This window comes from Sus scrofa, chromosome 12 (assembly GCF_054392235.1).
Source record: "Sus scrofa isolate SSC_HxYL_T2T_F1_AM1 chromosome 12, Sscrofa_HxYL_maternal_Yorkshire_Landrace_v2.0, whole genome shotgun sequence".
Taxonomy (NCBI): Eukaryota; Metazoa; Chordata; class Mammalia; order Artiodactyla; family Suidae; genus Sus; species Sus scrofa.
In genome coordinates, this window is record NC_139394.1 from 61679809 (window position 1) to 62655087 (window position 975279).

A 975279-nucleotide genomic window follows, 5' to 3' on the forward strand; every position below is an offset into this window, starting at 1 on the left:
CTGAAAACCTGCTTTATTTCTGCTTTCTTCAAATACTTTTTGTCACATTTTAAAGTTTTTTGTAATTAAAAATTTTTTTATTGAAGTATAGTTGATTTACAATGTTTTGATTTCTGGTATATAGCAAAGTGACTCAGATATATGTATGTGTATACATATATGTATGTACATATGCATATATATACCTTTTCATCTTTTCTATTATGATTCATTACAGGATATTAAATATAGTTCTTTGTGCTCTACAGTAGGACCTTGTTGTTTATTGTTTCATATATAATAGTTTGTATCTGCTAATCCCAAAATCTTAATTTATCCCTCCCCCACCCTTTTCCCCTTTGGTAATCATAGGTTTGTTTTCTATGTCTGTGAGTCTGTTTCTGTTTTGTTTTTCTTTTTGGTTGTGTGTGTGTGTGTGTGTGTGTGTGTGTGTGTGTGTTTGTCCATGCCCTGTGGAGCCGCCTGGGTCAGGGATCCCACACCACAGCAGTGATAATGCCAGGTCTTTACCCCATGGAGCCACTGGGGAACTCCTGTTTCTGTTTTGGGAATAAGTCCATTTGTATCATATTTTAGATTCTACAATATGTTACTCTTTTAATTCAGCTTTCCTGAATGAATTTCCTAGGTTGAATGTTTTTCTTTAGGCTTATTTGTTACCTATATTTTTCTCTTTCAAGTTCATTTAACTGTATCAAGTCATTGTTTTTCTTATTTGATTTGACTTTTTTTTGGTCACTCAAAATATAATTTTTTTTCTTTTTATCATTTTTTTATTAAAGTATAGTCGATTTACAATGTTGTGCCAATGTTTGCTGTACAGCAAAGTGACCAAACTCTTTTTGAACAATCTTCAATGTATTGGAAAACTATATGGTTTAAAACATTTTTTTTTTTCTAGAGTGGTTGCCTAATATCTAGTATTTCTTCTAGGATTTCCATTAAATGATAGGTTTCTACTAATGAAATATGTATAATTGGAGAAGGGGGCTAGTGGCACTTTACATAAAACTGTGAGGATATCATTTGTCCACCTCAAAGAATGGGGGAGAGATTCTCCTAGTACTTATAGGGGTGGGCAGACTCAAAGTCTGCAGAGTCATTTCTTGCTACCACTCTAAAACCAAGGAACTGGAAGTCAGAAATGAAATGACATACACCCACAGTGACATTTAAACAACTAGAATTAGTTGCAAAACCTACTGGCAGGTCCCAGACCAAAGTGTCAGAAAATTACTCAAATAGAACTATTTGGTGTCTGGTAATCCTGCATCTGGAGCCTGATGATGACATTTGGTTTGTTTGGCAGAAAATTGTGGGGCTATGGATGTCTTTTCCCAGTATGCTAAAGTGGCCAAGCCAATGGAAATGCAGAACAATTGCTTGGGGTGGGGGTGGGGTCGCTATTATTTTGCGTCAATCTTTGGTAATTGTTGGCAAGTCGTGTTGATGTTTTGAGAGAAGAATTTCATTTTTTTTTTTTTTTTGGTCTTTTTGACTTTTCTTGAGCCGCTCCCACGGCATATGGAGGTTCCCAGGCTAGGGGTTGAATCAGAGCTGTAGCCACAGACCTACACCAGAGCCACGGCAACCGGGATCTGAGCCACGTCTGCAACCCACAGCACAGCTCACGGCCATGCCAGATCCTTAACCCACTGAGCTAGGCCAGGGATCGAACCCGCAACCTCATCGTTCCTAGTTGAATTTGTTAACCACTGAGCCACGATGGGAACTCCAAGAATTTCATTTGATTTTTGATGCAAACCCTCCAGGCACTGAAATATAAACCTCATGGAGTTCCCCTCGTGGCTCAGTGGTTAACGAATCCGACTAGGAACCATGAGGTTTTGAGTTTGATCCCTGGCCTCGCTCAGTGGGTTAAGGATCTGGCATGGCCGTGAGCTGTGGTGTGGGTCGCAGACGCGGCTTGGATCCCAGGCTGCTGTGGCTGTGGTGTAGGCCAGCAGCTACAGCTCCGATTAGATCCCTAGCCTGGGAACCTCCATATGCTGCGGGTGCGGGCCCCAGAAAAGACAAAAAAAGAAAAGAAAAGAAAAGAAAAGAAAAGAAAAGAAAAGAAAAGGAAAGAAAGAAAGAAAGAAAGAAAGAAAGAAAGAAAGGAAAGAAAAGAAAGAAATATAAACCCCAGACAAAAGCCATCCTTCAACCTATACCTCAAAAGAAGAGAATTTAGGGAGACATAGATCCCTTTTCCCTGGCATTTGTTGTTTCTCTTCCCCTCAGCACCAAGCCCAAGATGTAGAGGGGGTATTTAGCTTGTACTCTGAGCTCAACAGCCTGGATGGGATACTTTCCTTGCAGGTTCTGATAATATTTCCTTTCTGAAGACCTCACACTTAGGATACCCCAGGACCGACGAGCAAAGTGGGATATTGATTCCCAGATGGGAATTTGGCAACGCTTATAACGACCTGAAGTTAGAGATATCACGCCATCAGCCAGGTCTTCAGAGGTGGGTTCTGGCCAGTTGGGAAGTGAGGCTCTCCACTTAAGTAGAGCTCTCTGCTCTCCCCTTCCGTTTGCCTTCACTGCCTGCTGGGTTTACATTCCCTAAGCCCTCCCTCCAGCCACTGTTCGGATCTGAAGGGTCAAGATAATGGTCGAGGCTGGGTTTGGAGGAAGAAGGCAGGGTTCTCTTGAAGGTCACATTTCCAACCTGCTACGAGGAAGTTCCAGCACAGATAAGGTCTGGGTGGGAAGTGTCCTGGTACAGATTTCGTAATGCTTCTGAAGGGCAGGAACCTCCCACTCCATGGTTTTAGACGACTCCGCATGGTCATTCTACATGTAGGTAAGACATACTTCTGCCCAGAGACTCACATCTTACCTCTCCAATTATATGTCTGTTTGTCCACAAAGCCCCACCTCACAGAGAACTTTTTTTTTTTTTTCCTTTTAGCTGCTGCCCTCCTAAAGTCAGTCTCTGTGCCAAGCCCTGAAAGAAACCTGATTTTGTTCTTTGAGGTTGTCATTTTATTCATATATAAATTATATAATTTATATGACTGCTCTTCTAAGGTATAGAGGAGGTGGGGGAGAGAATTCAGTGTGTATTTAGGGGAAGATGCTTATGTAGATAATATATTTTGGGAGGCTGAGGAACTTGGGTGCCTAAGATCCTGTTTTTTGGGAGTTCCCATTGTGGCTCAGCAGAGACGAATCTGACTAGTATCCATGAGGACCCAAGCTTGATCCCTGGCCTTGCTCAGTGGGTTAAAGAATCCGGCATTGTGATGAGCTGTGGTGTAGGTCGCAGATGCGGCTCGGATCTGGCGAGGCTGTGGCTGGCTAAAGCTCGGATTCTACCCCTAGCCTGGGTAGAGCCACAGGTGCAGCCCTAAAAAGACTTAAAAAAAAAAAAATCCTGTTTTTCAGATTTAATGTGCATACAAATTATTACATAGATTCGTATTCCGTAGTCTTGAGATGGGTCCATTGACAGTGCTTTCAGTAGCATCCCTTAGGATCCCCAGGGCAGTGTGGAGAGATGGGGTGTCAGGTAGGGCCTAACAGGATGTGCAGCTAGAGCCCACGCCCCTCCCAAGCGCCACATCAGAGACCTGACAGCACACACGACCCCTGGGGTCCCTTTCAGTTTTACGATGGTTTTGGTTTCTGAGATTCCAACGCCGGGCATCTTAAACTTTGGGGGTCACAGACCTCAGTAGGAACGATGCAAGCTATGTATCCTCTTATCCCCCAAATGCACGCAACCCCTCACTCGGCAAACCGCTTTAGGCCCCGCGTGGGGCCCGCAGCCCTGGCCCAGGACTTGTGCCGGCCTCCGTGGGCTTGGGCACCCACGACCTGGGCGGCTCTGCAGCGCGGCATCTGGTGCGGCTCCGCGTCAGGCGCGGGCGGAGGCGGGCCTGGGGCGTGGCGGGGGCGGGCCGGAGGCGGGGCCAGGCGGCGTCGGCCACGCCCCTCGGCCGTGCGAGAGGCCGAGCTTGCTGCATTGCAGCCGCCGCGGCGCCGCTCGGCTCCTCACTCCCAACAATGGCGGCTCCGAGCCCGAGCGGCGGCGGCGGCTCCGGGGGCGGCAGCAGCAGCAGCGGCACCCCGGGGCCCGTGGGGTCCCCGGCGCCCGGCCACCCGGCCGTCAGCAGCATGCAGGGTAAGGAAGGCGGCGGCGCCGAGACCCCGGCCGCCCGGCGCGGCCGTCGGCGTCGTCGCGGCCTGTCCCCGCGCCCGCGGACGCCCCCGGACCCGGCTGAGGAAGCCACCGGGGCCGCCCGCGCCGGCGCGCCTCCCTCCCTCCCGGCTTCCCGCCCCGGGCTCGGCCCGGCCCCGGGCGGCGGCCGGCGCAGGCTCGGGCCGCGGCCTCCGCCCGCGCTCGGCCCCGCGGCCCCGCGGGCTCCCGGCCGGCGGCGGGGCCCACCTGGCCCGGGCCCGCCCCCGCGGCCGCCCGGCTCGCGGCCGCCGCTTACCTGGCGCGCCCCGCCCGCGTTTCCGGGCGCGCGCCGGCCGGGCTGCGGCGGAGGCGCCCGGGCCTGGCCCGCGGTCCGGCCGCGCAGGTAGGCGGCGTCGGCGGCGTCGGGGGCCCGCGCCCCTCGGCCCGGCGCCCCGCCGCCTCCGCCGCCGCAGCGGGGCCCGCTCAGGGCCATCTTGGTTCCCTGCGGGCGCCGCCGGGCCCGGCCGCCCAGCTGCCCTCCGGGCTCCGCGGTCCTGGTGGACCCTCGGTGCCCAAACTTCTGCGGGGCTTCTGCGCGCCGGCAGGGCCGGGGGTTGCCCGGGCCTGTGCCACCTGTAAGGTAATTAGACAGCCGGTGGCCTGCGAGAGGCGATTTGTTCCGGGCCAGGGATTTCTGTGCTGGCGTTGCATGCAGACAAAATAAATAAACAAGTGAGAAAAGGGGGAATTCGGTTTACAGGGAGAGCTCTGGGAAGTGGAAAGGCCGGGGTCAGAGGGGCTCTGTGCGGTGGCTGGACATCGGAAGCAGCGTCCTCATTAAGGACTTTTCCCCCGGGAATGCCCATTAGCTCTGCACGGCCCTTGACAAGGGGGTGTTGTGAAAATGCCAGGCCCCAACCCGTTTGCGAGCGTTTCCTTGAGTTTACTGGGGAATTTAGACGAGGAATGTTATTTTTGAATCAGGGAATCTCAGAAATCTCTTGGTCAGTTTTCGCAGACTGCTCGAATTATTAGCAGACTCCGTCGGAGCACCCTTCGTGGTCGGCGTGACCATGGTGACTCTTTGATTAAAAATTGCTGAAAGGGCTGCGAGGTCTTTTAACCGTGTGTCTAGTTAGGTTTGACGTTTATTGAGTATTTGGTGTTTAGGAGAGAGAGTGATTCAGGAAGCAGAGGCAGGATTTTATTCATTTTTATGTCCCTGTCGCCCTCCCCATGAGATAATTTAATATACATAAGGAATGGTGGTAGATATATAGACAGGGTGATGTCAGCCGCGAGGACACTTTCTGTGCAGGCCCTCTGATGATTAATTCGGATTGAATTAGTTACTGGATGTCAGCGTCTTGCACCATATACAGATGAAGTGCAGGATGGGTTTCCTGGTGTTCCAGCTTTGCAGTCTAGTTGGTGGCAGTGGTGAAATGAAACAGCAAAATGACAGGTTAGGATGGTATTGTATAGCCACAACGGGTGACTTAGAAAGCTTATGAGAATGCAAGGGTTTTGTTTTTTGGTTTGTTTTGCTCTTTTTTTTTTTTTTTTTTTTTTTTTTGAGGAGGGTAAGGGAGGCTGATAGTTTGAAGAAGCTGCACAAATTAATTTTTGTTCCCAAATCATGTACTATGTATTGAGCATCTGCTCTAATGCCAGGCAAAGTATGCTAGTGCCAGGTATACAGAAAAGTGAGTTGAATGGTCTCCTTGCTGACGGAGCTTACTTCCCCGATAGGATGGGGGAGGGAAGACAATACGTAGATAATAAGAAATGTTACTCATTGAGAAAAGTGTTACAAAGGTGACAGGCTGGGTTTTGTGATAGGAAATAATAGGAGAGGGAGCAGTCTAATAAGATGGTCACAGAGGACCTGTCTGGAGAGATGACTCTCGCAATAAAGAAGGGAGTTCCAGGCAGAGCGAGCAGTGTGTGTGAAGCTTCCAAAGTGGGAAAGAGCTTGGAGTGTTCTGGGAACTCACAGTCGTTGTGGTCAGGAATTATTCTGATGCTCTCCATTCTCTTCCCCCAGCCCTGGGTGTGGAGACCCAGTCAGCTGAACTTTCTAATAAGCAGAACCCATTTTAAAGAGGAGAGGGAGGGCATGAGACTTCTCTTTGAATTATTGATGAATTTTCTTTTGTCAGTACTGTGTGTAGCCTTGACTGACGCAGGAACCTGTTAGTTCTATCTTCTTGGACCTCTCTCGATTGCTCGGAATGAAGAGAAACACTTGGAATTCTCAGGATGTTCTCTAGCACAGGCTACACAGCCAGAGCTTAAGCGGCGGTGGAAGATCTTTTTTAGTTTGTTTTGTGATGCTAGAGCCTAACCGCCCTTACTTACTTCATCTGCCAGACCTTTGGCTTTAGATCAGACTTCAGATGCTTAGAAGATGTTTGGTAAATGCCACCCCCCCAACCCTGACACTTGCCACCCCCAAATACTGTCTCTCCAGGAGCGCATGTCTCCAGCGTGGGACATCCAACAGACATGGGCGGGCGCTCTGCGTCATAAACACTGTGCTGGACACTGGATCACCCTGCGCGTCTTTTCATGGCTTGAGGTCCATGGCCCAAGAGTGGCCTCTGTGTTTGTTTGTTTTTTTTTTTTTTTTTTTTTTTTTTTTAATATCATGATGCTTGAGTTAAGGCAGAGCTCTGGAGCCCTGGATTTGAAACCCCCACCCCCACCAAACAGGACTTAAGATTTTTGTGACCTTGAACAAGATCCTTAACCTCTCCAAGCCTCAGTTTCTCAGTTGGAAAGTGGGAATAATGCTTACCTGAAGGGAACTTTAAGGATGTATAGAAAGTGTGGGCCTGACTGAGAGTAAGGATATGATTGATACTTGTTAACTGTAGTCACTCTTTTTTTTTTGTTTTGTCTTTTCTAGGGCCATACCCGCGGCATATGGAGGTTCCCAGGCTAGGGGTCTAATCAGAGCTGTTGTCGCCAGCCTATGCCAGAGCCACGGCAACATCAGATCCGAGCCGCATCTACACCCTGCACCACCGCTCACGGCCATGCCAGATCCTTAACCCATTGAGCGAGGTCAGGATGGAACCCCCAATCTCGTGGTTCCTAGTTGGATTCTTTAACCACTGAGTCAGGATGGGACCTCCCCCGTCTGTAGTCACTCTTAATAGCAACAGTATTCTTGTTTGTAAGGCTCTAGTTAATTGTGTTAGTAGCAGATGAGTAGCTAACACCTCATGACCTGTCACAGTTTCTTTAGCTGCATTATTATTGGGTCCTACCCTTTTCTTTAACCTATTTATTTCCATTTTTCATTATTGAGCATTTCTGTTCAGAATATTCTTGATGAGTCTGTATTCTACTTGGGTTCAGGTAACTTCTCTGCCATGTACAAACTCTATGACCTTGGGGAAATTACTTACCTTTTCTGAACTCATCTGTTAAAATAGGGATTATACTTACCTTCCAGGGCTGTTGTTGAGAATCACATTATTAGATTAAGGAACATGAAAGTGCCTTGAAAATTATAAAATACCTCCATATAAAGATTGCTATTAGATATGGTTATTTAAATGCTTTAGTTACTGGCCCCTTAAAATGTAGTAGATTAAAAAAGAAAAAACTCATAGGAGTTCGTATTGTGGCTCAGTGGCTTACGGACCCAGCTTGTGTCTGTGAGGATGCAGGTTTGATCCCTGGCCTTGCTGACTGGGTTAAGGATCCTGCCTTGCTGCAACCTGCAGTGCACGTCACAGGTGCACGTTACAAGTGTGGCATAGATCCAGTGTTGCTGTGGCTGTGGTGTGGGCCTTGGCTGCAGCTGCAATTTGACCCCTGGCCTGGGAACTTCTATATGCCACATTTGCGGTTGTAAAAAGGAAAAGATACCTCATAAACATAAGTTAAATTTATTATAGACTAAAGTAGGGAAGAAGAAAACTTTTCATTAAATTTTATTGGGTGTCTCAGAAAGGTCAGTTTTTTAAAAGTGATTAGAATAGTAAGAATCTATAATTGATTCTGAAAAACACGGAGGAATTGGTAAAGTACTAGTTACAGGAAATAGTTATATGTTGTAAGTGCCTCAGATTCTCTTCATGTGCTGATCTAGGCAGTTTTTCTTTCTTTCTTTCTTTTTTTTTTTCATTTTCAGTCTCAAATATAGATGTATAAAAGAAAACTTGGAGTTCCTGTCATGTCTCAGCAGAATCTGACTAGTATCCATAAGAATGCAGGTTCGATCCCTGGTTTCGCCCAGTGGGTTAAGGATCTGGTGTTGCCATGAGCTGTCCTGTAGGTCGCAGATGCGGCTCAGATCCCGAGTTGCTCTGGCTGTGGTGTAGGCCAGCAGCTGTAGCTCCGATTCGACCCGTAGCCTGGGAACTTCCATATGCTGTGAGTGTGGCCCTAAAAAAAGACCAAAAAAAAAAAAAGAAAAAGAAAAAAGAAAACTTATGGACTAGTTCAGTCTTTATCCATTTACCCTCAGCAGAACATTTTATAAATATCAATTTAAAAAGATGCAGCTTGATTCTACTTTGTAAAAATATACAAAGTAATGTACAACGTAGCGACTGTAGTTACTAACACTGTAATGCATATTTGAAAGTTGCTGAGAGAGTAGATCTTAAAAATTCTCACCACAAGAAAAAAATTATTTGCTATGTGTGGTGATAGTTGTTAACTAATTGTGTGACAGTCATTTCACGATATGTACAAATAGCAAATCAAGTTGTACACTTGAAACTAATGTATGTCAATTATACCTCCATTCACAAAATAAAAAATGCATACACAACTTTCAAGTGCAATGAAACATATCTGTTAAGAAAAATGAAAATTTAAACTCATTATACTTTTTTTCCAACATTATTTGCATATACAGTGTATGGAATGCCTTGTTTGACTATGTTTTTACCATTTTAGTCTGGTTTTCAAGAACTGTAGGAGGGTATCTTCATTCTAGTTTAAAGAACTGAATTGGGTGGACAATGGGTATAGTTTCAAACCCTAGAATTGCTTTCCATTCTCATGTGTTGTATACTATTTCTTTCACCATTTATTTGGCATGACCTGATAAATAAAATCCAGCTCAGGAAATTGGTCCCCCCTCAAAGCACATATTGCATTTCTCTATGTTCCCATAAAAAGAAGAGCAACCTTAGTATTAAAATTTAAAGAGTAGAAGAACATACTATTTCAGGATACTCGTTTTCTCACACTTCCTGCAGTGTCCTTTATCAGAGCGAATGCGCGCTGAAACTTGTTTAAGATGGGATGTTAGTGAACTCTGTGTGTTGAGTCATATTTCTTTTGTTGTAATTTTTCTCTTTTTTCTATTCCATTTCTGTTACCTAATTTGAGAAGCTGGATTGGTTTGGACCCATAGAGATTTTCTTATTTTTTGGACCCCTAGCCTGGAAACATCCATATGCGGCAGGTGTGGCCCTGAAAAAGACAAAAAGACAAAAATAAATTCATCAATTAATTAGGTAATTTGCCCTAGCTGAAGTGGGTTTTAATCCCCCTGTGTGGCAGGTGGCCTTTGCCCTTCTTACTCTACTGCACAGGTTCACACGGCTTCTCCGAGCTCCCCTCTCAGCCATTCAGGTCTGAGAGAAGGATCTTTGCCAGAAGTGATGCAGATCCAGGAATAGAAGGACGAGATGATTTTAGGTTTCAGTCAGGGGGCGGAAGCTGTAAGCATCCAGCATGTTTGGGTTGCTTTTGGCGTCTCAGTGCTTTCCGATGCGTCTTTATGTTGCACACGTCTTTCTGCACTTGCTTGGGAGGAGCGGGTTACCCTGGCATTTGAATTTGAGGGCATTTTGTTTGGGAATCTGCAAATAAGTAGAAAACTCTAATTAGATGTTGGCGCAGGAGGCCAGTATAGATTTGAAAGGTGATGAACTCCTTCCAGGCCATATATGATACAGAAAAAGGCACCCGCTTAGCTTAAGAGTTAATGACATATGTGGCCATCCTGGCTACATTTGTCGCCTGGGCTGCTCACTGTCCTGCCTGCTCATGGGCATGGGTTCGCTTCTGACCCTTTCCCCAGCTCCAGAAGCTCTTCATGTGTCTCTTCTCACACATGGCAAGACTGGGAATTAACGAGAACTCGTAGAAAGGGTTCAAGGGCAAGAAGAGCCGAGATCGGCGCCACGCAGGGAAAGGCAGCATCAGCCAGCAGTTAACAGCTCAGGAGAGGCCTTCCCGGAGAAGCTGGCAGTCGCGTCACGCGCAGCTCGGTTCTTGAAGAGCAGCACGTCATTCCCCGCCACGGGGGAGGATGGGGACTGGACACCACAGCAGCTCTTTCAGGCCTTGCTATATCGCATCTTACCAACAGTCACTCCGTTTTCAGGAGGGGGAAACTGGAAAAGTGCTGCCAGATGTCTCTCTGTTAAATATCTGACACGCCTCTGTCTGTTCGTGCCTGACTTTGCTAAAAAACGAGCCACATTAAATGGCTCCCCTGATGCATTTGCCGGAGTCCCTGAGATCTGGGTTAGCTTCCTGCCAGGGGACAGCACCCACCTCTGGAGGTGTCGCGCTCAGTGCCCCAGGCTGTGTCTAGGAAGGGCCGGAGCAGAGAGTGGAGCGCCGCGTGGGGATCCTCTGCTTTGACCTCTCTAAGCTGCCCGGGAGTGAAAGAGGCTGGCTTTGTGTGGGTCTAGCTGGTCGTACAGGGAAGAGAGACCGGGAGTAAAAATGACGCATGACACCCTGCTGTATCCCTGCTCTGGGTGGGATGCTTTAGATTGATTACCTTATTGGATCATCACAAAACGCTCGAGATCACTACTCTGTTTTTACAGACAAGAGCGTAGAGGCTCACGGAGGCTCGGTATTTGCCCTCGGTCATGTCGTTAATGAGCTGCTTTCCCTGTGAACGAAGCTTCCTTGAACCGGCTCGCGATGGTAAAATAGCCCTTGGTTGGTAACTGAAGAGTGACTGAGATGATCAGCAGCCACGGGAGGAAAGGAACTGGCCTCTGAGCCCCGCCTTGATCCTGAATTGCGAGCAGGATGGCAAGGATTAGTATTCATAAAATCAGGAATGGTTCTGGATGATGTGAATTATCTGGAATTGCTAAATTAAGGTAGATCCCTTTCTAGGTTTGAGAAAGGTGAAGTCAGGAAAGCTAAAGGAAGTAACACAGCAGGAAATCTTGTGGAAGGCTAAGCACAATGAAAACACGAATTTTGGATAAGCTTAGATAAATGCTTAAATATTAGAGCCATAACGACATCCTGGGGTAGCTTTACAGTTGAAGGCACATGCCAGGATTTTGAGGTTGAAGTTGGAAAGTGGCAAACTACTAACTTCTTCATGCTTGTGTCCAAAGGAAGTTTGGGAGCTTGGTCTGGGGGCCTGAGCCAGAGAGGAAGATGGCTGTGACTTACTTTTTTTTTTTTTTTTTTTTTTTTTTTTTGGTCTTTTTGTCTTTTTAGGGCCACACCCGAAGCATATGGAGGTTCCCAGGCTAGGGCTCTAATCAGAGCTGCAGCCGCTGGCCTATGCCACAGCTCACGACAACGCCGGATCCTCAGCCCACTGATCGAGGCCAGGGATTGAACCCACAACCTCATGGTTCCTAGTTGGATTCGTTTCTGCTGCGCCACAACAGAAACTCCCAGCTGTGACTTTTTTATGTACGTGTGGCTTCACACTGCAGGTCGTGATACATTTTCAGCCCGACCAAAGTCCAGGGTGTCCAGGAAATGATAAGGCACTACTGAGGGAGGGGGACATTCTTACCCCCTGCCCTGCTCCCTCCCTGGATTACTCCCTCAGCCCAGAAGAAAGGGGTTGGGGTGACTGCTGTACCCTGTGAGGCCCATTACACAAGCAGAATGACACGTGAAAGTTACTGTTCCCCAATCTAAGATTACTTGATATTTTTATTTTATGTATAAAGGAGGAGACTTGGACTCAAATGAAGTAGGTCCTTGAGTTTCACAGTTGGAACTGGAACCTCGTTTCCTGACATTCTTCCTTTTGTTTTCTACGTTCTCAAATCCTGTTTGCCTTTTGTTTTCACATACACTTAACACATATCCTCAACAGTGTTTTACACTGAGACAGACAAGCTCACTCTATTTGGTAAATACAGTAAATTGTAGGTTTCCAGTATGGCCAGTCAAGGGCTCTCAAGATTGAGGTTAGAGGGTGAGAATGAGGGAAAAGGGGGGAAGAAGGCGGACGAGGCCTGGTGAGGACAAGGCGGGGAGAGGCCCCGAGCCTTCGGGGAGAGGCCCCGAGCCTTCCGTCCTTTGTAGGCTGTTTCGCCCCTGCCCTATACAACTCCCATGTTTATTCTCGAGGGTCGGCGATTGGATGAAAATAAACTTGGCTGAGGCCAGTTTGAATTTGAAGCAGAGGGTCATGTAAAATTAAGGCCTGGGGTACAGGTACCAAGGTGAAAAAGAGTGAGGCATCTAGGATTTGAAAAGCTCACTGGTCATTAGCAACAGATTCAGCTGATACTTAGTAGTCCTCTCAGATGCAGGATTTGGTACATGCATGGAAGACAGAATTTAGACAGAAGTTTTGAGGCAAGTGAGACCTCAGAAATTGCACATATGTGAATGAATATTAATGGACTAATTATAACAGCCGCAAACTTGCTTTTTGTGGAGTTGAGGATATTGGAAGTTGTCCTCACCATTTCTTTGTCGCTGTCTTTGTCTTGTACAAGATTTGCTGGTGATGGCCTAGAACCCCCTGCTCTGTGAGTGTCATGAGCTGGGGGAGCTGTTGGCTCCTTTCCCAGATCTGCGCTGTGAGCACCAACTTTTTGAGCTTTGCAGGTTCTGTGTGTAGATATATGTCCATGTTCAGAGTCTCTCCCTCTCACATATGTATGTCGGTATGAGTGTGTGTATTTTATAGCTATGATACAGTCCATTGGAAGTCTAGAAAGATTCAGCTAAGAGCTCTTTATCTGATTTAATGGATATAGTTACATGGAAATCCAGGGAACGGTGAGCCCTTCTGTTCCAGTACTTTAGCCCACGCTCGCTTTGCACCTCTAGGCTTTTTGGAGTGAGAACTAATGCCGAGGTGGACGTAGATATAAGCCCTCAGAGTCCGTTCACCCGGTCACTTCATCATTAGGTAAAAAGAGCGAGTCTGTAGTTATGCTCTGAGAATTTGACTCCCCTCCCTTTAAGCTACATGTGTTGATTGTACTGATGACAGGACTTTAAGTTTTGAGAATTTTTTAGCATTTAAGAGTGGGCTTAACTTCTAATGTGTTAGCAGTGGTTGGTGACTTTCTAACGCTCCCAGTCACATGCACCTTAAAACTGTCTTTTCTAGTTACTGTACTTTATTATACACAGCTACGCAGATCCAAATCATGCTTTTTCATATCCCTTGCAAATTGATATTTTCTTGCCCCTTTCCCCATGCATATTGCTATTTTGTTCACTTCTTATCTTTTATTTTTGCTACCAAGTAGCAACTATTGACTCTTTGTAGGGTTAAAGAGTAACTGTTGAGCCTTTTACCAGCTTCCAGGTGATTCCTTCCCTCCTCCAGTGGGAGACCTGTAGCGGGGCTCCTCCCTGTTCTCCGCTCCACTGATGCCTGCAGAGAGCCAGCGCCCTTTCCTCCTGGCCTGTGCCTGGCTCTTTTGCCTGGTGGTAGAGGGAGGAGGGGGCTGGCTGGTTTTTAGTTCCCTGGGCTTACAAGACCCACAGAATCCATTTTTCCCCTTCTGAGGTCTGTTTTTGCTGCACATCTTGGGGAGGGGGGCACGCATGGAACCTCAGCAGGAGAGAGATGAGTGCTGGGGCACTGCCTCCAGTTGGCCCCCGTTCTTCCTCCCACGTTGCCATCAGGCAGTAAGCAGTGGGTCACTTTTATGCCCCCAAGGTACTTTCGTATCAGAGTGGCCACATTAGCCATTTTTTAGGTTTTGTGGATGATAGGTACTATCTTTGTCTTTTTTTTTTTTTTTTTTGTCTTTTTAGGGCCGAACCCGCGGCATATGGAGGTTCCCAGGCTAGAGGTCTAATTGGAGTTACAGCCGGCCAGAGCTCATGGCAACGCCAGATCCTTAACACACATAGTGAGGCCAGGGATCAAACCTGCAACCTCATGGTTCCTAGCTGGGTTCATTGCTGCTGCTCCATGACGGGAACTCCTTTATCTTCTTAAAATCCTAAGAGTTTGGATAGCTGGATAGAAAAGACTAGTAAACATACCCTTTTTTTCTTTTTTAAGTGATTTTTCTTTCTTTCTTTTTTTTTTTTTTTTGGTCTTTTTGCCTTTTCTAGGGCCACTCCCACGGCATCTGGAGGTTCCCAGGCTAAGGGTCGAACTGGAGCTGCAGCCGCCGGCCTACGCCAGAGCCACAGCAACACAGGATCTGAGCCGCATCTGCACCACAGCTCGTGGCAACGCTGAATCCTTAACCCACTGAGCAAGGGCAGGGATCGAACCTGCAACCTCATGGTTCCTAGTCAGATTCGTTAACCACTGCGCCACAACGGGAACTCCGATTTTTTATTTTTTCTATTGTACTTGGTAACATATCCTTTTTTAGGCTTGGCTGTTTTTCCTACAAGTTTTGATTGAATTTGTATAAATACAACTTGAATGATACTCATTCTAAATTTACTCTCTCCATTTTGTTCCCCAAAGCAGTAATAAACACAAGCATGGGTAGACCACTAGGAAAAGCAGAAATTGATCCCGTAGGCTATGGGAGCCAAATAATATTTTGGGAAGGCTTTCGTTTCAAACAGTTTATTTCACTGGGCGCACTTTATGAAATTACATCTGTATGAATGTATGCGTGAGGTATAACCATATCCTACTGAATTTGAAAAATATGTTCATGTTTCTAAGGAGAATTTACAAGTGTTCTTCCTATAATGCCTGTCGTCCTACTTACGATCCCCAGGGACTCAGTCTTTTTTCAGGCCTACTTGAGAGGAATTTCAGCATCTCTCTGGTAGTTCATTGTCTTATCATTTGAAGTTAACTCATTGACCGAATGTTGTTCTGTGTGTGTTTAGCTTTCACAGTTTAGGAGCTACCAAAGTTTTTGAAACAGGGATAGTAATCACCAGTAGCTCCAAGTGAGTAATTTGAGTCAGTACAGTAACTTGTGATATATTCCGAGTTTGTGGGTAGAAAAAATTGACAAAAGCTCTCTTAAAAGTTACTCTTAGTTTCTAAGGGCTAATAGCTCTCCAATAAAGGTAAAGACAGCATGACTTACAATTTAGATCTGATTTCAGTTCCGTATAATAAAGTACATCTGTATCAGAAAGAGCCGAGTTTTTTGGTTTTTTTTAAGCCCATGTGTCATAGGTGTTTCTGTGATGGTGGACGTTATGTCATTTGAACTGTTCTTGAATTAGTTTTATTCAAAATGTAATGTAAAAATGCAATGTCATGTTCTAATTTTGGTTTGATTTACAGTAAATGAGCTGGAACTTATCTCTTTTACTTTAGGCTTTCAGATAAACTTCTATGAAAAGGCACAAAGTAAGCTACGCATTTTATGATACTATGCTACTTATTTTTTTCGTATCCATCTTGGTATTGGGAGTGTGTCCACTGTTGTTTCAACTAACCAACCATGGCAGTTTTACTTTAAAAGAGCTTCCATTTTTCATTCTTTTTCCAAATCCAAAAAAAAAAAATTTGTGTTCTGTTCTTGATTATAAATTGTTCTAGTTTTTACTTGCAGTCAAAATAGGAGAAAGATATATGTTGGTATTCAGATGTAAGTACAGAAAGATGTATGTAGATATAAACATATATGCTAGATTTAGAAAGATGTGTGCAGGTATCGAAAGACATATAATCATATATATGAGGTATGAATATATAAAAATATATACACAGGTATTTGGACTTAGCCATAATTTAAAGCTCAAGTGGAGGGAAGTGCACTTTCAGGATTGGAGTGCAAAAAAATAAACAATTTAACTGTGCTTACACATCATGCTTTAAAATTTATTTATTTATTTATTTGCTTTCTAGGGTTGTACCTGCAGCATATGGGAGTTCCTTAGCTAGGGGTCAAATCCGAGCTATAGCTGCTGGCCTACACCACAGCCACAGCCACAGCCACAGCCACAGCCACAGCAGCGCAAGATCTGAGCCGTGTCTGCAGCATACACAGCTTGTGGAACACCGAATTCTTGACCCCTTTGAGAGAGGCTAGGGATCGAACCTGCATCCTCATGGATACTAGGCGGGCTCCTTTCCACTGAGCCACAGTGGGAACTCTCCAAATTGATTTATTTAAACCATGCAGTTTTATACATTTATACATTTTGATTTTCCTTTTTCTTTTTTTTAAAAAAAAACTAGAGTTGCAATGTTTATTTCAGGTTCTCTCTTATTTATTTGTTTGTTTATTCTTTTTTGCCACACAGGCAGTATGTGGAAGTTCCTGGGCCAGGAATCTACCTATGACACACAGCAGCAACCAGAGCCACAGCGGAGAGAACGCGGGAGCCTCAGCCTGCTAGGCCATCAAAGGAACTCCCTTAATTTTTTTTCATTAAAACAAACCTGTGTCTTCCTTCTACTCTCCTCCCTGCCCCACCATATGGACCAGGGTCGCATCATAGGGCACCAGCCTTCATGGAATACAGAGTAGGTTTTCTATAAGAAAGCAAAATTTACAAAGCTAAAACAAATGCATTTTAAACTTAAATATCATTTGTACAAAGTGCAGTTTAAAAAATCTCTACTCAGGAAGACTGTTCTCCAATTACCATGAATATTTCCTCAAAATACAGTGTATTCATCTCCTGCTTCATAGAGTAGGGAGATGAATTCATAGAGTAGGGACGAAGAACCACTGCTTTCTGATACACGTCATTGTCCTTCTGCCCCAGCTTTATGAGGCTTAATTGATGCATTACACTCTGTGAGTCCGAGGCACCCCTCTGCACCTCGGAATGTCCGCGGCCGTAGGGTGGGTGAACACCTCTATCGCCTCACGTGATAACTATTTCTTTTTGGTAGAAGACCCTCTAAGATTTACTCTCAGCAACTTTCAAGGGCGTGGTACAGTGTTGGTAACTGTTGTCCGCGTGCTGGACATGGTAGCTTTCTCTGGTTAGTTCACATGAAATAAAGTTTAACCTGGAGAAAACATTTCTGTGACTTTAAAATTTTCCGATGGAATCAAAATGCAAAATGCTTAGTATCCAGTGGTTGAACATCATGACTTCCTCTAAAAGTAGTTAGCAAACATTTATTTCTTGAATGGTCCACCTGTAATATAAATATATAATGAGTAATAGAGAGGGCAGCCAGGCCTTGGGATAAAAATTGTTTCATTGGTCCATTATTGTCATCCTTCTCTTACCTGGAACTAAAAATAGTATAAGATTCTCCGTGAACCTGCACGTGTGATATATATCTACATGTAACGAAGTTACAGCTTCTGTTTTATGCTCTATTTTAATTTTACCGCATTTGCTGTGATGGTTTTTAGCTTTATTTATATTCTAACATAAAGTAATTCTGTCTAATATTAATATAATGTAAAATTTTTATTTACATATTGACATAAAGTCCAATTTGAGAATAATACTGGCATTTAAATAATTAAAACTGCATTTACATGGTTGCTCTTTTCTCTAACTAGTCCAAATCGTGGACTTAAAACAAGAGAAACCGGATTTTATTAAGTTTATAAATAGCACTGTAGGCCAGTTTGAAATGCCCTTTAGTCTGCCTGCGTGGTGCTGTCCCTTGTCACAGGAGGGACAGGCCTGCAGGACTGCCCGCTTTAACACGCGTGGCGGAATCTGACGGCAAGTACACGTCCTCCCTCCCATTCATTGCTCACTTTTGGTTGCCCTCACTGCCTCTTCACACTGTGACTGCTTTCTCCTTTCTCCCTCTCTCTGGGAGGTCCTCCTCTTAACTGTCCAGCTTTTGGAATTCCGTGCAGCTTTCTACCTTCACTCACGGAGCACACGTTGGACGCCTAGGTACCGGCAAGTGAGGGAGATTATTGGGGCAGAAGTGCCTGGAACGGTCTCTGCCCTTAGCAGGCTCTTAGTGCAGGGGCGAAAGTTGCTTCTGCGTTGATTCCAAGTGTCCACCTACTGATGCCGCAGACCGGTTCGTGTCTGAGCCCAGCGTGAGGTGGTGCAGGAGCGGATGTGTCCTGGGCACCTTTGCTCCTGCTGTTCTGTCGTGAGTGAGAACAGGCATGTGGGGTGCTTCGGGGTCTCGTGAGAACTGCTTTCCTGATTGGAGACCATGCCTCAGAGGTCCATCCCTAGCCTGACCTGCTTTGGGGTTAGGCAGCGCTGTCTGTGCCGGCCAGGACCTCAGTGGAAGCCTCAGGGAGAAGCGGCTCACATAGCGACGGTCGCAACTGGGATGATGGTACCCACGGCCAGCTCCCACTTGGCAGCATTTATTTTTGTGCTCTCGGTACCTATATTTTACGATGAGTTTTTAGTTGCTTACACATAGTAACACTTTTTTCCAAGACTGGTCCTGTGATGTGCATGACTTAAAAGTGCCACTTTGTCCTGTTTGCAGACAATCAGTCTTGCAGTTTGCTCTAGAATATATTTATAGCCATTAACTGAGTGTCATAAGTAGCCGTTCATGTCTTTAAAAATAAAGGGCTTGAAATCACCAAAGCAGCGTTTTCTAACCTATTAAGACATACTCTATTGCCAGAATCTCCAGTTTTATTCTAAGGATGTTTCACAGTTGTCAGAAAAACCACAATCTAATTCATGAAAAATAATTATATATCAACACGAGTTGTAGGAGGGCGTGGAGTGCAAAGAGCACGAAGCTATACGCTGTTGAGCCCAGGAAGTTTGGGTACTGCTTCACGTGCTCGGTTCTCCATTGCAGATCAAAGACTGGTTGTAAGATGATTCTAATGACTAATGGAAGCTCTGAAGGATTAATTTTCCCCTGTTGTTTGACTTTCACAGTTTTTGTTTATCATATTGCTAATCACTATTCCAGTTACTACAACTGCCTGTTATAAGTTAGCGGAGTTTTCTCGGTAATGTGTGTAGGGTTTTAACACACACAGACAAATAGTATGAGATTGCATACGTAATTTTGGAAGCAGATTTTTATAGAAATTCAATAAAAATCCACTTTGCACCTCATAATCTTTTTAAAATCAATTACGATTTGTGCATTTATTTGCTTTTAACTTTCTAAATATATATAAGATCGTATATATTTAAGATAGAGCTGTTATTTGAAGCAACAGTGTTGTTTCTTTTAACACCGTTGGATGGTTGAATTTTTCTAAAGTCTGAATGTAAGACTACATCAGGGAAAAATATTTTTTCCGATGTAGAGCGCCTACATTTAGAAAGTTGGTTGGTTCATCATTTTTCATTTGGAGATAATGATTTTGTACTTGTAAATATGTTTACATGATTTATGACCAAGGTTGAATTATTATATCTCAGTGGCTTCAATGAGCTAACATAAATCATTAGAATATGATTTGCTTTGCTTTATGAAGCCAGTTTTTTTGGGGGGAGGGCGGAGATTTGCCTAGAAACAAAGTTTTTGAGATGTGGCTTCATACATGTAAAATTCACCTCAGTGTATCAACGTTCTGATTTTTTGTTTGGATGGTAATTGTGACCCATTAAAGATCCCAGAGCACAGGGATTTTCCTCAAAAAAAAGCCTAATAGACTCTTGTGCTGATCAAAGTGAGAGTAGTTAGGAATTTGGCAAATACTCTTTAATAATTTAGTTTTCACACAAGGGCACTGTTAGCCTTTTTTTTTTTTTCTTTTGCCTGAACTCGTGTATTTTCAGCCCATCCATGGCTGTACAGTTCTTAAAAGCTAAAGATAAATTTTTTTAATAGTTATTTTCCCAGTACAATTTTTTTTTCTACTGTACAGCATGGTGACCCAGTCACACATACATGTCCACATTCTATTTTCACACATTATGCTCCATCATAAGGGACTAGACATAGTTCCCAGCGCTACGCAGCAGGGTCATTTTGGTGGTGTGGAGTTTCTGCAGCTTTGCCTTTTATACTTTTGATAGCTCTAAAAAGATTTAGTGGCTTTAAAAATTGTTTTACTTGAGAATGTTGGCGTAGCAACAGGATCATTATTTAAACAATTATATGTTCCAGAGCTGACTGTTACTCTTGAAGTCACTAATAGAAATTAGATTACAGGTATTGATTACTTGTGGTAACACTGCATATTCGAATATTTTGGGGGGGAAAATGGAGATGTCTAATGACATAAATTCATTTCATTGTGAAACTATCCTTTTTAAATAAGTACTTCAAATTGTTTTAAAATTGGTAATGATAAAAATGAAACAATAAAGCGGAGGAAGGATGTTTTATGACTCTTTCCAGAAGTTTGAAGAAGTCCTTAGTAAGTTTATAGACTTAAGAAGTTCTGTGAAGGATAATGTTTTTCTCAAAAGAGTGTTTGACCTGATTGGAGGTGGAGTGTAGAAAACCAGAGTAAGAAGTAGAGGGAGGGTCAAGCGGTCCTGCGTTTAAAACTAAGGGATTGGGGAGCTCCCTCGTGGCACAGCGGAAATGAACCCGACTGGCATCTGTGACGCATGTTCGATCCCTGACCTCACTCAGTGGGTCGGGAGCCGCGGTATAGGTCGCAGCTTCGGCTTGGGTCTGGCATTGCTGTGGCTGTAGCGCAGGCCAGCAGCTGCAGCTCTGATGTGACCCCTAGCCTGGAACTCCCATATGCCATGGGTGTGGCCCTAAAAAAAATACCCAGAAAATTTAAGAGCTTGGGATTTCCCTTGTGGCACAGCAGATTAAGGATCCGGCATTGTCACTACAGCCACTTAAGTCCCTGCTGTGGTGCAGGTTCCATTCCTAGCCCAGGAACTACCACATGCATGGTCGTGGCCAAAAAAATAAAAACTAAGAGCTTAGAACATTCAATTGATTAAATTTCCAATGTCCTATTTTATGTAGCCAAAATCTACGTGCAGTGGCTAGCATTTTAATTCCAGCAAGCCTAAGAAACAGAATGACCACATTTGCTGCTATTGGAGGTTAACAAGTTTTGTTTAAATTTACGTATATGATGGAGTTCCTCTTGTGGCTCAGAGGTAATGAACCAAGAGGATACGAGCTCGATCCCTGGCCTTGCTCAGTGGGTTAAGGATCTGGCATTGCTGTGACTGCAGCATAGGCCAGCAGCTGCAGCTCTGATTCGACCCCTAGCCTGGGAACTTCCATATGCCATGGGTGTGGCCCTAAAAAAGCAATCAATCAATAAATAAATTTACATCCATGCTGAAGTTGAAAAATGAGAGCTTTGTAGGATTTGCCATAGACCCTTGGGACTAAGCATCCAGTGAAAGTCCCAACCACTACACCACCAGGGAACTTCCAGTCACACCCTTCTGCTTGGGAGCAGCTTTTATACTGATGAAAGCCCAAGGCTTGTAGTACAGGCAGAGTCGAAGTGCATGTATTCCCTTTTTACCGTGTACCATTACAGGGGACTGTTACCTAATTATGTTTGATCTTGGAAGTGGTGGGAATATTAATTCCTTCTGAAAAATGGTTTTGTCGCTAGAAGAAGAGCTTCAAATATCTATTGTACTTAAAAATCATTTGGAGAATGATTTTTTTGTTTGTTTTGTTTTTTGGCCATGCCCGTGGCATTTGCAAGTTCCTGGGCCAGAAATTGAACCTGTGCCACAGCAGAGACCCAAGCTGCTGCAGTGACAATGCCATATCCTTAACCCAATGCACCACATGGGAAATCCACCTATGTGATATTTTTGAATGGAAAAAAATTAGTGATTCTCCCTCGTTGAGGAAAGTTTCCCTTCATCTGCCAGTTGAATTTCACTACCAGCAATGAAAGGATATTTGACAAAAGTTTTTAGGTTGAACAGGTCCACGGCAGAAATGATGTGAGAAGTTTCCAGAAAGTATTCTCAACTAATTCTCCAGTTAATCAAAGTGGTTTTCAGTTTAGTTTATAAATTTTGGGTGATAGTTTTCAAACAAGGTGTAGTAAATACTTGAATTCTCACTATACGATTTTATGCGTGCTTTCAAAATCCAGACACAAGTGTCTAGATAAATAGATGTTCTAGACGAAACTTGCCACTCTCTTGTTGATGTGCATCTTCTCATTAGGTAGAATTCAGTGAACATTATTCAGAAATGAAACTCACGTGTATGCAAACATATTTACTCTCCTTTAGAGAACCTCCTAAAAGGTTCAATACACAGAAGGTCAAATGTAAGTAACATTTAACAAATATACCACTAGTGGTGAGAGGCACTGGGATGTTTAACGGTGGATTCAACTAGAGCCTGCCCTGAAGAGCTTTATGTTCTTTGAGAGGCTGAACGTGTAGAGACAGCCTATGTGGTAGACATAATAGCAGCAGTAGCTCTCATTTACTGTACCAGACTCTGTTCTAAGCTTTTTATTTATCCTCTCACTTTATTTGAATTATGTAAGTGGCTTATGTATGAATTATGTAAGTGGCTTATTAACTCTTTACTTCTTACAGCAACGTTGTAAAGTAAGTATAATAATTATTCTAGATGAGGAAACCGAAGCACAGAAAGGTTAGGTGCATTTTTCTAAGGTCATACAGCTAAGGAGTAGCAGGCCATGTGACCTTGGTTTGGTTACAGGTTACATGCTGTAAACTACAGTGTTTTATTGATTCTTGAAAGAAAGCAGTGAGCACTCATAGGAATGATTTTTCTCTCTTTTTTAGGGCAGCACCCGAGGCATGTGGAGGTTCCCAGGCTAAGGGTCGAATCAGATCTGCAGCTGCTGGCCTACACCACAGCCACAGCAACTCCGGATCCATAACCCACTGAGCACGGCCGGGGATTGAACCTGCCTCTTCTTGGATGCTCGTCAGATTCATTAACCACTGAGCCACAACAGGAACTCCAGGAATGATTTTCTAAACCAGATGGCTTTTGAGGAGTCATCACCTGCAAATGGTCATGAAATCTGGATTTACGTTTATATCATTTTTGATTTTTCTGGCCCTGGAGAGTTTCGCGATGTTATCTAATAAGCCGAACTGAATATGAAGTGGAAAGATTCCTTCTTGTGGCTCTGAAGCTAGGGACAAAGGGGGGATCTACCAGAAGGGGAAAAATGTCTACTAAAAATGTAAAAATTATGCTGGCCTAGGCAGATGCAGAGGATGAACTGCTTTGGGATTCCCAAATGCCCTGTGTGTCTGGGGAATAGCTGACCAGGATGAGTGGGTCAGGAGAGCTGGGAGTCAGTTCTGCGTGAGGGCAGATTTGTATTAGACTTTGTACTGTTTTTAAAACAATCGATATTTGCAGTAAAAGATGTGTGTCTGTCCTACTTTCTTGTAATTAGGGATGGAAGAAAGGACATTCATTATCTCATTTTTTAAAACTTAATGATAGACGTTTTCACACCTACAGAAAAATGGGACAGAACAGTAAACCCCATGTACCCATCATGTAGATTCAACGATTAACCAACATTCAGCCAATTTTATTTCACTTGTTCCTCTCCCTCCGTCTTTTCTGGAGTATCTTAGAGCTAATTCTGATCATCGTTATTGCATCCACAAGTGTTTCAGTGACATGTCTTCTAAGTGGTGAGGACTCTTAAATACCGTTACCACACTGTGAAATAAACAAAGCAGTAGTGTCAGAGGGCCACTCAGTGTGCAGATCCCCCGAAGCCCGACGCGTGCCTTATTTGTAGTTGATTTGTTCAAGCCTAGAGCTCAACAAGGTTTACACACACACTGTGGTTGGTTGATAGGTCTCTTAAATTTCTCTAAATCTGTAGTCGTTCCCTGTTCTCTCCTTTTTTCCCTTGCTATTTATTCATTGAAAAAAAGGGGGGGGCATATGTTTTGTAGCACATTTCGGATTTGGCCGATCACATCCTTCTAGTAATCTGTGTCCCACATTGCCTTGTACCTCCTGGTAATTGGCAGTTTGGTACAGAGGCTTTGATCACATAGAGATTCAAGTTTTTGGCAAGAGCACCTCAGAGGTGGTGCTTTGTATTTTTTGGTCACATCACATCAGGAGCCTGTGACTTCTGGTTGCAGCTCTTGTTAAGATTGATCAGTGGGTTGCAGTGCTCAAGGGTGATTCAAATGGAATAGAGTTCCTCATCAGCCTTTCACCTGATGCTTCTGGCTACCATCAGTGATTTTCGTCTAGATTGTTTACTTCTTTAGGGCCTGGTTAACTTGTGTTTCTAAGCGTCTGTGGGCTCTGCACATGGTTGCTGTAGTCGGCCAAGAAACAGAGTTTGTGCTTGGGGTGTCCTGTCGCATTCACATTCTCGCACGGATCATCTGTGACGCCTGCACCAGTGCCGAAGGATATGAAGATGTGTCTGTGTGCCCACACACGCACACAAACATTTATCGACTTTTCTATATTCCGGGATACCTGTCTTTTCTTCATACCCTCAAACTTGAGTTGACCTAATTACTAATTGGGGTTCTTTTAAACTTTTAAAAACCTCTTGATCTCTGAAGACAATAAAAAGCCATGTCACATAATAATTCTCGACAGTTTTTGGTGAAGTTGAAGAACAGTGGGTGTGAGACCAGTTCTGCCAAATTAAGGTCCGTCCCAAACCGGATTCCAGCTTTGCTTGTTAATTTATATTCAGTGCTTAGATGGCTCAGCTCCTTCAGGCATTACCCTCCCAGGACTTGGGAACCAGAATCAGACATCGAAAGGCAGTTTGATGAGAATGGGAGTCAGTAAGAGTTGTTCTCATCCAGGATACAAAAAGGCCTGGTGAACCGCTGGTCTTCCAGTTAGCAAGTACCTTCTCCGTGACTGGTGTGTTCTTGTCCGACAGGCGTCAGTGTTCACCTTCCAGTAGTAACACCTCCCCATTTCGCCACCCTGTTCAGCCCCCGTCCTGTAACTGCACTATTAACGTCGTGATGCTCTGACCCCTATTTGACCTTGCACAATTTGTAAATCCCGAATCCGAGAAATTTCAGTCAGGGTACACTCCCTTCCTGTATGTTCAGGAAATAGGGCACAGCCTTTCCTCTTTGAGTGCCATTTACCCTCTTGATTAATCTCAGATTCTAACCTTTCAAAAGCCTTAATTTATAGAATACAGTTATGGGCAAAAACAGTACTTAATTGTGTCCATTAAGAAATGGAAGTGATGGAGTTCCCGTCGTGGCACAGTGGTTAACGAATCTGACTAGGAACCATGAGGTTGCAGGTTCCATCCCTGGCCTTGCTCAGGGGGTTAAGGATCCGGCCTTGCTGTGAGCAGACACGGCTCGGATCTCGCATTGCCGTGGCTCTGGCGTAGGCAGGCGGCTACAGCTCCGATTGGACCCCTAGCCTGGGAACCTCCATATGCTGCCGGAGCAGCCCTAGAAATGGCAAAAAGACAAAAAGAAGAAAAAAGAAATGGAAGTGTTAGTCGCTTTTTTTTTTGGAAATATTATTTTGTAGGGTATAAAGAAGCTATTTAAATGTTGGAGAGTATGTTATATAATGTTTGCTTTGTGTAGAAGATACTTATTCATTTTCCACCTCCACCTCTGTTGCTTGCTTTGGTGGTAAAACAGATTTGAATTTAAATTTGGGTTGTGAATTATTACTTAAAATTTCTTTAAAAAGATATATGGGTAATGCAGCAGTAAAATGGAAAAGGTTTGTTGGGTTATAAAAAATGATCACAAGTTTCGAAACTCAAGGCAGTTAAAAATGCTTTGATGGGAGTTCCCTGGTGGCCTAGGGTTAAGGACTGAGTGTTGTCACTGCTCTGTCTTGGGTTTGACCCCAGCCCTGGAACTTTTTGCATGCAGCGGGCACATCCAAAAAACAAACAAACAAATCTTTGAGATTTGCCCACTTATCCATGTGTCATGAAGTTCTATCAGGAGCATTTCTTTGAAGCTTCTGGATAACTTTTTCAGAGAACCTACTTAATTCCTAGTTATACATCTTTCAATCAGTGAGAACAAAAGAAGCAACAAATTAGATCTTTCAGGAAGTACAGATAAAACCCCATTTGAGATGTCTGAGTGAAATGATTTTGTACTGAAAGTGTTCAATCAAAAACTTGAGCTTGGATTATTCATTTATTCAAGGACTATCCGAGTTTCTGACCTGCCAGGTGCTGTTATGAAAAGGTTATGAGAAGTCCCTGGAGTGCTAAATCTCATTTCAGTGGTCAGAAGTCATCCAGACGACTATGTAGGTTGTGCATGTGAGAATGCTTACGTTCAAATGTTGACTGTGTTCTTGAGGAGGCAAGGGGTTATTGTGTAATAAATGCAGTGTGCTATGATGACTAGTTAGAAATTATATAGTGTGGGGGGTTTTGTCCCTCCTCTGCAGTTCTTAATTATTGCTGACCTGTTAATGATGTTTTAGAATTGGGCAAGTCATCGTTGAAATAAAGCTTCACTTTTGCTTTAGGTAGCACAAGCTACAGGCTTGCTTATAGACTTGGATAACATAATTAATTGTAAGTATGAATGGAAATAAGGAAAGATTTACATTTTGAAACTAACTTCTTTTGCCTTTAGGAAATCTTAATATTCCTCACGATTCAGTGGTTCAGATTTTGACACTCTGAGGTGTTGTCTGACCCCATGCAACTTTCAAACAGCAGCTGGGTGTCCACCAATTCAATTCCGACACTGTCTTCCTAGAGTCAGCATTTGGTCTCACAAGTTAAAGCCCCGCCTGGATACCCTGACTTCAGATCCACCTACAAAAGGGCTGCCTGCTTGGCTGACCGCAAATTACAGGACTCCCTTAACACCCCCCTGCATTCACTTATTTGCTAGAATGGCTCGCAGAACCCAGGCAAACACTTTACTTGTGTTTACCAATGTATTACAAAATGCAGCTCAGGGAGGGCCCAGTAGATGGGATGCCAGGGCAAGGTGTGGAGAGAGAGGCCGTGCAGGGCTTCCATGCCTTCTTCCCAGCGCTTCGATGTGTTTACCAGCTAGGATGGAAGTTTCACTGTGTAGGAATGACTGACTAAATCTTTGGCCTTTGGGAATGGAACTCAATCTCCAGACCCCTCTCCCTCCATGGAAGTTGGGGCGGGGGGGGGGGGGCTGAATGTTGTAACCCTCTGATCACTAGTTTGGTTTTTGTGGAGACCCCCCCCCCCATCCTGGAGGTATATGGGTTCTGCCGGCCCCCCACCTAAGTAGCATAAACTCCCAGGGAGTTGTGAATAACAAAAGGCACTCTTATTCCTTAGAAAATTCCTAGGGTTGTGGGACTCTGGGCCAGGAGACTGGGACAAAATACCAAATATATTTTTTTATTATATCGCAGACACGGTCTGTAGCAAAACTGCCTGCATACAGTAGACACCTAGCTTTGAATCGGTAAGGGGGGTTTCTAGGCAGACTGATCTGTCGTTACCTGGAAAGAGTGGGTAGCCACTATCTCTTTGGCCAGTGGATGGTTGATTTCCTGTTGCGAAAAGGATCAAGAGGTTCTGTATTCTAGGACCAAATGGCCTCCAGTATGATGCTAAATTGCCTAAAATACATCTTTTCTTATCCTAATTTACTTGCTAGTGAAGTTCAGGTAGGATTGAGTCTAGATGATTTATTTATGACTGGTGTGAGTCCTCATTGGTATTTTGGGCAGATAAGGGAAGAAATTAACATCAAAAATCTGGCTGTGTTGTGTGGTTAATATTATTTTAAGTAAAGTCTTAAGAAGAAATCAGTTCTTGGCATTCCTATCGTGGCTCAGTGGTTAAATCTGACTAGGAACCATGAGGTTGCAGGTTCGATCCCTGGCCTTGCTCAGTGGGTTAGGGATCCGGCGTTGTCGTGAGCTGTGGTGTAGGTTGCAGATGCGGCTCGGATCCCGTGTTGCTGTGGCTCTGGCATAGGCCGGTGGCTACAGCTCCGATTCAACTCCTAGCCTGGGCACCTCCATGTGCCGCATGGGAGTGGCCCCAGAAAAAGCAAAAAAAGACAAAAAAAAAAAAAAGAAATCAGTTCTTGATTATTTTAAGAGCTCCCCAGTTTGGGTGCTGCTGTGCATACCTAACCTGTCCGTTGAAATTCTCATCTCAGCCCTGTGACCTGGAGCCACTCGCCAGAGCTCTAGGTCAGTGGCATTTAGCCAAGAACAGCCTTGTTTTTCCTTCATTGTGTTGAACACGTTCTTTTCTTCACATCCTGACACACATGAGAAAGGTTTGAAGCACTGATTGAAAAATACTGGTGGTATCAGATAATATGTGAGTGTGCTTATCTCATTTATGGCTGGTGGAAGGTGAATGATGACACTAGGGCGTTGTTGGTTTGCCAAGCAGGAAACGTAAATGTGAGTAAGACCGGTGGGCACCTGGGATCTTCGTTAGAGGTCCAGCAAGCTGTTCTGAGAACATCTGGTCATCTGTGCCTCTGCCTCAGCGGTGAGGTTGGCTGGAAGCCGCTCCGAGGGCCTGGGGGAATGGCTGAAAACCGGAACAAGCCTTGTGACCTGTCTTGACAGTTTTCCTAAGTTTGCGTGTTATGTGCCTGGTGCCACTAGAAAGATGGCTACCGAAATGTAAGAGTCCTTTATGTGGCTAGTTTGCCAGAAATCCTCACCTCTTGCTTGCTGTTGGTACGTGGTGAGACAGTGACTTAAAACTTGGGGGAGCTGAGGAGGCGTTCATCAGGATGGAGGAATCTTTTTTGGGAGGCGCGCACCTTGCGGAGGAGGGAGCCGCGGCGCTGACCCGCTGCTCGCGCACGTAGAACGTTTCGTTGGAGGCGATTGGCACAGCGTTTGTGTCTTTGTCTCCAGGGGGCCCGGTTGATAGCTTCACAAGCTGTAAACGTAAGGACTTAAATGCCCCGGGGATTTGGCTGCGTTTGGGCGTTGCGTGGATTTAAAGTGTCCGAGCCCCTGGGCAGGGCGCCGGGTTCCTCTCGCCACTTGCGGTGCCGTAAGCATTGCCCCTCCTGACTAGGGCTCCCCGCACCGTGTGCGGCCGCCGAGCTGCGCTGTGAAGGGCTCTGCCGGGTTAGGCCGTCCTCCCCGGGACTGTGAGGGCTGGGGGCACAAAAGAGACCCCGAGCCAGCTGCGGGCGCGTGAAGGACGCAGAGAATTATCATCACATTTTCTGTGTGCTGACAGTAACGGCCGCCACCCCTTTGGAAGCTGCGAGGGGTGGCCGTGTAGCTGAATTCCAGCTCTCAGACTCCCATGGAGGCTCTGCTTGCACCGTCGGTAGAGCATGACACGGCGGCAGGGCGGGGGAAACTGTGTTGGATGGCTTGTCCTGTTTTGTTGGAGATTAAAATATTGTTAAATGTAGCTGATGCATGTACCCTCGGAGATGTCCAAAACATCACTTATGAAGTATTACAAGATGATAGGGGTGTGGAATGTCCAAGTTGTGTTAGCAGGTGTCCGAAAGTGGCTACGTGTACTTGAATTTTTAGACTTGTGCTCTAGGCCTTCGTAAGATTAGGTTTAGAGAACAGATTGGTCCTTTTAGAAAGCTTTGGTATGAGTAGCAAGGAGAGTATAATTAAAACAGAAACAGTAAATGATCTGTAAACCAACTATAATGGAAAAAATAAAAATCATTAAAAAAAAAAGAAACAGCAAATGCTCAGTGTAAAAAAACTGAAACAAAAATAGTAAGAGAAAACATCACCTATAATTCTAACACTTTGCATTAATCACTGGCAGTATTCTGGAGCCTGGCCTATGTGCGTCCTGTAAATTACCACACACGCATGTGCTTTACTAAACTGATGGTTTATTAGGCACCTTACTTATCGCCAGATTTTTTTTTTTTTTTAAAGCCCTTACTGTTAATGTTCATTCTGGTGTCAGTAGTCTTCTAGGGTGAGTTTTCTTGGTGGTCGTGTAGTAGTCTAATTACAGGAGTGCCATAATTTTTGTGCCTAATCCAGCACAAGTACCTCTCTCTGCTTTGAATAGCTCTCTTCGCCTAGTCTTTAGCTTGCTGAAGGAGGACTTCTTAGGGACGGAGCTGGTTTAACCACAGGGCATTTTGAGATGTTTGCTAGGTATTGCCCTCTAGAAAGTGGAACAGGTTATATTCACAGGAGTGACTTGTTTGTTCCTTCACTTGTCTCTGTTCATTTGTTTCTGGAAGAAATGTTAAGCATCATTTTAGGTATTGAGACAAATGAGAAATAGTTTCTGCACTCTTGGAACTTAGCATGTGGTGAGCAAGGTGGCCTGCAGCTGACCACAAATAGGTGGGAAGTAGAGCTGGGCTAAGTTCTGGAGGGACTGCCTGCTTTTCCTACTCCCGTTAATACTGCTGTTAGGATTCTTTTTATTTAGGTGTGGTATTAAAGGCAAGAATTGAATTTTAATTTTTTGGATAACCAAAGGAATTTAGTAATGTTTTTCATGTTAATGGTTTATTTCTGTTCTCTTTGTATTCTTTCTTTTGTTAAGTACCTGTTTGTGTTCTTTGTTTATTTTCTAATTGAGACACTTGACATCATCTTGATCAGTAAGGCCTTTCTCTTCTCTCCCATTTGGGTTTGTCCTTTCAGAAAGTAGTGACTTCAGCTGGGGCTGTGTGGTTCAGACAGAGGGATTTTCTCTTTGTCCCTCAGTGAACCTGGGGACCTCACAGGAAAGTTTGGGGGTTTGGAGATGCAAAGCCAAGACTCTGCTCCATGGAATCTGATTGTGTCTGCATGGCTGTGTGTGTAGGCATCTCAAGTCCTGTTTACTTCAGTACAGCCTTGACATGTGTGCAGTGTTGGTAACCCCGGGACAGTCTTCCTGAATTAGCTAGCTCTCTGGGTACTTTTGAGGGATTTGGACTTGTCGGGATTTGGGCAGGTTAGCCTGAGGAATTACATTTGCTGGTAACAGACATCTGGCTCAGAGTCCCATCAAAAGCCAGGCTGCTGACTTTAATTAATTGCTAACTCACAGGTGTGGCTGCCTATAGAAAGACATAATAATGACATTGTCCATAATTGAGGTGAAATTACTGGTGATCATAGTGGGCCCATGTAATCAGTGTCAGAGTTGATGGTTAGCTGAATAGGAGAATGAAAAATCAATTATGTGAGTTGCTGTTGTTAGACTTGGAAGGATTTTAGGTCATATTGTGAGCTTCATTCCATGAAACCTGATAAACTCCTCATTTTACCATGACGGAACTTAGTTAAAAATTTTTATGTTCCTTGTTGGATGATCACCATGGGAGCAAGTTGGGGCTTTCAAACCTTCACACTCTCCCTGAAGACTTGTTAACCAGACAGGGGCTTCATAGGAAAATGTAGCCTACAGCAAGTAAAATGCTTCTTTTGGCTTTATCTGGAATCCACGAGACTTTGCTAGAAGTTGTTATGCCTTTGTGTCAACGAAGTACCCCTTTAGGAACCGGTAGAAGGATAACTGAACCCTTAATATTCCATTTTTTTTTTTTTTTTTTTAAACAAAACCCTTTCTGCCCAAGGAAAGGACTATGAGTCTATATGGCAGAGTTTGGGAAGTTGACAGTGAATTATCCCAGTGCTTTCTTTGGCAGCGGAGACTCTGAGGCCCCAGGTTATTTGATGAGGAAAATGGTTAACTAGGAAAGGAAGCGTTGGTGGGAGTGATCCACCACCCAAGTTCAAGACCTCGCCCTCATAAACCAGGACGTAATTGATAATCGCATCTGGGGAAATGAGTAACCACATGGCCGACACGTCATACATGGTAACACCTTGGCTCCTCCCAGCACTCTCCTGAGAAAGGAGAGATTAGTCCCATTTGGCAAGGACAGGACGGAGGCCGAGAAGTGAAGTGCCTTGCCCACGAGTATAGCCGAGTGTCAAAACGAGGGTGACTGGCTCTGCCACTCCGTATTGGTTTTTCTAGTTTGCCCGGGAATGTAGGATTTGGCTAGGAATAGGGATTTTTGTGGGATGGTTGTGTAAAGGAATCTATCAAGCAGGTTGAATTTCTTTCTTGTTGTCATATATTCTGTTGGTTTGAAAGGTATCAAACTTTTTCCAATTCCTTTCTTTTTTAGAGAATTTGATAATTTACTTAACTTCTTGATTAGGTTTTAATACTTCTATTAACATCATAGTCGTGTTACTATTTTTTTTGGAGCTACTGTTAATCAGCCATTGCATTTTTAAGGTATGTTAGTCTTTACTGTAGCAGTCCTGCCCGGTAAGGGACTGCTTTTCTCTTGGTTTTGCAAGTGTGTGAATTACTAGACCACAAAAAATACTCCTTTTTACATCTTTATCAGTATTTCAGTGGTGGTCATGGAGCATTGAGCGAAAGTGCTTTTCTTCCCTATTCTCTATTTACCGTTCTAGTACCGCATGCCTTTTTAATTTTGGTGCGGTGCCAAACAAAACAGTCTTTGTAGGTAGCTACCTTGTCTGTCTTTTTATCTACACTGCCTGGCAAACAGCATTGCTTGTATATAATCATGGTATTTGTGCACCTATGACTAGGTAACCTATTACATTGGCCTTCCCCCAAATCCATCTTACACACAAAAATGTTCACATGTGCTAACGGGGCTCTTGGTTTCTTAAACAAACTCAGCAGTCCAGTTTCCAAAATACTTAGCTCATGAATGGAAGACTGTTTTAATTTACTGGTGAGGGTTCCGAATTCTAAGTGAGATTTTGGGAATTTTTGGAAATCGCTCATCCTATGTACCAAAGGCTATATAGGTGGAGAGGGAAATACAGTATTAGCTGATGGTAGCTCCTTTAATACTTGATGTTACAAGTCTGAAATGGACAAAGTTGCCCATTTCTCCTGTTCTAAGTCTAACATCCTTTCTCTCTTATTCTCTCGAGCTCATGAAATTAAGTTAGGATGCTTGTCACGGTAGTAATTTCGGTAGAAAAGGGAATGAAAGCAAGTTCTTATCTACCATCTCTGAAATTGTTTGAATATGAAGTTGCATAGTTGGAATTGTGTCTTCCTCTTCTCCAGTGATTACAGATAATTTAAGAAGCTATTCTAGATGGTCTTTCTGTTTTGAAAATGAGGTACTTAGAATAGAGCCAAGGGTGACATGAGCATTTAAGGCAGTCCTTGCCCCCTACCCCTGGGGGGATGCTCTGAGTGCTTGTAGGTCAGTCACCAGCATGCATAGGAGTGATTTGTACATTGTGGTTCAAGTTCCCACCTCCTCCTGTGCTTGGTCCTGGGGAATTCCCTGTGGCGGCCGTGGGTGTTCTAGGAGGGGCTGATTCTGACTGCTCTTTCACTATTCCTACCCAGCTCCTTTGGCGCCTGAGTTGTGGCTTAAAAGAGCAGCTCTGTAATTTTTCATGCTTCTCTTTGCTAGGTGGTTGGTAGTTCTCCTGGTCTCCCCGTGCTCGCTCACACATCTGCATTTGCATCAGCTAGTTGGTCTGCAGGCGCTGGGACTTCTGGGCCTCTCGCCCCGTGTGGGCTTTCATCACGGAGGAAGCTTGACTCCACTGCTTTACGGTTTGACTCGGTAGCTTTCCAAGAGGGAAAAAGTAGAAACTACAAGGCCTTGAAAGGCTTAGCTTGGAAGTTATAGAACTTCCCTTCCTCTGTCTTTTGGTCAAAGTAAGCCGCAAGGCCTCCCCATATTCAAGAGGGAGGGACATACATGCAACCTGTTGATGAAAAGAGCAGCAAAGTCACCTTGGGAAGAGATGTGGACACAGGGAGCTCTGTGGCTATTTTTGTAACAATATAGCACATAACCCACAGTGATCTGAAAGATGTCTTCCTTTCACCGTCAATATTCTATGAGTCTGTGAGTTACTGTGCAGTCAGAATAGAGCACAAGATATTCTAAGTGTGTGTGGATGTGCTTGGACAGATTCTTCTTCCAAGGGAGTAATTTCAGGTGTTTGACACACCTTGTTTCTGTTCCACTGTAGGTAAAGGGAGGGTGTATTTATCTCTGTTGACTGGTTAGGTGTTGATCATTTGGTGACAGTCTTACCGAAGGGGGAATTATAATCACAGATTTCTAGTTTTTCTTGATAATTACTTTAAAGTACTTGTACATATATTTTAACCCCTGTTAGCTTCTAAAATCTCCACTGGCCGCTTGTAGTATTGCTTATTTCCTTATGTCCCTGTAAAAGTTGTTACAGGCTTCTGAAGAAAATCCATGTTGATCAGATTTTTGTTTGTTGTTTTGTCATTAAAAATACCTGAATACATGACAACAGGTTGCCTTTAGTTTCCTGGGGCTCTTCAGAAAGAGAAACAAAGATGAGGAAGAACAGAGCTGATAGAGGTTCGTTCTTAGAGAACGTGAACGGGAGAGGAAGAGATGCTGAACAACAAACAGAAAGGCCCATGAGGCCAGAGAGTCTGAACCAGCCTCTAAAGTATTGTGAAAGCTGCCTCTTTGTGCCTTTCCTGGAGCCTTACCTTTGATTGGTTTTCCAGGCTGCCTTATGAGTTCCTCATTGGTCAGTTGGGAGCACGACAGAGAACAGGCCTTGTAACTTGAGCTTAAGTTCGCTGCTTATAGAGACTTTGAAATTTTATAGCGTTCTTTAGTTTGTTAGTGAAAGATCAGAATGTATATACTTGGGCAGTTTTCAAGAGAGCTGCACATGTTTCTGAAGTATAGAATGTATTTAATTTTTGTAAGTTATCTCACATTCTGTTACTTGAGTGCTCGTTCATTTATGTAGTAAATGTCCTTTAAAGACCCTAATTTGCTTTTGTTTAAATGTGAGTGCAGTGCTGAAAAGGAATCCGTGTGTGTGTGTGTATTATATAGAAATATTTATTTTCTTTTTTTTTTTTTTTTTTTTTTGGTCTTTTTGCTATTTCTTGGGCCGCTCCCGCGGCATATGGAGGTTCCCAGGCTAGGGGTCTAATAGGAGCTGTAGCCGCCAGCCTATGCCAGAGCCACAGCAACGCGGGATCCGAGCCGCATCTCCACAGCTCACAGCAACTCCCGATCATTAACCCACTGAGCAAGGGCAGGGACCGAACCCGCAACCTCATGGTTCCTAGTCGGATTTGTTAACCACTGCGCCACGAGGGGAACTCCTAAACGACAACACTTTTTATTGTGGAAAATTTCAAACAGACCCAGGCGCAGACAAAATACTCAACTGGCCTCAACAATGATCAACTTGACTGTTGTTGTTTCATCCGCCCCCAAACTTACTTTCTCCCTTTCACTTTCTCCGTTTCATATTTATTTGTTTATTTATTTATTTTTGTATTTTTGCCTTTTCTTGGGCCACTCCCGTGGCATATGGAGGTTCCCAGGCTGGAGGGCTAATTGGAGCTGTAGCCTCCAGCCTACACCAGAGCCACAGCAAGGCAGGATCCAAGCTGCGTCTGTGACCTACACCACAGCTCACGGCGACGCCAGATCTTTTTTTTTTTTTTTAAATAAATTTTAATTAAAAAATTTAATTTTCAAAATAACTTTTGGTAAACATGAAAATGATATTAATATTTTATTGACCAGATTAGAGTGCAAATAATCTTTATTTTGTTATTGATGACCTCAATAAGTATTTTGTAAATTTACTTTGTTTGAAATTTTATATAGGATTAAAGCTGTGTACGCTTCCAAATGAATAATAATGTGATTTATTATTTACTTATTATTAATTTACCAGATTACCATTGGGCAAATAGTCTCACTCAGTTTATAATATAATCTACTGAGTATATCTAGACTTTACTTATTTATTTATTTATTCTTTTTTCTTTTTTTATTACTCAAATGAATTTATCACATCTGTAGTTGTATAATGATCATAACAATCCAGTTTCACAGGATTTCCATCCCACAACCCAAGCACATCTCCCTACTCCCCAAACTGTCTCCTCTGGAGACCATAAGTTTTTCAGTGTCTGTGAGTCAGCATCTGTTCTGGAAAGAAGTTCACATACGACACTCTAAAACCTATGGGATGCAGCAAAAGCTGTTCTAAGGGGAAAGTTTATAGCAATACAAGCCCACCTCAGGAGACAAGAAAAAGCTCAAATAAACAAGCTAACTTTACATCTAAAGCAGCTTGAGAGAGAAGAGCAGACAAGACCTAAAGTTAGTAGAAGGAAAGAAATCATAAAGATCAGAGCAGACATCAATGAACTAGAAACAAGAAAACCATAGAAAAGATCATCGAAACGAAAAGCTGGTTCTTTGAAAAGATCAACAAAATTGATAAACCCGTAGCCAGACTTATCAAGAAAAAAAGAGAGAGGACTCATCAATAAAATTAGAAATGAAAAAGGAGAAGTAACAGCGGACATCACAGAAATGCAAAGGATCATAAGAGACTACTACATGCAACTATAGGCCAATACAGCGGAAAACCTAGAAGAAATGGACAAATTCTTAGAAAAGTACAATCTTCCAAGACTAAACCAAGAGGAAATAGAAAAGATGACTGGACCCATCACAAGAACTGAAATTGAAACTGTGATGAAAAAACTTCCAACAAACAAAAGTCCAGGACCAGATGGCTTCACAGGCGAATTCTATCAACCATTTAGAGAAGAGCTGACACCTCTCCTTCTGAAACTATTCCAAAAAATTGCAGAGGAAGGGATACTCCCAAACGCATTCTCTGAGGCCACCCATCACCCTGATACCAAAACCAGACAAAGATACCACAAAAAAAGGAAACTACCAGCCAAGTTCACTGATGAACATTGATGCTAAAATCCTCAACAAAACACTAGCAAACCGCATCCAACGATACATTAAAAGGATTGTACATCATGATCAAGTGGGATTTGTCCCAGGGATGCAAAGGTTCTTCAATATCCGCAAATCCATCAGTGTGATACACCACATGAACAAACTGAAGAATCAAAACCCTATGATCCTCTTGATAGATGTGGAAAAAGCCTTTGACAAACTCCAACACCCATTTCTGATAAAAACCCTTCAGAAAGTGGGCATAGAGGGAACCTACCTCAACATGATAAAGGCCATATATGACAAACCCACAGCGCACATCATTCCCAATGGTGAAAAGCTAATTTTTTAAAGTTTTAAGGGTAAATTTTTTAAAGTTTTAAGTTTTTTAATGCAGTCAAATCTGCCATTTTTTATAGAGCACCTTTTGCATGTACAGTTTGAATATCCTTCCTCTACTTGCTGTCAAATAAAAATTATTTTCAAATAAATATTTGGTACCCCAAAGGGCAGCTTATGTGGAAAGTTCATGTTGTACTATGCTCACTTCCCACATTGGGCTTCTTAGGAACTGACATGATCCTACAGAAAGGCCTGTCCCTGAAAGCTGATCCAGGAGCCACACGGGAGCTCTGTGCTCTTATCCTGCAGTCCTTTTGAACTAGCGTGGCCTGCTCAGACCCCCACAGCTCATGGCAGCACCCGGCTGGGCAGGTTGGGTCCTTGAAGTCATCTTCTGCATCCACTGAGGCGGGAAGGTGTTTGGATTACAGAGGTGTTGTTTGAATAGGGAGATGTATGTATCATAAACTGAAGAATGAGCGCTGGAAAAAGTATCCTTAGTATGTACATGAAACCAAGATGTCCAGAACATCCTGAAAACCTGAGTTCTGTCACAGAGTTTCCATGCAGGAGTTCCTCTCGCAGCACAGCAGAAAGGAATCCGACTAGGAACCATGAGGTTGTGGTTTTGACCCCTGGCCTCGCTCAGTGGGTTAAGGATCTGGCGTTGCTGTGAGCTGTGGTGTAGGCCTGCAGCTGCAGCTCTGATTAGACCCCTAGCCCAGGAACTTCCATATGCCACAGGTGAGGCCCTGGAAAAGAAAAAAAAAAAAGACACACACAAAAAAACTCCACAAAGTTTCCATGCAGTAGAATCCTACATTAATGATTTTCTAAGACATTGGCATATAAAAAAATATGGAGATGCAACAAGAGGGAATATTTTCCTGGACCATAACAGACCAGTAAGACAGGTGGTCCAGAGACTTTCAGCTGCTGTTAATAAGGCCTGGTCCAGTGAAAGCACATTGACTGGCCTACCAACAAAATCTTTGCCAGACCTGGGAAAGAGCATTCCTAGCATCATGGGACAAAATGGTCATGAAATGCCTCCCAAACGATGGTCGAATTTATGACTATGAACTGAAGTTTGGCACCTGCCATCAGCCTCTCCATGGAGTAAAACACGAGCCACTGCAGCTGCTGATGGGCAGCACCCCCTGCGGGGAGCTCGGGGTGGAGACCCGGAGTGAGGCCCTCTGTGCTCTGGGAAAGCTGGAAGGGCAGGTCTTTGGATGGTCAGAGGTTTTGGGATGAAGATTTTATGAGCCCAGTTCTTGCATCTCCTGGTATCTAGCAAAACGCTAAAATGGCGGATGTCTGGGACTAGTAGTGACCGTCCTGGGACCAGCAGCAAACTTCTGTAAAATGTGTGCGGGCTGCAGCCCCCCCACCCCACCTTCTCTCTCCATATTCCCCCCTTTCCTCTTTGGGACCGTCTGTCAGACTTATCCGAAATACTGCCTCCTGGGCTGTAGTTAAGTGACAAAAAGATGTCGGGTCGTCCCGTGAGAACAGCCACTCCCAAGGGCGGGCCAGGGAGCCCTGCGGGAACTCCGCCGAGGATGCCGAGAAGACTGGCCCCCAGCCGAGGTGCGTATCAAAGGGGGGAGTCCAGGAAGCCAGGCCTTTGCGTCTTCACCTAGAACTGGGTTTCTGTAGATCTTCTTCTGGAAGCCCGGTGATCTGTAAAGCTTTTGTTCCTGCTGCCTTCCCTTTGCTGCAAAAACTCATGCCCTAGCTTCCCAGCCTAGCTCCCCGCCTCGCCTCCCCAGAGGGGTTTCTCAGGGCTCCCTGAGATGCTGTCTCCCGGGGCCTAGGTCCTAATTTCGCCCCAAATAAAACTGAACTCTCAAAAAAAAAAAACCAGAAAAAAATATACGGTCAGTGAGTAAAACATGTTACGAAACAGTATTGTGGTCTGATTTCAATTGTAGAGAAAAAATGACATTTGTGTCTGTGTTTGAAAAATAGTCTGCAATAGACAATGATTATTTTGGGGTAATTGAACTTTTAAGTGTATACACAATTTTTAGTTTTTTAATTTGTGCCATGCCCACAGCATGTGGAAATTCCCAGGCCAGGGATTGAACCCACACCACAGCAGTGACAGTGTTGAATCCTTAACCGCTAGGCTATCGGGGAATGCTATACAGTGTGGAAAAACTCTATTATTTTATAAATATATATAATATTTTCTATATTTTTGTTTATTTGTTCTGAACCTTATGGCTTTTCTATAAGGGATTTTTTTTTTTTTGGTATAATATAAAACATTGGTACCTTCCCCCTTCTCACCCCAAAGCAGTTGCCCCACAGATACGATTGTTTGGCATACCTGTGTTACTAACTTAAAGTTGACTGTACCAGGATGCTTTTAGCCTGTTGTGGTTGCGGAATGCTTCATCTTCTTCACGCAATTGTTTGTATTACATTTAAGGGGCATTATTTTTATTAAGGAATTAAAATGTAACATTAGAAAGGTGTTACTATTTTAGTGGTTTTCAATAGATCTGCTGAGGTGAGTGATTTTTACAGTGGTATTTTTACGTGCAAAAGCATTAGCAACTCTGAAAGTGCTGAGCATTGATTTCTGTTGTGTTGGAGAAAATCAGCGATTTGTTACAACTTCAGATCATTTTTATTTACTTTTTTTTAATTCTGAGAAATTCTTTGCCGCCTTTCACAATGTTAACTACATGTTAAATGAAAAATTTCTGCCTTTTGGTATGAATTTCTTATGCCCTCAGAATTCTACCTGTTTTATAGTGCTTGAAACTTTTACTTTTTATTTGTTATTTCTTAGGTAAACGCAAAGCACTGAAGTTGAATTTTGCAAATCCACCTTTCAAATCTACAGCAAGGTTTACTCTGAATCCCAATCCTGCAGGAGTTCAAAACCCGCACATGTGAGTATCCCTGGTAATCAGGTACAAGGCTCACCTCAGGCAGAGGTTTTTAAGTTACTGTATTTATGAATTTTCAGAAGTCGAGGGGTTGATATTTCTGTTACCTTATGGGCGTTTGAAATATTGCTATTTGAATTTAAATAGAAAGCAATTAATTCTGCAGTCTGAAGTAAGCACAGTTTTCCTTCTTAGAGTTGACTTGAAAAAAAGAGCCGATGATCCAGATGTATTTATGTTGTTCAAATTTTTCTTTTATTGAACTCTGACATTACTGTTTATACCTCTCCTTCTGGATTTCTGGTTGTGCGTAGTGTTTAGAAAACTCAACTCTGTCCTGCAAATGTGCTCAAGTCCTCCCCACTTACTCGGTGACAGAATAAATTCCCTTTCTTAAGAAACTGAATTCCAGTAAGATTTTCCTGTCATAGTAAATTGAAAGAATACGTACACGCCAGTGTACAGGTGTCAGGGATTTTTAAAAATTTGTTCACTTGATATTTTTAAATTAAAAAATAGACATGATATCATAGCATTTCACTGAAATGTATTCGAAATGTTAGTTAATTTAAAATAATCTCGTCACAATATTTTGTAGAAACCTTTGAATCAGAGTGAAGTGATGCATTAAAAATATTGTCTTCTTCCCCGCCAACCTGGTGAGAACATGCAGGGTCAGAGCCAGTGTATTTACGTTGTACTCATGTCCAAAAAAATAATTTCCACCTAGTTCTGGTATTGAGAACTATAACACAGGTGGTAGGAAATATGGTGAAAAAACTGTTAGAATCCATCATTTTATAGTTTTATAGGAATTCCTCAACAGTTTGTATTCAGCCTTACTAGACTACAGGTATATTTAATCTTCCCAAAGAGGCGCATTAATTGCTGTTTCCTTTTAATGTTTGGTGTGCATCGTATTTGCAAACAGTAACACATCGGTAGAAGGTCGAGTGTCTTGCAGTAGGAATGCTGCACACAGTTTTCAGCAGCGGCTTCTAGAAGGAAGCAGGGCGTATGTGTGTCTGCACCCTCTTAGGCTTTCACTCACCACTTGAAGCGGAATGAAGGATATTTTCAGTGAAAGCTGGAGTAGCAGTTTATTTGGCCGGGAGTGATGTCTTTTAGCTTTATTAGACTGGTGTTCATAATGAGATGTCTTGTTGGAGCTCAACCTTTTTACCTTCTCTGAAACACTGAGGAAGGAAACTCTTAGTACTTCTTCATTAGCCAGAGCTCCAGCAGCAAGGAAACGCTCTTAAAAAGAACCTCCTTCCTCATTTCCTAGAGTTTCTGGTGAAGGCTAGTACAGAATTAATTCTTGAACATAGCAGTCCACTTCTGTTACCTTGGTTGCTGGCTGAACCGCATATTTGAAGTCTAAGAAAGAAAGGGTATGTGGCAGTCACCAGACTCAACAAACCTTTCCTTCTTTCTTGCTTTTTTTTAAAGCCCCTTTGGGCAAAGAGAAAGACAACCTGACTCCATTTAGAACTGGAAAAACATGTATTTGTACTCTCTCCCCTCAAGACTTTCTTCCTATATATGGAATTCATGGACAAAACCTTTCTTTTTTTTTGTCTTTTTGCCTTTTCTAGGGCCGCTCCCATGGCATATGGAGGTTCCCAGGCTAGGGGTCTAATTGGAGCTATAGCCTCCAGCCTACACCACAGCCACAGCAGCACAGGATCTGAGCCATGTCTGTGACCTACACCACAGTTCACTGCAACACCGGATTCCTAACCCACTGAGCAAGGCCAGGGATCGAACCTGCAACCTCATGGTTCCTAGTTGGATTCGTTAACCACTGCGCCACGACGGAAACTCCTCTTTTTTTTTTTTTTTAAAGTAGTAAACAGGGTGAAAAAAAGATTTTTCTTCCAAAATTTGAATCAGTCATGTTCGTTCGTTCTTTCTTTTGTTCTTTCATTCTTTCCTTCCTTCCTTCCTTCCTTCCTTCCTTCTTTCTTTCTTTTTCTTTCTTCACACTACTTCATAATAATCCTGTAAGCAGCTAGGTTTCTTATTTGTCTCTTCCCAGCAGGTGTTAAAGGTTTGAGAGGACGTGGTAATAGGCATTTTTACTTTGTGATAGAATCTTTGGAGTTCGACTCTGGTATGCAAAAATTTTAGACCCAGACTTTGAGTTTTAGTATTCCACCAGTCTGTTATCTGGATCAAGAGTAGGCCACTACCTGTACTGCTCTTCAGGAAAGACGATTGTGTCCCCACTCAGGACAGCACATCTCCTTTCCCTCCCCACCGCTTCCCCGGGGATCCTCTTGTGTTCTTTCTTGTGCTCTCAGGCCGTACAGACCACTGTGGATCGCTGTTAAGGATACGTTTGCAGTATGTGGGGGCTTTGACTATGATACTCTGTACCATTTATATGCCTTTCTTCCTTCTAGAATTTCCTTGAATTCAGTTTTTCTTGAACTTTAGTTATAGATATAAAACTTCTAAAATGAATTTAGGAGAAGATAAAATGAAATATAAGCAACTCATGAAGTTAAGGTATGTCCCAGAGATTAGTTTCAGATCCATCTAGCATTTGATGTCTCCTGGGTAGAGGATTCTGTGGAAGAGTAAGAAAAAAAATTAAGACACTGTCCTTATTTTCTGAGAAATAGCAGTTTAAATAAAATTTCAAGAAGGCAGCAATTCAAGAAGTAAGGCTTAAGGTAATACAGATCGGATGTCAACAGAGCGGTGCAGCAGGGGTTAGGGCATTTATTTATTTTCAATTTAATTTAATAAGAGCATTTCAGGTCAACAACTTGGTGAAAAGTTTCACGAAGGAACAAGGACTTTGAAAACCGGCTGGAGGAGGGTAGGCGGCAAGAGGGGAGAATGGCATATTCTGGTGCCTATCAGCGCAGGCTAAGTTTGGGGGACTGTGTGCAGATCTGTTTAATCGTAGCCAAGATGTTGCTTAGAGATTACCTGTTTCTCACTTTGAGCATCTTCATTCTTGGTCTTCTGTAATTATATGACAGTGTGCCTAGGTTTGGATTGTCGTTCTGTGTACTCGAGGTATGGTTTTTGTTTGATGATTCATTCATGTGTTGGTTTCTGAGAGAGTTTCTGCTGCTTTTCTTTTGGTAGAATTCCTTCATGTTTTTCCTAGTCTCTCTTCCTGAAATATGTTGTTTGATGGTTGGATCTCTGAATTCCCTGGGTCTTTGACTTTTCTTTTTTATTTTCTATCTCTTTGTTTTCTCACACTAAATCCTAGGAGATTGCCTTTATTGTCTGATCCTTCCACAGAATGTTCTGTTTTGGCAATTGACGTTTTACTTCTGAGTTGGTTCTTGCTTTTTCTTAATTTATGAGTGTAAAATCCGGAATTTCCAAGTTCTTTTCTACCCTTTAGGTAATCTCTTTCCTCAAGGACCAGTTTTCCTTTTATCGTTGTCTTTCTCTTGTGTGTTAGCATTTTTTCCCCATGTCTTGGTTATCCGTTGATAGTTGAGGATGAGGAAAGCAGAAGGCTTATTGGAGGCTCTGGTTATAGGTGGTCAGCTGGTGGGCTTGATTTGACTTTTCTGTGAATGGTTTGAGTGCTGTCTGCTAGGCCAGGAATATTGTAGATGCCATGAGGAGTAGGCCGCATTCACCCTGGGAGGCCTTGCCTTTTCCAGGTGGTATGTTTATTTTCTTTAGAGACCCCCCCCCCGCGTCCCCCCACCACTCCTTTTTTTTTCCTTTCTTTTTAGGTCTGAACCCGCAGCATATGGAGGTTCCCAGGGTCGAATCGGAGCTACAGCTGCTGGCCTACACCACAGCCACAGCAGTGCAGGATCCGAGCCGTGCCTGCAACCTACACCACAGCTCACGGCAATGCCGGATCCTTAACCCACTGAGTGGGGCCAGGGATTGAACCAACCCACATCCTCATGGATACTAGTCAGGTTCTTTACTGCTGAGCCACAGTGGGAACTCCAGAGACATGCTCTGTTCATTTTGGAGGGAGGGTGGAAGGAAAAGGAAGAGCTAAGCAAACTTTTCTTCTGGAGAGAATTTTTCTTTTTCTTTTTTGTCTTTTGTCTTTTGTCTTTTGTCTTTTTTTAGGGCCACACCCGCAGCATATGGAGGTTCCCAGGCTAGGGGTCTAATCGGAGCTACAGCTGTCGGCCTACACCACAGGCACAGCAATGCCAGATCCAAGCCGTGTCTGTGACTTATACCACAGCTCATGGCAACACCAGATCCTTAACCCACTGAGTGAGGCTGGGGATCAAACCTGCAACCTCATGGTTCTTAGTTGGATTTGTTTCAGCTGCGCCATGGTGGGAACTCCCTTTTTTTTTTTTTTTTTTTTTTTTTTTTGGTCTTTTGTCTTTTTTTTTTTTCTTTCCCTAGAAAGAATTATAATTAGCTTTTCTGTTTCTAGGCCTTCTACCTTCCAGCTATGGATTCTGTCCAAGGTTCTATTGGGACCATTATCTGTCTCTCATCTCTGCCCTATGGTGCCCTCCCACCTGGCATTATGTAGGTTGTGGTTTTCTCTACTTATGTGGGGTTTTTTGTTGTTTTGTTTTGTTTTGTTTTTGTCGTTTTTGGACCATACCCACAGCGTATGGAGGTTCCCAGGCTAGGGGTCAAATTGGACCTGCCTACTCCACAGCTACAGCAATGCAGGATCTGAGCTGCATCTGTGACCTACATTGCAGCTCATGGCAATGCTGGATTCTTAACCCACTGATCGAGGCCAGGGATTGACCGTGCATCCTCATGGATACTAGTCAGGCTTGTTACTGCTGAGCCACACCGGGAACATCTCTCTATTTCTGTTTTATTTTAAACTCCTTATTATGGAAAGTTCAAATATATCCCAAACTGGAGAGTGGTAGATGAATCTCTATGTAGTCATCAATCAGTTTTAGCGGCTTCGACAGTTAATATGGCTGGTACTGTTTTTACTTGGTCCTCCACCCTCTGTAGTTTCAGCCAAACCTCAGACATATTATTCCATCTATAAATATTTCAGGATGTGTTTCTAAAAGACAAGGACTCTTCTTTAAAAACACAATCCTACTGCTATCACTATGTCTAGTAGAATAAATAATTCTTTGTAGATTATGTCTTTTTTTTTCGATAGTTTGAAGCAGGAGTTAAAGGTTTTATGCTGCAGTTGACTGACAGCTGTTTGAACTGTAGAGTCCCTTTCTTGGAATTTATTAGTTCTGCTTTGTCTGCTTTCAGGCATTCAGAGATTTGTCTGAATCTCTCTTTATTGTTTATTTCCTTTAAAAATAATTTTTAAAATTTTGATTTTTATTTTATATTATTCTATGGCTGATTTACAATGTTGTGTTAGTTTTAGGTGTACAGCAAAAAAATTACTCTTGGAGTTCCTGTCGTGGCTCAGTGGTTAACGAATCCGACTAGGAACCATGAGGTTGCGGGTTCGATCCCTGGCCTCGATCAGTGGGTTAAGGATCCGGAGTTACCGTGAGCTGTGGTGTAGGTTGCAGTCGCAGCTCTGATCCCGTGTTGCTGTGGCTCTGGTGTAGACCAGCGGCTACAGCTCGGATTCAACCCCTAGCCTGGGAATCTCCATATGCCGCGGGAGTGGCTCAAGAAATGGCAAAAAGACCAAAAAAAAAAAAAAAAAATTACTCTTTTTATGTGAGTCCTTAGAGAATGAGGAGACAAATGGAACAAGAAACCTTGGTTTTTAATTATCATTGGTTAAAATTATAAGTTTTTCTTGCCACAAGTGTGGCCCTAAAAAGCAAAAATATATATATATATGTGTGTGTGTGTATTTCTACTGCATAAAGAATGAGATTTATAATAGAGACTGTTGTGCCTACTACCTAGATGTGGCAGATGTTAGCATTTTGCCATTTGGCTTTTTAACTGAAAGATTGAGCTGTAAAACTAGCATGCAAGGCAGAACCAAAGGGCTGCCTTTTACGTTTCCATCAGGACTGGCGTTCACTAGGCACTATACGTCTTTTTGATATCGAAGAGGAATATTCTTTTTTTTCTTGTTTGTCTTTTGGCTTTTTAGGGCTGCACTCACGGCACATGGAGGTTCCCAGGCTAGGGGTCTAATCACAGCTGTAGCTGCTGGCCTATGCCAGAGCCACAGCACAGACAGCCACGCAGGATCTGAGCCGCCTCTGCAACCTAACCACACCTCATAGCAACACCAGATCCGTAACCCACTGAGTGAGGCCAGGGATCAAACCCGCAACCTCATGGTTCCTAATCTGATCCGTTAGCCCCTGAGCCGCAGCAGGAACTCCGGGTATTCTTACACATGTGGCAGGCTTGTGCTAAATTCATGTTCTGTGTATGCCATTTGACATCCCCAGAAGTAGATGCTCTGTGGCCACTCTCCATGCTTTCGTCACACTGAGTGATGTGTTAGTGCTCGCATTGCACTGGATCATTGAGAATGCACCAGATACGATTGTTGTTCTGAAAGAAGAAACACTAGCTTAAAAGCCAGCATTGGAAGTAAATAATGATGAGTGGAAATACATTTGGGGGCTTACGCTAAACATTTTGGGACCATGTGTTACAAATTTAAGGGGCTCTCTTTTGTTCAGGCCAAGGGGATCTCTAGGATCTCATTTATCTTTATTACATTTGAACAGAAAAAGGCTCAGTTGTGCTATAGAACATCTAGGAAGTAATTTTAAAAGAAGTTTAGAAGTTCCCTGTTAATCACTAGTATTCTTAATTCCATGATGAGCCTACTCAGTAGAGCTTTATCTTAAAACATAAAACAGTAATTATAAATTATGTGGGCATTTATTGCTGACCTAATTATGGAAACTTTGTCTTTTGAACCTGCTGTCTTGGATTAACTGTTTCGTTAATATTGGAGTTCTGCTTTCCATCCCAGCATCACCGCCATCTCTGTGTCCTTCAGTGTGTCCCTCAACTCTTTGATCTCAATTTAGGCATTGAATTAGAATAGTGACTTTATTTTATTTGGTGAATGGGTTGGGGGGAGAGAGAATATGAATATGAACCAGGCCAGTGTCTGTGCTCCATTCTCGAAATAACGTCTTATTCATGGGCCTGACAGGCTGAGGTTTGTGGAAGTAGGAGAGGGCTCTGTAGTCTTTCTTTTCTTTTTTTTGTCTTTTTCTGTCTTTTCTAGGGCTGCACCTGTGGCATACGGAGACTCCAGGCTAGGGGTCTAATCAGAGCTGTAGCCGCTGGCCTACGCCAGAGCCACAGCAACACAGGATCCAAGCTGTGTCTGCAAACTACACCACAGCTCTTTGGCAACACCGGATTCTTAGCCCACTGATCGAGGCCAGGGATCGAACCCGCAACCTCATGGTTCCTAGTCGGATTTGTTAACCACTGCACCACGACAGGAACTCAGAGGGCTCAGTAGTCTTATGTCCCCACATTCCCCAAAACAGTCCCCAGGAAATCTCTGGTCACTTTCTTTTTTTTTTTAATTTTTAAAAAATTTTTTGTCTTTTTGCCTTTTCTAGAGTCGCTTCTTATGGCATATGGAGGTTCCCAGGCTAGGGGTTTAATTGAAGCTGCAGCCGCCAGCCTACACCACAGCCGCAACAACGCAGGATCCGAGCTGCATCTGCGACCCACACCACAACAGCTCATGGCAACGCTAGATCCTTAACCCACTGAATGAGGCCAGGGATCGAACCCGCAACCTCATGGTTCCTAGTGGGATTTGTTTCCACTTCGCCACGACGGGAACTCCTCTGGTCACTTCCTAAGTGTGAAAACCAGTAGTCTGCAGGAGCTTAAAAGGGTTTTTTTTGGTTTGTTTGTTTTTTTCCATCTCTGAAATTTTTGATGTGATCACAGTAATTGGAAATCTCTACATTTCTTTAGTGGAGGACTTTCACAAAGTGGCAGTAATATATATGGTAGAAATATTTACACATAAAAACTGGTACCCCAAATTTAAAATGCCCAATGGATCAGAGTGTGTGGGGTAATCTGTTTTTGGCTGGTGTAGCTTTCCTCCTGCAAACTTTTTTGTCTCTTACTGTAGCAAAATATGCATAACATAAAATCGACCACCGTAACCGTTCCTTAGTATCCAGCTTAGTGGCGTTAAGTCCATGCATGTTGTTGGGTATCCATCACTCCCATTCATCTCCGGAACTTTCCTTTTCTCAAACACACGGTATCCATTAAACACTAACTCCCCAGTTGCTCTTCCCTCCAGCTCCCAACCACCCTTCTACTTTCTGTCTCTATGAATTTGATTACTCTGGGCACCTCAGATAAGTGGAATTGATATAGTCCTTGTTCTTCTGTGTGTGCGGTTTAGGCTGCGTGATAGTTTGTTGTCTGTATATATGACATCTTGTTATCCCTTTGTCCACTGATGGACCTATCCGTGTTTCTGACTTTTGACCACAGGGAGTAATGCCGCTGTGCGAGATAATCTTTCGAAATGTTATCAAGTTCGGGGGTATTTCATCTTTTCCTCAATCCCAGGTTGTACCTCCACAGTCAGTGCGCTGCTGGTTGTGGTCCTTGGAGAAGTGGTTGTCAGTAGGGGTTAGTGGTAACGGGTGTGATTGAACGGACTTTACCACGTGGCCCTCCACCCTTGGAGATTCTCTGGTTCCATTCCTCTTAAGCTGGGTGTTCATAGCTGAGGTAGTGGATGCTGATTCTGGAATATTTATTTAAAGAGATTAATGTGATAAATCCTGTTGGGTTGCTTGTCTCCTGAAGACAATTTGGTTTTGCTGTTTTAAATCATCTTGGTTCTTGAATCAGAGACTTAGACGTTAAAGTATAATCCGTGGTCCTTTAGCCTATAGTACTGCAGAGGTCTCCTCTGTGAAAGAAGTATGTGGTTGCTCTGCTTTGGCTGAGTTTTCTAACCGGTTGTAATCAGGCAGCACGTTTTTGAGTTCTGATTTAGTTCATAATGTTACAGAGGTCCCTTGCCTTTGTGGTGTAGGCATGTTTCTAGAAACTTTTACCCTTTAATAAGGAATTCTACTATTTGACAGAAACTTTTCAGAATGTTCTCTATTAGTAGTATTAAAATTGGGTCACAGTATAATGATATTGCTGTTCTTGAGCAGATGTAATTCCCCAGAGTTAATGATTGCTTCATTTAAAGGTTCCCTGTGAATCTCCTCTCAACATGCTTAACTCCGTGGGTGATCCCTCGGTTCCTTAGAAGAGCCGCCTGTCTGTCCGCACCTGCCCCGCAGCCTGGAGCGCCGGCTTTGCGGCTGCGCTGATGGGCTGGGAAGGCCTGTGTCACACGCCTCAGTGTGATTCTGTTTCTGGGAGTTCTTGTTTTCTTTCTTTTCTTTTTTTCAGTTTTCTCCCACATTTGGGGGAAGTGTTTCTTCTCATGGCTTCCTGAGATGTGTTCTTCCTGTATTTTATTTCATTTTTCTGGCGGCACCTGCAGCGTGTGGAAATTCCCAGGCCAGGGTCTGAACCTCGCCATAGCCATGACCTGAGCCGCTGCAGTGGCAACACCAAATCTTTCCTTTCCCCTCCTGGGGGGGGGGGGGAAGACATCTCGCTGAAGAGCGGGGAGGGGGTTAGACTGGGCTGCTGAGAGAAGGCGCGTGGCAGGCTGCCGCAGTTCTGCCGTAGTTGTAGGCAGAGGGGACTGGGTGTATCTCTGGTGTATAGGCGTCTGCTGCCTCCACCTGCTACATTTCCTCTCCGTGCTTGGTGCCTTTGGTACACTTGCACCAGAATACACAGCCTTGGGTCACCTGCTAAGGCAGAGGCGGGATCCTCACCTGGTTAGGGGATCTGGGATCTACTTGCTCCTCACGGAGACTTTTAGTATTGCCTTTGGATTTAACACCCCCACCCCCACCCCCACCCTTATCTGATGCTTCCCATTCTTGAACTTTTCTGGGTTTCTGTAATACATGTTAGTTGACTTTTTAGGTATCCCCTATTGCAGGCAGTTTTTAGTTTTACCTTTCTCTGCCTTGCTAAATCTATTATCTCTTGTTCATGTGCTTTTGATTTTCCAAATATCTATTGCCATTCTTCTCTAGTGTGGTCTCTCCTAGTCTCTTTACAATGTGAATTGATGTATTTAAAAAATCCTTTTCTGTTATTTTATTGGTCTTTAAGGAGGGAAGGGGTACTAGTGCCAGATAGTGCCAGTTTATCTGAAAAACTCTTCATTAAATGGGCTTTTATAATTAAGCTTCTTGAGGGAGTTTCCGTCATGGCTCAGCAGGTTACGAGCCTGAATTGTGTCCATGAGGATGCAGGTTCGATCCCTGGCCTCACTCAGTAGGTTAAGGATCTAGCGTTGCTTGGCTGTGGCATAGGCTGACAGCTACAGTTCCAATTCAGCTCCTAGCCCAGGAACTTCCATTTGCTGCAGATGCAGCCCTAAAAAGAAAAAAAAAATTTAAGCATCTTGATATAGCAAGAAATATATGCTTCTCTTAAAACTGATCATCTAAAAATTTGTTTCTTAATTTAGGGATTTTTTTTTTTTCTAAAGAAAGGGGCATGAATTAAAGCTCAGTCGAGAGAATGATCATGGATTCTAAGTGAATCAGGAAGAAAGAAAGAGTGTTATCATGTTGTCCCTAAATATTTAAATGCCTAAGCAAAGCACCAACACAGAATCACTAGGAAGAGTCATGAGTAATATTTAGGAGTTCGGAAAAGAAGAGCAAATTAAATCTGAAGTAAGTAGAAGAAAGGAAATAATAAAGATCAGAGCAGAAATCAGTGAAATAGAAAATGGACAAATAGAGAAAATCACAAATTCAAAGGTTGTTTCTTGGGAAGATCAGTAAAAGTCATGACTTCATAACAAGACAAATCAAAGAAGAGAGGAAGCCAGAGCTGTCATCGTCAGCAATGAAAGAGGGGATATCACTACAGATCCCACAGACAATAAAGGCATAATAAGGAAATATAATAAGTAGCTTTATGCCAATGAATGCAGTAACATCATTGATATAGATGGATTACTTGAAAGGCAAATAATCAAAATGAACACACAAAATGAAAAATCTTTGTATCCCTGTATCTGTTAAAAAGTTGACTTTGCGATGAAAAACTTTCAAAGGAAATTTAGGGCCTCAGATGGTTTTCCAGGTTAAGTTCATCAAACATTAATGGAAGAAATAAGGCTAAGCTTCCGCAATCTTTTTCACCAAATAGAAGATTAGGGAGGATTTCCCAGCTCATTTTATGAGGTCAGCATAACTCTGATATCAAAACTGGACACGGACATTATAAAAAACACTACAGACCATCATCCCTCATGAATCTGCACTTGAAAATCCTAACAGAATATTAGCACATTGAATCCAACACGTCACGACGAAGTGGGATTCATCTTAATTCGGCATTTGAAAATTATCAGTATAATTCACTGCATTAATTAAATAAGGAGAAACTGGCAGTCTTTTCAGTAGATACAGAAAAACCATTTGACAGCATTCAGTATCCATTCGTCACAGAAAGTCTCATAAAACTAGGGAAAGAGCAGGAACTTGCTCAGCTGTTCAGATATAGGGATACAAAGACTTTTCATTTTGTGTGTTCATTTTGATTATTTGCCTTTCAAGTGATCTGTCTATATCAATTATGTTACTGCATTCATTGGAAAACCTACAGCTATTATCATACTTAGTGACCACAGACTTAATTCTTTCTCCAAGATTGGTAGTAAGACAAGAATATGTGCACTCACCAATTCTATTCAGTATTGCACTGGAGATCCTAGGAGTGCAATGAGGTAAGAAGAAGAATTAAAAGACGTAAAGATTGGAAAGAAGCAAACCAGTCCTTTTTTTCTCCCCCCCCCCCCAGCAAATAATATGGGTAATATAGGTATAAAATCCTAGTTAATTTACAAAACATTGTTAGGTCACAGGATACATGATCATTATTCCAGAATCGATTAAAAAATACTGGTAAAAGAACAATTGAGAAGTGAAATTGAAAAAAATGATTGTTGGAGCATGAAAAAGTATAAAATACTTAAGGATAAATTTAGTGGAAAAGTATAAAACTTATGTACTGAAACTATAAAACTAAAAACTATTGCTGAGAGAAATCAAGGACCTAAATACAAGAATTAAAATGCCAAGTTCATGGATTGGAAACTACAATATTAATTACTGGCATGTGTGTTTTTCCCACATGGACTGCTTGATTCATGTAATCTCAATGAAATCCCAACAAACATACATACATACATATATATTTATATTCTAAAATTTATATGGAAATGCAGAGGACCTAGAATAGCCAAAAGCAATTTTACAAAAGAATAAATTGCTTAAACTTTCAGGTAAAAGAGGACTTAAAACTTAAGTTTTGCTATAAATCTATGGTAGTTAGGGCTTTGTGGAAAGACATTAAGGATAGACAAATAAATCAGTGGAATAGAATAGAAAGTCCTGTGGAGGATTCCCGTCGTGGCGCAGTGGCTAACGAATCCGACTAGGAACCATGAGGTTGCGGGTTCGGTCCCTGCCCTTGCTCAGTGGGTTAAGGATCCAGCGTTGCCATGAGCTGTGGTGTAGGTTGCAGATGCGGCTCGGATCCCGAGTTGCTGTGGCTCTGGCGTAGGCCGGTGGCTATGGCTCTGATTAGACCCCTAGCCTGGGAACCTCCATATGCAGCGGGAGCGGCCCAAGAAATAGCAACAACAACAACAACAACAAAAGACAAAAAAGACTAAAGAAAAAAAAAAAAAAATCCAGTAGGCAAACACCCCTAAAATCAATTGATTCTTGATCAAACGGCCTGTATTGTTCAGTGGGGAAAAGGAGATAGTGATGGAACAACTGGAGAAAGGAATAGAACAGAATAAATATTGGTTCATATCTCATACCATGTGCAAAAAATTAGTTTGAGATGGAGCATCAACCTAAAAGCAAACATCCTATGAAGCTTCTATAAGCTGGCCTAGGCAAAGATTTCATTGATAGGTCAAAGCTAAAAATGGTAAATTGGGTTATACCAAAATTTTAAATTTCTGCTCACCAAAAGCTTCTTAAGAAAATAGGCAGGCTACATACTGAGAGAAAATATTCACAGTTAATATATTTGACACAGGACTTTTCAGTAAATATAATGAAGTACAACGCAAAACAACTCAATTAAAAATGTGAGCTAAAGACCTAGCAGACATTTCACAAAAGAGGTATGGGAATGGATGATAAGTATTTGAAAAGTGTGCCTTAGAATGTCAGTAGCTAGGAAAATGCAAATTAAACCACAAGGAAGTAGCAGTACACACCACTAGGGTGCATAAAATATAAAAGACCACGCAGTATATTGGCAAGTCTAGGGTATAATTGGAATTCTCATATATTGTTGGGAAAGTAGAAAATGGTACAGACACTTTAGAAAAATTTTTGATAGTTTCTTATGAAGTTAAACATACTTCTTCCATGACTCAGGAATTCCACTCCTTGTTATTTACCCAAAATGAAAAGGTCCTCGGAAAGACTTGCGTACAGGCGTTCATAAAAACCTTATTCATAAGTGCCCCGAACTAAAGACAACCCCGATGTCTGTGAAAGAACGGGTAAACAGATTGTATATAGTTCAGTGAAATTCCCCTCAACAGTAAAAAGGAACCTAGTGTTGGTGCCCACGGGGACACTGCTGCGTCTCCCGAAACGCTGAGCAGAAGAGGCCAGAGGAGGGAACACACTGTTTGATTATGTCTCCGTGAGCTTCTCAAGCAGGGAAGACTCACCTGTGGTGGCTGGAATCTGGCAGCGTGTGTCTCTGGAAGGGGCTGCCGGGAATGGCTGCAGAGGACGCTCTGGAGTGGTGGACTGTCCTCCGTCTTGTTAGGGCCGTGAGATAGAAGGGTGTGCACGTGTTTGTTAACTCATCAGGTTCCATACAATTTGTGCATTTCTCTTTAAGAAAACTATACCTCACTTACAAAAAAAGCCAGAACAATGATGCTAAAAATTACGCGTATGTTATTTACTCTCAGAGAACAGTACTTGCGGGTTTTGGTTCTTGCTGTCAGAGTGGCTCGATAAGTACACGGACCCTGTGTGTTTACTGAATTTAGCTCTTATGCCGGTAGAACAATATTGTGACACACGTTTCTGCCCTGTTGGCTTCCCTTTCATGATGCTTGAAAGAAGCCAAGAGTGAAAATTTAAAACAGTTTATCAGTTATCTTTTGAGAATTAATCTAGAGCATCAAGTCACATGAGATATGGTGCAGCCTGTAAGTAGATAGATTCTCCTAGAAAAAGTGTGGAGACATTTTGTCTTTGTTGTGCTTTTTTTTAAAAAAAAGCACATTTACTTACTAGCGTTTTTTTCTTCTTTCCTCCCTCCATCCTTTCCTTTCTTTCTTTCTTTCTCTTGTTAAATACAGAAAAGTATAAAGAAGAAAATCAAAATGGCCCATAATCTTACCATCTAGATGGTTCCTGTTACCCTTTAAAAAATAAATGAATAATATATGCTTCTGATCAGAGAATTCAATTGGTACAGAAAGTTAAAAAATAAAAACTCCATGTCGTTCATATTTCTCTCTGAAGATGTAACTCTATTAAGTATAGTATGTCGTTGTAGAAAATCTTGTTCATATATCAAAATATGTAATAATTTCTATAAAGCCATGAAAATATACAAAAAGCAGGTTTATTATATGCTGCTTTATACCTCGGTTTTTTTCCCACCTAGTTTATCTTGAAGATATTTCTAAATAAGTACATGCCCTGTTTTTCATTTAGTTGTATACCTTTCATTGCATTGTACAGCTATTTAGATTATTTTCACTCTTTAATGAAAAATAATGTTTTAAAGAACAACTTTAACTTTGTGTTAGTGAGATGTTGCTTTTTTTTTAATTAAGAGATGTTTAGCCCTTTATAGATTGACTATTTTGGGCCTTTCTCCTATCTTAGAAGACTTGGAAGTAGCTGTGTCTTCTCAGCCTTGGCATTAGCCACCTTTTAGGCGGGATAATTTTTGGCTGTAGTGCTGTTTTCTCCATCCTAGGGTATTTGGCAGCATCTCAGGACTAGATGCTGCAGCGCCCTCCTTCCTCAGGCGTAACAGCCGGAAATGTCTCCACACCCTCGGGGTGCAAAGATGCTCCTGGTTGAGGACCAGTGATACAGAGAGCATTGCAGGTCTGCCCAGATGGTTGCCCCGCCTCTCCCGATTGAGGAGCTGCAGAAATCAGATTCCTCCTCATCTTGGTGTTTCAGTGGGTGCAGAAAAAGGAGAGCGTAAGGAAGGGATAGAGGTTATCCCACAGAGTCCAGGGAGTGCATCAGAGTTTGTGAGCAACTGACAGCGGTCAGAAGCCAAAGCAACGCAGTATGTGTTTGGTCGTACATTTGGCAGGTGTTCATTGAATGCCTGCTATCTCCTAGGTGGGCACTAGGTGTTTCGTGTTGAAAAAAAGAGAAGCTCTATGAAGCTAAAGGTTCATGGGTAGTTTTTTTTCCCTAGATTGGGGAAGGGCCTGATAGGAATGTTGCAAGGAGAGGGAATAGCGTGTATTCGAAGTTGCAGCAAGTCAGGGGGGGAAGGTTCAGCTTTTTGTGGAAGTGAAAGACTGCCGCTTTGAATGGAGAATGACTGGATGAGGAGGGAGAAGTGGATTTCAGGTGAGGGTGGAGAGAGAGCCACGGGCCAGATGACGTCGCAGGTAGGGCCTTGTAGGCAGATCTGGGTTGGTGTTGGACGCCTGGTGGGAAGCAGCGGCAGGGCTGTCAGCGGGTGAGCGACATGAACAGACTTCCATTCCAAAGTGGGTGTTCCGGCCGCTGTGTGGACTGTGCAGTGGAGGAAGCGAGGGCAGGAGTAGGGAGCCTGGTGAGGCTGTGGTGGTGTCGCTAAAGTATAAGGGTGGTAAGGACATTAGGCTGATGACAGCGGAGGGAGAGGGAGATGGACAGGTTCCAAAGAGTCTGGAAGTAGCATTAAGGAAAATGGGTGATCATTTTCAAGGGGGCCGTGAAGACGGAAGGTGTTCGTGGTGACTGCTGCAGCTCTGGCTTGGACGGTGGGTTCAGTTGCCGTTACTGTGATGTGCCCACTGGGTGCGGAGTTCCAGTGGATGAGAGCACAGAAGAGCGAGAGTCCAGCTTTAGGGGTGTGATGTGTGAGATGCCTGTGGAATATCCTGTTAGAGGCACCGAGGAGGTAAATCCGACACATACTCTAGTGCTGAGTGTAAGAATCTGCTTCTCAGAGGAGAGGGTATATATGGGTGAGGAAAAGAATGGCGAGTTGTTGGCACTTAGACGATCACAGTGTCCAAGAAGAGAGTGTACCTCAATGAGAGCACCGGGTCCAGGCTGAGCCCCAAAGAAATCTGACCTTCAGAGGTTGGATATAAGAGCAGCAATAGGCTGAGACGGGAAGGATGCTTGGGAGGTAGGAAGCCAATCAGGAGCAGGCGACGTCATAGGAATTGTTTCAGGGGGCCGGTGGGAGGGGTCAGCTGGGTCCAGCGTTCTGAGATAATGGTGAGGCTGGTCGTGACCCCTGAGATGCACTCTTAACTACTCTGGTTTCTTATCATGCTTGACGGGGGTGGGGCGGTGGTGTTGGTGATTAGCCACCAGTGGAGATTGGAGCCCAGATAGGGAAAGGACCTTAAGAAACACATAACCCGTTGATTTAGGGCAGCTTTCCTAACCTTTTCTATAAGCAGCACAGCCCAGCAAAACTGTTCTAGTGCTAAGCTTTGAGTTCAGCTGACCAGCAATCAGCTCCTGGGGAATATGCAGCAAGATGTAAACATGAACGTTTGTCAGGTTCTCTGTTACTCGCGTCCTTGGTGATATTTCTACTTCATAAATCATACTTGTTCAAAATACTGCAGATCTGTACAATTAATACCTTCTGGTCTCTGAATATGGATGTCAGAATTTGTTTATCTTCAGAGTGTTTGAGCAGTTTTTCTAGACATCTTTCTATCTTTAATTTTTCCTTCTGCCTCATCTTAGATCTTAGCAAAGATACTCATTTTGTTGGTAGTGCCAGGAAGCAGGCAGTTTCCATGGCAACTGACAGATCGCATTTACTGTGGAAATTTCCGGAATTAACAGAGCTGCATTGCAGAAGGATGCATAAAGCAGTATTCATCTAGACAGCCTAGCAGTATGGACACAGAAGAACAGTTGCAGTGGTGTTCAGGGTATGTGTTATGTTTATTTTCCTGTCTAAGGAGGATTATGAGTTGTATATATATATATATGCTGAGGAGAGAGTAAGACAGCATGAGGCATTTTAGTATATGCTGGCTTGATTAAATGAAGGATGCTCTGGGGAAAAGGAGGAAGAAATAATTTGGGGAAAAGAGTATGTTTGGTAGCGTTGGGTGGAAATCAAGATCAAGGTAAATTAAGCAGAAGAATTTGATCATGAAATAAGAGGAGAAAACATACTTCAAACTGATCAGATAATAAAGGGATTTTATGTATGCTGGTTCTAGACACAAGAAAATATTTATTTACCAAAGGTAAATGAGTCGGCTTTGGCAAGTTTGGGGAGTGAGGTTCTCCTGTTCAGGAGGAAGAGAGCCGTTGGGTAATTAGCTGTTATTGCTATAAGGGCTGGAGGCCCTGAGGGCTGCGAGGCCGAGGGCCCTTTGCTGCTGCCTTGTACTCACCGGCCTAGACGGTGGGAGAGTCGGGGAACAGGTGTCAGCCCCTCAGCCCTGCTCCCCATAGGTTTGTGGAAGACTTTTAAGAAAAAGCCTGAAATGTATCTCAAGATTAAATCCTGGAAATACGACTCTAGGACTTGGGTGGCTAAGTGGAGTTTCTTATCCTCCAGAGCATAATTGTAAATTTGAAAGAGAAGTGATAAGCAAAATGAAAAGATAGAATTTAGATCATCTAAATGATTGGTGTCCTTTAGATGACGAGATAGCATTTAAATTATGTAGTCAGCAAACTGCAGCTCACTGTCCCATGTTGCCTGCTGCCAGCTTTGAGGTAAAGTTTTATTGGCATGTAGCCACACCCATTTGGTTACATAGTTGCCATGGAGACTTGTATGGCTGGCAAAGCCTAAGGTATTTACTGTCTATCCCTCACATAGTAAGTTTAGTGACTTGTGATATAGATGTTATATCTGATTCCTGGGGCTGCCGTGACAATGACCACAGACTTGGTGTCTTAAAGCAACATAAATTTATCCTCTCGGGTTTAAGAGGCCAGGAAGCAGAAGCCAAGGTGTTGGCAGGGCCACGCCAACACCTTAAGGCTCTAGAGGAAGATCCCTCCGTCCTGGTTCCAGCTCTGGGGGCTCCCGGCATTGCTTGTGTTTTGGTAGCATAATCCATGCTGCCTGTCCTCACTTCCCTGTCTCTTTGTGTCTCTGTCCTCTCCCTTTCTGTCTCTAAGGACACTAAGCCAGGATGGTCTTTGTTCATGACCATTATCCTAATTATATCTGTAAAAATAAGGGCACCTTTTGAGGTTCCAGAGGGACATGGCTTTTGTTGGGGCCATAGTTGAGGCCACTGCATATGGGATTGAAGAACTGGGTTTTGGCTTCTTAGCCCTTATTCTGTGTCAAGAATAGCCAGTTGCCTGCCAGCTTCCTTTGGAAACCTCTGAGGCATATTCTCTGCAGTAGACTTGTTGACCTCCGGGAAAGGATGTTAAACTTTTCTAGGGCAGGGCGCTCAGGCCTCTGTGATGCAGACAGAAGCTCAGGGTTAGAGGGAGTATGGGAGTATTCACAGGAGACCAGGAGCAGTGTCTGAACTTTTACTTGCAGTCAGTCTCTCCTCAGCTCCCTCCCCCAAGAACAGCAAAGTGAATCGGAATTGTTTTTTGTTTTTTGTTTTTTTTAATGGCCGCACCTGCTGCAAGTGGAAGTTAGATGCCAGCTTATGCCACAGGCACATCAATCCCAGGTCTGAGCTGCCTCTGCGACCTACTGAGCCACTGAGCAAGGCCAGGGATCGAACCCCCATCCTCATGGATACTAATCGGGTTTTTAACCTGCTGAGCCACAACGGGCGCTCCTGAATCTGGAATTTTAATGAAAGGTAGTTGGAACCAAAATAAGAATCAGAGTTTTGAGAGCTTTAGACTCATGACTAGGTTATGACAATGGGAAATATGTACATGAGTCAAAATAAGTCAGTTCCATAAATGAATGAACAGAGCCGTTAGTTTGAGACTGGACTCTGGGTGGGGAGCCTTTGTGTCCTTATGAGAGTATGCAGACCATTGACTCAGGCAGGCAAGGTCTCTGGTTTCCTCCTACCTTCTGAGCACATTTTAAAGCCATCGTAGTGATGGCAGATGTCTAGGCTCGTGTCCCTTGGAAGTTTCACTTAGCAGGTTTGGATATATTTCAACGTGTTTAAGACGCGACGCCTGCCCATGGTGAAGAAGCGCGTCGCAGACAGGCGATTCCAGTGTGGATGCTGGAACCGCAGGGGAAGCCCTGCCCCTGTTGTGGCTGGAAGGACTGTAGCCTGCTCCCTGTGTCCCCACCTCTGCACCTGAAAGCGAAGCCTCTGACCTAGACCTTCTGGAGATTATTATCGTAGGACTTAAGCAAAGATGGTTAGAAGTCGGCCTGAATTAGGATTCGCCAAAAAGAAGCAGCACCACACTGGCCTAATACGCTTGTAAAAAATGTTACTAGATGAGGAGTTTGCCACACGTGGGTGTTTCTTGGTTTCACCATACGTGGTACAGAAGAGGAACATGCGAGGCTCAATCGAGGATTTTTTTTTTATTCTATTTTAGGGCCTCACTCATGGCATATGGAGGGTCCCAGGCTAGGGGTCTAATTGGAGCTACACCGGCCCACACCACAGCTCATGGCAACGTGGATCCTTAACCCACTGAGCGAGGCCAGGGTTGAACCCGCATCCTCATGGATCCCAGTTGGGTTCATTAACCACCGAGCCATGAAGGGAAAATCCTCCCCAGTTCCCTGAGGATTTTCAGGCGGAGTTTCCCGCGAGGCCAGAAGGGTGAAGTCCCTACTTCCTTTCTAGGGGAATCCGGTTGTTCCGTGACCACGCACATCTAGACCAGCACACTGGGGTGTCAGGAAGCGGTAGGAATGGGAGTCTTCTCCTTTTCTTCCTGTAACAGACTATCTCGTGTATTAAGTGCCACCCGTGTTGAATCGTATGCTTAAGCTTAAATAGCTTCACTTCTAGAAAGATTCAGATCCAGCTATAATCACTTGAACTGTTAATTTTTCTATTGGCATTCAGAGTATGCGTAGGGAAATAGAATGAGATAAGGTTTAAAGCATAGGTTGGGATTAAATGAAGCTGGCTGATCATAGTTTATAGAAACTAACGTGTAGGCACTATAAGAGGTTCAAAAATACGCTAGATTTCAAATAGGTTTAGTTGGTAAAATACATGCATAGCTAAATGTGTCTGTTAATAAAACTTACTGCTATAAAATCTTTTTTTCTCATTGACTTGGTTGGATGAATGTCCTCCCAGAACAGTAAAACTAAGCCTGAGAATGTAGTTGTTTTACACTTAGGTGCTTAAAAGACCGTTCACATACTAATAGTATGAAAAATTAGCTACCAATTAGAAATGTAAAGTAGTTTTGACTCTTGGTTCTTATTTGCTTGAGGAACTCAAGTTCTGAGTTTGTAAAGCAATTTCATATTAGTAATACAAAATGATGAGTGAGTAGCAGCCTGCTAAAATATTTAAGAAGCAAGGATGAAAATATGAAACACAGACAATTAAGGCACCTTAAAGCTCCATGCTATATCTGATCTCTGTAATCAGACAGAATAAAGGAAAAGTCTTCCAGGAGTTCCCGTTGTGGCTTGATGGTTGACGAACCTAAGAACCATGAGGTTGTGGGTTTGATCCCTGGCCTCACTCAGTGGGTTACGGATCTGGCATTGCCGAGAGCTGTGGTGTAGGTTGCAGACGTGGCTCAGATCCCACATTGCTGTGGTGTAAGCCGGCAGCTGTAGCTCCAATTGGACCTTTAGCCTGGGAACCTCCATATGCCTCAGGTGTGGCCCTAAAAAGACAAAAAGAAAAAAGAAAAAGAAAAATCTTCCAGTATTCCTGCAAAGACTGCCTGAGAAAGGATGGCCTCTTCTGAGCCTCCTCTCAAAGACAAGCCTCTTTAGTCCCTTTTCTCGCCCTCCCCACTCCCTGAGAATCACAGAAAATAACGAGAGGGGTGGGAGGAGGGAGAGAAAGGGATACAGACACGTTCTGCTGGGTAGTGGTTCTCGAGGTGTTGCAGGAGGACGCCGAGGAGGATTGTCGTAGCAGAGTTAACTGAGAGTTGTGTTTCTATATTTGCTGCTGGCAGTTGAGAGCATGGCATTAGGGAACCAGGGGACTGGGGGTAGGAGAATTTGCCTTTGGAGAATGAGTGCCAAAATCCCTGGCGTTTTCTAGCCATTCACATGTATCCTTTCATGAAGCCAGAGAGTAGTCTTTTGAAAAGGAATTTGAAGATATTGACCACATGGGAGGGTATAGACCCAGTCTATTTATATTCGTCATTGAGTATCTATTAGTAGGATGGGGTGTGCCTGTGAATTCATTTTTCAGTCTTTTTTTGGGGGGGGGGTCTTTTCTAGGGCCGCACCCACTGCATACGGAGGTTCCCGGGCTAGGGGTCCAATCGGAGCTCCAGCCGCCAGCCTACACCACAGCCACAGCAATGCCAGATCCTTAACCCACTGAACAAGGCCAGGGATCAAACCTGCAAGCTCATGGTTCCTAGTCGGATTCATTAACCACCGAGTCACAACGGGAACTCCTCATTTTTCAAATTTGATTCCGATCAATAAGGTTGATTTTGTGTTGATGTCTGTAAGTTTCGTCAGAGTTTATTATTGCCACTAAAATTCTACTCCCCTTTATATAGGGGAAGCATATTAATGGTACCATCAGTCTATATCTAAACAGCTTCCCTGGTGCTGTTAATAACTGTCCAAAAATGCGTACTGTTTGAGATACTGTATTCAAGAGATATACTACATATTTAATTCAGATTTGTGATCTGCAAGCCTTTAAAAAAATTTAAGTGTGTAGCTGATTTTTTATCTGGAACGTGTATCATTTGATAGTCTAATTATAAGTCCTAATTTAACAAAGACTACTAAAGTTTGTTTTCATATTAAAGAACTCTAAATTCAGAGGAGAAATTACTGATTTTTCTGCCCTTTTTTTTTTTCTCTCCCTACAGCACTTTGTAGAGGGCTAGATAGGGAGCTGGGATTGTATTTCTGTCTGAGACCAGGGTTAATTTGAGACTTGGAACCTCAGTCCTTTGCTTGTTTCTTGAGTGCACCCAGCAAGGACAGTGGTGGCTGTCCTGGTTAAGTATTGCCCATGAACAGTACTTAACCCTGTTTTAGAAGGAATATAAAGTGATTAACTAGTTAACTGAGAGGACAAAGGAACTGGGGATAAGTTACCAGTTTGTGGAGTCAAGTTGAAGTGATTTTCAGGTAAGAAATTAATAATGCAATGTCTGGGAACTTCTGGTACTCTCTAGTAGAAGTAACACTTAAATCTTGTTTGACAGATTTGCCTAAAGATAAAATACTGCAAGTAGGGTTTTGGCTGCCTGGTACAGTTGCTGCTCTGACCAACCGACTGCTAGAGTTTCGTGGTGAAGGTTGAGGTCAGGCTTCCAGGTCTGATTACTGCCTGCCTTACCCACGTACAGTTAGTTCCTTTTGGAAGAAGCAAGCATGGTTGGTCTGACTCTTAGAACAGGAGCTGTGAAATTGATTCAGTTTCGCTGGGAAGATTGCCAGCCCAGGATGAATGAAGACTCTGTGAACATGCCCTGGTGGTGGCACAACTGTGGCAGGTTTTTCACAACTCTCTTCCTGTCTAAGTGAGAGAATGGCACTCTGGGTAGTAATCACATTCTCCTGTTCTTCTTTTTCTTTCAGCAGCTTTATTGAGGTAGTGTTCATATACCATACAATTCACCCATTGAAGCTTTATAATTCTGTTGCTTTTAGTGTATTCAGAGTTGTACGTCTGTCACCTTACTCAGTTTTTGAACCTTTCCATCAGCTGAAGAAGATAACCCACATCCCTTAGCTGTCAGTCTGTTCACTTTCCAAAAGACGAAAAAGTCTTATCTGGAAACCACACAGCAGGCTTACAGTAACCTGACCTCTTAGCAGAGATAGTCTGTAATTCTAAAATTCGGTCTTTAAAGTAATGGATAATGTTCTAACTTGTTTTGCTATGACATTATGTGGTAATGAAATACCCATTTCATTTCTCAGGAATGCTAGCAGCAAATGTTACATGACACAGTGAAACCAGGAGTGATACAGTTGCCGGGCTTTGTTAGGTAGAAGCAAGGGGCAGGTCGCATCCATCGGGAAGCTTGTTACAGGTCCCATCCATATTCAGAGAGAGGAGCTTACTCACAGCTGTGGCCACCAGGAAAGTGGAGATGGTGGAGACCACCACAGAGGCTGTCTGCCACAACCCGTAAATTAGGGACTACTTGAAAAATACTGCTTCCAAGGTATATGTCCTTGTAATTAACTTTCCCCAGCTCTCCTCCGCAGTAGGCTAGTGCTGTTATTTTCACCAGTGATTACATTGAGCCATAGAGATCGTGTCGATTTGCCAGTGATCAAAGAAAAAGAATCATTGTACATGGAACTTATTTATGTTAGACTCTTTCCTAGCTTAATTGCTTCATTACTTCATGAACTAGACGACTGAGGAAAGTAGTCACTGGGCTTGATCTGCTTGCCTAGACCTGATTTCCATCTTAGCTAGTTCTGGCTTCACCTCCAGACCTGAATGGTACTTCTGCAACTCACTTCTGGGCTTTTTGTGACTCTAGATGCTAGGGTATTAAAATATTGGTGAAAATATTTTATAAACTGAAAAGAACTTGTAGGAATGAAGGCTGGTATTATGACGTATTAAAATTATGCTTTGAGAATTGGCATTTGGAATGCTGGTTGTTAATAAGACAGAGCATATAGTCTTTTTAACTATAACCTTGAATGTTGGTTATTACTAAAACTAAACATAAGTGATTATTCTGGGGGAGCGATTTAAAAATTCTAAATATGTGAGAATCTTAAAAGTAACTACCAGAAGCAGTTCTACTAATCTGAGAAAACGTTTCCTAAATTTGGGAAGAAGAAAGAGATAACCACTCACATCAGTTGTTCTTGCTGATATTACTTGATAAGATCTCATATTAAGCTGATCACTTAATATGAAATTGAAAAAATGTAGATGTTATTCAGTGGAATCTTTATGTCTCTTGGACTCTGGTTTGATACAGTTCATTCCTACGCATTGGGGAGGGCTGTGTGTGAGAGAGACAGAGACAGACAAATGAGACTGATTTTGCATTTTCATTGGATTTGGTTTTTTTACAAAGTATGGTTAGAAGTTAATACTTTGACCTCCAGGTTGGAATTTGGAGATGTTTGTTTTTTTTTTTAATTTAACAAAAATCTGTAGCAAGTGAGCTCTTCTGTCCACAAATCATTCTTTTTCACCCCATTGCTCTGTATTGCTCAGGGACTGGGAGGCTCAATTTTGAATAGCGCAGGGCAGTTTCCTCTTGGAGCCAGTTGCCAGCGGTTCTCCCACCTCGCATGGCATTAACAGGGACAGGATGTTAAGGGGCCAGTTCCCAGACTTTGCTAGAATCGTCTGGGGATCTTTAAATACACTGTTTCCTGACTCTTATCCCCAGATATTCTGATTTAATTGCTATAGGATGATACCTGGGCGTTGGGATTTTTTAAATCCCCCCAGGAAATTCTCATGTGCAGCAGAGTTTATGAACAGATGGATTAAGGATGAAGGACCCAGGAGTTCCCATCATGGCGCAACAGAAATGAATCCAACTAGGAACCATGAGGTTGCGGGTTCCATCCCTGGCCTCCTGGCTCGGTGGGTTAAGGATCCGGCGTCACTGTGAGCTGTGGTGTAGGTTGCAGACGCGGCTCAGATCTGGCGTTGCTGTGGCTCTGGTGTAGGCCGGCAGCTGTGGCTCCGATTGGACCCCTAGCCTGGGAACCTCCATATGCTGTGGGTGCGGCCCTAGAAAAAGGCAAAAGACACACACAAAAAAACAAAAACCAAAAAAAAAGATTGAGGACCTGGAATAACTCGCTTTGGGTAAGGGAGGATAAGAGCTTTTTGGAAATGTGGTTTATAGCAGCTGGGATTCTGCATTTGATAATGCAGCTTTGCAAACTTTGGAAAAGATCTTATATTTGGAAATGAAACTGGTCTGTAGTGTTAGTTTCTTCAGTAAATGGAAATTTGGTTTTATGAATCCCACTAAAGCTATGTTTATTGACTACCTAAATATAGGCCTTTCTTAATTATTCAGTGTGTAAAAAACCAAGCTGACTCAAACAAAAAACCTCCAGAAACTTGGAGCTCAGACTGTTTTAGTAACTGATGAGAAAACAGGTTTTTCCCACGCATTAATCAGGGCTAGCTAAAAGAAAAAAGTCAAAACTTATTTAAAATGTGGAAAAATTGCTTCCCAATATTTTAACAGAGAGAGACTGAGAACACACAGCATTGAATCGTCAGGAAAACTGAAGATCTCCCCTGAGCAGCACTGGGATTTCACTGCAGAGGACTTGAAAGACCTTGGAGAAATTGGACGAGGAGCTTATGGTTCTGTCAACAAAATGGTCCACAAACCAAGTGGGCAAATAATGGCAGTTAAAGTAGGTGATACCCGTAATTCCTTTTGGTACTTGAATGCATTAGGTGCAATTTCTTGGTGCAGTAACACCACTGTTGTTCTGTCCTTACTTTTGTGGTAAATATGGGTGTTTAAACACTTGTTTCTCCGCATTCTTTTGAGAGTGTTTTGTATGGAGGTTGTCTTGTCCGTGGCGTGTGCCCTCTGGACACGTGAGCTGTGACGTGTGCGTGCTCGCTGCACTTCGGCACGACGCACTAACGTGTTTTCCGCTTCAGGCCCTGCACTGCCCAGGTGAGTTCAGGCCGGGCGGCCGCCCCGGGAGCAGGGCAGTGCTGCACTGAGCCAGGCGGGAGCTGGAAGAAGAGGCAGCGCAGTGGGTTGGGCAGGGTGCGGGGCTAGGGCTAACAGCAGTCTTACTGAAGGTTTCCTGGAAACCACGCACATGCTGTTGCCACTAACCTCAACCTTACTCGGTCCTGACCGGCTTGGCTTCTGTTTGTTTATTGCGTCTCCACTCAGTACTGCCCTGTTCCCTGGTTTGAAAGTTGTACTGAAATGCAGACTTTGTGATAATGCTGTCACATTCTGTCATATTGGGAGTGTCATGCCACTTACTGTGTTCACGGAAAAAAAGAAAAGTCAAGAATGGCCAGAACTGGAGATTGGCCCGTACACTGTACTGGCAGGCCTGTGTTGGTACCTGGGATGGACTGATGGTTTCCGTCAGACTCCCACGGGCCGAGTCACTGTAACTTGTTCATGTGTTTGTTCAGATGTTTAATGAATATTCGCTCTGCGTAAGGTATTTCCGGAAACACACCAGTGGGGGAGGGGGCTTTAAGAAGCAAAAGGAGACATCGAGATATGGCCACACTCTCATCGAACTTAAAATTCTTACGGGAAGAAATAACCTCCCAGTTTGCAGGCATTGAGAGTGGGTTTGCAGACTGTCCAAGCTGATCATCCTCCTGTTAGTCCCCTATTTTGAGAATTTATCAAAACGGTTTGATGAGAGGAGTGGCCTGTTTCCTGCTTGGCTTTTGGGAGTGGAATTGTATCACTTAATATAAAATACTACCTGTGTTGAAGTGTATTGTGAGCAGAATGTTCCTGTAAATATTTGGCCTCCTTCACCGTTGAACATTCCTCTCTGCTGCTGGGTTATGTAAAACTAGCGAAAAATTAATGATGGGGAGAAATTTTAGGATTCTCTTAATGGGTTCTTCATCTGCTTTTGGTCACACTTCTTTTACAATGTGGTGAGAACTATAAACTTCTCCTGGGAAGATGCATACGTATACAAAATTTTGCACAAGCTCAGACATCTTTTTTGGATTATCTGTTGAAATAAAATGTTGTTTTTCTTGGAATGTGAAATGATTTCTCTCTTTTTCTGTTGTGCACTGTAGTGTGAGTGGGAAGAAAGTCATTTTATGGAGACTCTTCTGCATGAGTGTTGCCTTGCCCTCTGTACTGTCTGTGCATGACACCCACTTTGACTTGGCTGGGGCTTCAAGGAAAGCTATCCTATATAACTAAAGTTCTAAACTTTTCTCCCAGGTACCCAGGAAGGTGCTTTAAAGTAACCATGTCTGCTCTTTTCAGTGTGTGCTATGCATGCTTTTCTGCGCTGATCAGCACGTGCTCTGTTTGGGTAATCTGGAGAGACTTTAGTCACAGTTAATAGGGCATAAAGGTAACGGGGTTCCTTCACTTTGAATGTCCCTTTGCTAACGTTTGAAACTGTGTAATGCCTGCTCAAGTTTGGAAGGAATTTAAGAGTGAAAATAGGAAATTGTTGCCTGCCATTTGTCATCTGACCTTATTTCGAGATCCCCCTGTTGGAATGCTGTTGAAAATCCCAATTCTTAAGGCGTCCTTTGAAGATGGCCATGGGACCTACAGACTGATAACTGTCGCATCTGTTGCCCACCAGGTGATAGTGCCTACCTTTGCTTATTACCTGGAACTCTTGAGCAAACGTGGTAGTTTAGCATGGGGAGTGGTGGGAGGGCAGTTTCAAATGAAAAAGGAAAAAAATGAGATATGGCCACAATCATAGTGAACTTTGATAATGTGACATTTCAGTCAACGTATAGGTGTGCAGTATTTTTCCCCACCCTTTCACTTTCAATCTATATGTATCCTTTGTCCTAAGGTGAGTTTCTTGTAGGCAGCATATTGAAGGTTTTTGCCTTTTTATCCACTCAGCCACTCTGTGTCTTTTGATTGGGGCATTCAGTCCATTGACATTTAAGGTGATAATTGATAGATGATTATTTATTATTTTGAACCTCGTGTTCCAGTCGATTCTGTGGTTCTCCATTCTTCCTTCCCTTTTTTTTTTTTTTTTTTTTTGGTTGGATGGTCTCCTGTTATTATCTGCTTGAGTGGTTTTTTTTGTTTTTTTTTTTGTTTTGTTTTTTTTTTGTTTTTTTGCATTTTTTGTGAATGCAATATTTCGTTTTGGCTTGTGGTTGCCCTAATTTTTTAAGTATGCTAACCCCTTCCTATAATTGTGTGTTTTAGCCTGATGGTCCTGTAGGTTCAAACACTTCATTACTATATTAAAATTAAGAGAAACATACAAACAAACAAAAAGGGTTATTTATTTCCTAACATCCCTTGCCCACATTTTATGATTTTGATGACTCTTTTTTATTTTATTCTTTTTAATTTTATTTTGTTTGAAGCATGTTCATGATTAAATCTGTATGCTGGCTTATTTGAGTGACTGCTCTCTGATTGCGGTTTCCTCAGTCCTAGTTCTTCCTCTTCTTCTTCTTTTTTTTTTTTTTTTCTTTTCTTTTTTCTTTCCTTTCCTTCCTTTCTTTTTGGTTTAGAGAAGCCCTTTCAGTATTTCTTTTAGCCTGGGTTTTGTGTTGCTGTATTCTTTTAGTTTTTGTTTGTTGGAAAAAATTTTTATTTCCCCTTCTATTTTAAATGATATTCTTGCTGGATAGAGTATTCTAGGTTGCCCAGTCAACGTATAGATGGGGTGTTGTGAATTACATTCCACGTGTTCATATTACTACTGGAAGAGTGTTTTTGCATTAATCTACATTAAAATCTGATAACTAGTTTGATGGTGATACATGCCATCTACTACCCATTTTAAAATGTATTATTTTTGGTCTCTTCGAGAAAACTCAGCCTTTCATCACACCTGAGAGAGTTGGTTTGCCCCTCACTTAGGTACACAGACCTGACAGACAAGTGGGCTTGCAAAGAGGCAGCAGACCATTAAGGAGTCAGATTTGACGTCTTAGGCATGGACGGCTCTGTTGCTGAGCCCCCACTACATTCAGCTTGAGGTCAGGACTGTGGGGGTCCGAAGGGGCTTTGAGACAGCGCGACCCCCTCTTCTGAGTTTTCCTTGGTGCTGATGAGATGAGAAGCCCACTCGAAGTAGCTCTGTACTAAGTGTTGAAACACACACTTGAGGACTGTTGAAGGATTTCTTTAGTCGACATTAAGCTTACCCTGGAAATTATCCTCGGACTTACTTGCAGTATCTGTACCAGAGTGAACTGGGGTATTAGTGTGATTTTTAAAAATTATTATTTATTCCTCATTTTTAGGTTTGAGGGAGCCCTTTCCCAGATTTATTTTGCCACATATAAGAAATGTTTGAAAAGATGACCTATTAATTACTGGAAATAATTAGCTTCAAGAATAATCTCAAAGTCAATTATGATCTCATAAATCAGATTCTACAAGATAACACACCGTGTGTGTGTAAGAGTTATACTTATGACAGCGTATTGACCTCTGGCCCAAGGACAGTTCACCAAGCTGCCAGGGAGGTTCCGTGTCAGACCTAAGGTGTGGGGGGTGTTAATCATTCATTTTAGATTTTGCACATCCTGGGGAAGCAGGTTTTACCCTTGTGTGCATGGGAGTAATAAATACTGCTAGGTCAGCTCTCCCTGGGCAAAGCCATTATTGCCACAGAGTCTTTCAAAGCTCAGGAAGGATGTCCTTTGACTCTGGCTGGTGCTGCAGGCTTGGGTCAGTATCCTCTGCAAATGACATTTATTTCATTCCCCGTTTTGCGTGACAGTGGTTTGAAGAAGCAGTCAGGACTAGCTTTCCCAGCTAGGATTAGAGAAATTGAGGTCTGGGGGAAAAACACCCAGCAGAGTTAGTGCACAGATGATCAGCATCCGGTCAGAGCAGCCGAAGGGCCACAACCTGGGCCCAAGGCCTGATGGGAGGGACCGGCGCCCTCTGCCCGGCAGCATCAGCAGGCCTCTGAGAAGGGTGGGGCTTCCTCTGCTCATTCGGCAGCCTCCTGGTGCAGAGGGCCTGTGGGGAGCCAGGGTCCGCAAAGGGTGGCCTGGCTTGTTTTCCAGTAGGGACCTTGCCACTTCTGTCACAAATTCTGTCACTGAGTAAATTTGCTGGGGACCACAAGCCTTATTGGAGGGGCTCATTTTAGTCTTAAACGTGGGTCTTCCACCTTGTTCTGAAAGCACTAGAATGATAGTTGACAGACGTGGCTTTTTAAATTTGATAAGCTTCCTTCTGCTGGTGTAGAGTGCCTTGTTAGCTAGTTTTGTTGCATCTCAGAAGTCCACAGTGCTCGTGTCCTGTTATCCAGATCACTTGTGGGATGCAGAGCCATGGCTCTCTTGTTTGGAATTGAGACTGGATTCCAGTGTCTCGGGTTCTCCTTTGATTGGCAGATCACGTGGCTTATTAAGAAAGCCACAATTGATCGCCCCGTGTTTTATGCTTCCTCGTGTTGCTTAAATGCTGTGGTGCTGCAGAATAAAAGTGTTAAGTGGAGTGATGCCAGGGGTGGGCTGATCCCAAGGACATGGCAGAGCTGCCCTCCAGTTGGCCTTGGTTTTGAACTCACGTCCCTTGCGTAGTTAGGGTTGGAGCTCCTAGCGTACATGTGGTTCTCTTGCTGTTGCTCCTTTCCGTTAATATAATCATATGTGGACCCCAATACGTAGATGAACTTAGCACTCTTCTGGGTGATGTGATGGATTGGAGGTGCCTACCCGGATGGGAAGCCCTTGGGGCATGAGCTCTGAGGAAACCTTTGGGGTCCAGGTGGGACAGTTTTCAGATGGTTGCTCTAGGTGAAATGCAATCAACCACTATGTGTTTCTGAATGTTCTGGGTACCTAGTTCTGAAACCCTCTACCTTCACTTGGTCGACCCGACTGAATTGTGACATAGGACTATATCCCAGTGGACGTAGTTCCTCGGAGAAAAACCTGTCTTATCACCCCTCACTCTAAACGAGGGTCCTCGAGGGTTTGGCCTTGAGACTGGATTCCAGTGATACGCCTCCTGCACATTTTCTGTTGTTCTTTGTTGTCTTATGACCATGCCTCTCAAGTCAGTGGTAACATCAAATTTTTCTCTTACCTCACCTTATTGTCATGGGTACTGCAGTAGTGGTCTGTCACTTATGCTCTTTAGGCCCTTAAATGTGTCGGTGCTGAGATGCAGTTGTGCTTCTTACATGTGGATGATGTAATTAGTGAAGGGGAAGAAGTTGACACCAGCCTCGTCAAGACATACCCAGCTTGTCTTCCTAACTTTGTCCTCAGGGCAGCTCTTGGGTGATGTGACATCACGTATGTTTCTGGAACTGAGCTCGCAAGCTCTCCGATGCCGCATAGCAGAAGATGTGTGAACGGACTTAATTGGGCCTCCGTGGCCTCAGTGGGAAGAATGAGAGGTCCTACACTAATTTGACAAAGATGCAATCGAGAGTGCATTAAATTGATTCTAAAGACTTGGATGATTTTGCAGTTATCAGCATCCTTTCTTTCGGCCTGAGTAAAGCATGCGCTTTCGTAATGTAAGACAACTATTTAACACGTAGAGTTTGTTGTTACTCTTCGACATGAAAAATAGTTTTGCATCTGTGATCAGCATTCCAGCTTTGCTCTTCGTTGTTGTTGTGGTTTTTCCTCTTTGTTGGGCTGATGCTGCCATCTGCTTGGACCTCATTCGTGAGACTATTGTGAAGCGGCAGGGACATTCGTATGTGTGGTCTGTTTAGAAGACTCTTCAGCAGCTGAGGGTAAGAGTTGCTGCATCTGTGGGATATAAAATCTTTGTTTGGAAATTGGAAAAATAAGAATGCCTGAGATTTCCTGCAGCTCCGAGGAAGCTGATAGCACATTGCTGTGCTGCAGTGCTCTGCGGGGTTTCCAACTTTGTATTAGAACTGGATTTTGGATGTTTCTTCTGGGTTGTAAGGATCGAATGTTTGCAAGAGTCCAGGGGGATGCGTGGGGAGCCGAGTGTGATCCTTGCTCTGCTCTCTGCTCCCTCACTGGCCTGGGCTGATCTGAAGTCCACCACTGGCCCTTTCTGTTTTCCTCTCAGATGCTGACTTGAGGAGGAGGCGCTGGCACGGGGTGCTTGATGCACTAGGTTGCTCCTGTGGCGCAGCAGCTCATGGATCCTAGGAACTAGACACTCAAAATATCTTTATCGCAGTTACATCAGTTAAGAAAGGCTTATTCTCTTCATTGTTTGATTTCAAATAAAAGACTGTCGCCCCCTTACTGTATCCCTCTTTCCTCTGTGGAGAGGAGCTCCCCCTGAGATCCTGTGTGCCGAGTTTGTGCAGGTGCCTGTTTTAGGATTCCTGCATGGGTGAATCAGTTGGTGCTAAAGGTTGACAGGGCGAGCTTGTGATTTCATTCTTGTCCTGTGAGTGATGGCTCAGGCTTTCATACCATGTTGGCGAGACATCTGGCAACCCCTTGAAGTGTAGAACAAATACTCGCAGTAACGTTAGGGGGTGATAGACACTTCTGTGGAGGAAGGAGCCACAGTCGCTGAGCCCCGTCCCAGTGACAGCAGATCCCATGCGGTTTTGCCGAAGGATGAATGTCTCCAGGTGTTCTGCTTTGAGTTGGTGGTAAATTGAAAGTAGCATTTTGTCTTGCTAATGGCCCGAGTACTCATGGCTTTCTCCCCTGTCAAACTGATTTAATCAGTGTCAAGAACAGTCTTTGCAGCCACACACGGATCTCCTCCACAGTCACTGAGTACCCACCTTGCCGCGTTCCACTGTGTCCTGGCAAGTTTCTGGTCGGGGAGTCACCCCTCCTTGGCTTTTGAATGCTTGTACCTTATTCCTAACTTCCAGTAAGCAGCTACCCGTGGACCTGTGCCGCAGGGATGCCAGTCACCTTCCTTCCTTTGTCACCTTGTTACACCGCCCTCTGGACCCTCTGCTGAGCCCTGTGACAATCGGGCAAGAATCCGTGAGAGTTTAGAGACCTTATCTGCTGGGACTAGTGGTCGTACCCTTTCACAGTCGTTTTCCCATTTATTCTGCTCCCCGCATCTCTTTCCCCAGATACTTCTCCATTTCAAAACAAAAGCACAGAAGGAGTATCCATTAGAATTGATACACGCTTTCTAAGTTTATTTGATTATGTTGTTATTTTCAAGTCTGTCTTTTTTTTTTTTTTAAGCAGAATTATTAATCTCCAAACTATGAAAATACAGAAATGAGAGAAAGGGGGAAATTTTCTTAATTTTAAAAGTACTATTCTTACTTCGTTTTTATTTTTTTTTTAATTTGGGCAGAATATTGAATGTGAAAGTTTAAAATAAACCAGTATATACATGATGGATGCCAGTTAGTAAATAAAATTTATTGGGTGTGAAGGACTGTAGCTCGTAGGCCATAAATTTTAAGTTGCAAAATTAAACTTGTTTGTATTTGGAATAGATGGAATTTTGCATTAAGTATGGATAAATGGAAACGGGAGAACCCACTTCTCTTCCTTACACGCCTGCTTATTGTCATGTCACATGGAATACGTCTTTTGTATCTCTCTGTGCCTCTGGCTTCTCTTCTGTAAAATGGGCTCAAGAATTTAATTGACAGCCTTCTTCCCCTTCAAGAACATTGAGGACAGATACCGTCAGGTCTTTGGAAGACAAAATGCCACCTTGTGTGTTTTTTGATACTAACTTGCCTTGTAAGTATGCGCTTTGCATTGTACCCAGTGGCGGGTGTGCCCTTGTGAACTTTTTACGAGAACGAGAGTCGTGTGCATGCCTCGATGTGAGCCTCTGCCCTCATCACTGGTGTTTTGCAGTCGTGGAGCTCAATCGCTCCTGTCCTCTGTCCCTCTGAGCATCGCCGTGTTCTGTACAGTTCCTGGGCGGGAGGTGGGGGTGCCGCAGAGGCTTCGTTGTTGGGGTGGAGGGGGCGCCCCCCAGCTCTGCAGTGTTCAGAGGAGGGCCTCCTGTTGGAGCAGACCAAGAGCCCTCTGCGTCCTCGTTTTCAGATTCGCTCCCCCTGCATTCTGACTCACGGGTTGGAGAGTCGGGTAGAGCTTTTTGTTGGTAACGTCCGGAGGGTGCGGGGAAGGGGAAAACGGCAGCGTGGGATCTGGGGAAGACGGATGCGAGTCGCGTGCTGCCCTGCGCTGGCTCTCACTTTCACCTGTTCTGGGCTCGCTTCCTTCTCTAAAGGGCACGGGTGCTGAGGCCTAAGGGTGCCAGGGAGGGAAGAGGGCCGGTCTGGCTTCGAATGCCTAGGGTCCGTACAATTCGGAGAGTACCTGTGAAACCGCTTGTAATTACTCCATGTAAACTGTTTGAAGTGTGGCTCGTAGGCGTTTCCCTCCGTTCGCACGTGGGCTGATTTCACGGACAAGAGCGGTGCAGCACTCCTTCCGGCATCACCAGAGGTGCTTGTGGGTAAAAAGCCCTGTGGCCCTTGAGGAGTTCCGAAGTGCTGTTTTGCGGAAAATCTTTTTTTCAAAGTGCTGTTTTGTTTTCCTGTGAGAAGACTGTTCTCGTAAAGTATGAGGGAGATTTTCATTTTTATGTCCAGTTAGTATTCGTGAAGTTGGCTGTGAAATTTTCCTGCTTGTGGTAGTGGTTTTTCTCGCGTTTCTAAAGATGTTGTTTATGTCTTTGTGACGTCTTTTATCATTCTTTTCCAGAGAATTCGGTCAACAGTGGATGAAAAAGAGCAAAAGCAGCTTCTGATGGATCTGGACGTGGTGATGAGGAGCAGCGACTGCCCGTACATTGTTCAGTTTTACGGCGCACTCTTCAGAGAGGTAGGAAGGCACCGTTCGGGTCTTAGCTGGCGAGCGGACGGCTGCTTGCAGTGGGGACCAGGATGGCAGGGTCTGAGTCTAGTCTACAGTTAAAGGCCCCGCATTAGTAATAAATTAACTTCTCGATGTTTTAGTATGTGACCGTGATAATTTGCACGTTACTTTCTACCATTCATGGTCCTTTGGTTAAGGGCTGAATTTCATACTTGAGTTAATTAGTTAATTATCTTATGGCTGTCATTTGTGAATTCCATATTTCCTGCTTCACTTATAAATAGTTTCTGTTTTTTAAGAGACGGACAAGTCAACTGACTTGAAAATATGTTACTGTAGATTTAGATCTCTCTTGTCCTTGAGCTCCCTCAGCTTCCCTACTCCCTTTGAAACTTTTCTTCCTTTCTGGGAGTTCCCGTCGTGGCACAGTGGTTAACGAATCCAACCAGGAACCATAAGGTTGCAGGTTTGATCCCTGGCCTCACTCAGTGGGTTGAGGATCCGGCGTTGCCTTGAGCTATGGTGTAGGTCACAGACGCGGCTCGGATCCCACGTTGCTGTGGCTGTGGTGTAGGCTGGCGGCTACAGCTCCGATTAGACCCCTGGCCTGGGAACCTCCACATGCCATGGGTACGGCCCTAGAAAGGACAAACAAACAAACAAAAACTTTTATTCATTTCTGTCATCAACTGTATCTGCATTTATCATAAACATTTATTTGTGTCCACACACAATCCCCATAAAATCTACCAGACATGGAAATTATCAGCTATAGCAGAAATTCTTTTATCTAATGCTGTTATCCAGATTTTTATGTAGAAACTAGAACTTACTGTGTGTGTGTGTCTTTTTTTGTTTGTTTTTTTTTTTTTTTTTGGTCTTTTTAGGGCCGCACCCACGGCATGTGGAGGTTCCCAGACTAGGGGTCAATTGGAGCTACAGCTGCCACAGCAATGCCAGCTCTGAGCTGCATCTGCGACCTATACCACAGCTTATGGCAACACTGGATCCTTAACCCACTGAGGGAGGCCAGAGATCAAACCTGCTTCCTCATGGGTACCAGTCCTGTTCCCTTCTGCTGAGCCATGACGAGAACTGTGAAAGTAGAACTTTAAATTCTTGGTCTCAGGATCGTGTTTGTCTTTGGCTGCTGATGATTCTGTGTCCTGATGTGGGTTTTCACTTCCGCCCCCAGCTGTCAATCCACTTACTCATCTCCCGTCACCCCACCACCTAAAGCTGAGGTGTGAGTTAGGGTCAGGAACTGAAGCTGGAACGGTAAATGGGTCAAACACTTGGTGGTGTCCTGGACCGTTATCAGACACTTGTGATATTTTATTAGGTGAATTGGGACTTGAGCTGAACTCTTAAGTATTTTTACTGCTCCTTAGAAATGACCGTTCTCATTTTGAAAATGCTAGGATGAGCGGATGCTGGTGGGTTTGTTATGGGCTGGTGAGGAAAAAAAATGCATCCCGCCCATCTCTTCTTTTTGCGACTGGGTTACAGAGAGTAGAGTCTTGGGATTTTGTTGTCATTAATTACTCAAAAAATGCTATGTAATAAGACAGGACTGAATGTTATACTGCATAGAAATATGTGAAATCTTATAGTTGGGAAAGACCTCAGAGGTTCGTCAGTTAATTCGCCACCCAATCCTGAAGTTTGTGTTTGTTTTTCTGTGCTCTTCAAAGTTAACTCTAGTAACTGGACGTCATCTCCTTCGTGACAGAGGCCGTTTCTTTGCTGAACCACAAACTAATCCCTGTTAGTTCTTGACTCACACAGCTTCTCTCTACTCCTGCTCCTGTACTTTTTCATGACGTGACTTTTTACTTATTTATGACCAGATGTGTTGAATGTGTTGCCCGTTCCTCCCATTTGACCTGGTATTATTTCACTTCAGCACACTGGGTTGAGGCGTGCTACTGCACCCTGGACCTGTCATACACTCTGTCTGTTTGTGAGATGGTGAATCTGGAATTCTCCATGCTGCCCAAGAATCTCGCCCTCCCCTCCTCCCTCCCCCCCCCAAGCATTTATTCGTCATCGTCACTGCCTCCCTGGCCTCAGTCCTCTTCAAGTCTTACCCACAGAACGGTCGTCGTTTGGAGTGAGCGAGATGGTCTCCCTGACTGCAGGCCAGCCGGCTTCTCCACGTGTGGTCACCGGCTCTGTCGTAACCGGAATTCACCTCCATGGTGCGCAGATACGCCGGTTTATTTCTCATGTCCATTTACTTGATGATTAAGCTAAGCAGCATGGAAATATGTAGTCCCAGGTTAGGTAGTACAAAGAGTGATTTTATGAAAAGAAGGCAGGGTAAGTGATATCCATGGTTGAAAAGTTATTGAAAACAACACGAAAAGCTTGGAATGGTATCTGAACAGTAACCTTCTGATTTCTTAGGACTCGCTGGGTGAAATTCGGTGTCCTGTCTCAGGAAGGTTGGCGGGAGTTGGGCTCTGCTTCTGTAAGCGCTAATGTCTAGTGAATGCTCTGTGGTTTCCACACTTACTGTTTTCACAGCAGTCTCGGGGGCTTGGCGGTATTAGCCCCTTTTTCCAGGGAGGTAACTGAGATTTGAGTACTAATTTGACCAGTCACACAGCCCGTACATGGCAAAGATGGTACTTCAGAGATGAAAAGCTTTCAGTTTTTCAGTGAACAGCTTTCACTGTTCTTTCAGTTACACCACAAGTAGTCCAGGGGGGAAGAACTTGAGCGTATTTTAAGAAATAATACGCCTTTTCAACATTACAGGTTTTTGAATATGTTAAGATGAAGGCTCAGGAACTGTAACATTGTGTAAAGTCACGAAACGCCGGGATAGACAGAATTTGAAGCCACCCTCCACCCCCTTAAATTTTAGAATGGAAGAAGTAAGGAGAAATGCAGTTTAGAAGTAGAAAGGTGACCTTGAACGTGTGCCTCTGCATAGTTCAAGTGTGTTTCCTGAAGTTCTGTCTTTCTGGCACCGTGACTTTCAGTTGAGGTTGTAGACGCGGAGTCCCGGGTCTGTGGAAGGCAGGACTGAAAGGGCGAGGATGCAGTCAGGACTTCGTACCTGACCGCTGTTGTGAGCGAGACAGATGCTTGTAACGCCTGTCCCTGTGGGAAACCCGCCGAGTGTTTCACTTCACCAAATTTATACGACCATGAAACATCAGCTCTTGGTCTGGTTCACTCAACCAACAACCAGAGAGCTTCGAGGCAGAGTTTTTCGTATTCTTGCAGCAGCTGTGTCGAGATTAATCTTGCCTTTGGGTAACGTTGAGCCTCTGAAAGTTCCATAAGGTTATTTGGATCAGTGAATAAATAACACCCAATACTGAAGGTAGTAGCTTGTTTGCTGCTGTTGTTGCCAACCTCGTATATACGTCTTTCTAGAATGGAGCTAAACTTGAGTAGAAAGTCCAAAGACAACTTAGGTTTTATTTGGATAGTTTAAGACATCTCATTGCATAGGTTTCTAAATTCATTTTCAGGCTTTGTAGACTAGGAAAAAAAAGAGCTTGGCAGTATTGAGTGATAAAAGTGACTTTTATTATGGCTTACACAAAGGCCAGATGGACCATTTATCTTCAGTATTGAGACCTAGAATCACTTTAAAAATGTCTTTAAATATATACATTTTCAGAATTTAACAGCAAGGAAACCCTTACTTCAAATAGCTTTTGAGGTTGGGGGAATTCTGGTGTAGGAAGTACTGTTCGGAGTAACCTGTGATTGCAGGAGTTCATTAGGTCATATAAACGGCGGCGGCGGCGGCAGCAGTGTTAGCTGAATTTAGTCACTTCCTCCCTTTTTCTACCCCCACCTATGCTCATACTCTCGCCCCTCCCTTCCCCCCCTGCAAGTTTATATCTCAGCTGCACAGTTAAAGTGTGCACCGTGGAGTTATCCCCGTAACCAGGGTGATGGGCTGGCGTAGCCATCGCTCCCGGTGTCCTCATGCCCCGTGGGGGACGTGTCCTTCCTCTCTGCTGTCACGGTCCTCAGGCAACCTTCCCTGTAGATGAAGGTGCATTTTCTGGAGTTTTACGTCAGGGGTGTCTTACAGTATGTGCCCTTCGTGTTTTACCACCTTCCACTTGGCACAGTTACCTTGCAGTTCGTGTTGTGGCGTGTGTCAGTAGTTTTGTCGCTTCGTGTTGGTCAGCAGTGTTCGTAGTGCCTCCCCGTGCGGATATGGCACCATTAGTTTACTCATGCACCTGCTGGTGGACCCTTGGGTTGTCTCCAGTTTTTGTCTATTATAAATAAAGCTGCCAGGACATTTGTGTATGAGTCTTTGAGTGGACGTGTGCTTTCATTTCCCTGGAGTAAGTACTTGGGAAGGGAATGGCTAGATCATACAGTGAGGGTGTGTTAAACTTTAAAAAAATGAGCAAACTGTTTTCCAAAGTAGTTGTACCATTCTCAACTTAGACCAGGAGTTCCCGTGGTGGCTCAGTGGTTAACGAATCTGACTGGAAACCATGAGGCTGCAGGTTCAATCCCTGGCCTCGCTCTATGGGTTAAGGAGCTGGCGTTGTCGTGAGGTGTGGTGTAGGTTGCAGGTGCGGATCAGATCCCACGTTGCTGTGGCTGTGGTGTAGGCTGCTGGCTGCAGCTCCGATTCGACCCCTAGCCTGGGAACCTCCATATGCCACGGTGGGGCCCTGAAAAGACCAAAAAAAAAAAGCCAGTTTAGACAAGTAGTGTATGAGAGTTCTCTTTCTTCCACATCTTTTCCATCTCTTGGTACAGTCCGTCTTATTTTTAGCCATTCTAATAGTTGTGCAGTGGAACCTCATTGTAACTTTAAAACTTACATTTCCCTAATGATGTGGCACAACTTTTCATGAGCTCGTTTTCCAACAGTGTCTTCTTTGTTGAGGTTTCCGTTTAAATCTTTTGTCTGTTAAATTTGTTTTCTGTTTGTTTTTCTTATCATTAAATTTTTAGAGTTTTTAAAAAATGTATTCTCGATACAGGTTTATTATCAGATATGTGATTGTGTATATTGGCCTCCCTCCATCCATGGCTTATCTTCATATACTGTTAACAGAGGTTTTTTTGGAAAGTTTAAAGTTTTTAATGTTGATGTAGGCCAGCTTATCAGTTTTTTCTTCTATGTATCGTGCCTTAGTATATTATATCTGAGGAATCTCTGCTTAACTCAGTGTCACTTGGATTTTTTACATTTTCTTTTAGCAGTTCTATAGTTTTAAATATCACACATTTAGCGTTCATTTGGAGTTGGTTTTTGTATAGTGAGAGTTATGGATTGATGTTTCCTTTCTTTGCAAAGGGATGGCCTTTGTACCTTTGTCAGAAATCAATTGTCCATATGTGTATGGGTCCATTTCTGAACTTTCTAGTCTATTCCATTGATCTGTTTTGTGTGTTTTTTTACAAAATCCCTACTGTCTTTTTTTTTTTTTTTTAAGGGCTGCACCCACAGCATATGGAGGGTCCCAGGCACTGGCCTATGCCACAGCCACAGCGATGCCATATCTGAGCCATGACTGCAACATTGGATCCTTAACCTGCTGAGCGAGACCAGGGATCGAACCTGAGTCCTCATGGATGCTAGTCAGATTCGTTTCCTCTGAGCCAGGACAGGAACTCCCATTCCATGCTGTCTTCATTGCGCTAGCCTTATGGAAAGTCTTACAGTCAGGTAGTACCGGTCTTTAAACTTTTAATTTTTTAAAAATTGTTTTGGTTCTTTCTCATCCTTTGTATTTCCACGTGAGTTTTGGAATCTGTTTATCACTTTGTACAAAAAAAAAAAAAAAAAAAAAAAAAAACCTCCAGGATTTTTTATTGGGATTATACAGGATTTATAGGTCAATTACGGAAGTATTACTATTTTAACGGTATGAAGTCTAATGACCTGTTTACACGGTAGTTCACTTGTTTACACCTTTCCTTTTTCTCAGCAGTGTTTTATAGTTTTCACTGCACCAATCTTTCAGATTTTTTGTTTAAGTTATTCTTTTAGTATTTAATATTTTTGATGCTTTAATACATGCTATTTAAGAAGATTTTGTTTCCTCTTGTTTTGTGACTGGTATGTAGAAATACAGTTGATTTTTGTTTATTTATCTTGTGTACTGAAACCTTGTTAAACTCACTTAGGAGTTCTTGTAGCTTTTTGTAGATTCCGTTGGATTTTCTGTATATATTATCACATGGTCTATGAATAAAGAGAGTTCACTTCCCCGCTCCCCCAATTTAGTTTCCTTTTATTTTATTTACTTATTTCTTGCCTTATTGCATGGAATAGAAATGGTGAGAGTGGAATCCTTGTCTTGTTTCTGATCTTAGGGGGAGAGCACTCAGGCTCTCACATTAAGTATGATGTTGTCTGTGGGATTTTCATGGTAGTACCTGGGCTGAAGAAGTCCCTGTCTGTTTCTAGTTTCTGAGTTTTTATCAGGAACAGATATTAGAATATAAAAAGCTCTTTTATATTCTTTTTTTTTTTTTTTTTTTTTTTTTTAGGGCTGCACCCACGGCATGTGGAGTTTCCCAGGCTAGCGGTCGAATAGGAGCTACAGCTGCCGGCCTGCACCACAGCTCACGGCAACACCAGATCCTTAACCCACTGAGTGTGTGGCCAGGGATGGAACCTGCAACCTCATGGTTTCTAAGCGGATTTGTTTCCGCTGCACCACTATGGGAACTCCAAAACCTCTTTTATGTTCTTGAGATAATTGTATTATGTTCTGAAAATTCATTTTTAATATGTTAAATTACGTGGATTGCTTTTCAAATGTTAAGCCAACCTTGCATTTTTGAGATAAATTCACTTGATTATGATGTATTATCTTTTTTATATGTTGTTAGATTCAGATTGCTAAAATTTTATTTATAAGTTTTATATTTATGCCCATGAGATGAGTTACGTATAGTTTTCTTTTCTTTCTTTCTTTTTTTTTTTTTTTAATTTTCTTTTCTAGGGCCGCACCCGCCAGCATATTAGGTTCCCAGGCTAGGAGTCTAATCAGAGCCATAGCCGCCAGCCTACGTCAGAACCACAGCAATGCAGGATCCAAGCCTCGTCTGTGACCTACACCACAGCTCTCGGCAACGCTGGATCCTTAAGCCACTGAGTGAGGCCAGGGATGGAACCCTGGATTTGTTAACCACTGAGCCACTACAGGAATTCCTCTTTTCTTTTTTTTCTTTTCTTTTTTTTTTTTAGGGTTATCAGTAGGTGGCTTCACTTTATTTATTTTTTTGATATTTTTATTTTTTTCTTCATTTATAATTTTTTTTGTGGTTTTCTTAAAATGTTTTTGTTTGGCCTTTGTATCAGTGTAATGATAGCCTTAAAGAATGAGCTGGCATAGTCCCTCATTTTCAATATTCTGGAAGAATTTGTTTAGAATTGGTATAATTTTTTCTGCAAATATTTAATCGAATTCACCAATGAAGCCATTTGTACTTGGAGGGTTTGGAGTGTTTTTGTTTTTGTTTTTGTGGGAAGATTTTAAACTATAGAATTTAATTTCTTTTGAAGATGGAATTCTGTTATCTCTTCCTGTTTAGTGATCTTAGTTGTTACTGTTTTTTTTTTTCCTCCAGAAGTTTGTCTCTTTTATCTAAACTGGTAAATTAATTGGCATAAAGTTAAAACAGTCCTATATTATCATCTTAATACCTGTAGAATTTACAGTGATGTCACCCTTCTGTGTCTCTCGTCCCTGATGTAGGTAATTTCTGTCCTCTCTGTTTCCTCCTCATTAGTCTGGCTAGAGCATTACTTTGAAGTTAATGTTTCTTTCAGCTTGTGTAGGCTGTCCGTAAGCCTACACTACTTAGGCTTTTATTTATTTTTTCCTCAGTAATACATAGTATTATGTATTTTCAAAATTTATGTAAATGTAATCATCATATTTATATTCCCACATAGCATTTTTTTTTTCTGTAGATCAGAATATTTTTTATTAATGATAATTTGGAAAAGTTGTTTTCAGTGTCACACGTAGGTATTTATAAATTTTTAGGGCTATTGCCAAATTTGGAGAAACTATTGAGTTTCTTTCATATCCAAGCTTTAAGATTTCAAAGGCACTTCAGAAAAGTTAACTTGTGTAGTGACTAGTCTTTAAGAAAAATTTTTTTTTGTTATAGCTACTTTATAGTGTTCTGTCAATTTTTGCTATACAGCAAAATGACCCAGCTATACACACACACGCATTCATTTTCTCATATTATCCTCTATCATATTCCAACACAAGTGATTGGATATAGTCCCCTGTGCTATACAGCACCCCATAGTATTTTTTAATTCAGCATAGCTTTCAAGATTTGACCGTGTACGGAGTTCCCGTTGTAGCGCAGTGGTTAACGAATCCGACTAGGAACCATGAGGTTGCGGGTTCGGTCCCTGCCCTTGCTCAGTGGGTTAAGGATTCAGCGTTGCCGTGAGCTGTGGTGTAGGTTGCAGACGCGGCTCAGATCCCGCGTTGCTGTGGCTCTGGCGTAGGCTGGTAGCTACGGCTCTGATTCGACCCCTAGCCTTGGAACCTCCATATGCTGCGGAAGCGGCCCAAGAAATAGCAAAAAAAGACAAAAAAAAAGATTTGACCGTGTAAATATAGATCTGTAATATATAGGTTTGGTTAATTTATTTTAACTGCTATGTAGTATTCTAATGATTAAATATACCATTTTTTATGTTTTTTAAAAATCCTAATATAGTTTATTTCTAATTTTTTTTTGCCATTATAAGCAGTGTAAAAATGACATGTCTCCTTGACACGAATAGGTTCCAGATTCTGTAGACTGTATAGCTAGAGATAGAATTACTAGGTTAAATGAATATCTTCATCTCTAGTGGGTATTGTCAAATTTCTCTCCATAGTAGTTATACCTCTGTAGCAGTAAGAATAAAGATTTCTGCCCTGGAAATTATATTCCAGTAGCTTATTTTAGTTTGTGGTTCCCATGGCTAAGGCGGCCTCAGGGTCTAGGTGGGCTCCTAGACTTCAGGTAGCACGTCCCGCAAAGGGAGCAGCGAGGAAAGAACTGAAAGGGCTGTTCTGGAATCATCCGCCAGATGTGTGCACAGCTTGTTGGCCGCCCTTCTCTCCGTGGAAGACTGGGAAATGCAGTTTCAGCCGTGCAGAGGGGGGTTTTGTTGGGCAGGACCTAAGTGCTTATTGTCGTGAATCTCACTGCTAACATTTGAGGTTACTGAATGTTTTATTTTTGGTGATCAGGTGGTTATGGAATTGTGTCTCACTGTTAAAATTACATTTCCCTAAATATTAGCGAAGTATAGAATTTTCTACTTGTGTTTTCAGGCTCACTTTTCTGTGACATGCCCGTTCATATCGCTTTGCCGTTATTCTGTTAAGTTTTGTCTTTTCCTTTTAATTTAACATAGTGCTTTATTATTCAGGGTATGAATCCTTTGTTTCTTTATATCCAAATAGATGTTTTTTGTCTCATTTTTGAACTTTTGGTACAATGTTCTTTATTGTACAGAATATCCATTATAATGAAGTTAAATTTAGCAAGTCTTATCCTTTGTGATTTATTCCTTTCGTACATGTTTTGGGGAAGAAAATTTTTCCTACCCTAAAGTCAAGAAATGAAGTATTCTTATTTTTAAAAAATTGTAAACTTTTGCTTTTCAGAAAATCCATTTGGAAGTTTTTGTATTTTTATTTGTGAATGATTCGAGATCATTTAATTTAACTTCTGTGATTTTAATGGTAGGCCACTGGTTCCAGCAGCATTCAATGGCTGTTTTGTCTTTCTTCCTCTATTTGCTTTGCTCCAACTATCCTATTTCAAATTTCCATCTGTGCAAGGGCTTTTGAAACTGCTCCTTTTGTGTATTTACTTTCCCCCATTTCAGCGCCACCGTCTTTTACTCTGGTAGCTTTACACAAAGTCGCTCATCCATCAGTTCCCCTCTTTAAAACTGTCTTGGCTGTAGTTGGCTCTCCTTTTTCTGTATGAGTTTCAGCATCAGCTTGTCCAGGTGCGTGACAGTTTTGATTAGGGTTTAAATCAGTTCTGAGGTTGAGTGGAGGCACTGGACAGCTGTGTGACTTTGAGATTTCAAATTCCTGGGCATGCTTTGCCTCCCTGTCTGGTCAGGTTGATGTTCTGTCCTGCGGGACCATTTCGTCCTGCTTTCATAGGCGTTTTGCCCCGTTTGTTCGATGTATTCCGAGGTGCTGTAAAGCTGTAAAGTTTTTCTTTCCATTGTGAGTGGTGTTTCTTTAAATGTTTTATTTTCTCAGTGAATGTTTCATCTGGATGTTGTGTCTGAACCCTTATCTTGAAGGTCGAAGTCCTTGTTCTGGTGGAGTGTATGTTTAAAGACGGAAGATCGATGAAAAACATAATAAGTAAATTGCATTTTATATGAGAAGATGATAAGGACTGTGGAGAGTAGAGCGGGTGAGGGATGCTGAGGGAGAAGACTTGCGTTTTGAATCAGGAGGTTTAGATGTCGGCCATTGAGAAGGTAGCATTTGCGCAAGGACTTAAGTGGTTGGGTGTGCCTTATGTAATTTTTTTTTCTTTTCTTCTCTCTTTTTTAATACTAGTTTAAGAAGTTTTATATAGTATCTCAAGATTACTGTGGTCTGTTTCCTTTGTGAGAATGAATAACTTCACACATTTTCTATTTTTATATTTAACTGGCAAAGTTTGAAATTTTTTTTTTTGTCTTTTTGCCATTTCTTGGGCCACTCCCACGGCATATGGAGGTTCCCAGGCTAGGGGTCAAATTGGAGCTGTAGCCGCCGGCCTACGCCAGAGCCACCGCAACGCGGGATCCGAGCCACGTCTGCAACCTACACCACAGCTCACAGCAACGCCGGATCCTTAACCCACTAAGCAAGGCCAGGGATCGAACCCGCAACCTCATGGTTCCTAGTCGGATTTGTTAACCACTGCGCCACGACAGGAACTCCAAAGTTTGAAATTTTTTGAGAGTCCAAAGATTTTCTGTGGAAGACTTGCCTGCCTTAAAATTAAGAGTGAAGAAATTGGGCAAATGAGTTTATGTTTGAACATGGGGAGAATATCCTGTCCAGGGCTTTAATAAGGAACAAAAATTACTAATTACAAAAATTATTAATCTGAGATTAAGAAAAAAAATGAGGTCGCTTCTTCTCTAATTGTATCTCTATTTTAAATTTTAAAAAAGGTGGTATTTATGATGTGTAAGAATAACAGATATTTGTTATTTTATAGGGTGACTGTTGGATCTGTATGGAACTCATGTCTACCTCGTTTGATAAGTTTTACAAATATGTATATAGTGTATTAGATGATGTTATTCCAGAAGAAATTTTAGGCAAAATCACTTTAGCAGTAAGTACCTGGTTTTCACGTTGTTCCTTTATATATACTTACATAAAGATGCTGCTGGAATTTTGAATGCAAATATTTAAATACCTTTTATAGAACGTTATCGACTTTCCTGGAAGATCACTTAATACAAAAAGAGAATCACTTCCGTGGGGTAATTAACACAACAAGTCATAAAAACAGTTTTCAAAATACTACATTGATACTTTTCATTATTGAAAACTACATACTGAAATCATGCATCTCAATAATAAATACTTCAGTATTCTTTTCATTAAAATCACAGTGAACCATAATAGGTCGTGCTATAGATAAGGCTAGAAAAAGCAATTTTCTGTTCCTCTTTCTCTTGTTACTTTAACTATTTTTAAATAGGTTATATTTTTACAGTTACCCCTAAATTAGTCAGAATTACAGCAATCCCCTTGAAGTCCTTTAATTGAAAATCTTAGACGAAGTATATTTCCTGTGCTTTAAGATGTAGGCTATTCTGTCTAAACTGCTTAAATTATTGACCAGCGAGTTCAGTAACCAACATTACTACTAATCTGGTCAAGTCACTTTTACCACAGTACCAAAAAAAAAAAAAAAAAAAAAAAAAAAAAGAGAGAAGAGATACTCTTTTGCTATGTGTGTATGGTTTTGAAAGTGAATTCACAATCATTTTCTTTCTTGTTCTTTTAGCTAACATAGCTTATTCACAACTTTCTCACATAAAAAATTTGATAAAGTAAAATTAATAAGACTCTTAGAAAGCTCTGAGAATCTGAACCAATGACATGATGGGGGTTATGCCTGGGATGTGTAACCTAAATTTTATAGGAAGATGTAAGATAGATATTCTGATTGCATAATTTCCTCTTCCTTCCCTGTATCCTCGGGGTCTTAATTGTCCTGTTAATTGCCAGTTTATCCTGTTTAATCATTGAAGGTTAATGTGAAAATTTGTAGGCAGTTTCTGAAATGTATTTTAGTTGTAAGGGATGTGTGTGTATAATTAGAATTTAAAAAGTCAGATTAAACTCTAGTCATTATAATCTTAAGATTCATAGTCTCATGTTAATATTTAAAATTATTTAATTGACTTAATGCTTAAATTTAAATGTTTTATGAACTAAATGTTAAGATACATACCCCTTCATATAATTTTACAAAAAGAAGCTATCTAGTATAAACAAGTTTATTCTAGAAACCTATTCATTATTAAGACAAATATGTGAAAATTTATGTTGCTAATTTAGTCATCTTTGTCCAGGATAACAAACCTAGCATCATCTTGAAACTTGTTACTATTCGTAATAATTACAATGAGACAATAGTAGGATAGTGAGAATAGCTAATGGTCTTTGAGTGTTTCTTTGTGTCAGGCCAAGATCTTATGACACTTTATGTTCATAACAACCCTCAATGGTAAATAGCGTAAATCCCTTTTTAAAAATGACAAACCTAAAGCATGGAGAGGTTAAGTAAATTGGCTTTGGAATTCAAATGTAAGTGGTAAATGGTTTAAGCTCAGGCAGTCTGATCCTAGAATCTTGCTGTTAACCTTCTCCACAGCAGGACAATCATGAAGTTGGAAAACATAGATACAGCTATTTTATTATATACTGGAATATGTGTATTGTACTCTAGTAAATCATTTATTACATGTTTGCCTGTGGACTTGATGAGTATCCATTATATTAAGCATAACATTTAAAATTACTTTGTGTCAAATTTCTGCTTGCTAATGAATAACCTGGTGAATGAGCCTGGCTATTGGAAACAATGCAAGTTTGTGTCCTGCACACCTGCCAGTGTCAGCAGCTAGTGACAGCAGAGACATGATCTTTCAGATCATTGACCTGTTACTTGTTTAGTTTGAGGTCGTAGAAATTTTAATTTGAGTCTCTGTTTCCTCCATTTCTGAAGAAACTCTTTGATTTTCTGATGATGAGCAGTGCTCCACAGTAGGATAAGTTACTTTGTAGCCTCACTACCCAACGAGGGTGAATAATAGTGAGACACTGAGAATTTGGAAAAACTTATTAAAACTAGAGTTTATAATGGAACCCTGACTCTTGTACCTTTTTGTACTAAAAATATCTATTCTGGAAAATTTTGAAGGTATGAGAAAGATTATATAGCTTTTTAATGACTTATTTAAAAAATTATGAGTTACCATATATTTTAGCTGCCAGGGAGGGCATGTAAAAGCAACTAAATTTTCAGATCTAAAATGAAAATTCAGCATCTTCAGCTAGCATAAAAAATGGACAGAATATTGAAATGTTCATTTTAAAAGAATGCAAAGAGCCACCCAAGCTGTTAGCTAGGAAAAGCTGCTTTGCTGTTTGACTAGAAGGAAATTGACTGCTTATCCCGTCTTGCTTTTTCTCCCTAGACTGTGAAAGCACTAAACCACTTAAAAGAAAACTTGAAAATCATTCACAGAGGTGGGTATGAATTGCTTTTTATAGACTGGAAATTAACACTTTCCTTAATAGGAAAAATAATTGAAAATTACAGTGCATTGTCTAAGTTTTCCTGAAATACTTGTATTTTTGGCGAAACATACTATGTGCACCCTAAAGCTTTATTATTAATTTAGAATTTTACCCCCCTTTGGGAGTCTGTAAATTTCAGTCTACCTTATTAGAATGTTGGGCTTAGAAACTGAAGTAGATTTTACTGCAGGCTCTTATTATCTACAGTTGAAAAATAATTATTAATTTGCCTTATAATTAATGTTTCTCTGTCTGTACCAATAAGGCAGGAAAGTGGACCTGGGGACCTTCTAAGAAGAATTGTAGGATAGTTTCCACGAGCATTTTAAAGGCATGCCTCTGTCCCTAGCAAGTGTTCCCTCTTGACTTTGGAGGATATTTTTATAAATTCACAAAGGTTCTTTATCTGAATTCCTCTGAGGCGTTTCTGCTTGTGATCTTGACCTTATTAGACACAGGTCCACATTCAGACATTTGGTGTTTATCTGTTGGAAGACAGTGGGCATCCTGAATTCAATTCAGCAAGTAGGTTAAGGAACTGCCCTGCTTTATTATTATGCCAGACTCAGGGTAGTGATGACGGTGGCTTTGAAGAGGCGCACAAGTCCTTCATCAGTAAGTGTAGTAGACAGACCTGAGACAACGCGTGACAGTGTGATTCAGCCTGATGATAAATAGGGTGGAAAGTGAAAGGTCATCTTCAGAGAAGTGAGAAGCCTTGAATCCTAAGGTTAAAGTGATTCAAGAAATTAATAATTAGGGCATTACTTGAGTAATTTTAATTTGAGGTTTACCCTGGACCACTGGAATTAGTTAACCTTGAACATCAGAATAGTTCATTTACTGTTGCCTGGCTAATTAAATGCTTGTAAAAGTAATGTTGGGAGGCTTCTTATTTTCTCTTTTGGCCTAAAATTGTGCAAACTGATTTTGTTACTGTTGTACTTCATCTTGTTCTCGTTTGGATTTTTTTTCCCTCCTCGATTGGCTGTATTTTGTAATTCTGAGAGTATTGTGCCTTTAGGGATTACCCTAGGAATTTTCACTGATCACCTTAAAGCCCTAAGACACCGCCTGAGGTTGAATGAAAGGGAAAGGCTTCAAAAATACCTTTGGTTATCCTATTACTAAGTAAAGTGATGTGTTTATAGCAGTCTTTTTACAAACTAGGATCAGATAGCTTTTTTCTGTGATTAGAGTGCTTTTGATTACAAGTAACAGAAAATCCTATTAACTGGCTTTAACTTCTTGACATAGTGACTCCAGAGATAGAGCGGCTCCCCTAATATGTCAGGGTGGCAACAGCTAAAGCAGATCCTGTGTCACACCTAGACGTAGCCTCTTGAAGAAGCAGCCCTCTCTCCCCATGTGGCCGTCTCAGCAGCAGGGAAATCGTCCTTGATGTCTCTAGTATTTCCTTTTGTCTCATGGGCCAGAGTTGTCTCATGCCCTTGCCTAAACTAGTCCCTGGCAAGAAGCCTGAGGCTTCCCCAATAAGCTTAGGCCAGCCAGGATCCAGTTTCTGGAGGTGTGGATAGATCCACACAGAGGAGGATGAATATCTAATAAAATGACGGTTCCCTTGGCAAGGACTGTGGGGTTTGGAAGGGGCGTTGATAGGCAGTCAGCCACGTCAGTGATGGTAAGAGCTCTTTTCTGGTTTTTTTGTGGGTCACCTTCTGAGTCATAGGTAGTTTTTGCATCCTTTGCTTATTTTTTTTCCTTTTTATTCATTGAGTCATGACGCTGATAATGAAATGGACTGAGATAGGGAAGAGCATTAGCAAGCAAGGGGGCAGAACTGGCCAGTAGCTGATTGGCACATCCTGCAGTAGGTTGATGGTCCATGAGGAAGAGGCGATAACCCAGGAGCCAGTGCTGCCAGACTGCCAGTGGAAGAGATCCAGCTTTCTCAGGAGTGCAGCATAGCACACACACTCTGAGAACGGTAAAAACAAAGTCCAGGATGACTCTTAAAAAGGGTTGTTTGGGAGAAACTTGATGAAGCTGCCTAAGGTCAGGAAAATCTCTCAAGGAGAAACAATTATTAAGGGGCGGCATTTACTAAGTACTAATGATGTTTAACTGCTGTAATAGGGAGTTCCCATCATGGCACAGCAGAAATGAATCCGACTAGGAACCATAAAGTTGCAGGTTCGATCCCTGGCCTTGCTCAGTGGGTTAAGGATCCGGCGTTGCCATGAGCTGTGGTGTAGGTTGAAGATGTGGCTTGGATCTGGCATTGCAGTGGTTGTGGCGTAGGCCTGCAGCAGCAGCTCCGATTAGACCCCTAGCCTGGGAACATCCATATGCCATGGGTGTGGCCCTAGAAAAGACAAAAGACAAAAAAAAAAGAAAGAAAAAACTTTTAATTATTGTAATAGGTGTTTTAATTTCTACAGTCCTAGAAGTTAGGAATTATTCCTTATATTTTGAGGGGGGGGGGCAATTGTGGTCGTTAAGTGAAAGTTTAGTAGCTTGGCCCAGGGCACATCGTAAATATCAGACCCAGGTCTTGAATCTTTGCTTTTCTGATTCCAAAGCTTGTAGTCTTTTTAGATGTACCGGAAGAGATACTTTCCTAAGTTAGATAAAGCTCTGCTTTACATTGTGGGTTTATAATTTGTATATATTTAGTTGTATAATCTTTGACACATAAAGTAGCTTAGTATACGCTTATAGATGAATTTCATTCTACATATTTTTATGGTTAAGTAATCAATTTGAAACAAGTTAATGAGTATGCCTCTTGATGAAAACAAAGAAAACTACAGAATGCCTAAATTTATTATAAAGACTTTTTTGATAATGAGTAGCATTCAGAAAATTTTCTTATCTTCTTACATATCTGAATTTTAAGGACTTGATCCCTTATGTTTTCTAAGGTTTTTCAGAATTTTTGCTGGAAGGACTTTAGAAAATAGCTCATGTGATTGATTTCTTGAACACTGAATGGCATCTTTGTCTTGCAGATATCAAACCTTCCAATATTCTTCTGGACAGAAGTGGAAATATTAAACTCTGTGACTTTGGCATCAGTGGACAGCTTGTGGACTCCATTGCCAAGACCAGAGATGCTGGGTGTAGGCCGTACATGGCAGTAAGTGCAAAGGCCAGACCTTCTTGCCTGGCAGTCATTGCACAGGCAGCCTGCGCCCTTGGGTGCTGTGCTCTGAGGACTCTGCCTTTGGCCGAGCAGTTTCACCATGTGAGGGTGTTTTCCTCTTCCCCGAAGACCCACCTTGGTTCTAGCTTCTCTATAATACGTGGCAAAATTGGCCCAGTGAACCCCTGTTTCATTGTCTTACTCAGTTCCTCTTGTCTAGCACTTAGCATTTCTGATCTTTTCTGATGACTACTCTTCCATTATATTCAGCCAGGTGGTTAGTTCTCTGAAGACCTCTTTGTGTTTCTAGACCCATTAAGCTGTCTTGACTGTAGGGATGGTACAGTAGTAGGTACACCGATGATGTCTAAGTGGTGCTGTTGATGACAATTCAATGAGAACTGTTCACCTCCTAGACGTCCGAGGCATCGTCAGGTACGTTTTTGAGGCAGAGGAGGTCATACATCAAAATGACATACTGATATTTCATATAAAGCTCACCAAGGAGGAGTTTCCGTTGTGGCGCAGTGGTTAACGAATCCGACTAGGAACCATGAGGTTGTGGGTTCGATCCCTGGCCTTGCTCAGTGGGTTAAGGATCCGGCATTGCCGTGAGCTGTGGTGTAGGTTGCAGATGCGGCTCGGATCCTGCGTTGCTGTGGCTGTGGCGTAGGCTGGTGGCTAAGGCTCCAATTCGACCCCTAGCCTGGGAATCTCCATATGCAGCGGGAGCGGCCCTAGAAAAGGCACCCCCCCCCAAAAAAAAGGCTCACAAAGGATACATAGTCCAACTAAACTTGCAAAGCAAGCAGCAAGGTCCATGACCCCCTAAAGAACTGGGACAGAACACTATTTTTTAAAGAAGTTACATCGTCTGACTCGGGAGCAGGACTTCCTGACTTTGAAGAGCTCTGGCTAGTGCGTGATGCAGAAGCACACTGCACAGCAGGGACGGAAGAGGCCCAAACACACACACAGAATTTTATGTGCAGTTTTTTCTTGTCCTGCCTTAAATTATAAATTTCATTTCATCAGTTGTTTCTTTTGATTTTTATTCTCTGTTTCATTGATCTCTGCTTTAACCTTTATTATCCTTTCTTCTGTCTCTGCGTTTCTTCTTTTTCTGGTTCCTGAATAAAGTTATGTGGGATCTTTATTTATTTTATTATAGGTGTTTACAGTTAAACATTCTCTTCTGAAAGCTGCTTACTCTGAACTCCTTAAGTATTGGTATTCAGTGTTTTCATTTTCATTCATCTCAAGATATTTTCTGATTTTTCTAGTATTTTCTTCTTTGACCCGTTGGTTGATTAACTGTTGTTTAATTTACACATATTTGTGAATTTTCCAGTTTTCTTTTGTTACCGATTTTTAGCTTCATTCCATTGTATCTGAGAGTATACTTTGCATGATTTAATATGTTTATTCAGTCTTTTTGCATTTATTAAGACTTACTTTGTAGACTAACATATGGTCTCTCTTGGAGAATGTTCCATGTGCACTTGGGAAAAATGTGTATTTTGCTGTTGTTGGGTGAAGTGTTGTGTGCATATGCCTGTTGGGTTCAGTTGGTGTACAGTGTTCGACCTCTCTTTCTGATGGATCTTCTGTCTAAATGATCTATTCATTGTTAGAAGTGGGATATTGAAATCTCCAACTGTTACTGTAGAACTGCGTGTTTCTCCCTTCAGATCTGTCAGTGTTTGCTTCATTTGTTTTGCAGCTCTCCTCTTCAGTAGAGTTCAGCTCTTTTGTTCATAATTGTATGTCTTCTTTATGAATCAACCATTTTATAGATACTTAATGATCTTTTGTCTCTTACAACAATTTTTGACTTAAAGATTGTTTTGTTTTGTCTAATATTAGTGTAACCATTCCAGCTCACTTTTTGGTTACTATTGCTTTGAATATCTTTTTCCATCCTTTCTCTTTCAACCTATTTGTACTTTTTTTGGACCTAAATGGAGTCTCTTATAGACAGCATATGATGGGACCATATTTTTTTAGTCTTTTTTGCCATTTCTTGGGCCGCTCTTGCGGCATATGGAGGTTCTCAGGCTAGGAGTCCAATCGGAGCTGTAGCTGCCGGCCTACACCAGAGCCACAGCAACACGGGATCCGAGCCGAGTTTGCAATCTACACCACAGCTCATGGCAACGCCAGATCCTTAACGCACTGAGCAAGGCCAGGGATCGAACCGCAACCTCATGTTTCCTAGTCAGATTCGTTAACCACTGAGCCACAACAGGAGCTCCCTGGACCTTATTTTTTTTAATATATTCTGCTAATCTCTACCTTGTAATTAGAGAGTTTAAGCTATTTACACTCAAAATAATTACTGATATGGTTGGACTTCTGCCATTTGTTTTTTGTTTTCTGTGTATCTTCCACCTTTTTTGTTATTTATTTTCCCTGTTACTGCCTGCTTTTTATAGTATACCTTTTTTGATTTTCTTTCTATTTCTCTTCTGCATTTTTTAAAGGCATTTTCTTAATGGTTACTGTGTTAATTACAGCTAATGTCCTAAATTTATAACAATCTAGTTTGAATTAATACTAGCTTAGCTTAGCTTCAAAGGCATACAAAAACTTTGCTCATATGCAGTTCCACCCCAACATTGTTTCACTAATTATATCTGTAAACACTGTGTGCTCAGTAACATATTATTTTATGCATTTGTTATTTACGTAATATAAAAACAAAAAAAAGGTGTTAGAAACCAAAAATAGAATCAGAATGGCTTTTTCTTTCATTGAAGTGTATTTGACCATAAAGTATTATGTTAGTTTCAGATGTGTACTTCGTAATGATTTGACATTTACATGTATTAGGAAGGGATCACCACAGTAAGTCTAGTACCATCTGTTCCCCAAAGTTAATGCAAATTATTGACTGTATTCCTTATGCCATATGTTATATCCTCCTGGCTTATTTGTTCTGTAACTGGAGGTTTGTACCTCTTCAACCTCTTCACCTCTCTTCCCCCTCACCTCCACCCACGCTGCTCTCTGGCATCCACCCCGTTGTTCTCCATCAGTCCCTTTTTCATTTTGTTTTGTTTGTTCTTTTTGTTTTTTAGATTCCATATCTAAGTGAAATCTCATGGTATTGTCTTTGTCTGACTTACTTCACTTAGCATAAAACCCTCTAGATCTAGCCATGTTGCTGCAAATAGCAAACTTTCTTTTTTAATGGCTGAATAGTATTCCATTGTATAGCCATATACTTCTTTATCCATCCGTCTGTTGGTGGACACTTAGGTTGCCTCCTTATTCTGGCTACTGCAAATAATGCTGCATGAACATTGGCACACATGTCTTTCTGAATGTCTTGTTTTTTTTGTTTTCTTGGGATAAATATCTAGAAGTGAAATTGCTAGATCTCTTCTTTTAACTACCCAGATTCCTCTAGTGAGTTCTGGTTTTAAAGATTAATACTCTCTGTCTCTTTTATTCAGTGACGTGCAGTGCCTGTCACAGAGTAGATGCTTTTGGGCCCACACTTTGCCTATAAAGTCTAAAATTGTGTACCTAGTTTTCTATTTCATAATCCCCTCTTAGATTCCACAGGAGTTGCAAATATGATATGTTCTCTACCAAACTCTTGGTGTCCTTTCACCTCTCTGCTCCCTACAAAATCCGTGAGCTGTCTCCCTCTCCCCGGTTCTGTTTTTCAGGAAATACCAGCTTCTTCTTTCCAGTTGCTCAGGATATAAACTTTGGAGTTTTATATCTTTCTATTTGCCACATTCTGTATCCCACCCATTAGCAAATACTGTCTGCTAGACTTTCAAAGTGTATCTGGAACCTGCTGCTCTTTAAAACCAGTGGTGCTTATTGGTCAGACACTGTCAGTTCTCACTTGCCTTACTGCAGTCAAATCCAGAACGGTCCCAACTGCTTCCGCCCTTGTTCTCAGCTCGGCAGCCAGAGTTATCTTCCAGAGCCCTGTCAGGTGAATCATGCCACTCCTCTACTGAAACACTCAGTCCAGAGTCCTTAAAGTGGGCCTGTCAGGAGCTACGTAACTTGGCCTCAGCTGTCTCTCTGGATTGTTCGCATGTTACCTTCCCAGCTCCAGCCACCACACTGACCTTCGTGCTGTTCCGCAAACGTAGAGGTGCTGTTTCTACCTTTCTACCTTGAACTCTCTCTCCCTGTGAATATGTTTAATGTGCCTGTCTTTCACTTGAGTTGGGTCTCTGAGCAGATGTCACCCCCTTACACAATCCTTCCTGGGCCACCACATCTAAAATAGCATCCTCTATTACTCGCTTATCTTCTTTTTTTGGTCTTTTTGCTATTTCTTGGGCTGCTCCCACAGCATATGGGAGGTTCCCAGGCTAGGGGTCCAATCGGAGCTGTAGCTGCCAACCTGCACCAGAGCCACAGCAATGCTGGATCTGAGCCGCATCTGTGACCTACACTACAGCTCACGGCAATGCCAGATCCTTAACCCACTGAGCAAGGGCAGGGATCGAACCCGCAACCTCATGGTTCCTAGTCGGATTCGTTAACCACTGCGCCACGACAGGAACTCCCAACTCGCTTATCTCCTTAACCTATGTTGTTTCCTAACCCTTATCACCATCTAACTATTGGCTTAACTGCGTGCATCTCCTGAAGAGTTTGTGGGCCTTTGAGACCATGGTTTTCTCTTGTTTAGTTCACTGCTGTATTCTTGGGGGCTAAGTAAGACGTTTCTCTTGTTGCTATTTTGAATGGAATGTGTTTTCCCACATCACAATAACTGCCGATATAAAGGAAGGCTATTTATACGGATACGTTATTTTATTTATTTATTTATTATTTGTTTGTTTGTTTGTCTTTTCTAGGGCCGCTCCCTCGGCATATGGAGGTTCCCAGGCTAGGGGTCCAGTTGGAGCTGTAGCTGCTGGCCTACGCCAGAGCCACAGCAACTTGGGATCTGAGCCGCGTCTGCGACCTACACCACAGCTCAGGGCAATACCGGATCTTTAATCCACTGAGCCAGGCCAGGGATCAAACCCGCAACCTCATGGTTCCTAGTCGGATTCGTTAACCACTGCGCCACAACGGGAACTCCGATACTGATAATATTTTATAACCAGTCAAATTACTGATCCTCCTCTCTCTCTGTCTTTTTTTTGGGGGGGGGTCTTTTTAGGGCCACACCTGTGGCACATGGAGGTTCCCAGGCTGGGGGCCAAATTGGAGCTGTAGCCACCGGCCTCCGCCAGAGCCATAGCAACGCCAGATCTGAGCCACGTCTGTGACCTACATCACAACTCACGGCAACGCCAGATCCTTGACCCACTGAGGGAGGCCAGGGATCGAACCTGCATCCTCATGGATGCTAGTCAGATTCGTTGCTGCTGAGCCACAATGGGAACTCCTCTGCCTCTTTTTTGATTAGGTTTCAGATGCTACTTAAGGTACTACTATGCAAAAAAATAATCTTATTCATATTTATTGATCTTTTCATATCTATCTACTTATAATCATTATATACATATATATATATATACACATACACACACAGATTTACTTTTCTCGTGTTAATTTTTATTGCTTTGCCTAGAACTAGATGAATGATGTGTGGTATGCGTGTTTATGTCTGTGTATGAGAATATGTATGTGCGAGAGAGAATGAGAATGAATCAGGAATGACTGTTAAATCTTATTAAATACCTTTTTGGCATCATTCAGTATATGATGAAATGTTCTGTACAGCTATTGATAAAACAATTCAGGTTGGTTGAACCATCCTGGCATTCCAGAAATAATTCCTACCTGTTTCATAGTTTATATGGTTAATAAATTTTACATGTGCTGTATTAATATTTATGATTGCTACATAAAAATGTTTAGATTTGCTTATATTTTACGTTGTAAAGGTTTTAGATGGGTTATGCTAGTTTTAAAAATCAAGTTATGAAAATCTTCATCTTTATTTTATTCATACAGTAAAAAAGTATTATCTAGTGATGAGAAACATAACTTTGGCTTCCTCGAGCTCAAAGATTTTTTTCCCAGAGCTCAGCACGGTTGTGATGGTATAGTTATCTGTTCTTTGAGACTGAACTCCATCTTGGCCAAGAGTGTTTGAGGAAAGATACATGATTCTTTGAAAACTGTGAAGTGAAGTTTTACTCTTTCCTTAGCATCAGCACAGATGTGTGTATATGTGCGTGTGCCTTTGAGTGTGCATGTGTATACATATGCATATTTTCCTTTTCTTAGTTTTAAAGGTTGGGGGTAAAAGCTGTCTACTGCATTGTTTTAACTACCAAGTATGTGTGGTAGTTTTAAAATCTGCCCACAATCTCTTTAATACACTTCCCTTCAAAAGGCAGTGACTAAGTACAGTCTTGGGTGTGGACTGAATATAGTGACAGCATCTCATGAATAGCATGTGGCAGAAGTGACGGTGTGTCCCTCTGAGAGTAGGGCGTCAAGAGGCATGGTGGCTTCTTTCCTGGATTGCTCACTTTGGGGGAAGCCAGTTGCCATGTGAAGACAAACAAACAGCTTTACAGAGAGGCTCAGGGTTGAACCAGGCTTCCTGCTAGTAACTGTGTAAATGAGCTTGGTGACAAATCCTCCAGCCTAGTGAAGCCTACAGCCCAAGCTGACGTCTTAATTAAAGTCTCATGAGACACCCCAAGTCAGAACCACTCATCAGAAGTGCTCCCTGAAGCCTGACTCACAGAAACCTAAAATAACAAATGTTTGTTGGTTTCCACTGTTAAGTTTTAGGGATGATTTGTTGCACAGGTAGTACAAAGCGACTCTTGTTCACCTTTTTTCTTATTTCTTGCTTTCAGAGTATTTTAGCTTGTACACTTCTGCCTTAGTAAGTTTCTTTTTTAGCATCATAAATGGTCAGTTAAAAAACGAAATACTGGAAAAGGTCTGTTCTGTATTATTAGTTGTATTTATTCAGCACTTCTTTTTTGCTTCTTTAATCCAAAAAAATTGAGAAGGATTTTGTTCAAAATTTGGTAACATCGTGATGGTGAATTTCTCCTTTTTCCTTGGTTTTTATTTTATATACTTCTATACAAAATAGCTTGAGTCATGTATTTCTTGTAAATTATGTTTTGGACATAAAATTGTTTTATCTATTACTTTTTTGCCGTTTTTGTTGGTGTTACATACCCTGTTCTCTAAGTAGGTATTTTCCTCTTATAGTTAGTTTTAAAAAACTTTTTGCTTTTCAGACCCATACTTCTGATTTAGATTTAGGATACAAAGTCTTTAGTTAATTTCATAGAGCTTTAATCTCTATTGAAGAATGCTTTTCAAAATGTTTGAAGTATTACACAGGCTTAAAGACTTACATGTAAAACACAACACCATAAAATACCTAGAAGAGAACATAGGCAAAACCTTCCCTGACGTAAATTGTATAAATGTTTTGTTATGTCAGTCTTCTAAGAGAACAGAAACAAAAGCAAATGAGACCTGATCAAACTTATTACGAGCTTATGCACAGCAAAGGAAACCATAAACAAAATGAAAAGACAGCCTACAGAATAGGAGGAAATATTTGCAAATGATACAGCTGACGAGGGCTTAATCTCCAAAATATACAACAGCTCATACCACTCAATGACAAAAAACAAACCACCCAGTTGAAAAGTGGGTAGAAGACCTAAATAGACATTTCTCTAAAGAAGACATGGATGGCTAGTAGGCACATGAAAAGATGCTCAACATCACTAATTATTAGAGAAATGCAAATGAAAACTACAGTGAGGTCCATGTTAAAGCAGTCAGAATGGCTATCATTAATAAACCTACAGATACAAATGCTGGAGAGGGTGTGGAGAAAGGGAACCTTCCTGCACTGTTGGTGGGGATGTAAATTGATGCAACACTATCGAAAACAGTATGGAGGTTCCTCGGAAAACTAAGAATAGAATTACCGCATGATCCAGCAGTTTCATTCCTGGACATATATCCAGACAAAAGTATAGTTTAAAAAGATACGTCTGTGTACCTCCGGTGTTCATAGCAGCACTATACACAATAGCCAAGACGTAGAAATAACCTGAATGTCCATTGGCAGATGAGTGGATAAAGAAGATGTGGTACATATACAATGTAATACTACAAAGCTATAGAAAAGAACACAACAGCCCCGCGCCACTTGCAGCAACATGGATGAAACTAGAGATTTTCGTGCTAAGAAGTAAGTTAGAAAGAGAAAGATGAATACTGTATGATATCACTTTTATGTGGCACAGATGAACTTGTCTACAAAATAGAACCAGACTCACAGACATAAAGAACAGACTTGTGGTTGTCTGGGGGGAGGGAGTGGGATGGACTGCGAGTTTGGGATTAGTAGATGCAAACTATTAGGTTTAGAATGGATGAGCAACAAGATCCTATTGTATAGCACAGGGAACTACATCCTATCTCCTGGGATAGAACATGGTGGAAAATATAAAAAATGAATAAGCTGCGAGGGTATATTGTACAACACAGAGAATATGGCTAGTATTTTATAATAGCTATAAGTGCTATAAAATCCATAAAAATTTTGAATCATAGTGTTGTATACCTGAAAATAATATTGTATATCAACTATACCTCATTAGAAACCCCAATATTATCTGTATCTCTTATATAATAAATTTTCCATGCAAGAAAAAGTGATCAAAATTTTAAGCATTAGAGATTTGAATATGCACCTTCCCCAAGGAAAAATAAATTCATTGCTTTAAAAAACAAACAAAAAAATGTATATATGTGTATGACTGAGTCACTTTGCTATATAGCAGAAATTGGTACAACATTATAAATCAGCGATGCTTTAATAACTATATCCAGTCCCTTGGGATAGGCAATGATGGAAGATAATACAAGAAAGGGGACGTATGTACATGTATGACTGGGTCCCTTGACTGTGCAGCAGAAATTGGCACAACATTGTAAGTCAAGTGTGCTTCAGTACAAAAAGTGAAAAAGAGCAGATAAGCACTGTGCTCTTACTGTATAGCAGCGGGAACTATAGCCCATCTCTTGAGATGGAACATGGTGGAAGATAATACAAGAAAAAGAATGTACGTGTATGTATGACTGGGTCACTTTACTGTACAGCAGAAATTGGCACAACATTGTAAATCGACTGTAATAGTATTTAAACACAACTATACTTCAATAAAATAATTTTTTTTTTGTCTTTTTAGGGCCACACCCACAGCCTATGGAGGTTTCCCAGGCTAGAGGTCGAAATGGAGCTGTAGCCACCAGCCTGTGCCACAGCCACAGCAATGTCAGATCCAAGCCACGTCTGCCACCTACACCACAGCTCACAGCAACACCAGATCCTTAACCCACTGAGCTCGTCCAGGGGTCGAACCCGCAACCTCATGGTTCCTAGTCGGATTTGTTTCCACTGTGCCACAACGGGAACTCCCAATAAAATAGATTTTAAAAATTACACATACAAATAAGGAATGAACATGGGTCAGAAGTTACATTTAACTCATAAATGAGGAAACTGGACAGGCAGGTTGGTGCACTTGGCTCAGAGGACATTTATATAACTCATTATTCACAGTCTCTAAAGAAAGAATATTGGAATGAGGTGACTAATCTAAATATAAAATTGCTAATTATGTCCAGGTCAATGGAACAGTACCTTTTGGGGTTGTTGGACAGAAATCATTTGCATCCCTGCCTGACAAACATCCGCAGGTTCTTGTATAACTTAAGGTTCTGGGCCCTGATGAAACAAGTGCTCTTGTGCAAGTCTTTAGGCACACTCGTTAGTGCCCCACTATGATCCTGAAGGGAAATGGAATCTTTTTTTAAGAAAGTTATTTCTGGGTATTGGATGCATTTTCCTGACACCCACCTGGTAGAAGTTCTAGCCGCGAATGACATAAGCACACAGCCGCTTTAAAGCGGCATGACCGCCATCCCCCAGATGACAGGTGCCCACTCTAAGTGCACCGTTTGAATTTTCACAAACGCGGTGAGTTGTGTAATCACCACATCAGTCAAGAGAGGAAACGTGTCTGCCCGCCGAAAAAGACCATCGGTCCTGCTTTCTGTCGCTGTTTCCTAGGATTCTGAAGAAATGTCATCGGACCGTCTGTGCTTGTGTCAGCTTCTTTGGAAGATACCCATACCGTCCTGTGCGTTAGTAGATCAGTCTTTTGCAGAGAAGTTGCACGTTGTATCGAGAGATGACGGTTAACTTCTCCACCCCTCATGGGTGGCTTCACTTTGCAGAGTTGTTTTTGGTTTTTTTTGGTAGGGGTGATGTCTCTCTGTTAATTTAGGTCTTCTTGCCATCTCTCAGTGATGTTTTGTCATTTTCAGGGCCTTTTGAATTTATTCCTAAGGAATTCATGGTTTTGGGTGCTAAAACTTTCCCCCACTATTTTGCCATTATAGGGAAATGCGATGGATTTGCTTACTTTGCCATTGTGTTCTGTGCCCTTGAGAGTTTCCTCATTAATTTGAGTAGGGATTCTCTGAGTGAACCATTGTAGAAATTCAAATGTCTGTGAAAAAGCAGTGTTTTTTTTCCTGCCTTACTCTTTTGTACTGTCTGGGACCTCCACTATAATGCTGGGTAGAAGCAGTGCCTTGTTCCCAGAATTACCAGGAAGGACATGTTTTATGTTTAACCACTAAATATGATGTTAATTCTAGGTTATTTTATATACCCTTTATGAGATAAGAATATTTCCTTCTTAATATGCTAACAGTTGTTATCTTCCTTGAATTTTATCAGATGCTAATCCTACATCTTATTGAGATGATCTCATGATTTTTAAAATTATTCTATAGGAGTTCCCATCATGGCACAGTGGTTAACGAATCCGACTAAGAACCATGAGGTTGCGGGTTCGATTCCTGCCCTTGCTCAGTGGGTCAAGGATCTAGCATTGCCGTGAGCTGTGGTGTAGGTTGCAGACGCGGCTTGGATCCCTCGTTGCTGTGGCTCTGGCGTAGGCCGGTGGCTACATCTCCCATTGGACCCCTAGCCTGGGAACCTCCATATGCCGCGGGAGCAGCCCAAGAAATGGCAAAAAGACCAAAAAGAAAAAAAAAAAAATGATTCTATAGATGCTGCATTACATTGATTTTCATTGATTAAGCCAGTATTATATTCCTGAGATAAACCCCACTTGATTATGATGTATTACCACTTCATATGTTGCTGGATTAGGTTAGCTCATATTTTAACAATTTTCGTGTCTATTTATGAGGGATATTAATTGTCTTGTAATGTTTTGGTCAAGTTTTCATAAATAGTTATGTTGGCTTCATAAAATGAGTTGAGAAGAATACCCTCCTTCTCTGTTTTGAAAATAATTTGATCACGACTGGTGTTACTTCTCCCCTGCATGTTTGAAAGAGTTTGCCAGTAAATTTATCTGGGCCTGGACTTTGTAGAAAGAATTTTAATAGTGAGGTAATTTTAAAAATAGTTTTGCAGTTATTCAGATTTCTGTGTTATTTTGTAGGTTTTCGTTTTCAAAGAACGCCTATTTCATCTCTTTCTGTAAGATCAATAGTAATGTCCCCTCTTTCATTCTGACTTGAGTCGTCTCTCTTTTTCTTTTGGTCAGTGTAGCCAGAAGTTTGCCTTTTTTTTTTTCCCGCATCTTTCCGAAGAGTCAGCTTCTAGGTCCGTTGACTTGTTGTAGGTTTGTTGTTGTTGTTGTTCTCTTTTTCACTTACTTCCGCTTTACTTTTTATCACTTCCTTCTCCTTGCTTTGAGTGTTAGTTTGCTGTTCTTTAACTCTGTACCGCTGTCAAGTTAGGCTATCAATTTAACTCCGGCTTCTCTCCTCATGTATGCAGTTAGTGCCATAAATCTCCCTCTGAGCACTGCTTTCACTGCATCTCACAAACCTTGCTTGGATAATTTCGTTTTGGTGATTTCATTTTCATGGACATTGAACATGAGTACTATGAAATAATTAAAATTATTTCAGGAAATAATTTCATTGATTATTTCATTCTATTTAGTTCAAATACTTAAAAACATTTTCTTGAGATTTCTTCTGTGATCTGTGTGTTATTAGAAGTGTGTAGTTTAAGCTCCAAATATTTGAGGATTTCCCAAGTAATCTTTCTGTTACTGATTTCTGACATAATGACTGTGTGGTCTGAGACCATCCCTCGCATGACTTCTGTGTTTTCTTTAAAATAAGGTGTGTCTTCTGGCCCAGAACGTGGTCTGGGTTAGTGTATGTTCCATGTGAGCTTGAGAAGAATGTGTAGTTAATTCCGTGTTGTTGGCTGGAGTATTTTCTCAAGCTTGGTTGACTCTCTGGGATTTTTATGTAATGTGTATCTTATCAGGTAAATACGTATATTTACAACTAAAAGTAAAAGTGAATGGCTTCCAAGGAATATTTATGCAACACAGTCCTCGTGTTCAAAACAAAATGCATACATCTCTGAGCTAAGGGCTGCTGACAGGCAGAGAATATAACACAGTTGACTGTTATCCTTTTCTGCACATTTCTTTCAACAGCCGTTACTGTCAGTCTGAGCTAAGGCCCCATTGTCAGCTCCGGGCCGCTGATACCCTCTCTTTTCTTCTCCATCCCTGACGCACTGTGTAATAATAGTCCCTTATTTCAAGGAAATGTAAAAATGCTCCCTTCCTAGAAATTACTAAAAATGATTTCTGCTCTTCTTATGATAGGATAATATCTTTCAATATTGGCAGTGCCTTAATTTGGTTAAGAATGACTAATAGACAAATATCTTTAAAGATGTAGATATAAATTTAGCTTTATGATAAGGAGTGGGTAATTATCATAAATTGAGCTCATATTTGCTTTTGTGTCTCAAATATACTGTGGTATGTCCTTATTCACTGGAGCAAAGAGTAGTGAGATCAGATGACCTAGTCTTTTTTTTCCTTCTTTTTACCATTATTTGCTGCTAATCTGGCCCTGCAATTCTTTATTTTTTTTCTCGTCCTCCATTTTTCTCCCGCTCCCTGTTCTCGGCTTCAGCTTTGTAAACCCTTGTGAGTCCTAAGGGGGAGGAATTAAAGGAGTGGCCTGTGGTCCCAGCAGAGGAAGCCACTGAGTTGAGTCTTTCCTTGGTGTTTGTTTTTAGTATAATAGTGGCTTCCTTTTGCTCCCAGTCAGTCCCTAGACGTGGGTTCCTCCAGGAGTGTGCTGGCATTCTGGCCACCTGCCCAGCTCCTGCTTCCTTCCATTACCTGCCCCTGGAGGGTGTGTGTAGTTAATGACCGATGTCTCTTTGCGTTTCAGCCTGAAAGAATAGACCCGAGTGCATCACGACAAGGATACGATGTCCGCTCGGATGTCTGGAGTTTGGGGATCACACTGGTACGTTCTCGTTGACTCAACCTTGTCGTGGCAAACGAGGCCTTTAGAAATGAAAGACAACGTCACCAGCCTTCCACTGCTCATGGGATCACATCTTGTCTCCTCCAGCCTTTGATTTTATGTTCCTGTTGCCCCCCCTCCCCCCAGCCCGCTGGCTATAATTGCAGAGATTATATTTTCTGATTGGTGAAAAACAAGGGTTTTACCTTAAAAATCAAGCTGGAGTTGATTATTTCCCTCTTGGCTCGGCAAAGCACTGAGGGCTCTCTAACGTTGTCACTCTGAACTCTTGGCCACAGATACGCAGGGGCAGGAGTAACTCAGAATAGGGACAGGGAGGCCAGCGCACCCACGGGAGGGCAGGGGTGCGGGTTCATAGGCGCCTGCGTCTCAGGCAGACGCCGTGTGTCCTGTGATAACGTGGACAGTTGTGTGGTAGGTACACGGAGTATTTTTTTGGCCACATCTGCAGCCTGTGCAAGTTCCCAGGCCAGGGATTGAACTTGTGCCACAGCCGGGACCCAAGCCACTGCAGTGACAACACCAGATCGTTAACCTGCTTCACCACCGGGGAACTCCTAGGCACACTTACGTATATCTGTGAAAATCGGTTCTACTCAGAACCTTCTGTTACCCTAACCGAAAAGTCAGAAATGAATGAGCTGAAAGTAATTCCATTGTGGAGGAACAAGAACCACGTCGGTGACGATGAACGTTCTGCCTCAGAACACCACCCAGAAAGAACAGTAGGACAGCTGCTTGATTCGTAGCTAACAAGCAAAATTAAATAAACTTTTCCCCCTGTGGACGGTATTGAAGTTTTGGTTCTATTTTCAAAGTAGATTTATCTTCTGAGTTCCTTATTACCACATTTTGTTTTGAAGTTGTAGATTTGTTTTCTTGTTCTTGCCGTTTTACCAGGGCTGAGGGGCAGCTTCTGTAGCTTCTTCCACATTGGATATGAAGTGTCCATCACTCGTGGGGCGGTGTCCTCTTTGGTAGGCAGCCCCAGACTTTTCCTTCCATTCTCCTCTCATCCTCAGCAAGACCCCAGAGCCTAGAGAGTAAGAGGTGCAGAGCAGTGAACTTCTCCTGTAGCTGGTTAAGTCATCTCCATTTGTTCATTGGTCTCAGATGGAGCTAGGCTCTCTTCCTGAGGGTGGCACGCCCCTGTAAGCCGTCCCTGTGAGTCAGACGCTGCCACACCTCGTGATTGCCCTGACCAGAGACCTGAAGGCTGGTAGCTCACCTCTGCGGAAGATTCCACCTGGTTTCCTGTGACCAAACATGGGAGGTCCTCGCTGAGTCCTTTCGCAGTGGGAATCCCTCCCCTTTAGTCAGAGAGAACTTGCAGCTGGGGAATCAGGTCTGCGGGAATCAGGTCCTAACGCAGCAGCAAGACCTGCGCTTCCAACCGAGACAGCTGTTTGTATGGAAGCAGTAGTCATGATTCACGAGTTCCTGTCTGTGTCCAAACCAGTTGTGTTTCAAAAGCAAGTTTTTACTTTATGATAAAAACAAAATTTTGTTCCCTGAAAGGCTTTCACATAGAAACTTTTTTAGCAGTGTCCTTTAGTACATCTGGCTAAACTTAAAAGCAAGGTACTCGGTACTTACAATCGCTTGATAGTTTATTTTTCATATAGATAATTTTATAAAAATTACAGATGTATGAAATTAAATTTTACAATGCTAAGTCTTTCACCTTTGGATGTGTATCCTACTGTTTCCTTCTTTCATTAAAACCTGTTTTCAGAAACGAACCTAACGAGGTTCTTCCTGTTGCTGTGAGTAGTTGTATGGTTTACTTCTTTCCCAAGCATTTGTAGGTATATAGATATACATTTTTTTTTTTTTTTTTGTCTGCACCCCCATTATATGGAAATTCCTGGGCTAGGAGTTGAACCCATGCCACAGCAGTGACCTGAGCCACCGCAGTGACAATGCTGGATCCTTAACCCACTGCCCACAGGGGAACTCCAAGCATTTGTATTTTTATCAACAAGAAACCTCAGCTGAAGGGGTGGGTTTCTGTGTGTGTGCCCACGCCTGCCTGCTGGCCCACGGGCAGGAGTGTGAGTGGAGGCCGTGCCGAACTGGAGGAAGCATCCCTTGGGGAAGAAGGCCTTCCCACCCCGCTTTCTGGGGGACGATGGCTTTATGTTTGCTTCATTGCTCTCCTTTCCTTATGTAAGCTAGTACTTTAATATTTTACTAAACCAACAGAATCAAATCTTAGCTGAAGAAACTCTGAAACAGTCTCAGACAGAACTCTCCCTCCTGAGCCACCTTCCTCCCGGTAAGTTTAGGGCCATCCCACCTCTCGGTCACCTCTCGGTGCACGTCGGATAGGCTTCATTTGGGCCATGCTGCAGATTTGATCTAGTTCTCGGAGAAAACACAAGGTTTTCCCCCCTAGGGTTCCATTATCCTCGGAACAGAGTTGGGAGACAGGTGAGAGTACAGTTCACAAATATATTTGACCCGCGACAGATTGGGACACATGTCTACAGACTCTTCAGAGCTGGTTCGGTTTAGGGATACTGTCCTCAGCATTGTCTTGGGGGTTTGGGTTCAGGGTTCGAGGTCTGACCCTGCCTTGAGTTCCTCAGCGTTAGTCATACCTGCCTGTGGTAGAAACTGTAGTAACTACAGGATGGCTCTGGAGTAGGATTTGTGCATTGTTTCCCTTGAGCTCAGGTTGGGCTTTCGTTTGTTGACTTGTTTTACCTGAAAAAGTGAATGTGAGCACTGTCCTGGATATAGCCGTCCATTTGGATGAGTGCAGACCTTTGGCACAGAAGTGCTCAAACAGCCTTGTAGGAGCTTGCGTACAGAGGAGTCAGCACCACGAGCTGCCCTGGAGCTTCTGGGCTTAGGTTTGGTGTTTTCTTTTGTTCAAGTCCTTGACTTTGGTTGATACAGATTCCCTCTACTCTCTTGATTTCTAAATCCCACTTCCACTTAGCCTTAATAACTCTGAAGATTGGGAGTTCCTGTCATGACTCAGCCGTTAGCCAGCCCAACGAGGATCCAAGAGGATGTGGGTTCAATCCCTGGCCTCGCTCAGTGGGTTGAGGATCTGGCGTTGCCGTGAGCCGTGGTGTAGGTTGCAGACGCGGCTCAGATCTGGTGTTGCTGTGGCTCTGGTGTAGGCCGGTGGCTACAGCTCCGATTGGACCCCTAGCCTGGGAACCTCCATGTGCTGTGGGTGCGGTACTAAAAAGCAAAAAAAAAAAAAAGATTCTGAAGAGTCCATCTCAGCCTGATCTCAGTTTGATTCAAGGCTTTTACGGGAGTTTTGCTTGGGGTTGAGATTGAAAATGTGGCCTTTCCAGTGAAGAGCAGTAAATAGTTATCAGTGTGTTTTGCTTTTTCCTCTGTGTTCTCTTTAGTACGAACTGGCCACGGGCCGATTTCCTTATCCAAAGTGGAATAGTGTATTTGATCAACTAACACAAGTCGTGAAAGGAGATCCGCCGCAGCTGAGTAATTCTGAGGAAAGGGAATTCTCCCCAAGTTTCATCAACTTTGTCAACTTGTGGTGAGTATTTGACTTACGGATACTCAAAAACAGACAGTGAGAGGACAGTGAGGGAGTTAATCCTAGCAGCATTGGTGCTTTATACTGGGGAAGGGGGCCTTCATGTCACCATGTCTTCTCAGCTGGGACTCCGGATCCCTGGGGCTACAGGAAAGGTCCCGCTAGCCGGGAGAGGCGTCACTCGCTTATTCTCCTACACACGTGGTGGTGGAGAAGCTGCTGCCTCCGGATTTCTAGTACCTTGTCCAAGAAATACCGCCTAGGTGAGCCGGATCCTCGTACTCTGATGTGGTTCTAGCAATGAACTTACATCAGAATCACTTGGAAGCTCTTACTAAGTCAAGACCCCACAGATGAGACTTTGAGCAGCGGGTCTCCTTGGACGCAGCACATCCCTAGTTGGGTGGATGTGGCAGAGGCAGGCCCAAAGCGCCACTGGGAGAACCACGTGTGGCTCACTGTGATCTCATTCCAAGTATGAACCCCAACAACATGCCTGATGTTGTTTGCTCACCTTTTAGCAGGAGTGTGTGTGAGAGAGCGAGCTTGTGAGAATAAATGCCTGCAGATGCGGCAGCAACACCGTCATCACGTTCTCTTTCGCTCTGTACTTGAACTAAAACCCGCTTGGTTGTCATTTGAATATCTTTTGATAATTATTCTGTGTATCCACCATGATTTACCAGTAAGTTTACTAGCAAACAGCCAGAGCATTTTGTATGTTATTCTTTTCATTCTTGAAAATGCTTTTCTTTTTCATAATTTTTTCTTTCCAGGAATGCTTTTTCACTCTACTCTTTTAGATCCTGTAAGGCTAAGACTTACATTTCATGGTCTATTGCCCTCTTTTTGAATATGTAGAAAGCATTTGTTCGACTCCAGTTTTCAAGTCCCTTTCGTCTTCTCTAACCACATTCTGCTTCTGTGCTGGTTTTGGACGGGAGAAGAATGCCTTGAGATTTTCTAGGTAGAAGAGAGCCATAAAGCTGACTTAAATTGGCTGCTTCTTCCTTTTAAAAAACCTGTTTTTACCCATTGGCACCCATATATACAGCATGTAATTGTGAACTGTGGTCATTTTATATGTTCCGCTTTAGTGAAATATTTGTTTAAAAGAATCTTTGTGAATCATAGAGCCTAATATCTGAAATGATCACCTGGGAACAGTCCACCAGGGTTGTGTTCTTCTTAGCTCCTGATCTCTTTATTGGTTTTGTTACATATATATGTACATAGAATTTTTGTGTCCCTTGGTGTAAGTTCCCTTCTGTAAATAATGGTTATAGTCTTCAGTGCCACATTGTTTTCCCCGAGTAGGTGCGTAGTTCCATCTCTTTCCTCGTCATTGGGGTTTACAGTTGAGGTGTATCTGTTTCTGTGATAAGCTCATGTCAGCTCTCTGCATTTGTCCATTCTCCCTTCTGCTGTCCTTGGGCATTTCCTGCTATCTCTAACCCGGCTCATTCAGATTCCGCTTTGGTTTCCTCATAATCCAGTTTTACCTTGTTCCAAGCCATTTCCCTTCTTTTTGTCAGAGTTGTATTTTTTATGATGCATGTCTGATCCTTACCTGTTTGTTGAAAACTGTCTAGAACATGCATTCTTAATGGAGTGCTATCACCCCCCTACCCAAGAGACAACAATTTGTTCTGGAAAGACAGGAAATCTTAGTATAATGGTTTGTAGCAGATTTGCAGTATTTAAATTTCACAGAAAGGAAGGGCAGTAATGAAAAAACATCAAGAAGTATGAGGTCTAATTCTAAGAAAAGCAACAAAGAGACTAGAACATAAATCTACTTTTAATTGAGATGAGTTTATGGGATAGTCTAAAATACACTTTAAAATAAAATCAGTGTATTTAAAATACCCAAGGAAATAAAGGAATGAGTCTGTTAAAACTGAGGAAGCGGGAGTACCCGTCATGGTGCAGCAGAAATGAATCTGACTAGGAACCATGAAGTTGTAGGTTCGATCCCTGGCCTCGCTCAGTGGGTTAAGGATCCGGCATTGCCATGAGCTGTGGTGTAGGTCTCAGACATGGCTTGGATCTGGCGTGGCTGTGGCCAGTTAGACCCTTAGCCTGGGAACCTCCATATGCCACGGATGCAGCCCTAAAAAAGACCAAAAAAAAAAAAAAAAAAAAAAACCGAGGAAGAAGTGAACAAATGAAACAGTTGGATATGAAAACTGTTTAAAGTTTTGGAAATGAAAAAAAAAAAAAAAAAACATAGGACCTGATACAAAGATACAACAAATTTGATGTACTCTGGACTAGAAACACTTGAAGACAGAGTGGAAGAACTGGAAAATAGGCTCGAGGGGGTTCCCCAGCGTGATAGAGACTGGAGTGTGTGAAATAATAGTTAAGACGCTGGGGAAGAGAATGCGTATTCTAAGATAAATGTAATGGAACTGCCAGAAGGTCACTCTCAAAGTGGAGAAACAGTATTTAAGGAGATGTGAGTGGAAAACATTTGGGAATTGATCCAGGATGGGTGCTCAGATTGAAGTTAAAGTCTGTACCATGCAGGGTAAACAAAGGTAAATTTATACCCAGATGCACTGGAGTGAAATTGCGGAACAATAAAGTAGAAGTTGGCAGGGAGAGAACTTAGAGTACCTGCGAGAATGAGTGGGTTAGACTGACAGCTGGCTTGTCATCAGCAACAGTGGTTGCCAGAAAACAGTGGAGTCCTAAGTCCAGAGTCCCAAGGAGAAGTAACTGTCACCCTCGTCCTGAAGTTTTATGTTGGGCACTCAGTATTCCAAATAAGGAGGAAATGTAGAGTTGTTTTGTTTTGTTTAGGGATGGAAATAACCAAGAGTTTACTATTCATAATTAGTTTTGAAAAGATGTATTTGACCAAGAAGAAAAGTAAGCCCAGCAAAAGGGTGTTGCAGGTAGTTTCCCTGGAAAACGGGCTTTGAGGACAGTGCCACGTGTACAGGAAGTTGGTGGAGTGGTAGTGGTCTTTGCACCAGCAAGCAGCAAAGGGAGGCAGAGCAGACTTAGGCAGAAAGGGCAGCTGGGCTGCAGGGCACCTGCTCTGATAGCCCTGTAGGAGGCTGGGAAGCTGGGCTGGTCCCCAAGGTTGGCTCGACGTGGGGGTCTTGGACTTGTGCGCCCCTTTGTGGATCAGTCATTAGATACAGGCTACCCCAGGGAGGCTGAGGTGGCTCTCTTCACTGAAAGACATCTCTTCGAGGCCACAGCTGAGGGCTGTCTGCTGGCAGCTCTCTCAGCAGTGAAGGAATAAGTCCTTCATTCCTAAGACGGGCATCTGCGTGGCCCAGGGCAGAAGGTGGGGGTTCCAAGAGCAGCACCGAGCTGAGAAACAGGTGACCTCTGTTGCCAGGATTAACTTCTGGTGGTAAATATGGATTGAATTGACTGAGGTGCGGTCCAAGATAGATCAGGTAGATACACACAAGATGAAAAAATTAGACAAGGTCATGTTCAGGGGGAAATATCAGCAGGCACAGGTTTTTAATATTGTCAGCGTAGTCCTCAGGGAAGTTGTACTTCTGCAAGCTTTTAGACAGGATTAAGATACAATGTGCAAAAAAGGCTAGATTCTAAGGACAGGTGTATGAAGTTCAGGTGTCATTGACCTCCCAGACGTGCCGGTTGCCGGCTTCTCTTAAGTGATGTCTGTATGAATGTGTGTGTGTGTTTAGAAGGTCACACGCATTTACGTACAGTTTTGTACATCACGTGCCTGCATGTGTAATCACGTGGCATTCTAACATGAAGCTATGGCTTGTTTCTGATTTTTTGCTAATACTCCTGCACTGAATATCTTAAGGGAACATCCTTAGATTATAGATTGTCTAATTTTTTATGTGTGGGGTTTTTTTTTTTGTTTGTTTGGCAGGTTGTCTCCTTTGTTACTTTGTATCTGAAGGAGGAAAAAACTACTCATTTCTTTGAAATACTGTTTGTGAAAAGAAAAATATGTGGGTAAATGTCTTTAATGATTAACTTTTGTCTTATTTTAGCCTTACGAAGGATGAATCCAAAAGGCCAAAGTATAAAGAACTTCTGGTGAGTCTCAGACTTTGGGAATTGTAGTAACTCATGCCTGCATCTTTTTTGTTGTTGTCTTTTTTAGGGCCCCACTCACGGCATATGGAGGTTCCCAGGCTAGGGGTCTAATCGGAGCCGAAGCTGCTGGCCTACACCACAGCCACAGCAACACAGGATCCAAGCTTCATCTGCAAGCTACACCACAGCTCACAGCAACGCTGGTTCCTTAACGCACTGAGCAAGGCCAGGGATCAAACTCGCATTCTCATGGATACTAGTCAGGTTCATTAACCACTGAGCCACGAGGGGGAACTCCTTGCGCCTAAATCTTGCAGCATGCTGGTTCACCAGGCGAGCGGTGGGCTTCTCTGTCACAAACCCTACTGAGGTTGTTTTTTTTTTTTTTTGTCTTTTTTTGCTATTTCTTGGGCCGCTCCCACGGCATATGGAGGTTCCCAGGCCTAGGGGTCGAATCGAAGCTGTAGCCGTGGCCTACGTCAGAGCCACAGCAACGCGGGATCCCAGCTGCGTCTGCGACCTACACCACAGCCCACGGCAACGCCAGGTCCTTAACCCACTGAGCAAGGGCAGGGACCGAACCAGCAACCTCAGGGTTCCTAGTCGGATTCGTTAACCACTGAGCCACTATGGGAACTCCCCTACTGAGGTTTTTTGCTTGTTGATTATTGAAGTGTAGTTGATGTACAGTTTTGTAGTGATTTCGTTGTGCACAAAGTGATGCACTCGTTCACGTGTACACATTCTCCGTAATACCTTTTCCGTCGTGGTCTGTCATAGGACACTGAACAGAGTTCCCTGAGCTCTGCAGTGGGACCTTACGGTTTATCTGTCCTACACATCGGCATTTGTATCTGTTATCCCAAACTCTCAATCAATGAAAAGTGGAATATTTTTTAAAATGTCTTGAAGATATTTGGAAAAAGAAAATTTGCAAGCCTAATTTTCTTGCTAATGTACTGGCTATATTGGCGTGGAAAAATTTGTTCTTGATATGCTATAAAAGTTGCCCCAGAGAACTTTTAACATTGACTTTCCAGAGCCGCTTCCCACCGCATGGTCTACGTGTGTGTGATGCCTCCAGAAGAAAGTATTGTGCTGGTTCTGCCTTTATTAAAAGCTCGCATGCAAATTTACATCATTATGGCCAATTCCCATTTCTTTGAAAGTTCTCACCCCTCCCATGGAACGTGGGCTTTTTAAGCAGTCTGCCCAATGCGACCTTGATCTTGGCAGGGACAATAACAGCTCACGGCAATGCCGGATCGTTAACCCAATGAGCAAGGGCAGGGACCGAACCCGCAACCTCATGGTTCCTAGTCGGATTCGTTAACCATTGTGCCACGACGGGAACTCCAGAACGTGGGCTTTTAAGCAGTCTGCCCAATGCGACCTTGATCTTGGCAGGGACGATTACTGTAACCTAAGCATGTGGGGCTATTTTAAGAGAAGACCCCCTTGTCATACTTTGCCTCTAGCTCTCCGAGGATGTTAGGTCAGACTCCGGTGAGCACAGCTCTGACCGAAGGTGCTCGCTCGGTGTACCTGGAGGAGCTGTGGACGAAAGCGTGGCCCGGGTGGAGGGTGAAGAAGTGGGGCTGCGAGGCAGGGGTGGAGCCGAGTACAGGGCATCCGCTCAAAGGAGAAGTTTCTCCTGAGCGCCTTTTGGAGCCGGGGTTTGAAGGGTTGAAACCGAAACGTTTTCGTAAGGTCCTTCTGCTACACGTGGGGAAGGAACTATGGAGTTGGTGTCCCAGGAGGCGACGCAGTGCCTCCTGGCTCCTGATGGGGCAGAGGCAGCAGCTCTGTTTTTTGGTTTTTGTTTTTGTCTTTTTGCTATTTCTTTGGGCCGCTCCTGTGGCATATGGAGATTCCCAGGCTAGGCTAGGGGTCTAATGAGAGCTGCAGCTGTCGGTCTATGCCAGAGCCACAGCAATGCGGGATCCGAGCTGCGTCTGCAACCTACACCACAGCCCACGGCAACGCCGGATCCATAACCCACTGAGTGAGGCCAGGGATCAAATCTGCAACCTCCTGGTTCCTAGTCGGATTCGTTAACCACTGCGCCACGACGGCAACTCCAGCAGCTCTGTTTTGTGCTGAGGAACGGACACCCCCTGGTGCGTGTCCCACCAGGTGCCAGGGTGGCTTGTCCAGATCGTGACACCATGTGTCTTAAGCAGGCGTGCCCATAGCCACTAACACATCTGTAGGACGCTGAGGCTGTGCTTGCCTCGGACTGCGCTGCGCTATTGTACAGCTCTGCCTGCTTGGTGCCTTCAGTTCTGTGCTCTGACGCCAGTCTTGATGATTTTTCTCTCACTATTCTTGCAGAAACACCCCTTTATTTTGATGTATGAGGAACGCACCGTAGAGGTCGCATGCTATGTTTGCAAAATCCTGGATCAAATGCCAGCTACTCCCAGCTCTCCCATGTATGTCGATTGATACCGCTGCTACGTCGGACTCTAGAAAAAAGGGCTGAGAGGAAGCAAGACGTAAAGAATTTTCATCCTGCATCACAGTGTTTTTATTGCTCGCCCAGACACCACGTGCAATAAGATCGGTGTTCGTCTCCATCCTGTCTGTAAACTCCGTACCCCGTCACATCCAACCCGTCACGCAGTGTTAGTGCTGGTCAGAGAGGCCTCGTCCTGCTCGTCCGTGATGACCGTGGCCGTGAATCTCGGAAGTTAGTACCATCAGTTTGTTGGCTGTGATTAGATTTCACCTTAAGTTCATTTCTAGACTCGAAACCCGGAGACGCAGCTGGTGGAATGGTGTTTTGTCAGACTGCCAAGGGCCGGGTGCGCCGTGTCTGAACACAGACTCAGGCTCGCGTGAGAAGAGCGTGCACAGCCGACGAGACATGTTGCCTCTGGAGCTGGGAGACTTCCTTCACCAAGTGCAATAGGTTCACGGATCGGACGTTCTCTTGCTTTACAGCCACCGTCGATGTTTGGGGGTCGATGTGCTCGGCCAAATTTCCTGTTTGAAAGATCATGTCCAATTAGTGAATTTACCTTTACCAAAAACCCAGTAGCGTCCGGAGAGGTGCACATCCCAACGTGAGACAGGACGGAACGTGTTCTTCCCTCCTTTCCCAGTCCTTCTGCTCGTCACTGGGAAGACTCAGGAGTCTGCCGCTTGTCAAAGAAGGTGCTGATCCTAAGAATTTTCGTTCTCAGAATTCGGTGTGCTGCCAACTTGATGTTCCACCTGCCACAAACCACCAGGACTGAAAAAAGGAGAAAGGACGGAGGGCAGGGGCAGAGTTTACAGGTGTTTTTAATTCTCGTGTCGTTTCTGGAACAACTCGTAGCAGCTCTGCATCTCCCCTTGGTCCCGAGCCTGGTCCTTCCTTTAGCCATCGTAACTCGCCCGCAGGGAGGAGTAGCCAGTAGCCATGTGCCTTGATTGCGTAGATGAAGATTCCCTGTGGGCGGCAAAAGACCAAATCTGCTGTTTGGCGTCACTGGTTCAGGTCTGCAGCTTCTGAGTCTCTTCTCTGCCTGTGTGGTCTCCCGCCGTTCTGTGACTTTCGCTTAACCCGAGGTTGCGCCTTTTTTCCCCTCCCGGAAGGAAACCTTTTTAATTACCAGGGCTGTTCCTCCCCAGGGACGTTGAGCCCCCGTCTCTCAAACGCCATCGTGTTCCGCAGGCTGGAAAGTGTGAGGCCCTGCCGACGGGGTGGGCGCTGATCGTAAGCTCGTCCCCTGCCAGGATCTCTAGCCCGGCGCCGCCGCCGCCGTCTCTTGGAATTGGAATTCTGCAGAAAAACGAAACAAAACAACCCACAGAAGACAAAACCCACCCAACCCCAGGATAGTCGGGAGAGGCCGTCTGAATCCGCATCTTCTGCCGCCCTTCCTCACTCAGCCCGGCCCCGAGCATCCGTGGCACAGGCGGTTGAGCAGCGCTGTGAGTGGCTCAGGCTCCCTGGAGTGTAACGCGGCCGAGGTTGGGGCGCAGGCGACGCCGTGACAGAGCCAGATAGTGGTAGGTGTGGCGGTGTCTCCTCCCGAGTGAGTCGCAAACACTTTCCAACCATAAAGGGAGGATGGTGCTGTTTCAAGTTACTTCCCTGTAAACTTCAGAATTCACAGAGGCTTCTTCGCTTTGGTCCACCTGCCTGCTTTTCCTGTTTCTCCCCCGCGGGTCAACGCGGACTTCCCAGTGTTGCAAAGGGATCACGGCCGTGTCTCCCTCCGACCACGCCAAGCCATCGCCCTCCATTGCTCCCGGGGACTCAGGAGGAGCCTGTCTCTCTGCTGTCAGCCTCCGTCTGGCTCAGCCTAGGGTCACTCTGCCATATGCAAGTGGAGATCCGAGCAGTTCTGACTGTCCAGGAGCTCATCTGACCGTTCTCTTGTGTGGATGACCACATACAAAGGCAATTTTAGTGTATTAATCATAGATTATTATAAACTATAAACTTAAGGGCAAGGAGTTTATTACAATGTATCTTTATTAAAACAAAAGGGTATATAGTGTTCACAAACTGTGAAAATAGCGTCAGAACTGTACATTGTGAGCTCTGGTTATTTTTCTCTTGTACCATAGAAAAAAAATGTATAAAAATTATCAAAAAGCTAATGTGCAGGGATATTGCCTTATTTGTCTGTAAAAATGGAGCTCAGTAACATAACTGCTTCTTGGAGCTTTGGAATATTTTATCCTGTATTCTCGTTTGAATTCTTCCTCTATTTAAGATATATACATGGAATCGAAGTGTTTATGTCATAGTTCTATCCTTTTGCCTGCAGGTCAGTTGTAATAAATCTAGAATGTGATGATGACTTGTAATTTGATTTTCTGAAATCAGACCCTGAGAGGGGGAAATCAAGTAAATTCCATTAAATTATCTGCGTATTTCACATTGGGGAAGATTCTCTTCTTCCGAAAGTGTTTATGGCTTCTTTCTTTTCCTCCTCCCTTCTTGTGGTTGCTCTCTCTCCGCGTGTTCTCCTTGGAGGAAAGCTTTGCTTCCTGTTTGAGCAGGCGTGATGCAGTCTCTTGAGATTTGTTTCATTTTTTCTTTCTTTTTCTTTTTTTTGCTTTCTAGGGCCGCACCCGCGGTATATGGGGGTTCCCAGGCTAGGGATCCAATTGGAGCTGTAGCCACTAGCCTACGCCACAGCCACAGCAACGCCAGATTCTTAACCCACTGAGCAAGGCCAGGGATTGAACCCGCAACTCGTGGTTCCTAGTGGGATTCATTTCTGACGCACCACAACGGGAACTTCTCTTCAGATTTGTTTTTTTGTTGGCCACCCTGACCTGCCCAGCTTTCTTTTTAACTTTTTTTTGTCTTTTGTCTTCTGTACTTTCAGGGCCCCACCTTTGGCATGTGGAGGTTCCCAGGCTAGCAGTCTTATTGGAGCTGTAGCCGCCAGCCTACACCACAGCCACAGCCACGCCAGATCCGAGCCGCATCTGTGACCTACAGCACTGCTCACGGCAGCGCCTTGCCCGGCTTTCTTAATGCCGAAGGCAGAGGGTGCCATTGTTGAATCCGGGTTGTGGGGGAGAGAGACGGCTTGGAAGAACCCAGCCTTCCTTGGCCCAGCGTCTGGCCATCGGCCACGCTTTCTCCTCCTGCTGCGGTGGCTGCAGGCGGGCGTCGGATGTCAGCTCACGTTGCAGTCACTCGCGGTGCCGAGAGGGGCGGGAAGGGACTGGCGCCGAGGGCAGACCCGGGAGGGCCGTGGGAGTGAGCAGAAAGCCGTGGAAGCCTGGGAGCCGGGGAGAGGACTTGGCGCTCCAGCCCCACGAGGACCCGTTGTGCTTCCACCGCTCACAGATCCCATCCTGACTCCTGAGCACAGACGGCTTCCGCACCTTCCCTAGCCTGGCCTGAGATGCCAGAGACGCCGTAGCAGAAGCAGGAGTGGTAAGTGTCAGGCGCTGTCCAGGGTGCGCGGGGTGAGGCTGGAGGAGCACTGACCCCTCTGGCCACGCCTCGGCTGCTGGGGAACAAGACCCCATGGAGTTTGCAGATCCCAGCTGAGCACGGACGGCGGGCGAGACAGCGTCAGGGGTCTACACACTCCGAGTTCTGCTAACCTCCTCCCATCCTAAAAGCAGCCTTCACAGTCAGGTTGCGGAAGCCCTTTTTAGATGGCAGAGAAAAACAAGGCTCAGAGACGTGAGGTTCTGGCCCCGATAACTGTTGGGAGGAGAGCTGAGACTCGAACCCAAGGCCGGAACACTTACCATGAGAAATTATATTAATTTAAAACCTGCCATCCGAGTGTCTGCTGTGGCACAGGAATTGGGTTACGGATCCGGCGTTGTCTCAGGTGGCTCGGGTCACTGCTGAGGTGTGGTTTGGTTCCCACCCCGGCGTTGCCACAGCTGTGATGGAGCTCACAGCCGTGGCTGGAATGCCATCCCTGGCCCAGGAACTTCCGTATGCTGTGGGTGCAGGAAAAAAAAAAAAAAAAGTGCCGTCAGGAGAGTGAACTATGGTTGGGGATAGTCCTCTTACAAACCTCACTGAGGCCGGCTTCGCTGTACTGGGAATGAATAGAAGTCAGGGGTTTTGGCGCCACCATGGGGCTTAGCAGCCGATAAAAAGGCAGCGGTGTAGAAAGTAAGAACCAGCCAGAGGACTCCAGGTCCTAATTCTTCATAGGGATACCTGAGAACTCAGCCTCAAGGTCCCTGTGGGCATGGAGATGCTATGTGGCCATCACGGAGGGTGGAGACGAGGCAGGAGAAGACTCTGCTAGTATTAAAGTGTCCTTTGGCTTCTTGGTCCCATCCATCTGTCCCAGCTGTGGGAGGATGGATCAGGGTTACAGGAAGTCCTGACAGTGCCCGGAGGCTGGCTGCCCATCTTGGAGGTCCAGAGGTGGTTTGGGTCCCCAGCTCTTGGCCGGGGCTGATGCACCAGTCGCATCCTAGCATCTGTGCTGGTTACTTGAGCTGTAAGCGGGAAGGAGCCTAAAAACTGTTGGTCTTGCCCTTGTCAGCTCCCTTAAACACCTCACTAGGTGGTTTGAGGGCAAAGCCAATCAGCCATGGAGATGCCCCCGTAGTGTCCATTGTAAGGTGTCGTGGGATGTTAGTATTAGACTGGGTGGTGTCAGGAGTGCCTTTAGTATATGCAACATCAGCTTCCATCACCTCCTGGGGATTTACTGTTGGCTAAAGTGATGTATTTCTTGGTCTCGGCCAACTTTTAGATACGTGTGTATCCAGGAATTCTCATCTCCGAGCTGGAACACATCACATGCGTCAGTCATTCGGTATCTGCAGGAACAGCTTTTTTGCTGACGACATGCCACAGTGCATGTACTTCTTAAATGCAAGGTGTGACTCTGGTGTTTAAAACCATCAATCCGTATAGAGCATCGTGCAAGGTCACGGTAAGTGATCATAACGTATAATGAGTCAAATTTCTACCTGCCCTTGAACTTCCTGTCTACATAGACATTTTGCTGAAGAACTGTGAAATCAGACTTTCCGTTTTTCGGAGCACTTACACACTGGTTAAATACGAACACAGCTCTTTGAGGTGGAAAGGCTCTTTTTGCTTCCCTCCTGCACACAAGGCGGTGGTCCTTTTTTCAGGGTCCACTGCCATAGTCATCGAGGGACTTGTACTTCATGCCAAGGCAGACTTTCTCTCTTAGGCGCCAGAGGCCCAGAGGAGATGGAAGCCAGGGAGTGGTCTGATCTGCTTTGGTCTTTGGAGAAATCCCTTCAGTGACTGTAGGCTGGAATGGAAGCAGGGAGATTTGAAGACCAGTTGAGAAACTTGGAGTCTTAGAGGCAAAAGTTGGGGGAGGTAAAAGAAGTGGAATGAAAAATGGAGAGAATTTGAGAGACGGCTCAGGGAGTGGCCGTGGCTAACTGGCTGCTGATGGGGAAGCAGGGGGCGAAAGCTGTGCTCTGGCCCGAGTGGTTCCGGTCGCCCTGGAGAATCTGTGCACCTTTCACAGCCTTTCTCGGGTCATCCAGCCTGCTCTGCTCTGTTAGGCCTCGGGGTGCCTAAGCTGAGGCCTTCTGTTGGGAATTCTTGTCTTCATCTGTCTTTCTAAATCACCTGCTTGTTCTTTAAGACCCAGGTTAAATGTCTCACCCTCTGGAAGCCTTTCTTGATTCTGTCCTCCGAGGTCTAATCACTTAAAAAAGGAAAGAAGAGAGAAAATAGCTCTATGGCGCATTTAACCGCGTTTCGTTCGCCGTCTCTTTCTGTACTTGTTGGTGAGTTACTCGAGGTCCGTCTTAGTCGCCCTGTGGCCCGGGACTATAGTCAGTTAGTTGGCCTACATTTGTGAGAGTTTTTCAGTTCAAAAGGGCACATAAGCCTGACTTTTGTTTTCACACAGAAAGAGAGCGTTTCATCCTGTTGGGCTTAGCTGGTTTTTTCTCAGAACAACGCAAAATAAATTGGATTTACGTATCCACGGCATAGTTCTGCTAAAAGCAAAGAAGTGAACACGGACTCTAGTTGGGGCTGTCCTGCCACAGTCAACAGTGAGCAACCAAATTTTAGGTCCTCTGTAAACAGAAGGAGTCAACTGACCTGCAGAAAGTACCGGTGACTTCTGCTTCTGACAGGATGTTAGCCGAGATGCCGCTGACTGCACTCCTCATCGGAGTGTCTGCACTGGTCATTACAAAATAAAACCATCTATCTTCAAATGCTTCTCTGAGTTGGCGCAAAAGGAATCTGTGAAGTCCCCCCACAAATAGAAGCAGCAGGAATTCTCAATCCTAACCTGCTTTTTTCTGTTTCTAGAAGGTAAATCCATTTTCAAAGCCTGAAGCATGTTTCATGAAAGCATTTTCCTGCTTCAGTTGAGGACAGAAAAAAGTGTTAAGAACTTGCTAGGAGCAGCTGTTGTTCTGAGGGTGTGAGGGCCTTTCTTTGAAAGTTGCCTGACCAAGTGCCAACAGGTAAGTCTTTGGTGCTGGAAGTTTCTGCTGAACCTTGGAAACCTTGAGCTTTCACGTTGAAACGTCCGCAGGGTTTCAGGGCTCAGGAGGTAAGATGTGGCACCTACCCAGGGTGGGATGCATATCTGCTGGGAAATCCTCCAGAGAGGCTGAGACCCTAAAGTGCTGCACACAAAGTGTAAGATGGAAAGGAATCTGCCAGTTGGTGGGAGATGGAGTTGAAACACACTTGCCTTCTTCCTGGCACTGGGTGGAGGCAAAATATTACCATCTCCAGGAGTCTGTAATCGCAGATCAGCTTCCATGTACAGGGCTCTTGGTCTGAATTCACACTGCTTCCGGGGGCCAAAAGCCCCAAGCAGAAATATGCTGCGGATATTTTAATGGACCTGATACTGTTGTCAGCCAGCGATTGGCAGAAGTAAATCAAAATCATCTTTGGAGGAGCTCTCCTTCAACTCAGGCTCAAGGAATTAACACAGGTAAGGCTCAAAAGGAAATGAACAGTTCACAGTCAGAAATCACGAACACAAACAAGACGCTGAATGAGAGAACCAGCAGAGACCACAAGCAGTACCAGTTACTTGAGTTATCAGATAAAGAATACCAAATAAATGTGAAATACGTTAAAGAAATCAAGTGGGAAACTTGAAAATATGAGCCCAGGAATAAAAGACTCTCAAGTAAGAAGAAGTGAGAAGCATCAAATAAAGCTTTTAGAGTTTAACAGTGTAGACAGTGAAATATCGAAGTGAGTGGTGCGGTGGAGACGCTGGTTCCCGCTGCTCCGCCCCACATACCCAGATCTATTCTCCCTTCCTTCCTTTTGTCAAGGAAAACATGATTTTTACCTGGGCATGTAAGTCCCTAGCTGGTGACTGTTCCTCCTCCCCCACTTGTATTCAGCTAGTAATAGTAATACAGTGATCCCTGTGAAAATAAGTCATAACTGGCAGTGACCTGTACCTGACCACACAGTTTACTCATTATCACTTTTCCTCGCCTTTCCTGCCACAAAGTCGTCTTCTTCCCAAATCACCAACCTTTCTTATTATTGTATCTTTTTTCTCCACCCCTCTCTGCTTCCCTCCTTCCAATGGATGGACAGATGGATGGATGGATGGATGGATAGCATATTTTTGAGCTTTGGTCTTTATTTTGTCAGAAGGTCATGCTGTCTTTTCCCTTAACCTATAAGGGGAAATCAAGTCATGCTGTCTATACTATTTGGAGATTTTTCCTCTTGATATACTCTTGCATCCATATTGCATTTTGATTGCTGTGTAATATTCCATTGCACTCATGGGCATTTTGGTTATTTCCCAGATTTCTCTGTGGTGACCAAGCACCTCTGTGAATATTCTTGTCCGTGTGTCCTTTTCCACAAGTGCTAGAATTTCCTTCGGATTCATGCTCCAGTCAGCTTGCTGGATCATGAAGCGTGTAAATGTTTAAGTGATTGCACCAACTTAACTCCACATCTTCCCCAACATTTGGTATCTTAGACTTTTAATTTCTCCCCAACTGAAGCCGTTTAGAGGGCACCTCACAGTGATATTGCGAGGACTTTCCCTTATCACTAATGATGAGCAGCCTATATACATATTTATGCCAGAAATGTTTCCTCGTCATGTTGCTGCTCATTTTCTCATTGGATTATTTGTTTTACTAATTTGTTCCTGTCTTTGTATGTTATGATCCAAATTGTTCATGGGTGTGTATTGAAAATACCTTCTTTCAGTCACTTCACTTTTTAAAAGGTATCTTTTGATGAACAAATACTATGTGAACATCAGTTCTTCACATCCATATTTCATAACTCATGGTTTTTGCATCCGTTTTAAAAAATGATATAAAATTTTAATCCTAAGATTTAAAAATATTCACTCTGTATTTTATTCTAAGAGTTTTAAAGTTTTACTTGTGACATTCGAGTTCTAAATATCCATTTGGAGGAATCGATTTGTATAAATTGCATGATGTGGAAATATAATTTCATCTTTTCCATGTGATGATATTTTTCAGCTGCATTGATTAAACAATCGGTTCCTCCTTTGGGTACTGATCATATTCCTCCTTTATCAGATAAAGCTTCAAACATGCATGCAATTTTTAGGCTCTCGATATTTTCCCATTGATAACTGTCTCTCCCCGCACCACTACTAAATTGTCTTTGTTACTGCTCCATAAGAAACCCTGATATCTGATAACCCCTTCCTGCTTTTTTTTTTTTTTTTTTTTTTTTGTCTTTTTTGCTATTTCTTGGGCCGCTCCCGCGGCATATGGAGGTTCCCAGGCTAGGGGTCAAATCGGAGCTGTAGCCGTTGGCCTACACCAGAGCCACAGCAATGCAGGATCCGAGCCGCGTCTGTGACCTACACCACAGCTCACGGCAATGCCGGATCGTTAACCCACTGAGCAAGGGCAGGAATTGAACCCACAACCTCACGGTTCCTAGTCGGATTCGTTAACACTGTGCCACAATGGGAACTCCTTCCTGCTCTTCTTTTTAACAGGTGTCTTGCCTGTCCTTGACCCTTTTCTCCTATATATACACAATTTTTTCAAAGCCAGCCCTGCTGAGCTACAGCTCACATACAATGCAAAGAGGACCCAGTACCTTACTGATATTTATGGCTGAATACTATTCCACTGCATGCATCTAGCACATTTTGTTTGTCCACTGATTTGCTGAACACACGTGTTGTTTCTACCTTGCGGCTGTTATGAATACTGCTGCTCTAAGTTTGTGTGCGGAGGTATGATTCTGCTCCTCTCGTGCATATTCCCAAGAGTGGGTTTGCTGTCTGATGCGGCAGATTCTGTGATCACTTGTGAAACTGCCAGATTGCCTCCCAGAGCGGCTGCATCATCTTGCATTCCCACTGGCAAAGCATGAGCGTTCCGATTTCTCCACATCCTTTTTTTCCTCCCCTGAGAGTTTTATGGTTTTATCTCTTAAAATTATGTTTTTGACCCATTTGAGATAATCACGACTTATGGTGGGAGGTAAGGGTCCAAACTCATTCTTTCCCATGTGGCGTTTCAGCTGTCCTGGCACCCCTTGCTGAAAAGCCTCTTCTTTCTCCCACTGAACAGACCTGGCACCTTTGTTGAAAACCAGCTTGCCGTAGGTATATAGGTTTATTTCCAGACTCTCAATTCTGTTCTGTCTGCCCCTGTAGACACATAGGAAAATGGAACATAGGTACTGCCCTGTCTCGGTTGTCACTGCTTTGTGGCAAGTTCTGAAACTGGGAAGGACGCGCTGTCTTGTTCTTTTTCAGGATGGTTTGACTCTTCTGGATCACTTGTAATTCCACATGGATTCCAGAACCAACCCTTCAGTTTCTACAAAAAAGTCAGCTGGATTCTCCCCAGGGATTGTGCTGAATCTGTCAGTCAGCTTGGGGGCCCGTTGAACCTTTCGCTGTCTTCCAACCCGTGAACACAGGGCATGTTACCATTTATTTAGCTCTTCTTCAGTGTCTTTCATCCATGTTTTGTCGATTTCAAGGTACAAGATTGGCACTTCTTTTGTCACATTTATCCCTCAGCATGCCATCGTGAACAGAATTGTTTTCTTAATTTCGTGGTTGGGTCATTCATTGCAGGTGTGTGAAATACAATGGATGTTTTGGTACAGATCTTGTATCCTACAACCTGGCTGAACTCATGTACTAGTTTTAATAGTTTCTGGTGAATTCCTTTGGATTTTCTACATACATGTTCGTATTGTCTGCAAGTTGACATGCTTGTACCTCTTTGTTTTCGATCTGGGTGGCTTTTGCTTCTCTCTCTCTGTCAGTCTCCCTGGCGAGACTCTCCAGTACCGCAGGAGCCATCTGCGCCCTGTAGTCTCAGTGCCCTGTGCCCACTGCAGCCTCTGTCTCCCGAGTGCAGGGTGGGGAAAGGGAGCCCACCCCTCTTGATGATACTCTCCTGGAACTTGGGCTCAGCCACAGGAGGCTGGGGCAGCGTGAGAAAAACCTGGAGTCCTACTCCTTTAGGGAAGACAGCTGTGTAGTTGGGAGCCAGGAGGAAGGAGCCCTGCGGTTGTGGCTGCAGCCACGTGGAGTCCCCCCTGAGGAGCCAGGAGGGGGAGGGCGCAGGCACGCCTTAGTTCACATGCCACAGACTCTCTGTTCTTACCGAGGTTTTGTAGGTTTTCTTGAATAGATGTTTTTTTGTTTGTTCTCTACCTTAAGGACTCTTTGCAGAAGCTTAAAATTTAAAAGAAAGGGAGTTCTGATTGTGGCTCAGTGGTAACAAATCCATCTAGTATCCATGAGGATGCGGGTTCAATCCCTGGTCCTGCTCAGTGGGTTAAGGATCCGGCATTACTGTGAGCCGTGGTGTAGGTCGCAGACGCAGCTCGGATCTGGCATTGCTGTGGCTGTGATGTGAGCTGGCAGACACAGCTATGATTCAGCCCCTAGCCGGGGAACGTCCATATGCCGAGGGTGTGGCCCTAAAAAGACAAAAAGTTGCCAGTTCCTCGGGGGCCAGTAGAATGCCTGCTGATGTTCTGCCGGGTGTTGATTTCTTCACTCTGCATTCTGGGATAATCTCATCAAGTTCTTTGAAAATTCTGTGTCGTTTTTTATTGGAATTGCAGTGACTCTCTATATCAGTAGTTCTCGAGCTTGAGCATGTCAGAATCTCCTGCTGGGCCTCACCCCCTGGAGTTTCTGCTTCATCGGTGTTGGGCAGGACCGTGGCATTCGCAAGTTCCCGAGTCAGGGATCGAACCTGAGCCACAGGAGTGGCCCAGGCCACCGCAGTGACAATGCCGGGCCACCAAGAACTTCAAAATTTGCATCTTTAACCAGTTCCCAGGTGGTGGCAACACGGATGTTTAATGACCATACTTCGAGGACCACTGTTGTAGCTGAAGTTGGAAAGAGTTGACGTGTTTGTATCATACTCTCCTGTCCTAAACATGATCTGACTTCTCATTTATTTAACTTTTCTTTAATATCTCAATAGAATAGTGTTTTCTGTAGTGGTCTACCACATTTTTGTACGATTATTACTAGGTAATTACTATTATCTGATATAATTATAATATGATCTTTTTAATTATATTTCTTACTTGTATATAGAAATTAGTTGAGTTTTAACATATTTTATGTCTACCACGCTACTAAACTTTCCTTTTTTTGTCCCTCTGGTAATTGACTTTTAGTTTGATTTGGGTTTTCTTTTCTTTTCTTTCTTTTTTTTTTCCTTTTTTGCCACACTAATAGCATGGGGAAGTTCCCGGGCCAGGGGTCGAGCCCCCCCCAGCAGTAACAATGCCGAGTCCTTAACCACTAGGCCATCAGGGAACTCCTGTTTTGGGTTTTCTATCTAAGTGGTCATATCATCTGCAAATAATAAATGTCTTCTTTTCTTCCTTAAACCTTAATTTTGTTTTTGTTATCTTATCATACTGGCCATGACCGCTGATACCACAGTAAACAGAAGGGGGATAACAGGCGTGTTTGTCTTATCCCTTATTTTAGTGAGTGTATCTGAATTTAGAATAACTGTTTTGCCCTGTTCTGTTTGTTTTTTCTCCAAGTGTGAAGTTTTCCTTTTATCTTCAATTTTGAAGGGTTTGTTTTGTTTTTGATGAATAGGGTTAGAATTTATCACATGATTTGTTTGTATTTGCTGAGGTAAGTGTATGATTTTTCTTATTTAATCTATTACGGTGGTGAATTACTTAAGGATTTTTCTGATGTTCAGCCATTCTTTACTGGAATAACCACAGCTTGGTTCTATGTAAGATTTCTGCATCCATAATCCTAAGTGATATGGGCCTGTACTTTTCCTTCCCTCTGGGCCTTTTTTTTTTTTTTTTTTAAATCAGGTTATGTTTGCCTGATAGAATGAATTGGGAAGTTTTCCCTCTCTTGTCTCTTGTCTAGCAGACTGTGTATAAAATTGGGGTGATGCAGTCCTTGAAACCTTTTTAGAACCTTGCTGTAAAACTGTCTTGGCTTGATGCTTTCTTTGTGAGGAAATTTTTAATCATTGCATTAACTTCTTTTTTTTATTTTTATTTTTAGGGCTGCACCCACGGCATATGGAGGTTCCCAGGCTAGGGGTCCAGTGGGAGCTGTAGCCACCGGCCTACGCCAGAGCTACAGCAACTCAGGATCTGAGCCGAGTCTGTGACCCACACCACAGCTCACAGCAACACCAGATCCTTAACCCACTGAGCAAGGCCAGGGATCGAACCCACAACCTCATGGTTCCTAGTCGGATTCGTTAACTACTGAGCCACGACGGGAACTCCTCTTTTCCTTTTCTTTTCCTTTTCTTTCCTTTCCTTTCTTTTCCTTTTCTTTCCTTTCCTTTCCTCTCCTCTCCTCTCCTCTCCTCTCCTCTCCTCTCCTTTCCTTTCCTGTGTGTTTTAGGGCCACACATGCGGCATATGGAGGTTCCCAGGCTAGGGGTTGAATCAGAGCTGCAGGTGCTGGCCTACACCACAGCCACAGCAATGCGGGATCTAACCTGCGTCTGCAACCCACATCCTCATGGATCCCAGTCGGATCAGTTACCCCTGAGCCACAGTGGGAACTCTGGCTTTCTTTTGTGTTTCACGTGTCTCTGCTCTTGTTTTTGTTTTCTCTTCTATTCTCTTTATGTTTATAATGTTGTTTTTCTAATTTTTTACCGTGGACATTAGTCTCAGTGTTGAGACTTTATTCTTTTTAAATGTGAGCTCACAAGGCTACATACGTTTCTCTCTTGGAACAGCTGTGGATATATCCCACAGCTTCTGATGTATAGTGGTTTCGTTGTCTTGTTTTAAGTTTTCTTTAAATTTCCGTTATGATTTTTTTTTTTTTTTGCTCAAGCAGTTATTTAATGGCATATCTTTAAATTTCCAAATGGCCTCATTAACTTGTAATTGAATTACATTCCTGCTTGAGGTAATATATATGGAATTTATTTGTAATTTAATTTTTTTAGAGCCAGTGGTGATCTTTTTTTTTTTTTTTTTTTTTTTTTAATGTCACTCTGTGCTTGAGAAAAATATACATTATCTGCCTTGTTGGGTGCATAATTCTCTAGGTGTATTAGATAAAGCTTGTTCACCTTATTGTTCAGATCTTTTATGGGTTTGTTCATTTTGTTTGTTTAAGAGCAGAGTAAGTCCAAAGAAAATAGAAAAAAATTAAGATCAGAGCAGAAATAAATATGGGAACATCCAGAGACAAAATTTAGTACAGAGAAATGAATTTATTTCTCTGAAAGAGAAAGTGAAAGGAGACACTCTTGGCAAGAATGGAATATAAAGAAAGAAAAGGTGAACATTACATTAGGATTGAATAGCAGATGCGGGAAAAAAAAAAAAAAATGTGTGCAGTGAACCAGCAAACTTAGAAGAAAGGAAAAGTACAAATGGAAAGACCCAGCTTTCCAAAGCTGATTCAAGAAAAAACAATGCATGATTCCTTCCGTATCTATCAAAAGTCAGTGAAACACTTAAAAATCTTCAGAAACACCATACCAGATGCTTGGCTTTAGTGGTAGTTTTCCCAGACATTTATGGAACTGATAGTTCCAGACTTTATCACATCTTTTAGAGAATAGGGTAAGATGAGACATTCTGAAACTCCTTTTGTGAGGAGCTGCGTAGAGACCTCAGGACCAAACTCCACCTTATTCCCCAAATGTGGGTTTTGACAGGGTGGGCGTTTTCTGTGGAGAAAGGTAAAAATGAGTGCTTCTGGAACAACAGGTCTTTGGGATGATAAAAAAAAAGTGAAGATAGGCATTCCACTTTACATGGTACGCAAATATCAGTTCCAGAAGGATGTAGGACACCCGGATAGAGTGTGAATTTCAGAAATGTCAAATGTTTGAAGGTGATATCTTAATGACAGGCCATGCAGAATATATAAAAACTCCTGTGAATCGATCAGAAAAACACAACTAACCCCAATGAAAAAAATGGGTAAAAACATTAACAGTCATTTTCGCAGGAGACGTATCAACACGTGAAAAGAAGCTGGATCTTCCTGGTGTCTAGGAATTTAGATTAAAACGATAACCAGAGACCATTTTCAGACTCAAAAGGCCGAGAGACACTTGAAAAGATGGAAACAAGCAAACGCCGAGGATGCAGATCTCCGAGGAGTCTCGTTTGCTGTTGTCGGGAGTGTAGGTTGAGGTCAACACTCTGGGGGGGAAATTGCTGTAACCTAATAAATTTGAGTATGATTATAATCTGTGATCTAGCAGCCCTGCCCTCAGTAAGCAGGTCAGGCAAGCTCTGCCCGTGTGCCAGGGAAATGTATGAGAATGCCTCTATTGTTTAGAGTAACAAAACTCAGAAACAAATGTCCACCAAAGGTAGGACGGATGTGTCACTAGGCATCTATAGATACATAATATACACATAGCTACAGCTATATACAGTCCTCTATTATATATATATATATATCAACAATAGAATATTATAAGGAATTGAAAATGAAGGAAATACACCTACACATATCAATAGGAGGAACCTCAAACGTGTGGTTAAATATATGAAGTAGACCACAGAAGGCTGTATCGGCTCTGAATCCCTTTTACATAAAGATCAGAAGCAGGAAAAACTGAGAAACACATTTTAAGAAGGCGTTCCAAGGTGGTAAAACGCTTATAAAAACCAAGAGAATGATGAATTCAAAACCCAGGAGACTGATGTTCTCTGACCAGAGAAGAAGGAAGCTGCAGACAAGGATATACAAGGGCTTTGCCTCGAAAATGGTGTCAGTCTTTGCTTTCCCGAGATGCATCACGGGGGGTGCATGGGTGTTTTCTTTGTTCTTTAAGCTGTGCATATACCTCTTACACACCCTTTTTACCTGAAAAATTTCACAGGAAATTTTTAAAAAAGAAGAATAAAAACGTAGGAGGGGAAGAACCCGGGCCGTTCTGTTTGTGCCTGACAATGTGGCACCTCCAGGCGGCCCCAGAAGTAACGGGTGGCACTGCCTTCTACCCTCTCGTGCTCAGCTGTGATTGGCAGGGCTCCGGAATGTCCTCCAAGCCATAGGCTTGCCTAGGACAGGCCTGGGGGACCAAGCGTTCATTCTTTCTCAGACTGTGGGCTGGGAATACTGAGGTCGCCAAGCAGAAAGCGGTGGGAATGAGGCTGAAGGGAAACAGAGGCCCAGGTGCCCTGGTTAGGGGCGGCCTCTGCTATGGGAGCCCTGTGATGACCCGGGTCCCAGGGAGCAGAAGCCTCGAGGGGCAGCACGTCCAGCAAGGAAGCCCCTCAGTCAGGAGGAGGCGTCCACGGCTGCAGTAGGAGACCGAGATTCCTTTAATGCCCTTCCTGCAGACCCAAGCAGCCCTGCAGGGCCAGTGTCCCAGCCCCGCTCTGCCCATGGCTCCCATGCTGAGTGTCCTCTCCCCGGGAGCCCTGCAGGGGGCTCAGCACACTACCTGCTGTGGGCCAGCAGGGGAGCCCCCTCTTCCTTCCGCACCATGCCCAACTAAAGCGCACCAGCTCTTCTTTTCGGACTATCAAAAATTCCTACAGGTTTCTGGGCCGGCAACCCTATCCTGCCCCTCCCTCCCGCTGAGGACAGCTAAGAAATTCTGGCAGACGAGACATGGAAACAACCTAACTGTTCATCGACAGAGGAGTGGATAAGGAAGATGTGGTACATATATACCATGGAATATTACTCAGCTATGAAAAAGAATGAAACAGTGCCATTTGCGGCACCAGGGATGGACCTAGAGATGATCATGCTACATGAAGTTAGTTAGAGAAAGACAACTGTCATATCATTTATATGAAACAACTTATCTACGATACAGAGCCAGACTCAGACATAGAGAACAGACTTGTGGTTGCCAAGGGGGAGGGTCGGGGAGGGATGGATTGGGGGTTTGAGATTAGCATATGCGAACTATTATCTATAGGCTGGATGGATAAGGTCCTACTGTGCATTACAGGGAACTACAGTCAACATCCCATAATGGAAAAAAACATGAAAAGGAATTTTAAAAAAAGAAATCCAGGCAGAACACAAGAGACAGCCACCTAGAACTCTGAAAAACAGAGCAGGTGGATGGGGAAAGACATCAGAACTTGGAGATAGGACTCTGCTTTGCCAAAACTCATAGACGTGCACACCCTAACGTGAATTTTACCAAAATAAAAAATTAGTTTCTAAACAATAGCACACGGGCTGTGCATTCAGAAGACCAGGGCTCCACCAGGCTCAGCCACTTCTGGTTGCCTGGTCTCGGTCATTGAATCGCAAAACCAAAAACATTCCCCCAACAACCTGCAAGCAAGCAAGCAAAGCAGGCTAATTTCTGTGCACTTTCTAAACGGGCCTTTGAAGACTCCGATCCAAAGGAACCGTCAGAGGTGGACTGTCCTTCTCCCAGTCATGCCCATTAGAGGGGCCTGCTGGCGGGGGGCTGGACAGCGTGCGGAGTGGCAGTGGGGAGCCTTGGCTGGCCGCTGAAAATCCTTTCTGACCTTCAGTAGGGAGCAGAGAGGGTCTCGGACCCCCAGTCAAGCCGTTTCTTCCACATCCTGGGAGCCGTGAGGAGCCCTCCAGGTCAAGTGCTGACCGGGGCTTGGCTGTCCATCCAATGTCCCCCTGGACAGCGACCTGTCCTGAAGAGCACAGTCCTCAGGAGTTCAGACTCTACACTCCGATGACCTGGGTTTGAATCCTGGATGGTCACTTACTGTTGCAACCTTGAACCCTGTGTCTCAGTGTCCTAATTTAGGAGCTAGAAATTCAAGCAGTCGCTGCCTCGTGGTGTTTGGGGGAAGATTTAACGAGACAGAGCATCCAAGATGGAAACCGCAGCAGCAGGCGGGTGGAGCTCCGTTATTTATCACCGCCTAAAACGCAAATTGCATTCATTCCATGGACCACTTGGGGGAGCCATATAGCTGAAAACAAACAGGTCCCCAGAAAAGTGAAGTTGGGATTTTTAGTCTCTGACAGGGTCATGGAGTTCCATTGCCTCATTTTTGCTTTTGGGGAGAGAGAGGCTCAGAACAGAGAAATGATTCGCTCATAATCATGCAAGTGACCAGTGACCTGAAGCCTGAGTCTTTATTTCCCAATTCAGCAACTAATCACTTGATAAAAATCAACTTTAGGTACGAGCCTGCTAGTTCCCAAGCACCGTCAACTTGCCTGTCCCCCCTTGTGTGTCCGTGCAGAGTTTAAAATCATCCTGCCCTTCTCAAGTTTTCAGCTGATGGATTTGGGTTGCACTTTTTGTTTCGTTGAGATGTGTGCTTAAAAAGGAGTTAACAGACATTCCTTAATAAATCTCAAGCCCTGAGATAGACACAGTTCCTATAAAATACAGGCGACAGGCATTGCTTGCAAGAAACTTAGTGATACATGAGAACAAGGACACACACTCACTCTCTCTCCCTTGGTGACCTCATCCAGTTTCAAAGCTCTAAGGATTCCTGAGACGTGGCTAATTCTCGAGCCTTCTCCCTAGGTTCCCCACCCCCACCCCCACCCCCGCCCCGGACTGCAGGCTCATTTATTTCATTTCTTACACAAGCACTGTTCCTCCAACAGACTTTCCTCGTTCAGGGCAGCACTGTCCTTCCGTTTGCTCAGCCAAAACCTTTCAGTGACCTTTAACCCCCTTCTCTCATGGGCCACACTGAATTCACCAGCCCATGTGTTGGCCGTAATCTCCAGGGTCAACCCAGAATCCCACCAGCTTGGTGCTGCCACAGCTCCCACCCTGGTCCACCGCACATCATCCCAGCCCTGGCGGGTGCCCTGGCTCCCAGCTGATCTCCGGCCCCTCTGTGGCTTGCTGTCTGCAGAGTGCTGTCAAAAACCTCAGCAGTGTCACTCAGTCCTCAGTGTCCCATCTCACTCAAGTCCTCCCAACCGCCTTTCCCAGGGGCGTCTCCAAGGTCTCTGACCTCATCTTGACGCTTTTCCCGCCTGGCCTCTCAGTGTAGCCCCACAGACCTCCCGGCTCCTCCTTGACCTCCGCCCTCCTCCGGTCACTGGCTGTTCCAGGAGGGTCACCTTAGCCCTTGTCTCCCTTGCCTGCCAGGCTCCGACCCCAGACACCTGCTGAGCACCCCAGCCCACCCCCCGCCGCCCCCTCCTTCTGTCTGCACCAGCAGGGCCTGCCTCACTGCTCCCGTCAAGGTTGCAAACCCCCTCCCACCACCCTTCCTGCCCTTCTTTCCACAGCTCTGTGTCACCTCAAATTCTATCTATTCCACTTATTTTGTTTAACGTCTAGCGCCCTCCTGGAGAAGGTTAGCCCCATGGGGGGAAGGGCTTTCTACGCTTGATGGCTGTGTCTCCAGTGCACAGAGCAATGGAACGGAAGATACAGATTTCAAAAGCTAGTCCATAGGGAGCAAGGGGGCTAGAGAGGCGTAGGATGCTTTCGGCCCGCTTCTGCCTGCTTGATTCAGAGTAAGGTACCGAGTCCCTCCTGATGTGTCTAAGATCCAGTCTCATATTCGATCTGCACATGCGGGTGCCAGGGTCTCTCTTTTGTTCTAGAAGCTTGACGGGATGCGTGAAGCCCCCGCCGTGTGCGTGTGCTGCCCTCAGACCCTGCAAGTTATTATGAGGTGGGACGTGATGCTTCTTGGCGGGGAAAATCACCAGCCATGAGATGGGCAAGTTGTGACGAGGCCGAACAGGCGTGCAGGACGTGTCTGGAGATGGGTGGAGGGCAGGTCCGACAGGGACCCAGGGGTCCTTGCGGGTGAGATGGAGAATAGATCTAAAAAGATAGGTTGGAGCTGTGTTTGCAGACCTCTGTCTCCAGGTCAGAGTCCAAACTCCTTAGTCTGGAATTTGGTGGGAGAGGCACACGTGATTTTGAGCAGGAAGAGATCCAAACGGCTGTTGAGAAAGATCAGGCTACGAGGGCTGGACGAGAGGGAGGTGACTCTGCAGGCAGAGGCTGGGAGAGATCTTTCGCCTTGAGTGACAAGGGAATGAACTCACGCTGGGGCCGTAGGGCTACCAGTGCGGGAGGAAATTTGAGATGCGTTGGGAGGGAAAGTTGGAAGAAGACTTGGAACTAGGAAGTTGGAAGTGAAGAAAAGGGAAAAGAGAAAAGTCACTTCGACACCTAGACAGAGAATGGAGGGATGAAAGAGGAAGGCCAGAGAAGAGGCCGAATTGTGGTGGGAGATGAGGTTTCCATAGACTGACTCAGGCAGCTTGGGCTGCTGTAACAAAAGCACCTGAGACGGGGGGTGGCGGGGGGGGGGGGGGACCTTTTTCTTTTCTTTTCTTTTTATGGCTGCACTTGCGGCATCCCCGGGCCAGGGGTGGAACTGGAGCTGCAGTTGGAGCCTACGCCACAGCCACAGCAACACCGGATCTGAGCCTCATCTGTGACCCTACACTGCAGATCCTTAACCCACTGGGCAAGGCCAGGGATAGAACCCACATCCTCACAGAGACAACGTTAGGTCCGTAACCCACTGAGCCACAGCAGGAACTTCAGACTTGGACAGCGTTTATTTCTCACAGTTCCAGAGGCTGCAGAGGCCCAGATCAATGTGCCAGCAGATCCGGTGTCTGGGGTCTGGTTCCGGGCTTGTAGCTGGCCATCTTCTTGCTGTGTCCTCAGGTGGCAGCAGAAGTACGGTGTCTTTCCTCTTCCCCTGATTCCATCAACACCCCCCCCGCCCCCGCACCCGCCCCGTGACCTCCTCTAACCCGAGTTACCTCCCAGAGGCCCGCCTCCACATTCTGTCCCATTGGGAAGGAGGGTTTCAACGTGAATTTTGGGTAGACACCAATCTCAGTCCACAGCACTGACTCCCAGCATTTTCTGGGTGACGAGACTCAGGGCTGAGCTGTGTTCCCTTGTGAAATGGAATTACCCTGTGCTGTCATTTGCTCTCGGTCTGAGGAAATTCCTTGATAATTTCTTGTAAAGTGGGTCTGTAGCCACAAATTCTGTTCTTCTTTATCTTGGGATGTCTTAATCCCTCCTTGTCTTGAAACACGGCCTCTTCAAATATTGCAACTTTTTCTACTTCCTTCCAATCTTTTTCTTTTGTTAACTTTAGTGAGTTGGACAATACCTTTCAAACTGTGGCAAACTTTCATGGCTAAAGCATGCGCATCTGCTTTGTTCTCTGCCTTGTAAACTGTCTCCATTGTCTGTTTTGTTTGTTGTGGGTTTGGGATGGGAAATCTTTTTTTTTTTTTTTTTTTTTTTTTTTTTTTGTCTTTTTGCCATTTCTTTGGGCCGCTTCCGGGGCATATGGAGGTTCCCAGGCTAGGGATTGAATCGGAGCTGTAGCCACCGGCCTACGCCAGAGCCACAGCAACGCGGGATCCGAGCCGCGTCTGCAACCTACACCACAGCTCACGGCAACGCCGGATCCTTAACCCACTGAGCAAGGGCAGGGACCGAACCCACAACCTCATGGTTCCTAGTTGGATTCATTAACCACTGCACCACGACGCAAACTCCGGGATGGGAAGTCTTGATCGATCTAAGAGCCTCCTTTGTATTTCTGCTTTCTGCAAGTTTTTAATAAGGATACGTTGCTGTGTGTAAAATGCTTTTCTGTTATGAAGATAATCGTCTGAGTTTTCTGTGTTACTTTGGGTGCATTAAACTGACAAGAGTTCTAACGCTGAGTGATCCTCCTATCCCAGGATTTATCTGTCATAAACAGATTATAATGAACTGTTTTTAACTATATGATGGATTTTGCTGCTCAATATTTTATTTAGGATTTTCACTTATATTCCTAAGTGAAATAGGCCCCTTCTTTTCTTTCCTGGTATTGTCCCTATTTGGTGTTGGTACCAAGGTTATACTTCTTTTCCTGTAAATGAGACTGCTTTCCCTCTTTTAAAATTTTTATTTGTTGTGAGGAGCAAATGACATAAGAATTATTATTTGTTACTTGAAGGTTTGGTAGCACTTAGTCTTCTGTGTCTGGCTTTTGTGTCTGGTGTGAGTTTGGAGAGAAGGCTTTTAATACTTTCTCAACTTGAGCGTTATTGGTCCAAATAAAATGTTCATCCTTTCCTATTAAACTTTTTGCATTTTATACTTTTTAAGAAACACATCCATTGCTTCTGGGTTTTGAAATGTGTTGATGTTTGCTTGTTTCTAATATTCCTTCGAAGTTATTCAAACATCTTTTATGTCGGTAGGTGTGTCTCCTTTGCTATTTTCTATTGTGTCTGTTTGCATCTTCTCTTTTTTTCCCCCTTGAACGCTCTTTCCAAAATTCTCTTTTTTCTATGGATCCGTTTTTGTTTTGGTAACCATGGATCCTTTTTTGGGTCCCATGTTTTCTAGATCCAAGCCGCAGTTTTGACCTAAGCCACCACTGTGGCAATGCCGAATCTTTAACCCACTGTGCTAGGCCAGGGATCGAACCTGTGTCCCGGCGCTCCCAAGATGCTGCCGTGCAGCTGGAGGTGATGGACGGCGGCCCTGCAGGTGAGGCCCCCCTGCCTCTGTGATTCTTTCCCACTTAAGGTGAGGTCCCCAAATTGACAGCACCGAGTCGCCTGTGAGTTTGTTAGTCCTGCAGCCTCGTGGGCCCCGTCGCCGTATCCTGACACCCAGTCCCCATCTGCCGGTTCCCAGCATCCTCAGAGGAGTGGCCGCACCCTTGATCGGGGCTGAGAATCTCTTGGTCTGACACTGCCATCGTGCAGGTGAGAGAATGAAGGGCTGGAGAGGAAACGGCCGCAGCCTCTGCACAATGAGGGGCTTCCTGTGGGAAGTTGTCGGGGGGGATGAGAACAGGTGAGCAAGGAGCTGGGACAGGGAGGGCACCCCTCGGCTGGGGCCGAGCTCTGGATGCCCTGCGTAGCCCGGAGACATTCTAACCAGGGCTACGCGTTTGTCTCAGCGTTCTCGGTATCAGACGTGAACGTCTGTCACAGGCCACACCCAGATGTCCACAAACCTGCAGCTCTTTTTAACAGCAGTAAAAGTTGCTGTTAAAAAAAAAAAAGGCTAGACAATGGAAACATGTGCTGCGCGGTAGTCAGGTGTCACAGCTATGGGGCCAGCTGTCCTTTCGTAGCGTCGCTCCCTGGACCCCCCGCGGTCCCCTGGCCCCTGCCCGGGCTGCGTGGCGCCCGCTGCCTCGGGAAGATGCGGTCATAAATCTGCAGTGACCCTTCCCTGTCTGGGCGCAGCGCTCCCTTCCAGGAACCTGGGGGATTATTTACTGCGGTCCGGAGAGCTCCCTGTAAGGCTTCAGCCCCAGATGCAGGAGGGGCATGCTCTGTCTCTGCTTGACATCCCGTGTCAGGCCTGAGTCCTGGAGGAGGCCTAGTGACTCAGCCTTGTATACAGAGGGCGAAGCCACGTGGCTGTGTGTCAACACCAGGCGCTGCAAGGCCTCGGAACCAGGAGAGCGTGATTTTAGAATGAACGCCGTCAAAGTGTTCAGAGGAGGTCCGGTTTTCTCCGCTACCTGTGAGGCGGGCTGAAGGTCACTGGCAGAGTGTTCCAGAGCCTTCTGCTGGACTTATTCCCTGGGGGAGGAGGTTGACCTGGGAGAAAAGCCCCCCCACCCCTCCCGAGCTTTCAGACCAGAATTTCCGGGGCTTCTCCGACGTCTGGGCAAGAACACCTGGAACGGCCCACGTCCGACACCGCACCCCTTTCCTGCCAGAGGCCACAGAGATGCACTCAGGTCCCCGACGTCACCTCCCTTGCCGTCTCCGGGCCCCTGGCCCCTCCCGTCGGAGGGTGGCTGGTTCCTGTCAGTTCTCCCTCCTGAGAGGCTGCCAAACCCGCTCTTCCCGTTCCAGCCGCAGCCGCCCTAGCTCAGCCCTTGGCCTTCCACTAGCATCCTCGTAAGGATCCCAGAGACCGCTGGTCCCTGCGCACCCTGGCCTCCCGCTTCCCTCCTGCAAGCTGCCCACAGCCCAGCCTGCCCCTGGGAGAATGGCCCTCTGTCTGGCCGAGCGAGGGACCTGCTTCTGAGCGTGGGAACAGCCCTCCTGGGAGCCGGCCCACCCGCCCCGGGCCTGCCGGCCACTCCTGGCCCTCTGCCACCTCTGACCCCTGGGGCGTCCTCGTCCCAAGGCCCAGAACACCCGCCCCTTCCTCTGCATCGAGACGACACAGCTCTCTGGGCACCGTCTCCTCTGCGCCCCCGTGGAGTCCTGGCCGTCAGCAGAGGTGGCCAGCTCCCCCTGAGTCCAAAGGCTTCTGGGCCTTTTTAGCTTCGCGACTATCTCAGGTTAGTCATTCCTATATCCGGCCCAGTGCCATGGTTGAGGGAAGAAGGCCTTCGACTCTCTCTGCGGTTCGACGTTCGGGCCCGCCTCCCGTCCCAGCTGTGCCCATCGCGGAAGTGACCGTGACTCTGTGTGTGTCCACACTGGGTGGGGCGCGAGGGGAGCGTCTCTGCTGCTTTACCCCGCGCCTCTTCCGCCGCCCTGCCCCCGGCGTGCTGGCTGACCCTCCAGGTCTCGGGGGCGGGGGTCGGGGGCAGGCGAGGGACGGGAGGGGTCCAGTGTGACCACGCCTGACCCACGCGAGTGGGTCAACGGGCGGTGGGTGGAGCTGACTCTGCTTCTTGGGGCGCACCTGTGGGTCCTCTGGGGTGTGCGTGGGGGATGCTTGGCTCTGCGAGGGGCACGTGTGACACCTTTCCTTCCGATGGCCACGTCCTTTCCTCCCTCTGCTCTCGGAAACCCAGGTCTAACCACCCGCCCTGGTTGGGGCCCACCGGCCTCTGCAGGCAGATCCTTGGGCGGTGTTTAAGGGGTCTCTCCCGTCAGACACCTCGAGGCCCCTCTGCCCCTGGTAAGGGGGGACGTGTCTTCCTCTCCTGGCGGAGAGCCCGGCTTCTCCGGTTTAGACGGAGGCACCACCAGAGGCAGGAGGAAGGTCATGGGCACAGCCCCCAGCGTCCTGCCGACTCCAGGAGTTGCAGGGAAGCATCCGGCTGGTTCACCAGGCTGAGATGAAGGGAAAATGCCCTTCCTCCGATGAGACACTTTCTCCCTGATTGCCAGCTTCATCTGTTGCCAGCTTTTCGGAAGGTCAAGGTCAAGGTGGGCTGTGGTCGCGGAATCATCCTGTTGTTTCCTCGGCGAGCCCCGCAAAGTTGGCCGGATCCCTCAGGCTGGAGCCGGAGCGCGGGAACACTTGCTCTGGGCTCTCCTGGGGCACCTGCTGAGACCGACACAGCCCTGTGACATCCATCCACAGGTCACTCAGGAGTTTGCTCAGAGTCCCCTCCTTGGTCACGTGAGGCCCCCGTCGTCCCTGAGTGGGAGCGTCGGCGGTGGGGGTTCCTGCCTGAACCAGACGTTATTTGTTCCTTAAAGGGCCCGGGGACTGCAGGTGGCGCTTCTGCCGGGCAGACCTGCAGCCTGTCTTTGGAAGTTACTCACCGGTGCCACCCCCTCCCCCGGGGTGGTTCTCTGCCTCCCACCTCCGGCATTGCTTCCAGCCCCCCTCTGAAGGCTCAGGGCTGCCAACGGCAGTATCAGGGCAAAAGTGGAGACTTGATTCAGATTCCAGGCTTATTGTGGTGCAGGCAGAGGGCGCCAGGTGAAGGTGACCCAGTATCTGGGCACAAATGTGCCAGGCCCTGGGCTAAGTGCTGGGGATAGGATGATGAAAAGAAAATAAAAAGCAGAGTACCCACTGTGGTGCGGTGGGTTAAGAATCCACTGGCAGTGGCTGGGGTTGCTGCAGAGGCTCCGGTTCGATCCCCAGCCTGGTGCAGTGGGTTACAGGATCCGGCATTAGTGCAGCTTTGGCTCAGATTCAGTCCCTGGCCCGGGAACTTCCACATGCCCTGGGTACAGCCGTTAAAAAAGGAAAGGGAAGAAAAGGGTAGAACCAGCTACCTTCCTGGTAGGTGTGCGTCTCCCCTCCCCACGAATGGAAAACAACAATCATTTCTAGAGTTTTCCAGTCCAGAGTGAGTGAGTGCCCTCAAGGTGAGTCCTGGTCGTTGCTATGCCTTTGGAACCAGACTGTTTGAAAGTAAATAGAATTTGTTGATGCCAAGTCACAACTGAGAGATTCTATGGAAACCTCTGTTTTTCTGGTTTATTTTGGAAATGGGCAGTTCTGGCAACCCTGGCTCTCAGTCCCCTCGCCCTCCAGTCCGCGGGAATCACGGAGCAGCTGCTGGTTAGAGGCTGGGCGTGCTCTGCAGTTTGCCGCAGTCCCCACCACTCCCTTTTAGGTGCTCTTCCGCCTTCTTCACTCATTTATGTTACCCTCCTGCCTCTGTAAAGGCTTGATTTGGGGACCTAGCTCTGAGTTACTTTCAAATTGTTTTTAGAAAGAAAATGCTTTTATAAAGACGAGTGAAATCCTGTGCAAACCTGAACATTTTGTATAGAACAGTCAAAGCAGAGATGCTTGAGGAGTTCCCTGGTGGCCTAGGGGTTAAGGACCCAGGATTGTCACTGCTGGGGCTTGGGTCACTGCCTCGGTGCGGGTTTGATCTCTGGCAGAGGAACTTCTGCATGCTATGGGTGTGCCCCCCCCCCCGAAAAGGCAGAGCAGCTTAGGTTGAAGGCAGAGAGAGGAGCCAGGAGCCAGGACCATATCTACTTCTGTCCGCGGTGGGGGGGCCTCGACGCTGTGCAGGGTGTGGTGTGAAGAGCCCCACCCAGGCGCAGGGAGGCTGTCTGTACTCCCACCCTCCGGCCACCTGCGGGTTCTGGCCCGTCAACCTGGAGCCGCAAGTGGCTGCCAGCAAGGCCTTCGGATCTGCCTGCGTCCCCTTCGCCCAGCCCGGACCCGTCCAGCCCGCAGCACACATTCTCCTCCACCGATTTGATCACAGCCCCGTGTGTCCGTTTCCCTGAGGCCTCGTGGCTGTTTGGGCAGCGAGGGCCTGGCGGGGGCCCTTCTTCAGACCAGTCCGCCGGGCCTCCTCCAGCCCTTCGCGGAACGATTGGGTTTCACTGGCTGGCAGCCTCTGCCTGATGGGTTTAAACAAACGAGGCAAATGTGAATCAAATAGGCACAGAAGATGGAAGCACTTCTCGAGGGCGCCCTTGGTCTGAGTATAGACCGGCCCCCACCCTCTCCTTTCCTAAATATTTGCGCTTCCGCGTGCCAAGGGGTGAGCAGAGGTGAGGAATGTGAGCCGGCAGAGGAAGAAATTGTCTCCTCTCGCCTTCGGGAGGTTTTGAGGCCGTGCAGACGAGGCCCCGCCTTTGGTTGGGGCTTGGATGGTGGGCGTGCGTTTGCCCTGGGGGTCGGCTCTGCCTCTGTCTTCCTGAGGTCCTGTCACGCTGGGCACCACTGATGCCACGTGTGCGGCTCTCGAGGGGGCGCGAGGCCAGCCCGTGGTCCTTCTTGTCCTCACGGTCCTCCCAGCGGGCTTCGCACCTGCGGGAATGCCCAAGCGTAGGACCACCTTGGAAGAGAGTTCGGAAGCTTCTTGGAAACAGCTCCCATCCTACCAACAGGTATTTACCCCGGTGGAAAGGGAAGGACCACGCGGAGTTTTCCCGGCAGCTTTCCTCATGTAACCCCAAAGGACAAATAATCTAGCATTCACATGGGCATGGATTGGCCAGCTGTGGTCTGCCACACCCAGCACGCCCCGCGGCCGTAAGAATGAACAGACCCCGGAGAGAGCCGGGAACAGGTACCTCTCAGAGCCACCCGCTGTTAGTTTCGGCAGCCACGACTCGGGAGCAGCCTGTGTCCATCGACGGATGAAAGGATACAGCAGTTGTGATTGTGGGATGAGATGCTCCTCAGCCATAAAAAGGAGGGACCCCTGCCATCTGCCACCACACGGAAGGACCTCGAAGGCATTATGCCAAGTGAAAGGTCAGAGAAAGACAAACACTGTGTGATTTCACTTATATATCTATCGAATCTGAAAAACAAAGCAACCTACCAAACTCGGAAAAAGAAGTCAGGAGTTCCCATCGTGGCTCAGCGGTCAGCGAACCCAACCAGCATCCGTGAGGACACAGGTTCGATCCCTGGCCTCACTCTGTGGGTTAAGGATCCGGCGTAGCCACAAGCTGTGGTGTAGGTCTCAGACGCAACTCGGATCCCACGTTGCTGTGGCTGTGGCGCAGGCTGGCCGGTTAGACCCCTTGCCTGGGAACCTCCATATGTCACAGGTGTGGCCCTAAAAGACAAAAAAAGACCAAAAAAAAAAAAAAAAAGAGAGAGAGATCAGATCAGATTTGTGGCTACCAGAGGCTGGCGGGATGAAGGTGGTCCAAAGGTCCTCTCCTCCGGTTACAAGATAAATGCGTCCTGGGAAACGTAACCCTGACACAGGCGCGTGTGATTGGGGACACTTGTTAAGAGAGTGCATCCTAGGAGTTCTCTACAGGTTTTTTTTTCCTTCTTCTTTTTTTGTATCTATGTGAAATGATGAAAGTTAACTAAACCTATCGTTTCATAATGTATAGAAGGCACATCATGAGACTGTGTATCTGCAATTTCTTCAGTGCTTTCTGTCAATCATATCTCAATAAACCTGGGAGAAGGAAACCTTGTGCTCGGCAAAAAAGGCGCACACGATGACTACACAGTATGTGACGCCACCTTTTATGGAATTTCTTATGAAAAGCAAAACCGTAGTGACAGAAAGCAAGCAAACGGGAGTTCCTGCTGTGGCTCAGCAGGCTAAGAACCCAACATAGTGTCCCCGAGGATGCGAGTTGGATTCCTGGCCTTACTCAGTGGATTACGGCTCCAGCATTGTGGCGACATAGGTCGCAGATGCAGCTTGGACCTGGCGTTGCTGTGGCCATGGCATAGGCTTGAAGCTGCAGCTCTGATTTGACCCCTGGCCCAGGATCTTCCATGTGCCATGGGTGTGGCAGGGGAAAAAAAAAAAGCAAGAAAATGATTGGCTGTCAAGGGACCATGAAAGAGCATGCAGGAGTGTTAGGGGCTGAGGCCTTGTAACTTTAGCTTTTGCATTTAGGTCTGCCGTCCACTGCAAGCTAAATTTTGTGTATGGTGGGAGAGAAACACTGAGGTTCCTTAGCATATGGCTATCTAACTGGTTGCTCAGATTCTCGTTTCCCCTTCAAATTCCTTTTGCACCTTTATGGAAAACCAGCGGACCAGTTGGTGGGTTGTAATTATTTTAAAAAATAAAATCATGGGTGTTCCTTGAAGTGTGTGATATAAAATTATCTAGGTTTCCCTCTAGCCGCAGACTCTGCCTTTTTGATCCCAGCTTCCTAAACGCCGTAGCGAGTCAGGGGAGCACCTACGTCTATCAAGCAGGCAGCACTGTCCTGGCTCCATCCTGAAACTACACGCATCACCTTAGAGTCCTGACACCAGGGCTGTGAAGCAGGCCTCATGAGCTCCATTCCACAGAGGAGGAGGCTTGACCTCCTGCGCCCGAAAGCTCCAGCAGCAGAGCTGGACCTGGCTCCAGGTGGTCGAGCCAGTCAAGCTCCCCCAAGGGCTTACCTTCTGCCCAGAACGCCTCTCTGCCTCTTGCCAGCTCCTGGCTCCACAAATAGTAATTCCTCTCCTGTCATCGTAGTTATGACGCTGTATTTTGCCTGTTGACCTGTTTATCATGACAGCGGATCACGTGTTCCTTTTTTAGGAAGGGAAACGTGCCATTTATGAATTCTAGATTGTTCGGTCAGGCTTACGGTTATGTTAACCAGGGTGGCAGGTAGAAGGCACGCAGAAATCAGCTAACGGGCGTGATGTAATGAATGGCCCAGCACACAGGCTTCAGCTGGTGGCTTTCGTGCTCCCTGGGACTGACCCAGCTCCCCGAAACCGCCCCTGTAATTGGCATTCTGGGTGGAAAATCCAGCAGAGCCCTGCGCCCGCAGCCTTTCTCCCTTCACTTTGCTCGCCCATCGCGCAGGGCTCGTGGAACCTGCCTGTGCACCTCCGAGGCTCCGAGGGTGACGGCCAGGTCTCAGTGATGCCACCCGTGACGTCAGAGACAATGACCTTCGCTGGAAACTAGGTGTGTGTGGAATAAACCTTTTATTTTCGTTTCAGATTTGCGGACACACTGTGACGTTAGTAGAGGGGGTTTCTGTAGACCCCTCCCCAGTTTCCCCTTCTAACGACCTCGGACCCTGGGCCGGTCCACGTGTTATGGTTAATGAACCCACACCGGTATTTCATCGGTCACTAGAACCCACGCTTTGTTCAGATTTCCTGAGCGTTTAGCCAGTGCCTGTTCTCTGTCCCAGGGGCCCATCCGGATCCCGCACCTGTCACGTCTCCCCGGGTTCCTCTTGGCTGTGACAGTTTCTCAGACATTCTTGACCCTGGAGGATCTTTGTAAACATTTTAAGAGGGACTATTTTTTTTTTTTTTTTCTCTTTACAGAAATGACACAAAGCCGGAATACACGGTTCTGCCTGGGATGGTGTGAGACGACTTTGCGGAGAGTGCGATTCGGGGCAGGTGAGCTCGGGGGACAGTGACGCATCCAGTAGGGTGATGGGGAGGCTTTTCACGCAGGCAGCTTGGTGAGGGCACACGGGTGCAGCTGTTTATTTTATCTGCTTTATTTTACTTTACTATTTTATGTAATTTTTTCTTTTTTGGCCGCCCCACAGCATGTGGAGTTCTCCGGCCAGGGGTCAGATCTGAACCTCAGATGCAAACTATGTTGCCAGAACTCGGCCTCCGTGCACTTGTGCCAGAGAGAAACTTGGAGGCAGCGTGTTGGAGGAAGGAGAAAAGATAGTTTTTATTGCTTTGCCAGGCAAAGGAGGCCCTAGCAGGCTCATGCCTTAGAGACTGTGCTTCCACGGGGGAGAATTGCGGGGAGTTTGATAGTAAAAAGGAGAAAAACAGGGTTTCAGATAAGGATGGGCATTGGGACAGACATGCATTCTTCTTTGGGCGAATCTTAGTCATCGAAGCTGGGGCCAGGCCATCTCGGCAGGGTCCCGGGGGTGGTCTCCTGGGTCACTGCCCAGAATAAGTGTCCTTGCGAAAAGGGCATATTGATCAGAGGGAACGTTCCTGAAAAACTTCAGGTGCTAATGATCTTTAACCCCAGGCCGATGTGCTCAGGGTGCCTCATTGATTGTGTTTCGCGCCGATTAAGGCAGGGAGAAGGACAAGGAAGGCCTCTGAGCTGTAAATTTTCAAGTCTTCCTGCCTAAAAGAAGCATGAGGAACCTAACCTTCCTCCGAGGTGTATAAGGTGCCTCTGTCATTATGTGCATCTCTCGGAGGGGACCAGGATCCTGCCCCAAGGCTGGACTATTGTTTCTTAGCTCTTCCTCCCCTCCCTTCCCTGATCAGCAACTGTCGGAACCTGCCCCTTGGAACTCAGGGAAGGTCCTAGAGGCTGAATGAGGCCCATGTCCTAAAAACAGGAAATGGGGGACAAAAAGGCTTTTGTGCCCAGGAGCCCCCCAGCGCCCCGCTCAGTTACTCCTACACTGCGGCTGCTGCAATGCCTGATCCGGGAACCCACTGTGCGAGGCCGGCCTGTGTCCTGGCACAGCTGAGGCACGGCCGATCGCGTTGCACAGGTGTGGCTATCTTAGAAAGGGCCCTTACCCACTCTCCTGGCTGCTTCCTCATCTCGTGTCTGGCCTGACAAAGGAGATGCCCTTTGCTGGGCCCGCCCTGGGTTTGTGTTTCGTTGTGGCGACTTCCTACGTGGATGTACTGGTCTCACCTGTGTCAGGAAGGAAGAACCCAATCTCTTTCTCGATCGTTGCAGAGGTCTGCGGCCCTTATGGGGTTAATATGGGATCTAACTTGTAGACTGTATCAGAGACCACTTTACAAAGTTAAAAAAAAAACAACGCACAATTCCACCCATGTTATATTAGAGTTGCTAAAAATACCGCATGCCCCTTGGTTAGCTCAGAGCAGTAGATATCCCACAGACTAACTCCATCACTGGCAGAAGGCCAGGCCGTCTCCAGACAGGATCAGAACCAAACTGGGGGCCGCTAAATATAGCTATAGAAATTTGGGTTTGTTTAGAATCGTTTGAAAACTGAAAGAACACATAAGCCAGCATGCAAGCCTGGCAGCGTCTGCCGAAGGCCTAGCTCTGGTTGTCTCCCCGTCACCTCCTCCGCGGGTCTGTCCCACGCCCCCGACCCTGCTCTTAGCGTCTCCGTGGAACCATCGGGCAGGGCTCCCTGTCCAGAAGCCGTGGCAGATTTTCCAAGTAGTCTGGGCGGGAAACAGACTCTTAGAGGCAGTGGTGCCCTCCCAGGGGGTTCCTCCAGGGCCTCAGGGCCGACTGGCTTCAGAGGTGACTTCAGGGCTCCCGGGAGCACCCCTCCCCCAACTCTGTGGCCTCGTGTCTTTGCTGCTTTTCCCGTCCAGACGGAAGATGAGCATTTGTGGCTTCTGCTCAGACTTGCATCCGGGTGGGGGGCTGCGGGGGGCGTGATTGGCTGGGAAAAGGGGCTTCAAGTGCTTCTTTGTAAGCCTCGTTCCCTACAGGCCCCCCTCATTCATCACGAGCAGGTGCCTCCAAGCACAGCTGTGCTGGCCCAGAGGCGCCCTGGGGGGGAGCGACAAACAGTGACCCGGTGGGGGAGGGGAGCAGGGCGGCTCACGGGGGGCCCGGTGGGACATGGCCCTGGGGGTCCCTGAGGAAAAGGGCTCTGGAGTCCACGCCAGGACAACTGACCGGCTTTACTGGTCCAAAGGGTTCTTCGAGTGGCCTTCAGACCCCAGATAAGTCTATCCTCAGCTCCCCCCTCAACATGGGAAGCTCTTCCATCAGGTTGTTGTATGACCTTCTTCTCTCTTCACTTAGGGTCAGTTCAAATGTCACTGACTCAGAGAAGCCTCACTGAAGCCTCAGCTAAAGCTGCTCTTTTTTTTTTTTTTTTTTTTTTTGGTCTTTTTGCCTTTTCTAGGGCGGCACCTGCAGCATATGGAGGTTCCCATGCTAGGGGTCTAATCGGAGCTGTATCTGCTGGCCTACACCACAGCCACAGCCACGCGGGATCCTTAACCCACCGAGCAAGGCCAGGGGCCGAATCTGCAACCTCATGGTTCCTAGTGGGATTCGTTAACCGCTGAGCCACGATGGGAACTCCTAAAGCTGCCTCTTCCCACTTTATCTTCTCTGATTAACTCACTCCGGCTTATGATAGATCCCATCCCGACATCCCCGACTCAAGCGCATGCCTACAGGGGCTCAGACGTATTTGTTGACTGACATACCCAGTGAAGTCAGTCCGACAGAGAGAGACAAACACCACATGATATCACTCACATGCAGAATCTGAAACATGACATAAAAGAACCACTTACAAAACAGAAACAGACCCACAGACGTGGACAACGGACTTGTGGGTGCCGGGGGGGAGGGGTGGGGGGGCAGAAGGTTCGGGAGTTTGGGATGAGCCGATGCAAACGAGTATATATGCAGGATGGATAAACGACAGGGTCCTACCGTAGAGCCCAGGGAACTACAGTCAACAGCCTGCGATAAACCATAGTGGAAACGAATATGAAAAAGACTGTAAAATATATGTATGACTCAATCACTTTGCTGTACAGCGGAAACTCACCCAACCTTGTAAATCAGCCATACCCCACGTGAATTTAGAAAGAGCAACAGAGACATCAAAAAGCTATAGGAAATAATTCTAAAGCTCTGAAAGTAACCATATTTTCTGAAATTTCAAAAAAAAAATTGCATTGCTTGCAGAAATGACTGGCAGTCATGGTCATTCCCCACACGGATCCCCCCGGACTGCACCTTTGCACGCAGATCCCATCAGGAATCACACATTCTTTTTTTTCAGCGCCCGGCATATTGTCACCACCCCTGTGCACGTGTCATCGCAGACTGGGCGGCAGGCTCTGGAGCGGGGCAAGTCCACTGGGGTTAGAAGAGCGAGGGGAGCTAAGTGACCGGCAGAGAGAGGACATTCGGAGGGCACGGCGTCCACCCAGGTGTCTCTCAGGCTTAAGACACACACTCGCCTTTCTGGATCTGGCCCGAGTCTTCCCACCCTCGCTGCCGGCCCAGTGGCAGTCGTGAGGTCGTGTCACGGCCTGTGCCCGTGAGAACTCCGCTGGTGTTGAGGATGGTGTAACTGGACACTAAGAACCATTCTGAAAAAAGAATGGAAGGTGCCATTTTCGCCCGAAAACTTGCAGGGACACCCCTGGGTAGACCAAGCAAGAGCCAACATCCAGCATTGCCCAATGCATGTCTGTGACCGGAGGAAAACCTTGGGGGCAGCAGAGGACCCAGCGGTTGTGGCCCTAAAAAGGAAAAAAAGAGAAGAAGCCGGGGTCATGAGCGCGCTGGAGGGCGCGGGGAATGAAACACTGCGCAGGGCACCGCCGCGGATGAGTCGGAGCGGAAAAGGGCCGCGGAAGAGCAGGTGCCTGGAGGAGGAGAGGTTAGAGAAACACCGTGATCCGCTCCGGCAGCACGTCTTTTCCCTGCGATGCAGGCCCAAGGGTATAAACACTCCAGCCCTACTTCAAACCCAGCCGCGAAGAACACCTGAAGGCCAATGTAACATAACCGTTCTGAATGCGAAGAAAGCGCGGTGTCAAAATTCCTTTGGTGGGTATAGGTACGACTGGGTCTCTTTGCAGTTCAGCAGAAATTGGCACACCATTGCCAATTAGCTATAATTTAGTACAAGCAAAACAATTGCATTGGTCGTAGTGGACGAAAGTTAGAGGAGAGCGTGGAGCCTCTCTGATCGGTGAGATCTCGGATCGGATGCAGGGTCCGAGAGCAGGACCAGGGGAGCGGAACAGGTGGTGAGGGGCCCCAGGGTTCGCGGGAGGGGACAGCTCCTCCCAGACGGAAGCCGCGAGCCCTTTTCTGCAACACCGACTCGGCGCGCTGTCGTCCTACGAGTCCCGGGCAGTTTCAGTGGAAGAATTACTTTGCTGCTGACGTTGAGAAAGAGCACATGGCAGGTAGACACAATACTGGCTCTCCAAATTACCCCCAAATAAATAAACAGAAGGCCACAGGCACCCGAGGGATATATAGGGAAGAGAAAAAGGCGAGGGTGAGGTCACAGCTGCGGCCAGGAAGGGGGGAGCCGTCGGGGGAGATGCGCTCTCGTTCCCTCTCCAGGTCATTCAGCATTTGCAAGCCGTAAATGAAATCATCCCAATTTGTTTTCTCGTGAAAATGTCAGCTTGGGCGCTTAGAGGGAGTAATTCTTTTCTTATGGCCCGAAAAAAGAAACGCTTTTTATTTTGTTGCCCTCGAGACAAAAGAGGCTTTTTGTTCCCGTTCCATGTTTCCAGATTGCTGGTGTTCCTCAGATTCACGTACTCGGAGGGTGGCCATAAATTTTCAGGTGGAGCAATGAGATGCTGACACGCGTGTCTGCTTTAAGCCAGAGCTGTCACCAGCAACCTGCCAGGATGGGCTTCTTGGCTTCCCCTGCGCCTGCTCCCCAGGTGAGACCCGTGGCCGCCCAGGGCTCCTTCTTCGCGAGACGTTTTAATAGGATGGGGCGTAAAGGGGATGTGGCTACATAATTCTTGTTAATAAATGTCTTATTTAGTTAGCGCATGTTAATTATTCACTAAGCAGAGGCAGTCGTAACTTGCAGCTCTTGTTTGAAAGTTCAGTTTGCTTTCTCTTCCCCTCCCCTCCCCTCTCCTCTCCCTCCTCCCCTCCCCTCCCCCTCCCCTCTCCTCTCCTCTCCCCCCTCCCCTCCCCCTCTCCTCTCCTCGTCTCCTCCCGCCCACTCCTCCGTTCAGTTCTTTTCCAAAGAATAGAGCAGAGAGCAGAACTCATTGTCCGGCTTCCGAGATAACCATCAGCTATTCCAGCGGGAAAGGATGTCAGAAATCACAGATGCTGGTGGTTTCCAAACTGCTCGGCGGAGTCCGAAGGGTTTTCGTGCCCAGTCTCTGGGTCAGGATGGGAAGCCCGGGCCGGGCGGGCAGGGCCTGCCCTGCTCTGACTCTGATTCAGCTCCCGCCCCCGTGGCTTTGCTTTCTCTTGGCATCTGTGCAGCTTCTGGCTCAGGTTTTGTGAGGAGAAAAAGACCCGGGTCTGGGGAAGGTCTGAAAACTGCTGGTGCAAATCAGGCCTCTCACTGACAGGTGAGGACACTGGTGTCCAGAGAGGCAGAGTGACTTGACTGGGGTTGCACAGCTTCTTGGTAAGGGAGTCGGACTAGGAGGCCTGGCCCCTCGCTGTTGCGTGGCAGCTCGGGCTGGAGAGGAACTGAGAGGGAAGGAGGCCGTCCTGTGCTTCTGTCCCTGGTATTTGGGGCACGTGGTCTCCTGACCACGGACCCTCCTGGGCCACGGAAGGTGGCATCTCCGTGTGGTCACTGAGAACAAAGGTGCAAGTGGGACCTGCCTCCGTGGGCTCTCTAATTAGCGGGTGGAAACAGGCAGTACTTTGGAGTTCCCTGGTGGCGCAGCAGGTTAAGGATCTGGGTCTTGGGTTCATTCCCTGGCCTGGGAACCTTCCTGTGCAACAGGTGCAGCCAAAAGAAAAGAAAAGAAAAAGAAACCAAGCAGGACGCAGCCACAGCTGCTTCTCAATTTCTCTGTGAACAAATTCTCCAATTTTTGGCTTTTTATTATTTGGGGGGGGGGCGTTTGTTTCTGGGAGGGATTTATGAAAATGTACACCAGTCTTGCCGTATTTCCCAGGAGTGTGAATTTAATCTTTGGGAAGGAGTCCTATTTAGGTCTAGAGAAGGTTTTAAGTTTTAGTCATATTGACCTAGAGAAAGTTTGACAGTAAATAGACATAAATTAAAATGTTCAGTATATTTCGTAAAGCATTGCCTTTGTTATTTTTTTTAAAACAGTACAGATTTTTCAAGAGTGAATAGAGGATTGTGGTAAGAGACTCTGGGAGCCGACCTCTGCTCCTTGCTAGCTGTGTGGCATTGGGCAAGTTGCTTAACCTCTCTGAGCCTTGAGTGGCCTCCTCTGTGAAATGGTGACGCTAACTACACGTTCCCCACAGCGTTGCTGGGTCAAGTCAGTGTGTTAGTCCATAAAGCCTTTGCAGCAGTGCCCGGCATGGGGTTCACTGTGCTTCGTGAACCTCTCAACAATTCTAGAACATTCTTGGTCTGTATTGCTTTGGCTATTGTCTCTTCCCTGTCCTGTTGGGCCCTTTCCAAGCCTCACAGCATGTCTTTCATCCTTCCATGTCTTTGTCTCGGGAGGGTCTTCTGGATAATTTCTTCGGTTCTCTCCTTCAGCTCACTGACATTCTGATGCACGCAGTCCAAGATGCTTCGTAACCCATCTGTGATGGAGACAGCGCGTCAGACACAGTAACCCATCCTCCCCTCTTCTGGATTCGCGGCACTGTAGCTGGCGGACAGCTGCTCAGCTCCGTGCCGGGTTCCAGACGGCTCTGTGGTCAGATGGGGGCGTGGGGGGGGAGTGCTGTGTACCCCGGCGTGTCTCCTCCAGACCTTGTCTCCTTCTCGTGAGATGAAAACGTGCTGCTCAAAGGCCCATAAACCATTAGGGTTTAGAGTGGGACGCCTCAAAAACCAGAGCGAAGAGCATGTGACCCTTCGTAGCAACTTGACATTGTCACAGTCCCTAAGCACGTAACCCATTCTTCGAGTAATTCATTTTGGGGAGTATTTCATAAGAAGAATAATTCAAAGAGGATGGGGGAAAAACCTCTTCTGTCACCTGTGCCTGTGACCAGATAAGTCTAACATCCTAAGCGATGACTGAGAAACCCAAGGGAGGAGACCTGTGGCCCCCGAAGGACCTAGTGGCCCGAATGCCCACCTCAGTCTCTTATGAGAGAGGGAACTAAGCCACCCTCTTCTTCACCCCCCGAGAGACTGTCGGGCTCTGCCCTGGGCAGCGGAGCCTTCCCCATTGCACAGCCGTCATGGTTTTCATTCCAATTAAGCTACTTTTTTCTTCCAGAAATTATGGTTGGTTCTGTTTTCAAATCTCTTTTGTTGGTTTTTAAAATAGATTCTTGGAGTTCCCACTGTGGTGCCATGGGTTAAGGACCCAGCATTGTCTCTGTGGTGGTTTGGATGAACCTCACAGGTTGCAGCTGCAGCTCGGGTTCCATCCCTGGCCCGGGACCTTCTATATGCCGGGGGTGAGGCCGAAAAAGAAAAAAAAAAAAAACAGATTCTCATTCCTTGATCATGTTCTCAAGCCTCTGTTGTCTTTTAATCTTTCAACATTCGTTGAAAGAAAGTCTTGTTTAAGCACCAAGATACAACAGATAGGAACTTTCAAACAGAGGTGACAAATCACCAGATACAGATATTCATCAGGAATTTCTGAGACCTTGTGCAGCTCTCAGACTCTTTCCACCGCTTTGAGAACAGAAGAGGCTTCAGAGCGCTGGCGAGAAAAGACTTGAGCAAGAAAGAGCCCTTTAGAAAGATCGAGCTTGAGCGCCCCACCCTTTCGCATCCCCAGAGAGGTCCTGCGTCCAAATGGCAGAGGGCAGGACAGAGCCTGCCTGTGGGGACAGCGCGTGTCTGGTTGGTTGACTTTGGCTGGAGGACGTCATTAGCCTAAAGACTGATTGGACGTACCTGTGTTTCTCTCGCCTGCGATGGGCTGAGTTGAAAGCCATCGAAGCAGTGCGTGTGCGTTTTCTAGGGCTGCTGCCAAAAAGAACAGCCAACTGGGTCCCTTGGAACCACAGAAATGTACTGTCTCACGGTTCTGGGGGCGGCAAGGCCAAATTCAGGGTGTCGGCAGGGCCGAGCTCCCTCTGAAGCCTCTGAAGGAGGTCGTGTTCGTTTCTTCCGCCTGCTCTCAACCCTGGTGTTCCTTGGCCTGTGGTCCCTCGACGTCTTTCCTTGGTGTTTGCGTCTTTGTCTTTCTCCTCCCTGTGGTGTCTGGGCCCAGTTTCCCCACTTATAAGGCACCCGGTCATTACTGGACCTCACTTAACGAATGACACCTGCGACGACCCTCTTCCTAAGTAAGGTCGCCTGCGGTGCTGGGGGTTCAGAGCTCTTGTGGCTCAGTGGTAATGATCCCGACTAGGAACCATGAGGTTGCAAGTTCGATCCCTGGCCTCGCTCAGTGGGTTAAGGACCCGACATTGCTATGGCTGTGGTGTAGGTCGCAGATGCAGCTTGGATCCCGCATGGCTGTGGCGGTGGTGTAGGCCGGCAGCTACAGCTCCGATTCGACCCCTAGCCTGGGAACCTCCGTATGCGCGGGTGCAGCTCTCAAAAGACACACACCCGGACAAAGGCTGCTACCTATCTTTTTTTTTGGTGGGGGACACAATTCAACTCGGAACACAGGGAGAAAAAGCAAAAGGGGTGAAGTCTCAAAAAGCATCAGAAAGCGCTCTTCTCCTCGGTTCTGCTTCCTCTAACCCTTGCTTCTGCTCTGCTCCATTGGCCCAGGTCCCTCCACAGAGTCCTGGCTGAACTTCCTCCTTCGAGGACGCCCGCCCCTCCAACCTCCCCCCTGCGGCCGTGCCCCCCTCGCCCGAGTCTGCCTCCCCCTCCCTCACCCCCGTCGGCTCCTCCCTGGCTCGGCCGGCCGGGCGTGCAGACAGGGGCACAGCCCTGCCCTCCTTCAGTCCCAGCCCTGAGCATAGCTTTGCTCTCGGGCTGCTCTCTGGGCACAGGACAAGCCTCACGCATCCAGGAGGCCTGCTCGCGTCCCCTTCCTCCCTGACCTGCCTGGTCCAGCCCCGCCACCTGCTTGCGAAGGGCTTCCACTCCTCAGAGACAGAGCCCCAGAGTGACCTGGGGGTCAGAAAGCTCTCCCTCTGGACCTCGGAACGGGCAGGATTTTTCCTTCAGGACTCGTGAAGTGTGGTCTCCGTTTCTCCAAGCACAGGGCCGGGGCTTATAAAGGGGAAGGATGGAGCTGAGCTGGAGAAACTGTTAGAAAGTCTCTGTGTGCAGTGGAAGAACTTCATTTGAGGACCGGAGTTCCCACCTCCCGCCCAGTGCATCCCCTGGGTTTCTACAAAGCCCCTCGTGACGTGGGAGCCTAGTGTGTCGGGAGAAACCAAACACGTCAAGCTTTTAGCTCAGGTCCACCCAGGAGCCCAGATCAGCTTACCTGAGATGGGCTTTTCCTGAGCCGATGGCTCCCCAAAGGCCCCCACGAGGAGAACACCTACATCGGCAGAGGAACGCCGCGGACACGAGCTGAGAGTCTGGGGCCGAGCCCTGGGCGTGGAGACGAGCCGTTTCGCCTCGTCTTCGTGTCAGTTTCCTTGTTTGCCACACGAAAAGGTGAGCCCGCCCACAGCAGCGCTTTAGTCCCCACATTCCAGTAATGAACAGAAACTGATCATACTTTTTAAAGTGCATGAACACATTGAACCGATTAAATGCCTCTCCCCCAGCTCAGTATTTATACCCTCCGGTTGCCAGAGAAAGATGCGGTGACTTTTTAGTTCAGTAATCGCACTTCCCAAAGCCAGGGGAGAAATGAATCTACACAGGAGTTCCAGAACACTTTTTAACACTGTGGAAATCTGGAAAACGTAAACCCTCAAGCTTTACCTCTAGTTGCAGTTGCATTTTGACTTTTCTCCCCCTAAACACGTAAGCCAGTCCTACTTTTGTTTCTTTTTTAATCTGAACACACTGTCCAGATCTATTTTGACTTATCCCTGGCTTGACAGAACGCAGCCCAAAGTTTCTCCTCCCTGTAAAGCAATTCTCTACATTAAAACCAACGTCTTCTTTTCTTTTTTTTTAATGATTCCAAGTTGAAAGAAGCATTTTGGGATGCTACAGAAAACCCTTCGGACCCAAGATGTGTTTGCCCTGAGGTTGTGGTTTAAAATTTGGGAAAAGTTCTTTGAAGATTCTGCACAACTGAAGAAGAACAGCACAGATAGGGCCAAAGCAGAGTCTGTAACAGAATTTCCAGTCCACAACAGAAGTCTTGGAAAAGCAGTTCTTGGCTTGAAACAATTTAGGCTACATAAGATGCAATATACGGGATGTTCCCATTGTGGCTCAGTGGTAATGAACCAGACTAGTTTCCACGAGAACTCAGGTTCTATCCCTGGCCTCACTCAGTGGGTTAAGGATCCAGCTTTGCCGTGAGCTGTGGTGTAGGTTGCAGATGGGGCTCAGGTCCCACGATGCTGTGGCTGTGGTGCAGGCAGCTCTAATCAGACCCCTATCCTGGGAACTTTCATATGCTGCGGGTACGGCCTTAAAAAAGAGGAGGGGGGGGAGGCAAGATACAGTATATAGGTGCATGGCCTAATAATTTGGCCTGAAATTTGTGTGGCTGCTGTGGGGTTCAGGGGAGAGGTGGTGCTGGGAGCAGATGGGGGCAGGTTGCTGTGGATGGATGTCCCTGGTTGTGCACTTGACCTGGTTGTGCACTTGACATCCATCCCCCCCCCCGCCCAGTGGCTGCCACATACTCCTCGGGGAAGCCTCCCACCGCGCTGTGTGTCTGCCTTGCGTTTTGTTTGGCACTCCAGGGCTGAGCCCTGCGTGGAGGAAGCCAGTCCAGGAAAGCCCATCTCCCTCCCATCAGCCAGTCAGCCCAGAGCATCCCTCTGTCCTTGGCCTTTGGTACCCAGGGCTCAGGTGGTGTGAAGATCCGCCCTCTTGTGGCCTGTGGCTCTCTCTCTGTGCATGTGAATGAGGAAGGATAGAGCCCCGGTTGCTGCTTCTGGCAGCCACTTTAGCACCATGAGGGAGGCACACCTGAGGATGAGCCGGATGTGGGCTGAAATGAAAACCTGAGGCTATGCAGCTTTTCTCTCGTGGGGAGAGTGAGGCGGGAGGAGCAGATAGCAAAGCAATGTGGGTGCATGCAGAGACGTTAGATAAGGTCACGCTGTGGGTGGTGAAGATGGAACCCACCTTTCTTTCTTTTTTTTTTACGGCTGCACCTGTGGCACGTGGACGTTCCCAGGCCAGGGAGGTTGAATTGGAGCCACAGCTGAGGCCTGTGCCGCAGCCAGGGCAACACCGGATCCGAGCCACATCTGCGACCTACACTACAGCTTGCGGCAACACCAGATCCTCAAGCCACTGAGTAAGGCCAGAGATGAAATCTGCATCCTCTCAGAGACAATGTCAGGTCCTTAATCTGCTGAACCACAATGAGAACTCCATTTTTTTTGTGGGGGTGGGGGACCCGCCTCTGACTGGCTAGAAGAGAAGCCTGTACCACAAAGCACCATGGAGGCTTGGAACTAAGCAAGAGCCAGTTCTCACTGATGAGGGAATTTCCCATGTGTCTTTGCAGCAGATTTCCAGCTTCAGATATGCACGTGTCAGTTTCTTTCATTGCGACCCGTGGACCTGCCTGAGGCCCTGCAGCCCCCCTGGCCTCGGGTACCACAGCTTCCTGTGGACCAGTGCTTGGGCCTCTGCAGTTTACTGCAGAGGGACATATGCATAAAACGAATACGTGCTTCTCCACGCGCCCTTCGAATCTGAGCGGAGAGAGAGGGAGAAACATGGTCACCTTGCAGCTTCTCCGCCTCCTGGGCTTGGCAGGCGATGTGGTCTGGAAGGAGGAATTTCCACAGCTGTGTGTGGTGCGGGGCGGGGGAGGTGGCGGGGGTGACGCTCTGACGGCCAGACCTCAACTGCTGTTGTTGTCCCGTGTGGAAGGCTTGGCCTTTACGAGAAGGTCAAGGAAGCCTAGAAAAAAAGTGATGGATGAAGGCGAGAATGGTGGGAGAACTATGCAAAGAATTGGGACGATTCCTTCTGGAGGAGAGGCGGGCAAAGCAGACGCCCCCCGTCGTAGCTGGACGCAAAGGCTTTGTCTCCTCCTGGGCCCTCGTCTGCTTCGCTGGGAAACGAAGCGGACAAACTCCACGCAGCTGCTTTCAGGCCTCAGTTCTGTGATTCTGCGGCTGATTTCCACGTGGATGAAAGATGTTGATACGCAAAGTGGGGGCTGTTTTCTGACTCTGCTGCCACAAAAGAAAAAAATCTGAAGCCAAATTTCTTGACCTTGAGAGTTGTTTCAACCATAGGAGAAAACAGTGGCCGTTTATCAGATCCCAATTCCTGGAAACATATGAAGAAATAACACCGTGTTGTTTTTCTGGGCTGGAATAACCCCAAAAATCCTCTCCGTAAAAATGTGCCTTTGAATTGCCTGCAGGTTCACATGTTCACGTGTAAACACGCTGTCCTAGTTCCTAAAAGAGGGCCTTGCACACACACTGGGGGGAGCGGAGGTGCTGTCTTTGACCATGTTTGCTGTGCCTTTTTAACGGGGTAGCTGTGAATCCCTCCCAAAGAGGAGGTGCCCTCCTAGCGGGGATCTACCAGGATAAGAATTGCAAAGAGGAAGGTTTTGGAGAACCGGGGCTTCTTTTTTGTTAAAACAATGCTCTAAGTTTGCAGAGTGTGGGGGGGAGTACAGTGCACCCCAAGACGTCCTAGTCCTAGTGCCTGGGACCTGTGACCATATTACTTCCTGTGGCTGAAAGAGACCTGGCAGCTGCAATGAAGGAACACTTCGTTCAGATGAGAAGTTGGTGCTGGGTTATTCAGATGGACCTGGCCTCATCTCAAGGGTCCTTAAAAGACAGAAGAGGGAGGCAGGAGGGTCAGAGAGATGTGAAGATGGAAACAGAGGTGGGAGTGATCCGATCACTGGAAGGGGTACAGGCCAAGGATCCAGAAATCTTCTAGAACCTGGGAAGGGGAGGGAAACCGTCTCCCTTCCTGCTGCTGGAGGCATTGTGACCTTTAACTCTTCTCCTGGCCCAGGAAAATCCATTTTGACCTTCTGACCCTCAGAATTGTAAGATAATACGTGTGGGTCGTTTTTAAGCCATTAAGTGTGTAGTGATTTGTTACAGCAGCCACAGGAAACGGACACAAAGGGAGAAAGTAGAATGGATTGATACGGGGGTGGGGGGCGAAACGCTCGAGAAAAGAAACGGCAGAACACAAGGAGCCCGGCTTGGAACGGAAAGGCTGGGGTTGGGCGGCTGCTGGGTTGTGGAAGCCCCTGGATGCGAGTGCGGAGCAGCACCGCGGGAGGAGGCGGTATGGCAAGGGGCAGCCGGGACACCTCCTCCCGCCTGACCTCAGCCTGCGGCCCCCTGAAAGCAGAGCCTGAGCCCGCGGCGGCTCTGGGAGTAGCTGGTCTGAGAAGGAAGGACGCCGTGGGAACGAGGCGCAGACGGGAAAGGAGCGGGACGCCCTGCCCCGGTCACCCAGCAAGGGCTGCCCCAGCACACAGAGGCCAATGGGCGGGGGATTGACAAACCCACGGCTGTGAAGTACATCAAAGAGCTGACTAACAAGGACCTGATGTATAGCACAGGGAAATCCACTCAGTATTCTGTAATAACCTATACGGGAAAAAAGACTAGATAATGTGTGTGTACGTAACGGATTCATTTCGCTGTACACCTGAAACTAACACACGTTGTAAATCAACCACACTCCAGTAAGATTAAAAAAAAGTATTCCAGACTATGGCACCAGTATCTGAGACAAGCAGGAGTTTTAATGCCAGATCTACCCGCAAGGAGACAGGAGACAGGGCTCAATTCTGTCTCCTAATCCAGGCTTTGGGGTGAAACCTAAGGCTTTAGAGGAATTTCAAACTTGGAAGTGAAACCCGTGGGTTAAATCCATTTCACCTGCTGTCACTAATCAGGGTGGTTTAAAAGACTTGTGTCTTACAAGGGTCTTAACACCAAGATGCCGCCCCGATGGTTTCCTAGGAACTTGAAAGCAGCTGAGTCGAGTCCAAGCTGAGCTTGTTCAGACCAGATGGTACCTCCGACTCTGCAACTGGGCATGCGCGGGCCTCCAGGCTCCTCCCCCCACCGCGGGGGCTTATAACGCCTGCGCGTGTCCGCCTTCTCGCGCCTTTTGCGCATCATGCTTGCAACTCTGAGTGATCCCCAACCCTTGCTGGTGTCTGAGAGCTGAAGTTGCGGTCTGGTCTCGCTTCGCCTTTTCTGGCTGTTTTGCGGCTAAATTCTGCCTTTGCTGCACGTCGGGGTGCCTCAGCATTTGGGCTTGTTGCGCATCAGCCCAGCGAACTTAGTCCGGGAGCTGGTGGGCCGAGTCTGCGAATCCGTCCAGGTAAACTATTCGTGCAACTGGAAGCTGGGTTTTCCTCCTTGAGGGTTTCTGTAAAGGGCTTTTCGGGCAGTAGGTCTCTGAAGATTCTTGGCTCTGGGTCCTCCCAGCGACGTGGGTTCCTATCTTGCACAGGTGCGGTGCTGTGTCTGATGAGTCAGCAACTTATTCAAAGACGCAAAACCCGTTGAAGCTGGTGCTGGGCATAGCGCCCTGCCCAGGGTGGGCGGCTGCAGTGGCCGCCGGGCCAGGGGGGCCGTGTTGCGGCTAGGGTACGGCCTTTGCACGCGCTTCTGCTCATCAGATTCCTTTGCATCCACCAGCTCCTGCATCGGTGTGCAACGCAGTGTTGGCGAGAGTTGCTTCCACCTCACCGTCGCTGGAAGCTGCCTTGCAGAGCGGATGCTGCGAGAGGAGCAAAGGAAAGTCTCCCCTGAATTGGCCTCGAAGCGCAGGGAGACTAGAAAGTGGGAGAAACCGCAGTTAAAAAAGTGCCACATGCAAGGAGGTAGGTGATCTCCGATGTAACCTTCGCACGTCTGCTTCGCCTTCGCGGTTTGGTGGCGGCCCGGGTGCTGATGCTGGGGTCTGCATGTCATAACTACTCAGTATTGCCTCCATCAGAAAACAAGCCCTTCCCACCCTACTGTCTTCTCTGGGCTCTGTCCTTCCTGCTGTGACTCAAGAAAAGCGGGAGGCTTCTAGGGACTGCTTGCTACCGGCCTGGAATGTGCAATTGCATTGGAGATGAACAGTCATGGTAACCTTTCAAACTCGGTAACGGCTCCCCCCCAGTTGGGGCACCTTGCCCCCTCTCACCAGGGTGGCATTTTGATAACTTCATTCCAGGTGGTCCACTCACTTCTTTCCACTTAAGGCGTATCAGGGACCATGTGGGATGGGTTCTTACCTGGGGGGATGGGGGAGTGAGTTGCAGTTGTGACCTGTGCGCCCAATTCAACGATATTTGTCGCAGGTGGGGCCTCTGGCTAATCCTGTCTTGTTTTCATGGTCTCCTGGTGGTTCTAAACAAATGACTATGAACACGAGTCCCTGGCAGCTGTGGGCCCTTGGGGTATTAGACACTAAGGATATTGCTCAGCACCCTCTACGTGCTTCTTGGGTTCCTGGTACCACGAAGCCTGCGCCGTCTAGGCAGGGGGTGCTGGTGTTGCAGGCATTCCCCTGGCCCCAGGTGACAGCAGGGCTAGGTGGATGCTCCGAGACCAAAGGGGATACAGATGTGTGTATGTGGCCTGATCCTGACCGTGGATGAGGCCAGACACATCCAGAATGCTCTTATGGAACCAGCCCTGCAGAGGGGGGTTCTGCTCACCCTCCTAAAGCCTCGTGAATGGCGTGGGGGCGCTCGGGACATGGGGGGGCGGTGACTGGAACAAAGGTGCTGTAATCACCCTATGCAGGTGTGACGAGGGTGGAGGTTTCTGAGGGTGGTGATAGCAGCCCCTCAAGTCAAGAGGTCCCCCAAGAGGGTGAGTGGTTCTCTTCTGTCTTCAGCAGCTCAGAGTAGATGCAGCTGACTGCATGAACCTAGAGAACAACTCGGGTAAACATCTTGTTAGGCTGCGTGCTCTGGGTGGACACACCTGTCTTACGCCCTTGATTGGTGAAGGGATTTGACTGGTTGTCATGACCATTCGAAGAGCGGTTCTAGACTCCAGTCTCTGCTGCGTCCCACCTGCTGGACCCTGTGGCAGAGCCCTTATGTTCACGTTCCATTACCCTCTCGATGGGCACAAAGGAGGAGGAGACTCCAGCCTCGCGTGGTTGGGGTGGAATCATGTGACTACTTCCGGCCAATGAGCTGAAGAGAAAGTGCCGTGTCTGAAGCACAGGTGCATGGGAACCAGGTCTGTGCGTTCTTCCCCTGCTGGGGTGGCTCTGAAAGCCAGGGGTTGAGACCTCGGGGGACAAGATGGCAGAGCCTCTGACCTGCATCCCTGTGAGAACGTGGGCAGAGGCTGCCATCAACCTGCTTGGCGTGTGTAGCAGGAAGGACGTCTTGGTGGGGCTGCACCGCGAATTTCTGGACTGGACGCATCTCGGCACAAGCTCATGTATCCGGACCCATCCCAAGTTGAGCTCATGTGGTGTTCTGGAGGTTCTGAAATGTTCCTTTCTTACTAAAATTTCCCACATTTTCTTTTTCCTTTTTAAAAACAATTAAATGCTTCTCCTATGACAAGAACAGTAAGAGTAGAGCTGTAACCCCTGGAAGAAGCCACGAACCCCAGCAGGGTAGCATTTGAATGGGGCTTTCTGTGAAGGTGTCAGTTGGGTAAAGGGAGATCGACACAGCTGTCGGTGGGCTTGAACCACAGTGATGTCTGGGGTGGGATGCGATGATGCTGCCGACCTGGCATTCCTGCCTTTTAATGGTGTATATGCTGCGATTCCGAATAAGCCAGGGAAGAATGCTTAGACGTGAAATCTGCGCCTCTCAGCCCGGAGCAGCAGGTCCTGTTGGACCAGGGCTGGAGCTGAGGGAGGAGCCGTTGCCCATCTGGGACGCAGCACACCCGGGGGCTGGGCTCGAGGTCTTGAGGCCGGTTTTCCGTCCCCTGCACTCGGGCGGTGGGCACCAGCTCTGCAGCCCCCAGGGCCGCTCGCCTGCCTTTCTCGGTGCTGTGATCGCTATACCCTGCGGGGACGTGATCGTAACTCCTCAGTTCCGCCCCTGGCTCCAGTCTCCCAGGATGGGCTCCAACTGCCCGGCACCGCTCACCTGTGCCCCTGTCATGCTTGGATGGTGGAAACTGCGCTTGGCTTTCCACCACGGCAGCTGGAGGAGCTGCCTCCCCTCCCGGCCTCGTGGGTGCCTTTGCGGATGGCTGATAGCGTGGGAGAGGGGAGGACCACAGACGGGCTCCGTCTCTGCCAGCCAGAGGGGGTAGGACTGTCCCCTAGGCCCCCTCCAAAGAGGTTGAGGTCGGCCCCACGGGCTTCAGAACAGGGGTCTCAGCTGCAGAGGGAAATCAGCTGAGACCTCAGACGTTGTGTGGGGCAGGCTCCATCCCACAGCAGATGCGTCAGGTCTCGCCTCTCCCTGGTTTTTGGAGCTGGGTGTTTGTAATCAGGTGTTAGCCATCCACTCATCACCAGTGAATCAAGGTTGAATGATTCATCCAGCACCATTCGTCTACCCTCACTGTGCCGAGACTGAGGATACAGTGACAGAAGAGACGGGCGGGCCCACCCCCTGCTCTAGTGGAGGCTGCATTCTGAGGGGTGGGGACAGTGCATGAGCAATAAAAATAAGACTAACTTCAGAGAGACGCTGTGTCACAAAGTAGGGGGTGTGATGGAGACACTGAGGGTGCCTCACTAAATAGAGATGCTTCTGGAAGGCTCCCAGAGGAGGCAGCAATGGAGCTGATGGGCAAAGAGATGACAGGTAGCTGTGCTGCACCAGCTGGGGCAGAGCCTTCAAGGTCAAGGAAACTGGATGTCCAGTTATCCCCAGACCACTTGTCTCGTGTGGTTCTGGAACAGCAAACAAGGCCATGGAGACTGGGGGGATATACTGAGTGCCGAGAGCAAAGCTGGAGGAAAAAAACCAAAGGAATAGAAGGGTCTCTTTAGGGTGCAGGCTTGCTGGGAGAAGGCTGTTTGCTTTCAGGGCAGTGCCTTGCTGACATTGAAGCAGGTATCCTGCTCACCGCCTGGGACCGTGTCCTGCATCCTGCTGCACCCGGGGGGCCTCTCGCCACCCCCCCACTTGCCCCTGGTTCCAGGCTCTGTCTGGGATGCTCAGTAGCCCATATCCAAGGGGAGTGCAGACTGTGACTTGGGTAAAGGTCCCACTTCAGCCCTTACCCCTGACATCCAGGATGTCATTGAAAGGAGACAGGACAAAGCCAGCGAGGCTGACACAGCCCGGGCTCTGCGAGGGCTGGTCCTCTCCTCCCCAGGAGAGGAGACGTGCCCCTTATCCCTCAGGTTTGGTTTTAAGTAGAGGTGATTTACGGTGTCGTGTCAATTTCTACTGTACCACAAAGCGACACGGTCGTACATACGTACATTTTTCTCATTCTCTTCTATCATGGTCTGTCCCAAGGGAGACGGGCTGTAGTTCCCTGTTCTGTACAGCAGGACCTCATTGCTTATCCATTCTCCATGGACTCGTTGGCATCGGATGCCCCTAAACTCCCCGTCCATCCTTTTCCTCCTCTTGGCAACCACAAGTCTGTTCTCCACATCTGTAGGTCTATTACTGTTTGGGATATAAATTTACTTGCTCTTTTAAGTCTCGACATGTGGCATGGTATTTGTTTTTTTCTGATGGACTGAGTGTGGTAAGCTCTAGTTGGATCCATGTTGCCGCCAATGGCATTGTTTTGTTCTTTGTGTGGCTGAGTGGTGGTCCATTGTGTGTCTGTGCCACATCTTTAACTGCTCCTCTGTCAATGGACATTTGGGTTGTTGGCATGGCTTGGCTATTGTGAGTCGTCCCTTGGTGGGTTTGAACCAGAAAGTAACAGCCTTCTCCGTCCCAGTGAAATGTGGTTGAACAAGAAACTGTGTAAGTGACTTTTGAACCCGAGGACTACTTTCTGCTCACAGTGAAGGAAAAAGGAAAATTTCTGTCGCCGTCTGACTCTTAGAACAGCTGGCTCCCCGTGTGTGTGTGTGTGTGTGTCCCCACTCCAGCTCTCCGGGCTCCCTCCACCCGGCTTCCAGCTTGGTGCCCCCCCGTCCTTGCACAAGGGGTTCTAACTGCAGGGTCTGAGGAGGGCCAGGCTGCTCTGTCCCCAGGGAACACCACTGGGGGCTGTGGCTGGATTTTGTGTCTGCTTTTGGAGTGAGCAGTTGTCACACCCTCCTCATTCACGCAAATAATGAGTGTGTTCCTGCTTCCAGTTGGATTGGAAGAGGTAAAAATTATCTGTAGAAAAGCAACTGCCCAGAGTTAGTCGTGGCCACTTATGACTTTGAACGTGATGGTGGCACAGCCTGCTGGGCTCCCTGGGGATGCTGCTGAGTCGCTCTAGGCCTCCTGGCCCCAGGTAGCCCCCGTCTTCTGTTGACTACAGGGCTTGCTGGCTGCTTGCTGTTGGGTCACTTGCCTTGTAGTTGTCAGTCCGCAGGTGTCTGCTTCTCCAGCCACCGTGGGTCCGGCAGGGAGTGGGGCCCTGGAGGAGACGGACAGCTGGGAGGGGCTGTGGCGTGGCCGCCGCCTCATCCTCCCCCTTCTGTCTTGGACGAGGAGAGGACCCGGCCCACCTCGCGAGTGCACGACCCTCGTGAGCATCTGACTCCGTTGTGCCAACTGGCAGTGTTCTCAGAACACTAGGTATTCCCGGCAGCTGAGGAGCCAGTGAGAGAATGTTCCTGACACTTTGTTCTAGCAGCTCGAGCAGCAGAAAGGGCAGGGAGAGCCTGCGGAAGTGCAGACTTGAGCTGGTGGAAGGGGCTGGGGAGGAGGTGGTGGACAGCTTGCAAGTCCTTCCAGCAGTTTCTAGGCGTGTGCCTGCTGGGTGGTCTGGCCCCAGGCCGGGGCTCCTCCCAGGCTCAGCTGCCCAGGGCCAGGCCGCCCATGAGGCTCGAAGGCTCTTGGGGGTCGGGGGGGCTCCTCCCTTAGTTGCCTTCATCCTCCCTTTCTCCTCGTGGGGCACATCCTTTCTAAGCTGTGGAGGTGAGACCGTCTTAGCCGTGTGTACCTGGATTTCTGTGTGCAGAGAAAATAAGGGCACATTCCAGCATCACCACTTAAAGCATCCGACCCTGAGACTCGGGGACCAGTCAGGACTCCAGGTCCCTCACCTGTCTAAGGTGTCAGTTGGGCTGGGACCGTCAGTGCTGAGTGTGGAACGTGATGGAAGAAGGGTGCGTCCTGAGACTGTCGCCCTGCACGGGACCCCCGGCCCAAGCTCCGCCCGCCCGTCAGTGACGGGGCCGGGGCAAAGGTCCTGGTCCCCTGCTGGCCCCCCGAAGTGCTCTTCTCTCTTGTATCTGTCTGAGAACACAAGGAGAGAGTGTCCTGTCTTTACAGCCGGGGTGGAGCACAGTGACAAACACACAGTGACGGGGCTTGTGTGTCCCCAAAGGGAGGACCGCCAGATGAAGTTCAAGCTCCTCAGTCCACCTTGCATTTCAGACGCCCCGGGAGGAGACGTGCGGTGTCAGCACATCCCGGTAGGGGTGCGGGGGTCTCCTTCAGCCACGCGTCGACCGAGTAACTGAGGTTCACGGTGGATGGCACGTCCCGGATGTGTGTGCTGATAACTCTGGCAACCCTACAGAAGAGAGGCATGTTGAAAATACTTAGCAAACGGAGTTACAGCTGCGTGGACTGGTCCCGGGTCTCCCCTCAGAGGCAGAGGCTGTGTACTTTCTGGGAGTTCTTGGGACCGCAGCTCCAGTTGGGGCAGTGCCACATCTCGATAGGAGACCAGAACGATTCAATCACTTATTCACAGTCTAGATGTTTGTGGCGGGTAGACAAAATATTAAGATGTTTGGCAGGATCGCTCTGCTGCCCTTTGCAAGTCTGGCATCTGACCTGCGTAGCTGTCCAGCTCGCCCCGGGCTGGGACCGTATCTGTGGGGACCCCGTGCCCCCACTCCCCTCCTTTTCAAGTGGGCCTGGGACGTTGCTACCAGGATTTTCAAGGATTGAGCTGAAGTCTGGACGTGCTTTTGCATTTTGTTCATTTTTTGGCCCAAGGCTCCCGTGTATGTACAGTTGTCTTACTGAAGTCTGCTGATAAAGTTCAGACGCCTTAGTTTCTGTTACGGAGGAAACTCAGCAAGAAAATCAGATTTTTTTTTTTCTTCTCCCTCAGAGCACAATGAACTGACATAAATCCTGTCCATGTGATACTGCTCCGACCCCCTCCCCCCACCAGGCCAGGGGGGATGGGAACGGTGACGTCACCCAGCACAGGAAGCCCCTGGCAGGTTAGGGCTGTTTCTGGGCAAGGGCACTCATTGATCCAATTAGTTATTCATTAAACCAACTCCCCACCCCACCCCCACACAGCCGTGGTCCTGACCTCTCTGGTTGGTCTGCCTGGATCCTCTTCTTGGTGCTGTTGCGCCTTCGTTGTGTAGCCATGGAACACTGCTTGGTTTTTTCTCTGCACTTGGATTTCTTCTGTAAAACAGGATTAATAACAGGGTTGTTGGAAGGATTAAATGAGAATTCATGTAACCGCCGGAGAACAGTGCCTGACATTTAGTAAGTACTTAATAAATGTTAGCTGTTACAGTGGATGCGTAGCCGTGGAGAAGCTTTGATCCCAGAAAGGGCAGGCTTTCGTCCTTAGAGGTAAGATTCAGAGATATTGTTTAGCAAAACCTTGTTCTGAGTCATGGCTGAAGAGCCTCGTCCTGGGTCTTGAAACTAGTCAAGATCAGCTCATGCCGCTTGGCAAGCAGCTGGGCTAGGAAGGGCCCTGATCCAAAGTTCTGGCCAGTGAGATACAAATGGATACTTTCTTGCTAAGACTTCCAGAAAATCATTTGCTTTTTTGATTTAAAAACAAACTGCCCCCCAAAAGCCTTTCATGCTGGAGCATTGTTGTGATGCTTGGAGGCACAGCAGCCATTTTGTATCCTGAGGTCAGAATGAAGCCGGAGGCCTACATACAAAGTGTGGTTTTTTTTTTTTTTTAAATAGAACCCAGGTGTCTAACGGTGTATCTGAGTAACTCCATCAGATCCCCCCCTGTAGACTGCTTACTAAGAGAGGAAAGAATAAACATATATTTCTTTTCACAGCACTGTAATTGGCACTTGGAGCTAGATGAATTTTTTTCATGGATAAAGCCCCATAAAAATGTGGTCACTCTTCAGTGAATTCCTAGCCAAATGAAGGGAAAAGCAATGTACAGTAAAATGAACTAGCAAAGTAAGCCAGGTGGCTTTGTGTACACGGAAGAGGAAGACTTGGTGGGTGATGGGGGCCATATCCTGTTGGCCAATGGGGAGCTCTGTCCCTGGAAGATGGACTCTTGACCCCAGGGCCCCGGTTAGCTTAGCTGCACAGCTCCCTCTGTCAGGAAGTGGCTTCTGTGTCTTAGAGACAGGGGCTCCCTGCCGAGTTGGCCTGTCCCTGTTAAGAGAAAATCGGCTCAAATGGGGGGGGCGGAGCTAGAGGTGTCACGTGATGTGGCAGTTTGAGAGTTGTGCAGTCCTAGAGTGGAGCGGGTGTCAGGCGCTGCTGTAAAGCTTTCTGTCTGTTAACTCCGTTCTCTGAGGGAGGCTGAGGCCGAGAGGTTCGGGATCCCAGGTTAGGCAAGTAGCACAGGGCTGTGGAGCGGCGGGGCCAGGGTTTGAGTCCACGGCACAGAATCGGACCTTCAGCCCTGTGCTGCCTCTCCCTGTTTGAGGAAAACGGCCAAGGAGTGTGACGAAGTCCCCAGGGCACGTGACAGCCACTTCAGAGTCTGGATGCCACCCGGAGATGAAAGGGTGCCTGGGAGAAGGCCGCTGCTCTCGGCTGTGGTCTCACGGGGGCAGGGCTGGGTCTCCACTTTGAGCGGAGGGACCTGGGGGACTGAGTGAGGCTCCAAAAGGAACCCCACGTCACCCCCTTCACCGGCAGGGGGAAGGCACACGTCCAAGAGGGCTGCTGTGCCACGCGGGTGAGCCTGTCCTCGGCGTGGATGCTCTGCGCCTGTGGGTACCAACAGCATCTCAAAGGGCTGCTGAGCGTCAAATTGGACCTTGAGTCGTTGAAGGGCTGCGAGTCGGCAGGGGGAGGGGTCTTGGGAGAGATGGGTGGAGAGCGCCCTGAAGGAGTCCAGGGACGGGGTGCAGGTCCCCCTGCCTCCCTGGGGCCTTCCTGACCTGCTGTCAGTACCGGTCTCCTGAGGCATCCAGAGAGTCTGCGCTTGGCAGCGACGCCGCTCTTCCCGGCAGGTGAGCGCCCACGGAGGAGGGCACAGTGGAGCGGAAAAGCCCCTTGAACGTGGGGAGGCGCTGTCGTTCCTTGAGGGCCAGCGATCACACGGCGTGCGGCCCACGAAGGGCGGTCCCCTGGCCTGTCTATTAAAGGACCCTAAGGCCTTGTTCCTGGTACCTGGCTTGTGCCCCTTGGCTCGCGTGGCCGAGGGGTCTGTTCATAAGGCAGGATTCCGTCTGCAGCCCCCCTGCCAGGCCGTGTGCAGATTCTCATCTCCCCATAAGGGGGGAACCTGGGTGGGAGGAGGGTCAGAGGAAGAGCAGGTGGGGGCGGGCCTTCCAGAGTCCCCACCTTCACCGGGAGCACGTTCAAGTTCACGAGAGCCCGAATCCCTTCTGTTTTCTCTCCCACGGCCAGTAGAGTGTGTGTGGGGGAATACTGTCCTGATTGAAATTACAAATTATTTTGAATTACTGAATAATTATGAATTACTGAATGATTCAGTTAGGAATCCCTGCAGAATGCAAATGACTCAAACTGCCCTGGGCCGCCTCTCTCTGGGGCGAGAAGCTCCATCTCAGAGCCCAGGGTCCTTCACCGCATCTCCTTGACTGCGACCCCAGGGCTGCCGAGGCTGCCCCAGGCCTGGCACAGAGCATGGTGCCCGCGAGGTCTCTGGATTTGGGTGGTGTCAGGGGCGAGGTGCTTGTTCAAACTTGGGGGGCTTGTGGATGTCGGCTGTTTTCGTGTGCTTCCCAGGCTGGAGCGCCTTGGCGGTTCACGCTCCCCGAAACCTTGCCCCTCGGCTGTCGGTGACAGGCTGGGCGCCCTTCAGGTGCCCCAGTTCTGTACTGCGTCGGATCCCTGACCTGAGGTTGATAAGCCGTGTGAACACAGGTTCAGAAAGGGAAAAATTCACGATGACCCACAGAAGGAAAGTGAGTAGGTATCAGAGACTTTATTTAACTTGCTGAAGGAGCGGAGTAACCGCTGAGGGGAAAACATCGGCTCCAAGGAGAAGGCGAAGAACATAAACCTGTGGAAGCAATTGAAATGCGGAACTTTTCTAATAGATGCAAAACGGGCAGCAGTCAGGTCTATCTTCAGACAAAATTTATTGCTATTTACAGGTTCAAGAAGCATTGGCTTGGAGTTCCCGTCGTGGCTCAGTGGTTAACGAATCCGACTAGGAACCATGAGGTCACGGGTTCGATCCCTGGCCTCGCTCAGTGGGTTAAGGATCCGGTGTTGCCGTGAGCTGTGGTGTGGGTCACAGATGCGGCTCGGGTTCCGCATTGCTGTGGTTCTGGCGTAGGCTCTGATTAGACCCCTAGCCTGGGAACCTCCATATACTGTGGGAGCGGCTCAAGAAAAGGCAAAAAGCCCCCCCCCCCAAAAGAATCATTGGCTTTACTAACCATCTGTCTCCCACAGCTTAGTGGCAAAATAGCTCGGCGACAGTGAAAGGCACAGACTTTGGCAGAGTTAGGTAATGTGGAACGGTGTACGAGGCCTTTGAAAAGACAGGAAACTTTCGCGTATTTCAAAGCCTTTTACAGTGTTTCCTAATGGCTGAATATACACCCCCGCTCAAAATGTGGCGTTGAGGCAGACATCGAGCAGCCAGGTCATTCTTCTGTAATTTTTGTCTCTTTGCTATTTCTTGGGCCGCTCCCTCGGCATATGGAAGTTCCCAGGCTAGGGGTTGAATCGGAGCTGTAGCCACCGGCCTACGCCAGAGCCACAGCAACGCGGGATCCGAGCCGCGTCTGCAACCTACACCACAGCTTATGGCAACGCTGGATCCCTAACTCACTGAGCAAGGGCAGGGACCGAACCCGCAACCTCATGGTTCCTAGTCGGATTCGTTAACCACTGCGCCACCCCGGGAACTCCCCTAATTTTTATTTTTGTAGTTGATGTGTAGTTGATAGCGTGTTCACTTCTGCTGTACAGCGAAGCCATTCAGTTACGTGTCGACAGATGCTTTCTTTGCCGTAACGGGTTCAGTGTGGGACGTTGAATGTAGTTCTGTGAGCTCGGCACTGGATCTTGCTTCTCTCCTCCTTGAAGCAGAGCCTCTGTCTGCTCACTCCAGCTGCCCCTGAGCCCCTCCCCCGTTGGCAAGCGCAAGTCTGTTCTCAGTCAGGTAATTCTTGATGCCTGATGGTGAAAAATGAGTTGGCTGTCATTGGGCCAGATGGTGAAGGTGGAGGATAAAGTGGGGGCTGGGGGGTGGCTAGCGAGTGCCGGGAGGGGATTGTTTTAGAGGTGCTTTGGGGTCAGCAGAGGGGTGAGAGGGCTGTAGTCCTTGACCTGGGGCCGGGGAAGGTGTCCGTTTTGATGGCGAGTGCCAGAAATTCTCTGCGTTCAGAGAACCATTTGCCACTCGTCTTGGTGAAAAGTTGCTTAAGAAGAAAAGAAAACCTCCTCTTGAGAAGCAGTTAGATGCTGGGTTCTGATTTGGGTCCGATGTCCCTAAGTTGTCCTTAGAGCAGAGGAAACCCACCTTCTGCCCTTGTCGTCTGCTTACTCCTCACCAGGGGTCCGGACCTCCCCACACCCAAACTTCATCTGCTATTGTGAGTCAGGGATCGGAGTTTCCTAGAGCCCAGTCAGTCTCAGCTCTAGGGACCAGCCAAGCCCCTGACTGCCGATAAAATCACACACTCCCCCATTAGCTTTTCATTTACATCTTAAATTGAGGAGTGACTTGAGATTTGCATGACAGTTGGAAAGATAGCTTGGAGCAGCCCTGTGTGCCCCTCCCCCAGTTTCTTGCAGGAGTGCGGTCAGGAAGTCAAAACCAAGGAACGGTGATAGTACCAAAACCCCAGACTCTTTGGATTTCAACTGTTTTTTTCCATTAATACTCTTTCTACTCAAGGATCCAAGTCCAGGTACCATATTGCATTTCGTTGTCAGGCTCCTTTGGTCTGTGATAATTTTGGTTTGTCATTCCTTTATTAATGACCTTGACAGTCCTGAAGAGTACTGGCTAAGGACGCTCTAGAATTTTCCCCACCTAGGGATTGTCTGGTGGTTTTCTCATGCTACCAGTGGGCTGAGGGGTTTTCGGAAAGAAAACCGTGCAGGCGCCCTTGGTGTGAAGGGTACACGGCATCTCTGGGCCGTGAAGCTCCATCACGTGGTCAGGGTGTGTGGCCGGCTTCCTCCACTGGACACGTGCTCTTCGCTCTTCCCTGTTCTTTGGAATGAAAAATCACTAAGTGACAGCTAGTTTTCTACCTCTCTTCTGTCAAGGGTTAGTTCTTTTTTTCATGAAAGTTCTAAAATAGCCAACTCATAAAACTCTGGGCCTATAGTGCTTTTGGAGAGAAATGTGGAAGAAACTTTTCCAAAGATGCCCCTGATGATTTGTCGTTTTGGGGTCTCTGACATTTTCTAATTTCAGACCTTGCAGTAATGAAAGAAGGAAAAGGGTCCGTTTCATGGCGATGTGGAACTTTATTAGACAAGTGTTTTGTCTAACGGTTTCTATGCTTGTATATTTGATACCTTTTGGGGATTTTTCGTACAGACGTGCGTTTTCTTTTCTTCAGTGGACGTGCTGTTTGTGTTTACTTGATGAAGGACGTGGTGGGTCCTTCAGATGTGTAAATCTCAACACGGGGACACCCAGAAAGGAGACCCGGTATAATGGGTGTCTTGAAACAGGGAGCTGGGGGCGTCGTCGGAGCCCGCCGGCAGATCCTTGGGTTCTAGGAGCAGGTCGAGGTGGTGCTGAGCCAGGAGCACTGATAACTACGGTTATCCTGGCTCTGCCTGGAAGCTCCTCTTGGCAGGTGGTGTCATTGGAGGGGGAGAAGGAACGCAGCATTTCGGGGAGAGAGCAGAATAAACCTCCCACCCCCACTCTCGGCCACCCTGACGCTTTGCCGTTGACCGTCGCAGGGGGTCTGGGCGTGGCGTCTGCGTGGGACCCCTGCCTCAAAGCCGTCTCCCCTGCCCGTCGTTTTAAGCCTATGAAAACACAGGTTAAGAACAAAGCAAGGCTCTGGCATCTCCACACGACTCTCTGCGAGTAACCAGGGCCTGCCGTCCGGCGCGGGGACCGCTCCTCCGCACCCACCGTGATCCGGAGGGGAAAAGAATCTGAAGAAGAACGGATGTATGTGTGTGTAGAACCGGATCATGTTCCTGTGCCCCTGGAAGCAACACAACATTGTGAGTCACTGATAGTCCAGTGGAAGTAAAAACTAAACAAAACGAGGCAAGCCAGAATTTCCAGACACGCATGCGGGAAACCGAGGCGGCTCTGGCCTTTGGAACGCATCTCCCTTCCTTGTGGTGTGGTGCTCTGAGCCTGGGCCCCCTGCCTCCCTGGCTCTTGGCACCAGCAGGCCCGAAGGCCATGCAGACGCCCGGGAGAGCTGAGCCAGGCTGCAGCGGGCAGCTTGTAGGGGTGGGGTGGCCGCGGGACCCGTCCTGGTCAAACAGCTCATCGAGAGAGCGGCCGGGGACGGGCCCCCGACTGCACTTGACAGCCCCCCTGGAAAGCAGGCCGACTCTTGCTTTCTCTCTGGCATCTCCTGAAGGAATCACGACCTCGCCACCGGGGGGTCCGGGGTCCTTGCCAGTCCGCACCCACCGTGCATCTGCGGGGCACACACCAGACCACGGCGGCCTGGAGAGCCCCTCTCGGGCTGCTGGGTGCTGCCTCGGACTGTGTATCTTAAAGCAGGAGCCACATTCTTGGCAGGTCAGCTGGGAAACGTGTTTGACGCCGGTGGAACAGGGCCCTTCTTGGATCCAGGGCCTCGCCGAGGGTCTGTCTCCACGTCTGGGGAACAGGCTCAAGTGCGGCCGAGGCCAAGTGCTCCGGGGGGGTCTCTCTGGCTTGGATGCTGATGGAATACAGAGCGCCGACCCCCACTCGGAAAGGTCCCTTGGCTCGTGCAGACCACACGCGAACCCAGCCATGGGTCTGCTGGGTGCCGTGGCCGCGTGGATGCATCTTGACAACAAGACGTGTTACGGGAAACACGCAGCCCCGGCCTGGGAAGCGGGCGGGCACGACGGGCTCTGCCACAGGGATGGTCCTTGGTCCCCTCTCTACCTCCAGGTTTGTCGATGGGTTTTTACCGAGTTCCCTGGGTCTGTGGAATCACATGGTGGGGGAACAGATGTTAGAGCCCAAATTCTGGGCTCCTGGCACAGAGCCCAAACTAGATCTGGGTTTTTCCTGCAACTGCAGAGGCTGTGATTTCTGATGGTCCTTGCACCTTAAATGACTGTTCACGAGGTAGATACACCGGCTGCCTTCCAGTAGAAATGTCCAGTTAATACGGATGCCAGCCTCAAGAAAACACACCAAAGCAAAAAGATGCAGTCCTGCGAGAATGTTGTCTGTGCTTTGTAGAAATCTATTCCCAGTGATTTTTTACTTTATTATTTTTTTAACGGCTGTGCATATGGAAGTTCCTGGGCTAGGGGTCAAATTGGAGCTGTAGCTGCCAGCCTACACTGCAGCCTATGCCACAGCACTGTGGGATCAGTGCCACACCTGTGACCTGTGCTGCAGTTTGTGGCAACACTGGGTCCTTAATCTCCTGAAAGAGGCCAGAGATCGAACCTGCATCCTCCTGGATGCTGTCAGGTTCTTAACCCACTAAGCCACAGTGGGAACTCCACGTTCCCAGTGGTGCTGTGGGAACCGGAAATGATGTCCCCACGCCTCGCTCCAGCCCGGGCTGAGACAAGTTGACTAGGGGGGCGCGCTGCTGGCCCTGGCACTGAGAGATGGGCAGAGGTGGTGTTGCATAAAGAAACCCAGGTCCTTGGGTGACACGGGTGCAAACTCCAGTGAGGAAATGGATGGACAGACATAAGACTTAGGGAAATGCTTCTCCTGACAGACCTTTGCTCTAAGTCAGATGAGCTGGACCAACGAATGGGATCTAAATACTGTCCTCCTTTGCCCAGCAGCTCGTGTGCAAGGCCTCCTGTCCTTTCTGTGGCTCCAGGAGAAGTGAGGCTGGGAGTGGGGGTGGGGGGAGGAGAACATTGGAAAAAAGCTGAGAAACACGTGTTTTCCCAGGCCTGCCTGGATTCGGCCGAGCTCTGAGGATGTTTGCATCTGCCAGAGAAGTCGAGGGAACGCCCATCCTCGGAACCTTTATCTAACAGTTTGCTTGCTCAGCTGATGTTTAAACAGGAAAAAAAAGTCATGAAAGTTTTTTTTCCCCGACTCTGATAGCCCCTTATCTCCGGTCGTATATTCTGTGCTTCTCATAAGTCTAAGTTCAAATCTGCACAGACACGTGGTGGCTCATGCTGGCATCTCCGAGATGCCTTCTCTCTTCCTGACTCTGCGTGGAGGAGGTTCAGAGGTGTAAAATCTTCCAAATCTGAGGTGAGCTGGATCCTTACGCTGTGTGCACAATTCCGTCGCAATTGTCACATCTGCAATCCCAAGTTAAAAATGCAGCTGTGGGAAGTTCCTGGTGGCCTGGCAGGTTAGGGATCCAGTGTTGTCATCGCTGTGGCATGAGTTCCATCCCTGGCCTGGGAACTTCCATATGCTGTGGGTGTGGCCGAAAAATGCAACTACGAGAGAAATTGCAGGGAGGAGTATGAAGATAGCTTTCTTAGGGGAAAAAAGTTACTTGATATTTTAGAACTTTTTGAAAACACAGAGGAGAGAAGTTAGAAACAAGTCACCCATGATTTTACCATATAGACGTGCATTCTTTTGTGGTGCAGCGGGTTAAAGAGTGGGTGCTGTCACTGCCACAGCTTGGGTTGCTGCTGGGGTGTGACTTCAGTTCCTGGCCTGGGAACTTCTACGTGCCTTGGGTGTGGCCAAAAAAAGATGCCATGGAGTGTGTGTGTGTGTGTGTGTGTGTGTGTGTGTATATATATATATATAAAATGGCATAATTTAAGATACTTTTGCATCATTTTTACATACTTAGGAACTTTTTTTCCTACCATGATGTCTTAATGGGTAAATACCATTCCCGGATATAGAGATACAACTTAAAAGAATGCCCTATTGTTGGAAACTTAGGTTGGTTCCATTAATTGGCCGTTGTTGGGGTTGCCGCGGTACCCGGACGACGGCCCTTGTGCTGCTTGTGCACCATCGTGTTTCCTTAAGATGCATGCCTGGAAGTCGGGCTGCTGGATGAAAACGCAGAAACTCGAAGACACGTAACCATGTTGGCTAATTGCCTACAAGTTGCAGGCTTTCCACCTCCAGGCTGGGAGAGGCTACCTTCCCTCTACGCTTGATGAGCCCTGGGGAAGGAATTTTTGCTCATGTACTAAATAATTGCTATATCCTCATTTTATTTTATTTTTTTTGGTCTTTTTGCCTTTTCTAGGGCCACTCCCGCGGCATATGGAAGTTCCCAGGCTAGGGGTCTAATTGGAGCTGTAGCCACCAGCCTACGCAACAGCAACGCAGGATCCCCCACCCACTGGGCAAGGCCAGGGATCGAACCTGCAACCCCATAGTTCCTAGTCAGATTTGTTAACCACTGCGCCATGACGAGAATGCCTATCCTCATTTTAATAAGTACTCGATAAGGTACAGCGTTACTTTAAACTTTTCTGGGTTTTAAATTACCTTTTCATGTTTTTCAGTCTCTAATTTTTTTTTTCATCAATGAATTTTATGATATTTATAGGTGGTGCAACCATCGTCACAACCTAATTTTAATTTTTTTAAACTACTTGGTAAACAGCCAACTTACTGAATCATCTTGTGGTTGAATCATTTCTTGGTGCTTTTTAGATTTTGAAAAGACAATTATGTAGTCTAGTTGTCATTTTAGCTCTGTCCAGTGTTTATACTTTGGTTTAGTGCATTAGCTAACTTTGTCCTTAGCAAATGCTAAGAGACTTTCTTTCTCTGGTTGGTTTTCATTCCTTGATTAGTTTTCATTAGTTTCTTCAGAGTAACATGTTGCAAATTACCTCCACTGTATAAAAAAAATTGATAGTTGTGTATTCAATTATTTTCTTCCTGATTTCCTGCCCCCCCCCCACCTTTTTTCTGCTTCTCTAGTTGTATTCATGCAGCCACTGACAACCAGCTAGAGGTTTTCCTGAAGTTTTCACTTCTTGCCTGCAATAACACATGTGTTGCACTTACCAGTCCCCTTCTTTGGAATTGCTAGATATTTTTGTTAGCTTTAATGATCCTGGTTCATTTTTTTTTTCTTTCATTATTTTTAAGGTATTTCACCAATACGATTTTTTTCTACTGTGCATCATGGTAACCCAGTCACACATACATGTATACATTCTATTTTCACACATTATCAGGCTCCACCATAAGGAACTAGACATAGTTCCCCGTGCTACACAGCAGGATCTCATTGCTTATCCATTCCAAAGGCAATAGTCTGCATCTATGCACCCCAAGCTCCCCAACCACCCTAGTCCCTCCCCCTTGGCAACCACACGTCTATTCTGCAAGTCCATGATTTTCTTTTCTGTGGAAAAGTTCCTTTGTGCCTTATATTAGATTGCAGGTATAAGTGATACCATTTGGAATTTCTTTTTCTTTCTGACTTATTTCACTCAGGATGAGAGTCTCTAGTTCCATCCATGCTGCTGCAAATGGCATTATGTCGTTCTTTTTTATGGCTGAGTAGTATTCCATTGTGTATATATACCACATCTTTCTAATGCAATCATCTGTCAATGGACATTTGGGTTGTTTCCTTGCCTTGGCTCTTGTGAATAGAGCTGCAATGAACATGCGGGTGCATGTGTCTCTTTTAAGTAGAGTTTTGTCCGGATAGATGCCCAAGAGTGGGATTGCAGGGTCATATGGTAGTTCGATGTATAGATTTCTAAGGTACCTCCATACTGTTCTCCATAGTGGCTGTACCAGCTTCCATTCCCACCAACAGTGCGAGGGTTCCCTTTTCTCCACACCCCCTCCAGCATTTGCTATTTGTGGACTCATTAATGATGGCCATTCTGACTGGTGTGAGGTGGTATCTCGTGGTAGTTTTGATTTGCATTTCTCTAATAATCAGTGTTGTGGAGCATTTTTTCATGTGCTTGTTGGCTGGGTGTACATCTTCCTTGGAAAAATGTCTATTCAGGTCTTTTGCCCATTTTTCCATTGGGTGGTTGGCGTTTTTGCTGTTGAGTTGTATAAGTTGCTTGTATATTCTAGAGATTAAGCCCTTGTCCATTGCATCATTTGAAACTATTTTCTCCCATTCTGTAAGTTGTCTTTTTGTTTTCTTTTTGGTTTCCTTTGCTGTGGAACCCTAAATCCAGGAACTTGTGCTTGGTCCTCAGGGCGAGTGCCAGCTTGGGCCTTCCACCAGAAACAACTAGACATCAAGGCAGAATTCAGGAAGTGTGTTCAGAATTGGAAATGGGGTCGCAGAGGCAGGGATGGCGCAAGGGAAAGGGGAGGCGGACCCCGTGACACCCAGCTCCACGCTGCCGCCTCGGGATGGGAGCCTGGGTGGAGTCCTGGTCCTCCTGGAGTTTGAGGGTCAGAGATGGGAGTGTGGGGACGCCCAGGCCCCCCGATGTCCTAGGGGCACATGCATGAGAGAGGGCAGAGCTGCCAGGGAGAAGGTTCCAGAGGGTCCCCTGTGAGTTTAGGGGAGAACTGTGCAGTTCCCAAAGCCGGGGAAAGAGCCACCCCAGAGGGTGAGAGGGCATGGAGCCTGTTTCGCCTCGGGGTGGTGGTTGAGAATTGGAGACAGAGAGAGAGGCAGGACCTGGGAGAGGACCTGAAGGTGGACTTTTTATTTGGCCTCTAAGATAAATACAGAAACGTGGGCAAATCACGATGGCCTCATCGAGTCTTGCACACCCCTGGGTAAACCAGATCAAGAAATTGGAAGCTCCTGGAAGCGCCTTCTTACCCGCACCCCCATCATTAAGCCCCTCCGGTGCCCCCTCCCCCAAGGCCCCTCCCTTCCCTGAGCTGGTCCCACGCCAGGCCCCTCGACCCTGCTGCCTCCGACTCGGTGCCACCTGCGCCGAGCTCCGTGTGGTGTGGCAGCTGCCCAAAGGCTGGCATGCTCTGGGGTGCCTGCCGCTCGAGTTCTCAGGAACACCCTGGGGGCCATTGCCACCCCCGGGTCCCTGACGTCAGCGTCCTGGCTCCGGGCTGGTGCCCGTTCTCCGTCCACTTGGTGATGGCAGCCCTCTTGCCTGGCGGGCAGCCCGCCTGCTGGGGTCCCTGAAAGATGGCCCGAGCCCAGCTGCATTGCAGCGTCCATGCCACCCACGGGAATCTCAGGCGTCCTGGCCGGGCCCCGCCACGCGCCCCCGGTCCTGGCTCCTCCCGTCCAGGACGGAGACCTCCCCCCGCTGAGGGGGAGCGCGGGGCCCTTCCCATGGCAGCCGCAGCCGCATGCTCTGCATCCTCCCTCTGGGCCTGGGAGGAGACGGGAAGCCCCTGTCCCTCCTGAGCCTGCTGACTGCTTCTACCTACAGCTCTGCCCTCCTCCCGCTCTCCTTTTGGGGGGCGTGGTGTGGGCGGTGTCTGGAGGGCGAGGCTAGGGGTTTAAAGATGCCTGGATTTGTTTTAATCACGGGCGATGAAGCACAGGGACGTAGAAATGGCCATCGTGGGTTGGGACAAGGATTATCCTTGGAGATCCCGAGAAACAGGTGCAGCAGACAAGGCCACCCGGGGGGCACCAGGGTCAGCCACCTGGGCAGGGGTGAGGGGTGCTGTGGGCAGAAGGGGAGGAACAGGCTGCGCTGGCTGGGCATGCCTAGGATTTGCTGGTTTGGAGAGTGTCAGTGGTGCCTGGGGGCTCTCCTTCGTTGTCTGGCCCTGGGACGGATTAGGGCACATGGACAGCGGTCCAGGGCATGAGATCACAAAAGAGGAAGCAGTTGGGTGTGGCCTTGGCCTTGGTTGGTTTGTGTCCGAATGCTTTTCTCAGGGGTGAGTTGTTTCCTCTTGAGAAATGAAGACCCTCTGGGGTCAGCAAAGCCCCCCGAGATGTTAGAGCGCAGAACGCAGAACATAAGGTCATGCTTGGTACAACCACGGTGACTGTCTCATGGAAAGCTCTAAGGGCAGTTTCTGGGTGCTCGTTCTTTTTATTTTTTGCTTTTTCAGGCTGCACCTGTGGCATATGGAGGTTCCCAGGCTAGGGGTCCAACTGGAGCTGTAGCCCCGGGCCTCCACCACAGCCACAGCAATGCAGAATCCGAGCTGTGTCTGCGACCTACTAGCTCGCGGCAACATGGGATCCTTAACCCATGGATCAAACCTGCATCCTCCTGGGTGCTAGTTGGGTTTGTTAACCGCTGAGCCATGGCGGGAACTCCTGGTTCTTTTGAGAATGCGTGATACCTGGCCTCTTTTCGACCCCAGTTTTGGGATCCTGGCTGTCAATTCTGAAACCACAGGAAACAGCCTAACATCCTGTAATATTTCATACTATCTAACACTCGTATTAGAAATAGACATTGAAGTAGCATGTGCTTTTGACTGGGGCCTTGCATCTGGATTCCTTGGTTGCAAGCAGCAGCCCCAGGGGGCTGATTTCCGTAGGGAATCTGTTGAATGGGGGTGGAAAGAGGCGCTGCTGCCAGGCGGCTGAGAGGGCGCAGACTTGCACCAGGAGTCAGACTGCAGGGAAGGGAATCTTGGGCCAGAGGTCAGGGGTGATGGGGGGACTTGGACGTCTCAAGATTGTGTCCTGGAGGAAAGGGGTGGCTCCCAGGAGTGCTGCTTCTAAGAGAAGGTGCAGGAGTTCCCATTGTGGCTCAGTCCGTTAAGAACCCGACCTGGTCCTCTTGAGGATGCTGGTTCGCTCCTTGGCCTCAGTGGGTTAAGGATCCGGTGTTGCTGTGGTGTAGGCTGGCGGCTGCAGCTCCGATTTCAGCCCCCAGCACAGGAACTTCCAGATGTGGCAGGTGCAGCCCTAAAAAGAAAAAGACTGAATTCTGCCTTAACAAATGAGGTAGAAATAGCAGCTGTTCCCTACAGGAGATGGGGGCGCAGGTGATCCGGCTTCATAGAAGCCGTATTGAATCTGTGCCTGCCCCCATCACTTTGGTCCATTTTTACGGACTCTTGTCTCCTCACCTGCGCTGTAGAGGGCACCAGAAGTCCCCTCGTCGTGTCATGGCAACAAGTCACTGAAAGCGCTGTAAATCGGCCCAGGGCTTCAGTGCAAACTGCGCCTGCCTTCTGTCCCTGCCTCTCCCTTGCTCTGCGGGTGGTGGGCGTCTCGGTCTCTGTATGAAGGGTTCCTTAGGGTGATAACACGCTGCCTTGGCGTAAGGCACAGATGCTCTGCAAGTCCTGTGGGAATGCCAGCGGGTTCTGATCTGAGCTGCGTTGAGGCTTTGAATCCCTGATTGAAGCACATCTGTTGTGTAGCTGTTGCTCTCTGCATCCCTAACTCTGCTGTGCAAGGCTTTATTTACCCTCTTGATCTGCGAAGGGTCAGGACCTGAACCGAGCAGGCTCTGTCCTCCTGCACCTGCAGAACGCTCGCCAGACAGATCCCCTTGGACCTGTTCTTGCTCCGGGCACAGCCCCGAGCGGCTCCACAATCCGCCTTGACTGCATTCCATCTCGCGCTGCTGATGGGCTAGAACCTATGGAAAGCCCTTGGCCTGCCCTGTGCTGGCAGCGCCCCTTCAGGTCCTGGAAACGCAGGCCCTGGCTGGGAGGAGGAGGCTGAAGACCTGCCTCCTTTCTCTTTCGAGAGCCTGGGGGTGGGGTGTGACCTCCTTGCAGCCACAGAAAGCTTTGGGCATCTTGCTAATGGGCCGAAGGATGTGCACTTTCGCCCTGAGCCGTGTCCTCTGCTGGGGTGCAGGCCGGGGCTCGGGGAGCCCCTGGAGAGAGCGCTGGTCCTGAGGGAGCCCAGGTGCCAGGCACACGCTTCGTTGCCTTGAAGAGATGCCCAGTTGGTGGAGGAATGGGGCAACTGGGAGAGCAGACCGTGGTACTTCCTCTCCCAGCCCCGTCTCCCCGAGGCTGGGACCTGGGAGCAGGTGCTGATGTCTCATGAGGGTTGTGGTTCTGAAATAAACCTCCGTTGCCTGAAGTCCTAGGGTGGGACGCAAATGACGTGGCTTTGCTATTCGTGTGAAACGAACAATGAAAACGTGGGGAGAGGCTGGTTCAGTGGTCTCTTGCCACCTGACAGTCTGTTCCTGAAGGTGGTGGCTTCACGCAATCATTTAATTAACTCATGTTCTGTGGATCCGGTCGTTGGGCTGGGCGTGGCTCGACCTCCCTGGAGCTCCAAGCGGCCTGGGCGTTACTGGGCCACTCGAGGATGCTTCTCTGGTCCCAGATGGCTTCTTTGCATCCCTGGCACCTTGGCTGGGAGGCTGCATGGTTTGGGTCAGGTGGGACTCTGCCTCTCTGCCTGGGGTCCCCAGCAGGGTCCTCACCTCAGCACCGCAGCTGGGGGCGCCAGGGGCCCCAGGCAGCAGCTACAGGTCCTGCTGCAGTCTGGGGATGGCATTTTCACATGCCTCCCCAGGCAAAGCAGTCATAGGGCCCTCTGGGTGGAAGGGGACGGGAGGTCGACGCAGGCCAGGTTAGGCTGAGGGTGAGAGGGTTTTGGGGCCGTCTTTCATGGGCCGTAATGGCCTTATCCCTTCTTCTTGATTTATTTGGGGCCACACCCACAGCATATGGAGGTTCCTGGCTAGGGGTCGAATCAGCTGTAGCTGCTGGCCTGCACCACAGCCATGCCAGATCAGAGCCGCATCTGCGACCTACGCCACAGCTCACGGCAACGCCAGATCCTTAACCCACTGAGCAAGGCCAGGGATACAACCCACAATCTCATGGTTCCTAGTAGGATTCGTTAACCACTGGGCCACGACGGGAACTCCACTAGTCGGGTTCTTAACCTGCTGAGCCCCAGTGGTAACTCCCCCATCTCCCTTCTTCTGCCGGGTCCCCAGCAGCTCCTCTCTGGTGAGGGCTCTCAGGAAAGACGTAGCCCCCTGGTTGCCCAGCGTAGCTGGTGTCTGGTGGAGCAGCTGTCTGTCTGTGACCTGCGGGTTGGAGACGAGGGCCCCAGCGTCCCCTCGCTGGAAGCTGGGGAAAAGCTGGCCCGGGCAGACGTCAGCTGACTGCACTGAGCTGTATCGTATGGGAGGAGCCCCCTGGGGATCCAGAAGCACTCGGGGACAGCGATACACAGAAGCCCTGCTCACCCCCTGCAGGGACCTTGATGTCTCTGCAGAACCCACAGTGTTCTTTTAAGAGACACGCTCCACCCAGGGGACACCCATGCCTGGGGTAGGTACATAGGTGCGTCTAATGGAAATTCCCCCACAGCCTGGTGCATTCTTCAGTGTTTGTCTGGCAGGGGCAGCCTTACCATGCGGAAGAGGCCCCCACCTCCTCTGCGACGAGCCCCTCGTGGGCACTTAGTGGTGTCACACAGCATCTTCCTGCCTGGTCCTCGCAGCTTCAGCCTCGCAGGGCAGTGCCCAGTGATGTGCCAGCCTCCCGGGGGTCAGCGGATCCCAGTTCAGGACAGTCTGACCGTGCCCCCCACCCTCCCCGGTCTTCTCTCTCGGAGGCCCCACCTCCCCGAAGCCCCTCCGGGGACCTGCAGCTCCTGGCACCGTCTCCTGCTGGGGCTTCCGGGCAGGTTCACAGAACCTGCTTATGACGCTCCTCTTGGCAGAGAACTTGGGCTGCTGGCAGGAAAGCCCTGCGGGAAGGTGGCACTGGACAAGTGCTCAGCACAGCCATGCTCGTGGCCGGGGCGCCCTGAGGGGCTTGAGCTGGCCTCGCCCACTGTGAGGTTGGGGTGGAGGAGGCCTTGGGTCTGGGGACTTGGCTGTTTCTAGAACAGTCCCTCTGAAGCTCTACCACTGGTGGACTCCCCAGAAAAAGGTGGACTTTGCCAGCTTCTGCCAGAGCCTCTGGTGGTAGCCCAGCTGCACGGGGGTCATGGGCAGAGGGAGGGGGCTGCAAATACCGCCTGGCCGGGGTCTTTGCCCTCCCCGTGGAGGGCACCCCGCTTCTATCTGGGGAGCAGGCCTGCGAGTCGGCGGCGGCGTCTGCTGGGCAGCAGGTGCAGTCAGGGAGGAGCAGCGAGGGCTGTGCCGGGCTCCACTGTTTTTAAACTGTTGGCTTTGTGATGACATGTCCGTTGCCATTTTTCAATCATAGTCACTGAAACGAGTGTCAAAATCCATTTAAAGAAGTAATTTAATTATGTGCTGTTGTGTGTCCAGGGCTTAGTATCTTTCAGAAATCAATTTGGAGGCATTGACCCCGAAGCAGGTTTGAACTCTGACTCCTCTCTGGCTGCTGGAATTAAACGATAGTGATTATCAGGCTGTCGCACGTTTCTCTTTCTGAAATGATTTTCTGGAAGAAAATGTTTATAATCTTACTGTCAGACCGTGATTTTGATGAAGACACATTTTTCCCGTGCACAAGTAGACAGGCGTTGGTTTACACACATGTTGAATAGATGGCCCGTGAACCTCAGGCACAGATTGGGTTTACTTGGAATGTGAGCATGGCATTTGCCACCACTTGGTGGCAGTGTACCCCAATTGCAAGACCTTGTTGAAGCGTGTCCTGGAGTCTGGCAAGTGCTAAAATGACAAACCAGAAGTTATGAAGTGACAGCGACACCCCCTATCTAGATTCTATTTTAGTAACACTAGTACAGCGCCATGAAGCATACTTAAATACTTTCTAAAGTTACTCTCGGCGAGTACGTCACTATTCCCCTGATGAGTATTTGTAATCATAATTTTCCTTTACTTATGGTTGGAGAATAGAGATGTAAAGACCTTGTGACAAAAAGCCAGAAAATGAATGACAAGCAGCATTTTTTTCATTGTAAAAATTAAAAATTTTATTAATGTTTTAAATAGCTCCCCTTGTGGCGCAGTGAAAATGAATCCGACTAGTATCCATGAGGTTGCGGGTTCAGTCCCTGGTCTTGCTCAGTGGGTTAAGGATCCGGTGTTGCCATGAGTTGTGTAGGTTGCAGACACAGCTCAGATCCCACATGGCTGTGGCTGTGGTGTAGGCTGGCAGCTGTAGCTCCAGTTCAACCCCTCGCCTGGGGTCCTCCATATGCCACGGGTGCAGCCCTCAAAAGCAAAAAAAGTTTTAAATGTTCAAGGCGTTCATACCTGACTAGAAACAGATTTAACCCCTCACGTCTATAGAATTGATACCCAAGGAAGAAGTTTATGTAAGGTTTTCTGTTGGCCCAGTAAGTTAATTCAAATATGATTCTGAAAGGGACCAGAGAGAGCTTCTGTCTCTGGGAACATGGAACCCCACAGGCTTAGAACCCATCACCTGGGGGTGGCAGTTGGGTGGGCGTGGGAGGGAATAAGGGTGATTTGGGAAGCTGGTCCCATTTCCTAAGCCCGTGTGCTCACCCTCGATGGTGTGGCCTTAGTCACATCACTGCGGGCGAAGCCAGCAAAGACGAAGCTGACTTTCGCATTTGGAGCAGGTGTTGGAGGTATGGTCAGAAGCAGCACCAGACCAGGAACTCGGGGAATAAAGCAGACATGGAGGAGGCCCTGGGCCCCTGGGAGACACTGGCTGCTACAGAGGGAGGCAGAGCTGCTGCTTCTCGGTGCTTTTAATTGCAAAGCTCCTTTCTGAGCCGGAGTTGGTGGGACGTCTGAAACCCGCAGGCACAGGGGAGGGGGGTGATTGGCGTTGGCCAAGGTTACCGGGACGTGGCTTCTGTGTTTAACAGGGAGGGGCCGTGACCACATGGCACTTGGATGAACTTGATTGCAAAAAACACTCCGGATGGCTGTATTTACAATGAACATGTGCTTGTATGTATTCTAATGGAGGTATGTCTATTGTATATTTAAAAGTTTTCTATGCGTTCCCTTGTGGTACAGTGGGTGAAGGATCTTGCGTTGTCACTTGAGTGGCCTGGGGTGCTACTTTGGCACGGGTTCAATCCCTGGCCTGGGCACTCGCACACAGCCAAAAAGAAAAATTTGTTTCTAATTAAGTGGCTACCTTTGTGGATAGATAGGATCTTATAAAGATACTTGGTAAGACTGTGATGGACCAACTTTGAGTCCCACGGTGTTTGACGTTCAAATCTTTTTGGGTAATGCATCTTGCACTGAAAAATAGAGTAACAGCATAAACTCCCACTCTTGGGGAACTACTGATGTTGTGTCCAGGCGCTTGTGGGCCACAGTACATACTCATTTCGTTTAATCCTTCCAACACCCGAGGATGTGACCGTCTCTGTTCTAAAGATGAGTAATTGAAGGCTCAGAAGTTAATTTAGTCAAGTTGAGACGGCTCGTTGGTTGGAGAGCTAGGACGCAAATGCTCGTTTCTGATGCGCCTTGATTTCCCTGGGCAGTCCGCCTTGGGCAGACAGGTGGGCCATAGGAGGAGGGGGTGAGCAAGGCTTGTAGGCGGCCCACCACCTCGCCCAAGCCCCTTAGCTGCTGGCCAGGGACATCTCACTGCAGAGCCCGCTCAGCTGAGAACAGCAGCCCCTGGAGTCGGGCAGCCCTGCGGGGCCTTGCAGTGAGGAGAGAGAATTCAGGTGGCTCCTCTTTGCTTTTTTCCTTCCTTCTTTTTCTTTTTTTCCCTCCATTTTTGGCCACCCCGTGGCACACAGGGTTCCCAGGCCAGGGATCAGATCCAAGCCATAGTTGCCACCAACACCGCAGCTGCTCTGGATCCTGGAACCTCCTGTGCTGGCCATCAGACCTGGGTCCTGGCGCTGCAGAGATGCCACCAATTCCGTTGCTCCGCGGCAGGAACTCTTCCCATTTTTGAGTGTTTGCTGTGATTCCACCAGAACCGCAGTAGACGAGGTACCCCCTCTGGAGCACTTTGGGGTGCCATTCATGGATCGGGGTCTTGGTTGGAGCTGCAGCCTGGGTCCTAGGTGCTTCCTACTCGAGATCGTCCAGGCAGAGTCTTGAGTGACATTGTTACGTGCGCGGGCCCCGGTGAGAATGAGGTCCATGGGGACGTGGAATCCTTGTTTATTACACACCAGGCACTTGCCACGCGTGGGTCTGACATGATCACCGCAAGGAGTGTTTTAATTGAAATCTTGATTTCGTGGATGACAAAGTGGAGTGCATCCCAGAGAGACGAAGCCAGGCCTTGAGCGGGAGACTCCCTGACGCCGCAGCTGGCCCTTCCGCGTCCCCTCCGCCCCGCTGGCTGAGGAGGCAGTTTTACAGAAGGGGCTGGGCGGGATCGTGTCGGAAAGGACCGAGTGGCTCAAAGGAAACTGTCCCTCCGGCTCAGGAGGTCCAGCTTCGAACATGTTGGAACCACCCTGAACGACAGACAAGCCTGTTCCTTACTAGCTGTACAACTGTGGGCACATCAGTTCTCCTGGACCTGTTTGCTCATCTTGAAGGTAGACTTGACAATAGCAGCTACCTCTTAATAAAACGGTGAAGAAGAAACGAGATGATGTACGTAAAACACTCATCAGAATGCCTGGCATGTCGTGTTTAACGTTTGCTGTCGTTGTCACCATCAGGCAAAAGCTGCTCACGTTACTGTGCTGTAGACAAAGCAAGAGGAAGGGGGGAAGTGGTCGTGAAAAGCCCATAAAAACCCAGCGACAGGAGCAGTGTCTTGTGAGATGCGATGCGTGAGCAGTGAGCCTCTTCGGGAAACACCTGTCGAGACTCCTGAGGAGCCTCAAAGTGTTTGTGACGCCATCCGTGGGGGAGGGTGCCTTGGTTTAGTTGCAGAACCTGCGGAACCTTCCAGAGCCCACTGCTTCCCCGTTGCTGCATCTGGATGAGGCTGCGTGAGGGTCTCAGGCGTTCCTCGCCCAACGGGGCTCGGCTGTCGGGACCTCCCCGTGCATTTGCACTTGCACAGCGAGTTTGTCGCGTGAAGGATGATGGTGGTCAAAGGGGGAGCAGCCAGGGAAAGCCACCTTCAAGCTCCTTGGGTTGGATTTACTGAGCAGCTGGCACCACCCATAGAAAGACCAGGGACAGCCCTGTGCTCAGGGAAGTCGCAGACTGAGTGGGGCGGGAGACGTTGGGAAGGAAGGACGAGCACGTGTGTCACCAGATGTGCTGAGAACGAGCGGGGTGCACGGCGGGGAAGGCCCGAGTCCCCCCTACATCCCCCCCCGGCTCAGAACATAATTTGGTTTTTCTGAGATGGTCAGGTGTGCGTCAGTCTGGGCTTCCCGCTTGGGCTCCCGATCAGCTCTTCTCTGGGCGTCTGTCGTTCGGCAGAGGGCACTGCGAAGGCAGTCGGAGCGAGGGGTGAGTTTGTGCTTCAAAGTTCCTGGTGTTTAGAATGTGCAGTGTGGCACGGAGAGGAAAACCGTGACTGAGGCAGGTGTTCACATTTGGTGACCTTGGTGTATACCATGGAGGGAGGAGAAGTCTATATCTCAGACGCAATCCCGGAGAGCTGCCGGGAGGAGGGGACATTGTTGGGTTGGATTCTGATCTATAGCTTTCTCAGAGTCTCTACTGGTGCATTGCCTCATGAAAGACACTGATTTCTCAGCTAGGAAAAGAAAGAATGATACATATAACCCAACAAGCTAACTTCTGGTACAGTGGGGTGTAGCAGTTGCCATTAGTTGTCTTGACTTTAAAATTTGATACTTTGTTTAAAAAAAAAAAAAAAAAAACTGAGGTTTTCTGAGTCTTCAGTTTTAAGATTTGATTTTTCTTCCAAATTTCAGAGGGTAGGAACCAAGTTGCAAACTTGCAGGAATGTTGAGAAGAAACAGTTACAGAAAAGGCCAGCACGTTTTGTTTCTCTGGCAGGTTTTTAGCAAAGTTACTTTCCTTCCATCAAAATGTCACCTTTAATTCTTAATTCTGTCCTCTGCAGGGTGTGGAAGAAACTGAGGGGCTGGTGCACCAGTGACGATGGTGACCAGAGACGTTTCAGGCGAAGCTAAATGTGTGTTCAAAGGAGGGACAGGAGTGAGGAAACATGTGGAACATGCGCCTTTGGGGTGGGAGGGCTGGCAGTTCGGGGGTCTGGTCAGGTGAGGATTCGGTAGAAATGAAAAGGCAGCTCTTTGAAATTAATTGGCTCATGGGATGACTGGGGACAGAATTAAAAATAAGAACTCTCGGGCCCTGGTCTCATTGATCCAGTGAGTGGGTGGTTGGTCTAGTCTGGAAGCCCAGCACAGTAGAGGCGGCACGGCTTGGCTTGGGGAAGGATGCCCAGGTTACTTACAAGGAGTCGAGAGAAATGCCCAGGCTGGGATGGGTGAGGAGGCATAAGAGAGGATGTTTCTGTCCCTAAACACGCTTGTCTGAGTCACACGGAAGGCACAGACTCAGCTCAGCTCTTCACACAAAGAAGGCAGCTAAGGAGCTCCCGTCGTGGCTCAGCGGTAAAGAACCTGACTGGTATCCATGAGGATGTGGGTTTGATCCCTGGCCTCGCTCAGTGGATTAAGGATCCGGCACGGCCGTGGCTGTGATGTAGGTCACAGATGTGGCTCAGATCCCACGTTGCTGTGGCTGTGATGCAGCTCCAATTCAACTGCTAGCCTGGGAACTTACACATGCCATGGGTGTGACCCTAAAAAGACAAAAAAAAAAAAAAAAAAAAAAAGCCAGTTAAATTTTGATGAAGGAGTTGATTCATTTCCCCTTGTTTATTCGTTCAACAAAGTGTATCGACCCCATCCTGGATGTGGGAGGTTGTTTTCCAGGCTTTGGGGACATAGTAGTGAATATATATTACACATATCAGAGAATATGGCCCTTTCTCTAAAAATGAATTTTTATTTTAAATTTTTTATCATAGGTAGTTTACAATGTTGTGCCAATTTCTGCTGTACAGCAAAGTGCCCCAGTTGTGTGTGTGTGTGTGTGTGTGTATATATATATATTCACTTATTTTCTTTTTATTTTAATAATTTTATTTTCCCACTGTACAGCAAGGGGATTAAGTTACCCTTACATGTATACATTACAATTACATTTTTTCCCCCACCCTTTCTTCTGTTGCAACATGAGTATCTAGACATAGTTCTCAATGCTATTCAGCAGGATCTCCTTGTAAATCTATTCTAAGTTGTGTCTGATAAGCCCAAGCTCCCGATCCCTCCCACTCCCTCCCCCTCCCATCAGGCAACCACAAGTCTCTTCTCCAAGTCCATGATTTTCTTTTCTGAGGAGATGTTCATTTGTGCTGGATATTAGATTCCAGTTATAAGTGATATCATATGGTATTTGTCTTTGTCTTTCTGGCTCATTTCACTCAGTATGAGATTCTCTAGCTCCATCCATGTTGCTAGCAAATGGCATGATGTCATTCTTTTTTATGGCTGAGTAGTATTCCATTGTGTATATATACCACATCTTCCGAATCCAATCATCTGTCGATGGACATTTGGGTTGTTTCCATGTCCTGGCTATTGTGAATAGTGCTGCAATGAACATGCGGGTGCATGTGTCTCTTTTAAGTAGAGTTTTGTCCGGATAGATGCCCAAGAGTGGGATTGCGGGGTCATATGGAAGTTCTATGTATAGATTTCTAAGGTATCTCCAAACTGTTCTCCATAGTGGCTGTACCAGTTGACATTCCCACCAACAGTGCAGGAGGGTTCCCTTTTCTCCACTTAAATTATTTTCTATCATGGTCCATCCCAAGAGACTGGATATAGTTCCCTCTGATGTACCCTAGAACCTCATTGCTCATCCATTCTGTTTAAAACAATTTTTTGTTACAATTTGCAGTGTTCTATCAGTTTCTGTGGTAGGGAACCAGCCACACGTGTATATATACATTCTTTTTCTCATACTCTCTTCCATCCTGGTCTATCCCAAGAGATTGGATAGAGTTCTCTGTGGTGTCCAGCAGGACCTCATTGCTTATCCATCCTAAATGGAAGACTTTGCATCTCCCAACCCTCAACTCCCCGAGCATGCCACTCCCTGTCCCCTCCCGTTGGCAACCACAAGGCTGTTTTCTGTGAGCCTCAAATCTTTTTTTAAGGGCCACACCCACAGCACATGAAGGTTCCCAGGCTAGGAGTCGAATTGGAGCTGTAGCTGCCAGCCTACACCACAGCTACAGGAACACAGGATCCAAGGCACATCTGTGACATGTGTACACCACAGCTCACAGTAACGCCGGATCCTTAACCTACTGAGTGAGGCCAGGGATCAAACCCGAATCCTCATGGATACTAGTCAGATTCGTTAACCACTGCGCCATGACGGGAACTCCCAGAAGAAATTTTTGATGAAGGTTGCCCATGAACAAAAATAAGAATAAAATATCAGTTGTGTGGTCTAGAGAAAAAGAAATCTGGGAAGAGAGACGGCGTGGGTTCCTCTGAGACCTGCCATAATGAAGCTCCACAAGCTGTGGCTTGGGCAGCAGGCATGCACTGTCGCGCAGTTCTGGGGCCAAAAGTCCTTGGCCAGGGGCTCGGCCCTGCCCTGCTCTGTCTAAGGCCGCTGGAAGGAGCCGTGCCCCGCCTCTCTGAGCGTCTGGTGGTCCCTGGGCTTGGGGCCAGTCTCCACGCGGCGTTCTCCCTGTGACTGTGATTGCCCCTCTGCCCACAGATTGTCCCACTGGACGGGGACCCACTCGAGTGACCTCATCTTACCTTGATCATCTGCAAAGACCGTGTTTCCAAATATGGTCACGCTGACCGCGGTCAGGACTTGGCTGATGACAAGGGGTTAAGTCGTTGGTGAGTTGCTGTGTTATGTGGGTGGTCAGGCGAGGCCTGATAAGGGGACAGAGGACCCTAGGCCTGAAGAGATGGGGACGGTGAGCTGTGCTCATGTTTGCTTTCTGGGCAGAGGCCGGAGGGGAGAGTTTTCTTTGTGCTCCAGCCTCACCAGGAGCCCCCTGTGCCGGGGAGGAGAGAGATGGATGCAAAGGGTGGGGTCAGGGGGTGGTGGGGTTGTCCCTGTAAGGAAAAGGAAGAGCCGATGGCGCAGCGATGTGTCGTGATTGGAGGTACACCCCGAAAGCATCCTTGCGGTGGCTCTGTTGGCGAGGAGACCAAGAGGGCAGCGGGGAGGCTGTGGCCGCAGAGGACAGAGGGCGGTCTGAGCTGGCAGAGCAGGAGGGACGGGGGAGGCCTGAAAGGTGTTCGGGTTCGGGACGCATCCTCAAGGAAGGGCCCGCGGCATTGCGGGTAGAGAGGATACGGGTGTGAGGACGAGAGGGGCTGAAGGAGGATGCTCAGGCTTTTGGCTTCTGCCACCAAAAGGATGGATTTGCCATTTGGGGACGTGAAGAGAATAGGTTTTGCTGAGATGGCAGGACGAGTTTAAGCTGAGTTAGGATCTTTGGAAGAGAGCAGACTTGAGACTTGAGGAAGCTGCCAGCTGTAGGTGGTCTGTAAAGCTGTGGTTTGGGAGGTACCTGGCTAGGGAACAGACAGAACCGGAGACGGTTCCAGGTGTGAGCCTTGGGTCCTCCAGTGTCTGGAGGCCGAACAGGAGGCGATGAGAGGTGCGTGGCTGGTGGGTGGGTGGGCAGAGGACGGGGAGATGCGGGGAGAGTGGGGACAGAGTGGGAGAATCTGCGACAGGCGCCGGGAACTGCCTCGGGCTGTGAGCTTCCTGTGAGCATTTTGGGAGGAGGAAGGGGGATGGAGGCGGCAGCGGGTTCGGGAGGGCCTGGGAGAGCGGTGGTCCAGACGCGGTGTCCCCGACGCCTTCAAGAATTTACCTTTCAGGGAAGCAGCAAAATGACTGTAACGCAAAGTGAATGAAGGGTCGGAGGAGGGATTCTTTTTTTAGGAAAAAAAAAAATACAGCATTTTACATCCATAGAGACAAGATGTGGGAGAGATGGACAAATTAATGGTGGGGGAGAAGCAGATTGTGAAGCGAGAGCCGTGACAGGCAAGATGTTGGGGGGTCCGGTGTCAGAGGAAGGCTTAGCTTCATCCAGGACGGGAGGTACTTGGTGCATAAATCAGGAGGCCAGGGGAGGGAGGGAGGCCGAAAGGGGCCCGGAAGCATCCAGGGACTTGATGGATGGACTAGTCGGACTGTCGGGAAGGCTTTTTTGGGGAGGGTTGGGGTGTGTGTGCTGTGGCGTCAGCGCAGAAGCAAGGGCACTCACTAGCCGGGCAAGGGGGGGGGCAGTGATGACTCGAAGGCTGAGGTGGTGGTGTGAAAGGTCCCCTCCATGCACAGAGGAACAGGATGAGCCGTGGACGGCGGAGGGCACCAGGCACCCACCTGAAATGCTCCAGCCGGGTTCAGATGCACGGGCCACGGCACAGAGGAGGGGACGAGGGCAGCAGGAGGTCGAGGGAGCGGGCATCAAGACCCGGCGGTTCTGGGCTGTGGGAGCGCAAACCCGGGAGAGAGGGGGGACGGGCGTGAGGCCAAGAGGAGAACCCTGGCGGCGGGCTCGCTGGAGGCAGGGGCCGAGGTCCTGGTGGGTTGGGGGGTTGTCGGCGTCTGGACCAAAGGACGAGCTGGGAGAGTGGGTGGCAGCCGTGACAGACGCAGCCGATGGACGCGGGCGTGGGCAGGGGTAGGAACCAGGTCTGGACATGACCATAAGGTGAGCGGCTGATGGGACGACGCAGTGGGAAGCCAGTGGCGTAAGGATAGGAGAGGCCAGGGTTCTGGAAGGACCACTGCTCGGGTGTCGGTGGCACCAGGAATGATACAGGCGTGCTTGGAGAATTCCGCGCTAGACTTGAACTGCGAAGCGTCTGCAGGTGCCTGAAACCTCGAGGGCTGCCCGATGGTGAAATCGGAAGGCCTGAGCTGGGCAGGTGAGGGTGTTGGGGAGGAGGGAGGGCCAGAGGTTTGGGGGCAGCCGCTGGGAGCAGGAAGCTCCTGTGGTCTGAGCTGTGGGGAGGAGAAGCTGGTTATCAGCCTGGGGCCTGAAGGGAAGTCTGCTCGCGGGCAGGTCAGGTCTTGGTTACAGCAGGAGCGCGATGCTCAGAATACGGAGAGTGGGCTCGTGCTGGATGAGGGGGGAGTGGGCGGTGGCCAGCGTGCAGGTGTGATGAGGGGCGCTGGACAGATGTGGCTTCCTGGGGGGCCTGACAGCAGCGGAGAGACAGCTGTGATGCTGGACCAGCCCGGGGCCCACCAGCAGCAGGTGGTAGTGGTGGTGGGGCTCTGGGCCCCCGTCTCCACGCCCCTTCTGGTATTGAGCAGCCTGGCAGGGTGCGGTTACAGCTTAATGCCAGGGACCCTCCTTGACATCTGCTGCTGCCCGTGTTAGGGCCACGAAGGGGGGTTTGCCAAGGTAACCCGGAGTCCTGCACATGAGCCCTGCAGGGGCCTCGGAGCAAAGGCGGGCCTCCTTTTTGGAGGTCGGGGTAGAATGAGATGGTTTGTTGAAAAGCAACAGTTGGCTGAGTCGGGAGGTAAGCTCGCAGGCGCGATGCCTTGGGTTTGATGTTGCGTTACTGCTGGTCGTAAGTGGGCTCGAGATTCTGGTTCGTTCTCTAAATAGACTGTAATTACCCAAATAGATTCACATTCTGTTGCATGATGTGAAGATAAAAGATCACTTCTCTCTAATGAGAAACCAGAAAGAATGTTTTCTCTGTTTAAAAAAAAAAAGTTAAACTGCTCTTCATCCTGTTTTGTCTTCAGACCTTTGATAGAAGAAACTTGGGTTCTTACCATTTATAGCAAATTAAAAAAGGTAGAGTTTTGGGTGAGTAAATATAGTTTATGAAAGAAATTTCAACACATAATGTGACTTGAATAGAAAAGGCACAAGAACCAGAGTCTGCTCCATAGAAGGGCTGAAATACCTCTTCGAGGCTTTTTTTTTTCCTTTTTGTAAAATGACTTCAGACGTACTACTTAATTTTTTTGCCTAACACAGGGAAAGGATTCTGAGAAGATAATTTCGGAAATAGGCCTTTAGGGTGGGAGGCACGTAGGAATAACCTTTTCAGTAGAGAGCTGGAGATAAATACTTGATCAAGCCTTGTACAAATGAGTGTTACATTGACCCCCCCCCCCCCCCATAGAAAAGCAGTATGTGGAAGGCTTCCCAACACAATGCTGGGTCTGTCTGACTTGGGCAAGGCGTTCCTTCGTTGGGTTTGCCAAGGGAGGAACGCACAAGTTCAAGTCCATGAAGCAAGAGAGGTTGATGTGGGCATCCGACGCGGATGGACCGAGCCCGAGTTGGCGCCAGTGCCAACCGCGCGGAGATGCTGGGCTCACAAAGGGGTCGGAGTCTAGGGTGGGAACTTGGGGCAGGAAAAATGAAGGAGGAGGGGACGGTTATGCCATTCAGGGGAGGGCTAGGGGACTGGGTCCCAGGCCAGAGGGCAGTTACTCTGTGCGGGTGGCTGCTCTGGGCAGGCACTTGTTTTCTGCAGCCCGTTGTTTCTCGCGGCCACATTCTGGGGGGAGGCGGGGGAGGTTTTCTGTCGTCGCCCCCCCTGGGAACCTATCACTCTCCGGTTGGAAATGGGTAGAAATGCTGGATAAGTGACCATAAAAGGGGTATGGTAATCCCTAATCCCGCTAAAGGAGAGTCGAAAGGTGACAGAAATGAGAGAAATCAAGGCCAGAAGAGCTGAGGGGTGGTGAGACCCACAGGTGGGCTTCGGGGCTGGAAGCCGCAGGTTCCCAGCCCATGTTGGGCGGAAGAGATGGGCTGTGTTGGCTGGAGCAGACCTTCCAGAGTCGGTGCTGGAGGCTCCAAGGCCACTGCCCCATAAAACCCGCTCCACCTCCCAGTCTGGGGAAGTAGCGAGAAAGTGAGGCCCTTGGCCGGGGGGGACAGTCCCCCCAGGCTTGTACACAGACGTACATGTACACGATCGATGGTCGTTCAGCGTGAGGAGACTCGGGCAAGAAATGAACGTCAAAAATTGCTCTAGAAGGTGTGAAAGCTCTGGGGCCACAGCATCAACACTCCTCTGTGCAGGTGGCTTTAGAGGTGAAGGTAGGCAGCACTTCCACCTGGGACATGAGAGCGACACACCGTGAGGGAGCGTCCGTACCTACCCTTGGAAGAAGGCTGTTCTCACTTCCTGGAGGAGAGCCCCCCAGACACTCGCTTTCGGCCGCTGATTCCTGCATTTCTGTCAGCCGCCTGCACCTCTGCCGTTCACTCTAGACGGCCCTCCTTTCCTCAGTACCTTCTGGAGACCTCCACTGGGGCGTCTGATGACAATTTCAGATCTGACGTGCACGATGGCCCGCCTCCAGGTTGGCCCTGAAGAACCCAGCTCCCGCGTCCACACAGTGAAATGTGCCCCCTGGGTTAGCGGGGATCAGGTTGGGGGGGTCCCTTGTTATGCAGCAGTGAATAATGAATACAGAACATCCGGAACGAACCCCCGTGTTCCCCAAGCCTTCTCCTCCTGCAGGCTTTCCTGTTCCTCTGAGTGGTGGCTCCGTCGCTCCAACAGCTCAGGCTGGAAGCTTGGGAGCCTCTGGCCTGCATTGCTCACATCTCGCAGCCTGCTTTCCAGCGGGCTCCCTGTTGGCTCTGTCTTGACAGGAAGTGGACACCCTGCCCGCGCTCACCGTGCCCGTGGATACCGTTGTGGTCTGCTCTCTGGACTGGGTTATCCCAGTAGCTCCTGTTTCTCGCCCGGATGCTGACCTTGGCTGGTTTCAGTCGCATCACAATGAAGCAGCCGGAGGGATCTTGTCACTGTGGAAATCAAGTCCTGTCACCCTTGTGATCAGATGTCTCTGGCTTCCAGGATCTCGTCGGACCAAAGCCAAGGCCTCCATGGGGCTCTGCTGCCCGTTGTTAATGCCCTTCCTCTGACCTCGTCTTGCGCCTCCCTCCGACTTGCTGTCCTCCTCCCGCCCCGGTGTCGTCGTTTTTACTCCAACAGGCGAGGGATGAGCCTGTGTTGAGACATGAGAGTCATGGCCCCTCTCCTGGGAATAACGTTGTCGTCAGTGGCCGCAGGCTTTGCTCGCTTGTTCTGCCCTGTGCAAGTCTCTTGTAGGACAGCTCTGTGCAAACTGCTGCCTCCGCCCCGTGCCCCACCTTTCCTGCTTGGTTTTCTCCCTAGTTTTATCATCTGACACATGGTATGTCACATGTTTTAGATCTTGTCTTGACCAGAATGCAAGCCCCATGAAGACAGGGGACTTTGTCTCGTCTGTTCACGGATTAGTTTCAAGTCCCAAGAATAATGTCTGGTGTCTCCTGTAGTTTTCTTGTGCTTTGCAGATCCTGGGTTTTTTACACATGGATGGTTTGTGGCAATCCTGCTTGAGCGAGTCTGTTGGGGCTATTTTTCCGACAGCGTTTTGGTCTTTGTGTCACATTTTGGTAACCCTTGCAGTGTGCCAAACTATATGATATTTGTTATGGTGATGAGCGATCTTGGATGTTACCACCGGGACTTGCGGAAGGCTCAGGTGATGGTTAGCATTTTTTGGCAATATTTTAAAATTAAGGTATATTCTTGTTTATTTACTCTGTCTTGTTGCCTTTTCTAGGGCCGTTCCCACGGCGCATGGAGGTTCCCAGGCTAGGGGTTGAATCAGAGCTGTAGCCACCAGCCTACACCACAGCAACGCGGGATCTCAGCTGTGTCTGCGACCTACGCCACAGCTCACAGCAACGCTGGATCCTCAACCCACTGAGCGAGGCCAGGGACCGAACCTGCAACCTCATGGTTCCTAGTCGGATTAGTTGAGCACTGCACCATGCCGGGAACTCCTCTTTGTTTTGTAGACGTGATGCCGTTGCACACTTGAGACTATAGTGTGAGCACCACTTCCATAAGCACGGGGAAACCCAAACAGTCATTAACCCGCTTTACCGTAACGCTTGATGGCAGTGGTCTGGAACGGAACGCGCAGCATCTCTGAGGTATGCCTGCAGGCACGCAAATGTTTTTTGAAAAAGGAAATACTTTAAATGGAAGTAATGTCATGATGTTTGTAAAAGAGGAAAGTCTGAAAGGTCATAAGATATTTAAAAATTTTTTTTTCTTTATGGTTGCACCTGGGGCTTATGGAAGTTCCCAGGCCAGGGACTGAATTTGAGACACAGCCGCAGCAGCGCCCATCTTTAATCCACGACACCAGGCTGGGGATTGAACCCATGCCTCTGCAGCGACCTGAGCCACTGCAGTCAGAGTCTTAACCCACTGCACCATACAACTCCCATAAAATATTTTTTTAATTCAAAAGAGAAGTATGAAAAAGCACTGTTAAAATCAATCAGGCTTGAGAACCAATTGAATATCACCTTAAGAAATGAAAAACATAGAAACTAAACTAAAATTTAAATAAAACAGAAGTTCCCATCCTGGCTCCGTGGTTAATGAATCCAACTAGGAACCATGAGGACGCGGGTTTGATCCCTGGCCTCGTTTAGTGGGTTAAGGATCTGGTGTTGCCATGAGCTGTGGTGTAGGTCACAAATGTGGCTTGGATCCCACGTTACTGTGGCTGTGGTGTAGGTTGGTGGCTACAGCTCTGATTCGACCCTCCATGTGCCAGGGTTGTGGCCTTAAATTTTTTTTTTTTTTGGTCTTAAGTAAAACAGATCATGAGGGAATCAGGTATATTTAGAAGACAGATCTTAGGACACTCCGAGTGAGACACAGAGATATGAGATTACAAAATAGAAGTTGAGATCTAGAATGAGAAGTCCTGGCGTGCATTGAATTAGGCATGCTAGAGGGAGGAAGTAGTGACAGTGGAGGGAGGCAGTATTCAGAGACAGGGGAGATGGAAATCAACTGTACTTGGTTCTGCTATTGATTTTTTTAAAAAAAATCATTGTCCAGATTTGAAACAAATCTTTGAACTAACAGAGTAAGAGTCCCAAGCAGGAGTGAACATTAATCTACACTTCAACACATTGAGGTGAAACTGTGAGACACTGGGAAGAGAAACATCCTGAATACAGTGAGCATAAAAGACCAAAGCATGACTTTGAAACTGACAACAGACTCTGTGAGTAAGGTTATATGTCAGGATACAGTGTAACCTGCTGTTTGGCAGCTAATGGAAACAGCCATTGTCCTGGAATTCTATACCCAGCTAAAAGTTTCATTCAACACAGGGGGCAAATACTTTCCAAAGAACCTTTGCTGACTTAACTACTCAAGTGAGTACCTCAGCAAGGGGAAAATTCAGCACAGAGCGTTGGAGAAGGCTTGGAGTTAGTGTTATAAAACAGATGGAACAACTGGATAAAATTGTCGTCTAAACTCATTTGGAGGAGAGAGTTAAAAATGGAGACATTAAAATACTAAACAGTAAGATGGGAGGACAGAGATGAGAATTGAATGGTTCTGAGATCTGGAGGTGAGAGATTTTGATGAGCTTGGGTTTTTTTTTTTTTCATGTCAGGTATGCATTTTCATACAGTGACAAGGATGAATTACAATGTGTAATTTTCAGATGGGTGAAGGGGAAAGGCAGGATGAGCTAAACATAATCCACTTAATAGAAATCAGGAGAGGAGAAACGTGCTGGAAAAACAGGAGGGGAAAGAACATGTCCCAGGAAAACAACCAGGGAAACGGGGAGTTCCCGTCGTGGCGCAGTGGTTAACGAATCTGACTAGGAACCATGAGGTTGCGGGTTCAGTCCCTGCCCTTGCTCAGTGGGTTGACGATCTGGTGTTGCCGTGAGCTGTGGTGTAGGTTGCAGACGCGGCTCGGATCCCGCGTTGCTGTGGCTCTGGCGTAGGCCGGTGGCTACAGCTCCGATTCAACCCCTAGCCTGGGAACCTCCATATGCCGCGGGAGCGGCCCAAGAAATAGCAACAACAACAACAACAAAAAAAAAACAAAAAAAAAACCAGGGAGATGGGATTCGTGAAGTTCTTACCAAAGCTAACAGCAAGGCAAGATGCGCTGATGCAGATAAAGCTGATGCTGAGGGATAAGGGAAAAAATTCACAGGTAAGATAGAGCAATGCTAGTCCAATGACCTAGACTCGAATAGGTAGCGAAAAAATGGACCAAACTGCAAAGACAAAGGAACAAATGCACAGTGATGAGATGAGATGCTAACGTAGCCATATCAGAAACTAATGAATGAGGAGACAAAATATTAGTAAGGTTATACCAGGCCTGAACAACACGATTACCAGGGATGACTTAATGCTTAAGTCATGATTAACAAAGATGGCTTAATGTCAAAATACATTTTCCTGGATACACCCTCCACCCACTTTTTAAAAGCACATGGAGCATTTATATTTACTGACTATAAACACCACCTAATTGATAGCATACAGAATATATGCTGGACCACAGTGCACCGTTTTAAAGCAAAAATCCCGTATTTTTTGGACACATATCCTTTGAAGAAACGGTTAAAAAAGGATTTGTATTGGAAATTATGAAATAATTAGTCTTAATCATTACAATATGTGACAACGTGAGAATCAGATTTATATAGCAGACAAAACCAGGGAAAATTGAAAAGTGAGGGCATGATGCAAAGTTAGCAAAAGGGGAAAACAACTCCAGCAGAAATGACAACAACAAGAAAAGCCATCAAGGTGAAAGTAAACCATGCATAGTCGGTAAAACAGAACAGCACAAAGAAAGTCCACCCATGCGTGTCATGCACCAGTGCTTTCTGTTAGAATTCTGGTGCAAATCCTTGAGGGTTTATACGGAGCAGTGGATCCATGGCTAGAGCTACGATGAAGTGCCAGGCCTTTCCAAACAAAGTTTGGCTTCTTAAAGGGGGAAAAATGGTTTGGAAGTGGCGATGGGGGGGAAAGGAAGCTTTCTCTCTGGTGTTTTTTGCTCTGGGTGCAAATGGATCGAGGTAAAACACCATCCTGAGAGGGTCACCGAGGTCTCTCTTGGGTCAGGGAGAGAGGCCAGGGCTTTAGGCGAGAGAGGGAGGGAGGTGGAAGAGCTTTGGGATCAAAACCCAGGAGCTCCAGAGCTAACAGTGAGAGGGTTCTGGAGCAAGGGGGTAGGTGGGTGAACTGGGAAGAGAGTCCCAGTGATGCTGGGTGGTTCTGGCTTGGAGCCCTGCAAGGTAGGCATGGCATACGTCTTTCTGGTGGGCGGTCTTGCAGAGACCTGGCGAGAGGTCAGGTTGAGACAACGGTCTTAAAACCTGAACAAGACGGGGGGTGGGGAGGGGAAGGGGCTGAGGGGAGTGGGAGACGGCACCTGTCCTCTTCCGCCGTTGAATTATCCATGTCTTCTCTTTTTGGGGGTTTTCTACTAACTTCCGGTCTACCGAGGGCACCTGCTTTTGAGTATGATGATGAACTGTTTGCTTCTGCGGACTCCAGGCTCAGAGGCAGGAGGAGGGAGCAGGTGGCGGCCTGAGCTCAGCATCGGTCTAGATGTGGAGACGGGGCTTCCCTGGGGCTCTCTTTCCCACTGATGACGGGGTTCAAGTTCTCTCCACTTAGCCGCTTCGAAAAAACGAGGCTTTCACAGGGTTTACGGTCACTGATGAAAGTTTCCTAAACTGATCAAGAAGGCAGGCCAGAATATAAGGACGATATCCCTAAATGAAGGCCGTTCAGGGTCATTACACTTGACCTTCCATTAAGCCCCCCGGGCCCTCCCGGGTGTTCTCTGCGAGGTCCCCTCAAGAGACCAGTGGGCATGGGCTTGTTTTCTTAAAGCTACCGTGTTTCCTGGGGCCTCACTAGGAATCCTCACACCTGCCACCGTCTTTGGGCAAAAGGTCACTGCCGTAGCTCGAATGACTCAGGCAGGATGACAGGTGACCGGTTCCCCGGAGGCTGCCAGACGCGATGCTTTATGGCGCACTTGCTCATCTTGGACTGTTGGCTGCAGTGTAAGCCTTGGGCCAGGAGAGGACAGTTGACTCTGGCTATCAAAGCTTTGTCTAAATAAACTGGGACCTCAGCGTATCCTCTTGGCTATGGAGCTAGGTGTACGGACAGTCTGCCTTGGAAGCGCCCCAAAGGGGGTTAGTTACTGAAATATAAAAAAAAGGCCTCCTTATAAGGACATTTCACCCGGGAGGAAGGCCCCCGGCGTTGGCTTGGCCCATAGCAAGGCTCCAGGCTCCCGGAGCCAAACAGGATTCACCCTGCCCTCCACCAGAGCCCCAGCCTGGTTTTTATAGGCCAGACATAAATCTGCGAGAGTGTTTATAAAAGAGACTGGGTCTATCTGGAAGGCTTAAGCAACAACTTTTATAGGTTGATTCTTAGAAAATCGATTTGGGGCTATTTACGGAAGTGGCTCGGGCCAGGAATGCGGTCCTCCTGCCTTTATCTCGCCCAGGCCGCGTCCGATCGGGGGTGTGGTTCATTCAGCAGCACAGGGCGGTTACCTTGGGGTCGAGACCCAGGGAGGCCGGCTTGATGGCGCCGCTAGGAAAGGGCCGGGAACCTTTCCCAAATGGTTATGAGCGGACCTTGGGTCTCGGTGGCTTTGTGCCTGCTGCCCCATGTCAGGTGGGTAGGTAGTCCCCCTGGCTGCTGCAGCACCTCCCAGGAGAGGCCAGGGCAGGCATGACCTCGCCCCGAGGGCGCCTGTGCTGGTTGTGCCTTTACAGCATCTGTGCTAAGCCCACCGGGCCCAGCAGACGAGGCTGAGGCCCCCTGAGGACGCGTGCAGAATGGTCTGCCAAGTCTCAGACGTGATGCTTGACCCTTGGGAGGTGACGGGAAATGTGGGGGAGGGGGGGGGTCTGTGTTCGTGTCCCCAGGGAGCATTTATGACAAAAGAGATGACACAAGTCCACCAACGACTGATATGTGATAGGATAAAAAGCCATGAATGAGGGGAAAGAGAAGGTGCGTCGTGCTGGGGGTTGGGTATTTGGAAGGAAATGAGCCTTTTGTTGGGGGGGGGGTGCAGACAGGTAATTAGTGAGAAGTGCTTGGTACGAAGGGCCAGCGGGCTGCATTGGTCGGGTTTTTGTCTGGGTGGGTGGGAAGAGGAAACCTCCTATAATGGGGAGTCCCTGGCAGGAGAAGGAGTTGAGGGCCGTGCAGTTGAGTCGGGGAACAAGAGGGACAGGCTGGGGCATGGGGACAGGGAGGGGCCCTGAAGAGTGGAGGGGGCAGTGGGACTTCTTGGGGCCAGTGCTGCTTCCCGGGGGCCCTTCACAGGAGGGGAAGCAGATACGATGGAAACAGCAAGAGCGGGACGCCGACCAGGGACACGTCCTCTCTTGGGGACCAGGGAGAAGAGATGCAAAAGTGGACAAGGTTCAGGGTGTTGAGTGCTCCCCAGAAGCGGAGGGGCTGATGGGAGACATGGGCCGGGAGCCCGATGTCGGGGTTGGGGGTGATCGCAGGGACGGTGGATGAGCGTCCAGGGCCGCCGGGGGAGAATCCCGCGTCGCTGCCGGAGTGAGTGAGTGGAGGTGGTTTGCAGGGGAGAATAAGTCTGCAGGGGACGATGTTGTGATGATTGAGGGCCGGCTGGAACCCCTGCTGAGTGTGGGGTCTGCCATTCTGAACGTGTTGTTCTTCGGGCACATTGTTGAAAGGGCAAGCAGTTCCCCCAGATCAAACCACCTGAAGCTGCTGCTCTGTCTTAGGTCATCATGGATGATGCTGGATTTGGAACCTGACCCTTCGGGTGCTGGGAATTGTCCCAAAGTGAGGGGGCCTCCTGCGCCCACGAGCAGCTCGGCAAGCCACGCATTGGGGTGGGCGCCCCATTCTGAGCTTGCCCACTGCCTTGGGGACCTCAAGGTTGTGTCTGCCATTGGCCAGTCACCCACAAGGCTTTGCAGAATATGGCCAATGGCCGTTTGGGTTATCTGCAGAGGAGATCAAAGGAAATTAAACAGGGTGCCCCCTTAACTCAAGCTTTTGGCAAATGTCTCATCCTTTTAGAGATGATTTTGAGTTTTGTAGGATTCAGACTTTTTTAAAAAATTTCTCCCCAAGCATATTTCTCTCGTTTTCAAAAGGTTTGGTACTTGGGGGAAATTTAATCCACATGTTTATGATTCATTTCAGCTCCACTCCTTTCAAATTTATCTTTGGAGCATGAGTTGGTACTTGAGAAGCCTTTTAAAGTTCAGGACTTTGAGAACCAGCTAGTTATTTTGCTAGCTGTGTCTTGAGAACACATATCAAAAATTTTCATAAGAACTCAAAAGAGCTTGGAGGGTCATCTGAAAAGAGCAAGCTCCCGACTCTCGGCAGTGTGTTTGCAATAGCAAATCCACAGGCAGAGGACAGTGGAAATACACGGGAGCAGCTTGACGGCGCGGTGGAGAAGGGGCATCTGTGTTTATAGGAGCGTCATCCGGGTTGCTTCAAATATTCCCGGAGACAGCAGGCCTGGGAAGCATCATGGCATCTGTGTCCTCCTGGGTAGGCCCCGCTTCTTTTTATAGCCTCTTCTGCATAGATCCTGGAGCTGTTGGAACATTCCAAATCACCTCCAGACTCGTGGTCACCCCCCTCGTTTTATAGATAAAATGGAAGCTCCAAAAGGGTTCACTGTCTTTTAAAAATTTTTTATTGGAGTATAGTTGATTTACAGCGTTGTGTTGGTTTCAGGTGTACAGCAAAGGGATTCATTTCTGATACACACATAGCCGTTCTTTGCAGGATTCTTTGCCCATATCGGTGGTTACAGAATTTGGCGCGGAGCTCCCCGTGCTGGGCAGCAGGTCCTTGGTGGTGATCTTTGAATAGTGTGTCTGTGTTTACCCCAAACTCCTAGTCAATCACCCCCTTCCCCACTAACCCTTCCCCTCTGGGACTCCAAAGCCTGTTTTCTAAGTCGGTGAGTCCCTTTCTATTTTGCGAATCGGTTCACTTGTCCTGTTTTTTCGATGGCCCGGCTAAGCGATACCACGTGGTGTTTGTCTTGCTCTGACTTCACTTAGTGCCATCATCTCGCTGCCGGTGGCACAGTGTTCACTGCCTCACGCAAGATACCCCAGCTGTGCTTTCAGGACGTCTTCAGGCTTCCACCACTTCTCTGTGTGCCAAGGCGAAGAGATGCTGGATGGGAGTCCAGGTCACAGCACGGGGACTGTTGGCACCGTTGGGAGGGTAAAGGAGGAGGCCGAACACACACACAGTGCCCTCTGAGTTTGTCTCCTTTAGACGGTCCGTTTGGGGTGGTTTCTCCTCGCGGGAAGAAGGTGGGAGAAAGGAGCCCGCAGGCCGGGGCCGGAGGGCTGTCCCGTGGGGAGGGTGGGCCCCCTCCGAGGGGCAGCTCTGTTTCTGCAGCCCTCGCCCACCGATGCGCTCAGGCAGGCCGATGACTGTACCCAGGTCCCTTCACTGGGGATGGCTATGCCGTCCGTGTGCCAGAGCGCGCGCGTTTATTAGATGAGTCAGGGGTGACCTTTCTAAGTGTGTTGGATCCCCCGCAGGGGAAATCTGTTGACCTTGGACGCCGACTCCGGCCCTAAACAACCACACTGGGTTGTTTCGTGTGGTTGTAAGACATGTGGGAAGTAGATGCGTATCAGCGAAGGTCTTGGTCTTTGTTCAGAAAGGAAACTCGTGGTGAAATTTATGAAGGTTTTTATCAGGGTGAGGTCAATAGAACATATTCACACACATGCCATAAAAATAGTGTGTATTTACTTTGTCAGTGATTATGAAAGTCCTATATGTTTGTTCATGGTGGAAAAACTTGAAAAATGCCAAAAGTGTAAGGAAATAAAAAATAAATCACTTGGAATTCCACTCCTCAGCCATAACAGATGTTAGCATTGATGTGTTTCCACCTCTTTACAATGGGTCTGTCGAGGCTTTTTTTTTTTTTTATTTTCCCACTGTACAGCAAGGGGGTCAGGTTATCCTTAGATGTATACATTGCAATTACAGTTTTTTCCCCCACCCTTTCTTCAAGGCTTTTTTTTTTCCTTTGGTACAAAGTACACAATTTTCGTATGTTGTGCACTGTTGTGGTTTTTAATTGTAAGGGTCGGAAGGAGACAGGCGTTTCATAAGCGCCAAAGAGCCGTCGCCGAGGTTCTGTTGGGTCTCTGGGGCTGGGATGGGACCCAGAGCATTTATTTGCAGGATCCACGGCCGCTGAAGTGGATGGAGCTTCACTGTCGCTACACGGCTGCCCGTTATCGTGGCCTTGCTTCCTGCAGACAAGTCCCAGCCTCCATTTTTCTCCATCTTCTAGCTTCTTCTCACATGTAGTCTCTCATTTTTTAGGTTTTTGGCTCAAACGTGGCCCCTTTCCACCTCATAGTCTTGCTGCTCACATACCATTTGTGTGACATTTTCCAGTTCCAGCGATGCAGAGAGAGACACTGATTTATTTAGCTAGTAACGCTTATCTTTATTCGAGCACAGCTTTGCGCACAAGCTCTGCCATATATTGCTGGGCCTTTGGCTGGTTATTCCCCTGGGACGTGTGGCTCGATGAGGAGAGTCAGGTAACATTGGGAAAATCCTATTTAAGACATTAAAAATCACCCCAAGTCCCGCTGCTCAGGAATAAACACAGTTCGTGTTTTCATGATTTTTTTTTAAACTCACTTTTGTGATTTGTGTGTATCTACGCATGTGTATGCATGTGGGAATATGTATCTTAAAAATTGGGGCAGGGAGTTCCCATCATGGTTCAGTGGTTAATGAACCCGACTAGTAACCATGAGGATGCGGGTTCGATCCCTGGGTTAAGGATCTGGCGTGGCTGTGGCGTAGGCCAGCAGCTACAGCTCCTCCGATTTGACCCCTAGCCTGGGAACCTCGATATGCTGTGGATGCAGCCCTAAAAACAAACAAAAATGGTCCCCCCCCAAAAAAAAAAAAGGATTTCCCTGGTGGCCTAGAAGTGATAGCATCCTGAGAACTTCCACGTGCTGTGGGCTCGTCAGGTGAAGACGCTGACATAGCATCCATGAGGATGTGGGTTCAATCCGGGCCTCACTCAGAGGTTAAGGATCTGGCGTTGCTGCGAGCCGCAGTGTGGGCCGCAGACGCGGCTCGGATCCCGCGTTGCTCCGGCTGTGGCAGCTGCTCTGATGGAGCCCTCGCCCGGGAACTTGCATCCGCCCCAGGAGCAGCTGTAGGAGGAAAAGAAAATGTACCAAATTGTCAGTTGCTTTGCTGTTTCTGGGCTGTCTAGCCTCTTGCACCCGCCTGTTTTGGAGCACATTTTAATAGCTAAGAATTAAATTTTCTTTTGGAAGCTGGTACTTTGTTACGACTTGAAAAAATCTATTCTGGTCCATGGTTTTTCTATGTGATCTTCAAAATGAGTCCCACCCCCCCTTCCCATTACATTCTTCAAAGACTTGCATTAAATTTGCAGTAAGGAGTTCCCATGATGGCACAGTGGTTAACGAATCTGACTAGGAACCATGAGGTTGCGGGTTCGGTCCCTGCCCTTGCTCAGTGGGTTAACGATCCGGCGTTGCCGCGAGCTGTGGTGTAGGTTGCAGACGCGGCTCGGATCCTGCGTTGCTGTGGCCCTGGCGTAGGCTGGTGGCTAAGGCTCCGATTCGACCCCTAGCCTGGGAATCTCCATATGCCGTGGGAGCGGCCCAAAGAAATAGCAAAAAGACAAAATAAATAAATAAATTTGCAGTAAAATTATAGTAAATTTGAAAGAATTTACATGTTATATAATGTCAAATACTTAGTTGGAGTTTTGATTTTTTTTTTTTTTTGGTCTTTTTGCCTTTTCTAGGGCTGCACCTGCGGCATATGGAGGTTCCCAGGCTAGGGGTCGAATCAGAGCTACAGCTGCCGGCCTACACCACAGCCACAGCAACACCAGATCTGAGCTGTATCTGTGACCAACACCACAGCTCATGGGAATGCTGGATCCTTGCCAGGGGTCGAATCCACATCCTCATAGATCCTAGTTGGGTTTGTTAACTGCTGAGCCACGAAGGGAACTCCTGGGGTTTGGATAGTAGTATTAATTCTAACAGTTTGCCACCTGATCCTCTCAAGTTTTCCATATATGCCCTAATCGGATGCTGTGTGTTATTAGTAGCGTGGGCTTGAGTTAAATGCTTCCGGCATTTAACCATCCCACGTGAGACCTTGGTCTGAGGCAGGTGATTCTTTTGTCATTTTCAGGAAATATGCTAGTTTTTCCAAGAGGATTAAATAGTAAGGGTTAAGTATTGAAAAATGTTTAATATTTATTTGCGTCTATGAAGGACATACTGTGGTTTCTTTTTTTAACTTGATACATTTGTAAGCAGGCTGGATAAATTTGACTCCACTTCTGTGCATTAATGTTTAACATACTGCGTCTTTACTCACAAGGGAAATTCAGTGTGTAGGTTTCTCAGCTTTTCATCCCCCCCCCCTTTTTTAATAACTGTAGCGTAGAGGCTTAAGTTGCTCAAACTCTAATTTCTAGCACGTTTTTGTCGCTAGCCTGTGCCAGACACCACTATGTATGTATGTATTTATCTGCTTGTTGATTCACTTCCCTTTATCCGCATGCCCCACTGCCATTTCCTCCTCGCACCTCGCCCCCGCCCTGTGCCCAACCGTTTTAACATTTTGAATGTGCATTATGTTTATGCGACTCAGTCCTTGGACACTGTGTGTCATTGTCATCTGATACGTATGGTGATTTTATAGATGTCACCCTGCTTTCACTTCTTAAACGAAGCCCCCTGTGTTGAGGACGCCCCCTCATTGCCTGCTGAGTCTCCGCTGCCCAGTACCTGGCGGGCTGGCGGGTGTCCACGTGTGTGATGGGACTCTTGAGATGTGTCATGGGTGTGGCCAGCTCCGCTAAGAACAATTCGAGGCGTTGCATGTTTTATTGTTGAATATTTTGCCAGGTGTAACCTGTATAGAATACGAGTTCCTTGAAAGTTTGGAAACTCATGTGCGTAAAAGCTGTTGGCGCCTGGTGCCATCGTGGGGCACCAGCTGTTAACCACGCACAGGGCTCTGCCATCATTACGGGTCTGAGGTGTTTTGGTCTCTTACTGGGACCGCTTTAATGCTGAAAGTTGTTTTGAGAAAACCATTCCTTTCCAAATCTAGTAGCATATAATTATAACTTAGAGATTAGTCTTTTTCATAATTGTGCCTGTAGGGCTTTTTATCCTCTCGATGCTTCGTATTTGTGTGTTTGCTCTTTTTTGAACTTTTTTCTAGTGGAGACATGCTATACACCTGTTTAATAAGGGGGTGTTAATGATTTTTTGTGTGCGCATTCACTTTGTCCAGAACTGTACGTTTTGAAAAAGAAACAGGTGTATCAACTTAAATGCTTTCGAGTTTGCTAAACAGATTTTAAGACTAATTGTCTCTCTGTTCTTCCAGCCCGTTGAAGATTGATTTTCTTCATCTCCTTCAGGGTAACGAATCGGATACTCAGTTCATATCCTCCGTCAGTCTTATCTCATACTAATGCTATTAATTTCCTCCCAGTATATCTTTGGCCACAGCCCTGACCTTTTTTTTCAGCTCTGTTCTTACTGTCATTTAAAAAAGAGTCTGCACTTGGAGTTTGGGTTTTTTCTTTGTCTCGAGTTATTTAAGAGAGACTAACATTTCGGGTGTTTTTTTTTTTTCTTTTAAAGTTCTCGTGTTATGAATTTCTGGGTTTATGACATTGTGGTTGGAGGATGTGAGAATGCGGTCTGCGTTATTTCTACTTTGTGAGAACTAGCAGGGTTTTCTTCATGGCCTAATATATGATCAATTTTTGTTAACATTCCATGCCTTTTGAAAAGAATACGTATTTTCTTACCATTTCTGAAGTTCATGTGTATGTATTAAATCAAAGATACGAATATAACACTTTCATCCTTGGATCCCACGTGTGTGTGGGGATTTGACCTGCTTGAACCGACAGTCTGAAGGCGTCGTATTAATGACTCCCCTCGGAACTGTGCTTTCGTCAGCTTGTCTTGGGGCTTCCAGGCGGTTTTGCTCGATTTCATCGTGGAGGCAGTGACGTGTCTTGCATCCTCTCTTGTGTTCCTTCCGATGCTGCAAAGGTGAGGTGTGTGTTACAAAGCACAGCGTGGCTTAGTTTTATTAAGTGCAGTTTGATGGGTGTTACATTGGGGGAAATTTAGACCGTATTGCCACGTTATAGCTGGTTATTGTTAGCTGAATTTTCATGTATTTTTTACTTATTTATTTCATCCAGTACCTGTGAACTTGGACGTCTTCCATAAGACTCGGTTGAACACTGAATCTGTATTCATTGGGAACCATTTAACGCTGCGGTTCAACTCACACCTCTCCCTGTAAGCGGCCTCTTCTTTCCTGTCTCAAAGAAATCTGGCGCTGCCACATAACTGGCCTTGGCCAGTGGATGTGATCAGAAGTGACAGATGCCACAGTGAAGCACCATGCTTTAAGGGTCATTTAAACACTGGATTGGGCCACGGCTCTTGGCTGTTAGAACAGCATGGGCGGATGGGGGCCAGGCATGCACCCAGAGCCCCGGAAGGGAGTCTGCCTGGGAGCATCTCTGCCCACCTGTCACGCCATGCCGTGTGTTGTGTGGCAGCCTCTGAGACCTTGGCGTTGTCTGCAGCAACGCCTCCGTGATAGCTGCTTACTGTGCCCCAGGCCCTGTTTTGCCCATGGCGGGTCTAACTTGGGTCTAAAAGAGACAAGGCCCTTCTCTGGTGAGTCTCCTTTCCAGCTTCTTGGGAAGCCGAGAGCATCTGCCGAAAGTACCCTGACCGCTGCATAGGCCCCGGTAAGATTCTGCATGTAGCATCTGTACCTTTCTTGTGAGGCTTTTCCAGAGTAGGTCGCTTTTTTTGTTGGGAGCGTAAACTTTATCAGGACATTCTCGAAGCATGTGTGGCTGGTGGGTAGGAAACGTACAGATTTTTGTATCCGCGTGTCATCGGAGCACCCTGTTAAGCTTTCATATTCAGATGGTTATGTAGTTATTCATTGGATTTTCTAGGAGTAAAAAATCATCTCCAAGAATAATTTTGCTTTTTCTGCAGTGATTATAACTAATTTCTATTGTATAGGTCATTTAATTGGCCAGATTTATCTAAAAAAATGTTCAGCAATAATGGTGATAGCAAATATTTCTGCCTTTTTTCAGATTTTTTAAATACAATTTTTATTTTTTTCCATTATAGCTGGCTTACAGTGTTCTGTCCGTTTTCTACTGTCCAGCATGGTGACCCGGTCACACATACACGTATACATTCTTTTTTCTCACATTATCACGCTCTATCGTAAGTGACTAGACATAGTCCCCAGTGCTACACAGCAGGCTCTGCTTGCTTATCCATTCCAAAGGCAAGAGTCTGCATCTCTGCACCCCAAGCTCCCCAACCACCCCATTCCCTCCTCTTCCCCTTCGGCAACCACAAGCCTGTTCTCCAAGTCCATGAGTTTCTTTTCTGTGGAAAGGTTCTTTTGTGCCGTGTATTAGATTCCAGCTAAAAGTGATATCATGGGGTATTTGTCTCTCTTTCTGATTTATTTCACTCAGGATGAGGGTCTCTAGTTCCATCCATGTTGCTGCAAATGGCACAATTTTCTTTTTTCGGATTTTAAAAAAGATTTTATTGTACTATAGTGGATTTGACAGTATTGTGTTAATTTCTGCTGTGCAGTAAAATGACTCTGTTGTATTTTTCGTATTGCCTTTTAAAAAATGATAGCTGATTTATAGTGTTCCAATTTCTGCTGTACAGCAAAGTGACTCAATCATACATATAGTTATTATATATACATTCTTTTTAAAATACTTTTTTCCGTCATCGTCTATCCCAGGTGATTGAATATAGTTCCCTGTGCTGTACAGTTGGGCCTTGTTTATCCATTCTGAAGGCCATGGTTTGCCTCTGCTAACCTCAAACTCCCAGTCCATCCCACTCCCTCCCTCCCTCCTCTCTCTTGGCAACCACAAGTCTGTTCTCTATGTCTGTGAGTCTGTTTTGTGTGTGTGTGTATTTTGCTTTTTAGGGCTGCACTTGAGACATATGGAAGTTCCCAGGCTGGCTGGGGGTCAAATCGGAGCTATAGCTCCGGGCCTACACCACAGCTCACAGCAACGCCGGATCCTTAACCCATTGAGGCCAGGGATCGAACCCACATCCTCGAGGATCCTAGTCGGGTTTGTTAACTGCTGAGCCATGAAGGGAACTCCCTGTTTCTGCTTGGTGGATAGGTTCATTTGTACCATATTTTAGATGCCACGTGCCAGTGACATCATGATATTTGTCCTCTTTCTAAGCCACTTCATATGAGGGTCTCTAGTTGCATCCACGTTGCAATGGATGACCTTTTTTATGGCTGAGTACTATTCCATTGTGTACATGTACCGCATCTTCTTCATCCATTCCTCTGTTGATGGACATTTAGGTTGTTTCCATGTCTTGGCTGTTGGGAATAGTGTTGCTGTGAACAGAGGGGTGCGTGTACCTTTTCGTAGTTTTGTCCAAATGCTCAGGAATGGCATTGCTGGATCATACAGTAGTTTTCAATTTAGTTTTTTTGAGGAACCTCCATACTATTTTGTATAGTGGTCGTACCGATTGACCTTCCCACCAACAGTGAAGGAGGGTTCCCTTTTCTGCACACCCCCTCCAGCATTTGCTATCTGTGGAGTTACTACTGACGGCCGTTCTGACCAGTGTGAGCTGGTCTCTGGAGCATCTTTCCCTGTGCCTGCTGACTCTGCCTCTCTTTCTGATTCTGTGTGAACGTGTTCAGCGTTTGACTCTTCAGGTGCAGCTTATTGAAGACAAATGGTCTTGGCCGTGCTGAGAAGATCATTTCCTGTTTCCGCTTTTCTTGGGGTGTTCGTTCTGAATATGTGCTGCATCTTCCCCAGGGCCTCTTCAATGTCCATTAAGATGACTGCACATCGGTCAGTGAGGTTCTTTAGTTGGTTTTCTGATATTACAATACTTGAGCGTTCCTCGAGAACCCGAATGGACGGTGAGAGGTGATCTTAGATGAATATGCACTTTGATTCGATTGGTTGCTCTTTAGTTCATTCAGCTGGTTGCATTTTGGAATCTGTTCATAGTTGGTTTGGTTTATTTTCTGTGAGGTTGTGGTATCACGATGGTTCTTACTTGTAGTAGACATTAAAAGTTTCATTTTTTTACTACTCAGGAACAGTTTATATTGCATGGGGATTATCTGTTCCTTGAAAGTTTGAACTGACTTGATAATAAACCTGTCTGGGTGAGCGTCTCTTTAGGAGGCGATGCTTTAGTCACTTCCTCTGTTTCTTTGATGGGCTGATGTTTCAGGTCGAGTTTAGAGTCAGCTCTGCGGTGACACGTGCAGACGGGCGCTTGGTTCAGAGAGGAGGCCGTCGCTCTGTGAAGGGTTCCATCGCATCAGACCAGATTGTGAGCTGAATTCTGCCTCTAAAGTCATAGCCCTTGCTTTGAGTGAAAATTCATGCTAAGTACTGTCAACTTGAAAAACAAAACAGCCAGTTGTGTTTTTTTTTTTTATTAGCTCATTTAGTTGATTTGGGAATAACCGGAATAATTGCAATTCAGGAAATGCAAGCCATGGTGATCCAGTGGCAAGCCAGGGAAGGGAGCCTGGTTTTAGAGAGGAAAGGGAAGGAAGAGTTCCGGGCTTCTCGTGGGCCGAGGTTCTGCGTTTTCCGCTGGCTGGGCAGGAAGACCTTCCTTCCTGCTGGTGGGGCAGTAAAGCAGCGGCACCTTCTCCTTGGAGACGCAGGACACCCCGCTTCCTTTGGGTAACTGATGACACGTGGGAGGCAGTGCGAGCTCCCTCTGCAGGCCTGCCTGAACGCAGTTTTGGTTGCAGCATCCTGCATTAGCGTTCCCGGTACTGACAGAATGTAAAGGGCGGAGGGCCGGATCGTCACCCAGTCGTCTGTCTGTCTGTTTCTGCTCCTGGCTGTAGATTCCCCTGTGTGCTGGGGTTTGCCTGGAGACCTTTGCTTTCATGGTCACCCAGTCTGCTGGGGGGCCGACTGGGAGTCCTCAGGGCCTTCGTCATTGTAGCGTCCCTGGTATGTACCGAAAAGAGCCTGGAAATTGCAAGCAGTCCGACGGGCTGAGGTTGGCGTGCTGTCAGCAGTGCCTCTGCTCTGCGTGGTGGGTGCAGAGTCCCGGGAGCTGGGCGCTGGCACAGCAGAAACGCGTCCTCTCCCAGCCCCGGAGGTGCAAGTCCGAGATGAAGGGGTGGGTGGGGTTGGTGCCTCCCGAGCGCTGCAAGGGGGACCCTGGTCCAGGCCTCCGTCCTCGTGGTTGGGTGGACTGGCCACCTGAGGCTCATGGCTGTGTCACTTGACCTTGACAGGACGTCCTCCTGTGCCTCTTCTCTCTCTTTGCTCCGTGCATGTCTGCCTCTGTCCAAATTTCCCCTTGAAATAAGGACACTGGTCATATGAATAGGGTCCCCTCTCAGGAGCTCATTTAACCATAGTTACCTCTAGAAAGGCCCTGTTTCCAAGGAGGGAGTCACATCCTGGGTACTGGGGTGAGGACGCCAGTGTGTCCTTTGGGGAAACACAGTTGAGCCCATAAGACTAAGACCACCTGTGGAAGCAGAGGCAGAAGGGGTTCCTTGCTGTCCTGTGGGCTGATGGCACCTGTGTCATGCAGCAAATGAAGCGGGTAGGTCACCAACTGTCTTTGTTCCCTCCATTGGCAGACTTGGTAGGTAGTTGATTGTTTTGGCTTTTGTCCTTTTAGGGCTGCGCCCGTGGCACATAGAGGTTCCCAGGCGAGGGGTCCAATCAGAGCTGTAGCTGCCGGCCTACACCACAGCTCACGGCAACGCCAGATCCTTAACCCACTGAGCAAGGCCAGGGATCGAACCTGCACCCTCATGGGTCCTAGTCGGATTCATTTCTGCTGCGCCACTACGGGAACTTCTGGTAGGTAGTTTAAAATTCTGTGAACTGACTTTGCCACTCTTCCCAGTATTAAGTTCTGGGGGAAATAGGGGCTGTGGGTTTTTTTTGTCCCTAACAGTATCTTTCTGGAAAGAGGAGAAGGGGCCACATCGGGCCCTGCTAAGTTAGAAGCCAAAAGTTGTCAACCAGACATGGTTCTGGGGCTGGGATCTGTTGTCCTGCTTTCCCTTCTTCCTTGTCGAGGAGGAGCAGGTGGTCAGGGCAGACCACACCTATGACCGCGTCTCTGGCGGGGAGAGCATCCGTCTGTCACACGGGGCACGGAGGCGGAGACTGTCACGGGGGGGACCTGGTGGCTTTAGAGCTTGGCCCAGGCACTCGGCTCTCAGGACAGGCTGTGTGCAGCCTCTGCAGATCCCAGCTGCCTCCCCTGCTCACGGCCCTGCTCTTTCCTGCCGCTTATAAAAGAGCTCTTCTGGCCGCAGCCGAACGATGGTCACGTTTGACTCTGCCATTCGGCTCCCCGCGCGCTGCCTAAGTACCGTGACATTGCGGATTTGGACTCCGCAGGCTGAGCTTCCATTCTGGCCTTGGCTCCTTGTATCACGGCCTTCCTGGGACGCCTGTCCGTTTCCACAGCGTCCCGATATGACCTCATCTTGGTCTCACACTAAGTTGCCTTTTCTGCTCATTTTTCATGGTGATAACTCAACAGAAGTTGCTCGAGGCACAGGGGCGGCTTGGCCGCAGCTGCGAGATAGCGGGAGCGCCAGGACTGCGACTCAGGTCACCGACTCGGTGCCCCGCTCCCAGGGCCAGCGCTGCCACCTCCCCACAGCCTTCCCAGATGGAGCAGGGGACAGGGGCCGCTCTCTGTAGGTCGGGGGCTGGGAAAACCTCAGCTCTGTACCCCGGCTGGTCCAGGAATGATTACTCATTTTTAAAGAGTTGTTTTTTTTTTTTTTTTAAAAAAAAAAAAAAAACCCAAAAGGGACAGAGATCCCTGTGTGGCCTGCACAGTCTTGACGCTACTCTCTGAGCCTTTGCAGAGACAGTCTGCAAGCCCTGGTCTAGGGGCCTGTCCCCGTTTCAGCGCTCTGGGCAGTCCCTCCCTCCCTGTGTGTGTGTCACCGTTGTGGTCGTCTTTTTAAAGCACGGTCTGCGGTTATCGGAGCGCCTGCCTCTGTCCGGCACTGAGGAATAATAAGCACACCACGGAATCAGCGAGCCCGTACAACTTACTTGGGCAGAGAGGACTTTGTCATCAAACGTGACACACGCAGCGGGGCACACAGCACTGAGGCCAGCGGGGGCAGGGGGGAGCCCCACGAGGACAGGGAACCAGCCTGGCTGCTGTCCCGCTGTCCTCGGCATGCAGCACAGGGGCCCGAACCAGAGTCCTGGACCACAAAGGGAGGAAAATGTGGGGTAAGAAACTGGCCTCTGGGGCATTGTCCAGTGGCCCAGCAGGTTAGGGATTTAGGGTTGTCGCTGCTGTGGCTCTGGTCTCTGCTGTGACGCTGCTCAGTCCCCGGCCCAGGAGCTTCTGTAGGACACAGGCGTGGCCCAATAGATCAAAAAGGGGGTGGGGGAATGGGACTTGTGCTGCCATCTGAAGAAGGGCTGGAGCTGAATGCGTGGACTGGAGGCGCTGCCTTAAGCAGGCGGCAGCCGAAGCCCTTGGGGTTGTTGCACACGGAGGCCCAGCAGAGCAGAACGTGGGCGTGCGGAGCAGACGAAGGGTTATTGAAGGGCGGGCAAGGAGACGGGTGGCTCATGCTCCCCACATGCCTCGAACCCCCCAACCCAAATCGTAAAGCACTTTTAAAGGCAGAGGGAGGGAGGGGCACTGTCGGGTGGTGTAACCGTCCGGGTGCATCAATCCATGGTTCTTCCAGCGGTCCACCCGGCTCAGGTCACAGTGTTCCTCTAACCCCCCCGACAAGGCACATGTTATCCTTGAAAAAGGTGCCAAAGTGGAGGATCTGGGGGCAGGTCCTGCTAAGTTACACAGGTGGACTCATGTGAGAGGGTCACCCATGCACGTCTTCACAGCATTTATTATCAGTGAGCTGGGTTAACAATTGGTTGACTGACTTAGTTTTGTTGGCCGCAGCATGTGGAAGTTCCTCGGCCAGGGATCGAACCTCCACCACAGTTGCCACGGGCGCCCACAGCTGCAGCAGTGCCAGACCTTTAACTCGTCGTGCCACACAGGAACGTCCTACTTAAATTTTTTATAGGCTTTGTTTGGAGAGAAGTTTCGGGTTCACAGCAAAACTGAGCAGGGAGTAGAGATTTCCCACGCCGTCCCTGCCCCCACACACGCACCACCTCCCCCCACCCATCCCCCACCACGGAGGTACCTTTGGTACAGCTGCTAATCCACACGCATCATCATGCAGAATCTGTAGTTTACATCAGGGCTCACTCCTCGGGTGTTAAAAACAAAACAAAACAAAACAAAAAACTCTATGCATGTGGACAAATACATAATGACATTTCTCACCCTTATGGTGTCATACAGGTATTGACTTGTTTAAACTTGAAGCATAGATGATTTATACTAGTTCAGATGTACAGCAAAATGATTCAGTTACCTATACTCTTTTTCAGATTCTTTTTCATTATAGGTTATTACAAAATATTAAGTATAGCTCCCTGTGCTATACACACACAGAGATGGTAGGATTTTGTTCCTCTATTTTATATAGGCTGTGTTTCTCTGTTAATCCCAGACTCCTAATTTATCCCCACCCCCTTTCCGCTTTGGTAACCCTAAGTTTGTTTTCTAGCTCAAAGAGTCTGAGTCTGTTTGTTTTGTAAATAAGTTCATTTGGATTGACATCAAATGATATTTGTCTTACTTCACTTAGGATGGCCATCTCTAGGTCCATCCAGGTCACTGCCAATAGCAGTATCTCATTCTTTTTTATGGCTGCATAGTATTCCACTGTAAATATGTACTACACCTTATCGATCTGTTGATGGACATTTACGTTGCCTCCAAGTCTTGCCTATTATAAATTGTGCTGCTGTGAACATGGGGTGCGTGTATCTTTTGGAATGACTTTTCCTCTTTTCTGGATATATGCCCAGGAGTGGGATTTCTGGATCATATGGTGACTTGTTATTTTTGATCCAGCAGGAACTGGAAGCCTCTAAGTGCAGAGACTTTGGCGTATTCCCTGAGCATCCCACTGCCTGTGACGTGATAGGGACGTGGTCATTCTGTTGAAAGGACTGATGGTCTGTAAGGCTAGGAGAGCGGACCTGGGGCCCGAGAGGGAGGCGTATTCAGTGCTAAGCTAAGTGCCTTGAGACTGGTCGTGGCCTTAGCCCAGGGGTCTGCCGAATGAGGCCCACAGGCCAAATCGACAGCGCGCCTGTGGCCTCTTCCTTCACTGTCTGATGCAGCGCTGAGCAGCTGCAGCAGAAACGGTGCATGGTCTCTGGGCCCACAAAACCTGAAATACTTATCTGTCCCCATCAAGACACAGTTAGCCAGCCGGTGCTGTTGGGCGGGGGGAAATCCAGCGATGCTTTTGTGAAGGTGTTGCTGGCACCGTAAAGCACAACAAACTCTCCCTATGTCCCCACTCTGAGTGCTGCCCAGGCACTTCCGTGGGCACCTCTGTGCTGGCTGAGAATTTTTACAGCCACATTCCATTCTCGGCAAACTTGGTAGCCCTGCCCGTGTCTACATGGCTCCCTCACGTCCTGCAGGCTGGCAGCTGATTGCCTCGGGGATTCCTCGCGCCTTGATTGCTCACAACTCGCTTATCTTCCGAGGGTTAACAGTTTATAAAGTGGATGCTTTGGCCACAGTTGCATAACAGAATTACGTTCGGCTCTCGCCTTCCTCTGTCTTCCCTGGGAGCTGGGGAGCAGGGCGCTTCGAAATCTGAATCGTGTTGAGTGCACGTTCTGCCTTCTCCCAGTTTGAGCAGTGATCCTTCAGGCCGCGTCTCAGGGAATTTGCTGGTGGTTCCTTAGGCAGCCTTGAAACGCTGGGAATTTTCCAAAACGGGGGTGCAGTTCAAAAGACGCTCCAGAGAATAAAGAAGCCAGAAAAAGTAGGTTAGACCCAGAGAAGCTGGTCTGGACAGGCCCGATGGGTGATGTGTTCTGTGGGACTCCTGCTCAGCTCTGCCTGCGACTGGAACTACTCCTTCCTGGGGTTCCGCCTGGATGTTGATTTTGTGATTGTCTTTAGACGTATTCATAACGTTGAGAATTCCTGTAACCCTTGTGTTGCCCAGCGTTCACCTCTATTTTTCTGTTCCGTATAAAGTGATGTCAGGGCCTTTGATGAGCAATAAGGTCATAATATTTGGAGTAAAATGTACAAATGTGTGAATTACTCAGTAGGCCTGGTGTTTGAGCGAGGAATTTGAAGAGTGGCATCATCATGAATAAGATGCTGCTGCATCGGAGCTGGCTATTTCCACGGATAATTTTTTTTTTTGGTCTTTTCTAGGGTTGCACCCGAGGCATATGGAGGTTCCCAGGCTCTAGGGGTCCAATCAGAGCTGTAGCCCCCCGCCTACACAGAGCCACAGCAACGCTGGATCTGAGCTGTGTCTGCGACCTACACCACAGCTCACGGCAACACCGGATCCTTAACCCACTGAACGAGGCCAGGGATTGAACCCGCACCCTCATGGTTCCTAGTCGGATTCGTTAACCACTGAGCCACCATGAGAACTCCCTATTTCCACTAATAATTTGAGTTTTTATATCCCGAGTGTCATCTTCATTCTACCCTCCCTCAGCTCATTAGGACTCTCTGGATTATGTAGTAACTTTGCCCAAACATGAGCCTTCTTGCCCAAATTGCTAAAATCTGAAAATAACTTCCATAGAACTTTGTTGCACATGAGGACTTTGATTTGAATGGTGATGGGTGTCGGGTGTGTTAGCTGGTAGGATTAGGGGCATAGACACCCCTGCAGAGGGCATTTGATTTTCAGCGTGTCCTTCTGATCATGACTGAGCCGGGGATGAATCTGCAGAGGGACTGAGATTGCGCCTGGGAGGGTAGGGGCTGGATACGGAGCCCATTGAGTTTTAGGGGCGTAAAGACATGTGGTGGTAATGAGACTCAGCCTCAGAGATACGGTTTGGGGTGAAGAAGGAAAGAGAGCTTTTATAGCTTGGCCAGGCCAAGGAGCCCGTGGCAGGTCAATGCCCTGAAGGCAGTGCCCTCTTTCGGGAGAGACTAGGACGAGGTCTTGGAGGTCGGGTGTGGAAAATAGGGCGGCGGATGAGGATCTGGATCTGGACAGACGCACGCTTGAGTGTTGCAGAGTTGGTGTTGAGCGGCCCGGGACTGCTTTGGTGGTGACCTTCTCTGGAATGAGGAAGGCTTCATTAAGCAGGTAACATCTTCCAGTGGTTGCGGTTTCGGTTCTGCAGAAGCCTTCGGAGATGCTGTTCCGGGTATTCCTTGACCTTGAGGGGGAGCCAGGACCCTGCCCCAAGGCTGCACGCTTGTTTCTCGGCTGTTGCTCCCCGGGCTGGGCATCCCCTCTCTGCCTTGATGAGCAACGTCGTGAACCTGCCCTTCGGAGCTCGGGGGAGGTCACGGAGGCTGAAGGAGACCTGTTTGCTCCAGACAAGCACACGGAGGGTGCAGAGAGGCTTCTGTGCCCAGGAGCCCCGGGATCCTGCTCGGTTGCATTGGCAGATGGAAGTGGGCCCAGAGGAGACAGCATTTCAGGAAAAAAAAGCAAACACCCGAGCCTCTAGACGGCAGAGGGGAGCGAAGCGCGAGACTTAGCAGCAAAAGGACCCTGCGGTTCTGGACGGGATCCGCGATGGACGCCGGAACCGCCGTCCCCTGTCATTCCGGGGCAGCAGAAGAGGATCCGTCACGAAGCCAGCCCTTCAGCCGTTCTGGGTGCGCATCCGGTGAGGACTCCGGGAACCCAGCCAGTTACCGGCCATACTTAGTATTTTGAGGAACGTATGGTACCCTTGTGTGTTCGGGTAAAGACAGAATGAAGGCACGATGCGGTGATTTATCATAGGAAATACATGTTTTGGGTTTGTCCCTGTCCCTGGCAAAGGGCTCCAGAATTCTTGGAACTTCCAAAGTGATGAGAGCTAGAAAGGCACCTTTCGTTACGTTCATGAGGTCCTTGAAGATTTGGGGGGGGTGTTGCTGGTGGCCGGAGGGGGCAGACGGGTGATCAGGAGGTTGGAAATTTCAGTCCCATCCCCTGACCACTGGGGAGGGGAGAGGGGCCGAAGCTTGGGTCAGCCGTGCCTATGGAGTGAGGCTGCTCTAAAGACCTCAGAGGGTGGGGGGTGGGAGAACGTCCAGGCTGGCAGTTTGGGGACACTTATCCCCTAGGAGAGGGCATGAGAGCTCTGCCCCTTTCCCCACACTTTGCCCTCTTCCGTCTGGCTGTTAAGGGGCAATGAAGTGAGCTGGTCTCCCGAGTGCTGTGAGCCACCGCAGCAAACTAACTGAACCCAAGCAAGGGCTCGTGGGAACCTCTGGTTGAAGCCAGCCAGTCCGTCAGCAGCATAGGGGACAGCCTGGACTTGCAGTTGGCATGTGAAGTGGGGACAGTCTCCGAGTTCCTATCATGCCTTAGCGGTAACGAACCTGACCAGTATCCCTGAGGATGCAGGTTCGATCCCTGGCCCCTCTCAGTAGGTTCAGGATCTGGCATGGCCGTGATGATGCTGGTTTGATTCCTGGCCTGCCTCAGTGGATGAAGGGTCTGGTGCTGCCACAGACTGCAGCGTAGGGCATAGCTGCAGCTTGAATTTGACCCCTGGCCTGGGAACTTCCATATGCCGCAGGTACAGCCCTAAAAAGGAAGAAGAAAGCTGCCTACTTGCCAGGCCCATGAAACCAAGATTGGCTCCAGCTGGGTAGCGGTGGCTCAGCTCAAATGGGAAATTTACCAGCTCACCGCGGTCCGTACTGCTCCCTAAAGCCCCCCTTCCCACCGAGCGGTCAGCGGCCAGTTCCCATCATGCGAGCTTGCATGGCTAATGGTTTCTTTTGGTAGAAAAACACTCTGCATGCATCTTGTGAACGGGGGGATACAGCAGTGGGTGGGAGGGCTGCCGTGGGTTCCAAGAGAAGACCAAGTGGGGAATACTTGGAGGCGTTCCATCTGCCACCAGAGACTTGGTTGAAAATGACACCTGACGCCCCAGCGCTGGGTTCCGGCCCTCCCTGGCCGCGGGCAAGCAGCTCAGGTGGCATCCAGAAGACTGCGCCCTGCTCTTCAGCTATGCACAGAAACGTCTTTGCTCCTGCAGAGAGTTCTGGAAGGCTGTGATCTCTGATTTCTCTCTGGTTTCTGGCACATCGTTTTAATCAAAAGAAGAAAGGGGAACAGAGCAGTGCCTTCAAACCCTCCACACCCCGAGCTGGCACCGGAGGCACGGTTAGGTCACTCCAGTAATTTGCCAGGCTCAGAATAACAACATCTGTTTCTGCGGGGCAGTTAGCAGAGGATTAAAAACAAAAAAGAAACCTTAGATTTTAATGCAATTACATTTACTGACTGGCAACTTAGAACTTCTGTCGGTGGGATGGCTAACCCTGGCCAGCGGCTCTGTCCCTCGCTGCAGGCTGCGGGGGGGCCAAGAGCTGGTGCAGCGGTGGGTGAGCTGGAGAGAAACGCCCCCTGACCTCTCCGGGGTTTGGGATCCAAGCACAGGAACGAGTCACTGCCTTACAAGGTGCCTCAGGCTCTCCTGGCAGGAGCGGGAAACTGAAAGACGCCTGCTTTCTCTAGGGGAGTTCTAAACAAGCCTTTGCTCCAGGCATCCCTGCGGCAGACAGCGCTCAAGCTCGCCCTTTGCTGATGCCCTTGGTTCTCCAAGAACCCTCCGGAGAAGTCCTCAGTGGTTTAAAAAATTTTTTTCTTTTAATTTTTAGGATATGCAGCATGTGGAAGTTCCCGGGCTAGGGATCGAATTGGAGCTGCAACTGCTGGCCTACACCACAGCAACACCCGATCCTGAACCCACTGGGCGAGGCCAGGGATCGACCTCCATCCTGACAGAGACAATGTCTGGTCCTTAACCTCTAGAGACACAGTGGGAACTCCCTCAGTGGGGTGTTAATTTTTAGCATCGAATTTCCCTCGAAACAGAACTTCTTGCTTCCAAGAATCCTGGGCTGTGGGAAGTGGTGAGTTTGTCGGCATTGAGGTCTTCCATGGAGAAGACCCCCAGCCCACCTTGCCTCACCCCCGGAGTAGCTTACGTGGGGTTCGAGTTCCTGAAATTTGAACTGAAGGCATTGTCACCGGCTGGGCCACTCCGTTTGGCACCGTGATCTCCTCCACACCCTGGCGTGGGTTTCATTCGTAGGTGAGGTCTCCGCCCCCTTCAGCTGTGTAACTTGGGCATCTTGAAGGACCCGTCACGAGGCCTCTCCTCGGCTGCTTGCCCGAGTCTGGGACTCAGTCGAATGCCTCCCCTGTGTCCCACTGGGCGCCCTGCCTCTGCCAGGGCGTCAATACACCGCAGGGCAGACAGGGAATATGCCTTCACTAATGACCACGTAGCGCTTAATTACCAAACGCGTCACTTACCAGTTTCTTTGGCACCTGCTCTGTGTCTTGCGGGGCGTGTGACAACCAGTCCTCAGTGCCATCCTCCGTAGATGGGACAAAAGTCTACCCAAACCGCTGTGGTGTCGCGGGCCTCCTGCGCCAGTCGCTGCTGGTGGCACGGCACGCTGAACATAACCGCATTGACCTGGTGGGTCACCAGTTTCTCCTGCATCGTTAAGGTTTCCTTTCCAGGAGTTCCCGTCGTGGCTCGGTGGGTTAAGGACCTGACGCCTCTGTGAGGACGTGGGTTTGACTCCTGGCCTCGCTCGGTGGGTTAAGGATCCAGCGTTGCCACAAGCTGCAGCATAGGTCAAAGGCATGGCTTGGATCCTGCCTGGCTGTGGCAGAGGCTGGCAGCTGCAGCTCCGATTCCACAGCTGGCCCGGGAACATCCATGTGCTGCAGGTGTGGCCCTGAAAAGAAAAAAAAATTCCTTCTTTTCCGTGTCTTCAGTTTCCTCTGAGGGAACTTTGAATTCAAAGTCTGAATTTTTGAAACTCTTAATAGTTTGCAGCTTTTCCTACCTGAAATCCAGGAGATTTCTGCCCTTTTCTTAGGGTGGAAATACTTGTTTCTTCCATGGACAGTTTGGCCAAAGGTCAAAATTCAGATCGCTCAGTTTAACATGGGAAATGACGCTTGCTTTCCCACGTGGTAGGTGTTCTGTATTAAGCCAGCCGAGATTTGAATGGTCGCTCTAAGACTAGTCAATTAGGGTGACTTGGCGTTAATGTCGCTCAGCCTCCGTTTTCTCATTTGTGACAAGGGGACAAGCTTAATGTAGGTCACAGGTCGTTGCTGCTATTGAATTAGATAAAGCTGATCCCATAGCTTAATACTTAGCGCATGAGTGCTGTTTCCCCCCTTTTTTTTTCTTCTGTTTTTGGCTGGCCTGTGGAGTTCCCAGGGCCAGGGATCAAATCTGAGCCACAGTTGCAACCTACCCCATAGCCGTGGTGAGGCTGGAATCTGTTAACGCAGTGTGCCCCGCCGGGGATCAGACCTACGTCCTGGCACTCTAGAGACACTGCCGAGCCTGTGGGGCCACAAGGGCAACTCCTAAGTGCGAGGTTTTTAAGCCGCCTCGTGGGCCCGCACCCCTCCATGCGACCTCAAACACTGGCTTTCTTAGAAGGATTATCACATTTTGCAACACTTCAGCAGGATTCGTGTGAAGGGCGGGTTATCTCTAACCCCCCAGGCATGTGGTTAGTTAACCCGTGACGTATTAGAACCAGAACCAGTGCTAGGTTCGCCTAAGGTAAACAAGAGTTAGAGGTGATGTCAGGTGGATGAAATTGGCCTGGGTTAAGCTCCACGATTAATGGGAAGGCGTGTAACAGTCCACCAGCCTTGCATGATAAGGCGGAAGAAAACCAGGTCCAACCAAACCTGGAGTCTGTGCCAGTCCGCCAGCCCCACCCCTCCTCTTGCCAGGAGGTCCCGCTGCCTCGAGTGCCCGTGGGACCCAAGGACATCCCTCAGTCCTCTTGCAGGGGTGAGTGTTTTTGGAGAGGCTGGTAAGGTCACCTGCTCCAGACAGTTGGCAGTGCCATTTGTGCCTGCTTGCTCATAGGCTTCTGGGATTTGGTCTAACACATGATTTGAACTGTAAATGTAAATTTTAAATGTAAATTTTATAGCTGTTGCCTCCCCCCCCCCCAACATATGGAAGTTTCCAGGTCAGGGATTGAATCCTAGTCACAGCTGTGACAATACTGATTCCTTGAACCCACTGCACTGGGCTGGGGTTGAACCCGGGCCACTGCAGCAACCCAAGCCACTGCAGCGGGTGTCTTAACCCACTGTGCCGCAGCAAGGACTCCAACACTGGCAGTGAGGTTCTGATCTGTCTCTGACCACGGACGTGCTTACGGGGATCTTGCGTCGCCTCGGACGCCGTCTGGCGCAGGTGGTTCTCTTCAGCCGTCATCTCCCTTTGCCCACAAGGTGCCAAGTGCTTCCTCAACCCCTTCCCTCTCCCCTTACCTTCCTGAAGTATTGGGTCAAAAGCCAGCTCATAGAGGTTGGCTTCTTGTGCTCTCTAAACAGTCGAGTCCCACATGGATGGAAGTTTCCCTAAATGGACTTAGTTTATGATCGTTTTATGAAAGACACTATGGGGGATTTACTGACTTTAAATAAGATTTACATCATGCATTTCTTGATGAAAATTCCAAAATGCTGCTTCGTTTAAAAATACTTCCGTCATGACTGAAAGAGGATTTCAATTTTTATAAATTTTACAGATTGAGAGATTCTCCCCCCAAGTCTAAAGAGGCTCTGACCAGTTTTCTTTGTACTCGATGGATGAATTGTGACTTAAATATGTTTCTGTGTACGTCTCCGTCTCCAACAGGTAAATAAAGAGCATGGAATAATATGAACAACCAGCAATCATTGTAAAGAGTTTTTCACAGGACAGCTTTTTGTAAACGACTGGATTTCATGATGACAAGACAGAATAACTGTAAATGGGGCCAGAAAAGAACCTTCAGAGGAGCTGGCTTCATGATTAAATCCTTAGGTTCAGGGTCAAGGCCTTGCCAGTATCTTCTGGCTGTTCCGTCATCTGCATAACAGGACGAAACGGCTTGGCGCATGACCTTGCCAGAGCCGGGTGCCGTCAGCTCTTCCAGGTCTTGTGGCGGGTACAGACTTGGTGGCCTGGGGCGTCGATCTTGGTTTATGTGGAGGTGAAGGACTTGGTTTTCCAGAGTCGTCTTGCTGTCTTTTGTCGTCACGATGTACATTTTTACAAAGCACCTTGCTGTGGGCCTGTCCTTCCTGAGTCCTGCTGTCTGTGTTATTTATTACCCACTTTGCAAGGCTGAGACCGGGGAGGCCCAGGGAAGCTGAACGCCCTGCCACTTCCAACAGCGCTGATTCGAATGTGTACTCTGGTTTTCCCCAGTGTGTCGTGCACGCTGGCCACAGCCTGCCAGGGACCAGTGGCCAAGCGTGGACCTCTGCCCCTGCCTCTCCTGCTCCTCCACGCTGTCTCACCGAAGTCATGACACAGGGAAGGCTTCACGGCTGGATGAAAATTTTCACCAGGGAACAGAATCTACTGACATCCTGTTCTAGGGGAGACACTGTCAAGTACAGGAAACATACTTTTTTTTATTACTCAGTGAATTTATTACATTCGTAGTTGTACAATGATCATCACAATCCAATTTTATAGGATTTCCATGCCACGACCCGAGCACACTCCCTACCCCCCAAACTGTCTCCTTTGGAGACCATACATTTTTCAAAGTATCTGTTCTGCAAAGAAGCTCAGTCTGTCCTTTTTTCAGGTTCCACATGTCAGTGAAAGCATTTGATGTTGGTGTCTCATTGTATGGCTGACTTCACTTAGCATGATAATTTCTAGGTCCAACCATGTTGCTAAAAATGTTGGTATTTGGTTCCTTTTAATGGCTGAGTAATATTCCATTGTGTATATATGTACCACATCTTCCGGATCCACTCCTCTGTTGATGGACATTGAGGTTGTTTCCATGTCTTGGCTACTACAAATAGTGCTGCAATGAACATTGGACTACATGTGTCTTTGCAAGTCCTGGTTTTCTCTGGATAGATGCCCAGGCGTGGGATTGCTGGGTCAAATGGTAGTTCTATGTTTAGTTTTCTGAGGCATCTCCATACTGCTTTCCACCGTGGTTGCACCAATTTACAATCCCACGAACAGTGTACTAGGGTTCCTTTTTCTCCACACCCTCCCCAGCACTGATGGTTTGTAGACTTTGGGATGATGGCCATTCTGGCTGGTGTAAGGTGGTACCTCAGTGTTTTGATTGGCATTTCTCTAATAATGAGTGAGGTTTGAATATCTTTCCATGTGTTTTTTGGCCATCTGTATGTCGTCTTTGCTCAATTGTCTGTTTAGATCTGCCCATTTTTTGATGGGGTTTTTTTTTGGTATGGAGCTGCAGAAGGTGTTTATAAATTGTGGAGATTCATCCCTTGTCCGTTGATTGATTTGCAAAGATTTTCTCCCATATTCTGTGGGTTCTCTTTTCGTTTTGTTTAGGGTTTCCTTTGCTGTGCAGGAACTTTTTAAGTTTGATTAGGTCCCATTTGTTTATTTTTGTTTTTACTGTCAATACTCTAAGAGGTGGGTCTGAGAAGCTGTTGCTGTCACTTATGTTGAAAGTGGCCTATGTTTTCCTCTAAGTTTTATAGTGTCTGGTCTTCTGTCTAGGTCTTGAATCCACTTGGAGTTGATTTTTGTGTATGGTGTTAGGGAGTGTTCGGATTTCCTTCTTTTCCATGTGGCTGTCCAGTTGGGAAACATACGTACTTGAACTATGAACTGATGCGGCCGTTCATCTGGGCCATCAAGCCTCTGGTCAAAGACTAGACGTGTGTATTTCTAGTGGACCCTATCGGGTGGCTCTCACGGTGGGGCCCCGAGATTTCCGAGGCTCTTTCACACCCTGCCCACTCTCCTGTTTCTACCCACATGTCCGTTTGGAGGCATTCTGTTCCCTCTCTCCTCAGGTTTCTGCAGCCTGCTCGTCTCACGTCTTCGCCTTTGCAGGCCAGCAAGCGGGACCCTTTGTCTTCCAAGAGTCTCATATTTTTGATCTTCATCACAGATCCTTGCAGGGCTCTTAGCACAGTGTTTTAAAATAGGCTCCAGGATTCCTGGGGGTTATTAACTTACAGTGGGACGGTTCGCTTACCCTGCAACCCCCGTGCTTGCACATGGCTTTCAAGGTTCTCTGTTCAGACATTAAATAACTATGTGATGAGCGTCTTTCCTCGAGTATCCTGTTCCATGGACAGGCTGTAGACATGCCTGTCTTTTGGGCGAGTGGGGCAGGGCGTGCGGTGGGATCATTGAGCTTAAAAGGAGAAAACGAGTCGGCTGTTGGTTTTTCCCCTTGTGATTAAAAAACATTAACTTTGACCATTTTAACCACTGTTACGGGTACAGTTCACTGGCCTTAAGTTGATGCCTCTTACTGTGCAGCCGTCACCACCATCCATCTCCCGAGTGGATCATGTTCTCACAGGCCTGGCCCCAGAGACAGTGGGTCGGTGGCTGAATTGGAGAAAGTGATTGTCCTTGTCAGCTCCGAGGCTGCAGTAGTGCCACAGACTGGGGGGGCTTAAACAGCATAAAGGTATTTCTCCTGCCTCTGGAGCCTGCGACATCCAAGATCCAGGGGCTGGCAAGGTAGGTTTTTATCCTGAGCTCTCTTCTCTCGGCTTGTGGGCGGCTGGCATTGTGCTGTGTGTGGTCACTCACAGGACCTCTTTGTGGGGGGAGCAGGGGGAGCGAGCCAGTGCTGGTGTCCCTTCTTAGATGGGCACTAATCCCATCGAGAGGGGCCCCATCCTCATGACCTCATCTCACCCTCCCCGAGTTCCCATCTCAAAATGCCATCACATGGCAGTTAGGGCCACTGCATCTGGATTTGGGGGGATACAGCGGTACAGCCTGTCATAGGGATTTCCCTGATGGTTAGGAGGGCTCATCAGAAACAACGGACTGACAGCGTCCTAGAAAGGTACCCTAAGTAGGAAAGAGGGTGGTGAACGGGTGTGTTGGGAGTTGGGTGAAGACCTCAGACAGCCTCTCTGACCACCACCTTCCTTCTGAGAAAGCTGGAAAAATAAGGGGTCCAGAAGGAGAGCTCCGCTTGCTCTCTGTGGTGACCGATGGGGACACGGTGGTGGTGGTGGTGGGAGCACCACCACCTTTCACTGCACAGATACTGAAGGGAAATTGACCTAAGGAAGGAAGAACAGCGAATCGGCAAAAAGTGTGGCCAGAAGCTGCACCCGGATTTTGCATGAATTTAAGACACACAGAGGACTTCTTATAGATTTGCTTTCTTTATACTTAAAAAAATTTGCTATATTGAGAGGAATAGTGACACTCAGACTTGAGGATTGTTTGGGCATATGTCCACCTAGTCATTTCTGCTTGTTTATATTTTTGGGAGCAACTTTCACACGTTATTTTGCGTTCGATACCTGCACGTAGCCCATAATTCCAGATACACAGAAGGGTGTACAGAATGTCTCCCTCACACCCGATTAGCCAAAGACAGCTGCTTGTATGTCCTGCCATGTGTGTGTGTGCACGCGTGTGCATGATTCTTCTAAAAATGGTTTAGTCGAGTATAGTATAGTTGACGGACAGTGTTTTAATTTCTCCTGTTCAGCAAAGCGATTCAGTTACTCGTATGTTCTTTTTCAGGAAGGTTTATCAGGGGGTAAGGAATGGAGTTACCTGTGCTGTTGATTCATTCTGTGTCTAATAGTTTGCATCTGCTAAACCCAAACTACCAATCCATCACTCTCCCACTATAGACTAACTTAGGGACATTTAAAATCTATAATACTAAGTGCTTATTTAAGAACATTCCGTTTATTTAGATTTTTTAAAAGTTCCATCAGTTTCACTTTATAAATTTTCTGGTACAGATCTTGCATGTTTTAGCTTTTTTTTTTGGCTTTTTAGGGCCACACCTGTGGCATATGGAGGTTCCTAGGCTAGGGGTCAAATCAGAGCCATAGCTGCCGGCGTACACCACAGCCACAGCAACACAGGCTCTGAGCCATGTCTGAAACCTACACTGTGGCTCACAGCCACACTGGATCCTTAACCCATTGAGCGAGGCCAGGGATTGAACCTGCATCCTCACGGAGGCTAGTCAGATTCATTTATGCGAAGCCATGATGGGAACTCCCAGATCTTGCCTATTTGAAATGGCTCTTACCTCCAGGTATGTTTTCCTGTTGCTGCTATAAATGAAATACGGTTTCAACTCTGTTCTCTAATTTCTTAGGGTTTATATATGAAACGATTTATAAGCATTTTTTCTAATTTACTTTTAAAAACGCAGGAGCTTCAACGTGTATTATCTTGTGGTGTTTAGGCATATGAACATGTCCTTTACAACAAACGATTGTCACTTCACTTCCCAGGTTTCATGCTGCACTTGTTGGTGACCTCATTGCTTTAGTATCTCCAGATCAGAGTTAAATAAGCACAGTGGTACTGGACTATTTTTTCTTTGCTTCAGTGGGAGTTTTACTAGTGTTCTTCCTTTAAATACGATACTGGCATTTGGAGCTTATATCTATAACCATATCTATTTTGGTTCCATTAAGTGGGAGTTTTTCAGGGGGGGTGGTCAAGAATGGATGTTGACTCTTATCAGATGCCTTTTATGTATCTTTGGAGAAAATCACATGATTTAGTACTCTGCGCTGTTAATAAATACAAATATAAATATAAATTATATATATATATATTTGCTTTTCAGGGCTGTATGTGCAGCATATAGAGGTTTCCAGGCTAGGGGTCGAATCGGAGCTGCAGCTGCTAGCCTACACCACAGCTCACGGTAATGCTGGATCCTTAACCCACTGAGCGAGGCCAGGGATCGAACCCACACCCTCGTGGATCCTAGTCAGGTTTGTTAACGGCTGAGGCACAAAGGGAACTCCTTAAAAACAAAATATATTAATAGATTTCTTAATATCAAAGTATTTGTTTCTGATGATAGTTCCTGATACTATTTGGACATTCATTTTCAATATAAAATTGTATTCTAACACTTTATATGAGATTTTAATATGAATATTCAAAACTGATCATTTATCTATCTTTGTGGTGTTTATTTCCCAGACGTCCAGCTTTATGAAAAGAGTTGGAGGCTGTGTGTATTTGTCTATGTCTTCAACAATTCAAATAACATTGGGGTGAAGCCTTAAAGGATTAGCCCAGTTCGTTGGTGAAGTTATCTGGGAAATTTCATTGTGGAAGCCGGGGGCTATTTATTAACCGCATCTGTGTTTTCTGCTCTAATTGTTCTATTTAGATTTCGTTTATCTGCAGTAGTCTTTCTCAAAGGCGAAATTGCATCCGACGTGTCACTTCCGCCTTTGAGACCCTCAGTTCCTCAGACTTCCTGTCCTGAAGTTCAAGGTCAAATCAGAACTCCCTCAGTGGGTTTACTAGGCTTTCTGGCTCTTACCCCATTTCTTCAGATTCTTCTCTTGTGGCTACTTCCACCAGCTTGCTTCTGCTTCCAAATGTGCCCAGTTTTCATTGTTCTGACTCCTCTGGAGTCACATCTAGTGATTTTTCTTATTAAAATGGCATTTAGGAGTTCCTGTTGCGGCTCAGTAGGTTAAGAACCCATCTAGTATCCATGAGGATGCGGGTTCAATCCTGGCCTCGGTCGGTGGGTGAAAGGATCCGGTGTTGCCGTGAGCCGTGGTGTGGGTCGCAGACGCGGCTTGGATCCTGCATTGCTGTGGCTGTGGTGTAGGCTGACGGCTGCAGCTCTCATTCTGCCCCTAGCCTCGAACTTCCATACGCTGCTGGTGTGGCCCTAAAAAGCAAAAAACAACTCCCATCCCCGCCACCCGCAGCATTTAATCCACCTTTCAAATACATTTCCGTAGCATTGAACAAAGGACAGTGGGTTTTAACTTTTATTTTCTCTGCACTTTTTAATCTCTCCCCATTTAATTGCTTCTTTTGTATGTGTGATGTGGTTTGCTTTTTCCACGATTAGGGTAGCTTACAGTTCTATGTTGCTTTTTTAAAGGACCTACCTCTTATCTGTTGGTTTCACTAGTTTTTCCTTTAGTTGATTTATAATGTTCCGTCAGTTTCTGCTGTAAAGTGACCCAGTTAAACATATACATTCTTTTCCTCACGTTATCCTCCATCATGTCCCATTGCAGGGGATTGGATGTGGTTCCCTGTGCTGCAGAGCAGCTCTCATCGCCCACCCACTCCAAACGCAAGAGTTTGGATCTACTAACCCCAGACTCCCCGCCCATCCCACTCCCTCCCCTGCTGCTGCTCTTTATCCTCCTGGCTCTAATTGCTTCTCTTTGCTTTCCTTAATTTTGTCGTTTTTCCAGACATCAGTCGAATCCTTTCTATATTTTGTCCTCTTTTTTACTCTTCAAGTAGGTAAGGCTATGGATTTTGCTCTGAGCTCTATTGATGCGTTTTCATGACTCTATGACCTGCACTGTGAGTTTTGATGACTCTTAGACCAAGAGTGTCCAGGTAGGGTGACTTACTCTCAAGTGAAAAAGATGCTGTTGGTACCTAGCCCTCTGCCCCCATGTTAGGTTTCTGTGCTTTGTAATAAATGGCCGAAAACTTAGTGCCTTAAAAGAAAGGACAATTACCCAGACACTGCCATCTGGGTTTTTGTGGCTCAGGAGTTGAGGCCTGATGCAGCTCGGTCCCCGGCTGTAATCAGGTGTGAGCGGCTGAGATCTCACCTCATCGACACGTGGCAACGTGGTTTTTCCTTCGTCCAGAAGCAGCTCTCTGGCTTCAGGGTGGCACAGTCACTCTTTTAAGAATTCTTCGCCTGACTAGGTCAGATCCATCTAAGGATTTCCTTTCTGATGAATTTTCAGTGGGATTTGAATTATATCTAAAATTCCTTCATTCCCCACCCTCGTATGATAGAATCACACCTACCTGGGGAGGGGCCTCTCACCCCTTTGCCATGTTCTACTGGGGACAACTGGGCGCTGGCTCCATCCACTCTCTCCATCCACTACCCCAAGGGCGTGACGCTGGGCAATCTTGGTGTCTGGCCAGCACACGTTCCTCTGTCCTCTGGGCTGGTCTTCAGGACGGTTGTCCATGGTGTCTGCTCTGCCTTTCCTCTTCGCTGCCCAAGGCGTTTCTCCACGGCCTTAGGCCTGCAGCTCAGCCAGAAAGGCCGGAGGGCGTGTTCTCCAGAAGGGCCTTCAATTTAGGGGAGACAGGGATCCACTGGTAAATCCCCCACGGACCTTTCCCTCAATGGGAAAAATGCTTAAGTGCATTCGGAGGGGCCCCAGCGAAGCTCAGACCCAGTCACCGCCCCCCGTGACTGCCTCAAAACAAAACAAAACAAAAAAATCGCGCGTCGTGGTTTTCCTTTGTGCTCCCTCTCCCTTCCCCAGGTCCTCGCGTTTGTCTTGTTTCCCACCCAAACGGCATCCTTCTCTCAGGTTCTGCTTTTGGGGAACCTCCCAGACAACCCATGTGGTTGGATTTTGCAGGCCTCCACATCCTTGTGTTTCCGCCTCTGCAGATGCACCCACACAGGGGTCGAGACTTTTGGGGGTGGGGGAGAAAAATGCGAGAAAGCTTTACAAAGCAAAACTTGAATGTGCCCCATGCAGGCATCTATTTGCATAGTATTTACATCGTATTGGTTATTTTAAGTATTTTGGAGACGGTTTAAAGTATGAGAGGAAGGGTGTAGGTTCCATGCAAATACCACAGCCGTTTCCTATAAGGGATTTGATGACTCAGATTTTAATTTCAGTGTGGGCTCTTCGGTGGTCACTTTTTAGTATACCTTCCAGATAAAGAGTTTGTTTCCTGATTATGGAGTTGGATATATAGCAGTTAAGTCTATCTTACCTTGTCCTGATTGCTGTTTTATTATCCATATCCTTAGTCATTTTTTGCTCTGACCTGAGGGAGGTAAATTAAAATTTTCTTTTACAAATGTGTTTTTCTTTCCTGGTACTTCTGCTTTGTGATTTTGATGATTTCTTATTTGATGCATGGCTATTAATTACTGGGAGAGCTGATCGTGGAGTTATTTTTATAAGCACAGCCGTACTTGTCTTGTGTAATAGTTTTGTCCCGAATTCAAGCTTGCTGGATGTAAACATTGTTCTGTGTCTATTGCTTGATAGCATTGGCCCATCTTTTATTTTCAATCATTCTTTATCACTTTGCTGCCCTTGTGTCGGGAATATAATTGAGTTTGCTCTTCGCTTTAAGCGGAGTCTTTTTCTTGATGCAGGCTCCCTTTATGTGACATTTGCTTTTAGTTACATCTTCGCTTTCTCTTGTGGAATTGGATAATTGGAGTCAAAACATTGTTTCCTTCAAAAAACTATTTTTAAATACAAGTTGGCTAACGCTCCCAAATCTCAATTGTATTTTCGCTACAGAGTATACATCGTTCAAGGCCATCCTGTATATAAGTTAGAAAGGAGCAAACACGTGCAGGTGCCTGTACACACACGTGTGCATGCACGTCCCTGTACACACACGTAGCTAATGTGACTGGAGCAGATTTGGAAGGTTTATATGAACCTGGTTTATTTGGTTTGATTTGCAACTGCCCTCTTTAGTTTTATAGAAAGAAGAACCCAATTCTCACAATGCAACCTTTTTTTTTTTTTTTTGGCAAGTGAACAATATTTTGGGATGTAAAGGAGCTCTTTGACAGGTTTCTTCAGAGACCTAACTTAAGAACTAGGCACCAAGGGGTGAGGGACTGATGGGGAGTTGGGGTTAGTGGCTGCAGATTATTGCCTCTAGAACGGAGATGCCATGAGGTCCTGCTGCACAGCATCTGGAACCGCGTCCAGTCTCGGGATAGAGCCTGATGGAAGATGATATAAGGAAAGGAATGTCCATATACGTATGACGGGGTCACTTTGCTGTGCAGCAGAAAGGAGCACCCTGCCGTAAATCAACTATAATTTTAAAAAGTGGATTTTTGTTTGTTTTTTTAAAAGCTTGGCAGCCGAAAAAGTTCTTGGGTTAACCGGAGCATTGATGCAGGCCTGTTCTGAGCTCTCACATGGATGGCTGATCTGTGTCTAATGCTGGATGTGGTGATTATGACGCAAAGGACAGGGAGCCCGTTGTGTTAAACGTGATAGATTCTCACTGAGAATCAAAGGGGTATAAAGAGGGAGAGAAAAGGACTGAGTTTCCAGCAGGGAGGGAGAGCATCTCCTTGGTAGAGGTGGTGTCCCTTTTAAAACTTTCTTCTAACCTTTTTGTTAGATGTATTCGTAGGTGTTTTTTCTGATAATTTGAATTCCTTTCTTTGTTTTTTCCCCTAGGGCTTGTTTTTAGAACCATAACTGTATACATTGAATCCATTGTTTCTTTAGATAGTAGCTTTTGACTGTTTATAACAGTAAGAGTTAATATATTTTCACTTGTGTCCTCATTTCTTCTGATACTCCATTGTAGCTGATTTTATTACTTTTTACTTCTGCCAATAGCTGCCTGTATAATTTAGGTAAACTTCGTATATCTTAATTTTTTATTATCAGCTGTTCAGTGGTGGGGCTCCATGTTCACTGTGCTCTCCCAATTTTTGGCATTTGTTAGGTAAATGCTATTTGGTAGCTTGAATTTTGCTTTTTTTCTCCTCAGCTAAAATTGATACTCATGGCCTCGCCTGGTTCTTTCTATTGATTATGGTAGAAGTAGTATCATGGTTTTTTCCCCTATTCGTTACAAACTATTTTACCAGTTCTTATTTTTTTGTAATTTGTGACATAGGAAGTGCACGTTTTTTGTTTTGGGCTGTACCCATGTCATGTGGAAGTTCCCAGGCCAGGGATCTAACCCTCGCCACTGTAGGAACCAGAGCCACGGCAGTGAAAATGCCAGATCCTTAACCGACTGAGCCACAGGGGAGCTCGTAAAGTATAAATATTTTAGTGCTGTGATATTTCTTATGTTCTATCAAAGTTTCTTTTAATTTTGTGTCCATTCTTCCCCCGCTTGAGAGCAGATGAATACTCTGATACTTCCTCTGGTTGACTGAATATTTAGATAGGACTCTGCCTCATCTGGAGTTTAAGGGTGTGCTTTGTCATCAGAACTGTAAGTTTTCTTATTTTCTTATTTGAAAGATGACTCCCTGGCGAGGACCTCTGGTGGGAAAGTGGAGTGATAGAGCCTTGATGTTCCTTGTTTGCTCTTTCCCAGACCATCCGTGACTACACAATCCAGTGTCTGCACTAATAAAAAAAGAGTCACCAGGTTAGGACCAAACTGTTGGAAAAATCAAGAAAAACATCACCTGAGCTGCATTGAGTGAAATTTCAATTTCCTCTTGAAAACTTAAAAGACAGGTTATATTTTGGAAAGTCGTCCAAAAATGATTTTCAACACTTGCTAGGAGATAGAATGAAAATAAACCAGAGTCCAAATTTAGCCCAACAACCCTCACATATGGTTTTAAGCTAATACATTTTTCTTGACAGCTGAACGAAAACTAAGAAGGTAATTAATGATTATATTCATAGGTTTTTCCTACTATGGCTTTAATCAGCATTTGGTTTTACTTACATTTATGACGGACTCAAAATAAATGACTTTTTTGACTAAATATTATCACCAAATGCGGGTTGTTGCGTTTATTCTGCCACTCAGTCATGGAATCACCGTAGTTTGAAACATCTCGAGGTTGTCTTGTACAGTTGTCTTCAGGGCTGACAATGCCTGCCTTGTGCAGCTCTCGCTATACTTTGAAGGAGCATCCAAGCATTGGCAGCGGTCTAAAGAAATTTGGATTAAAGTTTGGGAATACGTTTGCTGGATCTGCCGGATTACTAATAAAAAGCCTATGATGCTGTATCACTTAGGATGTTGCCTTTCGCTTCAAGTAACATAATGTAGATTCTAATAAAAAAAATGATAGGGGAGTTCCCGTTGTGGCGCAGTGGTTAACGAATCCGACTAGGAACCATGAGGTTGCGGGTTCGGTCCCTGCCCTTGCTCAGTGGGTTAAGGATCCGGCGTTGCCGTGAGCTGTGGTGTAGGTTGCAGACGCGGCTCGGATCCCGCGTTGCTGTGGCTCTGGCGTAGGCCGGTGGCTACAGCTCCGATTCAACCCCTAGCCTGGGAACCTCCATATGCCGTGGGAGCGGCCCAAAGAAATAGCAAAAAGACAAAAAAAAAAAAAAAAAATGATAGGAAAGAACTTATTTACAAAACAGAAACAGACTCAGATTTCCAAACCACACCAAAGGGGGGACATGGGGGAGGATAAGTTGGGAGGCTGGGATTGACATAGATACACGACGGCATGCAGAATAGGTAAAACAGTAAGGACGGACTGATAGCACAGGGAAGTCTACTCACGACTGTGTCATCACCTACAAGGGAAAAGACTCTGAAAAGAAAGGGGTATATGTGTCACTGATTGACTTCATTGTACACCTGAAACTAACACCGCATTGTAAGCCAACTGTACTCTGATGGGGAAAAAAGCCGGTGTGGTGGCCGAAACCAATGAATTTCTTTCTGATTAAGAAGTATGCAGCTGCTGGCCTGGGTTTCAGCTGCTCCATGATGTCAGGACTGGCATTGCTGCAATTCGTGTGACTTTTCACTTCTGACCGCTGCCCAGGGTCGCAAGGTGGCTGGTGTGTCTTCAGGCCTCACTGCTGTGTGCAAGAAAGAAAGGGCACAAGCAAAGAGCTGTGCCAGGGTCTGCCTTATGTCTCAGGAAGCCACCAGTGTCACTGGTCAGAACTTGCTTTCAGCAAGAGCCTTGGGAAAGCAGGGCACAGGCTTACCATGAATGGCCTTACACCATCACGAGCTGGAAAGGAGGAGTGCTTATGATGCAAGGACTAGGCCGCCGATTCTGTCTGCCACGAATGTGACTCACTGGTCAGCTGCCTGGGAGCAGCTTCCAAAAGCAATGACAGAAGGGACAGTGGTGGCGTCTCGAGGGTGTCGGAGAAGCCCTTGCCCGCTCGTAGATGCTCTGGCACTGTTCAGGAAATAGCAGCAGTGTTTGTCTGCGCTTTCTGCTTGTTAGTGTTTCGGACTTCGCTTTCTGATCAAACTGCATTTTTCCTTAAGATAAGGTCGAGATTTTTTTAGGATGCTGTGGATATAGAATTGCACGCGTTTTGGAGGCACTAAGAACCTGGCCGGGTAAAGATTCAAATGGAAATCCATCTAATTCCACGTGTGTCGAGTCGCTCCAGGAGGCAGCAGGCTGTGCTTGGCTTCTTACACTTTCATGGACCGCTGCTGCTGTGACATGCTGACATCATCCCACCTCTAAAATGTGCCAGGATGTTCGCAGGAATAGTCTGCCTCCAGGGGTCTCTGAATGCATCAGAAAACCCCCGCAATGACAGAAACCTCAGAAATACGCTCAGGCAGACCTGACTGGTGCTTTTGACCGAACTGAATCCAGAATCGGAAGTTCAGTAGTCAGAACCTTTAGGGGTGTGCAGTGCCTCTGACTGTATTTCCGCGGCATCACGCTTCAGAGTGTGAAACCCAGGCAGTGAAGCAGATGAGTGAACAGACAGGTCTGCTCCCTGTAGTCACGAATGCCAGGTTCTAGGTTGGGCAGCGTGAGTGTCTGTGGTGGACGTTCTGAGTCAGGTTAATTGCTGAGAAAAGGAACAAGGCAAAGCAGATGGTAGACGGCGAATCATTAGAGGAGGATTTCGGGCCAGTGCCTCGGGGTCCTCCCTTTGTGGCCAGAAACTAAGGGAGCAGAAGGGACCCTGTGCCAGAAGCATCTGGACAATGGGTGATGGAGCCAGGATGCTCCCCTTGCCAGTGGTGGATAACGCAGCCCAAACTACTTAGCAGAACGCTGGTTCGTTGACTCACATAATTGATCAGGCCGGGGTCCAGCTGGGTGCAGTGGTTGCCGAGTCGCCAGTAGACTTGGCCTCTTCATCTCTGACTTGGATCTGTTGTCCTCAGTCTGTTGTCTCATTCTCTCCCCCTCCCTCGCCCCCAGGTTGTTTTTCATGGGCACGTTCTTTGAACTTGATGGCTGGGAGGCAGAGTAGGGGCTTCCTCTCTGACCCGTGCAGCCAAGCTGAAGCCTGGTGGGTTGATGGCATGGGGGCGTCCATCCCAGTGGTGAGAAGGCAAGACCCACTGGTTGGTTTGGATCAGTCCGTGTCCACCTCGCGCCCGGGACACTCAGTGCTCCTGCTCTTCTTGCTGGGTCCTCTTGGCAAATCCATGACACACCCCATGGGCTGCACTGCGTGTGGAGAGGCGGGTCTGGAGTGTGATTCTGCAGGACTTGGAGGAAAGGGAAATTCTAGGCCCCTCCCTAGACCCACTAAAGCAGAAACTCTTGAGGGTGGCACCGCCAGTGCTCTCACAAACCCTCCAGGAATTTGCAGATTAAAGTTGGAGAACCAGGAGTTCCTGTCGTGGCTCAGTGGAGATGAATCTGACGAGCATCCGTGAAGACACAGGTTCGATCCCTGGCCTCGCTCAGTGGGTTAAAGAGCTGCTGTGGTGTAGGCTGGCGCCTACATTTCCGATTTGACCCCTAGCCTGGGAACCTCCATATGCCACAGGGAGGGCCCTGAAAAGCACAAAAAAAAAAAAAAAAAAAAGTTGGAAAACCACTGGCTTAAGAGAAACTGACTCCTGTGAGAAAGAGGCCTGGTTTGAGGGAGACTAGATTTTCATAGCAATAATGGCAGTTTAGCCAAAGGTCAAGTTAGATGAACTTCGAGAATCTGTCAAATGCCAGAAAACGAGAGAGAAGAAAAATAAGTGTTAGAGAGATGGCTGTGTGCTGTCTGAACGTGGCTATTTTGACCCTGAAAAAATGCAAATGCATTTTTGTTCCCTGAGCGCACACTCTGCAGTCCAGTAATAATGCATTGTAAACAGACCATATTAAAGCAAACAGTTCTCTAGATCTTTTTTTTTTTTCAATATTTGCTCTAAATAGTTATTTGGTAATACACATTTTTCTATTTTGTAGCGTCCCTAAATAGCAGAGGTCTCATTCAAAGGAGCCAACTCATGCTGCTTAGTGCCAGAATGTTCGCGGAGTTTTCGTTGGGCTAAATAAAGCACTGGAGCGAATGTCACCCCTGTGGTGGTGCTGGGCCCTCGACCCAGTAGGGAAATTAGGGACTAACGGTTCCCGTCCCCTCCGCAAGCTGGAGCTGGCCTTAGACTAAATGGCGCCAAAGGGGAGCCGCGACCTCTGATTTTCTTCTTAGCCACTTATCTTCAGATTGCAGTAGCCCACGCTTTTGGTCCCAAAGTCAGACCCTGGCTTTTACAAGGAGGGGAGTGTTGCATCCGTGGTTGACCAATGCCCAGCAGAATCCGCTTCACACTCAAGTGTTACACTGAGCCACAGAGGGAACTCCAGGTTAAGAACCCACCTGGTTTTCCATGAGGATGCATGTTCCATCCCTGCCCTCACTCAGTGGGTTAGGGATCTGGCATTGTGTGAGCTGTGGTGTAGGTGGCAGATGTGGCTCAGATCTGGCGTGGCTGTGGTGTAGGCCGGCAGCTACAGCTCCAATTCGACCCCTACCTAGCCTGGGAACCTCCATACGCTGCAGATGCGGCCCTAAGAAAAAAAAGAGAACGTTTATCTGGAAATGTTAGCACTGAGAAAAAGACCAGCGGGAACAGCAAGTGGTGGTTTTCTGTTGGAGGATGTGTTACTTGAAGTCAGAGTTGGTTCAGCGGCTCGAAGGTCCTGCTCTTCGGAATCCCCTGTTCTTGGCTTTCACCAGCCCGGGGTCCACAGCACCCCTGTTAAGCTCTGAACTTTCTGCCTCTCGGAACAGGGGCCATGGACTGTGACGGCCCGATGGCATATGCCCTCCAGATGTCATAGATGGGTGGTCTTGCAGATGCAGGGACTCGGGCAGTTGGCTGCCCAGCTCTTGGTTTTCTTTATGGCAAATTGTTTGAAGGCCAAGTGATTACTTGGGCATCCACTGGGGTGCCTTGTAGAGTAAGGGTGCCTCCCTCATGCGTGGATGGTGGGGCCTGTGTTACCTACTGTGCCTCTGGAAGGACGCTCTCTGCCCTTGGCACTGTCCCGTCTCCCCCACCCCTGCCAGCCAGCAGCAGAATTCTAGAAGCGTGCGCTCAGGCCTCAGCATGTAGGATTCGGGGCGTGTCTCTGCTGGGCCACCTGCCGACTGTGCTCTTTGGGTAGGTAACGCAACTCCTCTGGTCTCAGGAGTCAAATGAGGATGATTGTAGCCAGAGGGCTGTGGTGCACGTGCGAGGGAGCAATAGACTAGGCTGCGCTGACACGTGCCCGGTACAGGGTGGGCCCTCAGGGCAAGCACCCCTGCATGTTTCATCTCTATTCTGCTGATTTCCTCTGACCTTTAGGATTTGCTTCCTTCTGCTGAGTTTAACTTTTGTTCTTTAAATGCCCCCCCCCCTTTTTTTGGTCTTTTGTCATTTTAGGCCCCACCGGAAGTTCTCGGGCTAGGGGTCTAATTGGAGCTGTAGCCACCGGCCTACGCCGCAGCAGTGGTGGGATCTGAGCCGTGTCTGTGAGCTACACCACAGCTCACGGCAACATTGGATCCTTAACCCACCTAGCCAGGCCAGGGATCGAACCCGCAACCTCATGGTTCCTAATCGGATTCGTTTCCGCTGTGCCACAATGGGAACTCCTGTTCTCATTCTTTTAGGTGTAGGTTAGGTTGTCGATTTGAGATTTATTTACTTTGGCTTTTTAGGGCTCTATCTATAGCATATGGAGTTTCCCAGACTAGGGTTCCAGTTAGAGCTGCAGCTGCCAGCCTACGCCACAGCCACACCCGGTCTGAGCCATGTCTGCAACCTCCACCATAGCTCATGGCAACACCGAATCCTTAACCCACTGAGTGAGGCCAGGGATTGAACCTGCATCCTCATGGATCCTAGTTATGGTTCGTTTATTGCTGAGCCACAACGGTAACTCCAGGTTTTTTTTTTTTTTTTCTTTTTCTTTTCCGAGGAAGGCCTGTATTGCTAAGAATACGGAATGTTTCCTGAATTTGCGTGCCAGCCTTGTGCAGTGGCCACGTTAACCTTTTCTGTATCTCTCCAGTTGCAGTGGATGTGCTGCCTGATGAAGCCAGCACAAGCACCTCTGCTTGGCCCTGTGTGCTGGTGCTTTTCTCAGTCTGCCGCCATCTGGACTTAGAAGCGGGACTCAGGCTCCCCTGTTGGACGAGAGGGTCATTCCCAGGGCAGGGGGCTCTGTCTGCTGGCCTTTGATACCCCCTCTAGTAGCTAGCCCCCAGCCTAGCATCTTGGGCTTCATGAGCTGGAGAAATGTGTTTTGAGTTACGTGGAAGCCCCTTCACTCCCACCGGAGCATATTTGGCACATTCCAGAAAAACAGGCCTCATGGCTTCTTTCTTGCACCTAAGAGCGAAGTTCTCCAGCTTAATCCGCCGCAAACTCCCTGCCAGGATTTTGATTCTTGTGAATTCCTCTTGCGAAGTCCCTCTTCTCATCCGCCCCCAACCCCACTGCGCCCTCCCTTCTCCCAGGGTCCCCAGCCCACGCTGCTGCTGGGAGCCCCACCCCACTGAGAAATGAAACGCTGACCAGGCCCTCACGTGGGTCATCGGATCCCTCCCCCAGCCAGTGGCACCCAGGGCCTGTAGCTTTTGAACCCAGGGGCGCGGCCGTTGGTGGTGGGTCAGGCCCTGGATCTGGACGAAGGCATGGGGGTTGGGAGAAGAGCTTTAGTTCCTCATGTCACACCAGGGAGGTGGCACCGGCACCTTCTCTTGTCTCTTCTAGTGACCCCCTGAGCCTGGATGGTCATTCAGGGTCTTTGGAGCCCACCTTCTCATGCAGCGAGCAGCCCCCAGGGTGGCAAAGGAAGTAGCCGACTGCCCTCCGCTGCCCTAGGCCTGGCAGCTACTCGGAGCTTCTGGTCTCCTTGCTCCTCCTGGAGGGGGGCCCGGGGCCTGGCTGACTGGGGGGCGGGGGGTGCAGGTGGAGAGACTGGAGGCGGGAGTCTGGCCCTCAGGTGACGGGTTCCTTTCGCGGGACCCCGCCCCTTCCCCTCGGTTGGGCTCAGCGGCGGCAAGGAAGGGGCACTCCCAGGGCCGCCGCAGCAGGTGCCCCAAGACGGGTGGTTTAACCTGACAACCGTGCACCCTCCCCCGGATCCAAGGTCCAGGTCTGACGGGGCCATGTCAGCAGAACCGCGTTCTCTCCGGGGTGCAGGGGACGTCCGTCCGGGCCTGAGCTTCGCGGCAGTGTGGCCGGGAAGCCCTGGTCCTCCGCGGCTTGCAGGCCACCCTCCATCCCCGTGACCGCCTCTCCCGGTCACAGGCCGTCTTACAGGGACGCGCTGGTGTGCGAGTCTGCGTCGTGATGCGATTCCGTTTTCCCCGGTGGTGACTGATGTTATAGCCTTGGACTTACTGGCCATGTAAATACCCTGCTTTATGGAGGACTTGTTTTCAGAGATTATTTTTCTGCACTGATTTGAAGAATGAAAAAAATGTGCTAGATGCAAGTCTTGTGTGGGATATATGCACACAGATAACTGTTCGGTGGGTGCATTTTTACCTTTTTAGTACAGTGTTGACTATGAGAAAGAAAATTTTTTTTTTGGTCTTTTTGCCTTCTCTAGGGCCGCTCCCGTGGCACATGGAGGTTCCCAGGCTGGGGGTCTAATCAGAGGTGTAGCCGCCAGCCTGCGCTAGAGCCACAGCAATGCAGGATCCGAGCCACATCTGCAACCTACACCACAGCTCGTGGCAATGCCAGATTCTTAACTCACTGAGCAAGGCCAGGGATCGAACCCATAACCTCATGGTTCCTAGTGGGATTTGTTAACCACTGAGCCATGATGGGAACTCCAAAAATTCTTATTTTTAATGTAATTCAATTTATCATGTTTCCTTGGAATGAGTGGGTTTCCTTTTTTTTATTTTTGGTTTAAGAAATCTAAATGGTGCTTGTTTGACTGGTCACATGTAGACCTGTTTCCATCTTGAACGTGTTTTCATGCCTTACCTGAGTGAGTTAATGGTTCATTTTTTTGCCTTACTGATACTTGATTGACCCAACCCTTGTTTAATGAAAAGATGAGCCTTTTGCCCGTGCTGTGAAGTGACACTCACATCATAAATCACGTGTCTCTGTGTGTGATATGCATACTTCTTTCATTCGTTGTATTGTCTATCTTTGTGCCAACACCATACTGTTTTAGTTATTGTAGCTTTATAATGCTGACCTCTGGGCGTGTGAATCCTCCTAGAAGGATTGTTTCTCAGGATTTTCGTGGCCTTGAGCATGAGACCCCCTTGTTCATCTCCACACATACCCACAAACCCCTGCCAGGTTATTGAATAGACGACTGAGTCTTTAGCTAAATCTGGAGAGAACATACAGATTTAATATATAATATTGAGCCTTTAAATCCACAAACGTGGGCTACAGCTCTCTCTTAGCATATAGGCTGTCTTTAATTTCTTTCCATAATGTTTTATAATGTTCTGGGTAGCTTTTTATACCTTTCATTTGGTTTATTCCCAGGCATTTGATTGCATTGCCATCCTGACTGTGTTTCTCATTTTTATTGCTAATGAATAGAAAGACAATGTAATTTGGCCGACTGAATTTGTATCCATTGACCTTGCTAAGGTCGCTCACTGATTTTAATGATGTAGTTATAGATGCTTTGGGATTTTTCTCTTCCTGCAATGCTGCGATTGGCATATGATAATATTTCTTCCCTTTGAGTCTTTGTAATGTAGTCTGTTCTGTTCTTCTGGCTACGATCTTCACAGTGTTGAACAGAAATGGTGAGCATGGAACATCATCGTTTGGTTGTTGGTACAGTCCATATTTTGTTATTATTATGTTCAATGTAGATTCTTCCCTAGATACCTTTGGCAGACGAAGAAAATGAGCTCTCTTCCCAGTTTGCTACATTTTATCCTGATTGGATACTGAGGCTTAGTACATGCTTTTTTTTTTTTTTTTTTTTTAATCTCTTCAGATGATCAAATGATTTTTGGAAATTCTGTTGATTAGATTTTGAAATGTTAAACTAACTCGGTGTTATCGGAATGAGTCCAACTTGACTGTGACGCATTATTTTTGTATTTTGCCGAATTATTCCTGCTACCCTTTTGTTTAGCACTTTTGCAATAGTGCTCATGAGAGTTCTTGGCCTCTAATTTCCTTCCTTGTAATTTCCTTGCCAAGTTGTGGTAATAAGATTATATTGGCCTCATAAAATCAGTTGGGAAATGTTCCCTTGTCTTTGCTTCTTGTCCCTAGAAGTTGTATTTAAGATGGTTATTTCTTTCTTACACACTCAGTGGATCTTGACAGTGGAGCTTTCCGAGATCAGAGTTTCTTTGTGGAGAGGTTTTAAACTAAGGATTCAATTTCTTTAAAGACAGAGGATTAGTTTATGCCAGTCAATTTTTAAAACGCTGCATTTTTCTGGGACTGTGTCTTGTCTGAAATTTCACGTGTGTTTGCATGAAGGGGTTTAGAGAAGTACTTACACTCTTTCTTGATTTTTCTGTAGGATCTGTAGTAATACCTCCCTTCGAGGTCCAGTATTGGAAATGTGCACCACCTTTCTTCTCTCTTTGTGACCAGTTACATTCACTGTATTACGTCTTGGTCAGTTGTGCGTCTCTTCGAAGGAGTAACTTTGGACTTTGATTTTATTACATTTGCTTTCTGTTTCATCAGTTCTCTTCTAGTCATATTTTTTTCCTTTCTATTTTCTTGGGCTTAATGTGCTTTGCATGTCTGCTCCTGTGATGTGTACTTACCTCACTGGTTTTAGCCTTGCTCTCCCCTAATACGTGTATTTAAAGCTAAAATTTCCCTTCAAGTACTGCTTTAGTAGTATCTTAAAATTTTGATTTTCACAATCACCTTTAAACATATAAAATTCCTCTGTCTTGCTTTGATCTCTTGATTATGTTGCCTCATTTCCAAGCATTTGAGGATATTTTATATCTTATAAATTGATTTCTAGTGTAACTCCTCTGAACTTGGAGAACATACTCGGCATTGCTTCAGATTTGGGGAATTGATTGAAACTTCTTTTATAAGCTAGAATATTGTATGTGTTAACTTTATAATGCTCCCTGTGAACTTGAACTATGTATTCTGCAGTTGAGTATTTTTTTTTTTTTTATCCATTAGGTCAAGTTGGTTCAAATTTTCAATATTTTCTGGCTGCCTGTTTTATCAGTTATTGAAAGAAATGTATTTAAATCTCCCATTTGATTGTGGATTTGTTTTTTTGCCTTCTGGTGGTCTATCAGTATGGAAAAATTTTCCGTTTTTCTCCTTGATCAATTGTTCTGTATTTATGTATTTTCTTTTTCTTTAGTTGTTGTTTTTTCTAGTGCCTTGACTGTATACATATATAAGGAAATAGATACTTGTGTTTTCTTCACAATGTTCCTCCACCTTTTTTTATGGTACTTTGTGTATTTTAATTGACGCATGTTTTAAACTCCATGGGCATTGCTGTTGTACTGCTGTACTTCACTTTTTTGTTGGTCTTCATCCCTTTCAGCCTGCTGGGCTTTCCTCTGAGATGATTTGCCCCCCTGCCCCGCCACTGAAGAACTTCCTTTAGTATTCCTTTTAAAATAGTTGTGTTGATGACAGATTATTTTCATATCTTCATCTCACCTTTAGTGTCTTCATACTCTTTTTGGGTTAGAGTATTTTCACAAGACAGTCTGTTGGGTGGACAGTTGGTTTCGGCATCTGGAGGAGGCTCTTTGTTGGGAGAAGCAGTCTGGGGAGTGTAGTCTTTGAGCCCCCAGTCAGCTGCATGAGAATGGACCCTTTGTTTCGATTCCTTGTCCTACCAGGAAGGAGATGGAGCCCACACAGCCTATGCTGGACTTAAGCATCTTGTGGGGAGTATTTTCCCTTGTTTCACGCTCAGTGGATGCCTGTTTGGCTTCGCTTAAAGCATGTGTGTCATATGGCACCTGGCTAACCCCACTGTGTATCGGATCTCTGCAGGGATCCTTCCACTGTGGCGTGAGAGGTGTGCATTTAGATCGTCCTGTGTCACCTGCTGGCCGTGGGGGATCAGTGCCCACTGTGGAGGCTGATCTTGCTCTGTCTCTTCTCTGTGTAAGGAAAGTGCTGTTCCATCTGGTGTTGACAGCGTTGCTTTTCCCCTTGGAGACTCTGATACCAAGATGGAGTGGGCAGACGTGTTTGGAGTCTTCTCTTGGAATTGGCAAGTAGTGCCCGGTGCTCCGTTCCCTTGGGATTGGTAACTGGCACCCTTTGAACCACAGTCATCTGCTCTGCCATAGTCCATTGTCTTCTGACTCTGGTCTTTCCTGTGGAAAGGTCATTGGTAAGTCTTAGCCTTTATAGGAAAGATTATCACTTCTCTCTGGTGTTGGTTTTTAGAGGTTCTGCCATAAGAGGCCACAGTGCCTGTTTCTTTGTTATAATTCCACTTGGATGTGATCGTTCTTTCTTGAGTTTTTGGCTCAAGATGTCTTTCTAGTTTCGGAAAATTTTCTTTTATTAACTTCAAAATAAAACTTCAGCTCCATTTTCTTTCCTCTCTTTTCTGGGATTTCAGCTACACATGAGCACTTTTTAATCATGACCAAAGTATCTCTCATACTCTCCTCTGTGCTTTCTGAAGCCTTTTTTGTTGTTTTTTTTTTTTTTTTTTTTTTTGTGGAAGCACAGCTGTGTCCTTCCTTCTTAATCTTTTGTTAAACCCACTTCATGAGTTACTAATTTCAGGTGCTATCTTTCTCACTTCTAAATTTCCCATTAGAGTCTTTCTCACAGATCTGTTTTTTGACTATAACTCTCCATCTTTCATGTATTTGACTGAACATATTAACGATATTTTAGAAGCCATGGCTGGTAATTCCAGTGTCATATGTGGCTCTATTTCTATTGTTCCCCCCTATTCTGTTTCTATTTTTTCCCCCCTCTTGTTTTTTTTTTTCCTTTTTCTTTTGGACCTATGTACTCAAATGCTGGATATTAATTGCTGCGCATTGTGTATGAAAAATTATATAGGATCTTAGCCCTTTTCCTCAGTTAGTATCCTAGCTTTTCAGCCTAGTGGTGCTTAAAATGTAGCAAATCCCTTGAGTCTCTTCTCTCTCTGTGATCTTGCCTCATTTCCTGGCTACCTTGTTAGCTCTTGGATTCCTTTAAACAGGTGGCTTAGTAAAAAAAACAAAAACAACCAAAACCTAGCTCTTCTCATTGTTACCAAGTTCAAGACACGAGCTCACCTGTCATGGCCAGAGGCATATTTCTAGAGGTTTTCATCCTTAAGTTTATCAACCCCCTTTTTTCCCTGAATATTTTAGGGCCCTAAAACAATGAGTCTAGTGCAATTAGCCCCATTTCCTTGTGCAGAAGAAGTCCGGAGTTACATAGCATAGATATGAGCACACATACCCGCCTTTCCTGTGCAGTGCTCTGGTCATCTTTCAGGGAGTCACAGAAATAACGAGACAAATACTCCTGCTGGAAGAGGCTCTCCACCTTGAATTCTTTTTAAAAATTATATGTAATGATTTTTGTTTTTTTTCCCCATTATGGCTGGTTTAAAAGTGTTCTGTCAGTTTTCTGCTCTACAGCATGGTGACCCATTTACACATGCAGGTAAAAGCCTTGAATTCTTTTTGGGCTCTGTTTTCCAGCCTTCCAGCAGGAGAAGAATTGCTAACGTTTACCCAGTTTCTCTGGGGTTGTAACATTTTTACATTGTAGATGTGAGTCTTGAGGTTTCTGTTGCTGAAGAAAAGGGATGGTTTTCTCGATATTCCTTATAAATAAATAAATAAAGTCAGAAATAAAAGGTTGATGGAGAAGAGCTGTGTCCCCGTGGATTGACGGATGACTCTGAGAATAGAGGGTGTTTCCGAAAATGGGCCTTGGACTCTGCCATGCTCTGTTGGGATTTGAGTTTCTTGTCTGTTTTTTTGTGGGACTGTCTTGGATTCCCACCTTCTTTTCACGTCTGTCCTTAAAAATGGATTCTCTTTGTATTGGATCATAACCATTTGCTGACGAACATGGAAGTTAAAGACAACGTTTTTAGGAGTTCCCATTGTGGCTCAGCAGGTGAAGAAGCGGGCTAGTATCCATGAGCATGTGGGTTTGATCTCTGCCTCCCCTAGTGGGTTGAAGGATCCGGCGTTGCCATGAGCTGTGGTGTAGGTCGCAGACATGGCTTGGATCTGGCATTGCTGTAGTGTAGGCCGGCAGCTGCAGCTCTGATTCAGCCCCTTTCCATACGCTATAGGTGTGGCCATTTCTCCCCCCGCCCCCCAAAATAAAAAGATGACATTGCTATCTCTCAGTGGCAGTTCAGAGCTAAGTCTAGGCATGCCTTCCCATCCTGGTGGCTAAAAGGGGTCTGTTTGTTTGTTTTTTTATTTTTTTGAATGAAGAGTGAGGGTTAAGATTGCACTCCCTTAAACAATGATTAACTTTAGATGATCCATTTAAGATTATTAGCAGTTGTTTTCCAGAGTGTTTCAGAGACACTCTGTAGGTAGGTAACATGCTTAATGCATTAACTAGCAGGGCTGTGAAATAGTTGGGAAGGCAGGCTTCCGGGATGAAACAAAGTTAAACCTCCAGGGTGGTTGAGGGTTACTTCTGAGCAGAGTGTGTGTCTCTAATGTACATTGCGATTCTCTCAGAGACGAGTATTATAAGAAAGTAGCATTTCTCAAGTATATCTGAACTCTCTCTACCCTCAACTTTGTGACTAGTTCAGAGGAAACTCACACTTGAAGGTAAGCCCTAGGTCTGCTGCTGCCGTTTGGGGCCGGGAGCCTGAGGAACTGTTGGACAAGACTGCCTCGAGTGAGATGATACATTTCAGTCCGCTTGTACTCATTGTTTTCGCGTTGCCATGTCAGGAAATGCCTCTTGGGAGTTCCCGCGGTGGCTCAAAGGGATCTGTGATGTCTCTGCAGCACCAGGACGCAGGTTTGATCCCTGACCAGCTCAGTGGGTTAAAGGATCCATCGCTGGCACAGCCGCAGTGTAGGTCACAGCCGCGGCTGGGGTCTGATCCCTGGTCTGAGAACTCCATGGGTCGCAGAGTGGCCAAGAAAAGAGAGAAAAAAAATTTCTGTGTTTGTGTGTGTTTTCACGGATGTTAAGCCTTTGGCAGGAAAGTTTCTATAGAAACTAAGCAACCGGCCAAACAGAATGCTTGGCTCCTCCTGCCCTCGGGAGCTAAGTGTAGGTGATGGGAAGAAGGCTGCCTTGGCGGGAGCCCCCCTGGGAAATCCCTTTGCTTGATAATAGATAGAATAACAGAATTCACCTGCTACCTTGGTGTCCCAGTGGAGACTGCTGTGTGGTGCTGAGGTGTGGACCCTGAGGTGCCCTGAGTCCAGACAGACCTCTCCTGGCCGGGAGGCTCCAGGGACCACGCAGAGCAAACCCTGTCCGTCTCCTTAGCCAAGAGCAGCCATAAGAGGAAAAAGAAGTTCCAGTGAGTCAGCCTGGGGGCCAGGGAGATAGTGGCTATTTACTTCTACAGTTAAGCAATGTCTTTTAAAACTCAATTTGAGTGTTCTCTATCTTGTGGGATCACAACATCTATGAGTTACTAAATATTCATCACTGGTGAGGGGTGTGTGTAGGCTCGGGGAAGACATGGCCCCCTATTTAGTTCAATGAGGTGGGGTTTTTTTGTTGTTGTTTGTTTGGTTTTTTTTTTTTTTTTTTTGGCCATGGCATAGGCAGTATCTTGATGTGGGATCTCAGTTCCCAGACCAGGGATTGAACCCAGGCTGCAGCAGTGAAAGCCCAAATCCTGTCGACTAGACCACCAGGGAACTCCCTCCCTTAGGTCTTGCACAGAGCAACAGCTCCTTTTGGCTACTGCTTGTGGTGGTTAAGAAGGTCAGAGGGAATCTGGCATCCAGTTTGGCAATATTACATAGACACCTACTTAAGATACATGGAAATAGGAAAAAGAAAAAACTTGGAGTATTGTTACCTCAGGTAACAACAGCAAGTCCCATTGCACCAAACCTCACCATAGCCCTGGCATTGGCCGTCGCTGTCATGCTGAGCCGAATGACTCCAGTGAACTGTGGGGGCGGGGGGCAGGCTGTTACTGTCCTCGGCTCTTCCAGAGAGGCTTCACAAATAGTTTTGCTCAGTGTGTCAATCTGTGCATCTGGGGAGCATCACGCATTCTTGGCACCCGGGCTCACTGACGTCCGTCCATCTCTCGCTGAGGGAGGAGGCCTTGCATCCAGCTCTGCAGAGGTTGGGATATTTTGGTGTCTGCTATTTAGAAAGTTGTGATTGGGATCTTTCTTCGAGCTGAGGTTATTTTTGTCCCCCAATAATCAAAGCCAGGCTCCCTACAGGAGGCGGCAGGAGGGTGGCTGGTGCCCTTGCTGTTGTCTAGAGCTCATCGCCACGTGAGGGGAAGGAGTAGGGATTCGGACGGCGGAAAAGGTCCGGGGAAGTTTGGCCTTGGCGTTTTGATCCCGTGTGTGGCACTGCTGGGGCTGCGAGCGCACTTGCTCTGGGAGGAACGACGTGAGAGGATGCCGCCTCTGATGATGCTTCAGCTTGGTCTGGGGCAGGGGGATGACAGAGGAGACATCGGGGTAGGTTAGAGTCCGTGAAACCTGGTTTTGCATCCTGCCGCTAATCCCGGCTTCTCTCCTACCCCAGGTGGAGGTGGGATTTGGGCAGGACTTGAAGTCTCTTTATGATGCGGTTACTTTTTTTCCTTTCCCGCAAAATACAGAAAGGGAAGTAGATTCTGCACAAGTCAGGAAGAGGAGATGAAAAGCCAAAGACCCTGAGACCGTGAGCGTGTCTCCGAGCGCCGCTCGCCGCCGCCGTCACCCTGATGGCCCTCAGCCGCCTCGGCACCGTCAGTTCGGGAACTCCTCCGGGGTGGGGGAGCTCGTTCAGGCTGCCGCACCTCGATGCCAGCCTTCAGCCCGTGAGCCGCTGCCAGTCCTCTTCCCAAGCAGAGAATTTGATCCACGGTGATCTCTCTAACCCGACACTTGGCCACTGGATGACCGGGACCTTTGCAGCCGTGGGTCCGAGGTCTCTCTCCGTGGGGCTCGGTTTCCTCCCGGGCTTCAGCTCACGGTGGCCTGCGAGACGGAGCTCTCCGTTTTGGCCAGAAATGCTTGAGGGGGATTCCTTACCTTTGCACTCGTTTTTGGGGGGTGGGGTGGGGGGCTGTGCCTGTGGCATGTGGAAGTTCCCAGGCCAGGGATCGAACCTGTGCCACAGCGGTGACCATGCTGGATCCTTCACTCACTGAGCGGCCCCAAGGGAACTCGTGGTTTCTCAGTGCTCCCGTCTCAAAGATGCTTTTCCCTTTCGGCCTTCACGGTGGAGCTGAAACGTTGCTTTCCTCGCCCAGCAGCCTCTTCGTTCTCTTCTCTTCCTGCAGCACTTGATCTGACCCTCATGCTGTGACATTGCGTTTTCCGTAGAGTATAGATTGAAACAGGTATCTTTATCTTCTTTCCTGAGTTGGTGTCCTCGCGGGCCGGCGCCGTAGGGCTGACCTCTCAGATGGCCGTGTCTCGTCCAGTGCAGTGTCGGATGGCGGTTTTCATCTTCCTTCCACAGTCGCTTCCCAGAGACAATGAGGTCAATGCTCAGTATTTCACGTTACCAGGCGGTGTGGCTCTGCATGGTTCTTAACCAAGTACTCTACCTGGGTAGCCCGCATGCACATGGAGGGCGGGAAGGGGACAGGCCTGCTGCTGCGAGATGCGTCCTTGAAGGCCTCCTGCTATGGAGCAGTGAGAAAGGATGCTGTTGCCATGCCAACACCCCATCCCACTCTCATTGGTCCCTGTGCATGTCCTGGGCTCTCCGAAGTGCTGCCAGTCCTGTCCATCTCTTTACGTCCTCGCCCCCAGGAAGGTGGGGTGGGTGGAATGAGCAGCCCAAGCTGGCAGGGTGGTAAGGAAAGAAAGGTCACGGAAAAGCTTCAGTGGGGTGTGTGGAGCCCCGCTGCTCATCGCTGGGCAAGTCGGGGAAGGATCTGAACGTTTCTTTCTTCTCACTCCGTAGATTCCTGCTGGACCAGCCAGCGAGTTCCAGCCGTAGTCCCTCATTCTCATCTGCTGTCACGGTTTCTTCAAAGCTGTGTCTGTGTTTACTCTTGCTTTGGTTTGTTGAATCTGTTTGTTTAAATCCACCACTTTTTAAACTTAAAAATGTTGATTTCAAAGGAAACCGTAATCCACTGCACTAAACGGAACACTAGAATTAGCACTTGCCTTTAGCAGGAGGTCGCTTTGAAAAAGTTTCATGGATATAAAAGCATGGTGTTCAGTTTGGAGCCATAAAACAGCAAGGGCCAGTAAGGAGTCAGGAGGGGAAGCAGCAGAAACTGAGCAGGAAGTGTGGGGAACAGGGAACCCCCAAGTGAGAGCACCGTGGCGAATCAAGAGTAGGTGCTGGAGAGGGTGTGGAGAAGAGGGAACCCTCCTTCGCTGTTGGTGGGAATGGAAGTTGGTACAACCACTGGGGAGAGCAGTGTGGAGGTTCCTTACAGCACGATTCCCAATAGCCAAGACTTGGAAACAAGCTAAATGACCATGGAGAGATGAGTGGATGAAGAAGAGGTGGTAAATATACATAGTGGGAATACTACTCAGCCATGAAAAAGAATGAAATAATGCCATTGGCAGCGACATGGATGGACCTAGAGATTCTCGTATTGCGTGAAGTCAGAAAGAAAAGAGTACCATATGATATCACACGTGGAATCTAAAAATAGGGTGCAAGTGACCCTATCTACAAAACAACCAGATCACGGACAGGGTAGAGCAGATTACGGTTGGCGGCGGGGAGAGGAGGAAGTTTGGGATTGGTGGATGCAAGCTCTTCCATTTGGAGTGGTAAGCTGTGGGGTCCTACCGTACAGCACAGGGAGCTAGGTCTCGTCCTTTGGGGTGGAGCATGATGGGAGGTGCTGTGAGAAAAGGGACGTATGTACATACACGTGTGGCTGGGTCACTGTGCCATACAGCAGGCAGGGACCCAACATGCTAGATCAACTCTACTGCAATTTAAAAAAGGAAGTACACGGTGAAGCAGCGGGTGTGTAATCCCAGTCATGAGAGAGGCAGCATTGGATAAGAACTGAGTCACCGGAGTGGCAGGGCGTCTGAGATGCATGACCAGTCCCGACTCTCTCTGGGTCCGGCAGCCCCTTCCACAACCCAGTGGCGTCTCGTGTTCCATGAAGTCTGGCATGAGGGTTGTCTGGCTTCCAGAGACGTTTTCTATGTCTTTATTCCTGTTTGTGTATGTTCACTGGAAAGGCGCCTGCTTTCGGCTATTGTAAGGAGTTTCAGTTCTGTGAAAGTCAATGAAGGTGTTGCCGTTGTGGCGCAGTGGTTAACGAATCCGACTAGGAACCGTGAGGTTGCAGGTTCGATCCCTGGCCTTGCTCCGTGGGTTAAGGATCCAGCGTTGCTGTGGGCTGTGGTGTAGGTCGCAGACGTGGCTTGGATCCTGTGTTGCTGTGGCTGTGGTGTAGGCCCAGTGGCTACAGCTCCGATTGGACCCCTAGCCTGGGAACCTCCATATGCCTTGAGTGCCGCCCTAAAAAGACAAAAGACCAAGAAAAAGAAAGCCAGTGAAGGCAATGGTGAAGATGTGTATTCTTCCCGGATTAATCGGAAAAGTTAGGGCAGTTCTAGTTGGGAAGGATTTTGTTTAATCTGACAAAATGTTTCTACAGTCTGACAGGGGCAAATAAAAGGCCAGCCTGAGGAAGAAAACTCGGGGAAAAAAAAGACACTTTCATTGCCAAACCTTAAAATGGTTTATAGGGGTACAGTTAAAGTAGTTATGGAAGTGGTGCAAGAATGGACGCACTAGAAGAGGGAGAGCAGAATTGAGAGCAGGGTGGTAGAGGCGTTTCACATCGGTCCAGAGAGATGCCAGGCATTCCCGTTGTGGCTCAGTGGGTTAAGAACCCGATTCATATCCATGAGGACGTGGGTTTGATCCCTGGCTTCCCTCAGTGGGCTAAGGATGTGGCATTGCCATGCGCTGGGGTGTAGGTCGCAGAGGTGGCTCAGATACAGCTTTTTAAAAAAAAAAAAAAAGAAAAAGATGCCAGGACACTGAGTGAGCCACTTCAGAACAAAATAGGTGCGTTGATACCTCGGACAAACTCGAGACTGATGGACAAATTAACGCAAGGTGACATCACAGAAAGGTTGGCAGAGAAGGGCACCTGAGCCAGGGGAGGAGGAGCTGCCCCCCGTCCTTGCTGCTGGGCCGGCTTCATGGGCGTCGGATCTGGGCCGTCCTTCCTCTCGCCGTCTCCCTGTGGCCCCACGTCACCTTCCCTCCGTGAGTCTAAGAACCAGTTTCCCCTTTTTGTAAGGACGCCTGTCATTGGATTGGGGCCCCTGGAGAGACCTTATGTGACCTGATGACCCCTGTGAAGACCTTCTCTCCGTAAGATCCCACTCGGCACTGGAGGGGACCACAGGTCGGCGCGTGACAAGGCTCGGCTTGGATCCCGCCTCGACTCCGGTGGATCACGCCGGTCCCGGGGTGGCCTGGCCCTGACGCCGAGTCTTCCTCGCAGGCCTATGGCCACAAGCAAAGGGTTTCGCGGAGCGCGTGCAGGGGTTCCCTAGGTGTTTGGGAAACAGCCTGTATTCACCCCCACCCTCCAATGTCAAGGTCGACCGAGTTCTTCCCCTTGTGGGGCTGACTGCCTCCTCCTTCCTTCCCTTTGCTTCTGAGGAGCCGTTCCTGCCCCATCTCCAGTCTGTCCATGGAGAAAGCTCAGCCATGGACACCATCGAATCCTTGAACTTGGCGATGGGAGTTGGGGGTAGGGGAGATAGGAGCCTGGGGGTGCTGGGCTAGTTGAGAGGTGGGGTTCGCAATCCTCTGCCAGCCCCGACTCCCCCTGAAACCCTGCGTGTTCCTCTCCTGTGCAGATGCGCATCCTGGAGCTGTTACCTCGGGCTGTGTGCTCCTCGAGGCTGGAAGTAGGAGATGCAGGCTCAGCTGGGTAAATGGGCATAGGGTGGGGCCTAGATGAGCCCTGGTTGGAGGAACCCTACACATTGGGGTCAGCTTGAGGTTGGGGAGGGGTGATGCCAGAGGCGCCCCGAGGGGGTTGCATGGCTTCCCTGTGAATCGAATATTCTCGCAAAGGTTAGGGAATAGTGGAGAAGCCTGGTGAGGGGGCGTCCGCGTTCTCAGCTGGTCCCTCTGCCTTCCCCTTCATCCAGCTGCTTTTCTGCTGGCAAAGCCGGGCATTCCAGTGGCCCAGCCCCCCTCCCCCTTACTTTCGGGGCGTGGAAAGAACCAGAATCCCTTCCCCTTGAATTCAGCGCATAGAATAATATCGGCGACTATAAAAATGACAGCTTATCTTTGTGTGGTATCTGGCCATGGATGCACTTCTTTCACGTGCAGAATCTTAGCGCCGAGTGAGATAAGGCAGGCCTTTCACTAGATCTTTACCAAGAAACTGAGGCGAGAGGAAGAGTCCTAACACCTCAACTAAAAATAATGATGAGCTGGTGGGGGACAGATTTTTTTTCCGTGGGACCACGAGGGCATAGCCTCAGAGATGCTCGGCTCATGCAAGCGGCTGGAGCGGCTCTGGGCCCCACTGGCCCTTTCGGGAGAGCCCCACCCTGGAGGATGCTTTGGAATTTGCTTTTACAGGTGCTTGGCAGGTCCTTCTGGGGACATGGGAGGCAGGACCCAGGATGTGCATCTCCCAGGCCATCGCCGCCCGCCCCGCATCCCCCGTCACAGCCCAGCCAGGCTGACCTGACCTGCAGGTCTCCACCCAGAGCTCAGCCAAGCTTAAGCTTCGCAGATAAAAAGAGGGGCCAGGTGCAGACATGTTCTCTAGGAAACACATTTGCCTGGCGATGAAGGAGCTGGGGGTGCCTGTCTTCCCTGCAGCTTCCCAGTCTCACCCAATGTCTCTGTGGTGGGTGGTAAGGATGCTGTTCCCAGACGGGAGTGGCTGGAGGGAGCGGGCTTTCTGAAGCCCTGTCCAGCGGAGAAGGGCTGGTACCCCGTGGCCCGACAAAAGGGGAAGCTTTCAGTGCACAGCGGTCACGCACAGGGCCGGGCAGGTGTGTCTGCCGCCACGAGCCTCGGTCTGAGCTCAGATCCATTCGCTGGCGTGGGGGCCAGTCTTGCTTCCCAGGGACACTGAAGGTGGCGGTGGGAGGGACAACCTGGGGCAGGCCTCCCCCTCACTGGTTCCGAAGGTGCCTCGGGCAGCCCCCGCCTCTCCTGCAAGGCTCGGGTGCCATCCGGCAGGCCCCAGGCATCTCATTTCTGCGGGTGACCCCAGCCCCTGGGTTCCCGTCACTGCCTCCTCCCTCCAGCTGGAGGCAGCAGGACCTCCTCGCTTTTGCTCACATGTCGCCTGGGAAGCCAGGGTCCTGCATGAAAGCCCCTCTGTTTCAAATATTCAAGAGGTTTGGTTTCCTGGTGAGATCCCAGTCGATAAACCCTCCTGCCGAGACACAGCCCGGACTCTGGAGCGAGCCCTTGGCAGGGCTTCTCTCCTGAGAGCCCCGCGCTGCTGGGAGCCGCCTCTTGGATCGAAGGCTTGGAAAATTGAGCTCTGGGATTTGTTGGACGTATGTTTACATGGAGGCCTGCACAGTCCTACAGATTTCACGACTCCAAGACATTCACTGACTTCCAAGTTTTATATATTTGAATGTTTAAAAAATAAATTTGGCTCAGAGATGAAAGGGCTGGAGATAATTTCCATGTCCTCATTTGGGAGCTTCAGATATTCCCACTGACGTTTTGTAAATATTGTAAACCTTTCTTCACCTTCTATATGTCAAGATAAAAGAGGACGTTTTAGATAATGGCTTGAATGTGGGGTGGGGCCTCGTTGTGGGTGGGGGCTGATGACCCCCCGAAGAGGGCAGGCCCTGGGCTGTGCCGGCCAGAGCACCCAGCAGAGGCGCCTATGAAGGTTTGCCGGTGGTCCCGGGGTTGCTGGTGTGAGGATTTTTACCCCCCTCCTCCCGAATCTGCCTGCACTTTGCCCTCCCTTCCCTGCTGCCTCCAATCCTGTGATTTACACCCAGCCTCCAGCAGGGGCTCCCTCTGCTCCCCGCCCCATGCGGATTCCACATCCAGCTTTGTCTCCCGTCTCCCTCCCTCTCCAGGGGCCCTGCTCTTTGCTGCTTCCGTTGTGTCTCGTGGAAGCACATCGACCCACTTTTAACCTTTTTTTGGATCATAGGTCCCTTTGGGGCAAATCTCCGCAAGTTGTGGGGTCTCTGGAGGGGCCCCTCCATCCAACGTCGGTGGCTGGAGCAGGTTCCTGCTCCTGAAGCCCACACACGGGTCACGGTTTAAGAGACCTGCTGTGTGTGTTCTAGGCCTTGTACCAGAGCTGGCTTCTAGCCCCTAACCCTGACTCATCTGCTTTCTCTTTGGGGCACACAGCCCTCCCTTAGGGGAACCCAGGGCTGGGTTGAGCCCCAGCTCACTCATTTATTTCTGTTGTGGTCGGAAAACACACTTGCATGATGTCAGTCCTTTCAGAAGAGTGGAGGTTTGTTGTGTGGTTCAGCGTCTGGTCGGTCCTGGGGGATGTTCCGTGTGCTCTGGAGAGTGAGGTATGTCCTGCTGCTGGTGTGTGTGTCGGGGGGGAGTTCGGTGAAGGTCTGTAATGGTCACTTTGCCGGTTTCCTTCGTGGCCTCTGTGTGGCTGTTCCAGCCATGGTTGTGAGGAAAATACATCTTCACCTACTGCCGTTGAACCATTTTCTTCCTCCCTGTGATTCTGTCGGCTTTGGCTTTGTGTATTTCTGGGCTCTGTTGTGTGGTACATATATTCTTAAAATTGTTTTGTCTTTCTAATAAATTAGCTCTTGTAACATGATAAAACATTCATCTTGATCTCATTTTCACTTGACACTCTGCTTGGTCTCATGTTAGTATAGCCACACTGGCTCTCATAGTTGCTTTTTCCTAGGGTAACATTCTGTTGGCTTTAAGGTTTTTTTAACTACGTATTTTGAGTTTTTTTTTCTTCTTTGGTTTTTGGCGCTTCTAGGGCCACACCTGTGGCATATGGAGATTCCCAGGCTAAGGGTCGAATCGGAGCTGTAGCCACCGACCTACGCCAAAACCACAGCACCGCAGGATCCGAGCCACAACTGCAACCTGCACCCCAGCTCACAGCAACACCAGATCCTTAACCCACTGAGCGAGGCCAGGGATGGAACCACAACCTCGTGTCTCTAGTCGGATTCAGTAACCACTGTTCCATGACGGGAACTCCTGAGTTGTTTCGTTACGGCTACTCTAGGGTTCACGATATAGATCTTAAGTCATCAGAAGTCGCTTCAGCTTTGCACTAACTTAATTTCAGTTCATATAGAAACTTGTACTATATAACTGTTTCTTTCCCCTCCTTTTTTGGCGTATATATAGAACCTTGTACTATATAACTCTGTTTCTTTCCCCTCTTTTTTGGCGTCATTATTGATCATGTCTTTGTTACAAACCCAACAGTACATTATTGCTACTCTGTAAGATTGTGTCTTTTAAGAAAGTAGAAAAAAAGCAAGAATATATTTATAGAGTTTGTTATATTAACTTTATTTACAAGTTCTGATCCTTCATTTTTCTTGTGAATTCCAGTTACTCATTCCATTCCATTCCATCTGATTTATTCCCTTCCTGGGGCAGAAAAATAAAAACGATCTTCTTAAATTTTTCTGCTGGCACTTTCAAAACAGTATCCTGCCTTAGCCTCTCAAAGTTCTGGCCTCGTTGAAACTCTGTCATCTGTTCAGTTGACTGCATTATCATCCTGGGTGGTGCTTCCTCTAAAGTCAGAAGAACTTCTCTCAATGAGCTCATGGCCCTGGCTTAGTCTTGTTTGGTGCCATCCGACTTTAGCTTTTGATTATGTGTTGGTCATGGTTCCAAATGTAGAACCTTCTAGATGTAGAAATGTGTAGGCACTGTGGAGGCCTTTTTTGATCACTGCAGCCTCTTTTCCCCCTCGTGGAAGCCCGCTGATCCTGTTCGTTCTTCTCATGGTAACTTGTGCTCTCATCTCCCAGTCATAGCTTGACACACCCTGTCTGGATTAACAGGTTTCTTTCCGTGGTCGGTCCATGTTCTTTCTGCTGGGGCCCTGAATCTCTTGCCCGTATCATTTACTTCTTCTGGACTAATCACTAAGCTTGGGCCTCTACTGCTCACTTGCAGCCCCCTCTGTGATGGATATTTATTCTCTGGGTTTTGGTGGTCCAGCACTCATTCCTTGTACTGTAATTTGGGGAACCCCTTGGCCAGGGTGCCATGCTGTGGAGCTGACTCCATCTCAGCTGTGGGGATAGGGGGGCAGGCATTTAATGTAAACAAAACCATACAGACCATCACCATCCCCTGGCCATGGCAGTTGGTCCAGAGATGGGTACAAGCATATCCGAGACAGTGAGGTGGGAGGAGAACGGAGATGGGATGTTGGGGGAGGGTGGGGGGGGAGTGTTGCAGCTCTTGAGAATGGATGCTGTCAAGCCCCCTCATGGGGAATCTGCAGCAAGCAGAGCCAAGGGTAGGGTGGGGAAAATGCTTGAGTCTTTTGGCATTGTTCCAGACTCTTGATCAACCCATACCTGAAGCTAGAAGAGCTCCTGGGCATGTCTCTTACAGGGCCAATGAATTCCTTTTTTGTTCTTTTTGTTTGAGTAGTTCAAATTGGATTTCTGATGTCTGCCACCAAAAGAGTTGTAACTGTCTCTACTTTATGGCTGGGCATTTTAGGATACACTACAAGCAAGCTATCTAGCTGAATTTAGAAGTCTTTTGATTCTCCTAGTAATCTCAGGTCAGGCAGCCTCTCTCCCCCTCAAATGCCAGGAGAGAGAGCAGCAAAGGGCATGGTCGGGCCAGAGAAGTGATGTGGAAAGCAGTTCACAAGAAAGAAAAAATTAATCTTGTTAATGGAGAAGTGCCAATTCAACCAAAAGATACGGTTTTCTTGCGTATAAAATTGACAAATCCTTGACCCAAAATCATTTTCAGTGTCATTGTCAGAAAACAGATTCTTAATTTTTCTTTTTTCTTTTGTCCTTTAAGGGCTGCACCAGCAGCTTATGGGGGTTCCCAGGCTAGGGGAACAATCGGAGCTACAGCTGCCGGCCTACGCCACAGCAACACCACATCTGAGCTGCGTCTGCGACCTACACCACAGCTCACGGAAACGCCGGATCCTTAACCTGCTGAGCGAGGCCAGGGACCGAACCCACGACCTCATGGTTCCTAGTTGGGTTTGTTTCTGCTGTGCCATGACAGGAACTCCATATTCTTAATTTTTAATGGCACTGTGTGTTACTCTGACTTTCCTGGAGGCAGTTTGGCAATATAAATTTTGAATGTCTTTTGATTCAGGTATTTCACTTGTAGAAATAATTAAGGTTTTTCACAAAGATAAAAAAGTACACGGTCATTCTTGCAGCACTGTGTACAAAAACAAAGATATTATTTTTTTTGGCCAGCCTGCGGCATATGTAATTCCCAGGCCAGGAATCAGACCCGAGCCATAGTCGCAACCTATGCCACAGCCCCAGCAAGGCCGGATGCTTTAACCCCACCATGCTGGGCGAGGATTGAACCTGCATCCTGACACTGCAGAGACGCCTCCAGTCCCGCTGCCCCTCAGCAGGAATGCCCTTTGCCTTGTTTTTTGAAGCAAAAATTTTAGAACAACGTTAACCAAATTACAGGAGACTGTGCCTAGCAATTAGGAAGTGACTTTCTACTGGTATTTAAGTTGGCTAAGAATGGCTTCTTTTAATGGACCAAATAGCCCCCAGGACCAGATTTTTAAATATTTCAATTTCATTGACCAAACCCTTTGTTTGTTTTTTTTTTGTTTGTTTGTTTGTTTTGCATGTTCTCTATAAAAGAAATGAACTCTACCAGGCCCAAGAGCCACAGAATATAATGCCTATCAAGAAACCTCCAATCCAGTATCGGAAAAATAACCACAGGTGACAGGTGTAAAAATGCTAAATGCCACAAACCTAAATAATAGGTAGAAAATCCCAGGAGGGGAAGAGTGTGCTTGTACCTACGGGACCTGGGGAAGGATCTATGGAGGAAGTGGTTGAACTTAGCTTCGTAGGATGGCAGGACTCGAAGAGGTCGTAAGCTGGTGGTCTGTCCACGCCTGCTTACATCTTGGAGGAAAAACTTAGCAGAGGCGGCTGTGCTGGGACGCTCCTAACCCTGGCTGAGGCCACCCTTTGGGCCTGGCGATCTGCCCACCCCCCGGGAACCCCCCTCTCTCTAGGGAGCACTGGCCCAAACAACTCGCCTGCAGCCCGGAGTGCGGTTGGCTCTGTGCTGTCATTCCTGGGAGCTCAGCTTGTGGTCTGGGTGTTGTGCGTTCCCATCAGATTTATCTTTGCGGAGAGGCAGGGAAGAGGGAGATAGCAAACTGGGAAAATTCTCCTTGAGTTAAATGAGAGCCTGATGAGATCTCCAAAGAGATTATATGTAAAAAAACCTTGACCTTGTCTGTGGGCCGCATGTGTGTGCTACGGACTTTGTGGCACAGCAGTAGAGGCCAGTCACGGCCATCGGGATAAAACTGCATCAGAGCCTCGCTCCTCTTGCATTGTCGTGCCTTTTTGGGTCGAGAGTTACAGCTCTGAGATCACTGGGCCACGTGGAATGTAAGACTAGTCATGGGCTTGCAAGTGGCCCAGGTAAGAGCATGGAGACTTAGAAAAATCTGGATGAGCATGATTTAAAAAAAGGTGACTCACCAATTCCCCTTCAGGAGGTGCTCCAGAGACCCAGAGGACTTTGCAGGCACCCGTGCAGCCCAAAGCATGTCTGTATTCCTGATGCTAACAGCTTTGGTGCAATAATAACTGCAACAGAAGATCAACTCTAGGACATGGCGAGATACTGGCAGTCTAGCAAACAGCCTTCCAAGGTTGCATTTATCTAAAGGAAAATCATGATGCTCTCAAACTGAGCCCCAGAATCTTTGTTTTTGTCATGATAATATGTGGTAATGCCCTTTCTTGGGAGCGGATTCACATTCATAGAGCTTTTTGAGTTCAGCAGATGGAACTGGAATGATGGGTGTAGGGTTCAGTGAGGGTCCTTCTCCCTTTTGCTATTTGCAGCTACGTCTGCTTATCACATGGGCCCCTTCCCTCCTTTCCTAGGAGTCTTTGCACAGTGGATTCCGTCCTATTGTCTAAGTCTTGGCCTTAATTGCTCAAGATGCTATTTCCATTAGGGTCGTTTTGTAGGAAATAAGACAGAACAATGTGCAACGGTTGAAAACACAATAGATACTCATTTTTGGCTGCTGTAACAAATGAGGGGCAGGCAGAGAGGTATTTGGGGAGACTTTGCTCCACGGAGTCACTCAGGGACCCAGGACAACAGTGGTTTTTCTAAAAATCTCAGGCATGGTTTTCAAGGTCTCTAGAAAGTGGTCCTATCCAGCCAATGAGAAAGGGAGCAAACAGGATGGAGCCAGCATAGGAGGTTTGTACCCCTGCATTCTACTTAGTTAGAACTCAAGGAAACTCGGGAATGTGTTCTAGTACATGCCAAAGAAGAAGATAAAACCTTTGATTGTGGTCGGTGGTCCCACCATTGTACTTGGTCCCCCTGGAATGCATTGCCCCCCAGACCGTGCTAGAAATGATGCCGCAGAGTTGGGTAATAGATACTGTGTTCCTGGTACATGGAACAGTGAGTGGTGGTAGTGGGTCCCCAGCCCGCGTTTGCTGGCAATTATAAGGTACTTGAACAATTTACAATGCGCGTGCTCTTAAACGGTTGCATTTGATTCTCACACCAATGCCGGGAGGAAGATGAGGCAGCAGCCTGGCCCCTGCTTTATAGATCAGTTCAGAGAGGGGTGACCTTCTCCAGGTGATGCAGCAAGTGGACACCACTGAGAGCCCCATTTCTCACCTGTATCCCCAGCCATTCCAGCCACCAAGTAAAGATGCCCTTAAGTCCCCTTTATCCTATTAAAAAAAAAAAGACCTCACCCTTTGATCCAGCACCCCCTGTACTTCTGAATCACAGGATTTCTCACTTCTTGAAGTCCAAGTTCCTCTAACATGACATCTTGTGTCTTCTAATTGCTCCTCAACCCATGGCACCCTGGCTGCTGAAGCCATCACTGACTGTGGCCTCTTTGTCCCCAGCCAGCCAAGTCCCCGGAGCGCTCTTTTCTCATGACTCTTAGCACACATTTCTAAGAAATAACACTGCACACCATTCCCATGCAAACAGCATATCTGGGGCGCATGCTTAAATAGATGGCTGAGAGGGCTTCACTTGGGGCCAGATGCTCAGGTTGAGAATCTTCTCACGGTTTGCACATAAGCAAGTGGGCAGAAATTTTGTGCAGGCTTTGTCAGCCTGCCTTTTCTTCACTGCTCACATTTTCCTGGTGTCAGGGGCTGGAGGACATGTACACGGCGATGCCACCTCTGGTCCCACACGTTATTTCCCGATTTGGGGAGTGCCAGCCCTGTAAGCAGGAGGAGGGTTGCTGACAGCTGTTGCTGTGCCAGAAGGGCAGGCTGTAATTTAGCTACTTATGGACGTGACCGTGGACCCCATAAACACAAGCTACAGGAGAAAACTGAAATGAATCCCCAACTCAACTTCTAGTTCCAAAGCTGCCACCCCCGTGTGACCAGACACCATGGTCAGAGTGACAGCAGGGGAGATAGGGTGGAAACAGACAGGAGTTGTAGCTGATGGAGTTTGGGTTTTTATAAGCCAGTGACTGTGTGTGCCCATGGCCACGTCCCCTGCTAGGACACAGAAGGCGCCCTGTGACAGTCCCTGAACTTGAGCTTCCCGACGAACCTCCCTTGATTGAGTACACCTGCGTCTAGAACCGGGGGTGGGGGGGGGAGGACAGAGGTGCCTTAGCTGCATGATTGACTCGAGCACAATGGACTAAAAATTGATTTATCATCTAGCGAATCCCTTCCTTAGGTTTTGAAAGCCAAAAACGTAAAGCTCCCCGGCCAAGTCCAAGGTCTGTCTGCCCTTGGCTCCGTTCCTGGTCCTTGGCCGTCTCTCCGGCTCACAGAGGGCTGACCTCCGGGCCGCACCTCCTCCGCCGACCCGGGCTCTACCTCGCGGTCAGGCAGGTCCCTGGGCCTTGCCTCCGCCTCTGCGCCCAACCTCCTGGGGAGCTCTGCTCCGGCACCTTGCTGATCGTTCTCCACGGTCCATTCCCGCCCCTGATGTACTGGCAGTGGGCTTTGTTTTTCTGCTGAAACTGGGAAGAGCCTCTTCCCTAAGATATTTTGTGAGGTTTGGTGGCGGCGGGCGGGGGGGGGGGGGGTTGTTTTTAAAGAATGTTTTGAAATGATGGTGGATTTACAGTGTGGTTAGTTTCTGCTCTCTAGCAAAGTGGCTCAGCTATACCTGTTTTCTTTCTATATTCTTTTCCATCACGGTCTATCCCAGGAGACTGGATGTGGTCCCCTCTGTGTGGTCCCCTCGCGTATCTTTCTAAATAGTTTGCGTCTGATACCCCTGAACTCCCCGTCCATCCCACTCCCTCCTCCCCACCTTGGCAGTCACAAGTCTGTTCTTCTTGTCTGTGGGTCTATTTCTATTGGGTATATAAGTTTGTGTCCCTTTTTTAGGTTCCACATATAAATGATATCACGTGGTGTTTGCCTTCCTCTTGGTGACTGACTTCCCTTCATATGAGAATCTCTGGTTGCCCCATGTTGCTGCAAGTGGCAGCATTTCCTTCCTTCTGTGGCTGAGCAGTATTCCATTGTGTATATGTACTATATCTTCTGGATTCACTCCTCTGTGGATGGACATTTAGGTTGTTTCCGTGTCTTGGCTGTTGTGAATAGTGCTGCTACAGATACGGGGTTCATGTATGTTTTTGAAATAGTTTTGTCCACATATATGCCCAGGAATGGGATTACTGGATTATATGATAGGGGTTTTTTTTGATATATATGTATTTCTATATATATATATATATGATATATATTTTTTGCTATTTAGGGCTGCACCTGCAGCGTATGGAAGTTCCCAGGCTAGGGGTCAAATTGGAGCTGCAACGGCTGGCCTGCACCACAGCAATGTGGGTTCTGAGCTGTGACTGCAACCTTACATGTTCACGGCAATGCTGGATCCTTAACTCAAGGGGAATTGAACCTGCATCCTCATGGATACTAGTCGGGTTCATACCCGCTGAGCGATGATGGGAACTCCCGGTAGTTCTCTATGTAGTTTTCTGAGGTACCTCCATACTATTTTCCATAGTGGTTGTACCAATTTACATTCCCCCAACAGTGTAGGAGGGTGCCTTTTCCTCCATACCCCCTCCAGCATTTGTGATTTGTGGACTTATTAATGGTGGCCATTCGGATCGGTTTGAGGGGGCTCCTTTGTAGTTTTGATTGGCATTTCTGTAATAATTAGTGATTTTGAGCATCTTTTTATGTGCCTACCTGCCACCCGTGTGTCGTCTTTGTCTGTTTAGGTCTTCTGCCCATTTTGGGGTTGGGTTGTTTGTTTTGTTGAGTGGTAATCCTGCCTTTTGAATCATTTAATGGCTGACAAAATACTGCTAAAGCCAGCAGCTTGCATCCCTCCAGGGGTACCAGGATGCTGGTTGCCTTGGGAGTGGGGGTGAACTGGAGGCTGGTAGCTAAGTTAGCATAGTTAGTGCCTGCTTTCTTTTCCCCCCAGCTTTGTTGAGGTATAATAGGCAATAAACGATTGTGTAAGTTTTACAGTGTGCACAGAGATGAGTTGATACGTCGTGTGTATGTTGCGAGATGTTTGCTGCTCTAAGGTTAGTAGACTTAGTAATTTTAGCCGTTCTGGCCTGTGGGAGGTGGTACCTCATTGTAGCTTTGAGTTGAATTTCTCTAAGAATTAGCGATGTTGAGCTGCTTCTTGGGTCTGTTGGCCACATCTGTGTGCCGTCTTTTGGGAAACGTCTATTCAAGCCTTCTGCCCATTTTTCAGTTGGGTTGTTTGTTGTTGTTGAGTTGTCCGAGTTGTTTTTATGTTTTGGAGATTTAAGCTCTCGTTGGTTTCCCTGTCCGCAGCTATTTTCTCCCATTCCTTAGGTGGTTTTCTTTTTTTTTTTTCTTTTAATGGTTTCCTCTAAGCTCTCTCGGAACTGTTGACTCTGCGAAAATAGGAAGGTAGATCTGGGCTGAGCAGCTAGAACAGAGGCAATTATTTCGACGGCAGGAGGATTAACACGGTACGCATGCTGGGAAGACAAAATTCTATAAAGTGAGAGACTCATTGCTATTAAGAGTGATACCCCTAGGGAAAAAAAGTCAGTTAATGGTGATACAAGTAGAATATAATGTATCTCATTTTACAAAGCTAGAAAAGGATACGTATTTAATATATGAAATAAATGAATATGCAGGACACAGGTGCACAAATTTCAGAGAGAATACTAAGGATTCCACTTATTCTATTTAAAAATTATCAACAGTGATACATTGTGGGTTATAATAATATATATATGGTCTTCCTCTTGTTTCTGGCCCAAAGCACCTAAAACCTTGGGAGTTTCCTAATTGATAAGGCCTATAAAAGGGTTGTTTGCGATGTTAACGATGCGGCTTATGGAAAGCACACGGGGGTGGGGGCCGGGGGCCGGGAGGACCCGCCAGGGGTTAGAGGGCGTGAGTCCCCTGACCTCGAGGAAGGGGAGAGGGGCTGGAGGTTGAGTCCGCTTGCCAGAGGCCAAAGATGTACTCAATCACCGCCAGGTAAAGAAGCCACCCTAAAACCTGGAGAGGATGGGAGTTCTGAGAGCTTCTGGGTTGGCGAGGATTCCAAGGAGGTTCTGAAAGAGGGGTGCTCTCAGGATGCGGGTGGGCCACGCCCTGTGTATCTGTTCCCTTGGGCTCTTCCTGAGCTTTTTCTCTCCTTTTGTAATAAACTGGGGATCTAATGAGTCAACGGGTGCTCTGAGTCCGGTGAGCCACTCTAGCAAGTGAATCCACCCAAGGAGCAGGGAGCCGGAAGCTCTGGCTTGAGTCAGTTGATGAGAAGCACAGGGGACAAGCCGAATTTGTGATGGGCTGCTGAAGTGGGGACATTCTCGTGGGCCTGTGGAATGTGACGTCATCTCCAGGTGGGAGGTGGCAGGACCCCGGGCGGGACTTGGAGGATTGCCGGGTGGCATGGGGAGCCCCCCACCCCCGCCAACACTGCAGCCCCCATCAAGGGAATTGGTGACCAGGATCCATTTTAAACAGGACACATAATTCTGCTGGATACACATAAAAATATATGGTGGGCTAAGGAAAAATGAGCTGGAGAAGTAGGACGGGAAGAGAAGGCACGGAGCAGGAAGAGGAGAAAGGAAAGAAGAAAATACGGGATGTTATGATGATGGGGAGTCAACTACAGATGGAGGAAACTAAAAATATATGATGCTTAAAATAAAAAAGGTCTTTAAACATAGGTTGTCCAGATTTGAAAATTAGAATTTTCCATTCATGTTGAGGTTGAAGGTTATTGGACTAAAGCCATTAGTGAAATTTCACATGTGAAAGGTGTGAACCATGATAGCGTTTGGACAAGTTTTTTCAAGTCGTCTGTAAGTGCACAGTTTGCACGTGAATACAGTGGCTCTGCAGCTTCCAAAAGGGCTCTTTTCCCCATCTCCAAATCCTAATGCCCAAGTTTGAACAACAAGCAGAACAATCACCAATACCCTATCCCGTTGATAAATTACATTTTTAAAATAAAAATCAAAGTGTAAGTATTGTACAAATATAAAAGGCACAGGAAAGAAAAAAGAGTGAAAGATGTTGAAGTATTAGGAAGGGAGTTCCCATCATGGTTCAGTGGAAACGAATCTGACAGGTATCCATGAGGACGCAGGTTCAATCCCTGGCCTCACTGAGTGGGTTAAGGATCTGGCGTTGCCATGAGCTGTGGTGTAGGTGGCAAACACATCTCGGATCTGGTGTGGCTGTGGCGGAGGCTGGCCACTGCAGCTCCGATTCAGCCCCTAGCCTGGGAGCCTTCATACGCTATGAGTGGGGCCCTAAAAAGACAAATAACTATCCGGAAGGAGGAGGCAAAACTGTCACTGCAGGTAATTGATCGGAAACCCAAGTAAGTCACTGGAAAACAGTTTCCTTTGGGAGGATGGTCAGTTACAAAGTAACTATTTAAAACCCCCTAGCTTTTCTATGTGTCAGCAGGAAACTTTAGATAATTATCTCATTTTCAATAGCAAAAGAAATAGGAAACATACTAGGATGAAGTGAAAGGAAGAAAGATCCAGGATATCCAAAAAGATGAGCCAACATTAATGGCATAAAACATTTCATGGCACTGTGACCAACCACATTTCTGGGTGAGAGAGTATAGGATGAAACCCTCTGCCTTAAGTTAATTAGATGTTTAATGACGTTCCAAGAAAAATTCGGAATTTTTTAGGCGTTGACAAAATAGCCAAGAATTTTTTTTGGGGGGAAAAAAATGAACTTGTGCTATCAGAAATGAAAATAAGTTACAGATCTACAATGAGTAAAACTGAATGGAAGCGGCTTGAGGTTAGTTGGAGAGTAAGAGTGTAGCAGGTGTTTGTGTGATAAACATGATGGATTATCTAAGGACAGTGTTGGAGCAACTATGCAAAATAATTTGATGGCTATGTTGTATCTCAAAACAAGGTCAACTTCAAAGGCCCTGAAGGTTTCGGTACACAGAGCTTAAGGCTTTATCGTAAGACATCAGAGATGGAAACTGAATTTATCTGCAACAGTGATCCGTGGAGCTTTTTTAGATCACTGGAAAAAGCAGCAACTGGGTTCAGCTTTACCATGTGGATTAAGAAAGGTCCTTAGGATGGGAGAACCCAGCACCATTAAAGAATGTTAGGTTGGGAGTTCCCGTCGTGACGCAGCGGAAATGAATCCGACTAGGAACCATGGGGTTGCCAGTTCGATCCCTGGCCTCGCTCAGTGGGTTAAGGATCTAGTGTTGCCGTGAACCGTGGCGTGGGTTCCAGACGTGGCTTTGATCCCGCATTGCTGCGGCTGTAGTATAGGCCGGCAGCTGTAGCTCTGATTCGACCCCTAGCCTGGGAACCTCCATAGGGTGTGGGTGCGGCCCTAAAAAACAAAAAAGTGTTATGTTTATTTATATGAGGAATTTTTAGTTTTATATTAAGTAAAAAGATAAACACACTACACACTTCCTGCCATGGAAGAGGACTTAACGAAAAAAAAAGCACTAGAAAGAGATACCACTGTGTTTATAATAGTTCCTAACCTACCCCTCCCCCCTACCCCGCCCAAGAATAGTCGCCCCCAACACTGATCCAGTGTCAACGTCACCTTGGTATGGACAACAGAAAGATGGGAAATCCGGCAGCTCCTCCAGCTTGGAAGTCGTCACTGGGGGTGTTTAAATGGAAGTAATTTTAGGGCACAGATGGCAGGACTTAAGGTGCTAAAGAGGGCCGTTGGGTACATTTCTGTGCATCCAGAGAAGAGTCAAAGCTTCAGTAAAATCGATCAAGAGAGGTAGAGAACGGGCCATGCTTTTTTTTTTTTTTTTTTTTTAAATTCAGATAAAAAACCCTAGAGAAGAAACGCTCTCAGGGGCAGACTTACACCACTAGATCTTGACGATGCTTGGACCAGTGCTTCCCCTACTGGAACAGACTTGCGTAGCATGAAGGGCTTTTGTTAATGCAGCTTCAGCCTTAGGGGCCTGGGGTGAGGCCTGAGAATCTGCATTTCCCACTCGTTCCCACACGGTGCTGGTCCACAGTGAGTTGTGGGGGTTTAGACCATTCTGATGCCTCTTGTCAGCTTGGTTTTTTTTTTTTAGTGATTCTCATTTTCCCCTCATCCTGTGAAAAACAGTCTTTTTCGTGTTCATGTCCTTTGCTCTGGGGTCTGGGCCGCTTGCTTTTTTCCCTCCCCGGGAAGGAGTGTTGTACCTGGGGCTCGAGTCAAGTGTGGGGTTAATGCCTCTCACACGCCTGGAGCAAATAGAGAATAAAAAATGCGTGGAAAAAAAGAGTATTTTTTATCCTAGGCAAGGACTTCAGTCAGATAAAGCAGAAAATATCTTTATGAAACTATTAATAAATCCCCAAGACATCTCAAATTAAACAATGGCAAGAAATGTTATGTTTGTAGAAATACATAAAATTCATGTGAGGTCAGGACATTTTATGGTGTCAGCCAGTAAAGCAGATGGGAGATTCCACTCCTTCCAGTGGGGCCTGGGATAAAGCTGTCGGTCCCTGGACCCAGGGGCTGGGAGTTCTGTTCGGGACCAGGTAACCGAGGGGCAGCTGTGGGGGTCAGCATTTGGGGGTCGGTCTGATCAGTAGGCTCTTGGGTCCAGGACAGACCATGGAACAGCTATAATGCTGTGGCTGGAGAGGCTCAGGGAGCCTGGAGAGCAGGCCTGGTAGACCCATGGAATTGTGTTAGGGTGCTACCAGCTGCTACAGTAAATACACCCCAAATTTTTTGGGCTCATGGACAGTAGTTCATGTTCCCTTCCCATAATGGATCCAGGGTGTTGCTCCCAGTTGAGGGGGCTGCTCTCCCCTCCAGGTGGTGATTCAGGGCCCCAGGTTCGTTCCATCTTGCCGTCTGCATCTAACCCCCCCCCCCCCGGGGTGGGGGGGGGGATGGAGAACAGAGGGGGCGTATCCAATTATGTTTCTGTGTCTCTTATGCAAACTCAGGGCTGTGAGTCCCCTTGCCTTGCTGAGAACCCCGTGTCTGGGCCACATGAACTGCAGGAAGGCTGCTGGACAGGGAGTGCTGGCCGTGTGCCAGGAGGAGGAGGACACGGGCTTGGTCAGCATCTTGGTCACAGGTCAGGGCCTGAGCCCCCAGCCCCAAAACTCGGACTTAAAAAGGCTGGATTAGAAAGTCACCAGCAGAGGAGTTCCCATTGTGGTTCAGCAGGTTAAGAACCCGAATGGCATCCATGAGGATGCAGCTTTGATCCCTGGCCCTGCTCAGTGGGTTAAGCATCTGGTGTGGCTGCACGCTGCAGCATAGGTCACCGATGCGGCTCAGGATCCTGCGTTGCCGTGGCTGTGGTGTAGGCTGGCAGCTGCAACTCAACCCCTGGCCTGGGAACCGCCATATGCCTCGGCCCTAAAAAGGGAGATAAAGTCACAAGCAGAAAGGGCCTCAGGTCCTTCCTCCTAAAGATGCTGTATACAGCAAAGGGGGTGTGGGAGGGGAGTTTTAAAAGAATTCAAGGGCAATTCCACGTTGCAGATGTAGCTGCAGGATGGTTCATTACCTCTAGATCCTTGGCCTGCACTTGGAGGAAGCTCTCATCATGTGATGATGGAGCTTCAGGCCTCGGGATAATGAAATTCACATCCTTGCAAAAGAGCCCCTGGGCCCATGACAAGCAGAAGCCCACAGCGCTGTTCCACAAGGAGGCCCAGGCCCCCCGGGGCAGCAGAGTCCCCTTCACTCTTGGGGTGACAGGGGCGGGGTGCCCGCGTAGCTCCAGCTGGGGGCGAGTTGCCTTTGCAGGATTCCACCACTCATTGCCGCCCCCCCCCCGGTAGTTTAAATGTGGGCGCCTTGACGTGCAAACGTGGGGGCAAGTGTTTCTCTAGGGAGAGATGTGCGCGTAGTGTTTGCTAGAAACCTCACACGTCGCTAATCTCACGATTAGGGAGCAGTTCTCTGTATCCTTTCCTGGCATTGGTCCTGGCTCCATATCCCAAAGTCATTTATTCTCCAGCTTCAGCCTCTCCTTGGTTCCATAAGCATCCATTGAGCCCCGACTGCGTACTGGACCCTGCTTGGAGCACTGACTTTTAAGGCTTGACCTTCAAAGTCACACTGGTATCAGAAGATGTTGCACGGGTTGGATTTTATCCTGAGAGCTGCCTTTACTTTTTTCTCTCCCTCCCTTAACCATGCGTGTGCACTGCCCCTTCAGGCTGATAAAAATAGAACAGTTATTAATGGGCCCCTAATTACCCTATGTTCCCTGAGGAAGCCTGTGCATTTTGGGTGAGGTGTGCAAATAGGACCCAGAATAGTTAGAGGGAGACGTGGTTCTCTGTCGGAGGGGAGAGAGAGAAAAAAAAAAAAAAAAACAAAAAACCAAACCAACCCTCAGTGACGGTGTTTTTCCAATCCAAAGAGAGGAATTTTCCAACCAAAACAAAAGGAAAGCCTCCATCTCTCAACAGGTAGGTACGAAGTAAAAGGACTGCACAGCTGCCAGGTTTTTACATCAAACGCTTGGTTTCTGTTTAATGTTTTCTTGATCAAGATTCTGATGCTCCATCAGCCGCGCCCGGCCTCAGTCAAGGAGTTCCGCGGAACTGAGGAACCCAGGGCTTGCGTCCCTTCCAGACCCAAAGATGTTTAAACAACATTTAAACAAAACCCAACCCAACTGAAAACTGAACAAGGATTTTTCAACAGAGATTGATGGTGGCTTCACCCCAGGCTCGTTCCCCCGGGACTCGGCCCCGGGTGGCCAGCCCTCCTGGCCAGCAGCCAGCCTGCCTGAGGACACCCCAGCCCGGGTTCCCCCCAGCCGCCTGGAGTCCTCTTGGGTACCAGTGTCATCCCTGAGGATGCCGGCATTTGCAGGGCCTGTTCATGCCTGCGCCAAGAGGCAGCTGCAGCTGCTGACACTCTGCACAGAGACTTCTAGAAGCAAAGGGCTTCCAATATCTTAAGCTGTGCCCTGCAGAATTTCCCCCAAAGATGGTGAAGTCGGCTGGCTGGGTGGGTCCAAGATACGGGACGGCATTGGAGGAAGTCTAGAAGGTGGAAGCTGGCTGTTGGGTGCTAGTCCTTGAACCCGTTTGAGGGTCGCCGGAGGCATAGGCGTGGGTCTCAGCGGGGTCCCCTTCGCTCCGCCCCAGACCCACGAGCTCCCTTGCTCTCAGGCAGGGCCCCGGTGGCTTAGTTGTCTCTCTCTGGACCACAAGTCCCTCTCCCCGGTCTCCCTGGGGTAGTCTAAATATTGACACAAGGCTTTACTCCCTCTTGACTCGCCCTTCATCAAGCCGTTCCCTCTCCGGGTCCGGGCTAAGGAGCAGGGCACGTGTTCCTCGCTGTCTCACCCACGCCCCAGGGCTTTCTAGTTGACCTCAGCGCTGCCAGTGGTGTCCCGAATTCACATCCCGAGGGGCCCTGGGTTGTGGTGTATCTCACAGCCACGTCCTCTTTGACTTACTGTCACATTCTTTTGAATGCTTCCTCCTTGCCCCCTCTCATCCGAAATAGATGTTTAAGAAAAGGGTCCCCTCTTCACCCCTGAGAAGTGAACTGCCTCCAGCTTCTTTTCGTTCTCTGCTCTTCTTGCAAAGGGGAAAGAGGAATTAGAATTTGGCTGCTTCTCTGTGAGTCCAAAACAAGGAGCTAACTGGAGACCCATAGATTGGAAGCAGGTTTGACGAAGGGGCTAGTTGCACTACTTGTTTTGCTATAAGCCATGTGCGAGATTTGGAAAAGTGGCAGGTTCGACTTGGTCAAGTTGCCTTTCTCTCTGTTGCCAAAATAGCTGAGATAAGGCCTCGAGGGCTTTTCACGTGGGGCTGGGGACAGAGATGAGTCAGAAGCCCAACCTGGCTCCGTAACATCAGGGTGTGTGGAACATGTGTCATTGGCTCTTCCTGCCTCGAAAGAGCTGCTAAGCGGAGCTGGAAAGGTGGACGAGTGCAGCCCCAGGAGCGGTGCAGGGTGGCAGGATGCGGAAGCCTGTGTCGACTGGATCACTTCTTGCGAAGGTTGGACTGGAGCTGGAGTCCGAGAAGTTGAGCCAGAGTGGAGAGAGTAAGGCGTTTTGGAAAGAGGACCGAGTCCTGGAGGTGTAAGCAGATTCGGAGGAGGCTGGGGAGAAAGCTGGTTCGGATGAAGGATGTAGGCAACTGAGCCCGGGCTTTGGGGGAGATGTGGACAGTCAGGTAAGACAAAGCCAGGTGCGTGAAGTAGGGCCCATGTTAGCAGGCAGGACTTTTTTTGTCTGTTTGCTTTTTAAGGGCTGTATCCGCAGCATACGGAGGTTCCCAGGCTAGGGGTCTAATCAGAGCTACAGCTGCCAGCCTACACTATAGCCACAGCCACGCCAGATCCGAGCTGGGTCTGCGACCTCTACGCCCCAGCTCATGGCAACACCCGATCCTTAGCCAACTGAGTGAGGCCAGGAATCGAACCCACAACCTGATGGTTCCTAGTCACATTCGTTTCTGCTGTGCCATGATGGGAACTCCAGGAAGAGCTTCTTATTTGGGTGCTAAGTGACCTGTACACATACATACATCCGCACAGAGTCCCCTTTCTTTTATCTTTCATCCTGGTCTGTCCCAAGCGACGGGCTGTGGCTCCCTGTGCTAAACAGCAGGTTCTCTTAGTTTCTTGCAGGTTCATCTCCACCCCATCCTAACGTCCCCTTTCCCGACTGAGGACATGGGTATGTGGCCGTCTAGTTGGAGGCTTGAGCTTTTCAGTATCCCCTAGAGTCCACGCAGAGTTCTGGGCACTGGCCAGAGTTCAGTAAACATGCCCTGGCGAGTCAGTTAAGCGCTGCGGTCCCAGGGGCAGTCGGTGCCTAGGGCAGGACGCGTGGACAACTTGAATTCCAGTCTCTTCTGTCTGCTGGGTCAGGACACGTCTCCTGGTGGGTGATTTTGTTTGAACAACCAGTCTTTCCAGCAGCCCCATCAGGACAAGGCAGTGTCCTGACACAGAGATGGTGCCAAGCCGGGCTCTGCGGACCACCCGTGGAGGCTCCGAGGAAGAGGAGAGAAGGTACTGGAAAAAAGATGGAACAGTTCTTAGGACGGAGTCCGGGCAGCTGGATGGACGACCACAAGGTGACCCAGCCAGGGCACCAAGGGCGAAGGCGAGGGCTTGCTGCTGTAGGTCTGGGGCAGCAAGAAGTTTACACGGATCAGTTTATACGATTGGATTAATGCTGTTTGGCTGGGGAAAAAAATAGTGTAAATAAGATGAATATAAGCCATCTGGTTGGTATGTTGGTGAAACAATAAGAAATGGAGAGACATGCCGAAAACAATAGGAAACGCATCTGAACTTTTAAAGACTTGGTGCAGCTTGGCGATGTGAAATGGGGGGAAATGTGTCAGATTCATACCGCAGTGGGCATCACACGAGAGGCGATTGAGGGGGGCCTGAGCCCTCGGCCCTGTCTTTGCTTCACGGCCAGTGTCCCCGCACGCTTCTCAGAGTGGGGAGCGGATGCTGCCGCCTCAGGGACAGCCCACTCGTGATGACGGAGCCCCTGGCAGCGGTCGTGTGTTGCAATTAATGAAAATATACAGCAGTTAATCTGGCAACATCCGCATAGTGAGCAATATGGGTAATTGTTGTGCTGGGAAGTCTTTGCGAATGAATGGTGCCCAGATCCCATGAGGGCCTGTGGTTTGCGTTTCTTGACCCAGCGAAGCTGAGCCTTTGCAGATTGTGGTCTCTTTGTTGGGGGTCCAACCCCGGAGAAACAAAGCCAGTGGTGACAATTTTCTGTGACACCCCGTTAATCCTCTGCACACACGCGTGCATGCGCACACACACACTGAGGCGCACACACCTACCTGAAAAGACAGAGGTTCTGGTTTGAGTGCTTGACAGTGGACGCTCCATTCCCCGAGCCGTGCCCGCCCACCCACATCTCCGCAGCCCCTCCCCTGCCAGCTGCAGAGGGCCCTTGCCACCTGCCTCCCCGCAGACTGAGTCTCTCGGACCCTCAACACCCCCCGAGAGACGTGGGGGGGAGATCAGGAGGGAGGCACTTTGTGCTCAGTTAAAACTAGCAGAACAGGTCCTCAGAAAGTTAGGTATTTTCAGGAGAAGATTTTATGAGCCCAATTCTTGCATCTCCTCGTATCTACAAAAGCACTGAAACCCCTCATGGTGACATCTGTGCTTCATGACTAGCAGAAACCTTCTGCAAAATGTGTGCGTGGCTGCATGTACCTCCCCCTTCACCAAAATCACAGACTGACCTTCCCCCCCTACCCCAACCTCTGTGGAGCGCTGTCTCAGAGCTATCGAAGATGCTGCCTACAGTTGTCATTCTGCCCCAGGTAAAACTTACCTCTCAACTTCTAAGTTGCATGTGTTTTTTTTTTTTTTATCGCATATTTTTTTTTTTTATCGTTTGTATGTTTTTTCTACTGTACAATGTGGTGAGTCAGTTACATACATGTATACATTCTATTTTCTCACATGACATGTTCCGTCATAAGTGACTAGACAGAGCTCCCAGGGCTACACAGCAGGATCCCGCTGCTAATCCATCCCGAAGGCAACATTCTGCATCTGTTTACCCCAAGCCTCCAGTCCCTCCCACTCCCTCCTCTTCCCCCTTGGCAACCACAACTCTATTCTCCAAGTCCATGATTTTCTTTTCTGTGGAAAGGTTCCTTTGTGCCATATATTAGATTCCAGTTAGAAGTGATAGCATATGGTATTTGTCTTTCTCTTTCTGACTGACTTCACTCAGGATGAGCGTCTCTAGTTCCATCCATGTTGCTGCAGATGGCATGATTTTGTTCTTTTTTATGGCTGAGTAGTATTCCATTGTGTATGTTTATCACAGCTTCCTAATCGCACCATCTATCAGTGGACATCTGGGTTGTTTCCATGTCTTGGCTCTTGTGAATTGCGCTGCAGTGAACATGCGGGTGCATGTGTCTTTTTTAAGGAAAGTTTTGTCCGGATATATGCCCAAGAGTGGGGTGGCTGGGTCATAAGGTAGTTCTATGTATAGTTTTCTAAGGTACCTCCATACTGTTCTCCATAGTGACTGTACCAGCTTCCATTCCCACCAGGAGTGCAGGAGGGTTCCCTTTTCTCCACACCCCCTCTGGCATTTGTTACTTGTGGACTTATGAATGATGGCCATTCTGACAGGTATAGGGTGGTATCTCGTGCTAGTTTTGATTTGCATTTCTCTAATAATCACATTTTTTAAGTTGACACCTCTATGAGAGGCAAGGACCACTGGGGAGCCGGAACCTTGAGCCCCACCTGGTGGTGGGGTTGAGAGCACAGGGGCCTCTTGGGAGACTGAGGAAGAGGTAGCCCTGAACCTGGGAGGCACAGCTGGTCTGCCAGGGCAGACAGATGAGCAGAGAGATTCCCTGCTTTTGGGGGCCTGGGGAAGAGAAGAGCCAAAGATGAAGCTGTGCTTTAAAATGCTTTGTTTTTCCCCTTAGTTTTTTTTCTCCATAATAACACATAACTTTGGGGGAAAACTGGAAAAAAAAAATCAGTTGACGTGGAAAGAAGAAGAGAAGTTGAGATGTGCTTTCATTGTTCCGGGTGAGAAGCCGTCACCTGTCCTGTGTCTGCCCACGTGTGCACCACGGGAGCACCCCCTAGCCCCCGTGGGGGCTGCTGTTTCGTCATCGGCTTTTTCTCTGACTCCATCGCGGATGTCTGAGTCAGTTCTGTTCTGTGCATGCATTCCCGGTATGGCCTAATCCTCACGTGATTGATAACTGCCCTGTGGACTTGCTGTGGCGGGGAGGACTCACAGGAAATGGCCTCTTAGAAATTCGGTAATCGCCGCCTCCCCCAGGAGGGAAGATAGCGCTCCGGGGCTAGGGTTTTCTACACACGTGTGGGGCAGAACTGTAGACGCTGGGTGGGTTTGTGGTCTGTCTGCGTAGCCTTTGCACAGCATCCGTGTTTGCATCCGTGTCATACAGGTGGGAGAAGCACCTTGGGAGGTCCCAGCTGACATTGCGGGAACCGTGTCGAGAGCTTGCACCTTGACCACGTTGGAGCAAGCCCGCCCGGAGCCTTGAGGAACAAACAGGACCCAGTCCTAAAGCTCAGGCCTTTGGACGGCAAGCCTCCATTCTCTAGGTTCTTCCTAAAAAAAGCTTTCTGATGACAGTTATGGGGGGTTCTTTGGATCGAAGCTTGAAGCTAAGGTGTCTCCTGCTCTTCCAAGACTGACCTGTTCTAGACCTGCGTGAAAACAAGTACAGCCTTGATGGCAGGCAGCCCGTGTGGGAGGGGTTGGCACTGACACCCATAGGGTCACCAACGCCAAGCTCTGCCCTTTTGCCTCGGGGGCCCCCGTTCGCGAAGGGCGCTGGGGAAGGCGAATCTTGTCCCTTAGAGCAGAGCCATCAGGAAGAATCCCTGGGCATGGTGTGATCCCAGGGACGAGGTCCACTCTGCTTCTGTCATTCCTACCGGGCACAGTGACACTGGTCTAAAGCAGTGGTGCAGCTGCCAGATGCTGTGCCACCGTCCCTTTGGCAGGCTCGGCGGGCCACTTCTAAGGGGTCTGGCTTGAGGGGGCTGGGAGGTTGCGCCGCGGAGCTGGTACCCGTGTGTGCATCCAGCGTCTGAGTCAACATTTCAAGGAAATCAAATGCTGGTTATTTATAAGGCACTGATGTCAGTTGCTCCTTCTTACAAGTCATTTATTACTATTCAACTGAAAATGATGAGCTCATGCCTCAAAAAAAAGTGGTGGTGGGGGGGGAGCGCTTAATGAAATGATGGACCTTTGGGGGAGGGCTTCGCCTGGAGCCAGTTGATTGTGGATGGAGGAGGGAGGGCAGAAGGAGGAGGATCTCATTCTCCTTCCAACACGTCTGCCGCAATCTTGTAAAATAGGGGGTTTCAGCTACGTTTTCCAGTAAGCTCAGTGACTTCATTTACATGGGAAAGATTTACGACACAGGGCACGCCCATAGATGTCTCTGACATGAGTCCTTTGACCTCGCGAGTCCTCCCCGCTCTGGGGGAAATGGTTTGCTCCGTTTGCCCTCTGCGTTTTGGAAGACGAGTCCCGTCTGAGCTGAGGCTGATGTGCGATGCGGGTCGTGTGGCCCCAGCTCCCCTCTGCATGGTTCCTTACAAGCCTCGGAGGCCCAGAAATAATTCTGACTCCTTTCATGAGCTGTCTGTTTTCCTGCTTGAACTCCCCCCATGACGAACCTGCTGGTGGATGAAGAAAGGAAAAAAATCCAAACGCTGAGATGTCTCATATGGCCTCATTCTGAGTTGCGTTTTCTTGAAATACACACACACACTCTCACACTCTCTGCTGTTGCCCCCAAAGCCCACTTAGTTGGGATTCATTAAAACACAACAACAACAAATTCATAAAATGTTTTCAGGTTTAGCTAGGGAGTGCAGAACTTTACAAAACAGATGTAGTAGTCTGTCTGTCACTCACCATCCTGCCAGGGAGAGAGGCAAGGTCCCTCAGGACAAGGCTGGCGACTAGGGCGGGACATGTGGGCACAGGAAGGGCGGGCGGCCGGCCGGGGGGAGGCCTCCAGGGAGACGGAGACACGATGCTGAGAAGGGAAGGGGATGCTGAGACCCGCGTGACGGTCTCACGGCCTGCTCTCCTCAAAGGCGTGGACACCCCCGCCTCCACCGAAGCTTCTGGGATCCCCGGGACTCTCGCCGCCAGGCCTCTGCAGCTGACCACTTGAGCCGGAATGTATACATCATCAGCTTTATTTAAATACAGATCACATTCCATTCACTGTGCTCATTGAAAGCGTGTAATTCAATGGCTTTTATGAGATTCCCAGGATTGTGCAGCCATCGCCACATTCAATTTTAGGACGTGCTCATTCCGCAGAAGCAGGGCCCCGTTGATGGGCTTGAAGAAAGAAAGAACCCCCCCCCCCCAAAAAAAAAGCCCTTTCTTCTTGGCCCTGGAGGCTTTTACACTGTGTCTTCGAAAGTATTGTTAGCACGGCTGTTCTACTGAGGATACCTTAATAGAAAAGTCTAAATTTAAATTAAAAAAAAAATGACCTTCTAAAACAAACAAAATTGCCACTCTTCACATACCATGGAGAAACATGCTTTTTTTTTTTTTTTTTTTTTTAAGAAAATGAAACTTGTTCTAGGAAAGGCTGCACATGTGTAAGAAAGCACCTCCAGATGCTTTGCTGGTGTCCACACCTGCACTTCCATTTGTAAAATATCTTTGTCTTTTTAGGGCCGCACATATGGAAGTTCCCAGGCTAGGGTTCAAATCAGAGCTGCAGCTGCCGGCCTACACCACAGCGCACGGCAACGCTGGATCCTTAACCCATGGAGTGAGGCCAGGGCTAGAACCTGCAACTGCTTGGATACAAGTCGGGTTTGTTACTGCTGAGTCACAATGGAAACTCCTAAAACATCTTTTTTGTTTTCTTTCTTCCAATGGTTAATTCAAGCTGTTGGCATTTTCTGGGGTTGATTCCAGGTCTATGAGAGATGACAGCAACCTCCAAATTTCCTTACATTCATGATATTGATGAGTTTTAATGCAACCATCCCATTTGTTTCTTGCCTAGACCGTACATTTTACAGAGGTTCCTCTCTGCGTTTGACTCACCTTCACAAAGGCTCTTTTTTTAGGAGTTCCTATCACAGCTCAGTGGTTAACGAATCCAACTAGGAACCATGAGGTTGCGGGTTCGATCCCTCCTGGCCTTGCTCAGTGGGTTAAGGATCCGGCGTTGCTGTGAACTGTGGTGTAGGTTGCAGACATGGCTCAGAGCCCACGTTGCTGTAGCTGTGGTGTAGGCTGGTGGCCACGGCTCCGATTCGACCCCTAGCCTGGGAACCTCCATATGCTGCTGGAGCGGCCCAAGAAATGGCAAAAAGCCAAAAAAAAAAACCCCAAAACAAAGGATCTTTTGGGGGGTTGAATTTACTGCAAGGTGACCCATGCTCCGGAATGCCAGCTCTGAGAAAAACCCCCTCTTTTTTGTATAATAAGTAATTGATCAAAGCCCCCAAGAGAGCCACACAGTAAGTGTTTGAGCGTGCACTGCCTTTACACACCTGTGGGCACAAGTTGTCTCACCTGTAACAGCAGGTACGAAGAGGAACCCACAAGAATTCCTTATCTGGCTTATGACAAGGTTTCTAGAATTAGGCTGAAAGCTGAGGTCAGTCTCAAGGCTGGAGGCTCTTGCTCCCCAATTTAAATTGCCCTGGGAATTGTTTATAAAAGCTTCTAGAAGTGGAAAAACCAACAACAACAAAGGGACAGGCAGAAAGAGACACGTTTTGTTTTTCTAAGCCAGTTATATATATATTTCCAAGGGTTCAGTACTAGAAGAATCTGAGGAAACTATGTGTAATCCAGTCACTAAGAGCCAAGTGACTTTTATTTACCTAAAAAAGGGTCTCCTTGAGAAGGCCGTTTCCAGTCGAGTGCCTATTCTTCTGGGCCAACATTTTTTAACCTTCTAAAATTAGCAAGGCAGACCTGATCACTTGATCCCAAGGAGAATTGTGCTGCCTTCTCAGTGTGGGGAGAATAATCAGAATCCGAGGGAAGTCGAGCTGCAGGTTTGCAAATCGCCCCCAAGTCAGGGACCCCGTTGGGACGCCGGAGGATCTCGGGAGGTGGAGGTGCCCAGTCTGTGGCCCCCGCCTCCCCCCACCACCCACCCACCCACCCCGGCTCTGGGCTGTCCCCTTCCTCTGCCTCCCTCCGGGCCTGCAGCCTTGGGAAGTGCTTCCCACACCTGCTCCCTTCTGTACCTTGCCTGCCTGCCTGCTCTGCCTTGTGGTTACACAGCAGCCAGGGCTCTATCTCCTTGCAGCTGCTGCTGCGGCTGCCAGACGGAGCCTTGGCGAGGAGGGAAAATGGCAGCTGCTGTTGGCATCATCTAGAATGTGCCTGGAAATGTCAGGAACTCCATCAGCAAATGCTCGTTGCGTGGGACTGCGTCTGTGTGTGTGTATGTGAGAGAAGAGAGAGACAGAGGCAGAGGAGGAGATGAAAATAGCATAATTTCGGTTAAAACCGGAGCAAACTTGGGTTGAAGGAGAGAGAGATGTGACAGGGCTGGAGTAGGGGCGGACGGACGAGCATCTGGGAAGCGATCCAGGCACCCCGGGGAGGAAGTCTGGATAGAGAGGCTGTAAGTGATGGCAGCAGAGTGGCCTGGCTTTGGGAGAGATCCAGGGGTGACATCGGGAAGGCTGGTGCTGCGGGGGCTCTGGCGGGAGGGACGGGTCTGAGCTGAGCTCAGGGAGGGCGTGAGGCCCATGCCTCCGCCTTTCCACGGGGTGGGACCCCCCCTCTTCCCATTTCCCTACCCCCTCCCCCTTCCCTTCTCTCCTGCCCTCCTTTCTCCTCCCGCTTCTCAGCCTTCAGACCCAAAGGGCCTTGACCTGAGCTAATTCATCCAGACTCTTAATGGCTCATCTTGCGGCAGGTTTTGTGTCTTGAGTGCATTCTCCTTGCAGAGGCCTGATGTCACGCCCCTCCCCCCTCCCAGAGAGACCCACGGCTCCCAGGGGCCACGGGACAGAGAAGAGTCTCGTGGCGGTTCCTGCTACCCTGAATCCTGTGCTGCTGGCATCCCTCTTCCTGGAGCGCCTTCCTTTCTCCTCTGTAGAAGCCTGAAATCTGGCCACGCCCGCACCCCTCATCTGTGCAGACTTTTGTGCAGCATCCTGTTGACTGTCCTGGGCCTGGAGTTCCCCGCGGGAACATGTACTGGGCACCTGCCATACGGGCAGAGAATGTGACGCGGTAACATGAGGGTGGGGGGCCTTGGCACTTGCGCAGTTTGTCCCATTAAAGAAGGATGCTTTTCTTTCCCCCTCATTCTTATACCATCTCTGCAGAAAGTATGTGATGCATTTCATTGTTAGATTTCTTCTTCTTTGATTATTTTGCATCCTTTAGCTAAATCAAGCTTTGTTGAAGGTTTTTTTTTAAATCTACCTATTTATTTCTTTTTCTTTTATCTTTTTTGTAATAATTGTTACTTCCCCAATACAACTTTTTCCTACTGTACAGCATGGTGACCCAGTCACACATACATGTACACATTCTTTTTTCTCACATTATCAGGCTCCAACATAAGTGACTAGACAGAGTTCCCAGCACAATACAGTAGGATCTCATTGCTAATCCATTCCATAGGCAGTAGTCTGCGTCTATTAACCCCAAGCTCCCCATCCAGCCCACTCCCTCCCCCTGCCCCTTGACAACCACAAGTCTGTTCTCCAAGTCCATGATTTTCTTTTCTGTGGAAAGGTTCCTTTGTGCCATATATTAGATTCCAGTTAGAAGTGGTAGCATATGGTATTTGTCTTTCTCTTTCTGACTGACTTCACCCAGGATGAGCATCTCTAGTTCCATCCATGTTGCTGCAGATGGCATGATTTTGTTCTTTTTTATGGCTGAGTAGTATTCCATTGTGTATGTATCTCACAGCTTCCTAATCCCACCATCTATCAGTGGACATCTGGGTTGTTTCCATGTCTTGGCTCTTGTGAATTGTGCTGCAATGAACATGCGGGTGCATGTGTCTTTTTTAAGGAAAGTTTTGTCCGGATATATGCCCAAGAGTGGGGTGGCTGGGTCATAAGGTAGTTCTATGTATAGTTTTCTAAGGTACCTCCATACTGTTCTCCATAGTGACTGTACCAGCTTCCATTCCCACCAGGAGTGCAGGAGGGTTCCCTTTTCTCCACACCCCCTCTGGCATTTGTTACTTGTGGACTTATGAATGATGGCCATTCTGACAGGTGTAGGGTGGTATCTCGTGCTAGTTTTGATTTGCATTTCTCTAATAATCAGGGATGTGGAGCATTTTTTCATGTGCTTGTTGGCCGTGTGTACATCTTGCTTGGAAAAATACCTATTCAGGTCTTTTGCCCATTTTTCCATTGGGTGGTTGGCTTTTTTGCTGTCAAGTTGTATAAGGAAGGGTAGCCCTAATGTTGCGAGGAACCCATGGGTTGTTTTTGAGTTTCGTTGTTTCACCTGTAGTTTTGCCTCGTAGACCATATTGGCCTCTCGTTTTTCTTTTCTGATACAGTGTTTTTTCCCCCAACAGTGGACCAGGATCTTGGAGGGTTTATATATTGGCAAGTCTTGGTCCTTGACGCATTTTTCAGCCTTGGGCCTGCTTAGATGATAAATTCTTTTTTGAAAAATATTTAAATTTTGTATTAAAGCGTAGTTGATTTACTGTGTTGGGTCAATCTCTCCTGCACAGCAAAGTGACCCAGTTATACACACACACACACACACACACACACACACACATTCCCCTTCTTACGTCGTTTTCCATCATGTCCTATCCCAAGAGTCTGGATCTAGTTCCCTGCGCTGTACAGCAGGACCTCATTGCTTATCCATTCTACGCGGAAGAGTTTGCCTCTATGAACCACAGACTCCCTGTCTCTCCCACTCCTTCCCCAACCCCTTTGGCAACCGCAAGACGGTTTCCTGTGTCTGTGAGTCTGTTTCTGTTATATGCATAGGTACCATGTGTGCCATGTTTTAGATTCCACACATAAGTGGTATCACATGGTATTTGTCTTTCTGACCTCATTTAGTATGAGAATCTCTAGTTGTGTCCATGTTGCTGCAAATGGCCTTACTTCATTCTTTTTGTGACTGAGTAGTATTCCATTGTATACATGTCCACATCTTAATCCATTTATCTGTCAGTAGGCACTTAGGCTGCTTCTCTGTCTTGGCTCTTGTGGATAGTGCTTCAGTGAACGTAGAGGGACCTGTTTGATGGCATATTCTTTGAACACTTCTTCAACCCTTCCAGCCTTTTCAGATTTTTAGAGTTTGGGGGCAAAGTCCTTCAGTAATTTTACTTTTTCCCTATGATGAAAAATTTCATCAGGTTTAGAGATCTAATAGATTGGAATGGGTATTATACTCTGTATTGATGGCTATGTTCCCTGTTGATTCTAATATCATTTTTGTTTGTTTCTTTTTTTTTTTTTAAGGGCCGCACCTGCAGCATGTGGAGGTTCCCAGGCTAGGGGTCCCATCAGAGCTACAGCTGCCGGCCTGCGCCACAGCTACAGCAATGCCAGATCTGAGCCATGTCTTCGATCTACACCACAGCTCATGGCAATGCCAGATCCTTAACCCACTGAGCGAGGCCAGGGATTGAACCCGCAACCTCATGGTTCCTAGTCAGATTCATTTCTGCTGTGCCGCTATGTGGGAACTCCCTAGTATCACCTTTTTTTTTTATGTAAACTTCACTTTCTTTAGTTTTCATTTTTCCTGGTTAAACTTGTTGGAAATTTTTCTGTTTTGTTGTTTATATTCCTCCAAGATTAAACTTGTTGGCTTATGACTTCTATTTCTGTTTTTAAAAGAACTCTAATTTTTAGCTGCAGTAATAAAACACTTACGGCTATTGACTTCTTTGAAGCAAAGCTTTCCCTGCTGTACATCTTTTGGCATCATGCATTCTTTTCTCCTTTCTCTAAGTTGCAATTTCAGTTTTGATTTCCTGTATCTTTGGTCCACGAGTTATTTAGACTCTTTCTTCACTTACAAGTAGTAAAGGTTTTCAGTCATATTTTTTATTTCTAATTTTATTGGATTAAGATAAGAGACTGTGGCCTGAAAACTCTTTGCTGCTTTGAATTTGTGGTGCTTTTTCTTTGTGGCCAAGAATGTAATTGATTTCTGTAAAAGGTCCACAGATGGGAGGGGAGGAAAAAAAATATATCTTTATTATTCAGTTGTTTCCAAAAAACCCCTCTTATTTTCTGTACCTCAGAACTGTCTGACTTGGAGAAAGAGACGTTAAAATTTTTCAGGATAATTGTTTTTTTATCCTTTTTTTTTTTCTTTTCTGTTTTTTAGGGCCATACTTGCAGCATATGGAAGTTCCCAGGCTAGGGGTCAAATCCAGGCTACGGCTGCTGGCCTACAGCACAGCCACCGCCACGCCAGATCTGAGCCGCATCTGCGACCTACACCGCAGATCACGACAACGCCGGATCCTTCACCCCCTGAGCGAGGCTGGGGATGGAACCTGCAACCTCATGGTTCCTAGTCGGACTCGTTTCCCCTGTGCCACGACGGGAACTCCTCTTTTTCCTTTTAATCCACAGTCCCTGGAATCGCTCATCATTAATATGACATACCTAGGCACTATGCAGGTTTTTTAATAGAACATGCAGGTTTATGATCACTGTTGCTTCATAAATTACCTCTTGTTATTTGTGTTCCTCCTCGATTCGTGTTGGGCCTTTAACCTTACATTCCACCCGTCTGATATTAATATTGGCAGCCCTGCCTTTTTGTTTGCATTTGATTGACATCTCTCTGCTCATCCCTCGCTTTTCCACGTTTCTTTTCCATTTTTGAAAAGGTTCCTTATAAACCACATATATCTGGTTTTTTTAGAACTCAGTATGACAGTCTCAGCCATTTCATGGGATAACGCATCGTGTTCCCCTTTGATTTGACATGATACTTAATTTCATCATGCCCATCGTTATGCTATTTTACTTAGTGATTCGCCTTTATGTGTTTTTTTAGCTGATTTTATTTACCTCTTTTCCTCTTATCCGTTTAAAATTTCTACCATGTGTGTTCCATTCTGCTGGGGACAAACATTCAGTTGTTTTCCACCCTTTGTAGAAGCCAGGGATTCCTACGTCTCCTTATTCAAATGTTCGAGGAACCGATTGTGCCCGGCTGCGTTCCCTCTGTTGAAATCCTGGCCCCTGATGTGATGGCATTAGGAGGTGGCGTCTTAGGAAAGTCATGAGGTCGTGGAGGTAGAGCCCCCGATGAACGAGATGAGTGCCCTCAGAGAAGGGAGCCCGGAGAGCTCTCTTGCCCTCCTCCTGCCACGTGAGGATAAGGTGAGACGTGGGCCAGGTAGGAGCCAGGATGTACACGCTGAACAAACACTGAACATGCCGGTGCCTTGATCTTGGATTTATCAGCCTCCGGAATTGTGAGAAAGAATGTTTGTCTCAGCGACCTCGTCTATGGGCCTTGGAAACAGCTGCCCGACCTAACAGAGGAAGTCGGTACTGAGGCATCGCGTGCTGTTGTCACAAACACCTAGACACGGGGAGGGCGTGGTGAAACTGGGTCGTGGGCAGAGGCGAGACGAGTTTTGAGGTGCCTGCTAGAAATACCCCCGCGAAGGGCGCATCGAAGGCGGTTCTCACGCCCGCTCAGGAAGAAGGGGTCGGGGCTGTACGGAGAGCGTCCCCCTTCTCAGAAAAGGAATCCTCATGAGCAGAAGGTTGGTGGGCGTATGGCCGGGAAGACCAGGCTGCTGGGGTCTCGGATGATGGAGGAGGGACCGTCTGGCTATAAAGCGGCGCCGCGCGGGGCTGAGCCGCCTTCCTGCTCCGTGTTCGGTGCGGCAGGAGGAGCGTGTGCGCATGTGCGCCCGCAGGGCTGCGTTGAGCACAGAGATCCGTAGGCTGCGCGGTGAAGCCGCAGCTCGGCCCCTGCCGCTCGGGTACAGCAGAAGGTGGAAACAGAGACAGGGCTTCGAGGCAGAAAGCAAGCATTACTTACAGACGCAGGACGTTCTCAGCCTGCCCATGTTCCCGAAAACGAGAAAAGTGTATTTGGAAGCCGTCACTCAGGATGTGGCTGACGGGCCATGTGATGCAGAGATGAGTGTGGGTGTGACCCATCGACTTCATCCACCCTCTCAAAAACAGCCACGAAGAGGGATGGAATTAAACCAGCAGAATCCTTGCCAGCTGAGACTGAAGAGAGCTGAGAAAACAGCATACAATGAGGGAAGACTCTTGGACTTCTTAGAACCTACAGGACTGGACCATAGAATGATTGGGCTGTGACGGCAGGCTGTGCTTCAGGATGAGGGGACGAGGACCCCGGAGGTTCAAAACTTCAGCGGTCACCAGGGCTCAGAGTGCGTGGACCCCCAGGACAGAGCCGCCTCCAACACCAACACCCCGATGAGCCCTGGGAGCGCAGAGGACTCGGCCCCTCACCCTGACCGTGACTGCAGCACGGATGCTGCAGAAAGCCTGGGCACGGGTGGGGCGCCTGCAGAGAGCTCGGCGGGGCAGCGCGTGGCCAAGGGATAGGAGAGATGCCGGTGGGTCTGGAAGGCAGAGGATCAAACCAGGGAGGTCTAGCTTGTGTTTTCAGATCCCTCGGAGCTCGCCTGGCTAGATTTCGTTTCAGACCTGTCACCCTTTCTTATCTCTCTCCTTTGGAAGGAAGGAGACCTGTCCTATGCCTGTGCCATTATATTTTGGAAGCACCTAACTTTTTTGGATTCATAGGCTCATAGCTGGAGAGGAATTTGGCCTCTGGATGAAATGTACCTTAAGTCTCACCCAATCCCACTAACTGTAGATGGTATTGAGATGCGACTTGGGACTTGATAGTTGATGTTGGGATGAGTTAAGTCTTTGCTTTGGGGGCTGTTGGGGTGAAATGGATGTTTGGGCTATTGTTTGTTTTGTTTGCTTTTGTTTTTGTCTTTTCAGGGCCGTGCCTGCAGCATATGGAGGTTCCCAGGCTAGGGGTACAATCGGAGCGACAGCTGCCAGCCTTCGCCACAGCCACAGCAATGTGGGATCCAAACTGTGTCTATGACCTACACCACAGCTCATGGCAGCCCTGGATCCTTAACCCACTGAGCGAGGCCAGGGATTGAGCCCATGTCCTCATGGATGCTAGTCAGGTTCACTGACTGCTGAGCCACGAGGGGAACTCCTGGTTATGTTTTTTGTTAATTCCACATGTTTTTCAAGTTTTCCTTTTTTTCTCTTTATTAATGTATATTTATTTACATTGTGCCAATTTTTGCTGTACAGCAAAGTGACGTGTGTATCTATGTTCTTTTATTAATAGTCTTTGCCATCACTGTCTATCCCAGGAGATGGGATCTAGTTCCCTGCGCTGTACAGCAGGACCTCGTTGCTCACCCACTCGAAGTGGAATAGGTTACATCCGCTGACTCCGAACTCCCCGTCCATCCCACTCCCTCCCCCTCCCCCTCAGCAGCCACAAGTGTGTTCTTTATGTCAGCGAGTCTTTTTCTGTTTTGTAGACAGGTTCATTTGTGCCGTGTTTTATTTTTTGTCTTTTTAGAGCCACACTTGCGGCACATGGAGGTTCCCAGGCTGGGGGTCGAACTGGAGCTGTAGACAATGACCTGTGTAAGCCACAGCAATGTGGGATTCCAGCTGCCTCTGTGACCTATGCCACAGCTCACTTCAATGCCGGATCCTTAACCCACAGAGCAAGGCCAGGGATCAAACCTGTGTCCTCATGGATGCTAGTCAGATTTGTTTCTGCTGAGTCACAATGGGAACTCTGGTGCCATATTTTAGATTCCACATCTAAGTGATATCATGTGGTATTTTCCTTTCTTTCTGACTGACTTCACTTAGTGTGATAATCTCTAGTTTCATCCATGTTGCTGTAAATGGCATTATTTTGTTCCTTTTCATGGCTGAGTAATATTCCATTGTACATCATCTTAATCCAAAATGGATGTGTTTTGCATGTGAGATGGACTGAATCTTATGGGGCCAAGGGTAGAATACAAAAGATTGAATGTGTCCACCCCACTCCAGGTTCATGTGTTGACCTCCTGACCCCCAGTGGAATGGTAGAAGAGGTGGAATCTTTGGAAAGTAATTAGGTCGCGAGGGTGGAGCCCTCATGAATGGGATTAGTGCTCGAATAGAGGAGACCCCACAGAGCTCCCTCACCTTCTGTCATCTGCAGATATAAGGAGAAGTTGGCCGTCTCTGAACTGGGAGGTGGGCTTCAATAGACCCTGCATCTGCAGGCTTCCTTGGTCTTGATATTTCCAGTCTCCAGAATTGGGAGAAATAAGTGTGTGTTGCTGAAGCTGCTCAGTCTTGGGACTTGTCACAGCAGCCTAAATGAACCAAAATAAGGTGTTCTGTTACTAAACTTCCCTGGTGCTAATTAGGATTTTTTTACTCTCCTCTTCCTCCAGTATCTCCAACACCTGGATTCTTTTTTTTTTTTTTTTTTTGTCTTGTCTTGACATTTTTTGGGCTGCTCCTGTGGCACATGGAGGTTCCCAGGCTAGGGGTGTAATCGGAGCTGTAGCCACTGGCCCATACCACAGCCACAGCAACTCGGGGTCCAAGCCACATCTGCAACCTACACCATAGCTCACAGCCGCGCCGGATCCGTAACCCACTGAGTGAGGGCAGGGATCAAACCCGCAACCTCATGTTTCCTAATCGGATTCATTAACCACTGAGACATGATGGGAACTCCCAACACATGGATTCTAAGATTTCAGAACTTTTCTCTTTTGAGGGCTGCACCTGTGGCATATGGAGGTTCCCAGGCTAACAGTCCAATCAGAACTACAGCTGCCGGCCTACACCACAGCCACAGCAACACGGGATCTGAACCACATCCGTGACCTACACCACAGCTCATGGCAACTGCCAGATCCTTAACCCACTGAGCAAAGCCAGGGATCGAACCTGCGTCCTCACGGATACTAGTCAGGTTCGTTAACTGCTGAGCCACGATGTGAACTCTAGATTTCAGAACTTTAACTTCACATCAGTATTAGATTTTTTCTGACTGCCTGTCTCTTCTTTTTCAAGACTAAATCTATAGCCATCTCTGGAGTCAGGATAGGATGTGTTAGAACCATTCCACCTGCTGGAAACTAAAAACTCTGTAGAAACATATTCATTAAAGAATTACGCTCAACAGGAGTTCCTGTTGTAGCTCAGCCATTAGCGAACCTGACTAGCATCCGTGAGGATGCAGGTTTTATCCCTGGCCCTGCTCAGTGAGTTAAGGATCTGGTGTTGCTGTGAGCAGAAGCATAGACTGCAGATGTGGCTTGTAGCCTGCATTGCTGTGGCTGTGGTGTAGGTCAGCAGCTACAGCTTCGATTTGATCCCTAGCCTGGGAACCTCCACATACCACAAGTGTGGCCCTAAAAAAAAAAAAAAAAAAAAAGACAAAAAAAAAGTAAAAAAAAATATGCTCAACAGCAGCAAAGACGTGACAAGTAGTGAGGGTTAGGAGGCCACAGAGTAGAGTAAAGGGGCTGAAAGAGGTAAGCAGAGCTGTGATGGGACTGGCCTAGAAGGCATTTGACAAACAGGTGAACCTGCTTTGACTGCAACAGCAAAGTGTCCGAAATAGAAGATGATAAACAAACAAGCCCAAGGGGCTTCTGAAAGTGGGAATTGACAAGAAGATGCTTCTCTCCTAAAATGAGAATCTCAAAGACTCAAACCCATAGAGGAAAATGAATTAGAGGTAAGCTTTGCCCACCGTGCCCACCCCTGGGGGGATGGCAGGGAGAGGTTTGGTGATGGTTTTGTTTTGCTTGACAAATTTACTCAGAGCTACCTGTGGTGGTCATTTTCAGCACCGTATAACCTTCTGTTAAGTGAACATTCCTCAATTCATTCATCTGCTGTATCTTGGATGGATGTTTGAGTTGTTTTTAGGCTATCACACATGGTGGTGTTTAGATTTGTGTGCCTTTGTTTGTGTGTGGGGGGGCTGTTTACCAGCATACACAGTATGGAATGAGATCCTTACCTTAACAAGTGGAATTGACCAAGCACATCTGGGAACAAACTATTGACTCCTGAAGTAGAGAACTCACTGGTGGGAGTGGAAATGGACTTGACCCTCTTCCTCTTCTGCCTTTATCTAAACTATTTCCAGTCTTCCATTGACTGAATTTATTCCTTTTCCAGCCTGTTGTAATGGAGCCCTAATTTGTTTCTCACCTTTATTCTTTTCTGATGTTTGACCTTAAGGCTGTAAGGGTCTGTCTTGGGTATGCAGACTGGCACTGAGAAGAAGTCACTCGAGCACAGGGCACGTTCTGCAGAGCTGGCGTTCCTTGACAGGGTTGTATCTGTCCTGGGTTTGTTTTATTCAGGGTTGTTTGGTTGGTCTTTTTTCAGCCATGACCAAACCAAGAAGGAAACAATGACGACTAGGGCAAATGGTCGTCTTTGGGGTGCTGGCTGACAGACACACAGAGTCCTCGGGGGGCTTCCCGTCCTTACAACCCGTGAGTGCTTTCTGCTCAGCCTGCTTCTTACAGGGACAGTGATGGCTGCAGGAAACAGAGAACACAGGTACGGATATGAGCCGAGGCATCTCTAAGGAGGAGCTGGCAGAATTGGCCAACAACTAGCGAAAGAGATTGTAAAAGTGAACAGATAGTACTTGGTTTGCTCAATAAATGTTGACTAAGTGACTAATACAGGCCGCGAACAGTGGGTCGGAAGTTGTTGTTGGCAGCGGCAGGAAGACACGGCAAGGATCCTGGCCAAGGTCACGATCTCTGGGGGAATGGATGTGCTTCCCTGATGCCGGTTGTGCAGAAATGCTGAGGAGTGTCTCTGGCGACAGGATTCTGTGAGGTGATGGAGTAAAGATACTCTCAGGATGTGTCTCTCTCTCTGTGTCCCTGTCATTCCTTAGTTGAGCTAGGTGACTGAAGGAACATTTTTGTTTGTTTTTTCTTAATTTTTTCTTTAGAGTATAGTTGATTGACCCTGTTGTGCTAATTTCTGCTATGCAGCCAAGTGACCTGATCATTCATATATAGACATTGCCTTTCTTATAGTCCATCATGGTCTAAGAAAGAAGATTTTTAAAAAAATATCTCAATGATTTAATGGGCCCCAGTTTGTTCCCCTGGAAAATCCTTTCTTCTTGCCTTAAATTCCAAAGGGAACATCTCTGTCACCATTGTGCCGTGTACAACGTCCATCAGCTCCTCTTAGGATCAAAGTGTAGCTTGTGCTTCCAGCTCCTGCACCTGCCCCTTCGGTCTCACTGTTCCTCTTTGCCTTCCCTGCACCTGACTAGAATAAACAACAAGAGAATTAACCAGCATTTTGAGCAAATTTATTGGAGCAGAATGTTTCCTGTTCTTGATTTAAAAATCATATTTGACTTGAAAAATTTTTTATTGTTTGATTTACAATGTTGTGCCAATTTTTGCTGTGCAGCAGTGAGTCAGTCATAGATAGGAAGATACCTAGACCTCCATTCTTAGACTCTCTTCCACGATGGTCTCGCCCAAGAGACAGGACGTGGTTCCCTGTGCTGTGCAGTAGGACCTCATGGCTTATCCAGTCTACATGGTCTGGTTTGCATCTACTAACCCCAAAAGCCCTGTTTGACTGCTTTTTTTTTTTTAAGATGCTACATATAAATTATATCATGCAGTATTTTTCTTTGCAGTGTAATACTCTCTAGATCCATTACAAATGGTAAGATTTCATTCTTTTTTTATGACTGGGAAATATTCTTTGTGTGTGTGTGTGTATATATCTTTGTTTTTTTTTTTTTTTACCAAATCAGACCTGGCTTCTGTCAGGCCTCCATATCCTGGCGCCTCCTGACAAGAGAGACTCCTCTCAAAAGGTGAGAAGGGCATTTCCCTCAGCCTCCTGAGTGGAAAAGAGCACGGGGCTTAGCCCAGCTGCCCATGCTCTTGCCACCAAAGCCCCCCATGGATTCCTCAGCACCACCCTCCTGCTCACTTACTTGAACCCCTGGTGGGGTGTATGTATCTTCGTTTTCTGATAAATGCAAAGGAGTGGGATTGCCGATCATATGGTCGGTCTGCGTTTATTTTTAAATTTTTTGAGTTGCTTTTTGCTTTTTAGGGCCACACTCAGGGCATGTGGAGGTTTCCAGGCTAGGGGTCGAATCAGAGCTACAGCTGCCAGCCTATGCCTCAGCCACGCCAAATCTGAGCCGCATCTGCAACCTACGGCACAACTCAGCAACACTGGATCCTTAACCCACTGCACAAGACCAGGGATCCAACCTGCAACCTCATGGTTCCTAGACAGATTGGTTTCTGCTGCTCCACGACAGGAACTCCTGTGTTTAATTTTTCGAGGAATCTCCAGTCTGTTTTCCGTAGTGACTGCACCTGTTTACATTCCTTTAAACAGTGCCCGGGGTCCCCTTTACTCCACATCCCCACCCGCACTCGTCATTTGTGGTGGTGTTGACAATGGCCCTTCTGACAGGTGTGAGGTGATAGCTCCTTGTGGTTGTGGTTTGCATTTCCCTGATGCTCAGCAATAGCATCTTTTCGTGTGCCTTTTTGGCATGTGTATGTCTTCCTGGGAAAATGTCTGTTCACATCTTCTGTCCGTTTTTTAAATAGGGTGGTTTGGGCTTTTTGTGTGTGTGTCATTGAATTGTATGAGTTCTTGGTCTATTTTGGGTATTAACCCCTATTAACTTTGCTGAGGGCAGATAACGGGTCTTGTAAATGCTGGTATCTTTTTCTGCTACTCATAATAAATGTTTTGCAGAAAAAGCATGGAAGGCAGATGTCAATGTTTGAGGCGTATTTGTCAAGGGAGACACACATGCTGGGTTAAAGGGGGGAGCGGGAGCACAGAGGAAATATGCTGGATCTTGGGATAGCATTTGTCCCCTCCTGCCCTGCTGTGGTGTGTGTATGGTTGGTAACATGTCTGTCTTTTTTTTTTTTTTAATTACTCAATGAATTTATTACATTTATAATGGTACAATGATCATCACAATCCAACTTTATATGATTTCCATCCCACAACCCAGGGCATCCCCCCCCCCCCCAAACTGTCTCCTTTGGAGGCCATCCGTTTTTCAAAGTCTGTGAGTCAGGATCTGTTCTGCAAAGAAGTTCATTCTGTCCTTTTTTCAGATTTTACATGTAACCTCAAATGTTGGTGTCTCATTGTCTGACTTCACTTAGCACGGTGATTTCTAGGTCCATCCATGTTGCTAATAATGCTGGTATTTGGTTCCTTTTAATGGCTGAGTAATATTCCATCGTGTATATGTACCACATCTTCTGGATCCACTCCTCTGTCGATGGACATTTAAGTTGCTTCCATGTCTTGGCTACTGTAAATAGTGCTGCAATGAACATTGGAGTACATGTGTCTTTGCGAGTCGTGGTTTTCTCTGGATAGATGCCCAGGAGCGGGATACCATTTCTTGGGCTATTTTGTCTCTGTGTGAAGTGTGTGTATACACACAACCCCGACACATACATTTCTTCTCAGAGGTACACGCATATATTTGTCTTGAAGACAATAAAAGGTCTGATTTTTCAGGTGTCAGAAATGGAATTGCTTTGAGACGGAATTATGAGCAGAAGCGTTGAGTTCTTGGTGGAGACTGTTGCTTATGCACCCAGGGGGTCACATGAGACAGTCATGCCACACTCCCATGGTGGGATGCTCACTGCAGTGGGGAAGCGGTGAAGCAGCCCAGCGCCAGCCACGATGCTCCTCTCCCAGGCTGGCACAGACAGTGTAGACCTCAAACCAGAAGGCTCCCGAACCACTCTTGGTGGAGGTTTTCATATAAACGCAGCGTTTCCTTGTCAATTGCCCAAATTTAAAAAGGAAAACCTTGTCATATCCCAGTAGAAGACGCCGCGTTGGAGAGAGGGGATCTGATTTTTAGAAAAATGTCGTGAGGCCAGTTTCTGATCTTTTATTACCCAGAGATTTATCACACGCACTGTATAATTAAATCTCTACATCTGTGGGGCACAAATGTTTTATGTTTCCAGCATTTATGGTTTGACATCGGGAACATCTGCGCGGGCCCAGCGTGCAACATCTGGAAGACATTTCTGAGCCTTTCTGACATGCAGAGTGATTTTTGTTTTGGAACAAGTGTGTGGTTTTCTCCAGTAGCTCTTCCTGCTGGTAATGTCCTTCTAATTGGCATTTCACTGGGGGACTGAAAGAAGCCTGGCTTCCTGACCTCCGCTGGGCGTAAGGAGACGTTTGGGAAGAATCTGCGCAGAGTCGGGATTGGCAGAAGCAGGAGATGCTGAGTCAAGGTTTGATGCCCTGGCGCCGCGGCTCATTGGTCACACAGAAGAAGGTTGTGGGAGGAAAGGGAACTTGTTACTGGGCCAGAGTGTCCTTAGAGCCTTTCTTCAGATGAAGGCATTTTGGGCAGAATCAACACTGTCGCCCCCATTCACCAGTGGGGGAACTCCGTGTCGGGGTCCCTCGGCGGATCAGTGGTAGACCTGAGATTTAAATGGACGTTGGTCCAACATTGTGTTACAAGGTGGTGTCCTTGCTCTTCCAGAGCGAGAGAGAGACCGTTTAGTAGCCAACACATATGTACAGAGGAGCTACTACTCTGTGCCAGGAGGTATTGTAGGTAGGTGCTGAGGATAGGGCCGTGGACACAGCACACAAAACGCCCCGTTTCCACGGAGCTTCTATGCTCGTGCGAGAGAAGGATGCACAGCGAGTAAGTTGCACGTAGTCGGGAGGTGGACGAGAGCCTCGGGGAACAAAACAGAGCTGGGTGAGAGATGCAGGAATGTCGTGGAAGGATGTTCGTTCGTTTAGGTCCCCCACCCCCATGTCACCGCAGCGGAGCCTGACGCAAGGATTTGGAAGCGGGTGGTTTATTTGGGAGGTGATTCCAGGAAGCGGAAGAAGGGGGTGGAGAAAGTGACCCATGGTAAGAAAAAAAAAGGGCCAAAACGTCTCCCGAAAGAAGCGATGACGCCAGCCGGGTCTCTGGACACAGAAGGCGCCAGCATTGTCCTGCGTGGGGCTTTTGTCCTTTCTTGGCTCGGGCCGTCCGGGGACCTTGAACTGCCCTGAACTTTGCAGGGTGAGCCTGCGGAGGAGGACGGGTCTCCCGTGGCGCTGAAGCAACGAGCCAGAGGTTGCGGCTGCTTGTCCTTGGCTGCGGCCGCGGACCTCTTTCCAGAGGATGCCGAGTTCAAGGGCAGACGCTGCGGGCGCTGGCGTGGTGCGCGGTGAGTGTCCTCCGCGGGGCTGAGACTTAAAGTGGGGAGATCACAGGGGGCCCCCTGATGTAAGTGTTACTTACACAAAGACTTAGAGGTTGAGGCTGGGCTGAGTGGCGCTCCCAGGGGGAGAGGAGGGCGGCAAAGGTCGTGGAGGGGCCTACAGTGGGCCGGGTATAGGTGACAGCGACTACGGAGGAGGAGGGCAGCAGGGGGCCAGGTCCCCCAGGGCGTGTGGACGGCTGTAAGGACTCTTGTTACTGCCGTGAGAGAAGGGGTGAGCCATTGGAGGGTTTTAAGTGGAGGCGTGATGGCATTTGATTTTTATTGATTGATTGGCTTGCGCGTTTTATGTCAGATTTCATCTTTTTTTTTATTGTTATTTTGTACTGGAAGAGCATTGATTTATACTCGTATGTTAGTTTCATGTGTAGAGCAAAGCAATTCAGTTATACATATACACACATCCAGTCTTTTTCAGATTCTTCTCTCTTAGGGGTTTTTACAGAATATTAAGTAGCGTTACCTGTGGTGCACAGTAGCTTCTTGGCGGTTATCGACTTTATGGATAGTAGTGCAAATATGGTAATCCCGAATTCCAAATTTATCCCTCCCTTTCCTCTTGGATAACCGTACATTTGTTTTCAAAGTCTGTGGGTCTGTTCCTGCTTTGTAAATAAGTTCATTTGTATCATTTTTAAAGATACAAGTGATAGAGGGTATGTATTTTTCTGATTTAGTTCACTTAGTATGAAAATCTCTCCTGGCATCCTTTAGCCGCGAATGGCATTATCTCATTCTTTTTTATGGCCAAGTAGTCTTCTATTTTGGGTTGCTTCCATGTCTTGGCTATTGTAAACAGTGCTTCAGTGAATATTGGAGTGCACGTATCTTTTTGAATTATGGTTTTCTCTGGATATATGCCTGGGAGTGGAATTGCAGCATCATATGGTAGTTCTATATTCAGTTTTTTAGGGACCTTCCATGCCGTTGCCCATAGTGGTGGCACCAATTTATATTCTTGCTCACCTTTTCCCCGCATGCTCCCCAGCATTTGTTGCTTGTACTGACCAGTGCGAGGTGATACCTCGTGATAGTGTTTGTGTTTCTCTTACTGGACGGACACCGAGGCACACCCCTCTGGTGGCTGAGAGGACGATCCGCTGGAAGGGGGCGTGAGGATGGCTGGACCAGAGTGGTCACAGTGGGAATGGTAAGAAGTGAGTGGATTCCGTCCTGCTTTGAAGGCAGAGCTCACAGCCTTTCTAGATGCATGGGATGTGAATTACGAGTACAGACATGAAGGTTTTGTGTATTTCGGTCTCAGCAACTAGAACAAGAGAGCTTCTATTAAGTGAAGGGGTGGGAGGGCGGTAGAAGGTACAGATTTAATGGCAAAGATTAGGAGTTCAGTTTTTGGACACTTAAGAGTTCGAAGTGTGTATGAGACATAAAGTTAAGAGATGCCAAGTAGGATGTTGGACCTAAGCCTGGGGTTTCGGGGTGAGGCCTGGCTTGGAGATGTAATTGTGGCCTGTTTTCAGCACGTGGATTTGCTTCAAAGCTGTGAGGACAAACGAGATCCCTAGAGGGGCTGCAGAGGGAGGGAGCAGTGCTCTGAGGGCTGGGGTGGGGATGGGGGGGCAGGGGGCTTTCCATCAGTTACCGGGGAGGCGAGGAAGCCGACGGGGGGGACAGAGAAGGTGCAGCCGGGGGAGGAGGAAAGCCGAGAGAAAGGTGCCTCTGCAATGTAGGATGGGATGAGGTTTAAGAGGGAATTAGGCACGGTGGTTGGATGTGGTCATCTTAGATAATACTCCTGGTTATAAAAGGACAAAGATTTTCAAGGTCCCTATGACAGAAAATCGTCAGTGTTTTTTTTGGACGAACAAACGAGAAGGAGGTATGTTCACGAATGTCCATTATAGCCTTACAAGCTACCTAAATATCCACCAAAAAAGGAATAATTAAACCAGTTTTGATACAAACATAGCATTCAGGGAACACCGTAAGGTATAAAAAAAAAAAGTCTGTGTTCATATAAGCTAAAAAGGAAGAATGTCTATGGTTTTTTCATTAAAAATTAGAAATAGGGTAATATGATTTCATGTCTTTGAAAATAAATATGTGAAATATTAGAATATGCATATATTAAAATTTAGAGGTATAGACATCAAATTGTTATAAGTTCTCCTGGAAACTTGTTGGAGGAAAAAGGAAAATTAACTTTTTTTTTTTTTTTTTGCTTTTTAGGGCTGCGCCTGAAGCATATGGAAGTTCCCAGGCTAGGGGTGGAATCAGAGCTGCAGCTGCCGGCCTACACCACAGCCACAGCAATGTGGGATCTGAGCTGTGTCTGCAAACTACACCCTAGCTCACAGCAACACTGGATCCTTAACCCACTGAGTAAGGCCAGGGATCGAACCTGCATCCTCAGGGATACTAGTCAAGTTCATAACCCTCTGAGCCACAGTAGGAACTCCTGGAAAATTAACTTTTTACTACATTTTTTATGTCAACATTCTAAGTAATTAAAGTGTTTTTAGAATTTTTACATCCTGAAGAATCATACCCTTTCGGACAGTCTTTTGCATTGTTTGTTCCAAATCTTATAATTACTGTGTTAAACAGATGTTGTAATATATCAAAATAGGAATTAGGGGTGAGTAATTGGTGACAAGAATAGGAACAAGTTCTTTGAGTCATTTTGCTGCAAAGATTTTTTTTTTTTTTTTTGCCCTTACTGCGGCATATGGAGGTTCCCAGGCTAGGGGTCAAATCGGAGCTGTAGCTGCCAGCCTACACCACAGCCATAGCAATGCAGAATCCGAGCCTCATCTGCAACCTACACCACAGCTCACAGCAACTGCCGTATCCTCAACCCACTGAGTGAGGCCAGGGATCGAACCTGCATCCTCAGGGATACTGGTCACATTCATGTCTGCTGAGTCATGATGGGAACTCCCTGCTTCTAAGATTTGGTGAGTGGAGTGATAGGAAGTAGAGTCAAGAAGGGGGATCCTTTTTTCTTTCCTTGTGAAAAATAATTGCCATATGTCTGCTGATGGGAGTGTTCAGTAGAGGGGGAAATGGGAAATAGAGAAGTGAGACAGGGAGTTGCTGTCACGGCTGAGGGAAATCTGATGAGCATCCATAAGGACGCAGGTTGGATCCCTGGCCTCGCTCAGTGGGTTAAGGATCCAGCGTTGCTGTGAGGTGCAGTGTAGGTCGCAGATGCGGCTTGGATTTGGTGTTGCTGTGGCTGTGGGGTAGGCCGTCGGCAGCAGCTTGATTCCACCCCGGGCCTGGGAATCTCCATATGCTGCAGGCACAGCCCTAAACACACACACACACACACTCCATCAGTATCCTACCTACTGTGTGAAGAAGTGGTGGGTGTTCATCTCCAGGGATTCGGTCTCGGATGAGAATAAATACAGTTCATCATTTTAACCAAAGAGACCCAAGTTATAAATTCTGGTGGATGTGCAGATATTTATCATGGGAGGTTGGTTGGTTTGGGGGCCGGGGGGCTTCACCTGTGGCATGTGGACATTCCTGGGCCGGGGATCAAACCCTCATCACAGCAGTGATCTGAGCCACTGCGGTGACAACGCCAGATCCTTGACCCTCTGTGCCGCAGGGGAGCTCCGTTGGTGGGCGTGTTAGGAAGCTCTTCCTGACGGCATCGCTGTTCTCAGGGCAGTAGGACGCAGGGTCCTGGTGTCGGATGTTGAGGAGGGAAGGGGGTAAAATACCTTCAAGAGCAACGGAGAGAATGCAGAGCGAGTGGAGCAGTGTGTGATCGCCTGGGAACCAGCATTGTGTCCACCTGAAGTTCACAGTCGACACCTTGATCTTAGCAAGTTAAGACCCGTGGATCAACCCTGGAAGAAGAGAGGCAGGCGCCGTCCGCGTTGCGGGTGGTTTAGGATGCCACATGCTTCCAGAGCAAATTTCTGACCCATCACCCCTGAGGTTTTGTATGGGAGCAGGGAAAAGGGCGTTCTTGTCCGTGTGTTGTTGGCAAAGAGACCTCAGCCGGCCTTCTGGGCAAGGGGTCTGATGACCTCAACAGCCTAAAACCCCCGAGCGGCCACGGCCCATGAGGTTGTGGTGTGCGGCTGAGAGCCCCTTCCCTGGGACCCTGGGTGGCCTTGGGGACGCCTTTCCTGGCGGGGCGGGTTGCAGAGTCTTCTGCTGGCTCAGCGGAGCTGTTCTTGGGGAACTGCCCTCAGCTGGAGAGCCACCTGCTGACTGGCAGCTGTCGGGGGCTGCAGCGACCCACCCTCCTCGGCTGCGGGTGGCATGGCTCCGAAGGGCCACGCTGGGTCCAGGGCCCCCTGGGAGATGCGTGGAGGCCTCGCGGCTGCCTTTCAGCCCCGCTTCCCTCTTTGCAGTTCTGGTTTCTTCTCCTCCGCCCCCATCGGGCACTGATGTCCAGGGTGTCCCCAGCAATTTCCCGACCCCTCGGTTGCACTCACGCTGAGCCTCGTTCCCAGGGAACCCAACCTAAGGCCCTTTGATACAGGAAGTGTGTAATTGGGAGTTGAGCAAGCAAAATGGAGGGTGCAGAGATTTGGCTCTTAGGTTATTGCCAAGAGTGTAAAAGTGAAATGTCATCACAGGGAAGTTTGCCTCTTTGCGTGGTCTGCCCACAGGACCGAGGCAGCAAGCTGCTGCAGACACATTTTAAAGCCGTGGAAAGATTTTTTTTTTCTTTTTACGGCTGCCCCTGTGGCATGTAGCAGGTCCCAGGCTAGGCGTCCACTCAGAGCTGCATCTGCCTGGCTACACCACAGCCACCCCGGATCCATGCTGCCTATGCGACCTATACCAAAGCTTGTGTCGCGGCCGGATCCTTCATTCACGGAGAGAGGCCAGAGATGAACCTGCAGCCTCATGGACACGAGATTGGGGTCTCACCCTGCTTAGCCCCAGTGGGAACTCCAGTGAAAAGATTTTCACAATGTTTTGCTAAGTGAAGACTGCCAGTTACCAAGCAGTCAGTTGAGGAAGATGATTAAAATCATTAGTGTGAATACGTGTGTATGAGATACGTGTGTCTTGAGAGATCGGCATGAATAATCACCAAGACCTTTCAAGCAGTTAATGGAGCAAGAGAGTTACAGGTGGTGTACACTCTTTTATCTTTTTGTTCCTAGTGGCTCATTTTTTTTTTTTTTTGATCTTCTGTCTTTTGAGGGCCACACCTGTGGCATATGGAGATTCCCAGGCTAGGGGTCGATCAGAGCTATAGCCGCCAGTCTACACCACAGCTGCAGCAACGCCAGATCTGAGCCGTGTCTGCGACCTACACCACAGCTCATGGCCATGCCGGATCCTTAACCCACTGAGCGAGGCCAGGGATCGAACCCACAATCTCATGGTTCCTAGTTGGATTCATTTCCGCTGCACCAAGATGGGAACTCCATAATTTTTATATACCTATTATAATTTGTGTAATGAGATGAAGCAGATGGTTAATTTGTAGATACATGTATTAAAACATTTTTCATCTGCAGTGTAAGAGGAACAAGAAACACGTGTGGGGAGCTGAGTACAATGGGTTGGTGAAGCTCTGCTTGGTCCAGACCACACCAGAGCTTCCATTCCAGCCCCCGTCAGCAAACATCTCAAGACTTGGCTGGACATGACTACATTTTTAAAACTCAGGGCACAGGGTCTTTTAAGGATGGATGTAGGTTCTGTTGGGCCTGTCTGTCTCAGAACTGCAGTGTAGACGCTGAAATGTATATGGTACTGGGAGACTTCAGGGATGTATGGCAGTGATATACAGAATATTTGAAATCAAGACGTTTTTAAAAACTGACCTATAGGAAGTGGCTCAGTGGTTAATGAACCCGACTAGGATCTGTGAGGAAGTGGGTTCGATCCCTACTCTTGCTCAATGGGTTAAGGATCCAGTGTTGCCATGAGCTGTGGTGTGGGTTGCAGACACTGCTCAGATCCTGCATGGCTGCGGCTGTGGCCTAGGTCAGCGGCTACATCTCCGATTGGACCCCCAGCCTGGAAACCTCCATATGTCGTGGGGTGCAGCCCCCCCAAAAAAACCAAAAAACCCCAGTGACCTTGATAATCGCCATACGTGTAGGTGTTTGCATGCTTACCCTGCCTTGGAGACGCTAACATTATACCGCAACATTTGATGAAATTCTTGCATCCGTAGAACTTGAAGTACTGATGGTACCACCTTTGTGATTTTTTTTTTTTACATCTCTGCCATCTCTGATAGGACTTAATTTTTTTTTCCTTAAATGGACCTTCTGTAGAAACCTAAGAACTTTCCTGTCCTGATTGTAAGTAATAATGGGGAGATAAAATTGATTTAATTTACTAGTCATCATTTTCAGCTGCATATTAAAATAAGTTCCTAACCATTGAGATGGAAGATGTCTCTGTGCCTGTGGAAAAGCATCACCTGCCTTCATCCCCTGCTTGGGGAACACACTGCCCCAGGTTGTCAGAATCTGCAACAACAGACATTGTGCTGGGGCTGGAGGCCCTTCTGCTGAGCTAGAAGGAGAAGAGGAAGGAAGGTCCTGGGCCCGGGCTTGTCTCAGGACCAGCAAGCCTTGACTTCTGCCAACCATTTATTTGTATGTCCCTGTTGTGGAACAGGAACCTATTGTATGTTAAAGGGGCTTTTGTGGGCGCGTGGGAGAAGACGGATGGCCCCGTAGCAGAGAGTAAATTTTTATGGACTGTTCTCTCGGGGGCTGCTGGAGACCATCATAGACACAATTGAGGTTTGTTTTTTTCTTTTTGGCCGTGGGTCATTTACCAGAGCCTGACACCCAGTTGGTGGTCGCAAAGGTTTCTTGAATTTAATTGACTGAAGGCTTTAAAAAACGTTTCCTGGAGTTCCCATCGTGGCGAAGTGGTTAATGAGTCCCACTAGGAACCATGAGGTTGCGGGTTCGGTCCCTGCCCTTGCTCAGTGGGTTAAGGATCCGGCGTTGCTATGAGCTGTGGTGTAGGTTGCAGACGCGGCTTGGATCCCGCGTTGCTGTGGCTGTGGTGTAGGCCGGTGGCTATGGCTCCGATTAGACCCCTATCCTGGGAACTTCCATATGCTGCAGGAGCGGCCCAAGAAATGGCAAAAAGACAAAAAAAAAAAAAAAAAAAAAATTTCCTTCAGTCTTCTGGGAATTTCAGAGAGAGAATGTTTCTTACTTGAAACTGAAAGAGATTCTGAGGCCACATGGGAACAAGGGGACCGGAAGCCAGGAGAGAAGCCTCCTTGTCAAGTGACCCTAGCCATTTGCTCCAGTGGGGTGTGGGGTGTCGGGAGGGGGCTGCTGAGAGGGTGTCCCGACTCTGTTGGGCTGGTGCCTCAGCCCCAAGCACACACCGTGGCAGTTGACACCGGGTACCCAGACCACGCAATGGCATTCTTGACGCGAGATGCAGGGCCCAGCGTCTGGGAAACCTCCCATGGACCTTCACACCTTGGTCCAAACGCTGCCCCTTGGCATCGATTCAGAAATGGCCCCTGGAGGGGGGGAGACTTCTTGTCATCTTCCTTGTCTACACCCGCTCTGCTCGGCCGCCTTTCTTAGGGGAACTTGAAGAATACACACAAAAGAAGCTAAGTTATTGTTCTTTGCACAGACGTCATCCTGACGGAATATGCCAACCCCAACACACTTGTCTGTTTATAATCTAGGAAATGAGAAATGGTAGTTTATGTGAATATTACATAAGTATGCATATGTGTAATTGAATAGAGTCTGTATGTATACATGTATATATCCCGTAATAACTTCTTGAGCATGTTCTCCTCAGAATGCTTGGAGAAAGGCAGGGCAAGTGTTTTTAATCCCTGGACCACGAATAAACGAACATTATGGGAAAACCACTGGGATCCAAAACCATGCGTAGCTGTTTCCAAAGATTTTTTGCTTTTTAGCGCAGCACCTGCGGCATATGGAGGTTCCCAGGCTAGAGGTCGAATTGGAGCTGCAGCCACAGCAGTGTGGCATCCGAACCACATCTGTGACCTACACCACAGCTCACGGCAATACCAGATCCTTCACCCACTGAGCGAGGCCAGGGATCAAACCCCTCATCTTCATGGATCCTAGTCAGAATTGTTAACCGCTGAACCACGAAGGGAACGCCTCAAAGATTTTTAAGCCACTTAATGATGCTTCTCAGGTAGACATTGCTCCATTTGCAGAAAACTGAAGTTGGGAGAAGTTAAATGATCTTCCCTCGGTGATGGGTTTGTGTGGCGTTGACTCACAGTGTGGAGATAGAGTCTAGACGTGGGTCTTCTGGCTCCAAGTGAAATGCTCTATTGATGCTCAAAAGCCATGCACAATTCTGACTTGCAAGGAAGGCTTCGGGGGTCTTATCCAGACTCCATTAATCTAGTGAGTAATGCTCGAGTTGGAAGGGGTTGAATCCTGTCATCCAAAGGCATGTTCCTCAAAGCTGCTTACCCAAAAGAAGGATATTGATCCATCTCTGTCTAGGGTCGGGCATGCTCTACTCGTAATAGGTAAGACATGGGAGCAACCTAAATGTCCATCGACAGATGAATGGAGAAAGAAGAAGTGGTGCACACTCACAGTGGAACAAAACAATGCCATTTGCAGCAACATGGATGCAACTAGAGGTTTTGATGCCAAGTGGAGTCAGAGACAAATGCCCTATGATATGACTGCCGTGGAATCTCACATAGGGCCCAGATGAACCTATCCCTGAAACAGAAACAGACGCACAGACATGGAGAATAGTCTCGGGGTTGCCAAGGCGGAGGCGTGGGATGAATGGGGGGTTGAGGGGTTCGTAGATGCAAACTATGACCCTTAGAATTGGATTTGCCAAGACGTCTTGCTGTTCAACACAGGGAACTATATCCAGTCTCTGGGGTAGTCTGAGAAGAAAGAAGAAAAGGAGTGTGTGTGTATATGCCTATATGATGTGTGCATATATGTATGTATATGTGTATATATATGTGACTGGGTCCCTTTGTGGTACAGCAGAAATTTGCACAACATTGTAAATCAACTATAATCATAAATCACTAAAAGAAGGTGGGGCATGCTTCTGTAGTTCGGTTTGAAGAACCGGAGCTGTTGAGCTGTCTCATACGTAAACTGTGTTGCAGAGCCAGGGCGAGGACCAGCAGGGATGTGCAAAAGCCAAACACCGTCATGTCTGCGGGATGTTGGATACGCGGTGGCTGAGGAGGAAGGGGATGTCAACAGTGGGAACCTCAGAGCCAGACACACCAGGGCTCTGATCTTAGGCCCACCCATCACTAGCCTTTGCGCCGTGGACTTAACCCCATGAAGGAGAGGCTCTCCAGCGACAGCAGGCAGCATTCGCTTCTTTCCAGGGCTCCCCTGGCTGCCTGTATACACCCATGGCAGTGAATGTGTCTGCAGGAGACCTGTTACAGGCCTCGGGCTCGAGCCTTTATTGTGGTGGAAAGGGTGCTGCACCCACGTGAACGAGCGCTGTTGGTAACGGAAGAGAAGCAGTCCACAGGCTCTTCCTCCTTAATCAGACGGTGGGGGGGAGGCCACGCTGTTCGAGCCTCTCTGTTGAGACTGGAGGAAAAGCCGGAGCTGTGTCGCCTGGGGCTTCGCCTGTGTTCCATGCCATCCGTGTGTGAGGATTTCAGAAGTGGGCTGAGACCTAGAAGCGATGGAGAGGATCTCTCGGAAGTTGAGAGAGGGCGTGGTTCTTGGAGATGCCAGCTGTGGAGTGTGGTGGGCCTGCCGGGTGGACCTAGAGCCCAGCCGGGGGTCGGGGGTGGGGGGGGAGATGTCAGGCCGGACGACACAAAGGAGCGCGGAGGGCGTTCTGGGCAGGTGCCCGCAGAGGCAGTTGCAAAGCATCCTTGATGCCCCTCTACTCACTGTATTCATGGATGTGTGTGGTCGGAGAGCTTGGACGCCTGGGTTTTCATAGCGATGAAAATGCTATGACGGTACCAGGAGCAGACATCCCCCCCCTTTTGTGTTTATCCACAGCATCTTGTCTTTCAAGACTCCAGTCCAACCCGCACTCCTCTTTCTCCCTACTCTTCCCTCACAGCGAATCTCTGGAAGTTCAGCCACCTCTCTGCGCACATCATTCGTATGCGTCTGTCACCCCAACACGCGCACACACTCACGCGGAGGGAGGCTCGCATCTACCTCTGAGTTGAGCCAAAGTGCCGGCTGAAGGCCGGTAAGAGTTGAGGGAGGTTCCCCTAAGCCTCAGAGCCAGTGGAGATGAGAGAAGCAGGGCGTGGAGCCTGTGCTGGAAGGCAGGTAGCTTCCAGGCACATGCGTCTGTTGGATATATTCCCATGGCTCCACCTTTGCAGAAGGTATTCCATTTCGTGAGTTCAGAGTGGGTAATTCTCATGCAAATATGTAGACAAGTGGATAGGCCTTTGCCCTTACCTGACCCAGAATGAACAAGGGGAGGAAGGAAGAGAAGCTTCATTTCCAGGAAAACTGTACCCAAGCACAGGCAGCTCGTGAAGAAAGAAGAGCCTCCGATTAGCTGTGTGTGATCATAGATGCTGGTTATCCTAGTAGAGGAATTTAATTACGAGGTGACACTGGGCTTGCATTTGAAGGAAGAACTTAATAAGTTCTTTTGTTTCTTCATATAGAAAATGTTTATACCAAGCAACTGTTTGTATTTGGTGCCGGATTTCTCAGGTTTGGTGTCCCCAGAAGACCTGAGTCAAGGATTCTGTGAAAGTCTTTTTATTAAGAATGTGCTCCCATGATAAACTGAGAAAGGGGAAGTTTCTGGGATTCTCTGAGCTTAGACGTTTCCTTTGTGTTGAAAAGAGGCAGAGAGGGATCAAGAACCTGCAGCCCAAGCCCTGGTTCCGGCTGTAAGCAGTGGGGGCCTTAGATGCGTTCCTTCAAACGCTTTCCTGAAAGCCTCTGGAACAATTGAATAGTGTAACCGCAATTTCACAAATGCCCTGTGAGCCTTCCAGGCTCAGAGCAGGGAGACACAGTGGCAGAATGGCGAAATGCCCTATTGTGAGAACAAGGCGGAGACCCGACTCAGCACTGCAACCGCCCCCAGCAGCCCGGGAGCGAGGTGGGAGTGAGGTTGCTACTTAATGTGGGCGTTCACAAGTGATGTTTTTACAGGACGGAGACGTACCCTTCTCAGGCTGAAGCTGACATTCTAGAATAGAAAGAAAAAGTCACTTCTCCCTGGCGCTGCTAAAACAAGTGTTGACAGAATAACTCAAGATTCCAGCTAGAAAGCATGGCATCTTTTTTTTTTTTTAGTTTTATTGATGCATAATGGACAGTGGGATTTGTGTATATTTAAGGTGATGCACACATTGTCAAATGCCACTAACAGCTTCGTACCTCCCTCGGTTACCATGTCTGTCCTTCCTGCTTCCTCTGTCCCTCCCCTTCCTCCTTCCCTCCTTGCACCCCCTATCCCTCCCTCCCTCCCTCCCCCCTCTTCTCTCTCTCCACTTAAGATCTAAGGTAGCAAAATTGAGGTATCCAGTACAGAGGAACTGTAGTCATCATGCCCATTGAATCTCCAGAATGTATTCTTTTTGCATAACTGAGACTTCGTACACTTTGGGAACCTCCCCCCCCCCAAATCCCCCGCTCCACCTTGTCTCTGGTAACTGCGTTCCACTCTCCGTGAACGTGTGGCATCTCAGTGCCCGCCTGGAGCACCAACGAGTTGGTGTATCCAAAACACATCCAAGTCCGAATCTGCCCCCGTGTGAGAACCCGCAGCCGTGGGACAGCAGAGATGGGGTCAGAGGCAGAACGGTGAGGTGTTCCGGCGTGTATAGAAGTTGACTCGGTAGAGAAGGAGAATGGCATCACCCATCCCTCATTTGTTTACTCAGTAACACGAAGCTGCTGCTGGGTACCAGTGGTGGGCTGAGCCGTGGGGATGCAGCAACGAGTGGAGCAAACCTAGTCTCTCCTCTCACAGAACTTCTAGGGGAAGAAGGACAGACCTAAGGTCAGTAGTAAAAACATGCAGTGTTTCAAGTGGGGATCGTGTGATGGAGAAAAATCAACCACGGTAGGAAGTGAGACTGCTGTGTTGTATGGGGGCCAAGAAAGGTTTCACACGTGAGAGGGCTCTGGAGGAGGTGAGTCACACGTCCCTGACAAAGTATGTGCAATAGATGTGTGTGTGTGTATTTCGTGTTCAGAGGATGCCCATTGTGGCTGCTGGTGCTCCAGTGAGGAGGGGAGTGGGAGGTCCTGGTGGTGGAAGAGGCCGGTTATGTGCGGCGATTCTTCCATTCTAGGCCTTCAACTGATTGGACCAGGCCCACCCACACTATAGACTGCAACCTGCGTGACTCAAAGTCTACCAGTTTAAACCTCATCCAGAACACCCTCATGAAAACACCTGGAGGTTCTCAAACCATGAGGCACATTATAACTACCTGAGAGCGGAGTTCCCATCGTGGTGCAGTGGTTAACGAATCCGACTAGGAACCATGAGGTTTCGGGTTCGGTCCCTGGCCTTGCTCAGTGGGTTAAGGATGCGGCGTTGCCGTGAGCTGTGGTGTAGGTTGCAGACGCGGTTTGGATCCAGCGTTGCTGTGGCTCTGGCATAGGCCGGCAGCTGCAGCTCCGATTCGACCCCTAGCCTGGGAAACTCCATATACCGCGGGAGCGGCCCAATAAATAGCAAAAAAAAAAAAAAAAAGACCAAAAAAAAAAAAATTACCCGAGAGCTTTTCAAAACCTTCATGTCCAGGAGTTCCCGTTGTGGTGCAGCAGGAACAAATCTGACTAGGAACCCTGAGGTTGCGGGTTCCATCCCTGGCCTCGCTCAGTGGGTTCAGGATCTGGTGTGGCTGTGGTGGAGGTGGGCAGCTGTAGTTCCAATTGGACCCCTCACCTAGGAACCTCCATCTGCCATGGGAGCAGCCCTACAAAGCAAAAAACAAAAAAAATATTCACGTCCAGCCCCTCCTCCTGATCCGACTCTCCAGGGTGGAGACCCAGTGGTCAGTGGTTTCAGAAGTCTTGCTGGTGATACCATTTGTGCAGCCATGGCTGAGAAGGTGGGTCCTGTGGGCCACTGTTAGGAGACGTGATGGTTAGTTAAGTCTGTCGACCTGTCTGGACCACAGTGCCCAGATAGGGGCTCAGACATCATCCTTGGGATGTTTCTGTGAGGGTGTTTTGGATGAGGTTTATGTTAAAAAAAAAAAAATCGGTGGGCTTTGAATCGAGCAGACTGTGCTCCATCATGTGGGTGGGCCTTGCCCAATCAGTTGAAGGCCTGAATGGAACAAACAAGATGGACTTGTTCTTGGAGCAAGCGGTCATTCTGCCAGCAGATGACTTTGGACTTGAGCTGCAATGCTGGCTCTTGCTGCGTCTCTAGCCTCCTGGCCCACCCTGCAGAGGCTGGTCTCATCAGCCTCCGTAAACATGAGCCGATCCCTTAAGTCTCTCTGTACACGTCTTCTCGGTTCTGTTTCTCCCCAGAACCCTCATACAGGAGGATTATAAGCAAAGACGGGGTGAGATCTGATTAACTCTTGAGGGAAACTTCTGGTAGCTGTTCTGAGCTTAGCGTGGAGTCGCCGTGGACCCAAGCACGACCACCCCTTTGGAAGATGCTGTCATGACCCCCAAGCAGAGGTCATGGGGACCTGGCGCCCACGGGTCGCAGGGAGGTGATGGGACCCCGAGGCTTTTGCATTCTCTCTGCAGGCGGAGTCACCATACTTGCTATTGGCTGCACGACAGTTGAGTGACCGTGTATTTTGGGGTTCTAGGGCCGCCTCAGGTCAGCCGTTGGGTTAGTCACTCATTTGACTTGGTGCAGATCACGGGAGGCCAAGCAGGGCAGGACCCCAAGTGTTAACAGGGGTGCAGAGCCGAGTGAGAGCAAGCCTGGTCCTTAGAGAATTCTGGCCTCCCCCAAACAATCCAAACCTTTTCAAACATGTTGGAATGAGCAAGAAACAAGACACGGTCTGACAGTTAATTTATGTCTAAACTATATGTATCTTAAGAGTAAGTGAATCCAGCTGTTTCTCCGCCGCCGCCTGCTCCGCCCCCATCGTCTCGAGGAGGCTCCGACAGCCTTAGAACGCGGCGTCCACACAGCGGGACAAGCACCGCGTTACTCCCAGGCCCTTTGACCCGCGGGGGCGGTGTTGTCTCCCTAACTCATCACCCAGACGTTCGGGGGCCTCTGCGTTTGGCAGGCACCTCCGCCCAAGCTGGAGCCTGGCACGTGCTGGCAAAGCCTTCCTAGGACAGGGTGGGCGAGGATGTACTCTGTCCTTGGGCCTTGTCTGTCCTCCGTGCCAGCCCTGGGCCGGGCACCTGCCTGCCGCTTTGGCCCTTGGGCTCTCCTTGCAGGTGTCTCTCCTAGCTGGTGGCCGTTTCTTCCATCTGCTTCACCTGCCCCAGGATCTCAGTCTCTGCCTGGGGCCTGTGCCCGAGGTGGGGCAGGCCGTGTCTCCTCCCACCTTCCTCAAAGGCTTCCAGCCTGGAACCTTCCCTGGGCCTCTCCAAGCTTGGTCACCTCCCTGTCACTGGTCTCCAGAGCAGCCTTGAAGATCCGTTGTTGGAAAAACACCCAGCCCTCCGTAACCATCTTTAGGTTTGCTTTTTTTTTTTTTCTTTCCCTTTTTAGGGCCGCACCTGTGGCATATGGAGGTTCCCAGGCAAGGAGTCGAATGGGAGGTGCAGCTGCCGGCCTCCACCACAGCCACAGCAACACGGGATCTGAGCTGCGTCTTTGACCTACACCACAGCTCGTGTAGATCCAAGGGCATCTGCGACCTACACCCACAGTTCACGGCAACGCTGGATCCTGAGCGAGGCCAGGGATCGAACCCGTGTCCTCATGGATGCCAGTCAGATTCATTTCTTTTTTTTTTCCAATTTGTGATTCCTATTTTTATGTTTTATTTTCCCACTGTACAGCAAGGGGATCAAGTTATCCTTACGTGTATACATTACAGTTACATTCCCCCCCACCCTTTGTTCTGTTTCTGCTGAGCCACGACAGGAACTCTGAAAGATTGTATGTTAAAAGGACGATGGTGTCTTCCAGGCTTGTTCCGTAAAACAGCGATCTTGTCACTTTTTAAAATCCTGGTGGGTTTCTCTCCATCTTAGGCTGAGGAAATGATGGCTGCACACTGACCAGTGGAGGCAAGTGCCAGGCCTGCAGCAGCAGGGTGACAGGCCCGGGGCCTTCGGGGGAAGGTGACTAAGGCTCCGCTGCCGGTTCCTCTCTGACTCATAAGGGTTAAGACTGGTATCCTTGGCCTGTTCTTTCCCCCTGTGAGAGGAGAACAGATCTCACCACCAGCTCAGGCCCAAGTCGTGAACGTCCTTTGTCTTCGAGGCCCTGGGAGGACAGCCCCAGGCCTGCCTGCTTCACTTTTCCGTGTCCAGCCGGCAGCAGGGGCCCTTGGGCCCTTGACCGTTCATGAATCACTTTTGAAAAATTGCTCTTTGCCTGGCACTGTGCTAGGCCCTGAGAATACAGTGGTGCTCAGTGAAGATTTGTTGATGGACCGAGTCATACAATTCAAATTTAAAAATACCTAGAAGTTCCCGTCCCGGCTCATCAGGTTCAGGAACTGATGTGGTCTCTGTGAGGATGCGGGTTCGATCCCTGGCCTCCCTCAGTGGGTTAAGAATCCAGCTTTGGAGTTCCCGTCGTGGCGCAGTGGTTAACGAATCCGACTAGGAACCATGAGGTTGCGGGTTCAGTCCCTGGCCTTGCTCAGTGGGTTGACGATCCGGCGTTGCCGTGAGCTGTGGTGTAGGTTGCAGACACGGCTCGGATCCCACATTGCTGTGTCTCTGGCGTAGGCCGGGGGCTACAGCTCCGATTCGACCCCTAGCCTGAGAACCTCCATATGCCGTGGGAGCAGCCCAAGAAATAGCAGAAAGACAAAAAAAAAAAAAGAATCCAGCTTTGCCACAAGCCGCAGCATAGATTGCAGATGTGGCTCGGATCTAGTGTGGCTGTGGCATAGGCCTCAGCTGCAGCTCTGAGTCCCCTTCCAGCCCAGGAACTTCCACATGCAGCAGACGCGGCCGTAAAAAGAAAAATTCAAACATACCTAGTTTCTTTTTTTTTTTTTGTCTTTTTTTGTCTTTTGTTGTTGTTGTTGTTGTTGCTATTTCTTGGGCCGCTCCCGCGGCATATGGAGGTTCCCAGGCTAGGGGTTGGTTGAATCGGAGCTGTAGCCACCGGCCTACGCCAGAGCCACAGCAACGCAGGATCCGAGCCGCGTCTGCAACCTACACCACAGCTCACGGCAACGCCGGATCGTTAACCCACTGAGCAAGGGCAGGGACCGAACCCGCAACCTCATGGTTCCTAGTCGGATTCGTTAACCACTGCGCCACGACGGGAACTCCCAAACATACCTAGTTTCTTGATTATTTTTCTTAAAATCTGGTCCCAGCTCCAAGTCTCTAGTGTCGTAAAAGGCATCAGGATAGTCTTGCTCCGTCCCTGAGCCAGAAAGGCTGCTCTTCTGATGGCGCGTGTGAAGCACACCCGAGTCCTGGGAGTGAGTCCTTTCAAACCGTCCTCTCGCTTCCCTCCTCTTTTTCCTGCTGATACCGAGTCGTGGTCTCTGCCTTGGTAATGCTGTCCTCACTGCCACCAGATGTTTATTAAGACAGAGCAGGACGGGGGGCTGAAGGTACAAACATCTGAGACGTGGTTTCCGTTCTTGGGTTTTGTTTTTGTTTTTGTCTTTTTCTAAGGCTGACCCCGCGGCATATGGAGGTTCCCAGGCTAGGGGTTCAATTGGAGCTGTAGCCACTGGCCTACGCCAGAGACACAGCAATGCGGGATCTGAGCCGCATCTGCGAGCTAGGCCACAGCTCATGGCAACGCCGGATTCCCAACCCACTGGGCAAGCCCAGGGATCGAACCTGCAACCTTCATGGTTCCTAGTCGGTTTCGTTAACCACCGTGCCACGACGGGAACTCCCTGTTCCCGGGGGTTTACAGCCTTCCTCTCAGGTCGTTCAGTTCACAAACAAGGAGAAGCAGCGGCAGCTGAGGGCTGAGTGAGTGCTGAGACGGGGTGGAGAGAGGTGCCTGGGGCCCGGGTGAGGGGTGGTCCCCGAGGGCCAGTGGAAGCAAGAGGGGAGGGGACGTGCAGATGCCAGAGGCTGGCTCTAGGGACAGGGACTGGACTGTGCCTCAGGAGGGGCTGGGAGAACCAGCTCTGACCCCATCCCGCCTTCCCCGCCACAAACCCACACCTCTGCCGGGAGTGCGACCTCCTCCAGGATTTCAGCAGGTGGGGCTCTCAGGGCAGATCCTGGGCAGGAAGGCTGGCAGAGGAGGTGAGGACAGAGGTGAAGGAGGGCAGCCTTCCCTGCAGGGGCCTGCGCTGCACCTGCTCCCATGAGAAGAGGGGGACTGGCTGGGCCAAGGCCTTTCAATTTCAGCCCCCACCCCACCCCCAGGGGCCCCAGCTCTGACTAGTTTCCTCTTCCTCCTTCAGGAAGCGCTGTCAGGAGTTCTTTTTGTGGCTCAGTAGTAACAAACCCGACTAGCATCCATGAAGATGCGGGTTCGATCCCTGGCCTTGCTCAGTGGGTTAAGGAGCCGGCGTTGCTGTGAGCTGTGGTGTATGGTGCAGACGCAGCACGGATCCTGTGTGGCTATGGCTGTTGGTGTACGTCCGCAGCCGTAGCTCCCTAGCCTGGGAACTTGCGTATGCTGCAGGTGAAGTCCCCCAAAATACAAAACAAACATAATCAGCAGAGGCAGGCGCTTCCCCCAGTCTTCTCTTTTCAAAGGCAGGGTTCCATAACCTGGGCTCACCTGGGCGCCTGAGAGGAGGAGTTCAGGAGCGTTCAGGTGGGGTTGGCTTTGGGGCATTTGCCCAGTCACTCACGATACAGCCGTCCAGGTCCTGGTGCCTGCAGGATGCAGGCACGAACGCCTGATGTCAGGTCTCAGGCACTTGCCTTTGCCCCTCCCCCCTCTCCTCGGGCCCCGTGACCAGCCTCACCACCCCCAGAACACCTTTAGCATCTGTGGGCTCCCATCTCACCCAGCCAGTGGCTCATCTTGCTTTACCATAACTTTTTTTTTTAATTGAAGTGTAGTTTATTTAAAATGTGCTGATTCTGCTGTACCCCTAAGTACCCAGTCATGCACATATATGTATGTACACATTCCCTTTCTCATGTTCTCTTCCGTCGTGTCCTATCCCAGGAGACTGGGTAGAGGTCCCCGTGCTGTACAGTAGGACCTCGCGGCTTAGCCATTCTCAATGGAAGAGTTTGCATCTACTCACCCCAAACTCCCCATCCATCCCTCGCACTCTCCACTCCTGTTTTTTAAATCCCAGCTGCTTAGTAAGTAGGGCCCTGGCTCTGCCGCCCTGCAGTTTCCTCGCCTGTCGTCTGGGACACGGTGTGGGAGAAGTTATCCAACTTCACCTTCACTCAGCATCACTCAATCATTAGAGAAATTGCAGCTCAGGACCACAATGAGCTGTCACCTCATGTCTGTGCGAATGGCCATGACCCAAAAGATAAGAGAGACAGTAGTCAAGAGTGGGCCCCTGCCTGTGGCCATGGCTGGCTGGCTGGCTGACGGAGTTGCAGTGTGCATGTGTGCATAATTCAGCCGTGAAAAGGAAGGAAGTCTTGCCACGTGGGCCACCATGGTTGGATCTGGAGGGTATCACGCTAAATGAAAGAAGTTAGTGGAAGACGAGACTGTGGGATCTCGCTTAAATGGGACATCTAAAAACAAGCAAACTCGTGGAGGCAGACTTGGGGTTATCAGAGGTGGGGAATTGGATGGAGGCCATCCAGAGGTGCAAACTTCCCCTTACAAAGGAGACAGAAAACAAGCGAAGAGCTCCCGCAGGGTGAGGGCTAGTTCTCCAAGGCTACGTGGAAGCTCTAGGCTTGGTGTCGGCCAAGAGGAAGCAAGGCTGGAGGAAGAATACAGTGAGCAACTCAGAGGGAAGCCACGGGGTTTGCTCAGACAGCCTTCAGAGGTCCGCTTGCTGGGGAGTGTGGGCCGTCGGGGGAGAGCGGCAGATGGGCAGACGTCGAGGGGCCGGCCGGAGAGACTCTGGAAGCCAGTACACAGCGAGGTATTGAGTCCCATCTTGGTCCGCCAGTGTCCTCCGGGGACTTGCAGCCCCAGCTGCGGCCCATGGACCAGTGTCCTCGGCCTCACCCCAGACCTTTGGAAACAGTCTGTATCGTCCCAATACCGCAGGCGACTATGCGCACGTGACACCTGGACAAGCGCTGTCCTACCACACAGACGAGGAGCCCAAGCCTCCCTCAAGGTCTTAAACAGGGACCGATGGCTCTGAACCGCCACTGAACAACCGGCTCTGCGGTTGTCACCCTGGACCTTCATCCTCCAGCAGCTTCCCGCGCCCTCCGTGGAGACGGGGCCTCGGATGGGCACACGGGCAGGCTCTTGGGCCTGCGTCTGCCCTGAGGCTAGAATCTGAGACAGACTGGGTGAGAAGCCCCACCTCTCCTCCTCCAGCACGGGATTCTGGAAAGATGGGGGCGCTCACCCGTGTGTGCATATTTCCTGTGCAAGGCAGTTTTGGATTCGTTGCTTTGGTCTCTCGCTTGCCCCAGCCTCGCTCTAACGGGCCATTTATCATCGTTAAAGTATAAATAATACCATTAACCGTCCAAGCAGCGATAAAATTAGCCGCGTAAACAAAGCCAGTCAATGACCTCAGGCAGACCCCTTGCTGACTCTGACCCAACACCTACTAAGGCGATGAGTCAGGGCCGATTGGAACGGGGCAGAGGGGCCCTGCGGAGGAGGGCGACCCCCTTGCTCCTGACTTCCCGAGAACTGTCCCCCGCCCGGGACCCCTCCCTGAAGCGTCGGCTCGTGATCAGGGCTCTGGACAGCAGAGCGTCGGCCCGGCTCCGAGCCAGACTCCGTCATGGTTCGTTTTCTTCCGCAGGAGAGTCCCTTCCAAGGAACCCCTGGAAGCCAGGTCGCCTCGCCAGCCGCGGTCTGGCTCCCGGGACAGGGATGTTCTCGCCCAAAGCTCCCAGCGGGGCCAGGAGCCCTTGTCCAGAGGGGGTCCTCCGGGTTCGGTGGAAACTGCTGGTTCCAGGCAGGTGCTGAGACGAGCTCCGCCTCTTCCAGGGGGCCTTTTGTCGAGCCTTGCTGGCTTCTAAACCGCTTGTTTGTGTTACCGACTTGGACCCCTTCTCCGGCTTGATTGGATGGTTTCCGCTCCCGAGCGCTAGGACGGTGGCCGGGGGCCCGCACTGCGCTCGTTTGGATCTTCCTTGTAGAAGAGCCGAGGATCCGAGTCAGAGGTCTGGGCTTATGGTCCTGGCTCTAAGGCAGTGATGCAGAGAGCCCCTCTTCCCCCGCACCTTCCGCAATCCGAATCCAAACCTCCTTACTCGGCTTGCGGGCCCTCGGGCCCGTTTGACTGGAGAGGCGTGTGTGCAGAGGCGCAGCTTGCAGGCGTCCACGTGTGCGTGCACATTTGTATGTGTGTGTTTCTGCGTGTGTGTCTCCTCCTCCCAGGCAGCTGGTTCGGGATGCTCAGTGCCCAAAGGCCTCTCTCCGCCTTCCCATCACCGGGAGGTCAGACGGGCCAGGCCAGCACTAGTTACTAGTGACAAGCGGGGCCAGTAGACCCCTCCCCACTTACACTCTGGGGGAGCCGGCCCCCGGGGGTGGCAGAGAGCTCCGCCTTGGGAAGTGCCCGAGCCCCTGTGCCGTCGCTCCCACGTGCAGTCATGGCTCGGGAAGGACGCCCTCGGCCCGCTTTCCTAGTTCAGTCCCGTCCAGTAGCACCCAAGTCCCAGCTTCACCTTCACCCTCTACTGGGTGCCAGCTCTTCCTACAAAGCACATCTCTCTCTGCGTCACAGAATTCTCCGTAACGTGGAGATCGTGCGGCGAGCGACCGCCCTCGCAGCGCTTTCTGCGAGATAACATTGGAGAATGTTCGGTGCCTAGTAAAAGCCTCTGCCCAAGGAAGTGTCTTGCTGTCTCTGTGCTTGGGCTCAGTGTGAGGAGCTGATGAAACGGAGACAGAGGTCTCCAGGGGATGGATGCTGGATGGAACGTACAGGTGACGCTTGCTTTTTACCCATCACTGAGAAGTTACGGTGTCTGCGGAGAGGAGATTGTGTTTGCAGCGGGGTGTAGTAGCGTGAAATACCCTGGTGCGGAGGCAGGTGTACTTATCAATCCCACGCTGGCTGTGAGGACGAAGGTTAGGCCCGGCCGTCTAGGCTGTCCCCCTGTGAGAGCCGGCGCTCTGGAGGCGAGGACCCTAATTAAACCACACACGTAGGGAGTGTGGGCTTTGGGACCCAGGCTGTAGGGAGTCAGACGCTGACGAGAAGGACAAGTCCCCCGTAAAAGTCCTTCAGGAGTTCCCGTGGCGGCCCAGCAGAAACCAATCCCACTAGAACCAGGAGGTTGCGTGTTCGGTCCCTGGCCTCGCTCCGTGGGTGAAGGATCCGGTGTTGCTGTGAACTGTGGTGTAGGTCGCAGACGTAGCTCAGATCCCACGTGGCTGTGGCTGTGGTGTAGGCCAGCGGCTGCAGCTCCTATTAGACCCCTAGCCTGGGAACCTCCATATGCCGCCGGTGTGGCCCTAAAAAGACCAAAAAAAGAAGGAAAAAAGTCCTTGAGGATGCCTGCCGTGCTCTGCAGTGTCACTCATTGCTCTGCTGATCCCAGTCCCCTCTGTCATGGTTGACGGCCACGTCGACGGGCGCACCCTCGGTGCCAGCCTTGACCTCGGCCTGCACCCTTTTAGCTGTCGGGCTTATCAAGTCCCTCGGGAGCGCAGGCCAACCTCTTCTTGCTGCCTCTCTCCTGGTTTCCTCTCTCCTGCCTCCAAGCGGGTATTTCTCTCTCTCGTCCATGCAAACCAAAACAAACCTAACACGATGCAATCCCTTTTCTCCTCTCCTCCGGTCCTCCGGGGTCCAAGGCGGCTGGCTGGCTTCCTCTTCTGGGTCTCACACGCGCAGAGCACGCTGCACTCTCTGACACTGGGTCTTGGCTGACAGCTTGGCTGCTTTCTGCCTTTTGCCCTGTCGCCCCCTGCCCAGAGGGCTTCCCAGAAAGGCTCGTGGAGGCGGCTCAGCTAGAAACCCAATACCTGTTTTTTAGGACGCACCTTCCTTTGCTCCGTTTCAGCAGTTGCCCCGTAAATGTAGTTTTCCGTCGTGTTAATGGCCTTTTTCTTCTCTGTTGATGCTCTGACATCGGGGCCTCTGCGGACCCTGGAGGGACTGCCCTTCCCAGGTCCGGCTAATTCCCGGGGCTGGGAAACAGCTCGCTCTTAGCCTTTCCCGTGCACATCCCCAACCCCTTCTTCCTTCGGCTCTCACATTCTCGCCCTTCCCTGCCCGGATCTCTCCAGGGCCAGGGGCCAGACAACCAGGGGCACCCCCCGTGCCCTACAGCCTGCTGAAATGGTTCCAGCCAGCCAGTGCCAAGCCTGCTCACCCTGCCCAGAGACCTCAGTAAAGGCTCTTATCCATCTCTCCTCCTCCCTCTCTGCTTCCTCCCTGACCCTGGTGCTTCCCCGTGTGGCCCCGTGTGCCTCCTATTTCTTGGTATCCGTGAGTATAAAAATTCTTCCTTCCCCAGAAGCTTTGCCTTTGCCATGTCTGTCTTACCATAACCAATTAGAACAAATTCCAGATGCCCTTAAAACCCACAGTCTCTTCTTGGGAAGTGTCTTTGGAACAGTTCCCTTGTCTTATAACTGCTGCTGCCTTTTTTTTTTTTTTGGCCACAGCATGCAGCCACTAGATGTGGGATCTCAGTTCCCAGGCCAGGCATTGAACCCAGGCTGCAGTCCTAACCACTAGACCAGCAGGGAACTCCCTGCTTCTTGTCTTTTTTGCATATTCTGTTTTTATTTCTGATTTGATGACAGAAGCTCTGGAATCAGTGTTACACCTACAAGCGAGGAGATTTCTAACTGTGAGATGAGGTGGGTAGTCAATTTCAAATGGCTCCATTTTTGTTTTTCTTAAAGGCAACAGAAAGGGTTTAGGGCAGGTGATGCTTAGAATAACTGTAGCTGTGCATTGAACATGCTTGACCTGTGAGATAAAAATCAAAAAGCACCTTCATTTTATCTCCAGCAGTCCCTTTAAAGTTGCCCTAGAGGCGTTTCTGTTGGAACTCAGGGGGTTAAGGACCTGACGTTGTTTCTGTGAGGATGCAGTTTCCATTCCTGGCCTTGCTCAGTGGGTTTAGGATCTGGCATTGCCCTGGCTTAACCCACTGAGTGAGGCCAGGGATCGAACCCACATCCTCATGGATACTCGTTGGGTTTGCTTCCACTGAGCCACGATGGGAACTCCTAGGCTTGGATTTAAAATTGCACTCCCATTAGTGGCAGTGCAATTCGGCCCAGAGGCAGCTCCTTCCCTGGAGATCTTTCCCCTTCTCTGTGGAAATGGACTCTCTCGAATTGTCCTTTGAACCCTTTATCCACGCAAGTCTTGTAATCAAAGCTTCCATTCTAGGGAGTTCCCATTGTGGCTCAGCAGTTAACGAACCCAACTAGTATCCATGAGGATGTGGGTTCGATCCCTGGCCTCCCTCAGTGGGTTAATGATCTGGAAGTTGCCATGAGCTGTGGTGTAGGTCACAGATGCAGCTCCCATTCAACCCCTAGCCTGGGAACCTCCATATGCTGCAGGTGCGGCCCTCAAAAGACAAGACAGAAAAAAAAAAAAAAAGCTTCCATTCTAACATCAGAAAGAAAAGTGAGAACTTTTAACTGATGCTAATATACCTACATTTTTAATGATCTGCCTTCCAGTCCCATTACTATATAAATAAAATTTCTATGTGCGGGGTAGGGGGGGTGTTCTCTTTCTTCTTACCAGTACATCCTAAAGAAAATTCAGGCTATACTTTCTATGCAAAATCTGCTTGGCCAAGGCCACAGTCTGGATCAGTGGTTCTCAAACCAGGCAGCACATCCGCATAACTCGAGGCACCTACTTCAAACGTGGGTGTCAGGACCTCTCCCCCCGGGATGTACGCGATCAGAGTCTCCAGGCCATCAGCGGTTTTGATCAAGTTTCCCCTGTGATCCTCTTTGCATCACCACCTTCACAGGGCTCCTGGCAGCAGCTGGTGAGATGCCAACACCGCTTCCAAGGATGCAAACAGCCCCCGAGGGGCAAGTGTTGTACATGCAAACTTACAAAGCATTTGTCTCCCCTGTAGTTCCATTGGGAGTAAATCCCAGCCAAATATTTTTCGTGTGCCAGCAGGGTTTCTCTTTCATTTGTTTTCTCTGCCCCTGGAGAGTGAAACCATCCCCGGGTTGACCAGTTAGCTCCCCGCTGCATCCGTTGCTATGGAACGAAAGTCCTCGTTCAACACAGTTGCTAGGGAAGCCTGAGTCAGAACCGTCAAGCTTCTGGTTCCGATGTTCCAACACTTAGTTCCTCGTTACCCAGCTGATCCCTTGTTCTGTGCGAGGCTTGACGCCTTGGGGCTCCGCTGCCAACTCTCTTGTTTTGTGTCTTGGTAGCCTTGGGGATTTTAAACATTGCACCCTTTTCTCTTGCTCCTTAATCAAAGAATTGAAGTTCTCCACGGTTCTCATCCGTGCCCTCTGGGCAGGAAAGATTATATCAAAAGGTCGTGGCCATTCAGATGTTTTCCTGATCTCCTATGTGGATTTTGTCTTCAACGCATCGTAAAGAGCCCCTCTCCTCTAGCGCACAGTCTCAGCTGTGATGCCGGGTTTTTGGAGGGTCTTCCAGGAGGGCTCCGTGGGGATGGCTTAGGCAGAGCAGGTGTGTGAAGGCGAAGGTCTGGGATACGAGTTAGGATTTACACCTGTCTTCTGCTTTATCCCTAGAATCTAGACAATTAAAAAAAAATCTCATTCTTCTCCTTTTCATCCTCCCTAGCCTTCACTTCCTTTTAGCTCTCTGTTGATGCAGTGGCTAGAGTTGCTCTTGCCAATTCTCGGTCTCCCCAGCCTCGTTTCCCCCCGCCCCGCCCTCCTGCACACACTCGCATTGTTGAGATGGGCATCCAGAACGGGCACAGCATGAAGTCCCCGTCCAACCTGGTGCCAAGTGGCATTGCCAGTTCTGACATTCATTTCTCCCCATGACACTCCTAATTTTTTCCATTTTGTCATGACCCTCTAGATACGCTCGGTCCTTTCATGGGAACATGCTTTTCCCCCGTGGAATTCTCTTTCCCCGGCTGGAATTGGGGGGGGGGGGAGGGAAAGGGAACTTGTTTGTTGAGCTGCTGCTGGGTTCCAGCACTGTCGTCCATGTCTGTGTGTGTGTTATAAAAACTTCATGTTTCTCTATAGCCCCTAAAATACTTATTTGTGGCCCTGTCACCAATATATGGGAAAATAGGTCATTTAAATAACCTTGCCTGAAATGGCATCATGAGTAAGAATCAACTCTCCGCAGCCAAGCTGGGGTGTCTCTGTTTCATGAAATCTCTCGCAGTTTTCTCATAGCTCATTGTTCTCATTACTTTATGCATGTATATTTATTTTTGAGTCTTGAGAAGGTGCTTTACGCCAGGCACTGTGCTAGGTCCAGGGGCAGGAATAAGAATATATTCTTGCCCTCAGGGAGCTTTCATTCTCACAGGGAGATGGATAATACACCATTGAACCAATGACTACAGAATCAGTGGGGTAATCTCTGCAGGAGGGATAAATACATAGGGCAATAGCAGGTGACGCTACCTGGGAGGACCCTGCCTCCAGTCCAGGGCATCAGGAAATAGCTCTGTGATTCCTCACCTGTGACTTTGAGAAAGCACTGACGTCAGTGCTAGAGAACGAGCGCTCTGGACACGGGGAGACGTTCAGATGTCCTGGGGCAGGAAACGGTTGGGTGTGTTTGGGGAGGGAGTTACTCGTGTGGAAGTGGTGAGTGATGCAAAGATAGGTTGGTCCCAGATTGTGTCAAACGACGAGGTCCCTTGGCGTTTTACTCGGAAAGCAATGTAAAACCTTTGAAGGATTTTTCGCATGGCTGCTTTTGAGGTTTAATGAACGTGCAATAAACTGGATGCTTTGGTAAGTTTGGCCATGACGTGTGCACCCAGAAACTGTCGTCATGCTCAAGACAATGGGCTCATCCATCATCGCCCAAGGTTTTTTATGGCCTTTTGTCACACCCCCCCCACCCCCGCAGAACCTTTCTTGTCTGCACCTCAGAGAGCCACCGATTTCCCTTTTGTTACTATAGAAATTGCTTTGCATTTTCTAGTATTTAGTGTAAACAGTGTTGGTATCTTGGATGTGTGAGGCATGTACGTGTGTGTGTGTGGTGTGTAGGTTTTCCGTAGACACCTTTTACCAGGTTAAGGACATCTTCTTGACTGAGAGGTTTTATGGGCGATAGGTACTATCTTTTGTCAAATGTTTGTTCTCAGTCTTTTGAGAAGCTTATCTCTCATTTTTTTTTTTAGTCCAAAAAAATGTTTTCAACTATTAATTGATGGGAATGTTAAGCCAAGATTACATTCCTGCAATAATCCCTACTTGACTATGATTTTTTTATCCTTTTTATGTATTGTTGGATTAAGTTGGCTGAGATTGTGTTTAGAAAGTTTGCACCTCGAACAAAGAACAAATGCTGGAGAGGGTGTGGAGACAAAGGTACCCTCCTACACTGTTGGTGGGAATGTAAACTGGTACAACCACTGTGGAAAACAGCATGGAGGTACCTCAGAAAACTAAATATACAACTACCTTATGACCCAGCAATCCCACTCTTGGGCATCTATCCCGACAAAACTTGCACCAAAAAATATACATGCACTCCTATGTTTGTCGCAGCACTATTCACAATAGCCAAGACATGGAGACAGCTTAAATGTCCAATGACAGATGATTAGATTTAGAAGATGTGGTATATATACACAGTGGAATACTACTCAGCCCTAAAAAGAACATTTGCATGTTCATACCATTTGCAGCAACATGGATGAAACTAGAGACTCTTCTACGAAGTGAAGTAAGTCAGAAAGAGAAAGACAAATACTGTAAGATATCACTTGTATCTGGAATCTAATAGATGGCCCAGATGAATCTATCTACAGAAAAGGAAGAAACTCATGGACTTGGAGAACGGACTCGTGGCTGCCGAGGGGGAGGGAGTGCGATGGACGGGGAGTCTGGGGTTGGTTGATGCGAACTCTTGCATTGGGAGTGGTTAAGCCACAAGATCCTGCTGTACAGCACAGGGAACTATATCTAGTCACTTGTGATGGAACAGGATGGAGGGTAATGTGAGAAAAAGTATGTATGTATATGTGTGACTGGGTCATTTTGTTGTGTAGCAGAACTTGACGAACATTGACTATAACAGAAAAAATAAAAATCTTAAAAAAAAATAAAGTATATCCCCTACCAAGGGCAAAAAAAGAAAAGAAAAAGAAATTTGCACCTAGGTAACTTTCTTTTCTTGTAGTATCTTTTTTGGGGGGACCGGTTGGTATCAGAGCAAGGCTGGCCTTAGTTTAGGAAGCATGTCCCTTCTCAGTTTTCTTTGAGTTTGTTTCTTCCTCATGGTTGGTAGAATTTCCTAGGGAAGCCTTCTGTACCTGGAGTTTCCTTTGTTAGAGGCTTTAAACTACCAATTCGGTTTTTAAAAATACAGTGTTATCTGTCCAGGCTGTGTCTTTCTTCCTGAGCAAGAATTGGTCTTATGCCTTTTAAGGAATATATTTACTTCTTCTAAGTTGTCAAATGTATTGACATCAAGTTGTCCATGAGAAACAATCTTTTTAATGACTGCAGAATCTGCAGTAATGTCATACCTCTCATTCCTGATATTATTAATATCTCCACACCCCCCCATGAGTCTGAGAATTTACCAAATTTCTTGATTGTCACAAATAACCAGTTCTTTTCTCATTCGTTTTTCTCTGTTGTGTTTTCTGTTTGATATTGGAGTTTTGCGCTGAGCTTTTTATTTATTCCCTCTCTGTGTATTTTTTGTTTAACTTTTTTTTCCCTAAGTCTTTCTTGGCGGGGGGGGGGGGGGTTGGGGTGGGGGAGGAAAGAGTGATTTTTTTGTTTTGTTCGTTTTGTCTGCACCCATGGCACATGGAAGGTTCCGGGCCGGGGACTGAATCCCAGCCACAGCTGCCACCTCTGCCACAGCTGCAGCAGTGCTGGATCCTTCCCCTGCAGCACCTCAGCGGGACTCTGGTTGTTTTTTGAGGAGGAGGCTGCTGTCAGTGACATGAGACCCATCTGCAAGCTTTTTTCACTCTGCCTGGTGGGAAGAAAAATTGTCCCCAGTCTTGCAGGTCTGCTGCGGAGTCTTTGTTTCTGACCCTTTCACGTGGATTCTCCATCTGCTTCAGTTAGTTCCCTCACATATGCGCCCTGAGCAGCCCTGGGTTCGAGGCTCGAGGCCGACTTTCTGCAGCTGGCTCTTGGGAAGGCTTTCCTCTAGCATCCTCCCCCGAACTCTGGCTGCCTTGGCCTCTTGGCCTCCGAGTCCTGGCCCCTCGGCTCGGCAAGGCCACCCAGCTTTTTGTTTTCCTGTCCACCTGCTGTGTCCTGGAAGTTCTCTCCCAGCACCAAGCGGGGGCCGGCGGAGGGATTCACTTTGTTTCCTCTCTCCTTCTAGCTGACTCCAGTGTTTTAAGAACTGTTGTTTCATATACTTTGTGTGTTTTTTTATTTTTATTTTTTTACATTGAGGTATAGTTGAGTTACAATGTATTAGTTTCAGGTGTACAACAAAGCGACTCAGTTATACATACAGGTATATGTATTTTAAGATTCTTTTCCCTCATAGGTTATTATATCGAATATAGTTCTCTGTCCTGTAGTGTAGATCCTTGTTGTTTATCTCTTTTATATGTAGTAGTGTGTCTCTGTGAACCCCAAACTCCTAATAACTCCCTCCCCCTCTCTTTTCTTCTTTGGTAACCACAGGTTGGTTTTCTGTTTCTGTGGGTCTCGTTCTGTTTTGTATATAAGTTCATTTGTATCCTTTTTCTAGATTCCACATGTAACTGATATCATATGGTATCTGTCTCCCTTTGTCTGACTTACTCCACTTAGTATGATCATCTCTAGGTGCATCCATGTCACTGCCAATGGCATTATTTCATTCTTTTTCATGGCTGAGTAATATTCCCTCGTATATATGTACCCCATCTTCTTTATCCATTTCTCTGTTAATGGACATTTAGGTTGCTCCCATGTCTTATTTTGTGGTATTTTTTAGTTATTTCACGAGGGAGGATAACTCTAGTTCCTGTTAGTCCGTCTCAATCAAAAACAGAAGTCTCATTCCTTTGATGGATTTTAAGTAGAGGGGTGATAGTATACCAGTGGACATTTAAAAAGATCCTACAGACCGTAGTATGGGAACCCAGGCAGGGAGAAGACAGGCTATCATAGGAATGCAGCCAAGGTGCAGTGGGAACGGAAGCTAGATTTTTGCAGGGAATGTGCAGACAGAGACCAGGGCCGGTTGCCTTTGGAGATGGAGTCCATAGGACGTGCACGCGGAGAGGGGAGGAAAAGGAAGAGGTTTTTTCCTAGAAGAGCTGTGTGGATGGGGACACCCATGGCTGGGCAGTTGTGTGCAAACAGAGGTCAAGCCTTCCTATTTGTCCGGAAGCTTGAGATGCCTCTTTAATCAGTCGGGTGGAGCTGGTCAAACAGAGGGCAGTAAGAATGGGGCGCTCCGGGGAGAGGTCAGGGCTGGACATGGAAGAATACTCATCAACATGCAATTGTTTGAAGCTCTGGGACTGGATGAGATCGCCTGGGAAGAGCATAGATCAAAGAAGCCCCAGGCCTAAACCCAAAGGTCCGGGGAAAAGGAGGAGCTGAGGTGGAGGCTGAGCAGCACCTGTCTTCCTAGGTGCTTGGTTCCTTCATTTAACCATGAATCATCTCACAGTAAAGGTATCTGAAAGCCCACCTGGCACTCAGCTGGCCTGGAGCCCCTGAGGGCAGGGGTCCTGTCTTATTCTGTACCTCCCCTGTCTAACTCAGTGTCTGGAAAACATTGGATCCTTGGCTGGCTGGCTGGCTGGCTGGCTGGCTGGCTGGACTAGGAGATAGTTGATTGGTGGGGAAGCCTAAGGGACACAGCCTTGTCACAGTCCAAGGGGCTCCAGAAGACAATTCTGTGAACCCCAAACTCCTAAAAAAAAAAAAAATCATCCAGGAACCTTGCCACCAGCCCTGTTTCCTGATCCACAAGCTCCAAGACCTGGAGACACGATCGCTGCGCTTACTTCCGTGGATGGGGTGCGGGTGGCCGGGAACACGCTGCCTTCCCGCTATGGATCCCACCAGGAGACAAAACAGCCTGTTTGACGTGGGTCTTGTCAGTGGATGTTTCTCCTCTTTGGGTCTTTTGTCTGTTTTCATGCAGATCAAAGCATGTTTTGTGAAATGTTTTGGCCCCGGATTAGAATTTAAGATGCGTAAAGGTCAAGCGTGGACATTCATTAAAAAAAAAAAGATCACGTTGACCCTCGTGAACTGGGGGGCCCCCAGGGGGGGTCAAGAGAGGCCAGGTGTCTCCCTGCCTGCGCCCCCCCCCCTCCACTCCCCAGAACACAGAGCTGTTTTGCCCAGGAGCGGGGCGAAGGTTCCTGACAGTTCTGCATCTCCCCCCTGCCACGCCGGAGAGCCAGGCCTCCCCCTCTTGGCTTTCGGGACTGGCCCGGACGGTGACAGGGGCCTGGCCGGGGAGCCCGGCTGCCTTCCCGGCCCGAGGGAGCGCCTCGGGAGCGCTGCAGAGAGAGGCGAGCTTCCGAGGTGAGCAGTTGCATCGTCCGGCGTGCTCCACGCTCAGCAAGCTGCCCGGACCCGGGACGCTTTAAGTGTCCCGTTGAAACTCCAATAAAGTTTATTTTGGTTAAAACCTGAAATGAGTCTGCGTTTGGATCTTTCACCCTGGTGGCTTTGTGTAAACAGTTTACTTAACATCGTTTTTGGCTCCTTTTCAATAAACCACCACGATAATCCCATTCACAGACAAAACAGATCACAGAGGAGTAGACAGGCCGCTGTAAAACAGCGCATTACCTGCTCTTTGTGTGAAATGTGAAGTGGGTCTCTCTCTCTCTCTCTCTCTCTCTTTTTTTTTTTTTTAACAGTTTTTAAAGTAAAGACTCATCCGTTTTTGTTTTTGTACTTGGAAATGTGGTTTCTTTAAACTTCTAGCGAAGAGAAGGAACGCAATCACTTTGTTGAGCTCCTTTTTGTGCCATAAAAATAGCTTTTAATTAAGCACATAAAGCGAGCCGGGCTGGGAGCTGTTATTTTCCAGAGAGGCGTGCTGGCTTCATTCAAATTGGAAGAGACCCCAGGAGAATGCCAGAATCACCTACTGCTTACATTTCATTTTAATGCGTTCAAGTTCAGTAAAAGTTTATCATCGCCATTAAACCAGTACCTATTGGAACTGATTTCATCTCGTTAGCACAGAGAACCACATGAAAGGAATCCAGTCCCCAGGACAAGAGTGTGCCAAGCACCGTTTGGGGGTGCAAATGACGTGGAAGAAACTGAGTGTCTCCAGGGGACAGAGGACCTCTCACCTGCCCCGTGTGTGCCTGTGCGTGTGCCTCTGTGCACACGGATACGCGGGGCCCCACGCGCCCTGCCGCGCCAGCTCTGGCTGCCGGCCACGCGCAGCACGCCCAGGAGGCTGCCAAGCTCGGGAGTCCTCAGCTGCTCAGTGTCACAGCCCCGCCGGGCTCCCTCTCGGACCATGAGCTGTGTGACATTTGAACAAACACATGTCAGGAGTCGGGGCGCGAGTCAGACGTCTACTGGCAATAGCACAATGAGGACATATATCTTGATTCTAGCCCCGGCGAGTTGGAGCGTGCATGTGAACACACACACACACACACACACACACACACACACACACACACACACACACACACACACACACACACACACACACACACACACACACACACACACACACACACTTACCTTCCTCTGCAGGAAGTCGATTTGTTTTTCCCTTTCAGCAGAACCTCTCCATAGGCAGGAAAGCCGCCTCTAGGTCACGGCTCGACGTGAACAGAAGCCAAGAATCCAGGGAGGCTTGGTAGGTCTCTTAGTCAACGTGTAGCTTGACCTTGGGACTAGGTCACACAGGGCATGAGTGACGAATTGGCATGTGGTAACTGGCTACCCACACCTAGGGCAGCCAGTCACTGTGGCCTGGAGAGCTCAGTGGCTCCCAGACCACAGGCAGAAGCGGAAGCACCTGTCACCCTAGAGGATCCGGCAGGGGCGCAGAGAGATGTTCGCAGGGTCTCGTCCTGGCACTTGGAGGCCTGTGGCTTTGCGAAAAGAGGGTGGAGGTCACCCTCAGCCTGAACACCTGTGACTTAGCTATGGGGACAGTGGAGTGGCACGGTTTTAAAAGTGCCTTGGCCAGGCAGGGAGCCTGGAACGGAAGACTCTGATGACTGTTCTCCGACTGCCTCTCAGGACCTCCTGAAGATGCCTGGCTGAGCTCTGAGTGGAGGGTCACAGGACCTGTTAATAAGCAGAGTGGGTGTGAGTCCTGCAGGCCTGAGAGGCTGCTGATCCCTGGCTCCATGACTTGTTGATTGAAGAGAACTTGGAGACTCTTTCTCCAGTGCCAAGCACATGGGTCGACCTCTGTCAGCCTGGGCTGCCATAGCACAACCCCAGGGACCGTGGAAATTTCTTCTCACACTTCAGGAGTGTGGGAAGCCTGGGATCGAGGATCTGGCAAGGTCGGGTGGGGTGGGGGGAGTTTGAGAGAGAAGGCAGGCAAGCTCTCTGGCGTCTTTTTTTTTTTTTGGTGGTGGTGGTTCTCTTTAGGGCTGCAACCATGACATATGGAGATTTCCAGGCTAAGGGTGGAATCAGAGCTGTAGCTACTGGCCTACACCACAGCCACAGCAACGCCAAATCCAAGCTGCGTCTGTGACCTACACCATAGCTCAAGGCAATGCCAGATCCTTAACCCAGTGAGCAAGACCAGGGATCGAACCTGCATCCTCATGGATGCTAGTCATATTAGTTTTCGCTGAGCCGCTGACCTGGGAACTCCCTGGTGTCCCTTCTTAAGAGGGCACTAATCCCATCAAACCAGGGCCCCACCCTCATGACCTCATCTGACCCTAATTACTTGCCCAGCTTCATCTTCAGATGCCGTCTTGTTGGGGGTTGGATACATGATGTTCAGAGCACTAATGTTGCTTGTCCATAACAAAACCCGCCCGGAGATTGTGGTCCTTCCAGACCTTTCCTTATACAACAGTCGGAAAGGACCCCCTTCCCAGGGAAGACAGTTGGCAGCAGCCGTGTCCGCCCTCCTCTAGCTGAACAGAGGCGGATCACATGGCTGTGTCTGTGTCTCTCCAACAAGCGCCCCTGCCCCTCCCTCCTCCTGGGAGCCCCCCCTCCGCCTGCCACCCACCTGGCTTCCTCTGCCAGCAGCTCGTGGTCACCTCTCCCACTGCCCTCTCCTAGAGAGAGTCTCCTCGGGTGGCTGGGGAGATCCCAACTGCTGTCCCTTAACCTGTACCGCGAGTCAGAAGCACTTTGTGTATTGGTTTCCTTGTTGAGCACCTGCACGTGCCCTCTGCCGCCGGCACCGTGGGCTTGCGACAGCAGGGACCTTACCCTTCAAGACTGTTTCTCTATCCCCCCTCCCCCCCAAAAACTCGGGGGGTCTGCAGACAACAGTAGGTATCACTAAGTAAGTGCTGATGAATCCCAAGTCCCACAGAAAGTGAGGGGACGGGGGAGAGCCCCCTCCTGTGGGCTGCTCACGGGGAGGGGTGGGGAGGAGGTGGTAGGTGGACCCGTGGATGGGGAGGAAGGTAAGACGGCCCTTTGGCTCTGGGAAGAAACACATTCGGATGAAGACTTTGGTTTTGGACATGCGAGCTGCTTTGGAGAGGACTCCCTGGTGGTCTCGTTCTCGTAGGTCAGATCCCCCGCTGTCAGGAAGTTCTTGATGTTGGACCCGAGGGCTGAGCTTCCCCTGCTGTCGGTAGGACCCCTGTCCACTCTTTCTCATCCTCCTTTATAAATCTACCTTTGGGGAAAGATGACGCAACTGAAAAACAGTCACACTTCCCATTTTCTAGGGCGGGTTTGTCCTGAAAGATGCGAAATGGTCCTGGCGGGTGTTGAAGTCTTGGGCTTTGGGCCCCTGGGTGGCTCTGGGTCTGGGTTGGGCTTAGGGAAGTGTCGCAGGTTCTCCTCTGAGCGGGAGGGGGTGGAAGATGCAGGGCCAAGTGCTTCGGGGGAGCACCTTTCCCCTACGTGCTGCGATTTCAAGCTTCACTGCCTGAGTCCCCACGGAACAGGTGCTGTTCCGGAAGCTTTGCTGTGCAGACACGCACCCTGCACACATGTAACGGCGTTGCAACGGGGCCAGACCTCATGGTCGGTGCCAGATCACCCATGAAGGCAAGTGCACTGTGGTCCCATGGCGGCGGGGGTGGGGGGGGACATGAAATTGAGCCCCGTGGGTGGAATGAACCTGGACCCCAGGCTTCCCAGCCTCCCGGAGTGTGAGAGGTAATTTCCGTGGTCCAGGGGGAAGAGGCAAGAGAAAAGGCTTTGCAAGGAGGCCAGACAGGGTCCTGGAAGCAATGCCCTTTCAAGAGGCTCTGCAGTGCCAGCCGTGCTTTTGGCCCGGGGTCCCTCAAGGCCTGGGCCATCCAGGGCCTTTATCCGGCTCCTTCCCATGTGGCAGCTGCGCAAGCGGAGCACGAGGTGCCACCTGTTCCCCGGACTGGCCAGCGTGCCCAGCTCCGAGCAGCAGTTCATTCCTCCCCCGGGCCGTGCCCCTGAGGTGCCACGGAGCGGGGGGGCGGTTCGCTTGGGCCCCCTTCCCTCCGTGCACAGAAAGCAGAAATGAAGGGCCGCGCTCGCCGCCTTTGAAGTCGAGAGCCGTGGGTCGCAGGGAATTCTCTTGGCTGAGTCACAAAGGGAATCCAACGCCATCCTAAGGAGCGCAGCTTTAGATTTTCACTTGATCCTCCAAATGCAAGATTAGGCGCACAATTCTGGTTGAGAGGGTTAAGCGGGCGCCTGTATAATTGAATTTCATGCTCATTATTTCCCTCTGAAGCGGTCCACGCAGGCAGTCATTGGAAAGCAGGGTTCATAAATACACTGGCGAGGGCCTCGCTGAACTTCACGGCTTTCCAGAATCTTCCAGGCCCTTCCAGCGTCCATCGGCACTGCCATACAGCTGGTACAAAGACGGATGCAGCCCGTGACCCCGCCAGCTCCAAGACCAGCGTCTCCTCCATCACACGCTTGTCATGGGCTTTAAACATCTTCTTTTCTGCCCAAGAGGAGACGTGGCCCAGGGGGTCCTTTGTGCTGCCGTGGACAGGCTGCTTGCCCGCAGCTTTGGCATCTTGTCACTGAGCTGTGTCGGAGGCCAATGTGATGCTTGGGTTGTGGGGGCAGCTGGGAGGTTATAGGAAATCTCTGGGCCTCCTGCTCAGTTTTGCTGTGCACCTGCAATTTCTCTCAAGAGTCAGAACATCTTTTTAAAGAATGTATACTGGAGTCGGTGTCCAGATAAAAGTGGGCTCTGGTGGCCCCCGTCCGAGCCCTTGCTTCGTCTTGGCTGCTCAGTTTCTTTTTTAAAGGGAGGCCTAGAAGAGACGGTGCAATGCGAATGAATGAACTGTCTGCAGACACCATATGGGATTCGGACATTGCCGTGTTCTAGAAATTGCAGCTCGATTTGAAACTGACATTGTCTGTGGATCCCATGAGGGGCGTCCTCCCAGGTGGGGAGATGAGGGGGCTGCTTTTTTGGGCCCTGAGGTGTCCTCAGTAAGTCTGGGGGCAAGTAATGTTCCTTCCCCCCAAAGGCTTCTATTGCCGCATCCTGGCAAGGCTCCTCCAGCACTTTCTCCCGAAGCAAGTTCAGGGTTCATGGGTCTCAGGTATTGACTCCAAGGCCCGATACTTCTCCTTTTTGTGTGTTTGTTTTTAAATTAAAAAAAAATGTTATTAGAGTACAGTTGCTTTACAATGTTGTGCCAATTTCTGCTGTACAGCAAAAAGTGACCTCTGTGTGTGTGTGTGTGGTTCCCTGTGCTATGCTGGGCGTCTCCTTTGAGACAGAGGAAAGGAAGGAACTGCCATGTCTTGAGCCCCTACAATGTGCCAAGCCCTGCAGCCACGTCTCCCGGGCCTGACCTCAGAGGAGTACAGGTCATCGCCCTTACCTGTGCTGCTCAAACTTCCTCCAGGGAAAGACCAGGGGGTTTCGTTCTTCTGCATCAGCCCCAGCCTGTGTGGTAACAAGATGTGCCTGATGGTCAGAGAAAGAAAGCAAGTCATGCAGCCTGGAAGCCCTGCAATCCCCCTTCAGGTCAGGATAGCTCCAGCACCACTGGTTCACCAACAGAAACTGTTAAAAAAAAAAAAAAAAAAAAAAAAAAAAGGCTGTGAAAGCAATCATGCTAGAGCTACTCGGTGTCAGACGAATTATCCGTGGAGGGAGACCTCTCACCTGCCTTAATTCCATTCTCTCGATGATACAAACTGATCTGCCCATCGCTTCCAGCCCAACCGGGAGGGACCAGACTCTCGGGGACCGTTCTTGTATTTTCTTCCCATCTGATTCCCTGTTCCTGCTGCCCCCACCCCTTCCCAACAACTCCCTTAGCAAAGAGGGGAATTCAGGGGGGTGGGGGGAGAAGCGGATCAGAGCAATGAAATAAATTAGAGTGTCCAAGGAGCCCTCAGGAATCCAAACAGAGCAAAATTATTATGTTTAATGTAAAAATTGAACTTCAAATAATTCTGCCCTGTGTTTAATAACAGCAGGTATGGCTCAGCTAAGCCAAGGCAGCTGGTCCCCTCCGCCAGGCCGCCTGGCTTCTCTTAGCAAAAAGATAAAGCAAATGAGCGCTCTTGAAGGTTCGTAGAATCTATCACCTCCCAAAGAACGCAAACTGTATAAATATTCAGGTTTTAAAATAAAACCCCCCAAAGCCAAGGAGGTCCGCCGGGTCTGGCTGGGCCCGTTGGCTCGTCCATCCGGGCCGTGTGGCGGTGCCTCTCGTGGCCAGAACACCCGTGACGTATCGACACCGCCTCTGCCTCTAGACTGTATATTGAAACCGTGAAAGCAGAACTCCCATAGCTCAAGTTTATAGAAATACGTGACAGTGTTTGAAGTAGCTTAGCGGAGACTAAAACAGCCTGACATCACAGCCTGGGGGAAGATGATGGAAATTTCTTAATTTCTTCGGAAAATTGGAAAAGCAGATTCCTTTCAGGTGTTCGATTGGCCACCCAAGCGCGGCTCTCGGGCTGCTGTTCTTTTCTGGATTTAGAAAATCAAACTGAAGACCCGCAGCCGTAGCCGCACCTTCGGATTCTGGTCTCGGGCTGTGCGGGGTAATTTCTATGTACCTCCCTCCCCCCTGGCTCCTGATTTATTCTCTTCTCTGCTTTGCTCTGTGCCCTTGGAGACGGAGCCCAGTGGATTGTATGACTTGGGTTCCCGCTACCTTTGACTTCCAGTTGGGTTTGGCCAATGGGAGCCACAGCAGGAAACTGGACGGAGACAGAGTTCAGAGACTCTTCTCCATAGGTGCTCCTCTTCTGTGCCTCCAGCTCTGTCTAGACCTCCAGACGCTTCTCTCCCATCGTGCCTTTCTGGCCAGGGTAAAATGTCACCATTTCCCGCTGTCACTGACCCCTGCGTGACTCACCTTTGCATCCTCTTAATCCCGCCAGTGCACCCACGTGTTTCCAGTAGGGACCTGAGGAGCAGGCAGATTTACCCCAGAGCCTTTAGCTCCTGGTCCTCATCTTAATTTGGTGCCTCATTGACTGTGTGGAGGATGAGAGAGGTAAGCTCACTATTAAGAACAAAAAGATATAAGATCATTTCTTTCCATCTTCCAAGCCTTTTTTTTTTTTTTTTTTTTTTTTTGGCGTGTTGCTTCTTAGCACCTGTTGATGGCGAAAGGAAACAGTATTTTATCTTTTTTTTCCTTTCTCCTGCTTCCAGACCAATTACTTTTAAGCATCATCTTCTCACTCGTTTTCCATAGCAAGGTCAAGCACTTGTGATCTATATTTGCAGGGAAAACAGTGTCCATGGAGAATTTCGCACGTCGCCTCACACGCACACTGGGTGTGTTTAACCAAGAAGAGGACCAACATGAAACTACTGTCCAACTTTTTGGTAGAATTTTTTTCTTTTCCCCTCCTAAGAGCCAGATCCTGTGTTTCCCTCGATCGCAACTTGTAGCCACTGTCTTGCCCCTAAACTGGATGTTGATTTGATGGCCATGGTTGTTGAGCCCGTTGGTTAGAAGCCAAAGCCATAGTTTTCCTTCAACTTTAATTGGAGCCTGTAAATGTTTTCATTATATTATAGACCCAGAGATTTTAAAAACACGTGTTTGGGTCCAAGGGAAGAGGTGATCATTAAATCTTGGGGTGGGAGGATGAAAATACAGAAGGTGATGATGGTAAATTGGTGTATCATTGTCACAAAGAGATGATGGCACTGCTGGTTATTTTCATGGTACACTGTGTCAACTGAAAAAAAAAAGCATAACCTAAAAATTGAGAATTGTTTAATTCAGTGGATTTACTGAGGGCTTAAGCACAGGAGACCACCTCTCAGAAATCTCTGAGGGGCTGTTCCAGAGAGGTTAAGGAGCAGACAGGATATATAAGAGTTTAAAACACACGTACACACAAAACAAACCCCAAAGAGCTGGGGAGGGAGTGGGAGGGATGGCGGGTTTGAGGTTCGTAGATGCAAACTCTTCCATGTAGAATGGATAAGCAAGCAGGTCCTGCCGTACAGCACAGGAACTCGATCCAGTCTCTTGGGACGGACCCTGATGGAATATGGGAAAAAGAATGTGTATGTATGTATGACTGGGTCACTTTGCTGAACAGCAGAAATTGACAGAACAAGGTAAATCAATTATAATAAAATTAAAAAAAAATAACCCTAAAGACTGGAACATCTGAAGATTATTGCTCATTAGAGAAAAACCAGACATCTCAAGTAAATGATTTGAGTGCTTCTCTGTGTACGGGAAGATGCCGAGTCTGGGCTGATTGAAATCATTCCTTTGCGATGCACCTTCCCTGCCTAGGACCAGGAACCCCTCGGGTACACTGCTGGCATCAGCTGCTTTGGCGATGGCTTGGCGGCAGGCAACCTGCATCCCCCTCAGGGGGCACCACGAGGATGGGGGAGCTGCAGTGGCTGATGGCAGCAGCGTCTTCTGTTTACCGAAAGGGCAGATGACCTTTTGGGTCCACAGCTGATGGCATTTGGCCCCTCCTCTTCTTGCTGTGGCCACTGCCGGACCTCAGACCCTCAGCCTCTTTCTGGTCTGATAACGTCATCCTTCTCCCCTCCCCCTCCCCCACACTCCTATCATTCCTGCCAACCTGTGTTCAGTTGTACAAACGGAATCATTTGGGGGAGGAGGCTGGACCTAATTTTAGAATTTCGTTTGGCCCTGAAGAGCAGCTGTTTAGAAATTCCAGCCACACTTTTAAAGGTAAAGGGCTTGCTGTTAAGAGACTGATGGTTTGGCAAAGGAGCTTTTCTTTTCCCGTGAGCCCTTGGGGACACAATAGGAAATGGAGTGAGGAAAGGACACCCAAAGGTGACTCCTGTCCTGGGGCTCTGGCAAAGGACGGGCCCTCTCGTGGGTGGGACGGCCTTGAAAGCTAAGAAACAGGCAGGGAAATAACGTCTTCCCCACCTTCCGAGTCAGGCTAGAGCCGAGACCCTCAGCTGCTCACGGGCCGGCCAGGTGGATGAGGGGGTGGCGGGCTGTTTGCCGGAGACGGTACCCTGCCTGCTGCACGGGCTCGCCTGTACTCAGCTCCAGCCGAGGCAGATCTTTCAGTGTTTCCCACAGCAGCTGGACATCAGGATTGTTGTGTGAAATTTGGTAGTTTTCGCCCATTGAACTCTGTGTGTTGGATTTGGCCGGGGGACCTCCGGTGTGTGACTTCTGGTTCGGACGGGACCACGTCGGAGATGGGGCGGTGCCGGTGGTGTGTCCGCAGTTAAAGTCACCCTCTGGGCTGTGGGAGGGTGGAAGCCTGTGCGTCACTTTGGAGAAGGAAGGTTTGGAACCGCTCCCTGTATCTCGACATGCTCCTTCGGAAGCTCCCTCATCCCCACCCGACCCCAACCCCCTCTCCCCAGACACACACAAGGACAGGCTACTGTGTGGGACCTGGAGCGTCAAGGCTGGGGATCTCCAACCCCCGCCCTCGGCCGCCCCAACCTTGCTGCATCTTCTAGCTCATGTAGCTCAGACTTGGGGGGATGTCCCACTGGAGAACAGGCCGGGGTGGACGTGGGGTGGTGTTTCTAGAAAGTTCTCTATAAAGGCTCACAGCACAGGTCCCAACAAAGAGTTACTGTTGCAGAGAAAGTTCAGCAGGTGGATTGAGGAGGAAGGGGAGGAAGGGGAACCTGGGGCCAGGTTGGGGGGCAGGGGGAGCTTCTCCTTTGGCTTCTGAGAAAACTTCTGGCCCATCCAGCCATGAGTAACCTCCTGGGGGAGGGGGGTTAGTGTCAGTCTAAAGGGAGAGACGGGGGTTCACAGACCGTGCCCCGTGTGACAGTGCAGAATGGGGTCACATACAGCCTCCCCAGATCATCTAAGGAGACTGACCTGGGGGCGGGGGGGTGGGGGGCAGGCAGACATCAGAGAAGCCTCCCCAGGAAGTGAAAGGAGGTGGCTTAGCCTTGGGACAGGGGAGGGGGTGGGAGAGAGTGTGCAGGTGGAGGGACCGCCACGTGCAAAGCGAAGCAGCTGCTGGGAAGGAGGGCAGGGTGTTCTGGAAGCTGAGGGGTGATGAGTCCGGAGGAAAAGGGGGAGCCTCGTGGGAGATGAACTGGAGAGAAAGCCGGGTGTCCCTGGGCAGGGATTTCCATCACTCGAGCAAGGAGGAGTCCAGGGAAAGGGTTAAGTAAGGCAGGCGCGTGGTCAAAACTCGTCCTGGAAAGAAAGGACTGTCCCAGCTTCAGTGCAGAGAACAGGAGGAGCATGGACGTAAGCCTTACAGAGTTTCTTTAGGCTGGTATTTTTTTGTAACGGCTACACCCTTGGTATATGGAAGTTCCCAGGCCAGGGATTGAATCTGACCTGCAGCGGTGACAAGTGCTGGGTCCTTTAACCCACTGCGCCTGGCTGGGAATCAAACCCACACCTGTGCAGCAACCAGAGCCATGGCCGTCAGGTTCTTAACCCACTGTGCCACAGAGGGAACGCCTAGGCTAATATATATATTTTTTTGAGAGCCAGACGTTGCTCTCACTTTTTTCATCATTAATGTAATTACAATCTTCACAAAGCTCTAGGAGGTATTGTGGGAAGGAAGCAGGCGCGGGAGGCCAATGTCAGGGGGGAAGACGTGTGGGATTTGACGGACTGGAGATGGAGTGTGAGGACTGGCCATGACCCGCGGGGGTGACGAGTGATGCCAGAAGGATGCTACCGGCGTCCCGGTTCTTGTTCACGCAGTCAAAGAATGAACTGGAGGACACCCAGGCAGCAAGCAAGCAGAGTCTTTATTACAGGAAAGCAAACAGCTCCCAGCACAGGCTGGGAGGGGGAAGGAGAGCCAGCTCTCTGTTGTCCTATAGGGTTTTATCCCTTAAAGATGGGCGAGGGGTCCCAAGGTGGGGTCCAGAAAGATGCGGTCTTCTCCCATTGGCCCTGCCCGATGACCTACATCCGTCCTTGTCCAATAGGGCCTCAGAGGTGGAAGGTGCCGTAATTCTCACCGTGTCTTTGCCCTTCTGTTCCCTTGGACTGAGTCACCATTCCTCTCATTCCTTTTCTCTCAGCTGAGGAGTGGGTTAGAGATGAATGTCCATCCCAGTGTAGGTACAAGGCCTGTGGGGCCATTACTCCCTGGAGCCCTGAGGCCACACGTGTTCATCAATAGTCATAGCCAAGAAGGAGGCATCAAGGCCCATGCTCCTGCACCGACTGCCGGAGTTAGTGTGCTGCCTCACTAGGTTCCTGGATTTTTTTTGTCGTTGGATGGATGGTAGAAACATTCCTTAAAACTGAGTAACTGGTGTTCCCATCTTGGCGCAGCAGAAACGAATCCGACTGGGAGCCATGAGGTCGCAGGTTCGATCCCTGGCCTTGCTCAGTGGGTTAAGGATCTGGCGTTGCTGGGAATGGTGGTGTAGGTCGTAGACGAGGCTCGGATCTGGCGTTTCTGTGGCTGTGGTGCAGGCCGGCAGCAACAGCTCTGATTGGACCCCTAGCCTGGGAACCTCCACATGCCGTGGGTGTGGCCCTAAAAAGACAAAAACAAAACAAACAAACAAAAAAAACAACCCAAAAAAACCTGAATAACCAAAGAGGCTGAGATCACACAGCGAATAGGACAGAGAGGCAGAATCGAGTCTGCTGGGCATTCTGGCTTTGCCCAGTATGAGTTGCATCTTCTCCTGAATATGTTGTGGGAAGAGGCAAGAGATAAAGCATGCACCAAGGCAAACCGCAAAAATGAAATCATCATTAGAAATTTTTTTTCTGGGAGTTTCTGTCGTGGCTCAGCAGAAACGAACCCAGCTAGCATCTGTGAGGATGCAGGTTTGATCCCTGGCCCCACTCGGTGGGTTAAGGATCCGGTGTTGCCGTGAGCTGTGGTGTAGGTGGCAGACGCCCTCAGATCTGACGTGGCTGTGGCTGTGGTGTAGACTGGCAGCTGCAGCTTCGGTTGGACCCCTAGCCTGGGAACCTCCATATGCTGTGGGTGCAGCCCTAAAAAGGCAAAAAATAAATTTGATAAAATATTTTTTTAAAAAGACCGTTTTTTTTTTTTTTTTTTTTTTTTGCTCCCAAAGTCACCTGGACCACCAGCTGTCAGCCACCTCTCGCTGGATCCCAGCGGAAGACTGCGATAATAACACTGCACCTGCAAAGAGCCAGCCCGAGCCCCAGTTTATCTGACCATTGGCCGTGTGACTCGGGCACTTGACTCTCCCTGTGTCTTTGTCACCTCATCTCTGTAGAGCTGTACCTTCCTCGTGGGATTTCTGTAAGGATTAATGCATATCTGTTTATCTGTCTACATCTTAGGACAATGTCTGGTCTGCGGTAAAGGCTCTTGAACTGCTTCCTCCTATTCCTATTGTCCTTTTTGTTTTTAGCCCTAACGTTTGTTCTTATTCTAGCCTTGCTGCTGTCGTTAGTATGCGTCCCCCTTTCCCTTGCTCCTTTTTCCAAGAATTATGTTAAATTTCCTGTGCTGTCCCCCTCCCCCACCCCACCCAACTCTGGACGTTGTATCCGATTCCTCCTGGTTGTATGGGGATTGTTTGTAAACTTCTGCTGGTTGGTCCTCCGCCCGTCTAACTGCCCTGAGGGAGGTCTGACCTTGAAGTTGCTGTGCAATCTAAATTGTTAAGCTATTTCAAGTGCCCGGACTCTTCCCCGCTAGAGCCCAAGGGAATGGTCACGTCTCAGAATTAATGCAAGCACAACTCTGTCAAATCCGCTTTACCCATTAAGAACTAGATAAATGCCTCCTCTTTCGTGTCTCCTGATCCTCTGTCCTTTTCGTTTCTTTTTTTTTTTTTTATCATTTTATGTAATGATTTTTATTTTTTCCATTATAGCTGGTTTACAGCATCCTGTCAATTTTCTCCTGTACGGCATGGTGACCCCGTCACACAAGTACATACATGCCTTCTTTTTTCTCACGTGATCAGGCTCCATCGTAAGTGCCTAGACACAGTTCCCAGGGCTGCACAGCGGGATCTCATTGCTAATCCACTCCTTTTGTTTCTTGATTCAATAGGTAAACTCAGGGGTCATCCTTTATCTGTGAGGCTGCTTAGACAGTGAAACACAAGCTTCAGATCTGGTTGATGCATATCCGTGGAAGACCTGAATGTTTCAGGATAAAAGAACAGAGATGTCACAACTGTCTCTCTTCCTTTTGATGTTTCAAAGGCATGATTGCGAATCACAATAATTAGCTGACATCTCCTGGGCTCTCTCTGTGCCAGGCATGATGAAATCTTTTTATATATTATCTCCTTTGACCCTAAAAGGGGCTCTGGTGTAGGTGTGCCCACAGGGAAGTTGCTTGTCTCATTGCAAACGGAATTCAGAAACGAGCCGGAAATTGAGAAAGTCAAGTGAGGAATTGTTTAAGTGAGAGAGACATCTCTTAAAGAGGGGAGAGGTGGGCAGCCGCCCTGAGTGGGGGGCAGCCATTATAAAGGGCATCCAGGAGTTCCTGTTACGGCTCAGTGGTTAATGAATCTGACTAGGAACGATGAGGTTGCGGGTTCAATCCCTGGCCTCGCCCAGTGAGTTAAGGATCTGGTGTTGCCATGAGCTGGGGTATAGGCCACAGATGCGGCTGTGGCTGTGGTGCAGGCCGGCAGCAACAGCTCCGATTAGACCCCAGCCCGGGAACTTCCATATGCTGCGGGTGCGGCCCTAGAAAAGACAAAAAGACAAAAATTAAAAAATAAATAAATAAATAAAGGGCATCCAATTGCATAGGCGGACTATTCACTGGAGAGGAGGGGTTTGGGGGTTGTAGTCCCTCATTTTCATTCCGGCTCTACCTTCTGGAAATGAGGAAGGATTTTTGGCTTTATTTGGATTTGATGGGAATTGTTACCGTGTTGCTGCATGACAGGTTCTTCTCATCTGCATAGCTAATTTTATTGTAATGAGAGTCTAATGAGTGACAAGTTCCATTCAGATGCTGGAGATTCCTGGCCTTTTCCACATTTCTTTGTCTGCCTCCAGGGTACTTATCACCCCCAAATGTGTGGTTTCTGGTCAGTCTGGAGGTGCCTGCTTTTCTCGGTCTGCCCATGGACCCTGCTGTTTGCATGATGTGTGGTTTCCTGCCCTCTGGTCCATGCCCCCGTCTCTGCTCATGCCTTGCCATCTGCCTGCTGTAACACAGGCATAGTTTTTTAATCCCCACTCTTCGGCTGAGAAAACTGAGGCTGAGAGACATGAGGGACTTGCCCAGTGATGTCACACAGTGTGGGAATCATTGAAATAGTAGTTTGAATATCAGCTTGGAGGCCAGCACATCTTCCTTGTCATTTTTGCTCTCTCTACTCATGCTCTCTCTCAGCAATGCACTGGTGGTGAATTTCTTTGGCAGCTTCTATTTTAATGTCCCCAGTGGCCCTTGATTTTCACAGCACTGCTTTCTCCGTGCAACTCTTTCTTCACTCTTTGATTATTTCACATATATTCCTCACAGATTTACTCCAGGTGAATCAGGTTTCATTGATTTGGCGTTCCTGTGGTGGCTCCGTGCGTCAGCAATCCAGCTAGCATCCACGAGGATGCAGGTTCGATCCCTGTCTTCGCTCAGTGGGTTAAGGATCTAGTGTTGCTGTGGCGTAGGTTGCTGATGGGTGTTGCTGTGCGCTGTGATGTAGGCTGGCGGTTACAACTTGGATTTGACCCCTAGCCTGGGAACTTCCCAATGCCCTGGCTGTGACCCTAGAAAGACAGAAAAGAAAAGACAAAAAAAATTATTTATTTATTGGAAATGTTGTAAGTAATTGGGCGACTTAATTTAAATAAATTCTGGTAACTAGGAAGAGGGGTCTGCTGAGAAATGGCGCACACTTTTTTCTCCCACTCCAACTAAAAGAGCAAAATACACAGTTTTCAAAATATTAGGGAAAAAAAGAAAATGCCAGGAGCAGTCAAGTCAAAGCATGAATATGGTCTTATAGCCATAATCTTGGAAAGTGTCATCTCGAAATAGAGAAGTCGACTGCTGCAGGAATCGGCACATGATGTCAGTACCTTAACCACATCAGAAATCATGTGCAGGCAAGAAGCTAATAGAAAAAATTTGCAGACACATCTCACGGTTCTACCCCGAACCAGGGAAACCAGATTAAGGAGAGTGAAGAGGCAATCCAGGCAAAAAAAAAAAAAAAAAAAGAAATGGCTAGAATTTACGGAGCTTGGTGTCCCGTGATGGTTTGGAGGGTGAGCTCATTATGGCTAACGGTGAGCTGAGGCAATTCAGGAGCCACAGAAAGAGTTGGTGCCTGTGGAAAAGACATACACAGTCTCCTGGGAGTTAGACCGTTTCTCAAAAGGGTCCGGATCCACCTCAGAACATTCCACCGTCTCTTCAGCCATCCCGGCTGTAGGGGCGTGGACGTGACTTTGCTTTCAAGCAGAGACGGGATCTGTTTACAACTTTCTCCACCACAGGTGCAGCCTTGATGCCAATTTCTAAACTGGAGCAAAATCCCCAGACGTAAGGGTGCTGTTGGTGGACGTGGGGTCTTTCCATAACCAGATGGAGGAAATGTTAGCAGGTTGTCAGACCCGCATTTGCATATGCCCGACGCACGGGGAGGCCAAACCAGCTGGATGTCGGAGTTTGGAGCAGAGACAGGTGTATGGTGGGGCTGAGCAGGGAGAATGGGCAGCTCGTGCTCAAAAAGCTTGAAGGTCCCTCCGCACTGGTTTTCAGGGAAGAGTTTTTATAGGCAGAATTTGGGAGGAAGGCTTCAGGATGTAGCACCCTCCTCTGATTGGTTGGTGGTGTAACGGGAATCTGGATCATCAATCCTCTGGTTGCAGCTAGTCTGGGGTCCACGTGCTGACGCTCAGCCTGGAGCCACCATCTTCCCCCCGGGGCGGGTGAGGGTCTTAGGTGCAGAGACTGGGAGACGTGTATCAGATGCTGTGCGTCTCCCTTGAGGGGCTCCAGGACCCCGTCCCGCGGCCACATGGTTCTTTCTTGGCTGCCTTTGTTTCTGCATTTCCCTCCCTCCTCTTACCAGGAACCATCTGAATCTACCTTCGGAACCTAGGGAAGGTCTCGGAGGCTGAAACCTTTTTCCTACACACAATTAATGGGGGACTCAGGGAAAAACGTCTGTACCTCGGAGGGCCCCACGGGGCTGCTCACTTTCAAGCATAGGAATTTTTACAAATTCGTAATACACATACGAAAGATTGAAAGCACCTCTGGTAACGGTTGATGGCACCCCCTCCTTCTCCAAACGAGAAAGGATAAAGCACCCTCTGTGTGCCCCAAGTCGCCACGGTCAAAAAGAAGTGAGATGAATATGAATCAGAGAGGCAGCCACGGAAAAACACCAGGAACTCCCCTGCCCTTTGTACCCACACAAGGAGGGCAGCACGCACAAGGCCAGCGAACAGTCTGTTCCAATTTACCCAAGGAGACGTGACCTAAATTCTGCAACAAATTCTTCCCTCTCTCGAAGGATTTAAATAGACAGGAAACCTACGAAGCAAGGGATATATACCCGGTGATTAAAAAAAAAAAGATGAGATGAAAAAGGAGTAGGACATCGAGCAGGGCCCAGTAGGGCTCCTGGGCACAAGCCTTTCTGTGTCCCCCATTTCTTTAGGGACAAACCTTCAATGTCCATGACGCTTCCTGAGTTCCAAGGGGCAGGTTCACACAGTTGCCAGTCGGGGAAAGGAGTGGATGCAGAGACCAGGCAAGAGCAGTGGAGAAACAGCAGTGCAGCTTTGGGGCAGGGTCCTGGTATCTCCTGCTCCTCCAGGGATGTGCATAGTAGGATGTTTTTCTGCAGAACTCAAACCCCCGACCATTGAAAACAAGAGAACCAGTCCTGGGGCCACTGAACTCCACCTCTGAAGACCCTGCTCCGTATCTGTGGCTCTGTTTTCTCCTCCCACACGAAAAAGCCACTTCCTAATCTCTCCCAAGGGAAGGCACTGCCTTTAGGGATTAGCCCGCTGCAGCTCCCTCCCCTGGCAAAGCCATAAAGCTCTTTTTCTCCTTTGCCCCAAACTCGGTCTTCGTGTTTCTGTTTAGTGCTGGTGGACAGAGGCTGAGTTTCGGCGACAAAACTAAGGAGGCAGTGGGGCATCAGAAGAAGGAGACAGCGGGAAAATAATAAACACGTTACAAACTAAAGAAAAGGAGATACAGCTGAAAATAAATCAGTAGGCGAGAGAAAAGGCTCGAACCGTAACACCAAAGGTGAAGAAAAAATAAGAGCAACGAAAGAAATTAAAGACTGGATAATAAATATGCAGGACACTGATTTTTTTTTTAATTTTTATTTTTTTTGTCTTTTTGCCATTTTCTTGGGCCGCTCCCGTGGTATATGGAGGTTCCCAGGCTAGGGGTCTAATCGGAGCTATAGCCACTGGCCTACACCACAGCTCACGGCAACTCTGGATCCTTAACCCACTGTGCAAGGCCAGGGATCAAACCCGCAACCTCATGGTTCCTAGTCGGATTCTTTAACCACTGCGCCACGACAGGAACTCCGACACTAATGATTTAACAAATAGAGACTAAAAAAATGCCACAGGAAAGTATTCATAACTATAGGGGAAAAAAAAAGAATTGAATCTGCAAATGAAAGGGCATACTATGTTCTAGGAAAGAAATTTGAGCAAACAATTGCACATGAGACACAGCCTAGGAATTTTCTGAGCTTCAAGGACAGAGAAAGAATTCTGTAACTATCTAGCTGGAAAAAGCAAGTCACTTATGAAGGAAAAAAAAATAATAATAATTGTACAGCCTCACACTCTTCATTTAAAAGTCATTCTCGGAGTTCCCGTCGTGGCTCATCGGAAGCGAATCTGACTAGTATCCATGAAGATGTGGGTTCGATCCCTGGCCTCTCAGTGGGTTGGGAATCTGGCATTGCCGTGAGCTGTGGTGTGGGTCGCAGATGTGGCTTGGATCCTACATTGCTGTGGCTGTGGTGTAGGCTGGCAGCTGGAGCTCCGATTAGACCCCTAGCCTGGGAACCTCCCTATGCCGAGGGTGTGGCCCTAAAAAGCGAAAAAGGAAAGAAAACGTATTAATAGGCATATATAAAAATTCTCGGCGATTCTGAATAATGATAATAATGAGAAGGAGAAATGAAACTGAGAAATAACAAGTGAACTGATGTCCTGATTCTTTGTAACAAGGAGCTCAGAGATGCTGATTTTAAAGTTGATAAGCCAAGACTGAGCTACAGGGATGCCCCATCTTATGACTGGATTGGGTTCCCAGGTGAGCTCAGGTACAAACCATCATCTTAGGATGCATTTCACCGCAGGAGATCAAGACAAGTTCAGTCCGACTTCAGTAAATGAGCCTCCAGGGCTCACACCATCCACGCATGGTGAACGCATTTGTACCAGGGTGACTCAGAGGCTCACCTGTGTTCTCAAGAACGGGTGTCTTTTCCTCATTTGCTTTTCCTTCCTGCCTCATGCTAAGGAGGGGGCTACCGGGCATGGCTGCCCAAGGCCTGCCAGCACCACCTGGGATAATGGGCTTCCTCATCCAGATCAAAGGATCGAGAGAGGCAGGGTCACTCCTTTCAGCTCTTTCGGAAAGAGCGAGGGACTATTTTTTCCCCCCAGAAGCTCTCAGGAAGACCCTCCTTGGATCTTACGGGCACGGACAGGGTGCTGTGCCCGTACCACCCTCATCATGAGGGCATCATCCATCCTGCCCAGTGTGGCTGTGAATCACAGCCCTAGACCTGGACGTGGAGACACCTTCCCTACCTGGGGTGCTGATGAGGGGTGGTTCATAAATAAAAATAAAGGTTATTACCAGGAGAGTGGGGAATAGACTTTGAGTGTCCACTGTAATCTCCCCAAATCAAGGTTATTTTGAAAGTTGGAGTTCCCATTGTGGCTCAGCAGAGATGAATCTGACTAGTATCCATGAAGACACAGGTTTGATTCCTGGCCTCGCTCAGTGGGTGAAGGATCTGGCGTTGCCATGAGCTGTGGTGTTAAGTTGCAGACACAGCTTGGATCTGGTGTTGCTGTGGCTGTGGTGTAGGCCAGTGGCTGCAGCTCCAATTCAACTGCTAGCCTGGGAACCTCCATATGCCTCGGGTGTGGCCCTAAAAAGACCCCCCCCCCAAAAAAAGATTATTTTGAAAGTCTAGGAGTTCCTGCTGTGGCTCTGCAGGTTAAGAACTCAACATAGGTAGGTTGGATCCTTGGCCTCGCTCAGTGGGTGAAGGATCTGGCGTTGCCCCAAGCCGCAGTGAAGTTTGCAGATGTGGCTCAGATCCAGCATTGCCGTGGCTGTGGTGTAGGTCGCGGCGTCAACTCTGAATTGACCCCTGGCCCAGGAACTTCCATATGCTGCAGGTGCAGCGCTAAAAGGAAAAAAGAAAGTCTGTATGGAAAGTGCCTGTTGGAAATCCATCTATTTATTTATTGTCTCTCAAGGAGTTTATTGCAGCAAATGTTCCCACCTGTCTTAAAATACGGTTTTTTTTTTTTCCCCCTTAATCACCAAATAGAGTTGTTTGCCAGCACCATGTTATGGAAAGAATGCACTTCCAGCGAACCTGATTCCAGATAATGGGACCCATAGGCTGGTGTGTCCTCTGCCCGGGTCATAGGCTCGTTGATTTGAGTGGGAGAGGGGAAAGCTTGACCCTCGCTGCTTAAATCATCATTGATGCTTTTTTTCCCTCTTCGAAGAGCAGGTCGAATAGAGCACATCAAGGTAAACACACACCAGATATGTTTCCTCTCCAGAGTTATAACCGTCATAGAAACCGGAAAAAAAAAGAGGCGAACCCTGACAAACTACCAGAAAGATTTTTTCTTCTTCTTCTTTTTTTTCTTTCCAAAAAAGAAGAAACAGAAATCATAAAGCAGAAGATCCTGACTTTTTTGTACAACGCAAGGCAGCATGAAAACCAAGACTGAATGTAAACTAAAAATGCTAAAAGAACGGAAAGAGCGCTGCTCTCCAATGATAACTGTCCCGCACACGCAGACACGCAACTTTCCGTCCCCCGTTCCCATACAACCCTTTCCAATAGCCTTGGACGCAAAGAGAGGAGCATAGAGTGAATCTAACAAGGACCATCTAATAAATGTAGAACAAACTCCAGATGCTGATGAAACAGAAAATAGACATTTTTCCCAAGTGTCAGGATGATCTATTAGGGCATTAAAAAAAAAAAAGCAACAAAATCTAATAAGTAGAAACAATACAGACCTCATTCTCTACCTACATTGCAGTAAAGCATAAAATAGCAAAAAATAGAGTCAAGCAAACAAAAACCTCAAGTACTTGGTAATAAAAAAGAAAAGAAAAACTCCTGAGCTACTTTTAGGTCAGCGAGGAAATGCAAAGCACAGTTGCTCATTTCTTAAGGAAAATCGTAATAAACAACTCTAGGAAGAGAATGCTCTTCTGGAAAAAAACATTTGCCATTTAAATACCTTGTAAAAAATTACATGAGAGTAAGTAAATGAGGCATTCAGATCACAGAGTTGAGGAAGAAGCCTGGGTCTAATAATCAAAACCCATCTGTGACAGGTTTTAATGTTAAAAATTAAACAGAGTATTCTATACGAATTAAGGAAAAAAGGGAGAAAGCACAAATCAGGAAATTTAGAAATGCGTCTAGGGAAACAAAGATGGGTAAAGATGGCATTAATCGAACAGAAGAGGGTGCCTTTAAAACCTCAGACAAAATTTGAGAACCTGATAGAAATACTGATTTTTTCCCTGGAAAAATAGGAGCGGCCAAGACTGACCCCAGCAGAGAGAAAACCCAAATTGAACCTATAATGACAACGTTTTAAAGGTTTCAAAATTTAAAAGTCACATCCAATTCAGTTTCGCAAGGGAATTCTCTGTAACTTCCAATGAGGAAAAAGAGCCAGTGCTATTCCTGTAGAAGATGGAGAATCGAACAGAGAAAACACGGAGTTTTCAGATCTCTTTTTCGAAGCCCCCGTAACATGGTACGTGCACCCCCCACCCCAAACGCTAGGAACCAAATCAATGATATTGAGGCAAGAATCTTAATAACAGTAAATATACTTCCCCAGTTAGTGTACAGACCACCGCATCACAACCAACTGCATTTTGTTCTAGGAAAATCAGGGTGGTTCTAGCTTAGGTAAGTCATTGCATTGAATTAGTGTTGCAACTGGTCATGGGGGAAAAGCACATGATCAGAGTGATTTTTTTTCAAATGCTATTTCTTTAATTTTCTAAAGAGTCAAAAGTAAATTTTTTTATTTTTGATCAGGTCAACGAGTTTGAGATGTGACATGAGAAAATATTCTTCTTTTAAAAAAGTTTTATTGTAGTTGATTTATAATGTGCCAATTTCTGCTGTACAGCAAAGTAACCCAGTCATACATGCATGTGTCTATATATATATATATATATATATATATAGACACATTCGTTTTCTCATATTATCTTCCATCAGGTTCTATCCCAAGAGATTGGACCTTGTTGCTTATTCGTTCTAAGTGGAATAGTTTGCATCTAGCAACCCCAAACTCCCTGTCCATCCCCCCCACCACCCCGGCAACCACAAGTCCATTCTCCATGTCTGTGAGTCTGTTTCTGTTTTGTAGATAGGCTCATTTGTGCCATATTTTAGATTTCACATAGAATTGATCTTGTATGGTATTTGTCTTTCTCTTTGTGACTTACTTAGTATGAGAATCTCTGTTTGCATCCATGTTGCTGCCAATGCCATTACTTCATTCTTTTTTATGGCTGAGTAGTATTCCATTGTACATATGTACCTTATTACCTTCTTTATCCATTCATCTATCATTGGACATTTAGGTAGTTTCCATGCCTTAGCTATTGTGAATAGTGCTGCCATGAACGTAGACGTGCATGTATCTTTTTGAATCGTAGTTTTGTCTGGATGTTTGCCCAGGAGTAGAATTGTTGGATCATATATAGTTTATTTTTAACTTTCTGAGGAAGCCTAATGCTGATTTCCATAGTGGCTGTACCAATTTACATTCCTACCCACAGTATAGGAGGGTTCCTTTTTCTCCACACCCTCTCCCGAATGTGTTATTTGGTGACTTATCAAGGATGGCCCTTCTGACCAGCGTGAGGTGGTATCTCATTATAGTTTTGATTTGTGTTTCTCTAATAACTACTGATGTTGAGCATTTTTTCATGTGCCTACTGGCCATCCGTATCTGACATATTTGAGTTTTGAATAAAGATTCATAGCACGTTACTCAAAATACTAGTCTGAGTGGTTTACAGTTCCTCGAGCCCCACTGATGAGGAAATGAAGAAGCCTTCTATGGGTCAAGGACCTGGTGAAGTTAACACATTCTCTTGATCAGGAACCAAGCTTCTGTACCTGTTTGATTGCTAATGTAGCTATTCACAGGTAAATCAAATAGAAATAAAACTTGGGAAAAGAGATTTGCCTTTGTTCAAGCAAAATTTGTGAGACAGCCTTTTCTGTTTTTCATTACTGTGAGATTTCATTGTTTAGCTTAAAATGTGAAAGGTCACTTTTCAGATGTATAAAGTTCAGTATTAAAACCTTGAACTTCTAAACTTTTTCAGGATCATTGCAAGTCCCTTGCAGCATATTTACTATGCAGTAGAGTAAGTGGACTTTTTGGCTTAAAAAAATATTTCAGAATGTACTGCTCACCAATCCCCTATATCCCGTTGATTAATTACTTAGATTTAAATCATCAGACATTCAATATTTAATTCTAAAACCCAGTCAAAATAGATTGTTGGAAAGTAATTTTTTTTTTTTTTTGTCTTTTTAGAGCCGTACCCGTGGCATATGGAGGTTCCCAGGCTAGGGGTTGAATCAGAGCTGCAGCTGCCGCCTACACCCCAGCCACAGCAACGCAGGATCTGAGCCGCGTCTTCGACCTACACCACAGCCCACGGCAACCCTCTGTGCTCTGCTCCTTCATCTCTCCTCCTCCCAAACCCCTGACAGCCAGTGATCATTCTACGTGCTCCATAAGTCTGCTGTTCACAGAATGTTATTTTGTCGGACTCATGCAGAAGTAGCTTTTTGAGGTTGACTTCTTTGCCTCTGTAATAATATGTATTGAAGATTCCTTCGTGTCTTTTCATGGCTTGGTAGCTCATTTCTTTTTAACACGATGTAAGAGTCCAGCCTCTGGGTGTATCATAGTGTATCCATTCACGTATGGATTGTTCTTAATTTAGGAAATTAGTAATTAAGCTGCTATAAACATTCCGGTACCGTTGACATAAATTTGTGTTTCATTTGGGCACGTATCAGGGAGTGTATCATTGCCGAATCATGGGGTGTGACTCGCTTCATAAGAAGCTGACAGTCTTCCAAAGTGACTGTACCAGTTTGTGTTCCCACAAGCCATGAATGAGAGCTTTGTCTCCACATCTTTGCCAGCACTTGATGTCCCCAGTGTTTGGGATTTGGGCCATTCTAATTGGTGGGCAGGTGTATTGCATTGTTTTCATTTGCAGTTACCTAATGACATGTGACGTCTGATGTTGCAAGAGTGCCATCCTCTTCTATTTTTTGGAAGGATTGGTATTAATTCTTTGTTACATGTCTGGTAGAATCCGCTGGTGACGTTGGTCCTGGACTTCTGCTTGTTAAGAGTTTTGGGGTTTTTAAAATTATTGTTATTACAGATTCAGTCTCCTTACTAGTAATCTGGCTGTTCTGATTTCCTGTTTCTTCATGGTTCAGGCTTGGTATGCTGTGTGTGTCTGGACATTGATGGATCCATTTCTTCTAAGTTGTCCAATTTTTTTTGCGTGTATAATTGTTCACAGTAGTCTCACGAGTCTTGGTATTTCTGGGGTATCAGTTGCACCGTCTCCTCTTTCATTTCTGATTTTGAGTTCTCTCTTTTTTTCTTGGTGAGTCTAGTCAGAGGCTTGTCAATTTCGCTTATCTTTTCAAAGAACCAGCTCTTGGTTTCATTGATCTTTTGTCTTACATTTTTTAAATTTTTCACTTACTTTTTAAATTGAAGTTATGTTAGTTTCAGGTGGATAGCATAGTGATTCAGTATTTTTGCAGGTTATGCTCCAAGGTAGGTTATTACAAGATAATGGTATAATTCCCCGTACTATACAGTGTATCCTTGCAGCTTATCTATTTTACATATAGTGGTTTATAGCTGTTAATCCCACACCCCTAACTCGTCCCTCTCCCCTTTGGTAACCACATGTTTGTTTTCTCTGTGAGTCTGTTTCTGTTTTGCATGTATGCTCATTTGTACTGTTTTTTAGCTTCCACATATAAGTGACATTATTCAATATCTGAGTTGCTCTGACTTCTTTCACTAAGGATAATGTTCTCTAGGTCCATCCGTATTGGCTTTTTAGTCTCCATTTTATTTATTTGCACTCAGATCTTTGTTATGTCCTTCCTTTTGCTAACTTTAGGCAGTTCTTCCTTTTCTAGTTTCTTAAGGTGTAAAGTTGGGTTGCTTATTTGAGATTTTTTCTTTTTCTTTTTTCTTTTTTTTGGCCACACCTGTAGCATATGGATGTTTCTGGGCCAGGGATCGAATTTGAGCCACAACTGTGACCTACACCACAGCTGCAACCTATACCACAGCTGCAGCAACACAGCTTATCCCACTGAGCTGGGCCAGGGATTGAACCTGTGCCTCAGCAATGACCCAAGCTGCTGCAGAGACAATGCCAGATAACCTTCTGTGCAGCAGTGAGAATTCCACTTGAGATTATTTTTCTTCATGTAGGCATTTATCACTGTGAACTTTCCTCTTGGAACTGGCTTTGCTGCATCCCATACATTTTGGTGTGTTATATTTCCATTTTCCTTTGTCTCAAGGATTTAAGATTTTTTTTTCTTTTGATTTATTGTTTGGCCTCTTGTTTGTTCACTAGCATGGTGTTTCATCCTGGTATATGGGTAAATTTTCCAGTTTTCTCCTTGTAATTTATTTTAGTTTCATACCAGATGCTGGATATAATTTCAGTCTAAAACTTATTAGGACTTGTAATGTGGCCTAGCATATGATCTTTGGTGGAGAATGTTATATGTACACTTGAGAAGAATGTATGTTCTATTGTTTTTGGATAGACTGCTCTTTATATATCTGTTAAGTCTACCTGCTATAACATGTCATTTAAGGCCAATGTCTCCTTATTCATTTTCTGTCTGGATGAGCTATCCATTGGTGAAATGGAGTATAAAGTCCTTTATTATTATTGTACTGCTGTCTCTTTACTGACCATCTTCTCATACACTAATTTGCCATCTGTGTGTCTGCTCTGGTGAGGTGTCTGTTAAGATCTTTGGCCCAGTTTTTAGTAATGTTGCATGTTTTCTTGTTAAGTTTTATCAGGTCTTTGTATATTTTGGAAAATAGTCCAGAAGATATGTCTTCCGCAAATATTTTCTTTTCAGTCTGTGGCTTGTCTTTGTATTCTCTCGACATGGTCTTTCACAGAGTAGACATTTTAAATCTTAGTGAAGTCCTGTCAATTCTTTCTTTCATGGGTCATGCCTTTGGTATGATATCTAAAAAGTCATCGCCAGACCCACATTATCTAGATTTTGTCCTATGTTGCAGGAGTTTTATAATTTTCCATTTAGGTCTGTGCTGCATTTGAATTTATTTTTATGAAAGGTGGAAGGTCCATATGCAGTCTCATTTTTTGGGTGTGGGCGCCTGTTGATGTCTAATGATTTCAGCACCCTCTGTTGAAAAGATGATCTTCTCATCGTTGCCTTTGCTTCTTCATCGAAATCTGTTGACTGTGTTTTCGTGGGTTTACTTCTAGGCTTTCTAGTCTGTTCCATTTATCTGTCTGCCTCTACTTTGGCTAACACCACCTCTGTCCTGATCACTGTTGCTTTATAGTAAGTCTTGAAGTCAGGTTAGTATCATTCCTCTGACTTTGTTCTTCTCCCTCCATGTCATGTGACCTTTCTGAGTCTTTCGTCTCTCTCTATAAAGTTTGGAATCATATTGTCAATATCCATAAAACAACGTGCTGGATTTTAATTTGGATCGTGTTGAATCTATAAATCAAGTTGTACAGAACTGTTACATTAACAATATCGGTTTTTCCTATCCATGAACATGGAATAGTTGTCCACTTGTTTAGTGATTCTTTGATTTTTTTTTCATCAGTTTTGTAGTGTTCCTCATATAGATCTTATACACATTTTGTTAGATTTGTAACTGAGTGCTTCATTTTGAGGGGTGTTAAACAGTATTGTGTTTTGAATTTCAAATTCCATATGTTCATTGATGAAATCAAGAAAAGTGATGGACTTTTGTATGTTACACTTCATTCTGTAACTTTGCTATAATTACATATTAGTTCCAGAAGGTTTTTTGTCAATTCTTTTGGATTTCCTGTATAGACAATTATGTCATCAGTGAGCTAAGGCAGTATTAGTTCTTCCTTCCCAATATGTATACATCTTATTTCCTTATCTTATTCCATTAATGCTTTCCTTTTAGTTTTATTCATGGTCTTTTGTGATTTGCATTCGTTTTAATTTCTTTTATAGTAAAATGTATTATTTTTAATTAAAGGAAAAATACCCTTTGGTTCTCAATGAGTCATACTTTTGAAGTTTCCTCTGCAAGATTCATATATTTTTTTGCAAGCACTGGATCTCTGTAATCTTTTATGTATACCCTCCCACTTTGTTTTCAGTATTATGCTTCTGTATGATCATGAATTTTGTAGTCATATTTTATTACTTTTAACTCTCTGCTTGGATCATTTACATTCTACTTTCTTTTTCATCATCCGAACAAGCTTATAATAAATTCTATTTCTTTTTCTCTTTTGTGAAGATGTCAAATACTAGTGAGGTATGATTATGACTTCATGGGAGAGATTTGTCAAATATTACCTGTGTTATAGGATTTTATATATGGGCCAGTCATTATAATTTATTGCCTTCATTTCCCATCCCATATCATGCCTGAGAATAACCATCAAACATTTTCTTGAATTCTTTTCCTTCCTCAGAACTCAGTAAGTCACAGAATATATATTCCACTGTTGGGGATGTCTACGTTTTAGAAAGTCCTTCATCGAACTGAACACTCTGAAAATTTCAGCTCTCAAAATTTTGCTCTCCAGATTCACAGAGAACCAACCCCATGTAACTTCCACCTGTTGGCTCTTTGTATATTTGTAAACAACCATCATGTTCCTTCTTCTCTTTTCTGGGTTAAACATGCCAGCACCTTGAAATATTCCTGGGAAGAGATGACTTCCCATCCTTTATAAAAATTATTAGTATAATTTATTTTTATCATTTTGGTTCTTCTATGCTAGAAACCACTTTTCGATTTTCTTTTGAAACACGGAAGCAATTATGTGTGATTTCTTGAGCTAACCTGTCTTAGCTTGGAGGGGTAACCTCAGGGTTAGGCTGACGGATGAGAGACGGTTTCCACTGAGAAAGTGGATTTTGAGGAACAGGTAGAGGAAGCATCGTTACCTGTTGTTTTGTAGGTGGCTTCCTCAGAGTGGATCACATGCTGATGGTTGGAGACAGAATTCAGAAAGTGTTCCAGTCTGCATCAGCACTTTGTAGATAGCAGATCCTCAACAGACAATGATGTGTGCTTGCTATAGGTGGCATATTGCGATGGGATGATGGACCTGTGAGATTGGGAGCAGGTGTATACTCAAGACTTGGGTGCCACCTGCTTACCTCCAAGAACCAGAAGGCATACAATTAAGCAAAGAGAAGCTGCCCTGGGAACCTGACTTAAGAAAACCCTCTTCCTCTTATGTGCGCCATAATCTTGCGGCACTGTGTCTGTTGGTAATTTAATGCAGGTTTTGTCCACCGTTGCAGAGGTGGTACCTTGTGGTTCCCATGGATGACATAACTTCTCCAAGGAGCTACAGAATGTGGGGAGCAATCTCAGGGCTTCAACTCCTTTATTTTATAGATGATAAAATAGAACCCTTGAGGGATCCAGTGACATGGCTCAAGGTCCCTTAATCCTCCTTCCTCCATGGGCTCAGGCTGTGGTGTGTTCTGCATTTGCCATTCCCGCTACCCAGCCCGGACGTGGGGCAAAGTGATGGAAGAATCAGACCAGTGGGAAAGACAGCAGCAGCAGGGCAAGGCCAGACGCTGGAGAATTCGCAGTGTTTTATAAACTTTAGATTCCCGACTGCTACACTATAATTCTGTCCTGGGAGTCCATTATAAGGAAGTCATTTTGGTGACTTGGATGCGGTCCATAGGAGATGTGCCTTGACATCTAATTTGTGAGAGTGTTAAGAGTGAGATGCCATTAAGATCCTCGCAGCCTCTTTGGAATGTGGGGCGGGAGGACGTGTTTATTTTATAATTCCACAGTTAATGCTTCTGGTGTCTCGAAGCTTCCATTCATTCATTCACTCATTCATTCAAACACACTTAATGAATGCCCCTATCCATTTTGTACAGCACACTCTGTTAGATGTTTTGCATATGAAGTTGAGTAATTCAAGCTTGAGTTAAACCATTAAGGTAAAGAAATCAGCTCTTCACTGTGAATCAAGGAGACCGGCTATTTAAACATGCCCGTTTCCCTTTGATTCAGGATCCCAGCAACTGAAACAACTGTTTTGCCCAGAAATTCAGTGCCTGCCTACAGTCATCAGGAAAAAACTTTAGCAATTCCTCTCCTAGGAATTTATCCTAAAGATAGACTTGCACAGATCCAAAAAAAGACGTATGTACAGGATTATTTTTGCACCCTTGTTTTTCATAAAAAAGATGAAAGATAATGTTAATATTCAGTAATAGATAACTGGTTAAATAATGGATACACGTGGGAAAAAACTACACGAATGTGAAACAGACCCAGTATATTCTTGATGTATGATAGGAAATTGCCTCCAAAAGATGGGATATTTAGCTAGCTAGCTATCATCCCCTCTAACTTTACATTTTGAAAAATGTTGAGACTATTAGGATAAATAGATAACTTTCAGTTGTTGATTGCAGACGTTTGCAAGGAAACCATTTGAAAATAAACTGTAGTCGCCATAACATTCATCCCTGAATCCAAGGCCACATTGCCACACACCTAAGACATTTGTCATTGAAATGATGGTATCATTTACTCTACTATTTGCATCTTACTGGGTATCACCACAATTTTTATGGCTTTTTTTCGTGGATATTTGGTGGTTTTTTTCTTTTTTACTCTTTCATTTCTTTTTTTTTTTCTTTTTTTATCTTTTTCCTTTTCTTTTTCTCTCTCTCTCTTTTTTTAAAATATATATCCACATGCTTTTTGTATTTTGGGACAGTGATCTTTTTGGAGAATACCAGTCAGCTGTCTCGCACACATTTTCATAATCTACACTTGTCAGTTTCTTTCCCCACCATTAGATACCAGTGAAACGTTTTTGTCAAGAGCATTACAGAGATGCTCTTGATGATAAGTTTGATCGTTTGGTTAAGGAAGTGGCTGCCAGGCCTTTCCGCTGTAATTCCCTTTGCCCCTAACGACATGTCTGATGTGGACTAGGTTGGATTCCCCCCAAATTCATATGTTGAAGCTGCAACCCCCAGCATGTGAATGTTTTAGCAGATGGGGGGTTTTAAAAGGTAATTGAAGTTACATGAGGTTGTTCGGGTGGCTCTAATCCAATGTGACTGGCATCCTTTTTGCGGGGGTGGGTCTCATGCCTGCAGCATGCAGAAGTTCCTGGGCCAGAGATTGAACTCACGCCACAGCCATGATACCAGACCCTTAACCTGCTGAGTCACCAGGGATTCCTGGCATCCTCTTAAGAGGAGGAAATCTGAATATATTAAGAGCCAAAGGAGTATGTGGGCATAGAGGAAAGCCCATGGGCAAAGGGAGCGACAACAACCCGGAAACTGAGCCCAGTCCCATGAAGCCTGAAGCTGCGAGCCACGTGGCACAGCAGCTCTCCTGGGTTCCCTCACTGCTGCTCTCTGCCTGGTGGGGGGGCCCTTCCCAGTGAAGTCTTTGCTTTGTCAGCACGTGTGTCTCCTCGGACAACTCACTTCCAAGTGTTAGACAAGAGCCCACGCTTGGGCCCTGGAAGGGTCCTCCTTCCGACAGCACTGTGAGATCCCATGGAAATGCCTACAACCTTTCACTCGGGAGTCTGGTTACTCTTCATGGAGACTTGTCAAAACATACTTGATATACGATCTTTGGTTTGGCCAAGCCTTTGGACTTCGCTGGCTCCCGTCTCTTGTTGATTCTTGCATGAGCCAATGAGCACTTTGCAGGTGGCAAAATGGTCATTTTCTGAATCGCTAATCTAATTTTTTTGTCTGCTGTCCTTATGAGAGAAGGGTCCTATTTGCCTTTTTTTTTGTTTTTAACTCTATCATACATTAACTGATTTTTAAAATTCAATGTATTATCACCCTATCGTTATTTGTTTTAATGTCCAAAGTCTTCCAAACCTAACCATGGGAGGGCGCCATCAGGCCCGCTCTTGCACTGACATGACGTGTCTGGGTCCGTCTTCGAGCCTCTCCTTAACTTCCTGACTCAGTGATGACGGGTTCCAGGACTAATCTCTATTTCCTTTGCTTTTGACCTAGAGAGAGCCATTTCCCAAGAATCCCCCAGGAGCCTTTTTTTTTTTTTTTTTTTTTTTTCTCTTTTTTTAAAGGGAAGAATAGACTTTAGAAACCAAGCCCCCGGCCCTTAGTAGAGATGCTCCTGGCTTGTGGAAGGGCCGTGGTTTTAGACCTTTCGGGTGGACAGAAGTCGTGTGTACGAATAGTTCTCACTTTGCACAGTCGGCCCCGGCTGCAGTAGCAAAATACCACAGACTGCTGGCTTAAACCACAGACACGTGTTTCTGCCGGGTCTGAAGGTGGACACGTCCAAGGCCAAGGTGCCAGCCTGTGCCCTTGCCCAGCGAGGGCTCTGTGGGTGGCCACCTTCTCATGTGTCTTCACATGCTGAAGAGTGGGCAGGCCCTGCCCCTCATCTTCCTCTCACAAGGCCGCTAATCTTCTCACGAAGGCCCCACCCTCCTGACCTCCTTTCAACCTAATTACCTCCCAAAGGCCTCACCTCTGAACCCATCACACTGAATGCTGGGGCTTTAACATGTAAGTTTGGACACAGACATTCATAATATCATTGAAATCCAGCAGCAGGGGGGTTCTTTCTCACCCTCCTCCTCTTTCTGCCTCCCTCTGTCATCTAAGAACCCACGATTCCCAGTGACATCAATTCATTTATTCTTCTCTCTTCTACCGTCTCCTCCAAGTAGTTTCAGAACCAGCAAACAAGTAAAATTCACATGTCTTTACCGTTCTTTTTATCCTTAAAACGCATCTCCCTCAGAATGTCCAGTCAGAACATGCTAGGTTCATGGGCTAGTGAAATGCCTTCTTCCTTTTTTTTTTTTTTTTCCCAGTGAAACAATTTAAGTTGTTTCATTGGATTTTTTCATGTTTAAAGATGTGCTTCCCGGCTCTGTTTCAGGTGCGTAACAGTGGGAGCGGTAGCTGAGTATTTGAATTAAAAGGAGGAAAAGGTGGAACTTGCATGTGTGTGCGTTGCCGTAAAAAGATGGATGGAGGATATAGTGGGAGTTGATAACAGATTCTGAGAAAGGGATTCGGGGAGCTGGACAGGCTTGGGCAGGGCAGTGCAAGGAGAACTTTTCCCTGTATATTGCTCCGTGGTTTAAAGATTTTGAATCAGAATTGTTTCATCCGTTCAACATACATTAAACATTTAGGAGGAAACAGTCAACCTTTGTCTCGTCCATCTATCCCCCCTTCCCACACTCCCCCCCCACCCCCCTCATGCCGTTACCTGAATGTCCAGCAGCCTTTGTGAGCTGCAACCTGTAGGGTTCTCTCTGATCCCAAGAAACTCCCAATTACGGTCACTTTGACTTCGTCCTATCTCCTGGATTCATGAATCATCCAGCAAGAGGCTGCCTCTTCCAAACGCTTTGAGTCACTTCCCCAGGATATTTCCATGAGCCATCAAAGCGCATACCTCAGCAGTGTCTCCATGTACTTGTTAAGTTTCTTAGGAATTTTTTTTAATGATTCAGTGCCCTCTCTCTCCGAGCTGCCTTTTGTCACTTTCAACGTTCAGCAGATGCATTTGGCTCGTGGGCAGGGGTGGATTCTCACAGTTGAGGAATTTTTTTATCCTCTCTGCTCTGCCTGGCGTGAGCAGCACTTGCAGTGAAACGCTCGCTTTCATGCCTCTGGTCTTGGGGTTTCTCTGTTGAACCTTGGATGCTGCGGGTATCGCCTCCGGACAGCCCCGCCTCTGGAAACCTGGCGTTGCTGCCAAAGTGAAGCAAAATTCCTAATGGTAACAATTTGTGGGTTCAGGCACGGCTGTGGCAGTTGGGTCCTTGGTCAGAGGTTTTTGTCTGAACTGTGTGGATTACGATTTCGTTGCGTTGCGCCCTTGCTGCTCGGATTATAAACTGATGGATTTTGCGCATCTGTGAGTGTGCCCCCACGTGCCCCCACGTGCTCGTCAAACAGTGATGGTTTCCCGTTTGCCATTCTAGAACTCAGGGATCCTGGGTATTTTATAAACACCGAAAAATAAAACCCAGCAACCGTGCTGGGGTAGGATGTAGTTGCTGGTAGCCTGGGTGGGGGGGCAGGGGCGGGAGAGGAGCTGGGTGGGAACATGCTGGAAACAGCCAAAGCCCTGGATCAGGCATCAGGTCACCTGGGTGTGCACCCTGGTTTTCATCATTTTCCGTTGTCATTAGTTCACACGTGCCTTCGCTCACTGGTTCCACAAATATTTATTACCTCTCGTGTGCAAGGCATTCTTTGGCGTGACCCTCCCCAAGCCACTTAACCTCTGTGACATGGATTCATTTTTTTTTAAAGACTTAATGTTTTTAGAGCAGTCCTAGGTCCACAGGAAAAATAAGTCCGTTTGTTAGACCTGATGAACCTACACCGATAAGTCGTTATCACCCAAAGTCCAAAATGGACTTAAAGGCACACTCAGGGGTGTTGTACATTCTATAGGTTTGGAAAAATTTATAAGGAGATGTGTGTGTCATTACAGTTTTCACATAGAATAGTTCCGCTGCCCTACAACTCCCCTTGCTTCGCCTTATTCATCGTTCTCGCTCCCTGGCAACCATTGATTTTTAATTTTTATTTATTTTTTTACATTGCCTTTTCCAGAATGTCCTATGGTTGGACTCACCCAAGCTGAGTCTTTTCACCCTGACTGGTTTCACTTAGTCACATGCATTTAAGGTTCCTCCAGGTCTTTCATGGCTTCATCGCTCATTTTTCTAAAAAATTATCTTTTTAAACTTATTTTTTTATTTATTTGGGGGCTTTTTAGGACCACCCCTGCAGCCCATGGAAGTTCCCAGGCTCGGGGTAGAATCGGAGCGGCAGCTGCTGGCCAAACCACAGCCACAGCAACGCGGGATCCGAGCTGCATCTGTGACCTCCACCGCAGCTCACTGCAAGGCCGGATCCTTAACCCACTGAGCGAGGCCCGGGATCGAACCCGTGTCCTCATGGATATTAGTGAGGTTCATCACCGCCGAGTCACAAGGGGAGCTCCTCATTTCTTTCTAATGCCGAGTAATAAATACTCTCTTGTTGGGATGGACCACAGTGTCTTTATCCATCCACCTGCTGGAGGACGTCGGAGGTGCTTCCAAGGTTGGAAAATTAGGAATCGAGCTGCTTTAGTGTTTTCGTGACCCCAGACGTTTTCAGCTCATTTGGCTGAACACCAAGGAGTGTGATGCTGGATTGTAGGATAAGATTATGCTCAGTTTCCTAAGAAACTGCAAAACTGTCTTCCAAAGTGACGGTACCGTTTTGCTTTCCTACCAGCAATGAAGGAGGGTCCCTGTTAACCACACATCCTTATCCACATCTGTTGTTGGCAGCGTTTCGAATGGTGGCCGTTCTAATCGGTGGGCAGTGGGGTGCCGTTGTTTTACTGTGCAGTTCCCTCCGATAAATGAAGCTGAGCATCTTTTCATAGGCTTGTCTGCCATGTGTCTGTCTTCTTTGGGGAGGTGTCTGCTAAGACCTTTGGCCCATTTTCAAATCATGTTTGTGGAGTTTTAAGGGTTCTGTGTGTATTTTGGGTAACAATCCTTTATCAGATGTGTCTTTTGCACATATTTTCTCCTAGTTTGTAGCTTGTCTTTCTCTTAAAGATGTCTTTGCAGAGCTGAAATGTTTATTTTTTGAAAACTTTAAAAACGTTTTTAAAATGTTTGGCCATCCCCATGGCATGAGGAAGTTCTTGGGCCAGGGGTTGAACTAGCACCACAGCAGCAACCCAAGCCACTGCAGTGACAACACCAGACCCTTAACCAGCTGTACCACCATAGCACTCCTGAAATGTTGGGGTGGCGTATGTTTCTGCCCTCTCAAGTTCAACCTGATTCTTTTTTTTTTTTTTTTTTAATTTTCCCACTGTACAGCAAGGGGGTCAGGTTATCCTTACATGTATACATTGCAATTACATTTTTTCCCCCACCCTTTGCTCTGTTGCAACATGAGTATCTAGACATAGTTCTCAATGCTATTCAGCAGGATCTCCTTGTAAATCTATTCTAAGTTGTGTCTGATAATGATTCTTTTTTAAAAATGATTTTTATTTTTTCCATTATAGCTGGTCTTACAGTGTTCTGTCAATTTTCTACTGCACGGCAAGGTGACCCAGTCACACATACATTCTTTTTCTCACATTATCAAGCTCCATCGTAAGTGACTAGATACAGTTCCCAGTGCTACACGGCAGGATCGCATTGCTTATCCATTCCAAAGGCAATCGTTTGCATCTAGCTTGATTATATATCTTATTTTAGTCACTAAAATATGTGCCGTCGTCCAGGTGTAACTTGCAAGGACCCCTCTGTTCTCTCTTTTCTTTCTGTCCCAGGCACTTGGCAGTGTGAATGTTGCAGTAGCCTCAGTCCCAGCGTGAGAGAGGTCCTGGAACAGCTGCTAGCCCACCCTGAGATGGACACGTCACGTGACCGCTGAGCGTTTCGGGATGCTTGTTACTCCAGCGTAACCCAGCCTGTCCAGTTGGCTACAAAGGTCAGAAAGATATGATAACTTCAAAGCAGCACATCGCATCCTGTGAAATGAGCAAGCGAGAGCTCATTCACGAGGTGGCCCTTGTCGGCCCGACCAGCAAGGACTTAGGATCTGCAGCAAGTTCCATCCTTTTCGAAAATTTATGTTTAAATTAAAGTATAGTTGATTTACAGTCTCTGCTGCGCAGCGAAGTGACCCAGCCGCACATGTATTCCTTTTCACATGTTATCTTCCGTCAAGTTCAATCCCAAGCAATTAGATGTGCTTCCCTGGGCTGTGTGGTAAGACCTCATTGCTGATCCATTGTAAATGGAATAGTTTGCACCTACCAGCCCCCAATTCCCTGTCCATCCCACTCCCCTCCCCCTTGGCAGCCACAAGTCTGTTCTCCAAGCCCATGGGTTTGTTTCTTTTTTGTAGACAGGTTCATTTGTGCCATGTTTTAGATTCCATGTCTAAGTGAGGTCATGTGGTATTTGTCTTTCTCTTTCAGACTGACTTCACTTAGTATGAGAGTCTCTAGTTGCATCCATGTGAGCAAGTCCCACTCTTGCCCCAGGGCGAGGGGCAGCAGTGAAGGGAGTGGGAGTAGGATCCCCTGGGGCACTGTCTCTGGGTGGCAGCGACCCATCTCCACGTACAGACAATGCCGATTTCCATGCGTGGTTCACAGCCCGATTGTTCCGGGCACGACATAGCGTGGAAATAAACTGGAGCCAAGAAGAAAGGCAGGCGAAAGTTCTGCTTGCTTCCATCTTTAGGATGGGATGGTTTTCATCTCAAGCCTGATTAAGTGAAAACAGAGACCCACAACCTGAAACCTCCCTTCCTGTGCTTCGGGTCCCAAGAAGCTCAGTGGAGGGCAGGTGCATTGCCTGAGAATAATGAAGATGGAGAGAAGAGAACATGCTTATTAAGCACATATTATGTGCCAAGCATCATATTAGGTTTTGTGTATATAATATATATATATAATATATAAATATGTAATATATAATAATATATATAATATTTATATTGCATATTATTGGTACTATATATTTAATATATAATTTATATATGTGTGTGTGTGTGTGTGTGTGTATTAGCGCTTTCTTTTCTTCTGGCCACCCCACAGCATCTGGAGGATATGGAATTCCCAGGCCAGGGATCAGATCTGAGCTGCAGTTATGACCTATGTCGCAGTTGTGGCAATACAGGCTCCTTAACCCGTGGTGCTGGGCCAGGGATGGAACCTGCACCCCAGCATTGCAGAGACACGGCCGATCCTGTCGCTCCATGGCGGGAACTCCTACGTTAGCGCTTGAATCTTAATACCAACACCCCGACTCCCAGGAAAATGAGACTCAACTCAGTCGAACCCTCGTTAAAGGTTTGATCCAGGGCATATAGAGCAGGATTTAAACTCAAGTCTGTGCGACTCTAATTCCTGAGATTTCTCACGATCCCAATTCTGCTTCCCACACGAGTTGTCTGGTTGGGTCTAAAAATTGAGACTGAAGTAGAAATTTAGATCTTAGAGAAGCCCAGAGAAATGGATTCCTTGAAGTTTGCATAATGAATATACCACTTTCCAGGGCATCGTTCTGCTGCTACACCTTGCCTCCCTGGAGCTGAAAATTGAATCTGTTTGTCAGCATTGGAACCAACCTTCAGATGGTGCAGAGAAAGTACCAGCAAACTGAAGTGCCATTGTGAGGTTGACATATATGGACCTGGGACCTGACAGTGGCTTTGCTGCAAGGTGTACAGTTTGCTCCTGTGACCTCTCTGGACTGCGGTGGTTGGTGAACACACAACCAAAGGTAAGACGGCATCTCCTATGTGTTGGGGGCCTCTGGGTGATGGTGCGATTCAACAGAAAAGGAGCTAGACTAAACTGTCCTTGCTCATAAAGCTAACCATACAAACTTCTGCTGGCCTCCTCGGAAAGGGTGCCAACCAGCCTTCTTCAGGGTCAGGTTCGTTCAACAAAGTGTTGCCTCATTTAAAAAAAAAAAAAATAATGATCATAAAACCGAAAGGAGAAAAACACACGAGAAGGCCTGCAGATAGTAAATTAATTTGCCAGGTCAATAAACAGAGCCACTGAAAGAAAGTAACAACAGCAACTAGCAGCCTCTTAAGTGTGGGGCCTCTGAGTGGTTTCTAACTTCTCGGTAACTCTGTAAATACGCTCATCCGTTAAGTCGAGGGCAGAGAGATAGAAGCCAACAACCGGCAAACAGAACCCTCTTGGAAGAGCTTAAAGACTGAGCAGTGGCCCTTCTCCAATTTTCCATCTTTTATTTAACTCCTTTGAACTCCCACTAATTTCCAGGCAACACTTTGGAATTCCATTTTTAGCTTTGCCTTTTGAGTTATTATTTTTTCCCCTTGGTGTACACATCTGGGCATGGAGATGGCCTCTCTTTTTCATTAAAATTTTTCTTCTTGATTATTGAATAATGTCCACTGCCAGAACGATTTAAAAATAAAGACTCATTGCAAGAAAAAAATGGAAGTGCCCTGTAACCCCATCATTCCAAGGCCATCGCTGCGACGGTCTCGGGGTGTTTCTAGCCAGGATTTTTTCCAAATGTGCATATACTTGTTTTTTCTTTTCTAAATGTGGCTGAGAACATGCGGCTTTGAGAGCCTTCTAGAGAGGGACCTGTTGGGAGCGCGGGCTTTGCATCAGATGGGCTTACCAGTCATGACCTGCCTCTGTCACCTGGTAATTTGTGAGGCTTGGGGCAGATCAGCCACGTGTCTCTGTTCCCTTGGTCGTACACTGGGGATAAGATTCACACTGACTGCTTTTAGGTATTTCGAGAGGTATATGCTCCCAAGACCTCAGGCCTTTAGAGAAGTGACTGATGCTTCTTGAACACTGGATGGCACTGGGCTATTATCACCAGCTTCCTCACATACAGTTTTCATGCTAGTTAATTTTTTTCTCCGTCAGGATCTTAATGGCTGCATGAAATCATATTGTTTGGGTTTACTAGAGTTTAATTAGTCCTCACTTACTGAATATATTTCAGGGTGGTTTTTTTTTTTTTTTTTTTTGGAGTTCTGTGCTATATGCTGCAATGAACATCTTAATAGACTTTTTTTTTTTTTTTTTTGGTGGTACCATTTGTTGGGTTCTTAGGATTGTTTTCTCTAAGTGGCATAATGAAGCAAAAGGCATTTAACAATTTCGAGGTTAGAGAGTTCCCACTGTGGCACAGTGGGTTAAGAATTCAGCTGCGGTGGCTCAGGTCCCTGCAGAGGTGTGGGTTGGATCCCCAGCCTGACGCAGTGGGTTAAGGATCTGACGTTGCTGCACCTGCAACACAGGTCACACCTGTGGCTCAGATTCGCTCTCTGGCTGGGGAACATCCATATGTCATGAGCACAGACCAAAAAAAAAAAAAAAATCAAGGTTATTAATACATAGTGAAGCGTTCTGCCTGTTTCCCTTCTCACCGTAACTGTGTAAGATCTACCTGGAGTTTGAGCAGGCAACTTTATTTTTCTTATTTTTAAAACCCAGCCCATATGTTCCGTCGCCTTTACACTTCATCTGTTTTGAGGGTCTAGTGGAGGCTGTGTTTGATTTGCCGTCCCGTTTATGTAGCTGAATCTTTGTAGTAATTGCTCTCGGTACACGCCGTCTAATCTTCCTTATATTTTGTACCCTCATCTTCCTCGAATTTTCTTTGTCACTCACGTGGTTAGATTATGTCTTCATTTTTTTTTCCCCAAGCACGTTTGTGGATGGTACGATTTCTGAAGCCTTTTGTTGTTTCCATACATAACAGGCAACGTGACCGAGCGTATACAATTTTCAGGTGAAAACCACCCAACATGACGTGTCTCTAAGATGCCTGATCATCTGGTAGAAAGAGAAAATATATAAGCAAACAGTTGTTTTTTTTTTTTTTTTCCTTCTCAAGAGCTGACAGAATCTATACAACTCCAGAGCGGGGCTATCCAGTAGAACTTTCTAGAGTTGAGGACAGGTTTTATAGTCTGCATTGTCTAGCCTCTTACAGCTACTGAGCACTTAACCTATGGCTAGGGCCACTGAGGAACTGAATTTGAATGGTTTTAAGTTGCCGCAATTTGAATGTAAATCATGACATGTGGCTAGTGGCTTCCATATTGGACAACACAATTCTAGAAATACAGGGTGGAGTTCCTGTGGTGGCGCAGTGGTTAACGAATCCGACTAGGATCCATGAGGTTGTGGGTTCGATCCCTGGCCTTGCTCAGTGGGTTAAGGATCCGGCGTTCCATGAGCTGTGGTGTAGGTCGCAGACGCGGCTCAGATCCCACATTGCTGTGCCTGTGATGTAGGCCAGAAGCTGTAGTGCCAATTCGACCCTTAGCCTGGAAACTTCCATATGCCACAGGTGCGGCCCTTAAAAAAAAAAGAAGGAAAAGAAATACAGGGTGGAAAGAAACCTTAGAGGCTCACACCAATCTCGCTGTCTTAGTAGCAAAATAATACGAACATGTCGTATTAGCTTTCTGGGTCGCTGTTTCCCCACTGATGAAATGATGTCACTTTCTCAGGGCTACATGGGAAGTTCATGGTAAAGCTGAGACCAGAGGCTTACAGAATTCTCAGCATGCCTTCCTTCGTGTTATGGTGCCATTGAACCCTTTAAACTTGGAGCTACGATGCCCGAGATGCTTAATTAGATTGGCCTCTGTGCCCATGCCCCGTTCCTGTGCCTTTTAAGCTAATAGCTGTGGTTTCTCTGACCCCCGCATAAAATGGCATTCCGGGTCGGTCCTGATTTCTGTATCCCACCTGATGTTTTCTTTCCTTATCACCACCTGAAACTGCGTTCAAAGTTGATGTCATCGTCCACTTACCTGTTGCCCCACTGGAGGCCAGCTCCATGGAATCAGGGACTTTGCTTATTGCTGGGTCCTGATGGGTCGAGGGGCCCCTGGGCATGATAGGTGCTCGTCACAGCTTTCACGAGTGAGCGGATGAGCGAGAGAAACCTTCTAATCAAACTCAGCCGGAGGCGACTTGCCAGAGGGATGAGCCGCTTCACCAGGTCACACAGAGATGTTCGTTTTCGGGTACCAGTTGACTTTCAACTTGAGATTTTATTTTTTTGCGCTGGGTGCTGGGGGCTTGGCATGTTGTCGTGCCGAGTGGGTGAGCTCCCTTGTCACATCATCCCATTATCCCCCCCCCGGAGAACAGTCCTCCTCTTCCTGGGCGCCTTGCTTCCACTGCCCTGGAGTCAGCCTCCCGAGGGGGTTGATGGGTTCTTCCGAGGGGACCAGTCCAGGCCCGGCCCAGGAGGACCTTTCATGCCCTGAAGTCATCCTCCGCTTTCAGCAAGTGTGTGCAATAGGTGGTCTGAATGGGAGGCAGGCAGTGCGGTGACCTAGGGACGCGCCCAGTGTGCCTGTCCCTATGCCTCGCCTTGCCTGTCCCTGACTTGAACCCTCAAGTCACGCTCAGGTGCCTGGAAGAGGCGTGCTGCTCATCCAGGTTTGCCGTCTCAAAAGGACTCTCCCCATCCCACCTGGCCAGGTCCCCAGCCTGTGGGCATGGGCGCAGCTCAACATACCCGAGGGAGGGGAGAGGGTGGGGGGGTGGGCTTGGCGGCATCAGTGTTCCTGGGCCTCCCGGGCCACGTCTTCCAAAAGCCTGTCCAGCTTGCGTGGACGTGACCCAGCCCCGGGGGCCCGACGAGGCAGGTCGTGGTCAGCCCGACCCAGCACCTCGCCCCGGCGGGCTGCTGCACATCTGCTCCGCGAGACGGTAGGTGCCCAGGAGCCCTTGCAATGAAGCCCTTCCCGATGGAGTGCCTGGATTTTATTGAGAAAAGCCAATCCCCTCCATGTGTCACTTGGCACTTAGCGCTGCAGTTCTTCTAGATGAGTGAAGGCTTGTGTTATATTTTCCAATAGCAAAGCTGGGGTCACCAGGGTGCCTGCCGTTTTAGCCAAATCCAGATGGGGTTTTCCTATAAACAAGTGCACATGGAATATTTATGCCGCCCGTGGCACCTGACGCCTTCATACTTAGGACTTCTATGTAGTAGCCACTCTTCCTATAAGTCACTTCAGCACACTAAGTAAATATTTTAATATAGCCATGTCACTGTTTATTATAGAATGGCTTGGGCCCAGATCTTGCCTAATGCTTGGTTAAAAAGTCAGTTTATACCATCCTTTAAAGTGAATCAAAGAATGCATAAACGCCACGCTTTTGTTACTCAGAGCTCTGTTTACTTTAGTTTTCTGTAAACCTTGTGAAACGCTTGCTTACAAAAAGCTGACAGATGCCAGATTTGCTCATTAACTGGAGGTGTTTTCCAAGTCAGGAAGGTGAGGTGTGAACACGGGAGGTGGGCTCTAATGTCCCCTGCCCGGGGCCCCTGCCGTCTGGCCCAGGGGCCTTGACCTTGTGGCCCCCGAGCCGTGAAGGGGATTGAGCAACACCGACTCTTGAGACGTGGCTCCTCAATCCAGCCCGTCCGTGGCCTCGGAACCAAAAAGGCCACTTGCACAGCTGTGTACATGGGACCTGCTTCCTCAAGATGTTTGCCTTCTTGCCACCTGTCGGCAAGGTGAGCTTTCCTGCATTCCCTGCTTAGGGCCTCGGCTGCATATAGGAGGGGGCTCGTCCAGGAAAATCGACTGAATTCAAATTGAAATTAAAGAGATTTTAATCCTGTCTTCTCGGTGGGGTCTTTTTTCTCTTCTTTTTGTACAGTTCCTCTTTCGTTATGCCTATTATATTTCATCTCTTGTCTTTATACTTTCGTCTCCATCTGTTTTCTTCCTCTGGTGGTTGATCTTACTCCGTACCTAGAGGCCGAGTTCCCTCGTTCGCCTTTGAGTCGAGGAGCTGGAATACTGGTGGCAGACGGATCAGCCAGACTTAGCAATCTGGCGAAGGGGAGTTCACTGACTTTTCATTTCCCAGCACGTGTGTATGTGTCTGGCCGTCTCGTCTACAAGCTCCGTCTCCGCTAGCTGTCCCGCTGTAGGAGTGGCTTTGAAGGCACTTGGATTGGCCCCTGTGCCAACATGCCCTTGACTGAGATGGCAGTGTTCAGGGCTGGAGGTCTCCTCAGACCATGACATGTCACCTAGAACCTGAAGATATCAGTGTATGGAGCCAAAGCTGTTCTGGGAATGTTCTTCTAAATTCTACGTGTGGGGTAAAAACAACAACAACAGCAGTAATAATAACCCTAACAATTGACATGACATTCCCAAATGTTTCTGGGAAGTCCAAAGAAACCAGTTGTCATGATTCAAAAAGGTGATCAAAGAAGGTAGAGTCAGAGTTCCCATCGTGGCTCAGTGGTTAACGAATCTGAATAGGGACCATAGGGTTGCGGGTTTGATCCCTGACCTTGCTCAGTGGGTTGAGGATCCGGCGTTGCCGTGAACTGTGGTGAAGGCCTCAGATGCAGCTCGGATCTGGCATGGCTGTGGCTCTGGCGTAGGCTGGCAGCTGCAGCTCCAATTCGACCCCTAGCCTGGGAACTTCCATGTGCTGAGGGTGCGGTCCTAGAAAAGGCAAAAAAGATTAAAAAAAAGAAGGAAGAGAGCAGAAAGATAGGGAAAGGATGCCAGAATCACATAATCATAATCAATTCATCATTAAAATACTATGCAAATGTTTGGATCTTTGCAATGTTGGTAGTATTTCTCAGGTTTTTAAAATTTGTAATTCGTCGTGATTTATTTTCTCATTCTAAAGGAAATCTCACTTGTATCTAATTTTGTCTTCTTTTCCCGAAAGAGACCGCAAACATTATATAAGTTGCAGCCCTGAGAAATCTTGCTCTGCCCCTGCCCGACTGGCAGAGTTCTCCCCCCACCGAGTCAGGGGCCACGTTTTGTGGGATGCCCAGGTGTCCGCAAGCCTTTTCAGGTAGACCGGGTTTTACAGGGCAAAACTGATCCACACCTATGATGAGAACTGCCCGGGCTTTTTTCAACCCATCTCCATCTGTCTCAGGATAAACCCAATTCTCCCCAATATCTCGGCATTCAGTTCTCTAATTCTTGTGTTTGTTGCCCTGACTGTGACGTCTTCTCTTGTTTGCATCTTGTTGGCGTTTTAGTGAGAAGCTGAGCAGTGACATTTGGCAGGATGTCACTTAGACGTCCTTCAAAGCCAGAAGCCTCAAGGAAGTCTTGACTCTCAGGGGGAACTCGTCCAGACACTTCCAAAGTTGTGTCCTGTGTCTGCCTATAACAGATTTGAAAGGGTTGATCTGAAAGGGTTTTCATGTGTCTGGTGAGTTTCTTTCTTTTTTTGTCTTTTGGCCTTTTCTAGGGCCACACCCACGGCATATGGAGGTTCCCAGGCTAGGGGTCCAATCAGAGCTGTAGCCACTGACCTACACCACAGCCACAGCAACGCATGATCTGAGCCGTGTCTGCGACCTACACCACAGCTCACGGCAATGCCGGATCCTTAACCCGCTGAGTGAGGCCAGGGATCGAACCCACAGCCTCATGGTTCCTATTCGGATTTGGTAACCACTGAGCCATGACGGGGACTCCTGGTGGGTTTCTTTCTTAGCAACTTGATAAAGACTGGCAACTGGAAGGGAACACATGCTTATCCCAAACTGGACTTTAAAATGGATTCTTTCAGAGATTGCTGTGAATTCTGATTAAACCAGAGGGAGGGAGAGAGGAAAAGGTTAGGCTTTCGGTGGAAGATAGGTTTGACTTTGCACATTCGAAGATCTCGAAATCTGGAGAAGGAAATAAAGGTTGCCAACCCTGGAGGAAGCTTCTCAGGAAATGTCACGCTCTTGCAAAGAGCTGCTTTGTTGAATATGCTGGGAAAGTTAGCGGTGTGGACAGAGACCCTAATCGCTTGCCGGGTGGAGTCTCTTATTGGGCACCTGACAGTGGCAGGGATCCTTTTTTCTTTCCTGGCACATCGGCGGGGGTTAAGAGGAAGGAGAGATGCGTAGCCTCGTAAGCGTCCCATTCAGGGTCACCTTCCGTCCCAAGGACCTGGCGATGTATCCCAGAATCACCCCTTCAGGCACCCGAGTTGCCCTTTGCCTTCAGCGTGCTCCCTCCAAGTCATGAAGCTTTCGGCAGTTCTGCTCTGGTCTCTCCCCTTTTCTTCACAAATGTGGCAGGGATTTACATGTCAGACTGGCTTGTGTTTCAGTATAGACTCACTAGCCTTCTAAGAGTGAGTCCTCAACGTTTCTGACATGCCTTGAAATTTCCTTTGTTTCTGGTGCTTGTTCACTAAGTCATCATTCACTCAATTCATTCATTTGACAAGCTTTTCCTGAGCACCTGCAATGTGCCAGCCTCTGCTTAAGATGCTCAGGATGCAGAAATAAATGAGAGGGATGATACAAGCCATCGCCTTTCTTACGTGGAGAAAAGAGGCAACAAGTAAAAGCAATAAATATTTGTGGTATTTATTCATCCTGAGATAGTTTCACAGTTTAACACATCTGAAATTAGAATGTATTTTTCAATAGATGACATCAGATGACTGCTCTCAGGTGAGTGGCAGTCACAGTGCAGCTCTCATAGCCCACACGTGTGCAAACTTGGCCGAAGCTACTGTGCTGTCATCCGTGCAATTGATGTGTTGGCCGAGGCTACACACATTGAATTTAATTATCTTTTAAAACATCTTCAGAAAGACGACATTACGCTTTGGCTTTGAAACAAGTTACTTGATAAACCCAAAGGTACAGCGGTGAGGCATAAATTTGGTCTCGGAGAAGCACATACTTGTTGGAGAAACGGACGCAATGCCGTTTTCTCTTGCAAATCACTAATGGAATCTAAGGAAAGAACGCGCCCACGGTAGAAGATGCCTGTCATAAACCAAACAACGCACGGGAACACAGGAGAGCTGCCAGGTCCTCCAGGACAGAGGACACCTTTCCAGGCACCGTGAGGATGCTGGAGTGGACTGTCACATCCTTCCTGGCTCCCATGGAGACATCAAAAGCCATGATTCTCTGGCCAGTGGGTTGGAAACATTTTTATTTACTAGTGGTGTGTAAATCAGTGGTGCTTTCCATTCAATGGTGTTTCAGATCAGATGACATTCAGCAATAGGCTGTCAGGTAGTGAGAGCTGCTATAAAGAGGCAAATAGTGGAGCCAAAGCCCGTAGAAGCCAGCGGAGAGGAGATCAAGGCACATGGCTGTGGCAGATGGAGCAGTGAAGGGATCCTCTTAGAGGCGACCTAAGAGACGAGATTGGCATCAATTAAAGGAACACGTCATGGGTCCACCTTTGGAAAAAGGACTCCAGGCAGAGGGAACAGCAGATAGAAGCCAGAAGCCAGAACATGTTTGGAATGTTCAAGGAACAGCAGAAAGGTCTCCTGGGAAGGACTTGGAGATGAGGTTGGAGGTTGGGCAAGAAGGCAGATCACATGGGCCCAGCAGGCCATGGTGGAGGTTCCGGATTAGAGTCTTAGCAGCGTGGGAAGCCACCCAAGAATTGGGAGCTGGAGAGTGACTTTATTAGATGTGGGTTTCCAGTGATGGGTCTGGCTGCTGCTGAGAACTCACGGTAGAAGGTCAGGGTGGAAGCAGGGTGACAGGTGAGAAGAGGCTTCGAGAGAAAGTAGGAGACAGATTTTGTAAGTCAAGGGCAGGGGTGAACTTGAGCAGATGGGGGTCGGGCGTCAGCGTGGGGTCTTGGCGGTGCTGGGCTTTCTTTCCCAGCCGGCTCTCTGAAATGGCAGGGGTTCGGGTGGGTGCGGGTGATGCTGGCCAAGCCGTCCACACCCGGGGCGAAGAGGCTGAGGATGCGGAGCGGAGAGGAGACCCCTGGACATACCAAAGGGCTTCGGAAGGTGCCTGGGCTTCCTGTTTTTCTCTTACCTGGGATTCGGATTCTTTTAGGCCAGAAGAGCCAACGACGTACAGATTCCAGCAGCTGGCTCCCTCCTGCTCTCGTTCCACCCCTCCAGCGCCAGGGGCTCCAGAGCCCACGGAAGTAGCCATGATCGTCTCCCCAGTTCAACTCGCGCACCTGCAGCTCCTTAACTGTGGCGATACCTGTTTCCTGTACCTGGAAAGTGAGTCCTAAGGAAACAGGCTCTCACAGTTTAGGAGGCGGCCGAGTCCCATCCTCATTAAGCTTTTCTGCTTCCTTTGCCGTAGCACCCAGGTCCCCGGGCTGCTCAGACACCGAGCCTTTCTCCCTTTGCAGTGGTCCAGGATATGTTAGCGGGCACAGCAGTCCTTGAGTGAGTTACTCACGGATGTTTTCTCTGGAAATTTCCATGCCCGCTTTATCCTACGGACCTCAAAGTGGAGTCGTAACATGTGCCGGGCGCTGGAATGGTCACCCTACCCGCCTCCCCTCTCATCAGCCCCATTGCTTTTCTCCACCTGCATCCCTCACCCTCCCCTTCCTGCCTTTCTCCCTCTTTCTGGAAACAGAAAGCTGGGCATGGAGGGAGCGCATCTGTAATGTTTATATGGTGTGAGTAAATGCATGTGTACACTTGTCATTTAATAAATAACACTTAAATATATAAGGTATTCCATGATATAAATGCAGTGCTTATAAAGTATAAATATATTATTTTCTATTTATTATTAAAACCTCATCCAGGGGAAATGTGTATATATATGTATATTCATTATATGTAAGGAGAATGGATATATACATTCTACGGTGTCTGTATGTATATATAGAGAAAGAGAGAACATGTATATGTGTAGAGGGATTAATGGATGTATATGTACATATATATAAGGATATATACATTCCTATTGTGTAAGAATATATATATATACATTCTCCCTCTGAATGAGGTTTTAATACCAGCTTGATTCCATCACGATTTTGATTGCAAATCCAGGGTTCATGTTTCTTGAGTAGGTGAGGTGGAGAAAGGTTGGGTTGACTCCACAGGAAAAGAATCTGAAACGGATCCCCCATCTGTATCTGGAAAAGAATCTGAAACGGATCCCCCATCTGTATCTGTGTGACCGACTGACTTGGCTGTACGCCTGAAACTGACACAAGTTGCTAAGTCAACGCTACTCCAAAAAAGTTTAACAGAAAAAGAAAAAAAGAAAGGTGAGGCTAGTTGCCTCATCGGCAGTTAACCCCTCACTTCCTAACCCCCCCCCTCCTGCCCCCGTCCTGAGCCCCCGACCTGCAGCGGAGAGCTCGCGGGCAGCGCCCGCCCCTCGCCTGGGCTCCCTTCTGCTCATGACTCCCCCTAAGCCAAGGGAATGTGTCACTTGGCATAAAGCAGATGCCTTCTTCCAGCTAAACCGTCCTCAAAATGTGCTGCCAAACGAGATCATCGAGTCCTTTCATCACTATTTCAGGCGTTAGAGGGAAGGGCTGCGGCCTCGGGAAGGAGCGGCTCCCGGACCGGGGGCGGGGGGCGGCTCTGCTGCACGGGGGACACTGAGGCACCTGCCTTCCTCTCTTCCCACATCCTCCCTTTCTGTCATCTCCAGCTTTTCCCGTCCTTCCTCCTCGGGCTCTTTCCCCCGCCCCACCTCTCAGCAAACCCCACCCTGTGTTGAAGAATTTGCTAGTCTTTTATCAGAACCCCTCCCACCCTGCCACCCCTCCCCCATCTCCCCATTTCAGCCTCTCTGTCCTGTGTCCCATCTCTTCACCCAAAGACCTTCCTTAGGAGACTGGCACGTTCTATGTGGATGGGACAGTGGCTGCTAAGGGTGACCCTGTGTCCCCCTGCCAGGCGAGCTCTGTCTGTAACAATGGCTTTCTAGAGAAAACAAATGAAACCTTTGCTCTGCGTCAGTTCCCCTGGGCAATAGGACATGCTCATCTCTCCTTGGAGAGTGGTTAACAGAACACCCCGGAGACTAGAGCTGTGGGCTCGGTGGCTTGATCTCTCTGCCACTCTCCAGCCGTGGTGTCCCGGACGGCTCCATCCACGTGTTCGTTAAACACTCCAGCACGAATCGCTGAGTGTGAACTTCATGCAAGTCTCTGTCCCAGCCACCCTGCAGACAGAGGTTGGCAAAACCAAATCCCCGCTCCTGTAGATCTCATATCTTGGAGGGAAGATGGGCAGTGAAAATCTCATACGGTTTTTCAATTCTTCATGGTTTTGCTCGAGTTAAGGGTGAATGATATTTCCTTCCTAGTGATGTTGTAGGCTTGGGGTAAGAAAGCAACACACTAACATTGTAAATCAGCTATTCTTCGGTTGAAAAAACAAACAAGAGAATGCAACACTTTCCATTCGGTAAATACTCGGTTGCATTTGGTAATACAGTTCTCAGTAGCAACAGTCACCAATCTGTGATACTCACCCCGGGGGTACACATCGCTGAAAGGACCTCCCAGGACTTGTGGTAGCTGTTGCTCTGTGTGTCCAGTCAGCTTTCCCTTGGCTCTTCCAGTCCCAGTCTAGCCCCGCCGTTGCCACGTGACCTAGTCCAGTCTCCCATCAGTATCCCATCCCTGTAGCCACGATGATGGGCTTAAGAGGTGAGCACGTGACCCAAGCGGAGCCAGTCTTACTGCTCCTGAACCCAATATTACCTGTGAGTGAAAGAAGCCCTTTCCCTTCTGGGATTCTGAACTGGAGCTCCTTGAAACCTGCTCTGCAGGAGAGAATGAGGTCAGCCTGGGAACCTCCGCCGTACTGTGTAATAACCTATATGGGAAAAGAATCTGAAAAGGACTGGGTATATGCGTATGTAGAAGTGATTTACTTTGCTGTACACCTGAAACGAACACAACTTTCTAAGTCAACTATACTCCAATAAAATGTATTTTTTTTAAAGTGGAGCGCCAACTCCAAGAGGAAATAAATTAAAAATAAATCGTGAAGAATGAAAAAAATTAAAACTCCACATTGCTCATACATTTCTCTTAAGAACCCTTGAGTAACTACTGTTATCCCCCTTTGAAGAAGGAATAAGCTGGGTACAGAAACGTTCAGTTACTGCCCAGGGTCACACAGCTAATGAGTCAACAGGACCAGTTGCTGAACCAGGCACTGTCTTATCTACATCTGTCTATTTATATTCCTGAAATTGGTTTGAGTTCCTGTTACCACAACTACCTGAAAACTATGCCAGAACATTCTGAAATATGCGTGTGTGTTATTTGCAAGAAATCCCCTAGGCTGATTCTCCCATCTGCCCCCTTCCCCCCAGGTACGCTTTGCCAATCTGGATTTGAGAATTACCACCTTAATACAATTTTAACTCTGCACATTTTTTTTTCCAGTTAAGTCAATGCTTAGAGATAAGTGTGGGTAGCTGGAATCCATCTAGAATTACCGTCTAAGTTGCCTTTGATCTTCCTGGTGCTGTGACCCTGGACTATCTGAGTTCCTCACATAGAAACTACCCTGGAACAACTGAAAACCATTAAGGGGATTTTGTTATATGGATGCTTATGTAGCATTAATGTTATTTCTGTAACATTGCTTGTAAACTGTATTCCTATAGAATTTTCAGTATGAATCATTATTATATGACTGCGCTCATTGCCTTGATCCATACGTTTTAAACTTGAGAACTTGTTGAGTTCCCCAGTGACTTGGAGGGTTCAGGATCTGACATTGTCACGGCGGGGGCTCTGGTTACTGCTATCGTGTGGGTTCGCTCCTAGCCTATGTCACCAGTGCAACCAAAAAACTTTTTAAAAAATTAGAATTCACGTCAGAACTTGCATCCCGGGAACTCCTGTTGTGGCGCAGTGGAAATGAATCCAGCTGGTGTCTATGAGGATGTGGGTTTGATCCCTGGCCTCACTCAGGATCCAGTGGCTTGGGGATCCAGTGTGGCTGTGGCTGTGGCCTAGGCTGGCAGCTATAGCTCCAGTTCGACCCCTAGCCTGGCAACTTCCATATGCCATGGGTGCAGCCCTAAAGAGCAAAAAAAAAAACCAACCTGCATCCATTCATGAGAATCACCCATAATGAAGCTTCTCCTTCGTGTATGAACTGTCCAAGAAGCTCAGTCCAAAGGGGTAACTTCTGCTTCCCAAGGAGAGGCATGGAGAATTCTAGAACTTGCTGACTGTCTTGGTCTATGATTTCTTTTCCTCCTCCTGAGGAAATGACCTTGGAAACAGGTTCTGCGGAGTGCGATGGGTCTTTTTCCTCCTGGGACTGTTAGCTTGCTGACTTATATCCCTGCAGCCACTGCAGGGTTTTTGGTTTTTCCCATGTGTTAAGTTCCCAAGGGCATGGTGTCTTTTAATTCATTGAGTATAATCTGGTCTTTGTTCCCAGTGCCCTGATGTCATGGCCAGGGTGGCCCCCTCCAAAGGAGCTCTCTGCTGGAGCAGAATCAGACCTCCTTGGTCATCAGGGACACTCTCGGTGCCCTTTATGCCCAGAGACCTCAGTCTTTTCAACTGAGGGCTCTCAGAAGAGCAGGGGGCGGGGGGAGCATAAAAATATCACCGGCTTAGAGATGCAAGCTAAACGGAACTCTGGGGAGATGTGGCAGGTGCTTTGGGGACTGGACCTGTTTGTCGTATCGCTGGAGATGGCACTCGTTAGCTCTCACTCACTTGGCATGAAAGTGAAAGTACTTGGAATAAAAGAAACGTCCTGCATTCGTGCGAGGACACGATGTTAGAAAGGCTGGCTTGGGACACCCTGAAAAGGAATGCACGATTCGTAGAGGGCTTTGCCCAGGCTCTGCAGCTCCCGGGACGGTGAGGGGCAAGGACCCTTGCGTGTGCTATGTGTCACCTGCAGAAAGAAGGCGACTGGTCCCAGGACCCGAGGGGAGAGGTGTGGTAGATCAGAGACACCTGCTGAGGGGAAGGTGTGTCCAGATGGTCTGGGAGGGCAGGAAGGGTCCTGCATGTCTCAGCAAGAAGAACATTCTGTGCCAGGACTCGCCAGTCCCTCCTTTGCAGCTGCAGAATCAGAGACGCATGAATAAACGGCACGTCTTCTTATAAATAAGAACCTGCATGGACAAATAGGTCGAACCTGAAGGACCTTTCCTGCTGCGATGAGCTTCCGAGTAGGAAAACAGAAGGTCGTCTGTGCCTGTGTGACATCTCCGGTGTGCAGACGTGGCGAGCTGCTGAATGACCTGAATATTTAGAAAAGCAGCAAAGTGGTGTAAGTAAAAGAACGTCTGGGCCCATCTCCCCGGTGACTTCAAAAGGCCCGTCCACAGATGGCTTTCCACATCACTCAAGACAGGGCTTTCTGTACAAATGAAGAAAAAATGCTCATGTGAAAACGCAGGGGCCTCGTGCACATCATCACAAGACGGTGTCTCTGCATCTTCATTTTAAACGATTTAATTAGTAGGTTAGAAAATGCAGACTTAGTATCTCAGGGTGACAGTAATACAAGCCTTGCACATAACGTGCTGCACGTGAATATGACCTGGGGTCATATCTCTAGTCTCAGATATCTGTGTAACCTGAGGCAAACAGTATGAGAAAACGTGTGATGTACAGTGTTGTACCAGTTTCTGCTGTATAGCACGGGGATCCAGCTACACACACACACACACACACACACACACACACACACACACACACTCCTTTTCTTCTGCCATCTTCCATCATGCTCTATCCCAAGGACTGGACATTAGTTCTCTGCACTGTGCAGTGGGACCTCATTGCTTATCTATTCCAAATAGTTTGCATCTACTAACCTCAGACTCCCAGGAGTCCATCCCACTTCCTCCCCCCCTGCCCCTTGGCAACCACAAGTCTGCTCTTCCTGTCCGTGATCTGTTTTCGTTGTGTAGATAGGTTCATTTGTGCCACATTTTAGATTCCATGTGTAAGTGTTATCATATGGTATTTGTCTTTGGCTTTCTGACTGACTTCACTTAGTATGAGAATCTCTACTTGTATCCACGTTAATGCAAATGGGCATTATTTTGTCTTTTTTGTGGCTGAGTAGTAATCCCTTTATCTGTCAACAGCCATTTAGGTTGTTTCCATGTCTTGGCTGTTGTGAATAGTGCTGCAGTGAACACAGGGGTGCATGTATCTTTTTGAATTAGAGTTTTGTCTGGATAGATGTCCAAGAGAGGGACACACACAATGATCTAGGTCTTCTTTCGAAATATACCCTAAGGAACATTCATTTCAAAAGTTGCGGGGTAAAAATGGACAGAATTCATTCCTGGGAACACAGGGCAAAGACGGTCTCTCTTTAACATGCAATCCTTTATTTTTATTTCTAGTTCACCTGGTTCTCGTAAGTTTTGAGAAAATTTATAAGAAAACATGCACTGAAATAAAAACTAGACATACAAAAATAGACAAGGAGAGCCACGGAAACAAAAGCACACACAAATGACGGACGGAAGTTTGCCCACGTGTTCTGGTGATGCTTTGAAGTTAGGTGTTTTCTTCCCTGGTGAAAAAGAAACGGTTTGTTACGTATTTCTTATTATTGGCTCTCAGAGGAGCGTTGAATTCTAAAACGGTTACGCAGCGTACGGTCCTTGGATCATGCGTGAGCAACAGCCTCCGTGAGGAGATCATTAGAAATGCAAAAAAATGATGTGCATCCCAGGTCTGCTGGAGCAGAATTTGCATTTTAATGAGATCTCAGATGGTCCCTATGTACATGTGAGCTGGAGGAATCCTGTTGTAAAAGACACCCTTCAGTTTATAAAGATCTCGAGTGATACAACAGGCAATGGCTCTCTAAGAGTTTTTTTTTTTTAACAATGAATGCAGTAAATGGAGGAATACATCTGCTTTCTGACAACTTTTGACAGGATAAAGGCTATGATACTAATAAAGCCCAGCGGAAGTCCGAGAGGTCTTAGGTATGACCCCCGAAGCGCCACATTCATGAAAGACAAGTTTGGTCAATGGGACTTCATCACAATTAAAAGTGTTTGCTCTGAGAAGGACCCTGCTGAGAAGATGAACAGACAAGCTAGAGAGATGGGGAGAACATCTTTGCACGCTATGTCCAAGAATAATCTCAAATATATGGACAACTTTTAAATGCAACAGTAAAAAAAAAAAAAAAAAAAAATTTGAATTAGAAAATGGGTTAAGACATTGTATGGGCTGAACTTGGTTCCCCCACAAAATTGGGGCGTCGAAGCCCTGGTCCCCAGGACTTCAGAATGTGAATCTAGTTGGAAGCAAGGGCTTTAAAGAGGTGATTAGGTGAAAATGAGGCCAGAGGGTGGGTCCTGCTCCAGTCGGGTGTCGTTATAAGAAGATTGGCATCTGGACACACAGAGGGAAGACTGTGTCGGGATTGTGAGACGCTGTCTGCAGGCCAACGAGAGAGGCTCCAGGAGAAACAAACCTGCCAACACCTTGCTCTCAGACTTCTAGTCTCCAGAATTGTGAAAAAAACAAATCGTCGAAGCCCCCCAGCCTGTGGCGTTTTGCTGTGGGGACTCCTAGCAAATTTATACGGACACGGACAGAGAGTTTGCCAAGGGGCAACAACGAATGGCCACTGAGCACGAGAAATCACTGCATATCCCGGTGTGTGTGCAGCATCCCTAGTCGCTAGGGGGATGCAGATTTAAACCACGATGAAGCACCACCTACTTCAACAGCTAGAAGACAACGTAGTGGTAACACAACACGCCGGGGAAGATGTGGGAAAACGATCTCACGCGCTGCGGGTGCAAATGTTGCGTGGGACAGCTGCTCTGCAGAATCGTCCGGCAGTTTCTCATCACAGCCAACAGTCACTTGCTACACAGCCCAGCAAGCGCACTCCTGGACGTTTATCCCAGAGACATAAAAGCTTGTGTTCCCTCAAGAACGTGTACAGAGGAGTTCCCATCATGGCGCAGTGGTTAGCGAATCCGACTAGGAACCATGAGGTTGCAGGTTCAGTCCCTGGCCTTGCTCCATGGGTTCAGGATCCAGCGTTGCTGTGAGCTGTGGTGTAGGTTGCAGACGTGGCTCTGATCCCGCGTTGCTGTGGCTCTGGTGTAGGCAGGTGTCTACAGCTGCGAATGGACCCCAAGCCTGGGAACCTCCATATGCCACAAGAGTGGCCTAAGAAATGGCAGAAAGACAAAAAACAAAAAAACAAAAAAAAAACCAAAACGTGTACAGAAATGTTCATAGCAGCTTTATTCATAAAATTCCTAAAGTGAAAATGACGCAAATATCCTTCAACGAATGAATGGCTAACTATACCCCGTGCATTCATATCATGGAATACTACTCAGCAGAAAAAAAAGATAAGAAAGGGATGATGGATGCAGTGATTTGATGCATCCCCAGGGCACGTGTCTTAAAGGGTTACGTATTCTGCGGTGCCATTCCCCCAACACTCTCTAGAGGACAAAGCTATAAAAATGGAGAACACGCGTGGTTTCTAAGTGACCGGGTGGAGGGTGAGTGGAGCTGGAAAGAGAGTTTGAGCCGGTTCTGTGATGATTGAACCGTTCTTGCATGCCTCTTCGGTAGTGGTTGAGCAAGTCTACTGTGGGATCACGTTGCATAGAAAAGCACACGCATGTGAGCGCATGTCAGAAGTGGTGATAGTGAGATCTGTAGTCCAGTTAAAACATTGTACCCACCCCCCCAAAAAGAGTATTGTATCAATGTCAGTTTCCTGGTTTCAGTTTTGTTTAAGTTGAAAGAAAAACGCAGGATAGAAGAGCCTCGAGTCTGGGAGTTCCTGTCTTGGCTCAGTGGTAACGAGCCCACCTAGTATCCATGAGGACGCAGGTTTGATCCCTGACCTTGCTCAGTGGGTCAGGGACCTGGCATTGCCGAGAGCTGTGGTGTAGGCTGCAGACACCGCTGGGATCCAGCGTTGCTGTGGCTGTGGTGTAGGCCAGCAGCTGTAGCACTGATTCAGCCCCTAGCCTGGGAACTTCCATATGCTGCAGGTGTGGCCCTGGGGCGGGGGGAGGGAGGGAAGAGCTGTGATTTTAAGTTTTTTTTTTTTTTTTGTGGGTGTGTCTTTTTGCCTTTTCTAGAGCTGCTTCCCGAGGCATATGGAGGTTCCCAGGCTAGGGTTCGAATCGGAGCTGTAGCCGCCGGCCTGCACCAGAGCCACAGCAACTTGGGATCTGAGCCGTGTCTGTGACCTACACCACAGCTCAGGGCAACGCCAGGTCCTTAACCCACTGAGCAAGGGCAGGGATCGAACCCGCAACCTCTTGGTTCCTAGTCGGATTCGTTAACCACTGTGCCACGATGGGAAGTCCTCTGAGTTTTGGTTTTATTCAGGTTCTTACTGAGGACTGCAGCCTGGGAGACAACCTCTCAGTAGCTCTGAAGGAACTGTTCCAAAGAGGTAAAGGAGAAGTCAGCATATATGTATTTTTTCCGGCTGCAGAATAACATACAATCAAGCGTACATCATGCACAGAGATTACTGCTCGTCGCAAAGAGCAGACCTCTCAGGCTCTTAATTTCAGTGCTTTTCTATGTACAGGAAGATGCAGGAATCTGGGTTCATGGGAATTCTTCTGGAAGTCTGTCTGTCTAAGGAGCTTGCTTGTCCAAGGCACAGAGCACCTTGGTACCGTCTTCACGTCCCGTGTCTGAAGCAGAGAGTGCCCTGCTGGCCAGTGGCTGCAGTGGGTTAATCCGAGCAGAACTGGGTGATGAGCAAGGCTCTCTGCTCTCTGTCTGCGTGCCTCTGTCAGATGTCACCAATGATGGAAGCTTGGAGAAAAGGATATGGGACTTTCTTGACTACTTCAGCAATTTCCCATGAGTCTATCATGATTGAAATCTTTTTTAAAAAGTTTAAAGCCTGAAGCATAAGCTAGTCCAGAGTGATAATGGAATTTGCAACCAGGTTGGCATGGCAAGCCTGTAACTCAGTTATCCAGTTGTCCCTAGCAGCCACAGAAACATTGGCACTAGGAAACCCAGCAGGGAGTGCAGGAGCTTAAAACAATGTAGTTGGGGAGTTCCTGTCGTGGCTCAGTGATTAATGCACCCTACTAGTATCCATGAGGACATGGGTTCAATCCCTGGCTTTGCTCAGGGGGTTAAGGACCTGGCGTTGCTGTGAACTATGGTGTAGGTCCCAGATGTGGTTCGATCCCCGAGTTGCTGTGACTGTGGTGTAGGCCATCAGAGACAGCTCCAATTAGATCCCTGGCTTGGGAACTTCCATATGCCATTTGCCGTGGGTGTGGCCCGAAAAGCAAAAAAAAAAAAGTTGTGAACTGGACATAGGAGAGAAAGTTAGGGAAAAAGTGGCAATAGATTCAGTATCTAAAGACAAAGCAACAAGTCAGTGATGAGACCAGGGTGGTCTCGCATCTTCCTAGCTCGTCTTTAATGGCCCGTTCTCTGCCATGTGGTGGCTCTTCCCCTGGGGGGCATCTTACAGGCCCTGTGAAACCTAATTATCTGAGAAAGGAGGGACTAAGAAAAGCTTCTTTAACATTCTCTGTGGCTTCAACATTTAGAACATGTTTATCTAACTAAAAAATTATGGAGGAAAATAACAGATTGATGAGCAGACTCCCTGCAGCTCTACTGTCTGGCAGCGGGGTCCTGGGATACGCCTTACTTTTGTTGATAGTGGGGTCGTTCACAGCACGTTGCTGGTAGGGCTGTGATGTGGTACGAGCCCTCTGGAAAATAGTTTGGCGTTTCTGAAACTCGAACATGCATTTACTGTACGAGCCAGCCAAACAGTGCTATCCCCTGATTCTGTAAAAAATGATGGAGAAAAGATCACGGCAAAGGAAAGTGAGAAGAAAATGAAGCCTTGTGCTTTGGTGTTGAAGTATGATTGACGTACAAGTGCTGTGTTTCAGGTGTGCAGCCCAGTGATTCAGCCACACACACACACACATTCTTTTCAGCATCGTAATTCTCCAGAACAGTTTACCATGTATTGTATTAAGTTTAAAGCTGTCCCAATTATATCAGATAGCTTAGGCAATGACATTGCCCCTGCAGAGGCAAATGCTTGGAAAAAATCGCTGCATTTTAAAGCAAAGCATTCTTACATCTTTATTTTTAGGTGTGGATGCAGACTCATCTGTGTTCAATTTTACCGACATGGCTTAGATGCTTACAGCGTGAGAGAGTTCATTCTGCAATAGCTTCCTTTATAAGTAATTCTTTGTTTCTGCGTCAGAGAATTTGGTGTTACCCCAGTATTTTGATAGTCCTGTGATTCGAGAGAACGCGTTGTAAGACATGCATGAATTCTGTTTCACAGCATTTTCTGATTTGATAAACAGGGCCCATCAACTCACACTCTTATTCACGTTTCGGCCTAAGGCTTGAAGAATTATGAAGCATTAATCTCAGTCCTCGGCCTCTTGGTATCTTCAGAAACCACATATCCACGTGGGTGACAGCATGCAGCTCCCTGTCATAAATATCCCCCTTAGCCCAAATACACAGAATTTGCCTGCGCTTCCTCTGCACCCACAGCGGGGCGGCGAGGCGAAGGTCCTGGCGACCTGGTGGCTGTTTGCCTGGCGTTTCTGTGGACAGAGTCCCTGTTTATTGGAAACTGGTCTCTGGACCTATTCACATGGACGCCACCACCAGCCTGCCAGATTTTACCAGGTGGAAGTGAATGGATTTTCCATAATGCAGGACCCCATCACGGCTCTCCAGTTCAGGAATCTCATTGTTTAACCAATACCTGAAGTCGGAACCTTTGGGAAGATAAATATTTAATCTTCTGGCTCTCCATCACACACTGCTGAGGGCTCCCCAGCAAGCTCCCCCCCAGTCTTTTTAAAAATAGATGCCGTGTGTCTCAGTAGAACTGGACAGGCGTCCAGGAATGAGTGAGGGGTTCACTTCGGCGCTCCAGACATCTGAGAAAGAACAGGTCCTGCCCCTGGGAACGTCAGTGAAAGTTCCCGACTATTCTTGGCTGAGTTTTGGGAATGCTGTAGCGCAGGAGAAACACTGAGTTAAATCTCCGGCTGCGTGAGTTCTAGCAACAGAGCTCTCGCTCTGTTGGGGGGATGCTACCGCAGTCGGGTGTAACACTTGCTCTTTCTGAGTACTGGTTAAGGAAGGTGTCATCTTACTTAAATGAGAGTCAGTTGCCTGCTTCACTTTGACCACCTCGAAGTGCAAAGCTCATCTCCCCCTTGCTTCCTCCTCCTCTTCCTCCCTGTCCCGTCTCCACCTCTCCCTGCCCCAGCTCTGTCTCTCTCTCCCTCCTCCTTCCCTCTTTCCCAACGTTTCCTCTCTTTCTTGTCTCTAGTTAAGAATAGTTTAATGGGAGCTCCCATGGTGACTCAGCGGGTTAAGAACCGCACACAGTGTCTGTGAGGATGCGGGATTGATCCCTGGCAAGCTGCGGGGTAGGTTGCAGATGCGTCTGGGAGGGTCCAGCGTTCCTGTGGCTTTGGCGTAGGACAGCCATGCGGCCGTGGAAAGGAAAAAAGAAAACAGTTCAATGTCCTGTGTAATATTTTGCTGTATTTTTCTTTCATGGATGGGACAGAAGCAGCGCATACAGGCTATAATTCTAGATCTATTTTGCTCTACGTGCAATGTTTGCAATCTCATTGATTAAAAAGAAAACTTTCGAGGAGATCCCTGGTGGTGCAGTGGGTGAAGGTGGGTGGTGGTGAAGTGGCATTGTCATTGCTGTGGCTCGGGTCACTGCTATGGCTCGGGTTTGATCCCTGCCCCCAGAACTTCTGCGTGCTGCGGGTGAGACCAAAAACAAATTAAAAAAAAATTTTTTTTTGAGATGACGTTCACATAACATCAAATATACTGCTTTCAAATGAGTAAGTCAGGGACGTTTAGTGCATGTCTGACGTTGTGTAACCACCACATCAATCTGGTTCCAAAACGTGTCCATTAAGCAGTTTCTCCCAGTTCCTCCTCCTCACAGCCCCCAGCAGCCACTAGCAGGCTCTCTCTTTGGATGGATCTAGCTGTTCTGAGTATTTCACAGAGCTGGCATCCTGAGACACACGACCTCTGTGACTGGCTTCTTTTACTCAATATGTTTTCAGGGTTTCTTCCACGTAGTTCCACGTGTCAGTGCTTCATGACTTTCCAGGGGGGAATAATACTCCATCGTGTTTGCATACCAATCCACTCACCCACGGGTGAACGTTTGGCTACTTCCACCTTTTAGATGTTGTGAATAGTGCTGCCGTGAACACATGTATGCACAGCTTTTGAGTGCCTGTTTTCAGTGCTTTGGGGTATGTATCTAGGAGCGGAATTGCTGGGTCATATGGTCGTTCTATAGTTACGTGTTTGAGGAGCTGACAAACCATTTGCCACAGTGGCTGCACCACTTTATAGCCCCACCAGCAATCTAACAAGGGTCCTTACATCTCGCCAACACTTGGATTTGGCTTCAACTACCATTTCTTCCCGCCTCCTCCTCTTCCCCTTCCCCATCCTCCCCTCTCCATCCCCCTCCCCCTTCCTCTTCCTCCCTCTCCTCCTGCCCATTATTATTATTATTATTATTATTCTTGGCATCCTAGGGTGTGTGCTGTGGTGCCTTGTGATCTTATTCTCTGTGACTTTGTTGAATTAGTTTAGTACTTAGCAGCTCTAGGAGTTTTGTGTGTGTTTATGTGTGATTCTTTGTGGGGTTTACAGGTGTAAGATCATACCACCTGTGAATAGAAATAGTCTGACTTCTTCCTTTGCTATTTGGATGCGTTTTATTTTCCGTCCTTGCCCACGTGCTCTGGCAGGACAGTGGTGAAGAGTGGCGATGACAGATAACATAGTTGTCTTGCTCCTGACCTTGGAGGAAAAGTGTTCAGTCTTCTACATTGTATATGAGGTTAACTATGGATTTTTCATAAATGCCTTCATAAGGTGAATACATGTCCTCTTTTTTTTTTCTTTTCCTGGTTCTACGTGTTTCTGGCATGCAAAGGTGGTGTAGTTTGTCAGAGGCTTTGTTTTTTTTTTTTGTCTTTTTTTTTTTTTTTTTGCTATTTCTTTGGGCCGCTTCCACGGCATATGGAGGTTCCCAGGCTAGGGTCGAATCGGAGCTGTAGCCACCAGCCTACGCCAGAGCCACAGCAACGCGGGATCTGAGCCGCGTCTGCGACCTACACCTCAGCTCACGGCAATGCCGGATCCTGAACCCACGGAGCAAGGCCAGGGATTGAACCCACAACCTCATGGATCCTAGTCGGATTCGCTAACCACTGCGCCACGACGGGAACTCCGAGGCTTTGTTACCAGTCAAGATGATGGTGTGGGTTGTTCCCTTTGCCTGTGTTAATTTGATATTTATGTTGATTTTTCTTATGTTGAACCATCCTTGAATTCCTGGGATAAATCTCGCTTAGTCATGGTGTGTATACCTTTTAAGACCATGTTGGATTCAGTTTGCCAGAATTTTTTTGGGTTTTTTGGGAGAGATTTTGCATCTATAGTCACAGGGAAATAGGGTCTATAATTTCCTTTCCTTGTGGTGTCTTCCTCTAGTTTGGTACCAGAGTATATTATGTAGTTGCTAGGCTGCCCTGACAAATGCCACAGACCCAGTGGCTTAAACAGCACAAATGTATGTTTGCGGAGGTCTGGACGCAAGGTCAAGATGCCAGCAGAGTTGGTTTCCTATGAGGTCTTCTCTTTCACCTGTGACGGCCGCCCGCTTCCTGCCTCTGCACATAGTCTTTTTTTCTGGGAATGTTCCTTCCTGGAACCTCTTCCTCTTCTTAGAAGGACACCAGTTACACTGCCTGATGGCCCCACCTTAAGGACGTCATCCTAACTCAATCACCTCTTTCAACACCTCCTCTCCCAGTTGTTTTAGAGTTTTGCCTGTCTACTTAGCACTCCGTGTTGAGTCTCAAGATGTATGACACAAGCAATGTCAGTTAATGCTGTGTGCTCTTTTGAATTCCTCATCAGGTTTGAGAAGTGGGATGAGAATAATTAAAAGCTCATCAAACTTGAAATCACACCAGGTGGCACTGAACACTAGTCTGACCCAGTGAGAAAGGTTAAATTATGGCACCAGGAGTTCCCGTCATGGCTACAGCTCCAATTAGACCCCTAGCCTGGGAACCTCCATATGCCGCAGGAGCGGCCCAAGAAATGGCAAAAAGACAAAAAAATAAAAATAAAGAATAAATTATGGCACCAGCAAATTTGCTACTTTGGTTTTTTAAGAGTCGGATGTGCACATTTCAGTTTGATACATGTTTTCCAATTGTTAAAAAAAAAAAAAACCCAGCCGGTTTCTCAGTACAGTCCTATTCTGTGGTCTTAGAGGTTGATTTCTAGCTTCATGGGAAGATGTTCACATGACGTCTCCTGCCTGGGTGAGTTCTACGTTAGGCAAACCAGACACACGCCTTGTGTTAGCCTTTCATGTAGCCCCATACCAGCTAGAACGTACTTACACAACAAGTTGTTTATTTTGCTCCCTCCAAAGCCCAGGGTCCCACAGGGGAGACCAAGGGCTACCGTCCCCAGGACTGCTTCTCCCTTGGGGACAGTGGGGGTTGGGGCAGGTAATATGTCACAATATACTCTGGTCATTATCAAGCTAACATTTTCTTGATTCTGCATTCATCGGGTCACTATAAAACTTTGTTTTCTTTTGAATGTTTACAGAGAGTTTCCATTGTGGCTCAGTGGTAATGAACCTGACTAGTATCCATGAGGACAAGGGTTCGATCCCTGGCCTCACTCAGTGGGTTAAGGATCTGGTGTTGCCATGAGCTGTGCTGTAGGTCACAGACACAGCTCAGATCTGGTGTTGCTGTGACTGCAGTGTAGGCCAGCAGCTGCAGCTCGGATTCGACCCCTAGCCTGGGAACCTCTATATGATGTGGATGCAGCCCTTAAAAAAAAAAAAAAATCAAAATAAATACATTAAATGTTTACATTTTTTTAACAGTTTCTGCTTGTTTTAAAAAATTTTTTTCAGGGGGAGGAGCATTTGGGGCTGCCTCTTTTACCGCTTTGTGCATCACTTATCTTGATAGGTTTCAGAGTAAATGGAACCAAACCGAACATCTCAGTTTTGAGGCGTAATTTTATCAAGTTTACGGTTCCCTGTAAATACAGTTCATGAATTTTAAGTGTTCTCTATTGGGCTGTGGACTAGATTTGGCACATTTTACTTATCTGTTTTCTTCTTGAGGGACATGTGATTTCTTTCAGGTTTTTCTTCGGTATTACAAGTAATGCTCTGATGGACGCAGGACAAGGATTACTTTGGGGAGTAATTTTAAAGTGAAATTTCTGGGTTTCAGTATATGTGCATTTTCAACTTTGTGGAATATTACTTATTTTCAAGGTGGTTTTCTTCATGTCAGCAGTGTGTAATGAAGCATTTCCTTCACACTGCAGCTAATATTTGATATTATTTGACTTCTGAGTTGTTATAAACCGAGGGCTGTTAGATAATCTGTCATTTTTGTTATAGCGAGTATTTTGCTAATTGCTAGTAGAGTTGAACTTTTTTTTCTTTTCTTTTTTCTTTCCTTTTTTTTTTTTTTTTTGTCTTTTTGCCTTTTTTGGGTCCACTCCTATGGCATACCAAGGTTCCCAGACAAGGAGTCGAATCGAAGCTGTAGCTGCTGGCCTACACCACAGCCACAGCAATGCTGGATCCGAGCTGTGTCTGCAGCCTACACCACAGCTCATGGCAATGCCGGATCCTCAACCCACTGAGGGAGGCCAGGGATCGAACCCACAACATCATGGTTCCTAGTCGGATTCGTTAACCACTAAGCCATGATGGGAACTCCCTTTTTTTTCAATTGTTTCATGTCCACCTGGATATTCTCCCCTGTGAATTATCAAATTACATTTTTCTTATGTTATATGACAGGAAATAGAAAATCTATGCTTCTTTTTCTATTTTTATTTTTCAACATATTTCTTTTTGGTGTCAATATGTTTTTCTTTCAAGAACAAGCATCTAAATTGTATGTTGATATTCTTAGCTCGACTTTTAAATCTTTCATTTTTTTATTTTTATTTTATTTTATTATTAGAAAACTCTAGTTAGAGATTTCTCCGGATACATGTCTAGGAGTGGGGTTGCTGGATTGTATGGTAGTTCTGTTTTTAGTTTTTTGAGGAACCTCCATACTGTTTTCCATAGTAGCTGCACCAAGTTCCATTCTCATCAAAGGGTTCCTTTTTCTCCAGTATTTGTTATTTGTAGACTTTTTGACCATGACCTTTCTGACTGGTGTGTGGTCGTACCTCATTGGAGTTTTGCTTTGCATTTCTCTAATTAGCGATGTTGAGCATCCTTTTACGTGAGGAGGTGTTCATTTTTATCCATGTTTTGCCATTTCAAACCATCTTGTAGCTTATTAAACAGGTGCTGTTGGTGAGCACGTGAAGACACTGAAATACATGCTTGGCTGGAGGGAGGGCAAGATGATGTGAGTGCCTCGGAGATCTGCTTGGCCGTTTCTCATCCAGTTAAAGAGACAGTCACCATATGACCCAGCCATCCCACTCCTAGGGATCTGCCCAAAGGAAATGAAAAGGTCCATTAAAAAAAATTGCACGGAAATATTCTCAGTAGCCTTGTCCATAATTGTCAAAACCTGGAAATATTCCAAATTTCCCCCCACTGGTAAAAGGAAAAACCAGTTATCCTACATTCACTCAATAGAATACTACTTGGCGATGAAAAAAGAAACGATTATCCTACATTCACTCAATAGAATACTACTTGGCAATGAAAAAAGAAACGACTGAGAAATACAAAAGCATGGGAGACTCTCAGAAACACCATGTTCCGTGAAAGACACTAGACACACAAAGAATATACACTGTGCAGTTCTGTTTATAAGAAAAGATAAATAGGCTCTATAGTGACAACCAAGAGACCAGTGGTGGCCTGCAAAGAGATATAGGAAACAACTTTCTGGGGCTAATGGAAAAGCTCCTTTTTTTGATCATGGTAGCAGTTTCATAGCTGTGTACATTTGTTGAAACATCAAACTGAACAATGATATATTCTCCTGTATAAGTGGTTCGAGTTGATTTAAAAGAAGGACACAAGGAAGTCGACTAGAAGTCACCCTATAGGGTTTTCTACTCTGGACGATGTCATTAAGGCCACTCAGAGTCCTGGCATGTCTGCTAAGAAAAAAAATACTTAAACCTCCCAAAGAAAACAAGTAAACATTTCCAGTGGGAATAACCAGAAAACAAAATGCCTGATATTCTGGCGGTATTCAAGGAGCCGAGAGAACGATGAAGCCCATCTGGCATGAATTCCTTCACGCCCCGACTTGCTCTGCTTCCAGCCCCGAAGCGGGGGAGGTGGGTTAGGTCCTGGGAAGCCCCCCGGGGGAGAGAGCAGCTGTTTATAGGACGCAAGGGGACCAGGGACCCTCAAGCCTCCAGTGTGATGGTGCAGAGGAGAAAGAGCTGGGTCTGATTTATGTCTCCATCTGCTCTGGGCTGGCAAGAGCCTTAGTGAGTGTTGTGCTCGGCGGCCCGACTGTGCTTAGGATTTGTAAATAAAACAAAGTCAAACAATGACAAGCAAACAGTGTGTGGTGTGTCCTCTGCCCAAATTGAACCATAGAGCCAGTGCCGGCCGGGTGTGTTGGGAAAGCAAATGTCTCTGAGGTCAGCAAGTATTCCAGTTTAGAAAAGCGAGCATCCTGGCCTTGGCTTTGAAAATGAAACTGCTTAATGTGCAAAGTGGACAGAACATGCATAACGCGACAGCCTCGAGGAGGTGGGGGGGGCCTCTCCGATGCTGGTGGTCTCTGCACACTCGCCGTCTGGCATTTCGTGGTGCATTTCCAAACCAGAATCATTCTAAGCCACATAAATCTGTCACTGCAGTTGAATTTGTACATCACCAAATCCCTGGCTAATTTCTCGAAGATTATCCTCAGCCCTAATGAAGTCTCGGCGCTTGGATCCAATGGGCTTTCCTGGGCTGTCATATTGCCCATGTCACAGCTTGTGTTTTTATGATGTGAATGAAAATGCTCCAGCATGTTGAACAGAGTTCGGTGTTACTAATACTTCATAGAATATGTAGGCAACCACATCACCTTGGATGATCCTGTAAAACTCCTTTCCTGCAAATCCACCCAAGCGAAGCCATGACTGTTCCATGTTGGTTGCCATTTTTATCTTGATCACAGTTACAGAGCAGGCACCATCCTGCCCTCCACTTCCACTTTGTGGGCTCCTCTCCCAGGCCTCTCCCTGGACACTCAGATTCTCTTGACCTTCCCTCAGATCCATCTTTTTTTTTTTTTCCCTTTTCCTTTGTAGGGCCACACATGTGGCATATGGAGGTTCCCAGGCTAGCGGTCCAATTGGAGCTACAGGTGCTGGCCTACACCACAGCTCACAGCAACTCGGGATCCTTAACCCACTGAGCAAGGCCAGGGATCAAACCCCCAACCTCAAGGTTCCTAGTTGGATTCATTAACCCCTGAGCCATGACGGGAACTCCCAGATCTTTTTCATTTTACTCTTCCCCCTCCCTCCTCACTCCAGTTCGAAGCCCCAGCTCCCTGGGTTTTGTCATTAGCTGTGTCATTGAAAAATCAATTACACTGTTTAAATTATTTTATTAAAACCTTGCACATTGAGGACCTCAATTTCTGAGTCAGTATTTAACTTTGAAAGGATATTAGGAAATTTTCCAGTGTTCCAGATCTGATTTGGGGAATCTCATCCCACAATCCTCCTATCACTAGGCATACTGCTCCTTCAGAAACCTGACTAGGAGTAAAGATCTATCTTTAACTCATATTTGGCACTTTCTTCCTGCCCTGCTTTTATCCACAAAGATTGCAAAGCCCAGAAAATCCACCCCAAGTATGTCACGGTGGTGTCTCTCACATGTTTCCATAAATAAGTCACCTGTCTTATTAGGTATACTGCCTACAGCTCACCTTCCCCTCCCATTGTCCTTTCCAGCCCCATCTCTGCCTGCCCTGGCTGCCAGCTCCTTCCATCTCCCGTTGGGTTCCACTGTCTTCTGCCGATCATCTGCCGAATGCCTCTATTTCTGCTGAGTGTAACTACAGTAGCTGCTGTCCTGCCTTGCACAGGCATCTCCTGCCAAGCATCACTTTCTCCCCCTTCAGGGTACCAGCTCTTCTCAGGGTGTGTAATGAAGTAGGCGGTTATAGTCAGTTGGAAGAGACCCAATCTAATAGCATCCTTGCTCCATTCTCTTAAAAGGTTTTATTGGACTGGCTCATTCTATTTTCACTTATTGTCCTCTTTTTAACAAAGGACTCAGACATAGGACTAATGGTACACTTGGTTTGGCAGAGAAAAAGATTCTGCTAAACTCAGAATGGCCCTGCTCCTACAAGGCCTTGGACATCTAACAAGCTTATTCAAAGGAGCCTCTGTCCCTGTTTTCCTTTTCTTAGAATAAACTCTCACTCAAAGGCAAGGGCTCCTCCTTTCCTCAGGAAAATTGATATCTGGTTGACCCATAAAAGAATGTTCTCATACACATGAAACTTGTGAGTCGATAAAGCTGAAGCTGAAACTGAGACGGCCACTGTACCTTGGCTCAGGGACATTGTTAAATTGTGTGAATTTTCAACTCAAACGTATAATGAAATTATGTTGACATAAAGGTGAATGATTTTCTATTTTCTGAATGCCATTTTTTAAACTTTGAGTATTGAGTTTCCTTCCAGAATTTTAGTACAAATATTTGATCATTTTATTGGGAGAAAGCTCAGAATTTTTTCTCTAAAAGTGATGGGAAGTCTTTGAAATGTTTTTGGCCTGGAGTTGACAGTATCAGATGGATAATTTTCAGTGATTCCTCTGGCTGTTGTGATCTGATTGGAGAGGAGATGGGTGAAGGGAGTGATCGGTTAGAAGAGCATTTGATATTGGCTGGGACAGATGATGACAGGCTGGGCGAGAGTGTTGATCGTGGAATTGGAGAAGAGATCTCAGAAATGTAGGAAATGTTTTGGAGAGGTGGAGGAGACTCCAATATGCATCTGCCTTATTGATTTCAGCTGCCATAACAGTGGCACAGACTGAATGGCTTCAAGAACAGGCATTTCTTTTCTCATCATTCTGGAAACTGGAAGTCCAAGATCAGGGTGCTAGCATGGTCAGAACTCTGTGAGAGCTTACTTCTTGGCTTACAGATGGCCACGTTCTCACTGTGTCCTCACATGGCAGAGACAGAAACAGAGAGAGACAGAAAGCAAGCACCCTGGTCTCTTCTAATAAGGGCACTAATCCCGTGATGATGGTCCTACCATCGTGACTTCATGTAAACTCAGTTGCCCCCAAAAGGCCCCGAATCCAAATACCGTCACATTGAGAGTTAGGGTTTCAACATAGGAATTTTGAGAGGGTACAGTTCAGCCCACAGTGACATGTGCGCACACGCAGTCCAAACCTAGAGTCAAGGTAATCCAAGTTGCCATAGACTTCTCACTTAATAGACTCCGGCAAAGTTCTTCTCTAGGTTTGAAAATCACCACGATAGTCTGGGGTGGCGAATTGGTTCATACATCACTAGCAGATTAAGCTTCCTCACTTGAACTCTCAGTTTTCTCATCAAAAGAGTGAGGTTAATAAAATCTGCTTTGCATAAACTTTAGAAGTTGGAGCTCGTATATGCTCAGGGTGTGGCTGAGAGCCTGATCTATTATGAGATATAAATGGTTGTTCTAAGCCCGATGTTCTGCAAGTTTTCTAGAAAATGGAGAGTCAGAGAGTAAGAATTTCATAGTGTTTACCCGACATTCTCTTCCAGTCCCTAGACATGAGTCATTAGAAATGTACTCTGCTTTTAAACATGGGTAGCGTCCATAACTTCCATTTTAAAAGCAGCCAGAAATGCTAATTTAGTCATGAGCCATACATTTGGAGGGCCAGCTCTGAGCCAAACATTGTCCTGTGGACAAGGGACTTGGTAGTGAACAAAACAGTCTGGGACTGGGTCTCTCTGGAGCTTCCAGGATATTTATAAATATAGATTTGGTGTTAGTAACCACAAGGAAGAGGATGCTGTTTAGAGGGAGGGATGAGGTGGATGGGAGCAGGTCATAGAGGGAGCTGGACTAGTCTTGGGGTCAAGGCAGTCATCTTTGAGGAAGCCGCCATTGGGCTGAAACTTCAAGGACAAACAAGAGTGGTAGAGATAAAAATTTGAAATAAGAGACCCCTGAGCACATAGAACAGTATTTCTTTTTTTTAATTTTGAAATTATAGTTGATTAATAATGTTCCGTCAGTTTCTGCTGAACAGCAGCGTGACCCAGTTTTACACATATGTATACATTCTTTTTCTCATGTTATCTTCCATCAAGTTCCATCACAAGTGATTGATATAGTTGCCTGTTCTATCCAGCAGGACCTGATTGCTCATCTACTCCACAGGCAGTAGTTTGCGTCTATTAACCCCAAACACCCAGTCCACCCCACTCCCTCCCCCTCCCCCTTGGCAAGCACAAGTCCATTCTCTATGTCTGTGAGTTTGTTTCTGTTGTGTAGGTAAGTTCATTGGTGCCATATATTAGATTCCACATATAAGTGATATCATGTGGTATTTGTCTTACTATTTCTGACTGACTTCACTTAGTATGAGAATCTCCAGTCCCATCCATGTTCCTGCAAATGACATCATTTTGTTCTTTTTTATGGCTTCGTAGTATTCCATTGTGTATATGTACCACATCTTCTTAAGCCATTCATCTGTTGATGGACATTTAGGTTGTTTCCATGTCTTGGCCATTGTGAATAGAGCTGCAGTGAACATACGGGTACATGTGTCTTTTTTTTTTTTTTTTTTTTCTTTTTACGGCTGTACCTGTGGCATATGGAAGTTCCCAGGCTAAGAGATGAATCAGAGCTAAAGCCGCTGGCCTACATCACAGCTCACAGCAACTCAGGATCCCTTATCCACTGAGTGAGGCCAGGGATCACACCCACATCCTCATGGACACTAGTTGGATTCATTTCCCCTGCGTGCCAGTGGGAACTCCACATGTATCTTTTTGAATGAAAGTTTTGTCCAGACATATGCTCAGAAGGGGGATTGCTGGATCACAAGGTAGTTCTATATTGAGTTTTCTGAGTACCTCTGTACTGTTCTCCATAGCGGTTGTACCAATTTACATTCCCACCAGGAACAGTATTTTTGAAATGTTCAAAGACCCAAACATAAGAGGATGGCTCCTTAGAGAATGTAATAGAAAAATGGTGTGGCTAGAAAGGTGAGTGGGAAGGGGAAAATAGCTCAGGACAAGGCTGGGGGGTGGCCACAGAACAGAACACAGAGGATCTTGTAAACCATATAAGAATGTTGGACTTTTCTGAGGAGAGCAACTCAGAAACCAGTGACGCTGCAGGCTTGGGACATCACACACAGATGTCCCAGTCTCCGGCCAAGGAGTGGCAAGCACAAGAATTAGGATACCTAAGGGTATCACAAAAAGCGTGACCACCTTGGGCCCCGAGTTTTGAAGAGGTGGGGCAGGGTCTCCTCCTTTAAACAGATTGCTGGATGGTGACTCAAAGAGGCAGCTACTAAGAGATACCGATGGAAAGAAGTAGGAGAAGGTTCTGTCCAGATGGAGAGACATTTTTAGGGCTACAAATAAATAAGATTAACAAAAGCCTATGAAATTTTTTTACAAGATAAATGGAATCTTTCTATTGGTTCGAAGTCTCTGTGTTGCAGATAACAGAAAACTCAGTGCTCAAATTGGCTTAAAAATAATTACATTAATTGGCTCAAATAATTGGAAGTACAGAAATAAGGGAGTCTCCAAAGTTATCTGAATCTGTGGATTCCAGCTCTGGTTCTCTGCCTTTCTCTTAGCTGACCCCTTCTCTGCACTGGCTCCATTTCCTCCTGGCGTTCCTCCTGGTGGCAAAATGGCTGCAGAACTGCATACCATCCAGGCCACCGCTGTCTTCTCCTCATATGATGCCAGTTGGATTCCAGAGTCGTTTTTGAAACAACCTCCGTGGTTGGGGGCTTTCCATGGACTGATTGGCTTAGACCTGGGCTCCAGTTCCAACCCTTGATGGGCTCACCTTTGGACCAGTCAGAGAGGGAGGAGGGTGAGCTTCCTTTTGAACACCTGAGCTCATGGGGGAGGGATGGAACAAGACCTTGTGAGGAAGGAGAAAGAGAGGACTGGATTCTAGGTAGAAAGCAGCAAGCATCCCAGCCAGGGCTTGGTAAGCTTTTTCTCTAGAGGGACAGATAGTAAATACTTTAGGCTGGGTGGGTCCTATGGGCTCTGTCACCACCACAGCCTTGTCACCATAATAGGAAAGCATCCAGAGATAATATGTAAATGAGGGGGTGTGGCTGTGTTCCAGTAAAACTTTATTTACAAAAACTGGCCAGATTTGGCCGTTGGCCCAGAGGGTTTTTTTTGACCCCTGACCCACACTTTCTCACACGGGTCCCTGCATGTTTGCCTTCTTTAGATTCTGCTTTCGGTCGGAAAATGTTCCTTTGATGTTTGCTTGTAACCTTGTGCGTGTAGAAGAATGCAGAGGGCAGAGGTGTGGCAGTGAGCAGAAGAGAGTCACAAGATAAACAGTGTTCCCTCTCCCCTCGGTCCTGCACCCCCCTCCCCGCCCCGGGTACGTTCCCTCCCATAAGGATGGCAGCTTCGTCATGCTATGACATTTGCAGATGGTGTTATTTGAAAAGCTTTAAACTTAATCCAAATAAAGAATGTGGACCTCATTTCATATTCATTGCCTTGCACACTAACAGAGCTTTAGAAATTCTGCTAAATGGGGAATTGGACGTGAGTCATATAATTTTTACTAGTGGAGTCATAGTTCAGCGAGACAAGACACAAAGGCATGAAGGGGACATCAGAGGTGATAAATGTGATATGTTGCTCAGGCTGGGCGTCCAGCATTTCTCTGTTCTTCCTGAGCTTTTTTTTTTTTTTTTTGGAATAGAGAGTAGGGAATTAAATTCAAAGAGGAGAAAGAGATGGATTTCTTTTCAAGTGGCAAGAAGTGAAGAAAGGGTACATGCTTTCCCGCTGAGCCCCAAACTGCTCATTTTCTGGAGCGACAAGAAGTGGTTTCTGACGTGCTTAATTCTTTCAGATTGCAACTGCAAAGTCTTAGAGAAAGTCAGGGGTTGCACAATGGACGTTCGGGAGCAAAAAAAGCAACTAAGCTCTGGAGCCAGAGTGGGGTGGCTAAAAATGGAAACCTAAGGCAGAAAACTTCAGGTATTAGAAAAGCCATGTTCCAAACTGTTAGAAAAATGTTGCATGTAAGGGATTCCATAAGACTGATCAGTCATCAGAGACGGTCACGGGCAGAAAAGACATCGGGCAAGAGGCATGGTTCCCCAGTGAACATCTGAATCTCACAGAGAGCAACAAAAAGATGGAGGAATAAGCCACATTTGCAAAAATCAAGAAATCCTATTTGTACATTTTCTCAACCAACTGGCAGATTTAGGCTGCAAAAAATACTCTGCTGATGTTGCCTTTGACCAGATAACCATCAAGAAGGGCTACCAGTCCAAGTTCTGTGGACTGAGTCTTTAACCTACACTGTAAAACTTCCTCCCTTCCTCTTTCTTTCTTTCTTTCTTTCTTTCTTTCTTTCTTTCTTTCTTTCTTTCTTTCCTTCCTTCCTTCCTTCCTTCCTTCCTTCCTTCCTTCTTTCTTTCTTTCTTTCTTTCTTTCTTTCTTTCTTTCTTTCTTTCTTTCTCTCTTTTTCTTTCCTTCCTTCCTTCCTTCTCTTTGAGGTGGGGGAAGTGTTCCTCTTACCAATAATTAGAAGTTAGTAATAAGAATAAATTAGAAGTTGGGCTCTGGTCAGATTCAGAGTTTTACTAAAACACGTCACCGAGAGGAAAAGCCGGAAAAGCCAGCAGGCTCCTGCGACTACTTGGATAAAAGGTCATGATCAGAGGAACACTGAAAATTAAAATGAGCAAGAGGAAGCGGTGCCCGATTCGGATATCAACCAACCCAATTAGGAAGCCTGTGGAGCCAGGCTGAGTGAAAACCTTCCCAGGCTTCCGCGGATGGCAACTCAAACTTAGGAAATGAAGTTTGGTCTTTATCAAAGAAGTGAGAAGATGCCGTTATTATTCCCCTATCTTCTCCCACTTCCGCCTCCTGGCTCAGGAACGTGTGGCCTATACTTATGAAGAAACAGAGCAAGCATCCTTCTGAGCCCTGTAAGTGTGTTCTAGGGGCAAGACATTGTTCTTTGTAGCTTCACACCCAGCATTCTGCGTCCCCGAAAAGATGGTTTTTGTTCCTCCAGGAAAGTATCCGCTGCACAGAGAGGCCTGGGCGTGGCCCCCTCTGTTAGCAGAGGTACCATCTTTCAGGGGAAATGGATCCAAGTGGGGAGGAAACCAGGAAGAAACTCAAGGACTGTACGTTTGGGGATTTTTTTTTTTTTTTTGACAACTCCTGCATCAGTTAAAAAACCCACCCAGGAATGGGCAAAGATGCTTCCCTTAAAGACCAGGAAAAATAAATATGTAAAAACTTGCCAGAAGTAGGATTAGGCTAAAGCATCAAAATACCCTCCAAGCTCTAGTGGGTGAAGTGGGTTGGCCTTCACGTGGTGTATAGACCAGGAGACCTGGATCCTCACACGCCCTTGATCTTCAGGTGACAGGTGAGGCCGGGCAGGTTTCTTCTCGTTCAACGATAGGCAGAGAGAAACACCTCCTCTAGAAGTCTGAATATAGGGTGGATTTAAAAGATGCTCTGGGAACGTAGACAAGGAGAGCATTCAGACGAGTAATGGGGAGAAGTCTGAAGATTATCTCATGTATAATCCATGTGAAAAATTCAGACAACTGTTTGGATTTCTCAACTTGCTTAAACATGCCATAATCTCTGCATGGTATCATCAAGAGAAAAGAGGCTGAGATAAAAGGGGACTTGAATTTGAGCAATGAAATTCAAGAAAGAGAAGACGGAATTGCTTTTAAGATGTAGGAGCTGGGATACAGAAGGTCTGCAAGAAATTAAAGACATAGTCATAGAATTAAAATTAGCCTCAAAGGCAGTAAAGAGCACAACAATGACATGGCAGCCAAGCGGGCACATTTTCCAGAAAGGCCGTGATCGGATGCCTACCTTTCCCGTCAGGCTTACTTTTGGCCACTCAGCCCTCACTCCTCCAGGGACAGGTTTTGTTTTCTTTCTTGCATGCTTCTTCCCTTCCCCAGAGCGAAGAGCTTCTTCTGGCCGTGCCTACTTTCCTTCTCTTCACTTGGCTGGTTCAAATCCCAGCTCAGGCCATAGGCTTGGCCTCTTGGAGACTCAGAGTGCTTATCTGCAAATCTGATCAGTCATAGAATCTTCTTTCCATTGTTGTCACGAGAAGGAAATGACAGTTAAGCCTACAGACTTAACACAGAGCCCGGTATGGAGCTAGGCCTTCAGCGCACACTAGGTCATCACAGCACTGGTTCTACTTTGATAGAAATTTGCTCCTTGCTCTCAGGACAAGTAATGAGCTCCGTGAAAGCAAAGATTTTCCTTTTGTTGTTTGTCCTCATCTATTCTGTGCACAAAAGCCATAGGGAAAAAAAAAATGATATCAAAGCTAAAATTGAAGCAATAATAGAAGGATATTTCTAGAATCCAAGAAAGAGTTGTCTCTACAGAAGAAGGCTGACTGTATGTATTTCACTCAAATTGACACTGAGACAGAGTTTAGAGAACTCTTCAATTACATGGATGAAGAAAATTTGTCAAGTGTCTGTATGAGGAAATGATGAGGTAAAAAGTGATCCCTGGATAAATAAGTAAGAATTAGGCAGGTGTCACACTTCTTTAGTGCAACCCTAAGTGCCAGAGGTCAGTGGAGACCTTACAGCAATTTTGAGAGACAAGGCTATAAATCGGGAATTTTATTTTATTTTTTATTTTTTGCTTTTTAGGGCTGCACCCGTGGCAGATGGAGGTTCCCAGGCTAGGGGTCTAATCGGAGCTACAGCTGCCAGCCTATGCCACAGCCACAGCCATGCAGGATCCTTAACCCACTGAGCGAGGCTGGGGATCAAACCCACAACCTCATGTTTCCTAGTCAGATTCATTTCCGATGAGCCACAATGAACTCAGAATCAGGAATTTTATATGTCAGGGTAACAAAATGCATCCTAAGGAGTTGTCCTGTGGTGCAGCAGATTAGGAATCCCACTTTGTCACTGCAGGGGCTTGGGTCCCTGCCCTGGTGTAGGTTCAGTCCCTGGCTCAGAAACTTCCACGTGCTGTGGAAGTGGCCAAAAAGTGCGTCCTCAAATGGAAGGATTTAGAAAATATTAGCTATGTATGCTTCATGGAAAAATGTTCCTTGAAGAAGTATTACAACCGACAGAAAGTCACCATTACATGTTTGAAGCTGGGAAAATGATTTTAAACATCGGCAATGGGCATTGAAATACATTAAAATTAAGAGAGATTCAAATAATTGTATGGTGTACTGTATGTATATGCGTAACACTCTTAAAGACACAAGGAGAAATTCATGCCTATCTCCAAGTGAAGAATAAGCGATAACCTAGGAAAAAATATTAGTAACATGAGTAGGTTGTGTTTCGAGGATACATTTCGAACTGGACATCCCACAAATAGAGAGGATGCCCTTTTCTAGGCAATGCAGAACTTTTTAAAGTATTCTGTACGAAGCCACAAACAAAATCTCAAGTTTCAAAAGAGAAATAAAATACATATAGGCAAAGACAAGGCAATGGCTTTTCCCGATTTATCACCAAGAAGTATTTAGAAAATACAGTGGGAAAAGATCCCAATCACTGAAACAACCCATAAACTGCCCGGGAATAGGCTTCAAAATCAAAGTACAGATGAAGAAAAAACATGTTTGCTGAAGACTTTAGAATGAGATTTAAGTACATGGAGAAGCCTGTTGGGGGGGTGGGGTTGGGAGGGTGGATAAGAGGACATCAGCTCCTTCCTCAATAACCTGTAAGTTCAATGCAATTTTTGAAAAAAAAATAAAATAGGAATGAGATATGTGGGTACCCAAGTTTCTTCTTTGGGGAAGAAAATGAGAAAAGACCCAAGAAAACTGCAACGTGAAAGAGCAATTAGAAAGGCATAATGACCAAGAACATCTGAGGAAAACCTAGGCATTTCCTAAGTGGAAATCAGGGGCAAGGTCAAGGACACTGTGTAGGGAAGGATTGCGTCTTCAAGAAATACAGTTCCGGAACCACACTTAGAGAGCCACTCCCCCGGAGTGTGTTTCTCAGAGGAGTGAATGCCAGTTCTGTTTGGATCCTTATTCTATTGCAACATGAGCTTGGACTAGTCCATTTATGCTTCTCACTGAGTCCAAGTTCCTTAGATTCCTCGTCTCTGTGATGCTGGAGTGGACCTTGGAGGCATGCGAAGTCCCTTTCATCCTACGGTGCTTCTGAACCTATGCTAACACTGTACATCCATACCACTCCCCTGGAGCTGTGCAACTTTATTTTTCCTATGATTTAACGTAGTTTCTATCTCAATACCTCATGTCTTGGTCAGTTTTCAGAAAACCCATTTCAGTAAATCACTCAATTCTGGATTTCACACTCTTTCCTTTCTAGGCATCATTGAAGTTGAGGGCTACCTGGGGCACATTCACAGGGGTGGGTTGGAGAAGCATCCAGCCCACCACCCTTCATCCATCCACTGGGATGCGTTATGCTTTCTGGTCCTCGTGTGTGTCAAGTCATCTCAGCATCTAAGCTTCCTGTGATCCCACTGATCTTCCAGCTACTTAGTCCCTCTCCTTCTCTTTTGTTACAGACTATCCTCCTGATGATAAGACCCTTCATATCTACCACCTCTTATTCAGTAAAGTTCAGTGTCCTCCCCTTCTGTCTGGGACCACCCAAAGCTGTGATAGGCTGTTTGAGATGTTTCCTGTCCCTTGCATCCCACAAAGCCACCTGTCCTCATTCTACTGTCTCATGGCAGTTGGGGATGCTCAAGAGGCTGTCTTTGACTGCTTGGTGCTGTTTGGTTTCTAATCCATATAGACATTTATGTGCATTTTGAACATGGATGTATTCTCCCCCCACCCCGAGTCTGTTCTAGAAGGTCTAGAAATAAAAGAATCTCTGAAATTAAAAACTCAGTAGATAAGTGAAATCTAAGACCTGACATAGGTGAAAAATTGCTGAATTAGAAGACAATACGAAGGAAATCCCCAGGACAGAGAATCAAAGGCATTTAAAAACAAAGAGAAAAGTTAAAAGGAATTGAAGGCAGGTTGAGAGGTTCTAACATATATCTAGGGCGTTATTATGTAAGACATAGGATGGGAATTCCGGCTGTGGCACAATGGGGTTGGCAGCATCTCTGCAGCACCAGGACACAGGTTCAATCCCTAGCCTGGCACAGTGTGTGTTAAAGGATCTGGTGTTGCCCCAGCTGTGGCATAGGTCACAACTGTGGCTTGGATCTGATCCCCAGCCCAGAAACACCATATGCCTTGGGGTGCCCCCCCCCAAAAAAAGAAGGAGAAGTAGCTAGGATAGCTGAGAAGTACATTTAAATGAAATATGCTTGATGGGTCAGCAAATCGTACATTTTTATAAATGCTCCATGTGTATTTTATAAGAGTGTGAACCCTGCAATTGCTAGAAACAGTGTCCTATATATGGCTGTTAGGTCAGGTTTGCTGATACTGTCATTCAAATACTCTCCATCCTTATTGTCTCTTGACCTGCTGGTTCTAGGTGAGCGAGACAGGTGTCTTTATTCACTCATGTGGTTATGAATTGGTGTGTTTCTCCTATATTTTTGCCAATATTTACTTTGGATTATCTTATTAGTATGTAGAGAATTAGAATTATAGCTTTCTGGTGAATTGAAATGTTTTTCATTATGAATTATCACTCTCTATTTCTAATAATACTTTTTATCTAAAAGAAACTTCCGATATTATTATAGCCACATCAGCTTTCTTTTAGTTAGGATTTTGCATGACGTATCTTTCCCCATTTTTTACGTTGAACCTTCTGTATCCTTTTTGGATGTGATTTGTTTTAAATACCATCTAGCATTTATGGAGCATGACAGTCTTTGACTTTTGATCAGACATTTGGTCCATTTACATGCAATGTGATGACATCCACACGTGAATTGAAAGCTACCATCTCATTGCTGAACATCCCGAATCGTCAGAGAAACGCAAATCCAAACCACAGTGAGATATTAACCCCAGAGCCGTGGTCATCAAGAGGATAAGAGATAACAAGTGTTGGCGAGGATATAGACCAAAGGCAGCTCTGGTACAGTGTTGATATGAATGTAAATTGGTTCAGCTAATACAGAAAGCGATGTGGAGGGGTTCTCAGAAAATAAAAATAGAGCTACCGTATGATCCAGCAATTCCACTTTTGAGTATATACCCAAATGAAACGAAAACAAGAGATTGAAGAGATACCTGCCCTCCCATATTTACTGCAGCATTATTCACAACAGCCAAGCGAGGGGACAACCTAAGGGCCTGTCAACAGATTAATGGATACAGAAGATGTGCTGTTCACACACAAGGCAATATTATTCAGCCTGAGAAGGAAGGAAATCCTGCCATTTGCAAAAACATAGACGGACCTTGAAAACATTATGCTACGTGAGTCAAGTCAGACAGACAAAGACAAAACCGTATGATATCATCGCTTGTATGTACCACTTCTCTGGAGTCCCCAAAAAAGCCAAACTGGTAAAAACAGAGAGTCGAATGGTGGTTATCAAGGGCTGGGGGTGAGTGAGTGAGGAGATGTTTAAAAGCACCCCCTGGCAACCACAAAGTATTGCACTGTAAACATCAAGCTTGCTGAGAGATTACATCTTAATTATGCTCACCACCGAATAAAATGATAATTATGTGACGTGATTAACGGTGCTAACTAATGCTATAATGGCAATCCAATCGCAACATATAAATGTATCAAATCAACATATATATCTTCAACGCACACAATTTTATATGCCACATACATGTCAATTAAAAAAAACCCCACCATCTTACTACATGCCTTCTATTTCTCCTGTATATTCTTTTTTTTCTCTTCCTTCTCACTTTCTTTCAGATTACTTTTTATTTATTCCATTTTAATCTTACCTTGGAGATAAGAGTTTGTGGTTATCTGTGAGACTATGTGGTGCCACGTATTTGTAATGTGTCCACGTCTGCTGTTAGTTGATATTTTCACTCTCGTCCTGAACAAGACAAAACCTAGAGAACATTCTACCCAATTTACCCTTTAGCGTATAGTTCCTTGTCGATTCCATTCCATCTTGAGTCTTTCTGTATCTTAAAACGAAGATGTTATTATTACTAACTTAGAGAGTCAAAATTTATATAAATGTACTCATATGTTTATGGACCTTTTGTGTTTAAAAAGTTTTTGGAGTGCCCTGGTGGCTCAGTGGATAAAGGATCCAGCGTTGTCACTGTTGCGTCACGAGTTCCATCCCTGGCCTAGGAGCTTCTGCGTGGTGCAGGCATGGCCCCCAAAAATTTTTTTTCTATATTTATATTCAAACAGCTATAGACCCAAGTAAGTGGGTGAGGAAAAGTGTGACTTTGAAAATCTTTAACCATGTTTCGTAATTCCTTTGGGTTTGCAGCCTAATTCCTGTAGGCATTTCCCAACCAAAAATTCAAGAGCCCGTAGTCTGACACATGGTGTAACAATGGGCCACCAAAGTAGCGGTTAAAATGACTCAGAAAGCCAGGCACGCAGGATGGTTTCATCTGGAATTGTTGGATTATGTTTTAAGACGCTCCTGCCCTCCACCACTTCATATATCCTAATTAAAAATTAAATTCTAAAATTCTCAATTCAGTTAATCTTCTTTGAGGATTCTGGAGCGCTTCTTCGAAAATCCTGAATACGGACAAATCGCAAGGGAAGGATCCCATAAATGAGATAAAGCAGTCAGCTCAGAGATCCTCGTGAAATGCAACATTCTGCAGGCACTCTGAGGGTCATAACCTGCTCAAATTCAGCCGAAGGTTAAGGAGGCAGGCCCAGTCATGCAGAAGGTATTTGAGGGTGCACAGTAGCATACGCGAGGCCAGGGGAGCATTTACGATAGTCCGTCAATTATGTGAGCTGACCCCTCTTAGCCGTTCGTCCTTTTGGAATCCCAGGGCTGGGAGCCCAAGGATCAGCATGTCCTCGGCTCAATAGATGGGGTTCTTGGGGTCTGCCCTTCCCCTTGGCACTTGGGGAGCTGCGTTGAGGGTTCCTGGGCTCCATGAGTGTCCTCCCTCAGGACAGGTTGCGGCTCCACCTCCATGCTGACATAACGTGGGGGTCCTGCCCACCTTTGTGGTTCCGACCTGAAAATGGGCAAAGATGTGGGGCATGGAGGAAGAAGCCACACGAGCGCTTTGGTTCCACGGCAGAGAGGATCCTCTGGCCCTTCCCAGACCTGCCGGCCGTGGTGAGGAGACGAGCAGACACTTCCCAGTATTGGTGAATTTCTCTTCCCCCCCTTGTTCCGGAAGAGGTCCTCTGATAGTTTCCGTCAGCCCGCAGGTCGAATCCACCAAGTCCTACGGCCTGGCTGCCCCTAAAAACTCACTCCCCCAGTAAGATGGGGCATCGAGCCACGACAGCCTGTGGGCTAAGAATAGGGTCAAAGATGCGGAGGTACCTGCTTCACCGGTCCCTCTGATCCCTTTCATTTCTAAACTGCACAGGGACTGAGCAGAACTCAGATCTCACCCAGAAGTAAAGACAGCGGGACAAAGGCAAGAGACACTGTTTGCTTCCTCGAGAAAGTAGATTGTTCTCTGCACGTCCTCTGATCCTTGTAGGACCAGGCTGGGTTCTTCTGAGGGGAGGTATTTCCCCTCTGATTCTCCAAAGCCCTTGCTTCTTAGGGTGGCCGGAGTTAGCAGGTAAAAACACAGGACGTCCTTTTATTGTATGGAACATACTCATGCTGGAAAATTATTCGTTGTTTATCTGCGATTCCCATCTAACGGGGCTCCCTGGGTCTTATCTAGTGAGCCCACGGCTGTTTATTTTGGTGTCTGATCGCACTGCTTTCCAATTCCTCACTCACACTTTGCCATATGGTTTGCTTTACAAGACAACAAACTCTGGGAATTACCTCTAGTCCCTATAGCATCTGACTCGGGATTGAATTTTTAGTATGACTGCATTAATGCAAGTTTAATTCGCCTTGAGGTAGATGCCTGCATAACCCTCTAAACAACAGGCTTGAAGTCGTCAGGCATATAAGGGAACCCAGCTCACGTGATCACAAGACGCCTATAGGTAGGTGTCTGGTTCCAGAAATGGTGCCGTGGGCACTGCCTGTCCTTTCCAGCCAGCAGGAATCGCAGCATGTTTAGCTCAGTACTCCAGCAAAAAAAAAAAAAAATATATATATATATATATATATATATATAATCATCTATAATTTAAATTTTTCTAGTACTCCAGCAAAAAAATATAGTGTGAGCCTCATCTATAATTTAAATTTTCCTAATTTTTTTAAAAAGTGAAAAAGAAATAGATGGAATCCATTTTAAGTATGTGTTTCATTTAATTCAATTTATCCAAAATATTGTCAATTCAACATAGAGTTAATATAAAAAACTCCTTTTTTTTAATTTTTAATTTTATGGCCACACCCAAGACATGTGGAAGTTCCTGGGCCAGGGATTAAATCTGAGCCATAGATGCACCAACACCAGATCCTTTAATCCACTGCACCAGGCGGGGATTGAACCTGCACAGCCTACGCCACAGCCACAGCAGCGCTGGATCTGAGCCATGTCTGCAGCCTACACCACAGCTCATGGCAATGCCAGATCCTTAACCACTGAGCAAGGCCAGGGTTATCAAACCTGCGTCCTCATAGATACTAGTCAGGTTCATTATCGCTGAGCCACAACAGGCATATGTGTATATATATATTTGAAAGGAGTCTTCAAAATCTGGCGTGTATTATACATTTATCACACATCTCAAACTACTGAATTTCTCCAGAAATACTTGATTCGTGTTTCCAAAATTGGTGCCAGAAAAAGTAGATCCGCATTCCCAAGTTACAGCAAAATACCCTTAAGAATTTCCCAAGAACCGAGTGGAATATAGTTTTTTACATTTAACTTAGCATTAAACAAAGTCACAAATTAAACTCCTCGTTCTGTACCATCTGCATCTCAGTAGCCTCAGGACAGGCCTGGACATTCTTAGGAGCATCTTCGAAAATCCTCTTCACTAAAGAAAACCTGCAAAACAAGATGCGCCCCTAGGGTCTGGGATCAGTAAAGCGTGCTGATTCCTTGCAATCAATCCCTAAGCATTCCCCTTTGCTGCCGCAGCAAATCTCCCTCGAGTCAGTCCCCTCCCCAACCCCTGCCCGGGGCAAAATCAGATAATGTGATTTTGTACGAAAACCACCGAAGGAGCCCAACGCCACCCAGGCTTTCTGAGCGTCTTGATTCCGCAGGTTGCTTTTCGGGTGATGTTTTCGTTAGCGAAGCCGTTTGCAGAGCTCTCTGCAGACCTCCTGTCTTTGGCCATCTGTGCCGATCTGAACCCGCTGCAGAAGGCGGATGCCAGAACCTCCCCCGCAGTCCAAACAGTTTGTGGACTATGTCTAAATAGTCTGGGGTACTAACCGCAACTGAGGAATTTGCTAGAGCGTTAAAGTACTGTAACCAAGGGTTGTCGTTCAGGGGCCTGGGGGAGGAGCGGAGTCGTCCTCAGGCCAGACGCCCAGGCTCTGCAAGGACTGCAGGCAGCCCCAGGATCCCAGATCAAAAGGTGATGCAGAGGCGTCTCACTGAAGAGGGCAGCTCTGATATTTGTGGTTTCCTTTCCAGCCCCGGAATTTGGTGCGATCCTTAGAACAAGCTCCTTGGCCCGCCCCGGGGCCCAGCCGCAAGAAGGGAGGGCATTCCTGGAAGTTACAAACGGTGGGGGTTGGGTCCTTGTCTGCAGGTCTCTGGGACCAGACTCATCCTTTGTCGTTGTCTTTACCCAGCACAGGGCACCCCACCAGGTAGCTGGGCTTTCCCAGTGGAATTCAGTTTATACCTGAGGCTGATGCGGATGCTTACGTTAATTAAATAAGAAAAACAAAAAGACAAAAGCACGCACAGGGGAAGAAGTGTCTACACGATGCTAAAGTAAATGTCAATGTGTTTCTCACCCAAATCATATTACATAGTAGTTGTGTTCTTTTATTTTATTTTATTTTATTTTGTCTTTTTTTTTTAGGGCCACACCTGCAGCATATGGGAGTTCCCGGGCTGGGGGTTGAATTGGAGCTGCAGCTGCTGGCCTACACGACAGCCATGGCAACACCAGATCTGATCTGCATTGTGACCTATGCTGCAGATTGCAGCAACGCTGGATCCTTAACCCACTGAGCGAAGCCAGGGATCAAACCCTCATCCTCACAGAGACAGCAGCAGGTCCTTAACCCACTGAACCACAACAAGAACTCCAATAGTTGCGTCTTGCTCATTCCCTCTGATGTCTTATGCAAAGGTTTCTCCCTAAGCACTTCCTTGCCCTGGATTAATTTCCTAGAGTCTTGATATGATTTCACTCTTTGCTTTTCGGCTCTTAACATTATTATACATGGGGGTGGCGGGGAGGGCGGGTGTCGAGAGAAAAAGAAGGGCTTGAGTGGTTTCCTTCTCTCCTTCACACCCAGAAAAAATGGGGGTCTTTTTTCTTTCTTTCTTTTTTTTTTTTTTTTAAATCAGGGCTGACCCCGCAGCATATGGAGGTTCCCAGGCTAGGGGTTGAATCAGAGCTGGAGCCACCAGCCTACGCCAGAGCCACAGCCATGTGGGATCCAAACCGCATCTGTGACCTACACCACAACTCGCAGCAATGCCAGATCCTTAACCCACCCAGCGAGGCCAGGGATTGAACCTGAATCCTCATGGATCCTAGTCGGGTTCGTTAACCGCTGAGCCACGAAGGGAACTCCAATGAGGGAGAAAATATTTGCTTGGTTGTTTAATCCATTTTAATTATGGAGCATCGGGAGATGGGAGGGGATTGATCATTTGAGGAAGACTTCAGCTTTACCATCTCATGGGACCTTAGGCCGCTCACTGCTTTTGAAGGTTCACTTCCTTCAATTTTAAAATGGGGACAGTAACAAGAAATAGATGGGGTTGCCTTGTGTCGCAGTGGGTTAAAGGGGGGGGGGTGGTGTCACTGCTGTGGCTCAGGTCACTGCTACGGCGCAGGTGCGGCCAAAAAGATGGATAAAGGAGAAAACCCGTGTAGATTATTCCATTAGTGGATCCCACTGCAGTCGTTATTATTAGAGATGAGTTATCACTCCTCAATATCGTTTGATGTTTTTGTGTGTGTGACTCATTCCGCTTGCCCAAAGATGTGGTCGTGCCTACATAACAGACCATAGTCCTTTAGGTGTGTAAAGGATTTTTCATTGGCCAGCTCACATTCTTGCCATTTTCAAGGTTAAATTACCTGAGTTTGTGGACCTAATTCAAAAGCTACTTTTGTAGGAAGAAAGCTGTCTTTATAAACACAGAGGGAAAAGGTAGTGTGACCCAGGAAAATCTTTCTCCTTGGAAAATTGCTATTCTCATACTGGTATGCAGATGTCCAGCCATAGAATCCCTGATGAAAGCAAACAGGACTTGGAATTAAATTGGTAGGCAGTTTGGGAATCAATGGCTATTCTGATTCCATAGATCCCTGTGAAATTTAAATATACTGAATTTTATTCGAAGTGTTTTTGCTGCACTGAGATATTTTATCTTTTTTCTTTCTTTCTTTCTTTCTTTTTTTTTTTTTTTTTTTTACTATTGGCTACTTTCCTTTCCGATTCAATGCATGTTCATTGCAATAAGCCAAACTCCATGGACTGCACAACAGAAAGGCTGATTAGCAAATACACTTAATTACAAAATAGAGATAGACTCACAGACATAGAAAATAAACTTATGGTTACCAAAGGGAATAGCAGGTTGCGGAGGGGGAGGGGAGACAGATAAATTAGGATCTTGGGATTATCAGATACAAACTTCGTACATAAATAGATAAATAACAAGGACCTACTGTACAGCACAGGGAGCTACGGTCAATTTCTTGCACTAACTTATAATGGAGAAGACCCTGAAAAAGATTATGTTTGCATCCGTCTATCTGAATCACATTGCTGAACACTTGAAACTAATGAAACAATGTACATTAACTCTATTTCAATTAAAAATGGTTTAAAAATAAAAGGGAGTTCCCATTGTGGCTCAGCAGTAACACACATAACTAGTATCCATAAGGATGTGGGTTCGATTCCTGGCCTCGCTCAGTGGATTAAGGATCCAGTGTTGCCGTGAGCCGTGGGGTAGGTCACAGATACGCTGTGGCTGTGGTGTAGGCGTGCAGCTCCAGCCTGGGAACCTCCATACGCTGCAGGTGCAGCCTAAAAAAGCCAAAAATAAAAAATAAAAGGCTGATTATCCTTCTCCAAATGCCCATGCCTCTCATCCCAACTTCACGTTCAGGCGCCTTAATACCAAATATTCAGATGACCTCTGAAGTCTTGTGTTTTTAACATGTGTAATGGTCGCCTGCAAATAATGACGCCTCTGCCTTTTCCCCAAGTACTCTGTCGCCGTGGTTTTCTCAGGAAAATCAAAGAGCGTCGCCCACCTTCAGCTCTCTAAGGCTTAAGTCAGGAGCCACTGCTCCTGAAGGGAATCGGGGGGCGGAGGGGGGGAGAAGAGGAAGAGGCACCCTGTGCTTTGGGAAAATGGGCCCTTAGAACGTTGCATTGCAGGGAAGAGAATTTTCATGAACCCTGATGGTTGCATCTTCCCGTATCTAGAAAAGCGCTAAAATTATTCACCAAGATGTGTTCCTCGTGGCCAGCAGCAGCCTCCTACCCAGATGTCTGCTTGCTCGAACATCCCTCGGAGCCCAAATCATCCGTCCATGGCCTGTCCCCCCCCGGCCCCCCAGCAGCAGGTCCCCCGAGCTTCCCTGAGAGGCCATCTCCCCGGCTATAATCCCAGGAAGACACTGCATAAAACGCACTCACAGCTCTTTGGATGCGTGGGTTTTTTTTCCTAATCAACACCCACCCGAAACATCCTCCAGCATGAAACTGAAACTCTTACACCTCTTTCAGCCCTGGCTTATTCCTGATTTTCACTACACTGGCTTCGTCCGTAGGGACTTTAGGTTACATGTGTAATGCTGGCCCTAGGTAGTCGTTAGCACTCAGGGGAGCTTTTCCTACCACTGATTCTCTTAGTGTTTTTAACTAGGAATGCGACTTCACTAGAAGTATCAACATTATTAGTTTTACAAAGCCAGATTTGGTGTCATTTTTTAGTTTCCGTCGTTAATTTTGTCTTTATTCTTTTTCTCCTCTCCAACTTTAGGTTTCTTTTTTTTTTTTTTTTTTTCCTTTTATTTCTTTATGGCCACACCCATGGCATATGGCAGTTCCCAGGCCAGGGACTGAATCTAAGCCATAGCTGGATCCTTTAACCCTCTGAATCCTTTCATCCACCGTGTGGGATCGAACCTGAGCCGCTGCAGTCAAATTCTTAACCCATGGTGCCGTGAGAGGAACTCCTTTTTTTTTTTAATAAACATTTTATTGAGATATAATAAAAAAAAACCCCATACAGTTTATCCATTTAAAGTGTATAATTGAGTGGTTTGGGGCATATTCAGCGACACATGTAGCCATCATTACAGTCCAATTTAGAAATTTTCATCACCCTAAAAACAAATTCTGCCTCCCTTGGCTATAGCATGAAACTCCTCTTTTCCCTACCCCTAAAGAACCATTAATATATTTTCTGTCTCTATAGATTTGCCTATTCTGAACATTTCATGTAAATGAAATCATATAATATGTGGTATACTTTGTTTTTTGTTTTGTTTTTTTTCTCGGGCTGCACCCACGGCATATGGAAGTTCCCAGGGTAGGGGTCAAATCCGAGCTACAACTGCCAGCCTATAGCACAGCCACTGCAACGCAGGATCTGAGCCACGTCTGTGACCTACACCGTAGCTTATGGCAACGCCGCATCCTTAACCCACCGAGTGAGGCTAGGGATCGAACCCACAACCTCATGGTTCCTAGTCGGAATGTTTCCACTGCGCCACGACAGGAATTCCATACACACTTTCTGATTACTGTAGCTTTCTGGTAAGTTTTGAAGTCCAAAAGTATGCATCCTCCAACTTTTTCTTTTTCAAGACTGTTTTGGCTGTTTGTGAGCCCTTGCAATTTCGTATCAATTTTAGAGTCTATTGGATTATTTTTTCGCTTCTTTTCTTACGATGTCATACTAGTTCATTTAATTTCAATTTATTTTCATAAGTAAGGAAAACTTAACAAGACTATGAATTTTTCTCCAAAAAAATGTCAGCTGTAAGTCAAAGATAGTTTTCATTATTTTATATATTGTTGGACTTATTTTTTTCTTTAATACCAGAATTTTTTAAAAATGGAATTCCTTATTATCCAAGTTCTTTTCTTTTTGGGCAGGTTGATAGAGTCATCTTTTTAATATTTCAGTTTTTCTTATATTATGGTCTTGGACTTTTGCCTTTAAAACTCTATACTTTGGAATGTGGTAAGGTTTTATTTGAAACCAAATGCATAATCAAAATTTGTAAGCATTTATGGGCATGCAGAGACTATGTATCATTCTCTGTACATAGTTTTATACTGTCAATCTGGATGATTGGGTTTTCAAATCTTCTATATCTTTGTTCTTTGTTTTTGTCGGCACCAGATTTTGTAAAAGTTATGTGTGAATACACAGTTATTTATAGTCTCTGGAATCTTGCTTCTTTCACATTTTACCTTTAAAGATTTACTCATATTGTGTACAACTCTAGTTGTGTATACATTCACTGCTAATTAGTATTTCTTTCTTTCTTTTTTTTGTCTTTTTACTGCCACACCTACAGGCCAGGGGTTAATCAGAGCTATAGCTGCCAGCCTACATTGCAGCTTGCAGCAATGCTGGATTCTTAACCCATGGAAAGAGGCCAGGAATCAAACCCATATCTTCACAGGGACAATGTCGGGGCCTTAATCCACTGAGCCACAGTGGGAACTCCTAATTAGTATTTCTTAATGACAAGAATTTGTAATGTTTTTAGTCATTTGCCTATGATAAACACTTGGGTTGTCTTTATTTTCTTTATACTGCTAAGATTTTTTTTTTTTTTTGGTCTTTTTAGGGCCATACCCATGGCATGTGGAGGTTCCCAGGCTAGGGGTTGAATCAGAGATGTGGCCACTGGCCTACGCCACAGCCACAGCAGCACAGGATCTGAGTGGCATCTGCAAACTATACGACAGCTCGTGGCAACACCGGATCCTTAACCCACTAATCGAGGCCAGGGATGGAACCCGCATCCTCATGGATCCTAGTCAGATTTGCTTCCGCTGAGCCACGATGGGAACTCCTGCACGGCTACAATATTCTTGTTCACATCTCCTAAAGCATGTGCATTGGCGTCTCTACTGTTTACATAGGCAAGCATGGAAATATGAAGTTAATTGGATTTGTGGTCAGAAAATGTGGATTTTTTCACTCTGATCTTTGGAATTTTTCAGTTTGATTCATGCCCTCGTACATGATCAATTTCTGAAAATAAACCATGCGTGCTTCTTGGATTAAAGATAGCATAATTGATTTTATGCCAATTAAATAGAAAAATCAGATAAAGTAGAAATGTTCTTAGAAAAACATGCTGCTTAAATGGACACAAAAAGGATACAAACATCTGAATAATCTGAACCTATTTTAAAACTTGACCCTCCATCCTGTATATGTTCCTTAAGTGCAAGTCTTTGGGTTGTGAAGTGTTTTTTCTCTGTAAGTATCTTTATATCCATCCCTTTTCTTAAAGGTCAGTTTTCTTGGCAACCAGTTCCAGGTTGAGAGCTCTTTTTTCTCATCACTTTAAAAGCGTCGTTCCATTGTCTTCCGGCTTCCATAGTTACTGTTGAGAAGGCAAGAAGGCTGCCATCATTCTTACTCCATTCCTTCTCACGCAGGTATCTTTCTTTCTGGCGATCGCCGCCCCCCCCCCCAGTTGTGTAGTTTCACTGGTAGGTCTGTATATTCATTTTATTAATAAACTCATTTGTGGCTGATACTCTGTGTGCTGGATTTCTGAGTTTATGATTTTTATCATTTAAAAAAAAAAACATAGCCATTGTGTCTTCAAATAATGCCTATGCTCCATCCTTTAATCTCTTCTTTGGGGTACCCAGTAAGACATATACTAGTCTGTCTTCTTCTGTCATTTGTATGCCTGAACATCTACTCATTTTAAAAGTGAGCTACGCAATAGACTGTCTCATAAAATTAAACAAAATTCATCGAAAGACTCTGCCAGCTGGCAAAAGAGGTCGCGGTGGAGTTCCCTCATGGCTCAGTGGAAACAAATCTGACTAGCATCCGCGAAGATGCAACGTTTGATCCCTGGCCTCACTCAGTGGGTTAAGGATCTGGTGTTGCTGTGGCTGTGGTGCATGCCAGTGGCTACGGCTATGATTTGACCCCTAGCCTGAGAACCTCCATCTGCCATGGGTGTGGCCCTAAAAAAGACGGAAAAAAAAAAAAAAGGTTGAAGAAAGGAAGTCATGAGATGGAGTTAATATGAGAAGAGTAATGAACTAAAGCCGTGAGCAAAATAAAGTCTGAGTAAGCAGACAAGCCTCATCGATGACTGCAGGTAGATTCTAATAACATTTGCCTTCTTGTTAATCTCTTGGGGGGGGGGTCTTTGTTCACTGGTTCAAACACACCTCAGTAAAACAGTATCTCCTGCTACAGGGCAGCCATCCCAAAATCATTGCCACAAAATGTCATTTATTTATTTGCTTGGGCAGAGAGATCTCTGAAACCCAAGGTTTCAAATGGACAGCCTTACCAGACAGTCACTAGTTGTGGTCTTGGTCTATAAAAATTGAGAAAAAGGTTAGATTTTTCTGGTTATTTCCAGTAACCATATATCCTTCCCTCCAACTCACCCCAGTCCTCCGTTTTCTGTAAACTCTGTGGTTGCTGCTGGTGATGGACAAACTCTAGGTTAGCCATGTGTGTGGCCCCTGCCTCTTGGCATCTATGCCCTTAGATAATCCTCCCTCTTGAGTGCAGACAAGACCTGTGACTTGCATCCAACCAACACAACCGAAATAATGCGACCTTGCTCTCCGGATGAGGTTGTGTTATATGGCAAAGGTGATAGGATGTGATCTGGTCGGTGTTGCATTACTTTCCATGGGACTCCATCTTTGCCGGTTGAAACTAAAGCCTCTCCTTGAAGACTTGATAAGCGGCCAAGTTGGTGAGGCCTATTGGGCTGGGAAATGCGGGCAAGACTCTAGGAACTGCGTTCAGCTTCCAAAAGCTAAGGGCAACCTCCAGTCAACAGGCAGCAAAACTCTGCCAACATCCGGAATGAGCTTGAAAGCCGGTTCTCCCCCAGTTAAGCTGCGGGATGCGAATGCAGCCTGTCCCACAGCGGAGTGACCAGCCTGTGAGCCCCGAGCAATGTGCACAGCTAAGACTGTGCCCACAGCAGCCATGAAATAAACGTGGCTGGTTGAAGCCCCTGTATTTGGGATCATGTGTGTTGCTGCAGTGAAACAGGAAGACGCTATCAAAGGGGGGTAGTCGGAGAGGAGAAACCGAGCAAGACCGTTTAGTCTGCCCCCCACCGCACCCCACCGCTTTCCAGTGGGACACGGGACAAGCAGAGAGCGATGCCACATTCTGTTTCTCCACGGCGGAAGAATACGTGATTTTATGACCCATCCCTCCTTAAGCATTCGTAAGACTCAAGTGTGCCGCTAAGAAATTGTATCAAGCTAAGATGAAGAGTGTTTATTCGCCAAGGTAAACGGGCAGTGGCATTTGTTGAATTACGCTTGAGCAGAACCCTCACTACTTGTAAGGAGTGTTTACACGCATTATCGCCATGCACGCTCGTAGTAATCCTGTGAGATGGGTGAGCACGCCCTCTTCCATCAAAGATGAAAGATGACATGGCTTGTCCACATGTCGGAGTCCGTTCAGGCTGCTGTAGCAAATTACCGCAGACTAGGTAGTTTGTAAACACACCGGAGGTTTCTCATAGTTGTGGAGGCTGGACGTCTGAGATCCCGGGGCCAGCAGGGTCCTGCTGCTAGGTGGCAGATCCCAGGGCCAGCACGGTCCTGCTGCTAGGTGGCAGATCCCCGGGCCAGCACGGCCCTGCTTCTAGGTGGCAGACTTTGCCTTATATCCTCACATAGTGGGAGGGGGTAGGGCACGCTCCAGCCTCTTTGATTCGTTGGTGAGGGCTCCACCCTCGTGACGTAATCCCCTCCCAGAGGCCCCACCCCCTAATACCATCCCATTGGCCATTAGCATGTCCGCATATGACATTATTGAGACACAGACATTCAGACGGCACTGAGTCTACCCCGCTTGTAAGCGGAAGAGCCAGAAGGCAATATGAGCCTTCCACAACCAAGGCCAGTTTTTTTCTTTACATGAAAACAACCTCTAACAAAGAAGACATTCCCCGAACTCCAATATTAATAATTGTAATAATGTATTCCCAGGTGGGTTTTTTTTTTTTTCAAAAGCAAAATAAAATTAGAAACTGGAGGCATTCTTCTTGGCTCAGCGGGTTAAGAAACAAACACAGTGTCCATGAGAATGTGGGTTTGACCCCTGGCCTCGCTCAGTGGGTTAAGGATCTGGCGTTGGTGCACACCTGAGGCGTGGGTCGCTGATGCCACTTGGATCTGGCCTTGCTGTGGCTGTAGTGTAGTGCAGCTGCGGCTCTGATTCGACCCCTAGCCTGGGAACTTCCATATGCCGCTGCTGCGGGTACAGCTGTAAAAAAAAGGAAAAAAAAATTGGAACTTGGAGATCAGCACTCTCTAAAATCATGGTGGTTATCTGGTATATAATGAGGCTCCTGGAAGGAAGTACATGTGTTGCTTGTGATGGAACCCCTCTGCCATCATCAAAGAGCCCTCTCAGAAACTCCCGTGCAAATGCTGGATCCATCCTGAGTAGTGAACTCGGCAGAAAACTCTGCACACAGATGTTCCTTGTATTCAGAGATGAGGAGTCACGCTGTCTACATCGAAAGTCCACTGTAGGGTCAGACAGAGTAGTGTGTCCTCCTTTGTGGATGAGAGTGAGTTAAGAGAAAACGGGAGGGACAAAATGGGGAAATAATGGGAAGAAGAAAATTGGGCAACAATTGATGGGGGAAGTGAGGTCACGGTAACATGGATTTTTGCCTTTTTTTTTTTTTTTTTTTTTAAAGAAATAGCAGTATGTTTGCCTATGGAAAGGAATGATACAGCGCAGGGCTGAGAATGAGAGAAGAGTGAACTGCTGGCGTTCGGGTCCCTAATCGGGAAAAAGGGGGTGAGATCTAAGATGAGAGTACAGGCACTGGCTTTGGATGGGAGCAGGGATGGGTTTGGGGTCCGACCACAGAGGAAAGCGGGCTCTGGGGGTTGGGGGTAGACACTGGTCGGTGAGGCATTGTGGGGGGCGTCCCTGGGCGGGGTTCTCTTCTCATCTCTGATCTCGGTGGAGATGGAGCCAGGATGCGGCAGGAGGTGTGGGGGGCAGGAGTCGAGAGGATGAGATGTGAACTGTCAACCAGGGCCCTGGAGGGCACCGGCCAGGTGAGTGTGAGTGACAACGGGCAGCGCTGAGGTCCGCTGGACGGTGGTAAGCATGAATTGTACCTGCAACCAGTGCGTCTGTGCACCTTACCCGACCCGTGCTCCGCTTGCGGGCAGCAGAGCAGGAACGCTGCATTTCCCTAAGGTCCTGCTGGTGCTAAATGAGAATGATCAAGACAGAGGAGGGAGAGGAAATGGGAGGTACACACCAGGGGGTGACTGTCGTAACTCAAATTGCCGCCGGGTCAGAAGGATGGAGCACACCAACGGGCCACCAATCGGAGGCCCTCCTGAACTGGAGGTCCGGGCGAGGCTGAAAAACTGTGAAGACCAGGACACCCGGCGCCCTGGGCAGACCCATCAGAGAAAGGAGGGCTTGTGCTTCCTGGGGGTGGAGTCTAGCTGATGGGCCGCTGAGCTACGTGCGCGCCTGTCCATCATTGTCATGGCCCCTCCTCCCTGCTTTCCCGGTCCTCTTTTCAGCCTTTCCCTGTGTGTTCCTCATTAAGTATTCAGCCCTGTCAGTTTCAGCTCCTGCTACTGAGTTTATTCATTTTGTATTTGTGCCGTTTTGCGTTCAGTGTATCCCCTGAGATTCCTTTTTTCATTGTGTTCTTTTTTAAAAAAATGTTCTCTATCCTTTGATGTCTGATGCCATCAAATAAATTTATGTTTCCTTTACATCCTTCTAGAGCTCTTCTCATTTGTGCTCAGTTTTAAAGGACGTATAATTCACATACAGTAAACGGCATGTAACTTCCGTCTCTTTTGACAAGTGTGTGCAGCTGAGTGACTCTTTCTCCTACCAAGGTGCTGTGTGCTTATTTTATTCCAGGAAAATCCCTCCTGCCCCTTCCCAGTCATTCATCCCCAGAGACAAGTGCTCACCTGGCTTTTCAGTCTGCGTGAGGATTTTAAGATTCATACAGATTGTCCCATTTATCATCATAGTCCATAGTTTGTTCCTTTTTACTACTGAGTAATATTCCATTGCAGGACGCGTCCATTTTTTGATGACGGTGAGCAGTTTTCCGTCTAGGGCTACTGTGCGCAAAGTTCCTTGGAATATCCCTGTACGAGGCTCTTTGTGGACATGCGTTTTCATTTCATTTATTTTCTTTTTTTCAATGTTTAGGGCCGTACCTGCAGCACATGGAGGTTCCCAGGCTAGGGGTCCGCTTAGAGCTACAGCTGCCGGCCTACACCACAATCACAGCAACAGCAGAATCCAAACCAAGTCTGCAACCTACACCGCAGCCCACACAACCCTGGATCCTTAACCCTCTGAGCAAGGCCAGGGATCGAACCCGCAACCTCATGGTTCTTAGTCGGATTCATTTCCGATGTGCCACCACGGGAACTCCTGTTTTCACTTCTTTTGGTAAATACCTAGAAATGAGATTTCCAGCTCATAGATGGAAGTATGTTTTGAAGGAACTTCCCGACGACTTTGAGTGAGTGTACAATTTCACTCTCCCACTGTGTCATGTACGCCTAATGCAATGGATGAGAATCCCAGTTGTTCCACCTTCTTGCCGGTATTTGATGTGGTCAGTTATTTTCATGTTAACCATTTAAGGGGTGTGTGTACAGTCTTGCTGGTGTTTTAATTTGCATTTTCCAAATCACCAGTCCCGAGAGAACATTTTGATGCCCTTTCCCCATGATGTCTCCTCTTGTCCAGTATCTGTTCACATCTCTTGCCCATTTTTATTAAGGTCATTTGTCTTTTGTTATTGAGCTGTAAACGTTTTTGTATATTATGGATCCAGGCCCTTAATGAAATATATGTGTTGTGAGTATGTTCTTCCAATTTGTGGCTTGTCCATTAATTTTCTTAATGGTTACTTTGATGAGTCGGAGGTTTAAATTTTGGTGATGTCCAATTTATCATTTTTTAATGGTTAGTGTTTTCTGTGTTCTAAAAAATCTTTCTATTTCCAGGTTGAGAAGAATTTCTTCCCTGTTTTTTTTTTTTTTCTAGAAGCTTTAAAGTTCCACTTTTTACATTTAGATCTGTGATCCATCTCATATTAATTTGTGATATGTTGTGAAATAGGAATTGAGGGGGTTTTTTACTGTATAAAATTTTAGTTGTTCCAACCTCATTTGTTGAAGAGACTTGGCCTTTTTTCATTGAATTGCTTTGATGTTTTTCTCAAAAACTATTTGACTGTGTATATGGATCTATTTATGACCCGTCAATCCTTTTTATGAATATCCCACTGTCTTGATTAGAGTCAAGAGTAAAATCTTGACAGTGGACTAGGTGCTCCAATTCTCCTTTATTTTTTTCTTTTTCATAGTTGTTTGGGGGTTATTTGGCATGTCTATATGAATTTTAGAATTGTCTTAATTTCTACAAAAAAAAAAAAAAAGTCTTTTCGGATATACTGATTGGGTTTGGGAGAATTGCCATGCTAACAATATTGAGTCTTTCCAATCCACAAACACAGAATGTTCTGGTTATTTACACTATCTTTTATTCATGGCCGTGGCCACAGCCTGTGGAAGTTCTGGGCTCAGGAACTGAACCTGCACCACAGCGGTGACAACACTGGGTCCTTAACCTCTAGGCCACCTGGGAATTCCTATTGATCTAAATAAAAATAAACTATCTTCAATGCCTCTTAGCAAAATTTTATAGTTTCCAGGTACATCTTTTATTAAGTTTATCTCTAGATCATCTCCCTTTCAGGATATATTATAAATGACATTTTAACCCATTCTTTTATTTAGAACAGTTTTAGATTTACCAAAAAGTTGCAAAAAGGGTACAGACCCCTCACCCAGTTTTCCTTACCACTGGCATCTGACATCACCAGGTATTTTTGTCACAACCTAGAAACCATCACCGGGACGTTGCTGTGAACTAAACTCCAGAATGTATTCTGATTTCACTCATCCACCCACCTAACAGCCTTTTTCTGCGCCCACTTAGGATAGTGCTCCCAGGACACCATATGACATTTAGTTATGAAAGCGCCTCAATTTCCTCTTGTCTCTGAAAATGTCTTAGTCTCTCCTTGCTTTTTATGATGGTGATCATTTTTTTAAATTGAGGTATAGTTGATTTATAATGTGTTAATTTCTGCTGCACAGCAAAGTGATTCCATCACACACACATTCTCTTCTTTGTATTATTTTCCATTATAGTTTATCATAGGCTATTGAATATAGTTCCCTGTGCTTGTACAGTAGGACCTCGTGGTTCATCCGTTGTACAGATAACCGCTTACATCTGCTGACCCCCACCTCCCACTCCATCCCCCCTCCTCCAACCCCTGTGATAGTTTTAGGGAGTACTGATCAGGTATTTTGTAGGATTTTCCTCGGCGTGGGTCTGTCTGGTTTCTTCGCAGCGTTAGACTGGGATTATGGGCTTGGGGGAAGGAGGCACAGAGGTGAAGCGTTCTTTCCCACTGAAGACTCTGAGGTTCAGAGAGTTGAGATGACTCGTCCAAAGCCACACGGCTGGTAAGCGCCTTCCAGGACTGAACTTAGCTTCTGAACCCAATGCTTCGCCCGTGTCTTTGACCCCACGATGCTGCAGATCTTTCTCAGCGGGTCACTGGGGATCGATCCGTGAGTACAGTGCATTCAAGGACGGTAGACATGTATTTTTATCTACATGGATTCTGCCATGTGACTCTCAGTGGCGTGAGGTCAGGGGTCGGGATGCTGCAGGAGAAGTAGAGCGAGGACTAAATGATGAGACCAGCCAGCCCACCATGCAGAACAAACCTGCTGCCCTCTCTTGGGCTCCACGCCCACCTGAGTCTCGCAGGGTGGGCATAGCACAGTCTTAAGAATGATTCCAGAGTTAAAAATGGAGATGTTTTGTCCAGCTGGTTGCATAAGTGCCAGCCAACCATGTCATCAGGGGATCAACAGAAAATACCTGAAGTTGTTGCAACTCTGGGAGACATTCAGGGCTGGTCTTATTGCAAGAGACCGTGTCAGGGTGTGTCGGTACTTTATAGGCGATTTAAGCAAGTTTTCAAGGCAAGTTTTTCTTTATGGAGTTTTTCCTTATTGGTGGACTTAATATATTATGTACTTAAAATGCAAAGCCATCATTCGTGAGTTAGAAAGGAGAGGTCCCCTCCACGTAGAGAGAACGGCGTTTACAAAGCAGAAGAGAATCAAAGCGGTGCCAGGACTCTGCCCAGGAAGGAGAACGTACTTCCTAGAACAGTCCTTTCCATTAAGCTCATGAATATGCTACAAATACTGTTGTTTTAATGTTTGCAAAGCTGGTCAAAGTCGTGATTAAAGCCAAGAAATTCTTAGATGCCTCTGGCATGGTAGACTGAGCAATGGGCTGAAAGTCAGGAGACCTAGAAGCAATGCCTGGCCTTGCAGCTAATTAGGAGGTGACCTGGTCATTCATTTCACCTGAGAGCAATAAAAATGCTCTGGTTTAACTAATTTGAAAAGGTACATGCACCCCATGGTCACAGCAGCATGATTTACAGTTGCCAAGATGCGGAAGCAACCTAACTGTCCATCAGCAGAGGAACAGGTAAAGAAGATACACACATACACACAGCAGTATTACTCAGCTATAAAAAATAATGAAATTATTAAATTTTGCCTTTTGCAGCAACGTGAATGGACTTGGAGGGCAGTATGCTAAATGCAGTAAGTGAGACAGAGAAGGACAGATACTATATGGTATCCCTTGTATGTAGAATCTAAAAACCATAGAATTGGGGGATATAACAAAAAAGCAGCAAACTCACAGATATAGAAAACAAACTAGCGGTTACCAGTTGCGGGGGGGCAATGTAGGAGTGGTGAAGTAAGAGGCACAAATCCTGAGGTATAAAAGAAGCTACAAGGATATGTTTACAGCACAGGGAAGATAGCCAATATTGTGTAAGGATAAATGGAGTATAACCCTTAAAAATTGTGAATTACTGTACTGTGTCATCTGTAATTTACATAAGAGTATACAGCAACTCTACTTCAATAAAAAATAAATCACAGACAAAAATGGTCTGGTTTACCCCAAGTGGATCTAGGAAAATTAAATTAATATAATTTAAATTCTATAATGTATATTAAAATATATTAAAATATATTATTCATATAATATAAATTAAAATTTTCCTTAATATAGGAAAATTAAATAGAAATTTGGGGGATAAAAATAACACATTAAGTACATGTACAAAATACAGTCACTGGCTGCAGAATTCTGAAGGGTTCATGGCAGGCAGCTAATGGCACCAGAGAACAAATTCTCTCCACTTACTGAGCCAATGTGAAAGAATCAGAGGAGGATGAGAACTCCTTGGGAACTGATGCGATAGGATTTTCCGATGTCGGTGTGGCTTCTTGCCAGCTCTTTTCTACCTGTTGGAAGAATTTGGCCACGGAGCTCGATTAGCTTCTTTTACCTCTGGTGGCACTCATTTTTCGTGGATTTTGCCCACCATTCTGACTCCTGGGACCTTCTAACTCCTGACTCCGTGGACTAATTAATTCTCCCCTTCTTATATCTACGCTTCAAACCCATCTTTGCTCCGGGAGCGACCTCTTGTCAATGCAGCCGACAGGTGGCGCTAGAGAGAACGGACGCGGGAGGAGAGAAGGGAGCTTTGGCTTCCCCTGGTCCGGGATGCTCTGGACTTTCCTCCGTCTCTTAAGGGGCCGTCCGCCGTGGCTGCTCCCCTTCTCCAGAGACCTGAGCATCTTTTCCAGCGCAGCTTGCATCTTCTTTTTGTTGCGTCAGCTCAGGTGTGGCAGCTGCCTCCTCGGGCTTCCTTCTGTTGTTCCCTCTTCCCATCCCGCGTCATTCATTCCTCTATTAAATCCCATCTGTTTGAAATTCCTGGTGTGTTCTCCATACCCTGACTGGATACTGACTGATAAAACGAGTGGAAAGTCCATTCGTTCCCTCAAATCTCATTCCTTTAGAAGGTGCCTCATCAGCACTTCAAAGGAGTCTATGTTTTAAAGAAAACCTTCTGTAAATTTCATTACATTTTATAAAACACCTAAAGCCTGCTATTCAGACCCCATACCTTACCCCAGGGTGTGTTTTCTGTCTTTGGGGGTCAGGGTACAAATGGAAGGAGGCTGTTTTACTACTCTGAAGTTTCAGTTCTATTTTATAACCAAATCTCAGTAACTTCCACAAATAACATCATAGACTATGAAGCAGTATATAATAAATGTGTATTATAAACCACCACACCTTTTCCCCTAAAACATGGCAGAGTATAAGAAAATAGATATACATTCATACATACGTGTGTGCATTTGTACATAATCCTTTATAAAATCTTGATTCCATTGTGTCTATCTAGTGAATTCTGTATATTATCTCTATTTTAACATATAATTAGTTTGTATGTGTGTATACATATATATATATATATACACACACACATACAAAACCAACAAATAAAAGCAGAGAAAACAATACCAAGAGTGTTTCTATTTTCAGCTACTCCATTTTCTGGTGTGCTTGGGGAATAGGGTTCAAGGTCATCCTTTGACACTTGGAATTTAGAGAACAGGCTCTGAGGAATCCGTGCCTTGCCCAGGTTACTTGGCCAGCAAGTGGCAGCTGAGGCTGCCTGCCTCGCCGCCCCACACAGCCTTTCCCTGAAGCCCAGCTGCCTCCCCCTTCCCACCCCACAGGTCCCCGAGGTCCCTGGAGCTTTGCTGAAAGAATGCGTCTGCCCCTGACAGCCTGGAACGGAGAGTTCAGCCTCTGGCTTGGTAACTCGGGACTCTGACTGTGAATCTTGCCTTCTCTTCTTTGACTTTCCCCTCCCCTGAAGAGGAAAGTTATTTTCAACTCTCCATCTGTTTTGTGTTTAATGTGCAGAAAGGTTGCACACTTTCAGGGACCTTGTTCATAAGCAGTAGATTGTACAAGAGTTTATTACACAAGTGGGGGTTTTTATTGCTGGCCTTTGTGGCGTTGCCAACTGGGAGAAGGAACATAACGTGCTTAGTGGTCCCTATCAGGAAAAATGAGAAGGCATTAAATACCAGTCAAATTGTCAAGCATTGAAAAGTGGGTAATCAAATCCAGAATTCCCTGGAGTATGGCTAGTGAGAAGGATTTTTCTCATTAACAGTGTTTTTACGGCCACAATTGGTTCCCTAGGCACTTATGTCACCGACAGTATCCCAGAGCATTATATGAGATGTGTAACAAGAGTGGAATAAGTTGTGACCTAGAAAGACTCAGGTCCGCTTCAAAATCTGACTCTGGTCAGCACAGAGCATCAAACTGGAACCCTCGGAAGAGCTTTCTATATGTGTGTGTGTATGATTTGTGGAGTCCTAAAAAAGTGATACAGGAGTTCCCATCGGGGCTCAGCAGAAATGAATCTGACTAGTATCCATGAGGACACAGGTTCGATCCCTGGCCTCGCTCAGTGGGTTCAGGATCCAGCATTGTCACGAGCTGTGGTGTTGGTCGCAGATGCAGCTCAGATCCCGTGTTGCTGTGGCTGTGGGGTAGGCCAGTGTCTACAGCTCTGGTTAGACCCCTAGCCTGGGAACCTCCATATGCCATGGGTGCGCCTCCCCCCCCAAAATAAAAAGAAAAGAAAAAGAAAAAGTGATACAAATGCACTTATTTACAAAACAGAAGCAGACTCACTGAAAACAAACTTATGGTTACCAAAGGGGAAAGGAGGAGGAGATGGGTAAATTAGAAGCTTAGTATTAACATATACACACTACTGTATTTTATATTTAAAATAGGTAACTAATAAGAACCTACTGCAGAGCACAAGAAACTCTACTCAATACCCCATAATAACCTGACAAAGAATAGATAAATGTATATGTATAACCGATTCACTTTGTGGTCCACCAGAAACTACACCAACACCGTAAATCAACTATACTCTGGTATAAAATAAAATTTAAATAAGTAGATTAATTAATTGATTAACTAATCACAACATTAGGAACATCAGCTATGTAGATAATCACTCCTGATTTAACCTCTGTCTAATCCTGAGCCCTGTGCTGTGTCTTCCTAGGAGAGAATGCATCAGAATTACATGGTTTACTACTGATTTGTCCTGAGCCATATGATGGGGCTAGAAAACGTCCACAGAGCATCCTAGGAGACACTCTATCAGAACATTCCCAGCTAAAGAGGCCAATGCCAGTAGTCATAGGTTACTCTTATTCCTTTTCCCAGAAAGCTCAAGACTATCACAGAGGCTGCTGCATAAAAGTTGGTGGAGGCCTCTGACTTGTTCCAGCCTCCTAGCTCTCAGTCCAGGCTACACATCAGAATCATTTGCCACCGGCCGCCCCAAACCCTAGACTCATTAAATAAAATCTGGTGGTGGGCTAGGACATGGGTGTGCTTTTAAATTTCTCTGGGTGATTCTGCTACAGAGCTTGGGTTGAGAACTGCAGATCTAATCCAGCTACCTAATTTTCCTGGTAGAGGACCCTGAGCTTGCAGAGGTTACTGTCCAAAACTGTGATTTACAGTGTGATTGCATCTCCATCGGTGGTTGTCTTTTCCGGCACGGCGTTGTCTCACTATAGCACTACTGGACATCATGTCCCAAATGTTATAGCCCTTTATGTAGAAAAGCAACACATCCAACCCCATCCCCTGCCTCTCTTTTCATGCATGCAAGTGGATGTGCTATAAATCCCCCAGAACTCTGCTGGAGACGGTGGGTGGGGCCACAGGGTCAGGGTGAGACTGTCAGGACCGCAGGGAAGAGTGGCTGGAGGACCCACTGCTTTCTCTAGCTGGTGTGCGGACAAGGGAGTGGACGCAACCTCATTGTCCACTATGTGTCCATTGTTAGGGTCCACTGTCTGAGCACAACAGCCCTAAGTTATGGCTGAGTCTGGGCCCGAGAATATCCATGGTCAATCCCCACCCCCATCCTTCCCCAAAAATGTCCCGCACTGGACATTAAATGACCTGCTCACCTTACGCTGGATTAATTCTTGTCCACATGTTTCACTGAAAGATCCTTTCTCAGGCTGCGAATCCCAGGCCTTTTCCCCAAACCCGCAGGCCACCCTCTCGCTGCACCCTTGCTGCGGGTCTGCCTGGCCTTGCTCTCCATCTGATGGACAGCTGATACCCAGGGGACACCGGTTGGTAGCCTTGGACTTCTCAGCTTAATCGCCCTGGCTTTAATGCCACTTAAATCAGAATGTAAGCACTGAAGGAATTTCAGGAATCCGATGATATAAATTGTATTTTTAGAGCCGTGAATGACTTGAGCGAGTGAAACAGTGCAGTGACTGAAGAGAATTCTCTCCCGTTTCCCATGATTTATCACAGGCGAGGTCACGGCAGGTTAAAATACTTGAACGCCGCGATAGCATACGTCCTGGCATGGTTTTATGAGTAGTCATTCATAACATATTTGTCGCAAAGCATAATTTCCAAGATAGAACCCTGATCCACATGCAGTTTTTTTTTTTCACAGCAACAACACAGGCGCAGTAACTCCTTCGTGGAGACTGCTTCCATTTTCACAATGTCCAGCTCCACGCTAGAGCTTCGGGGAAAGGGACCGAGGAAGTGACTGGTTCGCCAACTGAAACTGTAAGTAGATCCTGACCAAACGCTTCCTTTTCCTGGAGGACAGAAAGGACTGGCCTTTCCGGGATGGATGGAGCTCAGGGGGTTCTGCTCTGCAGACTCCACTTGTCTCTTACAGCGTCTTTGATTTTCTTTTTTCCTTTAGTGTTGATTTTTTGCTTCTCTCCCGGTGTGCTTTCCCACCTGCTGATTAGCTGTGGCCCCCAGGGAAGGAATTCTCCCCTCTGTAATCAAAGGCTCTCCTCTGGGGAGACCACACAGGGACCCTGGGCAGCAGAGCGAGATCTCGAATGTGTGATGGGACCATATGGGACCTTATTTTGTTATACATCTACTGAATTTCTCTTTGGAGCCCCGATATTTCTTAGTTATGGAGACATGAGCTCAGTCACATCAGGATGTCCACGCTCAGATCTGAGGAGGCCAGGGGAACCATGTCATTTGCCATCCTCAGGCCGGTCCGGATGCTGCAGCCGTGTCCTGTGAGGGATGCTGGGCTGCAGGGCAGGTGGGAAGGGTTCCTTCCCGGGCACCCCCACCATCAGATCGGCTTTCTTGGTTTCCCCCCGACCTCCACCTCCCCCGGTTTGAATAGTCGTATCAGGTCTGGAGAAGGAGTTTCCCAGATTTTCATCCAAGCTTCTCAATCTTTGGTTTATGCCCAGCGCCTGGGATGTGAGACTCAAAAGCTAAAAATATGACTCTTTTATCTACACTTTGCTGGTTTTCCCTCCGCCGAAGCATGAAAGACCGACAGCCTAGCTGCCCGATGAGAGAAAAATGTGGGCAGATATCTCCTGGTCATTTCCCATCACTGTCATGAAGGCACCAGAGGAAGGCCTGGCTCAGGGCAGGCAGTCCGCAAAGGCAGCTGCTCTCTTTACAGCAGGTGGATTAGAGAAGCAGTTGAGAACACAGGCTCAGGAGTTCCCACTGCGGCCCCGCACAGTGGGTGGAGGGATCCAGCATTGCCGCAGCTCAGCATAGGTGGCAGCTGCGGCTTGGATTCCACCCCTGACCCAGGAATTTCCATATGCCTTGGGTGCGGCCATTAAATAACATTGTTTTTTAAAAAAAGGAAGAAGAACACAGGTGGCAGAAGGTCAGTGTCTGAGTCCCTGGTTTCCTGGCTCTGCATCCTTGAACAAGTTACCTAACCTTTCTGTGCCTCAGCTCCGCATGTACAAAACAGAGATTATGATAGCACCTGCCTTACGCGGTCCTCCATGAATTATGTTCTTATTATGATTACTGCTACCGCAAACGTCTGTCTCTTAAAGCCATTGGCGACCCTGTGTGGATGCCACCAACACACAGTCCATCACAGGTACCACTTCTCAGGGGAGAGGCTGGGCTGAGTTTCCTGGAAACGCAACCCTCTGGGGACACTGGGGGGCGGGAGGAGGGTCTTAAGAGTTGGGTTAAGAAGGAATCAGCTGTCAGTCAAGGCGGCTTCTTGAGGAGGGAGCATGGGAACTGGAAGACACAGCCGTGCCTCCAATCCCGGGGACAAAAAAAGAGGCTGAAGGGGAGCAGGGTTGGAGAACGGCCAAGTCCGTGTGCCGGGGCCGTACCTGGTTGGCCTTGCTGGCAGGTGCTGGCGATCAGAACAGACGCTGGGCCTCTCCTGAGATGTGAGCCCTGCATGGGCTGTGGGAGGTGCCAGAGCAGGGGGTGGGGGGGGGGACACTGAGGGAGAGACAGTGGTCCAGCAGCCCCCATCTTCATAAAGCCCCCATCAAACTGATGCTCATTCCCATCCAATGAGAATGCGGGCACCTCGACCCTCCCACCAGCCCCTCCCTTGTGTCCCAGAGCCAGGCCGGCCGTGTCCCTCTCAACCCACACTCCGGCAGGACGACAAGTCCGCCCAGACCGTGGAAAGGACCTCCCAGCAGGGGTCAGGCGACCTGGACTCGAGATCCAGCTGCGAGACCAGTCAGCCCCTGGCCTTGGACAAGCCCCGTCACCTCCATGGACCCGGGGCCCCCGTGGGGAGGTGCGGGGCAGCTTCATTTGGGAAAAACAGTGTGACAGTTACAAGTGTGGGTCTGGGAGCCAGAGGGACCTCAGTGGAAATCCCGCCTTTGCCATTTACTGAACGTAAATACAGGGCAATTAACTTATTTAATCTTTCTAAGCTCTACTTCCCTCATGTATAAAAATGGAGATACTCAGAGCACACTTCTCCTGGGATTATTCTGAAGATTAATTTCAAGAGTGTTGTGGAGAGTTGCGTATATAGGACCATACTTCAGTGACTGGTGCCTATATCCCTATAGTAATCACTCAGGGGAACCCTGGGGCTCCGCCAGCTCAGGGTGCGAGAGTTCAAATCTGAGGGCCTGCTTTATCCACAGCCCCTTTGTTTTTCCGTGTTGTGGATCTTCTTTAAACAACCACAGGCTCAATTAGGACTTGGGGGATTGCCGTGACCACTGCTACGTATCAACTAGAGAACCATCAAGGACCTGTTGTAGAGCGTAGGGAAGTATCCTTAACGCTTGGTAATAACTTATAATGGAATAGAACCTGACAAAGAGTAGGTATGTATATATTATGTATATCTAAATATATTCTGTACCTATTCTATGTATATAGATATGTGCACATATACCTATATATCTGTCTTTATATAGATGTATAACGGAACCGCTTTGCTGCATACCTGAAACTAACACAGTTTTGTAAATCCACTCTACTTCAGTTGTTTAAAATGCTCCACACTAAAAATAGTCACCGTGTTATGAATCACTGGACTAGACCAAACGTTGGCCAACTTTAAAGGGCCAGATGGTGTCTTAAGCTTGGTGGTCTCCATTGCCTCTTGTTTGGTTAGGGTTAGGGTTAGAGGGTAAGGGTTTAGGGTTAGGGTTAGAGGGTTAGGGTTAGAACGAGGGTCAGGCTTGGCTAGAGCATACAAGCATTTGTTGGGACTGGGTACCAGTCACGACCCAGAACTGATGTCTCAGAGGCTGAACCCAGTTAAGAGTTCTTTCTCCTGTCGCAGCAGTGTGGGAATCGGGGCTTGGGAGTCTACCCTACAGAGTCTTCTGGGGACCACGAGTCCTTCCATCTGTGGCTTCCCACCATCCATCTGAAGGCTCATCCTCAGGATAGGTGGGAAAGAGAGATGGGCCCACCTTCAAGAGCGACTTAACAATATGCAAACCGTTCTGTCCAGTGACAGACCGTGGGCTGGTTTGGGCCCGTGGGACAGTTTTCTCTTCTCCTGGGCTGGACCAGCTCCTTGGTTTTTCCTAAAGATGAAACAAACTTCTCTCCGATAAGCCATCTTTTCCTCCGTCCCAAAGCAGCCTAGCTCTGCTTTCTCGAAGGTCTCATTTTATCGTTCGTGTGATTCTCTTTTCATGCTTATAACAGTTGTCAGATTCTGCGCCTCATAAAAATGATGTGTCACTTCGCCAGGGCTGCTGTTACACAGGGCCGCAAACTGGGTGGCCTAAAACAATATAGATGTATTCGCTCAGACTTCTGAAGGCCAGGAGTCCAAAATCAGAGAGTGGGCAGCATCGATTGCTTCTGAGGAGTCTGGCGGGGAAGGTGGTCCAGGCCTTTCCCATGGCTTCTAGTGACGGCCCCGGTGTCCCAGACTTGCAGGTGCACGGCTCCAGTCTCCCGGCATCTCCCCGCAGCATTCTCCCTGTGGCTCTGCGCTGTCACATGGCCTCCCCCCTGTTGGCTCAGGTCCCTCTCTCACAGCCTCATCTTAACCTGATTACACCTGCAAAGACCCTCTTGCCAAATAAGCTCGTGTTCACAGCTACCAGGGGTCGGAAGGCCAACCCCTCTTTTGGGGGGACACAAGTCGGTCCATAACGGGTGGTGAAGAGACCCGGTGGCCCAGTCATGTCTGAGAATTGTGAGATGTTCAGAAGGATGAGGATAATCAGACAATCAGGTGTCCTCGGGGCTTATTTTTTACCCTTCATTGTAAATGGCAGAGAGAACCGTGCTATTCCAGCTGCTACCTTGGAGAATGTAGAATTTTCCTTTTTAGACTGTTTTTTTTCTTTTCTTTTTTTTTTTATGGACATGGAACAATGAACTAGAAAATGTGGCACATTCTGTCCTCCCCTTCTATTTTCAACTTGTAAATGCTGCATTCGAAATACCGGAACAGTGAGGCTTGCGGTTACTAATGAAATTAAAAATAAAAGCAAAATGCCCCATAGCCTGCGTGTCTCCCCCGAGAGGGAGATGCTGCAGGCGGGTGCCCTGGACAAGAAATGGGCTTTTGGGTGAATTTTCACCCCCTCTGCAGAGGTCAAGATTTGAACATCATGGCCAGCTGGTTGTAATTCTGTCCTATTTTGAAACAGATGACATAGACTGCTAGCCCATCATGACAGCTGAGATTTATTTTCCCCCAACTTGGCCTAAGTTACAGAGACCAAACTTACCCAGTCAAGAAAAGGGGCAAAATATCTTCTTGGTGACCTCACCACCCCCCCGCCCCCTGTCGGTGGAAAACCTTCCAACAGCCCACAACTGGTCCATGGGAACTGGCCCATGGCACAGCGTCTTAAATATTCAAAGCAGAACTTGGCGTCTCCCTTCTGAAGCCTCATGGCACCTTTTGTCTTTGCTCCTCTTCGGAGGCTCTATGATAGCCCTCTCCATTTGTAAGTCACTTCTCCCCTCCTAAAAGGGCAAGCTTTTTCCATCTTGGTCATGACTCATGGCGGAGAGGAAGAAGCCAGTGGAAAGAGGGAAACTAGAGATGCTGGCGAAGAAGCAGCTGGGAGGTGGATGCTTCCAGAACCAGGCAGGAGAGGGCAAGGGGCCAAGTGGCAGTGGTCTCTCTCCTGCCCAGGACACCCGAGCATGGGCAATTTCAGCTTCCCTGGAAGCCAGACAACCCCTTCTACTTGGGGTTGCAACATCAGACCCAGGATTGGAGTGACTGCACTCAAGATAACCTTGTCCAGAGCTCTTAGCACGAGCACTGACCTTCTCTTTGCCTTAGGCTTCTCATCTGTATGATGGGCTAAATAAGAGTGCTCGTACAGTTGTTACAGGGATCAAACATGATAACAGATGGAAAACGTTTACCATACAGCCAGTCCAGCACAGTGGTTCCCAAAGGTCCCAAATTTATCCCCCAAGAATTTTAACAGTGTAGATGTGTGTTGAAGCCTAAGAATTGGCATATTTACCAAGCACAAATAGTCATCTCCAGGGAAATTTGGGATGCTGTCGCACTAGGAAAAGTTCAATAAAGAGTAGTTATTTCTTATACCATTTGCATCCTCATTGATGTCATGGGGAATTCTCATTTAAACAAGCTTATCCTGGAGTTCCCCTCATGACTCCGAGGTTAACGAATCCGACTAGGAACCACGAAGTTGCAGGTTCAATCCCTGGCCTTCCTCAGTGGGTTAAGGATCCGGTGTTGCCGTGAGCTGCGGTGTAGGTCACAGCCATGGCTCAGATCCCACGTTGCTGTGGCTCTGGTGTAGGCTGGCAGCTGTAGCTCCCATTGGGTCCCTAGGCCTGGGAACCTCCATGTGCCACGGGTGCATATGCCCAAGAAAAAGACAAAAAGACAAAAAAATAGTGATAATAAAATAAACAAGCTTATCCTTATTAAACATATATGAATGTATTAATAAACTTAATTCATAAGAATGGTTTTGGGGGAGTTCCTGCTGTGGCACAGTGGGTTAAGAATGCGACAGCAGTAGCTCAGGTTGCTGTGGAGATGTCAGTTGCATCCCTGGCCTGGCTCAGTGGGTTAAAGGATTTGGCATTGATGCAGCTGCACAAAGGGTCACAGCTCCATCTTGGATTCAGTCCTTGGCCCAGGACGTCCATATATCACAGATTCAGCCATTAAAAAAAAAAGAAAGAAAGAAAGAAAGAAAGAAAGGTTTGGGGGAGTTCTCTGATTGGCTTAGCAGGCTAAGGATCCAGCATTGTCACTGCTGTGGCTTGGGGTCACTTCTGTGTTTCAGATTCAATCCCTGGCCCAAGAACTTCCACGTGCCATGGGTGCAGCCAAAAAAGGGGGGGGGGGAGACTTGATTCAAGAATACGTAAATCAGGGAATTCCCATTGTGGCTCAGTTGTAGTGAACCCAGCTAGTATCCATGAGGACGCAGGTTTGATCCCTGGCCTTGCTCAGTAGGTTAACGATGTGGCATTACTATGAGCTGTGGTGTAGGTCACAGACATAGATCCTACATGGCTGTGGCTGTGGCTGTGGCTGTGGCTGGTACCTATAGGTTCAATTCGATCCCTAGCCTGGGAACTTCTATAGGCCACACATGTGGCCCTAAAAAGCAAAGATTTTCCTCCTTTTAAGCAATGGCTCAAATACTTTAAAAAAAAAAAAAAAAGGCTTTTACAAACGATTCTCTAAACTCTTTTCCCCAGTGTGACCTTACAGAAAGGCCATTACATAAACAGATGAAAACAGAACGGTTTTGGCTCTCAGTTAGATGGGTATCTTTCTTTCTTCCCACCAAACTCCCCTATGGGTGCTTGAGTTACTTCCACGGGGCTGTGTGCAACCTTTAAACAAACAAACAAACAGAAACCTCTGTCTTGAATAACAGCAGTGCCAACGGACCTTTTGACATGAGGATTTCTTGAATGTAGAAAATGTATCTTTTGGAGACTGGACAGATGTCTCACGCAGTGTACGCAGCTAACTGAGGCTGCCTAAGATGTACTCAGATGCCGGGGATCCTGCCTGAGGATAATGCAGGGAACAGCTGGGCAGTGCGGGTGGATGCCGCGGTGTAACCGAGGCTGGTTATGACCTGGATGGCTTTCTGATATGGAGGGGTTTTCGCGCTTTGCAGAAGAGGTAGCTTGTCAGCAACCCCAAACCACTCCCAGCTTGATGCTGGAGGCCATTATTTCAATTTTACACTTATTTAGGTGGGGAGGGACCTTAACTTAGAACAAGCACTTGGATTTCGCTCAGCAAGTTCAGTGGCTATAAATCTAACCCGTGATTCATTTCCATGATTGCCCCGGGGATGGGGAACAAGACAGCATCACCACATTCTGACTGGGGCACCCCAAAGAAGGAGAGAGTCAGGGGATCACGGCCTGCAAGGGGCAATGGAAAACGATCTCATTGTCCAACAGGGACTCCTGCCCCTCTTAACTCTTCACGTTCCTGTTTTTCCATTCTTGTGAGGCATCCAAGGACAAAGACTCTTAGAAACTCCTCTCTGCGTTTGATTGCTTGAATGGTTCTCAAACCCCTGACCATCAGGAACACATATTTTAATTATTTTCTCTTTTCTGTCATGTCATTTTCTTGGCTTTCCCCAGTCCCTACAATGAACACTTGTGGAAGAAACCAAATCACATAATTCATTGGACTTCCTTCAGTGTCTAGGGTAGAAATGTCTTACAGGAGTTCCCATCATGGCTCAGCAGAAACGAATCTGACTAGGATCCATGAGGACCCAGGTTCGATCCCTGGCCTTGCTCAGTGGGTTAAGGATCTGGCATTTCCGTGAGCTGTGGTGTTGGATCTGGCATTGCTTTGGCTCTGGCATAGGCCAGCTGCTATAGCTCCGATTAGACCCTAGCCTGGGAACCTCCATATGCCTCGGGTGTGGCCCTAAACAAACAAACAAACAAACAAACAAAAAAGGATAAGTACCGTCTTACTAATGTAACTGTGAGAAGATTCATAAACCAACAGTATCAGTTACCAGGTGTGCTGAAGTTCTTTCTTTTGATCATATCTGTCTAATCATTTGACTGTACCATATCTACTTCTGTCCATGCTCATCATTAAAATAGTAATAGATCAACAACAATAATAATAGATTACTCTCAGCGTGTATTAACATGACACCTAGCCCGGGGGGCCTTGAAATAGCTAAATCCCAGCAGGGCGTCTCGCCAAGGGAAAGGATGTGTAGGCAAGAATGGCAGGGAAAGACAACCTAACAATTTTTAGTTGGGTCCTGGCCCAACCTGCTAACGTATAACTCCCAGAAGTCGGGCTGGACTCTGTAGAAGGCTTTCCCTACCCCCAATTACCATACTTTTTGTCCCCAAAGCACAGCCCTGGGTGTCAGAACGCATAGTCTAGTTAAGTGAGAATTGTATTCTGTAGCACTAAAGTGAAAATGCCCAGAAAGACAGGGGAGAAGGGTGTCTATTCGCTCAGATAGAAGAACTCTATGAAAAGACCGCTCATGTCTTGGTGGCCAAACATCATGAAGATAAAGTAAGTCAATGGGGGAGGGGAGCTCGGCTCCACACACTCTCTCAGGGACCTAGAATTCTTTCATCTCATGGCTCCTCCACCTTTCAGGTCTCTTGAGGCTTCTTGCAGTGGAAGAATAGGAGATGCCATGGGGCAGTTTTTAGTTCAAGTATATCAATTGCTTGAACCCACATTCAAGAACCCAGCCCAGGGCAGCCCTTAATTATAAGAGAGTCCCCTAACTGTGTGTCCAGGAAAGAAAAAGAAAAGCTGAACCCCTGGCCAGTCTCTGTTACAGAGAGCAAGGGTCCAAGCCACTCCAGGCAGCTGAGGAAAGCAGGGGGTCCACAAGGGGAAAAATAAAAGATAGAATGTGGAAGACGACAAAAAAAAAAAATAATTCATGAATGCCCTGAACTGCTAGTTCCCAGTAAAGGTGGCCCATCAGTGTCCTGGGATCTGCACTATTAGCTCAAGTTTTCACCTTAGAGGAAAAGTAGCAAAACTGGGAGGCTGTGAGTTAGGGGCAGAAAAAGTTCCATCTTCAATTGGCAGACTATGCTGGTTTCCCTCAAAGTCTGTATCCTCATCCTCGTTTCTCCCTCTTTCTAAAACCCTCGGGAGTTCCCGTCGTGGCCCAGTGGAAACGAATCAGACTAGCATCCATGAGGATGCACGTTCGATCCCTGGCCTCATTCAGTGGGTTAAGGATCCAGCGTTGCTGTGACTGTGACCTAAATGTAGCTGGAGCTCTGATTCGACCCCTAGCCTGGGACCCTCCATATGCCGCAGGTGCAGCCCTGAAAAGACAAAATAAATACATAAATAAAAAATAAATAAAATAAAACTGCCTCCCCTTGAGTACCAGGCCCAGATCCTAGAAGCAAAACATGTGACCCATGTCCTATTTGCTGTCACATTAACAGGATGGATTTTCGGGGTATGATTTTTCATTTTGTCATTGTTTTCTCCCCCTGGGGAGTGTCTTCAGTTCCGACAATGGATTACCAGGTGGTAGATCATGGAACAGTTAACAGTACCTAAGGTCTGTCTTTACTTTGCCAAGCACTGTTCTCAAGAGTTTACAGGTCTTGTGTCTTAGCCACTCGAACAACCATGAAGCAAGTCTTAGTATTATTTTCTGCATTTTAGAGCTTTGGAAACGGAGACACAAAAAAGTGAGGGGGCTTGGCCAAGGTCGCACCATTGTAACTGGAGCCAGAACTCCAACCAAAACAAGAACAAGTTCTAAACACCACTTTCAACAGCTTTGGTGCCAAAGGCTGAACATCCCCTAAGAGTATTTAAGTGAGAAACATAGATAAGCCTGATTTTGCACTCAGTAATTGTTTTTTTCCTATCAAAAATAGAACTTTCAAGTTTATTTACACAGCCAAACATAACACTACTGTTACCATGGCGTTCCATTTGGGAAGATTTGACGCAAGGTATAAAAATACAAGTTCCTAGAGGTAAGCAAGCACCTTTTCCATTCATCTTGACAGCAAGAAATCTTAACCCTTTCCTCCTGTGTTTCTTTTCACTTTTCTTTTCTTTTTAAATCAAAGTATAGTCGATTTATTCCTTCTGTATCTTATACTACTGGAAAACAAGAATACTTTATTCACATACTCATCAATGGTATTCTGTAATCCCTTAGCTCTGAGACGTTTCATTGCGTGGAAACTTACCATATTCCATTTCCGAAAAGTTCAGAAGATGACTTACCTCTTTTATTCCCATCTCATAAATATTCTCTTAAATATGTTTTCCTTCCCCAATTAAAAAAAAAAATCAGAGCACATTTGCATGCCTTGTATATTCTTGTGACTTTTCCTTTCCGTTCAGAATAATTTCCTCCAGTTGGCCGGTTTCTTTTGACTTGCAATATGTCTCTGTGTCATTTGACATGTAAAGCTTCCCTGCTTCCTACTTGCTTTTCGCTATTGCGCTGGCTAAGCCGTGCAGTATGATGTTCCGTAGGAGTGATAAGGCCATCGCTTGCTTCCAGGCAGGTCTTTTGGGAGAAAGTGGTTAGTGTTTCCTCATTAATTATGATGTTAGTTGCAGGAGTTTTATTTAGATGCTCTTTATTAGGTTGAGGAAGCGCCTTTCTGTTCCTAGTTTGCTGGGGGTTCAGATTGTGAGTGGATGTTGAACTTACCCATTTTTTTTCTTTTTTCTGCATGAATTGATGGAACACGTGGTATGCATTCTATCTTAGACTGCTATTTTGGGGGGTTACATTGACTGGTTTTTGCCTGTTCATCTAGACTTACATTCCCAAGATAAACTCCACGCCGTTGTGGTCCCTTCTTCTTTTTGTACCTTATTAGATACAAAAGTTTGTACATTATTGGGTGCTTTTTTAAAAAAAAAAATTCTTATTTAAAGAATTTTGTTCTATATGTGTGAGGAATTTTAGTCTCCTTTTTTTTTTTCTTTTGAACTTTTTCTGTCTGGTCTTAGAATCACTAATTATGGCCTCATAAACTGAGATGGAAAGTATTTCCTCCTCTTTGACCTTGGGAAGAGATATGACAGAATTGGTGTTATTTCTTTGAAACATGTTTGATAGAATTTCCTAGTGAAAGCCTCTGGGCCTAGAGAATTTTCTTAGAAATTTTTCTTTTAACTGCTAATTTGATTTCCTGAAATGTTATGGGGCTATTCAAGTTTTCTATTATATTTGAAGTGAGTTTGGGGCATTTATGGTCTTTCCCACAAAGAGTGTTGAAGCAATTTGGCATTCGCATACCAGAAATTCAGCCTCTATCGAAACCTCACACCTTATAAAAGAGTAGCTGAAGTGCATACTGGATGTAAATGTAAAACTATTAACATTTTAGGAAAAAGTGTAGAAGACAGGGTTCATGGCTTTTAGTTAGATGAAGAGCTCTTAGATATGACACCAAAACTAACTATCCATAAAACCAACAAACAAAGACATTAAAATGTATCCAAATTTAAAATTTTGCTGAGGAATACACCACTTAAAAGAATGAAAAAAAATGTTTAGACTTGAATTTTTTTTTTTTTTTTGGTCTTTTTTGGGCCACACCCACAGCAGACGGAGCTTCAGAGGCTAGGGGTCTCATCTATACCACAGCCACAACAACGCCAGATCTGAGCTGTGTCTGCGACCTACACCACAGTTCATGGCAATGCCAGTTCCTTAGCCCACGGAGCAAGGCCAGGGCTCGAACCTGCATCCTCATGGATGCTAGTCAGATTCGTTTCTCATGAGCCACGACAGGAATGCCTAGACTTGCATTTTAAATTACATTCTGACAAAGAATTTGTATCCCACTGTATAAAGAACACTTAGAACTTGGGAGTAAGGAAACACACACACCAAGTAAAACTGGTCAAGATAGCTGAAGAGACACTTCACCAAAGTGAAGAGCCATGAGAGGGAAATAAGCATATGGACATAGGTTCAGCATCCATAGCCGTTAAAGAAATGCCAACTTGAAACCAGTTGTATTTGGAATTAGAAACTCGTCCATACTGGAATTCCACTTGTAGAGAAAATCGTTAAAATCAGCAAGTGTAGAATGTTGAGCAGGGGCATTCAGAAGCGGGAGTTCATGAAGAGGGAAAGACAAACTCCAGCTGGTTATTCCAAGAGGGGCCGGTGCTGCCTGGGAGTCGCTTTCATTCTGGGGGCCAAAGCTCAGAAGGTCAGATTGGGACCCCAGCCGAAATGCCTAAGTGGGATTCAGCATCTAATAAGCAAGAGTTCGGAGTACTCGTCAAGGGGCTTTCCAACAAAAATAGGTCTTATTATAAAACTGTGTCCTCCTCTCAGACCACGTCCTCCACCTGCGTCTGCCAGGGTCTCAGATGATGGGTGATTTGAGCCACCCGTCGGTAGGAACAGCTGTTTGAAGGAGGTGCCTGATAAGAAACGGAGACTCCAGTAAGGTGTGACATATCTACCGTGTGGTCCAATGTCGAGGCATAGGAAGTGCAAAAGAAAATCAAATCAAAGAGAGTTCGTGATGTGTACAGAGGTTGTTGGGCGGAGTTTTCTTTTCCTCAGCTAACTTCATCAAGAAGATGGGACATTTTGGACCTGTGTAAACCTCTTGGTGATAACTGGCGGTAGCCATCAAACGCTCAGACAAAGGATGCTCACAATTACCTATCACAATAGCAGAGTCACGTTTTATGCAATGCTGTGTTTTATGCTCTCTTTGATTCTTATAATAGTAACCAGTGAATTCTCTGCAGTCAGATGGTCTTGAAGGAAATACCTGCTCTGTCACTTCCCAGGTGTGTGACCTTGGGCAGGTGACCTGACCTCTCATCTGCTTCCTTAAGTGCAAAATGGACATAGTAATAGCTAGGCCTGGTGTCATTGTTAGGAAACACCTGGAATGCTCCCTAGTACATACAGAGCCTTCAGTAAATGATATCATCCTCATCGGAACATAATTCGCTTATATTTTTATCTTTAAAGACTCCTGTGGGGTCCTTAGCTGCAATTCATCAGCAACTACATAGAGATAAGGTAGCTGAATGGGAGACGGAAATCACGTACAAAATTAGCATTCCTACTGGATTATTTTATTTTATTTTATTTTTTGTCTTTCTGCTATTTCTTGGGCCGCTCCCGCGGCATATGGAGGTTCCCAGGCTAGGGGTCGAATTGGAGCTGCAGCCACCAGCCTACGCCAGGGCCACAGCAACGCGGGATCGGAGCCGCGTCTGCAACCTGCACCACAGCTCACGGCAACGCCAGATCGTTAACCCACTGAGCAAGGGCAGGGACCGAACCCGCAACCTCAGGGTTCCTAGGTGGATTCGTTAACCACTGAGCCACGACGGGAACTCCCCTGCTAGATAATTTTAAAGAAGAGGGGAGGGGAGTTTTCTGGTGGTCTAGTGGTTGGGACCGAGTGCTTTCATTGCTAAGGCCTGGGTTCAAGCCCTGGTCTGGGACCTGAGATCCCATCTAAAGCCACTGCACACCATGGCCAAAATTAAAAATTTTTTTTAAAAAGTTTTTGAATAAAGAAGAGTGGGAAAAATACTTCACTCGATTAATTGTGGTATAATGCTGAAAACCTTCTTCCTGGGAAAAATAAAATTCTTCTCATTTCTTCATCTTTTTAAGTCTCAATGAAATTGACTTTATCAGTTTATTAAACCTTAAAGGGAAATTTTATGGTGTAAGTACTGCCCGCAATTGGATGTTTCCTTTGGTAATTCAGATTTATCATAACTCACCTGGGGCAAGGCCATTTCGTTTGTCAAGTAGGCCAGGCCGGTGTGTGCAGGCTGCTGACATGTGACATTTCTGAAGATGCCTCATGCACAAAACAAAACAAAACAACCCTTCATTTCTTTTTCAAGGCAATTAAAATACTTGTATAACAGAATGACTGGCAGCACAGAAAAGCAACAATGATGTTGATTCCATTGTTTTAATTTTTCCTTGTGATTAGAGGTCTTTGTGAGTCAGAATGGGTAAGACGATGAAGATGGGGTTGGAAACCACATAGGTTTGAGTGTAGTTTGTATGACGTTGGACAAGTTACCTATGAAAACTATGTAAAGGAGACTTTAGTTTCAGTATCTTGAAATGCGTCCCAGTATAGGGTTCAGTAGGTTGCATGATGCCCCCGAGCCGCCTCCTAATCTCTGGAATCTGTGAGTGTTACTTTCTGCGGCCAGAGGGGAACTTTGCAGGTATGATTGAATTAAGGCTTTTGCGATGGGGGGATTATTCCAGATCATCCAGCCGGATCCTAAAGGTTGTCACTGTCTCCTCTGGAAGTGGAAGGCCCCACCGAAGATGCCAGGGCAAAGACAGAGGCCGAGATTGGAGCGAGGCAGCCGCAAGCCCAGGAATATTGTCGGCAGCCAGACGCTGGAGGGGACAAGGGGCAGATAATCCCAGGGGCCTCTGGAGGGGAGTGGCCTGGCTGACACTGTCCTTTCAGATCAGTAATCCTGACTTCAGGCTTTGGGCCTCGCGAACCGAAAGAGAATACATTTCTGTTTTAAGGCACCAGGTTTGTTACCGCATCTGCAAGAGATGAATACATTTATATCATACACACACACAAGGTGCTGATCAGAGTCTGGCTCACAGGACTTGAGTCATGGACAGTCATGTAATCTCCATCATATTTATCTGAACTGCAGCACGTTGCCCGCCTGGCTGCCTGATGATATTAAAACTTTAAAAATAGCTCTTTTTAAAAAAAAAAAAAAAAAAAAACCTTATTGATTCCTGGGATTTTCTAAGAAAATAACCAGAGGCTTAATACCATTCCTTTTATTTCCAAAAGTAGAGGGAGTTCCCTGGTGGCCTTATAGTTAAGGACTCGGTGTTGCCACTGCTGGGCTCCGGTTATTGCTGCGGTGTGGGTTCGATCCCTGGCCTGGGAACGTCCACATGCTGTGGGCGTGGCCCCAAACAAACCAAACATAGAAATCACTGTGTTACCGTTTTCTGTTTATCAAATATCCCTCAGGTTCGTTAAATGTATTTGATGTTCAGAATTAGTGAAATATCTCATGTACTAAGAATTGATTCTCTCCTCCTACACTGTAATATAATATATACTCACATTGATAAAATAATATCCTGTCTCCCTGAAATAATCACACACACTGAGCGGCTGCTGGAGACGAGGCTGCAGAGAGAGGGCAGAACGGAGTCCCGGGAGTGATAGAACCAGCAGGCTGCAAGTGGAGGGAGTCATGGGCAGTGAGCAGAAGTCTGAGTTCATGAAGGCTGAGCCGCAGTGGGGTGCAGCCACACTCATGGGGGGGCCTCAGGGGACCTGAGGATGACAAGGTCCTAGAGAAAGTTCTGGAGTTTCAAGACAGCCCTCCATATGGATGTCAGAGTGACCACAACTTCTGCAGAACTGAAATAGCAGGAAGGCTCTAAGCCAGCACTTTAAGTGAATCCAGCAGAGGGGCCAGGTCAGCAGGTGGAAGCAAGGCGGGGGAAGAGGGTGGCGTCACCAACAAGCATCAGAAGGGACGTGATCACGGGGAGGTGGAGGCCCAGTCCAGGACCAGCCGGATGAGCGGTGAAGACACACAGCTCACCTCGGGATCTGGAGCGATGGGAAATGTGGCAGGATGGGCAGCCACCTTTTGGAAGAGCATCCAGGGACCACGGTCCTGGGGGGGGACTGGCCTCATTTGAGACAAAGACGTGGGACTGTTAGGAAAGAGGGTGTTGATGGCGAGGAACTTGCTAGAGTATTTCTTATCCTTTTCCCAGATGGCAGGATGACAACCCTCTGTGTAACTCACAGTTAAGCGGAGAGCAGAGAGGGAAGGGCTGTGGGGGAGGAGGGCGGAAGCACAGAGCAGCGTGGAAAGGAAGCCATCGGATGGCTGGAGGGGACTGGAGGGCATGGCCGGTCGCTAGGGCCCAAGAGCCCCTGGACAGTGAAGCAGGATGGCCTCGGATTCCACCAGGTGGAGGGGCCTGGGTGGTGGGGCAGGAAGCACTTCCTTCATCCTCGTACCCAGCGAATCCGCCAAGAGAGGACATAAATAAGGATGTCTGTTGTTCGAGAGACGATGGGAGCTGCTGGTCCTTTCTCGTGTCCAGCTGAGCCTTTACCTGCCGGCACCTGGAGCTCCAAAAAGGCCTCCTTAATTCCTCTATCCGTCCTTCTCACGACGCCCAGAGGCATCTGCCTAATGGCTAGAGCATCTTAGGACTGATCACCCCTGCCCGCCTTTTCCCCTTCAGGCGATGGGCCCTACATCATCCACAGGTGCTGCACCAGTGTCTCCGTTCATCTTTCAGCTTGCCGGGCTTTATTTCCTGCCCCGGCTCCGTCCCTCTACATGGGACAGAGCATCCAACGTTCTTATAGGGGAGTTTTCCGTTTTGCCATCCAGGACATCCCAGTGGGGCCAGCCTCCTCCCCTCCCCCCCAGGCCAGCGAGCCCTGCCTGGACCACAGGATGCACCTAGAGTCTCTGCTTCCCTCAATCCCCCGGTCGCACCTCCCTTCCTGCTCAGTGGGAAACGGAGAACGCTCCCTTTTCTTACGGGGCGGGGAGCGGGGGCATTAAATTCCTGGCCCCTGAAGTCTGCATTGAGGACCTCGAGTTTCCAGTTACTCTCGGATTTTTTTGTTGTTTTTTTTTTCTCCTTCTTATCACTTCTTCTATGTATGAACAATATGTTTCTGTATTTTATGTAGCCTTTCCATTGCTTATATTAAAGGAAGCTTGGGACCACTCAGTACCCGGAGGCTCCGTTGTTCCCCAGATATGGTTTCGGCCTCCCATTTTTAATACATCGCCCTTCATAGCTGTTTGAGTTTTGTCTCCCCTCACCAGCTTCTCAGGGACTGATTGATGGAAGGGCTTATTTCTGCTGCCTAATCCAACACATTCAGTCGCTGAATGAGAGAGGCAGGGAGGGTTAGCAATAGGTGTGGACCTCAGAGCAATAAACTTTATTCTGAGTCACACCATGGCAGGGCTGTTACCGTTTGTTCACCGTGAGGTCAGGTCGGAGCAGTGAGCTCCATTTCCAGGTACACACAACTCGGATCCGACCTTGTTATTTATTCAGCGCGGCAGCTTAAAGAACTGCAAAAAAAGCCAAGCAGTAAATCTCCCAAGGACTTCAGCGTTTTAAATTTATGTTTGCAGCTGAAGTCAGCCCCACCTCCTGGGGCTGGTCTTAAAATAATTCTTTTCTCAAAAAGTCACAGTATCCTGGCACTTAACAATAACACAAAAGAGCCCCAGCCTGGAGGAGCTGTTTGTTTTTGTAGGAGCAGAATCAACCCTCTTTTAATGAACACGGAGCCCTCGTAGGTTCAGGGGTGTTATCGGGCCGTTTTCTGAATCTCCAGAAGCTCTTAGGCAATTGTAGCCCAGACCCAAGCCCCCAGCCTCCTTGGCGTGGACACCCTTTCATCTCACCGCTCACCACCCCGACCTCAGACAGACAGACGGACAGAGGAGACGTGCTGACCAGGAGCCTCGCTTCCTCCCACTGGCTTGTACCCCGGCCGCAGAGATGCTCTGGCCCCGGGGGCCCGCCGCGCTCTGGATACAACACGCGAGCATCAGAGGCACAGGCCCTGCTCGATAGGCGTTGAATGCAGAGGTGATAACAGCCACTGAGCAGAGCAGGGCCTGGAGCCCCCCACCCCCTGTCTACAGAAGTGCAGCAGACACTTGGCACCCCCTCCACTGCAGGAAGGAGGGGGCGGAGGCGGGAAGAGGGAAGGGCGGGTGGCCTGGGGCCCGCGCTGGGTGAGCAGGCATCGACCCCCACCCCAGGTGGACCCCAGGCGCCCACCTCTCCACTCGGTCCTCTCGGAGGACCCGGAACGGCTGCTTTTGCAGCCGAGCAGTGGAGCATGCCAGCCGGCCACCCGCAAATGGATGCGCACGCGGTCACAGGCAGAGGACCTGAAAAGGTGCCACGGAGACCTGCCGATGCCCGCAGGGCTCAGATGCACCTGTATCCGTGCGTCTGCGCGCTGCACCTGAGCGTGGAGTGACAAGTAGCGCAGGAGGGCGTGTCCCCTCCTGCAGGTTACGGGACAGAGACGGAAGGATGAGAAATGTACAGGGATGCAGAAACAGCCCTTCCTACCCTGTGCCCTGGGTGTGGGTTCTCTTGGCACAAAGCCAAAACAATTTTTGAGGTGTGGCTCCTCCCCCTCCCCACCCCCCCCCCCCCCCGCCCTCTCAGTGCCCTCTGAATAGTGAGGTCACCTGGCACATAAGGGATCTCACGCTTCCTGAGGGCTGCACGGGGAGGGGATAATGTTCCAATAAGCAAGCCACGCTCCCTGGAACCAGGCAAACCTAAGGGTTCATGGTGACGTTTCTGCCAGACACTGGGCTGAGCAGGGCAGGGGCTCAAAGGCGTATCTGCACCCAAGGCACAGCTCTCCGTGGGGTTCACCGCGTGGCCATCAGAGTGAACATCTCTTCTGGCAGAAGCCTGACGGCTGGCTGTCCCCGGCTGTCCCTCTCCTGGGGCCCAGAGTTGCACAGACCTCACTCTGACCGGCATCCACATCTGAGGGCCTCTGCCACCTAATTCCCGAGGACCATTAAGCAGAGGTGACACCTGACACCACTCCAGAAGCACAAGAGGAATGCAGCTGCACCACGCTCATCGAAAGACCCAGACACACACCGGACGCCGCAGAAGCAAACGGGATCCCCAGTGCGGTGGTGTCGGAGGGGCATTTAGACTAAAAGCCGGAGATTAGGCTCGAATTTAGACTGTGCTGATTAGATACGAGAATAGCTGCCAGATAAAACACAAGACGCCCAGTTACACTTGAATTTCAAATAAATTGGAATAATTGTGTTAAGTGTGCCCCACCAATATTTGTCCCCTGTGGTACTTGTAGTTGCTGAATTTGGCAACCCTGATGCCCAGGCTGTCAGGAACTTGGCAGAGACTTTGGGCTGATCTTTGTAACCAGTGTTGTAACATTGACTCGAACTTTGAGCAGGTCTTTCCTAGGCATCTGCCCCTCCTGGAGGCAGGGGCTGTGTCTCATCAGATTGTCATCCACAGTCCCCAGTGCTGGGCGTGGGGGCAGTTGTACGGTCCCTGAATGTTGAATTGAGTTTCGTGATTAAACGATACGTAGGTGGCATTTTTAGTAAAGCAGCTGACGGGGAAGGAGGCTGAAAAAGAATATTGCAAAGACTGCAGCGAATAGAGGCGCTGCTCCTGGCTGTTCTCAGCGAGGCCTCTTGGGTTGGAAAGGAATCAGTAACAAATGGAATCTGCAAGTTGTCAGAGCCGAGGTGTGGGGGGAAGGTCATGATAGAGAATTAGCGACTAAGTGACAGTGTGACACTATGACTGAGGTGACATTTTCCCCAGATTATCAAAGTCATTTTTGTGCCTTGGAAAAATGAGAAAAAAAAACACACAGAAAAATACTGATTGAATCCTTTCATAACCTCACAACCCGGAGGTAACCACCATTAATATTTAATTCTACACTCATAGTATTCCTGATAAGTATATATGTAAAATGTAAATGTATGTGTATGTATTTAGGAAATTTAAAAAACCCTTATTATACTTCTATGTAATTTTTTATCTAACTTTTTCAAATTATTGTGAGCCTCGCCTCACGCCCTTAAATACTTTGGGTATGTAATTCTCATGTCTGCCTCTTAGCAACTTTCGGATGGGCCAGAAAGTGTTACATCAGTCTCTGCATGTTCAAAATTCAAGTTGTTGTTAGGTCCTTGGCATTCGTAAATAAAGCTGTTATGACCGTTCAATCATTGAAGCCTATGTGTATATACCTCTGATGAGCTTTTCAGGGCACTGGAGTGAAATTACGAGGTCCGCAATTATACACGTGAAAAGGTATTTTTAAAAGCATTTACATGTTTTCAGCACTGTTCTAAGTACTTAACATGTGCTAAATCATTTTATCCCCATAGCAGGAAAGGTCATGACAGTTTTGGGTTTGTTTTTTTTGGGGGGGGGTTTGTTTTTTGGGGTTTTTTTTGGTCTTTTTAGGGCCACACCTGCGGCACATGGAGGTTCCCAGACGAGGGGTTGAATCGGGGCTACAGCTGCCAGCCTATGCCACAGCCACAGCCATGCCAGATCCGAGCTGCATCTACAACCTACACCACAGCTCAGAGCAACACCGGATCCTTAACCCACTGAGTGAGACCAAGGAACACACCTGCGGCCGCAGGGATACGAGTGGGGTGTGTTTCCCCTGAGCCACGAGGGAACGCCACAACAGCTATTTTTCTCATGTTTCAGTCGTAACGTGCCGAGTTTCCACACCTAGAAAGTGAGAGAGGAGGGCTTCGTCACAACCCAGTGGTCTCTGTCCAACTGCCTCACCGCTCCGTTACCACCTGCCCGCCGGTAGTTTCTGAGTTCTCCTCTCATGCACTGGGAGACACGGGGGAGGGCTGTACCTCCACCTCTGCCCTTGTGATAACTTACAGGCTGTTTCATTGTACTTGCCCGAACTGTGTAGGTGGAGGGGTCTTTTTTACATTACCATTTTTCGTAACAAATATTTTCCATGTTTATTCAAAATTTGCTTTTTTCTCTTTGGTGAACTGGCAGTTGTTGTGTTAGGGTGATTGTCTTCTACCCTTTGATGCATGTAAGTGTGTGTAAATATATACACACTTCTCTTTTAAGCAAAATGATCTGTCCTTGTTCCTTTTTGTTTGGCGATAATCTTCAGCATATATATATGTATGTATACACACACACACACACATTTTTTTCTCCTTTCCTCCACATATACTCACACACATATGTATACATACACACATACATATATATGGAGGGAAGTATGTATATATACAGAGAGAGAAAGAATATTTATATGCTAAGAATATTCATCCTTTGCCTGTCATAAATGTTATTCCCTGTGTAGTGCTGCCAAATAATTTTATAGGTGTCTTTGGATGTCTTTTATTTTTGTATGCCCAAACTAAATGTTTTTATTGTTCCTTATTTTAAATATTTTTACTTAATTGCTTCTGTCTTAAATACTCACATTTTCTTTTAGCTCTGTTATGATTTTTTAAACTCAAATATGTGATCCTTTTGGAATTTTTTAGTGAGCTCAAAGGAATATAACTGATTTTTAAAACTAATAACCAAGCTTCCCAGTAATACTTACTAATTAATGTATCCTTTCTCCAATTACTTGCAGTTTTTAAATTCATTTTTGTTGCTTTCTGTTTTCTGCTGTCGCTCTCTTTATCCTATGAAATTACCAAGTTGTTTTATTATTGTAATTTTATAGACAGCTTAGCAATGTCTGCATTGCTCTTTTTTTTTTTTTTTTTTTTTTTTTTTTTTTGTCTTTCTAGGGCCGCACCTGCGGCATATGGAGGTTCCCAGGCTAGGGGTCGAATCGGAGCTACAGCTACCGGCCTACACCACAGCCACAGCAACATGGGATCCAAGCCACATCTGCAACCTACACCACAGGTCATGGAAATGCCAGGTCCTTAACCCACTGAGAGGGGCCAGGGATCGAACCCATCCTCATGGGTACTGGTTGGGTTCATAACCTTCTGAGCCATAATGGGAACTCCCACATTGCTTCTCTTTTAAACAAAATTATCTGTCCTTTTTTTTTTGTTTGTTTGTTTGGTTTTTTTTTTTATATGGAGATAACCTTCAGCGTCACTTTTTCCTATTGCAAAATAATAGGAAATTTATAACAGTGAAAATAATAGTGAAATTTATCAGACGTACCTTAAACTTATCTACTCTTGGGAGAAAGCATTACGTTTACAAAATAATACCTTGTCAAGTTTTAGACCCAGGGTTAAGGGAGCTTTACAAAACGAATTGGGAAGCCTTAGATCTTCTTCTATCCTTTCCGACAGGTTGCAGGGTACAAGAATTATCTGTTCTTAAAAGTTGGAAAAAATTGTATTCGAAAACATTTGTGTCAGAGCCTTTTTTTTTTTTTTTTTTTTTTGGAGGTAAGCTTTCGACAACACTTTCAATTTCTTCCCTAGTTATTCTTTTCAGGTTGTCTGCTTTATCCTGGGTCCATTTTGGCCATTTCTATTTTCCCAGAAAATCATCCACTTCACTGAGATTTTCAAATGGATTAGCTTAGAGCAGAACACAGGGTTTTCTTTTCAAGCTTTCACACTCTCACGTCCACAACATAATTCCACTGTAACTAATTCCGTGCATTTATGTTTTCTCGCTCTTTTTTAATTAGATGTATAAAGTTTATATTATGGGGAGTTCCCGTCATGGTGCAGCAGAAACGAATCCAGTTCTGAACCATGAGGGTATGGGTTCGATCCCTGGCCTCACTCGGTGGGTTAAGGATCTGGCATTGCCGTGTGCTGTGGTGTAGGTTGCAGACTTGGCTCGGATCCCCCGTTGCTGTGGCTGTGGTGTAGGCCGGTGGCTAAGTTCTGATTCGACTCCTAGCCCGGGAACCTCCATATGCCGCAGGTGTGGCCCTAAAAGACAAAAAGACAAATAAAAAATATATGTGATCAGTTTGTTTTAATGTGTCATGAGCACTTTAAAATAAAGAGTATTCCAGCACTCCCTGGTAGTCTAGTGGTTAGGATTCAGCACTTTCATTGCTGTGCCCTGGGTTCAATTCCTGGTCTGGGGACTAAGATCCCACATCAAGGTACTACAGACTGTGGGCAAAAATAAATAAATGAGGAGTTCCCATCGTGGCTCAGTGGCAACGAATCTGACTGGCATCCATGAGGACACAGGTTCGATCCCTGGCCTCGCTCAGTGGGTTAGAGATCTGGCATTGCCGTGAGCTGTGGTGTAGGTCGCAGACGTGGCTTGGATCCCATGTTGCTGTGGCTGTAGTGTAGGCTGGCAGCAGTAGCTCCAATTCAACCCCTGGCCTCGGAGCCTCCATATGCCTTGGTTGCGGCCCTAAAAAATAAAAAATAAATAAATAAATAAACAAACAAACAAGATTCCATTTTTTAGGGCTCAAACTTGGTCTATGTCATATTATTAGCTTTAATTCACTATAAACTTAACTATCTGTGACTTCCTGCATCTATTTGACCAAGAATGGTAAATTACATTATTTTGTTTCTATTCCTTTCTCCTTGTATTTTTAGTTGATATTTTTATGCACTTTGATGTATTGTTTTCAGTTGTGGATAGGAGTGATGTTTTCACGGTGGAGTGTACCTTTTGAAATATGACGTAATACAGTTCCCTCTTTCCTGTGTAAAGTATTGGGTCTTTAATTTTACTTCAGTATAAATATTTGCACTCATCTTTCTTTGTCAGTTTGGGTAAATCTTTATCAATTTTACTTTTAGCCATTCTGAGTAATTCCACTTAAGATGTATTGCTTTTAAAGAAACAGACTAAGGACTTCCCGTCGTGGTTCAGCGGTTAAAAAATCTGACTAGCATCCAGGAGGACGCAGTTTCAACCCCTAGCCTCGCTCAGTGGGTTAAGGAGCCGGCGTTGCTGTGAGCTACGGTGCAGGTTGCACACGAGGCTCAGATCCTGCGTTGCTATAGCTGTGGCCAGCGGCTACAGCTCTGATTCAACCCCTAGTCTGGCAACCTCTATAGGCTGCTATTTCACCCCTAAAAAGCAAAAAAAAAAAAAAACAAAAGAAGAAGAAGAAAAGAAACAGACTAATACTACCTACTATAGCTGTTTTAAGGATTCAGTGAGATAATACAATCAAAATGATTAGTGTCATATTTGGTGCATAGAAAATGCTTATTAATTCCCGATTAACAATAGCACAAAATAGCAGTCATTGAGTTTTTACGACAAAATGATAATTTAGGAATTGTCATGAAAGGTGATAGCCTCTTTGCGTTTATGGTCATACGGTTTGTTGACGCGCTGTTTTTGACACCTTGTCTCACACTTAACTGTTTTCTCTGTGCCCTCTGGTCTCTCTTTGTTCACTTGACTTTCTCCCACATGTTTTGGGCGCTGTGATTCGTGCCGTGGATGCTATTGTGAGCAAGATGTACCCGGCCTGACCTCGAGTAGCTTATCTTCCTGCGAGCAGACACGGCTCACGTCATCCTTCAAACAGTAGGTGAAATGACAACCTTAGTAAGTGCTTTGATGTGTGTTATGAAAGTAAGAGCACAGGGCCACGTGCCCTCACACAAACCTCGGCAAAGCACTTGCACACCTGACATCCTGCGAGAAGAATGAGGGCGACCCTTAATGGCACACGATGCCTTCCTTATAAACACCTCTTGCAAAAACTCTCAGGCACCCCTCTGGAATCCCTCATCCTAGAAATACAGAGAAATGCTGCCTTCGCTGATGGGAGTCAATATTTTCAGGGAGAAAAATCAACAGAACGTTTCGTTTCTCAGGTAAACTATCCAAGGTCCCAGGTGGTAATTCTGCCACATGAGAGGAGGAAAAACCCTACAGAGTCATTAATTATTCAGTAACATGCACTGCGTGTCATGTACACACAAAGAACCTGGCAAGTGAAACTGCTACAAGAAAAGGAAGGCAGGGTTCCCGCCTCAAGGAGCTGCTGGGAACTTGAGAAGAACTTGAGGATGAACTTGGACCGCCAGGGACTCAGGGGCGTTCGGTTGGGGGCAGTCAGAGCCCTCTTCAAATGTGGAAATGCAGAAAAGCCACCGTGTCTTTATTGTCGTCATAACTGTGTGAAGACAGAATGAGTTTCCTCATGAAAAAAAAAAATGCTTTTCTCCCACCAGTTGCATGGATTTCAGTGTTTTAAATCTCACCTATTACAGCAAACTCAGATGCCCTAAATGCCTGACTTTTCAAACTGTTTGCTAGCGTCATTCTCCAAGATTCCGAAAGGGACTGAAAATACAATGATTAGCCATGTCCTGAATCCCCAGTTTCATTCAGTGGCATCATTTTTGCAAATCTGCCTTAGATCTCATTCACTGAGGTAAACCTTTAAAAATCTGCCCACTGAATCCATTCCTCCAGCCTCGGAGTTAGCACCTCGAACCGCAACTGAAGTCATTGTCCGTCTCTCCCACCCATGTTCTTAGATGTTTACTGAATAGACACATCTGGGGTTTTTTTTCCCTAAAACTTGACCCTAAGTCACTTCCTTGCTCAGAACCCTTCACTGCTCCCCAGTGCCTCTCCCAGTGGTTCTCATATCACCGTCTTCTGAATCCCCTTGGGAATTTCAAAATCATACGAAAGGGCTCCAGGGTTGACTTTGCGATCTTGCTGTTTTCCGAGATGCCTCCAGCTTGGACCTGTCAGCACCTAGGGCTGCACTGCTCCTCTTGGTGGGGACAGTGGGGACGGTCCTGTGCGCCGTGGAATGTTTAGCAGCACTGCCGGCCCCCACTCAGGAGCACCTACCCCTCCCCAGGGGTCGCAGCCCAAAGCATCTCCAGACATCGCTCCGTTAACCGTATCTCTTATTTTCTATGCGTTCGGCTGCTTCAGCATCTGGGCCCTTTCTGACCCTGGAAGGACCGCTCCTTGCAGAGTTAGCCGCTTCTTAGTGACAGTCAACAAGTCACCCACTAGTGTGTTTTCCATTACAAACTGACCAAACCAGAGCCCACATGCTGATTACATCTTTTTTTTTTTTTTTTTTGGCTTTTTGGCTTTTCTAAGGCTGCTCCCACAGCATATGGAGGTTCCCAGGCTAGGGGTCTAATCGGAGCTACAGCTGCCGGCCTACGCCAGAGCCACAGCAACGCGGGATCCAAGCTGCATCTGCAACCTACACCACAGCTCACGGCAATGCCGGATCCTTAACCCATGGAGCAAGGCCAGGGATCGAACCCGCAACCTCATGGTTCCTAGTCGGATTCGTTAATCCCTGTGCCATGACGGGAACTCCCGATTTCGTCTTTTATGGCATTCTCACACTTCAGGCCACTGTCCACCCAGCCTAATCACTCCAGGGCCAGGTACCAGACAGCTAGGGAGAGCCCCTGTGCCCCAGAGCCTGTGGAAATGATTCACGCCGGCCAGTTCTAAGCCTGCTGCCCTGCCCTCACCTGTTCCTTCCCATGGAAATCCCAATAAGAGCCCGTGAACATGGCTCCGCCTTCTTTGTTTGGCTCCTGACAGACCCTGGTGCTTCCCAGAGTGGCTCTCCCTGCATGGCATCCCTGCCACCGCCACCCAGGGACCTGTGAGTAATCAGCTGTCTCTTCTCTGCACAAACAAGGCGATCGGCTGACCCTCTTGGCATCAACGTTGCTATTTAAAAAAAAAAATATTGAAGTATAGTTGACATACAGTGTTGTAGTTTCAGGTGTATAGTAAAGGGAATCCGTATATATAATGGATATATATATATATCTCCATTCTTTTTTCCCCTATGTTATGACAAACTATCGAGTGGATGAACCTGTGCTATTCAGTAGGTTCTTGTGAATTATTTTATGCCGTCGTGTATATTCGTTACTTCCATCCTCCTCATTGCTCCTTCCCTCAGACTTGCTCTTAATGCCCTGCATTTTAAAGCAATTGCCAGGCATGGCACTAAATATGAAAGCAATGGCAAAGTGTCTTCTGATGCAAAGTTGCCCCCAGGCTGGGAATGATGGGGTTGACTTGAAACCTGGACACCTGTAATTTTACAGCATTAGCTAAGTTGTGTGAGAACAGTAAGTTTGGGGAACCCTACCCTTTCGAGGTTGTGCAGAAAGATTTGAGCCTGGTGCTCAAGGCTCCGGACGGTCTGACCCCTTCAGGCCTGGGATTCTTTCTCCTGCACGACCCTGTGCAGCTTCGTCCTCCTGCTGCCCAACCTGATCTTGGCTGCATGCTGATTCTTCTTCCTTCCAGACCTCTGTTCCAAATGCAGACCCGGGTTTCTCCAATGACCTCTCAGACTTCTCACCTCACACGTATTTTTTTAAATAAGAAATGTTTGCCCATTGAAGGCATTCATTCACCACATCTTACTCATGCCACATCTGAAACTGCTAAAACCCCTCCTCTCGTGCCACAAGGCTGTACAAACCCTCATGCAAATATGAGGCAGTTAATTGCACGTGCAGACTCCTGTAACACATGTCAAGGCACAAGGACTAGTTTAATTTCATGTCTGTTTCTGTGGTTATTTGATTCCTGTCTCTGTCCTCCAGCACTAGCCGAAGGCTTCACAAGTTAAAGACCAAGTCTGATTTTACTTTTCTTAATATCTGTGTTACTTAACACACTCTCTGGCAATAAACATTGGGTGAATAAAGAACAGAATTGATGAATTAACCAATTAATTAATGACTCCTTTATCTTGTCTCTGAACTTGACTTCAAGCTCCCGCAGATTGTTTCCATGTTTCCTTCCAACCTTATGAGGAGAGTTGTGTTTAAACAGCACATATTGAAACAATACATGATAACTATTATCTGAACTCCGTTAACGTTATCAGCGGTGCTTTGCAGAGCCTGGGCTGCAGATGCCAAGCACTCATTTGTTTTATTTTTAAAAATGGGCAGACTTCCTTTGAACAACCACCGAAGAAAACACAACAATTGCATTTGAAAAGAAATATGATGTTATTTATGGCCCGTATGGCATCGCTTATCTAGAAAGGACAGATTTAATTAAAACTGAACACTGGTTCCTAAACCCAAAAACTATCCTCGCGTTTGACAAACGTCAGTGTTGTCAAGACACTTCCAAAAATTGAAAGGAATTAGCAGAAAGTGTTCTCTGCTCTATTTATGTCTGTCTCATACACGGAGATGCCTTGCAGCCGGAGGGGAAAAAGCAAAATATGTTTGCTCGGCTCCGTATTTTTCTGCCTCAGCATCTGCATTTTTTAGAGGGGGGGGAAGCCTCTCAAATGCTAGGATTTCTTTCTTTCTGAGTGGCAATTCTGTGCAGCCTTAAACAGTACTGACTTGGCATATCGCTGGGAGAATCCACACCCCCAGACCCCACCCCCCACCCCCTCCCCCATGGGGCAGGTGGTGTCCTGGACTATGCGTAGACCTCACAGCCTCAGAGGGGCTTCTAAGGACCAAGGGCAGGACTGTCATCAGGTTTCCTCCCCAAAGCCTTACTCTCTGTCCACCTCCAGAATCTTCACGCAATTAAGACCTAATTGTGTCTGGAACTTTGAATGTAATTTGTATCTAAAGGGTTTGAACCTAAAATAGCATGCGGAACTGTGAAGGTAGCCTACAGGCATTACAGCATGGGTCAGACTTCCTCTCGCAAAATAAACGTGAGTCGCCCTGACAGCTCTTTGAGACTCAAGGGAATTTTTTGACCATAGTTTGTATGATAACTGCCAGCACCAAGGCCCCGACAAGCAAAATAAAACCAAAAAAAAAAAAAAAACCCTCTTTGTTCTTTCTTAGATGTCCAAACCTTTGAACTTCCTTAAGAAAATAAATCTGCACTTCAAAATTTGTATTTATATGAATTTATATGTATATGTTTGGGATTAATGTATACACACTAGTATATATAAAATAGATAACCAACAAGGACCTGCTATAGAGCCTGGGGAACTCTATTCAATATTCTGTAATAACCTGTAAGGGAAAAGAATCTGGAAAAAAAAAAATATATATATATATATATATATTTGAATCACTTTGCCGTACACCTGAAACTAACACAATGTTGAAAATCAGCCGTACTTCAATAAAAATGTAAAGATTTAACAAAAATGTATATCCCAAAGTTGGACAACAAAAGCACACTTGCTATTTCCCAAAACAGAAAAGACTTGTTCAAAACAGCTCCAGAAATGCGGGCTGTGCCAAGAGCCAGGATGAAAGCCAAAGCCGGCAGCTTCTTCACCGCAGGGGAGCAGCTTACTCCAGATGACAGAGGTTGCTCAGGCCTCAGGCTCGGCTCTGCTCGGTGGTCCCTGCCCCTTCTTTCCCCCCTGCTTTGACTCCAAGGCTCCCCCCCCACCTCTCCCCCCACCCTTCTTCCTCTTCCCTCCCCTCTGCCTTCCCCCTTCCCTCTCCTGAGCCCGGCGGTGAGCCTTCTCTCTCTTTTCCTCCTTCTTCACCTTAGGCCTCTTTGCATCCCTGTTGAGGGTTTCAATCCGCCTTTGATCCCTGCAAAATTAGATGCACTAAAAATAGATGCACAGGGGCAGCTGGGAGCCGAGGTGGAGGAAACCAGAGACTCTTTCCGTCACATTTCAAGCCTTTTTCATTGCCCGTTGCAGCAGCGCAGATACTTGAGGATGGGTGTACCACACTGTGGCACCTGTTCTGATGTCTGATTGTGGGACTTCCCAGGCTCTAGGAGTCAAGGTGCAGCCACCCCATCAGCCCTCTGGTTTCCAATGAATCCCTCATGCGTCACAGTGGGACTTGGTGTCTCTGGAACACAGGAGGCAAGCGCCACACCCTCAAAGAGATGGAGGGACGAGCGGAGCCGCCCAGGCACCAGGTTTGGTTGAAGAACCAGTGAGTTAAATGGGGAAAGCGAGTGGAAAGAGCAGGAAGGAAGGTCAAGGCCAGCCTGTCCAGCCGGGAGGAATGAGTCAGGCACCCAGACGCTCCACCGGCCAATGGGGGCCCTGTTCTCCCAAGCTCTTGCATCCCCTCGGCACCCTTTGCCTGGCCCCCAGGCCCCTGCATCAGTAACCTCGTCTGCTCTTCTCTGCCACCCACCTGGGAGCGGGGCAGGCTGATGGCTATACCCCTGCTTTGTCCTTGTCTCCTCGAGACATGGCCCAGGTCCTTGAAGCCTGTGGATGTTTTGAAGACACCTCGGGTCTCAGCATCCTCTGCAGCCTTGGTCAGTATCACTCCCTGTCTGACCACCTGATGGAGAGACAGGACCTCGTTGTCTGGTTAAGGCAGTTGATGCCTGCGAAAGGGGTACGTTGGGAATTTCAGATGCCTCCGGGAGGGTTAAGCTCAGATTTTAAATATCACAGCTCTAGGTCGTACCTAGAATTCGGGGACATTCTTATCTTTCAGATCTGGAGCGAAACGTCACATCTTTTTTTGTGACCACCCCTGACTCAGCTTCCCCCCCTGTGACTCTGTCCCATCACTTTGTTGTCTTCTTTTTCTCGAGAGTTACTCTGCCCAATAAGTAGCGACCAGCTGCAGGTGGCTATTTAAGTTTAAATGAATTGAGTGTGAAGAAAACATTTTTTTCCAGTTGCAGGTGTACAGCAAAGTGATTCAGTTGTACATATAGATGTGTGTCTATATTTTGAGTCACTGATATGTTTATAACATATATAGAGATTCTTTTCCATGATAGGTTATTACAAGATACTGAATATTGTTCCCTGTGCTCGGCAGTAGGACCTTCTTGTGTATCTAATTTATATTCAGTAGTTTGTATCTGCTAATCCTAAACTCCGAATTTATCCCTGCCCCCTTCCTCTTTGGTGACCACAAGTTTGGTAAACAAAATTTACAGTTCAGTTTCTCAGAGTTCCCTTTGTGACTGACTCAGCAGTAACGAAGCCAACCCATGAGGATGCAGGTTCTCTCCCTGGCCTTGCTCAGTGGGTTGAGGATCTGGCATCTGGCACTGCTGTGAGCTGTGGTGTTGGTCGCAGATTCGGCTCGGATCTGGCATTGCTGTGGCTGTGGCGTAGGCTGGCAGCTGCGTTCTGACTCGACCCCTCGCCTGGAAACAGCGTTAAAAAAAAATTCAGTTTGTCAGCACATTTCCCCCATTTAAAGTTCTCACCACATGGAGCTGATGGCTGCTCTATTATCAATGCAGATTTAGAGCGTCGCCATCATCACAGAAGTTTATACCAAGAAGTACCACATTTGATCACCCTTTTTCTTTTTATGGCTGCACCCACGCATGTGGAAGTTCCAGGGCCAGTGAATCTGAGCATTAGCTGTGAACTGCACCATAGTGGCAGCAACGCTGGGTCCTTTAACCCACTATGCCTGGCCAGGGATCAGATCCATGTCTCCACAGTGACCCAGTCTGCTGCAGTTGGGTTCTTAACTCAGTGTGCTATAACGGGAGCCCCTTGGTCACTTTTTATAATCTCTAATTTCATGTTAATTTGCATGGATTTTTTTGGATTGGTTGGTTGATGTTTGCCTTCCTCTGGACTATAAAATTTATGAGTAGAAGTGTTATAAAATATTGGTCAGTGCTTTGGTGCACACAGGAGCTCAATCAGTATCTTTTGAATGAAAGGATGACATGAATTAAACCCAAAATTAGTAGCTTGAAAGACCCTACAAGGATAGAAACACAGGTGCAGATGAAAGGTAATACCTTTGCATTTCTCGTTCTAATTGGCAAAAAATAAAATCAGGCTATACTGGGGGGAAAATGTATATTGGGGTTTTCCCAGGTCTCATCAAGTCTGAGCATTTCTGTCCCACTTAATTGGCTAAAATCCTTTGAGAGCAATAAGAAGAAGGAACAGCCATAGAGGAGAAACACACCATTGTCAACGAGAGTGAGAAGCGTCCACAACCACAAACCACAAATCAAGAAATACAGCTGCTTAATCGTAACACTGGATCAAATTGGCAGCAGATGTCTAGCGCGAACGTACTCCATTGCCTGGCGCAGAGCCCTTTAAATATTTCCGTCACCTTTAAAAGACCAGCCAACAGCCCCTCGCCGCAGTGTCTGCTTGCGGCAAAAGTCTCAGCCCTGAGAGCATCCTCAAGTGCAGCTCCATGACAGAGCACGGCAAGGGGAGCTGGCGTGGGAACATTTATTACACAGCCATGTTACCTTCGTGGAAAGGTAGTCGTCGGTACCGAAAGGTGGAGAGGCGGCGATCACCATCGGACCCGAAAGCCACGGGAAAGTCACCTCCGGAGGTAAATACGCATGCGCACATGCACCTGCGCGCACACGTGTGAAACGTAGTCTTTCTCGGTGGGAGGGGGGAAACGAGCGATTAGCAGAGACCCACCCCAGAGGTGGGCAGAAAGTGCTTCAGGTCCTGTCCTGTTGAACACCCTCCTGTCCTCTTCATCCACTTTAGTGCTTGACCCAGTGGGGGGTGTGGGGGGGGACCTGCTCCCATGCAGCGTTAAGTCATAATCAGAAAAGAGCCAGCCTGGATATCACTGGAGAGCAGAAGAAAGAACCATACCAAACAAAAGCCAGATGGAGAAGATAACATCCGAAGCATTACTTTGCAAAGCAGAGCAACAGTATAAACAAACGTTTCTCCGCCGAGGCGAGGGATTTTTTTTTAATGGTGTCTGTGAAACCCAACCCTTTGGAAGAAGTGACAGGGGGATCAAAGAAGACGGGATAAAGCCATGGAAAGAAATAATGGGAGCTGGAAGCGTGCCAGGGAAAAACGTGGACGAGAGGAAAAATCGTTTCAAAACCTTTTTGAAAGATTGAGCAACCTAGAGTCTTCACAAGTCAGATACTGCTGAGAAAGAGAGACGTGAAGGACAGGCTTAGAAAAAAGCAATGCACAAAATACCTGAAAAGGAGTGAAGAGTGACAGAGGAAATGAGACACAGTGGATAAATAGGGGAACCCTCAAAAGGAAACTAAACAAATGAAGTAGATCTAAAATAGGCAAGTATAGGAGAGAGAACAGTCTCTAAAACAAAGGTAATTAGGTGTCTGATGATTGAGAGGGTACACCGTGCACTGGTGCAGAAAAATCAGGCAAAACACGTCTATTCAACGAGTTGTGCTCGTTTGATTACAGGGAGTTTCCTATAACAACCCCCCCAGCTCTACCCCCCTCCCAGCTCTATACCACTTTCCAGCCCTTCCCCCCCATAAATAAATGAGCAAATACAAATTTTAAGAAGCTACCTGTTGGGGTGAAAAAAATCTACCTGGGTTCAAACTTCTCTAAAGAACATAAGCCTACACCTTCTTCAGGTAGAAGAAATGAGACCAGATGTTTTATCCCAAGACAGATGTTCAAATATGCAAAACTGAAAGAAGCACAGACTCCATAAACCCTTTCAGGGAAGAAAAAAAAGTGTTTGATACCTGGAGATTTTTTTAATGATTTTTATTTTTTCCATTATAGTGGATTTACACTGTTCTGTCGATTTCTACTGTACAGCAAAGTGACCCAGTCCTGCGTATACACATACATTCTTTTTTCTCACATTGTCCTCTATCGTGTTCCACCACAAGTGACTGGATGTAGTTGCCAGTGCTACACAGCAGGATCGCATTGCTTATCCATTCCAAAGGCAGTAGTTTGCATCTATTAAGCCCAGACTCCCCAGTCCACCCACTCCCTCCCCCTCCACCTTGGCAACCACAAGTCTGTTCTCCAAGTCCATGAGTTTCTCTTCTGTGAAAAGGTTCGTTTGTGCCATATATTAGATTCTAGATATAAGTGATATCATATGGTATTTGTCCTTCTCTTTCTGACTGACTTCACTGAGTATGAGAGTCCCTAGTTCCGTCCATGTTGCTGCAGATGGCGTCATTCTGTTCTTTCTTTTGGCTGAGTAGTATTCCATTGGGTATAGGTACCACCTCTTCTTAATTGAAGGGACATTTCTAAGGGAGAAATGGAGAAGACGTGATGAAAAGACAGAATGTTCATTAAATCAGTGGAATGATTGGTCACCAGGGACCTGCTGTGTAACAGCACGGGGAACTCTACTTAGTATTCTGTGATCATATATATGGGAAGAAAATCTGAAAAAGAATAGATGTGTGTATAGTGTAACTGAATCACTTTGCTGTACAGCAAGAATTAACATAACATTGCAAATCAACTATACTTGAATAAAACTAAAATAATTACATTTTTTTAAAAAAAACTTTGAAGGGTTCCCACTGCAGTGCAGTGGATTTAAGAATCTGGCTGCAGGGGCTCCAGTCACTGAGGAGGTGCAGATTTAGTCCCTGGTTAAAGGATCCAGCATTGCTGCAGCTGGAGCATAGGGAATTCATATGCTGGGAGGGGGGCGGCTGTAAAAATAAATAAATAAATAAATAACTAAATACTTAAAATAGCAACAACCTTTGAAAATTCTTGCCGCAGTAACTATATAAATTTTCATATTAATGTTGAAAGCTTAGAAAGCATAATAAAACCAATAAAACCTAGTGGTTAAAAGAAATACAGGCTCTGAAGTAAAAATGCAAATTCAATTTCCACATTGAGATGTATCCATTGCTATCCATGCATACAATGCCATCAGCTTACCAGCTGCCTTGAGCCCTCTTCTAGGACGTTCTGAGGCTGTAAGCGGATAATCCATGTCACCACGGCTTTGAAGAGTGTTTAGGACACGGTGCCCAGTCTGTAACTGTTAGCAGCCAGCAGTAAACGTGGAGGTGGCCTTGGCTGTACCAGGATGATCGTAGGGGTTTATTGGAGTAAACCCCAAACCCTGGGACTCAGAAGGACCACAGCGAGTCGAAGCGATGTCCCGCTCTGAGGTCATCTGCAGAGAGAGAGAGCCGTGTTCTGGAAGGAAATGAGACCTGGGGGATATATCGGAACCAGTCAGTTCCTAAAGAACAGGGCAGTGAGCACAGAAGAGACAGGACATGTTTGCATGTGGTAGGGGCGGCAGCAGGTGTGAGCAGAACATAAAATAGAGAAACGCCAGATGACACGACCTTGGGAAAAAAGCATCATCCCCATAACAGACATGATAGTTAACAGATGCTGTAAAGGGAATTTTGTCATTCGTTCATTCAGTTCACTTAGCAAATACTTATTTACGCCCTAATGTGCCAAGTACTATGTCAGAGGCAAGAGGCAGAGCCAAGACGTGCCGGAAGGTTACAAATAGGGAGACGTTTTGAAAAATTAATCATAAGTATCCTGGATTTTTACCATGAAAAAAGGTCAGAGAGCTACAGCAGCATAGGAACCCTCATTTAAATAGGGTCCAAAATCTTCATAAGTACCCGACATAGTGTCTTCAAGGATGCGGGTTCGATCCCTGGCCTCGCTCAGTGGGTTAAGGATCTGGTGTTGCCACAGGATGTAGTGTAGGTTGCAGATGGGACTCAGATCCGGTGTTACCGTGGCCGTGGTGTAAGCGGGCAGCTGCAGCTCTGATTTGACCCCTAACCTGGGAACTTCCATATGTGGCAGGCACGGTCCTTAAAAAAGAAAAAAGAAAAAAAAGATGCAACAGTATTCTAGGGACCATGATGGATGAGCAATTAAGAAGGTATTTTAAAATCAGAATTCCTGAAGTTTATCTGTGAATTGGTCGTGGGGGTTGAGGCAGATGGGGACAGCAACAGGGGATTGGTGGTGCCATCTGCCAAGTTACAGAGCACAGACCATACAGATCGGAGAGGAGGAAACCTCCAGAGGTGCCATTGACCTCAAGCTGGTACCTGAAAGCAGTGGAACCGACAAGACCTGCCAAGAAAGGGGAAGCCGCGAGTGTAAGGATCACCAAGACAGGTTCTTGGGACGACCACGTGGGCCAGACTGGAGGGAGAGGAGGAGCTGTTAAATGACAAGGACAAGTGTGACATGAAAGGGCTGTCCCTAGGCCCTTCTAAGATGACACTGTTGGGGCTCGTAAAGAAAGGGGCGTTCTCTGTCCTGCTGTAGAATTTGTTTATTACATGTGTGTCCGTCTCCACCTGCTAGAATGTAAGTTCATCAGGATACAGACCTTCATTTTGCTACCACCAGTGTCCTGAGCAGTACTTGCTACAGGGCCAGTGTTCAGTATTTGCTGACTTTCTTCCAAATAAATGAAGGCATTGGTGAAGCTTCTTCCACAGTGCTCGCCCATTTATAGTTGTTACAAAAAACACGTACGTCTCACTTTTTTAAAAATGACACTGAGAGAAATAGCCATGAAGGCAGAAGGCAGGTCAAGGAGGGTGAGTCCAGACACCAGGAGAAGGAAGGGTTTCAGGAAGGAGCAAGTGGTCAGTGGGGGTTGATGGTGCCATGAAGGCTGGTGGGACACTGTTGGAAAGTGCCCACTGCTGGGAGATGGGGAAAGAGCTGAAGGATGGGTCTGAGGCGTTCATACCTCCAGGCAAAGAGCCCACAGGAAGGATGGGGGCGCTGGTCGGGACTCAGGAGGCTGACCCGTCAGGAAGTGGTCTGGGCTTGTCACTGCGATAACCAGATGGAGCCAATAGCAGCTTCTCACACAGCAGACCAGAAAGGGGCCGATCAAGTTTCTTGACCTACAATTCCCTCCTTACCTCTGCAGGCTGCTGAATTGCAACATTCAAAAAGGGTCCATTTAACACACAAGAGGGGTTTTTAAATTCCTCCTGGATTGTACAACTACAAGAGTCAGATGAAACTTTTTCATTCAAAGATGGAAAGACAGTTGCTAATTTAGACTCTATGAAGGATTCCTAAAATAAACTATAAAAAAACAAAAAAAATTAATAAATTTTAATAAGCCAATGATTTTTTCCTCAGTAACATTCAAGAAAACCCTGATTATTTTTAAAAAAAGGTAAAAAAAAAAGCTAGAATTTCAATAGCAAGCTTAAAATGTTATTATAAGCTCTCTTAATTGATATAGGCTAGCTACTAAAACATGGAAGAAAAAAAAAAGCCTTGCAAATTTAAGTGGCTTAACCTGATAGAAGTGTGTCCTTTGATCATGGGCTTATCAGACACAACTTAGAATAGATTTACAAGGAGATCCTGCTGAATAGCATTGAGAACTATGTCTAGATACTCATGTTGCAACAGAAGAAAGGGTGGGGGAAAAATGTAATTGTAATGTATACATGTAAGGATAACCTGACCCCCTTGCTGTACAGTGGGAAAATAAAAAATTTAAAAAAATATTTAAAAAAAATGAAAATGCATAATGCAGATATCTGTCAGATTGCCTTCCATGCAGTGACTCAGGGACCCAGGCCTTTTCCATCCTAGTGGCTATAAGATAGAAAATTTCCTCTCTCTCTCCAAATAATCTGTACCTGTAATAAATACCAGTGAAATCTAATATCATTTGGGGAATTTGATCAAGTAATTCTATAGTTCATTTCAAAGGAATGCAATTTTGAAAATATTTGAAAAAATTAATGATTGGGTACTTGACCTCTGGAAATTAAAATAATCTACAATCATTTCTTTTCTTTTCTTTCTTTTCCTTTCTTTTTTGCTTTTTACAACCACACGCGTGGCATATGGAAGTTCCCAGGCTAGGGGTTGAATCTGAGCTACAGCTGCTGGCCTACACCACAGCCAAAGCAATGCAGTATCCGAGCCACATCTGCAGGCTATGCCATAGCTCACGGCAATGCCAGATCCTTAACTCACTGAATGAGGCCAGGGATCGACCCCACATCCTCATGGATACTGGTCAGATTTATTTCCACTGTTCCACAACAGGAATTCTCAAGCTTCAATCATTTCTTTCACTGTATTTTTTTTTTCACTTTATTTTGCAATAATTGTAAATTCACATTAAGTGGCAAAGACAGTACAGAGGGGTTCTGTGTACCTTTCACCCATTTTTTCCCAGTGCTAAAACCGGGAATTTGACCTTGGATGTAGTTCTGTGTCATTTTATCGCATGCATGGGTCTGTGTAACCACCACAGCAAACAAGACACAGAACTTTCTCATCATCACAGAGATCTCCCTTGCACTATGCCTTTATAACCACCTCATCTTCCTCCCCTCTCCCCCACCTCTTAATTCCTGGAAGCCACTCATCTGTTTCCACCTCCATGATATTGTCATTTTGAGAATGTTTTAGAAATGGAATCATACATCCTGTGACCCTTTGAGATTGTTCTTTGTCACTCTGCACAGTGCCTTTGAAATCCACCCAAGTTGTTGCATGATACAAGAGTTCATTGCTTTTTACTGCTGAGTAGTATTCCACAGCGTGGATGCATCAGAATTTGTTTAACCATTTACCTATTGATCAAAATTTGATTGTGTCCCGTTTGGGGTAGCTAGAAATACTGTTATAGTCCCACATGTCCCTGAGGTTGTGGTCTCCTTTTTAAAAGCCTCTTCTCTCTCTGTTGTTCAAACTAGATAATTTCTAGTATTCTATCTTCGAATTCTCCTATTCTTTCTTCTCTCCTCTCGCTTCTGCTGTCCAGCCCCTCCGCCTAGTTTTGTTGTGGTGATTTTATATTTTCATTCTAGAACTTCTCCTTGGTTCTCCTTTCTAGCTTATATTTCTTTGCTGAAGTATTCTTTTGTTTGCTGAAACTTTCTATGTTCTTGGTATGATGAGTGATGTTTTCACAGAGACCAGGGCATTTTAGGCATCAGACTATAATATTATATCTTATTTATTTATTTACTTTTTTTTTAGTGGCTTGAAACAACACAGATTTATTATCTGACACTTCTGGAAGTGAGAGATTCAAAAACGTGTTCAGTGGGCTAACATCAAAGTGCAAGCAAGCCTGCATGCCTTCTTGAGGTCCTGGGGGAAATCCATGTCGTTGCCCTTTCCACTTTCATCTTGGGACTCTCCTGCCTTCTTCAAAGGCAACAGCGTAGCATCTTCCAAATCTCTCCTATAATGGTCCTGTCTTCTTCCCTCCTCTTTGACTGTAACCTTCCCAGGTCCCACTTATAAGGACTTTGTGATTACATCAGCCCTATCCAGATAATCCGGGAAAATCCCCATCTCTTGATCTTAATCACCTCTACAAAGTCCCTCTGACCACGAAGAGGGACATATGTTTCAGAGATGAGGGCATGGAGATCTTTTGGACCATTATTCAGGCAGCCACATATCTTTGTAGTTAACTTAGGCAGCTAAGCCTTACTCCCCTAATCTTTCAGAGAGGACTATTTATATCACCAAGGGATAAGTCCTGAATCATTAGATTTTCATCTCAGCTAGCAAGTGGAGTCCACGGTTCATAAAAACATTCTTCTTTAAGACTGATGTCATTGACTTTATTATGTTAACCACTTTCTGGTACCCGCCCTTTATGCTCTTGGTTTATAATTCCTTCCCAGGCCATGTGGACAGTAGCGTGTTTATGGACACAACTCAGGTTTCTCAGTTTTTGAGGTTCTCAACTCCAGAGAGTTTCTCCTTGTGGGTAGACCACACTAGGTACTGATTCCAGGTTCACCACTTGTAACTGCTTCATCCATGAAATCTGAACTTTAGCATATTCTACACTGATCAGTCTCTTACTCTCTGGCTTCAGCTAAACCTCAGTCCATCTAGTTCTTGATTCATCAACAATAGTAGTCAGTGAGTCTCTCCCGTTTGCATCATCTCAGTTCCCATTGACGTTTACATACTCAGATTAGGGTAAGTAATAAATTGAGTTGACGTTTATCAGACTCCACTCATTCTCTCCGCATTACTCCATCAGACAGATTTGCTGGTGATGAGACCTCCTGGTTCTTGCACTTTTTATTTATTGTATTTTTTTGTCATGATTTTTATTTTTTCCATTAGAGCCAATTTATAGTGTTCTGTCAATTTTCTGCTGCACAGCAAGGTGACCCAGTCACACATACGTGTACACATTCTTTCTTCTCACATTGTCATGCTCCAACACAAGTGACCAAACATAGTTCCCAGTGCTATATCCAGCAGGATCTTCTTTCGACCCTTCTCCAGCACCACTCTGGTGAGCAAAAGGAGGCAAGGCATCTAATTTCTGCCAGATGGGTGGGCTTGGAGGATCCAGCCTCTCCACTCAGCCTCCACGGACACCTGGGGAGCATGGGAGGGACTCCTGCTTACTGTTGGTGGCAGGGGGTGTGTGGAAGGTTTGGCTTTTATTAGATGTGTTCCTTGACTCTATCCCAGCAAGATGGGGGTAGAGCCCCTCATTACTGCTCCCCATACGGCCTCCACTGACACCATGGGAGGGGTGGGGGGCCTGGTTAACAATGACCGGTGATAAAAGTTCTGACTCTCCACTAGGCCTCTTCTGACCCCACCTGGCATCTTGTTATATAACCTGGCAATGATGGAAGTCTGGCCTCTCCACTTGGTCTCTACTGGAAGGTGCCAGGAATAGCCATGGTTTTTTTCTGTGGTGTTTGGCTGGAGTGAGCCATTATGATCGGAAAGTTTCCTGTCTTGCAGTAGGACCTCTTTCCAGGCCCTTGGCTGGAGAGAACTGGCTTTTGTTGGCATCTTTTTTTCTCCCTCTGTTTTAAAATTGAAATATAGTTGATGTGGAGTTCCTGTTACGGCTCAGCGGGTTATGAACCCAACTAGGAGCCATGAGGATGTGGGTTTGATCGCTTACCTTTCTCAGTGGGTGAAGGATCTGGTGGTGCCGTGAGCTGTGGTGGAAGTCACAGACGTGGCTCAGATCTGGTGTTGCTGTGGCTGTGGGGTAGGCCAGCAGCTGTAGCATCAATTTGACCCCTAGCTTGGGAACATCCATATGCCACAGGTATGGCCCTAAAAAAAAAAAAAAAAAAAAAAAAGGCAAAAAAAATATAGTTGATGTGCAATATTATAGAAGTCTTAGGTGTATAATACAGTTATTCATAATTTCTGAAAGTTTTACTCCACTTATAGTGATTGTGAAATATTGGCTCTATTCCCCATGTCGTACAATATATCCTCATCATAGCTTATTTTAACCCTATTAGTTTGTACCTCTTAATCCCTTATCCCTGTGGTAACTCTCCCTCCATCCTCTCTCCACTGGTAACCATGGGTTTTTTTCCCTATATCTGTGAGTCTGCTTCTTTTCTGTTTTACTCACTAGTTTGTTGTATGTTTTAGATCCCACATCTAAGAAATATTGTACAGTATTTGTCTTTTGCTGTCCGACTTATTTCACTAAACGCAATACCCTCCAAATCCACCCATGAAATTGCAAATGGTCGAATTTCATCCTTTTTTACAGCTGAGTAGTATTCTCTTGTATACATACCACAGCCTTTTGATCCATTCATCTGTCGATGGACAGTTAGGTTGCTTCTACATCTTGACTATTGTAAATAGTGCTGCTGTGAACATGGGGTTCATGCACCTTTTCAAATTAGTGGTTTTTTTTTTTCCAGATGTATACCCAGGAGTGAAATTGCTGGATCATACGGTGGTTCTAGTTTTAGTTTTTTTGAGAAAGCCTCCGTACCGTTTTCCACAGTGGCTACACGAGTCTACATTCCCACCAACAGTGTGCGAGGGACTTCTTTGCTCCACATCCTCGCCGACATTTGTTCTTTGTGGTCTTTTTGATGAAAGATGTGAGGCAAATAATTCATCGTGGATTTGATGCGCATTTCTGTTTGGGTTTCCCTTGTCTGCCCCTGTTAGTGTTTCTTGGCCACTGTCTTCTCAATTCCAAGTGTGGGATATATAAGGAAGTAAGAAGAATCCAGAAGACTCACCACTGTGACATTCCTTGGATCTTGAGGTCCTTAGCCAAGACCTTTGAGAGTCTTCTTGTGATTCTTGTGTATAAAATACCCAGGACTTATAGTTGTACGTAGCAGGAGGAAGAAGAAAACGTATGTCTACTCCATTTTCCCAGGAGTGGATGTCCAGGCTCTAGTAGTTTAAAAGTGTAAAATGTCAGAGAGTTCAATATTGCATCAGGAATGAACAGAACAGGTCATTCCTGATGCAGCAAGAGAGAAACCCACTTTAAGATATCAGTAAGAGGGAGTTCTCTTGTGTGCTGCAGGTGGAGCATCCAGCATTATCACTGCAGCGGCTGGGGTCCCTGCTGTGGCACAGGTTCCATCCTTGGCTATAGAATTTCCACATGCTGCAGGCGCGGCCAATAAATAAATAAATAAATAGTAAAATAAATTAAAATAAAATAACATGCAATGAAATAAAACAGTGACTTTCCAATTCTATTTGAAAAAAAAAGAAACCAGTAAGAATTCATCAGCAAATGTTGGGAAACTAGGTAAATTACTGGAAAAAGCACAATTAGATCTCTGCACGTATAATATTCCAAAATGAATTCCAGATAGATTAATTGTATAATTAATTAATTTTAAAAGCAAAACCATATAGGATAGAATATAAGCACATTATAAAATCAGGATGGGAATAAATTTGTAACATTCTATACACAAACAATGGCTAAAATACGAATAATTCTTTTTTTTTTCCTTGTCTTTTTGCCTTTTCTAGGGCTGCTCCCTCAGCACATGGAGGTTCCCAGGCTAGCGGTCGAATTGGAGCTGTAGCCGCTGGCCTACACCACAGCCACAACAACACCAGATCCGAGCCGTGTCTGTTCCTACACCACATCTCACGGCAACGCCAGATCCCCAACCCACTGAGCGAGGCCAGGGATCGAACCCGCAACCCCATGGTTCCCAGTCGGATTCATTAACCACTGAGACATGACGGGAACTCCAAGATAATTCTTATAAATTATTAAGAAAATATAAATGCTATAAGTACAAAATAATTGTAGAAAGGTACAGAGATTATTTGCATAAAGAATACAAGTAGCTGGAGTTCCCTTGGTGGTGCAGTGGCTAATGAATCCGACTAGGAACCATGAGGTTGCGGGTTCGATCCCTGGCCTTGCTCAGTGGGTTAAGGATCCAGCGTTGCCATGAGCTGTGGTCTAGTTCGCAGGCGTGGCTCGGATCCCACATTGCTGTGACTGTGGTGTAGGCTGGCGGCTGCAGCTCTGATTCGACCCCTAGCCTGGGAACCTCCACATGCTGTGGAAGTCGTCCTAGAAAAGGTAAAAAGACAAAAAAAAAAAAGACAAAAAGAAAAAAAAAAGAATACAAATAGCCAATAAGAAAAATTCTTCCCTTCTCAAGTACTTGGTAAAATGAAAATTAAACAAATTAGTTCTTTTGGATTTTGTTTTGCATTGGTTCTTTTTTGGTCTATTAAGTAGCCTCTTTTTTTTTTTTTTTTTTTTTTTTTTTTTTTTTTGTCTTTTTGCCTTTTCTAGGGCTGCTCCCACAGCGTATGGAGGGTCTCAGGCTAGGGATCGAATCAGAGCCGTAGCCACTGGCCTACGCCAGAGCCACAGCAACTTGGGATCCGAGCTGCGTCGCAACCTACACCACAGCTCAGGGCAATGCCAGATCCTCGACCCACTGAGCAAGGCCAGGGATCGAACCCGAAACCTCATGGTTCCTAGTTGGATTCGTTAACCACTGTGCCACTATGGAAACTCCTATTAAGTAGCCCTTTTTAAAAAAATTTTTTTTCGTTGATTTTCTCATTGGTAACTTTCCCCAAATCAAAGACTTAGAATTAAAACACACTTTTCATATATTTTTAAAATATCTTAAAAATATTTTTTTTAATTTTTAATGAAATAGTTGATTTATAATATTGTGTTAGTTTCAGGTGTAGTCAGTATTTTTGCAGGTTATACTCTATTATAGGTTAGTACAAGTTAATAGATATAATTCCTGTGCTAATAGTATATCTTTGTTGCTTACCTATTTTATATATAGTAGTTTGTATCTGTTAATCCCATGCCCTAATTTGCCCCTTCCCCCTCTTCTCCCCTTTATAACCAAAAGTTTCTTTTCTTTGTCTGTGAGTCTGCTTCTGTTTTGCATATACATTCATTTGTATTATTTTTTAGATTCCATATACAAGTGATATCACACAGTATTTGTCTTTCTCTTTCTGACTTATTTTACGAAATATTATATTCTCTAGGTCTATCCATATTACTGTAAATGGCAGTGTTTCACTCTTTTTATGGCCAAGTAATATTCCACTGCATTGATATGACATCTTAATCCAGTTATCTGTGGATGGGCAGATGGGTTGCTTCCATGTATTGGCTACTATAAATAGTTCTGCTATGAACACTGGGGGGCATGTATATTTTTGAAATCCTCTTTTAATTTTTTGCAGATATTTACCCAGGAGTAGAATTACTGGGCCACATGACAGTTCTGTTTTTTAATTTTTTTAAGAATTCATCATACTGTTTCCATAGTGGCTGCACCAATTTATATTCCCACCGAATATCCCATGCTCTTGGGTTGGGATAATTAATATTATTAAAATGGCCATACTCCTCAAAGCAATTTACGTATTTAAGGCAATCACTGTCAAAATACCAATGACATCTTTCACAGAACTAGAACAAATAACCCTAAAATTTATAGAGAACCTCAAAGACCCCAAATTGCCAGAGAAATTCTGAGATAGAAGAATAAAACTGGAGGTATACGAGGTCCCTGGTGGCTCAGCAGATTAAGGATCTGGTGCTGTCAAGGCAGTAGTTCAGGTCACTGTTGAGGTGCAGGTTGGATTACTGACCTAGGAACTTCCTCATGCTGTGGGCAGAGCCAAAAACAAACAAACAAACAACAACAAAACTGAAGGTATAAACCTCCCAGACTTCAGACTATACCGCAAAGCTACAATCATTCAAACAGCACAGTATTGGTACAAAAACAGATACATAGATTAATGGAACAGAATAGAGTCCAGAAATAAACCACACACCTATGGTCAATTAATCTATGATAAAGGAAGCAAGAATATACAATGGAGAAAAAACAGCCTCTTCAACCAGTGGTGCTAGGAAAACTGCACAGACCCATGTAAAACAATGAGATTAAAACATTCCCTCACACTATACACAAAAATAAGCTCCAAATAGATTAAAGACCTAAATATAAGATCTGAAACCACAATAAAATGCCTAGAAGAAAACACTCTTTGACATAAATCATAGCAATATTTTCTTGGATCAGTTGCCTAAGCCAAAAGAAATAAAAGCAAAAATTAACAAATGGGATCTAATTAAACTTAAAAGCTTTTGCACAGCAAAGGAAACCATCAACAAAATGAAAAGACAATTTGCTGAATGGGAGAAAGTATTTGCCAGTAAGAGCACTGACAAAATCTACAAAGAGCTCATACAACTCAGTAACAAAAAAATAAACAACCCAGTCAAAAAATGGGCAGAAGACCCTAACAGACACTTTTCCAAAGAAGACATGCAGGTGAAAAGATACTCAGTTTTGCTAATTATCAGAGAAAATGCAGATCAAAACAACACTGAGATAGCACCTCATACCAGTCAGATTGGCCACCATCAAAAGTCTACAAATAGCAAAGGTGGGCGAGAATACGGAGAAAAAGATACCCTTGTAATTAGTCCTTTAAATAAAGTGAAGGTGGAAAAACTTTAGACGGGCTGTCTGAGCTAGGCACTAATTTATAAACATAGTCATAGTAGGAACCACATTAATAATACATTTTTTGGCAGAAATATTGCCAATAAGTGTCGGAAATAACAAAGGTTGTCATTCCTTTTGACTAAATGATTCTACTCTGGGGAACTGATACTAAGGAAAAGAAGACTGCCTGAAAATTCATGGACAAGAGTGCTTATAATGCAGGTATTAATAATCATGAAAAAGTAGTGAAAAACTAAAGATTCTGATGATGAAGAATTGGTTAAAAAACATTGGCACATCCATAGGATAGCCTACCACGAGGCTATTATAAGCCATGTTCTGTAAGAATAGTTAATGTCATGGGAGAGTGCTCATAATTCATCATGAAATAAAAAACCAAAAGCCGATTACAAAGCACTTTAGACACTAATGTTATTTTACTAGATTAAACACGTTCAGAGAAATGGCACATCAAGAAAACGTTAAAATATCAGTCCTTGAAAATGAGGTATTGCAACTGTGATTAATTTTTATTCATCAGCCCTGTATTTTCCGGTTTTCAAAATGTATTTTTAACAGCATGCTTTTATATTGAAAATAAAAACAGTACATGCATGTATATCCTGTTCTTAGAGACAGTTGGTGACGCCCTCTGAGACACGGGGCCCTTTTTAGCTGTGTGTTCATCCTTCGTGGGCTTTTTGGTTTTTATTTTTTTCGCTTGTTGCTTTATTGTTACAACATGGCGATCGCATCTCCAGACATCACACCAACACTCCCAGTAAAAAGGAGGAGGCAACAGAGCCCACCTTCTAGTTCTGTACCTCCTTCTCATCGGCACTGTTTCCCAGAAACCCTTTCAACAGGCTTGCTTACCTCTCCCATGGCCAACCATGGGAGCAAAGGAATAACTGTTCAATTTTCCAGGCTCCACAGTCGATGATGGCCAGAAAGAAGGGGCTGGGAAGGGAGGCCAAGTGAGCCAACTGCGGTTTTCGCATAGTATTTTTATGTCGAAAATTAAAAGCATATTTTGTCGAGTGTGTTATCCAACGTAGTGACAACCAAAAATGGAAGAACTGTGTCTTGTAGTCCCTGGAAAGAGCGCTTGTGACATCAGACCATTAAAAGGAACGAGGAGATGTGCTTACAAATTATCCAGGCTCTGATCCCTCCACGGCAGGGGCACGACACTCTATACGACGTGTCTTTTTACTGTGCAAAGAGGAGAAGGTGGATTTCGAGCCCACGCCTCTCCACCATAAACCCTTCCTTCCATGTGCACGTCGTTGTAGGCCACAGGGAAGAGCGCTTTCAAGCTGTGTCTGGTTACATGAAACCTGAGTCAGACGTCCAGTGACTGCACAAGAAAAGAAAAAATCATCTCAAAGCAGGCTTGATCATACAACTAAGGCAGCGAGCAGTTGGACAGAGAGGAAAGTCTGGGGGTCAGACGATCTGGGGGACCCCATTCCATGGGGCTGCTGGACAGCGGGGGGGCGCTTGGACTCATCACTGACTCTGAGCAATTTCAGTTTCCTAGGCGAAGATCAGGGAGTGTGTGGAAGAGACCCCTTCTGCACTTGGAGCACGAGGTGACCAGATCCTATTAGCATTGATTTCTTCTGAAAATGAAGAACTGCAGAAAATCACGCAAGACCCTCTTCCTGGGAGCGGGCCGGAGGGAGCGCAGAGAGGTCTGGGGGAACCAAAATGGGAGAGGGCGTTGGCTCTGGGTCAGCTGCCGTCATTCGCAGTACAGAGTATGATCCACGGGGGACAGAGAGCAGAGAGAAAGCCTCAGAACCCAATAAAATTCTAGCGGCATTATTTTTGCACCTTTGGAGAAGTGGCTTAGCAATGCTATGAATGGAACCCACACTCAACGCAAGAAGTGGAGTCCTTGTGGATTTCATTTCACAAACTAGAAAACGCACACACATATCCCAAGGAGTACCTGCTGTGGCACAGTGGGTTAAGGATCTGGCATTGCCACAATCGTGGTGTAGGTCACAGCTGCAGTTCAGAATTGATTCCTGGCCCGGGAACTTCCATATGTCATGGGCGTGGCCAAAAAAAAAAAAAATCCAACAACACATGCTGCAACCGTGAAACAAATCACGATGATCAAAAAGTTGTTACTGGGAGTTCCCGTCATGGCTCAGTGGTTAACGAATCCAACTAGGAACCATGAGGTTGTGGGTTTGATCCCTGGCCTTGCTCAATGGGTTAAGGATCTGGCGTTGCCATGAGCTGTGGCGTAGGTCACAGACATGGCTCAGATCTGGCGTTGCTGTGGCTGTGGCGTAGGCTGGTGGCTACAGCTCCGATTGGACCCCTAGCCTGGGAACCTCCATATGCCTGGGAGCAGCCCTCAAAAGGCAAAAAGACAAAAAAAGAAAAAAAAGTTGTTACTGATAGTTACTAAAATCTTTCAGTCCAGGAATCAGAGGCCATACAGGGAACCCTGCACTGGTACCATGGAATGTTATCAGCTTTCTTGTTTGGATGAAGATGATGGCTGTCAGCATAGGCTGTGGTTGAGTAGGAGTTCTTCCTCCATCCCTTTTAGCTGTGTGACATTTCGCAGGTTACTTAACCTCTCTGTGCTTCCATTCATTTCTCATCTGAAACATGGGGGACAATAATGCACCCACTCCTGAGAACTCGGTGAAGTTTTACAATTTTTAATTTCTTTTTTACTTTTTTTCTTTTTGCTTTTTAGGGCTGCACCTGTGGCATATGGAAGTTTCCTGGCTAGGGGTCAAATCGGAGCTACAGCTGCCCGAACAACCACAGCAATTCGATATCTGAGCCACATCTGCAACCTGCACCACAGCTCATGGCAACGCTGGATCCTTAACCTACTGAGTGAAGCCAGGGATCAAACCCACATCCTCATGGATACTAGTTAGGCTCGTTACCCCGAGGCATAACAGGAACTTCCTACATTTTAAATTTCTAATTCTTGGTCTCTAGATAGTTATTATCAGGTAATTTTTAATTTTTCAAATAAATCAATGAATTATAAGCTGTTATATACTTAGTAACTTGTGCGGTATTTCTTCATTTGGGGCAACGAGTGTCTGTATGCAGAAATGTACAGAAATGTCAAAAGTAGGAAGTTTACCATAAAGCTGGGGGAAGCATTTAATAAAATTCATTCCAGAGGATTTGTGGTTTGCAAACAGTTGTTGCTAAAGTCCTGAGCTGCTCCCCAAGGCAGGTACCTCTGCTTCTGGGGAGCAGGCGCAGAACAAGGGAGATGGAAGGTCTGGACAGGGCAGGAGGAAAAATGCACGTTTGGATTTGGCAAATGCTATCTTTTGGCAAACACTGACAAGGTAACTGAAAATGGCCATGGAAACAAAATTGGACATGTTTTCAACGATTGCCTATTGCTATTTCTCTTGTCGGATGCCTCCCCTGGGTCCTTAGCAGGTGGTCCACTTTAAACATGAGGTGTTAAAACAGACGTTCTGATCAGTGGGACAAGGCTGTGTTGTTCATTAAATGGTATTGAGACAGCTGGCTACCCATTTGGAAAAACAAAGCCAGAACCCTATCTCAAACCAAAATAAACCACAAATGGGTTAAATAGTTAAAGAAAGAGACAGAACATCAGAAGAAAATACAGGTGAATAACCACGGGATTACATTATGTGGAAAAGGCATTATGACTGCAATACTTAGCAGGAATGAAAATGAGAAACATGATTGTTGACTGCATTTAAAATTTTTTAAATGTCCCCTTCTAAAAAAATATATTTATATATATATAGAGGCGCAATAAGGAGAAAAGTAACTTCAGAAAAATAACTTCAAGATACCAGGTTAGGAGGTTACTAGCCTTACGCAGAAAAAACCTTTATGAGTGAATCAAGGAAATGACCTCTTCCCTTCTTCTCCCTCTGCCCTAATGTGGCCACGGCCATAAAAAGAAGAAAGACATATGGGGAGGAGAGGAAGAAAACGCGGTAGCACATGTTCGCAGCTGCTTTTCACCTGTCAAGTTGTCAGCTACAGCGCAGCCCCGCTCTGCGTTCAGGAAAGCGTTGCCATGCAACGTGCAGGTGCGTGCGTGGATGCTGGCAGTGGAAGTAGACAAAACCTTTTCGGAGACCTAGTGGGTCATTCAGATCATTTTTCTAGAGAAAAGTCTTTGGCAACTTGTAATATTTATCCGTAGAAACTGTGGTCAGGCACATGCATGGAGGTTCACATCGGGCATGCTCATCGCAGAGAATTTGGGTATCGCGACAGAAAATCAAGCAGCATCTATCTTCCGAGGCTTGTTTGGAATCGAGATTTGTCAATGCCACATTGCGAATGATACTTCAATAAAGTTATATCTCAATATAGTTAAATTATACCTCAATAAATTATAATTCAATTATACGTCAATGAAATTAAAAATTAAAAGAAATTTTAATGAATCAAGATGTCGCTTCCACAGTGAAATACTGTGAGACTTTTTTTTAGTGTTACGTGGATGTAGGGTGACATCACATTCAAAACCTTATAAGACAAGAGTATAGCGTAAATCATATTTTTACCAAAATTCTGGAGTTCCCTGGTGACTCAGGGGTTAAGGATGTGGCGTTGTCACTGCTGTGGTTCGGGGCGCTGCTGTGGCATGGGTTCAGTCCCTGGCCCAGAACTTCTGCAGGCTGTGAAAGTTTAAAATATCCTTGAAGGTAATCACGGAGCAGGTGCATTTCTCAAATCTCTGGTCTCATGAGTTGAAACTAGATGTGTCCTGAGTCCTACCCCTTGAAACTCTGGGGCCACAGAAAGCTTGTCTCTTTCTTCTGGTGATAGATTTAAGGAACTATTCCTTGACTCCAATTATGATCCAACACATGCTGTCTTTGCTAAGTCAGTCCATTCATGACAGAAGGATAAAGATGAGGGTCTTGATAAAAAGAAAAAGAGAGCAAATAATTCAACAGCGTGAAACATGATTTCCTGCTGGGTTGGTTATTTATATGATTTTCAGCGAAAATGACAGCCAGCTGAATGAGAGGGAAAAAACAAGATCACTAAACTTAAACAGTGCTATTGGAAAACTGAAGATGAAATGTAAATACCCATTTTGCCGGTTTCATGTTTATCACATAATCACAGCACTACCATATTTGGAATAAATTGCCTCACACTTGAATGCAAATGTGGCTGATATATTTATTACAATATTTTGGACGTGGGTCCCCATCATGCAATCTTTTCATATGCTTGTTTTACCCAGAAATGAATGTGCTGGATGGTTTCCAAGCTGTAATTTGGATTTATAAGAATGTAAATACCACATTATAATGGAGTTCCCAGTGGCTTTTTAAGCGCATGGAAATTAGGCAACAGCAGATGAAAGCGTGTTCAGAAGCCCAGGAACACATCTGCCCCCATCACTGCCCCCGCGAGCCTCCCATTTGCATGAGCCATATTGCAAAATTCATTTCTGTGCATCTCAGAGACTTTTTCAGCTTTTCAAAAGCCTTCCCCACCAGCACAATGACTCGTGCCTCCTGAGAGTTACAGACAAGTTAACTGGTAGTTATAAAATGGAGCATAAGCTGCAATTGGTGAAAATAGAAGATTTCACTGGAAGTCAAAAGAGAGGCACCCTGGAGCTCCCTGTGGCTCAGTGGGTTAAGGATCTAGTGTTGTCACTGCTGTGGCTGGGTCACTGCTGTGGTGCAAATTTGATTCCTGGTCTGGGAACTTCTGCATGCAAGGGCACAGCCAAAAAAAAAAAAAAAAAAAAAAGAGAGAGAGAGAGAGAGAGGGAGAGAAGCCCCTTTGCAACCTGGATACCTGAGCACACAAAAGGCTGGCCAGAGTAAGGGGCGCATCTAATGTGAGGCATGATGGATGAGTAGCCATTTCTCAGGTGAATGGGGAGACAGGTATTCCAGGCAGAAGGAACTGTGTTTGGAAAGTCCAGGCAGGAGACGGGAGAGGGCCTGGAGGGCCCGAAGGGGTGGGACAGGGCACTGGAGTGGAGAGTGCCAGAGGGAGGAGTGAGAGCTGGGCAGAGGGCAAGGAGTGCTTCCACCACGTGGGGCCATGAAAGTCATATTCAGCAGGTGGGATTTCACCCCAAGTGTGTTTGGGGTGCAACTCCCATCCCTATCCCCCTTCCCCAAATGCATACGTTGAAGGCTTAATCTCCTGTACCTCAAAATGTGACAGTATCTGGAGGTAGGGTGCTTAAAGACAATTAATGTAGCCCAAAGGTATTAGGGTGGGGCCCTAACCCAGTAGGATCAGTGTCCTTACAAAAGGAGGTTCGGATACACAGTGGGAAGACGGCCATGTACCAGCCCAGGAACAAATTGTCAGAAAAAAAAAACTTTTAATAATAAATAAATAATTCAGAGATGGGGGGAAAAAAAAGAAAAACAAAAGAAACTAGTCCAGCTGATACCAGGACTGTGAGAAAAGAATTTCTGTCGTTGAAGCCCCCTCGTCTGTGGAACTTTGTTATGGTGGCCTGAGCAGATTCAGGCCCAGGGTAGTGGAACTTTCTAAGCAGGAAGGAGGAGGATGCTTAGATTTTATCATTCTGAAAAGTCACTCTGGCTGCTGGACAGAGGGCTGGATGGCTGCACTGTTGTGGTCTGTGCTGGCTGAGCTTAGTGCATCAGGAGGGGGTCCCTTCTAATAGACGGCCACACACATCGGGCATCTGCAGGTTGTACAGCACACCCTTGGCAACAGCACACCTGGAGGACCACACAGGTAAAGGGTGGGCAAGGCATGGTAGACTTGAGACAGATTTAGAGATCAGACTCGGTGATTTTTGAGGATGTGTTGGATGCCACTAGTGAGAGAGAGGATGAAGAGAAGGATGAAGGTGTTTCCAGTCTTGGGCAACTGGGTGGATGAGGGCACCTGCTCACCAAGTAAGAAACGGAGGAGGAAGAGCTGGGTTGGAGAGGACCATTAAATCTGCTTTGGCTTCTAGTCTGCAGAACCAAATGAAGATGGTCCAGGTAGAGCTTTTCAATAGGGAATTGAATGTGTGAAGATACAGACTTTCACACGCATTGTGATGGAAAGCCCACTGTTTTGTTTTGTTTTGTTTTGTTTTATTTTATTTTATTTTGGCTTTCTAAAAAATTTTATTGGAGTTTAGTTGACTTGCAGCATTGTGTTAGTTTCAGGTATACAGCAAAGTGAATCACTTATACACATACATATACTCAATCCTTTTCAGATTTTTTTTCCCATATAGGTTATTCCATAGTATTGAGTAGATTTCCCTGTGCGCTACAGAAGGTCCTTGTTGGTCATCTATTTTATATAGAGTAGTGTGTATATGTTAATCCCAGCCTCCCCATTTATTCCTCCTCCCACATTTCCCCTTTAGTAACCATAAGCTTGATTTCCAAACCTGTGAGTCTCTCTCTGTTTTGTGAATAAGTTCTTTGGTATCATTTTTTTTGACTCCACATATTAATGATACCCTGCGATATTTGTCTTTCTCTATCAGACTTACTTCACTTAGTATGATAATCTCTAGGTCCATCTCTGTGCTACAAATGAAAGCCCACTATTTTAAACCATGGGGTTGGTAAGAACACAAGGAATCATGTGTAAAATAAGAAAACAGCATAAGAGAAATAAAAAGAAGCATGGTTTTTATCACCTCGACTCCTAAGTCATAGGCTTATTATGGGAGTGAGGCAGCAAAAGAAAAGTGGTATCACTCATTTCCTTCCCCTTCCCCACCTACCGTGTGGTTCCAGGCACCGTCCGTCAGCTCTTCACGTCCATCTCCTTGAGGCTAAAGAGTTGGTGTGTGGATTTCCTTACCCACTCAGCAAATACTAGGTGCCTGCAGTGGGTCATATACTGTGCTGAGCTTCTGTGGGTCAAGAAAAACCATCTATGCCTCCCCATTCTCAGAACAATCCAGATGCCTAGTCTGTTGCAGGGGCCCCTAGAATTTCACTTCTAGTGACAGCATGCAAAAAAAGCAAGGCTGTCATTGAACATGTGGCTGAACTCACTTCAAGGATGTATAGATTGGTGGAGTTCCCTGGTGGTCTAGTGTTTAGGATTCAGCACTTTCACCACTGTGGTCAGGGGTCAATCCCTGGCCTGGGAACTGAGTTCCCACATCAAGCCATTGCACACTGCAGCTGAGAGAGAAGAAAAAAAATACACATAGATCTAGAAAAGATAAAAACAAGGCCACTCACTGCCCCTCCCCCTTTATTGTCACATAGTCAAGGGCTGACCATAATGTCACTGAAGATGGTACTTTGCACTTGGCATAATCTGAGCTGAAGCTGAAGCTCAGATAGTGCTAGTTATTGCACACTCCCCAAATATCATTTTTAAGATTCATGAACGAGCCTGAATGCTTTGGTCTATTTATTAGGGAAGATGGGGTTCATAAGTAAGCTTTACAACAGGACAGGCTAGGACAGAAAATGCTGCAGAGCAACCCCAGCTGACTGCCTGGTTTGGTCATTCCTGAGAGGAACCTCTTTGGGGCCACCTGAAAGTAACTGGTGGATAAAGGAGAGGAGGCTTTGTTCTTGCTTGAGCTCAAATTGGGCACAGATAGAAATGCAGCCCTATTACCAGCCCTGGGCTGGCGAAGCCCAGAAACATTTGGGCAACATGAGAAAAGTAAACACATATTCAAATCCTTCTGGGAACCTAGGGTAAGATTGTCTTGCCTTTGGGAAAAGGATACTTGTAACATGAAATAATCATTCATGTTGATGTTTGACTTAAGATGACAGTTTATTCAGCTTAGTAACTCTGTCAAGAACAAAAAATTCATATGCAGGAGATTATAGGAAAGCAGGAAGCTTTAGTCTCTTGGCAGAAGGAACGGGAACTAGTCAGCCATGACCAAGAAGTCAACAATCCTTAAGCAAGTTGTAAAATCCAATCTAGAAGCATGGGGAAATCCATAATTAGTCATCCATCCATGACCCTGTGAAGGGCTGGTGCCACCAGAGGAGGAAAAGGACTTGAGTGGGAGAAGAGGTTGAAAGTGATTTCCAGCTCTGGTTAAATATGATTCTAACGCTTTCCAAGGGGCTGTTTCAACTCCTTTCATTGTTTCATTCTTGTCCAGTACAGTTTTAACATAAGTGAGAGATTCTCTAGGGCTATAGACATCTTTGGTTATAGAAATGTGAGAGATGTAACAAAATTCTACCCAATCAATAATGAGAGGAAAATTTCACAAGTTGAAATTAATTCTAGGAAACATCCTCTATGTGGATGGATGTGCCAGCATGCAATGTGTTGTGGGATGTGTTTACCGACCTTTTTTGATCATCATGCTTTAATGTAGATAAGCTGCCTAAAAAAGAGCCAGACAACTTCGTTAATTGCACTGAGATTCTGCATCCCATTCCTACAAATCAGATATGGAGAGGGCAAAGCTGACTGTCAGAGGCCCATTCATAGCAAATTCTTCATCTGCAATCCTTCAAGCCTGCAAGTTTGTGCTTCTCAGCCATAATGTGTATATACATAATCTGGGAGAGTACTGTTAAAATGCAGGTTCTAATTCAGAAAGTCTGAAGTGGGGGCCTAAGATTTTATATTTCCAGATGATACTGGTCCAGGTCACACATTAGCAAGTTGACTTCTATAACATCCCATAGGTGGAGCAAAATCTCATTACTCTTTCCACCCAGAGCTGCAGGAGAAGATCATCTTCAGGCCTGTGCTTTTCCTTGTGTTGAGCATGGATTTAACTCTAGGCTGCCTTCACATGGTGGATGAATCTTCCAGGTCATTACCAATTTAAAAAGAGATCAGCATTAATTTCTGTCATCTCTGTTACTGGTCACACTTGTAAAATGTCACGTAAAATACCTGAATCTACTCAGAGGTTCACAATCACTGTCAGACTGTCCATGTTAAACATCAAATTTCAAATCAGAAATTTCAAAGCTGAAAAAGCGTGTAAGTTGTATGACATCACTTTACGGAAGAAAGAGCAGTGCACTGGGGTTCCAGAAGCTTGAAATAAAGTCCTAGATCTCATTCACTTGCTTGTGACTTTGAGTAATGCTCTCCACCCTTTGGAGGCTCTGATGTGACATGAGTAGTTGTTGGGTAATCACGACATACGAAGCAACACCAAACGGCTGCCTTTCTGCCAGGTAACATTTTGAGTCAGGACAACATGGCCTCTCAATGATGAGCCCCTCACAAGCCTGGTTTGGGGTCCCAGGTGTAGCTATAGCAGACAAAGGCTCAACCGAACCATGCTACTGGATGGAGCCCCAGCTAGGAATGGGGCAGGTGTCCTTTCTAATGCCCATGCCACATGCTGAGATGACATCAGCATTCTCCTCCATCCCAAGACCCTGGAGCTCATCCTCAGCAGGAGGTACCCAGCTATGTCTCCAAGGATTATCAGCCTAAGTCCTGTCCCTTGCATTGTCTCAGTTATTTAGGACTCAACCAGAAGAAAATCCAGATCTTGAATGAGAAGGGAAATACTAGCATCACACTAAGGGGCTTTGTGTTCCTAGCTACAAAGTCAGATATACATTTGGGAACCAACATATAAACCTGGGGGACTGGTTGCCTTTTCTCCATAAAAGAACCAGATAAGAAGTTAGGCCTGGAGTTCCCGTTGTGGCACAGTGGTTAATGAATCCGACTAGGAACCGTGAGGTTGTGGATTCGATCCCTGGCTTTGCTCAGTGGGTTAAGGATCTGGTGTTGCCATGAGCTGTGGTGTAGGTTGTAGATGCGGCTCAGATCCTGCATTGCTGTGGCTCTGGTGTAGGCTGGTGGCTACAGCTCTGATTAGACCCCTAGCCTGGGAACCTCCATATGCTGTGGGAGCGGCCCTAGGAAAGGCCAAAAAAAAAAAAAAAAAAAAAGAAGTTAGGCTTAAGACAACTTGAATGAAAATCATTTGAACTCTCTTTTTTTATTTTAATAAAAAAGGGATATATGTTTTTTTCATCTTATTTTTCATTGTTTGCATATATATGAAAATATATAAATATATATATATATATATGCTTATCCATTGTAAATGTAGTAGTTTGCATCTGCTAATCCCAAACTCCTGAGTCTTCTCTCCCCTATCTCGCTTCCCCTAGGCAATCACAAGTCTGTTCTCTGTGTCTGTGAGTCTGCTTCTGTTTCAGAGATATGTTCATTTGTGTCATATTTTAGATTCCACATATAAATGATAATCATATGATAATTGTCTTTCTCTTTCTGACTTACTTTGCTTAGTACAGTAGTCTCTAGGTCCATCCACGTAGCTGCCAATGACATTATTTCATTCTTTTTTGTGGCTGCGTGATATTCCATTGCATATATGTACCACATCTTCTTTATCCATTCATCTATCCATGGATGTTTAGGTTGTTTCTGTGTCTTGCTAAGCGCGTGTTTTTTAATGCCCCTCCCCTTCCAAATGTTCATAGAGCTGCCATTCTCCCACAAAGAAAAGTAGCAAAAAAATCTTCATAGGCTTTGCAAATACAGAAGGGCATTATCTGCACACATACACCAAAAAAAGCTGAGGAATTTCTGTTAAATGCAGTGCAGATCCGAAAAGTTAGGTGGAACCTACCCACAGTTTCAGATGCCCGGTGCAGCCCTCACCTGAGCAGTAAAGACCCTGAGCTAAGCTCAGAAGCCACTGGCTGGATGGTTTGGTGGAGCTGCGTGTGAAGGGCATTAAAATATTGCTGGAGTGAGTGGGAAGGTTGAGGCCAGATGACAAAGTTGATAATATCTTTTTTGATATTTTATTTTATCTTTATTAAAGCATAGTTAATTTACAATGTTGTGCCAATTTCTGGTGCACAGCAAGGTGACCCAGTCTCTCTCTCTCTCTCTCTCTCTCTCTCTCACACACACACACACACACACACACACTCCTTTTCTTATATTTAAAAGGCAATTCAAGAGTTCCCGCCGTGGCTCAGGGGTTAACGAATCTGACTAGGAACCGTGAGGTTGTGGGTTCGATCCCTGGCCTCGCTCAGTGGGTTCAGGATCCGGCGTTGCTGTGAGCTGTGGTGTAGGTTGCAGACGCGGCTCGGATCCCAAGTTGCTGTGGCTCTGACAAAGGCTGGGAATTACAGCTCCGATTAGACCCCTAGCCTGGGAACCTCCATATGCCGCGGGTGTAGTCCTAGAAAATACAAAAAAAAAAAAAAAAAAAAGATAAGACAGGGAAATTGGAACACAGACTGGATATTTAATGATTTCAAGTAATTACTGCTTGAATTTTTAGATGGAACATAGCATTGATTATGCTTTTTAGAATGAGTGTACGTTTCAGGGGTATATACTGAGGTAGAGCAGCGGCTCTGCATTCTCTGCATTCTCCGTGGATACCGTCCTTGCGAATTTGCCTCCTAGCTAAAATGCATCTGCATCTCCAAAAGCGACACTCACTGTGTTTCTGTTGGAGGACTTGAGCGGAGCGGTGAAAAACCGAGTCCCAGACAGGCGTGTTCCCACCCAAGGTCAGCAAGGGAAGGCCCGTCGGGCCACCCTGTCCTCTTGTCTCAGCTCGTCCTGTAAACAAGCGTCCCTTTTGCAGTCCCTTCAGTATCACGTGTTTTGCATTTGTGTGCCTTTTGCTGGTGACTTTATTGTTTAACAGGGTCCCCAAGCATATGCTAAAGTGTGATCTGGTGTCCCCCAAGCCCAGGAAGGCTGTAATGTGCCTTGCGGAAAAAAATAAGTGTGAGAGATCCATTTCCTTTAGGCATAAGTTACGGCTCAGTTGGCCACCAGCTCAATATCAATGAATCCACCATATATATTCAATATGGTGTCTTTAAACACACACACACACACACACACACGCAGAAAACAAGGGTATGTATTAATGGGTTGAAAAAAAGGCTGTCAGGGACCTAACTCTGTATGTTTCCAAGAGCAATGCTTCAGTATCTGCTATTACGGTGTTCACAAGACTTAAAAAAAAGAAAAAAATCACTCCTATGATTAACAAGAATCAGCCGTCAACCCGTATGAGCTGACCTGTGTCTGAAGTTTGCCTCAAAATCATCTGGAGAACTGGATGTAGGGCTGTAAATGACATAGGTTGGCCCTGGGTCACCCGCTGAAGGTGTGTGATGAGTATATGAGGCTTCATTACGCTTGTCTTCCAACTTGTGTCCATCTTTGAAATTGCCCATAACCCAAAGGTTTTATTTGCAAAAGAACGAGAGAGAATCGGGTCGCAGAAAGCCAAGTGTGGCTTCTCTTCAGGCCTTAAAAAAAATCATTCCGTGTGTTATATAAAGAAATATAATTATTTAGAAGTAGAATGAATTGAATTTCACGCCAAGTATAAATGATCCCGGGCCACGTAAAGTTAATATACACAAATCCGCAAGAGCAAAAGATAGTGCACGAGTGTGGGCTGTATAAATGGAAAGGTAGTATAGAAACGTCCCTGTCGTTTTAGAAGGTGAAAGGAGAATGGGCAAGAGACAGCCGAATAAATGCGACATTCTACATTCCGCTTCTAACCTTCTCTTGTGTTTATCCCATCAATAAACATGCTTCAGGCTCCTGGGAGGGTCCTGCCTCTCTGCCTCAGCTTAGCCTCTGGGAGTTCAGAGCAGGTCAAGGGCAGGGGCTAACGCCCTGCTTTATCCCCACTGGTTTCCACCACGATGCCTCTCCACTTGCACTCCAGCCCTCTGACGCTAATTAAAGCCACTTTTGCCAAGTCACCTAGCGCCTCTCTGCTATCTTCCCATCCCACCCCCACCCCCCAACAGTCTTCTCCAAATGCATCCCGAGTGGTCCCAGAACGCCAGCAAGGGTTCCCAGAGGCGGGAAGGGCAGGGGAACCTCCAGGATAACCAACCCCCCCCCCGCCGCCCCCGCCCCCGGCATAGAACCAGATAGCTTTTATCTGCTTTATTATTGGAGTTTTGCAAAAGATTTTGCAAGGAGGAAAAACACTCTGCTTCTTGGGGGGGAAAAAGAAAAAAAAAAAAAAAAAAGAACAAGCCAAGCTTCTGAGACACATTTTCTGCTGAGGACATGGGAGGGCTTGATACAGACACAGCACAGCTGTTCCCCGCGGACCTGGCTCACTTCCGGTGAAAGACCCACTCTTCCTGGGAACATTTCATTCCGCTTTCTTAGAGAAACCAGGCTCTTTTGCAGCCCCAGTGCACTTTGGTACCTCTGAGATGCGTAGCACTTGGCCAGAATTCTTGCACAGAGCTGTGTATTTTAGGGGCTTCATCTTTTTCAATTTAATCTTTCTTTTTTATTGGCGGATAGTTGATTTACAGTGTTGTATCAGTTTCAGGTGTACCGCAAAGTGATTCAGTTATACATATACACAGATCCATTCTTTTTCAGATTCTTTTCTGAAATGGTAGGTTATTATTGTATTATCGGGTTATTAGTAATAGGTTATTACAGAATAATGGGTAAGAGTTCCCTGTGCTACACAGTAGGTCCTTGTTGATTGTGTAATTTGCATATACTAGTGTGTATGTATTAGTCATAACCTCCTAATTTATCCCTCCCAAACCTTTCCCCTTTGATAACCACAGGTCCAGGGGCTTTAGATTGAGAAAATTTGGAGACCCTTGAGAGGTTTTGGAGTCACCATCCTCTACCATTTCTTGAGAGCCTTTTGTTTGCCAGGCATCGTGTTTGTTACTTTGCATTTATTATTTGATTTAATCCTCTGAATAAACTTGCAAGATAGGTGGTAGCTTCTTTATGTATTAATCAGCCCTTTTTTGCGGGCAGAGGCAGATGGCCAGACTTGAAACCACAGAAGCTCACCCAAGTCAAGGGCAAGCAATGCTGGGCAGAGCCTGGCTCTGGAAGGACCAAGACCCAGGGCTCCAGTGCTGAACAAATGACCATCACCTTCTCTCCCTTTGGCTTCGGTCTTCGACTTGGCTTGTAGCCTCAGAGGGGTCACTGGACATGCTGACTTTGTCAGTGCCATTTTCCCAGCAGACACACCGATGCCAAGCACATGGAAGGCACTTTAAATATTACTACTGAATGGATGGATGGGGCGAAAGCATGGTATGGATTTTTCTAAGTCCCATTATTCTATGCTCATACCAAAGACACAGGTAGTTCCTGGTGTACAGTGTACCATGTTGAGCACTGAGCAAATGACCACCCAGCCTTTCCCTAGCCAGCCTTCAGAACTGCCTCCATTACTAGGGTATTACATCTTCTCTGTCGTTTTTAGCTGAGTTACTATTCCAAATATTTTTAAAACATGATATGTGTGACTCTAAGGGTAAAACAAGACCAGAACACTTTCTTTGTGGGAAATATATGATAGATGTGCACACATAGCTGCCCTTTACCCTGGGTTACTGAGGAGACCACTGCCTTTTTTTTTTATTTTAAGGAGCAATCCCTCTTCCTTTCAGTCTACCAAATAATTTCACAATGCTTTTATAATTTTAATTTGGAAAAGAAGCGTCCTTCCATGGGTTGGGTCCTGAAAAAGGTCAAGAACTTGACCTCAGATCTCCATACCTAAAATGAAAGGTTTGGACAAGAGGCTCAAGGAATTTTCTGGTTCCCTTTAAACTTCCTATTACTTATCACTTACACTTAGGCCTAGTTCCTGTCATCATTTGTTCACTACTTGGAACCAAATCCAGTGTATTTCCCTCCCCATGGGATTCTAAGTAGGTACTATTTTTCTCCTGCATCAGCCTCAGGAAGGCATTCCAGTATTGGTACTTAAGAAAACATAAGACTCTAGTAAGGCTTCTAGAAAAGGAAACAGACATACAAATCATGCCTCATCTGTATGTTATATAATAGAGAATTTATTATTGATTAAATTTAATGAGTGCATTAAAATATATAATGTCAGGGAATAAGAAGGTAAAGATAGAAAGAGATGATGTCCAATAGAAATTTTTCCTTTCCATGAGCCACATTTTAATAGCCACATTTTAAAAGTTCCCGTCGTGGCTCAGTGGTTAACGAATCCGACTATGTACCATGAGGTGGCGGGTTCGATCCCTGGCCTTGCTCGGTGGGTTGGGGATCCGGTGTTGCCGTGAGCTGTGGTGTAGGTTCCGATGTGGCTCCGATCCCACATTGTTGTGGCTCTGGTGTAGGCTGGTGGCTGCAGCTCCGATTCGACCCCTAGCCTGGGAACCTCCATATGCCACAGGAGCGGCTCAAGAAATGGCAAAAAGACAAAAAAAAAAAAGTAAAAAGAAACTGGTAAAATTCACTTTAATAGTATATTTGATAAAACTAATCTATCCAAATATGGTCTGCTTGTAATAAACATTGAGGTATGTTATATGATTGTTTTTTCATACCCAATCTCCAAAATCCATTAAAAAAAAATCCTTGAAGCCCATGCATATTTGGCACCTCCAATGTATTTCAGTTTGGATGCTAACTTTTCAGTGGTTAGAGTGAACTGGTGGTCCCATCAAACAGTAAATTTGTGTAGCAGGAAAATCTTTCCCCCTCCATCAGTTTTTAAACTGAAGTTCAAGACAATTAAAAATTCAGTAGCACTAGTCGCCTATCAAGTACTTGATAGTCTCGCATCCTGTGACTCCCACATGAGATGGCAAAGCCGAGGGGGTTCCGGGGTGGTGGGGAGACGGCCGGTGCAGATAAAGAAGGCAGGAAGATCTGGTGTGGAGATGACACTGCACAGAGGCGTGCATGGAATGAGGGCGGAGTCTGCCCAGATGCCAGCGCATAGCCTTCCAGGAAAAGAGCAATAAAAATTGCAAGAGTCCTGAAAATGGGACCATAAATCCCAACTCATGTGTAACCTCCAAAGACATGACCTTGGGAGTCTGTCTCCTTGTTCTAAAGATGTCATCATGGTCCAATATCTCTTTGGTATTTAGGGCACAAAGTTCCTCAAACACGCCCCTTTCTGCTGTTCATTAGAACAGAACGGGAGATTTCTCTGCACGATGAGAAGGCAGTGGACAGGGTGTGAAGTTCTGTGTCTGGTCTCAGGACCGGGACGGGGCGGGGGTGGTGGGAGGTGGGGGAGCTGCCTCCCTTGGGGCTTGTGATGTGCGTCGCTAAAGGGAAACTCAAAGAAGGAACTTTCTGGATCACACCTGGCAGCGAGGTGCCACCTGCTCTCAGCCCACGTCTGTCCTTGAGAAAGGGCCCCAGTGGTCATCTGCGCTGAGCTAATCTCAGTGGTATTTTCTCTCGGCGGGTTTCTGGACAGCTGACACCTTTGCCAGCGATACCAGAAGTAGGTTTCCAAACAGCGCTATCCGCAGCCCACTCAGAGCATCTGAGCGAATGGATGAAAGCTCTGCTTATCTTTGCTTTTTCTTAGGCACGTTAGACAGAGGTGTGTAAGCTGCTGAATAATCTCAACCGGGGACAAACAGTCTAGAGGAAGCAAAAGACCCAAAGCTGAAAGGCCTCTCAAGTGGACCCCTCCTCCAGGGCGGGGATCACGCAGAGTGTAGCAGAAAAGTCGGGAAACAAATTCTTTCTCTATCTGCATCTCAGTGTCCCTGTGCAAAAAGCCAAATACCTAAGGGAATGCACAGTACCGCTGAAATGAATTAGAAAGACTGAAGGGTTTGCGATACCCAAAATGATTTTGTTAAGGTGTTGCAAGCTTTGTTTTATAGCATCAAAATTGTCTTTAATAAAGCGTATTAATGCAGAGTCGAGAAACAGCGAAAAGATGCTCAAATACCACCCTTCTTCAGGGAAAGGAAAAATCAAAACCCAATGAGAGATCCCCTCACACTTGTTAGAATGGTTCTCGTCAACAAGACAAGAGATAACAAGTGTTGTGTGGATGTGGAGAAAAGGGAACCCTCCTGCACTGTGAGGGGGAATGTAAATTGATGCAGCCACTATGGAAACAATATGGACATTCCACCAAAAGCTAAAAATAGAACTCCCGCAGTAGGATCCAGCCATCCCACCTCTGGGCATATATCCAAAGGAGATAAAGTCACCATCCCAAAGCGATATCGCCACCTTTGTATTCACTGCAGCATTCTTCACAACAGCCAAGACATGGGAACATCTCAAGTGCCTGTAAACAGATGGCTGGATGGAGAAAGCAACAGTGTTACACTCTATGCAACCGCAGTATTTTTCAGCCATAGGAGGAAATCCTGCAACCACATGGATGGACCTTGGGGGTATTATGCTAAGTGAAATAGATCACACTGAGGAAGACAAATTCTGTATGAGAGCACTTAGCCGTGGACGAGACAAAAGCCAAACTCAGACACGGAGTAAGTGGTGGCTGCCTGGGATTGGCGGGTGGGGAGATGAGGAAATACCGGACCACAGGTACAATCGTCCTGTTACAAGGTAAGTACATCCTGGGGATCTGATGCACAGCAGGGCGATTCCGTGTCATATGCTCGAAAGTTGCCAAGAGGGTGGATCTTAAAGCTTCTCAGCATCAAAAAGAAATGGCAGACACTGGGGATGTTAGCTAATGCTCTGTGGGTCATCATTTTTGCAGCATGGAACTGTATCACATCAATACGTTTTTTTTACCTTCAATTTACACAATGCTGTGTGTCAGTTATAGCTCAGTGACCCTGGGGAAAAGAAAGGTGGAAACTAAAAAATCTTGCAATTCTTTAAGGAAGCATAGTCCTGTCTGGTCTCTCAGCTCTGTCATCCTTGTTGAGGATGCTTCCGGAGATGGTTGGCCCCAGCTCGACTCCAGCCCTTCCTCTGAATGAAAGCCCCATGAGAGCAAGAGCGTGCCTGTCTGTTCACCGAGAAGCCACAAGACTGCACACAGAAGGGACACTCGGAAAATATTTGTTGAATATTGAAGGGCCCATGTCACATAAGAAGGCAACCGCCCAAACTACAGGACTGGAGAAGAAATTCAGAAATGAGATTTTAGAAAATAAGACCCTTGTTGTCACTGCTAAGGCATGCGTTTGACCCCTTGGCCAGGAACTTCTGAATGCTGTGGACATTGCACCTCCACCCCCCGCCCCCCCAAAAAAAGAAAAAGAAAAAAGAAAAGAAAGAGACCCTGAAGGCATTTCTGAGGTCAGGTGCGGAGGGGGTTCCAGGCCATGTCGAGAGCTGCTGTAAGTCCATCAAAAAGCTCAGCATTTTTAAATCCAGGGATGCAAGGGACTGGTGTGCAATAAACAGCACCTTCCCTTAGAGGTTCAAGACCTTGAACCTGCAGATGTGTCTGCCCTGAGCCTTGGGAGCAAAGATAAATCAGGCACTGGACTCAACCCCCATGACCATTTCACGCTAACGGTGAGCTCCGGGCACCCAGACCCGCAGCTGCCACTTGGGAGGGGGCCCGGGGCTCCTCCCGGCTGCCCTCAGCGGAGAACAGGAAAGGATGAGAAGCACAGGTTTTCCTTGACCCCCCAGTCCAGCCGCATCTGGCCATCCTGGGACCGCCCAGAATAAGTGTTGTCTGTCGGGAGGGAGGGCTGGCTTCCTGTGCCCCCGGGGGAGAAAGATTTCCTCTGTCTGAGGAAGAATATTCTAATCCCTAGAGCTGCCTGGAGAGTAGGCTGCCCCCTGCATCGGGGTCCCTGTCCTGCCTCAGGCACCACGTGAGTATCATCATCGAGGGGGAATCTCCATTTGCAGGGAGGTGGACTTGATTGCTCTGTCTTTCTTTTGTTTTGTTTTTGCTGTTGTTTTGTTTTTTGTTTTTTGGTTGTTTTTTTTTTTTTCATCTTTTTAGGGCTGCACCTGCAGCATAGGGAAGTTCCCAGGCTAGGGGTCGAACTGGAGCTACAGCTGCCAGCCTACACCACAGCCACAGCCATGACAGATCCAAGCCGCATCTGCGACCTACACCACAGCCCACAGCAACTCCGGATCCTTAACCCACTGAGCAAGGCCAGGGATCGAACCCGCAACCTCATGGTTCCTAGTTGGATTCGTTAACTGCTGAGCCACACTGGGAACTCCCATGAACCCTCTTTCTAGCCAGAACACACCTTTGTAAGCGGAATTAGTAGCTGTGTCCAATGCCAGCCGCCATGGGTGCCCCTGTGTTCCTGTCCAACCTTCCCTCCGAGTGAGTCAGGACCACAAAGCCCGGTAGCCCTCTTGTCTCCTGCAAGTAAGGTGGCCATCTAATTTATCATGCAGACTTGAACACTCTTACAAGGGAAAGCAGGCAGTCGTAATAACAGCACGCCAGCACAACAGGGCAGCTGGGCAGCCGTGATCCCCTCACTAGAGTCAGCAAAAATGCCCGTGCTTCTGGGGGGCTCTTTGCTCCTCAGCGATGACATTGACAATGGGCTAAAACTCGGCCTGATGCTATTCAAGACAGAGGAGCTCAGTGACTCCAGCAATTATGGTAACGGTGTGGCTTCTATAAAGCCCCTTGGACCGGGACCTCTGTTGGAGAGTATGAAACACTTGTTGGGGGCTTTGGCTTAAGAAGAATCCTCAGATTGGAGGAGCAGAGGTGACATAAGAGGACAGAGAAGCGGGAGGAGACATATTTTGAAGCGGCCTTTCCAAAGATACCTTCAAACAGGCTCTTTTTTAAAAAAAAAAAAATGACGTGGATTTACAATGTTCTGTTCGTTTCAAGTGTACAGCGAAGTGGATTGAGATAAATAGATAGAGAGATATCCCTTTTCATATTCTTCTCCCTTCTAGGTGATAACACAATACACTGTTTTTTATTTCCAGTCCGTTTACAATGTTGTGTTGAGTTCTGCTGTGCGGCCAAGTGATTCTTTCGTGCATATATATCACGTAATTTTTTATATTCTTTTCTATCACGGTTTATCTCGAGATCTTGCATATAGGGGTCTGTGTCTACAGGAGAAGCTTGTTGTGTATCCCTTCCTTCCGTTTGTAACAGGCTGTGTGTACGGACCCCAAACTCCCCGCCCATCCCTCCCCCTCCCCCTTGGCAACCACACGTCTGTGAGTCTGTCTGTATTTTGTAGATACATTTGTGTCCTTTTTTAGATTCCACCTACAAGTGATATCATGTGATACTTGTCTTTCGCTTTCTGATTCACTTAGCAGGATAATCGCTAGGTGCCTCCAGGTTGTTGCACAAAATACACTCTTAAAATAAGACTAAGAAATCTCAGTGGTCCGTATCAAATTATACAGTTTTCTTCTCTCCGGAGGGCTGTTGGGGGATGTCTGGAATGGACCTGGAGGCGAAAAGCACCCTCTCCTGCTGCACTGTCCCCCTACAGCACTGTCACCGAGCCACACCTCCCAACTGGCACCGCCCACGTTTGCTAAGAAGTCACCATCGGACCAGGTTTCTAAGCGTCTACACCTCAGGTCTGCCTCTGTGAAGCCCAGCACCGAGGCCTTGGCCCCGGGTTTCCTGCCGTCTGTGACTTCACTGTCTTACTGACCGAGAGCCAAACAGCTGACATCATGCCAAGCCCTGCGGACCTACCAGGGTGATTCCTTTGTAATATTTGTAATCTTTGAAAGAGGCCATTGCTCCAGCAAAGGCTTCAAAAAGAACCGTGTCAGGAATCCCTCTGTGCAAAGCGTTTTGTCACCACGGCCTGCGTTCTCGCTTGCTTTCTGGGGCTGCCTCTCTCCCCTCCCCCACCCTCCCCTCTCTTGGGTTCCAAAGTCAGACTCAGACTCACACTGGAATAGTTTGCAAAACTCCAGTCTTTTCTCATTGGGTCCATCTGAATGGAGCCGTCACCAGTGTCTTCGCAAATGGCATTTCCATTAACATGTCTATTTCTGTCCATTCTGGGCACCTAAAGATTTCCCACCAAGATCCACAGCGTCTATTTTAAGAAAGTGCTTTTAAAAAGCCAGCGCATTGGCTAAGTTTAAATCTGACTTTCTCAGGGGATGCTGAAAAGAAATACACAACTTTTTTTTTTTTTTTTTAAAGAACCTTTGTAAGTTCAAAATAACATTCCAGAAGGAGTCACTAGAAAAACACTCAGGGTAGGAGAAAGAAAGATTTTTTTTTTTTTCCTTGCATTTGGGGCAGTCCTGGCTTCATCCTCATGTTCTGTGTTTGTTTTTTGAGGCAGAAAAGTCAAATAGCCATAAGAGTCAGATAATACTGGAAAGAAAAATTGGTTGTGCCTCTCCTATCTAGGATATTTACAGCAGAGGGGGTTGTCAAGCCTGTCTGGATCCATTATTCACTAAGGGCCAGGTAGAAAGAGAAGATTTTGACACTCGGGTGGATCAAAGGCAGAGCTTTGGAGATTCTCTTAGATCTTCGAGGACCAGCGTCAGAACCATCGCTGAGATATGCCAACTGTAACTTTCCATCAGGCTGATGACCCATGGTCTTCTGATGTCAGAGTCTGATGGAAAGCCTGATGTGCTTGGACAGCTGCCCATCAGCAGGGTCAGCCGTGGATGACGACTTCAACCACACGGAGCCTTGAGACAGACCTCTGCTGGCAGAGCAGGATTGAGGCCATACCCCTGAAAATTGGGTCTGGCTGCTAACACTAAAAAACCTTCATAATAACGGTGTAATCATAAAAAAAGTCAAGGAGGAGGTTGAGGGCTAATAGGGTGGGATCCCGGTGTCATCAGCAACCCAGGCTCTTAACCGTTTCCTCTGCCGCCTTGAACATGTGGCTTCTATTCTCCAGTTTACCTCCTGGTCCCAAATAGCTGCCAGATCACCATTCATCGCAACTGCATTCCAAGTAGGAGGAGGGGGTGGGGAGTGTAGTCCCCTCTCTTTTAGGCGATGTCCCAGGAGTCCCACACAACACTTTCTTTATATCTCATTGTCCAGTTTGGTCACATGGCAGTTAGGAGCCACCAAGGAGGCTGAGAGTTTTAACTTTGGAAGGGTCCCAAAGTCTCGTCCATAAATAGAGACTTTGGTGAATTTTTTCAGAGCTTCCAGAGGCACCAGCTTGCCTAAACTCAGCATTTTAGACTACAGAAGCCTTTCCAAATGTTGGCTCACCCTTGGACATAAAAAATAATCCAGAAATTTGAAAAGAATGCCATTTTCCATGACCTATCATAAATGGTGAGTGTTTAATCCTTAAAATAGTAGGTAAGAGTATCTCCTGGGCTTTCTCCAGAAGTGAATGCGAAAAGATAGCTTGTGTTTTAGTCTAATAAAGATGTGGTGTCCTAACCTCACTTTGGAAGGAAAATGAGGGAACGGTTAAGGTCTAGGGCACCCACGCCCCTGCCCCACGCTGGCAGCCTTCCCATCCAGACCGTAACTCTGCCCAGGGTGGCTTGAGAGGCCAGTCTGTTTGGAAGGGTAGAGATTAAGGGGGATGGGAGGCAGCAGACCCTGTCCTGAAGGTATATCTCCGTAACAGATGTGATACCTGTAATTCCTTCCAAATCTGTCAATTTCAAGGTTCGCCTTCCCCACCCCGTGACCAGGCACCTTGGCCGGAGGAGGCAATCCGCCCTGGAAGCTTTTTCCTTCACAACAGATGTCCAGAGGGCAGTCGCCACCCCCAGGATCAGGCTGTATTCAGACGCCTTTTCATGGGACCTGCTTCCCTGGATGCCTGCTCTAAGTTCTGAGGTCCCGACGGGAAATACTCAGTGGGTCTTTAAGCTTTCAGTGTTTCCATTTTAACCCATGATCCTTAACAGGGGTCCTTGGACATCAAAATATATAATGATGAAAATCAAGGGCTTCGTTGAGGATAACTGTGTCCATTACGTAGACATTATGGAAGGGGAAAAAAATGTGTTATAACTGAAGAACTTTGCTGTACAGCAGAAATTATCACAACATTGTAAATCAACTGTACTTCAGTAAAACTTTGACAAATGAAGAAAAAAAAACGGATAATAATGTTTTAAAAAGACAACTTGGTCGTGAAACCATCAACCAAAATTATCTACAACAAATTCCAATAACGTATGGCACTGGTGCGGTTTTTAAAATGTAGTTTCTCCGCTTTATTGAGGGATGTTGACAAGATTATAAGATATTCAAGGCATATAGTGTGATCATCTGATATTTGTGTACCTTGGGAAAGGATATCCCCTCCCCCACTAAGTGAACGAATGATTTAGCACATCCATCACCTTGCAAATTTATCTTTTTTTTTTTGGTGGTGGAGGGAATACATTTAAGTTCTACTCTCTTAGCAATGCTCAGTTACATGGTACAGTGCCGCTAACTGTCCCCGCCCTGCTATGCATTAGATCCTCAGACTTTGTTCATTTTATAACCGAAAGTTGGTGCCCTTTTACCAACCTCTCCCTCTTCCGCACCCGCCAGTTCCTGGCACCACTTTTCTACTCTCTGTTTCTGAGGTCAGATTTTTTATTTTATGTTATTTTAGGGTCCATGTATTTCGCACTCTTTTCGGTAGATGGACCATTGAGGTAATTGACAGGGAAGTGTCTCCATCTTACTGTTTTCTGTCTCTTCCCCAGCCCTGTGCCTAGAGGCACACGAATAGGTCCAGTTGTGTGTATTTGTGTGATTGCTTTGGGAGCAGACCAGACGTCAGAGTCTCAGAGGGGTCTCTGGTTCTGTTTTATACTTCGGCAGAGCAGACTCCCCCCCACCCCAAGACTAAACACACAAGGTCTCCTCCTGCCTCCGAGCCTGCCAGGGGACAGTGAGCAGAGGTGTTCCAGGCAGAGAGAGTAGCATCGTCTTCCTGGGAATATCTTGCTCAGACTTAATATTCCACAATGAAACCTGTCTTCCCTGTAAAACTTTCTGAGACCTCTAAGCAGAGAAGGATCTCTTTGCCTGGGTTATGCTGCCTCCACTTTATTTCTTCACATTACATTTAATTGTTTGTTTTTATTTGCTTCTGTCTGCGAACTCTCTGAGGCCCAGGTTGACTTTTCATGGATATATCAGCTAGTATCACAACTAGCACATCCCTGTAAGTTCCCAGCTCGTAGGTAGGAGGGCGGTTGGATGGAAGAATAAATGGCGGGCATGTGGATTGATGAGTGGATGGGTGGATAGATGGTCAGATGGATGGATGGATGGAGGGTAGGTGGGTGGATGGATGGATGGATGAGTGGATGGATAGATGGATGAGTGGATGGATGGATGGATGGATGGATGGATGGGTGAATGTGTGGATGGGTGGATCAGTGAATGGATGGATAAATGGGTGAATGCGTGGTTGGGTGGATGGATGGATGGTTGGGTGAATGTGTGGATGGGTGGATGGATGGATGAGTGGGTGGGTGGATGGATGGATGGTTGGATGGATAGATGAGTGGATGGATGGATGGATGGATGGATGGATGAGTGGGTGAATGTGTGGATGGGTGGATCAGTGAATGGATGGATAAATGGGTGAATGCATGGTTGGGTGGATGGTTGGATGAATGGGTAGGTGGATGGGTGGATGGATGGTTGGATGGATGGATGGATGGATGGATGGGTGAATGTGTGGTTGGGTGGATGGATGGATGGATGGATGGATGGATGGATGGATGGATGAGTGGGTGAATGCATGGATGGGTGGATGGATGGATGAGTGGATGGGTGGATAGATGAGTGGATGGGTGGATAGATGACTGAATGGATGGATGGGTGGGTGGAACCTCTCCTTTTATTGTCAGTTTTGTGCTATCCACAGATCCACTTCTGTCCCCTAACAGATTAATCATTTCTTTAATTCAGGGCTAATAGTAATTGCAGTGCCTAATATTGCTGAGTGTTTAGGCTTTAAAATAAACAATACTGATTAATCGAACTTCAATCCATCCATTTCTGTTTTCTCCAGACAAATCCTAGAGCTGCAACTATATTTTATAAATGGCCCTCGTTTGGTTCCTGCATAACAAATAATGTCTTCTCATTGATGGGGGCTGTTTCATGCGCCTGCCTTTTTGGAGAAAGAAAACAACTTCTAGTCTCAGGCTTGTATGAATCCAGCACTGTTTTTCACAACTTGTTTTCGCCTCAGCGACTTGACATGGCTCCCTATCCATCGCCGGTCCCCACGCTCCACGGTAACGAGATTTTAAAAACTGTCCATTTGGCTCCTTCCTGAGGTTTTACTCATTTTGAAACTTTGCCACGCTGGCTGGCATGTTTCACATTTGCTTATCTCTGAGCTTACTCCCAAGAGCTGCTGAACTTTCCCTTCCATGTCACTAAGCTGGGACAGAGTGAAGACGGAGAGGAAAGAGTTACTGTCTCACAAGCTGTGACTTTGTCTGTCCAGAGTGGCCCTTGGATGCAGCTCATTATTTGTGGAAATAGTGTGTGCCACGGGCAAAAATAACTTTTTAAAAAAAGCACATCTCTGTACCCTCCTGAAGTCATCTCAAAATGAAGTCAAGATTTCTCATGAAACGGAGAGAGCTTTATCATGGCCCGAGTGGGTCCTTGAGTACTTGTCCCCGCCACATTGTCTGCTCTGAGCAACCTGAGGGTCCAGACCAAGCTAAAAGAGGCTTCATGATGAGGTAATGAGAAGGGTGGGAAGCAGGTTTTCTATTTGGAGCCACAGGACCATGGGAAAAATCTCACTCGAGGACCATAAACAACCAAAAAGAAACAATGGAAAGAGAAAAATATGGGACCTTTCCCTTACCTGATTTCATTTTATTTTATTTTATTTATGGCCACACCCACGCAAGGAAGATCCTGGGCCAGGGATTGTGACTTATGCCACGGCCGTGGCAATGCCAGATCCTTTAACTCATAGCGCCAGGCCAGGGATCGAACCCCGAACCTCCTCCACAGCAACCCGAGCCACTGCAGTCAAATTCTTAAGATTCCTAACACACTGCACCACAGCAGGAAATCCTAGCCTGGTTTTAAATTAAGCACAGGGAGTTCCCGTCATGGCTTAGTGGTTAACAAACCTGACTAGTGTCCCTGAGACATGGGTTCGATCTCCGGCCTCGCTCAGAGGGTTCAGGATCCAGCATTGCCCTGAGCTGTGGTGTAGGTTACAAACACGGCTTGGATCTGGCGTGGCTGTGGCTGTGGTGTAGGCCAGCAGTTGCAGCTCGGTTTCCACCCCTAGCCTGGAAACTTCCATATGCCGCAGGTGCAAAAAAAAAAAAAAAAAAAAAAAAAAAAAAAAAATTTAAGCACAAAGGATACCATGTTTTGAGTAATAAATCAAAACATATTTTGTCAGCTTCACACAGGAATCAGCTAAAGACAAGAGAAAGAGAAGGAACGTTACAAAGGGAAGGTGGTACAGGGGGAGAGGATAAAGGAGCGGGAACAGATGTCTGGAGAACAGGGTCAGCACTTCCTTCGTGCAGGTGCTGGTTTAAGTGCTTCGCTTATCTTGATGGTTTTAATCCTTGTAAATCTACAAGGCCCATGTCATTATCCTGTCTGGAGAAGGGATGCACAGAGAGGTTAAGTGACAGCCCAGTCCGCACAGCTGGCAGGGAGAGGGAGCGGGATTTGAATGCAGGCGGTCAGACTCTAGGGTCTGTGCCTCGATGACAATGTGCCTACAGCTGCGATGGAGGGATGGGGAAAGCCGAGCTCTCCTGACCCCGTGCCGACTGTTTACATGCCCTCGAAACCTGTGTGTAACCTCACCCCCAGTGTGATGGCGTTAGGACGTGGCGCCTTTGGGAGGTGATCAAGGCATGAGGGTGGGGCCCCCGCCAGCGGGATTAGTGCCCTTGTGAGACTCCAGGGAGCTCCTTTACCCCATCTGCTGCGTGAGGATGGTTGTTTATGCCCCTGGAAGGGGGTGTCACCAAACATCAAATCTGCCCCCACCTAGTTCTTGGACTTCCCAGCCTCCAGAACTGAGAGAAATAAATGTCTGCCATTTCTAAGCCACCTCTGTGATGTCCTGTTATAGCAGAGGGCACAGACGAAGACACCATGGAACTCCTATCCCAAATCCCATTCAGAGTTTAGCTGCCCACATCCCTGATCCGTTTCCCCCGCCCCACTGCCCCATCCCCTCGGGCTCTTGATAGAGCATTTCTGATGCCCATCTCAGCCAGTCACCCCTCCACCAGCTATGAGCCCTGCCTGTCTCCTGACCTGGGTGGCCTTGTACCCTTGTCCCCACAGGGTCTGACGACACCATGGGCCAGCCAAGGAGCTCCCCTTTCCATGGACCTCGCCTCCCGCTCAGAGTGTGCCTATTTGTCCCAAGCTGATGGGGTCCCAGAAAGGGTTTAGCAAAGGCGAACATGTCTGAGCTTTGAGCTCAGCACCCAGGGGTTCGACAGAAACCTACCTTTGAGGGAATGTGGAGAAAATCGAGTGAAATTGAGTCCCCATACACAGTGGGGACGCGTATGGTGGGGCTGGAGGGGGATGAGGAATAGAGTCCGTCCCTTGTGACCTCATCGCTGTTGAAAACCAGACGTTTTGGCTAAGCCAGTCAACTCGTGGGCATCCGTTCTAGACGTTTTGGCTAAGCCAGTCAACTCGTGGGCATCCGTTCTAGACGTTTTGGCTAAGCCAGTCAACTCGTGGGCATCCGTTCTAGCCTTGGGACTGGGGATCTCTGCACCTGGAAAGAGCAACAGACAATATTTCTCTCTCTTTTTTTTTTTTTTGAATTTTACTGAAGTATAGTCCATTTACATTGTTGTGTAGTAACTTCTTAAATAGACGTGTGACTCTTTCTAGCCCTGACTATCGTCCTTGGCAAGACCATCCTATGTGGGAAATTTTTATTTTGTAGACAATATGGTCTAAATAACTCTTCTCCCTTAAGAGTTAGAAATCACAGGCTTTGCCTATAGTTTAGAGGACACTGTAGGGAAAGCCCTGGATTTGAGGTCCGCCCCTTTGGAGGCGGGGCGGTGCATAAGGTGACGCCCAGAGCCCCCAGCTGCTTGGTGTCTTGGGGACTGGCATCGTTCCACTAAATTCCCCTTAGGGATTTGCTTTCAGCCAAAATTAGGTTACAGCATCTCCCAAGGGGCACGTGTGCACTACGACTGGTCCACAGGGATGGGGATGAGGCTGGGGATGAGGGCTCCCAGCCCCATTGTCTGAAGGCAGAACAGCTTTGAAGGACCATCCCAGCTCCAGAGCTCCCCGGATTCAGAGCCAGGACTAGGATGCAGAGAAAGTGGCACTAGCCTCAGGTCCAAAATTGAAGGGGGCACCCAAAATCTCAAGCTACAGGATATAAGATTTTACATAAAGACTGACCTTAAAAAAATAAAAATAAAAAAATAAATTTAACAAATGTTCAAATAATTTTTTAAAATTGAAAAAATTAAATTTTCAATTTTAAAATTAAAAAATAAATTTTTAGAATTATTCTTTTAATTTTAAAAATGTATTCAAAACATTTTAATCCATTCATCCGTCGACAGACATTTAGGTTGTTTCCATGTCTTGGCTGTTGTGAATAGAGCTGCAATGGACATACAGGTGCATGTGTCTTTTTCAGGGAAAGTTTTGTCCGGATATATGCCCAAGAGTGGGGTTGCTGGGTCATATGGTAGTTCCGTATTTAGTTTTCTGAGGTACCTCCATACCGTTCTCCATAGTGGCTGTACCAGCTTCCATTCCCACCAGCAGTGCAGGAGGGTTCCCTTTTCTCTACATCCTCTCCAGCATTTGTTATTTGTGGACCTGTTAATGATGGCCATTCTGACAGGTGTGAGGTGGTACTTCATAGTGGTTTTGATTTGCATTTCTCTAGTAATTAGCGATGTTGAGCATTTTTTCATGTGCGTATTGGCCATTTAGCCCCTTATGATGGAACATGATGGAGGATAATGTGAGAAAAAGAATATATACATATATATATATACATACACACACATATGACTGGGTCACTTTGCTGTACAGTTAGAAATTGTCAGAACACTGTAAACCAACTATAATGGAAAAAATAAAAATCATTTAAAAAAAATTTTTTTGAGGAGTTCCCATTGTGGCACAGAGGAAGCAATTCCAACTAGGAACCATGAGGTTGCAGGTTCGATCCCTGGCCTCACACAGTGGGTTAAGGATCCGGCATTGCTGTGAGCTGTGGTGTAGGTGGCAGACGAGGCTCAGATCCCATGCCGCTGTGGCTGTGGTGTAGGCCGGCAGCTGTAGCTCCGATTAGACCCCTAGCCTGGGAACCTCCATATGCCGCAGGTAGGGCCCTAAAAAGCAAAAAAAAAAAAAAAATTTAAAGACTTGACCTTAACAAGATGAAGTGAGTTGAGTCACACCAACGCAGGGCTGGATTTTGACTTTAATCAAATTCAAAATTTTTGATATTGTGTTCATGATGAATTTTTTTTTTATGGCCACACCCATGGCATACGGAAGTTCCCAGGCCAGGGACAGAATCCGCATCACAGCTGTGACCTACACTGCAGCTGCAGCAACACCGGATCCTTTAACCCACTGCACTGGACCAGGGATTGAACCCACATCTCCACAGCAACCCAAGCCACTGCAGTAGGATTCTTAACTGACTGCACCACAGCGGGAACTCCATGACGGATTATTTTTTAACATTAGTTTCGACTTTTTTAATGTTGCATGAAATTATTAGGTATCATGTCTACTGTGTTTTCTGGCACCCCTTACACTTTGCCCCAAGGCAAGTCTTCGTTCACCCTGGTCCTGGCCCCCCTGGGACCTGCCGGGTCCTGCATTGCAACCCCATCGCAATTGAATTCCTCCCTTGCTCAACCTGCCTGCTGTCCTCACTCTCTTGCAGGAGTTATTCTGCAGTAAGAATAATTCCTGCAAGAATTATAAGCCTTCCATACACACACCTAACACTGGCAGAGTCTGTTGCTGGGGATGCTGACCCAGGACACAGAGACGGCTGGGTAGAGCAGACAGCATCCACGGTGGGAGAGCACAAGGCGGAAGCTCAGCCCTGCCGCTTTCTCCAAGCGTGATGCCGGGCAAGGCAGGCGGCCCTGCAGCTCAGCTTTCCTCCAGAGGAAAATAACAACCATGCCCATCATTGACTAAATCCTGGGTCGGTCGCTGTGGGCAGTGGGCTGATGGAGGGAAAGAATTTAGTCGAGCAAATAACAGGTGTTTGGGAAAGGCTCTTACGTTTCTCTCTTTCATCCCCACTTTTTCTTAAGCCCTGGGACAGACAAGACTGGGAGCCTTGGTGAAAGGGAGGAGACCCTGTGTCCCCGGTTTTGCCAAGTCAGCCTGGCCCATCCTCTGACAGCTAAATCAACACTCTTTATCCTGTGGCGACTGATAACGCATCCACCGCTTCCTGGTAAGATCGTAACGCGGGAGGTCTTCCCTCTGAGTCGTCTCAAAGATCTGCGATTAGGGACAATTAGGGACTGGTGTGCCTGCCTTTCCTCTCCTTTCAGCCAAGGAGGAAATCCTGATGGGACATTATCAGGGGCGAGACATCATCCGTCAGCCGCCGTCACAGGAACCCAGGGCTCATCCAGACCCCACGCCAATCTTTCCGCCTTTATCTGCGCTCCCCAAATGCCTCAGCCTGTTTGCTGATAGAGGAATCCGGCATCTCCTCTTCTCAAGGACCCGAAAAAGATTCTTCGATAGCAAGAAACTAAGGTAGGCATTATGGAGTGTCAAGGAAATTGGGAACGGGAAATAGACACAGTGCCTTCCATCAAGGAGCTTCCAACACTCCCACCGGGAAAAGGGGCATCCGTGTACACACAGAGACAAGGGAAGCGCATAACCACAGACCTGTAATGGGAGGTACCCACCTTCCCGCGTGCCACCTGTCAGAACCCTTAGGGCTCACGTGACACCTGCGTGAGGAAGCATCCTTCTCCCCTGCGTCGGTGCCCTCCTACCCCACACAGAAGCGATTTCATTATATTTCCATCTAGGACTTCCCATATGGCTCACGACATCATTATATTTCTGTAGCAAACTGCAAAGCTATCACCCTAGCATATACAGTAGCATTTAAGTAACGGCATATTAAACTGCAGTCCTCATTTCCAGATGCTTTGCTTTAAATTTGGATATAGCTGCATCCGCTCTTGCGTGTTTTTTCATTTGTCTCTTCCACCACATTGTGCGCAAAATGGATGCTCCGCGAATGCTTGCAAGTGAATGGCTGGGCTGGAAAAGGCCGGGGGCCACGCCAGGAGAGAAAGAGGAACAAACAGGTTTCCAGGGAAGGTGGATTTTGTGAGACAGTGGGATGGATCGCCACGTTCCCCTGAAGTTGGAGTTGCAAACCAGGTCTCCAAGGACCACGTTCAGCCCACCCGCATGCTTACTGCGCTGGCGGAGTGGTGTGAACTTTTCGCATGTGAACACCTGTGATTAGCATCTGCATCCCCACTGAGCTGCACTTCCCGTCACTTCCTGCCTGCTCTCTGCATCTCTGGTACCCGCCTGGTCCCTAAGGCCACCTGAGTTTGTCTCTTGCTCCAGAGCAGCCTGTTAGCTGCTTCCCTCTCTGGAGCTAGGCCTTCCTGGCCAAAACCCCTGCAGGATTAAAGGACATGTGTATGGGTTTCCCCTAATTTCTCAGCCATCTCTTTAAATGTAGATTAAGATCTCTTCTTTCTGGAGTTCCCGTTGTGGCGCAGCGAGAATGAATCTGACTAGTATCCATGAAGTTGGGTGTTCAATCCCTGGCCTCGCTCCATGGCGTGAGCTGTGATGTAGGTCACAGATGTGGCTCAGGTCCCATGTGGCTGTGGCTGTGGTGTGGGCTGGCAGCTGTAGCTCCAATTGGACCCCTAGCCTGGGAACTTCCATATGCCATGGGTACAGCCCTAAAAAGCGAAAGAAAAAAAAAAATCTTTTCTTTCAGGGCCAAATACAGATCTGGGAAGAGAAGGGGCAAAGCAGTTATTGAGGACACCCCCCCACACACAACAAGGCTTTATTGCCTTTAATCCCCACGACCATATTGAAATGAAGCGTTACTCATCCCCATTTGACAGATGAGGAGACTGAGACTCAGACAGGTTCCGTAACTTGGCCAAGGCTACAGAGCCAGGATGTTCCCAAGACAGAACTCAGACCTAGATCCGTGCGTCCCACCCGTTCCATCTTATCACAGCTCAGAGCGGCCAGGGAGGAACAGCCATACGGAACCTCTGTTTCCCCGCGCAGAATTCTGGGACAGAGCGTGACACGTGTCCTGAGCATGCGAGTAATTCCTGTTTATCTGCAATAAGGCGGGCGAGTCATGTGCAGATAATCCAAAAATAGTTTCTAATTTTTCTTGGGATAAATATAAATTTTTGGCACCAGACACCCCTTTCAAAGTGTGTTTTGATTAGAGTTACACGAAAAGGCGTTTTTATTCTATGAGGATTTGCCAGCCAATGGGCAGAAGGGAACTAAGAAGCCTGCCAGCCTGACCTTTCTCCCGCCCACCAGCAGAAGGGCTGTGCCCAGTACACAGAGCTGTCAGTGGAAGGACGCGGGGTGGAAGTGAGACATCTGGGCTCAGGCTGGGTCTCTGCCGCTCTTGAACTTGAAACCTAACTCAACCCTCCTTGTTTCCAGACACATGTCTTAGGAAAGTTAGATCGAGTTGTGAAGTGCCTTAGCCACTGTTCCTGGGCAAGTCGGTAGAGAATTGGAATTCGTCATCTAGAGCCCCTAACTTCATCTCTTTATATATATATAAATGCATATATTTTTCCTTCTTAGGGCCGCACTTGCGGATATGGAAGTTCCCAGGCTAGACATTGAATCAGAGCTGCAGCGGCCAGCCTACACCACAGCCATAGCAACGCCAGATCCAAGCCGCCTCTGCAACCTATACCACAGCTTATGACAACACTGATCATTAACCCCCTGAGTGAGGCCAGGGATCGAACCCACGTCCTCGTGGATACTGGTCGAGTTTGTCAACCACTGAGCCACAACGGGAACTCTCATCTCTTTTCAACGTTAACTTTCCTCGAGATCCTCAACCCAGCAGCAGGAATGGCTAGGAACTGAGATAAAGAGATATTTGCATATGGCTCAAAGTATGGAGCATGCAATTGCTATATCATGAGTTCTCAAGCAGAGGCAGTCTATTGCAAGGACCTTCTTTGCCCCCAGTTATCATAGGCTGTTTTAAGTTAGAAAACCGAATAGCCACACTAAATACTGTAGAAACGCACCTTGCTCAGTAATACTTGAGATGTCGCCATATTGGATTATCCATTTAGTTGTCACAGAAAAATTCTTAACTGTCACTGATGATTGGTGCCGAGGTAGTATATTGCCTGTATTTCTATTTCTAGTAATGGGTTTTATGTGCTAGGTTTTAATATCCTTAAGTCTGGTGAAGTGGCACGGGCATTTTTCAAAGAAATATGGTTTACTTTTTTTTTCAAGTGTCCGTGTTTATTGAGAGACACAAGTATATAAAATCAAGGCATGAACATGACTTGATAAACTCAATAGACTTAATCTCAATAATAAGAAGGACCAATTCAATGTCTCACCATTGGTTTCACACCCACAAAAACCACGACAAGGACACTTACAGTCTCTCAAAACTGATGGGTTTTGTGCCAGTTATGACGGATGGAAAACGATGGGTAAGCAGTGATCTGTTCAGACCCAGAAAATCAGCATCCATGACTCCCCTCCTTCCGAGAGTGAGTGAGGGGCTTGGAGACAATAGTGAGGCCAGTTTGAGTCAAGTGGACGCAGGCAGACCCGTGTGATTTGAGGCATCTCATTTACCCTCTCTTGGTTTTCCTCAAATGCAAAATTCACTTACGGTGTGGACTTCCCGAGGCACCCAGCATAAAGAAAAGATCTGATTCGTTCAAACCGTGGGGGTCTTGTAGACGTTACCCTCCTGCTCTCGTCCTCGCGGGAGAATCTGGCTTCTGTCGAATGATTTATTGTGAAAGTTATTGATTTAGTGATGGACGGGTGGGTTTCTTTTCTTCCTTCCGTGTATCCACAGTAGATGAAATGCATAAAATGCAAAGGAAAGCAACCCTGCCCTTCGGACTCAGCACCCATGCTCTTCTGTCCCTCAGTGAGAGGTCAGGGGCAGAAGATGTGACGTAGCCAGGCGGAGAGTGTGGGGAGGGGAAGAGGCAGTCCTAGACCATCCGCTTCTAAGTGCCTAAGCTCCAGTCGTCCAAGATTGACTAGAATTGTCCAGTGTGCAGAGGAGGGCCGGTCTGCCTGGAAGAGCCAAGCCTTTGTCTTTAAGATAAGAGCTACAAAGGCCTGGAGCTAATCATTAACATAGGTTTTTATGCTTTGGTTTTTCTTTTGCTCTTTAGGGCTGCACCCATGGCATAGGAAATTCCCAGGCTAGGGACCAAATTGGAGCTACAGCTGCCAGCCTATGCCATAGCAACACAGGATCCCAGCTGTGTCTGCAACCTACACCGCAGCGCACAACAACCATTAATATAGTCTTGAATTCTTACTTACTTGATCCTAGGTGATACTCAAGAATAACTCAGGAATGGCCCGACAGGATTCAGTAAGCCCATTGTGCAGATAAGAAAAACTGAGACTTGGGGAGATTAAATGACTTTGCCAAGCATACACAGCGTGTAACCTCTATTAGAGGTGCCCCTCCTGGGACCTATTGCATCGAAAGGGTATATTCATGGGCCTTGTAACTGCCTGAGGACAGAGGCTGTGTCTCATTCATCTTCACATCCTCAGTACCCAATAGATGGGCTTCTTCAGTAAGGGTTTGTTAAAGGGGTGACTCTCCTCTGTGTTATCCTGCTAGGCATGTCTTTGAGAAAGTCCAGTGCTATGGATGACCACACCTTCTCCTCCTAAACAGTGTGTGACTTCAGACGATGCCCATGATCACATACTGACCCAAGTGTGAGTGAGTGAGACAAATGTTTATGTAGCCATTAGCGTCTTTGAGTACAAATGTTTTTATAGAATCATAATTCATCAGTCATTTCACAATTCTTTTCCCACTTTCTAAATAGAATCAAGAGGCCTGAATTATAATTCTTTATGAGACATTGAAGTAACATTGACCAAAGGTCTGTTTTGCTTCATGACACGGATGTAGATGGGAATAAATGAGAACCTGAGTCAACTGCGCACATCTTTGGGATTAAAGATGCCAGTTTCAGAATTTCACCTGCGAATGTCCTAAGTGCACCATTTCATAGTCTTCTAAGGTGTGCATTTTGGAAGAAGGAAGTTCTTTCCAGCCAAAAAAACCGAAAAGTCCTTTGTTTCTTATATCAAGATACCTTTGTCTGCCATCACTTTCGAACCCATTACCTTGATCTTTGGTTGCATTCTCGGCCATGTCTCATGCTTCTCACTGCTCCGTTCACTCCTTTGACTGACTCTCTATGTAGATAGAAACTCTAGGGGCAAGGTAAGCTGGGAGTTCCCTGGTGGCATGGAAGTTAAACATCCAGTGTTGTCACTGCTGTGGCTTAGTTTCTATCCCTGGCTTGCGAATGTCCACCTGTCGTGGGGGTGGACAGAAAAAAATCCTTCATCACAAATTTTCTCAATGAAAAGTTAAACCCTGGACCCAGGAAAATGAAGTCATGTGCTGATAAATGTTTAACAACCATCTGTCAGGGATGCAGGGCTCCCTGATGTGCAGGGCGTGCCAATTTCTGTGGTGTAAATATTCCCATCACCATCTACTTCAAGTTACACAGTGATGTCACGGAAAATAGAGGTGGGAAGACATTCAGGCAGTCAAGGCTTATGAACAGTCCAAGCCAGCTCCAGTGTACCTGCCTAGAACGGGATGGTGCAGGAATGTTGTGTTGTCCTGGCCTGATTCCTTCTTGCCATAGTTGCCTCTGGTTTGAAGCCCCTCTTTACTCCCTCTAAGCCACTAGGCCTCTAACCTAGCAAGCAAAAGATCTGTGTATCTAAAGGTTTCCCTTTTCCCTCCATCTATACCCAAAGTATTTTAGTACCAATATATAAAATCCTTGAGAGAACCCACCTCACTTCTCAGTAGTGGACACATCACCTGAATGGTCATGGAGGAAAAGCAGTAGCTATATGAAAATATTCAACCATCTCCAAAAACAGAACGGACCCGATCAATCAAAGGAAATGCTGCTTCATTTTCATAACAGTTAGTGAAATAATCATAGGCAACCTAATCTCTAGTATATATTTTCAGTGTTCTTCAGGAAGATTTTTATACTTGTGAAACTGGTCTGACATCAGGTAATATTTATTAGCAATTGGAAAGTGGCAGATACATTTTAAAATGGCATAAAGTCAATATATACCAAATCAAGTCTGTACAAAAACATTTTAATTATGGTACAAAATCCAGAATCTCTCCATAACTTAGAAGGAATATAAAAAAAAAGATAAACTTGGTAAAGTATTAAAAATGATCCATAAAGTCTAGTATTTATGTGGGACAAAAATTCCCGAAAGAGAGGTCAAGGGTTTTCAAAGAATCAATAATCTAAGAACTAAAGGAAAATCATTCCTAAACTAAAAAAAAAAAAAAAAAAAAAAATGTGTCTTTTCGAGTATCACTCCTAAGAATGAGCTGAGACACAAATGAAGCCATCTCTAGTTTGAATTTTCTTTTAATTCAAGTATTGGGAAGGGAAAGAATACATGAGCATCTATGTGTTTTTGTAAAATTAACAAAAGAAAAAGGTCGATTCTACATTAAACTTCTCCTTTGCAACATTAAAAACCAGAAGTCCAGTCAACAGAGTTCTGATGAGAAAATATTGTGACAAAGGGAAATATTCTTAGACTTAACACTTTAAAACTACACCAGTCCACCCACCCATTCCTGCAGAATAACCAGAGCATGTGATTGCACAAAAGCAAATAAGGAAGTAATATCCAAAGGCTTGATGCTAGACTGAAGACAGAAAAGTACAAATAGATGGAGGTGAGTAATTAGAATAGTAATATTTAAAGCTTTTCATGATTTTGTAAAATCATTTTGAAACTGGATGTAAATGTAGGACCAATTCTTTCCCAAAATCTTGCATGATGAAAAAAATAATTCTTTAAGTCTGATTATTTTTCTCTGTACTTAATATTCTTGATTATTTATTGAGAGTAGCAAAGATTAAATTATACTCTAGTTTGAAAGAATCAGAGTGGGGTTCCCAGATGAAGAGCCACTTAACTGAGTTCTGGAGAATGCCAAGGTGATGAGAAAAGCAAGATTGTTTCTATTAGAGGGAACATGTAAATGAAAGCACAGAGCATTAATAGAAAAATGTATGTTCCAACTGTTTTTCAAAGAGATAAGATGATAATAAAATACCAAGATATAGAACTTAAAAATCACTATAGGAAAGAAAAATAGAGAGAATTAAGAACTGATGGAACCATGAAAAAGCAGAAAACATAAAATAAGATGAGAGAAGTAATGTTGATACTTTATCACAATAAATGTTCATGGACAAAACCTCCCCCACTAAAGGACAAAGACTCTGAAAATGAACCAGATTGAAAATTCAGATTTTGCTTTTTTATTTAAAAAAAAGGCTAAACTAAAATGACATTACAAATTTAAAGTGAAAATAGATAGAAAGATGTAAGTTGCAGACGAAAAGGAAAACTGCAGAGGTAGTAATACTGCCATTAAATAAAGCAGAATTTGAGGCAAGAAGCATTCAGTGGCACAAGTTTATGTACCAGTTACTGTTTCCTCAGCTATAAAATAGAGAAAATAACAAGTGAGGTTAAGAAAATAATGGAGAAAATGAGTTCTGTTTGAATCCTAAGTGAGATGATGCTTAAAAGCACTTACTGTAGTGCCACCCGGTACATGGAGTTAAATAAACGATGGGTGTGTAAAACTCAAGAGGCATCATTGGCCAATTCCTTCAGAATTTCTCTTGTATCTCACCTTTGTTCTCCACTCCCATTTCTATGACCCTAGCAAATCTCTCTGTACATTTCTGCTGGATTACAAAGATAATCCCTAACTGTTCTCCTTGTCTCTAGTTTTATGAACTTCTATGCACAGATTAATCTTCTTAGAATGCTATTTTTAGTATGTCACTCTTTGGCTCAAAATTTATATACAAGATGAAATCCCAATTTTCCAGCTTGTTATTCAAAGCCCTTTAAAATCTACTGTGATCCCACCTTTATTTATAGGCTTACGCTGTACTCCCGCTCTGTAAGAACTCTCCATCCCAGGAATGTCTACCTTTTCAATAGCCCTGAGATATATTTTAATCACTTCTCTCTCTGAGCCTTTCTTTGTTCACACTTGTAATCTTTCTCCAGCTATTTCCCCATCAGCCTTTCCTGCTCCATCCCCCAGTGTCAACTGTATCTTCCTGTCTCCTCTTTAAATGCAAAGAAACTTTCCCTTTATGATGTCCAAGGAAGTAGGTGCTGTATTCTAATACTGAAATAAATCCTCCTTTGTATCACTTTTTACCCTGTATCATCAGATTTAAAAGTGTTGATTGTGAGATGAAACATTATTGCATGTATTACCAAGAAAGAGTGAAAGCTTCCAAGTACAGCATGACATTCCATTGATTTTTTTTCTTTTTTTTTTAAATGGAGGTATAATTGATTTATAATGTTGTGTTAGTTTAGATACATATGTATATATCTGATATATATAACTGATATATCTGATATATAATGTTGTGTTAGTTTCTGATAGATAGATAGATAGATAGATAGATAGATAGATAGATATCTTTTCCAGATTCTTTTCCCTTATAGGTTATTACAAAATATTGAGTATAGTTCCCTGTGCTACACAGTAGATCCTTGTTGATTATTTTATATGTAGTAATATGTACCTATTAATCCCAAACTCCTAATTTATCCCTCCCCTGCTCCCCCTGTGCATTCCATTGATTTTTTAAAGAGGCATTGCTTTTGTTGGTGATAGTAAAAGATGGAAAAATGTGCATCCCAGGTTCCGTAAAATGTAGTAGGTGATTCATACATATGTTTATTTATTCAGTAAATATTTCCCGATTGCCTACCATATGCTCCAGTCAAGGCACCCACATTCAAGCTTATCCTCTTCTGTACTCAGGCTTTTACTGCCTCCACCCCCTCGCCCAGGAAGGACTGTAAAGCCTTTACAGGCAGAAATTGTTTTTAATTTTATTGAAGTATGGCTGATTTACAATATTGTGATAACTTTTGCTGTACAGCAAAGTGATTTCGCCATACATAGACACATATCCATTCCCATATAGATTGTCACGGAATATCCAATAGATTTCTCTGTGCTGTACAGCAAGTCCCCACTGGCCATCCGTTCCATATACAAAAGTGTGCCTTGGCCATTCCCAGAACCCCAGTCCGTCCCTACCCACCCCTAAGCCTTCCCCTTTGGTAACCATGGTTTGTTTTCAGAGTCTGTGAGTCCCTTTGAGCTTTGTAAATAAGTTCATTTGTGTCATTTTTTTAAGTTCTGCATATGAGTGATATCATATGGTATTTGTCTTTCTCCATCTGACTTATTTCACTTCGTATGATAATCCCTAGGTCCATCCCTGTGGCTGCAAATGGCATTATTTCATTCTTTTTATGACTGAGCGATATTCCACTGTATACATGTACCACATCTTCTTTATCCAGTCTTCTGTCGATGGACATTGAGGTTGTTTCCATGTCTTGGCTATTGTACATAGTGCTGCAAGGAACATTGGGGTGTGTGTATTTTTTCCAATTATGGTTTTCTCCAGATATTTGCCCAGGAGGGGGATTGCTGGGCCATATGGTAGTTCTATTTTTAGTTCTTTACGGCACCTCCCTGCTGTGCTCTGTAGTGGCTGCACCAATTTGCATTCCCCCTGACTTATGAAGTCTTATAAAGGCAGGCACAGGCACCTTGACTTTATGTGTCTACAGGGAGTGTTTCACACAGTTTTGTATATAGTAGGCACGCTAAATATTAGTGCGAGGTAATGAATTAAAAAAGGGTGCACCCAAAGTAATAAAGGGTGTTTTAAATTCAGACACAAGAGAACACACAGTCTGTGAAACCTAGTTAGGTTTTAGGCCTCAGGGCTGTCTCAGGGGGTCTGGAGGAAGCAAAGGAAAAGAGAGAATTTTACAGAGGATCTGAATGATTCACCACTGCCTTGGGAAGTTTCCTTCTTCCCAATTATTTAAAATAGCAAATCAGCAGATCCTTGTCATTTGTTGATTTCAGATTTCTGGTTGTCACTGTTTATGAGCCACCCCAGAGTCCACATCGTCTTGAAATGTGCCTTTTTCCTGGGAATTGAGTCACCTGGGAGGTTGACCCGTGCAAGGGCGTCTCGCTGCCAAGCCAGGTGGTGGGCGCAGACTGCCGCCCGGGCATCTCAGTATCTCCCTGTAGCTTTGTCCTTCTCCTCTTCAACTGTGTTCTATAATTTGAGGATTCTGAAGACCACAGGATGGATCCCACAGGATGGATCCCCAAGGGCCCAATGTAGTCTTGATGTGGGGGGAGGGGGGCTCCCCATTCTTGGAGGTTCATGTTCTTTGAGAGAGGACACTCCTTGTAGAACTGAGTGGGGAGAGGACCATGTCAGCTGCCAGCAGTGCTCATTCATTCAATCAACCAACGCGTAAAGAGATTAACATTCTGCTAGACTTGGCATTAGGGATGGAGCCTATACAGTGAGGAATGCTCCCTTAAATTAGGACTGTCCTTTAAAGCACTTCCATGCTTGTCATTGTTCTGTCACGCTTTCACTTTTGGCCCTCACCACCACCACCCAGGATAACAGCCAGGGAACCTCTTGTTAGTCCCATTTTACAGATGCTGAGGATGAGGCTCAGAGAGATCAGGAGAACTGCCCGAATTCAGATGGCTACCAGGGTCTCCCAAACTCAGGCCTCTTGATCAGAAATCACATGCTCTTTGCCAGACGATACATGCAGAGAGTCAGGAATTATCAGTGGGGATGGATGGAATTTCAGAATAATTCCCTAGAAGTCTTGGATGGTATTCTAGAAACATCACCCCCATCCCCGACCGCCAAACGCAAAAGTCAAGGAACCATGCCAAAGAGTGCCAGCGCAATTGAGCATCGGAAGCTTCTGTGCAAACCAAATTAGCCTTGAAAAGTGACAGGGAAATGGCCAATGTCCCCTATGGTTTCATTCAACCCTCTGGGCTTGTCTGTGGCTTGGCCTGACCATGGAGCTCCAGATGGAATGGATAGCGTTTGGGGCCAGGCTTGCGGTTGTGTTATGACGGCAGGTTGGCGTCCTGCCAGGTGGGGCCTTCACCCTGTCCTCCCGCGTGACCCCGGCCCACTTCGGCTGGCCGAATTATTTAAATATTGTACATTACTAGTTAATAGACACAACATATTGAAAGTTTTACAATAAAATATTTATGCTGCTAGAAAACATTTTACATGCTCTTTAAACAGCCATGTCATCTATTTATTTTCATTCTCTGATCTTTCTGTTTTGTATCAGAATCAGAGAATTTAGCCTATTTACCCAGAAGTAAATATTATGATGAAAACATTGGTCAGCTCAAAAGGAGAGTTCGTAAAGCGCACAAGTATTTTTTGTTAGTGTCAATTGCACAACAGTCCCTGCGTGGTAATAAATTCAGAAATTTCTCTGGGATGCTGGAAGCATGGAGATGAATATTTCATGGCTAGAGGCTACCCCTACCTGCCTTTGGCCTCCTTCGTGCAGCAGCCTCGCCACTCTTTCTGGCCATTCATTCCTTTTGTGAAACAGAGAGACTCTTCTGGGGATGAGTGGGCATTTGCAGGTGCCTGTGGTCAAGGGCATGCATTCAATACTGAACCTTGGGCTGCAAGTAAGTGCTGACACTTTATGGTCTGAAGTCCTCTGTTTGGCAGCCGAGGCCACACAACCTTCAGCTTGGCCGCCTCCTTTTTTGCCAACTACTCCTAAGTTTTGAAAACTTCTCCCTAACTCTGTCATGGTTGCTGCTTTATTAGGCTTAACAGCTAGTCATCATGATTCAGGGGCAATTTATTTCTGCCCGAGAGAGGGTCCAGCCAGTACCTCCTCTTGTTACTGAGTCAGAGATGGAGAACTCCTTGAATATCAGTGGGGTTTTTTTTCCCATGTCCTTTCCAAGAATGTTCTTAAAGATGCAAAGAAAATACTAGAACTTCAGAGTGTCAGAAAGCACCGTCTCTTACCCCCACCCACCCCAATGTCCATAGGAGCACTCTGCACAGTAGCCAAGACTTGGAAGCCACCTAAGTGCCCATCAACAGAAGAATGGATAAAGGAGAGTGGTACATATACGCAATGGAGTATTACTTAGCGATAATGAATAAAATATTGCCATTGGCAGCAATGTGGCCGGACCTAGAGATGATCATACCAAGTGAAGTAAGTCAAAGAAAGACATTTATCATATAAATAGCACTTATATGTAGAATCTAAAAAAAAAAAAAAAAAAAAAGACCCACACAAATGAACTTACAAAACACAAAGAGACTCACAATTAAGAGAAAACAAACTTATGGTTACCAAAGGGGAAGGGGGCAGGGATAAATTGGGAGTTTGGGATTAGTAGATATACATTACCACGAATCACTTTGTTGTACACCTAAATCCAACACAACATTGCAGATCAGCTCTACTTCAGTTAAAAAAAGAGCATCAGAAAGCACCATCTCTATGATGAGCCCTGGACCCCCGTCTTTAATTTCAGACTCAAGACCTCATTTCTGCCCCTTAGCCTTAGAGTGGCTCTGTGTGCTCTCTGTTCCTTGAGCTCCACTCCTCCAGGCATACCTCATTTTCCCAAGCTCTGGCTGAATCCCACGCAGGATCTTACTTCTCTCTCACCCCTCTCTTCGAAGGTGGGGTTTACCTGGAGCCCCCTGCCCTGACTTACCCGGCACCTCATTAGCTTTGGAGAAGGTGGTACACAGGGTTTAGGGTGCGCGAGATCCGTGTCTTGGGCTATCTCCTCAACTCTTGAATTTCAGCTCCTGTCCCTAAAATAAGAGGAAGATGCATGGGTCCTGGGGTTCTGATGAGGACTGTTTAAGAACTTGGATGGATTCTATGCGCAGCGCCTCCTACTGGGTTTGGTCCAGAGTGCGTGCTTACCAGTTAAGTTAGTGGTAGTGATTATTACCCCTCCTGTGGTGTAGATGCTCTGACTTCCTCCGGCATCTCCCAGGTCTCGATTTTCCCAGGTGCTTTCCAGTACTAACATGTTTTGTTTTTCCCTCCAAGTATCTAAACATCAATGCTTCATCAGTGGTTCATAGGTATAAGAAGGCAGGGAGATAAGCCATGGGAAAGAAAGAGAAGGAGAGAATAAAGAAAGGTGCGGGGAGATGCAGGTTAGACCATCCATGCTTTAGAAGAAATGACTCATTATATTAAAAATCATTGCCGGTGAATAAAGTCTTCACTTTCTATTACTAGAAAGTCTTGCTTTCCCTAGAAAGTCCATTATTTTCTAATCTATAGGAAGAGGCCCCTTCCTACAGAAACGATGGGATAAGAATGAGACAAGAACTTGAGAACTAGGCAGGCAGCCTTGGGTCGCAGAAGTCTTGGTTTAATTCTCACATAATTCCCGGTCTTGGTTTGCATGGGATCCATTTCCACAGCTCTCAGCTTCCCCAGCTCGCAAAGGAGATGATCTGATCGGAGTCACTCAACAAACACGTGACAACCCTTTCTATGTGCACGGGTGCCCGGCCGGAGCACTGGGGTTGCCGAGGGTCAGAGGAGAGACAAGATTTCTGCTCGAGTGTCAGCAGTGGAGACAAAACAGACACACCAACAAAAACCCAGATAACTCAATAAGATAATTTTGGTTCACGATAAGGGACTTTTAGAAAACCAAACAGAGAAATTGATAGAAAGTGGCGGGGAAGAGTGAGCCGCTTACGGTGGTCAGAGAAGCCCATTCTGCAAAGCTGATTCCTAAGTGAATGGAGCCCAGGCAGGTAAAGATCTGGGGGGGACGGTCCAGGCAGAGGGACCAGCGCGGGAGTGTGGGGCGTGCGTGAAAAGGAGAGGAGGCCAGTGTGACCGGAGAGCCGCACACAGGAGGGGACCGCAGTGAGATGGGGAGTCATGCAGGTGCCAGATATGGGGCAGCGGGCTTCAAAGCCAGCAAGGAGCAGGGGGCACATGGAAATTGGGCAGAGTAAGGCAATTTTAATAAAAGGAATATTTACAGATGTGGGCTGAGATAGGGAAACCATACGACACAGGATAATGCGGCAGGACACCTCGGCCACCCCTGGTGCAGAAGGCAGAGGAGGGTGTGGTCAGCAGGACCCACGGGGAAGAAGCTGAACAGACAAGCCTGCCCAGAGAGCTGTGGTCTTCACACGGATGCTGCTGGGGTCAGGGGGCCCCAGGGAACAAACGCCTGACCTCACGCAAATCCATGCTAGAGCTCCCCATCGGCTGGACGTAACCAAAAGTCAGAGGGCAAACAGAGGCACCTATGGACGCTGGCTGGATTGGTCAGTCTGCTGGTCACCGCCCCCACCGCTCCCACCCTCACCCCTGCCTGAAGGATGGGACAGAGGAAAATGGAAGATGAAAAAAAGAAGTTATCGGAAGATATCCAGAATGGCTGTGATAAGGCGTAGGGTTTAATTCTGAGGGCATGGGGAAGGCCCCCCGGGGAGTTTTGAGCAAAGGAGTACTTTAAACGGATTTATGTTAAAAAAAGATCAATCTGGGAGTTCCCTGGTGGCTCAGCAGGTTAAGAATCTGGCGTTGTCACTGTAGCAGCTTGGGTTACTACTGTGTAGCCATAAAGTTCCATCCCTGGCTCCAGAACTTTTGCAAGTGCTGGACCAGCCAAAAAAAAAAAAAAAAGAAAGAAAGAAAGAAAGAAAGAAAAAAAAAGAAAAGAAAAGAAAAGAGAAGAAATGAAATGAAATGAAACATCAGGCTTCCATGTAGAGAATGGACTTTTGGGGGACAAGACTGGAAGCTGGGAGAGTATTTATGAGATTGTTTCATCTAAATTAAAAGTTCAAGGAGTTCCCGTCGTGGCACAGTGGTTAACGAATCCGACTAGGAACCATGAGGTTGCGGGTTCAACCTCTGGCCTTGCTCAGTGGGTTAAGGATCCGGCGTTGCCGTGAGCTGTGGTGTAGGTTGCAGACGCGGCTCGGATCCTGCGTTGTTGTGGCTGTGGTGTAGGCCAGTGGCTACAGCTCCGATTCGACCCCTAGCCTGGGAATCTCCATATGCCGTGGGAGCGGCCCAAGAAATAGCAAAAAGACAGAAAAAAAAAATTAAAAGTTCATGTTGAGGTGGTCTTGCATGGTGGCTGAAGATAAAGACAAATAAATATATTTAGGAAACATGCTGGCAAAAAAATGTAAAGCAAGTTCCACCATTGCCATGAGCCCGGGGAGGCCCTTCCTCTAACGCTGATGGGACATGAGAACTTCATTCTGCCTCAAAGCTGCAAAGCCTAGAACCTCGGTACCAATGCCCACCCATTCTGCTTTCACATTGGGAGAAATTCATCAGCCCTACGCTGTCTTTATTTACAAGAAGGAGAGGGAAAATGGAGTATTTTCTGAGCCTGGCATGTAGAGAAATGACTTTTCCAGTTGACCTGATAAATAGCAAACAGTAAAGTCTTCTCGTTTTATTGTTAGCGTTATCATAAAGAACATGCCGTGCTTATTATCTGGTTAAAGGGGTTTCATTCTTTGTGATGTTGAAGTGAGTTATAATCTTTAATAAACAAATAACGTCAGTAATTTTAAAATTCCAGAGTCATGAATGTTTGCAGAATTTCCGTCTCTCTCCTTCTCTATCTCGGGTGATATTTTTGTCAGATGTCAGAACGGCTTTTGCTGGGTTCCCGGATGGGCTCTCCTTTCCAGCTGAAGAACTGAAGGGCTGTTTCTCAAAATCCATGAATAGCTCTTCCCTCTCAGGCTCCACCGTGAGGAGCGCCGTAAAGGCTGGTGCCGTCGTACCAATCCCAAACCATTATTCACTCCTAGGAAGTTCCAGGGCCCCATAAATAAACCTGGGTAGACTATTGAATTCATATACTTTAAAAAAATTTATGGGGGTAGCACTGATGTACAGTGTTGTTAGTTTCAGGTTTATGGCAAGTGATTCTGTTACATGTGTATCTATTCTTTGTTCCCAGGTAGGTTATTGCAAAATATTGAGTGGACCCCCCTGTGCTGAACAGTAGGTCCTTGCTAGTTATCTATTTAAATTCATATTCTTACGTAAGGTAAGCCCAGCCTGGCAGGTGGTCACAGATCAAAGGAAACGATGGTAAGAGTTTGTGATCCTTCTGCAAATAAACGACTTAGTACAGGTGAGGGAATTGATCTGTTTTGCAAAATGTCTATACAAGGATCGCAACTCCTAGGATCTGTAAAAATAAAAAATAAATATGTGGAGCTCCCACTTCAGCAGTGTGTTAAGAATCCAATGACAGCGGCTCGGTTCGTTGCAGAGGTGTGGGTTCAAATCCCAGCCCGGTGCAGTGGGTTAAAGGATCTGGCATTGCGGCAGTTGTGGCGTAACTCGAAGCTACCGCTGGGATTCAGTTCCTGGCCTGAGAACGTCTCGATGCTGCAGGTGCAGCCATAGAAGAAAAGTTTTTAATTAAAGAAATAAATGCATGTGAGCACTTCAGACACACGTGAGGTCAAATCATAGCCCTGCCACTAACCAGCTGGATGATCTTGGTCCCACTGGTTCACCTCCAAGCAGGGCTTTGGGAAAATATTTTTTGCAGGCTCCTGTCTCTATAAACAATTTAATGAACTCAAAGTCAGCCTATCAGCACCATTCTGGCAGCCAGATAACACACCAGTTAGAGGAAGTTATCAGTTCACCAGGCTGGAACCAGCGCTGGTCATGAGGTCCTGGGAACAACTTACTAGGCTGCAGTTCTCGAGTTCCCTGGGGACTGGTTGAGCCCACCCCAGGCTAGAGGGTTACAGAACCCTGCAGAGCGGGGGGAAACAGCCCAGGAAGTGGTCAACCTCTCTGACCTGGGCTCAGAGCACTTCATCCAGATGGTGCTGCTGGCCTCCACGCTTCCTGGAAGACTTAGCAAGATTTGAGCACCGTCATCCAAAGCCCAGAGGCATCCCTGAGGTGTGTCACCTGGAGTAGAGCCCGTGGGCTAAGGACGGTACTTTCTCTGAACCTCCGTTTATCATCTCTGTCTGTAAGATGGGAAGGAAAAGCATAGCGACTTCCGGAGGCTATGGTGAGGGTTAAGCGAGATGATAACACGATTCAGATCCCTAGCGCAGAGCAAGCGTTTACTTCGTGGCAGCTCATATTGTTGCTGCGTGTGTCTGTACGCAGCATGCATGTCGCAGCTCAGATTCAGAACCCTTTGAGGGCAGATGTGTGTATCGGCATTTAACACTTAACTCTCGTCTCCGGCAGGTAGAACGGTATGTCCAGCTTCAAACTGCCAATCAGCGAGCCCAAATAGAGCCACCACAATAACAAAGAGGACCCAGACCCTCTCGAGTCACTAGTTCTAGCTTCACAAAATTCTATCCAAGCCCATATTAATTGCAAGGTGTTTTTTTTTTCTTTCAAATAGGGCAAGAATAAAACTTCCAAAGTCTAAATGTCTCAAACCTGAATATTGTTTCCATTATGACAGTTCAGTTACGCATGGATCATTCCATATGCGTGTTTCCAGTGGCATCTTTGGGAAAAACTCAGATGCTGGCCAGTGCAAAACAGGAGTGTGACTGCAGCGTCCTTGGCAATGGCTTCTCCACCTGCAGGACCATATCCAGCTGTGCGGCCCTGACTTTATACAGGGACAGCCTGGCCTGATGAAACTGGAGGTTGTTGAAAGGATGCTGGCTTTCTGACTGCTTTGGAAAGGCTCTGGCTATTTCCACCACAGGGAACAGTCCTTTCCCGAATGATCAGCATGCACAGGCTCTAACATGTCGCTTTTGTTGAGCCCTTGGAAGCATGCGAGGTGCTTCTCTGTGCCTCAGCTTTGCCTGAAAATGGGTTAGCTGGTAGACGGGCACGATTATCTGCGTTGCCGTCACCACCACTGCCATGACTCTCCTTTTGGGGGCACTTGCCACGTGCCAGGCTCTGTCCTGAGTGCTTCGTAGGTATCTGTTTACCCACTGGATGCTCTCCATCGTTTGGGGGGCTAGATATCCCCATCTTACAGAGGAGGAACCCGAGGCACAGAGAACAGAGAGCCGAAGTAACTTGCCCAAGGCCAAGGTCTCTGTACGGGTAGTCACAAAGGGGGCCAAGGAATTACATTCAGGCACCTGACCCCAGAACCCACATCTTTTGCCATAACGAACCGTCGTGACCCCGCTGCCCCTGAACGTAGGAGGAAAAATTACACCACCAACAGCGCCGTGTTTTTTTTTCTTTTTTTTTTTTTTTTGCTTTTATGGCCATGCCCATATCATAGGGAGATTCCCTACCTACACCACAGCCACAGCAACTCGGGATCTGAGCCGTGTCTGCAACCTACACTTCAGCTCACAGCAACGCCGGATCCTTAACCCACTGAGTGAGGCCAGGGATTGAACCCGTGACCTTATGGTTACCAGTCGGGTTCGTAAACCCCTGGGCCGCAATGGGAACCCCAGCTCCATGTTTCAACAACCTTTCCAAACCCAACCCTCTGCAGACGTGCACAGGATCTTCTAGAACTCTCCTTTGGTCATTTTTAATAAATTTTCTTTCAAACTCACTGGAAGGTACTCCAGTTAGTTTCATGTCTTGAACGGCTTCAACACACAGTTACCGTTCTTTAGCTTTAAACAATCATGTAACAAAATCCCAGGTTTTATGGATTTTTTTTTTTTTTTTGGAATGGGTCAGCACCAAGGTCAGTTCATAATAAAGAATTTTCCAGAAGAAAAACAGAAATTGGCAACGTGCTCTAAGAAAATACTGCCTGAGCCAGGAAGCAACGAAGAGCTGTTTAAATTTTCCCTGACCCGAATCCTGACCACCCAGGGGAGTAAAGAAGACACCTGTTGAAGGCTGGGCACGAGGATACCCAGAGACGGAAGCTGAGCAGGCGTCTGAGTCACCTGTCAAATCAGAGGCTGCGTGGAGAGCTCAGGCACACAGAAGCCTTGAGACCCAAGACCTGGTCTTGCTTCTGCCTGAGGGGATAATTTCCTGCGAATCAGAGAGCCCCTCTCCTGCGTCAGTTACTTCAGCTGTCAAAAAGTGCCTCTAATAGGAGTTCCTGCTGTGGTACCATGGGTTAGGAGTCTGAGTGCAGTGTGTTGGGTCTCCGCAGGGGCATGGGTTTAATCCCTGGCCCAGCGCAGTGGGTTGAAGGATCCAGTGTTGCTGCAGCTTCAGCTTGGGCCACAGGTGCTTGGATTCAGTCCCTGGCTCAGAAACTTCCGTATGCCACAGGTGAGGCCATAAAAAAATTTTTTTTTAAATGCCTCACATAAGTCATAGAGTTGCTACAAAGGAGAACACACACGCAAAGGCTTTATAAAGTTAAAAGTGCATTTGAAAATAGTGCATTTATGGGACAGGAAAATGTTATGCCTGGGGAGGGAAGAAGAGGTGGAACACAGGATTTGTGAGGGCAGTGAAACTACTCCGTATGATCCTGTTATGGTGAAACCATGTCATTATTCAGTTGTCCAAAACCAGAGAACGCACACCACCAAGAGTCCACCAACTTATAGCCTGTGGACTTTGGGTGATTATGACGTGTCAGTATAAAGTTATCACGTTAACAAATGGACCACTCTGGTAGGGTGTGCATAACGGGTGAGGCTATGTGGGGGGGGGGTGCTTTCTCTCAGTTTTGAACTGAAAACTGCTCTCAAAACCAAAAACTCTTAATAGGAGTTCCCATTGTGGCTTAGCAGGTTAAGAATCAGGACATGGGTTCGATCCCTGGCCTTGATTGCTGTGGTCTAGGCCTGCAGATGCAGCTCCAGTTCAACCCCTAGCCTGGAAAGGTCTATATGCTGCAGATGCAGTCATGAAAAGAAAAGAAAGTCTTAATAAAAACGAATCTTAGCAAAAGGATTGCAGCTCCTGCCTGAACATCAGTTGGGTCTCTGTCTGAGAGGTGCAAGAGTCCATTTCTATCAAACTGGCCTATCTGTTCAAATCATATTCATAAAGAGTAATTTTGCTTCAGAAGCATTTAGTGGACCTGAAAGTCCCTTGAGTATCTGCTGAATTGAATCTTTTTTTCTTTCTTTCTTTCTTTTTTTTAGTTTCCTTTTACTGAGAGAGCCTGGGGTATCACTGGATAACTAGTTTCTTGCCGTGACTTTTTTTTTTTTTTTCTTTTTTTGGCCACACCCAAAGCATGTGGAAATTCCTGGGCCAGGGATTGAATCCAAGCCACAGCTTCAACTTTTGCCGCGGCTGTGGCAAGTGCCAGATCCTTAACCCGCTGTGCCACAGCAGGAACTCCCTATCATGACGTTTCTTTACTGTTGTCATCGCTGGTTTGAATAGCTCTTAGGGGTTTCCCTTTTCAGCCACTCCCACTCGGAATATACTGTCATAGTCAGGTGTCAGTTTTAGCCTGTTCTAGCTCCCTGACTGCGCCAGGGCGGTGGTGACCCCAAGGGAGAGAAGTGTCCTTCCTAGACTGTGTCCCTTACAGCTGAAAGCTCTCATCCCCGACTCACAGCCACGGATACATGGGGGGACATGCAGATGGGGTTTGGCAAGCTCTGGAGTGATTGTGGTTCAAGAAGCACCATTGGCTCTCTCCTGCCCCCACCCCAGGATGGGGCGTCTCCATTCTTCAGCCATAATAGGCATCCTCGGGTTAATGACTCTGGGAGAACAGGATATGTAAGGTCGCCTGAAGCCAGTCCGGGATTTATGGGCCTCCATTCTGTTTTCTGGGGAGCAGGGGAGATGGGAAGCAAAGGGAGGAATTAGGAAACAGAATGTGACCAGTTGCAACTAAAAAAAAAAAAAAAACCAACTATTTGGGAAAGAAAGTAAACTCCCACATCCGATCACACTTTATGAACCAAAAGCAGTTTCATTATCTCTGGAAAGCGCCTAAGGTTGTCGGTATCGGGCCCCGAATGGAGTGAATCAGAACAAAACAGGCTACACCCCCGGCTCCATCCAACCAACCCCTGTTGTCACAACTACTTGAAAACCACCGCTGAAGATGGCCTGGCAGATAGAAGGCGTGTAAGGTGTAGCCCTGGCCCTTAAGACATGTAGAATATATTTGCAAGAGAAAAGGGAAAAAACCAGAAACATTCTTCGATGTACAGTGATTCAAATACACATTATGTCAGAGGGCAGTTCATTTTGAGATGAGTAAGACAGGAAATTCGTAGAGTCAAACTTCAGGGTTACAGGTAAATGAAAATGGCATTTATGTCCCCCAATAGGCTAGAAGCGAGTGGAAGGATTTTCACATTAAAAAGTCATTGATGGAGTTCCCGTCGTGGCTCAGTGGTTAACGAATCCAACTAGGAACCATGAGGTTGCTGGTTCGATCCCTGGCCTTGCTCAGTGGGTTAGGGATCCGGCGTTGCCATGAGCTGTGGTGTGGGTCGCAGATGTGGCTGGATCCCTAGTTGCTGTGGCTGTGGTGTAGGCCAGTGGCTACAGCTCCAATTGGACCCCTAGCCTGGGAACCTCCATATGCCGTGGGTGTGGCCCTAGAAAAAGGCAAAAAGACAAAAACAAAAACAAAAGTCATTGATGAGAGTTCCTGCTGTGGTGCAACGGATCGGCGGTGGCTGTGTCTCTGGAGCACTGGGACGCAGGTTCGATCCCCAGCCTGGCGCAGTGGGTCAAAGGATCGGGTGTTGCCACAGCTGCAGCATATGTCACAACTGGGGCTCGGATCTGACCCCTAGCCCAGGAACTCTGTGTGCTGCGGGGAGGCAAAAAAAAAAAAGCTGTAAAAAGCAAAGAAAAAAATGCATTGATGATATATGCTCCCTGACAAATGCAAGGCTCCTTGACAAGTATATGCAAGATACAAACCCAGCAAAGCAAGGCGTGTGTGATTAATTCTGCTGGGGGCTGTCAAAGAAGGTTTTCTGAGCTGGGTTTTGAAGTATGAGTAGGATGCCTCTAGACAGAGCAAAGAAGAGGCATTCCAGGGTAAAAGGAATGAGAGCGGAGGAAAGAGAAAAGGCTCAGTGTTTTTAAGATTCTTTGTTTGGCACGTATACAGAGTAGTGGGAAGAGAGGCAGGAAATAAAATAGGAGTTAATGGGGCCAAGTTACCATCGGGCTCTCTGTGTGCTCCTTAGAATATGGACATTACCCTTCGGCAGCAGGGAGCCAAAGAAGGATATAGGCAGGAAGCAGAGGGATCTGCTTATGAGTTAGAAGCATTTTGATGACAACATGAATTGGGGCAGAGAGAGACCAGAAGAGGGGAGACCACTCAAGAAACACGTGGAGTAAACCAGGAAGCACCCAGGGTGGAGGGAGCTTGAGGTAAGGAAGAGGCCCTAGGAGAAAATTAAGGGGTAGATTCAAGAGGTATTCAGAAGAATGGACGAGGCCTGGTGACAGATTGGGGATGGGGAGAATGCTGGGGCGTGGGTGGGGGCCTCCTCCCAAGCCAGAGACTCGGGGGCTCCTTTCCCGTTCGCTCCGCTCTAACTGAAGGAAAAGGCGTGGGCGTGTAGGGAAACCCAGGCAGAGGAAAGGCGGGTTAGGTTTTGCACCTGTTGTCTTTGAAGAGTTGGGGGAACAGTGGAGACGGCATCTGGATACATGGGCAAGGACCCGCAGTGCCTAATCCTCAAGAGAATCTAGAAAGGCGAACACGGGCACATGTCTATGGGGCAAGCAGGTAATTGTCATCTCGGTGCCCCCGGAGCATAGAAAAACTGAAGGGAGTTGAAGAATTTTCGCCACGCCAATGGCAGCCATCCAGTAACGAATGACAAGCATGCATCCAGCTGGGTACCACACACACTTCCGTCTTCCACATCCTCCACGGAAAGCATCTCAGGATCTTGGATGTGCCCAGGGCCCCAGGACACCATCACTGCGTAACCTCAATGCCAACCAGCTTCAGAAGTCCTTAGAGTGGCGCTGGGGTGTCTGATGTGAATCGATTCAAACACTGGGGGAAGGCACGTTCTCTGGGTGGGATTTACCCTCCTCCCCCCTTTGAATGTCAGAGCAGCAGGCAAAGAAGCGGAGGAAGAGGCCAGACCACCCGTGCATGCCGTTTAACCACGGTGCCCTTGACCTCTAGCAAGATGGACCTCAGGGTCAGCCAACCCAGTGACTCTACATCTGAATCATCACATTGGATTCCCTTTTCCTGGGCGGGAGCTGGGATACAGTGAAAGAGAGGAAGGAGAGGTGAGAGGCTTTGCTGGCAGGCAGGGGGAGAAGGAGCCCCGACAGATGCTTTCAACTGAAATGACTTTCTTTACCTCTGTTTACTTTAAAGTCTCTGTTTAAATGAGGCGAGAGGCCGTTTGTACTCACGTGCGTGAAAGGAAACAGGCTTTAGGAAGAGGGTAGCTCCCCAGAGTTCCATCTGCGATGCCATCGCTAGCGGAAGAATGACCTTGGATTTCTGGGGTGCTGCGAGTCTGCGGATGCCCTGCCACTCTCTTCCAGTCTCCTGGAGGGCCTGGATCATCTCTCCTTTATCTCTATAACCTCTATAGCACTAGAACATAGTCTGCACTTGATAAATATTTCTGGAATTGAAACAAATTGATAGGCTGAGGCCACATTCCTTAAATAGGTAACTTGGGAGGCCAGATTTCACCCTCCCTCCCAGGATCGAGATGGAGCCCGTTGAGATCCGAGCACAGATTTCATCACGGGGGACCCCAAGTGGGGCCGCGTGAGTCTCCCTGTGCTTGCTCACAGGGTCCACTGGCCCCAGAGATGGATTTACCAAAAAGGCAATGAAGCCGAAGCCCCAGGCTGCCCCCACCCCTTGCACGGGCCTTGTAGGTGCTGGGAATTCTTGAGCGTTCTGGGTGGGCAGAGGAAGCCAGGATGCAACTGGGAAGTGTTTCTGCATCACCATGTTTCTGAAGGGGCCCACAAGAAAGGGGCTGAATCTTCCATGCTCTGGTCAGTTGTAATCCTGTGTCTGTCAAAGGCAATACTCCTTGTATATTACCCATCATATTTCTAACTTTGCATCATTTTTTAAAGGGCTGCCAGCTGTACGAGGCTCAGGCCCTGCACCCTGGATCTGCCCCTGTTGATTTATACTGTATTTTAAAATCTTCCGAAAAGCTACTGATAGTCGCTCACACTTTCACACGCCAACACCTTGGTCGTATATATGCACAGTGGAATACTACACAGCCCCCAAAAAGAATGCAATCATGTGCCATTTACTACAAATGTGGATGGACCTAGAGATGGTCGCCCTCAGCAAAGTGAAGGAAGCCAGAGAGAGAAGGACGAATACTGTATGAGATCACTTATATGTGGAATCTAAAATATGACACAAATGAATGTATCTCCAAAACAGAAGCAGAGAACAGCCTTGTAGTTGCCCGGGGGGGTGGGGGTGGGGGATGGATCAGGAGTTTGGGATTAGCAGATGCAAAGTATTACATGGAAAACGGATAAACAACAAGTTCCTACTATAGGGCAGGGAACTACATGGTTGAAAACTGTTGCACTTGGAGTGGATGAGCAATGAGCTCCTGCTGCACAGCACAGGGAACCATATCCAGCCTCTTGGGGTAGAACATGATGGAAGACAGTATGAAAAAAAGAATGTATATATATATATATATGTAGGACTGGGTCGCTTTGCTGTACAGTAGAAATGGACAGAACACTATAAATCAACTATAATGGAAAAATAAAAATCCTAAAAAAAACCCTATGATAAATCACAATGGAAAAGACTATAAAAAAGAATGTGTGTGTGTATATATATAATTTTATATATATATAAATTTGAATGACTGCTGTATAGCCAAAATGAGCACAACATTATTTCTCAACTGTACCTTATACGTTATAAATCAATTTAAAAAAACCGGTATGTTGAACATGTATAACCTGGATTTCCAGTTTGTTAAAACAACTGGAGGGAATGACTCGTGTCTCTCCCCCCCCCCCCTCACAATGGGCTACGGTCCACTAGAGCCAGGTCCTGGCTACCCCACGTGGACCAGCCTCCCCGCCACATGCTCTCTCATCTCTGCTCCTGTCCCCTGAGTTTGCAAACCTCTCTTTATACTGTGTGTCTCTCAATACTTGCCAGCGTGCCTTGCTCAGACCCCAAAGTGCCTTTCCAAAGAATGGATGGAAGAGGAACAGATGCTGCCCTGAAGCTGCCCATCGGACACGCAAAAGAAAAAGAGAAAACAGACAAGGTGACACCAAGAAGTCAGGATGAGAAGATGAAGAGACCCGGGAAATCAATGGCGACCTTGGCCAAGGCGAGGACATGGAGTTCGGAAGGGGGGATGGGGGGGTCCTGAGGCTGCATAGACGCGCTGCCCTCTGCTCTCCACCTGTGCCCTGCGACCCATCAGCTGAGCTCAGGCTGCCCCAGAAGGCGGTCCTTAAGGGGTCAGAGTGCATGCTGACCACCCCGAGCTGTGCTTTGGACTCAGACTTACAGACACAGTCCCTCCCCGCCGGCTGAAGGCCAAGGACCACCGCTGTGGAAGGCAGAGAAGTGACCTCAGGGAGGTGCAGTCTTGGGGAGCCCTGTCCCCTTGGGTGGGAGGGGCTGGTGATGTGACCGATGACACTGCCATGAGCAGGGGACGCTCTGTGGCTAAAGTCAAGAGGTTTTTTTGTTTTTTGGGATAGAGTTGCTTTATCATGTTGTGTTAGTTTCAGGTGTACAGCAAAGTGAATCAGTTCTACATATACTTATATCCATTCTTTTTCAGAGTCTTTTCCCAAAGAGGTTATGACAGAATATTCCAGAGAGGAGTTCTCACTGTGGTACAGGGGATTAAGACTCTGACTGCAGCAACCCCGGTCACTGTGGGGGCACGGTTTCAATTGCCAGCCCAGCACAGTGGGTTAAAGGATCCAGCATTGCCCAGCTTCAGCATGGGTTACAGCTGTGGCTCGGATTCAGTCCCTGGCCTAGGAACTTCCATATGCCGGGAGTGTGGATTTATAATGCTGTGCCGATTTCGGCCATGCAGCATAGTGACCTAGAAAAACAATATATAATATTCTTTATATTTATATTATATATTCTTTTTCTCATACTGTTATTTCACTTCAATGAAAGTGAAATAACATAGAATATATATAGATAGAATATATACATTCTTTTTCTCATACTGTTATTTCTCTTCAATGCCCAAAACCCTTCTGGGACGTGAGCGTTTCTAACCCCGTTTTCCATGAAGACGCAGAGCGTCTCGAGGGACTTTAATTACTCCAGGTCCCAGGGGAGCTGAGATTCAGAGGATGACCTCCCCGATCCTGGAAGCTCATGTCTCTCCCCTCCATCCGTCACTTCTCAGGCTCCCTCTAGGCCTGGGAGTAGCGAGGACCAGCAGAAGTGCTGCCAATCAGATTGCAGGCCGGAGGCTGGGGGCCGCTGGGCTGCATTAGCCTGCCGCTCCCAAAGCCCAGCAGAATCAGAGATCCATTTCCCTAGGGAAGAGCCTTTCCAAGTTTCAAAAAAAAAAAAAAAAAAAAAGCCTGCCTAGAGAGGGGGAAGGATGAGTCCCTATACAAGCATATTTATATCCATAGATATTCCACGCCATAGGGGGTATGAATCCCAGAGGGCAGATGTCATCAGCTACATGCTCCGATGGGAAAATTGAGGAGGGCTAGGTTACCAGCATTTCCCAAACGCACTCAAAAAAGAAACTATGCTCCCTTACACACACACACACACACACACACACACACACAGGCTCTCCTCTCAGGCCTGCAGAGGGAAAACAGTCCACGCCTGTCCAGCTCATCCAGGTCAGGCAGACCCTTCCAGTTAGCGCTGGCTTCAGCCGTTTTCATCACAACTTTCACTGAAACAATTCTCTGCCAAGTTGTCGTGTGCCTCTCCTGAGCCCTCAAGAGCAAAATCTGCTTGGCTTTTTTTTTTTTTTTTTTTTTAATATTGCTCAGAATCAGTTTTTTCCTCCACTCAGATAATTCATCAGCATTCCTTATCCCAGGCCTCTCTTCCCTGCAGGGCACCTCCCAGCCACCGGCATTCCAGAGCTGGCCGGGCTTCTTCCAGGCTCCTGGGCTCTTCCCAAACCTCCCTCCACTTCTTTTCATTGCAGGGCAGGAGCCTGGGGCTCGCCAGAGAGCAACAACATGTGGGTAGAGTAAGAGATCCCTCTGTGCCCCCTGATGACACAATGCCCCTTCCCCACTGTCTGAACCAGGAATCTGTATGTTACATCACATAGCAAGAGGTGTTAAGGCTGCACGTGGAATTAAGCTCGATAATCAGCCAACCTTGCAACAGAGTTTATCCAGGTGGGCCCAATAGGATCACAAGCATCCTTCAACGTGGGAGAGGGAGGCCGAAGGGAGAGGGCAGAGCCATATCACGTGATAAGATCTTGCCCCACCTGCTGGCTTTGAAGATGAATAGGGAGCCAAGAGACAAAAACCATGGGCGCCCTCTAAAGCTGGAAAGGGCAAGGAAACAACTCGCCCCTAAAACTTCCACAGGGGAAAGTAGCCCTGATAATACTGTGATGTTAGCCCCGGAAGATCCGCTTTGGACTTCTGACCACCACAACCGCCAAGATAATAAATGAGCATCATTTGAAACCACTGGAGTTTCAAACCACTAGGAAAATAACGCCCTCTATAGGAGCCTGTTACCAAATGACAGATACACTCAGCATATCTCATCGTCCTGCAAACAGGACTCCATCCCCAAGGGGAACGCGGGTCGGATTCCTCTGCCTCCTTTCTGACACATCAGGAATTCAATGGCCTATCCCGGAAGACCTCATTTACGCGAGCGACTGGTCCGATTCAGAGGGAGGACTCAAGGATCCGGGGCTCTGGGCAAGGCCCGAACTCAGAGCGTTGGAAGTCGTCCCATCAGGTCTTCATCTGTCACCGCCTGAGCTTTGCAGGGTTTAGCGCTCTCAGACACACGCCATAGATGGTACTGGAGGCTCACGTGCATAGCAGGTTGCAAAAAAATCCAACCCCAAACTATGTGTGCATAGAGCTTGGTTTTCATTTTCTGTGCGGCCCCAAGGACACAAGATTCTTGAGAGCGGGGTCTTTGTTTTATTTACAGATGAGCCTATCACACCTGGCACATTCTGGATGCGCAGTCACTCGGTGTCGTATTCGGGACGGATTTTCCCCTCGGGAGGGAGGGACTCCCTCGTGGAAAAAGTCTTTGAGCCTTGCCGAGCGGAGCCCAAACCCAGCTCAACATCCCTCAGCTCCAGAGACCCTCCCTTCCAGAGTTCAACCCAACTGAGAACCCAAAAGGGCTTCACAGTGTCCCAGCTGGATCTGCGGACACCCTGAGCAAAGTTTGTCCAAAAAGAGCACATCCCAGAAAAATGAGAGGCGTTTCGTTTTCTCCGCGGACGTGTATCCAGGTTTGATGCGGGAGCTGGGAGATGTACGCTCCATCTCTGCCTCCCTGTGCAAACGGACGGGGAATGTAAGGACCCTGGTTCCTGGGAAGCCTCTTATTTTCAGGGGTCCAGCCTCTCTGCAAAGCGCCGTCGCCGGGAGTTCGCGGGCTGGCAAGTCCCTTCCCGGGATGGGAGACGCCCACCGCCCGCCTCCCGCCTCCCGCCTCCCGCCTCCGGTCTCTCACCGCCCGCCTCCCAGGAGAGGCCCCGCCCCCGGGTCACCACCCACCCACCTGGCCCCGCCCACCTGCCCCCCCCCGCCCACCTGCCCTCTCACCTGCGCGCGGGGCGCCGCGCGGCGCTCCTCCCCTTCCCGCGGCCCGCGGCTCCGCCCCCCGCGCGCGCGCCCGCCGCCTCCCCGTCTCCCCCCACCCCGCCGCGCCGCTCGCCGCAAAGAGTTAAGCCCAGCTCCCGGGACTCCTCCGGCGGCTCCGAGTCCCGGGCCCGGCTCGCTGCTCCTGATTGGCTGAGCTCCTGTCAGTAGTAAAAAAGGATCAGATAGCAAACTTGGGACCTTCATAAAGGCGTGGTGGGGATGCTCGACGGGCGCGGGCAGCCTATGACATCAGCCGAGCACGCCTGGGATGCCGCGGCGCCCCGCCAGACTCCGAGGAGGCGCAGGGCCCCGCCGGCGGAGAGTGGAGTAGCCCCGCACGGCGAGGGGGGAAGCCGCCACTTTGCCGGGGACCCTGGTTTCGGTCACTGGCTGCCGCTGTACTCCTACCCGAGGGCGCTCGCGGAAAGTTGGATGAATTCTGGGTTGTTAACTGCGGTCAGCTGGGCTCCCGGGAGCCCGTTGCTGGTGGAAATCAGGAGGCATCTGGCCAAGGGGCCAGCGGCTCGCGGAGACTCAACATGACACTCCTGGGGTCCGAGCACTCTTTGCTGATTAGAAGCAAGTTCAGATCAGGTAGGGCTAAGCACTTAGCATTCCTTCTTCAACTTTTCCTCTCCTGCACGTCTCGGCTCCAGTCTGATCTCCAATAAATGCTTCAAAGCCAGCTCCTTTAACTCTGTTCTCCAGAAGCACATTTGGGAAGTGAAGAATTTTACTTGTTTGGGGGTGGGGGGGTGGGGCTTTAATGTCGTCTGTTGCAAACGCTTTGGGTTATAGAGCGCGGTTTTTGTTTGTGAAAAGGCCAGTCGTTTGATTTCATGTTTTGTCTCTGTATCTGTGAGCAGAAGTTTTGAAAGGGTCCGTCCGAAAGGAACAACCTTGAAAGTGAGCAAATAGGGGACTTCATGCTTCAGAGCTGCATGGTATCAGTTAGAATTGCTGAGAAGATGGACCTGGTCTTGCATAGTAGATACAGGGGTCACTGCAAATGTAGCTAATCCAAACAAATGTATTTCCCAAAAAAGTCACTTGGGGGAAGTAAAAATAGCAAATTTGGAGCACACCAAGTATTTAAAATGACATCACTGTAGGAAAAAAAAAAAAAAAAGTCCAGTGCCACAAATATTTTTTCCCAAACCATCTGATATTTATAAATGGAGACTTTTCCCCCAAATTTCTGTGTTAGTGGTGATAGAGAAACTTCTCAGAGGACGCTGTGTGAAGGTGAGTGGAGAGGAGACAGGGCTTTCACTACCACATGAGGGGTTGGTACGGATGTGTGGGCCTCCCCATTGAGACCGGGAGGCTTCCTAAAATCCTTCTCAGTAGCTCTGTGCAGAATATTGGTTTTATAAAAGTGGTAACAAACTGCTCGATAAATACATGGTTACAACTTCTGTTTAGATGGTGGGTTACTTTCTGTGAATTCTGATGGGCGCATTTCTGTAGCAGGTGTTAGAAGGATGCTGGTGTAGTTTGCTAAGTGTTCCATAACCCCTGCCCACCCCCCAAGGGGGCCACTCGGCGTTTCCCTTGGACGGATGTTATAAGAAACGAGAAGAGTGGATGCTGGAGAGTAAGGTCCTCTGAGACTTCTCTAGGAACTCCTGGCTTTTAGGTGTCTGTGGGGTCCACTGGCGATTTGCTGTGGCTCTGTACCGGGTCAAAGCGAGATGAAAACTTGAGGACTTAGGCAGCCGTGAGTCTCAGCGCCCTGAAGATCCAGGGCAAGTCTGCCAGATCCTGCATGGATTAATCTTTCCCTTCCTTCCCCGGTGAGGTGAGGTGGTTGGCCTGTTAATCCACTAGAGACTTCGCCTCTGCTTTGTAATTTGGTCGAAACCGCAGGGCAACACTGCCACCTTTCTGAAGAAGAGAGGATGTGGATTTATTTTTGCAAGAAGCTCCGCTCATTTCAAAGGCTCCCTTGCCAGTTTCCTCCAGGGGCAGAGGAGGGGCTGGTTTGTCTCAGTAGGATTTGGTGATGTACACTTCGTAGTAGAGTTGCGAAACAGACCCATCAAACGAATGCTTCCTTCAGCCACAGTGCAAAGGAAGACGCTATTTATTCTGTTCCTGTATCAGTGGGTTGGCGGAGCCTGGGTGTCTCCAGGGTGGACCCCGCAGACCTGGACCTTGGAGCTCTGAGGATTCCAATTGCAGCCTCACGTTGGTTTTGGTTTTGGTTTTGGTTTTTCACTTGGACGGGCTTTCGTGTCACAGGAAGGGTTGCTTTGGGAAAAGATCTCAGAGCAGCCAGAGGCAGGTGCAACCCTCTACCTTTGATAGACAGGGGAGCTGGGTCTGGAAACGGACACAGTCGTTTCGTCAGCCGAGATGCAAAAGGTTGAGAAATCTCCTGAAAGATACAGAAGAAAACAAGCCAAATGTAAAACTAAGTAAATGTGATATTGGGCACAGTGATTTTCCTTCCTGGCGATAATTACAGCCACAGCCCGGAAGTCCAGCTGGCAGCATGCAAACAGGAGGGTCTCTTCCGAAGGGTCCTGGGTTTATTTGGCGGCCAGCAGTGACTAAAGAAGGCCTCTTCTCTGTTTTCATTCCCCACCGCTTTCATTGCTTTTCTTCTTTTCTTTCACAAGCTACTCAACATGTAAACTCATAAAACTCTATCTCACTGCTTGTGTTTGCTGTGATAGGAGGTTCTGGTGTGTTTCATTTAAAAGATTTCAAAAAAAAAAAAAAAAAAACAAGTAAAATGCAATTGTTCTCTGAGCATAGCAGGACTCCCTTTGTGGTAGGGCTGGTTTATAAGGGATCAGATAACTGCTTCGACTCTGAAATTGACATGTTTGCCCACAGCTTCAACTAACTTTCTGTGTTCCAGTGACCTTGGTATTAACTGCAAAGTCATGCTACCAAGCAATAAACATGAAAGTTTACCCGGACAAACATGATACAGACTCATCTTACTGGAGAGCCTGGAGGGTTTCATGACCAATTGTGTGGTCCTAGTGCCAGACTCTCTGGCTTTTTAGCAGAGACCTTTATTTACCAGCTATATAACCTTGGTCAGTGACCTAATTCTCTCTGCCTCGATTTGCTTCATTTGAATGATGAGAATGATTATAGAGTGGCTGTGACTATTAAATGTGATGATACAAGTAGAGTACTTAGAAAAATGTCTGGCACTTAGGGAGCCCTCAAAAAATATTGTTCTCTTATTGATATTCTTAGGCAACGTGACACTGGGTTTTTCAGTTCTCTCTGAATCTCGTGGCTTCATCTGTACATGTCAAGCTTGTACTAGGATGATTGCTCAAACCCTTTAGAAACTTTTAACGGTTCTCTAAAACCATAGAGATTGGGAACAAGCAAAATTGTGACTGGGCTGTGTGACAAGTGGACATAGGTGGTTTACGTAAATGCAGTCATTGCTGATGCTTTTAAACAAATCACATTTTATTGTTTTTACTTGTCTTACTGTTGTTATGTCAATATCCTTAATCGGTATCACTGTCAGTAATTTTCCCAAATACCATAATCCTGTGTTAACAAGACACAAGGACACACACACACACTGTGCACAAAAGATCAAAAGGAGAGAGAGGTCTGTTAATGGGTTTCCCTTCTAAAGAACTATTGTGGGAGTTCCCTGGTGGCTCAGTGAGTTAAGGACCTGGCTTCATCACTGCTGTGGCTTGGACTTGATCTCCAGTACTGGAACTTCCATATGTTGCAGGTGCACCCCTCCCCCCCAAAAAAAGTTTCAGGAAAACTTGTTCTAGCCAAATCTTTTAGGAATTTCTACGAAGTGGAATCAGAACAGGAGAAAGCTAAGGGCTGACTATCACTCTGGACATCTGGTACAAACTATTTGTAGCTGAATTTATTCTTCCTTCCTTTGCTGAGAGCCACCAATCCTTTCCTCAGCAACAGCATGAGTTTCCTGTTGCTGTGGTAGCAAACTACTGCCAATTTCATGTGTTAAAACAACACTGATTTTTTAATCTTTTTTTTTTTTTTTTGGAGTCTAGTTGACTTACAATGTTTTATCGGTTTCAGATGTACAGCCAAGTGATCAGTTTTATATATACATATATCTATTCTTTTTTTCTTTTCTTTTCTTTTTTTGTCTTTTTCTAGGACCACATCCGAGGCATATGGAGGTTCCCAGGCTAGGGGTCTAATTGGAGCTGCAGCCACCAGTCTACACCACAGCCACAGCAACGCCAGATCCGAGCCGAGTCTGCGACCTACACCATAGCTCACGTCAACGCTGGATCCTTAACCCACTGAGCAAGGCCAGAGATCGAACCCACAACCTCATCATTCCTAGTTGGATTCATTAACCACTGAGCCATGACGAGAACTCCATTTTTTTTTAATACAGTTTATTGCATAAAACTGAGTGGATTTCTCTGTACTATACAGTAGGTCCTTGTTAGTTTTCTGTTTCATATATAGTACTGTGTCTGTTTATCCTTCCCCTCCGTGGTTTTCCCTTTGGTAAACATAAATTTGAATTAGAAATCTGCGAGTTTGTTTCTGCTTTATAAATAAGTTCTTTTGTATCATTTTATTAGATTCCACATGTACATGATATAATATGATATTTGTCTTTGTTGGACATGCTTCACTTAGTATGCTAATTTCTAAATCCATCTGTGTTGCTGTAAGTGGCATTATTTCATTCCTTTTTATGGCTGCGTAATATTCCGTGGTTTATATGTACCACATCTTCTTTATCCAGTCCTCTGTCAGTGGACATTTCGGTTGCTTCCATGTCTCGGCCACTGTGAATGGTGCTGCAGTGACCATGGGGGTGCATGTATCTTTTCAAATTAGAATTTTCATCTTTTCTAGGTATATATCCAGAAGTGGGACCGCTGGACCTGTGGTAGTTCTGTACTGAGTTTTCTGAGGAACCTCCATACTGTTTTCTGTAGTGGTTGTACCACTTTCCATTCCCACCAGCAATCTAGGAGCGTCCCCTTTTCTTAGAGGTCAGAAGTCTGGAAGGGGCCCCACTGGGCTAAAGCCAAGGTGTTGGCAGGGCAACGTTCCTTCTGGAGTTTCTGTAGGAGAATCTGTCCCCTTGTCCTTTCCACATTCTAAAGGCTGCTGTGCTTCCTTGGCTTGTGGCCCCTTCTGTCACCTTCGGAGGCAGCCCTGTGGCACCTCCCAGTGTCTCAGACTCCTACGCTTACGTCTGCAGCTCTGATTCAGCCCCTAGCCCCGGAACTTCCATGTGCTGCAGGTGCAGCTCTAAAAAGAAAAGAAAAAAAAAGGTTTAAAGGCCAGTTGATTCGCACCTTAATTCCCCTGTGCCGTGCATCCGAGCACGGGCTGCTCTAACAAAATGCCAGAGACTGGGTGGCAACACCACAGACCTGCATTATCTCACAGTTCTGGAGGCTGGACATCCAAGATCAAGGTGCTGTCACGGTCAAGTTCTGGCGAGGGCTCTCTTCCTGGCTTGTAGACGGCCACCTTCCCTCTGTGTCCTCACATGGCACAGAGGAAGACGGATGGACAGACAGCTCTCGGATGCCTCTTCTCACACGGACACTAATCCCCCACCATCACGACCTCATCTAAACCTCATTATTTTTCAAACACCCCGTCGCACTGGGCGCTACGATTTCAGCATCCGAATGTGGTGGCCGAGGGTACAGCCCAGTCCAGTGGACCATTGCAAGGTGACATAGTCACAGGTTCTGGGATTAGGACGTGGACGTCTCTAGGGAGGGGACATTATTCTGCCTATGACAGCAGCTTCCAACATGGCATTGCTAACGTTCACGCCTCCGCAGGCCTCTGCTGGGCAGATTTCATTCTGGAGCTCTTTTCCTTGCGTATAGATCATCCAGCCGCAATCCCAGGTCCCTGGACGGGCCACAGAGCCCTCATTCCACAGGCTGTTAAAATTGCTCTGCAGGACATTTTAACAAGAGGGAAGCCGGGTATGCGGGAAACTTAAATTGGCTTTTTAATGGCAGGATTTCTGAGGACCTTTATATTTCTGATGTCTATTGTGAATGGCTGAAAGGCAGTGATTCCCAAAGGGGCCTCATCTTCATTCCCATAGCATCTCAGAGGGCAGGTTTCGCAGGACAGGCACATGGTGGCAAATTCTTTCTGGACAGAGAAACTCAAGTTTCCAGCAGCGCTTTCTCCAAGGGGGTTCATCTCTCTGAGTAGGGGGCTGGCAAGCCCTGCTCACCCAGCCAGGGGAGAACTCTGCTGGTTTTCCCTCCCGGCTTCTTCCTGACTCCTCAAATTTCTGTTATGGATTAATATCAGGCACCAGTGCCCCACCCCAGGCATATCTACCAAGGATCAACTCCTCTGTCCTTAAAAAGCCCACAGGCAGCCTGAAAGATGCTGGGGAAAAAAAAGCTGTATAAGAGTTACATATTTATTCATTTATTCAATATGCATGGGTGAACATTTCTCTCATATTTCACTTGTTTTTGTTGTGTTTTTTGGGTTTTTTTGGTCCTATTGGGGCCTCACCCATGGCACATGGAGGTTCCCAGGCTAGGGGTGCGATCAGAGCTGTAGCTGCCAGTCTACACCACAGCCACAGCAACTCCAGATCTGAGCCGTACCTGTGACCTACACCACAGCTCATGGCAACGCTGGATCCTTAACCCCCTGAGTGAGGCCAGGGATCGAACCCATGTCCTCAATGATCCTAATCAGATTCATTTCCACTGAGCCACGACAGGAACGCCTCAGGTCTTCCTTGTAACGGGGACCGTGTTAGGAGCAGGAGGTGCAATTAGGGGGCAGAAAAGACCCTTCCCCTGTCCTCGTGTGGACTGTTAGAGCCGACCTCTTAATACTGTGCGTGTGGTTCCTACAGGCTGTGCCTCCAGAGAACACGGTTAGCTGGATCGTAAAAGAGGAGTGTATTTTGAGTCCTAAAGGGAAATTTTAAATCTCTTTTTAAGAGCCAAAGGAACATTCTGGGTTTGGCTCAGCCCACCCGCTTGAGACCATGGTGGTCCCCTCGTATAGCAGGGGGCCCTTCCCCACCTTCTCAATCACGATGACAAGACTCCCACCCCCACCCCCCAACTCCACGCCTGCCCTGCCGTATTTTCATCCGAAGCGCCTCTCACTATGGAGAACTGTCACCCTGGGACTTGACTCTCTTTATCTGTCCGTGAGGGCAGGAATTGGGGTCTGTCTGCGCTCACCGCTTTCTTCCCCGCCACCTACAACAGTGATCGGCGTTGACCAGGCACCCTTAAAAAGGCATCGAATGGAGACATTTTATTTTTTTCCCCATTTAGACTATTTAGAAATGATAAAAGCAAACAATGTGTGTTTTTACATATTTTTACCCGTATTTGTGGGGGCAGGGCTTAAAACGAGAATTAAAAAAAAGAAGGATGACTATAAATACAGAATTCGGAGAAGCAGTTGCCTCTGGAGTGGGAGAGGCACGGGCAGGAGGTGGGCTGGGCAGCAGTGACAGGCATGTCACCAAATCAGCTCACGCTCATTTGCGGGCTGATGACTGTGGGACCAAGGATTACAGTGAATCCAATTTCGTATGTCTGGGGCCTTTTACAAAATGAAACCTGGAGTTCCTGTCATGGCATCAGTGGAAACAAACCCGACTAGGATCCATGAGGTTGCAGGTTCAACCCCTGGCATCACTCAGTGGGTTAAGGATCCAGCATTGCTGTGACCTGTGGTGTAGGTTGCAGACACGGCTCAGATCCCGAGTTGCTGTGGCTCTGGCGTAGGCTGGCAGCTGTAGCTCTGATTCCACCCCTGGCCTGGGAATCTCCACATCTCCACATGCCTCTAGTGCAGCCCTGAAAAGAAAAAAAAAGAAAAGAAAAAAAGAAACCCTAAGTTTTTAAGACCATAAAGAGTACCATTTACCTTTTATCTGCTCTAGTACATGACCGACACAGTAAGGTTTTTGTCAGATTGTATTGAACCAAATTGAATGGATTCTTATCCAACTGGGTTAAGGTGGAGAATAATGGAGTTGCCGTCGTGGCTCAGTGGAAACGAATCTGACTAGCATCCAGGAGGACAAAGGTTCGATCCCTGGTCTTGCTCAGTGGGTTAAGGATCTGGCATTGCCGTGAACTGCGGTGTAGGTCACAGACATAGCTCAGATCCTGAGTTGCTATAGCTGTGGTGTAGGCCAGCCACTACAGCTCCAACTTGACCCCTAGCCTGGGAACCTCCATATACCGCGGGTGCGGCCCTAAAAAAAAAAAAAAAGTTGGAGACTAACACAAGTTCACGGCAGAAGCGCTCAATCCCAGGGCTAGGATTCTACATCCCTCCAAAGAGCCAAACCTGAATAGGAGATAATGGAATGTACTGGAGTCTTTTATCTTCTTTCTTCCCATCTTATCAGCACATACTCACTGGCCACCTGGCAGAGGGTGACCCGCTCTCTTGCCCAGATCAGGAAGAAGCCAGCAGGTGCACGTCCCAGGTATCCGCCTTTCCAGCCTCACGCCTGCTCTCCCGTGGGCAGGACTGTGGGGAAGCCCGTCACACCTACTCTCTGACTCCGTGACCTTGGGGCAGTCGGTGCAGCTCCCTGGGCATCTGTTTTCATACTGGTGAAACGCTCTGCTGTTAGGGAGGGAAAGACCTTCGGAGAATTATTGGGGCTTCTCCAGAAAGACATCCATCCATATTCCCCACATGGGAAGTGATAACTTGACCTGGTGGTATGCGAATTGCACAAGAGAGAAGCATGGAGAAGTGGTTTTGATAGACTTAAATAGGATTTTAAAACAGCTACCATCACCATTAGCCACATAAGAGGGTTTTTTGCAGCTTGATGGTGTTAGTACTTAGATTTTCATCTTGGGAAAAAAAAAAGATTTTCATCTTTATTAAACAGGTGCTATTTACATCCATAATTTGCACTCATCTCTCTATTCTGATGTCAGCCAGAAGAGCTGGTTAGTCATGCTTTACTTAACTAGATTTGAATTAGTATTTTTAGGTAAAATGCAGGGGTCTCCACATTTTGTTAAAAGAAGCTGTTTCATTTATTCCCAGAAATCCAGAATAAATAAGGCCCAATTCCTGACTTTTATTTTTACAGAGCCCAGCAAAGTGTGCTCTGGAACCACGGAAGGAGGACTACCTTCTCCTGTTGGTCGAGGGAAGATAAATTCTCCTACTTCCCTGTAGACACCGCTAAGAGTAGTGCTCTTATATTTCAGTCACTCCTGTTGGTGTTTGCTTTATTCAGCCACCTTAGATCAGTAGAGAAAACAATAGAATTCTAGCGGTGGAAGCAGTGGATCAAGCCACGGTAATAGTGTCAAATGTGTTTCTTGGGTTCCCTTGTGTTTTGAAACGCAGCCACCCCTTGATATGTGTGGCATTGATCAGGGAACACGCAGCCTCGCAAATGCCTAGTGTCTTGCCTAATGCTGCCGTTTAGATGACCTCTTAAGTAAGTTATCCATCCTTCCGCCTGCATCTCTTTCCCTTGGACTCTTAAGCGGCACAAAATCATCAATTCTTTCTCCGAAAATACAGTCACATAGCCCTGGGGAATCTCCCTATTTCACAGGCGATGACTGGAAAATACCCCATAAGCTGCTGTGACTTTCCTCTTTCCGGAAACCTTCCCCCTTTAGGAAGTCATTCAATTTTGTTGTCCTGGTGACTGGTTGGGCTGGTTTCTCGGATCAAGGTCAAGTTCCACGGGCAACTTTTTGATACACAGGCTCCAGACAGGGCTGTGATGCCAAATGCAGAAAAGGCTCTTCACTATGAATTGAACAGTGGCTGCCTCTATATGTTAAGGTCTTTGCTGTTTTGTGCTCCCTTCCTGTCTTTGTCTGGGTGTGGAGAGAATTGGACAGACAGAGGCAGAGCATATGCCTGAGTTGTTAATCGGGCGGCATCATAGCCTGGGTAGTTTTTCAAGCTGCTACCTAGCAGCATAATTCTTGTTTTGAAGACTGTGTCGTAGGCCACCAAGTTAGCACATCATAACTGACGACACCGTCCCACCTTGTATTAGAAAATTAAACCAGGTACAGATTTTATGTCATAAATAACACTACAAACTCTTCACACATATAGCCTTTTGCATCCTCTGGATTGCTTTAGAGGATACTCATCCTTGAGAGTAAATAGCTAAGCGTGGGAATCGTGGCTATGAATCGCTGGGATCCACTGTGGTAGCTCATGGCTCTTGCAATGTACCAGGCTCAAACTGTATCCCTTTCCACGTGGCAGTGTGTACTTACCCCAATGATAGAACCAACTCATGGAGTTGCCATCGTGGCTCAGTGGTTAACGAATCCAACTAGGAACCATGAGGTTGCGGGTTCGATCCTTGGCCTTGCTCAGTGGGTTAAGGGTCCAGCGTTGCCTGAGCTGTGATGTAGGTTGCAGACTCAACTCAGATCCCTCATTGCTGTGGCTCTGGTGTGGGCCGGTGGCTATGGCTCTGATTCAACCCCTAGCCTGGGAACCTCCATATGCCATGGGTGCGGCCCTAGAAAAGGCAAAAAGACAAACAAATAATAATAATTTTTTAAAAAAGAAAAGAACAACTCAGCGTCACCTTGGATGTTTATCCAGTGGGGACGGGTGGTCAAGGAGCCGTTCACACTTTTTCTGTCAAGGATAAAAAGGAAAAGGAGCCACAGGTGCCTGATACCTTGGGAAACGTTTGGATACCTCTGTGTGATCTGCCATTAGGGGACCACATGTGACCACGTTACTAAATATGATTGATTCTTTCTCACAAGAGACGAGAAGGGCGCTGGGAGATATTGAGACCTGGTGGTGTTTTTGTTATCCCATTTCATCCTTACAAAAATGCCGCGAGATGGGTATGCTTAGTCCCATTTTATAGATGAAGAAGCTGGGGCTCAGGATGCTCAGAGGAATAGACCTGCTACACGGTGGAGGCCAGGTCTGATCCCGTCTGACCCACCGTGCTGTGCCCACCATCTCGGTTACAACCCAAACCTCTCTCCTCCCACCCCCGCCCCCATCCCATACACACACTAGGCCCAGTGAGTTCCTTCTAAATTTCCGTGGAGTTCTGGGAGTTCCCTTGTGGTGCAGCGGGTTAAGGACCTGGCATTGTCACTGCAGTGGCTTGGCTTGCTGTGTGGCTTGGGTTCAGTCTGTGGCCCAGGAACTTCCCCGTGCCAGGGGTGCTGCCCGAGAAACAATGAATGAGGGAATGAATGTATTTATCCCAGTGGAGTTCTGGGCTGCACCTGCAGCTGCATATCCAAGATCATCCTTGATTTCCTAAATAGTGATTTCCTGCCAATCATCCTTGATTTCCTAAGCAGCAATGAACTGAACTCCTTGTTTCCGATACCAAGTAACTTATTAATTATACATGCCTTCTGTCCCAAATCCCAGGATGTCTAATGGAACTTGTGCATTTAAATCTCAGTTTACCTGAGAAAAAAAATTGCAAGACATTTCTGCAAACCCACAGCAGCAAGACTAGACTTTGCTCTAAGACCCTGAACATGCAGGGCAGCACCTGGTCACAGAGAGCAGACGGTGGCCAGGAGGCGGGGAGAGAGGGAGAGGCTAGGACCAGGGCCCAGCTTTCAGATGAACAATGAATAAGGGACACGACGGAGTATTAGGGACACTTTTGAGGTTAACGCCCTCCCCAAACACACGCACCCACACGTACACACACACAGAGGCATATCAATATATTCTAAATACATGCTCATGTCTTAGTCAGAAGGCGGTGCAAAAAAGACTTTGTATTTTCAGATTTGTGTGCAATCCTACAAAGTTCTTTTCCATCTGCAGTTATTCCAAAACGCTGGCTCTGCTCCCCGTCTAGTGCAGCACATCCTTGAGCCTCACTGACACCCAGGGGTTTGTACGCCCCCCGCCCGGCCCGGCCGGAGTGCCCCTGGCCACTGGTTACCACTAGTTCCTTCTCTGCATCCGTGAGTCTCCTTTTGGTTATAGTCACACGTTTGTTGTATTTTCTAGCTTCCACACGTGCGTGATGTCATACAGCGTTTGTCCTTCTGTCTGACTTATTTCACTGAGCATAAAGCCCTCCAATTGCAACCCTGCGCTGCCAGTGGCGACTGTTCATTCTTTTTGCGGCTGAATAGTATTTCATTGTGTGTGTGGCACAGGCTCTCATATATCCATTCGTCTGCCGATAGACAGTTAGGTTGTTTCCATGCTTTGACTGTTGTAAGTGAGGCTGCTCTGAACACTGAGGCTCATGTAGCTTTTCAAATGAGCGTTTTTTTTTCCTGAGGTATATGCCCAGGCGTGGAACCACTGGGTCATATGGTCGTTCTGTTTGTAGTTTTCTGGGAAGCCTCCATGCTGGTTTCACATTGGTTGTACCAATTTACATTCCCCCCAACAGTGTACGGGGGTCCCCTTTAAAAAGAAAATATTTTTAAAGTGGAAATATTCTAAGCTTACAGGTGAGGGATCAAAATATACCACGAAGGTACCACAAGTGGTAAAGCATAGAAAAAAAGCCTGGGAAGACCCATTCTCATGGATTATCTCTGGGGAGGGGGTGAGAGAATGAGTAATTTTTAGTTTTTCATATAGATTCCTATATTCCTTACTTTGATGATCTATTCAGCGGCTCCTAAATCTTCTGTAAGAATCAGGAGTGACTTGGTCATACAGGCACTGGCAGTGGACGCTGCTTGTTTACTTTTTAAGCCAGGGAGTGATGAGAGACGAAGGATTCCTTCTCGGAGGAGCAGCTGCACCAGGAGCTGGCTGAATACCTGGGAGGTTTAAGCCGTCATAAATTGCCCCCAGGCTGAAAGCCTGCTCACATTCCAGCCGGAACCGAGAAAGCTTGGTCCCCAGCTGAGCCTGAATACCAGCCACCCCTCAGATTCATTTAGGTTGGAAAATCCGAGTGTGTGCATTGCGACGGAGGCCCCCCGCCGTCCGGCTGACCTGGGGTCAAGTCCTGGTGCCGTCTTTCCTGGTTGTACGCACTTGATCGTGTCCGGCAGCCTCTCCACGTCTCCATCTGCTAACGTGGAAACAAAAATGCCTGCCCCGTGGGCACTGTGGGAGGCTTTGGCGAAACGGCGCATGTAAAGTATTCGCCCTAATTGGATTGTGATGATCATTATACAACTACAGATGTGATAAATTCATTGAATAAAAATAAAAATAAATAATATAAAAAATAATAAGTAAATAAATAAATAAAACTTAAAAATATATAAAGTATTCACCCTAGTACAGGAATGTGTTTCTATGCTCTGTCGATGGTAGCAGTTTTAGTCACAGGTTATTAATTGTCACAGCATTATTGATATGCATGTGCTATAGGATGTTAACTTACGATATTTTCAAAATAACCTTGGGAGTTCCTGTGGGTTGTTAAGTGGGTTAAGAATCCGATGGCAGTGACGAGGGTGGTTGCAGAGGTGTGGGTTCAATCCCCAGCCTGGACAGTGGGTTGAAGGGTCCGGTGTTGCAGCAGCTTTGGTGTAGGTTGCAGCAGACTTGAACTGGATTCGGACCCTGGCCTGGGAGCTTCCATATGCCACAGGTACAGCCAGAAAATGAAAATGAAATTTAAAAAAAAACCCTCAATATTATTATACAACATCGTACTCTTGCTAAATTTGCAGCCTGCCTCTCGTGATGACGTCTTGATATTTGCTGCTGGCTCTTCTCATTTCTTTTTACCCCCGGTTGTGTTGAAGCGCCGTGAAAGTCACTTTCGTTGTGGAATTGAGGCAGTATTCCATAATGTGATTTGTGTACAGTTCATCCCGTATTCCCTCCCTTTCAAAAAATTTTTGAGGAAGGCATTGGTCTCATTTTGCTGCTCCAGAGAGGGGTGCTTTTTGCCCAGCTCAGGTCTTCATGTGTTTCTGATGAGAGCCCCAGGCCTTGTGTGGTTCCTTCCGAGGTTACCCATTGGCTCTAGGGACGGGCACAGCTCATGGCTGTCCTTCAAGCTTGACGGAGACCCCAAATCCTGCACCCTTGCAGTTGAAAATATTATTCCGTCTGAAACTGAAACTGAGGTGAAGGGCTCTCTCCAGAGAGAACCACGTTCACGACCAGATAGCAGTCGGCTCAGTCGGAACACCTTGTATTTTTATGGCGCATTAAACTCCCCCCCCAAAAAAATAAATCACATCACCGGATATGCTTATATTTTCATAACAATTCTGGGAGATGACACAACCGGTCTTGCGGATGTGGTGATGAAGAGTCAGGGACATTGAGAAATTTTTTCAAGGTCACGCAGGAGATGTAGAAGCAGAGCTCTGGGCCCCCAGAGCCAAGTTCACCACGTGATGCTCAGTGGAACGTGGAGCCAGGGTGGGCAGCCGTGTGCAAAGATGGGCCAATGCCCGGCTTTGTGACGGCCAGTGCCCGGCTCTCAGCAAAATAAATGGTCCCTCTGCTTAAAGCTTTCTTCCTACAGAGCAGTCATCTTCCCTGGCTGCATGATGGAAAGAACTAGATTAGAAGAAGAGGTGAAATTCAGCAAGTTCAACACCTGTAGAGGTGAACAGAATAGGCGCAGACTTTGCAAAGCCTTTGGGTTTGATAAGAGCACCAGCCTCTGCAGAAGCTACTGGTCTCAACACACAGACTAGAATCTGACACCACGGAATGTCCCAGAGACAGAAAATGTTCTTAAATATTATGCTTGGTTGTTTCAAAAATTTATAGAAACGGTAGAGCCAAGATTATTTTCTAATGTTTACACAAAATCTTAAGGAGTTCCCTTGTGGCTCCGTGGGTTAAGGATCCAGCATTGTCACTGCTGCGGCTCTGGTTATAGCTGTGGTGCAGGTTCAATCCCTGGCCCAGACACTTCCACATGCTGCCAGTGTGGACAAAAAAAAATTTTTTTAATGTACCTACATTAACTATTTTCCCAAACCTTAAAGTTACAGTATATGTACATATATATATTATATATACACACACACATACGCACACTATTATATATGTGGATATATATCAGTCAATGTTATATGTATCATGACCATATATATAACAGTATACATGTAAAATATATGCATATATATATCTATCGTATGTTATGAATACACTCTATACATCATATGAAGGGTCAGAAATTTATGTTCTTTGTGGCATTATACACGCTACAGAAAAATGGAAGGAAAACTTGAAATGCTCAACAAAAGGAGAAGGTGTGAATACACAGAACTGGATTATAACGTGTGTGTTAAATGTGACAGTTTCAAAGAATAGCTAATACAATAGAAAGAGGTTTATAAGGCCCAAAGGAGCTTTCAAAATTGCATGTAGACTCCAATCTTCATTCTTGAGACACTAGATTTTTTGGAAGAAAGAGGGCAAAGTCTAAGTGGGTGTTGATTGCCCCTACCAACTTGAATTACCAATAATTTCACTTTCCATCCTGAAATTTTGTACATTTTCTGCATTTTCTATAATGCACATGGGTTTTTTTTTTTTTAATAATCGGAAAAGGCATCATACGCTTTAAATGCCAACACAGTACACCACAGGCTTCCCTTAAGATCTCAAAGGAACTTAAATCTCTAGTCAAGGACTTACAGCAACGTGGAATGAGAAACATCCTATTAATTTGGAAAGAATTCTCTTCCCTTGGCCTCATAAAGCATAGCCTTTCATCCAAATTCTTTTTTTTTTTCCTGAAATGGTTTGAATTTGTGGTTTTTATGAAATGTATTGAAGTATAATTGATTTACAGTGTTGTGATCATTTCTGCTGTACAACTAAAGTGATGCGGTGATCCACGTACACACATCCATTCTCTTTCCGATTCTTTGCCCACCTAGGTTATCACCACCATTGGGGAGAGTTCTCTGTGCTGTTCAGCAGGTCTCCACTGGCCAATCATTCCATAGACCTCAGTGTGCACATACCAATCCCAAACCCCTAGTCCATCCCTCCCCCTACTACCGACATGTCTCCTTTGGTAACCATAACTTTTTTGAAGTCTGTGAATCTGTTTCTGTTCTACAAATAAGTTTATTTGTATCCTGTTTTTTAGATTCCACATATAAGATATATCATATGATGTTTGTCTTTCACTTTCTCACTAACTTCACTTAGCGTGATAATTTCTAGGTCCATGTTGCTGCAAATGGCATTGTTTCATTCTTTTTTATGGCTGAGTAATATTCTATTTGTATATCTGTACCACATGTTCTTTACCCATTCCTCTGTCAGTGGACATTTAGGTTGCTTCCATGTCCTGGCTATTGTAAATTGTGCAGCAACGAACATTGGGGTGCATGTACCTTTTTGAATTATAGTTGTCTCCAGATAGATGCCCAGGAGTAGGGTTGCTGGATCATATGGTAGTTCTATTTTTATTTTTTTGAAGAACCTCCATACTGTTTTCCATAGTGGTTGCACCAATTTACATTCCCATAACCAGTGTAAGAGGGTTCCCTTTTCTCCACACCCTCTGCAGCACCTATTGTTTGTAGACTTTTTGATGATGGCCATTCTGGCTGGTGTAAAAAATGCAAATCATAGCAGTTTTGATTTGCATTTCTCTTAATAATGAGTGATATTGAGCATCTTTTCATGCTTTTTTTAGCCATCTGTATGTCTTATATCTATTTAAGTTTTCTGCCCCTTTTTTATTGGGTTGTTTTGTTATATTGAGCTGCAGGAGGTGTTTGTATATTTTGGAGATTAATCCATTGTCGGTTGCTTCATTTGCAAATATTTTCTCCCATTCTGTGTGTTATCTTTTCATTTTGTTTATGCTTTCCTTTGCTGTGCAAAAATTTAGTTTAATTGTGTCCCATTTGTTTTAATTTTCATTTTTCTAGGAGGTGGATCCGAGAAGATATTGCTGTGGTTTATGTCAAAGAGTGTTCTGCCTATGTTTTCCTCTAAGAGTTTTATAGTATCTGGTCTTACATTTAGGTCTTTAATCCATTTTGAGTTTATTTTTGTGTATGGTGTTAGAGAGTGTTCTAATTTCATTCTTTTGCATGTAGCTGCCCAGTTTTTCCAGCACCATTTATTGAACAGACTATCTTTTCTCCATTGGATATTCTTGCCTCCTTTATCATAGATTAGTTGACCACAGGTGCATGGGTTTATTTCTGGGCCTTCTATCCTGTTCCATTGATCTATATGGCTGTTTTTGTGCCAGTACCATACTGTTTTGATGGCTGTAGCTTTGTATTGTAGTCTGATATCAAGAAGCCTGATTCCTCCAACTCCATTTTTCTTTCTCAGGGTGGCTTTGTCTATCAGGGATCTTTTGTGTTTCCATACAAATTTAAAAAAAAATTCTAGTTCTGGGGAAAATGCCATTTGTAATTTGATAGGGGTTACATTGAGTCTGTAGATTGCCTTGGGTGGTATATGCATCATGACAGTATTGATTCTTCCAATCCAAGAGGAAGGTATAGCTTTCCATCTGTTTGTGTCATCCTTGACGTCTTTCATCAGCAGCTTATAGTTTTCAGAGTACAGGTCTTTTGTCTCTTATTTATTCCTAGATACTTTATTCTTTCTGATGCTATGGTAAACCTTCGTTCCAAGTTCTAATTCACCTTCGTTAACAGTTCCCATCAGGAATTCACTGGGTACCCGCTTTAAGCTCTTGAATATTTGTATAGTAAGTTATCCTGGCTAACAGAGTCTTACCCTGAGCGCTGAAGGGGATACTTAGGGGATGGGAAGCAGAGGTTCAGGAAGGGTTAGTGACCCACCCAGATTCACCCATGGAAACCACGGTAGCACTGGACCTGAATCTGGTGACCCCTCCCAGTGGCTGGGGGACTTTGGGAGGCAGAAGTGAGAGTCCCCTTCCCCTGGGACCCCCCCCCAGCACTAGCTTTCAAGGAAAGCAGGTCAAATGCAGGTCGTGGTCCCCACGGGCCCCTCCTGCCTCCCGGGGTGCACATGCTGTCTGCCTAATTCACTCGTGGCTCTAGGCCATGGATCACACAAACAAGCGGGGAAAGCCTCGGAGAGGAATCTCCATGCCCAAATGGGGCCATTTGTCTTCTGAAATTATTGTTTGAAATTGTTTATGTCAGTTGCTGAGTTTCTGCTCTGTGCCTCGGGGACCTGTTTGTGATGGAAGAAAAAGGGCCCTGCAGCCAAATGGCCATCCGCACGGGGCAGTTCTGGTGACAGGGTGGCCTGCGGCCGGCCAGCCCTCCAGAAGGGAACTGCTGCGGGGAGGTGCACGGCCGTCGCAGAAGAGCACCCCGGGGCGCCTCGGGTGCTCACTGTGTGGTCGTTTTAATTCTCACGTCGGTCCTGTGGGAGGGCACCGTGGCCCCCCCTCCATCAGCCCCCAATTCACAGATGCAGCCACCGAAGCCCCCAGCCCCCCAGGACATTTCCCGAGACCCCACAACTAGAAGCTGGAAACACCAGGACTTGAACACGTGCCACCCTGGCTTCAGAGCCCGTGTTCTCAGCTCCCACCCTGAGCGGCTTCTCACGGGGGCACCTCGTCTGGCCGGAGCTGGCTTTCTCGTCCCCTCCTCCCAGAGAGCATGCGACTCATGCCCTCTGCCCCCTTAGCCACACTGTAACCCCCACAGCGCGTCCACTCCGGCCTCTAGTGTCTTGAGATTTTGTAGCATAAAAGCCTCCAGCCCCCGAGCCTGGCAGCTGGGAGAGTGGGAGAGAATTCCTTTTGAGGCACGAATTACTCTTCCAATGTTTTGACAAACGGAAAGTGCGGTGCTTGGGAAGAGGCCGGCTTCGCCGTGTTTGTGTGAACAGACATCTCTCTAAAACAACACGACTGTGCCTGAGGCTTGATCATGGAACAGCCGCCTGGCCAGTGTGAGCCTGGGCTCCCTGGATTTGAACACCCTCCTGGTTTTCACCCTGCAAGCGCCCAGCCCTGGCAGCCGGCCTGAAGCTCTGTCTCTCAGTCTCCTCGAAGGAAGCGCAGTCAGGGCATCTCGTGAAACCAAGAGAGAACAGCCGTGCCTGGTCCCAGGCACTTCCCTGTCTGCCTGCTTCTCTGCAGGGGTCACCCAGGCCAGTCCAGCCCTGCACCCCCTCCCCCAGGCTCCCCTCCCCCTCCCAGCACAAAGGGCTCCATCTGTCACCTGCTGATCACTTTCCCCCGCCACTCCTCTGGACGCCCCCGCAGTCGATGGGTGGACAGTCAGCTTCTGCCCTCCTTGGTCGCTGAGACCGCCTGGCTGCTCCTCAGCACGCAGGGCAGCTCGGTGAGGGCCCAGTTATTATTGCTTCCCGGGCTCAGAAGGCCAGGAGCAGTGTGTGCTCGGGCACCAACACCACCCACAAAAATAGTTCCTGGCTTTCAGCCTCGTTGGGGAAACACGGCCAGGCTGAGGGCAGGGGCGGTGTAGACAACCTGGCCCAAAAAGCCACGTTCCCTCCGCTCTCGATGCCCTGTGTCCTCTGTACCAGGCTGGTCGATGCCCGTGCACCCTGAGCAAGAAGACATCGGACCCACAAGGGAGATGGGACTGCTCACGGCAAGGGGGTTTGTCACCGAGTCGGGTGACGTCAGGGAGAGGAAGGAACTCTGTGTACCCCCTTGGCCAAGACCGTTATGTCCGTGATCCGTGTCCGGCACGATCAGCTTCTGGCCTGGAAGGCCCTGGAACTTCCAGTGGTGCTCGTGCTCGTTACTTTCCCGAACCTCCTCCACCGACCTGTGGCTGACCGTGTCCTGAAGGCAGTGCTGTCAAAGTCAAGGGTTGCACATGAAGGCCAACCCAACTAAACCCAGGTAGGAGCCAACAGAAAGAAGATCAAGGCCTGAATTGTGGGCAGATATGACTGCCCCCCCCGCCAAGGGGAGCACCTTCAGCTGGCTGCTGCTCCTTTGCGTTCAGGGCTTGCGTCTTTATAGAGAGGATACAGCTTTAAGAATCGTTCGCCGTGCTTCCTGTGACATGTTTAACCCGATTTCCTGGGTCTGCAAACATCACGCTCTATCATATATGTGCCACACTCCTGGGAGTTTTGACTGGTAGAGCAGGATTTAAGAACAGGTCTCTTGGAAGCAACCTAACTGCCCATTGACAGATGAATGGATTAAGAAGATGGGGTACATAGACAGAGTGGAATACTACTCAGCCGCAAAAAAGAATGAAGTAATGCCATCTGCAGCCACTTGGATGCAACTAGAGATTCTCGTACTAAGTGAAGGCTGAAAGAGAAAGACAAATACCATATGATACCACTTAAATGTGGCATCTGAAACATGGCACAAAGGAACCTGTCTACAGAACAGAAGCAGACTCACAGACGCAGAGAACAGCCTTGTGGTTGCCTCGGGGGAAGGGGGAAGGAGTGGGATGGACGGGGAGTTTGGGGTTAGTAGATGCAAACTATTCCATGTAGAATGGATAAGCAATGAGATCCTGCTGTACAGCACAGGGAACTCGATCCAGTCTCTTGGGATAGAACATGATGGAAAATGGTATGAGAAAAAGAAGATATATATATATATATGAATGGGTCACTTTGCTGTACAGCAGAGTTGGCACAACATTGTAAATCAACTATAATTTTTAAAAAAAGAAAAGAAAAAAGACTAGATCTCAAAGCTTGGCTTGGTTGTGCTGGTAGCATTGCGTTCCACCACCACCCGTGGCCCCTGTTGAACGCCAGCCGGTAGGGAGCCTCTCGGTTTGCAAACAGTAGAGAATTAAATGGAAATCTTGAACAAGCTTAAGCCAAAGGGCATCCTACCAGCATCCTTATAGCTTCCTGTAAGCCTCCTGGGAGGGCTCATGGAACTCGGCAGCAGAAATGCGGTTGACACGTGGAGGACACGCACCTGGAATTGGGGCCCTGAACGCCTTGAGGCCACTCTCCCCGGCCCTCGTCTTTGCCGCACCCCTGCCAGCCAGCTTCACCCTTTGCCCAGGTCACAGGGTTGAAAATGGCCCCTCTGGACAGCCACTGGGTTTGCTTTCCCGCAGTCCCATTTCCACAATGCCTAGGGAAAGCCCCTGGGGCTGGGTGGGTGCCCATCCTTGGGGCAGAACTGAGATCAGGGGTGGGGCCATCCAGGAAACACGCAGCTACACAAAAATCACGTCCGTGGCAGATCAAAAGGCAGCTCCGGTGGAACGTCATTCAGGAGTGAAAGAAAGGCAAGGATCCTTTGCTTCTCAATTTTCCCTTTGTTGTTCACGCTGCGAGTAACCCTATTGTCAGTCCCTCCTGAGCCAAATCTTCTGGAAACGGAAATTGCTTAGCCCTGCGCGTGGTGGGGACACACACACACACACACACACACACACACACACACACACACACACAGAGCAGGCTGTAGTTGCATTGTGCGCGTGTGTACGGAAGGGAAGCGAATTAAGTGTCGTGGGCTTAACAACTCCATTTATTTATGTGTTTAAGTTTCCTGGGAGAAAAGACCAGAAGAGCCTCTCTAATTCCCCAACGACGTGCGGCTCCCCTTTCACGACATCCCCACAGTTGTAATTATTTGTTTGACATCCTTTCCCTCCTAGGCTATAAAATTTTCATAGGCAGGGCCCGTGACCGCTTTATTTGCAGCTGGATCTTTAGTGTCCAGCACCGGTATCCTGAGGTTTCCTGGGAGATCAGTGCATGTGGAATGACTGACAGGCGGGAAGCGTGAAGGTTTCGCACGAGCCCCGCCTCCCCCCGTTGGCGGTATCGCGAGATTAGTTATCCGACCCGCTCAGCCTCACCATCTAACTCTGCTGTCCAACAGGGCCCGTCCTGCCCGTTTTCCACCGGACAGAGGCTGGACCCTTCCGTGTGGCTTTCCTGACCCTCTCTCCCTGCATCCCCACTTCCGTTTCCAGCAGTAGGTCTTACGACTCCACGCAGGATCCCTCTCCTTGAGCAAGGGGATGTGCGGGGGTTCACTGCATATTGGGTAGGGCCCAATGCAGAATTATAGTGTGGGGCCCCTTGTTCAAAATAATTATAATTGCAGATGGTGGCGGCACAGCGTTACACTGAGGCCCTTTCTGCTGACGGGGCGCTGACAGACAGGTCGTGTGCTCACGAAGTAGACCCCGGCCAGGAGGTACCATGTTTATTTCACATTCCAGGTTTTATGCTTGCTCGTCCCTTGATCAAGAATTCCCGGAGTTCCTGTTGTGGCACAGTGACTAACAAATCCAACTAGGAACCATGAGGTTGCGGGTTTGATCCCTGGCCTTGCTCAGTGGGTTAAGGATCCAGCGTTGCCATGAGCTGTGGTGTAGGTTGCAGACGCAGCTGGGATCTGGAGCTGCTGTGGCTGTGGCGTAGGCCGGTGCGTACAGCTCCGATTACACCCCTAGCCTGGGAGCCTCCATATGCCTCGGGAAACGGCCCTAGAAAAGGCAAAAAGACAAAAAAAAAAAAAAAAATGCTTTTATCAGCCACCTTTCTCTTAAGAGTCTCCCTTGAAAATGTGAGGGTCCTGCTTTCTACCTTTGGAAGCCTTCTAAGAATATGTATTTTTTAATCTCATGTTGCCTGACGCTTTATCTAACTCATGTCTGTGTACCCTTTTGTCCCCACCAGATTATTCATGCCTTAAATTACTTCGTCATCCTCAGTGTCTAGAGATGCCTCAGCAGATAGCAAAGAACTGTTAAATATTTTTTGACAGACTGAATTGGCAGATTGATGCACGAGTGCACGGTCGCCAGATGGGCCCGGCGGGTCCTAGAGATTTCTGGAGCCTTTCTAAAAGTCATAGCTATTTTGGATCACATTTCCCTCCGGAGGGTCACGTCAAGACCCTGTGTCTCACCCCTGATTTCTTCCAGCTCTTGGTGGGGTACTGCGCTGCGATCTTGCAGCCTTTTTTTTTCCCACTTGTGCTTTGAACATCATGCTAAGAACTGTTACAAGACATATTGTAATCTCAGGGGGAAACGCTCGAGATTAAGAAACATCTCCGAGGCATGAATTTGGAGACATATAAAGAAAGACCGTGGTCAAAGATGAAGCCAAGGTCATGAAATGTTAGCACTCCAGGGGACCTCAGGGCTCATCAAGCTTATCTTTCTTGTTTTCATCGGAGAAAGCTGAGGCCCAGAGAGGTGACGTATCTTTGACCAAGGTCCCACAGCTATTTCATAGGAGGAGCAGGGCTTCGTCCCCAGGACTCTTTTTTTTTTTTTTTTTTTTTTTTTTTTGGTCTTTTTAGGGCCACACACGCAGCATATGGAGGTTCCTAGGCTAGGGGACAAATCGGAGCCATAGCTTCTGGCCTACACCACAGCCACAGCAATGCCAGATCCGAGCCGTGTCTACCACCTATGCCACAGCTCACAGCAATACCAGAACCTTAACCCACAGAGCAAGGCCAGGGATCAAACCCAAGTCCTGATGGATACCAGTTGGCTTTTTACCACTGAGCCACAATGGGAACTCCGGTCCTCAGGACTCTTGAGTGACTTGTAGGGGACATCGGCTGATGTATTTTCGCACACAGAACTCCAGGTGACCTAACCATTGTTCCTAGGTATTTTGCCTGTGTGCAAAGCAGAAATTAAGTATAGATGCAGGTTATTTTTTTTAATGCAGTGAGTTCACTTTGGTTTTCCATGAGATTCTAGACTTTGGCATCTGTCATTCAACAGCCAAAGGATGAAAAGGATTCACACTATAACCTATGGCATACGGTACATGCAGGACATGAAAAAAAGTGTAGAGCATTTTGTGTACAGGCAGCATTATGGGTCTGATGGGATGACTGCTCTTGTGGTTGCCAAGGGATGCTGGTTGCTAGGCAGGGTACAGTGGCTCCTGCTGGGAGCCAAGAGCCCACTGTAAGAAGGTGCTGCAGAAGCAATGAGAGTCCATCACCATCTGCTGATGGGAGAGGCTTCCCTCTGCTGCTGTTGCTAAGCGACCCAGCTGTGGTCCTCTGCTGGAATCTGGAGCTTTCTTGCATCTCGAGAGGCTTTACTGGTCCTCAAGGAGGGTTCAAAGGACCGAGACGGGCTGGGGAGACAGGGTTCTGTGGGGGCAAAGTCACAGTAGTCCACCCTTCCACCCTCACTCCTGGGTAAAATCACTCCGTTTGTTCCTAAGCAATGCCTCCTTGGAGGTTTGAGATTTTTTAGATCGAAATCACAAAAATAACATATTTAACTTGGAAGAGATTTCGGGACGATCCAACCCAATGATTTTTCAAACTCTGCGCCACAGAACTCTAATATTTCATGAGAGGGTATGCTTTTTTGGTACAGCCTGGTACTCTTTTTTTTTTTTCTTCCATGTTAAATTTCAGCTTAAAAAAACAATGTTTCCAGTCCTCCTTTCTTTCTCCTTTCTTTTTCCTTCCTTCCTTCCTTCCTTCCTTCCTTCCTTCCTTTCTTTCTTTCTTTCTTTCTTTCTTCCTCTCTCTCTCTTTCTTTCTTTCTTTCAAGTTTGAGCACACCTAATTCTAACTTAGTCTGTCTTGTCCTTCATGAGTAAGGAGGCTGGAGCCCAGAGAGATAACTTCTTTGTATTTTGAAGAATTGTTGCAAAAAGACCTTTGGGTTCACTCAGTGAAATTGGGGCAGTTATTTTCACCTTCTCTCATAGTCAAGGCAGAACCATTGTTGGACTGGAGTTTGTGAACCTTAGAAGAAGGAGAAGAAGATGATGGATGGTGAATATGTGGTTGGCTTAGTGAAAATGCATCTTCTATTTATCATTCACTTTTGGGGGTGTAGTTTTTCATTTAATTCTCCCCCCAAAAGATGATTTACTAAATGTTAAGTAAGCACAAATTATGTTATGGCCTTGGTAATGTTTACATACAAATTAATTTATAATTCAGAAACAGTAGCTTGTTCGACCATGTATTCTGGTGTTCCTAGAGAAAATATGACCATTCTTAGAGGTTGTAAAGGTTTTGGCAAGTAGACGTGGCACAGACCACAAGCGAAGGAAGGCAGAGAGGAATTTGCTTAAGAAAAGTGGAGGATTTGGCAGGAGAAAAAAAAAAAAAAAAGATTGGAGGGAGGGTAGACCAGAAAATCAACCATCTATGAATAATATGATGGTCTTAGGAAGGCAGCGTGTCCACGGCAATAAAGGAGGAATGATGGGTAAGGATGGTACTTTTTGCAATGATGGCTTATTTAGATGGACCAAAGAGAAGCTAAACACACAGATCCCAGCAACCTCTTGGTGATTCTTCTCGTATGATACAACTTCATGGGCCCATGTAGCGTTCCGGATGGAAAACAATAAACAAGAACTAACAATTACCAAAGAGGAGACATGAAGACATCTGGTCTTAATGTTTGGGGGCAACAGTATTGCGGGAAGCAATGAAAAGTCTCCTGTACCCAGTGGAGGAAAAGGCAGCTCTTCTCCACGGTTGGTGGCAGTAGGAGAGGTTTCTGGGTTTCAACTGGACCTGCCAGTTCTGTCCATAGGGGCCAAACTCAAGGATGGATAAGTGCGAACTCAGCTATTGGAGCAGGATAGATGGCTCCCATGAATAATTCTGGCTCCCATTTTGAGGCTTCCAAATTATCTAGGCAGTTGAGCAAAGAGATTCATTCTGAAATTCTTACCATAAGTGTAAAAATAGGTCTCTTTTCTCTTTTTTTTGTTCTTTCCTTTTTCTCCCTCCCTCCCTTCCTCCTTCCTTCCCTCCTTCCTTCTTTCCTTCCCCTGCCTTCCTCACCCTTGCCCCCTCCCCATTCAGAATTAGAATCACCTCCATGTTGGACCCAGGGAGACAGCTCATGATACAAGTAGAAGCACAGCCTTACAAATCCAAAGTTTTGCCAAGGCACCTGGCCCACCTGTTTCCTGCCTGGAGCAGGACCTCGTGTGCCCCTGAGTTAACCCATCTTTTATTTTCTACTAAATACATATGAATTAATAGCCATCACTGGGATAAATATTCATATATGCACAAATGTCTTTTCACAATAAAAAATTTAACCTTTTTCCTACTCTCCTCTTTTTTTAACTTCCTCTTTCTCCCCTCGTCCCATCCTCACTTTCTCTCCTTTTGTCTGCTCCCTTTTCCCCTAAAAATCCTCCGTACATTCAGAACTGCTTCAGACTGAGTTTGCATTGGATTGAACTTTCCCTACCTGTCACGTGTAAACATCTCATATGAACACGTAGCACTATCTTAATTTCATATATATCAGTGGTGTTAAGTAGAAGCTGCTTTCTACTGTTTGGTCCCTTGAAACTTTGCACATACTCGGGAGTCATTCTGAAGGCTTGGTTTTGGCAAAATCTAAACAAGGTTTATGGAACTGGGGAGCTGAGGGTAAACCAGATGAAACTCCCACACCGTACAAAATATATATTTAAACCAAGGATCAATCTAGCATGCCAACAAACAAAACAAAATGTCAATGTCAACATTAAAGAAAGAGTAGAAACAGAGTCAAGGGCGTATGAGTATATATAAATATTATATGACAAAACCGGTGTCTGAAACCCTTCTGATTAGAAATTAATTATTAGAATAATTAGTTAACAATTTGAGAATGTATTTAAAGCCTTTTCTAAACACTGTATGCTGAAATTAATTCTCCATGCAAAGTCAAATGCAAAAACCAAAACCATAAAAATAGCAGAACAGTTCAGTGAATGTGTAATTTGGAGATGAAGAAGATTTTTCTAAAGTGTACACCAAATCATGAATTTTTCAAAGGATCGTGGCTAGAAATGTTAAATGCCGAAAAGCATCGCAAACGAAATCGAATGGAAACTAAAGACCAGGAGGAATTTACAACGCATGTGACTATGTTTAATGTGCTTCGAATATAAATAGCTCTCCCCAAACTGTAAGAAAATATAATCCCAATGTAACAAGTTGCAAAGAATGTTATCCGGCCATTCACAAAGGATACTAATAAGCAACAAATCTATGGCAATGTATCTGACTAATTAGAAATTAGATGGATACTGTTATTACCTAATCAGATTAGCAAAGCCTTTCTCTTCTTTAATTGCATTATTACTAAGGATGTAGTGAGATGAGAGCCCTCCAGTAGTCCCAGCAGGAGTCCAAGGCTACATCATTCCTGGAAGAAAAAAAATGTACAATAAAAGGGGATTTGTGAAACAGGTGTCGAAACATGACAAAATTCTGTGTGGTCATTGGAGATGAGAGCCCACCCATATACACCTGTACAAAAAGTGACAATATATTGTCTGGTAAAAAAGCCAGACACAAAACAGTATAAGAACATGTTCTCATTTTTGCATAGAATATATTTGCCTATTTCTATTTCTCAAGCCCACTTTTTCTTCAGAATTTCCTGGAATGTTTGCTAAAATATATATACCCCAGAACTGCTGGATTCCAGTCTCCAGAAAAGATACCAGAGAAATGTTGCAGATTTTTTTCAGGCCCCTCGTGACTTAATATCAGGAAAATTGGGAAAATCCTGATCTAAGCTAATCTAACCTCTCCTTTGGGTTTACATGAAGCTGCAACCCAGAGAGATTCTGGGACCTGTCTCAAGTCACAACTGTGTTGGAGCAGAGAGGGGTCTGGAGTGACATGGGCTGCATTCCAGATGAGTGACCCCTTCCTGGAGCACCAGGCTTTTTCGGACCAATATTATTAAATCAGGCGCCCATCAGTCTGCTTCTATTTTGGTCAGACAGGTAACAGAACTCCTCTTCAACCGCATGGCATCACACTCAGTAACGACCTTCCTTTGTTGATGGCAAGTGGAAAGTTTTCCATGTCCACTGTTCCCTTAGCAATGTGACATTTTCAAACAGTAGCACAAAACGCTTTAAATAGAAAAGCTCCATTTCTACTCTATCGTGACTCAGTAACAGCCCCAGGATTCTTCTCAAACTTTCCTAAAAATGTCATCTTTGGGCTGGACTCAAGAGGAACATTTCAGCCAAGGAGACGCATTTTCCACTCTGTCAGGAATGAGCGAGCAGGGGGTTGGAACATAAAGTGTTTTGCAATCCTCAGAAAAGCAATACTTCTGGCCAAAACCATGGCAACAACTCTGTGTGATGCCATCAGAGCCTGGGATCATTCAGGAGCCTCATCTTAACCAAAGACTCAGCTGAGCCCATCACCTATATTGGTGGGAATAGTCATCCAGCTGCCTACTGGCTCCAAGAATAGAATGGTACCCTACATGGCTGTTGCTATGGAGGCAGTATGGACAGTGATGCTGAGCTGAGGGTCCCTTACGTTGAGTTACCAAGGAGGCAGGGAGCATGAAACATACCTTATGTCCTGGTGGCTCCTGGTTCTTCATTTGAAAGGAATCCTTCCAATGGAAGAACTACATTAAAACGTAAGATTTAACCTGGCAGAAGTGACCATTCTATCATCCAAATGGTTCTGTTTGGAATTTGCACCCGGGGGCAAAACTTCAGAGTCCAAAGTCATGGGTTTAAACCTCACTTCATAGCTCTATGGCCTTGGATGAGCTATTTACACCTGCTGGGACTTATGGGTTATAACACAGTGATGGGAATTCATTCAACTGCAGGATGGGTGGGAGGGTTCAATAAGGCGATTTACAGAAAACCTTCTGTCCCAGAAACTGGCACTTCTCAGTTCTGTCAATGCCAGAGAGACAGGGAAAAGAGCTAAGTGAAAAGGAAGACGAAAGAACTGATCTGTGATGAGTTACTGACTCAGCTTGTTCCTCTTCTGTCCTCTGTCTTTCTCACTTCGCTCTCTATACCGAGTAACCCCATACCTCCAGCCACTTCTTCCCATAAGATACCTATAATCCTTCCTTCCCAATTTGTACCACTTCCCCCAGCAACTGGCGTCTGAGCTTGGCCAGTGTTTAAAGGCAGCAATGACTTTTTTAAACTTATGCACGAGCACTCCCACTGTAACTCAAAGCTCCCTTTTCTCTGAATTCTGTAACCGAACTGAACAGGTGAGCTTTCACCAGAAGCAACCGTGAGTAATATAAAACGAGAAAGGTATTGGATAGCCTTGTATGATTTAGAAAGTGATATCACTCATTAACTCCATCCCAGTGATCCTGTGAAACTGGTTGTGACTTATAATTGACATTATTGCCGTATGCAGATGAGAAGGCTAGGGCTCGAAGACCGAGTGACTTGCCTGAGGTCACACAGCTTGGTGGAATCAGAGTCTGTGTTTTCCACTCTCACCCTTGCTCCATCAGGCCGCCTCTCTTCTGCATCAGGAAAGGTCTGCCCAAAGCTCTGGGCATGTGGCTGGGTGGTTGTCTAGTGTGATAAGAGAAAGGTCACAGTGTCCATCAGTCCTGATTGTCTTCACCAGCTTGGTCCTTCCCATCCTGGATGGCCCTGCCTCCTCTGCTGGGCACAGGCAGGTGACATGCTCTGGTTGCAACCCAGTGGTGTGTCGAAATATTCTAGCTCCCACTCCTAAGTCAGGTACCCAACCGCCACCCAAGCTGCATGCCAAGAATCTCTTCCTGGTCCTGTGCTGTACTTTATCCAAAAGTTTCTACAGATGCTTTAATAATCATTAAACAGGGTAGTGCTTCTCTGGCTGTGATACACCTGTGATTATAGAATATTGAAGGAATATATTCCTTCTGCTTTTGGGGGGGGTAGGTTCTTGGGGTGAGGGTGGAACTTGCTGCTCACATCCTGAATTTCATTTCTGGAGAAAAACAGGCTTGAGTGGTCATGACACATTCATAAAAAGAAGGGTAGTATAAGATCCTCCCTACCAGACGTGAAAATCTAAGTCTAGAATATTCCAGATAGGGTAGAACCGAGACAAGAAAAGCCAGCCAATGAAGAACTCAACATCAAGAGCCCAGAATGTCTGAATAAAGAAGCTCCTTGATTCATATAAATACATGCCTTTGTACCAAGAAAATCAAATTGGGCTAATCATCAGTCTTGAAGAGAATTTAATATTGTGGAGCTGATAATTTTATGAGTAGATTAAAATCACTAATGGAAATATTATATACTACAGAACAGCATGTGCTGGGGATTCCTTTTAGTTTCAACCTTAATATCTTCTCACATCTTCTTACTGGCTCCTAGGCAAATTCTGGAAGTTTCTCGGATGCTATAAATATTGCCTAACTAAAATTCAGCACGATAATCGTCGTGTTATATTTTAACATTAGGAGAAAAGATCGCATTGTTTTTCATTGCCTCATTTTGTCCTTAAAAATAGCATCGTAATAATTTTGATTTTTTTCAATAAAGAAACTTACTAAAAAAAAAAAAAAAAAAGGCAACGAGCACAAACACAGGACTCTCCATTCTGACGACAGTGGCAAAAATAGAGGGGAAAAAATTGCTTTGTTTCTGAAAGCTAAGAAAGACGGGCACCCCAACGCCAGAAGCCTAAGAGAACATATTGAGATGCCATGGAAATGACAGCAAGACTCCTATCCCTTCACTTCCCGCAGGTAACCATATGGCCTCAGAGGAAGGGAAGCAGGTACCTGTAATTTGCAGGTGGTTGGAACTGGGAGGGAGGGGGAGGCCTGGGCTGAAAAGTATTTTTAGCTCCGTGGAGCCGTGGATGTTTGCCAAGGGCTCTGGGGACCCAAAGAGCCGGGCAAGCTGAAAGCAGGGAGGGCAGTGCTCCTCGGCCAAGCAGGAGGTAGCCACCGGGAAGGGAGGCCGCCGACGGCTGAGGACAGCGGGGCCTGGAGGGCTGGGAAGGCTTCTGTCCCCCCGGCAGCAAGAAGCGAGAAGCAGCTCGGCAAGGGCCATGGTCACTTGGTCTCCACCTCCAGCCGCGGAGCAGCCTCTCGGGGACAAATTCCACTGCCCAGATCACCGTGCCCTTGGGTCTCTGGCTCTCCCTGTAGGCGTGGAGCGCTGGCCGGGCAGCCAGGCCCCCGGCCTCACTGGCGGGAGGCCCTGGAGCAGCTTCCAAGAGATAAGAGCAGCCAGGCCACGGGCTCGGGGCAGCCCTGCCAGCTCGGCAGTAACTGGCGAGAGGACATCAGGTCAGCCTTTCAGGAGGGCTGTTTGCTTGATGGACACACAAGCCTTCAAACAATTCCCCTTCCAAGAGTGTGTCCTAAAGTGATAGCTTGAACCACAAAGAATGTCTGCTGCTGTTGTTCCTGGTGGAAGATGGGAAACAGACGAATTATTCAATAATTGATTCAATCACTGCTGGAATATCCAAAAAATGAAATACGCTGCAGCTCCTAAAAGAGTCTCTTTTGTCCTGCCGTACAGCACAGGGAACCGTATCTAGTCACTTGTGATGGAAGGTGATGGAGGATAATGTGAGAAAAAGAACGTATGTATGTATGTGTGATTGGGTCACTTTACGGTACAGCAGAAGTGGACAGAACATCATAAATCAACTACAAAAAAAAATCTTTTAAAAAATAGTCTCTTTTGAAGGGTGGTCAATGGCATCCGAATATATCTGTGATATATTACTAAAAAGAGCAGCATGGAAGAAGCAGAATTTTGTGTTTTAATTGTGTTGGAAATCATTTAAAGGTAGCAAATGAAAGTAATACGATACCAAACGGAAGGGAGAAAAAAAAAAGCAGCATGGAGTTTCCTTGTGGCTCAGCGGGTTAAGTATCTGGGCACTGTCACTGCTGCAGTGTGGGTTCAATCCCTGGTCTGGGAACTTCCTCGTGCCATGGGTACAGCCCCCCCCCCCCCAAAAAAGCAGCTAAAGAAGGAAAACTTGGAGTTCCTATCATGGCTCAGTGGTTAACGAGTAGGAACCTTGAGGTTGAGAGTTCGATCCCTGGCCTTGCTCAGTGGGTTAAGGATCCGGCGTTGCCATGAGCTGTGGTGTAGGTCGCAGATGTGGCTTCGGATCCCACATTGCTGTGGCTCTGGCATAGGACGGTGGCTACGGCTCTGATTCGACCCCTAGTCTGGGAACCTCCATATGCCAAGGGAGCGACCCTAGAAATGGCAAAAAGAAGAAAACAAAAAGGAGGAAAACTTACAGTGTGATCCCACATAAACCTGTAGGAAAAAGGACCTCGAGTACATGAATCAAGTAATGATAATATTATCTGTAGTTCAAGGACGAGTATCTTTTTTCCTGGAAGCTTTTCTGTGTCTTGCGGTGGTTCTGCGTGGAGTTTGTATTGTTTTTGCCGTCCACTCTTTATCCCTCTGCTGTGTTCTAGAGAGTGGCTCAGCTCCATCTTCCAGCTTCCTAACTTGTTTGTAACTCCATTCATTCAGCCACCCACTTGAATTTGTTTATTTTAACGAACTAAGCATTACTTTAATCTTTGGTTTATTTTTTCTTAATTGTAGTAAAACACACATCAAACTGCCCGTTCTCGTCGTTTTTAAGAGGACAGCCAGTGGCATTAAGTACATGTCATACGGTTGTATCCCAGCAGCTGTCTTCAGATCTTTTTCATCTTGCAAAACCGAAACTCAGTCCTCATGAAAACAATAACGTCCCCTGCCTCATCCCCAGACAAGCACTACTCTTTGCTCTGCCTTTGTGCAATGGCCTGCTCTAGATACTGCATGTAAGTGGAATCATACACCATTTGTCCTTTTGTGACCAGTTTAGGTCATTTCCCATAATATCCTCGAGGTTCATCCATGCAGTAGCAGGTGTCAGAACCTCTTTCCGCGTTCAGGCTGAATAATATCCTGTTGCACGTATAGAGCACGTTGCACTTGCCCATCCAGCCATGGATGGAGCCTTGGGTAACTCCCACTTCCACCTCCTGATACACCGAACAGAGCTCCTGTGACCCTGGATGTACCAGTATTTCTTCAGGTCTCACGTCTTCTGGACATGTTCTCAGAAGTGCGAGAGTGGATCGTGTGGTAGTTCTGGTTTCACTTTTTGAGGCGCCACCGGCCTGATTTCCACCGCGGCTGAACTCTCTCTCGCATTCTCGCCCTCGGGCACAGGCTTCCCGGCGCTTCCCATCCTCATCAACACTTGCTCTGTCCCGGTTTTTAAACAGTCGCCATCCCAGCGGATGGGAGGTGGTCCTTTTATTTTATCTTTAATTGAGGAAGATCTGCTCCATGTGTTCCTGCTGTTCTGTTGGGAGTTTGGAGTCTTTCTCACCATGGTGCCAACACCTGCTCCCGGGTTAGGGGATTCTTGACTGTACCCTCCCCTGTGCCCTGTGGACACCTTGCAGACTGTCTGATGTGCCCGTCAGCACAGTCGGTGGGGAGAAGACACGTTGCTGCACAATCTGAAGCCCACCCCAGTGTCTGCGGAGATGCTGTGTTTACCACTCCCAGCTGTAGACTGTCGCATCCCTCACCGCCGATGCCTGGTCCAAGGTGTGGAGGGTGCAGGACACGGCTGACCTCTGGTTTGGATACCCCAGCTAACAATCTTGATACGTGGCACCTTAGACCCCCCCTCCTGCTCCAAGACAAGAAGGCTTCTAGGCGTGGCTTTCAGGAACTCACTTGCATATGTCTTAGAAGGTAGTTTTCCAGTCCAGTCAATTCCATATTCATTTTCTGTCCTCAGAGTTAGCTCATGGTTCTAATCCACTAAGGAATCCTTTTCTTGTTCTTCTTCTTCTTCTTCTTGTGGAATTTTAAAAAATTTTTTGGCTGCGCCCACAGCATACAGATGTTCCTGGGCCGGACATGGAACCTGTGCTACAGCAGTGACCCAAACCACAGCAGTGACAACCCTAGATCCCTAACCCATCTGCACCACAAGGGAACTCCATGAATCCTTTTCTTCTTTTCCTGGGACTGTGTAGGTTTTGTAAAACTTTATTTCTGTTATTTATAGGAATTGGTTGTGTACTCTGTCTGCCATCTTGAAACAGAAGACATTTGCTGCTTTTGCTGCTAAGAAGAGAAAAAAAAACGAGAAGTATAAATTAGTATACATTAAACTTAGCACCTAGAAACAGAGCAGGGCTCCTATGAGAACTTTAGCAAATGATGAGGGTGACATTACAAATCACTGAGCAAAGGAAAATGTTTTAATACCTGATAGAGATTATCTATAGTTTGCCAACTATTTAGAATAAATTATGGTCTAGCCTCGAACCATACATCAGATTCCACATATGGGGATATATATTTCTCTTCTAATCTCTGTTTTCTTATTAATCTCTTTATTATTCCCATACCACCAGATTCTTTCAATTTAAAGATTTTTTGTTTTTAATCTTGTTAGGGCCACACCCATGGCATATGGAAGTTCCCAGGCTAGGGGTGGAATCGGAGCTACAGCTGCCGGCCTACACCACAGCTCGCAGCAATGTCAGATCCTTAACCTACTGAGCAAGGCCGGGGATTGAACCTGCAACCTCATTGTTCCTAGTCACATTTGTTTCTGCTGCACCACGATGGGAACGCCTCTTCCAATTTTTTTTTTGTTCAGAAGTGTTTTCATATTTTTCTCTTCTATTACCTTAATCCACTCAATCTAAGTCAAAATATCTTAGTATCTAGAGAACTGGAACGGTTTCAGAATGGTTGACTCCAACAATGGGCTATCTATATAAACTTTTTCCCTAATTGGATTAAGATCTATGATACTGAAATACAAAATAATTGAGGGATCTTACTATTGGTATAATATGTATTGAAGTTCTTTGATCAAGAACTTGGAAAATAACGTATTAAAAATCACAATGTTTTGATAGAATTCACTAGTAAAACCATCTCGGCTTGGAATAGGGTTTTGGGGGAGCAGGCTTTTGGTAATCAGTGTACTTTATTTATTAAATATAGCACTGTTCAGACTTGCATTTCTTCTTTTTTTTTTTTTTTATTTTTCCACTGTACGGCAAGGGGATCAAGTTACCCTTACATGTATACATTACATTGACATTTTTTTTCCCCACCCTTGGTTCTGTTGCAACTTGAGTATCTAGACATAGTTCTCAATGCTACTCAGCAGGATCTCCTTGTAAAACTATTCGAAGTTGTGTCTGATAAGCCCAAGCTCCCGATCCCTCCCACTCCCGCCCCCTCCCATCAGGCAGCCACAAGTCTTTTCTGCATTTCTTCTTGTATCAGTTGTGGTAAGTTGTAGTTTTCAAGAAATGTTATCTAAGTTGTCAAATTTATTGGCACATGTTTATTAATAGCAGTTTCTTTTTTTCCGTTTTCATGTCTAGGGCCTGCAGTCATAGCTCATTTTAAAATCCCTGATATTGGTAAAATTTATTCTTTCTCTTTTTCTTCTTTCTTCTTAATCAGTCTAGCTACGGGTTTGTCAATTTTATTGGTCTTTGCTAAGAACCAGCCTTTGGCTCTGTTAGATTTCTTTGGTACTTGTCTGCTTTCTATTCTGACGCTTTCTGCTCTAATCTTAATTATTCTCTCCCCTCTACTTATTTTGGGTGTGCTTCTTTTTCAGCTTATGAAGGTATAAACGTAAGTCATTGATGATTTACACATAAGCACTTGAGACACTAAGGTTCCCTCTAAACACTGATTTAGCTGCACCCCATAAATTGTAATGTGTTGCATATTCATTATCATTCAGTTCAAAATAGTTCTAGTTTCCCCAGCGATTTCTTTTTTGACCCATGATTTATTTAGAAGTTACTGCCTGGTATGTTCCTAAATAGTACATTGCTTCCAATTTCTAGTTAATTCCAATGTTATCAGAGAAGTACTTTATGTAAGTTCTTTTTTTTTTTTTTTTAACGTTTATAGAAACGTGTTTTATGGCCCAGTACATCTTGGTACACTTGAGACGAGTGTTCATTCTGCGGTTATTGGGCATAGAGCTCTATGCATATCAGTCAGATCAAGATGGTTGATACTGTTCCGATTCTCTGTGTCATTAGTAATATTTTACCCTGTTCTCTCAAATGTTGACAGGAACCTTAAAATCTTGTACTATGATTTTGGAATTGTCTGTTTATCCCTTTAATTCTGTCCTTTTTTTTTTTTTTTTTTTTTTTTTTTGTCTTTTTGTCTTTTTTGTTGTTGTTGTTGTTGCTATTTCTTGGGCCGCTCCCACGGCATATAGAGGTTCCCAGGCTAGGGGTCGAATCGGAGCTGTAGCCACCGGCCTACGCCAGAGCCACAGCAACACGGGGTCCGAGCTGCGTCTGCAACCTACAACACAGCTCACGGCAACGCCGGATCCTTAACCCACTGAGCAAGGACAGGGACCAAACCCGCAACCTCACGGTTCCTAGTCGGATTCGTTAACCACTGCGCCACGATGGCAACTCCTATAATTGTCATCTGACCTTAAGAACCTCACAAGGCAGTGCTATGATTTCTCTGTAATCATTTTATATCTATAATTTATATAAAGATATATATTTATTTATATTTCATATGTAATTATTTCTATTTAATAAATATAGTTAAAAATACAGAAGAGTCAATAATATATATTTCTATAAATAATAGAAAATTAACTTATATAAATTTATAAACACATAATTTATATTTATAATATATTCTCATACATTTCCGATTTGCTGTAGTTATTCTGGAACATCCAGATTTCCTTCTGACTCATTTCCCTTCAGCCCGAAGAATTTCCTTATGCATTTATTGCGGTGAAGTCTGCTGCCATCAGGTGATCCTGTTTTTCCCTTTTACCCAAACATATGTTTTCTGTGCCTTCATTCCTACAGTGTGTTTTCTATTCTGGGTGGACAGTGTTTTGTTGTGTTTGCATTTGGTTGAATTTTCTGGACTCTGTGATTTCTGATGGGAAGACCATGATTATTTAAACCAATTTATGTAAATGTGTTGGGTGTTTTGTGGCTACTTTTCAAGATTTTCGCCTTCTCTTTGGTTTTCAGCCATCGGATCATGATGTATCTTAAGTGTGGTTTTCTGTGACTACATCTGCTTTGGGCTTGGGGCTTGCTGAACTTTCTGAATCTGTGAATTTCTGTTTTTCGTCAAATTGGGGAAGTTTTGGCAACTATTTTTCTGCTCTCTTTCTGGGACTCTAACTGTTTGATGTTCGAGTTTCTGATATTGTGACACAGGTGCCTGAGGCTCTGTCTACCTTCTCCATCATTTTCCTCTTCTTCCGTTTGATCTGTTTTCATGTATACCGACTCATTCCTCTGATACTCATTTTTTTTCTAAGCCCGTTCAGTGAATTTTTATTTTTGTTTTTATTTTTTTCCCATTATAGCAGGTTTATAGTGTTCTGTCAATTTTCTACTATCCAGCATGGTGACCCAGTTACACATACATGTATACATTCTTTTTTCTCACATTATCACGCTCTGTCATAAGTGACTAGACATAGTTCCCAGTGCTACACAGCAGGATCTCATTGCTAATCCATTCCAAAGGCAATTTTAACAGCAAGCTCCCTATACACCCCACTCCCTCCCCTTCCCCCCTGGCAACCACAAGTCCATTCTCCAAGTCCTTGATTTTCTTTTCTGTGGAAAGGTTCATTTGTGTCATGTATTAGATTTCAGATGTAAGTGATACCATATGGTATTTGTCTTTCTCTTTCTGACTTATTTCACTCAGAATGAGAGTCTCTAGTTCCATCCATGTTGCTGCAGATGGCATGATTTTGTTTTTGTTTTGTGGCTGAGTAGTATTCCATTGTGTATATATACCACATCTTCCCAATCCAATCATCTGTTGATGGACATTTGGGTTGTTTCCATGTCTTGGCTCTTGTGAATTGTGCTGCAGTGAACATGCGGGTGCATGTGTCTTTTTCAAGGAAAGTTTTGTCTGGATATATGCCCAAGAGTGGGATTGCTGGGTCATATGGTAGTTCTGTGTATAGTTTTCTAAGGTACCTCCATACTGTTCTCCATAGTGGTTGTACCATTCAGTGAATTTTTAATTTCGGATATTCTGTTTCGTTTAATGTTTCCATTTTGTTTCTTCTTAAGTGTTCTATTTTGCTATGAGATTTCCCATCTTTACATTCATTGCAAGTATGTTTTCTTTTACTTCATTGGGCATAGCTGAAAATAACTGAAGTCATGGTTTAATAATTCCAATATCTGGGTCATCTCAAGGTTAGCATTTGTTTCTTGTCTTTTCCATTTAGAATGGGGCCCATTTTCCTAATTCTTGGTGTGTAGAGTACTTGTAGATTGCACCCTAGACATTGTGAATCTTATGTTACATAGACTGAGTTATTTTATAGTTCTCAGGAGAATGCCGATTTGTTTGTTTTAGCCCACAATTAACAGAGGTAGATTCATACTTTAAGCTCTCTCTTGCCTACGTGCACAGGCGTTAGAATTTCAGTGTAGTTTTAAACCTGGCTGTGTTGCTTTGAATCCATCCCATGGAAACATTATTAAGGGCTCCACCTGAAACTTGTGGAGATGCAGACACAGAGGTAGGGAATCCTGTCGTCCGGGTGGTCAGCCTTGGTTGTCTGGATGCCTTTCCTCAATTCCTCCGGCCAGAAAGATGCGTGGGTTTCCTATAGGAATTTTAAGTATCTATGGTTTGTCGCTTCATGACTACAGGCCACCCTCAAGGCAAAGCCCCCCAATGCCAAAGTGGGAAATTCACTCCCATGTCAGTCACTTCCCCAAGTGTGAGCCTCTCCTTACATCCGCCTGGTTTTGCTACTGTACAGAATCCTCGGGTCATCATTTTTCACTTTTTGTTCAGAGTTTACAGTTTTTATTAGGGAGAATGTCGGTCTGAAAGAGGACTTAAACAATAAATTCTCATTGTCTTTTTCATTTATCCACAAAGTAAAATATTTCAGTCCTCTTTGCTGTTCCGTCCTAAGATGGAATCATTAAAGGCTATTCAGTGAAGCACAGTCTAGCCAGCAAGAGTAATTAAGAGCAACTCAACAACATCGGTCTCTCCCGAAGAATGATGGGGAGAACTCAATTCAAAACCAGTAACGATACTGTTTGTTTGTTTGTTTGTTTATTTATTTATTTATTTATTTTGTCTTTTTAGGGTCTCCCCTGTGGCCTATGGAAGTTCCCATGCTAGGGGTCCAATTCAGAGCTGCAGCTGCCAGACTCCACCATAGCCACAGCAATGCAGAATCCGAGCCACATCTGCCATCTACACCACAGCTCAATCATGGCAACACAGGATCCTTAACCCACTGAGTGAGGCCAGGGATCAAACCCTCGTCTTCATGGATACTAGTCGGGTTTGTTACCACTGAGCCACTATGGGAACTCCAGCAATACTGTTTAAAATTGTCTTTCTCTGTTATTTTCAGGGTATCTGGTGACTGGATATGCTCTGACGCCTCACTCTAAAATACTAAATAAACTTGAACATCAACCCATTTATCCTTTTTCATTTTAGCTTCTCTTCTCTCCATTCCAATTTTATTGTCATGAAAGCAATTCTTCAGCCCTCTTTTCATTATAAAGTGATTAAATGAATCCTTCTCTTTGAAAATTTCTGCTCTTTCTTTTCTTATCCTGAGAAACTTAAACCCAGGAACCAAGATGGCGAACTCAGAATCTTCCAGAGAAAATGTGAAAGTCCAAAGATAGATTTTTTTTTTTTTTAAGGAGGAAAGGGGTGAGGAGAAGGAGAAAAATCATAAATATTACACTTATAATATGTATCATATATATGATTATATATAATCTATTTGTGCTATGGAATAGTAACATAAAGTTTTATAATTTATAGTTTAGATAATTTATGATGTTGTCCTTTTTTTTTTTTTTTTTTTGAGCAAACAAAGCGTGACTTCAAATGTCCTTCTCTGAATGTCCTGGTAGATTCCAGATTCTCATAGTACTGCCATTTATTGATGACTTATGTGCCAGGCATTCTGCTAAGCTTCCTGCATAAATTGTTTTATCAAACTTTATAGTGATCTTGCAAGGTAGGCATTGTTCCCATTTACAAATGAAAAAAATGAGGGTCAAAGAGGTTGAGCCCCTTGCCCGGAGGGAGTCACGCTTTGAAGGGGCTGGCGATGGGATGTATACCCAGATGAGACTCGAGAGAGCCAGATTTCTTTCTTTTTTCTTCTTTTTTTTGGGGGGGGCATACCTCACCCATGGCATGTGGACATTCCTGGACGAGGGATCAAACCGATGCCACAGCAGTGAGAACATTGGATCTTTAAGCACTGGGCCACCAGGGAGCTCCAGGACCCAGCTTTCTTTACTCTGTCTCCTCTTTTGAAATCATGGCCACATTCCCAGCATGACCTGAAGGCATTCATCTCCCAGATGGTGTCGCAGTGGCTGTGGAGCACAGGGTGTGACAATGGCATTCACTTCAAAGAGAAGACAGGCCTTCTAATCTCTGGTTGTTACCCACTTGCTGCAAAGCCCTGCCACCCCCTCAGCTTGTCTCCTCCTTCTTTCTCCACGTCTACAACAAAAATATGAGTGTACCTCCCATGAACACTGTCAGAGCCATTCCAGAAATAACATGAAAAAGAGTGATACAAAAAAAAAAAAAAATACAGGGTGACTAGAAGTGATTGTAATCAGTCTTAGCCCAACTCACAAACTAATGCTTCCTTTTCTAAGTTTTACAGTTACGACTTCAACAGAGAAGGACCCAGGAACAGCTGGCTAATGAAGGCATCATACCACGTGAGTCGCTGCTTCTCTTACTAACTGCTCTGTACCGTGGGACCATGCAATTTGGGAGCTGGAAAGCACGCCAGGGGTCATAGCCTAATTCCGGTGGTGGGTCTCCCAAGATCCTCACAGGCTCTGTGTCAGCAGGAATCCCAGACCTTGGAGGACTGGCCACCAATACCAGTCACCTGCACGGGCTTCTTTGTAAACATATAGGTGGTACCTAAAATTCCAACGTGGTGAGTTTGTTTATAGGATAAGCACAGTTCACTATGGATATTCCTCCTGCTTTTAGTGTTGGAGATAATCACCCTTCTTTCTGGAAGCACCAGTCACATCATCTCTTTCTCACCTCCTCAGTTTCACTTTTGTTTGGGTGGTTGAGTCCACATTTAATTGAACATTGTCAAGTGCTTAATTCTGGAATAATGAGCAGCAATACCATTCTAGCATAAATGAAAGAACGTTGAATTACCGTCCATCATGTGGGTCAAAGAAGAAGGCTTATCATATCTCTTAGAAGATATGTTTATAATTTCCTGCCAGGATAGCAATCGAAGCTAACTTTTGGGTCCTATAGGAATAGGAGAAATCCTGGATGAGTGATGTCACAGTTTCTGCTCCTTTGTGTCATACTTTCTAACTTCTTCCCTGAACAAAATTTAAAGATCCATAGTGACTCTTGCAGAAATCCAGGTCCTTGTCCTGACTGTTAACTTCAGGGTTGCGTATGCGACAAGTATTTGCCCTTGATAACAAATGTCCTGCAGTTAGTAACCTTGGTGCCTTGTGACCCATGATCTAAATATTTTAAGTATAGCCAGTGCTTCAGAGCCAGAAAAGAATCAAGGCTTTTTCAGGCCCTTTCCTTTGGTAATTCAAACACAGCTCTTTGTTCCTGGCTTAGCCCTATGAACAGTAAATAGCAGGTAACCTTACAGCTGAATAACTTTTTTAGGACTTTGCTGAGTGCAAAATAGACAACTCACCCTGCAGTTGAAAGGCTGCTTCAATAATATGTACAACTAGGATGAGAAAATGAAAAAGCAAGTCTGTGTGGCCTGTTGCATCTTAGTCAGCCCACCAGGGCAGGTGCTAAAACACAGGAGAGACCAAGGGTCTGCAGACTTCTGGTCAGATCAGTATATTTGCACTTGAAGCTGACCATGCCAGTCTTCTTCTGACTCCTGTTGGAAATGTGTAGAATCAAATTTGTTGAACCATGGCCTAGAGGAATGATCACAAGAGTGGACTATAGACAAGCATAGATGCGCCAGGATCCTCTGAGCAGACTTCAGTCTCTGTCACATGCCCTCCAATGTAAGATGAGAGTGTCAATTTCAATGGGATTAAAATAATCTATTCCTTCATGGGTGTTTCTCTCCTTTAATTCTGGAAAGGCAGTTGGAGCAGAGAGACCCGGTACCTTTCTGTCCGTTCAAGCTGTTCACGCTGATTCAGAGTTCAGCCCATGTGCTTAAAATAATCCAAGCCTGGGTCTTGTAGCTGGTGTTTGAATGAGGATAAGCCTTTTTTTTTTTTTTTTTTTAGCATCTGGGGTTAAATCTCAGGGAATCAGTAAAACACCTAATAAAGACAGGAATGAACCTTGTGATACATTTTTAAAATAACACCCATGGGGAATTCCCATCGTGGCGCAGTGGTCAACGAATCCGACTAGGAACCATGAGGTCGCGGATTCGATCCCTGGCCTCGCTCAGTGGGTTAAGGATCCGGCATTGTCATGAGCTGTGATGTAGGTCACAGAAGCGGCTCGGATCTGGCATTGCTGTGGCTGTGGTGTAGGCCGGCGGCTACAGCTCCAATTCGACCCCTAGCCTGGGAACCTCCATATGCTGTGGGAAGTGGCCCCAGAAAAGGCAAAAAGACAAAAAAAAAAAAAATGGAATTTATATGAATTGTCCATTTGATTTTTTTAAATAAATAAAAAAAAATTTAAATATCCATTTGTGGAGCAGGGTCCGGTGAAGATATACTATTTTGTTCTCTAGGATTTCCCAAATCAAATAGTGTACATATTAACAAAATACTGCTTGACAGAAATTTTGCATCCATAGTCTATTGTATAATTAAGACGGTTGCTGGAGAAAAAATTCCTATGAGTAGTACAATGATGTTTTCTTTTTAATTCAGCAAAATGAGAAAGGCTGATTAAGTGTCATCAATTTTCCATAGTCTTCAGCCACCTCCTCTTAACCAGGCTTCCCAAAGGTGCAGGTTCTGCCGTGGAAAAATGTCAAAGCCACAGCAGGTGCCCCCTGCAGGCCAAACCCCCCGACCTTGATTTCTTAGTTCTTCTGGGAAAACCAGACCCAGATGAGCCTCTGCACTTGCTGAGAGATAGGGGGCAGAACTGGCAGCCTCACCCAGGGAGAGGTTAAATATGCCATCTGCTCACTCAACCCCTCAGGGGTACATGCCTAAAGGCAGCTGCTCCGGAGAAGGCAAGGGGAACCCACAGTCTCAGGGTCCTTTCAACACCATCAAATGCAACACATTTTTTAAGGAACCAGACCCGATGTCAGGTACAGGGCCAGGCTCTGTGGGGACAACAGTGAGCAACACTGTCCTTTGGAGAGACTCATGATTTTAGGGGGAAAGGTGCTAGGAAGCCCGCAGAGCGTAATTCAAGATGGAGCTCGTTGTGTTCCACGAGAGGGCTTTTTATGTCTTCATTCTATTATTCGAAGTTTTTGAAGCAGAAGGAAAGAAGAAAGGAGCGAAGGAGAGAGTCAAAGGGAGGCAGGCCGAGCCAAGCGTCATTAGAGATCCTGTGATTTCACGATTTTCAGTTTTTTAGTAGTTGAAGGTATTGTACATGTACTGGCTAGAGCAGGGTCGGGGGCCCGTGCCACATCTCGGCGCCCCTCATCCTTCCTTGCTACCCCTGATTATCCTCCCTGGAGCCCTGGTCCTCTTCAAACAGAGTCTGAAAACCCCTGCCCTGGTTCAAGCCACGCTGTCGTTAACGTTCAGAAAACTGAGACCAGCAGGGCAGGTGTAAGAGCCTTTCAGACGTCCCAAGACCAGGGTCCGATGCGGTCCTGTTTACAGAGTTGATCTGTGAGAATTTAAGTGCATGCGCAATAAAACTGCCAACACGATCTCACATTATCCATAACACTTGAAAGAACTGCCGTCCTCCCCCTGAATCTTCAAGCTTGTCATAAATTGCGTACATTGAAAGCTGATGACGCGGTGAGCTGTTCCTTGTCCTTATGTTATTATCTCACAGCAGCGCTGTGTTTAGCCGGTCGGCAGAAACACCTGCTGTCCTTGGGCAGAATTAGTCTTTCCTTGTCCGCGAGGTGAAACCACAAGGGCCTTGTCCGTTGCAACAGACGTGCAGTCTCTTCCTGTTGCGGCAGAGCTGAGACCAGGCCTGCGTCTCCTGATTCTGGAAAGGGGCTCTTGTCTCAGATGTTCAAAAGGAGTCACTGGAACTTTAAAAGCACTGACGTCAGTATCGATCCTCAAGTATTTTGTGGCCCCCAAACTTCATTTGGAAATTTGGGGAAGTCAAGACACAGGTCTGTGAAAATGCCAAGGAAAAGCCAAGGGTTTTAATGCAGTGGTTTGGGATTCTGTATCATAAACCACATCTCAACATGACCAAGAGTGAAAGAGTCCACTGAGTCGAAACCAAAGTGGTGATTAAATGCAGGGCTTCTCCTCCTCTGACTCCACTGAGTGGAACCACAGTGATTTTCAGCTGAGCACTGAAACGCATCCACATATGTTGCGTTTAATGTCTTCCTCTTTCTTGGGCTTGCATCCCGCAGGTTTCCAAGTTACTGATGAGCCTCAAACGGGCCACAGCAATCAGGGCTCGGGTTCTCTCCTCGAAGCACCCTGCCCCCTTAACCACCTCTCTTAGGCACGGACTCCTTTCTTACCTGTGTGCATTCTAGGTTCAGGATTTTTCCCTTCCTGTGCTTTGAATGCATTTAGAGACATTGTTCCTTGAATTTAGTCAAGGAAGGCACAGTCCTGTGGCCAGCACGGAACCCCTACAACAGCTTTAAACAGTGCGGAAGGGTTCTCAGACCAGAAGCCTGGGCCCAGGCTGGCTTCTAGGATTGATTTCACATTTCTAGTGTCCCATGTGGAATTCACATTTTCATGAGAGCTGTAAAATCTGAGTGAAATAGCCTCTCGACATTCACAGAGAACTGTTAGCTTAAGAAGTTATTGTTTGGACTCCTTTCCAAAATCCTACCTCTGAATCTCAAACTGGAGATTTCGAGCTGCCTGCTTTGTCACGGTCAACTGGAGTTCAGAGGGGTGGCTTTGCCACTGCCGTCACCACTACCCACACCCCCCCACCTCCCGTCAGGCTCAAGTCTGTGCGAGGCCATCAGGGTCCCCTGTTTCCTCCCTGCCCAGCCGCCTCCCCAAATGGGGCTTGGGTCCGCCCGTCATTTCTCACTCGTGTTTCCTCCACTGCATGCTGTTCTTTGGGCATCACTCTCTTGGGTAGAATCTTAAACGATGGCATTTAATTCCATCCGCTTCAGAAGCCTTAGTGCAGAAAGATGAGTTTTAGATGCAAAAAAAAAAAAACCAGAGAGCGATTCGGTAGATATTTTGACCACGTGCTGGGAGGAAGGCCCAGAGCACAGAGGAGTCCGCTGTGAATTCTCTTTCAAAGATCTTCCAAATCTAGAAGGTCCCCAACTGGCTCCTGCTGAGTGAAGCCCAGGAAGGATACTGGGCGACGTCCCAGTGCTTGATGGCAGTGACCCTCTGGGAGGATGGAAGGAAGGAAGTGACCTTCTCTTTCCCTCGCCTTCTGCTGGTACAGGGGGGCTGACCTGTGCACGGCCGGGGGAGAGAGGCGGGAACCTTACTTTGTTCTCCTGGAATACAGAAAACGAGACTAGAGGACTCACCTGCACTCCAGGGGCCCAGGAAGGCTGCGACTTCTGCGCAGGGACTCAGAGAAAGCACCGCTGGCCGGGACCAACTGTCCGGGCAGCCCGGGTGCGGGACCTGGTGGATATAAATGAATGGAAAGATGCGATGAGCTGTCTGTGAATGGTGCTGCCTTTATTTGTTTTGCAGACTAATCCAAGCCTCAGCAGCCACATACTTACTGCCAAGCCTTGGTAAATCCCCGAACTCTGTGGTCCTTCTGAATAGCAAGAAGAATGGCGGGGCAATTCCTGTACCCCCCACACCCCCTCTTTCCCCCCCCCCCGCCACCCCCACAGCTTCCTGATCATTTTGAGAAGCTGACCGGGCAAAGCCTGCCTCCCTTTTCTCCAGTGCATTCATCTGACTTGGCTTCTCCCCCCAGCACTCTCCCACACACTGTTGTCTGTCTGAGCAGAACACGGCACAAGGGTTTGATCTGTCTCCTGCCCTCCTTCTAACATCTCAAATCCAGAGAGAGGAGAAGCTGCCCTGGCTCTTCATGCCAAGCCGCTTCGGGTCAAAGCGCCTAACTTCCTTCTTTACCCCACCCCGCCTTTTCCTGCCATGTTCTCGTTGCTTTTTCCTCCAAAGCTAGTGAACCAGGGGTTCCAGGCGTACTTTGAACTTGTCTTTGAACCCTTCTGAGACATCCCATGGTGTTCACATATGATGCCTTCAGTTCTCCAAGGGTGCAAGCCGGGCCTCAGAGAGTACACAGCTCCAGGGGAAAGTGCATTCGTTTCAGACCCCCGAGACTTACCATGTGGGGGACTGAAGGGACAGTCCTCTGGCAGCCTAAAGGGACAATACAGTTTCCAAGGAGGACAAGCCTTACTAAGCCCATCTTAGCGGTGGGAAACGGCGACCCTAGGAGGACTGGCAGTCGTTTCCAAGGCCGGGCCAAGAATAGCTGGCAAAGCAGGGACAGAGCCCAAGGGCTGGCTCCCAAATCCCCGTCACCCAAGGCTCTTCCGTGAGACCCATCACTGCTAGAGACCTGAGGTCTGAACTAGTTTTGTCTTCCTCCCGAAGAGCCTTATCTCTAGGAGGTACTAATCCGTGTAGCTGTCTCTGATTCATTCCTGGTGTGTACACTTACCAGCCAGAGCTTTCAGACGAGAACAACCAGTTCCCAACCACGTTGTCAAGATTCCAGGCCGCGACCGTGGAGACGGACTGTTCCCTTAACCGAAGCAGGCTTTCTCCGGGCCCGCATAGCTTTCTCCTTCGGCTCGTTGACACACTGAAAAATCAGTCCTAGACACCTCGTTCCTTCCTTTTGGAACTCCCAGATGCCCGAGGACTCCAGATCGGGACCCACTGGCCTTGGAAACGCCAAAGCCCCAGCAGCCCCTGGAGGCTTTGAAAATGCCGACCCCTCTGGCTCCCGCCTCCCACCGGGGCTTGGGAGCCCGTGGGTCTGGGCTGGAGCCTGAGAATTGGGGGTTTTGACCCGTTTCCAGCTGATGCTGCTGATGCGGGTCCCCAGGCCACACGTTGCGAACCAGCGCTCCGGCGGCCGCCCCCGCCCCCGCCCGGACCCTGGCTCCTGGCCCGTTTCCTCCCTCTTCCAAGGTCCTGTTGGAGGCAGAAAGGCTGGAAGCGGGGACCAGCAGGAGGCCTGTTCTTATCTTGGGATCGTTTGCTGCGCTCCAAGTAAGCAAATGTTTATCCACACAGCTGACCCAAATTGGCTGGAGCTGCGGGGACAGAAATAGGAATAGCCCGGAACCAGACTCCGCAGCGAGAACATGAATTCCCTTGTGAGAAGCGATTCGTCTTCCTCCGGGGGCGGGAGTGAGCTCCATGTGTGGCTGAGCGAGCTTACAACTGTATTGTCATTGGAAATTACAGTGACTTTTTTTTTTTTTAATTTAGAAAATCCAAATTCCCTTTCAGTCCGAAAAGCCAGCATCCCTTAAATAAAATGTTGCCCCTTGATCACCCTCCAGGGCCACCGCAGAGGCAATCCTTCATGTATTTTTCCAAAAAGCCACCGTGGAGGCGGGGAGGGGACATGCCTTATGGCTTTTGCAGGCCCTCAGGGGAGGTGGCTAAGACAACCACCCCAGAAAAGGCAACTGTCAGTCAGGGGGGCCGTGGCAGGCCAAGCTGACACCCCACGAAACACCCCTTAAGCCCTGAAAGAGTGGGTGGTAAAATGCAGTCGGTGGGCCTTTTTAGCATCCTTCCTGCATGGGCATAGCCTCTCCCACTGCGTGGCAGAAGGTTCCCGAAGACCTTTGTGCTCCTGGCATCGGAGAACTGGACCAAACGATCACGTTGCAGGGGAATTATTAACACCAAGAAGTGATGAATTATAGCCCCACAAGCTAAGATCCAGGATATGCAGTGTTTCTTAGGAGAATGAATAATAAGAATGAAAGAGCCTCTGGGACAAGAATCCCAGGTAAATTCCTCCAAAGTCCTGAGCCCAATTAAAGCGAATGAGTTTTTGGAATGTCAGCGCTTTCTCAAGATAGATTCAGGCTGTTCCCTTAGGGTTGCTTCTTAAGGGAGAGGAGGCATGACTCTTTTTCACCACTTAATAAGGCCACACGAAAATCAATTCCTTTTCTGGATTTGGAAGGGATTAAGCCACCCCAATATATAATACCTGCCTAGGTGACCACCAGGCTATCAGGCTGTCGGACCTATAGGTCCAGGTTGTACAGACCGCCCAGAGCCACCTGGACTCACACAGAGTCCTAAGACCCAGTGGCCTGGGGAAAGTGGAGATGCTTTCAAAACACCATCAGTAGAACTTGCAGTTGTGATGAAGTGCCCTGAAAGGCAAGCCTCTGGACTCAGGATGGCGGCCTGACCCAAACCAGAGAAAAGGCACAAGCAGCGTGGCCCTGCACGTCGTTCCAGAGGATTCCTCAGAGCCAATGAGTGGGGAGAAATGGAGAGAGAAAGAGGCCATTTCAAAGGGCAGGTTTGGGCAGAAAGGCTCCTTTTGAGAGTGAAAAGCAGCAAAGAGAAACTGGTAGTCTTCGATCAGTGGGAAATGTGAGTTTCAAGGGAGGTAGTCCGTTCTTTTTATACTGTCAGAAAGCCTCTTGGGCTCTGGTCCAGTCGAGGAGGACAGTGCTTGTTTACCATGCTGGGCACCGGGCAGCCAGCTGGGACTCTTCTGGACATTCCTTTGGTCAACACTGCGGATGTCGGAGTGAGAAGGGACGAGTTAGAGTGATGCCTTAGTCGGTACCCAAGCAGCATCCTCAGTAGAGGATGTGGTCGACCAGTTGCCCAGACAACAGTGGCATCTACTTGATGTCCACCAATGCCATCTGAAAGCAGGGGTCACATTTAGCACCGTCCTACAGCTCAATGGGGTGCACACACACTCACACACACTCTCACCCACACAGCCCAAGAGCCCATCTGGCTAGAAATCCCCCCTTTTTTTTTTATGCCAGCCCACGTTTGGAAGTATATCTCTTTGCCTGTGGCTTGAGAGTGGACCTCTGTCAGCGTAATATTAGAATCCTGGATCCTGGGATGCAGCAGCTTGTCCAGACCTACAACGCAATATATATAAGATGCCATCCCATAGCCTCTGACCAAGCTCCTCACCTCTAATGAAAGGCCATCTTTACCGGGTCCTGCTTTTAGTCATTCCAGGGGATCAGGAAAACCAACACAGATGTGGAATGTTGCAGAATGACACGCGGCTGCTTTGCTAGGGCCCAGTTTCCTGCATCATCCTGCAGCGTTGCCGTGAGCCGGGAGGAGGAGAGAAGGGAGGCTGGCACTCGGTCCAGGTTGTTTCCAGCTTTCATGGGCTTGTGATGGACCAGTGCCTAGTAGTTGGCATTTTGAACATCACACCCTGAGAGGAGTTAGGGTGTCAGAGGTCCTAGGCTTCCAGCCCTACCTGTGTGACCTTGGACGAGTCCCTCCCCTCACATGAGCCTCAGTTTCCCCATCCTGCTCAGGCCTGGAGTTCTACTTCTCCATCTCCAAGGTCCCTTCCAGCCCTCGACGTCGGATTCTCTGCTTCCCACTCAGCACCCTTCTGTTGCATGTTCAGGACCGACCCCCCCCCCCCCCCCGCTGGACCCAGAGTCAAAGGCCCCTCCCTCAAGGTGGGACACGGCCCCTCCACAGACTGCAGCCTCCACCCGGACGTCTGCGCTCAAAGGCAGTGCAAAGTCAAAGAGGGCGGGGGGGGGGGTCACCCCCAAAACGAGACCCTTGCCTGGCCCCCTCCCCTAGGCCTGCCCTTCCCCAGGACCTTGGAATGCCCCGTCTCTGCCACTTCCCTTCCTGTCGCATCTTCTGCCTCCGCTGCTCCGCCTGTTTGAGGCCTGAGGGCCGCCTTCCTCTTTGTCCTGTGGCTTCAGGGACGCTGAGGACCTCCAGGTCTTTCCTCTTGAATTGCTTGTGGCCTCTTGAAGGTGATCACAGCCCCCTCTACCGCGCACCGCTCGCCAGCACCCCGGCAAAGCCCGCCACACCAGCCGCTCCGGGCCCCGAGCCCCCTGCGCTCACGTCTCCGTCTTTCCGTTTCAGCCCTGAGAAGCCCGCCTGCATTCCATGAGCAAAGAAGACGTCTGGAGAGTGACAAGGTAACCTTGTGCCACCTTCCCGTCGTCCTGCACCTACCCTCCAGGCTCTGGGTCTCCAAATGCCAGACTTGGGCAGAAGCAGGGAGAATTTCGGGGCCCTGCCCCCCCCCCCGCCACGTGAGGTCTTAATCCTAGGAACGGAGACTCTGGCAGTGGGATCAGCGGGGTTCGCGTTGAAACTCTGTTCGTTAGCTTTCAACAAGAATGTCCCGGGTCATCCTGATGGCGGCGGGGTTGGGGGGCACGGGGATCCCTGCAGAGATGCGGTGGGGCCGGAAGGCGGTGACGTGAAGGCCCTGAGCTTGGTGGGCCAGCTCCCTCTCTCTCCGGATAGGCTTTTCTCAGCAGCAATCAGATTGTTTTAAATCCAATTCACTAATAGGGTGGGGGCCTATGGACATATATATGGAGCTTATTTGCATATTTAAAGGCAAACGGTATCATGTGTTGGTTTTTTGTTTGTCTGTTTTGATTTTTAGGGCCAGATCATGGCATAGGGAAGCTCCCCGGCTAGGGGTCCAATCAGAGCCATAGCTGCCAGCCTACGGCACAGCCACGGCCACGCAGGACCTGAGCCACATCTTCGACCTGTGCTGCACCTTGCGGGAACCCCAGCTCCTTAACCCCCCGAGCGACACCAGGGATGCAACCCACATCCTCATGGATACTAGTCGGGTTCTTGACTCTCTGAGCCACAGTGGGAACTGTGTTTTTGGTTTTTTAATTGAAGCGTCGTTGATCTACAGCGTTGTGATAATTTCTGCTGCACGGCACACTGACTCGGTTGTACGTGTATATATACACTTTTTAACTCGACTTTTTTGGGGGGTTTACAGGGCCTCACCTGCGGCATATGGATGTTCCCAGACTAGGGGTCGAATCAGCTGTAGCTGCCGGCCTACGCCACAGCTCCCGGCAGCTCCAGATCCTTCACCCACTGAGCGAGGCCAGGGATCAAACCCGCAACCTCATGGTTCCTAGTCAGGTTCATTTCTGCTGAGCCATGACGGGAAAGCCACACTTTTTTAAATACTATTTTCCGGAGTTCCTGTTGAGGCTCAGCGGTAATGAACCTGACTAGCCTCCATGAGGACGTGGGTTCGATCCCTGGCCTCACTCCGTGGGTTAAAGGATCTGTCGTTGCTGCGGCTGTGGTGCAGGCTGGCAGCTACAGGTCCAATTTGACCTCTAGCCTGGGGACTTCCATATGCTGCAGGTGTGGCCCGAAAAGACAAAATAGAAAAGACATATATATATATATCTCTTCTTTTCCATTATGTTTTATCACGGGACATTGGATATAGTTCTCTATGCTGCACAGTAGAGCCTTAATATTTATTCCCTCCATGTAGACTAGCTTATGCAAAAGGAACTGTGTTTGTTTCTCTTTCCTTTCGCATTTGAGTGGGGAAATTCTAGTCTCTACCTTCCGAGTGCCTGTCTGCCACCCGAATTCATGAGTATGATAGGGACTGTTTAGCCGGTGTCAGCACCGTCCAGAGAAAGAAGGGCCAAGAGGTGTCTTTCTCCTCTCGGGCAGAGTTCAAGCCTGGACTCTAGTGAGGGGCTGGAGAAAGGAGTGGCGCTCCAGGGCTCTTCCGATTCACTCCCAAGAGGCTGTGGTTTCCGCCACCTGGCGAAGGACTGCCTTTCATCAGAACTGGCACGACCCCCAGGCTCCACCCACAGGCCAGTGAAGAGATCCAACAGAGTGGGCTAAAAACCCAGAAATTCTGGGCCCGGAACTCAGAGCCCTGAGGTCCAGTTATGGCCCTGCCACTGCCCACATCATCCCTAGAGACAAACCCATGAACCAGAAAACAATGAGGAGTTCCCTGGTGGTGTAGTGGGTTAAGGATCTGGCATTGCCGCTGCTGAGGCTCAGGTTGCTGCTGTGTCATGGGTTTGATCCCTGGCCTGGGGACTTCATATGCCATGAGCATGGCTAAAAAAAAAAAAAAAGAAAGAAAAAGAACGGAAAGAAAGAAAACGATGAGACTCAGTGAATGATGCCTCCCTACACGGCCTCCCTTTGGTGGGTCTGGCCCTGCAGGATTTGCATTTTCACCTCCTAAGAGAAATTGAGGGAGAAACAGGAGGAGGGCATGTGATGTCGTGTTACCTGGAAGGATGGGGGTTACGTTTCATCACGTTTCATCTCTGTCTTTTTTTTTTTTTTTTTTTTTTTTTTTGCTATTTCTTTGGGCCACTCCCGCAGCATATGGAGGTTCCCAGGCTAGGGGTCCAATCGGAGCTGTAGCCACCGGCCTACGCCAGAGTCACAGCAACTTGGGATCCGAGCCACGTCTGCAACCTACACCACAGCTCACGGCAACGCCGGATCCTTAACCCACTGAGCAAGGGCAGGGACCAAACCCGCAACCTCATGGTTCCTAGTCAGATTCGTTAACCACTGCGCCACGATGGGAACTCCACGTTTCATCTCTGTTAACCTGTGACTGTTGGAAGAGACAGTGGACTGGGTGGGGCGACAATGCAAGCATCCGAGCATCCCCACAGCTTTATTCATATAACGAAGAGGTTCCTGCCAGGCCTGATGTGGACCCAAGCTTTTCCCCTCTTTATCTTATTTCTCCATCCTGAAACACTAGGGAGGTTTTTGTGAGTCCTCCTTCATCAAAGGGGAGGAGAACGGGGACATTTGCCCATTCCATCCATAAAATCAATGCATAAACGACTCTTTCCCTTTGAGAGAGAAAGCGCTTCTTTTAAAGTTAAAACTAGGTGATTCACCTGTCCGAGGCTGAGAGCAGAATTTACTCTGTGTTTGTGTTCAGCAGGCTGCAGACACCCTGAAGCACAAGGTCAGAAACAGGTCCGACCGTGGGAACGTGGTTAAAATGCACATACTCCAAGGTAAGGCTGCCCGAGTCATAATCCGATGCCCTTTGGCGAGAATGGAACATGGGCCACTTTTCTGAGTTCTCTGTCTCTGCCCAGTTGCCAAGCCCTCTTTAAAGGGGTCCCTGCCCTTCCAAAGTGGTGGGTTTGAGCCGTTATCTGGCCATTCAAGGCCAGGCAGATGCTCAGATGGGGACGCCGTATCGGCCAAGCAGGTATCAGGCGTGGGGTCCAGCCTGCACTGTGCCACGTCCTAACTTTCTCTGAGCATGTGGGCAATGTCCAGCCTATAACAGCTTCCTCTGAAACGTACCTCCCTTTGCATCAGTAATACATTTCCAGTATTTCATCAACATGTGTAAGAGTCGTCCCTACAAAGGTTGATGTTTATCAGGTAATTATTTTAAATTGTGACCTACTGAAATCAGGGGAACGTGCAAGAGTAGGAGCCTGGCTGAATACATCATGGATCATTCATAGCATCGAATACGTTGCCGCCTCTGGACATGAGGCTTTCAACGTCTCATGATTTAGTGAGGCAGAGCTTACAAAATGATGTTTAGTGAGAAGACCAGAAAATAAAACTCTATTTACAGTCAGATTCGAGGGAGCAGAAACATAGCCATAAAGTGTCTTTACAGTCAAATACTGTGATGAAAAGAATACAGACCGAACAATAAGTATGGGAGCAGTAATTAAGAAAGACACCCAACTGGGAGTTCCCACTGTGGCACAGCAGGTTAAGGATTTTGTGGTGCCACAGCTGTGGGGTAGGTTGTAGCTGTGGCTTGGATTCTGTCCCTGGCCCCGGAACTTCCTTATGCTACGGTAGCAGCCATAAAAGAAATTAAAAAAAAAAAAAACAAACACACACACACAAAAACAGTTGACTTTAAGTGGGGCATTTGCCAGCGTTCACATCATCTTTTGTATCCACTCTTAGCCTTTTCCACACCCACAGCAGTGGGTGTGTAGCAATACGATAATCAGAAAAGCGTCAGGAATGTTAGGTGTTGCATCATTACAGTCGCGAAGGAAAATCAGAGGCTGTGAACTGCCGCGGCCCCCCGTTCGGTCTCTGGAGGCTCGCGTGAAATCGTCCCTTCTCTCCAGCAGACGCTGGGAAGGCATCCCCAGGAGTGCCGGGCATCTGCTGGCCGTAAAATGACCCCCGCCCTCCAAGGGTTGACCATCTAGTTTTGGAAGCAGTGATACGAGATGATGGACCAAAGCCTGTAACGGCTGGTGGTAGTCAGAGCAGAAGGCCCGCTAAGGTCCGGAGGGAGGAAGGCTTTGTGGAGGGTGAGGAAACAAACCCTGCATGCAGGAGTGAGCCCAGCAGGACGAGGGGGAGCAGAAGGGGCAGGCTCGCTGGAGTGGCAGTCGGGGGGTCGCCCATCTCGGGCCCCGGGGGGTGCGTCCGTCTGTGGCAAGCTTGCGGAACCGGACTGAGGATCAGGGATGGAGGAGAGCCTCTTGCAGGGGATGCAGGAAAGGAGTGTTTTCTGAGGCTGAACCCCATGGGGCGGATGGGAAAGATCCCCAGGCGGCAGGTGCAGCAGAAGCCCGGGCACCGGCCCGAGCGGTGGTGGGAGAGGATCAGCTCGGGAACTCCTGCTCTTTGCGCAGAGCGTGGACGTTTTCTCCATCGCACATGGCACGCTTGGCACATGGCGGCATCTGTACACGTCAGGCCTGTCGCAACAGCCTGTCGCAGCAACCAGCCATCCCTAGACCTCTCCTGTGTGCAGATTCTAGTGGCCCGATACTAAGCCCGGGTTAGTAGCTTGACGATAACAAAACAGGGCGGCTAGGCAGTCCTTATCTATCTCACCATCTAAATTGGCAGAGTTGGTGTTCCCATCGTGGCTCAGTGGTTAACGCATCCGACTAGGAACCACGAGGTTGCGGGTTCGATCCCCGACCTTGCTCAGTGGGTTAAGGATCCGGCGTTGCCCTGAGCTGTGGCATAGGCCGCAGATGCAGCTCAGATCTGGCGTGGCTGTGGCTGTGGCTGTGGTGTAGGCCAGCACCTGCAACTCCGATCTGACCCCTAGCCCGGGAACTTCCATATGCCCAGGGGTGGCCCTAAGAAGAAAAAACAAAAGTTATATCCCCCAAAACTTGTTTCTTTTTTTTACACCTGACCTGGACATTTGAATCCGTTAGTATCACAACCTCGACAAGTCTAAAACCCTTCCAAAAGCTGTGCTATTACAATTCATTGTAAGACTATCTGAATTATAGTAAGATTTACTGCAGGCTCCACCAAATGCTGCGACTTAGCAAAAGCCGCTCAGGCCCCGTGGATCACTTTGTGACAGAATCATCAAATGGCACTATTTTTTTTTTTTTTCAAAACTCCTCGCCAGGCAAGTTTCTCTAACTCTTCTGTGCTTCTCTAATTGCTTTTATTTGGAAGTGTCTCGTCCTCGCGGCTAATCCATGGGAAACGAGGAGACTGCCCTGACTGGGGCTTAGGAGGGGGCAGCACCCTGGGTCCCAGGGTCTGGCTGTCCCCTCGAAGAGACGCAGCGCAGGGCTGACCCTTTTGTCTTTTGCACCCACCAGCCTCCAGTGCAGAGAGGCCCGTCCCCGCCGCGCAGATGAAGCTGAAAAGGGCCCGACTCGCCGACGACCTCAATGAAAAAATCGCCCTCCGGCCGGGGCCCCTGGAGCTGGTGGAGAAGAACATCCTCCCCGTGGACTGTGCCGTGAAAGAGGCCATAAAAGGTACTTGGCACAGGTGGCCCCTGTGTCCCCCTGGGCTGAGGTCGGAGGGCAGCCGTGGCTCCGAAATGCTGGGGCCCAGGGAGGGAGGCCCCTTCCCAGACAAGCGGCGACCCATGAGTCGCTGTCCCAGAAGGTTCCCCATAACCAGAGGTCCTGGGAGGGACGGAGAACCTCCACCCTGTCACCCTCCAAGGGCAGGTAACCCGCGACCAGCCTGGAGGGGTTGGGTGGTTCATTTCCGTTTGATTGGAGGAGAGTTGACCTATGAGCTCACATCCATCTCAGGTGTATCAGTTATACGTATGTTCACAGAGCCAGTCGTTTTTGGCTTTTGTCTCTTTAGGGCCACCTCTGCAACATACGGAGCTTCCCAGGCTAGGGGTTGAAGCAGAACTGTCGCTGCCAGTCTACACCACAGCCACAGCAACTTGGGATCCAGGCTGTATCCAAGACCTACACCACAGCTCACAGCAACATCGGATCCTTAACCCACTGAGCGAGGCCAGGGATCAAACCTGCATCCTCATGGATGCCAGGCGGGTTCGTTACCACCGAGCCACGATGGGAACTCCCGCCATTCTTTTTCACATTCTTGCCCTGTCTAGGTTATTAGAGAATATTGAGTAGAGTTCCCTCTGCTAGACAACAGGTCCTCGTTACGTATCTATTTTATGTACAGAGGTGCATATACGTTCATCCCAGCTTCCTACCTTATCCCTCCCCCACCCCGCGGTTTCCCCCTTGGTAACCATAAGCTTGATTTCAAAGTCTGTGAGGTTGATTCTGTTTTATAAATAAGTCCATTTATATCATTTTTATGAGGCTCCGCACATAGGTGACCTCAGAGAATATTTGTCTTTCTCAGTCTTACTTGACTTGGTGCCATCATCTCCAGGTCCGTCACTCTCAGGCCCCCTTGGCCGTGGCCAGGCAGGTTGGGAGTGGGACTTGGAAACCTCAAAGCATCTCCCCTGCAAGCTTCCATCACTTTGGGGTCGTGGCCCTCTTCCTCGGCCTCTTCTACGGAGGAGGAGACGAGCAGAGTGGAAAGAGCCCCGGACCTGAGTGAGAAAAACGGGATGCGAAGCCAGTTTACTATTGTCAGGCGCTGGGCGTTGGGGCGTCCCCAGGTCCCTTCCCCTCTTCCAGTGGAAATGATACCCAACCTGACTCACTGGCTCTTGGGAGCGAGGTTCAGGTGTATCAACCCAAGCAAACGCCTTGGCAACACGCATGCGTGCTGCAGGGTTGAAGTACAGATGCTTAAGGAGGAGACCCAAAGGTCCCTCTCTCATCAGCCAGGGAAAATCATTTTCACACCTTCTGAACACTTGAGACTAGATGGATCCCAATCGCCTAAGGAACTGAATTTGCTCCTGGGAGGACCGCGGTAGAAGGAAGAAAGGCGGTCCTGACATTCCCGCAGGCAAATGGACACTCTTCCAAGGAGGCCCGCACAAGCCAAGCTCTGAGAATTATTGGTGTGTAATAAGCACTGCGCACGGAGGTGTTTTTGACAGTTGTCAGTAACCGCGCATGGGGAGTTCCCGTTGTGGCTCAGCAGAAAGGAATCTGACTCGTATCCGTGAGGATGCGGGTTTGATCCCTGGCCTCGCTCAGTGGGTTAAGGATCCGGCATTGCCATGAGCTGTGGTGTAGGTTGCAGATGCGCCTCGGATCCCATGTGGCCTGTGGCTGTGGCTGTGGCCGGCAGCTGGAGCTCTGATTGGACCCCCAGCCTGGGAACGTCCACGTGCTGCAGGTGCGGCCCTAAAAAGCAAAAACAAACAAACAAAAAAACCCAGCAAAAAACAAAAAACCTGTGCATAGAGATGCTATATTAAACACTAAGTTCATTATTAAATGTATCCTCATTCTAAAATCTTGCTTCTCATCCAACCAGTCGGAAGGGGCATGGGTTTGGCATCTGGACCCTGTAAACACGGAAACATCCGCGCCAGGAGAGAAAATATTCTCGCGAGCCCCCATGAAATGCCTCCTTGCGACTTTCCTCTTTGCTGCCTCCCTCCCTCCACACTAACTGTCCTGGGCCTTTGAACTTGGGCCACCCCTCACCTGTGCCCTGTCCCCATCTTGACTTAGCTGCAATCGAAGGCAGAAGACATCTCTATGGAGCATCTCTCATCATTTCTTAAACGTTCTGGTCCATGAATGCAAAGATCTCATGTTAATTTGCTTTGTTTACTTTAGAGCGAGGTTATGCTTTTTCATAATTTTTTCTTTTTTGTTGTCATTGGCAATTTATGGCTTTTCCTCTTTTTTTCTCCTGGGCATTTTCTCCCCTTACTGTAAAAGCTATTTATTTAGGGAAAAAAAGCTAATCCTCCATTCATCTGATACAGGTAACCTTTCATCATCATGCTGGCTTTTGATTTCATATGTAGTATATTTTACCTATAGCCGTTTTTTATTTCTATATAGTTGAACCTCTTACCCTTTGTGGCTTCTGCATGTGTTACTGTGTACTGGAAACATTTCTTACCTTAAGAACAGAGCTATTCACCTAAGCTGTCTTTTAACATGTATATACTGCATTTTTATATTTCAACCTTCACGGCATATGAAATTATTTAAGTGCACGGTTTAAAAGACAGATCTAAGTTTTTTTGGTTTTTCTGTAACCTTAGTAGTGTATTTTATAATTTGTCTTAATGTTTGTCTTCACAAATTTCTTTACATTGGTCTGATTTTTCTACGGTTTCTTGGCTCCTCTCACAGGTACATGTTGAGTGAAATTTAGAACCAGTTTATCGTATGCCCACCTCAGTCCCATTAGAATTTCGTTCGGGATTGCGGTGAATTTATAGATGAATTTGTGGGGACTTCATATGTTTAAAATACATGAATTCTTCTGAGGCAGAAATGCAGGATCTCTTTTCACCCACCCAAGTCTTTTATTTCCCTTGGAAAGTTTTGAAAAATTAAATTCCCACCCATTACTGCTTACATATGGGAAACCTGTTGACTTTGCACATTTATGTTGGAACTGGGCATCTTTGAAGATTTTCGTACTGGTTCCAGTAGTTTCTCATTTTATCTTAAATCGTTTGGACATACAGTCGCATCATCCACCAATAAGGACAATTTTGCCTCCTGCTTTTGTTTCTTCCTTTCTGCCTTGAAGCACTAGTTGTTGCAAAGCAACATCATGGCATTACTAAGAAATCACATAATAATCATTTAAAAATTACAGGCAGTATACTCATAACATAAAGTATATAAAGTTTTATATATGTCACTTATAAATTACACATCTATGTTTGTAAGCTATATATAAACTATAACATAGTATATCATATAGTCTAATAATATGCATTTTACTATATATAAAACATTTAGATCATATAGACATATATCTTACATATAAAAGTATATGTGCGAATTATATATTTATATTAGGCAGTATTTGATTATATAATTTAATACGTATTGCTAATTATATAATATAAAGTTATTATTATTGGTACCTTACCAGTGTTTCAAAAGCAGTATTATGTGATGTTACCTATGTTACATGTGTTGTGTTGTACTGATGATAGCATTTTTTGTTTCAGTCTTCAGTGGGCTTATCTGTAGTCAGCCACCTGTACATATGATGCTAACTTGCTGTAGGCAGATGCCCTAAGGAAGTGGTTCTCTCTTCCACTAAGAGTAGCTCGCAAGGTGTATGCTGGGGCTTTGAATGCTTTTGGTATGTGCATGAAAAGATGACCATATGAGCTGCTTTCTTTGGTCTGGCAATGTGAGGTTGCTCTCTTTCCTAGTCCTTGTATTCCTGGAAATGACTCCTACACAGAATCGCTAGTGTTTTATCTGGGCTTTTACATCTCTTTTGTTATCAGTCAAGGTAGCAGAAGTTGCTAAACCACAGAATTTGAGCTGCTGAAAAACAGACACATGCGGAGTTCCCGTGGTGGCGCAGTGGTTAACGAATCCGACTAGGAATGATGAGGTGGCGGGTTCGATCCCTGGCCTTGTTCAGTGGGTTAAGGATCTGGTGTTGCTGTGAGCTGTGGTGTAGGATGCGGATGCGGCTCGGATCCCGCGTTGCTGTGGCTGTGGTGTAGGCAGTTGGCCACAGCTCCAATTCAACCCCTAGTCTGGGAACCTCTATGTGCCGCGGATGTGGCCCTAGAAAAGCCAAAAAAATAAAAACAGACATTTATTTCATAAATAGTCCAGAGAGGGTTTTCCTCGATGGCAGCCTTCTCAGGTACACAGGCTCCTTTGGTCTTGCTGCCCCCTTCCCTAGAGCAGGGGTGGCACACTGAAAAAGCCAGACACATCTCCTCTGTGTCAGACCCTGTTGTAAGTGTCTGGGATATATTGGTGAACGAAACTTACAAAAACATCTGCTCCAACAGAGCTCATGTTATCGTGCAGGAGACAGAGGTTATAAACAAGACCCGTAAGTACTGAAATATCCTAGGAAAAGCTGATGGGTGCTGCAAAAATAGAAGTGGGTGTGCAGGGCGCAGGGACTCTGGAGTGCCCACCAGAGGCTGGTGGAGGGGCCGGAAGGACCTAAGAGAAGAAGCCTGGGCGCTAAGATGTGCGATAGAAGCCGGGCTCTGTGAGGCATAAAGGGAAGGATTTTATTTGGAGAAGGCAGTGGTGTGGTGGGTTGACCTGATCCACGGCAAGTCCACAGTGGGCACAGTCGTGGGGAGTGGAGCGCGTGTCATTGCCCACACCGCGGCCTCTTGAGCAGTCATCCTTCCATGGGCCTGCATTGCCCTGGGCAAGGCGGTGGCCTCACAGGAAACGTCGTGAAGACCCACGGAGTTGCTCTGAGACCAGCTGTCTCAGCGGTGCCCTGAGGAGCCCTTGCACTGCTGCCCATGGTCCAGAGCCCTCGCCCGTCTGTCACCTCTTGGGATCCCAGCACCAGCCCTTGGTGACGTGGCGATGGTTTACCACGTGTCCTCCTCCTGGCATCTGTGTACCGTCCCTCCTCTGTCCACATGCCTTCCCAGATGGGCTTTCGTCTTGCAGCTCCCTCCGCAGCTGTGTCTGCGTTCCTGCCAGAGCCTGAGCAAAATGCTCATTGCCTTCCTCCCTCCGGGCTTCGCACAAGGCCAGCGCTCCCCCAGCCTGAAGATAAGATAATCTAGAACCTCTCCCCAAACAGGGAAGGGCACTGTGGACAGAGGACCAGACCCCACATGGGGATTTTACTTCTCATCCCCCGATGTGCCCCTCTGGCATTCACTGAATGACTGCAGCAAATCTTTGCCACCAAACCATCCTCTCCTTCGGGGCGCCAGCTAGCAAGCCCCCCCGCTCCAGCCTGCCAGTGGGCGATTTTTAAGTCTGCAAGCCAGGTAGAATTCTAGTGGTTCCAGCTGCAGGAAACATAGGCTCCTATGAGTAGAGTGATGCAACAGGGAGGCAGAGGGGGCGTTCTGATTTTACTTACACGAAATGGCTTGAGGCGTTCCTGTTGTGGCTCAGCAGGTTAAGAACCCAACTAGCATCCATGCGGATGCAGGGTCAGTCCCTGGTCTCACTCAGTGGATCTGGCATGGCTGCGGCTGCGGCATAAGTCACAGATCCGGCTTGGATCCAGTCTCACCGTGGCTGTGTTGCAGACCTACAGCTGCAGCTCTGATTCGAGCCCTAGCCTGGGCACGTCCATGTGCCGCAGATGCAGCTCTAAAAAGAACAGAAAAAGGCGTGAGGCGCCTCGAGGCTGCATCTCAGGACACGCACCTGTTTCTTGTTTCTCTTTCTTGAAGACCACTGAAAGCCACGGTCTTTCAGGCCAGAGCCCCGAATATGACAAAGATGACGGTACGCGGGGGTGGCGATTTACAAGAACAGAAGTTACACACAGGAGTGGAGCCGGGCTGTGCTCCGCTTCCACGTGGGTCTTGATCACTTGGCATCTCTTGTTTTGAGAGCCCCTCTCCGAGCTCGTTAATTCTCTCTCTGGTCATCTGAGTGCTTCCTTCACTTGCCAAGAGCGTCCCTGAGCCACCAAGGAAGCTGCTTATTGTCCAGAGATCTGGCCTCTGCTTGACTAAAACAGAGGCCCAGCTGGCTTTCCCAGCTCTTCCAACAGCGGCAGAGCCGGAGGGTCTGGTGCTCTGCCCCCGGAGACAGGCTTCTCCCCATGAAGTGTCCTCACCTTTTCCTTTCATTGCACCAGGCTTCTCACCTGAGTGCCTACGTAGGCTTTTCAGCTCCTTTAAAAAAAAAAAAAATTAAACCTGTGATTCAGAATATACAGCCCCCCTCGATTTAAAAAAAAAAAGGGGAGTTCCCGTCGTGGCGCAGTGGTTAACGAATCCTACTGGGAACCATGAGGTTGCGGGTTCGATCCCTGCCCTTGCTCAGTGGGTTAAGGATCCGGCGTTGCCGTGAGCTGTGGTGTAGGTTGCAGATGCGGCTCGGATCTTGCATTGCTGTGGCTCTGGCGTAGGCCGGTGGCTACAGCTCCGATTCAACCCCTAGCCTGGGAACCTCCATATGCCGCGGAAGTGGCCCAAGAAATAGCAAAAAGACAAAAAAAAAAAAAAAAAAAAAAAAAGGTAGTTCTTTTTATCACCGTAACCCTTCAACACAGGAAGCAACCCTTCCATCCACCAGGGCTGGCCCAGAACCCATCCATTTACAAGTGTCATGGGCAGTTTTCAGAAAGATCCTACATTAGTCCTTGCTTACCTGTTTCCCCTAAGGCTCAGACTTCATAACAAAACCAGACAAAAAATTCTTGTTTACTAAGAATCCAGGCATTCTTCAGAGATGCCGGAAGCCTCCACACTCTCCAATCATCCATTTTCAAGGCAAACAGACAGTAACCATGGCCTAGGGTGGTAGGGTCGTTTCTTGTGGCAGAACTTTCTCCAGGACAGAATCTTTCATTCCATAATGAGAAATCATTTCCAAAGTGTGAATGATTCTTGGGGGGAGAAAAAGACACAGGGAGGCATTCATGATAAATCCTTTCCTGAGGAAGGTTCTGGAAAGAGGGTGGGAAAAGAGAATCAGGAAGCTGGCGGCTTTCGGGAGGCGGGGAGTGGCAGGGAGGAACGTTAGGTTGCCCAGAGACAGTGCTAGAGAATCTGAACTCACCTGCTGATCTTCTTTGTCCTCTGAGAATGAGCCGCAAGAGCGGATACAGGGCAAGTATTTATGCAGCCTGTCTCTTGTGTGCACCTCACACAGTCCTAAGATCAGAGCATATCTGGAGACTTAAAGCCCCTTCCTCAAGTGCCAAGGACCTGAGGAAAAGGAATCTGTCTTCCTCTAAAACGCCCCTTCATCTCTCGCCATCCGAAAGGCATCTGACCCCCTTCCAGAGCCCTGGGCTCCGTCTTTAGTAGACAATATAATCCACCATCTTCTGCTCCAGCCTCTGCTGTCTTCAGGGTATGGAACTCTCTTGAAGTCGCTTCAGGCAAGAGCCTGACGCACCCACAGCTCCCGTCACATGACCACCCCTCCCTTGGGAACTGGATTTGGCGTCAGTGTCAGTCTCTTTCACCAGGATGTTGGGAGAAGGTCCGACCCGGAGCTGGATGAGTTTTGTGCATCTTGAAGATTAGGCCCTTGTCAGTCGTATCGTTTGCAAAGATTTTTCTCCCATTCTGTGTGTTGTCTTTTTGTTTTTTCAGTGGTTTTTTGCTGTGCAGAAGCGTTTGAGTTTAATTGGGTCCCATTGGTTTATTTGTATCTTTATTGTCATTATTCTAGGCGGTGGATCAAGCCAGATGTTGCTGTGCTTTATGTCAAAGATGTTCTGCCTGTTTTCCTCTAGGAGTTTTATAGTATCCGGCTTTACATGTGGCTCTTTAATTCATTTTGAGTTTGTGTTTGCGTGTGGTGTTGGAGAGTGTTCTAATTCTGTTCTTGCACATGCGCTGTGCAGCTTCTCCAGCAGCACTTTTTTGAAGGGACTGTCTTTCCTCCACTGTGTGTTCTGGCCTCCTCTGTCACAGAGGAGTTGACCATAGATGCTCAGGTTTATTTCTAGGCTTTCTACCATGTTCCATTGACCTGGAATTAAAATAGCAGCCATGCGTGCACTGCGCGAGCTGGCACACGCGGCGGCAGGCGAGCTTCATTCTCACGTTCCACCCCCTGCTTCCCGGCCCGTGGCGTGGGGCTGAGCAGAAAGGTAACTGGGGCTCCAGTTATCTCACTTCAATCTTGGGATTTTAAATGTCTCTACAGAGGAAAGGACAACTGACTCATTCATCTAGTCCCTTCCAAGAGGGCAAGAGCAAACGCGGAGTCGCCAGGCTGAGGTCCCCAGTGGCCAGAGAGCCGGCGGGCATAGCCAGGGGATGATGTCAGGGCTTCGCGAGGCGGGTCCTTGTCATCACGCTGCCTGACGTGTCTCCAGGGACAATAGCCAGCGTCCTGCACTCCAACATCTCCCAGCGAGCTCCGCACTTTGGGAGATTGGAGGGGGCCCGGGGTCACAGCGCAGAGCGACAGATAGACCTAGGTTGTTCCCGAGGCAGCCAGATAAGGTGACCTCTGTCCCTTTCCACCCAGCCTGGCTTAAAGCAGACTGGAGAGGAAGGACCTGCAGCCCTTCCTGTGACGCCCCCGCTCCGGAGAAGGTCTGTCGCTGCTCTCCCAGAACGAACCTCTCCGGACAAACCGGTGTTTCTGGCTGGGAAGTGGCGCTGGCCTTTGCCAAGCGAACTTCGGGATGAACTGCCGCCTGGGTGGTCTTTTTTTTTTCTTTTTTTTCTTTTTCATTCTTGATCACGGTGAACTTGAGACAAACAGGCAGTCCTACCAAGAACAATACTAACAATGGTTAGAAATGATTAAACACTTGTGCCTCAGAGACCAGGCGAATAACGTGTCCCATGCCCAACACTCAATGCTTTTACGCGCGTTCTTTTGTTATTGTTGTTTCATTGAAGTGTAGTTAATTTACACTCCGCTGTCCAGCAGAGTGACCCAGGCAGACGTATACACGTATCCATTCTCTCTCGGGATCTTTTCCCACATAGATTATCCCAGAATACTGGGCGGAGTTCTCTGTGCTGTATACACGCGTCCTTTTAATTCTCAAGACCCCGCGAGGTGGCTCTGATGATCACCCCCATTTTATAGATGGGGAAACTGAGGCTCTGAGAAGCTGAGCAATTCAGCAACAGTCACTCCCCCCGCCGAGGTGGCAGAACCAAGAGACAAACCAGTCTGACACCTGCAGACCACACTGGACACGGCAGTGTTTGGACCGAAGGATGTGGGGAGAGGGTATGAGAGGAGAAAGCTCTCGGGGAGGGTTCTGCTGGGTATAGGAAGCTGGCCGCCGCCCCCCCCCCCCCCCGCCCCCAGGCTGGTACAGTCGCAGGCATGGCTCTCTGGTGCCGCCCCAGAGGCTGTGCCAAGTAAATCCCAATGTAATACCATGATTTCTGGGGTGGAGAAGGCTTAACATCCACCCCGCCCCCACTCCCATGCCCACCTGGCCCTGAATAAGGCGTGGCATCTCTGAAACAGGGACAAAGCCTTTGGTTCCACAAAGAGGAGGAGGGATTGAAATTTCAGGGAAAACGGGAGAGACCATGATGGAAGGTACTATAAAAAAAGGGGACATATGTCCACGTATGACGGGGTCACCTTGCTATACAGTAGAAATTGGCACAACACTGTAAATCAACTATAAATTAAAAAGAAAAAAGAAATGAATCAGTTGAGGTACGATGGGCGCATATTCACAGAGGCTTCTGGAAGGACCCTCCTGAAGATGTCAGAGACGTGGTTCTCTGGAGAAAGGAGAAATGAAGTGCGGAGCCCTTCACATCGCGTGGCCGTGGCCACGAGAGGCTTCTCTGCAGAGCTCAGGGTTTGCCCTGCAAAGGGAAGGGTCTGAGCTGGCTCTGGACTCCTAAAATAGGGAGGGAATGACATGTCCGAGACCAGATGAGAGAGAAGAGTGACCCCCGATTGCAAAGAAAAAGGTGACGTTTGTCAGGTACGTCTCATTGAAACCCCTCTGTTAGAAAGCAGATAGGTTTCTGATGAAAATTTAAGCAAATACTGGCATGTGTGGATTGCAGGTGACACTTAAACAGACGTTTGGTATTCTTCTCTGTACTTTTCTATCATTTCAAAATGTTCATAGTTAAAAATAAGCGCCCCTTGGGAAACGAAAGCTGAGAAATAAAAGTTCCCATTAATACAACGCAATACGGTATAGCTGTTACCCGCCCCCCACCCCAAATTGAGAACAATCTCTATGTGTTCACATGTAAAAAGCTCCAAGAAACACTCTAGAGTGACAAAAGCGAGCTTCAGAAGAGCCTGTTTCACCCAGTCCTATCGGTATGAAGTGTTTTTTAAAAATGCATGCGTCTTGCTCTCTGGCTAGAATTAAATCTCGAAGAAGAAATAAATCATCAACGGAGGTGGGGTTGCTACGGACCTTATGAAGTCCATTGCACAGAGTATGAATTTTTCTATCCGTCCCTATTACTTTCCTAATCGTAGGAAGGTAACAAGGACATTCACAAACCAGCGTGAGGCCGCGAAGCAGCTCTGCCAGTCCCCACGCTCTTCCAGGTTGGCAGGCTGCTCAGGGGCCCAGCGACCAGCGCTCCTACCTGCCCTGTCCTTGGCCGGCCTCTCTCCTGATTTGACACTCGCGTGTCTGAGTGAGAGTCCGTGACAGATGCCAGCCGTGGTGGTGATGACAAGCCCCAAACCCCATTTGTTCCATTACCTCCACCGCCTCGCTGCCTTTCCAGCCGCCACGGCGAGAGCTCCTCTTATCTGCCCAGAGCCCGAGTCAAAAGTTCTTGTCAGTGTGACTGCAGACTGAAAGTTGCTGATAATACCTAAATTCCTTTCGAAGAGCCATGCCTGGAATAGGGTCGGAAGAGCTATGGGGCCTCTGTACATACTGCACTGTGCATTCGGACAATAAACCCGGGGAGATTGGGCAATTCAGAAACATAAGGGACATGTCAGGTTGTCACCATCGTCCCACCTGGCCTGGTCACCCCCTCCCCCAAGCCGATGTCTCCCAAGACCCATGCAGGCCACTGGGGAGAGATCCCAGCGTGTGTGAGTCACTGGGAATTTCCAAAATAGACACAGAGATAAGCAGAATAACAGCAAAATCCAAATAATAAAAAAAAAAGAAAGAAAGATCACGCTCAAGTCTCGCAGACGCATTTACGGCTTTTATAAACAGACACGCGTTTGCTGAGTGGGGCTTTGGGACCCTCGCTGACATGAGCCCTTCTGACATTTAGGAATTTAAACTTAGCAGTTCTCCTGGCGTGTCCTTAAGAGCAAAGTTTGTGAAACATCTTGTGCTGGATGCCCTGCTCTATGGCTGATGCAAATGCCACGCTGTCATGTCAGTTTCCTCTCTCGTCGTAAAGCAGGAGGGAGCCCGGGGCCTTCTCCTCCCGCAGCCCAGTGGCTGCCTTCCTTTCCTTCATCTCCCCTGATTGCGCTTCTGAAAGATAGGGGTCCCCAGACAAGGTGTGTACAGAAATGGATCAACCTGATAAAGTTTAACAGATGATGGTAGACCTTTCACAGGCCCCCCTCATTCTTCCACGCCAGACACATCAGTTCTATAAACACGAGTTCCCAGCGTTCCCATCGTGGCTCAACAGGTGAAGAACCTGACTAGCATCCATGAGGATGCGGGTTCGACCCCTGGCCTCGTTCAGTGGGTTAAGGATCCAGCGTTGCCGTGAGCTGTAGCTGTAGCTGTGGTGTAGGCTGGCGGCTGCCGCTCTGATTCAACCCCAGCCTAGGAGCTTCCATATGCCGCGCGGCCCTAAGAAAAGAAAGTATAAAACAAACACAGGTTCCCCTCTGTGGAGTAAGCAGGGGAGAGAGCAAATCATCTTGAGTATATATATCTTCACTCTCACCTTGAACTGGAAACACCTAGGGAGGCAGGTGCGTGCTCCTTGTAGGGAGTGGCCCGTGGAGGCGTTTCCAGAAAGCCCTTTGACAGGCTCAGCCACTGACCCAGTTCTTGGATTTCACCCCCCAGGGAACCAAGTGAGTCTCTCCAAATCAGCGGATGCCTTTGCCTTTGAAGAGGACAGCAGCAGCGACGGGCTTTCTCCAGATCAGACGCGAAGTGAAGACCTCCCGGGCTCGGCCGGGTCCCCCCTGGACACGAAAGCAGCAGAGACCCCTTTGGCGGGTCCCCGGGGGACAGTCCAGGTAAACAGACCACCAGTCAGACCGTCCCCTCTTCTGTCTTAAACTCAGCGCTGCTGCAGCTGGTTTTGCTGAGAGCTGCCCCCGGCCCGTGTCTCTTCATGGCCCATCCTCTCGGCTGAGGGGCAGGCGCCTTCAGAAAAGACGGAAGGAGAATCCCCAGGAAGATAACGTTTTCAGTGTCTACCCGCCACGTAGATTCCTCTTATCTCCGCTTTTACAGACAAAGTAGAAGTGGGGCGCCCGAGGTTAGATGACCAGCCCAGGGCCTCCCGTAGAGAAAGGGCCACAGCAGGACTGGCTTCAAAGCCCACAGGCTTTCCAGGCACAGAGTCACCCCTGGAGGAAGCTGGGCAGCAGGAGATGCCGATGGGCACAAAGTAGGAGCCCTGAGTCAGTCCCACCTTTCGCAGGCTTCTACCTGCTGGACCTCGGCAAAGGCCACCCCACCCCACCCCACCCCCGGGTCCCAACCCAAACACAGCTCAGTCCTCTTTGTGGACAAACCTACTGACTGGGGAGATGTGAGGAACCCACTGTGAATATCGTTAAAAGCACATTTATGGAGAGCAGTAAGGAGTTCCCGTCATGGCGCAGCGGAAACGAATCCAACTGGGAACCATGAGGTTGTGGGTTCGATCCCTGGCCTCACTCCATGGGTTAAGGATCCGGCATTGCCCTGAGCTGTGGTGTAGGTCACAGACGCGGTTCGGATCCCACATTGCTGCAGCTCTGGCATAGGTAGGCCAGTGGCAACCGCTCCGACTGGACCCCTAGCCTGGGAACCTCCATATGCCGCAGGTGCGGCCCTAAAAAACAAAACAAAAACAAACAAACAAAAAAAGCAGCAATGCAGTAGTGATGGTGGACAATAGCAGCTGCCCTTACTAAGCACTTACTGTGTACCAAGGCCCATGCTAGGCACCTGCCGACATTGTCCGTTAGATGTTCAGAGAAGGAAGCAAGAACTTGTAAGGCTGAATAGCCATGCGGCCGCGGGGGGCACCACAGACCCCACCCTGCCCCCGGGAGTGCCTGCTCCAGAAGCCACCCCCAGGTCTGATGGGAACTTTCCTCAGCCTGGACATGAGGACGTGAGGTCCTGCGTGTGGGCATCCACTCAGGAGGGGGCGGGGTCACCCTCGGTGACAACGAGATGCGATGCTTTGATGCTTCCGCAGCATCCCAGCTCCGGAGAGACCCCTCCCACCCCTGTCCCTCCTCTCTGTTCGGTGAATTAATTGAAATCAGGTATTTTAAGTATATTATGTAGATTTTATTAATATATATTATTTTATACCTTTTTATTATATGCAGGTGCCATATCTTATTCATATTATAGGTATCATATATATACATATTTTATTTTTTTATTGAGGTATAATTGACATGTAATGGTATATTAGTCTCAGGTGTACAACATAATTGTTCACTACTGTATATATTGTGAAATACACAGTGTGTACAGATACACAGTATCAGATGTACAACATAGGTATTTGATATTGTACCTGGTATAAAATACACAGTGTATGCAATGCATTCATGATCAGGTGTGTGACATAATTGTTTGATATTGTATCATAATTGTTTGATTACACATGTATTTCACAATGTATCTGATAGTAACAATTTTTTTTCTTGTTTGTGAGAGTCTTTAAGAATCTCTAGCATCTACTCTCTCAGCAACTTTCTTATTTTTGTAAAGAATTTCTATCCTCCTTTTTTTTGGGGGGGCCGCACCCACGGCACATGGAGGTTCCCAGGCCAGTGACTGAACCCGAGCTGCAGCTGTAACCTATTCTGCAACTACGGGAGGGTGAGCTCCTTTAACCCACGGCATTGGGCTGGGGATCAAACCCGAGCCTCCACAGCAACCCGAGCCGCTGCAGTTGGCTTCTTAACCCACTGCGCCACGGTGGGAACTCCCCAGCAACTTTCAGATAGACAGGGCTGTATGATTAACTGCGGTCACCATGCTGTACAGTAAACCCCCCGACTTAGTTACTTTATAGCTGGACCTTTGCACTTCTTAGACCCCTATTAGATATTCTATTTGGAAACACTTTTACTCTGTAAAGCATGCAGGGATCAGGACAGTTTCAGGAATGGTTTACGACGACCTTTTTTCCTGAAACCATGCCGATGCTGGTCACTGCCAGGCCTTCTTTCCCTGCATCCGAGCGAACCCAAGGCCACCCGGGAGGAGGTGCAGAGCAGGAGGGGGACAAGAGACAGAAAAAGCAGAGCCAAAAGAGTCGTACGTTTACTGCACAAGAGTCCAGAATCCAAGCATTTTCCCTTCCCCTGCGCGCTGCAGCCGGGCTTTGCAGCCAGGTTTCCTTGATCGCATCAGACAGGGCCTCAGTCCATGAGTATCGTATCCCTCTGACACGAGCTTCCTCAGCTTCTGATTGAAAGGTGGTTTGGGGAAAAAGACATGTTCTTTTCTCCTTAACCCCTGAGGTCGGGAAGGAGGAGACGAGCACTGAGCAGTGCCGGGCAAAATGCAGAAATCACTGCATGTCGGTTCATATCATACTTAGATATACTGAATGCATGCACACACACGCATATACACAGACACATAGTCCATACACACACACATCACAGGTATATATACACAGACACACACACAGACCATAGACACGCGTGGGAACATGCATGGAGATACAAACCTAATATATGCATACACACATTACACGGGTGTCTACACGCATGTACCCAGGGACATGCATGTGTATGACACATACGCACACCTGCACGCTTTCCCTCCGTCTGTGCTAACCCCCTCTGCACCTCATTTTTGGGTGGCCTACTCTCCCCAGAGTTCCTCCCTCCTCCTGTCTTTGTCAACCCCAAGGTCAAGTCCAACAAGAAGCCCTTGCCACAGGAGTGGAACCTTCACACGGGGCCAGGGGTCCCGGTTCCCCTGGGTCAGAACCAATACCTGTCTGCTGGAGTGACTAGGAACCATGCCTGCTTTCTCCCTTAAAAGTGTCCTCAGTTTATGACACATTATATCTGGGGGAACGGACGTGGTCTGACGGCACTCAGATAAGAAGCGCAGGTTGACACAGCAGAGCTTTGGGGGTCCAGGGGGGCTCTACAGCAGCATTGCCATGTCACACGGTTGCTACCCCCGCATCCTAATAATGTGCCCCCTTTGGATTTTAGGATCTCACTTTGGGCTCGGAGAATGAGAGAAATGACTCGGCCCCACAGTCCGGCAACCAGTCAGACCTGGGGAAGCAGGGGCTCGGCCCCCTGGGGAGCCCCCTCCCCGTGCATGCGGCTGTAAAGGTAGGTCGGGCCCACCGGAGCGCTCTGCTCACCGGGCCCGCGTGGGGCAGGGCTTCTGCGTCAGGTCTGGCAGCGCAAGGAGAGTCCCACCGACCCACGGGAGGCTTCCAGCCGCTGGGCACGTCGCAAGACAGGAGCTGAGAAATGAACCAAAGGTGTACATGGAGCAAGAGTCCACCATCCAGGCGACACGGCAGGGTCTTCCCTGCGGAGAAGCCCCTCCGTTTGCCTTTCTTTGGGATCCCAGCTCAGCCTGCATGTTCCTGACTCAGAAGGAAGGTTATTAGCTCAGCCCCCAGGCAGACCCAGCCGATGACGGCCGTGCACACAGGGTTTGGACCTGCCATCCGACAGGTGCGGGCTGGTGGGATTTTATGCAAGACAAGAAAACCCCGAAGACCTGATAAAAATCAGAAGCTGTGTCACCGCAGCCAGGCTCCCCATGGAAATAAAGGTGGAGGGAGAATTTACATGCTCAGTAGACGCGTCCCTGCTGGTTAAATAGTGGGTTCATGTTCTCAGCGTTGTATGGAAGAATTCACGGAGCACTTTCTCCTGAATGAACTGCCTGGTAGTCATTTAACTTGCTTCATACTATTTTGCGCCAGATGACTTATAATTGATTTGGGGGCATGTTTTCTCAGCTCCAGAGCCACCGCTTAATGCTGGGATGATTCTGAAGAAATTTCTTTTAAAAACGTTGTAATTGAGTAACAGTCAATATTAAAGTGACAGCCCCACGGCCTCTCCCCTCCCCTGCATATATGCAAAAGTGCTTTTCCTGTTCTAAATAGATGGGGGGTATTTCAGATTCCCGGTAGAGCTCCCCCAGACTGCAGAGGCTCCAACCCAGCCTACAGTTCACGCAGCTCAACAGCTTCAAAATGACGTGGCCATCGACTTTTGTTCATTGCAGGGGGAGGGGGCGATTCAGTGATTTCTAATGCGATGCGCAAAGAGGCTTTTTTCAGTATTGCTACCGAAGTCTTGAAACTTTTCCCAGTGAACATGGGAAAAGGCTTCAGCCTCCCTGTACCAAGGGAGAATGATTGTTGTCCCGAGGAAGGACAGTCAGTTGAGCAGGCCACGAGGGTGCCAGCCAGCCGTCCAGCTGGACCGGTTATTTATGCGAGAGCCAACAGCCCTCCTGATTGGCCAACGCCTGTGAATTCTCACTTGATGAATATTCATCATGTCTAAGCTGGGAGGATGCTGGGGGACTTGAAGGACACAACTGCCCCAGGAAAAACATCTCTGCACTATCCCCGACTGTCGAAGACTCATATGAGGCCACTGAGAGAAGGCACAAGAACACTCTTGGAAAACCGTAAATCCCCTTCGAGAGACGGGCGCTCACAGTGCGGACTCCGAGGGGTGGGATCAAGTCAGATAAAACAGGATCCCTGCTCTCAAGGAGGCTGCAGTCTCGTTCGGTATTACAGCCACGACTAGTCCTGTCGGTATTTTGAGCAAGTAGGAAAAGCATGCTCCCAAGGACTGGAACAGACATCTCCCCAAAGATAAACAAATTGCCAATAAGCACGTGAAAAGGGGTTCCGTGTCCTTCGTCATCAAGGAAACTCTAAACAATGACCAAGCACCACTTCACACTCACTAGGAGCTAAAATTTTATGTCATTTTTTAAAAAAAGGAGTTCCCGTGGTGGCTCAGCAGGTTAAGGACCCAGTGTAGTCTCCATGAGGATGTGGGTTTGATGCTTGGCCTCTCTCAGTGGGTTAAGGGTGTGGCATGGCCACAAGCTGCACAGTACTTCACAGACATGGCTCAGATCCAGTGTAGCTGTGGCTGTGGTGTGGGCCTGCAGCTGCAGCTCTAGTTTCCACCCCAGCCCAGGAACTTCCATATGCCACTGCTGCAGCTCTTTGAAAAAACTTAAAAAAGGAAAATATCAAGTTTTGAGGAGGCGGTGGGGAAACGGGAAGCCTCATGCACTGCTGGCAGAAATGTGAAATGGTGCATCTGTGTGGAATGCGGTTTGGTGGTTCCTCGATAAAGTCAACATCGAATGACTATATAAGCCAGCAATTCCACTCCTAAACACATACCCCCAGAGAACTGAAAACAGATGTTCAGACAAACACACAGGCAGGAATAGTCATTGCAGCACCGTTCCCGATAGTCCAAAGTTGGAGCGGACCCAGAGGCCCCTCAACTGCAGAGTGCATAAACACGGCAGACCACACAGCGGAATATTACTCAGCCATAAAAGGAAGCGAAGCACTGACTCTTGCTGCCGCATGAATGGACCTTGAAAACATGCCCGTGCAAGAAGCCCGATGCAAAAGGCCACAGAGCATCTGATTCCATTTTTTATGAAACCTCCCAAAGAGGTGGATCCACGGAGACAGAAGGCAGATGAGGGGTTTCCAGGGGCCTCGGGAAGGGGGGGATGGGGAAGGGCTGCTTCGTGGGGATGGAGACACCTTGTAAGGTGATGAAAATATTCTGGCTGCGCAACATGCACTGACGGTTGCACACAGTTATAAAGGTACCAAACGCCGCAGAATTGCAGCTTGGAAAGTGGTTGCCATGGTGATGTTTATGTTCTTTGTATTTCACCACAATATAAAAAGAGGGTCCCCTTCCCCAAGCGGCCACAGCCACCCCATCGGGGCAGATCACCTCCGACGCAGAAGGGAGGCGGGGCATCAGTCTCCCTCACCCCCCCAGGCAGGGTCTGCAGCCAGGTGACCGTCACAGGGTGGCCTCAAGTGTCCTATGAGACCTGCAGATAAGAGGCATCACTGTGGGTTCGAGAAGGCCTCACAGGTGAGCAGGGGGTTGAACCAGCCTTGAAGGATGAGCTGGAGTCAGCGAGCCCAGGAGGGAGCCGCAGACAGCAGCAAATTAGAAAGAAAGGAGGCAGGAGGGGTAGGCTCTCGGGGAGGGTGTTTAGTGGCGTCAGTGCTGGGCAATGATCTCCTTTGCAGCCTGGACTTTGGACGTCAGCGTGCAGGGCAGGCTGGGCAAGCTGCGTGTAGGCTGTGGGGTGGCGGGCTACACGGCCGGCCCAGCGGCGTGTGTGGCTGCGCATCAGAACACCTTGAGCCTGTCCAGGCCTCTCTGGCCGCAAGCCACACCCTTCCCGCTTTACACAGACAGGGTCTTAAACCACCGGGATTCGGATCCAGGTCTGCGTTGGGAAAGTGCCTGTGCTCCTATGTATGGACCATGCAGTTTGAGAGAGAAAACAAAACCCCGCCACCTCTGGATCCTCTGGCGTCCGAAAGAGCGTGAAACGCTGCAGTCCCATGGATTCAGAGTTCCGTGGGGTCAGTGGTCTTTGCCCCCTCGGCATCTGGAGAAAATGGCCCGATTCTAGAAGGCATACCTTCTAGAATGCTCAAGAGTCCCTGTATGAAGGCAACAGAGAGAAAATTCCTTTGCCTCTGACTTAAATGCGAGACCCCAGGGCTGAAGTTCCCCCACCCAAGGCACATCCGAGGAGCAGTGGGGACAGGGGCTGAGCTGCAGCAGAGCAGGGCAGAGCTGGCTGCAGGGCCCTGTACAGAAGACTGATTAATTAATTGGAATGCTCATCAATGGAGGAGCAGGGAGGAGGGCCACCCGGCCCACGGGAGAACGTGAGCCCATTGTCCATGGTGTCCAAGAAGCCACCTCCCCTAGAAAACACAAAAGAGCTTCGGTGGTGGGACGTGCTGAGTCAGAGAAAAGCAAGTGGAACAGGTCACCTTCAGATGTGTGGTTAGTGGTTACAATGGGGACGCTGCCCGGTCACAGCAGGCCTGCCAGCTAATCAGGAGCCCCCTCTGGTGGACACTGCTGGTACCACACCTTCCCTCGACCTTGTCCCTGGATCCTCGAGACTCCCACCTTGATAGCCACAGCCATGTTGATTTCAATCTTCTGTAATAAAGTCAGGGTCTAGAAATGTATGCGGTTTTTTTTTTTTTTTTAGGGCAGCACCCACAGCATATGGAGGTTCCCAGGCTAGGGGTTGAATCAGAGCTATAGCTGCCAGCCTACCCCACAGCCACAGCCACACGGGATCCAAGCCACGTCTGCGACCTACACCGCAGCTCACAGAAATGCCAGATCCTTAACCCACAGAGCAAGGCCAGGGATTGAACCCGCAACCTCATGAGTACTACTAGTCAGATTCGTTGCTGCTGCGCCACAACGGAAACTTCTGGGTTTTTTTAACTGATGGCAGTAGGGGCCAATTGCTTCCCAATCTGTGGAGGCCTTTTTTTTTTTAGGAGCAGGTTATAAATAGAATCACACTATCCTTTGAACTCTATTATTTCAACAGCACGTTTGGAGTTCTCTGGTGGTGCAGCAAGTTAAAGACCCAGTGTTGTCTTTGCAGTGGCTCAGATCACTGCTGTGGCATGGGTTCGATTCCTGGCCCAGGGACTTGTACATGCTGTGTGTGGCCAAAAACAAAAATTTATCTTCTTTCATTGATTTTACTGTGATCAAAAGGAGAGAATATTTTCCCCACCTTGTAGGTGAGGTGTTTGAGATGTCATAACATAACACGGATAACTGAACCATGTTCAAAAATGTCTTAGCTTCCAAGCCCGTGTCCTTCACTTTTTTCAATAGTCCAAATTGCGCCACGATGGTAACTTCTGGAAAGATCCTTGTGGACAGCTAACCCTTCCCATAGTCAGTAAAATATCTTTAGTTCAGAGGGTGTCCCTTCCTGATCTTATATCCATTTTTGGTGGGAAGGGAAATGGATCTTACCTTTAAAGAAGCAGCAAACATCCACACTCTGGATTTTCAAAGACAGGCTTAAATGTCGTCTGAGTTTCTGTCATCAAGAGTCAGCTTACGAAGGGCGTATTTAAAGGTGATAACAGCTATACGGGTGGAAGAACTTTCTTAGAACTCCCTCCCAAGAGCAGGTTATCGCCTTCATCCAAAGTCAGTTGGTCTTAGGTGAGGAAGGTGCCCTCACGAAACACGGGCTTACATCTCACTTTAGGCTAGAAAGGAAATTCTTCCCGAGCCCCCTCTGAGATTCAAGACTCCCCGCCTAAGGAGTGTCCTTGCACTGTGATGAGTTTACAGTGGATTAGATGCCTTCATGTCCCCGGGTCTCTGTGCATCCTGCCTTTGCTGCACTGGAGACCCGGGGCTCAAGAGCATTCGTCAAACCAAACCTCCTAGAGGTAAACCCATGATGCCAAGTCATTCCCATCCGACACCTCAAGCGCATATGCTCTCTCTCCATCCCCTTTGCAGTCCAAGTCCTTGAGCGACGGTAAGAACCGCCACAAAAAGCCCAAAGACCCCAAGCCCAAGGTGAAGAAGCTCAAGTACCACCAGTATATCCCTCCGGACCAGAAGGCGGAGAAGTCGCCTCCCCCCATGGACTCTGCTTACGCCCGGCTGCTCCAGCAGCAGCAGCTGTTCCTGCAGCTCCAGATCCTCAGCCAGCAGCAACAGCACCGGTTCAGCTACCCCGGGATCCACCAAGCTCAGCTCAAGTAAGTCAGGGGAGCCCAGGGTGGTGCCTGCAATGATGCCCCGCACGTGCTGAACACACTCGAGCTGCGGCGCGTGCTCCTGCCTCCCCAGCACAGCGCCCCTGCTGGTCACAGATGGATGGGCATCCGCCGTGCGCAGCAGTGCCCCCCACTCCCTCCCACCTCCCCTGAGGGCCACCTGGCCCGCGCTGTTGTTCCCCTCACCCTCCAATTTCTGCTGATTTAATCTCTATCACCTTGCTCTTATTATTGCCGATTTATTGACTATTCCGTGCCTGATCCTTCTGGGCAATTAGCTGGTGATCTGATCTAAATGCAAACCAGCCCCGCCTCCTAAAGGTTGTGGTCCCCCAGGCCCAAGGTGTGAAGAGGTTTGCCCCCCCACCATCACCAAGGGGCTCTCTGCCACCAGCCAGGCAACCCACGATCCCACTCAACTCTGATGTCATCTACCCGGAGAGAGTGTCAGGTTCCCACAGGTTAAGGGCTCAGTCTACAAAACTGCCCCTCCCCCCCCCACCTCAGAGCCCGCGGTGTCACCTGTGCTTCTGACCGACAGGCTGTAGGCGGAAGGTTCCACCAGTCCCCTCCTTGAGTTGGATTAATTTGCTAGCGGCACTGCCAGAACCCGGAGACAGGGTAACTTCCTAGATCAGAGGCTTATTATAGAAGGACTTCACTCCCCATGGGGACAGCCAGATGGAAGAGATGCTCGGGGCAAGGTGTGTGTGAGGCAGGCAGAATATCTGTGCCCCGTCCACGGCCGCTACTCTCCCCAGATCTCCCAATCAGCTTTCCCAGCCCTGAAGCTCTCTGAACCCCATCCTTGAGGGGTTTTATAGAGGCTTCGTTAAATGGGCACAATCGACTAGATCATTGGCCATTAACAATCAGTTCAGGAGTTTGCCTGATGGCTCAGCAGTAATGAACCCAGCTAGTATCCCTGAGGATGCAGGTTGGATCCCTGGCCTTGCTCAGTGGGTTAAGCATCCGGCATTGCCGAGAGCTGTGGTGTAGGTTGCAGGCGCGGCTCGGATCTGGCATTGCTGTGTCTGTGGCATAGGCCGGCAGCTGCAGCTCTGATTTCAGCCCCTAGCCTGTAAACCTCCATATGCCATAGATGCAGCACTAAAAAGACAATCAGTCAATCAATCAATCAATTAAAATTAAAAAAAAAAAACAATCAATTCAACCACCAGCCCTTTCCCCATCCCAGAGATCAGGCGTGGGACTGAATGTTCCTACCCTGTAACCACTGGCTGGCTCTCCTGGCCACCAGCCCCCAGCCTTAGGTGACATCTCAAAGTCACCTCGTTAGGATAACAAAAGGCAGCCTTTGCTTTCAAGATTTAGGAAATTACAGGGGTTTGGGGAGCCATGCCAGAAACCAACCAGGCTGAAAACCGAATGTATATTTCTTATTATAAGTCACAGTATCACATACACAGACACACACATTTGACTGTATTTTAAGTCCTTTTTTTTTGTTTGTTTGTTTTCCAGGGAACCAAATGAACAGATGGCCAGAAATCCAAACTCTTCTTCAGCACCGCTGAGCAGTACCCCTTTGTCTCCTGCCAAAAACAGTTTTTCTGGACAAACTGGTGTCTCTTCTCTCAAACCAGGCCCTCTCCCATCCAACCTAGATGATCTGAAGGTATAGGGTTTGGCATGCTTTTTTTTCCCTTTTTTTTAATAAATATTATTATTATTTTTAACCGCTCTGGATGGAAACCCAATGGAACAGAACCCCGTGGGCTCCCAGCTCCGCTCTTCCACTGGCTCTGCAGCCTTAATGCTGGTGCACCTCCAGTCCAAATAATCTACATGCACGACTTATTGTAAGAATCAAATAGAATCGCAAACACGATAGAGCTTGGCGCAGGGAGCAGCCTTGAGGTGCATACAAGCTTCCAGTGGCCAGTTTCATGATGCGCTTTTAACCAATCCCTCGAAGTAAGAAAAACAAGAATCACCCTAGAGAGCTTTTCATAAATCTGAGTCTGTTCAGCATATCTGACTGATTTTAGTCAAAGTATTTATTGCCCCCAATGTTTTGAATGTTAACGGGTCCTTTCCATCAGGAAATGATGGCAGCGGTGGATGGAATTTGAGTGTTTCTGGTGGAGTTTTGGTTCTTTTTCTTAAATCAGGATATTGTTACCTAAGGAGAATAGCCCTTACTTCACAAGGTAAAATGCTGGGAACCCTACGTCAATAATATAAGACATAGGAGTTCCCGTGTGGTTCAGCACGTTAAGAACCCAGCATAGTGTCCACGCGGATGTGGGCTCAATCCCTGGCCTCGCTCAGGGGGTTAAGGATCCAGCGTTGCCACAGGCTGAGGCGTAGATCACAGATGCAGCTCGGATCCAGCATGGCTCTGGCTGTGGCATAGGCTGACAGCTGCAGCTCTGATTCGACCCCTCGCCTGGGAGTGGGTCATATGGTGCACGTGTGGCCATGAAAAGAAAAAAATAAATAAACGTGATACTTTTCTATTATGAAATCCCCAGATCTGAGGACTTCTGCCTGAAATGTAGCAGCAGTTGGTTAAAGGACATGCATGTGCTAGGAACAGACTGTGGATCACAGACCACATGGGTCTCAGTTCACCGAAAGGGCGTTGTGCCTTGAGTTGCGCCTGGTGTGTTTCAGAGCGGTCCCCAGGGCCAGCAGGTCCATCCGTCAGTATTCACGAAAGGACAGAACAGGAGAGACCCAGAGCCCTTCCACGTCTACCTCGGGGCCCTTCATGTCCCCAGTGCCCACTCCATCCTCCGTGACTACACCTGTTCACCTCCTTGCCTGGGCGCTCTGGTGACTCTTCCCCCCAGGACGATCTTAATTTTCCCTGCAAAACTAAATCCCTACAGGTGCCCATAGTTCTCACCAGCCAATCTTACGGCGCTTCCCCAGCGCCCCAGGGCCTCCTGGGTCACCCTTCCTCCCACGTTCAATCCTTGGTCGTTATCATCTTCGGGGGCGGGGGGGGGGGAGGGGCGGGTAGGACTGGGCCGCTTTCTAATGAGAGGAAATGTGATGGCTACCAAGTGCCAGCACGGGTAAATAAAATGTACCTTGGGTCTTGAGAGCAAAGGTGTCTCTCTTCCTGACGGGATAAAAATGCTTGGGCTTGGTGGCCCTTGTCCCACTTTGGCACCTGTAGACTTGGCGGAGGATGTCAGGCTGGTGACGCGTCCTCCCCGCAGGGTGGTCCCTCCCCACCCTGCCCAGATCATAAACCCGGAGGGAGGAAAGTAGCCTCTCTCACCTGGACCGCTTGACGCTGAGTGAAATAAAAGGGCAGATATTGTCTCTGTGCTGCTCTGAGGTACCCGGAGCCTTCAGATTCATAGAGGCAGGAAGCAGAACTTCCGTGGCTGGGGGAGAGAGAGTGGCGAGTTAGCATTTCAACAGGCCCAGGTGAGAGAGACGGAAAGGCTTTAGAGATGGAGATGGGGGATGTTTGTACAACACTGTGAAAGTCCTTAATGCCACCCAACTGCACATTGAAACATTGTTACATGGTAAAGTGCATGTTATATGTCTTTTACAAGGATTTTTTCTTATAGTTGATGTACAGGGTTCTGTCAATTTCTGCTGTACAGGAAAGCGACTCAGGTATCCATAGATGCACGTTCTTCTCCTGTTATCTTCCATCATGTTCTATCACAGGTGACTGGACGTAGTTCCCCGTGCCATACAACAGCACCCCATTTGCGTCTATGAACTCCCTGTCCGTCCCACTCCCTCCTCCCTCCCCCTTGGCGACCACGAGTCTATTCTCTGTGTCTGTGAGTCTGTTTCTGTTTTCTAGATAGCTTCCTCTGTGCCATATTTCAGACTCCACCTGTAAGTGATCTCATATGGTATTTGTCCTTCTCTTTCTGACTTACTTCATTTAATATGATCATGTCAATTGCATCCATGTTGCTGCAAATGGCATTATTTTGTTCTTTTTAATGGCTGAGTAGTATTCCGTTGTACATGTATACCACAGCTTCTGAATCCATTCGTCTGACAATGGACATTTAGGTTGTTTCCATGTCTTGGCTACTGTGAATAGTGCTGCAATGAACACACGGGTGCATGCACAGAGGTTTTTGTTTTGTTTTTTCCCTAAGTAGTCTCTTTCTGGATAGAAGCCTGGAACACACAGGAATGGAAATGTCTTGGCCTCAAAGAAAACATAGTCCATGGAGTTCCCGCTGTGGTGCAATGGGTTCAGAATCTGGCTGCGGCAGCTCAGATTCAATACCTGGCCTGGGAACTTCCATAGGCCACGGGTATGGCTATAAAAAAAAAAAAAAAAAAAAGAAGAGACTAGAAAACATAGTCCAGATAAGAAATGTGCCATCTGGCAGAGCGCCCAAAGGTGGTTGCCTTGCTCAGAATCATCGGCTGCTTGTAGGAATAATCGTTAGCAGAGGCATAAGGAGATGAGTGAAGGTGGTTGACAGCAGCAACTGCCGCTTTTTGAATATAAACTGTCACTCGGGCCTCTTTCGTAGATTTGCTTTATTTTCCACCCTGAAAGATGGTTTAAATGCAAACATAAAAATTCAGGATCTTGGAGTTCTAGTTGTGGTTTAGCAGGTTCAGGACCCAACATAGTGAGGACGTGGGTTCCATCCCTGGCTTCATTCAGTGGGTTAAGGATCCAGTTTTGCCGTGAGCTGTGGTGCAGGTCGCAGGCACGGCTCGATCTGGCGTGGCTGTGGCTGTGGCTGTGGCTGTGGCCAGGCAGCTGTAGCTCCTATTCCACCCTTAGCTTGGGAATCTCCATGTGCCACAGGTGCGGCCCTAAAAAGGAAAAAAAAGAAAAGAAATCAGGATCTTAAAGAGGTTAAATAATATCATATGCACGTTGACCAGCCTCTAAATGACAAAACCGGGGCTTGGACTGCGGTGACTTTGCTCTTGTTATTCTGGAGATGAAAGTGGAAGGGGGGACAGACAGGAGAGATCTGAAGTGGACTTGACCGTTCTGGGGATGGCAGAGGTGTCACTGGGGGGTGTTGGCGCTCAGAGCAGTGGCAGAACTCGGGAGGGTAGAATGAGGAGCCGTCGGGTAGGGATGTGGGCGAGTTCACGCCCATCAGGACGTGAGGTTGCAGGCACCTGCAGGACGACCCAGAGGAAACGTCGCGGCCGTTTCCAACCAGTGAGAAGTACACCAGCCCGGCTCAGCTCAGCCGTGTTGTCAGGGGCAGGCACAGAAATCGGGGAGTCATTTGCCTTGTGGGGAGGGCGGGAACTCAAGGAGCGAATGAGCCAGCAGGTGAGCAGAACAGAAGGAGTGGGAGGGAAGGATGGAGGGGGCGGCAAGGGTGGAGGCAGGAAGGAGAGGAGAAGAGCCGAGGCGGCAAATGATGGAACCGCCACCTTTGGGGAAAGGAACTGATGAAGGTGCCCTTCAAACAAAGGGAGCAGGCAGGCAGGATAATCCTGGTGCTGTGATGGTTTCCAGAAGCACTCACGTTTCGCTCCATAGACGTCAAAGGGAAAAGGCACTGAGAAAAACATCTGATTCCTCCTGGAAAAGGTCTAAGTGGCCCTTTCACAGAATATGGACTTTTATATATATATATATATGCTGTTTCCAACAAACTGGAGAGTCAGAGAGCCAGAGAGCTACTGAAAGAGAGAGAGAATGAGAGAGGGGGAGAGAGGAAAATGGAAAGTTTAAAAACTGGGAAAATATTGGATGGATATTAAGAAATAATTGTTCATATTTTTAGGTGTGGTAAGGCTCTTGTATCTATTTTTAGTACTCAAGCGACTTATGTCAAAGACTTTTAGCGAAAGCAAAATACTTATAGATTAAAATATATAATTGGGAGTTCCCTGGTGGCTCAGTGGGTTAAGGATCCCACATGGTCATTGCTGTGGCTCTGGTTACTGCTGTGGCTCAGGTACAGTCTCTGGTCCTGCAAATTCCACATGCCGCAAGCATGGCCCATAAATAAATTTAGTAATTGAATTAACTACATCATTTGCTTCCACATAATTCAGGAAATACTGGGATATAAAGCAAGATGGGGGTGAAAATGAAGCAAGTGTGAGTTGACAGTTATCAAAGCGGGCTAATGAGTGTGTGGATTCACTATAGTTTTCTATCTACTTTTTAAATTAATTTTAGTTTGTTATTGGAGTATAGATTTACAGTGTTGTGTCAGCTTCAGGTGTACTGGTTCATTTCTCCATAGAGATATGTCCATTCTTTTTCAGATTCTTTTCCCATCTAGGTTATCACAGAATATCGTGTAGAGTTCCCTGTGCTAACTACTGTTTTATATATAGTAGTGTGTCTACATTAACTCTGACCTCCCAATTTGTCCCCCCCCCGCCCACCTTTCCCCTTCTTTCTGCTTTTCTATCAAACTTTTGTGTGTGTTTGACATTTTTCATGATAAATGGTTTAAAAAGCTATCAATGATGAAAACAGCAGTGACTGTAGGAAAGAGGTGTCTACACGTCTTTGTCACAAGCGAGCCTACCCAGCCGAAGCTTCTGAAATTGAAAGTAAATTGGACTCAACAAGGACTCATTTTATTTTAGAAGATGAGCTGCATTATTGAATAATGTCGTTTAAATTATTCAGTACCAGAGCAGATTCTAAAAATAAACGTAGAACTCATTAATTTTAAGTAATTCTAAATTAAAACAATAATGAGTTGCCATTTTGTACTTTTTCAAACCAGCACATCTAAAAGAAAATGGCACAACCATATTAGCAAGGCTAGGGGGCAGGTGGCATGTGTTGTTGCTTTTGTGGGGTAAGTCGTTCCAACCCTTTTTAAGTAACTTGTATGTTTTTTAAGAAAACTTTTTTTAACTTTGTAATGTAAGTTAACTTTTTAAGTAACTTGTAACATATAATACTAACCTTAACTAACCTTTACGATAACTGTTTCAATAGCTGTTTATTCACTGCTGAAATAGGATAGTGTATGAAAAAGCTAAGAGCATTTTAAGAAACAACTGACTCACAGGCAGCATTGTAGATTCTGTTTCCTTCGAGACTGAAAATGCCTATGGACATGTTTTGTTGTAAAATAATCACTTTTAAATAATTATGGGAGCATACACTTCCGGTGTGCTTTTTTATTTTATCGTGGACTTTTTCAGGCATATCATGTCACCACGTAGTTAACCTTCCTCTTTTGGGCTCTTAACTTGCTTCCAGATTTTTGCTGTGAAACTGTAATTCATACACACAGGTATTCATTTCTCTAATTATCTCCCCAGGCTAAACGCATGGGCGTGGAACTCCTGAACCAAAATGTATTAATATTTTTACAAGCTCTTAGTCCATGTTGCCACATTCCTGTCGTGAGTGTTTGTGCCCATCTCTTCCCAGAAGCAGTGTGTTGGGGCCACACTTCTCACCCTGGATGCCCCACTCCCCGCAACCTGGGCCTCTTGTTCAAATGCAGATTCTGAGTCAGTAGGTGTGGGAGGGGCCGGAGACTCAGCATCTCCAACATAAGCACACAGATACTGTTTGCGCTGCTGGTCCAGAGACCACACTTGTAATAGCAAGGTAAAAAGAGCTTTTATTTTTCTCTCTCTCTACATTTCTATCCACTTATTTTTGTTGCTGCTTCACTGACCCAGAGTGTTATTATCCATTCCTTTGTCAATTCGATGAATACAAAACGATGTACGTATTTATTTTATTTGCATTTCCTGCAATGCTCAGGATGATACAAACGTGTTATTGGCCATGGTTGGTGGAGGGGGGGGAGTTGTAGTTGTTGTTTTTAGTGACAAAGATCCACCTGATATTTTATTCCAAATGCCTCAGTCTGGTTCAAACGAGCCAGAGGAGGGCAGATACCTTTATGAAAGTGGGAGGGTAGACGAAACCTGTCCTTCTGGTGCATTCTCTGGTCTCTTTCATCTTCTTCCTGGTAGATAATTGGAAAAGGATATTGTAACCGAGTCCATCATTCATCTTCCTCCGCTTCTTTCACGACGCACCATAAATCTCCCCACTTCTATTCTCGCAGAAGATTTGGATCTCATAATATGAAACCGTTCGTGTCCTTTTTCATGTCGGGACCCTCAATCCCGAGCAGGCTCTGACTCTCCACTTACCCTCAAGTTCAAGAGCACCGACGGAGTCCTCGAGTTCCTCCTCCAACACATCCCTGCTCTTGTCAAGCCCCTCAGGAGACGGAGACCTCTCCCAGTCCCGAGCCGTCGGAGGAAGGCTCTAGATGGACGTCAACATGAGTCATGCTTTGCTTCTATTTCTTCTTCTTTCTTTTCTTTTGGGCTGGAGAGAAAACATCTGAATTTTGCCCCTAGTGTTTCGTTCTTCTGATACTCCACTGGCTGCCTCCCTTCATTTTGTATGTCCTAGCCGTTTGCTTCAGATATTTTCTTTTTTTTGGGGGGGGCGCTTTTTAAAATTTTAGTTAATTTATTCCTTAAATTCGTTTTTATTAACCTGTAATCATTTTAATTTTATGGGGGTGCCGTTGATTTACAGTGTTGTATCAGCCTCAGGTTTACAGCAAAGTGGGTCAGCCCTACGGACACAAACATCCATTCTTTGCTGCCCCCCCCCCCCATGGGTCATTACAGAACGTTGCTTGTTAGTTACCTGTTTTATATCCAGTAGCGTGAATATGGTCACCCCATCCTCCCAATTTTATCCCACCCCTCCCCTTTGGGAATCCTAAATTTAATTTCAAAATCTTCGTGTACTTCCACTTTATAAATAAGTTCTTTTGCATCGTTTTAAATTAGATTTCACCTAGAAGCGATAGCAAATATTCATCTTTCTCTGCCTGGCTGACTTCGTGTGATCATCTCAGGGTCCATCCATGTTGCTGCAAATAGCACACTATTTCCTTCTTTTTTATGGCTGGTAATTCCCTGTATGTATGTATGTACCACATCTTCTTTATCCATTCCTCTGTCCGTGGACGTTTAGGTTGTTGCCATGGCTTGGCTGCTGTAATAGTGCTGCAGTGAACACTGGGGTGCATGTATCTCTTCGAATCACGCTTTTCTCCAGATATATGCCCATGAATGGGACTGCTGGATCAAATGGTCATTCTATGTTCAGTTTTAAGGAACTTCCGTACTGTTTTCCATAGTGGTTGTACCAACACTGTACTAGAGTTCCCTTTTCACCACACCCTCTGCAGCATTTATTGTTTGTAGACTTTTTGGTGATGGCTAATCTTACTGGTGTGAAATGACATCTCATTATAGCTTTGATTTGCATTTCTCTAGTAATTAGTGATGGTGAGCGTCTTTCGTGTGCTTTTTGGCCATCTGTCTGTCTTCTCTGGAGAAATGTCTAGTTAAATCTCCTGCCCCTTTTTTTGAGGGGGATTTTTGTTTTGTTGGCATAAAGCTGCATGAGATGTTTGCATGTTTTGGAGATTCATTCCTTGTCAGTTGCTTCATTTGCAACCCCATATTCTCCGGGGTGTCTTTTCCTTTTGTTTATGGTTTCTTTTACTCTGCAGAAGGTTTTAAGTTTAATTAGGTCCCCTTTTTTTTTATTTTCATTACTCTGGGAGGTGGGTCAAAAAAGATATTGCTCTGATTTATGTCAAAGAGTGTTCTGCCTGTATTTTCTTCTAGCAGTTTTATAGTAGTCAGTCTTATGTTTAGGTTAGGCCCCTGATCCATTTTGAATTTATTTTTGTGGGTGGTATTAGAGAATGTTCTAATTTCATTTTTCTTTACAAGTAGGCCATTTTTTAAAATTGTATCTTTTGTGAAGGGTTGGATAATGTCCATTACCCGGTTTTATATTGGGTATTGAGCTTTTTCTTTTGATGCATTGAAATTACTGGCTTCATTATGTGCCGTGCAATTTTTTTTTTTTAATGAGATTGCTGTTTGCATTTGCACATTCTTGCGGTATTTTTGACTTAGAGGAGTTTTTCCATTTTTGTGGTCCATATTATCTTTATCACTTTGTTTGCTTTGATGCCTAAAAGAGCTTTCCCTGCAACATAGCAGAGGGTTTCCCTATGGATTTCTAGCTGTTTTATGGAATTATTGACATTCAAGTATTTAAATATGTTTCCCATTCTAATTACAGAAGTAGTATGCTGTGGACTGTATCAGAAATTCAGATAAGGAGAACCATTTTTGACATCTTAGCGTTATCTTTATCCAGATGTTTTCATCGGCAAGCACCAGTATATATATTTTTTCACATCTGCACATATTTATATATGTGTGTGTGCATATATGCCATAAACAATTATTCATTGTTCTATAGCAACAAATATTTATAGCAACAGTTTTAACGGATCTAAGGTGTTCCATCATGTCTACTGTGTTTTTAGATATCTGTAGTTTATAATTTATGATCATTATAAAAATGCGGGGTTGGAGTTCCTGTGGTGGCTCAGTGGTTAACAAATCTGACTAGCATCCATGGGGATGCAAGTTCAACCCCCGGCCTCGCTCAGTGGGTTAAGAATCTGGCGTTGCCGTGAGCTGCAGTGTAGGTCACAGACATGGCTTGGATCCCATGTTGCTGTGGCTGTGGTGTAGGCTGGCAGCTACAGCTCAGATTAGACCCCTAGCCTGGGAACTTCCATATGCTGTGGGCGCAGCCCTAAAAAGCAAAAAATAAATACATAAATAAATTAATTAAAATGCAGGGTTGAAAGAATTACATGTGAACCAAATAATAATAGCAAACACTGGAGTTCCCGTCATGGCTCAGTGGTTAACGAATCTGACTAGGAACCATGAGGTTGCGGGTTCGATCCCTGGCCTCGCTCAGTGGGTTAAGGATCTGGCATTGCCGTGAGCTGTGGTGTAGGTTGCAGACGTGGCTCGGATCCCATGTTGCTGTGGCTCTGGCGTAGGCTGACGGCTACAGCTCGGATTAGACCCCTAGCCTGGGAACCTCCATATGCCCCAGGAGTGGCCCTAGAAAAGGCAAAAAGACAAAAAAAAAAAAAAAAAAAAAAAAAAAGGCAAACACTTATACTGCACTAACAATTTGCGAGGCACTGTTCCAAGCCCTTTACGTGTTTTAAGCCATTTCAGTGCTCACGAAAATGTGTAAGGTAGGTACCACCATCCCCATTTTTCAGAGGGATCCCTGGGCTGGGGAGAGGCGGGGGCCAGGATTTGGCTTTAGTGACTGGTGGGTAATGCTCATAGATTGAGAGCCAGTGTGTACATCCTGTAGAGCCGAGATGCTCAGAAACTGGTCCTGGGCCGGCAGCATCTGCGTATCCCCTGGGAGCTTGTTAGAAACCCACATTCTCCGTCTCCAACCCAGACCTGCTGAATTGGGAGCTCCAGGCTGGGCCCAGCCGCGCCGTAAGGTCCCCGCCCCGGGGGCCAAGAGGTGCCAAGCAGCGCTCTCACCTGGGTCGCAGAGGTGTTGCTGGTATCGGTATTCTTACCTGAAAAGTGGGGACAAGGACCGGCATGGGGCTGAGGGTGGTGGGAGGACAGTAGCCCCTTGCGGTTCACTTGAGCTGGAGCTTTCTGTGATCCGGGACCATGACAGCAGGGTATGTGACCTTTTATGAAGACTCGTTAAGTTGTGCAAAATCGATTCATATCGGGTGTCGGGGAGGAGATCGGAGACAAGTAAGTGGACATTGTAAAATTCCCTTTGTGATGTCTTAAAGCTGCTGTAAGAGTAAGCGGATTTTTTACAAGATTGTGGTTAACCGGCGCTGACACTAACAAGGCCCTGGTTTCCTTAGGTCTCCGAGTTAAGACAACAGCTTCGAATACGAGGTTTGCCGGTGTCCGGCACCAAGACGGCCCTCATGGACCGGCTGCGGCCCTTCCAGGACTGTTCCGGGAACCCCGTGCCCAACTTCGGCGACATAACGACTGTCACTTTTCCAGTGACGCCCAGCAACGCGCTGCCCAGTTACCAGTCCTCCCCATCCACCAGCGCCTTCTACCACTTCGGCAGCACCAGCTCCAGCCCCCCGATCTCGCCCGCCTCCTCCGACCTGTCGGTGGCGGGGTCCCTGCCCGACACCTTCAACGACGCCTCCCCGTCCTTCGGCCTGCATCCGTCCCCGGTGCACGCGTGCGCCGAGGAGAGCCTCATGAGCAGCCTGAACGGGGGCTCCCTGCCTCCGGAGCTGGACGGGCTGGACTCCGAGAAGGACAAGATGCTGGTGGAGAAGCAGAAGGTGATCAACGAGCTCACCTGGAAGCTCCAGCAGGAGCAGCGGCAGGTGGAGGAGCTGAGGATGCAGCTGCAGAAGCAGAAGAGAGGCACCTGTCCTGAGAAGAAGCCGCTGCCCTTCCTGGCGGCCCCCATCAAGCAGGAAGACGCTGGCTCCAGCTGTCCCTTTGCACCCCTGCCAAGAGCTGTGAAAAGGCAGAGCAACAGCTCAGAGGAGCAGCCGGCGGCCGGCGATGCTGCTCGGCTCCGGCCACTTGGGAACACCCACTGCGCGGAGTCCTCAGGTCAAACCAATGTACTTTCGTCCACGTTTCTCAGCCCGCAGTGCTCCCCGCAGCATTCGCCCTTCGGGGCGGTGAAAAGCCCGCAGCACATCAGTTTGCCCCCATCGCCGAACAACCCTTACTTCCTGCCGGCATCTTCAGGGGCCCCGGGAGAAGAGCACAGGGTCTCCTCACCTGTCAGCAGCCAGGTGTGCACTGCACAGGTAAGAACGGCTGCCCCCCCCATGCCTGTACACCCCTCTTCCCGGAACTGGGATGTGGATGTGCAACTCCCAGAGAGCCGGCTGGTGGAACTTTTCATGGGGAAGGTTTGCCAGGAGTCTCCCGGCATCTCCCAGATGCCAAGATCCACAAGCCTTTACAGCAGTAGCACAAACTCACTTCCGAGCTGTTCTGTAAAGGGCTAGATAATGACTCTTTTGGGCTGTGTGGGACATATGGTCTCTGTCACAGCTACTCAGCTCTACCCTTGTATCACAAAAGCAGCCATAGCCCACTTGTAAATGAATGCACGTGGCCGTGTGCCAATAAAACTTTATTTACAAAAACCAGCAGGGGGCCGGATTTGGCTCTCAAGGCTGTTCCCAGGTCTCCTTGGTATCAGGCCTTACCAGAGGCCAAGCCAGTCTGTCCAGAGGGCCAGCAGGGGCGTTACCAGACCTTACTGTTCCCTCATTGCAGTTGTCTGCGGAGCGCAAATATTTACCTGCTGTGTGCCAGGCCCCGTTCTAACCTCTGGGAATTAGCCCTGAATTAGCCACTCAGAAATCCTTGTTTTCATGGGGAGACAGACAGTAAATAAAAGATGCAAGTATTTAAGATATTAAAAAGAGCAGAGAAGGGAGTTGCGGAGTTTGGAAGTGGACATGGAAGGGCCAGGACCACTTGAGGAGGTGAAGAAGAGAGCCTTGTGGATTCTCTGGGCTGCAGGCATCGCAGGCAAAGGAAGAAGAGCAGCAAAGGCCCTGCGGCAGGAGCACGCGTGCCGTGTTCCGGGATCAGAAAGACGCCCGCGTGGCTGGAGTGGAGTGAGGGGACTCGTAGGGAGGCTTAGACGAGTGACCAGTTCAAAGACGAGACTACGGTGACCACCCACGACTTTCCTTTTGTCCATGAAACCAAAGAAGAATTAGGCACATCTCTTCAAGACTCTGAGAAAGCAGGAACAGCTCACGGCCACAGAGAGGGGACGTGTGGTTTCCTGGGGCGGGGGAGTGGGATGGACGGGGAGTTCGGGGTTGCTGGATGCCAGCTGTTGCCTTTGGAATGGGTGGGCCCTGGGGCCCTGCTGAATAGCACAGGGAAGGGTGAGTGATTGAGTCACTTTGCTTTACAACGGATCGAAGAAACGTTGCAAATCAGCTATATTTTAATTTTAAAAAAGACTCTTTGAGCTTGTCGAAATTTTTCAAAATTTCGTATCGCAAGGTTCTGCAACCCCTATTATTAGAAAGGGACCAGGAAGAAAACTTCCATTAGCGCGCCGTCTCCCGCATACGGAGCATTAGGAGGCATGTCCACGAGTGATCTCGTGAATTGTCACAACAGCCGTATGAGTTCCAACTTCTTACTCTTTGCTCTTGAGGAAAATAAGGCACACGGAGGTGAAGTCAGTTGCCTATGGTCACAGGAACCTGGACGGATCTGGTTCTAAAGCGCGTATGCCCTTGTCACATGGAATAGTCTCTCTCCTGGGGCATAAGGTGTGGCCATAGGTCATGAGGACACATTTTTATGAACCCGCGAAAACAACCCATTCACAGGAACGACGCCCACTCCTGAGCCAGCGCCTGGGAGGGGCTGGGACTTAGGTGGCTCATCCTCCTCCCTGACCACAGATAGTGAGCTCCTGGTGTCTTAGGCAACAGAGGTAAAAATGGTTCTTGAAATATAGAGCTCTGGACCAGGAAGGACCAGGAGATGCTCAACGGAATAATATTGCTACTCCCAAGAGCTCCCATCTGTACCGTAATTGATGGCTTCCAAAGCCCTCTTTGGAGGCAGGAATGATTACATGATTAAAAATAAAGTTAGCGAGATAAAGGACAATATAGGATAGCATGGCTCATCTGCCCTGAGGACGTTAAATGCTGCACACAGCGCGGAGGGTGGGTTGGGTGTTGATCAAGAAGGGCTAGAAAAGTCTGGAAGGCTTTGCAGAGGGTTAGGCCTGAGAAGTGGCGTTGGAAAAGGAGTCAAGATAAGGTCATTCCATGTGAAAGAAAAACAAAAACAGGAGGTCCCGTCATGGCTCAGCAGAAACGAATCTGACTAATGTCCATGAGGACACAGGTTTGATCCCTGGCCTCACTCAGTGGGTTAAAGATCCAGCGTTGCTGTGAGTTGTGGTATAGTTTGCAGACATGGCTCGGATCCAGAGTTGCTGTGGCTCTGGCGTAGGTCGGCGGCCACAGCTCCAGTTCAACCCCTAACCTGGGAACCTCCACAGGCCGCGAGTGTGGCCCTAAAAAGCAAAAAAGAAAAAAGAAAGAAAGGGAAAATATACAGGGCATGGAGGGGGGAAAAAAGAGAGTCCAGAAAAGATCATTCCAAAAAAAAGAAAAAAGAAACAAAAAACAAAAACAGGAAACGTGCAGGCCTTGAAGGGGTTAGTGCAACAGAAGCTTCTAGAGGGAACTAGTGCGTGTCTATGGAATGTCTTGAAGCCGTACCCTGCTTAAATGTGGAGACCCTGCGTTGTGGACATGCGGAGAGTTGATGAGCAGAAAGTCTTACGTCCGAAGCCAGACTTGAGACCTTGTAACAGAATTCAGGGAAATTTGGAAGGATAGGACTCCAGGGCAGGGACCAGTTGTCTCAGCAAAGGCCGCTCTCAGATATACTGCCAGGGGCCATTCAGTATGTTGCTTTTTCCTTTCTACAGACCTCAGGGGCACACGAGGGCCATTCTCCAAGCTTCTCCAACCAGCCCTCCAGCCTCCACCCCCCCTTCTCTGGAGCCCAGGCAGACAGCAGTCAAGGTGCCGGGGGCAACCCTTGTCCTAAAAGCCCAGGTGTGCAGCAAAAGGTAGGCACCTGGGCAAAACCTGTGAACCGGGGGTTGGCTTTGCCTCTTTCCTCTCCGTGGCTCCTGTCCTCCGTGTGTCGAGGTTCAAAGGCAGAAAGAAATAAGTGACGTTTTAGATGGAGACAAGTCCCCTTGAAAAAGACAGAAATGGATATACAGATATAAGTGAAGGGATTCTGAGGCATCCTTTCCCGGGTTCACGCCAGAAACGATAGTGATAAAAACGGCCGGGGGATGTTTGCCAAATAGCAGGGCTGCTGGACCAGTTTCGGTGACGTGCAAGATTGGAGTCAGAGCCCACGGGAAAATAATGTGGAGAAGGAGGGAAGTGCTGGATCCTCGGACAGGTCTGGAGACGGGGAGGAAGGTGCAGTCACCGTGTACGAGAGAAGAGACGTCCCGTAACGGCAGGTGGGAGAATCAGGGATTTAAGGATGCAGGACGAGGGGCGTTCAGGGGGCAGTGGACAGACATCAGGACATCAGATGGCCGTGGCACAAAAGTGCCGAGTTCCCTTTGTGGCTCAGCGAGTTGAGGATCTGACGTAGTGTCCATGAGGATGTGGGTTCCATCCCTAGCCTTGCTCAGTGGGTTAAGGAGCCAGCGTAAGTTGCAGATGCGGCTCAGATTCGGTGCGGCTGTGGCTGTGGCGCAAGCAGCAGCTGCGCTCTGATTTGACCCTTAACCTGGGAATGTTCATGTGCCGCAGGTGCCCTAAAAAGACCAGAAAAAAGTGCTATGTGCCCCAAGGCAGGGCAGAGCAGAGCATCTTTGGGGAACAGAGACCCTGAAATGGCCTGAACACTTCACAGGACGCAGCCACAACACACAGGGCTGGCTCACAAAGAGATACCCCAGCAGGGCCCGCCTCCAGCGCTCTCACCCACTCAGGAAGGCACCTCCAGCCCAGACACCAATAATATATCTGTAACATATATTCAAGTCCCAGCTCTTTTTTTTCCCCTAAATCATTTTCCCCCCAAAATGTAGCCTGTCCCTTCTAAAACAGAAGCTGTGCCATTTCTGACGGACGGGCTGATTGTCCTTGTGTTTTACTCCCACAGATGGTTGGCTTACACTCTTCAGACAAAGCAGGGCCAAAGTTTTCAAATCCATCCCCGACTTTTTCTAAGTCAGCCTCAGCAGTTTCGGAGATCACACAGCCTCCATCCTATGAAGACGCGGTGAAGCAGGTGAGCAGGCAGTTCTGTCTTTGCAGGAGCGAGGACCGACTGAGTGGACGTGGTTTTACAACGATGCAGCTCCGGGCACAGAGGTTCTGTTATCGAGTATTTCTGCCTCCTCCCTGCCAGGAGGAGCAACATGGCTAGATGCTCACTGTGGAAAGGGCTTGTGTGTGTAGAGATGCTGCGTGAGACGGGGGAGAGAAGAGGTTGGCTGGGCAGCCACGTGCCTGGACCTGTGCCAGCTCGGCCACCAGCCAGCTGCCCCTGCCCCTGCCACTGGGCCCATACTCAACTCCTCTTCTCTAAGACAAGGGCAGTATGTACTATATAAGGATTCTAGATGAAGCCCAGACCCAGGATAGGCACTCAAACAACACAGGAGAGTAACTGCTGGGTAATCATTTCTAAGGATCTTCCCAGGTTCAAAACTCAGCGGTCCTGGCAAAACAGGAATGGTTTGAAGCTGATGGTTGAATGGAAGTCACGGAGGTTCATGGCATTTTCCCTTCCATTTAGGTTTGGGACTTGTTCAAAGGAAAAGCTTTAAAACACAACAAAACAGGGTTCCTGGTGTGGCTCAGCAGGTTTACGAACCTGACAGAGTGTCTGTGAGGATGCAGGTTCGATCCCCGGCCTCGCTCCGGGGGTTAAGGATCGCCAGCTTCGGTGTAGATGGCAGGTGCGGCTCGGATCTGCCATTGCTGTGGCTGTGGTGTAGGCCTGCAGCTCCCACTCAACCCCTAGCCCGGAACTTCCATTTGCCGCAGGTGTGGTTGTAAAAAAAAAACAAAACTAAATGATCTTATATTCCAAATGGTCTGAACTTGGATCAAGTATCAGATGGCCCTTTGTATGTGCCGAGAGAACATCTCCTTTGCTGATTGGTCCTGGAATCTGGCAGAGCTGAAACAGCCTGCAGTTAGGTTTCATTTGGCTGAGAGAGTGTCTTAAATATTGGGAGATTTTCTGCAAAAAGTAAGCCTTCTCATGTTTGAAAAATACTGGAAATGTGCCAACCCTGCTTGTTCTGCGTGACAACCACTGCCCAAAACAAAGCATCCGCGGCCTCCTTGGACCCCTCGCTTTCGTTCTGTACTTGGCTCATTGGCATTACCTGCTGGACCGTGTTGGCATTTAATGAAAATGATTCCTTCCCCAAGCAGTGCTCTTATCTGCATTGATGATTGATGCCTGTGTTTATTGGGCATCCTGGGCTGGATCCTTAACCCACTCTGCCACCAGGGAACTCTCTTTTCCATATTCTTTTCCTTTCGAGGTTATGACAAGGTATTGAGTAGAGTTCCCTGCGCTATGCAGTAGGTCCTTGTTGTTTATCTGTCACACACGGTTCAAACACCTTTAGCCAGTGACACCCATGTTCATAGCAGCCTTATCCACAGAGGCCAAAAGGTGAAAGCAACCCAGGTGTCCACTGATGCGGGAATGGATAAACCAAATACATATTCTCTGCGTACAGTGAATATTATTCAGCACTGACAAGGAAGGAGATTCAGACACAGGCTGCAACATGGATGAAACTTGAAGACTTTATGCCAAAAGGGAAATGAGCTGGTTGCAAACACAAAAATACTGTATGAATCCATTTATATGAGGTACTTAGAGTCGTCAGATTCATGGGGCAGAAAACAGGTGGTTGCCAGGGGCTCAGGGGAGAAAGCAGGGGGGAGTTATTGTTTACTGGAGAGAGAGCTTCAGTTTTACAAGATGAAATAAAGATCTGGATGCAGTTCCTGCTGTGGTGTAATGGGATTGGCAGTGCCTCTGGAGCCCTGGGACACAGGTTCAATCCTCAGCCCAGCACAGTGGGTTAAGGATACAGCACTGCCACCGCAGCTTGCATCTGATCCCTGGCCCAGGAACTCCATATGCGGAGAGGCAGCCAAAAAAGAAAAACAAACCAACAGAAAAGTTCTGGAGGAGTTCCCTTGTGGCTTAACAGGTTAAGGATCCAGTGTTGTCATTGCTGTGGCACAGGTTTGATCCTTGGCCTGGGAGTTTCCACAGGCCATGGGCATAGCCAAAAAAAAACAAGAAGACAAGAAAGTTCTAGAGATGAACAGTGGCAATGGTTGCACAACAGTATGAAAGAACTTGATGCTTTTGAACTGTACACTCTGAAATGGTTTTGCTGGTAATTGTATTTCACCACAATTAAAAAAAAAAAAAAAAAAAACAACCTAACCAAACCTAGTTCAGAAACCTGTAGTGCTGCTTCTAGTGATTTCCTACAGAAGAGGTAGCCACCTTTTAACTTCTCTGTTCTCCCTTGGTTGATCTGCAGCAAATGACTCGGAGTCAGCAGATGGATGAACTCCTGGATGTCCTCATTGAAAGCGGAGGTAAGGTCAGGAGGCCCTGCACCTGCTTTTACTCCGGGGAGTGAGCTCTTAGGGTCAAGGGCAGGTGCTCGCTATAAGCTGGACCAAAAAGTCATCTCTGGTTAGAGCATCACTGCATCTGAGCTTCCCGCCCACCTTTGGAGCAGATCAGAGAAGGCTTAGCTGGTAATTCCTCACTGTCCTTGCCCCGTTGTCCTGGGAACATTTCTCAGCAATCATTTTAATTTTTCGTCTTCCAACTCAGTCCCCTTTTCTCTAAATGTTTTCTCTTGCTGTGCCATTTCTCCCTACTGGCTCCAATCCTAGTGTCTTCATCTGCTTATTTATAAGATGAAAGCAGACAAAGCAAGCTTTGTACTGCCTACCCAAAATGAAATTTAATTAGTAAGCTCCCACTGTGGTCCATTCATGTTTAAATGTCACTCAAGCTAGTAATGAAAACGATCTGCGTGTCCTTTTTGCCTCCTTTCAAGTCACTCACTTTATTTATTTTTTAAAAATTACATTGTATGTGCCTAAAATCTGAAACCACACAAATGAATAGGCTCCATATTCAAAGAGGAGAATGTGTAGATAGACAGAAAAGACCCCAGATCTGAGCCCCCGAGTAACAACACTTGAAGTTTCGGGGAGAAAGTGACCAGGCATCATACTAGGTTCAAAGCTGGCACCAGACAAAGTCCCCACCTCCGTGGCATTTGCAGTCTGGAAAGAGAGATGGGCAACAAGCATGTCAACAAGAGGGAAGAAAGAAAAGATGGCACAGGTGTATGTATCGTTATACATTTAGTGATGGAAAGATGAGTGGGTTCCTACCAGCCACCCTTTCATTTTTAATGAAGTATGTGCCCAGGTCAGCCAAGAGCGCAGGAGCAGAGCACAGGCATTCCAGGAACGAAGAGCAGTTATGAATGCATCCCCAGTGAATTGCGTGTTCTGGAGAAACACAGTAGGGCCACCGGGCAGTATTAAGAGCCAATTACAGGCTTAACGTCATGAACCTAAAAGTGAAACCGGTCAACGTGGTCATGTAATTTTTCTCTTGAAAATCCAGCAGATCCAGGGCAGGCTCAGAGAAAACAGGTGCGGAGTTTTGCCAAGGGAGTATCTGACGTGAGAAAAAGGCGCAGGGGTTGAGGATAATGATGATGATGGGGAATGAGAATGATGGGTCAGAGAGTGTAGCCTGGACTAGGAAGGAAGTGAGAACCAGAAGGGGCTCATGGATGGTGATGACATGGCAGAGTCAGTAGACTGGGGTCACAGCCACTGGCTGAGTCGTTGTCATGGGGCACTTACTGGGGTGGGGGGGTGGCTAAAGGAATGGGAGGAGAGGGACAGAGGGGTGGAAATGTGGATTGAAGGGGAGCTTTCCGAGGGATGCGGTGTTTGGGGACGACGAGGTCCAGGGCGTGTCCGACAGAATGGGAATGGCGGGATCACTGTGTCGAGGAGGATGGGGTGTCAAGAACCGAGAGGCCAGCTGGACAGCAGGTCACTTCTGGACATGCTGACGTCACAGGGAATGGCAAGCAGGGGGGAAGCAGGGAGCCGGGGAGTAGGGTTTTCAGCGGATGAGAAGGAAGGGCCGGGAGAGCAGCAGGACCTTCAGGACCCCTGGGGAGTGATGAGAAGAGGGGAGTAACCCCCAGGGAGTGGCCTTGGACCAGCACCCCATGACACATCTCCTGGCCCTGCAGCAAAGGAGCCCCCGTGAGGGCGTAATGAAGGATGCGGGACAGCCAGGTGTTGGCAAAGAAGCGGGTGAAAGAACCTGCTTTGTGCCTTCCATAAACACAGAGAGGGACTTCCAGAAAGAGAGGGTTTGGGGAGAGAAGGGCTGGGAATACACACCCCCTCTTCAGGGAGGAGACTGGGTGATGAGCGGCGGCCCAAGAAGCGTGGCCGTCTCCCGTGTCTGCGCCTAAGTCCTTCATTCCCAAGGGTCACGGTGTGTCACACACAGTCGGAAGGGACTGAACAATTCCCACGGTGTTTTACCAACAGAAATGCCAGCTGATGCCAGAGAGGACCATTCATGCCTTCAAAAAGTCCCAAAGATACCCGGGTCTTCCCGAAGCCCGACCGCCGCCCTCCCCAAGCCCTCGGCGACCTTCGATCAAGCATCCTCCGGAGGCCAGCTGGCCTTCGATCACTACAGCAACGACAGCGACGAGCACCTGGAGGTCCTATTAAACTCCCAGAGCCCCCTGGGGAAGGTGAGCGAGGTCGCCCTTCTGAAAATCGGGAGCGAGGAGCCTGCTTTCGACGGGATGGCAGACGGCTTCTCGGGGAAGGCTGCCGAAGAGCTTTTCAACGCGCACGAGATCCTGCCCGGCCCCCTCTCCCCGATGCACACTCAGTTTTCACCCTCTTCCGTGGACAGCAGCGGGCTGCCCCTGGGCTTCACCGAGTCTCCGTGGGAAAGCATGGAGTGGCTGGACCTCACGCCGCCCAGCTCCACCCAGGGCTTCAGCTCCCTCTCCACCGGCGGCCCCAGCATCTTCAACATCGATTTCCTGGATGTCACAGATCTCAATTTGAATTCCCCCATGGACCTGCACTTACAGCAGTGGTAGATGCCCGATGCGGGCAGGCGTGCTAAGGAAGACCACTAGGAGCCCGTGGGGTGCAGCACAGGACCACTTTATCTGAGGGGGGGTGGGAGGAGTGGGAGAGAATGAAAAAGGAGCACCGGAGACTTCTCTGACCACCAGTGAGAACTAATGAGAGTCTTTTTATATAAATATGTATAATGTAATATTTACCAGCACTCCGTAACTGTTAACGATTTCAGCAATGCCTTCGAAAATGTGCTCTTTCAGTTCCAGAATGCCAAAAAAAAAAAAAAAAAAAAAAAAAATCCACATCCTTTCACTGCCTTTTCCAACACCAGCATTTTTCCTAGCCTGTACTTCTCTCAGGCCTTGTTGGGCATCGTCTCACTTCGTAGGCTTTTCTCATGCGTTGGTTACAGACACGGTGGAAAGGAAACGTAGAACCCTTTGGGAGCGCCGGGAAGCCAGTCCGTCTAAGGTTACGGAAGACACACCAGGGACGGGGGCTTCCGTCTCTGCGTTCCCTGTCTTTCAAAGTGGAGGTCATGTCCAGCCTCAGTGAGGTTCTTACGGCAGCAGGGACAGAACCAGTCCCTTCCCAGGGAAGGGACGCGAACTTGGCATCTTCAGCCATCCAGCCGCCCCCCCTGGAGTGGCCCCCACCCTGTACTCAGGACTCTGCGTGGTCACTGATAACAAGCCACCTGTGTTTGGTCCAAGGAACCCCCCCTAGACTCGCCGTCTTTCTCAGCCAGTAGCTGAATCACTCCCACAGTCTCGGGGGTGAGAAGGATCGTGAAACAGGCAAGGACCCCGGAGCAAGAAGAAGGGAAACCCTCCTGCCACGGAAGCTTCTCCAGCACAACTCTCTTTAGTGTCAAAGACTCGAGTGGACCACAGAAGCAGAGGTGAAGCATCTCTCCAGCCTTGGGAAGCGGCGTCAGGGGTAACCAGACAGGACTAGAGAACACCAGGAGTAGACACCATGCGTTACTGTGGCAGGACAATATTTATAGAGGTCAGGCTGCTGCTTCTGTGTTCCTCTGTGGGGCAGGTGGTCCATCTCCGTTTAGCCTTCTCTAACTCTACGTCTCTTTCAAGATACCTGTCCTTTCCTGCTCCTCTTTTGGAGATCTTTCTGCCCCAACTTTAGAAAAAGATCTCTCAGATCTAACCAGCTGTCATAGTCTTAAGAAAGCCACAAGGTAAGGAGCTAAAAACCCAGATGCTCCTGGAGAATGCATCCTCCCCAGGCACAATTTGGTGCAAAAGGAAGTTGAAAGACTGTCCTAGGGAAGGAACTGATGACTCCTCCCATCAGTCACAAAGCGCTTTCTAAACTCACGTGATTTAGAGCAATCACCGACTTGGGGAGCTCCGGGGAAATTGGCCATCATTCCACGGTACAGATAGATATGAATGGTAGTTACAAGGAGAGAGTGTTCTAGGCCTGGGTTTCTGAAAGAAAACACAAGCGCACGTTGAAAAGGATGGAAAGAGAGAAGACGGTGTGGTCGGCTGTGCATTCCTAATCACTTCTGGTGCTTTTGCTGGGAGTTGAAACATTGCAGGACGGTCTCCAGCTCACGGTTTTAGAGTGTTGCATGCTGTAGAAAGTAACTATGGCTATATTTTTTGTTTTTTAATTTAAATCACTAAGGCACTGTTTTCCTCTTTTGTAAAGAAAGAATTGTTCACTGTGCACTTATGGAGAGACTAACCCCAAATGTGGTGATTTTAGAAGTTCTCTTTTTGCAAAAAAACCAAAGATTTAGAAGTCATTCCATTGTTAACTTGTAAACGTGTGAACACAGAGTGTTTTTGGTGACTGCTACTCTGAAAGCTGCCAGATCTTATTGGGGGGGGGGGTGGGGAGGGGTGGCGGGGGGGGGAATAGAGAGAGAGAGAGATCGCATACGTATATGCATATGTGTCTGGATATATACATGTGTAGATGTATGTATGTAGGCATGTGTGTATACATGTATACATATATATACGTACATCTGTACATATACGTACACACACGTGTGTGCGTGTATCTTAAAGGCAACCTTACAGAGTTCTATACCCAAAGCCTTTAAGCCTCGGTCTGCTGTGAACTGATCTTGGCTTCCCTCGCCCCAAGTTCCTGACACATCACTCAGACTACGTGCTGCCTCTCTGCATGTGCCTCCTGGCTCCAACTCGAGGACTCAGAGCCTCCTGCTGCCCAGGAACAAGGCTCATCCCGGCAGCGACCGCAATGCGAAGAGACAGAGCAGCGCCGCCCTTCGTCACGCGGTCCCCCGCGGGAGAGCCCAAGAGGAACCTGGCGGTTGGTCTACATTCCTTCTTTGGCGTCGTGCTTTCCAAGATGCCCACGGCGCATCTTCCACTTTGCTTTTCACGCCCGTCATCAGAGCCACGAATCCAGAGGGGGACGTTGCCCGTCTCTTCTTTGGCGATGAGGCTCTGGGGAAGAAGACCTTCGTGACACATTCCTCATACTTGTGTGTATTCCTCAGAGGTTTTACCAGTTTTACGGGGATCTCGACAAAGCTTTGCTCATGTGCCACGTTGTGTGAATTTTTTTTTTTTAATGTTATTTTTGTCGCCCTTCCTTCCTTTGGAAAACAATCTCACAGCAATCTCTGAGACTCTGGTCTGAGTGTCAATTATTTTTTTCCTTCGGGTATTTCTGTCTCAAGGGGTAGACGTGGTTAGGAAGCCTCTGTCCTTTGTAAGCCTGCATTTTCAGTGGGCTATTTTTAGGAGCCTATCTGACAGTGACACATCCGCCTCACAGTTACAAACCAACACACTTAGGCTACAGCAGACGCCTGGATTCCCGGTGTCAAGTCCCTCCCACCGTCGCCCCCCACCAGATTCACTTTATCTTGTCGCGGATCAGACGGGAAATTTATCAGATGACACTGAGGATAATTGCAAGGAAGTTGAAGTTGGCTGTCCCCAGATCATCCGTCTTTGCTCTGGGGGATTTTGTTAAAGCTCTTTGCACCTGGTAGCAGTGTCCTCTTTTCGGCTGACCATTTGGGCACGAGTCAAAAGACGTACAGCGACTTAGGAAGATGGCCACGGTCAAGGTGCTGCTCGCTCTTAGCGCCTGAACCTAACCACCCGTCAGACGCCTGGGCCACCCCCGTGATAAAGTGGACCTGCAGGCATTTGCAGCCGTTCCCGGCACTGGCACTGTCCTGTACGTTCACAGTGAAACCACAGAGTCAGAAAATTCCTTTGTGCAAGTGTTTGCATTAAGCCAGCACTCCCTAGAAGCCCCGCTCCTAACCGTGTTAGTGAGATGGCACGTGGTCTGCTCTAAAGGCAAGAGGGAGGGAGGGAAGGAACAGAGACAGGAAAGGAGGGGAGATCTGAACGTCTCAGTTCAGCTAAGACATTGCGTCATGAAAAGCACATTGCAGACGGTTAGATGAGAAGCCGTTCGTTCCAATGAGACGATTGCACCCATAAACGAGGGTCTTCACCTGCAGAGTCGCGGGTCTGTGAACTGGTGGACTTGCCATTCAGAAACACTTCTTTCCAATTGGAAAAAAAAAAAAAAAAAAGAGTCAAAACCCTACCCCAAGCATCCCAGACAGTCTTTTTCAAAAACCATTGAAACTCCCATCAGCATTTCTAGAAACCAGTGCTGGCTTGGCTAAAAACTCCTGTAGCAGACTTACTCATCCAGGGGCTAATTATCCCATGTCTCACCTGTAAACACCACACAGACCCCCCACCCCCCGCCCGCCCCCCAATGTCCAGGACTGCAGTGACTCTACGCGGACGGCTCAGATGTCGAGGGACTGGGGAATTGGGGTTCCTATAGGCGAGAACCCTGGGAATGTCCCAGGCTTCCAGCTAGAAACCCTTTGGCCATGATGACAAAGGGGTTTCTGTTTTCCCCAAAGGGAGGACCCCTTTTTAGCTTAAAGCTATGCCCATGCTAACATTTTTTTTCTTCTGTGATCCAACAGTAGCAACATTTGACTTCAAGACCTTTCCATACCTCCGCCACAATCAGCGAGAGCTTTGGGGTTTGTTTTCACTGCCAGCTATTGGAAACCTCTTGAAAATCAGGGGAAACTTTTTAACCCCACCCCTTAGTCATGACCTTCAGAACAAATTCTGGACAAAAGGGACACTTCAGGGGAAGGAGGGGTGTCCCTGGGAGCCTCCACCTTTTAGGAGAAAAGCAGGGTTCTGAGCTTGCCCCCTGCCCCATTGGCCTTCCATCCTCACACAAAGTCACACAGTTTGCTATCAGCTATGAGAACTCAGAGTGAAAGAGTCTAGAGTCTTTGTTTTCCTATAAATCCAGTAGAAACCAGCAGGGGGGTTCAGATGCTTTATTGGGTGGTATTAACAGACACACAGAGTCCAAGTCCTGGAACAAGACATTGTTATGGCCTGAGACCTGCTCAGGATATTAGGGAGCTGGGTTTGATTCTGGAACCCACATTTCAGAGGCGCCCTGGCTAGGGTGAGACTATGCATTAGGAGATGATTTTAAAACAAGAACTGCGAAAATTTTCTGTCGTCTTCCAGGGAAATTGTAATAGGACTCGTTGCATTTAATAACATATGAGTAAGTTTCCTTCCAGCTGTCAGAGTCGGTGGCTTCTAGAAGTCTACGGATGAAGACAAACTCCTGATTGTCCCGTGTGCTTATTTTAATTGCCTTCAGCCTTGGGCTCACTGGTCATGTGAGTTTCCTGTACAGGGTTTAACAGCCCCTGAGGGTTTATGGGAAAATGAGGATCCTGAAGGCTGTTCCGATGTTTTCCAAAGGAAGGGCATCCACGCTGCTCCCTGGATTCATCTCCTATGCACCTGCAGCGAGGGGAGAGGGCAGGGCGTGGCTGGGGGCTAGCAATCCTCCCTTGGCGAACCCCAAAGAGGCACTTAGCAAAGAAAGCAAAAGAGCCAGTACCCGTTCCCGCAGGGACCCTGCGTGGCGGTGGATTTCGTGCCAGCCTCTTTTGCTCAACTGTTCACAACTAGAGAGAAATGTGGGTGACCAGGGAAAAAAGCAATGGCTAAATCCCAAAGTTGGCATGTGTTCTTTTTGAAAATACATATATATTTTTAAATAAAATGTTTATTTTAGAACAAGGTGGAAGCTTTTTTCTTGACTCAGCAATGGAGCAGGCATTGTGCTGTGTTCTTTCGCTGCATCCTCACAGTGGCACCTTGAAGCTGGGCTAAGATTATCCCCAGGGTACAAGGAAGAAACTGAGCTGGGAAAGGCTCAGTCAATTCCTGAAGGTTACCCACCTAGAAACGGGCACAGCCAGGCATCCCACTTGACTTTTCTGCGATGCCCCTGAATTTAAACGCTGCCCCCCACCCCCACCCCGCCGCTCACCCACACTTACCACTGATGCAACTAATTAGATGAGGACTTTGGTGGAGAAAAGGCAGACTCTGCAGTTACTTAAATGCTATTAAAATACACACGGCTTAGCCAATGTTTTCACCAGTTGAGCAACTAAGCAGACCGAATGGTGATGTAGAATAAACTGGGTATCAAGATGATCTAAAGATCTGTATAGACTCCCCAAAGAAGACCGAGCTTTTACCTGCTTTCCTAAGTGGATTCCAGACCGTCCTTTTCTCATCCGTGAGTATATACGCCACGTGGAGGAGCTGAGATGCAAAAGCGCCCTGCAGTGGTGCCCTCAGCTCTAGTTTAGAGGTGATCTGCCCTCCCTGCTGTGGCTGCATTTTCTGGTGGGTTCTCCCTGCATAGAAGCAAGAAGGTCCCAGGTTGGAGTTCCCCTGTGGCTCAGCGGGTTAAGAATATGACATAGTCTCTGTGAGGATGCGGGTTGGATCCCTGGCCTCGCTCAGGGGGTTCAGGATCCAGGGTTGCCACGAGCTGCAGCATGGGTTGCAGATGCAGCTTGGTTCTGGTGTTGCCATGGCTGAGGTGTAGGCCGGCAGCTGCAGCTCCAAATCGATCCCTAGCCTGGGAACTGCCATATGCTGCAGGTGCAGCCATAATATGAAAAAAAGAAGGTCCTAGGTTGCCAGAAGCCCCAGGTGGTCTCCTGTCAGATTAGTAATTCCAGGAAAAAGAGAATTTCTCACTCCTAAGAGTGGCAGCAGAAATCTGACAGCTGCCTGCCAGGAGTTGCATGCCTGGACCCATCTCTGTGGCTGTGAGAATGAGACACAAGTTCACTCCCAGGGCCGGGACCCCCTGCCCTGCTGAGCCCTGAGCTGTGGTGTGGAATCCTGTGAGTCATATGGATGGATGTGACTGAAGGTGAGGTTTCCTAAGGGAAGTTCGGCATGCTGTTACCAGGAGGAAGCATGGAGACTGAAAAGGCACGAAGGGTGGCTGGCCTCTGCACAATCCCTTCTTGCAAGATGTTTGCCCTGTGGTGGAGGAGACGCACGAGTAAGAAAGGACAACACAGCCTGGCACCGTACTCAGCTGGGAGCAAGTGCATCCCGCTCCCTTGTGGTAGGTGCTAGAGAAAGGGCAGTGAGGAAGAGCAGAAGGCAGAAGGGAGAGCTCATCAGGAGACAGAAGGATGCCCAGGTAGAGCTGGATACTTGGCTGGGGACCGCCCCTCTGCCTGTCAGTGGGACGTCCCACTAACAACATTAGGAGCCTGCCAGCGGAAGCAGAGAAGGCAGGGGTGGCTTGAGCCAAGTTTGGGATGTGGTAGGTATGGGGGGGAAAGTAAGAGAACAGAACCTGGTAGTGGAGGATATAATGAAAGAGGAGGTAAAATCATGAACCACGTAGTATACAAGGTGTTACTCTAGGAAAATAAGGGAAGCTCGGAGACAGAAAGCGATGGGATCCGAGAACTAGAAGTCGAGCGACTATTGATGCAATACCGCATTTTAATTTGAGTACAGTTGATTTACATTGTTGTGTCATTTCTGCCAGACACCATAGTGACCCAGTCTCTCTCTCTCACACCCACACACACACACACATTCTTTTTATCGTATTATCTTCCGTCATGGTCTGTCTATCCCAAGAAACAACGCAGCTCCCTGTGCTATAGAGTGGGACCTCATTGCTTATCCATCCTAAATACCATAGTTTGCATCTATGAACCCCAAACTCCCCCATCCACCCCTCTTCCTCCCCCCAAACCCCCCAAGTCTGTTCTCTCTGTCCGTGAATCTGTTTGCAATACTATATTAGTCAGGATTCTCCAGAGAAACAGAATCCATTGGATATATTTAGCTATAGGTAGGTATAGATTAAGACATGGAGATAGAAATAGACATACAGGTGTCGAGGTCTCTATGGATCTAGATGTCTCTATAAAATAAAGATATATCTGTTACGATATATAGAGCAGTACCCATGTAACTATAGAGACAGGTCTGTATGTCTCTCCATAGAGAGTCTATATAGACAGATCTGTATAGCTCTCTATAGAGTCTATATAGATACAGAACTACAGAGTTTTGTTATGGAAATTGGCTCACATGACTATGTGGGCTGAGATATATCACAACCCTCTGTCTGCAAAGTGGAGCAGCAGGACAGCCAGTGGTAGAGTTCAGTCCAGGGCCGAAGGTCTGAGAACTCGCATAGCCCGTGGTGTAAATCCTGCAGTTGGAACGAGGCGCTCTGGAGGAGGAGGGCGGGAGGAGACGGATGGCTTAGCTCGGAGATGGACCAAGAGAATCCTCCTCCTCCACTTCTTTGATCCGTTCAAGCCTTAGTGGATGGAACGATGCCACCTACATTAATGACAATGGATCGCCTTCACTCCCTCTACGGAGTCCAATCTCTTCTGAAAATTAAAATTTCATGCTTTTTTTTTTCCGGGTTATTGGAGTAATTTTAGGTGTACTGAGCAGGCTTCCTTCCATCGGATTAAATTTTCGGACTCTCCACCACGTCTCTCGGTTCATTTCTCTCCTGCTGGACTTTTCAATAGTATGTGGCTTTTTAACCTGTATTTTTCATTCAATAAATTTTATTATAGTTGTGCAACCATCACCACAGTCTAAAGAATGTGGCTTCTTTACACAACTAACCACAGTGAAAAGTATCTTAGATGTTTTTTCATGAAGGATAAACCAGTCTTAATTTTTTCTTCCTTTTAGGGCCACACCCGTGGCATATGGAAGTTCCCAGGTTAGGGGGTTGAAAGGGAGCTGCCGCTGCTGGCCTACGTGTATGTCACAGCCACAGCAAAGCAGGATCCAAGCCGCATCTGTGACCTACCCCAGAGCTTGTGGCAATGCCAGATCCTTAACCCTCTGAGAGAGGCCAGGGATTGAACCCACATCCTCATGGATACTAGTTGGGTTCTTGACCTACTGAGCCACAAACAATAGGAACTCCCCAATCTTAATTTAAATGAGTAAGAACAAACAAAACTAAATGCAATCTCTTCCAGAAACACCCTCACGGACACACCCAGGAATAATATTTTACCTGCTCTGTGGGCAGCCAGTCAAGCTGACACATAAAATTAAACCATCACAAAAGCAACTAATAACGTAATGATATTGTCATAATACTAATAATGTAAGTGGATATCCATGTTTACCATTTAGTGGGGGTGAGGCATGGTCCCCCGTGGCTCAACGTAGAAACCTGGATTTAGCATATGCCCAAGATTTATGAGACGCCCACGTTATTACTCTAAAGCCCACATCACTTCCAAACGTCAAGGAATGGCCTGGACACGTAATGGAAGCAAGGACCGACCGTTCCTGGGGTTGTTTTGTTTTCGGTATTTTTGTTTTGTTGTTTTGTTTTTGTTGGGCGGGAGGGCTTTTTTTTTTTTTTTTTTTTTTTTTTTTGCCATGCCCATGGCATATGGAAGTTCCGCAGCCAGGGATTAAACCTGTGCCACAGCAATGACCGGAGCCGCTGTAGTGAAAACACTGAATCCTTCACCCTCCAGGAAACTCCATCAGGTGGGTTATTTTGAGATGGGCCCAGGTGCCTCTGGGCTCCAGGCCAGGAAATTGGTGCCACAGCTGCTGAGAGGGAGGTGCTGGGACTTTCCACTTATTCCTGCTGCCAGCCTACAGGGTCTCAGGGAAGGCACAGTCTCACTCCCTTGGTATCATCGTCCAGCAAGGGACCTCCAAGCCAGGGTAGCCTGGACCGCTCCAGGGTGGGAACTGCGGCTCTTTGAGCCACGTGGACCTCTAGGACGGCGCGCGGAATCCAGTGTTCTTGCCCCTCTGCAAGCCCGAGGTAGGGTCTGGGCCCTCTGCTTCTGCTCCACATCAATTTGGCAAGGGTTCACGTGGCCACTTCCCCCGGGGGGATAATGCCTGGTCAGGACAGTGTCCAGTGGGGCTGACCATCTCATTGATCATCCAGATCAGAAGACTTTTGCTCAGGACAAATGCTGAATCCAGCAGGAGGCAGCGATAACAGACACATCCAGAACGGTCCCAGGCAAAGCTGGACTATGGCTGCCCCAAATACAAGCCACCTGAGGAAGCTAGAACCTCCAGCTACTTTCATTCACCCTGCAATTATTCAGCTGAGAGGGTGCAGGGGCCAGGCCACCGGTCTTATCTCTAACATCCCTCCTTGCCCCATACAGGTACCCAATATCCTGACTTCCATTCCTGTTGGTGAGGTTTGCCTGTTTTTGGACTTTACATCAATGAAATCATAGAGTGTGCACTTTCTTGAAGCCAGCTTTCTTTTTTCTCTTTTTTTTTTAATTTTCCCACTGTATAGCAAGGGGATCAAGTTATCCTTACATGTATACATTACAATTACATTTTTCCCCCCACCCTTTGTTCTGTTGCAACATGAGTATCTAGACATAGTTCTCAATGCTATTTAGCAGGATCTCCTTGTAAATCTATTCCAAGTTGTGTCTGATAAGCCCAAGCTCCCGATCCCTCCCACTCCCGCCCCCTCCCATCAGGCAGCCACAAGTCTTTTCTCCAAGTCCTTGATTTTCTTTTCTGAGGAGATGTCCATTTGTGCTGGATATTAGATTCCAGTTATAAGTGATATCATATGGTATTTGTCTTTGTCTTTCTGGCTCATTTCACTCAGGATGAGATTCTCTACTTCCATCCATGTTGCTGCAAATGGCATTATGTCATTCTTTTTTATGGCTGAGTAGTATTCCATTGTGTATATATACCACCTCTTCCGAATCCAATCATCTGTCGATGGACATTTGGGTTGTTTCCATGTCCTGGCTATTGTGAATAGTGCTGCAATGAACATGCGGGTGCATGTGTCTCTTTTAAGTAGAGTTTTGTCCGGATAGATGCCCAAGAGTGGGATTGCGGGATCATATGGAAGTTCTATGTATAGATTTCTAAGGTATCTCCAAACTGTTCTCCATAGTGGCTGTACCAGTTTACATTCCCACCAACAGTGCAGGAGGGTTCCCTTTTCTCCACAGCCCCTCCAGCACTTGTTATTTGTGGACTTATTAATGATGGCCATTCTGACTGGTGTGAGGTAGTATCTCATGGTAGTTTTGATTTGCATTTCTCTTATAATCAACGATGTCGAGCATTTTTTCATGTGTTTGCTGGCCATCTGTATATCTTCTTTGGAGCAATATCTATTCAGGTCTTTTGCCCATTTTTCCATTGATTGATTGGCTTTTTTGCTGTTGGGTTGTATAAGTTGTTTATATATTCTAGAGATTAAGCCCTTGTCGGTTGCATCATTTGAAACTATTTTCTCCCATTTTGAAAGTTGTCTTTTTGTTTTCTTTTGGGTTTCCTTTGCTGTGCAAAAGCTTTTCAGTTTGATGAGGTCCCATGGGTTTATTTTTGCTCTAATTTCTATTGCTTTGGGAGACTGACCTGAGAAAATATTCATGATGTTGATGTCAGAGAGTGTTTTGCCTATGTTTTCTTCTAGGAGTTTGATGGTGTCCTGTCATATATTTAAGTCTTTCAGCCATTTGGAGTTTATTTTTGTGCATGGTGTGAGGGTGTGTTCTAGTTTCATTGCTTTGCATGCAGCTGTCCAGGTTTCCCAGCAATGCTTGCTGAATAGACTTTCTTTTTCCCATTTTATGTTCTTGCCTCCCTTGTCAAAGATTAATTGACCATAGGTGTCAGGGTTTATTTCCGGGTTCTGTATTCTGTTCCATTGGTCTGTCTGTCTGTTTTGGAACCAGTACCACACTATTTTGATGACTGTGGCTTTGTAGTATTTCTTGAAGTCTGGGAGAGTTATGCCTCCTGCTTGGTTTTTGTTTCTCAGGATTGCTTTGGCGATTCTGGGTCTTTTGTTGTTCCATATAAATGTTTGGATTGTTTGTTCTAGTTCTGTGAAAAATGTCATGGGTAATTGGATAGGGATTGCATTGAATCTGTAGATTGCTTTGGGTAGTATGGCCATTTTTACAATATTGATTTTTCCAATCCAGGAACATGGAATATCTTTCCATTTCTTTACATCTTCTTTGATTTCTTTGATTAAAGTTTTATAGTTCTCGGCATATAGGTCCTTTACCTCTTTGGTCAGGTGTATTCCAAGGTATTTGATTTTGTGAGGTGCAATTTTAAAAGGTATCGTATTTTTGTATTCCTTTTCTAATATTTCATTGCTGGTATACAGAAATGCAACTGACTTCTGAATGTTAATCTTATATCCTGCTATTTTGCTGAATTTATTAATCAGTTCAAGTAGTTTTTGGGTTTAGTCCTTAGGGTTTTCTATGTATAGTATCATATCATCTGCATACAGTGACAGTTTTATCTCTTCTCTTCCTATATGGATGCCTTTTATTTCTTTTGTTTGCCTAATTGCTGTGGCCAGGACTTGAAGCCAGCTTTCTATGCTCAGCCTTGTTGGTGACAGTCATCTGTGTTTTCACCCATTGTGGGGGTCGGCAGTCATGCACCTGTTTTCATTGCTGTATAGTATTCCATGGCCTGGCTGTTTTCACCTTTTATTTATCCATCCTGCTGTTGACAGGCATTTCCATTGTTTTCAATTCCTGACTGTGGAGAATGATGCCGATGCAGATATTCTGGAACAAGGCTTTGGTCCTGATAGGTACACACTTTTGTTGAAGATGTGATATTGTTGCATTGTAGGGGTCTGCATACTGCTCAGCCTTATCTAATCATGTAAAATAGCTTTCTGAAGTACTTGTCCTCTTTACCCTCCATCAAAACATACGAGTTTCAGCTGAGCGACATTCTTACCAACACTTGGTTTTGCTGGTCCTTTTCAATGTCAGCCGTTGCGTGGGTGGTTGGTGGTTCTCCATCGAAAAGTCAATCAGCATATATTGGATGACTCATGCAGTTGAGCAACTCTCACATGTCCCTTGGCCTTTGGGATTCATCTCTGCGGTAAGGTGACCATTCAAGTCTCCCATCTGTTTTACTTTTGGGTTTTCTGCCTTTTTCCTGTTATATTGTAGAATCCTTTCTATATTCTGGAGTTGAATCCTTTGACTGTTGAATATATTGCAAGTAACTCCTCCTGCCCTGAGGGTTGCTTTTTTTTAAATTTTTTTATTATTTTCATAGTATTATCTGATCAAAGTCTTTCATTGTTAAGTAATCCAATTTATCAATATTTCCTTTAAGGGAAGAATATTTCGTGTCATGTTTAAGGAATCATTCTCTACCCCATAGTCCTATAGAAGATGCTCTCTCGTTTTTATTTCTTTTAGGAAGGGTAAATTTTTTAGTGAGCTTTTTAGAGACTGGGTGGCTAATAAACCTTTCCGGTCCTTGCCTCTTTAAAAATGACTTTCTTTCACCCTTGTTTGTGAATGTTAGACCAGATGTAGAATTTTCGAGTTGCATTTGAATTACAACCTGTCTCCGCTGGAACTCTGTAAACATGGCTCTGAATTTTATAGGCATTGAGTGTTGCAAATAGGAAGCATGAGTGCATAAGGTTTTCTTTTCTTCAAAGACAAAGTTCTTTTCTCTGAACAATTAGACTCATTTGTATCTATGCTTTTTTTTTATGCTGGTGGTTGTTTTAAATTGAGGTGTAATTGACACATAACATTGTATTTGTTTCAGGTGTACAACATAACAATTCAATTATATGTATATATTGGGAAATGATCTCCACAATAAGTCTAATTAACATCAATGACACAAATTACAATTGTTTTCTTATGATGAGAACTTTTGAGGTCAACTCTCTTGGGAGTTTTCAAATACACAATACAGTATGTATCCATCTTTAAAATTCAAAAGTTTTACCAAGATACATCTAGGGTCCTTTCTCTCCCCCCTTCCCCAGGCATGGTAATATTTTCTGGCCCTTGATAAATGATTTAAATTTTGATTTGCAAAATATTATTCAAGAGTTTTTATGCTATTTTCTCTCTCATCATCTGCTCTGGAAATTATACCATATATATTTTTAATGTTCTGAAAAAGAGTCCATGTCTCTCGTCCTTTTCCCTTCATTTCATCGAATTATCTACTTTTTTCCTCTGATTTTTGGGAGCTATCTTCCAGCCCATCTTCCAATGCGCCAATTTCACTTTGGGCAGCGCCAGCTCTGCTATTTCCTGCCTCTATTGAGTTTCATTAGCTTAGAAGTCATATGTTTCTTATCCAAGAACCCTTTCTTGTTTAATATGGCTCTTTTTCATGGCAACCAGCTCCTGTCATATTAAAGCAATGTTCTCTCCGTTCTCACCAAGAATACAAATTAGACTTTAAAAATATATTTCCCTTCCTTCCTGCTATAACTTTTTCACTGGAAGAGATTTCTCTGAACCCTCAGATTAGCCTCCCTGTTTTATGGCGTTCATAGCCAGTAGTAAAAGCACAGGCATTTGAACCAGGAAAACCTGGGTTTGAGTCCCAGCTGTGATGCTTGCATGGCTATTCACATAAGGCCCCTGAGCTTTGATTCATGTGAGGGCTGTCATAAAACCCTCATCCCAGAGTTCTTTTAAGGATGACATAAGAGAATTCATGTTGAAGTACTTACAGTAGTTCTTAGCTGTACGGTTTATTATGGTCATTTGCCATTCTCGTTATTGTCATCATTATCTTTACTACTGTGTTGAACCACTGCCTTTTTTTTTTTTTCCTTCCCCTGTTTGTTCATTCTCTGGTTGGTCAGGATTTGGTGGCCGAGATGGTGGGGGAGGTGACCTATCAGAGATTGTGTAGGTCTCTATTTAATGTCCCCCAAAAACTTACTACACATGGTAACTTTTGCTTGACCAGTGCCTGCCTCACTCAAAAATCACTGGTTCATAATAGGTGCAAACTATTGCAGTTGAAGTCGATAAGCAATGAGATCCTGCTGTACAGCACAGGGAACTATATCTCATCACTTGCGATGGAACATGATGGAGGATAATTCGAGAAAAAGAATGTGTATATATGTATGAATGGCTCGCTGTGCTGTACAGCAGAAATTGACAGAGCATTGTAAATTAACTATAATAATTTTTTTTTTTGTCTTTTTAGGGCTGCATCTGCAGCATATGGAGTTTCCCAGGCTAGGCGTGGAATCGGAGCTGTAGCCGGCAGCCTATGCCACAGCCACAGCAACGTGGGATCTGAGTGCCTCTGCGACCTACACCACAGCTCATGGCAACATCAGATCCTTAATCCACCCAGCCAAACTAGGGATCGAAACTGCGTCCTCATGGATCCGAGTTGGGTTCATTAACTGCTGAGCTACCATGGGAACCCCAATAAAACTGTTTTTAAAAAATCACCAGTACCATTTTCTGCGAAGCCAAGATAGCTAGTAGGATCTTCCTCTAATTTCCCATGAGTGACGTAGAATTTCTCAAACATATATATATGTATGTATATATATATATATACATATAGATAGACACATTTGAGTTATTTCAAAATGACGTTGGAGGAAGAAATGAGTCAAAACCACTGGCTCTAGTTCATTCTTTGGTCCTCAAAGTTGCATTTAAAATTTGCTCTGAATAAAGGGAATTAACACATAAAACGGCTTAGATGAGAATAGATTTCCCAACTTTAGGATGCAGTAGGCTTCCTAAGCATTAAACCAAAGGCATAAAACATAAAGGAAAAGACTGATGGATTTGACCACCTTAAAAATGTCAAATTCCTGGAAGAAAAAAAAAAAATCAACATTAGAGATTTTAAAGGGGGAAGGCCAAACTAGAGGAAATATTTGCCATAAGACGTAATCGCATTAGTATAGTTAATAGAATTAAAAGAGCTTTTTAAAAATATGGAACCCCATGAGAGAAAACCAGGCTGAGCAGTTCCTGTCGTGTCTCAGCTGTAACAAACCCAATTAGTATCCATGTGGGTACAGGTTCGATCCTGGCCTCCCTCAGTGGGCTAAGGATCCCATGTTGCTGTGGCTGTGGTATAGGCTGGCAGCTCAGCTCTGATTCGACTCCTAGCCTGGGAACCTCCCTATGCCATGGGTGTGGCCCTAAAAAAACAAAAATGAAAACCAGGTGAAGGATATTAAGAAGTAACAAATTAATTGGAAAAGAATACTAATAGTCATGGAAAGTGAGGAAAATATTTAATGCGATGAAAAAAAAATGCTCTGCAAATTAAAATAGCACTGTAATGCTACGTCTCATCTATTCATCTGGCAAGATTATTAAAAGTGGTAATACTCCATGTGGGTCCGGGTGAGGGGAAGATAGAACAGTTACGCATGGTAGGTGGGCCTGCAAAATGTTTCCTTTTTTTTTTTTTTTTTTTAATCTAGAGGGTAATTTGGCAATGTACTAAGGAGCTCAAAACATGACACAATTTTATGCAAAAATTCTTTTTCAAATTGAACTATAGTTGACTTACAAGATTGTGTTAGTTTCGGGTATACAGAACAGTGATTCAGTTACACACACACATATTTTTTTCAGATTCTTTTCCATTATACGTTATTACAAGATACTGAATATATTTCCCAGTACTATATATAGTAGGTCCTTCTTATTTACCTATTTTATAGTAGTTTCAAGTGTATAGCGAAGTGATATATATGTATATCTAGACATATGTATATATATATATATATATACATATTTCAGGGAGTTCCTGTCGTGGCTCAGTGGTTAACGAACCCGACTGGTAACCATGAGGTTTCGGGTTCGATCTCTGGCCTTGCTCAGAGGGTTAAGGATCCGGCGTTGCCATGAGCTGTGGTGTAGGTCACAGATGTGGCTCAGATCCCACGTGGCTGTGGTTGTGGCATAGGTTGGCAGCTGTAGCTCCAATTCGACCCCTAGCCTGGGAACCTCCATACGCCACAGGTGTGGCCCTGACCATACACATATATATTTCAAATTCTTTTCCATTTTAGGTTATTATAAGATATTGAATATATTTCCCTGTATTCTATATAGTAGGTCCTTACTGTTTTTCTCTTTTATATATAGTAGTTTCAAGTGTACAACAAAGTGATATATATGTATGTATATTTCAAATTCTTTTCCATTATAGGTTATTACAAGATATTGAATATAGTTCCCTGTGCTAAATCCTTATTGTTTATTTTATATACAGTAGTGTGTATTTTTGCAGAACTTCTAATTCTGTTAATTTTGATCTTAAGGAAATAAGTGTATGTGCAAAGTTTAAGCGGTGGGTTAAGGATCTGGCATTGCATGAGCTGTGGTATAGGTCACAGATGTGGCTCGAATCCTGCATTGTTGTGGTGTGGGGCACACCGGGGTCTCCAGCTTCAATTTGACCCCTAGCCTGGGAACTTCCATATGCCATGGGTGTGGCCCTAAAAAGTCGGAAAAAAAAAAAAAGGGCAGACGTCAAATTGCTAAAGTATTCTCATAATTATTTTTGCATCAGCAATTACATCCTTTTTCTCATTCCTAAAGTCATATGTCTGTTATTCTTTTTCCCTTTTGTTCTATTCATCTCTCTTTTCAATCAGCCCACCCTAAAATGAATTCATTAATTACTCCCTTAATTTCAGCTGTGCTCTGTATCAGGCCTGCCTCCGCAAGTGTTTGTCCTGGATCCCAAGGTAACAAACAGACAAGGAGTTCCCTGGGGAAGTTTGTCCTTCTGGGGCCAGCAAAGGTGACAAGGACAAGAGGGAGATGTGTAGAACCTCTTAATGTGGCTGGATGGAGGGGGCACACGGCACTTCAACCCACATGCCTTTGTCCAAAGTTACTAGGTAGGAAAATACACTCTGCCATGATAAGGCAGAGGACAGGAAGAAGAGAGTATGGTCACAAAATAGCTCTTAATCGGAGTTCCCGTCATGGCTCAGTGGTTAACGAATCCGACTAGGAACCATGAGGTTGTGGGTTCGATCCCTGCCCTTGCTCTGTGGGTTAAGGATCTGGCGTTGCCGTGAGCTGTGGTGTGGGTCACAGATGCGGCTCGGATCCTGTGTTGCTGTGGCTCTGGAATAGGCTGGCAGCTACAGCTCCTATTAGACCCCTAGCCTGGGAACCTCCATATGCTATGGGAGCGGCCCAAGAAATGGCAAAAAGACAAAAAACAAAACAAAACACAAAAAACTCTTAATGCTTCTGCTCCAAAGTGGCATTAAGTCACTTTGTGCATATTCTACAGCCAAAGAAAATCACATGATTGATCTTGATCTTAGTGGGAAGAGAAAGTATAATCTATTCCCATAGGGATAAACAGTGACTTTTTTTTTGGTCTTTTTGCCATTTTTTGTGCCGCTCCCGCGGCATATGGAGGTTCTTAGGCTAGGGGTCTAATGGGAGCTGCAGCCGCTGGCATACGCCAGAGCCACAGCAACGCGGGATCTGAGCCGCATCTGCAACCCACACCACAGCTCACAGCAACGCCGGATTGGCAACCCACGGAGCAAGGGCAGGGATCGAACCTGCAACCGCATGGTTCCTAGTCGGATTCGTTAACCACTGTGCCACGACGGGAACTCCGACTTTTTTTTTTTTTTTTTTAAAGGGCCACACCCTTGGCATATGGAGGTTCCCAGGCTAGGGGTCGAATTGGAGCTACAGCTGCCAGCCTATACCACAGCCACAGCAATGCAGGATCCGAGCCGTGTCTGTGACCTATGCCATAGCCCACGGCAAATGTCAGATCCTTAACCCACTGAGCGAGGCCAGGGATCAAACCTAAAACCTCATGGTTTCTAGTCTGATTCATTTCCACTGAACCATGACGGGAAATCTGACAGTGACGTTTCTGAACAGTGGTTAAATCTGCACATTCATTGTCTACTTTTCCTCCACTTTCACTGCCCTATGGTCACCTTCAAACCCCACAGCCTGTGGGTTCTATAGGCAGGATAGGCCATCCCTCACTCTGCTATTTATGGCATGGGCGACTCACGTTCCAAAGCCCATAATCTTGAAACTCAAAACCTCTTTCTTTAAAAACTCTGCTCTCTCACATATATTTCTGAAGCCTGCTTTGAAAGATCAAAAAGAGAAGACTTGACACTCTTTTTTTTTTTTTTTTCCTGCACTGTCATCCCTTCCCTGGAGTAGGAAGCAGAAAAATCCCTGGCTGCTTCCTGAATGGAGGAAAAGCTCATAGGAAAACAGACCTTTGTGAAGAAACCGTCAGTTAATAAAATATTATTGGAGCACACACACTACAGGGGAGGCTGTCTTTTATGGAGAAGCAGAACTGAGCCGAAACATCTCAGAATTGAAAGCAGAGGTTGCAATGATATTGGAGTTCCGTGAGACTAGTGATGTCCAATAGAATTTTCTGAGATGATAGGAATCTTCTTAGAATGTGGCTAGGGTGATTGAGGGACTACATTTTAAATTTTACTTAATTTTGACTTCAATAGCCACGTGTGGTTGGCGGCTACAATATCGGACAGTGCAATTCTAGACATGAGTAGAGAGGGTGTGACTAAAAGTCATACAGTCCCACAATTATTTATACATATATAAACGTGTCATGCCTTTTTGGTTTGTTTTTTGCTTTTTTAGGGCTGCACGTGCAGCATATGGAAGTTCCCAGGCTAGGGGTTGAATCAGAGCTGCAGCTGCCAGCCTGCACCACAGCCACAGCAATGCAGGATCTGAGCCGCATCTGCAGCCTACACACAACTCATGGCAATGCCAGATCCTTAACCCACTGAGCAAGGCCAGGGATCAGACCCTCAACCTCATGGACATTCGTCAGGGTCATTACTGCTGAGCCACAACGCGAACTCCCGTGACTGATTTTTTTTGGTGGTGTTGTTTCTTTAAATCTCAAAAGGGAAATATTTCAGTTTGTAAAAATTATATTGATAGTGTAGCCATAACATAGTTGGTTAAATCAAATAAGACCATCGTTTAATTGGCGAGAGCTGCTGACCTAATAAGCTGAGGCTAAATTCACAATTAATTAAAGATTTCATGTTCATTCAGCCAAGACATGCCTCAAAGCATCTTTTGTTCAGCTGGCCAGCAAGATCCTTAGAACTATATTCAGGACATCTTGTACCTATCATCAACCTATGCGATATATCCCATTTCAAAAGAGTTCTTCCATTTATCGGATTAGTAATTGTAGGAAGAGCATTTTTCTCTATTGCATTAACTATCATCATATTTGTAGTAAATGAATATGAGAGTGTCCTACATAAACCTTCAGATGTTATTTGATTGTTGGTGATTTAACAAATAGTTCTTTAACTTTGTATCATTTCTCTGCGAGAGATGAAAAAACGGAGGTTTAGCGAGGGCATGGCCTTTTTTCTCTAAGGTTTATATACTTGGTATTTAGAATTCTAATATCAACTCACAGCAGTTTGATCCAGAGCTCCTACCACCCCACAACACCGCTCTTCCTTGGCAGATAATGCTAAAACCTAAATGCAATCACTTCTGTTTGCCTAAAGATAGAAGCTGGGAGAAAGTCCCAGCCCTCTTCAAGAGTCACCTGATGCCAATGGGCTGCTGCTGTGGAGGACGCTGCAGGCCCCCACAGCTGATGGTCCTTGGTCTCCAGCGATGAAACGGAAATGAGAATAGCCATGAGGCTGGAATCACATACAAGAAACTTATCCTAATCAAAGCGGGCCCATGAGCATGATTTTGGCTTCTGATCACCTGGTAGGTTTGGTGTAAAGCGAGGATCGAGTTTCTGGGAGGTATGCTGCGCCTGTTTCACAATCTGCCCATCACCCCCTGTGTCCCAAGCTTGACCCCGCCCCTCACCGTTCATCAAGGGGTCTTATGCAACTCGCTGAATGCCTTCCCGCAGGCCTAAATCTTCCTCCTGGGAATTCAAAGCAGCGACGCCTCGCATTCACTTAAAATACAAACAGGTGCATGCGAGAAGGGAGGAGAGTGAGAGGCGGTGGGAGGAAGAGAGGCAGGGGATTCAGAGGTTCAAACCCCCAGTTATACAGTATGTCGCGGCGACGTAATCTACAGCACACGGGGTACCGTCAGGAATATTGTAATAACTTGTATGGGGACCTGTGGTTACTAGGCTATCGTGGTGATCATTCCATAATGTATGCAAATGTCAAATCATTATGTAGTACACCTGAACCTAATAAGAGAGTGAACGTCAGAGCATTTCGTTTTAAAAAGATACAAGGGAAGACAGAAGCTCACTCTCTTCATTTGCTGTTCTATTCTTGGTTCCCCTTTGTTATTTTTAAAGCCGGAAAACCTTTCCCTTCCTAGAACGCTAAAGGCCAAAGCCTCGGGCGACGCCGCCTCCTCCCACCTCCGCTCCCCGCTGCACTTGCAAACTTTGGACAGAGGAAAGGTGGGCGCCGGTCGCGAGACTACAAGTCCCAGAATGCACGGCGCCCTCCGCACAGGCGCAGCGGGGACCCCCCGCCTGCCAGCCCGCCAGCCAGCCTGCGGAGACCCGGGTCCCGCGCCGGACCGGGGCTGGGGGCAGGCGGCCGGGGCGGACCTGGCGGCGCCCAGGGCGGCCCGGGCGTTGCGATGAAGGCGCCGCGGCGCGCGTGAAGAGGATGCGGCAGCAGGCGCCGCGGCGGGAGGAGGAGTAGGCGGTGGAGCCCCCGGGAGGGAGCCGCGCGCGGGCCAGACGGCTCCCGGAGGCTCCGCAGTGCCGCCGCCGTCGCCCCGGAGGCTCCGCGCGGAAGCCATGTAACCCTGCGGCGGGCTCCGGGCTGCTCCGTCCTTCCCAGCTCCGGGCTAGCGCGCCAGCGGGGCCACGATGAAGAAGCAGTTCAACCGCATGCGCCAGCTGGCCAACCAGACGGTGGGCAGGTAGGTCACCCGCCGGCCGCCGCGGGCTGGTGCGCGCTCGAGGCTGCATCCGCCGGGGCGCGCAGGTGATGGAGCGGGTGCGCCGGCCCTCCCTTCCTCCTCCCTTCCTCCTCCCTTAGCTCCGCACCGGCCCTCCCCGGGCGCTGGTCCCCTCCGGGCACCGCTCGCGGGCGCGACCCTTTCCTCTCTGAACTTCCCGGACCCCGGAGCCCTTCTCGCGCTCTGCCCGCCGCGCCGGGGCTCCGGTTGCCAAGCGCAGAGTGTGACGCATCCTTTACCTGCGTCCCCAGCTGCCCCTTCACCTCGTCCTCCCTGCCTTTCCCCGGGACTCCCTTCTCCCTCTGGCCCCTTAGCTTCTTGGAAACAGGTGTTTGCTCTGATGGTGCTGGAGACAGTCAAACCGCAGCCGCTCCCCGAGGACGCCTTCCCCTGAGCCGGGTTCAGGGCTCCTCCAGGGTGCGGGGAAAATGTTGGGCCTGGTCGGCTTGGCAGATCTGAGCCCTCCTGCGGTGTTGGTTTGCTGGGACTGGGTACTGAGATGCCGGATTCCTCTCCTGGCCGGGTTTGTTACGGCGTTGGGTGGCGGCGAGAGGATCTGTAGCGGCGCGGGGAGCGGGGGCAGGGAAGGTGCTGGTGGAATGGCGCTGCTGTCGGCTTGGTCCTGAGACTGATTTCACTGGAGGGAGGGAGGTTGCAGAAAGGGAGGCCCAACTCCTCTGGAAGATGAGATAAGCGGAGGATCGCGGCCAGGTAGGGGAGGGGGACTGAGGCCCCATGGGCAGGACGAGCCAGGCCCCAGGAAGCTGCAAGACCCAGCCTGCTGTCATCACAGCGAAAATGGGCTACATCTGGGCAAGTGTCTCCAGGAGCGGCTCCGCGGTGTGCCAACATCTATTAATGTTACATAAGGATCCTGGTGGGTCTCTTCCAAAGCTAGGCATGCTCTGTACACAGAATGGTTAGGCAGAAGGGGGGGTTTTTGGTTCAACTTCTGTCCCTGGGGAGGGATTTCCATTGCTGATGTGGCAAAGGAATTCAGGTGTGCAGTTCTAAAGCAGGTGGAAAGCCGAGAACCCAGCCTCGGGCGGCGCTGCTCAAGTGCACCGTTCAAGTGCGAGCTCACCACCTCGAGGGCCCTCCACTAGGTTTCCTGAGAAACCAAATACCTTTCTTGGGTGGGAAGTGAACTGGCATCTGGGAGGGGTGGGGGTGGGGGAGTGGGGGTGGGGGGGTGGGGCCCGGGCCTTCCCCGGGGACACTAGACTGCCATGTAAGCACATCACCCTCCTGACAATGGGCCCTGGAGGGCAGAAGATGCAGTGGCTTCTTATGGAACCAGACTCCAGATGGTTTCCAAGTAGCAATGTCTAAAATTGACTTGGATGCGTTTTCATTTCCCAAACACATGTGCTTTCACATGAGGAAGAATTTATGAATAGCAGAGTCAGATTTCTGGCATGGTATTGCCACAGATAGAGCCTCACGTGGGCTGCCTTTGGATGTGTTGGACACGGGGACAGTGTTTTCCTGCATGGGCTGTTTGGCAGGTGACAGTCAAGTTGATCTGTCTTCGGTACCCTGACTCCTGCATCGCCCTGTGGGCTGGCATCCGTCTGCCCACCTGCCCAACCACGTGACCAGGAGGCCCCTGACCTAGACTGGAATGGCGTGTCTCATTTGGTCCTGGGGTTCCAGTTCGGGGCTCGAATCGAAGTGTTAGCAAGGTATTGACCCTTCTTCCCTGGCACCCTTGAAACCTGCCTCTGCCTCTTTCCAAAGTGGTAAGGTTTACAAGCCTCAGGCACAAAAGCTTAATCCGTGGGTAGAGTGACCAAGGGAGAAGGGCAGTTGGGTGTCAGGATAGGCAACAGGTGGTCTCACTCATTTGAAAGCACATTCGTGGACGTCCAAGCACCAGGAGGTCCTTGTCCCTTGTTTATTGAGATGCTGGTGGACACTGGCACATGGACGAATTCTGTCTCTCTATCACATGGTATATTACTGTGTCATGTACCAGGTAGAATGATGGCCAGCCCACTATGGTGTGTTGATCATATATCATCCTTTTCTTTTCTTTTCTTTTTTGGCCATGCCCATGGCATGCCGAAGTTCCCTGGCCAGGGATTGAACCCACGCCACAGCTTTAACCTGTCACAGCAGTGACAACGCCAGGTCCCTAACCCTGCTGGGCCATGAGGGAACTCCCAGGTTTCCATCTTGATGATATTCCAAGTGAAACTTTGAGGGCAAAAATCAGTTCACGTTCCTTTGCTGCTTAAAAGCCTCCCGTGGCATCACATCGCACTTACTGTCCCAGCTCTTTCTGGAGCCCGGAAGACCCTGAGTGACTGGACCCCTTCCTTGGCTTTCCATCTTTGTTCTGTCCTTCCCGCCTGCTGCGCTCCAGCCACAAGGGCCTTCCTGGCCCCGGACACACCGAGCTGCTTTCCCTCTGGCGGCTTTGTTCCGGCTGCTTTCCACTCTGCCCGCCCGGGTCCCTTACGCCTCTGCCTCATCATCCAGGTCTGGGTCCCGAGACCTTCCAGAGGCCCCCCTCTTCCCTCTCTCGTCCATCCTGTTCACTTTTGTTTTTTCTTTGCTGGGACTTCATTTTATGGACTTATCTTTTTCTTTTTTGGCCTCCCCCCCTTGGCATATGGAGTTCCCGGGCCAGGGCTCAGATCCAAGCCACAACTGCCGCCTAAGCCCCTGCTGCAGCAACACCAGATCCTTAACCCCCTGTGCTGGGCTGGGGATCGAACCTGCATCCCAGCGCTCCCAAGACGCTGCTGATCCCATTGTGCCACGGCGGGAACTTCTGGACTTAGGTGTTATTGTTCAACCTAAGTGTCCTAAATAATTCAGGTTTACTCACCTGGGTTGTAAAAAAACCTTATTTTCACGGTAGCACACATAACCCGTTGCTCCTAGCCCACATCTTGCAGAAGAACCTTTGACTCTTCGTGAGGAAAACAAAAGGATAGACCTGAACTGCGAGGGAACTGAAGAAAGGGTTCACAACTGGACCTCTCAAGGTGTGCCATTGCGGACTGCAAGTCGGTGTTTGAGGTTGATCTGGCCTGTTCCTTTCGGTCAGAGCGGTCATCACCTTTGAGAGGGGGCTTTCAGAATGCGAGCTCCCCTTGCGGAGTTGCTTGAGCAAAAGCCGCTGCATTCTCATCCTTGCGTGTTGTTGAAGTGACTCTCCTGTCTTTGTGGGAAGATGTAGATGGGCGGGAGGTGGCCCTTCCTCCCGCCTCCTCACCCCACTTGCCTTCCAAAAGCAGCAGGGTCTGGAGGGCTTCTGCATATAAAACTGCCAAGGGGCTCAGATCTTAGCCCCTTTAAGAATGCAGGCATTGCTGCGTGTTGTGTGGCATTCATAGTAATTTCTCTTGAAGCACCCACCTCTGCATGCGGAGGGAGTCGATGACTGGGAAAAGAGTTTTAAACCCACTGCACTTAACTGGGAAAAGCTGCGTCGCCTCCTTGGTCTGTGTAGCTGTCTCTGCCCATGTTCCTGCTGCTTTGGCCTCACTGCTATGCCCTGTCACGTCAGCACCATCCTTTGGGAAGCATCCTGGCCCTTCAAGGCTGGACCACCAAGTGCCTGATGGTTTGAGGTAGTACTGGGTTTCAAGTGGAACAGGTCTGGTTTGTGGGCTGCTGACTGTAGTTGAGCTGAACTCTGCCCCTTAGTTTCCTCATCTGCAAAGTGGGCATGATAAGGTTTGCACGGTGCTAATTGTGGCAGTGAGGACAGGAGATTACCCCTGAAAAGTGCCCAACATCTCTCTCAGCACTAGGACATATTTCATAAATAGTAGCCACAGGTATCTTTGGGCAAGTGCCATAACTGTCTCTGGGTTATACGCATGTGGCTGCCATTCATTCTTTTATTTCATTCACTCAGTAAATGTTTATTGGGTGCCTGCTATTGTGCCAGGCTCTGTGCTGATTTAGGGAATATGACCTTGCAGTCAACAAAATCCCTGTTCTCTTGGAATCTGTTAGAAGGGCATGCTAGGTTATAGTGTGTCATCAGTTTTATCTCATCTCATTTATCGTTTCCACTAGACGTTACCTTCCTGGTGGGCAGGACAGTTGTCCTAAGGCCTGGTGTATAGTAAGCTCTCTGAAATTCTTTGGCGACTGAATGCTTGTTTGAGCAAGAGGTCCCTTCGTGGTGGACGGGGAAGTCACGCTGAGCAGTTCTAAGACGGGAGAGGCTCCGGCCACTGTGCCTCTGTCATTTTGTGATGGGACTGGGTGTACAGAGGCGTGAGCACAGCTGCATTGCTGGGCTGTGGAAGGACAGAGCAAGATTTAAGGGAGAAATCGGTTCGTGCTTGACTTAAAATGCTAGGAGCGTCTGCAGGTTGCTGGGGTGAGAGGCACCCTGAAAAGCATAGAGTAGTTTTCTTGCAAGTGGCATTTGGTTTGTGTTGGGCGGAATAAAGCCCTGAACTGAAATTTAGAGCCCTGCTAAATGACCAAGAAAATGGAAGTAAAGTTGGCACCTTGACCTGATGAGGAGGACAATTTTTTCAGCCTGCACAGCAGCCCTGCCTCAGAGGACTGTCAGGAGGAGGTCAAAGGAGCCCGGCTTCAACCAAGCGCCCAAGAGTTGGTGGGTGTCATTCATTGTCATTTTCTGCTTCTTGCCCAGTCAGTCCTCCGAAAACGCTGGCCTCCCAGACGTAAAGCGCTTCTTAGATTTCCATCATTGCCTGGTGATGGCTGTCAGTGGGCCCTGTGCTCCCCTGCAAGAGTGGGTGATGTTCACGGGGACCAAGAGTAAGCAGGGAGCTCAGCCAGTGTGGGAGGGAGGCATGGACGGGCAGGAGCAAGGCTGGTTGGATTGCATTCTTTTGGTTTTGGGGATTATGCATTAGGGAGCAGGGGGAGCAGAAGGTCAAGTTTGCACAGCCCTGTTGTCTGTTCTTAGATGGCTTAGCCTGCCACCGTGCATGGGCTTGATTGCTGGTGCAAAGCCCGGCTGAGCATCATTGCCACTGCGCAGGTCTCAGGATGTCACTACAGCTGCCAGTGGTACCCAGATAGATGCTGAGGATGCAGCAGCCTCTGGGAGTCCTGGTGCTGCAGGCATTTTTACTTGGGCCCAAGCAGCCAAAGCCAGCACGGATCTTTTCCTTGAAGGTGTCTGTGAGACACCGCCTGGTCATCAGCAAGCCTCTGAAGAGCGGGGACCCGTGGGTGGGACATCACGGAAAAGTCAGAACCAGTTCCAAGTGAGTCATCAGACGGCTTTGTCTGTATTTCCCTGTGAGCTGGACCACGGCTCCCTGATAGCTCAGCAGGGCCGGGCAGACCTACCCTGTCCCCCAGGTAGCACTGTGTACGTTTTCTAGGTCTCAGAGTGAAGGTTTTCATTCATTTTGTCGAGGCCCGTGTCTCGCCACCTGCTGTGGTGTGTGTATGTGACAGAGAACAGAATGTCCTCACAAACTGATGAATGGGCTAGCACATCTGGAGGGGATATTTTCTGAGCCCATTACTGTGTAGACCTGCCAGCGTGCAGCCTTCCTGGGCTGCTTGCAGCAGTAGGATTTCCTGCAGCGTGCTGTTCTCCCAGACCTGCAAGTCATGATAAGGAGCCATGCTTTCCAACAGCAATTAATGCCTTCCCCGCCCATTGTCCATCCTTCGCCTTTTTCATGATGGGTGATCAGGACTCCCTCCCCCCAGAAAAAGGGAATCAGTGGCCCCTGTGCGTCAAAACAGTCATTTAATTCCTGGTTGCTCTTTTGAGAGGGGATTGCTTCCTAATCATTAAGAAAAGGTTCTGGCAAATGCTGTGTTGCTAAGGACAGCAAAGCATGTAGCTGGGCTTCTGCTCCATGTGGAGATAGTTGGAGGGTGCAGGGAAGAACAAGGGAGAGCCGGGGCTCTTCCAAGGGGCTCGGGGCATCCCAGCAGGCTGGCACCTGGTACCCTGCTGTCCTGGGGAAGTGTGTGGCCATCTAGCCATTTCAGACGCCCCTTTCCGTCCAGGAAGCAGATGTTTTTGCTTTTCTTTTCCAAACTCAAGAGTTTATTTTTAGGAGAAATGTTTATTTTCCCACAGAATTCGATTTACTTTTTTTAACCTTCTTTCTGGTTACATAAGTGATAGTTGTTTATCAGAGAAAAGTTATAAACTCATGGGTGGGCAAAAAGGCCAAAAAAAAAAAAAATCATCCATAATCTTAGTACCTGGAGGCCCCAGTTAATATGTTGGGTATAGTCTTCCAAGTTTTCACTAGGCATATAGCTGTTCTTAAAAGGAGACCGTTTGGTGTATACTGTTTTGCAGCCTGATTTATTTATTTATTTATTTATTTATTTATTTATTTATTTGGTCCTCCTGTTGTATTTTGTCTTGAATATCATCCCAGGGCAATAATTGTGTCCCTACAGCATTTGCTTTCAAAGCTCTGTAAGATTCCATTAGAGTCTGCCAATTTCGTTTTGCTAACATGTAGCAAATAATTCTTAGGGGTTTACTTTCCTAGGGTGACATCTTCGCAATGGAATTGCTGGGCCAAAGAACATGTGCGTTTTTAAGACTTTGTACGTCTTTTTAAGACTCTGCAAGTGTATGTTTTATGTCTGTGAACACATGCACGTGTTCTGTTTCCACCCGCAGAAGAATCGTTCATTTTCTTCTCCCAACTCGATCAGCAACGAAGGGTACAGCCTTGTCAATGACATGAGTAAATCCTAAAACTTGTCTTTTCTCAGATGTCTAGTGAGGTTGAGCATTTTTTAGGTCTCCTAGATATCTGGGGCCTTTTCTGAATTGCCTGCCTAGGGCTTTGCCCCAGTGCTCGAAAGTCATGTTCATAACTGATTTCTGATTGGTTGTTAGGAAATTGTTAATATATTAAGCACATAGATGCTTTGTTTTATGCCATGCACATCTCCCTATGGGTTTTGTTTTGGTTTTTTTTTTTTTTTTTGCCTTTTATGTTTTTTTTCACGCTTTTCATCATATTTTGCTTTGAATGTTAGGGTGGGGAACGCCTTTCTCCACAGGAGATTACATAACATATTTATAGGTTTTCATTACCGTGATATAATTTCATTTGACCATCAAGTCTTTATCAAGTTCTTTAATTTTGGCGTGTGACATATAATAGGTGCCACATGTCATCTTCCTTTAAAAAAAAGTTAGCCCAATCATCAACTTGAGTAAGGTAATTCATGCCCAACGCGTGAAATGTCGTCTTTATCATGGACTGACAGATTTCACCTCCTTGTATCTGTTTCTGGGATTTCCAGTTTGTTCTCTTGACCCACAGGTCGGCAGGAATTTGAGGTGGTCTCTGCTGCTCAGATGAGCAGCGGTGGGTTGGTGCGTCCCATGCTTTGGACAGGCGATGCCATGGAGTTGGTCTGGGCTCCTCATTCCAGCTTCATCTGAGACAGCTTCCTTGGCTTGGCAATGAGGACTCAACAGCTTTGCCTAAAGATCTGGTGCTACCTTGGTCCTAGCTAATCTACAGACTGCTTCCTTATAAAAGAGAGGCGATTATTTTCTTCTGCCTTTGCTCACTGGTTTATTCTTCCTCATTTTTTGAGATGGATATTACAAAACAAATAGATTCACAGACATAGACAATAAACTTACGGTTACCAGAGGGGGGGTGGGGGGAGGGATACATTAGGAGTTTGGGATTAACAGAGACACACTGCTGTACATAAAATGGACAACTAACAAGGACCTACCGTGGCACAGGGAACTGTATGTGGTATTTTGTAATAATCTATAAGGGAAAAGAGCCCCCCCAGTATATTTATAACTAAATCACTTTGCTGTACACCAGAAACTAACACATTTTAAATCAACTATATTTCAGTAAGAATTAAAATAAGCCAAAAATAAAAAAATAGATAGAAATTTAAAGAGGTAGATAATCAGACATACTGACAAATGCTTATATGCAAAATGTTTACAGAATAAAAGGAAAAATAATCCAGCACCAGCCCCCGCCCCCCGCAATGTATATATTGGGTTGGGGAAAATTGAAAGTTTTTCAATACGTAGTATGATGGAATTCTTCCCTCTGGGAATAGGGTATGTTTAGTCAAGTCTGTTTATGATCCTGCGAAGTTTTTTTTGTTTTGTTTTGTTTTGTTTTTGTCTTTTTGCCATTTCTTGGGCTGCTCCCGTGGCATATGGAGGTTCCCAGGCTACGGGTCTAATTGGAGCTGTAGCTGCCAGCCTGCGCCAGAGCCACAGCAACGCAGGATCCAAGCCGCATCTGTGATCTATGCCATAGCTCACGGCAACACCAGATCATTAACCCATTGAGCAAGGGCAGGGATCGAACCCGTAACCTCATGGTTCCCAGTCAGATTTGTTAACCACTGCACCACGACAGGAACTCCTGATCCTGTAAAGTATTTTTTGTACTTAGGTCCTGCATAATTTTGCTTTTGTGTGTAGGTAATTTTTCATTGTCATTATAGCCTTAATGATTGAAATCTTTTGTTATGTTGTCTTGCTCTTTATTGCTGGAATGTAGGAAAGTTACTGATTTTTGTATAATTATCTTAAACAATTACCTTCATAAATTATCTCATTACTTTTGAGTACTTTAAAAAAATTAAATCTATTGCATTTTCCAGGTAGCAATCATATTTCCTACAAATAGTAATTTTGCTTCTTCCTCTTCAGGTATATACTCATTATATTTTCTTGTCTAATTGCATTGTCTAACACTTGTAGAACATCACTAAAATGTTGGTGAATATATGGTAGAATGTGGGTTCCCCTCCTTCATTATTATCTTCTGTGGAAATGCATGGGAATTGGTTTGAGAGATACTGTTTTTTAATCATGTTACATGTTGCATAAATTTATTTTGAGTTTATCTTTGGCACTGAAGGTAAATTTGATGAACTATATTATCATTGGATTTAAAGATAATCATATGTTTTCTCCTTCATTAATGTCTTCATTCAATAACTGGTGCCATAAATATTTATTGAGCACTTGCTATGGTCCAGGCATTTTTTGGTGCTGGGGATACACCAGTGACAGAGTTCCTGCAGTTTCTACACACTAGGAGCTTGCGTTTTATGTTCTTGAACCTCAGTAAATTTTCTAATATTGAGCTCTCCTCGCCTTCCTCTAGTCGATCTTACTTGACTATGATTTGCTGATTATTTTTATATAATGCTAAATTTAATTGTTTCATTTAGGATTTTGGCATTCAGTATTCATATATGAGATCATCTGAATTTTTTTCCTTTTGCTAAAGCAGTCAGATTTTGAGAACATTGTAACACAAACTGCCTGCTTGCTGCTTTTTCCATTTTCTTTTTCTATGCAGTGGTGAGGTCAGCTTTGAAATGACCTCTACAGACCACTTTTTGGAGGTGGTTCTTTGACAGCTTTCCCAATGTCTTCAGTCATCATTGGGCTATTTATGTTTTCTATCTTTTCCTGAGTCATTTTTACGAACCTGTTTTATAGAAAAGCATTCCTTTTTTGATGATTTTAAAGCTTAATGGAGTCTGTTTTGAGTACGTGGTTGTATGGCCTTTGTCAGTCTAATTTGCATTTCTCTTTTCACCTGGCTTGGCTCCCCACACCCCACAGAATCAGCTCTTATTAATTATTCCTTTTTCTTTTTAAAAATTTCTTCCTCATTAGCTCTTGATCAGTGTGTTTTTTCTATTTGTAGTAAATCCTTCTTCTTCTTTTTTTTTTTTAATTTTTAGATCCCCTCCTCCCGATTTGCTTTGGCTTATTTTGTTCTTTGCCGAGTCTTGAGTCTTCCGTGTTGTATTAGGATCAGCAAAGCCCTGCCATGGTAACACATGAGCTGTGGAACCTCCATGGCCCAACATAGCCAATGTTTATTTTTAAGCTCATGTGAAATTCGGTGGTTGCTGGGGACTCCTAGGGACAGTCGTTCATGCGTGATTCAGGGGTCCAGTCTGCACCCCGCCCCCCATCTCCATGTGTAGCTTTCAGTCACTGCTAAAGGTGAAGAGAGGATGTAGAGAGGCCATCCGGGCTCTTACATGCCTTGACCTGGGATTTACAAATGTCATCTTTGTTCACATCTCCTTGGCTCGGACTCGTCACAGAGCTCCCCTGGATATGACTGGATATAGGGAGCCTTCCCCACAGTTGAATAACCTTGGGGATCTCTCTCTCCTGTCCCACTGCCTGTCTTTGAAATCTTTCCTGTGCCCTTGCTCACTCCTGCCCCCTCTTCTGCCCTCCCCTCCAAAGTGCAGCTATGAGAAGGATCATTCTTTGTCTCCGTCCTAGGAGGGTGGCTGTGGAGTCTCTCAGTGTCCAGGAATCCTTTAGGGAGGAGCATCTTTAGGAGAACAAACATTTTTCATGTTGATATTGACTATCTCATGTCAAAATGTGTGTGTACAAATAGATACATGTATATATACACACATACCCATATAAATATGTATGATTTTTTTAAGTTCTTCCTGCAGTGGGGAGCGGAATGATGAGAACAGAAATTCTCATCCTCTCACACTGGAGTGACACCTGCTGTATTGGGCTGATCACCAGGATTAAATAAGATAAGAAATAGAATATCCTTAGCCTCAGGCCTGGGAAATAATAAGCACTCCCATAAATTATAGTTATTACCACAATCCTCTGCTGCGCTGAAAGTCTCTTTGACATGAGGCACTTGTTTGGGCCTGATTTATATTCATAAGTAGCTGAAAATTTTACAAGTTGAAATGGATACCCACTTGCCTTCTGTTCGCAAGTCAAACCCAGTTTTTCGATGTTGAGTCCCAAAGATGAAACATCTTAAGAGAGAGTACGGATGGCCTCACTCATTTGAAATGCATTGTGACGCGTAGTTGTTGCACTCCTTGGGATTGTCCTAGTTGTGCTGCTGTAACAAAGACGCTCAGGATCCCGGTGGTGTGTGCACTGGCCGCCGGGAGCAGCCCTTCAGGGCCCCAGACTCTGTTCCACATGCTCCTCTGTGATGGCAGAGGCCATGAATGAGGACGTGCTGCATCATACCCTGGCCCCTAAGCTTCTCTCTGGAAATGACACATGTCGCTTCTGCTCACATTCATTGACGGGAGCAAATCACCCACCCCACCCCACTTCAGCTGGAGCAGGGGAGGGCATCCTTCAGGGACCCAAAGAAGAAAAGCTCAAAAGGCTCAGCTCTGTCCTCTGTAGCTGAGAACTGGGCTGTGTCCTTTATAGGCTTTTTTTTTTTTTTTTTTTTTGGCTTTTTAGGGCCACACCCCCGGCATGAAGAGGTTCCCAGGCTAGGGGTCTAATCAGAGCTATAGCTGCCAGCCTATGCCACAGCCACGCCAGATCTGAGCCGTATCTGTGACCTACACCACAGCTCACGGCAACACAGGATCCTTGACCCACTGAGCGAGGCCAGGGATCGAACCTGCAACTTCATGGTTCCTAGTCGGATTCATTTCCACTGTGCCACGACGGGAACTCCTATAGGCATTTATTATTATTACTGGTTTTTAATGACCACACCCACTGGCGTATGGAAGTTCCTGTGCCAGGGGTTGAATCCAAGGCACACCTGTGTCCTGTGCTGCAATGGGGCAGTTGGATCCTTTAACCCACTGCCCCAGGGCCAGGGATGGAACCTGCCCCTCTGCAGTGACCCGAGCTGCTGCAGTCAGGTTCTTAACCCACTGAGACACAGCAGGAACTCTTATAGGCATTATTTTTGTTGACTCCTGGCAACATGGATAGAAATTGGGTGTTATTTGTGGCTCCATTGTACAGATGGGGGATGGAGGCTGCAGAAGTACCAGGCTAAGAAAGGGGCAGACCAGGTCGGAGCTGCATCCTTAAGTAGGTCACGCCCAGGCAAACGCGTTCCTTGGTCCCCTCGCTCCTGGGGGTGGATCTTGGCAGCCTCAGGGTCCCTAAGGTCACTTCAGGTGGTTCTGGAAATGCCAGTTAATCGCTCTTGACATGAATAAAAATTAAAATGTCACATTCATGTAAGGTAATCGGGTGTCTTGTATGTAGCTAGCCACTAAGAGCATGCGGTAATCTGCCGATAGAAAATTCTCCACTTTGCTTCCTGTCTGCAGTTTCAGAAGAAAGGGTAAGAGCGTGCCCTTTGGAAGTATTTCTTTTTTCTTTTTTTTTTTTTTTTTTTTTTTTTTTTTACTTGTAGGCTGAAAGAAAAGCTGTTTCTCTGACTGCAAAAGCCCCGACAGACTCCTACATAACAAATGAACCAAATAGGGACCTTTAAAAAATAAGGACTATGATGAGTTCCCGTTGTGGCTCAGTGGGTTAGGACCCCGACTCGTATCCATGAGGATGTGGGTTTGATCCATGGCCTCCCTCAGTGGGTGAAGAATCCGGCATTGCCATCAGCTGCAGCGAAGTTCACAGATGTGGCTCAGATGTGGTGTTGCCATGGCTGTAGTGCAAGCCATCAGCTGCAGCTGTCATTCCGCTGTCATTCCGCCTCTAACCGAGGAACTGCCATGTGGGTATGGCCCTAAAAAGACAAAATGAATACATTAATTAATTAATAAGGACTGTGGGAAGCAGGCAGAGCTTTTAGCTGTTTCCGCGCGTGTGCACTGTTGAGACTGCAGAGACGAGCATCATTTTCACAGCTGCTCTTGGTCGAGTGTGTCCCGTGACAGACACTCAAGTGTATGCTGCAGATACTCCCGTTTCACCCTCACAGCAGCTCTTCAGAGCAGGTTCTGGTCTGTCCCCCGCTGTCTATACAAGTCTCAGAGCAGGTGAGTGTGTGTTATGGCTGGATGCATTGTTGGGAAGGAAAGGACAGTAGTTGAGATTTGCTCCCGGAGCCACTGGTTTTGATACAGAAGTTCTTTATCGCTGTACTTTAATGAGCCTGCAAAGGGTGGGGGGGGGGCGTCCCCTTGTGGCTCAGCAGGTTAAGGATCTGGCATTGTCGCTGCTGTGGCGCAAGTTCAGTCCCTGGCCTGGGAATTTCCCTATGCTGTGGGCACAGCCAAGGAAAAAAAAAAAAAAAAAGGCAGAGTTCCCATTGTGGCCCCCTGGGTTAAGAACCAGACATTGTCACTGTGAGGATGCGAGTTCAATCCCTGGCCTCACTCAGTGGGTTAAGGATCCTGCATTGCCACAAGCTGCAGTGTAGGTTGCTGATGTGGCTTGGATCCAGTGTTGCTATGGCTGCAGTGTAGACTACAGCTACAGCTCTGATGAGATCCCTAGCCTGGAAATTTCCGTAGGCCACAAGTGTGGCCCTAAAAAGACCAAAAAAATCTGCAAGAGGAGAAAAAGTGGAACACTTCACATGTCTCACGTTAGTGGAATGATTAAGTAAATTCTGGCACATTTATGCAGCTGTAACAATCTTAGTGTTTTCCTAACGTTCAAAAAAATGTAAGGGCTTGGGAGAAATGTTTCAGATAAGGAAACAGGATACAGGAGTGCATACAGAGCTGAGATTGTACAGTCTTTTCAGAAATTGCATAGAACAGCCTGGAAGGAAATCAGGAAAGCCTGGAAGGGGGAGCAGATCGGGTTTATCTTTGGGTAGGATTACGAGTGATTTGGTTTCTTGCTGCTGGTACTTGCTAAAAATTTGCAACTTCTTGAAAATAAAACATGTCTTTTTTAATAAAACAAAACCCTTCCAGGACTCAAAACAAAGTGGGCAAATGTAAAATGTTGCTGGAATTTCTCATGTTGATGTTTTAGGTTTGGGGCCCTTTTCAGGTCTAGGTAGAAATATGTTTGAAGTTCTCCTGAGCCTTAGTTTTAAACATGGGAACCCTCTTATCTTCATGCTCTGGAAAGGCTGTGCTGTCAGATCTCATTTCACAGAATAAAATCATCTGCTCTTAGGACGTGATATTCTAATAGCCTTTGAGGGCAGCTCATTTAAAAGAAAAAACGTTTTGAAATTTGGTCTGAGATGCATGGTGCCCTGTGACCTGTTAGGGCTCTCTGGTTGCAGCAGTAGAAATAGCTAATTTGGGACAAATGGAGATTTGGGAAAGGGGGGGTGGCTCATAAAATCAAAGGAGTGACCAGCTGGTGCCCCTGCTACAGGGCAGTGGGACAGCTCTTCAGAGGCCATCTTCAGACGAGTTAGCTTCCCTGCAAATGAGCTTATGTACAAAACAGAAAGACTCACAGGCATAGAAAACAAATTTATCATTACCCAAGCGGAAGGGAAGAGGGGTAGATTAGGGGTTTGGGATTAGCGGATATGACTAGTGTATATAAAATAGATAAACACAAGGTCCTACGTGTAGCATAAGCCATAATGGAAAAGAATCTGAAAAAGAATATATATATACACCTATATACATACATATATATATATATATATATATATATACATATATACATATATATATACACACATAAACTGAATCACTTTGCCATACACCGGCAGCCAACCTGACATTGTAAATCAACTATGCTTCAGTATAGGCTGGTGCCATCTTGAGCTCAGCCCATGCCCCTCTGATGCCTTAATCAATCTCTTTTGCTTTACTTAAAAAGAAGGAAACTATACTTCAATTTACATACAAGGGTGGGGTTACTTCCCAGCTCTTTCCTCTCGTTAGACCCCTCCGATGAGTCTGTGTCAGATGAGAGTCTGATTGCCTTGGCTCGGTCGTGGGACCTGGCCAGCCCGTGGAGACTGTGGGAGGGTTGGAGGCGGACCAGAGCCCTGTCTGCACAGCCTGCTATGGGGAGGAGCAGTTCCTAAGAGGAACATCTGAGGCTTCTGCCCACAGGACCAGGGAGGGGTGGTGACCTTTCAGTCCACCCAGGAGTTGACCAGACTCTAATCAATGTCATCAAAGGCTCTACCTTGGTGACTTTGCCAGGGTTCTGCGTCCCCAGCAGTGACCTAGAGAGCTGGTTTCCTGGTACTCCGAGGTCCTGCTTCACCCGTCCATAACCAGTTGGTGCCTCCGCATCTGTCTCTGAATTACAATTTATCTACGTCTGCTCTTGCATTCCGGGTTCTTAATTGTCATCTGTGTCCTTACCCTTGACCGTGGCGGCGTCCTCCTCATTTGTATTCTTGCCTTGAAGCTCCTCTCTCTGGCGTCCTGCAACACAGGGCAGATGATATTTTTGAACCACAGACAGAAGAATGTCCTCTTCCTTCTTTATCAAGTTTGGTTCTGTGGGAAAAAAAATCCTTGGACTCTGAGGAATGCAGCTCGCTGTCCATTCTTCCTAGAAACTTAGGATCTATGTTTCTGTGTAAGGCTCTAGGCAGGTCTGCAGGAAAGAAGACCGTTGCTCGTTTGTATCATCTAGGATGCTTTTAATTATAGGATCAGATGTCAATTCAGAGAGGCTCAAATGAGAAAGAGACTTTGTTTCAAATGAGCGGGGGTCCAGAGGAGGGGAGAGTGCAGGTGCCTGGGACGTCGCAGTCTGTCTCTCCTCCCCCCTCCCTCCCACCTCTTTCTCTCCATGTCTCTTTGCTTTGCCTCCATTCGTGGCTCGGTCTTGTCCTCAGACTGGCTTTTTCATGGTCAAAATGGCAGCTAGCAGCAACGGAGGTAATTTTTTGCCATGCTTATAAACCCAAGAGAGGACCAGGGTGAGAGGGGATACGGTCTGAATCCCCCCAAATCGTGCCCCACTCCCCCCAAATTCATGCCGAAATCCTGATCTGTGAGGCGATGGTATTGGGAGGTGGGGCCTTAGGGAGGTAATAAAGTCCTGACTATGGGCTTGGTGCCCCTGTAAGAGCATCCCTAGGAAGCTCCCTTGCCCCTTCCGCCGCGTGAGGACACAACAGAAAGGCGTAGTCACAAACCAGATCGCGGTCACCTTGACCTTGAGCTTCCTAGTTCCCGAACTGGGAGGCATTTCTGTTGATTGTAAGCCACGCGAATACCTAAGGTATCGTGTTACGGTGGCCCCAGATGATTAAGACAAGAGGGGCAGACCCAAGGGTCCCAATCCTGGGGTGAGATAGTTTAAGGCAGTTGACTCGCGTGCTCATCACTGACTGTTAACACGTGCCCAGGGGAGGTGTGGGGGCTGCCGGGGCTCCAGCCTGTGTCTTTGACCCAGTCCCTGGCCGGGCAGGCAGGACAATGATGACCAGTTCCACTGAGGGTCCCCCTGGAGTTGAGGTGGGGGACGCTTCTAAGGCAGGAGACGTCCACGGGCGTGGGACAGATACCTGAATGCAGTTGGGGTTCTGCTGGAGAGGGAGGAGGAGGAAAGCATCTGGGTAGGGGGTTCACGGGGCCCACTGTGGCATATTCGAACCCAGCATTTGGAGGGTGGAAACCGTTTTCCGTGGGCCCCTCCTACGTCACACTGGAGTCTTCAGGCTCATGAGGAGGGCTGGCCAAAGAAGTTACGATCTTCCTTTGGCGATGTGTTCGCCTTGGATCAAGCTGTTGCCTTTCCTCTCTCTTGGTCAGGACTGTTCCTCTGTGTGCCCGAGCCTGCTTCACGTTGATCCATAAAGCGCAGTGCATTGTGTCATCAGAGGCATTCTGCCTGTAGTCTGGCCCCCCAGCACAACGTGTGGGAGACAGGAGGGGCTCAGGAACAGTCACGTTCATTCTGAGAGCTCAATTCCAATGCCATCCCTTCCTGTCTCTCCCCGCGGTCGTGTCTTCCTTTGTGCTTCCACCCACTCTGCTTGTTCTCTGATACCTCCGACTTCACCCCGCTCGGAGTTCCAGTTGCTGCGGGTTGTGTGTTCCTCCCTGGAGGGGATGCTGTGTGTTGGCAGGACCAGAGCTGACGCCTCCGTGCTCCGGGTTGTCCACAGCGCTGTGCAGAGAGCAGGGGCAGGTCCTTGTCAGCGACATGGAAATGAGGCTCTCACAGGTGTCAGCGTGGATTTTTTTTTTAATCCACTAATTTGGGGTTTCCCACTCTAAATATGTAGCCGTAGGCTTGTAATCATGCCTTCATGATGGCCAAGATTTTACTCCGCCAGCAAAAAATAGGACACGTCTTTAGAACAAGTCTGTAGTATGTTGTCTTTAATTGGAAAGTACGATTCTCCATCCACAAGCCAGACTCGTGCCATGGTGTAGTCATGTCTGCTAAGGGGGCGCGTGTAAGGCAGGAAACTTACCGAGTGAAGAAGCTGTTCGTTAAACAGGTAACTACTGACCACCTGCTGTCACAGGTGGGGGCCCAGGAGGCGGATGGTGAGAGTAATATGCAAAATGCTTATTAGGGAGCACTCTTGGCCTCAGCATCGTGGACAGGCGCAAAAGGAAACAGGACCAGGCAGGAAGGGAGATCCAGCTGTCGTGTGGCCCCAAGAAAGCTCTCAACTGCTTCCCTGCTGGGTCCTGGAGCTTGAGTGTCCCTTCAGAGTTGTCCTGAGCTGGGGAGAACGGATGGAGCCCTCATCCCTCTGCACTGATCAGGCCCTGGAATCGGGCTTTCCCTGGAACACAGCGTGACCTTCAGCCAGAGCAATGCCGGAGGGCTGGCAGCTGAAGGCGCTCTTACGGCTGCGTTCCTAGTAGCTGGGGCGTGCGTTTCTTGTTCCCGAAGGGGAGTCTGCTGTCCACTGTACCTACCAGGTCCTCTGCTAGAAACAGGAGGGTGAGCAGAAGGGCGATGAAACAGGCCGTCACCACGAGCGGTGTCTTGGATGATAGCTGAGTCGTTCTTGGTACCATGAGAACATAACGGTGTTGGCGGGAAGGTCCTGCAGGCTGAGATCGAGGGTCCAGGCATTTCTAGCAGGGTAAGAAAAGTGTGAAAGCCAGGGGTTGTAGACTGTGGCACCTCAAGGAAGTAAAGCAGGTTCTTGGTCTGGAATTTCGTCGGGCGTGGGAGTGAGACTTGCCAGTGGGATGATCATCTCATTCACTGTCCACACGAGGCACTTCTGAGAGTGATTCCATAAATCAGCGCCAGGGACAGCAGGTGAAGACGTGGGCAAATTGTGCGGTCCCCTTACTTAAACCTGACTCCGCTGATGGGGATTTTATCCAAGGACCAGGGGTGAATTACTGAGTGGCCATCTGACCTCTGCCCATAGTCTAGGAGTTGTGACCAGGGGCTCTGATGCCAGATTCTCAGAGGTTTCTATCTTGCCTCCATCAGAGTTTGCCAAATCTTGGACACATCAGCTAGGTTTTGTCAGCCTCAGTTGTCTTATTTGCAAAGTACGGATATTAGTAATTCCTCCCTTGTATTATTTTAAATGAATCAATACACACAAAGTACTCAAAATAGTTTCCGGGACCCTCAGAAAGCATAAGATGCTGCCGTGACTGTTTTAAATTTTTTTTTAGATTTGGGCTTTTTTAGAGTCATCACTCTGGATGCAGGGTGGAAAACCACGGGGACAGGAGCAAGCCCAGGGCAGGGGACTAGTTAGGAGATGATGCTTTTGACAGGGAGGCTTGATAAGTTGTCCAGGTGGGTCAGAATTGTGACCATGAAGCGGGGAGATGTGGAGAGGTTCCGGAAGTATTGAAGAGGTTGCATCAGGGGACCTGGGTGGAACTTGAGAGAGCAGCAGGACGTAAAGCTGCCCTGAGGTTTGGGAATGGGCAAAGGGTGGATGGTCCTGCCCATCACTGAGAGATGCAGCGGGAGACGTCCAGGGGACATCTGGGTCTGGTGCTTGGGAGGTGGACCAGTGATGAAGGAGTTTGGAGTCCTCAGCAGGTGGCTGGAGGTGAACTGGGGAGGGTGCTGGGAAGAAAGGAGGGCTGAGGAGTGTCCCGAGGAGCCGTGGGAATACTCTATGGTGTGGAAGCCAGGGGAATGCACCCAGAACCCCCATTGTAGCTCAGAGTGTTACCCACAAGGGAAAGCCTTGCTCCATCCACCGTGTTAGTTTCCTACAGCATCTTCATAAATGACCGCGGACCAGGTAGCTTAAAATACCAATATCATTCTCTCACATCTCTAAAGGCTAGTAAGTCCAAAAGCAGGGCCAAGCTCGCTCTCTCTGAAGGCTTGAGGGGAGACTATGTCCCTTATAATAATAATTATATTATTATCATGATGTCATTTAGAATATTTCATTTTCAGCCTCAGTTGCTGGCACAAAGCTTCAAAAATCTGTGGGATTTGAGTAGTAGTGGTGCTTTCTTTGGTGATGAGGTGGCTCTTGGTGGGTCCCTGGATTGCTTCAGGCTGGGGGCTGGCCCCCACAAAGACCAACCACGTGATTAAAGGGCTGGCACTTTGGGCCAGAACATTCTCCGCGAAGGGGAGGGTAGAGAAGCCAGAGATGGAGTTCATTGCTGTGTCCAGTGACTTAATCCATCCTGCCTACATAACGAAACCCATGTAAAAACCCTGGCAGCGAAGCACAGAGCAGCTTCCTCATTGGGGTGTTGGGAGGACGCCCATTTCCATGAGGAGGGGATGTGGAAGCTTGGTATCTTCCCCCCGACCCCCGCCTCCCACCTGCCCCCGGAGCTTGTCCCATGTATCTCTTTCATCTGCTGCTTCCTGAGTTGTATCCTTTATACGTAGACACCAAGCTGCTGTCCTAAGTATAGAACTTCCGGTGAGTTCTGTGAGTCCTTCTAATGTAGGGTCAAACCTCGGGGGGTGTGGGGAACCCTGACTTTGCAACCAGTTGGCCAGGATTATGGGTGGCTTGGGGTCACCCCCGACTGTGGCTGGCATCTGAAGTGGGGACAGTCTTGCGAAGGACGCTGTCCATAGCTTGTGGGATCTGCTCTAACTTTGGGTAGTCAGCGTCAGAATGGAATTGGATTGTAGGACATCTGATTGGCACCTGGGAACAGTGTCAGAACTCTCTCTTAGCTACAGGTGTGGCCAGGAGTCCTTGGTGCTACCTGGCTTGGAGACACACTTCTGCAGTCTTCTGCCTCTTGAATCACAGGGTGTTCCCTGCGTGTGTCTGTCTCTGTGTCTCTTCTTCTTTTCACATGAGGACACCAGCCCTATTGGGTTAAGGGGTCCACTCACCCCAGCCCCCTCATCATAACTGCTTATATCTGCAACAACCCTTTTTCCAGCTAAGGCCATGTTCTGAGCTTCCCGTGCTTAGGACTGGATCATATCTTTTGTGGGGGGCACACACGAGTCAGCACGAAGCACACATTTCCTCTTCAACAAACAGTACTTTTCTTTCAGCATCGTGCCACGCTCAGGGATGGGGGCCATGAGGCCAACAGAAAAGGATAACTCAGATAATCTTGCCCTCAAGGGGCTTATGTTGTAGTAGGGAAATACGGCATGAACACACTGCAGGTATTTGGGGCTGGTTTTTACTAATGGCCTAACTGGTAGGGAATGTTAACATGATTGGCAGGACAGAACAGTCACTCGTGGCTTTAACAGTCGTCCAGGGTTCAGGGAGTAAAAGGTGATTTACTATCATATGGTGGACCTTGGATCATCATATGATACCGCTTTATATGTGGAATGTAAAAACAAATGATACAAACAAACTTAAATACAAAACAGAAATAGGAGTTCCTGTTGTGGCTCAGTGAGTTAAGGACCCTATGTAGTCTCTGTGAGGATGAGGGTTCGATCCCTGGCCTTGCTCAGTGGCTTATGGATCGGCGTTGCCACAACTGCAGTGTCGGTTGCAGATGTGGCTTGGATCTGGTATTTCTGTGGCTGTGGTGTAGGTCTCAGCTGCAGCTTCAATTTGACGTCTAATCCAGGAACTTCCATATGCCACAGGTATGGCTGAAAGAAAAAAAAAAAAAGGCAAAGGAAAGAAAAATAAGAAAAGAAATAGATCCACGGATATAGAAAAGAAACTTACAGTTACCAAAGGGGAAAAGGGAGGATGGATAAATTAGGAGTTCGGGATTAACATAGACACACTGCTATATGTGAAATAGATAACCAACAAGAACCTACTGTATAGCACAGGGAACTATATTCAGTATTTTGTAATAACCTATATGGGGAAAAAATCTGGAAAAGGAAATTTTGTGGGGGTGCAGTGGGTTAAGGATCCGGTGTTCTCACTGCTGTGGCACAGGTTTGATTGCTGGTCTGGGAACTTCTGCATGCCAAGGGTGCAGCCAAAAAAAAAAAAAAAAAAAAAAGGAAATCTGAAAAAGCAGATATAATATATGTATAACTGAATCACTGTACTGTACACCTGAAAGTAATACAACATTGTCAATTGGTTCTACTTCAGTTTTTTTTTAAAAAAAGGTGGACCTTGGTAGGAAGCATAGGTTTCTGATGGATGGAGATGGGGGGGTGAAGTGTGAGTAAGGTTTAAGATAATAAAGTACACTGCAGCAAAGGGGACATGCGGGTCTAAGAGATCCCTCTGCATGTGTATAGAACGTATCCTTCAAAAAAGTATCCACTCACTAAATATACTAGGAGAGGTCTGTAAAAGCAGCACTATCTGAATAAGATCTGAACGCAGCAGCAGTAGGCAGCCATTTCCAAGATAAGATACACTGACAGGTGAAAAGAGCAAGATGCAGAATGTTGTGGCTGGGATTTGACCTAATTTCTGTAAAGTGTGTATGGGAGTCAGGGCAGGGGGTGCATAGGTTCCCAAGCATGTAGTCACCTTGCTTGGAAATGCCTAGAGCATCTCTGAAAGAGTCTAAATGGGTACAGGCAGTGCCTCCTGGGGTTTGGGAGCAAGAGACCAAAGGAGACTTCATTTCTGACTGCATGTGTGAGCTAATCTCAACTTTTTTTTTTTTAAACAAGTTGCTATTTCTTTTTTTCCCTGTACCCACAGAGACAGTCCATAGGAAAGGAGCCAAGTACACAGCAGTGGGAGTAGCATGCATTTTTATAGACAGTGCATATTATGGAATTTGAGGGAAGATCAGATGTTAGGGAGACTGGATTTTGGAGAGTCGGGAGAGCTTAGCACAGAGTTGAGGTGGGGTCTCTCAGGTAATGAATCACTGGAAACAGTTGGAAAGGGGGCGAAGGAGGTTATAGGTGCTTGTTTTGGAGCAGAACTTCAGTCCCTGTCTATGGGTAGATTGGGGAGCGGGGGCCATTGCTAGAAGGAAGCCAGCAAAGGGAATGTCAAGCAGAAGGCAGATCTAGTTGAGCCTCTGGATTTTGAGGCATATCTGGGTGGCCAGATAATGGTTTTCTTTGTTTCTCACTGCTCCTCTTTCATTCCTCTTGAAGCCGTGAGCTTTAGAAAGCAAGATGCCTTCCCCAATTGAGAAGGTATAGAAGTAACTGTACACCCCTCTGCTGAAACTGCTGCATAAGCTTTTCGACTGAAAGAGAATGGAGTCTTAAATTAGTTTGAGTAGAATGTGATGAGGGATTATGTTAGGGTAGCAGTGGCCCTCGCCTGTTCCTGAGAGTCTAAGGAAATTAATGTCATTAAAAGTTCCCGGATGTGATAAAAAGTTAGGGAAATTGGAAAGAAACCCTAAACGATCATCATTTTTAGATAGGATTGTCTATGTAAACAACCCCCAAACCCTGAAAATAACCAGTTATGAAGAGTTTGTCACATTTGGTCCATTCGAATGAAAGGGGTGCACCTTAATATCAAAGGCAGTCGATTTCAGATCACCGAAAACTACAGAGGTAAAGAAAGACATTCTATAAGAGGTTCAATGAATCAAAAAGACATAAAAATCCTAAATGAGGACAGAGGTTCAAAATCCATGCAGCAAGAAGTGATAGATGGATAGGGCAGATCCAGTAATAGGCGGAGACTTAAGTGCTCTTCTCTGGTGTGGATAGAATCAGGACACAGAAAATCGACAGGAACGAGGAGGAACTAAGTAAGAGCACAAACTAACCGAATCTGGGTGGCACATAGAGGACACTTCCCCCAACAGCAGGATGATGATGTTCTTTTCAGGTGCCCCTGAAACATATGCCAAGGTTGACCATATCCTGAGCCATTAAATATTAACTTAATAATTCAAAATCATGCCAAGCATGTTCTCTGACCATAATGGAATTCAACCAGAAATCCATAACGGAAAGATAACTGGATGATCCCGGTGTTAAACAATATGCTTATACGTTATCCGTGGACCAAAGAGGAAATTTCATGGGAAATTAAAAAGCTTTTTGGCTGAAAATGAAAATACAGCATCAGCATTTAAGAGATACAGCTAAAGCTTAGAGGGCTCTTAATAGCATTAAATGCTTAGAGTAGAAGAGTCTCAAATTAATAATCTAAGCTCTCACCTTAAGAAAATTGAATGCCGTGGGTGTGGCCCTAAAAAGACAAAAAAATAAAAATAAAAAAGAATAGAAAAGTGAAAAATAAAGAATGCAAGTGAAACAGAAAGAAGTAAAGAGATGAATGAGAAACAGTGAAATATAAAACAGCAAAACCATAGAGAGGACAAATGAAAGCAAAAGTTGATGTTCTGAGAAGATTAATAAAGTTGATTTAGCTAAACAGACCAAAGGAAAAAAAAAAAAAAGAAGACATAGGTGACTAATATCAGAAATAAAAGATATCACTACAGTTCTGACAAGTTACTAAAAGTATTAAAAAATACTACAAACAACCCTGCATATAATTTGGACAACTAGGATAAAATATACCAATTCTTTGAAAGCCACAAATTGCCAAAACTCACCAAAGGAGAGACAGATCACTGGAATAGTCTTAAATCTATAAAGAAATTGAGTTCTTTCCAAAAACAAAACTCCAGGTCCAGATGGTTTCACTGGTGAATTCTACAAAACATTTAAAGAAATAACATCAGTTCTACACAATTTCTTTCAGAAAAGGAAAAAGAACACTTCCCACCTACTTTGTGAGGCCAGCCTTACATGACAACAAAACCAGACATAGACATTACAAGGAAAAGAAACTGTAGACCAACAGCCCTCATGAACATACAGGGAGAAGACCTGAAAATATCAGCAAATCAAATATAGCCATATATATAATAAAACCCTATGACCCAGTGGGGTTTATCTCATTGGGTTGGTCTGACATTCGCAGAATCAATATAACTCCTACATTAATTGACTGAAGAAAAAACCCCAAATGCTCATATTAACTGGTGCAGCAAATCATGTGACAAAATTTAGAATCCATTAATGATAAAATAATCTTGTCAAGTTAGAAATATTAGGTACTTGAATCTAATAAAATGTATCTAAGGAAGCTTTGAAGCTAATATCATATTTAATGGGGAAAGACTGAATGCTTTTCCCTTAAGATAGGAACCAAGGCAGGGATGTTCTCTTTCACTTCTGTTCAGTGTTGTACTAGAGAGCCTCGCCAGTACAATCAGGCAAGAAAAGTCAATAGAAGATATATATATATTGGAAAGGAATAAATCAAACTGCCCTGTTTATAGATGACCTCATTGCCTATGGATAAAATACTGAAGAATCTATGCAAAAACTCCTAGAACTAATAGGTGAACAAAAGCTTATTACCAAAAAAAGCTTACCAAAGGCTCAGGATGCAAAATGATCATAGAAAAGACAATTGTATTTTTAATAACTTGCAGGGAACAGTTGGAAATAAAATTTAGAAAACAGGAATAAATCTAACAAACTATACGCAGGATCATTATGCTGAAAAGTACACAACAATGATGAAATTAAGAAGACCTGAATAAATGAAACAGATCATAATCAAGACCGCAAGACTCAGAGGTCCTGCTGTGGCTCAGTGGGCTTAGAACCCAGCATAGTGTCTGTAAGGATGCACATTTGATCCCTGGCCTCACTCAGTGGGTTGAGGATCCAGTGTTGCTGTGGCTGTGGCCAGCAGCTGTAGCTCTACTTTGATCCCTAGCCTGGAAACTTCCACATGCCACAGATGCCAACCTAAAAAGAAAAAAAAAAAAAAAAAAAAAAGATTGCAAGACTCAATCTAGTCATGGTATCAGTTCTCCTTATGTTACTCTATAAGTTGAATGCAATTCCAGTCAAAATTTCAGCAAGATAATTTTATACATACAGATAAGCTGACATTAAAATTTGCATGGAAAGGCAAAGGAACTAAAGAAGCCAAAACAATTTTGAATAATACGCTATTTTAAGATTTTATTTATTTAGGGCTGCATCCAGGGCATATGGAAGTTCCCAGGCCAGGGATCAAATCCGAGCCACAGCTGTGACCCATGCCACAGTTGCAGCAATGCTGGCTCCTTAACTCACTGCGCCAGGCTGGGGATCAAATCCATACCACCATAGAGACAACACTGGATCCTTAACCCCCTGCCCACAGCTGAAACTCCTACTCAATTTTAATGATTACTGTCAAGCTACTCTAATCAAGACAGAGTGGTAGTTTCAAAGACACAGAGAATTCAATGAAGACTATTTCGTTAGGATTGATTTCTACATTACAACCTGGGAAATGTTTTGATAAACTGTTTTGAGCCTGTACTGTGTACCCGGCACTGTCATTAGAATACACAAAAATGAGGAAATTTCCATGTGGCACAGCAGGTTAAGGATCCAGTGTGGCCATGCGGTTCAGTTCCTGGCCCAGAAACTTCCACATGCCATGGTTGCAGCCAAGAAAAAAAGAATGCAAAAAATGAATTTAAAAGTCCTAGAAGATAACATGGGAGAAAACATAGATGCCTTGGGTATGAAAATGACTTTTTAAATATAAAACCAAAGACTATTCATAAAAGAAATAATTGCTAATCTAGGCTTTATTAAATTAAAAACTTCCACCAAAAAAACAATGTCAAGAGACTGAGAAGACAAACTACGTACTGGGAGAAGATATTTACAAAAGACATATCTGATAAAGGATCTTGTTATCTAAAGTCCACAAAGGCCTCTTAAAATTCAACAATAAGAAAACAACCCAGTTAAAAGATGGGCCAGAGATCTTAAGAGACACCTCACTAAAGAATGTAGGTAGCAAATGAGCATAGGAAAAGATGCTCCATGTCATGTGTCACTAGGAAAATGCAAAATAAAACAACGGTGAAACACTGCTACATACTTACCAGAATAGCACAAATCCAAAACATCGACAATACCCTGTGCTGTAGAAGGAGTGGAGCAGCAAGAACTCTCATCTCTTGCCGGTGATGGGAATGAAACTTGGTATAGCCACTTTGGAAGATAGTTTGGTAAAGCTAAATATACTCTTACCATATCAGGCTCTTTAGTATTTAACCAAAGGAGTTGAAAACTTATGTCAGTACACAAACATTTATAGCAGCCTGATCCATAACTGCCAAAACCTGGAAGCAGCCAAGATGTCCTGCAGTAGGTGAATGGACAGATAAACCATGGACTACCCAGACAATGGAATATTATTCAGCACTAAAAAGCAATGAGCTGTCAAGTCATGAAAAGACATTAAGGAACCTTAAATGCTATTACTAAGTGAAAGACTCCAATCTGAAAAGGCTACATACATACTGTTTCTTTTTGATCATACGACATTCCAGAAAAGGCAAAACTATGTAGACAAGAAGAAGATCAGTTATTGCTACAGATGAAGGAAGAGGGATGTGTAGACAGAACACAGTCTTTAGGGTGTGGAACTCCTCTGTGTGGTACAATAATGATGAATGTATGTCATTGTGCATTTGTCTAGACCCTGAGGATACAACACCAAGAGTGAATCCTGATGTAAACTATCCGGGTGAGAATGTTACGCTGTCAATGGAGCTTCATCAGTTGTAGCAAATGTACTTCTCTGCTGAGGGATGTTGTAATAATGGGGGAGGTTATACATGTGTGGAGGCAGGCGTACAGGGGAAATCTCTGTACCTTCCTTTTAATGTTGCTATGAATGTAAAACTGCATTTACACATATATATGCATATATATATTATAGGCACATGTACACACACACACACACACATACGTGGCTTGTGTTGGATCCAAGATGGATCATGTTTTTGAGGGACACATTGACTCTAGTTTTCTCAGCACCACATGGGTACCTTCACTGATGCCCTGTACAGTGTGGTGGACCAGGTGATGCAGGATTTCCAGGTAGATGTGGGTACCAAGCAGCTAGAATTAAAAGATAAGAGCCTGGAAAAGAGGAGTGAATGATAGGGATTTTACATTATACCTCTGTGATCGTTAGAGAAGACATGAGGGTATTTGAATCTGGGGAGAGGAATCTTTGGGTTTCCTTCCCTTGGGACATTCAGAGGCTCTGAAGACTGGATCTCAGCCCTTGTGCTGGTGGGGGGGATGTTTGTCTCCTGGCTGTATGAACAGGGAAGGCATCATAAAGGCTCCAACTGTGATGAATTGCCCTAGTCTTCATGCTCTTTACAAATGTACCCGTTATATTTTAGTTGGGAAGTTTGACAGACGTTTGGCATGGATGACAGGCTCACCATTGGGGAGAACGTGGGTTATCTGGACAGCAGAGTTAGAAGCAGCAACATTGTGGACAAATAGAAGGTGCTGGTCAAAGCTGACCCAAAGCAAAACAAGAATGCAACTCAACAAGGATCGAAAGCAAAACCCAAAAATGTAGGTTTGGGGATGTGTTAGGGCTGTGATGCCTTCAGTTGCTTGCATTTACTTGGGCATCTGTGATGAAGGACACCCTTCACAGTGCCACTGAGGTGCCAAGACTGCATGTTTTGGTTTGGGTGGTTTTCATTCACAGAAAGATCAGAAGGTTATTTGCAAAAAGTTCTGAATGGACCTTGAACCTAGAAATTTTCAGGGTTGCCCATATGCAGCCATCTCAGTCTTAGTATGCATAAGACGAAATTCATTTCATTGTGTATTACACATTGTTAGAAACTGGGCATATTACTGTATAATGAGATACAAATGGAACTGGACAAGTAGCTTTGCCTGGCTTCCCGTGAAGCAAGAGAGCCAGCGAGTAGGTATCTGATGGTTGATCTCACACTCTGATCCCAAACACCACCTAGAGAAGATAGAAAAACAAAAGATAGGAAGCAAAGCATTATCTCTCTTTCCTTTGAATTGTTTTCTGAGCAATATGAATCACCACCTTTTTGATTTCATGTTTAGCATTGAGTATTTTTTTTGTCTTTTTTTTTTTTTTTGCCATCTCTAGGGCCACTCTCGCGGCATATGGACATTCCCAGGCTAGGGGTCTAATCAGAGCTGTAGCCACCGGCCTACGCCACAGCCACAGCAATGAGGGATCTGAGCCACGTCTGCAACCTACACCACAGCTCACGGCAACGCCAGATACTCAACCCACTGTGCAAGGCCAGGGTCGAACCTGCGACCTCATGGCTCCTAGTTGGATTCGTTAACCGCAGAGCCACGACAGGAACTCCCAAGCATTGAGTATTTTTTTTTAAAAAGGCACCACAAAGACAAATCTCTCCGCTTCACTTTCTGGATCAGCTGACTTGTGATAGGAAAAGATGTGTGCATCTTAGTTTTTGCTGTGCTTTTGATTGTCAGCTTCCTGGATCTCTCCAACAGTGTCCGTGAAAGATTTATACACGTAATCATCTTATCTGAGGCCTTGGTGTAGATGAAAGAGTTCCAGTAAAATTAGTTATGGACACTGGCATTTGAATTTCATGTAATTTTCACAGTTCATGAAATACGTTCTTCTTTTGGCTTTAAAAAAATCTACTTAGGAGTTCCCGTCGTGGCTCAGTGATTAACGAATCTGACTAGGAATCATGAGGTCGCAGGTTCGATCCCTGGCCTCGCTCAGCGGATTAAGGATCCGGCATTGCTGTGAGCCATGGGGTAGGTTACAGATGCAGCTCAGATCCCATGTTGCTGTGGCTGTGGCGTAGGCCAGTGGCTACAGCTCTGATTAGCCTCCTAGCCTGGGAACCTCCATATGCTGTGGGTGCAGCCCTAGAAAAGGCAAAGAGACAAAAAAAAAAAATCATCCACTTACTATCCATCTACAGATGAATGGATTCGAAAGATATGGTACACGTATGCAGTGGAATACTAGTCAGCCATAAAGAAGAACAAAGTAATGCCATTTGCAGCAACATGGATGGACCTAGAGATGATCATACTGAGTGAAATAAGTCAGAAAGAGAAAGACAAATATCATGTTATCACGTATATGTGGAATCTAAAATGATACGAACAAACTTATTTACAAAACAGAATTAGACTCATAGACATAGGAAACAAACATTTTCAGCACAGAGGAGAGGTGGTGGGGGAGGGGTAAACTTGTAGTTTAGGGTTAGCAGATACAAACTACTCTGTATAAAATAGACAGATAGCAAGGTCCTAGTGTGTAACACAAGGAACTATATTTAACATCCTGTAATAAATTGTAATAGAAAAGAATCTGATAAAGAATATATATATATGTATATATAAATGTATAACTGAATCACTTTGCCGTAAACCAGAGGCTAACACAGCATTGTCAATCAACTATACTTCAGTTTAAAAAGTCCATTTAAAACTTACAAATCATTGTTAGATTCTGGGCCATATAAGAACAGGTGATGAGCTGGATTTGCCTGCTGGCCATAGTTTGCCGACCCCTGCAGTAGGTTGTCACGGACTTCCCTTGGCCTGGGAGGGAGAGTGATGACAACCTTTCTGGTACCTGGGATAAACCCCCTGTGCCTCAGGGACTTCAGTGCCATCAGGTCTGTGGCGCACAAGTAAGACCATACTCTATTTAATAAACCATCATTGTTAATTATTCACAGAAAGAAACCAAGTCTAGAGCACAAGCCATTTGCAAACCGGGATAGAATTGTCTCATCACCTTAGGTTCTGAGTGGAAGTGATGAGAGCTGAACAAAGACAGTTGTGCCCAGCAGTCGAGCCAGAAAAAAGTTAGCCTGGATAATGAAATGTTGGTTCTCCTGGCCACCCTCCTTGCCTGGGCAGCCTCTTTTTCCCAAGGCACATATCTGACTTGGAGGCTGGACTTAGGTAATTAAATGTTAAGTCTCTGAAAGAGGCAGTTGCTCTGCTATACACGTTGATGGCCAAGCCAACAACAAGTGTTGGGTAGATCTTTATACCAAAGATGGTGGTAGCGCTGGGTCGTTCTTTACCTGCTGCGCTGCATTGACAGATTCTGCTTTCTGGCTTTTTTTTACTCCCATGGTCTCATAACTCAGAAATCTGCTGTGGTTAAATATCCAACTCAGTGTAGACTCTGTAATGATGGAGTAATCTTCTGTCTGGCACGCTTGACAGCGGAGATTGGCCACAGCGGGTTGCTTGGGCGGGTGCGACGGTCTTTATGATAATATGAACCTTCAAAATCCCAGGTTCCCTGCCTACTTCTAATCAATTTGCAAACCCTTAAACCCTCTCGAGGTATTTCCCATGAGCTTTGTGCGTGTACCTGAGGCAGTAAACGCTGCTGTGGGAAGCGACTCCACAAGGCGGGTTGGTACCCTCGTGGATTCTTTACCATCCGGCTCCAGTGGTCCCCCATTGCTGCTTCTGAATCCTGCCATCAGCTTCACCTTCCACTTCCGAGAGGAAACTGAAGCTCTGCCAGATGCATGGATGGCCTTAACTTTCCACTTTGAAGCCAGAAGCCAGAACCCCCGTCTGTCTGGATCTCTCTTCCTTCCCACCTGTTCCAGCAGAGGAGTTCTGCCTGTGCTCTGGGTCTTGTCACCTCCTCAACCTTATTATGCTGTTGAGCATCCCTTCTTTCTCCTGTAGCTTCAACTACCTTTTCAAATAGTTCATCCCATCACGATGTGAAGCAGGTCGGTTTGTTTCCATTTCAACAGCAAAACCTCCCCTGATGCTCCCTGCGCCCTGGTCACCTCTCCTTACAGCCAGCCTTTTTGCAGAGTCTCTGTTCACTGTTTCTTTGCCTTCCATTCACTCTGCATCCCATTCTATCTGGCTTCTGGCCCTATTCTTTACCCATATCCCTCTGCTTGAACTCAGTAATGTCCCAGAAAGGCACCAACCTGACCGCTGTACGCAGTGGACACCGCTGAGTTAGCTCACCTTCCAGTTGCGTTGGGTGATCACTTTTTCTGAAGAGCTTTTTTCTTCCTCCCATGGCTTCAAGGATTCTCTCCTCTGCTGGGATTCTTGCTGTTTTTCTGGCCATTCCGTATCTGTCTCCCTTGCAGGAAATAATGGATTTCCTCACGGATCATCCTCCAGTCTCGCCCTGTGCAGTTTCCTTCACACCCTTGGCTTCACCGCTCTCGGCAGACGACTCACACACCAAATTCTCATTACGCCCTCTTTGAGCTGGTCCTTAGGACACCATGGAAAAGCATTTGAATTTTCTGTGAAGGAGAAATTATGGTTGTACTGACATTTTCAAAAGCTTACTCGACCTGCTGTGTGCAGAGTACATAGCAGATGAGGCAAGCGTGGAAATGGAAACAGCTTAGGAGGCTCCTATCCCGAAAAGACGTCATGGGGGGCTAGGTCAAGGTTGACGTCTTGGGTTAGATGTTCAGATGTGCCTTAAGCCCAACATTTCCAAGGCCTGATTCATGGCCTTCTGCCCAGGCTTCCCTATTGTCATGTCTCCCACCACCATCCATCTAGTTTGATGGCTGCGAAACATTGACCCTACCTGTCTCAGCCGGTTCCGGCTACTATATAACAAGATACCGTAGACTGGATATCCTATGAACAAGAGGAATTTATTTTTCAGAGTTCTGGAGGCTGCAAGTTCAAAGTCAAGGTAGCAGCATAGTCCGGTTCTGGTGGGAGCCCTCTAGCTGGTTCATAACTGGCGCCTTCTCACCGTGTCCTCACACATAATGAAGGGGGGGGGTCTTTCTGTAGGCTTTTCTATTATTATTATTATTTTAATTATAGTTGGTTCACAATATTATGCCAGTTTCTGCTGCACAGCAAAGTGACCCAGTCATACATCTACATAAATGCCCTTTCTCATATTATCTTCCAACACGTTCTGTCACAAGAGATTGGATATAGTTCCCTGAGCTGTACCGTGGGACCTCATTGCTTAGCCATTCTCCATGGACTAGTTGGCCTCTTTCATAAAAACTTTTATCTCATGCATGAAGCCTCCACTGTCAGGAGTGCATCAGCTTCCAAAGACGGCATGTCCGAATACCATCACCTTTGAGGGTTGGGGTTTCAGCATATGAATTTTAGGGGGACACAGCCATTCAGATGACAGCATCACCTTTTCCTTCCAGTTCAGCAATGCATCCCACCCCCCGGCCCGCTTGCCCTTAGCTTCTTACACGGTAGCCTGAGAAAGCCTCACAGTGCAAAGCCGACGTTGTCCCCCAGCAGATGCATGCAGGGCCGTCCCCTTGCTTCTAGGATAACGTCTGAAAACCTTCCCGTGCCCCCTTGTGAGGTTCTTCCCAGTCTGGCCCCGATGGACCTCCAGAGCCCTCTCCCACCTGCCTGCTTGCGCCTCTGCTCTGCCTTCTGCCGGAGTTCCCCTCCACCTCCCTGACCACCGCTGCCTGCGTATCTCCCTTTCTTCCGGAATCGGGGCTGAAGCATCACTTGGGGTGAAGATCTCCAGTAACGCGTGACCCCAGTTTAGGTCAGATTGTCCCATGTTCCTGGAGAATCGGATTTCTTTCCTTTGGGTGGCCTAATCTGTTTCCTAATATATATTCCTTTATGGGGTCATTCGATGACTCTTCTTCTCATGACATGAGGGGCTGTGTTCCTTACAGTTCCTGGAACAGAGCCTGTAGGATGTATGTATCTAGACAAGGGGGGATTCTTTTTCAGGAGTTGGCTCATGTGATGGTGGGATCCAGTTAAGTTCGAGATCTGTGGGGCAGGCCGGCAGGCTGGAGAGAGAGAGGGCGGGAGGGAGAAGTTGTTGTGGTCCTGAGCCTGAATTCAAGACTCGAGAGTTCACTCTTGGAGGTCCTTGCTGTGGTGCAGCAAGATTGGTGGCATCTCTGCTGCACCAGGACACAGGTTCTGTCCCCAGCCCTGCGTGGTAGGTTAAAGGATCCGGTGCTGTGGCAGCTGTGGTATAGCTTGCAACTGCAGCTGGCCCAGGGACTCCATATGCCATGGGGCAGCCAAAAATAAAAAAATAAAAAAAATAAAGCATTTAAAAAAGCAAGAAAATAATTCGTTCTTCCTCCGAGGACCTTAATCTCGATCTTTTCTGCAAAAGCCCTCAACTGATCAGGGGCGGCGCGCTCACATCGTGGAGGGAGGGTGGTGTAGACTGAATGTTTGCTTCCTCCCCAAATCCATGTGTTGAAACCTATTTCCCAATGTGCTGTTCTTTGGCCCCCGGGGTCTGGGGAGGGGGTTTTCCTGAGTGGGATGAGGGCTTGCCCCAGAGAGACCCTTGTGCCCTGCTGTCGGGTGAGGACAGCGAAAGACACCGCTGTCTCTGAACCAGGAGGTGGGTCCTCACCAGACAGGGACACCAACACCTCGATCTTGAACTTCCCAGCCTCCAGAATTGTAACAAAGACGTTTCTATTGTTTCTAAGGCATCCCGTCTTTGCTACTCAGTAATCGCAGCCTGAGTGGACTCAGATGGGAATGTGCCTTACCTCAGGTCTACTGATTTAAATGGTTGTCGCATCTAAAAAACACCAACGTGGCAACATCTAGACTGATGTTTGACCCCAAACTGGGTCCTGTGGCCAAGCCAGGTCGACACATAAAATCAACCCTCTCCGGGGGCCGTGTCTGTTTGAGCCCATCATACCCTCATCGCCTGCCACAGGGCATGATATGTAGAAGGCACTCTATCAGTATTGATTATATGGCTTTGGGAATCTTAAATTTCTAGATTTGCTACCTGCAGCCAGTGCCAGTGGGAGAAACGCATCTTGTGGCTGCATGCACTGTGTTTTAGCATCTTTTTTGGTGTTCATTCCAAAGTGTATTATTCATAAACACTTTTCTGGTTCAACAGATCTCTCTTATTTTTGACAAATTTGCTTCTCTAAAAATTTTTTAAAAATTTGGAGTTCCTGTCGTGGCTCAGGGGTTAACGAATCCGATGAGGAACCATGAGGTCGCGGGTTCGATCCCTGGCCTCGCTCAGTGGGTTAAGGATCCAGTGTTGGCATGAGCTGTGGTGTAGGTCACAGATGCAGCTGGGACCTGGTGTGGCCGTGGCTGTGGTGTAGGCTGGCAGCTGTAGCTCTGATTAGACCCCTAGCCTGGGAACCTCCGTATGCTGCAGGAGCAGCCCTAGAAAAGACAAAAAGACAAAAATAAAATAAAGTATAGTTGATTTACAGTGTTCTGTCAATTTCTGCTATATAGCATGGTGACCCAGTCACGTGTGTGTGTGTGTATATATAGTTTTTTTCATTGTCATCCGTCATGTTCTATGACAAGAGACTGGATGTAGTTCCCTGTGCTGTGCAGTAGGACCTCATTGCTTATCCATCCTAAACGTAATAGTTTGCATCTACTAACCCCAAACTCCCCATCCGTCTCCCTCCCTCCCCCTCGCTTCTTTGTGATTCGTTTATAATCCCTCTGAGATTGTTTCTTTACCAGCCCTTCTAGGGGATCTGATAAGGAAGCCGACTCAGCCACGCGACTGAATCATTTGATTTTCTCTTCTCTGGTCGTCGTCTTGGTGTGTTTCTCCTGTTTTCTTGGGTCCGGGAACCAGAGCCAGCCTCGTTTCCAGTGTAACCAGACCATGGCTTTATTTAAGGAAGATAATTGCATTTATGCTTCCCAGCGCTCTTAGATGTGACAGGCCCTTTTGGCTACAGCAGCACATTGTGCTGTTGCTAAAATCAAATGTGTCGCCCTGGCCCTGTCTGCAGAGTTTTCTGTCTCCATCACTGGTGCCAGACACCAAGACAGGACCGTTTGGAGTCTTCCGTGCCTTTTCCAGCCTAACTCAGTTCCAAGATTTTCTTGGTTCTTTTTCAATATGATCCTTCAAAATGGAGCCTTTTATTTTTCCATTTCTTCCAACAAGGACTGCTGCCGCAGGATAGATTGATCGCTGGTGTGTCTACCACTGTTCTCGCCCAACTTCAGCCCATTGTGACCAGAAATGTGAGATGAGCCTTCTGAAGTATTGTCGCAAGGACACTCTCTTCTCCGCAGTTGTCAACACCCATCCGCTCCCTGGAGACTTGTCGGCGAGTCCTCCTCCTACCACGTAATCCAAACGTTATTTCCTTTCTTTACAGGGCCTTCAGCAGAGGGCGAAGTTAATCTAGCTTCTCAATCAGGACACACATCCTCTTTGGTCCCTGGACGTCTGTTGTCTTTTTCGTCTTTTCTCTTTCCCCAGAAAAATGATTTGCATGGATTGTCTTTTGTCCATGCCTGTTCTTATAAAATAGGTTTTGTCAGGAGTTCCTATTATGGGTCAGAGGTCACTAACCCGACTAGGAAACATGAGGATGCAGGTTCAATCCCCGGCTTCGCTCAGTAGGTTAAGGATCCGGTGTTGCATGAGCTGTGGTGTAGGTCACAAACAAGGCTTGGATCCTGCGCTGCTGTGGCTGTGGTGGAGGCCAGCAGCTACAGCTCTGATTCGACCCCTAGCCTGGGGACCTTCGTATACCACGGGTGCGGCCCGAAAAAGCAGAGCAACAACAACAAGCCCAAAAAACAAAAAAACGCGTTGTAATTTGGGATGTTTTAATTTATGTGAACTTACCCTAGATCTTGTTTTGTTGTGCTCTGTGTGTATCACTGCTCGATGCAATGGACACGCGTAGATTGGGGCCTCTAGTGATTGTTTTTATTTTAATCACATCATGGTCTGTACTGATGAGACATTAATTCTTTTCACTGCAGAGAATGTGCTGGTTTAATTTCTATGCATTTCGTGGTTCGTGATGCTCTTGTGATGGACATATTATTATGCTATGTTTTATAGTTGGGTTTTGCTGCTGTAAACAGATGGATTTTTTGGGCAAGTTATCCTGTATCAGCAGCCTTGATGCAGTCTCTTACTAATTCTCATAATTCTCTGTATCAGCAACCTTGATGCAGTCTCTTATTAATTCTCATAATTCTCTATATCAGCAGCCTTGATGCAGTCTCTTATTAATTCTCATAATTCTCCGTATCAGCAACCCTGATGCAGTCTCTTATTAATTCTCACTTCAAACTAAGTTAGTAACATCGAATCTTGTGATGCTGATGGTTTGACCATTTTTGCCTATAAACCCTGTCATTAAACCGTTCACGTTCACCCTCACAGATGAGCATATTTATCTACAAATAATGATACAGGTTTTTTTTTTTCCTTTTGTATACTTCATATTTTTTCTTTCCCTGGATGTTTCAGAAATCCCAGACCATGTTAAGTAGCACTGATGATATTGTACAGTTTTCCTGTTTTAACTGCCTTTTTGGTTCATGTATAAATACTTCTATCAACTGTATTAAGTTCTTTCTTGTCCTAGTGTGCAACAAGGTATTTTTGTTATTTTTAAAAATCACAAATAACCGTTGAATTGTATCAATTGCTCGTTCTGCATCCATTGAAATAATGATAAATTTTCTTCTTTACTCTATATAAATGTACATGAACTAGATAAATTATTTTTTAATGTTGAATCACCCTGGTCTTACTGGGATAAACACTACTCAATTATGAATTTTTATTTTTGTCTTTTTTTTTTTTAGGGCTTCCCCCCCCCCATATGGAGGTTCCCAGGCTAGGGGTCCATTCGGAGCTGTAGCCACCAGCCTACGCCACAGCCACAGCAACTCGGGATCCGAGCTGCGTCTGTGACCTACACCACCGCTCATGGCAATGCTGGATACTTAACCCACTGAGTGAGGCCAGGGATCGAACCCACGTCATCGTGGATCCTAGTTGGATTCACTACAGCTGAGCCAGATGAGAACTTCTAATTATGTATTTTTAAAATATCCAGGTGGATGTCTTTTGCATCTTATTTGGGGTTTTTGTGTCATATTCACCAAAAGATTGGCCAGTGGCTCTGTTTTCTTATAATTCTCGTGTGACTTAGGATTTGATTTGCAGAGTTTAGTCTCATTAAGTAAATTAGGCAACTTTCATTTCTATTTTCTGGAACCGTTTGTATCAGGTGGTTATTAAGTGCTCCTTGAGAGGCAGAACTCACATGAAGACCGTGGTGCTCGGCATCCGAACGACCCGTGCACCCTGACCTGGACTCTGTTCCTCTGCCACCTCTGCCCGTCGAATCCTGCTGGCTCATCATGCCTGTGTCCTTCTCAGCCTGTTCCCCTGGCTGTTCTTCTCGACCTGCTGACTCTATTTTCCTCTGTTTGTCTAAACCCTAAACCTTACCTCCCCAAGCTCACAGTACCCTCTAGATGACTCCTGTAATCCTTTCTGATGCTCCCAGCCTTCCAGCAGCCCTCCCATTGTTAGTTTTCAATGGCATTGCTTGTCTCATTCACTCTTTGGACCCTTAGCCTGAGCTACCTCGCCCGCCTGCTTATTGATCCCCAGGTGCCTATGCCACGTCACCTCTCCCAGCCCTGGATTTTAAGCCTCACGCATAGCACCTGTTTTATTGTAAATTCTAATCGATGGGGAGGATCATTTGATTAATTCACACTCTCCTTTGGTCAGACGGATCTTTTCAGGTTATAATCCCACCAGACGCATTCTCACCTTAAGGCTTTGGCACCATTTTTCCTCTGTCTGGAATGTTCTGTCTCCTCTGCAAGCATGGCCCTACCTTTAGTAGTCTTTGCCCAAATGTCACTTTCTTGATAGCGCCTCTCTTGACCACCTGCAGACCCAGTGCCTTAGCGTGGGATGTTCCCCAAAGCACTTAGCACCTACTTACTCTACGTACATATTTATTTTCCTTCTCCTCCCAATATAAGGTAAGGTCCTCAAAGGCGGAGATGTTGGTCTGTTTGTTCACTATCTTGGTGTCTTAAAGTGTACCTGTAACATGATTGGCACTCAATAAATATTAAAATAAATGAATAAAATAGACCAGCCTTCCATTAAGAACTTGTCCTGCAATTTAGCCTTCCTACCACTATGTGGCAGCACAGAAGTATTGGTTGTGTAAGTTCTCGGGGTTTGGGCTGTCAAGGAGATTGACGTCCTTTCATAAGTACTTCTTTGAATGCGTACCTTCCTTGCCTAAAACAGCTATGAGTCTTTTTGCTCCGATTGTTAAATTCTTTTAAGCCAAGGAACTTATTTTCTGTCTTGAGATGTTCTGCTGAGAAGATTATTTTATCCGCTGTCTGGTGATAGGAACAAGAAGGATGCTTCTGTTTCCAGCTTGCTCGGATTGCTCTGGGCGCCAGCGCTCAGCTCTGTCCCTCTCAGATTCATTTGGGAGGTGGGGGAAGATTGATTTCTCAGATTCTTAAACCTTCTGTTTTTAGATTGTTTTCCACTTAATGTCTTGCACCACACATGTCTTGTCCTTATGGAGGCTGTTTCTTGGTTGAAGTATTTTCCTTTATAGCGTTGCTGTGCAGAATCTGGAGTAGCTTCTAGGTAGTCCCATCACTAATTTCCTTGGGACCTTAGACAAGTCACTTTATCTCTGGAAGCTGAAAATGTCTCTCCTGTAAAATGCAGGAATCAGATGAGCTGCCTTGGAAATTCTTTTTTCTAGTGGCTTCACATACAAAAAAATAAAAAAGAAAAAAATCTATGAAATTTGTTATTTTTTCCCCCTTTGGATAGCGAGCTATTCCAGACAGCTCTCATCTGGTGTTTTGCTTAATTTACACACAATGATTAATTTACACACATGCTTAGCCTGTATCCCTTGGCAACACTTAGCAACCACCTGCTTGGTGAAAGCGGTTTGGTCAGGTTTTTTAAAGGGACATTATCCATGTATCAGAGCAGAGGAGTGAGGATAAAGTTGATTTCAGTTGGAGACCTATCTTCGACTTTGCAGTTATTTTTCTTTCCATTCCCCATCTCTGTTTTCTGCCCCCTTGTACAGTTTTCCTGAACCTTCCAGAGGTTTATTTCTATTCACTTTCTCGGGATTGTTTGTTCAGCACTTCCGATATTCCAGACTGGTCCTAAGTTCACGCCATGTCTTATTTCATTCTTCAGCAGCTCTTGTGAGGTAGGGGCTGGTGTCTCCTTTTGCAGATTCAGGAAAACATCCTGAGGTCACAGGCCTTTGGGGACCAAAACCAGCAGTCAGAGTCCGGGCTGCCTGTTCACCTCCTGCTGTCATTTACTCCTTAATTTCACCAAAGTAAAATGGCAAAGACAGATCTTAATCAGTAATGTCGTATAACATCCAGCATTGAGGCTGCAGAGAACAAAGAGATTTATCTGGGGTCTTAAGAATTGCAATTCGGGGGACACCGATTCAAATAAAAATGAAAGCATCTTCAAGGCGGGAGAAAGGGGCTGATAAAGACAGAAGCCATGAGGTTGTTCAAGAATTGATTGACTCTGTTGGAAGAAAGGTAGCAGTTGTCCTTAAGGGTTATGCTGTCAAGAATTCTTTGAAGGTAAGGATGCAAGAAGTATTTTGAGTTTCTGGAACATCGGGCAAATGTTCTGGATGCCTGCGTTGAGAAAGAAACAAAGTTGAGATTCCATCTGGGCTGAGCCGTACCTAAGCCACACTTTTTCAGGGCTCTCCTGGAGTCGCAGGAAGGGGGACCCCTTCCGAGGTGGGAGCATGGGCTCTTGTCTAACGCTTGGAAGTGAATTGTCCGAGGAGACACACGTGCTGACAAAGCAAAGACTTTACTGGGAAGTGGCACCCCCCCACCCCCCGGGCGGAGAGCAGCAGGTGAGGGAACCCAGGAGAGCTGCGCTGCCACGTGGCTCACAGCCTCAGGTTTCATGGGACTGGGCTTAGTTTCCAGGTTGTCTCTGGCCAGTCGTCTTGCTCAGCCCGTACCTGGTCTGTCTCGGGGTCCTTCCTGGTGGCCCCACACCTCTCAGCCAAGATAGATTCCAGCGCCAAGGGTCCTGGGAGGTTGGCCTCCTCTCTGCTGCTCCTAGTTAGTCTTCAGGACAGCACCACAGTCCTTCTTGGGGCCTCCCGTTGAGAGACAGCTCATGCAAGTGGCAGTGACCGCGCCTGGCCAAGGTGGGCGGTTTCAGTCAGTGGTCCCCTCACACGGGCTCCACTGCAGAGAGCTCTTAGCAGTATCAACTCCATTTTGATTTTCCTTTCATTGCTACTATCGCAGTAGAGAAAGAGAGGGTCCAGCCTGAGCTGAACTCCACTCTGATTTGAATGGAGGTGACTGGGCTTTTGCAAGGGATGCTCAGGGAGTGTGTGTTGGGGGGGTGGGCTGGGCAGGGGCTCAGTAGCATCCGGGAAGTGAGATGTTATGAAAGGCCGGTCACGGCCAGTGCCGTCGAGACGGGCAGTGGTCCCTGGTCGGAGACTGGGAGGCAGAGGCCCTATCCTTCAAAGAAGTGGCTTTCAGGTCCTGGGAAGCCACTCCTAAGTTGTAGCGGGTACATGTGCCTCTGAAAGGGACGGAGGAAGGATTCAGAACTGTAAGCCCTTTCTCATAAATGCTCTAAGAAAAGGTGGCTGGGGCCTTGGGGCCAGATGGGCAGAACAGACGGTAGGATCTTTGGGCAGCCTTGAGTTTTCTCGGGCAGGCACTCCAGGGGACCTTGGGCCATCCTAGGAATGTGGTTTTTTTTTTTTTTTTTTTTTTTTTTGGTCTTTTTGCCATTTCTTGGGCCGCTCCCGTGGCATATGGAGGTTCCCAGGCTAGGGGTCTAATGAGAGCTGTAGCCACCGGCCTACGCCAGAGCCACAGCAACACGGGATCCAAGCCGCGTCTGCAACCTACACCACAGCTCACAGCAACGCCGGATCTTCAACGCACTGAGCAAGGCCAGGGATCGAACCCGCAGCCTCTTGGTTCCTAGTCGGATTTGTTAACCACTGAGCCACGATGGGAACTCCAGGAATGCGGTCTTAAGCTCTTTGAAACTGTTCAGCAGTTCCCACTGTGGCGCTGCAGGAATGAATCTGACTGGTATCCATGAAGATGTGGGTTTGCTCCCTGGCCTCGCTCAGTGGGTTAAGGATCCAGCGTTGCCATGAGCTGTGGTGTAGGTCACAGACGAGGCTCGGATCCCACGTGGCTGTGGCTGTGGCGTAGGCCAACAGCTGTAGCTCCGATTCGACCCCTAGCCTGGGAACCTCCCTATGTTGCAGGTGCGGCCGTGAAAAATGAAAAGAAAAACAGACCAAAGAAACTGGGTTTGTGTTTCCATTTCTTGATGTGGGAGGAGGGGCGGCCAGGACCTTTTGTGTTGAGAGTCTAGTTCTTTGAGTCCAAGGTTGAGGCCTGGTGGAGAAGGGGGCTCAGCCGAGCCTGGGCTCAGCGTGGTCAGGGAGGGGCCTTGTCACCTGTGTGGTTTGTGAAGGTGAAGCCTGAGAAGCGGGTCCAGATTATTCCGCAGTTGGCTTCTTGGATGGACCAGGTGCCAAGTCATTACACTGTTCAAAAGAGACCCCGGGCCCCAGGTGGAGTCCCTGTGCTCCGCCCACCTCACCAAACCGACACCTAACAGCTGACCTTCCTGCGGTTTAGCCTCCCAGGAATGTAACCTGGAACCGGTCAACCTGGAATTACCTAGTCAGCATCAGAAGGTAACCTGCCAAGTAAACTCTTCCCTTAGGAAGGCGACCGTGTCTAAAACAATGGGCTCTTTGCTGGCGATGTGTTCCCCGCCACACTTCTTTTCGCCTTTAAACCCTTCCCTTTCCTATAGCTCAACGGAGCTCCTGTCTTTCTTTTCTTTTTTTGCTTTCTAGGCCCGCACCTGTGGCATATGGCATTTCCCAGGCTGGGGGGCAAATCAGAGCTGCAGCTGCAGGTCTACACCACAGCTCACGGCAACACTGGATCCTTAACCCCCCAAGCAAGGCCAGGGATTGAACCCATGTCCTAATGGATACTAGTTGGGTTTGTTAACTACTGAGCCACAACAGGAATTCCAATTTTAAGAAAATGTTTAATTGAAGTATAGTTGAGTTACAGTGTTGTGTTAATTTCAGGTGTATAGCATAGTGATTCAGTATTTTTACATATTATACTCCATTATCTGATATTACAAGATATTGAATATAGTTCCCTGTGCTATTTATCTGTTTTATATATAGTAGGGTTTCGCTCTTAATCCCAAACTCTTAATTTATCTCTCCTCCCCTTCCTCTTTGGTAACCATAAGATTGCTTTCTACATTTCTCACTCTACATGAGTCTGTTTCTGTTTTATAAATCAGTTCCTTTGTATTTTTTTTAGATTCCACAAATAAATGATATTATATGATATTTGTCTTTCTCTAACTTATTTAGTATGATAATCTCTAGGTCTATCTAAGTTGCTGCAAATGGCAATGTTTCATTTTTCATGGCTGAGTAATATGCCATTGTATAAATATACCACATCTTCTTTATCCATTCATCTGTCAATAGATACTTAAGTTGCCTTCCTGTCTTGGCTATTGTAAATAGTGCTGCAGTGAACACTGTGATGCATGTATTTTTTCTAATAAGAGGTTATGCCTTTTCTGGATATATGCCGAGGACTGTGATTGCTGGATCACATGGTAGTTCTATTTTTAGTCTTTTAAGAAACCTCCATCCTGTTCTTCATCCTGACTGCACCAACTTACATTCCCACCAACAGTGTAGGAGGGTTCCTTTTTTCCCACACCCTCTCCAGCCTTTGATATTTGTAGACTTTGTGATAATGGCCATTCTGACAGGGGCAAATGAAGTTTTGATTTGCACTTCACTAATAATTGGTGATGCTGAACTTCCCGTCTTGTGGCTGTTGGCCTCCGTGACCCTATTTTAACGCGTCTGCACATGTCTTCCTCTCAGTCCAGGGATGTGATGATGTAATGACGTTATGCCTCCAGCTTTACAGTTGGGAAGCTGGTACCCACTCAGCCTGAATGTCTGTCCTCCTCAACGCTCTTAACTCTTTTCTGCATTTTTTGTTGTCATTTTCCCCTTTTCCACTTTGCAGGACGTACAGTTTCTCTTGGATGGTGTCACAGACCTGGTTACCTTAAAGAGGGTTATCTTTGTGATGGGGGCTGGACCCTGCCCCTCAGTCCATGGATCATCACCTGGTTCAATTCATCCTCTTCTTTGAATTTTCCTCCTCCCCACCTCCTTTGTAGAACTGGAAGCACTGACTAAATGCCAGGGGCTGTTCCATGCCCTTCCCACTGCCTGCCCTCCAGAAGCCCAAAACTGATACTTCTTTTTTTTTTTTCTTTTTATGGCCACACCTGCAGCATACGGAAGTTCCCAGGTTAGGGGTTGAATTGGAGGTACAGCAATGGCAATGTTTCCTTTTTCGTGGCTGAGTAATATGCCATTGTATAAATACACCACATCTTCTTTATCCATTCATCTGCCCCTCAGCCACTCACTTCCTACCCGATCCCTTTCTTGCCTCTTCTTCTCAATGCCTCGTTGACAGTGTGCTCCTACAAAGTGTGCCAGCTGTAGAGATGAGGTTCACCTTCTCTGCGTGAGGAATGGCGCTGCTGTGAAAGTCTACAGCCCTGGAAAGCTGGTCGTGGGAAACAGAAGTGCGGCCCCGGATGGTGTTTTGCTTATTGGTGGGACTAGTGAAATGGCTCCTGTCTCCAGCACTGGCTTCTCCCTGAAGATACCGTGTAGCCTTTTTCCTCCTGCAGTTTCACAAGTGATTTAGTAAAAGCGATTTTCTTTTACCAAAGGGGAGTAACAGTTGGGTGTCAGAGAAGTGGGCGAATTCAGTGGGAGATGGACAATTTAAGGAAACTGCCAATCCATTCTTGTTTCAAAGTTTCTTTTACAATGCCAGCGTCCCTTTTTGAATAATGACGTACACACGTTTTTATATATAATTTTGGTTTTTTTTCCTATCATAATATGTGGTATATTAAGTATTATAAGAATAGTTTTTCTAATCATTGAAGGTTTAATTGCTTTTAATTATTTCACGTTTTTGGTTGCTAAGGAGACTGAAAGGCAAGCTTGCTAAGATGATTGGAAAATTAAATGCATTTTTCTTCATCCCAAGTATTCTTGCCTGAGAGAGGGAGGGGGAGGGAGAGGGAGACATTCGGTGTGATCCAGAGACTGTCCCATAGAAACCCTTGTGGCTGCAGGCACTGGTCTTAGGACAAGTTTAATTTAGAAAGGACTCAGCAAACCGGGGGAAATGTTTTCAGCTCACCTGTAAATGACAAAATGGGGTCAATCAGTAGGAAAAAAATTGAAAACGTCCCATTGAGTGGTGATCGGTTTGTAACATATAGAAGCAGCGTCACTGCATCATTCACCCGGAATGAACATTGTAGGTCACTGGACGTCACAACCAAACAACCCATCTTCTAGAAAAGGGAGATCCGATTCGTACTTGCCAGAGATGAGGGTGGGGGAGGGGCATTGGGTGAAGAGATGAGGGTGGGGGAGGGGCATTGGGTGAAGACGGTTAAAAGGTACAAACTTCCGCTTCGAAGGTGAATAAAAACCGGGGTGTGATGTACACAGGATTATCATCACGACTGTTGTATGTTATCTTCGAATATTGTTGAGAGTAAATTCTGAGAGTTCTCATCACAAGGAAAAAAAATTTTTTTTCCTTTTTTATCTGGGGGGAGATCACTGATCTTCATGAAGTGTTTTGTGGTCATCATTTCATGATACGTGCAAGTCAGGTCCTTATGTGGTACCCCTTAAACCCCCACAGTGATGGGTGTCAATGAGGAGAAATAAAAAAAAAAAACAGCCCGATTGAGTAGAGGCCTACCACAACCCATAAGAACAAGAAAAAAAGGTGTGCAGATGTGTGTGTGTGTGTGTAAGAAGTATTTTTGGTGGTGTTCAAACAAGATGAAGAAAAAGCAGTATCAGTTTCTTGGAGTTTCCGTTGTGGCTCAGCAGGTTAAGGACCTGACATAGTGTCAGTCCATGAGGATGCAGGTTCGATCCCTGGCCTCACTCAGTGGGTTGAGGATCTGGTGTTGCCACAAGCTGCAGCATAGGTTGCAGATGTGACTCGGATCCTGTGTGGCTGTGGTGTAGGCCAGCAGCTGCAGCTCCGATTCAACCCCTAACCCGGGAACTTCCATATGCTGCAGGTGTGGCCATAAAAAGAAAAAAAAAAAAAGAAAAGAAGTATCAGTTTTGGGCTTCATGATAAAGAGTAGAAAAGATAAGCTAATTCCTTGGGCTTGATGATATAGGTTGGTGAATAAGAAGGAGGAAATGAGACTTCTCAATTACTTTGCGTCTTCTATCCGCTGGGAAGAGTGATCTGATTTAAAAGGGTAAAAAGAGCTTTAGCAATTTGGAGTTAAAGCCTCAGATATCGTAAAAGAACATACCTTTACACCTGGGCTGGTCCAATTGCCAAACAATGACTGGTAAATCTATTTAAAACACAACTGAAACATTTTTTAATTGTAAAAACACATAACAGAATTTACTGTAGTTAGAGTTCCCGTTTGGCTCAGTGGTAATGAATCCAGCTGGTAACCATGAGGTTGCAAGTTCAATCCCTGGCCTTGCTCAGAGGGTTAAGAATCTGGTATTGCCGTGAGCTGTGGTGTGGGTCACAGATGTGGCTCGGATCCTGTGCTGCTGTGGCTGTGGTGTAAGCTGGTGCTGCAGCTCCGATTGGAACCCTAGCCTGGGAACCTCCATATGCCGCAGTGTGGCCCTAAAGAGCAGAATTTTTTTTTAACCATTTAAGTGTACAGTTCAGTAGTGTTAAGTATATTTGCATTATTGTGCAAGTGATCTACAGATTGTTTTCATCTTGTACAGCTGACACTCTGCTCCCATTACCCACCTCACATTTCCCTCTTCCCCCATCCCTTGGTAACCACTGTTCTTTTTTAATTTTTTTTGGGGGGGGCCACACATGCAGCATATGGAAATTCCCAGGCTAGGAGTTGAATCGGAGCTGCCGCTGCCGACCTACACCACACCCACAGCAACGTGGGATCCTTAACCCACTGAGCGAGGCCAGGGATCAAACCTGCATCCTCATGAATTCTTGCCAGGTTCTTAACCTGCAGAGCCACGACGGGAAGTCCTTTAATTTTTTTCTTATAGTTGCTTTACAGTGTTCTGTCAATTTCTGCTATACAGAAAAGTGACGCAGTCTTACATTTATATACATTTTTTCCACATTATCCTCCATCGTGTTCCATCACAAGTGACTAAATACAGTTCCCTGTGCCGTACAGCAGGATCTCATGGCTTCTCCACTCCAAATGCAATAGGTTGCATCTACTGCCCCCAAACTCCCCGCCCATCCCACTCCCTCCTCCTTCCCCTTGGCGACCACAAGTCTGTTCTCCACGTCCATGGGTTTGTTTCCTTTCTGTAGACAGGTTCATTTGTGCCGTATTTTAGATTCCACATATAAGTGATATCATGGTATTTGTCTTTCTCTTTCTGACTTAGTTCACTTAGTATGGGAATCTTTAGTTCCATCCATGTTGCTGCAGATGTCATTATTTTCTGCTTTTTATGGCTGCGTAGTATTCCATTGTGTGTCTGTACCACATCTTAATATGTTCATCTGTTGGCTGGACATTTAGGTTGTTTCCATGTCTTGGTTATTGTGAATAGTGCTGCAGTGAACATAGGGGTGCATGTATCTTTTTCAGTGAAAGCTTTGTCCAGCTACATGCCGAGGAGTAGGATTGCTGGAGCACGTGGTAGTTCTCTATTGAGTTTTCTGGGTACCTCCATACTGTTCTCCATAGTGGTTGTACCAATTTACATTCCCACCAGTGCAGCAGGGTTCCCTTGTCTCCACACCCTCACCAGCATTTGCTATTTGTAGACTTACTACTGATGGCCATTCTGACTGGTGTGAGGTGATACTTGGTTGTAGTTTTGATTTACATTTCTCTGATAATTAGTGATGGTGAGCATTTGTTCATGTGCCTGTTGCCCATTCGTATGTCTGCTTTGGAGAAACTCTATTCAGGCCTTCTGCCTATTTTTCACTTGGGTTGTTCGGGGGTTTTTTTGCTGTTGAGTTGTATGAGTTGTATATTTTGGAGATTAAGCGCTCATTGGTTGTGTTGTTTGAAACTATTTTCTCCCATTCTGGCAGGTTGTCTTTTTTTTTTTTTTTTTTTTTTTTTTTTTATGGTTTCCTTTGCTGTGCCAAAGCTTGTAAGTTTGATTAGGTCCCATTGGTTTATTTTTGTTTTGATTTCTATTGCTTTGGGAGACTGACCCAAGCAAACGTTTGCACAGTTATTTGTCAGAGAATGTTCTGCCTATGTTGTCTTCTAGGAGTTTTATGGTATCTTGTTTTATGTTTAAGTCTTTCAGCCATTTCAAGTTTATTTTTGTGCATGATGTGAGGGTGTGTTCTAGTTTCATTGATTTACATGCAGCTGTCCAGGTTTCCCAGCACCATTTGCTGAAAAGACTGTCTTTTTCTCATTTTATATTCTGGCCTCCTTTGTTGAAGATTAATTCACCGTACATAGGTATCTGGGTTTATTTCTGGGTTCTCTGTTCTGTTCCATTGGTCTGTGTGTCTGTTGTTATACAAATACCACACTGTCTTGATGACCGCAGCTTTGTAATATCGTCTGAAGTCTGGGAGAGTTATGCCTCCTGCTTGGTTTTTGATCCTCAGGATTGGTTTGCTAATTCTGGGTCTTTGATGGGTTCGTATAAATTTTTGGATTCTTTGTTCCAGTTCTGTGAAAATCACGATGGGTAATTTGATGGGGATTGCATTGAATCTGCAGATCGCTTTAGGTAGTATGGCCGTTTAAACCATATTAACCCTTCCAATCCAGGAGCATGGACTAGCTTTCCATTTCTTTGAATCCTCTTTAATTTCCTTGATTAGTGTTTTATAGTTTTCAGCATATAAGTCTTTTACCTCCATGGTCGGGTTTATTCTTAGGTATTGGATTTTTGGGGGTGCAGTTTAAAAAGTTACTGTATTTTTATATTCCTTTTCTAATACTTTATTGTTAGTATACAGAACTGCAACCAATTTCTGCATGTTAATCTTGTATCCTGCTGCTTCGCTGAATTCATTGATCATTTCCAGTGGTTTTTGTGTGGAGTCTTCAGAGTTTCCTATATAGTGTATTGTGTCTCTGCATAGAGTGACAATTTTAACCTCTTCTCTTCCAATTTGGATACCTTTTATTTCTTTTGTTTGTTGGATGGCTTGCGGCTGAGACTTCCATTACTATGTTGAATACAAGAGGTGAGAGTGGGCATCCTTGTCTTGTGCCAGGTTTTAGCAGGAAGGCTTTCAGCTTTTCTCCACTGCATATTATATTGCCTGTGGGTTTGTCATACATGGCTTTTATTATGTTAAGATATGTTCCCTTTATACCCACTTTGGTAGGCGTTTTTATCATGAATGGATGTTGGGTTTTGTCAGAGGTTTTTTTGCATCTATTGAGAGGGTCATGTGGTTTTTGACTTTGCTTTTGATAATGTGGTGTATGACGTTGATTGATTTGTGAATGTTGAACCATCCTTGTGAACCTGGGATGAATCCCACTTGATCAAGGTGTATGATCTTTTTTGTATGTGGTTGTATTCAGTTGGCTAACATTTTGTTGAGAACTTTTCTGTCTATATTCATCAAAGATAGTGGCCTATAATTTTCTTTTTCTGGTAGTATCCTTGGTTTTGTTATTATGGTGATTGTGCCTTCATAGAATGTCTTTGGGAGTGTTCCTTCTTCTTTAACCTTTTGGAAACGTTTGGGAAGGATGGGTTTAAGTTCTGCTTTGTATGTTTGGTAGAATTCACCGGTGAAGCCATATGGTCCTGGACTTTTGTTTGTAGGGAGTGCTTTTATTACACACTCAATTTCATTTCTAGTAATTGGTCTGTTCAATTGATCTATTTCTTCTTGATTCAGTTTTGGCCGGCTCCGTGTCTCTAGAAAGTTGTCCATTTCCTCTAGGTTGTCAAATTTATTGTCATATAATTGTTCGTAATAGTCTCTTACTTGTTTTTTGTACCTCTGCAGTATCCGTTGAGATTTCTCCTTTTTCATTTCTTGAGTTCTTTCTCTCCTCTTCTTGGGGAATCTGGCCAGAGGTTTGTCGCTTTTTTTTTTTTTTTTTTTTCTCTCTTTCAAAGAATCAGCTCTTGGTTTTACTGACTTTTTTTTCCTATTGATTCTTGAATCTCTATTTCATTGATTTCCTCTCGGATCTTTATTATTTCCTTCCTTCTGATGACTTGAGGTTTTGTTTGTTCTTCTTTTGTCTAATTCTTTTAGGTGGTAGGTTAAGTTATTGATTTGGGATTTTTCTTCTAAGGAAGGCCTGTATTGCTATGCACTTCCCTCTAAGAACTGCTTTTGCAGCATCCCATAGATTTTGAATGGGGGTGTGTGTGTGTGTTTCCCAGTCTCCTAATTTGTCCCTCTGCCTCCCTTCCTTCTGGTAACCATAAATTTGTTTTCTGTGTCTGTGAGTCTATTCGTGTTTTGTAAATAAGTTCGTTTGTATCATTTGTTAAGATTCTACGTATAAGTGAAATCATATGATAGCTGCCTTTTCCTGACTGACTTCACTTAGCATAATAATCTCTGGGTCCATCCATCTTGCTGCGCATGGCAATATTTCATTCATTTTTATGGCAAAAGGTGATCTCGAAAAGTCAAAAATCAGTCCGTCTCTTATGACCTGCTATTTGCAAGAAGAATAGAGTGGAAAATGGGGAAATTCCTACTCATGTTCTTTTTTTAAGTAGAGACGAAAACTCTTTTAATTATTATATAAATAATACGTTTGAATCAGAGGGTAGAAGTGCCAGTTTTCAAGCTGCCATCTTCCTGGGGACTTCTTGTACTGCCCTTTTTTGGGGTGTCAATTTCCAGCCTTTGATACGAATTGTTATTTCTGCATGGAAACGCTGTGTGCTGCTGTAATCACCTTGTCACCATCAGCCCACTCACTTCTCACTTTTTATTAAGTTTGTTGATTGGGTATGAAACGGGAGTATCCTTCAAGTATTTTTGCTAAAACATTTTCCCCATAATTCATGCCAAAGCCTGCCTTTTTTTTTTTTTTAAGTCAGAAGCTACTTCTGGAAATTGACTAATAAGTTTTCTGGGAATATTCATTAAACCTGTATCAGGGCACTTAGCTGCCTCTGAAATCTGTGATTTGCTTCACAGTCTTTCCTGGATTCTAAGATGCACAAGGACAGATGGTTCTTATCGGGCAGTGTCTGTGTTGTCAGAGGGACCTCGGCGTACACGTGTGTTTATCCAATGAAGTGTTGGCTACATCCTAGCTTTTAGATTCTAGCCCATAAAAGAACAGCGTTGAGGTGAGAGCACATTCAAAAGTACAGCTTTGATGGTGTCATGAGTTTCTAGGTTTCACAGGTCGGAGACCTTGTCCCGAGGTTTCTGTGTGTGTGGACTTTTCAGAGTCTGTCTGACGTGGCTTCTGGAGTCCATTTGATTGCGTTTGGGCCAACAGCGCTGTGGGACCTGGCACTCCCCCTGCCCTGGGCCTCCCTCTCTGCTCTCTCCATCACCTGCCTTTCCAGCCTGACCCCGTACCAGTCTGTGCTCGGCACTCAGGATGTCTGACTCTGCTGTGTTTCTAGCCCTGGCTGGGCTTATTCACCTGACTCTGATTTTCTGTTTCTGGTTTGAATCCTGCTTGTTGCCTGGAACCCCATCTCTCTGGCTTCTGATGTCAGTTAAGTAACTTAGTTGTTCTTGCTGAGTTGGTTCTTTTTTGTTTTTAGGCCCTTTTGTTGTCTCCTTGTCTGACCCATTAGTCCTGTGTGTGCTAATCATTAAGAAACAGGAGTTTCCGTTGTGGCTCCTCAGGTTAAGAACCCAGCATAGTGTCTCTGAGGATGGAGCTTCCATCCCTGGCCTTGCTCAGTGGGGTAGGGATCTGACGTTGCCACAAGCTGCAGTGTCGATCGCAGAGGTGGCTCCGATCCCGCGTTGCCATGGCTGTGGTGTAGGCTGGCAGCTGCAGCTCCGATTCAAACCCTAGCCCAGCAACTTTCATATGTTGCAGATGCAGCTGCAAAAAGAAAAAAAAATTTTAAGAAAGAAAGAAAAGAAGTAGACTCATAACATGGAGAATAGACTTAGGGTTGCCAAGGGGGAGGCAGATGGGGGGGAGGATGGGCTGGGAGATTGGGATTAGCAGGTGCAAACTATTATCTATAGGATGGATAAACAATAAGGTCCTGCTGTACATATAGCACAGGGGACGATATTCGGCATTCTGTGATAAATTGTAATAGAAAAGAATTTTTAGGAGTTCCCCTCGTGGCACAGCGGAAACGAGTCTGACTAGGAACCACGAGGTTGCGGGTTCAATCCCTGGCCTTGCTCAGTGGGTGAAGGATCCTGCATTGCTGTAGCTGTGGTGTAAGCCTGCAGCTCTGCAGCTATAGCTCTGATTGGACCCCTAGCCTGGGAACCTCCATATGCTTCGGGTGCGGCCCTAAAAAGCAAAAAAAAAAAAAAAAAAAGAGAGAGAATTTTTTAAAAGAATGAGTATATATGTATAACTGAATTGCTTGGCTATACAGCAGCAATTAACACAACATTGTAAATCAACTGCTCTTCAATTAAAAAAAAAAAGAATTGCCCAAGCCCTGCCCCTAAAAGGGTCTGAGGATAACTAACAGTATTTGCTAACTCTTGGCTTTCTGAAATATGAATCCCTGCCATGTCCAAAAACATGATGGCACTTATTATAAAAGATAGGTCGCATTTTCTTGTTTATTCCTTTGCTTCCTTTTCTCAGGCAGCATTGGATGCTGCATAATCGAGGATGACACGCTTGTTTTTGTCCGAGACGCGTTGGAGTGAGTGTGATGATTCAGTGTATCTGTCGTGGAAATGTTCGTTTTTATCCAAGACCGAAAGGAATTGCCTGTAACGGAGCATCCAGGTTGTCCTGATGCTTCACGCAAGGCACCAGATTCATGCGCGCCTGCTAGGATGGAGGCGGGGCAGCACTGCCAGAGCGGAATGTCACCGCCGTAGAAAGACGCATCCAGGGATACATCAATTATAAAGACAGAAGGATCCAATTCAGGAGTCAGGAAAGCTCAAGAGCGTGTTCCCAGCAGCCCCATTTTATAATCAAGGACACGAAGGCTTAGATGCTTGACGAGAGTTGTCCAAGACCTGACCCAGAGCTGATGGAGAAGGAACCTGGCCCAGGGCTTTCGTAGCGACGGAATTACACGTAGCCAGTTGCCTTTCATTGTGTGTGTTACGTATTGATGGGATTAAACCGTATTTTTCTTTAAAAAAATTTTTAAATTTACAATGCTGTGTCAATTTCTGCTGTACAGCAAAGTAAGCCCATCATACATACATATATACGCACATTCTTTTTCTGATACCAGCTTCCATCATGTTCTATCCTGGGACTTGGATGGGGTTCCCTGTGCTGTACAGCAGGACCTCATTGCTTGTCATCCTAAATGTAATAGTTTGCATCTACGAACCCCAAACTTCCGTCATCCATCCCACTCCCTCCCCCTCTGTCTTGGCAACCCCAAGTCTGTTCTCTATGTCTGCGGTCTGTTTCTGCTCTGTGGGTAGGTTCCTTTTAAAATAAGCCAGAGACAAGGAGTGGGTTGCCATTTGATGGAAATTGCAGTAGCCTTGCTCAGTTTCACTGACCCATATGGGATCCTTTGTCTTCCTGTGTGTGGAGGGTAAAACCACCTTTCTCTGAGCCCACGCGTCTGCGGACAGGGGTACAGGAAAACGAGGGGCTTTCTTGCGTTCCAAAGCGCACCCTCTGCTGGCTTCGCATCACTGTAGGTAGGTGGGAAGAGTAGCCAGGGGCTCTGGATGTTTCAGCTCCTATCCCTGCCTCCCTCCACCCCACCTGCCTCCGCCTGGAGCCTTGAGATGTATCCTTCTGTCTCTAGGGTCCAGACCAGCTCCTTCTCCATTTGCTCAAGAAGCATTTGGTGAATGAATGAATAATCTTTGGCTGAAGATAGATGCTTCTTCTCGTCCCTGAGAATCATGAAAATAATGGACAGCCTGGGGCCTGGGTGCCAAACAGAGGAACTGGATTTTACTCTCCACTTTGTTTTTTGAATAGTTGTGGTTTTTTTTTTTCTTTTGCCTCAGTGTGCAGCGGCTCCATGTGGGATCTCATTTCCCAGACTAGGGATTGAACCTGGGCTGAGGCGTGGAGTCCTAACCACTAGACCACCAGGGAACTCCCACAGTTGTGATATTTTGATTTGTCACAGGAAATACGTATTTCGCCTCTGTCCCCTGCTCCTAAAACCAATGGAATTCCCCAGGGGGCAACAGCGGTAAAGGTGTCTTGATATCCCTAACCCCCTTTCAGCCACACCGGAGCTTGTGTAAGTGCGACTTCCTGGAAAGCACCAGTGGAGGGGGGCTGGTTGGCAGAGGGAACCAGTCATGTGGTCAGAAGGTTGGAACTTTCAGCCCCATCCCCTTGACCTCTGGTGCAGGGCGAATTGATTGCCTGTGGCCAGTGACTTAAGCAGTCGTGACTCTGTATTGAAGGACTGGGTTTGGAGAGCTTCTGGGCTGGCGAGCATGTGGAGGTGCTGGGAAGCACCCTTGGCGGGATCGGGGCAAGGGCCCCATGCATCTCATCTGCTCTGCTGTTCCTGAGTTAGAGCTTCTCAACCAGTAATCTGGTCAGTGCAGGTGACGCCTGAATAACACGAGTGTGCGCTGCGTGGGTCCTTGTACCCGTGGACACGTTTCAGCCAGTACCATGAATTTAACTACACGATCTGCGTCAGCGACTGGTTGAATCCACAGGGACAGGGCTGCAGTGGCGGGAGGCCACCTCTGGGACTGCGCCATCCTCCGGGTTTGGGGTCAAGGTGGGTCCTGCATCCCATCCCCTGCATTGTTCAAGTCACCTGTAAAACGTTTCTCTGAATTCTGTGAGCCCCTCTAGCGAATTAATCACTCCTGAGAGTGAGTCACAGGGGAAGGGCAGATCTGTGGCAGGTCGCTCAGAGGCACAGGTGACAACCTGGACTTGGCATTGGCATCTGAAGTGGGCGGTGGGCGGTAGGTGGTGCAGTCTTGAAGGACGTGCCTGTGGCATCTGCGGCCGTCTCCGGGCAGACAGTGTCAGAGGGGAGTTGATTTGTAGGCAGCGAAGCTGGTGTTGCAGAAAAGTGGTTGGTGGCGTGGAAAGAACCCCCCCCCCCCACACACACACATGGGAATTAAAATCAGAATTAAACCAGTGCATCAGCTTTTGTGAGTCACTTGCACTCTGCTCGTGGGTAGAATGAGAGGGTTGGATGTGTCGATCTGTAGGGCCCTCCCAGCTGTCTTGCCTCTGTGCTCCCGAGTCCACGCAGGGTCCCTCTGCACAGCTTCGCCGGCATCAGGGGAAGCAAAGCCTGGACTCCTCAGCTGCTTCCCATCAGGGCCCTTCTCAGCCACGTGGGCAGGGCATTTCCCTTCCCTGCCTCTTTCGGGGTCTGTCCTGCTCAGCTGGCCCTTGGAATTGGCTTGGGATGCATATAACAGGAAAGTCCTAGATGGTAGAGCTTTAATCAAAATGGAAAAGCTTCCAAAATGCAAAAGGCAGAAGAAGCTTCTTTATCTCTTCCGGAGACGTCTGGAAGGTCGGGAGGCTCCCCCCTCCTTCCCCGCCCCGAACTAAGGACCTAAAATCTCATCCCTGAGCTCTTGTCCACACTCGGAGCCCCGCCCCCCAGAAGCTGGTTCTGATGTTCTAAATAGAGGAAGGGAATTGCTTTCTAAACGGAGGATGTGTGTGGGAGCAAATCAGCAATCAGGTGCTGCCTGCTTTTGTCAGCATCTTATTGGCCCAACATGGGGACCATCTGGGTCAGAGGGTGGCTGGGGGGTGTCATCTTTTAGGCGGTGTGATTATGCCCTTCTGAAAATCAGGCGTTATAAACATGAGCTTGTCGGAGCTCCCGCCATGGCACAGATGGGTTAAGAATCCGACTGCAGTGGCAGGGCTTGCTGCAGAGGTGCAGTTCGATCCCTGGCCGGGGGCTGTGGGTTAAAGGATCCGGTGTTGCTGCAGTTGTGGCTTTGATTCAGCCCCCAGCCAGGAATGTCCATATGCTGCAGGTGTGGCCATTAAAAAAAGAGAGAGAGAGAAAGAGAGAGAGAGAGCGCCTGACTCATCAGTTTTCTTGTGCCGTCTCTGATTCTGGTCTCCAGGGTATAGAAGTCATTGCCCCTGCTTCCCCTGTTTTTTGGAGTAGTTTGAAGAGAGAACGGATGCCTGCAAAGTCGATTGGTGTGAATTATTTGCTTTGTCTTAGGGAGTGGTGATCATGAAACGGGTAGATTTTTATATTCTGATTACATTTATTTTGCCAGGAAAGCTTTACTTTTAAAGACTTTCTTCTCAGTGTAAGTAACGTATATGGTTTTTTTTTTTTATTTTTATTTTTTATTTATTTTTTTTATTTTCCCACTGTACAGCAAGGGGGTCAGGTTATGGTATATGGTTTTGGAAAATTTTTAAAAACTCTCTCATTCACAGTATTTATCATTTGTGACTTTGCTTGTTCTTTTTTTTTTTTTTAAATAGCTTTCCCAGGGGCTTGTCTGTTTCATGTCTTTTCAAAGACTCCATGTTTAACTTTGATTAATTTCCTCTACTGCTTATATTATGTTTCTTCCTTTATGTAGATATTTATAAATAGTAATTTATGTATGTGTGTATATGTACATTTATATATAATACATTTATATGTGTTTTCTCTATGCTGTTTGGTCTCGTTCAGCTGTGTTTTTTAAAAATTATTATTTTAAGAGAGAAGTGGATATTGATTGCATGGTCAGGTGAGGGTTTTTTTGGTTCATTTCTTGGTGATTTAACATAACTCATCACATTACACTGATATTGGTTTTAGCATTCTTATGAGTTGAAAAATCTCTACAGTATATGTAATGATGTTGACTCTTTTTTTGATGTAATTTTTTTTTTTTTTTTTTTTTTGTCTTTTTAGGGCGGCACCTGTGGCATATGGAAACTCTCAGGCTAGGGGTTGAATTGGAGCTGCAGCTGCCAGCCTACACCACAGCCACAGCAACGCCAGATCAGAGCCATGTCCGGGACCTACACCACACACAGCCCATGGCAACGCCAGATCCTTAGCCCACTGAGCGAGGCCAGGGATTGAACCCACACCATCATGGAGACTAGCCAGGTTCTTAACCCACTGAGCCACAATGGGAACTCCCATTGCTGTAATTGTTTTGAATTTGTGGAATCTCTATTTTTTAACTGTCTTGAAAGATGCTTGCCTATTTCATTCTTTTTTGTCTTAGTGATCAATTCTGTTGTTTTCTATTTTTACATCACTCATTTCTGTCCTTAATATTTTATTTTTTCCTTTTTCTTCCTTTGGGTTTACTCTTTCTTTCCTAGGCCCAAGTTAACCATCTTTTTTTTTTTTTTTTCAAATAACATTTTGCTTGTAATATAGTCAATGCTAAATATTTTCCTCTAAGGAATATTTACCTCTACCCCACAATACTGATCACTTGCATTTTAATTATCATTCAGTTCTAAATATTTAATAATGTCCATTGTGATTTCCTTTTAAAATTTTTTTATTGAGGTATAATTGTATAACACTGAGTTTGAGGAGGACAGGGTAGTGACTTGTTATTTGTAGGTATTGCAACATAGTCACCACAATAAGTAGTTAGCATCTGTCACTGTTTATAGTTACAAAAATTGGGGCCCTTTTTAAGGGAAAAATGAATATGTAGTCTGCATTTTTGGGTGTAGGGAGCATCATTTTATTTAATGGGTATTTTCAGGCACCATCTATGTTTGGAGTAGTATATTATGTACCAAAGGGCCCCAGACAGGCGTTCCCGTCATGGTGCAGTGGAAATGAATCTGACTAGGAACCATGAGGTTGAGGGTTCGATCCCTGGCCTCACTCAGTGGGTGAAGGATTTGGCGTTGCCATGAGCTGTGGTGTAGGTGGCTGATGTGGCTTGGATCTGATGTTGCTATGGCTGTGTGTGTAGGCCGGCAGCTGTAGCTCCGATTGGACCCCTAGTCTGGGAACCTCCATAGGCCATGGGTGTGGCCCTGAAAAAAATGGGGGTGGGGAGGGCAGATAAAATGAGTAACGGATTTCCCAGGGCCTTGCCCCTGCCAGTGATGTGGAGGGAGGGGGAGAGAGGATGAAACACAGACTGCTAGAGGGAAGGGAGGGAAAGGTAGAATGGACATTGTAAAAGTGGGGGTGAGCCATTTATGAGAAACATTCCATGTAGAAGTGATGTCATATGGTATTTGTCTTTCTCTGTCTGACTTACTTCACTTAGTATGATCATCTCTAAGTCCATCCATGCTGCTGCAAATAGCGTTATGTCATTCTTTTTGATGGCTGAGTAGTATTCCACTGTATACATGAACCTCATCTTTATCCATTCCTCTGTTGATGGCCATTTAGGTTGTTTCCATGTCTTGGCTACTGTAGACAGTGCTGCAATGAACATATGGGTGCATGTATGTTTTCAAATTATAGGTTTGTCTGGATATGTACCCAGTAGTGGGATTGCTGGATCATATGGTAACTCTGTTTTTAGTTTGTTTTTTCTTAATTTTTTTCTCTAATGATTTTTATTTTTTCCATTATAGTGAGTTTACAGTGTTCTGTCAATTTTCTGCTATACAGCAAAGTGACCCAGTCACACATACATATATACATTCTTTTTCTCATATTGTCTTCCATCATGCTCCATCATAAGTGACTAGATACAGTTTCTGTTGCTATAAGCAGGATCTCATTGCTTATCCATTCCAAAGGCAATAGTTTGCATCTATTAACCCTAGATTCCCAGTCCACCCCACTCCCTCCCTGTCCCCCTTGGCAACCACAAGTCTGTTCTCCAAGTCCATGAGTTTCTTTTCTGTGGGAAAGTTTATTTGTGCTGCATATTAGATTCCAGATATGTGATATCACGGTATTTGTCTTTCTCTTTCTGATTTATTTCACTTAGGATGAGAGTCTCTAGTTCCATCCATGTTGCTGCAAATGGCATTATTTTGTCCTTTTTTATGGCTGAGTAGTAGTCCATTGTGTATATATACCACATCTTCTTAATCCATTCATCTGTCGATGGACATTTAGGTTGTTCCCATGTCTTGGTTATTGTGACTAGTGCTGCTATGAACATACGGGTGCATGCGTCTTTTTCAAGTAAAGTTTTGTCTGGATATGTGCCCAAGAGTGGGATTGCTGGGTCATGTGGTAGTTCTATATTTAGTTTTCTCTATTTTTAGTCTTTTTAAGGAATCTCCATGCTGTTCTCCATGGTGATTGCGCTAATTTACATTTCTGCCTCTCCTACTTTAAAATCCCAGGAGAATTGGATCAGTAACACATCTTTACCCTGTCCCTATCACTTCCAGCTGCAGGGATGGCAGTTGTCACGTTGTCTGTGCGGTGGCTGCTTCCAGAGGTGTTAGGGCAAATGAAGTCAGAAGTCTGTTGTCCCTGGCAGGGGAATGTCCTTCTTCTCTGCTTTCCTGGGCGTGGTCTGAGAGCGGTAATTTTCTGCTGTTTTTTAAAAGCACGGAGACTATATATAGAACCCTATGGAAAGCTAGCCCTAAGCAGTTGTGAAGTTGGTAACTTAAAAAAAATTTTTTTTTGGCTTCCTCACTGTCTTCCGTAGTAGGTAGTTTTTATTTGGAAGGTACTCTAGGGATTGCCAGGACCTCTGCACTTTTTAAAAAGCTGTGATCATATAGAAGATACGAAAGTGGGCTCTGAGCTCAGAGTGGGTTTGTCATCTGCTTCTCCAAGCTTTGTGACCTTGGGCGCGTTATGGACATTTGCGGAACCTCAATTTCCTCATCAATAAAATGCTGTTATTAATAGTCTTGACCTCAGGGGTTGTTGGGAAAGTTAAACAAATGTCAGGTTTCACATGCTGCAGAGTACTTGGTGGGGGTTTAATAAATGTTTGTTGGGTTGGGTGATTTTTCATAAATAATGACACTGCCCATGATTATGCATCCTCTGGGCATTTTCTTCATACCCCCATGCCTTCCTCAGACTTGGAGGTTGACATTTTATAATTTGTATTCTAAAAATAATATAATGACCGTACTGCTTTCACTTGAAGGATAATGATGTTACCTCTTTCCAGCAAAATCTTCCCCTGCCTCTTGCCAGACCTTATTAAAAAAAAGAAAAAGTCGCCTTACTTCTCTGAGCCTCATTGTCGTGCTCCTAATTAGCGGCAAAGCCATTCCTGCATCCTACATTGGGTCTCTCTCCCCACTTCCTGCCCCTTCCCCTGGAAGCTTGTTCTCAGACCTGATGATGTCTAATAGAGGAGAATAGCATCTTAAGCCACCAAAGGGTTGGCTGCTTCATTATGGTGTTTGGGGCATTGCTCCCAGCATTTTGAAGAAGTAAGAAATGAACGACCTTGAAATAACCCAAGTCACCTCACGTGGGCCCTGGGAGCTTAATGAAATGGGAGTCCAGCCCCCATCTGAAAAGGAAAGTCTGCGTTTTTACTAGGTTCTGCATTGGTCCAACCCTAAGTAGACCATGTGGATTCCTGAGCTGCTGATGGTTTGAGAAGGATTTGGAGAACCTAAAATTTAGGATAGAGTCAATATTATTCATATTCAAATTGGAAAGCTAGAAAGGAATATTTCGTCAAAAAGCCAGACACACGCCATGTGATGAATGTCCCAACTACAGTGTTCCTTGCAGCCAGGGCCCAAGGCGTTCATATTTCAGCCTAACTCTGTCCGTGCTGATCCTTCGTTCCCCTGTATACTCTGGGGACCAAGACCTGTTGGTATTGGCTGCCGCCCAGGCAGGATGGAGTAATTGTCCCCTCTTCCCTTACAGACATGGTGCTGAAGACTGAATGTTTGTGCCCACCCCCCAAATTCTTACAGTAAATTCTGTTAAAATCCAAAGTTTAACTGAGTAAATTTGAAGATCTGATTTGCTTTATTAATGGTTCATGAATTGGACAGCATCCCATCTTAGCAGATAGGAGCTCCTGTGTGCAAAATGAGAGATTTTTATCGACAGAAAGGGATGGAAAAAGGAAGTTTCTAGCTAAGAGTGGATTGTTTAGGACAAGGTCACCACCTTCCTTTTGGGACAGATGGGGGTCTATCAGGCAGAACCTCACTAGTACTGGTCATTAGTTCAAGGTCACATTCCTGGGAGAGGCTGAAACTGCAGTCAGGGGTTACATCTTGGTTTGCTGGCATAGGGGTTGGCACAAGTGACTCCATCTTGAGCTTATTCCTTGGTACCTGTCCTAATCCCCCAATGTGAGGGTATTTGAAGGTGATTCTGTCATGAGGGTGGAGCCTTCCTGAATGGGATTAGTGCCCTTATAAGGGAGACCCCAGAGAGTGCCCTTGCCCCTGCTGCCATGTGAGGACATAGGGATAAGACATCCATCTGTGAACCAGGAAGCAGGTCCTCACCAGAGTCCAAATCTGCTGGCACCTTGATCTTGGCTTTCCCAGCTTCCAGAACTGAGAGAAATAAATCCTGCTGTGTGTAAGCTACCCCCTCCAAGGTGTTTTGTTACAGTCACCTGAACAGACTAAAGCAGGTGGGAAACAGACACCTACCGTTACGTGTCTGCCCCTTGAAGACACCCACGTAAAAATGTAAGAATGGATTTATAGTCTTGTGGAGGGAAAAAGGCAACGCTCTCCAATGTAGCTGTCCTGGAGGACGTTCTGTTGTGGCAGAGTGGCTTGAAGGGAGCTGTTTTGTAGGAAATGATTCGTGACCATGTTTCTTAGAACAGGATATTCTGGCTGCTAACAGGATTTACTTGTTCATGTTATTTATTTGTCTATATCCTGCCCCATGCTAAAAGGGACTTGTAGATTTGTTCCTCAGATGTCATCAGATGTTGCTAAAGATGATTTTTGATTTGGAGTCGGAGTCCCGGATAAGCTGCAGGAACGTAGCCACTGCTCGTGGATGGAAAGGTTGCCACCATTATCCTGTCTGTCCTTGTGATGCTGACACTGACCTGTGTTGAGGACCCCACAGGTTCTTGCTTCTATTATGTATTTTGAGAAGCCAGGATTTGCTCGAGCTTGGAAGGAGGAACGCCTTACACCAAGTCTTACGCCAAGTCTGTAGTAAGCCTTTGGCTGTGCGTTCGCCCACAGTGTGTGGGCACAAGAATCTTATGAATGGAAAGTTCTGACCGAGTCTGCTGTGCTGAAAACACCCGGGCAAGCCAACCAGGGGCACTGTGTGTCCAGTGGTCGGATCTCATTCCCTTCCTTTATCTGCCCTTGGGCGGCGGGGCTGAAGCTCTGAAATCCCTCAAGCAGAGCTGCCCACTCACCTCCACTTCCGATGCCCAGGTGAGGCCTAGGGGGCTGCTGGCCAGCGATGTGTCTGTTCCCGCTGGGACCCTGCGGGTGTGCCAGGATTCTGTCCATTTCTCTCGTGTCAGGCCAGATAAAGCAACCCTCCTAGACCCCTTTTCCAGAGTTGAAACTCGCAGCCTGGGGTGTTGTCATTTCAAATAAGAAATATACATTTGCTCTTTTTCTGTTTCCGGAATAGAACTTTCAAAAAACCCTTGGAATTTCCTAAGTGGTGAGCGCTGTAAAGGTGTCTTTTTAGCTTTTTTAAGCTTCTGTTACGTTCACGAGGTGACTCACAGATGCCACCTGAGGATGGAGTCTGGTGGCCTGGAGGACCAGCCAGTGATGAGAGGGTTGGAACTTTCAGCCCCAGTCCTGGCCCTTGACCTTGGAAGGGGAGAGGGGCTGGAGGTTAGGTTCCGTCACCAGTGGCCAATGATTGAGTCAATTATGCCCGTGTAATGAAGCCTCCAGTAAAAACCCGAAAGGATGGGGTTCAGAGAGCTTCCGGTTTGGTGAACACGTGGAGGGGCTGGGAGGGTAGCAGGCTCCATGCTCAGGGAGGGTGTGGGCGCCCCCGGCCCCTTCCCCACACCTTGCCCTGTGCCCTCCTCCACCCGGTGGTTCCTGGGTTATGGCCTTTCACGGTAACCGGGTGATCCAGCGAGTGCAGTGTGTCTCCGAGTTCAGTGAGCCACTCCAGCAAATTAGTTGAACCCAAGGATGGGGTTGGTTGGAACCTTCCATCTATAGCCAGTCAGCAGCCCAGGTGACAACCAGGACTTGAGGCTGGCATCTGAAGTGTGTGTGTGCGCATGCGTTGGAGGGAGGGACAGTCTTGTGAGACTGAGCCTTAACCTGTGGGATCTGATGCCACCTCTAGTTAGATGGTATCAGCACTGACCTGTAGGACACCCCGCTAGTGTCTGAAACTTGGTGTTGTGACCCCACCTGCACCCCCACTGCCATTGAGAGACTGGAATTGATGATCTGATCTTTTTATTGGCCTTTGGGGCTTTGCTTTGAAAGTAGCAAAGAGGGACAGATTGGGGTGAACCAAAGAAAACACCAAAGGACCAGGAGCTCCTTTGGGTTGAACTGTGTTCCCCGCTAACCCCCAGCACCTGGGAAGGCGACCTGACTTAGAAACAGTCTTTGCAGATGATCTAGTTAAGGTGAAGTCGTGAGGGTGGGCCCTGATCCAGTGGGCCTGTGGGTGTGTCCTAATCAAAGGGGGAATCTGGACACAGAGACAGACACGCATGCGCAGAGGGGCTATCACAAGTCAAGGAAGATCTGTGGCAACCACACCCGAGGAGAGTGTCCCTCTCTGCCCTGGGGAGAAGCCCCCCTGCCAACCCTTTGGTTTCAGATTTCTGGCCTCCAGAGCCACCAGGCAGGACACTGCAGCCCCCGGAGACCCGCGCTGGAGCTTTCTTTTCTTTTCCTTTTTTCTTTTTTTTGTCCACACCCAGTGCACATGCAAGTTCCGGGGCCAGAGATCAAACCTGCACCATGGTAGCAACCCAAGCCATTGCAGTGACATTACCAGGTCCTTAACCTGCTGTGCCACAAGGGAACTCCCTGTACGGGAGCTTTGCATCCAGCCTGCAGTGGTGGTGGATCTGCTCTCCAGTTCCTGGCACGAAGCACTTACCCCATCAGGTCGGCTTAGAGCCAGAAGACACCTCTCCTCATCTCTCGCACTTTCCAAGCTGCCCTGCTGCACACATGTTGGTTTGGCCCCCAGGACCTGAAGATTGTTTCTCGATACTTCTCTGTTCTTCTCCCTCCAACTGCCCGAGATGTCCCCCTGTTGTTGTGGAGTCCTGTATGCCCCCTTCTGCCCTAAAATGTTCCTGGGACTTGTTTTAAGGAGGCAGAATGAGGCACACAGATGTGACAGTGAGTGCTATCAGGAAAAGAGCCTTTTTATTGTCCACCGTCCCCTAGAAGCAGGAGTCATGGGTGCCTCGCAAGGCCATGTGGAGATGCACCTTTGTTCCGGCTGAAGGGGGCAGCGGTGGGGGGGGGGGGCGTGTGAAGCAAGAGAGGCAGGCGGTACAAGGTCAGATTGCAATATGTGAATAATGGTGGTGGTCCCTGGGTTGTGGGGACCGTCCCTGGTTGTCTTGCCTGGGCCTGGGCTGATTCGGGGAGCTGAATAGTGTCTGAGAAAAAGAAGGGTAGGGTGTGAAAGGCACCCTGGCTGGTGAGTTGTTTCTTCTCTTTAGGAACTCGTTAACCCCTGGCGGGGCAGTTCTGGTCCTTAGGTTGCAAACATCAAAACATCAAGAACACAGAAGGAGAATGAATGTGTGTGTGTATATATGACTGGGTCGCTTTGCTGTGCAGCAGAAATTGACAGAACATTGCAGTGACAACAAGCCATTGCAGTAAATCAACTATAATAGAAAAAATAAAAAAGGAAGAAAAATTAAAAAGAAATCTTTCAAATAAAAAGAATACAGAAAGAGGAATTTCCATGGTGACTCAGGAGGCTAGCAACCCAATGTTGTCTCTCTGAGGATGTGGGTTCAATCCCTGGCCTCGCTCACTGGGTTAAGGATTGGGGTTGCTGCACGCTGCAGTGTGGGTCACAGATGTGGCTTGGCTCCAGTGTTGCCATGGCTGTGGTGTAGGCCTGCCGCTGCAACTCTGATTTGACCCCTGGCCCGGGAACCAGATGCCACAGGCACGGCTCTAAAAAGAAAAAAGAAAGAAAGAAAGAAAGAATATAGACAATAAGAAAAGAGAGTTAACCTGTGTTATCCGGTATTCAGTTTTATCTGGCTCGTTCCAACTGCCCCTCCAATTACACTTGAAAGACCTCTTGATCCCATGGTTACTAGATTTACCGTGGCGATCACTTCAGAGTGTGTACACCTGAAATGAACATTATTATACATCAATGATACTAAAATCAAAAATGGTTGGATTTGAAAAGAAAAAAAAAAAATTCCTGGTCAAGGTACCAAGACTCCTGACAAATGTATCGTCTCTACTCTTTGCAAGGTGTCTGTGTCTTGACAAGACCGTCCAGAAACGCAGTCTTCCGTATTCACCGTCATCCATCCAGCCCCCCACCACCCCCGCCATCTAATTTGCATTTCTTCTTTTTTGGAAAGCTGTGACCTTCAGAGGAAAGCAGCGTGGAAATGCCACTTGCAGCCTCCGTTTTCCTGCCGGCCCTTCCAGAATTCTAGACGTATTTCCCGGTTGCTTCTGCCCTCCCATTGGCCTTCATGGGGACCTTTCTGCTCCCTTCTGCTCATTTTCCATTCCCTGTTTTTCTGGTGACCGAGCCCTGGTTTCCCCCAGGGAGCCACGCCTTCTCCACTCGGGGTCCACGGCGTGTCGGTGGGGCTGGTCCCACCCTCGCATGGAGGATGTGACTAGGTCCGGCCAGAATCATTCAAGCCGAGCGGTGAACCACATCGGGCCACTCACTTGGTGTATTTGTTTCCTGTGTCTGCTGTAACAAATGACCCGCTTAGAGATCTTTTCAATTTTTTTTTTTTTAGAGCCGCACCCACAGCATAGAGGGGTTTCCAGTCTAGGGGCTGCACCACAGCCACAGCCACGCCAGATCCAAGCTGCGTCTGTGACCTACACCACAGCTCACGGCAACACCAGATCCTTAACCCCCTGAGCAAGGCCAGGGATCGACCCTGCGTCTTCATGGATGCTAGTCAGATTCATTTCCGCTGAGCCACGGCAGGAACTCCTCCCCGCTTAGAGACTTTAAAACAACACAACTTTATTATCTTAGGCTTCTGGAAGTGAAAAGTCTGACATGGGTCTCCCCAGGCTCAAATCCAGGTGCCCTCAGCAGGGTAGGGGTCTGTCCTGGAGGCTCCAGGAGAGAATTCACTTCCTTGACTTTCCAGGCTTCTGAGAGCCCCACGTCTCATTTCTCAGGGTCCCTTTTCTCCATCTTCAAAGCCAGAAGCAATGGGTCACGTCTTTCTCACGTCGCATCCCTCTGACCGCGCTTCTGTTACCACATCTCCCGCCGAATCTCTCTTCTGCCTCCTCTTTCACTTTGGAGCACCTTGGGTTACCTTGGACCCACCTGGATAACCTGGGCTCGTCTCCGCATCTCAAGCCCATCATTACATCCATGAGGTCCATTTGCCGTGGAAGGTGGCATGTTCGTGGGTCCTGGGGGTTAGGATGTGAGCATCTTGAGGGGGTTAGGATTCTGCCTGCTGCTGACCGTGCCGTTCAGCTCAGTGACTTTCAGCTGGACTTGCTGAGCACAGAGGCTTCCATCTGGAGCTGCTGGCAGCTGGCTTGGATAGAAGGGGGGAGTCCGCCAAAGAAAGGAACTCAGACTGAGCGAAACGGACCTGGGTGATGAGGGGAGGCAGGCACCGCTTGGTGATGCCGTTAGGACCACCGAAGCCCACGCAGAAGCTTCAGTCACTGGGTCACACAGTTCTCCCACCCCGTCATCGTGTGAGGTTGGTCGCAAAGCTCACACAGGATGGGGCTGTGGGGCATGAACGACTCCCCCTCTCAGTGCTGGTTGGAGCCCTGGGTGCAGCTGGATCCTGAGAACATCACAAGCAGTGTCACAGCCGAGTATTGTTCCAAGGGTGGGATTCTGCTCCCCCCTTTCCTCGGGGTCCTGAGCTCTGCCATTCATGAAACTGCACAGAACGGCCCAGCTCACGGGATCCCCTTAAAGATCATTGAGCCCAATTTCCTCCCTTAACAGCGGAGGGAACTTCAGGAGGCTGAGAAGCTTCCCTTGGAGACGCAGGAGCCCAGCCAGAAACCAGGGTCTCTGGTGGCTGACCCCAGGACACCACGTTTCTCCACCTCCTTGACCTAGTTAAGTGAACGCACTCTTGTCACCTACGGGTATTTTCCCTCCTCTTGGTAGCATCTCCTGTCGTTCCCTGAGTCAACTCGAGATATTTGCATCTCCGCCTGAGAACTGACATAACATTTAGCACGTCTTCTTCCTGCTAAGTGCATTTTAATCAAATGGAATTATTATATTATGCAGGTGTCTTCCTGTGTTACCTCTGACAGTCGTGTGCGTATCAAAAAAGTGGATGGTTCTAGAATCTTTTCAAAGCCATCCCTAAGACCAAAAAAAAGAAGAAGAAGACCAAGAAAAGTGGAGACAATGCAGATTTCTTGAGGACTGTGGAAATTCTGCATCAAAGTATAAGTCCTGGAGGACTCTAGGGAGACGCCGGACTGACTACGGGTCCTTGATTTCTTCTGTGGACTGGCGTGGTGAACAGATAAAATGGTGGCCATCCTGTTTCTCTTGTAATATGGTGTGACAGGCCACCCCCAAACCTACTGACCTGCAGTGGCAACGACGTTTTCATCTTGAGTCTCTAACAGGGCTCAGAGAGGACATTAGCTTATTTCTGTGGTGCTCATTGTCGGCTCTGATGGTTTAGAGGCTGAGGCTGGTGTCATCTCAAGCCTTGCTCACCTGTCTGTAGGTCTTTGCTGGCCATCAGCTGGGACCTGAGTTGGGACTTTTGGCCCAATACCTGCACTGGGCCGTCAGGTGTGGCTTGGGCTTCTTCACGGTATCATGTGTGTCTGGGCTTTAGGCCGGGGCATCCTTGTGACCTAGCCTTGGACGTGATTTCTGTCGCACCTTATATGATGAGGCAGTGACACAGGCCCTCTCAGGTTCAAGGGGATGGACGTAAATTTCACATCCTGATGGAACAGCGGAAAGGCCCTGGCGGGGCACACAGGACTGGAAATAATGCCACTTGGAAAATCACTTTCTGCTGCAGTGACAAAGCTTCAGAGGTTGAGTCTGAAATCAGGAATTCACCTAGGATATCCAGAGATGGGAGACTGTGCTGGGCTCGGTTTTTTGTGTATGCATTTGGAATTTGGGGGGCGGTGCACGTGGGAGGTGGGAGCAACTGCTGTGATTTGAGGAGCTGGAGTGGTGCAGGCTGACCCCTCCTCAATCCTGAGTATCAGCACCGTTTGTCTTGCAGGAGCTATTTTATACTTTTGACCACAAAAGATTGAAAGAGGAGAGTCGGAAGGCCAAACTACCCCTTGGCCTTGTGATTAGGAAATGATGAGAATTTGGGATGCAGTGCCCTGTGGCACCTCTCCTAGATCCTTCACCCCCAGCCTGTAGGAGGCTGTATGTTCCCCTGAAACTGCACCCCTTCTCGGATGAAGCTTACACCCAGTCAAAACTCAGATTGGGACTCGAACACATAATCCCTGACTTGGGACTTGAACCCGCTGTCTTTCTAGGGCTGCACCCACAGCATATGAAGTTCCCAGGCTAGGGGCCGAATCAGAGCTACAGATGCCGGCCTACACCACAGTCACAGCAACTCGGAATCCGAGCCAAGTCTGTGACCTGTGCCACAGCTCACAGCAACGTAGGGTCCTTAACCCACTGAGCAAGGCCGGGAATCAAATCTGCATCCTCATAGATACTAGTTGGGCTTATTACCACTGAGCCATGAGGGGAACTCCCCACTGTCTTTTAATCGAAACTGTTCCTCTGGTTCCAGTACTTAACCGAAGCTCAAGTTCTTTTGTGTTGTTGCAGGAAGACTTCAGCATGAGGCCAAGTGATAGGTAAAGAGTGAGTTTATGGAGTTCCTGTTGTGGCTCAGTGGGTTAAGAACCTGACATAGTGTGTGTGAGAATGCAGGTGCTGTCCCTGGCCTCACTCAGTGGGTTAAGTATCTGGCATTGACACAAGCTGTGGTGTAGGATGCAGATGCAGCTTGGATTTGGCATTGCTGCAGCTGTGGCTTAGGCCAGCAGCTGCTGCAAGTGTGGCCCTAGAAAGAAAAAAAAAGTGAGTTTCTTAGCATGGGATGTTTGTGAGAGATATGAGCGGGCAGGCAAGGGAGCCCAACCATGAGAACAAAGCGGGGCTACATTTCTGTCATCACAGACGAAGGGGGAGGGGGAAAGACCCCCTTCCCCCTTTCTGGGCAGATGTCAAGGCTTCATCAGTAGTTCCTCCTTGGACCCTGTGTGGTTTAACCGGGACTGTCGTCGCAGTATTTAAATCATCTGTATGGTGGCAAAAGGGTGGTAAAATACACTAAAGTATGGTCATCCATCTCATGTCTTGGAATAATGGCCTCTTTCCCCAGCTTTTTCACCTTTTACCCACATGCCTGTCCTGGCTACATTGCGGCAATGCTACTCTTCAAGTTTTAACCAATGCTACTCTTCAAGTTTTAACCGTCAGGGTTTGTGGCTTGAGAGTGTGTGGCGCTTAGATGTACCTGGACTTCCTTCAAGGCAGGGAGCACTGTTGCTAGGCTACTGGACTCTTTGCATGAGTGATCCATTAGCTTGCAGCCGTCTCCCAAACCACCGTGAGGTTCCCATTCTGTCTTGAATCCCCTAGTGTGATTTCTAAACCGACTATTTAATTGTCCTCCTCTGTCCCTCTCACTGCTTCCCCCCACCCCCGTCGGCTCTTGCTCCACTAACTCAACACCAAGAGCTGAAACTGTACAGGTCCCTGTAAGCAGGCAGGGAAACACCACAGCTCACTTCCAAGGTCATGGCCACAGGAAGTTATGAGTGCAAACTCGAAACTGGAAAAAATAGAACCTGCTGAAGTAGAACTAAAAAAAGAGACAGAAGAGGACATTAACAACGTGCAGTTGACTCTCAAGGAAATACCGCTGTCGAGCAAAATAAAGACATAAAAGCATGAACACTGTTTCCATATTATAAGGCACTTTTTCAGATTTAGTCAAGAAAGCAGTCACTGCTAAGAATGTAATGACTATTCTGGACCATAAGAGGAACAGATTTCTCAGGCCACAAAGCAAAGGCCTTGAGAGGTGAAAACCACGAGGGAAAAGATAGGACACCTGGAGGTCAGATTCCAGAGACTTAACCTGAACCCAGAGGAAAAGAAAGAACCAGATCGAAGAGGAGCAGTTGTTAAATAAAGGTAGAAGGAAAGTTCTCAGAGTTGAAAAGTCAGGCAGCGTGAATGAATATTTCAAGTTACAGATTCTAGAGTTTTATGGATTAAAGAGAAATTTTGTGCGTTTGGACAGACAGAACCAAAAGAATCAGATGACTATTAGATGTCTTATCAGCAGCTCCAGAAGATAGAAGCAGGTAGAACAATCTCTGTAGACGATGAGGGCAAAAAAGTTTTCCAAATCCTCTATCGAACCTAATTACCCAACTTGTAAGGTTAACACGAAGGCTTTAGAGTTACACTGATATAACAGCTGTTTATGACTAATGAAGCATCACTTCTTAAAAAGATGGAGGCCTTAGAGTTTATTTTTTATGTAATCCAGCTGGTAACATGGCAAAGCTGATGGAGGGCTCCAGAAACTGGACGATAAGAGGACGGAAAACAGCGGTGAACAGTGGCTCTTGTGACCAGAATGCAGTTGAGTTGAAACAGATGAGATGATTTTTGCCGGGAGTCCACTGTGTATGTTAAATAATGATAATTGCAACTAAAGAGACAAACCCTAAGGGAAAGATCTAATACTTCGCCCAAGGTCAAATCTCTACCAAACTCGAGTGGAGTTGGGAGTTGGGGCTGGGAGGAAGAGCACTGGGAAAAGAAGCAAGTTGTAAGTGTTTGCTCTCGTGGATCGGGGGAGAAGGGTGAAGAAATAACACAGTTTGGGGGCGGAGTGGACGTAATTGTCTTCTACTGATGTGTGGACAGGAGCAAGTAGGTTCAGCTATGACTTAGGCAGGGGTCGGGGGAGTTCCTTTATGAGTTGAAAGGGGGTTCTTCTCTCCCGGTTCTCACCTTACAATCGAGAGAACGTGAAGTTTTAGCATGTGTCTTGCTCGTCTACATTTTGTTGTCTACCTTGTTGTTTTGGACCCCAGACAAAGTGAGGTTTGGATTACTTGGCTTGGAGAAGCTCCCTCTGCCCCAAACCCTCATCTGGAGAGCATCGTCAGAACTCTTGCTCTCTGGACCCCACAGCATCAGCCTAGACCACCGTCGGCCTAGCTTCATTTATGGCCACACCTCCATGTGGGAGCCTTCCCAGTGTGGTTTGGAGGTGAATTGGGTCCCGGGTGGAAAGGATGGGGAGGAAATGGTCCAGGATGTGCACCTGTCGGCAGCCCACTGGGGCGTCGGACCGGGCACAGTTCTAGGACAGCCGTTGTCTGGGGGTGGGAAGGACACCAGAAGATCGTCCACCAGCACTAACATGAGCGTCTTGTCTGCATGGGATGCTTCTCTTTTGTACTCAGGGAATAGCACCCTTGTTAGCAGAATAACCTTGTCTTAATCTCCCTGAGCCCTGTCCTGCCAGAACTGCCACGGGCGGGGAGCCAGTGAAGAGCAAGCCCATGTCCATGGCCCTGGTCCTTTTGTCATAGTGAACCGTGTCCAGAGTCCTGCCTGCTGGACCCTGGGGCTGGCGTCCCCCTGTAAGATCTGCAAGTCACACCAGAGCTATGCTGCAGGGTCTTCTTTCGTTTTCGATGTCACAGACTTGCACCTCGGAGACCTATACTTAACAAACCACTTTCCCTTGGGCTGGGTGACACAGGTTTATTTTTAAAACTGTGCCCAAGCCATAGACCAGAAAAAGACCTTGGCCTGTCATTGAGTCCGTGCTCAACTTCAGAGAGAATCACACTGAAGCTCCACCCGCAGGTGCCTTCTGTAGTTGAAAGACTTCATGGGAATAGCTCCCAAGGACGGCTTGGAATCTGTTCATCCCGAGTCATGTAATCGCTTCTATCCAGGAAACTCATCAGGCCCTGTTCTGTGGGTCACCAGACCCTGGTCTCTGGCAAACGCAGGGACCAAACCACGAGCAGAGGGCGAGTGTGACAACCGTGCAGTGCTTTCCCCTCTGTCCTCCGGCCCTGAGAGCAGGTCGTAATCCACCCTTAAGACCACAAAGGGCCACAGCGCTTAGAATTCACAGTGACCAACTGGTGGTTGATTCCCGAGTGTGCTCCCGCCAGGGTCCACCAGAGCCATAGTACCAAAGTGCCACCACCAGGGAGCTTAACCATGGAAATTAATTTTCTCATGATTGCAGAGGCCAGATGTCTAAGATTGAGGTGTTCACAGAGCTGGTTCCTTAAGAGGCCTCTCTCCTTGACCTGCAGACGGCCGCCTTCTTCCCGTGTCCTCGTGTGGTTTCCCTCATGGGTCTGGGTCCTGAGGTCCTGGTCTCAGGAGACACCAGCCATACTGGATAAGGACCCTTCCTAACGACCTCATTTTAACTCTCTTACCTCTGTCTGTAAGTCCAGTCACCTTCTGAGGTAAGGGAGGTTAGGACTTAACATACAGGGATTTCCCGTCGTGGCGCAGTGGTTAACGAATCCGACTAGGAACCGTGAGGTTGCGGGTTTGGTCCCTGTCCTTGCTCAGTGGGTTAAGGGTCCGGCGTTGCCGTGAGCTGTGGTGTAGGTTGCAGACGCGGCTCGGATCCCTCGTTGCTGTGGGTCTGGCGTAGGCTGGTGGCTACAGCTCCGATTGGACCCCTAGCCTGGGAACCTCCATATGCCGCGGGAGCAGCCCAAGAAATGGCAAAAAGACCAAAAAAAAAAAAAAAAAAAAAAAGGACTTAACATACGAATGGGGGCAGGGGTGGGGAAGACACAGTTTAGCCCATGACACCTCCGGAGGTCACCAGGACCACGTGTTGCATCCTAAAACCACTTCCAAAACCATGGGAAACCCATTCTTCACAACCCTGGTCCAGGTATGGTAACTCGTGAGAAGGTTTGTTTTTTTTGTTTGTTTTTTTTTTGAGGCATTTCAACTAAATACGTAAAATGCATAAGAATATATTATATAATTAATATTATTTAATTATAACAACTGTATCATATTAATATATATTAGGTATCTTCTTTTGCATACATAGCGTTATTTTAAAAGTACATATTCTTACCCCACACCAGGCTAAAATTATTTGGAAGACCCAAGAAATACATATTTAAAGATTTACTATAATAAGTATCAAGACATTTGAGATTGAAACATCTAATTTTCGAGGAGGAAATAGTAATTAACTTTGGGGCTTGAAAACGCCCTTGGCAAAGATTGGCATCTTTGGAGAGACTCAAAGGAAGCCATGAGGAATTGGTCGGATTTGGGTTAGAGACAAAAAAATAATGCCTGGATGTTTTGGAAGCAGCAGGGAAATTCCTGTTTGGGGATTCAGGAAAAAGTAACATTTGGAGAGAATCTAAAATAGTGCAGTACCTTTAAAACATCTCTTGTAAATGTACTCATTTGATTAACCTTAGCAATACTAAAAGGTTATTTATAGCTTGCTGTGTTCATAAGTTTATCATGTGACATATAAAATACTCCGCTGTACATTATTTTGTAATTTTGTCTTTAAAGCAGGTTTTTGGTTTGTGTTTGTTTCTTGAGAAGTGTAAGGTTTACAACCAAATCGAGAGGAAGGTACAGACATTTCCCATGTATGACTGGATCGCTTTGCCCTACAGCAGAGATTGGCCCAACATTGTCAGTCAACGCTACTTTTAAAAAAAGGGAAAAAAAATTCCCATAACTCCCCTGCCCCACACATGCATAGCCTCTGCCGTGATCAGCATCCCTGACCAGGACGGTACATCTGTCACCAAGGATGTGCCTCCATCAACAAGCACATCCTCCTCACCCAATGGTCATGGTTGAGCTTGGGCTCACTCTTGATGTTGTGCATTCTGTAGATTTGGACAAATGTGTGTATAACACATATCCACCATTAGAATATCATACAACCTATGTCACTGCCGGAAAAATGGTTGAATTTTGTTTCTTTTTATTTTTTTAAGTGTAGTAAAATACAACAGAAATTTACCGTCTTACCATTTCGTAAGCGTGCACTTTAGTGATATTAATCACCATGCCACTGTCCCCTCCAGTCATCCCCGGAATTCCTCCTCTTGAAAAACTGAAACTCTGTAGCCATGGCATAGGAACTCCCTGCAGCCCCTGGCAACCACCTTTGCAAGACATTTTACAGGATTTGGAAATGAAGAAGAATTAGAACATTTGACACAACAAAGGATGGACAGAGGCTGACTGGTAACACTTTAACATATATTTTAACTTTTTTTTTTTTTTTTTTTTTTTGCCTCTGAGTATCCATATATGTAACTTTTTAATTGGCCACGCCCGTGGCATATGGAGGCCCCTGGGCCATGGATTAAATCTGCTCCACAGCAGTGATCAGAGCCATAGCAGTAGCAATGCTGGATCCTTAACCCACTGAACCATCAGGGAACTCCCATGTGTAACTCTTTTTTTTTTTTTTTTTTTTTTTGCTGTGCATACTGGTTTATAGCTTGCCTCTTCTCGCTTCATATACCTTAAATACCTTTACATGTCAAATGTATGGCATCCTTTATTTACTTATTATTGCTTTTTTGTTTTTTGTCTTTTTTAGGGCCGCACCTGCAGCATATGGAGGTTCCCAGGCTAGAGGTCTAACCAGAGCTGTAGCCGCCGGCCTACACCAGAGCCACAGCAATGCCAGATCCAAGCCGTGTCTGCGACCTACACCACAGCTCATGGCAACACAGGATCTTTAACCCACTGAGCAAGGCCAGGGATCGAACCTGCAACCTCATGGTTCCTAGTCGGATTCGTTAACCACTGTGCCATGACGGGAACTCCTATGGTGTCCTTTTGAATACTTATATGAAAGTCCATCCATTTAAGCACGTCAAACATATGGCATCCTTTTGAATGCTTACCTAAAAGTCCATCCTTTTGGATTTGAGGGAAATCGTTGGGTTTTTCCAGTGTATAGACATCCTGGAGGTGAAGACAGAAGGTTAAATACGAACATAGACCTCCAAGGGGCAGTAGCTCCGATGACCTTTCTTGGAGTTAAATCTCTGTCGACCTCCTCAATTACTTCTTCAGAATAAGCTCTTCCATTGACGTTACTTTGAAAAAGGTTTTCTGTATTTTCAGGCTTAAAATATTTTGCCAAATTGCCTCCAAAGGAAGATTGTACCATTTCACGCTTCCAGCAGCTGTGGGTGGGCACACCTGTTTTTCATGTCTCCAGCACCCTTGTCACTTAAAAATCAAAGTATTAGGTGGATGTGGTTTAAAAGAATCAAGTTTCGAGAAGGACCTGACCGTGAAAAGATATCTGCTCTCTTACCGCGATCCAACTCCCAGGCCTGATCTCTGGAGACAAATGCTTTTAATTGCTTTGGTATTTAATGCCTCTGTGATCTGCCTCCACATGTCGAAATAACACGCTTATGCTGGTAGTTCTCTCTCCTACACGCGCAAACACACAATTTAACTTCCTCCTGGGGAGATAAGGTTTTGAGTCTGTTATACCACCTGACTTCTCCTCCATATCCATTTTTTTTAAATTGTTGTAATGAACAGCATTTTACTTCTTTTAAAAAAATTTTTTTATTGAAGCATAGTTGATTTGCAGTGTTCCATTTTCTGCAGCAAAGTGACCCAGGCATACATATTTATGCATTCTTTTTCTCATATTCTCTTCCATCACGGTCTATCCCAAGAGTCTGGATCGAGTTCCCTGGGCTGCACAGTAGGACCTCACTGCTTATCCATTCTACACGGAATAGTTTGCATCTACGAACCCCAAACTCCTAGTCGATCCCATTCCCTCCCTCCCACCCCCCCTCGGCAACCCCTAGTCTCTTCTCTGTGTCTCTGAGTCTGTTTCTGTTTTGTAGATAAGTTCATATGTGTCATATTTTAGATTCCACATCTAAGTGATAGCATATGGTATTTGCCCTTCTCGTTCTGACTGACTTCACTTAGGATAAGAATCTCTAGTTGCGTCCATGGCATTTTTCCTTTTGATGCCTAAAGCTCTCCACAGATGGCACAGTGTTGCTCGGATGGCTTTAGTGAGCATTATTCATCTTTCTCAACTGTTTTCTTGTCCCTCTTTCTTTCCCTCCATTCCCTCCTCTTTTTCTTCTTCATATCCTGACTCTCCTGTAATCATCATAATTATGTCTTCTATGCTTTGTTCGTGGGTTGATTCTAAAAGTTCAGCCATCAATGAAGTACTTCTTTTTTTATAGCTATTTAAATGTGCATTGCAGAGCCAAGTAATATGTCAACAATATTTCATTCTCTGTGGTTGCAACATAAAGATACCTACTCAGATAAAGGAGTCTTTGCCTGGCGCCAGGAGGCACAAAAAAGTCTTTCCTTACATTCTACAGGTTATTCAATCATGCATCACCTTCCTTTGATTCATATTTGAATCTTACTTTTCTCGGGCACTTTTCCTGGAATTTCTTTGGGATTATCTTGGGGTTTTTTTCCTACTGAGAGATCACATGCCTTCATACCTTCCTCCTTACTCTTTTCATCTGTTACTTTGTTGACTCTCTAAGAGGCCGCTGAATTCTGACCTGGATTTACTGCTCTCCAAGCCTCCTGTGGGTCTGACCTCCTTGGGTTTCCTCTTGCTCATCTTGGTTTATTTCTGCCATTGCTTCCTGAGTTAGAGTTTTATTCTTGTTTTTCTGGAGTGTATCCTCAAGGGTTTTCTCAGAGAGGTCACCTCCTTTTCCATTTCTAAAAATGATTTTATTTTGCCTTTGTTCTTTACTGATAAGTTACCATAATAAGTTTCTTTCTTTTTTTTTTTTTTTTTGAAGTGAAATGAATTTTCAAGCAGAATTTTGGAATTGTTCTGTTATAACCTAACTTCAGTTTTTGCTGGTAAATTCTGCTGCTGCTCTGATCATTGCAGCTTAACAGTTTCCTTTTCTCTGGCGGCTTTTTGGGATCTCTTCTTTATTTTCACTGTGTGCCTTGCAGCCCAGGTCCTAGCAGTTTGAGGACTTGGATGTCTCCAGCTCTAGGAAAATTTCTCTCTCTTCCCCACCCCCCTCCCTCTCCCTTTTGCAATAATTTCCCATTCTGTGCCCAAGAACTTTACTTGCAGAAGTCATTCCCATGTTCTAGTTTTTTCTCCATAGCTTTCTATTTTTTATAGGTGTCATTTTCTCCTTGAAGGTCTCAGAAGAAACTGGCTAATAAAGTTTTGAGTTTCTTAATTTAAGCATTCTGTATACTTTGTTTTGAAAATACAAATCTGTCCCCACATTAGAATAACTCAGGGGAGTTCTCATCGTGGTGTAGCGGAAACAAATCTGACTCACATCCGCGAGGACTCAGGTTTGATCCCTGGCCTCGCTCAGTGGGTTAAGGATCCAGCGCTGGTGTGAGCTATGGTGTAGGTTGCAGACTCAGCTCAGATCCTGTGTTGCTGTGGCTGTGGTGTAGGCTAGTAGCTACAGCTCCGATTCCACCCCTAGCCTGGGCACCTCCATATGCTGTGGGTGTGGCCTCCAAAAGACAAAAAGACCAAAAAAAAAAAAAAAAAGAATTGTAACTCAGCCACTTTTTCCTCCCTCCTCGCTCTTGTCCCTTAATTCCGAAGAGGTGATCTTCCTCGTTTTAACATTCTTTTCATTTAATAGCTTTTCCTTGGTGTTAAGGGGCTGCCTTTGGTGGCTGCTCTGCCATTTGGGCCTGGAGGAGATCAGTGTGCTGACTCAGTAGGACTTTCTGGAGCAGAGATTTTGAGATTTTATTCCAGACACCAGTGTTTCACTTGGGGCGCTTCTTAAAACCCAAACTTCTGGAGTTCACTTCCAGAATTTTGGACGCAGTAGGTCTGGTTGGGGCTGGAGCATGTACAGTTCTAACAAGTTTGAAAGTGACGCTGATACTCTAGGACTAACTCTGGTGTATATTGTATGAAGGTGACAACTTCATTTAGAGTAACTTCATTTTCTTGTTTTAAAAAAATGGCGCTAATCACACCTTCCAGTTTTGTGGGGGGACCTTTTGGGTTTGGGTTTTGTTCTTTTCATGGCATCAGTGATTATATTAACCCTATATTCTGTATTCCTGATGCTCTGGCCTCTGAAGCTTCAGTAACTTGGGAGAGACTCCCCTCCCAGCCTGGCTAATTGCTAGAGAGAATATCTTTGATATGCAGACAAGCAACCCGGAGTCCATACCTCCACTCACCTCTTATCAGGCTCCTGTAGTCTGGACACTGTCCTTCTGCCCCTAAATTACTCCAGGGCGAGGTACTGAGCCACTCGGGACGCTCTTCTAGCCCAGAGCCCATTAAAATTACGCATTATCCCGTTAGAAACCTGCTCAGCTTGCTTATCTTGCCAAGCCCATCCTTCTCATGGAAATTAAAGGCAGTCACCCATCCTTTCCCCTGGCTCCTTCTGCCTCCTGACCAGCCCTGGTGATTCCCCTTGCGGCCCTGCATTGTGTACTGTGCCTCCTGATTTGAGGAATCTGTGAGTTTCTTCATGACTATTCCACATCTGTATGTCTTACTGATTTAAACAAACCTTGGGCACATTTGAAAACAGTGGTATAGTGCTTGGAGAGTACTTTGCAGCGCACCTCATTAGCATTAGGCAAAGGGGACTTTTTTTTTTTTTTTTTTTTTGTCTTTTTGTCTTTTTGTCTTTTTGCCTTTCCTAGGGCCGCTCCCGTGGCATATGGAGGTTCCCAGGCTAGGGGTCTAATTGGAGCTGTTGCTGCTGGCCTACACCAGAACCACAGCAAGGCAGGATCCGAGCTGCGTCTGCGACCTACACCACAGCTCACAGCAACACCGGATCCTTAACCCACTGAGCAAGGCCAGGGATCGAACCTGCAACCTCAGGGTTCCTCGTCGGATTCGTTAACCATTGCGCCATGACAGGAACTCCCGAAGGGAACATTTTAGGAAGAACATCTAAAGGCAGAGTGGATGGTGAATGGGAGGTGGAGGTGGGGACATTGGTGAGAAGGATCATCTGGCTGTTCTTGGGGCCCTGCCTGAGACTCTGCAAAGAGAAAGAGTGCAACAGGCATTGAAAATATTAGCGACATTGGACTTCCCTGGTGGTCTAGCGGGTTACGGATCTGGCATTGTCACGGCCATGGCTCAGGTTGCCGCAGTGGTGTGGGTTTGATCCCTGGCCCTGGAATTTTCACATGCTGTGGCTGCAGCCAAAACAAGAGAGAAAATATTAGTGATATAAAATTGAGAGGATCTTGGCCTCTCTCATTGGGTCAGGGACCTGGCATTGCCATGAGCTGTGGTATAGGTTGCAGACTTGGCTTGGATCTCATGTTGCTCTGGCTCCAATTTGACTCCTAGCCTGGGAACTTCCCCATGCCATGGGTGTGGCCCTAAAAAAACAAAAAAATTTAAAAATTTAATTAAAAAATCGAGAGGATCTGGCAACTTCTTGGGTGTTACAAGTTGGTGGCTTATTATCTGAAATGCTTTATAATGAGTCTATTTCTGCTTTAAAGGTTGCCTCACTGTTTCCTCCCCTGACTTCTGAGAGTCCACCTTGCTTGGTTCTCAATTCAACTAAGCGTGTCTCTGTGACGAGGCCAGAACTCCTAGGTCGCATGTCAGGGAAGATCTCCAAATATTGCCTTCATCCTCATGTTTCCTAAACTATCCTCAGCACTCAGGGCATGGTTGTTAATTAGCGTCGTATGAAATGTATTTTCATATCTTTATAGATTTGGCAAATGATGAGTTAGCTAAATTTCCTGCAGGACTTCTCAGAGCCTTTAATCCTTTAATAGGACTCTATTAATGGAGAATATAGCCTTCAGCCTTTCCCTAAGTTATTTGTCCACAGAACCTTTTCCTTCATCGTGTCTAATGAGAGAGTTCCCTGGTGGCCTAGTGGTTAAGGATCTGGCATTGTCACTACTGGTGTGAGTTCGATCCCTGGCCCAGGAATTTCCATATACTGTGGGCGCGGCCCCAAAAAAACCCAAGGAACAAAAAACAGAGTGTCTAATGAGTCTGTTTTTTCATGGAACACATTCTGGGAAATGAAATTGTGAACAAGCCAATGTATGCCACCGGTGACAATCAGGAATTTTCGTGGGTGGTGGTGGTGATGGTTCCCCTGCAGCCTGTAAGTAGAACAATGCACAGCTTTTAGATCCCGTTGCCAAGACTCTGTTTGGCTCTCATCTATTGGTGTAAAAAATAAAAAGATATGACTTGCACTCAGATGTCACCTACACATTGCCTGTCACTCTGTGGAGTGACTCATCCTCTGAAAATGGTAGCATTCGTTGTCTTGGTAATGAACGATGTTCTTTCATCTACAAAGAGACCAGGCCCAAAATACCCAGGTTCCTAAAATTAGAATCACCCCTTAGCCCTCCTCCTTCCTTAGGTCCGTATCTAATGGTCTGTCGAAGCGCTTCCAGAGCGATGGAGGGAGGTCTCAGGTGGGTGGACAGTTGGGCTGAGTGACCTCCATTGCTCCGTCCAGCTCACAGTCCATGAGTCTTTTCCTGAGTCAGCAAAACTGCCTGGAAATTTCTTAAATCTTTCTGATCTTCAAATAAGTTGAGGACTCCAGACTTTTAAGAAAGAACTTGAAGAGCAGAATTTGTCTCCAGCACGAGATCCTTTGCTCTTAGAGGAGAGAGCTTGTTGCCTTCTTAGCAGCTGTGCGGTTACATTGTTTTTATTGGTTATTTTCATTTCTGTGTAGTTGCATTGTGAGTCAGTGCTCTAGTCAGCTGTCAGGATGCCCTAAAACTCAGCTCTTGCTTTTAAGCAAAAAATGGTAAAAAAAAAACTTGGAGTTCCCTTGTGGCGCCATGGGTTAAGGATCTGGCGTGATTGCTGCAGCAGCTCTGAAAAAAAGGTGGTAAAAACGTTAAAGAAAATGGTATGGTTTATAATGTTAGTTTTATTTATACACACACATGCGCACACATGTTCATCACATGTATGGATAAGGTGGTATGTATATAGGACGTGGCATGCTTGTGTATGGGGCTCTGTGTGTATGTCTGTGTATACACACACATACAGACATATATATGTGTGTATATGTTTTTAAGCCATCATGTAGGTAATCTAATGAACATATTTTTAGTTAATTTTAATCTTGTGGGATTGTAGGAATCCTTTATGCAAGTTTATGCTTAATTCTTGGTTTTTGTTGACTTTTTATATTGTCTATTGTTCGATACATAGATTAGCCTTATCCTTGTATTTATGTCTGAAACATGTTAAGAAAGCTGTGACCCCACTACCCAAATTCAGAACCAGAACATTCCAGCTATGGTGGAGCCCCCTGTATATCCTCCCAAATCCAATCCCCCTTCCTTTCCCAGAGATAACTGCTATCTGAAAGGCTTTCTTTTCATTGTATTGCATGCATATTCATCCCTTAATGATATGTTCTTTAGTGGTGGTTAGTTTTGAGCCTTATGAAAATATCCGAATTTAAGTAGTCTTTTTGTTAATTTTTTCCATAATTCAAACACTGTACTCCTAAGACTTATCCATGTTGTTTGGGGTAAATTTTATTTACTTTTTATTACTATAAGATATGTCATTATGTAAATATATTCCAATTTCTTTATTCTCCTTTTTTTTTTTTTTTTTTTGGCTTTTTAGGGCTGCCCCTGGGGCATATGGAAGTTCCCAGGTTCAGTGTCAAATTGGAGCTGCAGCTGCCAACCTACACCACAGCCACAGCAACGCAGGATCTGAGCTGCATCTGTAGTCTATACCATAGCTCACAGCAGCGCTGGATCCTTAACCTACTGAGCAAGGTTAGGGATCGAACCTGCAACCTCAGGGATACTAGTCAGGTTCATTACCACTAAGCCATAACGGGAAGTTCCTTAAAAGATTTTTCATTTGGAGTTCCCGTAATGAACAGACTCGGCTTGGACCTGGCATTGCTGTGACTATGGTGTAGACCCGGCAGCTACAGCTCTGATTCGGCCCCTAACATGGGAATCTCCATATGCCACTGGTGTGGCCCTAAAGAGACAACAGCAACAACAACAAAAAGGTTTTTCATTTGGGTACCAAGTTTGAGTTTCAGATGTACCAGATAAGGACACATGGCTTTTTTTTTTAACTGAACATAATGTCTTTAAATATCTATTCGAGTGGTCATGTGTATGTCAACAGACCCTTCCAATTTATTGCTGAGTAGTTTTCTGTTCTTAGGCCACTTACCTGATGAAGCATAGTTCAGTAGTTTCTATTTATTTTGTTTCTACACATAAAGCTTCTCTGAACATTCATGAGGTTTTTTTTTAAAGTAAATTTTATTTCTGTAGCGTAGGATTGCTGGGTCATACGGCAGGTGTATGTTCAATTTTATAGGAAACGGCTGGGGGTGCCCACTGCGGCTCAGCACGTTAAGGATCTGTCATAGTCTCCATGAGGATGCGGGTTCGATCCCTGGCCTCGCTCAGTGGGTTAAGGATCCAGCATTGCTGCAAGCTGTGGTGTAGTTTGCAGATGCGGCTCGGATCCGGTGTTGCTGTAGCTGTGGTGTAGGCCAGCAGCTGCAGCTCTGATTCGACCCCTGGCCTTAAAAACAAAAAAGAAGCAGCAAAGAAATGTTGCATTTTGCCCTGCCTCCGCCAGGTGTGGAAATTCCTGCTGCTCTCCATCCTTTCCAGAACTTGGTCTGTGGTCAGGGTGTTGCTCTTTTGTTGTTGTTGCGATTTCATCATAGCAATAGCACTGCCTCCTTGGGGTATTAATTTGCATTTTCCTAGTGGATAATGATGTTGAGCAATTTTTCTTGTGCTTATTTGCCATCCGTTCATCTTTCTTGATAAAGCTTCTCTTCAGCGTGTTAGACCCACTTTCTAATAGGTTTGTTTTCTCGGTGAATTTGAGAGTTCTGCCTGTATTCCGGATACAGTTCTTTTATGTGCTCTGCAAATATTTTCTTTCCGTGGGTTGTCTTTTCGGCTTTTCACACTGCCTTTCACGGAGCAGAAGTCTCATTTAGAGGATGTCAATGTATCCCTTTTCTTTTCTGGACCATGCTTTTGATGTAACTTCTAAGAACTCAGTGCCTAACCCAAGGTCAAAGGCATTTTCTCATGTTTTCTTCAAAAGTTTTCTACTCTTCTGTTTTATATTTAGACCTAAACCATGATGACTGAATTTTTATCCATGATGTGAATTATGGGTCGAGGTTTATATTTTTATGTGAATATCCAATTGTACCAGCACAGTTTGTTAAAAAGACTCTTGTTCTGCATCTTTGTCTAAAATCGGTTATTTTTATCTGTCCAGGTCCCTTTGCGTTTTTCTGTCCCATTGATGTGTTTTTCTCTCCTTTCACTATCATATTCTTTTGATTACTTAAGGGTCTGGCTGTCTCTTTGGTGGCAAGGGTTTGAGTCCCAGCCTGGCATAGTGGGTTAAGTCTCTGGCATTGGTGGAGCTATGGCTTGGATTCGATCCTTGGCCCAGAAACTTCCATATGCCATGGGTGTGTCCAAAGAAAAGAAAAAAAAAATGTATTTTTGTGTGTTTATGTTGTGGCCTCCATCCTTGCTGAACTCATGTATCAGTTCTAGGATTTTTTTTTTTTTTCAGATTCCTTGGCCTTTTCTGCGTAGATAAGCTTGTCATCTGCAAATGGAAACATTTAAATTTGTTCCTTTCATATCTATGTTTTTTATTTCTTTTTCTTGCCTTCTTGCCCTGATTCAAACCTCCAGCACCGTGTCAAGTGCACGTTGAGAGCTGTCTGTCCTCAACACTCATTGCAAAGACTTGATCCCAGTCTTCGTGGGGAAACATCAAAACGTCTAGCCTTTCACCATTAAGTGTAATGTTCATTGCAGAGTTTGGGGGGAACATTTTTGGAGATGTCATTTATCAATATGAGGAAGTTCTCTTTTATCTCTTCTAGGTGTTCGGAAAGTTTTTACCAAGAAGGAGTTTGAATTTTGCTGCTTCTTCATGTGGTTTTTCTTCTTTGAGCTGTCGGTGAATTAGATGGATGGATTTTTAAATCCCTGGAATAATATCCCTGGAATAAATTTAAGTTGGTCATATTGAAAGATCTTTTTATATCTTGTTGAGTTGTATTTGGTAATATTTTGTGAAGGATTTTTGCATCTGTATACAAGGAATATTGGTGTGTGATTATCTCTCTTCTCTACTGTTCCTTGGCTGGTTTTGGTATCAGACGAATACTAACTTCATAAAATGAATTAGAAGTCTTTTCTTCTCTCCTGTATCCTGGAACATATCACGTAGAATTGGTGCTAATTCTTGAAACATTCAGTAAAATTCTTTTGTGAAGCCTTCTAGATATGAGTTTCAGTTTTGGGGGGATTTTTTGAGACTTTTAATAGAACAAGCTCAGTTTCTTAGTAGTTACAAGGCTACTCAAATTATTTGTTTCATATTGAGGGTATTGTAGTTACTGTTTTTTAGGTACATTAGTCCACTTCAGGTAAATTGTCAAATTTGCATGTATAGAAGTTGTTCAACGACTTCTTTTTGATATCTACAAGGTTTTGTAGTGCTATTTCCTGTTTCATTCTTATTCTTGATAATTGATGTCTTCTCTTTTCCCTTATCTTCAAATGTGTGGGAGGTTTCTGTCAATTTGTCTTCCCAAAGAGCCAACTCTTTGTTTCTTTACTTTTCTCTGTTGTTTTTGCTTTACATGTATTTGTTTATGCCCATTTTAATTTCTTCTGCTTGCTTTGGACTTATTTTTGATCCTCTTTTTATAGATTGTTGCTCTAGAAACTAAGATCTCTCATTTGAAAATGTCTCTCTTTCCTAATGTATCATTTTACTGCTATGAAATTTCCTTCCAGCGCTGCTTTGGCTGTGTCCACCACTTTGATGTGTTTCATTTTCATTTTTATTCAGTTTATTCTTTTTTCCCTTCAGATTTTCTGTTCCACGGATTATTTAGAACTGTTCTGTTTAGTGTCCAAGTGGCTTATCTTTCTTTTACTGCTAAGAGAATACACTGGACATGGTTTCAGTTTTTTCAAGTTAATTATTTTATGTCGTCTCTCTTGGTATATGTACTGGAAAATAATATGTATTCTGCTAATGTTGGTTGAAGTGTTCTATAGGTGTTAATTGAATTCTATTGGTTAATTGAATTGTTGTTCTTATATATTCTTGCTCATTTGTTTATTCTTGCTGGTTGGTCAGCTCTTGAGAGGTGGGATATCAAAGTCTCCATGTGGATTTGTATATTTTTTCCTTTCAGTTCCATCAGTTTTTGCTTCTCACAGTTGACAGCTTTGTTGTTTAGCCCACATTTAAGATTGCTATGTCTTGGTGGATTGATCCTTTTATCATTATATTATACTCTTCTCTGCATCTGGTCATTTTCTTTATTCTGAATCGAGTTTATCTGATGTTAATACAGCCGCTTTTGTTTTCTTTTAATTCATGCTTGCATGATGTCTTTTCCTATCCTTTTACCTTCAGCCTACTTTTATCATATTTGAAGTGTGATTCTTGTAGACTGCAAGATTTCTTTCAATCACCTCTGTGAATCTGTCTTTTCATTGATGTGGTTAGGCCATTTACATTTAATATAATTATGGATATGTTAAGGCTTGAGTCTGCCATTTAATTTTTTGTTCCTTCTGGTTTTTTTAAATGTTTTTTGCTTTGTATTCCTTTTCTTTCCTTTCTGTGGGTTAGTTTACATTTGATTTATCTATTGTGTTTTTGAGTGTCTCTCTTTATGTGGCTTTTTAATATATTTTTATATGTAATTATATTACATATAAATAGCTTACCTCAGTCTCCTGGTGGTGTTATTTTATCGGTTTGAGTGAAATCTACAACCTTCAATCCCTTAAGTTCCCTTGACTCTCCCCTAGTTTTAAGATAATTGTGTTAAATATTTCATCTCCATACATCACATGCTATACATTTTGCTTCAATTATCAAGCATAATTTAGAAAACTCAAGAGGACAAGATAGCCTATTGAATTTACCAGTTTTGCTCACATGTCCTTCCTTCCTAATAGCTCAAGGTTCTTTCTTTCACTTTTTTCTTATCCAGAGGCTCTCTTTACCAATTCTTTAAGGTAGACCTGCTGAAGACAAATAGGGTTGGTTTTCCTTTATCTGAAAATATCTTGATTTTCTCCATCATCCCTAAAGGGTATTTCCACTGAATATAGGATTCCAGGTGGACACCTCTTTCACTACTTAGAAAATACTGTGTCGCCTCTTGCTGCCCTCCATTGTTTCTCATAAGAAATCTACTCTCATTATAATTGTTTCCCCTGTGTTATTAAGATATCATTTCTCTCTTGCTGCTGTGAAGACTTTCCTTGTCTTTAGTTTTCAGGAGTTTGACTGTGAGTCTTGGTGAGGATTTATTTGTGTTTATCCTGTATGGGGTTTTCTCAGCTTCCTCAGTATGTAGATTTATGTCTTTTGCCATATTTAGAAAGTTTTCAGCCATTATTTCTTTGAGTGTTTTTTCCCTTCTTTGGCAACTCTGACGACGTAAATACAAGTAATCTTTGGTTGTGGTCCCACAATCTCTGAGACTTTGTTTTTGTTTATCTGTTTGGACTGCTTTTGCTCTGTTGTTCAGATTGGCAATTTTCTATTGTGCTTTTGTCCAGTTCTTTCCTCTGCCCACTCCGTTTTGCCCTTGAACCCATCCACTGAGATGATTTGTTTAAATTATTCCATTTTCCAGCTCTAAGATTTTTCCTTTGGTTCATTGTATCTTCTGTTTCTTTTATGAGACTTTGTTTTTTTTTTTATTTGTTTTTTTTTTCATAATTGTTCTCTGAAGCATTTTCTTGATGAATGCTTTAAAATTTTTGTCAGATAATTCAAACATCCTGGTATTGGCATCTGTTGACTGTCTTGTTTCATTCGCCTTGAGTTTTTTTTTTTTTTTTTTTTTTTTTGTCTTTTTAGGGCCACACCCATCACATATGGAAGTTCCCAGGCTAGGGGTCTAACTGGAGCTGTAGCTGCTGACCTATGCCACAGCCACAGAAATGCCAGATTGGGACCACTTCTATGACCCATACCACAACTAATGGCAATGCCAGATCCTTAACCTACTGAATGAGGCCAGGGATCGAACCCACATCCTCATGGATACTAGTTGGGTTCATGACTGCCAAGCCACGATAGGAACTCCACCTCAAGATTTTTCTGGTTTGTGGTATGCTGAGTAATTTTTTATTGAAACCTAGATGTTGTGAGTATTATATTGTGAGACTCCAGGTCTTAGTTAAGCTGCTACTTTTGCTGGCTTTCTCTAAAGCCAGTTGGGAAAGGTAGAATTGTGCCTTTTTACTGCTGAGTGGGAATAAAAGACCAGGGTTCCCACTTTCCTTCATGGCCCTTCCCCTAACAAAAGAGGGTGTTTCTCTACTTCTGGGAGTGGGAGTGCTGGCTCCCCATTAGGCTTTCCATGATACCTCCCTGGCTAGGGGAGTAGGGGTGCCCTCTTACTGCTCCCCACTTGGTCTCCATTGAGACCATGGAAGAAGGTGGCCTTGTTACCACTTGGTGGTGGCACAAGTCCTGACTTTCCACTGGGCCTCCTGTGCTACTTTCTCCATTGGGAATCAGAAGGATGCTTATCACCACCAGGTAAGAGTGGATGTCCTGGCTACCCAAGTGCTTTCCATGGTCACTGCCCGGCAGTGATCAGTGTCCCAGCTCCATACTCCTCTTCCTGTGAAGCTCCTTCACTGACCAGGGGTAGGGTAGGGGCTGGGTGCCTCATGGGGGCTGGGAAGAGTGGACATCTAGGCTCCCTGCCCAGGCTTTGCTGATGCAGGTGGGCTGGAGCCTCAGTTTTTCTGTGGTGTTTGGCTGGAGTGAGCAGTTCCTATCCACAAATTATCTGTCTTGCCAGGCTTCCCCTTCCTTAGTCTGTTGACTGCAGAGATCTGGCTTTTGTCAGGCTTTTGCTCGTTTTGAACACATTGGTATTTTAGGTCTCCGGCTTCTTAAACTGCAAGTCTGGAACATGTGGAGTAAAAATGCCCCAGGTGTCTCTTCTTGAATCTGGAGGTACCTGGCTAGTCTGCCTTCTCTCCACCTTGCAGAGTTTTGTTTGTTTTATACATCATGTCCTAGGATTTTGTCTGTACGTAGTGAGAAGAATAGGTAAGATGTGTTCACTCCATCTTGCCAGGAACAGAAGTCCTCTCATGTACTTTGTAATATATCACTTCCTTAAATATTTCATATGTGTGTTACAGTCTTTAATAATTCGAGCCATTGAGGAAGTCCTTCAGGCTCTATATATGTTGTCCCTTCTTTCTCTGTACTCTTAGCCTTGATGATTTGTCTTCATGTGAGCACACGCATGCGTGTGTGTGTGTGTGTGTGTGCATGCGCCAGCAGAGAGAGGTGAGAAAGAGAAAGAGTATCATCAGCAGAACTTTACCTCTAAGAACCCAGATGCACTGAATTGGAGATGCTTTTCTCCAGGAGGCTGTGTGTTCACCTCTGATGTGAGGCAGGGGTCCCTCCCAGGTTGGGACACTTCAACCAGCATCCAAGTTGTTTCCCTGAACATGTTAACCTCAGGTTCAAGCCCCCCACTTTCTGGGAGTGGGAACTCATGCTGGTTGCCTCATCTCAGAAGTGGCATTTGCATGTGTCACGGGGACTCGGTGCTGTCTCCGTGCTTGCTGTTGGTTGGTCTCTGCTCAGATTTCTGCTACCTTCTCTTGTTTGTTTGAGGGAGACCTGGGAGGGTGGGTCTCCACTTGGCCTCCGCTGATACCACGGAAGAAGGTGGCCTTGTCATCACTTGGTGGCCGTGCGAGTCTGGACTCTCCACCGGGCCTACCTCATTCTACTACCTGAAAAAAAATGTGTGGAGACGGAAGAAGTGTGTTTGCTGTGCTGTCTCCAGGCTCCAGCCTGGAGCAGGAGACGCTGGGCAGCATCTTGTTCATCGTGTTCTTGCTGGAATACTGGTTCCTTGAGGTTCCAGTAAATTCCAGCACTGTCTTCGTTTTCTCTTGTTAGAAACAGCTGCTCTTCGTGGCTCTGTTTTTCTCACCTCGGTATACGTGGAGGGAGTATACAGAGTATGAGACCATATTCCTGGTGCTTTTTCAAAGAACTGATTTGCCTCTCAATTTTCTTTTTAGGGCCGAAAAGACCGAAGTTCTGAGCGAAGATCTTCTTCAGGTAAGGTGGCCGCTGGCGCGTGGCTCAGCGGGATGCTGGGGACATCGTCCCTTCTGCGGCTAAGCCATTCCCACCGCGGTTCCCCCGCTCCCTGGCTCCTCATCCCATCTCTTTCGAGACACAGCTTTTCTTCTTGACCACAGTACCTTGCATTGGGAGCCCCGGTTTGGGGGAGACGGCTCGGGAGACCTTCAACGTCATCACCTTGCGTGATGAGCGGCGAGTCCCCGAGGCTGGGATTGGTTCCCCGCCCCCACCCCGCTTCCCCAGCCTTGGGTGTCGTCTCCGCAGAAACTGGGCCCGTCCTGCCCCATGACCCATGACCCCACGGTTGACCTCGCCCCACCCACTGCTCTGTCCATCCGCAGGTGGAGAAGCGGCTGGAGCTGGTGAAGCAGGTGTCCCACAGCACGCACAAGAAGCTCACGGCATGTCTGCAGGGCCAGCAAGGGGCCGAGGCCGACAAGCGCTCCGTAAGTGCCCCCCCCCCCCCAGCCCTGGGCGGGGTGAAGCTGGCCTGCTGGTCTGGCCGATGTCTGAGAATTATCTTGCAGTGTGGCAGCCCCTCCCACCTCCCTGCGCCCTTGGACCCTGCCTGAGGCACCATCCCCACCACCAAGCAAGATGGGGTCCCCATCCTGTCCTCCCCAGCCTGGGGCAACCCGCAAGGAGAGCAGGGCGGGCCGAGACTCCCACTGTTACCAGTTGTCACCATCTCGTCCCTCCGCTGCAGTCCAGTGACAGATTCCTTTGCCTCAAGAGCATCTTAAGATCGCACGAAAGAAATTCGAACTTGGGGGAGTTCCCGCCGTGGCTCAGTGGAAACAAATTTGACTAGTATCCATGAGGACGCAGGTTTGATCCCTACCCTCCCTTGGCGGGTTAAGGATCTAGTGTTGCCATGAGCTGTGATGTAGATCCCAGACGCAGCTCAGATCTGGCGTTGCTGTGGCTGTGATGTAGGCTGGCAGCTTGAGCTCCAGTTCGACCCCTAGCCTGGGAACCTCCATATACCACAGGCGCAGCCCTAAAAAGACAGTATAGTGCACTTTGGAGGTTACAAGTGACCTATGAGGCTCTTAGGAAAATTTTCGCTGTAACGAAGCAATAAGGAACGTCGGCCACATACAGGTGCTCCAGGGCCCTGTCTGGACCGTACGTTACTCATCACAGGTGCTGCATCGCGTGACTGCGTTGAAGGTCCCTGGGGTCAACGATCGTGGAGGCTCACTTCCCTCTTGACTCTCCCGCCCCCATCACCTCCACCAGAGATGAAAAGAGATTCCTAGATGGCCATTCGGTCTTGCTACAGGGGAGGTGCAATCCAGGAGGTTTCTTTCCTCCTCGGGTTTCCGATGGACGTGTTTGGTGTCTGCTTTTTCTCTGACCTGGTGTTCTGGTTAATTCGTGGTGGTCGCCCCAAGCACCGCCCCCGCTCCCCAAAAAAGGTCTCTTGACCGTCTCGGCGTGGGCCTGCCCTGTGCTCCCAGCTCACGCTGCACGACCGGGACCACACTGCTTCCTCTGGCGCTCACTCCACTTTCTCTTCCCAGCCCTGCTCGCTTCTTTCTTAATAGTCCCAGCAGGAGTCGCTTATGTGTGGTAGAAAGAAAATGTTTACAGCTTTGGAAAGGGTTTGTGGAAATAATTGGGTGTGTGTCGGGAATTTGAGCAGGGGAACCTGACAGCCGAAAGGAGGGCTTTGCAGCATCGCTTTCGATGTGAAACCCTTTTAGCAAACAAACGTGTGGGGCTGTGGAAGCTGTTCCAGTTGGGGGGTTTGGGGGGATGGGGGGGGGCTTGGCCTGGCCTGCCTGTGTCTACGTCCCTTCTTTTGTTCCCAAAAGTGCTGTTTTTTAAAATAACCCGAAAACAGGACAGTAAATTTTGGTATCGAGTAGCAGCTGATGGGAGTTCCCATCGTGGCTCAACAGAAACAAACCTGACTAGCATCCATGAGGATGCAGGTTCAATCCCTGGCCTTGCTCTGTGGGTTAAGGATCCAGTGTTACTGTGAGATGTGGTGTAGGTCGCAGACACGGCTTGGATCTGACGTGGCTGAGGCTGTGGCATAGTCCAGAGACTGTAGCTCTGATTTGACCCCGAACCTGGGAACCTCCATGTGCTGTGAGTGTGGCCCTAAAAAGCAAAAAAAAAAAAAAAAAAAAAAAAGGAGCAGCTGAGTATTAGCATCAGAACCTTGAAACTGGTCTGGAGTGTTGGGAGGTCAGTTACTACCAGTATTGTTTCTCTGGGAGGAGGTAGAATGACCTAGACTCAGTTTGAATTGGGTTGAGGGTCTTACAGGTTACGTAGAAGGCGATGGCTCCCTGCGTGTTCTAAAATACCCTGAATCCACAGGAAATTTGAGCAATGGCAAGGCCACCAGGTCAGGGGATGATGGCCGTTGAAAGGCAGTTTGTCCCAGGTCACCAGGGAGGGGAACACCTAGGCCACGCAGGGCCACAGGGCGAAGCACCAGGGTCAGGCGGGAGGCAGAGGAAAATGCAGGCAAGGGGCTTTCCTGGGGTTTCATGGGAAGGAAGGAAGGAAGGAGGCAGCGTGAGCAGGCTCAAGATGGGCGGGTTTGAATCCTTTCCTAGGAGCTGTCCCCAGTTTGGTACGTGCGTGCCCTGAGTGACTAGGGCAGGTGGGTGCTGACCCGAGCATGAGCATGAGAACCCTGAGTAGGAGGTGGTTGGCCTCTGGGCTCTGGATTAGTCGGTTTGCATTTGAAAGGCACCCTCAGGAGTGAGTTGCTTACTCTCCCCAGGAACTGGCTCATCCTGGGAAGGGCACTCCTGCAAGGGTTACCACGGCCTCGGAATACAGAAAATAAAAGATGGAGTTGATAGATTGAGTAATCATGGCTTCGGCAAAAAGGCACTTACTGTTGCACTTAAGATGTCCAGGAAGTTCCCTGGTGGTCTAGGGGTTATGATTCAGCACTATCTCTGCTATGGCCAAGTTCGATCCCTGGTCTGGGAGCTGAGATTCCATGTCAGGCTGCTACATGCATGCTGTGGCCAGAAAAGAAAGAAAGAAAGAAAAATATTTATGTTCTTTGGAGTTCCCAATGTGGCTCAGCGGATTAAGAACCTGACACTGTCTGAGGATGCGAGTTCAATCCCTGACCTCACTCAGTGGTTTAAGCATCTTGCATTGCAAAAGCCTTGGTGTAGGTTGCATATGCAGCTCAGATCCAGTGTGGCTGTGGCTGTGGCATAGGCTGGCATTTGCAGCTTTGATTTGATCCCTAGCCTGGGAACTTCCATATGCTGCATGTGTGGTCATTAAAAAATAATAGTAATAATAATAATAAGATGTCTGGGACTTCCTGAGTGTCTCAGCAGGTTAAGGATCTAGTGTTGTCTACTGAGGTGTGGGTTCGAACCTTGGCTTGGGAATTTGCACATGCTGGTGTGGCCAAAAACAAACCAAAATAAAAAAAAACCCAAGATATCTGAAGTAGTTGGTCCCAAGGTTTATGCATCACCTTTGATTCATAATTTTCTTAAGGCTTCTTCTCCTTACAGACGTAATGTGGCTGCTGCAGCTCCAGGCATCACACCTTCACATAACCCCATCAAAGACAGAAAGTGTGAGGGTGATGAGGGGATAACTAACCTTGCATGCTCTTTTCGTTTATATCAGGCAGGAAAAAAAAAAATCTTGCCCCGAAGAATTTCTTTTATGTCTCTTTAGCTGCAAGGGAAGCCGAGAGGTGAATATGTGTCTGAAAGAAATGGTTGGCCATGACTGGCCGTGGTTCACCCCCTGGGATGCACACAATCCAGGTTCCATGAGCAGGGGGTGCGGCAGTGGCTCTTGTCAGCCCCCGAGGGCTATGGCCACACTGCTGCTGTGGTTACCACGCAAACTGGGCACCTGTTTAGTGGACCTGGAAGAAGTCTGGTGAGAGGAAGGACTCGAGCAGGTACAGCTCAATGATTCCACTACACAGATTTTAGGTGCTTGATTTTCGACAGTGATTTCTTGAGTTGAGCAGTCCTTGCTCATATGACTGAATAAATGAGCTGACGGAAGAGAAACTGAAATAGCTCTTTAAAATATTTAACAATCACATGGAGTTCCCGTCGTGGCTCAGTGGTTAACGAATCCGACTGGGAACCATGGGGTTGCAGGTTCGATCCCTGGCCTTGCTCAGGGGGTTGAGGATCTGGCATTGCCGTGAGCTATGGTGTAGGTTGCAGACGCGGCTCGGATCCTGTGTTGCTGTGGCTCTGGTATAGACCGGCGGCTACAGCTCCAATTCGACGCCTAGCCTGGGAATCTCCATACGCTGTGGGAGCGGCCCAAGAAATGGCAAAAAGACAAAAAAAAAAAAAAAAAAAAAATTAACAATCACAGACCTATGGGAAAAAAATTTTCCGAGGCCAAGACTCAATGACATGTGTTCACTCTTTTCTGAAGAATCACACCAAGAGACAGAACAGGAAGTGTGCCCCGTACTAATTGCCTCAACTCCCAAACTGGGTGCCCAGTTCTTTGTGATTATTTGGAAAGGAGCTGCGTCAGAATCGAAAGAATGGGTGAAAAGAATTGGTAAAAGGGGGGAAACTTTTTTTTTTTTTTTTAACTAGAAGGAGAGGAGTTCGGGAGTTCCTGTTAGGGCACATCAGTGACAAACCCAACTAGTATCCAAGAGGACGTGGGTTCGATCCTGACCTCGCTCAGTGGGTCAAGAATCTAGTGCAACCATGAGCTGTGGTGTAGGTTCTAGCCTGGGAACGTCCATATGCTGTCGGTGAGGCCCTAAAAAGAAAAAGAAAAAGAAAAAAAAAAGGAGTTCCCACTGTAGTTCAATCCCTGGCCTGGCCCAGTGGGTTAAGGATCCCGTGTTGCTGCAGCTGCAGCGTAGGTTGCAGCTGCGGCTCAGATTCAGTCCCTGGCCCAGGAACTTCCCTATGCCGCAGGTGCGGCCAAAAAGGGAAAGTGGAAGGTGGGGGGAAGCCGGGGATGAACACCTGCCGGGGAAGCTGGGCTCAGGAGGGCCAGGAGGCGGATGCTGTGGAGGGAGTGAGGCTGGTGGACGGGAGCGTGTGGGTTCAAGTCTCGGGACTGGAAGGGGCCTTAAGCGTCTGCAGGGCACGCTCTGTATTTTATTGGCTCACAGGTAAGTTGTTGCTTTTCCTTCCTTCTCTCTGAACAAAGCCCTTTGCTCCTTTGAAGTTCGCTTTGCGTTTCCAACACTAAGACGTTTACATTGTGCCTTTCAAGGCTTGGCCCGCAAAGCTGGGGCTGGCTGCCCCATGGGAGTGGACCGAAAAATGGGTGTGATTGCTAATAGCTCAGTGACCAGAGCAGTATGAACCTGAGTTAAGCTCGATGCCTCCTGTGGGGCGGGACCTAGAAAGGACATGAATTAGGTTTCTGTTGTGCCTCCTTCAGTCCAGGCTAATCGCTGGCGAAATCGCAGGTTTTTCGGATTCTAAGGACAGTGAAAATGTTTGCCCTCTCCCTGTCCCTGGTTTATTACGGGAGGGTCATGTTCGGCAGAGACACAGATAGAAGAGGAAAGGGTTTCTCCACCTTACTCTCCAGATGCTTAGAAAGCGCCCGGACTCGACATGTTCTCAGACAGCACTGCTGTGCCAGGCAGCGCGTATGCCAGGGGCTGAGCGGCATCAGCTGGCTCCCTGCCCTGTGCCAGCGCCCCATCTGGAGGGAAGCAGGCATGCCACACAGAGTTCACCAGATCCTCAGACAACGTCTTCATGCCAAGAAGAACAGCTTAGTAGGAATTAACTCGTAGAAGGTTTCCACGAGGAGCAGCCTTGAAGGACGAGCCAAAGGTGGCAGCTCCGACGCCCGATAAACGCACCTCTAGGACAGGGTATGGGGTGTGCGGAGTTCCCAGAGGCAGGATGGCATTGGGCGGTTTTGGTGGCCAGGGTAACTGGAGGCTAGAGAATGAGGAGGAGATGCCGTGAGATGGGGCTGCGGGGGACCCAGGGCCACCCTGTCGAGGATCTGGCCGTTTCCCCTGAGAGCAGTGGGACGCCAGAGCGTTAATCGGAAGCATTAACTGAGATGGGATGTGCTGGGGGTTGTGCGAGGGACAGATGAACGGGGCGGGGCCATGGAGGGCGTGGGGGGCGGGTTGGACACATAGGGACCCCATCAAGGTGGGACACAAGGGGGATGACAAAGATGGAGAGAGGTCCAGAGGCATGAAGGATGCTGGATGCAGGGTACCAGGACTTGGCTCAATGTGGGGTGTGAGGAAGGGAGAGGGGTTTCAAGGTCCCCCGCTTCAGTGATTGTTGGATCCACAGGAGGTGACGAAATCCCCTTCAGAGAAAATACAGGTGAGAAGACTGAGGGCCCTGGAATTAAGCCCCCCCCCCCCCGGAACTGCAGCATGTTGTGCTCCAACGAGGTGGGGGAGCGGATCTAGCCGAGAAGCAGAGAGTGGTACCTGAACCCACCCACTGCCTCAGTCTCCATCCCAGCATCGTCCTCGTCCTGACAGTTCATTCTTTCCCCACGTCCATTCCAGTAAGACCTGGCTCTTCTTGCAAAGAATTTTCATCTGCTTCAATGGTAACCAGTCTCATCACAGCAACGATCATCTGGTGCCCAAACCAGCAGTTCCCGTCAGGTCCTCTGCTCCCCACCTCGGCCCCCCAACCCCTTCGTATCTCGCCCTCTGCAGCTTCCCCGGGTGGGTGTTTAAAACAGAACCCGATGCTTCAACCCCCTGGATGCGTTGGCACTGTAGCCCAGAACCCAAGCTCCTTGCTGTGGCCCTTGGTCCCTGCGCTCAGCTCCGTAGCCCCCATCCCCCGCCCCAGCATCCGTCTCCAGCTCCACGGACCTGTGATTGAACGTGCCCCCTCACGTCCATTCAGACCCTCTGGGCTGCTCTGCCCTCCACATGGATCATTCTTGCCTAGCATTTCAGGTTGATCTTCAGCCCCGATGTCACCTTCTTGGTACAGCCTCCTAAGCCTTAGTGTTTTTGTGCCCCCCACCCCCACCCGGCGTCACACCCCCCATTTCACTTTCTCATAGCACGGTTCCGTCCCTGAAATCGATGTGTTCGTTCATTTGCTCCCGTGTCTGTCCCATTGCTGACACGTGAGCTCCGTGGGAGCAGGGACCGTGTCTTCGCATCATGGGTACATTCTCAATGCCTGGAGCGGGGCCTGCCACATGTGGGCAGTGCTGAAAATAGATGTGTCACCACTGCATGGCCTGGGGGTATTTTAGGCACAGGACCTGCCCAATGCTCAAGCCAGTCTGAATCTTTCCAGTTCTTTACAGAAGCAATTCAGCGTGATGGTGCTGAGCTTAAGTGCTGGGGTCTGACTGTCTGAGGTCAGAGCCCAGTTCGGCTGCTTCCTAATTTTGCCTGACTTTGGGCAAGTCCATTACCTCTGTATGCCTTGGTTTCTTCATTTCAAAAATGGTAATGAGGAATTCCTACCCAGCAGGGCTGTTGGAGAGTTCGAGGAGGTGATGCATGTAAATGCCTAGCATACTGCCCGACATAAGTACATAGTAAAGAAATGCACTGCGGTGCAGTGGTTTCAGAATCTGACTGCAGCAGCAGCTCAGCTCACTGTGGAGGTGCTGGTTCAGTCCCCAGCCCAGGAACTTCCATATGCCACTGGAACAACCATAAGATTTAAAACACACACACACACACCACTGCTCTTTTCATGGCCTGACTGTTAGTCCAGAGTCACTGTTAAGAATGGCTGAGCCAGAGTTCCCATTGTGGCTCAGGGAGTTAAGAACTCGACTAGTATCCATGAGGATGCGAGTTTGATCCCTGGCCTCACTCAGTGGGTCAAGGATCCAGTGTTGCTGTGACTGTGGCATAGGCCAGCAGCTGCAGCTTTGACTCGACCCCTAGCCTGGGAACGTCCATATGCCACAAGTGTGGCCCTTAAAAAAAAAACATAAAACAAAATAACAACAACAGCTGAGTCCTGAGCAGTCACTGGGATTAGAGGCTGGTAGACGGCAGTTTTCAGAGCTGGAGGATGGGGAGTGTGTGTGGTGTTTGGGAAACAGTGTCGATATTACAATAAGACTTTTTGTCTCTGAGTCATCCTACAACCAGTGCTGCTTATGCCTAAGATAATTTTAGCGAGAACAGTCATCTCAGACAAGTCAAATCGTCTCCTTCCAAACCCTGGAACGTTCTGTCTCCCTTCCCTTAACACTTATGGCACTCCAGAATCGGGAGAAAGTTTATCTTATTTTTTAAGGTTGTGGTTTTTTTTTGTTTTTGTTTTTTTTCGTTTGTTTGTTTATGGCCATGCCTAAGGCACGTAGAAGTTCCCAGGCTAGGGGTCGAATCTGAGCCACAGCTGCCTGCCTACACCAGAGCCACAGCAACTCCAGATCTGAGCTGCGTCTGTGACCTACACCACAGCTCACCGCAACACCGGATCCTTAACGCACTGAGTGAGGCCAGGGATGGAACCTGCAACCTCATGGATCCTAGTCAGATTCACACCCTCCTGAACCACAACGGCAACTCCAATTTGCTGCTGGTTTTTTGTTTTTTGTTTTAATTGTAGTTGATTTACAGTGTTTTAAAGTGGGTCAGTTATACACACTATATATATGTGTGTGTACATATTATATACATATATATATATATATCTCAGGTTATTTTCCATTATGGGTAATTATTACAAGATATTGATTATAGTTCCCTGTGCTATACAGCCGGCCCTTGTTGTTTTATCTGTTTTATGAGTGCGTTTCTGTTAATCCTAAATTCCTAATGTATCCTTCTCCCTTCCTTTCCCCTTGGAAACCATAAGTTTGTTTTCTATGTGTCTGAGTCTATTTCTGTTTCGTAAAGAAGTTCATTTGTATCATTTTTAATTAGATTCCACAGGCAAGTGATAGCATGTGGTATTTGTCTCTCTCTGACTTGCTTCACTTCGCGTGATCCTCTCTAGGTCCATCCATGCTGCTGCAAATAGCAGTATTTCGCTCTTTTTTAAGGCTGAGAAGCGTTTGTTTTCATAGCTTCTCTTTCACCTGGCAAACCACTGGTCAGGCTGAAGTTTGTGGGCACTAACTGTCCCCTCAATGTCAGCTGATTCTCTCAGCCTAGATCCTTGTCAGCAAGAGAAGCACATTTGGGCAGCTTGTCTAGACTGTGGGCAGTTGAATCCTTCAAGAACTCACTTTCCTCATGTGTGAAGTGGGGGTGATGCCGCGTGGGGCAGGGAGCACGTAATAACTCGGTTCCAGGCGGACATTAGGTTAAACAAGTCAGCACCGGGTCCTGCATCTCCCGAGCCTCCGGATTCTCCTATGTCTCAGAGAATTTTCTTAGAAATAAAAATACTTTGCAGTCTGTTGTAGGTTACAGTCTGTCAATGTCTCTTCTCCCTTGGGACAGGAAGGTTTCCCTTCCTCGTACCTCAATCCATTTCTTCCTCATTTCTTTTGGTGGCTTCTTTCTAATTTCTCGATTCTTAAAGCATCTGCCCAAGTAAAAACGTACCATGAACTGAGGCTTTACCCCATTAACCCTGTGCCCTTGGATGCCAGGCACTCACTCTCCCTCACCGTCTCTCCTAGAACCAGTCGCTTCTTGTAAGCATCACCTGCGCGTCAAGCACAGGTCCTGGCTCGTGACACTATTCCATCAGCGCGAGACTTGCCTGAATACTCGCTGTCATCCTCACTCCGGGAACCGTGTAACCATTTAAAAAGGGACAGGCAGCTCTGTCTTGATAGGAAATGAAATGAATGATGTCTGTACGTGATAAAGGAAAGCAAAGTGAAAAGTGGAGTGTATTGTGTGCTAACAGGTGTGGTGGAAAATGTATCCTTTAAAAGTGGACACCCCTCCACACACACACACACACACACACACGTATCTATATAATTGTATCTTCTTAGAATACCTCTGGAAGGATGCACAGAAAACTGGTCACCATTCCTGGTTTCTAGGGAGGGCAACGCGGTGGCTGAGCCTGAAGGGTGGGAGGAGACTTCTTGCTGCAAACCCTCCAGCATCTTTTGAGTTTGGTGCCATGGGCGTATTTCCCCGTCTTGAAAATGAAGTCATTTGAGACAGAGAATGAGAAAGACAGTAGGGTTATTCTCTGTGTTCAAGTCTTAGAGAATTAATGAGCAGTTGGAACAAAATTAACTTTCTCTTTTTCTGGTCCTTCACCCTTTAAACTTAGCCTTGGTTCCACCTCTAAGTGTCTCAGGATCATCAGTGAGGGTGCTGAGTGGATGGAAAGGACTAGAAAATAAAGTCGGCCCCTCCCCTTGCTTGGGAATAGCCCCCTCCCATCAGTGCAGTTCCAGCTGGCTTTTCCAGTGTGCATTTTGGAGAAGGGACGCCTGGCTGGCCGACCCCCCCACACCCCGCTCCAGACTCTGATGGCCTCGGGGTCCTCAGGGCAGCGCTTGGTCTGTCCCTCTTGACCTTCTGTCCCTTAGGCGCCCCAAGCACAGTTTTCTGCTCGAGTCACTGGCAGGACTAATTGGACTGATCTTTTCCCACATTTGGAAAAACTCCTTCCCGTGGATGCATTTCCCCGAAGGATGCCAGCTTCCGGGCTCTTGGAAGGTCCCTGTCATCCGCTGCGGGCGAGATCCTCTCTCGTTCTGCTTCCTAGTCCAGTTCTGAAGCAGGACTAGGGAGGCTTGAGCCCCACCCTAAAGGCGATGGGTCGTGGGACACTGGAGCCTCAGCATAAACCCAGATGGTCTTGTGTGAGCGCACCGGCCCCGCGCCGTGCCTTCTGACGCTGGGTGTGCGGCCATCGCCTTCAATGGTTGGTTACTGAGATGTTTTAAGAACTTGGGGATTGAAGGCCTTTTCTTTAAACTAAAACCTCAGCCTCTCGATGTTTGGGGCCGGGTAATTCCTTATTTCAGGGACCGTCCTGTGTGAGGCAGGATGTGTAGCAGACTCCCTGGCCTCACCACTGGGTGCCCGGTGATGTCCCCATGTGGTGACAGTTGTCTCTTATCTCCAGACATTGCCCAGTGTCCCAGGGGCATGGAAGTTACCCTGGTTAACTAACCACATGCCTTGATCCGCGCTTTTTCTCTGAGTATAACAAATCTTAGACCTGCTCAACTCTTTTCTTTTGAAGCCATTTTAGACATGTTTCTAAAGTGTACTTGAGAAGTAACTGGTTTTTTTTTTGTTGTTGTTTTTTTGTTTTTGTTTTTGTCTTTTTAGGGCCGCACTCGAGGCATATGGAGGTTCCCAGGCTAGGGGTCCAATCGGAGCTGCAGCTGCCAGCCTGCACCACAACCACAGCAACGCAGGATCCGAGCCACAGTCTACGACCTACACCACAGCTCACAGCAACACCAGATCCTTAACTCACTGAACCAGGCCAGGAATCGAACTCGCATCCTCATGGATGCTAGTCAGGTTCGTTAACAGCTGAGCCACGATGGGAACTCCAAAAAGTAACTTAAAAACAAACCAAATAAACAACCTTTTAGGATGGGAATAGATGTCCTCCTAAGATACTGTCCCTGTGCCTTTAATTAAGTCTCTGGAAACTTGGACCGAGTAGCTTTGTAGGACAACTGGCAAATGGTATTTAAATTAGGATGTGTTAAATCTTAGTTGCCTGGTCTAGTTTTTACCCAGAAGAGTGTCCCATTTTATGTGAAATGATGGGACGATTCCTCAAGGGACAGGCACCTGACCTCTGTGGGGTGCATGTGTCTGGGGCGGGGGGTGATATATTTCGTCATCGTCTTTTTAGGGCCGCACTAGCGGCATATGGAGGTTCCCAGGCTAGGGGGTCTAATCGGAGCTACAACTGCCGGCCTACACCACAGCCACAGCCACATGGGATCTGAGCCAGGTCTGCAACCTACACCACACCTTGTGGCAACGCTGGATCCTTAACCCACTGAGCGAGGGCAGGGATCCAACCTGTATCCTCAGGGATACTATTGAGGTTTTTAACCTGCTGAGCCACAGTGGGAATTTGGCAATGGGAGCGGGTATTTTAGATACACCTGACCCAACAGGTGTCCCGGGCTCTGCCCCACCTGGGACTTACTCCAGGAATCCCAGGAACCTCCATGCCACTCTTGGGGGTGGACCGACCACCCGTGGGCCTCCCTGGAGATGCTGAGAGCACTCTGGTCTCCTGTGGATGTTCAAACCAGACCCCTGAACACCCGTCTCCAGCTTGACTCCCTCTCAAGTCACTCAGTTGCAGGGCTCAGGATTGAATTATTTGAATCTGATCATGTTGTTGTTCTTATTTTTTGGCCACACCTACAGCGTGACAGGTTCCCAGGCCAGGGAGCGAACCTGTGCCACAGCAGCGACCTGAGCCCCGGCAGTGACAATGCCGGATCCTTAACCACTAGGCTGCCAGGGAACTTCCCGTCATGCTGTTCTTAAACAGGCCTCCAGGGGTTCCCCCAGGGCCCCTAGATGGAAACCCCAGCGCCTGCCTCTGGCTGACAAAGACCTGCCAACCTCTCCCCCATCACTCACTCTGCTCCAGGCATGCTGGTGCCCCGGGGATGCTGAGCTGGCCAGGTAGCCCGCCTCGGGGCCCTTGCACCTGCAGTTGCTCTGCCTGGATATGCTCTTTCCCAGGTCATCTTGAGGCACAGCTGACTTTCATGTCAGGTTATTTCTTAAACATCCCTCCCTCTGGGGGGGGTGGGGTCTTCCCTCCTCACTGTCCCCTCCCCCACAGCTGCCCACTCCGTCCATCATCCTGCTTTCTGCCTTCCCCGTGGCACTTCCATCGCCTTCGCAGTTCTGCAGGTACGACTTCTCTCCCTGCGCTGGGATGTAAGTTCCGTGAGAAGAGTGTCTGGTTTTGGTCTCCACGGGCGTGGTACCTGGGTGGACGCGCCTTTCATGCTGGGTTGTGAGTGAGTTACAGCCCAGGCACTCTGTCTCCTAAGGCAGGGGGCCCTGGGCTGGGAGATCTGGCAGTGTAGACGGGGAGACCTGAGGATACGCCAGCAGTTCTTCCTTTGCTGTTTCCCATGTGTGCCGGGTGCTGGGTGGTTTAGGCTCAGTAAAGAGAGGGCTTGTTGGAGTTCCTATCATGGCTCAGTGGTTAGCGAATCTGACTAGAAACGCTGAGGTTGCGGGTTCCATCCCTGGCCTTGCTCAGTGGGTCAAGGATCCGGTATTGTCGTGAGCTGTGATGTAGGTCACAGATGTGGCTCAGATCCCATGTTGCGAAGGCCAGCGGCTACAGCTCCGATTTAACCCCTAGCCTGGGAACCTCCACATGCTTCGGGAGCGGCCCAAGAAATGGCAAAAAGACCAAAAAAAGGAGAGAGAGAGAGGGCTTGCCGACACTCAGAAAGGAGGGAATATGGATCATGCCACGGTCCTGTGGCAGCTGCTCCTGCCTGCCTGCCCCCTCCATCCTTCCCTCCCTTCCCACATAACAGAAAACGTACCATCTGAACATCTGAATTGTTCAGTGGCATTTAGTCCAGTCACCATACTGTGCAGCTGCCACCAGGATCTAGCTCCAGAACATTCCCATCACGCCAGAAGGAAACCCCAGGCTCATTAAAGCAGCCATTCCTCTTTCCCCTCCCCCAGCTCTTGGCCACCACTCATCTACCTTCCGTCTCTGGGGGCTTGCTCTTCTGGGTCTCTTATCTAAATGGAAGCACACATTCTATGCCATGTCTGCCTGGCTTATGTCACTTCATGGTACCTCCATGTAGCCTGCGTCATGACTTCCTTCTGTTTTCAGGGCTGTGTACTATTCCACTGCATGGATAGTTTCATCTCTTCACTCATCCATTGATGGACATCTGTGCTGTTTCCACCTTTTGCCGATTGTGCATTGTGCAGCTCCGCACATCACACACGTGTTTCCGTTTGACCATCTGTTTTGAATTATTTTGGGTACATACCCAAGAGTGGAATTGCCATATGTAATTTGGTGTAACCTAATGAAATGCTGCCAAACTTTTCTACAGTGCTTGACCACTTTACATCTCTGCTGGCAAAGCAGGAAGGTTCCAATTTCTCCACATGCTCATCAATACTTATTTTGTGTGTTTTTTAGAAAAAATACAGTAATATTATGATAGCCATCCCTGTGGGAGTGATGGTGTCTCACTGTAGCTTGGACGTGGGTTCCTTAATGACTAATGATATGAAGCATCTTTTCATGTGCCTGTTGGTCATCTTATATCTTCTGTGGAGTACGCCTTCATTTTGTTTGCATGCACTTTGTTTGCATGGTCATTCCGTGTGCAGGTTTTTCTCTGTCTTGTCCGTAAGCTGCCTTGTTGATAAAATGGGGCTGATGTACTTCTTGCAAGAGATTGCTTTTTAGAAATGAAAGCATTGTTCAACTCTTTAGCATAATTTTGAAATCTCTTTTTTTCCTTGCTGCGATGTTCCTTCATTTTAAAATTCAGCTTGTAAACCTTAGCCTTATTTTCCAAATTAGAAAACTTAATTGTTTTAATTTTCTGAATGGTGACATCTCTGAGTCTAACCCACCCTTGTATCCTCTGAATGTTGAGGTTTTATGTGTATTTCAGGTCGGTTTGTTTCTCAGCGGATGTAGTATCTAGGCGAGTATTTGACTTCCGGCTCTTTTTCGAGAACGTGGGTGACTATCCAAGCTGTTTTCCTGACCACATTTTTTTGTTTGTTTGTTTGTTTTCTTTTCAGAAAAAGCTGCCTTTGACAACACTGGCTCAGTGTTTGATGGAAGGGTCCACCATCCTGGGAGATGACACGCTTCTCGGGTAAGGTGACACTGTGCCTGGGTTTGTGCCAAATCTAGGTAAGTCCCCATCCTTAGAGAGGGGACGAGCACTCCTCAGGGAAGTGGTGAGGGCACCTGCAGTCTGGCTGGGGACTGGACGGCCGAGAAGGAAAGGTTGCTGGTGAGAAATTGCCCCCCTCCCGCCCCCCAAACTCATCTCCTCTGTGCAGGAGGCAACTCCCAAGGGGAGAAATTAACGTGAGACTGTTGAAGGACATGCGAAACCCCTTGGGCTCCTGCAGAAGCAAATGTGAAATCTCTCCGTGTCAGATGTCAGAACTCATAGGATTCCCAGAGGAACAGCCCTTGCTGATGGTGTGCTCCCAATAAAAACAGACTAAAAATAGAGCCATCACGAGAGAGGATCAGCAGGCGGGGGAGGGGGGAGGGGGCAAGAATCGCCCCTAAGAACTAAAAATAGTAGGACAACATGAAAGGAAGTGGACAGTGATTAGGTTTAAAATGAAACTTAGAAATGTAGTAAAGACAAAAATTCTGGAAGTTCCCATCGTGGCCATGGGTTAACCAATCCGACTAGGAACCATGAGGTTGTGGGTTCGATCCCTGGCCTTGCTTAGTGGGTTAAGGATCCAGCGTTGCCATGAGCTGTGGCGTAGGTTGCAGATGTGGCTCGGATCCTGCGTTGCTGTGGCTCTGGCGTAGGCAGGTAGCTATAGCTCTGATTCGACCCCTAGCCTGGGAACCTCCATATGCCGTGGGAGCGGCCCAAGAAATCACAAAAAGACAAAAAAAAAAATTCTTGAGAAACAGTGGGGGAGGGGTTGGAAAAAGAGGCAGAATTAAAGAAAAATCAAATAGGACTTTGACCAGTTCAAACTATACTTACAAATAAGTGCTTGAAAAAAACTTCATGAGGGTAACTGGAAACTGCACGCAGATGTGGAGACGGGTGAACTTGGAAACAGATCTGGAGTCACCACGAAAATGAACAGAATCAAGGTCAAGAGAAAAGGAGCAAGACAGCATTAGATGGAGAGGCTGGGATGGCAGGCTGCAGAAATACAGCCTTCTGTGTGGCAGGCATTCCCGAAGAAGAAAATAGCTGAATTTTCCTTTTCTAGATTTTTTTTTTTTCCCACTGTACAGCAAGGGGGTCAGGTTATCCTTACATGTGTACATTACAATTATATTTTTCCCCCACCCTTTGTTCTGTTGCAATATGAGTATCTAGACATAGTTCTCAATGCTACTCAGCAGGATCTCCTTGTAAATCCATTCCAAGTTGTGTCTGATAAGCCCAAGCTCCCGATCCCTCCCACTCCCTCCCCCTCCCAATAGGCAGCCACAAGTCTCTTCTCCAAGTCCATGATTTTCTTTTCTGAGGAGATGTTCATTTGTGCTGGATATTAGATTCCAGTTATAAGTGATATCATATGGTATTTGTCTTTGTCTTTCTGGCTCATTTCACTCAGGATGAGATTCTCTAGTTCCATCCATGTTGCTGCAAATGGCATTATGTCATTCTTTTTTATGGCTGAGTAGTATTCCATTGTGTATATATACCACATCTTCCTATCCTTTTCTAGATTTGAAGAGAAACATGGACCTTTAGATTTAGGAAGCACAAACAGTCCCGCTTGAGATCAGCAAAAAGAAATCGGAGTTCCCATTGTGACTCAGCGGTAACAAACCCGACTAGTATCCATGAGGATGTGGGTTCGATCCCTGTCCTCGCTCAGTGGGTTAAGGATCTGGCGTTGCCGTGAGCTGTGGTGTAGGTCGCAGATGCAGCTCGGATCCTATATTGCTGTGGCTGTGGTGTCGGCTGGCAGCTGCAGCTCTGATTCGACTTCTAGCCTGGGAACTTGCATATGCCCCAAGTGTGGCCCTAAAAAGACAAAAAACAAAACAAACAAATAAAAAAGTCATTTTTAGAGACGTCACCAAACATAGGAAAAGATGTAGGTTTCCAAGGCAACAAAGTGTAGGAAAATAGCTGTACAGGGGGACTAATAGAAGCTGAGGGTTAGTTAGTAAGATTTGTAATGAGAGCCCACTGGGTTGATTAAGCGTCTCGAGTGGTCTCTGGGAGTTGCCATCTATCTTTCCTGGTAGAGGGGCCAGGGGTCACCTTTACAAATCGGTGTCCTGCTCTTAGACACAGAGGGAGAAGGTATAGAGCTTTTTTGGTATCTGCTTCTTCTCAGTTGCTTTCAGCTCAAAATACTTGTTATGCCAAAGTGGGCATATTGTGAGGAGGCGTAATCGGCTGCCCTTCAGTGTAAAGAAATAAAAATCAACAGGGGATTGAGAAATGACGGCATAATAAGAATTTGGGAGGGTTAAAGCAAAAGGAAACGAAAAGACTAGAAAAATAGCAAATAGGAAGCTTTGGAAGGGGCGTGAGTGCTTCAGCTCTTATATGAAAGGAGGTAAAGACAGTACATTGCAATTTAAAGTGCAGTGTGCCTGTTGGAAAGGTAGGCATAACCACAGAGTAGAAAGAGAATGTTTAACTTCAGAGTTAGGTGAGGGATGGCAAGAGGGAGAAATAAAATGGGGGGGGGGGGAGCATAGAAGGAACTACAAGAGAAAAAAGGAGGCAAAGTATAATAAATCGAAAACAGGAAATGAAAGGAACAGCAATTAGGGCCTCTGTATCTGTGACCATAAGAGACGAACTGGGATAAGCTCCCCTGTTGCTGGGAGAGACTCTCGGGGGGTCACCGCAGAATCCTGTCGGATGTTCTTTGAGAGCCGTGCCAGAAGTGCAATGACACAGCAAGGTTGAAAGCCAGGGATTGGAGGGCGCCAGGTGAGACGACGGACTGTTCACACAACGTTGGATTTTGTTCCCTTCAAATCCGCTACAATCAAGGGTTGGTTGGTTTTTTCCCCTCAAAAGACCTAAACCCACAAAGGCAGGAGAACAGGAGAGAAGACGCCGTTCTGTGAGCTGCAAAGCAACGTAGGATTGGCTGGGACCTGATTTTGCAAGTCCCAGCAAGCGGACGCCCAAGCCAGGAGTTGGATATGCTGAGAGCAGAGACGGGTAGACCATGACATGCCCACAAGGCCCAGGAATTGGACGCCTGGACATCTCAGGAGCAGTGGTGACAAAAGTCATGAATGGGGGCTGAAGGCTGGTCAGAGACGCAGCTGTTACCCACACCCCCAGGAAACTCATCCCTCTACAGTCTGGAGCTTTATCCTCTGGAGGAGGTAAAACAGAGCATGCTTAGACTCGGGACACCGGGCACAGCGGAGAGCTGGGTACCAGTCCTTAAGGTCCTTATATTTCCACTGCGTCTGTGAAATAAAACAGCAGGATGTTAATTAAGAAAGACGTCCAGGAAAGAAAGACTCAGGGATCAAAAGCAAACTCACAGAAGTGAAAATCGTGACATTCTCAGTCGAAGGTTTGGAAGATAAAGTTGAAGGAATCATCCGGTAAAGAGGGCAGAAGACGGGGACACAGGAAGTGGGGAAGTTAGAAAATCCCAGGATCCATCCAGGCCATCTTAGGCCTGAATGACAGGAACTCCAAGGAAAGGTGAGGAAGAAACCATAGTTTAAAAAAGAATCCGAAAGTGTTTTCCGGACGTGAAGGATGTGAGTTTCCTGATTGAAAGGGCCCATTGAGCTCCCAGTATAATCGGAAAAATTAAACCTATGCCAGGGCACCCCACAGTGAGTATTAGTGATAAATAAGAGAGTCTGTACCTTCTAGAGAAAAAAAAAATTGTTACAAACAAGGGATCAGAAATCTGAAGTCTTCCAGACTTACTAAAAGCAGTAACGAAAACCAGAAGATGATTGAACAGTGCCTTTGAAATTCGGGAAGAATCTATGTCTGCTCTCCATCCATACAAATATCTCTAAGTATGTAAGAACTCCTACAAATAAAAAGATTCTAATACAGAAATCACCAAAAAAAATAGGAACAGGCATCTCATGGAGAGGGACCCTGTTTTAACCCAGGTAAAAAAGTTTATATCCACAGCGTGACATTGAACCTGTCCTTCTTTTGCTTGCTTTTGACATTCAGCATTATGTTTGGGGCTTATCCATCTTGATACATGCAGAATGAGCTCAACCAGAATGATGAATGTGAAAAGCCAGCAGTTGAGCCCGGGGAAGCAGCTGTTATTCTATACTGTATGTAAACACATACCTCTGCAATGAAAGTAAAAAATATGGATGGGAAAAGTACATACTAACCTTAGAATGACAGTGACCTCTCCTCATTGGTGAAAACTGCTTGCGTGACTTTGAGTTCACGTGGTCCTCTGTAGAGAGAGGACTGCTTATACACCATCCAGGGGAAAGGAACATCTTTGAAATACTGTATTCTCCCGTCTAGGAATATGGCGCAACTTCCTGCTCACTGGGATTTTCTGCCATTCATTCGTTATTAATAAACGTTGACATGGTTTTCCCTGTCAGTTTTTCACTGAAAAATCGTCCCCTCATCCTGTATTAAATAAGTGTTCATGGCTTAGCGGAAGGAGTTCCCTTTCTGTTAGAGCCTTGTGGAATTGGGGGTTTGGTATGTGCTCGAGGATGCTGGTTGGTGGGTAGCTTGCTTTTAGCAGTTTTCTCTAATGGTCTCAGGGCAGGTAGAAGCGTCCGGCTCTTTTTAGGATTTGGCGCGTGGGAGCCTGTTCTTGCCACCTCTCTCTTAATGTCCCCACAAATCCCCTTGTACGCCAGGCACGTGGTAGGTATGCAGCATCGATGAGAAAGTAGACAGTTTCAGAAATGACAAGACACGGAGCTTGGTCACCGGGGTGGCGTGGAAACCGGCCACTGTATGAACACGGTCTCTGCAGGGTTTTTTTGGGGGGGGGCAATGACGTCAGGAGGCAGGTCACGTCTTTCTCCCACGGGGATTCAGGATGGTTTTCTGCCCTCCTGTTGCAGGAAGATGCTGAAACTCTGTGGCGAGACGGAGGACAGGCTGGCTCAGGAGCTGATTCATTTCGAACTGCAAGTCGAGCGAGATGTGATCGAGCCCCTGTTCTTGCTGGCCGAGGTCAGGAGCGGGGGTGCCGCGGTGTCCAGTCCTGGGCTGTTGCTACCCCTCCGCCGACTCCGTGGCACTGGCTTTTACCTGGTTTTCACTGGGGATGGTTACTGCCCACCTGCGTGGACAGGAGCCCTTTGAGCTGTGGTTCACCCCCTTCTCTAACCCTGATTCCCTCTGCTGGCATTCCTTAGGTGCTGCTGCAAGGCTGGCAGCATCTCGGCTCCCTCACCTCACCGCCCCTGCAGGGTCTCCGCTGCAATCGCCACCCCCCACCCTCCCCCACCTCAAGTCCTCCGTGCCACAGCCCCTCCACCCCAGCCAGGCTGGGGACTCCTATCCAGGAGATGCTGAGACCCTCTTGCAGTTTCTTTCTATATTGGTCTCTCTTCTTTCTGCTTTAAAGGACAGTAAAAGAGTTCCCTGGTGGCCTTGTAAAGAATCTGGCGTTGTCACTGCTGTTGCTCAGGTCACTGCTGTGGCGTGGGTTTCATCCCTGGCCCAGGAACTTCTATGGGCTATGGATGCAACCAAATAAAAAGGGGGGGGGGATAAGAATTTCCTCTGAAAATGAGGATTGGGAGACCTCGAGCAAACTTGTTGGGGAGCTGTCATTAGTTCTTAAGTATCTAGGCTGGGTCACAGACATAGCAAGTAAACTTACGGTTACCAAAGGGGAAGGGGGATAAATCAGGAGTTTAGAATTAGCAGATACACACTATGACATGAAAAAACAGATAAACAGAAAGGTCCTCCCGTCCAGCACAGGGAACTCTACTCAGTATCTTGTAATAACCTGCAATGGAAAAGAATCCGAAAAAGAGAGTGTGTGTGTGTGTGTCCTGAGTCACTTTGCCGCACACCTGAAACATTTAAAGTCAACTATAATTTTTAAAAATTAAAAAAAAAAATTCGGTCTTGGGCTTCACGTTGACTGTCCTTTTTCTTCTGTACCCGCAGGTGGAAATCCCAAATATCCAAAAACAGAGAAAACATTTAGCAAAGCTGGTGCTGGACATGGACTCTTCGCGAACGAGGCAGGTTCTTTGTGTTCATTTCTGCTGCTTTGAAGGAGCAGTGATCATATTGGGGTGGGGGGGGATAGGAGGTGTATGTGTGAGCGTTTTCACTCGTCAGGTGTTTCGTACACCTGCTCTGTGCTGGGCGCTGGAGGTACGGGGCTGGGCTCCCGTGGCGGCTGCAGCCTGATTGGGAGATAGATGCCAGGGACGAGAACAAGCACACGAGGCGATTTCAGCAGCCGTAAGGTCCTATCCAGGAGCAGCACAGCATGCTTTTGGAAGGGGCCATGGAGAAGCTGGGCTACAGCATTACCTAGGGTGAAACAGAAGGCTGTTTTGAAGAGCCAATCCTTGGTCTGATAAGAAGGAGGCAGCCAAGCAGAGAGCCGGTAGACAACTATCCATGTCTGGTGCAAAGATCAGAGGCCAAGGCCCTGTGGTGGGAATAAAGTTGAGATATTCAGGATACAGAACGAAGGGCAGCATGGCAGGGCCAGGAGGGACAAGGGCAGAGAGCAGTGGCTTAAAGCATCCGGCGTTGCCGCAGGTGTAGCGTAGGTCTCAGCTGTGGCTGGGATTCACCCTCCAGCCTGAGAACTTCCATATGCCTCAGGTGCCGCCACAAAACATTTTTAAAAGCAAAGAAAAAAAAGAAATCTTCTAGCAGCAGCATCAATTAAAAAGCAGTGCCCTTGGCTGTAAGGATCAGGTCAGCGTAAAAGCGAGCGGGATACGAGCAGTGCCTGTGTTAGTAAATTTTAGAGCCTGTTGCCCGGGGCAGGCTGTGCTTGTTAAAAGCAGAAGAGGAGGAGGAATCGGGAAGGTGTCAAAGTTGTTCTCTGATCAGACCTGAAGCTCCCCGCTTAGCGCACGAGGAGGGAGAGAGCGGGTTCCTGGCGAGTAGGGGTTTGGCGTGACTTCCCGCACATCCTGGCGCTGTGGGAAATTGCCTCCCGACACTGGCGCTCAAGTCCCTCATTTGGGGAGTCAAGTAAGGTGGTCGTGGAAATGCAACTGGTCCCACTGTCAGGAGGTGGTGGCCACCGTGCCCCTGGGTTTGCAGGGTCATGTCCTTCTCTGAGGCCCTGGGTTTGCGTTCCGAGGTCTTTTCTCTGCTTCTGGAAGGAACGCCTGCATCTGCAGCCCAGCGCTTCCGCCCAGGGGGCTGGACGCCAGCATCGGAGCTGTCTTGGCCTTGTCCACTGACATAGCTGTGTTCCGTCGCCTTCCTTAGAAAGAGGGTTCCCCTGGGTGACAGCCGTGGCCAATCTGGTTTGGCCTCATGTGTTTCATGGTGACACCAGATGGTGGGGAGGCTCTGAGACGTGTCCTCAGAGCCCGCTCGTCCATGATTTAACAAACTTTTTCCCATCTTCAGCGCCTCCTCTCTTATGTATTGGGCTCAGGTCAGGAAGCCTCACCACAGTTTTTGTGTTTTTTTATAGCTTCATGGTCCCGCGTTCCATGACTGGATGTTTGCACTTCATGGTCCCGCGTTCCATGACTGGATGTTTGCATTCTGCCCCAACACTGGGCGACGTTCTCTAATCCAACTGATTTATTCTGTGTTGGATGAAGTCTAAACCCATTATGTGTATTTATTTCTCTTCAAGAAAATCTGGCTTGTGGCTTCAAAAGCCAATTATATACATCTTAATATCCTCAGAGAAGACTGAAGCTTAGAAGATAAGGAAAGGATTAGAGATGGAGGGAGTTCCCCTTGGGGCTCAGTAGGTTGAGAACCCAGCCTGTTCTGAGGGTTCGATCCCTGGCCTGGCTCAGTGGGTTAAGGCTCCCACATCGCCGTGAGCTGTGGTGTAGGTCACAGACGTGGCTCGGATCTGGTATTGCCGTGGCTGTGGTGTAGGCTGGCAGCTGCAGGTCCGATTCGACCCCTGGCCTGGGAACTTCCAGGTGCCGCGGGTGCGGCTGTAAAAAGAAAAACGATGATAGGTGAGAAGGTTGGAGACCCAGCCAAGGACGCGTTCTGTGGGATTCAAGTTGGTGAACTGAACTCTCTTGGACAAAAATCCTTATTTCTTCTCCTAACAGAGCAGGACATTTATTGAGTTTACTTTAGAGCATCTGGCTAAGAGCGTTGTAGTTGATTTGATTCTCTAAATGAGGGTAACATTTTGCCCTTTTTGCCTCCGTGTTGGCCGGTCCGAGAGCCAGATGGAGCCCACAGAGCTCTCTGGTTTGGCCTGCATAGTGTGGCTGTTGTTGTTGTTATTATTTTGGCTGCACCTGCAGCATATGGAAGTTCCTGGGCCAGGGATGGAACCCGTGCCACAGTAGCAACCTGAGCCACTACAAGGAGAATGCTGGATGCTTAACCTGCTGAGCCACCAGGGAACTCCTGCATAGTGTTCAGTGGACGCCATGTAACTGTTGCCACGTCTCATCTGATGAGCGCATGTGACGGTTTCCAGCTGGTCAACTGAAACATCTGTCACTCGTGGTCCCACATCTGCCTGGGCCCCACCAGCCCCGGCCACCCTCCGGTGAATCCCCGCCAGGTCCCCGTCCCCTCCCTGCCGTTACTAACTTCCTGAGGCTACACCAGGCATCACCTGACCTTGTCATCCTGACCACAGGATGGTTTTTCTTCGATCCTTTTAGATCTCATGTCCCTGTGACAAGTAGGAGATAAAGGCTTGGGTGGATGAGTTGTCAAGTTCATGACCCATCTGACTTATTGTCTTACTTGCTGGGCCCTATAAGCTGTGGGTTTTACAGACTCCATGGGAGAGGCCTCGCTGCTTTCCTGGCTCTGCTACCAGTGTCTTAGTGGAATAACAGCTTTCTCTTGGGGTCTTCTTTCGGTGATTCCCTGATACAGACTTAGCAACCAGAAATATCTGTACTTCCCCCATAAACATTTCCCAAGGGGCTTGCTCGGAAAGCTGGTACTCTGCCCAGAGGTTAATATTTAAGAGAATAGAAATGAGGAGTTCCCCCTGTGGCTCATTGGGTTAGGAACCTAACATAGTGTCCATGAGGTTGCAGGTTCAATCCCTGGCCTTGCTCAGTGGGTTAAGGATCCAGCATTGCCATGAGCCGTGGTGTAGGTTGCAGACATCACTTGGATCTGGTGTTGCTATGGCTGTGACTCTGGTCTAGGCTGTCAGCTGCAGCTCCGATTTGACCCCTAGCCTGGGAACTTCCATATGCTGTGGGTACAGCCCTAAAAAGAAAAAAAAAATAGAAATGAGGTATCCAAGTGTGGATCCAAGGTTGCCCTGTGCTTTTACTGGTAGAGATTTTTTGCTTTCAGGTTTGTTTTAACCTTATCCACGCACCCTCTGACCTTAGCATCCATGATTGGCTGCGGCCAAGTAGGTGAATGTTTTCAGAACTCAAATGCCCGCAGGACAGGCAGGGAACTAGAAGGAGTGGCATGGACCACGTTTGAAGAAAGAAACAGTGACATCCTATAGCCTGAGGGTTCAGAAGACAGTAGGCAGGATGGTGGCAGATTGGGGATGCTCGCTCTGTCTGAAGGGGCTGCATCCTCTACCTCCATCCGTCCAGCCATGAGGATGTTGGGCCCTTTTTCCTGGTCTGGGTACCGGGTACCTTTTCACCACCTCTCCTGGAGAGTGAGGACATGTCATTGCCTGGGTGGTACCCATACCAGCTGTGTGTCTGCAGCCAGAGATGTTCCCAGGGCTCTGTCTCACACGTCTCCTTTTTTTCCTGTCTCCCGGCAGGTGGCAGCAGACGTCCAAGTCTTCGAGTCTGTCCAGCAGCTTACAGCCTGCGGGTGCCAAAGCCGATGCCCTCAGGGAGGAGATGGAGGAGGCAGCCAACAGAGTGGAAATTTGCAGGGTACCCCCCTCATTGCTCCCCTCCACCTGGAAAGATGGGGCAGGTCCATGGGTGTCTGTTTTTGTTCACTGGAGATTTATTGGAAGCTTAATTGTGAGCCCTGGTTGCATCGGTGTCCCCAAGCTCACCTGCTGGCATCTCCAAAGAGCCCAGGCTGAACCCCGAGAGCTGGGGCTTTCTCGATGACGGGGGCAGGGGCAGTGGTGGGCTGTCATTGGTATCCCTGCTTGGTCGGCAAAGCACGGATAACCTCGGTTTCCGTGTGAAATCGTAGATTCCAGGCCACGCAGAACGCTTGAGAGTTTAAGCAACAGATGAGCTTTAACTCACCGTCGGCATGAAATGATTTTCTTGTGCGCCTTTTACCATCTCCTGAGTTCACTGTATTGGTCCTTTGCTTCCTGGGAGATGCGTATCTGTGTAGTTGAAATGCTCGCCAAGGAGAGAGTCGCCGAAAAGAAAACCTGCCACGTGCAGGAGAGGGGGCCTCATGCTGCGGAGGGGACTCGGCCCTGGGCTGTGACATCGCCTCCCCCACCCCATCCCCATCATCTGTCATCGAATGGTTCTCACCTCCTTTCCCCGCACACGTTTTATGGGGCTTCGTTAGTAATACACCATCTGTAAGACTGCGCACCTGTTCCTCTGCATACGCTCAACTCAGCTAGTTTTGGTTTGGATCCAAGGAACAGAAATAGCTTATGTTTCTGGAACCGGGCTGGTACCTGTGTCTAACCATGTAGAGTTCCACCAGAGAGGAGACACCCTGCCTGCAGATATCTCTGTTCTTCATAGCCTGTCGAGGCTTCTCTTGACCCTCAGCGTCTGCTTTTACAGCCACCCTGTGCAGGGGCTTCTGACCTCACCTTCAGGTGACATTCAGCGTCAGGTAGGATTTCTCCCTGGAGTTAGAAACATCGCAAAAAAAAAGTCTCGAAAGCCTTCATGATCTCTCAGCCTCCAGATCTGAGGTGCCGAGCAAAGGCAGACCAGTCCTTGAGTCCCACGACTCATCAGGAATAAAGCTGATCTGTCATCGGAACTCGTGGGTTGATGGCAAAGCTGTAGCTGGTCCTGTTTGCGCAGAATCACTCTTCTCTCATGCTGACTTCCCTTTTGCTCTGAGCGTTCCCTGTCCACTTACCAGGGTTTATGCGTCCTTCAGTTGCAGCTTGTTTCTTACAATATTCCTTGTTCACTAGACACAAGAGGTGGTGGTGTGAGGGGCTGCTGAATGCACGTGTCCAGCTGCATCAGGGTCGAAGCTTCGTAACTTCTTTATTCAGCCTTGGGTAGCTTCTTACACTGGCTGTTTTTGCCAAAAAAAAAAAAAAAAATCTTAAATTCCTTTTAGAGGTTACAGAAGGATTCCACGTTCAACATAACCAGGGAATAAATATGAACATATATTAAGAAAACACCACTAATTCTTCCCCTTCCTGCCTAGCAACCAGCCAACCCCTCTGTTTGCAAAGAAGGTGACGAGTGTGCCTTTCTCGACAGTGTTGATGAAGATGGGTTGTGAGCAGGGTACTCTGTGATGTGCTCAGTGGCCGTAAACGTTGTGAGGAGAAGGGGGTCACATAGCTTCCCACCCTCTTGTTCACAATCTGTCTAGGTCCTTGTTTGTGTGTGTGTGTGTGTGTGTGTGTTTATGGAACAGTCATATTGTTTATATTGATCAGTCACTTTTCTCAATTAAAAACACATCCTGGACATCCATCCAGGCTAGGCCTTATAGATCTAACCTAGTTTCTTAATAATATGTATAATATTCCATTGTAGGAACCAACATACTATGATTTATTTAGCTGTTTTCCTAGTGACAGATACTCAAACTAATATGTTTGGTTTCTTTGGGGGGGGCATCAACAAAAATGGCATAATTGACGTCATTACATGCATACTCTTATCCACTGATAACTTTTCCCCTTAGGAAAAGTTGGAATAGGAGAGCTTCCCAAAAGTAACATTTTTTCGCTAGAAGATGACATATACGTTTTTAAGTTTTAATAGAATGACCGGCTTCACTTAGTATAATAACCTCTATCTAGGTCCATCCCTGTTTCACTCTTTGGTGGCTGAGTAAGATTCCATTGTATGTATGTACCACATCTTCTTGATCTAGTTCTCTGCCGATGGGCATTTAGGTTGCTTCCTTGTCTTGGCTGTTGCACATAGTGCTGCAGTGAATACTGGGTGCAGGTATCTTTTCAAATTATGGTTTTCTCCAGGTGTGTGTCCAGGCAGGAGTGGGATGGCTGGATCATATGGTAGTTCTGTATTTAGTTTTTAAAGAACCTCCACAGTGGTTGCACCAACCTACATGCCCACCGGCAGTGTAAGAGCATTCCCTTTTCTCCACACCCTCTCCAGCGTGTATTATTTGTAGACTTTTTGATGATGGCCATTCTGACCGGTGTGAGGTGATACCTCGTTGTAGTTTCGATTTGCATTTCTCTAATAATTAGTGACGGGCGTCTATTCATGTGTTTTTTGGCCATCTGTTTGTCTTCTTTAGAGAAATGTCTGTTGAGATCTCCTGACCATTTTTTGATTGGGTTGTTTGTTTTTGATATAAAGCCGTGTGAGGTATCTGTGTATTCTGAAGATTAATCCCTTCTTGATCACTTTGTTTGCAAAGATTTTCTCCCATTCTGTGGGTTGTCTTTTTTTTTTTTTTTTTTAGTGATTTTTATGTTTTCTATTGTAGTTGGTTTCTTTTTGTTTTTTTAATGGTTTCCTTTTCTGTGCAAAGGCTTCTAAGTTTAATAAGGTCCCATTTGTTTGTTTTTGTTTTTATTTTCATTACTCTGCAACGTGGATCCTAAAAGACAGTGCTGCAATTTTTGTGCAAGAGTGACATATGAATATCTGCCTGCATTTTCGTCTGAGCGTTTTATAGGATCTGGCCTTACACTTAGATCTTTAATCCATTTTGAGGCTGTTTTTGTGGATGGGCTTAGAGAATGTTCTAATTTCCTTCTTTTCCATGTAGCTGTCCCATTTTCCCAGCACCACTTACTGAAGAGACGGTCTTTTCTCCATTGTATATTTTTGCCTCCTTTGTCATAGATTTTTCGACCATTGCATTGCCTTTGTTGTTGTTGTTGTTGTTGGCTGCCCCACAGCATATGGAATTCCTGGGCTGGGGATCAGAACCGAGCTGCCGCTGTGGCAAAGCTGGATCCTTAACCCACTGGGTCAGACAGGGGATCAAACCTGCATCCCAGCCGCTGCCAAGACACCGCTGATCCTGTTGCACCCCAGCAGGATCTCCTGCCGTTGTCTTTTGGTTTTTGTTTACGCTGAATGTCTGCCATTAAAAACTTGGTCATGTACCTGGATTGGGAGAAGACCCCAGCTCATCCATCAGGCACCTGCCACCTAAAGGTTAAGAAATCTTTTTACTTTAATTTTCTTTTAATGTCTTTACTACATCTTATATACCTGTTTGTGCATGTAAAAATCTACTTTTGTGCATGGTTTGAGGTAGAGATTTTTTCCCCCCAGATGCCAGTTATGCCAGCATCGTTTTTGGAGTAGCCACCTCTCCTTGAAATGAAAGCCTACCACCTGACTTCTCAGGTTTACTTCTGGGCACTATGTCTATTCACCTGCTTGTTTGTTCCTGAGAGAAGACTTTACACTTTCTATCCTAATGATTTTGTAGCCCTTATAATATTCAGTGACCTAACTCCCACTCCCTTTCCTGGTCATCTTGGCAAGTCTGTAGCCTCTGTTTCATTACACGAACTTCTGCAATGATCAGATCCAGTTCCTAAAGCCATGCATTGTGCTGCAGGAGCTTTATTTGTGTGCTGAGCCTGGCCCCTTGCGAGCAGGCACTGATACTTTTGTTGAAGTTTTCTTCTGACTCCTCTTTGATTTCTCCTTCACTGGGTGCCAGCTATTCTGAATACCCATCACGGTCCTCCTCCTCCCCTGTCTGGCTTTCCCCACACGGGCCACTTCCCCTTCTATCTTCAGGCTTTTGTGTGTTCTCCCCAGGCTGTCCTACAGTGTGGCAGCCCCACAAAGGCGAGCTTGTGGGCTGAAGGTGGCCCAGGTGGCCTTGGGGCTTCTCTGTGTTTAGGCTCAGAGATGCCCATGCAGAGCTCCCTGGATCTTTGGACCCGGAGAGCTTCAGCCCACTAAGAAAATCAAGTTGAGGTGGGTTCCATGAGATGGAACCTCGGGCCTGTGGGCAGGTGCAGCCTTCCTTGCCTGCGTCTCCTTGGTAGCGCCCCCATCTCTACCTGGCTTCCGCACTTCCGACAGGGACACGCCCCACTCTCCACGCCTGGTGCTGCCTTTCCCTCCTCTTTGTGAGGCCCCCACTGAGACCCTCAAACCGATACGTCCGAGGGGATGCAAGTCGTTGGTACATTTTCAAGAAGGGGAGAGATGGCGAGGAAGGACCTGTGAGCAGTGAAGTAACAGAGAAAACTGGGACCTGAGGACAAACCTGCTGGGCGACGGCAGCGTCGTTTTTTTGTTTTTCACGCAACGAATAGGGAGGCCGGCTGCCGTCCTTGGGTTTTCCCTGGAAGGTGGTACTTGGACCTCCCCCTTTCCAGCCTGCGCCTCCCCCTGGGGCTGTGACCCCAAAGCCCATTACGGACATCCGTATCCTCAGCAGCCCTCCCCTCCCTCTCCTTCTCTCTCCAAAATTGTGGCTCTTCTTTCTCTCCTTTTCTTCTCCAACATAGAATCTTTGCTCTTTGAAAATCAAGCTTGAATCCAGAAAAGATGGAAACCAGAGGACAGATCTCCAGCCTGTTTTGTCACAAAACTGAGTCTTTATTTTTTTTTATTTTTTTTTTTTTTTTGTCTTTTTAGGGCTGCATCCGTGGCACAGGGAGGTTCCCAGGCTAGGGGTCCAATCGGAGCTGCAGCTGCCAGCCTACGCCACAACCACAGCAACGCAGGATCTAAACCTCATCTTTGACCTACACCGCAGCTCACGGCAATGCTGGATCCTTAACCCACTGAGCACGGCCAGGGATCGAACCTGCATCCTCATGGTTCCTAGTCAGATTCGTTTCTGCAGAGCCACAATGGGAACTCCCTATGATACTGAGTCTTGACTCACAGCTCCTCTTCTTAGAAAATGAGTGCGAAGGTAGGTCAGTGCCTGAGACCCTGGCAGGACCTGTGCCCTCTCATTTGGAGGCTTAGGGTAGTGGAAGAACACTCGCCTTCCTGGATTCCTTCTGCCAGAAGAACCTACTGCCATGAGCCCTAAGGGCAAGCATGGCCACACCCCATGGGAAGCCAGCAGGTGGCAGGGCTCCCATCGTGTGAATGTTCCTGACACTGCTGGCATCTTCTCCGACGTGCCAGGCAGCAGTCCCACTAAGGAGGAGGGGCACGGCCACATCACCTGCCCCAAACAGAGCAGGGCACCGGATCCACAGAAAGGGGCTGCCTGGCCTGCTGGTTTCACCAAACTCAGAGAAATAATAGCTGTGGACAATGGACAATGTCTGCAGGCCTTCCGTGTGGCAGCTCGTCCCCACCCAGCCCCACAGGCTGCTGAGTCCTTTAACTTATTTCGGGCAAAATGTAGGTTCTGAGAAGATTCTTTTGGCGTGGGCAGCAAGGGGCCAGCGAGAAAGGCTTTCCATTTTCATGTTAGGAAGAGAGTCTCAGACAGGTTATTTTCTTATGTTTGAAGATGAAAGTAAAGGTCTCAAAAATTAGGACACTTCAGGAGCTCCCGGGGTGGCTCAGTGGTTCCCCCGGGCCATCCAAGCACACCCTCCCCCACCGTTGGGGACATGGCTCGGGTCGCCGGTGTCGGAAAATGAGACACATGCACACGGGGAGCTCTCGACAAGGCCCGTTCCTTGTGCAGAAGCGCGAAGGTGCTCAAAAGGCGCGGCACCAAGAAGAAAAGCCCCTCCCTGTTGCCCCCTAACGCAGGCGATGGACCGGTCCCCTTGCGGTGGGTCAGGTCAGGGCGTCCATTCTTCTCGGCTGGCTCATTTGAAACATTGTTACTGGGAGAAGACGGGAAGAGGAGAGAGGCGCAGGAGGGCGTTTCGGCGAAAACCAGGGCAAAATGGAGAAACCAAGACGTTCCCTTCCACACCCACCACTAATATCTGGCCCCACAGCGACACTCTGTTACTCTCTGCACCCACGCTGGCACCTCATTATCAGCCAAAGCCCATAGTTTCCACTGGGTTTCATTCTTGGACTTGCACCTTCTGGGGGTTTTGACGAACGTGTAATGACATGCACCTGCCCTGTAGCGTCTCACACACTATTTTTTCCCGCTTTCAAAAGCCTCTGTGCCGGTTCACCTCTCCGTCCCCCCAGCCCTTGGCAACCCCCTGTCCTCTTACTGGCTCCATAGCTTTGCTTTTCAGAATGTCCTATGGTCGGAGTGATGCAGTGCTGTCCTTTTCAGATTGGCTTTTGTCACTTAGTCACATGCCTTTAAGCTTCCTCCATGTCTTTTTCTGGCTTGGGAGCACTTCTTTTTCTTTAGTGCTGAATGTCGTCTCTTGCCTGGCTGTGCCACCGTCGAACCCATTCACCTACCGAAGGACTCCTCTTGGTTGCTTCCAAGTTTGGGCAGTTGCGAATAAAGCGGAACATCTGTGTGCAGGTTTTTGTGCAGACACGCGTTTTTTTAATTCACTTGGGTGAATGCCCAGGAGCGTGACTACTGGATCCTACACTCCGAGCATCTTTAGTTCTGTAAGAATCTGCCAAACTGCCTTCCAAAGTGGTGCTACCATTCTGTCTCTCCCAGCAGCAAGGAAGGAAATGTGGAGTGCCTCCGCCTCCACATCAGCCGTTGGTGTTGTCCGTGTGGTCGACGGGCCACTGTGGCAGGTGTGTGCAGTGGTATCTCGTTGTTGGAACGTGCAGTTCTCTGATGCTGTTGAAGGTCCTCTCGTGTGCTTGCTTTGCCGTCCGTATTTCTTCTTCGGTGCTATGTCTACCTGGGCCTTTTGCCCAGTTGTTTTAAATTGGGCTCTTATTTAGGAATGTGTTTCATCTCCAAGTGTTTGGGGATTTGTCAGCTCTCTTTCTGTTACTGATTTCTAGTTTTAATTCCATTGTGGTCAGATAACAACCACTGTATGACAAATGCTTTCCAGTTGAAGGTGTGTGTTAGGGCCCAGAATGTGGTCTATCGCAGTGCATGTTCCATGTGAGGGCAAAAAGAATGTGTATTCTGAAGTTCCTGTTGTGGCTTAGCAGGAACAAACCTGACTAGTATCCATGAGGACGTGCATTCAATCACAGGCCCCGCTCAGTGCATTAAGGATCTGGCGTGGCTGTGGCTGTGGTCTGAGTTGGCAACTGCAGCTCTGACTCAACCCCTCGCCTGGGAACTGCCGTATACCTCGGGCCGCCCTAAAAAAAAAAAAAAAAAAGTGTATTCTGCTGCCGTTGGGTGAAATCTCCCGTAAATGTCAATGAGTCAGTGATGTCTAGTTGCCTGAGGCTGCTGTATTGAATTCAATAAGTCCTTATGATTTTCTGCCTCTTGGTCTGTTCCTTTCTGATGGAGGGGAGAGAACTTGGTAGAACTCTTGGAGGGAAAACTCAGCCAAAGTGTGGGGGCTCCCCAGCAAATAGGTCCCCCTGGAGTTTTTGATTCCCAGACTTGTCCCCCCGAGCCTCCTCCAGCTTGTCAATTACAGAGGACACACAGTCGGCCTGACTTGTCTAAGATTCACCTGCTGCGTCGCTGAAGGTGATTTGATGCGACATTTACTCCCTTCTGAGATTCCTTTCGTTTCCTCTCTTTGCGGAACCATTTTCATCACGCGGCTCTTTGGGTTTCCCTGACTTAAACTATCCCTTTTGCGCCTGCCAAGCTGGTGATAGATGTTTCCAGACCAGCGCTGCTGCTGGGATGGCAGATGAGCTTGATTCCCGACAAAACCGCTTTCTCTTGAACCGTTGACAGATGGGGCGGCCCTACAGAGGCGTCATTGTAGGGGTGCTCTGGTGGAAGCGACGAGTGTGGTTGTAGAGCCATTTCATTCTTTTGGAGAGCCCCCTGGAACTCTTGCTTCCCCTCATCTGAAATTGGCATCTTGGCTCTATGGCCCCGTGTACAAGGGCTCTTTCGGGATGTTTGCCTCACCAGGACGCTGGAAAAGGGAACAGCTTACCGTGCCCATCCCAGAGCTCCCTGAAGACAGCTTCATCTGCAGCTGGAGGGGCTGCCGAGGCTATTGGGGTGGGTGCACAAGGCTCAGGGCTCCGTGAGAGAGACTCTTCCTGCATCACGTAGCTGCCTGCCTCCAGCCCGTCAGCATCTGGGTCAGCTTTCTGCTGCTGTTTTTCCTTTTTTTTAAATCTGTGCGGGAAAATTGCTGACACATAACATCATGTTAGTTTCAGGGGTGTGGCATCATCATTTGACCTTTGCACGCATTATGAAATGGCCACCAGGATAAGTCTAGTGACCCTGTGTTCCCAAAGGCATTACAGTATTACTGCCCATCTTCCTTATGCTCTGTATGCCATGCCCGTGGCCTATTTATTGTAAAACTAGAGGCTGGTACCTCTTGATCTCCCTCACCTATTTCTCCTGCCACCCCACCCCCCGCCACCCCCTTCCCTCTGGCAACTACTGTTTGTTCTCTGTATCTATGAGTCTGTTTTTGTTTGGGTTTGTTTTTTTACACTCCACCTATGCGCTCTTGTGGTATTTGTCTTTTCTCTGTCTCAGTTCACTTAGCTTAATACCGTCTAGGTCCATCCATTGTTTTTACAAATAGCAAGATTTCGTTCTTTTTATGGCCAAGTAATATTCCATTGTGCGTACATACCACTTCTTCTTTATCTGTTCCTCTAGCAGTGGGCACTTTGGCTGCTTCCATATCTCAGCAATTAGAAATAACACTACTGCCGTTCCTACTGTGGCACAGTAGGTTAAGATCTGACCTTGTCTCTGTGACAGCTTGGGTTCAATCCCCGGCCCAACCCAATGGGTTAAGAATCTGGCATTGTCGCAGCTGTGGCTCAGATTTGATCCCTGGCCCAGGAACTTCCCTATGCCGTGGGTGTGGCCAAAAAAATAAGTAAATAAATAATCCTGCCGTGAGCATCAGGGTGCTGTTTGCATGGTGGCCTCAACCTGAACAGATAGACTCTTTTCTCCTCGACTGAGCATCTCTTCTGAAGCTCTACTAAGTCAGTCAAGGCTACTGAACAGAGAGGGATGTTAGAGACCACGTGACTTACATAGACAAGTTTAGAGACGTGACGTGCTTGCCCGAAGATATGGTCAGTGACCGAATTCCTCATCTGCTCGAAAGGCACTTTTATCTACCATGCTGGAGGTGTTTCTGTGACACTGGAAACAGTCCTTCTCAGAGGGGACACTTGCTGGAGTCACACACAGCCCTCCGCCACTGCCCTCGATCCAGCCACATGGTGAAGGGCTCATCTCCCTGTGAGGTTCGCGTGTGTGATGTTGGGTGAGTCTGGGTTTCGCCAAGTCTGGAAGCAGCAGCGCTTCTCCTGCCCACCTCTCTTATCCAGCTTCCCCCAGCTTGTGTGTTTCTGTCTCCCCCCATGTGCTGGTGATCAGCCGATCAGTGTTGAGGATGCAGGAGCGCAAAGCTGACTCATCCTCAGAGAGAAAGGACAGGAGGAGGAGAGCGAAAGCACAGCTTGTGCCTGGCGGGGCTGCTTCAGACGGTGGCACCCGCTGCAGAGATGGAGGGAAGTCATGGCACGTCCCTCGCCCACAGCAGCTTTCCCAGCTCTCCACGTGGCCCGTGAGATCAAATCCCTAGCGCAGCACTTGACATCGGTGTTCTTTTCACACTTACTCATCCTCCAGAGCCGTGGTTGGGACGCGTGGGAATGTCCACGGGCAAAGTTTGTAATCCGTCAAGTATGAAAAATAAGGCACTTTCTTGTGTGATGTGTCGATTCCTCCATCAGCCACTCTTCATCCCTCTGTGCTTCTCCTCCCACAGGACCAGCTCTCGGCGGACATGTACAGTTTTGTGGCCAAAGAAATTGACTATGCAAACTACTTTCAAACGGTAAGGGTCTGGAAAAAGGGAGGTGGCTTGAAGTCTGCAGGCATCACGGTGCCGATAGGAAGGGACGTGGGTCTCAGCAAGGGCCCCTTGGTGGGACGTGTTCCAGAAATGGGCGGGGCTTTGACCATTTCTACCTGTGAAGACACCCTGCCTTCTGGTTCTCCTTCGTATGGGTTTCTCCAAAAACCTAAGCATAAAATTCACCCCCATCCATGAAGATACTGCAACGGGGTGATCTGTGGCTGTGGTTTGGCCACATCTGGAGACATTTTTGGCTCTCACCATTGCGGGGAGGGGCTCCTGGCATCTAGCAGGTCAAGTTCATCGCTAAACCTGCTACAATGCACAGGATGGCTCCCACAATGGAGGATTATCCAGCTCCAAATTGTGGCATGGTCAAGGTTGAGAAACTTCAGTCTAGCATCAGTAAGGAACTTGGGAAGAAGAAGAAGATAACCCCACCCCAGCACATAGTTGTTTTTAATTTTTTGCCCAGATGGTGACAAATAGGTAAATGAGGATTGATGTGCCTGTTGGCCTGTCTCTCATGGGGAGAGCAGATTTAGAGAAAAGAGAAACAGGATCCGAGTCACCATACTTAAATAATCTGGCCCAAATAATTGGGACCCTGGCTGTTTACTGGGGAAAATACAAAGCACAAGAGGGTGGGGGGGAAACTTGAAAGAAAAAAATACCCATTAGAAATACAGTTAGGGTCCCCTGCTTGCAAAGATGGGAATAAAACTCAAATCGAAAAGCATCTCTTTATGGTCAAAGAAGTGACAGAACGATAAGGAAGGAAGGGGAAGGGAAGAAGGAGGAAGAATCCTGAGAGGCTTGAATAGTTTGGTAAGTGTGGGGTGGGGCTGTGGGGGGCCAGCCCTCCCCCTGCCTACGCAGCAGTGGCCCAGAGGTCTAGAGATCTAGAGTTTCTTCCACCCCGAGAAAGGAGAAAGAGCTGGTAGGTATTCCTCCCAACTTGGAAGCTTAGATTTCAAGTAGGATCATTTGAGGAGTTCCCTGGTGGCCCAGGAGTTAAGGATCCAACATTGCCGCTGCTGTGGTACGGGTTTGATCCCTGGCCTGGAAACTTCTGCATGCTGTAGGCAGGGCAAAAAAAAAAAAAAAAAAGGTTCTTTTTTCAAGTATATTCCGTCAGTTTTATTTGCGAAGGTAATATTTCTGTTTCATTTTAGGGTTTCTTTCTCTACTTTTTTTTTTTTTTTGTCTTTTTAGGGCCTTACTCTCAGCATATGGAAGTTCCCAAGCTAGGGGTCAAATTGGATCTATAGCTGCTAGCTTACACCACAGCCACAGCAATGAGGGATCCCTAACCCACTGAGCAAGGTCAGGGATCGAACTCGATACTAGTCCTTATGGATACTAGTCTGGTTTCCTCTGAGCCACAAGGGGAACTCTCATTTTAGAGTTTCTAAAACTCTTGAAATTGTTGGCATTCCAAGCATTCCTAGACTGCCTGATTATCATGTGGGCACCGCTTAGTTCAACCTTCTCATTTTCTCCAAATTCCCTTTCAGTTGTACTTGGGGGTGACAGCATGTACTCCCCGCACCAGGCTTTTAGGCAAAGTGACTCCCTCCCCTTCCTGCACACAAGCTCATTTTTTTTTTTTTTTTTGAGGGGGCAGAGATACAGAAAATGCATGAAGTGACTATTGTTCGCTGGTTTTCGTCTGCTCCTACCACCATCTCAGCAGCTTTTTTCGTGGTGGGCTGGGCAGAATAGGATGCCCTGAAGGACTTTGTTCTTAGGGCTGCTTTACTCTGACCAAAGCAATTTTAGCTCCCAAGGTAATTAAAGAGGACTGCGGATCAAGCCACAGCCTCTGCAGCCTGTTAGATCTTGAACTCCTTTTGCAGAAATCACACTGCTTAGAGGCTCAGGGCCTTTAGCGCTCTCGTAGGCAAATGGATTTCTCACTTGTTCTCCACTGACGGTTTATTGCTGCACCTCGTGGGTGCCTTTTGCCATGAAGATAAGGGCGCCCCCTGGGTGGGGTAGCAGTGAAGGTGGGCTGTCTGAGGCAGGTTCAGCTCTGGGGTGTCCTCCCTCGCCCTCCTCCCAGAATTCCTCTTGTGGTCACCCCGGGCCACAGAGGCTAAGCGGGGACACGTGCCCATCATGGCAGGTGGATGGGGGGGGCGGTTGGGCAGCCTCTGCTCCCCACCCTTCTGCAAAGGCTAATGCTTGTTGTAATTCCGCAGCTCATAGAAGTGCAAGCCGAGTACCACAGGAAGTCGCTGACGCTCCTGCAGGCTGTGTTGCCTCAAATAAAAGCACAACAGGGTGAGCGCAAGCCCTGCCTGGGGCAGGGATGGGGGGTAGGGGGCCGGGGTGGGAGGGTGGGGAGAGCCCGCCTCTAGGAGGAGGCTGATGCCCTGGCTTCCTTCACCATCCGCACTCCCAGCAAGGTCAGGGTTAGCCGAGAACTGGATCTCCGCTGGCTGGTGCCTCGAGGCAGCGGCAGTGAAGCCAAGCACGCTGGCACACGCTGCCGCCCTTCCGTTGGGGATGAGGCGGGTGTGCCCTGGAACCCGGGCACCCCCCCCCCGCCCTCCCCCGAACCGCAGGAAGGGAGGCTCTGCTGGGTTTCCGTGTCTTTGGGAGACTTAGGAAAAGCGGCGTGATGAGAGGAAAGGCAGATTTCTGGGCGGGTGGGCTCCGCCGACCCTCTCACCCACCGCCTCTGCCCGCCCCCAGAGGCCTGGGTGGAGAAGCCTTCCTTCGGGAAGCCCCTGGAGGAGCACCTCACGATCAGCGGCCGGGAGATCGCCTTCCCCATCGAGGCGTGTGTGACGATGCTGCTTGAATGCGGGATGCAGGAAGAGGTGCGTCTGGGCGCAGCCTGGCCGGGTCTGGGGCGGGGCTTCCCGCCCAGGGGGTGGAGCCTCCAGGACCTCCTCCTCTGTTACCCACCCCACCCGCCCCCGCGAATCCAAACCCGTGAAGACATCGTGCAGCCCCTGCTTCCTCCCACGAGCCTTGATTCTCCAAGGACAGTGGCGGCTTGGGGGACATGGGACCGCTGGCCCCAGCACCTTAGAGCCCTACTCCAGCCCTTCTTCCTGCATATTTAACGCCATCAGGGCATTCTCCGCCCACCCCCCCTGCATTCCCTCCCTCTCCCCTAATTTAAAAAATAGACCTTTTGACTTTTTCGATCATAACTCCTTTATAGAGATCCCCAAAATATGATTGATACAGACATTAGAAAGTACCTCTTATAAGCCACATGTAAAAGTCTATGAGAAATGGATGGCTGTTGCTTTTATTGCTGGTACATCGTTTCCCAGGAGCTAGACCTCATCTTTGGTTTCTTTTTCTAGGCAAAAAATATAAAAATCATTTCTCCACCTTCCTCTGGTCTGATCAGCTAATCAGTGTTTATGTAGCACATTTACCACTGAGCCACATCAAAAAGAGGGAGACGGGGGCTGATGAATGCCCTGGGGGAGATGAGTCTTGCATCCATCCAATAAATCTAATTCCAAACATTCTGTAAGCTCTTCAAGTGTCACTAGACCAAGTGGGGGTGGGGGGGGGGAACTGCAGAAGAGGAGGCAGCCTGGGAAGGTTTCACTAGAAGCCCGGCCTGTTTTAGATTCAGCTCTTCAGAAGGGACGGGAATAAATGTGTTTTGTTTCTTACCATGTTTTAAAGTACTGGGCATTTGCATGTATAGTATCAATGAAAAGGTAGGTGGTCTCTTCAGTCCCTGAAGGACGGTTTCTCAGGGGAGATGAACGGAACCTTTTCTTTCCCCACCATTTTTTGCAGTTGTTGGGGGTTTTGTTTGTCTGTTTGGTCTTTTTAGGGCCAAACCCTCTGTCTGTGGAAGTTCCCAGGCTAGGGCTTGAATCCGAGCTGCAGCTGCCAGCCTACACCACAGCCACAGCAACGCAGGATCTGAGCCGCATCTGTGACCTACACCACAGCTCATGGCAACGCCAGATCCCCAACCCACTGAGCGAGGCCAGGGGTGGAACCCGCATCCTCATGGATGCCAATCGGATTTGCTTCTGCTGAGCCACAGCGGGAACTCCCCCCCAACATTTGTTTTTGATGGTGGAAAACCAGAGAGACATAAAGGTGAGATGATGAACCTGTCCCCCAGCTGATGGTCAGTTCACTCCCCCGCTGCCTCCACCGGCTGCCCCAGCCCCTGCCTTGGACAACCTGAAACCCACCCCAGACGCTCTGCCGTTGCATCTGCAGGACCTTGCTGGGTGTCTCTGAAAGATAAGGAGGTTTCTAAATGTAACTATATGATATTATACGAAAGTGAAAATAATTGATTGCTGTCTGCAGATGCCTCATCAGAGGGAACAGGATCTTGAAGAATGGATCCTCCAGCTGTTCCCACCCTGTCTCCTGACTCCTCCATCCCCCCTTTCTGGGCCTTTCCATCACTCGCCAGGCCTCAAGCTCATGGTCATCTTTATATTTTTTTCATATCTTTCCCTTTATGGTTTATTATAGGATATCAAATCTCTCTCCCTGTGCTAGTCAGTAGACCTTGTTCTGTATCCATTTTATGTGTAGTGGTGTGTATCTGCTAATTCCAAATTCCTCATTTATCCCCTCCGCCTTCCCTTTGGGTAACCATAGTTTGTTTTCTGTGTCTGTGAATCTGCTTGTTTTGTAAATAAGTTCATTTGTATCATTTTACTAGATTCCACATCTAAGCGATGTATGATATTTGAGTAACTTCACTTAGTATGAGAATCTCTGGTTGTATCCATGTTGCTGCAAATGGCATGATGTCATTCTTTTTTATGGCTGAGTAGTATTCCACTGTGTACATGTACCACATCTTCTTTATCCATTCATCTGTCATGTCAGTGGGCCCTTAGGTTGCTTCCATGTCTTGGTTATTGTAAGTGGTGCTGTAGTGAATATTGGGGGCATGTATTTTTTGCTTTGGACATGGTTTTATCTGACATCTCTTATCCTGAGAAGGGAGTTAGCCATCTCAGCAGGCAGAGGACTCCGTAGTCAGTTGCAGAGACAATGCTGAGTAGTTATGCTGTGAGCCACGGGGCAAGTCCCAAACTCAGTATTCCAGCTGAGGAGCGTTTTCTTCTGAAGGGTCTTGGAAGTCTGAGTGGCCATGAATGGCTAAGGGGGCAGGGGGATCCCGCCAGCCTGTTTCTCCGTGTCTGGGTTGCATCACAGAGTGCGAGCCGCTGAGCAGGTGGAACAGACCAGCGGGTCCACCTTCCCTGTGACGCGGGGTCCCCTCCGATGCTGAGCTGTACCGTCTCCCCTCTGCACACACCCCGCCTTCCTCCTCCCTTTCTCTGCAGAGCTCACTTTTGCAGCACTTCCCTTGGAAGAGGCGACAGTCACTGAAAAGTAGCTTTAAGATGAAACGTGGAGAAACCAAAGGAGGCACCGCTCCCTCGCAAACCACCCTGTCTGCCCGTCCCCTGAGGGCACTGACTCTACACGTTTCTGAAAGTATAGCCCCATGCCTCCTGACACACACACCCAGAGACACACACAAAGATGCACATATACACACAGATGCCGAGATACACACACACCCACATACAGAGACACACAAAAAGATGCAGATGTACATACACACACGACACAAACACAGAGACATACGCAAAGACACACAGACACACATATACACACACACCCAGAGACACAGACACAAACACATGTATACCCTACGACACAGACACACACACAGAGACACACACAAAGACACATGCATGCACAGACCCACAGAGATGCAGACATACATACACAAAGACACACAGACACACAAAGTTGCTGACACAGATACACAGTGAAACAGACACACACACATAGACGCACACAAAGACACAGACACACAGACCCAGAGACTCACATATACACACAGACACACACACATGCACTCATCATGGTAGACCTTTTTTCTGCATTCTTGTCCTGCCCTCCAAATCTGACCAGGTCTCAGATTCTTCTCCAAAATACATCTTTTTAAAGAATGTCTGCGTAGTTGCTGTACATTACATGCGTGAGCTCCAGGTGTGCAACACAGTGATTCATGGGTTTTCAAGGTTATACTCTACTTACGGGTGTTATAAAATTGCCTCTTTTCCCCTGTAGTGTGAATATATCCTTCTAGCTTTTTCCACCTCATAGTTTGTCTTTCCCCCTCTCCTACCCCCATGTGGTCCCGTCCCCCTTCCTTCTCCACTGGGAATCACTAGTGTTTGTTATTTTCACTGGGTTTTTGTATTTTTTAGCTTCCACATATAGATAACATCATACAGTGCTTGTCTTTCTCTGCCTGACTTATTTCACTTAGCATAAGGCCCTCCATGTTGCTGCAAATGGCAAAATGTCCGTCTTGTGTACGTAGTAATATTCCATCGTGCCCATACACCACCTCTTTCTCCATTCCCCTGGGGAGGGACCCTTAGGTGGCTCCTACGTCGTGGCAGTTGTAAATAGCACTGCTGTGAACACTGGGGTGTGTGCATCTTTTGGAATTAATGTTTTATTTTCCCACACTGTGGCTTAAGTACACAAGAGCAGGAAGTGGATGTGCCCAGGGTTCATTTATCCAACAAATACTCAACCAGAACACCGAGTCACCCTACTAGGCTCTGGGGACACAGCGTGGATCCTGCAGTCAGATTGCTCACGAAGAGACATTTTGGGAGGTCCCTGGTGGCCCAGTGATTAAAGGACCCAGCACTGTCACGTCTGTGGCTCGGGTTCAACCCTGGCCTGGGAAATTCTGCAGGCCACAGGCGCGGCTAATAATAATAATAATAATAAAAGAGACATTTAGAAAAGAGGCTGCGACAGTGTGGACGCGGTGACAGGAGGCTCCCCCCTGGGGGGTTACGGAGGGAACGGTGGGCAGACTGCCTGTCTTGTCTGTTGGCTTTGCTTTTGTGCCTTTGAGGTGCAGGCTATCCAGTGACCCTCTGTCCTGTCGGCAGGGCCTCTTCCGAGTGGCCCCGTCGGCGTCCAAGCTGAAGAAGCTGAAGGCGGCGCTGGACTGCTGCGTGCTGGACGTGCAGGAGTACTCGGCAGACCCGCACGCCATCGCAGGTGCGCCCGCGGCGGGAGGGCCGGGGGGCCGGGGGAGGTGCAGACACAGAGGCCGTGCGGCCACGAGTCGCGGAGACCGGCTGATGGGGCCCCGAGAAAGGCCTCCCCCTCCCCCACGTGCCAGGCAGAGGGGTGGCGGGGGAAGCGCGGGGAGGGGGGTTGGGGAGGCCCCTGCCATCCTCACCCACGGCCTCGGATCCAGTCACGTGGCGGCCGGGTCAGGGAACCGTCCCCGGCTGTGGCCCCCGTGGGTGACGCTGGCTGGAGAATGTCCCTGGCATGTCACAGTGGCTCACAGCACGTATGTCTTTCACGTCCAGGAGCTTTGAAATCTTACCTCCGGGAGCTGCCAGAGCCTCTGATGACCTTTGAACTCTATGACGAGTGGATCCAGGCTTCCAAGTGAGTCCAGCCGGTCTGGAGCGTCCTGCCGGTCGGGGTGGGTTCGGAGGTACCTAGTGACGTTACGGAAGCACTGCCCCCCGTGATCCGGCAGGTCCACCGCCTGGGGTACCTCGTGGGGAAACACTTGTCCCTGTGCCTGGGGGGCGCGTGCAAGGGGCTCGATGGCGCTGTTTTCCTTGGGGGGCGGCCGGCATGACCAACGAGCTGCGGTATCCCTGCGCTGGGACGTGGCCCCCCGCACCGCAGAAATGGGTGGAGCTCGTCTGGCTAATGTGGAAGGAAGGGGGATTTCTTTTGAGTGACGTAGAACAGGTGAACAGGCACACAGCAAAAGAAAAAAAATCACCCAGCACACTCAAAGCGGCACAGTTTTAGGAGGGCTTCTGTCTATGTGTAAAGGCATAAAAGAAGGTTCTGGAAGGGCTCTCACTGGCGGGGGGTAGTGACGCTTTCTGGAGAAAAGAGCAGGACAGAGCTGTAGCCACAGGGCTCTTTATCCTCATCTGTAAGACTTAAAACATATCAACAACCAGTCATGGATAATTAACATAAAGGCACAGTGGGCAGCCTTCTGAAGACGAGCCTCGGGGAGGGGTCTCTGCCGGGCAGGGTGGGGGGAAGAACAAGGCCCAGACTCTGGTCGTTGTGTCTGCGGAGAAGGCTATGGCCCCCGGCGGGGCTGGTGCCCAGCAGAGAGGTCACCTGTGTGGCTCTGAAACGTGGGTTCCTTTTGATTTCCAGCTTCCTTCCCGATGGATACATGACGCTGATTGCTTTGTGTATCTTCTCAGGCCACAAATAAGTGCTGTCTTTCATGCCTGGGAGGGATCTGATTTCACTGGCTGAGTGGATATGGCTTGTGAGGACATAGGAGACTCAGCACCAGAGAGCATGGGGGGTGATGCGGATGATACGGGAAGGAGCAGGACTGAGCTGGGTGCCCATCAAAGGGTGATTTTTGCTTATGGGATTGAGTCATGAAAGGCAGTCTGCCTGGCTGCTCCGAAAGCATGCTGGAGGGTGTCTCTGCTTCTGGAAGAACCGGGGCTGCCCGAGAACCCACCTGGCCCGGAGGTGAAGCCAGGCGGGTGTGCACAGAGTTCGGGACAGCTGGCCCTGCTCCCCTTGCATAGTGCTGGCGTTCAGCCCAGGCAGGACAGAGGGGAAGCGGATTGCAAAGGCTGTCTGGCTGTATATCTACCTCTCATTGTACAAAGGGAGTTGGGAATTCCCTGCTGGCCTGGCGGGCTAAGGATCTAGCCTTGTCACTGGGTTTGATCCTGGACCCAGGACCTTCGGCATGCCATGGGCATGGCCAAAAAAAAAAAAAAAAGAGCACGTTTGGGCTTTCACAGTGATGTCAGTAATTATAGGCGACAGCATTTGTTGAGTGTCTCTTAGAGTCTTGCCGTTGTCTAAGCTCATTATATGTCTTCAACTCATTTCATCTGCACAACAGCCCTGTGCAGGGGGCTGTGCTGTTTTGCCCGTATTACAGATGATCAGGGCAGGCACGTGCTGTGGAAGAAATGACAGGATGAGGCTTGGAAGCCCAGGGGTCTGGCTCCAGAGCCCTCGTGCTCCACCACAGCCTCTCTCTAGAACGATACTGGGGCCCTGGGGGTGACGATGGAGGGGCACAGAGCTTTGGATGGAAACTGCCCCTCTTGTTTCCTGGCCATTGTAAGTGACTTTGGTGACACCAAGCTGGAGAAGGAGAGGGCGTGGTGCTCCAGGACCTGGGAGACGCGCCCCCGTCACTCGCAAAGCTGGGCCCCAGAAGGAAACAGGAAAGAGCCCGATGCCTCTGGAGCTCAGGTCTTGGAACCGAGGAAAAGCCGAGGCCTCTTGCTGCCCCTGGAGGAGAAGCGCATTGTCCCTAAAGACTCTGGTGATTCGGTGGCTGCCTCTGAGGCCACAGTCTCTAAAGAAAGTCCTTTTGCCCAGGACAGCTGCCTCCGGCCCTCTGCGTGCATCCTGGGAAGCTTTAAAAGACACCAGTGCCTGGACCTCTCTCCCGGGAGTCGGATTTAATTGGTCTGGGCTCTTCGTTTCAAAGCCCCCAAGCCTATTGTGTCGATAACCATTGGTCTTTGGCGAAACCTAGTCTCCCCAAAGAGCCACCGTCACCCTAACAGGGAATTGCGTTTCTGGCAAACTCTGCAGGGCACACCGGGTCTGCCATGGGCTGGGACATCCAGGAGTCGGAGGGGGCGCCAGGGAAGTGGCGAGAACAGCAGTTAGGGATCCGCCAGGACAGGGCCAGATGGCCTGGGACTCAGAGGGCGGGTCTTTGCAAGTCACTTCCATGCCAGAGCCGTGCCTGCGAGCGGGCAGGAGGACCCGCCAGACCAGGGAGCTTCCTCAGATGGACGTTCCCTCTGCTTGGCACCAGCCGTCCCCCCCAATGCGATGGTTACCCCAAACCTCCTGCTGACCTCGGAGGGCCTTCCTTCCGGAAGACCTGATGTCCAGCAGCTGGCGGCCGGGGTCTGCCCCATCCCTGGTGCTCGTGCTGGGCGGCAGACTGATCTCGGGTTCGAGGCTGTGTGTGTTCAGGGTTGGGGGGACAGCCGCCTCCGGTGGCATCCTGCTTCCCAGCCCTGCCCACGGCCCCTGAGCCACGGAAGGCCCTCCGCTCGTGCGTGCTGATTTGTACTGGAGGAAAGGCCCTGGCAGCGTCTGCCTCTCACCTTGGCAAGGATCGAGGAGCGGGAAAGGATGCGGGCTCGCTGCCTCAGGAGCCGCCTCGGCCGCTGGCACAGGAGGGGGCGGTGGCAGCCGGGACGGCTGTTGTGGCCTGAGGGCTTCCGATGGGCCAGCTGCTCTGCTGGGCACCTTCACAGATGCTCCTTGAACCGCGCGCACCGGGTCTGTGGGCGCAGCTCTTTCCTTAAGTCCGTTTTACACGTGAGGGTGGTGACGGTCCCGGAGGTCACGTCACTGGCACGAGACCACAGGCGGGGGCTTCGGGGCTTCCAGACGCAAAACCCTCTCTGTCCAGTTTTGGTCAGATTACAACCAGTTAGCAAATATGATGTTACCTTCCATTTCTTTTCTTCTTCTTCTTTTTTGTCTTTTTTTTTTAAGGCTCCACCCCCCCCCCACGCCACTCCTGGCCGCCCCCGCAGTACATGGAAGTTCCCAGGCTAGGGGTCGAATTAGAGCTGCAGCTGCCGGTCTGCACCACAGCCACAGCCACGCCGGATCTGAGCCGAGTCTGCAACCTACACCACAACACCCGGCAATTCCGGATCCTTAACCCACTGAGTAAGGCCAGGGATCAAACCCACATCCTCGCGGATACTAGTTGGGTTCGTTACCACTGAGCCACGACGGGAACTCCCACTTTTTTTTTTTTCTTTTGTCTGTTATGTCCGTATGAGTCTGAATGTTTACTTGTTCAAAAGGTGTTTATTGAGCATCTCTTATGTGCCAGATACCAAGACGCTCAATGTGCCTCAAATATCATCCATGGAACTGGGCATTTGGCCGCCACCATGGTGGGAAAGTGGTGTCCTCTTTCTGTGTCAGAGGCGCCCTCCTGAGCCACCCCAGCCCTGCCCACTCCAGAGCAGCCTCTGCCCTCCTTCCTCACCTGCTGCCCCAGCACCCTTTCACCCGGGCCGTGTGACACCTGCAGGGGAGGTGCTGTTACAGTAGCACAGGCTTGTCAGTGAGAGCCTGCTGACGCTGACAATGGCTGGTTTCTTTTTTTCCTCCAAGAATTTGATGATGGGCCAATATGAATGGTGGTAAGACATCACTGATTCTCAACCCGTGGCTTTTCCTGTTCCTTTCTCAGTATCCAGGAGCAGGACAAGAGGCTCCAAGCTCTGTGGAATGCTTGTGAAAAATTGCCCAGGGCCAATCACAACAACATCCGGTAAGTGGACCCTGGGGACACGGGGTCAGGGTTATTTACACCTGGAGCACATGTTTCCAGGTCAGAAGGCATGGTTACTAGCAGGCCTGGCATCACACAGTGCCCAAAGTGTGGCTGACGTGTCTCTTTTCATCTAGTGACTTGCTGATTCAGCTAAATTCTGTGAGTTGCAGGAAGCAAAGATGAATGGAGGCTTTCAGATACCCGGGTGTATTGCAAAGCTCTAGGTGCCGGCGGACAGCGGGGAGAAGCTGCCCAGACCAGTGGCTGGACTTGGCAGGGGTGGCCTTGAGCGGGTCTGCAGGAGGGGATTGTTCTGGGGTCCCCACCTCTCGCCAGGGATTCTCCCCGCGTCTGTCTCTCACATTTCGCACTGCTCTGCGGACTTTTTCCTCCCGGGCTTCTGCTCCTTCCCACTTTCTGCTTTCTTATCACTTTGTCCTGCCTGTGCAGCTTGCTTCTGGCCCTGCACCCTCTGCTCAGAGTTTCCTTTGAGGCCGATGTTCAGCTTCAGTTCCTGCTGCCATCTGCCTGATTATTTCTGTTTTCCTGTTAAAAAATCCCAGGAGCAACTTCTCATGGTGGATCCTCAAAGATTTAAATACAGACTCACCATATAAGCCAGAAATTCCCCTTCTGGTTGTATACCCCAAAGCCTTGAAAGTAGGGCCTTGTACATATGTCCAGTCATAGAAAAGAAATATTGCCATTTGCAGCAGCATGGATGGACCTAGAGAGGAATCAGAGAAAGACAAGTCTCATGTGATACCACTTATATGTGGAATCTAATAAAATGATCCAAACGAATGTATTTATCTAACAGAAATAGACTCACAGACACAGAAAAACAAACTTACGGTTGCCTCGGAGGGCAGGTAGCGAGGAGGGTTGAGTTAGGCGTTTGGGATTGGTAGGTACACACTACTTTATATTAAATGGATACTTAACGAGAGCCGACTGTATAGCTCAGGGAAATTTACTCAAGATTCTTAATAACATGGAAAAAGAATCTGAGAAAGAACAGATATGTGTACCTGTCTGGCTGAGTCACTGTCTACGCCTGAAACTAACCCAACACTGTACATCAGCTATACTCCAATATAAAATAAAGAGCAAAGAACATAAATTTTAAAAAACTGAAAAAAGAAAGTAGGGGATGGATTTTGTACACCTGTGTTCATGGCAGCCGTATTCATCACAGCCAAGAGGCAGAAGCAGCCCGAATGTCCAGCAAGGGGCACATGGGTAAACACACACACACACACACACACACTGCAATGGTCAGCCTTGAGAAGGAAGGACATTCTGGGAGTTCCCGTTGTGGTTCAGCAGTAACGAACCCGACTGGTATCCACGAGGACCTGGGTTTGACCCCTGGCCTTACTTAGTGGGTTAAGGATCCGGTGTTGCTGTGAGCTGTGGTGTAGGTGGCAGACTTGGCTTGGATCTCGCATTGCTGTGGCTGTGGTGTAGGCCGGCAACTACAGCTCCAATTCGATTCCTAGCCTGGGAACTTAGATATGCGGCCCTAAGAAGACTAAATAAATAAATAAATAAAAGATATACATTATAAATACATAATATATATTATGGTAAATACACACACACACATACACACACGTGTGTGTATGTGTGTGTGTATGTATAACCACAGTTTTTAGAAAATCCCAAGCATAAGAACCAGGCTGGTACATCTCATCCTGTGTGGCTGACGACAGCCCTAGGTCCCTGGCCAGCTGTGGACTGACTTTGCTCAGCTCAGGCCCCTGTCCTCGTCCAGGCATTTGTGAGGCTTCTTGGAGGGTGTGACATGGCTGGAGAGGCTGTGGATGGAGGTAGCCCAGGGGCAGCTTGGGGACTGGGGGGGCTTTTCTGCTCCAAGGACAGAAGGTAAGTTGTCAGTTCCTGAAGGAGCCACTTGCCTGTGATCCAAACAAAACAGGGCTAGATCGGCAGACCATGTAACCGGGATCCTGGAGGAGATGGGTCCAGGGGGTCCGGGGCCCCCTCGGAGCCTGGCAGGCTCTAGCGTGGCTCCTGAGCTCTCTTTGTGCCTCATGTGTGTAGAGCTCACTCTTTGCAGTTTTTTGGTTCTTTTGTTTCTTTTTTTATGACCACACCTGTGGCATATGAAAATTCCCCCGTCATGGATCGAATCTGAGCTGCAGCTTTGACCTAAGCACGGCTGGGGGCAATGCCAGATCCTTTAACCCACTGCTCTGGGGCAGGGATTGAACTCATGCCTCTGCAGTGATCTCAGCTGATGCACTGGGATTCCTAACCCACTGCACCACAGCAGGAACTCCATGTTTTTTGTTGTTTTTTTAGTAATAACGTTATTGAGATCCAGCTCCTATACATTGTTCCCTGTTAAAGTGTGCAGTTGTGGCGTTCCCATAGTGGCTCAGTGGAAACGAATCTGACCAGCGTCCACACAGATGAAGGTTCAGTCCCTGTCCTCGCTCAGTGGATTAAGGATCCGGTGTTGCCGTGAGCTGTGGTGTAGGTTGCAGATGCGGCATGCATCTGGCGTGGCTGTGGCTGTGGCGTAGGCCGGTGGCTGTAGCTCCAATTAGACCCCAAGCCTGGGAACCTCCATGTGTCATGGGTGTGGCCCTAAAAAGACGAAAATTAATAAAGTGTGCTGTCGCTTGGGCTTGTGTATACCTGCGGAGTCGTGCACCTGTCACTCTAATTTTAGAACAATTTCATCACCCCAAAAAGGAAGCCTGTTCCCAGGAGCAGTCACCCCCGACTTGTGCCCACCCAGCCCCTGGCAAACGCTCACCTCTGTTCCGCTCTGTGGCCCTGCCCGCACTGGCATTTCCCGTGGTGGAATCAGAAACGTGGGCTCTCCGTGGCTGGCTTCCTTCATGCGATGTTGTGTTTCTGAGGCCACCCCCGAGGTAGTGTGCTTTTCGGGCTGCCGAGGGTTCCGTCGTGTGGATGCGCCATGGTGGATGCACCCGCGTGTCTCCTTCTGGACATCCGGGTGGTCTCCCCGTCAGTTGTGACGACGAGAGCTGCTGTCAGCATCTGTCTACACCTCGTGTGTTGAGGGCATGTTTCTCCAGCAGTGGAATTGCTGGGCCACCTGCTCAGTCCAGGCTGCACTTTGTCCTCACTGGCTGTCAGAGCCCCACAGAGGTGAGCCCCCGGGGACCCACGCTGGGCACGTAGTTGTCCCCTCCCACGCCACCTCCACACCGCTTCTCACCTCTGCACACAGGAGGATGGCAGGTGACAGAGGCTTGAGAAGAGCAGGGACGTTCCAGGTCGTCATTTACCGAGGCTGAAGGAAAGCCGGAGCCGGGTTTTTCTGGCCAGATGTGAACAGACAGCGAGAGCCGAGGCTGTCTTTGGAGCGTTCCGTGTCCTGACACATGACGCGTCCTGATTACACGGCAGGACGTGCAGTCTTGCTGTCCGTCAGACGTGCTGCAAGGGAGAAGTGTCCACCCAGCGCTGGGGGGACAGGGCCGGTGTCGCGCCCTCGTTCAGCCTGGCCCTTCTCACTGCCTTGCAGGTACTTGATCAAATTCTTATCCAAGCTCTCAGAATATCAAGACATCAACAAGATGACGCCCAGTAACATGGCCATTGTGCTGGGACCCAACCTGCTGTGGCCCCAGGCAGAAGGGTGAGTGCGGGGAGGGGCGCGTGGGGGGAGCCAGGGCCCGGGAGGGGGTCTCAAGCCTCATCACTGGGTCAGGTCAGGTTCCGTCTCACCTGTTCCTTTCTGAGACCTAGGTGGAGGCCCAGCATTGTCAGGTCTCCCCCGTGAGGCGCCAGGCCTGCAGGGAGGGTCTTTGCTGAGCTGGTGTCTCCCCGCCCCCGGGGGGAGCTGACAGCCCGGCGCTGGGCGCAGAGGGACAGAGGGCTGTCCCAGCAGAGCACAGAGGGGGAGGAAGGAGGAGGCTGGCCCTTGTGAGAACCGCGCCTCCTGCTGTGGGCCCATCCCGCGGGCCCCGGAGGGAGCACTTCCGGGGCGGCTCCGTCGGGGGGGGGGGGGGAGGGCTCCGCCCCCGCGCGCAGGCTCCGCCCCGCGCTCAGCCGGTCCCCCCGCCCGCCCGCCCGCCTGTGCTGCAGGAACATCACCGAGATGATGACCACCGTGTCCCTGCAGATCGTCGGCATCGTCGAGCCCATCATCCAGCACGCGGACTGGTTCTTCCCCGGGGGTGCGTGGCGGCCTCGGGGGCGGGAGAGGGCTTCCCGGGCGGCGGCAGCGTCCCTGTGAGTCCTGAACCTTTGAAGCCAAACACCGCTGGCTGGGGTGTGTGTGTGTGTGTGTGTGTGTGTGTGTGTTTTGTTTGGCTTTTGATACACACACACACACACACACACGTGTCACTCAGGCGTGGGTGGAGGCGTGGCAGCAGCTGTTTTTTTCTCTTACAGCCAAACCCGTGGCGTATGGAGGTTCCCAGGCTACGGTTGAATCAGAGCTGCAGCTGCCGGCATGCACCGCAGCCACAGCAACTTCAGATCCAAGCCACATCTGCAACCTACGCCACAGCTTGTGGTAACGCCGGATCCTTAACCCACTGGGCAAGGCCAAAGATCAAACCTTGGCCTTGAGGATGTAAACCCACGTCCTCACAGACGCTAGGTTGGGTCCTTTACCTACCGAGCAACATGGGAACTCCCGTGGCAGCTTCTGATTCTCCTGTTTCTGTCCAGGGGAAGTTCTGGCCTGAAGATGTCCACTGCCTGCACTAAAATGCCCTCGGATTTTATTGGGCTAACATCTACACCAGAGTTTCTTAAAATCTGTGAATCATGAGAAGCAGGAGCAGAATGAAAAGAGACGTTCTGCTCTGCAGATGCAGAGGCTGAACCTGGAGTTGTCATGAACCTGGGGTTTTGTTCAGGGCTCAGGGGTCACCTGGATGCCATCTTTTTGTTACTCTAGGCTGTGTCCTTTGACCCTCAACATGGGAAGGTGGGGCTTAAAGGCAATGAGATCCTTTTTTGTACCTGGTTCAAAATGAGGCTCCCTAAGATGGAGCCGCAGAAGTGTTCTTAGCCATGGAAGCACATTGGATAAAGATACGGTGCTCACTGGTGACAGCTTTGAAGAGACGGCAGTTTTCACACGAAATTCAGTATTTGCTTTTTAAAAAGTGATACCACGCTTTGTGTTAACTAAACATTAAGGGGTATGCTTTCAGCTGTGCAACAGCAAACTGATAACTCGTGGGGATAACATACTAATAATTCTGGGCTCTGTCCATCAGTGGTAACCAATGAAGGCTGATCTAACCTCAGAGAAGTTTGATTGTCTTTTGACTTTGTGTAGTTTGACTGTGACAGCTCTGAAATGAGAGTTCAGTTGAGGATGAAAGTCAAGTGTGATGGCAGGATATCAAGACAAAGAAGTAAAGGACTTTTCTTATGGCTCAGTGGGTTAAAGCTCCAGCGTTTGCTCTGGTGCAGATTCAGTCCCCATCCTGAACTTGTGCGTGGCACGGGTGCAGCCAAAAAAGAAGAAGAAGAAGAAGCAAAGAACGTAGGAGATGAAGGCATAGGTCTATAGCTTCTGTGGCTGAGCTGACTCATCGCTGTTGTGGCTAAATAGGCTGTGACCAGGAACAGATGAAATGGGATCTGTTTGTTAGCCAGTGACCTTAGTGAAATCTCCTACCAGTTCTAATCCTTTTTAATTTGTTTTTCTCCTCGGTCTTCCAGAAAGACCATATTGGTGTCTATCGAGAGTAGCATTGCCAGTAATTTTATTTTCGTGACTAACTCCATTGGCTAGCACTTCAATAGTGTCAGAAAATCGTGTTGAGAGTGGGCATGGCTCTTTCTCCTGATTGGATCTAATCTGCTCTGGTGTTTGGCTCTTAAACATGAAGTTTGAGATCGTTAGTTTTGCCTTTTTCCCAAAGTGCCCATCTGTTCCTATTTGACTAAGTTCGTCTCAGTGATTACAAAGCCTTTATTAAATGCCCATCCTGTTAGGTGCTAGGTGGGCACATATATTAATAGGATGAATTCTATGAAGATGAATTAATATCGTCCAAGGTGGATGATCTAACATGGAACCATGGGACAAGATTTTCAGGGTGGCACATAAAGGAGCAGCCATTTCTGCTCCTCTCCCCAGTGCCCAGGAAGGGCCGGGCCGATCCACAGCCTGTGCACACCCATGCTTTCTCCCCTGCAGAGATAGAGTTCAACATCACGGGCAATTATGGGAGTCCGGTGCACGTGAACCACAATGCCAACTACAGCTCGATGCCCTCCCCAGACATGGACCCCGCCGACCGGCGCCAGCCGGAACAGGCCCGCCGGCCCCTCAGCGTTGCCACGGATAATATGATGCTGGAGTTTTACAAAAAGGATGGGTATGAACTTGTGTCCCTTTCTCAGCATTGGGGGTTGGGGGCGGGAGGGCTGAGACGGGTTGACAGGAAGGCTGCGCTTACCGGCAGCGGTGTCAGTGATCCGTGGCCATTAGCCTGTCCCCTCACTCTCCCTGCTTCCATCTGTGCTAGTCGGGGTCCTAGACTTGCTTCCTGCTCTTTGGGCCAGAGGTAAGTGCAGCCTTCTCAGCTGGCAGTTGTGATCAGTATTGATTAGCTCTCATCAGAAGGAAAAAAAAAAGGTGAACAAGGGGAATTGGGGAAAAAAAAAAAAAAGATACTTAAACCCTTTATTTGACCTACCATCAGTTCTCAAACCTTCAGTGGTTTTACTTGGATGACTTTTTTTTTTTTTAACCTGGCATCAGGACCGCATATAATGTGTCATTCAGCATTCCCAGTTTCAGTCTCTAAAACAGAGGGACAATCTGAACCCTGAAGCAAGGGCAAAATCCTTGTAAGCTTCTGAGAGCTCTTCTTTCCCCTTCTTTGATGATGGTCACCAACTTGGTTGCAGTTGTCACGAGACTCATGGATGCATCAAAGACCATTTGCCCAGAAAGGACCCTCTTGCGCCCATATCGAATGAGTGTGTGTTACCTAGTGTATAATTGCAGATGGGATTCCCATAAGAAGTAAATGAGTATCAGCAGGTGTCCTAACGGGCACCACTGAACCAGGGGAAGTGGCAGCTCAGCTCCGGCCCCCAAATACGTGGACTTCTGCACGTTCAGCAAACGGAGGGACCGGCCAGTCTGTCCTATGGAGGGAAGGTTGAAAACACAACTGTAGAGCCACACGATGGGAAGTGTTCAGAAGGCCCGCCACCCCTGCTCGTTACCTTACCCACCAGAGACCCTTCCCGTGAGAGGCGGTGGGGGCTGTGGCTCTGCTCAGCACTGTTGTTCATTGTTCTCTATCTGGCAGAGGAAGAAAACCTGGAAGATCTTACAAGTTGAGGAGAGGCGTTGTGGGGGGTTCCTTCAGCCTATAAAAAAGAATATACTTAGAATCTGATCTTTGTATTGAGAGAGAGACAGAGATCCAGAGAGAGTGCTCGAGAGCTAGCAGGTGCTTTGGCACATGGTTTTAAAACCAGCTTGAGCACCTCGGCTTCTTTGTGAAGTGTCTCTAGCCAGGAAGATGCCCTGGAGAGTTAGTTATGGTCCTGCCATCCAGGCGTTTCAGCTTTAGGCGTGGGCTCCCCATCCTCCCTGCCAGACCCCGTCTGATTCCCAGTCCCCTCCAAAAAGCCGTCCAGGTGACCTCAAAAAAGGTCTCACTGTAGCATCTTGGGGCATTCCAAGGCCACTGGCCCCCATGATATGCAGGCAGATGCAGAAGCAGAAGCGATGGTATTTAGGTGTTTGCATCATCTCGGATAAGGTTCTCTCCCAAGAATTTGTGACTCTTAATGGCCGTGCCACACACCGCGCTGATTTAGAGCTGAAACTGCTCTGTATGCCTTAAGGATGTTCAGACACATTGGTTACTGTTGTGCACAAAGCGACTCTATTTTATGGGTTTTAAAATTTGAATTAAACATGAAATGGAGGGCTTACCAGTTGAGGGTGCACTCTCTGAGTTGCCCAGGGTCTCCATGCCTATGTTTCGAACGGCATTTAGGAGTTCCTGTTGTGGCTCAGTGGATTAAGAACCCAACTAGTATCCATGAGGATGCGGGTTTGATCCCTGGCCTCACTCAGTGGGTTAAGGATCCGGTGCTTCTGTGAGCTGTGGTGTAGGTGGCAGATGTGACTCGGATCTGGCATTGATGTGGCTGTGGTGTAGGCTGGCAGCTACAGCTACAATTCCACCCGTAACTTGGGAACTTCCAGATGCCACAGGTATAGCCATAAAAAGAAAGAAAAAAAATTCACTAAAACCAAAATGGACTGGCTAAGGACAGTGGGAGGTGAGAACAGTGGGGAGTGGGGGTAAGGACAGTGGGGGTTGCAGCAGCGGGCTCCCCAGGGTAGGGAGGACCTCCTGTGGGGGCTGGTGGGGGGGTGGCCGATCCTGGCTGAGTCTCCTGGGCGCTCTCAGTTTGTTTCTAAAAGAACCTTGGCCAAGATGGCCCTTCTGATTCTTCCCTTCTTTCCTGCCCCGCTGCTGGGGCTGGGCAGTAAGACTTGGGGCGGGGGGTGGGAAGATGCCTCCTCTGTCCCTTAACCATCCAAGGTGTGATTCAGCGTCTCCTCCCAAAACCCCCTCTGACTCCAGGGTCCCTAGAAGACTCGGAACCTGAAGCAAAGGTCTTGCCTCTCCCCTCTTTCTTGTTCGCTTGGCGTCTACAGAGACCCCCCCCCCCCCCGCCCAATCTCCTGCTGTTCAGAGTCAGGGAGGGGAGAGATATGGTGACAGGTCCTGTAGCCTAGGTGACATGTCCAGAGGGCGTCTTCCCAGCCCGTCCATCCCATTCTGCACCTGGTTCACTGGTTCAGTATCCTTCCCTCCCCCAATCATTCATTCCCTCCCTCATTCATTCATTCATTCATTGAGATGTGATTAACATACAACCGCACGGCTTCAGGTGTACAGCCTCCTGATTTCGTGGGGGGGTATGTCACGGAATGATCACCACAGCAGGTCTGGGTCACATCCGTCCCCACGCTTAGACTTTATTTTCTTATGGTGAGAACTTTCACAATCTGCTCTCTCAGCATCTCGGTACCCAGGACAGCGGCATTCACCACAGTCACATGCTTGCTGTCCGTCTCCAGGGCTGCTTTACCTTAGAACTGGAAGCTCGTATCTATTTTTTTTTTTTTTCTTTTTAGAGCTGCACCCTCAGCGTATGAAGGTCCCCAGGCTAGGAGTCACATCAGAGCTACAGCTGCTGGCCTGCCCCACAGCCACAGACACGCCAGATCCGAGCCACGTCTGCAACCTACGCCACAGCTTACGGCAACGCCAGATCCTTAACCCACTGCGCAAGGCCAGGGATCGAACCTGCATCCTCATGAATACTAGTCGGATTCATTTCCACTGCGCCACGACGGGAACTCCCTATGGCAGGTTCTAACCCTGCTGAGCCGCAACAGGAACTCCTAGAGTTTGTGTCTTTCGACCCCTTCACCCATTTGCAGGCACTGTTGTCCCCCCCACACACCCAGCCTGGCCTCTGGCAGCCACCCTCCCTGCTCCCTTCACTCAGCTTGTTTTAGACCAAGGCTCGCTCGCTCTTTCTTTCTCCAGGGAGGTTTTTTTTTTTTTTTGTCACTTGTGCTTGGCATCGGCAAGAACAGAGCACGGTCATTGTCAAGGCTGCTGCCTACTGGCCGAGCAGTGCGCGCCCTGTTCTGTTTGTACCTTGCACCCGCCCTCCGCGAGTGAGAGCGGTTATTGCCCCCTTTTAAATGGATGAGCAGAGAGGTAGATGTTAAGTCCTTCGTCCACGTTGCACGGTTAGTTATTGTAAACCTGGGATTCAGACCCCAAATCCCTCCTTCCAGAGTCCACATCCTTGCTCACGGGCTGTGCTGCTCCCCAGAGCGGGGTGAGCAGGACGGGAAGGGAGTCTGTCCTGGAGCTGGACCCCAGCCCGCACATTCCAGCCGCCAGGCCCCGATCTTCCCTCCATCTGATGTGTACGATTCTCAGAGTTCCCTCGTGGCTCAGCAGGTAAAGGATCTGGCATTGTCGATGCCATGGCGCGGGTCACTGCCAAGGTGCAGGTTTGATCCCTGGCCCAGGAACTTCTGCATCCTATGGGTGCGGCCAAAAAAAAAAAAAAAAGTGGGTATGATTCTTTTGCGTCTCCAGCTTCTCACCCATTGGTGAGAAGACCATCAGTTGATGGCGAGACCTCTCATCAGCGCTACCCTGGGTTTCCCGTCTCACACTCACTCACACACCCCCATGGTGTGGACACCTGGCTTCCACCCAGGTGATGGTGCAGGGCGAGCGGACTATGTCTTAGCACCAGCATCATCCATCAGTGGTCAGTTCCTTCATGGAGACGCTGGAGGTGGGGCAGGAGGGATCAGCCTCATTCTGTGGCTGAGGGGAGGGCCCTACCAGCCAGCGAATGGTTCAGCTGGGACTAGAGGCCTGGATCATTCCAGAACCTGTTCCAAGATACAGTCGCTCCTGACAGGTGCACAGGGTAGCCTGGGATAAGCTCCCTGTGAGTGTGAGGTCCTGGGAGGCAGGGAGAAGCTAAACCCAGCAGAGCCAACTTCAGGGGCCCGCCTTGCCCAGGTGAGGAGTTGCCAGCCGGCCTGCCCCGCAGGAATCCCAAGCGCCAGCAGGTGGCGACGCTGAGTCCCCCGCCTCACCCTCAGGGGAACAGTGGGAGGCCGGTGTCTCCGCTTTAGGGCAGCTCCCCTGACCGGAAGGCCCTTGCCTACCGCCTTCTTCCCTCCTCGGAAGATCCCGGGAGGCCAGAAGAGGGTGTGTCCGGTCCTGCTCCTGCCTCCTGCCTATTGATGAGCAAACCCATTGCTCCCAGGTTCTTCCTGGCCACTCGCCTTGATTCAGCTACAAAGGGATCCCCAAACCAGGTTCCTCTCGTTTTCGCAGACGCAGTGAGTGGCCGTGGGACATCTCTGACATCCACACAAGACGGGGGTGTCTGTGACGTGACTTCTAAGGGAATCGGCTCTTGATTAATTGAACTTGGTCGTTTTTAAATAAGATGCAGTTCGTCTGGCGACTGTTGCTTCTTCATGGGATAAAACAGCGCATAGAAAACGGGGGAACTGCTTATCTAACCTTCTGGCTGCCTCCCTCTGCCCCGGAATAGCTTCCCTCTCTTGGCAGCAGGCCAAGCAATTGCATCGTTTTTCTCTTTGGGCTGCGTTCTAGACGGTCAGACCTTTCAATCCAGCAGTTTTCTTCCGAAGGTGAAGATGCTTTGAGGACCCCAAGGGTATCAGTGTTGCCCTGGTGACTGCTTTGCTCTGTTGTAAAGATTTCTATTACCTTTTGAAAACATCAGCGAACCTCCGATGCCTGTCCCCTGGGCACACAAGATGCTGCCTCCCACACGAAAGTCACTTCAGCTGGGAAAGTGGTGACTTTTGTCAGCACAGCCACCTCTTTATAAAACCTGCAGTGTGCGTTTGCCTCTCGGCTCTTGGTTGCTCATGCTTTGCCGCTGACGTTTGGTGGGTCTCTTTGGTCCCTGGCCTGGGTAAACCTGGAGAAGATCATTGGGGAGCCTGGTGTCTGGCGTTAATGGTGCTTAGAAATCAAAGGTGTCCCCCACCAGCCTTGATCCCAAATGCCACGCCTCCCGTCTCAAATGGGAAAGGTCTTTCTACCTGAAAGGGAACAGGCTAAGGAAGAGAGGACGGGGCGAGGCGTCCATCCTTTGAGCTCCTCTGTTGATCCCACAGGGAAACGTCCTACCATCGTTGCCAACATTGCAACCTGGCGGTGTTGGTACCTTTTCTCAGGTGCAGTGTTCAGCTTTTTGCTCTTTTCATCCTGATAAATTTGGAAACCCGAGGAGTGTCGTTAATGGTCCCTGGCAGCCCCTTTAAATACTGGGGAGACACAACCAGAACTTGCCCCAGGGCTTTTGAGTGGCTTCCAGGAGTGACTGGCCTAGAGAAGAGGCTTACTTATTGCTGGAGGGTCCACAGAGCCAAGACAACTTGAACACTAGTGGGTCCCGGAGAGCAATGCTTTGGAGAGGACAAATATTAACAGTGACACTGGACAGGAAGGGGTCTCTGGGGGAAACGGTGTCGGAAGATGTCCCCATCCTGCGATGTGCTGCTTTAGCCCCCCTTCCCCACCGTGTCCCTCACTGAGGCTCCCCTCTTCCCTAAAGGACCCACCTCCCACCGGCTGCCACTAATCCCCCACCTTGGAGCTTTTGTTTTAACCTTGCGAGGTGAACGTGACCTTTCAGGTGGACAGAATGTCTTGGTGGGAAAGCTGTGCCCTGAGCAGCGCGGGAGAGGGGACGCTCAGGGCAGCTCTCCCGGCGGAAACGCGGTGGCGATGGGCGCTGGCCGGTGCGCCCCCTGCAGGAACGTCTGTCTCCTGCATCCTGGAGGTGTTGGCTCCCAGTTATTCCCCAGACCAGAGGAAAGTGAATCGACGACCCCCTTCTAAATCATGTAACAGAAGCCAGCAGAGGGCTCCCTTTTTTTCCCAGCCCCCTCCCCCCCCCCCACAAAAAAAAACCAGTGTCAACCCTTCAGGGTCCCTCTTTCTTCACGTGTGAGTTTGGTAGGATGATTATACAAATAGAAAAGTCACTTTAGGAGTTCCCGTTGTGGCTCAGTGGTGATGAACCCAACTAGTATCCATGAGGAGGCGGGTTCGATCCCTGGCCTTGCTCCGTGAGTTGGGGATCCGGCGTTGCTGTGAGCTGTGGTGTAGATCCCAGATGTGGCTCCGATACAGCATTGCTGTGGCATAGGCCGGCCGCTGTAGCTCTGATTCGACCCCTAGCCTGGAGACTTCCATGTGCTGAGAGAAGGAGAGAGAGAGGTCACTTTACCTCGAGGGACCCACTACATTGAACCAATTTCCTGGCACAGGAAAAACACCGTGCTCAGCCCCTGACCTTGACAGAGTCCGCCCCTGTGCCCCCAGGAAGGCGCAGTTTTTTTGACACTAATATCTGTATGTTTCTGTCCCTGCAGCCTTAGGAAAATCCAAAGGTACGGTATCCTCGGGTAGCTGCCAGGCCACGTTCAGTCTCCGACAGCTAAGCAGGCTGTGCCTTAGCGAGCGCTGCAAGGGGGTGAATGTGCGTGTCTGGTTGCTTGGCCAACTTACTTAATGCTGTGTTCCCCTCGTTCAAAGGGCACCGGGGCCCGGGCGTGACCGGAGGCATGATCAGCCCCTTCCCTGCTGCGTAGACCCCGCAGAGGCTGAGCTCGGCCAGCAGCCTGGGGCTGGCGCGGGACCCTGGAGTCGGTCCCGTGCCCCAGACCCCGCCAGGTGACCGGAAGGAGGCGGATGGATGTTTAGATGCTCCCTGCGGGTCGGCGCCCTGTTCTAGGCTGATGCTGCGCCCCCTTCGCTGTCCCGCTCTCCTCCATCTCCCGTTCGGGAGGAGCGCCCCCTCCCGCCCCCCGCCAGGGAGCCCCACTCTGCTCCGGAGGGAAGCTTGGATGCGGGGGAAGCTTGTCGGGAGCCCCGCCCGGAGCCGCCAGGATGCTGGGACTGCGGAGCACGGCCGCCACCTCGCTTCCCTGGCCCAGGAGATGCTCGGGGCTGCGCTGCTGGACCGCTTCGAGGGGGGGTGAGCCCGGCACCCAGCGCGGGGGGGTAAGCCTGGGTGTCTTTGTGTCCCTGCCAGCATGGGCGTGAGGGTCATGGACACCTCGTGGGTGGCTCGAAGAGGCTCCTCGGCCGGCAGGAAGGCGTCCTGCGCCCCGCCCACCATGCAGCCCCCCGCCCCGCCGCCGCCCGCCGAGCTCGCCGCCCCCCTGCCGTCACCCCTCCCGGAGCAGCCCCCCGACGGCCCCCCTGTGCCCGCGCTCTCTCCATCGGGCCTGGGCCTCCTGCCTGGGGCTGAGCGGACCAGGTAAGCCAGCCGCTGGCCCCCCTCCCCTGGGGCGGGCACGCCTGCAGTGCTCACGGGGTGGGAGTGGGGGGACTGGGTTTGCTGTGCCCACTCGAAGCCTCTTGGATGTGGTCCTGGCCCCCCCATTTCTAAGCATCTGCGTGTGGCTTTCTGCGTGTGCTGGTCCTCAGTCATCCTCGGCTCCTGGATCCTCAGGGGGAGTCCAGGCTTTCCAAGAACAGAACCCGCAGGCACACCTTCAAGGTGGCAGCTTGTGCTGCAAGGCAGGGATCCCAGTGCCCAGCTCCTCCTACCCCTCCAGTGCCAGCTCCTCCCACCCTCCCAGCGCCCAGCTCTGTCCGTCCTTCCCAGAGCCATTACTGGTTCCCTGGGGGGTTTTTTGTATGGTTCCCTGGGGGGTTTTTTGTATGATTCCCTGGGTTTTGTCTGTCTGTCTGGTTTTGCTTTTTCTGGCTGCACGGTGGTATGTAGAAGTTCCCAGGCTAGGGGTCCAATCAGGGCTGCAGCTGCCAGCCTACACCACAGCCACAGCAATGCGGGATCCTTAACCCCCTGAGCAGGCCCAGGGATTGAAGCCACAAACTCATGAATACTAGTGGGTTCTTAACCTGCTGAGCCACAGTGGGAACTCTGTTCCGTTGTGGTTTTGTTTTTGCTTTTTGTTTTGTTTTTTCCTCTTCTCTGGCCATTTGCAACCCTGCCCATGTGTCCTCCAATAGCCCAAGTCCTGTTATAAGGCCCCCTCCCCTGAGGGTGGCAGGCCCTCCCGTCCCTCTGGCTGCCCCCAGCCTTCCCGAGGCCCCACCCTCCACCCCTCCTGGCCTGGATGCTCCCTCCAGCCAGGCTCAGCCCCGCCTCCTGCCCCTCTGCTTAGCCTTAACTCTAGCCCCAAACTCCTGCCACTTCACTCCCCAGCTCGCTGCCCAAGTCCTGCATCCCCAGAACCAACCAGCCTGGAGCTGCCATAACTGTGCGGCCTCCACCTGGTCCTTCTGATAATCACCTTTCAGCCTCCCTCCCCCAGGTCAGCGGCACCTGTGCTGCAGAGCGAGGCAGGAGGCTGGGTAGTAAATGCTTGTTCCTGGGATGCGGAAGTGGGGGCGGGGGCGGGATGAGCTTCTTGGTCCTTCCATTCATTCCTCAGACAAATGTCGCTGTTCCCAGGAGGAAAGGACAGCCTATGACCCCATGACAAGCAATTTGTTGCTTCGTGTGTTCCTTTGTTGTTGTTTTTCCATCTGCTGGATGGTGGCAGAGAAGGATGGAGATTTGCCATGAATGCCTGGCTGCCTCCTGACCTTGCACCCGGAAAAGGATGAAAGACAATTTTTTTTTTTTTTTTTTTTTTTTTTGTCTTTTTAGAGCCACTTTGCGGCGTATGGAGGTTCCCAGACTAGGGGTCAAATTGGACTACAGCTGCTGGCCTACACCACAGCCACAGCAACGCGGGATCGAAGCCGCATCTGCGACCTACAGCACAGCTCACGGCAACGCCGGATCCTTAACCCACTGAGCGAGGCCAGGGATCAACCCTGCGTCTTCGTGAATACCAGTCGGGCTTGTTACCACCGAGCCGCACCGGGAATTTCTTAGCCACCTGAGTGAGGCAGGGGCTCCTGTTCCTGTTGCTGTCATCAGTTTCAGTCACAGGACAGAGCCGGGAACTGTTGCTCTTCTCGCGTCTGAGTGCGATGGGCTCTTTCCCCGGGAGTGACCTGGCTGCGGTGTCAGGCGTCTCCTGAGAGTCTGCTTGAATGTGGTCTTGCCTCCGTGCCACGTGTCGGAGAGCTAGCGGCCTGTTGCTCGAGTTCGCTGCCCCAGCCCCGCTGCCTGTCCCCAGCCGCTCCAGACCCTAGCTCTCCACCACCTGCCACTTGCAGGGACATTTAGGGAGGAGATGGGCTGTGGCTGCCTTTGCAGGAAGAAACAGCCATTGCAAAGTATTTGGCTTCCCACCCCACCCCCCCACGGCTCAGCTGAGGGCATCAGAAGCTGGGGAGGCTCCAGCTGGGAAGAAGGAGGGCTCCCAACTCTGGAGTCACCTCCCCTGACTCCCTAGGAGCTGCCTGGAGCATCAGGTTGAAGACAAACGCGAACCTGCGGGGCCGACAGAGTGATGGGTCACGTCTGCCGTGGGCGGCGTATGGGGTCAGTGGCGGGAGGAGTCGGCCGAGGGTTTGCCGCCCCCGGTCTGCGCACTGGAGGGGAGCAGAGCGCCTTCGGATTCGTATCGCATTCTTCGGAGGATGCCCCTTCTTTGAGGACCTGGTGACGCGGGCTGCCTCTTTAGCAGCTCCAGAAGCCCTCCCTGCCACGGACCCTACCCCTCTAAGCCTGGAGGACTGGCTCCCGTGTTTGGGAGCACAGCCGTGGCCTGGGTCAGCCCTCCCACCTGCTGGGGTCCGTCGCTGGGTTTGAGGACGGCTTTGGGGTGCGGTGGAGGCTCAGGGCGGGTGGCTGCAGAGGAGGGAGGCCGCCAGCAGCACTCGTCAGCATCCTGACCCTCCGGCCCTCTGTTCGGGGACCCCCAAGTCGGTCACAGGCTCTGGAGCAGCTCAGGGCCCCGCCTCCCCTGTGTCTGGAGAGAGGGCAGAGGCGGGGAGAGGTGAGCAGAGGGCGCCGGCCTGGGTACCACATGGAGAGGGGAGTGGGACCAGGCCCTCAGAGCCCCGGGAAGGGACGTGCACATCTGGGGGCATCTCAGATGCCCGAAGAAGGGCTGAGACGACCGCACGTGCCCAGAGGAACGTGTGCTGGTCCTGAGGTTGCCCCAGTTCAGGGCTCCCTTGTGCTGTGTGCTTGTGTTTCAGCACTTCCAAAAGCAAGGAACTTTCTCCAGGATCTGGGCAGAAAGGAAGCCCAGGTTCCAGCCAGGGGACACCCAGTGCTGGGGCGCAGCCGGGCACCAGCCCCAGTCCCAGCCAGCCGCCCGCGGACCAGAGCCCTCACACCCTCCGGAAAGGTATGTCACCGCCGCCACGTGGGGCTCAGGCCAGAGGCAGCTGTCACACCACCCAACTCACTTTCCTCCATCAGCACGGATAGACAGACTTCCAGAATCCGGTTTATTGAAATATTCCTGGTCTAGGCATGGGGGCTTCTGGAAATGCACCAGCCCCAAGTGGGACTCTTTGCTTGTTATTCCTCGGCTTGCCACTTCCAGCGGCAGGCCTGGGGTGGGGCGGACACAGGACCCTGCTTCCTGCTCCCAGGACCTGGTAGGACATCCCAGGACAGCATGTGTGTTCACCCACCTTGCCAGGCCTCCCACCACTGGCCACGCTGGCATTGTCTGTAGAAGGGGCCACGGTGCAGGAAGCCTGCCCTTTGTTTCTCTAGCAGGGCTAAGAATTTCATCACCAGCCCCCTGAGCCACCTGCCCCGGGTTTCTGCTTCTGGAACCCTGCAGAGGGCCCCATTTTTCTCTCTGCAATGACCCCCAAAGCTGAGGCACACTCCAGGGTGACATTTTGTACTTGGGGCTACGCGGGCTGGGCATCACCAGAACCCCCTTTTTTTTGGCTTCTGTCATCTCTCCACAGAGCCTGGGAGGGAATAGCACGTGGTTTAATTTGTCCCCGGTCCAGGCGTGTCCGCTTCTAGGTGTGGCTTTGGGATGTGGGACCAGACTGGTTCATCCTAGCCACATGCGGCCCCCTCCTGCCGTCGGGGGATCCAGGCTGCAGTGCGAGCCCCTCCCCCCGCCCTGCCGTCTGTTTGACCTCATCCCTCACACGACCCCACGGATGGTCATTGAGCCCCTGCTACATTCAGAGTTTTTAGTTGTGGCCCAGATGTCAGTCTTTGGCCATCTTTGTTTCCACGACTTTTAAGCACCTCCCCTGCCCCAGCCGCCCCAGGCAGGGCGATGGCAACACCCTGTTCTCCCCAGTCGGGTCGGAGCTCCTGTTCCAGGCCATTGGGCTTGCCGCAGTAGGACGTGGGCCCTTTCATTCGTCACAGCACCTTGGACCCAGGCAGGGGGTTCCCAGGGGACACCATCATTGGAAAGGCAATACTGCCCCCTAGTGGCGTCCTGAGGTTTGCACCCCTACGGAGCAGCTCAGAGCCGTCGCTGGGAAAGTGCAACAGTGCCCCCTCGTGGCGCACTGAGGTTTTGCACCCACTCAGTTTTTTGACGCTATGCCTAATTTTACATCAGAGTCCTGTCCCCATGGCTAAATGTCACCACAGACATCGCGGTGATGTCACTGCACCCCCCCCCCCCGCGGCTCACTGGGGTAAGGTGATAACTGGGCTCGCCACTGGAGGAGAAGCACGTACCTCCTGCATCAGCCAGGTTTTATTCTAAGCCATGACTTACACGCTGCTTGACGCCCGTGCTCGCGTTTCGTTAGAAAAGAAGCCGTGGAGGAAATGCGTGTCTTCCCAGCGAGGTTTGGGTAAAACCCCCGGGCTTGCAGCAGACAAGATGGTGTAGGAAACTGAACCCAAGTTGGAAGGACTCGGGCCTGCTTCTTGTCTGTAGTGTGCACTCGAGAAGCTTGCGTCCCTGGGGTGGACTAGGGGTGGGTGGGGGGAGAGGGGAAGGTGTTCTTACGGCCCATGGATGGCGGCCGTCACTTAACCCCGTGTCCTGCCTGTTTCCTCCTTCAGTTTCCAAGAAGCTGGCACCCATTCCCCCCAAGGTCCCCTTTGGCCAGCCGGGGCCCCTGCCTGAGCAGCCCGCCGGCCAGCCGTCCCCACTGAGCCTGTCCCCGACGCCCCCCAGCACGCCGTCACCCTACGGACTGAGCTACCCCCAGGGGTACTCCCTGGCCTCGGGCCAGCTCTCCCCCGCGGCCGCGGCGCCGGCCCTGGCCTCCCCCTCCGGCTTCACGAGCACTTTGAGCAAATCGCGGCCCACCCCGAAGCCGCGGCAAAGGCCCACGCTGCCGCCGCCCCAGCCTCCCAGCGCCAGCTTCGCGGCCTCCAGCCCGCAGTCCGCGGAGCATCCTGCACTGGACGGCGTGGCCCCCGGAGAGAGCATGTCCACAGGTGAGCGAGCCAGGCTGCCCGCAGCCTCCTGCTCCTCTAGCACAGGGGCTGTGGGCCGGGGCCCGGTCTGCTGGCACCATGCGTGGCATCCAGCATGATGGCAGGAGGCCCCGGGCCAAGTGTCCTGTGATGGGGGGGGTTCTGAGTCTACACTTAATTTGGAGGTTGAGCACCCTGAGTCGAGTGGGTGGGGCTTCAGGAGAGGTTGAGGATGCTGCCTGGTGGGGACAGCACAGCGGTGCCCTCCAAGCACAGGTGAGGTCGGAGGCTGTCTGCGGGGGTACTGTGCCCCATCCTGCCTGGCATATATGCCTTGTCAGGTCCATGACTTCTGAGCAACACAGATTTAAAAAGGGGTCAGTTTTAAACAATGCCTGCCTCCTGCTTCCCTGAGGAGCTGACTGGGCAAGCCCACCCCCTCGATCTAGCTTAAAAGAGCTACTTTCTGCCAGGAAAACGGCGAACACGCAGCACACACACACTCCCCCGAGGGCTGCTCGGCCCTGGGTCCGGGCAGGACGTCCGGAGGGCTGTGCTTTGTCCGCCGCCCCTCAATTTGATGGAAGGTGAGCCCAGGACCGCTCTGGTCCAGGAGCTGGAAGCACAGATGGGCTGCTGCTTAGCTTCCATGTGACTGAGGCGCAGCTGCTCCGGGCCCCCTAAGGCTCGGATTCAGATTAAGTCCCCGCAGAGCCTGTGAACGCAGCCTGCGCTGGAGGCTCTTTTTCGGGAGAGCCTGTGATGGGAGGCGGCCTGGGCCGCTGCCCTGCGGGCTGGAGGGGCTGCTCTCCCAGCCCCGGGGAAGGGACATGGGCGGTGGAGGGGTCCGGCTCAGCCCTGCTCCCGTGAGCGGGCATCTCGCCCCCAGGACAGTCCCGGAGCAGGGGGGCTGTGGTCCAGCGTGGCCCGTCTGTGGTGCTGGTCTGTGTTCTGTTCTCGTCTCATCGTGTTCCTCTCTCCCCATCCTGTCACTGTGTTCTTGCAGCTGTGTGACACGGGGGACGCGGTTGTGGATACGTGTGAGGGGGATTCAGGGTAAGCGGCCCCGGCCTGGCCCCTTCCGCTCGCAGCCAGGCCGCAGCTCCGCGCTCTGCATGCGCCCCACCCACACGGCGCCTCCCGCAGAGGCTGCGGCTCACGGGCCTCCTTCCTCTTCTCGGAAGGTGGGGGACACATCCAGGCCCCGCTTGTCCCCTCACCCCAGCTACTCCCCCTCACTGTTGTCTGGAATGAAGGGGAGACGGCCCTGTCTGTCACACCATGTGTCTGTGTCACCGGGCCACCTGCTGCATACGTGTGTCCTATGTTTGGAGGCTCAGGTGCACCCCAGCTTAGGGAAGGCAGGGAGCCTAGTGTCGGTTCTAGAACCTACCACCCTGAACTCCTGGCCCCCAGCATGTCTAGAGTGGCCAGGGCCTCTCCGTCCAGCTGAGACACCCCGGGCACCTCTATACCAGCCTCTGCCCGGCCCCCTAGAAAGAGCAGCTGCTCCAAAGGGAAGCGACCCAAGAGCACAAACGAAGCCTGACGGAAGCCTGTGCTCTGGCCTCAGCAAGGAGGGGCCGCCAGTTACCTGGGCGCCTGCAGACGCGTGACAGGCACCACTCCCGGGCATCTGGCGCCCACCTGGGCCCCACGACTGGCCCTTCTGGAGCCCCCGACACAGGACCAGCCCCCCTCCCGGCAGTCAGTGGGGTGTCTCTGCCCCTGCGCCCCAGCTGCCTGAGCCACGTCCCTGCGCAGGTGTCTGAGGGACAGCCAGGATGGCACCTTCCCCCCTGAGCTACCCGCACCCCCGACTGCTGGGGCCCAGGGACAGCAAGAAACTGCCCAAGGTTACGCCCCCCGCCCCCAGCCGCACAGAGGGGACTCTGCACCCACACTTGTGCCGCGCTGCTCAGTCAGGCATCTTGGGGCAGTTGGGGAGGGTGGAGAGAGAGGGGCCTCTGTCCCAGTGCTTGTTTCTTTTTGGACAGTATCCAAATGTCTGTCTGTCCACCTGCCGTGGTGGTTCCTTGGGCAGCACATCTGTTTTACAAACAAGAAGGATGCACCCCACAACCCCACACCCCCGTCTGGCCGAGGGCTGCTCCCTGTCCAGGTGCCCGTCCCGTATCCTGAGCGCAGCCAGGGAGGGAGAAGCTGGACTGAGCGACAGATGCCAGGGTCCAGCCCCCGAGCACTGCGGCCTGCACCACCCAGAGCCCTGCTGCCTCGGTCCCTCCTCCTGCTCCCCTCCCGGGAAGGGCCCTTCCAGTGCCCCTGCAGGGCTCCCCCAGGGCCAGGAGGGGCAGCTGGGGTCCTGCACCACCAGCTACCTCAACGTCCCGGCCGTGGTGGCACAGGGGCCCCCTACCCCTCCAGCCCTGAGGGAACTAAATGCAGCCCTGAGATTCCCAGGAGGGTGGCACTGAGACCTGCCCAGAAGGCACCTGCTTTCTGGAGAGTAAGTATCACGAGGCCGGGCTGGGGGGCTGGCCCGAGGGCCGGAACCAGTGGGCAGGGCCGGCGGCTGGGTCCCCGGACTGGCGGGACAGCAGCAGAGCAGGCCGGCGCCCCCGCCCCGCAGCAGGCGCTTCACCTGCCCCCAAACCAGCGCCCCACCTGCCGTCCCTGCCGCCGGCCTTCAGCCGCCTCTCTCTGCCGCCCGCAGAGCTCGTCCACTTTGACGTCCCCGCCATCCACGTCGAGCTGGGGCCGCCGCTGCGCCCGGGTCCCCTGGAGCACGGACGGCGACACGCGGGGGCCGAGAAGAGGGACTCGGAGGAGGAATCTGAGAGCACGGCCCTCTGACGGGCGCCGCGGGCTCCCGGCCGTCACTGCCAAGGCCAGGTTGGGGTCTGCAGGTGGCAGTGGGGCCGAGGGCGTCCCTTCCCTCCAGGCAGTGACTTTGGCCTTTTGTCTGATCTTTGCCTTTTGACTTTGTGCCTATTTCGATGCACTTCCAGCCTCCACGCCCATTGGCGGCCCTCGCCACGCACGGGCCGGTGTGTCGGAAACGACCCGCACCGGTGGGGTGCGGAGGGGCCGGTGGCCCGCAGCCCCGGGGCGCCCGCCTGCCCGCGCCGCCTGAGGGCAGAGGGGGGCCGGCCAGCGTGAACCAAAACCCTTGGGCGTGAAAGGAAACGGCTGAAAACAAGTTACGTCTCACTTCCCAACAGTCGAAATGCTCCCCACCCTGGACGGACGCCCCCTTTCCTCTCCCGTGTTTCTGACTTTAAAGGACGACCTGTGCGTCTGGAGGGCCCCAAGGGGGCTCCCCGGGCCCCCTTGCTGAGCGGGGGCCCTCCGTCACTGCACCCCCCAGCCCCCGGGCGCCAGCCTCTCCCGGAGGTCCCCGTGAATAGCAATAAAGTTACCCGAAGCGCAGAGAGGGAGGCCGAGCGGCCCTGGGTGCGGACAGCTCTGCTCACCCCGCACCTCGTGCCGTCCGCCCCTGGGAGCCGTGGCCACGCGGGTGAAGGGAGCGGGAGCCGCGCCTCATGCATGCCAAGTCCAGCCTTCCAGGTCCATCCCTCTACCATAGACGTACCTACACATGATATAATATTTGTATATATGAAATCTATATTTGTTTAATTTGAACCACTCAGTCTCAACCACTGTACAGGTGTACAATGAGAAAAATTTAAACGCGTAGTTATTTTTCCCACCAAGGTACAAAACACCCCTCTTCCTGCGGGGGGCCTGCAGGTGTCTGATGTGACGGCTTTGCTCGCTTCCCGGCGGGGCCGCTCAGTACCCAATTCGCCATGGAGCCCGGGGTCGAGAGCTACCTTTAAACACGTGTACAAACAGTTGTCCAAAGTAATGTTATTAAAATAGATTTATTATCCCTGAGCGTGGCCCATCTTGTTTTAATGATAATAAGCTCGTGGCCACCTGGGAGTCATGCCACGTGCTGCCTCAGGAGGAGGCCTGAGATCACCAGCAGGGCAAGGGAGCCTGGCGTGCGCGGTACTTCCCAACACCCCAAAGGGCACTGCGGGGCTCGTCCATGCGGGCCCCGGCACGACGGGCAAGACTGGCGCTGCCACGCCACTGCATGGGCCCGGCCCGTCACCTACCACTGTGGTGAATCAGCACTTGATTTCCACCAAGGTACGAGGCTGCACAGGGGTGGTGGCCCTAGGGACAGGCTCCGGGGGCCCTGGGCGGGATCATGCCACTTCTGGGCACGGTGGGTACCTGGTACCTGGGCCAACAGGCAGGTGCCCAGCGCACTGCGGTGCTGTCCTCAGGAGGCTGGTCTTGGAGGCCAGGTTACCACAGAGCCACGTCCGCAGCCTGGCGCTCCCGGGCTGGGCCGCCGCAGGGGTGGGTGGCGCTCCCGTCCCACGCGATGCTTTAAATCCAGACGCTTCCACGCTTCCTCCACCGGCAGCGGCTCCGCGTGCCTCTACTGGGCCCTGACCTTCTTGCTCTGCGGGCTCGGGGGCCGCTCGGCGTGGGCCCGTTTCTGGGGGGGCTCCCCATCCCCGACCTCCGCGAGCAGGGCCGCCCGCACCTGCCGCAGTTCCCGCTTCTCCCTGCGCTCCTCCATCTCCTCCAGGTCGCCCGCGAACAGGGCCTTCAGCGGCGCCATCAGCTTGGGCACGGTCGGGAGGTCTCCCAGGCTGACCTAAGAGGCAGGACGAGGACAAGGACACACTTCAGAGGGGCTGGAGTGAGGCCACCACAGTCCAGCCCCCGGGCAGCGGCTAAGCCTTCAGCAGATACAGATGGAAAGAAAGACTGGGCCGTGGGGAGAGGCGGGACGTCACGGAGGAGACCAGGCTCCTGGGACTCCCCACCCCAGGCCCGGGGGCACAGGCTCCTGGGACTCCCCACCCCAGGCCCAGGCCGGGCACGGGCCCAGCTTTGCCGCTGCGGAGCACACTGCACAGAGGCATAAATGACCACCGTGCGGACAGCCTGGGCCCCAAGCCTCCAAGAGGCTCCCCATGGACTCTGTCCAGAGGCTGTGCTGGTGGTGACCCGTGTGGGTGGAGGGCGTCTGCCCGGGCAGCACCGGACCTTCATGTGGTCAAAGGCGATGCCCACTTTCTCGTTGAAGTCGGGGCTGAAGAGCGGGATCTTGGCGTAGCGCTGGCTGAAGTGGTTCAGCAGGATGAACTCCGCGTGCATGCGCATGCCCACGCCGATGGCCTGAGACGTGGTGCTGCAGGAGAGCGGCGGGGCGAGGCTGGGGGCGCCGCGCAGACAGACCCCTGCCCCGGCTCTGCTCTGGCCCCCGGGGGCCGGGCTCCTGCCACCTCCGGGCAAAGCCCAGGCTCTGTGCTGTCAAACCTCCCCCCATGAGGGTCCCTGAAGCCACAGCTCTTCTTGGGGACAAGGCTTCTCTTAATATCAACAGCCCGATACCGGGCCCCACCTCACCCCCTCGCCGGCTCCCAGCCCACCCAGCAAACTGCACTGTTCGCGGGGCCCCCGGACCTCGCCGGGGCCCGCAGCGAACCGCCCGCGCTCAGGAGCCCCGCAGCCCTTGGTGAGAAGCAGGCGGCCCGGCATCCCCAGAGGACACAGGTTGCTCACGGCGTCACCAAGTGGGGGGACACGCGGTGACAAGGGTGCCGCTACCTGTGTGTCTTCTCCATGGCTTCCTCCTCCAGCCCGTCTTCCAGCGTGGCCTCGTGGATCAGGAGGGTGGCGTCCTTCCCTAGAGTCAGCACAGGGAGCTGCACCTGCCCGGGCTCTGCGCAGCGCCCACCCCGGGCCCCGCGGCCTGTCTGCGTGCCCAGATGACAGCCGGGGGCCATCGGGGGCCGGGGCCCCCCACTCACCCATCTGGACCAGGTGACAGCGGGGCCGTCGGGGGCGGGGGTCCCCCACTCACCCATCTGGACCAGGTGACAGCGGGGCCGTCGGGGGCCGGGTCCCCCACTCACCCATCTGGACCAGAGCCTCGCAGGGCATGGTGTCCCCCGAGTAGACCAGCTTCCAGCCAGAGGGGTGCACCAGCGCACAGCCGAACGCGTGCTTGCAGTGCCGGACCAGGCAGGTCTGGAACTGAGGGGCCAGGGACCGGCTGAGGGCCAGCCCACGTCACGTGTCCCCGGGCACCCCCCCGCACTGCACCGCCGGCCGCCCTACCTCCTTCAGGCCGCATGTTTCCAGCAGCAAACTAATCAACCTTTCGATGTCGGGGTTGGAGACCTCAGCTCCCTGCTGAAGGCATTTGGCAGGAATAACACTGTGAGAAGATAAAACGTGTAAAAAACAAACATGTCCCTTGATGCTGCGTCTCCGGCTGGAGAGCCCGAACCCGATCCCTACAGGGCACCGTGGCGACAGCGGCCCTGGAGCGGCCCGAGGGTGAGGTGCTGGCAGAGGCCCGGAAACAGGCCGAGAACTGACGCGGGCGGCAGGGGAGGAGCGCGTCGGAGCAGAGCCACGTGGCGACTGGAGGGCAGCCCGGGACCACCAGGGACGCCTCCGCTGCCCGGAGGCGGCCGTTTACCTGACGTGCTGAAGCACCTGCTGGCAGTGGTTGTGGTACTGCTGGAGCCAGGTCCTGAGCTGGGTCGGGGCGACCACGAGCAGAGGGCGGAGCGGCCTTCCCAGCGACGCCTGAAACCAAAGGGCAAGAGGAGAACCCGGGGCAGGGGGCTCCCGGGAGGTCCAGGGCTTAGGACGCAGGGCTTTCACCACTGCAGCCTGGGGTCAACCCCGGGCCTGGGAACTGAGATCCCGCACTGAGCCGCTGCACGCTGTGACCAGAGCAGAAGACTCCAAGGCGGACATTTCGGTGAGAAGGGCTTGGAGCAGGACGCAGGGCTGCGTCTGTCCTTGCGTGTGTGCACGTGCAAGTTCCGAGGAAACACAGAATAGCAATAAAAGCAGGTGCAACTCACCAGAGCTCGCTCCCTCTGCAGCAGGATGTTCAACAAGCCCTGGGGGGGTGGGGGGACAGGGATCAGCCAGGTCCAAGCCCCACCTTCCCCCTGAAGTTCGACCCTGGGGGTCCCCATCTTGCAGGAGCTCCAAGCTCTCCGCCGGCCACCCTCCCTCTGATGCCCGTGACCCTGTGCCCTGGGCAGACGCAGCTGCTCGCCCTCCATGAGCAGCTGCATGGAGGGAGGAGCCCTGGCTGCATAACACCCGTGCCAGGGCATAGCGAGGCGACAGCCCCGAGCCCCGGGCAGGCGGGACCAGCAGGAGCGTCCACTCACTGTGTGGTGATCTGCGTGCAAGTGGGACACGAACACGGCAGCCAGGGCGCCCAGGACCCGGTCCACGTCGTCTCCGTAGTGGCGGCACAGCTGCCCGAATGTGCCCTCCCCACAGTCCAGCAACAGGGTCGTGTCGGAGCTGGGGGTGGGGGGGGATATTTCCACTCAGAGAGGGCGGCCAAGGCCCCCGTTTCCTCTCCCACGGCCTCAGCGCCCATCAGGAGCCGGCGGACTCTAAAACGCGACGCGAATGACCCTATCACGGAAACAGACACTCTGAGGAGCAGAGAACAGACCTGTGGTTGCCGAGGGGAGGGATGCCCGGGAAAGGAGTGGGGAGGAGGCTGGGACGAGCAGGTGCAAAGGAGCACACAGAGGATGGATGCACAGGGGACGAGATGCGCTACCCTGCAGTAAACTGTAGGGAAAGAGCACAAGAGAGAACACACCAGCCCAACGCGGCCACGCTGCTGCGCGGCAGAGATCAGCACAGGTAATCAACTACGTCTCCAAAAAGTTACATGTACAAGAAAACACTGAGGGAGGGATTCTGTTGTAGTGTCAGTTCTAGAACCCACCCCGGGCCCCTGGTCCCAGCCCGTCCAGCTCACCAAGACACCCTGGGCACCTCTATACCAGCCTCTGCCCGGCCTCCTAGAAAGAGCAGCTGCTCCAAAGGGAAGCGACCCAAGAGCACAAACGAAGCCTGACGGAAGCCTGTGCTCTGGCCTCAGCAAGGAGGGGCCGCCAGTTACCTGGGCGCCTGCAGACGCATGACAGGCACCGCTCCTGGGCATCTGGCGCCCACCTGGGCCCCACGACTGGCCCTTCTGGAGCCCCCGACACAGAACCTGCCCCCCTCCCGGCAGTCAGTGGGGTGTCTCTGCCCCTGCGCCCCAGCTGCGTGAGCCACCTCCCCGCGCAGGTGTCTGAGGGGACAGCCAGGATGGCACCTTCCCCCCTGAGCTACCCGCACCCCCGACTGCTGGGGCCCAGGGACAGCAAGAAACTGCCCAAGGTTACGCCCCCCGCCCCCAGCCGCACAGAGGGACTCTGCACCCACACTCGTGCTGCACCTCACAGGTCCCTGAGCAGGGGTGGCCCCGCCCGGCCGTCAGCACAGACGTCCTGAGGCAGGAGGGCAGGCCCCCAACCTCCGCTCAGTCAGGCATCTTGGGGACAGTTGGGGGAGGCATCAAAACAGCAAAAGAATAAGATGTGGCACTTAGCATCTCCCACAAACACATTAATAAACCATCTAGGGAGCTCCTGTGGCAGCTCAATGGTAACGAACCCTACTAGTATTCACGAGGATGCGGGTTTGATCCCTGGCCTTGCTCCATGGGTGAAGGATCCAGCGTGGCCATGAGCTGTGGGGTGGGTCGCAGATGCAGCTCGGATCTGGCGTTGCTGTGGCTGTGGTGTAGGCCGGCAGCTGTAGCTCCAACTTGACCCCTAGCCTGGGAACCTCCGTATGCTGTGCGTGCGGCCATAAAAAGATCCAAAAAAAAGCCACCTACATGGAGAACAATTAGCACAGAGCATCTACTGAGCGTTGGCAGAAGACCTCAGACTCCAAAGAGGGCACGAAAAGCCTCCCCGTAACTGGGCAGAGCAGAAGGAAAAGAGAGGCAGGACGGGAGTGAGGACGGAACCCCCTCCTGAGGGCCGTGAAAGAGGAAAGCACCCCGCCCCGGGGAGCCTCCCACTGACGGGGCGCTCGGCGAGATCGAGGGGCCTCGGAGCCGCAGGGCGAAGCGCAGCAGCTGGACTGGGGGGAGGGGGAAGCCGAGCGCGAGCCCCACAGACCACGGCTCCCTCCCGGACACCACAGCCCGAGGCGCCTGCAAGGGGGCCGGGGCCGAGACTCGGGCTCGGAGGAGGCCGGTTCCAGGGAGAGGACCGGGGTGGCCGCACAGAGACCGCCCGGGGGAAGCGGGGAGGCCGCACACAGCCGGGGGAGCATGGGAGGCGGCCTGGGCCCCTGGGAGACGCCAGGGGCCACTGCTGGGGAGAGCCTGGGAGGAGGACGGGACCACCACGGGAACACCCTGCTCCGCAGGCACGAGGGCTCTCGGGGGTCAGGTGCAAACCACCACAGCCATCCTGGACTCTGAGGGGGGTGCCACCTCCCAGGGTCACTGCCACTGCCCAGGGACCAGCCACCAGGAGCCTGCTGCCCCCGCCTCCCCGGGGGTCCTCACCACTGCCAGGGGCCTGGCGTCCAGGTCCCCCAGCTCCCTGGAAGCCCCAACGGGCCGTGAACTTGCACACCCCCTATCAAGGGGATAACAGCTGCACAGACCGAGGAAAGAGGCGGCAAGCACCCACACCAACGGCAGCCCTCACGCCAATAAAAGGCTTCACAAGCTAAGCAGGGGCGCTCCTGCAGGCAAAATGCCCTCTAAAGCTACAGTAGGTAATTGTCTTCCCTAAACTCAGAGTAAGAAAAAACAGAAGGAAAATGAAGGCGCGCAGGAACCGTTTGCTGTGGAAAGAACAGGAGATTCCCCCTGAAGAAGCAAACCATCAGACCTCTGCAGTCAAACAGACACGGGTTCAAGAAGAGGTAAGGAGATACTGAAGCAATTTAAAAAGGCTACCACTCGTACACAGACCCCTTCCAACAGGAACTAGAAACTATGAGGAGCCAAGAAAATTAAAAGAGTCATCTGCCAAGACGAAAGCTGAGGTAAAGGAACTGAACAACCTACTGCATAATGCAGAGGAACGAGGAAGTGGCTTGGGAGAAAGAGCAATGGAAATCAGCCAATTAGACAGCAGATAGAGGAGTTCCCGTCGTGGCTCTGCAGTTAACGAATCCGACTAGGAACCATAAGGTTGCGGGTTCGATCCCTGCCCTTGCTCGGTGGGTCAAGGATCCAGCGTTGCCGTGAGCTGTGGGGTAGGTTGCAGACGCGGCTCGGATCCTGCGTTGCTGTGGCTCTGGCGTAGGCTGGTGGCTACAGCTCCGATTCGACCCCTAGCCTGGGAACCTCCATATGCCGCGGGAGCAGCCCAAGAAATGGCAAAAAGACAAAAAAAAAAAAAAAAAAAAAAAGACAGCAGCCAGAAAACCAAATGAAAACCAAAACGAAAGCAATATAGGTGATCTGTGGGATAATATATAAGCCATGCCCACCTACGCATAACAGGGATTTCAGGAGAAGAAAAAGAAAAGTGGACTGAAAATATATTTGTAGAAATTATGGCTGAAAATGTCCCAAATCTAAAGAGGGAAACAGATACCCAGATACAAGAAGCACAGAGGGCCCCAAACAAGCTGAATCCAAACAGACCCACACCAAGACATATGACAAAAATGGCAAAAGTTAAAGATGATGAGAGGATTCCTAAAGACAGCAAGAGAAAAAGAGTTATTTACAAGGGAACCCCCCAGGAGGCTGTCGGCTGATTTCTCTACAGAAATACTAGTGGCCAGAGGAGAGGTGCAGGACACATATAAAGTTCCAAAAGGGAAAACTGGCAACCTAGAATACCCAGCTAGATTATCACTTAAAATGGAAAGAAAAACAGGGCATTTCTCAGACAAGCAAAAACTAAAATAATACAGCACTACCTTAAAATCTTAAAAGAAATTTTAAAAAGTGTCCTCTAAAGAGGACAGAAGGATAAAACAGGACGGAGGAAACATAATTGGAATGTCCTTGAAGGCAGTGTAAGATTAAAAAGGAAAACCACCACCACTCTTTGTGCAAGTGAGTATAAACACAAGGACAGCAGCAGGACCAGCACGAAGCTGAGAGAGGCCATCCAAGCCGCACGATGTGGGGAGGAGAGTCCAGAGTCTAGAACGCGCTCGAGCCTGCATGAGTCTAAAAGCAAGCTGATACGAGAAGGGGTTAGCACTTGAGACACAAGGCAACCACAAATCAACCACCACATCTGCAAAAACCAAAGAGAAGCAGGCACAAGCATAAAATAAAAGGAAATCACTCAACCAAAAAAACAAAGGAATAAAGGCGAAACCTAGAATCAACTGGCAAACAGGTTTGAAAAGGCCATGAAAACATTTACCCATAATTACCACAGATGCTGATGCACTAAATTCTCCAACCAAAAGACAGGGTGGCAGACTTGATTAAAAAAACAAGAGCCTACAATATGCTGCCTACAAGAGACCTACCTTAGGGCAAAGGACAAATATAAACTGAAAGTGAGGGGATAGGAAAAACAACTATTTCTTGCAAATGGAAATGACAGCAACGTGGGAGTGGCAATACTCACCAGACAAAACAGACGAAAACAAAGGCATGAAGACAGATAAAGGAGAACACTTTCTAATGATAAAAGTATCTAGGGTTAACACCATACTGGGCACAAAACAAACCTCAGCAAATACAAGGGTAGAGAAATTATTTCAAGCATCTTCCCTGGACACGATGCCCTGAAACCAGAAATCAACCACAGGAAAAGAAATGAGAAGAAACTGACCGCATGGAAACTAAACAGCATGCCAGGAAAAACCTACAGGTCAGTGTGGACATCCAAAAGGAGATTAAAACCACCTTGAGACAGACGGCAGTGAAAACACAACCACACAAGATCCTTGGGACCTCACACACGCAGTCCCTAGAGGGACGTTCGCAGCAACACAGGCCTTCCTCAAAGCAAAGACAACCTCAAACGACCTAACCTACCTCCTAGAAAAAGAACAACAAAATCTAGTCAGCAGAAGGAAGGAAATCATCAAGAACAAGGAGGAAACTAATAACATAGATCTGAAAAGAACAGTAAAAAACGAACAGGTAAACAAAATTTACAAACTTCCGGCCAGACTCACCAGGAAGAGAGCAAGAACTCGAACAAAGTAAGAAATGAAAACGGAGAAACCTCAACCAATACTGCAGAAATACAAAAAACCGTAAGACAATACTCTGAACAATTATACGCCAAACTTGACAACCCAGAAGAAATGGACAACTTTCTAGAAACATGCAGTCCACCAAAACTAAAGCAAGACGAAATAGAGGACTTGAACAGATCAATCACTATACATTGAACATGTAATTTCAAAACTCCCTACCAACACAAGTCCAGGACCAGACGGCTTCACAGGTGAATTCTACCAAAACACGCAAGGAAGAACTCATACCAATCCTTCTTAAACTTTTCCAAGACTCAAGAAGGAACACTCCACACTCCCAAAAACGTTCTGTGAATCCATCACCCAAACACCAAAACCAGACAGACACTACCCAGCAAAAAATTTTAGGCCAATATTTTCAATGAATATAGATACAAAGTTTCTCAACAAAATTTTAGCCAACCAAATCCAATGACACATAAAAAAGATCATACGGAGTTCCCGTCATGGCGCAGGGGTTAACGAATCCGACTAGGAACCATGAGGTTGCGGGTTCGGTCCCTGCCCTTGCTCAGTGGGTTAACGATCCGGTGTTGCCGTGAGCTGTGGTGTAGGTTGCAGACGCGGCTCGGATCCCGCGTCGCTGTGGCTCTGGCGTAGGCCAGTGGCTACAGCTCCGATTCGACCCCTAGCCTGGGAACCTCCATATGCCACGGGAGCGGCCCAAGAAATAACAACAACAACAACAACAACAAAAGACAAAAGACAAAAGACAAAAAAAAAGATCATACACCACGACCCAGTAGGATGCACCCAAAGTTCACAAAGACGCTTCAACATACGCAAAATCAATGTCATACACATGAACAAAAGAAAAATAAAAAAATCACGTGATTGTACCAATGCAGAAAAACCATCTGACAAGATTCAGCATCCATTCTGATCAAAACTCACCAAAGCGGGTATAGACAGAACTTATCTTGCAACATAAAAGTCATTTATGACAATCCCACAACCAATACAATACTCAAAGGAGAAAAGCTGAGAGCCTTCCCACTAAAATCTGAAACAAGACAAGGATGCCCACTCTCACCACTTTTATTCAACCTCGTATTGGAAGTCCTAGCCACAGCAATCAGACAAACAAATCAAATCAAAGGTACCCAAACTGGAAGAGAAGAGGTAAAACTGTCACTCTATGCAGATGACATGATATAGAAAACCTTAAGGATTCCACAGAAAAACTACTCAATCTGATAAATTCAGCAAAGTAGCAACACTCAAGATTAACATTCAGAAACTGGTTGCATTTCTGTATACTAACAATGAAATACTGGAAAAGGAATATAAAAAATTACCCTCTAAAGTGGCACCTCCCCAAAATAAAATACCTAGGAATAAACCTAAGGAAGCAAAAAACTTATCATATGCTGAGAACAATAAATCATGAAGAAAGAAAATTAAAAAGGATTTAAAGAAACAGTAAGACACACCATGATCCCAGATTGGAAGAATTTTTCCACAATGACCATAGTATACGTAAAGCAATCTACGGATTGAATGCAATCCCTATGAAATGATCCATGCCATTTTTTACAGGACTAGACTAATCCAAAATTTACATGGAGCCATAAAAGACCCAGAATTGCCAAAGCAATCCTGAGGAACAAAAACCAAGCAGGAGGCATATAACTCTCCCAGACTTCAGGCAATATTACAAAGCCACAGTCATCAAGGCAGTGTGGAACTGGTACCAAGACAGACAGACCAATGGAACAGAACAGGGAACCCAGAAACAAACCCAGAGGTCAATTAATCTATGATAAAGGAGGCAAGAATACAAAATGGGAAAAAAGACAGTCTCTTCAGCAAGTGGTGCTGGGCAAACTGGACAGTCGCATGTAAATCAACGAAGCTAGAATGCACCCTCACACCGTGCACAAAAATAAACTTAAAACCGCTAAAAGACAAACACAGATAGCATGTAACTCCTAGAAGAGAAGAGACAAAAACATTCTGACCTTAACCACACAAACGTTTTAAGCCAGTCTCCCAAGGCAATGAAAATAAAAACAAAAATGAGCAAATGGGACCTAACTGAACAGGTGTTTGCACAGCAAGGGAAACCATAAAATAACAAAACCTATGGAACGGGAGAAAACAGTTGCAAACGATGTCACCGACAGGGGTGACTCTGCAAAATATACAAACAAGTCATACAACCCAAAGACAAAAAAAACCACCAACCCAATCAAAAAACGAGCAGACCTCAACAGACATCTCCCTAACGACGACACACAGATGGCCAACAGGTTCAGGAACACGCTCAACGTGCCTGGTAACCAGGGAAACGCCAAACTCCCACGAGGGACCACCTCACAGCGGTCAGAATGGCCATCACTAGCAAGTTCACAGGAAACAAAGGCTGGAGGGGGTGTGGAGAAAGGGGAGCCCTCCTGCACTGCTGGTGGGGATGGAAACTGGCACAACCACTGTGGAGATCAGTAAGGAGGTTCCTCAGAACACCAAGTCTAGAACCTACCGTACGACCCAGCCAGCCCGCTCCTGGGCATACATGCGGACGCAACTTCCATCAAAAGGATACACGCGCCCCTATGTCCACGGCAGCACTCGTCACAACAGCCGAGACATGGAAACAACCGACACGTCCGTCAGCAGGTGAACGGATGAAGAAGATGTGGTACATACACACCACGGAATACTACTCAGCCCTCAAAAGAATGAAATAATGACATTTGCAGCAATACGGATTCAACTAGAGATTCCCATACTAAGTCAGAAAGAGAAAGACAAACACCACATGATATCACTAATGTGTGGAATCTAAAACGAACCTGTCTACAGAATAAAAACAGACTCAGAGACGCAGAGAACAGACTTGTGGTTGCCAAGGGGGAGGGAGTGGGATGGACAGGCAGTTTGGGATTGGCAGGTGTGGACTGTGTATGACATTTGCGATAGATAAGCAACGAGGTCCTGTGTACAGCACAGGGAACTACATCCGCTCTGTGGGACAGAACATGATGGAAGACAACACGAGAAGAGGAATGTATCTGTGCGTGTGACCGAGTCACTCTGCTGTATGGGAGAAACTGACACGACACTGTAAATCAATATACTTTAAGGGAAAAAACCCCTCAAATTAAAAAAAATAAATTTTAAGAAGGCATCCGTGGACCCTGATGCCCTGTGAAGCACAGGCTGAGTATCCAGAGCTGCACAGATGCGGGGCCTCTAGAAGGTTCTGTGATGAGGGTCCGGAGGCCACTTAGACGGAGTGTGGTGGGGCCGCCAGGGCTGCCAGGACGGCATCGTGCAGAGGAGCCCCAGATGCTCTGACTCTCCCGCAGTGGCTGGGCTGCCGATGCCCGTCCAGGGCCCCAGAGAGACGTCACTACCCCGCAGCCACTTGGCCCCAGGAGCACCTCAGGAAAGCTCGGGAGCTTCCACCCAACAGCCCTTCCCCTGCCTTCACAGACAGACTCCACGCTCCAGGTGCCAGAGTTACCCTGGGGGACCCTGGAGTGGGGACAGGCCTGCACACCCGGGAAAGGCCACAGCCGTCTGCCAGGAACGCCCCTGTCACAGCAACCTCTTATCGTCTCTGCGTATACGCGACTCATTTATTCGCTGGTTTGCCAGCCGGGTGCAAAGTGAAATTTACAAACAAGCAGCCTGGCTCCCTGCAGACACCCCTGCACGAGCACCCCGCCACCTCACGGCCCCTGCTCACTCCCCCTGCGCACAAATGACGCCAGGCAAACCCTGGGCTCGAGGGGACGCACGAAACAAGCGCAAGAGCCCAGGAGCCGCTTCGCCACCAGCCGTGCTGGTTCGAGGGATGGCGAGCCCCGGCCCGGGTCTGGGCCCCCGGCTGCGGGACGCGATGGGAAGACGGGAGGTTGGTCTTCACATGAGTCCCATGCAGGGTGAGGGACCCAGACCGCCTCCTGGCAAGGTGCGGGCGCCGCAGACCGGCTGCCTTGTCAGGGACCTGACGGACCGGGCTGGGCGGCCCCCTCAGGCCCACGTTGGCCCCGCAGGCGCTGGGACAGGCCCGGCCCTCGGCCCCCACGGGGACCCCGAGCGCCACCTGGCGGGCGGAGCAGGCTCCGTCCAGCAACCGCGCGCTCCCTCGTCGCTACCTGACATTGACGAGCGTGGAGCTGACGTTGCGGATCTTCATCGGGATGGCGGAGCCCGTCCCCAGGAAGACCACCTCCGGGTACCGGCCTCGCTCCTCTGCGGACAGACACAGGGAAGGAGCGCACGTCTTCGGGTCAGAGGGGGGCCCGCCTCCCCCCAGGAGGGCTGGGGGCCTCCGCCCGGGGAGGGGAGCAAGGACGCCCCCGGCCCGGCCTCGCTGCAGCTGCTCGGAGTCGCGGACGCAGCAAAGGGCACGTTTCTTACGCTAGGGCGCCGCCCCGGGGACGGGCGTGGGGGGTGGGGGGTGTGAGGGCCAGCTCCCAGGGGAAGAGGCTCCCAGGATCGGGTCCGAGAGACCCGAGGGCCGTGCTCACGGTCACCACTGGGACCTAAGCAGGTCCTCTCATCACATCGCAAACCGCAGCAGGTGCAGGAAGAAGTGGTCCTCCCGGGACACAGGCTGACCCGCCGCCTGCCTCTCCCCCAGCTTTCCCCCTGCACCCACCAGCCGGAAACAAGACTAGAAAGAGGTCACAGGTCCTGATGGGGCAGGGAAGGCCCAGCCAGGTGAGGGAACGTGGCCAGGGTCTCCTGTGGACGTTTCTGGGCAAAGCCTGGACTGGAGCCCAAGTGGCCCTGGTCCCCACCCCAAGTTCTGTCAGGACCTCTCAGGAGGTCCCAGAACCGCCACTCCACCCCGCGTGGCCTTGTGGACAGAGCCTGGTCACCGTCACCTAACTGGCCCGGGCAGGGGCAAGCCCTGTGACAGCGAGGCACTGACTTCACCAGACACACAGCAAGCCTGGGCCGTGCGCCCCTGCGGAGGCGGCCCGGGCTCCTGCTCACCTGCCGGCGGGTCGTCCTGCGCTGTCGCCCTGTACTCCTGCAGGCGCTCCCGGAACCCGGGGAGCTCCATGGCCTCGGCGATGAATTCCTCGGGGTTGCAGGTCACGACGGCGTCCCTGCAGGAGGAGGGCAGCTCAGGGGACCAAAGGGAACGAGGGGCCTCGAGAAGCACCCTGGATACCCAGAAGCCACCCCTGGGGTCCATCTGCAGAGCTTGCTCGGCACCCCCGCCCTCCTGCTGGTGGGACCTTCCCTGCTCAGTGGGTCTCGCAGTGAAGCTCCAGCTCCCCGGGACCTCTGGGCTCAAAGCAGGACGGGACACCCTCGCACCACTGACCCCTGGGGTGGGGAAGGGAAGGGTGGGAGCGCCCAGGGCAGCTCCCCGACCCCTACTCACTAGACCCGACCTGCATCGAGCATCCCCGTGGGGGCTGGGGGAAGGGGAGAGGGCATTTAACACAACAGTGCCTGGTGTCCAGACGTGGTCGACCCTAACAGACACCGCGCCCTGCATGGGGCGTGCACGTCATTCCAGACTCAGACTTTAAAAGTTAAAGACGCAGGACAAGAAGCACCTCTCACAGGACTCGACAGCGATGTCTGCGTACCAGGTGCCTTAAGCAGGGCCCCCCTGACCCCGTGATCCCCCTCCAAGAACTACCCTAAGGGAACGAGTGCCACTCAAAGTTCTGACAGCTAACACTTGTCACACCTGAACATCCCTGTCCAGCACACTGCTGACAACCTGACACGGACACTCTCAGAGGAAAAGACAGACAGTGGGTCAGACTGTAAAGCCACCAAACCACCCGGCGTGCAGAAGTGCCCCGGCCAGGGATCAAATCCGTACCACAGCAGTGACAATGCTGGTCCTTAACTGCTAGGCTGCCAGGGAACTCCCCCCAGAGAAAGAGCTCAGGAGAGGCAGAGAAAGGGACCAGAGGGCACAGCGGAAGGACTAGGCTCACCTCCTCTCATGAAAACACCAAAATCACAACCAACTGCTGAACAACCATCAACAGAACAGACTGGAAGCTACCAAAGAAGATACCTTACACCCAAAGACAAAGAAGCAGGCACACTGAGACGGCAAGAGGGGTGCTTTTGTGACAGAAGCAACCCCATACCCCCAGGTGGGTGACCCCCGCTGCAGACAGGAAAATAACTACATCCCAGAGGCTCTCCGCAGGGGTGAAAGCTCCGAGCCCTATGTCAGGTGCCCCAGCCCAGGGGCCTGGCACTGGGAGGAGGAGCCTGGAGCCTCTCAGGCACGGAGCCCTCTCATCACGCCCAGAGACAAAGCCCCACCCACCAGAGGGACAAGACTCAGCTCCCCCTACCAGTGGGCAGGCACCAGTCCCTCCCACCAGGAAGCCTGCAGCAAACCCCTGTACCAACTTCGGCCACAAGGGGGGCGGACACCAAAGCAAGGGGGGCTACCACCCCACAGCCTGCAGAAAGGAGAGCACACAGAAAGCAGGCCAGGATGAAACAGCAGAGAAACAGGAGCCAGATGACGAAACAAGGCCAAACCCCAGAGAAAGAGCTAAGTGAACTGGAGGTGAGTCACCTTCCGGAAAAAGACACCTTCCGGAGTAACGACAGCAAAGATGATCCAAGATCTCAGAAAAAGCCAGAGGCAGAGACGGATAACTTAGAAGACACACCGAACAAACAAAACCCCCAAAAGACAAGACCCCCAGTGAGTAAAAGCAATCATTAAGGTCAGGGCAGAAATAAACGAGACAGAAACTAAGAAAACAGGAGTTCCCGTCGTGGCTCGGTGCTAACAAACACGACTAGGAACCATGAGGACTCGGGTTCGATCCCTGGCCTCACTCAGTAGGTTAAGGACCTGGTGTTGCCATGAGCTGTGGTGTAGGTCGCAGATGCGGCTTGGATCCCGCATTGCTGTGGCTGTGATATAGGCCAGCAGCTGCAGCTCCGACTGGACCCCTAGCCTGGGAACCTCCATATGCCACAGGTGCAGCCCTAAAAAGACAAAATAAATAAATAAAAGAAACAAGAAGCTGGTTCCTTGAAAAGGTCAACAAAATTGATAAACCTTTAGCCAGACTCACCAAGAGAAGGCTCAAACTGATACAATTAGAAATGAAAATGAAGTTACAGCAGACATCACAGAAATAGAAAGGAACACAAACAACTAGTAGGAGCAACTGTAGGTCAATAAAATTAACCACCCAGGAAAAAAATGGACCAACTATTAGAAAGGCACAATCTTCCAAGATAGAACCAGAAGAAATTGAAAACATGAACGGGCCAATCTCAAGCACTGAAACTGATTAAAACACTTGCAACAAAAACGTCTGGTCTAAAACTGGATGGCTTCCGGAGCAAAATCCATGAACCATTTACAGAAGAGGTAACACCTAACCTGCTAATATTATTCCAAAAAGGTGCAGAGGAAGGAACACTCCCAAGCTCCCCAACTGTAAGACCACCACCTGCTAATATTATTCCAAAAAGGTGCAGAGGAAGGAACACTCCCAAGCTCCCCAACTGTAAGACCACCATCACCGTGATACCAAAACCAGACAAAGACGCCACAAAAATAGACAATTATAGGCCAATATCACTAATGAACATAGACGCTAAAATCCTCCACAAAATACTTGCAAACCGAATTTAGCAACACATCAAAAAAGGGTCGTACACCATGATCAAATGAGCTTTACCCCAGGGATGTAAAGATTCTTCAATATCCACAAATGAGTCAGGGTGATACACCACATTCACAAACTGAACAGTAAAAACATACGGGCCTCTCAACAGAGGCAGAAAAAGTTTCTGACAAAATCCAACACCCATTTCTGATAACAACCCTCCAGAAAGTAGGCCCAGAGGGAAGCTACCTCAACGTAATAAAGGCCATGTATAACAAACGCACAGCACACATCATCCTCAATGGTGAAAAGCTCAAAGAATTCTGATCCCACCAGGATGAGAAACAAGACAAGGATGCCCATGCTTGCCACTTATATTCGACATAGTTTTGGAAGCCCTAGCCATGGCAATCAGAGAAGAATAAAATGAAAGGAATCCAAATTAGGAAAAAAAAAAGAAATAAAACTATCACTGTTTGAAGATGACATGATGCTTTGCCTAGAAAATCCTCAAGACGCTACCAGAAAACTGTTAGGGCTCTTCAATGAATGCAGTAAAGTTGCAGGATGTAAAATTAAAAGAGAAATCCACTGCATTTCTATATCATAACAATGAAAGATCAGAAAGAGAAATTAGGGAAACAATCCCATTTACCATTGCATCAAAACAGAACAGAATACCAAGGAATAAACCCACCTAAAGAGACAAAAGACCTGTACTCTGAAAACTGTAAGATGCTGATGAACAAAGATGACACAAACAGATGGAAAGATGTACCATGCTCTTGGATTGGAAAAAAATCAATATTGTCAAAATGACTAAATTACCAAAGGCAATATACAGGCAATTCAATCCTATCAAATTACCAATGGCACTTTTTACAGAACTGGAACAAAGTATTTTCAAGTTTGTTTGGATGCACAAAAAACCCAGAATAGCCAGAGCCATCCTGAGAAAGAAAAATGGAGCTGAAGGAACTGGGCTCCCTGTCAGACTATACTACAAAGCTACAGTCATCAAAACAGTGTGGTTCTGGCACAAAGACATATAGATCAATGAAACAGGATAGAAAGCCCAGAAATAAACCCATTGCACTTATGGTCAGTTAATCTATGACAAAGGAGGTAAGAATATACAATGGAGAAAAGACAGTCTCTTTAATAAGTGGTGGGAAAACTGTACAGCTAAACATAAAAGAATAAAATTAGAACACTCCATAACATCAAACGCAAAAATAAACTCAAAATGGAGTAAAGACCTAAATGTCAGCCCGGAGACTGTAAAACTCTTAGAGAAAAACACAGCCAAACACTCTCTGACATGAACCACAGCAGTATCTTCTCAGACCCACCTCCTAGAGTAATGACAATACAAACAAACGGACCTAATTCAACTTAAAAGTTTCTGCACAGCAAAGAAAACCCTAAACAAAATGAAAAGACAACTCACAGAATGGGAGAAAATATTTGCCAATGAAGTGACTGACAAGGGATTAATCTCCAAAATATATTAATGCCTCCTGTAGCTCAATACCAAAAAATCGAAATACCAAACAATCCCATCAAAAAATGCGCAGAAGATTTAAACAGACAATTCTCCAAAGACGACATACAGATGTCCAAAAAACACACGAAAAGACCTTCAACCTCACTCATTATTAGAGATATGCAAATCAAAACTACTATGAGGTGCCACCTTACACCAGCCAGTATGGCCATCATCAAAAAGTCTACAAAGCAATGAGTGCTGGAGAGGGTGTGCAGAAAAGCCAATGGTCTTACACTGCTGGTGGGAATGTAAACTGGTGCAAACACTGTGGAAAACGGTATGGAGATTCCTCAAAAAACTAAAACTAGAATTACTGTTTGATCCAGCAATCCCACTCCTGGGCATCGATCCAGAGAAAACCATCATCAGAAAAGATAATGCACCCCCAATGTTCACTGCAGCACTACTCACAATAGCCAAGACATGGAAACAACGTGTCCATCAACAGAGAAATAGATAAAGATGATGCGGTACATACATACAACAGAATATTACTCAGCTATGAAAAAGAATGAAATAATACCATTTGCAGCAACATGTATAAACCCAGAGATTATCACACTAAGTAAAAGTCAGTGAAAATATTTATCACTTATATGTGGAGTCTGAAAAAAGGACACAAACGAGCTTCTCTGAGCAACAGAAACAGACTCCCAGACCTTGAAAACAAACTTACGGTTGCCATGGGGACGGGATGGGGGATGGACTGGGGCTATGGGACTGGCCTATGCAAAAGGAGGTCTATGGAATGACTGGCCAACGGGGACCTGCTGTACAGCACAGAGGCTTCTACCCAACACTCTGGTAATCCATGTGGGAAAAGAATCTGAAAGGGAATGACGTGCATGCGTGTGTAACAGAATCACCTGGTTGTACATCAGAAATTATACAACCCTGTACATCAACCAGACTTGAATACAACTTTAAAAAATGAAAAAAGTTAAAAACACACAAAGTGGACAACTGTTACTTCAGGGTGACAGGATTCCAGGTGACTTTCTTCACCAGGCATCTTCCATGTTCCAACACCAGGAACACATATGGCCGTTATCAGGACAAATGTGTGTCAGAAGAGGGTAAGCTGGCTGCCGGCTCCGAGCCTCACCTGGTTTAGTCAGCTTGTGCAGTGACCAGGTCTGCGTGGGGACACAGCCACCCCAGCTAATGTGTACTGTCGGTGGCTCTTGCTGCTATGCTGCAGAGCCGGGTGGCTGGGCCAGGGCCAGGGACCACGGGGCTGCAGAGCCCGAGACACTGAGCACCTGGCCCTCCCCAGAGAGCGCCCACCCTGCCACACTGACCTCTGCCACTCCCGCCGGGGCCGGAGCTGGTACTTGAGGAGACACTGGCCCCGCACTGTGGGCACCTGGAAGGTGGCACCTCCTTCCTGCAACAGAGCGAGCCATGGTCCGTGGGGAGAAAGGGGTGGGGGGAGGGGCCGAGCACCAACAGGGACCCCCTGCGGCGGAGCTACCTGCGGGCGGAGGCTGGCGAGTGGGGGGAAGATGCCGGAATGGATGAGATTGAGCTGCGTCTGGATCTTGTGGCTGCGGAGGTTGTGGACCGACTCACAGTGCTCGTTCAGAACCAGGTGCTGGGTGTCAGGCCCGAACCTAAGACGAAAGACGGTCACAGGGGGCCCTTCCAGACACTCCTGTCTGCGGGGTGGTGGCGCAGCTGCAAGTGTCCAAGGGGATGAATGACCTGTCCAGAGGGAGCGCCCTGAATGGCCAGACACCCCTGCTCCTCCTCTGCAGGGTCTGGACCCTCCAACGCCTTTGGGTGTGTCGGAAAGAACCCAGAAAATCGGAAGTTAGAGCCCAGAGCCACAGCTGGGGACCTGGAGACACCGGAGCACTGGGGGCGGGGGGCAGACAGCACTGGGCGGGGGGCGAAGGTGGAGTGGGAGGAAAATGGATGCGGACACCAACGCTCACACCCCGGGGATCAGGGCCAGGGGCCAGTGGGGAGGGGACGTGCCACCTGGTGTCCCCACAATTCCGGAGTCCGACCCCGGCAGCTCCTTCCAGCCGACGCCAGCCTCGGCGTCACTAAACATGGGCAGGTGGCAAGACCTGAGAAAGTGAAATGCCATGTGTTTAACACGCTGCCCGATTAAGTGAATAATCCATCGTTATTCAAGAAACTGAAGCTTCTACTTCATGCTCTCAAGTCCCTTCTTTGGACACACACAGGGAATCATGACAGAGGCAGGATTCCTTCGGATGGGCAGTGGAGGGTGCAGCCTGAAGGAAACCAGCCCCGGGCAGACGGGACCCGCGCAGACACAGCGCCACCTGGTGGGGACTGTCCTCGCCTGCACAGGGGCTCCTGCGTCGGGGGCGGGGGCGGGGGCGGGCGCCAGCGGAGCCTTATTAGGTTTATGGGGGGGGGGAGGCACGGCGGGAGGGGGAAAGGCGGGCTGCGGGCGGGGCGGGCCCCTACCTCTCCATCCACTGCTGGTATCTGCTGTCCAGGAGCACGGACTCGGGGGCCATGTGAACCACCAGGGCCACGGGGGCTTCGGCGTTTCCCTGGTAACTGGGAGGAAGGAAGCAGGAGGCTTTGCTGCGTCGAGATGCAAACTCCGGGCGTGAGCCCAGGCCAGACGGGAGCGGCCACAGGTCCCACGAGGGGCTCTCACCTCCCCACCCGGAGACCCCCCTCACCTCCTGAAGGTGGCGTTCTCACACACGGGCTGAATGAACCCTTCGTCTGGACACTCCACCACGACGAAAGCGACCCCAGGATCCGGAGGCGTGCAGATCTCTTCAGGCAAAATCTGCGAAGTGGCTGGAGTCAGAGTGCTGGCAGGGCAGTTCCGGCTCAGCAGCACATCAAAGGGCCCTCAAGTCAACCCTCCTGAGTGAGCAGCACCCACAGAAAGATCACCCCCCGCACCCTCCCTGGTCCCCGACAGAAGCTGGCTTGCAAAGGACGCCTCACTCCCAGGGCGGCCAGCAGCCCGGTCTGGCACGCACGGTCCTTTCAGGTCTGTGGCCACTGCTCCTAACACCTCTGCATCTTGCTAAGAACCTAGTGTCACTCCTTTGGGCCACGCACCTAAGTCCTTCTTATGGACTGAGTTCAAGTACAAGGGAAAGCAGCCGTCCTACTAGGAGGACCCGACATCCCAAAGAGAACAACCCACAGAAGGGCCCCCAGACAGCCAGCGCCGACGAGCAGGACAGGTCGAGACCAGAGACCCTCTTATCGCTTAGCTACGTGAGGAGATCCCAGCTGTTCACCTCCCTCAGAAATGGGGACTGCCAGGCCTGAACCGGACAGTGACCGTCCAGTGTTCCAGGTCCTGCCTGCCGTGACAACTGGGAGCCTCACCTCTCTTCCTTCGTAGGTGACACTCTTCCCGTCCTTGACAGCAGCAATGATGGGAGCAATGGCAGCTGTTCCGCTGAAATGAGACGCAGGGGCTTGGTGGAGGGGGCGGGGCTTGGTGGAGGGGGCGGGGCTTCGTGAAGGAGGCGGGGCTTGGTGCATGAGGCCAGCCCACCCCACCACTCACACTGGGAGGCCCAGCTCCTTTGCTTTGAGTACCAAGAAGTTTCCCTTCTTCAAATGGAGCTGCAACAAAGAGAACTGAGTGTAATTTCAGTGGCTAATGACGAAGTTTGGTTTTTATCAGTCATCTTAAAATCGGTTTTGTGTCAGTTTAGTATTATAAGCTGAATAACTTACAACCATAGTGCTCTACTTCCCAACATGAACTCCTTACGTGTCTTACAAAATATACATCATTTCCTTATCAAATAAAAAGTGCCCCTCAGGCACCTGGAGAAGAAACACTTGTTTTAAAGCCCTGCGCTGATCAAGAAACAGCCCAAGGAGCGTGGGCAGAACGCTGCCCAGCACAAGTGATGACACAGGCCACCGCGTGACACAGCATTTCAGGACAGGGGCAGAAAACCAGTGTGGGTGCTTCTTCTCTACTTTTCACATAGCTGGTAAAACTGCGCTGTTCCTTTTATACTGGAAAAGCATCACGATGAAAAACTGCCAGTGTTCTATTATGTTAAAAGGAAAAACAACAATCTTATCACAAAAGTTCAAAATTTATGATGTACTTGTGTCCAAACACCTTAGAGAGTCACATATTTCACACAAAATAACAGAAAATAGGCAGAAATGGCACATAATGTCATTGAGTGCTTACATTTGAATTTAATTTTCTTCTTTAAATATTTAAAAATTTTCTGCATTTTCTCTTCACTTCCTGAAGTTAGGAAACTCCTCTTAGGATCCTAAAGCCTCCTGTTTGGATCCTAAAACCTTATTAGAATTCTGGAGTTCTCTTATTTTGGGGGGCACATACCAGTGGCATATGGAGGCTCCCAGGCTAGGGGTCGAATCAGAACTACAGCTGCCAGCCTACACCACAACCACAGCCACGCAGGATCTCAGCCACGACTGCGACCCACACCACAGCTCATGGCAACGCCGGATCCTTAACCCACTGTGCAAGGCCAGGGATCCAACACGCAACTTCACGGTTCCCAGTCGGATCCGTCTCCGCTGTGCCACAACAGGGACTCCAGGAACTCTGGAGCATTCTTTCAGAACATTATCCTAGAGGAAAGTGTGTCGCTTCCATGCACGCAGGTAACACTAAGAGGACAACACTTAGGTGGCAGATGCAGATGACGATGTTAACAAGCACCGTAACAACCGCAGACACCAACGGAACCCAAGGAGCACAGACACGCGTCTAACGCGAACCGGGACCTCCGGCCCTGGGGGCGGGCAAAACCCTGCCTCCCCTACAAGCCGAGGTCAACCCGTAGAGGACGCTGCTCCCGTCTGAGAAGCAGAAGCCAGCTCCAGAGGCAGGGGGCCCATGGCTGCCTGAAGCCCAGGCTCCTCTCAGGCGCAGCCTCAGACCCGCAGGCACAAAGGCGGAACCTGCACCTGCACCTGCTCTGCTTTCCTGCCTTCCGAACCCGTCCCTGAGCAGCAGCAGATGAACGGAGGGAAAGGGGCTGCAGGATGACGCCGTGAGACCAGCTCCCAGCAGCCACGGAGGGGCGGGCAGAGGCCAGCGCACCACCTGCGGCTACTTGGAGTTGGAGCCTCAGCTCCCAGGACAGTGGCCCCCAAGCAGCCCTGATCTCACTCACACACACACGGCACGCTCCAGGGCAGCCACTCAGAAGGACCCACACGACCACAGTTCCACCTAAAGGGCTTTAAAGAGTTACTTAGCTGCCTAAAGATACAGACTCACAGAACTGGCAGGCCTACTGGCAGCAGTACTTAACTTGAAAAAACATAAATTACTCAAAAGGAAAAAATTATCTAAAGCGGATGGACGTGACGCCGACAATGACCTCAGGACCAATAACCAATGTGACCGCTGCCCTTTCATACGTTCTTACTGGGTGTTAAAATGTGGCTGAAAACTACAAACATATTTTAAAATGAACTTTAAATCAAATATGTTTCTTTAAAGAGTCAAAGCCCACAGGGGAGAAGAACTGGGAAGGTGGAAAAAACAGCCACACCACTGCATACAACACATGATTACTGAAAACCTGTGGTGTGGCACAGCAAAGTCTACTCACTGGTGTGTAATAACTCACACGGGGAAAAGGAATAGTTACAGTTATGTAACTGATTCGCTTTGCTGTGCACCCGAAACGGACACAACATTCTAAGTCAACTATACTCAATTAAAAAAAAAACAAAAAAAAAAACAAAACAAAGCCCACAAGAAACGACATAGTCTTATCACACAAGTGTTTGCTGTGCAGACCCCACTATTCTAAAGAGTAACGTCGGGAGTTCCCGTCGTGGCGCAGTGGTTAAGGAATCCGACTAGGAACCATGAAGTTGCGGGTTCGGTCCCTGCGCTTGCTCAGTGGGTTAACGATCCGGCGTTGCCGTGAGCTGTGGTGTAGGTTGCAGACACGGCTCGGATCCTGCTTTGCTGTTACTGGCGTAGGCCGGTGGCTACAGCTCCGATCAACCCCTAGCCTGGGAACCTCCATATGCCGTGGGAGCGGCCCAAGAAATAGCAACAACAACAACAACAAAAAAAAAGACAAAAAGACAAAAAAAATAAAATAAAATAAATAAAGAGTAACGTGAGCTCTTACTAATGCAGACCGTCGGTCAGACGGGCAAGTCCCTTATTAAAACTCCGCTTTCACAAAACCTGACCAGCCTCAGACTTACTGACCGAGGCCTCTGTGGATGCGCGGCAACGCTAAAACGAGTGCCCTGATGACGACGCGAGAGGACATAAACTAAAACATTCAAGGAGTCTCAATACAGGCCGGATTTGTTTGAAGAGAAACAAAGCTTTCTGTGAAGTCTTTAACTTCAGAAACTTGGCCTTTCGTGGCTGTGGCTGTGGTGCAGGCCGGTGGGAACAGCGCCGATTAGACCCCTTCCTTCCATATGCTGCAGGTGCAGCCCTAAAAAGACAAAAAAAAAGAAAAAGGAAAGAAACTTAGGCTTTAGCTACTCCTCACGTCGGAGGAGGAGGGTCAAATACAAAACCTTCTCAGCAGATGGGCTCTGGCTAGAAGGGAACCTGCACGCGCGCGAGCGCACGCACACACACACACACGCTTGAGCTTTCCCGACAATGGGTGTCTGCGCCCTGAACACAGGCTGACGTCGGAGCCGCTCTGTTCAAACATCAGAAAGGCTCAGGGGGCTCCCCGCCTCCCGCAGGCACGGTGCTTACCTTACAGATGAAAGCGACCACCAAAGAGGGGTCCCTGCCATGCGTGTTCTGGCCGACACCTGAGGAGCAGATGTGATTGTGACCAAGTAAGCATGACAGTTTTGTGTCACACACCAGGGTCGTCTGATACCTAATTACAAACTTAAATGGACACAACTGTTCTTTCTTTTTGTTGTCTTCTTAGGGCCACAACCTGCAGCATATGGAGGTTCCCAGGCTAGGGGTCAAATCAGAGCTACAGCCACCGGCCTACACCACAGCCACAGCAACATCAGATCTGAGCCTCGTCTGTGACCCACACCACAGCCACAGCCACGTCTGTGACTTATGCCGTAGCCACAGCAATGCCAGATCCATAACCCACTGAGCGAGGCCAGGGATCGAACCCGCCTCCTTATAGGTACCAGTTGTGTTCTTAATCCACCGAGCCACAACGGGAACTCCCTGGACACAACTGTTTTTTGATACGAGGCACAAAGAAACACCAGTATTTTCTCTCAAGCAGGGCATCTCTTTTTCCCACCCATATTGAGATCTGAGTAAAGAAAAATGCAAAACCCCAACCAGAATGCCAAGTGGAACATTTAAAAAATGACACAGTTTATGTGGAAGTGGAGGAAAGAAACAAGCTGTGATATGCTTTATAAAGTATAAGAATACAGAAAAGAGAAGTTAAGGGAAGTTAAGGGTTCGGCACTGGTCACACCTGTGGTATGGGTTTGATTCCCGGCCCAGGAACTCCTGCATGGCATGGGCACGGCAAAAAAAAAAAAAAAAAAAAAAAAGGAAAGTAACACAAAAGTTGAAAGGCTGGTAGAAACAACCTGGCTTGGGCGGGTGTCAGTCCCGGCCCTCAGCCACAGCACCCACAAAGGATGGCTCACAGACATGGCCTTGGCGGGACAGAGACAGGAGCTTGTCAGCTGTGCCCCTCACTGGACAGCTGTGCCCTTAAGCAGCCCAATTCCCTGGATACCTCTCATCTGGAACTTTAACTCTGTGTGCCAGCAGACTGTCATTCTGGGAGAAAGGGTGCAAATCCACTCTCAGATACGGCTCTTTTATCAGCTCAGGTGTTAGTTTCTGCAGCATGAAAAATTCACTTGCATCACTGCTGCCTTAATGAGAAAGGCGAAAGGTGCACCACGCCTCCTTGCGGCCGCTGACGCCAACTGCTGGCACAGCTCTACGTATGGAGACGTGGAAACACGGCAGGTGCACAAAGGCCGGACCCTGACTTGAGGATGACACATGCCACGTGTGAAACGGGAATTCAAAAAAAACCCAGGTGTTCCCATTGTGGCTCAACAGTAACAAACCCGACTAGTATCCATGAGGACGGGGGTTCGATCCCTGGCCTCAGCAGGTTAAGGATCCAGTGTTGCTGTGACCTGTGGTGTAGGTCACAGATGCAGCTTGGATCTGGCACTGCTTGTGGCTGTGGTGGAGGCCAGTAGCTGCAGTTCTGATGCAACCCCTAGCCTGGGAACCTCCATATGCTGCAGGTGCAGCCCCCACCCCGCAAAAATAAATAAAAAATAAAATCCGATGACAAACAAATCGTAAAGACTTAGTGAACTGTACTGTATGAGATAAACACTGTGATTTTGTACCAAAAGAGAGAAAACACAAAAGCCTGTTTCAGCCACCTGCCAGGCCCTGCTCTCCTCTGGGCAAGCTGACCCTAGGTCTGGGGTCCTCCCAGGTCTGTGACTGGCCCTGGAAGCTCTGTGCGGCCTCCTTTAAGATAACCCTGCTCACCTGCCGCACGGCTGAGTCCTACGTGACAGGAAAGACACCCAGCTTTCCTAGGATGGAGACGCCGCCGCAGAGCAGCGGGCTGAGCAGAGGCCCCCCACCCGACGGCGGCTGCCGCCCGAGCCCATTACCCTTGGCAGGGCGCTGCTCCCCTTCAGCTGATCCGGGGTCCGCAGCCGGCTGTGCACTCGGCCTCTCTGGACTGGACGCTGGCTGGGGCGTCCCCGCCGCCTGCTCACCTTCTCCTGGGGGTGGGAGGGGACATGCGAATCACACGCCAGGCCCTGCACCCGTCACCCAGCCCCAGCCTGCGGGCCGTTCCCTCCTCCCATCCTCGCTCAGCTCCCAGGCTGAGCCGGCAAGGCCCCTGTGGAGGGGCACGGCCCGAGAGCACTTGGCCCTGGCGGGCTCGCCACGCCCTCCCCACGCGGACCTTGGTCTAGGGTCCCCAGCACTACGAGGAGCACACTTGGCCGTCAGTTCAGACTCAAGGTCAGCTCCTGGCCTGGTCACACCCAGGTCTAAGGGGGACGGCCACCTGCTGCAGAGGAACAGGGAACACAACCCAGACTCGGGGGTCGGAGGGGGGCAGGCCTATGCGCCCCGTGACCTCGCCCACTGCCTCCCTCCCAGCCCTGAGTGGTGCAGGCCCGTGTCCCTGCTGCTCCTGGGCTGGGGGCTCCCGTCTGCACCCTTTCCGCACCGGGCACGGGTTTAACGCACCAAGGGTCAAGGACACATCCTGTCGGCCCTGCAGTCCTGAGGCGGAGGGTTAACCAGACTAAAGGCGAGGGGACACCGCAGGGACTCACGTGCAGACTCTGTCTCCAAGTCAAGACCCCACCGTCTGGCCCCGGGACCCGAGAGGGCTCCTGAGCCCCTGACCCCGGCGCACGTGCACAGGGCGGCTGCAGGAGTCCAAACACAAACCCCTCCAGGCCTCGGATCGCGGGGGGACAGGGACACCCGCAGCAGACAAAGCCCAAGCCCTACGTGGGCAAACCTGAGCGCAGAGCTCGACAAGCTGAGTCTGGGCATCACGCAGGAGTCCCGCGTGTCTGTCCTGCGGCCACAAGCTCCCAAGCGCAGGAACCGCATCTAAGCCCTCAGCTAAGCTGAGGCCGCACGCTCTGAGCCCCAGGCCAGCGTTCACCCCCACTCACTGCAGATGGGGACCTGCGACACCGTCATGGTCTCGTCCTTGTACTCCGGCGCCGAGTGGGGCCGCACGGCTACGGAGAAAGACCCGCAAACACAGCGGTGAGAGCCAGCCCTGCAGGTCACCACCCACGACCAACCGGACGGCTCTGGAGTCCGGGCGAGCATCTGCGGGAAAACTGGAATTGCTAAGGAAACCAAAACCTCCAGAAGAGATCTTTGCCTCGGCCGTTACCTCTCACGGTGCCATGTGGGAAACCGTGCCGTGATCACTGGCGGCCGCCCACCGGGGTAAGAAAGCAAGCGGTATTTGCGTCCACGTGAGACGGAAACAAACACGCGGCACCGGGCGTCAGAGAAGCGATCATCTCGGCTCTGAGGCCGGGCCCGGCCTGAGATGAAACGCACGGGGATGCGCCCAGCCCCGGGCCCCTTGCCCAGCCCCGAAGGGCCGCTCACAGCCCTTCCCTGCAGGGAGCTCAGGAGCTGGGCCCAGGGAGGCGCCTCGACGCCCCTCGGAGACCCCCGTCCGGCCCGCGCACGGCGGCTTTAAAGCCCTCCTGCCTTCCCCGCCCGGGTCTGGGGGCGCGTGAGGTGGCGGCAGAGAGCGTGCAATGGGTGATGTTTTACAGATTCACCTCACAAAGACGAAGCATTTGATTTTAAGGTCTCGTCTCGCCAGTTTTATGGATTCCAACCTGAGCGATGAGGGCCTAAGAGAACCGGCAAATAACGAGTCACGACGGAGGAGAACGTACCCAGGTCTATTCCTTTCAATGGACCGGAAAATATTTTGATGGCGTCCAGGTACTTTTCCTGGGAAAGAAAAATAAAGGAGTGAGCAGGGACGGCTGCGAAGTGGAGGACACACATCCAAGCACGCGAGGCCTCACAGGTGTGGAGTATTTTCACCCTCCTTTCTGCAAACCTCGAATATGAGCGTCCACCACACGTGAGATGCCAGGGAGCGGGCCGTGAGAACCCGGGAGGAGACAAAAACCAAACAGGTGACAACAAGGAGCAGCCGTCCTTGTGCTGAGTGACCTGCAAACATGAACACCCCAGGGAGCTGGGGGCCTGCTCATTCAGACAGGCTGGGTGGCTCCTGAGCACAGGGCCTGGCAGTTGAACCCTGAAAGTCAGAAGGACACAGACAGGGCGAGGGGGGAACTATGTGCGGTCGAAGGCCTGAGAGCCAGCCACGCTGTCCCACCTGGACGCCGGGGGCGGACACCAGCGCAGGGGCGCGCCTGGGCCTACAGGACCCAGGGGCCATGAAGGTGTCTGGAGGCCACAGCCACAGAGGCCTCTGCAGAGTTCAGGATGAAATAACCAGCCTGCAGTTATGCTCCAGACAGGCCCCTCTGGTCCTGGTGGCGGAAGGTCACCAGGAGGCGGGAGTGGGTGCAGGGACAGAGCTACCAAGGAGGAGGCCGAGCAGACAGGCTGTATAGGGCTTGGTGACCGGCTGCTTTCACCTTCCACCTGGGAAATGAACCCTTACGCTCCACGGCTATAAGGACGTGCACACAACAGTGTGGGAAGCCGGTCTGGAAGGTGTGTCTGAACTCTCATAAGAAGAAAAGCGACCATCCACCGTGTGCCCACCTGGTGTGAAACAGCTACCGCAGCAGCACTGAGTACCAGGGAGGCGTTACCTCCTTTAGCCCCTAACAAGGCCACGCCCTGCGCAGGTGCAGACAAGGCTCCAAGAGGGAAAGCAGCTGCTTTAAGATCATATGAGTTAATAAAGCTTCGGGCTCAGGTGTCTTTAACTGGGAAGGTGAAGTGTTTACTCCACTATCAGTTTTCTCCGGAGGGGAGGAGGCTGACTTGGAAACACGTGTTAGTCACATTAAACCGAGGACTTGGCTCTGAGCTGCGGCAGGAGAGACTCACCAGCTGGGGAGGCCCCGAAAGCACACACTTTGGAAGCCCCGTCTCCTTCAGCGTGAGAATCATTCCTAAAAAGAGCAGATAAAACCAGACCTCTCACCGCCCTGCCCCGGGGTGGCCACCCAGAGGGACAGGCCTTACTCAAACTTGCTATTTTTCTACCTGTCCTCATCTCACTTCCAGTTATCAGGGCGCACATGCAGCCCATCAGTGATGCAGGCCAGAGGCCCGAGAGCCAAAGAACAGGACGCAAATGCTTCTAGAACCTTCTAGAACCAGGGGGGATTTGCTACAAGGGTGAGGCGCCCAGGGTGCAGAATCCTGCCCAGTCAATTCTGCACCCTGGGCCTCCTCTGAGCCTCCGCTCTGGGACACTGACTGGTTCCACCGCCACTCCTCCGGACCCACCGCACAAACCTCACACCACCTGGCAGGAACACAATCTCGATCTTGCTAATTGATGGGTGTTAACAAGGGGGTGATCTGAAACCTGGGTAATTGAGTGAAGCTGATGGTCTCCAGGGCAGACACACTTACAGTAAACACCACCACTACACTCTCGGTTTACGACCCGTGTCTCCGGTCCGGCCACTCAGTAAATGAGGTGAATGGTTACACCTGAAGGCAATGTCCAGGTTTTTTTTAAAAAATCTACTTTTGTTAGCTTCTGATACTCCACACTGCAGCTGACTGGGCTGGCATAAAAAATTCCGGCTTCCGTGAACTCCAAAGATGGGGGGTTGGTGAGGGGGAGCCAGGCAGGTTAAACCCCCTCAGTCCTCCCTCCAACCTCTGACCCTAGATACTCACCACACAACCCGCCCACATTAGCCCAGTGCATTCGAGTCAGGAAGATGTTGTCCAAACGAGACACCTTCAGCCTAAGAGACAGAACACACTTGACAAAACAGACCGACCAGGGACCCCCTTCTGCTGCTGTAAAAACACCCCTGCCACAAGCCCCATTAGCGTCTCCACCCCAAGGAAAATGGCCGGCTCACTTGTGCTCCTGCATGAGTCGCTGGACGCCTTCCCCGCAGTTGAAGAGATACCTAGAGAGTGAACATTACCCAGAGCAGTCAGAAGACTGGACTCTAAATCTAAAACCCTGCCACCGTTCAGATGTTCTGCTGGACACCGTAAGGAAAAACTAAAAGACATGTGCTGTGCCACCAGCCTCATTTCTGTTAGAACGCTGGGTTTAGGACCCTCCTCAGCAGGGGCTGGGGCACGGGGGGTGCGGGGGGGCGAGCTGGTTCCTCTCCCCATTGGGTCCTCTCCCCATTACCTCCTCCGCAGACCTGCCCACCCCACACACCGACTATGGAGCCTCGGTCCTGGGGTGCCCAGGAGGAAGGGGCTCGGGGCGCAGGTCTGGAAAGGGCACACTTATACCCAAGTCTAAAGCTCACCGGGGCCTCCCGGGGCCCAGGCTCTCTCACCCTCACCGTGATTAGGGGCCCCGGTGACCCTGCGCGCAGCCCCGAGGCTGGCAGGGTGGGGCTCGGCTAGGGGACCCGCAGGGCCGGCTAGATCCGGCGCGGCGCACTGACCGGTTGTATTCGGAGAAGACGTAGAGCGCGGCGCCCGCATCGCGGCCGCCCGCCGCCACCACCTGCACATACACGGTATTCGGGCCCCCCGGCGCCCACGATGGGCCGCGCTTCTCCCGCGTGCGCAGGTGCCGTAGCGGGTCCTTGGGTGGCCGCTGGCGGCGGGCCGGCCCCTGCGACATGGTGCGCCCAGCCACGGACCGCAGCCCCAGCAGCGAGCGAAGCGCCCACATGCACCACCGCCCGGTCCCGGCCTCAGCGCAACCGGCCGCCGGCGTCCCCGCGTGCCCCGCGTGCACGCCGCCCCTCTGCCCTCGTGGGTGCCCCAGCCAATCAGCGCGCAGCCAGCCGAGCCGCCCGCCTACACGAGGCCACGTGTCCAATAGGAACGAGCTTCGGCTCTCATCCTTGTCAATTGGCCGGGCCATAGAGAGCAGGCATGCTAGAGCGCCCTGAACGGCCCCAAGGCTGGTTTCTTTCCTCGTTTCCGGAAACCCTCGCCTGGGCGGGACTTCCGGGACTGCAAAACCGGAAAAAGCAATGCCGGTCGAAGAGCTAGTACTTGCAGTGGAGTGTGGTGAAGTGTTCGAGACCCGTCCCCGCCAAACCACCCCCAATTTCTTTTTTTCCAAAAAGTTTATTTTAGTGCAATATAAACATAATGAAATGCACCTTTTACAGTGTCATGTTAGTTTCAGGTGTACAGCAAAGTGAATCAATTCTACATACATAAATTTCTTTTCCATATTCTTTTCCTTTTTTAGGTCACTGCAAAATATTAAGTAGAGTTCCCTGTGCTGTACAGTAGGTCTGTCCTCACCAATTCTGAGCTGTCCCCTTAGACAAGTCAACCTCTGTGGATGTTGTTAGGATTCAGTGTGAGGAGATAAACTAGATAGGGCATTACCATGGGAGTTTTGCTAATTTATGTCCATTGCTATTCGAATGAACACACGTTACAGATGTTTTTACTGACTTTTGGAAAGAAAAGCAAGGTCGGGGGTTAAGAGAACAGGCTCTCTTGTACACCTGTACCTTATATACTTACATCAGCTATACCTCAATTTTAAAAAGAGAGAACGGGGGGAAAAATGTAATTGTAATGTATACATGTAAGGATAACCTGACCCCCTTGCTGTACAGTGGGAAAATAAAAAAAAAATTAAAAAAAATTTAAATAAATAAATAAATAAAATAAAAAGAGAGAACAGGGAGTTCCCATCGTGGCTCAGTGGTTAACAAATCCGACTAGGAACCATGAGGTTTCCGGTTTGATCCCTGGCCTTGCTCAGTGGGTTAAGGGTCTGGCGTTGCCGTGAGGTGTAGGTTGCAGACTCAGCTTGGATCCTGCATTGCTCTGGCGTAGGCCGACGGCTACAAATCCAATTTGACCCTAGCCTGGGAACCTCCATATGCCATGGGAGTGGCCAAAGAAATGGCAAAAAAATAAATAAATAAAAAGAGAGAACAAGCTCCAAAACAAGACAGGACTGGATCTTTTATTAGTTGAGTGGTCTTGACTTCTCTGAGCCTCTTTCCTTCTCTGTCAAGTGGGGATGGGAGCAGTACTTATACTGTTTTCAGAATTAAATCACCTAGTGGTGTATTGAAAGCTCTTTGCGTGGCCCCGCCATTGCGAACAGGCTCTTAATAAATGGCAGGGAAACTGAAAATGATGAAGTTCCTGTGCGGCACCGCAGGTTAAGGGGTCCAGTATTGCTGCAGCTGTGGTGCAGGGTGCAATTGCAGCGCAGGTGGAAGCCTTGGCCCAGGAGCTTCCACATGTGGCAAATATGGGAAAGAAAGAACGGAAGGAAGGAAGAGACAAAGGAAGAAGAAAGAAGGGAGGGAGGAAGGGAAAAAAGGAAGAAAGGAAGAAAGAAAGAAATTAATCGAAAAGGAAATAAAATGTTTGAACCCTCATGAAATATTAAAGGAATGTTGTCCAGGGATGTCGTGGGGTGGACGGCCCAGCAGAGTCCTTTCGAAAAGCAAAAATAAATAAATAAAAGAAGAGGGGAGTGGCCTAGTGGTTAAGGATTCCAAGTTGTCTCTGCTGTGGCTCTGGTTCTGAGCTCGAACCCTGGAGGAACTTCCACTTGCCTCAGGTGCAGTCAAAAAAAAAAAAAAAATCAGAAAAGGACCCTGCTATTCCCTTTCATAGCTAAGGAGGTTTGTCCCTGAGCGAGAGCTCTGTTAATCCACTAGAAACATAAGGAGCTTACTGAAACAGAGATAATCCTTTACCTGAAAGTTCTACTCACATATGAAATTGGTTCTGTGGAAGATTATCACGCAACTATGTAAAAACATATTTTGTACTTGAAGTAGCCTTGCCCCGAAAGGACCAGGAAAACTGCAGATCTGCTATTTTACATCTTTCCAGGGCTTAAACCCTGAAACAAGGATGACACTACCCCCCCAACGAATATTCAAAATAAATATTTCATCAACAAAATGAAAAGGCAGCCTATGAAACGGGAAGACATTTCCAACATACATAAAGAACTTAAACAGCTTAACAGAAAAAAAAAAAAATCAGTTTAAAAATGAGTGACCAACCGGAGTAGACATTTTTCCAAAGAAGATATACAAATGGCCATCAGATATGCAAAAAGTGCTCAACATCATTAATTATTAGGGAAATGCACATCAAACCCACAATTAGATCATACCTGTCAGAATGGGTAATATCAAAAAGGCAAGAAATGACAAGTATCTTCCAGGATGTGGGAGACAAAGGATTCTGGTGCACTATTGCTGGGAATGTAAATCAGGGCAGCCGGTGTGGAAAAAGTGTGGAGTTTCCTTAAAAAAAATGAAAAATAAAACTACCATATGATCTAGAAATTCCACTTCTGGTTATATATCTGAAGGAAATGAAAGTACTATCTCAAAGACCTATCTGCAGCCCGTGTTGAATGCAGCATTATTTACAATAGCCAACAGCCTCAGTGCCTATTAATGGAGAAAGTGTGGTGTGTACATATACCATATCGTGTATATATATATCATAACATACATAATGCAGTATTACTCAGCTATAACAAATAAAGATATGCAACATCATGGATGAAACTTGAAAGTGTTATCCTAAGTGAAATAAGTCAGAGAAAGACAAGTACTATACGCTGTCACTTATAGAATCTTAGCAACAAAAAATGAACGCAGAGAAACAGTAAATTAGTGATTGTCAGGGGCTGGGGTGGGGAGGACGAGGTAAAGACGGTTGAGTTGTACACACTCCTGGTTATAGGATGACTAAGCTCTGTGGATGTAATGCAAGCACAGCCCCTATAGTTAACTCTACTGTATTGTATGTTTGAAAGTCACTAAGATAGTACATCTTAAAAGTTCTCACCACAGACACACAAAAAGGCAACTCTGTGTGGTAGCGGATAGATACATCAATGAGCCTTGTGGTGGTCATACTTTTGCTATATATACTAACCTCACATCATTTCACTGTAGACCTTAAACTAACACAATGTTAGATGCTAATCATATCTCAATAAAGCTAGGGAAGAAAACAAAAACAATACTAAACTTAAAAAAATGTCAGGAGTTCCCTGGTGGCACAGTGGGTTAAGGATCTGGTGGTGTCACTGCTGTGGCTCGGGTTTGATCCCTGGCTTGGGAACTTCTGCGTGCCACAGGCGCAGCCAAAAAATAATACTAATAATTTTTTTTTAATTAAAAAAAATTTAGGGGAGTTCCCGTCGTGGCGCAGTGGTTAACGAATCCGACTAGGAACCATGAGGTTGTGGGTTCGATCCCTGGCCTTGCTCAGTGGGTTAACGATCTGGCGTTGCCGTGAGCTGTGGTGTAGGTTGCAGACTCGGCTCGGATCCTGCGTTGCTGTGGCTCTGGCGTAGGCCGGTGGCTACAGCTCCGATTCAACCCCTAGCCTGGGAACCTCCATATGCCGCGGGAGCGGCCCAAGAAATACCAACAACAACAACAACAAAAAGACAAAAGACAAAAAAAAAAAAAAAAAAAAAAAAAAATTTAGGGAGTTCCCATCACGGCTCAGTGGTTAACGAATCCAATTACCATCCATGAGGACATAGGTTTGATCCCTGGCCTCGCTCAGTGGGATAAGGATTGGCGTTGCTGTGGCTGGGGTGTAGGTCACAGATGTGGTTTGGATCCCTCATTGCTGTGGCTGTGGCGTAGGCCGGTGGCTAGAGCTCCGATTCGACCCCTAGCCTGGCAACCTCCATATGCTGCGGGTGCGGCCCTAAAAATTCAAAAAGATAAAAAGACAAAAGAGACTCTCATCGTAAATGAAGAACGTCGGAAAGAGAAAGACGAATACCATATGATACCACTTCTATCTGGAGTCTAATATACGGCACAAAGGCACCTTTCCACAGAAAAGAAACTCATGGACTTGGAGAACAGACTTGTGGTTGCCAAGGGGGAGGGAGAGGGAGTGGGTGGACGGGCAGCCCCGGGTTAGTAGATGCCAACTATAGCACGTGGTGTGGAGAAGCAATGAGATCCTGCTGTACAGCACAGGGAACTATATCCAGTCACTTGTGATGGAACATGATGGAGGATAATGGGAGAAAAAGAGTATGTGTGTGTGTGTGTGTGTGTGTGTGTGTGTGTGTGTGTGTGTGTGAGAGAGAGAGAGAGAGAGAGACTAGGTCGCTTTGCTGTACAGGAGAAATTGACAGAACACTGTGAATCAATTACAACAGAAAAAATAAAAATCATAAAAAAATTTAAAAATTTAAAAATTCAGAAGCGCAATAAAATATTGATTCCCCCCATGACGACTTTGATCCTTTTTTAAAAAAATGTTAAATTTCCCACACAAAAAGAGAACGTTTGGATCTTCTGCTGTCCTGGTTCCCTAGGCCCACATGGGTCGGATGATCCCAAACGGCTTCTACCTTTGAAATAGGCTGGCTCCCCGGAGCTGGATGAGGACGTCACAGGAGGTCTGGGTGGAGGAGCAGGGTGCTTCCAGCCCCCGGAATGCCTTTCTGCACCGATGCTCTGCGCCGCCTTTGATGCCTGCTGTCTGAGCACAAAATCAGGGACTCCCCCAGCCTGAGGTTACCCTGGAATCCAAGCCCCCCGAGCTCAGGCCTTTGTCGGCCTGGTTCTCTCCTGCGTCATTAGCTCCTGGGACCAGCCCATGGATCTTCGGGAAAGAGCAAGAACCCAGCCTTTTCAATGAGATGGCAGCCTTGCCATCAAACAGGGCCCCACGTTCAAGAGAGACACCAGCCAGCCAAGGGGTTATCAGGGGGCGTGGTCTGACTGGTCCCTTCCAAAGGAAAAGTGACTCCAGACTCGGAGAGGAGGGCGCCAGTGGCAGGGCAGCGGCGACCCGGGGCTCGCAGGCCTCAAGGAAACCAGCGATTAATAGCACTCAACCCTCCCTCTGGCCTTTGAGTCTCTGTTAATGACTCGGTTAATTATCTGTTGCTGTGCATACGAACTACCTGCAAACCATTTCAACTCTTTTATTGCCCACATCCGTGCACACCAGGGACGCTTGCCCCTTCCTGGCAGTGGCTGCCAGGGCAGCTCCCTGGTGGCTGGGGCTCCCCCACGTGGCCTCACTTCCCTTCCGCAAAGCCTCATCCTCCGCCTAGACGGTTCTCACGCAGGATTCAGGCTGCGCTGCTTTGCACGGTGGCCAGTTCCCAAGGAGACGCAGGGGAAGCTTCAGTGCTGCTGAAGGGTTAGGCCTTTAAGTCAAAGCAAGTCACGGCCAACGCTACCCAGACACCCTAACGAGCAGGACCCTGTGAGGCCTTCCCAGCGGGGGCCCTCCACTCGTGTCCCCCACTTGCCTTTCTAGCTACAGAAAAACATCAGTGAAAGAATCAATTGAATCAGAGAAGTGAGAAAGTACAGAGAAAAAGGGAAAGAGTCAAGCAAGACAGAATAATACCAGAGTAGCCATTCAACGAAGACTTTAGTCAGTGCTTCTTCGACGGCTATCGATCACATTCGGAGCCAGGCCCTTGGAGCTGTTCGGCAGGTGCTGACGCCCCACCAGGAGGAAGACGTCAACTGCGTGCTTCCCACAAGCACCGGGACCCCAGACCGGCTGGAACCAGAAGGTTGATGACGCTGCCTCCCAGTGACCTCACCGTCCACCAATCAGGAAAACGTCCGGAGGCTGCTCCCGCCCTGCTCCTCCGACACTGGAAGACTCCGCACTAGCCCCCACCTGGGGGGGGGGGGTTGTCCTTGAGGCAGTAGCCCCGCTGTGTTCCCCTCTGTGCCTGGCGATTAAAGCTACTTTTTCTGTTTCCTCCAACGCTGTCTCAGCGTTTCTACTTGTCATCGGGGGGTAGAGGCAGCTGAGATTTGATATTCATTACCACCACCAGTTTTTGGAGTTCCCGTCAAGGCTCCGTTGGTTAAGAACCCAACCAATATCTTTTTTCTTTATGGAGGTTCCCAGGCTAGGGGTTGAATCGGAGCTGCAGCTGCGGGCCTACCCACAGCCACAGCAACAGCCACAGCAACATGGGATCCGAGCCGCGTCTGCGACCTAGACCACAGCTCATGGCAACGCCAGATCCCTAACCTAGTGAGCAAGGCCAGGGATCGAACCCGCATCCTCATGGATACTAGTCGGGTTTGTTAACCGCTGAGCCACAACAGGAACTCCCCAACTAGTATCCATGAAGATGTGGGTTCAATCCCTGGCCTTGCTCAATGGGCTAAGGATCCGGCATTGCCATGAGCTACGGCTCGGATCTAGTGTGGCTGTGGCTGTGGTGTAGGCCGGCGGCTATGGCTCCCCTTTGACTCCTAGCCTGGGACCCTCCATATGTTTTAGGTACAGCCCTAAAAATACAACAACAAAATCCAAATTATAAACAAACAACAAAAAACCCCCACAGTTAAAAAAACAAAACAGAACAAAACTCTGGTGTGTTTTTGGATGAAGGTCTGCTAGAACCTCCGCCTGTTCTGGGGCATTCCACAGCAGACAGCGCGGGGCTACGGACAGGGCTCCCCAGACTTCATGCCAGCCGCGCACGCTGAACTGGAACAGAACAGTACGACATCCTGGGGGAAATTTGAGAGATTTGGGGGACATCTTACATAAAGCTGGGAGAAAATTATCAGTATGTTTTCTTTATATCATATAATTGTAATAAAACTACCAAGGGAAAATAAAGGCAATAAGTATTAAATTTGCATAAAACTTTCAAATAAACATGTTTAAAGTTTGTTTTTTTTTTTTTTTGGCCTTGCCCTCAGCCGGTGAAAGTGCCCAGGCTAGGGCTTGTACCTGCACAGCTGTAGCCAGAGCCACAGCAGTGACAGTGACGGAGGCTTAACCCCCTGAACCATAAGGGAACTCCTTAAAGTTTTTTAATGAAGAAAAAATTTAAAAAATAAAAAAATCTGTGTCTTGTTTAATATGCCAGGAGTGTTTAAAAAAAAGGTTCAGCCTGGCCCAGGGAGGCTGGGGCTCTTTAGACCTCAGCATCAAGCAGAGGCCCCGAGCCTCAGTGGAGGCTCAGGAAAAGCTTGCTGATGGCACGGAGGGCCTGCCTCGCTGAGTCGGCTCGGGCTGTCAGAGCAGACCGGGGGCGTCGACCACAGCGATTCTTGTTTTCTCGCGGTGCTGGGGCTGGACATCAGGGACACAGGGTCAGCAGCGCTGCCTTCTCCTGGGGTCTCTCCTCTCAGCTTGCAGACGGGCCTGCTGCCTGCGTCCTCAGAGGGCGTTTGCTCTGTGCAGCCCTGCTGTTTCCCTGTGTGTCCAAATACCTTGGCACCAGGCAGGCTGGACCAGGGTCCACCTCCATGGCCTCATTTTACCTCAGGCACATCAATAAAGGCATTATCTTCAAGTTCAGGCACATTTCCAAGTACTGGGGGCTGGGACTCTTAAGACCTGAATGTGGGGGAGGCACACAATTCAGCCCACCCTCTCCTCGCCCAGCCCCCTCTACTCAGGACCCCTCGGCTTCTCTGTGTCTGATGTCCCTGGAGCTTCAAAGGGGGAACGGCAAGGTGCGTCTTTTGCTATTGGCCCAGCTGGTAACTCTGAACCAGAGTCTGCAACGAGGGGCTTCATTCAGCACAGCCTCTAGTTTGGAGGCAGGGAGGCTGAGAGGCCGCCCAGTCTCCACCTGATTGGGATATTCTGAGGTGCAGGGGGTGGGGGGCACCCACGGACCCCTCCCCTGATCCAGCACGTGCTCTCAACCAGCACCGGGCTGCAGCCCTTAAGTCCTCCAGCTCCTCAGCGCACGCTGAGATCCATCCCACATCCTGCGTGAAGCATTTTTTGGGTGGCTGCTAGCGTGTGCCTCCACGTCCCAGGGTCAGAGAGGGACGGGTGCCACCCAGACTGGTCCCAGCTCAGGGTCGGGTCCTTGGAAAGGTCCCCGAGAAGTGCAACGCGCGCCTTGGACACTAGAGGGCGCAGCCAAGGGGACGGCGGAGGATCCCAGGAGGTGACGCCTTCCTTCAGGGTCCGCTCGTTTAGAGCGTTTTTCCAGCGCCAGCAAGGGCTAAGCACACACTTGCCAGTAAGAAAAAGGCACCGTATTTCACCAAGGAGCTTGCAGACTGGCTGGAGGCTGGCAAATGTGAGCCATAGTATTTCCCCTCCTTCAATTTAAACTGAAAATGTCAAGTGCTCATTACACACCCACCACTTAGATGGCGTGGTTAATGTTCGCTGTAGGTGCTTTAATCACACATGGATCATCTGCCCAGCCCTTCTCCGTCCAACATTCCCTGCTGTTTTTATGCAACTTGAAAAAGGGGAGGCATTTAATTTTGAGATAGTTTCTTTTGGGGAGTCTTACTCGCTCTTCTTTCTTTTTCTTTCTTTCCTTTTCTTTTCCTTCCTTCCTCCCTCTCTCTCTTTCTTTCTTTCTTTTTCCTTCCTTCCTTCTTTTTTGCTTTTTAGGGCCGCACCTGCGGCATATGGAGGCTCCCAGGCTAGGGGTTGAACCAGAGCTGTAGCCGCCAGCCTAAACCGCAGACACAGCAACACCAGATCCGAGTCGCATCTGCCACCTATACCACAGCTCACGGCAACACGGGATCCTTAACCCACTGAGTGAAGCCAGGGATCGAACCCACAACCTCATGGTTCCTAGCCAGATTTGTTTCCACTGCGTCACAATGAGAACTCCTTCCTCGCTCTTTTTTCAAAAGAATCAGCTTCTGGGGGCTCCCTGGTGGCCTAGGGGTTAGGGGTTAAGGATCCAGCAGTTGTTACTGCTGTGGCTCAGGTCACTGATGTGCGTGGGTTTGATCCCTGGCGCCAGAACTTCCACGTGCCTCTGGTACAGCCCAAATGTACCAGCTTCTGGGAAGAGAGGGCCTGTTGGACAGATGCAATGTCTCTGGCCGAAAGGTGAGAAAGAGTCTCTTTGAAGCTGGGGCGGCTCCCTTGGGCTGAATGGAGGCGCTGAGGGCAAAGGGAAATGCAGGCAGAGGCCCAGGGACACCTGCCCCATCCCGTTCCCTGGCAGAGCCCCTGAAGGGGTCTGGGCAGGGCTGGCTGGCTGGGCATCAGGGCACCTGGGACCGAGGTGATGAATATCTGAGCATCTTGGAGCCCTGGGGCCTGATGAATGAGGCCCAGATGGGCCCCCCATTCGCCTCCACAATGGGTGAGCTTCCTCTCTAGCCCCTATTATAAACTGAACTGTGTGTCCTGTTGACTGAAAAAAAAAAAACATAACCTAAAAACTGAGAGTTATGTTTTGTTCGGTGGCCATTCGTAGGATTTCCAGCCTGAGAGACAGCATCTTTTTTTTGTCTTTTGTCTTTTTGTTGTTGTTGTTGTTGTTGTTTTGTTGTTGTTGTTGTTGTTGTTGCTATTTCTTGGGCCGCTCCCGCGGCATATGGAGGTTCCCAGGCTAGGGGTTGAATCGGAGCTGTAGCCACCGGCCTACGCCAGAGCCACAGCAACGCGGGATCCCAGCCGAGTCTGCAACCTACACCACAGCTCACGGCAACGCCGGATCGTTAACCCACTGAGCAAGGGCAGGGATCGAACCCGCAACCTCATGGTTCCTAGTCGGATTCGTTAACCACTGCGCCACGACGGGAACTCCGAGACAGCATCTTGAATAACTCTGAGACTGCTCTGAAGAGGCGAGGAGGGGAGCCAGGGTATGTAGGAGGTTTTGCTACAGAGACCAGGCACATATCCTGTGTGTTAGTCTGTTTTCACTATTGCTTCATTTTAAAATCACTGTAATTTTTCACCATCTTTTCTTGTGCAGCTGTGTTTATTGGTTTGATTGCATTTGGCCCACCTTAGTGTCTTATTTGTACCTTTTTGCCTCTTTCCTTTTCTACATTCGGCATACCATTTCATTCCATATTTACCTCTTTCATATTTTCCATTCTATCCCCCGAATATCGGCCCATTCAGTATTACCAAAAATTAGTCTTATGTTCACCCATGTAGTCATGGTAAGTCAACTATACATCAATGAATTAAAAAAAAAAAGTAGTTTGGGGCACTTTCTTGTGGCACGGCGGGTTAAGGATCCCACATTGGCTGGATCACTGCTGTGGCAAGGGTTCGATCCTCAGCCCGGGAATTTCTGCATGCCATGAGTGCGGCCAAAAGAAAAAAGAAAAAAAGTCATCTTGTCTAATGGGGGAAGAAAAGGTAAAAGTGGGAGGGGGACTTCTGCTGCCCTTGCTGAGGAGGCATCCAGCAGGGAGCTGGCTGCGGTGGTTTTAACGGCCTAGGAAACATAAGCTCCCCGACAAAGGCAGCTCCAGCTGCCGTGTACCGCGCACCTGCCACGCACCTGCCAATGCTTTTCACGGCTCATCTCATTGGCATCACTAGCCCCTTCTGGCCAGGTCACAGGCAGCCATGCCCTGCCTGGGGTCTGCGACCTCCCCACGAGGTCAGCCACAGAAAGTCTTGCCCTGATACCCCCTGCAAATGCTGCTCCCTGCTCCTCAGGTTGGGGGGTATTTTTCAAAAAGGCGGGGTGGGACCTCCCCGTCTCCTTCAGGAGCCTGAAACCACAGCCCAGAAGACTTCTTCATTCTCTGCTCTCTGCTCTGCCTAATTCCTCCTAATTCCTTTTCCCCCCTTTTTGTCTGCACCTGCAGTCTGCGGAAGTTCCCGGGCTAGGAATTGAACCTGTACCACACAGCAGCCCGAGCCACAGCAGTGACAATAGCAGGTCCTTAGTCTGCAGAGCCACAGAGAAGCTCCCTCCTAATTCCCAATTCCTCCGGAGAGTAGGCCTGGCTGTTTGGGCCCCAGGGCAAAAGGGAACCCCTAGGAGGAAAGGTCGATTACAATTTTTTTTTCTTTTTTCTTTTTAGGGCCATACCCGCAGCATCTGGAAGTTCCCAGGCTAGGGGTTAAACTGGAGCTGCAGCCACCAGCCTATGCCACAGCCAGAGCCACACTGGCTCCGAGCCTCATCTGAGACCTTTGCCGCAGCTTGAGGCAACACTGGATCCTTAACCCAGTGAGCGAGGCCAGGGATCAAGTCTGCAGCCTCATGGTTTCTAGTCCGGTTCTTAACCCACGGAGCCATACGGGAACTCTTCAATTGCAACGTAAAGATATTATCCCACCTGGTGCTCGACAGTCAGTGGAGTCCTCTTCTCTTGACCACGTATTTGACTTTCTTCTCCCCTCCGTCCCCAGCACCCAACTTTATAATGTAAGAAAGGAGAGGAGGAGCGTTTCAAGGATTGCAAATATCTGTTGCTGACAAAACACTACAAGCTCCTATTTTATAGGAGAGAAAAATCGTACGAGAGCTTCTTGAATGCTGCTTTATGCTCATATCCATTCTCCTTCTCACTCTCTTTTTTTCTCTCTTTCCACAACTGAAGGAAGCTGGTAGCAACCACTGTGCTCGGCAGCCCAGCGGCTAAAATGCCTGGAGAGCAGCCAGGGGCCTGGGTTCAATCTACTGATAAGTCATCAATTTCTTTCTCACCCAAAACATCTGGTTTCGGATCCTGAGTTATGAGCTAATATTAAATATAAAAGTTTATAGCATCACATATATAATGCTGTTGATTAGAAACATCAAGAAAAGTAATTGACTGGAGGGGAACTCGGTGTGACCAGCTGGTTGAACATCTGGATGGCATCCAAGGGGCCGGAATTGAATTCCCAATCCATCCCTTCTTTCTTGGTCAGCAATATCTGGTCCGGGATCTTTAAAGAGTTAGGCCCTTCTCCTTGAATACTACTTTCTCCCAGTGTTTTACGTACAAAAAAAAGGGAATGTGTGTTTGAGCTCCCTGAAAAAGACTAAAATGAAACAACTGTCGCTTTTATCCTCTTACGCGTCCGTTCTTGAGACATTTCTTGGGCTTCACGGTTTCCTTAGTCATGTTGTGTTACCAGCCGTGACCACTTGGTGGCAGCGTACCGTCGTTTTCCCCCACGGGCTGAGGTTGGGGAGGAAAAAAGCAGCCTCGCACCCTCCTCCATCTGGTTTGCAGCTGAGCAGCCCCGTCGAGGCGGGGGAGTTCCTGCCAGTCCGGGCTTTGTTCGGGGGGGGGGGGGGCTTCACTTAACATCCATTACTTCGTTCTCCACAAAATTCCTTTGCCAACTGCCTCCCTGTGACCAACAGCTTAAGTTACCCAAGGGTTTTGGCGACACTCTGTGTTCGGCTTTGCTGAATGGCTGCTTCTCCCCCCGCCCCCGGCCCCAGATCATCATGAGTTTCTCCATCTTCCCTGAGCCCTTTGGGTCCAGGATTTAAGAAGGGCAGTGGTTTCTTTACTGGAATCGCTTCTCAAGCAGCTACTTCCCAGGATGGGGTGGGGGTGAAAACAGTCCGCCCCTCCCGCGCCAGCTCTGATTGGTTGAGAGCAGCGGCACAGACCTTTGCGTTAAGAAGGACGCTGAGGGCTCACAGTCCAGTCCAGGCTCAGACCAAGAACTTGTTGTTTGATTGTGATGTCTGCTCAGTCCTTGCCTTCTTTCCACTTTGCCACGTGGTCGGGAGAGGTGCCCCATACCCGCCGGCATCCTAATCTGATCTGAACATCTTCGGCTCCTTCTGATGGGGATGGAGTCGGAGTTACACAGGTGGTTGCAGAAGTCCCAGCAGGGGACCAGAGAGCGCGAGCGAAACCTAAGGAACTTCGGGAGATCCCTGTACGGTCATAATCCCTCAAGCCGTCTGAACATCTTGGAACGAAGCTGAACTATAACATCGTACATAACAGCATGAGATATACTTCAGGTCGTTAAGTGAAAGATAAAATTCAAGTTCAGCAAGACAGTGGTCCTTAGGGCCAAGGACCGGAGTTTAAGGGAAAGATGACCTTCCAAAGTCAGAGACCCTGAGATGATTCGACTTATTTTAGCACATGTCACCCCCCTTCTGCTGATTTGCATAAGCACCACGACAGTCCTAGTTCGACCTCAGAGGGTCAAATACCCTCTTACCGGATCCGGATATGGAGGAGGAGTTACCCTCCTTAGATGATAAAAATGTAGCCTCCTCCCTGTGGGCTTGTCTCTCACAAGTGTCCTATCTCAACAAATCTATTTCTGGCCTTTCCCTTTGTCTCCCGCTGACCTCCCTCTGCGCTGAGACACAAAGAACAGTGAACCTCAGGGAGTCCGGACACCAGGTGAGTGATTCTAATTAACGAGGTGGGTTCAGGCCCCAGTCTGGGTTCTGGCCAGGTTCCCGACAGAGGCTTTTTCAGTTTCACGTCCATCCCTCGCAGGAGCCCTCTCCCCTTTTCCGGGGGGGGGGGCAGGGGGGGGTATCACCAGAGCGGCCCTCTTCCTCCGGAGCACTGCAGGTTCAGGGATCAAAAACCATTTAGTATGTGTCGGAGAGCCACTATTCACCGAGTACCTGCTAAATTCTAAAATTAAAAGACAGGGGTGAGTGACTTATTAAAAATTGGTAAGCTATTTATAGAAGCTGATTTTTTTTTTTTTTTTTTGTCTTTTTGTTGTTGTTGTTGTTGTTGCTATTTCTTGGGCCGCTCCCGCGGCATATGGAGGTTCCCAGGCTAGGGGTTGAATCGGAGCTGTAGCCACCGGCCTACGCCAGAGCCACAGCAACGCGGGATCCGAGCCGCGTCTGCAACCTACACCACAGCTCACGGCAACGCCGGATCGTTAAACCCACTGAGCAAGGGCAGGGACCGAACCCGCAACCTCATGGTTCCTAATCGGATTCGTTAACCACTGCGCCACGACGGGAACTCCCAGAAGCTGATTTTTTGAAAAAGATTCACCGAGAGCAGAAGTTCTCAACACGCGCTCTGGGCCCATAGAATCGGCACCACGCAAGAACCTCTTACAAATGCAAATGCCCAGGCCCACCCAGACCCCCTGCTTCAGAAACCCAGAGGCGGGGCTCAGCTGCCTGGGGCTGCAACTCATCCTCTGATGCTCTTTGGGCGGGAGCACCACTGGGTTTGAGAACACCCTTCGCCCACCCTCTCCTCCTCCTTTGTTTGTTTATTGAATTCCTTTGCTGAGTCAGTTACCTACCTGGCTCGAGGTCCCTGCCCTCAGAGACTTTACAAATTGACGGGCTGGACAGTAAAAACCTGGGCAGGCGATGGTGCGGTAGGCTCGAAGACTGGAAGCTGGGAGGCACAGATGAGACGCAGGCTTTGGGCAAAAGCGAAACGGAGTTGCAGAGCAAGTCCAGAGCAAAGGGTGATCAAGCGCTTCTCGGCTTTCGTTTTGCTGCTCTGAATCCGCACTTACTACAAAGACGCTATGTCCCTCACCAGACACCCCCCAGTGGTTTCTGGGCTATTGAGGTGGCAGTCTCTACAGCCTTCAGCTACCAAGCAAGTGAAATGGGTCAGTGGCCAGCGGGCCAAAGAGAGGACCGGCCAACCGGGTCCCCAGGTCCCCGCCTCCACGGGGGCGGGGGGGGGGGCAGCTTTGCTCAGAGCTCAGCCGTGGTTCCCCAAGACATACAGGCCCAGATGGCGCCAGATTTGAGACTGTTTTGCAAGTGAGCCTGGAAAACTAGGTTGTTACGTGAAATTTCCCGATAATAGTTATAAACATGCTGTGGGCCAAGAAAGGAGATGCGTGGAAGTCAAAAGTGGGCCCCAAGGCATAGCCATTTGAGAATCTGTCTCCACCACGACCGCCATCTAGCGGTGAACATGGGTTACTACACCCTTGGCTTTTCCAGGAAGCAGGACAGTTCCTTCCTCTCTTCTTAAATGTGGTGCGTTTTTGTTAGTTTTCTTTTTAGGGCCGCACCCACAGCAGATGGAAGTTTCCAGGCTAGGGGTCTAAGTGGAGCTACAGCTGCCGACCTACACCACAGCCACAACGGAACTCCCTGGGTTTTGATTTCCAAAAATCTATTACTATGAAAACGTTTAGAATGCCACTTGGATGGCCATTCTGCTCCTTCTTCCTCTGGAAATCAGTTAAACTGAAGACGGGGTCACGTTGCGAGGGTGCGCTGAGGCCCTGCAGGGGTGAGGTGATAGCCAGGTGTCCTGCCCTGCTTTGCGGCTTGGACCTTTGCAGGCCGACTCCAGTCCTTCGAGTGAAATGGAGTAACCCCTGACCTGCCTGCAGTCCAGATCCTAAAACCTGAATGAACATTAAGGATACAGGCAGGGTTCTGCCTACCATGGGTCCTGCTGGCTGAAGATGGAAAATAGTGAAGGAAAAAAATTCCAGAATGTTCTAAAAAGCAAAACTTGAATACGTGGCACATAGGCAGCTATTTACAGAGCATTTATGTTGGAGTCGCTATTATATGTTATCTAGAGATGGTTTAAAGTAAATGGGAGGATGTGTGTCGGTTGTAGGCAAACGCCATGCCATTTTATATAAGGGGCTTAAGCATCGGTGGATTTTAATACCTGCAGGATCCAGAAACCAACCCCTGGGACACCCAGGGGTGACTATATACGGTTCTAGAGGCAGAGCAGGCATTGTCAGCCGTGATCCTCAAGGCTGAGGGCTTTTCTTTCTTTTCTTTTCACGGCCATACCTGGGGCATATGTGGAAGTTCCCAGGCTAGGGGTTGAATTGGAACTGCAGCTGAGGCCTACACCACAGCCACGGCAATGCCAGATCCGAGCTGTATCTGTGACCCATGCCACAGTCGAGGGCAACGCCACATCCTTAACTCACTGAGCAAGGCCAGGGATCAAACCCACATTCTCACAGAGAGAAGAATCATACACCATGACCAAGTGGAATTCACCCACAAGTTCACAAAGATGCTTCAATATATGCAAAAATCAATGTCACACACCTCGTTAACAAAAGAAAAGTCAAAAATCACATGATCATCTTAATAGATGCAGAAAAAGCATTTGATAAGATTCAACATCCATTCTGATCAAAACTCACCAAAGTGGGTATAGAGAGAACCTATCTCAACATAATAAATGGCATTTATGACAATCCCACAACCAATACAATACTTGAAGGAGAAAAGCTGAGAGCCTTCCTGCTAAAATCTGAAACAAGACAAAGATGCCCACTCTCACCACTTTTATTCAACCTAGTATTGGAAGTCCTAGCACAGCAATCAGATAAATAAATGAAATAAATAAATGGTATCTAAATTGGAAGAGAAGAGATAAAATTGTCACTATGCAGATGACATGATACTATATATAGAAATCCTTAACCACTCCACACAAGAACCACTCAATCTGATAAATTCACCAAAGTAGCAACATCAAGATTAATGTTTAGAAATTGGTTATATTTCTGTGTACTAACAATGAACTATTAGAAAAGGAATATATTAAAAAAAATACTTCTTAAAGGTGCAGCCCCCAAAATAAAATACCGAGGAATAAACCCAACCAAGGAGGTGAAAGACTTATACACTGAAAACTATAAACCATGAATATAGGAATTAAAGAGGATTTGAAGAAATGGGAAGATACCCCACACTCCTAGATTGGAAGAATTAATTTTGTTAAAATGGCCACACTGCTCAAAGCAATCTACAGATTTAATGCAATCCCTATGAAATTACCCATGACATTTTCCACAAAACTAGAATAATCCAAAATTTATATGGAGCCATAAAAGACCCAGAAATGTCAAAGCAATCCTGAGGGAAAAAAGCAAGCAGGAGGCAAACTCTCCTAGACTTCAAACAATATTACAAAGCTATAGTCATCAAGACAGTGTGGTACCAGTACAAAAACGGACATATGGACAAATGGAACAGAATAGAGAGCCCAGAAATAAACCCAGACACTTATGGTCAGTTAATCTCCCACAAAGGAGGCGAGAATAGAAAATGGGAAAAAGACAGTCTCTTCAGCAAGTGGTGCTAGGAAAACGAGACAGGTACATGTAAATCAATGAAACTAGAACACACCCTCACACCACGCACAAAAATAAACTCGAAATGGCTTAAAGACTTAAACATAAGACACCATCAAACTCCTAGACGAGAACAGAGGCAAAACATCTTCTGACAGAGATCATAGCAATGTTTTATTAAGTCAGTCTCCCAGGGCCAAAGAAACAAAAGCAAAAATAAACAAATGGGACCTAATCGAACTTATAAGCTTTTGCACAGCAAAGGAAACCATAAACAAAACAAAAAGCCAACCTACGCCATGGCAGAAAAGAGACCTAGCAGAGGACCTAAATAGACATTTCTCCAAAGAAGACATACGGATGGCCAACAGACACATGAAAAGATGCTCAGCATCACTAATTATTAGAGAAATATAAATAAAACTATAGTGGGGTACCCCCTCACACGGGTCAGAATAGCCATCATTAAAAAATCTACAAATAACAAATGCCAGAGACGGTGTGGAGAAAAGGGAACCCCCTCTACACTGTCGGTGGGAAGGTAAGTTGCAGCCACTATGGAAAACAATATGGAAGTTGCTTAAAAAAACTAAAAAAAGAGCTACCGTATGATCTAGTAATCCCACTTCTGGGCATATATCCAGACAAAACTTTCATTCAAAAAGATACATGCACCTCTAGGTTCATAGCAGCACTATTCACCAAATAGCCAAGACAGGGAAACAACCCAAATGTCCCTAAACAGAGGAGTGGATAGAGAAGATACGGTACATATATACAGGGGAATACTACTCAGCCACGAATGAGAACAAAATAATGCCATTTGCAGCCACCGTTCGGTCAATTTACCAGAAACTCCCTGACCCTGAGACTTCTGCTTAGTAGTCTGTCCACTGACCCCCAGCCCTGCTCCTTGGCCATAAATCCCCACTCCTCCTTGGATTCAGAGTTGAGCCAGGTCTCCTCCCTCCACTGTAAAACCCCACTGCAATGGTCCCACACTAACCAGGACAGTCCCTCTTGAATAAATTCTTTCTCACCACTTCTTTTTTTTTGGCCGTGCCTACAGCATGCAAAAGTTTCTGGGCCAGGGATTGGACCCGAGCCACAGCAGTGACAATGCCAGATCCTTAGCCTGCTTAGCCACCAGGAAGCTCCTTTCATCACCATTTTTTTTTCTTCTTATGGCCGCACCTGTGGCATATGGAAGTTCCCAGGGTAGGGTTGAATTGGAACTGCAGCTGCTTGCCCATGCCACAGCTTGCAGCAATGCTGGATTCCTTTTTTTTTTTGTCTTTTCTAGGGCCACTCCTGAGGCGTATGGAGGTTCCCACACTAGGGGTCTAATCGGAGCTGTAGCTGCAGGCCTACGCCAGAGCCACAGCAACTCGGGATCCGAGCTGTGTCTGCAACCTACACCACAGCTCACAGCAATGCCAGATCCCCAACCCATTGACTGAGGCCAGGGATTGAACCCGCAATCTCATCGTTCCTAGTCAGATTCGTTAACCACTGAGCCATGACGGGAACTCCAGTTTTTTTTTTTTTTTTTAGATTCTTAACCCACTGAGCAAGGCCAGGGATTGAGCCCACACCCTCGTGGAGACGATGCTGGGTTCTTAACCTGCTGAGCCACAATGGAACTCCGCTCACCATTTTGAATAAGTGTCATTAATACTTTTTTCTTGGAGTTCCCACTGTGGTGCAGTGGGTTAAGAAGCTGACTGTAGGGGAGTTCCTGTCGTGGCGCAGTGGTTAACGAATCTGACTAGGAACCATGAGGTTGTGGGTTTGGTCCCTGCGCTTGCTCAGTGGGTTAAGGATCCGGCGTTGCCGTGAGCTGTGGTGTAGGTTGCAGACTCGGCTCGGATCCCACGTTGCTGTGGCTCTGGTGCAGGCCAGTGGCTACAGCTCCGATTGGACCCCTAGCCTGGGAACCTCCATATGCCGTGGGATCGGCCCAAGAAATAGTAAAAAAAAGACAAAAAAAAAAAAAAAAAAAAAAAAAAGAAGCTGACTGTAGCAGCTCAGGTCAGTCACTGCAGAGGCGAGGGTTCGATTCCTGGCCTGGCACAGTGGATTAAAGAATCTAGCATTGCCACAGCAGTGGCAGAGGCTGCAGCTGTGGCTCGGATTCAGACCCTGGCCCAGGAACTTCCATATACTGTGGGTGATCCCATTAAAAAAAAAAAAAAGAAAGGATACTTGTTTCTTTAACACCGATGGGAGCCTGCTCATTATTCAGGCCCTAACTCGAGGTTATTTCTTCTAGAGACTCTCCTGCCTGTTCCTGTCTTGTCTGGGCTTTCTTTGCGTGTCTTACACATTTTGGTAGAACCCCTAGACACAGAATACTGTACAATGTTTCTTCAGGTAAAGCGGTTTTCAAGCTTTTAAAAAAAGTATGGCACACAGGATTCACTGCAGGAATCAGATGCATACACTCTACAAGGAACTGGGGGGGAGGAAAGATCCAGAATGGGAGCTGAAGCAGCAGACGGATGGCCACAGCTACCCTTCCTGCGGTGCAGGCGCCAGCCGGAGTTTGCGGGGCACTCTGGGAGGCACACGTGTCTAACTGCTAGAATTTTTAGAATGTTTTCACCACAATCCATAGTAAAAGCATTTTTTCACAGCAAGATGGGCTGGAAGGACACACACACACACACACATACATGCAGAGGAGCAACTGAGAACAAGACTTGCACGGAAAACACTGGTGCCTGCTGAGTGCAACTGTGACATGAATACACTCCATCCCCGGCCTCCTGAAACCCTGAGCTCTCCTGAGTGGCAGGAGCCTATGTTGTTCTTTATGAGCCCCTTTCAACCCTACCTGCCTTTACACTGATGAGGTGGCTCTTGGCAGGACCCTGGGCAGCTTAGGATGGACGCTGGTCACCGGAGGACCCAACCCTTTGAGGAAAGTTAGAACTTTCAGCCCCATCCTCTGACCTCCAGGGAGGGAAAGGCTATAAGGTGAGTGAACCTCCAGTGGCAATGATTTAATCAGCCATACCTGCATAACAGGACCTCGATTTTATTTTATTTCATTTTTAGGGCCGCCTCCGAGGCATATGGAGGTTCCCAGACTAAGGGTCGATTTGGAGCTACAGCTGCCGGCCTACACCACAGCCACAGCAGCATCAGATCTGAGCCGCGTCGGCGACCTATACCATAGCTCGCAGCAATGCTGGATCCTTCACCCACTGAGTGAGCCCAGGGATTGAACCTGAAACCTCAAGGTTCATTTCCACTGCGCCACGACAGGCACTCCAACGGGATCCTGATTTTAAAAACACAACTCACGACTACTAGTTCTGAGGCGCTTCCAGGTGGGTGAGCATCTCCAGGTACCTGAACATCGACTCTTGCACCTGGGACCCTGCAGACCCCATCATTTGACTATTTGTTTCTATCCGTCATCATCAACTGTATCAGGATGTTTCGTACCTGCTAGGTTCTGTGACTCATTCTAGCAAATTTGTCAAACCCCAGGGGCATCCTGCGAACCCCCCAATTTGTAGTTGGCCATTTAAAGGGCAGGTGCCTGGGGACCTCGTTTGTGGTTGGCGTCTGGTGGGGGGGGAGTGCAGTCTGTGAGACTGAATCCTCACCCTTTGGGGTTGGTGCTACGTCCAGGTAACTAGCGTCATAGCTGAACTGAACTGTTGGACACCAGCTGGGAGCCAGAGCATTGGGGAGCTGGTTGTGGGTGGTGCTGTGCTGTAAAAAGGACCAAGAATAACATAAATTGATAGTTTCTAATCTCTTCTAATCATTTTTTAAAGACTGTTCATGCTCTATTACTTTTTTTAATGCCATTTGTAACCGACTCAATCGAGTTTATAACTCTCTACTCAATCACAACTCATAGCTTAAAGAACACGCTGTCATATACTGGAAGCTTCTTAGACCCTGGTGCCTCTTATGCCCCATAAAATATTCCATGCAGAGATGGCGCTGTGATAAGTTCGCAGCATCTATGAGTGAGGGAATGAATGAATGAATGGCCTTGTCTGATTTCTGGCGTGGTCTTTTCTCGCTCAGGTTTCAGTTTTATGAATCTACGCAGGGATGTTCAGACTTAGTGTAAATTTGCGCCCCAGCATCAGGCAAGTCCTACATACTGGCGAGTTAGCTGAGTCGTCCATCCTGGGAACCATCTGGGGTGGGGGGAGCGGTATCAGTCCGTGGGGGTGGTTTGCTTGCCAAGCATCAAAGGGCACTGGTTGTCCCCAGGGGTTGTTTCTCTCCAGGTGGGGCACCTGTATGAACTGATCTTCTCAGTTTGGAGCTGTTTCTGCCAGGACACCATCTACCAGGGGCACGGTTGGGGTAGCCCCTCCCATCATGTCTGAGGGCATCACCATAATAGCTGCCCTGTGCCCCTTAAAGCCGACCCTTCTTGAATAACCTCCGAGTTTTCGTGCTGGGTGGAGATGGAGGGCACACCCCAGTCTCATCTGCAAGGCACTGCCGCCAGGCAGTGGATGCCTGCAGACGGCTAACTGCTTCAATTTCATGCTCTTTCTTATTAGCTTGAGTTGAGCCAAGTTGGCATTTCCTGACCCGGTTCTCCAATTCTGGGGCTGAGCGCCGTCTGAAGCCCGCGGACCCTTCTGCACTGAAAATACACAAGGAATAGCTGCTGAGTGATTCAGCTGATATTATCCAGCAGTGTTTTGGCCTGCGGCTGACCCGGTCCGACCTGCCAGGTCCTGGTCCCAGGGGCTGCTGGGATGGTCAGAGGAATCTTCTGTATCCAGGGTTTGTGGAGACCTCCTGCCCCACGAGGTGGCAACCTCCAGCCCATTCCGACTTCACCTGCCACTCAGCACAGATTTTCTGAAACAGACGGCAAGTGTCCAAAACACATCCCACGTGGAGCTGATAACAAAGGCGTTTTCCTCCCTCTTGCAAAGACCTGCTCACCCATCTGGTTTCCATTTGTGTCCAGAAGAGGGTTAATGACAACTGGAGGGAGGATTCTGTTGACTTGGTGGGGCTTTGCAGGAGTCCAGTTTCTCCCGGCAGCGGAGTCCCATCCAAACCAACCCAGGGGGCTGAGGAGGGCGGCTCGTGCACTGCGACAGGACTCTCCAGGAGCAGGAGGAACATGGCACGGAGATCTGGAAACTTCGGCAGCGGCGGCAGCGGCGATAACGGTGCTGCCGCCGGGAAGAGTGTCTGCAGAGAGCACGGCCGGAGTAGCAACGGACCGGCACGTTCATAACTTAATGAACATCACGTTTCTGTAACTGGATAAGGCCCGGGCCCAGGCCTGTAACATCCCTGGTCTAAATGTGATACAAATTGGACACAGACGCCTGGGCCCTTTGGCAAACGCTCACCCGGGGATTATTTTCATAGAGACTTGACTTCTGACTGGACTTCAGTCTTGTGAAGCTGGGCTTCTTTTTCCGATAGCCGATTCCCAAAATTAACACCTTCGACTTGTCCTTGCTGGTCCCACTGAAGGTTTCCAAGAATGTGACATCCTTTCACCCACAAAGACGAGTGCTGGGACGTGTTGGCTGGGGCATTTTCAGTAATTGCTTCCTTAAGGGCTGACATGAGAAAGGAATTATTCACACGAGGCCAAAAGGAACCAGTTTTCAGAAGGGCCGCTCTCCAGGCTTGAATTAAGCAGACGTGTCTAGGAGTTCCCTTGTGGCTCAGCAGGTTAAGGACCTGCTGTCAACTACAGCACCTTGGGTCGCTCCTGCTGAGGTGGGTTTGATCCCTGGCCCAGGTACTTCCACATGCCACAGGTGTGGCCGAAAAAAAGCAGACTTGTCTACATCTCATTGTTATGATATTAAGAAAATCAGCCAGTGTTTGATCTCTTTGTGTTTTCTGTGAATGCTATTATGCTAATACAATATCTTCTTTGGTTCTAAGAGCCATTATTAACCTGTAAGAGGGATAATAAAAGGGGGTGTAGGGGATTAAAGCACCATTTAGGGCAGAGCAGTGCCACGTCTAAGAGTGAAAATGTTTGCTGCCTTCTTTATCAGAGGGCTGTTTTATATCCCATGTTTGTTAATACTCCCAGAGCCCAAAGAGGGTTGTCCATACTCTATCATTTGAAACTGCATTGAAATTTTCCATATTTTGTCTAGTTAAATCTTCGAAGCAGCCCCGTTAGGTTAAGCAGTGCGGTTGCAGAGCCTTCGTGTTTTCTGAGTGGTGAGCGGTGTGCCCAGCGCCCCCTCGTGGTGGGGAAAAGCTGACATGCACGCCCTGCGCAAGTTTCCACCCCGCTGTTTTGCATCATTCTCTTCTGCCATCGGTAGAATTGAGAAATGTCCCTGTGCGGCATCCATAAGCCTGATGTTTAACATGACCACGGGCAGCTGCTGCTGCAGAGTAAAATCCACCTGCATTAAACCATCACTAAGATGAGAGTCATACATTTAACTCTGGGCCCCGAATCGCAGGGGGTGACCCAGGGCACTTCTGATCTGCTTTCAGTACTTCTCCTGCCATCCCCACAACTGTGTAGGATGGTTTGCAGACCAGCGGCATCAGTGCCCCCTGAGAGCTTGTCCAAAATGCAGACGCTCAGGCCCCGTGGCAGACCCACTGAATCAGAATCTGTATTTTTTTAAACTTTTATTTGCATTTTTTTTTTTTTTTTTTTTTGCAGAATTTATTCCCAGGCCGTGAGTTTTTGTTTCTTCAGTTTCTTCCAGGATATCTTTTTTTTTTTTTTCTTTTTAGGGCTGCACCCGTGGCATATGGAGGTTCCCAGGCTAGGGGTCCAATCAGAGCTACAGCTGCTGGCCTACACCACTGCCACAGCAACGTCAGATCCAAGCTGCGTCTGTGACCTACACCACAGCTCATGGCAATGCCGGATCCTCAACCCCCTGAGGGAGGCCAGGGATCGAACCCGTGACCTCATGGTTCCTAGTCAGATTCGTTTCCGAGGCACCGTGACAGGAACTCCTGGGATATCTTTTTTTCAGCGCAGCCTCCTCTTCTGGCTTAGGAACAACCTGCTCCTTTTCAGTGAGGATCACCTCAGCATGGCAGGGAGAACCCATGGATGGGTGGATCCGACCAGGAGTGCGGTCAGTCCTGCACTGCACCTTGGCGGCTTTGTTCACCTGGATGTGTTCACTGACCAGGAAATCTACATCCAAGCCCTTACGGTCGGCATTCCTCTCTGCATTTTTGAGCATGTGCAATAAAAATTCAACCCCCAACTCTGTGTCCAGCCCCTCTGCTTGGCCTGGGGACACCCACCAAGTCCACCACTGCAGCGACAGAATGGTGCACACGGCTTCTCAAAAGTGACATCCTTCCGATTCTTGGTGGCTTTTGCATAGGCATAGCCTTCACAACCTGGGCAGTTCCACAAGGGTTCGTAAAGTGAACGGGAAGATTTGAATCTCTTGATTTGCATGATTTGGTGGGGTTGTCTGGGTCAAGGAACAGAGAACCATTTTTAGAGATCATCTCAGGCTACTTTGTACCGGAAAAGCCAGAATCTGTGTTTTCACAAGAGCCTCCAGCGATCACGGCACGTCGGCGTTTGGAAGGGCTGCCTCCAGAACTCATGCTTTTGCTCAGTCCTGCCCACTTTACCTTCCTGAGCTCTGCCATGTACATGTACAGAGAAGCGCGGAGGGGGGGACCAGGCAGGATATTTCCACTGACTGCACACTTTTCCTAAGGACTGAAGGAGAAGTTGGACCAGAGGCGGGTGACAACTGCGGCTGGAAGAACCCAGGGAAGAGTTTGGAAATGGAGAGGAATTTGCGAGCAGCCCACATCTGGTTTGGTCTCAAGCAAGCAGGCAGCGATTCTGACTTTTTGAAATGGCAGACACTCCAAGGGCCTCTTGCTCACGGGCACTTTGGGATGTAGGGTCGGAGAAACCCCGGTTTGCTCCAGACTGGGGGCTTGGTCAGGCTGACCATCCCTGCAGGCGGTGTGCTGACAGGCTGGGGGCGGGAGGAAAGCCCAGACTTCCCACTTTTTCCATTCACGCCCGAGCTCCTCCGCCCTCAGCTCTGGGGTCCCAGCTGCAGGTGTGAGACGTCGGGCGCCTGGTCCAGCAGCGGGACCTCCCTGAGGCTGGCTAACTCGGCTCCTGCTGGAGGCTCAGCGCGTAGGCGGCTGGAGCCCAGAGTCCTTCTCATGTGGGTCTGAGCCCCCCTCACCCCCTCTTCCGGGCCTGCATCTTTGCTTCATGCAGGAGCTGCCAGATGTCAAACTGCTCCTTCTCCTGTGGCTTTGGGATCCAGGCAAATGTCCATGAAGGGGAGGCTTGTAACTGCGGGGACGCAGCATGAATACGTGGCCTGGGGTCCGGTTGCGGGCGAGTACGGTGAGTGACTTGAAATGACTCTCCCGGGAGCTGGTTGTCAAATTTCTGGTGTGTTCAGGAAATGTCTGCCACCTTTTATATCCACATATTCAAACTGCAAGTGAGTGAAGTGGTGCATGGTAATGAGTGAGTGAAATGGATGGATGGACGTGCCAACGGGAACAAGCCTGGGTCACAGCAGCAACTCGTTTGTGAATTAAGAAACAAAAAATTCCTTGGTGTGGAGCCACTGTGCCCGGGGCTGGACTGCCAAGACCTGATGCCAGGCGTAGCCACGCTGCCTGGAGGACTTCTCAGTGCAGACTGGGAAGGGCTGAGGGCCTCCTGGCTTTCTGCCATCACTCATATGGTGGAAGGGCCATAGGAGTGGAAGGGTGGAAGTCAATCAAAATGACTTAAATATGCCTCTAGTTGCTCCCCGACTCAGTCCTGGGGTTTGTTACTCAAGGTTCGAAGTATCTATGTTACCCTCATCAGGACTCCCTGATGCTTAGGGTCCTGCAAACTCACTTCCTCCCCCAGGGGCTCTGCCCCAGCTGGGATCCATGTCTGTTATTCCATCTTGTTCAGCCAGCGAAGGCCCTCGCTCCCCAACTTGCGTTGGCTTTCCCCATGAATCCTCCTGCCACGTTTCCAAGAAAAGACACGACAGCCAGACCCCGCAAGACAACTTGCTCGACATGATGCAGCTCTGAAGAGCAGAGCAGGCTTTTGGTGCCATACCAGTGGTTGTCAAAGTGGGCTTCCCTGGAACAGCAGCAGCAGCGGCACCTGGGATCCCGTTAGAAATGTAAGTTCTCAGGCCCCACCCCAGACCTTCCAAAACAGAAAACGCGCATGAGAGTCGAACCAAAACGCGGCAGGGCCCGTTGGGAACGCCCCCTCCAGACAACCACTCTTCTCCACCAAGCTCCGGGTCCCGCCACGTGTGTTATTTCAGCCACTAGCCTGTAAGCTCCCTGGAGGCAGGACTTCTGCCTTCATCTCCGAGCCAGGCACTGTGTGAAAGCTAAGAGTAACAGCGGATGACTGAACTCTCATAGGTGGGTGTCTGTCTCGTGCAGTCCTAGGAGGCAGCCTCGGAGGCAGGTACGGTGACCACCTGCTTCTTACAGGTGGGGAGCAGAGGCGTGGAGCAGCTTGCTCAGAAGCCAAAGGACTGCGTGTGGAAGCCGGGAGGTGACCCTAGGATCCGAGCAAGCTCTTCCTCCCCAGGCCCTCCTGCTCCCCACACACGTATTGAATTGACCCTAACCACCTGGACCCTTCCATGTAACATGGGGGAAAATCCTAAAATACAAAAGAACTGCCGTACAGAGCAGCCTAGGGGGATAGGGGAGATTTGCATTTCTCGCAGAAAGGAAGGCATAACTTTCTTAGGGAAGCAAAACCGAATTATTACGGCCCTTTAATTTCATTCCTCACAGATCCAGTTATCTTGACCTCAGATTCAGAGATGGTGCCAAATCCACCGGGGACTGTTGATTCCTAAGACACCTGAACGCCTTGAATTCCTACACCAGAAGGTGCCGGCCTCCAGGGCATCAGCGGAAGTGGGTGGGGGGGTCAAGGGTCTAAGGGTTAGGGCTCCGGTACAAGCAGAGCTCAGAGAGATTGCGGGTTCAGGTCCAGACCACTACAAAAAATCAAATATCGCACAAAGTGCAAGTGACACGAATTTTTTGCTTTCCCAGTGCATAGGAAAAGCTATATTTCCTTTAGTCTATTAGGTGTGCCACAGCATTATGTCATAAAAATAGCATACACACTTCAATTTAAAAACACTTCATTGTGGAAAAAAAAGCACACACCGTCCTGTGACAGCACGGAGTTGCCACAAACCTTTCGTTTGTGAAAAGCGCCATACCTGTGAAGCAATGGAAAGAGGTCAGCCTGCAAACCACCTGGTCCAGGTCACGACTGTGCTGCTTAGAATGGGTGTACCACGTTGGCCATAAGCCACTTAGGCTGTCGGGGCCTCCGTCCCTTCGTCTGCAAAGCGGGGCTCACGGTCACGGCCCTTTGACTCGTGCTGCGCGGAGGAGCCGGTGCCCCGGGAGCCCTGCGTTCTGTGCTCCGCCGGGGGCGCGCGGCGGGGCCGGGGGGCGCTGAGGAGGTGCCCACCCACCCCGTCTTGATGTCCAGAGATTCTTCCCCAGAACGCATGGGTGTGATGTCTCATCGCTCGCGACAGCACTCAGGCCGGATCCTCTGAGCCTGGAAACCAGTTCAGGGCCCTTTTGTACCCGGAACTTTCTAAAGAGAAAGCGCCCCGATCCAGGGGACGCCGCGGGTCCCCGGAGGACGCGGTGCTGTTTTGCATCCCAGCCCTCAAGAGAGGGGCCTTTCTCAGCCTGGACGTACGGAACCCCATTTCGATATCGCCTCCCCCCACCTCCTTCTCCCTGATCCCTCTTCGGGCACCAAAGCGCTTTCTAGAATGTCTTCACTGCTCATGTGACGCCGGTACGCAAAGCCCCAGCCCAAAGGAATTGAGAGCAACCCCGGTCCGCCAGGTTTTGCTCGTGTCCCGGGGCCACCCGAAGCGAAGCGGGGACACAGCCTCGAGGCGGGGCGCCTGTGTGCGTAACCGCTGCCTGAGGAAGACGGGGAGCCTGTTGCAAACGAGGGGGTGATGAGGAGTCCCACGGACCTGTTCCTGTCACGACGTCCCGTCTGGGTCGACGACATCAAACCGCTTTCTGCGTGGATGTGGCCCCGAATAGAGTCCCTTCCCCTTTGTTAGAGAGCTTCAACAAAACACGACCAAAAAAATTTCTTTAAAAAGAAGAAAAAAGAGGAAAACAGAACAATGGAAGCCAAGCCCACCCGCGTGGCTCTCCTGAGTGAGGCTGCTGGCCCCCCCGACGGCATCTCCTGCAGGTCTTGCGACCACATCTAGGGAGGGGTTTCCTTACAGGGAAGGAGCTTGGAGGCTTTGTTGTGGATGCAGGGCTTTAGGCCTCAGCAGTTGGGCAGCTGAGGAAGAGCCCCCAGACCTGGTGTTCTGTCTGAGAGCTAAGGCTCAGAGCAAAGTACCTGGAACACGACGCTGTGATGCAGGTTTGGCAGCATCTCCTTTGAACCCTGCCAAAACGAGGATGACTGGTGGGTCCCTGGAAGGACAGCACGCAAAGGACCTGCCTTCCGCTTAGGTCCACCTCCTCGTTTGATTAACGAGGAGACAGGCGCTCACAAGAAATAAAGCCTCCTGACCAAGGACCCCCATGGGCTCGGATGCCGACCGCAAACCCAGTCCTTCGCCCTTTCGGGGACAGGGGCTGGCTTTCTTTTCGGCTAAGAGAGAGCTTTGTTCATCCCCAGTCCCTGCCTTTGCACGTGACTTTAGGCTCATCTACCTGAGCAGGGAAGCGATCTGGCAGAGGGTGACGGAGGGCCCTGGAGGTCTCCACTGACCGCTCCTCTGATCTAGTTGCCCAAGGGCCCAGCTAAGAAGCCATCCTGCTGCCTACAGCTATGGCCCTGGGGAACCCAGCCAGCCAGGGAGAGCATCATCGGCCCCATCTGCAAGGCAGCCAGGGCCTGGAATGCACGACGAGTAAGTGGAACTAGCTGAATCAAAGTCAAGTTCTAAAGTTTCCAAACTGTGACATTTTACTGAGTCTCCTATATGGAGATAGGACAGTTAGCAATAAAAATGGAAACAGAACTTTCCTGTTAGGTTGTCTGTGACACTACAGAGAAGTGACTTTTTTTTTTTTTTTTTGGCCTCACCCATGGCATGCAGAAGTTCCCGGGGACAGGGATCGAACCTATCAGATCTTTAGCCCACTGAGCCAAATGGGAACTCCAAGAAGTGAGAGTTTTGATGATACATCTCCCCAAAAAGTAAGATTCCTGGTCCAGATTTGGAACTCGTTTCAGCCAACCGAATTTGCCCAGATAAATAAAAGAATTTCCTTTACCTCGTTAAAAGGCAAAAAGAGATTTCTAGAATGTTTGCTGGATGGGGCAAATGGGAGACGCTAATGTTTCCTAAATGCTCCCGAGAAAGGCCTCACGTTGACTGTTGTTCATCTATATTCTGGGGCGGGACTTGGCTGTGGAGCCTGGCAGGGAGCACAACTGGACATGTTTCATTAAGACTGCATCTCCGTCTTTTAATTAACTTCTTGTTCCTGTCTTTGGTGAAATATTAATTATTTTTTAATCATCACTGGGATGCACTTTAAGGAGAAGCAGCTGGAATCATCCAACCTTAGTTTCATTATACAGATAGGTGTTATAATAATTAACTTAATTAGCTTGTCACTGCTTGCATAAAATATGACTGTATTTGGAGAACAGATAGCGCTTTGCTGATCCAAGGTTAATTAAAAAACAGAGTGTGCAAGAGGTCAGGTTGAGTGGGGTTGGCAGCACCCTGAGAGCTGGCCAGCGCAGCCAAAAATGTTTCCGTGGTGGGCCAGCCCGCAAACCAGCTGAGGCAGCGTTCTAACCCCAGCCCAGGGGAGCTTCAGCAGCCTCAGACTCAGGGGCTACAGCCCACCTGGGGTGATTCCTTCTTCTTCTCCTTTTTTTTTGGCCACACCTTCAGCATGTGGAATTTCCTGGGCCAGGGATCGAACCTGTGCCACTGCAGTGACCCATGCTGCTGCAGTGACAACGCTGGACCCTTAACCTGCTGCCCAACAAGGGACCTCCAAGGGGTGGTTTCTTATTTTGGGATCCATGAACCTCCACAGGACAGAAGGGGAAGTCAATCAGCTACTTTCAGTGGAAGATGGTGCTTTGAGATGCTTTGGATAAAACCCGGAAAGAATGTTCTCTGGGAGATGCAGCTGACATTTACCAGATGCTTCCCACCTTCCAGGGAACAAGCTAAGTGATTTCCACAACTGACTCACTTAATCCTCACCAAAATCCTAGGAGGCAAATAGCGTGCTCTCTATTTTGGAGTTGGGGAAACGGAGGCCCAGGGGGAATAAATTACATGTCCAAGGCCACACAGCTACTCAGTGGACCAGCCAGGGTTTGAATGCAAGGGAATTTGTTTCCAGAGGCTAATTCTCAGTCCTGGACCCTCAAACACTGCTTTGATATTGCGATATGACGCTGCCGCCTCCCCCTCCTCATCGAAACAAGTGGTGTTTCTCGGGAAAAGAAAACTTGATAACACAGAGCCATTCCTGCAGAAGCAGCAGGATGCATGCAGTCAGAAAGCGGATACCAAATCAGAATGTTTAATCCTATCTAAAACCCTGAAGAAGTGCCCTGGTGGTGCAGCGGGTTAAGGATCCAGTGTGGTCACTGCTGTGGCCCCAGTCACTGTGTGGCATGGGTTCGATCCCTGGCCTGGGAACTTCCCCATGCCATGGGTGTGACAAAAGTGGGGGGGGGGCAAGAAAACACAGAGGAACTGGCACGCATTTGGGAAAATCATTCCACCTACTCCTGGTCAGCATGCAGGGATCTTTTTCATGGTTTTGTTTTGTAATTATGCAGCAGCCCATTAAAGGTTGATTTGGATCTACAGCCGGTCCAACTTCCTAATAACTCATCTGGAGGGGTAGATGGGCTTCATGAAGAAATTTACAGCTTGGGAGACACTGAGATAAGCACACACCACATCCCTTGGAAATGGCTCATTTCGTCAAGGCTGAGACTGTCTGGAAAACTATGGAAATCTCAAGCTACTCGGGCTACAAAACGGTGCACAGCGTGGTTAGCGTTCACCCTCAAACCCTCATGGCAATGGCTGGAAGGGGATGTCACGTGCCCCAGGCACTACCTGCCTCATGAGCTGCAATGGACTGTGCCAGGCTTGGAAGATTTGCCTGCGTTTTGGGGAAGACGGTCTTAAAATCATTTGCTCTGATTCCTCACGGACGTCTGGGTTTGATTTTGCATGAGGGCTTACTGAGTTTCTCCACTGGCATGACCTAAACTCATTTTAAACGTCACCGTTTGCACAACACTGCTGTAATTTTACTTGAGACTGTTATTCATTTGCCCGAGAACGATGCGTGGTTTATATGGGATCTTGCCTATGTGGTTTGTCGTGCACGATGCGAAACGGAGGACAGAAGCTTGGAGGGGGGGAAATGAAAATGTGTGTGTTGGGGGGGGGGGAGGCAGCGAAAGTGACTGTGGCTTGAGTCATGTGTCCTACGCGGCTGCTATTTGGATCAATAATGTCTCTTTTTCAGATCACGGGATCCAACAAGTGGGAAGTAACAGAGGAACAGGGCAAGCCATTCCAGGAGTCATCTAGGTACAGAGTCCAGGAGTTTTTCTAGGTGTAGAGTCCGGGGGGAAAGGGCAATAGTATGTACAATAGACCGCCGCTCGCTGTGCAAGGGGTGATGTTTGGGAAGAGAAGTACCGTGGAAACAAACACGAGAAACAGAGTCAGCATCACCCCCAGAATCAGACACCTGAGTTTTTCCGAGTTGGTTTCCCCTTCCTCGAGGTGATGGGAGAGGGTGGATCACAGAAAACACCGGCCTGGATAATAACTCTAAACGGAGTATAGCCTTTAAAAGGTACGAATCACTAGGATGTGCACCTGAAATTTAACGTGTTGCGTATCAACTGTACCTCGATAAAAAAGGTGGTACCAATGGGGGAGTTCCCCGTGGTGTAGTGGTTAGAGTTTGGAGCTTTCAATGCTGTGTCCTGGGTTCAATCCCTGGCCTGGGAACAGAGATCCCATATCAGAGTGCCACACCTGCTGCGGGGGAAAAAAAAGAGGGAGTTCCTTTCGTGGCTCAGCAATTAACGAACCCGACTAGGATCCACGAGGATGTGGGTTTGATCCCTGGCCTTGCTCTGTGGGTGAAGGATCCTGTGTTGCCATGAGCTGTGGTGTAGGTCGAAGATGCAGCTTGGATCCCATGTTGCTGTGGCTGTGGCGTAGGCCGGCGGCTACAGCTTCAACTTGACTTGACCCATAGCCTGGGAACTCTACATGCTGCGGGTGCAGCCTTAAAAAAAAAAAAAAGAGAGAGAGAGAGACAGACAGAAAGAAAGATAACAATAATAGAAAAAACTTATAAGAAGCTATGTTAAAAAAAATAAAGGCGATCCTGCTGTGGCTCAGCGAGTTAAGAACCCATCATAGTCTCCGTGAGGATGCGGGTTTGATCCTTTGCCTTGCTGTTTTGTTCAGTGGGTAAAGGATCCTGTGTTGCTGCGGCTGTGGTGCAGGCCGGCAGCTGTAGCTCCTATTCAACCCCTAGCCTGGGAACTTCCATATGCTGCGGGTGGGGCCATGAAAAAAGAAAAAGAAAAAAAAAAACTCGAGAATTTGGGTGGGGTGATACACTGTTCCGTTCTGAGTGTGGTGGTAGCCCCACAAATCCATTCATGTGTTCAAATTCTAGAACTGTACATGAAAAACTGTCAATTTCACTGTTTGATAATCTTAAAAATATTAAACATATATATAGTTTTGTGAATATATGATTTGTATAAAAAAATCACCCCAGGCCATAGGTGGTACCTGGAAGGATGCCTTTGTGCGTGGGGGAATTAACAAGCTGTGGTACCTCCATATGATAGAATACTGCTCACCAGTGAAAACCCCAAAACTGTAGGTACATGCAACAGCATGCACCCATTTGAAAGGCTCTGTGCTAAGTGTGTTTTTGTTTTTAGCTTTTTAGGGCTCGCACTCTTGGCATATGGAGGTTCCCAGGCTAGGGACCTAATAGGAACTACAGCTGCCGGCCTACCCCACAGCCGCAGCAACACCAGATCCGAGCCACGTCTGCGACCTACACCACAGCTCACAGCGATGCCAGATCCTTAACCCACTGATCGAGGCCAGGGATCGAACCCCCAACCTCATGGTTCCTAGTCGGATTCGTTTCCACTGCGCCACGACGGGAACTCCAACTCTGGGCTAAACGTGTAGCACAATGAACTATATTCAATACTTCATGAGAGCCTATGGTGGAAAAGAACCTGGAAGAGGAAAAAAAAAGTGTGTGTGTGTGTGTGTGTGTGTGTGTGTGTGTGTGTATACATCTCAATCACTCTGTTGCAACCTGGAACTAACACCACCTTGTAATCAACCACACTTCAATCCAAAATTAAAAAATAAGAGGCTTTGTGCTGAGTGCAAACATCCAATCGCAAAAAACGTAATGTACCATATACTTCCATTTACATGAACTTCTAAAAAAGACAAAACTATGGTGACAAAGGAGGGATCAGTGGTCACCCATGGTTCACGGTTCGTGCCCAAGTGAGGGAATGAAGGGGTAAATGAGTAGAAGTAACAGCATCAGGGTTTTCTGGGATGATGTAATCATTCAGTCACTTCTTGAGGTGTGGTTTACGCAAATCTTTACACAAACTCATAGCAGCGTGCAAACATGCACAACTTCCTGTGTGTTAATTTGAACAAATATTGAGAGAGGTTGTTACTTCTTAATTTTAAATAGCCTCCATATTTGTATCCTAATACTGACTTGAAACAATATCACACAAGAGTTCCTATCATGGCTCAGCAGTTAATGACTAGAATCCATGAAAACACAAGTTCGATCCCTGGCCTTGCTCAGTGGGTCAAGATCTGGCGTGGCCATGAGCTGTGGTGTAGGTCGCAGACACAGCTTGGATCTGGTGTTGCTACGGCTGTGGCATAGGCCGGCAGCTGTAGCTCCAATTGGACCCCTAGCTTGGGAACCTCCATATGCTGCAGGTGCGGCCCTTAAAAGCAAAAAAAAAAAAAAAAAAAGAAGAAGAAGAAACAGCATCACACATACATACTATGTTTCTTTTATGTTAAGTTGGCGTAATTTTATAAGTTGGCGTAATTTTATTTTGTGACTGAGCGTTGTCCAGGGTTTACCACAAAATAATGAAAGCATCTAGAAGGCTTAGAGGGTGTGCTGGTTCCTTGGGGGATTCTGGTCAGTGGAGCCCCAGGACTGGCCTTCAGGCAAGTGTCAGATGGGGGTCGGGACCAGTCCTAGGAGAGCTCTTTTAAGCAGTCAAGGTGGTTTGCTGATTTGACCCGGCTCTCCTCAAGCCATGCCTCCGTGCTGTGAACAAAGACCGTGCCAAGGAATAGAGGATGCATGTTTGTTTCACGGGGACTTCAGATACCTTAAGTATTGGAGTTTATTAAAAGAACACCCTAGTTCAGAACCCCAGGAGGAGCCAGACAAGGAGGCCTTGGGAAGAGCAGGAAGTGGGGAGTGGTTTGGAATCCAAGGTGGATCAGTGGACTTGTGTAGCTGGAGCTGGTGAATCTTTGTTCTGTGCACCACCACTGATCATAGTTCAATGGTCATCATTAGTAAGTCTACAAATAACAAGTGCTGGAGAGGGGGTGAGACAAGGGAACCCTCCTATGCTGTTGCTGGGAATGTCAACCGCTACAACCACTAGGGAAACAGTATGGAGGTACCTCAGAAAATGAAATATAGAACTACCACATGATCCAGCAATCCCACTTCTGGGCACATATTCAGACAAAACTATATACAACTCGAAAAGTTACTAAAGAAATAATTGTTATGGTGAAAAAAAAAGTGCACGCACACTATGTTCATTGCAGCACTATTTGAAATAGCCAAGACGTGGAACTAATCTAAATGCCCATCAACAGATGACTGGATAAAGAAGATGTCGTACAAATATAGGATGGAATATTACTCAGCTATAAAAAAGAATGAAAGAATGCCATTTGCAGCAACAGGGATGAAACTAGAGATTATCATACTGAGCGAAGTTAAGTCAGTAAGACAAAGACAAATACCTTATGAAATCACTTATAGGCGGAATCTAAAATATAGCACAAATGAACCTATCGACAAAATAGAAATAGACTCACAGACATAGAGAACAGTCTTGTGGTTGCCTCGGGGAAGGGAGTTGGGGGAGGGATGGATGGAGGGGGAGGTTAGGGTTAGCAGATGCAAACTATTATACGTAGGATGCATAGACAAGATCCTACTGTACAGCACAGGGAACTATTATATTCCATGTCCTGTGATAAACCATAATGGAAAAGAATATATATATATATCAAAAAGGATATGTATATATATCTGAATCATTTTGCTGCGCAGCAGCAATTAACACATTGTAAATCAGCCGTGTATATATTCAGATCTATATATATGTCTGAATCACTTGGCTGTACAGTGGAAATTAACACATTATAAATCAACCATACTTCATAAAAGAGCCATCATTCAGCTGATTTTCTCATGTCTGATTCTTCCTGTCTAATTATTAACTGGTTTATCCCGTTCTTTGATTCTTTATTTCCTCTCTCTGTCTCACAGCTTTCACTCATTCCTACAGTCTGCCGCCTTATAGCTGCAGCTAATGACTGCGATTGTACCTCAGCTCAGCTCTCGCTGCTAAACTGCACATTTCTTGACGCGTGGAATCTGGCCCAGCTCGTGTCTGTGTGCCCGTCCACATCACAGACCCCTGGCCAGCTCAAGGATTGGCTGTCCTTTAACTCCAAGGCCCGTTCCAGGTCCTATTAGCTGTCACGAGGTGTGGGAATAGTCAAGCTGCATCTTCATGACACCGTCGCGCTTAGAAGAGGCTGTGGGCTGGGAGGCACCGTGGTCATCCGTCTACTCCAGAATTCCACAGTTCACAAACCACCCGGGAGAGAAGACGACAAAGTGCTAAATGCTGTAAATGTCGAGATGCCAAGAACTATAAAGCGCCTGGGCGTTTATCCTACTTGGAGGCTATTAAGCTAGTCTATTATTATTTCATGGCTGTTGGCAGAAGACATGCGATTCCTGGGTCAGAGACAATCTAATTACATAGCCCAGCAGGCAGCATGAGTTTCTGGTCGCATCAGTTCCCCAAGACTCCCAAGTCCCGTGGGGGATGGTATGGAGAGCCTTGACGGATGCCTTCACAAGCAGCATGAAAGAAGAGGAACGCGGAGCCTGGCGGCATACTGGCCAGGAGGGCTTGGTGCTTCATGGCTCAAGCGTGCTTGCTGGCCCTTGAGAAAAGGGCCAGCAGGGAGTGGTCAGGGTCTTGCCTCCTTGGCAGACCCTGCTGGAGCATGCGGGTGCACTCAGAGCAAGCAATTATCCTCCCAGCAAGCCATCCTCCGCAGCCAATGGAGAAATAATGGAGAATGCAACCAAACAACAACGAGTGTCCATCCATAATCACGTCTCCCACAAAGTACTCCTAGAAACACCATCATTGGAAGATTCAGAAGTTAAAGGGGTCCCACTTTCTTCCCATCCTCAAGCCTGCCCATCTCGACTTTTCTTCGAGAAGGTTTGTTCTTCTGAACGTGATGCAGGGGTGAGAGAGGGGGCCAGGGTCCCTTTCAGTCATCCAATGAGAGCAGACATGAATCCAGGGGTTCCCTACCTGGGACTTATCACACACACCTCTGAGCATTCTGGGTCCCCTTTGACCCCTGGGGTCTGAGGTTTGATCTCCCCGAGGCCACAAGGCAAACCCATCCACCTCCACACAAACCTTAAGAATGGCATTAGTTGAGGAAGCTACCTTCTTCTTCATCTGGGATCAAATCCCCAGTCCTTCTCTCCAGGGTGGGTTATCAGTCTTTTATGGAATCTACTTGGTGACTCAGGATGCAAAGACTGGAGTTCCTGCTGTGGCGTGGTGGCTTAATAGTCTGGCTTGTCTCTGCTGAGCGCAGGTTTGATTCCCTTCCTGGTGCAGTGGGTTAAGGATCCAGCGTGGCTGCTGCTGTGGTGTAGGTGGCAGCTGCAGCTTGGATTCGAACTCTAGCCCAGGAATTTCCATATGCCTCGGGAACGGCTGAAAAAGATAAAAAAAAAAAAAAAAGATGCAAATATACAAAAATCATCCTCTACTGAAAGTCAGGTCACTTTCCTGGGGCCGTGCTCATGGGCACGTGTGAAAACTGGGCTGACAGAGGAGCTTTCGTCCTGCATACCAGGAAGCGTGCCACATGCTGTTTCATTTTCACAACAGCTCTACCAAGCAGAGAACGTTTTACCCACGCTTTCCGGCCGGGGTAACCGAGGCTTATTTCCCAGGGTCACACGGCTTGTAAGCGGTGAAGGTCAGCTAGGAACCCAGCGCCAGAGGCTGAGCAGCGCTGCACCACCCCTGGCCCGCTCTTCGACGTGGACCGCCCCGGGGTCCCTGAGTGCAGCTGCAGGAAATGCTGGCAAAGAGCGCAGAGCTCAGCATCAGGAGACCGAGGACCAGAGGCTCCTCATCACGACACGCTGAGCTGGCGCTCGTACGGACCACAGTGTCACTGCCCTCTCTCCTGGGCAAGAGCCGGCTTCTCAGGTCAGGAGATGAACGCTGGCCTCTTCTCACGTTATAGGGTTCCCGAGAGGGTCGGATGTCCGGAAGGCTGCCTTGCAAGCTCACAGCAGTTCTCTCAGTGTACTGACAAGAGCAAAGTGCTTTTTGCTCTCAAACGCCCAAAAATTCAGACTCTGGCTTCTGCAGGGGCTCGGCCATCTCTCAACAATCACACAACAAACTTTAATTTGGGGGCCAAATGGCTTTGTTTTGGTGCGACGGGCGACGACCGCCCTGTGTCCAACTGGACTCGGCAGAGCAGGGCCCTGGCGGATCACTGCAGCAGCTGGTGGAGACGAGGGTGCTGACACTCGTGCCTGGTGATTCCACGCTGGTCTTGGGGTGCAGCAGGACAAACGAGGATGAGGCGAGTAGTCTGTGGGGGCCCTCAGGGATGTCACCTAGCAGAACCACTCCTGCGGAGATTCCTTCCGAATCAGAGGAGTTCTTTGGTACCTTGAGGTACCCACAGTGGGAGAAGGGGTCGTCCCACTGTACCAACGGCCTAGGTGGTCTTTGGTCCTGGAGGCACGCCTAGGCCTGCCTCCTGGGATAGGGGACGGGGCTGGGAGCCTTCTGGAGAAGCACATCTCCCAGGACGGGGCGCACGGTGCCATGAAAACCTCTGCCAGGGGATGAGATAAGACGTGCTGAGTGTGAGCATGCATGGCTGATCCCACAACTTCTATTAAAACCAGGCCCCCTGCCCCATCCGTCACACGTGGTTCTCACTCTCTGCCATCAGTTAAGAACGCTGTAAGGGAAGTAACGCCGACCAAAGCCCAGGACCAGGACTCTGGGGAAGGGATCCTTGGTGTGGCAGGATATGGAGCAGTGGCAGCTGGAATCGTCCTCGGTCTGGTGGCCAGGCACACCCCTGGGGGACCCATGTGAGGGGCCTGGAGTTTTCACCCCTCTCCTTGCAGAAAAGGGTTTTCACAGCGGCTTATAGCACTTTGTGCTCTTCTTTGGGAAATAACCCTCCCTGCCCCCCTACTGAAACACGTTTATTTATTTACTTATGTTTTTGCTTTTGGGGGCCCCACCCACGGCATACGGAGGTTCCCAGGCTAAGGGTCCAGTCGGAGTTATAGCTGCTGGCCTACACCACAGCAAGATCAGATCCAAGCTGCGTCTGTGACCTACACCACAGCTCATGGCAACACCGGATCCTCAACCCACGGAGCGAGGCCACGGATCGAACCGGCAACCTCATGGTTCCTAGTCAGATTCGTTTCCGCTGCGCCACAACGGGAACTGCTAAAACGTATTTAAACTAAACAAAGGAAACACTGGTAGCCCCACTCCTGAGGGTTAAGCATTGTTTGCATTTTGAGGTACATCTTTCCAGCACCGCCACTGCACATACGAGTGTGGGTGAAAATACAATCCAACCATAGGTCTGACCGTCCACCACGGCAGCCAGTAGCCGCATGTGGCTGCTCAAATTAGAATCAGTTAAAACAGAGAACACAGAAATTCAGTGTCTCTGTTACACTAGCCACAGTTCGTATACTCGAAAGTGGCATGTGTGGGAGTTCCCTGGTGGTCTAGTGGTTAGGACTTGGCGATGTGGCCCAGGTTCAATCCCTGCTCTGGGAACTGAGATCCCACATCAAGCCGCTGCATGCTGCGGCCAAAGAAAAGAAAAGAAAAGGAAAGGAAAGAAAATAAAAAGCTGCACGTGGCCCTTGAGCAGATGGAACATTCCCACCCACACAGAAAGCTCTGCTGGACAGCACCTCTCCGAGCCAGTCCTGTGACCTTTTCTCTCTGACTACGACATCTTTCTTATCACAAAATAAGACAGTACAGTAGCCTTTTAAATGACTCTAGTATTCCTTTGTGTCCGTCTTCAATTACTTTTAAGAACCATTTCTCTAAAGTTCAAAATTCAAATCATTTCCAGTTTGTCACAGTGATTTAACAAACTTTCTAAGAGTTAAATGCTGATCGGCATGTGTGGTTACTTTCTTACTATTACTTCCAAAGCAAGCTGCACAGTTTTTTGGTCTTCTTCATACCTAGGAGAAAATGAACTTCTACTAAGATTGTATAAATTTATACTCTTTCTAAACAGGACATGAAAGCACCTTTTTTCTTTCTTTCTTTCTTTCTTCTTCTTTTTTTTTTTTTTTTTTTTATGCTTTTTAGGGCTCCACCCACGGCATATGGAGGTTCCTAGGTTAGGGGCTGAATTGGAGCTATAGCTGCCAGCTTGCACCACAGCCACAGCAATGCAGGATCTGAGCTGCACCTGCAACCTACACCACAGCTCATGGCAATGCCGGATCCTTAACCCACTGAGCGAGGCCAGGGATCAAACCTGCAACCTCATGGTTCCTAGTCGGATTTGTTTCCTTTGCGCCAGGACGGGAACTCCAAAGCATCTTTCACTCTAACCAATAGCTTTAAAAATTATTGCCACTTTGATAATTTTCTTTAAATCAAAGCCGCATTATCTCTTTGCTTTGCAGTTCTTGTGACTTGAATTTGCTGAGCTTTTAATTGAAATGTTTATCCCCTTCTAATGGATTCATATAAGATCTTTATATGCGAATGAATTAAGCCTCGACCACAGAACTTAGAAAGTCTTGTTTTGGTGTGTGTCATTTGCTTGTCAATTTTTTTCTTTCACTTTCAAACTTTATAAAGTTGCATTTAGTCAAATCTCTCAAGTCTTTTTCTTAGATTTCTACTTTTGCATTCATTGTTGTTGTTGTTATGGCTGCTCCTGGAGCATGTGGAATTTCCTGGGCCAGGGATTGAACCTGCACCACAGAAGTGACAAGGTTGAATCCTTAACCACTAGGCCACTTGGGAGGTCTTAGAGTTCTACTTTTGATAAGACAGCTCTACTTTGCTAAAAAATTATATATAAATACTTATTTATTTATTTTTTCTTTTTAGGGCCACACCCGCAGCCTATGGAGGTTCCCAGGCTAGGGATCTAATGGGAGCTACCACTGCCAGCCTATGGCACAGCCATAGCAACACCAGATCCAAGCGGCGCCTTCGACCTACACCACAGCTCACAGCAGTGCCGGATTTTTAACCCACTGAGCGAGGCCGGGATTGAACCCACAACCTCATCGTTCCTAGTCGGATTCGTTTCCGCTGCGCCATGATAGGCTCTCCCTTTATTGTGTTTAATACTTTACTTTTTTTTAGGAGTTCCCACTGTGGCTCAGCGGGTTAAGGATCCAGTGTTGTCTTTGCAGTGGCTCGAGTCGCTGCAGAGGCACGGGTTTGCTCCCTGGCCCGGCACAGTGGGTTAAGGATCTGGCGTGGCTGCAGCTATAGTGGACGTTGCAGCTCCAGCTCTGATTCCATCCCTGACCGGGAACTTCCACATGCTGCAGGTGTGACCAAAACAAGACCAAACCAGAAAAACACAAAAACATAGAGTTTACTTTTTTTAGACACCTCAACTTGAGCACATCTGGAATTTATTTAGGGTGTGACTTTGCTATCTACATTTCCTTTCTCAACGGTTAGCCAGTTTTCCTTAAGCCATTTGTTGAAGTATTAGTCCTTTTTTTTTAAACTGATTTTAAACTTCATCTTTATCAAATATTATATTTATACATACACTTGGGTCTGCCATCATTCTCCCATTTTATTACTCTTTCTAATTCAGTAGAAGTAACATATTGATTTCATTATTATGCGATATATTACACGTTCATATTTGTGTGGTAAGTCCTTCTTGTAACTTTGCTTTTCCAAAATATTTTTGGCTTTTCTAGTGTGCACGTTCTCTAATATGAATGTTAAAGTCATTTTGCGACGTCTCAGAAAATAGTCCTGCCAGAGTTTTCATCGGCCTTGATCGCATAAAACTAAACTTGTGAAAAATTGATATTTTATCAGTACCAAATCTTCTCATCAAGAAATATGGCATGTCTTTTAATTTATTCTCATTCTTGTCTCTTAGAAAGTTTATCAGTTGTGTCCTTCATGAGGCCTTGAATATTACTTATGAACTTCACTTCCACTTTGCCTAAAACTTGGCTACTTTCCACCATTAAGACATACCTGGCCCTGGTTTCTGGGGGCAGGCGGGGAGAACAGGGGGCACTGAAGAGGGAACCATCCCAGAAAGCAAACTCCCTGGACTGGGGCATATGATGTCCTATTTTAATTTTTTAAAATTGTTGTTGTGGAGTTCCCAATGTGGTGCAACGGGATCAACAGCCTCTTGGGAGCACTGGGACACAGGTTCGATCCCCAGGCTGGCACGGTGGGTTAAGGTCTGGCATTGCTGCAGCTGTGGCTTGGGTTGCAACTGTAGCTTGGATCTGATCCCTAACCCGGGAACTCCATAGGCTGAGGGGTGGCCAAAAAAGAAAAAAAAATGTTGTGAATGACATCTTTAAGTACCATTATATTTTGAACATATTTGTTCAAATATGTTCAATATATGTGATATATAGACAATATATACCTTTTGAATATTTATTTCATAATTAGGTTTTAATAGTTATAAGTTTATTTGCTGCATTTTTTTTGATTGCCCCGCAGCATATGAAGTTCCTGGGTCAGGGATTAGATCCAAGCTGCAGCTGTGACCTATAAGCTGTGGCAATGCCGGATCCTTAACCCGCTCGCTGTGCTGGGCCAGAGGTCCAACCTGCATGCCAGTGCTCCAAATACACTGCTGATCCCATCGTGCCACAGCGGAAACTCCTATCTGCGGCAATTATTTTAGGTTGGATATCTTGGGCTTTGCCAAGAGATGATCATTTTACTTGCAAGAAATATTTGTCAATATTTAGAATTTTGACTTCTTTTTCTTATTATAGATCAATACAGTGCAATGCTAAAAAAGCATAGCGTTTCAGACAGACAGACCAGGGAACATTCCTACTGTACTGCCTACTAACTCAAACCTTCTGCATTTTACCCAATTTCTGAGGCTGTTTCCTCAGGCTGTAAAAAGGGATAATGATACCTACTTTATAGGGATCTTCTGAGGATTAAATGAAATATTGTCCATAAAGCACAAAGCCTAGTACCTGGCACATACAGCATCTATTATTGCTTGTCTGATTGCAGTTGGCTGCAGCTTCCAGAACCTTAAATATTAACTGTAATCGTGGACGTCAAGCTTTAATGGCAAGAGAGTCGTTGTTAAATAGAAATACCAGGCGCTGTGGATGACAGTGTGGATGATGATGGTGATGGTGATGATGATGATGATGATGGTGATGATGTGGATGATGTGATGATGGTGATGATGATGTGATGATGGTGATAATGATGTGGATGATGGTGATGATGATAGTGATGGTGATGTGGATGATGGTGATGATGGTGATGATGGTGGTGATGGTGGTGATGATGGTGGTGATGGTGGTGGTGATGGTGGTGATGGTGGTGATGATGATGGTGATGATGGTGATGATGATGGTGATGATGGTGGTGATGATGGTGATGGTGATGATGATGATGATGATGATGTGGATGATGATGTGGATGATGATGGTGATGATGATGTGGGTGATGATGGTGATGATGATGGTGATGATGTGGATGATGATGGTGATGGTGATGATATGGGTGATGATGGTGATGATGATGTGGATGATGATGGTGATGATGGTGATGATGATGTGGGTGATGATGGTGATGATGATGGTGATGATGTGGATGATGATGGTGATGGTGATGATATGGGTGATGATGGTGATGATGATGTGGATGATGATGGTGATGATGGTGATGATGATGTGGATGATGATGGTGATGATGATGTGGGTGATGGTGGTGATGATGATGGTGATGATGGTGATGATGATGTGGGTGATGGTGATGATGATGTGGGTGATGGTGGTGCTGATGACTAACATTTATGAAGCATTTGTACCCTGTCCAGCACATATGCTATAAAGACAATTACAGGAAATTACTCCAACATCTTGCAAACTTGCTCCTAATCATATTGCTTTTATTCATCTACTCCATCATTCAATTAATTCAATCAACAATTATTTGTTGAGCATGCGTTGAAGCTCTCGCTGAACATGCCTCAGTTCTTACTACCGTCATTTCAGACCGGGTGTTATTCATCTGATAAAGAGAGAAGGAAGAAGTAAATAAAGAGACAATGGAAAATGACTGCACCTATGCTCCATGTGTAAACCATGTCTAGAATCACACGCATGTATAGATTATGGTGCAGCTCATCCCCATGGTCCTCCTTGACCATTTTGTATGGACCATCCTCACTCACAGCAAAGGATGAGGAGCAGGGTTTGTAATGGGATAAAGAATGGGGTTGATACTACTTAACAATAACCAAGACACAGAACTAACCTATGTCCATTGGCAGATGAATGGATAAGAAGATGTGGTGCATACATACAATGGAATACTACTCAGTCATGGGAAGAACAAAATAATGCCATTTGCAGCAACATGGATGGAACTAGAGACTCTCATGCTAAGTGAAGTAAGTCAGAAAGAGAAGGACAAAGGCCATATGATATCAGTTATATGTGGAATCTAAAATATGGCACAAATAGACCTGTCTACAGAACAGAAACAGTCACAGACATAGAGAACAGACTTATGGTGGCCAAAGGGTGTGAGGGAGGAAAATTCAGGAGTTTGGGATTCGCAGGTGTGAATGATTACATACAGGACGAATAAACAGCAAGGTCCTACTCCACAGCACAGGGAACTCTATTAAATATCCTGTAATAAGCCAGATGGAAAAAGATATGAAAAAGAATATATACACTTAGTATGAGAATCTCTAGTTCCATCCATGTTGCTGCAAATGGCATCATTTTGTTCTTTTTTTTTTTATGGCTGTAGTATTCCACTGTGTGTATGTACCACATCTTCTTAATCCATTCATCTGTTGATGAATTAAGTCAGAAGGAGAAAGACAACTACCATATGATATCACTTATACATGGAATCTAAACTATGGCACAAATGAACCTATCTACAGAACAGAAACAAACTCATGGACATAGAGAACAGACTTGTGGTTGCCGAGGGGGAGGAGGAGGGAGTGGAATGGACTGGGAGTTTGGGGTTAGTAGATGCAAATTATTGCATTTGGAGTTGATAAGCAATGAGATCCTGCTGTATAGCACAGGGAACTAGATCTAGTCACTTGTGATGGAAAATGATGGACAATATTATGAGAAAAAGAACATATACGTATGTATAACTGGGTCACTTTTCTGTACAGCAGAAATTGACAGAACATTGTAAATCAACTATAACACGAAATTTAAAAAAGATATATACACATATGTTCCTTTTCATATGATCTTTTTCATATATTATTTTCAGTTATGTATCTACATGGAGTCACACTGGAGCCCATGGCTTAACTTGCCAAATAGCCTGTTCTGTAGTGAAGCTGAACTGAAAGTAGGTGGACTTTGTGATTAAGCTAAATTTGAAGTGTGAAATGAAATATTGCTGGCCATAGCAGTAAACAAAGGATGTCATAGTTATCCATTGCAGCCACCTCTGACAGTAAGCTCAGTCCTGAGACGACTGAGGAAGGAAACAAAGAATCCTTGCCATCTAGCAGCCGCCAGACAGCAGCAACCCTGGATGACCTACTCTGTGAGCCCTCAGGATGTGAAAACACAGGATACAGACCCCAGAGAGCTGAGGTGCATATCAGAGGAATGACCAGACCCTTGCATCTTCCCATACACAGAAAAGTCTAAACTCCTTCGGAGAGCTACCTTGTATTAGCAGTAATCTTTTGTCTTTACCCCTGCCCTTGGTTGCAAAATTCCTATATATCCTAGCTCCCCTCCACCCTGTTGGAGCAGTTTTTTTATTTATCTATTTTGGCTACACCTACAGCATGTGGAAGTTCCAGGGCCAGGGATCAAACCTGTGCCACAGCAGTGACATTGCCGGATCCTTAATTCACTGAGCCACCAGGGAACTCCTCAACTTAAAAAAAAATTTTTTTTAAGCCACCAGAGAACTCCTAAACTTAAACAATTTTTTTTTTTTTTAATTTTGTCTTTTTAGGGCTGCACCTGTGGCATGTGGAGGTTTCCAGGTTAAGGGATGAATCAGAGCTGTAGCCACTGGCCTACCCCACAGCCACAGCAACACGAGATCTGAGCCACGTCTACCAAGTTTTCTACACCACAGCTCATGGCAACACCAGATCCTTAACCCACTGAGCAAAGCCAGGGATCGAACCTGCGTCCTCATGGATACTAGTCAGATTGGTTTCCATTGAGCCATGGCGGAAACTCCTTAAAACATTAAAAAAAAAAAAAATCTTTTTTTATAGCAGAACCTGCAGTATATGGAAGTTTCCGGGCCAGGGAGTGCATCTGAGCCACACTTTGGCAACGGTGGACCCTTGAACCCACTGCACCAGGCCGCAGATGTAACCTGAGCCACTGCAGGCGAATTCTTAACCCAGTGGGCCACCGTGGGTACTCAAATCTTCTCAGGGTTACTTGAGATGCTGCCTCCCAGGCTTAAGGCCTCAATTTTGTTCACCGAAGAAAATATCACTCTCAATTTTTAGGTTGTGCATATATATATATATATATATATTTTTTGTCGACAGAAGCCTGGCTACAAATTAGAGCTTGTCCTATACAGCTTAAAGAGGTCAGCAGAAGGTACACGAATGGTGCCCTGTTAATGTCCATAGTTGAGACACATCCTGGAGCCAAGCCAGAGGAAGAAAGCAGACGTCACTTTCCCAGGGACGAGATGGGGACAAAAGGAGGGGTGGGAGGAATCCACCGCTTTTGGGAGATGTTGATTTTCTTCGAATTAGCTCAGCGTCTCCATTTTCCTCTTTCCGTCCTTATCTTTTTCTTCTCCTAGATCCTCATTCAGCAGGAAGTTTCTAGGCTGGTGAGAGTTCTTGTAACACTTGCGAACTGAAGTTTGGCACCTGCCATCAGCCTCTCCGTGGAGTAAAACACGAGCCACTGCAGCTGCTGATGGGCAGCACCCCCTGCGGGGAGCTCGGGGTGGAGACCCTGAGTGAGGCCCTCTGTGCTCTGGGAAAGCTGGAAGGGCAGGTCTTCGGATGGTCAGAGGTTTTGGGGAGAAGATTTTATGAGCCCAGTGCTTGCATCTCCTGGTATCTAGCAAAACGCTAAAATCCGCCAGTGATGACGGATGTCTGGGACTAGTAGTGACCGTCCCGGGACCAGCAGCAAACTTCTGTAAAATGTGTGCGGGCTGCAGCCCCCCCCCCCCCACGCCTTCTCTCTCCGTACTCCCCCCTTTCCTCTTTGGGACCGTCTGTCAGACTTATCCGAAATACTGCCTCCTGGGCTGTAGTTAAGTGACAAAAAGATGTCGGGTCATCCCGTGAGAACAGCCACTCCCAAGGGCGGGCCAGGGAGCCCTGCGGGAACTCCGCCGAGGATGCCGAGAAGACTGGCCCCCAGCCGAGGTGCGTATCAAAGCGGGGAGTCCAGGAAGCCAGGCCTTTGCGTCTTCACCTAGAACTGGGTTTCTGTAGATCTTCTTCTGGAAGCCCGGTGATCTGTAAAGCTTTTGTTCCTGCTGCCTTCCCTTTGCTGCAAAAACTCATGCCCTAGCTTCCCAGCCTAGCTCCCCGCCTCGCCTCCCCAGAGGGGTTTCTCAGGGCTCCCTGAGATGCTGTCTCCCGGGGCCTAGCTCCTAATTTCGCCCCAAATAAAACTGAACTCTCAACTTTCAGGCTGTGCAGTTTTTTAGTGGAATATTAGCTGGGGGTTGAAGAATATAATTTCATTTCAAATTATATACAAATGGTCTATTCCGGAAGAATGGACCCCCACCCCCACCCCCCGGCCTCAATTACCTGCTGATGAATCCAGAATTGGGGGGTTGATTCATTTGACCCCCAGAGTCAGCTTCTTCTTCTCTCTACCCCACTCCCTTCTCAGGTATTTGGGTTTGGCAGGCTATTCGTGGGCGGAACCCACAGACACAAGGAAGCGATTTTATGGACTTTCTTCTGGGCTCATGCACACTTTTTGAAAAATTCCTTTTGATCCCCTAAGATCCCAGCAGCCAGCTCTGGTTAGCATCATCAGGAAGTAGCTACACCCAGGCCTGTCCTAGGAGCTGGGGTCTCCCGTGCCAAGCTGCAGGCAGTTCTGTCTCCCTTCCTGGAACTGGAGGCCTCTGGAGAAGATTGGAGCAAACAGCAGCGGCCAAGTCAGATCATTAACATGTGAATTTGATCAGTGTTTACATCTGGGCAAAGCGTTGAGTACCAAATAAATCTCTTAGAAATTCCACTGCCATCCTCCCCACCTCTAGGTGGAATAGCTTAACCTTCCGTCCTTTTATAGGAATTCTTTTATAGGAAATTCCCGACGCAGCGCTTAGTAAGAGCTTAAGCTTGATCCTGTTCTGAAACTTTAGCTTCTTCTCCTGAAATTCCTAGAGGCGTTTGGATCAGAACGCTGACCCGGGGCACAGATTGCAGGAAGTGCGCAGAAAGTGGAGAACTGGAGAGAGACAAGGGCTGGGATTATCGAGAGACTTCAAACATTAACCAGATTTAGGAGCCAGATCACAACCACTGTCTCCAAGTGCCTGGGGCCCAGCCTCCCCCGTCTGGCTTTAGATCAGACTTGCCAGGGCGGTGTTTGATGACACTGTGAGCACTTACAGATAGAAAATGCCCACAGATCAAATACCATTGAATACAGACAATGTTGTCGGTTACGGAGTTCCTGTCACGGCACAATGGAAACTAGGAACCAAGACGCTGTGGGCTCGATCCCTGGCCTCGCTCCGTGGGTTAGGAATCTGGTGTTGCTGTGACTGTGGTGTAGGTCGGCAGCTGTAGCTCTGATTTGACCCCTAGCCTGGGACATCCACATGCCACAGATGCGGCCCTAAAAAGCAAAACAAAGAAACAAAAAATGTTTGTTACGAGCTTGATGCCAGATTGGACCCCCCCCCCTTTTTTTTGCCACATCCACTGGTTGTGTGAAAATTCCTGGGCCAGGGATCAAACCTGCACCACAGCAGTGACCCGAGCCACTGTGGTGATACCACTGGGTCCCTAACCTACTGTGCCACCAGGGAACTCCTGGACCATTCTTTTTTTTTTTTAGCTACCCTGTGGTAAATGGAGTTCCCAGGCCAAGGATCAGATCTGAGCCACAGCTGTGACCTTTGGCAACGCTGGGTCCTTAACCCACTGTGTTAGGCGGGGGATCAAACCTGTGTCCCAGGGCTCCAGAGATGCTGCTTATCCTGGTGTGCCCCCTTGAGAACTCCAACCCATTCTTTTTTTTGATGGGATTTATAGACCAGTTCGATCAAGGAAGTACAGTTATCCTGGTATATCTTTTTTTTTAAACATTTGCACTTTTTTTGTTGTTCTGGCTTCCCTTACCCCCCCCCCCCCAATTTCATTGAGATGTAATTGACTTATAACACTGTGGACGTTTAAGGTACACAGCATAAGGATTAGCTAAGTGTACAGACTGCAAAATGATTACCACGGTACGTTTAGTTAGCGTTTATCACCTCGCATAGTTACCAAGTGTTTTCCCTGGGATGAGAACTTTTAAGATCTACTCTCTTCACAAGTTGCAAATATACTTTCAAATATACAAGACAATATTGTTAACTCTAGCCAGGTGCAGGATATATAGTACATTCTATGCATAGAATTTATTTGTGGATGGATGGATGGATGGATGGATGGATTTTGGCTGTGCCTGTGGCATGGGGAAGTGCCTGGGCCAGGGATCGAACCCATGCCACAGCAGGAATAGGAGCCACAGCCGTGACAACATCGGATCCTTAGCCTGCTGAGCCACCATGGAACCCCTGAGCTGTGTGTTCATAGTATCTCCACGTCCATAGAAACTGTAGATTGAATACAATTAGGAAGAATTGTACGTTATTGAGCTCACGGTGACTCACAGCGCTCAAGCCTGTCGAACCCTTTTCCCTGTTTCAAGTTTGACGGCAGATTTCAGACTCTTTAATGTTGCGGATAACACAGTAGAAACACTAACTAAGGGAACTGAACCCACCCAGAGGGCTCACGCCATGGGCCCGGTGGTGGTGGTCGGGGAGCAGCGGAAGCTGGCCGAGGGTTCTCTTCCTCCTCCCCTCCCGCACCCCCTTCTCTCATTCATCTCTGTAGCATGTAAACGAGTATAAGCCCCACGCAGGGCTACTGAGAGACTGTACTGAGAGGTTACGTGAGATGCCGAGAAGTGGGTGATGGGGCGTCATTCTACACTCTTCGGCCTGGGCCCAGGATTTCTGGGTGGTCCAAGATTACAATTTCCTGAGCAGCACTAGCCGGGACCGAACTCCAGCCCTAGCCCCCCCGCCCCCCTTCTTTGCAGAAGATGCTGACGTTGCTAAAATAGTCTTTGGGAGAGATGTCGGCTGCGTTCTGGAACAGAGCGTTCAGTGCAATAAAAGGGGGGTCACAGAATTCTGCCCACCCTGGATGTATCCTCCTAACCCGGCAGCCAGGCCTGGGGTAAAGTGACGGCTCTTTCATGTGCCTCTGCGGAGCCACACACACCAAAGAGACCAGCCGAGCTAAAAGCAGATGGGACATCAAATGCATTCAGATCACAAGATCCAGAACCAGCGTTTTATTTATTTACTTTATTTATTTATTTATTTATTTATTTATTTATTTATTTATTTATTTATTTTTGCTTTTTCTAGGGCTGCTCCCGTGGCATATGGAGGTTCCCAGGCTAGGGGTCTAATCTGAGCTGTGGCTGCCGGCCTTCACCAGAGCCACAGCAACGCAGGATCCACGTCTCGTCTGCAACCTACACCACAGCCCACGGCAATGCCAGATCCTTAACCCACTGAGCGAGGCCAGGGACCGAACCCTCAACCTCATGGTTCCTAGTTGGATTCTGCTGCACCACGTAGGGAATTCCAAGAACCAGCATTTTAGGTGGGCCACCGCATATGTTGCAAGCAATGATTCAGTACTGAAAACAAACATTTTGGAGCTAAAAGGGACTATAAGAGGAGTTCCTGTCATGGCTCAGCGGTTAACAAATCTGACTAGCAGCTGTGAGGACGCAGGTTCGATCCTTGGCTTCGTTCAGTGGGTTAAGGATCCGGCATTGCCGTGAGCTGTGGTGTAGGTTGCAGACACGGCTCGGATTCCCCGTGGCTGTGGCTGTGGCATAAGCCAAAAGCTGTTGCTCTGATTCGACCCCTCGCCTGGGAACCTCCATATGCCGTGGGCGCGGCCCTAAAAGACAAAAGACCAAAGGAAAAAAAAAATCCTGGATAAAATAAATAAACATAGGAGTTCTCTGGTGGCCTAGTGGTTAAGGACCCGGCATTGTCAATGCTGTAGTTCGGGTTTGATTCCCTGGCCTGGGAACTTCTGCATGCCTTGGTCAGGGCCGAAACAACAACAACAACAACAAAAGCCCCTTCGTATTCTGATAAAAAAATAAAATAAAAATGAAAAAGAGAGCTCTCTTGTTGTGCAGTAGGTTGGGGATCTGGTGTTCATGGCAGCGGCTCGGGTTGCTGCTCTGGAGCATGTTCAGCCCCTGGCCTGGAAACTTCCACATGTTGGGTGTTGAGCCCCCCCCCAAAAAAAACCCTCTTTGATGGTTTAATGAGGCCAGTAGAGTTGAGAAGAAAAACCATTGTACCCTGTTAAATACTCATGCTATTTATTGGGACCAAGAAAAGTGAATACAGGTTTCACTGAGAAAAGCCTCGGGGGAAAATGAGGGACTGAAAGACTCTACTGCCTCGATGTGACAACAGCAGAGATACTAGCTTTCTTCAAATTTGCTCAGTCTCTCCATTTCTCTACATGTCCTTGTCCTCCCTCCCAGAATTTCATTCAGCAGCAGATTTTCTGTAACGAGCAGGGCCCTAGGTCCTTCCCCCATGTCCTTAGCCTGCCTTTTTTTTTTTTTTTTGTCTGTAGAAATACTTTGGCCCAAAGAATAGATCTGATCAGAGAAATGAAAAAAAATGTAGAAGCACAGAGAAGCAGCCAAACAGGGTAAAATAATAATAATAGTTTCGTCATTAAACAAAGTCAAGGACCTATAGTTTCTCCTCAAGGGCTATAGATCATATGCGGAGCCATATCCGATGAGTTTTTCAGATACTGAAACCCCCAGCAGGGAGAAGTTAACTACATGATAACTAGACTGCCACCCTGGCATAAACTGCTCCATCTCACACAATTCTGAGAACTGGCGTCAAAGAAATGGGGAAAAAACTGACCCTGGCATTGAAGACTAACTGTACTTAAAACAACAGTGACACAGATCATCAGACCATTGCACAGCCAATTTTAAGATGACTGTCAGAGCTGACTGCTGATCTCCACCCCACAACGATGCACCCACCCTTAAAACTCCCTTCTAAAAACTCTTGCCCCCAGATCAGCTGTGGGGAGTTGGTTCTTTCATTTTTCTTTTTTAGCCACACCCATGGTATATGGAAGTTCCTGGGCCAGGTTCAAATCTGTAGGCTACACTACAGCTGTGGCAATGCTGGATCCTTAACCCACTACACTGGCCCAGAGACTGAAGCAGCAACTACACAGAGACAAGCTGGATCATTAACCCACTGCACCACAGCAGGAACTTTGGGGAGTTTGTTCTTTGAGACATGAGTCCACCTTCTCCCCAGGACTGCAGGCTTCCTCAACAAAGCTCTTCTTCCTTCCACCTAACACTTGTCTCTCAGTGCTGGATTCTTGAGCAACAGGCAGCCAAGCCTGAGTTCAGTAACATTTCTAGTTCATGTGGATTTCTCTGATGAGGACATTATATTTTATATTAAGAAGAGGTTAGGCAAACTGAGGCACAGAGAGTACAGGTGATTTGCTAAAGGGCACATAGCTGATGAGTGATAGAGGCTCAAGCTATGTTCCTTGCTGTCAGTCCAGAGCTCTTTCTTACACAGCACTCTAACTTCCTGGGTATTACTGAACCAGCCGGGCTGCATGCCTGTGAGGATTTGTTCTAAATCTTTTAAAAATTCTACAGATGGAGTCTGCATTCTCACGAGGACACTATTTAGGGCCTTCTGTATACAACAGTTATCTTATCCTGGAAAGTGAATCATAGAGCTGTAAGAAACTAAAATATTCCATTCCATTCAATTCCATTCCACTCCACCCCACCCCATTCCACTCCATTCCATTGCACTCAACTCCCCTGCATTCCATTGCATTCCACTCCACTCCACTCCATTCCACTGCACTCCATTCCACTCCAGTCCATTCCACTTCACTCCATTCCACTCCTCTCCATTCCACTCCACTCCATCCCATTGCACTCCACTCCACTCCATTCCATTGCACTCAACTCCACTCCATTCCACTCCACTCCACTCCATTGCATTGCACTCCACTCCACTACATTCCATTGAACTCCACTCCACTCCATTTCACTCCCTTCCATTCCACTCCACCCCATTCCATTGCACTCCACTTCACTCCATTTCACTCCACCCCACCCCATTCCACTCCACTCCACTCCACTCCACCCCATTCCACTCCACTCCACTCTACTCCACTCCATTTCACTCCACCCCACCCCATTCCACCCCACTCCATTCCACTCCACTCCATTCCATTGCACTCCACTCCACTCCATTCCACTCCACTCCATTTCATTGCACTCCACTCCATTCCACTCCACTCCATTCCATTTCACTCCACTCCACTCCATTCCACTCCCCTCCATTCCACTCCATTCCATTTCACTCCACTCCACTCCACTCCATTCCATTCCACTCCATTCCACTCCATTCCATTCCATTCCACTCTGCTCCACTCCACTCCATTCCATTCAACTCCACTCCATTCCACTCCACTCCATTCCACTCCACTCCATTCCACTCCACTCCATTCCACTCCACTCCATTCCATTCCACTCCCCTCCATTCCACTCCATTCCATTCCACTCCACTCCACTCCATTCCATTCCACTCCATTCCACTCCATTCCATTCCATTCCACTCTGCTCCACTCCACTCCATTCCACTCCACTCCGCTCCACTCCACTCCACTCCACTCCACTCCACTCCGCTCCACTCCACTCCACTCCACTCCATTCCACTCCACTCCATTCCATTTCACTCCACTCCATTCCATTCCACTCGAATCCATTCCATTCCATTTGGCCTTCTGCTTTGATACAAATGTCTTAGGGCTTCCTCACCAGGAAAGCATACAACCTAAGATCTTATCAATGAAAAAGACAGAGCAGGAAGCAGAACTTTGACTCCCTGTTTCTTATGAAGTCTGCTTTGCAACACACCCCATTGGAGTCTTACAGCTCTGGTCAAAAGGAAAACCCATCACTCTCAATTGCCTCAGTGTGCTCAGAATGCCTTCCTGACATCATGGCAGTATGGGGAAAAGCATTCACCTTTGCCATTAGAAGGCTTGGTTTGAATCCCAGAACTATCATTTAGTAACTGAGTTTATTTAACCTCTCTAATTCATTGTTTTCTTTTGTAGAATTGGCCTATTTCCTGGAGCTGCTGTACACAGTTACCTGTCTAACATGGCTCTTGCCACCAGAGTCATTCCACAGAACAGGTGTGCAGGTCCCTCGGCTTGGTTGACCAAGATGCCCTTAAAGTCAGCAGCACTGGTTTGGCGCAAGCAACATTCAACAATTTTCCAAGCAAGACTGTGCTCCAACCCCTCCATCTTTCTCATGTTACATGTTGGTCATGGGACACAGAGGCTGAGGAGTGACCCATTATCCTCAATGGATAGCAATTTCAAAACCCCAACTCCATCATTGCTGCCAGTGGTAGTTAACTGTAGTGTCAACTTGGCTGGGTCACCAGGTCCCCAGCTATCTGGCTAAACATCCTTCTGGATGTATCTGTGTGGTATTTGGGGAAGAGATTAAGGAAGATTCCCCTTCTCCATATGGGTGGGCATCATCCAATCCACTGGGAGCCTGAAAAGATCCAAAAGGTGGAGGAAGGTTGAAGCCTCGCTCTGATGAAGCTGGGACACAGTCTCTTGACCTCAAACTTGGATTGACACCATCAGCTCCCCTGGCTCTCAGGCCTTCGGACTCAGACTGAATCAGACCACCAGGTCTCCAGGGCCTCCCATTTGTAGATGGCGGATCATGGGACTTAGCCTTCATAACCATATGGATATTCTATTTTATTGGTTCTATTTCTCTGAGTTTTTGTTACTATTGAGTTGGATTCTTCCAATTCCAAATTTCTTTTATTTTTGTAAACGTTAACCTTATACCTAGAGCAAGGGACCGACAGGTATTAGTATACATTGTTTTAAGCTTACTGTGGTAAGCAGAATGATGTGTCTCCCCTCAAAAAATATCCATACCTTAATCTCCAGGACCTGTAAATATGTTATGTTACAAGGCGAAATAAGCTTTGCAGATGTGATTAGTTGATGGTACAGACCTTGAGATGGGAAGAGTATCCTGGATTGTTCTGGTGAGCCCAATCTAATCACTGGAGTCTCTGAATGGGGAAAACCTTCCCCAGCTGTGGTCAGAGAGGAATGTGGTGATGGAGGTGAGGTCAGAGAGATGCCACCTTGGTGGCTTTGAAGATGGAGGAAGGGACCTGGAGCCAAAGAATACAGATAGCTTCTAGAAACTGGGAGAGGCGAGGAAAAGGATTTTCTCCTAGAACCTCCAGAAGGGGACAGAAACCTGCTGATGCCTTGACTTCAGCCCTGTGAGACCTGTGTTGGACTTCTGACCTACAGAACTATGCAGAACGGTAGGTAATAAGTTTGTGTTTTAAGTCATTAAGTTTGTGGTCATTTGTTACCGCATGTTGTAGCCACCCTTCAGACACTGGGTGGATTACCACCCCAAATTTGGTTCAGATGTTGAGACTGGTGATACCACACACACCCAACAGACATGAAAAAGCTTGTTACTCACACAATAAGGCTTTCAGGATGGCTCCCAAGCAGGTCCAAAAATGGCTTGATAAAGTGGAGAGAGGAGCCTGGCTGGGAGATTTTGGGGTGGTTAGGGAGTGGGGCCAGGGTGAAGATTCCTGTGCATGGTTTTATCACCCCATTGAAACCAATTCTTATCAAATTTCCCAGGTGTGCGGAAGAAAGGGAATAGCATGGAGCGATGCTTCAATACTGTCAGCAATCCAATATCAAAAAACGGAATCAGACTTAATTATCCAACAACAATAGAAGATCCATTCAATAAGCTTCCCCTGGCTCCATCTAAGCAACAACCCATCCATCCATCCATCCATCCATCCATCCATCCGTCCATCCATCCATTTACTCATTCAATATTTTACTGCATAACCACCGTATGCCAGCCACAGTTAGAGATTATGGATACAGTAATGTCACTGAAATAATTCTTCCTCTACTGTGCTGTCTGATAGGAGTGACCACTAAATTGATTCATGAATATTTGATTATTTGTCAAGCATCCCCATTGTGATACACGAAGAAGGCTAAGAGAGCACCATGGAGAAAAAGTTTTCTTCCTGGGAATTTCAGGGCAATATTCTTTGAGAAGGTGGCAGTTTGCACTGCTCTTGAATAACTCCTAGGAGTTCAACAAGCAGAGATAAAAGTTGAAGTGTTTTAGATCCCTAAAGGGGACACTATGGACAACCGTAGAGAGGCATGATGTTTTAACGGTGTGACAGTAAACAGGATTAGCAGACGAGGGTTTTCCTAGCCTCTGATCTCCTGTGGATTTGGGATTGAGGGATGATGGGATTTCATGAGATAATTTGGAAGAAGAAGCTGCACTAGTGAAGCAGAGCAGCATTAAAGCCACTGACTTACATCTGGTTCAATATATATGAAGAAAAACATAGGGGAGACCTATACCTGGGACAGGACTGGGAAGAAAGGGGTTAGTCAGGAATGAGCCTTTCTGACATAAACTACAGTTTTTTGTTTTTCCCAATCATGGTCCAAGGAAATGAAGCATAGAGTATGAAGAATTATAGGATGGCTTACCAAGGGGAGGGTGGGCCTGCAGGGCTGGCAGAGGAATAAAGCTGATCATCGTGATTCAGAGGGTGTCTCCTTCCCCTTGGGTCCTCCTCGTGACACCCTAGAACCCCCTAGGACATTGCTGGTCTTTGAACTCCACTCCCCCACCCCAGAGGTCTGGCAGGCTCATAGCAGCCTCCGCCCTCATGTGGGTATCAGCTGGGGCAGCCTGGATTTTTATAAGAATTCCAACGTTAACGACTAGGTTCTGTTGGAGGGAGACAACAGTTTTTTCTTTAAGTCCTACCCCCCACTGCAGGCTGTGTCCTCACCTCTCTCTCCCTCTGTTTCCTATTTTAGACTCGAGAGGACCTTTCACAGATCTAACAAGTTCTTGCTTTGAACTTAAAAATAAACAGCATGAAAGAAGAAAAAGTACCGTCCCATCTTACTTGGAGTGCTCAAATATGATTAGTATTAGAGTGTGAAATACCTTTGCCTTATCTCCAGCCACCAGCTGCTAGGAGCATTTTCAGGGATTGGGCTGCTTGTTGTGATGTGTTTGTGTGTGTTTTTTTAAAAAAACAAAACATAAGCCCCAAATGATCTGTGTATATATACACTCTCCACACAATCCCTTTTGTCAAAAGCTCAATCTTTCTAATTTTTATTCCCTCATCGCTGGGCCTGATCCCAATTCATGGAAGTCAGTGTGGGAATAAAATGGAATCCAATCTCAATCTGACCATTTCCCTCTTTCTTCCCTCTGTAATTCTGCCTTTCTCTTTTCTCAGCCCGCCTGGCTACGTCTAAGGACTTCCCAATCGAAGAAACAAATTATTGGGGTCATGCAGGCCACGGTTGCTGTGTATGGGCCAAAAAAATGCTGCCTGGCATTTTCAGAAATGATTTATTAATACACACAGGGGGGTCTTGCATGTCAACAACTGCAAATTATGGATAACAGATTTACATCGTCTATAATTTCATGGCCTCATTCAGTGGAACTTTAGGAGCTTAAAAAAAAAAAAGGCTACATGATAAAGTGTTTTTTCTTCCCCTCAAATCTTTTTTTGAACCAGCTGCCTACCTCTTTCATCAAAAAGAAAAAAAGAAGAAAACAAAAAAATATGTTTCTCTTAACTGACTGAAAAGTTTAGCTTTAAAGCAGTAGACAATTTTAAATCCATGAATTACTCTGTGTATGATGTATTAACCAATTACAGAAAGAATAGGAAATGGCTAACCATTTCACATCCATCTCCAGCTAAACCACGTTCAGGAAAATTAATTTAGGATTCAATCAAACAGAGAGTTAACGTTAAGTTCCTTCTGAGCATACTGCTCTGGAAGAATATTTAAGGGATACTAAAGGTAAAAGATTATGCATTTAATCTTCAGGGAATGGGAACTTTTGGGGTAGACAAGACTTCAAAAGTTGTGTGTTGACACTGAAAGTTTTCCTAGCAATGTACTCCTAAGGAAAGGCCAAGTAGCAGAGGAAAATTAATTAGTCAATAAGCAATAATTGATGGCATTGTTGCAGGAGTGGAGAGCTCTGGGAGGATTTCAAGTGAAAGATGGGATTTTTTTTTCTTTCTGGATTTCAGATACAATTGAAATCTTAGTAGGAGGGAAAAGCCAAGAGGGGGAACTTTCGCATGTTGCAAGCATGCCCCCCCCCAAAAAAAAAAGAGAGTAGGGCTGAGAAGACTTGGAGAGGGTGACCTGGAGATGTTCAGGGAGCAGTGAGTAGAGCTGCTTCACTAGTTTGGAGGATCTGTGGAGAGTCGCAGTTCAAAAGAATACTTTAAAGCGTCTTAATATAATACTTTATATACTTAATATAATAATATAAATACTTAGGAAACACCCAAAGAAAGATATTCAAGACTTCGACACCAAAAAACTGCTCATAATTAGCCGCAATAAATGGAAGGATATACCATGTTCATGAACTGGAAGATTCAACCTTGTTAGAGCATCTTCCCTTCTTGAAATGTCTCTATGGCACCGCCATCCCAATCAAAATCCCAGCGAAAGTCTTTTTTTGGTGGAAATTGACAAGCCGATTCTAAAATTTATACGGAAATAGAGAGGGCTCGGAAGAGCCAAGGTAGAAGAAGAACAAAGATGATTAAACCTTGTGATTCATTATAAAGCTATAGTCATTATGACTGTGGTCTTCTAATATAAAGATAAGTATACGGAAGGATCCAGAAACAGAGCCATATGTAGTCAGTCACCTGACTTAAAACAAAGTCCCCACCTACGTTACTGGTGACTGGCTTTGGAAAACTGACGGCATCTAATGAAATTAAACACAAGAACATGCACTGACCCAGAAGTTGTAGAGTCAGGTGTACCAACAGAAATGTGTACATACCTGTAAGAACGTACATAAGATCACTGTCCAGTACTGCCCCCCATTAAAAACAAACCTATCAACAACTGAATGGATAGGTGGGACACAGTACAGCAGGTTTGGGCGGCCGGAACGAAATACTACAGACAGATAGCTTATAAATGACAGTTCTGGAGGCGGGACCGTCCAGGATCATGGCATGTCAGGCTCTGTCTTTGGGGAAGGGCTTACTTCCTAGGCAGCTGTCCATCAAATCTTGCTTCTGTAAAGGGTCAGACAGTAAATATTACAGGTGTTGCTGGACATAGCGCCTTGGTTACAAGTCCTCATCTCTGTGGTAGCATGAACGTAGCCACAGATAATCCACAAACAAATGAGCATGGCTGTGCTTCTAGAATTTATGGACTCCGAAATTGGACTTTCATATGATTTTCACATTACAAAACATTATTAATTTATTTATCTTTTTGTCTTTTTAGGAGGTCACCTATGGCATAGGGAAGTCTGCAGGCTAGGGATCGAATCTGAGCTGCAGCTGCTGGCCTACACCACAGCCCTAGCAACGCTAGATCCTTAACCTGCTGAGCAAGGCCAGGGATAGAACCTGTGTCTTCATGGGTACTAGTTAAGTTCATTACTGCTGAGCCACCACAGGAACTCCCATAATGTTATTTTTTATTTTTATTTATTTTTTATTATGTATTTTATTTTTGTCTTTTGAGGGCCACACCCATGGCATATGGAAGTTCCCAGGCTAGGGGTCCAATTGGAGCTGCAGCTGCTGGCCTGCACCACAGCCACAGCAACACCAGATCCAGGCTGTGTCTGCGACCCACACCACAGCTCATGGCAACCCTGGATCCTGAGCCAAGGCCAGGAATTAAACCCATGTCCTCATGGATACTCGTTGGGTTCGTTACTGCTGCGCTACCATGGGAACTCCCCTAAAACGTTATTTTTTAAAAACATGTTTTCAAACATTAAACAATAACTATACATATATGTACGTATAAAATACATATACACATGTAATACACAAGTATATGCACATATACACATATATACATACCTATAATATATGTATATATATTTTATACTGTTTTATACACACACACATGCACACTGTATGTAGCATGTGGACTGTAAAAAAACATTTTCTCTTTTGGGAAGTGAAATGAAGAGAAATTAACCACTGGCACACACTCGACAGTATAGACGAACTTCACAGATAATAACGGCAAGTGAAAAGAACCTGACCAAAAATGTTCAGAAGCAGGCAAAACTAATTTACAGTGCTGAAGGTCAAAAAAGTGATTCTCCAAGAGGTGATAAAATAATCAGGCAGACTTCTGAGTTGTGGCTAATGTTCTATTTTGTGATCTGAATGGTGGCTAATCAGCTGTGTTCACTTAATAGAACTCAAGTTATCCTGTAAAGCTGCTGTATTTTCACAGGACAATTTAAAAAATTGAGTTCCTATCATGGCTCAGCAGGTTATGAAACTGACTAGTATCCACGAGAATGTGGGTTTGATTCCTGGCCTCGCTCAGTGGGTTAAGGATCCATGGTTGCCATGAGCTATGGTGTAGGTCACAGACATGGCTCGGATCCCACATTGCTGTCGGGTGGTGTAGGCCGGCAGCTGTAGCTTCGAGTTGATCCCTAGCTTGGGAACTTCCATATGCCATGGGTGTGCTCCTAAAAAGACAAAAAATAATTAATCTAGGGTCACTTAAGAGAGAGTAGCATGGGCTGGCTAAGCATACAGCATCTGTAGACAGACTGCTTGGTTGAAATCTTAGTGTTCTGAAGCTTCGTGACCTTGGGTAAGTTGCTTCACCTCTCTGTTTCTTAGTTTTTCTCAGTTGTAAAACAGGGGACAGCTATGGTTCTTTCCTTATAGGATATCTGTGAGGATTCTGAGTTAATTCACATTTATATGAATTAGAGCAATGAACCTAGAACAATGCTGGCACTCCCTAAGCACTCAAGAAATGTTAGCTAGCATTCTCGTGACCAATAAATTTTTTTTTGCTTTGGGTCTTATGTTCCAGCCTGTTAAGATGTTTATAAACTCTTGATTCTGCCATATATTATGTTTACTTTTAGATTAAGTCTCAGGCCAGGAGCACAAAGAAGTCTTTCTAACCCACATGTGGTCCAGCCTGGCTCAGCAGGAATACTATTCTGGAGAAGAGCCTGGGAGTGTAAGCTTGTGGTCATAAATAATATAAATATCCCTCGTCTTATTTAGAATGTGCATACTGCCTGTGAAAAGTTGCAGTGTCAGTAGGTGCTAGCTGAAGACTCTGAGATCTGGGATTCCAAACAAATATATATTTCCATTCTGAACTAATCATTTTTATAGGAAACAGAAGGGGCTTGCGGGGGGCGGGGCATGAACAATATATTTTCTCGCTGGTCTGTTCTCTAGGCCTGGGTCTTGCATTGCAAGTGCGCCCGGGGCTGGATCGCTTGCCTCCAGGACCTTTATAAAGCGTAACCCCAGTCACCCGCTTTAAATCTTTTCCTGGAAAAAGGGCTGAGAACAAATAAAGATAGACATAAACATACTGTCAGGGGTGTCCTCTCTTCAGGTTTTACAAAGGACCAGTCTACCAACCTGGAAGGCATCGTGTTCCAGTGTTAAAAAATGAATCCAATAGCTTTTCCCCCTGACGTGTGACATTTGCCTTCCGTTCAATCATTCAGCAGAATTTAAGTGCTTAATATTGGCTGCAGAAAAGGCCAAGGAAATTCCACATGGAAGAAACCTTTTAAACTTTTTCTTTAAGATGTTTCTTGGGAGTTCCCGTGTGGCTCAGTGGGTAACGAGGCCGACTAGGATCCCTCTGTGGATGCGGGTTTGATCCCTGGCCTCACTCGGTGGGTCAAGGATCCAGCGCTGCCGTGAGCTGTGGTGTAGGTCGAGACTCAGCGTGGATGCCACACTGCTGTGGCTGTGGTGTAGGCTGGCAGCTGTAGCGCCCATCTAATCCCTAGCCTGGGAACTTCCACATGCCGTGAGTGCAGCCCTAAAAAAAGCAAAAAAAAAAAAAAAAAAAAAGTGTCTTTAAAATTGTTGACCATGGAATGTCACAACCCCCTCTTCTTTGTTCTTTCCCTAGTCCTACCCATTTATATGGCAGAACAGACTTTGGGAAATGCTGAGTTAACCAGTCCTTTACTGCTGAATACTGAGGTTTCCCAAGTTTTGCTGCCATAAATAACAGTGTGGTGAACATTCTTGAACCTATGGCTTTGCACACATGTTAGATTATCTCTTTAGGAAAAATTCCTAGGGGTGGAATTGCTGAGCTGAAAGCTCTGTTTCTTTTTATGTGCATAAAAGACCCTGTGTCAGTTTTACAAATCCCGGGTAATCACAGACTCATAAAACATCAGAGGTGGACGGGATCTCCGAAGGAACCATCTCGAGCCCTCCTCTCGCGCAGGGCAGACGGGGGCCAGAGGCCAGGTCAGCCCTAATGGCCCCTCACAGCTCTCTGTGGGCGCAGGGGCCGCCCTCACACGGAAGAGAGCTGCGTCGGAGGGAGTCGGCGAGGCGTCATGGAACCAGCGTGTGCACCTGCCGCTGGGGCTTCTTCGCTCCATCTCCTCCTAGCGGCTTTCTCCTCCAAGCCTGTGAGCCATGCTCAGGAGCCATGGGGTATTTACCACGAATAAAACGCCAGGGAAGCCGAAATCCAATTTAGTGCCCATTCTTCCCATTAAAGGATAGCCAAGGCCCCAAAGATGTCCACTAAGGCCACTCTGTGTGCGTGTGTGCGCGCGCCTGCGTGCACGCGATGCGCGTTCGTGTCCCAATGGCTCTGGGAAGCTTCCAGGAGACGCACACACACCACCCCGCGATTCCGATTTTGCTGAAGCTCAGTTCTGACCCTGCGGCTTAGGTTGTCTCAAGAAAGGACTAGGTTGGCAGTTGTGTGAATTATTTCCTAGGCTTGCCGGGGAGCTGGCTACCATGTGCTGAGTGCATGGGTTTGAAAGGCTCTTGGTAGGAGGTAGCCGGCAGCTGGGGGGGCCCGAAACCCAGACTGGACTCAGTCACTGGATCCCCGGCCAACCTGGGCTCCCGACCCAGGGCCTTCCCCGGGAGCCCCTCCCCGTGGTGGACTCATGTGAACAGAGCCCAGCTTTTCCCAGGAGAAAAAAGTGACAGAGGAACCGCCCGCTTTCACTGGGGGTCGGGGGAAGAAGTTAGCACCTCCGCGTGAAGGGCCTCAGAGCAATGTTCCTATTTTTGGCTTGGAAAGTTCTTGATGTTTCATAGACAACCTTCCCACATCCGCCCACACCCGTCTTCTTCCTCCACGCTGCCCTGGCGTCTTGTGGGGAAGGTCTTATTAGTGGGACAGGATATGGGCTGGCAAAGAAATCTGGTCCAGGGCTGCCCAGAGCTGCCCATGGGGACCTTCTGGAAATCTGCTGTCCTGCATCACCTGGCTCTGGGCATTCCTGGAAGCCTCATGCCAGGAAGGCTGGTGCGCCTGATTTAGGATATGGGTACTCTCTTTAGTCCACCTTGGGGTCACATTAAGCCTGAGGTTAGCCCTAGGGGCAGAGACATGGTAGCGTCTCGTTCCTTACACATCACCTCCCGCGATTTCTGACCTCAGAAGCGGACACCTAAAGCGCTAGTGGTTTACAGTCTGGGATTTAGCCCCTAGATTTATAGCCACGGAGAGCTCCTGCTGGTGGTTCCTGATCATTCCCAGGCCTCGATTTTCCCATCTCTAAAATAGGTGCGTCTGTTGATATCCCCCTGGAACGGGAGGAGGGACCTGTCTCTGGTCTGCCGTGGTCCTGGGCTCCTAAGTGCCTCCCAGCCCAGGCACTGACATCCCCCTGGCTCTGTTCTTTTCTTGTTTTATGAGCCATAAATCATCAATGACTCATCTCATCTAACCCTTTGGGCCTCCCCCTCGGATCCCTCTTTTCCTCCTCAAGTCTTCCTTAATTTATAGACCTTTATGTAAAGAAGCTATAAACAAACTGAGCTTTCTAAAGACACTCTGCTCTTTACATCAAACTGCAGGCAGGCGCGGAATCACATGAGCAAAGGTAATTCTTCCTGATCGGGGAGAAGGGTTCAGAGGAGATTAACTTTGTAATGGGGGATAAAGCTTGATCCTGAGGCCCCTGCCTCTGCCTCCCGGCATCATTTAAGAGCAACAGCAGGACTTCCTGCTGTGGCGCGGTGCACTAATGATCCGGCTTGTCCCTGTGGAGGCACCGGTTCAATCCCCGGCCCAGTGCAGCGGACTAAGGATCCGGCACTGCTGCAGCTGTGGCTTAAGTCGCAGGTGCTGCTTGGATTTGATCCCTGACCGGGGAACTGCCGTGCACTGTAGGTGTGGCCAAAAAAGGAAAAAAAAAAAAAAGATTGTCCATTCACATAATAAAGGGCTTCAAAACCATACTTTACTCAATTAAGAGAAATAAAAATAAAAAGCATCATCAGGTTCTTCTAGGATGGAACAAAAATCCCTTCTGTCTGGTCTGCTGACTCACTCATCCTCAGTTAAATGTGAGATTGGAGGGTGAATGATAAAATAATAATAATAAAGAAAACCAGGTTGGTGAGACTGAGAGTTTAAGTTAGTTAGTTAGTTAGTTAGTTTCTTTCTTTCTTTTGGCCTCGCCTGCAGCACGCAGAAGTTCCCAGGTCAGGAATCGAATCCTTACCATAGCAGTGACCACACTGGATCCTAAATCCTAACTGAGCCACCAGGGAATTCCTTTCTTTTCTCTTTTTAATGCTTTTTATCCCCTTGCATAAATTCTCCAATACAACCAAGATTTCTGCCAGGGGAAAGAATTCAGGGCACCAAAGAAATTTACCAAGAATCAGGGAAAAAACAAGATAGAAAGCAAAAAGGAAATTTAATAAAAACCCTGCAAACTTCCCTCTGGCCATACATATTTCTTACAAGACAAACGCCTGACTGATATGCACCAGGGCCAGTAGAAAGCCTTGCATTTTTTCCCCTGTTCATTAAATAGGTTTTGAAAATCTTCTTGTATTTCTTTCTTAAAACTATTCATTACCTCTTACTAAATAACTGACGTCATTGATAATTTGAACGTAACCCTGACTTTGGCAATGTCCTGAGTGCCCTTAGCGTGTGTGGTGACCCTTGCATCTTTGCTTTCGGTACCCTGGTCACCGCCATCTCTGCCTCAGTGGCGCCGCACTCAGGCGGCCATGTGGTGGCGCCATTACTTGCTTATGTTTGCATTTGGCTTCACAGGGACAGTGCCCTTCCAGACACATTAACCTTGTTCCAGCTGAGCAACAACCTGCAAGGCAGTCAGGATACGTTGCTCTATTCTGTGGTCAAAGAAATGGAGGTTTAGAGACGACAAATAGCGTGACCCAAGTCACAGACGAAGGACTTGTCATCCACAGTCTTAGAATCCGACATCCTCCTTCCTGGTCTGGTACGTTTTCCATAAAACTTCCATCTCCCCGCAAAGAACCACGTGGGCAAATCCAACCATTTACTCATTCATCATTAGACCTTCAACAGTTATTTCAACCTGGGTAACTCATGCTAACATCTCCCCACTAAAATAACCTTTCCTCAGCCTGTGGAACGCTCTATCCCAAACTGCCTAAAAACCACTTTTGTTGGGGAGTTCCCACTGTGGCTCATCGGTAATGAACCTGACTAATATCTATGAGGATGCAGGTTTAATCCCTGTCCCCACTCAGTGGATTAAGGATCTGGCGTTGCCGTGAGCTGTGGTATAGCTTGAAGCTCAGATCTGGTGTGTCATGGCTATGGTGTAGGCTGGCAGCTGCAGCTCTGATTCAACCCCTAGTCTGGAAACTTTCATATGCCATGGTGAGGCCCTAAGAAAAAAAGAAAGAAAGAAAGAAGAGAAGGAAGGAAGGGAAAGGAAAAAAAACCCACCACATTTGTTGGGAGTTCCCTGGTGGCTCAGCAGGTTAAGGACCTAGCGTTGTCACTGCTGCGGCATGGGTTCCGTCGTGGCCTGAGAACTTTGATAGGATGTGGGCATGGCCACAAAAAAATCCTCCAAACAAAAAACACGCTTGTTTGTTTTCTTCTGCTAAATAGTCAACACTGTTTGTTGAGCAAAGTCACCCCACGAAGTCCTAGGTCTTTGCATTCGTACCTGCAAATGGGAAAAAAATGCCTCGCCTCTGCCCAGCTCTCTTCCATCGGCAGCAGCCCTGCACGATGTGAACGGGAGGAGCGGGACCTCAGCCCCGATCCTCCTCCTGCTCCAGCCAGGGGGCCCCCTGGTCTAGCGGGAGCCTTGCTTTCTGGCTCCCTCCCTGGGAAGAAGCGGTCGTTCCTGGAAATCCACTCCTAGTCTCCCCCAGCCGTCCAACGACGAGTGTTTACGGCTGCAGAGCTGCAGCTGGGAACCATAAGGCATGAATGAACGTGTGTCCATACTTTGGAGCCGATTTTTGTCAGGAATGTCCTAAACACTTCATAAATTAAGTCCTTGGCTGTCAAGCTACCTCTGACATTAGATTAGTCATTGCTGGCCCTTCCCGATACAAAACCCAGGGGAGGAGGTACCGGATGGACCCGGAGTTTTGCTTTTTTTTCTTTTCTTTTCTTTAATGGAAAATGTGTGCTGAGGAGGGAGGTACCGTGTCCCTCGCTACGCGCTCCCAGATGTGAGTGATGCACACTCCTCTGGTTCCCCAGCGCCCCAGCCTCGAGTCCTTCCCCAGCGCATCCCGGGGCAGAGGGGCTTTTCATGGGGTGCCAGAATTTCCCTCGGGTTCTGTGACTGCCAGGCGCTGATGTGGTCACTTTACACGTTTAGAGCAACCAGAACTCAAGGATGTGCTCGTGATGGGGGCACACCTCACCCCCACTGGACTGTGTGAGTCACTAGTCCAAGGTCACTTCCCTGGTGCACAGCAGCGACGGCCTTAACCGCCCACTGCGCTCTCCCTGCTCTGCGGGTGTTGGACCCAAGTCAGAGCTGCTCTGCTGGCAGAACGGCCCACATGTGTTGGGCCGGGAGCGTTAACCTCAGCCCTCGAAGCCTACCCATTTGTTTATTAATGCAGTAATTATTTACTCAGGATCTGCTGCCCTCAAGGGTCTTAGGCAATTTTCTTTTATCGGTAGCTCATTTTTATCGCTATTTTTAAAAATTATTATTATTATTATTTTTGGTCTTTTGTCCTTTTAGGGCCACGCTGGTGGCATATGGAGGTTCCCAGGCTAGGGGTCTCATTGGAGCTGTAGCCGCCAGCCTACACCACAGCCACAGCAGCGTGGGATCCGAGCCATGTCTGCGAACTATACCACAGCTCACAGCAACGCCGGATCCTTAGTCCACTGATGGAGGCCAGGGGTCAAACCCACAACCTCATGGTTCCTAGTTGGATTCATTTCCGCTGCACCATGACAGGAGCTCCTATCACTATTATTTTATTTATTTATTTGGCTGCACCCATGGCACATGGACATTCCTGGGTCAGGGAGTGAATCTGAGCCACGGCTGTGACCTATGCCACAGCTGCAGCAATGCTGGATGCTTTAACCCACTGCTTGGGCCTGGGGATCGAACCTGTGCCTCTGAAGTGCCCTGAGTCATGACAGATTCTTAACCCACAGCAGGAACTCCAGTAGTTCCTTTTTTTTCCTCCTCTTTTTTACAGCACACCTGTGGCACATGGAAGTTCCTGGGCTAGGGGTGGAATCAGAGCTACAGGTCTACACCACAGCCACAGCAACATTGGATCCAAGCCACATCTGTGACCTATGCTGCTGCTTTTAGCAATGCTGGATCCTTACCCACTGAGCGGGGCCAGGGATTGAACCTGCATCCTCACGGAGACGACACTGGGTTCAAAACCCACTGAGCCACAACAGGACCTCCCAGTATTTCCTTTTAATACATTCTGGCATATTCCAGCCTATGAACTCATTATTGGAATAATGAAATCATTATTCCAATATATGAAGTAGCCACGGAGCTGGCCTGGGGAACAGGAGGGAGGAACACAGAATCCCAACACACCCCGTCTCTTGAGGTGGCCTCTGAGGTCCTTCCCAAACAGGGCCCCCCGGAGACCCGTGGGCATCTTCACATCAGCATTTCCTTGGGTGGATTTGGAAGAGGTGCTGGTCTGGCTGGGAAGAAAGACAAAGCAGGATGACTGTGGCTACAGCACATGGTGTTGCTTCATTTTCGGGAACCACTTAACTCTGGTCACAAATGTGCGTGGCTCTCGAGGGCCAGCACTTACTTAGGTGATGGGAAAGGTTAAAACAGTGTGCGTGCGTGCGTGTGGCACAGAACCACCGAGTGTGTCTGTGTATCGTTTGAGCCACACGTGGAGCGGGGAGAGTTGGAAGGGGAAACGTGTTAGTAACCCGGGTACACTCTGTTCCTCTGAAGGGATTTGCCAAGAAAGGGATAGTTTTATTTCTTTTTTCTTTTTTGCCTTTTTCTAGGGCTGCTCCTGCGGCATATGGAGGTTCCCAGTCTAGGGGTCAAATCGGAGCTGCAGCCGTCGGCCTACACCACAGCCACAGCAACGCGGGATCTGAGCCGCGTCTGCGACCTACACCATAGCTCATGGCAACACCAGGTCCTTAACCCACTGAGCAAGGCCAGGGATCGAACCCACAACCTCATGGTTCCTAGTCGGATTCGTTAACCACTGCGCCACGACGGGAACTCCGAGAAAGGGATAGTTCTAGATGAGGAGTCTGCCGACAGCTGTTCTTACACGCACTTATGTTGAATTCTCCACTATTCTTTGGCCTGCAGGTGACAGGAACATACCCTAAGCTGGCTTAGGTTGAAAAGGGGATTTATGGACATTGACGGGCAGGAAGCAGGGGTCGAGGGGACCTGGGCACAGAGGAGACCAAAGCTCCAGCGCTGTGCTCCTTCCCCTCTCTCCCTCCCGCTCTCTCTCTCCTGAGCCGCGCTTCCCAGGGTGGGCTGGCAAGTCCCTCTCCGTGTGGACAGACCACCTGAGGACCAGCACGCATGCTGGGTTCGGAGGCTCACGCGGCTTCCACTGCCCGTCTTCCTGAGACAAGCCGTAGATTTTCCTGTTACCCTCCAACCAGGAGCTCCTGATGGGCAGCGGGCTGCCTTGGACGGAGGCACGAGCCCAGCTCTGAACCCACCCTCAGAGTCAGTGGTTCTTGGCTGAGTAGCCTCGTCAACATACACCCCTGTGGGGAGGCAGGGGTGCCAGGGTTTCCAACTGCTGGAAACACACCAAAGGGAAAGAGATTCTTCCTCCAAGGAAAAGACACGTGCATTCGCTGTACATCATGAACAGACTGTCTCTGACCTGGGTCTCCAAGCGCCTTCGTTCTCCACTCAGAGGTTCACTTACTTGGGCTCAGCATCTCTGTGGAGACCTGCTAGGTGTCCGGCTGTTCTGGCTACTCTTAGACTCCATGTCCGTGCTTTGGGGTCTCTCTTAGGTTGTGAGGGCTGCTGTTAACAAAGGACCCCAAGTCGGGTGGCTTGTCATAGAAATTTATTGCCTCACATTTCTGGAGGTCAGATGGCCAAGGTCAAGGTGTCAGCAGGGTTGGTTCCTTTGGAGAGGCATGCGGGAGAGTCTGTTCCATGCCTGCCTCCCAGCCGCTGGTGCTGCCCTGGCAGTCTGTGGTGTTCCTGGTCAAAGCATCGCCCCAATCTCTGCCTTCCTCCCTGTGGTCCTGTCTGTTTCCACATTTCCCCTTTTTAAAAGGACGCCAGTCGTACTGGATTCGGGTCCATCCCAATGACCTCACTGTAACCTGAGTACCTATGTTAAGACTCTATTTCCAGATAAGGTCAGAATTGAGGCGCCGAGGGACAGGACTTCAACATGTGCCTCTCGAGAAGATGCAGTCCAGTTCCTCCCAGCGTCGGAGTGAGAGGGTGGCTCAGCGCAGGTGAGGGCTGGGCAGCAGGGGCATTTTCGATGAGAGGCGGGGTCAGCTCCTCCTGCTCTTTTCTTCCCGAGTGATACCCCGTCTCCAGGTGAGAAAACTGACGACTCCCCCCAGCTTTCCTGAGGAAGGGTTCTCCCTCAGTTCGAGTTTTAGTCAATGAGCTTGTGAGCAACAGGGAAGATGGGTTTTAACCCTGGATTTTGCTGGTCTGAACATTCTGGCTCTGAGGAGGGCGCTCTACCTCAGGGGTCCTTTTGAACTTTGAGAGGGACATTCGGATGCCAGCGATCCTCTCCCAGGTTTCTCCATATGGTAAGAAGTTACCATCCCAGCTCACACTCCACGCATCTTCCCAGCCTCCAGCATGCCATCCTAAAAGCCTGTCCCTTCCTGAATGCCTGCCAGCTGATGGCATCATTCAGGTCTTCCACTCAGGCTGCTACCCTACCAGGACAGGTCAAGTATCTCGCTTCCTGTTGCCATGTCAACAACCAACTCCCAGTAACCTGGTCCAAATATGCTGGAGAAGGCTAGAGCCTCCCCAGAGCTGAGCACACACCATCTCTTTCAACTCCACCTTCCAGGGATTCATGTTGGTGGCTCAGGGTTGGCTGCGGTGGGAGCCGCTGAATCATGGAATGAACCAACGCTACAAACCAATATTCTCCACCGCTCCCAGAGCCGGAGGCTGGACACATCCAATTGCTTAACATCAATTTCTATTTTATCCAGGACATTCCCCCCCCCGCATTTTTAAGGTTTTATTGACGTCTAGTTGATTTACAAGGTTGTGATAATTTCTGCTGTACAGCAGACTGATTCAGTTAGACATGTACACACATCCATTCTCTTTCAGATTCTTTCCCCGCACAGATTATCACACGATATTGGGTAGAGTACCCTGTGCTCTACAGCAGGTCCCCGTTGGCCAATTATTCCATATACCTCAGAGAGTATTTCCCAATCCCAAATCCCCAGTTCATCCCTCTCCCCCCACCTGTCCCCTTTGGTAACCATCAGTTTTTCGAAGTCTGTGATGCCATTTCTGTTCTGCAAATAAGTTCATTTGTATTTTTATTTTTTTTTTGTCTTTTTGTTGTTGTTGTTGTTGCTATTTCTTGGGCCGCTCCTGCGGCATATGGAGGTTCCCAGGCTAGGGGTCGAATCGGAGCTGTAGCCACCGGCCTACGCCAGAGCCACAGCAACGCGGGATCTGAGCCGCATCTGCGACCTACACCACAGCTCACGGCAATGCCGGATCGTCAACCCACTGAGCAAGGGCAGGGACCGAACCCGCAACCTCATGGTTCCTAGTCGGATTCGTTAACCACTGCGCCACGACGGGAACTCCCCATTTGTATTTTTAAAGATTTTTTTCTTTTTTTTTTTCTTTTGATGGCCACACCTGCCAGCACATGGACGTTCCCAAGCTAAGAGTCGAATGAGAGTTGCAGCTGCCCAGCCTACATCTCAGCCACGGCAGAGTGGGATCTGAGCCCCATCCGCAACCTACACCACAACTCAAGGCAACACCAGATCCTTAACCCACTGAGCAAAGCCAGGGATTGAACCTGTATCTTCACAAAGTTGGATCCTTAACCCACTGAGCCACAATGGGAATGCCTATATCCTTTTTTAAGAGTCTACATATAAGCAGTATCATTACCCAGGACATCTTGATTGTAAGAAACACACACCTGTTTGAATTAGTTTCCCTGAGGGGCCTTGTGCTAGGCGGGTGTGGATCTCAGAAACGCCCGTAACATGGAATGTCCAGCTCCGGGGAACTTGATGTTGGGACCTCATGGACTTTCAGCTTCCTGTGCGGATATTAATGGGACCAGCTACCAGTGTCCCCAGTCTCTGTGTTTCTTAGTTCAGAATTAGGCCCTCCACAGCCCAGCACACCCAGCAGGGGTGCGGAGAGGGAAGGAAAAAGAGCAGACACCCAACGCCAGGGCTGTGTGACTCTCTGTCCGTCTCATCGGTGAGGCTTTAAGCCTCTAATCTGGCCCCTGCTCACCTCCTCAGACTCCGCACCCCTGACTCCACCGTCAGGTCTATTCTCCAGCAGCTCAGAAGTATGCTCGGCTCCCTAATGTTTGCATCTCCGCATCTGGAAGAGCTGTTCTTCCTCAGCCTGGGAGCCCCTCTCAACGTCCCTTCTTTAAGCCTCTCTTCCTTCCCCTGGAGGCCTCCTGGAATCATCTCTTTTTTTTTTTTTTGTATTTTTAGGGCCATACATGAGGAATATGGAAGTTCCCGAGCTAGGGGTCGAACTTGTCACAGCCATAGCAACACAGGATCCAAGCCATGTCTGCGATCTACACCACAGCTCACAGCAATGCTGGATCTTTAACCCACAGAGAAGTCAAGGATTGAACCTGTGTCCTCATGGATCCTAGTTGGGTTTGTTACTGTTGAGCCACAATGGGAACATCCTGGAATCATCTCTTTATGCGTAAGAACAGCTATGAAACCTTAGTGGCACATGATGATAAGCAGTTGTTTCTTGAGAGCCTGCAGGGTTCAGCAGTTCTGGGCTGGGCAGTGGGCCATTCTGGTCTTGGCTCCCCTGGGGGCTCTGTTCGAGGCAGGTGAGGTGGGGGCACCATAGCTAGAGCAGCCTCACTGCACACACTCTCCTTCCCCTGGCACTGGGAGGCTAGCCCAGGAATCCCCGTCCCCAAAGGGAGCCCCCCTCTACAAGACCTTCTCAAAATGCTGCCCAGATGTTCTATCAGATCTGCAAACATTCCAACAGCCAAAGCAAGTCATACGGCCGAGCTCAGAGGTGGGGACCTGTGCCCTGCATGTAGTGAAAGGATAGTCAAAGGATGTGGATACAGGATGCAATGCAGGACTGTTCATATCACATACAGGTTAGGCTTTGCTCCGAGTGTTGGGTCACTTTTATAATGTATCATGAGAATCAAAACACATAATTTCTTACTCCTGTGCTAAACAATACTGAGAACAAGCAAAATCAGCCTGACTGCTTGTTCCTGCAAGATGCACTGAGAATCAGCTCTACAGTGCACTGTGTACTTATCCACAGCAACGGTTTCTTCATCAAGACCTGCTTCAGCAATCCCACTCTTGGGCATCTATCCCGAGAAAACTCTAATTTCAAAAGATACATGCACCCCAGTGTTCCCAGCTGCACTATTTACAATAGCCAAGACCTGGAAGCAATCCGAATGTCCATCAACAGAGGAGTGGATAGAGATGTGGTATATATATACAGTGGAATACTACTCAGCCATAACAAAGCATGAAACAATGCCATTGGCAGCTACATGGATAGAGTTAGAGATGATCGTATGAAGTGAAGTCATAAGTGAAAGGCAAATATGATATCACTTAATCATGTGTGAAATCTTTTTTTTTCCTTTTCTTTTTTATTAGGGCCCTACCTGTGGCATATGGAAGTTCGCAGGCCAGGGGTCAAATCAGAGCTGCAGCTGCCAGTCTATGCCACAGCCACAGCCATGCGGGATCCAAGCCACATCTGCAACCTACACCACAGCTGAAGGCAATGCTGGATCCTTAACCCACTGAGTGAGGCCAGGAATCAAACCCATACCTTCATGGATACTAGTCGGGTTCATAACCCACTGAGCCACAGCGGGAACTCCTGGGCAGGTCTTTGTGATGATCCAGACTGGGCTTCTCCTTGGAAATCCAGGCTTGTGGAGCTTGTCACCCATGGAGACCATATAAAAATCCCCCGGTACCCTAGTTTCTGAGACAGCTGTCCACAGACCCATGGATCTGGGGAAGAGGTTGGTTTGTCTCCTGCTTCCTCAGAGAATAGCAATTTAAACCATGTTGTCGAGGAGTTCTTTCAAGAGGGTCTTTTTAAGTGCCCACAGAATAAACAGCCCTTGCTTTCCATTTTCTGTGTATATTTTGTGTCAAAGAGATTGTCAGTTAAGCGTGAAAGGAAACGTGAAGTCCCGGCCCGGCTTGGAGCAGTTGTTAAGAATTTAGATCCGTCCGCTGGGAGATAAAGGGGCTGCCAGTTCTGACTTTCTTTGATGCTAAGGATTTCGATAACGTCTGCTGGCTGTTCATTATATGCCGGGCTACTGACACATTTACTCCTCTGAGCAGCCCTCTGATGAAGGAAGGATTTTTTACCTCCATTTTTACAAGCGAGGCGCTAAAGACAAAAACCCATCAGAAACTTCCAGGTTCATTTGCAGAAAGAGGAGTCTCATCCTCGCAAATGGCACGGGAGAATGGCTCTTCCCCATGACACTTTAAAAATTTTTTTTATCTATTTATTTTTTTAGGGCCGCACTTGCCAGAGCCGCATCGGCAACCTACGCCACAGCTTGCTGCAATGCTGGATCCTTAACCCCCTGAGCAAGGTCAGGGATCGAACCCATATCCTCCTAGATACTACGTCGGGTTCTTAACCTGCTGAACCACAACAGAAACTCCTCCCCACAACACTTAGTCGACAGTTTTTGGAGGATATGACATGAGAAGTAAGGCAATTGGTGAATAAAGATCATTTATCATTGACCAACAACTAGCAAATGTTTACTTTGCCAAAGCACATAAAGTTTCCTTTTACATGCAACATACTCATCTAGTTTACAGGCTTGAAGTCTGCAAAATCGTTTTCTCTTTCTCTTTTTGGCCACACCCGCAGCATGTGAAAGGTCCCAGGCCAGGGATAGAACCTGCACCACAGCAGCAACAATGCCAGTTCCTTAACCTGCTGAGCCGCCAGGGGACTCCTGAAAAATCATTTTCTTAACAGAGGAATTAATTTCTTCAATAACGAAACTCTGTGGAGCTACTAAAATTCTTTTTTTGTATAAAAACCTGATTACACATAGTTTTTCTTGCAATAAGCAGATGATCAGATTTGGCTTAGGCGGAGGTTTTTTTTTTGCTTTGTTTTTTAATATATATAATATGGATTGATTATTGTTATTAAGCTGATTCCTAACCTCTGTGTGCTCGGTTTGCCCACCTCTGCAGCACTCCTTTCCTGGGGGGGGTCTCCAGAGTATGCCCATCAACAACGCTACTCCAGGCACGGGTGGGGGCCGTCCCTAGGCTTTCCTTCCTCTTCTCTCCTGGCACCTTCCCAGCACTGCTTCCTTGGCCCAGTGCTCCCCCCGTGGGCTCTGCTGGGTCCAGCTGCCACACTAGGGCTCCCTAAGGGGCTGAGGCAGCTCAGGTGGGAGCTCGCTGTGGTCCCTCTTTGAGACCTGCCTTCGTTGTAGGTGTTGCCCTTAAGAAAACAGATGCCAGATCTTTCCCCAGCAAAGGTGGCTGCACCTGGGATCTGCTGAGAACTTCCCTTTGTGGTCTGCAGCCACAGTGAACCAGGTGAACCACATGAAGTCCTCACATGGCAAGGGATGGAGATGGCTTTTATAGAGGGGACAAGGGGGTGGGAGGGCGATTGTCAATAAAGAGTCCGTGGCTTTTCATTGGCTGAGTCCTGGCCAGGAAAGAGGAGTCCTGTTGGCTTGGCTGTGTCACAGGGCATGAGAGCTCCCCCTTCTGGTGACTCTATTTAACTCAGGTTGGTTGCTTGGTTGGCTTTTTTCTTGCTGAAATGAGTTTATTCTGAACCATATCCAGGCGACATAAACATGATCAGACGTAGCCCAAGATATAAGATTCCCACTCATTTATATCACATAGAATGTAAAGCACATATATTGTGCATGTGCGGCTTGCTAGGCAGGTGCGCAGGCAGGACTCTGACTTCTAACTCAGGTTTCTAATGATACATGTTTTACAGAGGGTGACAGAACAAGGCTTCGCTCTGCAGAGCGCTGGGCGCTGTCCCTGACCACAGAGCTCGGAGATGTCCGTTTGTCCCTGAAGGGCTGGACTGCAAACAGCAGCTTGCTGTTCTCACACGTTCTCTCCTCCGGTCAGGAAACCCTCGTCCCCGGGTCACTCTCTCTCCCTGACACTTTTCCCTTTGATTGATTTCTCCCTGGGACCCTCTGCAGGCTTCATGAAAATCTACTCTGGCCGGCAGCCCCCAAACTGTGTCCCACGTGCTCGGACTTGCCTGAATTTGAAGTAGAAGTGGCTGAGACGGGGGCTAACAGACCAGCCGGCAGAAAGCTCATTTCCTAACGTGCAGATTGGGTTGTTCAACATTCAGGCCCCTCCGGGAGAATTTGCAATTCTAGCATCCCCCCGTTAGGAGAGTGAGGTGAATGTGGAGGGCTTAAAGAAATTTAGAAATAAACATTCTAGGAGTTCCTGGCTCAGAAGGTTAAGGATCCGGTGTTGTCACTGCTGTTGGCTCTGGTTACAGCTATGGTGTGGGTTCAATCCCTGGCTTGGGAACTTCCACATGCTGCGAATATGGCCAAAAAAAATGTTCTAAAGACTTTTTTTTTTTCCTTTTTGGCCACCCCGCAGCACATGGAGTTCCCAGGCCAGGAATCAGATCCAAGCCACCATTGCGACCCAAGCTGCAGCTGCGGCACCGCCGGATGTGGCACAGGCCATCACGGTGCTGGGCTGGGGATCGAGCCTGCGTCCTAGCACTCCAGAGAGGCTGCCGATCATGTTTCGCCACAGTGAGGACTCCTCAAGACATTTCTGACTACATTATATATCTACCTATATATATTATTTTTCTGCTTATTTTTTTGGTCTCGCCCGAGGCACGTGGAAGTTCCTGGGCCAGAGCTGGAACCTGCACCACAGCAGCGACCAGAGTCACTGCAGTGACAATGCTGGATCCCTAACCTGCTGTGCCACCAGGGAACTCTGATATTTAATAGTTTTTAACAAGTATTTTTGGTTTCTTTAGACACAGAGGTGCTCAGGATCTTTTTGGCCTGGGGATAATCCCGGCTGCCTTGGTTCTGGGGCGAGGTGCTGGCACTAACAGATCCGCCCCACGCAGGCCTTCACGGGCCCTCTGCTTGGGCATCACATCTCACATGCGCTTCTCCACTTGGGGGTCTCCCGTCTGCTCTGAACCCCTCACTTCAGGCACCACATTGCCGCTCTCAGCTCTCGCCTGCCGACACTCTCACGTCCCCTTTACGGCTTCGGGAAGTCTCCTGGCACAGATGGTTCCCCCCGTCTGTCATTTTAACGGCTCCAGTCCCAGTGCTTTCTGACCTTCTCTGTTTTTATTTCAGAGGAGTCTCAGGAAGGCTCCAGAGGTCGCGAGCTGGAAGTGGGCCTTGCAGGCTCTGGGAGAGGGCAGGTGCTCTGGGGAAGACTCGCTCGCAGGACCTCTCCTGACGCGGGGTGGCCTCGAGGTCTTGGAGGAGGATGCCTGTGGCCTCAGGTGGGCCTCTCAGGCCCAGACCACGTCCAAGGACCACGGCCAAGGGCCGCCAAGTGGGACAGCGGGGGCTTTCCATGCCGAGCTTGCGCTGGGCAAGGAGTCAGGCGTGGTGTTTGAGTTTTGCAGGCGGAGGAGTTGGAAGGATCGAGGAAGAGAAGCTCCCGCTGGAGGTTGTCGGCCGAGGGGGCTGCAGGCGGGCTGACTGGACCTAGGGCATCCTGCGGGGTTGGTGAAGGCTTCAAACAGAGCATGAACATCTTGCCAAGATCAAATACCTCCAGAGAGCCAGAGCGAAGATGTAAACCCAAGTCGGACTCTTTCCAAGCCCACCCCTCCCCCATCATTGTGACATAACCTTTTAGCATCAGCTTAGTTGCTACAGGAAACTGGTTGGCCTGGTTACCATGGAGATCAGGGGAGCACAGCCCCCCTTCTCCACGGCTCAGCTGTCTGCATGCTTCCGAGGGCTTTCCCTGAATCCACCGTGAGGTCCCGTTCCCTCTTTTCCCACTTTGAAAAGTATTTTTTTGCATTTTAAAAATTGTGATAAAATACACATCACTTAGGAGTTCCCGTTGTGGTGCAGTAGTTAACAAATCCAACTGGGAATCATGAGGTTGCGGGTTCGATCCCTGCCCTTGCTCAGTGGGTTAACGATCCGGCGTTGCCGTGAGCTGTGGTGTGTGTCGCAGATGCAGCTCGGATCCCACGTTGCTGTGGCTCTGGCGTAGGCTGGTGACTACAGCTCCGATTCAACCCCTAGCCTGGGAACCTCCATATGCCATGGGAGCGGCCCAAGAAAAGGAAAAAAGATGAAAAAACAAAACAAAACACATCACCTGATATTCGATACGCTAGCCGTTTTAAAGTGTGCCGTTCACAACAGTGTGCAAACGTCACCACTATCTGGTTCCACACCGTTATCATCATTCCAGATGGAACCCCTGTTCCATTAGCAGCTTCTCCATTTTCCTCTCCTTCACCCCTGGCAGCCCCTGATACGCCTGCTGCCTCTGTGAGTTTGCCTGTTCTGGGTATCTCTCCCATGTGGGATTATAGAATAATAGGTCTTTTGTGTCTGGCTGCCTTCACTTAGCGTAATCTTTTCTTTTTTTTCTTTGTCTTTTTTTTTTGGTCTTTTCTAGGGCCACGCCCAAGGCATATGGAGGGTCCCAGGCTAGGGGTCCAATTGGGAGCTGTAGCCGCCAGACTACACCACAGCCACAGCAACGGAGGATCCGAGCTGTGTCTGCAACCTACATCACAGGTCACGGCAATGCCAGATCCTTAACCCACTGAACAAGGTCAGGGATCGAACCTGCAACCTCGTGCTTCCTAGTCGGATTCGTTAACCACTGCGCCACAATGGGGACTAGCATAATGTTTTCAAAGTTCATCCGTGTGCTAGCACGCACAAGGGCTTCTTCCTTCTAAAGGAGGAAGAATATTCCACTGCACGGACAGGTCGTGTTTTGTTGACCTGCTCATCCACCGATGGGCATGTGGGTGGTTTCCACCTTCTGCTGTTGCGAATTCTGCTGCTGTGAACATTCGTGGACAAGGTTTTGTCTGGACGCTGAGCCACCCTTGCTCCAGATGCTACTGGGCCCTCATCTGGCTCCCATACTGAGCCTAGACTCCCCCCCAGTACAGTCCATCTTCTGCAACCACCGGACAGGCAGAGACAAAGGAGCGCAAAATACAGGACAAGATCCTCACGACGGCGCCCCTCCTGGGATGGAAAATCTTACTTTTTTCCCCTTTGGCTGTGGTGTGCAGCAGCTTGGTGTAGTCAGACCAGGGTTCATCATTGCCATGGTGAAAGCACAAAATCCTAACCACTAGACCACCAGGGAACTCCCCCAAAGTCATACTCTGTAAAGCACTCAGGACAGAAACCTCTCGAGACCTCTATGCACACGAAATATTATCTTAGGCTGAATGTCCTACCCTTTTCTGTGCCTGTCCAACTGCTATTCCTCTTTCATATCTGGTTTCAGTATTACCTCTTTTTTTTTTTTTCCCATTTTTAGGACTGTACATGTGGCATATGGAAGTTGCCAGGTAGGCGTCCAATCAGAGCTGCAGCCACAGCAATGCAGCATCCAAGTTATATCTGTGATCTGTGCCACACCTTGCAGCAAAGCCACATCCTTAACTCACTAAGCGAGGCCAGAGATCGAACCCTCACACCCTCATGGATACTGGTCAGATTCTTTTTTATTTTTATTTTTTGTCTTTTTGCCTTTTCTAGGGCCACTCCCTCAGCATATGGGAGTTCCCAGGCTAGGGGTCTAATTGGAGCTGTAGCTGCCAGCCTAGGCCAGAGACACAGCAACGCAGGATCCGAGCGGTGTCCGCGAACTACACCACAGCTCAGGGCGACGCTGGATCCTTAACCCACTGAGCGAGGCCAGAGATCGAACCTGCAACCTCATGGTTCCTAGTCGGATTCGTTAACCACTGCGCCACGACGGGAACTCCCTGGTCAGATTCTTAACCCACAGGGCCACAACGGGAACTCCTCAACGTCACCTCTCTGATGTTCTAAGTGGTGTTCTTCTGGGTGCAAGCTACTGAAAGCAAATGCAAAGCATATCCTAAATACATCCACGGGGACCTCGGGACAGGAGCTGCTGTGCCAACGGGGGTTCGTGGTCACTGCGAGCGAGGAGTTACTGGCCACCGGGCCCGGGACGGCCACTTTCTCCCATTTTCTTCTCCCTCCTCTCCCTCCGGCCTGCTCCCCCTCCCTCACCAGATGCGTAATGACCTTCACCTTCCTCCTGATCTCATCTCCAGGGCTCCCCTGCCCTGCTCTTTGGCTTTCTTGGCTCTGCACGCCCTGACCCATCACAAGCATCACGGCTTCTCTGTGGCCCTTCTTTCATCACAGCCCTTCGCTTCAGGGCTACTGCTTCCCGTCCCTCTGTTGATTCAGCCCATGATTTCTGCTTCCACACAGGTGTGTCCTCTTATGTCATGTGTGCCCTCTCCTAGTCTGTGACAGCTGAGGCCAGGGTCACATGGCCCCCTGCCCCTGTGGGAAGGACAGATGAGCCAGGGGTGGACCCTCCAGACATATCTACTTGAATCTTCCAAACGCACATAATTTTTTTTTTTTTTTTTTTTTTTGGGCACCCTGCAGCATATGAAGTTCCCAAGCCAGGGATCAGATCTGAGCTACGGTTACGACCTACACCGCAGCGGTGGCAATACCCTCCTTCAACCCACTGTGCTGGGCTGGGCACCGAACCTGCATCCTGGTGCTGCAGAGATGCTGTTGCACCACAGCGGGAACTCCCTTGCTTTCGGGTTCGCTCTTACCGCACTTTTTAATTTGGACATATAAAAAATAAATAATGGAGGTTCCCATTGTGGCGTGGCGGAAACAAATCCAACTAGTCTCCACGAGGATGTGGGTTCCATCCCTGGCCTCATTCAGTGGGTCGGTGATCCGGGGTTGCTGTGAGCTGTGGTGTAGGTCACAGACTCGGCTCAGATCCTGAGTTGCTGTGGCTGTGGCGTAGGCTGGCAGCTACAGCTCTGATTTTACCCCTAGCCTGGGAACCTCTATATGTCACAGGTGCAGCCCTAGAAAACAGTAATGTGTTTTAAGAACAATATTGAGAAATAGTAGTGGATTATCCAGGTAGGCATTTGGTACCTGGGGTGTCCAGGTGGCAAAAATCCTGAAGGCGGCACAAAAAACCAAGTTAGGCAAACACTGGCATGTGAGAATTCTCTGAGAATTCACTTCCCCCTTCCTCCTCCTGCCCTGTTCTGTTTGTAAATTCAGCATATCCTTAAATGTCAAGATAGAATCCCCCTCCATCATAAGCCCCAGAGCAGGCGGTCCCTTCTCTAAACTTCTTCGGCAAACCCTTGGCCCTCCCTGTCCTTGGGTTCCACATTTGCAGATTCAACCAACCAAACGTCGGAAATATGTGGAAAAAAAATTCCAGAAAGTTCCAAAAAGCAGAACTTGAATTTGCCACACGCACAGGCAACGATTCACATAGCATTTACACTGTGTTTACAACTGTGCACATACGTATGAAATATGCATTACATTGTATGACGTATTAGAAGTAATCTAGGAATGATTTAATGTACAGATGGTCGAGAGGCACGTAAAAATGCTCAGCATGGCTCATCTCATCAGGGGGATGCAAACCAAAACCACAATGATTGATCACCTCACACCGGTCAGGAGGACTATCATCAAAACCCTACCAATAGCAAATGTGGGTGAGGATGTGGAGAAAAGGGACCCCCCCCCATACACTGTTGGTGGGAATGTAAATTGGTGCAGCCCCTGTGGAAAACAGTATGGAGGTGTCTCAGAAAAGGAAAATAGAACGAACATATGATCCAGCAATTCCACTCCTGGATATATATCCAAAAAACCCTCAAAACACGAATTCAAAAGTGTACATGCACCCCAATGTTTACAGCAGCACAATAGCCAAGACATGGAAACAACCTAAGTGTCTATCCACAGATGAACAGTCCAAGAAGATACAGTATTTATATGGAGAATGGAACACTACTCAGCCGTAAAAAAGAATGCAATTTTGCTCTTGGCAGCGACGTAGATGGACTTGGAGGGGATTATGCTAAATGAAAGAGGTTGACAGAGAAAGATAAATTCTGTATGACATCACATATGTGGAACTGAAAAATACAACAAACCAGTGACTATAAGTACAAACAGCAGACGCACAGATGTAGACAACGCATATGGTTACTAGTGTGGGGGGGAGGGGCAAAAGTCGGCTGGGGGAGTGAGAGGCCCAGATTATGGGCAGAAGAGAGGCCCTGGGATGCATCGCACGACACGGGGAAGAGAGCCAATATTTTGTAGTAACTGTAAGTGGCAAGTACCTTCTACAACTGCATTGAAGACAAGCAGACAGGAGGATGTGCGTAGGCCACATGCAAATGCCACACCATTTCATGTAAGAGCCTTGAGCGCTGTGGAGCTCAGGGTCCGTGGGTGTCCTGGTCCCTCGGGGGTACTGAGGGATGACAGTGCTGTCTTCCCCTTAGTTCCCAGTGAGTTCTCACAGCTGCAAGAACTGTATGGCTGGTTCTGTTTCAAGGTGCTTAAGACCCATTTTTCCAACAGGACCGCAAACTCTTGCAAGGGGAGGACTGGGTCTCCTCCGTGGGTCCACCTGCAGCCAGAGGTGTGGGACACTGCTTAGGGACCGGCGCAAATTCCTCAGCCTCTCCAAGCTTCAGTTTTCCCATCTGCAAATGGGGGCCATACGATGTTCCCTGCTCTGTCGCCAAGATCTGGGAGAGGGTGCTGTGGAGCCCTGCAGAACCCGGCACCTGGAGCACAGCCAGTCCGTGGTGACTGTGTCACTGCTTTCTAGCAGGACCATACGAACAGATGCAGCTCTGCTCTCCGTCGTGGATTTTTTTTGCCTTTACCACAGCATGCAGAAGTCCTACAACCAAGGACTGAACCTGCGACACAGCAGTGTCAACACCAGATCCTTAACCTGTTGCACCACCAGGGAACTAACTACTCTATTCTGGAATTTTATGTAGTTTATTATTATCGGTCTTTTTTTTTTTTTTCTTTTTAATGGCCTCACCTGCAGAATATGGAAGTTTCTGGGCCAGAGACTGAATCCAAGCCACAGCTGTGACCTACGCAGCGGGTGTGCAATGTGGGACCTTTAACCTCCTGCGCCAGGTGGGAATGGAATCCGCGCCTCCACAGTGACCCCTGCCGCTGCAGTCGGATTCTTAACCCACGGTGCCACCGTGCTAACCCCATCAGGGAATTTAAAAAGAGCTGGAGAAGAAAAAGCACATAAGGGGCCAGTTGGAGAGAGTGACGATTTGTCTCTCAGGGTGTGGGTAGGAATGTCCCAGGTCCCAGGCAGCCACGGGGCCCAGTGAGAATGACCTGGTCACATATGAAACCTCAGGGGTGTTTCTGAGTTACTGAGGGCGCCGCGGGAGCTGGTGTGGGCACAGACACAGTAAGAATCGTCTCTGAAACGGAACAAAGTGTGTCCTTTCTCTGGGCTGAAATCCCCAGACTCCGGTCTTAAGGGGATCTGACTTGATTGTTATTTTCTTTAGCAGAAGACGCCGAGGTGTGAATCGAGGGCAGCTCTTGGAGGTGCCGGATTCCCTGCCACCATCAGCATCCTGAAATGAATGGGGGCATTATGCCCGCCATTAAAAGTTGTGGCTCTTAATTAAAAACGGGATCGTGGGTCTTTATGGAGACATTGTTTAGGTTTTCTTGAGCTGTTAACACCTAATAAATCATGGAAAAAGGACCTTTCCCCCTCTTGCTTAATGGTTGGTGTATTTTAAGAAAGCCATTTGAAAATAAAACTGGGATTACATGCAGTGTTTCACAAGGTGCTAAGGGGCTCACCACCTCGCGGGGCTAAGACAAGAGGGCTTTGCTTGGTCTGCTACTGATGTTCTTGCCTCACCAGCTCCAATCTGGCTTCCCTGGTTGAAACGGCAGGGTGACTGTGGTGTCCAAGGTTTAACGTGTGGGGACAGGGGAAAAGCTGCCACCAGTCCACTCTACCCAAGCGTCCTTTTATTATCTTACAATTGCAAAGCGTGCAACTCTGCGGAGAAGCAAAGCTGGCTTCTTTTCTGGACTCTCCTGGGATGCCGTCAAGGAGGGATGGTGTGGGTCGCGTGTGTGGGCACAGGCGAATAATCCATAAATCCCCAAGAGCGGGGCTCTTTTCTTCTTCCTCAAGCAGGTTCCCTGAGGGTGGAGTAAATGGCATGAGGCTTTGGGTTCCAGTCCATTTGGGGGCTTCTCTGCTTATGAGGGGACCATTGACTGAAACTGCCCACCTTGGCCGGGCATGCTAATAGCCACTCGCGTGAGCTGTCACACCACAGAGCCCTGATCTGGAACATGCTACTGCCCTGAAGACTAGCCTGGGGGATCTGGGAGGGGACAACGGGGGGAGGAGACGGCCAACCTCCCAGGACCCTCGGCGCTGGAATCCATCTTGGCTGAGGGGTGTGGGGCCACCAGGAAGGACCCTGAGCCAGAGCAGGTACGGGCCGAGCAAGACAACCAGCCAGAAATAACCCAGAAACTAAGCCCATAAAACCAGAGACTGCAAGCCACGTGGCAGAGCAGCTCTCCTGGGTTCCCTCACCCGCTGCCCTCCACCTGGGCGCCCCTTCCCAGTAAAGCCATTGTTTTGTCAGCACATGTGTCTCCTCCAACAATTCATTTCCGAGTGTTAGACAAGAGCCCATGCTTGGGCCCTGGATGGGTCCCCCTCCCTGCAACAGCTGGCGACTCTGGGGGTATTCCTGCAACATGCTGACAGAGGCGGGAACCACTGTGGGTCTGAGTCAGGAAGATTCTTCAGTCTCTCGGGCTGTCCTGAGAGCCTTTGAGTTGGAGGGCACGGCGGAGACAAAACTGAGGGACATGCCCCGAGATGACGTGGGATCTTAGCTGTGCAATGCTGTTAGCTTTCGAGCTGCCCGTGTTTTCTGCCAAGGAGGACAAGAGTATTTCCAAAGGGTAGGATGAGATGACAAAGGTCAAAGTGTTTGCAAACTGCCAGTCCCCAGGCACATCAGAGAGATGATGATGATGAGAATGGTGATGCTTCCAGCAAGTTTTGCAGTCATTAAAAAAAAAAAAAAAAAAAAAAAAAAAGGCATTTCAATAAAAAAAGTCACTTCTCTGCAAATTTCTAGTTGCCTATGAAGATGGTTTTGGCTTTCTGTTTCCCCTTCCCTAACAGAACTTCCTGGTAGAGAAAGGTGTTATCTTGTTTGTTGCCAGCCGGGAAGCTTGCTGTCCAAGAGTTTTCCTTGCTTCCTGGCGCCCATCTCCAAGCTGGGCCTCAGGGCCTCCGAGTGGCTGTGCCCCCACGAAGCCAGTAGAGGGCGTGCTGCCGCCTGCTCTCAGCACCTGGGACGCAGTGGCCGCTGGGCTTCCCTTTCCGTGTCCTGGCTGTGACCTTGACTCTTGAGTACCATGGAGACCACACACAGAGTGGGCAGCGGTTTTCATCTTGTTTACTGAAGGGGAAGGGAATTTAACTGGAATTCCTCAGAAATGACAAAATGCCAGACTTCTCATTCCTGGTTACCGTCCACTCCAAAGTTTATCCCTTATTCAACCCATGGCCCATCCGGCTGGGAGCCTCTCCACCTGTGCACCGACTTGGCTCAGCCCAGGGTCTGTCCGTCTGCCTCCGGCGGGCGCTCTGCCTCCCCCACAATTCTCTTTCAGAGTCTCGGGAAGGTCGGGTCCCTGCTCCCCACCTCAGAGGAGGAGGGGTGCTGCTGTATTTCCTTCCCAGATGCTGCCGAAGAGAGTAGTTTGCATCCAGTGTAGGAAGGGTCCTGGCAAAGCTCATGACGTCAGCATTTACAGAGGACTTAAGAGCATCCCTTTCCACTCTGAGAAAGGACATGCTTTTCTGTTCCACCTCCCAACGCCAAGACAAGGACCCATCCTCTCCTTGTCAGCTCTGCTGCCTTCGACCTTGGCGAACAGGATCTCAAAGGCTGTTCTTGGCCAATGGTCCTCCGGGCAAAGCTTGACATCCAGGGAGTGGCACCGACAGTGCGGCACTGAGCTCCGGCGTTTCAGAAAGGCTGTCTGTCTCGCCTACCACTTTAATGCAATGGTCTGGTCCTCCTGGGAATCAGACGAAGTGAACCTTGTCGTTTTTCTGAATGATAGTCCTTGAATTATTTAGAGACAGTGACCATGTCTTGGCGTCTTCACTTCCGGGTTAAAATGCCCACTTTCCTTCCCTGGCTGCTCATCTCTGTGCCATAAGAACATTTGCCTGGTGCCTGCTCTGTGCCAGTACCAGTGACTCTATTAGATATTAGTTGTGATTGCAACACTGTTACATTGCAATTATATGCCAACAATGTTCCAGGTATTAGATACTTTCACACCATCATTTGGTGAATTCTTAGTCTAGAGAAGTGTACACATGCGACACAGAAGGAGAAATAAAGTCTTCTTTTCCTGGCCCACCCATGCCATTTCTAAGGGGCCACCCACACTGATTCTGTGAATGTCTTTTCAAATATCTTCTCCGCCTCTACAAGCATGTATGTGCAGATACATCACTCCTCCCCACAAGAATGGGATTACGCTAATGGATACAGCTACGTCTTAATTTTTCCACATAATAATTCCGTGGGGGGCATCATTTCCAACCTCTCCGTCTCCAAAGCAGAAGTTCGTCTCTCTCTCTCTCTTTTTTTGGGGGGGCCACACCCATATGGAGGTTCCCAGGCTAGGGGTCCAATCGGAGCTGCAGCCGCCGACCTGCACCACAGCCACAGCAACAAGGGGTCCGAGCCACGTCTTCGACCTACACCGCAGCTCATGGCAATGCCGGATCCTTAACCCACTGAGCGAGGCCAGGGATCAAACCCACACCCTCATGGATACTAGCCAGATTTGTTTCTGCTGTGCCACAATGGGAACTTCAAAGTTTTCCTCACTTTAAAACTAATTTTATTACATATACACCTATACACATGTAATTGTATATATACAATTTTTCATAAATTCCTGGGTATGATATATACCCAATTGTTTTCCACAGAAATATTTGATAAAACTCAAAAAGCAAATGTAATGCACCTATAATTTGTATGTATAATTATATGTATAATAATAAAATGAATACTTGGGACTCTACTGCTCTACTTGAGAATCGGAACCCTAACTAGAGCGGTTTCCTTCCCATTGTGTCTCTACCTTCTCTCCATGGCTCCCCACTTTTTCTCCTTCCCTTGCTTTGCTTAGTGGTTTTAGCATGCAAGTCATACCTTGTTTCATTTTGCCTGTTTTTAGGAGCTTGAAAATGGATTCATGTTGATGTGTTCCACAATTTACTTCTTATTCGATATTATGTTTCTGATATTCCAGTACGGGGCGAGCCCTATTTCATCTCCCGTGGTGCACGGCACTCCATTGTGTCACCAGGCAAGGATGTATCTACCCGATCCGGGGTGTGCTCCGTTTTCTGCTATGGCAACAACGCCATTCGTGTTGTATATGTCTCCTGGTATATACATATTTAAAATAGCTGCATTGCACGGTTGACCTTAATTTATCCTTTTATTAATAGATATGTCTGTGCGTGTGTGTGTGTGTGTGTGTGTGAGTGTGTGTGTGTCTGTTCTTTTGGGTGTGGTCTCTACATGGATAAAGAGTTTGTTTCTGCTGCCAATTCTGGATGGATTCACTCTCATATTGGACCGCGGTCTTTCTGCTCGACAGACATGGATTTCTGTCACTTCCATTGCCACCAATCCTCTCCCCTAGGTGTATTTCTATCACCACCCAGCTCCTTCTCTAGTCACATCTGCATATTCAAACGTTATCCTTTGAGCCCCATTTCTTTTTGCAGCAAGCTCAGGACGTCTCCATTCCGCAGCAGCAATCCGCCTCCGCCACTGCTCCTCTCTGCTACCTCCTCAACTTCGCGCACAAAAGCTCTCTGTTGCCCTGATCAAGGTTTATAATGTTTGCATTTTGTTAGGTAAACAAAAAGCAAGGTGGCCTCCTGTGCTTTGGCTAGAGTTGATTCTAAAAGTTGAAAAAGAATCCACAGCATTTATCCTCTTTAGAGAATGTAATTACTGCTCTTTGCAGAACCAGCCAATGTGCTATGATGACATTTCCAAGAATGTGCTGAACGTGATAATCTCAGTACTCAGAGGAGAATCTTTCTCTAAGTTCAAGTTCAAATGGGATCTTTTTTCCTACCTCATTCATTGCTTTTATTATAGTATCAACACTTCCCCAGCTTTCATCGTAAGAATTATTCTATCAATTTCTCCTACGCTGCCCCCCCTTCTCCTCACCCTACTCTGGACCTGGTTATGCTTTCAGCTGACGTTGTCCTCCTGGGACTTCTCTTCATTTCTCTTCTGGGTTGGATTCATTGTAGATTCCGTATCTTTCTCTCCCTTGGTCTCTTCACTCTCTCTTTGGCCACACCTGAAGCAATGTGGATGTTCCCTGGCCAGGGCTTGAACCCGTGCCACAGAAGTGACCCGAGCTGCAGTGACAATGCCAGATCCTTAACACTCTGTATCACAAGGGAACTCCACAAGCAATTTTCTAAGAATAGATTGGAGGTAAACTTGCTGAGATCATTAGGATCATGAAAAATCTTTGTCTGGCCCTTATATTTGATTGACGCATGAACCAATAACACACGGTGATATTAGTCAACTTTTTCATAAAGCCACTTACCCAACAAGCATTCAATGACTCTCTACCATGTACCATGCACTAGAAACAGAAAGATGAACAAAACAAAATGTTGCCTTGGAGTTGTTCAGAGTGTGAAGGGGAAGGAAAAAAAATACACATACATAATTATAATGTGATGAAATAACTGCTGTCATGGAACCATGCAATAAAATACTGAAACGTGCTACAGATAAACACAATAATGTCCAATAACAAAGAAATCATTTTGGAAGGGATAGCTATCGTCTAAATATTTGGTATTTCTCATTTAATTCTTGCAACCCTATGGGGTAGAGTCTACCATTCTCCCCAGGTTTGAAGACGAAGACCCTGGGGTCCAGAGAGGGCTCGGTGTCCGAGTTCCAGAGGGGACTGTCAGACACAAGGTAACAGGCCACACGCGGAGTCACATAAGCGAAGCCTCACCTCAGCACATCTCAAGTTAAGCTCAGTTTCGGCCTCTCCCAGAGGCAGAATCTTCAGCCAGTCCTCCAGGAACTTCCTCCTCAGCACTAATGAGGTGAGATGTGCCCCGGGGATTCTCGTCGTCCGCTAAAGGAAAGTGACCTTGCCCTAACCAACCCACTGTGGCCACCTATCACTCCTTGTTCCTGCTCCCTTCTGCCTGCAAAAGTCTTCCACTATGTACAGGTCCTTGGAGCTCCTTTCTATCTGCTGGATGGGATGCTGCCTGATTCATGAATCATTAAATAAAGCCAGTAAGATGTTCAAAATTTACTCATCTGAGTTTTTTTTTTTCTTTTCTTTTTACAGCCACACCTGCAGCACATGGATGTTCCCAGGTTAGGGGTTGAATCGGAGCTGCATCTGCGACCTACACCACAGCTCATGGAAGCTCTGGATCCTTAACTCACTAAGCGAGGCCAGGGATGGAACCTGCACCTTCACGGACACTAGGTCATGTTCTGAACACACTGAGCCACAGAAGCAACTCCTGAATTTTGTTTTTTAGCAGCACATGGAAGAAGAATTACAAGGCAGACCTGGCTAACTCGGGAACTCCTCCCCTTCTTCCCATCCTGTCGTTCTACACCTGACAAGTGTGCAGTAAAAGAAGTTAGACCTGCGGCTGGCCTTGGCAATGGCTTTCTTGAGGAAGTTGAGAAAGGAACACGGCCTGGAGGGACTTTCAAGATTTGTATAAACATAAGACACAGGGCAGGGAGTTCCCATTGTGGCTCAGTGGTTAACAAATCCAACTAGGAACCATGAGATTGCGGGTTCGATCCCTGGCCTTGCTCAGTGGGTTAAGGATCCGGTGTTGCCGTGAGCTGTGGTGTAGGTTGCAGACGCAGCTCGGATCCCACGTTGCTGTGGCTGTGGTGTAGGCCGGGGGCTACAGCTCCGATTCAACCCCTGGCCTGGGAATCTCCATATGCCGTGCGTGTGGCCCTAGAAAAGACAATAAAAATAAAAATAAAAAGACACAGGGTGGAGGATTCCAAGTTACATTCCCTTGCAGTGGATGAGAGTCAAGTGTGAAAATATCAGAGTTCTTTTCTTTTTTATTATTTTTATTTTTTTTAAGGGCCGCTCCCTTGGCATATGGAAGTTCCCAGGCTAGGGGTCGAATCAGAGCTACAGCTGCTGGTCTACATCACAGCCACAGCAATGCTGGATCTGAGCCACATCTGCCACCTACACCACAGCTCACAGCAATGCCAGATCCTTAACCCACTGACTGAGCGAGGCCAGGAAGCAAACCCGAAACCTCCTGGTTCCTAGGTGGATTCGTTTCTGCTGCAGCACAACAGGAACTCCCGCTAAAAAATTTCATTTTTTATTTTTTTGGCCGTGCCCGTGGCATGCGAAAGATCCCCTGCCAGGGATGGAGCCCAGTGCTGCAGTGACAATGCTGCACTGCGATCAGAGAGAACTTCCTATCAGAATTCTTTCTTTGCCTTTTAAACAATTTTCCAAGCTCAAGGAGAATGCTAAATGGGGCTTCCTCCTTCTCTCCTCCTCCAGGTCACATAAACATCCCTGGTGACGGCTGGGATGTTCCGCCTTTAAGCCCATCTGGCTTCTGAGGTCCGCGTCCCCTGCTGGTATTGTGCTTCCTGGAGGTTTGGAACCTTCTTGGGAGCCTCCCAGCCACCCTTGTGGTCCTGCCGCACCCTGCCCCTGGGGAGAGAGAGGCTGCCCACTGCCCAAGGGATCAACCAGCCCGACACCGTCCAGGGAAAATCTCGCCCCTCCCCGACAGTGGCTTTCAAAGTCTCTGTCTGTCTGTCTCTGTCTCCCTCTGCCTCTGTTTGTCTCTGTCTGTCTGTCTGTCTCTCTCACAAAACACCTCCTCCCTTCTCTCTGAACCCCAAACATGCAATCTTTTCAACGAATTCCAGCTCCTAGGCTCCTAAAACACCAGAGGCTCAGTGGACCCACGACTTCTCTTTCTTCTATTCAACGTCTATTTTCAGCTCTGCCGACGTCTCTAAGGCGAGAAACTATGAAGGGAAAACATGGAAACAGGACTGGGGGGAAGCGATGCTGAAGATGCTCCTGCTTGGGGTCAGAAGTGGCAGTTTCATAGGAGCGCAGGGCGCTCACTCGGTTTCATATGGTCCACGACTGCTTTCAGGCTACAGGGGATGGGCTGAGTCGCTGGGGCGGAGCCCTCGAAACCTAAACTATCTCCTCTGGGTCATGAGCTCTGCTCTGGACGAGCAGTGCTGCCCTAGGTATGCACGCTTAGCTCTCACAGACGGTCCTGGAGGATCGCTCCTGATGGAGACAGCACAAATGCACATCTCAAGGGGATGGATTCGTACTGCGTGGTAACTCATGCTACAGGTTCCACGAAGGAAGAGCAGTGAAGCAGAGCTGGATGCATCAATGTGTGCACATCCAAAACGCAGCTAAGAGCAGAAGATGTGTTCCTAGGGATTCATTTATTTACATTTCAATAAAACCAGGAAGTGTGATTCATATGATTCATGTTTATTGATCTATCGACGTATTTATCTATCTAATCTATCTCATCTATTTTATCTGCCTATCTATCCGTCCATTCACCTATCGAATCTATTTTATCTCTCCATCATCTATAGCTATTTATCTCTCCTATCTACCTATCTTTCTATCTATCTACAGTTTATCGATATATGTACACACATATATACACACACGTACATACACACATATATAGAAAGAGGAGCGTGTTACACAGTGCATTTACATTATAATGTGAGACATTACAGTGTGCTCCACACCTACACATACGATGCGCAGGCATAGAGGTGGGCATGAATTTGGGTGAGAGGGCGCGGCACAGCCCTGGCAACGGGAACAGAGGATGCTTTTCTAAAATTTTCTTTCTAATGTTTTAAACAAGTTCTGAAGCAAAGGCAGCAAAAAGTTAACAATGACTACTTCTGAAGAGTGGGTACACAGATGTGTCACTTTGTCTTTTTTTTCCTTATACTTTTTTTTTTTTTTTTGTCTTTTTGCCATTTCTTGGACCGCTCATGGAGGTTCCCAGGCTAGGGGTCGAATCGGAGCCGCAGCCCCAACCACCGGCCTACGCCAGAGCCACAGCAATGCGGGATCCAACCTGCGTCTGCAACCTACACCACAGCTCACGGCAACACTGGGTCCTTAACCCACTGAGCAAGGCCAGGGATTGAATCCTCAACCTCAGGGTTCCTAGTTGGATTCGTTAACCACTGAGCCACGACGGGAACTCCAGTACTTTAAAAAACTTAAAAAAAAAAAAAAAACCCACTAAGGGCACAGCACCTCATTTGGAAGTGGAGAAGGAAGGAGACAAGAAAAAAGAAATTCAGGCTTAGGAAGTGGGCACACTTGCACTTTGGCTGCACACAGCAGGAGGTCACCCTGGGTGTCCGTCTTCCCTCCCGGGGCGCAGGGTCCCAGCTCTTTCCCTGCTGTTTTACGGCAGCTTCTCTCCTGCAAGGATGGGATGGATGAAGTTTCATGACGAAGCCCTTTGACCTCCTGGGTTCTCCAGGACCTTGGAGACTGACTTCTCCCCTGGCTGGCGCTGCATCCGCTGTCTCCTTGTTTAAGCCTTGTCACTGGGAGCCCCATCCTCCGGGGTGACCTGCTGCTCCCTGGAGCCTGGGGGAGGGGTGGGCATGGATCTGTGTGCACCCATTTGTCTGCCCTTCACAAGTGTCTGTGGGGCCCTGAAGCTGCGGAAGGGCAAAGAGTCACCTGAGCTTCGCGAGTTGGGGAGGAGACCTTCCTGAGAACCAGTGCGGCTCTCTAAACTAGAGCTGCTCCGTTTATTGCTGTCGGTCTGAGTGTCCAAGGAATGGACTCCAGTTGAGACCTGCTTTACAGGTGAAAAATACGAAGCATGGAGACTTTCTTAAAAGACAAACGAATACATGCCCAAGAGTGGGATTGCTGGGTCATTTGTAGCTACTGGAAGGAACTAGAGACTCTCATCCTAAGTGAGGTAAGTCAGAAAGAGAAAGACAAATACCACATGATATCATCTGTATATCTGGAATCTAATATACGGCACAAAGGAACCTTTCCACAGAAAAGAAACTCATGGACTTGGAGAACAGACTTGTGGTTGCCGAAGGGGAAGGGGACGGAGTGGGGTGGTTGGGGAGCTTGGGGTGCAGAGATGCAGACTCTTGCCTTTGGAATGGATAAGCAAGCAGAGCCTGCTGTGTAGCACTGGGAACTATGTCTAGTCACTTACGATAGAGCGTGATAATGTGAGAAAAAAGAATGTATACGTGTATGTGTGACCGGGTCACCATGCTGGACAGTAGAAAATTGACAGAACACTGTAAACTTGCTATAATGAAATAAAATAAAAATCATTATATAAAAATGAAAAATAAAAACAACCACCACCGAGCTGTGGGAACTCCCTCCTCTTGAAAAGGTAAAGCATAGTGAAACTGCCATTTTTTTTTTTTTTTTGGTCTTTTTGTTATTTCTTTGGGCCGCTCCCATGGCATATGGAGGTTCCCAGGCTAGGGGTCGAATCGGAGCTGTAGCCACCGGCCTACGCCAGAGCCACAGCAACGCGGGATCCGAGCCGCATCTGCAACCTACACCACAGCTCACGGCAACGCCGGATCGTTAACCCACTGAGCAAGGCCAGGGATCGAACCTGCAACCTCATGGTTCCTAGTCGGATTCGTTAACCACTGCGCCACGACGGGAACTCCCCTGAAACTGCCATTTTTGATCAACTTGCATGGACTTGTTGGTGAAGCAGACTTGAAAGAAGCTGTGGAAGAAAGGAGGGGTGGCACCTCACTGATGCCACGAGGAAGCCTCTGCTCACTACGACAGCATCCTATCCCCACCGCCTCACATTTCCAAAGCTCTTCAGAGAAACGGGCCAGTATTTCCAACATGAACTCGTTGTAAGGGATGTTACCGTCCCTTTCATCCACAAAGGATGAGGTACTCTGAAAAATTAAATTCTGACAAGACAATTATGAATGATTTTTTGATGAAGAAGCAAAGGGGGAGACGTCTATAAAAATCAGTGTGGCTAGACTTTCTGATGAATTCACAGTTTAAAAGAACACGCACAAGAGATGCAAGGAGAGGCTTCATACAAAGGATAGATGGAAAAGAGAGGCTGGCACCAATGAGTAAAAATAGAAAAATGCAGAGACTTGGAAAAAACACCAAGAAGACGGGGGCTTCCTGAGATGAACCCAGAACAAGAATTATAAGGAAGGTATAAGGCCTCTTCCCAGGGCAAATGGCCTAACAGGTAAGAGATAGTTAGTAAAAGAAGAATGAGTCAAATATTTAAAACATTTTTTATTCCGTTTTCTACATTTCTTGATCTCTAAATTTGAAAGGAATTGGACAGAATTCTGCAGGTGGGAACTGAACCTCTCTGAGATACGCAAAGTGAACATTTTAATGTTTACGCTTTACTGATTTATGTCATCAAAATCATTCTTGTTTTAGAAAAAGAATTGGTGAATTTTTAAAATTTTATTTTTTCCGTTTTTGACTTCCACGTGGCACATGGAGTTCCCAGGCCAGGGATCAGATCTGAGCCACAGCTGCGGCTAATTAGATCCCTAACCCAACATGCTGGGCCGTGGGATCGAACCCGAGACCCAGTGCTCCCAAGAGGCCACTGACCCCATGGCGCCACCGCAGGAGCTCCAAGAGTGGGTGATTTTTCTGCTTTTCCATGCTCTTAAACAGGTGAAGTGGCATAAGAGCTAATTACTTTTTGAACATTTGAGAGAACGCATTCATAAAATGAAAGACTATGATTTTTTTGTGTGTGGGCCTTTAACAATTTCTTTGCACTTCATTGTTACTAAGCTTTTTAACTTTCCCATGTATTTGTTTCAACTTTCTTATGCTTTCCTAGAATATTTTCCATTTATTAAAAGGTTTGTACACAACATTTGTTTAGGATCTAAAAAATTGTCTCTCAGGGTTCCCATCGTGGCTCAGCAGAAATGAATCTGACTAGGAACCGTGAGGTTGTGGGTTCGATCCCTGGCCTCGCTCGGTGGGTTAAGGATCTGGTGTAGGCTGGCAGCTGCAGCTCCGATTGGACCCCTAGCCTGGGAGCCTCCAGGTGCGGCCCTTAAAAAAAAAAAAAAAAGCAAATAAATACATAAATAAATAAAATAAACATTGGTCTCTCTCCTCCTGGCTGTAAGTGGATATAAATGGTAACATCCTTTTCTTTGACCTGGAACTGTGCACTTGTGTTTTTGCTTTTAATTCACGGAGCATTCCTCTATTTTGCTTTTCTTCAGTTTACTGATACTTGTTCTTATTGTTATTCCTTTCTTCTTTTCCAGATGGACCTCTGTATGTGCATATTTTGAAACTTCCTGAATGAAAAGGAGTTAGTTCTTTTATTTCCATTCATTCTTTCTAATAATAAAAGGCCTTTAAGAGTAGGGATTCCTGTTGAGTTTAGCGCTGGCTGCACAGCATAACTTGAAATATTATTATTGTCTTGAGAGCCTGTCATTGTGTTTTTAAAAGTTTTATTTTCAAATATTTTTTGGATTTGCAGAAAAGTTGCAAGATTAGCACAGAGTTCCCCAGCTTTCTGTAATGTCCTGTAACGTCTTACATATGTTTGGTAGTTATCCAGGCTGAGGCACTCACATTAGTATAATACTATTAGTAAACTGCAGGCTTTATTCACTAGTTTTTTGACTAATGTTTTCCAATATCCAGGGCCCCGCTATGTTCAGGGGTCGAGTCTCCTTGGCCTCCTCCAACGCTGGACTGTTCCTCAGACTTTGTCTTTAGGGACCTTCCTTGTCTTTCGGGACCTTGATGCTTCTGGGGAGCACTGCCCAGTCATTTTGCCGAATGTCCTTCAGGGTAGGTTTGTCTGATGTTTTCTCATAATTTTATTGAGTTATGATTTTTGGCAAGAATACCACAGAAATTGTGGCCTTTTTGTAGGGCATGGGACACGTGGTTGAAAAAGATATATCTTATTACTGGGTTTGGATTTTGGTCATGTGATTAGGGTCTGCCAGCTCTCTCTGAAGTAGCTGCTATTATTCTGTTCTGTTCTGTTCTACTCTATTCTATTCCATTCCATTCCATTCCATTCTATTCCTATTCTGTCCTGTTCTGACCTGTCCGGTCCTGTCCTATTCTATCCCATCCCATCCCATCCTTTTCCACTCTATTCTGCTTTACTCTGTTCTCTACCTGCTGTCACATTATCTTTAGGGAGATGCTTTCAGACTGTTGAAATTTCCTGCTCCGGCTGAGATTTCTGCCATCAAATTTTAACACTCGCCAGTGGATCTCGGTCATCACTCTGAGTTATTTTCCATTTTCCTCATTTCTTTTGCATTTTTTTTTCTTTTCCAGCTGCCTCCACAGCATATGGAAGTTCCCAGGCCAGAGATTAAATCTGAATCACAGCTGCAACCTACGCCACAGCTGCGGCAATGCCAGATCCTCACCCACGGTGCCAGGTCTGGGATTGAACCTGCACTTCTGCAGCGACCCCAGCAGCTGCAGTCAGGTTCTCTCTCCCTCTCTCTCTCTCTCTCTTTTTTTTTTTTTTTTTGTCTTTTCTAGGGCCGCACCCATGGCATATGGAGCTTCCCAGGCTAGGGGTCTAGTCGGAGCTGTACTCGCCAGTCTACACCACAGCCACACAAGATCCGAGCTGCGTCTGTGACCTACATCATAGCTCACAGCAACGCTATATCCTTAATCCACTGAGCGAGGCCAGGGACCGAACCTGCAACTTCATGGTTCCTAGTCGGATTCGTTAACCACTGAGCCATGACGGAAACTCCTGCAGTCAGGTTCTTAATCCACTATGCCAGAGCGGGAACTCCTACTTTTGTATTTTTAATGGAATTCTCCTAGAGAGAATAGCTGTCCCTTCTCCTCCATTTATTTGCTTACTCAATTATTTACTTACATCTGTATGGGCTCACGGGTATTTACTTTGTTGTTCAATTATTCCAGTTTTTGGCTATTGGGAACTCTCTCAGATTGGCTGCTGCGTCCTTCCGCCAAGCCCTTGTTCTTTCTTCAGCACTTACATCCTGTTACCACAAGGCATTAGGTTTGCCTTGTGTTTTTCTTGCCCCAGCCCTGAAGGTAGCTACTTCACCAAGAAGTCTTGGCTCTTTTTGATTAAAAGATGGTATTTAGAAGCCAAGATCTAGGCACTGGGCATACTCATTGCTACTGAGTTTTATTGCTTCTAAGCCCTCTCAGTGGAAAGAGATTGGAACTACATGACTACATATTAACCTATGGGTACCCCAAATCTCTGTCTCTCTCTCTCCCATATTATCTAATCTTAAACATCGCATGCATTTAACTTGATGCCTCTAATCCAGACGATAGCACAGGGATCATTCTACCTCTCTCCTTTTCCCCCCTCTCATTTAAGGTGTACTTTTTTCATTTTGTAAAGTTTTATTGAAGTCTAGCTGATGTGCAATGTTGTGATAATTTCTGCTGCACAACAAAGCGATTCAGTTATACATGTGCTCACATCCATTCCCTTTCGGACTCTTTTCCCACACAGATCATCACAGAGTCTCGGGTGGGGTTCCCGCTGCTCTACGGCAGGTGCCCACTGGCCAATCATTCCATATACCGCAGTGTTAATGCACCAATCCTGAACCCCCAGTCCATCCCTCTCTGCCCCCGACCCGCCCCCTTTGGTAAACATAAGCTTTTCAAAGTCTGTGAGTTTCTGTTCTGCAAATAAGTTCATGTGTTTCCTTTTTTAGATTCCACATGTAAGTGATACCATATGAGGCTTGTCTTTCACTGTCTAACTTCGCTAAGTATGATAATTCCTAGATCCATTCATGTTGCTGCAGATGGCATTATTTCATTCCCTTTTATGGCTGAGTAATATTCTATTACATATATGTACTACATCTTCTTTATCCATTCCTCTGTTGATGGACATTTAGGTTGCTTCCATGTCTTGGCTACTGTAAATAGTGCTGCAGTGAACATGAGGGTGTATGTACCTTTTCAAACTATGGTTTTTCTCTGGATAGATGCCCAAGAGGGGGCTTGCTCAATCATACGATAGTTCTATTTTTAGTTGTTTTCCATATTAGTTGTACAAATTTACATCCCACCAACAGTGTGAGATGGTTCGCTTTTCTCTGCACGCTCTCCTGCATTTATTGCTTGTAGACTTTTTGATGATGGCTATTCTGGCTGGTATAGGTGGTACCTCTACATTTCTTCTTCCCTAATTTGTAAATTCTTCAATAGGATAACCCTGGATTTTATTATACACATTATGCTGATTTATTTGTTTACCCCTAGAATACACGTAAAATATTTTTAGAACTTTTCACGCATACATGGATGAGAAAAATGCCAACTAGGGTACAATATCAGTGTGCAGCTCTTTTTGTCTTTAGCCTTATAATATCCAATCAAAATATAGTCGCCAAAGTCCCTTGGGTTGGTTTTCTTCCTTGTCCCCTTCATGGCAGTTACGTTATTAATTTGTAACATAGTCATACTTTTCTTTTTTTACAGCCCGAATTCTTCTTTTGTGCCGCCTTCATACCCTGATTGATTTCTAGAAACTCAGATACAGTAAGATTCGCTCTTTGTGTTGTACGGAGGTTTGACAAAAATGTCCTCATCCATCACCATGATCGCGATAATGACCCTTTTAATCATCCCCCAAATTCCCTTGGGCTGGTCCTTACTAGTCAGCCTCTCTTCCCTATCCAATCCCTGGCAACCATTGATCTGGTTTTTCATTTGTTGGCTTTGCCTTTTCCAGAATAGCCTACGAAGGAAACCACATAACATGTAATCTCTGGTTCTGGCCTCTTTCCTTTAGGGAAGTGCAGTTAAGTTTCATTCATTTGTTGTAGGAATCAGCAGTTTGCGATTTTCAATGTGGAGCAGTTTCATTGTAGGAAGGTACCACTGTCTGTTTGTTCAGTCATCAGTGGAAGGGTGTTTAGGTGTTATTACAAATAAACAACCACATACAGGGCTTTGTGAGGACATGGGGTTTTATTTCCCTTAAATTCCCAGAAGTGAGACTGTTCCTGGTCGAATGACAGGAGCATCATTACCTTATAGGATGTTAACCAACATGTTTTCTAAATTGTCTGTATAATTGTCCATTCCCACCAGCAATGGTGAGTGTTCCAGTTGTTCTGTAGCCTTGTCAGCACTTAATATTGTCAGTCTTTCAAATCTTAGCCATTATAGTATATAAGGAGTGGTATCTCATTTTTCATTTTTCATTTTTTTTTTGTCTTTTTGCCATTTCTAGGGCTGCTCTCGTGGCATATGGAGGTTCCCAGGCTAGGGGTCTAATCGGAGCTATAGCTGCACCAGAGCCACAGCAATGCAGGATCCAAGCCGAGTCTGCAACCTACACCACAGCTCATGGCAACACCGGGTCCTTAACCCACTGAGCAAGGCCAGGCATCGAACCCAAAACCTCATGGTTCCTAGTCAGATTTGTTAACCACTGCACCACAATGGGAACTCCTGGTATCTCATTTTTTTAAAAAATTTTATTTAAGTATAGTTGATTTATAATGTTGTGCTAATCATTTGTGTTTTGTGTTTCCCAAATGATTAACGCTGTAGTGCATTTTTGCTATTCATATATCCTCTTTGGTGAATGTCTATTCAAACCTTTTGAGCTTCTCTTTCTTCTTATATTAATCTATAGTGGGACAATTATTATGAATTTTCTGATTGGGTGCATTTTTTGACTTATTACATATTTTCATATATCTAGGTACTTTCCTTTTTTTTCTTTGTCCTTGAACATTTGTGGTAGCAGTGGCATTGTGGCAATGATGATGGTGGCAGTGGTGACGTTGGTAGTCTTTGTTTCTCTCTAAATGGCTGAAGGAACCAACAAAATTTTTCCTGGAGAAGTGAGGAATTAAGGGTAGTGGTGGCTGCCTTCCACTTGGTCATGCACTTTATTTTATTTTTTAATTTAATGTTATTGAAGTATAGTTGATTTATACTATTGTATTAGTTTAAGGTGTACAGCAAAGTGAATCAGTCATAAGTATAAATATATCCATTATTTTTTCCCATATAGGTTATCACAAAATATTGAGTAGATGTTCCTGTACTACTGTGCTATACAGTACTTTTTTTTTTTTTTTTTAGGGCCACACCTGTGGCATGTGGAAGTTCCCAAGCTAGGGGTTAAATCGGAGCTGTAGCCACCAGCCTACACCACAGCCACAGCAATGTCAGATCCAAGCCATGTCTGTGACCTACCCTACCGTTCACAGCAATGCTGGAACCTTAACCCACTGAGCCAGGCCAGGGATCAAACCCGTGTCCTCATGGATGCTAGTTGGATTCATTACCACTGAGCCACAATGGGAACCCCGGTACATTCTTGTTAATCATCCTTTGTATATAGTAGTGTGTATATGTTATTCTCACCCTCTCAATTCTTACCTCCCTCCAATGGTTTCCCCTATGATAACCATAAGATTGGTTTTATTTATTTATTTATTTATTTTCTGCTGTACAGCATGGGGACCAAGTTACACATACATGTATACATACTTTTTCCTCCCATTGTTGTGTTGCGATGTAAGTATCTAGACATAATTCTCAATGCTACACAGCAGCATTGTAAATCCATTCCAAGAGCAATAGTTTGCATCCATTAACCCCAAGCTCCCGATCCATCCCACTCCCTCCCCCACACCCTTGGCAACCACAAGTCTATTCTCCAAGTCTATGATTTTCTTTTCTGTGGAAACGTTCATTTGTGCTGTATATTAGATTCCAGTTATAAGCGATATCATATGGTATTTGTCTTTCTCTTTCTGACTTATTTCACTCAGTATGAGAGTCTCTAGTTCCAAAGACTGGTTTAAAATCTGTGAGTTTGAGAACTTGAACAAAATATTTTAAAGTTTGTTTAAAAGCACAAAAGACCCAGAATAGCCAAAGATATCCTGAAAAAGAAAAATGGAGCTGGAGAAATCAGGCTCCTGGACTTCAGGCTATACTACAAAGCAACAGTCATCAAAACTGCATGGTACTGGTACAAAGAAATCTAGATCAGTGGAACAGGATAGAAAGCCCAGAATTAAACCCACGCACCTACAGCCAACTCATCTATGACAAAGGAGGCAAGAATATACAATGGAGAAAAGACAACTTGTTCAATAAGTGGTGCTGGGAAAACTGGACAGCCACATGGAAAGGAAGGAAATTAGAACACTCCCATACACAAAAAATAAACTCCAAATGGATTAATACCTAGATATAAGACCAGACACTATAAAACTCTTAGAGGAAAACATAGGCCAAACACTCTGACATAAACGACAGCAACGTCTTCTCAGATCCACCTATCAGAGTATTGACAATAAAAAGAAAAATAAACAAATGGGACCTACTTAAATTTCAAAGTTTCTGCACAGCAAAGGAAACCCTAAACAACACAAAAAGGCAACCCACAGAATGGGAGAAAATCTTTGCAAATGAATCGACTGACAAGGGATGAATCTCCAAAATTTATAAACACCTTCTGCAGCTCCATACCAAAAACAAACAAACAAACAAACAACCCCATCCAAAAATGGGCAGAATATCTAAACAGACAGTTCTCCAAAATAGACATACAGATGGCCAAAAAACACATGAAAAGATGATCAGCGTCACTCATTATTAGAGAAATGCAAATCAAAACCACGATGAGGTACCACCTTACACCAGCCAGAATGGTCATCATTAAAAAGTCTACAATCAATCAGTGCTGGAGAGGGTGTGGAGAAAAAGGAACCCTAGTACACTGCTGGTGGGATTGTAAATTGGTGCAACCACTGTGGAAAGCAGTATGGAGATTCCTCAGAAAACTAAACATAGAAGTACCATTTGACCCAGCAATCCCACTCCTGGGCATCTATCCAGAGAAAACCACGACTTGCAAAGACACATGTACTCCAATGTTCATTGCAGCACTATTTACAATAGCCAAAACATGGAAACAACCTCAATGTCCATTGACAGAGGAGTGGATCCAGAAGATGTGGTACATATACACAATGGAATATTACTCAGCCATCAAAAAGAATGAAATGCCAGCATTTTTAGCAACATGGATGGATCTAGAAACTATCGTGCTAAGTGAAGTCAGCCATACAATGAGACACCAACATCAAATGCTTTCACTGACATGTGGAATCTGAAAAAAGGACAGACAGGACTTCTTTGCAGAACAGATCCTGACTCACAGACTTTGAAAAACTTATGGTCTCCAAAGGAGACAGTTTGGGGGGTGGGGGGATGCGCTGAGGTTGTGGGATGGAAATCCTATAAAGTTGGATTGTGATGATCATTGTACAACTATAAATGTAATAAATTCATTGAGTAATAAATAAAATAAAATAAAGTATTAAAAAAATAAAATCTGTGAGTTTGTTCCTATTTTTGAAATAAGTTCTTTTGTATCTTTTTTTTTTAATCTTTTGTCTTTTTAGGGCCACACCCGTGACATATGGAGGTTCCCAGGCTAGGGGTCCAATTGGAACTGTAGCTGCCGGCCTATGCCACAGCCACAGCAACATGGGATAGGAGCCCTGTCTGCAACCTACACCACAGCTCATGGCAATGCCAGATCCTTAACCCACTGAGTGAGGCCAGGGATCGAACCTGCAACCTCATGGTTCCTAGTTGGATTCATTTCTGCTGTGCCATGACGGGAACTCCTCTGTATCATTTTTAAATTAGGTTCCACATACAAGTGATACCATAATGGTGTTTGTCTTTCTCTGCCTGACTTACTTCGCTCAGTTAATAATCTTTAGGTCCATCCATGTTGCTGCAGATGGCATTATTTCATTCTTCTTGATGGTTGAGTAATATTCCATTGACTATATGTACCACATCTTCTTCATCCATTCCTTTGTTGATGGAAATTTAAGTTGCTTCCATGTCTCAGCTATTGTACATAGGGCTGTAATGAACATTGGGGTGCATGTATCTTTTTGAATTAGAGTTTTCTTAGGATACATACCCAGGTATAGGATTGCAGAATCATATCATAATTCTATATTTAGGTGGGTTTTTTTTTCCTTCTTAGGGCTGCACCCACAGCATATGGAAGTTCCCATGGTGGAGAGAGAATTAGAGCTACAGCTGCCTGCCTACACACAGCAAGGCAGGATCCAAGCCAAGCCTGTGACATACACCACAGCTCATGGCAACACCAGATTCCTGACCAACTGAGCTTGGCCAGGGATTGAACCTGCATCCCCACGGATCTAGTTGGATTCATTTCTGCTGTGCCACAACAGGAACTCTTTATGTTTAGTTTTTTAAGGAATTTCATACTGTCCTCCATAGTGGCTGCACCAATTCACATTCCCACCAACAGTGTAGGAGGGTTCCCTTTTCTCCAGACCCTCTCCAGCATTTATTGTTTGCAGACTTTTTGTTGATAGCCATTCGGACTGGTGTGAGGTGATAACTTATTGTAGTTTTGATTTGTGCTTCTCTAATGATGTTGAGCATTTTTTCATGTGTTTTTTGGCCATCTGTCTGCTTCCTTTGGAGAAATGTTTGCTTGGATTTTCTGCCCACTTTTTTCATAGGGTTGTTTTATGTATTTATAAAGTTCCATGAGATGTTTGGGTCATGTATTTAATATGTAGAGAAATGCTAGACTTTTTTTTTTTAAGTTAAATTTATTTATTTATTTATTTATTTATTTATTTATTTATTTATTTATTTTAGGGCCGCACCTGAGGCACATGGAAGTTCCCAGGCTAGGGGTCGAACTGGAGCTGTAGCTGCTGTCCTATACCACAGTTACAGCAATGACAGATTCGAGCCACATCTGTAATCTACACCACAGCTCACGGCAATGCTGGATCCTTAACCTGCTGAGTGAAGCCAGTGACCGAACCCACATTCTCATGGATACTAGTCTGGTTCACAGCCCACTGAGCCATGATGGGAACTCCATAGCTGTGGACTTTGAACGAGAGGGAGTAGGAATTGAAAGGAGAGCTTATGTCAGCTTGATTCATAGAAGAACTTTTTTTTGGTCTTTCTCCCTTTTCTAGGGCTGCTCCTGTGGCATATGGAGGGTTCCAGGCTAGGGGTCCAATCGGAGCTGTAGCCACCAGCCTATACCACAGCCACAGCAACATGGGATCCGAGCCGTGCCTTCCACCTACACCACCAGCTCACGGCAACGCCGGATCCTTAACCCACTGAGCAAGGCCAGGGATCGAACCTGCAACCTCATGGTTCCTAGTTGGATTCATTAACCACTGTGCCACGATGGGAACTCCTAGAAGAATTTCCTAATACACATAAATGGCTGGCAGTGGAATGAGCAGTCTGTGAGAAAACAGGTTCAGTTTCAGACGTAGGCAGGTAATAAGGAGGATCGCCTGGTCATGGTGCCACAGGAGGTAACCCGCATAGGCTCTGGTGTCCGAGCAGGAGGGACCACCCTGCTCTTACTGGACCTGAAGAGCCTGTGATTCTCACAGTCTGGTATAGATAGTGCGACCAAACCACACACATTTCCGGGCACCTGCCTTCTGCATCCTGTGCTCCCTCTAAGTTGGGTTAGCGTGACATGAGGCTTGAGAGAGTAAATTCTACTCCTATGGGTCACGTCCTAGCTTTGCCACCTGTTGGCTCTGTTGAATATGGAACAGGTGATTGACTCAGAGCCTCGCTGCCTGAGAGACGTGAGATCATGCACGGAGGGGAGTGTCTGCCTGGCGCCCGGTGCCCAGGGAGCGGAGTGTGGCTACACGGTGACTCCTCGCCCCACGGCCCCAACCTCTCCTCCTTCACCTCAGCATTCACCACTGCTAACTGCTTATTACCTGGCCATCTGTGCCACCTTCAGGGATGTGCGACGTCTTAGTTCTTTGGTCCAGAGACTGAGTGCGCATCTTGGGGCTTCCTTCTGGGGAGTTCCGTTCCTTGGACACACTCTGCCGAATCCTAGTCTGGCCTTTTCAGCTTCAAAATAACTCTGCTCTCCAAATCTGTGCGGGGGGAAGAGTCTAAATTCTTCTGCTCCCCTTTATAGGTAAGAGAAGAACCAACATGTACCTCCCCTCACAAATAACCCGCAAGGGGCTTCCTCAGCAGGGTTTGCTTCGCCTTGCTGTCTGAGCCGAGCACCAGATCGTCAAGGCTCTTGCACTTCATCCCAGCGTGTCCAAGACCCGCTGGCCCTCATCCTCTCCTGGACCCGGCTTGGGTATTTGTGTTCACTTAATAGGAAAAGAAGACATCCTATTTAAATTCTCACTCTCACAGAGTTTGGAACCACAGGAATTCTTTTTTTTTTTTTTCAAAGCAGATTTTCATGATCCGTCATCTCCTACTCCCCACAGCTCCATCTAGCCTGCAGCCGCTTCCTGCATTTACCATCAATAAAAACCTGGTCTCAGGGCGGGCCACAGAATCTGTTTCCACTTTCAGCACTCTGCCTATCACCTAAAGGGGAAAGGTCCCTAAAACTACAAATCGGCGAGATATCCTAACAGCTTCTTCCAAGGGAGTGTTTCATAACATCGCCCAATCACCCAGGGTCTAGTCTAAGACAGGCAATATTGGGAATCTCTGAGTGTCTCCATGCCTTTTCTCAGAGCCAATAACTCCATGAAATGGGAAAGGAAAGGCCAATTTCTGCAAGTTCTTGCTTTCAAGTTTTACTGTGAGTCACTGCAGAGAAAGGAAAAACACCTGCATTAGAATGTTTTGATCATTTTCTGAAAAATCCTGTCTTTTCATTAATCAAATGGACTGTATTTTCTTCCACTTGGCAGGACGATAGAAATTTTGAAACCTGGAATTTTAGGATCTTAGATTGACTCTTAGGAATCATCCAGGCCCATCCTTCCACAGTGCAGGAATTTCTTTAAGAACATTTCAAACAGCTCTAAATTCTTTCCTGGGTGGAGGGCTCAATGCTTCTTTCCTAAGACAAACCATCTAACTGTTCTTAGAAGCTTTGTTCTTTGCTGTGGCAAAATGTTACCCATGAGCTCCTATTTTTTCTACCTAATCATCTGTAGGAAGAATTTTGGCCCCCATGACCTTCATCCGCTGGTGCTGCTCTGATAAAACGGTTACACCACATGGCAAAAGGGACTTCGCAGATGTGATTAAGGTTTCTAATCAGATGATTTTAAGATTGAGAGATTACCCTGTGTTGTTGAATGGGCCTAATCTAATGGCATGAGCCCTTAAAAGCAGAAATCTGTGCCAGCTGGTAATATAAGGGAAAATACAGAATTCAATATTCAAGGATTTTCATTTTTTTTTAAATTGTTATGAGTCAGCAAGGGTTTACTACACAACAGAAGAAACCAGGGGTATAAAACACGGTCCCTCCAGAAGCCAGAGTGAAAATCAGCCGAAGATTGAGAGTGGCCTGTATGCTTACTTAAAGTCTGCAAATAAGTGAGAGCAATTACATGATGCAATAAATGTTTTTAAAATGTACCATGTGGAGCTTGAAGATGAAGGAAGCCATGTGCCAAGGAAACTGGGATCTCAGTCCTACAATCGCAAGGAACACAATTCTGCCAACAACTTGAAAAAGCACAGACCCACGGATTTCAGCCTTGTGAGATCCTGAGCAGAAGACAGCTGAGCCACTCTGTGCCCAGACTTCTGACTCATGAGGCTAAGATAATCAATGAGCATTCTTGTTACTTGAGACAGGACCCCCAGAGTCTTTGGTGACCCCTGCCTCTCCCTCCTGCTTCACATCTAATCATGACCCGTCCATTCTACTCAGAGTAGCTCATGCAACAGCCCGTCTCTCGCTCCCAAATGTCACCGGCAGTAGCTGAGTCCCTTCCTGAGGCTAGAGGCATATCCTTACCACCTGTTCCTCTCCTCCAACACCCTGCGTGCATCCACCATGACAGATGGGTGACACCGTCCAGTTTTCCCAGGAATGAGGACTTTCCCAGGATGCAGAGCTTCCGTTTGTTTGTTTGTTCGTTTTTCCAGAGACATACACGATTTATTGGGTAGGGAATCTTACAAGTCCTAAGCAAAGTTCTGGAGCATCATCCCACCAAGGACAGCAGGCAGCACCAGTCTTCCCCACAGGCAGTGGGGGACAAGAGCGGGGGTTGCCAGTGACAGGGGCGATTGGGGAACTGATGTCAGGTTGGCTCCTCAGTTACCAGGCATACCAGCAGCTGGGGCAGGGGGCAACCACGTAGGCAGTTGCTGAGTAAACCCTAGAATTGAGAGGACTAGAGAGACACCAACATCGTATGCTATCACTGACATGTGGGATCTAAAAAAAAAAAAGGACACAGGGAACTTCTCTGCAGAACAGATCCTGACTCACAGGCTTTGAAAAACTTACGGTTTCCAAACGAGGCAGGTTGGGGGGTGTGGGGACGGGCTGGGGGTTTGGGGAAGGAAATGCTATAAAATTGGGTTGTGATGATCGTTGTACAACTATAAATGTAATAAAATTCACTGAGTAATTAAAAAAAGAGGACTGGAAAGTCATGTGGGTAGAGTATACATGAAGCAGGGACTAGTCGAACAGGGGATGTGCAGTGAGCAAAGGCACCACACACACACACACACACACACACACACACACTTAACATACAGTTCCTTCTAGCTTTTTTTCCTACACCTAAAAAAAAGCCAAAAGAACAGTTGAGAGCATACTATACATAAAACTGTAACTAGCTTCCTTCACTTAATATACTATCATAAATGTGTTTTTTGCCATTATAAAACTAACCAATTTCTTCCTTCCTTCCCTTCTTTCTTCTTGCTTTTTATGGGGGTCCCAGGCCAGGGGCTGAAGCAGAGCTGCAGCTGCCGGCCTACACCACAGCGCACAGCAATGCTGGATCCTTAACCCACTGAGCAAGGCCAGGGATCAAACCTGTGTCCTCCTGGATGCTAGTCAGATTCGTTTCCACTGAGCCACTATAGGAACTCCATTATTCTCCACCTTAACCCAGTTGGATAAGAATCCATTCAATTTGGTTCAATACAATTTGACAAAAACCTTACTGTGTCGGTCATGTACTAGAGCAGATAAAAAGTAAATGCTACACTTTATGGTCTTAAAAACTTAGGGTTTCTTTTTTTCTTTTTTTTTTTTCTTTTCAGGGCTGCACTAGAGGCATGTGGAGATGTGGAGGTTCCCAGGCCAGGGGTGGAATCAGAGCTACAGCTGCCAGCCTACACCACAGCCACAGCCATGCAAGATGCAAGCCACATCTGCGACCTACACCACAGCTCATGGCAATGCCGGATCCTTAACCCACTGAGCGAGGCCAGGGATTGAACCTGCATCCTCATGGATACTTTTCGGGTCTGTTACTGCTGAGCCACAATAGGAACTCCAAAAGCTAGCCAATTTCAAAGATACATTTAAAATATTTGGCTTTGCATGGTTTCAACCATGTTGGAGCTTCCAATTTGAAACCTGGAAAGTTCTGACAAACCAGGATGAGTTGGCCACCCATTGTTGGTTACCTGCTCATGATGGAGGTTCCCCTTAACATAAAAGCTGCTCAAACCAAACATTTGTTTCTATAGCCTTACTTGCAGCTTGGGTTTTTGCATTTGATCTACTGCAGGTCAGTGGGATCAAAGGGAAATCTTCAGGGAAGCTGCTGGGAAGCTAATGAACAGGGATGAACAAAGAGAAGCAGGCTTTCTTCCTGTCTATGAATATCTTTGTTTGAAGATATGATGCCTGGAGCAACAGCAGCCATCTTGTGATTATGAGCAGCTAAACCTAAGGACCAAGTCCATGTTTACAGAGGAGAAAGATGGAAGGAGCCTGGGTCCTTGAAGACATGGTTGGCCTACTAAACTAACCCTGCAGCTCCCTTCTTCTGAACATTTTACTGTGGGAGATAACATCACGGGAGGTACTTTTAGTGAAGTATTTTGTTTCTGGCAGTTCAAAACATCCTCATGGATAAGATACCATGTCTACAGCTCATTCGGCTTCCTGACACCTATTCATACATCTGTGGACACCACCAAAGAGTCTCTAAAGTATGTTATCACACTGCACTGTTATCCTGAGTCCCAACTTCTGCTAATTTGAAATGCTAGCATACAAGGATGAGTTTCCCTCAAACAAAAGTGCAGGCGGTAAAGGAGAGAGCAGAGTGACATAGCGATTTTGGCAAGGAAGCTTGGGAGGGATAAAGGCAGTGGAGGGAAAGCCAGCCAGGAATTGAAAATTATCCTCTCTCTTCTCTGGGGCACGCTGGGAGGTGCGCGATGCCCGATGACTTGCCAGTGCCTGACATTGTCCAGGGCGGCGACTGCGTGGTGTAAGCTGGCACACTGGGAGAGGAGGAGTGGAGAAGGCCTCTCTGGCACTGGGTAACAGACATTTACGTACGTGGCATTTCTAAGTTTCCGACTCAGAGTCCTAGAGAAAGGCAGAGTCAAAGGAGGAGGGACCCGCACCTCTTGAGTCATCCCTTTGAAGGTTTTGAACACTTAGATGCAGAACTAGGGTGAGGAGAAGGCACGGCCCAGTGTGTCGGCACGAAAGCAACTGGATTTACACGCATCTCAACCGAGATATTAGGAAGCACAAAATGGGAATGAACACTGCCTTTTACCAATTTCAGAGAAATGCCATCAGCACCCTTCATATTCAGTGGGAAACCTTTATAATTGTGAACATGGGCATATTTGTAAGCAGTTTCATGAGCTCTCGTGTGTCTGTGAAGCTGCTCCTCTGTTTGCAGGTTTCAAGTTTGGAGAGCTCCAACTTCTCCAAGCTGAGGTTTTTGGGGAACAGCCCTCACGGTTGGTGGTGGGGTTGCAGAGCAGAACGCATGGCAGTCTCTGCTTCCGAAGGCACAGGGCCTCTCAGGGGCCAGGGATAGGTAATAGACCATTTCTAAAATGCAAACTCCATCGTGTGCCTTCATTGCCTCAAAACCTGCAGGAGCTTCCTCTACCTGTACAATGAAGGCCTAGCATGAGGTACAAAGCGTGAGATCACAGCCCGATCCCAGCTCACCTGGCAAGTCTTGTCTCCAGACCTTCCTGCCACGGGCCACCCCCGGCCCCGCCCAGGAGTAGTCACGGCTCTGCAGAAAGCACTCTCACCTTCTCACCCAGCCACCTTCACCAGCCAGGCTTCCCTCTACGGCGCACTCTTACCTCGCCAATTCCCGGGAAGTCCTACGCATCATTCGCATCTAACTCAACGGCAGCTCCTCCGCACAATCTCCCCTCACCCATGGTCCTGGGAAGCTGGTGGGCACCTGGCCGGGTGCCTGGCACACACGATGTTCTCAATAGGTGTCTATGGAATGGAGTTGTGATGAACTGAGTTCAAATCCACCTCCTTGTGATGTGAATATTGTGTAGCTCTTCCCAGAATGTAAACAAATCTATTCTCTTCTTTATAACCGATTATTATTATTATTATTTTGCTTTCTAGGGCCACACCCACGGCACATGGAATTTCCCAGGCTAAGGGTCAAGTCGGAACTACAGCTGCCAGCCTACACCTCAGCCACAGCAACGCAGGATCTGAGCATGTCTGCGACCTACACCACAGCTCGTGGCAATGCCAGATCCTTAACCCACTGAGCGAGGCCAGGGATCAAACCCACAACCTCATGGTTCCTAGTCAGAATCGTTTCCACTGCGCCACAATGGGAACTCCTATAACCGACTACATTTTGAAGGGAGCCATCAGGCATCTGTTTAACTTCCACTTTTCCAGACTCTTCCAGGGGTTACAAGGACTGTGTGAGCTACTGATGACCGATGTTTACTCCTGTGCAGAAATCTATTTGCATTGTCTTACTTGACCTGCAGACAACTCTACGGGAAGGAAAGCAGACGCAGATCTGCCATGGTCCCCACGTCTGAGATAAAAGAAAAACTCAGTGTTGGAAAGAACCAGGGACTTGTACCAGGTCACGTGGGGACCGGAGCTCATCTGACTCACAGTTCCATTTTTTATGGGTTTTATTGAACCCCAACCACCTTGGTCCCACCACTTAAGTGCAGAATGGTGCTTGGAGGGTCCATGAATATCAGGCAATTTGCTGTGTGTTACTGATCAGACCTTAATAGGACACCGGTGTGCATTTTCTCCCCCTCTAATCCCTTGGTGTCCCCATTTGAAAGCCGCCAGGCTGTGGTTACAGCTGACCTCTGACAGGGTAATAGGTATAAACACCCTCATTATTCACAGGTCCTGCAACAAAAACACGTAACTTTAGCCAGGTGATTTCAGCGGCCTCCTAAACTTTGCGAATTGCTCTGTCGGATCCATGGACACGCCACCTTTTGATGAAACAAGCTGCAGGCTGGAATTCCTCTTTCTTCTCCCAAACCGTGTGTGTGCAGCATCTCTTGGGTGTGTGTTGTGTGGTGTGTGTGTCAGGTGTTTGCAGTGCTCTGGTTGGGGTGTGCGTGCTGGTGGCAGAGAGAGAAAGGGGGGCAGGAGGAAGGAATCCGCTTTCTCACGAGGAATGACAGGGATGCTGAAAAATCTCTTCTAAATCCCTAATCTCTTCACCCCAGATTAAGCAAATAAAATTGTTGACGTGAAGAAGTCAGATGCTTGATGACACCGAAGAGACGGCAGCAAAGTGAGTCAAGAAGCTTAGCTTCCTATCAGCCAGGAGATAAAGGGGCTGCAGCTCTGAATGACAGTCGGAGCAATCTACCCTAATCCGATTACCCGGGAATTCAGTGTCACTCCACATTCAAGGGGCATTTTTAAAGAATGGCTTCTCAAGCGTTCGTGCTCCGAAGGCTTCAGTTATTCCTTGGGATGAGGGAACCCTGACCTGAGATCCTGGACTAAGGGGCAGGAGAGCGGGGTGAGGCCAGGCCCGGGCCACCGGCTCATCTCTCATAAGGGTCCTTTGGTCACCTGGGCTTTGTGGCTGCTGCCAGCCCCTCTGCCCAGAAGGGGATGGAGTTGAGGGGGCAGGGCGGAGGCCGGGGTCCGAATCCAACACAAGTCCTGCGGCGCTGAGGTTTCCACGTGGGCCATTTTCACAGTGGGTACGTCTGTCCTCTCTGGTAACCTCCAGGCTGAAACAACCCCATTTCTAAAAACTGTCCCATGGGATTTTTTTCCTTTTTCTTTCTCGGTTGTCCCGGGGCCTGTGATCGGATCCCCTCAGTGGAGAAGCAAGACCGTTTGATTCAGAAAGAAAATCTCCTTCCTCCTTGCAGGTTGAACGTTGGCACATGGCAAGCCACTCCACTAGGTGGTCTGCCTCCAAAAATAAACGTGGGGTCTTCAGTCAAAAGACACGCTGGGCAGGGCAGCTTCGTACTCTAAAATAAGACCAGTGTGGTTCTAAAGACAGGAGTGGAAATGGAGCTTGGGACGCAGCATGACCATATGGTCTGAGTGCCTGAGTGGAGCTGGCGGGACGGACTGGGCACTTTGCGACAAATGCGGCAGGAGCTGGAGAGGAAGGAGCAACGTGAAGGACATGGAGTGGAAAGAGCGGAGAGGGTAGAAGTGCCACGTGTTTCCAAACGGAAAATTGAGTGCGCAGGAGCTTGCACTGGTGTCTGGCAAGGCTCTCCAGATTTGCGTCAAGGGCGGGGCCAGGTGCCGAGCAAGAACCTGCCTGTCCTTGCGCTTGTGTGGCTGCTGCAGGATTAGGCAGCCCTGGATAACAGAGAGACGAAGTACACTGGCGGTGGTGGCGTGTTCCCAAATGACACGCTCCCTGGGTGCCACGGAGTCTTTGTACATATAAAAGCTCTTTCTGTAAGTGACAGAGGCAAAGCAGAGTGGGCAGTGAGCGTCTCATGCAAAAGCCAGTGCCAGGCACAGCTTCTGAGAGGAGAATTCTTTCCTCCACGAATTGGTGACATGGAAGCTAGCACCATGGAAATCACCCAAACAGGACAGCAGACAGAAAACCAAATGAAAAAACATGAAAGCAATATAAGAGAGCTATGGGATAATACAAAGCGGGCCAATACGCCTAATAGGAATTCCAGAAGGAGAGAATCCTTTCCTCCTCACCTGCTTCTGGGGGACAGAAAGGCAGGCAGTCCCGGGGACACCACATTTAAACAAATAGGTTTACTCCACTGTCTTCAAAACACTCCATCTAGGAGTTCCCTGGTGGCTCAGCAGGTTAGGGATCTTGTGTTGTCACTGCTGTGGCTCTGGTTGCTGCTGTGGCTCGGGTTTGATCCCTGGCCTGGGAGCTTCTGCGTGTGTGGGGGGTGCCCTGCCCCTCCCCTCCTAAAAAAAAACCCTACTAATAAAAAAAACTTTAAAAATAGGTAAATTTGGACAATGGGTTTGTCAAGAAAAGGAGAGAGCATCGCTCAATCACAGCCCATAGGTGTCAGCAGAATCAAAAAGATCTGGCCACAGGAAGAGGAATTCCACGCGGCTGGCACAAACCAGAGCCTGCCCCTGGGCTTCGTCTGCAGCAGAGGGAACCTCACCCTCTGGATTTCCATATCAAAGATGGGCTGGCCTCCTCTGCGGGCCTGGGTGGCAGTTTGACAGCCAATATCCTCTCCACATCAATGGGCCCTGCCACTCACTCCCAGGGCAGAGACGTCCCAAGTTATCGGCCCTGAGAAATGCATTCTTTTCAGATTATCTGCGCGGGAAATCTCAGGGGGCGACCCCACAGCCTTTGGCTCTGGAGGTGAGACAAGACTCTGTTATCAGCAGAGCTCCCCTCTCTCCACGTCTGCTCTTGGCTTCAGAACTACGTGGGATCGAGAGTGAGAAACGCTGACCTAAGGGAGCGGTTCTTTTCAGCCTCAACCATTGTTTCCAGCTCTTCAAGGGATTTGATAAAACCAGCAGAGGCTCGAAGGGGGATAAATCATTTCCTGGATGCAGACCTTAGTTAGAAAAACAATCTAGTCCTTTTCGTTTCCTCTTCCCTCCTTCCTTCTTTCCCACTATTTTCTTACTTTTCCTCTTTCCTCTCTTCTTCTCTGCCTGAGAAAAGGGCTTAGGCACAATAAAACATCCTCTAACTGTTACGAGACGATCCCAGCAGATGCTGGATGTCAGTCCCAACGGGCAAGAGGCGCAAGAGGAAGCAAAAGGGAGGCCCCTCGGTTGTCACCCTATGATCGGTGTTACGCCCATACGCCTGCAAGTGATGCTGTAACGGCTCAGATTCTCCCTGTACACGTAACTCGAGATACTGGAGAAAGTATCGTCGTCTCTCGAAGACCCTGGTCTTTCAAAGACCTCTGGCTGTGTCTGGATGGTAATGAGACTTCTAAGTCATTGGGTGAGGAAGCCACGCCCTTCCGAGGGCACTTAGGCGATGACCATGCGCCTTCTCTTGAAGTTCCTTTGTCCTTTGGTGGCCGCACATTCCCACCAGTGTCCCCCACACCCTGTGTCTCAGAACATTCATTCCCTGAGAAGTCCAAAGGTTTCACTCTCAAGGAGTGTCCTCCGTCCTCTAAGTGTGGGAAACACTGCAACATGCTCTGGAGCTCCAGATCGATCTACGTGTCCAGGGCTGTGTAAAGTTTTGGGGTCCATAATCTTCTTGACGAGGTTCCCCGCAGTGTTCCCCTCATGTACGTGACCTGAGGGCGTTATTCTGCATGTCATTCATTAGTGACTGTGGATCCAGAGAATGTTCTAGTCCACTCTTGGCATTTCTCTTCTCTGGTCAGGCTTCCTTTGGTATCTCTGAATCTTCTTCCCCCTTTTGCTACCCCATTAAAGACTTTCCTTGAGTCTCAGCTTTTGCTTGTCTTTTTTTTTGGGGGGGTGCACCTGCAGCATCTGGAGGTTCCCAGGCTAGGGGTCAAATGGGAGCGGCAGCTGCCGGCCTACGCCACATACACAGCAATGCCACGTCTTTGACCTATGCCGCAGCTCCCGGCAATGCTGGATCCTTTAACCCACTGAGCGAGGCCAGGGATCCAAGCTGCATCCTCACAGATACTAGCTGGGTTCTCAACCCACTGAGCCCCAGCAGGAACTTCTTTGAGGCTTTTTTCTTATGCACTGTTTTAAGGTCTCTGTCGACTTTTATGGGTTTAGAAATCATGCAAACGCAACTCCAAGGAAGACCTTGGTCTTTCCCCTTTGTTCCATTTCTCATTCCCGTCTGTCTTTCTTATAAATCCATTCAGAGGTATCCCCTCCTTCCCGCTCTGCAACTGAACTGCTTCCGGCTTCTTCTGCAACCCAGTTTCCACTTCCCTTCTCCTTCTGTGTTAAGGACACTGCCCTTCTCCCCTGAGAGAGGGAACTCTGGAAGTCTAGTTTAACGCTTCCCCGACCTTCCCTCGGGAAAATGATTCCTGACACGTCTCATCAATAGCTCGAGGACTCTTGCTTCTCTAGAGAAACGTTTACCCTTAAAAGGATGCTCAGAATTTCCATACACACACAGAGACATCAATCTGTGGATTTAATGGCTAGAACCGATGGCTGGTATCCTCAAATGCAAATCTGATGGGAATGGTGTTCCCCAGCGAAGTCTCCTGGGCTCTCCACTCCCTTTCAACTGAGGAACCAAAGAAACGGATGACAAGGGAGAAAAAGAATTTGGTTGTGTGCATACTACACCTTTTTCTTACATGGTTGGATTTGATTTACTAATTTTGTGGAGGACTTTTTCTTAATCTATTTTCATAACAGATATTGGTCTGTAGTTTTCCTTTCTTTCCTTCTTCTTCTTCTTGGCTTTTTAGGGTGGCACCCATGGCATGTGGAGGTTTCCAGGCTTGGGGCTGAATCGGAGCTGCAGATACCGGCCTGCACCAGCACAGCAACGCCAAATCCAAGCCGCATCTGCAATCTCCACCACAGCTCACGGCAACACTGGATCCTTAACCCGCTGAGCAAGGCCAGGGATCGAGCCCACATCCTCATGGATACTAGTCAGGTTCATTACCATTAAGCCATGATGGGAACTCCCTGCAGTTTTCTTTTCTAGTAATGACTGTGTCTGGCGTTGATATTAAGGCAATGCTGGACTCATAGAATGAGTTAGACAGTATGTCTCTTGTTTCCATCTGCTGGGAGAGACTGCGGAGAATTGGTGCAATCTTCTTAGATAGTCAGCAGAATTCACCAGGATAACACCGCAGCCTGCTTCTTCTTGGTTCGGAATGTTGTTAAATGCTGATTAAATTTCAATAATAGATATTGGTCTGCTTAGATGGTCTATTTCTTCTGTGAGTTCTGGAAGATGGTGTCATTCAAATAGTTGGTTCATTTCATTTAGGCTATCAAATTTGTAGAAATAGGGTTTTTCATAGTATTCTTTATTATCCTTTTAATGTCCACGTGATCGGCTGTGCTGTCTTTTTAAAAAAATTTTGCTAGTAGTAATTTGTATCTTCTCCTTTTTTCTTAGTTAGCTTGACCAGAGGCATTTTGATTTTATTGATTTTTTTTTTCTTTCAAAGAACCAGATTTTGATTTTGTTGATTTTTCTCTACTGGTTTTCTGTTTTCAATATCATTGAATTTTGCTCTATTTTTTAGAATTTCTTTTCTTTTTATTAATTTGAAATTAATTTGCATTCTTTTATTGGTTTCCTAAGATGGAAACTTGGACGAATGATTCTGGAGTTTTCTTCTTTTCTAATGTAGGCATTCAATGCTGTTAATTTCCCTCTGGGCACTGTTTTCACTGTAGCCCACAAATTTTGATAAGTTGTACTCTCAGTTTTATTTAGTTCAGAATATTTTAAAACTTCTCTTGAGATTTCTTCTTTGACCCTTGTGTTATTTAGAACTGTGTTTTTCTTATCTCCAAGTATCTTGGGATTTTCTAGCTATCTTCCTGTTACTGATTTCTAGTTTAATTCCATCGTAGTCTGCGAGTATACAGTGAATGGTTTCTAAGCTTTTAAGTTTGTCAAGGGATGCTTTTGGCCCAGAATGGGGTCTCTCTAGGTGGATGTTCCACGTAAGCTTGAGAAGAATGTGTATGTCTGCTGTTGTTGGATGAGGTCATTGATAGATGTCCATTATGTCCAGTTGACTGATGACGCTGTTGAGTTCAACTACGTCTTTCTTGATTTTCTGGTTGCTAGACCTGTCCATTTCTGATAGATTCATGCTGAAATCTTCAACTGTAATAGTGGATTCATCTGTTTCTTCTTACAATATTATCAGTTTTTACCTGTGTTTTGATGCTCCGTCAAACTAACAATTAAGGATTGTTATGTGTCCTTGGAGAATTGGCCCATTTTGAAAGGCCCCTTTTTAACCCTGATAATCTATCTTGCTATGAAGTCTGCTATGTTTGAAATTAATATAGCTATTCCAACTTTCTTCTTCTTCTTAGTGTTAGCATGCACATCTCTCACCGTCTTAATTTTTTTTTTAATGGTTGCACCTATGGCATGTAGAAACTTCTGGGCCAGGGATCAAACCTGTGCCAACAGCGTTGACCCAAGCTGTAGCAGTGACAACACTGGATCCTTAACCCACTGAGTCACAAGGGAACTCCCATATCTTTTTACTTTTGATCTACATATATCTTTATATTTTAAATGGGGTTCTTACAGACAGTTTATAGCTGGGCATTGTTCTTTCTTTTTTCTTTTTTTCCTTTTTACAGCCACACCTGCAGCATATATAAGTTCTTGGGCTGGAGGTCAAATAGGAGCTGCAGCTGCAGGCCTATGCCACAGCCACAGCAATGCCAGATGGGCGCCACATCTGTGACCTTCGCCACAGCTTGTGGGAATGCTGGATCCTTAACCCACTGAAGGAGGCCAGGGTCAAATACACATTCTCATTCTTAACCCACTGAGCCACAATGGGAACTCTGCGTCTTGTTTTCTCGTCCACTGTCTTTTAATTTATCTTTTAACTGGTATATTGAAATAATTTATTTTTAAAGTAATTATATTGATATTACTGGATTATCTACCATATTTATTACTGTTTTCTATTTATTGCCTTTGTTCTTTTTTTCTTTTTTTTTTTCTCTGTTGTGTTTTTAAGGCTGCACCCGAAGCATATGGAGGTTCCCAAGCTAGGGGTGGAATTGGAGTTCCAACTGCCGGCCTACACCACAGCTACACCAAAGCAAGCTTGCGGCAATGCCGGATCCTTAACCCACTGAGCAAGGCCAGGGATCGAACCTGTATCCTCATGGATACTAGTCAGGTTCATTACCACTGAGCCACAGCGGGAACTCCCTTTTTTCCTGTTTTTGTCTTCCCCTCTTTTCTTGCTTTTTGTGGTTTCATCTGGACAGGATTCAGTTTTCTCTTTCTTAGCATATTATATTTCTTTCTTCCTTTTTTCTTTTTGTTTGCTCTAGAGTTGGCAAGACACATTTACAACTAATCCAAGTACACTTTCGAATAACCCTATATCCCTTTATGAAGAGTTCAAGCACCGTATAATAATGGAACGTTACCAATTTCTTCCTCTTGTCCCTTGTATGGTTTCTGTCATTATTTTCACTTTTATGCAAGTAATAATCATTAACTATGTTGTTGCTATTATTTAGAAACAAACAGCAAGTTGCTATCTGTTTGGTCCATTAAAAACAAGAAAAAATATACAAAGCTATATACACACACACACATTATACCCTGATGTAAACTGAATTATGGTTTTTTTTACGTGTTCAATGTTTATTCTAGATTGAGTAATCGCCGCAGTTATGATAAAGTAATTGATCAAATAAGATAAACTCATTGCACATTTTGATAAGTATTAATCATATAAAGGTAGGTTTTCTGACTTAAAATTTGTTAACCAGTCATGTGTCATTACTTCCTTTATTTCCAGGAGGTACAACACAAAGTCTTTCCCGAGTCTTATCCTATGGTGTTAGGCTTCCTTGTTGCTCTGGTACCGAAAGTCACTTTTTGTTAAAGCTAAAATTAGATAAAGCTGAACGTAAACATCCCTGTGAAATCTGAAGTCTCACATTTTTGTATCTTCCTATGACAGGCGGTGAACAATTTATTTATCTCCATGTTTCATTTTTCCCGTTCTCTGAGAACATCTTTTTAAATGAAGATACACGTAACACGCATATGGCATCAAGTTCATTTCCTGGTTGAAATGCATTTCACAGAATTAGAGTGATGTACGAAAGTTGAGGAGGAGGAAGTCACCGAAATTAGACAGAGGTGTGTTCTTCGCCGTAGCTTCCCCTTGGATGCATCAGTGAGACCGCAGGTGGGAGCATTCGGTCCATCGTCCAGGACCTGGGGGTTCCCGTGTTGAAGGAGTTGAATGTACTTGCGGAAATAAACCGCTAATAAAGATGATTTGAGGCCACTCGTAAGCCAGCAGGTAAGAGGCTTATGACAGACAGGAATGGTGGTTGTTCAATATTACGTCATGTTCCAGTTATGCTCATACAAACCCTAGAAGCGAGCTGTCAAAACGAAGAAATAAGCAGATGTTGGAAAACACCTATGCAGAGAAGACACGTTGCCAAGTAAAAAAATAAACGTGGGTAAAAGTTAACGAAGCCATGTTTTCCGCAGGCTGAGAAAATCATCGAGAGAGTATAAGACCGTATCTTCCTTCTGATCTGTTCTCCTTTCACTCAGAGCCACACCGTCGATCTGCTGGAAGAAACTCTGAGAGTTTGAGTTTTCTCCTTCTTGATACCAAACATGCACCTGACACTCATGCACTTTTTGTTTTTCCTGAGAATGGTGAATATGCAAAGATGCGCTTGGGGCAGACGGCTCTTCCCTGGGGTGTGTGTGTGTGTGTGTGTGTGTGTGTGTGTGTGTGTGTACGCGCGCACATGTGTATAAACCCTGGTGCTTTTAATAGTAAGACAGACAGATAGAGAGAGAAAGCGTGGATCCTGGCCCTCGGTTTGTGGCCTTGTTAAGGTGAAACTTCCGCTGCCTCCTGTACGTCACACTGACAGCTTCTTTGCTCTGCTCTCATCAAAGCGCCCTACGGGGGGACAACTCTAGAACTAGAGTCAGAGTCTTGGAGAGGTCAAGTCATTGAAAAGCAATCGCCACCCCTCCTGCTGCCTTCGTCTGCGATACGTCTGCATTTAGAACGTCTCAACCTAGGCCAAAGCACCATGCTTTGACTTGAATGGAAGCATGATAAACCTGGGAAGTTACTCAACACTTGGAGTGAGTTTAGGGTGGCTTGATTCAGAGAATTTCTCAGGAGTTCCCGTCATGGCGCAGCGGTAACAAAGCCTACTAGGAACCATGAGGTTTTGGGTTCGATCCCTGGCCTTGCTCAGTGGGTTAAGGATCTGGCGCTGCTGTGAGCTGTGGTGTAGGTCACAGACGCGGCTTGGATCTGGCGTTGCTGTGGCTGCAGTGTAGGCCGGAGGCTACAGCTCTGATTCAACCCCTAGCCTGGGAACCTCCATATGCCGTGGGTGTGGCCCTAAAAAGAGAGGTAAAAAAAAGAAAAGTTTCTCAGACACTGACATTTGGAATGGTCTGTCCCCTGAGAGGTTTTCACACCCCAGGGGTCTGTGGTACAGTAAGATTCAGGATGGGTGAGTGGTACAGCTTTCTTTTATTATTTATTTGTTTTTCCTTCCTTCCTTCTTTTTTTTTTTTTTTAAGGGATGCACCTGTGGCATATGGAAGTTCCCAGGCTAGGGATCAAATAGATGCTGCAGCTGCAGCCCTACCCCACAGCCACAGCAACACCAGATCCAAGCCACATCTGTGATCTACGCCACAGCCTGCGGTAACGCCAGATCCTTAACCCACTGAGTGAGGCCAGGGATCGACCCTGCATCCTCTCTGGCACTATGTCAGGTTCTTAACCCACTGAACCACAAGGGGAACTCCTAGCTTTCATTTAAAAAGTGGGTAAAGGTTGACACCGAAAGAGGAAGAGAACCACTGGACAGCGCAACCACAGGACGCTTTTAGGCCGATCAAGTTCAGGAAAGAGTACTGGCGGGAAACAACCACACTCACGGACCTAGGTGAGTTTCCTGTGGCCCCTGCGACAAATTTCCACACACTTGGCGGCTTAAAACAACAGAAACACATTCCTTCATGGTTTTGTAGGCAGGAAGTCGGAAATCAGTTTCACTAGGCCCCAGGCAAGGTGTCAGCAGGGCTGGAGCCCCTCCAGAGGCCCTGGGAGACAATGCGTTTCTTGCTCTCCCAGCTTCGGGGGCTACTGGCAAGTCCTAGCTGAGGGCAGCATCACCCAGCCTCTGTCTCTGCGGTCACATGGCTTTCTCCTTTCCCTCTGTGTCAGAGCCCCCTCCGCCTCTGCCTTTGAAGGACACGCGTGACTGCATTTAGGGCCCATCCAGGATAATCCCTCCAACTCCGGAGCCTTCACTCTCTCACACCTGTACAGACCCTTTTTCTCTGTTAGTAACGTTTACAGGGTCCAGAGGTTGGCACCTGGTGTCTTCGAGGGGCACTGCTCAGCCTGCGATGGTCCTTAGCAGGCGCTTTCCATCTCCTTGAAGGGGCTGGCCGCTGTACTCGCAGCACGGAGATGGGGTACACGAGAGAGGACAACGCCAGCGTCTTAAATGCCAACGGTGGTGAAATCTCCTGGGTTCTACATAAACGTTCATTTTTACAGCAGTTATGAATTTTAGTGTGTGTGTGCGTATGTGTGTGTGCACGTGTGTGCACGCACACACACATGCTCTTAGGGTACACTGGCCGAGGCAACATTAAGATATCAGGTGTTCTGTAAAATTCTGGAGCGTGAAAGCAGTCGGGCCATCCTGATAAGAGACAATAGTCATCAATTTGATTTACCAGTTTCCAATTTCCACAGAAACTCGAACCCTAAATTATATCTCCTGGTGCCTGGTCTCCTTTCACAGACTCCCCGATTCACTCCCTCCGTAATTTAGTAAACCCCAATAAATAACAACCCCAGATGCCTTGGGATCAATGCCTGGCTTTTACTTGGGTTACTGTAACCAAAGACACTGGGCACCAACCATGTGGCCCTAAATCTGGGGGGAGGTTCAGAGCCATTTACCACATACAGTTCGCATATTCCAAGGAAACCAACCCCTCCAATACACATCCATGATTAAACACAAAGCGAAAGCATTACTGGGGCAGGAAAGACCTCTTATTAGCTAAGCAGGCCCACTGCATGCCAGGTAAAGCCAGTAATGGCATCTCCAGCACACAGGCCCACGCCCAGCTATAAAGGATCCATTCATGGCCCTCTGAATGCACATGCGAAAGGACTTCCAGATGTCCTCGGAGGCAGGCCCTCTGTTCTACAATCTGGGTCTCATCCACCATGTGGAGCTGATTTGGTCCTCGTGACAGAGAATGTGGGATGAACCGCAGGCTGCCGCGAAAGCTACAAAAGACCCGGTAAGTTGCTGAAGGCCTCATCATTCATCAGCTGGGAGGTCCCTGGGGCAAACGGTTCCTGACTTCCGTGGGGTAAAGAGAGGTGTAGGCAGACTCCAAAGACAGACTGTTCTCGAAACATATAAATGATCACGTCAGTGCCCTGGAAGGACCCCACATATTTTGGGATCTTAGCAAAATGCTCGGTCCATGGCCAGACGTTTGGAGCTAATCCTGGAGTTGGGAAATGCAAAGCAGGGATCAGAATGTTCTGTGGGCACTCGTGCCCCAGGGTTCGGTTCCTTTCCTGAAGATACCCCTCTTGGTTACAGCCAACGGCCACTCCCACGGCAGCCTTTCGGGGACAGGCAGGCCATCAGAGAGAACTGGGATCAAACGAGGGTGTTTAGAGAATATCTATTCCAACTCTATTTCCCAAATAAGAAAAAAGGCACAGAGGGGGCACGCAATTTACCCCTGGTTCCCAACATCGGGTCTCTGCCTCCCAAATTCTGCTCCAGTCCCCTTTCCACTCCTGCGGATGGCCTTGGTGCCATCACGTCATCTGAAACAAGGTCATTTCGACTTCAAAGCCAGAGGGAAGCCTAGGACACGGAAAAGCTCATCGCAGGAGCTGCAGGCAGGTTGAGATGGACATGAGCACTGGGCGGAAAACCCGGAGCCACCTGTAACCAAAATCTCATCCGCTTTGCTAACTTTTCAATAATAGCTGTTCTTTTTTTTTTTTTCCTTCTTCTCTTCTTTTTAGGGCCGCATCTGTGGCATATGGAAGCTCCTGAGCCTAGGGGTCAAATGAGAGCTGCACCTGCTGGCCTATGCCACAGCCACAGTCAACACCAGATCCGAGTCAAACCTTTGACCTACGCCACAGCTTTTGGCAATGCTGGATCCTTATCCCACTAGGCAAGGCCAGGGATTGAACCTGTATCCTCATGAATACTTGTTGGGTTCTTAATCCGCTGAGCCACAATGGGAACTCATATAATTGTTGTTCTTATCAAGTTTCACTGTCAGTTTTTCAGAGGAGAAATTTCAAAAGGATCAAAGATAGCAAATAAAAGGCTGATGAAGAGTAAACATTTAGGAGTTCCTGTCATGGCTCAGCGGAAAGGAATCTGACTAGCATCCATGAGGACACAGGTTCGATCCCTGGCCTTGCTCAGTGGATTAAGGATCCAGCACTGCCATGAGCTGTGGTGTAGGTCACAGACATGGCTCAGATTTGGTGTTGCTGTGACTGTGGCGTAGGCCAGCAGCTGCAGCTCCGATTCAACCCCTAGTCTGGGAACCTCCATATGCTGAGGGTGTGGCCCTAAAACAAAAATAAACACACACAAAAAAGAGTAAACATTTAAAAGGTACAAAAAGTACCAATAAAAGAGTAAACACTTAAAAGGTACAAAAAGTACCAATAAAGAAAGGCTAAATAAGAGTTTCTTGAATTCTTTTACCTAGAAGAATTGAGGCTATTTGGAATTAAAATATGACACATGCTAAGCTTACATCCATGCAGATAAGTGCAAAACACAATCAACCTTGATATGTACAAACATGCTCAGAGATATGATATATAAATGGCACCTGGCATCATGAAATAGAGATGTTTCGGTAGGAGGAGGTTGGACTGTGGCTTCATCTCTGCTTCGTTTCCTCCTTTCTGGGTTACTAGCCATCACAGCCAGTAAATAATGTTCGAGCCCGTCAGCGTGCCTCCAGTGACTTACCCTTGACAGCCTCCAGTCACTCCCCCCGCCCACATTTCTACCAACAGTAATGGCCTCCATACATCCATCTTCCCCTGCAAAGCCATCAACAGCTTCTGTTGCCTGTTGAATAATGACCAAACTTGGTCCCATGGCCTCCTAAGTCCAGCACCAAAACTGGCAAGTAGGTTTCAATTAGTGCACCGACCACCCTGATGGATTTTGTCCAACCTGCCCAGAGCCTTGTGTTGAAAAGGGATCTGAAGCTACATCTGAATTCAATGAGGAGGCGTGTTGTGACTGATAGGGGCTGCCTGCCATGACTGGCTATCTGGGAGTGAAAGTCCAGGCTCCATATCTCCCAGCCCTGCCAGACAGGATCTGGGCTCAGGATCCGGGCTCATCCGTCATTCCACCTCTATCGCTCACTGCATCATCCCAATTCTTTGCTCCAGCAACTCCAGTTGTCTTATGCTCAGTCAAGGGAGGATTCAATGGTGCAGTAGAGTCTTCCTCGTTAGACTGCCAGATATTTAAAACTGTCCCATCTATTCCACCTCTTAAAACCTTCCGTATCCGCCCTCTCCATGCCATCCTCACTGCCTCTGCCTTAGGTCAGACTCTCACCAGCACTCACCTGATCTATATCATTATCCTTCTATATCTGGTCATCATTTTAGTGTATAATAAACCCTTCAGTGGCTCCCATTTTTAATTTCTTTAGCTTGGCTTAGAAGCCCCTCCCCCCATGTTTGAGCTAATGCTAAACTTTCTAACAGTTATCTCTGCCATACCTATTTTATTTTATTTTACTTTATTTTACTTTTTGACCACACCTGTGGCATATGGAAGTTCCTGGGCCAGAGACTGACCCTGCATCACAGCTGTAACCAGAGCCACAGCAGTGACAATGCCGGATCCTTAACCCACTGCACCACCAGGGAACTCCTAACTTTATTTCTTACTATTTATGCCTTGTCTGTCTTTCTCAATAGTATAGGAGCTATATGAAAGCATAGGGTTTTTAGTTTGTTTTATTTACTGGGGTGTCCTCAGCTCCTAAAACAGTGTCTGGTATTGTTCAATTTGTTGAATAACTGAACCAGTGAATTATCAGGGCTGGTGCCCAGTCAGGTAAGAGGGAGAAGCAAATAGGGTGATGAAGGTGATGCCTAGAACTTGGGTGGCTGGCAAGAGAATGGTGGTCCAGGGGATTAGTCAGGGTACCCTTGACCCTATCCTCAGGGAGGGGGTTTGTCAGTAATTAGGGCAACTACCTATCGACTTTAGAGTTTGGGGAAGGGCAAGGATTAGAATGCTGTGAAGTGGAAGCAATAAGAACTCCAGGGAGTTAGCATCCATGTGGGGCTAGAGAATGCTCCTGGGCCAAGCTGATGGTCTAGAAGAACCCTAGTGATGGATCCTGTTCTGGTAGGGTGAGTCCACGCTCCTGGGTCAAGTTGATGGCCTAGAAGAACCCCAGGGGTGGATCTTGGCTCTCGTAGGGTGAGTCCACGCTCCTGGGTCAAGTTGATGGCTTGGAAGAACCCCAGGGGTGGATCTTGGCTCTCGTAGGGTGAGTCCACGCTCCTGGGTCAAGTTGATGGCCTAGAAGAACCCAAGGGGTGGATCCTAACTTGGGTATGGTGATCCCATTCCAAAGCAAAGAGGGTGATGAGGGGCCTTTAAAGTGGGTGAGGCTATCCTATATATGTACGTACGTCCTGATGTTGACGGACTTAAATGAGGAATTGGGGGACCCCCGAGTCCACAAGTGGAGCCATGCACAGTCAAGCTTAAGGATCTGGGGAAGGCGTGCAAAGAGAAAAAGAGAAAGGGGATGAGGTTTGGGGAAGAAAACTTGTCATTTGTAAAGGCCTGGGAATGTGTCCGCCAGGCCATCAGTTGCTTGCCATGGGCCATTCCATTCGTCCAGCCCAACTCTGCACGGTAGTAGTTATCAATGCCATTTTATAGTCAAAGAAACTAGGACTCCGTGAAAGTACAGACTCCCCCCCAAAGGTTGCACAAATCATGGAGAAGCCAGGGTTTAAATCCAGGCCTAGAGGAGCCCCTCATCCTTGCCTTTTTTCCACCCTGCCACAGCCGTTTTCTCTAAAGCACTGGTTCCCTACCCTCATTTCTCTGGGACACGTGTGACCGCTGATCACACAGCGAGCGGCACGCGTTTCTGTGAATATCAACAATTTGGGGGTGTCAACCATAACGCTCCCTCTCTCCTCCCCACTGGGAAAGGAAGTCAGACTGCAAGTGTGGTGTGTACCACTGGGGTCACCTGAAGCTTGGGTTAAAGAGCGAATGGTTATTAGACTTCTAAACTTCAGCAACAACGGGTTGTGAGACCCGAGGGTGGGGATGGACCGAAGCTGGAAATGGGATGTTGAGCTGGTTCGGATCATCTGGGGGGCGCTACTGGGTGTGGAGTTCGGTTTTCAGAAGGAGCTTGGAAAGTGCACGTTGCTATCAGGAAACTCTCAAAAGGCTCAGGGGAAAGGAACATTAACCTGAACTTGAAACTCAGCCTGGGAGAGCTGCTGGCCTGGATCAATAAGTGGGAAATCAGCTGGACGCAATCCACGGTCTGGAAGATGAGTGGAGGGAAGCTTGTTTTTGGTACGTTGGAATGTGGCATGGACTTAGGACCAAAGTCAAGAAGAGTTTTGATGTAAAAATGTAAAAACGGACGCGTATATTGACTCTCTTAGAACGACTCCAGCTGAGAGGAGCTGAATTTCGTGCTGAGGGAAAGCCTCTAATGATGAGTTGCTTTTGCAGAAGGCTGAAACACAACCGTCAGTTAGCTAGTTTCCCAGGACTGCCATAACTACTTCTCTCAAACTTGGTGACAGCAAAGGACAGAAATTTGTTCTCTCCCAGTTCTGAGGCCAAAAGTCCAAAGTCAAGCTGTCTTGGGCCCCGCTCCCTGTGAGGGCTCGGAGGGAGAAGCCCTCTTTCCTCTCCTGGTGGCTCCAGACCCTCGGGGTCTGTGGCTGCCTCCCCCCAGTCCTAGCCTACATCTTCCCGTGGCATTCACTTCCGTGTTTCTGTCCTCTCGTCTCTTTCTTTTACAAGGACACTTGCCACTGGACTTAGGGCCCCCTGGACAATCTAGGATGATTCCCATCTCAAGCCTGTTGACCTAATTGCATCTGCAAAGCTGCTTTTAAAAAACATGGTCACATTCACTGATTCCAGAGCTCGGGAGGCAGAAATATCTTTTGTTGGGGTCGCCATTCAACTCCCTGTGGTCATATTTTTTTGTTTTGTTTTGTTTTGTTTTTTTTTTTACCATTTCTAGGGCTGCTCCCGCGGCATATGGAGGTTCCCAGGCTAGGGGTCGAATCGGAGCTGTAGCCACCGGCCTACGCCAGAGCCACAGCAACGTGGGATCTGAGCCGTGTCTGCAGCCAACACCACAGCTCACAGCAATGCTGGATCCTTAACCCACTGAGCAAGGCCAGGGATTGAACCCACAGCCTCATGGTTCATAGTCAGATTCGTTAACCACTGAGCCACGACGGGAACTCCCCCCGTGGTCATATTTTACCCTGTAGAGGACATGAGAATGCAAGTGAAACTGGGAAAGGACTTATAAGACAGAATTACAAGACAAAATGGTACAGAAGCATCTTCCCCCCTCCCGCCCCCTTTTTGGCTGTGCCCATGGCATTTGGAAGTTCCCAGGGCAGGGACTAAACACGTGCCACAGCGGTGACCCAAGCTACTGCAGTGACAACCCTGGATCCTTAACCCACTAAGCCATGAGGGAGCATCCTCCCCTTTTGTAATTCTGAGTCAAAAGCAGAGAGTAGGTGCTACAAGTGAGCATCGAGACAAATCAGGTGAATAAAAAGAAAAAAATCAACAACAACAACAGAAAGACAACTCAGGTGGCAAGTACAGTTCTGCCAGGAATGAGATGGTGAACTGCCCATCTGGTTTTCAAAGCAATTGGACCACTTTACATTCCCAGTGGCTATAAGGAGGGTTTTGGTTTCTATACATCTTATCTGACTTTTCCATTCGCCTCATCCTAGTAGGTGTAAAGTGGGGTTTCACTGGGGTTTTGATTGACAGTTTCCAGTTGACTAATTATGCTGAGCATCTCTGTGCGTGCTGGTTGGTCAATTTTATCTCCTCTTTGGAGAAAGGTCTATCTATATCCTTTGTCCATTTTTTATACATCGAAGAAATATGAACCTAAGATCACTCTCAAAAACAGGAGAGGTTGCGGGGAAGGGAACTAGACGTGAGATTATGAATCTTTTTTTTTTTTTTTTGTCTTTTTGTTGTTGTTGTTGTTGTTGCCATTTCTTGGGCAGCTCCCGCGGCATATGGAGGTTCCCAGGCCAGGGGTTGAATCGGAGCTGTAGCCACCGGCCTACGCCAGAGCCACAGCAACGCAGGATCCGAGCCGCGTCTGCAACCTACACCACAGCTCACGGCAACGCTGGATCGTTAACCCACTGAGCAAGGGCAGGGACCGAACCCGCAACCTTATGGTTCCTAGTCGGATTCGTTAACCACTGCGCCACGACGGGAACTCCCGAGATTATGAATCTAATGAAGGCACATCCTAGACTACAAGGCAGCTAAATAGGATGCCTCGAAGGAACTCCCTAAGAGGAGAACAGATAAACAGAATATTATGGTACACATTTATATGATCTCTTGCCATAAGATCTTGTCACTGGTATTTTCTTGGAGGATGTATTTTTTTTTCTTTTCTCTTCTCTTCTTTCTCTCTCTCTCTCTCTCTTTTTTTTTTTTTTTTTTTTTTTTTTTTGCTTTATAGGGCTGCACCTGTGGCATAAAGAAGTTCCCAAGATAGGGGTCCCATCGGAGCTACAGCTGCCGCCCTACACCACAGCTCCAGCAACTCGGGATCCGAGCCGTGGCTGCGACCGACACCACAGTTCATGGCAATGCCGGATCCCTGACCCACTGAGAGAGGCCAGGGATCGAACCCGCATCCTCATGGACACTAGTTGGATTTGTTTCCGCTGTGCCATGATGGGAACTCCGAGAATGTATTTTTCCATGTGACTTAAAACTATCTTAGCCGTTGATAAATTTGGACAAGTATCAACTGGTAGCACGTCATGGCTTTTAACTCAGTTTTGAAATGATGTGTGCACCAAAGCTACTTTAAAGTGCATTTTTATTCCTAGATTTCTTAATTTAGTGAAAACATCATTTTTACCATGGTCCTGTGCTCCACCATAATTTGTTTTCCATATAATCACTGTAAGCTAAACTGGTTCACATTAAATATTTAACTTTTTAATTTAAAACAGAATTTACAATAATGTTAGATATTTCATTTTTGACAGAAGGAACTCCTAAACGTTTACTTTATTATGATTGTTGTTATTTTTACGTAGATCATTACATATAAATAATCAGATTTGTTATCCTTTCTTTTGCTTTCTTGTCTGGTGTTTTTGCATTGCGAGAGACTTTCTGAGCAGTAACACAGGACATCTTTGCCTTGTTTCTGACTTCAGAACCAACGCTTCTGATATTTCACTATTACAGCTGTACTTACTTTTGATTGGAAAAAAAATTTTGTTTTTCTTTTTTTTTTTTGGCCACACCCATGGCATGTGGAAGTTCCTGGATCAGGGATTGAACCCACACTGCAGTTGTGACCTGTGCTACAGCTGTGGCAACACCAGATCCTTAACCTACTGTGCCACATGGGAACTTCCAGAAAAGATCATTTTTTTTTTTAAGTAACAGAAATGTCCATTTATTCTGAGTTAGGATTTGAAGTCAGGAATTCATATTGGATTTTATCAAATGTTAAACCTGTGTTGTAACATTATTGTATTAGTACCTTTTAAAAATGTGTGACTCTTTCCACTCCTGAGTGCACTAAAGTGCATCGCCTGCAGCAACACCTAAATACTCAGGTTTCATAAAGATACGGAGCAAAAAGCAAGACAAGCTTCGGTATATTGCTGCTGAGGCTGGAGCAGAAGCATATCTGATCTCGCATCTACCTCAAGGCCCCAAGGAAACAGAAACTCTCCTGCCTTTTGGTGGAAGTGTCACTTTGAACAATTTTAATGGAGGTCAGACAGGAGATATCTGTCTGAATTACAAATATGAGTACCCATTGACTAAGCAAGTTCTGTTCTATGAGTTTATCCTGCGACATATTTTCAAATGAGTAATGTGACACATCTACACGATTATTCATTTCAGCACGTGGAGTAACAGCAAAAGGTCAGAAAGCCACCTAAACAGCCAGCAGTATGACACTGGCTAAATAAATGATGCTAACATTCGTACAATAGAATAAAGGACAAATACAAGAACAATAAGTAAGCTCTTCATTTCCTCAAGTGGAAAAATGCGCCAAGATACATCATGAAATCCAAAATGCGGAGTGGGCGGGGGGTGGCTGTGCCCATGGCATGTGGAAATTAGTTCTCGGATCAGGGACTGAACCCAGGCCACAGCAGTGACAACCCGGATCCTTAACCGCTAGTCCACCAGGGAACTCCATGACTTTATTTTATCTTTTGGCTGTGTATGAGGCACATGGAAGTTCCTGGGGCCAGGGATTTAACCTGGGCCACAGCAGCGACCCAAGCTGCTGCAGGGACAATGCCGGGTCCGTAACCTGCTGTGCCACAAGGGAACTCCCTCCAAGCTTTTATTTTTAAAGACAATTTCTCTTAATTTCACTCCATAAGGAATGAGGCATTTCCCCCCCTCTTAGACTACATCATCCATTGTCACAACCCGGGACACGGATGAGAACATCTGTCTGTTTGCAGATTACTGGCCTGTCTGGTGGTACGCAGGTCGCACAGCTGTGCTGTAACTTGGGGCCTGGTGGGTATGCAGGGGTGTGACACAGCTTTTAGGGAAGACCTGCTTTTTCAAGCCGGGGGAACATCAGCAGTATATGACCTTACATTCTAGTTGCTTTAATGTAACATGTGTATTAACAACACAACATAATATATAACACGTCCCAAGGAGCAGAGAGAGGGTGCAGGAAACCCCAGGACATTTTCTGCTGCTGGAGGTCGGCTGTCCCCCCAGCATCACTCTAAAAGGCACACAGAGTACATGTGGTTGTGGTTCATTAAAGACCCCTGCCCACTCCAAGGACACCAAGCAACAGACGGTGACTCACGTCCACTTTTCATTCTGAATCGCTCTCCACTTTTGCAAGAGCCCTTGTTGCCACCGACACGTCTCTGGCTTGACAACATCAATGCCAACAGTGACTTGCTGAAAATACACCCTTTCCTCTTACGCCTAAGTGTAACAAACACCTCTGAAGCCTTGTTCTACTGACGATGCTCACAGCTATGGCAGCAGGGACAGCGCCGGTTAGCAGCTTGGTACGCATTCTGATTCCTTTTAACATCTATTTTTAGTGAAAAATCATGTGCGATATATTTTATATCTAATCTCATTTTCCCACCTAACAGCAGAGTATTGGATCCTATACCCAAGAATTGTTTCCCTGGAAGCAATCCCTGGGTTCAGGGATATATATGAAAACAGAAGTGGTATCAGACACAATATGGAAATTCACTTAATCTTCATAAACAGTGTCAGGCCCATTTTATAGATGGGAATACAACAGTACGGATACTGGAGTAATATACATATTAGAGCAGTATATATATATATATATATATTATATACATTAGAGAGGTATATATATATATATATATATTTGAGCAAAGAACTCCATGCCAGAATAAGTCCTGCAAATGAAAACCAAAAGTGAACGACCCACTTTAAAATAGGCACGAGACGTCGTCTAACCCTACACGAGGAAGGAGTCCAAGTTGTCAAACAGCTTATGGAAGGCTGGTGCCCAATAATGTCATCATTCATCAGTGAAATTGAAACTCGGGTGAGGTATCATCGCACTTGCCCACTGCACCTGAATGGCTAAAAGTGAAAAATCTGACAAGGCCCAGCATTTTCAAGGCTATTAATCCACCGAGCGTCTCTGACTTTGCTATTGGGAGTAAAGAGTGCTTCGGCCGCCATTGTTTTCTTTTTCAAGGTAAGCATTTTCCCACTGAACCTGACCTAGTGGTCCCACCTCGAGGGACAGGAAATCAATGCATATGTTTCCAGAGACGGCCACACAGAAACAAGTTCAAAGCAGCTCTATTACGGTAGCTTACATTCAACAACCCAGCTATCCACCAACAAAAACGATAACTGCATTGCCTTTGTACAAAACACTAGTCATTATTTAAGAAGGATGAACGGTGGTTACATTCAGCATCGTGGATGAATTGTAGTCACTACAGTGAGTGAAAGGGACCCAGCACAAAAAAGCGTGTGACGCCGGCAGAGGCATAGCTAATCCATAGCGGTCAAATGTGGGGAGAGGATGGGTGAAAAAGGACTCAAGGAACTTTTGGGCGGCGGGGGGGGGGGAATGGAAACGTTTTCTACGTTGTGCTGTGCTGCGGCAACATATATGTTTGACTATCTGTTAATCATCCCAATTAAAAACACAGAGACCAGAGAAACAAAGAAAAGTAAGTTACCGAGTTATTATGTGCCAAGCCTATAGGGCAACTGGTAGACCTCGCCTTCCCATCACAGCTTAGAGCTTCCCAGAGGTCACCGCAGACCCTGGGGCTGGTCCCCTGGCACAGCTGGCAGGTGTCCGAGGACCATAAATCTTTCCAATCTAGGTGCCCATCCCTGCTTCCTGGTCCTCAAGAGGCTGAGGCTTGTGATGGATGCCCTGCAACCGTGTCGCTGCCTGAGGAGCTGACCTGCCTTGCAGCCAGGGGGACAGGGTTGTGCATCAAAAAGTCACTGCAATGCTCTTAACCCCAAATTAAGTGCTAAGGGATGATAATGGGGCTTTTATGCTGCATGCGTGTTTTCCTTTCCATTACATCTCAGATATGCTGTTTGCTCTGGTATCCTTAGCGCAGGCTGCTTTGAAATCCACAGGGGGAAAGAAACCCGTCATTAAGTTTGGCAGCCCAGCCCAGCAATGCAAGCGCTCCTATTTGGTTTTCCTTCTGTAAATATTTGTGCTCTCTCAGGCTAAGGAGTGGCCTGCGCCAGAGACTAAAATATCCCCATTTATAAATCCTCCAGGTGCAGTAGGGAAAGCCTGACCCCTCAACCTGCCCCTGCAGTGACCCCAACCTCACTCAGGCGGACCACCCTCTGGGCTGCCCCACAGTCCAGACCCAGAATCACCTCTCCAGGTTGACTGCAGAAAAGCAGGAGAGGATGAACCTGAAATGGAATGGCTACTGCAACCCAGTTTTTTCAGTCGAAAGGGGAAGGTTACCTCGCTTTTGTTGCTGCCATTAAGCTTGTTAATGAAAAGATGGAAAAACAATATTGACAACAGTGAAGTCCAATTTATCCCGAAATGAAGGCTGATTTATTATAGAAATGAAACAGAAGAAAAATGGAAAAGTGAGCTAGGTAATAAGACCAATAATAGCAGGAAAATTGTGAAAGTCTTAAAGAAATATTTCTTTTTCTACTGTGTCTACTCATCTGGGTTTTCAAATTTCTGCTTCTCACAAGAGGCTCATGATATGAATGCTAATTCCAAATAAGAGGTCAGACTGAGGCTTATCTTCCACTGCTAACTCCAACTGACTTGCAGCCAAGGGAATTTTGGTCATTCATTCAATACCATTTATTGAATAGCAAAATGTTCCAGATGTTGGGCTTATTCATTTACTTTTTAAAGTTTCCATTTTACATCTCTATAAATTCACTTCCTTTTTCATTTTCCTAAATTCCTAGCATGCTAATTCATGTCAAAACTGGGATATTCCATGCATTTCTAAGTTTTATCTAATATGAATTGCCCCATCTAGCTTATAAGTCTATATGATAAGAAGCAAATGAAGTAATCTTGATAAAAGCATATGAAAATATTTTCCATCTTAAATACATTTAAAAATGTAATCTAAGTCTTAGATTTTGTTGGAAAAGAAAAACATCAAAGAAGTTAACTCATCTTTGTAACTTTAATAACCTTATAAAAGTGGAGATGGAACAAAAAAATAGGGAATGGAAACTAATGTGAGGTCAGAAATTTTTCTAGTAAGAAAAAATATGATTGCTGAATTTAAAAATGCAGTACAGAAAAAATATTTATGGAAAAAAAAATCCTCTACCCTCTTTAAAAAAGGGCTAGCCACAGGTTAGCTCTTCATTTTGGGGAAGCAGTTATTCATGTTACAAAATATGCCAAATCTTTAGAAAGAAATGAAAAACACTTGCATATCTCTGATCCTAGAGCTTAACCATGTATAGGATAAAAATGGAACCTAGGGACTGATTCACATGCAAAATCAAATATCCTGAATAAAGTGCCAATAAATCAAATATATCAGTATATGTACCTGTATATCCATATGAAATAAAATTCATACTTTCTGACAAGACAAGCAACTTTTAAACAGGAGAACTTTTCTGTGCCCTTTGGCCTCCTCTCCCCCGGTGCTGTGCATTGTGCATCTGCTTTAGGTATTGACCAGACCTCCCCCATCAGCAGAAACACCTGTTCAACCATAAGGAGTGACATTCTCACAGCACCAATAAGACAACTTAAAAAAAGATCACACTCTTTGATCTCGTCAGGGACCGTGATGATGCTTAGAGCTGGGTTGGCAAATATATCATTTAATGCACAGCCTCCTGTCTCAAAAAACGTACATAACTGTGCCTGGACTTCGGATGGTTCTGAGCTTTCTGAGACGCTCCTCCTGGGTTATAATCTCAATTTGGCTCGAATAAAACCTTCCGTTTCTTTCTTAGATTGATCAGTTTTCATCAACATAGATATACTAGGCTATTCCTCTTGGGTTGCAGGGATGGCAGGACTTAGTGGGGACTGAGTTGTCTAAAATCATAGCCTGAGCATGGACCCATCTTCTGGGAGACAGCTATTCTGTTCTCTTAGAACTAACCTCCTTCCTCCCTCCCTCCCTTTCTTTTTTTTTTTTTTTTTGCTTTTAAAGGCCATATCCACGGCATATGGAGGTTCCCAGGCTAGGGGTCGAATTAGGGCTGCAGCTGCCAGCCACAGGCACAGCCACAGCAATGCCAGATCAGAGCCACGTTTGAGACCTACGCCACAGCTCACGGCAACGCCGGATCCTTAACCCACGAAGCGAGGCCAGAGATCAAACTTGCATCCTCATGGACACTAGTCGGGTTTGTTACTGCTGAGCCACAACAGGAACTCTCTCTCTCTTAGCTCTTTCTAAAGTCTGAATTGGGTGTGGAGTCCACACAGTGATAGGTGACCAAGCGTTAACTTTTCAGCCTCCTTTAGGTGGGAGGTAGCAGCTGCCACTGCCTGGAGGCAGAGGGCAGCCCTTCAAGGTTTGGTCTGATTGTCGAGGAAAATGAGTAACCACCTGCGTAAAGGGTTCTAGATTGTGAGCTAATGCCCCGAGGGCGATTCCCCTCCGCCTGAATTGCAAAGGTCAAAGGGTTTAGCTAAATCTGGGAGGGCCTGGAGTAATTGCTTTTTCAGTTCTTGAAAGGCCCCCCTTGCATTTTTTTAAAATGGTTTTTATTTTTTCCATAGTAGTTGGTTTACAGGGTTCTGAATTTTCTACTGTACAGCAAAGGGACCCAGTCACACACACATACATACATTCTTTTTCTCACATTATCCTCCATCCTGCTCTGTCACAAGTGACTAGATGGAGGTCCCAGGGCTACACGGCCCCCCTGGCATTTTGAATTCCATTCCAAAGGGCCATTGTCTTTGCCTTAGCGCTTTTCACAGAGAGACCCAGCCATTAGATCACAGTTAAGGATCCAGATGCTC

General features: G+C 47.6%; 4 protein-coding genes, 6 long non-coding RNA genes and 2 other non-coding genes across 48 annotated transcripts; 7 read left to right on the forward strand and 5 right to left on the reverse strand.

Annotated features, from left to right (window-relative positions):
* Positions 1 to 3679: 3679 nt before the first annotated feature.
* On the forward strand, positions 3680 to 117340 carry MAP2K4 (mitogen-activated protein kinase kinase 4). Its single transcript, XM_084986186.1, is given in 12 exon segments — positions 3680 to 3808; positions 3811 to 3922; positions 3925 to 4135; positions 65487 to 65661; positions 74591 to 74710; positions 85922 to 86041; positions 88422 to 88473; positions 91497 to 91624; positions 104879 to 104956; positions 108352 to 108500; positions 112502 to 112547; positions 114882 to 117340. Coding segments are annotated over 12 exon segments (1419 nt in total). The 5' UTR covers positions 3680 to 3694; the 3' UTR covers positions 114996 to 117340.
* Positions 19108 to 25588, forward strand: LOC146398409 (uncharacterized). Its single transcript, XR_014821889.1, has 2 exons — positions 19108 to 21297; positions 22927 to 25588. It is a non-coding gene; the product is annotated as an uncharacterized LOC146398409 (long non-coding RNA).
* Positions 66025 to 66104, forward strand: MIR744 (microRNA mir-744). Its single transcript, NR_035404.1, has one exon. It is a non-coding gene; the product is annotated as a microRNA mir-744 (primary transcript).
* Positions 117341 to 149233: 31893 nt separating the features above from the next.
* Positions 149234 to 633543, forward strand: MYOCD (myocardin). 20 transcript variants are annotated; one of them, XM_084982870.1, is made up of 22 exons: positions 159190 to 159412; positions 159733 to 159917; positions 362402 to 362562; positions 364140 to 364367; positions 428548 to 428666; positions 474829 to 474990; positions 498970 to 499657; positions 504245 to 504390; positions 504491 to 504701; positions 573206 to 573271; positions 582716 to 582771; positions 585573 to 585648; positions 588205 to 588366; positions 600377 to 600552; positions 603727 to 603852; positions 609088 to 609332; positions 610836 to 610989; positions 621050 to 621976; positions 624658 to 624801; positions 625866 to 625994; positions 628291 to 628348; positions 630356 to 633543. In XM_084982870.1, the coding sequence occupies exons 12-22, from the start codon at positions 585633 to 585635 to the stop codon at positions 630925 to 630927; spliced, it is 2709 nt and encodes a 902-aa protein (XP_084838996.1). In that variant the 5' UTR covers positions 159190 to 159412; positions 159733 to 159917; positions 362402 to 362562; positions 364140 to 364367; positions 428548 to 428666; positions 474829 to 474990; positions 498970 to 499657; positions 504245 to 504390; positions 504491 to 504701; positions 573206 to 573271; positions 582716 to 582771; positions 585573 to 585632; the 3' UTR covers positions 630928 to 633543.
* LOC146398410 (U6 spliceosomal RNA) lies at positions 241048 to 241158 on the reverse strand. Its single transcript, XR_014822179.1, has one exon. It is a non-coding gene; the product is annotated as a U6 spliceosomal RNA (small nuclear RNA).
* Positions 558954 to 564731, forward strand: LOC146398411 (uncharacterized). Its single transcript, XR_014821897.1, has 2 exons — positions 558954 to 564291; positions 564481 to 564731. It is a non-coding gene; the product is annotated as an uncharacterized LOC146398411 (long non-coding RNA).
* Positions 564232 to 579733, reverse strand: LOC110256112 (uncharacterized). Of its 2 annotated transcripts, none has more exons than XR_014821896.1 (3): positions 579297 to 579733; positions 578173 to 578272; positions 564232 to 566594 (listed from the first exon to the last, which is right to left on the reverse strand). It is a non-coding gene; the product is annotated as an uncharacterized LOC110256112 (long non-coding RNA). The 2 variants fall into 2 exon arrangements; XR_002337382.2 differs by having other exon boundaries at positions 564232 to 566597.
* Positions 591600 to 600689, reverse strand: LOC146398412 (uncharacterized). 5 transcript variants are annotated; one of them, XR_014821892.1, is made up of 4 exons: positions 600252 to 600689; positions 595465 to 597138; positions 595054 to 595291; positions 591600 to 594575 (listed from the first exon to the last, which is right to left on the reverse strand). It is a non-coding gene; the product is annotated as an uncharacterized LOC146398412 (long non-coding RNA). The 5 variants fall into 5 exon arrangements; XR_014821893.1 differs by having other exon boundaries at positions 595054 to 595351; XR_014821895.1 differs by lacking the exon at positions 600252 to 600689 and adding an exon at positions 599081 to 599167.
* An 18089-nt stretch (positions 633544 to 651632) lies between the features above and the next one.
* ARHGAP44 (Rho GTPase activating protein 44) lies at positions 651633 to 808862 on the forward strand. Of its 6 annotated transcripts, XM_084986230.1 has the most exons (22): positions 651633 to 652013; positions 740106 to 740145; positions 740514 to 740618; positions 754814 to 754890; positions 759795 to 759906; positions 760858 to 760934; positions 764633 to 764750; positions 774716 to 774784; positions 777010 to 777091; positions 777506 to 777633; positions 781756 to 781867; positions 782188 to 782269; positions 786078 to 786158; positions 789685 to 789798; positions 790248 to 790339; positions 792331 to 792511; positions 799298 to 799435; positions 799797 to 800024; positions 802835 to 802986; positions 804642 to 805022; positions 806008 to 806057; positions 807676 to 808862. In XM_084986230.1, the coding sequence occupies exons 1-21, from the start codon at positions 651961 to 651963 to the stop codon at positions 806013 to 806015; spliced, it is 2430 nt and encodes an 809-aa protein (XP_084842356.1). In that variant the 5' UTR covers positions 651633 to 651960; the 3' UTR covers positions 806016 to 806057; positions 807676 to 808862. The 6 variants fall into 6 exon arrangements, with proteins under 6 accessions (XP_084842356.1, XP_084842355.1, XP_084842354.1 ...); XM_084986229.1 differs by lacking the exons at positions 799298 to 799435; positions 806008 to 806057 and adding an exon at positions 799135 to 799152; XM_084986228.1 differs by lacking the exon at positions 806008 to 806057.
* Positions 707166 to 715618, forward strand: LOC146398413 (uncharacterized). The gene is made up of 2 exons (XR_014821899.1): positions 707166 to 707766; positions 708801 to 715618. It is a non-coding gene; the product is annotated as an uncharacterized LOC146398413 (long non-coding RNA).
* On the reverse strand, positions 785672 to 790119 carry LOC146398414 (uncharacterized). The gene is made up of 2 exons (XR_014821898.1): positions 788947 to 790119; positions 785672 to 786888 (listed from the first exon to the last, which is right to left on the reverse strand). It is a non-coding gene; the product is annotated as an uncharacterized LOC146398414 (long non-coding RNA).
* ELAC2 (elaC ribonuclease Z 2) lies at positions 808567 to 839588 on the reverse strand. Of its 8 annotated transcripts, none has more exons than XR_014820224.1 (24): positions 839280 to 839586; positions 838728 to 838778; positions 838537 to 838607; positions 837730 to 837794; positions 836589 to 836646; positions 835836 to 835904; positions 834804 to 834917; positions 832915 to 832973; positions 829732 to 829790; positions 829548 to 829620; positions 828878 to 828990; positions 828654 to 828749; positions 827683 to 827821; positions 827510 to 827595; positions 822036 to 822151; positions 821189 to 821285; positions 812195 to 812333; positions 811877 to 811915; positions 811483 to 811592; positions 811116 to 811215; positions 810855 to 811031; positions 810603 to 810800; positions 810034 to 810183; positions 808567 to 809638 (listed from the first exon to the last, which is right to left on the reverse strand). XR_014820224.1 is itself a non-coding variant. In NM_001243216.1 (24 exon segments), coding segments are annotated over 24 exon segments (2454 nt in total). In that variant the 5' UTR covers positions 839513 to 839588; the 3' UTR covers positions 808567 to 809421.
* Between the last annotated feature and the right edge of the window lie 135691 nt (positions 839589 to 975279).

Bases quoted from the DNA above. Each gene is read 5' to 3' on its own strand.
- ARHGAP44 (XM_084986228.1), top strand. From the start codon at position 651,961: ATGAAGAAGCAGTTCAACCGCATGCGCCAGCTGGCCAACCAGACGGTG. The intron at 777,092-777,505 runs GTGAGCGCAAGC...GCCCGCCCCCAG, and splicing joins TCAAATAAAAGCACAACAGG to AGGCCTGGGTGGAGAAGCCT. The intron at 782,270-786,077 runs GTGAGTCCAGCC...TTCCTTTCTCAG, and splicing joins GAGTGGATCCAGGCTTCCAA to TATCCAGGAGCAGGACAAGA.
- MYOCD (XM_084982860.1), top strand. From the start codon at position 579,664: ATGCTGCTGATGCGGGTCCCCAGGCCACACGTTGCGAACCAGCGCTCC. The intron at 585,649-588,204 runs GTAAGGCTGCCC...TGCACCCACCAG, and splicing joins TAAAATGCACATACTCCAAG to CCTCCAGTGCAGAGAGGCCC. The intron at 610,990-621,049 runs GTATAGGGTTTG...TGGTTTCCTTAG, and splicing joins CCAACCTAGATGATCTGAAG to GTCTCCGAGTTAAGACAACA.
- ELAC2 (XM_084982740.1), bottom strand. From the start codon at position 839,512: ATGTGGGCGCTTCGCTCGCTGCTGGGGCTGCGGTCCGTGGCTGGGCGC. The intron at 828,750-828,877 runs GTGAGGGGGGTC...CCTTCCTCCCAG, and splicing joins GAGAACGCCACCTTCAGGAG to TTACCAGGGAAACGCCGAAG. The intron at 811,216-811,482 runs GTAAACGGCCGC...ATCTTCTCACAG, and splicing joins CAGGTGCTTCAGCACGTCAG to TGTTATTCCTGCCAAATGCC.